General features: G+C 44.6%; 20 protein-coding genes, 4 long non-coding RNA genes and 1 pseudogene across 39 annotated transcripts in view; 6 read left to right on the top strand and 19 right to left on the bottom strand.

Moving 5' to 3' along the window:
• LOC121005775 (zinc finger protein OZF-like) overlaps positions 1 to 14,924 on the bottom strand; it is a 28,447-nt gene extending 13,523 nt beyond the window's left edge. Inside the window, exons 1-2 of the mRNA XM_040438541.1 lie at positions 14,612 to 14,924; positions 13,661 to 13,765 (exon numbers count right to left, since the gene is read on the bottom strand). Coding sequence (XP_040294475.1) covers positions 13,661 to 13,765; positions 14,612 to 14,924 — 418 coding nt within the window. The remainder of the gene's footprint in view (positions 1 to 13,660; positions 13,766 to 14,611) is intronic.
• Positions 14,925 to 25,932: 11,008 nt separating this feature from the next.
• LOC121005774 (gastrula zinc finger protein XlCGF53.1-like) lies at positions 25,933 to 28,861 on the top strand. Its single transcript, XM_040438540.1, has 4 exons — positions 25,933 to 26,043; positions 26,173 to 26,352; positions 26,435 to 26,487; positions 28,696 to 28,861. Exons 1-4 carry the CDS (start codon positions 25,966 to 25,968, stop codon positions 28,859 to 28,861), a joined length of 477 nt encoding a protein of 158 aa, XP_040294474.1. The 5' UTR covers positions 25,933 to 25,965.
• On the top strand, positions 26,698 to 31,369 carry LOC121004511 (gastrula zinc finger protein XlCGF17.1-like). 4 transcript variants are annotated; one of them, XR_005779721.1, is made up of 4 exons: positions 26,698 to 26,751; positions 27,078 to 27,180; positions 29,582 to 30,860; positions 30,983 to 31,369. XR_005779721.1 is itself a non-coding variant. In XM_040436776.1 (3 exons), exon 3 carries the CDS (start codon positions 29,647 to 29,649, stop codon positions 30,583 to 30,585), a length of 939 nt encoding a protein of 312 aa, XP_040292710.1. In that variant the 5' UTR covers positions 26,698 to 26,751; positions 27,078 to 27,180; positions 29,582 to 29,646; the 3' UTR covers positions 30,586 to 31,369. The 4 variants fall into 4 exon arrangements, 3 of the variants coding, with proteins under 3 accessions (XP_040292710.1, XP_040292712.1, XP_040292711.1); XM_040436776.1 differs by having other exon boundaries at positions 29,582 to 31,369; XM_040436778.1 differs by having other exon boundaries at positions 29,579 to 31,369.
• Positions 31,370 to 72,028: 40,659 nt separating this feature from the next.
• LOC121005773 (oocyte zinc finger protein XlCOF6.1-like) lies at positions 72,029 to 79,594 on the bottom strand. Its single transcript, XM_040438539.1, has 3 exons — positions 79,545 to 79,594; positions 73,222 to 74,328; positions 72,029 to 72,096 (listed from the first exon to the last, which is right to left on the bottom strand). The coding sequence occupies exons 1-3, from the start codon at positions 79,576 to 79,578 to the stop codon at positions 72,029 to 72,031; spliced, it is 1,209 nt and encodes a 402-aa protein (XP_040294473.1). The 5' UTR covers positions 79,579 to 79,594.
• Positions 79,595 to 79,611: 17 nt separating this feature from the next.
• Positions 79,612 to 80,117, bottom strand: LOC121004562. Its single transcript, XR_005779759.1, has 3 exons — positions 80,060 to 80,117; positions 79,751 to 79,930; positions 79,612 to 79,668 (listed from the first exon to the last, which is right to left on the bottom strand). It is a non-coding gene; the product is annotated as an uncharacterized LOC121004562 (long non-coding RNA).
• A 35,448-nt stretch (positions 80,118 to 115,565) lies between these two features.
• Positions 115,566 to 134,666, bottom strand: LOC121004475 (gastrula zinc finger protein XlCGF26.1-like). Of its 7 annotated transcripts, none has more exons than XM_040436715.1 (4): positions 134,353 to 134,374; positions 134,147 to 134,270; positions 116,944 to 117,900; positions 115,566 to 116,523 (listed from the first exon to the last, which is right to left on the bottom strand). In XM_040436715.1, the coding sequence occupies exons 2-4, from the start codon at positions 134,229 to 134,231 to the stop codon at positions 116,309 to 116,311; spliced, it is 1,257 nt and encodes a 418-aa protein (XP_040292649.1). In that variant the 5' UTR covers positions 134,232 to 134,270; positions 134,353 to 134,374; the 3' UTR covers positions 115,566 to 116,308. The 7 variants fall into 7 exon arrangements, with proteins under 7 accessions (XP_040292649.1, XP_040292648.1, XP_040292650.1 ...); XM_040436714.1 differs by having other exon boundaries at positions 115,566 to 116,612; positions 116,949 to 117,900; XM_040436716.1 differs by having other exon boundaries at positions 115,566 to 116,448; positions 116,953 to 117,900.
• A 59,018-nt stretch (positions 134,667 to 193,684) lies between these two features.
• On the bottom strand, positions 193,685 to 226,729 carry LOC121004463 (gastrula zinc finger protein XlCGF26.1-like). Its single transcript, XM_040436694.1, has 4 exons — positions 226,706 to 226,729; positions 204,025 to 204,204; positions 203,819 to 203,942; positions 193,685 to 196,038 (listed from the first exon to the last, which is right to left on the bottom strand). The coding sequence occupies exons 1-4, from the start codon at positions 226,712 to 226,714 to the stop codon at positions 194,372 to 194,374; spliced, it is 1,980 nt and encodes a 659-aa protein (XP_040292628.1). The 5' UTR covers positions 226,715 to 226,729; the 3' UTR covers positions 193,685 to 194,371.
• Positions 226,730 to 238,115: 11,386 nt separating this feature from the next.
• LOC121004474 (zinc finger protein OZF-like) lies at positions 238,116 to 781,164 on the bottom strand. Its single transcript, XM_040436710.1, has 5 exons — positions 780,976 to 781,164; positions 254,043 to 254,192; positions 253,734 to 253,913; positions 253,537 to 253,660; positions 238,116 to 239,506 (listed from the first exon to the last, which is right to left on the bottom strand). Exons 2-5 carry the CDS (start codon positions 254,121 to 254,123, stop codon positions 238,200 to 238,202), a joined length of 1,692 nt encoding a protein of 563 aa, XP_040292644.1. The 5' UTR covers positions 254,124 to 254,192; positions 780,976 to 781,164; the 3' UTR covers positions 238,116 to 238,199.
• On the bottom strand, positions 299,996 to 314,310 carry LOC121004492 (zinc finger protein OZF-like). Its single transcript, XM_040436750.1, has 3 exons — positions 314,265 to 314,310; positions 314,059 to 314,182; positions 299,996 to 301,370 (listed from the first exon to the last, which is right to left on the bottom strand). The coding sequence occupies exons 2-3, from the start codon at positions 314,141 to 314,143 to the stop codon at positions 300,064 to 300,066; spliced, it is 1,392 nt and encodes a 463-aa protein (XP_040292684.1). The 5' UTR covers positions 314,144 to 314,182; positions 314,265 to 314,310; the 3' UTR covers positions 299,996 to 300,063.
• Positions 348,675 to 363,289, bottom strand: LOC121004498 (oocyte zinc finger protein XlCOF6.1-like). The gene is made up of 3 exons (XM_040436758.1): positions 363,237 to 363,289; positions 363,040 to 363,163; positions 348,675 to 350,180 (listed from the first exon to the last, which is right to left on the bottom strand). The coding sequence occupies exons 1-3, from the start codon at positions 363,258 to 363,260 to the stop codon at positions 349,084 to 349,086; spliced, it is 1,245 nt and encodes a 414-aa protein (XP_040292692.1). The 5' UTR covers positions 363,261 to 363,289; the 3' UTR covers positions 348,675 to 349,083.
• On the bottom strand, positions 379,351 to 396,074 carry LOC121004477 (annotated as a pseudogene).
• LOC121004460 (oocyte zinc finger protein XlCOF7.1-like) lies at positions 419,772 to 558,387 on the top strand. 4 transcript variants are annotated; one of them, XM_040436690.1, is made up of 7 exons: positions 419,772 to 419,805; positions 419,879 to 419,998; positions 420,082 to 420,195; positions 450,847 to 450,886; positions 450,966 to 451,060; positions 457,157 to 457,259; positions 556,571 to 558,387. In XM_040436690.1, the coding sequence occupies exons 1-7, from the start codon at positions 419,782 to 419,784 to the stop codon at positions 558,292 to 558,294; spliced, it is 2,220 nt and encodes a 739-aa protein (XP_040292624.1). In that variant the 5' UTR covers positions 419,772 to 419,781; the 3' UTR covers positions 558,295 to 558,387. The 4 variants fall into 4 exon arrangements, with proteins under 4 accessions (XP_040292624.1, XP_040292623.1, XP_040292626.1 ...); XM_040436689.1 differs by having other exon boundaries at positions 419,879 to 420,002; positions 420,086 to 420,195; XM_040436692.1 differs by lacking the exons at positions 450,847 to 450,886; positions 450,966 to 451,060 and having other exon boundaries at positions 419,879 to 420,002; positions 420,086 to 420,180.
• LOC121004592 lies at positions 482,459 to 484,083 on the top strand. The gene is made up of 3 exons (XR_005779788.1): positions 482,459 to 482,498; positions 482,582 to 482,679; positions 484,043 to 484,083. It is a non-coding gene; the product is annotated as an uncharacterized LOC121004592 (long non-coding RNA).
• Positions 484,121 to 488,836, top strand: LOC121004518 (zinc finger protein OZF-like; the record flags this gene model as incomplete). Its single annotated transcript, XM_040436786.1, has 2 exons — positions 484,121 to 484,145; positions 487,252 to 488,836. Coding segments are annotated over 2 exons (1,212 nt in total), but the record flags the coding sequence as incomplete, so codon positions are not given.
• LOC121005772 (gastrula zinc finger protein XlCGF53.1-like) lies at positions 646,153 to 690,219 on the bottom strand. The gene is made up of 5 exons (XM_040438538.1): positions 690,176 to 690,219; positions 682,740 to 682,870; positions 657,472 to 657,651; positions 657,337 to 657,389; positions 646,153 to 646,249 (listed from the first exon to the last, which is right to left on the bottom strand). Exons 2-5 carry the CDS (start codon positions 682,809 to 682,811, stop codon positions 646,153 to 646,155), a joined length of 402 nt encoding a protein of 133 aa, XP_040294472.1. The 5' UTR covers positions 682,812 to 682,870; positions 690,176 to 690,219.
• LOC121004517 (gastrula zinc finger protein XlCGF71.1-like) lies at positions 759,733 to 767,444 on the bottom strand. The gene is made up of 4 exons (XM_040436785.1): positions 767,397 to 767,444; positions 766,989 to 767,091; positions 763,222 to 763,358; positions 759,733 to 763,182 (listed from the first exon to the last, which is right to left on the bottom strand). Exons 3-4 carry the CDS (start codon positions 763,291 to 763,293, stop codon positions 762,610 to 762,612), a joined length of 645 nt encoding a protein of 214 aa, XP_040292719.1. The 5' UTR covers positions 763,294 to 763,358; positions 766,989 to 767,091; positions 767,397 to 767,444; the 3' UTR covers positions 759,733 to 762,609.
• LOC121005771 (gastrula zinc finger protein XlCGF53.1-like) lies at positions 767,488 to 781,208 on the bottom strand. The gene is made up of 5 exons (XM_040438537.1): positions 781,181 to 781,208; positions 768,323 to 768,472; positions 768,014 to 768,193; positions 767,879 to 767,931; positions 767,488 to 767,491 (listed from the first exon to the last, which is right to left on the bottom strand). The coding sequence occupies exons 2-5, from the start codon at positions 768,398 to 768,400 to the stop codon at positions 767,488 to 767,490; spliced, it is 315 nt and encodes a 104-aa protein (XP_040294471.1). The 5' UTR covers positions 768,401 to 768,472; positions 781,181 to 781,208.
• An 8,950-nt stretch (positions 781,209 to 790,158) lies between these two features.
• LOC121005770 (gastrula zinc finger protein XlCGF17.1-like) lies at positions 790,159 to 809,791 on the bottom strand. The gene is made up of 4 exons (XM_040438535.1): positions 809,752 to 809,791; positions 807,087 to 807,189; positions 792,888 to 793,954; positions 790,159 to 790,209 (listed from the first exon to the last, which is right to left on the bottom strand). Exons 3-4 carry the CDS (start codon positions 793,920 to 793,922, stop codon positions 790,159 to 790,161), a joined length of 1,086 nt encoding a protein of 361 aa, XP_040294469.1. The 5' UTR covers positions 793,923 to 793,954; positions 807,087 to 807,189; positions 809,752 to 809,791.
• Positions 809,792 to 810,270: 479 nt separating this feature from the next.
• On the bottom strand, positions 810,271 to 816,666 carry LOC121004581. Its single transcript, XR_005779777.1, has 3 exons — positions 816,647 to 816,666; positions 810,445 to 810,588; positions 810,271 to 810,315 (listed from the first exon to the last, which is right to left on the bottom strand). It is a non-coding gene; the product is annotated as an uncharacterized LOC121004581 (long non-coding RNA).
• Positions 816,667 to 821,664: 4,998 nt separating this feature from the next.
• LOC121004521 (zinc finger protein 260-like) lies at positions 821,665 to 936,494 on the bottom strand. Of its 2 annotated transcripts, none has more exons than XM_040436788.1 (5): positions 936,248 to 936,494; positions 936,070 to 936,164; positions 861,566 to 861,668; positions 858,445 to 858,657; positions 821,665 to 821,827 (listed from the first exon to the last, which is right to left on the bottom strand). In XM_040436788.1, the coding sequence occupies exons 1-5, from the start codon at positions 936,393 to 936,395 to the stop codon at positions 821,820 to 821,822; spliced, it is 567 nt and encodes a 188-aa protein (XP_040292722.1). In that variant the 5' UTR covers positions 936,396 to 936,494; the 3' UTR covers positions 821,665 to 821,819. The 2 variants fall into 2 exon arrangements, with proteins under 2 accessions (XP_040292722.1, XP_040292723.1); XM_040436789.1 differs by lacking the exon at positions 821,665 to 821,827 and adding an exon at positions 823,326 to 824,214 and having other exon boundaries at positions 857,422 to 858,657.
• On the bottom strand, positions 824,354 to 826,944 carry LOC121004545. Of its 2 annotated transcripts, none has more exons than XR_005779740.1 (3): positions 826,894 to 826,944; positions 826,310 to 826,412; positions 824,354 to 824,526 (listed from the first exon to the last, which is right to left on the bottom strand). It is a non-coding gene; the product is annotated as an uncharacterized LOC121004545 (long non-coding RNA). The 2 variants fall into 2 exon arrangements; XR_005779741.1 differs by having other exon boundaries at positions 826,879 to 826,926.
• Positions 931,552 to 935,735, bottom strand: LOC121004275 (zinc finger protein 260-like). The gene is made up of 2 exons (XM_040436437.1): positions 935,606 to 935,735; positions 931,552 to 933,656 (listed from the first exon to the last, which is right to left on the bottom strand). The coding sequence occupies exons 1-2, from the start codon at positions 935,733 to 935,735 to the stop codon at positions 931,699 to 931,701; spliced, it is 2,088 nt and encodes a 695-aa protein (XP_040292371.1). The 3' UTR covers positions 931,552 to 931,698.
• A 49,285-nt stretch (positions 936,495 to 985,779) lies between the features above and the next one.
• On the bottom strand, positions 985,780 to 1,017,954 carry LOC121005768 (zinc finger protein 260-like). Its single transcript, XM_040438533.1, has 8 exons — positions 1,017,944 to 1,017,954; positions 1,008,544 to 1,008,548; positions 999,583 to 999,731; positions 990,148 to 990,327; positions 989,942 to 990,065; positions 989,764 to 989,858; positions 989,297 to 989,399; positions 985,780 to 987,317 (listed from the first exon to the last, which is right to left on the bottom strand). The coding sequence occupies exons 3-8, from the start codon at positions 999,658 to 999,660 to the stop codon at positions 985,780 to 985,782; spliced, it is 2,118 nt and encodes a 705-aa protein (XP_040294467.1). The 5' UTR covers positions 999,661 to 999,731; positions 1,008,544 to 1,008,548; positions 1,017,944 to 1,017,954.
• Positions 1,017,955 to 1,077,042: 59,088 nt separating this feature from the next.
• Positions 1,077,043 to 1,145,765, bottom strand: LOC121004459 (zinc finger protein 260-like). 2 transcript variants are annotated; one of them, XM_040436687.1, is made up of 4 exons: positions 1,145,676 to 1,145,765; positions 1,088,204 to 1,088,298; positions 1,085,089 to 1,085,191; positions 1,077,043 to 1,079,373 (listed from the first exon to the last, which is right to left on the bottom strand). In XM_040436687.1, the coding sequence occupies exons 1-4, from the start codon at positions 1,145,758 to 1,145,760 to the stop codon at positions 1,077,332 to 1,077,334; spliced, it is 2,325 nt and encodes a 774-aa protein (XP_040292621.1). In that variant the 5' UTR covers positions 1,145,761 to 1,145,765; the 3' UTR covers positions 1,077,043 to 1,077,331. The 2 variants fall into 2 exon arrangements, with proteins under 2 accessions (XP_040292621.1, XP_040292622.1); XM_040436688.1 differs by lacking the exon at positions 1,145,676 to 1,145,765 and adding an exon at positions 1,088,382 to 1,088,681.
• On the top strand, positions 1,108,145 to 1,117,569 carry LOC121004489. The gene is made up of 7 exons (XM_040436746.1): positions 1,108,145 to 1,108,851; positions 1,109,181 to 1,109,450; positions 1,109,530 to 1,109,862; positions 1,110,644 to 1,110,910; positions 1,110,990 to 1,111,310; positions 1,116,811 to 1,117,077; positions 1,117,157 to 1,117,569. Exons 1-7 carry the CDS (start codon positions 1,108,832 to 1,108,834, stop codon positions 1,117,164 to 1,117,166), a joined length of 1,488 nt encoding a protein of 495 aa, XP_040292680.1. The 5' UTR covers positions 1,108,145 to 1,108,831; the 3' UTR covers positions 1,117,167 to 1,117,569.
• Positions 1,145,766 to 1,153,433: the final 7,668 nt, after the last annotated feature.

Here is a 1,153,433-nt window from a genome sequence, read left to right as displayed (position 1 = left end):
TAGTATTTATTGTATAAAAAGGCGGAGTCATCAATAGACGACTCATGCCTATTTATGAATATTAATTATTGACATTAACTCCAAATATTAATAATTCATATTTCCTTTAACAGTCGGCATACAGCTGACACTCGCTGCTGATAGCGGCAGCTCAGGAACAGAGCCTCCGCCATCAGATACAGCAGGGGGACCGCACAAGGGGGCAAAGATGAGGGCCGGGGACATGGATGGAGATAGGTGGGCACAGACAGAGCACAGCCGGCAAAGTTGGAGGCAGGGCGCACAGATGGGGGCATGGAGCATATAGTGCCTGATTTCAGGATCTGATCTGCAGAGTGCAGATCAGAGGCTGAAACCGGCACTTTTACACTGCCGAGATCCGATTGGTTAGTCGGCACAGACTAACCAATCGGAGCGACCACTGGGAAGGGGCCTCTCTAATTGGTCCTTTGATGGCATTACTGGACTCTACACTGTCCATGACAGTGGCAGTGGAGGCCAGAAGCTTTAATACAAGCGCTTTACAGAGCTTGGATTAAAGAGCTGTCATAACGTTTCTATACGTGCTATCTGCATGGTGTATGTGCAGATAGCACGTATATAGCCGTATGACAGTCGTGAAGGGGTTAAAAACATTATTTACTTGTATTTGTTGTCCCCCTAGGGAACTTGAACATTCGATTGCTTATACCAGTAGTTCTGAAAGGTTTCATGCCAAATACCCCCTAGTGACAAGTAGGGTTGAGCAATATACCGGTATCCACGATATACCGCGATATTAAAAAGCGGCGATATTACCGTTTCCGAAAAACCGCAGTATTTAATGACGTCATAGGAGTGGTTGCATGTGTGCTGACCTACTTCTAAAAAGTCCGATTCCACCTGCTTATATTCCCCGGTCACTGGCCTCTGCCTCCTGCATTACCACTAGCACGCGGAGGGATGAACCTGGCTGCAGGGACAAGCAGGCTTTTTTTTTTCTTCACTTTATATAAACCTGTGATGGCAACTTTACCAAGACTTTGTACAAACATTAAAGAGGACCTTTCATGGGTCCAAAGAATATGAACTTAGTAGCAGGCTGCATAGAGCGGCGCCCAGGGATCTAAGTGCACTTATTATTCCTGGGAGCCGCTCCGTTCGTCCACTGTGGCCCCTGGTAATTTCTCAACATTCGGTGAAAGTAGGAGGAGACGCCAGTGTCTCTCCTTCTCCCTGACAGCATCGCTGACCAATCACAGCGCAGAGCCAGGGAGAAAAAAAACCTCCCTGGCTCTGAGCTCTGCGCTGTGATTGGACAGTGCAACGTCTCCTTGTGGCTGCCCCATACAGTATAATGTCTCCTTTTGACCCCAAGTGTTTTTTTCTGCTAAATGGGTATTTATCGCGATATATATATATAGTTATCGCAATAAATTTCTTAATATCGTTATCGTGGGATATTTTTGATATCGCCCAACCCTAGTGACAAGAAGTTTGAGCCAGGTATCTCAAGGAAGAAAACAATGCTTCTACCCCAGGCCCATTTTCACCTTCCTGCCCAGGCCAATTTTTGCAAATCTGACATGTGTTACTTTATGTGGTAAAAACTTTGGAACACTTTTACTTATCCAAGCCATGGTGATGGGGACGCTTCAAGTTAAAATATACCATCGGATTGGAGAAAACTCGGATCCGATGGTATATTAATAGGGACTCCTGACTTTACATTGAAAGTCAAAGGGGGACGGATCCGTTTGCAATTGCACCATATTGTGTCAACGTCAAACGGATCTGTCCCCATTGACTTGCATTGTAAGTCAGGATGGATCCGTTTGGCTCCGCACGGCCAGGCGGACACCAAAACGCTGCAAGCTGCGTTTTGGTGTCCGCCTCCAGAGCGGAATGGAGGCAGAACGGAGCCAAACTGATGCATTCTGAACGGATCCTTATCCATCCATTCAGAATGCATTGGGGATGAACGGATCTGTTCGGGGCCGCTTGTGAGAGCCCTCAAACGGATCTCACAAGTGGAACCCCAAACGCAAGTGTGAAAGTAGCCTAAGACTGTTTTCTAGTGACACATTGCACTTCATGTTATTGGTAAATTTGAGTCGATATGTTTCACATTATTTATATATTTTTTTTAAAAATAATATATATTGAAAATTTACCCCAAAATTTAGAAAAATTCGCAATTTTCTAAATTTGCATTTCTCTTCTTTTAAGACAGATAGTGATACCTCTTGAAATAGTTCTTACTTTACATTCCTCATATGCCTAATTTATGTTGGCATCATTTTGTAAATGTTATTTTATTTTTTTGGGCTGTTAGATGGATTTGAATTTTAGAAGCAATTTTTAAGACAATTTCAAAAGCCTGCTTTTTAAAGGACCAATTCAGTTATGAAGCGACTTTGAGGGGCTTACATCATAGAAACCATAAAGTATGCCATTTTAGAAACTACTCCCCTCAAGTTATTCAAATATAATTTTACTAACTGTGTTAATCCTTTAGGTGTTCCACAAGAATTAAAGCAAAATAGAGGACAAATTTCACTTAACCGCCAAACAAAAGTCAATATTTATTACCCCGATTCTGCAGTTTACAGAAACATCCCATATGTGGCCGTAAACTGCTGTATGGGCGCATGGCAGGGCTCTAAAGGCAAGGAGCAACAAACGGATTTTGGAGGGCAGATTTCACTGGGATCATTTTTGAGGTGCTATGTTGCTTTTCAGGACCCCCTAATACAAAAACAAATAGTTTCTTTACGGTATTTATCTGATGGGGTAGATCATGTGATATTTTGATAGAGCCGGTGGTCATGGACACTGCAATACCTAATACGTTTATTTATTTATTTATTTTTGTGAAAAATAGCTTAATGAAGGGAAACTGGCATACAGCTCCTGTGCCTGCCCCATAATCATGACATTACTATTCCAATTTGCGGGAAGTTACCACTGTGATGTACTATTTCATCAAATATTGGGAAGGGGTTAAACAGCAGACACGTCTGGGCCTAATGTCTGGTATCCGCAATTACAATTGCAGACATGCCGTAGTCAAATGTGACCAAAGTATCTGGAAGATAAAAAAAAATAAAATGAGAACACATGCTCCAGGGCCTGCAACGGCTCCCCTAGTGACGATTGAGGAAGCCGTTCACTTTCTGTAGCAGTCCAGCCCCTCTAGTGATTTCAAGGCTGTCACAGAAAAAGAAGACAAACATTTTTTTAAAACATAAAATGTAAAAAAAATATATAAAAATTTTAATGACCGCCTTTCCTCAAAATTGAAATAAATATAGATACATAATAATAATAACCATAATCATCTTTATTTATGTAGCACCAACAAAAACACTTGTAACATAAAAAATAAAATAAAAATTATCCCACAGCGTAACAGAAAAAATATCAAAATGGTTCATTCACCCGATTCTTCTGAAAAGAATTGAATAAATAGTGAAAAAGTCCTACACATCACACAATTATATTGAAAAAAGCACTGATTGCCCCTCAAAAAATTTGCCAACACATAGCTCCATAGATGTAAAAATATAAAAGTATGGGGGTCAGATTATGGCAAATATATATATTTTTTTTTCAAATTTATGGTTTTTTTTTTCAATATTAAAACACAAGTAAAACTATACAAATGTGGTATCGTTGTAACTGTACTGACTCTGAGAATAAATGTAATAGGTCGTAAAATAGGTAAACGCCGTAAAAACAAACCCTATTATACTGTGGCGGCATTGAATTTTTTTGCCAGTTCCACACGGGAGTAGGGAAATTCAGAAATGGAAAAATCACCAAGGGCTGAAAGCTATGCACATCTTCAGGGCAATTTTTTTTAAAAATAATTCCATATACTCATTTTGGACTACAAATCATTTTTTTAATTAGTCTTTATTAAACATGTTCTGGCTCTTAGCTACAAGAGTTAAAAATCAGTCTGTTTGTGAGCTGCGACTTTGTGTTTTCTTTTTGAATCCTGTCAGCTAATGGCTCATGTGTACCTCTCAACTGACCTCAAACAGTAATTATTGGGCAATTCTTATCAAACTAATAAGAACGTGGCTTAAATAAGTGTTTATGAGGTCAGGTGGTAAGAGATAACTACACACGAGCAGTCAGCTGACAGGATTCAAAGAAAAACACAAAGTCACAGATCGCAAAGACTGCTTTTTTATTTATTTTTTCACTCTTGTATCTCAGAAACACCAGAACATTTTTATTAATGACCAATTGAAAAAATTATTTGCCCAAAAAGAGTAATATGCAATAAATAAAAAAAATGCCCCAGAAGGTGTCCATAGCCTTTAAAGGCAGTGCTGGAAGCATTGGGGACCCTGGCGGGTGTGTGGTCAGATTAACAACATGTGAGTGCTGTACACACGACACATTTGTCTATAGTTAATACATACGTTTCAAGTGTTGGGGACATTATTTCTGATGTCTGGTTGAACGATTGTCTTTTACAGTTGATATTTTTTTCTGATTCATTGTATTTTAACGCACACAAGTCAGATTAGGGCCAAATCTGTCATTGGAGCCAACTGCATTATTCACAAAGTAAATTCTCAATAGCATTGTCTTGAGTGTGCTTTGTAGAAAGGGATTTTGTACATTTAAGTCCGCCTCTTCGTCAGTTCTCTAAAATCCAAACAGTTCCATACATTAGGGCAAAATAAAATGTCTGGAATGCGGAAGCAGGGCTCCAAACGAAAGACAACCCAGGCCTTTTCCTCAAAAAGTCAGATTGTGGCTAGTACCAGCCTTAGCCATTCAGGCAATAGTAGAAATAGTACTAGTAGTTGGCCAAAGTTCCCCCTGGCTCCCGAAAAGCGCAACATTATCACGGAGGAGAAAGAGGATGAGATTGTGGACTGGATGGCTCACTCCTCCTCTCAATCACAGCAGGATGACATGCCTTCTGGGTCTGAGACCATGCCTTGGAGCCAGTGGTCACAGTGGTCTTCCTGCTCCTCCTCCTTCCATCCCCAGAGAAGCCCATCAGTGACGTCCTCTGTATCCACTGCCTCATCCTAGTGGGACGCCTTCTTTTTTTTTTTCCTTAAGAGGCCACCAAATCCCACTGCACACTCTGGCAGATAGTCAAGAGAGTCTCCCTGTGGACTTTTTAGTCTTTAGATTGCCCAGAGGTGGAGGTTCGTGGGGATCCCATGCGTAGCTGTATTGGTGGTAGTAGTTAGTAGTAATAGTGGCACCGGTAGCCAGGGTGGTGGAGGTAGGGACAATGGTAGCTACAGTGGCAGTGGCGTCACATTCAGAGCGGGAAATCTGGATGGGGGCTAAGGAGCTCAGAGTGAGCAATCACAGTCTGGAGTGACAGGGAGGTTGAGGACTCCGATGATGATTGTTTGTTAGACAGGACCTAGGAGCTGGGTCCGGGTGGTGAGGAGGAGCTCACATCAGAGGCGAAGGGCGGTGGCAGCAATAAAAGGGAAGAGGAGAAGTAAGGTCAGAAGCTCCAGGGCCAGATCAGCTTTGGGAACGGGGGAGGCCACAAGTAACGTGGGGGCATCAGGGCTGAAGGGTGAAAGGGCTAAAGCAAGCTCGGCCACCTCTGGGCAGAGTGGGCAAACATGTGCCCCCTGAGAGTTTTTTTCACTCTGCCAGAAGACAGCAGCACTGCCCTGTGCAAGCTCTGCAAGTAGAAAATCAGCTATAGCCAAAAAGACACAACTACGCACCACATCTCTATGGAATCACATGAAGCAGCATCACCACATCGCACTGGCAAACCAAGGTGGCCGCCAGCGACTGCAAAAAGACTTTGCTGATCCTAGTCTCCTTTGCACCGGCAGTACTAGTTCTTTCACATCCAGGTCATTACTTTGTGCTTTTCCAGCTCATACTCCTACTCCTGCGGACGTGTAACAAAAATCTCTGAAGTTTTCTTCATGAATATTTGTGGGCGTCAACAAAGACTGCCTTTCTCCTCCCCCTGCTCTCCCTGAATAAAAGTGCTGCCCTGACTGCAGTCTGACTGCTGGGATACTCATGTTGCATGAGTGGAACTACAAACCCCAGCAGTACCGTGCAGTACAATGACATGGCTGATACATACAGGATCTTCCCACTACCTGTTCTTGTGCAATGCTCTGCAGGCACTTCTTCTCCATAAGAGTACAGAGGAGAGAACTCATCCAGTCAGCTCTGTGTTGTGCAGGAATGAGGAGGGAAGATGTGCACAGCCTTTGATTCTTCCGTGTCTGGTCACTTGGGAGAAGAGGATGTCCTGCAGCTGCTCAGCATCTGAGGCAGAGCCTCCAACCCAGAGTCTGTGCTGCTGATGGTAAAAAGGGTTAAACTGTGCTAAAGAATCCAGTGGGAGGAGAGCAGACAGCAGCTCCAAACAGCATTGCCTACAGTGACCTTCTGTGCACAGAGGCAGACCTGCTTCCTCATGCAGCCCATGGTTGTCATCAGAGCAGGGAGAGAAGCTGACATCACCGGTCATTTGACACTCAGCTAACTAGGAGAACAGGGCCACTGCAGATCAAGTAAGTGAATTGAAAAACTTTACATTTGCTTAGTTAGAAACATACAAAGAACAAAAAAATAACTTGGACAATCCCTTTAAAAAAGTTCACTGGCCTGCGCACAGTGCTAGCAAAGTCAAGAAAGCTGTCCAAACATTTCAGCCATTTCTACGCGGCAAGGAACGCTCTCCTGGACTTGCAGTGTCAGAACTGTCTGCCGTTACACCGCATGATCTGCGATAGGCCAACTCGCTGGAATTCGACATTGCACATGCTAGAGTGACTCTTATGAGCAGTGGAAAGCAGTGAATGACTGTCATGCACCAGCCAGAAACAGCAAAGTTAGTGAGAGCACTTGTCATTTCGAGATCCGGCAGTGGCAGCTCGTCCGAGATCCCTGTTCGGTGCTAAAGCCCTTGGAAGAGGCCACAAAATTTGTCAGCAAGGACAGCTGCAGCCTGAATAACCTCAATCCCCTTACAACAGAGGAAGAAGTTCAGCTAGCGCATCTTGCTGCCTGCCCTGTTGCTGCTGGGGACCTCGGAGGAGAAGGTCCAAAAGGGGGAGGATGAGGAGCTTCCGCTAAAGGAAGGGGAGAAGGAGGATGGCCAGGAAGAGGTGGAGGAGGAAGAGGGAGTGTTGGAGGAGCATGACAAGGACGATAAAACCGGTCACAACACAATTGTCACAATGGGGGGCAGAAATGGAAAGAACTGGCTCCTCGGACACCCTGGTCAGGATGGCGAGCTGTATGCTTGCTTGCTTACACAGTGACAGGCATATCGAGCACATGAAGCAGACTGACAATTTCTGGATAGCCATGCTATCAGTCTAAAATGGGGGAGTGTTTTACTCCTGAGGAAATGGAGGAGAAATTATATTTCTACCAGGAAACACTGTATACCATGCTTTTGGATTTTGTGGACTGGTGTCAGCGGAACCAGCTCCAGATCCACGCGGGCAAAACCAAGGAGCTGGTGGTGGATTTCCGCAGACACAGGCCCTCTGCTTTGGTTCCGGTGAACATACAGGGATCAGACATTGAGGTGGTGGACTCTTATAAGTACCTGGGTGTTCACCTGAACAACAAACTGGACTGGAGCCATAATACTGATGCTCTTTTCAAAAAGGGTCAGAGCAGACTATCTGTTGAGGAGACGGAGGTCCTTTGGAGTGCAGGAGAAGCTCCTAAAGACCTTCTTTGACTCAATGGTGGCATCAGCCATATTCTATGGTGTGGTTTCTTGGGGGGGGGGGGGCAGCTTATCTGTGGCTGAGAGACAAAGATTAGATAAGCTCATTAAGAAGGCCAGCTCTGTCCTAGGTTGTCCCCTTGATCCAGTGCAGGAGGTGGGTGACAGAAAACTCTAGCAAAATTAACATCACTGTTAGACAATGTCTCCCACCCCATGCACAAAGCTGTTGTGGAGCTGGAGATCTCCTTCAGTGACAGACTGCTGCATCCTAGGTGCACGAAGGAACGTTATCGTAGGTCCTTCCTCCCAGCAGCGGTTAGGATTTATAACCACTGTTCCCAACAAACCCAATCTTTTAAGTCAATTCTGTGTTATGTTTTTCTTGTAGAAGTAAGACACTCTCACTTCTGACAATTAGCACTGAGTGCATTCTGGCCCCGATAACCAACAACCAATTCTTTCTTCTGACCATTAGCCCTGCATGCATTCTGACCCATTAAAGGCATAATTTTGGGACACTTGGTCCCTCAGTAAGTGACTTTTTTTTTCAAATAACACCATGTGTGTTTAAACTCCATCTGCCTTCGATAAGGGGCAATTTTTGGAAGGAATAGGAAAAAGCTTAAAACATGCCACAGGATTGTGTGTTTTTAAACACTCCACTTTTTAATGCCGTCATACATACCTTTACCCAAAGCTATGTGTGTCAGTGTCACTCTGACATGATTTGTTAATGCTGTCATTGCGTCCAAGAACTCAGGAAGCGCGGAGTTAAAATTGAAAAAAGTCAGAAAAAAAATTAACAAATAGAGATAGGATCTTTTCCTAAAAATTCAGAGCCTTAGAAGACTGGAAGGAGTTATATACCAATTTCCAAGGTAATTGGAGCCATTTTGGAACCGAACCGGGTCTCTTACCACCCGGGTCTATTCGCTCACCTATAGAGATTACACTCAAAGGCAGACTGGAATTGTATGGTGAATGGTGTGGCACAGTTGGATGGGTGATCTGATGACAACAATAAGGTGTAGAAGTTCCAGGATTAGAGCACAGAGTCCGCTGATAAGTCTCTTGACTACAGAACATTCAGATAAAGTTAACCAAAATTAACAAAATCTTTGCAGGGTTTGTGGAGTATTTTGAAGCTCAGGGTGACAGGAACCTAGAACTTGCCACTGGGGAAAAGAAGTACAAGCCCAAGGTGATGTCCTTACATTCACATGTGCTTTGAAGAGTTCAACTCCTCTAGATAGACAGTGAAGTGAAGTGGAGACGTAGCCCTTAAAAAGGGTTGTGCGAGAATGGGGGAGTTTTGGGCAACCACCTCCCCCCACTTGACTAGACCTCTAAAGGGAAACTTACTTACCTGTTTCCTTGTGATGAATCCATCGCAGTCCAGGAGAAGGAGTGAGGAGCTATAGTGTGGAAACAGATAAGTAGACTTCCCTTTATAGGTCTAGCTAAGTGGAGGGTTAGCCAACCCCCCCCCCCCTCCATCTTTCACAACCCTCTGACAACTCCCAGCCTAGGACAAAGCTGTGTGACCTAATTGCATAGTGTCCTCCACAACTGCAGCAGAAGGAGTACTGAAGGTTGGAGCCAGACAAGGGTGCTGTCAAGTGTGTAACTTCTCTTAGGACCTTTCCCAAAATATGTAGGTTGACTTTGATGGCTAATATCAGTTTTTTGAGGACTGAAAAAAAGATTACAACCCACCAATTTATTCTCGTCATGGGCTAACTTGAAAACTTTGAAATAGACGTATGCAGCTTGATGGCATAATGACTAACTGTGAAAGCTCCCTGCTTCAGGTGTAGCAGAACTAATGCAGAAGATTACATATGTCCAGGTTCCTCAAAAACCTTTATGAAATGTAGGCAGGAAGGAGGTCAGAGAAAACAATCTGTACATTTTGCTCCCATAAAGGTGATGCCCAGGCAAGAGCTTCGCTGGCAAGTAAGGCAACATGAAGGCCACCTTGGCCTGGTCAGAGCAGAGTTGCTGAGGACAGTCTTCAAAATGTCTGGTACACTGCTTGATGAATCTATGACAGGCATTGAGGTCCTTGTCAAGCCATAGGAGTTGGGAGGAAACGTGGAAGGTCAGCTGAACCACCAAAGTAGCATTTAAAGTTGTTTCAGACAGTTGCAAGCAATCCAGTTGAATACAGATTTCCCAGATTCAGTTCCAGGTCCAGTTAAATACAGATTCACCAGATTCCTGCTAACAGGAGCCCTTCTCAGCCACTTGACTGGACAGTGCACAAATGACGTCAAGCAGAGGAGTAGACATTTTGGCACTTTTTGGATTTTATGGCCTGGTGATACGGTTATGGCCATGCCCTGGAAATGTGGCTTATCTTAACCTGTTTGATGCTGCCTAGACTGGAGTGTAGAGCCTAAAGGCCCCCATACACATTAGTGACTTGTCAGTCAAACCCGTGGATTCCAATATGTATGAGGAGCTCCGAACTCTTCCCCCAACAGATGATGTCGGAGAAGAGAAGGATCCGGCAAAATGAATACTCTCACCCAATAATTTTGTTCTTCTGGTAGATAAAGATTTATGAAGGTAAATGTGTATGGAGAAGTTGTTAGGGAGGTGGATGTGCATGCTCAGCTTAAAGGATGAACTCGTCTTCAACCATTGGCCCCTCATTTGGAGGTATTGTATGGACTTTGTTGCAGGATGACAATCAGGTCACGTCTCCAGGATACTTATGGACTAGCAGCAGCAGAATAGTCATTAATGGTGTCAAAGGCTGTCACCAGTAAAATGACAGGTGATATAGAAGCATGGCCAAGAACAAAGCTGAGGTCACAATCAGAATAGTAGCAATGCACAGGATCAAGAACCGGGAAAGCGACTGCTCTTACCAATGCATGGCAGGACGATAACAGGTCACTATGGTGTGGCAACTAGAGAAGCAGTGAAGGCCTTCATTGGATTAGCAACTGGAAATGGCTGCTAGAAAAAGCCGCAGCTGCGCCCTGGAATCGGAGCGAAGTGCATAACAAACCGCAGTAGAATATTATACTAAGAGAACTCATACGTGGTTGTGGTGGCAATCCTTCCGAAATGGTCAATTAATGAGACATTTAAACTCCTTATCCTATCAACAGATCCAAATCTTTTCCCTGTGTCTGTGCATTTTCCATACCAGAAGAAACATGGGAAGACTTTTATTATTAAAGGGAACCTGTCACCTCCAAAACCGACATAATTACCTTACAGTAGCCCCCAGTGTGTTCCTAATCATGTTTTTCATTCCTCCACTGGTTGTTGTATACTTTATAAAAACGCTGTTTAAATCTGTGTTTTCGCTATCCTCAGAGTCGGCTTGAAGTCAAGGGGCAGCGGCCTCCTTGCTTCAAGTCAAGCTAAGCCCTCCCCTCACCTGTCCTCCCTTCACTCTGACATCCTGCTGTGTGGCTGGGATCATGCAAGTCTCGCGCATGCACGGTGCGCTCCTTGTCACTGCACGATCCAGTCTCCGTCTCCCACACTCAGCCAGCCCCTTTCCTCTCTCTGCGCATGGAAAAGCCTGGCCCACTGTGAAGGGAGGACGGGTAAGGGGCGGGCTTAGCTTGACTTGAAGCAAGGAGGTCGCTGCCCCATTGACTTCAAGCTGACTCTTAAGATAGCGAAAACACTGATTAAAACAGCGTTTTTCTAAAGTATACAACAACCAGTGGAGGAATGAAAAACATGATTAGGAACACACTGGGGGCTACTGTAAGGTAATGATGTCGGTTTAAAATGTGTTTTGGAGGTGAGAGGTTCCCTTTAAGGATTCTCTCTGTATACCCACCTTCTAAAAGCCGGAATTAGACTTACCGGTAATTCATTTTCTACGAATCCACCATGACGGCCCAGAGAGATTGACCCCTGACCTCTGTAGGGTCTTCTGAGAAAGATGCTTCAGGGAACTCGAGTCCAAGGGTTCATAAGGCGGACCTGTGAGTCCCCTAAGGACAGTGTTTAAGTCCCAGGTAGGCACCTTTGATTTGAGAGATGGTCTTAGTCTGGCTGCAGACCTCAGGAATCTTTGGATCCATCTATGGCTGGCTAATTCAGAATCAAAATAGGCACCAAGCGCTGAGACCTGGACTCTAAGGGTAAAAGGACTTAACCCTGACTCTAGTCCTTTTTGCAGGAAGTCCAGGATCCTCTGTATATTTGGTTTAGTCTGGTCTGGGGCTCCGTCACCTGACCAGGTGCAAAATCTTTTCCAGATTTTAAAATAAATGGAGTTAGTCACCTTTCTGCTGGCCTTCAAGGTAGATATAACACCCTCTGAGAGACCTCTGCGTCTTAGAAGGTCGGACTCAGGATCCAAGCCGAGAGGTTGAAGATTTCCGGATGAGGTTGGAGAACCAGCCCCTGGATCAGGATATCCTTCCTCCTTGGGAGAATAAATGCTTCCTATGGGGAGAGGTTAAAATCGAGAACCAGCTCCTTTTGGGCCAGTACGGGGTGACCAGGATTACTCTGGCCCTGTCCCTGATGATTTTTTGGAGAACCCTTGAGATTAACGGGAACGGAGGGAAGGCATATGCAAGATCCCAGTTCCAGTGCAGGGAGAAGGCGTCGATCGCTAGGGGCCTGTCCCTCTGGTTTACGGAGCAAAAGGTTGATACCTTTGCGTTTTTCCTTGTAGAGAATAGATCTACCAGTGGGAGGCCCCATCTCTGGACAATTAGATTGAAGATGTCGATGTTTAGAGACCATTCTCCCTGGTCTATGGTAGTCCTGCTGAGGAAGTCTGCCGCGCTGTTTAGGCTTCCTTTTAAATGAATTGCAGATATTGACTTTACATTTTTCCCCCCCCCCCCAAAAGGAAGATTTTTCTGGACAGACCTTCTAGTTTTTGAGACCGTGTGCCCCCCTGATGCTTGAGGTAGGACACGGTCGTTACATTGTCTGAATAGACCCTTATATGTTGGTTCCTTAGTTTTGGAGCGGCTGCTCGTATTGTCTCCCAAACTGCCCTGAGCTCCCTGTAGTTTGAGGACTGAGCTGCAATTTTCGGAGGCCAGTCTCCCTGGTAGAGGTCGGAGTATATTTTTGAGCCCCACCCTTTTACGCTGGCATCGGTCTGAACATGCACTGCTGGGGTTTTGAGCCAGACCATGCCCTTCTTTAGATTGTTTGAAGCCACCACCGGACTGAAGATTTTATGTGGCCCGGGATCAGGATTTTCCTGTCCAAAGAGGACAAATGTTTGTCCCATTTTCTTAGAAGCCAGGACTGAAGGGCCCTGTAATGGGCCTGGCACCAGGGGACTGCTACCATGCAGGCTGTCATCTGACCTAAAAGGCTCATCGTTTCTCTGAACGAGAAGGAGGGACGTCCTAGGAAGGCCCTGATTGATGATTGAAGGTTCTGGATTCTTTCTGCTGGAAGGAAGGTTATTTGTTTTAACGAATACAACAAAACCCCTAGGAATTTTACCTTGGTATCTGGAACTAGGGATGACTTTTTTAGGTTTATCACCCAACCTAGAGCTGTCAGAATGGAACAGAAGATCTCTCGATCTGCTATAGACTGATCCACCGTGTTTGAAATCAGTAGAAAGTCGTCTAGGTAAGGAACGACAGTCACCCCCTGAAACCTCAGGGAGGCGACTATCTCTACCACCAGCTTTGTGAAAATCTTTGGGGCTAAGGCCAGCCCGAAGGGGAGAGCCACGAACTGGAAATGGTGAACGGACCCTCTGTGATCCCTTACTGCAAAACGCAGGAGCCTCTGAGACTGGGTGTGAATAGGAACATGATAATATGCGTCCTTCAGGTCGATTGTACAGAGGGACGCGTCTTTTTGAATTAAAGAAATGGTAGAATTTAGGGATTCCATCTTGAACCTTTTGTAAATTACTAATTTGTTTAGCCTCTTGAGGTTTATAATCATGCGGAAGGAACCCCCCGGCTTCTTAATCATGCGGAAGGAACCCCCCGGCTTCTTTACTAAGAAAAGGTTGGAGTAGAATCCCTGCCCCCGTTGAAGCTCGGGAACAGGAATCACTACTCCTAAGTCCAGGAGATTCTGGACCTCCTTCCAAATCTGGCTGTGCTGAAAAGGAGAAGAGTGGTGAGAAATCAGAAATACATTCGGGGGGGGAGATAACTCTATCCTGTAGCCGTTCTTGATAAGATTTTGCGCCCAGGGGCTGGGAGAAGTCTGCTGCCACTGAGCAAAAAATTGGTATAGTCTTCCCCCTATCCTGGCGTCGCAGTTTCTCACCGCCCTTGTTCTGGGGATTAAGGAGGTACCCTCTACCCCTCCCCCCTTTTGGGTAACTCCAACGTCCGGATTTACCTTTACCATGAAAGGAGCTATTTTGGGAATATGGACTACGAAAGGAGGGCTTCTTTTTAGGGGTTTTATCCTCAGGGAACCCTCTCTTTTTATCAGTAGCCTTCTCGAGAATCTTGTCCAATACAGGACCGAACACGTATTCACCCGAGAAGGCTATAGAACACAACTTCATCTTGGAAGAGATGTCTCCTGACCAAGATTTCATCCAAAGTGCCCTCCTGAGAATCTAATTGTCTCTGCAGAGGCGTCCGCTAGGAACCCCGTGGCGGATTTTAACAAGGGAATAGAGTCTAGTATCTGTTCCCTGCACGTCTTGTTAATTAGATGATTTTCTAATTCATTCAGCCACAGGTACATACACCTGGCGACTGAAGTAGCGGCTATGTTGGTCTTAACACTAAACATAGCTGCCTCCCAGGATTTGTTTAATAAACTGTCTGCCTTCCTTTCCATGGTGTCCCCCAACCAGTGTGCCTCCAGCTGTTGTAAAACTACAACTCCCAGCATGCCCGCCCAGCCAAAGGCTGTCCGGGCATGCTGGGAGTTGTAGTTTTGCAACAGCTGGAGGCACACTGGTTGGGAAACACTGCCTTAACTGACAGGAGTCCTCGAATGGTAGCGAGGTTTTCTTATTAACTTTGGCCACCTGGTCGTCAATTCTGGGGACTTCGTCAAAAATCTTAGAGTCTGACGGGTCAAATACAAGGCGGTTCCTGAATTCCTTGGAAATTCCTAGTTTCTTTTCTGGATGGGCCCATTCATCCATCACCATCTCCTTAATGTTTTCATTTATGGGGAATACACGGGAGCGTCTGACCTTCAATCCCCCAAACATCTCTTCCGGAACTGTATGGGGTCGCTGGATGTCCTCCACCCCCATTGTATCCCTGACCGCCTTTAAAAGGTCACTCATCTCGCTAGGAGTGAAGAAGAATTTTTTTGAGTCCTCGACGATCTCACCCTCAGATAGGGGGTACTCGTCGTCCTCTTTTTTGGAGGATGAGGCATCGCCCTCCAAATCCTCGGAGTCCTCAATGTCCACCCAAAGTAGCTGAACTATTAAAGGGTTTTTCTGAGGCTTAATTACTGATGACCTACCCTCTGGATAGATCATCACTATCTGATCGGTAGGGGTCCAACACCTGAGATGGACTCTGATCAGTGCAGCGGCCTTCTCACAGCTTTTGCTAGACTGAATGGCGACATTTTCATTGGTCAAACGACCTAGGGGCTGTTGAGCAATATAAAAGTGAATGGGGCTGAGATGCAATGCCAAGAACAGCCTCTATACAATGAATGGCGCTGTTCTTGGTGAACATGGAGAAGGCCTTCTCAAACAGCTGATCGGTGGGGGTCCTGGGTGTAAGACCCCAACCGATAAGATACTGATGACTGAAATAGAAATATTATCTGTTGTAGAAATATTAATATTCAAAATCCGCTCTCCAATGTCTTTGTGTAAGGAGAGGTAAAAAATCTCAACCGCAGTCAGCCAAAGGTGTTCTCATCTCAAGTTCTGCTGAGCCTATGCCCCCCCCCCTGCTCAGTCTGCTCACTTTTATTTACTAACAAAAGGTGTAAAAGGGGCTGGCCCAAGACAAGGATACAGGAAGTGATGACATAGGAAGACAAGACACCATCATTTAGAATAACCTAGCTAGCTAACAAACACATGTATACTATAACCTACCATTATCACTGGAGCTAATTTTATCCAGCCTTGCTCAGTGATCAATGCCAGATAAAGTTACTATGATCCTTATGCATGTTTATTTACAGGACAACGTCATTATCTCCAGCGGCTGATCAGGCGCACTAGAGACAACAAACGCACGTTCCTTTCGTTATATTGTTCTCTTAACAAATGCATCGACGCCAAGCCAATAAATCCGCGTCTTGCACGGGGGCCCTAGCCGGCGTCCATACAGCAGCCAACAAAACACTGCTCTGCTGAACACATCAGTCTCTCCTGGCCCACAGCCCAGTGCTTAGCACATGGACCATTCCCCGACGGAGACCTCTGCGCCCAGCAGCTGTGACAGGACACACGGGAAGATATCCACTCCAATGGTTTACCCTGACACTGAGAGACATGGTGATAATACACAATATATTAAATACACATCCTAATAAAATTTCCACAACATGACCTATCCAGATGTGGATGTATAACTGTTGAAAAGAGCTTTAAAAAAAAATAAAAAATCAACAGAAGATTGTCAGTCAGTGAATGAGTATCTATACATACAGATAAATGAGAGGACGGGTATATGTAGTCATGTCTATTACCTGGTGATGTGAGGGGCTGGTGATCCTCCATCAAGACGTTCTTATCTCCATCTACCTGATCATCCTGTGGGATATTGTGATGTTCTCCTGAACCATCCTGTGGAAGAAGAGGACTGGGACATCTCTCCGGTGTTCTTCTCTCTTCCTTAACTGTAGGAAACACATCCAGTAACTGAATTCATTCCTTACATACAGATAATGAGAGGACGTGTGTATTTAGTCATGTCTATTACCTGGTGATGTGAGGGGCCGGTGATCCTCCATCATGACGTCCTTGTACAGATCTTTGTGTCCTTCTAAATACTCCCACTCCTCCATGGAGAAATAGATGGTGACATCCTGACACCTTATAGGAACCTGACAACACAATGATACAGTCATCACCCAGATCCCTTCATAGCGTTCCTGTATAATGTCCCAGCATTCCCAGCAGTGTCACCTCTCCAGTCAGCAGCTCAATCATCTTGTTAGTGAGTTCTAGGATCTTCTCTCTGTTGATTTCCTCTTGTATCTGGGGGTGAGGTGGAGGACCCATGATTGGGCTCAGGGTTCTTCCCCATCCTGCAGACACAGGGACCTGACAGCGCTCACTAGATGTCTTCTTCACTACTGAGTAGTCCTGGTTATGGAGAGACACAGTAATAAATATCACTCCATACATCTCCAGAGTCCCTCACCTCTCCAGTCATGTCCATCTGTCAGTAACATAGATAAGATGATGTAATGTGACATCATCAGAATCTCTCACCTCTCCAGTAAGCCGGAAGAGGATCTCTAGGGTGAGATTTATTATACTCTCCGCCATCTCGTCCCTGTTCATCCTTGACGGGTCAATCAGGAGAAGGATCTTATATAGAAGATATCCACTGAGCAGATCCTATATTGTAGGAACCTGAATGGAGAGAAGATGAGAAGATGTAAAATCCTACAAAATAGCAACACAGTTTTACGGGTTTCTTTTTTACCGCTTTCTCTATGTGGTAAAACTAACCGGTTCCCTTCGTGCTCTAGGTCAGTACGATTACAGCAATACCACATTTATATTTATTTTCCAGTGTTTTAATACAGAAGTTGTGTGAGGGCTCATTTGTTGCGGGACCATCTGCAGTTTTTATTGATACCATATTGGGGTGTGTATGACTTTTTGATCACTTCGTATTACAATTTTTTGTGAAGCCATGAAAAAATGACAAATCAACCATTCTGATGTTGTCGCATGGAATAAATTTATTTATTTTTTTAATAGTATGGTGATGCCTATGAATTTTTTTATTGTCTATTTTAATTTTAATTGTGGGGAAAGGGAGATGATTAAAATTATTTGTATTTCTTCTTCTACACTTTTTAAAAGTTCATCTAGGTTATCCATAGGAACACAGCTGAAGCAGCCTGGGATCTTTCAGGGGGACCTGGGCTGTCATAGGGAGCGAACACTTCCACTGATCACATGCTAGAGGGAGCCATTCCAGGCCTGGAAGTGCAATGATTTTTGGTTTTTAGCACTCAGGTGCCTTGGTCACTTTTGACCATGATTTCTGAAGGGGTAAGGCCCCTTGCACACGAGCGTGTCCGGATTAGGTCCGGATGCGTCCCGGGTGCATTACGGCAAACCCGCGCAAGTAGGTACACAATTGCAGTCAGTTTTGACTGCGATTGCGTTCCTTTTTTATAAATTTTTATGCGTTTTGCACACGCGTGATAAAAAACTGAATGTGGTACCCAGACCCGAACTTCTTCACTGAAACCCAGGTTTGGGTTAGGTGTTGTGTAGATTGTATAATTTTCCCTTATAACATGGTTATAAGGGAAAATAATAGCATTCTTTAATACAGAATGCTTAGTAGAAGGTCCATTGAGGGTTAAAAAATAAATAAAAAATGTACTCACCTCCTCCAATTGATTGTGTATCTGCCGGTCTCCTGTTCTTTCTTTAGGACCTGTCAAAGGACCTGTGGTGACGTCACTGAGCTCATCACATGGTCCGGTCACATGGTTCATCACCACGGTGATGGACCATGTGATGTGACGTCACCACAGGTCCTTCAACCGGCAGCTCATAATTAAAGTAGTAAGAAGAGACCGGCTGCTACACGATCAAGAGGAGGGGAGTCAATTTTTTTTATTTTTTAACCCTCAATTGACCTTCTACTATGCATCCTGTATTAAAGAATGCTATAATTTTCCCTTATAACCATGTTATAAGGGAAAATAATACAGTGAACAGACTGTCATCTTAGCAACCATGCGTGAAAATCGCACTGCATCCGCACTTGCTTGCGGATGCTTGCGATTTTCACGCAGCCCCATTCACTTCTATGGGGCCTGCGTTACGTGGAAAACGCACAAAGAGGAGCATGCTGCAATTTTCACGCAACGCACAAGTGATGCGTGAAAATCACCGCTCATGTGCACAGCCCCATAGAATTGAATGGGTCAGGATTCAGTGCGGGTGCAATGCATTCACCTCACGCATCGCATCCGCGCGGAAAACTCGCCCGTGTGAAAGGGGCCTAAATGTTTGCGATTGACATTACAGCCACAGACATTAGCCCCGGATGTCTGCTGTTTGAAACTGCAGAAACCCGGTGTCTATGGCACCTGCTGGGCTGCGAGCAGATGCCATATCAGGCTGATTGACAGGGTGAGGCATCAGCTTGATTGTCTTGTCTGGCCCTGACTTCTTGCAGAGTAGCTGTGTGATTACACATTGGCGTATAGAGCCAGAACGAAAACAAGCCTACTGCAAATGCGCTAACAGGTAATCCGAGATATAAGCAAGTGGTGGAAGAGGAAAAACAAAAGGGCAATAAACCCCAGAGATGTGATGTACGCAGGGGTGCATCACCAATGAGGCCAGGTGAAGCGATTGCCTCAGGCGGCAAAACCTAGAGACAAGTGGGGGCAGTGGGAATATCTCTCTATATTCAACTGTATCATAGTATGCCTTAAACAGTAGGGCTAGACGGGTTGGGCGCCATTTCAATTTTCATATTTAAATATGGCCACCATGTTTCTGCAGTTTTGACCCGGGACTAATGTCTGGGATTGGCGATGACGCCAATGGCAAACCTTTAACCCCTCATATGCCATGGTGAAATGTGACCTTGGCATCTAATGGCTGAAAACCAAGAAGCTCTGCACTTCTGGGCCTGGATCAGCACGTCCAGGCGGCGAATGGGGGAGCTGTCCGTTCACTCTGATGCGCTGCGACTTTCTAGGGAAACCCAGGTGGAAAACCAGGCTTACAGTGCAATGTAAGCTAAGTCCACCTGCACACGGGTATGGGTGAACGCACACAAGATCCGCACGAATTTCCATGTGGATTTACGTGCGCTTCTGCACCAAAAGCCACAAATTCTGACTGCGGTTTTTGGTGCGGATTTGATTTGGTTATGCCACAGATCTCACCTTTCCATTGAAAAGGGTGAAATCCGCAGCTAAAAGCGCAATCATAATTGACATCCAAAACGCAGGTCAATTTCCTCATAGAAAACAATCTGCAAAATGTACACTTTGCTGGTACTGTAATATGGGAATCCGTGAGGAAAAACTGCACATTTTCCGCAACGTGTGCGCGTGGCCTTAAAGTGATCTAAAGATCACATACTCTAGACTCCTAGAGGGGCTAACAAAAAAAATTATAATAAAATAAAGGAAATTAATTATTTTTTTTAAAAAATACAAAAATACCAAAAAATATTAAATCACCCTTAGAATTAAAATAAAAATAAACAATAAAAAGACAAACATAAAAGGCATCTCCGCGTCCCAAAAATGCCCGATCTGTTAAAATATAAATATATTTCTCCCACACGATGTGCGGTGTAATGAAAAAAAATATTCATCCAAATGGCTGATTCACAATTTTTTCCTTTATTTAGAAAAAAAAAATAAATGAATAAAACCAGATCAAAAAGTCACACCTGCCAAAATTATCTAAATAAAAAATACAGATCTTCCCATAAAAATCCACCCTCAAACAGCTCCGCAGACATTCATTTTTTCTGTATTTAAACAAAAGGAAAATGATATAAATGTGGTAGCGCTGTGAACAGAAAAATAAAAAAGTTATTGCTCCGGGAAGGCAGGGAGTAAAAAAATGTAAATGCAAACACGTTCACTGAGCGTCACCTGGTCATGTGATCCCAGACTCCTCCCACACATGGTCAGCACGTTGGCCCCTGGGTACAAAGCTGACCATGGAGTGTGTCTGTGTGTGTGAGGGTTTCCTCATGGTTCTATGCACACTGCATAGACTACTTATAGGGGATCCAGATTGTGAGCTCCGCCAGGGAGAGAGAGAGGTGACCATATCTGTACAGCGCGGCCGAATAGGTGATGATGATGATGATGTATAGTCTTGTGTACACGCAGTCTTACCCTTCGGGCCTCGAGGTCTGCTGTATATCAATAAATAATCACAGCAATATTATAAGGTCCTTTACCTCCTCCAGCAGCACAGCCTTAGAGCCCGACTCCTCCCACACATGGTCACATGGTCATAACATCACAGGTTACTTTATCTCCTCCAGGAGTACAGCCTGGAGCCTGACTCCTCCCACACACGGTCACATGGTCAGACATCACCACAGGTCCTTTACCTCCTCCAGCAGCACATCTTGGAGACTGACTCCTCCCACACACGGTCACATGGTCAGACATCACCACAGGTCCTTTACCTCCTCCAGCAGCACAGCTTGGAGCCTGACTCCTCCCATACATGATCACATGGTCATGACATCATCACAGGTCCTTTGCCTCCTTCAGCAGCACACACTGGAGCCTGACTCCTCCCACACAGGGTCACATGGCCATGACATCATGAAAGGTCCTTTAGCCCACCAGTCTCTGGTCTCCAGTGGAGGTATGTGCACTTTCCTCCTGTCTGTCAGGATTAGGCCTCGTTCACACAGTCAGTGTTTGGTCGGTGACTTCTCTTCCGTTAGTTTCCCACTAGAGGAACGTTCTGCCGGAGCCCAGTGACTATAATGGGACGGGCAGCGATTGCCTTTATTCCCAGTGTCAGTGCTGGGATTGGGCTGGACAGAAGCCGCTGCAGGCTGAATCCCCACCAGGTTCTACAGTTAGTGGGGGCTGGGGGGGCTCTAGAATGTACGGGCTCCCCTGAGGTCATGTGACTGTGAGGTCGGTGTAGCATTCAGGGTTCTGGTGCAACGAGCCGGACACTGGGTCACTGGGGCAGCTATGCAGTGGGTCAGATTTAGGTGTAACTAAGTTCGTGACGCCAGTTGCAGCTTGCGCAGGTACTGTAAAAGGGCCCTTTAAGATGGTATGAGCACACTTACTAGGTGAGGAATGCCAGAGGGGGATATTGTCTCTTTGTAGTGTCAACGGTGTCTCCTACCTTAGTACGGCTGGACTCCTGTATCCTGGCTCACATGCAACAAATTGAGTGTTGTCAGTAGGAGTAATGGAGGAATGATGGAATTCCACACAGCAAATAGGGTCTAACTTGTCTTTACTTGAGGTTATCTTATGCAGCTTTAGATTCATACAATGTTACAGCTTTAGTCTAGGGTCCCAGCAGGTGTTGGCAATATGTGGCAGGAATTATATCTATATATTCTACATCTGGACATACGCCTTTGAGAATCTGGCAGGTATCTGTCTTCTGCTCTGTCTTGGGTTCTGCTTGGTTTGAGCCTGACTAGCTATGGAGGTACTTATCTTCTCCTTGTATTTGGAATCTGTACTTACAGGACTGCTCGCAGGGAATGGTGGTTTCGTCCTGGAGATCTAGAAGTTCTGCAGTTGCTGCTTTCTTTGTCATCCAGCTGAGGTAAGGAACTCAGGCTGGGAAGGTTGCTTTGGGCCTCAGGTTAGGCCTGAATCATTGGTTGGGATCTCCTATTCACACAGCCTACCCCAACAGGGGGTGGCTGGTACACAGCCTAGAACTTTCTGTCCTCCCTCTGAAGTAGGATCTGGGTACATTCCACTCCTCCTCAGATGGGGGAAGCTAGCCTGGAATGGTCTATTCCAGTCTAGGTATACTAATCTGTCCTACAGACTATCTGCATATTGCTGCCACCTGCTGGTGTACATGAATATCACAGCATAATATATTCAATACAGACAAATACAATGTCAGAATACATAGGATATTAACACATTCACATCTTAACATAATGAAGCTGGGTGACAGAGTTTTAGTGACATACTCTGGGATGTTACACTGGCTCTCAGCGATTGGGTAGAAGGCTTGTATAAGGAGCCGCACAGTCGGCTTCTAGTGACCGGGACGAGGCTGCCGGTGTTCTAACAAAAATCCTTACTTCGTGAAAATACCTGACTTCTGGGTGTGTGCACCTCAGTGCAAATGCACTACCACGGCACGGATAAGATAAAATTACATGGAGCACTGACTCATGGACACTGCGCATGCGCTGTCAGGGGTGAGGAGATCTGACTGTTTTTTCTCTTTACCCTCACACTGCGTTGTGAAATCTCCTTTTGCTCCCAGCACTATCAGCCATCCGGGGGGTGGGTTCAGCTGGTTTGGGGGGGGGGGCTAACCTTTGTGAGGGTAAGGAGATTTCACAATCTGCGCGTTCACAGTGTGAGGGTAAAGAGAAAAAACAGTCAGATCTCCTTACCCCTGAAAGCGCATGCGCAGTGTCCATGACTCAGTGCTCCATGTAATTTTATCTTACCCGTGCCGTGGTAGTGCGCTTGCGCTGAGGCGCACACCCCCGGAAGTCACGAGGGGTAAGGATTTTTGTTAGAACACCGGATTATTAGCAGGGCCGGATTAACCACTCTGCTTGGGTTTTGTGAAAAACACTTAAAGGACTTTCTATAAAATATCCGTGAATCTCTGTAGTTTCTCTTCATTTCATATACAGCGGGAGGCCTCGACTTTTTTTAGAAAAATATTGCAGCTTTTTAGAAGAAGATATGTCTTTCTGAAGTTTGTAGCAGAAGTTCCAGAAAAAGATCAATATAGTTCAGAACTGTCGTCCCATCCTTGAATGTCCCGGCTCAGTCACAACTTCACCCTTAAAGGGGTCGTCTCACTTCAGCAAATAGCATTTATTATGTAGACAAGGTTACTACAAGGCACTTACGGATGTATAGTGATTGTCCATATTGCCTCCTTTGCTGGCTGGATTCATTTTTCCATCACATTATACACTGCTCGTTTCCACGGTTACGGTGGTCGTTGTTGCACACTATTGGAAAAAGCACAAGCCTATGTGTCCTCCCACAGTCCCAGTCACCAGAGAGGCCAGTGCTTTTTTATATAGTGTGCAAGCACGACCACCACTGATGGATTGCAGGGTGGTCGTAAACATGGAAACGAGCAGTGGATAATGTGATGGAAAAATAAATTCAGCCAGCAAAGGAAGCAATATGGAGAATCACCATACATTAGTAGGTTCCTTGTATTAACTCCCTCTACATGTAAACGCTATTTGCAGTATCATGGCAAGATATTGATGACCTATCCAGAGGTTAAAAAGTCTTGGAAAGACCCCTTTAAGGTGGGTTCCTGCACCCAAATCCTATCTGTTCTCAGTCCGGCAGTCGTTTTGCTCTGGTGTTCAGGTTATTCCGAGCTGGGAACCAATGAGCTAAGAGTTTTACGCTGAAGAAACACAAAGTGGTGGATTTAGTAATACAAAAGATCTGCCGGATTCATCACAACCTTACTCCACTTATAGCACCTTTTAACCCATGTCCCGTTTCCCATAAGGTCACACCCATTTTCTGCAATGCCACGCCCCCTCGGTGGGCGAGGAGCAATGGATTATTTTACTGTCGTACATTTTCCATAACTATGTCTAAGATGAGATCTGCCAAAATGTGTCCTAAATGCAGCACATTTTGGTGCCAATTACACCACAATTCACACCCATAGGAAATGTGGGCCGTGGTTTATGTGATTGGATTGCCCAGCAGTCAATATGTGTTAAAGGGTTTATCCCATGAATAATGTAAAAAATTAAAATCAGACATCCTATAGTCCATGACGATACCTTTCTAGCAAAGCTAGAACCAGCCCTGTACCTCACATGGCTCCAGAGATCTCCCCATTCATTGCTCAGCTAGATTTATATCAAGCTGACAGCTCAGGGGAGTGTCTTTTCTGCTGCAGCTTAGGGGGCGTGTCTCAGCTCTCCCTATCACAGCTCAGGGGGCGTGTCTCAGCTCTCCCTATCACAGCTCAGGGGGCGTGTCTCAGCTGTCCCTATCACAGCTCAGGGGGCGTGTCTCAGCTGTCCCTATGACAGCTCAGGGGGCGTGTCTCAGCTCTCCCTATCACAGCTCAGGAGGCATGTCTCAGCTCTCCCTATCACAGCTCAGGGGGCGTGTCTCAGCTGTCCCTATCACAGCTCAGGAGGCGTGTCTCAGCTGTCCCTATCACAGCTCAGGAGGCGTGTCTCAGCTGTCCCTATAACAGCTCAGGGGGCGTGTCTCAGCTGTCCCTATCACAGCTCAGGGGGCGTGTCTCAGCTGTCCCTATCACAGCTCAGGGGGCGTGTCTCAGCTGTCCCTATCACAGCTCAGGGGACGTGTCTCAGCTGTCCCTATGACAGCTCAGGGGGCGTGTCTCAGCTCTCCCTATCACAGCTCAGGGGGCGTGTCTCAGCTGTCCCTATCACAGCTCAGGGGGCGTGTCTCAGCTGTCCCTATCACAGCTCAGGGGGCGTGTCTCAGCTGTCCCTATCACAGCTCAGGGGGCGTGTCTCAGCTGTCCCTATCACAGCTCAGGGGACGTGTCTCAGCTGTCCCTATCACAGCTCAGGGGGCGTGTCTCAGCTCTCCCTATCACAGCTCAGGAGTCAGTTGAATGATGAAACTGAGCATGTGTGGCCTTCTCAGTGAGCAGGTCAAAGAAATAAGAAAAATAACAAACAGCAGGTGGCGCTGTACAGAAGCATTATATTGAATAACTCAGTGGCTATACACGATTTCTAATTCCATGCAATTACAGAAGTATTCAGATCGAGGAGCTGGTTTTAAAACTGTAAATATTTTTCGTGGGAGAACCCCTTGAAAGGGAATCTGTCAACTTGAAACCACTTTCCAAACTTGAGTAAGTGGCGTTTATTGTCAGTGCTTGTGCTGTGGGGGATTTAAAGGGAATCTGTGAGCTCCAAAACATCCCCCAAACTGGAGTACACAGCCTGTAGTATAAGTGGTGCTGAGTCCGGTTATGTTCTTTTTATCTTCATAATCACTTGCAGTCCGACGCTGTGCTGTCACAAACCAGCAGTAGCATGCATTGAAAGGAGTCCTCTCTGAGTCCTCCCCATTATGTGCGGGAGCATGGCAGTCCTCTCAATGCATTTTAATGTTGGTTTGTGGGAGCACAGCATCGGAACGCTAGTGAGTATGAAGATAAAAAGTACATAACTGGACTCAGCACCACTTATACTACAGGCTGCGTACTCCACTTTGGGGGGCGTTTTGGAGCTCACAGATTCCCTTTAAATCCCCCAGAGCACAAGCACTGATGCTTCCATGGCTCCCTTCAGTCTCCTCACATGGCTGCAATGACAACATTTAATTGTATTTTACATGGAATTTTGTAGGATTTTCCATCGTCTCATCTTCTCTCCATTCAGGTTCCTACAATATAGGATCTGCTCAGTGGATATCTTCTATATAAGATTCTTCTCCTGATTGTCCAGTTGGGGATGGAGAGGGACAGGGACAAGATGGCGGAGAGTATAATAAATCTCACCCTAGAGATCCTCTTCCGGCTTACTGGAGAGGTGAGAGATTCTGATGATGTCACATTACATCATTTTATCTATGTTACTAACAGATGGACATGACTGGAGAGGTGAGGGACTCTGGAGATGTATGGAGTGATATTTATTACTGTGTCTCTCCATAACCAGGACTACACAGTAGTGAAGAAGACCTCTAATGAGCTCTGCCAGGGCCCTGTGTCTGAAGGATGTGGAAGAACCCTGAGCTCAATCACAGGGCCTCCACCTCACCCCCTGATACATGAGGAAATCAACAGAGAGAAGATCCTAGAGCTCACCAACAAGATGATTGAGCTGCTGACTGGAGAGGTGACATTGCTGGGAATGCTGGGACATTATACAGGAACGCTATGAAGGGATCTGGGTGATGACCGTATCATTGTGTTGTCAGGTTCCTATAAGGTGTCAGGATGTCACAATCCATTTTTCCATGGAGGAGTGGGAGTATTTAGAAGGACACAAAGATCTGTACAAGGACGTCATGATGGAGGATCACCGGCCCCTCACATCACCAGGTAATAGACATGACTAAATACACATGTCCTCTCATTATCTGTATGTAAGGAATGAATTCAGTCACTGGATGTGTTTCTTACAGTTAAGGAAGAGAGAAGAACACCAGAGAGATGCCCCAGTCCTCTTCTTCCACAGGATGGTTCAGAAGAACATCACAATGTCCCACAGGATGATCATGTCGATGGAGATAAGGTCTCATGAAATGTTCCCTATGATCTGTAGAAAGGCTGTGAAGATCTTGTGTTCAGTCTTGTTTTATCCTTGTATAATTAGAAAGGTGGAGATGGCAGGATTACAGCTGACCATAGATATTACATGTCGTCTGGATCATCTCACAGTATTCTGGTTATGGAGACAGATTGGATTTATACAGGAGACCTGCAGATATTTGGGTCAGATAACTCCTGCTGTCCGGTCATTTTGGTCATCGTGTTAATTACTGATCTTTTCTGGTCACATAAAACCTTTCACTTGACTTCTCCAACCGTCTGATGACTTCTACAATATTTATTTCACAGGTTCTGAATCCATTTGAAGATCTGAACATTATATATGTTACAGAGACAGATGTGAAGGGTGAGGAGCAGAGTATAGAGGACATTCCTACAGATAACTGCCCAGGTGAGTAGTAACCACTATATTCACTGGATACATTCTCTGCTTCCTAATAAACGCAACGTTTTAGCTCTTTAATTTGAATAATTTACGCATAATGGCATCCACCATTTTACATATCAAATTCAGTACAGTAATGAGCACACCAGGGCAGGAGGGATGAAGATGGAAGATCACATGTCCCTGGGCTTGCCCATAACGCCTTGCAGTCAGCCTCATAGCCAATGAGTAGCGATGTTATAGACATGTATATTAAGCAGGTATGTATAGTTAGGTAGATTAAATTAATTGATAGACAGCTTTTAGCCCTGGGGTTAGGACGGGGTGAGTTAGTGTACTGTGTGCCTGTTACATTGCTTGAGCTGTTCACATACATACAGACTCTGCTGCACGGCACATCAGTATTTAAAGATAGAGTACTCATTTTAATCATTTAATATGCAGAAACCAGCTAACAGCCCAATTAATATAAAAATAAATCTAATGGCTAAAAAACCCCGAAATCTAATGGTATCATAGTTGCACTGGACGCTGTGCAATTACCCATTTTTTTCTCAAAAACCTGTTGCAAAGTTCTCTCCTTTAATAATAATAGTGCCAAACCTGGTAACTTCACATTGTCTAAATAAGCTTCACAATCAGTCTATTTGAACAACAGAGTCATGGCCATGAACTATGGCCACCAATGGGTGAGGTAATGGGAAAACAAAAGACCCATGCCATGTCATCGGCAAGAGAAAATGTGAGCGGCTGTAGTAGTGCAAGGAACAGCAGCACATTCAGCACCAGACACCCTGACTGTGGCACTTTTAGTCGTGGTGGTGGCAACAATAGGGGCACTGGTAGCAGCTCTTGGGGCAAAAACAGAGGAGGAAATTGTGATGTGGGCCAAGAAGACCATGACATCACAGTCTGAAAAAAGTTGCGCAAAGGCATTATAAGGCCTCATGCACACGGCCGTGTTCCACGGCCGAGAGCGGTCCATGGTAACCCGGCCGGGATTCCTGCTGACAGCAGGAGCGCACGGCGTCATAGCAACCAATGACGCCGTGCGCTCCTGCTGTCAGCAGGAATCTCGGCCGTGGAACACGGCCGTGTGCATGAGGCCTTACTATGATGATTAGTGTTGAGGGAAATGTGGTTTTCGATCCGAATTTCAGGGAAAATTCGAATCGCTGCTGAGCAGAATTTCCTCGTGCTTCGTGGTAATAAATCGATTTTCCCTGAATGTCGGTAAAAAAAAACTTTAAAAAAATCATACTTTCCTCATCCGTTTGAGTGCGAAGATCCAGTCACCGCCATCTTGAAATCCCATGTGTGGTACCATGGCCGCCAATTTCACACTAGATCTTCAATTAAGATGGCCGCAGCCGGCTCTTTGCGATCAAGTGCATGAGGGAAATATGATTTATTTTAATTTTTTTAACCAGCATTCAGGGAAAATCACCTGATCCAGTTTTAAAATTGAAATGTCCACCAATTGGAAGAAGAATATACTCCTTATCCCCTTCTTCATTGTAGCAGCCAGGCTGCATTTACAAGCAGTACAGGGTGGTTGTTGTCATCATCATCAGCAGCAGCTACTGCTTCTCCAATTCAGACTCCTGCTCATTGTCTTGATCAGCGACATTTTAACTTGCTGGAATTCTACCATTCATATCCTGGACCATCTGTACGAGCGGCATAAAGTGGTCAATGATTACACAATGCACCAGACTGGAAGCATGTGTTATTTTGAGCTCAGGCAATGATAGCTAGTCAAGGACCTATGTCACATACTCACAGAAGCGACCAGATTTGTGAGTAGAGACAACAATGGCATCAATGATGTCATGTCCCTATCATTTATATTAGACCAAACGCCAATGCTGATTAAGCAAGAAATTGTAGAAGAAGAACAGATTCCACATCTTGCATGCCGTGTTTTAGCTGTTGGAGGCTCACAGGGATGAAATTTAATGGGGAAGTATGAGTAACTAAAATTGGAGGAGGAGTTGATGGTGGGGAATAAGGCTGACAGTCGTTATGGCAGATATGCTGTTAATGAAGATGCTGGCCACGACTAACTATCGTATTGCGCGGGGGAGAGGGGGCACACCACTGCATAACACTTGATGACTGGTTTCTTTGTGGTTCTCCATTAAGCATGTCACTAGAGAGAAGTTGAGATAGGCATGCTGAAATGTTAACCTATGAAGATCTTGACTTTAATACAAAAAATAGAAAACTTCAACAGAACATCCTGGTGGCCTACTATCATGATCTGTTTTCGTAGCTGGTTCAAAATGGAACATTACTCTGTGCTTTGCAATTTGTCTGGAAATTTTTATATAGAAATGTAATAAAATATCAGTGATGTTAAAGTTATCTCATTCAAATATAATAAGATTAGTTTTATTCTCAGCAGATGACTGTACCAGGAACTCAGAGGGATATCTGATATCTTCAGATCGTAAAACAAATGATCATGCTATGGCTCAAGATACATATGAAGAACATGCCTTTATCCCAAATATATCATCAGCCCTTCATGACAAAGGGCCATCATCTGATGCTTTAAAACAGATCCAAACTTCTGATTCATCACAGACTGTAACACAAAATAAAAGTCACAGAAGGAGTGAACATCCAAGAGCTCACACAGAGGAAAAGCCATTTTCATGTTCAGAATGTGGGAAAGATTTTAAATATAAATCACAACTTGTTATACATCAGAGAATTCACACAGGGGAGAAGCCGTTCTCATGTCCAGAATGTGGGAAATGTTTTTATCAGAAATCAAAACTTGTTTACCATCAAGTAACTCACACAGGGGAGAAGCCATATTCTTGTTCAGTATGTGGGAAATGTTTTACAGAAAAGTCAAATCTTGTTATACATCACATGGTTCACACAGGAGAGAGGCCATATTCATGTTCAGAATGTGGGAAATGTTTTGTCCAGAGACCAAAACTTATTAGGCATCAAAGAACTCACACAGGGGAGAAGCCATTTTCATGTTCAGAATGTGGGAAATGTTTCGGAGATAAATCAGATCTTGTTACTCATCAGAAAATTCACACAGGGGAGAAGCCATTTTCATGTTCAGAATGTGGGAAATGTTTTAGAAATAAATCGGCTCTTCTTACTCATCACAAAATTCACACAGGGGAGAAGCCATATTCATGTTCAGAATGTGGGAAATGTTTTAAGCAGAAAGTATATCTTATTATTCATCAGAGAATTCACACAGGGGAGAAGCCATTTTCATGCTCAGAATGTGGGAAGTGTTTTGCTCAGAAATCAGATCTTGTTAAACATCAGAGAATTCACACAGGAGAGAAGCCATTTGCATGTTCAGAATGTGGAAAATGTTTTATCCAGAAATCAAAACTTACTAAGCATCAACTTATTCACACAGAGAAGAAATAATTTCATGTTTAGAATGGTCAGCCCTTGCTGATCATCGAAGAACCCACACAAGGGAGAAGCCATATTTAGGTTCAGAATGTGGAAGTATTTTGACAAGAATTCAAATCTTGCAGCACATCAGAGACTTCACTTAGAGGAGAAACCACATTTATGATCTAAACGTGGGAAGCGTTTTACAAAAACAATCTAAACTTGTTAAACACTGCAGCATCCACATGGGAGAAGCCATTCATAGAATCTGAAAAGTGTTTTACAGATAAATGAAATGTTGTAATGTGGGAAATGTTTTACAAATAATGAGATAAATCACTATATCTTGTTACAAGAGAATTCACATGGGGAGAAGCCATTCTCATGTTCAGGATGTGAAAAATATCCAGAAATCAAATCTTATTAGGCATCAAATAATTCTCCCAGGGAAAACCATATGTCTGAATGTAGGAATCATTTTTACAGATAGGTGTTATGCATCATACAGGTGTCCCCCAACATGTTTCACTGCACTAAGCATCTACCTCCTTTCATAGCCTTCTGTGACTCATCTTAGGTGAACTGACCCCTCCTAATGATGTTACTATTGATGGTTGATCAAGAGTCATATGATCATACCTTGCTGGACTACAATGTGGTCAGGTATAGTGTGCTTTCCAGCGATCACCATACCAGAAGCGAGATGCGTTCCATTGACGTCAGACTGGAGGTTTCCTCGTTAAATATATATGTATTCCGCCTATAGAAACATCTTGAATGCTTTCTTAATTATCTAAAAATAAAACCTACTATTATGGCCATATTCATGTGTCGTGTAATTTGTGCATGTTACTGTATTTATAGATTCAGAAGTATAGCCACAAAAAATGGATTTCACTTCTTAATAGAAATTAATTATCATTGAATATTACTTATTTAGCATGGGTCAGATATGATACTGTCACGACCGTAGGCAGGGAAACGTGCTGCACGGAACCAAACCAAGCACCCACAGTAAAAACTGCAGGGACCTATTCACACTACTGTAACTTAACGCACACAGAGAATGGTCATACAGAAATGGGTCAATAGAGTACCAAATCACAGGACAGAGAGTGGTCAATAATATTCAAGCCAAGGGTCAAACCAGGTGAGAAACGGGTACAAAATCACTAAGCAGAAATAGAGGTCCAAGTCCAGCCGAAGCCAAATCCAAATAGTAGCATTCCAATAACACACGATAGCAACCAGAGCACAGCAAGGGAAAAAACTATAACTGGCAAGGGTGTATTGCAGGCAGATGGTTTAAATAGAGGGCTGAGTCCCTAGTTCAGAACCTGATAGATCCAGGGCCTAGGCGACCCATTGGAACAGAATACAAGCAGACCAGAGATAGGCAGGCTGAGCAGTGACTTAGCCTGCATCACAAACATACATGGGTGATACGAATAACTACTAATCTTCCCCATCAAGCATGTTCGGTCACATCACCAGGCGGTGTGGCTTAAGCGGGGAATCATGAGGGGGCATGGCCTAAGCGACGCACCACCAGAGGTAGTGGCCTAGGCAGTGCGTTTGACACAGTGCTGCCGTACCCGAGCCCCAGACTGCGGTGCTGGAACTCATACAGGTAAGTTGGTCACAGATACATTTGTTCATAGCATATCGGGATATATTGTTTTCAAATTAAATCTATAAGGCCTCATGCACGCGACCGTTGTGTGCATCCGCATCCGTTCCGTCATTTTTCACAGTTTAGCGGAGGTCCCATTGATTTCTATGGAGCTGTGAAAAAAAACTGATAGTCCTCCATTTTTTCTCTGTGTCCGTGATTCTAGTCCGTCAAAAAAATATAACCTGTCCTATTCTTGTCAGTGGAAAAAGGAGGACCGACCCATTCAAGTCAATGGGTCCGTCAAAAAAAACGGATGCACAACTGGTATGTCATCCGTGTCCGTTTTTTTCTACAAGACCTTGGTGCAATAAAATTACACTTTATTAACCTTCCTTTTTTTTCCCCTGTCAGACAAAAAAAAAAGGAAGACACAAGGAAACACAACTGAAGCAAAATCGGACACGGACCACCGAAGCCAAATCACTGACAGTGAAAAAACATTGTCGTGTGCATGAGGCCTAAGGGTAATAAAATATCATATGGACAAATAAAGTGCATATACAATGGATAGTCCACATATCTTCCTTTATTTTTTGAGGATCACCAGACATAAAGGAAAGTAAAAAAAATTCTAAGACAGGTTTGCCATGCAAATGATAGGAAAAAAACGGACACGGACGCGGATGACAATCTTGTGTGCCTCCGTGTTTTTTAGCGGTCCCATTGACTTGAATGGGTCCGCGAACCGTTTTCCGTGAAAATAATAGGACAGGTTATATTTTTTGGACGGACTGGAACCACGGACGCGGATGACAAACGGTGCAGTAGGCGAGTTTTCAACGGACCCATTGAAAGTCAATGGGTCCGCAGAAAATCACGAAAAACGGCACAACGAACACGGAATAAAACAACGGTCGTGTGCATGAGGCCTAAGAGGTAGAGGACGGCAGTAATAGTACCACACAGGTGTAAAGTTGGTAGAGATAATATTCCCAGATAGTATGTAGCATCTTTAAATATTTCTACTTGATTTAGATGAAATACCTTTATATGAAACCTTCATTTAATCCCATGGGACTCTTGGATTTTAACAGAAAGATCCACTTGGCCTCTTGGGAATCTGTCTCCTACTTTTACTGTATCAAACTGATGTCGATGGTATGAAGTGCTTGTGTAACATGATTAAAACTATACCTTTGCCTGAGTTAGTGATATTTCAAAAGAACTTTGTTAGGCAAATTAGGTCCAAATTGCCCAGGGGGGCGTCACCATTCAATGAACCCAAGCACACCTCTCTCCAGAGTCCAAACCCATACTTTTCTTTCTAGTCCGCTCCCTCCTCTGTGACGTCACATTCTTCTACCGAACTCTGCCTGCGTTGTTAGCGCTTGCCTTGGCCAAATCATACACAAGAGCAGAAACTTCCCTGCTGTGGGCATCAGACTCACATCACAGGGCTTGTAACCATAGAAACACCATCTTTCTCTATGTGATAAAGCTGTAGCTTAGTGATTAAGGGGCAGCCTTGCACTCATGGAAGTTCAAGTCCTAGTAGAAACTTCTATATGTTGTTTTTTTTCTATTGTTTTCTCTCTCATTTAACTTATATAAAAGGATACACTATAATAAAAAATATATATAATAATATAATAAGAAAAGGCCTTACTATATTGACAATAATGTTTTTATGCTTAGTTTATTCACTGGTTTATTCACTGCTGCAATATATGATCATAAAGAAACCAGCAATACATTGTCACGAGAAGGGGAATAGGGAAGGTGCAAACTAACTCCACCCATGCCCCTGTCCCTGCCTACTTGCACTTACCCGTCCTAGTTATCGGAGCGCAACTGGGCGGCGATCCCTAACTTGCGTAAGTGCGAAGAGACAAACAAGACAGACAAACACAAACAGGTTGAACTAGCAAAGATCAAAACCAGGAGGTCAAGGCGGTACCAGGGGACAGGCAGAGGCAGCTACTATACTATACTAATACCAAGCCAAATGTCAAATAGAAAATACACGAGGCATAGGACCTTAATCACAGGCAACCTGTGGCCAGCAGGCTGCTTGTTAAATAGGGGAGAGAAGGAGCCATGTGACGTGGCCAGCATCACATGACTCATCCCCCTCCAAACTGCTGAGCGCCGAATGCCCAGTTCAGCTCTCAGAGTTATCGCCGAAACTACAGGAGCGGAGGACGCCTCTCTGCCCCCCCTTGCACGTCCTTGCTCCGAAGTTATCACAAGGCACCGGGGGCACCGAAGGGAAGGAGCGAGAAGCCGGCGCCCTGTGACATACATATTAGCTTTTCTAAGCATAAAACATTGTTAATATATAACGATATAGACTTTTATTACGGGTTAAATGAGAGAGAAAACTAATCTGTATAAAAAATTCTGAGTCTCTCTCAGGATTCAAACTTAGGAACTCTGCTTACAAGGCGGACCACTTAACATTAAGCTATAGCATTACCACATAGAGAAGAATGTTTTAGAATGGTTAGAAAGCTAATAAATATTACTGGTGTCTTTATAATCATTTGTTGTGTCTGTAAACCAGTAACATGTATATTAGCTTCCTGAGCATATCTTAATGTGGTAAGGCTACAGTAAGAAGTGTATATAATATGTACATTGTAGGACACAGCTCTGCCCTCACCATGGTGATGTCTAGCCCTGTCAATCAAGGAGAGGGGTAAGTATGCAGAGCACAGTGGGTGTTACAAAGAAGTGTTCCATTGATTAGTGAGACTACCGTCATTTTATAGACAATCATGTTCTAATCATGTTGGCTATCTTATACATAAAATACATAAACTATTTAGCATATGATTAGTTATGCAGATTCTTGTTATGTAACTACATTGTTACTGTTTTGCTCCTAAAATTCTAAATTAGAACTTTTATTATTTTGTTAGTATTTTGTAAATCCACCTTTATCTTTCAACACTGCCTGAATTCTTCTGGACATGCTCTCAATCAGATTCAAGCATGACTCGACCAAAATCTGTTCCCTGGTATCTTCTACACGTTCCCAATGTTGGTTCATACTGGTCGACTCACTTGGGTACGAATACAGGTTTTCCGTCAACTCTACCCACAAGTGTTCAATTAGGTTCAGGTCTGGGGACTGTGGGGGCCAATCGAGCACTTCTACTTCCTTGTCACTGAACCATATCTTGCCAATCTTGACATATGCTTCGGATCATTCTCCTGCTGGAACTCTACGTCGGTCCTTTACACACCCATAGTACTCGAATGTACAGTCGTGGCCAAAAGTTTTGAGAATGACATAAATATTGGAAATTGGAAAAGTTGCTGCTTAAGTTTTTATAATAGCAATTTGCATATACTCCAGAATGTTATGAAGAGTGATCAGATGAATTGCATAGTCCTTCTTTGCCATGAAAATTAACTTAATCCCAAAAAAACCTTTCCACTGCATTTCATTGCTGTCATTAATGGACCTGCTGAGATCATTTCAGTAATCGCCTTGTTAACTCAGGTGAGAATGTTGACAAGCACAAGGCTGGAGATCATTATGTCAGGCTGATTGGGATAAAATGGCAGACTTGACATGTTAAAAGGAGAGTGATGCTTGAAATCATTGTTCTTCCATTGTTAACCATGGTGACCTGCAAAGAAACGCGTGCAGCCATCATTGCGTTGCATAAAAATGGCTTCACAGGCAAGGATATTGTGGCTACTAAGATTGCACCTCAATCAACAATTTATTGGATCATCAAGAACTTCAAGGAAAGAGGTTCAATTCTTGTTAAGAAGGCTTCAGGGCGTCCAAGAAAGTCCAGCAAGCGCCAGGATCGTCTCCTAAAGAGGATTCAGCTGCGGAATCGGAGTGCCACCAGTGCAGAGCTTGCTCAGGAATGGCAGCAGGCAGGTGTGAGCGCATTTGCACGCACAGTGAGGCGAAGAATTTTGGAAGATGGCCTGGTGTCAAGAAGGGCAGCAAAGAAGCCACTTCTCTCCAAAAAAAACATCAGGGACAGATTGATCTTCTGCAGAAAGTATGGTTAATGGACTGCTGAGGACTGGGGCAAAGTCATATTTTCCGATGAAGCCTCTTTCCGATTGTTTGGGGCATCTGGAAAAAGGCTTGTCCGGAGAAGAAAAGGTGAGCAGTCCTGTGTCATGCCAACAGTAAAGCATCCTGAGACCATTCATGTGTGGGGTTGCTTCTCATCCAAGGGAGTAGGCTCACTCACAATATTGCCCCAAAACACAGCCATGAATAAAGAATGGTACCAAAACACCCACCAACAGCAACTTCTTCCAACAATCCAACAACAGTTTGGTGAAGAACAATGCATTTTCCAGCACGATGGAGCACCGTGCCATAAGGCAAAAGTGATAACTAAGTGGCTCGGGGACCAAAACGTTTACATTTTGGGTCCATGGCCTGGAAACTCCCCAGATCTTAATCCCATTGAGAACTTGTGGTCAATCCTCAAGAGGCGGGTGGACAAACAAAAACCCACTAATTCTGACAAACTCCAAGAAGTGATTATGAAAGAATGGGTTGCTATCAGTCAGGAATTGGCCCAGAAGTTGATTCAGAGCATGCCCAGTAGAATTGCAGGGGTCCTGAAAAAGAAGGGCCAACGCTGCAAATACTGACTCTCTGCATAAATGTCATGTAATTGTCGATAAAAGCCTTTGAAACGTATGAAGTGCGTGTAATTATATTTCACTACATCACAGAAACAACTGAAACAAAGATCTAAAAGCAGTTTAGCAGCAAACTTTGTGAAAACTAATATTTGTGTCATTCTCAAAACTTTTGGCCACGACTGTACAAAGTAACTTGTCTTGTAGGATACTCACATATAGCTCAGCATTGAGACCAAGTATCAAATGCTGTGAAACAACCTTATACCATCAGACTTTCTCCACCAAACTTGACAGTTCCTTGAATTTCTCAAACCTTTAGCTCCCTTTTTCCTTGTTTCTTCCAGACCCATTTGCACCCATCAGAGCCCAGTCTATTGACTTTCGTCTCATCACTCCAAATCACCAGTTTCCAATCTTCTACTGTCCACTTCTTATACTTTTTTGCAAACTCAAGACAACAGTTCTTATGGCGGTATTGAAGTTGAGGCTTATTCACCTTTTTTCGGGCCACAATTCCAGACTTGTGTAATGCTCGTCGCACGGTGCTTGCATGAACGTCTGTGATCTCACTATTACGAAGCATACGAGCCACCTCCACTGCCGTGTTTGACACACCAGAACTGATAGACCTTGTGATGAGCCGACATGTTGACTCCGATATTGTCACGGTCTCTCCCGTGAAAGTGGTGAGAAGATCTAAGAGACTGGCTGCACGTGATCTGACAGCCTCTTTGGTTTCACTTGTTTCTGTGTTGTTGCTGTGTTGTTGCTGGTTATGACCACACCTCTTGTCTCAGGTGTACCTTAAGTGGTTATTCCAACTCCTCTATTTAGTCTGGTCTCACCCATCATGCTATGCGGTTGATAGCTCCTTTCTGGTTGTGGAAGTGCTGCTGTTTGGTTCTCCTCTAAGTTTCTGCTCGTCCGCATACCTCGGAGTTAAGTGTCTTTTTCCTATTTCTAGTTTGTTGTATTCTATGTTTTGGTATTAGGCCTGAGGGAATCTCCTGTTCCTTCAGTTTTGAAGGAACAGGTCATCTTTTGTCTTGACAATATTTCCAGAGTACTTTATGGTATGAAAGGGCTCTAGGTTCCTACGTATGAACATTCCTACCATCGAGGTCTGTTCATACTGATAGTAGTTAGGGCTCGGTTTAGGGATTCACTAGGTGGTGACCTTTCCCCGTTCCCTAGTTTCCAGGCCTAGTACCTTTTCCCTTCCCTCCTGTGTTTGGTGTGGAGTTTTCCACCCACACTGCGCCGTGACAGATATTTTGCCTGGACATCCTCCTCTTGACTTTGGAATGGATGGACGGACTTCATTGTGTATTCTTCCAACTGTCATGGCGCTCACATGATGCTGTTTGGCAATTTTCTTGACCGAGATACCACTATTGATGAGCTGGATGATGCTGTTTCTCTTTTCTTGGGAAAGCTTCTTCATTGTTCCACCACCAGGAGCAAAACAGTAACAATGCAGTTACAAGAATCTGCATAACTAATGATATGCTAAATAGTTGCAAGTCCAATTTATGTATGAGATAGCCAAGATGATTGTCTATAAAATGATGGTAGTCTCACGTTCAAACTGTAGTGGGTGGTGACATATGGAGCCTGAAAGTCAAAAGTTCAAAACATTGTTACCCTTTTTGCACGTCAGTGTATGGAGAAGAGTGTTGACTAAGTGACCTCAGCAGGCTGGTATGTTTTCTCTTTATCCCTTCCCCACATTTACTAGTAGGTTTCTAGTAAGCACCTTTCCTCCATTATTAGCAGACCACTATGGTGGGAAGGGTCATCATTGGAACCCATCCCTTTGTACCAGGGGGGTCCTTACTTTTGCTCCTCATTTCATTTTACCACAACTGGGCCTCCCTTTGGTATGTGTATTGCTATTACTAAGGTAATCGCTTTTTTCTGTCTGTGTTGTTTTTTCTGTTTCCAGTATATAGCTAATACAGTCCTGATCAAAAGTTTAAGACCACTTGAAAAATGGCAAAAAATCATATTTAGCATGGTTGGATCTTAACAAGGTTCCAAGTAGAGCTTCAACATGCAACAAGAAGAAATGGGAGTGAGACAAAACATTTTTTTAGCATTCAATTTAATGAAAACAACGAATAAACTGAAACAGGCTGTTTTTAAGCTGATCAAAAGTTTAGGACCACACCTCCAAAAAAAAACTAAAACCCCCCAAAACAGAAATCCAACTTCCAAACATGAACTCGAGAATATAGATATTGAACCACACTGGTTCTTGGCATCGATCGACGTGGAGGCCCTATATTCGTCCATTCCGCACGATAGGGGGCTTGAGGCTGCTACACACTTCCTGAGAGAGAGGGGCCAACAGTTCACCGCACACAACAACCTGGTTCTGAACCTATTGAATTTCGTCCTCCGTAGTAATTTTTTTCTATTTGACGGCCACATTTACCACCAGCTCAGGGGCACCGCAATGGGCAGTTTGTGTGCGCTATCTTATGCGAATGTGCTCCTGGGCTGGTGGGAGGAGACAGTGGTCTTTGGTGATACACCAAGACGGCACTCGGAGCACGTCGCCCTCTGGTCCCACTACATAGATGACATATTCATCCTGTGGAGCGGGCCAGAGGACGCTTTCACCGGGTTCGTCGACGAACTCAACCACAACAGTCTTAACCTTAGGTTCACCTCCGTCATTGTGCGGGATCACCTTCCGTTCCTGGATATTTCCATATCCAGGGGCGGCAGCGGTAGTCTACAGACCACCATCTACCGCAAATCCACGTCCACAAATTCCCTTCTCAGGTGGGATAGCTGCCATCCCAACCTGCTTAAACGGGGCACACCGGTTGGGCAATACTTAAGGCTTAAACGCAATTGCTCTGAAAAAGGGGAGTTTAAGCGCCAGGCAGACTACCTGAGAAGGCGTTTCCGTGAACGGGGTTACCCTGATAGGTCACTCAAAAAGGCCTATCAAAGGGCACGAGCCGAGACGCGTACCACCCTACGGGTTGTAGGTACTTTTGATTCTGCAGCCACCGGAATAAGGGAGATCCTAGGCCGCAACTGGGAGACTCTTCTCATGGATCCTGATCTAGCTGCAGTTTTAAGCCCCCAACCCTCTGTGACCTTCAGGAGAGGGACTAATTTAAGAGATAGGCTGGTAAACAGCCACTACAGTCCACCAGAGAAACAACGCACGTGTCTGGATAGCCCGGTTAAGGGCTGCTACAGATGTGGACACTGCAGCTTTTGTGGTCACCTCACCCAAGGTAAATCCTTTGCGTTGGACCCGGCGGGTCATACTCACCACATACGCGACTTCATTAATTGCCGCATCACGGGTGTTATTTACCTCCTCACCTGTGAATGCGGCAAGCGGTATGTGGGTAAGACCCGCAGGGAACTACGCAAGCGGATGGGGGAGCACATCGGGGATATCCGCAACGATAGAGACACCCCGGTGGCGAGGCATGTCCACAATGACCACGGCGGCCGTACCTCAGCCGTGACGCTTATGGGCATTGAACATGTCCAGGAACCTCAACGTGGAGGAGACTGGGACAAGCGTATACTCCAACGCGAGTGCTGGTGGATTTTTAAATTAAAAACCACCAACCCCCATGGCCTTAATGACCAACTACAGTTTGGGTGTTTTCTCTGACGGGGCCATTGGTGGGTACACCATCTCTTTCCCCTCGACCAGCATCATTGGTGGTTCTGTGGGGTGAGGGTATGTCACCGTACCATCCAATGCTAGTCCCTTTAAATCTCCTTGGATAGGTGCATTACGCCTGACTGAATATATAATATTTAAATTATAAATTTCCTTCATATTGGTTTATTTATTTGTTTATTAATTTTTTACTCATGTGGGTTGGGAGCATGTTACTTATTCATTCCCCATTGTGGTCCCACCTCTAGTTACCGTGGTTATCCCTGCCCCTGAATGTCCACTTTGTTGTCCTTCAGTGGAGGGTCTGTGATTATGACCCCCCACTCATAATCTCTATGCGAGTGGTTTTGTAGTAGCTGGACACTGACAGTTTGCCCAGCTCCATCCACTCAGCCTTTCTCATCACATCGCGGCCACGTCCCGCGCGCGTATGCGCGGACTAATCTCCGCCCCCCTTCATTTGAAAACAGAATCAGCGCGCCACAAAGCACTGCCAGACGCCACACTACCGGCCTCACACAAACTCCCTGTCGACGGTCCAGCCAGATGGTTGCCACACGCACCCCAGGCTGCATGTAAGTAAATATACTCTGCACTATTTGAGTCTCTGAATGCATATTGGTGCATCACTTGCCGGCCCTTCCTTGTACTAGGTAACTAGGGGGTCAGCGGGTGTGTCTTAATTAGTAGACTATTATTATTAGACACTGGTCTAGAGGGCGTTCCTTTATTATTATTTTTTGTGTGTTACAGGTACACCTGGATCTTGCCATACGCACTCTAGGTAGACAGCAACCACGCCATACACCATTGAGTGGCCAGAGCTAGTCTGCGCTTCCCTCCCAACTGCTTAATATTATCCTATTTATTTTCTGCGGTTGAGGTCGGCTTTAGTGTAAATACACCATGTATCACTAGTGGCCTAACTTTGTCTGCCCCCTCCATCCTGCTCAGTAATATACGATTTATACTGTGCAACTGAGGACAGCTACCACTTGTGCTAACCCCCATCCCCTGACGATTTAAGGGGTTTACTATAACTATCCTGCAAGTATGTTCAATTGAAGAAACGCGTAGGGACAGGTGAACATACTCACTCATTGTACCCACGGTTTTATTTCCACTATATCAGGTGTCCTCCTCACCACCCCGGCAGGGTCTTATAGGGACCTTAGACCAGGGTGAGGTTCCGGACGGGACCACCCCTTGCGGGGCACGGATCCCGTGTTAGGGTATTAGGGTCATAGTAGGTCAAGCAGGGTGCAACAGGGACAGCTCATCTCCCTGCAGCCCTCTACAACGCATGACCTATCTCACGAAGACCCTTCTTCAAAGGACACCAAATCTATGCGCTGGGAAAGGAACATCATTTCCGGTGACCTCCTGAGCTTGGTGAATAAACGCTGCCCATTACTTTGTACCGGTAAGATCTATCCTTGCTTTCTTACCCAAACAAGGCATTGTCCGGGTCTTTAACTTGGGACACAGGACATTTACGTTTATCTTCACCACCAGGTGTGGTTCCCCCTGATCCTTGGGGTCCACACAATTTAAACAAGGGTCTGCCCGCGGGGCCCCATCTACCGTGACCCGCCTCCCAGCGGTCTACGCATACTTAGGGTCCCGCTTGTGTCTGTCTGTTTATGTTTGTAAGGGGTTTATATATATTTTACTCGTATTATTAAAAGTTACATATTTTAGAATGTTACTGCCCCTATAACTTTCACATATTACGCTTCTGAGCAGTACTTTGGTGAGAGGTGCGGCCGCACCATTCTCCCTTAGAGGGACGACTCCCCTTTGTTTTGCAAACATGAACTCAGTAATGAGTAGCTCCGCCGTTATTGTATATAACTTCAAAAAATTTGTTTCGGCATGCTGGATGCAAGCGTATCCATGAGGTGGGTGGGAACATTTCTCCAAGTGGTGAAGACAGCCGCACGAAGGCCATCTACTGTCTGGAACGGTTGTCCATTTTTGTAAACTTCCCTTGCCATCCATCCCCAAAGGTTCTCAATTGGATTTAGATCAGGGGAACACGCAGGAAGGGCCAAAAGAGTGATGTTATTCTCCTGGAAGAAGTCCCTTGTCCTGCGGGCATTGTGTACTGTAGCGTTGTCCTGTTGAAAAACCCAATCGTTACCACACAGACGAGGGCCCTCAGTCATGAGGAATGCTCTCTGCAACATCTGGCCATAGCCAGCGGCTGTTTGACGCCCCTGCACTTCCTGAAGCTCCATTGTTCCACTGAAGGAAAAAGCACCCCAGACCATTATGGCGCCCCCTCCACTGTGGCGCGCAGAAAACATATCAGGTGGGATCTGCTTGTCATGCCAGTAACGTTGGAAACCATCAGGACCATCAAGGTTAAATTTTTTCTCATCAGAGAATAAAACTTTCTTCCACCTTTGAATGTCCCATGTTTGGTGCTCTCTTGCAAAGTCCAAACGAGCAGTTCTGTGGCGTTCAAGGAGACGAGGTCTTTGAAGACGTTTTTTGTTTTTGAAGCCCTTCAGTCTCAGATGCCGTCTGATGGTTATGGGGATGCAGTCAGCAGCAGTGGGGGCCTTAATTTGGGTCGAGGATCATCCAGTGTCTTGACGGACAGCCAATTGGATCCTCCGGCTCAGTGCTGATGAAATTTTTTGGGGTCTTCCACTTGACTTTTTTGTTCCATAACCCTCAGGATCATTTAAGAATTTAAGAAATTCCAAATGATTTTCTTACTGCGTCCCACCTCAGCACCGATGGCGCGCTGTGAGAGACCCTGCTTATGCAGTTCAACAACCCGACCACGTTCAAATAGGGAGAGTTTTTTTTGCCTTTGCCATCACAATGTGTGACTACCTGACAGAAAATGACAATGAATCGACATCTTTGCACAGATTTGGCCTTTTAAAGGCATGTGGTCCTAAACTTTTGATCAGCTGAAAAACAGCCTGTTTCAGTTTATTCGTTGTTTTCATTAAATTGAATGCTCAAAAAATGTTTTGTCTCACTCCCATTTCTTCTTGTTGCATGTTGAAGCTCTACTTGGAACCTTGTTAAGATCCAGCAATGCTAAATATGATTTTTGGCCATTTTTCAAGTGGTCTTAAGCTTTTGATCAGGACTGTACCTTTTTTTTTATTTAACATAAAGTACAGACTTCTTATACGGCACCATCTGTTGAGATTTAATTCTAGAACCAAGGTATTGTTTCCCCCCCCCCCCCACCCCTTATCTGTTTAATGTGCAACTTATTTTATGTATTACCCCTGCTTCCTAGGGTTCACAATACCAGGCACCTGACACTGGGTTTTACCAATATTGCGAGAAGTGGTAAAAAAGAATGTACCTTCCATTATGAGCAAATTGTTTAGCCTCAGTATCATAAGGTGCATCCCCCGAGAAACCTCCCACCCCCTTTTCCTTCCAGCATGGGCTAGCATCATAATACTTTTGAACCCTCAATATTTACATTTATCTTTGTCCTTTAGCTTTCTAGGTTTTTCACAATATACTACCTACTACATATCTTAAGATATTATATGTAACCCTCTCGAATAAGCTTACCAGTCTGTTTAGATATCTTCTTTGGGACCCTCTTGTTGACCTGGACAACCAGGATTTGGGAGTTTTTACTGCACCACTATCTGTATGAACGTAAGTGCCATCATTTTAATCATTCCTTTTTTTATGCCAGGCTCATCCAGGAGAACTTTTCCCTATATTATTCCTCTTTGTAAACACACAGGTTAATGACCTATTACCCGGCCATACAAGCCTGGTGACATCAGTATGGAACTGTATATAGGATAACTACATTCAACGAACCAATACAGCATCTGGATGACTTCTGAGGATCTACCATAACCACTCAAATGGATTATTTTTGAGCTGGGGCTGCTTACCACGGCACAGCCCTTACTCTTCTATATCTGTTGGGTTACTTTGTACATGATTTATATGAAATGCTCCCCTGAGGAACCATATTCTCCCGCAGCTCTTGCTGTGATTGCGGGTCAATATTGGATTCCTTTAGCAGAATTTTTTTTAAAGGCTATGTACACCTTCGTAGACAATTTTGTTTATGATTGCATTTCACTCATTTTATGCTAAAAATAATTTTTTCAATTGGTATTTATTAAAAATATTGAGCCGTTCTGTCACAAAGGGCTAAGTGTTTTTCTAGCTGTGTGAATGGTACTTTCACTTATCTCTAAAATACTAAAAGGTCATAAATACTTATTTAAGCCACATTCTTATCAATAAGATAAGAACGGAGCTATAATAAGTGTTTATAAGGTCAGAGATCAGAGATAAGGAGCCGACAGCTCTCTGCCTGATGGAGCAGAGAGTAAGTACAGATCCTGCTAGTAGATAAACTCAAAGCTGTGCAGGGAAAACGGCTCATCATTTTTAATAAAGACCAATTGAATACATTAATTTTTAGCTCAAAATGAGTACAAAGCAATAATAAAAAAAACTATTGCCACCAAATGTGTATATTGGTCTAGTGCAGGGGTGCACAACCTTTTTTGGTCTGGGGGCCGCATTGTCACATTGCTTTATTTCAAGGGGCCGCTAAATTAGTTAATTAGCACTTGTTTGCATCAGCCTATCACACAGGCCTATGCAAAGTGAATGGGGAGGAATGATCGCTACCACAGTCACTGTTCCCTATTATTGGCAGCCCATTCCTGATTACACGGTGAGAATTACGATAATTGTACATCTTTCATTCTGATAAAACATGCAAATCAGCCAACTAACGAGTGATCACTTGTTTATCAGCTGATCAGCAGCACGATTATACCAGCCAGATATCCGGAATGTGCGCTCCTATGAAGACTTGCTCCCAGTAATTGTCCTGAATATCGTGCAGTGTAATGATTTTTGACACATTCCTGCAGCATGGGCTTGAAACAGAAGATTCATACTTACCTGCTCCCTGCCGCTGTCTCCATCTTCTGGTCCCCGTACTGTTCACATCTGGCTGGCTATGGGTATTGTCACATGCTCCGCTCCAGCCAATGACTGGCTTCAGTGGTGATGTGACCACAAGCAGAGGTGCTCCGGGACCGGAAGATGGATACAGCGAGACAATAACCAGTAAGCACTTTCCTTCACTGCAGAGGACGGCGCTCACTGGTTATTACCGCCTCCTGCAACCCTAGATATACTGTATGTGCCCTACAATAGCAAGTAAGCATTTTTTCTGAGGTCTTGTACACACAACCGTTGTTTTGATGCGGCTCAAAAGCGGACCCTTTCACTCCATGTGCTGCCCACTTCCGTTGCTCTGTTCCACAAAACAGTTCTGCAGAACACACAAGGCTGGTATCCTTGTTTTGCGGACCACAAAACACGGTATGGTCATGTGCATGAGGCCTTACTAGTCGGGAAAGCACTTATTGGTTAACCCTTTAATGACCAGGCCTGAAAAGACCTTAATAGTACGGGGTTAAAACACTTGTAACTTTTTTAGTTGTTTGACTACCAAAATAACTTTTTATAGCTTTTTATTATGACACAGGGCTTTTTAATATATTTTTTTAGTTTTATATTCAAACTATAGCTCATTCTTTAAATATGCAAATTATAATAATTAGTTCTCTATTTTGTTTTGGATCATTTTATTATATAATATGTATAGTTTTATGTGAATTGGGTGATAATAGTGATGGTTTTGGTTGATGTGGCCATTTTTTTTTCTTTTATGTATTTTATTATTTTTCCTTTTTTTTTCACTTATTTTTAAATAGATTTCTGCTACAAAAAGACAATGACTTTTTTAGTTCTTTTTTCCTTTTATTTGTATATAATTTTTTTTATATAATCGCTTTATTACTTATTTTGAAAATATATTTTTGCCACATATATCCCCCAAGAGATCAAAAAAGGCCGCTGGGGGACAGTGAACAATTTTTTTTGCACTTTTTCCTTTTTATTGTATTTTATTTTTTTACATTGTTAAAATTCTTTTATATATATATATATATATATATGCCAGAAATAGGACAGCACTCCAAGACTATCATGTCTTGGAGTGCTGTCCTATTTCTGGCATATATTAAGGGTGAGGAGCTCATTCCCTTGGACGTTGCACCTGAGCCAGTTTACTGGTGGCGCTGAATCCTCTTTTTTTTATATATATATATATATATATATATATATTTGTAACACTGTATGTATGTTAAAAAGACCTCTGGGGGACACTGACTTTTTTTTGCATGTTCCCTCTTTTTCCCTTTTATATGTATTTATTTTATTTTATTGTGTTTTCAATTTTTTAACTCTTTATTTTAATATATATATATTTGCCACATAATTTGTCCCCAAAAGGTCCATGAAAGACCTTGGAGGACACAGACTTTTTTTTGTACTATTTCCATTGTAACTGGAGCATCCAAAGGAGCCCCAATTACAGGGGAAACCAGCCTGATGGGCGGGGAAGGGGGGCTTTGTACAGGGCAGAGCCGATCAGGGTCTACTGACCCTGCAGCTCTGCGCTCCTCTGCCCCCAAGACACCAGGCGATTACGTGATCGCTGGGTTTAAACTGCAGAGCGCTCCTTGAGGAGAAGGCAGAAGCGCTGATAAATTGCACCTGCCTTCCCCTCGGCTCCCCCACTCTCACCAATAGCCAGGGACCCGTCCTAATCCAGCGGCGCTCCAGGAAGAAACACAGCTGTTCGCACAATCAACGGTGTTTCTGTCCAACCAGACGGGGGCCGCAAACCTTGGCTCTGGGGGCCGCAGGTTGTGCACCCCTGGTCTAGTGTATGTCTCAGCTGTCTAGGTACTATGGGACATGTACTGTATAAGTCCTTGATCTGAACATAAATTCATTATTAAAGAATTTTTTGGGGGCACTATAAATTATGTAGTTGGTGACAATTACTCTTGCACTCATGGTACCTATGTCCCTCCAGCTCACCAATTCCAATAGATGTACGGAAATGTCAGGCTCACTGCTACAAGTAAAGATGAGGAGAAAATCCAGAATCTTAAACTTGAAGATTTTATTGGAGGTCACTCGAATTACAGAACAGGATACATACACAATTGATGCATTTCGACCACCAGCGTGGTCTTACTTATAACATAAAATGTGTAGAAAAATTGTGAATTAAAAAAGAAGACATCACCAACGCAGAGGCTCCATACAGTCACATGATCAAAAAATACAAGTGTTAAAATCAAACACACCAGACAGGTAAATACCCTGTTTCCCCGAAAATAAGACATCCCCCGAAAATAACACCTACCTCTAGTTTTGCCTATCGCTGTAATATAAGGCATCCCCCCGAAAATAAGGCCTCCCCGATTATAAAGCATCCGCCGAACATAATGCCTCCCCGATTATAAAGCAAGCCACCCCAGAATGTAAGGAGCTCACTGATTGGCCGCAGCCGCCGCCAGGACAAGCTGCCCCCTTCTTCCGCTCGCTGCTCGCTCTACCCTGATGGAGTCTCACAACTTGTCTGGCACAGACACACAGGGGACGGGGTGACAGGTAGGGGGGGGAATATCTGATGGAAGGTGGGAGATGTCTGGTGAAGATGGGGGGAGGGAGACTAAAAACGGTAATTAAAATGACACAGGGTGATCAGAGGGGGGAATCAAAATGACACAGGGTGATCAGAGAAGGGAATCAAAATGACACAGGGTGATCAGGGTGGGGAGGGGGATCATTTAAAATGACACAGGGGGATCAGAGGGGGGAATCAAAATGACACAGGAGGATCAGAAGGGGGTACTAAAATGCTATTGTAATCCCCCCCCTCTGATTCTCCTGTAACATTTTGATTCCCCCTTCTGATCCCCCTGTGTCATTTTAAGTGATCCCCCTCCCCACCATGATTTCCTTTTTTTTTGTTCAACAATAAATGTGTACCGTATTTTTCTTCATGGAAAAATAAGACATCCCCTGAAAATAAGACCTAGCGAACCTTTGGGAGCAAAAATTTATATAAGACACTGTCTTATTTTCGGGGAAACAGGGTAGCAGATTAGTAGAGCAAGATTACATCAGTTTTTTCTGTCTAGCCCGAAAGACGCAAAAGTTTTCAAAATAAACAACTAAAATGTTTCCCTGTTGAATAGTTTCCTTTGTTAATCCTCACCACAAGGGGGTTTGGAAAACTGTTCAATAATTTGCACTTACATATCCACTGTTCTTTTGTTATGCACATGTAAAAAAAAAAGTTTGGACACACCTTCTCATTCAAAGAGTTTTCTTTATTTTCATGACTATGAAGGCATCAAAACTATGAATTAACACATGTGGAATTATATACATAACAAACAAGTGTGAAACAACTGAAAATATGTCATATTCTAGGTTCTTCAAAGTAGCCACCTTTTGCTTTGATTACTGCTTTGCACATTCTTGGCATTCTCTTGATGAGCTTCAAGAGGTAGTCCCCTGAAATGGTTTTCACTTCACAGGTGTGCCCTGTCAGGATTAATAAGTGGGATTTCTTGCCTTATAAATGGGGTTGGGACCATCAGTTGCGTTGAGGAGAAGTCAGGTTGATACACAGCTGATAGTCCTACTGAATAGACTGTTAGAATTTGTATTATGGCAAGAAAAAAGCAGCTAAAAAAAAAAACGAGTGGCCATCATTACTTTAAGAAATGAAGGTCAGTCAGTCAGCCGAAAAATTGGGAAAACTTTGAAAGTAAGGGCTATTTGACCATGAAGGACAGTGATGGGGTGCTGCGCCAGATGACCTGGCCTCCACAGTCACCGGACCTGAACCCAATCGAGATGGTTTGGGGTGAGCTGGACCGCAGAGTGAAGGCAAAAGGGCCAACAAGTGCTAAGCATCTCTGGGAACTCCTTCAAGGGGGATCTGTTGATGGCACTATTTAGGGGAGGGGGATCTGTGGATGGCACTATTTAGGGCAGGGGGATCTGTGGATGGCACTATTTAGGGGAGGCGGATCTGTGGATGGCACGGGGGGGGGGCCATAATTTTTTTTTGCTATGGGGCCCATGCATTTTTTAGCTATGCCCCTGTTTGTTATGTATATAATTCCACATGTGTTAATTCATAGTTTTGATGCCTTCATAGTCATGAAAATAAAGAAAACTCTTTGAATGAGAAGGTGTGTTCAAACTTTTGGTCTGTACTGTATATGCATTGCACTTCTGCAGTTATATGTGGTGGAAGCGTTTCGTGGCCTATTACAGTACAGAAATAAATAAATATATGCATTTCACTTCTGTAGTTATATGTGGTAAAAGCATTTAGTGGCCTATTTCAGTACAGAAAGAAAAATATATACACATTTCACTTCTGCAGTTATAGGTGGTGAAAGCGTTTAGTGGCCTATTTAAGTACAAAAATAAAAATATATTCTCAGTTCACTTCTGCAGTTATATATGTTGAAAGCGTTTAGTGGACTATTTCAGTACAAAAAGAAAAATATATACGTATTTCACTGTTGCAGTTATTTGTGGTGAAAGCATTTAGTGGCCTATTTCAGTACAGAAAGAAAAATATTTACGCATCTCACTTCTGCAGCTATAGTGGTCTATTTCAGTAAAAAATTTATATAATCAGTTCAATTCTGCAGTTATATGTATTGAAAGCGTTTAGTGGCCTATTTCAGTACAAAAATATAAATATATTCTCAGTTCACTTCTGCAGTTATGTGTTGAAAGCGTTCAGTGTACTATTTCAGTACAAAAAGAAAAATATATAGGCACTTCACTGTTGCAGTTATTTGTGGTGAAAGCGTTTAGTGGCCTATTTCAGTACAGAAAGAAAAATATTTATGCACTTCACTGTTGCAGTTATTTGTGGTGAAAGCATTTAGTGGCCTATTTCAATATAAAATAAAAATATATTCTCAGTTCACTTCTGCAGTTATATGTGTTGAAAGCGTTTAGTGGCCTATTTCAGTACATAAAGAAAAATATATACTCACTTTACTGTTGCAGTTATTTGTGACGAAAGCGTTTAGTGGCTTATTTCAGTACAGAAAGAAAAATATATATGCATTTCACTTCTCCAGTTATATGTTGCGAAAGCATTTAGTGGCCTATTTCAGTACAAAAAGAAAAATACACTGCCTGTAAAAAAAAAAAAAGTCGCTCCCTGGATTTAACTAAGCAAATAGGTATGAGCCTCCTATTGGATAATTACTGCATGGACGATTATCAGTCAGCTGGCAACAAGTTATTTATCCCTAACTGGTGCAATGAGTTGCTTCTCATTTCTTAAACAACCATGTCGAAAGACACATTTCGTGGTCTTGGAAAAGATGTTAGTCTGTTTGAGAAGGATCAAATCATTGGAATGCATCAAGCAGAGAAAACATCTAAGGAGATTGCAAAAACTACTAAAATTGGGTTAAGAACTGTACAACACATTATTAAAAACTGAAAGGATAGTGGGGACCAATCGTATTCGAAGAAGAAATGTGGTGGGAAAAAAATCCTGAATGATCGTGATCGTCGACCACTTAAACGTTTGGTGAAATCAAATCGAAGAAAAACAACAGTAGAACTCAGGGCTATGTTTAATAGTGAAAGTAAGAGTATTTCCACATGCACAATGTGAAGGGAACTCAAGGGATTAGGACTGAACAGCTGTGTAGCCATAAGAAAACCACTAATCAGTGAGGCAAAAAAAAGGCTTCAATTTGCTAGGGAGCATAAAGATTGGACTCTGGAGCAATGGCAGAAGGTCATGTGGTCTGATGAGTCAAGATTTACCCTGTTCCAAAATGATGGGCGCATCACGGTAAGAAGAGAGGCAGATGAAGTGATGCACCCATCATGCCTAGTGCATACTGTACACGCCTGTGGGGGCAGTGCTAGGATCTGGGGTTGCTGCAGTTGGTCAGGTCTAGGTTCAGCAACAGTATGTGCTCCAAGAACGAGGTCAGCTGACTACCTGAACATACTAAATGACCAGGTTATTCCATCAATGGATTTTTTCTTCTCCGATGGCACTGGCATATTCCAAGATGACAATGCCAGGATTCAAACAGCGGGCTCAAATTGTGATAGAGTGGTTCAGGGAGCATGAGACATCATTTTCACAAATGGATTGGCCACCACAGAGTCCAGACCTTAACCCCATTGAGAATATTTGGGATGTGCTGGAGAAGGCTTTGCTCAGCACTCAGACTCTACCATCATCAATGCAAGATCTTGGTAAAAAATAAATGCAACACTGGATGGAAATAAATCTTGTGACACTGCCAAGATTATGCGTGCCATAATCAAAGCTCAAGGCGTTCGAACGAAATATTAGAGTGTGTGACCTTTTTTTTTTTGGGTGGCAATTTACTTTTTGGGACAGGCAGTGTATATACACACTTCACTGCTGCAGTTATTTGTGGTGAAAGCGTTTAGTGGCCTATTTCAGTACAATAAAAAATAAAAAATCTAATTTCACTTCTGTAGTTATATGTGTTAAAAGCGTTTAGTGGCCTATTTCAGTACAGAAAGAAAAATATATACGCACTTCACTGTTGCAGTTATTTGTGGCGAAAGCATTTAGTGGCCTATTTCAGTACAAAAAGAAAAATATATACGCATTTCACTGTTGCAGTTATTTGTGGTGAAAGTGTTTAGTGGCCTATTTCAGTATAGAAAGAAAAATATATACACACTTCACTGTTGCAGTTATTTGTGGTGAAAGCGTTAAGTGGCCTATTTCAGTACAAAAATTAAAAAAAAATCTCATTTCACTTCTGTAGTTATATGTGTTGAAAGCGTTTAGTGGCCTATTTCAGTACTGAAAGAAAAATATATACGCACTTCACTGTTGGATTTATGTGTGGCGAAAGCATTTAGTGGCTTATTTCAGTACAAAAAGAAAAATACACTCACCTAAAGAATTATTAGGAACACCATACTAATACGGTGTTGGACCCCCTTTTGCCTTCAGAACTGCCTTAATTCTACGTGGCATTGATTCAACAAGGTGCTGATAGCATTCTTTAGAAATGTTGGCCCATATTGATAGGATAGCATCTTGGAGTTGATGGAGATTTGAGGGATGCACATCCAGGGCACGAAGCTCCCGTTCCACCACATCCCAAAGATGCTCTATTGGGTTGAGATCTGGTGAGGGCCATTTTAGTACAGTGAACTCATTGTCATGTTCAAGAAACCAATTTGAAATGATTCGAGCTTTGTGACATGGTGCACTATCCTGCTGGAAGAAGCCATCAGAGGATGGATACATGTTCTCATTCTGTTTACGCCAAATTCAGACTCTACCATTTGAATGACTCAACAGAAATCGAGACTCATCAGACCCGCAACATTTTTCCAGTCTTCAACAGTCCAATTTTGGTGAGCTCGTGCAAATTGTAGCCTCTTTTTCCTATTTGTAGTGGAGATGAGTGGTACCCGGTGGGGTCTTCTGCTGTTGTAGCCCATCCGCCTCAAGGTTGTGCGTGTTGTGGCTTCACAAATGCTTTGCTGCATACCTTGGTTGTAACGAGTGGTTATTTCAGTCAACGTTGCTCTTCTATCAGCTTGAATCAGTCGGCCCATTCTCCTCTGACCTCTAGCATCCACAAGGCATTTTTGCCCACAGGACTGCCGCATCCTGGATGTTTTTCCCTTTTCACACCATTCTTTGTAAACCCTAGAAAGGGTTGTGCGTGAAAATCCCAGTAACTGAGCAGATTGTGAAATACTCAGACTGGCCCGTCTGGCACCAACAACCATGCCACGCTCAAAATTGCTTAAATCCCCTTTCTTTCCCATTCTGACATTCAGTTTGGAGTTCAGGGGATTGTCTTGACTAGAACCACACCCCTAAATGCATTGAAGCAACTGCCATGTGATTGGTTGACTAGATAATTGCATTATTGAGAAATAGAACAGGTGTTCCTAATAATTCTTTAGGTGAGTGTATATGTACACACTTCACTGTTGCAGTTATTTGTGGTAAAAGCTTTAAGTGGCCTATTTCAGTACAAAAAGAAAAATATATACGCACTTAACTGTTGCAGTTATTTGTGGTGAAAGTGTTTAGTGGACTATTTTAGTACAGAAAGAAAAATATATACACACTTCACTGTTGCAGTTATTTGTGTTGAAAGCGTTTAGGGGCCTATTTCAGTACAGAAAGAAAAATATATACGCACTTCACTGTTGCAGTTATTTGTGGCGAAAGCATTCAGTGGCCTATTTCAGTACAGAAAGAAAAATATATGTACACACTTCACTGTTGCAGTTATTTGTGGTAAAAGCGTTTAGTGGCCTATTTCAGTACAAAAAGAAAAATATTTTCGTCGCTTTTAGGGGTGTTTTAATTTGCTTTTAATTTATTTAGTTCAGCTAAAAGTATGTCAGACAGAGAAGTGCCAGGCCATGCACAGAGGAGTGGCAGAGGCCTAAATGTTTCTGGCGCAGGCAATGGTCGCAGCAGAGTAAGGGGGCGTGGCAGCAGGAGTTGCAGCGAGAGGCCTGAGCTCCCGGTGTCATCTAGCGGTCGTGTTTTGACCAGCAACCCAGCGGTTCTTGATTGGTTAACTCGGTCATCCACTTCATCCCAAGTGACATCAGACACCCCCAGCCAACAGTCGGTGGGGTCGTCAGACACAACACTAAGTTGGCATGGCGTGGGAGCAGGCCCTGTGCCCTCATCTGTCCTCAACCTGCCTCTGTCCTTTGCTGTTCCCTCAGCCACAGAAGTATTGTATGCTGTGGGCTCAGCTCCACTATATAGCAAGGACGAGCTACTAGAAGACAGTCAGCAGCTACTGCCCAGCCAAGATCTGGAGGAGACATCTGCCGCTTCCTCCGCTAGGCGGGCAAGTAGTGATGAGGAGAGTGGTGTGGGAGCACGCTCCTGACTCAGAGACCGTTAAGGAGGACATCAGTGACGTGCAGACACTACTCGATGAGAATGAAGCCAATCGCACTTGGGAGCCGGGTGCAGAAGGGGCTACATCATCATCAGGAGAAAAGGGTTGCAGCTTGCCCATGAGGCAGCGGCTGAGCCAGCAAAGTGGTAGCATGGCTGGGAATCAGCAGGGTGGCAGTAGTGGGAGGTTGGGAGCCAAACGTGCTCAGGGTAGACTACCTGCTTCGCAGCACCCTACCTGCCCGGCGAGTAGTGGTGCAGGGGTTCACGGAGGCAGCGGCGGTAGCAGTCAGTCAGTGCAGACTGTTGGGGGTAAATCACCTACTCGGCGGTGTGGCAGTTTTTTTGTTAAGATGCCGGAGGAGGTTAACATGGCCATATGTAGAATATGTGGGCAGAAGGTGAAGCGTGGCCAGGGTGCTAATGTTGGCACCATGGCCCTGCGTCAACATATGCAGCGTTACCATAAAGTGGCCTGGGAGAACCGTGGCTCCGATGTGGTGGCCCAGCTTGCCGCAGAAACCACTGCATCACCCAGTGGCACGCACCCGGTTTCAGCCAGTCAAGGCTCCACCACCTCAACCGAAGGGAGCTGTCTGTCATTCCCATCTTCTGCTGGTCCAGATGCTCCTGCGCCTCCTTGTCAGTCATTCTGTCAGCAATTGATCACCGAAGCGATTTCCAAGAGACAGCAGAAGCTGAACGTGCTCCTGTCCAAGTTGCTGATGCTGTAGTCCCTTCCTTTCCAAGTGGTGGACTCTGCACCTTTCAGAGAACTGATGGCTTGTGCCGAGCCGGAGAGTCCCAAGCTGTCATTTCTTCGCGAAAAAGGCAGTACCAGCCCGGCACAAATATGTAGAACAGAAGGTGGGCCAGTCCTTGAGGCTGTCAGTGTCTGCCAAAGTGCACGGCAGCGCCGACGTGCGGCGCTGTAACTACGGTCAGGGACAATACATATCCTTTACGGCCCACTGGGTGAATGTGGTTCCTGCACAGCCACACCAGCAACTTGGCCAGGTCACGCTGCTTCTGCCTCCACTTTGTCACGCCATTGGTACTACGACAATATCAGCCTCTGCCTACTCCCCTGTGTAACTTCGATGTCAGCCAGTGGTTGCTCATGCGTGACACCTTTGAGGATGCCACATTATTTGTCAGTCACCAGGACTACGGGATGCATGACGTTATTCCACTGCTTCATGTCCTGGAACAGATGGTGGTAACAATGGCTGGTCAGGGGACTGGAGACGTGGCGGCCACATGAGCCCTGTGGGGGCTGAACTGGAAGAGGAGGATGAGGACATTGGAGCACAGGCAATGTGTAGCGTAATGGGTGGTTTTTCTACTCAGGTGACAGGAGAGGAGGAGCAAGAGCAGCCAGAGGAGCTAAAGGGTGATGAGGAAGACGAGACAGAGGACCCAGACACATCGTGGCAGTATGCAGTGGAGATGGAGGCAGGGAGCCCCTCTGAGTCACTTGCACAAATGGCCCGATGCATGCTCACTCTGCGCCATCGTCCATCCTCTCGCAGGTCTGACCGGCGGGGCCCTCTGTGCTCACGTTCCACTGCCATGGCTGCTGGGGAGGGGTGGGGTGGCAGGAGCAGTACCAGCTCCATCAGCAGTAGTCTATGTCTACAGTCGCTGATGAGTAGCTTTCTTCACCCGCACAGTAAAGAAACTACTCAGCAGCAGGTATACCTGGAGCAGGACCTGAACCAGCAGGTGGTGGCATTCTTGGACAGCACCCTGTCAACCCACATTGAAGATTTGCTGGACTACTGGGCAGCCAAACTGGATTTGTGGCCACAACTTGCAGAGTTTGCCCTGGAAAAGCTGTCCTGCCTGGCCAGTAGTGTGACATCAGAGCGGGTGTTTAGTGCGACGGGGGTCAGAGTTACCCTAAGGAGAACTCGCCTGTCCATCAAAAATGTGGAGAAACTGACCTTTGTCAAGATGAATCAGGCATGGATCAGCCAGGATTTCCATCCACCAATGCCTGATGCATCTGATTAGATCATCCATGCCGCCTCACCCAAACCTTGAAAAAAGAGACCGGTTTCTTCTGGCAACCTGCCTCAGCTACTACTCTGATGCTGCCACCCACCTGATGCCAATTGCTCCTTCTTTCACCCACCTTCATCAGCGGGTACTGGTATTGCCTCCCACCACCCCACTCTGTCACTTTGCAATCTCCTGATGCTGCTGCTGCCATATCCACACTATGTCACCTTGCCACTCTGTGGTATTCTGCTGCTGCCATCTCCACACATGTCATCTTGCCACTCTGTGGTATCCTGATGCTGCTGCCGCTGCCATCTCCGTACTATGTCACCTTGCTACTCTGTGGTATCCTGATGCTGCTGCCATCTCCACACTATGTCACCTTGACACTCTGTGGTATCCTGATGCTGCTGCCATATCAACACTATGTCACCTTGCCACTCTGTGGTATCCTGATGCTGCTGCTGTCGCCACCTTCTGACTCAGTCATTGTGCCACTCTGTGGCCTCCTCCTGATGCTGCTGCCGCCACCTCTACACTCTGTCATTGGGCCACCTCTGGTCTCCTCATGCTGCCACCACCTCCAGACTCTGTCATTGTGTCACTCAATGGCCTTCTCCTGATTCTGCCAACTCCAGACTGCGTCATTGTGCCACTCGGTGGCCTCCTCATACTTCTGCCAACTCCAGACTCTGGGGGACAAAGCTCATCAAACAGTAAATGCTACCTGACACAAGGAGTGAGCACTGGTATCCACACAGACCATCCACACAGGGTCCCACACAAGGATTCTCCTTGGAATAGAGCATTGGTATTATTAAGCCTACAGACTGGTGTTTTGCTAAGAACACGCAGTGTTTATCACTATTGCCAATCTTATATATTGTATTTATTATATTGTTATATGTTCTTATATATTATATTTTATTATATATTAATAAATAAGGTTTTTATCTGAATAAAAGTTCCAATAAAATTTGATCTCCTGGTAATTGGGTGCCCTCCAACTTCTAATTTGTAACCACCTTTGATCATTTTATTGGGCTTGGGGTGTTGCCCTTGGAGTGAGCACCATATCACGGTTGTGCATGCAGGTGAGCCACTGATATTCACTGAAATTTCAACTCCAGACTCTGTCATTGTGCCACTCGGTGGCCTTCTCCTGATGCTGCCGCCACCTCCAGACCCTGTCATTGTGCCACTCGGTGGCCTTCTCCTGATGCTGCTGCTGCTGGTACCGCCACCTCCAGACTCTGTCATTGTGCCACTCGGTGGCCTCCTCATACTGCTGCCACCTCCAGACTCTGTCATTGTGCCACTCGGTGGCCTTCTCCTGATTCTGCCAACTCCAGTCTGCGTCATTGTGCCACTCGGTGGCCTCCTCATACTTCTGCCAACTCCAGACTCTGGGGGACAAAGCTCATCAAACAGTAAATGCTACCTGACACAAGGAGTGAGCACTGGTATCCACACAGACCATCCACACAGGGTCCCACACAAGGATTCTCCCTGGAATAGAGCATTGGTACCATTAAGCCTACAGACTGGTGTTTTGCTAAGAACACGCAGTGTTTATCACTATTGCCAATCTTATATATTGTATTTATTATATTGTTATATGTTCTTATATATTATATTTTATTATATATTAATAAATAAGGTTTTTATCTGAATAAAAGTTCCAATAAAATTTGATCTCCTGGTAATTGGGTGCCCTCCAACTTCTAATTTGTAACCACCTTTGATCATTTTATTGGGCTTGGGGTGTTGCCCTTGGAGTGAGCACCATATCACGGTTGTGCATGCAGGTGAGCCACTGATATTCATTGAAATTTCAACTCCAGACTCTGTCATTGTGCCACTCGGTGGCCTTCTCCTGATGCTGCTGCTGCCGCCACCTCCAGACCCTGTCATTGTGCCACTCGGTGGCCTTCTCCTGATGCTGCTGCTGCTGGTACTGCCACCTCCAGACTCTGTCATTGTGCCACTCGGTGGCCTCCTCATACTGCTGCCACCTCCAGACTCTGTCATTGTGCCACTCGGTGGCCTCCTCATACTGCTGCCACCTCCAGACTCTGTCATTGTGCCACTCGGTCGCCTCCTTATACTGCTGCCAACTCCAGACTCTCTCATGGTGCCACTCGGTGGCCTCCTCATACTGCTGCCAACTCCAGACTCTGGGGGACAAAGCTCATCAAACAGTAAATGCTACCTGACACAAGGAGTGAGCACTGGTATCCACACAGACCATCCACACAGGGTCCCACACAAGGATTCTCCCTGGAATAGAGCATTGGTACCATTAAGCCTACAGACTGGTGTTTTGCTAAGAACACGCAGTGTTTATCGCTATTGCAAATCTTATATATTGTATTTATTATATTTATCGCTATTGATGTTCTTATATATTATATTTTATTACATATTAATAAATAAGGTTTTTATCTGAATGAAAGTTCCAATCTCCATTTGATCTCCTGGTAATTGAGTGCCCTCCAACTTCTAATTCTAACCACTTTTGATCATTTTATTGGGCTTGGGGTGTTGCCCTTGGAGTGAGCACCACATCACGGTTGTGCATGCAGGTGAGCCACTGATATTCACTGAAATTTCAACTCCAGACTCTCTCATTGTGCCACTCGGTGGCCTTCTCCTGATGCTGCTGCTGCCGCCACCTCCAGAACCTGTCATTGTGCCACTCAGTGGCCTTCTCCTGATGCTGCTGCTGCTGCTACCGCCACCTCCAGACTCTGTCATTGCGCCACTCGGTGGCCTCCTCATACATCTGCCACCTCCAGACTCTGTCATTGTGCCACTCGGTGGCCTTCTCCTGCTGCTGCCTCCACCTCCAGACTCTGTCATTGTGCCACTCAGTGGCCTCCTCATACATCTGCCACCTCCAGACTCTGTCATTGTGCCACTCGGTGGCCTCCTCATACATCTGCCACCTCCAGACTCTGTCATTGTGCCACTCGGTGGCCTCCTTATACTGCTGCCAACTTCAGACTCTCTCATTGTGCCACTCGGTGGCCTCCTCATAATGCTGCCAACTCTAGACTCTGTCATTGTGCCACTCGGTGTCCTCCTCATACTGCTGCCAACTCCAGATTCTGTCATTGTGGCACTCGGTGGCTTCCTCATGCTGCTGCCAATTCCAGATTCTGTCATTGTGCCACTCAGTGGCCTTCTGCTGCTGCTGCTGCCGCCACCTCCAGACTCTTTTATTGTGCCACTGGTGGCCTCCTCATACTGCTGCCAACTCCAGACTCTGGGGGACGACGCTCATCAAACAGTAAATGCTACCTGACACAAGGAGTGAGCACTGGTATCCACACAGAACACGCAGTGTTTATCGCTATTGCCAATCTTATATATTGTATTTATTATATTTATCGCTATTGCTGTTCTCATATATTATATTTTATTATATATTAATAAATAAGGTTTTTATCTGAATGAAAGTGCCAATCTCCATTTGATCTGGTAATTGAGTGCCCTCCAACTTCTAATTCTAACCACTTTTGATCATTTTTATTGGGCTTGGGGTGTTGCCCTTGGAGTGAGCACCATATCACGGATGTGCATGCAGGTGAGCCACTGATATTCACTGAAATATCAACTCCAGACTCTGTCATTGTGCCACTCGGTGGCCTCCTCATACTGCTGCCACCTCCAGACTCTGTCATTGTGCCACTCGGTGGCCTCCTCATGCTGCTGCCAACTCCAGACTCTCTCATTGTGCCACTCGGTGGCCTACTCATAATGCTGCCAACTCCAGACTCTGTCATTGTGCCACTCGGTGGCCTCCTCATGCTGCTGCCAACTCCAGGCTCTGTCATTGTGCCACGTGGTGGCCTCTTTATACTGCTGCCAACTCTGGACTCTGTCATTGTGCCACTCGGTGGCCTCCTCATACTGCTGCCAACTCCAGATTCTGTCATTGTGCCACTCGGTGGCCTCCTCATAATGCTGCCAACTCCAGACTCTGTTAGTGTCTTCCAGGACATGAAGCAGTGGAATTACTGGAATGAAGTTGTTCATCCCGTAGTACTGGTGACTGACAAATAACGTGGCCTCCTCAAAGGGCATAAGCAAACAGCAGGTGTCACGCATGAGCTGCCACTGGCTGACATCGAAGTTACACAGGGGTGTACTCCTATCCGCTTGCATCATCAAGAAATCGCTGATGGCCTTTCGCTGTTCATATAGTCGGTCCAACATATGGAAGGTGGAATTCCAACAGGTGGAAACGTTGCATATCAGCCTATGTTGGGGGATGTCGTTCTGCCGCTGCAGCTCAAGGAGGGTGTGCTTTGCAGTGTACAAGTGGATGAAGTGCATGCAAAGTTTCCTGCCCTATTTTTAGGATGTCTTCCAGATGGGTGGAAGACTTCAAGAACCGCTTGACAACCAGATTGAACAAGTGTGCCATGCAGGGTGCATGGCTCAGCCTTCCTTGATGCAGCGCCGACACTATGTTCTTCCCGTTGTCGGTCACCATGGTTCCTATTTTTAGTTGTTGCGGAGAAAGCCACAAATAGATTTTTTGATGAATCACACGGAGCAGTTCCTCCCCTGTGTGACTCCGTTCGCCAAGGCAAACCAGGTGCAGAACAGCGTGACACCGCCGTGCCCTGCACATGTGGTATGCTGAAGGGGCACTGTGACTTGTCCCTGCAGTGGAGGCTGAGGACATGGTGTAGGATGAGGAGGCAGAGGTGGAAATTGTCGTAGGACCAACGGCGTGACAATGTGGAGGCGGAAGCGGCGTGACCTGGCCAAGTTACTGGTGTGGCTGTGCAAGAACCACATTCACCCAGTGGGCTGTAAAGGACATTTATTGTCCCTGACCATAGATACAGATCCACACATTGGCACTGCCTTGGACTTTGGTAGACACAGACAGGCTCAAGGACTGGCCCACCTTCTGTTCTACATATTTGTACAGGGCTGGTTCTGCCTTTTTCACAAAGAAATGACAGCTTAGGAGTCTCCACCTCGGCACAATCCATTAGTTGTCTGAAAGGTGCAGAGTCCACCACTTGGAAAGGGAGGGACTGCAGCACCAGCAACTTGGACAGGAGCGCATTAAACTTATGCACCTTTGGATGCATGCACGCATACTGCTGTCTCTTGGAAATCGCTTCGGTGATCGATTGCTGACAGAATGACTGACGAGGAGGAGGAGCAGGAGCATCTGGACCAGCAGAAGATGGGAATGACAGACAGCTCCCTTCGGCTTAGATGGTGTAGCCTTGACTGGCTGAAAATGGGTGCGTGCCACTGGGTGATGCAACGGTTGCTGCGGCAGGCTGGACCACCACATCGGAGCCACGGTTCTCCCAGGCCACTTTATGGTGACGCTGCATATGTTGACGCAGGGCAGTGGTGCTAATATTGGCACCCTGGCCACGCTTCAACTTCTGCCCACATATTCTACATATGGCCATGTTAACCTCCTCTGGCAGCTTATCAAAAACTGCCACACCGCAGAGTAGGTGATTTATCCCCCAACAGTCTGCACTGACTGACTGCTACCGCCGCTGCCTCCATGAACCCCTGCACCACTACTTCCCGGTCAGGTAGCCTGCTGCAAAGCAGGTGGTCTACCCCAGGCACGTTTGGCTCCCAACCTCCAACTGCTGCCGCCCTGCTGACTCCCAGCCATGTTACCACCTTGCTGGCTCAGCCGCTGCCTTATGGGAAAGCTGCCACCCTTTTCTCCTGACGGTGATGAAGCCCCTTCTGCATCCGACTCCCAAGTGCAATTGGCTTCATTGTAATCGAGTAGTGTCTGCACGTCTGGTTTAGGACTGATCGCAAGACCAGCTCCCATGCCACTCTCCTCATCACTACTTTCCCGCCTAGGGGAGGAAGCGTCGAATGTCTCCTCCAGATCTTGGCTGGGCAGTAGCTGCTGACTGTCTTTTACTAGCTCGTCCTCGCTGTATAGGGGAGCTGAGCCCACAGCATGCAATACTTCTGTGGCTGAGGGAACAGCAAAGGACAGAGGCAGGTTGAGGACAGGTGAGGGCACAGGGCCTTCTCCCAGGCCATGCAAACTAAGAGTTGTGTCTGATGAACCCACCAACTGTTGGCTGGGGGTGTCTGATGTCACTTGGGATAAAGTGGATGACCGAGTTAAACAATCAAGAACCGCGGGGTTGCTGGTCAAAACACGACCGCTAGATGACATCGGGAGCTCAGGCCTCTCGCTACGACTCCTGCTGCCACGCCCCCTTACTCTGCTGCGACCTCTGCCTGCGCCAGAAACATTTAGGCCTCTGCCACTCCTCTGTGCATGGCCTGGCACTTCTCTGTCTGACATACTTTTAGCTGAACTAAATAAATTAAAAGCGAATTAAAACGCCTCTAAAAGTGACAAAAATATTTTTGTACTGAAATAGGCCACTAAACGCTTTCACCACAAATAACTGCAACATTGAAGTGCGTATATATTTTTATTTTTGTACTGAAATAGGCCACTAAACACTTTCCCCACAAATAACTGCAACAGTGAAGTGCGTAGATATTTTTCTTTCTGTACTGAAATAGGCCACTAAACGCTTTCAACACATATAACTGCAGAAGTGAAATGCATATATATTTTTCTTTCTAACAATATAATAATAACAAAGACAGGTGCACTCTGCGGTCTTACTAAACCCTCAAACTGATTTTGAAATTGAGAAATTAGCCAACATGTCCTACGGTGTAGGACATGTCTGAGACCGAGCACCGCGCCAAGGTTTCTCAAGTAGCTCGGGACCTAACACTCACCTACCTGTGCCGTATGGGCAATACCAGGGGCCAGTGGGCAAATTACAGGATCATGAGGTCCGACTCACAGACAACTCACCAGTTACCTCCAGCATGTAACCATGCTAGCAATGGAAGGAGGGAGGAGTCTGCGAGTCCCACTCAGGTCTGGCTGATATGGCCCAGGCCTCGCAGGTGTACCTAAATGTAGCCTGTACATGGAAAGCAGGCACATTTAAATTGGAGTTTATACACCTCCAGGCATCTCTATATATACAAACTGAAAAGAATGGCGTGGTATTAAACATGCAGGAAGTGCTCAAACCCACATGCAGTTGTGCATATATATCCAGGGGAGAAAATCCTGCACTTGTGGCCCGTTTCTAAATAGGCCACTAAACACTTTCACCCCAAAAAAATTGCAACAGTGAAATGCGTGTATATTTTTCTTTTTGTACTGAAATAGGCCATTAAACGCTTTCAACACATATAACTGCAGCAGTAAAGTGTGTATATATTTTTCTTTCTGTACTGAAATAGGCCACTAAACGCTTTCACCACAAAAAACTACTACAATGAAATGCGTACATATTTTTCTTTTTGTACTGAAATAGGCCATTAAACGCTTTCAACACATATAACTGCAGAAGAGAACTGAGAATATATTTATATTTTTGTACTGAAAAAGCCCATTAAACACTTTCAACACATATAACTGCAGAAGTGAACTGAGAATATATTTATATTTTTGTACTGAAAAAGGGCCCCTAAACGCTCTTACTACAAATAACTGCAACCGTGAAATGCGTCTATTTTTTGTTGTTGTACTGAAATAGGCCACTAAACGCTTTCACCAGAAATAACTGCAACAGTGAAATGCATATATATATTTTTTTTTATGTACTGAAATAGGCCACTAAACGCTTTTAAAACATATAACTGTAGAAGTGAAATGCATATATTTATTTTTCTTTCTGTACTGAAATAGGCCACTAAATGCTTTCTCCACATATAACTGCAACGGTTAAATGCATATATATTTTTCTTTCTGTACTGAAATAGGCCACTAAATGCTTTCACCACATATAACTGCAGAAGTGAAATACGTACATATTTTTCTTTCTGTACTGAAATCGGCCACTAAACACTTTCACCCAAAAAAAACTGCAACAGTGAAATGCGTATATATTTTTCTTTTTGTACTGAAATAGGCCATTAATCGCTTTCAACACATATAACTGCAGAAGAGAACTGAGAATATATTTATATTTTTGTACTGAAATAGGCCACTAAACGCTTTCAACACATATAACTGCAGAATTGAACTGATAATATATTTTTATACTGAAATAGACCACTATAGCTGCAGAAGTGAGATGCGTAAAGATTTTTCTTTCTGTACTGAAATAGGCCACTAAATGCTTTCACCACAAATAACTGCAACAGTGAAATACGTATATATTTTTCTTTTTGTACTGAAATAGTCCACTAAACGCTTTCAACATATATAACTGCAGAAGTGAACTGAGAATATATTTTTATTTTTGTACTTAAATAGGCCACTAAACGCTTTCACCACCTATAACTGCAGAAGTGAAATGTGTATATATTTTTCTTTCTGTACTGAAATCGGCCACTAAACACTTTCACCCAAAAAAAACTGCAACAGTGAAATGCGTATATATTTTTCTTTTTGTACTGAAATAGGCCATTAATCGAATTTCAACACATATAACTGCAGAAGAGAACTGAGAATATATTTTTATTTTTGTACTGAAATAGGCCACTAAATGCTTTCACCACAAATAACTGCAACAGTGAACTGCGTAGATATTTTTCTTTCTGTACTGAAATAGGCCACTAAACGATTTTGCCACATATAACTGCAGCAGTAAAGTGCGTATATATTTTTCTTTCTGTACTGAAATAGGCCACTAAACGCTTTCAACACATATAACTGCAGAAGTGAAATGCCTTTATATTTTTCTTTCTGTACTGAAATAGGCCACTAAACGCTTTCACCACAAAAAACTACTACAGTGAAATGCGTATATATTTTTCTTTTTGTACTGAAATAGGCCATTAAACGCTTTCAACACATAAAACTGCAGAAGTGAAATGCCTTTATATTTTTCTTTCTGTACTTAAATAGGGCCACTAAACGCTTTAACCACAAAAACTACTACAGTGAAATGCGTATATATTTTTCATTCTGTACTGAAATAGGCCAGTTAACGCTTTTACCACATATAACTGCAGAAGTGAAATGCGTATATATTATTCTTTCTGTACTGAAATAGGCCACTAAACGCTTTTACCCCAAATAACTTCAACAGTGAAATGCGTATATATTTTTCTTTTTGTACTGTAATAGTCGAGTAAATGCTTTCAACACATATAACTGCAGAAGTGAACTGAGGATATTTTTATATTTTTGTACTGAAATTGGCCACTAAACGCTTTTACTACAAATAACTGCAACCGTGAAATGCGTACATATTTTTCTTTTTGTACTGAAATAGGCCACTAAACGTTTTCACCACAAATAACTGCAACAGTGAAATACATACAGTCCAGACCAAAAGTTTGAACACACCTTCTTATTCAAAGAGTTTTCTTTATTTTCATGACTATGAAGGCATCACAACTATGAATTAACACATGTGGAATTATATACATAACAAACAAGTGTGAAACAACTGAAAATATGTCATATTCTAGGTTCTTCAAAGTAGCCACCTTTTGCTTTGATTACTGCTTTGCACACTCTTGGCATTCTCTTGATGAGCTTCAAGAGGTAGTCCCCTGAAATGGTCTTGAAGGAGTTCCCAGAGATGCTTAGCACTTGTTGGCCCTTTTGCCTTCACTCTGCGGTTCAGCTCACCCCAAACCATCTCGATTGGGTTCAGGTCTGGTGACTGTGGAGGCCAGGTCATCTGGCGCAGCACCCCATTACTCTCCTTCATGGTCACATAGCCCTTACTTTCAAAGTTTTCCCAATTTTTCGGCTGACTGACTGACATTCATTTCTTAAAGTAATGATGGCCACTAGTTTTTCTTTACTTAGAATTTGTATTATGGCAAGAAAAAAACAGCTAACAGTCTATTCAGTAGGACTATCAGCTGTGTATCCACCTGACTTCTCAACGCCACTGATGGTCCCAACCCCATTTATAAGGCAAGAAATCCCACTTATTAAACCTGACAGGGCACACCTGTGAAGTGAAAACCATTTCAGGGGACTACCTCTTGAAGCTCATCAAGAGAATGCCAAGAGTGTGCAAAGCAGTAATCAAAGCAAAAGGTGGCTACTTTGAAGAACCTAGACTATGACATATTTTCAGTTGTTTCACACTTGTTTGTTATGTATATAATTCCACATGTGTTAATTCATAGTTTTGATGCCTTCAGTGTGAATCTACAATTTTCATAGTCATGAAAATAAAGAAAACTCTTTGAATAAGAAGGTGTGTCCAAACTTTTGGTCTGTACTGTATATATTTTTTTAATATACTGAAATAGGCCAATAAACACTTTCACCAAAAATAACTGCAACAGTGAAGTGCGTATATATATTTTTTCTTTCTGTACTGAAATTGGCCACTAAACGCTTTTAACACATATAACTGTAGAAGTGAAATGCATATATTTATTTTTCTTTCTGTACTGAAATATGCCACTAAACGCTTTCTCCACATATAACTGCAGAAGTGAAATGCGTATATATTTTTCTTTCTGTACTGAAATAGGGCACTAAACGCTTTCACCACAAATAACTGCAACAGTGAAGTGCGTATATATTTTTCTTTTTGCACTGAAATAGGCCACTAAAGGGTTTTCAACATAGCACTTGCACCCCAATAACAAGAACAAATTGCTGGAATAACAGAGCTGTATAATGGCTATTTGGATCCCCAAATAATCTTTACCTGCACTTGTAAATCGTTTTTTCTAGCAGTCTCTAGCACCTTCTGATGTCTCTCTCTGCACTAAGTTGCTGTGAAATGATTTCTCCCTATCCTTTCCCTGCACTTATAAATCAATTTTTCTTTTTTTTTTTTCACAATGAGGTTTTTCCTATTGCTGGGTCTAGCGCCTTCTCACGTCTGTCCCTGCAATCAGAACGCTGGAAAATGTCTGAATCTAAGATGGTCGCCGTATTTGTAAGGCTGTGACATCACAGGGCTGGCTGGCTGCTGATTGGCTGCATGCATGTCAGTCTGGGTGATACCACCTTCTCAGATTTCCTTTCTCCATGTTCTCACACGTGCAGCAGCCATTTTAGGAAAAATGGGATTCGTTACCACGAAGCGCAAGGAAATTCGCATTTGTTGCTAATCGAATTTTTCCTGTTATTCAGATCGAATTCCACTTCATCAGCTTCGATTCGCTCATCTCTACTGAAAGCGATGCATATCAGAGGTTCAGAGGAAACAACATGTTTTTTTGCATAGTATGTATTTTTTACTAATCTTATGGATTCAGAACACATTCTTCTTCTTATGTTCGATGTCAAAAGAGCTGTCCAAATTTACTTACAAAGAACCAAAGAGGTTTGTGTATCAGAGAATTCATTTTTACTTTCTTTCCAGGCCTACGAAGGGCTAAAAAGCATCCAAGGATACACTCACTAGGTGGACTAAGTCCACTATTCTTGAAGCCTATGTGACGCTTTGCGATCCACAGCGATACTAGGAAATCGCAAATGCGCCATATTTTGCAATCACAGAGACACAAGAGCCTTTACTAAAAATCTTCTCTTTTCACTAAAGGAGTAATTCACAGAGCAGAGGTGCCATTATCACCTCCTTGTGACAAATCTTTCCTGCCCCATGCCAAGTTGAGTAGCCATCAATCTAGTTCTCTTATGACAGAACCTCATAAACCTGGTCTTTCTGCAGCCATAGTGTCTCCAATACCAGCAGGGGTCTCACACCTTTAGCCTGGGCAGCGAGCTTCAGAAGAAAAGGACAGATCCTTATCACACAGCTGGTTGGTACAGGAAGGAAGATGACCTGAAAGTCCCTTTCAATCCATAAGCTTCATATAGAACCATCTTTTCAGAGATTGTTTTGGTTCTTCTAACCCACCTTCTAGGAAACCCGCGGGCAAATCAGAGATTCCCGCTCTGAGATATAAAGGTTCTCAGGCACCCTGTATTATCTTTTAGTCGTATTTGTAATCAGATGATGCGTAAAATAGTACTGATTATCAATATCAACTATATTTCTTGATTGGACTTACGGGATATGGAGAAATGGGCAAAGCAAAGATTCTGCCAGATTTTCTCCCTATGGGGCAAAGGACTGCCCCTGTTCCAATTACACAAGGCTGGACCTGAACGTGTCATAACCACTCCCCGCTTCAGAGTGGGTAAAAACAGTGACACACTCAGGTCCTGCGTCCTTCTTCTACCATCTGACGTCGACTAACATCACGACCGCCCGCTGGACACGGGCACACCCCACCATCTTGGATTATTCTACAAAGACTTTGCATTTTACTGGACTTTACCACGGTAATCCTGAATTTACAGACATTCTATTCCCTTCCACCTCTTACCTATTTCTATCCAAACCAATCTGTTCAACTGGCAGGTATATTTATCTGTCAGCTTTAATGTATATATTTTTTGTGTATAGTTTTAGAATAAAAACTAACGATTTCATCGTTCCAGTTTTGCCCTTGTTACTTGATGACCTGATCTATGCTAAGAACTCTGTCCTCAGAAGACATACTACCAAATTGTTTTATTTTTATAAATTGTTAATTTACTAGCTAGGTTGCAAATAACCGTTTCGTCCCTTTAGGATTAGCTAGCCGGGGTCTCTTCGCCCCGATTCAATACGAAGAGTGGTGGCAGCAAATTAATTGGATTTCCAGCGTGAAATCAGTAATTTTATTTTTACCGATTGTACATACAATCGTGATTGTATCCTGTCTGGGCCCACCAACCAATCTTAAACGTCTTCTGTGCTCACAGTGGATTCGCCTCCAGAAGTCTCTAGTGAAAACCTGTATGGCAACTGTGGCTTAGTACGACGGGATTGGCGGGTGGTTGTCACATGCCTATGCTTTGGAGAAATTGTTTCTTGGCAAAGCTCATTGTACGTGTTCCACTGCATTTTTGTAGGCCAAGGTCTCCTTACTAGACATTTGTAACTTGGCATTGTGAGGCACACATTCTACATTTGTGAAACACTATAGACTGGACATCCACGCTAACAGCTCAACCTTTGGCACTAGAATGTTGTCTGCAGTTCTTCAGTGAAATCCCCCCTTCCATATTATCTATGTAAATCCCAGGATGAAGTAGGAAAGTGAAAATTCTACCTACAAGTAAAACTCGAAAAATTAGAATATTGCGCAAAAGTACATTTATTTCAGTAATGCAAATTAAAAGAAATTGCATTAATGCAGCTTAAAATTAGAATTTGGTTAAAAGGTTCAATATTCTAGGCTCAAAGTGTCACACTCTAGTCAGCTAATTAATCCATACCCCCTAAGCAAAGGGTACCTCAAAATTGTGACTTTAGGGTTTCATAACTGTAAGCCATAATCATCCAATTTATAACAAATAAAGGCTTGAAATATCTCGCTTTGCATGTAATGAGTCTATCTCATATATTAGTTTCACCTTTTAAGTTGCATTACTGAAATAAATGAATTTTGCACGGTATTAAATTTTTTAGAGTTTCACCTGTATAGCCTGCTACAGAACAAATCCTTAAACATTTGCTTTCTTTTCTCTTTACACTTTCAAATTCTCCATCTGTTAACAATACTACAACTTGTTTCTGTCTCATCAGAAACCACATATCCATTCCTCAACTTTCCCTTTCACACCATTTAATTTTATCCAAGTACCATTACTGTCCTTCCATCTAGTCAGACTCACAAACATCCTTCCTTTGGTATTTCTGCTTTCTATGTTATCTTTCTGCAGTGGTTATCTTTCACTATTTCTGCAGCGGTAATGCCCCATCCTGATCCCAGAACGGTGTATCTGGACACCCTTGGATCCATGTGCACCCATGGTGATCAGACTTTTCTGGGAAAGGGACAAGTCACAAAAGTGAAATCCTCTTAGGGAGATCACAAAGCACCTGTCACGGAACCATGAACCAGACGTACAACAAGAGATAAGTGAAAATAAGAAGGCTTTATTGAAAATAAAGCTGTAAAGCAAAAGTCCAAACAGATGGTGAAACCGAGCAGAGTCTTTGCGAAGCCAGAGGTCAGGAACCAGAAGGGTAGTCAGACGAAGCCAGGATCAGGAACCAGCAGGGTAGTCAGACGAAGCCAGGATCAGGAACCAGCAGGGTAGTCAGACGAAGCCAGGATCAAGAACCAGAAGCAGCAGCAGTCTTAGAAGCATGTGAACACAAGAGGACCAAGCAAGGAACTGAAGCCACAGACCTCCTATATATATGAGCTAGGCATCCAGCTCCTCCCAGTGGGAAGGAGGAGCCGCAGGGTGGAAGGCTACAAGAAACGCAGAAACCAAGATGGCCGCCAGCACATGTCAAACGAAGGAGAACAGCAAGAAGGTAAGACCATGACAGCACCATGATCAGGTGCCTGTTCATTATAGAGGAGACCACAAAGCCCCAATTGTCCCTTGAAAAAACATTGTGTTCCTGGGCGAGCCCCTGAAAGGGGTTTTCTGAGTTTTTAATACTGATGACCTATCCTCAGGATGGGTCATCAGTATCTGACTGGTGGTGGTCCGACACCCGGAACCCCCACTGATCAGCCATTTGAGAAGGCGACGGTGCTCCTGTGAGTGCCGTGTCCTTCTCTCTGCTTTTCCTAGGCCAAGTGACAACATGTTCATCGGTCATGTGACCTAGGAGCAGATCACCAGACACAGCACACATGGTGTGTGTGCAGTCAGACCTCTTATGAGACAATCCAAGAACTTTACCTTATCTCAAGCTTTCCTTTACAAACTACAATTACAATCCATCCAATAACATTGTGCTGTGTGAGAAACAAAGACATGTGTCCTTATAGCATGCCAATTTACCAAGCAGAAGTTCATAGACACATCCTGTGTCTAAGGAGGATTAAGAACTTTAACTATTCTTGTTCTTAGGCCTCTTGCACATGAACATTTTTTTTTTCGTTTCCGTTCTGTTTTTCTGCGTTTAATGGGTCCGCAAAAAAAAAAAAACGGAAGGTACTCCGTATGCCTTCCATTTCCGTTCAAAGATAGAACATGTCCTATTATTTTCCGTATAATGGACAAGGATAGTACTGTTCTATCAGGGGCCAGCTGTTCACTTCAGCAAAAAAACAGAATGCACACGGACGTCATCTGTATTTTTTGCTGATCCGTTTTTTGCAGACCGCAAAATACTGAAAAAGCCATACGGTCGTGTGCAAAAGGCCTAACTTTGTCACCCTTGTGCCCCATCAGTTCCCTACAGGCAGTGGAATCCGCTATGTGGTACAGCAGCAAATGCACTGCAAGCAACTTGGCCAGGTGGGAGTTCAGTTTGCACACAGGTGGATTACTGAGTGTGTATGGTTCTTTCCTTCCCACACGGTCTACTCGATGGGTAATTTTCTGATGATCCATTCCCTTTATATTTTCCTCTAGACACATTGTGCATCACAGTTACCTCACACCTGTAACATGTTTTAGAGTGGGCAGAGTTCTTCTATCACACCGTCATAGATACCAGGAGATGTATTCATATCTTTCATACCAAAATTACAGACTCTTTCTCAGTTGGTTTGTTCTCAAGTACCAGCTATCCCTGTATTACATGTATTTGATCTACTTAATAAGCAGCATGGGCAACATTATACTTGTATATTGCTACATGATGAGATGGACAGGAGACTCAACGGCATAATATGGTTAATATTAATGTGCCCAAATGAATGGATTTGTTTCTAAAACAGAAAATGTCCTAGAAAAAAGTCTAGGATCCACAGTGTAATTCTCCTCTCACACGTTATATCAGTTCTCGCTTAACTCCATAGGTTCTAAGATGTTACCTTCAAGTCTAAAGGGTAAAGAAAATAGGCCTAACCACAAGGATATGGTTTATAGTCAAATATTTATTAATGAGTAACAAGTCTTGAGATGCTGTTCTATATCTTAATGTGAAATATTCTATGCACATGTTGGATCTACAACTGTGTTATCTGGAGTCTATTAGTTTTATTGATAACAGAGGTCTAGTTATAATTGCAGACATTTCTTTGGCTACATTCACATCATCAGTAACCTGATCCAGCAGAGAACAGCCTGCTGAAGTTCTCAGGATCTGGCATTTCCAGATACTGATGCTCACTTCCGGACCCAATAGACTATAATGGGATACAGCCGGCCAAAAAATGTTGCATGCAGTGGTTTTTATCCACCTGAAACCTGCCACCCATGGCTAAAGCTAAAGCAGATCCTCACCAGATGACATTATAGTCTTTGGGGTTTGGTGGTGAACAACAGCATTGGGGACTGCCAGATCTGGTCAACTCAGATAGAATGTTTCTGGATCCGGCATTTCCAGATACTGATACTCACTGCCGGACCCCATAGACTATAATGGGTTCCAGCTGGCAAAAAAATGTTGCATGTAATGTTTTTTGTCCACCTGAAACCTGGCACTCATGGCTAAAGCTAAAGCAGATCCTCACTAGATGCCATTATAGTCTATGGGGTCCAGCGGTGAACAATAGCATCGGGCAATGCCAGATCTGGTGAACTCTGTTTCTGCCGTGGCAGCCTGCCAGATCAAGTTACCGGTGATGTCAACGTACCCTTAATCATCACATAGTGCTGTAAATTGCCTTCCCTTTGTCTTGAATTACATTTACCTTTACTTAATGTTTGAATTTTTTCTGTGTACTATTCATCAATAAAAAGAGCTCAAAAAAAGATGACTTTCCTGAGTTTTAAAAATGTGATTTGTCTCTGAAACATTTCCTTCCTTTTGGACAATTTATCTTTGATGTGCAATAAGAGCGACTTTTGGTTAAAACACTTTCCACATACATTACCTCAAAAAGGTTTCTCCCCTTTATGACTTCTCAGATGTTTAACAAGATTTGATTTATCAGTAAAACATTTCCCACATTCCGAGCATAAATATGGTTTCTCCCCTGTGTGAATTCTCTGATGTGTAACAAGATGTGATTTTTCTGTAAAACATTTTCCACATTCTGGACAAGAAAACAGCTTCTCTCCTGTGTGAATTCTCTGATGTTTAACAAGACTTGTTTTAACTATAAAACACTTTCCACATTCTGGACAAGAAAATGGCTTCTCCCCTGTATGAATTCTCTGATGTATAACAAGATATGGTTTATGTGTGAAACTTTTTCCACATTCTGAACAAGAAAGTCTCTTCTCTCCAGTGTGAGTTCTTTGATGACAAACAAGGGTTGACTTCTGAGTAAAACATTTCCCACATTCTGAACACGAAAAAGGCTTCTCCCCCGTGTGAGTTACTTGATGTCTAACAAGATCAGATTTCTGGATAAAATATTTTCCACACTCTGTACATAAATATGGTTTCTCTCCTGTGTGACTTCTTTTATGTATAACAAGATACGACTTATCTGTAAAACATTTCCCACATTCTGAACATGAATATGGCTTCTCCCCTGTATGATTTTTATGATGATTAAGAAGATTAGTTTTACAACTAAAAGATTTTCCACATTCTGAACAAGAAAATGGTTTCTCCCCTCTGTGAGTTCTTTGATGGTAAACAAGTGTTGATTTGTGAGTAAAACATTTCCCACATTCCGGACACGAAAATGGTTTCTCCCCTGTGTGAGTTTTCTTATGCCTAACTAGATCTGATTTCTGGTTAAAATATTTCCCACATTCTGTACATGAAAATGGTTTCGACCCAGTGTGACTCCTCTCATGTCTAAGAAAATGTGATTTATCTGTAAAACATTTCCCACATTCTGGACATGAATATGGCTTCTCCCCTGTGTGAATTCTCTGATGTATAAGGAGAGAAGATTTATGTTTAAAAAAATTTCCACATTCCAAACATGAAAACAGCTTCTCCTCTGTTTGATGTTCAACAGCCATTTTGTGGCCTTTCTGTTCCTTTGCAGTCTGTGATAAATCAGAGGTTTGGACATATTTAAAAGAATCACATGATGAATTTTTGCTGAGAAGACCTGAGGGTACATCTGGGATTATGGCACGTTCTTCACTTGTATTTTGTGTGATAGAATAATCCTCTGTTTTAAAATCTGAAGATGTCACATGTCCTTCTGAGATTCTGGTACAGTCCTCTGAAAACAACAAAATTATTTTGATTATTTTTGAATAATATAACCTTAACATTATAGTAGTTATAACATTTCTATTCAATATTCAACTGATTGTGGCAATGGAGACAAATCAGATCACTGTCTAAGGATCATGCACTCCATCGTATCCGTATATCGGTCCACAAACCACAAAATACAGATATCTTCCACGTGTATTCCACAATTTTCTCACTTCCATCAATAGAAATGGCTACTTTTTGTTTTTGGTGAGAAGAATAGGACATGTTCTATAGTTAGCAGAACGGACATATGGATGCAGAGAGCACATGGATGTCATTATTATTATTTGAATAAGTCTATTTGCTATCCACCAAAAAATGGGATAGCACATGGATGGAAAATAGCACTATATTATATAAGCATTATATAGTGGCACTATTTACATGTCTGATGTGTAGTTTTGTTTATTTGTACTGTTATCATTATTTCTCTACTAATTTATAAGGACTTTGCATCTAGCAGTGAATGTGCTGTACATGCGCATGCCTGACCTGCCGCTCTTTTCATTTTGGGAGTCTCTAAGGGGGTAATATACCCATTCTCGTGATCAGTGGAGGTCCCAGCATAGGACCCCCATGATCTAATAGTTATCCCCGATCCTGTATAACTGGAATACCCCCTTAACAAATATTGTATAGATGGAGGATGGACCCTCAGAATCAATTCCCACGGTAGGCCACACTCAACACTGCTGATACCTGGTTTCTCAGGTGCTCCTAAGTTGCCACCGCTACAGACAGTGAAGGTGGGGTGCTCCTGAGAATCCACCCACACAAAGACAGTTCAGGGGGTTCTCCTGAGAGGCAACCCCCCACAGATAGTGTAGGGGGGTAATAGAGCTCTTTAATGTAGTGGGGGAGGAGATACCACCAAAAACCAGAACTGGCCCTGCTGGACATAATTTTTGTCTAGCTACTTTTGAAAGCTAGATGAGTGATGTTCAGAATTATGGCAGGAATATAATTAATATAATAAACAAAAAATGGAACTGGAATAGTGGATTTAGCCTTTTTGAGGTGTAAACACTTACTTTATAGTTATAAAAATTCTGGCTAGAAGGTTACCCTAGAGCCCCAAATAACAGACAGGTGGGCAAACTGGACAGTACAACTTTAATCCAAATTGTTAGCTGTACAGGGGCCTGCAGTGTATTTCAGTTTATTGACGCTGATAAGGCATTTGATCGAGTACACTGGGATTTCCTCTATGTGACCTTGGAGAAACATGGTTTGATGGGGTTAATATTTATGCTATTCTGGCATTATATGAGGCACCGAGTCTGATGGATTCCTGTTATGGTCAAATACCAGACATTTGTATTCTTTAAGCCGTAATCCATTGGGGCTGCGAAGAATGAGATGTGGAGCCTAAGGGATGACCTGGTAGTCACTCCTAACCCACTATGTGGAGGAACCATATGAACTCTGTTGCAGGATGACCGCCAGGCCACAGCCTCCAGAATAATTATAGATTAGCAGCAGCACTAATACACTGCTCAAAAAAATAAAGGGAACACTTAAACAACACAATGTAACTCCAAGTCAATCACACTTCTGTGAAATCTAACTGTCCACTTAGGAAGCAACACTGAGTGACAATCAATTTCACATGCTGTTGTGCAAATGGGATAGACAACAGGGTGGAAATTATAGGCAATTAGCAAGACACCCCTAATAAAGGAGTGGTTCTGCAGGTGGTGACCACAGACCATTTCTCAGTTCCTACGCTTCCTAGCTGATGTTTTGGTCACTTTTGAATGCTGGCGGTGCTTTCACTCTAGTGGTAGCATGAGACGGAGTCTACAACCCACACAAGTGGCTCAGGTAGTGAAGCTTATCCAGGAATGCACATCAATGCGAGCTGTGGCAAGAAGGTTTGCTGTGTCTGTCAGCGTAGTATCGAGAGCATGGAGGCGCTACCAGGAGACAGGCCAGTACATCAGGAGACGTGGAGGAGGCCGTAGGAGAGCAACAACCCAGCAGCAGGACCGCTACCTCCTCCTTTGTGCAAGGAGGAACAGGAGGAGCACTACCAGAGCCCTGAAAAATTACCTCCAGCAGGCCACAAATGTGCATGTGTCTGCTCAAACGGTCAGAAACAGACTCCATGAGGGTGATATGAGGGCCCGACGTCCACAGGTGGGGGTTGTGCTTACAGCCCAACAACGTGCAGGACGTTTGGCATTTGCCAGAGAACACCAAGATTGGCAAATTCGCCACTGGCGCCCTGTGCTCTTCACAGATGAAAGCAGGTTCACACTGAGCACATGTGACAGACGTGACAGAGTCTGGAGACACCGTGGAGAACGTTCTGCTGCCTGCAACATCCTCCAGCATGACCGGTTTGGCATTGGGTCAGTAATGGTGTGGGGTGGCATTTCTTTGGAGGGCTGCACAGCCCTCCATGTGCTCGCCAGAGGTAGCCTGACTGCCATTAGGTACCGAGATGAGATCCTCAGACCCCTTGTGAGAACATATGCTGGTGCGGTTGGCCCTGGGTTCCTCCTAATGCAAGACAATGCTAGACCTCATGTGGCTGGAGTGTGTCAGCAGTTCCTGCAAGACGAAGGCATTGATGCTATGGACTGGCCCGCCCGTTCCTCAGACCTGAATCCAATTGAGCACATCTGGGACATCATGTCTCGCTCTATCCACCAACGTCACGTTGCACCACAGACTGTCCAGGAGTTGGCAGATGCTTTAGTCCAGGTCTGGGAGGAGATCCCTCAGGAGACCGTCCGCCACCTCATCAGGAGCATGCACAGGCGTTGTAGGGAGGTCATACAGGCACGTGGAGGCCACACACACTACTGAGCCTCATTTTGACTTGTTTTAAGGACATTACATCAAAGTTGGATCAGCCTGTAGTGTGTTTTTCCACTTTAATTTTGAGTGTGACTCCAAATCCAAACCTCCATGGGTTGAAAAATTTGATTTCCATTTTTAAATTTTTGTGTGATTTTGTTGTCAGCACATTCAACTATGTAAAGAACAAAGTATTTCAGAAGAATATTTAATTAACTAGGATGTGTTATTTTTGTGTTCCCTTTATTTTTTTGAGCAGTGTACAATAGCAGAGGAGTCAGTAAAGGAGCAAAGGACAAGATGGGAGCATGGTCAGTAACCAAGCCGTGGTCAGAATCAGGATCTAACATTGTAATCAATAGCGACACACAAGAACAGGAGCCAGGAAAACAAAAGAACTTACCAATGCATGGAAGGACAATAACATGATAATAAAAAGGTCCCCATGGTGCAGGAACTAGAGCAGCAGTGATGAAGGCCTATGTCTGCTTAGCAACTGAACATGGCTGCATGACTGCACTTCGCCATAAATTAGGCACATCCTCCAGGATTGCAGGGGATCAAAACCCACACAGCTCCCACCGTCTTAAATCTCCACCTTTGGGTCTCATTGACCGAAGAAACTGTCTAACATAAATACTGTTTTTTTTACCCATGGCAACCAATTACAACATAGATTTCATTTCCTATTCTGCTCATGAAGAATGACAGTGTCGGGACATTCCTCCCTGAAGCTTATTATTCAACCTCAGTCTTGCCAAGCCTTGCTCATCACCCTTGATTCCCCACACCTGGTACTTCCCTAGTCAAGCCCCTTGCACTCCAGCTTGCTGATTATTGAGCTCCTGAGCCTTGATCAAGCTTCTCCTCATCTGCTGCTCTTGCTACTATTGTAAGTCCACTGCTGACCAGGAATTGACTACCGACTTCTCTTCTGCTTTGTCCCTACCTACTGAACTGCTACCACCGTTGCCCATCCGGATTGTCTGACCACGCTTACTGCCACCTGCCCTGACCCACCGCCTGCCAACCGACTACGCCTCTGCCAGACTTCCTGCACCTACTACCTGCCTGCGGTCCTTGCCACTGGGCTCCACTCCTACCTCCAGCCAGCTGTCCTCTGACTCAGGTGAGCCTGTAGGATTGTTACAGACAGTTTTTCTTTTAGACAGCCTTGATAAATCTTCCCCAATGAACTCTTATTTGGAAGGTGATACTTGTTTTTCCTGCTTGCCGTGAAGATTGTTGTGATAATGATGATCTATTATCTAGTTCTCTTTCTCCTAGAACCTGGTGACCACCAATCCTGACACTCATAGCTCTGACTTTCAATACTCCACCTCTTATTTGTGTATATGTCCCCACGTTCTGTATTCTGTTAGCACACAGGAACTTGATATAAGTCTAATAGGAGCCGCTGGTTCTTCAATCTCAAAACTGCTCGTATACTTTTTCTGACAACAGACGATGAAGAAATAGGCACTCGGTGGAAAGATCTGGAATCTGACATCCAGATTTTAAATCCGCAGAATGTTAAATTATGAAATTAACATGTTGGGGGTGAAATCCACAGTAAATCCTCAACATTTCCACACCAAATTCTACATGGTACGCTGCAGATTCTTCACTGCACACAGAACATGGATTTCACCCAATGCATTAGAAAGAATAAAATTCACAGTGGACTGACTATAAATTGACAAGTTGTAGATTTTATTTCCACACCTCATGTCAGCTTATGTTGTAGATTATTATTCTGTGAGGATTTCCACACATGAAATAGCATTTTGGCTCAACGGGTGAATGTATAGCTGCTGAACAGATTATATTACATATCTAATTGAATATTCTATAGAAATTCAGTTTTGACAATCTATACATACAAATAATGAGATGCTGTGTGTATTTAGTCATGTGTGTACGTAGCAAGGTATTTCAGTGGTTTTTTCCCCTTCAATTTCTTGTAATGTATTTGGTAAGTGGTGCCAGGTACCTGGCCGCTTCCTGAGGTGTGATGTAACAGTACATGTGTACTGCACACTGAAGACCTTTAGGAGAGGCCGGGAAGGTATAAAAAAATCTAGCATGTAACAAAGAGGTTAGATCCATTAAAGACATCATCAGGGTAAGATGTGTCTTACTACTACCACTTCACTTTGTATCATATGGGTATGGACGTGGTGCCACGTTGGAATCTGGAATCTGACGGAGAGCTGGGTCATTTGTCCGCAGCTTTGGTGACAGGTACTTTACTCTGTATGTTATCTTTTGTATATATGTTTTATCATAGTTCAGTAAATATTTTATGCAAAAAAGCCTTGTTAAGCCTATTTATTCCCAGGTCTTAGAATTCACAGTAATGCAGTCTATTACCTGGTGATGTAAGCAGCTGGTGATCCTCCATCATGACGTCCTTGTACAGATCTTTGTGTCCTTCCAAAAACTCCCACTCCTCCATGGAGAAATAGACGGTGACATCCTGAAACCTTATAGGAACCTGAAAACACAATGATGCAGTCATCACCCAGATCTCTTCATAACAGTACTGTTTAATTTCCCAGCATTCCCAGCAGTGTCACCTCTCCAGTCAGCAGCTCAATCATCTTGTTAGTGAGTTCCAGGATCTTCTCTATATTGATTTCCTCATGTATTAGGGGATGAGGTGGAGGCCCCATGATTGGGCTCAGGGTTCTTCCGCATCCTTCAGACACAGGGGCCTGACAGAGCTCACCAGATGTCTTTTTCACTACTGTGTAGTCCTGGTTATGGAGAGACACAGTAATAAATATCACTCCATACATTTCCAGAGTCTTTCACCTCTCAAATCATGTCCTTCTGTTAGTAACATTGATAAGATGAGGTAATTTGACATCATCAGAATCTCTCACCTCTCCAGTAAGCCGGAAGAGGATCTCTAGGGTGAGATTTATTATACTCTCTGCCATCTTGTCTCTGTCCCTATCCATCCTTGATGCGTCAATCAGGAGAAGGATCTTATATAGAAGATATCCACTGTGCAGATCCTATATTGTAGGAACCTGAATGGAAAGGAGATGAGATGATGTAAAAATCCAACAAAATCCCATGTAAAGTACAAATACTGGAGGTAATCAGAGGAGATATCAGAGGAGATAGTACTTTGAATACATGTTCCATGTGCTTTCCGCATCCGTATGTCCATTACGCAATAGATAGATCATGTCCTTACCTTTTCTGCAAAGTGCGGACTTATTCAAGTTGAGTCTGCAATAAAATGGCACACAGACTGCATCCGCATTTTGCAGATCCGTGGTTTGCAGATCGCAAAAACAGGAGTTAAAAGCAAATATAGATAGTATTGTAGATATTCAGAAATACACGGAACTCAAGGTGGAAACATCAGCAATCAACGGAACCTGGTAATGGTCAATGTGTCTACATCTCAGGACTCCACAATAAAGCCTCATTCACAAATGAATGTTTTTCAGTGATTGTGAGCCAAAACCAGGATTGAAGCCTCTACAGACATAAGGGAAGGATCTGCACCTGTTCTGTGTTTAGAGCTGCACCTGGTTTTGGCACAAAATCACTGATGGAAATCACTGTCCAAAACACTGACGTGTGAATGTAACCCAGAAAATGTATCCACTGAGGGGGTTTGTCTTTGTGAAATATGGACGTGACTTCATAGGAAAGGGTACGCAGGTTAAGAGGCACCATAGATTTGGCATTAAATTCTATTGCAAAGTAAGCCAATAAACAGGTGGTGTAAGGTTAGACTAGACAGTGTAAAGCAATGTTCCTCACCTCCAGTCCTAAGGGCCTACCTACCGGTCATGACTTGAGAACATCCCACAGAATGAATACCTGTGGTACGTCCTGATGCATGGACACTAATTATATCACCTGCTCAATACTAAGGAAAATCTGAAAACATGACCGGCAGGTGGGCCCGGAGGACTGGAGTTCAGGAACACTGGTCTAAAGGGTTCTCCAGATTTATCACCCAGCCTGAGCCACATTGGGGCACATTTACTATAGTGTCTACGCCTGTTTTCATGAGTAAAAAGCCTGCTTCCGACTGTCTCATTAAACAACTGATTTTGCACCTGCTCTGGAGGCATTTGTATCTCTTTTGAGTTCTAAGACTAATTCAGAAGTTTTAAAACTTTTGTGCCTATTTACTGACCAATTTACTGTAATTCTGTATGTAGGTGCACCTTATTTTGCACCTGATTTAGGCGTAAAAAAAAGCCTAATTTCTACTCCACTCCAGGGCTGGCTTACTGTTCTGCCTCTGTTTCGATTGGTGCATTGCACTACATTTTGCCTACTTTCATAGGGACGTGCACCTAATTTCAGCTCACATTTTCATGCGCATACGAAATAGACCAGTCTTAGTGAATAGGAACCTATCTTTTCAACAACCACTAGATGTCAGATTTAAACCAAAAAAAGAAAAGCCTGATTTATTAAGGGATAATAAACGAGGCTCAAATTGAATACTAGCGTTGCCAATACGATAGTTTATTTTCTAAAAAAAAAGGCGTGTTTGATAAATGTGTTCCATTGAGTTTCTTCAAACAGTGTAAGGGCTGATTCATACAATCGAGCTCAGTTCGGTAAACAGACCGTGGTTGACCTGACCTCAATTGATAATTAATTTTATTATTATAATTAATTATAAGAACATCTTTCCAGGGTGGGTTAATAAAAAATAATCATTACTCATTTTACTAATGAATTTATTACTATTTAGGCCATTACGACACTGCTGTGGTCTCTGCTGCTCGCCACTTCCTGATCCCGATTCAACACGAAACGGTTGAAAATGCCTGGCTCAGCCAATCACTGACCGAAGTAATGATCAGTCTTATCCAGTGACTGGCTTATAGGACGTTTAACCCATCCTGACTTTGCAATTAGAGATGGCCTTGCGGTTTGCCCAGTGGTAGTTTCATGGCGAACTTTGCTCTTTCGTGATTCGCCGAACATACAGCGATATTTGAACGTGCCATATTTTTTTGCATAGCGCCGAACTTTGACCCATGACACATCCATCAGGTGGGACAGGACAGTCAATTGAGACGTTTAAGCACATGGTCACACCCCCAACCCTATAACCGAACTCGATCTGGCAGCCATTTTACATTATGTGTTTTGCCAGTGTAGGGAGAGGTTGCATTTTGGAGCAGAGACAGTTAGGGACACCAAACGCTAGCTAATAGGGCCACAAAAGTTATTTTAAGGACTGGTATAGGTGTGCTATCGATAGGTGTGATATAGAGGGGTGTGATATGCTTATAATATACTTTCTAACATAGAAATTATATTATAGTGTATTTGTATTGTGCAGCAGTTGTGTGCGGTTCTGCTGCGATACAGCAGCTAGATAGAGGGACAAACACTATTGGCGTAAATAATTGCAACTGGTGTGATATACCTGTTGCCCCAAAAAAACTGCTTGAGGGCTGCGATATACCTTCTTCCACAAAATCCTAATTGAGGGGTGCTATAAACCCGTTTCCGCCAAATATTGTTTGAGGGGTGCCATATACCTTCTTCCACCAAATACTGATTGAGGGCTGCAATAAACCTGCTTCCACAAAATACTGATTGAAGGGTGCCATATACCTGTTTCCGCCAAACACTGATTGAGGGGTGCTATATAACTGTTTCCGCCAAAAACTGATTGAGGGTTGCTATATACCTTCTTCCACTAAATACTGATTGAGGGGTGCTATTGCTATATACCTTCTTCCACCAAATACTGATGGAGAGCTGCAATACATCTGCTTCCACAAAATACTGATTGAGGGGTGCCATATACCTGTTTCCGACAAATACTGATTGAGGGTTGCTATATACCTGTTTCCGACAAATACTGATTGAGGGGTGCTATATACCTTCTTCCACTAAATACTGATTGAGGGGTGCTATTGCTATATACCTTCTTCCACCAAATACTGATTGAGAGCTGCAATACACCTGCTTCCACAAAATACTGATTGAGGGTTGCTATATACCTGTTTCCACCAAATACTGATTGAGGGGTGCCATGTACCTTCTTCCCCTAAATACTGATTGTGTTGGATGGTTTGTGTGCTGGCACACAGTAGGGTACTTCTTTGGCGTACACCCCATCTTTAAACAGCGCGCGTTCACACACGTTGTGAGCGGCGCCCTACACAGCAAACACGCACCAGAAGAGGCTCCCATGTAAGCGTAACCCTCAGCACCAACCAGCATACACCAGCGGCAATATTATACTGTACCCACCATAAGAATGCCATCCAGCCCTGCCGCCAGCCACTGGTTCTTTCATTTATTCTATACAACCACTTATATACATTCACGTATCTTGTACCTTCTCCTCTTGTTTTTACCTACAGCCATCTGGCCACTCTTGCTGCTGATGCCCCCAAGGTACACCTCCCATTTCCCTCTGTTCTGCACACCTATACTCCACATTATACAGATCGGTCCAGGAAATAACCTATGATACACTTCACTACCACAATACACGCCACCATAAAAGCATCATACTAGGGACACCAAGATGTTCCTTTACATATCATGGTCCAGCACTGGGACTTTCCTTCATGCCATATATATCTACCTATATTACAATAACGTTGTTCATTTAAGACACACTGGAGTACGCAAATTTTATGCGAGCAGAATTTACTAGACATCACTGGGTCCATGAGTGGCCTTATACGCGTAATATGCAACATGTGATACCAAACATCTATTAATTATCTTTCCTTTTAATCAATTGATTTATTGTAGTTTAAACTGACATTCGCATTTTTCTCTTCTCTGTAAACCACAGTTTTTATATATATATATATATATATATATATATAGAGAAGAAAAAGTCCAGTGGGAGCACCAGCCAGCATGTGGGTGCAAGGTCCAACGTAGGGTAACGGCAATCCCCAATGGTATAGAGAACAAAGAAGTAGGACTGCACTCCAAGATAGTGATAAAATCAGCAAGTGGTTTATTCACCCATAATATGGCAAGTCTTGCGACGTTTCGGCTCACAAGAGCCTTCCTCAAGCATGGTAACAGTGAAAGTGAGAGCATTATAAAGGCATTTACAAAGTGTCCAACCCATAAGGGTGTGGTTACAATCAATTACAATTGCAAACATACGATGCATAGCAATACAAATAAAGTGCATGTGCATAAAGTGAGCAGTGGTATACAATTCATGACTAAGGGATGCCATCCCTACAAAGTGTATTAAAATGTATGTGATACTTCATCTAAGCTAAAATCACAATTATATAGGTGATAATATGATGAAGGTGGATCACAGAAGTCAAACCGTAGGAAGCAATGGGGCCCGCACATACCATGGCGTTCTTTGTGCGTCTCCAGGTCCTCATTGCGCATGACCACACTGACATCATCCGATGCATCACAGTGTAAAGGTCAAGCGCAAGCGCTCTGCCTGGGTCGACATGAGAGCGCTATTTTACATAAGGGAAAGACACCTAAAGGTTACGTACAGGTTATCTATTTAACTGTTGTCCACACGGAACAATCATATCTCCGACCGCTGCAGGGATCTCCTACATATATCAGCAAATGGACAGGGGTCCCGTCCAAATGGGCGGGACACCTGACCAAAGCGCCACTACAAGCACAATTGCCCAAAAAATAGCAGTCGTAGAGGGATGATCCCTCAATTGTACCAACAACCTTATCTTGTTAAAATATAATGACATATCTGGAGTAACGCATTAATAAAAGAACGCTGATGTCCACCTCGGGTCGCATAGCTTCCAAAGGGTCTGATTCTAGGATCCACATCCAATTTAGTGAAAATATAAAATCCTAAAAAGCAGAGAAAAAATATTTTAGTTTAAATTTTATTTTTTTGGCAATTGTGCTTGTAGTGGCGCTTTGGTCAGGTGTCCCGCCCATTTGGATGGGACCCCTGTCCATTTGCTGATATATGTAGGAGATCCCTGCAGCGGTCGGAGATATGATTGTTCCGTGTGGACAACAGTTAAATAGATAACCTGTACGTAACCTTTAGGTGTCTTTCCCTTATGTAAAATAGCGCTCTCATGTCGACCCAGGCAGAGCGCTTGCGCTTGACCTTTACACTGTGATGCATCGGATGATGTCAGTGTGGTCATGCGCAATGAGGACCTGGAGACGCACAAAGAACGCCATGGTATGTGCGGGCCCCATTGCTTCCTACGGTTTGACTTCTGTGATCCACCTTCATCATATTATCACCTATATAATTGTGATTTTAGCTTAGATGAAGTATCACATACATTTTAATACACTTTGTAGGGATGGCATCCCTTAGTCATGAATTGTATACCACTGCTCACTTTATGCACATGCACTTTATTTGTATTGCTATGCATCGTATGTTTGCAATTGTAATTGATTGTAACCACACCCTTATGGGTTGGACACTTTGTAAATGCCTTTATAATGCTCTCACTTTCACTGTTACCATGCTTGAGGAAGGCTCTTGTGAGCCGAAACGTCGCAAGACTTGCCATATTATGGGTGAATAAACCACTTGCTGATTTTATCACTATCTTGGAATGCAGTCCTACTTCTTTGTTCTCTATATATATATATATATATATATATATATATATAGTACAAGAAAAATGGCGGCACTGGTGGAATAAATGTGGAGAGTAGGGTGCACGTCCCAGGGGGAATAGGCTTCTTACCCCAATGTATAAATCTGGAAAAACGAGCGGCACTCCGTTAGATAAAGAAAAGTGAACCTTTAATCACCCAGGTGGTGCAACGTTTCGGCTCTGCTCTTGAGCCTTTTTCAAGCATAAATACAAGTTGTATTTATGCTTGAAAAAGGCTCAACAGCAGAGCCGAAACGTTGCACCACCTGGGTGATTAAAGGTTCACTTTTCTTTATCTAACGGAGTGCCGCTCGTTTTTCCGGATTTATATATATATATATATATATATATATATATATATATATATATCTTTTATTGTATAATGTACGTACATACCCCTCTAACCTTTTATTGTATAAATGCTCGTACATACCTCTCTGATTATGTGGGGATACATTTGGCTTCGGCACTTTCGTTGTATCTTTTTAGACTTGAAAAAGGAGTTATAAACTCTGAAACGCGTCGTCTACTGCACAATAAACAGCTATTACACCAAAAGTTCCCAAATTGAGGTCGTTTTATGTGCGCCAAAGAAGTACCCTACTGTGTGCCAGCACACAAACCATCCACCACTTCCTCCACAGTCCCTAGGAGTTTTTGGCAAACTCCATCCAAAGGGACCAAACGGGTACTGGCAGCACCCCCTTCTCTCTGTGTATCTGCCCTTATGGATGTTGTGCTTACACATGCACAACATCAAAAGGTGAGCATACACTATCCATTTCGCTAAACCGAATTACCGTTACCTACCACCCTATGAGCGCCTCTCCCCATCTTTTTTTCTCTCGCCATAATTGCTAAATACTGATTGAGGAGTGCTATTGCTATATACCTTCTTCCGCCAAATACTAATTGAGGGCTGCAATACACCTGCTTCCACAAAATACTGATTGAGGGGTGCCATATACCTGTTTCCGCCAAATACTGATTAAGGGTTGCTATATACCAGTTTCCGCCAAATACTTATTGAGGAGTGCTATATACCTGTTTCCGCCAAATACTGATTGAGGGGTGCCATAAACCTTCTTCCACCAAATACTGATTGAGGGCTGCAATACACCTGCTTCCACATAATACTGATTGAGGGGTGCCATATACATGTTTCCGCCAAATACTGATTGAGGGTTGCTATAGACCTGTTTCCGCCATTTACTGATTGAGGGGTGCCATATACCTTCCACAAAATCCTGATTGAGGGGCGCTATTTACCTGTTTCCGCCAAATACTTATTGAGGAGTGCTATATACCTGTTTCCGCCAAATACTGATTGAGGGTTGCTATAGACCTGTTTCTGCCATTTACTGATTGAGGGGTGCCATATACCTTCTTCCATAAAATACTGATTGAGTGGTGCTATTGCTATATACCTTCTTTCACCAAATACTGATTGAGGGCTGCAATAAACCTGCTTCCACCAAATACTGATTGAGGGGTGCTATATACCTGTTTCCGCCCAAAAACTATTGAGGGGTGCCATATACCTTCTTCCAAAAAATACTGATTAAGGGGTGCTATTGCTTTATACCTTCTTCCACCAAATACTGATTGAGGGCTGCGATTCACCTGCTTCCACAAAATACTGATTGAGGGGTGGCATATACCTGTTTCTGCCAAATACTGATTGAGGGGTGCTATATACCTTCTTCCACTAAATACTGATTGAGGGGTGCTATTGCTATTTACTTCCACCAAATACTGATTGAGGGCTGCAATACAGCTGCTTCCACAAAATACTGATTGAGGGGTGCCATATACATGTTTCCGCCAAATACTGATTGAGGGTTGCTATATACCTGTTTCTACCAAATACTGATTGAGGGGTGCCATGTACCTTCTTCCCCTAAATACTGATTGAAGAGTGCTATTGCTATATACCATCTTCCACCAAATACTGATTGAGGGGTGCCATGTACCTTATCCCCTAAAAACTGATTGAGGAGTGCTATTGCCATACACCGTCTTCCACCAAATACTGATTGAGGGCTGCAATATACCTGCTTCCACAAAATACTGATTGAGGGGTGCCATATACCTGTTTCCGCCATTTACTGATTGAGGGGTGCCATATACCTGTTTCCACCAAATACTGATTGAGGAGTGCTATATACCTGTTTCCGCAAAATACTGATTGAGGGGTGCCATAAACCTTCTTCCACAAAATACTGATTGAGGGGTGCTATTGCTATATACCTTCTTCCACTAAATACTGATTGAGGGCTGCAATACCCCTGCTTCCACAAAATACAGATTGAGCGGTGCCATATACATGTTTCCGCCAAATACTGATTGAGGGTTTCTATATACCTGTTTCCGCCAAATACTTATTGAGGAGTGCTATATACCTGTTTCCATCAAATACTGATTGAGGGGTGCCATATACCTACTTCCACAAAATACTGATTGAGGGGTGCTATATACCTGTTTCCGCCAAATACTTATTGAGGATTGCTATATACCTGTTTCCGCCAAAAACTGATTGAGGGGTGCCATGTACCTTCTTCCACAAAATACTGATTGAGGGGTGAAATTGCTATATACCTTCTTTCACCAAATACTGATTGAGGGCTGCAATAAACCTGCTTCCACAAAATACTGATTGAGGGGTGCCATATACCTGTTTCTGCCAAACACTGATTGAGGGGTGCTATATACCTTTTTTCACAAAATAATGATCGAGGGGTGCTATTGCTATATACCTTTTTCCACCAAATACTAATTGAGGGCTGCGATACACGTGCTTCCACAAAATACTGATTGAGGGGTGCCATATAACTGTTTCTGCTAAATACTGATTGAGGGGTGCTATATACCTGTTTCCGCCAAATACTGATTGAGGGGTGCCATATACCTGTTTCCGCCAAATACTGATTGAGGGGTGCTATTGCTATATACCTTCTTCCACCAAATACTGATTGAGGGCTGTGATACACCTGCTTCCACGAAATACTGATTGAGGGGTGCCATATACCTGTTTCTGCCAAATACTGATTGAGGGGTGCTATATACCTTCTTCCACAAAATACTGATTTAGGGGTGCTATTGCTATATGCCTTTTTCCACCAAATACTGATTGAGGGCTGCGATATACTTTCTTCCACAAATACTGCTCTTCTCTATGGACTTAGGCAGAGGGTCATTTAGAAAATGACAGGCAGAGGAAGAGGCAGACCGTTCCCCAGGGATGGTAGGGGTCGGGCAGGTGCACCAGGCCAGAGACTAAGTGGGAAGTTGGAGAAGGCGTGTGCGATAACTTCAAAGGGCGCACCAGAGTTGGTTGAGTGGCTCACTCAGCCTTCTGCTTTTGCACCCTCCTCATCATCTGTATCTGCATCCTCCTCACTCTCTGCTGTGTGCACCCCCAAAGACACCACCACCACTAGCACCACCACCATAGCCCCTCCACTCGAGTCAGAGGAATTATTTTCCCATCCATTCCCAGACCTTACTGATGCGCAGCCATTCTTGGCATCGGATGAGAAAGAGGAGGTAGCAACGGCCGCCACCCAGAAGTCGGACAGTACCCAGATCAGCCCAAGGAGTGTGGTCCCCACTGTTGCTGCCTACTCTGAGATCTCTAATGTCAGTGGTGGTGAAGGTGACGATGATGACGTGTCGATAGACGTCACATGGGTGACCACAAGAGAGGAAGAGGAGGGGAGTTCAGAGGGAGAGACTAAGAAGCAGATAGGGAATAGAAGGAGAAGCATGCACAACTTGCAGTGCACAGAAGGCAAAAAGCAGACTACAAATGTATCTGGAGCAAGCCATCCACCATGCAAGGTCACATCTTGCGCTCCCAGAAAGCTGACACATGGCTCCGCAGTGTGGACTTTTTTTAACTTGTCAGCTGCTGATAATAGTGTTGCAATCTGCAGCTTGTGCTTTCAATGCATAAGTCGTGGTAAGCCCAACACTCACCTAGGGACAACAGCCTTAAGAAGGCACCTGGCCTCCCATCACTAAGCCCAGTGGGAGAAATGTCGTCAGAACCCACAAAGTCACACTCCCAGCGCTCCACGTCCTGCCTCTTCTCCTTCTCTCTCCTCCCATTTGTCCTTCACTCCACCTTCCACCGTGCCGTCGTCATCTGGCACAAGGCAGGCTTCTGTGGCCCAAATGTTCGAGCGTAAAAAAATGATGATGCTGGATAATCCTCTTGCCCTATATGGCCACGTTCAGCGGCAAGTTAATATATCTCGGGCACACAGTGTCTTTTGCTGCACCCCTCAAGCTCCCCAGGACCTATTCGACGTGCCAGGTGAGACGTTGCCATGCTGCGGCTGTTGTGCCTGGAAGCCAAGAGCCACACCGGTCCTGCACCACTCAGAGGCCAATCAGTGGCTAACCCCGCTCAATTTGACAGTTGGTAAAGTGGTGTGCGACAACGGTGCCAATCTGCTGAGCGCACTGAAGCAATTCGTTGCCAAATACCCAGGGTCCAGGACGTCTTGCGGCAGGCCAGGAAAATCTTTGGCCATTTTAGATGATCTTACACGGCCATGGCTCACCTTGCTGACGTTTAGCGGCGACACCTCTTGCCCGTCAGACGTCTGATTTGTGACTGCCCAACGCGGTGGAACTCCACCTTGTATATGCTTGATAGACTTCTCCAGCAGAAACGTGCCGTTAACGAATACCTGTACGAACTCTGTGGCAGGAGAGGTTCTGGGGAGCTTGTTTTTTTGCAGCCATTTGATAAGATCACCAAACTGGTCAGTCGCAGCCAGGGTGCCATCAATGACATCGTACCTTACGCCTTCTTTCTGGAGCGTGCATTGCGTCGTGTCATTGATCAAGCCGTCGAGGAGCAGGAGCTGGAAGATGAGGAAGTCGCAATGCTGAATGAATTCCCAGGGGGGGCTACTCCATCTGAGACAAGTCAGCAGGAGTCTGAAGAGGAGTCAGAGGAGGATGGTGGCTTGGGGAGGAGGAGTAGCAAGAAGAGTAGGCTTTAAACGTTTTGGGGATCCCTGGTGTTGTCGGTGGCTGGGGGGAGGAGACCTAGGACGACATTCTCCTGGGCGATAAGAAGGAGCCAGGGCGCTCCACCGCTTCCAATTTAGTGCAAATGGGGGCCTTCATGTTCCAGTATTTGAAGAGGGACCCCCGTATAATAAGCATAAAGGGAAAGGACCAGTACTGGGTGGCAATATACTTAGACCCCCGCTAAAAAAACTAAATGGTGGACATGTTACCAGCATCACAGAAGGCTATCAGAATGAAGCATTTCCAGGCCTTGCTATGAGAGATGAGGCATTCTGCTGTTGCGGGCACTGGCAGAGGAATTTCCACCCACAGCGAAACAGGTGTGGGTACTAATCCTACGGCGCCTGCAAAAAGAGGGCGGTTTGAAGATGTGTTGGTCACTTCGGATATGAGATCATTCTTGCATCCAACCCATCAACAGCCGCCCCCCGTATCCATCCTCAGGGAACGCCTAGACCGACAGGTGTCTGACTACATCGGGTTAACCACCGATGTGGATGCTCTGAGAAGCGGGGAACCCCTTGACTACTTTGTATGCAGGCTTGACCTGTGGTAAGAGCTGGCACAATTTTCCATGAAACTCTTGGCATGCCCCTCGTCGAGTGTCCTGTCCGAAAGGACGTTCAGCGCAGCAGGGGGGATCGTGACCAATAAGCGCACTCGCCTAGCTCATGACAGTGTGGACTACCTCACATTTTTAAAAATGAATGAGGCATGGATCTTGGAGGAATTCAACACCTGTGATGACCACGTGTAATTGAATTTCCTCATGCCAGCCCACACATATCCGCCACACCCAGAACAAAGAATGGTCCTTGCCTTATGTATATACAGCGGCATAAAAGGCCTTTTTTTTACACACCTGTCAGGTGAATGCCTAATTTTTGGGGCCTGTACTGACCGACAGTTGCATATTTATCCTGTGACTGCCTAATGCACCTCCAGCCACAGAATCCAAAGTTCTTTGCTGTCAGGTGAATGCCTATTGCCTAATTTTTGGGGCCTGTACTGGCCGACAGTTACACATTTATCCTCTGACCGCCTAATGTACCTCCAGCCACAGAATCCAAAGTTCTTTGCTGTCAGGTGAATTCCCATTGCCTAATTTTTGGGGCCTGTACTGGCCGACAGTTACACATTTATCCTCTGACCGACTAATGTACCTCCAGCCACAGAATCCAAAGTTCTTTGCTGTCAGGTGAATTCCCATTGCCTAATTTTTGGGGCCTGTACTGGTTGACAGGTACATTTTTATCCTGTGACCGCCTAATGTACCTCCAGCCACAGAATCCAAAGTTCTTAGCTGTCAGGTGAATGCCTATTGCCTAATTTTTGGGGCCTGTACTGGCCGACAGTTACACATTTATCCTGTGACCGCCTAATGTACCTCCAGCCACAGAATCCAAAGTTCTTTGCTGTCAGGTGAATGCCTATTACCTAATTTTTGGGGCCTGTACTGGCCGACAGTTACATATTTATCCTGTGACCGCCTAATGTACCTCCAGCCACAGAATCCAAAGTTCATTGATGTCAGGTGAATTCCCATTGCCTAATTTTTGGGGCCTGTACTGGTTGACAGTTACATTTTTATCCTGTGACCGACTGTCACGGTCCCTCAGGTGACTGATGTCAGGAAATCAAGGAGATTAGCTAAGCGTGGAGGAATCTAACAGCGTGCTTGATTTCTCTTGATTCAGTGTTGATAGGGTTAATGACCACTTCCCTTTTCTCAGCTGTTGCCCAGTGGTCATCACTTCTACCCTTTATAGTCTCACCCTACCCTTCTGACTATGCGGTTGATAGCTTAATTTGGGTTTGGCTGAGCTGGTGTGAGATCCTCTCTGGGTTTCATGTTCTCAGAAGTTAAGTGTCGCGTTTGTTTGTATTTGTTATATTCCCTGTTGTTGTATCTGGGCCCGAGACAGAGACTTCCATTCGTCCATCTGGGGAGGAATGGGTTGTCTCTGGTCCTATACTTATTCCAGGGCCTTATAGGGAAATCAGGGCCTAGGTATACTGCTTATGAATATTCCTACCTTCAAGGTCTATTCATATTGATAGATAGTCAGGGCCGGATTAGGATTTTCTAGGAGGTGACCTTGTTCTTCCCTAGTTTCCAGGCCCAGTTACTGTTCCTCTTCCCTCCTGTGTTTAGTGTGGAGTCCCCCCCCCCCCCCCCCCCCCCCCCCACACTGATCGTGGCTCCACCTAATGTACCTCCAGCAACAGAATCCAAAGTTGTTTGCTGTCAGGTGAATGCCTATTGGCTAATTTTTGGGGCTTGTACTGGCCGACAGTTACATATTTATTCTGTGACCGTCTAATGTTTTTTTAATAGTATCTTTTTATTAAAGGTTAACAAAAAGCATTACATTCACACCATAGAAAGACAAATCACACATAGGCCCAGTACAATAATCGATATGGGATTAATCACAACAGTCTCCTTTTAGACCTTACCCAGGTCAGCAGCAGATAGTAACATTAATATTGTGAATAGCACCAAACAGAATATAGCTTGGAATAATAGAAAGTACCGCATACACACATACATACATACACTCCTTCATCAGCCAGGGACAAAAATATCACTACCTCCTAGGGCAAAAGCGTTTGGGCTCCAATCCAGGGGTCCCAAATTTTCATAAAACAGTCTGGGGTACCTCGTCGCTCATATATAAACTTATACAGTCAGGTCCATAAATATTGGGACATCGATACAATTCTAACATTTTGGGCTTTATATACCACCACAATGGATTTGAAATGAAACTAACAAGATGTGCTTTAACTGCAGACTGTCAGCTTTAATTTGAGGGTATTTACATCCAAATCAGGTGAACGGTGTAGGAATTACTACAGTTTGCATATGTGCCTCCCACTTGTTAAGGAACCAAAAGTAATGGGACAATTGGCTTCTCAGCTGTTCCATGGCCAGGTGTGTGTTATTCCCTCATTATCCCAATTACAATGAGCAGATAAAAGGTCCAGAGTTAATTTTAAGTGTGCTATTTGCATTTGGAATCTGTTGCTGTCAACTCTCAAGATGAGATCCAAAGAGCTGTCACTATCAGTGAAGCAAGCCATCATTAGGCTGAAAAAACAAAACAAACCCATCAGAGAGATAGCAAAAACTTTAGGCGTGGCCAAAACAACTGTTTGGAACATTCTTAAAAAGAAGGAACGAACTGGTGAGCTCAGCAACACCAGAATACCCGGAAGACAACGGAAAACAACTGTGGTGGATGACTGAAGAATTCTTTCCCTGGTGAAGAAAACACCCTTCACAACAGTTGGCCAGATCAAGAACACTCTCCAGGAGGTAGGTGTATGTGTGTCAAAGTCAACAATCAAGAGAAGACTCAACCAGAATGAATACAGAGGCTTCACCACAAGATGTAAACCATTGGTGAGCCTCAAAAACAGGAAGGCCAGATTAGAGTTTGCCAAACGACATCTAAAAAAGCCTTCACAGTTCTGGAACAACATCCTATGGACAGAAGAGACCAAGATCAACTTGTACCAGAGTGATGGGAAGAGAAGAGTATGGAGAAGGAAAGGAACTGTTCATGATCCTAAGCATACCACCTCATCAGTGAAGCATGGTGGTGGTAGTGTCATGGCGTGGGCATGTATGGCTGCCAATGGAACTGGTTCTCTTGTATTTATTGATGATGTGACTGCTGACAAAAGGAGCAGGATGAATTCTGAAGTGTTTCGGGCAATATTATCTGCTCATATTCAGCCAAATGCTTCAGAACTCATTGGACGGCGCTTCACAGTGCAGATGGACATTGACCCAAAGCATACTGCAAAAGCAACCAAAGAGTTTTTTAAGGGAAAGAAGTGGAATGTTATGCAATGGCCAAGTCAATCACCTGATCTGAATCTGATTGAGCATGCATTTCACTTGCTGAAGACAAAACTGAAGGGAAAATGCCCCAAGAACAAGCAGGAACTGAAGACAGTTGCAGTAGAGGCCGGCAGAGCATCACCAGGGATAAAACCCAGCGTCTGGTGATGTCTATGCGTTCCAGACTTCAGGCTGTAATTGACTGCAAAGGATTTGCAACCAAGTGTTAAAAAGTGAAAGTTTGATTTATGATTATTATTCTGTCCCATTACTTTTGGTCCCTTAACAAGTGGGGGGCACATATGCAAACTGTTGTAATTCCTCCACCGTTCACCTGATTTGGATGTAAATACCCTCAAATTAAAGCTGACCGTCTGCAGTTAAAGCACATCTTGTTCATTTCATTTCAAATCCATTGTGGTGGTGTATAGAGCCAAAAATGTTAGAATTGTGTCGATGTCCCAATATTTATGGACCTGACTGTACATCTCAAGGTTAGTATTGATTAATTGTATCCATTGTTGCGTGACCGCGTAATGTACCTCCAGCCACAGAATCCAAAGTTCTTTGCTGTCAGGTGAATGTCTATTACCTATTTTTTGGGGCCTGTACTGGCCGACAGTTACATTTTTTATCTCTAGCCACATAATCACACCTCTGTCTCACTCCTCTGTCTCTCATTGTGGTGGCGTATGAACCGCATTCACCATAAGGATCTTCTAATGTCACAGGATCATGTGACTGTGCCCCCACCCCGTACTGTGCCCCCTTATACCCTGCATTATGCTCCTGTCATTCCCTGTACTGCGCCCTCTTATACCCTTTTAGTCCGTCACGGTATGGCGGTGTTATCCGGTCACTGTACAGAGGTTTTATACAGTCAATGTATGGTGGAGTTATCCAATAACTGGATGGCCATAACTGTATTCCTTTCCCTGCCCATGCCACCCTTTTTTAGACCTGGCATGAGCAGGAAAAATATGCAGATTGCGGTGCTAAGGACCTTTGCACCACAATCTGTGTCAGAAATACACCTAACATAGACGTATTTCTATATAATAAATGACCCCCTAATCGTATTATTATTCGGGGGTAGGGCTAATATCTTTATATCATATAGATTCTAGTGTATTATATGGAGCCCTGTATTTCCCAGTAGAAAATGATCCTTGGGAAGCACAGTCCTCATCCCTGACCACCAGGACCAGGTAGCGCTCTGTCAGTACATGGCGGCCTCCCCACACGCTGCTCCGCTGTGTACTAGTGCTTATTCTGACACTAGGGCTGGGTTCACATCCTATTTTTGCCATCCATTAAATGCATACCAAAAATGTATGCGCAAACAGATGCCTCAGACTGATGCCGTACAGTGGCGTCCGTTCACCATACAGTTCCATGGTAGAAAAAAAAATGTACGTTAACGTCTGCATTTTTTTAATGGACTCCGCAGGATACAAAAACTTGGAGTGCTGCACATTTTTATACATCAAACCAATAGGAAATAACATTTTTCTAGGCTCCAGCAGGGCACATTTATGAGAGTTTCCCTTTAATACGCATAAAAATGGCCCCTTGATTAAAATACATATTTTTTTGTGGGAATTTTTGCCAATGACCCTCCTCTGGTATATCACTGTCCATGTTTTGGGACTATTTGTGTACCTCTAGTAAGTGTTTGCTGGCTGCAAATATGACCCCCCCCCCCCCCCCCACAGTGCCCCGCCACTTTAAAATGGGATCTCCACAGCAGTTAATCCCCTTAACTTTGACCTTCAGAGCAGCCTCACAGTGTTCTCCTCAGGGGCCCACCCCCTTAACAGTGACCTCCACAGCAGTTGCCCCTTTAATAGTGGCCCTTGCCCCTTTAATAGTGGCCCCTGCCCCTTTAACAGTGACCTCCACAGTGTCCGCCCCTTTAACAGTGACCTCCACAGCGCCCTGCCTCTTTAATGCTAGGGCTACATGACGACATGTGTTGCGCGACATTTCGTCTCAACAAATTTTATAATGATAGGCTATGGTGTTGCACTGAGACATGTGACATGACAGTTTCAAAAAATCCATCCCAGATAGCCTATCATTAAAAAAATTGTCGCACGACATTGGTGCGACATCAATATCGCGCGACACATGTAGCATGGTCGCCGTGCAGCGCCGCGCCAATTTTAGGTTAGGACCCACTCATAGAAGCAACCTTGGCGTGGTGAGTGGGCTTATGCTTTTTGATCAAAATGTACACTAATGCCTAATTTAGCATGTAGCATAGGAGGCGGTACACATGCACTATTTAGTGCTGTTTTCTGCTAAAGTAGCAGGGATGAGATCAAAGCATAGCAGCTGGATGTGCGATTCATTTCTTTTCTTCTTTTTTATATACAGTACATATACATGTAGCAGTGTAGTTGTGCCCTATGTGTCGTGCGACAAATGTCGTCTTGTAGCCCTAGCCTAAAGCTGACCTACAGCAGTGAAGAAAAATGGGCCTCCTCTTCACCAGGAACATAACCCTCCCTCCCGGGGCGGCCTCCTCCTCACCAGGAACATAACCCTCCCTCCCGGGGCGGCCTCCTCCTCACCAGGAACATAACCCTCCCTCCCGGGGCGGCCTCCTCCTCACCAGGAACATAACCCTCCCTCCCGGGGCGGCCTCCTCCTCACCAGGAACATAACCCTCCCTCCCGGGGTGGCCTCCTCCTCACCAGGAACATAACCCTCCCTCCCGGGGCGGCCTCCTCCTCACCAGGAACATAACCCTCCCTCCCGGGGCGGCCTCCTCCTCACCAGGAACATAACCCTCCCTCCCGGGGCGGCCTCCTCCTCACCAGGAACATAACCCTCCCTCCCGGGGCGGCCTCTTCCTCACCAGGAACATAACCCTCCCTCCCGGGGCGGCCTCCTCCTCACCAGGAACATAACCCTCCCTCCCGGGGCGGCCTCCTCCTCACCAGGAACATAACCCTCCTTTCTGGGGCGGCCTCCTCCTCACCAGGAACATAACCCTCCCTCCCGGGGCGGCCTCCTCCTCACCAGGAACATAACCCTCCCTCCCGGGGCGGCCTCCTCCTCACCAGGAACATAACCCTCCCTCCCGGGGCGGCCTCTTCCTCACCAGGAACATAACCCTCCCTCCCGGGGCGGCCTCCTCCTCACCAGGAACATAACCCTCCCTCCCGGGGCGGCCTCCTCCTCACCAGGAACATAACCCTCCCTCCCGGGGCGGCCTCCTCCTCACCAGGAACATAACCCTCCTTTCTGGGGCGGCCTCCTCCTCACCAGGAACATAACCCTACCTCCCGGGGCGGCCTCCTCCTCACCAGGAACATAACCCTCCCTCCCGGGGCGGCCTCCTCCTCACCAGGAACATAACCCTCCCTCCCGGGGCGGCCTCCTCCTCACCAGGAACATAACCCTCCCTCCCGGGGCGGCCTCCTCCTCACCAGGAACATAACCCTCCCTCCCGGGGCGGCCTCCTCCTCACCAGGAACATAACCCTCCCTCCCGGGGCGGCCTCCTCCTCACCAGGAACATAACCCTCCCTCCCGGGGCGGCCTCCTCCTCACCAGGAACATAACCCTCCCTCCCGGGGCGGCCTCCTCCTCACCAGGAACATAACCCTCCTTTCTGGGGCGGCCTCCTCCTCACCAGGAACATAACCCTCCCTCCCGGGGCGGCCTCCTCCTCACCAGGAACATAACCCTCCCTCCCGGGGCGGCCTCCTCCTCACCAGGAACATAACCCTCCCTCCCGGGGCGGCCTCTTCCTCACCAGGAACATAACCCTCCCTCCCGGGGCGGCCTCCTCCTCACCAGGAACATAACCCTCCCTCCCGGGGCGGCCTCCTCCTCACCAGGAACATAACCCTCCCTCCCGGGGCGGCCTCCTCCTCACCAGGAACATAACCCTCCTTCCTGGGGCGGCCTCCTCCTCACCAGGAACATAACCCTCCCTCCCGGGGCGGCCTCCTCCTCACCAGGAACATAACCCTCCCTCCCGGGGCGGCCTCCTCCTCACCAGGAACATAACCCTCCCTCCCGGGGCGGCCTCTTCCTCACCAGGAACATAACCCTCCCTCCCGGGGCGGCCTCCTCCTCACCAGGAACATAACCCTCCCTCCTGGGGCGGCCTCCTCCTCACCAGGAACATAACCCTCCCTCCCGGGGGGGCCTCCTCCTCACCAGGAACATAACCCTCCTTCCTGGGGCGGCCTCCTCCTCACGAGGAACATAACCCTCCCTCCCGGGGCGGCCTCCTCCTCACGAGGAACATAACCCTCCCTCCCGGGGTGGCCTCCTCCTCACCAGGAACATAACCCTCCCTCCCGGGGGGGCCTCCTCCTCACCAGGAACATAACCCTCCTTCCTGGGGCGGCCTCCTCCTCACCAGGAACATAACCCTGCCTCCCGGGGCGGCCTCCTCCTCACCAGGAACATAACCCTCCCTCCCGGGGGGGCCTCCTCCTCACCAGGAACATAACCCTCCTTCCTGGGGCGGCCTCCTCCTCACCAGGAACATAACCCTCCCTCCCGGGGCGGCCTCCTCCTCACGAGGAACATAACCCTCCCTCCCGGGGTGGCCTCCTCCTCACCAGGAACATAACCCTCCCTCCCGGGGGGGCCTCCTCTTCACCAGGAACATAACCCTCCCTCCCGGGGCAGCCTCCTCCTCACCAGGAACATAACCCTCCCTCCCGGGGCGGCCTCCTCCTCACCAGGAACATAACCCTCCCTCCCGGGGCGGCCTCCTCCTCACCAGGAACATAACCCTCCTTCCTGGGGCGGCCTCCTCCTCACCAGTAACATAACCCTCCCTCCCGGGGCGGCCTCCTCCTCACCAGGAACATAACCCTCCCTCCCTGGGCGGCCTCTTCCTCACCAGGAACATAACCCTCCCTCCCGGGGCGGCCTCCTCCTCACCAGGAACATAACCCTCCTTCCTGGGGCGGCCTCCTCCTCACCAGGAACATAACCCTCCCTCCCGGGGCGGCCTCCTCCTCACCAGGAACATAACCCTCCCTCCCAGGGCGGCCTCCTCCTCACCAGGAACATAACCCTCCCTCCCGGGGCGGCCTCTTCCTCACCAGGAACATAACCCTCCCTCCCTGGGTGGTCTTCTCTTCACCAGGAACACAAACACCAGTGTGAACCTCACAGGATCCAGGAAACACATAGAAAGCTCTATCACATCTGTGCCTGACAGGACTGTGAAAGCTGCTCTGCTCATTAGGGGTTAAATACCTGTGTGAATAAGGGGTTAATGATCCCTCAGCTCCAGTAAGGCCTGGTTCACACTCACCGTTTGGTCAGATCTCTCCATTCCACCATATCTAGGTGCAGGCTCCACTCCAAGCCCCAAAATCACAACCCTCTACTGAATGCTGCACCTACCTCACAGTCACATGACCTAAACCTCAGGGGAGCCCATACATTCTAGGCATCACCCCAATAAAAATCATTAACCAAATACTGACTGTGTGAACGAGGCCTAATCCTGACAGACAGGGAAGGTAAATGTACACATACCTCCACCGGAGATGGAAAAGTGTAGTGGGCTAAAGGACCTGCGGTGATGTCATGACCATGTGATCCTGTGTGGGAGGAGTCAGGCTGAAGACTGTGTTGCTGAGGGAGGTAAAGGACCTGTGATGACGTCATGACCATGTGATCCTGTGTGGGAGGAGTTAGAGGGTCACATGACCAGGTGGTGCCTTAATATGCTCAGTGAACTGGGTGTATGTAGCAGTGCTGTCCCTGTTGTGTGAAGTGAATGTAGTTGTGCTGTATGTGTGTGTGTGATGTACATGTAATACAGCTGTGTCTTTTTAGTGTGCATTTAGCAGAACACGGTAATGTTCTTGTATCAGGGCTATATGTGTGCAATGTGTATACAGCCATGTAATCCAGTCCTAGGATGTGTGTGTAGCAGAGCTGTGGGTGCTCATCTGCTATTCATTCTCCAGGAGATATATCGTACATCATAACTCCGGGGTTTATGGCCCTTTTGTTTTTTTCCTCTTCCACCTCCCGCTTATATCCCGGATTACACATCGGCGGATGCGCAGAAGACTTGTTTTCATCCTGGGAGAGACTCCGTGTTCTGGCGATGTGACCATCAACTCCAGCGAGTTCCCAAATCCACGCATGCGCTGATCACCGGCACAACACGTGAAGCTCCGGGGTACAGTAAGTGACCAACGCCGATCCAGCCTAAGGCCTCTTTCAGACGGGCGTTGCGGGAAAATGCGTGATTTTTCCGCGCGAGTGCAAAACATTGTAATGCGTTTTGCACTCGCGTGAGAAAAATCGCGCATGTTTGGTACCCAAACCCGAACTTCTTCACAGAAGTTCGGGCTTGGGATCGGTATTCTGTAGATTATATTATTTTCCCTTATAACATGGTTATGAGAGAAAATAATAGCATTCTGAATACAGAATGCATAGTAAAATAGCGCTGGAGGGGTTAAAAAAAAATAAAAAATTTAACTCACCTTAATCCACTTGATCGCGCAGCCGGCATCTCTTCTGACTTCTTTCTTTGCTCTGTGCAGGAACAGGACCTGTGGTGACGTCACTCCGGTCATCACATGATCCATCACCATGGTGATGGATCATGTGATGACCGGAGTGATGTCACCACAGGTCCTGTTCCTGCACAGAGCAAAGAAAGAAGTCAGAAGAGATGCCGGCTGCGCGATCAAGTGGATTAAGGTGAGTTAAATTTTTTATTTTTTTTTAACCCCTCCAGCGCTATTTTACTATGCATTCTGTATTCAGAATGCTATTATTTTCCCTTATAACCATGTTATAAGGGAAAATAATAAAGATCAGGTCTCCATCCTGATCGTCTCCTAGCAACCATGCGTGAAAATCGCACCGCATCCGCACTTGCTTGCGGATGCTTGCGATTTTCACGCAGCCCCATTCACTTCTATGGGGCCTGCGTTGCGTGAAAAACGCACAAAATAGAGCTTGCTGCGATTTTCACGCAACGCACAAGTGATGCGTGAAAATCACCGCTCATGTGAACAACCCCATAGAAATGAATGGGTCGGGATTCAGTGCGGGTGCAATGCGTTCAACTCACGCATCGCATCAGCGCGGAATACTCGGCCGTGTGAAAGGGGCCTAATACTTTGTCCTAAGGGACACAGGTGATTCACGATGACATAGGCATCAAGTGTGGGACCTGATAAAAGGTGTCTATTTGGACTGGAGCCAGATCAGCTGAAGGTGTCGTTAGATCAAGTTACTCAAGTACACGGACTGACAAAATAATACCGACCTAAGAAGCAGTTGTTGGAATGAAGCTTTCTCTGCGTGAAGGTAATGATGATACATGGAAGTGATTCCAATATTAGAGCGAGAGGAGAAGTACGTCACACAGGAGGGGAGCAGGTCACCGCTGTGGCCTCTGATTGGCTGCAGCAGTCAGATGTCTCCTCGTTGGAGGATGTTGATGTCAGCACAGAGGAACCAAACATACCGAATCCAGCAGTGGAGACCAGGAGGGTATCATCACCACCGCTCGTTGGCCATGTCTGGGGGTCTGATTTAGTCTCACATAACCCCTTTACTGTAATTTTCTGTTTTATGACTGATTAGAAGCCATAACAATTATGCTGCAGATGAAATCTTTGACTGCTGACGATACTTGATGTGTTTTATTCTGTGCTCCTCCATCCAGGCGCTCATCAAAGTCCACAGCTCCTTCCAGCCACAAGTCTTTCATCCCTTTGGCATTACAGATTTGGCTCTCTCCTGGATCTCCTCATGCCTCACCAACTAAATAACTAATGTCCCCCACTCACAAACCACCTTGTTGGTGTCCTTCAAGGCTCTAACCTACTCTTCTCCATCAAAACCTTCCATCTAGGACAGCTCGGAGAATCCCATGGCTTTCGGTAGGACTTTTGCTCGGATAACACTTAAATTTACCTCTTTGGCCCAAATGTAACCTCTCCAAAATCTCAAAGTATCTATCATATGTTTTCCCATTAGGACTAGTGATGAGGCCATGGAGTCTCAGTGACAGATGAATTTCATTCTACGGTTCTTCTAGATACTTGATGCTATTTCAGCTTCTTTAATTTATGGAGACAAACACTTATGCCTCTTTCACACGGGCGTCGCGTGTGAGGGCCGGACAAGATGCGGTTGTGTTGCGGGAAAATGCACAATTTTTCCGCGCGAGTGCAAAGCGTTTTAATGTGTTTTGTACGCGCGTGAGAAAAATCGGCATGTTTGGTACCCAGACCCTTCTTCACTGAAGTTCGGGTTTGGGTTAGGTGTTCTGTAGATTTTATTATTTTCCCTTATAACATGGTTATAAGGGAAAATATTAGCATTCTTAATACAGAATGCTTAGTAAAATGTATTACTTCGTCACGAAGCGCATTTATCTCTAAATAGCGGGTGCAATGACATAGAACAGCAATCGCGCCGCCCCCGTCATTGAACCCCTCAGATGCCGAGTTCATCGCTGATCGCGGTATATGAGATCCAGATTAAAGCATTTTAGTGTTTGCAAATAAAAAATTTTTTAATCCTACTTACCTCATCCATTTCAACATGAAGAGGTAGACGCAGCCATCCTGCTTAAAGATCCAGCGCAAAATCTTCACTCTGGATCAGCACGAGATTTTGCGCGAGATATTCAAGCAAGGTGTCCACGACCACCTCTTTGTAATTAAATTGATGACGTAAGTATGATTTTTTATTTTTTTTTACCACCATTTCAGGGAAAATTGATTAGTTACCACAAAGCACAAGGAAATTCGGCTTCGCAGCAAATCAGAATTTCCTGAAATTCGAATCGAAGTCCACTTTGTCAACTTCGATTCGCTCAACGCTAATCTTCACTACCATCAGCTTTACCATACTGCACCTCCGTTTTCTGCCTCCTATATTATTTCCCATTACCTGCCTTGCTGCTCTGTCTCTAATCAACACATAAGAACTTTCCCAAGAAGAATTTGTCTCAGGAGTTTCACATTCCTGTGGACGATTTCCAACAGGCATCTTTCATCGAGATTCAGACCACGAGTCCCAGTTGCTGCCCGATCTCTCCACATCATCTTCTCTTCCAGAACAGAAGATTAAAACGCAACTAAAAACAGCGTCTTTCCCTTAACGAGGCTTATCCGGCCGGTTCAGGCATCACTAACGTCCACTCACAAGCTTCCCACTTTGTATAGAATCAGAGAAAAGTGTCTATCATCCAGCCTGAGCCCCTGTGATAAAACCAGATATGGTCCCATCCAGTCTGACTGGGATTACATGAATATTGAAGATAAGGGTCGGCACTGCCTTGTGGTGGTTGCGGTGCACGTGTCAATAGGTCGGCGTCCCAACAAACAGTGTAAAGAAGAGGACCGGCACTCGCAAATAGAATTTTCGCTGCTGTGGTTTATTCAGTCACTTATAAACACATAGTGACGCGTTTCAGCACATAGAAAGTGCTTTCATCAGACCATACAATACACTACTATCATTGTGTCTTATATACATTCAAAAGGTAAAGGAACTGACGTCATGAGATGTAAGGCTCCTCCCACATGGAGGCCGATACAGGTTCAGTTGTGTGCATACCATAGACCATGGGAATCAATGTAAAGCGGTGGAAAAATTAAAGTCCGCTGAAAATCAAACATAAATCAAAGTATAAGCATTATGCATATTATGCAAACGTGATCAAGCATTAGATAAAGCCAGAAATATTGTAATCCCTGTTGAGGCCTCTTGGTTCCACCGTTTGTAGTCAGGGGATCCAGTATGCCTCTCTCTTTAGGAGCATTTTATTCCTATCGCCACCGCGGCTGGGTAATGGTACATTTTCGATCACTTGAAATCGCAGTTGGGATATTGCATGTCTTTTCTCATGAAAATGATGCGGTAAAGGAAGCAATAAATTCTCGGTGCGAATAGTGGACTTATGTTTGCTTAATCTATCTTTGATGCGCATAGAGGTTTCACCCACATAGAGCAAACCACAAGGACATTTGAGGATGTATATGACATGTTTGCTGTCACATGTGAACATGCCCTTAATTGGGATCTGTTCACCGGAATGAGGATGTGTAAGGTAGGCGCCTTTAATGACACTGGAGCAGTTGTTACAGTTCAGGCATGGGAATGTGCCCTGACGTGGAGTGGTCAGTGTGGTTTGTCGCAGACTTGGTTTAATGGTGCCTGTGTCGGCTCGAATAATTTTATCACGGATATTATCTGATCTTTTAAAGCACATCATTAGCGGAGTCTGAAATGCCTCTATCTGGGGGTATGATCTTGAGACTACGTGCCAGTGTTTATTAATAATGCCTCTGATTTTCTGTGTCCAAGGGTGATATTTCACTACTAATGGGATGCGGGGTGGTTTATTTGTTTTCTCTTCCTGAGGTTGATCGAGTTTTTTCTTTTGAGTTTCTAGTAGATGTCTGGGATAGCCTCTATTGAGAAATTTATTGGTCATCTCTTTCATCCTTGTTTGACAGGTGTCAGGATCCGTGACGATCCTTTTTACACGTTGGTACTGTGAAAAGGGGATACCTTTTTTAATTGCTGGGGGATGACTACTTGTGAAGGTAAGCAAACTATTACGATCCGTTTCTTTGGTGAATAGATCGGTGCACACCGTGCCATCATCACTGCGTATTATCCACGTGTCCAGAAAAGATATTTTCCGATGATCAAAGTGCATGGTGAACTGTAGTTCACTCCAAATGGAGTTAAGGTAGAGATTGAACTCCGTGAGGGATCGAACGTCGCCCCGCCACACGCAAAACACGTCATCAATAAATCGACGCCAAAATGTACAATGTTTCAAAAATAAAGGATTAGAATATAAGTGACTGAATAAACCACAGCAGCGAAAATTCTATTTGCGAGTGCCGGTCTTCTTCTTTACATTGTTTGTTGGGACGCCGACCTATTGACACGTGCCATCACAAGGCAGTGCCGACCCTTATCTTCAATATTCTACCTGGCCTTTGGGATCCGAGCACGCTATCTCAACTCCTATCAATGAGCACCTTCGCCTACACAGAGGATGAAGCCCGTGATATCGTATCACAAGTTACAGCCTCCACAGATTTCCTCCAGATCCCCACGAGTGAACTGAAAAGCAGGAACTTAATTAAAGAAAGCAAACATCTGATCGCATTAGAACTACATGCGGCTACCTTAGCAGAGTACCATCGCACTCAAAGAATACCACGCGGCTTGCGGGTGAAACTGAGACCTACATTCTTTGGCAATAACCTGGAATATTGCACACGCTTTGCAAATATCCTAAATAAATGCTCCTTGGATCTAATAGTCCTCACTGTGGAATACCTGAACATCGCTATAGAAGAATGCAAGGCACATATTACCTCAGCCAAAGAACAACTGAGAGATTGCCTCAAGGCAGAAGACCTCACCGCTTTACAAGACAAGACAGAGAAACAATGCAGAGATCTCAAGATGAAGATAGAAGCTACCAAGCGCTCCAGGTTCCTCAGAAATGTGGAAGATTATTCCTCACAGCGCGTATACAGATGGCAGGACAAGTCCGGAACAGCTATTCCCTTCTCCCATACAAGAGACCTCAGAGCAGGTTCTGCGTCCTCCGGTTCTGGCAGCGATACCTCGGGTGGAGCATCAACTCATTTTTTAGCCAAGCGCCGCGGCAAAAGAAGAGCAACACCAGGAGAGCCGTCCGCCATCATAGGAGAAGCAGAGGCACCGAGGATGACACGATCGCAGGTACAGCAGAGAACTTAGTTGTTAATTTATCCAGTAAAACCGTGAGCCCTGCACAACCGAACTTACTAAAGAAGGGATTGTCCTTTAGCCTCACTGGGACGCTGGACACCTTTGCTTTAGATATAGACCTTCAGCGTTTTTTTTCGCAATCTGCGCCTTAAAGCGCATTTTTGCAAAGATGACAATGATACTAATGATGACCGCATCGGTACCGAGGAACACTCTGATCAACTAACCCTGAAACAATTTGCATTGAGAATAAAAAGTCATTTCTCACCACCAAAAATATATCACCCTGTGGAAACTTTTGCCAGTTTAGTTCAACGTGATGTCAATACTTTGTTGCAACATTGTAGACAGGGTCATTTACATATAAGACACAATTTAACTTCAGAAGAGAAACATGCATTGAACCATCTACTTGATGATAAATCCCTTGTATTTAAACCAGCAGACAAGGGGGGGGGGGGCCTGGTAATTCTTGATAAAGAGTATTATATAACCGAGATCCTAGGTCAATTAAATGACATTGACACATATAAAATCTTACAGTCGGACCAAGTATACTCTATAAAAGATACACTGCAGAAAATTGTGACAGGGGCTAGAGAAGAAAATGTAAATTTTTTATAAATCGGCATCCAATCACACCGGTATTTTACACCCTTCCTAAAATTCACAAATCCATGACAAGACCACCTGGACGCCCCATAGTGGCCTCATCCGACTCAATTCTCTCCCCCCTGCTATTTTTCTTGAGAAAATCCTCACACCTTTGACTGTACAATCACCTTCCTATATACGCGACACAGGACATTTTCTGAGTGAGGTCCGCCTCCTTAAAATGGACGGAGACTGCATACTCGTCACTTTTGACGTATGCAGCCTCTACACCTCCATCACTCATGACAAAGGTCTGGAAGCAGCGTCTAGATTGCTTAACACCAGCCATCACACAGCACCCCAAAAATATTTTTTCTGACCCTTTTAAAATTCATACTAGAAAAAAATTACTTTTTATTTCAAGATACGTTTTTCCAACAGTGCCGCGGGACCGCGATGGGATCGAACGTAGCGCCGCCTTATGCAAATAGTTACATGTCATCAGTTGAAAGTGAATTTGTCTATTCTAATCGTTTATTTTTGAAACATTGTACATTTTGGCGTTGATTTATTGATGACGTGTTTTGCGTGTGGCGGGGCGACGTTCGATCCCTCACGGAGTTCAATCTCTACCTTAACTCCATTTGGAGTGAACTACAGTTCACCATGCACTTTGATCATCGGAAAATATCTTTTCTGGACACGTAATACGCAGTGATGATGGCACGGTGTGCACCGATCTATTCACCAAAGAAACGGATCGTAATAGTTTGCTTACCTTCACAAGTAGTCATCCCCCAGCAATTAAAAAAGGTATCCCCTTTTCACAGTACCAACGTGTAAAAAGGATCGTCACGGATCCTGACACCTGTCAAACAAGGATGAAAGAGATGACCAATCAATTTCTCAATAGAGGCTATCCCAGACATCTACTAGAAACTCAAAAGAAAAAACTCGATCAACCTCAGGAAGAGAAAACAAATAAACCACCCCGCATCCCATTAGTAGTGAAATATCACCCTTGGACACAGAAAATCAGAGGCATTATTAATAAACACTGGCATGTAGTTTCAAGATCATACCCCCAGATAGAGGCATTTCAGACTCCGCCAATGATGTGCTTTAAAAGATCAGATAATATCCGTGATAAAATTATTCGAGCCGACATAGGCACCATTAAACCAAGTCTGCGACAAACCACACTGACCACTCCACGTCAGGGCACATTCCCATGCCTGAACTGCAACAACTGCTCCAGTGTCATTAAAGGCGCCTACCTTACACATCCTCATTCCGGTGAACAGATCCCAATTAAGGGCATGTTCACATGTGACAGCAAACATGTCATATACATCCTCAAATGTCCTTGTGGTTTGCTCTATGTGGGTGAAACCTCTATGCGCATCAAAGATAGATTAAGCAAACATAAGTCCACTATTCGCACCGAGAATTTATTGCTTCCTTTACCGCATCATTTTCGTGAGAAAAGACATGCAATATCCCAACCGCGATTTCAAGTGATCGAAAATGTACCATTACCCAGCCGCGGTGGCGATAGGAATAAAATGCTCCTAAAGAGAGAGGCATACTGGATCCCCTGACTACAAACGGTGGAACCAAGAGGCCTCAACAGGGATTACAATATTTCTGGCTTTATCTAATGCTTGATCACGTTTGCATAATATGCATAATGCTTATACTTTGATTTATGTTTGATTTTCAGCGGACTTGAATTTTTCCACCGCTTTACATTGATTCCCATGGTCTATGGTATGCACACAACTGAACCTGTATCGGCCTCCATGTGGGAGGAGCCTTAAATCTCATGACGTCAGTTCCTTTACCTTTTGAATGTATATAAGACACAATGATAGTAGTGTATTGTATGGTCTGATGAAAGCACTTTCTATGTGCTGAAACGCGTCACTATGTGTTTATAAGTGACTGAATAAACCATAGCAGCGAAAATTCTATTTGCGAGTGCCGGTCCTCTTCTTTACACTGTCATTACATGAGGAGACAGAAGGATTTGAGCAGGCCTACATCCACAGAAGATCTGTGGTTAGTTCTCCAAGATGTGTGGAACGACCTGCCTGACGAGTTCCTTCAAATTCTGTGCAAGTCTGCCTAGAAGAACTGATGCTGACGGCAAAGGGGGGTCACACTGGATGCTGATGTGATTTACATTTCTCTTCATTCACTTTAATTAACAAAATGCAAATTATTAAAGGAATTTTCTAAGACTTTTTAACTGCCGATCAGCTGTTTGAGAAGGCACCTGCACTTGCAGTAGTGTCATAACCTTCTCCATGTCATGTGGCCTAGGAGCAGCTCAGCCCCATAGAAGTGAGTGGAGCTGAGTGCGATACCAAGCACAACCGCTATACAATATCCGGCGCTGTGCTTGGTGAGTAGGTAGAAGGCTGCGGCGTTACTCCCACCACTGGTGCCTTCTGAAACAGCTGGTCAGCAGAGGTCCTAGGTGTGGGACTCCCACTAATCAGATACTGATGACCTATCTGGAAGATAAAAAAAAAAACTCTTTAACACATGTTTTTGAAGGCATTCTTACTTTGCAGTCTATTTCCCATGCCTTGCCAAAACTTTTGCACAGTACTGTGTGGCGAAACCAACCTCGCCACTGGGTTTTGGAGGGGCCTGGCTACTAGCCTCTTGCCCCAGGATTATGGGCCCTCTCATCAGCCAGGCCTCATTTGTTCACAAAAGACTTGGACTGACTTGAACCCTGGTCTAATTCGTGCCATTTTGGGATGTTAAATGTCTATGTGTATTGAAAAGGGTGGGACATTGAGTAGGGAGGTCTGTTCCATTGTCTCTGTGTGTATTGGCGATGTCCTTTGTCCTGAGAGATAATTGAATTACTTCTCGGTTGTCTCCAGGACAGAGGATATTGTGTATTCGCCTGCCTGTGATGATTGCGTCAACCCAGTGTGAGGTAATTCTATCACGGGCAGAGGGGAGGATTTTGTGTGGGAGTGTCTGAGTGTATTGTACGTGGTTATTGGCTGTTTGTACAAAACCCTGGGGTGGTAACTTTGTTGGAAGATGTGTATAAAATGCTTGTGTGTTAAAATAAAGAGAGTTCCTGTTTTTATACCTTCATGAAGTTTTGGCTCATGTTTGGGGAATGGGATAACTACTATACTCTTGAGGATTGCTATATCACAATACTCCCCTGAGTATAAGCTCTTGTTCCTGGTTCCTGTCTCTGCATTTAGGAGAGGTTCACCCACTGGAGCCTGGAGCCTTGTCGTAGGTCCAGGGTGGGTAGGAGATGGCGAGACCTCCACCAAGCTTCGGCGGTTCGTGGGGTCTGCAGTGCTGACGGTGTCAAGTGGAGTGCTTGGAGCACTAGGAGCATCTATCAACGGAGGTACCCGGTCGGGGTGCTATGCGTTCCGTTACATACTGTATCTGTATTTATCTTATAACAGATCATTTATAAAGAAATGTATTGAAACAGATATAGTTACTCACACAGCTCTGCTACATGTATATAGCGAGAGTACCCACAGAGAGGGCTCTGAGTGCCGCTTCTGGCACCCGTGCCATAGGTTTGCCACCACTGGCCTATAGTATCCTTATAAAGAATGGGTAAGCATTTGTGTATTAGGCTACAAATGGAAGAAAATTCTCTGCTGTAACTAGTTGAAAAAAGAATAAGAGAGGAAAAAAAACTGACCAAATGAGATTTAGAAGAGATTACCATAGATCTTTTTGTTGAACTATTTTTGTGGCTTTATTGAGCATCCAGACTGGATAGCCCCGATCCTGCAGGCTCTCTGGGAGCAGTATGGCTGTAGGCCCTCTGAGTGAAATATGGCAACAGGCTCTCTGGGGCAATATGGCTGCAGGCCCACTGGGAGCAGTATGGCTGCAGGCTCTATAGGTGCAATATGGCAGCAGGCTCTCTGGGGCAATATATAATTTATTTTATTCAGTGATTTCCCCAAGATGCTGGGTTATGCCTTTTATTACACATTAAAGGGGTTGTCAGTTATGGAAAAAAAAAGATATAGCACTGTAAATAGATGGTCAGTGATATATAACTCTAAGCAAATTTTAGGCAAAAAAATATCTATTTCCTCATTTCCCTGGTTCGCTTCTGCCCCTTTGTTTACTTGCAATAAAAACAATCTCTGCCCCTCCCCCTGCACTGGTAAGGGAGTGAATACAAGTGCTGCCCTGATGACATGTCTGTCTGCTGGGAGACTCAGCAGCATGTTGTATGTATAGAACTACAAGTCCCATCTGTATAATGACACTGCTAATACACACAGGATCTTCCACCTACCTGCAATGCTCTGAAGATCTTCTATTTCAGCTCCTCTGCCCAGCAGTTGTCTCCTCACTGCATGCATATACACAGTAAACACTTTAGTCCTAAGTCTGTGCAGCTGAAGGGGTTAAGAATCCTGTGAGAGAGCAATAAGCAGCAGCCGGCAGTGCAGGGGGGCGTGGCCAGCACAGTGACATCTGGTGTACAGATCTCTCAGGCTTGTGCATGAACATTATCAGAGCAGGGAGAGAAGCTGACATCACAGGTCATGTGCCCTCAGTGAAATCTGAGTTAATTGGAAAGCTGTTACATCCCCTTTAACTGTACGTGTTAAATGTGTTTTTGGAATTATAAGAATAGTTATTTAGTTGTTTCAGTGATATAGTCCGCTATACTAAACCACCCAGTTCAGCCCAATTGATGACAAAGACGGCAGAACAATATGTCTATCACTGCAGCAAAAATTGGGCTGAGGCCTCAGTGTTTCAGCCTATTTGGATTGAATGAGTCCATTTCATTTGTTTTTTTTATGGTGATCCTTCACAGTCTTTTAGCCATGGCTATTCATACATTATTGTAGTATACCTACCTGTCACGGCTCGTTGTGGGTGGTAAACTCCACACCGAACACAATAGGGAAGGTAAAAGGTACTAGGCCTGGAAACTAGGGGAGGGGGAGAGGTCCCCACCTAATGAATCCCTAAACCAATCCCCGGCCACTACTATCAGTATGAACAGACCTCAATGGTAGGAATGTTCATACGCAGGAACCTACAGCCCTATTTAACCCTAAAGGCCCTGGAAATAGTGTCAGAATGAAAGATGACCTGTTCCTTCCCATCTGAAGGAACAGGAGACTCCCTCAGGCCTAATACCAAAAGATAGGGGAATGCAACAAACAAGAAATAGGGAAAAGACATTTAAATCCGAAGTATGCGGACAAGCAGGAATTCAGAGGAGAACCAAACACGAGCACTTCCACAACCAGAAAGGATCTATCCACCGCATAGCATGATGGGTGAGATCATACTAAATAGAGGAGTAGGAATGACCACTTAAGCTACACCTGAGACAAGAGGTGTGGTCATAACCAGCAACGACAAAGAAACAAGTGAAACCAAAGAGGCTGTCAGATCACATCACGTGCAGCCAGTCTCTTAGATCTTCTGACCCCTGTCATGGGAGAGACCGTGACACTACCTCATGTTAGGTGTGTAGCCTAGAAATTAGGTACTGTGAGATCATCTCACTTATTGTCTTTGAGCTTCAAATCCTAAAGGACCCTTTACACAGGCCGAGATTCGCATAGATCATCGAGTGACGCTCGTTAGCGATAATCGGGCGGTGTAAATGTACCGTCAATTAGCGTTTCGCTCGTTCATTGGGTAATTGGATCATTTTTGCAACACACAAAAATCCTTGTATTCCAGTGGCAGATAGGGCTTTGTAACCATGATTTGCTGCTGGGAAACAAGTCGTTATAGGGAAGAGCAATGTCATTAGCGATCGCTACTACCCATCTCTGGAGGAGATTACTGTGTGTAAATGCAGCGGTCTCCTCTACCAGAGATCAGCAGATCGTCGGTAAGGAACGCTTCATTCCCAACATTCTGTGACCTTAAGTTTCCTCTAGGGGTAAGGACAGCCATAGAAAACCAAATGAAGGGGAGATGGTGTGTGCAGTGAGCCTTCTTCTGAGACACTCCCAGAAGTTTTCTTTATTTCACAGCAAAAAAAGCTTTAGGGCTTGCCCTGTACAAACTACAATTACAGTCCACTCGATGACATTGTGCCATGTGTGAAACAAAGACGGCTAAAAAAAATTCTCTGAATGAATAAAGGGCCTATGTGTCACTGCCGGCCCTATGAGAGATCTGAGGAGATCAGATAGACTTGCTGCACGTGAGTCTATCTGAAAGGTTCTAAGTGTTTCCTTTCAGTTTGTCGTTGTGGGTGGGATCCCACCTTTCCACAGTTTGGGCTCGTTTGCTGGTTAGAGGCTCTATTTCAGTCTGCCTCTGACTTCTCACCATGCGGTTGATATTGGATGCCTTGTTCCTCACTCTTCCCAAGCTAAGTTCCGCTTTTGCTCTGTGTTGTTTGTGTCAGTCTAGGTCTCAGGGAGACGCTGGCCCCTTCACTGTGGAAGGTACCAGCAGTCTCATTCCACGTTCCCTAATCTAGGGTTTGCTACAGTCTTAGCAGGGTCTAGGTATGAGTGTATGAGTTTGTCCACCATCAGGGCTTGCACATACTGTCAGGAGTCAGGGAGAGACTCAGGGATTGCTAGGAGGTAACCATCTCTCCCTCACTAGCTTCTAGGCCTAGACTGTTATCCTATGCTGTCTGTTTATCTGGTGTACCTGTTATCCACATTACCCTGTGACACTATGTTTTGTAGATGTCTAATTTATATACATCAGATGTTTCAGACTAGGCATCCCGACTTCAAGGTTCACCTCTTCCAGCTTCATTTACACTTCTGAAGGGCAGAGCAAAGTCAATGACCAGAAAAGGCAGCACTTGACCAAAATTGTGATCATGGCTTGTCATTAACTGACAAGGTTTTCTTCAAGGATTACCATAATGAATATAGGATCAGGGAGTACTATTTCTGCTTATGGAGATATAAGGAGTCTTATAGGCCTGGTGATGCTCCTCTGGGTTTCTGGTAAAAGAATATGGAAACTAGCTCTCTTTCCAAAAAGAAAACAAAGCTTAGCCTCTAACGCTGCCAGATGTATGGAATGTAAACATTAATAGAATTTTCCGTTCTTGCATTTCTGTTTTTTACTTCTGGAGCCATAAATTTATTATTTTTCTGTTCACATAGACGTATAAAGGCTTGTTTTTTTGCTGGACAAATTGTACTTTCTCATGGCACTATTTAACATTGTATTCCACCATAGTTTTTATTTTATTTTAATTTCTTTATTCAGTTTTCTTATACAAAATTACAAAAATGTATCAGTTTTAGCAGTGCCGAGTCCGAATACCTCCATACAACTTCTGTCAATAGGCAGGCATAATAAAACATTAAATGTCCCATTATAAAAATAATAGAGTAGGAATCAATGTAACATCTTGTTATTATTGGGACCTTCACCAATTTTCCCATTCCCTGCCATATTGAATCGGGCTCGATCTCCAGCTGTCAATCCAAACTTATCTCCCCATTTCTCCCTTCCGCCATACTTTAATGGGTTTAGTTTTTTATGGTGTTCCCTATGAGGTAAAACTGACTTGTTACCTTGAATCACATGTTTGTTTTTTTCATGTGTTTTAATGCTTTAAAAATTATTATTTCCATTCCTCTTGGTTAAATATTACCTCAGACAAGTAGGTTTTTGTCAGATTATAAGAGAAGGTTATGCTCTAGAATTTCATCACGCTCCTCGAGACAGGTTTCTCCTCAACAGTCAAGAACATCCACACATTCTTGCCACTGCAGAGAAGTTCCCTGCAGTGCCTTCATATCTTCAGAAGATCATCTGAGGTCCTATCTACAGATTGTGATACAGCTACTACAGTCTCTCAGATTTGTATTTAATTAAAAATGTTTTTATCTAACTATAAACAAACTGTTTCTAGGGTTCATAATCGACACAGTTTCCATGACTATTAATACCTCATGAGATATTTTCTCTATAAAAAACAAAACCCACCAACAGATAGTCTATCCCATCACTTCTGTACACAAGATTATGAAGACCTTGGGACATCTAACGGCAGTTATAAATGCTGTCCTTTGGGTCAAGGTGCATACCAGAGAGTTTCATCAGGACATACTGTGGGTTTGACACCTCAATCATTATAACCTTCGCCCTCAGATAAGCTTATGGACTGTCTTATTTCAAGTTCTCAGGTCGTGCTTACTAGAATTCTATCTTACCAGAGAGAAATACTTCCAAATCTCTACCCAGTTATCATCACCACCGATGTCTCTGTCCTTTATTGGGATGCTCATGTGCAGAGATCCTGAGTTCAGGACTGTCAGACAAGTCTAATTATGAGATGGACAGGAGACTCATCGGCATAATATGATTAATATTAATGTGCCAAAATGAATGGATCCGTTTCTAAAACAGAAAATGTCCTAGAAAATTCCACAAAGTCTAGGATCCACGGTAATCCTCCTCTCACAAGTTATATCAGCTCTCGCTTAACTCCATAGGTTCTAAGATGTTATCTTTAAATCTAAAGGATAAAGAAAATAGGTCCAATCACAAGGATATGTTTTAAAAATGTCAAATGTTTATTAACGAGTAACAAGTCTTGAGATGCTGTTATATATCTAAATGTGAAAGTAACCTGATCCAGCAAAGAACAGCCTGCTGATGTTCTCAGGATCCGGCATTTCCAGATACTGATGCTCAGTTCCGGACCCAATAGACTATAATGCGGTCCAGCTGGAAAAAAATGCTGCATGCAATGGTTTTTGTTCACCTGAAACCTGGCACTCATGGCTAAAGCGGCCAGATCCTCACCAGATGCCATTATAGTCTATGGGGTCTGGCGGTGAACAACAGCATCGGGGAATGCCAGATCTGGTCAACTCAGATGGGATGTTTCTGGATCCGGCGTTTCCAGATACTGATGCTCACTGCTGGACCCCATAGACTATAATGGGATCCAGCCGGCAAAAAATGTTGCATGTCATGGTTTTTGTCCACCTGAAACCTGGCACTCATAGCTAAAGCTAAAGCAGATCCTCACCAGATGCCATTAAAGTCTATGGGGTCCGGCAGTGAACAACAGCATCGGGCAATGCCAGATCTGGTGAACTCTGTTTTGCCAGAGCAGCCTGCCAGATCAGGTTACTAGTGATATCAACGTACCCTTAATCATGATGTAGTGCTTTAAATAGCCTTCCTTTCCTGAGTTTTAAAAATGTGATTTGTCGCTGAAACATTTCCTTCCTTCTGGACATTTTATCTTTGATGTGCAATAAGAACTGGCTTTTAGTTAAAACACTTTCCACATACATTCCCTCAAAAATATGTCTCCCCTTTATGACCCCTCTGATGTTTAACAAGATTTGATTTATCAGTAAAACATTTCCCACATTCTGAGCATAAATATGGCTTCTCCCCTGTGTGAATTCTCTGATGTGTAGCAAGATATGATTTATCTGTAAAGCATTTTCCACATTCTGAGCATGAATATGGCTTTTCCCCTGTGTGAATTCTCTGATGTGTAACAAGATTTGATTTATCTGTAAAACACTTTCCACATTCTGGACAAGAAAATGGCTTCTCCCCTGTGTGAATTCTCTGATGTATAACAAGATATGATTTATCCGTGAAACTTTTTCCACATTCTAAACAAGAAAGTCTCTTCTCTCCAGTGTGAGTTCTTCGATGACAAACAAGGGTTGACTTCTGAGTAAAACATTTCCCACATTCTGAACACGAAAAAGGCTTCTCCCCCGTGTGAGTTACCTGATGTCTAACAAGATCAGATTTCTGGATAAAATATTTTCCACACTCTGTACATGAATACGGTTTCTCTCCTGTGTGACTTCTTTTATGAATAACAAGATTCGACTTATCTGTAAAACATTTCCCACATTCTGAGCATGAATATGGCTTCTCTCCTGTGTGAATTTTTAAATGCTTTTCAAGATATGATTTACGAGTAAAGCATTTCTCACATTCTGGGCAGGAAAATAGCTTCTCCCCTGTGTGAATTCTCTGATGTATAATAAGATTTGATTTTTCTGTAAAACATTTTCCACATTCTGAACATGAAAATGGCTTTTTCCCTGTGTGTGTTATTTGATGTCTAACAAGATCTGATTTCTGGCTAAAATATTTCCCACACTCTGGACATGAATATGGCTTTTCCCCTGTGTGACTACTCTCATGTCTAAGAAGATGTGATTTATCTGTAAAACATTTCCCACATTCTGAACATGAATATGGCTTCTCCCCTGTATGGTTTTTATGATGATTAAGAAGATTTGATTTGCAAGTAAAAGATTTTCCACATTCTGAACATGAAAATGGTTTTTCCCCTCTGTGAGTTCTTTGATGGTAAACAAGAGTTGATTTGTGAGTAAAACATTTCCCACATTCTGGACACGAAAATGGTTTCTCCCCTGTGTGAGTTTTCCTATGCCTAACTAGATCTGATTTCTGGTTAAAATATTTCCCACATTCTGAACATGAAAATGGTTTCGACCCAGTGTGACTCCTCTCATGTCTAAGAAGATGTGATTTATCTGTAAAACATTTCCCACATTCTGGACATGAATATGGCTTCTCCCCTGTGTGAATTCTCTGATGTATAACAAGAGCAGATTTATGTTTAAAACATTTTCCACATTCCAAACATGAAAATGGCTTCTCCTCTGTTTGATGTTCAACACCCATTTTGTGGCTTTTCCGGTCCTTTGCAGTCTGTGATAAATCAGAAGATTGGACATATTTAAAAAAATCACACGATAAATCTTTGCTGAGAAGATCTGAGGGTACATCTGGGATTATGGCATGTTCTTCACTTGTATTTTGTGTAATAGCATAATCCTCTGTTTTAAAATCTGAAGACGTCACATATCCTTCTGAGATTCTGGTACAGTCATCTGAAAAGAATAAATTTAATTTGATTACTGTTAAATAATATAAACTTAACATTTCTATATAAAATGCATATTTATTGTGTGACATGTTGAAAAATCCAATATTCAACTGATTGTGACAATGAAAACAAATCTGATCACTGTCTAAGGATCATGCACTTCATCGTATCGGTATTTCGGTCCACAAACCACAAAATACAGATATCTTCCGTGTGTATTCTGCAATTTTTTTTACTTCCATCAATAGAAATGGCATACGGATGCAGAGAGCACACGGATGTCTTTTTTTTTTTTTTGCAGACCAAAAGAAATTAATAAGTCTATTTGGTATCCACCAAAAACTGGGATAGCACATTAATGGAAAATATCACAATATTATATGAGCAGTATATAGTGGCACTATTTACATGTCTGATATGGTAGTTTTGTTTATTTGTACTGTTATCATTATTTATCTACTATATTATAAGGACTTTGCATCTAGCAATAAATGTACTGTACATGCAAGTGCCTGAATTGCCACTCTGTTCATTTTGGGGGTCTCTGAGGTGGTAATTAGAGATGAGCGAAACAAATCAGATGAAGTGGAATTCGATCCGAATTTCAGGAAAAATTTGATTTGCAACGAATGTGAATTTCCTTGCGCAATGTGCTAACAAAATGCAAATTTTCCTAAAATGGCGGCTTCATGCGCTCTGAGTGCAGGGACAGATGTGAGAAGGCGCTAGGGACAGCAATAAAAACCTCATTGCGAACAGAGAAACTGAAAAAAACTATTTATAGGTGCAGGGAAAGGATAGGGAAGAATTATTTAACAGCATCTTAGTGCAGGGAGAGACGTCAGAAGGCGCTAGGGACAGTGCTAGAAAAGCGATTTACAAGTGCAGGTAAAGATTATTTGGGGATCCATTATACAGCTCTGTTATTGCAGAAATTTGTTCTTGGGGTGCAAGTGCTATATTGAAAAGCCTTTAGTGGCTTATATATGAGGACAAAGAAAAATATATCCGCAGTTCACTTCTGCAGTTATTTGTGGTGAAAGCGTTTAGTGACTTATGTCATTACTAAAAGAAAAATATATCCGCAGTTTACTGTTGAAGTTATTTGTGGTGAAAGCATTTAATGGCCTATTTCAGTACAAAAAGAAAAATATATTCTTAGCTCACTTCTGCAGTTATATGTGTTGAAAGCGTTTAGTGGCCTAGTTCAGTACAAAAAGAAAAATATATACGCACTTTACTGATGCAGTTATTTCTGGTAAAAGCGTTTACTGGCCTATTTCAGTACAAAAAGAAAAATATATTCTCAGTTCACTTCTGCAGTTATATGTGTTGAAAGCGTTTAGTGGCCTATTTCAGTACAGAAAGAAAAATATATACGCACTTCACTGGTGCAGTTATATGAGGCAAAAGCGCTTAGTGGCCTATTTCAGTACAGAAAGAAAAATATATACGCACTTCACTGGCGCATTTATTTCTGGTAAAAGCATTTAGTGGCCTATTTCAGTACAAAAAGATAAATATATTCTCAGTTCAATTCTGAAGTTGTATGCGTTTAAAGCGTTTAGTGGCCTATTTCAGTACAGAAAGAAAAATATATACGCACTTTACTGGTGCAGTTATTTGTGGCAAAAGTGTTTAGTGGCCTATTTCAGTACAGAAAGAAAAATATATAGGCACTTTACTGGTGCATTTATTTCTGGTAAAAGCGTTTAGTGGCCGATTTCAGTACAAAAAGAAAAATATATTCTCAGTTCACTTCTGCAGTTATATGTGTTGAAAGCGTTTAGTGGCCTATTACAGTACAGAAAGAAAAAAAATATACGCACTTCACAGGTGCAGTTATATGTGGCAAAAGCGTTTAGTGGCCTATTTCAGTACAGAAAGAAAAATATATAGGCACTTCACTGGTGCATTTATTTCTGATAAAAGCATTTAGTGGCCTATTTCAGTACAAAAAGAAAAATATATTTCCAGTTTAATTCTGCAGTTATATTTGTTGAAAGCGCTTAGTGGCCTATTTCAGTACAGAAAGAAAAATAAATACGCACTTCACTGGTGCATTTATTTCTGGTAAAAGCATTTAGTGGCCTATTTCCGTACAGAAAGAAAAATATATTCTCAATTTTATTCTGCAGTTATATGTGTTGAAAGCGTTTACTGGCCTATTTCAGTACAGAAATAAAAATATATACGCACTTCAGTGGTGCATTTCTTTCTGGTAAAAGCGTTTAGTGGCCTATTTCAGTACAAAAATAAAAATGTATACGCACTTCACTGGTAGAGATGTCGCGAACATAAAATTTTCCGTTCGCGAACGGCGAACGCGAGTTTCCGTAAATGTTCGCGAACGGGCGAACCGGTGATCCGCCATAGACTTCAATAGACAGGCGAATTGTAAAACCCACAGGGACTCTTTCTGGCCACAATAGTGATGGAAAAGTTGTTTTAAGGGGACTAGCACCTGGACTGTGGCATGCCGGAGGGGGATCCATGGCAAATTACGTAGTTGACGCAGAGTGTGGTAAGTTGAATTCGCAATGTGATTAATATAACCTGTATTAATCGCATTGCGATTACAACTTAGATCTGAGTTCCTAATGGTTGTATTGCTAGAATTGACGAATATAACGAATATAGCACTAGATTCTCAATCTTCGTTATATTCTAGCAATACAGCCATTAGGAACCCAGCTCTAAGTTGAAATCGCAATGCGATTAATATAACCTGTATTAATCGCATTGCGATTACAACTTAGTCAAATTTGTGACACTGCAGCTTCAGAATGAATCTAAGATGGATGCTGTCCTTGCTTTTTGATAGGAGGTGGGAGGGTCTGGGAGGGAGGGTATGCTGATTGGCTGGAATGTGTCTGCTGACTGTGAGGTACAGGGTCAAAGTTTGCTCAATCATGATGTATAGGGGGCGGACCGAACATCGAATATGTTCGCCCGCCGCGGCGAACGCAAACAAGCTATGTTCGCCGGCGAATAGTTCGGGACATCTCTATTCACTGGTGCATTTCTTTCTGGTAAAAGCATTTAGTGGCCTATTTTAGTACAAAAAGAAAAATATATTCTCAGTTCACTTTTGCAGTTATGTGTGTTGAAAGCATTTAGTGGCCGATTTCAGTACAGAAAGAAAAATATATACGCACTTCACTGGTGCATTTATTTTTTGTAAAAGCGTTTAGTGGCCTATTTCAGTACAAAAAGAAAAATATATGCGCACTTGACTGGTGCAGTTATTTGTGGCAAAAGCTTTTAGTGGCCTATTTCAGTACAAAAAGAAAAATATATTCTCAATTTTATTCTGCAGTTATATGTGTTGAAAGCGTTTACTGGCCTATTTCAGTACAGAAAGAAAAATATATACGCACTTCAGTGGTGCATTTCTTTCTGGTAAAAGCGTTTAGTGGCCTATTTCAGTACAAAAATAAAAATATATACGCACTTTACTGGTGCATTTATTTTTTGTAAAAGCGTTTAGTGGCCTATTTCAGTACAGAAAGAAAAATATATGTGCGCACTTCACTGGTGCAGTTATTTGTGGCAAAAGCTTTTAGTGGCCTATTTCAGTACAGAAAGAAAAATATATACGCACTTTACTGGTGCAGTTATTTCTGGTAAAAGCATTTGCTGGCCTATTTCAGTACAAAAACAAAAATATATTCTCAGTTCACTTCTTCAGTTATATGTGTTATGTCTCGGTGCCGTTCACCGTGACGTTTGTTGCCGTGTAGGCTGGCTGCACGTCCCCTTGCGTACTGGCTGCAGGTTTCTGTGGAGGCTGGTTGCTAGGGGCTGCATGCTGGCTGCGGTGTCTAGTGTGTACCCTTCCCGTGTACGTGTGTACCCCTTTGACTGTATCTGCATTTCTGTTCCTGTATTCTTGTTCCGTGTTTCTGGTTGCCATGGGCAAAGCTTTGTACTGCAGGCTTCTGAGGTTTCTGTTCTCCCTGATCTGGAAGGGTTAATCCTACTGTGTTGTTTCTAGTGTTGATCGCGAATATTCTAATCGAGATTTTTTTTTGCGAATATTGGCACTTTGAGAATTTGCGAATATCTAGAATATAGTGCTATATCTTCATAATCGCGAATATTCTAGATTTTTTTTCATCAGTACCCATGATCCCTCCCTGCTTCTTGCTTGTGGGCCAATGAGAAGGCTGCAATATCTTTGATTTTAGGAGTAGTGTTGATCGTGAATTTTCTTATCGCTAATTTGTATCGCAAATTTTACGATTGCCAATTTTTGCAATCAAGAAAATAATGACTGGAGATCACGAATTCTCAAATATATGACGCCCAAATATTCGTGAAATATCGCAAATTCGAATATTGCCCCTGCCGCTCATCACTAGTTGTTTCCAGGGGTGTGTCCTCCCAGGTGCCCTCATTTGGCAACCTTATCTTCCTCTGAGCTGGTTGCTGGGGGTCAGTGTTTGTGCTTTTGTCTGTAGGTCAGTTCTCTGCTCAGTTCTGCCTGTACTCCGTCTATGTGTTACTTGTGTGGTGTTGTCACCTTGCTGCTGATCCTAGGGGTCATTCTGTCCGCACTTCGGTGTGGTTTCACCTGATTCTGCATTTATGTCGTTTGTCATGTTTTCTGTTACCCGTTCAGTATGTGTAAGCCTAGCAGTGCTTAACTGCATCTGATTCTGTTCTGTTCCGTGTCCTGTCTGGCAGTTGCTTCTGCTTCTGATGTTTTGTTCATGTCAGTCTTGCAGTACTTCCGGAAGGGGTGTCCCTGGTTTCCCCGGAGGGGGAATTCCAGTGTTTGTGTATGCACTTTCGCCTTCCGTGTGCACCTCTGCCTGGAGCCAGTTGCTCCCTTTGCTTGCAGTGCAGATAACTGCTTCCATCTCTGCTCTACCTGTTGCTGGTATGTCTATGCCTGTCTGTCTGTACTATTGGTATCTTTGTAGGTATCTCCTGGTCTGTCTGGACCAGCTGCCACTGACTCTGTTTATGCTCTGGAGTAGCCCCTGGCAACTACCTTGGCCAAAGTCTATTCTCACCATCTGAGGCTCTAGTGAATACCAGGTATTGCTTAGTCACGCCCCTCCAGAGTATTGCCAGTCAGTGGCGCAGTGGGTTCCTACCCTTTGTTCGTTGTTTGCACTTTGAGTGCCCCTGTTTCTGTCATGAGCTTGTTTTCTTTCATGAAATTTTGTTGTGGTGTTCCTGCTCGCCTGATGTCTCAGGGGTCCTTCGCGGGATCCCCTGCACGTGACATGTTCAAAGCGTTTAGTGGCCTATTTCAGTACAGAAAGAAAAAAATATATGCACTTCACTGGTGCAGTTATTTGTGTTGAAAGCGTTTAGTGGCCTATTTTAGTACAGAAAGAAAAATATTTTCATCACTTTTAGAGCTCCCGGTGTCATCTAGCGGTCGTGTCTTGACCAGCAACCCAGCGGTTCTTGATTTGTTAACTCTGTCATCCACTTCATCCCAAGTGACATCAGACACCACCATCCAATAGTCGGTGGGTTCGACAGACACAACCCTTATTTGGCATGGCTATGGAGCAGGTCCTGTGCCCTCACCTGTCCTCAACCTGCCTCTGTCCTTTGCTGTTCCTTCAGCCAAAGAAGTATTGTATGCTGTGGGCTCAGCTTCACTATACAGCGAGGACGAGCTACTAAAGCACAGTCAGTAGCTACTGCCCAGCCAAGATCTGGAGGAGACCTCCGCTGCTTCCTCTGCTAGGCAGGCAAGTAATGATGAGGAGAGTGGCGTGGGAGGTGTTGTTGTGAGCACTCCTGACCCAGAGACCATTGATGAGGACATCAGTGACGTGCAGACAGTACTGGAAGATGATGAAGCCGATCGCACTTGGGAGCCGGGTGCAGTAGGGGCTTCATCATCAAAATTGGAACCATGGTGACCTATAACAGAAAGAACATTGTGTTGGCGCTGCGTCAAGGAGGGCGGAGCCATGCACCCTGCATGGCACATGTGTTTAATCTGGTTGTCAAGCGGTTCCTGAACCGGACCAGAGGAGCTACAGGGCAATAAGGAAGACGAGACAGATGACCATCCTCTCACAGGTCTGACTAGGGGGGCCCTCTGCACTCAAGTTCTACTGCCATGGCTGCTGGGGAGGGGTGGGGTGGCAGGAGCAGTACCAGCTCCATCAGCAGCAGCCTGAGTCTACAGTCGCTGATGAGTAGCTTTCTTCACCTGCATAGTGGGTGGAGTAGGTGGTGATGGCATACTTGGACAGCACCCTGACAACCCACATTGAAGATCCGCTGGATTACTGGGCAGCCAAACTGTATTTGTGGCCGCAAGTAGCAGAGTTTGCCCTGGAAAAGCTGTCCTGCCTGGCCAGTAGTGTGGCATCAGTGCGGGTGTGTAGTACAGCGGGGGCCATAGTTACCCCAAGGAGAACTCACCTGTCCACCAAATGTGCAGAGACTGACCTTTGTCAAGATGAATCAGGCGTGGATCAGCCAGGATTTCCACCCACCAATGCCTGATGCATAAGACTAGATCATCCATAGTGCCACACCAACACTTTGACAAAAGAGACCGGTTTCTTCTGGATACCTGCCTCAGCTACTAACCGCCTGATGCCATACATCTGATGCCAAGTGCTCCTTCTTTCACCCACCTTTGTCAGCGGGTACTGGTATTGCCACCCACCGCCCCACTCTGTCACCGGGTCACTTTGTGGTCTCCTGATGCAGCTGCTGCTGCCATCTCAACACTATGTCACCTTGCCAGTCTATGGTATCCTGATGCTGCTGTCTACTCCACACTATGTCACCTTGCCACTCTGTGGTATCCTGATGCTGCTGCCATCTCCACACTATGTCACCTTGCCACTCTGTTGTACCCTGCTGCCATCACCACACTATATCACTCTGCCACTCTGTGGTATCCTGCTGCTGCCATCCTCACACTATGTCACCTTGCCACTGTGTGGTATCCTGATGCTGTTTCTGCTACTGCCATCTCCACACTATGTCACCTTGCCACTCTGTGGTATCCTCCTGCTGCTGCCATCTCCACACTATGTCACCTTGCCACTCTGTGGTATCCTGCTGCTGCTGTTGCCACCTCCACACTTTATCATTGGACCACTCTGTGGTCTCCTCCTGATGCTGCTGCTGCCTCCACCACCTCCACACTTTGTCATTGTGCCACTCTGTGGCCTTCTCATGCTGCTGGCACCTCCACAATCTCTCGTCGTCGTGCCGCTCTGTGGCCTCCTCCTGATGCTGCCACCTCCACAATCTCTCGTCGTTGTGCTACTCTGTGCCTCCTCATGCTGCTGACACCTCCACACTTTGTCTTCGTGCCTGTCTGTGGCCTCCTCATGCTGCTGACACATCCACAATCTTTCATCATCGTGCCACTCTGCCGCCACCTCCAGACTCTGTCATTGGGCCACTCTGTGGTCTCCTTATGCTGCTTCCACCTCACCACCATGTCATAGATCTACTCTGTGGACTTCTCATGCTGTTCCCACCCTCCCCACTTCATGACCGGGCTACTATTTTGCCTTTCGGCCTGGCTGACATAATTTATTTGACCTTTCTTCTGATCTGTCTGAAGGAAGGAAAAATGAGACGCACAACGGATCCTGTCTGTGTAGCAGCTGTAAGGCCTGTATGGTCCCATCAGAATTGGCTTATGATTTGGTAGCCAAAAGCAGGAGTGGGTACAAAACACAGAAGACATGTAAATATTCCATTCACGTGTCATCTCTGTTTTAGATCCACTCCTGTTTCTTTTTTGGCATTAGCAATAGTGATGGATTATTGAGCAAATGCTGACCGAGCGAAGGCGTATGCTCCACAGACAGGATCCGTTTTTTGGGGGTTATTGTTCTGATGGATCAGAGGAAGGGCAAATTAATCAGTGACGTCAACACAAACTTACTGCTGACACCCTATCCACTTTGTCCGGGGGGGCTCTACTTGTATACGCGTTTAATAGAACAGGTTCTGCAGACATCTATGTGGAATCAGCTGGTGACGATGTAAAAGGAGTGCACTTCTTCTTGGCGCTAACATCGAGCTGTAAGGCTGAGTTCATACTGTACTTGAGTTATTTGATCAGTTTTGGCCCTGTGACTGCCCAAATAAGTGAAGTGTGCAGTGATTCTAAGAGCGACAATTGTCATCTGCATAGACAGTCATACTGAAAGACATTATTATTTCACTACCAAAGCAGACTCCCTATGCGTGTTACTGCAAGGCACAGTGTTCTACACCACTACAAAGGCTCTCAGCAGCCAGGAAATAGACTTTTTTTATATATTCGGATCAAAGCTAATATTGTGGTAATATTTCCATTCTCGTGATCAGTGGAGGTCTCTGCAGTAGGACCCCCATGATTTAATAGTTATCCCCTATCCTGTATAACTGGAATACCCCCTTAACAAATATTGTATAGATGAAGGGTGGACCCTCAGAATCAATTCCCCTGGTAGACCACACTCAACACTGCTGAGACCGTTTCTCAGGTGCTCCTGAGTTACCACCCCTACAGACAGTGAAGGTGGGGTGCTCCTGAGGCTCCACCTCCACAAAGACAGTGTAGGAGTTTGCCTGAGATGACACACCCACAGATAGTGTAGGGGGTAATAGAGCTAATCTCTAAAGTAGTCGGGGAGGTGATACTACCAAAAACCAAAGCTGGCCCTGCTGGACATAGTTTCTGCTAGCATTCAGTGAAGAAGGCAGTCATCTAGCTACTTTTAAAAGCTAGATGAGTGGTATTCAGAATTATGGCAGGAATAGTATTACTAATAAACAAAAAAATGGAACTGGAATAGTGGATTTAGCTTTTCTAAGGCGATAAACACTTACTTTATAGTTATAAAAATTCTGGTTAGAAGGTTACCCTAGAGCCCCAAATAACAGACAGGTGGGAAAACTGGACAGTACAACTTTAATCCAAATTGTTAGCTGTACAGGGGCCTCCAGTGTATTTCAGTTTCTTGACGCTGATAAGGCATTTGTTGCAAATTTATTTTTTATTGAGTTTAGAGAAGAACATGGTACATGAGAATAAAACAGTACATGTTACATGAGTCCTTTGGAATTTTTGGCATACATAATACAGACAGAATCCTGTATTTAAATTACTTTGAATAGGACAAAAGAACATACTAACTAACGGCCGACGCCGACCAACAATAAACTCGTTCTGTGTCTTCCGGGTTAGATGACATATCTAATACCTAGTACATTCCGTGTCCGTCCCACCACAGAGTATGAGGTTGCAAGGGAAGTGCGAGGACAGCGAAGAGGTCCAGGGGCCACCTACAGCGTTTATGTCAGAAGAACGCCTAACAATGCTACTTGAGGAAACTGTCTGTGCCGCAGACACCACGGGCAACCCCGACCTGTATTTAAGATCATGACAGATAGTCGGGGGTTAGTGTGGACATAAAATCTCTCCATGATTTCCAGATTCTGTGAAACTTAGGGGGATTAAGTAGAGCTATGTAACAGAGCTCCTCAATGTGGGAAATTTGAGCCACTTTGTGAATCCACTGGGAAACCGAGGGGGCAGTGGTGTCCCTCCAGTGGAGGGGGATCAGTGCTTTCACAGCTACTATTAGTGTGGCCCAAAGCTGTCTATTGAAGCGTGGTAGGAACACTGGAGGGAGGCCAAGAAAAATAAATCTTGGGATCAGAGATGGGGCCTCTGGGCAGACTTTAGCTATAAGCTACTCTGTGCGAAAATATTTTTATAAGAGAGCAGTCCCACCAGATGTGAACATAGGAGCCCGTGTGGGAAAGACAGCACCAGCAGAGGTTTGTGATGGAGGCATTGATCTTGTGTAGGACGACAGGAGCTTTATACCATCGCCACGTCAGTTTATAGTTACTCTCCTGCAGTGTAATGCATCTGGAGGGGCACAGCTGTATTTATAAATTTGTGAGATTTCCTGTGGGGTAAGAGTATGGCCTAATTCTTGTTCCCAAGCCCTGATTTATGGTAGCAAGGAGTCCCGGGGAAGCGCAATCAGTTCCCTGCATATCTTAGAGATAAGCTTAGGAATAGGGAAGCGTAGGCGCAGTGGGCCCAGTTTCAGGAATGTCCTGAAAACCAGAGCAATCTGATTGTAGGTTAACTGAGTCATAGATACTGAGGGAAATCGATCACACAACTTCCGAAACTCCAGTAGAGTGCCATCAACTAGTATATCTCCAAATTTTCTTTGCGTTTAAGCTCTTTTGTAGGGGAAGGCAGATAGAGGTGATGGGGAAGGGGGATGACCATATAGGTGTAACTTCGCAAAGAGTATCCCATACCTGGAGGGTCACCCTGGTGATAGCATTCAGTGAAGAAGGCAGTCATCTACCAGTTTGAGTGAGCAAAGGACCTTGGGTGAGTGGGAAGCCCAAGACTACTTTCTCTATGGGAACATATAGTTTAGGGGAAGTCCCCTGGTGCCATTCCACCATCCTAGCCAGGTGAACTACCTGGTAGAGAATCTCTATGTAAGCAAGCCCTATGCCCCCGGCCCCTTTAGGTTTCGTCAGAGTTTTATAGGCTATTCTATGGCTGGTTTTCCACCAAAGGAACTGGAAAAAATGCCTACGGGTGGTCGTGAAAAAGGACCGGGGGAGATAGATAGGTAATGTTTAAAATAGATAGAGGAACTTCGGGATGACCATCATTTTGAGGAGGTTAGCTTGACCAATCCACGAGAAATTTTCCAACTATGATCCTTGAAACTTGGGCCTGTAGTGGGGCATAGTTGAGTGAATACCAGTTCTCAGGGATGGCCGAGATGGAGAGACCCAGATATGTGATAGAGATGTGGGACCACGGAAAGGGAGATCTAGCAGAAGCTCCAGCGACTGTCCCCCCAGGGCAAGAGATGTTTAGCACAGATGATTTTGTAGGATTTATCTTAAAATTGGAGAGGTTTTGGAATGTGGAGAAAATGCCATGTAGTATCTGGAAAGAAACCTCGGGATTAGTTCTGAGAATTAGAAGATCGCCTGCTTAAGCTGCAGTAAGGTGAACTTGGTTTCTTACCGTTATATCTAAGATGTCTGGGTGTTGCCTAATGTGTTGGATGAGAGTCTCTATCATGAGGACGAAAAGTAAAGGAGACAGATGGCAACCTGGACATGTCCCGTTGGATATTCGGAAGAGGAGAGAAAGAATACCATTGACTCGTACCGATGCTGTAGGAGCAGAATAAAGTGCCATTATACGGGAGATGAAGTGTGGAGGGAGACCAAACTTAGTCAAAGCTTGAGACATGAAGCTCCAGTTTACTCGGTCAAATGCTTTTTCAGCGTCCCTGGATAAGAGAGCCAAGGGGGTCTTAGTAGACTGTGCAAACTGGATCAACTGCAGAACCCGTAGCGTATAATCTTTACCCTCTCTCCCCTTCACAAACCTCACTTGTTTGGGATTTACTAGATTTGAAAGCATAGCGTTCAGTCGATTTGGCAGTAATTTTGCGTATAGTTTTATGTCCACATTGAGGAGAGATATAGGGCAGCTGCTACAGAGGGAGGGATCTTTACCATCTTTTGGAAGAATTGTTACATGTGCTGCTAGGGTTTGTGCCGGGAACTCTGTTCCTTCCGTAAGCGAGTCGAAGGTGTTCAAAATTTGGGGAAGAAAGATCTCCGAAAAGGATTTGTAACACTGTATGGGGAGGCCATCGGGGCCAGGACTCTTTCCCTGGGGGACAACAAAAGGGCTCATTTAAGTTCTTCTAAGGTGAATTGTTTCTCCAGGTCGGATCGTTGGGCCTCGGTTAGCTAAGGGAGGGACAGTTGGTCCAGGAAGGTGACTATGTCTAGCTTGCGCTGGGCTTTTAGTTCTTAGTTCTTATGCCTTTAGTGCATAGAACCGCTGGAATTGTTGTGCGATACCCTGCGTGTCTGTGACTGGGGAACACGACTCAGAGATTATTTTCTTGATCTGTAGTTGGTCCTGTCTGTGTTTGGCTAGCAAGGCCATGACTTTAGAGCCTTTGTTGCCATGCTGGTAGACCCTATGTTGGAAGTACAAGTACGCTTTTGCAGCCTTCAGGTTGAGGAGTTGTTTTAACTGCTCTCTCAATTAGGTGAGATCGGTTAGGGTTGAAGAGGCCAATGATTGTTTATGAGATCTCTCTAGCCTAGCAATATCTGACATAAGGGAGTCAACTTCAATGGTCCAGCAAGTTTTAGCGTACGTGCCTATGGAGAGAAATTCACCTCGGACCACAGTTGTATGGGCCTCCCAAAGTATTGTTGGGGAAATAGAGTCAGACGTGTTTTCGGAAAAATAGGTGGTCAGGACCTTTGAAATCCTGTTTGAAGAGCTCATTATTGAGGAGAAGTTCATTCAACCTCCAGGTGTATGTGCGCTTAGGGAGTGTCTGGATCTTTAGACCGACCAGGACTGGAGCATGGTCTGAAACAGTGATTTGCCCGATACGTGCTCTGGACACCAGGTGTAAGTGAGGGGTGGAGATGAATTTGTAGTCCAGTCTTTGGTAGGAGTTGTGGGGAGTGGAGAAGTAGGTGTAATCATGGTGTGATGGGTATAGGCTGCGCCAAACATCTCTTACTCCCAGTGACTGGAGGGCCGATTTCACGGATCTGAGTTTTCGTAAGGACAAATGAGATTTAAGAGAAGAGGAATCTAAATGAGGTTCTATAGCAACATTGAAGTCTCCGCCCACTATGCAAATGCCTTCTTTGAAGGAGTCGAATTGTCTTAGAGCCCCCTCTAACCAGTGAGCTTGATTGCTGTTCGGGCCATATAAGCCCGCAATGGAGACTATCGTGTTGGCGATTGTGCCTTTCAAAAACAGAAGTCTGCCCTCTGGATTAGATAAGCTGGATGACAACGTAAAGGGGACCGATTTTTTGAAGGCAATAGAGACTCCTCTAATCTTATAAGTGGTGTGAGTGCAGGAATTTTACCTACTTTGAAGTGACTCTCTTGGAGGATTGCAACGTCCGTGCGTAAGGTGTTGAAAGACCCTGGACCTCTTTGCTAGAGAATTCAATCCATGGACATTCCACGTGACCACTTGAACAGTAGTCATGAGAAAGGAAAATGGGTGGACAACGTAAACCAAGTAAATACAGAAACAATACAAAAACAGTAGAATCCTATGGAAATAGCTCCTGAAGAGCTACAAAAGAAAGTGTGAAACACACTCCAGGGTCATGGAGGGTAAATCTACCCAACCATCATACAAGGGCATGCTGGGTGTCCGGAGGGGGAAACCGCTGAAGCCCGAAATGAAATCGAGGCCAGGGACTTGTAGGCCAGACCAGGCCCCAATCCCCAATCCAAAGACCCGACCTGAAGGGCCCGGACAGACAAGAGAGGGGTCCCCACACAGATAACAAGGAGAGGAGTTCAACTGGGGCTAGACTGAGCCTGCTGGTGGGAAAGGATTAGCCAGATGGCTTTCGATATTATCTGGATGAGGAGAGGTGCCGGAGAAGCCGTCTGCTCTGCTCGGCGGTAAGCCACTCCATCGCTGATAAGGCATTTGATCGAGTACACTGGGATTTCCTCTATGTGACCTTGGAGAAACATGGTTTAATGGGGTTAATGTTTATGCTATTCTGGCCTTATATGAGGCATCGAGTCCGATGGATTCTCTTATGGTCAAATACCAGAAATTTGTATTCTTTAAGCCGTAATCCATTGGGGCTGCCAAGAATGAGATGGGGAGCCTAAGGGATGACCTGGTAGTCACTCCTAACCCCCTATGTGGAGGAACCATATGAACTCTGTTGCAGGATGACCTCCAGGCCACAGCTTCCAGAATAATTATGGATTAGCAGCAGCACTAATGCAATAGCAGAGGAGTCAGTAAAGGAGCGAAGGACAAGATGGAAGCATGGCCAGGAACCAAGCCATGGTAAGGATCTAACATTGTAATCAATAGATACACACAAGAATAGGAGCCAGGAAAACAAAAGTACTTATCAATGTATGGCAGGACAATAACATGAGAATAAAAAGGTCCCCGTGGTGCAGGAACTAGAGCAGCAGTGATGAAGGCCTATGTCTGCCTAGCAACTGAACATGGCTGCATGACTGCACTTCGCCATAAATTAGGCACATCCTCCAGGAGTGCAGGGGATCAAGACCCACACAGCTCACACCATCTTAAATCTCCCTTTGGGTCTCATTGACCGAAGAAACTGTCTAACATAAAAACTGTTTTTGTTACCCATGGCAACCAATTACAACATCGATTTCATTTCCTATTCTGCTCATGAAGAATGACAGTTTTTCTTTTAGACGGCCTTGATAAATCTTCCCCAATGATCTCTAATTTGGAAGGTGATATTTGTTCTTCATGCTTGCCGTGAAGATTGTTATGTGTTAATAATGATCTATTATCTAGGTCTCTTTCTACTAGAACCTAGTGACTACCAATCCTGACATTCATAGCTTTGACCTTCCATCCTCCTCCTCCTATTTGTGTATATGTCTCCACGTTCTGTATTCTGTTAGCACACAGGAACTTTATATAAGTCTAAGAGCCGCTGGTTCTTCAGTCTCAAAACTTTCCTGACAACAAACTATGAAGAAATAGGCACTCTCTATGAAGAAAGCTCTGGAATTTGACCTGACATCCAGATTTTAAATCTGCAGAATGTCAAATTATGTAGAGGATATCTGCTGTGGATTTCACCTTGCAATGCAGGGGGTGAAATCCACAGTAAATCCTCAACATTTCCACACCAAATTCTACATGGTATGCTGCAGATTCTCCACTGCACACAGAACATGGATTTCACCCAATGCATTATAAAGAATGAAATTCATAGTGGACTGACCATAAATTGATAAGTTGTAGATTTTATATCCACACCTCATGTCAGTTTATGCTGTAGATTATTATTATGTGAGAATTTCCACACATGAAATAGCATTTTGGCCCAACGGGTGAATGTATAGCTGCTGAACAGATTATATTACATATCTAATTAAAGATTCTATACAAATTCAGTATTGACAATCTATACATACAAATAATGAGATGCTGTGTGTATTTAGTCATGTGAGTATGTAGCAAGGTATTTCAGTGGTTCTTTTCCCTTTAATTTCTTGTAATGTAGCTGGTAAGTTGTACCAGGTACCTGGCCGCTTCCTGAGGTGTGATGTAACAGTACATGTGTACTGCACACTGAAGACCTTTAGGAGAGGCCGGGAAGGTATAAAAAAAATCTAGCATCCAACAAAGAGGTTAGATCCATTAAATACATCATCAGGGTAAGATGTGTCTTGCTACTACCACTTCCCTTTGTATCATATGGGTATGGACGTGGTGCCATGTTGGAATCTGGTTGATGGAGAGCTGGGTCATTTGTCCGCAGCTTTGGTGACAGGTACTTTACTCTGTATGTTATCTTTTGTATATATGTTTTATCATAGTTTAGTAAACATTTTATGCAAAAAAGCCTTGTTAAGCCTATTTATTCCTAGGTCTTAGAATTCACAGCAATACTGTCTATTACCTGGTGATGTAAGCAACTCCAACATTAAACAAATTGCCGCCAATAATGTGTGATAATGCAACAACAAACATCAATTAAAGAGCACACATATTCAAAATATCAAATTTTATTATATACCATGATTACACAATAGACAAGATAAAACCCATAAGGGACAGATTATGAAGGAGAGAATATGGAACCAATGTGTGTCCCCCAATTACACTGAACTGGTAAGGACACAAAGGCAATAACATCAAATAGTAACAAACACTGACCGAATCCTACACCCACCCAGCATCCATGAATAACACTCCATCTCAGAGGGCACAATGCCTAACTATGTAATAGAGACCAGTGCCTGCACCCCCAAGAGGAAGCAATGGCGAAACGTACGTCAGGGTAGTGTGTCTCCTGATCGCTGGTTGGTATCCCCACAGTTGTGTCCATGCATGTGTATGATATTAGGCTGCTCAGGAGTAATATTGTGTTGTGGACTTGTTGTTAGCACTCCTGGCCGGGGGTGCAGGCACTGGTCTCTATTACACAGTTAGGCATTGTGAGATGGAGTGTTATTGATGGATGCAGGGTGGGTGTAGGATTTGGGCAGTGTTTGTTACTTAACCACGATGGTTATAATTTGATGTTATTGCAGTTGTGTCCTTACCAGTTTAGTGTAATTGGGGGACACACATTGGTTCAATATTCTCTCCTGCATAAGCTGTCCCGTATGGGTTTTATAGTGTCTATAGTGTAATCATGGTATATAATAAAATTTGATATTTTGAATACGTTACCTGGTGATGTAAGCAGCTCGTGATGCTCCATCATGACGTCCTTGTACAGATCTTTGTGTCCTTCCAAAAACTCCCACTCCTCCATGGAGAAATAGACGGTGACATCCTGACACCTTATAGGAACCTGACAACACAATGATACAGTCATCACCCAGATCCCTTCATAACATTACTGTTTAATTTCCCAGCATTCCCAGCAGTGTCACCTCTCCAGTCAGCAGCTCAATCATCTTGTTGGTGAGTTCCAGGATCTTCTCTGTATTGATTTCCTCATGTATCAGGGGGTGAGGTTGAGGCCCCATGATTGCGCTCAGGGTTCTTCCCCATCCTTCAGACACAAGGGCCTTACAGCGCCCACTAGAGGTCTTCTTCACTACTGTGTAGTCCTGATTATGGAGAGACACAGTAATAAATATCACTCCATACATTTCCAGAGTCCCTCACCTCTCCAGTCATGTCCATCTGTTAGTAACATTGATAAGATGAGGTAATTTGACATCATCAGAATCTCTCACCTCTCCAGTAAGCCGGAAGAGGATCTCTAGGGTGAGATTTATTATACTCTCCGCCATCTTGTCCCTGTCCCTATCCATCCTTGATGCGTCAATCAGGAGAAGGATCTTATATAGAAGATATCCACTGAGCAGATCCTATATTGTAGGAACCTGAACGGAAAGATGAGAAGATGTAAAATCCTACAAATCCATGTAAAATACAATTACTGGAGGTAATAATATGAGATATCAGAGGAGATAGTACTTTGAATACATGCTTCCATGTGCTTTCCGCATCCGTATGTCCATTACGCAATAGATAGAGCATGTCCTATACTTCTCTGCAAAGTGCAGACTAATTGAAGTTGAGTCTGCAATAAAATGGCACACAGACTGCATCCGCATTTTGTAGATCCGTGGTTTGCAGATCACAAAAACAGGAGTTAATAGCAAATATAGATAGTATTGTAGATATTCAGTAATACAAGGAACTCAAGGTGGAAACATCCGCAATCAACGGAACCTGGTAGTGGTCAATGTGTCTACATCTCAGGACTCCACAATAAAGCCTCATTCACACGTCAATGTTTTGGTCAGTGATTGTGAGCCAAAACCAGGATTGAAGCCTCCACAGATATAAGGTAATAAGGGAAGGATCTGCACCTGTTCTGTGTTTAGAGCCGCACCTGGTTTTGGCTCAAAATCACTAATGAAAATCACTGACCGAACACTGACATGTGAATGAGGCATAACTCAAGCTGATGGCCCCTTTCTTGACCTGTTCATACAAATTGGTATCAGTTCTGTGACCAATGGTGTCACTGCAGCGATGTGAAAAGACTAAAGGGATCCATGGAAGGATCGGGGCATTTCACACACTTGACTGACATTTTTTTTAATGCTGGGAAATCCAATCACATAAACTATGGCAAAAATGTAAGCCAGAAAATTAATCCACTGAGGGGGTTTGTCTTTGTGGAAAATGGACGTGACTTCATAGGAAAGGGCACACGGGTTAAGAGGCACGGTTTTGCACTATAGTTTTGGCATTAAATTCTATTGCAAAGTAAGCCAATAAATAGGTGGTGTAAGGTTAGACTAGACAATCTAAAGCAATGTTCCTCACCTCCAGTCCTCAGGGCCCACCTGCCGGTCATGACTTGAGAATATCCCACAGAATGAACACCTGATGCATGGACACTAATTATATCACCTGCTCAATACGAAGGAAAATCTGAAAACCTGACCGGCAGGTGGGCCCTGAGGACTGGAGTTCAGGAACACTGGTCTAAAGGGTTCTCCAGATTTATCACCCAGCCTGAGCCACATTGGGGCACATTTACTATAGTGTCTGCGCCTGTTTTCATGAGTAAAAAGCCTGCTTCCGACTGTCTCATTTACCAACTGATTTTGCACCTGTTCTGGAGGCATTTGTATCTGTTTTGAGTTCTAAGACTAATTCAGAAGTTTTAAAACTTTTGTGCCTATTTTCTGACCAATTTACTGTAATTCCGTATGTAGGTGCGTCTTATTTTGCGTCTGATTTAGGCGTAAAAACAGTCTTATTTCTACTCCACTCCAGGGCTGGCTTACCTTTCTGCCTCTGTTTCGAGTGGTGCATTGCACTACATTTTGCCTACTTTCATAGGGACGTGCACCTAATTTCAGCTCACATTTTCATGCGCATACGAAATAGACCAGTCAAGTGAATAGGAACCTATCTTTTCAACAACCACTAGATGTCAGATTTAAACCAAAAAAAGAAAAGCCTGATTTATTAAGGGATAATAAATGAGGCACAAATTGAAGACTAGCGTTGCCAATACACCTGTTTATTTTCTCTCAAAAAAAAGAAAAAGGCGTGCTTGATAAATGTGTCCCATTGAGTTTCTTCAAACAGTGTAAGGGCTGATTCATACAATCGAGCTCAGTTCGGTAAACACCTTACCTCAACTGATAATTCATTTAATTATAAGAACAACTTTCGAGGATGGGTTAATAAAAAATAATCATTACTCATTTTACTAATGAATTTATTACTAAGACACCACCAATGCCATTCCGACACTGCTGTGGTCTCTGCTGCTCGCCACTTCCATTTCCCGATTCAACACATAGGAAATGGTTAAAAATGCCTGGCTCAGCCAATCACTGCCGAAGTGATGATCAGTCTTAGGGTCCATTCACACGTCTGTAGAATGGGTCCACATTCGTTCCGCAATATCCAGAACGGGTACGGAACCATTCATTCTCTATGGGGCCGGAATGAATGCGGAGAGCACACTATGTGCTCTCCGCATCCGCATTTCCGGAGCTCGCCCACAATCTTCCGGTTCGCAGTTCCGAAAAAAATAGAACATGTCCTATTCTTGTCCGCAATTGCGGACAAGAATAGGCAGTTCTATGGGGTGCCGGCCGGGTGTATTGCGGATCTGTATGTGAATGGACCCTTATCCAGTTACTGGCCTATAGGACGTTTAACCCATCCTGACTTTGGCGGCTGTGTTTCCGTACTGAACGCTGCTCCTCCATAATGACTTATGAGATGAGTTCCTGCCTGATCTTGGGTTTATAGGCTGTACAGTCTACTGATATATATTTTTTTTAGAATCTTTTTATCACAGAAGAATTCTATCACTGAACAAGCCTGTGTGCTCTCCAGTTTCTTTCTCCAAATCCAGTGCAAACAAAGTCCCACAAACAGTGGTGAATGTAAAACAATTAAGGGGTCCATACCCCACAGGGGGGTTATTCAAAACGACCTCCAGACGATTATACAGCACGTCACTGCCGCAGAGAATGTAAAGGCACCGGAGAAAGAAGTGACATTATTTTTTATTTTAGCCAATTGAGGGGGAGGTGGGAGGCCTGTCTGAGATTCTTAAAGTTTTTTTTTTTCCAGGAATACAATGTTGATGACCTGTCCTCAGGATAGGTCACCAATATCTGATCGGTGGGGGTTTTACACTTCTACCGATCAGTTGTTTGAAGAGCTCATGGCACTCTGATCATGGCCTAGGTGCAGCTCAGGCCTATTTAAGTGAATAGGCCTGAGCTGCAATACCAAGCACAGCCACCATACAATGGACGGCGTTGTGAGGAGGGTGCACCACTCACTGGAGGACTGCATACTCTTCAAACAGTTGCCCGGAGTCGGAGCCCTCTGATCTGATACTGGTGACTTATCCTGAAGAATTTACTCCCAGAAAACACCATTTAAATATCTTGGACAACCTCTTCAATGAAGCTTTACAGTAAATAATACATGTGTGACATCAGCTGCACACAGTATAATACAAAGTGCTCATGTTTTGTACCATACTAGCAGAAGGACCCGGCTTCGCACGAGTATATTTAATCTATTTCATTTAATGTTTGTGTGTGTCGTTAAAAGATATCGACAATATCCCCCATAACAGTGACCTCTACAGCACCCCGCCCTTTTAATAGTGAACTCCACAGTCCCCAACCCCTTAAAATGGGACCTTCACAGCAGCCCGCCCCTTTAACAGTGAGTTTCCCAGCACCCCACTCCCTTGACAGTGACCTCCTCAGGGGCCCTCCCCCTTAACGGTGACCTCACAGTACCCCGCTGCCTTAACAGTGACCTCCACAGCAGTTGCCCCTTTAATAGTGGCCCCTGCCCCTTAACAGTGACCTCCACAGTTTCCCCCTTTTAACAGTGACCTCCACAGCTGCCTGCCCACTTAACAGTAACATCCACAGTGAACCCCCCTTTAACAGTGACCTCCACAGTGCCCGCCCCTATAATGCTAGGGCTACACGACGACATGTGTCGCGCAACATTTTGTCTCAACAATTTTTATCATATGCTATGGTGTCGCACTGCGACATGTGACATAACAGTTGCAAAAAATCCATCCAAGCCTATCATTAAGTGTTTTTGCATGGCAAGACCACTTAATGTTATCTCACATATATATTATTATTATTGCCAAATTTTCCACCCTAACTCCTCCCACAGTTTTTACACTACATAGACAGTAATATACAGAAACGTGCGGATTGTTCCTGATTGGTGTGCTATTACTTTGGTATCTGCGTTTTTTGTGACGAAATTGGTCCCATAGGAATGAATGGTGGAATGTTCAAAACTAGAGTGGGAGCTGAAAATTCGGACATGATTTCTAAACTGCCACCACTCCCTCATTTTCAAGCCCACCTACACAAATCTTATATCAAAACGTTCAGCTATCCCTGCTGCCACTAAAAATGTCGGCTAAGCCATAGACCTGATAGTTTTCACAATATGATCATTTGTTTGCAACTCACGCCGCCCATTGACATTCATTGAAACTCCACTCTAGCCACCTCAAATTTGAAGGGCAATTTCTAAACTGCGACTCTGTGCCTTCATTTTTAATATTTCAGAGACATGCTATTGCAGTGTCCCGCTACGTGGCTGTGGGCACCGCAAACTAGTTTTATTGTGTTTTATTGTCATTATATAATGCCTGTATGCTGTATCTCATGTCATATTTTCCCATGTCACAATGTGATCCTTTGCACAGGCCTAGTTAGGGTGCACTACACTAGCTTCTCCACAAGATGGGGCAGTGTTACAGTGTATATATAGCTAAGCTCAGGCCCAAGTTAGGCAGTTCCAGTCTGGACAAGTTTAGTCAGAGAGCAGCCATGAAGTAGCTGCCTGCTGGAGAGAGGCCTCCTGCCTCTCTGCTCTCTCCCTGTTGGCTCCACAGTCCAGGGTTAAAGCCACAAGATTCCACCCAGAGGTGAGAAGTCCACTTCTACAGCTCACTCTTCCGGGGTGACCAGTGTCCAGCTACTAAAGCAAGTATTCAAGGGGATTTTTATATTGTCTTAAAGTCAAAGGATAGCAAACGGCCATACTTTTTTAATTTTTTTAAATGAATTATCTTTATTAGTATATCAAAACAAATTACAGTGAACAAGAAATTGAGTGAACACTCCGTATATATTTAATAACCTCTTTTTTTCCCCTTATCCCTATTCCCCCAACCCTGTCCCTGTGATGCGTCCGCCCTCCCTCCCCCTCTGCCCCCCCCCTTCCCCCAGAGAAAGGGGGAGAGAAGGAAAAAAAAAAAGAAAAAAAGTTTATAAATTATTACAGTCAGTCAGATCTTCCAACCGTCCCATATCCTAATCCACTTCTCCCCCACATTTCTCTGCCTGTACAGAATCTGTTCATAGTTTTTTACCTTGTTAACTAGATTTATCCAGGTGTTTAATTCTGGGGTGTGCCGAGCAAACCAGGTCCGGCTAACCAAAATTCTAGCAATATCCTGCCTAGAAGAATCTTTTGATACTTGTGGCTACTTATTGTAGAAAGCTCATTAAGCAAGAACACTTGGGGTTCAAAGGGGATTCGTATTTTAAGTTTATGGATAAGAAAGTTATTGATGTTAATCCAATATTTTCTAAGTTCTGAGCAGGTCCAGATCATATGGAGGTAGTCCGCACCTAGGATATCACATCTAGGGCACTTGGATGTATCTCTTAGCCCACATTTATTTAGCCATGTAGGGGTAACATATAGTCTATGGCAGATATTAAAATGTACTAGAACATGGTTAAAGTTCTGGGATAGTGAACCTAAATTAGCAAAGATATTCCCCCATCCTTCTAATTGTATATTCGGACAATCCAACTCCCGGGCTCTTTGTCCTGGTGACTGTGTATCACTAAACCGTGCCTTAAGTAATAGTTTATATATATTTGAAATCTTCATTCTTAAAGTTGTCCTCCCTATCCAGTCATTTTAAAAAGATGAACTATCTATATTCAGCATTAGTTTATCATCCAGACTAAATAATGCTGAACGCAGCTGAAAATACCTGAACCAAGAGAGGTTTTCTACATTTTGTGATAGCTCTGTGAATGACTTAATCTCTCTATCCTTAACTACTTGTGAGATATAAAAAATCCTATTCTTTTGCCAAAATGTGTCGGCTGCTATACCATCTAACATCTGTAAGTGTACATTGTGCCAAAGAGGCGTGAATGTGAGTGAACCCTGTACCTTCAACCATGTTCTAGTAGTAGCCCACACTCTCGAAAGTAGTTTTATAGTCTCTCTATAACCCTGCTCTTGGCTACTCAGTAGCCCAGATTCCAAAAGGATAAATATATTATGTGAAAAGCTCCCTACTAACCTCCCTAAAAGGGCACTATTTTCTGATTCATAGCACATCAGTAGCTGGGCGGCAAAATAAAATACCCTTTAAAATAGGGGAGATTTAAACCCCCATATTCCAGTGGTTTATATAGATGTTCCAATTTTAACCGGACTCGTTTTCTTCCCCACACTAAATCATTAATTATTCTTTCCATAAGTTTAAAATATTTATCTTTTATCCGGGTACAGAAATTGTGGTAGTATGACCATTTTAACTCGATCAGCTCTGGATAGGGGAAGTCTCAATCAGATCCCTATTTTTGCTCTAGTTTTCGTTATTAGTGGGATCAAGTTCAGTTGGGCAAAGTTTTCAACCCTGGGCGATATAATCAAGCCCAAGTATTGAAAGGTGTCAACGATGTCCAGCTGAGTTACAAGAACCTCCTTCTGGGGTAGCGGGTCTATTGGCATCAAACTGGTCTTGGACCAGTTTATAAGAAGGCCGGACGCCTCACCAAATAATTTGACCATTTGAATGATTCTGGGGAGAGTTGTTTCCGTATGAGCTATAAAAAAAAGAACATCATCCACATATAAAGAGATACGGTCTTGCACTCCTAATGTTCCAAATCCTTTAACCTGATCATCCTGCCTAATGGCCAAGGCTAGGGGCTCAATGTAGATATCAAATAACAATGGGGATAATGGGCAGCCCTGGTGCGTACCTCTATTTAGCTCAAAACTAGTGGTCAAGATCCCATTAAGACTCAGTTTTGCGGTAGGGGATCTATACAATAATTTAAGGATATTTATAAATTTTTCCCCAAAGCCCATCCTTGTCAGAACCTTCCAGAGAAAAAGCCACTCCACCCTGTCAAAGGCCTTAGACGCATCCAGTGACAGGATGGAGAGGATGGTCCCCCCAGGGGCCTGTATGTTGGCAAAGAGCCGATGCAAATTATAATGCGTGCCCTTATTTCCCTTATTTTGAATAAAGCCATTCTGATCTGGATGGACAATGGAGGAAATAACCCTGGAAAGCCTTGTGGCCAAAATCCTTGCGAGGAGCTTTACATCTGCATTAAGCAGTGAGATCGGTCTATACGATCCCAGATCTGCGGGGTCCTTACCTTTTTTTGGGATTAATGTTATTACGGCTTCCATCATTGAGTCTGGCAATTTCCCATCCTCCACCGATTCAGAAAAGACCCCTAACAGTCTAGGGAGAATAAACTCCTTATATTTGCTATAAAATTCATATGGGAGTCCATCTGAACCGGGGGTGGAGTTACCTGAACATAATTTGATTGCCCCCTCAAGTTCCTGAATCGAGAACTCTACCCCAGTGTTTTCTTTTGGGCCAGAGTGATAGTTGGAAAAACAATACTATCGAGGTAAGAGTCCATCATTTCATCTGTAATCTTAGTCTCAGCTTTATAAAGATCTGAAAAATAATCCAGAAAGGTCTTCTCTACAGAACCTTGTCCACTAATCGTCCTACCGTCGGCCAGTCGGACATTGTCTATATATTTTTTGGACTCTTGACTCGAAATCACTTTAGATAAGAGTTTTCCAGGTCGCCCTGACTCTGTAAAATATTTTTGCCCCTTTAAGAATAGACTTTGTTGGGCCTTATCCCAAAAAAAATTAGAGTATGCTTGTGTGCTCTTTTGCATATTTTCCCTATTCTCCTCCGTCTTATTTATATAGAAGGATTGTGTAGCTGAGGCTGCAAGTTCTTCTAAGTTTTTCAGTTTTTTTCCATACTCCTTTCTAAGGTTCGCTATATTACTGACCATTATTCCCCTCATATAGGCCTTAAAAGTGTCCCATACCACCTAGATTTTTACTGAGCCGTAGTTATTATCCCAAAATCGGTCAATTTCATTTTGTATTATTTCATGTTTCTTTATTAGTGATAACCTATACGGATTTAGTCTGAATGGGGGTCTTTCTATATATTTCTCCTGGGTCAAATAGAGTTCAAGGAGTAAAGGTAAATGGTCCGAGAATGACCTTGTTTCCTACTTCATTCGTTTTGCGAGTCTCACATATTTTCTGTTCATCAAGGCAAGGTCTATTCTGGCAAGGTCTAATTTACTAATACATGAATAAGCCCTTTTCCCATGACCTAAATATCCACAAAGATCTTCAAACGCGGCCTCAGAACAGAACCGTGCCAAGGGGGACCCCTGAGCAGGGGTGTCTCCCTTGACACCCGTAGAAACCCTATCCAACACAGGATTAATAACACAGTTGAAATCACCAATAATCAATGTTGGACACTCTGGCCATTTATCCATAAATGATAGGAGAGAATTGAGGACTGTAAAGGAGAATGGCGGTGGAATATAAACAAAGGCCAAAATACATGTCCTCCCCATCAACCTGCAGTATAAATAAACAAATCTCCCTTGCTGGTCGACAGAGGATGCCTCGCACACGAAATCAATCGTTCTATGTATATAGACAGTGACACCCCTAGAGTAGCTGGAAAAGGTGGAGTGATGTGTGCGCAGCCCATCCTCTGACGACCGCCCTGGAGGTCTCCCCAGTAAGGTGCGTTTCCAACAAACATACTATTGCGGGGAGATGGGTCCCTGTCAGATCAAAAACCGCTTGTCTCTTTCTTCTGTCCCACAAACCCCGTACGTTCCAGGCAAAGATTTTAACCGACATTATGAAAAGCAGTTAGGTGGGGAAAAAAAAAAAAGGGAAAAGACGCATCACAGCCCAAATCCCACCCCCCATACAGGTAATCCACCACATAGTGTAGCAGATTTCTCTCCTATGACCATCCCTCCCACACTCCCCCCTACTCGGCACCTCCCCACTAGATAACAGCAAAAATTTTAAATATAAGCTCCCTCTGCCAATTATTATTCCCCATGGACCCTAAGACCACTTCGATCACATATGATTTCGTTCAAGCCAATCTGCGGCTTTGTCCGGGGTATCAAAAAATAAGGTTGTGTCCTTATAAATAATCCGAAATTTTGCTGGGAACATAAGGGAATATTTAATATCCCTATCTCTTAGCCTCTTTTTAACCATCATAAACGAGCGTCTCTTTTCTTGGACATCTTTCGAGAAATCGGGGAAGAAGGCCAGTCTGCCTCCCTCGTATACCACAGGTGGACATTCCCTTGCCCTTCTCAGTAACATATCTCTGTCCCTTGAAGCCAACATTTTAACAATGAGTGTCCGAGGTTGTCTCCCAGGGATTGGTTTGCCACCTGGGACCCGATGAGCTCTTTCTATCATAAAAAGTGAAGAGAACGAATCCCTCCCAAAGTTCTCAAGGATTAACGTCTGTATAAATTGGGTAGGATTCTTATCTTCGGCGCCCTATGGGACCCCCAGGATTCTCACATTGTATCTTCGTGATCTATCTTCCAGATCCACCGCCTTTTTCTTCAAAAGATTAACCTCTATCTTTAGTGAGGAAATTTCAGAGTTTGTTTTTTGGTATTCATTCTGTATAAGAGCCATAGAGCTCTCCACATTACTAACTCTGTCTCGAATTTTTGACAAATCGTCTTTGATCAATCCTACGTCAACTTGGATAGACCCGAGTTGGGTTGTGATACCCTGTATTAAATCCCGGTTCTGTTTTACCGCCAACAATATTTCTTTTAGCGGAGAGGAATTAACACTAGACATGTCTTCTCCCTCTATTCCCTCCTCCCCTTGAGGGTGTCCAGGGACTTTTTGTGTTTGTAACTCTCTCTCCGTCTCCTCACAGTTATCAATTTTTTGGGGGCCAGTATCCTTTTGACCCCCCCTCGTATTAACCCTTGGAGACCTCAAAAATTTGTCTATTTTCTGCGCTTCAAAGGTTTTGGTGCCCGCTTTCTGGCCGGAGAGATCTGCCGAACGCCTACTGGCTTTTGGAGCCATTCCCCGCTGTTTTTTTGTATTGCTTCCCCTTTTGTTTCCCTTTTTTTTTTTTTCTTTTTCCTTTTTTTTTTTTTTTTCCTTCTCTTTCTTTTTGTCCTTTTTCCCCCCCCCCCCCCTTTTTCCCTTTGTTCTTTTTATATATATATTTATATTTATCTTCTTGTTCTCTCTCAGTAGTGACCCATATGCAATGTGAATTCAGTATGCTTCAGTATACTTTAATTCTTTTTAATTACTTTGTTAGTAGTTAGTACAGTTAGTATAGAGGAGCAGAGGGCGTGGGGGAGCCAAAGGAAGAAAAAAAGGAGCAATCTCACCCGCTTTTCAATTCTTCAACCGTCCAAATGTCCACGGGGGTCGCACCTGGACGACCAAGGACGCCACTTGATCCCAGAAGCACTGCAGGGGCGACAAAGGAGGAGAAGACCGCCAAAAAGGGAGCCAAGTGTCCCAAGCAGGAGGAGCAGCCGACCAGACTCCAGTGGCCGCCAGTGTCAGGACGTAGAGTACGGAGCGGACCCGTCCAGAAGAGAAGGTCCCCGTCCCCAGCAGGAAACAGACAATCAGGGGACACACTGGGAAAGCAGCATCCAGGATCCTATACTTAAAGGCTTCCCAGGCACCTTTGCAAGCAGGTGTAGAACACAGCTTCTGGCAGCCACACCTTCCAGTTTAAACCCTGAGGACAGATAAACCATCTGTCAGAAAACACTGGAAAATAGAAGTTTAAGGATTCCTCAAACCACCTTCAAGTCAGGTTAGAATCAGGCGAGAGTTTTTACCAGCCAAAGACTTTAAAGGGACACTGACAGGCCCAATAAGCATAATTATCTGTATATATGCATGCACAGGTCTTCTAATGTGTATTAAAAACATATAAGTCTAACCCCTGTCCACCTTATAAATACAGAAAACTCATGTTTTATAAACTGATGTAATCGCTCTTCTTTCTGCCCAAGGGGCGGCGTTTCAGCTTCACTTCTGCCCAGCCAGCCGCGCCCCAACCGCCATTTTGAAGCGCCGCCCAGCTCATCAATATTCACTTCGCTGGGCGGCTTCTGCTGTCCCCGACGTTCCGAGATCCCGCGCATGCCCAATAGAAAGCTATGGGTGCCGGGCGCATGCGCAGAAGCTGAAAGTGAGTCCGATGCCCATAGCTTTCTATTGGGCATGCGCGGGATCTCGGAACGTCGGGGACAGCAGAAGCCGCCCAGCGAAGTGAATATTGATGAGCTGGGCGGCGCTTCAAAATGGCGGTTGGGGCGCGGCTGGCTGGGCAGAAGTGAAGCTGAAACGCCGCCCCTTGGGCAGAAAGAAGAGCGATTACATCAGGTTATAAAACATGAGTTTGCTGTATTTATAAGGTGGACAGGGGTTAGACTTATATGTTTTTAATACACATTAGAAGACCTGTGCATGCATCTATATAGATAATTATGCTTATTGGGCCTGTCAGTGTCCCTTTAAGTACTTCAAAGCCTGGTCTGAAGCAGTAGCTTTCTTACACATATATATATATACAGTGGGGGAAATAATTATTTGACCCCTCACTGATTTTGTAAGTTTGTCCAATGACAAAGAAATGAAAAGTCTCAGAACAGTATCATTTCAATGGTAGGTTTATTGTAACAGTGGCAGATAGCACATCAAAAGGAAAATCGAAAAAATAACTTTAAATAAAAGATAGCAACTGATTTGCATTTCATTGAGTGAAATAAGTATTTGAACCCTCTAACAAAAAAAGACTTAATACTTGGTGGAAAAACCCTTGTTTGCAAGCACAGAGGTCAAACGTTTCTTGTAATTGATGACCAAGTTTGCGCACATTTTAGGAGGAATGTTGGTCCACTCCTCTTTGCAGATCATCTCTAAATCCCTAAGGTTTCGAGGCTGTCTCTGTGCAACTCTGAGCTTGAGCTCCCTCCATAGGTTTTCGATTGGATTAAGGTCCGGAGACTGACTAGGCCACTCCATGACCTTAATGTGCTTCTTCTTGAGCCACTCCTTTGTTGCCTTTGCTGTATGTTTTGGGTCATTGTCGTGCTGGAACACCCATCCACGACCCATTTTCAGTTTCCTGGCAGAGGGAAGGAGGTTGTCGCTCAGGATTTCACGATACATGGCTCCGTCCATTTTCCCGTTTATGCGAATAAGTTGTCCTGTGCCCTTAGCAGAAAAACACCCCCAAAGCAAAATGTTTCCACCCCCATGCTTGACGGTGGGGACGGTGTTTTGGGGGTCATAGGCAGCATTTTTTTTCCTCCAAACACAGCGAGTTGAGTTAATGCCAAAGAGCTCTATTTTGGTCTCATCAGACCACAGCACCTTCTCCCAGTCACTCTCTGAATCATTCAGGTGTTCATTGGCAAACTTCAGACGGGCCTGCACATGTGCCTTCCTGAGCAGGGGGACCTTGCGAGCCCTGCAGGATTTTAATCCATTGCGGTGTAATGTGTTTCCAATGGTTTTCTTGGTGACTGTGGTCCCTGCTAATTTGAGGTCATTAACTAACTCCTCCCGTGTAGTTCTAGGATGCTTTTTCACCTTTCTCAGAACCATTGACACCCCACGAGGTGAGATCTTGCGTGGAGCCCCAGAGCGAGGTCGATTGATGGTCATTTTGTGCTCCTTCCATTTTCGAACAATCGCACCAACAGTTGTCACCTTCTCTCCCAGCTTCTTGCTAATGGTTTTGTAGCCCATTCCAGCCTTGTGCAGGTCTACAATTTTGTCTCTGACATCCTTGGACAGCTCTTTGGTCTTTCCCATGTTGGAGAGTTTGGAGTCTGCTTGATTGATTGATTCTGTGGACAGGTGTCTTTTATACAGGTGACTAGTTAAGACAGGTGTCCTTAATGAGGGTGACTAATTGAGTAGAAGTGTCTAACCACTCTGTGGGAGCCAGAACTCTTAATGGTTGGTAGGGGTTCAAATACTTATTTCACTCAATGAAATGCAAATCAGTTGCTATCTTTTATTTAAAGTTTTTTTTTCGATTTTCCTTTTGATGTGCTATCTGCCACTGTTACAATAAACCTACCATTGAAATGATACTGTTCTGAGACTTTTCATTTCTTTGTCATTGGACAAACTTACAAAATCAGTGAGGGGTCAAATAATTATTTCCCCCACTGTATATAGGACTAAGAGCCTGTTTCTTCTGAGGATTTACATTATCCTACCCCTGTATGCATGAGACTGTATTTCATACTTGGATGCACCAACAGACTGTTTAGTACTTGGATGTAATGTTACTAGGGGTGCACCGAAATTTCGGCAGCCGAAAATATCGGCCGAAAATGCACCTAATCCACTTCGGCCGATATTGTTACATATCGGCCGAAAATATGGGGTGTGGGATTTGTCACCCACCATCAGCGGGCGGGCGGTTTACTTTGTCACTGCATCTTTATTTTACCTTACAATCGTGAGGCTCCAGTAACTAACAACTCTGCAGGCAGAGCGGAGGGCGGCGTAACGTCACTTACTCACGTGACGCGCCTGCTCCGCCTCCTACATTCATAAAGTGGGCGGAGCAGGTGCGTCACGTGAGTAAGTGACGTTACGCCGCCCTCCGCTCTGCCTGCAGAGTTGTTAGTTACTGGAGCCTCACGATTGTAAGGTAAAATAAAGATGCTGTGAGCAGCAGGGCCGGGGCTGTTATGGGTAGGGGGATCGGTCTATGGAACTGCTATGGGGAGGGGGGATCTGTGCACTGCTATGGGGAGGGGGGATCTGTGCACTGCTATGGGGAGGGGGGATCTGTGCACTGTTATGGGGAAAGGGATCTGTGCACTGTTATGGGGAAAGGGATCTGTGCACTGTTATGCACATAACAGTGCACAGATCCCCCTCTCCATAACAGCGCCACCCACAGATCCCCCTCTCCATAACAGCGCCACCCACAGATTACCCTCTCCGTGAGTGACCAGAACTGTATTTACCGCGGCCCACCTACTGCTCATACCGTGACCTCACATGTAATTCCCCTGCAAGGTCTGGCTCAGCGCACTATGCATCACAATATAGGTCTGGGTCTTGTGATTCTCACAATATAAAGCTGTTCGCTGTAGGATTTATAACCGTTTGAAGATGGCGACCGCCAGTGAAGTGACCTCTCGTTACTGCTGGGACTGGGGTGGGCTTTCTATTGCTGTGTCTGTACAGAAGTAGGAGGGGCTCTTGTCTCCATGGGAACAGAGGTGGGCGGGGATGTCATGTGACTGCTCCTCTGAAGCTGCTTGCTGCAATGCATGCTGGGATGTTTACTTTCACTTTACAGCTGTAAATGTATATTTTAATGTACTTTGGGCAACAACATTGCAATTAAATGTCCTATAGAAATAAATAAAAGTTGGATTGCATTTCTCACTCTATCACGCTCGCCATGTGCACTTTTTAAATGTGATCAATCAATTGGTTAGTGTAATGTTCACTATCTTTACTCCCTCCAAACACTCCACACAGTTACTCTGCCCAGTCCAACCTTTCCACAGTTACTCCAGCCACTCCAACCACACAACAGCCACTCCACCCAGTTACTCCGCCCGCTCCAGTTGTAGACTACTGGTGGAGGCAAGAACACTTCACACAATTTACCCAGAAATTGTTGCTTTTCTAGGTATAAAAATTGTTGCGCAACATTGGTGCAACATCAATGTCGCGCGACACATGTAGCAGTGTTGTCGTGCCCTATGTGTCGTGCGACTTATTGTCTTGCGACACATGTCGTCGTGTAGCCCTAGCCTAAAGCTGACCTACAGCAGTGAAGAAAAATGGCTGGGTTGTTATGGAAACCTAGAGTAAAACTGTGTGTATGTGGAGACTAAAGTCCTGCGAGCTTCAATTGGCTGATAAGGGTCATGTGACCATGTGTATGGCAGTTGGGATATGAAGTGAAAGACTTGCAGGCTTGTATTGGCTAATGCAGGTCATTTTGGGGGAATATCTCAGGAACGGTACGTCCTAGAGAGCTGTGACTCCTAGAAGATTTATTTCCAGGTAGCAAGGGATGTGTATACCAAGTTTCGCTGAAATCGATGGTTGCGTTTTTGAGTGATCGCGGAACATACATACAGTGCCTTGCAAAAGTATTCACCCACCTTGACTTTTTTCGCATTTTGTTACATTACAGCCTTAAGTTCAATGTTTTGCTAATCTGAATTTTATGTGATGGATCAGAACACAATAGTCTAAGGCCTCTTTCACACTTGCGTTGTCCGGATCCGGCGTGTACTCCATTTGCCGGAATTACACGCCGGATCCGGAAAAACGCAAGTGTACTGAAAGGATTTGAAGACAGATCCGTCTTCAAAATGCGTTCAGTGTTACTATGGCACCCAGGACGCTATTAAAGTCCTGGTTGCCATAGTAGTAGTGGGGAGCGTGGGAGAAGTATACTTACCATCCGCGCGGCTCCCGGGGCGCTCCAGAATGCGATCACGTGATCCATGCGCTTGGGGCGCCCTGACATCACTCTGAAGCGCCCCGGGAGCCGCACAGACGGTAAGTATACTGCTCCCCCGCTCCCCACTACACTTTACCATGGCTGCCAGGACTTTAGCGTCTTGGCAGCCATGGTAACCATTCAGAAAAAGCTAAACGTCGGATCCGGCAATGCGCCGAAACGACGTTTAGCTTAAGGCCGGATCCGGATCAATGCCTTTCAATGGGCATTCATTCCGGATCCAGCCTTGCGGCAAGTGTTCAGGATTTTTGGCCGGAGCAAAAAGCGCAGCATGCTGCGGTATTTTCTCCGGCCAAAAAACGTTCCGGTCCGGAACTGAAGACATCCTGATGCATCCTGAACGGATTTCTCTCCATTCAGAATTCATTAGGATAAAACTGATCAGGATTCTTCCGGCATAGAGCCCCGACGACGGAACTCTATGCCGGAAGACAAGAACGTAAGTGTGAAAGAGCCCTAAATCAACAAAGTGAAATGAGAAAAATATATAAATAAAATTATTGTTTAGAAATAAACAGAAAATTGTCATGTGCGTTTGTTTTCACCCCCTTTGTTAGGAAGCCCATAAAAAGCTCTGGTGCAACCAATTACCTTCAGAAGTCACATATTTAGGGATATTCTTGAGCAGAACCTGTCCCACTCTGTGTGTGATCTGAGGCTAGGACGGAGGTTCACTTTCCAGCAGGACAATGATTCCAAACACACGGCTAAAGCAACAAATGAGTGGTTTAAGGGGAAACATGTAAATGTGTTGGAATGGCCGAGTCACAGCCCAGATCTCAATCCAATAGAAAATCTGTGGTCAGACTTAAAGATTGCTGTTCACAAGCGCAAACATCCAACCTGAAGGAGCTGGAGCAGTTTTGCAAAGAGGAATGGGCAAAAATCCCAGTGGTAAGATATGGCAAGCTCATAGAGACTTATCCAACGCGACTTGGAGCTGTGATTGCCGCAAAAGGCGGCTCTACAATGTATTGACTTTAGGGGGGTGAATAGTTCTGCACATTGACTTTTTATGTTATTTTGTCCTATTTGTTGTTTGCTTCACAATAAAAAACAAACATCTTCATAGTTGTCGGCATGTTCTGTAAATTACATGATGCAAATCCTCAAACAATCCATGTTAATTCCAGGTTGTAAGGCACCAAAAAACGAATAAAGTCAAGTGGGGTAAATACTTTTGCAAGGCACTGTATATATGTCCTTCTATATATATATAGATTCATCTCTAGGAGCATAACCCTCCCTCCCGGGGCGGCCTCCTCCTAACCAGGAACATAAGTCTCCCACCAGGGTGGCCTTCTTTTCATCAGGAACATAAGCCTTTGTCCCAGGTGGCCTCATCCTCACCAAGAACATAACCCTCCCTCCCGGGGCGGCCTCCTCCTCACCAGGAACATAACCCTCCCTCCCGGGGCGGCCTCCTCCTCACCAGGAACATAATCCTCCCTCCCGAGGCCTCCTCCTCACCAGGAACATAACCCTCCCTCCCGGGGCGGCCTCCTCCTCACCAGGAACATAATCCTCCCTCCCGGGGCGACCTCCTCCTCACCAGGAACATAATCCTCCCTCTCGGGGCGGCCTCCTCCTCACCAGGAACATAACCCTCCCTCCCTTAGTAGCCTCATCCTCACCAGGAACATAAACCTCCCTCCCGAAGCGGCCTCCTCCTCACCAGGAACATAACCCTCCCTCCCGGGGCGGCCTCCACCTCACCAGGAACATAATCCTCCCTCCCGGGGCGGCCTCCTCCTCACCAGGAACATAACCCTCCCTCCCGGGGCGGCCTCCTCCTCACCAGGAACATAACCCTCCCTCCCGGGGCGGCCTCCTCCTCACCAGGAACATAACCCTCCCTCCCGGGGCGGCCTCCACCTCACCAGGAACATAATCCTCCCTCCCGGGGCGGCCTCCTCCTCACCAGGAACATAACCCTCCCTCCCGGGGCGGCCTCCTCCTCACCAGGAACATAATCCTCCCTCCCGGGGCGGCCTCCTCCTCACCAGGAACATAATCCTCCCTCTCGGGGCGGCCTCCTCCTCACCAGGAACATAACCCTCCCTCCCGGGGCGGCCTCCTCCTCACCAGGAACATAATCCTCCCTCCCGGGGCAGCCTCATCCTCACCAGGAACATAACCCTCCCTCCCGGGGCGGCCTCCTCCTCACCAGGAACATAATCCTCCCTCCCGGGGCAGCCTCCTCCTCACCAGGAACATAACCCTCCCTCCCTTAGTAGCCTCATCCTCACCAGGAACATAAACCTCCCCCCGAAGCGGCCTTCTCCTCACCAGGAACATAACCCTCCCTCCCTCCCGGGGCGGCCTCCTCTTCACCAGGAACATAACCCTCTCTCCCGGGGCGGCCTCCTCCTCACCAGGAACATAATCCTCCCTCCCGGGGCGGCCTCCTCCTCACCAGGAACATAACCCTCCCTCCCGGGGCGGCCTCCTCCTCACCAGGAACATAACCCTCCCTCCCGGGGCGGCCTCCTCCTCACCAGGAACATAACCCTCCCTCCCGAGGCGGCCTCCTCCTCACCAGGAACATAACCCTCCCTCCCTGGGTGGTCTTCTCTTCACCAGGAACATAACCCTCCCTCCCGGGGCGGCCTCATCCTCACCAGGAACATAACCCTCCCTCCCTGGGTGGTCTTCTCTTTTCCAGGAACACAAACACCAGTGTGAAGCTCACAGGATCCAGGAAACACATAGAAAGCTCTATCACATCTGTGTCTGACAGGACTGTGAAAGCTTCTCCGCTCATTAGGGGTTAAATACCTGTGAGAATAAGGGGTTAATGATCCCTCAGCCCCAGTAAGGCCTGGTTCACACTCACTGTTTGGTCAGATCTCTCCATTCTACCATATCTAGGTGCAGGCTCCACTCCAAGCCCCAAAATCACAACCCTCTACTGAATGCTGCACCTACCTCACAGTCACATGACCTAAACCTCAGGGGAGCCCATACATTCTAGGCATTACCCCAATAAAAATCATTAACCAAATACTGACAGACAGGGAAGGTAAATGTACACATACCTCCACCAGAGCTGGAAAAGAGTAGTGGGCTAAAGGACCTGCGGTGATGTCATGACCATGTGATCCTGCGTGGGAGGAGTCAGGCTGAAGACTGTGTTGCTGGGGGATGTAAAGGACCTGTGATGACGTCATGACCATGTGATCCTGTGTGGGAGGAGTCAGGCTGAAGACTGTGTTGCTGAGGGAGGTAAAGGACCTGTGATGACGTCATGACCATGTGATCCTGTGTGGGAGGAGTTAGAGGGTCACATGACCAGGTGGTGCCTTAATAGGCTCAGTGAACTGGGTGTATGTAGCAGTGCTGTCCCTGTTGTGTGAAGTGAATGTAGTTGTGCTGTATGTGTGTGATGTACATGTAATACAGCTGTGTCTTTTTAGTGTGCATTTAGCAGAACACGGTAATGTTCTTGTATCAGGGCTATATGTGTGCAATGTGTATACAGCCATGTAATCCAGTCCTGGGATGTGTGTGTAGCAGAGCTGTGTGTGCTCATCTGCTATTCATTCTCCAGGAGATATATCGTACATCACAACTCCGGGGTTTATGGCCCTTTTGTTTTTTCCTCTTCCACCTCCCGCTTATATCCCGGATTACACATCGGCGGATGCGCAGAAGACTTGTTTTCATCCTGGGAGAGACTCTGTGTTCTGGCGATGTGACCATCAACTCCAGCGAGTTCCCAAATCCACGCATGCGCTGATCACCGGCACAACACGTGAAGCTCCGGGGTACAGTAAGTGACCAACGCCGATCCAGCCTAATACTTTATCCTAAGGGACACAGGTGATTCACCATGACATAGGCATCAAGTGTGGGACCTGATAAAAGGTGTCTATTTGGACTGGAGCCAGATCAGCTGAAGGTGTCGTTAGATCAAGTTACTCAAGTACACGGACTGACAAAATAATACCGACCTAAGAAGCAGTTGTTGGAATGAAGCTTTCTCTGCGTGAAGGTAATGATGATACATGGAAGTGATTCCAATATTAGAGCGAGAGGAGAAGTACGTCACACAGGAGGGGAGCAGGTCACCGCTGTGGCCTCTGATTGGCTGCAGCAGTCAGATGTCCCCTCGTTGGAGGATGTTGATGTCAGCACAGAGGAACCGAACAGACTGAATCCAGCAGTGGAGACCAGGAGGGTATCATCACCACCGCTCGTTGGCCATGTCTGGGGGTCTGATTTAGTCTCACATAACCCCTTTACTGTAATTTTCTGTTTTTTGACTGATTAGAAGCCATAACAATTATGCTGCAGATGAAATCTTTGACTGCTGACGATACTTGATGTGTTTTATTCTGTGCTCCTCCATCCAGGCGCTCAACAAAGTCCACCGCTCCTTCCAGCCACAAGTCTTTCATCCCTTTGGCATTACAGATTTGGCTCTCTCCTGGATCTCCTCATGCCTCACCAACTGAACACTTAATGTCCCCCACTCACAAACCACCTTGTTGGTGTCCTTCAAGGCTCTAACCTACTCTTCTCCATCAAAACCTTCCATCTAGGACAGCTTGGAGAATCCCATGGCTTTCGGTAGGACTTTTGCTCGGATAACACTCAAATTCACCTCTTTGGCCCAAATGTAACCTCTCCAAAATCTCAAAGTATCTATCATATGTTTTCCTATTAGTGTTATCATGGAGTCTCAGTGACAGATGAATGTCATTCTATGGTTCTTCTAGATACTTGATGCTCTTTCAGCTTCTTTAGTTTATGGAGACAAACACTTAATGACAATGAGATCAGAGGACCATGGATCAAAGGTTAAAATTAGAATTGAGCAAAGTTCTCTAAAATTCGATTCGGCTGCTTCGGCGAATCAAAAAAAAAAAAATTTGCTTTGTGATGAATTACTTTGTCACGAAGCGCATTTCTTTGTAAATAGCGGGTGTAATGACATAGAACAGCAATCGCGCCGCCCCCGTCATTGAACCCCTCAGATGCCGAGTTCATCGCTGATCGCGGTATCTGAGATCCAGATTAAAGCATTTTAGTGTTTGCAAATAAAATAAAAATTAAATCATACTTACCTCATCTATTTCAACATGAAGAGGCAGACGCAGCCATCCTGCTTAACCCCTTAAGGACCGGGCTCATTTTCACCTTAAGGACCAGGCCATTTTTTGCAAATCTGACCAGTGTCACTTTAAGTGCTCATAACTTTAAAACGCTTTGACTTATCCAGGCCATTCTGAGATTGTTTTTTCGTCACATATTGTACTTCATGATACTGGTAAAATGAAGTCAAAAAAATTATTTTTTTTGCACAAAAAAATACCTAATTTACCAAAAATTTGAAAAAAATTAGCAAATTTCAAAGTTTCAGTTTCTCTACTTCTGTAATACATAGTAATACCCCCAAAAATTGTGATGACTTTACATTCCCCATATGTCTACTTCATGTTTGAATTGTTTTGGGAATGATATTATATTTTTTGGGGATGTTATAAGGCTTAGAAGTTTAGAAGCAAATCTTGAAATTTTTCTGAAATTTACAAAAACTACATTTTTAGCGACCAGTTCAGGTCTGAAGTCACTTTGCGAGGCTTACATAATAGAAACCACCCAAAAATGACCCCATCTGAAAAACTACACCCCTCAAGGTATTCAAAACTGATTTTTCATACATTGTTAACCCTTTAGGTGTTGCACAAGAGTTATTGGCAAATGGGGAGGAAATTTGAGAATTTCATATTTTTGTCAAATTTTTCATTTTAACCCATTTTTTGGACTAACAAAGCAAGGGTTAACAGCCAAACAAGATTGTATCTTTATTGCCCTGACTCTGCCGTTTACAGAAACACCCAATATGTGACCGTAAACTACTGTACGGGCACACAGCGGGGCGCAGAGTGAAAGGTGCGCCGTATGGTTTTTGGAAGCCAGATTTTGCTGGACTGTTTTTTTGACACCATGTCCCATTTGAAGCCCCCCTGATGCACCCCTAGAGGAGAAACTCCCTAAAAGTGACCCCATCTAAGAAACTACACCCCTCAAGGTATTCAAAACTGATTTTACATACGTCGTTAACCCTTTAGGTGTTGCACAAGAGTTATTGGCAAATGGCGATGAAATTTGAGAATTTCATTTTTTTGCCTAATTTTCAATTTTAACCCATTTTTTCCACTAACAAAGCAAGGGTTAACAGCTAAACAAGATTGTATCTTTATTGCCCTGACTCTGCCGTTTACAGAAACACCCCATATGTGGCCGTAAACTACTGTACGGGCACACAGTAGGGCGTAGAGTGGCCTTTACTGGATTGGGGGTGTGTCGTTTTGAACAGCTCACTCTAAGACAGCAGCAACTGTATTGTCTGAGTGTGAGCTGCAGGGAGAAAGTCACCCTCCCTCCCACCTTTGCAGCTGACAGAAGAAGATTTTTATCTTCATTTTTTTAGTCCCTGTCAGCTGAGGAGTGGAGGGGGTGTGGCCTAACCAGATCAGGGGCGTGGCTTAGCTGGACCTATTAGTTGATTTTTAACCTAATTTTTTCAATCTCAATCGGCTAAGTGGGAGGGGCCATGGCCTAACAGGTTTGGGAGCGTGTCCTTTTGAACAACTCACTCTAAGACAGCAGCACAGTACTGTCTGAGTGTGAGCTGCAGAGAGAAAGTCACCGTCCCTCCCACCCCTGCAGCTGACTGAAGTTGATTTTTACCTTCCTTTTTTTCAATCCCCGTTGGCTCAGGAGTGGGAGGGTGCGTGGCCTAACCGGATCAGGGGTGTGGCTTAGTGGGACAGGGGGCAGGGTTTTAAGTATTTTGAGAGTGGAAACATTGTAGCAGGGGGCGTGTCTGGGCTCCTTCCTGCAAAAATGACGCCCCTCTGGGCACCTTACTGGCTCTTTTGCATACCAAATAAACTGGATTTTCAGAGGCTAAAAACATCTATTGCTGGAACACATCTGGAAATAAGGTACTAAGTGCTATTAGGCCATGGCTTTACTTCAATAGCAATTATCTTGGTGACAAATTTCCTTAAAGCTCACCTACAGCAGTGAAGAAAAATGGCTGGGTTGTTATGGAAACCTGGAGTAAAACTGTGTATGTGGAGACTGGAGGACCTGCGAGCTTCTATTGGCTAATAAGGGTCATGTGACCAAGCTTCTATTGGCTAATGCATTTTTTGGGGAATATCTCAGGAACGGTACGTCCTAGAGAGCTATGACCTGCTCTAAAACCTTCCCGGACACCGGAAGTACCTGTGTGTCAAATTTCGTCATTGTAAATGCGACGGTGCGGATTTCTTTAGTGGACATACACACACACACTCAGCTTTATATATTAGATTAACTGCACGTGTTAAATGTGTTTTTGCAAATATAAGAATAGTTATTTAGTTGTTTCAGTGATATAGTCCGCTATACTAAACCACCCAGTCCAGCCCAATTAATGACAAAGATGGCAGAACAATATGTTGATCACTGCAGCAAAAATTGGGCTGAGGCCTCAGTGTTTCAGTCTGTTTGGATTGAATGAGTCCATTTCGTTAGCTTTTTTTATGGTGAATTGATCCTACACAGTCTTTTAGCCATGGCTAGCGATGATCGGGCGGTGTAAATGTACCGTCAATTAGCGTTTCGTTAGTTCATTGGGTAATTGGATCGTTTGTGCGAACACAAAAATCTGTGTTTTTCAGTGGCAGATAGGGCTTTGTAACCATGATCTGCTGCTGGGAAACAACTAGTCGTTATGGAGAAGAGCGATCGCTACTCCTCATCTCTGGAGGAGATCACTGTGTGTAAATGCAGCGGTCTCCTCTACCAGAGATCAGCAGATCGTCGGTAAGGAACGCTTCATTCCCAACATTCTGTGACCTTAAGTTTCCTCTAGGGGTAAGGACAGCCATAGGAAACCAAATGAAGGGGCGATGGTGTGTGCAGTGAGCCTTCTTCTAAGACACTCTCAGAAGTTTTCTTTATTTCACAGCAAAAAAGCTTTGGGGCTTGCCCTGTACAAACTACAATTACAGTCCTCTCAATGACATTGTGCCATGTGTGAAACAAAGACGGCAAAAAAAATTCTCTGAATGAATAAAGGGACTATGTTTTGTAGATGTCTAATTTATATACATCAGATGTTTCAGACTAGACATCCAGACTTCAAACTTCACCTCTTCCAGCTTCATTTACACTTCTGAAGGGCAGAGAAATGTTAGTGACCAGGAAAGGCAGCCCTTGACCAAAATTGTGATCATCGCTGGTCATTAACTGACAAGGTTTTCTTCTAAGATTACCATAATGAATATAGGATCAGGGGGTACTATTTCTGCTTATGGAGAGTGCCTAGTAGATATAAGGAGTCTTATTGGCCCGGTGATGCTCCTCTGAGTTTCTGGGAAAAGAATATGGAAACTAGCTCTCTTTCCAAAAAGAAAACAAAGCTTAGCCTCTAACCCTGCCAGATGTATGGAACGTAAACATTAATAGAATTTTCCGTTCTTGCATTTCAGTTTTTTACTCCTGGAGCCATAACTTTATTATTTTTCTGTTCACATAGACGTAAAAAGGCTTGTTTTTTTGCAGGACAAAGTGTACTTTATCATGGCACTATTTACATTGCATACGATGTAGTAGGAAGCTGAGAAAAATTCTACCAAAACGCTATTCCACCATAGTTTAATGGGTTTAGTTTTTTATGGTGATCCCTATAAGGTAAAACTGACTTGTTACCTTGATTCACATGTTTGTTTTTCATGTGTTTTAATGCTTAAAAAATTATAATTTCCATTCGTCTTGGTTAAATATTACCTCAGACAAGTGGGTTTTTGTCAGATTATAAGAGAAGGTTATGCTCTATAATCTCATCACGTTCCTCGAGACAGGTTGCTCCCCAACAGTCAAGAACATCCACACATTCTTGCCAGTGCAGAGAAGTTCCCTGCATTGCCTTCATATCTTCAGAAGATCTTCTGAGGTCAAATCTACAGATTGTGATTAGTGATGAGCGGCAGGGGCTATATTCGAATTCGCGATATTTCACAAATATTTGGGCAAATATTCGTCATATATTTGCGAATTTAAGATTTTCTTGATTGACAAAAATCGGCAATGCAATATTCGCGTAATGCACGCGAAAAACGGGAGTGGGTCACTTTTACTACATTTTCCAAGCTGATAGAAGTTTCCTGAGACTGGAGAAAATGGTTTGCATGGCAGAACATTAAAAATGGCTTTATATGCAGTTAGAGTGCTCCAATATATTCGCGATTGTGCTAATCGGCACTAATTATGCAAATATTTTGGTGCAATACGTGAAGCTACTACTAAACGAGATAGACAAGGTAGCAAATCATAATGAGGTGGTTATTATGGGGGACTTCAACTACCCAGATATAGACTGGGAAACTGAAAGCTGTATATCTCATAAGGGAAACAGGCTCTTGGCAATAACCAAAGACAATTACCTCTCCCAACTGGTTCAGGCCCCGACTAGAGGGATGGCCATACTGGACTTAGTATTAACCAATAGACCTGACAGAACAACAGACGTGCAGGTTGGGGGACACCTGGTAGTTAGTGACCATAAAGTAATAACCTTCCAATTATCATTCAAAAGAGCATTTCTACAGGGAGGAACAAAAATACCAAACTTCAAAAAAGCTAAATTTAGCCAACTAATAGAGGCCATAGGCCTAACTAACTGGGACAAAGTCCTCAAAAATACAGCCACAAAATGGGATATCTTTAAAAGCATACTAAAATCTCAATGTGAGAGTTACATACCGTATGGGAATAAAAGGTTAAGGAACAAAAAGAAACCAATGTGGATAAATAGAACTGTAAAGAAAGCAATAAATGACAAAAAGAAAGCATATAAATCACTAAAACAGGAGGGTAGCACGGAAGCACTGAAAAACTATAAGGAAAAAAATAGAACATGTAAAAAACAAATAAAAGCGGCCAAACTAGAGACCCGAGAGATTAATTTCCAAAGAAAGTAAAACTAAGGCCTCATGCACACGACCGGTTTTTTTTGCGGTCCGCAAAAACGGGTTCCGTAGTTCCCTGACCCGTGTCCGTTTTTTCTTCCGTGGGTCTTCCTTGATTTTTGGAGGATCCACGGACATGAAGGAAAGTAAAAAAAAAGTCGTTTTGGTGTCCGCCTGGCCGTGCGGAGCCAAACGGATCCGTCCTGACTTACAATGCAAGTCAATGGGGACGGATCCGTTTGACGTTGACACAATATGGTGCAATTGCAAACGGATCCGTCCCCCACTGACTTTCAATGTAAAGTCAGGAGTCCCTATTATACCATTCGATCGGAGTTTTCTCCAATTCAATGGTATATTTTAACTTGAAGCGTCCCCATCACCATGGGAACGCCTCTATGTTAAAATATACCATCGGATTTGAGTTATATCGTGAAAACTCAGATCCGACAGTATATTCTAACAGAGGCGTTCCCATAGTGATGGGGACGCTTCAAGTTAGAATATACTAAGAACTGTGTACATGACTGCCCCCTGCGGCCTGGCAGCACCCGATCTCTTACAGGGGGCTGTGATCCGCACAATTAACCGCACCTGAGGGGTTAATTGTGAGTATCATAGCCCCCTGTAAGAGATCAGGTGCTGCCAGGCAGGAGGGGGCAGACCCCCCTCCCTCCCCAGTTTTAAATTCATTGGTGGCCAGTGCGGCCCCCCCTCCCTCCCCTGTATTACATTCATTGGTGGCCAGTGCGGCCCCCCTCCCTTCCTCCCCTGTATTACATTCATTGGTGGCCAGTGCGGCCCCCCTCCCTTCCTCCCCTGTATTACATACATTGGTGGACAGTGCGGCCCCCCCTCCCTCCCTCCCCTGTATTACATTCATTGGTGGCCAGTGCGGCCCCCCCTCCCTCCCCTGTATTACATTCATTGGTGGCCAGTGCGGCCCCCCCTCCCTCCCTCCCTCCCCTGTATTACATTCATTGGTGGCCAGTGCGGCCCCCCTCTTAAAATGTTCTTTAAAGGGCTTCTGTCACTCAATTTTCAGTATTGGACTTAATATAATTGCTAATGTACGCAGGGTTCATATATACCCCTCTTACCTCTGGCTGTGCTTTAAATTCTTAAAAAATAGTACTTTTGTGATGTGCAAAAAAACGCCCCCTCCTCCACTTGATTGACAGGGCCAGCGAGCGCTCTCCTCCTCTCGCTGGCCCTCTCTGCCCATAAAATCCCACGCCTGCGCCGTTCCAGTCCTCATTCAGCGCAGCCGCTCTGAGAGAAGGACACTCGCTTGCCCGCTCCTTCCTTAGTGCGCCTGCACCGATGACGTCAGCCTACACTTTTCCGGGTGCGGGATTTTATGGGCATAGAGGGCCAGCGAGAGGAGGAGAGCGCTCGCTGGCCCTGTCAATCAAGTGGAGGAGGGGGGCGTTTTTTTAGACCGAGGATGCGGCGGCTACCAGCAAGTAACCACCCAACTTGCTGGTAGTGAAGAAATTTGCATATCACAAAAGTACTATTTGAGGACCGGTACGGCGCAGGCGTGGGATTTTATGGGCAGAGAGGGCCAGCGAGAGGAGGAGAGCGCTCGCTGGCCCTGTCAATCAAGTGCAGGAGGGGGCGTTTTTTTGCACATCACAAAAGTACTATTTTTAAAGAATTTAAAGCACAGCCAGAGGTAAGAGGGGTATATATGGACTCTGCGTATATTAGCAATTATATTAATTCCAATACTGAAAATTGTAGTTTGGGGGGTGACAGAAGCCCTTTAACCCCTTAAGGACCTATTTCACCTTATGGACTTGGCCATTTTTTGCAAATCTTACCAATGTCATTTTAAGTGCTGATAACTTTAAAACGCTTTGACTTATCCAGGCCATTCTGAGATTGTTTTTTCATCACATATTGTACTTCATGAAACTTGTAAAATGAAGTAAAAAAAAATCCTTTTTATTTCTAAAAAAATACTAAATTTACCCAAAATTTGTAAAAAAAATTAAATTTCCAAGTTTCAATTTCTCTACTTCTATAATACATAGTAATACTTCCAAAAATAGTTATTACTTTACATTCCCCATATGTCTACTTCATGTTTGGATCATTTTGGGAATGATATTTTATTTTTTTGGGGATGTTACAAGGCTTAGAAGTTTAGAAGCAAATCTTGAAATTTTTCTGAAATTTTCAAAAACCCACTTTTTAGGGACCAGTTCAGGTCTGAAGTCACTTTGTGAGGCTTACATAATAGAAACCACCCAAAAATGACCCCATACTATAAACTACCCCCTCAAAGTATTCAAAACTAATTTTACAAACTTTGTTAACCCTTTAGGTGTTCCACAAGAATTAATGGAAAATAGAGATACAATTTCAAAATTTTACTTTTTTGGCAGATTTTCTATTTTAATAATTTTTTTCCAGTTACAAAGCAAGGGTAAACAGCCAAACAAAACTCAATATTTATGGCCCTGATTCTGTAGTTTACAGAAACACCCCATATGTGGTTGTAAACTGCTGTACGGGCACACGGCAGGGCGCAGAAGGAAAGGAATGCCATACGGTTTTTGGAAGGCAGATTTTGCTGGACAGTTTTTTTCGACACCATGTCCCATTTGAAGCCCCCCTGATGCACCCCTAGAGTAGAAACTCCATAAAAGTGACCCCATCTAAGAAACTACACCCCCTCAAGGTATTCAAAACTGATTTTACAAACTTTGTTAACCCTTTAGGTGTTCCACAAGAATTAATGGAAAATAGAGATACAATTTCAAAATTTCACTTTTTTGGCAGATTTTCCATTTTAATAATTTTTTTCCAGTTACAAAGCAAGGGTTAACAGCCAAACCAAACTCAATATTTATGGCCCTGATTCTGTAGTTTACAGAAACACCCCATATGTGGTCGTAAACTACTGTACGGGCACACGGCAGGGCGCAGAAGGAAAGGAATGCCATACGGTTTTTGGAAGGCAGATTTTGCTCTATTGTTTTTTTTTTACACCATGTCCCATTTGAAGCCCCCCTGATGCAACCCTAGAGTAGAAACTCCATAAAAGTGACCCCATCTAAGAAACTACACCCCTCAATGTATTCAAAACAGATTTTACAAATGTCGTTAACCCTTTAGGTGTTCCACAAGAGTTATTGGCAAATGGAGATGAAATGTCAGAATTTCAATTTTTGGGCAAATTTTCCATTTTAATCCATTTTTCCCAGTAACAAAGCAAGGGTGAACAGCCAAACAAAACTCAATATTTATGGCCCTAATTCTGTAGTTTACAGAAACACCCCATATGTGGTCGTAAACAGCTGTACGGGCACACGGCAGGGCGCAGAAGGAAAGGAATGCCATACGGTTTTTGGAAGGCAGATTTTGCTGGACTGGTTTTGGCACAGTTTTTATTTTTTGTTATATACAACATTCATCTGACAGGTTAGATCATGTGATATTTTTATAGACCAGGTTGTCACGGATGCGGCGATACCTAATATGTATACTTTTTTTTTTTATTAAAAAGGGGAGAAAAATGGAAGGCTCAACACCTCGGTGGATAGATAGCAGTGGGTGCACTAATCTCTGGGTCACCTACCCAGTATAACAAGTCTCAAAAATGAGGAAAAAAAGTGAATAGGCACAACCACCTTCTGGAGTGTATACTAACAATTTAATTCAGCACACAGGCAATACAACATAATACTAAAATCTAATATCTGTGGTATTCAATAAAATAACATTCAATAAAATAGTAGCGATAGTATACAGCAAATAACACAACAAGCAAGGCAATATGGTGGTAAAATTGTCCCAAATTTTGGTGAGGATATAATATATCAAGATAATATAGCAGCCGAAGTGTCCAGAAATGTGGTGAATGTATATTAGCAGCAGTATATGTCGGATTGACAATACAAATGTCCAATGTATTTGGATTGAAAGTAGATGAACTGGGGAAAATGCGCAATATGTTTGCTGATAAATGCGTCACACTTGATCCATGCGTCACATTTAAAGAAAATCCATAAGGATCCCACTTATATATGTATAAAGTTCTGATGCCCCATACAACTTAAAATTGCTTACCGCTCCTTCTCTCTGGTGTGTAGGTGATTGTGGCACGAACTGCCTACTCACGTGTATGTCCAAACACAGTCCAGGAGGTGCGGGATAGCGGTTGTTTGCAGGGATGCTGGAGACACGTGTAGCCGGTGAGATTGCGGAGTCAAGGACCTTTGGTTCCAAGGGGCCTTAATGCAAACTTAGAAGTATTTGGTTTTCTCTAAATTGGTTGCCTGGGACTGATGGGACATCAGAGTCCGGCTGTTTATATTTCCAGCACTCTAATCTCCCCTTACTCCCAGGCACCAATAATTTCATCTATTATTCCACCACTATGGAATGAGGATCAAATTGTAGAGAAAACGCAACAAAATCACAATAAGGATTGACAGATGGATATATATACCTTTATATTGAGATTTTTAAATTAAGATTTTATATTTTATATTTTTAATACTGTGATTTTACTTCATATGTATTGTATTTTATTAGTATATATGTATTTTATTTTTTTATTATTATACATGCAAGTTTATTAGATATGGTATCGCAAAATTTCAGAGTATATGGGATCGCCCTTGCAATCACGTATATTGGACTTTCTGATCCGAACCCATTCTCCACATACATGGAACTGGACCCATGTTTTCCTTTCTAACTCTTAATTAAAGACGCCCTATATAAAGGACTAGAAGACCGCAGTTCTGAAACTACTGAGGAAGAGGCAAGTAGCCTCGAAACGCGCCTAGTCCCCAGCTAACTGCGGCGTCTCTATCCTATGCAACCGGTACCGGACCAAAAAAGAACAGCGTGCGCACAGAAGGTTTTTTGAAAGAAGGAAGAGCTCATATAGTGTCATCGCATAGGACCTGTGGAAATACAGAGCATTTGCCTACATCGGCATAGGACCTACGGATCATCTGACTAGACACCTGACCTAGACGTCACTAAAGATACACCCACTGGATGACGTAGCGGAAGGTCCTTGACTCCGCGATCTCACTGGCTACACGTGTCTCCAGCGTCCCTGCAAACAACCGCTATCCCGCACCTCCTGGACTGTGTTTGGACATACACGTGAGTAGGCAGTTCGTGCCACAATCACCTACACACCAGAGAGAAGGAGCGGTAAGCAATTTTAAATTGTATGGGGCATCAGAACTTTATACATATATTAGGCCTCTTTCACACTTGCGTTGTCCGGATCCGGCGTGTACTCCACTTGCCGGAATTACACGCCGGATCCGGAAAAACGCAAGTGTACTGAAAGCATTTGAAGACGGAACCGTCTTCCAAATGCGTTCAGTGTTACTATGGCACCCAGACGCTATTAAAGTCCTGGTTGCCATAGTAGGAGCGGGGAGCGGGGGAGCGGTATACTTACAGTCCGTGCGGCTCCCGGGGCGCTCCAGAATGACGTCAGAGCGCCCCATGCGCATGGATGACGTGATCCATGTGATCACATGATCCATGCGCTTGGGGCGCCCTGACGTCACTCTGGAGCGCCCGGGGAGCCGCACGGACGGTAAGTACACTGCTCCCCCGCTCCCCGCTACACTTTACCATGGCTGCCAGGACTTTAGCGTCCCGGCAGCCATGGTAACCACTCTGAAAAAGCTAAATGTCGGCTCCGGCAATGCGCCGAAACGACGTTTAGCTTAAGGCCGGATCCGGATCAATGCCTTTCAATGGGCATTAATTCCGGATCCGGCCTTGCGGCAAGTGTTCCGGATTTTTGGCCGGAGCAAAAAGCGCAGCATGCTGCGGTATTTTCTCCGGCCAAAAAACGTTCCGTTCCGGAACTGAAGACATCCTGATGCATCCTGAACGGATTTCTCTCCATTCAGAATGCATTAGGATAATCCTGATCAGGATTCTTCCGGCATAGAGCCCCGACGACGGAACTCTATGCCGGAAGACAAGAACGCAAGTGTGAAAGAGCCCTAAGTGGGATCCTTACGGATTTTCTTTAAATGTGACGCATGGATCAAGTGTGACGCATTTATCAGCAAACATATTGCGCATTTTCCCCAGTTCATCTACTTTCAATCCAAATACATTGGACATTTGTATTGTCAATCCGACATATACTGCTGCTAATATATATTCACCACATTTTTGGACACTTCGGCTGCTATATTATCTTGATATATTATATCCTCACCAAAATTTGGGACAATTTTACCACCGTATTGCCTTGCTTGTTGTGTTATTTGCTGTATACTATCGCTGCTATTTTATTGAATATTATTTTATTGAATACCACAGATATTAGATTTTAGTATTATGTTGTATTGCCTGTGTGCTGAATTAAATTTTTAGTATACACTCCAGAAGGTGGTTGTGCCTATTCACTTTTTTTCCTAATTTTTTTTATTTATGTAGGTTTTACACAATGATTTCTTTTTTGAAGCAAAAAAAAATCATGTTTTAGTGTTTCCATAGTCTGAGAGCCATAATTTTTTCAGTTTTTGGGCGATTACCTTGGGTAGGGTATTATTTTTGCAGGATGAGATGACGGTTTTTTATTGGCACTATTTTGGGGTGCGTGTGACTTTTTGATCGCTTGCTATTACACTTTTTGTGATGTAAGGTGACAAAAAATTGTTTATTTAGCACAGTTTTTATTTTAATTTTTTATGGTATTCATCTGAGGGGTTAGGTCATGTGATATTTTTATAGAGCCGGTCGATAAGAATGCGGCAATACCAAATATGTATACTTTTTTTTTAATTATGTAAGTTTTACACAATAACAGCTTTTTTAAAACAAAAAAAAAGATGTTTTAGTGTCTCCATATTCTGAGCCATAGTTTTTTCATTTTTTGGGCGATTGTCTCAGGTAGGGGCTCATTTTCTGCAGGATGAGGTGACGGTTAGATTGGTACTATTTTGGTGGGCAAACGCCTTTTTGATCGCTTGCTGTTGTACTTTTTGTGATGTAAGGTGACAAAAAATTGTTTATTTAGCACAGTTTTTATTTTTTATGGTGTTCATTTGAGAGGTTAGATCATGTGATATGTTTATAGATCAGGTCGATATGGACGCGGCGATACCTTATATGTATACTGTTTTTTCCCCCTATATTTCACAAAAAAATTTTTTACTTTATTTGGGGAAAATTACGTTTTTGTTTATTTTTACTTGAAACTTTTAATTTTTGGGGGGGAAAACTTTATTTTTTTAACTTTTCTTTTCACTTTATTTTTTGTCCCACTTTGGGACTTGAACTTTTGGGGGTCTAATCCTTTACAATGCATTCCAATACTTCTGTATTGGAATGCATTGTCTGTATGAGTAATAGTGTGTGTATTACTCATACAGCTTCCGGCCTGTGAGATCCAGGGGGCTGGATCTCACAGGCTCGTCACCGAAAGGCAGCGCGATGCCTTCCTTAGACATCGCGCTGCCTTCGATGCCATCGGGTCCCCCCTACAGCCGCATGGGGACCCGATGGCACCGTCCGCCGCCGCCGCAACCGCAGGTAAAAGCCGCAAACCGCAGGTCTGAATTGACCTGCGGTTTGCGGCGATCGCCGATACTGGGGGGGTCACATGAATTATTTCAGCGGGCATCCCGTTCCTATTAACCACCGCCGCGCCAAAATGTACTTTTAAACTTAGGACGTACTGGTACGTCCTAAGTCCTTAAAGGGGTAATTATATAAATGTTAAAAAGTATAAATCTGAAGGTGTCGGCCCTTTAAAGAGTAATGAGGGGGGAGTCGCAGAGAGCGACGAGGAGAAAGCAAAGCTGTTAAATATTTGTTTCTCCAATGTATTCACTGAGGAAAATAAACTGTCAGATGACATGCAGAATGTAAAAATAAATTCCCCATTAAAAGTGTCCTGTCTGACCCAGGAAGAAGTACAACAGCGACTTAAAAATACTAAAATAGACAAATCGCCAGGACCGGATGGCATACACCCCCGTATCCTAAGGGAATTAAGTAATGTCATAGCCAGACCCTTATTTCTGATATTTGCGGACTCTATACTGACAGGGAATGTCCCACAGGATAGGCGCATAGCAAATGTGGTGCCAATATTCAAAAAGGCTCCAAAAACAGAGCCTGGAAACTATAGGCCGGTAAGTTTAACATCTGTTGTGGGTAAACTGTTTGAAGGTTTTCTAAGAGATGCTATGTTAGAGCATCTTATGGGAAATAAGCAAATAACGCCATATCAGCATGGCTTCATGAGGGATCAGTCATGCCAAACTAATTTAATCAGTTTCTATGAGGAGGTAAGTTCTAGACTTGACAGCGGCGAATCAATGGATGTCGTATATCTAGACTTCTCCAAGGCATTTGACACTGTACCACATAAAAGGTTATGAAACACAGAGAGGAAATGCACCAAACAGAAATGCTACTGACTATACTGGGAAGTCATACATGCAGGTATTAAAAGCTGAGACTTTCGCCAATATGTTCCAGTCAGTTTGCTCTTGTGGTGCATGTGGACCGCGTCGACGTCCTCCATTGTATGCATATTTTGCTGGGGTTAGTCGATTATTGCGGTCCACATGCGGTGGGGCTGCTCCCCCAATAAAAGACACGCCACAGTGTCAGGGGCTGAGCAGCTCCTCCAGAATTGCCACTTCATTTCTGTGTTTTTGTCTTGTTAGATTTGAGTGTGTTTGGACACTCTGTTGCACCTGGTAACTTCCATCACATGGTCTGGTATAGGTGTGGCTCACGGCCTGGCCTCATTCACATTGTACTACCACAGTATTCATGCTGGGCCTTTGTGTGGAGGCTTGGCTGTGTGCTGAATTATATCACCCCCAGACCATGTTCACACCATAGTTAGAGTAGCGGCTAGGACCCTTTGCCATGCTGAGTGACCGTGACGTGGTGCATTGATGGGCTCCGATATCTTCCTGACTGGAACATATTGGCGAAAGTCTCAGCTTTTAATACCTGCATGTATGACTTCCCAGTATAGTCAGTAGCATTTCTGTTTGGTGCATTTCCTCTCTGTGTTTCATATGTTTATTTGCTACATTCTGTGTAGTTTGCTCTTGTGGTGCATGTGGACCGCGTCGACGTCCTCCATTGTATGCATATTTTGCTGGGGTTAGTCGATTATTGCGGTCCACATGCGGTGGGGCTGCTCCCCCAATAAAAGACACGCCACAGTGTCAGGGGCTGAGCAGCTCCTCCAGAATTGCCACTTCATTTCTGTGTTTTTGTCACATAAAAGGTTAGTATATAAAATGAAAATGCTCGGACTGGGAGAAAACGTCTGTATGTGGGTAAGTAACTGGCTCAATGATAGAAAACAGAGGGTGGTTATTAACGGTACACACTCAGATTGGGTCACTGTCACTAGTGGGGTACCTCAGGGGTCAGTATTGGGCCCTATTCTCTTCAATATATTTATTAATGATCTTGTAGAAGGCTTGCATAGTAAAATATCAATTTTCGCAGATGACACTAAACTGTGTAAAGTAATTAACACTAAAGAGGATAGTATACTACTACAGAGGGATCTGGATAGATTGGAGACTTGGGCAGATAAGTGGCAGATGAGGTTTAAAGGGGTTCTACAGTTTGTTTTAACTTATGATCTATCCTTTGGATAAATAAATCAGCTGTTTGAGAGGGCAGCTGTGGTCCAGCAGCGCCACGGCCTTCTCACTGTTTACTGCTGGCCCAGTGATGTCACGACTAGTATCACTGGCCTGGGCGCGGCTAAGCTCCGTTCACTTGAATGAAGAGGATATCTCATCAGTTAAAACAAACTGTAGAACCCCTTTAACACTGACAAATGTAAAGTTATGCACATGGGAAGGAATAATGCAAGTCACCCGTACATACTAAATGATAAAACACTCGGTAACACTGACATGGAAAAGGATCTAGGAATTTTAATAAAGAGCAAACTAAGCTGCAAAAAACTGTGTCAGGCAGCTGCTGCCAAGGCCAATAAGATAATGGGTTGCATCAAAAGGGGCATAGATACCCGTATTTAAGAACATAGACCTACCACTTTAAAAATCGCTAGTCAGACCACACATAGAGTACTGTGTACAGTTCTGGGCACCTGTGAACAAGGCAGACATAGCAGAGCTGGAGAGGGCCCAGAGGAGGGCAACTAAAGTAATAACTGGTATGGGGCAACTACAGTACCCTGAAAGATTATCAAAATTAGGATTATTCACTTTAGAAAAAAGACGACTGAGGGGAGATCTAATTACTATATATATATCAGGGGTCAGTACAGAGATCTATCCCATCATCTATTTATCCCCAGGACTGTGACTGTGACGAGGGGACATCCTCTGCGTCTGGAGGAAAGAAGGTTTGTACACAAACATAGAAGAGGATTCTTTACGGTAAGAGCAGTGAGACTACAGAACTCTCTGCCTGAGGAGGTGGTGATGGTGAGTACAATAAAGGAATTCAAGAGGGGCCTGGATGTATTTCTGGAGTGTAATAATATTACAGGCTATAGCTACTAGAGAGGGGTCGTTGATCCAGGGAGTCATTCTGATTGCCTGATTGGAGTCGGGAAGGAATTTTTTATTCCCCTAAAGTGGGGAAAATTGGCTTCTACCTCACAGTTTTTTTTTGCAGGGTGACAGGCCGAACTGGATGGACAAATGTCTTTTTTCGGCCTTATGTACTATGTTACTTTTTTAGCAGGTCTGACTACATATTACTGATTGGTGCACTATGTATTGTTGGTGGGTGATTCTATCATAAAAGGTGTGAGGTTCGAGGAAAATGGTTTTGTGAGATGTCTCCCTGGTGCTACCGCTAGCAGGGACAGACGACGTATCCTTAATATGGTTAGGCAAGCAAAGCAGGAAAGGGAGGTGGATGTTATTGTCCATCTTGGGACAAATGATCTGGCTTGCAATGAGGTTTCAAAAGTGAAGGAAGCTTTTCACACACTTGGTAATGATATATGAGAGGTTGCATCGACTGTTTCATTCTCTGCAGTTTTGCCTGTGCATAACCTTAAGCATGACAGGCAGATGCGCATTAAGGAATTCAATGTATGGCTTGGTGAATAGTGTCTGAACCAAGGGTTTGGCTTTGTGTCTCATGTTAGCTCTCGTTGAAATGGAAAAGAACTGTACAAAAAAGATGGTTTGCATCTTTCTCTCAAGGGAACGAATTTCCTCAGTGAACACTTCAAAGTATTTGCTAAGGAGCATTTAAAATAGGAAAGGGGGGCAAAAGAGTGAAAATCGAGCAGTGAGACAGCCCCCCGGAACAATGCCAGAAGATGCCAGTAGCACATAGGTTAAGAAATGACAAGCTCAGAGTCTTGTCTAAAAATGCTTGCAGTTTAGGGAATAAGATCAATGAACTTGAGTCTATATTGGTATCTGAGAATATAGATTTAGTGGCTGTTACTGAGACATGGTTCAATAGGAGTAATGATTGGGATATAACAATACCAGGGTTCTCTCTATATTGAGAGGCAGTGTCCTGATACTAGGTCCTTCCATACATATTCTGAACGAACCAATCTTAGAAGGTTTGAGTATAATATGGTCCGCAACAAATGTAATAAACTTTGTAGAGATCTACTGGACTATAAAGAACGTTCAGTACGAGCATGGGAAAGGAAACAGGATTTAAACATGAGTAAAAGTAACCGTAACATTAAAAGCAATATCAACTCTGTAGACCATTTCCCCCCTACCATCCCCCATATACGAAACCGGCCATCCACTTTTTGTGGAAATGAAAATTCTATACCCTCCCAATATGTCGGACCCGTCAATACAAGGGTTGTGTATAATAGCAGGTTATACTCGCAACATAACACCAGGCAGAATCAGCGTGGCCTATATAATAAGAGCCCACACATAAGGAGTAATGACAACATATCCATTAAGTCTAGACCCAACAAGAGTCTGCAATTATCCGGCCACTCCAATACCAACGTAATTGGCCCCGGGTCATCCCTATCTGTCCATCCTACTGGTTCCTCCACCATTGAGGTCAAGTCCATTCCACTCCCCCATCTTGTAGATTCCAATCCTTTAACACTTCTATCTCCAGGGTCAGGAATGAATTCTCAACCACAGTGTCCATCAAACTCTCCGGCAGCCCCATTGAATCTATCCGATTCTAGCATTTCCAAATCATTGGAACTACTGACCAATTTGTCTGTTCACTCTTCTCCCAAGTCATCCACCAATCCCTCTTCTCCTCAAGGTCCTTCTTCTCTTTTGAATATTTCTACACACTCTGTTTCATCTATTAGTCCTGAAAGCTTTCTAGCTTTACCCACCAATCTCTCTGATAACTCTTCTTTTTTAGAACAGTCTTCCCCGACCGTCAACAAGGGTCCTTCGTTACTACCGACCAGGAAAACTCTGACAAGTTTTTTAGCTCTAAGCCCGTTACTAAGATCCACCGATCCCTCCCCCCTCAAAACATCCACCACCACTCCCCAATCACTCAAGATCACACATTTCTATACACCAGTTTCCAGCCTAAAGAAGAAGAAAAAAAGATCAAATATAGATCTAGAGGATGCAGGGGAAGCGGAACACCGCTCCAGTCAACAAAAAATTAAAACCAAGAAAGGAAACCCCGAACACGGTAAAGTAAGCGGTGTGATTCACAATACTATAGATTTTGAAAGGAAGCTGGGAATCTTTAACTTATCAAAATATAGTCTAACGAAGAATGAAACCGAACTATTGGGCAAAGGACTTTCCTTTTGTCCGACCAACCAACCCAATCTCTTTGAGTTGTTTGTTGATTTGAATCAGTTTACACGAAAATTAACTTTACATCGACATTTTGCGACAAAAAACTCTATGCAAGATTTAGGGATTACAGCTGAAAGTACATTACCTCCCTCGGGTATTTCTAAAACCACCATTGCTGCGCATGCACGAGTCACTGGCGCTATGACATCATTACCAACTCCATATAGTGACTTTCTTTCCGACATGGAGTCTATCGACAATGCCAGTTCCCTTACGATTAATGGTTTAACAACCCCACCATCCACTAGCATGGCCTGTGAACCTCAACAAACCCCCATTATTTCTAATGTGAAGATGAAATCCTCCTTTTTTCCCCTTGACAGTAGAGGAGCCCACATTGAAAGTTTTTTCAATATGGTTCTATCCGATTTTAAGGAAAGTTTTTCCTCTCTGCCAATCGGCTGCACCACCAATAGGAATTTAAATCAAGACCTTTCAAAAGCTTTAAAGTCCCTTACACAGAGAAAAGATATTGTCATCAAAAGCGCCGATAAAGGTGGAGGCATTGTCGTTATGGACTCTTCCTACTATCTGGCAGAATCTTTACGCATCCTCTCTTATAGGGATTACTATTGTATTCTACCACAGGATCCAACTAATGAATATAAAAAAGTCTAGTACACCTTATTGATGAGGGCTTCAGTCTAGGTATTGTCAATAAGAAAGAACGTGTTTTTTTTAAAAAAAAACATCCCACGTTATCACGTTTTTACTTTTTACCAAAAGTGCACAAGTCCGTAAATAACCCCCCAGGGAGACCCATTATTTCTGGTGTGGGTTCATTAACCACCTCCGGACCGCTGTACGCACAGACGAGTCCTGGAGGTGGTTGTTTCATTCCGAGTGGACGCGCCGGCGCGTCCTCTCGCGAGACGCGAGATTTCGGTCACCTGCATTCCCTGGATTTTATGTGGCTGTCATGGCCCATGAACAGGTAGGAACAAGAGTTAGGGACCACTCAATTGAGACGACCTTGACGCGGTGAGTGGCTTACTATGCTTTGGCCAAAATATAAACCAATGTCTCATCCAGCATGGAGGGCAGAGTGCTGGATGCAGTGTGCGATCACATTTGCATTTTCCGTTTGTATATGTATTTCGCCATAGTGATCTGCACCTGCAGGCAGGTTGTGCTGACTCAACCTTCCACTTTTTTTCTTTGTAGCATATATTGGAGGCGTGGCGATCTCCTTTGAGTCAAGCACACCTGACCAGTCAATCTGTCCTGGAGGCTGGTTTTAAAGTCAGTATAAAACGGAGTCTGCTTATATAGAACCTACCATTAGCCATCTGGCTCCAGGAGAAGTATATGGTGGGTTCAGCATGCATGTTGGTACTTGCATCCCTGGATCCGATGAAAGCTGTAATGGCACCGGACGGGGTTACAAGCAAAGTGTACTTGGCTTGCATGCTGACCTGCATTCCCTGGATTTTATGTGGCTGTCATGGCCCATGAACAGGTAGGAACAAGAGTTAGGGACCACTCAATTGAGACGACCTTGACGCGGTGAGTGGCTTACTATGCTTTGGCCAAAATATAAACCAATGTCTCATCCAGCATGGAGGGCAGAGTGCTGGATGCAGTGTGCGATCACATTTGCATTTTCCGTTTGTATATGTATTTCGCCATAGTGATCTGCACCTGCAGGCAGGTTGTGCTGACTCAACCTTCCACTTTTTTTCTTTGTAGCATATATTGGAGGCGTGGCGATCTCCTTTGAGTCAAGCACACCTGACCAGTCAATCTGTCCTGGAGGCTGGTTTTAAAGTCAGTATAAAACTGAGTCTGCTTATATAGAACCTACCATTAGCCATCTGGCTCCAGGAGAAGTATATGGTGGGTTCAGCATGCATGTTGGTACTTGCATCCCTGGATCCGATGAAAGCTGTAATGGCACCGGACGGGGTTACAAGCAAAGTGTACTTGGCTTGCATGCTGACCTGCATTCCCTGGATTTTATGTGGCTGTCATGGCCCATGAACAGGTAGGAACAAGAGTTAGGGACCACTCAATTGAGACGACCTTGACGCGGTGAGTGGCTTACTATGCTTTGGCCAAAATATAAACCAATGTCTCATCCAGCATGGAGGGCAGAGTGCTGGATGCAGTGTGCGATCACATTTGCATTTTCCGTTTGTATATGTATTTCGCCATAGTGATCTGCACCTGCAGGCAGGTTGTGCTGACTCAACCTTCCACTTTTTTTCTTTGTAGCATATATTGGAGGCGTGGCGATCTCCTTTGAGTCAAGCACACCTGACCAGTCAATCTGTCCTGGAGGCTGGTTTTAAAGTCAGTATAAAACTGAGTCTGCTTATATAGAACCTACCATTAGCCATCTGGCTCCAGGAGAAGTATATGGTGGGTTCAGCATGCATGTTGGTATTTGCATCCCTGGATCCGATGAAAGCTGTAATGGCACCGGATGGGGTTACAAGCAAAGTGTACTTGGCTTGCATGCTGACCTGCATTCCCTGGATTTTATGTGGCTGTCATGGCCCATGAACAGGTAGGAACAAGAGTTAGGGACCACTCAATTGAGACGACCTTGACGCGGTGAGTGGCTTACTATGCTTTGGCCAAAATATAAACCAATGTCTCATCCAGCATGGAGGGCAGAGTGCTGGATGCAGTGTGCGATCACATTTGCATTTTCCGTTTGTATATGTATTTCGCCATAGTGATCTGCACCTGCAGGCAGGTTGTGCTGACTCAACCTTCCACTTTTTTTCTTTGTAGCATATATTGGAGGCGTGGCGATCTCCTTTGAGTCAAGCACACCTGACCAGTCAATCTGTCCTGGAGGCTGGTTTTAAAGTCAGTATAAAACTGAGTCTGCTTATATAGAACCTACCATTAGCCATCTGGCTCCAGGAGAAGTATATGGTGGGTTCAGCATGCATGTTGGTACTTGCATCCCTGGATCCGATGAAAGCTGTAATGGCACCGGACGGGGTTACAAGCAAAGTGTACTTGGCTTGCATGCTGACCTGCATTCCCTGGATTTTATGTGGCTGTCATGGCCCATGAACAGGTAGGAACAAGAGTTAGGGACCACTCAATTGAGACGACCTTGACGCGGTGAGTGGCTTACTATGCTTTGGCCAAAATATAAACCAATGTCTCATCCAGCATGGAGGGCAGAGTGCTGGATGCAGTGTGCGATCACATTTGCATTTTCCGTTTGTATAAAAAAAAAAATCCTGGCAATGATTTATTCATCCACATCGATTGATGTGAATGGAGAAATCGGGTTTGCCAGGGCATACGAGCTAAGTGGGTATGGATGTTGGGCGGAGCTCCTATGTCCTGGCAGACGCCTTTCCCCTCCTTTTTCTTTTTTTGGCAGAGATTTTTTCATCCACATTGATCGATGCGAATGAAGAAATCTGTGCCGTTCATTTTTTTCTTTCAGCCCAGAGGCTGAACGGAAAAAAAAAATCTCATTACCTGTATGCTCAATATAAGGAGAATAGCAGAAACTCCTAATGCTGGGCATACATGTAATGATTGCGGAGACCCTCAAATGCCAGGGCAGTACAAACACCCCACAAATAACACCATTTTGGAAAGAAGACACCCCAAGGTATTCGCTGAGGGGCATATTGAGTCCATGAAAGATTGAAATTTTTGTCCCAAGTTAGCGGAAAGGGAGACTTTGTGAGAACAAAATCAAAAAAATCAATTTCCGCTAACTTGTGCCAAAATTTTTTTTTTTCTATGAACTCGCCATGCCCCTCATTGAATACCTTGGGGTGTCTTCTTTTCAAAATGAGGTCACATGTGGGGTATTTATACTGCCCTGGCATTTTAGGGGCCCCAAAGCGTGAGAAGAAGTCTGGTATCCAAATGTCTAAAAATGCCCTCCTAAAAGGAATTTGGGCACCTTTGCCCACCTAGGCTGCAAAAAAGTGTCACACATGTGGTATCTCCGTATTCAGGAGAAGTTGGGGAATATGTTTTGGGGTGTCATTTTACATATACCCATGCTGGGTGAGATAAATATCTTGGTCAAATGCCAACTTTGTATAAAAAAAGGGGAAAAGTTGTCTTTTGCCAAGATATTTCTCTCACCCAGCATGGGTATATGTAAAATGACACCACAAAACACATTCCCCAACTTCTCCTGAATATGGCGATACCACATGTGTGACACTTTTTTGCAGCCTAGGTGGGCAAAGGGGCCCACATTCCAAAGAGCACCTTTCGGATTTCACAGGTCATTTACCTACTTACCACACATTAGGGCCCCTGGAAGATGCCAGGGCAGTATAACTACCCCACAAGTGACTCCATTTTGGAAAGAAGACACCCCAAGGTATTCTGTGAGGGGTATGGCAAGTTCCTAGAATTTTTTTTTTTTGTCACAAGTTAGTGGAAAATGATGATTTTTTTTTATTATTTTTTTTTCATAAAAAGTCTCATATTCCACTAACTTGTGACAAAAAATAAAAACTTCCATGAACTCACTATGCCCATCAGCGAATACCTTGGGGTCTCTTCTTTCCAAAATGGGGTCACTTGTGGGGTAGTTATACTGCCCTGGCATTCTAGGGGCCCAAATGTGTGGTAAGGAGTTTGAAATCAAATTCTGTAAAAAATGGCCTGTGAAATCCGAAAGGTGCTCTTTGGAATATGGGCCCCTTTGCCCACCTAGGCTGCAAAAAAGTGTCACACATCTGGTATCTCTGTATTCAGGAGAAGTTGAGGAATGTGTTTTGGGGTGTCTTTTTACATATACCCATGCTGATTGAGATAAATATCTTGGTCAAATGCCAACTTTGTATAAAAAAATGGGAAAAGTTGTCTTTTGCCAAGATATTTCTCTCACACAGCATGGGTATATGTAAAATGACACCCCAAAACACATTCCCCAACTTCTCCTGAGTACGGAGATACCAGATGTGTGACACTTTTTTGCAGCCTAGGTGGGCAAAGGGGCCCATATTCCAAAGAGCACCTTTCGGATTTCACTGGTCAGTTTTTACAGAATTTGATTTCAAACTCCTTACCACACATTTGGGCCCCTAGAATTCCAGGGCAGTATAAATACCCCACAAGTGACCCCATTTTGCAAAGAAGACACCCCAAGGTATTCCGTGAGGGGCATGGCGAGTTCCTAGAATTTTTTATTTTTTGTCACAAGTTAGTGGAAAATGATGATTTATTTTTTTTTTTTTTCATACAAAGTCTCATATTCCACTAACTTGTGACAAAAAATAAAAACTTCCATGAACTCACTATGCCCATCAGCGAATACCTTGGGGTCTCTTCTTTCCAAAATGGGGTCACTTGTGGGGTAGTTATACTGCCCTGGCATTCTAGGGGCCCAAATGTGTGGTAAGGAGTTTGAAATCAAATTCTGTAAAAAATGGCCTGTGAAATCCGAAAGGTGCTCTTTGGAATATGGGCCCCTTTGCCCACCTAGGCTGCAAAAAAGTGTCACACATCTGGTATCTCTGTATTCAGGAGAAGTTGAGGAATGTGTTTTGGGGTGTCTTTTTACATATACCCATGCTGATTGAGATAAATATCTTGGTCAAATGCCAACTTTGTATAAAAAAATGGGAAAAGTTGTCTTTTGCCAAGATATTTCTCTCACACAGCATGGGTATATGTAAAATGACACCCCAAAACACATTCCCCAACTTCTCCTGAGTACGGAGATACCAGATGTGTGACACTTTTTTGCAGCCTAGGTGGGCAAAGGGGCCCATATTCCAAAGAGCACCTTTCGGATTTCACTGGTCAGTTTTTACAGAATTTGATTTCAAACTCCTTACCACACATTTGGGCCCCTAGAATTCCAGGGCAGTATAAATACCCCACAAGTGACCCCATTTTGCAAAGAAGACACCCCAAGGTATTCCGTGAGGGGCATGGCGAGTTCCTAGAATTTTTTATTTTTTGTCACAAGTTAGTGGAAAATGATGATTTTTTTTTTTTTTTTTCATACAAAGTCTCATATTCCACTAACTTGTGACAAAAAATAAAAACTTCCATGAACTCACTATGCCCATCAGCGAATACCTTGGGGTCTCTTCTTTCCAAAATGGGGTCACTTGTGGGATAGTTATACTGCCCTGGCATTCTAGGGGCCCAAATGTGTGGTAAGGAGTTTGAAATCAAATTCTGTAAAAACTGACCAGTGAAATCCGAAAGGTGCTCTTTGTAATATGGGCCCCTTTGCCCACCTAGGCTGCAAAAAAGTGTCACACATGTGGTATCTCTGTATTCAGGAGAAGTTGAGGAATGTGTTTTGGGGTGTCTTTTTACATATACCCATGCTGGGTGAGATAAATATCTTGGTCAAATGCCAACTTTGTATAAAAAAATGGGAAAAGTTGTCTTTTGCCAAGATATTTCTCTCACCCAGCATGGGTATATGTAAAATGACACCCCAAAACACATTCCCCAACTTCTCCTGAGTACGGAGATACCAGATGTGTGACACTTTTTTGCAGCCTAGGTGGGCAAAGGGGCCCATATTACAAAGAGCACCTTTCGGATTTCACTGGTCAGTTTTTACAGAATTTGATTTCAAACTCCTTACCACACATTAGGGCCCCTAGAATGCCAGGGCAGTATAACTACCCAACAAGTGACCCCATTTTGGAAAGAAGAGACCCCAAGGTATTTCGTGATGGGCATAGTGAGTTCATAGAACTTTTTATTTTTTGTCACAAGTTAGTGGAATATGAGACTTTGTAAGAAAAAAAAAAAAAAAAATCATCATTTTCCGCTAACTTGTGACAAAAAATAAAAAGTTCTATGAACTCACTATGCCCATCAGCGAATACCTTAGGGTGTTTACTTTCCGAAATGGGGTCATTTGTGGGGTGTTTGTACTGTCTGGGCATTGTAGAACCTCAGGAAACATGACAGGTGCTCAGAAAGTCAGAGCTGCTTCAAAAAGCGGAAATTCACATTTTTGTACCATAGTTTGTAAACGCTATAACTTTTACCCAAACCATTTTTTTTTTAACCAAACATTTTTTTTTTATCAAAGACATGTAGAACAATAAATTTAGAGCAAAATTTATATATGGATCTCGTTTTTTTTGCAAAATTTTACAACTGAAAGTGAAAAATTTCATTTTTTTGCAAAAAAATCGTTAAATTTCGATTAATAACAAAAAAAGTAAAAATGTCAGCAGCAATGAAATATCACCAAATGAAAGCTCTATTAGTGAGAAGAAAAGGAGGTAAAATTCATTTGGGTGGTAAGTTGCATGACCGAGCAATAAACGGTGAAAGTAGTGTAGGTCAGAAGTGTAAAAAGTGGCCTGGTCTTTCAGGGTGTTTAAGCACTGGGGGCTGAGGTGGTTAACATCCAACCTATCCGACTACGTTGACAGTTTATTGCAAAAATATGTCTTACAACTGCCGTCTTTTTTGCGTGACACTTCGCATTTGATTACTACTCTAACCCCCTTTATATGGAGAGACACCTACTATTGGGCCACACTAGATGTCACTTCTCTTTACAGTAACATCTCGCATACCTTAGGCCTTCGAGCAATAGAGCAAACACTAAGTCTAGACCCTTTGATGCCGAACTCTCAAAAATCATTTGTGTTAGACTCTCTACATTTTATACTTCATCACAATTATTTTATGTTTCAGGATGTAATCTATAAACAGTGTAAAGGGACAGCAATGGGGACTAAATTTGCCCCCGCCTATGCAAACATATTTATGGGTGCGTTTGAGGAGAAATTTGGCCTCTTATCACATCCCAATATTATGTTCTATAAGAGATACATAGACGACATCATCCTGATTTGGAATGGAGATTCGTCATCTCTTGTAGAATTTACCGAACAAATGAATAAAAATGATTGGAACATTACTCTCACATTGGAACATCATCGTACTAAGGCCATCTTTTTGGATCTGGAACTAGAAATCAGTAATAATAAAATAACCACTAAAACGCATTTTAAAAAGGTCGATATGAACAGCTATCTAGATTATAAAAGCTGTCATCACACAAAATGGCGTAACAACATCCCTTACAGCCAAATGCGTAGAATTCGTAGGAACTGTTCAGACGATATCATGTGTAAGGAACAACTAACCATTTTGAAAAAAAGATTTCTGAATAAAGGTTACCCAAACAAATTAGTAAACGAATCAATGAGAAGGGCCCTTGAATTTTCACAAACGGAAAGTCTAAAAGGGAAAAAGAAAATTGTCAGTGAACAAGATGACACGAAACAATTTAGTCTTAATTTTATCACCCGCTATAATACACGGCATAATGACATCAGGAAAATTATGAATAAACACTGGAACATCTTGTTAAAAGACCCTATTATAGGTACATCTATCCCCAGAACCTCTAAATTAATCTTTAAGAGAGCTCAGACTTTGAAGAACATTTTGGCCCCATCTTGTCCTAAATTAGCCACTGGAGTGAGTAAAGCGACAACACAACCATGTCTTAATCCTTCCATGTTCGGCTTGGAAAAACCTAGCCCTAAGAACTGTACTGGTCCCCACAAATGTGGCGTTAAAAGGTGTATGTGTTGTGCTATGATCAATGTTTGTGGTGAACAACTCACCCTACCCCACCCAAGAGAACACGTAATTTTAAAACAAAATATGTCTTGTAGTAGCACTAGCATCGTTTATCTACTACAATGCCCCTGTGATCTTTTATACGTGGGTCGTACTACCCAGTCATTGAGGGAACGTATGAACGAACACCGTTCGAATATACGCCGAAAAGTGAATACACATAGCGTCTCTCGTCACTATGCTCTACGTCATGAAGGTGACCCCTCCTCCCTGTTGGTTACACCGTTAGAATGGATACCCCACTCCTTCCAAACTTTATGTAGGAAGGAAATGTTTTGGATTTTTAAATTAAACACTCTGTCGCCCTTCGGCCTAAATGAATCACTAGAATATACTAACTACTGACCTCTTTTTGTTCCATGTTTTAAACACTGCCAACCATTTTTTAGTCATATAATATTTTGTTTTATACACAATTTAATTTAAAAGTCTATTTAATAAAATATCTCATAACCCTTCCCCCACAGTAATTATTTTATGAAATCAATTTTATATATATAATTGTGAAACATTATAAAACATTAGGAATAGTTTTAATATGTTTATATTTGATTTATATGTATATATATGTAGAGATAAACTCCTCCCCTTTTTAATTATAATTATATTTTCTTGTTAGAATTATAGGTACCATAATACATATCATTATTATTATTATTTTTCATCTCTCATTTTATGTATTTATTATAGTTTTTTTAAATATGTGTTTTTATATAGGTATTCTTTTGTCTTCCCCAGGTATTAATATATATCTTCTTACACATTATTATTATCATTATATTGTATGTTGTTCTGCATACACAAATATATATGGGTACAGTTTGCATGTACATGTGAGCCTCCTTGAGATTCAATCAAAGGGGCACTAGCCCCCCCCCCTTTTTTTTTGCCCCGATCCAATACGTTGTTGGGGACCGACGGCAGGTGGAACGCACGCCGCCTAGCATGCGTTCCACTTACGTCATGTATCCCATGGGGCCTCCCACCATTCCAAGCTCCGGCACTTTATTTGCGGACTTCTGGTCTGGCAGCAGAATGGAGCGCGCGCCGACCCGCGTGCGTTCCACGGTCGCCATAGTTTCCTTGGGGCCTCACATGTCTTCCTGGAGTTCCGGTTTGTCCAAGTGGAACGCACGCGTCACTGTGTGCGTTCGATAGGTCCCGCCCCTCCTTCCACTCTGGTTTACTGATGCGGAGCTATAACCTTCACCATCCCCCCTTCTGAGAGGTGATATATGTCTCTATGTAGGGCAGCCTGTCGTGTTAATTGTATTGTATGTATGTGTATGGATTTGTCATCTAGATGCAATCTAAGGCCAGATGGAGCACCTCTATGCAAATCTTATGCGTTCCACTGACGTCACATCCGGTTTTTCCGGCAACTACCTAATTCAGTTCGGAATTCTTATATATATATATATCTTCTATGTTTGATTTAGATACTATTGGATTCTTGCAATATCATTTGTCCCCTAAAGGGAATACTATGAAACCATTATAGATTGATTTTTACACCCTTGAGGTCACTGTGGGTGATGTCATTTCTGGTAACTAAAATTTAATGTTGATAAGTGCAACATAATGCACCTTGGGCGAAAAAACTCAAGAGCAGAATAAAAAATCAGTGATACAGTCCTAACCTCAGTATCTGAGGAAAGGGATTTAGGGGTCATTATTTCAGAAGACTTAAAGGTAGGCAAACAATGTCATAGAACAGCAGGAAATGCTAGCAGAATGCTTGGGTGTAGCTCTACAGAGCACTAGTGAGACCTCATTTGGAGTATTGTGCGCAGTACTGGAGACCATATCTCCAGAAGGATATCGATACTTTGGAGAGAAATCAGAGAAGAGCTACTAAACTAGTAAATGGATTGCAGGATAAAACTTACCAGGAAAGATTAAAGGACCTTTAAAATGTATAGCTTGGAAGAAAGACGAGACAGAGGGGGATATGATAGAGACTTTTAAATACATAAAGGGAATCAACAAAGTAAAAGAGGAGAAAATATTTAAAAGAAGAAAAATTGCTACAAGAGGACATAGTTTTAAATTAGAGGGGCAAAGGTTTAAAAGTAATATCAGGAAGTATTACTTTACTGAGAGAGTAGTGGATGCATGGAACAGCCTTCCTGCAGAAATGGTAGCTGCAAATACAGTGAAGGAGTTTAAACATGCATGGGATAGGCATAAGGTCATCCTTCAAATAAGATAGGGCCAGGGGCTATTCATAGTATTCAGTATATTGGGCAGACTAGATGGGCCAAATGGTTTTTATCTGCCGACACATTCTATGTTTCTATGTATTGTTGTGACATCACAGCACTATGTCTGTAGCATGTATGTATGGACAGCAGAACCTAACACCCTGCACTGCAACAGCTACACTATATCAGGATATAACATACACTGAGAATCTCCCACTAACTATCATATATATATATATATATACACTGCTCAAAAAAATAAAGGGAACACAAAAATAACACATCCTAGATCTGAGTTAATTAAATATTCTTCTGAAATACTTTGTTCTTTACATAGTTGAATGTGCTGACAACAAAATCACACAAAAATAAAAAAATGGAAATCAAATTTTTCAACCCATGGAGGTCTGGATTTGGAGTCACACTCAAAATTAAAGTGGAAAAACACACTACAGGCTGATCCAACTTTGATGTAATGTCCTTAAAACAAGTCAAAATGAGGCTCAGTAGTGTGTGTGGCCTCCACGTGCCTGTATGACCTCCCTACAATGCCTGTGCATGCTCCTGTTGAGGTGGCGGACGGTCTCCTGAGGGATTTCCTCCCAGACCTGGATTAAAGCATCTGCCAACTCCTGGACAGTCTGTGGTGCAACGTGACGTTGGTGGATAGAGCGAGACATGATGTCCCAGATGTGATCAATTGGATTCAGGTCTGGGGAACGGGCGGGCCAGTCCATAGCATCAATGCCTTCGTCTTGCAGGAACTGCTGACACACTCCAGCCACATGAGGTCTAGCATTGTCTTGCATTAGGAGGAACCCAGGGCCAACCGCACCAGCATATGGTCTCACAAGGGGTCTGAGGATCTCATCTCGGTACCTAATGGCAGTCAGGCTACCTCTGGCGAGCACATGGAGGGCTGTGCGGCCCTCCAAAAAAATGCCACCCCACACAATTACTGACTCAATGCCAAACCGGTCATGCTGGAGGATGTTGCAGGCAGCAGAACGTTCTCCACGGCATCTCAAGACTCTGTCACGTCTGTCACATGTGCTCAGTGTGAACCTGCTTTCATCTGTGAAGAGCACAGGGCGCCAGTGGCGAATATGCCAATCTTGGTGTTCTCTGGCAAATGCCAAACGTCCTGCACGGTGTTGGGCTGTAAGCACAACCCCCACCTGTGGATGTCGGGCCCTCATATCACCCTCATGGAGTCTGTTTCTGACCGTTTGAGCAGACACATGCACATTTGTGGCCTGCTGGAGGTCATTTTGCAGGGCTCTGGCAGTGCTCCTCCTGTTCCTCCTTGCACAAAGGCGGAGGTAGCGGTCCTGCTGCTGGGTTGTTGCCCTCCTACGGCCTCCTCCACGTCTCCTGATGTACTGGCCTGTCTCCTGGTAGCGCCTCCATGCTCTGGACACTACGCTGACAGACACAGCAAACCTTCTTGCCACAGCTCGCATTGATGTGCCATCCTGGATAAGCTGCACTACCTGAGCCACTTGTGTGGTTTGTAGACTCCGTCTCATGCTACCACTAGAGTGAAAGCACCGCCAGCATTCAAAAGTGACCAAAACATCAGCCAGGAAGCATAGGAACTGAGAAGTGTCTGTGGTCACCACCTGCAGAACCACTCCTTTATTGGGGGTGTCTTGCTAATTGCCTATCATTTCCACCTGTTGTCTATCCCATTTGCACAACAGCATGTGAAATTGATTGTCACTCAGTGTTGCTTCCTAAGTGGACAGTTTGATTTCACAGAAGTGTGATTGACTTGGAGTTACATTGTGTTGTTTAAGTGTTCCCTTTATTTTTTTGAGCAGTGTATATATATATATACAGGGAGTGCAGAATTATTAGGCAAGTTGTATTTTTGAGGATTAATTTTATTATTGAACAACAACCATGTTCTCAATGAACCCAAAAAACTCATTAATATCAAAGCTGAATATTTTTGGAAGTAGTTTTTAGTTTGTTTTTAGTTTTAGCTATTTTAGGGGGATATCTGTGTGTGCAGGTGACTATTACTGTGCATAATTATTAGGCAACTTAACAAAAAACTAATATATACCCATTTCAATTATTTATTTTTACCAGTGAAACCAATATAACATCTCAACATTCACAAATATACATTTCTGACATTCAAAAACAAAACAAAAACAAATCAGTGACCAATATAGCCACCTTTCTTTGCAAGGACACTCAAAAGCCTGCCATCCATGGATTCTGTCAGTGTTTTGATCTGTTCACCATCAACATTGCGTGCAGCAGCAACCACAGCCTCCCAGACACTGTTCAGAGAGGTGTACTGTTTTCCCTCCTTGTAAATCTCACATTTGATGATGGACCACAGGTTCTCAATGGGGTTCAGATCAGGTGAACAAGGAGGCCATGTCATTAGATTTTCTTCTTTTATACCCTTTCTTGCCAGCCACGCTGTGGAGTACTTGGACGCGTGTGATGGAGCATTGTCCTGCATGAAAATCATGTTTTTCTTGAAGGATGCAGACTTCTTCCTGTACCACTGCTTGAAGAAGGTGTCTTCCAGAAACTGGCAGTAGGACTGGGAGTTGAGCTTGACTCCATCCTCAACCCGAAAAAGCCCCACAAGCTCATATTTGATGATACCAGCCCAAACCAGTACTCCACCTCCACCTTGCTGGTGTCTGAGTCGGACTGGAGCTCTCTGCCCTTTACCAATCCAGCCACGGGCCCATCCATCTGGCCCATCAAGACTCACTCTCATTTCATCAGTCCATAAAACCTTAGAAAAATCAGTCTTGAGATATTTCTTGGCCCAGTCTTGACGTTTCAGCTTGTGTGTCTTGTTCAGTGGTGGTCGTCTTTCAGCCTTTCTTACCTTGGCCATGTCTCTGAGTATTGCACACCTTGTGCTTTTGGGCACTCCAGTGATGTTGCAGCTCTGAAATATGGCCAAACTGGTGGCAAGTGGCATCTTGGCAGCTGCACGCTTGACTTTTCTCAGTTCATGGGCAGTTATTTTGCGCCTTGGTTTTTCCACACGCTTCTTGCGACCCTGTTGACTTTTTTGAATGAAACGCTTGATTGTTCGATAATCACGCTTCAGAAGCTTTGCAATTTTAAGAGTGCTGCATCCCTCTGCAAGATATCTCACTATTTTTGACTTTTCTGAGCCTGTCAAGTCCTTCTTTTGACCCAGTTTGCCAAAGGAAAGGAAGTTGCCTAATAATTATGCACACCTGATATAGGGTGTTGATGTCATTAGACCACACCCCTTCTCATTACAGAGATGCACATCACCTAATATGCTTAATTGGTAGTAGGCTTTCGAGCCTATACAGCGTGGAGTAAGACAACATGCATAAAGAGGATGATGTGGTCAAAATACTCATTTGCCTAATGATTCTGCATGCAGTGTATATATATATATATATATATACTATCTATCTAATGTAGTGTGGAAAGCACAGAGCATAGTAATAGAAGTGCTGTCTCTCTCAGAACTTTAAAAAAACTGTAGAAAATGACTGCTATGGAGGTTCTTATATAGTAAGGGGTAGGCAACTTTCCTATTGGTTGCTAGGGATGTTGCTCAGCTCAGACAAAGACATTGCAGCCTTCTCATTGGCCCACAAGCAAGAAGGGAGGTTACTGATGAGCAAAAAATCTAGAACATTCGAAATTCCGAATATATATCACTATATTCTAAATATTCGCGAATTCTCGAAGTGCCTATATTCGCGATTAATATTCGTGCCCAAGACTAATTGTGATACAGCTACTAAAGTCTCTCAGATTTGTAGTAAATTGGAAAAAATGGATCCAACTATATACAAACTGTTTCTAGGGTTCATAATCGACCCAGTTTCCATGACTCTATTAAAACCTCATGAGATATCTTCTCTGTCAAAAAGAAAATCCACCAACAGATAGTCTATCCCATCACTTCTGTACACAAGATTATGAAGACCTCTAATGGCAGCTATAGATGCTGTCCTTTGGGTCAAGTAGTATACCAGAGAGTTTCATCAGGACATGCTGTGGGTTTTACACCTCAATCATTATAACCTTCGCCCTCTGATAAGCTTATGGACTGTCTTGATTCAAGATCTCAGGTAGTGCTTACTAGAATTTAATCTTACCAGAGGGAAATACCTCCAAATCTCTACCCAATTATCATCACCACCACCGATGTCTCTGCCCTTCATTGGAATGTTCATGTGCAGAGATCCTGGGTTCAGGACGGTCAGACAAGACAAGTCTAATGATGAGATGGACAGGAGACTCAACGGCATAATATGGTTAATATTTGTAACGGACCGTTTCAGCAGACAAGGGGTTAAAATCCGTTTAGGCGATATGCCCCTTTTCTGAGAGACAGGCACAGCTACTGCAGAACACCAACTCCCGAACTGGATACAAAATAGCACTCCAAACTGGAACCTCACGAATAGCTGCTAGCAGACGAACAGGAATCAGCTTACACTCCTGGCAATCAGTCTCTAACAGCATACAGCGGATCCCCCCAATAACGAGACAAGGCTCCGTGTTGAGGGTCAAGCAGTGGTCTGAGGTCCTGGCACACCCAGCCTGTTTTTTATTACAGTTGTTGCAATTACAGGTCTGCCCAAAGGGAGGTATAAAACAACCAAGCCCATCTGGTGTACACGCCCCTAGGGGACCAGAATGAAGACTGTGACATAGGACAGATATGCAGCACTGTAGGATACACAGAGACAATACATCCCCACAATGCATCATGGTTTCCTCCTCTCTGCCCTGGAGACACCCGAGGCGTAATCCAATTATCTCTCAAGACAAAGAGAAATCACCAATACACACGTGTTGATATAACAGGATAGCATCACCATTTAAACACACAATGGGACAATGGCACAATAGAAACACACCCAGCATATTCCTCCCAAGCTGACAAGTTACACTTATAAATTGTTACAACTTTGTGAGCAGAGGCGTACATAGAAATCACTGGGCCCCATAGCAAAAACCTGAATTGGGCCCCTTAACCCCGCCCACTACCCACCATGGCCCCTCCCACTTCCTGACCTGGCTCCTCCCATGCCACACCCCCATTAAATAAATTTATACGGAACTGCTTGCCGGATCTCTCTGCCGCAAGTGTGAAAGTAGCCTTACTTGTCTGTTATAATAAATGTGTTTTCCATTAAATAACTCTGGAACTTCTTTTACTCTATGTTTTGCTGTGCCTCTATTATTCCTATTACAAGTTAGTAAATTTAATGCCAACTGGTTGTTATCAGCTAGTGGTGTTTCCCTTTACAGGTTCACATTCACCAATCAGTGCTGACAGTGGTATGCTGTGTAAGGACCCTCCCTGGGGTCAGTAACATACAGTTGGCATTGAACCGACAACTGTCTAATAGAAATAACATAGGAACCACACAAGTCATAGTGAATTATGGGAAAAGATGATCCAGAACGACTTAATTGAGAATTCAATTATTCACCGTTCTGGAGGTCATGGTCTTCCCTCTACCTCTTATCCAACAAGTTGTAGTAGGACAGATCATGTGGGTGCACTGCCCAGTCAGCTGTACTTACGTGTTCAAGCTTCTTCTTTCTGTGCTGAGGTCACTACTAGCGTCCTCTTCTCCTCTGCTTGCTTTTCTGACAAACTTCTTCCTCTGTGCTGTGCAGCTCAAGGGTATATTCAAAATGCAATTCTGAGGAAGGATCAAAACACACAGTCAAATCAGTAAGATATTTACTATGTGGCCACATTTCCATTTTCCACTTTTAACATGTCTAGACTATTCACAAAACAAAACAATAGTTTTACTTTTTACTGACATGGGGTCAGTGTAAAAAAATCAAGGAGACAAGCACTATTTTCGTCTGTAATGGGAATCTAGCATGCCAGGCACTGCTGCAGGGAATGCAGCCGGCAGTGACACGGCAGGACGAACGAAGAACGGTACTTCACTTGACTGAGTCTGAGAGACGAGTGACAGCCTAGTTATACAACTGTAGATGGGCAGGAGAGATCACTACATGGGGCTCATATGTTCAAGTAAAATACCGCCCCAGTGAAGTGAACTGCTGAGGATCTGTAGATGCAGAATTTGCAGGATTTTGGCTGCAGCACTGACACCTCCATACAATATTTAGCGTAGCGTCCCTGTTGCGTGCCGGGACAGCGGCTCCTGGAACGTCAAAATTAGGTCACTTTATGCTCGGCGACGGCAGTAAAACAATGCAGCCCCCAGTGACTGTAGACGCCGGATACCAGAGTCTGCGCCGGGTTTATCTGCAAGTTAAAGAGGAGGCTCCAAACACAGAAAACAATCTCAAGAAGTGAAAGGATGACACTTTACATCAAGTCTGAGGATGATAGGAGGGAGCGGAGCCATAGGAGACCCCCAAACATAGAGGGGCCCAGTGCCTGGACAGAGGATGCAAGGGAAGGAGGGGTGCGGCGCCAGAGGAGACCCCCAAACATAGAGGGGCCCAGTGCCTGGAGTCCCTGGACAGAGGATGCAAGGGAAAGAGGAGTAGAGCCAAAAAAGACCCCCACGGCCCCACCATACATAGAGGGGGCCCACCCGGCCCAGTGCCTGGACATAGGATGAAACTTAAGGGAAGGAGGCAGAGCAGAGCCAGAGGAGACCCCGGGCCCCATATAATAGAGGGGCCCAGTGCCTGGACAGAGGATGCAAGGGAAGGAGGGGTGCGGCGGCGCCAGAGGAGACCCCCCCAAACATAGAGGGGCCCAGTCAGTGCCTGGAGTCCCTGGACAGAGGATGCAAGGAAGGAGAGCCAAAAAAGACCCCCACGGCCCCACCATACATAGGAGAGGGGGCCCACCCGGCCCAGTGCCTGGACATAGGATGAAACTTAAGGGAAGGAGGCGGAGCAGAGCCAGAGGAGACCCCGGGCCGCAAACATAGAGGGGCCCAGCCCCAGGCCAGGCCCCAGACTGTGACTTACTTCAGGCCAGGCCCAGGCGCTACCAGCCAGGGACACAGCCGGACCGGTGCATGCACACTGCTCACTGACAGTCACTTACTTTATCTTCCTTCCTTGATTCCTTCTTCCTCGACCTCGAATCCTCCCTCTGGCTCAGTCAGCTCGTCTCCGACTCCAGTCTCTCCGTCCTCAGCTCAGGGCAGGCAGGGGCAGGCACTGACTCTGGTGACGGCCGACAGCGAAGTTCGAGCCGATTCTCCCGCCCGCCCCCTTGCGCCACTGGCCAATCAGCAGCTGCCTCAACATAGAGATGCCTGTGCTGATTGGCCAGCGGCTCGTGCAGCCTGGTTTGAATGATTCCGGGCCCGGCAGACGGTCTGGGTCAGGAGGAGGTCAAGTCACGTGACGTCTACTCTCTGAGACACTGAGGTCAGACAGAGGATCAGTCTCAGGTCAAGGGGGGGGCCCGGGGGGGTCTGTGCGATTGCGGAAGATTAGATAAGATAAGTTTGATGACGTTGCTGCTGCTGGGGAGAAAAGCAGCCGCAGACATAGCATAGCATAGCCGGCCCATAGCCAGCCTGCAGGTAATGAGTGGGCGGGGCCAAGTAGTGTGGGCGGGGCCTTCTCTGCGCTACGGGCCCCCCAGTGCCGCGGGCCCCATAGCAGTGGCGTGGTCTGCCTCTATGGGCGGTACGCCACTGTTTGTGAGTTTACATTGGCCATACATATAACTTACATCAATTTAAACAGTATAACTTGGGGACAAACCTATCCAAAATTCACTTGAATAGGTTCAGGGGTTTAAAAGTTAGTATGGGCCATAATCCTGAGGCAAGAGGCTGATAAACAGGCCTCTCCAAAACCCAGTGGCGAGGTTGGTTTCGCCACACATCTCCCCCCATCCCCCAGGGAAGACTAACCAGATACCTGACCTCACGCCGGTCGGTACCTGAGTTAGTCTGGCAGCCCACCCACAATCCAATACTGGACCTGCTGCATTTGCTAGCCTGTCTCTGTCCAGTGAGTCCACCAAGGTTATGTTGGAAGCTGGTACTCCCGGTCTCTGTGTTGCTCCCTGGATTAGAGTCTGGTTGTTGGAGGGGGAGACCGACTGTCTCTACCCCCTCTGCTGTAAGTGCAGAAACCACGGTCCCATCTGCACTGTTGTGGGGCTTACTGTCTCCCCCTGGTGCATTAAGCTGCCGCTGGGGAGAGGGGGTAATGAGCTCCTCTCCCATACATACTTCCAGCCACTGGGGAGGGCGACCGACCGTCTCCGCTCCCAATACAGTGTCCTGCTGCTGGGGAATGGAGACTGGGCTCCCAATTCCCAAAAAATCACTCTGCTGCTGGGGGGCAGGAAAAACTACCTCTGCCCCTTGTAACTCAGCCTGCCGCTGGGGAGGGAGGACGCTGCTCTCCTCTCCCTGCATTTCACACTGCCTTCCCGGCATATCACTCTGCTGCTGGGGGGCAGGAACAACTACCTCTGCCCCCTGTAACTCAGCCTGCCGCTGGGGAGGGAGGACGCTGCTCTCCTCTCCCTGCACTTCACACTGCCGCTGGGGAATGGAGACTGGGCTCCCAATTCTCTGCAATTCACACTGCCGCTGGGGAATGGAGACTGGGCTCCCAATTCCCTGCTGGACACTCTGCCGCTGGGGAGAGGAGACTGAGCTTCCTCTGTCCCGCAACTGTAACTTCCGATGGAGGTCCACCCAACGTGTCAGCTGACCGTCACCTTCTGCCCGGTATAGTAGGGTCTTGAACACTAGACTCCTCACGAACTTCACATATTTCTCAGCTGGATTGGGTCCGAAGAAGTTCAGCCGCAACCACATCATACGGTCAAATTCCTCCACAGAGTATCTGTACTCCACTGCTGGTTCCATCCTGGTGCTTTTAGGGTCGCTGTACTGAGACATGCGTTGCCCTTAAGTTGTAAAATCCAAAGAAATGGTGTCTCCTGTAGCTGTCCTTCTGGCTGTAGGAACGATCCCGCTGCTTGCCACCAATGTAACGGACCGTTTCAGCAGACAAGGGGTTAAAATCCGTTTAGGCGATATGCCCCTTTTCTGAGAGACAGGCACAGCTACTGCAGGACACCAACCTCCCGAACTGGATACAAAGTAGCACTCCAAACTGGAACCTCACGAATAGCTGCTAGCAGACGAACATGAATCAGCTTACACTCCTGGCAATCAGTCTCTAACAGCATACAGCGGATCCCCCCCCAATAACGAGACAAGGCTCCGTGTTGAGGGTCAAGCAGTGGTCTGAGGTCCTGGCACACCCAGCCTGTTTTTTATTACAGTTGTTGCAATTACAGGTCCGCCCACAGGGAGTTATAAAACAACCAAGCCCATCTGGTGTACACGCCCCTAGGGGACCAGAATGAAGACTGTGACATAGGATAGATATGCAGCACTGTAGGATACACAGAGACAATACATCCCCACAATGCATCATGGTTTCCTCCTCTCTGCCCTGGAGACACCCGAGGCGTAATCCAATTATCTCTCAAGACAAAGAGAAATCACCAATACACATGTGGATATAACAGGACAGACATCACCATTTAAACACACAATGGGACAATGGCACAATAGAAACACACCCAGCATATTCCTCCCAAGCTGACAAGTTACACTTATTATAAATTGTTACAACTTTGTGAGTTTACATTGGCCATACATATAACTTACATCAATTTAAACAGTATAACTTGGGGACAAACCTATCCAAAATTCACTTGAATAGGTTCAGGGGTTTAAAAGTTAGTATGGGCCATAATCCTGAGGCAAGAGGCTGATAAACAGGCCTCTCCAAAACCCAGTGGCGAGGTTGGTTTCGCCACAATATTAATATGCCCAAATGAATGGATCTGTTTCTAAAACAGAAAATGTCCTAGAAAATTACGCAAAGTCTAGGATCCACAGTGTAATTCTCCTTTCACAAGCTATATCAGTTCTCGCTTAACTCCATAGGTTCTATAATGTTATCTTCAAATCTAAAGGGTAAAGAAAATAGGCCCAACCACAAGGATATGTTTTAAAGTCAAATGTTTATTAACGAGTAACAAGTCTTGAGATCTTAATGTAAAATATTCTATGCACATGGTGGATCTACAGCTGCATTATCTGGAGTCTATTAGTTTTATTGATAACAGAGGTTTAGTTATAAATGCAGACATTTCTTTGGCTACGTTTACATCATCAGTAACGTGATCCAGCAGAGAACAGCCTGCTGAAGTTCTCAAGATCCGGCGTTTCCAGATACTGATGCTCACTTCCGAATCCAATAGACTATAATGGGATCCAGCCGGCAAAAAATGTTGCATGAAATGTTTTTTGTCCACCTGAAACATGGTACCCATGGCTAAAGCAGATCCTCACCAGATGCCATTATAGGGGTCGGCGGTAAACAACAGCATTGGGCAATGCCAGATCTGGTGAACTCTGTTTCTGGCTGGGCAGCCTGCCAGATCAGGTTAACGGTGATGTCAACGTAGCCTTAATCATCATGTAGTGCTGTAAATTGCCTTCCATTTGTCTTGAATAATATTTACCTTTATTTTATGTTTAAATTTTTTCTGTGTATTATTCTTCAATAAAAATAGCTAAAAAATGATGACTTTCCTAAGTTTTAAAAATGTGATTTGTCGCTGAAACATTTCCTTCCTTCTGGACATTTTATCTTTGATGTGCAATAAGAGCTGGCTTTTGGTTAAAACATTTTCCACATACATTACCTCAAAAAGGTTTCTCCCCTTTATGACTCCTCTGATGTTTAACAAGATTTGATTTATCAGTAAAACATTTCCCACATTCTGAGCATAAATATGGCTTCTCCCCTGTGTGAATTCTCTGATGTGTAGCAAGATATGATTTATCTGTAAAGCACTTTCCACATTCCGAGCATGAATATGGTTTCTCCCCTGTGTGAATTCTCTGATGTGTAACAAGATTTGATTTATCTGTAAAACACTTTCCACATTCTGGACAAGAAAATGGTTTCTCTCCTGTGTGACTTCTTTTATGTATAACAAGATACGACTTATCTGTAAAATATTTCCCACATTCTGAGCATGAATATGGCTTCTCTCCTATGTGAATGTTTAAATGCTTTTTAAGATATGATTTATGAGTAAAGCATTTCTCACATTCAGGGCAGGAAAATAGCTTCTCCCCTGTGTGAATTCTCTGATGTGTAATAAGATTAGATTTTTTTGTAAAACATTTTCCACATTCTGAACATGAAAATGGCTTTTTCCCTGTGTGTGTTATTTGATGTCTAACAAGATCTGATTTCTGGCTAAAATATTTCCCACACTCTGAACATGAATATGGCTTCTCCCCTGTATGACTCCTCTCATGTCTAAGAAGATGTGACTTATCTGTAAAACATTTCTTACATTTTGAACATGAATATGGTTTCTCCCCTGTATGATTTTTATGATGATTAAGAAGATTTGATTTACAAGTAAAAGATTTTCCACATTCTGAACATGAAAATTGTTTCTCCCCTCTGTGAGTTCTTTGATGACAAACAAGGGTTGACTTCTGAGTAAAACATTTCCCACATTCTGAACACGAAAAAGGCTTCTTCCCCGTGTGAGTTACTTGATGTCTAACAAGATCAGATTTCTGGATAAAATATTTTCCACACTCTGTACATAAATACGGTTTCTCTCCTGTGTGACTTCTTTTATGTATAACAAGATTTGACTTTTCTGTAAAACATTTCCCACATTCTGAGCATGAATATGGCTTCTCTCCTGTGTGAATTTTTAAATGCTTTTCAAGATATGCTTTACGAGTAAAGCATTTCTCACATTCTGGGCAGAAAAATAGCTTCTCCCCTGTGTGAATTTTTTTATGTATACTAAGATTTAATTTTTCTGTAAAACATTCTGAACATGAAAATGGCTCTTTCCCTGTGTGTGTTATTTGATGTCTAACAAGATCTGATTTCTGGCTAAAATATTTCCCACACTCTGAACATGAATATGGCTTCTCCCCTGTGTGACTACTCTCATGTCTAAGAAGATGTGACTTATCTGTAAAACATTTCCCACATTCTGGACATGAATATGGCTTCTCCCCTGTGTGATTTCTCTGATGTATACCAAGAGCAGATTTATGTTTAAAACATCTTCCAGATTCCAAACATGAAAACAGCTTCTCCTCTGTTTGATGTTCAACACCCATTTTGTGGCTTTTCTGTTCCTTTGCAGTCTGTGATAAATCAGAAGATTGGACATATTTAAAAGAATCACATGATGAATCTTTGCTGAGAAGACCTGAGGGTATATCTGGGATAATGGCATGCTCTTCACTTGTATTTTGTGTAATAGCATAATCCTCTGTTTTAAAATCTAAAGATGTCACATGCCCATCTGAGATTCTGGTACAGTCATCTGAAAAGAATTAAATTAATTTGACAGCATAGTATTTATAAAATGTATATATAAAATGCATATTTATTGCGTTGCATGTAGCAAAATCCAATATTCAACCGATTGTGACAATGGAGACAAATCAGATCACTGTCTAAGGATTATGCAATTCCATCATATCCGAATTTCGGGCCACAAACCACAGAGATATCTTCAGAGTGTATTCCTCAATTTTCTCACTTCCATCAATAGAAATGGCTACTTTTAGTTTTTGGTGAGAAGAGTAGGATATGTTCTATAGTTAGCAGAACGGACATACGGATGCAGAGAGCACACGGATGTCTTTTTTTTTTTTTGCACACCCAAAGAAATAAATAAGTCCATTTGCTATCCACCAAAAACTGGGATAGCACATGGATGGAAAATATCACAATATTATATGAGCAGTATATAGTGGCACTATTTATATGTCTGATACGGTAGTTTTGTTTATTTGTACTGTTATCATTATTTCTCTACTATATTATAAGGACTTTGCATCTAGCAGTGAATGTATTGTACATGTGCATGCCTGACCTGCCGCTCTGTTCATTTTGGGGTCTTGGAGGGGTAATATACCCATTCTCGTGATCAGTGGAGGTCCCAGCAGTAGGGCCCCCATGATCTAATAGTTATCCTTTATCCTGTATAACTGGAATACCCCCTTAACAAATATTGTATAGATGAAGGGAGGACCCTCAGAATCAATTCCCCTAGTAGGCCACACTCAACACTGCTGAGACCGGGTTTCTCAGGTGCTTCTGAGTTTCCACCCCTACAGACAGTGAAGGTGGGGTGCTCCTGAGACTCCACCCCCACAAAGACGGTTCAGGGGGTTCTCCTGAGATGCAATCCCCACAGACAGTGTAGAAGGGTAATAGAGCTCATTTCTAATATAGTAAGAAAATTGATACCCCCAAAAACCAGAGCTGGCCCTACTGGAGATAGTTTTTGTCTAGCTACTTTTAAAAGCTAGATGAGTGGTGTTTAGAATTATGGCAGGAATATGATTACTAATAAACAAAAAATGGGACTGGAATAGTAGAGTTAGCCTTTTTAAGGTGATAAACACTTACTTTATAGTTATAAAAATTCTGGCTAGAAAGTTACCCTAGAGCCCCAAATAACAGACAGGTGGGCAAACTGGACAGTACAACTTTAATCCAAATTGTTAGCTATACAGGGGCCTCCAGTGTATTTCAGTTTCTTGACGCTGATAAGGTATTTGATCAAGTACACTGGGATTTCCTCTATGTGACCTTGGAGAAACATGGCTTAATGGGGTAATGTTTATGCTATTCTGGCCTTATATGAGGCACCGAGTCCGGTGGATTCCTTTTATGGTCAAATACCAGAAATTTGTATTCTTTAAGCCGTAATCCATTGGGGCTGTCAAGAATGAGATGTGAAGCCTAAGGGATGACCTGGTAGTCACTCCTAACCCCTTATGTGGAGGAACCATATGAACTCTGTTGCAGTATGCCCTCCAGACCACAGCCTCCAGAATAATTATGGATTAGCAGCAGCACTAATGCATTATCATTATGTAGATTGTAAGCCCTCACGGGCAGGGCCCTCTCTCCTTCTGTACCAGTCTGTAACTCGTTTTGTTTATGATTAGTGCAATTGTCTGTATTATTTATGTGCACTTCTTATCATATGTACAGCGTAATGGAATGAATGCCGCTTTAATAATAAATAATAATAATAATAATTAGCAGAGGAGTCAGTAAAGGAGCGAAGTACAAGATGGGAGCATGGCCAGGATCAGTATCTAATATTGTAATCAATACCGACACACAGGAACCGAAGCCAGGAAAACAAAAGTACTTACCAATACATGGCCAGGACAATAACAGGAGAATAAAAAGCTCCCCGTGGTGCAGGAACTAGAGTAGCAGTGATGAAGGCCTATGTCTGCCTAGCAACTGAACATGGCTGCATGACTGCACTTCACCATAAATTAGGCTCATCCTCCAGGAGTGCAGAGGATCAAGACCCACACAGCTCGCACCATCTTAAATCTCTACCTTTGGGTCTCATTGACCGAAGAAACTTTCTAACATAAAAACTGTTTTGGTTACTCATGGCAACCAATTACAACGTAGATTTAATTTCCTATTCTGCTCATGAAGAATGACAGTTTTTTTTTTTTTAGATGGCCTTGATAAATCTTCTTCAATGATCTCTAATTTGAAAGATGATAACTAGATTTTTGTACTTACCGTAAAATTTCTCTTCTGTACATTGGGGGACACAGGCTTGACCTTGGGATGTTACAGAGCAGTCCCCGGGGTGGGCCTAACCAGAAACCCTCCTGCCAATCAGAGAACCGCCGTCTGCAAAACTCTACGCCCCAGAGCCGCGTCAGCAGACGCAAGGGTGTGCATCCTATAAAACTTGGAAAAGGTGTGCAAAGAGGACCAGGTCGCCACCTTGCATACCTGAGTGGTCGAAGTGATGCACCACCCAAGAGGCCCCCACTGCCCGAGCAGAATGAGCAGTCACCCGGAAGGGTGGAGCCCGGTCCTTAAGGCAGTATGCTTCCACAATGGCCAAACAGATCCATCGAGAAATGGAAGTCTTCGTCTCGGCCCTTCTGGAATGACAAACAGGGAATCCGCCTGCCGGAAAGATGCCGTCTGGGACAGATAGACCCGAATGGCCTGTACCAAATCCAGAGTGTGGAGCGACTGCTCCCAAGGATGAGACGGGTCCAGACAAAATGAAGGGAGAATAATCGCCTCATTTAAATGGAATGTTGACACCACCTTCAGAAGGAAGGACTGAACAGGACAAAGGACTACTTCATCCTGATAGAGGATCAGGAAAGGCGACCGACATGACAGAGCCGCGAGTTCCGAAACCCTACGGATAGAAGTGATTGCCACCAAAAATGCCACCTTGTAAGACAGGAAGCAGATACCTGCTGCAAAGACTCAAACGATGAAGAATGGAGAGTGTTGAGCACTAGATTAAGATCCCAAGGATCCAACGGAGGACGTAAAGGGGACACAGCATGCGCCACCCCTGCAGAAAAGTCCCAACCGCCGAAAGCGGAGCTAAATTACACTAAAAAAGAATGGAGAGAGCCAACACTTGCCCTTTGAGGGAGCTGAGAGCCAGCCCCAAGTCCATTACCGACTGCAGGAAATGCAAGAGTCGCGGCAAAGAGAACCGAGCAGGAGACAGCTGATGCCTCTCGCACCAACTAAAGTAGGACTTCCAGGTCCGGTGGTAGATTCGGGAAAATGACAGCTTTCTGGCATGAATCATGGTCTGGACCACGACATTCGAGAACCCACGAGCATTTAATACGGCGGCTTCAACAGCCATGCCATTAAATGTAGCGACCCTAATTTTGGGTGGAAGATTGGCCTCTGCGACAGGAGGTCCTCCCCGAAGAGGAAGACGCCAGGGTTCTTCAGCGAGAAGGGTGACCAGAGACGCATGCCACAGACGGCGTGGGCAATCTGGGGCCATGAAAATGACTGCCAGTCCTTCGGACCTGATCTTCCTGAGGAGACGTGGGAACCCGTAAGGAAACGTGAACCGACTCCACGGAATCACCAGAGAGTTGCCCTTCAGGGCCATGGGGTCCCTGAACTGTGCGACGAAGTCCTCAACCTTGTTGTTGAAGTAGGAGGCCATGCGATCCATGTCTGGCCGACCCCACCGCTCGCAAATGGCTTGAAAGACCTAAGGGTGAAGAGCCCACTCGCCGGGATAAAGACGCTACCGGCTGAGGAAGTCAGCGATCCAATTTTCGATGTCGGGAATGTTAACTACTGACAGTGCCAGAACAGCTGAGAATTAGAGCCTTCTCCCCCATGGCTGCTGGGCTTCGGGTGATTGAGGTACGCCACCACCGTGGAGTTGTCGGACTGAACCCGAACCACATGTCCCCTGAGATGGTCGGTCCAATGCCGCAGAGAGAGACAAATTGTCCTCAACTCCAGAACGTTGATTGGAAGGGAGCATTCCTCTCGTGACCATACTCCTTGAACGGAGAGATTTTCCAATACTCCCCCCCAACCCATGAGGCTTACGTCCGTTGTTAACACCATCCACTGAAGAGGAAGGAACGAGCGGCCCGACAAAATATGGAACTGAGCATAGGGAACTGCTCCAAAGGCAAAGACCATGTGACCCAGAGCCCACAGTGACAAATTGGAATAGTACATGACCGCAACAAGGGGAGAATCTTAAGACGGAGAGCGTATAGCTTCTCCAGAGGCAAGAAAATTTTGGCCTGAAATGTGTTGAGCACCATGCCCAGATAAGTCAGCCGCTGCGATGTATAAAGACAGAACTTCTGTCTGTTCAGGATCCATCCAAAGTGTTCCAGGGTGTCCATGACTATTCGCAGGCTGTCCACTGTCACCCGGAATGACGGACCCTTTACCAGGATGCAGGGACCGCCACAATATCCCTGGCATGGAGCAGGGCCATGACTGCCGCCAAAATCTTCGTAAATACGCTAGGAGCCGTAGCCAGGCCGAACGGGAGGGCTACAAACTGGAAGTGAAATGGACCCACTGCGAACCGGAGAAATCTCTGATGACTGACGCAGATGGGCATGTGAAGATAAGCGTCCTTGATGTCTACCGAGGATAGGTACTCCCCTGGTTCCATGGACGCAATGACCAATCTCAGGGACTCCATCCGGAAACTGCAGATGCAAAGGAAGCAGTTGAGTGCGTGGAGGTCCAGAACGGGACGGACTGTCCCCTCTTTTTTGGGAATCACAAAGAGATTGGAGTAAAACGTCTTGCGCAGGAACCGGAACAATCACTCCCTGCTGCAAGAGTGTGCGAATTGCATGAAAAAGGGAATCTGCGGCCGAGGGAGAGGTCGGAGGCGACGACCAAAAAAATCGGGACAGAGGGGACTTGAATTCCAGTTTGTAGCAGGTTTTTGGACTGCCTGAAACTCCCGCTAGAAAAAAAGAAAAATAAGAGAAAACAAAAAAATCTGCAGATCTGCAACGCACGGAGGTCTGCCTCCTACAGACACTAAGGTAAAACTGATTTACCTTAGTCCCTGTAGAAAGGGTATAGCTGAAGGGGAGTAGCTCACACATTTGTGCTTAGTGTCCGCCTCCTAGTGGCAACAGCTATACCCAAGGTCAAGCCTGTGTCCCAAAATGATACGAATGAGAAAGGGTTAATTACTCTTACCGGTAATTGGAGAAGAACATATTTTCGGGAGGGACTACTGCAGAAAGAATTCTACGCCCAAAGGACAAGTCCTGATTATGGGTCACATCCCGCCTGTAGTGCTTAAAAAAGGTCATAGGATTAGCCCAGTCAGCCGCTTTGCAGATCTGTTCAATTGATATAGCGGCGTTTTCTGCTCAGGAGGCTGACATTGCCCGAGTCGAGTAGGCCTTAAGTCCTGCTGGGGAAACAAGATTCCTGTTGGTATAACAAAGAGATATAGCGTCTCTTATCCACCGAGCGATCGTAGGCTTCCTGGACGCTAGACCCTTATTCGGACCCTGGAACTGGATAAAGAGGTGGTCCCACTGTCTGAACTGCTTTGTTCTCTCCACATAACATAGTAGGCAACGTCTTACATCCAGATTGTGGAACTCTGGGATTTCTGAGAAGTAGAAGCTTGTGGAGATGAGGGAGCTAGCCTTGATTCCACCGCCGCATTTACTTCCTCTCTAATTATATCCCTCATGGAGCTCAGAAAGGAGGGAGATTCTTCAGATACTCCGATACTATCTTCTCTGTGCATTTTGCACATAGTGATTTTTGGGATTTGGAGACAAAGGACTTCCTGCATATAGCACACTTCTTGCGTCATGAGTCACCGCCCTGTGTCCTGGTAGTGGAGGTTTCTCTGCCCTAAAAAAAACTGATTTTAAAAAAGGGGCTAGTAATTTCTATTTCTATTAACCTCCACCACCAGACACCCATCAGTGTACTTGTAAAAGAGAGGAAAGCTCCACATTACAAATTTTATCTACGCAGGTATACAGGAGAGGAGGTTTACCGGGCTGAGGGCGCTGGAACCATGATCCACAGGCTTGCGGGCCGCATCCTCTTGAGAAGCAGACATGCGGGAGCAGGTAAATACACTATCCTCCAGGTAGTGCTTAGAATATTTAAAATTCGGGCCCCCAGCGTGCCCTGGACACGGCAACGGTCGCGCGCACACGTGACGTCACAACGCATGCTATGCCGCTATTTCCTGATGTCACCTCTGCTCTTGGACCTCCTCCTGCCCTGGAAAAGGCCCCTCCTGCGTGGACACTTGCTGCGTCGGATCCAAAACGCCGGAGAATGGGTAAGAAGCCCGAGGCTGCCTTCCAATGAAGGGCTTATGCCTAAGATCGGAAAAGAAAGCCACCGCATCCCCGGAGCCCCGTGAACTCTGCAGTGACCTTCCCATGCAGGGGAAACAGCAAGGCCGTGTGAAATCTTCACTGTACTGGCAGGAGCATCCACGCTGTCCGTGGACAGGAAATAACACTGGCTTAGATAAGGAAAGGAGGCCTTTTTAATATGGAGCTCCAGTGTTGTTTTCTGTCCAGGGGGCAGGGATACCCTGCTGTCAGTGCAATTGGGGAGGAGCCAGGGTGGACCTTTTTTTTCATGCTTGCCGTAAAGATTGTTATGTGTTAATGATGATCTATTATCTAGGTCTCTTTCTTCTAGAACCTGGTGACCACCAATCCTGACACTCATAGCTCTTACCTTCCATCCTCCTCCTCTTATTTGTGTATATGTCTCCACGTTCTGTATTCTGTTAGCACACAGGAACTTTATATAAGTCTAAGAGCCGCTGGTTCTTCAGTCTCAAAACTGCTCGTATACTTTCGATGACAACAGACGATGAAGAAATAGGCACTCGGTGGAAAGCTCTGGAATCTGACCTGACATCCAGATTTTAAATCCACAAAATGTCAAATTATGTAGAGGATATCTGCTGTGGATTTCACCTTGCAATGTAGGGGGTGAAATCCACAGTAAATCCTCAATATTTCCACACCAAATTCTACATGGTACGCTGCAGATTCTCCACTGCACACAGAACATGGATTTCACCCGATGCATTATAAAGAATCAAATTCATAGTGGACTGACCATAAATTGACAAGTTGTAGATTTTAAATCCACACCTCATGTCAGTTTATGTTGTAGATTATTATTATGTGAGGATTTCCACACATGAAATAGCATTTTGGGTGAATGTATAGCTGCTGAACAGATTATATTACATATCTAATTAAAGATTCTATACAAATTCAGTATTGACAATCTATACATGCAAATTATGAGATGCTGTGTGTATTTGTGTAAGCAGCAAGGTATTTCAGTGGTTCTTTCCACTTTAATTTCTTGTAATATAGCTGGTAAGTGGTACCAGGTACCTGGCCGCTTCCTGAGGTGTGATGTAACTGTACATGTGTACTGCACACTGAAGACCTTTAGGAGAGGCCGGGAAGGTATAAAAAAGATCTAGCATGTAACAAAGAGGTTAGATCCATTAAATACATCATCAGGGTAAGATGTGTCTTGCTACTACCACTTCCCTTTATATCATATGGGTATGGATGTGGTGCCATGTTGGAATCTGGTTGATGGAGAGCTGGGTCATTTGTCCGCAGCTTTGGTGACAGGTACTTTACTCTGTATGTTATCTTTTGTATACATGTTTTATCATAGTTTAGTAAACATTTTATGCAAAAAAGCCTTGTTAAGGCTATTTATTCCTAGGTCTTAGAATTCACAGTAATACAGTCTATTACCTGGTGATGTAAGCAGCTGGTGATCCTCCATCATGACGTCCTTGTACAGATCTTTGTGTCTTTCTAAATACTCCCACTCTTCCATAGAGAAATAGATGGTGAAATCCTGAAACCTTACAGGAACCTGAAAACACAATGGTACAGTCATCACCCAGATCTCTTCATAACATTACTGTTTAATTTCCCAGCATTCCCAGCAGTGTCACCTCTCCAGTCAGCAGCTCAATTATCTTGTGGGTGAGTTCTAGGATCTTCTCTGTATTGATTTCCTCATGTATCAGGGGTTGAGGTTGAGGCCCCATGATTGGGCTCAGAATTCTTCCCCATCCTTCAGACACAGGGTCCTGACAGAGCTCACCAGAGGTCTTCTTCACTACTGTGTAGTCCTGGTTATGGAGAGACACAGTAATAAATATCACTCCATACATTTCCAGAGACCCTCACCTCTCCAGTCATGTCCATCTGTAACATAGATAAGATGATGTAATGTGACATCATCAGAATCTCTCACCTCTCCAGTAAGCCAGAAGAGGATTTCTAGGGTGAGATTTATTATACACTCTGCCATCTTGTCCCTGTCCCTGTCCATCCTTGATGCGTCAATCAGGAGAAGGATCTCATATAGAAGATATCCACTCTGCAGATCCTTTATTGTAGGAACCTTAATGAAAATTCTGTGAAATTATGTAAAAATCCCATGTAAAATACAATTACTGGAGGTAATAAGAGGAGATATCAGAGGAGATAGTACTTTGAATACATGCTTCCATGTGCTTTCCGCATCTATATGTCCATTACGCAATAGATAGAGCATGTGCTATACTTTTCTGCAAAGTGCAGACTAATTGAAGTTGAGTCTGCAATAAAATGGCACATATGTTTGTGGGCATTTTGCAGATCCGTAGTTAACAGGAGTTAATAGCAAATATAGAAAGTATTGTAGATATTCAGTAATACGAGGAACTCAAGGTGGAAACATCCGCAATCAACGGAACCTGGTAATGGTCAATGTGTCTACATCTCAGGACTCCACAATAAAGCCTCATTGACACGCAATGTTTTGGTCAGTGATTATGAGCCAAAACCAGGATTGAAGCCTCCACAGACATAAGGTAATAAGGGAAGGATCTGCACCTGTTCTGTGTTTAAAGCCGTGCCTGGTTTTGGCTCAAAATCACTGATGGAAATCACTGACCGAACACTGACATGTGAATGAGGCATAACTTGGGCTGATGGCCCCTTTCTTGACCTGTTCATACATACTGGTATCAGTTCTGTGACCAATGGTGTCACTGCAGCGATGTGAAAAGACTGAAGGGATCCATGGAAGGATCGGGGCATTTCACACACTTGACTGACCATTTTTTTTTATGCTGGGAAATCCAATCACATAAACTATGGCAAAAAAAATGTAATGCTCCGCTTACAGGCAGGGAGAGTGTAGGTTGATAGGGATAGCCCCCAATGTGCCTATAAACGGATGTGAATTTATTCATTTTTATTTTCATCAATCTTGTCCGGTCCCTCTGATAAGCACAGAATTGGTATCCTGGGAATAACAGACTGATCACCATCTTGGATAGCCCAAGCCTTCATCCTAAGTGCTACCATTCACCAGGAGAACCTGAAGTGATCTCATTGTTTACTTGTTACCCTCACCGCCATTCCATCAACAGTATCATGAGTAACCGCGGTGCGGTAACCTTTTTGCATGTGCCTTTTCCCAAGTACCTAAGTCCTGTTGAGTCATACGTCTCCCAAAAGTAATATTTTTTATTATTAATTATCTATATTTGTTTATATGTTTGTGGGTATACTTTTTAAATGCAATATTAAAAGTGACGTTTTAAGGGTATTTAAACTAGCTTCAGTGATATATATACAAAAAATGTAAGCCAGAAAATGTATCCACTGAGGGGGGAAATGGACGTGACTTCATAGGAAAGGGCACGCGGGTTAAGAGGCACGGTTTTTCACCATAGTTTCGGCATTTAATTCTATTGCAAAGTAAGCCAATAACTAGGTGGTGTAAGGTTAGACTAGACCGTGTAAAGCAATGTTCCTCACCTCCAGTCCTCAGGGCCTACCTGCCAGTCATGACTTGAGAATATCCCACAGAATGAATACCTGTGGTACGTCCTGATTAGGGATGAGCAAACCCGAACTGTATATTTTCGTAAAAGTTCGGGTTCGGTGTCCGGCGCTTTCTTGGCGCTTTTTGAAAGGCTGAAAAGCAGCCAATCAACAAGCGTCATACTACTTGCCCCAAGAGGCCATCACAGCCATGCCTACTATTGGCATGGCTGTGATTGGCCAGTGCAGCATGTGACCCAGCCTCTATATAAGCTTGGGTCACGTAGCGCTGCACGTCACTCTGCTGATACAAGTGTAGGGAGAGGTTGCAGCTGCGACGTTAGGGCGAGATTAGGCAGATTAACTCCTCCAAAAGACTTCATTCAGTGATCGATCTACAGCTGTGGATCATTGAAGTGCTGATATTCAATTGCTCAGTGTTTTTAGGGTGCCCAGAGCGTTTTTCAGTCACTTTTTTCTGGGGTGATCGGCGGCCATTTTGTGGCTTGCTTGTGCGCCAGCACAAGCTGCCACCAAGTACATTTAACCATCAATAGTGTGGTTATTTTTTGCTATATCCTACATCAGGGTCAAGCTTTCATCAAGTGCATTTAACCATCAATAGTGTGGTTATTTTTTGGACATATACTACATCAGGGGCAAGTTGAGCCTGTCACCCAGCGCCTAAAAAATAGGCCTCACATTTATATTCATCCAAATCTGTACTGTTTTAGCTGGTCAAGTTATTTGTAGTGACCGTAAAAGCACACTTTTTGTTCTGGGTTGAAAAACAATTCCCAAATTTGCAATTCTCAAAATTAGTGGTTTCTGCTGTATCAGGCCTACTTTAAATCTATCCCTAAAAGGGTATATTAGATTCAAGGTGCTGATAGGGTCATTCTCAAGAACTTCACACACACGCTACCGTGCAGATACAAGTCTAATTCTGTGATTAAACGTATACCTGTCACCCAGCGCCTAAAAAATAGGCCTCACATTTATATTCATCCAAATCTGTCATTACTGCTTTAGCTGGTCAAGTTATTTTTAGTTACCATCAAAGCACAGTTTTTGTTCTGGGTTGAAAAACAATTCCCAAATTTGCAATTCTCAAAATTAGTGGTTTCTGCTGTATCAGGCCTACTTTAAATCTATCCCTAAAAGGGTATATTAGATTCAAGGTGCTGATAGGGTAATTCTCAAAAACTTAACACACACACTACAGTGCAGATCCAAGTCTAATTCTGTGATTAAACGTATACCTGTCACCCAGCGCCTAAAAAATAGGCCTCACATTTATATTCAGCTAAATCTGTCATTACTGGTGTGCGTGTATTAGTGTAATACGGTACCTAAATAGATAGCCAGATAGACTTAGTGTTAGGTGTCTGTAAAAAAAGGCCTGAATTTTAATTCAATACATTGGCCCGAATAATATTTTTCTTATTGTGGTGAACGGTAACAATGAGGAAAACATCTAGTAAGGGACGCGGACGTGGACATGGTCGTGGTGGTGTTAGTGGACCCTCTGGTGCTGGGAGAGGACGTGGCCGTTCTGCCACAGCCACACGTCCTAGTGTACCAACTACCTCAGGTCCCAGTAGCCGCCAGAATTTACAGCCATATTTGGTGGGGCCCAATGTCGTTCTAAGGATTGTAAGGCCTGAGCAGGTACAGGCATTAGTCAATTGGGTGGCCGACAGTGGATCCAGCACATTCACATTATCTCCCACCCAGTCTTCTGCAGAAAGCGCACAGATGGCGCATGAAAACCAAGCCCATCAGTCTGTCACATCACCCCCATGCATATCAGGGAAACTGTCTGAGCCTCAAGTTATGCAGCAGTCTCTTATGCTGTTTGAAGACTCTGCTGCCAGGGTTTCCCAAGGGCATCCACCTAGCCCTTCCCCAGGGGTGGATGAGATAGAATGCACTAACGCACAACCACTTATGTTTCCTGATGATGAGGACATGGGAATACCACCTCAGCACGTCACTGATGATGACGAAACACAGGTGCCAACTGCTGCGTCTTTCTGGAGTGTGCAGACTGAACAGGAGGTCAGGGATCAAGACTGGGTGGAAGACGATTCAGGGGACGATGAGGTCCTAGACCCCACATGGAATGAAGGTCGTGCCACTGACTTTCACAGTTCGGAGGAAGAGGCAGTGGTGAGACCGAGCCAACAGCGTAGCAAAAGACAAAGAGGGAGCAGTGGGCAAAAGCAGAACACCCGCCGCCAAGAGACTCCGCCTGCTACTGACCGCCGCCATCTGGGACCGAGCACCCCAAAGGCAGCTTCAAGGAGTTCCCTGGCATGGCACTTCTTCAAACAATGTGCTGACGACAAGACCTGAGTGGTTTGCACGCTGTGCCATCAGAGCCTGAAGCGAGGCATTAACGTTCTGAACCTTAGCACAACCTGCATGACCAGGCACCTGCATGCAAAGCATGAACTGCAGTGGAGTAAACACCTTAAAAACAAGGAAGTCACTCAGGCTCCTCCTGCTACCTCTTCTGCTGCTGCCGCCTCGGCCTCTTCTGCTGCTGCCGCCGCCTCGGCCTCTTCCTCCGCCTCTGGAGGAACGTTGGCACCTGCCGCCCAGCAAACATGGGATGTACCACCAACACCACCACCTGCGTCACCAAGCATCTCAACCATGTCACACGGCAGCGTTCAGCTCTCCATCTCACAAACATTTGAGAGAAAGCGTAAATTCCCACCTAGCCACCCTCGATCCCTGGCCCTGAATGCCAGAATTTCTAAACTACTGGCCTATGAAATGCTGTCATTTAGGCTGGTGGACACAGACAGCTTCAAACAGCTCATGTCGCTTGCTGTCCCACAGTATGTTGTTCCCAGCCGCCACTACTTCTCCAAGAGAGCCGTGCCTTCCCTGCACAACCAAGTATCCAATAAAATCAAGTGTGCACTGCGCAACGCCATCTGTGGCAAGGTCCACCTAACCACAGATACGTGGACCAGTAAGCACGGCCAGGGACGCTATATCTCCCTAACTGCACACTGGGTAAATGTAGTGGCGGCTGGGCCCCAGGCGGAGAGCTGTTTGGCGCACGTCCTTCCGTCGCCAAGGATCGCAGGGCAACATTCTTTGCCTCCTGTCTCCTACTCCTCCTACTCAGCTTCCTCCTCCTCTTCTTCCACCTGCTCATCCAGTCAGCCACACACCTTCACCACCAACTTCAGCACAGCCCGGGGTAAACGTCAGCAGGCCGTTCTGAAACTCATATGTTTGGGGGACAGGCCCCACACCGCACAGGAGTTGTGGCGGGGAATAGAACAACTGACCGACGAGTGGTTGCTGCCGGTGAGCCTCAAGCCTGGCCTGGTGGTGTGCGATAATGGGCGAAATCTCGTTGCAGCTCTGGGACTAGCCGGTTTGATGCTCATCCCTTGCCTGGCGCATGTGCTGAATTTGGTGGTGCAGAAGTTCATTCACAACTACCCCGACATGTCAGAGCTGCTGCATAAAGTGCGGGCCGTCTGTTCGCGCTTCCGGCGTTCACATCCTGCCGCTGCTCGCCTGTCTGCGCTACAGCGTAACTTCGGCCTTCCCGCTCACCGCCTCATATGCGACGTGCCCACCAGGTGGAACTCCACCTTGCACATGCTGGACAGACTGTGCGAGCAGCAGCAGGCCATAGTGGAGTTTCAGCTGCAGCACGCACGGGTCAGTCGCACTGCGGAACAGCACCACTTCACCACCAATGACTGGGCCTCCATGCGAGACCTGTATGCCCTGTTGCGCTGTTTCGAGTACTCCACCAACATGGCCAGTGGCGATGACGCCGTTATCAGCGTTACAATACCACTTCTATGTCTCCTTGAGAAAACACTTAGGGCGATGATGGAAGAGGACGTGGCCCAGGAGGAGGAGGAGGAGGAAGAGGTGTCATTTTTTTGGCACTTTCAGGCCAGTCTCTTCGAAGTGACTCAGAGGGAGGTTTTTTGCAACAGCAGAGGCCAGGTACAAATGTGGCCAGACAGGGCCCACTACTGGAGGACGAGGAGGACGAGGATGAGGAGGAGGTGGAGGAGGATGAGGATGAAGCAGGTTCACAGCGGGCTGGCACCCAACGCAGCTCGGGCCCATCACTGGTGCGTGGCTGGGGGGAAACGCAGGACGATGACAATACGCCTCCCACAGAGGACAGCTTGTCCTTACCTCTGGGCAGCCTGGCACACATGAGCGACTACATGCTGCAGTGCCTGCGCAACGACAGCAGAGTTGACCACATTTTAACGTGTGCAGACTACTGGGTTGCCACCCTGCTGGATCCACGGTACAAAGACAATGTGCCCACCTTACTTCATGCACTGGAGCGTGATAGTAAGATGCGCGAGTACAAGCGCACGTTGGTAGACGCGCTACTGAGAGCATTCCCAAATGTCACAGGGGAACAAGTGGAAGGCAGAGGAGGAGCAAGAGGTCACCAACGCAGCTGTGTCACGGCCAGCTCCTCTGAGGGCAGGGTTAGCATGGCAGAGATGTGGAAAAGTTTTGTCACCACGCCACAGCTAACTGCACCACCACCTGATACGGAACATGTTAGCAGGAGGCAACATTTCAATAACATGGTGGAACAGTACCTGTGCACACCCCTCCACGTACTGACTGATGGTTCGGCCCCATTCAACTTCTGGGTCTCCAAATTGTTGTTATGGTCTTACCTTCCTGCTGTTCTCCTTCGTTTGACATGTGCTGGCGGCCATCTTGGTTTCTGGGTTTCTTGTAGCCTTCCACCCTGCGGCTCCTCCTTCCCACTGGGAGGAGCTGGATGCCTAGCTCATATATATAGGAGGTCTGTGGCTTCAGTTCCTTGCTTGGTCCTCTTGTGTTCACATGCTTCTAAGACTGCTGCTGCTTCTGGTTCCTGATCCTGGCTTCGTCTGACTACCCTGCTGGTTCCTGATCCTGGCTTCGTCTGACTACCCTGCTGGTTCCTGATCCTGGCTTCGTCTGACTACCCTTCTGGTTCCTGACCTCTGGCTTCGCAAAGACTCTGCTCGGTTTCACCATCCGTTTGGACTTTTGCTTTACAGCTTTATTTTCAATAAAGCCTTCTTATTTTCACTTATCTCTTGTTGTACGTCTGGTTCATGGTTCCGTGACATTAGGACCAAGCCATGAATTCTGACGGTACAGGGCCATCCTCGCTACCCACGCTGGTTGCCAGACTTGATCAGCAGGATCACCTGTTGGGTCGGTTCGCTGTGGCGTTGCAAACCCTGCTTGAACGCACGGCTCATTTCGCTCCCGTTTCCGATGGGTCGGTTGTCGCTCCTGGGCTCGCTCCTACTGCCGCTCCGGTTGTTGCGCCAGAGTCTACCCCGACACCTGTTGTTGCGCCTGCGGTGTTTCGGGGTATGACCGGTTCTGCCCCTCTTCCACAGCGCTTTGGGGGAGAGCCAACTCAGTGCCGAGGTTTCCTTAACCAGGTGGGCATTTATTTCGAGTTGCGTTGTTCACACTTGCGTTGTTCTTTTCCGGCATAGAGTTCCGTCACAGGGGCTCTATACCGGAAAAGAACTGATCAGGTATGTCCCCATGCATTCTGAATGGAGATTAATCCGTTCAGTTTGCATCAGGATGTCTTCAGTTCAGTCGTTTTGACTGATCAGGCAAAAGGGAAAACCGTAGCATGCTACGGTTTTATCTCCGGCTAAAAAAACTGAAGACTTGCCTGAATGCCGGATCCGGCATTTTTTCCCATAGGAATGTATTAGTGCCGGATCCGGCATTCAGAATACCGGAATGCCGGATTCATCCTTCCGGTATGTGCATGCGCAGACTGAAAAAAGGTGAAAAAATAAATGCCGGATCCGTTTTTGCCGGATGACACCGGAAAGACGGATCCGGCATTTCAATGCATTTTTTCGACTGATCAGGCATTTTTAAGACTGATCAGGATCCTGATCAGTCTTACTAATGCCATCAGTTGGCATACATTTTGCCTGATCCGGCAGGCAGTTCCGGCGACGGAACTGCTTGCCGGATCTCTCTGCCGCAAGTGTGAAAGTAGCCTTATTCTGACACTAGGGCTGGGTTCACATCCTATTTTTTCCATCCATTTAATGTATACCAAAAATATATGCGTTAACAGATGCCTCAGACTGATGCCGTACAGTGGCGTCCGTTCACCCTACAGTTTCATGGTAAAAAAACATATACGTTGACGTAGGCATTTTTTACTTGACTCTGCAGGATACAAAAACGTGGAGTGCTGCACATTTGTATACATCAAACCGATAGGAAAAACGTAATGTGAACACACATTGGGGGGGAGGGGGGCGTACTAAATTTTGCTGTGGGGCCCAGTCAGTTCTAGCTACATCACTGCACATCTCCTTCTCTCCTCCAGGCCTGGCCCACTTCTGCAGCGGGCCGCCGTAGAGAAGGAGCGCAGGGAGCTGCGGTTAGTGAATGACAGGACCACCAGCTCCCCTGCAATGATAGGTATGTGAGGGGGCCACTGGGGGGTCATTCATCACACTGTGAGGGCCCCTTACACAGTATAATGACTCCCAGTGCCCCCCCGGTTGTTGCGCCAGAGTCTACCCCGACACCTGTTGTTGCGCCTGCGGTGTTTCGGGGTATGACCGGTTCTGCCCCTCTTCCACAGCGCTTTGGGGGAGAGCCAACTCAGTGCCGAGGTTTCCTTAACCAGGTGGGCATTTATTTCGAGTTGCTGCCACATGCCTTTCCTACTGAGAGATCAAAGGTGGGCTTCTTGATCTCGCTGCTCTCGGACAAGGCCTTGGGAGAACAACAATCCGGTGGTTGCCGAGTTTTCCGGTTTTGTTGCTTCTCTTCGGAAGGTATTCGATGTGCCGGCTCGTGCTGCCTCTGCTGCGAAGCTCCTTATGTCCATCAGACAGGGTTCACGATCCGTAGCTGAATACGCCAATGAGTTTCGTACCCTGGCAGCAGAGGTGGGCTGGAATAATGAGGCTCTGGTCGCTGCTTTCTCTCATGGTCTCTCGGATGCAGGGCCGGCGTCATAACCCGGCATCCCCGGGCAAGTGCCGGGGCCCAATGCTCCTGGGGGGGCCCACTGAGCTGCTATGAGCACTTCCATCAATACAGATGGGAGCTCTGACTGCTGTCATTTCACATATGCAGTACCCCTTTGGTGGGCCCTCTGAGCTGCAGAGACTCAGGACACGCCCCCTCTACACAGGACACAGAGAGACCGCAGGGCTGGAGCTGGAGCAGAGAAGTGTGAACACAGTCTGTGAGTGAGTCTGCACTGTGACTGGCTCTTGTCTTGGCTGCTTCATTCTATTTAGTTGTGTTACTGTTTCATTAAGCTGTTTGTCTCCATTACCCCTGCCCCCCCCCCCCCCATCCTGTCCTATCTCATCCTCATGGAGCCCCTGCTGTCTCCTTTCCTCCCTCATGTATCCAGGGCTCCTGTCCCACCCTCCTATCTCCTATTGCTGCCCTGCACAGACCTCCTGCCACTACTTGTATGAATCCCCCTCAGAGCCCCTTCCACCTACTTGCTGTGTCCACCCCTCCTGTCCATCCAGGGCCCTTGTCTCACTCCTCTGCCTCTCATTATGGTGGCATCTGAACCGCATTCACCATAAGGACCTTCTAACGTCACAGGGTCATGTGACTGTGCCCCCCACCCCATACTGTGCCCCCCACCCCGTACTGTGCTCCCCACCCCGTACTGTGCCCCTTTATACCCTGCATTGTGCCCTCCTACCACACCCTGTGCAGTGCCCATAGTCATTCCCTGTACTGTGCCCTCTTATACCCTTTTATCCGGTCACTGTATGGTGGTTTTATCACTATATGGCGGTGTTATCACTATATGGCGGTGTTATCACTATATGGCGGTGGTATCCAATAACTGCATGGCCATAACTGTATCCCTTTCCCTGCCCACACCACTTTTTTTAGACCTGGCATGAGCGGGAAAAGATGCAGATTGCGGTGTTAAGGACCTTTGCGCCACATCTGTGTCAGAAATACGCCTAATATAGACGTATTTCTATATAATAAATGACCCCCTAATTGTATTATTATTCGGGGGTAGGGCTAATATCTTTATATTATATAGATTCTAGTGTATTATACTGTGCCCTGTATTTCCCAGTAGAAAATGATCCTTGGGAAGCACAGTCCTCATCCCAGACCACCAGGACCAGGTAGCGCTCTGTCAGTACATGGCGGCCTCCCCTCTCCGCCACGCTGCTCCGCTGTGTACTGGTGCTTAGGGTACTTTCACACTTGCGTTGTTCTTTTCCGGCATAGAGTTCCGTCACAGGGGCTCTATACCGGAAAAGAACTGATCAGGTATGTCCCCATGCATTCTGAATGGAGATTAATCCGTTCAGTTTGCATCAGGATGTCTTCAGTTCAGTCGTTTTGACTGATCAGGCAAAAGAGAAAACCGTAGCATGCTACGGTTTTATCTCCGGCTAAAAAAACTGAAGACTTGCCTGAATGCCGGATCCGGCATTTTTTCCCATAGGAATGTATTAGTGCCGGATCCGGCATTCAGAATACCGGAATGCCGGATTCATCCTTCCGGTATGTGCATGCGCAGACTGAAAAAAGGTGAAAAAATAAATGCCAGATCCGTTTTTGCCGGATGACACCGGAAAGACGGATCCGGCATTTCAATGCATTTTTTCGACTGATCAGGCATTTTTAAGACTGATCAGGATCCTGATCAGTCTTACTAATGCCATCAGTTGGCATACATTTTGCCTGATCCGGCAGGCAGTTCCGGCGACGGAACTGCTTGCCGGATCTCTCTGCCGCAAGTGTGAAAGTAGCCTTATTCTGACACTAGGGCTGGGTTCACATCCTATTTTTTCCATCCATTTAATGTATACCAAAAATATATGCGTTAACAGATGCCTCAGACTGATGCCGTACAGTGGCGTCCGTTCACCCTACAGTTTCATGGTAAAAAAACATATACGTTGACGTAGGCATTTTTTACTTGACTCTGCAGGATACAAAAACGTGGAGTGCTGCACATTTGTATACATCAAACCGATAGGAAAAACGTAATGTGAACACACATTGGGGGGGAGGGGGGCGTACTAAATTTTGCTGTGGGGCCCAGTCAGTTCTAGCTACATCACTGCACATCTCCTTCTCTCCTCCAGGCCTGGCCCACTTCTGCAGCGGGCCGCCGTAGAGAAGGAGCGCAGGGAGCTGCGGTTAGTGAATGACAGGACCACCAGCTCCCCTGCAATGATAGGTATGTGAGGGGGCCACTGGGGGGTCATTCATCACACTGTGAGGGCCCCTTACACAGTATAATGACTCCCAGTGCCCCCCCATTTAGTATAATGATCCCCATTGACCCTCCATTTAGCATAATGACCACCAGAGCCCCCATTAAATATAATAACCCCTTGTGCCCCCTCCATACAGTATAACCCCCAGTGTGGGGGCGACTGGGGGTCATTATTCTGAATGGAGGGTCACTGTGGGGTCATTATACTGTGAGGGCCCTTTACATAGTATAATGACCCCCAGTGTCCCCCATTTAGTATAATGATCACCAATGACCCTACATTCAGTATAATCACCCCCAGAGCCCCCTCCATACAGTGTTCCCCCAGTGTGGGGGCTACTGGGCGTCATTATTCTAAATGGGGGCGACTGGGGGTTATTATTCTGAATGCAGGGCCACAGGTGGTCATTATACAGTGGGGGGGGGATTGGGGGTTCATTATACTGTGTGAAGGGCCACTAGTAGTCATTATACTGTGTGAAGGGCCACTAATAGTCATTATACTGTATAGGGGCCACTGGGGGTCATTATACCGTGTAGGAGCCACAGGGGGACATGTCAATGTAAAAAAATGCCTCATGGGGGCCCACTGGGATTTATCGCCCAAGGGCCCACATGAACCTGGAGCCGGCCCTGCTCGGATGCCTTGAAGGATGAGGTTGCAGCTAAGGACCTACCAGTTGAGCTCGAGTCTCTTATTTCTTTCCTGATTTTGATTGACACCAGACTCTGGGAGAGACCTTCCTTTAAGGAGAACCTGCGGAGGTCTTCTAACAGATTGGTGCCTACGTTTGCTGTCCCACCCGTGCCTCCCTCTCCTCCCACGCCTCCTGGGGATGACTTGTCTGGGGGTGAACCCATGCAGCTGGGGTTTGCTCGCCTGTCCGAGGGGGAGAGGGCACTCTGGAGACGCGAGGGCCGATGCATGTACTGTGGTCTCGGTGGGCATTTTCGGTTGGCATGTCCGAACCGTCCGGGAAAACGCTCGTACCTGAGATCCTGTCGGGGGCAGATCTTGGGTGGAGTCTCCTCGTCCCCGGTTTCCCGTGTTGACAAACCACTGATCACTGTTGTCCTCTCCTGGGTCGGGGGCTCGGTGACGACCCAGGCGTTGGTGGACTCTGGTGCTGGTGGTTTGTTCATTGATAGTGTGTTCGCTGCCGCCAATTCCATTCCTCTGCAGGCTCGAGGTTCCCCACTGGCTCTTGAGGCGATAGACGGCAGACCCCTTCTGCCGCCACACGTGACTCATGAGACCCTTCCAGTGGGGATAGCCATTGGTGCCGTTCACAGAGAGTCGGTCTGCCTCCAGGTTATTTCGTCTCCACACTACTCGGTGGTCTTGGGGTACCCCTGGCTCCAGAAGCATAATCCGACTTTCGATTGGAGATCGGTCGAGATCCTCTCGTGGTCACCGCAGTGTGGGGCTAGTTGCATCCATGGGTCTGTCAAGTTGCTGTGTACTTCCTCGGACTCTCTGTTGCCTCCTGAATACGAGGAGTACCGGGATGTATTCGATAAGGTGCGCGCGGTTGCCCTACCTCCGCACCGCCCATACGATTGTGCCATAGAGTTACAATCTGGTGCCGTTCCTCCTCGTGGCAAAGTCTATCCACTGTCGGTAGCGGAGAATGAGGCCATGGAAGAGTACGTGAGGGAGGCGCTTTCACGCGGACACATTCGCAAATCTTCGTCCCCGGCAGGGGCTGGATTTTTCTTTGTGAAAAAGAAGGGCGGTGAGTTGAGGCCTTGCATCGATTACAGGGGTCTCAATCGCATCACGATCAAGAACGCTTACCCGATACCCTTGATTTCCGAGCTGTTCGATCGCCTTAAAGGGGCCACGGTCTTTACCAAACTCGACCTGAGGGCGGCATATAACCTGGTAAGGATCAAGGCGGGCGATGAGTGGAAGACCGCGTTTAACACCAGGACCGGTCATTATGAATCCTTGGTTATGCCCTTTGGGTTGTGCAATGCGCCCGCAGTCTTTCAGGAATTCATCAACGATGTTTTCCGTGACCTGTTGCAGCAGTGTGTGGTGGTCTATTTGGATGACATCTTGGTATATTCTGAATCCATGGAGGCCCACATTCTGGATGTCAGACGAGTGTTGCAACGGTTACGAGAGAACAAGCTGTTCGGTAAGCTTGAGAAATGCGAATTTCACCGATCCCAGGTAACCTTCTTAGGTTACATCATTTCCGCTGAGGGGTTCTCCATGGATCCTGAGAAGGTTTCGGCTGTCTTACAGTGGCCCCAGCCCAGTGGTCTTCGTTCCCTGCAGCGCTTTTTGGGCTTCGCCAATTAATATCGGAAGTTCATCAGGGACTTTTCCATGCTGGCCAAGCCTCTCACGGATCTGACCAGGAAGGGCAGTAATTCCCAGGTCTGGCCGCTCGAGGCCATCCGAGCTTTTGAGGCCCTAAAGTCCGCCTTTGTGTCGGCTCCGATTCTGTCGCATCCCAACCCTGGGTTGCCCTTTGTCCTCGAGGTGGACGCGTCTGAGACGGGAGTAGGCGCCCTTCTGTCTCAGCGTAGAACACCAGAGGGTCCTCTGCTTCCCTGTGGGTTTTACTCCCGGAAACTGTCTTCCGCGGAGTGCAACTATCAGATTGGTGACAGGGAGTTATTGGCCATCGTGCAGGCCCTTAAAGAATGGAGGCACTTGCTCGAGGGTTCGGTGGTTCCGGTTCTCATCCTGACGGACAACAAGAATCTGACCTACCTTTCTGAGGCCAAGAGATTGACACCACGTCAGGCCAGATGGGCTCTGTTCTTGTCACGTTTTAATTACGTGGTCTCCTACCTACCCGGTTCCAAGAACATCAGGGCGGATGCCCTATCACGGCAGTACTCCGAGCTGTCCAGGGAGGAGTCGATTCCAACTTCGGTCATACCTCCGAATCAGATCCTGGCCGCCATTCGCACCAGCCTGACCTCTCCCCTGGGTGAGCAGATTTTGGCGGCTCAATCTGGTGCTCCCTCTGGGAGACCCAACGGCAGATGTTTTGTGCCTGAGGAGTTGCGCACTCGGTTGTTGCGAACCTACCATAACTCCAAGACCGCGGGGCATCCTGGAAAGAATCAGCTGTCCTGGGCTGTTTCACGTCTGTTTTGGTTGCCTTCCCTACGTTCCGACATCGCCGCATATGTAGCGGCATGCTCCGTTTGTGCCCAGAGTAAGTCCCCTCGGCACCTTCCGTTGGGCCTTCTGCAACCCATAGCCACCGGGGAGTGCCCATGGTCACACCTGGGGATGGATTTTATTGTGGACCTCCCTGCATCCCGATGCCATACGGTCATTCTCATGATTGTGGATCGGTTTTCCAAAATGTGCCACTGTGTTCCTCTCAAGAAGTTACCCTCTGCACAAGAGTTGGCCACGATTTTTGCCAGGGAGGTCTTCCGGTTGCACGGTTTTCCCAAGGAGATTGTGTCAGATCGGGGGAGTCAGTTTGTGTCCAGGTTCTGGCGCGCCTTTTGCTCCCAGTTGGGGATTCATCTCTCCTTCTCCTCGGCCTACCACCCTCAGTCCAATGGGGCCGCAGAACGATCCAATCAGGCCTTGGAGCAATTCCTTCGTTGCTATGTCTCCGATCACCAAGACAATTGGGTTGACCTCCTGCCTTGGGCTGAGTTTGCCAGGAACACGGCGGTGAACTCTTCCTCTGGGACGTCTCCCTTCATGGCCAATTATGGGTTCCAGAGAATTGTAATTGTATATATGTGGGTGGGTGGCTCACACCTAATAGCTATAATGGGTGCTACTAGCTCAAAATTGGGCGCCCGATCCCAAAGTAATAAAACTTGAAATAGAAAAAAGAGGGAGCGAGCACTCACAACATCTGTGTCATATGGAGATAATTTTTACTTGAACCAAGTGAGGTTGTAACAATAATATTAAAACATTTTCACAATAAAATACAATACACTTAAAATTACTATAGTATGGTACCAATTTGATTAACAACACTGTAGTCGGGGTGAAAAATTCTGTGGCTGCACTCCGTGACACTTGTAGAATAATGTCATATGTAAATGGGATGGATAAAACGTCTATGGGACACTTTTTGTCAGCTTGTCACCGATGTAAGCAAACACCGTATAAATAGTTCCTGCAGAAAGTTCCACTCCTATCAGGAAAATAGAGGCAAAGTCCCAGACTTTTTCAGTTCCTACCTGGTTCCTTATTGATATATCCCGTTATGTGGCGTCTCCTCGAGGCAAGCGGTGCCGGCCGTCTGAGCGTCCTCCGCCGCAAGTCTCAGGCGGGTGACGTCACAGTATCGCGGGATCCGGCAGGTAGGATTCTGAACAGCAATGTACGCTGAAAGCTGTGTCTGTATAGGCTTTGCTGGAAGTTTATTCGTGCATGGCCATGCAATCCGTAGGGGGAATCCGGTGTAATAGGTGGGCGCTTTTCCTTCTCCTTTACCAGACGCGTTTCGGGGCGTCTACACCCCTTCCTCAGTGGTCAAAGCGCCATCAATCATTCTCCACCTTTTATAGTCTCTATGGTGATCCACAAAAACAGGAACAGGAATCCGGATCATCTTAGAACAAAAACTGCCATTGCGGTTTTAAGTGTGCGGTATTCGTGCGGTTTTTCAGCAACCATTGCGTTTTTTGTTGCAAATGCCACTCACATATTCTAGTAGACTACCCGACTCAGTATTTAAAATAAAAAATGGTGATTTAAGATACAATATTAAAATTATAATATTTTAATCTACATAAAAATTGTTAAGATCATAAATATACTTACATACATACTAACCCTTTCTCTATACACTAATAAGTATCGGCTGATATATCTGGAGACATTGATTCATAAATATATTAAATACAAAAATATAAAATTCATAGGAATATAGAATATACAAAATATATAGGGGGGGATTTGTAAGACAATTTCTGCCAATGAAATAAGTGTAGAAAGTGAGGTTCAGAAGTCATGGATGCCGGTCTCCTCCCGGACGGGGGGCCCCAGAGCCAGGAAGGCTAAACATGGGATCTCCCATCAGAGAGGGGAACAGCATCCTATAAAAAACCGAAGATCTCCAGGTCCGAATTCAGGCCTGCTGGTAATAGGCAACCAAATTCATAAATATGTTTTGATTCGGCTCTGGACATCCTCCTAATATAATCACCCCCTCTCCAATGTCTATCGATTTTTTCCAGGGCCACAAAAAACAATTTCGATGGATCCCTGTTATGTACTTCATCGTAGTGTTTGGAGAGGGAGTGTTTCAGATAGCCCTTTTTGATATTTGATACGTGTTCACTTATTCTAACTTTCAATAATCTTTTTGTTCTGCCAATGTATTGGCGCTTGCATGGACACTGTATCAAATAGATAACTCCAGATGAGTTACAAGTGAGGCAATTATTAATTTCCCAAACAAAGGAGTTATGTGCTGAGTTTACTCTGGTAATTTTTCTTTCTAGTAGGCTCATCCTGCACCCCATACATCTCCCGCACTTATAGAAACCTTTTAGATTCATATAGGATCCTAGATTGGTAATTGTGGGTCCTTTTTCTTTTTCTTTTGCTGACGGGGCTATTTTAAGTTTTAAATTTGGGGCTTTTGTATATATTATTTTTGGTATATTTGGTAGTAACGGGCCTATCACTCTATCACTCGCTACATGATGCCAATGTTTAAATATGATATTTTTTATCTTTTTGTAATCACTACTAAAGGGTAGGATTATTTTAATTTCACTCTTGGGGTCCTCAGTTGTCTCAGTTGTTGTTTTTTCTTTGAAAAAGGACTTCCTATCCAATTTTCTCACCTTATTTAAGGAATCGTCCAGAACCATTACTGGATATTTCTTATCCAGGAATTGCGATTTCATTCTAACTGCCTCTTCCTCGAATTTTTCAGATTCAGTACAATTTCTCTTAATTCTCCGGAATTGGCCTAATGGAACATTTAGTAGCCACCTGGGTAGGTGGCAACTATCAAAAAGAATGAAACCATTCTTCGCAGTTGGTTTTTGGTATGTACTGCAAGAATAATGATCACCTGTCTTTTTTATTAAGAGATCCAAAAATTCAGTTTCTTCCCTGATATTAGACGTGAAAATTAGGTGGTGTAGACGCCCCGAAACGCGTCTGGTAAAGGAGAAGGAAAAGCGCCCACCTATTACACCGGATTCCCCCTACGGATTGCATGGCCATGCACGAATAAACTTCCAGCAAAGCCTATACAGACACAGCTTTCAGCGTACATTGCTGTTCAGAATCCTACCTGCCGGATCCCGCGATACTGTGACGTCACCCGCCTGAGACTTGCGGCGGAGGACGCTCAGACGGCCGGCACCGCTTGCCTCGAGGAGACGCCACATAACGGGATATATCAATAAGGAACCAGGTAGGAACTGAAAAAGTCTGGGACTTTGCCTCTATTTTCCTGATAGGAGTGGAACTTTCTGCAGGAACTATTTATACGGTGTTTGCTTACATCGGTGACAAGCTGACAAAAAGTGTCCCATAGACGTTTTATCCATCCCATTTACATATGACATTATTCTACAAGTGTTACGGAGTGCAGCCACAGAATTTTTCACCCCGACTACAGTGTTGTTAATCAAATTGGTACCATACTATAGTAATTTTAAGTGTATTGTATTTTATTGTGAAAATGTTTTAATATTATTGTTACAACCTCACTTGGTTCAAGTAAAAATTATCTCCATATGACACAGATGTTGTGAGTGCTCGCTCCCTCTTTTTTCTTTTTTCTATTTCAATTATGGGTTCCAACCTGCCGTGTTACCGGAGGTATTCTCTCCCCAGGATATTCCGGCTGTGGAGGATCACCTTTCCGTCCTACGTGCTTCTTGGGTACAGATCCAGAGGTCCCTTGAGGTCTCTGCGCAGCGCCAGAGACTCCAGGCTGATCGCAGACGAGCGCCTGCTCCTTCCTACCAGGTCGGAGACCATGTATGGTTGTCCACCCGCAACCTCAACCTTCGAGTGCCCACTCCCAAGCTGGCGCCTCGCTTTGTTGGTCCCTTCCGAGTGCTTCGCAGGGTAAACCCGGTAGCCTATGCCCTTGCGCTTCCTCCTGGCATGCGGATCTCCAACGTGTTTCATGTCTCCCTGTTGAAGCCACTGGTGTGTAATCGTTTCACTTCCTCGGTTCCTCGGCCTCGTCCGGTCCAAGTGGGCAATCGTGAGGAATATGAGGTGAGCAATATCCTGGACTCACGCCTGGTCCGCGGTCGGTTGCAGTTTTTGGTCCATTGGTGTGGTTATGGTCCAGAGGAGCGTTCCTGGGTTCCCTCCGCAGATGTCCATGCTCCTGCCTTGCTCCGAGCCTTCCACGCACGCTTCCCTCAGAAACCGTTTTGTGCTCCGCGGAGGAGGGGCCCTTGAGGGGGAGGTACTGTCATGGTCTTACCTTCCTGCTGTTCTCCTTCGTTTGACATGTGCTGGCGGCCATCTTGGTTTCTGGGTTTCTTGTAGCCTTCCACCCTGCGGCTCCTCCTTCCCACTGGGAGGAGCTGGATGCCTAGCTCATATATATAGGAGGTCTGTGGCTTCAGTTCCTTGCTTGGTCCTCTTGTGTTCACATGCTTCTAAGACTGCTGCTGCTTCTGGTTCCTGATCCTGGCTTCGTCTGACTACCCTGCTGGTTCCTGATCCTGGCTTCGTCTGACTACCCTGCTGGTTCCTGATCCTGGCTTCGTCTGACTACCCTTCTGGTTCCTGACCTCTGGCTTCGCAAAGACTCTGCTCGGTTTCACCATCCGTTTGGACTTTTGCTTTACAGCTTTATTTTCAATAAAGCCTTCTTATTTTCACTTATCTCTTGTTGTACGTCTGGTTCATGGTTCCGTGACAATTGTCCACGTGGCCAGAGCTAGCCTTTTATGCCTTGGAGGTGCTGGCCTGCCCGGCGGCCAGCGTTTTGTCTGAACGTGTATTCAGCACGGCAGGGGGCGTCATTACAGACAAACGCAGCCGCCTGTCTACAGCCAATGTGGACAAGCTGACGTTCATAAAAATGAACCAGGCATGGATCCCACAGGACCTGTCCATCCCTTGTGCAGATTAGACATTAACTACCTCCCCTTAACAATAAATTATTGTACTCCAGGGCACTTCCTCATTCAATCCTATTTTTATTTTCATTTTACTATTATATTGCGGGGCAACCCAAAGTTGAATGAACCTCTCCTCTGTCTGGGTGCCAGGGCCTAAAAATATCTGACAGTGGCCTGTTCCAGTGGTGGGTGACATGAAGCCTGATTCTCTGCTATGACATGAAGACTGATTCTCTGCTGACATGAAGCCTGAATCTCTGTTATGGGACCTCTCTCCTCTGCCTGGGTGCCGGGGCCTAAATATGTGACAATGGACTGTTCCAGTGGTGGGTGACGTGAAGCCTGATTCTCTGCTATGACATGAAGACTGATTCTCTGCTGACATTTCGCCTGAATCTCTGTTATGGGACCTCTCTCCTCTGCCTGGGTGCCTGGGCCTAAATATGTGACAGTGGCCTGTTCCAGTGGTGGGTGACGTGAAGCCTGATTCTCTGCTATGACATGTAGACTGATTCTCTGCTGACATGAAGCCTGAATCTCTGTTATGGGACCTCTCTCCTCTGCCTGGGTGCCGGGGCCTAAAAATATCTGACAGTGGCCTGTTCCAGTGGTGGGTGACGTAAAGCCTGATTCTCTGCTAGGACATGCAGACTGATTCTCTGCTGACATGAAGCCAGATTCTCTGTTACGGGACCTCTCTCCTCTGCCTGGGTGCCGGGGCCTAAATATATGACAATGGACTGTTACAGTGGTGGGTGACGTGAAGCCAGATTCTCTGCTATGGCATGAAGAGACTGATTCTCTGCTGACGTGAAGCCAGATTCTCTGCTATGGGACCTCTCTCCAATTGATATTGGTTAATTTTTATTTATTTTAATTCATTTCCCTATCCACATTTGTTTGCAGGGGATTTACCTACATGTTGCTGCCTTTTGCAGCCCTCTAGCTCTTTCCTGGGCTGTTTTACAGCCTTTTTAGTGCCGAAAAGTTCGGGTCCCCATTGACTTCAATGGGGTTCGGGTTCGGGACGAAGTTCGGGTCGGGTTCGGATCCCGAACCCGAACATTTCCGGGAAGTTCGGCAGAACTTCTCGAACCCGAACATCCAGGTGTTCGCTCAACTCTAGTCCTGATGCATGGACACTAATTATATCACCTGCTCAATACTAAGGAAAATCTGAAAACATGACCGGCAGGTGGGCCCTGAGGACTGGAGTTCAGGAACACTGGTCTAAAGGGTTCTCCAGATTTATCACCCAGCCTGAGCCACATTGGGGCACATTTACTATAGTGTCTGCGCCTGTTTTCATGAGTAAAAAGCCTGCTTCTGACTGTCTTATTTTAGAAGTCTCATTTACCAACTGATTTTGCACCTGTTCTGGAGGCATTTGTGTCTGTTTTGAGTTCTAAGATTAATTCAGAAATGTTAAAACTTTTGCGATTATTTTCTGACAAATTTACTGTAACTCCGTATGTAGGTGCGCCTGATTTAGGCGTAAAAACAGTCTAATTTCTACTCCACTCCAGGGCTGGCTTACCTTTCTGCCTCTGTTTCGAGTGGTGCATTGTACTACATTTTGCCTACTTTCATGGAGACGTGCGCCTAATTTCAGCTCACATTTTCATGCGCATACGAAATAGACCAGTCTTAGTGAATAGGAACCGATCTTTTCAACAACCACTAGATGTCAGATTTAAACCAAAAAAAGAAAAGCCTGATTTATTAAGGGATAATAAAGAGGCGCAAATTGAAGACTAGCGTTGCAAATACGACTATTTATTTTCCATCTAAAAAAGGCGTTCTTGATAAGGCTAGGTCTACACGACGACATTTGTCGCCCACCATTTTGTCGCACAACAATTTTTATAATTGTAGTCTATGGTGTCGCACTGCGACATGCGACATGCTGCGACTGCGATACGACAGTCGCAAAAAACCCATTCAAGATGGATTTTTCTGCGACTGTCGCGTCGCAGCATGTTACATGTCGCAGTGCGACACCATAGACTACAATTATAAAAATTGTTGCGCGACATATGTCGTTGTGTAGACCTAGCCTAAATGTGTCCCACTGAGTTTCTTCAAACAGTGTAAGGGCTGATTCATACAATCGAGCTCAGTTCGGTAAACACAGACCGTGTCTGACCTGACCTCAATTGATAATTAATTTAATTATTACAATTAATTATAAGAACAACTTTCCAGGATGGGTTAATAAAAAATAATCAATACTCATTTTACTAATGAATTTATTACTAAGTCACCACCGATGCCATTCCGACACTGCTGTGGGCTCTGCTGCTCACCATTTCCTTGTCCCGATTCAACACATAGGAAATGGTTAAAAATGCCTGGCTCAGCCAATCACTGACCGAAGTGATGATCGGTCTTATCCAGTGACTGGCTTATAGGACGTTTTACCCATCCTGACTTTGCAATGTTTCAAGGCCAGTTTCACACGAGGATGTTTGGGCCGAGAATCTCGCTATGTATGGCGGCTGTGTTTCCGTACTGAACGCTGCTCCTCCATAATAACTTATGAGATGAGTTCCTGCCTGATCTTGGGTTTACAGTCTGTGCAGTCTACTGATATATATTTTTTTTTATCAGGGAAGATTTCTATCACTGAACAAGCCTGTGTGCTCTCCAGTTTCTTTCCCCAAATCCAGTACAAATAAAGTCCCACAAACAGTGGTAAATGTAAAACAATTAAGGGGTCCATACTCAACAGGGGGGTTATTCAAAACGACCTCCAGATGATTATACAGCACGTCACTGCCACAGAGAATGGAAAGGCATTGGAGAAAGAAGTGACAGCCAATGGAAGGGCCCCCCCCCCCCCTTCCATTGGCTGTCACTTCTTTCTCCAATGCCTTTCCATTCTCTGCGGCAGTGACGTGCAGGGATTCTTAAAGTTTTTTCTGGGATTCTTAAAAAATTTTTTTCCCAGGAGTAGAATGTTGATGACCTGTCCTCAGGATAGGTCACCAATATCTGATCGGTGGGGGTTTTACTTCCGCGAACTCCACCGATCAGTTGTTTGAAGAGCTCATGGCACTATGATCACGGCCTAGGTGCAGCTCAGGCCTATTTAACTGAATAGGCCTGAGCTGCAATACCAAGCACAGCCACCATACAATGGACGGTGTTGTGAGGAGGATGCACCACTCACTGGAGGACTGCATACTCTTCAAACAGTTGCCCGGAGTCGGACCCCTCTGACCTGATACTGGTGACTTATCCTGAAGAATTGACTCCCAGAAAACACCTTTTAAATATCTTGTACAACCTCTTCAATGAAGATTTACAGTAAATAATACATGTGTGACATCAGCTGCACACAGTATAATACAAAGTGTTCATGTTTTGTACCACATTCATCTCTAGGAACATAAACCTCCCCTCCCGGGGCGGCCTCCTCCTCACCATGAACATAAGCCTCCCTCCCGGGGCGACCTCCTCCTCACCAGGAACATAACCCTCCCTCCCGGGGCGGCCTCCTCCTCACCAGGAACATAACCCTCCCTCCCGGGGCGGCCTCCTCCTCACCAGGAACATAACCCTCCCTTCCGGGGCGGCCTCCTCCTCACCAGGAACATAATCCCCCCTCCCGGGGCGGCCTCCTCCTCACCAGGAACATAACCCTCCCTCCCGGGGCGGCCTCCTCCTCACCAGGCACATAACCCTCCCTCCCGGGGCGGCCTCCTTCTCACCAGGAACATAACCCTCCCTCCCGGGGCGACCTCCTCCTCACCAGGAACATAACCCTTCCTCCCGGGGTGGCCTCCTCCTCACCAGGAACATAACCCTCCCTCCCGGGGCGGCCTCCTCCTCACCAGGAACATAACCCTCCCTCCCGGGGCGGCCTCTTCCTCACCAGGAACATAACCCTCCCTCCCGGGGCGACCTCCTCCTCACCAGGAACATAACCCTCCCTCCCGGGGCGACCTCCTCCTCACCATGAGCATAAGCCTCCCTCCCGGGGCGACCTCCTCCTCACCAGGAACATAACCCTCCCTCCCGGGGCGGCCTCCTCCTCACCAGGAACATAACCCTCCCTCCCGGGGCGGCCTCCTCCTCACCAGGAACATAACCCTCCCTTCCGGGGCGGCCTCCTCCTCACCAGGATCATAATCCTCCCTCCCGGGGCGGCCTCCTCCTCACCAGGAACATAACCCTCCCTCCCGGGGCGGCCTCCTCCTCACCAGGAACATAACCCTCCCTCCCAGGGCGGCCTCTTCCTCACCAGGCACATAACCCTCCCTCCCGGGGCGGCCTCCTTCTCACCAGGAACATAACCCTCCCTCCCGGGGCGGCCTCCTCCTCACCAGGAACATAACCCTCCCTCCCGGGGCGGCCTCCTCCTCACCAGGAACATAACCCTCCCTCCCGGGGCGGCCTCCTCCTCACCAGGAACACAAACACCAGTGTGAACCTCACAAGATCCAGGAAACACATAGAAAGCTCTATCACATCTGTGCCTGACAGGACTGTGAAAGCCGCTCTGCTCATTAGGGGTTAAATACCTGTGTGAATAAGGGGTTAATGATCCCTCAGCCCCAGTAAGGCCTGGTTCACACTCAATGTTTGGTCAGATCTCTCCATTCCACCATATCTAGGTGCAGGCTCCACTCCAAGCCCCAAAATCACAACCCTCTACTGAATGCTGCACCTACCTCACAGTCACATGGCCTAAACCTCAGGGGAGCCCATACATTCTAGGCATTACCCCAATAAAAATCATTAACCAAATACTGACTGTGTGAACGAGGACTAATCCTGACAGACAGGGAAGGTAAATGTACACATACCTCCACCAGAGCTGGAAAAGAGTAGTGGGCTAAAGGACCTGCGGTGATGTCATGACCATGTGATCCTGTGTGGGAGGAGTCAGGCTGAAGACTGTGTTGCTGAGGTAGGGTAAAGACCTGTGATGATGTCATGACCATGTGATCCTGTGTGGGAGGAGTTAAAGGGTCACATGACCAGGTGGTGCCTTAATATGCTCAGTGAACTGGGTGTATGTAGCAGTGCTGTCCCTGTTGTGTGAAGTGAATGTAGTTGTGCTGTATGTGTGTGTGATGTACATGTAATACAGCTGCGTCTTTTTAGTGTGCATTTAGCAGAACACGGTAATGTTCTTTTATCAGGGCTATATGTGTGCAATGTGTATACAGCCATGTAATCCAGTCCTGGGATGTGTGTGTAGCAGAGCTGTGTGTGCTCATCTGCTATTCATTCTCCAGGTGTCACATCTGTGACAGGTCCCAGAAGGTCTGAAAGATTATCTATGCATTAGTAATCTGACAGAATCTTTTGGTTTCACTTTGTCTGTGTGTTGCTGGTATGTCCACACCTCCTGTTTAGGTGTGGATCATGTGACCTCTACCACACCCTATTTAGTCTGACTTTTCCCATTACTCCTTGCTTGGGATAGCTTCATTTGGTCTTGGAAGAGCTGGAGTGTGGTTCGTGTTGGAGTCCTGTTCATCCTTCATCCCCTGAAGTTAAGTGTTCCGCCTGTCGTGTTTTGTATTCCCCCCCCTTCCCCCCCGGTTGTTTACTAGGCCTCAGTGACACGCTAGTTCCTTCACCAGGGAAGGAACAGGTGGTCTCTGCCCAGTCATTATCTTTAGGGCATCTGAGGGTCACCAGGGTTTTCTAGGTTCCTGTGTATGGGTATCTCTACCATCGAGCGGTGCCCATATGGATAGGAGTTAGGGCCAGGAGCAGGGTTTTATAGGTGGTGACCCTTTTCCTTCCCTAGCGGTGAGGCCTAGTGTCTTTCCCCTTCCTTCTTGATTGTCTTTTGGTGTTCTCCCCTACTACATCCGTGACACCAGGAGATATATCGTACATCATAACTCCGGAGTTTATGGCCCTTTTGTTTTTTTCCTCTTCCACCTCCCGCTTATATCCCGGATTACACATCAGCGGATGCGCAGAAGACTTGTTTTCATCCTGGGAGAGACTCTGTGTTCTGGCGATGTGACCATCAACTCCAGCGAGTTCCCAAATCCACGCATGCGCTGATCACCGGCACAACACGTGAAGCTCCGGGGTACAGTAAGTGACCAACGCCGATCCAGACTAATACTTTATCCTAAGGGACACAGGTGATTAACCATGACATAGGCATCAAGTGTGGGACCTGATAAAAGGTGTCTATTTGGACTGGAGCCAGATCAGCTGAAGGTGTCGTTAGGTCAAGTTACTCAAGTACACGGACTGACAAAAAAAATACCGACCTAAGAAGCAGTTGTTGGAATGAAGCTTTCTCTGCGTGAAGGTAATGATGATACATGGAAGTGATTCCAATATTAGAGCGAGAGGAGAAGTACGTCACACAGGAGGGGAGCAGGTCACCGCTGTGGCCTCTGATTGGCTGCAGCAGTCAGATGTCCCCTCGTTGGAGGATGTTGATGTCAGCACAGAGGAACCAAACATACCGAATCCAGCAGTGGAGACCAGGAGGGTATCATCACCACCGCTCGTTGGCCATGTCTGGGGGTCTGATTTAGTCTCACATAACCCCTTTACTGTAATTTTCTGTTTTATGACTGATTAGAAGCCATAACAATTATGCTGCAGATGAAATCTTTGACTGCTGACGATACTTGATGTGTTTTATTCTGTGCTCCTCCATCCAGGCGCTCATCAACAAGTCTTTCATCCCTTTGGCATTACAGATTTGTCTCTCTCCTGGATCTCCTCATGCCTCACCAACTAAATACTTAACTCCTTTATGACACAGCCTTATTTCACCTTAAGGACCAGGGCTATTTTTAAAGTGGTGATAACTTTAAAATGCTTTGACTTATCCAGGCCATTCTGAGATTGTTTTTCATCACATATTGTACTTCATGACACTGCTAAAATGAAGTGAAAAAAAAAAAAATTAACTATATATAAAAAAATATATTAAATTTACCATTTTTTTTTCAAAAATTGCAAATTTCCAAGTTTCAATTTCTCTACTTCTATAATACATAGTAATAACTTCAAAAATAGTTATCACTTTATATTCCCCATATGTCTACTTCATGTTTGGATCATTTTGGTAATGATATTTTATATTTTGGAGATGTTACAAGGCTTAGAAGTGTAGAAGCAAATCTTAAAATTTTTCAGAAACCCAATTTTTAGGGACCAGTTCAGGTCTGAAGTCACTTTGTGAGGCTTGCATAATAGAAACCACCCAAAACCACCCCATTCGAGAAACTATACCCCTCAAGGTATTCAAACAGATTTACAAACGTCATTAACCCTTTAGGTGTTGCACAAGAGTTATTGGCAAATGGGAATGAAATTTGAGAATTTAAATTTTAATAAATTTTTTCCAGTAACAAAGCAAGGGTTAACAGCCAAACAAAATGCTATATTTATTCCCCCGATTCTGTAGTTTGCATAAACACCCCATATGTGGTAGTACACTACTGTACGGGCACACAGTAGGGCGTAGAGGGAGAGGTGCGCCGTATGGTTTTTGTAAGGCACCCCTAGAGTAGAAACTCCATAAAAGTGACCCCATCTAAGAAACTACACCCCTCAAGGTATTCAAAACTGATTTTACGAACTTTGTTAACTCTTTAGGTGTTGCACAAGAGTTATTGGCAAATGGGGATGAAATTTGAGATTTTGAATTTTTGGGCACATTTTTCAGTTTAATCCATTTTTTCCAGTAACAAATCAAGGGTTAACAGCCAAACAAAATGCTATATTTATTGCCCCGATTCTGTAGTTTGCAGAAACACCCCATATGTGGCCATAAACTACTGTACGGGCACACAGTAGGGCGTAGAGGGAAAGGTGCGCCGTGTGGTTTTTGGAAGGCAGATTTTGCTAGACTGGTTTATTTACACCATGTCCCATTTGAAGCCCCCCTGATGCACCCCTAGAGTAGAAACTCCATAAAAGTGACCCCATTTTGGAAACTACGGGATAAGGTGGCAGTTTTGTTGGGACTATTTTTAGTGTACATATGATTTTTGGTTTATCTATATTACATTTTTGCGAGGCAAGGTTACCAGAAATAGAAATTCTGAAATTTCATCTCCATTTGCCAATAACTCTTGTGGAACACCTAAAGGGTTAACGACGTCTGTAAAAATCAGTTTTGAATACCTTGAGGGGTGTCGTTTCTTAGATGGGGTCGCTTTAATGCAGTTTTTACTCTAGGGGTGCATCAGGGGGGCTTCAAATGGGACATGGTGCCAAAAAAAAAAAGGCCATCAAAATCTGCCTTCCAGAAACCATATAGCATTCCTTTCCTTCTGCGCCCTGCCGTTTTATCATACAGCATTTTACGACCACATATGGGGTGTTTCTGTAAACTGCAGTATGAGGGTAATAAATATTAAGTTTTGTTTGGCTGTTAACCCTTGCTTTGTTAATGGAAAAAAACGGATTAACATGGAAAATTTGCCAAAAAATTGTTTTTTATGCACCGTTTTTATATCATGATTTTTTTTATCATGTTCATCTGAGGGGTTAGAGGGGGGATTTTTTTTAGAGCAGATTCTTATGGACGCGGCGATACCTAATATATCTACTTTTTTATTTATTTTAGTTTTACAAAATAATATTTTAGAAAAATTTTTGTTTTTGTTTTAGTGTCTCAAGTTTGAGGAACCAGTTTTTTTATCCGATTGTCCGAGTCCGAGTGCGCTTCCGAGTCCTAGAGTGCCAGGTGAGGACGAGGATGACCCCATTTTCCTGTTGTCATCCGCGTCCTCCTCCTCATCTAGCGATGATGATGTGCCCCCAAGGCGGCGGAGACGCCGCCAAGCGGAGCAAGGGGACCACCATTATAGGGACCCTGTGGCCCACCCTAGTACGAGCAGCTCTTGGGCTCGTACTAGTTTTCCGGCCCACCAGTTATATCCACCGGAGCCCCCTGCCGGTGAACTTGTCTGGTGTACCCCAGAGCGATTTGAGCCCGTGATTCCTGATTTTGTAGGCCAACCAGGAATCCAGATTTCCACATTGGGCTTCACTGAATATGACTATTTTAGTCTTTCTTTTCAGTAACCACTTTGTAAATCTGATGGTGGAGCAGACGCACCTGTACGCCCAACAGTTTGTTGCTCAACACCCAAACTCCTTTTTGGCTAGGCCCTGTGGCTGGACCCCGGTCAGTGCAGCCGAGATGAGGACGTTTTGGGGCCTCGTAGCATGCACATGGGTCTAGTCAAGAAACCTAGTGTCAGGCATTACTGGAGTGAGGACGTCCTCTACCAGACCCACTTTACAGTACGGCCATGACACGCTCCGATTTGAGGCCATCCGGAAATGCCTGCATCATTCAGATAATGCAGCATGTTACCCCCGAGGTGATCCTGCCTATGATCGCCTGTACAAAATCAGGCCGGTCATCGATCACTTTGGGGACAAATTTGTACAGGCCTATGTACCTGGAAGGGAGGTCGCGGTTGATGAGTCTCTCATTGCGTTCAAGGGAGACTCATTTTCTGCCAGTATGTTCCTTCTAAGCGGGCGAGGTATGGCGTGAAGCTATACAAACTTTGTGAGAGTACCTCAGGGTACACTTACAAGTTTCGTGTGTACGAGGGGCGAGATTCCCGTATTCAACCAACAGAATGTCCCCCCACTCTGGGTGTTATGCGGGAAACTTGTGTGGGACCTTATGCACCCACTGGCTAGATAAGGGGTTACCACCTGTACGTGGATAACTTTTATACTAGTATACCCTTGTTCCAGTCCCTCGCCGCCAGATCCACGTCCGCTTGTGGGACCGTGCGGAAAAAATCAACGTGGCCTCCCTGCCCAACCCCCTCCAGGTACCTTTTCCCAGGGGTGAGACCCGTGCCCTTACCACTGGAAACCTGTTGCTGGTCAGATATAAGGACAAGAGGGATATCCTTGTACTGTCCACAATTCATGGTAACGGCATCACCCCTGTCCCTGTGCGAGGAATCGCGGCAACGGTCCTCAAGCCCGATTGTATCGTCGACTACAATCGGTATATGGGAAGAGTTGATCTCTCTGATCAAGTCCTCAAGCCATATAATGCCATGCGCAAAACCCGTGCATGGTACAAAAAAGTTGCGGTCTGCTTGGTGCAGGTTGCCTTGTACAACTCTTTTGTGCTGTCCCGAAGCGCTGGCACCACAGGGACATTCCTTCAGTTCTATGAGGCAGTCCTCAAAGGACCTGATCTTATCTGACCGGGAAAGAGCAGGCCGGAGTACCTCGGGAACTAGAGGTGCTCGGATCGTCCCTGGCCAACACTTTCCAGGTGTGGTCCCCCATACTGGAAAGAAGGGACGGACCCAAAAAAGGTGCAGAGTGTGTCACAGGAGGGGGATACGGAAGGACACCACTACTCAGTGTGACACGTGCCCCGATCATCCGGGCCTCTGCATTATTGGTTGCTTCAGGGAGTACCACACTTCCATGGAGTATTAAATTTATATCCCAATTTAGCTACTGACAATCGGATAAAAAACTGGTTCTCAGACTTGAGACACTAAAACCAAAAACAAAAATTTGTGATGAAATTCTTGGTCACAAAAGCGCATTTCTTTGTAAATAGCGGCTGCAATGACATAGAACAGCAATCGCGCTGCCCCGTCATTGAACCCCTTAGATGCCGAGTTCATCTCTGATCGCAGTATATGATTAAAGCATTTTAGTGTTTGCAAATCAAATAAAAATTTTAATCCTTCTTGCCTCATCCATTTCATCATGAAGAGGTAGACGCAGCCATCCTGCTTGAAGATCCAGCGCAAAATCTTCATGCTGGATCAGAACGAGATTTTACGCGGGATCTTCAAGCAAGATGTCCACGACCACCTCTTTGCAATCAAATTGATCTAAATATGATTTTTTTTTTTTTTTACCACCATTTCAGGGAAAATTGATTAGTTACCACAAAGCACAAAGAAATTCGGCTTCGCAGCAAATCTGAATTTCCTAAAATTCGAATCGAAGTCCACTTTGTCAACTTCGATTCGCTCAACGCTAATCTTCCACTACCATCAGGCTTTACCATACTGCACCTCGTTTCTTCCTCCTATATTATTTCCCATTACCTGCCTTGCTGCTCTTCTCCTAATCAACACATATGAACTTTCCCAAGAAGAATTTGTCTCAGGAGTTTCACATTCCTGTGGATGATTTCAACAGGCATCTTTCATCGAGATTCAGACCACGAGTCCCAGTTGCTACCCGATCTCTCCACATCTTCTTCTCTTCCAGACAGAAGATTAACGAGGCTTATCCAGCCGGTTCAGACATCACTAACGTCCACTCACAAGCTTCCCCTTTGTATAGAGTCAGAGAAAAGTGGCTATCATCCAGCCTGAGCCCCTGTGATAAAACCAGTGCAGGTCTAGACCGCTGATCTAACTTTACACCATCTTTAGGATTTATCCTGCAGCAGCACAGCAGAACAACCCCAAATATTTAGCCAAGAAACTATCTTCAGTGTAAATAAAATCAAGGAGTCCTGGGAGTGCAGATATGGTCCCTCCGGTCTGACTGGGAATTACATGAAGAGACAGAAGGATTTGAGCAGGCCTACACATCCACAGAAGACTCTGTGGTTAGTTCTCCAAGATGTGTGGAACGACTTGCCTACAAGTTCCTTCAAATCCTGTGCAAGTTTATATAGAAGAACTGATTGCTGACGGCAAAGGCGGTCACACTGGATGCTGATGTGATTTACATTTCTCTTCATTCACTTTATTTTTATCAATTACTAAAATTCTAACTATTAAAGGAATTTTCTAAGACTTTTTAACTGATGACCTGTCCTCTGGACCTGGGACCACCGCCGATCAGCTGTTTGAGAAGGCACCTGCACTTGTGTCACAGCCTTCTCCATGTCATGTGGCCTAGGAGCAGCTCAGCCCCATAGAAGTGAGTGGAGCGGAGTGTGATACCAAGCACAACTGCTATACAATGTCCGGCGCTGTGCTTGGTGAGCAGGGAGAAGGCTGCGGCGTTACTACCACCACTGGTGCCTTCTGAAACAGCTGATCAGCAGAGGTCCCAGGTGTTGGACCCCCACCAATCAGATACTGATGACGTGGAGGATAAAAAAAATCTTGGAAAACCTCTTACTCATGTTTTTGAATGCATTCTTACTTTGCAGCTCTATTTTTCCTTGGCTGCCCAGAACTTTTGCACAGTACACTGGCCTATAGTATCCTGATGAAGAAGGGTAAGCATTTGTGTATTAGGCTACAAAAGGAAGAAAATTCTCTTGCTGTAACTAATTGAAAAAGAATAAGAGAGGAAGAAAAACTGAGTAAATGAGATTTAGAAGAGATTACCATAGATCTTTTTGTTGAACTATTTTTGTGGCTAGATTGAGCATCCAGACTGGATAGCCCCGATCCTGCAGGCCCTCTGAGGGCAGGCTCTTTGGGAGCAGTATGGCTGCGGGCAATATATAGTTTTTTATTCAATGATTTCCCCATGATGCTGTACTTTCTCATGGCACTATTTAACATTGCATACGATGTAGTAGGAAGCTGAAAAAAATTCTACCAAAACACAATTCCGCCATAGTTTAATGGGTTTAGTTTTTTATGGTGTTCCCTATGAGGTAAAATATTACCTCAGACAAGTGGGTTTTTGTCAGATTATAAGAGGTTATGCTCTAGAATCTCATCACATTCCTCGAGACAGGTTGCTCCTCAACAGTCAAGAACATCCACACATTCTCGCCAGTGCAGAGAAGTTTCCTGCAGTGCCTTTATTTCTTCAGAAGATCTTCTGAGGTCCCATCTACAGATTGTGATTAGTGATGAGCGGCAGGGGCTATATTCGAATTTGTGATATTTAACGAAAATTTGGGCGAATATTCATCATATATTCGCAAATTCGTCATATATTCACGTAATGCGCGCAAAATACAGGCGGAGGTCACTTTTGCTACATTTTCCAAGCTGCTAGAAGTTTTCTGAGACTGGAGAAAATGGTTGGCATGGCAGAACATTAAAAATGGCTTTATATGCAGATAGAGTGCTCCAATATATTCACTATTGCGCTAATCAGCACTAATGATGCGAATATTTTGGCGCAATACGTAAAACTTCACATTTTAGCAGGTCTGAATACATTTTACTGATTGGTGCACTATGTATTGTTGTGACGTCACAGCACTATGTCTGTAGCATGTATGTATGGACAGCAGAACCTATCACCCTGCACTGCAACAGCTACACTATATCAGGATATAACCTACACTGACTATCTCCCACTATCTGTATTATATATATAAGCTATCTAACTATGTATCAAATGTAATGACACAGGAAAGCACAGAGCACAGCAATGACACTGCTGTATCTATTAGAACTTAAAAAAAACTGTAGAAAATTATTGCTGGGGAGTTTCTTATATAGTAATGGGTAGGCAACTTTCCTATTGGTTGCTAGGGATGCTGCTAAGTTCAGACAAAGACATTGCAGCCTTCTCATTGGCCCACAAGCAAGAGGGGAGGTTACTGATGAAAAAAAATCTAGAACATTCAAAATTACGAATATATTTCACTATATTCTAAATATTCGTGATTAATATTCGCGCCCAACACTAATTGTGATACAGCTATACAGTCTCTCAGATTTGTAGTAAATTGGAAAAAATTTATCCAACTATAAACAAACTGTTTCTAGGGTTCATAATTGACACAGTTTCCATGACTTTATTAATACCTCATGAGATATCTTCTCTATCAAAAACAAAGTCCACCAACAGATAGTCTATCCCATCACTTCTGTACACAAGATTATTAGGACCTCTAATGGCAGCTATAGATGCTGTCCTTTGGGTCAAGTGGTATACCAGAGAGTTTCATCAGGACATGCTGTGGGTTTTACACCTCAATCATTATAACCTTCGCCCTCTGATAAGCTTATGGACTGTCTTGATTCAAGATCTCAGGTGGTGCTTACTAGAATTCAATCTTACCAGAGGGAAATACTTCCAGATCTCTACCCAGTAATTATCACCACCACCGATGTCTCTGCCCTTCATTGGGATGCTCATGTGCAGAGATCCTGGGTTCAGGACTGTCAGACAAGACAAGTCTAATGATGAGATGGACAGGAGACTCAAACGACATAATATGGTTAATATTAATATGCCCAAATGAATGGATCTGTTTCTAAAACAGAAAATGTCCTAGAAAATTCCACAAAGTCTATGATCCACGGTGTAATTCTCCTCAGTCAAGTTATATCAGCTCTCGCTTAACTCCATAGGTTCTATAATGTCATCTTCAAATCTAAAGGGTAAAGAAAATATGCCCAACCACAAAGATATGTTTTAAAGTCAAATGTTTATTAACGAGTAACAAGTCTTGAGATCTTACTGTGAAATATTCTATGCACATGGTGGATCTACAGCTGCATTATATGGAGTCTATTAGTTTTATTGATAACAGAGGTTTAGTTTTAGTTGCAGACATTTCTTCGGCTACGTTTACATCATCAGTAACCTGATCCAGCATAGAACAGCCTGCTGAAGTTTTCAGGATCCGGCATTTCCAGATACTGAGGCTCACTTCCAGACCCAATAGACTATAATGGGATCCAGCCGGCAAAAAATGACCTTAACATGTAGAGCTTGGAAGAAAGACGAGACAGGGGGGATATGATAGAAACTTTTAAATACATAAAGTGAATCAACACGGTAAAAGAGGAGAGAATATTTAAAAGAAGAAAAACTGCTACAAGAGGACATAGTTTTAAATTAGAGGGGCAAAGGTTTAAAAGTAATATCAGGAAGTATTATTTACTGAGAGAGTAGTGGATGCATGGAATAGCCTTCCTGTAGAAGTGGTAGCTGCAAATACAGTGAAGGAGTTTAAGCATGCATGGGATAGGCATAAGGCCATCCTTTATATGAGATAGGGCCAGGGGCTATTCATACTATTCAGTATATTGAGCAGACTAGATGGGCCAAATGGTTCTTATCTGCTGACACATTCTATGTTTCTATATGATTTATCGGTGAAACATTTTTCACATTATGAACAAGAAAGTCTCTTCTCTCTCTAGTGTGAGTTCTTCGGTGACAAACAAGGGTTGACTTCTTAGCAAAACATTTCTCACATTCTGAACACGAAAAAGGCTTTTCCCCCGTGTGAGTTACTTGATGTCTAACAAGATCAGATTTCTGGCTAAAATATTTCCCACACTCTGAACATGAATATGGCTTCTCCCCTGTGTGACTACTCTCATGTCTACGAAGATATGACCTATCTTTAAAACATTTCCTACATTCTGAACATGAATATGGCTTCTCCCCTGTATGATTTTTATGATGATTAAGAAGATTTGATTTACAATTAAAAGATTTTCCACATTCTGAACATGAAAATGGTTTCTCCCCTCTGTGAGTTCTTCGATGACAAACAAGGGTTGACTTCTGAGCAAAACATTTCCCACATTCTGAACACGAAAAAGGCTTCTCCCCCGTGTGAGTTAGTTGATGTCTAACAAGATCAGATTTCTGGATAAAATTTTTGCCACACTCTGTACATGAATACGGTTTCTCTCCTGTGTGACTTCTTTTATGTATAACAAGATATGACTTATCTGTAAAACATTTCCCACATTCTGAGCATGAATATGGCTTCTCTCCGGTGTGATTTTTTAAATGCTTTTCAAGATATGATTTATGAGTAAAGCATTTCTCACATTCTAGGCAGGAAAATAGCTTCTCCCCTGTGTGAATTCTCTGATGTGTAACAAGATATGATTTGTTTGTAAAACATTTTCCACATTCTGAACATGAAAATGGCTTCTTCCCTGTATGTGTTATTTGATGTCTAACAAGATCTGATTTCTGGCTAAAATATTTCCCACACTCTGAACATGAATATGGCTTCTCCCCTGTGTGACTACTCTCATGTCTAAGAAGATGTGACTTATCTGTAAAACATTTCCCACATTTTGGACATGAATATGGCTTCTCCCCTGTGTGAATTTTCTGATGTCTAACAAGAGCAGAATTATGTTTAAAACATTTTCCACATTGTAAACATGAAAACGGCTTCTCCTCTGTTTGATGTTCAACACCCATTTTGTGGCTTTTCTGATCCTTTGCAATCTGTGATAAATCAGAAGATTGGACAAATTTAAAAGAATCACATGATGAATCTTTGCTGAGAAGACCCGAGGGTACATCTGGGATTATGGCATGTTCTTCACTTGTATTTTGTGTAATAGCATAATCCTCTGTTTTACAATCTGAAGATGTCACATGCCCATCTGAGATTCTGGTACAGTCATCTGAAAAGAATAAAATTAATTTGACAGCATTGTATTAATAACATTTCTATATAAAATGCATATTCATTGCATGGCATGTAGCAAAATCCAATATTTAACTGATTGTGACAATGGAGACAAATCAGATCACTGTCTAAGGATTATGCATTCCATCATATCCGTATTTTGGTCCACAAACCACACAGATATCTTCGTGTGTATTGATCAATTTTTCTCACTTCCATCAATAGAAATGGCTAATTTTTGTTTTTTGTTGAGAAGAATAGGACATGTTCTATAGTTAGCAGAACAGACATACGGATGCAGAGAGTACACAGATGTCTTTTTTTTTGCTATCCACCAAAAACTGGGATAGCACATGGATGGAAAATATCACAATATTATATGAGCAGTATATAGTGGCACTATTACATGTCTAATATGGTTAAGTTTTGTTTATTTGTACTGTTATCATTATTTCTGTACTAAATTATAAGGACTTTACATCTAGCAGTGAATGTACTGTACATGAGCATGCCTGACCTGCCGCTCTGTTCATTTTGGGGGTCTCTGAGGGGGTAATATAACCATTCTCGTGATCAGTGGAGGTCCCAGCAGTAGGACCCCCATGATGTAATAGTTATCCTTTATCCTGTATAACTGGAATGCCCTCTTAGCAAATATTGTATAGATGGAGGGAGGACCCTCAGAATCAATTCCCCTGGTAGGCCACACTTAACACAGTTGAGACCGGGTTTCTCAGGAGCCCCTGAGTTACCACCCCTACAGACAGTGAAGGTGGGGTGCTCCTGAGACTCCACCCCCACAAAGACAGTTCAGGGGGTTCTCCTGAGATGCCACCCCCACAGTAAGTGTAGGGAAGTAATAGAGTTAATCTCTAATGTAGTGAGGAAAGTGATACCACCAAAATCCAGAGCTGGCCCTTCTGCTTTTAAAAGCTAGATGAGTGGTGTTCAGAATTATGGCAGGAATATGATTACTAATAAACAAAAAATGGAACTGGAATAGTGCATTTAGCCTTTTTGAGGTGATAAACACTTACTTTATAGTTATAAAAATTATGGCTAGAAGGTTACCCTAAAGCCCCAAATAACACACAGGTGGGCAAACTGGACAGTACAACTTTAATCCAAATTGTTAGCTATACAGGGGCCTCCAGTGTATTTCAGTTTCTTGACGCTGATAAGGTATTTATTCGAGTACACTGGGATTTCCTCTATGTGACCTTGGAGAAACATGACATAATGTTTATGCTATTCTGGCCTTATATGAGGTACCGAGTCTGATGGATTCCTTTTATGGTCAAATACCAGAAATATGTATTCTTTAAGCCATAATCCATTAGGGCTGCTAAGAATGAGATGTGGAGCCCAAGGGATGACCTAGTAGTCACTCCTAACCCCCTATGTGGAGGAACCATATGAACTCTGTTGCAGTATGACCTCCAGGCTACAGCCTCCAGAATAATGATGGATTAGTAGCAGCACCAATGCATTAGCAGGGAAGTCAGTAAAGGAGCGAAGTACAAGATGGGAGCATGGCCAGGAGCCAAGCCATGATCAGGATCTAACATTTTATTCAATAGCGACACACAGGAACAGGAGCCAGGAAAACAAAAGTACTTACAAATACATGGCCAGGACAATAACATGAGAATAAAAAGGTCCCTGTGGTGCAGGAACTAAAGTAGCAGTGATGAAGGCCTATGTCTGCCTAGCAACTGAACATGGCTGCATGACTGCACTTCGCCATAAATCAGGCACATCTTCCAGGAGTGCAGAGGACCAAGACCCACACAGCTCACATCGTCTTAAATATCCCTTTGGGTCTCATTGACCGAAGAAACTGTCTAACATAAAAACTGTTTTTGTTACCCATGGCAACCAATTACAACGAAGATTTCATTTCCTATTCTGCTCATGAAGAATGACAGTTTTTCTTTTAGACAGCCTTGATAAATCTTCCCCAATGATCTCTAATTTGGAAGGTGATAACTAGATTTTTGTACTTCCCATAAAATCTGTTTCTCTTCCGATCATTGGGGAACACAGGCTTGACCTTAGTATGTTACAGAGCAGTCCCTGGGGTGGGTCTAACCAGAAACCCTCCTGCCAATCAGATAGCCGAGGTCTGCAAAACTCTATGCCCCGAGCCGCGTCAACCGAATGGGTGGAGCCCGGTTCTTAAGGTGGTACGCTTCCACAAAGGCCCATACACATCTATTGAGAAATGGTCTTCAACGCTGCCAGTCTCGTCCTTCTGGATTGACAAACAGGGAATCCGTCTGCCGGAAAGATGCCGTCTGGACAGATAGACTCGAACGGCCCCGTACCAAATCCATAGTGTGGAGCGACTGCTCCCAAAGATGGACGGGTCCGGACAAAATGAAGGGAGAATAATCTCCTTATTTAAATTGGTTATGTCGACACCACCTTCGGAAGGATGGACTGAACAGGACAAAGGACTACCTTATCCTGATGTAGGATCAGGAAAGGCGACCGACATTACAGAGCCGCGAGTTCCGAAACCCTACGGATAGAAGTGATTGCCACCAAAAATGCCACCTTGTAAGACTGGAAGCAAAGCGACACCTGCTGCAAAGGCTCAAACGGTGAAGACTGGAGAGCGTTGAGCACTGGATTAAGATCCCAAGATTCCAACAGAGGATGGAAAGGGGGCAAAGCATGCACCACCCCCTGCAGAAAAGTCTGAACAGCTGAAAGCGAAGCTAAATTCCGCTGAAAAAAAATGGAGAGAGCCGACACCTGCCCTTTGAGGGAGCTGAGAGCCAGCCCCAAGTCCATGCCCGACTGCAGGAAAGGCAAGAGTCGCAGCAAAGAGAACCGAGCGGGAGACAGCTGATGCCGCTTGCACCATCTAAAGTAGGACTTCCAGGTCTGGTGGTAGATTTGGGAAAATGACGACTTTCTGGCACGAATCATAGTCTGGACCACGGCACCCGAGAATCCCCAAGCCTTTAGTACAGCGGCTTCAACAGCCATGTCATTAAATGTAGCGACCCTAAATTCAGGTGGAAGATCGGCCCCTTCGACAGGAGGTCTCCCGAAGTGGAAGACGCCGCGGGTTTGTCCGGTGAGCAGGGTGACCAGAGACTCATGCCACACTCGGCGTGGCCAATCGGGGCCCCACGAGAATGGCGGGGCAATCTTCGGACCTGATCTTCCTGAGGAAATGCGGAATGAGAGGCCAGAGGCGGGAACATGCAAGGAAACGTGAACAGACTATACGGAATCACCAGCGCGTCGCACTGCAGGGCTATGGGGGCCCTGGACTGTGCGACGAAGTCCTCGACCTTGTTGTTGAAGCGGGAGGCCATGAGATCCACGTCCGGCCGACCCCACCGCTCGCAGATGGCTTGAAACACCTGCGGGTGAAGAGCCCACTCGCCGGGATCGAGACGCTCCTGGCTGAGGAAGTCGGCGATCCAATTGTCGACGCTGGGGATGTGAACTGCTGACAGCGCCAGAACATGGCTCTCCACCCAGCTGAGAATCAGAGCCATCTTCCCCAGAATGAACTCCCGAGGTAAGACCCTGATGCAAATTATCTGTCCTTTACCCATAGCCTTGCTCACCCAAGTAGAGGCAAACACCGACTGCAGTGCTGTGCCCACTGCTTCAAAGGAAGACTTTGCAAAGCTTCCAGTTTCTTATCCATGATTGATATGAGAGAAAGAAGCCCCATCCGCCATTGGCAAGGTAGTATGCTTAGCCAAGCGGGAAACAGCCGTGTCCACAATAGGTGAGGATGACCATTTCTTAGGGCTCATGCACATGACAGTATTTTGCATTCAGTATGCGGTACATATAGTGAACCATTCATTTCAATGGTTTAGCAAAAAAAAATGAAGTGTCTCCGCGTGCATTCCGTTTCAGCATTTCCGTATTTACGTACCGTGAAAAGATAAAACATGTCCTATTCTTGTCCGCAAATCACGGTGCTTGGCTCTATTTAAGTCAATAGGTCCGCAAAAAAAACGGAACACATACGGAAATGCATCTGTATGTCTTCCGTATCCGTTCCATTTTTGCTGAACCATCTATTGAAAATGTTATGACCAGCCCAATTTTTTCTATGTAATTACTGTATACTGTATGTGGCATACGGAAAAATGGACCGGAAAAACGGAAATGAAACACAACGGAAACAAAAAATGGAACAACGGATCTGTAAAAAACGAACCGCAAAACACTGAAAAAACCATATGGTCGTGTGCATGAGCCCTAAGTCAAATCCTCTGGAAATGGATAAAGGACGTTCAAGCGTTTTGCCAAAGCAAAACGTCTATCAGGAAAATTCCATTCCTTGGAAAGAGAGGAATCAAAATCCTGGTGTTAGGGGAAACACTTGTGCGAGCGACGGGACCTTCTAAAGAAAAAATCCGAGCTAGCCGAAGAAGGTGCAGGGTCCTCAACCTGCAACGTCTCAATAACCGCTGTAATAAGATTATCCACCATAGAGGATAGTTTGGACAACTGACCCTCAGGAGAGACAACATCCTCACCTGATTCCCTCTCCTCAGAACATGCCTCTTTCATGGAGGACACATCGCAGTGAGACTCCCCAGTAGGAGGAGGAGAGGCCAAGGAAATGGGATACACAGACACCCTTTTGGGGGAGGATGTTCTAGCCCATTTGGAGGGACAGCCATGACAGGCATGAACCTCTTGATCCCCAGAATCGGACCAGTCAGAGGACTGCCTTACAGACAAAGGCCCCAATATTTCCACAATAGATTTGTTGGTACTGGAGACATCCTGTACCATCCTTGACAGGGAACGCGCCCAGTCCAGTTCTACCTTAGGCTGGGCAGCAGGGGCGATTGAGTCCGGGGCCAAGCCACTGGATGGCGGAGCCGCACATACAGAGCAGAGAGGATCTGACTGAGCGGATGGAAATTTTACGCAACATGACGCACAAGCATAATGGTGCACAGTAGTGACTGCCTGCATCGGGGCCTGGGATCTGGGCTCGGACATAATGACAATCCTGCCATGACAGAAGTGAGGATGAGGGGGGTAGGTTAAACCCTGTAGGAAGGTAAAAACAGTGCTTACATAGCCTGTGTCCCTCCACGCAGCATGTCCAGAGGAGCCTGTCAGCATCCCGCCGCAGGTGCCTTTAAAAACTGGAAGTGGGCGGGGACAGCAACATTCCAGCTGTCGGCGTGGGAGCGGGGAAAACTCCTGCCCTGGCCCACTAGCCTCTGCATCCGCCCCCCCCCCCCTTGCTCGCAGGAGCGAATACCACTGCAGCCACGGCCGCACCGAGACGCCGGACGGAAAATAGGAAAATGTGGGGTGACCAAATGGGAGAAGGCCGCAAAGAAGCCATGGTCTCAATTAGCAGCAGCTCCGGCGGTGGCCCGGAGCCGCCAAACAATAAAGGAAAACGGACGCCCCGCACCAAGCCCGGCTGCATCCCATCTCTGCCAACAGCAGAGATCTCCTTGAGGGGCCCAGATTTATGGGGACCAGGTAACCTGAGAAGGGTGAGGGGCTTGAAGGAGGAGAGCACTTGGGGCATCTTTTTTCTTATACTCACCTGATCCGGCGTTTTCTGCCCCCCTGGCTCCAGCAAGATCACCACCTTCAGAGGAGACTTGCAGTGTACGACCGTGATGATCCGAACGCTGGCGGGATACAGTACCTTTTAGGAACCTCTGGTCCTCCTTTGCTTCTGGAAAACGGGAAGCAACAGTGCGCTTGGGGGACCCCCCTGGTCTCCCGGGTGGGAGTGCAGGCAGCTTTTAGGACTGTTCTGAAACTACCGCTAGAAAAAAGGAAAAAAAGAGAAAACAAAAAACGCAGGGAGGTCTGCCTCCTACAGACACTAAGGTAAAACTGGTTTAGCTTAGTCCCTGTAGAATGGGTATAGATGAAGGGAGGAGTTCACTCATTTGTGCTTAATGTTCGCCTCCTAGCGGCAACATCTATACCCAAGGTCAAGCCTGTGTCCCAAAATTATACGGATGAGAAAGGGTTAATTACTCTTACCGTAATTGAATTTTCCATTAGCCTTCCCAACGGCAACTTACAGAAGGATTAACAGAGAAGAACATATTTTAGGGGGGGATTACTGCAGAAAGAATTCTACGTCCAAAGGACACGTCCTGATATGGGTCACATCCCGCCTGTAGTGCTTAGAAAAGGTCATAGGATTAGTCCAGTAGCCCCTTTGCAGATCTGTTCAATTGATATAGCGGTGTTTTCTGCCCAGGAGGCTGACATTGCCCGAGTTGAGAGGGCCTTGAGTCCTGCTGGGGAAACAAGATCCTGTTGGTATAACAATATATCGTCTCTTATCCACCAGCGATCGTAGGCTTCCTGGACGCTAGACCTTATTCGGATCCTGAACTGGATAAAGAGGTGGTCCAACTGTCTGAACTGCTTTGTTCTCTCCAGATAACATAGTAGGCAACTCTTACATCCAGATTGTGAACTCTGGTAATTCTGAGAAGTGGAAGCTTGTGGAGATAAGGGAGGTAGCCTTGATTCCACCGCTGCATTTACTTCCTCTCTAATTATATGCCTCATGGAGCTCAGAAAAAAACGCAATTAGACTTACCGGTAATTCCGTTTCCTTGAATCCACCATGACGGCCCACAATGAGATTGACCCTTGACCTCTGTAGGGGCAGGAACACATAGAGAGTTTAAATTCCCCCCAACCCTCCACCTCCTCAGTGCTTTACAAATTACCCGAAAGGTGGAACACAAAGTAAAAGGATATTGATTCATACCCTTAAACTCATTTTATTTTTATTTATTTATAAAAAAAATATTATACACACACACCTCTGTGTTTTTTTTTTTTTGGGATGGGAATAGTACAGCCCGTCATGTGGATTCAAGGAAACGGAAATTACCGGTAAGTCTAATTACGTTTTTTCATTTCATCCACCATGACGGCCCACAATGAGATGTATCAAATGACTAAGTGGGTGGGGATATCGTCTGTAAAGCCCTCTGGCCAAAAAGAGCTTCATTCGAGTCCGGAAGATTAAGACGATAGTGTCTTACAAAGGTATTTGCGCTTGACCAGGTTGCCGCCCTACAAATCTGGTCAAGCGAGACACCTCCTTTTTCAGCCCCAAAAGGAGGCCGTGGCCCTAGTGGAATGGGCTTTAATGTTACCCGGACTGGATTGCCCTGTATCCTGTAGCAACACTCAATGGTGGATCTGATCCATCTAGCTAAGGAGGATTTAGCTAACTTCTTCCCCTTATTTCTTCCTGAGAATTGTATTAAGAGATTATTATCTATCCTAAATGCTTTGGTAGACTCAAGGTATTGAATGACAGTATTTCTAACGTCTATAGATGCATCTTATCACTTGACCCTACAATTTCGGACCTAGTGATAGAGGGTAGGAAAATGTCCTGGTCCCGGTGGAAGGACGAGACTACTTTAGAGAGGAAACCTGGGTCGAGCGTTAGACGAATGTGATTTTCACTGATTTGGAGATATGGTTCCTTGCAAGAAAGGGCCTGAAGTTCTCCAATACGTCTGGCTGAGGTTAATTGCTATCAGGAAAGCAGTTTTTAGGGAAAGATGCCTTTAAAGAAATATCTGACAGCGGTATGATTGGAGGTTTTGTTAAGCCTTTAGGACGATGTTTAAGTCCCAAGTTGGAACTCTGGATTTTAGAGTGGGGTCTTAATCTGGTTGCCTGCTCTAATGAATCTCCAGATCCATCTGTGATTGGCTAGGCTGCAGTCGTAGAAGGAGCTGAGAGCGATATTTGTACTTTCAGAGTACCAGGTCTCAATCCTAATTCCAAGCCACTCTGAAGGAAGTCCAGAATCTAATTGATGGGAGGAGAGGAGGTGTCCGGGTGATCAACCCCTGACCTTTTTCCAGATCTTTAGATAGAGGAAGATGTCATTTTTTTTCTACTGGCCCTAAGTGTGAGAATCACTTTATCCGAAGGCCCTTACTTTTTAAGGTCTCGCTATCAGGATCCAGACTGCTAGTCTGAAACATTCCTGGGTCGGGATGAAGAAGGGGGCCCTGGGACTAGTATGTCTCTCTGAAAGGTAATCTCCCCAAGGATCTTCCAGCAACAGCTGTTTCAGAGTAGAAAACCCAACTCTCTTTGGCCATATGGGGTCTATCAGGATGAGAGTGGTTGGTTCTCCTAGGACAGTGATGGCTAACCTTGGCACTCCAGCTGTGGTAAAACTACAACTCCCAAGATGCCCCCCCTTGCTTGGCTGCTCTCAGAACTCTGTAGAAATAAATGGAGCATGCTGGGAGTCGTAGTTTCACCACAGCTGGAGTGCCAAGGTTAGCCATCACTGTCCTAGGAGCTTCTGGATAACTCGAGGCAACAGAGGTATTGGGGGAAATGCATAAGCTAGTTTCCATCTCCATTGTATTGACAGAGCATCTATTGCCCACGGTCCGTCCTCTAGATTTAGGGAGCAAAAGCACTCTACCTGAGCATTTCTTCTGGAGGCGAATAAGTCTATTTCTGGCTGCCCCCATCTTTCCGATATCCTCTGGAAGATTCTCCTGTTCAGGGACCATTCTCCTGGATCTATTCTCTCTCTGCTCAGGTAGTCTGCGACTGTGTATCCTTTTAAGTGGACGGTGAAGAGTGACATTATGTTCTCTTCTGCCCAGGAGAAGATTCTCTTTGCCACTGTACCCAGTAAGCGTGACCTTGTGCCTCCTTGGTGTCGCAAGTATGCCACCGTTGTGGTATTGTCGGACAGTATCTTTAAGTGTTGTCCTTTTAATAGGTCTTCTCCTTTTGTTATTGCCTCGAGGACGGCGTACAGTTCTCTGTAATTGGATGATCTTCTTTTTATATCTTCTGGCCAAGTACCCTGTAGTAGATGGTCTCCTATTTTGGCTCCCCAGCCCTCGAGACTTGCATCTGTTATTACTTGAACAGCCGGATGGGTCCGCCACTGTAGACCTCCAAGTAATCTTCTTTTTTCTTTCCACCAATCTAGATCCGTCTTTACAGACTGTGGAATCCATATACTTTTGTCCAAGTTTACCTGTTTTCCGTCCCAAACTCTTAGAATCCAACTTTGGATTACCCTTGTGTGGCTTTGGCACCAGGGGACCGAAGGTATGCAGGTGGTTAGACTTCCTAGTAGACTCATGGCCCTTCTGATGGAGCATCTGTGGGAACTCTGAAACGTTCTGACTTTCTCTATCAGCGCCGCTGTTTTGTCCTGGGGAAGAAAGGTTTTTAACAAGGTTGAGTCCAGTTCTACACCTAGGAACCTTATTCTTCTGGATGGAATAAGAGAGGATTTTTTTATGTTTAAGATCCAACCCAGACTTATTAGAATTTCTGAAAATCTTTGAGATGCTGATAGATTTTCTGCTTCTGTTCTGCCCAGAATTAGGAAATCGTTGAGGTATGGGATAATTGTTATACCCTCTCGGTGAAGATAGGCCACCATCTCTACGACGACTTTTGTGAAAACTCTGGGTGCCGAGGAGATACCGAAAGGAAGGGCGACATATTGAAAGTGGTGGATCAAACCGTCCATCCCTTTTAGTGCAAATCTTAAGTACTTCTGGGAGAGATGATGAAAAGGAATATGGTAGTATGCGTCTTTGAGGTCGATTGACGACATAAACGCCCCTTTCTGGATCAGAGGAATTGTGGATGGGATGGTTTCCATCCTAAACTTCCTGTATAGAATGGATCTGTTTAAAGGCTTTAGGTTTATTATGGTTCGAAGGGACTGGTCTGTTTTTTTTACTAGAAAGAGGTTGGAATAGAATCCTTTCCTTTCTTCTAGTACTGGGACCCTTTGAACCACACCTAGATCTATGAGGTCTTGGACCCCCTGCCATATTTTTGGAAGTTCTGTTCTGGGCCGAGATACAGAATCTTCTTGGGGGGACTGATGTGAATTCTATCTTGTAGCCTTGAGAGACTACATTAGAACCCAGGATTTGAGGTGATTCTTTCCCAAGAAGATAAAAAAAAAACTATCAGTCGCCCCCCTACTCTGGCGTCATTGCTGTTTATTCTGTCTGTTTTGAGGATTGAGGATGAAGCCTCTCCCTCTTTCCCCTTTAGGATAGCTCCATCTGCCAGTTTTTCCTTTACCCCTGTAAGATCTTTGCTGGGGCTGAAACTGTCGAAAGGGTTTCTTTTTAGTTTCCCTGTCTTCCGGAAACCCTTTCTTTTTATCTGCTGCTCCTTCTAGAATTTTGTCTAGAGTGGGACCGAAAACAAATTCCCCTGAGAATGGGATAGAGCAGAGTTTGGCTTTGGATGCTTTGTCCCCTGACCAGGCTTTCATCCATAGAGCCCGCCGGGCTGCATTAGTGAGAGCAGCGTCTTTGGCTGAAAAACGGATGGATTCCGCAGAGGCATCTGCTAAGAATGCTGTGGCGGATCGAAGGAGAGGGATAGAATCCCTGATCTCTTCTCTGGAAGTTTTGTTTTTTAGGTGTTCGTCGAGCTCACCTAACCATATATACATAGCCCTGGCTACGGATGTTGCAGCAATATTTGTCTTAACTCCGAACATTGCTGACTCCCAGGATCTTTTTAGGAGCCCGTCCGCTTTTCTATCCATTGGATCACCCAATTGAGAGGAGTCCTTAAAGGGTAGAGCGGTTTTCTTTACCACCTTGGCAACCTGTATGTCAACCTTAGGGGTCTCATTATATAATCTACATTCCGCTGGGTCAATTCCTAAACTCTTTGGGGACCCTAGCCTCTTCTCTGGATCCGACCACTCCTCCATGATCATTTCCCGTATGTTCTCGTTTATGGGAAAGACAATGGAAGTTTTTGATCTAAGACCCCCAAACATCTCATCCTGGACAGTACGGGGCTTAGGGGTATCCTCAATTCCCATTGTGGACCTGACAGCTCTTAGTAATTCCTCCATCTCATCTGAGGAGAATTTTTTTTTTTTATCTTCCTCCATAATTTCTCCTTCTGACAAGAGATCCTCATTAGGTATTTGTCTAGATGTAACGGAGGCTTCTTCTATATCCTCTGTGTCAGATGAGGAGATAACGGATAGTTTGCGTTTCTTGGGAGGGTTAGGGTTACTAGCGGGAGCTGACATAGTGGCCAGAGAGGATTTGATCTCATCCACAATGAAGGTTTTCATTTCAGAAAGAATATCTGGTTGCTCTTCTTTCCATATTTCTGCTGTGCAGGGTCTGCACAACCTTTTTTTGTAATTTTCGGGGAGCCTTTTAGAGCACGCACTGCATTTTAAGAGTTTAACTTTAGTTTTGGACTCTTTGCTGCCCTGGAAGTGAGGAAGCAACCAGATATAACGCAATTAGTATTCAAATATAAAAATGAAAAAATGTGAAATACAACCCCCCCCCGGAGGGGACTCACGGTACTGATGGCCGAAGGATCAGAGCCTTCCTGGCGGGGAGTAGGTGCTTCAGACATCGCGGTGCTTGCAGGCAAGGGCTGACTGAAACCGCAATCCTTTTGAATCCTACCCCGGCGTCTGACAGCGCCCCGGCTGACGGCGTGTGCCTGCGCCGCACCAGCCACCTGAAAGGAATGTGCGCCGCACAGCCCGCCTCCTAAAGCGCTCCATGCGCCGCACCTACTCCCCCAGCCGGTCACATGCTGCAGTGAAGGAGGACGCCAAGCGCAGTGCGCGAGACACCTCGTGAAGCTGGCACCCCAGACTGCTTCCCGGAAAAAGGAAGGAGGTCTGAAGGTAAGGAAGGACCGCAGGCCTCAGCATGAGCCGAGACGAGGGTCCTTGTTGCTCCATGCTGTCCAGCCTTAGCCCATGCTAAGATTCCTGGAAAAGAATAACGATACTACCCTCCTGGAAGGAGAGCTCTCTCCACATGTTGGCCCCTGTAGGGGCAGGAAAGCACTGAGGAGGTGGAGGGGTGGGGGGAATTTAAACTCTCTATGTGTTCCTGCCCCTACAGAGGTCAAGGGTCAATCTCATTTTGGGCCGTCATGGTGGATGAAATGGAAAGAGGGAGATTCTTCAGATACTCAGATACCATTTTCTCTGTGCATTTTGCACATAGTGATTTTTTGGATTTGGAGACAAAGGACTTCCTGCATAAAGCACACTTCTTGCGTCCTGAGTCCCCGCCCTGTGTCCTGGTAGTGGAGGTTTCTCTGCCCTAAAATAATCAGATTTATAAAAAGGGGCTAGTAATTTATATCTCAATTAGCCTCCACCACCAGACACCCATCAGTGTACTTCTAAAAGAGAGGAGAGCTCCACATCCCAAATTTTATCTACACAGGTATACAGGAGAGGAGGTTTACCGGGCTGAGGGCGCAGGAACCAGGATCCACAGGCTTGCGGGCCGCATCCTCTTGAGAAGCCAACATGCTGGAGCAGGAAATCACACTATCCTCCAGGTAGTGCTTAGAATATAAAAAATTCGGGCCCCCAGCGTGCCCTGGACATGGCGACGGTCGCGCGCACACGTGACGTCACGACGCATGCTACGCCGCTAATTCCTGACGTCACCTCTGCTCTCGGACCTCCTCCTGCCCTGGAGAAGGCCCCGTCTGCATGGACGCTCGTAGCGTCGGATCCAAAACGCCAGAGAATGGGTAAGAAGCCCAGGGCTGCCTTCCAATGAAGGGTTTATGGCTAAGATCGGAGAAGGGAGCCACTGCATCCCCGGAGCCCCCGATCTCTGCAGCGACCCTCCCATGCAGGGGAAACAGCAAGGCCGTGCAAAATCTTAACCGTACTGGCAGGAGCATCTGCACTGTCTGTGGACAGGAAATAACATTGGCTTAGGTAAGGAAAGGAGGCCTTTTTAATATGGATCTCCAGTGTTGTTTCCTGTCCAGGGGGCAGGGATACCCTCCTGTCAGTGCCGTTGGGGAGGCGCCGGGGAAAACTTGTTTTTCATGCTTGCCGGGAAGATTATGTGTTAATGATGATCTATTATCTAGGTCTCTTTCTTCTAGAACATGGTGACCACCAATCCTGACACTCATAGCTCTTACCTTCAATCCTCCTCCTCTTATTTGTGTATATGTCTCCACGTTCTGTATTCTGTTAGCACACAGGAACTTTATATAAGTCTAAGAGCCACTGGTTCTTCAGTCTCAAAACTTTTCGTATACTTTCGCTGACAACAGACGATGAAGAAATAGGCACTCGGTGGAAAGCTCTGGAATCTGACCTGACATCCAGATTTTAAATCCGCAGAATGTCAAATTATGTAGAGGATATCTGCTGTGGATTTCACATGTTGGGGGTGAAATCCACAGTAAATCCTCAACATTTCCACACCAAATTCTACATGGTACGCTGCAGATTCTCCACTGCACACAGAACATGGATTTCACCCAATGCATTATAAAGAATCAAATTCATAGTGGACTGACCATAAATTGATAAGTTGTAGATTTTATATCCACACCTCATGTCAGTTTATGTTGTAGATTATTATTATGTGAGGATTTCCACACATGAAATAGCATTTTGGCTCAACGGGTGAATGTATAGCTGCTGAACAGATTATATTACATATGTAATTGAAGATTCTATACAAATTTAGTATTGACAATCTATACATACAAATAATGAGATGCTGTGTGTATTTGTGTACGTAGCAAGGTATTTCAGTGGTTATTTCCCCTTTAATTTCTTGTAATATAGCTGGTAAGTGGTACCAGGTACCTGGCCGCTTCCTGAGGTGTGATGTAACTGTACATGTGTACTGCACACTGAAGACCTTTAGGAGAGGCCGGGAAGGTATAAAAAAATCTAGCATGTAACAAATAGGTTAGATCCATTAAAGACATCATCAGGGTAAGATGTGTCTTGCTACTACCACTTCCCTTTGTATCATATGGGTATGGACGTGGTGCCATATTGGAATCTGGTTGATGGAGAGCTGGGTCATTTGTCCGCAGCTTTGGTGACAGGTACTTTACTCTGTATGTTATCTTTTGTATATATGTTTTATCATAGTTAAGTAAACATTTTATGCAAAAAAGCCTTGTTAAGCCTATTTATTCCTAGGTCTTAGAATTCACAGTAATACAGTCTATTACCTGGTGATGTAAGCAGCTGGTGATCCTCCATCATGACGTCCTTGTACAGATCTTTGTGTCCTTCTAAATACTCCCACTCCTCCATAGAGAAATAGATGGTAAAATCCTGAAACCTTACAGGAACCTGAAAACACAATGATACAGTCATCACCCAGATCTCTTCATAACATTACTGTTTAATTTCCCAGCAATGTCACCTCTCCAGTCAGCAGCTCAATCATCTTGTTGGTGAGTTCCAGGATCTTCTCTGTATTGATTTCCTCATGTATTAGGGGGTGAGGTTGAGGCCCCATGATTGGGCTCAGGGTTCTTCCCCATCCTTCAGACACAGGGGCCTGACAGAGCTCACCAGATATCTTCTTCACTACTGTGTAGTCCTGGTTATGGAGAGACACAGTAATAAATATCACTCTATATATTTCCAGAGACCCTAACCTCTCCAGTCATGTCCATCTGTTAGCAACATTGATAAGATGATGTAATGTGACATCATCAGAATATCTCACCTCTCCAGTAAGCCGGTAGAGGATCTCTAGGGTGAGATTTATTATACTCTCCGCCATCTTGTCCCTGTCCCTATCCATCATTGATGCATCAATCAGGAGAAGGATCTTATATAGAAGATATCCACTGTGCAGATCCTATATTGTAGTAACCTGAATGGAAAGGAGAAGAGATGATGTAGAAATCCTACAAAATCCCATGTAAAATACAATTACTGGAGGTAAAAAGAGGAGATATCAGAGGAGATAGTACTTTGAATACATGCTTCCATGTGCTTTCCGCATCTATATGTCCATTACGCAATAGATAGAGCATGCGCTATACTTTTCTGCAAAGTGCAGACTAATTGAAGTTGAGTCTGCAATAAAATGGCACACAGACTGCATCCGCATTTTGCAGATCTGTAGTTTTCAGATTGCAAAAACCGTAAACAGTACTTACCGGTAATTCTTTTTCCATGAGATCACCACGACGGCAACACAAGGAGATTGACCCCTGACCTCTGTAGTGGCAGGAAGCAGAGAAAGGTTTAAATACTCCCCTCCCACCACCAACACCAGTGATTCCAAAATACAAGAGTAGAAAGGTGGTGGAAAACAAGTGAACTGATTTTATAATATCCGAATTTAAACCAAACCGAAGGGAAGGTATTACTCCATAGCAATCCCAAAAAAGCAAAGCAAAGAACGTAATGGGAGGGAATTTATATGCCGTCGTGGTGATCTCATGGAAAAAGAATTACCGGTGAGTACTAATTCCAGTTTTCCATAGCATCACCACGACGGCAACACAAGGAAATATACAAAATATGATCAAGGGGGGGGGGTAACAGCCTGAAGGACTTTTTGTCCAAAAGACATGTCCGATTTTTTGAAAAGGTCTAGTCTATAGTGTTTAATGAAGGTATGGAAACTAGACCAAGTAGCGGCTTTACAAATTTCTTCTAGGGAAACACCCGCTCTCTCCGCTTGGGAGGAAGACATCGCTCTGGTAGAGTGAGCCTTCAGATTATCTTGGCAAGAGAGATTCTGAATAGTATAACAGGTTGAAATAGCATTCTTAATCCATCTAGCGATTGAGGATTTGGAAATATTCTGTTCTCCGTTTTTGCCCCCGAATTAAACAAAGAGACCGTCAGACCTCCTAATCTCTTTTGTAGAGTCTATGTAGTTAAGTACCGCTCGTCTGACATCTAGGGAATGTAAGGTTAGTTCTCTGTCGTCTGAAGGGTTATCATAGAAAGAGGCGAGTGTAATTTCCTGATCCTTGTGGAATTTACAGACTACATTTGGCATGAATTCTTGGTCTAGTCTCAGGATTAATCTATCATTTTTGACTTGCAAATAAGGTTCCCTCATGGATAACGCTTGTAGTTCGCTAATTCTTCTGGCAGAAGTGATGGCCACTAGGAAAGCAGTCTTGAATGATTTTAGTTTTAAAGAGCAGTCACTCAATGGTTCGAAGGGGGGTCGGGGGCATGATAATCCTGTGAGAACTATGTTTAAGTCCCAGGTAGGAATACGAGATTTTAACGTTGGACGTATTCCAATAACCGCTCTCATAAATCAATTTATGATTTGCTAATTCAGTGTCGTAGAAACAACTTAAAGTGGATATTTGAACTCTGAGGGTAGCAGATCGAAGCCCTTTTGTAAGAAATCTAGAATTGATTGTATATTTGGAGCGGATTTATTAGGAGAGGATGATCACGATCAAGAACAAAATTTCTTCCAGATCTTTATATCACCTTTGGTATTATCGGAAGAGGCGGGAAGGCATAGTACAGCGATTGGTCCCACGTGATGGAGAAGGCGTCTAGAATCCACGGATTGTCCCTGGGGTCTAGGGAGCAAAATGTTGGAACCTTTGAATTTTAACGAGAGGCGAACAGGTCCACTTTGGGTATGCCCCATTAGTTTGTTATACAAAAAGTGATAAGCAGATGGCTCACTCTGATTTGTCACGATAGGTGCGCAGGTTCAAAGAAACACCCCCTTAGTTCTAATGGATATAGTAAAAATTGGATAGAATACACGTGGAAATCAAATAAAATTATTTATTAAACAATCAATATGTGTCCTGTGTGCACCAGGATAAAATTCATAAAATGACATAAAACGTATATATTGCTTATGTGTAAGCCAGAGAGATGGGAATCTCTAAAATATCAAGTTCTGACCGCTGGCCGCAGCAGGCTGCATCCGTGTCCCTCCTATTAGGTAGGGCTATTGGATCACAGTCGTCTGCGAGGCAAACAGAAGCTGATAGATGTTGCACTTCAAATGAATTCAATAATGATTATCTGATACAGATGTATTCAACACTTCATAATCTCATATAAAGCTACACAATCCTAAATGCGTAGCAATTAAGGTCTTATAACATCATCTGAAATACAAGATATTAAATGTTCTGGGATGAAATATTATTTTAGACCAAGATCAAATTGTCCATCATCTATAGCGGTATCGGGGTCTCAGTATGCTAGATGTACAAAGTCAATTGTCCAGCACGTTTATAATCTCAGTGCTGATAACGCCTTTCTTGTAGCGGTTCGGTATATTTCCACTTGTATTTAATATTACTCACTGCGTCCTCTGTGGGCTCACTCGCTCAGGTCTGTGGAGGACTTCTGCCGTGGCGTCCCACGCTTCAGCCTTTCTCCGCTACGCTTGTCTCGGGTCCGGTCTTTGCTTGGATCCCGTCTCAACTCTCGTGAGAGACCTGGATTGCCTACTGCGCTTGCGTGAGTCTTCCAATACTTCGTTTGTCTTTCGTGGGTAAGTGGATATCGTCTCCGTCCTTTAGTACATGGCCATGTACCGCTGATATAATTTTTCACAGGTAATACGCCCAGACGCGTTTCGAGATACCTTATCTCTTCCTCAGTGGGTACTGAGGTCAGAACTTGATATATTAGAGATACCCATCATTCTGGCTTACACATAAGCAATATATACGTTTTATGTCATTTTATGAATTTTATCCTGGTGCACACAGGACACATATTGATTGTTTAATAAATAATTTTATTTGATTTCCACGTGTATTCCGAATTGTTTCTATCCAATTTTTACTATACCCATTAGTTTGTTATCATATGGAATATCTCTTTGTTCAAGGACCATTCCGATTGGTCTATCTTTTTCCTGCTTAAGTAGTCGGCTTCTATATTCAGGACTCCTTTAATTGAACCGCTAAAATGGATTTTATATTTATTTCTGCCCAACTGAATATTTTTGAGGATAGTTTTAGTAGACTCATAGATTTTGTACCTCCTTGATGATTTAGGTATTTTATTGTTGTCGTGTTGTCTGATAGTATTTTTAAATGATGGCCCCGGAGTTGTGATTCTGCAATCTTCAGAGTTTCCCATACCGCTCTCAGCTCTCGGTAGTTCGATGACTGACTCTTGATTGAATTGGACCATGGTCCCTGATAATAAACTTTGCAGACCTTCGACCCCCAGCCCCACTTGCTTGCATCTGTGGTGATCTGGGTGTGAGGTATCTTCTTCCATGTTACTCCTCTGGTCAAGTTTTCCTGGATTCTCCACCACTGTAGTGAGAATTTTATCCTCTGAGGTATGGTAACCCTGTGATCTAGAAAGAAAATTAGTTTGTTCCATACTCTGAGTATCCACATTTGAAGAGGTCTGAAGTGAATTTGACACCATTGGACTGATGGGATGCAAGAAATGAGGACGCCTAGAAGACTCATTGAGTCTCTGATGGAATAGGTTCTTTTGGATGAAAATACCTTGATCTTCCGTTGGATGTCGGATATCTTGTCCCGAGGTAGACTGGTTAGCTGTTTTTGAGAATCCAGGATAACTCCTAGGAACCTGATCTTGGTCGATGGTACAAGGTTCGATTTCATTCTGTTCACCATCCATCCCAGTCTGTCCAATGTTAGTAGAAACACTTCCAGGTCTTTCTGTAGTTGGGAAGGAGAGTTGTTGGTTATTAAGAAATCGTCCAGATATGGGAAGATTGTTAATCCTTTTTTCCTCAGATATGCTACTACTTCTATTACGTATCAGTTTTGTGAACACCCGAGGAGCCGAGGATATGCCGAAAGGGAGAGAGGTAAATTGGTAGTGGTGAATATCGCCCCTGTGATCCTTTATTGCAAACCTCAGAAATTGCTGGGAATTTTGGTGTATTGGGACATGGTAGTAAGCGTCGCTTAAATCCACCGTACACATCACTGACTCTTTCTGTAAGAGGGGAATGATTGAATTTAGTGTCTCCATATGAAACTTTGATAAGAGATAAATTTGTTTAGGAGCTTCAGGTTTATAATAGTTCGAAAGGAACCATCTTTCTTTTTCACCAGAAAAAGAGTCGAATAGAACCCTTTCCCTCTTTCTGATGGGGGTACCTCTGTTATCACCTGTTTGGATATTAACTCCTGAACACCCTTCCAAATTGGGCTTTGATATGTTGGAGTAGTGAGACTTGAGACTATAAATCTTTTTGGAGGAAAGGCAGAAAATTGGATCCTGTAGCCTGATTTGATAATCTTTAGCGCCCATGGGTTTGAAGAAATTTTCTCCCAGAAAGGAAAAAATTCCTTCAATCTTCCCCCCACTCTGGCGTCACTGATTTTCGTTTCCCTTCTGGGATGGGGCGAGGAAACCCCTTCCTTTTCCTCCTTTGGCGTAACTATAACGCCCCGTTTTCCCTTTACCACTGTAAGGTCTGTTCTGATTAGAGGGGGCACAAAAGGGGTACTTCCTTTTGTAGGCCTTTTCTTCTGGGAAACCCTTCTTTTTATCCGAAGCTTTCTCAAGTATTTTATCTAGTTCGGGCCCGAATATATATTTTCCTGAGAAAGGTATAGAACAATGTCTCGATTTAGAGACCTTGTCTCCCGACCAACATTTTACCTAAAGGGCTCTCCGAGCCGCATTTGAGAGCCCTGCGTCCTTAGCTGCAAACCGAATGGATTCTGCGGAGGCATCAGCAAGAAATGCCGTGGCAGATTTTAAGAGTGGGAGTGCACTTAGAATTTCTTCGTTATCAGAGACGCGATTTTCTAACTCTGAAAGCCATACAAACATGGATCTGGCTACAGAGGTAGCAGCTATGTTAGATTTTAGATTGTACATAGCCGCCTCCCAGGATCTGCGTAATAGACCATCGGCCTTCCTATCCATGGGGTCTCTTAGTTGTGATGCATCTTCAAAGGGTAGAGAGGTCTTTTTATTGACTTTTGCTACTTGAGCATCTATTTTAGGAATCGTATAAAATATTTTGGCTTCCTCTTGATAAAAAAGTAGACGACTCTGATAAGCTCTGGAGATTCCTAGACGCTTTTCCGGATAAGACCATTCATCTAATATCAAACCCTTAATGTTTTCATTAATAGGGAAGATTCTAGTTTTTTTCACTCGCAGTCCACCGAACATTTCTTCCTGAACAGAAGGGGTTGGTTGAATTTCTTCTACTCCCATGGTTGCCCTGACTGCTTTGAGTAACTCTGGCATATCATCTGAAGAGAATTAAATCTTATTCTACCTTCAGGGATATCACGCTCAGATTGTCTGTCATCTTCCTCCCATACTCTGATTCAGAGGAAAAGGAATCCCCGGTTCTCAGACGATTGCGTGGGGGTTCAATTTGAGGAGGGGTATCTTTGTGTAACCCGGACAAGGATGCCAAAGAAGATTTAATTTCCTCCTGCATCATGGTTCTAAACTCATCCATTAACGATGGTTGTTCGTCTCGTATAATCCTGGCAATACAATCCCCGCATAGCTTTTTCAAATAGTCATCTGGCAAACGTTTAAAGTAAGAAATGCATTTTGTGGATTTCTTGGGCTTCCTTTGCGATTCTTTAGAAATCTAAGGGCAAAGGAATAAAGCCCCATTAGTAAATAGAGAAGCCCAATGGATTCCTCACATCTGGCAAAAAAACTCACCACAACCAGGAACGCTGGTGAAAGGAGAAGATTTCAAATTTCCTTCCGGTCCCGCCGAATGTTCGCCGCCTTCGTCACTTCCGGTGATGTCATCTCCGCGCCAGAAGTGACGTAAGTTATATAGCGCCCGCCGGAGCTGGGCGCGCAACCCAGCTGGAACTAACAGAGCCCAGGCAAGAGTCAGCAGCCCCGGGAGCAGGCCCCAGATAATACCGGCGCGAGGCCTCCCGATCCTCTCCCTGCCCAGCGTCAATACGGAGACCGCGGGAGGGCAGGGAGTCACCATGTGCATATGGTGTTAAGGTGCGCATCTTCTTCATCTCCCCGGCGCAAGGCACACAAGGGGACCTTTCTCCGCCCCTGTCCTCTGTAGGGACAGGAAACACTGGTGTTGGTGGTGGGAGGGGGGTATTTAAACCTTTCTCTGCTTCCTGCCCCTACAGAGGTCAAGGGTCAATCTCCTTGTGTTGCCTTCATGGTGATGCTATGGAAAACAGAAGTTAAAAGCAAATATAGATAGTATGGTAGATATTCGTAATACAAGGAACTCAAGGTGGAAACATCAGCAATCAACGGAACCTGGTAGTGGTCAATGTGTTTACATCTCAGGACTCCACAATAAAGCCTCATTCACACGTCAATGTTTTTGTCAGCGATTGTTAGCCAAAACCAGGATTGAAGCCTCCACAGACATAAGGTATAAGGGAAGGATCGGCACCTGTTCTGTGTTTAGAGACACTGACGTGTGAATGAGGCATAACTCGAGCTGATGGCCCCTTTCTTGACCTGTTCAAACATACTGGTGTCAGTTCTGTGACCAATGGTGTCACTGCAGCGATGTGAAAAGACTAAAGGGATTCATGGAAGGATCGGGGCATTTCACACACTTGAATAACATTTTTTTTTTATGCTGGGAAATCCAATCACATAAACTATGGCAAAAATGTAAGCCAGAAAATTAATCCACTGAGGGGGTTTGTCTTTGTGGAAAATGGACGTGACTTCATAGGAAAGGGCACACGGGTTAAGAGGCACGGTTTTGCACCATAGTTTTGGCATTCAATTCTATTGCAAAGTAAGCCAATAAATAGGTGGTGTAAGGTTAGACTAGACCGTGTAAAGCAATGTTCCTCACCTCCAGTCCTCAGGGCCCACCTGCCAGTCATGACTTGAGAATATCCCACAGAATGAATACCTGATGCATGGACACTAATTATATCACCTGCTCAATACTAAGGAAAATCTGAAAACATGACCGGCAGGTGGGCCCTGAGGACTGGAGTTCAGGAACACTGGTCTAAAGGGTTCTCCAGATTTATCACCCAGCCTGAGCCACATTGGGGCACATTTACTATAGTGTCTGCGCCTGTTTTCATGAGTAAAAAGCCTGCCTCTGACTGTCTTATTTTAGAAGTCTCATTTACCAACTGATTTTGCGCCTGTTCTGGAGGCATTTGTGCCTGTTATGAGTTTTAAGATTAATTCAGAAGTTTTAAAACTTTTGCGACTATTTTCTGACCAATTTACTGTAATTCCGTATGTAGGTGCACCTTATTTAGGCGTAAAAACAGTCTAATTTCTACTCTACTCCAGGGCTGGCTTACTTTTCTGCCTTTGTTTTGAGTGGTGCATTGCGTTACATTTTGCCTACTTTCATGGAGACGTGCACCTAATTTCAGCTCACATTTTCATGCGCATACGAAATAGACCAGTCAAGTGAATAGGAACCTATCTTTTCAACAACCACTAGATGTCAGATTTAAACCAAAAAAAGAAAAGCCTGATTTATTAAGTGATAACAAACGAGGCGCAAATTGAAGACTAGCGTTGCCAATACGGCTGTTTATTTTCTCCCAAAAAAAAGGCGTGCTTGATAAATGTGTCCCATTGAGTTTCTTCAAACAGTGTAAGGGCTGATTCATACAATCAAGCTCAGTTTGGTAAAACACAGACCGTGTCTGACCTGACCTCAATTGATAATTAATTTAATTATTATAATTAATTATAAGAACAACTTTCCAGGATGGGTTAGTAAAAAATAATCATTACTCATTTTACTAATGAATTTATTACTAAGCCACCACCGATGCCATTCCGACACTGCTGTGGTCTCTGCTGCTCGCCACTTCCTGGTCCAGATTTAACACATAGGAAATGGTTAAAAATGCCTGGCTCAGCCAATCACTGACCGAAGTAATATCTGTAAGGAATAAATCAAGGCAACTGGACTTACTGTTTCTTGAAAACGTTTCACACGTTCTTCCAACGAGCTTTCTCAATTCTGAGTGACTGTACAAGAATTATCTGGGAATAAATATGTAACTGAATCAACATCTGGTAATTATACCCAGCATGGGGTCAGAGGTCATTATACCCAGCATGGTATCTATTGTCTGCCACATACAATGCTGTCTTGACACCTTTTTCTGGGAGGTCATTATCACCTACTGACTCCAATTAGGATAATGGAATCAACACCTTGACCCCATGCTGGCTATAATGACCTCTGACCCAATGCTGGGTATAATTACCAGATGTTGATTCAGTTACATATTTATTCCCAGAGAATTCTTGTACAGTCACTCAGAATTGAGAAAGCTCGTTGGAAGAACGAGTGAAACGTTTTCAAGAAATCTACAGTAAGTCCAGTTGCCTTGATTTATTCTTTACAGATATACCATGACCTGGATAAATGAGAACCTTCACAGACAGACCGAAGTAATGATCGGATTTATCCAGTGACTGGCTCACACGAGGATATTTGGGCCGAGAAACCTGCTACGTATGGCGGCTGTGTTTCCGTACTGAACGCTGCTCCTCCATAATGACTTATGAGGTGAGTTCCTGCCTGATTTTGGGTTTACAGGCTGTGCAGTCTACTGATATTTAATTTTTTTATCAGGGAAGAATTCTATCACTGAACAAGCCTGTGTGCTCTCCAGTTTCTTTCCCCAAATCCAGTGCAAACAAAGTCCCACAAACAGTGGTAAATGTAAAACAATTAAGGGGTCCATACTCAACAGGGGGGTTATTCAAAACGACCTCCAGATGATTATACAGCACGTCACTGCCGCAGAAAATGGAAAGGCACTGGAGAAAGAAGTAACATCAATTTAAATTTGAGCCAATTGAGGGGGAGGTGGGAGGCCTGTCTGAGATTCTTAACCACCTCCCGACCGCCTAACGCACGGATGCGTCCGGAAGGTGGTTGATTCATTCCTCCTGGACGCATCCGTGCGTCATCTCGCGAGACGCGAGATTTCCTGTGAACGCGCGCACACAGGCGCGCGCGCTCACAGGAACGGAAGGTAAGAGAGCTGATCTCCAGCCTGCCAGCGGCGATCGTTCGCTGGCAGGCTGGAGATGTGTTTTTTTTAACCCCTAACAGGTATATTAGACGCTGTTATGATAACAGCGTCTAATATACCTGCTACCTGGTCCTCTGGTGGTCCCCTTTGTTTGGATCGACCACCAGAGGACACAGGTAGCTCAGTAAAGTAGCACCAAGCACCACTACACTACACTACACCCCCCCCCCCCCCGTCACTTATTAACCCCTTATTAGCCCCTGATCACCCCATATAGACTCCCTGATCACCCCCCTGTCATTGATAACCCCTGTAGGGCTCCATTCAGAGGTCCGTATGAATTTTACGGATCCACTGATAGATGGATCGGATCCGCAAACACATACGGACGTCTGAATGGAGCCTTACAGGGGAGTGATCAATGACGGAGGTGATCACCCCATATAGACTCCCTGATCACCCCCCTGTCATTGATAACCCCCTGTAAGGCTCCATTCAGAGGTCCGTATGAATTTTACGGATCCACTGATAGATGGATCGGATCCGCAAAACACATACGGACATCTGAATGGAGCCTTACAGGGGAGTGATCAATGACTGTGGTGATCACCCCATATAGACTCCCTGATCACCCCCCTGTCATTGATCACCCCCCTGTAAGGCTGCATTCAGACGTCCGTATGAATTTTTCGGATCCACTGATACATGGATCGGATCCGCAAAACACATACGGACGTCTGAATGGAGCCTTACAGAGGAGTGATCAATGACGGAGGTGATCACCCCATATAGACTCCCTGATCATCCCCCTGTCATTGATCACCCCCCTGTAAGGCTGCATTCAGATGTCCGTATGATTTTTACGGATCCACTGATACATGGATCGGATCCGCAAAACACATACGGACATCTGAATGGAGCCTTATAGGGGGGTGATCAATGACAGGGGGGTGATCACCCCATATAGACTCCCTGATCACCCCCCTGTCATTGATCACCCCCCTGTCATTGATCACCCCCCTGTAAGGCTCCATTCAGACATTTTTTGGGCCCAAGTTAGCGGAAATTATTTTTTTTTTTCTTACAAAGTCTCATATTCTACTAACTTGTGTCAAAAAATAAAATCTCACATGAACTCACCATACCCCTCACGGAATCCAAATGCGTAAAATTTTTTAGACATTTATATTCCAGACTTCTTCTCACGCTTCAGGGCCCCTAGAATGCCAGGGCAGTATAAATACCCCACATGTGACCCCATTTCGGAAAGAAGACACCCCAAGGTATTCCGTGAGGGGCATATTGAGTCCATGAAAGATAGAAATTTTTGTCCCAAGTTAGCGGAACGGGAGACTTTGTGAGAAAAAAATAAAAAATATCAATTTCCATTAACTTGTGCCAAAAAAAAAAATTTCTATGAACTCGCCATGCCCCTCATTGAATACCTTGGGGTGTCTTCTTTCCAAAATGGGGTCACATGTGGGGTATTTATACTGCCCTGGCATTTTAGGGGCCCCAAAGCGTGAGAAGAAGTCTGGTATCCAAATGTCTAAAAATGCCCTCCTAAAAGGAATTTGGGCACCTTTGCGCATCTAGGCTGCAAAAAAAGTGTCACACATCTGGTATCTCCGTATTCAGGAGAAGTTGGGGAATGTGTTTTGGGGTGTCATTTTACATATACCCATGCTGGGTGAGAGAAATATCTTGGTCAAATGCCAACTTTGTATAAAAAAATGGGAAAAGTTGTCTTTTGCCAAGATATTTCTCTCACCCAGCATGGGTATATGTAAAAAGACACCCCAAAACACATTCCCCAACTTCTCCTGAATACGGCGATACCACATGTGTGACACTTTTTTGCAGCCTAGGTGGGCAAAGGGGCCCACATTCCAAAGAGCACCTTTAGGATTATGTGGGAGGGTTATGTGAGAGAAATATCTTGGCAAAAGACAACTTTTCCCATTTTTTTCCCATCTAGGAACATAACCCTCCCTCCCGGGGTGGCCTCCTCCTCACCAGGAACATAACCCTCCCTCCCGGGGCGGACTCCTCCTCACCAGGAACATAACCCTCCCTCCCGGGGTGGCCTCCTCCTCACCAGGAACATAACCCTCCCTCCCGGGGCGGCCTCCTCCTCACCAGGAACATAACTCTCACTCCCGGGGCGGCCTCCTCCTCACCAGGAACATAACCCTCCCTCCCGGGGTGGCCTCCTCCTCACCAGGAACATAACCCTCACTCCCGGGGCAGCCTCCTCCTCACCAGGAACATAACCCTCCCTCCCGGGGTGGCCTCCTCCTCACCAGGAACATAACCCTCCCTCCCAGGGTGGCCTCCTCCTCACCAGGAACATAACCCTCCCTCCCGGGGTAGCCTCCTCCTCACCAGGAACATAACCCTCCCTCCCGGGGTGGCCTCCTCCTCACCAGGAACATAACCCTCCCTCCCAGGGTGGCCTCCTCCTCACCAGGAACATAACCCTCCCTCCCTCCCGGGGCGGCCTCCTCCTCACCAGGAACATAACCCTCCCGGGGCGGCCTCCTCCTCACCAGGAACATAACCCTCCCTCCCGGGGGCGGCCTCCTCCTCACCATGAACATAACCCTCCCTCCCAGGGTGGCCTCCTCCTCACCAGGAACATAACCCTCCCTCCCTCCCGGGGCGGCCTCCTCCTCACCAGGAACATAACCCTCCCTCCCGGGGCGGCCTCCTCCTCACCAGGAACATAACCCTCCCTCCCGGGGCGGCCTCCTCCTCACCAGGAACACAAACACCAGTGTGAACCTCACAAGATCCAGGAAACACATAGAAAGCTCTATCACATCTGTGCCTGACAGGACTGTGAAAGCCGCTCTGCTCATTAGGGGTTAAATACCTGTGGGAATAAGGGGTTAATTATCCCTCAGCCTCAGTAAGGCCTGGTTCACACTCACTGTTTGGTCAGATCTCTCCATTCCACCATATCTAGGTGCAGGCTCCACTCCAAGCCCCAAAATCACAACCTTCTACTGCAGGGATAAGCAACCTTCGGCACTCCAGCTGTTGTGAAACTACAATTCCCAGCATGCTCCATTCATTTCTATGTGAATTCTTAGAAGAGCAGAGCAAGTATGCATGCTGGGAGTTGCAGTTTCACAACAGCTGGAGTGCCGGAGGTTGCTGATCCCTACTGAATGCTGCACCTACCTCACAGTCACATGACCTGAACCTCAAGGGAGCCCATACATTCTAGGCATTACCCCAAATAAAAATCATTAACCAAATACTAACTGTGTGAACGAGGTCTAATCCTGACAGACAGGGAAGGTAAATGTACACATACCTCCACCAGAGCTGGAAAAGAGTAGTGGGCTAAAGGACCTGCGGTGATGTCACGACCATGTGATCCTGTGTGGGAGGAGTCAGGCTGAAGACTGTGTTGCTGAGGTAGGTTAAAGACCTGTGATGATGTCATGAACATGTGATCCTGTGTGGGAGGAGTTAGAGGGTCACATGACCAGGTGGTGCCTTAATATGCTCAGTGAACTGGGTGTATGTAGCAGTGCTGTCCCTGTTGTGTGAAGTGAATGTAGTTGTGCTGTATGTGTGTGTGATGTACATGTAATACAGCTGCGTCTTTTTAGTGTGCATTTAGCAGAACACGGTAATGTTCTTGTATCAGGGCTATATGTGTGCAATGTGTATACAGCCATGTAATCCAGTCCTGGGATGTGTGTGTAGCAGAGCTGTGTGTGCTCATCTGCTATTCATTCTCCAGGAGATATATCGTACATCATAACTCCGGGGTTTATGGCCCTTTTGTTTTTTCCTCTTCCACCTCGCGCTTATATCCCGGATTACACATCGGCGGATGCGCAGTAGACTTGTTTTCATCCTGGGAGAGACTCTGTGTTCTGGCGATGTGACCATCAACTCCAGCGAGTTCCCAAATCCACGCATGCGCTGATCACCGGCACAACACGTGAAGCTCCGGGGTACAGTAAGTGACCAACGCCGATCCAGCCTAATACTTTATCCTAAGGGACACAGGTGATTCACCATGACATAGGCATCAAGTGTGGGACCTGATAAAAGGTGTCTATTTGGACTGGAGCCAGATCAGCTGAAGGTGTCGTTAGGACAAGTTACTCAAGTACACGGACTGACAAAATAATACCGACCTAAGAAGCAGTTGTTGGAATGAAGCTTTCTCTGCGTGAAGGTAATGATGATACATGGAAGTGATTCCAATATTAGAGCGAGAGGAGAAGTACGTCACACAGGAGGGGAGCAGGTCACCGCTGTGGCCTCTGATTGGCTGCAGCAGTCAGATGTCCCCTCGTTGGAGGATGTTGATGTCAGCACAGAGGAACCGAACAGACTGAATCCAGCAGTGGAGACCAGGAGGGTATCATCACCACCGCTCGTTGGCCATGTCTGGGGGTCTGATTTAGTCTCACATAACCCCTTTACTCAGTGGCGTTGCAAGGGGGTGCGGGCTGCACCAGGTGACACCAGTGATGGGGTGACACCAGCATTTACGAATCCCAGGCATAGTCATTTGTATTGCCGTCCTCAGGAGAGGGAGAGATGTTTCGGATTCAAGGCAGGAGAGGGAGAGATGTTTCGGACAGCTGCACCAGCACACTTAGCTCTACTATATCTCTATATATGACAGCTGCCCCAGCAAACCCAGCTCTGCTACATCTATACACATGACAGCTGCCCAAACACACCCAGCTCTGCTACATCTATACACATGACAGCTGCCCAAACACACCCAGCTCTGCTATATCTATACACATGACAGCTGCCCCAGCACACTCAGCTCTGCTATATATCTATATATGACAGCTGCCCCAGCAAACTCAGCTCTGCTACATCTATACACATGACAGCTGCCCAAACACACCCAGCCCTGCTACATCTATACACATGACAGCTGCCCAAACACACCCAGCTCTGCTACATCTATACACATGACAGCTGCCCAAACACAACCAGCTCTGCTACATCTATACACATGACAGCTGCCCAAACACACCCAGCTCTGCTACATCTATACACATGACAGCTGCCCAAACACACCCAGCTCTGCTACATCTATACACATGACAGCTGCCCAAACACACCCAGCTCTGCTATATCTATACACATGACAGCTGCCCCAGCACACTCAGCTCTGCTATATCTCTATATATCTATCTACTGTATAGCAATACTTAGAGATATATAGATGTAGCAGAGCTGGGTGTGCTGGGGCAGCTGTCATATATAGAGATATAGTAGAGCTGAGTGTGCTGGTACAGCTGTCATGTGTATAAGATGTAGCAGAGCTGGGTGTGCTGGGGCAGCTATCATATATAGAGATATAGCAGTGCTGGGTGTGTTAGGGCAGCTGTCATGTGTATAGATGTACACTTAGCCATCTATAACAGTAGGAGTCTCATATATTTTCAGTCAGTGGGAATGCAGCTCTTATGGCTGGTGGGTAAATGCTTTGCCTCTGATACAGAAGGTCGTGGGTTCGAATCCCTAAATTAGAATACACAAGCACTGACTCCATATATGGACATACAGGGCGGGACACAGGAAGAGGCTGCATCGGATCGCTGATATGGAGGTAAGTATAAGTGTTTATTTTTTAAATTAATACCCGACTGTTACTGCCATGGGGGGAGCAGGAGGCACTTGATACTGGCACATGGGGAGGGGGGTTGGCACTATGATACTGGCACGTGGGGAGGCACCTGATATGTGGGGGGTTGGCACCTCATACTGGCACATGGGGGGAAGGGGGTTGGCACTATGATACTGGCACATGGGGGGGGGAGAGGCAATTGATACTGGCACTTTTTTTTTGGGGGGGGGGAGATGGCACTATGATACTGGGACATGGGGGGGAAGAGAGAGGCCCTTGATACTGGCACATGGGGGGTGGGAAGGAGAGAGGCACTTAATACTGGCACATTGGGGGGGGAGATAGCACTATGATAATGGGACATGTGGGGGGGAGGAGAGAGGCACTTGATACTGGCACATGGGGGGGGCATCTATGGGGACACTTACTGGCACATTATTGGGGGGCATTATGGGGACACTAGGCCGGCAGCCTATCAGAGGCCGGACACTGAGGGCATTTACTGGGGCACTATATATGGGGCATTTTATACTGGTACATTATGGGGGGCACTAGCAGGAAGGGGGGAGAGGAGCACTATGGGGGAATTTACTGGGAGCACTATATAGGGGTATTTTATACTGGGACATTATGGGCACACTATGGGGACATTAGCTCAACTGGGGGCATTACAAGGGGGTATTTTTTGCACTGTCACATTATAAGGAGAATTATTTCTACTGGGGGGGGGGGGCATTATGGTGGGCTTTATTGATCCCCCATGGTATGACCCCCTAGTAGCAGCACCAGCCTCTCCCCGCTCTGCTATCCCTCTGCCCCTTCTCCAAATCCTTATTATGAAATCTTTCTCATTAGGATAAAACACAACATCAGCTCCGCCGAGCCCCCGGCCAAAGTGTGGAAGTGGTGTCCGAGATCCCCAAGGGCCAAGCCAAGTAATTGTAAGTTTTCATATGGAGTATGTTTATGTTATACACATATAGCCTACACTGTGCCCCACAATATACAGTATACCTCTACACTGTGCCCCACGATATACAGTATACCACTACACTGTGCCCCACAATATACAGTATACCACTACTGTGCCCCACAATATACAGTATACCTCTACACTGTGCCCCACAATATACAGTATACCTCTACACTGTGCTACACAATATACAGTATACCACTACACTGTGCCCCACAATATACAGTATACCTCTACACTGTGCTACACAATATACAGTATACCTCTACACTGTGCCACACAATATACAGTATACCGCTACACTGTGCCACACAATATACAGTATTCCTCTACACTGTGCCACACAATATACAGTATACCTCTACACTGTGCCACACAATATACAGTATACCGCTACACTGTGCCACACAATATACAGTATACCTCTACACTGTGCCCCACAATATACAGTATTCCTCTACACTGTGCCACACAATATACAGTATTCCTCTACACTGTGCCACACAATATACAGTATACCTCTACACTGTGCCACACAATATACAGTATACCTCTACACTGTGCCACACAATATACAGTATACCTCTACACTGTGCCACACAATATACAGTATACCGCTACACTGTGCCCCACAATATACAGTATACCGCTACACTGTGCCCCACAATATACAGTATACCTCTACACTGTGCCACACAATATACAGTATACCGCTACACTGTGCCACACAATATACAGTTTACCTCTACACTGTGCCACACAATATACAGTATACCGCTACACTGTGCCACACAATATACAGTATACCTCTACACTGTGCCACACAATATACAGTATACCTCTACACTGTGCCCCACAATATACAGTATACCTCTACACTGTGCCCCACAATATACAGTATACCTCTACACTGTGCCCCACAATATACAGTATACCTCTACACTGTGCCACACAATATACAGTATACCGCTACACTGTGCCACACAATATACAGTATACCGCTACACTGTGCCACACAATGTACAGTATACCTCTACACTGTGCCACACAATGTACAGTATACCTCTACACTGTGCCACACAATATACAGTATACCTCTACACTGTGCCACACAATATACAGTATACCTCTACACTGTGCCACACAATATACAGTATAACTCTACACTGTGCCACACAATATACAGTATACCTCTACACACACAATATACAGTATACCGCTACACTGTGCCACACAATATACAGTATACCGCTACACTGTGCCACACAATATACAGTATACCTCTACACTGTGCCACACAATATACAGTATACCGCTACACTGTGCCACACAATGTACAGTATACCGCTACACTGTGCCACACAATGTACAGTATACCGCTACACTGTGTCACACAATATATTGTATACCGCTACAGTGTGCCACACAATATACAGTATACCTCTACACTGTGCCACACAATATACAGTATACCTCTACACTGTGCCACACAATATACAGTATACCGCTACACTGTGCCACACAATATAGAGTATACCTCTACACTGTGCCCCACAATATACAGTATACCTCTACACTGTGCCACACAATATACAGTATACCTCTACACTGTGCCACACAATATACAGTATACCTCTACACACACAATATACAGTATACCGCTACACTGTGCCACACAATATACAGTATACCGCTACACTGTGCCACACAATATACAGTATACCTCTACACTGTGCCACACAATATACAGTATACCGCTACACTGTGCCACACAATGTACAGTATACCGCTACACGGTGCCACACAATATACAGTATACCGCTACACTGTGCCACACAATATATAGTATACCGCTACACAATATACAGTATACCTCTACACTGTGCCACACAATATACAGTATACCGCTACACTGTGCCACACAATATACAGTATACCGCTACACTGTGCTCCACAATATACAGTATACTACACTGTGCCACACAATATACAGTATACCTCTACACTGTGCCCCACAATATACAGTATACCTCTACACTGTGCCCCACAATATACAGTATACCTCTACACTGTGCCACACAATATACAGTATACCGCTACACTGTGTAGTCTGTTCTATAAGCACCATTGTTTTGTGGCGGCGGACAGAAAGTAATCTGGAAGTGCCCCTCCTGAGACCAGGCTCTGACTGCTAGGGGGGGTCTGCTGAACTAACAGATGCCCCCTATGGCAGTAGCACCACCATAGCCCCCATATATGGCTAAAAAATTATTGCTTTGTGGGGGGGGAGGGGGACGACACAATTTTCTACCGCATCGGGTGACACCAGCCCTAGCAACGTCACTGCCTTTACTGTAATTTTCTGTTTTATGACTGATTAGAAGCCATAACAATTATGCTGCAGATGAAATCTTTGACTGCTGACGATACTTGATGTGTTTTATCCTGTGCTCCTCCATCCAGGCGCTCATCAAAGTTCACCGCTCCCTCCAGTCACAAGTCTTTCATCCCTTTGGCATTACAGATGTTGCTCTCTCCTGGATCTCCTCATGCCTCACCAACTAAATACTTAACCCCTTTAGGACACAGCCTTATTTCACCTTAAGGATGAGGCCATTTTTTGCAAATCTGACCAGTGTCACTTTAAGTGCTGATAACTTTAAAAAGCTTTGACTTATCCAGGCCGTTCTGAGATAGTTTTTTCATCACATATTGTACTTCATGACACTGGTAAAATGAAGTCAACATTTTTTTTTTTTTTTATAAAAAAATACCAAATTTACCCAAAATTTGTAAAAAATTGCAAATTTTCAAGTTTCAATTTCTCTACTTCTATAATACATAGAAAACAACAGTCACAGAAAACACATAGATTTGCGTTCACTTTTAGTGATCCTATGTGATGGGAAGTGCCCTATATAGTGAGATACCCACTCAGTGTACATAAGCATACACGAACAAAGGATAAACTGAGACTAGACGGGTATAGTAGGAAAAATGTACATATACTTTATTAAACAATACATAAAAAATCCATATTTAATTGGGTGATATATCACATCAGATAAAAAAGTGGACTACACCTGAGAGGACATAACATGATTACATACAAAGAAGGGGGCAATGAGGTCAACACTCAGCTATACCTCAGCTAAGGTTCACAAATAGCTAGAGAAAGTGCAAGTGCATATCTCGAAGCTTGTAACATATACAGTATGGTCCATAAATATTGGGACAGCGACCAAATTCTAACATTTTTGCTCTATACACCACCACAATGGATTTGAAATTAAGCGAACAAGATGTGCTTTAACTGCAGACTGTCAGCTTTAATTTGAGGGTATTTACATCCAAATCAGGTGAACGGTGTAGGAATTACAATAGTTTGCATATGTGCCTCCCACTTGTTAAGGAACCACAAGTAATGGAACAATTGGCTTCTCAGCTGTTCCATGGCCAGGTGTGTGTTATTCCCTCATTATCCCAATTACAATGAGCAGATAAAAGGTCCAGAGTTCATTTCAAGTGCGTTATTTGCATTTGGAATCTGTTGCTGTCAACTCTCAAGATGAGATCCAAAGAGCTGTCACTATCAGTGAAGCAAGCCATCATTAGGCTTAAAAAACACAACAAACCCATCAGAGAGATAGCAAAAACATTAGGCGTGGCCAAAACAACTGTTTGGAACATTCTTAAAAAGAAGGAACGCACCGGTGAGCTCAGCAGCACCAAAAGACCCAGAAGACCACAGAAAACAACTGTGGTGGATGACCGAAGAATTCTTTCCCTGGTGAAGAAAACACCCTTTACAACAGTTGGCCAAATCAAGAACACTCTCCAGGAGGTAGGTGTATGTGTGTCAAAGTCAACAATAAAGAGAAGACTTCACCAGAGTGAATACAGAGGGTTCACCACAAGATGTAAACCATTGGTGAGCCTCAAAAACAGGAAGGCCAGATTAGAGTTTGCCAAACAACATCTAATAAAGCCTTCACAGTTCTGGAACAACATCCTATGGACAGATGAGACCAAGATCAACTTGTACCAGAGTGATGGGAAGAGAAGAGTATGGAGAAGGAAAGGAACTGCTCATGATCCTAAGCATACCAGCTCATCAGTGAAGCATGGTGGTGGTAGTGTCATGGCGTGGGCATGTATGGCTGCCAATGGAACTGGTTCTCTTGTATTTATTGATGATGTGACTGCTGACAAAAGCAGCAGGATGAATTCTGAAGTGTTTCGGGTAATATTATCTGCTCATATTCAGCCAAATGCTTCAGAACTCATTGGACGGCGCTTCACAGTGCAGATGAACAATGACCCAAAGCATACTGCAAAAGCAACCAAAGAGTTTTTTAAGGGAAAGAAGTGGAATGTTATGCAATGGCCAAGTCAATCACCTGACCTGAATCCGATTGAGCATGCATTTCACTTGCTGAAGACAAAACTGAAGGGAAAATGCCCCAAGAACAAGCAGGAACTGAAGACCGTTGCAGTAGAGTCCTGGCAGAGTATCACCAGGGATAAAACCCAGCGTCTGGTGATGTCTATGCGTTCCAGACTTCAGGCTGTAATTGACTGCAAGGGATTTGCAACCAAGTATTAAAAAGTAAAAGTTTGATTTATGATTATTATTCTGTCCCATTACTTTTGGTTCCTTAACAAGTGGGAGGCACATATGCAAACTGTTGTAATTCCTACACCGTTCACCTGATTTGGATGTAAATACCCTCAAATTAAAGCTGACAGTCTGCAGTTAATGCACATCTTGTTCGTTTCATTTCAAATCCATTGTGGTGGTGTATAGAGCCAAAAATGTTAGAATTGTGTCGATGTCCCAATATTTATGGACCTGACTGTATATACATATATAGGACCTATTTCACATACAGAAAGGTTCTCTACATATATCACAAATATCCACAATTTATGCTGATATATACACATGTATCTCCACTGCCAATGCATCAAATTAGGACATACATGTGTATAGCGCACAGACCCAACCCCACGTGGGAAGAGGGACTAGTGCCTTAAACTCAGCAAAAAAGTGCATGTGTGCATGTTATCATCTATTATAAAGAGTAGAAACAGAGTCCCATAAAGATGCATAAATGTGCATGTGCATGTCGCCTCAGGGGCAGATGAAAATAACTACTAGTGCCCCAAAAGTGGAGCAATACAAGGACACGCACCCTAGAAATCAATCAACTGAGTGACTACATCTAGATAGATGCAATCAAAGTATCAGAAACAATCACAGAGATCGATTCCTGCACTAAAAAAGACATAGCGGAATCATGCTCCAGAACCATTAGCTAACAAAGCAAAAGAGGAGCCTCACACTATAACATTATGTACCCATATGATAAAGACGGTCCATACTCAGGAGAGCCACGTACCCCGACGCGCGTTTCGGCTAGGATGCCTTCTTCTATAATACATAGTAATACCTCCAAAAATAGTTATTACTTTACATTCCCCATATGTCTACTTCATGTTTGGATCATTTTGGGAATGATATTTTATATTTTGGGGACGTTACAAGACTTAGAAGTTTGGTAGGACCAATCGGTTATTTTTCTGGTGCCGCCGTGCATCTTTTTTGATGTATGATTATATTTTTGTGCACTATTATTCTCTGTTTGGTAACCCGCCGCGTTGCTTCTTGTTTATAATTACTTATTATTATCATTCACGATCATGGGACCTATTTTCTAATTTTTCTAATTAAATGTTAAGTTTTAAGTCTGACCACTTACTACATATTTCTTCACTTAGAAGTTTAGAAGCAAATCTTGAAAATTTTCAGAAATTTTCAAAAACCCAATTTTTAGGGACCAGTTCAGGTCGGAAGTCACTTTGTGAGGCTTACATAATAGAAACCACCAAAAAATTACCCCATTCTAGAAACTACACCCCTCAAGGTATTAAAAACTGATTTCACAAACGTCGTTAACCCTTCAGGTGTTCCACAAGAGTTAATGGCAAATGGAGATCAAATTTCAGAATTTAGATTTTTTGGCAAAATTTCAATTTTAATCCATTTTTTCCAGTAACAAAGCAAGGGTTAACGGCCAAACAAAATGCTTTATTTATTGCCCCGATAGGGCGTAGAGGGAAAGGTACGCTGTGTAGTTTTTGGAGAAGATTTTGCTGGACTGGTTTATTTACACCATGTCCCATTTGAAGCCCCCCTGATGCACCCCTACAGTAGAAACTCCATAAAAGTGACCCCATCTAAGAAACTACACCCCTCAAGGTATATAAAACTGATTTTACAAACTTTGTTAACCCTTTAGGTGTTGCACAAGAGTTATTGGCAAATGGAGATGGAAAATTTGCCAAAACATTTTAATTCTCAAATTTAATTTTAATCAATTTTTTCCCAGTAACAAAGCAAGGGTTAACAGCCAAACAAAATGCTGTATTTATTTCCCCGAATCTGTAGTTTGCAGAAACACCCCATATGTGGCAGTAAACTACTGTACGGGCACACAGTAGGGCGTAGAGGGAAAGGTGCGCCATGTGGTTTTTGGAAGGCAGATTTTACTGGACTGGTTTATTTACACCATGTCCCATTTGATGCACCCCTAGAGTAGAAACTCCATAAAAGTGACCCCATTTTGGAAACTACGGGATAAGGTGGCAGTTTTGTTGTGACTATTTTTAGGGTACATATGATTTTTGGTTTATCTATATTACATTTTTGTGATGCAAGGTTACCAGAAATAGAAATTCTGAAATTTCATCTCCATTTGCCAATAACTCTTGTGGAACACCTAAAAGGGTTAACGACGTTTGTAAAATCAGTTTTGAATACCTTGAGGGGTGTTGTTTATTAGATGGGGTCGCTTTTATGGAGATTTTACTCTAGGGGTGCATCAGGGGGGCGTCAAATGGGACATGGTGCCCAAAAAAAAAAGGCCATCAAAATCTGCCTTTCAGAAACCATATAGCATTCCTTTCCTTCTGCACCCTGCCGTTTGGTCATACAGCAGTTTACGACCACATATGGGGTGTTCCTGTAAACTGCAGTATGAGGGTAATAAATATTAAGTTTTGTTTGGCTGTTAACCCTTGCTTTGTTATTGGCAAAAAACAGATTAACATGGAAAATTTGCCCAAAAATTGCTTTTTTGCCACCGTTTTTATTTTTTACCGTGTTCATCTGAGCGGTTAGGGGGGTATTTTTATAGAGCAGATTCTTACCGACGCGGCGATACCTAATATGCCTACTTTTTATTTATTTATGTTTTACACTATGTTATCTTTTTATTAAGAAAAAAAAAACATTTTAGTATCTCCATAGTCTAAGAGTCATGATTTTTTATTTTTTTTTGCCGATTATCTTATGTAGGGGTTCATTTTTTGCGGAATGAGAGGACAGTTTGATTGACACTATTTTGGGGGATATATGACTTTTTGATCGCTTGCTATTACAATTTTTGTGATGTAAGGTGACAAAAATATGTCTACTTTTTTTAATTTTTTTTTATTATTTAGCAAATATTGCTAAATAATATTTTTGAAATTTTTTTGTTTTAGTGTCTCAAGTCTGAAAACCAGTTTTTTATCCAATTTTCAGTAGCTAAATTGGGATATAAATTTAGTACTCCATGGAAGTGTGGTACTCCCTGAAGCAACCAATAATTCAGAAGCCCGGATGATCGGGGCACGTGTCACACTGAGTAGTGGTGTCCTTCCGTATCCCCCTCCTGTGACACACTCTGCACCTTTTTGGGGTCCGTCCCTTCTTTCCAGTATGGGGGACCACACCTGGAAAGTGTTGGCCAGGGACGATCCGGGCGCCTCCAGTTCTCGAGGTACTCCGGCCTGCTCTTTCCCGGTCAGAAAAGATCAGGTCCTTGAGGACTGCCTCATAGAACTGAAGGAATATCCCTGTGTTGCCAGCGCTTCGGGACAGCACAAAAGAGTTGTACAAGGCAACCTGCACCAAGTATACCGCAACTTTTTTGTACCATGCCCGGGTTTTGCGCATGGCGTTATATGACTTGAGGACTTGATCAGAGAGATCAACTCCTCCCATATACCCATTGTAGTCGACGATACAATCGGGCTTGAGGATCGTTGCCGCAGTTCCTCGCACAGGGACAGGGGTGATGCCATTACCATGAATTGTGGACAGTACAAGGACATTCCTCTTGTCCTTATATCTGACCAGCAACAGGTTTCCAGTGGTAAGGGCACGGATCTCACCCCTGGGAATAGGTACCTGGAGGGGGTGGGCAGGGAGGCCGCGTTGATTTTTCTGCACGGTCCCACAAGCGGACGTGGATCTGGCGGCGAGGGACTGGAACAAGGGGATTCTAGTATAAAAGTTATCCACGTACAGGTGATAATCTTTATCTAGCAGTGGGTGCATAAGGTTCCACACAAGTATCCCGCTAACACCCAGAGTAGGGGGACATTCTGTGGGTTGAATACGGGAATCTCGCCCCTTGTACACACGAAACTTGTAAGTGTACCCTGAGGTACTCTCACAAAGTTTGTACAGCTTCATGCCATACCTCGCTCGCTTAGAAGGAACATACCGGCGGAAAATGAGTCTCCCCTTGAACGCAAAGACAGACTCATCAACCGCGACCTCCCTTCCAGGTACATAGGCCTGTACAAATTTGGCCCCAAAGTGATCGATGACAGGCCTGATTTTGTACAGGCAATCATAGGCAGGATCACCTCAGGGGGGACATGCTGCATTATCTGAATAATGCAGGCATTTCCGGATGGCCTCAAACCGGGACATGGCCGTACTGTAAAGTGGGGTCTGGTAGAGGACGTCCCCACTCCAGTAATGCCTGACACTAGGTTTCTTGACTAGGCCCATGTGCAGCACGAGGCCCCAAAACGTCCTCATCTCGGCTGCACTGACCGGGGTCCAGCCACCGGGCCTAGCCAAAAAGGAGCCCGGGTGTTGAGCAACAAACTGTTGGGCGTACAGGTTCGTCTGCTCCACCATCAGATTTACAAAGTGGTCACTGGAAAAAAGACTAAAATAGTCATATTCAGTGAAGCCCACTGTGGAAATCTGGATTCCTGGTTGGCCTACAATTCAGGAATCACGGGCTCAAATCGCTCTGGGGTACACCAGACAAGGTCACCGGCAGGGGGCTCCGGTGGATTTAACTGGTGGGCCGGTAAACTAGTACGAGCCCCAGAGCTGCTCGTACTAGGGTGGGCCACAGGGTCCCTATCATGGCGGTCCCTTTGCTCCGCCTGGCGGCGTCTCCGCCGCCTTGGGGGCTCATCATCATCGCTAGATGATGAGGAGGACGCGGATGACAACAGGAAAGTGGGGTCATCCTCGTCCTCACTGGGACTTTCGGAGTCGGAGGCAAGCTGGGTGTATGCCTCCTCGGCCGAGAAAATCCGGCGGGCCATATGGGAGTGTGTGTCTGCGTGTGTGTGTGTGTGCGTGTAAATCTTTATTTGGTGTGCATGCGTGTAAATCTTTATTTGGTTTGTGTGGGGGCACGGGTGTTCTCGAACTCACCCTAAACCGAACAGACAAAAACAAAGACTAACTAAAAAAAGGGGAAAAAATGTGAATTTATTTTTTTATTCAAAATCGCTGATCAACCGTCCAAAGTTGATTAGCGGTGGGGTGTGCGATGTGCTAACCGTGGACGGACGCTAAGAGTGCCGGCCACAGTCAGCGTACGCACAAAAAAAAGTTGAGGGGGGTGGAGGGGGGTTCAGGGGGACAAGCTGCAGCACCCCTGGGGGGTCTAGGGTCACAAAGCTGTGCTGTGGACCCCAGACACCCGATTTAGGGTGATGCAACAAAAATTTGTTGTTTTTTTTTTTCACACTAACTTTTGCTAAATATCCCTGCCTAACCCAACCTTTCCCTAAATACCTTGGGGGTGCTGGGGTGCTGGCTGGAGATCGGTGCAGCTCTGGATTCACGTGCAGCAGCGCTCCTCTCTCCTCGGCTCCTGGACACAAAAGGAGAGGAGCGCTGCTCTAATTTGAACCTCCCCCCCCGCCCGCCCACCTATTAATCAGAGCCAATCCTGAGAGGTGATGTCACCATCACCTCTCAGGATCTAAGGATGGTGATTGGTGGTGTATTATCACACCACCGATCACCATCCTGTTCCAGGTTATCGGGTCCCCAGAGACCCGAATAACCCGGAAACGCAGCAAACCGCAGGTCTGAATTGACCTGCGGTTTGCTGCGATCGCCGACATGGGGGGGTCACAAGAACCCCGGCACATTTAGCCAAGGTGCCTGCTCAATGATTTGAGCAGGCACCGGGTTCCGATCACCGCCCGCCGGGCGGCGGTGATCGGAACTATACATGACGTACCGGTACGTCATGTGTCCTTAAGTACCAGGACAACATGCCGTACCGGTACGTCATGTGTCCTGAAGAGGTTAATGTCCCCCACTCACAAACCACCTTGTTGATGTCCTTCAAGGCTCTACCCTACTCTTCTCCATTAAAACCTTCCATCTATGACAGCTCGGAGAATCCCATGGCTTTCGGTAAGACTTTTGCTCGGATAACACTTAAATTCACCTCTTTGGCCCAAATGTAACCTCTCCAAAATCTCAAAGTATCTATCATATGTTTTCCCTATTAGGACTAGTAATGAGGCCATGGAGTCTCAGTGACAGATAAATGTCATTCTATGGTTCTTCTAGATACTTGATGCTCTTTCAGCTTCTTAAGTTTATGGAGACAAACACTTAATGACAATGAAATCAAAGGACCATGGATAAAAGGTTAAAACTAGAATTGAGAAAAGTTCTCTAAAATTAGATTCGGCTGCTTCGGCACATTTTACAAAATGTGCTTTGTGATGAATAACTTGGTCACGAAGCGCATTTCTTTGTAAATAGCGGGTGCAATGACATAGAACAGCAATCGCGCTGCCCTGTCATTGAACCCCTCAGATGCTGAGTTTATCGCTGATCGCGGTATATGAAATCCAGATTAAAGCATTTTAGTGTTTGCAAATAAAAAAAATAATTAAATCCTACTTGCCTCATCCATTTCAACATGAAGAGGCAGACGCAGCCATCCTGCTTGAAGATCCAGCGCAAAATCTTCATGCTGGATCAGAACGAGATTTTACGCGGGATCTTCAAGCAAGGTGTCCACGGCCAACTCTTTGCAATCAAATTGATGTAAGTATGATTTTTTATTTTTTTTACCACCATTTCAGGGAAAATTGATTAGTTACCACAAAGCACATAGAAATTCAGCTTCGCAGTAAATCTGAATTTCCTGAAATTCGGATCGAAGTCCACTTTGTCAACTTCGATTCACTCAACGCTAATCTTCACTACCATCAGATTTACCATACTGCACCTCCGTTTTCTTCCTCCTATATTATTTCCCATTACCTGCCTTGCTGCTCTGTCTCTAATCAACACATAAGAACTTTCCCAAGAAGAATTTGTCTCAGGAGTTTCACATTCCTGTTGACGATTTCCAAAAGGCATCTTTCATCGAGATTCAGACCAAGAGTCCCAGTTGCTACCCGATCTCTCCACATCTTCTTCTCCTCCAGAACAGAAGATTAAAAAGCAACTAACAACAGCGTCTTTCCCTTAATGAGGCTTATCCGGCCGGTTCAGGCATCACTAACGTCCACTCACAAGCTTCTCCCTTTGTATAGAATCAGAACAAAGTGTCTATCATCCAGCCTGAGCCCCTGTGATAAAACCAGTGCAGGTCCTGACCGCTGATCTAATTTTACACCATCTTTAGGATTTATCCTGCAGCAGGACAGCAGAACAACCCCAAATATCCAGCCAATAACTATCTTCAGTGTAAAGAAAAAACAAGGAGTCCTGGGAGTGCAGATATGATCCCATCCAGTCTGACTGGGATTACATGAAGAGACAGAAGGATTTGAGCAGGCCTACATCCACAGAAGATCTGTGGTTAGTTCTCCAAGATGTGTGGAATGACTTGCCTAACAAGTTCCTTCAAATCCTGTGCCAGTTTATATAGAAGAACTGATGCTGACGGCAAAGGGCAGTCACACTGGATGCTGATGTGATTTACATTTCTCTTCTCTTCTTTCACTTTATTTTTATCATTTAACAAAATTCAAACTATTAAAGGAATTTTCTAAGACTTTTTAACTGATGACCTGTCCTCTGGACCCGGGACCACCGCCGATCAGCTGTTTGAGAAGGCACCTGCACTTGCAGTAGTGTCACAGCCTTCTCCATGTCATGTGGCCTAGGAGCAGCTCAGCCCCATAGAAGTAAGTGGAGCGGAGTGCGATACCAAGCACAACCTCTATACAATGTCCGGCGCTGTGCTTGGTGAGCAGAGAGAAGGCTGCGGCATTACTACCACCACTGGTGCCTTCTGAAACAGCTGATCAGCAGAGGTCCCAGGTTTCGGACCTCCACCAATCAGATACTGATGACCTGGAGGATAAACAAAAATCTTGGAAAACCTCTAACACATGTTTTTGAAGGCATTCTTACTTTGCAGTCTATTTTCCATGGCTGCCCAGAACTTTTGTACAGTACACTCGCCTATAGTATCCTGATGAAGAATGGGTAAGCATTTGTGTATTAGGCTACAAATGGAAGAAAATTCTCTGCTGTAACTAATTGAAAAAAAGAATAAGAGAGGAAGAAGAACTGAGTAAATGAGATTTAGAAGAGATTACCATAGATCTTTTTGTTGAACTATTTTTGTGGCTTTATTGAGCATCCAGACTGGATAGCCCCGATCCTGCAAGCCCTCCGAGGGCAGGCTCTCTGGGAGCAGTATGGCTGCAGGCTCTCTGGGGGCAATATATAGTTTATTTTATTCAATGATTTCCCCATGATGCTGGGTTATGTTTTTTATTACACATTAAAGGGGTTGTCCGGGTTCAGAGCTGAACCCGGACATACCTCCATTTTCACCCAGAGCAGTTCAAGAAGAATATGGAAACTAGCTCTCTTTCCAAAAAGAAAACAAAGCTTAGCCTCTAACGCTGCCAGATGTATGGAATGTAAACATAGAATTTTCCATTCTTGCATTTCTGTTTTTTACTCCTGGAGCCATAACTTTATTATTTTTCTGTTCACATAGACGTTAAAAGGCTTGTTTTTTGCAGGACAGGAAATTGTACTTTCTCATGGCACTATTTAACATTGCATACGATGTAGTAGGAAGCTGAGAAAAATTCTAGCAAAACGCATTTCTGCCATAGTTTAATGGGTTTAGTTTTTTATGGTGTTCCCTATGAGGTAAAATATTACCTCAGATAAGTGGGTTTTGGTCAGATTATAAGAGAAGGTTATGCTCTAGAATCTCATCACATTCCTCGAGACAGGCTGCTCCTCAACAGTCAAGAACATCCACACATTCTTGCCAGTGCAGAGAAGTTCCCTGTAGTGCCTTCATATCTTCAGAAGATCTTCTGAGGTCCCATCTACAGATTGTGATTAGTGGTGAGCGGCAGGGGCTATATTCGAATTTGTGATATTTAATGAAAATTTGGGCGAATATTAGTCATATATTCACGAATTCGAAATTATTTTCTTGATTGCAAAAAATAGGCAATGTAATATTCGCGTAATGCGCGCAAAATACAGGCGTGAGTCACTTTTGCTACATCTTCCAAGCTGCTAGAAGTTTCCTAAGACTGGAGAAAATGGTTGGCATGGCAGAACATTAAAAATGGCTTTATATGCAGATAGAGTGCTCCAATATATTCACGATTGCGCTAATCAGCACTAATGATGCAAATATTTTGGCGCAATACATAAAACGTCACATTTTAGAAGGTCTGACTACATTTTACTGATTGCTGCACTATGTATTGTTGTGACATCACAGCACTATGTCTGTAGCATGTATGTATGGACAGCAGAACCTATCACACTACCTAACACCCTACACTGCAACAGCTACACTATATCAGGATATAACCTACACTGACTATCTCCCACTATCTGTATTATATATATATAAGCTATCTAACTATGTATCTAATGTAATGACACAGGAAAGCACAGAGCACAGCAATGACACTGCTGTCTATCTTAGAACTTTAAAAAACTGTAGAAAATGATTGCTGGGGAGTTTCTTATATAGTAAGGGGTAGGCAACCTACCTATTGGTTGCTAGGGATGCTGCTTAGTTCAGACAAAGACATTGCAGCCTTCTAATTGGCCCACAAGCAAGAAGGGAGATTACTTATGAACAAAAAAAATCTAGAACATTCAAAATTACGAATATATATCACTATATTCTAAATATTCGCGATTAATATTCGCGCCCAACACTAATTGTGATACAGCTACTAAAGTCTCTCAGATTTGTAGTAAATTGTAAAAAATTGATCCAACTATAAACAAACTGTTTCTAGGGTTCATAATCAACACAGTTTCCATGACTTTATTAATACCTCATGAGATATCTTCTCTGTCAAAAACAAAGTCCACCAACAGATAGTTGCCCTCTGATAATCTTATGGACTGTCTTGATTCAAGATCTCAGGTGGTGCTTACTAGAATTCAATCTTACCAGAGGGAAATACTTCCAGATCTCTACCCAGTTATCATCACCACCACCGATGTCTCTGCCCTTCATTGGGATGCTCATGTGCAGAGATCCTGGGTTCAGGACTGTCAGACAAGACAAGTCTAATGATGAGATGGACAGGAGACTCAACGACATAATATGGTTAATATTAATATGCCCAAATGAATGGATCTGTTTCTAAAACAGAAAATGTCCTAGAAAATTCCACAAAGTCTAGGATCCACGGTGTAATTCTCCTCAGTCAAGTTATATCAGCTCTCGCTTAACTCCATAGGTTCTATAATGTTATCTTCAAATCTAAAGGGTAAAGAAAATAGGCCCAACCACAAAGATATGTTTTAAAGTCAAATGTTTATTAACGAGTAACAAGTCTTGAGATCTTACTGTGAAATATTCTATGCACATGGTGGATCTACAGCTGCATTATCTGGAGTCTATTAGTTTTATTGATAACAGAGGTTTAGTTATAATTGCAGACATTTCTTCGGCTACGTTTACATCATCAGTAACCTGATCCAGCATAGAACAGCCTGCTGAGGTTTTCAGGATCCGGCATTTCCAGATACTGAGGCTCACTTCCGTACCCAATAGACTATAATGGGATCCAGCTGGCAAAAAATGTTGCATGAAATGTTTTTTTTTCACCTGAAACCTGGTAGTGCTGTAAATTGCCTTCCCTTTGTCTTGAATTACATTTACCTTTACTTTGTGTTTACATTTTTTCTGTGTACTATTCATTAACCACCTCAGCTCCCCTAGCTTAAACACCCTTAATGACCAGACCACTTTTTACAATTCTGCACTACACTACTTTCACGGTTTATTGCTCGGTCATACAACTTACCACCCAAATGAATTTTACCTCCTTTTCTTCTCACTAATAGAGCTTTCATTTGGTGGTATTTCATTGCTGCTGACATTTTTACTTTTTTTGTTATTAATCGAAATTGACCGAAATTTTTGCAAAAAAATTGACATTTTTCACTTTCAGTTGTAAAATTTTTCAATTAAAACTACATTTCTATATAAATTTTTCTCTAAATGTATTGTTCTACATGTCTTTGATAAAAAAAGCAATAAGTGTATATTTATTGGTTTGCGCCTAAGTTATAGTGTTTACAAACTATGGTACAAAAATGTGAATTTCCGCATTTTGAAGCAGCTCTGACTTTCTGAGCACCTGTCATGTTTCCTGAGGTTCTACAATGGCCAGACAGTAGAAACACCCCACAAATGACCCCATTTCGGAAAGTAGACACCCTAAGGTATTCGCTGATGGGCATAGTGAGTTCATGGAAGTTTTTATTTTTTGTCACAAGTTAGCGGAAAATGATGATTTTTTTTTTGATTTTTTTTTCTTACAAAGTCTCATATTCCACTAACTTGTGACAAAAAATAAAAGCTTCCATGAACTCACTATGCCCATCACGAAATACCTTGGGGGGTCTTATTTCCAAAATGGGGTCACTTGTGGGGTATTTATACTGCCTTGGCATTTTAGGGGACCTAAAGCGTGAGAAGAAGTCTGGAATCCAAATGCCTAAAAAATGCCCTGTGAAATCCTAAAGGTGCTTTTTAGAATTTGGGCCCCTTTGGGCACCTAGGCTGCAATAAAGTGTCACACATGTGGTATCGCCATACTCAGAAGAAGTAGGGCAATGTGTTTTGGGGTGTATTTTTACATATACCCATGCAGGGTGAGAGAAATATCTCTGTAAAAGTCAACTTTTCCCATTTTTTTATACAAAGTTGTCATTTTAGAGAGATATTTCTCTCACCCAGCATGGGTATATGTAAAAATACACCCGAAAACACATTGCCCTACTTCTCCTGAGTATGGCGATACCACATGTGTGACACTTTTTTGCAGCCTAGGTGCGCAAAGGGGCCCAAATTCTAATGAGTACCTTTTAGGAGGGCATTTTTAGGCATTTGGATTCCAGACTTCTTCTCACGCTTTAGGGCCCCTAAAATGCCAGGGCAGTATAAATACCCCACATGTGACCCATTTTGGAAAGAAGACACCCCAAGGTATTCCGTAAGGGGCATGGCGAGTTCCTAGAATATATATTTTTTGGCACAAGTTAGCGGAAATAAATTTTTATTAGTTTTTTCTCACAAAGTCTCCCTTTCCGCTAACTTGTGACAAAAAGTTCAATCTTTCATGTACTCAATATGCCCCTCAGCGAATACCTTGGGGTGTCTACTTTCCGAAATGGGGTCATTTGTTGGGTGTGTTTACTGTTCTGGCATTTTGGGGGCGCTAAATTGTGAGCAACCCTGTAAAGCCTAAAGGTACTCGTTGGACTTTTGGCTCCATTACGCACCTAGGCTGCAAAAAATTGTCACACATGTGGTATCGCCGTACTCAGGAGAAGTAGGGCAATGTGTTTTGGGGTGTCTTTTTACATATACCCATGCTGAGTGAGAGAAATATCTCTGTAAATTGACAACTTTGTATTAAAAAATTAAAAAAGTTGTCATTTACAGAGATATTTCTCACACACAGTATGGGTATATGTAAAAATACACACCAAAACACATTGCCCAACTTCTCCTGAGTACGGCAATACCACATGTGTGACACTTTTTTGCAGCCTAGGTGGGCAAAGGGGCCCACATTCCAAAGAGCACCTTTCGGATTTCACCGGCCATTTTTTACAGATTTTGATTTCAAACCACTTCTCACGCATTCGGGCCCCTAAAATGCCAGGGCAGTATAACTACCCCACAAGTGACCCCATTTTGGAAAGAAGACACCCCAAGGTATTTCGTGATGGGCATAGTGAGTTCATGGACGTTTTTATTTTTTGTCACAAGTTAGTGGAATATGAGACTTTGTAAGAAAAAAAAAAAAATCATCATTTTACGCTAACTTGTGACAAAAAATAAAAAATTATAGGAACTCGCCATGCCTCTCACGGAATACCTTGGGGTGTCTTCTTTCCAAAATGGGGTCACTTGTGGGGTAGTTATACTGCCCTGGCAATTTAGGGGCCCTAATATGTGGTAAGTAGTTTGAAATCAAAATGTGTAAAAAATGACCTGTGAAATCCGAAAGGTGCTCTTTGGAATGTGGGCCCCTTTGCCCACCTAGGCTACAAAAAAGTGTCACAGATCTGGTATTGCCGTACTCAGGAGAAGTTGGGCAATGTGTTTTGGGGTGTCATTTTACATATACCCATGCTGGGTGAGATAAATATCTCGGTCAAATGCCAACTTTGTATAAAAAAATGGGAAAAGTTGTCGTTTGCCAAGATATTTCTCTCACACAGCATGGGTATATGTAAAAAGACACCCCAAAACACATTGCCGAACTTCTCCTGAGTACGGCAATACCACATGTGTGACACTTTTTTGCAGCCTAGGTGGGCAAAGGGGCCCACATTCCAAAGAGCACCTTACAGATTTCACCGGCCATTTTTTACAGATTCTGATTTCAAACCACTTCTCACGCATTCGGGCCCCTAAAATGCCAGGGCAGTATAACTACCCCACAAGTGACCCCATTTTGGAGAGAAGACACCCCAAGGTATTTCGTGATGGGCATAGTGAGTTCATGGAAGTTTTTAGTTTTTGTCACAAGTTAGTGGAATATGAGACTTTGTAAGAAAAAATAAAAATAAAAAAAATCATCATTTTCCGCTAACTTGTGACAAAAAATTGAAAATTCTAGGAACTCGCCATGCCCTTCACGGAATACCTTGGGGTGTCTCCTTTCCAAAATGGGGTCACTTGTGGGGTAGTTATACTGCCCTGGCATTTTAGGGGCCCGAATGCGTGAGAAGAAGTCTGGAATCAAAATCTGTAAAAAATGGCCAGTGAAATCCGAAAGGTGCTCTTTGGAATGTGGGCCCCTTTGCCCACCTAGGCTGCAAAAAAGTGTCACACATGTGGTATTGCCGTACTCAGGACAAGTTGGGCAATGTGTTTTGGGGTGTCTTTTTACATATACCCATGCTGGGTGAGAGAAATATCTTGGCAAACGACAACTTTTCCCATTTTTTTATACAAAGTTGGCATTTGACCAAGATATTTATCTCACCCAGCATGGGTATATGTAAAATGACACCCCAAAACACATTGCCCAACTTCTCCTGAGTACGGCAATACCAGATGTGTGACACTTTTTTGCAGCCTAGATGCGCAAAGGGGCCCAAATTCCTTTTAGGAGGGCATTTTTAGACATTTGGATCCCAGATTTCTTCTCACGCTTTAGGGCCCCTAAAATGCCAGGGCAGTATAAATACCCCACATGTGACCCCATTTTGGAAAGAAGACACCACAAGGTATTCAATGAGGCGCATGGCGAGTTCATAGAATTTTTTATTTTTTTTGCCACAAGTTAGCGGAAATTGATTTTATTTTTTTTTTCTCACAAAGTCTCCCTTTCCGCTAAATTGGGACAAAAAATTCAATCTTTCATGGACTCAATATGCCCCTCAGCGAATACCTTGGGGTGTCTTCTTTCCAAAATGGGGTCATTTGTGGGGTGTTTGTACTGCCCTGGCATTTGAGGGTCTCCGCAATCATTACATGTATGGCCAGCATTAGGAGATTCTGCTATTCTCCTTATATTGAGCATACGGGTAATGAGATTTTTTTTTTTTCGTTCAGCCTCTGGGCTGAAAGAAAAAATGAATGGCACAGATTTCTTTATTCACATTAATCAATGTGGATGAAAAAATCTCTGCCAAAAAAAAAAAAGGAGGGGAAAGGCGTCTGCCAGGACATAGGAGCTCCGCCCAACATCCATACCCACTTAGCCCGTATGCCCTGGCAAACCAGATTTCTCCATTTACATCAATCGATGTGAATGAATAAATCCTTGCCGGGATTTTTTTTTTTTTTTATATACAATTTTTTTTATATGCAATTTTATATACAATAGTTTGCCAAAGGACACTGCTCAAAAAAATAAAGGGAACACTTAAACAACACAATGTAACTCCAAGTCAATCACACTTCTGTGAAATCAAACTGTCCACTTAGGAAGCAACACTGAGTGACAATCAATTTCACATGCTGTTGTGCAAATGGGATAGACAACAGGTGGAAATTATAGGCAATTAGCAAGACACCCCCAATAAAGGAGTGGTTCTGCAGGTGGTGACCACAAACCAATTCTCAGTTCCTATGCTTCCTGGCTGATGTTTTGGTCACTTTTGAATGCTGCCGGTGCTTTCACTCTAGTGGTAGCATGAGACGGAGTCCACAACCCACACAAGTGGCTCAGGTAGTGCAGCTTATCCAGGATGGCACATCAATGCGAGCTGTGGCAAGAAGGTTTGCTGTGTCTGTCAGCGTAGTGTCCAGAGCATGGAGGCGCTACCAGGAGACAGGCCAGTACATCAGGAGACGTGGAGGAGGCCGTAGGAGGGCAACAACCCAGCAGCAGGACCGCTACCTCCGCCTTTGTGCAAGGAGGAACAGGAGGAGCACTGCCAGAGCCCTGCAAAATGACCTCCAGCAGGCCACAAATGTGCATGTGTCTGCTCAAACGGTCAGAAACAGACTCCATGAGGGTGATATGAGGGCCCGATGTCCACAGGTGGGAGTTGTGCTTACAGCCCAACACCGTGCAGGACGTTTGGCATTTGCCAGAAAACACCAAGATTGGCAAATTCGCCACTGGCGCCCTGTGCTCTTCACAGATGAAAGCAGGTTCACACTGAGCACATGTGACAGACTTGACAGAGTCTTGAGACGCCGTGGACTACGTTCTGCTGCCTGCAACATCCTCCAGCATGACCGGTTTGGCATTGGGTCAGTAATGGTGTGGGGTGGCATTTCTTTGGAGGGCCGCACAGCCCTCCATGTGCTCGCCAGAGGTAGCCTGACTGCCATTAGGTACCGAGATGAGATCCTCAGACCCCTTGTGAGACCATATGCTGGTGCGGTTGGCCCTCGGTTCCTCCTAATGCAAGACAATGCTAGACCTCATGTGGCTGAAGTGTGTCAGCAGTTCCTGCAAGACGAAGGCATTGATGCTATGGACTTGCCCGCCCGTTCCCCAGACCTGAATCCAATTGAGCACATCTGGGACATCACGTCTCGCTCTATCCACCAACGTCACGTTGCACCACAGACTGTCCAGGAGTTGGCAGATGCTTTAGTCCAGGTCTGGGAGGAGATCCCTCAGGAGACCGTCTGCCACCTCATCAGGAGCATGCACAGGCGTTGTAGGGAGGTCATACAGGCACGTGGAGGCCGCACACACTACTGAGCATCATTTTGACTTGTTTTAAGGACATTACATCAAAGTTGGATCAGCCTATAGTGTGTTTTTCAACTTTAATTTTGAGGGTGACTCCAAATCCAGACCTCCATGGGTTAAAAAATTTGATTTCCATATTTTTTATTTTTTTTTATTTTGTTGTCAGCACATTCAACTATGTAAAGAACAAAGTATTTCAGAAGAATATTTAATGAATTCAGATCTAGGATGTGTTATTTTTGTGTTCCCTTTATTTTTTTGAGCAGTGTATATGAACACCGCCGCCTCCTCAGCTCATATGCCTCGGCAAACGTATCTTTTACTGCAGAGGAGAAATCTCGTCTTGCAGCGCCGCATACACCGACTTTTGTGTAATCTGACAGCAGCGCAATGCTTCTGTCAGAATGCACATCAGTGCTGCAGCTAGTCGATCGGTTGGTCCACCTGGAAGGTAAAAAAAACAAAACAAAAAAGAAAAAACCAGGCCGCAACACAATAAATTTATTAACTTTATAATAAAATTTGAACGGAACATATAAACTTTATTTAACTTTTTCAACTGAACGTTAACTTTTTTGCTTACCGGTGATTTATTATTTTTTTTTTTACCTTTATAGGACAAACCTCTCCTTCCCCATGGGACAATGTGCAAAGCGCAAATCACCCAAAGATGTGGCGAAGTACATTATGCACTTTATCCCAGGTAAAAGGAGAGGTTTGCAGTAGCTGTAAGTGTAAGGGCCCTAATAGCCCTGTGTGATGCAATCCCTATGCTAAGTGTACCTGTGTGTGGTACTTCCGGAAACACTCCCCTAAGCATAGGGCAGGGTGGTCAGGGCAGTCAGGACAGAAATAGCGGGTGTCACGCCTTATTCCACTCCTGCTAAAGACACGACATCTTTTTCGGGGTGACGGTTGGGTTGAGGTACCAGCAACGACATTGGGGAAATGTCGCTCGTGTAGACAGCTCACTACACTGGTGGATGGGGCCACGGAACCTTCTGGATACAGGAGGTTCTTGATGATCTCTTCCTGAAATTTGAGGAAGGATCCTGTTCTCCCAGCCTTACTGTAGAGAACAAAACTATTATAGGCAGCCAATTGAATCAAATATACAGACACCTTCTTATACCAGCGTCTGGTGCGTCGGGAAACTAAATAAGGAACCAACATCTGGTCATTGAAGTCCACCCCTCCCAGGAGCGCATTATAGTCGTGGACTGAGAGGGACTTTTCAATGACAGGGGTTGCCCGTTCTATTTGTATTGTCGTGTCTGCGTGAATGGAGGAGAGCATGTAAACGTCACGCTTGTATCTCCATTTCATCGCAAGCAGTTCTTGGTTACACAAGGCAGTTCTCTCCCCCCTTGCAAGACGGGTGGTAACGAGCCGTTGGGGGAAGCCCCGGCGACTAGGTCGCACGGTGCCACAGCAGCCAATCTGTTCTAGGAACAAATGCCTGAAGAGGGGCACACTTGTGTAAAATTGTCCACATAAAGATGGTACCCCTTGCCAAATAAGGGTGACACCAAGTCCCAGACTGTCTTCCCACTGCTCCCCAGGTAGTCAGGGCAACCGACCAGCTCCAGGGTCTGATCTTTTCCCTCATACATCCGAAATTTGTGGGTATAGCCTGTGGCCCTTTCACAGAGCCTATACAATTTGACCCCATACCGGGCGCGCTTGCTTGGGATGTATTGTTTGAAGCCAAGGCGCCCGGTAAAATGTATAAGGGACTCGTCTATGCAGATGTTTTGCTCAGGGGTATACAAATCTGCAAATTTCTGGTTGAAGTGGTCTATGAGGGGCCGAATTTTGTGGAGCCGGTCAAAAGCTGGGTGGCCTCTGGGACGGGAGGTGGTGTTGTCGCTAAAGTGCAGGAAACGCAGGATGGTCTCAAAACGTGTCCTGGACATAGCAGCAGAGAACATGGGCATGTGATGAATTGGGTTCGTGGACCAATATGACCGCAATTCATGCTTTTTGGTTAGACCCATGTTCAGGAGAAGGCTGGGCATAAAGGCTGGGCATAAAAGCTTCCCGGGTTGGCGGCTATAAATTGAGTGGCATACCGATTTGTTTCTGCCACAACTAAGTCCAAGAGCTCCGCAGTCAAGAACAGCTCAAAAAATCCCAGTGCCGAACCGATCTGAGCTGTCTCAACCCGAACTCCAGACTGGGCGGTGAAAGGGGGAACTACAGGTGCGGCTGAAGTTGGGGACTGCCAATCAGGGTTTGCCAGCACCTCAGGGACTCTACGGACCTGTCTGTGCGGTGGCTGTGATGGGGTAACTATTGCACGTGCCACCGTACCAGCTTCAACTGCCCTTCTGGTGCTCGCCACTTCACCATGTTGTACGGCAGTGCTGGTACTAGGTCCAGGATGGGCTGCGCTGCTGGTGTATGCCTCACCACGTAATCCGACAGCGCCAGCCCCACTCTGCTGCCCTTGAAACGGATCCTGCACAACCTGTGGTCTAGCAACCTGGGGCCGGGTACGCCTGGTGGTATCAGGGACCTCAACCTCCTCGTCCGAACTTTGGGTCAGACTGCCACTGCTTTCTACAGGTTCATATTCTGACCCGCTAGATTCGTCAGATGAGGGTTCCCATTCCTCATCCGACTGGGTCAGAATTAGCGATACGCTAATCAGCGAATAAGTGACTGCGGTGCGGTGGGCTGGGCGCTAACCGACGCTAACTACCTAACCAAGGGACCTAAACTATCCTAAAACTATCAGTCAATATATGTGAAAAAAAGAAGTGACAGCTTACACTGATCACTTTTTTCCCTTTCACTAGGGGGCGATCAAGGGGTTAATTGGGGTGATGGGAGTGATCTGGGGCTAAGTGTAGTGTTTGGTGGGTACTCACAGTGATGTCTGCTCCTCTGCTGGAACCAACCGACCGAAAGGACCAGCAGAGGAGCAGAGAAGCCATTTAACACCTTATATTTATAAATATAAGTTGTTAGATGGCTTGTGATTCGATTTTTTAAAAATCAGCAACCTGCCAGCAACGATCATTGGCTGGCAGGTTGCTGACGAAATACTCCTTGAACTTTTGCCGGCCCGCAATGCGCATGAGTGGGCTGGCTCTGACCGAAATCTCGCGTCTCTTGAGATGACGCACGGATGCGTCCAGGAGGAATGAATCGACCGCCTCCAGTGTGAATTTTTAAATGCTTTTTAAGATATGACTTATAAGTAAAGCATTTCTCACATTTTGGGCAGGAACATCGCTTCTCCCTGTGTGAATTCTCTGATGTATAATAACATTTGATTTTATTTTAAAACATTTTTCACATTCTGAGCATTAATATGGCTTCTCTCCTCTGTGAATTTTTAAATGCTTTTCAAGATGTGATTTACGAGAAAAGCATTTCTCACATTCTGGGCAGGAAAATAGCTTCTCCCTGTGTGAATTCTCTGATGTATAATAAGATTAGATTTTTTTGTAAAACATTTTCCATTTACTAATACAAGTAAGCGAGAACAATTTAGAGTCAGTTTGGGTTACGTTGCAGCTTGATAATCATAAGGTAACTCGTGTAGGTGATATATAGACCACCTGGCCATGTCAAAGAATTTGATGATCTACTAGTTGAGGAAATGGCTAAAATGAAATTGAAAAGGGAAGTTATCATTATGGGAGACTTTAATCTTCCTGATGTAAACTGGAAAACCAGGAGTACAGATATTCTAAATTCCCTACTGGGATTATCTCTACAGCAAGTAGTTGAGGAGCCAACCCGGAAGGAGGCAATTTAGATTTAGTATATACAAATTGGAATTTGGTATCTGATATTACTGTAGGGAAAAGCGTGGGATCTAGTGATCATCAGTCAGTGTGGTTTACTATAAGTACAGTGACTGAGTCACGCCACACAAAAACAAAAGTTTTAGATTTTAGAAAAACTGACTTTTCTAAAATTAGATTAGTGGTATACGAGTCCCTATCAGACTGGAACAGTTTCAATGGAGTCCAGGAGAAATGGGACTACTTAAAAGTGGCACTATTGAAGGCAACAGATAATTGCATTAGGCTTGTCAGTAAAAGCAAAAAAAATTGACCACTGTGGTACTCAGCAGAAGTGGCAAAAATCATAAAAAACAAAAAGATAGCATTTAGTAATTGTAAAAAACAACAACGAGGATGACAGGGAAATTTATAGGATTAGGCAGAGAGAAGCCAAGCAAGTTATAAGAGCTTCTAAAGCACAGGCAGAAGAGGAATTAACTCAGTCAGTGAAAAAAGGTGATAAGACATTCTTCAGATACATAAATGAAAAAAGGAAATTAAAACAAGGAATTATCAAATTAAAAACAAAAGAAGGAAGGTATATGGAAGAAGATAAAGAACTAGCCGACTGCCTCAATGAATACTTCTGTTCAGTTTTTACAAAGGAAAATAAAGGAAAAGGACCTCAGTTAGGAATTAATCTTTAGATGCATGTGTCTTTACAGAGGAAGAGGTTCTAAGTCAGCTGTCTAAAATTAATACAAATAAGTCACAGGGGCCTGATGGGATACACCCAAAGCTATTAAAAGAGCTTAGCGGTGTACTAGCAAAACCATTAACAGATTTATTTAACCAATCACTGGTAACAGGAGTCGTCCCAGAAGATAAGAAATTAGCAAATGCTGTGCCCATTCACAAGAAAGCTAGTAGGGAGGAATCGGGCAACTATAGGCCAGTAAGCCAATGGAAACCATACTTATCCAGCTCCCGACCGCCTAACGCAGGGATGCGTCCTGCGGGCAGGTTATTCCTCATTGACACATCGGCGTGTCATCTCGCGAGACGCCGACAGGAGCGCGCGTTCACAGGATCACAAGGTAAACGAGTTGATCTACAGCCTGCCAGCGGCGATCATTCGCTGGCAGGCTGTAGATGCGATTTTTTTTAACCCCAGAAAGGTATATCAGACGCTGTTTTGTTAACAGCGTCTAATATACCTGCTACCTGGTCCTCTGGTGGTCCCTTTTGCTTGGATCGACCACCAGAGGACACAGGCAGCTCTGTAAGTAGCACCAAGCACCACACTACACTACACCCCCCCCTGTCACTTATTAACCCCTTATTACCCCATATAGACTCCCTGATCACCCCCCTGTCATTGATCACCCCCCCTGTAAGGCTCCATTCAGACGTCCGTATGTGTTTTGCGGATCCGCAAAACACTGACACCGGCAATGTGCTTTCCGCATTTTGCGGATCCGCACATTGCCAGAACTATATAGAAAATGCCTTTTCTTGTCCGCAATTGCGGACAAGAATAGGACATGTTCTATATTTTTGCGGAACGGAAATGTGGACCCGGAAGTGCAGATTCGCAATTCTGGATCCGAGCGGGACAAAGTCTGTCCCCATAGAAATGAATGGGTCCGCAATTCCGTTCCGCAAAATGCGGAACAGAATTGCGGACGTGTGAATGGGGCCTAAGGGTCCCTTATCACTGCCAGTTAGTTAGCCACTTGTTAGGCAGTTAGCGCCCACCGCACCGCAGTCACTGATTAGTCGCTGATAGCGTCATCGCTGTCGCTAATCAGCACTAGTACTATATAGTATCTGTAAGTGATCAAGACTGATCGCAATCAGATCTATATCAGTATATTAGGGTCACCTTAGGCTCTACAAAAAACGCAGTGTTCGCCCGATCAGGCCTGATCTTGTGCGCACACTTGCGTTCAGTCCGCTCCACTGCAGTGACAGAAATGTTTTTTTTTCTGATCACTGCAAAAACACCGTAAAATCGCTGCGGCGCTATAACGATCACTTTTGAGCTTTTTGGATCTTTATTAGCGATCACAGCTTTTTTTTTTTTGCACATTTATTGGCAGAGATTTTTTCATCCACATTGATCGATGTGAATGAAGAAATCTGTGCCGTTCATTTTTTCTTTCAGCCCAGAGGCTGAACGAAAAAAATAAAATCTCATTACCCGTATGCTCAATATAAGGCCTCATGCACACGACCGTGCCGTTTTTTGCGGTCTGCAAACCGCGGATGCGCAAAAAACGGAAGGCGCCCGTGTTGACTTCCGCAATTTGCGGAAAGGAACGGGCGCCGGCTATATAAATGCCTATTCTTGTCTGCAAAGCGCGGACAAGAATAGGACATGTTATATTTTTTTAGCGGGGCCGCGGAACGGAGCCACGGATGCGGACAGCACACAGAGTGCTGTCCGCATCTTTTGCGGCCCCTTTGAAATGAATGGGTCCGCATCGGCGGCTCGGATGCGGACCCAAACAACGGTCGTATGCATGAGGCCTAAGGAGAATAGCAGAAACTCCTAATGCTGGCCATACATGTAATGATTGCGGAGAGCCTCAAATGCCAGAGCAGTACAAACACCCCACAAATGACCCCATTTTGAAAAGAAAACACCCCAAGGTATTCGCTGAGGGGCATATTGAGTCCATGAAAGATTGAACTTTTTGTCACAAGTTAGCAAAAAGGGAGACTGTGAAAAAAAAAAAAAAATAATCTATTTCCGCTAACTTGTGCCAAAAAAAATACTTCTATGAACTCGCCATGCCCCTCACGGAATACCTTGGGGTGTCTTCTTTCCAAAATGGGGTCACATGTGGGGTATTTATACTGCCCTGGCATTTTAGGGGCCCTAAAGCGTGAGAAGAAGTCGTGAATCCAAATGCCTAAAAATGCCCTCCTAAAAGGTACTCGTTGGACTTTCGGCCCCTTTGCGCATCTTGGCTGCAAAAAAGTGTCACACATGTGGTATCGCCGTACTCAGGAGAGGTAGGGCAATGTGTTTTGGGGTGTCTTTTTACATATACCCAGCCTAGGTGCGCAAAGGGGCCCAAATTCCAATGAGTACCTTTACGATTTCACAGGGCATTTTTTACGCATTTGGATTCCAAACTACTTCTCACGCTTTAGGTCCCCTAAAATGCCAGGGCAGTATAAATACCCCATAAGTGACCCCATTTTGGAAAGAAGACACCCCAAGGTACTTCGTGAGGGGCATGGCGAGTTCATGTAAAATTTTATTTTTTGTCACAAGTTAGTGGAATATGAGACTTTGTAAGAAAAAAATAAATAAATAAAATAAAAATAATTTTCCGCTAACTTGTGACAAAAAATAAAAACTTCCATGAACTCACTATGCCCATCAGCGAATACCTTAGGGTGTCTACTTTCCAAAATGGGGTCATTTGTGGGGTGTTTCTACTGTCTGGGCATTGTAGAACCTCAGGAAACATGACAGGTGCTCAGAAAGTCAAAGTGCGTAAATTAATTTTTTTGCACCATAGTTTTTTTGCACAACGCTATAACTTTTACCCAAACCAATAAATATACACTTATTGCATTTTTTTTTAATCAAAGACATGTAGAACAATAAATTTAGAGAAAAATTTATATAGAAATGTAGTTTTATTTGAAACATTTTACAACAGAAAGTGAAAAATTTCATTTTTTTGCAAAAATTTCGGTCAATTTTGATTAATATCAAAAAAAGTAAAAATGTCAGCAGCAATGAAATACCACCATATGAAAGCTCTATTAGTGAGAAGAAAAGGAGGTAAAATTAATTTGGGTGGTAAGTTGTATGACCGAGCAATAAACCGTGAAAGTAGTGTAGTGCTGAATTGTAAAAAGTGGTCTGGTCATTAAGGGGGTTTAAGCTAGGGGAGCTGAGGTGGTTAAGGAGAGGATTGTGGAACATCTAAAATCCCATGGATTGAAAGATGAAAAACAGCATGGGTTTACTTCAGGGAGATCATGTCGAACTAATATTACAGATTTTTTTGATTGGGTGACTAAAATAATAGAAGGCGGAGGTGCAGTAGACATCGCTTATCTAGAATTTAGTAAGGCTTCTGATACTGTCCCACATAGAAGGCTTATCAATAAATTGCAGTCTTTGAGCTTGGACTCCCATATTGTTGAATGGATTAGGCAGTGGCTGAGTGACAGACAACAGAGGGTTCTAGTCAATGGAGTATTTTCAGACCATGGTCTTGTTACCAGTGGGGTATCTCAGGGATCTATTCTGGGACCCATATTGTTTAATATTTTTATCAGCGAAATTGCAGAAGGCCTCGATGTAAGGCTACTTTCACACTTGCGTTCAGAGCGGGTCCGTCTGATGTCTGCACAGACGGATCCGCTCCTATAATGCAGACGTTTGGATCCGTTCAGAACGGATCCGTCTGCATTATAGTTAAAAAAAAATTCTAAGTGTGAAAGTAGCCTGAACGGATCCGTCCAGACTTTACATTGAAAGTCAATGGGGGACGGATCCGTTTGAAAATTGAGCCATACTGTGTCAACTTCAAACGGATCCGTCCCCATTGACTTACATTGTAAGTCTGGACGGATCTGCTTGCCTCCGCATGGCCAGGCGGACACCCGAACGCTGCAAGCAGCGTTCGGGTGTCCGCTTGCTGAGACTGATGCTTTCTGAGCGGATCCGCGTCCACTCAGAATGCATTCGTAGCTGGACGGATGCGTTCGGGGCCGCTTGTGAGACTCTTCAAACGGAGCTCACAAGCGGAACACCGACGCTAGTGTGAAAGTAGCCTTAAGGTGTGTCTTTTTGCTGATGACACAAAGATTTGTAACAGGGTTGATGTTCCTGGAGGAATACACCAAATGGAAAAGGATTTGGGAAAACTAGAGGAATAGTCAAAAATCTGGCAACTAAAATTTAATGTTGATAAGTGCAAGATAATGCACCTGGGGCGTAAAAACCCAAGATCAGAATATAAAATCAGTGATACAGTCCTAACCTCAGTATCTGAAGAAAGGGATTTAGGGGTCATTATTTCAAAAGACTTAAAGGCAGGCAGACAATGTCATAGAGCAGCAGGAAATGCTAGCAGAATGCTTGGGTATATAGGGAGAGGCATTACCAGTAGAAAGAGGGAGGTTCTCATGCCGCTCTACAGAGCACTAGTGAGACCTCATTTGGAGTACTGTGCGCAGTACTGGAGACCATATCTCCAGAAGGATATTGATACTTTGGAGAGAGTTCAGAGAAGAGCTACTAAACTAGTACATGGATTGCAGGATAAAACTTACCAGGAAAGATTAAAGGACCTTAACATGTAGAGCTTGGAAGAAAGACGAGACAGGTAGGGATATGATAGAAACTTTTAAATACATAAAGTGAATCAACACGGTAAAAGAGGAGAGAATATTTAAAAGAAGAAAAACTGCTACAAGAGGACATAGATTTAAATTAGAGGGGCAAAGGTTTAAAAGTAATATCAGGAAGTATTACTTTACTGGGAGAGTAGTGGATGCATAGAATAGCCTTCCTGCAGAAGTGGTAGCTGAAAATACAGTGAAGGAGTTTAAGCATGCATGGGATAGGCATAAGGCCATCCTTTGTATAAGATAGGGCCAGGGGCTATTCATAGTATTCTGTATATTGGGCAGACTAGATGGGCCAAATGGTTCTTATCTGCTGACACATTCTATGTTTCTATATGATTTATCTGTGAAACATTTTTCACATTCTGAACAAGAAAGTCTCTTCTCTCTCTAGTGTGAGTTCTTCGGTGACAAACAAGAGTTGACTTCTTAGTAAAACATTTCTCACATTCTGAACACGAAAAAGGCTTTTTTCCCGTGTGGGTTACTTGATGTCTAACAAGATCAGATTTCTGGCTAAAATATTTCCCACACTCTGAACATGAATATGGCTTCTCCCCTGTGTGACTACTCTCATGTCTACGAAGATATGACTTATCTTTAAAACATTTCCTACATTCTGAACATGAATATGGCTTCTCCCCTGTATGATTTTTATGATGATTAAGAAGATTTGATTTACAATTAAAAGATTTTCCACATTCTGAACATAAAAAAGGTTTCTCCCCTCTGTGAGTTCTTCGATGGCAAACAAGGGTTGACTTCTGAGTAAAACATTTCCCACATTCTGAACACAAAAAAGGCTTCTCCCCCGTGTGAGTTAGTTGATGTCTAACAAGATCAGATTTCTGGATAAAATATTTGCCGCACTCTGTACATGAATACGGTTTCTCTCCTGTGTGACTTCTTTTATGTATAACAAGATTCGACTTATCTGTAAAACATTTTCCACATTCTGAGCATGAATATGGCTTCTCTCCTGTGTGAATTTTTAAATGCTTTTCAAGATATGATTTATGAGTAAAGGATTTCTCACATTCTGGGCAGGAAAATAGCTTCTCCCCTGTGTGAATTCTCTGATGTGTAACAAGATTAGATTTTTTTGTAAAACATTTTCCACATTCTGAACATGAAAATGGCTTTTTCCCTGTATGTGTTATTTGATGTCTAACAAGATCTGATTTCTGGCTAAAATATTTCCCACACTCTGAACATAAATATGGCTTCTCCCCTGTGTGACTACTCTCATGTCTAAGAAGATGTGACTTATCAGTAAAACATTTCCCACATTCTGGACATGAATATGGCTTCTCCCCTGTGTGAATTTTCTGATGTATAACAAGAGCAGATTTATGTTTAAAACATTTTCCACATTGTAAACATGAAAACGGCTTCTCCTCTGTTTGATGTTCAACACCCATTTTGTGGCTTTTCTGTTCCTTTGCCATCTGTGATAAATCAGAAGATTGGACATATTTAAAAGAATCACATGATGAATCTTTGCTGAGAAGACCTGAGGGTACATCTGGGATTATGGCATGTTCTTCACTTGTATTTTGTGTAATAGCATAATCCTCTGTTTTAAAACCTGAAGATGTCACATGCCCATCTGAGATTCTGGTACAGTCATCTGAAAAGAATAAAATTAATTTGACAGCATAGTATTAATAACATTTCTATATAAAATGCATATTCATTGCATGGCATGTAGCAAAATCCAATATTCAACTGATTTTGACAATGGAGACAAATCAGATCACTGTCTAAGGATTATGCATTCCATCATATCCGTATTTTGGTCCACAAACCACACAGATATCTTCTGTGTGTATTACGCAATTTTCTCACTTCCATCAATAGAAATGGCTACTTTTTGTTGAGAAGAATAGGACATGTTCTATAGTTAGCAGAACAGACATACGGATGCAGAGAGTACACAGATGTCTTTTTTTTTTGCAGACACAAAGAAATTAATAAGTCCATTTGCTATCCACCAAAAACTGGGATAGCACATGGATGGAAAATATCACAATATTATATGAGCAGTATATAGTGGCACTATTTATATGTCTGATATGGTAGTTTTGTTTATTTGTACTGTTATCATTATTTCTCTACTAAATTATAAGGACTTTACATCTAGCAGTGAATGTACTGTACATGAGCATGCCTGACCTGCCGCTCTGTTCATTTTGGGGGTCTCTGAGGGGGTAAAATAACCATTCTCGTGATCAGTAGAGGTCCCAGCAGTAGGACCCCCATGATCTAATAGTTATCCTTTATCCTGTATAACTGGAATGCCCTCTTAGCAAATATTGTATAGATGGAGGGAGGACCCTCAGAATCAATTCTCCTGGTAGGCCACACTCATCACTGCTGAGACCGGGTTTCTCAGGAGCTCCTGAGTTGCCACCCCTACAGACAGTGAAGGTGGGGTGCTCCTGAGACTCCACCCCCACAAAGACAGTTCAGGGGGTTCTCCTGAGATGCCACCCCCACAGATAGTGTAGGGAGGTAATAGAGCTAATCTCTGATGTAGTGAGGGAAGTGATACCACCAAAAACCAGAGCTGGCCCTGCTGATTTTAAAAGCTAGATTAGTGGTTTTCAGAATTATGGCAGGAATATGATTACTAATAAACAAAAAATGGAACTGGAATAGTGGATTTAGCCTTTTTGAGGTGATAAACACTTACTTTATAGTTATAAAAATTATGGCTAGAAGGTTACCCTAGAGCCCCAAATAACAGACAGGTGGGCAAACTGGACAGTACAACTTTAATCCAAATTGTTAGCTATACAGGGGCCTCCAGTGTATTTCAGCTTCTTGACGCTGATAAGGTATTTGATCGAGTACACTTAGATTTCCTCTATGTGACCTTGGAGAAACATGGCTTAATGTTTATGCTATTCTGGCCTTATATGAGGCACCGAGTCCGATGGATTCCTTTTATGGTCCAATACCAGAAATATGTATTCTTTAAGCCGTAATCCATTAGGGCTGCTAAGAATGAGATGTGGAGCCTAAGGGATGGCCTGGTAGTCACTCCTAACCCCCTATGTGGAGGAACCATATGAACTCTGTTGCAGTATGACCTCCAGGCCACAGCTTCCAGAATAATTATGGATTAGTATCAGCACCAATGCATTAGCAGGAGAGTCAGTAAAGGAGCGAAGTACAAGATGGGAGCATGGTCAGGATCAGGATCTAACATTTTAATCAATAGCGACACACAGGAACAGGAGCCAGGAAAACAAAAGTACTTACAAATACATGGCCAGGACAATAACATGAGAATAAAAAGGTCCGTGTGGTGCAGGAACTAAAGTAGCAGTGATGAAGGCCTATGTCTGCCTAGCAACTGAACATGGCTGCATGACTGCACTTCGCCATAAATTAGGCACATCCTCCAGGAGTGCAGAGGATCAAGACCCACACAGCTCACATCGTCTTAAATCTCCCTTTGGGTCTCATTGACCGAAGAAACTGTCTAACATAAAAACTGTTTTTGTTACCCATGGCAATCAATTACAACGTAGATTTCATTTCCTATTCTGCTCATGAAGAATGACAGTTTTTCTTTTAGACGGCCTTGATAAATCTTCCCCAATGATCTCTAATTTGGAAGGTAATAACTAGATTTTTGTACTTACCATAAAATGTGTTTCTCTTCCGTTCATTGGGGGACACAGGCTTGACCTTGGTATGTTACATAGCAGTCCCTGGGGTGGGCCTAACCAGAAACCCTCCTGCCAATCAGATAGCCGCTGTCTGCAAAACTCTATGCCCCAGAGCCGCGTCAGCAGACGCAAAGGTGTGCACCCTATAAAACTTGGAAAAGGTGTGCAAAGACGACCAGGTCACCGCCTTGCATACCGGGAGCGCCGAAGCACCGCAATGCACCGCCCACTAGGCCCCCACTGCCCGAGCAGAATGAGCAGTCAACCGGAAGGGTGGAGCCCGGTCCTTAAGGCGGTACGCTTCCACAATGGCCAAGCGAATCTATCGAGAAATGGAAGTCTTCGATGCTGCCAGCCCTCGTTTTATCCCTTCTGGATTGACAAACAGGGAATCCGTCCGCCGGAAAGATGCCGTCTGGGACAGATAGACTCGAACGGCCCGTACCAAATCCATAGTGTTGAGCGACTGCTCCCAAAGATGAGATGGGTCCGGACAAAATGAAGGGAGAATAATCTCCTTATTTAAATGGTATGTCGACACCACCTTCGGAAGGAAGGACTGAACAGGACAAAGGACTACCTTATCCTGATGGAGGATCAGGAAAGTCGACCGACATGACAGAGCCGCAAGGACCCAACGGAGGACTGAAAGGGGGAAAAGCATGCACCACCCCCTGCAGAAAAGTCTGAACCGCTGAAAGTGAAGCTAAATTCAGCTGAAAAAGAATGGAGAGAGCCAACACTTGCCCTTTGAGGGAGCTAAAAGCCAGCCGCAAGTCCATGCCCGACTGCAGGAAAGGCAAGAGTCGCGGCAAAGAGAACCGAGCGGGAGACAGCTGATGCCGCTTGAACCAACTAAAGTAGGACTTCCAGGTCTGGTGGTAGATTCGGGAAAATGACGACTTTCTGGCATGAATCATAGTCTGGACTACGGCATCTGAGAATCCCAGAGCCTTTTGTACGGCGGCTTCAACAGCCATGTCATTAAATGGAGCGACCCTAAATTCAGGTGGAAGATCGGCCCCTTCGAGAAGAGTGACCAGAGATGCCTGCCACACTCGGCGTGGCCAATCAAGGGCCACGAGAATGACGGGCAGTCCTTTGGACCTGATCTTCCTGAGGAGATGCGGAATGAGAGGCAGAGGCGGGAACACGTAAGGAAACGTGAACCGACTACACAGAATACCAGCGCGTCACACTGCAGGGCTATGTGGTCCCTGGACTGCGCGACAAAGTCCTCGACCTTGTTGTTAAAGCGGGAGGCCGACCCCACCGCTCGCAGTTGGCTTGAAACACCTGCGGGTGAAGAGCCCACTCGCCGGGATCGAGACGCTCCTGGCTGAGGAAGTCGGCGATCCAATTGTTGATGTCGGGGATGTAAACTGCTGACAGCGCCGGAACATGGCTCTCCACCCAGCTGAGATTCAGAGCCATCTCCTACATGGCTGCCGGGCTTCGGGTGCTGCCTTGGTGATTGAGGTATGCCACCGCCATGGAGTTGTCGGACTGAACCCGAACCGGATGTCTCCTGAGATGGTCGGTCCAATGCCGCAGAGAGAGACAAATCGCCCTCAACTCAAGAACGTTCCTCTCGTGACCATACTCCTTGAATGGAGAGATTTTCCAATACTCCCCCCCAACGCCTGAGGCTTGCGTCCGTTGTTAACACCGTCCACTGGAGAGGAAGGAACGAGTGGACCGACGTCAACATCGAAGAGGCCAGCCACCATCTAAGGGCCCGGCGGATTGGAGCAGAGAGACGCATGGGCAGATAAAAAGAGGCTGGGGAACGGTCCCAGCTGGACAGAATGGCTCGCTGAATAGTTTTGGTATGGTACTGAGCATAGGGAAGTGCTTCAAAGGCAAAGACCATGTGACCCAGAGCCCACATGCAGTGACGAATGGGAATTGGACATGGCTGCAACAAGGGTAGAATCTGAAGACGGAGAGCAGATAGCTTCTCCAGAGGCAAGAATATCTTGGCCTGAAATGTGTTGAGCACCATGCCCAGATAAGTCAGCCGCTGGGATGGATAAAGACGGGACTTCTGTTTTTTCAGAATCCAGCCGAAGTGTTCCAGGGTGTCCATGACTATTCGCAGGCTGTCCGCTGTCACCCGGAATGACGGACCCTTTACCAGGATGTCGTCTAAGTAAGGGATCGCCATGATCCCCCTGGCATGGAGCAGGGCCATGACTGCTGCCAGAATCTTCGTATAGATGCTGCGAGCCGTAGCCAGGCCGAACGGGAGGGCTACAAACTGGAAGTGAAATGGACCCACTGCGAACCAGAGAAATCTCTGATGAATGACGCAGATGGGCATGTGAAGATAAGCGTCCTTGATGTCTACCGAGGATAGGTACTCCCCCGGTTCCATGGACGCAATGACAAATCTCAGGGATTCCATTCGGAAACTGCGGATGCGAAGGAAGCAGTTGAGTGCATTGAGGTCCAGAACGGGGGAATCACAAAGAGATTGGAGTAAAACCCTAGAAAACGGTCTTGCGCAGGAACCGGAACAATCACTCACTGCTGCAAGAGTGTGCTAATCGCCTGAAAAAAGGAATCTGCGGCTGAGGGAGAGGTTGGAGGCGACAACCCAAAAAATCAGGAAGGAGGGGAGACTTTAATTCCAGTTTGTAGCCCTCTGCAATCACCTCTCTCACCCACGCATTCGAGACGTGAGCCAGCCAAACATGCCGAAATAAATGAAGCTGGCCGCTCACCCGATCGGAAGGCACCAGAAGCAGTCCGTCAAACAGCGGAGGGCTTGGGGTTATAGGACTTTGAGCCCTGTTGACGGGGACTCCAGGAAGGGCGAGGCTTGATGGAAGGCTTGCAATTCTTTTTTTTTTTTTATTAATAATTTTTATTTTCATAAAAAACATACATGTAGAAAGAACATATAACATGTAACAATGCAGGTACACATATCTCATTCGCAAAAAATGGTTTTAAAAGAATTCAGTGAAGTAGAGATGATATCATCTGTATACTACTACAATAGTACTGGTGGGTCAGATATTGAAGAAACAGCACAATACGTATAAGTCGGTCGATATAGTGATCAAGAGAAGGGGGGGGGGTGAAAGGGGAGGTATGAAGAATAGACAGGGGGACGGAGGGAGGTAAGGGGAGGCAATTCTATGGTAAGAGATATCACACACTCATTTGAAGAACCTTATGAGATCCAATTCTGATCTGGGACCGACTTGTAGGCCGACCTCTTAGGGCTGGAAAAACTCAGAAAGGGGCGAAAAAAAGGCTTCTACTTTTTTGACATATTAAACCGCCCACTGTTCTCTGGTAAATGAGTGTTCTTACCACCCGTAGCGTCCGAAATTATCTAATCCAGGTGCTTACCAAACATTCTGCTGCCGGTAAAGGGGAGTGCCGTCAAGGTCCGCTTTGAAGCATTATCTGCCGCCCAGCAGGAAAGCCATAGGGTACGGTGAATAGCCAACAGGGCTGACGAACGAGCTATAAGCCCGTCCGCGTCCAAAGAGGCCTCACAAATATACGCACTGGCATGAGAGAGCTGCAGTTCCCCAGAAGGAACTCCCGAGGTAAGACCCTGATGCAAATTATCTGCCCATTCCCCCATAGCCTTGCTCACCCAAGTAGAGGCAAACACCGACTGCAGTGTTGTGCCCACTGCTTCAAAGGAAGACTTTGCAAAGCTTCCAGTTTCTTATCCCTGATATGGGAGAAAGAAGCCCCATCCGCCATTGGCAAGGTAGTATGCTTAGCCAAGCGGGAAACAGCAGTGTCCACAATAGGTGATGATGACCATTTCTTAGGGCTCATGCACACCACAGTATTTTGCGTTCAGTATACTGGCCGTTTTTTGAGTTCAGTATGCGGTACATATACTGAACCATTCATTTCAATGTTTCAGCAAAAAAAACTGAAGTGTCTCCGTGTGCATTCCGTTTCAGCAATTCCGGACCGTGAAAAGATAGAACAAGTCCTATTTCTTGTCTGTAAATCACGGTGCTTGGCCCCTATTCAAGTCAATGGGGCCGCAAAAAAAAACGGAACACATAGGGAAATGCATCTGTATGTCTTCCGTATCCGTTCCGTTTTTGCTGAACCATCTATTGAAAATGTTATGCCCAGCCCAATTTTTTCTATGTAATTACTGTATACTGTATGTGGCATACGGAAAAATGGACCGGAAAAACGGAAATGAAACACAACGGAAACAAAAAACGGAACAACGGATCTGTAAAAAACGGACCGCAAAACACTGAAAAAACCATACGGTCGTGTGCATGAGCCCTTAGTCAAATCCTCTGGAAATGGATAAAGGACGTTCAAGCGTTTTGCCAAAGCAAAACGTCTATCAGGAAAATTCCATTCCTTGGAAAGAGAGGAATCAAAATCCTGGTGTTAGGGGAAACACTTGTGCGAGCGACGGGACCTTCTAAAGAAAAAATCCGAGCTAGCCGAAGAAGGTGCAGGGTCCTCAACCTGCAACGTCTCAATAACCGCTGTAATAAGATTATCCACCATAGAGGATAGTTTGGACAACTGACCCTCAGGAGAGACAACATCTTCATCTGATTCCCTCTCCTCAGAACATGCCTCTTCCATGGAGGACACATCGCAGTGAGACTCCCCAGTAGGAGGAGGAGAGGTCAAGGAAATGGGATACACAGACACCCTTTTGGGGGAGGATGTTCTAGCCCATTTGGAGGGACAGCCATGACAGGCATGAACCCCTTGATCCCCAGAATCGGACCGGTCAGAGGACTGCCTTACCGACAAAGGCCCCAATATTTCCACAATTGATTTGTTGGTACTGGAGACATCCTGTACCATCCTTGACAGGGAACGCGCCCATTCCAGTTCTACCTTAGACTGGGCAGCAGGGGCGATTGAGTCTGGGGCCGAGCCACTGGACGGCGGAGCCGCACATACAGCGCAGAGAGGATCTGACTGAGCGGATGGAAATTTTGCGCAACACGACGCACAAGGATAATGGTGCACAGTAGTGACCGCCTGCATCTGGGCCTGGGATGTGGGCTCGGACATAATGACAATCCTGCCATGACAGAAGGGAGGATGAGGGGGATAGGTTAAACCCTGTAGGAAGGTAAAAACAGCGCTTACCCAGCATGTCCAGAGGAGCCTGTCAGCATCCCGCCGAAGGTGCCTTTAAAAACTGGAAGTGGGCGGGGACAGCAACATTCCAGCTGTTGGCGTGGGAGCGGGGAAAACTCCTGCCCTGCCCCCAAAAAGACTCCGGCCCACTAGCCTCTGCATCCGCCCCCCGCTTGCTCGCAGGAGCGAATACCACTGCAGCCACGGCCGCACCGAGACGCCGGCCGAGGAATAGGAAAATGTGGGGTGACGAAATTGGAGAAGGCCGCAAAGAAGCCGGGGTCTCAATTAGCAGCAGCATCGGCGGTGCCCCGGACCCGCCGAACAATAAAGCAAAATGGACGCCCCGCACCAAGCCCTGCTGCATCCCCTCTCTCCCGACAGCAGAGATCTCCTGGAGGGGCCAGCTTTATGGGGACTAGGTAACCTGAAAAGGGTGAGGGTGCTTGAAGGAGGAGAGCACTTGGGGCCAATTTCTATCTTTTTTCTTATACTCACCTGTCCGGCGTCTTCTGCCCCTCTGGCTCCAGCAAGATCACCACCTTCGGCGTGCGGCCCCTTGGGGAGGGGCGCTGCACCGGAACAGTGGAGACTTGCAGTGTACGACCGTGATGATCCGAACGCTGGCGGGATACAGTGCCTTTTAGGAACCTCTGGTCCTCCTTTGCTTCTGGAGAACGGGAAGCAGCAGTGGGCTTGGGGGACCCCCTGGTCACCCGGGTGGGAGTGCAGGCAGCTTTTTGGACTGCCTGAAACTACCGCTAGAAAAAAGGAAAAAAAGAGAAAACAAAAGGCAGGGAGGTCTGCCTCCTACAGACACTAAGGTAAAACTGGTTTAGCTTATTCCCTGTAGAATGGGTATAGATGAAGGGGAGGAGCTCACACATTTGTGCTTAGTGTCCGCCTCCTAGCGCAACAGCTATACCCAAGGTCAAGCCTGTGTCCCAAAATGATACGGATGAGAAAGGGTTAATTACTCTTACTGGTAATTGAATTTTCCATTAGCCTTCCCAACGGCACTGACAGGAGGATTAACAGAGAAGAACATATTTTAGGGAGGGACTACTGCAGAAAGAGTTCTACGCCCAAAGGACAAGTCCTGATTATGGGTCACATCCCGCCTGTAGTGCTTAGAAAAGGTCATAGGATTAGCCCAGGCAGCCCCTTTGCAGATCTGTTCAATTGATATAGCGGCGTTTTCTGCCCGGGAGGCTGACATTGCCCGAGTCGAGAGGGCCTTGAGAACTGCTGGGGAAACAAGATTCCTGTTGGTATAACAAAGAGATATAGCGTCTCTTATCCACCAAGCGATCGTAGGCTTCCTGGACGCTAGACCCTTATTCTTATGGATAAAGAGGTGGTCCGACTGTCTGAACTGCTTTGTTCTCTCCAGATAACATAGTAGGCAACAACTTACATCCAGATTGTGGAACTCTGGTAATTCTGAGAAGTGGAAGCTTGTGGAGATAAGGGAGGTAGCCTTGATTCCACCGCCGCATTTACTTCCCCTCTAAATATATGCCTCATGGAGCTCAGAAAAGAGGGAGATTCTTCAGATACTCCGATACTATCTTCTCTGTGCATTTTGCACATAGTGATTTTTTGGATGTGGAGACAAAGAACTTCCTGCATAAAGCACACTTCTTGCGTCCTGAGTCCCCGCCCTGTGTCCTGGTAGTGGAGGTTTCTCTGCCGTAAAAAAATCTGATTTAAAAAAAGGGGCTAGTAATTTATTTCTCTATTAGCCTCCACCACCAGACACCCATCAGTGTACTTGTAAAAGAGAGGAGAGCTCCACATCCCAAATTTTATCTACACAGGTAAACAGGAGAGGAGGTTTACCGGGCTGACGGCGCTGGAACCAGGATCCACAGGCTTGCGGTCCGCATCCTCCTGAGAAGCCAACATGCTGGAGCAGGGAATCACACTATCCTCCAGGTAGTGCTTAGAATATAAAAAATTCTGGCCCCCAGCGTGCCCTGGACATGGCGACGGTCGCGCGCACACGTGACGTCACGACGCATGCTACACCGCTATTTCCTGACGTCACCTCTGCTCTCGGACCTCCTCCTGCTCTGGAGAAGGCCCCGTCTGCATGGACGCTCATCGCGATGGATCCAAAACGCCGGAGAATGGGTAAGAAGCCCAGGGCTGCCTTCCAATGAAGGGCTTATGCCTAAGATCGGAGAAGAGCGGTATCCAGTCAAAATAAAAGTTTTTCGGCATATAGCCTTAGGGGACAAGATCTACCATCCACTAACTGGCAAAGGGTTCCCTGTACGGGGCTTCTTCACGTGTGACTCTTCCAACGTCGTGTACATAATCAAATGTCCCTGTGGTTTAGCGTACGTCGGTGAAACCACACAGACCATTAGAGATAAGATATGTCACCACAAATCCAATGACCGTTGTCAGAACAACCATTTACCTATCCCTGCACACTTTGCAGCTAAGCGACACTCCATTGCCCAATTGCGTTTCCAGGTGGTGGAACAAGTATCAGTCCCTAGAAGAGGCAGAGATTTATCCCGCATACTAATGAACAGGGAAGCGCTCTGGATCCACCACCTACAAACATTGGAACCAAAGGGGCTCAACCGAGAATATGAAGTTGGCAGTTTTCTCTAATTTCAATATAAGCTATTGCATGTGACAGGGAACGCTATCCTAAAATCCTAAAAACTATCTGCTATTGGTTACATGCTCATACCAAAACTATATGTGATCTGTAGACACCTAATTGATAAGAACTAGATATACATTAGGAATCATAACTAACTATGTTCCTATTTTCATTCTTTTCAGACCAGATATTGAATATCTCCCCCTGGCTGGAGCCGCATTCTCTATATTCTTTGGTATAAGTATCTACTATCTTTGCACTTTCTATGTTTTATTCTAACTCTCACACTGCCCCAGTCTTTATACATCATTTACTTTCATTTACTATCAGGTATTGTGCGCATGTTCCATACCCACATAGTAGCTACTTTCTAACATCGTACTATTTACCACTACTGCGCATGACGATTCCAACTCACGTCATTTGACATCTTCCAGAATGTCATATTGCGCTTGTGCTGTTTTCTAGCACATGCTCACTATGGGCCGATTACGATCCATCCTCTCAGGTCACTCTGCGCTTGCGCTGTTGAAACAAGCGCATGCGCCTTAGCTACATTCACTAGTGCCCACCATCTTTGTTTATCTCATTACGCATACCTAAGACAGACCCCGCCCCCAACTTAATTTCCAGCGCAAGCTCTATTTATAGATCAGATACACCACCATCGTTATGGCGCCCTTTCTTTTAGGCCACAGCCTATTACAGCGCATGCCAATTAGGGCCATAGAGCCTCTCACTACCGCAGCAATCTGCAACCCACTGTGGATATTTTCAACTTTACGCTCAACCAGGTAAGAATGCCATGCACTTCCTATCTATATGATATAGTCTTTGCAACAATGTGCTTCTTTACTACTACATAGCTTACTGTATACTATGCATGTGTATTACATAGGGTGAACTGTATTCTGATCATATAAAAATCTGGAAACTGGTACATACCACATGATTTCCTATATCATTTGCCCTCTTTAACATTTGCTCACGCCTGCCTGAACCTCCCCATCACTGAGATCTATGAGGCCGTCCTCAGACCTATCATCCATGCGGATCAACATACCATCCATATACCCCCCCTCCTTGGGATGAATCTGTGGAGAATATTATTGCCAGAGTCCGAACTTACCGGATGTATATTTGTTATTTGTCATATGTTCTGTGAAACTGAATGTACATTTAAATTGTTTTCTTTTGTTCTTCTATACACATGTTGTATTGACATTTTATTTTTTTCATTGTAATTTTCTAAAGACCAATATCATGTATTTACTAAGATATCTCTATATGCCCCTCCAGTTATGCTGAAGAAGGCTATATGGCGAAAAATGTTTATTTTGACTGGGTACCGCTCTTTGAAATAAAGCAATTAGCTTAATAGCAAAGTGGAGCACAGGAGTCTGAATTTTTATTATTTAGTCTGGGAACCATCTCCTATTGCCCACATACCCAATCAATTGGGGTATCATCCAACCTTAAATCATCATCATAAGATCGGAGAAGAGAGCCACCGCATCCCTGGAGCCCCCGATCTCTGCAGCGACCCTCCCATGCAGGGAAAACAGCAAGGCCGTGCGAAATCTTAACCGTACTGGCAGGAGCATCCGCGCTGTCCGTGGACAGGAAATAACATTGGCTTAGGGAAGGAAAGGAGGCCTTTTTAATATGTAGCTCCAGTGTTGTTTCCTGTCCAGGGGGCAGGGATACCCTCCTGTCAGTGCCGTTGGGGAGGAGCCAGGGAAAACTTGTTTTTGATGCTTGCCGTGAAGATTGTTATGTGTTAATGATGATCTATTATCTAGGTCTCTGTCTTCTAGAACATGGTGACCACCAATCCTGACACTCATAGCTCTTACCTTCCATCCTCCTCCTCCTCTTATTTGTGTATATGTCTCCACGTTCTGTATTCTGTTAGCACACAGGAACTTTATATAAGTCTAAGAGCCGCTGGTTCTTCAGTCTCAAAACTGCTCGTATACTTTCGCTGACAACAGACGATGAAGAAATAGGCACTCGGTGGAAAGCTCTGGAATCTGACCTGACATCCAGATTTTAAATCCGCAGAATGTCAAATTATGTAGAGGATATCTGCTGTGGATTTCACCTTGAAATGTTGGGGGTGAAATCCACAGTAAATCCTCAACATTTCCACACCAAATTCTACATGGTACGCTGCAGATTCTCCACTGCACACAGAACATAGATTTCACCCAATGCATTATAAAGAATCAAATTCATAGTGGACTGACCATAAATTGACAAGTTGTAGATTTTATATCCACACCTCATGTCAGTTTATGTTGTAGATTATTATTATGTGAGGATTTCCACACATGAAATAGCATTTTGGCTCAATGGGTGAATGTATAGCTGCTGAACAGATTATATTACATATCTAATTGAAGATTTAATACAAATTTAGTATTGACAATCTATACATACAAATAATGAGATGCTGTGTGTATTTGTGTATGCAGCAAGGTATTTCAGTGGTTATTTCCCCTTTAATTTCTTGTAATGTAGCTGGTAAGTGGTAGCAGGTACCTGGCTGCTTCCTGAGGTGTGATGTAACTGTACATGTGTACTGCACACTGAAGACCTTTAGGAGAGGCCGGGAAGGTATAAAAAAAAATCTAGCATCCAACAAAGAGGTTAGATCCATTAAATACATCATCAGGGTGAGATGTGTCTTGCTACTACCACTTCCCTTTGTATCATATTGGTATGGACGTGGTGCCATGTTGGCATCTGGGTCATTTGTCCGCAGCTTTGGTGACAGGTACTTTACTCTGTATGTTATCTTTTGTATATATGTTTTATCATAGTTAAGTAAACATTTTATGCAAAAAAAGCCTTGTTAAGCCTACTTATTCCTAGGTCTTAGAATTCACAGTAATGCAGTCTATTACCTGGTGATGTAAGCAGCTGGTGATCCTCCATCATGACGTCCTTGTACAGATCTTTGTGTCCTTCCAAAAACTCCCACTCCTCCATAGAGAAATAGACGGTGATATCCTGAAACCTTATAGGAACCTGAAAACACAATGATACAGTCATCACCCAGATCTCTTCATAACATTACTGTTTAATTTCCCAGCATTCCCAGCAGTGTCACCTCTCCAGTCAGCAGCTCAATAATCTTGTTGGTGAGTTCTAGGATCTTCTCTGTATTGATTTCCTCATGTATCAGGGGGTGAGGTGGAGGCCCTGTGATTGGGCTCAGGGTTCTTCCCCATCCTTCAGACACAGGGGCCTGACAGCGCTCACTAGAGGTCTTCTTCACTACTGTGTAGTCCTGGTTATGGAGAGACACAGTAATAAATATCACTCCATACATTTCCAGAGCCCCTCACCTCTCCAGTCATGTCCATCTGTTAGTAACATAGATAAGATGATGTAATGTGACATCAGAATCTCTCACCTCTCCAGTAAGCCGGTAGAGGATCTCTAGGGTGAGATTTATTATACTCTCCGCCATCTTGTCCCTGTCACTATCCATCATTGATGCATCAATCAGGAGAAAGATCTTATATAGAAGATATCCACTGTGCAGATCCTATATTGTAAAATACAATTACTGGAGGTAATAAGAGGAGATATTAGAGGAGATAGTACTTTGAATACATGTTTCCATGTGCTTTCCGCATCCGTATGTCCATTATGCAATAGATAGAGCATGTGCTATACTTTTCTGCAAAGTGCAGACTAATTTAAGTTGAGTCTGCAATAAAATGGCACACAGACTGCATCCGCATTTTGCAGATCCGTAGTTTGCAGATCGCAAAAAACAGAATTAGTACTCACCGGTAATTCTTTTTCCATGAGATCACCACAACGGCAACACAAGGAGATTTACCCCTGACCTCTGTAGGGGCAGGAAGCAGAGAAAGGTTTAAAAAAAAAAAACTCCCACCACCAACACCAGTGATTCCAAAATACAAGAGTAGAAAGGTGGTGGAAAACAAGTGATTTTATAATATCCGGATTTAAACCAAACTGAAGGGAAGGTATTACTCCATAGCAATCCCAAAAAAGCAAGGCAAAGAACGTAATGGGAGGGAATTTATATGCCGTCGTGGTGATCTCATGGAAAAAGAATTACCGGTGAGTACTAATTCCGGTTTTCGATAGCAACACCACAACGGCAACACAAGGAGATATACAAAATATGATCAAGGGGGGGTAACAGCCTGAAGGACTTTTTGTCCAAAAGACATGTCTGATTTTTTTGAAAAGGTCTAGTCTGTAGTGTTTAATGAAAGTATGGAAACTAGACCAAGTAGCGGCTTTACAAATTTCTTCTAGGGAAACACCCGCTCTCTCTGCTTGTGAGGAAGACATCGCTCTGGTAGAGTGAGCCTTCAGATTATCTTGGCAAGAAAGATTCTGAATAGTATAGCCTCAAGATGAATCTATCATTTTTGACTTGCAAATAAGGTTCCCTCATGGCTAACGCTTGTAGTTCGCTAATTCTTCTGGCAGAAGTGATGGCCACTAGGAAAGCAGTCTTGAACGATTTTAGTTTTAAAGAGCAGTCACTCAAAGGTTCGAAGGGGGGGGGGGGCGTGATAATCCTGTGAGAACTATAAGTCCCAGGTAGGAATACGAGTTTTTAACGTTGGACGTATTCTAGTAACCGCTCTCATAAATCTCCTGATCCATTTATGATTTGCTAATTCAGTGTCGTAGAAACAACTTAAAGTGAATATTTGAACTCTGAGGGTAGCAGATCGAAGCCATTTTGTAAGAAATCTAGAATCGATTGTATATTTGGAGCGGATTTATTAGGAGAGGATGATCCCGACCAAGAACAAAATTTCTTCCAGATCTTCATATCACCTTTGGTATTATCGGAAGAGTCGGGAAGGCATAGTACAGCGCTTGGTCCCACGTGATGGAGAAGGCGTCTAGAATCCATGGATTGTCCCTGGTGTCTAGGGAGCAAAATGTTGGAACCTTTGAATTTTCCCGAGAGGCAAACGGGTCCACTTTCGGTATGCCCCATTTGTTTGTTATCATATGGAAGATCTCTTTGTTCAAGGACCATTCCGATTGGTCTATCTTTTTCCTGCTTAAGTAGTCGGCTTCTATATTCAGGACTCCTTTTAGGTGAACCGCTGAAATGGATTTTATATTTATTTCTTTCCAACTGAATATTTTTGAGGATAGTTTTAGTAGACTCATAGTTTTTTTACCTCCTTGATGATTTAGGCATTTTATTGTCGTCATGTTGTCTGATAGTATTTTTAAATGACGGCCCCGGGGTTGTGATTCTGCAATCTTCAGAGTTTCCCATACCGCTCTCAGCTCTCGGTAGTTCGATGACTGACTCCTGATTGAATTGGACCATGGTCCCTGATAATAAACTTTGCCCACCTACGACCCCCAGCCCCACTGGCTTGCATCTGTGGTGATCTGGGTGTGAGGTATCTTCTTCCATGTTACTTCTCTGGTCAAGTTCTCCTGGATTCTCCACCACTGTAGTGAGGATTTTATCTGAGGTATGGTAACCCTGTGATCTAGAAAGAAAACTAGTTTGTTCCATACTCTGAGTATCCACATTTGAAGAGGTCTGAAGTGAATTTGACACCATTGGACTGATGGGATGCAAGAAGTGAGGATGCCTAGAAGACTCATTGAGTCTCTGATGGAATAGGTTCTTTTGGATGAAAATACCTTGATCTTCCATTGGATGTCGGATATCTTGTCCCGAGGTAGACTGGTTAGCTGTTTTTGAGAATCCAGGATAACTCCTAGGAACCTGATCTTGGTCGATGGTACAAGGTTTGATTTTATTCTGTTGACCATCCATCCCAGTCTGTCCAATGTTAGTAGAAACACTTCCAGGTCTTTCTGTAGTTGGGAAGGAGAGTTGTTGGTTATTAAGAAATCGTCCAGATATGGGAAGATTGTTAATCCTTTTTTCCTCAGATATGCTACTACTTCTATTACGTATCAGTTTTGTGAACACCCGAGGAGCCGAGGATATGCCGAAAGGGAGAGAGGTAAATTGGTAGTGGTGAATATCGCCCCTGTGATCCTTTATTGAAAACCTCAGAAATTGCTGACAATTTTGGTGTATTGGGACATGGCAGTAAGCGTCGCTTAAAACCACCATGCACATCACTGACTCTTTCTGTAAGAGGGGAATGATTGAATTTAGTGTCTCTATACGAAACTTTTGATGAGATAAATTTGTTTAGGAGCTTCAGGTTTATAATAGTTCGAAAGGAACCCTCTTTCTTTTTCACCAGAAAAAGAGTCGAGTAGAACCCTTTCCCTCTTTCTGATGGGGGTACCTCTGTTATCACCTGTTTGGATATTAACTCCTGAACACCCTTCCAAATTGGGCTTTGATATGTTGGAGTAGGGAGACTTGAGACTATAAATCTTCTTGGGGGAAAGGCAGAAAATTGGATCCTGTAGCCTGATTTGATCATCTTTAGCGCCCATGGGTTTGAAGACATTTTCTCCCAGAAAGGAAAAAATTCCTTCAATCTTCCCCCCACTCTGGCGTCACTGATTTTTGTTTCCCTTCTGGGATGGGGCGAGGAAACCCCTTCCTTTCCCTCCTTTGGCGTAACTATAACACCCGTTTTCCCTTTACCACTGTAAGGTCTGTTCTGATTAGAGGGGGCACGAAAGGGGTACTTCCTTTTGTAGGCCTTTTCTTCTGGGAAACCCTTCTTTTTATCCGAAGCTTTCTCAACTATTTTATCTAGTTCGGGCCCGAATATATATTCCCCTGAGAAAGGTATAGAACAAAGTCTCAATTTAGAGACCTTGTCTCCCGACCAACATTTTACCCAAAGGGCTCTCCGAGCAGCATTTGAGAGCCCTGCGTCCTTAGCTGCAAACCAAACGGATTCTGCGGAGGCATCAGCAAGAAATGCTGTGGCAGATTTTAAGAGTGGGAGTGCACTTAGAATTTCTTTGTTATCAGAGACGCGATTTTCTAACTCCGAAAGCTATACAAACATGGATCTGGCTACAGAGGTAGCAGCTATGTTAGATTTTAGATTGTACATAGCCGCCTCCCAGGATCTGCGTAATAGACCATCGGCCTTCCTATCCATGGGGTCTCTTAGTTGTGATGCATTTTCAAAGGGTAAAGAGGTCTTTTTATTGACTTTTGCTACCTGAGCATCTATTTTAGGAATCGTATTAAATATTTTGGCTTCCTCTTGATCAAAAAGTAGACGACTCTGATAAGCTCTGGAGATTCCTAGACGCTTTTCCGGATCAGACCATTCATCTAATATCAAACCCTTAATGTTTTCATTAATAGGGAAGACTCTAGTTTTTTTCACTCGCAGTCCACCGAACATTTCTTCCTGAACAGAAGGGGTTGGTTGAATTTCTTCTACTCCCATGGTTGCCCTGACTGCTTTGAGTAACTCTGGCATATCATCTGAAGAGAAATAAATTATTTTTCTACCTTCAGGGATATCACGCTCGGATTGTCTGTCATCTTCCTCCCATACTCTGATTCAGAGGAAAAGGAATCCCCGGTTCTCAGACGATTGTTTGGGGGTTCAATTTGAGGAGGGGTATCTTTGTGTAACCCGGACAAGGAGGCCAAAGAAGATTTAATTTCCTCCTGCATCATGGTTCTAAACTCATCCATTAACTATGGTTGTTCGTCTCGTATAATCCTGGCAATACAATCCCTGCATAGCTTTTTCAAAGCAAGAAATGCATTTTGTGGACTTCTTGGGCTTCATTTGCGATTCTTTAGAAATCTAAGGGCAAAGGAATAAAGCCCCATTAGTAAATAGAGAAGCCCAATGGATCCCTCACATCTGGCCAGAAAACCGGAAAACCACATGGATTAGATTTCCCCCACCGGGGGACTTATGCAAGGCAGTGCGGCAGCTTCTGAGTGCTCTGGTGCGGACATCCTGGAGGGATGGAGGAGGCACAACTCACCACAACCAGGAATGCTGGGGAAAGGAGAAGATTTCAAATTTCCTTCCAGTCCCGCCGAATGTGTGCCGCCTTCGTCACTTCCGGTGATGTCATCTCAGCGCTGGAAGTGACGTAACTTATATATCGCCCGCCGGCATTGGGCGCGCAACCCAGCTGGAACTAATAGAGCCCAGGCGGGAGTCAGCAGCACTGGGAGCAGGTCCCAGATAATACCGGAGCAAGGCCTCCCGATCTACTCCCTGCCCAGCGTCAGTACGGAGACCGCGGGAGGGCAGGGAGTCATCATGTGGATATGGTGTTAAGGTGCGCATCTTCTTCACCTCCCCGGCGCGAGGCACACAAGGGGACCTTTCTCCACCCCTGTCCTCTGTAGGGACAGGAAACACTGGTGTTGGTGGTGGGAGGGGGGTATTTAAACCTTTCTCTGCTTCCTGCCCTTACAGAGGTCAGGGGTCAATCTCCTTGTGTTGCCGTCATGGTGATGCTATGGAAAACAGGAGTTAAAAGCAAATATAGATAGTATGGTAGATATTCAGTAATACAAGGAACTCAAGGTGGAAACATCAGCAATCAACGGAACCTGGTAGTGGTCAATGTGTCTACATCTCAGGACTCCACAATAAAGCCTCATTCACATGTCAATGTTTTGGTCAGTGATTGTGAGCCAAAACCAGGATTGAAGCCTCCACAGACATAAGGTATAAGGGAAGGGTCTGCACCTGTTCTGTGTTTAGAGCTGCACCTGGTTTTGGCTCAAAATCACTAATGAAAATCACTGACCAAAACACTGACATGTGAATGAGGCATAACTCGAGCTGATGGCCCCTTCCTTAACCTGTGCATACAAATTGGTATCAGTTCTGTGACCAATGGTGTCACTGCAGCGATGTGAAAAAACTGAAGGGATCCATGGAAGGATCGGGGCATTTCACACACTTGACTGACAATTTTTTGTTATGCTGGGAAATCCAATCACATAAACTATGGCAAAAATTTAAGCCAGAAAATTAATCCACTGAGGGGGTTTGTCTTTGTGGAAAATGGACGTGACTTCATAGGAAAGGGCACACGGGTTAAGAGGCACGGTTTTGCAACATAGTTTTGGCATTACATTCTATTGCAAAGTAAGCCAATAAATAGGTGGTGTAAGGATTGACTAGACAATCTAAAGCAATGTTCCTCAGGGCCCACCTGCCGTCTTAATAATCCCCTACCTAGACGATCTTTTAATTGTGGGAGAGTGGAGAGAATATCTAGAGAAGAATTTATTTCAGACTTGCCAGACTCTGTATTAAACAGGTTGGGTGATAAACTGGGAGAAATCAAACCCCTGCCCGTAACAGAGTTTAATTTTCCTAGGGGTTTGTCTGGATTCCACCCATCAAAAAAACTTTCTTCCAACCGAAAAGGTGACAGGAGTAATAGGAAAGGTCTCAAACTTCCAAAATCAGTTAGTTTGTACGATCAGAGAAGCTATGAGACTGTTGGGCACACTAACATCATGTATTCCCGCAGTCAAATGGGCCCAATTCCACACTCGGATACTCCAGCAGTGGTTATTGGGATGTTGGGACAGAAATCAGGAATCTATATATCAGATAGTTTAAATTCCTACTTGGGTAAATCATTCCCTACAGTGGTGGATAGATCCAGATCACCTGATGGAAGGAGTTGCCTGGTCTCCCGGTCATCTACAGATTGTCTCAACCGATGCAAGTCTATGGGGATGGGGAGCTTATTGCTCTCATCACTCCTGTCAAGACCAGATGTCCAGGGATCAGATGGATTTCTCTTCAAACCAGAGGGAATTCTCTGCGGTTTGGGAAGCTCTAAAAGTACTATCCCAATATATAGTGGGGAAGGACATACAAGTAAGATCGGACAACATGACGGTAGTAGCCTATCTAAACTATCAAGGAGGAACAAGAAGTGTGGGGCTATGCAAAATAGCGGAAATAATATTCTCCTGGGCAGAGGTTCATCTAAAATCCCTGTCAGCGATACATTTAAAAGGGTCTTCAAACACAAAAGCAGACTTTTTAAGCAGAGTATCACTGAAGTCGACAGAGTGGAGTCTAGAGGAACAGGTTTTCCTACAGATAACCTCCTTAGGGGGGATCCCGCAGGTGGATGTGTTTGCCTCCGCAGTAAACACAAAACTAAAAAAAAAAAATCCCTAAACCCCTTCGGCGGGAACATAGGGGTGGATGCCCTGTCCCAAAAATGGGACTTTCACCTGGCATATGCTTTTCCTCCCTTTCCTCTGATACCCAGGGTACTAAAAAAGATACGTCAGGACAGAGCCCATGTGATATTGATAGCGCCATTATGGCCAAAAAGTCCTGGTTCCCTCTTCTAAAACTCCTGTCAGTACAGAGCCCGTGGATGCTTCCCTGGAAGCAAGATCTATTGTTCCAGGGTCCAGTTCACCAACCCAAAGTAGAAAAATTACATCTGGCTGCCTGGAATCTGAGAGGCTAACTTTAAGAGCTAAAGGCTTATCAGATTCCATAATTAACACCATGGCAGCCAGCAGGAAGGAGATTACCTCCAGGATTTATTTCAGGGTCTGGAAAAGATTCTGCGGCCGGTATTATCGGTCCAAATATTCATCCCAGGAGTTCTCTATTCAAACTACAGTATATTGGGATTTTTACAATCTGGATTTGAGAAAGGGTTGCGCCCAAATACTTTAAGGGTCTACATATCAGCTTTAAGTTCCGTGTTTGATAAAAAGATTGCAGACCATCCTTGGGTCATCCGATATCTGAGAGGAGCAAATAGATTAAGACCCTTTCTAAGACCCGCGGTTCCCCCTTGGGATCTTAATCTAGTCTTGTCTGTGTTAACTTTAGGCCCCTTTGAGCCTCTTTCAGAAGTCCTGTTAAAATATATTACACTGAAAACATTATTCCTAGTGGCAATTACCTCAGCACGTAGGGTAAGTGAAATTCAATCCTTGAAAATTGTGGACCCTTCCTTTACGGTATTCCCTGACAAAGTAGTGTTCAGGTTAGACAATTCCTTCCTACCTAAAGTTGTTAATAATTTCCACAGACAGGAGGAAATTACGGTTCCCTCTTTCTGTTCTAATCAAAAATCGGAAGGGGAAGTTAAATTCCACAAACTGGATGTATGGAGAGCCATCCCGGCTTATCTAGAAGCCACACAACCCTTCAGGAGATCAGACTACCTATTTGTACAGTTCCTAGGGACTTACTGTATAAGGGTCATAAAGCCACAAAAAATTCCTTGTCCAGATGGATAAATATGCCTATATCTGAGTCCTACAATACCCTGGATGAGACCCCACCAGGAAATCTAAAAGCCCATTCTACAAGATCAGTCTCTACATCCTACATCCAAATGCCTCCATAGAACAAATTTGTAGGGCTGCAACATGGTCAAGTCCTCACACATTTACCAGACATTACAGAGTGGATACTACGGCAAAGCAAGAGCTTTCCTTTGGAAGGAAAGTTTTGCAGGCTATTGTCCCTCCCTAAAGGATTAATCTGTTATATCTCATGGTATGTCGTCATGGAGGATGAAAGGCAAAAACCATATTACTTACCAGTAATTTCCTTTTCATGAATCCTCCATAATGGCATGGGTTCCTTCCCCCCCAAAAAAACAAAAACAAAAAAACAACTAATATTTGGTATACAGTACAGACCAAAAGTTTGGACACACCTTCTCATTCGAAGAGTTTTCTTTATTTTCATGACTATGAAGGCATCAAAACTATGAATTAACACATGTGGAATTATATACATAACAAACAAGTGTGAAACAACTGAAAATATGTCATATTCTAGGTTCTTCAAAGTAGCCACCTTTTGCTTTGATTACTGCTTTGCACACTCTTGGCATTCTCTTGATGAGCTTCAAGAGGTAGTCCCCTGAAATGGTCTTCCAACAGTCTTGAAGGAGTTCCCAGAGATGCTTAGCACTTGTTGGCCCTTTTGCCTTCACTCTGCGGTCCAGCTCACCCCAAACATCTCGATTGGGTTCAGGTCCGGTGACTGTGGAGGCCAGGTCATCTGGCGCAGCACCCCATCACTCTCCTTCATGGTCAAATAGCCCTTACTTTCAAAGTTTTCCCAATTTTTCGGCTGACTGACTGACCTTCATTTCTTAAAGTAATGATGGCCACTCGTTTTTCTTTACTTAGCTGCTTTTTTCTTGCCATAATACAAATTCTAACAGTCTATTCAGTAGGACTATCAGATGTGTATCCACCTGACTTCTCCTCAACGCAACTGATGGTCCCAACTTCATTTATAAGGCAAGAAATCCCACTTATTAAACCTGACAGGGCCCACCTGTGAAGTGAAAACCATTTCAGGGGACTACCTCTTGAAGCTCATCAAGAGAATGCCAAGAGTGTGCAAAGCAGTGATCAAAGCAAAAGGTGGCTACTTTGAAGAACCTAGAATATTACATATTTTCAGTTGTTTCACACTTGTTTGTTATGTATATAATTCCACGTGTTAATTCATAGTTTTGATGCCTTCAGTGTGAATCTACAATTTTCATAGTCCTGAAAATAAAGAAAACTCTTTGAATGAGAAGGTGTGTCCAAACTTTTGGTCTGTACTGTATATAGGTGTGGAAAAACATTGGTGTGAGTTAAACATTGTGTGAGTGCCAAAAAAAAGAAGAAAAAAACTCTCTAGGCCGTCAGTTCAGAAAGAGGAGGAGCTGGAGGAGGGTCAAATTTATTCTTCCTGTCGCTACCTGGTTGGAGGCGGGTCATCTCTCATGGTATGCCATCATGGAGGATTCATAAAAAGGAAATTACCAGTAAGTAATATTTTTTTTTGTGGAAACGGAAGTGTGGATGCGGACAGCACATAGTGTGCTGTCCGCATCTTTTCCGTCCCCATTGGAAATTAGTGGGTCCGCACCCGTTTCACAAAATTGCAGACTCATTTTGCGGACGTGTGAATGGAGCCTAAATCCTAATCTTAAAAAAAGGCAGTATGACTCCTTCCTAGTACATGATGGAGGGAAAAGGTCCTTTTGAGAATATAGGAAATTTCAAATTAGTTTTTTAAACAAATAATGTTAAAGGGGTTATCTGATATCGAAAATATCTCCGCCAATGCCCGGGCCCCTTTGTATGGATTATAAGTGCACAGGGCACCAGCGTCGCTCCCGATCCCGGCATGGGCGCCACTGCATCTCCCCATCACTCGGATCAAAATATCTGGCAACAGGGAGAGCAGGCAATAGCAGGCCGCGACTGGAACGAGCCCCCTTGGGTCTGGTCACCGTTGCGGCCCGCTACTGGCTGCTCCCCCGTCACTGGATGTTTTGATCCGAACGACATGGAGATGCAGCAGCAGCCAAACAGAGATCCGCAGCGACGGGGGTGCCACTGAGCAGGTAAGTATAATCTATACAAGGAAAGTACAGAGACCACATGACTAGATGTTTCTGCAAAGAGCTTTACCATGAATATCACAGGACCGGACATTTTCTTATTGTTTATTGTAAAGATTTTTCAGAAATAAAAATAAACATAAAAGAGGCTTATTCTACAATAGTCACCTATATAAGTTTATTGTATACTATAACACTGTATCCATGTAGAAGATGTGTTACTGGACATTACTGACCAGGTCCTAATAGACGAGGGGATTTAGCCAAGTGATTGAGAAGCGACTAAATCCTAACAGAGTTCAATAACCAGATCAACCAAGCAGAAGAAGAGGTCCCTACAAATGATGGGAAATAGACAGCTCCTCTACAGTCGGCTATCTCCTATCACTGGTGAGGACCAGGTCCTTACGGAGTATAGTATTTAGTCACAACCATTCCACCATATCTAGGTGCAGGCTCCACTCCAAGCCCCAAAATCACAACTGAATGCTGCACCTACCTCACAGTCACATGACCTGAACCTCAGGGGAGCCCATACATTCTAGGCATTACCCCAATTAAAATCATTAACCAAATACTGACTGTGTGAACGAGGCCTAATCCTGACAGACAGGGAAGGTAAATGTACACATACCTCCACCAGAGCTGGAAAAGAGTAGTGGGCTAAAGGACCTGCGGTGATGTCATGACCATGTGATCCTGTGTGGGAGGAGTCAGGCTAAAGACTGTGTTGCTGGGGAAGGTAAAGGACCTGTGATGACGTCATGACCATGTGATCCTGTGTGGGAGGAGTCAGGCTGAAGACTGTGTTGCTGGGGGAGGTAAAGGACCTGTGATGACGTCATGACCATGTGATCCTGTGTGGGAGGAGTTAGAGGGTCACATGACCAGGTGGTGCCTTAATATGCTCAGTGAACTGGGTGTATGTAGCAGTGCTGTCCCTGTTGTGTGAAGTGAATGTAGTTGTGTTGTATGTGTGTGATGTACATGTAATACAGCTGTGTCTTTTTAGTGTGCATTTAGCAGAACACGGTAATGTTCTTGTATCAGGGCTATATGTGTGCAATGTGTATACAGCCATGTAATCCAGTCCTGGGATGTGTGTGTAGCAGAGCTGTGTGTGCTCATCTGCTATTCATTCTCCAGGAGATATATCGTACATCATAACTCCGGGGTTTATGGCCCTTTTGTCTCCCGCTTATATCCCGGATTACACATCGGCGGATGCGCAGTAGACTTGTTTTCATCCTGGGAGAGACTCTGTGTTCTGGCGATGTGACCATCAACTCCAGCGAGTTCCCAAATCCACGCATGCGCTGATTACCGGCACAACACGTGAAGCTCCGGGGTACAGTAAGTGACCAACGCCGATCCAGCCTAATCCTTTATCCTAAGGGACACCAGTGATTCACCATGACATAGGCATCAAGTGTGGGACCTGATAAAAGGTGTCTATTTGGACTGGAGCCAGATCAGCTGAAGGTGTCGTTAGGACAAGTTACTCAAGTACACGGACTGACAAAATAATACCGACCTAAGAAGCATTTGTTGGAATGAAGCTTTCTCTGCGTGAAGGTAATGATGATACATGGAAGTGATTCCAATATTAGAGCGAGAGGAGAAGTACGTCACACAGGAGGGGAGCAGGTCACCGCTGTGGCCTCTGATTGGCTGCAGCAGTCAGATGTCCCCTCGTTGGAGGATGTTGATGTCAGCACAGAGGAACCGAACAGACCGAATCCAGCAGTGGAGACCAGGAGGGTATCATCACCACCGCTCGTTGGCCATGTCTGGGGGTCTGATTTAGTCTCACATAACCCCTTTACTGTAATTTTCTGTTTTATGACTGATTAGAAGCCATAACAATTATGCTGAAGATGAAATCTTTGACTGCTGACGATACTTGATGTGTTTTATCCTGTGCTCCTCCATCCAGGCGCTCAACAAAGTCCACCGCTCCCTCCAGCCACCAGTCTTTCATCCCTTTGGCATTACAGATTTGTCTCTCTCCTGGATCTCCTCATGCCTCACCAACTGAACACTTAATGTCCCCCACTCACAAACCACCTTGTTGGTGTCCTTCAAGGCTCCTACTCTTCTCCATCAAAACCTTCCACCTAGGACAGCTCGGAGAATCCCATGGCTTTCGGTAGGACTTTTGCTCGGATAACACTCAAATTCACCTCTTTGGCCCAAATGTAACCTCTCCAAAATCTCAAAGTATCTATCATATGTTTTCCCATTAGGACTAGTGATGAGGCCATGGAGTCTCAGTGACAGATGAATGTCATTCTACGGTTCTTCTAGATCAGGGATGCTCAACCTGCATCCCTCCAGCTGTTGTAAAATTACAACTCCCATCATGCCTGGGCAGCCTACAGCTATCAGCCTACAGCAGTGCATGGTGGGAGTTGTAGTTTTACAACAGCTGGAGGACTGCAAGTTGAGCATCCCTGTTCTAGATACTTGATGCTCTTTCAGCTTCTTAAAGGGAACCTGTCACCAGTTTTATGGTGTCCTAACTAAGGGCAACATAAATAAGTGACTGATTCTCTTAGCACAATGCTGGGTCACTTTCTTTAATTGTCCCAGTCAATCTGCCAACATCCTGTATTGAAAAGCTCCAGCTGATAATGAGGAGTCCTGAATATTCATGAGCTCCTGACTCTCCCCGCCCACCTGCTGCTGAATGACAGTTTGTTTCCATATGAACCAGCAGCAGGTGAGCAGGGGAGTGGCTATAGCTCTGAATTAAATATACGCTGGACTCAATGACATCACGCTGGACTCAAATCAGCTCATTAGCATGCGGCATCTTTGTGTGTATATTATGAGGTAACCATCTGTCACACCAGTAAGTGAATACATCTAAGGCACTTTTTAGTAGTTAATGATTGTATATAATTAGTTAGAATATAATCAAATATCCACATGACAGGTTCCCTTTAACTTTATGGAGACAAACACTTAATGACAATGAGATCAGAGGACCATGGATCAAAGGATAAGATTAGAATTGAGCAAAGTTCTCTAAAATTAGATTCGGCTGCAATGACATTGAACAGCAATCGCGCCGCCCCCGTCATTGAACCCCTCAGATGCCGAGTTCATCGCTGATCGCGGTATCTAAAATCCAGATTAAAGCATTTTAGTGTTTGCAAATAAAAAAAAATTAAATCCTACTTACCTCATCCATTTCAACGTGAAGAGGCAGACGCAGCCATCCTGCTTGAAGATCCAGTGCAAAATCTTCATGCTGGATCAGCACGAGCTTTTGCGCGGGATCTTCAAGCAAGATGTCCACGGCCACCTCTTCGCAATCAAATTGATGATGTAAGTATGATTTATTAATTTTTTTACCACCATTTCAGGAAAAATGTATTAGTTACCACAAACCACTAAGAAATTCGGCTTTGCAGCAAATAAAACTTTTCCTGAAATTCGTATCGAAGTCAACTTCGATTCGCTCAACGCTAATCTTCACCACCATCAGCTTTACCATACTGCACCTCTGTGTTCTGCCTCCTATATTATTTCCCATTACCTGCCTTGCTGCTCTGTCTCTAATCAACACATAAGAACTTTACCAAGAAGATATATATATATTTTTTTAAAGAATTATTATTATTTTTTTTTCAAAGAAAAGACATATACAAAGTAAAATTCAAAGCAATGCATGTCTGTTACAAATCATTTTCATAAAACATACATTGATGTCTAGTTAGACAGTAAAGATTCAAAACAATTTGACCCTCAAAGTCAATTATTCTCAAAACCCTTATTTTAAGAGCCCTCCCCCCTCCCAGATCTGAGAAGACCTAAACCCCCTCCCCCCCTCCTCCCAACCCTAAACCAAACTAACTTTCGTCCTGCCAGAACAATTACCATACCTCTTGACGGACATGGGCTAAAGGTATTATGTCGATATACGATTAACGTCTCGAACAGTCATAATAAACATGTCAATGCGCCAAGCGACCTAACGTCCCTTTCAGCTGCTCCTCTAGGTACCACTTCGTTAGTGTAAAAGGTTTCATAATACTCTCAATTTCGGAATGAGAGAAGAACTGTGTCAGGAAGCCTCTCCATCTCTTGAGAAATTTGCCTCCCTTCCCTTCCTTATGTTTTATTACATCTCCTCGCTCCAAGGTCAGTAACTCTTTGAGACAGACTAAAATGTCATCTCTAGAGGGGACTGAAGGCTGAAGCCAGTGTTGTAGTATGCTCCTTTTGGCTACCATACAAAGTGCATGGAAGAGGGTCGGCAGTCTATGTTCCATAGGGACCCCATCCTTCAGTTCCTCCCAGTAATGAAACAAGAAGATCATAGGGCTCAACGGGACCGTCAGATTCCAACTATCCTTTGATATCTGGGCTACCTGGATGCATAGGCTTTGTATTTGAGGGCAGGACCATAGACCATGAAATAGGTCGGTGTGCATTGTCTTACATTTTGGGCAACTATTGATCCTGTCCGACCTATTGGGAGCTGCCGGGAGATTGAAAGCATAGATGGCATTATGCATTAGCCTAAAATGTGTGTCCCTCCAGGTTTCATTTATGACTGAGTTCCTCAAAGCCCACCACCCTTTTAAGATCTTCTCCCCTGCCTCATCATCCTCTAAGATACGGGTCCATGGGCGAAAAGCTAGGTGTGGTAGACCGTCCCCCAAAGTCTCCCGTAACTGGGAGTATAATAGAGATATGGACTGTGGGCCTGTACCCTTCAATACTATCTTATCAAATTCATTTTTCGTTATTTCCTTTGAAACATCTCTCAACCTATCAGTTAGGAATTTACTGACTTGGGCATATTGAATTGTTTGAAAAGGACTCAGGTGAAAAACGTCCCTAACTTCCTGACATGATAGCCATCTATTCTCGGTCTTATGCAACAACTGCTGGGCCGTTAGTATTCCCTTCTGTTTCCATTCCTTAAACAGGGCATTACTCCTACCCTGCTCGAATTCCGGATGTCCCCACAAAGGCAGAAATTTCGAAACCGTCTGACAAAGTCGTAAATTCTTCCTAATAATTCGCCAAGCTGCCCAAGTGTGACGGAATATAGTCGAATTCCGCAAGTGCATGGGGAGGGCTCTCAAGGCCGTGTGTAACAGGGTGCAAGGATCCCAAGGTGCGCAAAGTTCCTTCTCTAAAGCATAGTCAGAGTGAAAATTTGTGTGATGCAGCCAGTCAATAATATGTCTGAGAAGACACGCATGGTTATATATTCTGATGTCAGGCATATTCATTCCCCCTTTAATTTTAAGGGCCATCAGCTTCCTCAGACTTATTCTTGGTCTCTTTCCCTTCCAGATAAAACATGCTAACTCACCATGAAGTCTGCTGACGTCCACATGTTTAATCAGCAAAGGCAACGTTTGGAGAGGATAAAGAAGTCTGGAGAAGCTGATCATTTTGACTAAATGAATTCTGCCTAGTAGGGGTAGGGGTAGATTCTGCCATTTACGCAACTCACTAGTCACCTTGTTTAGAAGAGGGGTATAGTTTAAACCATACAGGGATTCTGCTCTGGGACCTATCTTCATTCCTAAATATGTAATGTGGTCTTTAGCCACCGGTATTCCACCTATATCACTCCTCGAGTTCAATCTTGTCCCCCCCCCCCCTCCCCAGCTGTAAGAGAGCACACTTGGATGTATTTATCTTAAAACCTGAAAACTGACCAAAGTCTGCTATGCTGTTCAATACCGCTTGTAGGTCTGAAATAGGGTTTTCCATAAATAAGAGTATGTCATCAGCGAAAAGAATAGCTTTCAGTTCAGAATTCCTTATTCTAATACCCTCAAAAATCCCATCCGAGTTTAGGAGACGAACCAGTGGCTCCACAGCCAGGTCGAACAGCAAAGGGGATAAGGGACAACCCTGCCTGATTCCCCTATGTAAGCTAAAAGGTTCCCCTATGTAAGCTAAAAGGGTCAGAAAGAAAGCCCTGCATGCCTATCCTGGCCATAGGAGTTGTGTATAGCTGAGAAAGGTACTCCCTGAAAGAGCCCCTTACCCCAAATTTGTCCAACACCCTCCATAGCCACTCCCAGTGTATTTTATCAAAAGCTTTCTCAGCGTCCAGGGTGACTATGGAGGGTGCCGATCCATCTCCCTTTCTTCGGCCCACCTCGTCTAAGACCGCCAAGACTCGGCGTATGTTGGTGACCGCTGATCGATTTCTTATGAAACCAACCTGTAGTGGGCTGATCAGACCCAGGAGGATGCGTGCTAATCTGTTGGCCATAAGCTTCGAAAGGATTTTAGCATCCTGATTAATGAGAGATATCGGTCTGTACGACGCGGGGTCCTCTGCTGGTTTACCCTCCTTAGGGAGCATGCGTATATGCGCCATGTTCATTTGAGCGGATAGCCTTCCCCCCTGTAGGAGGACATTTCCCAACCTAGATAGTACCGGTGATATTTGTACTTTCAGGGCTTTATAGAAGTCACCCGAATAACCGTCAGGTCCTGGTGCCTTATTCCCAGGTAATTGTGATATCGTATTCAGTATTTCCTCCTCCGTAATGGGCATATTAAGCTGGGCCAGATCCTCCTGTGTGACTTTTGGGAGATTTAAGCCATCTAATAAACTGGTATCTGTCACTACACTATCAGGTGGTCTACTATATAGGTCAGAGTAGTAACTTCTAAAGATTTTCAAGATGTCGGGGGGTTGGGACCTCAAATTTCCTACAGAATCTCATAGATGGGTGATTGGGGTTGTTTGTCTACGCTCCTTAGCCAAATTGGCCAGTAGTCTACCAGCCTTGTTTCCAAACTTGTGTAACTCCAATTGGCTTTATGAAAACTCTCCTTTCTCGTTGCCCAGAGCTCAAAATCCCTTCTAGCTGCAATCCATTTGTCTTTGTTCTCTATCGTTGGAGATTGCACAAAAGCCCTGTAGCAACTCTGGACTTCTTGACTACTCTTAATGAATTGTGTCTTTGTAGCTCTCTTGAGACCTGGTATATATGCTATCAATCTGCCTCTTAGAACAGACTTGCCTGCTTCCCAAAAAAGTAGAGGGTCAGATTCATGCTCCTGGTTGAGAGTGCTGTATTCCAGCCCCCAGCCCCGTAGTAATTCTACAAAAGTCTCGTCATCTGCTAGAAAAGACGGGAATTTCCAGATACATTCTGCCCCTCTCGGTTCCACATCCGCCAATGTCAAAACCACTGGCGAATGGTCCGAGATCACCAAATTTTCAATAACTACATCACTAACTCTGGAAAGAAGTTCTGGTTTAGCAAACCAGTAGTCTATGCGAGACCATGAATTTTGTGCATGGGAGAAATGGGTGAAATCTCGTTCATCAGGATGTGAGATCCGCCAGGCATCCACCACAGCAATGTCCTCAGTAAGAGAAGACAAAACCCCACTTCTCCCATGGACTTTCTTTCTCACCAGATCTGACTGCTTACGGTCCTCGCTTTTCACCATTGTGGCATTGAAATCCCCTCCCACCAGTATGTTACCCACGGGGTCTGCCAAAATCTTGTCTCTTAGGGAGGCAAAAAAACGACCTTGCATTACGTTGGGGGCATATATATTATACATGTTGAGATTCCTGCTCCCATCTTTCATTGTTAGTACTAACACCCTGCCCTCATCATCTGCAGCATATCCTTGGATCCTATGCACTAAATTCTTATGTACCAGAGTGATTACACCCGCTTTGCCCTGCAGTGCTGGAGACCCATAGACCTTTCCTACCCATAGCCTTGACATTCTCATAAAATCAGGAAACGCAATATCTGCCCCCAAGCGCTTCAAATGGCGCAGCACCATTATGCGTTTCTGCGGGGAGCGCAGGCCCTTGACGTTCCAAGTTATAATCTTAATCATTACCCCACATTTTTAGTAGGTTCTTCCCCCCGCTGTCACATGTATAAGCCTTGAAGATTGGCAGGACAATTCTAACATAACTGAAGCATGAAAAAAGAACATATAAAAACATCCCTGAGTAGCCTGTGAAGGCAAGTGAACAAAACATCACATCTTGGGCTTCACTTTTTTCTGGTACCATATTACATTACCACAGACTTCCCCCTGGTTAGCTTACATCGGAGGATTAAAACTACCAGATCAAACAGCCCCCTCATTAATTTCTTTCTCCCCCCTTTACGGAGGTGTTCATGTATGATGCATAGCGACCATCACTTTCGCTGCTTCCGCTGGTTGCTAGACGAAAAATGCAGGACCTCTTCCTTCCATTGCGACTTGTCATGAGAAGTCCCTTGTGAACCAAATTGTGAACTATGTGATCCTTTTCTACCCTTTTCCGCCTGATCCTCGGGGTCGGAGATATAGGGGCCTTGTGAAAAAAAAAGCTGTAGCATCCGAGGCGTTATTAAAGTTCCTATAGACTCCGTCTGCGCACTTCACTTTTAAAACTGCTGGATATAGCAATTGGAAACTGATTTTCCTCTGGAACAATGACGTGCATATTTCACTGAAACCTCTCCTTTTCTTTGTGATCACTGCCGAGTAATCATTGAAAAGCATGATTTTTTGCCCCCTATAGGTCAGAGGTTCTTTTCGCGCCCTAAAAGCACGTATAATGTCCTCCTTGTCAGAGAAATCGAGGTACTTCATTATGACCTGTCTACCCCTCTGCGGACGATTAGATACCTCCTTGGATCCCCCAGGAGGGCTCTGTAATATGCGCTCTTTCCACTTTGCGGGGAATCGACAGTCCCAGCGCTCTGGGGAGTTCTGACTCGCATATATGTTTAAGTTCTGAGCCCGGTATTTCCTCTGGGAAACACCACTAACCTGAGGTTACTGCAGCGTGAGCGGTTTTCAAGGTCATCTACCTTATCTTTTAACTCATTCACCGTCTGCAGCAGCGTTTTCATTCGCGATTGCGTACCTTGCAAATCTTCTTCCACGCAGGACGTCCTCTGTTCAAGTTCATCTATGCGGTACCCCTGCTGGCTGTAGGCTTCCTGCAGCTCTGTAAGGGATTCCTGTATCGTCGCTGCTAGCGTAGATTTGAGATCAGGTGCCAGGTGGGCAGCAACCTCTATTGCCAGCCTCTTGAGATCCGCAGCTGGTAGCGGGGTATGTTGGAACAAGTCCTCCTGTGAGCATAATAGAGGCTGATTCAATTCAACAGCCCGCGGCGTGGCCTCAATCTCGGCCGCCATCTTGGCCTATTTGTGCAGCCGATCCGGCCGCGGCTCATCTCCGTCCTCCGGCTTCTTCCCGCTACGTAGCAGGTACCTCTCCATACAAGGTATACTGTTAATTGAGCCCGTAGGCGGCGATCGGAGGGTAAAGTTATCCGGGAAGGTGGCGGAGCTCCGCTAAGCGCGTCTCCTCATAACAGCCGTAACCAGAAGCCCCTCCCAAGAAGAATTTCTCTCAGGAGTTTCACATTCCTGTGGATGATTTCCAAAAGGCATCTTTCATCGAGATTCAGACCACGAGTCCCAGTTGCTGCCTGATCTCTCCACATCTTCTTCTCCTCCAGAACAGAAGATTAAAAAGCAACTAACAACAGCGTCTTTCCCTTAACGAGGCTTATCCGGCCGGTTCAGGCATCACTAACGTCCACTCACAAGCTTTCCACTTTGTATAGAGTCATAGAAAAGTGTCTATCATCCAGCCTGAGCCCCTGTGATAAAAGCAGTGCAGGTCCAGACCACTGATCTAACTTTACACCATCTTTAGGATTTATCCTGCAGCAGGACAGCAGAACAACCCCAAATATCCAGCCAAGAACTATCTTCAGTGTAAAGAAAAAACAAGGAGTCCTGGGAGTGCAGATATGGTCCCATCCAGTCTGACTGGGATTACATGAAGAGACAGAAGGATTTGAGCAGGCCTATATCCACAGAAGATCTGTGGTTAGTTCTCCAAGATGTGTGGAACGACCTGCGTGATGAGTTCCTTCAAATCCTGTGCAGGTTTATATAGAAGAACTGATGCTGACGGCAAAGGGCGGTCACACTGGATGCTGATGTGATTTACATTTCTCTTCATTCACTTTATTTTTATCAATTAACAAAATGCAAATTATTCAAGAAATTTTCTAAGACTTTTTAACTGATGACCTGTCCTCTAGACCGGGGACCACCGCCGATCAGCTGTTTGAGAAGGCACCTGCACTTGCAGTAGTGTCACAGCCTTCTCCATGTCATGTGGCCTAGGAGCAGCTCAGCCCCATAAAAGTGAGTGGAGCTGAGTGCGATACCAAGCACAACCGCTATACAATGTCCAGCGCTGTGCTTGGTGAACAGAGAGAAGGCTGCGGCGTTACTACCACAACTGGTGCCTTCTGAAACAGCTGGTCAGCAGATGTCCCTGGTGTCGGACCCCCACCAATCAGATACTGATGACGTGGAGGATAAAAAAAAAATATTGGAAAACCTCTTTAACACATGTTTTTGAAGGCATTCTTACTTTGCAGTCTATTTTCCATGGCTGCCCAGAACTTTTGCACAGTACACTGGCCTATAGTATCCTGATGAAGAATGGGTAAGCATTTGTGTATTAGGCTACAAATGGAAGAACATTCTCTGCTGTAACTAGTTGAAAAAAGAATAAGAGAGGAAGAAAAACTGACTAAATGAGATTTAGGCCTCATGCACACGACCGTTATGTGTATCCGTGTCTGTTGTTCCGTTTTCCGTGATTTTCTGCGGACCCATTGACTTTCAATGGGTCCGTTGAAAACTCGGAAAATGCACCGTTGTTCATCCGCGTCCGTGATCCGTGTTTCCTGTCCGTCAAAAAAATATGACCTGTCCTATTATTTTGACGGACAACGGTTCACGGACCCATTCAAGTCAATGGGTCCGTGAAAAAACACGGATGCACACAAGATTGTCATCCGCGTCTGTGATCCGTGTCCGTTGGCTACTTTCACACAGACGGATCCGCAGATCCGTCTGCATAAAAGCTTTTTCAGATCTGAGTTTTCACAATCCGACAGTATATTCTAACACAGAGGCGTTCCCATAGTGATGGGGACGCTTCAAGTTAGAATATACTACGAACTATGTACATGACTGCCCCCTGCTGCCTGGCAGCACCCGATCTCTTACAGGGGGCTGTGAGCCGCACAATTAACCCCTCAGGTGCCGCACCTGAGGGCTTAATTGTGCGTATCATAGCCCCCTGTAAGAGATCGGGTGCTGCAGACCCCCCTCCCTCCCCTGTATTACATTCATTGGTGGCCAGTGCGGCCCCCCCTCCCCCTCCCTCCCTGTATTACATACATTGGTGGCCAGTGCGGCATCCCCTCCCTCCCTCCCCTGTATTACATTCATTGGTGGCCAGTGCGGCCCCCCTTCCTCCCTCCCCTGTATTACATTCATTGGTGGCCAGTGCGGCCTTTCCTCTCCCCCCCTTCCTAATTAAAATCCCCCCCCATCATTGGTGGCAGCGGAGAGTTCCGATCAGAGTCCCAGTTTAATCGCTGGGACTCCTATCGGTAACCATGGCAACCAGGACGCTACTGCAGTCCTGGCTGCCATGGTTACTTAGAAATTTTAGAAGCATTATACTTACCTGCAATGCGCCGCACAGACCTTTCACTTACCAATAGGAGGAGCGCCCGGCCGGTCACAGACAGCGCAGGTAAGTATAATGCTTCTAAAATTGCTAAGTAACCATGGCAGCCAGGACTGCAGTAGCATCCTGGTTGCCATGGTTACCGATCGGAGCCCTAGCGATTAAACTGGGACTCTGATCGGAACTCTCCGCTGCCACCAATGATGGGGGGGGGATTTTAATTTGGAGGGGGAGGGACGGGGGCCGCATTTGCCACCAATGAGTTTAAAACTGTGGAGGGAGGGGGGTCTCCCCCCTCCTGCCTGGCAGCACCTGATCTCTTTGAGGGGGCTATGATACGCACAATTAACCCCTCAGGTGCGGCACCTGAGGGGTTAATTGTGCGGATCACAGCCCCCTGTAAGAGATCGGGTGCTGCCAGGCAGCAGGGGGCAGTCATGTACACAGTTCATAGTATATTCTAACTTGAAGCGTCGCCATCACTATGGGAATGCCTCTGTGTTAGAATATACTGTCGGATCTGAGTTTTCACGATATAACTCTTATCCGATGATATATTTTAACATAGAGGCGTTCCCATGGTGATGGGGACGCTTCAAGTTAAAATATACCATCGGATTGGAGAAAACTCAGATCCGATGGTATAATAGGGACTCCTGACTTTACACTGAAAGTCAATGGGGGACGGATCCGTTTGCATTTGCACCATATTGTGTCAACGTCAAACGGATCCGTCCCGATTGACTTGCATTGTAAGTCAGGACGGATCCGTTTGGCTTCGCACGGCCAGGCGGACACCAAAACTACTTTTTCCTTCATGTCCGTGGATCCTCCAAAAATCAAGGAAGACCCACGGAAGAAAAAACGGACCACGGATCACGGAACTACGGAACGGTCGTGTGCATGAGGCCTTAGAAGAGATTACCATAGATCTTTTTGTTGAACTATTTTTGTGGCTTGATTGAGCATCCAGACTGGATAGCCCCGATCCTGCAGGCCCTCTGAGGGGAGGCTCTCTGGGAGCAGTATGGCTGCAGGCTCTCTGGGGGCAATATATAATTTATTTTATGCAATGATTTCCTTATGATGCTGGGTTATGCCTTTTATTACACATTAACTGCAAGTGTTAAATGTGTTTTTGGAAATATAAGAATAGTTTTTAGTTGTTTCAGTGATATACAGTAGTCCGCTATACTAAACCACCCAGTTCAGTCCAATTAATGACAAAGATGGCAGAACAATGTCGATCACTGCAGCAAAAATTGGGCTGAGGCCTCAGTGTTTCAGCCTGTTTGGATTGAATGAGTCCATTTCGTTAGTTTTTTATGGTGATCCTACACATCTTTTAGCCATGGCTATTCATACATTATTGTAGTATACCTACCTCATGTTACGTGTGTAGCCTAGAAATTAGGTACTGTATTATCCCTAAACAAAGGGATCATCTCACTTATTGTCTTTGAGCTTCAAATCCTAAAGGACCCTTTACACAGGCCGAGATTCGCATAGATCATCAAGCTCGTTAGCGATGATCGGGCGGTGTAAATGTACCGCCAATTAGCGTTTCGCTCGTTTATTGGGTAATTGGATCGTTTGTGCGAACACAAAAATCCTTGTTTTTCAGTGGCAGATAGGGCTTAGTAACCATGATCTGCTGCTGGGAAACAACGAGTCGTTATAGGGAAGAGCAATGTCATTATCGATCGCTACTCCTCATCTCTGGAGGAGATCACTGTGTGTAAATGCAGCGGTCTCCTCTACCAGAGATCAGCAGATCGTCGGTAAGGAACGCTTCATTCCCAACATTCTGTGACCTTAAGTTTCCTCTAGGGGTAAGGACAGCCATAGGAAACCAAATGAAGGGGAGATGGTGTGTGCAGTGAGCCTTCTCTCAGAAGTTTTCTTTATTTCACAGCAAAAAAGCTTTGGGGCTTGCCCTGTACAAACTACAATTACAGTCCTCTCAATGACATTGTGCCGTATGTGAAACAAAGACGGCTAAAAATAATTCTCTAAATGAATAAAGGGCCTATGTTTTGTAGATGTCTAATTTATATACATCAGATGTTTCAGACTAGAGATCCCGACTTCAAGGTTCACCTCGTCCTGCTTCATTTACACTTCTGAAGTCAATGACCAAAATTGTGATCATTGCTTGTCATTAACTGACAAGGTTTTCTTCTAAGAATACCATAAAGAATATAGGATCAGAGGGTACTATTTCTGCTTATGGAGAGTGCCTAGTAGATATAAGGAGTCTTATTGGCCTGGTGATGCTCCTCTGGGTTTCTGGGAAAAGAATATGGAAACTAGCTCTCTTTCCAAAAAGAAAACAAAGCTTAGCCTCTAACGCTGCCAGATGAATGGAATGTAAACATTAATAGAATTTTCCGTTCTTGCATTTCAGTTTTTTACTCCTGGTGCCTTAACTTTATTATTTTTCTGTTCACATAGACGTAGAAAGGCTTGTTTTTTTGCAGGACAAATTGTACTTTCTCATGGCACTATTTAACATTGCATACGATGTAGAAGGAAGCTGAAAAAAATTCTACCAAAACGCAATTCCGCCATAGTTTAATGGGTTTAGTTTTTTATGGTATTCCCTATAAGTAAAACTGACTTGTTACCTTGATTCACATGTTTGTTTTTCATGTGTTTTAATGCTTAAAAAATTATTATTTCCATTCTTCTTGGATTTTGTCAGATTATTAGAGAAGGTTATGCTCTAGAATCTCATCACATTCCTCGAGACAGGTTGCTCCTGAACAGAACATCCACACATTCTTGCCAGTGCAGAGAAGTTCCCTGCAGTGCCTTCATATCTTCAGAGGTCCCATTTACAGATTGTGATTAGTGATGAGAGGCAGGGCTATATTCAAATTCGCAATATTTCACGAATATTTGGGCGAATATTCGTCATATATTAGCGAATTTGAGATTATTTGATTGTGAAAAATCGGCAATGTAATATTCGCGTAATTTTGTACAAATTGATTTGCCAAGCATCTCTAATTTATAAGTATAGCACTAGCAATTATTATGCATTTTTGTACTTTATTTGGTTTGCAGAGAGCTGTTGCATTGCATGTTTTGTTTTACAGTGTTGTTCTCAGCCATAGCAACGTGCCCCTGTGCATTGGGATGTGCTGACTGACCCCCTTTTTTCTTTGCAGTTTGTACTGGAGGTGTGACTGACACCTCAGTCGTGCACTCCTGACCAGCTCGTCTGCCCCATAGGCTGATTTTATTTAGTGTGAGTATATAGCTAGGCCTGCTCTCCCTCACTCACTGGAAGCCAAATGGCACCAGGAGAGATATAGTTGTGGACTCTCATTGCATTTTTTAGTGGCCATTTGGCACCAGGGGTGGTGTGGAGTGGGCCCGGCCTGCATGTTGGTACCTGCATTCCTTGGATATAATGGAGGCCATTTTGGCACCAAAGATGACAGAAATTAAAGCATGCCCAGCATGCATGAGGAACCTACACTCCCTGAATTTTATGGTAGCCGTCATGGCACATAACAGGTAGAATTTAGGATCGCCTTGACGTGCGGCAGACGGGCTCAAATACTTTTGTACAAAATGATTTGCCAAGCATCTCTAATTTATAAGTGGCCACCCAATTATTACCGGACAGAAATAAATCACGAAAAAATTTACTCACAAAACCTGGACCCACCAATATCACCCAAAAATTTAACCACAATCTTCACGAAGTGAAAAGCGAAAAAACTTTATTGACAAGTATTAAGGCTGATTTCAGCCTGTATTTGTGGGCAGGGCGTTAGCTCCCTATATATACCTGCCAATTCCTTCCCTCAGGTGGTGTGTCTCACTTGCATCTGTAGGAAGAGCCACACCTAGCTGCCCAGCAAGCCTTACGTCTGTTTTTTCTCTTCAGTACGATTCTCTGCACAGTGCGACATTCCTGAGAGAAGTTTTCGTTCTCAAGAGGAGCCACATCCAGCTGCCGACACGTGCAAGCATCACGGTTGTTTCAAAAGTTTCGGTTCGCTACACGGTATAGTGCAATACTTAAACTGTTTTTCCGGTCTGTCACCAGGTAAGTACTTGTCCAATGGAGCGTGCCGTATACTTGCGGCCACGGGTCGGTCTCCCCTTCTCGCGGATGGCGTGCGGTTCACGGTGGAACGCACACGTGACCGCCGGGCCTCCACAGGCATGTTCAGCCGAGCGCCGAAGAAATGACCCTCCTGTACACGTCCACCGCTCGCTCTGCCTTCCGGAGCTCCTACGGTGGCAGGAAATGGGCAGTCGGGGGTAGCTATGTTTAGTTAGGGAAAGAGTACAAGTCTAGGTTCCCCTTGAAAGGCACACACGTCCGTCCACTCCAGGCTCGCACTTGGGGACCGCACATCCCAGTCCTAGCAGGGTCGCAGGCACGGGGGTCCCCCTTCCCCTCCCTGCAGCGGCCATGAGCGCGCCACATGTCCATTCGGAAATATCCGCCCCAGTTTAAAAAAAAAAAAAAAAAAGGGATAATTAAATCATTGCCCCAGCAGAGACGCTATATAGCAGAGGCGGCACAGGTGGGAAGCAGTGGGCATTGTTGCCGGCGTTACGCCAAGCTGCGGCAGCCCAGCTTCCAGCCTGTGTCAGGGGCAATTTTGGTGTGCGTATTTACATATATTAATCAACAGCACATGGGCCAGTAAGCTACTTGGTCCCTGCAGGTCAGAATTGTGTCTCGGCATGGAGGCAGGGATTCACTCTGCCAGCAGGTGCCAGGGGTACAAAATTGCGCGTGGCAGGCTCCCCGTTTTCCAAACGCAGATTTGGCTGGGAAGATTCGTCAGTGGCGCGCGATCAGTTTAGTTACCACATATACTGCGTAATTAAATTATCTGTCGCCTGGACCACTCAGGCCAAGATCAATGTTGTACGTCACCTGGATCGTCCAGGCCGTGTTTAATGTTGTATGTCACCTGGATCGTCCAGGCCGTGTTTAATGTTGTATGTCACCTGGATCGTCCAGGCCAACTTTAGCGTTGTATGTCACCTGGATCGTCCAGGCCAACTTTAGCGTTGTATGTCACCTGGATCGTCCAGGCCGAGTTTAACGTTGTATGTCACCTGGATCGTCCAGGCCGAGTTCAGTGTTGTATGTCACCTGGATCGTCCAGGCCGTGTTTAACGTTGTATGTCACCTGGATCGTCCAGGCCGAGTTCAGTGTTGTATGTCACCTGGATCGTCCAGGCCAACTTTAGCGTTGTATGTCATCTGGATCGTCCAGGCTGAGTTCAGTGTTGTATGTCACCTGGATCGTCCAGGCCGAGTTTAACGTTGTATGTCACCTGGATCGTCCAGGCCGAGTTTAACGTTGTATGTCACCTGGATCGTCCAGGCCGAGTTCAGTGTTGTATGTCACCTGGATCGTCCAGGCCGAGTTTAACGTTGTATGTCACCTGGATCGTCCAGGCCGAGTTCAGTGTTGTATGTCACCTGGATCGTCCAGGCCAACTTTAGCGTTGTATGTCATCTGGATCGTCCAGGCTGAGTTCAGTGTTGTATGTCACCTGGATCGTCCAGGCCAACTTTTGCGTTGTATGTCACCTGGATCGTCCAGGCCGAGTTTTAATGTTGTATGTCACCTGGATCGTCCAGGCCGAGTTTAACGTTGTATGTCACCTGGATCGTCCAGGCCGAGTTCAGTGTTGTATGTCACCTGGATCGTCCAGGCCAACTTTAGCGTTGTATGTCATCTGGATCGTCCAGGCTGAGTTCAGTGTTTGTATGTCACCTGGATCGTCCAGGCCAACTTTAACGTTGTATGTCACCTGGATCGTCCAGGCCAACTTTAACGTTGTATGTCACCTGGATCGTCCAGGCCAACTTTAACGTTGTATGTCACCTGGATCGTCCAGGCCAACTTTAACGTTGTATGTCACCTGGATCGTCCAGGCCGAGTTCAGTGTTGTATGTCACCTGGATCGTCCAGGCCGAGTTCAATGTTGTATGTCACCTGGATCGTCCAGGCCGAGTTCAATGTTGTATGTCACCTGGATCGTCCAGGCCGAGTTCAATGTTGTATGTCACCTGGATCGTCCAGGCCAACTTTAGCGTTGTATGTCATCTGGATCGTCCAGGCCGAGTTTAATGTTGTATGTCACCTGGATAGTCCAGGCCAACTTAACAGTGTATGTCACCTAGATCGTCCAGGTTCAGCTACCACTGATACCATGTCACATCATTTATCTTGCCTCTGGGTCCCGCCAGGATGAGCCAAATGCTGGGCGACAACTGGACCTTCAATTTAGCCATTGTTGTTTCCACGCCATATGTCATATTGAGTCCGCCACACCCCACTCCAGGCCATCCGGGCTCGGTTCTTAGTTAGGAGTCTCCCGGATGGTCAAGGGGTCTCACGGTCCTTATCCTATCCCCAGGGGTACGTTATTCAGTTTACTTTATGTTTCCCCCAGATTCCTAGAAGCGTCTCCGGCCATTATCATTCTAAAAGCAGGCAAAGCCCCGCAAGGAGATGCCCGACGCGGACCCCACGGGTGCCACAATCCCAGCATACAACACCCCAGTGATGGATTAGAATCTCTGATCTCAACAGCAAAACACCTCATAACACAATCATTAGCCCCAAATATGTCCAGGAATTATAAAGCGGGGTTGAAAGCGTTTGAGAGATTTAGACTTCTCTATTCTCAGGGCGGCCGCGACGAAATATCTTACTTACTGGCGTTCATAGCCTTCTGCCATTCCCAACAAAAGCTCTCATATAATACTATCAAATTATACCTAGCAGGCCTTCAACTCCATTTTATGCTCAGTAATCCGGGTTGTTCTTCTATCTTGTCCAACCAGGTCATCAAGGCGGCCCTCAGGGGAATACAGGAAAATGCAAAACAGGCTGCCACCCGCAGACAGCCGGTGTTCGGCAAGCTGTTCAGGGATTTGTCTTCTGCCCTGGACGGCGATCCTTTTTGGCCCTTGACCAGCACGGTCATCCAAGCGGCCATGTTCTAAGTTTTTACGGCTTCCTCCTGCCAGGAGAGTTCACTGGCAGCTCTCCGAGACCCGGCGGTCTTCGCAAAGAACAACTGTCGTGGCACTATAACTATTATGTACTCAGCATTCCGTCAACCAAAACAAACCAGACAGGGCCATCCACGGAAATTAAATATTTCCCTACCCGGAATAATTGGTGTCCAGTCCAGATCCTCAATAAATTATTGTCCCTGTTGCAGACAGCGCCTCCTGACAGTCTGCTCCTGCCCTTCAAGAACAAACCCCTCACTTCAAACCAATTCACGTCCCACATCCGCTCTCTGGCGGCAGGTCTGGGGTACGACCCAGGAGCCATTTCGGGTCACTCGTTCCGTATTGGGACGGCATCGTCAGCTTCGAAACACCAAGTCCCCGCTCACGTTATTCGATCCATGGGGCGCTGGAGGTCATCTTGCTTCAACAGATACATTCCGAATCCACACCGGGAAATTTCTCAAGCTTTTCAGTCGTTGGCGTTATAGGTCATGCGGGCTGGAAGAATATGAATAAACCAGTGTAGACAACATAGCGTACTTGTCTTTTTGCCCTCTCCAGGCTTACCCACGCCCGTGGCTTCCGGCACAACTCAGCCATAGTTCAGGTTCGGCATGCCTTACCCACGTCCAAGACGCATTTAGCCCTGCCCATAAGTATTAAGGCTGATTTCAGCCTGTATTTGTGGGCAGGGCGTTAGCTCCCTATATATACCTGCCAATTCCTTCCCTCAGGTGGTGTGTCTCACTTGCCCCTCCCTCCCACCCCTTTTTTCACACACTCCAATAGGGTACGCCCTCTCCAGGCTTACCCACGCCCGTGGCTTCCGGCACAACTCAGCCATAGTTCAGGTTCGGCATGCCTTACCCACGTCCAAGACGCATTTAGCCCTGCCCATAATGTATAATAAATACATACATAATAATAGAAGGCAGGTCACTGGCAAAACGGCGTTGGGTAAGGAGGCGCTGAGAGATCAACACACCATCCAGGGTACGCTCATTCTTTTCTAATCACCAAGTTTTTGCCTTCATATTTGCCTCTACTGCAGCATTGCCCGGGGCTTATTGTTTAGAGGTGTCTTGGTGTTCTTTCATCTTTTATTCTTTTCCCTGTTTTTGGTGTGCCGACCTCTCGGCCCCCTCTTGGGTCCTGTTCCTCATCCTTGTGTTCCACCTTTGTGCTGCCTTCTATTATTATGTATGTATTTATTATACATTGTCAATAAAGTTTTTTCGATTTTCACTTTGTGAAGATTGTGGTTAAATTTTTGGGTGATATCTAATTTATAAGTATAGCACTAGCAATTATTACGCATTTTTGTACTTTATTTGGTTTGCAGAGAGCTGTTGCATTGCATGTTTTGTTTTACAGCACGCGAAATACAGGCGTGGGTCACTTTTGCTACATTTTCCAAGCTGCTAGAAGTTTCCTGAGACTGGAAAAAATGGTTGGCATGGCAGAACATTAAAAATGGCTTTATATGCAGATAGAGTGCCCCAATATATTCGCGATTGCGCTAATCGCACTAATGATGTGAATATTTTGGCGCAATACGTGAAACTTCACATTTTACTGATTGGTGCACTATGTATTGTTGTGACATCACAGCACTATGTCTGTAGCATGTATGTATGGACAGCAGAACCTATCACACTACCTAACACACTGCACTGCAACAGAAACATAGAAACATAGAATGTGTCGGCAGATAAGAACCATTTGGCCCATCTAGTCTGCCCAATATACTGAATACTATGGATAGCCCCCGGCCCTATCTTATATGAAGGATGGCCTTATGCCTATCCCATGCATGCTTAAACCCCTTCACTGTATTTGCAGCTACCACTTCTGCAGGAAGGCTATTCCATGCATCCACTACTCTCTCAGTAAAGTAATACTTCCTTATATTACTTTTAAACCTTTGCCCCTCTAATTTAAAACTGTGTCCTCTTGTGGTAGTTTTTCTTCTTTTAAATATGCTCTCTTCCTTTACCGAGTTGATTCCCTTTATGTATTTAAAAGTTTCTATCATATCCCCTCTGTCTCTTCTTTCTTCCAAGCTATACATATTAAGGTCCTTTAACCTTTCCTGGTAAGTTTTATCCTGCAATCCATGTACTAGTTTAGTAGCTCTTCTCTGAACTCTCTCTAGAGTATCTATATCCTTCTGGAGATATGGCCTCCAGTACTGCGCACAATACTCCAAGTGAGGTCTCACCAGTGTTCTGTACAGCGGCATAAGCACTTCACTCTTTCTACTGCTTATACCTCTCCCTATACATCCAAGCATTCTGCTGGCATTTCGTGCTGCTCTATTACATTGTCTTCCCACCTTTAAGTCTTCTGAAATAATTACTCCTAAATCCCTTTCCTCAGATACTGAGGTCAGGACTGTGTCAAATATTCTATATTCTGCCCTTGGGTTTTTACGCCCCAGGTGCATTATCTTGCACTTATCCACATTAAATTTCAGTTTCCAGAGTTCTGACCATTCTTCTAGTTTTCCTAAATCCTTTTCCATTTGGCGTTTCCCTCCAGGAACATCAACCCTGTTACATATCTTTGTGTCATCAGCAAAAAGACAAACCTTACCAGCGAGGCCTTTTGCAATATCACTTATGAAGATATTAAACAAAATCGGTCCCAGTACAGATCCCTGTGGAACCCCACTGGTAACATTACCTTGTTTTGAATGTTCTCCATTGACTACAACCCTCTGTTGTCTGTCACTCAGCCACTGCCTAATCCACTCAACAATATGGGAGTCCATGCTCAATGACTGCAGTTTATTGATAAGTCTTCTATGTGGGACAGTGTCAAAAGCCTTACTAAAATCTAGATATGCGATGTCTACTGCACCTCCACCGTCTATTATTTTATTCACCCAGTCAAAAAAATCGATAAGATTTGTTTGACATGATCTCCCTGAAGTAAACCCATGTTGTTTTTCATCTTGCAATCCATGGGATTTTAGATGTTCCACAATCCTATCCTTTAATAGGGTTTCCATTAATTTGCCTACTATTGATGTCAGACTCACTGGTCTATAGTTGCTCGATTCCTCCCTACTACCTTTCTTGTGAATGGGCACGACATTTGCCAATTTCCAATCTTCCGGGACGACTCCTGTTACTAATGATTGGTTAAATAAATCTGTTAACGGTTTTGCCAGCTCACCACTAAGCTCTTTTAATAATTTTGGGTGTATCTCATCAGGCCCCTGTGACTTATCTGTCTTCACCTTAGACAGCAAACTTAGAACATCTTCCTCTGTAAAGATACATGCATCAAACGATTTAATAGTCATTCTTTCTATATCAGGATATAACCTACACTGACTATCTCCCACTATCTGTATTATATATATAAGCTATCTAACTATCTAAGGTAGTGTGGAAAGCACAGAGCACAGCAATGTCACTGCTCTCTCTCTCAGAACTTTAAAAAAAACTGTAGAAAAGGACTGCTGGGGAGGTTCTTATATAGTAAGGGGTAGGCAACTTTTCTATTGGTTGCTAGGAATGTTGCTAAGCTCAGACAAAGACATTGAAGCCTTTTCATTGGCCCACAAGCAAGAAGGGAGGTTACTGATGAAAAAAAAAATCTAGAACATTTAAAATTACAAATATATATTACTATAGTCTAAATATTCGTGAATTCTCGCAATTAATATTCGCGCCCAACACTAATTGTGATACAGCTACTACAGTCTCTTAGATTTGTAGTAAATTGGAAAAAATGGATCCAACTATAAACAAACTGTTTCTAGGGTTCATAATCGACACAGTTTCCATGACTCTATTAATACCTCATGAGATATCTTCTCTGTCAAAAACAAAGTCCACCAACAGATAGTCTATCCCATCACTTCTGTACAAGTGTGACGGTCACGAACACTACACACAGGGGGGAGGATAGTGACCACTGTGCTCCACCCTCACCCCTGGCCCTGCCTACTTGCCTCGCAAGTCCTAATGACAGGGGACAACTAGACGGCAGTCCCTAACTTAGGATACGTTCTGGGAAGACAGACAAGACAAATAACGGAACGTGAACGGACCAGGTCAATACCTAGAGAGCTACGCAGTACTAAGGAATGAGCAGAGAATAGTCAGGAAAAGCTGAGGTCAAAAACCAGGAGAGAAACGAAGTACAACAGGAGTCCGCAAAGAATCGTCAGGTGGAAGCCGGGGTCAGGATACCAGGAGAGATGCGCAGTACAGGAGGAGCAGGCAAAGGATCGTCAGGGAACAGGATCAGGTAGTATTCAGTAGTCCAACAAATAGCCAGGAACCTAGAATTAACAGGCAACCTGTGGCCAGCAGGCTTCCTGTATTTATAGTGGGGTCTGAGGGTCATGTGACGTGGCAAGCGTCACATGACCGACAGACAGTCAAGTCGAGCACCGAGTGATCAGCTCGGTGCTCAAGGCAGACCTAGGAGCAGGGAGCCTCCCAGCTAGCAAAGCTGCTCTGGGAACGAGGCCAAACACAGATCCTCGCTCCCGAAACTAAGCAGCAGGTCTGCGGCTGATGGGAGACTGAGTGCGCCTTTGGCACCCTGTGACAACAAGATTATGAAGATCTCTAATGGCAGCTATAGATGCTGTCCTTTGGGTCAAGGTGTAAACTAGAGAGTTTCATCAGGACATGCTGTGGGTTTTACACCTCAATCATTATAATCTTCGCCCTCTGATAAGCTTATGGACTGTTTGATTCAAGATCTCAGGTGGTGCTTACTAGAATTCAATCTTGCCAGAGGGAAATACTTGCAAATCTCTACCGATGTTATCATCACCACCACCGATGTCTCTGCCCTTCATTGGGATGCTCACGTGCAGAGATCCTGGGTTCAGGACTGTCAGACAAGACAAGTCTAATGATGAGATGGACAGGAGACTCAATGGCATAATATGGTTAATATTAATATACCCAAATGAATGGATCTGTTTCTAATACAGAAAATGTCCTAGTAAAATTCCACAAACTCTAGGATCCACGGTGTAATTCTCCTCTCACAAGTTATATCAGCTCTCGCTTAACTCCATAGGTTCTATAATGTTATCTTCAAATCTAAAGGGTAAAGAAAATAGACCCAACCACAAGGTTGTTTGTATGTTTTAAAGTCAAATGTTTATTAACGAGTAACAAGTCTTGAGATCTTAATGTGAAATATTCTATGCACATGGTGTATCCACAGCTCCATTATCTGGAGTCTATTAGTTTTATTGATAACAGAGGTTTAGTTACAATTGTAGACATTCACATCATCAGTAAGCTGATCCAGCAGAGAACAGCCTGCTGAAGTTCTCAGGATCCGGCATTTCCAGATAATGATGCTTCCTTCCGCACCCAATAGACTACAATGGGATCCAGCCGGCAAAAAATGTTGCATGAAATGGTTTTTGTCCACCTGAAACCTGGAACCCATGGCTAAAGCTAAAGCAGATCCTGACCAGATGCCATTATAGTCTATGGGGTCCGGCGATGAACAACAGCATCGGGCAATGCCAGATATGACGAACTCTGTTTCTGCCGGAGCAGCCTGCCAGATCAGGTTATGGGTGATGTCAACGTACCCTTAATCATCATGTAGTGCTGTAAATTGACTTCCCTTTGTCTTGAATGACATTTACCTTTACTTTATGTTAAAAATAAATTCTGTGTACTATTCATCAATAAAAATAGCTAAAAAAAAAAAAAAGATGACTTTCCTGAGTTTTAAAAATGTGATTTGTCGCTGAAACATTTCCTTCCTTCTGGACATTTTATCTTTGATGTGCAATAAGAGCTGGCTTTCGGTTAAAACACTTTCCACATACATTATCTCAAAAAGGTTTCTCCCCTTTATGACTCCTCTGATGTTTAACAATATTTGATTTATGAGTAAAGCATTTCCCACATTCCGAGCATGAATATGGCTTCTCCCCTGTGTGAATTCTCTGATGTGCAACAAGATTTGATTTATCTGTAAAACACTTTCCACATTCTAGACAAGAAAATGGCTTCTCCCGTTTGTAAATTCTCTGATGTATAACAAGATATGATTTATCTGTGAAACATTTTCCACATTATGAACAAGAAAGTCTCTTCTCTCTAGTGTGAGTTCTTCGATGACAAACAAGAGTTGACTTCTGAGTAAAACATTTCCCACATTCTGAACACAAAAAAGGCTTCTCCCCCGTGTGAGTTACTTGATGTCTAACAAGATCAGATTTCTGGATAAAATATTTTCCACACTCTGTACATGAATACGGTTTCTCTCCTGTGTGACTTCTTTTATGAATAACAAGATACGACTTATCTGTAAAATATTTCCCACATTCCGAGCATGAATATGGCTTCTCTCCTGTGTGAATTTTTAAATGCCTTTTAAGATATGATTTATGAGTAAAGCATTTCTCACATTCTGGGCAGGAAAATAGCTTCTCCCCTGTGTGAATTCTCTGATGTATATTAAGATTTGATTTTTTTGTAAAACATTTTCCACATTCTGAGCATGAATATGGCTTCTCTCCTGTGTGAATTTTTAAATGCTTTCCAAGACATGATTTACGAGTAAAGCATTTCTCACATTCTGGGCAGGAAAATAGCTTCTCCCCTGTGTGAATTCTCTGATGTACTATAAGATTAGATTTTTCTGTAAAGCATTTTCCACATTCTGAACATGAAAATGGCTTTTTCCCTGTGTGTGTTATTTGATGTCTAACAAGATCTGATTTCTGGCTAAAATATTTCCCACACTCTGGACATGAATATGGCTTCTCCCCTGTGTGACTACTCTCATGTCTAAGAAGATGTGATTTATCTGTAAAACATTTCCCACATTCTGGACATGAATATGGCTTCTCCCCTGTGTGAATTCTCTGATGTATAACAAGAGCAGATTTATGTTTAAAACATTTTCCACATTTCAAACATGAAAACGGCTTCTCCTCTGTTTGATGTTCAACACGCATTTTGTGGCTTTTCTGTTCCTTTGCAATCTGTGATAAATCAGAAGATTGGACATATTTAAAAGAATCACATGATGAATCTTTGCTGAGAAGACCTGAGGGTACATCTGGGATTATGGCATGTTCTTCACTTGTATTTTGTGTAATAGCATAATCCTCTGTTTTAAAATCTGAAGATGTCACATGCCCATCTGAGATTCTGGTACAGTCATCTGAAAAGAATAAAATTAATTTGACAGCATAGTATTTATAACATTTCTATATAAAATGCATATTTATTACGTGGCATGTAGCAAAATCCAATATTCAACCGATTGAGACAAATCAGATCACTGTCTAAAGATTATGCATTCCATCATATCCGTATTTCGGTCCACAAACCACACAGAAATCTTCTGTGTTTATTCCGCAATTTTCTCATTTCCATCAATAGAAATGGCTACTTTTTGCTGAGAAGAATAGGACATGTTCTATAGTTAGCAGAACGGACATACGGATACAGAGAGCACACGGATGTCTTATTTTTTATTTTTTTTTGCAAACCAAAAGAAATGAATAAGTCCATTTGCTATCCACCAAAAACTGGGATAGCACATGGATGGAAAATATCACAATATTATATGAGCAGTATATAGTGGCACTAATATGTAATGTAGTGGGGGAAATGATACCACCAAAAACTAGAGCTGGCCCTGATGGAGATTTTTGTCTAGCTACTATTAAAAGCTAGATGAGTGGTGTTCAGAATTATGGCAGGAATATGATGACTAATAAACAAAAAATGGAACTGGAATAGTGCATTTAGCCTTTTTGAGGTGATAAACACTTACTTTATAGTTATAAAAATTCTGGCTAGAAGGTTACCCTAGAGCCCCAAATAAGTGACAGGTGAGCAAACTGGACAGTACAACTTTAATCCAAATTGTGCAGAGGATCAAGACCCACACAGCTCACACTGTCTTAAATCTTTACCTTTGGGTCTTATTGACCAAAGAAACTGTCTAACACAAAAACTATTTTTGTTACCCATGGCAACCAATTACAACGCAGATTTCATTTCCTATTCTGCTAATGAAGAACGACAGTTTTTCTTTTAGACGGCCTTGATAAATCTTCCACAATGATCTCTAAGGTGATAAACAAATTTTACGGTAAGTACAAAAATCTAGTTATCTTCCATTCATTGGGGGACACAGGCTTGACCTTGGGGTGTTACAGAGCAGTCCCAGGGGTGGGCCTAACCAGAAACCCTCCTGCCAATCAGAGAACCGCCGTCTGCAAAACTCTACGCCCCAGCAGAGCCGCAGACACAAAGGTGTGCACCCTATAAAACTTGGAAAAGGTGTGCAAAGACCTAAAGGGCCGAAGCACCGTGATGCACCGCCCACGAGGCCATCACTGCCCAAGCAGAATGAGCAGTCACCTGGAAAGTTGGAGCCCGGTCCTTAACCTCTTTAGGACACAGGGCGTACAGGTACGCCCTGATGTCCTGGTACTTAAGGACACAGGGCGTACCTGTACGCCCTGTGTATTTCCGATCACCGCCGGGTGGAGGGCGGTGATCGGAACCCGGTGCCTGCTCAAATCATTGAGCAGGCGCCGGGGGGTCCTGGAAGGGAGGTCGCGGTTGATGAGTCTCTCATTCAAGGGGACACTCATTTTCCGCCAGTATGTTCCCTCAAAGTGGGCGAGGTATGGCGTGAAGCTGTACAAACTTTGTGAGAGTATCTCAGGGTACACTTACAAGTTTCATGTGTACGAGGGGCGAGATTCCCGTATTCAACCCCCAGAATGTCCCCCCACTCTGAGTGTTAGCGGGAAACTTGTGTGGGACCTTATGCACCCACTGCTAGATAAAGGTTATAACCTGTACGTGGATAACTTTTATACTAGTATCCCCTTGTTCCAGTCCCTCGCCGCCAGATCCACGTCTGCTTGTGGGACCGTGCGGAAAAATCAACGCGGCCTCCCTGCCCACCCCCTCCAGGTACCTATCCCCAGCGGTGAGACCCTTGCCCTTACCAGTGAAAACCTGTTGCTGGTCAGATATAAGGACAAGAGGGATGTCCTTGTACTGTCCACAATTCATGGTAACGGCATCACCCCTGTGTGAGGTACCACGGCAACAGTCCTCAAGCCCGATTGTATCGTCGACTACAATCGGTATATGGCAGGAGTTGATTTCTCTGATCAAGTCCTCAAGCCATATAATGCCATGCACAAAACCCGGGCATGGTACAAAAAGGTTGCGGTCTACTTGGTGCAGGTTGCCTTGTACAACTCTTTTGTGCTGTCCCGGAGCGCTGGCAACACAGGACATTCCTTCAGTTCTATGAGGCAGTCCTCAAGGCCCTGATCTTTTCCGACTGTGAAAGAGCAGGCCGGAGTACCTCGGGAACTGGAGGCACCCCGGATCGTCCCTGGCCAACACTTTCCAGGTGTGGTCCCCCATACTGGAAAGAAGGGACGGACCCCAAAAAAGTGCAGAGTGTGTCGCAGGAGGGGGATATGGAAGGACACCACTACTCAGTGCGACACGTGCCCCGATCATCCGGGCCTCTGCATTGACGTTTGCTTCAGGGAGTACCACACTTCCATGGAGTACTAAATTTATATCCCAATTTAGCCACTGACAATCGGATAAAAAACTGGTTCTCATACTTGAGACACTAAAACAAAAAAAAAAAAAAAAGTCTCAAATATTATTTAGTAAGACTAAAATAAATAAAAAAAAGTAGACTTATTAGGTATCGCCGCGTCCGTAATAATATATAAAAATACCCCCCCTAACCCCTCAGATAAACACGGTAAAAAATTAAATTAAATAAAATAAAAAGTAATTTTTTTGTCACCTTACATCACAAAAATTGTAATAGCAAGCGATCAAAAAGTCATATGCCCCCCAAAAATAGCGCCAATAAAACCGTCCTCTCATCCCGCAAAAAATGAGCCCCTACATAAGATAAATCGGCAAAAAAAAAAAAAAAAAGATTCAGACTATGGAGATACTAAAATGTTATTTTTTTCTTTATAAAAAGATAATATAGTGTAAAACATAAATAAATAAATAAAAAGTAGACATATTAGGTATCGCCGCGTCCGTAAGAATCTGCTCTATAAAAATACCCCCCTATAACCACTCAGATGAACACGGTAAAAAAGAAAAAATTAAAACAGTGCCAAAAAAGCAATTTTTTGCCAAATCCTCCATGTTAATCCATTTTTTTCCACTACTAAAGCAAGGGTTAACAGCCAAACAAAACTTAATATTTATTACCCTCATACCGCAGTTTACAGAAACACCCCATATGTGGTTGTAAACTGCTGTATGACCAAACGGCAGGGCGCAGAAGGAAAGGAACGCTGTATGGTTTCTGGAAGGCAGATTTTGATGGCCATGTCCCATTTGAACCCCCCCTGATTTTACAAACGTCGTTAACCCTTTAGGTGTTCCACAAGAGTTATTGGCAAATGGATATGAAATTTCAGAATTTCTATTTTTGGTAACCTTGCCTCACAAAAATGTAATATAGATAAACCAATAATACTATGTACCCTAAAAATAGTCCCAACAAAACTGCCACCTTATCCCATAATTATCAAAATGGGGTCACTTTTATGGAGTTTCTACTCTAGGGGTGCATCTGGGGGGCTTCAAATGGGACATGGTGTAAATAAACCAGTCCAGCAAAATCTGCCTTCCAAAAATCATACGGGGCACCTTTCCCTCTACGCCCTACCGTCTGCCCGTACAGTAGTTCCTGCAAACTACAGAATCGGGGCAATAAATATAGCATTTTGTTTGGCTGTTAACCCTTGATTTGTTACTGGAAAAAATTGATTAAAATGGAAAATTTGCCAAAAAATTTAAATTCTCAAATTTCATCCCCATTTGCCAATAACTCTTGTGCAACACCTAAAGGGTTAACAAAGTTTGTAAAATCAGTTTTGAATACCTTGAGGGTGTAGTTTCTTATATGGTGTCATTTTTGGGTGGTTTCTATTATGTAAGCCTCACAAAGTGACTTCAGACCTGAACTGGTCCCTAAAAATTGGGTTTTGCTTCTAAACTTATAAGCCTTGTAACATCCCCAAAATATAAAATATCATTCCCAAAATTATCCAAACATGAAGTAGACATATGGGGAATGTAAAGTAATAACTATTTTTGGAGGTATCACTATGTATTATAGAAGTAGAGAAATTGTAACTTGGAAATTTGCAATTTTTTACAAATTTTTGGTAAATTTGGTATTTTTTTATAAATAAAAAAATAATAATTTGACTTCATTTTACCAGTGTCATAAAGTACAATATGTGAAGAAAAAATAATCTCAGAATGGCCTGGATAAGTCAAAGCGTTTTAAAGTTATCACCACTTAAAGTGACACTTGTCAGATTAGCAAAAAATGGCCTTGTCCTTAAGGTGAAATAAGGCTGTGTCCTTAAGGAGTTAATGCGGTACGCTTCCACAATGGCCAAATTAATCCATGGAAGTCTTCGACGCTGCCAGACTCGTCTCAGCTCTTCTGGAATGACAAACAGGGAATCCGCCCCCTGGAAGATGAAGTCTGGGACAGATTGGATTTGGTACGGCCGAACCAAATCCAGAGTGTGGAGCGACTGGTCCCGAAGATCAGACGGGTCTGGAGAAAATGAAGGGAGAATAATCTCCTCATTTAAATGTAATGTCGACACCACCTTTGTAAGAAAGGACTGAACAGGACAAAATACTACCTTATCCTGATGGAGGATCGGAAAAGGCGACCAACATGACAGAGCCACGAGTTCCGCAAACCTACGGATAGAAATGATTGCCACCAAAAATGCCACCTTGTAAGATAGGAAGCAAAGCGACACCTGCTGCAAAGGCTCAAATGGTGAAGACTGTAGAGCGTTGAGCACTAGATTAAGATCCCAAGGATCCAACAGAGGACGGAAAGGGGGCGCCCCAAGTCCATGCACGACTGCAGGAAAGGCAAGAGTCGCAGCAAAGAGAACCGAGCGGGAGACAGCTGATGCCGCTCACAACAACTAAAGTAAGACTTCCAGGTCCGGTGGTAGATTCGGGAAAATGACGACTTTCTGGCACGAATCATGGTCTGGACCAAGGCATCCGAGAACCCCCGAGCCTTAAGTACGGCGGCTTCAACAGCCATGCCATTAAATGTAGCGACCCTAAATTCAGGTGGAAGATTGGCCCCTGCGACAGGAGGTCCTCACGAAGAGGTAGACGCCAGGGTTTGTCGGCGAAAAGGGTGACCAGAGACGCATGCCACACTCTGTGTGGCCAATCGAGGGCCACGAGAGTGACAGGCAGTCCTTCAGACCTAATCTTCCTGAGGAGATGTGGAATAAGAGGCAGAGGCGGGAACACGAAAGGAAATGTGAATCGACTACACAGAATCACAAGCGTGTCACACTCCAGGGGCGACCCCACCGCTCACAGATGGCTTGAAAGACATGCGGGTGAAGAGCCCACTCGCCAGGATCGAGAAGCTCCCGGGTGAGGAAGTCAGCGATAAAATTGTTGATGTCGGGGATGTGAACTGCTGACAGCGCCGGAACATGGCTCTCCGCCCAGCTGAGAATCAGAGCAGTCTCCCCCATGGCTTCCGGGCTTCGGGTGCTGCCCTGGTGATTGAGGTACGCCACCGCCGTGGAGTTGTCGGACTGAACCCGAACCGGATGTCCCCTGAGATGGTCGGTCCAATGCCGCAGAGAGACACAAATCGACCTCAACTGCAGAACGTTGATTGGAAGGGAGCGTTCCTCTTGTGACCATACTCCTTGAACAGAGAAATTTTACAATACTCCCCCACAACCCCTGAGGCTTGTGTCCATTGTTAACACCGTCCACTGGAGAGGAAGGAAAGAGCGGACCGACGTCAACATCGTAGAGGCCAGCCACCATCAGAGGGCCCGGCGGATCGGAGCAGAGAGACACATGAGCCGATAAAGAGAGGCTGGGGAACGGTCCCAGCTGGACAGAATGGCTCGCTGAAGAGTTTTGGTATGGAACCGAGCATAGGGAACTGCTTCAAAGCCAAAGACCATGTGGCCCAGAGCCCGCATGCAGTGACGAATGGGAATAGGACATGGATACAACAAGGGAAGAAACTGAAGACGGAGAGCGGATAGCTTCTCCAGAGGCAAGAATATCTTGGCCTGAAATGTGTCGAGCACCATGCTCAGATAAGTCAGCTGCTGCGATGGATAAAGACAGGACTTCTGTCTGTTCAGGATCCATTCAAAGTGTTCCAGGGTGTCCATGACTGTCACACGGAATGACGGACACTTTACTAGGATGTTGTCTAAGTAAGGGATCGCCACGATCCAACTGGCATGGAGCAGAGTCATGACTGCTGCCAGAATCTTCGTAAAGACGCTGGGAGCCATAGCCAAGCCGAACGGGAGGGCTACAAACTGGTAGTGAAATTGACCCACTGCGAACTGGAGAAATCTCTGATGACTGACGCAGATGGGCATGTAAAGATAAGCGTCCTTGATGTCTACCGAGGACAGGTACTCCCCTGGTTCCACGGACGCAATGACAAATCTCAGGGACTCCATCCAGAAACTGTGGATGCGAAGGAAGCAATTGAGTGCATTGAGGTCCAGAACATGATGGACTGTCCGCTCTGTTTTGGGAATCACAAAGAGATTGGAGTAAAAACCCCAAAAACGGTCTTGCGCAGGAACCGGATCAATCACTCCCAGAGTGTGCGATTCGCCTGAAAAAAGGAATCTGCGGCTAAGGGAGAAGCCGGAGGCGACAACCAAAAAAATCGGGACGGAGGGGAGACTTGAATTTTGCAATCACCTTTCTCATCCACGCATTCGAGACGTTAGCCAGTCAAACATGCCGAAATAAATGAAGCCGGACGCCCACCCGATCGGAAGGCGCCGGAAGCAGTCCGTCATGCAGTGGAGGACTTGGGGTTATAGGACTTTGAGCCCTGTTGACGGGGCGAGGCTTGAAGGAAGGCTTGCGCTTTTGATCCGGGACAGACTTGTCGGCCGAGCTCTTAGGACTGGAAAAGCTCCGAAAGGGGCAAAAAAGGGCTTCCGCTTTTTTTACATATTAAACCGCCCCCTGTTCTCTGGTAAATGAGTGTTCTTACCACCCATAGCGTCTGAAATGATCTCATCCAGGTGCTCACCAAACAGTCTGCTGCCGGTAAAGGGGAGGGTCATCAGGGTCCGCTTTGAAGTATTATCTGCTGCCCAGCAGGAAAGCCACCAACAGGGCTGACGAACGAGACATAAGCCTGTCCGCGTCCTAAGAGGCCTCACAAATATAAGCACTGGCATGAGAGAGCTGCAGGGCCACATCGGCCAGTTCCCCAAACGAAACTCCCGAGGCAAGACCCTGACGCAAATTATCTGCCCATTCCCCCATAGCCTTGCTCACCCAAGTAGAGGTAAACACTGACTGCAGTGCTGTGCCCACTGCTTCAAAGGAAGACTTTGCAAAGCTTCCAGTTTCTTATCCCTGATATCAGAGAAAGAAGCCCCATCCGCCATTGGCAAGTTAGTATGCTTAGCCAAGCGGGAAACAGCCATGTCTACAATAGGTGAGGATGACCATTTCTTAGTCAAATCCTCTGGAAATGGATAAAAGTATGTTTAAGCGTTTTGGCAAAGCAAAACGTCTATCAGGAAAATTCCATACCTTGGAAAGAGAGGAATCAAAATCCTGGTGGTTGGAGAAACATTTGTGCGAGCGACGGGACCTTCTAAAGAAAAAATCCGAGCTAGCCAAAGAAGGTGCAGGGTCCTCAACCTGCAACGTCTCAATAACCGCTGTAATAAGATTGTCCACCACAGAGGATAGTTTGGACAACTGACCCTCAGGAGAGACAACATCCTCATCTGATTCCCTCTCTTCAGAACATGCCTCTTCCATGGAGGACACGTTGGAGTGAGACTCCCCAGTAGGAGGAGAGGCCGAGGAAACGGGATACACAGACACCATTTTGGGGGAGGATGTTCTGGCCCGTTTGGAGAGACGGCCGTGACGGGCATGAACCCCTCGATCCCCAGAATCGGACCGGTCAGAGGACTGCCTTACCGACAAAGGCCCCAATATTTCCACAATAGATTTGTTGGTACTGGAGACATCCTGTACCATCCTTGACAGGGAACGCGCCCATTCCGGTTCTACCATAGGCTGGGCAGCAGGGGCGATTGGGTCTGGGGCCGAGCCACTGGACGGCAGAGCCGCACATGCAGAGCAGAGGGGATCTGACTGAGTGGATGGAAATTTTGAGCTAAACGACGCACAAGCATAATGGCGCACAGTAGTGACCGCCTGCTTCGGGGCCTGGGGTCTGGGCTCGGACAGAAGGGAGGATGAGGGAGGTAAAAATGGCGCTTACCCAGCCTGCGTCCCTCCACGCAGCATGTCCAGAGGAGCCTGTCAGCGTCCCGCTGCAGGTGCCTTTAAAAACTGGAAGTGGGCGGGGACGGCAACAAACGTCAGATTCCTCCCAGCTGCCAGCTTTGGAGCGGGGAAAACTTCTGCCCTGCCCCCAAAAAGACTCTGGCCCACTAGCCTCCACATCCGCTTCCCTGCAGCCCAGGCTGCAGCGAGACGCCGGCCAGTAAATAGGAAAATGCGGGGTGACCAAATGGGAGAAGGCCGCAAAAAAGCCGGGGCCTCAATTAGCAGCGGCTCCGTCGGCGCCCAGGACCCGCCGAACAATGAAGGAAAACGGACGCCCTGCACCAAACCCTTCTGCCTCCCTCTCTCCCAACAGCAGAAATCTCCTGGAGGGGCTCAGCTTTATGGGGACCAGGTAACCTGAGAAGGGTGAGGGTGCTTGAAGGAGGAGAGCACTTAGGGCCAATTTCTATCTTTTTTATTTTCTTATACTCACCTGTCTGGCGTTTTCTTCCCCCCTGGCTCCAGCCAGATCACCACCTTCGGCGTGCGGCCCCTTGGGGAGGGACGCTAAACCGGAACAGAAGAGACTTGCAGTGTACGACCGTGATGATCCGAACGCTGGCGGGATACAGTGCCTTTTAGCAACCTCTGGTCCTCCTTTGCTTCTGGAGAACAAGAAGGAGCAGCGGGCTTGGGGGACCCCCTGGTCTCCCGTCTCCTGGGTGGGAGTGCAGGGAGCTTTTAGGACTGCCTGAAACGTCCGCTAGAAAAAAAGGAAGAAAAGAGAAAACAAAAAAATTAGCAGACCTGCAACGTATGGAGGTCTGCCTCGTACAGACACTAAGGTAAAACTGATTTAGCTTAGTCCCTGCAGAAAGGGTATAGCTGAAGGGGAGGAGCTCACACATTTGTTCTTAGTGTCAGCCTCCTAGTGGCAACAGCTATATCCAAGTTCAAGCCTGTGTCCCAAAATGATACAGATGAGAAAGGGTTAATTACTCTTACCGGTAATTGGATTTTCCATTAGCCTCCCCAACGGCACTGACAGGAGGATTAACAGAGAAGAACATATTTTAGGGAGGGACTACTGCAGAAAGAATTCTACGCCCAAAAGAGAAGTCCTGATTGTGAGGAATATGGATTATTATTTCATGTCAGCCATGCCCCCACACCCACCATTTGCTGAAAGATAGCAGAGGTAGTAAACTCCACAGGCAGGGAACTTCTTGCAGGCCCCCCTTATTTACAATTTCACACCCCATTCAGACAGCATAGAACCTGCAGGAAAGCGTCCTTGCAGGGGGTCTAAGCCATTCCCCAGTTCAATTAAATCTAGCAGACAGCCTGGAACCGGCAATTTATAAGGAATTATGAATCACCCGGCCATCACAGGCGCAAACCGGATACATATTTGTGTCCCAGTGGCCATGATGAACATGCCCATGGTCTTGGTTTGGTGGTGGGATGCCAGGAAAGGGAGATTTACATATCTCCCCACAGAAACCAAATAACGGTACCATGTTTGGACTCTACTTGTAGCCGGAACCCAGGCGGATCTGTTGGTCCCAGAACCATCCACCTGTGACGTTCTGGTCTGAAGCTATGAACCCTAAAGGGTTCTGTGGGTTATTTAATGCCAGCCCAGAAGAGGAGAAGTGGACCGTTCCCAGAGGAGGGGCCGGCTACAGTTTAAAAGGCTTGTGCCAGCAAGCGGGCGTCTCTTTTCTCTGAAGGAGGGTCACATTGTGCCATGTGTTTAGAGGGACCTGCAACCAGCTGACATCACTACCCTCCATGTGAATACAGCAAAGGACTAACCATAACCCAAAGGAACATTCATCTACCCGGTAACTGACTTGAACTCTGTGTAAGCCTGTTTGTACAAAATTACCTGCATTTGTAATCTCAGACCACTGTATTTATTCTTTGTGTATAGTGTCTTATCTAGTGTACCCTTAAGGCGATTAAATATATAATTTAATCTTGTCCTGTCTTGTATCTCGATCACGAATCCCCACGTCCGTGTTTCGGCCTAGGTATAAGCTACAGCGGGTTGGTTTTTCTCCCTATATAATCCTGTTAGCGGACCGGGCTTATATCAAACGAGAAGCTGGAGGCAGATTACCCAGGCTGAGAAAGCGCTGTTTCACTGTGGCAGTGACCATACCGCATCTTGTGAGCTCGACGTAGTTGATGTCAAGTGGGCACGAGGGATGGAATCCATCACACTGATTATGGCTCACATTCCGCCTGTAGTGCTTAAAAAAGGTCAAAGGATTAGCCCAGGCAGCCTCTTTACAGATCTGTTCAATTGATATAGCTGCGTTTTCTGCCCAAGAGGCAGACATTGCCCGAGTCGAGTGGGCCTTGAGTCCTGCTGGGGAAACAAGATTCCTGTTGGTAAAACAAAGAGATATAGCGTCTCTTATCCACAGAGCGATTGTAGGCTTCCTGAACGCTAAACCCTTATTCGGACCCTGGAACTGGATAAAGAGGTGGTCTGACTGTCTGAACTGCTTTGTTCTCTCCACATAACAAAGTGGAAGCTTGTGGAGATGAGGGAGGTAGCCTTGATTTTACTGCCGCTTTTACTTCCTCTCTAATTATATCCCTCATGGAGCTCAGAAAGGAGGAAGATTCTTCAGATACTCATATACCATCTTCTCTGTGCATTTTGCACATAGTGATTTTTTGGATTTGGAGACAAAGGACTTTCTGTATATAGCACACTTCTTGAGTCCCGAGTCCCCGCCCTGTGTCCTGGTAGTGGAGGTTTCTCTGCCCTAAAAAAATCTGATTTTAAAAAAGGGGCTAGTAATTTATATCTCTATTAACCTACACCACCAGACACCCATCAGTGTACTTGTAAAAGAGAGGAGAGCTCCACATCCCAAATTTTATCTACACAGGTAAACAGGAGAGGAGGTTTACCGGGCTTAGGGCGCTGGAACCAGAATCCACAGGCTTGCGGGCCGCATCCTCTTGAGAAGCCGACATGCTGGAGCAGGGAAACACACTATCCTCCTGGTAGTACTTAGAATATTTAAAATTCGAGCACCAAGCGTGCCCTGGACACGGCGACAGTCACGAGCACACGTGACGTCACGACGCATGCTACGCCTCTACTTCTTGATGTTACCTCTACTCTCGGACCTCCTACTGCCCTGGAGAAGGCCCCGCCTACATGGACGCTCGTCGCATTTGATCCAAAACGCCGGAGAATGGAAAAGAAGCCCGGTGCTTAGGGTTTATGCCTAAGATCGGAGAAGGGAACCACCGCACCCCTGGAGTCCCCGGTCTCTGCAGCAACCCTCCCATGCAGGGGAAACAGAAAGGCCGTGCAAAATCTTCCCTGTACTGGCAGGAGCATTCGCGCTGTCCGTGGACAGGAAATAACACTGGCTTAGGTAAGGAAAGGAGGCCTTTTTAATCTGGAGCTCCAGTGTTGTTTCCTGTCCAGGGGGCAGGGATACCCTCCTGTCAGTGCCGTTGGGGAGGCGCCGGGGAAAACTTATTGTTCATGCTTGCCGTGAAGATTGTTATGTGTTAATGATGATCTATTATCTAGGTCTCTTTCTTCTAGAACCTGGTGGCTACCAATCCTGACACTCATAGCTTTGACCTTCCATCCTCCTCTTATTTGTGTATATGTCTCCACGTTCTGTATTCTGTTAGCACACAGGAACTTGATATAAGTCTAAGTGCGGCTGGTTCTTCAGTCTCAAAACTGCTCGTATACTTTCGCTGACAACAGACGATGAAGAAATAGGCACTCGGTGGAAAGCTCTGGAATCTGACCTGACTTCCAGATTTTAAATCCGCAGAATGTCAAATTATGTAGAGGATATCTGCTGTGGATTTCACCTTGAAATGTTGGGGGTGAAATCCACAGTAAATCCTCAACATTTCCACACCAAATTCTACATGGTACGCTGCAGATTCTCCACTGCACACAGAACATGGATTTTACCCAATGCATTATAAAGAATCAAATTCATAGTGGACTGACCATAAATTGACAAGTTGTAGATTTTATATCCACACCTCATGTCAGTTTATGTTGTAGATTATTATTATGTGAGGATTTCCACACATGAAATAGCATTTTGGCTCAATGGGTGAATGTATAGCTGCTGAACAGATTATATTACATATCTAATTGAAGATTTAATACAAATTTAGTATTGACAATCTATACATACAAATAATGAGATGCTGTGTGTATTTGTGTATGCAGCAAGGTATTTCAGTGGTTCTTTCCCCTTTCATTTCTTGTAATATAGCTGGTAAGTGGTAGCAGGTACCTGGCCGCTTCCTGAGGTGTGAAGTAACTTTACATGTGTACTGCACACTGAAGACCTTTAGGAGAGGCCGGGAAGGTATAAAAAAAATCTAGCATGTAACAAATAGGTTAGATCCATTAAATACATCATCAGGGTAAGATGTGTCTTGCTACTACCACTTTACTTTGTATCATATTGGTATGGACGTGGTGCCATGTTGGAATCTGGTTGATGGAGAGCTGGGTCATTTGTCAGCAGCTTTGGTGACAGGTACTTTACTCTGTATGTTATCTTTTGTATATATGTTTTATCATAGTTTAGTAAACATTTTATGCAAAAAAGCCTTGTTAAGCCTATTTATTCCTAGGTCTTAGAATTCACAGTAATACAGTCTATTACCTGGTGATGTAAGCAGCTGGTGATCCTCCATCATGACGTCCTTGTACAGATCTTTGTGTCCTTCCAAAAACTCCCACTCTTCCATAGAGAAATAGATGGTAAAATCCTGAAACCTTACAGGAACCTGACAACACAATGATACAGTCATCACCCAGATCCCTTCATAACATTACTGTTCAATTTCCCAGCAATGTCACCTCTCCAGTCAGCAGCTCAATCATCTTGTTAGTGAGTTCCAGGATATTCTCTGTATTGATTTCCTCATGTATCAGGGGATGAGGTGGAGGCCCCATGATTAGGCTCAGGGTTCTTCCCCATCCTTCAGACACAGGGACCTGACAGAGCTCACCAGATGTCTTCTTCACTACTGTGTAGTCCTGGTTATGGAGAGACACAGTAATAAATACCACTCCTTACATCTCCAGAGTCCCTCACCTCTCCAGTCATGTCCATCTGTTAGTAACATAGATAAGATGATGTAATGTGACATCATCAGAATCTCTCACCTCTCCAGTAAGCCGGAAAAGGATCTCTAGGGTGAGATTTATTATACTCTCCGCCATCTTGTCCCTGTCCCTATCCATCCTTGAGGGGTCAATCAGTTGAAGGATCTTATATAGAAGATATCCACTGTGCAGATCCTATATTGTAGGAACCTGAATGAAAATTCTGTCAGATGATGTAAATATCCTACAAAATCCCATGTAAAATACAATTACTGGAGGTAATAAGAGGAGATATCAGAGGAGATAGTTAGGGATGTCCCGATACCAGTATTAGTATCGGGGCCGATACCGGACATTTGCACGAGTACTTGTACTCGTGCAAATGTTGCCGATACCTCATGGCCGTGCAGCGGGTCCCGTGTCCCAGATCAGCGGTGGCGGCGGCTGCGTGTTCCATCTTCTCTTCCGGGCGGCAGCGGCGCTGCTCCCAGCCGATCACCTTGGGGACGGAACTTCTGTGCGGTGGTGTTTCAAGTCCCATGCGGTTGCCTAGCACTGGGAGGAGGTTAAAGCCACTTCCTTTCAGTACTCTGGTGCATCTGCATGGGAAGGATTGCAGCAGGCCAGGTAGGTATGGTGTATGAAGCGGAGGAGAAATTCGGTTAATTTCTCTCCATTTCATGTTAAAACAGACAAACAGTGAATAAAACAGATACAAATGCCTCCAGAACAGGTGCAAAATCAGTCGGTAAATGAGACTGAAAAAATAAGACAGTCAGAAGCAGGCTTTTTACTCATGAAAACAGACAGACACTATAGTAAATGTGCCCCAATGTGGCTCAGGCTGGGTGATAAATCTGGAGAACCCTTTAGACCAGTGTTCCTGAACTCCAGTCCTCAGGGCCCACCTGCCGGTCATGTTTTCAGATTTTCCTTAGTATTGAGCAGGTGATATAATTAGTGTCCATGCATCAGGTATTCATTCTGTGGGATATTCTCAAGTCATGACCGGCAGGTGGGCCCTTAGGACTGGAGGTGAGGAACATTGCTTTACACGGTCTAGTCTAACTTTACACCACCTATTTATTGACTTACTTTGCAATAGAATTTAGTGCCAAAACTATGTTGCAAAACCGTGCCTCTTAACCCGTGTGCCCTTTCCTATGAAGTCACGTCCATTTTCCACAAAGACAAACCCCCTCAGTGGATTAATTTTCTGGCTTACATTTTTCCCATAGTTTATGTGATTGGATTTCCCAGCATAAAAAAAAAATGTCAGTCAAGTGTGTGAAATGCCTTGATCCTTCCATGGATCCCTTCAGTCTTTTCACATCGCTGCAGTGACACCATTGGTCACAGAACTGATACCAGTATGTTTGAACAGGTCAAGAAAGGGGCCATCAGCCCGAGTTATGCCTCATTCACACGTCAGTGTTCGGTCAGTGATTTTGAGCCAAAACCAGGCGCGACTCTAAACACAGAACAGGTGCCGATCCTTCCCTTATACCTTATGTCTGTGGAGGCTTCAATCCTGGTTTTGGCTCACAATCACTGAAAAACATTGACGTGTGAATGAGGCTTTATTGTGGAGTCCTGAGATGTAGACACATTGACCACTACCAGGTTCCGTTGATTGCGGATGTTTCCACCTTGAGTTCCTTGTATTACTGAATATCTACCATACTATCTATATTTGCTTTTAACTCCTGTTTCTGCGATCAGCAAACTACGGATCTACAAAATGCGGATGCAGTCTGTGTGCCATTTTATTACAGACAACTTCAATTAGTCTGCACTTTGCAGATAAGTATAGCGCATGCTCTATCTATTGCGTAATGGACATACGTAGCATGTGCTATTCTTTTCTGCATCCGCATTTTGCAGATCCGTAGTTTGCTGATTGCAGAAACAAGAGTTAAAAGCAAATATAGATAGTATTGTACATATTCAGTAATACAAGGAACTCAAGGTGGAAACATTCGCAATCAACGGAACCTGGTAGTGGTCAATGTGTCTACATCTCAGGACTCCACAATAAAGCCTCATTCACACGTCAATGTTTTTCAGTGATTATGAGCCAAAACCAGGATTGAAGCCTCCACAGATATAAGGTATAAGGGAAGGATCTGCACCTGTTCTGTGTTTAGAGTCGCGCCTGGTTTTGGCTCAAAATCACTGATGGAAATCACTGATCGAACACTGACATGTGAATGAGGCATAACTCGGGCTGATGGCCCCTTTCTTGACCTGTTCATACATACTGGTATCAGTTCTGTGACCAATGGTGTCACTGCAGCGATGTGAAAAGACTAAAGGGATCCATGGAAGGATCTGGGTATTTCACACACTTGACTGACATTTTTTTTAATGCTGGGAAATCCAATCACATAAACTATGGCAAAAATGTAAGCCAGAAAAATAATCCACTGAGGGGGTTTGTCTTTGTGGAAAATGGACGTGACTTCATAGGAAAGGGCACACAGGGCACGGTTTTGCACCATAGTTTTGGCATTCAATTCTATTGCAAAGTAAGCCAATAAATAGGTGGTGTAAGGTTAGACTAGACCGTGTAAGGCCTCTTTCACACTACCGTTTTTTTTTTCCGTTTTGCGGTCCGTTTTTTGCGGTCCGTATACGGTCCGTATACGGAACCATTCATTTCAATGGGTCCGCAAAAAAACGGAATGTGTTCCGTATGCATTCCGTTTCCGTATTTCCGTTTTTCCGTGCCGTGAAAAGATAGAACATGTCCTATGTTTGTCCGCAAATCACGGTCCGTGGCTCAATGCAAGTCAATGGGTCCGCAAAAAAAACTGAACACATACAGAAATGCATCCGTATGTCTTCCGTTTCCGTTCCGTTTTTTGCTGAACCATCTATTGAAAATGTTATGCCCCGCCCAATTTTCTCTATGTAATTACTGTATACTGTATATGGCATACGGAAAAACGGAACGGAAAAACGGAACAGAAACGGAGACACAACGGAACCCAAAAACGGGACAACGGATCCGTGAAAAACGGAACGCAAAACACTGAAATGGACATACTGTAGTGTGAAAGAGGCCTAAAGCAATGTTCCTCACCTCCAGTCCTCAGGGCCCACCTGCCGGTCATGACTTGAGAATATCCCACAGAATGAACACCTGATGCATGGACACTAATTATATCACCTGCTCAATACTAAGGAAAATCTGAAAACATGACCGGCAGGTGGGCCCTGAGGACTGGAGTTCAGGAACACTGGTCTAAAGGGTTCTTCAGATTTATCACCCATCCTGAGCCTCATTGGGGCACATTTACTATAGTGTCTGCGCCTGTTTTCATGAGTAAAAGCCTGCCTCTGACTGTCTTATTAACCAACTGATTTTGCACCTGTTCTGGAGGCATTTGTGCCTGTTTTGAGTTTTTAGATTAATTCAGAAGTTTTAAAACTTTTGTGCCTATTTTCTGACCAACTCTATCACTGAACAAGCCTGTGTGCTCTCCAGTTTCTTTCCCCAAATCCAGTGCAAACAAAGTCCCACAAACAGTGGTGAATGTAAAACAATTAAGGGGTCCATACCCCACAGGGGGGTTATTCAAAACGACCTCCAGATGATTATACAGCACGTCACTGCCGGAGAGAATGGAAAGGCACTGGAGAAGCCAATTGAGGGGGAGGCGGGAGGCCTGTCTGAGATTCTTAAAGTTTTTTTTTTTCCAGGAGTAGAATGTTGATGACCTGTCCTCAGGATAGGTCCCCAATATCTGATCGGTGGGGGTTTTACCTCCGCGACCTCCACCGATCAGTTGTTTGAAGAGCTCATGGCACTATGACCACAGCCTAGGTGCAGCTCAGGCCTAGTGAATAGGCCTGAGTTGCAATACCAAGCACAGCCACCATACAATGGACGGCGTTGTGAGGAGGGTGCACCACTCACTGGAGGACTGCATACTCTTCAAACAGTTGCCCGGAGTCGGACCCCTCTGACCTGATACTGGTGACTTATCCTGAAGATTTTACTCCCAGAAAACACCATTTAAATATCTTGGACAACCTCTTCAATGAAGATTTACAGTAAATAATATATGTGTGACATCAGCTGCACACAGTATAATACAAAGTATGTTTTGTACCAAATTCATCTCCAGGAACATAAACCTCCCACCAGGGCGGCCTCCTCCTCACCAGGAACACAAACACCAGTGTGAATCTCACAGGATCCAGGAAACACATAGAAAGCTCTATCACATCTGTGCCTGACAGACAGGGAAGGTAAATGTACACATACCTCCACCAGAGATGGAAAAGTGTAGTAAGCTAAAGGACCTGCGGTGATGTCATGATCATGTGATCCTGTGTGGGAGGAGTCAGGCTGAAGACTGTGTTGCTGAGGGAGGTGAAGGACCTGTGATGACGTCATGACCATGTGATCCTGTGTGGGAGGAGTTAGAGGGTCACATGACCAGGTGGTGCCTTAATATGCTCAGTGAACTGGGTGTATGTAGCAGTGCTGTCCCTGTTGTGTGAAGTGAATGTAGTTGTGCTGTATGTGTGTGATGTACATGTAATACAGCTGTGTCTTTTAGTGTGCATTTAGTAGAACACTGTAATGTTCTTCTATCTGGGCTATATGTGTGCAATGTGTATACAGCCATGTAATCCAGTCCTGGGATGTGTGTGTAGCAGAGCTGTGTGTGCTCATCTGCTATTCATTCTCCAGGAGATATATCATACATCATAACTCCGGGGTTTATGGCCCTTTTGTTTTTTCCTCTTCCACCTCGCGCTTATATCCCGGATTACACATCAGCGGATGCGCAGTAGACTTGTTTTCATCCTGGGAGAGACTCTGTGTTCTGGCGATGTGACCATCAACTCCAGCGAGTTCCCAAATCCACGCATGCGCTGATCACCGGCACAACACGTGAAGCTCCGGGGTACAGTAAGTGACCAACGCCGATCCAGCCTAATACATTGTCCTAAGGGACACAGGTGATTCACCATGACATAGGCATCAAGTGTGGGACCTGATAAAAGGTGTCTATTTGGACTGGAGCCAGATCAGCTGAAGGTGTCGTTAGGTCAAGTTACTCAAGTTCACGGACTGACAAAATAATACCGACCTAAGAAGCAGTTGTTGGAATGAAGCTTTCTCTGCGTGAAGGTAATGATGATACATGGAAGTGATTCCAATATTAGAGCGAGAGGAGAAGTACGTCACACAGGAGGGGAGCAGGTCACCGCTGTGGCCTCTGATTGGCTGCAGCAGTCAGATGTCCCCTCGTTGGAGGATGTTGATGTCAGCACAGAGGAACCGAACAGACTGAATCCAGCAGTGGAGACCAGGAGGGTATCATCACCACCGCTCGTTGGCCATGTCTGGGGGTCTGATTTAGTCTCCCATAACCCCTTTACTGTAATTTTCTGTTTTATGACTGATTAGAAGCCATAACAATTATGCTGAAGATGAAATCTATGACTGCTGACGATACATGATGTGTTTTATCCTGTGCTCCTCCATCCAGGTGCTCATCAAAGTCCACTGCTCCCTCCAGCCACAAGTCTTTCATCCCTTAGGCATTACAGATATGTCTCTCTCCTGGATCTCCTCGTGCCTCACCAACTGAACACTGAATGTCCCCAGGGCCGGTGCGAGGATTTTTGCCAACACAAGTGAAGCTACATTTTGGTACCTTACCCCTTCGCAGCTCACCTGGCCCTGGTCCTGTCTTCAGCAGCTGGCTTCTCCTCTGTGTGGTCCTGGTATCTTCTTCTTGCTTCAGACAATCACTTAGTTGAGGACCGTATTTTTCGCCCTTTAAAACACACCGGCCCATAGGTTTTAGAGGAGGATAATAAGAAAAAAATATTTTCCATTGCACCTCAGGTCAGACCAGCAATCGGACCCCCAATGTTAATCAGACCTCAGAGCAGACCCCCAATGCCTCATATCAGCCCCCCACGTCAGCCATCATGCCCCCACGTCAGCCATCATGCCCCCACATCGGCCATCATGCCCCCACGTCAACCATCATGCCCCCACGTCGGCCATCATGCCCCCACGACAGCCATCAGCCCCCCATTATGTCGGCCATCATGCCCCCCATTATGTCGGCCATCATGCCCCCCATTATGTCGGCCATCATGCCCCCCATTATGTCGGCCAACATGCCCCCCATTATGTCGGCCAACATGCCCCCCATTATGTCGGCCAACATGCCCCCCATTATGTCGGCCAACATGCCCCCCATTATGTCGGCCAACATGCCCCCCATTATGTCGGCCAACATGCCCCCCATTATGTCGGCCAACATGCCCCCCATTATGTCGGCCAACATGCCCCCCATTATGTCGGCCATCATGCCCCCCCATGTCAGCCATCATGCCCCCCCCATGTCAGCCATCAGCGCATATAAAATAAAAAATAACTTACCTCTCCTGCTTCTGGATGCCTCTGTTCCTCACCAGCGCTCTCTCTCTTCATCCTGGTTCTCGGCTGTCAGCTGTGAAGGCTGCGCACAGTGAGGTCACACGGTGCGCAGCCCTGCACAGCAAACAGCCAAAATGGAACGCTTCATTAGTATTCGCCCCATAAGACCCAGGGGCGAAAAATGCAGGGTATTTAAAAAATTTTTTAAAGTTTCATTCCCCCCCCCCCCCCCTCCCCACCCCGTCTCTGCGCCCTAAGGCAGCCGCTTGGTCTGCCTTATTATAGCACCGGGCCTGAATGTCCCCCACTCACAAAACACCTTGTTAGTGTCTTTCAAGGCTCTACCCTATTCTTCTCCATCAAAACCTTCCATCTAGGACAGCTCGGAGAATCCCATGGCTTTCGGTAGCACTTTTTCTCGGATAACACCCAAATTTACCTCTCCAAAATCTCAAAGTATCTATCATATGTTTTCCCTGTAGGACTAGTGATGAGGCCATGAAGTCTCAGTGACAGATGAATGTCATTCTATGGTTCTTCTAGATACTTGATGCTCTTTCAGCTTTTTTAGTTTATGGAGACAAACACTTAATGACAATGAGATCAGAGGACCATGGATCAAAGGTTAAAACTAGAATTGAGCAAAGTTCTCTAAAATTTGATTCGGCTGCTTCGGCGAATAAAAAAATATAATTAGCTTTGTGATGAATTACTTTGTCACGAAGCGCATTTCTTTGTAAATAGCGGGTGCAATGACATAGAACAGCAATCGCGCTGCCCTGTCATTGAACCCCTCAGATGCCGAGTTCATTGCTGATCGCGGTATCTGAGATCCATATTAAAGCATTTTAGTGTTTGCAAATAAAATAAAAATTAAATCCTACTTGCCTCATCCATTTCAACGTGAAGAGGCAGACGCAGCCATCCTGCTTAAAGATCCAGCGCAAAATCTTCACGCTGGATCAGCACGAGATTTTGCGAGGGATCTTCAAGCAGGATGTCCACGGCCACCTCTTCGCAATCAAATTGATGATGTAAGTATGATTTTATTTTTTTTCGCCACCATTTCAGAGAAAATGTATTAGTTACCACAAAGCACAAGGAAATTCGGCTTTGCAGCAAATTTGAATTTCCTGAAATTCAGATCGAAGTCACTACCATCAGCTTTACCATACTGCACCTCCGTTTTCTGCCTCCTATATTATTTCCCATTACCTGCCTTCCTGCTCTGTCTCTAATCAACACATAAGAACTTTCCCAAGAAGAATTTGTCTCAGGAGTTTCACATTCCTGTGGATGATTTCCAACTGGCATCTTTCATCGAGATTCAGACCACGAGTCCCAGTTGCTACCCGATCTCTCCACATCTTCTTCTCTTCCAGAACAGAAGATTAAAAAGCAACTAAAAACAGCGTCTTTCCCTTAACGAGGCTTATCCGGCCGGTTCAGGCATCACTAACGTCCACTCACAAGCTTCCCCTTTTGTATAGAGTCAGAGAAAAGTGTCTATCATCCAGCCTGAGCCCCTGTGATAAAACCAGTGCAGGTCCAGACCGCTGATCTAACTTTACACCATCTTTAGGATTTATCCTGCAGCAGGACAGCAGAACAACCCCAAATATCCAGCCAAGAACTATCTTCAGTGTAAAGAAAAAACAAGGAGTCCTGGGAGTGCAGATATGGTCCCATCCAGTCTGACTGGGATTTCATGAAGAGACATAAGATCTGTGGTTAATCTACCTAGAAGAACTGATGCTGACAGTAAAGGGCGGTCACACTGGATGCTGATGTGATTTACATTTCTCTTTATTCACTTTATTTTTATCAATTAACAAAATGCAAACTATTAAAGGAATTTTCTAAGACTTTTTAACTGATGACTGGGGTTGAGCGAACCCGAACTGTAAAGTTCGGTTTCGTTCCGAACTTTAGGATTTTTGGACCCTGGACCCGAACCCGAACATTTCCGTAAAAGTTCGGGTTCGGCGTTTTCTTGGCGCTTTTTGAAAGGCTGAAGAGCAGCCAATCAACAAGCGGTTAACTGTCTGACCTTAGAAGCCATCACAGCCATGCCTACTAATGGCATGGCTGTGATTGGCCAGAGCAGCATGTGACCCAGGCTCTATATAAGCTTGAGTGACCACCAACTTCAGCACAGCCAGGGGTAAACGACAGCAGGCAGTTTTAAAACATCTGTTTAAGGGACAAACCCCACACCGCGCAGGAGCTGTGAACGGGCTTTGAACAACAGACCGATGAGTGGTTTGTGCCAGTCAGCCTCAAGCACGGCCTGGTTGTGTGCGATAATGGGCGAAATCTCGTAGCAGCTCTGGGACTAGCCGGTTTGACGCACATCCCTTGCCTGTCGCATGTGCTGAATTTGGTGGTGCAGAGATTCCTTAAAAATTACCCCGATATGTAAGAGCTGCTGCATAAAGTGCGGGCCGTCTGTGAGCGCTTTCGGCGTTCTCACCCTGTTGCTGCTCGCCTGTCAGCGCTGCAGGGTAACTTCGGCCTTCCTGCTCACCGCCTCATATGTGACGTGCCCACAAGGTGGAACTCCACCTTGCACATGCTGGCCAGACTGTGCGAGCAGCAGGCTATAGTGGAGTTTCAGCTGCAGCACGCACGGGTGAGTCGCTCGGCGGAACAGCACCACTTCACCACCAATGACTGGGCCTCCATGAGAGACCTGTGTTCCTTGTTGCGCTGTTTCGAGTACTCCAACATGGCCAGTGCCGATAACGCCGTTCTCAGCGTTACTATCCCACTTCTATGCCTCCTTGAAAAAATGCTCCTGGCGATGATGGAAGAGGATGTGGCACAGGAGGAGGAAGAGGGATCATTTCGTAGGGTTTCCGGCCAGTCATTCCCAAGTGGCTCCGAGGGTGGGTTCCTGCACCCACAAACGCAAAGTACACAATTGTCCAGCCAGGGCACAGTTCTGGAGGATGACAAGGTGGAGAATGAGGAGGAGGAGATGGAGGAGGAGGAACCATATTCACAGCAGGGTGGCACCCAGACCAGCTCATGGCCATCACTGGTGCGTGGATGGGGGGATACAGAGGACACAGACGATACGCCTCCCACAGAGGACAGCTTTTCGTTGCCTCTGGGCAGCCTGGCACACATGAGTGATTACATGCTGCAGTGTCTCCGCAACGACCGCCGAGTTGCCCACATTCTAACTTGTGCTGATTACTGGGTGGCCACGCTGCTGGATCCCCGTTACAAGGACAACGTACCGTCCTTAATCCGTCACTGGAGCGTGATCGTAAGATGTGCGAGTACAAGCATCGCATTTTGTGGATTATACAGCGGGACGCCGCTGTTTGTATCAAGTGAGCGGGACGCCGCTCTATATGTTATCAGCATTTACCTGCGCTTGAGATCGATAACTACCTGGTATACTGCTTTGGCGTTTGGAAGAACTTTTGGTCACTATCGTATTGCGAACATTTTATATCATTGAACATTTTATATTATCCGAGTTCTGGTTGACTGCTGTATTGTGAATAGTTTATATTGTCAGAGGTTTGGTTGACTGCTGTTTTCCAGAGATTGAGATCTCTGGATAAATTGACCAATTGGATATATATTTTTGATACATTTTATTGTAAACACGCATATATATATATATATATATATATATATATATATATATATATATAAAAAATAGAACACGATGGCGGCACTGGAAAAAATGACTAGCGGGTGCTAGGTCCAAGGGTGTAGCTGCTTACCCCATACAGTGGATAGGAAAACCGGACAGCACTCCAAGTTAAAAACAAATGGTAGTTTATTCACCCATGTGGTAAGGCAACGTTTCAGCTCATACAAAGAGCCTTGTGAATAAACTACCATTTGTTTTTGACTTGGAGTGCTGTCCGGTTTTCCTATCCTATATATATATATATATATATATATATATATATATATATATATATATATATAATCCACTTTCTATGATTGCTGCAATTAATTTTAACATCAATATTTGTTTTATTGACTTATCTATACCATTAATTGTATTATTCATTATCTGAATTGTATCTCACATTTAATAAAATCCCAATACTACAAGGAGTGCCCCACTATTATTTATTTATAGACGTAAAAAGGCTTGTTTTTTTTGCAGGACAAATTGCACTTTCTCATGTCACTATTTAACATTGCATACGATGTAGTAGGAAGCTAAAATAAATTCTACCAAAACGCAATTCCGCCATAGTTTAATGGGTTTAGTTTTTTTATGATGTTCCCTATAAGGTAAAACTGACTTTTTACCTTGATTCACATGTTTGTTTTTAATGTGTTTTAATGCTTCAAAAATTATTATTTCCATTCCTCTTGGTTAAATATTACCTCAGACAAGTGGGTTTTTGTCAGATTATAAGAGAAGATTATGCTCTAGAATCTCATCACGTTCCTCGAGACAGGCTGCTCCTCAACAGTCAAGAACATCCACACATTCTTGCCAGTGCTGAGAAGTTCCCTGCAGTGCCTTCATATATTCAGAAGATCTTCTGAGGTCCCATCTACAGATTGCGATTAGTGATGAGCGGCAGGGGCTATATTCAAATTTGCGATATTTCACAAATATTTGGGCGAATATTCGTCATATATTCGCGAATTCGAGATTATTTTCTTGATTGCGAAAAATCAGCAATGTAATATTCGCATAATACAGGCGTGGGTCACTTTTGCTACATTTTCCAAGATGCTAGAAGTTTTCTTGAGATAATAGAAAATGGTTGGCATGGCAGAACATTAAAAATGGCTTTATATGCAGTTAGAGTGCCCCAATACAGTACAGACCAAAAGTTTGGACACACCTTCTCATTCAAAGAGTTTTCTTTATTTTCATGACTATGAAAATTGTAGATTCACACTGGAGGCATCAAAACTATGAATTAACACATGTGGAATTATATACATAACAAACAAGTGTGAAACAACTGAAAATATGTCATATTCTAGGTTCTTCAAAGTAGCCACCTTTTGCTTTGATTACTGCTTTGCACACTCTTGGCATTCTCTTGATGAGCTTCAAGAGGTAGTCCCCTGAAATGGTTTTCACTTCACAGGTGTGCCCTGTCAAGTTTAATAGGTGGGATTTATTGCCTTATAAATGGGGTTGGGACCATCAGTGGCGTTGAGGACAAGTCAGGTGGATACACAGCTGATAGTCCTACTGAATAGACTGTTAGAATTTGTATTATGGCAAGAAAAAAGCAGGCAAGTAAAGAAAAACGAGTGGCCATCATTACTTTAAGAAATGAAGGTCAGTCAGTCAGCCGAAAAATTGGGAAAACTTTGAAAGTAAGGGCTATTTGACCATAAAGGAGAGTGATGGGGTGCTGCGCCAGATGACCTGGCCTCCACAGTCACCGGACCTGAACCCAATCGAGATGGTTTGGGGTGAGCTGGACCGCAGAGTGAAGGCAAAAGGACCAACAAGTGCTAAGCATCTCTGGGAACTCCTTCAAGACTGTTGGAAGACCATTTCAGGGGACTACCTCTTGAAGCTCATCAAGAGAATGCCAAGAGTGTGCAAAGCAGTAATCAAAGCAAAAGGAGGCTACATTGAAGAACCTAGAATATGACATATATTCAGTTGTTTCACACTTGTTTGTTATGTATATAATTCCACATGTGTTAATTCATAGTTTTGATGCCTTCATAGTCATGAAAATAAAGAAAACTCTTTGAATGAGAAGGTGTGTCCAAACTTTTGGTCTGTACTGTATATTTGCTATTGCGCTAAAAGGCACTAATGATGCGAATATTTTGGGGCAATACGTGAAACTTCACATTTTAGCAGGTCTGACTACATATTACTGATTGGTGCACTATGTATTGTTGTGACATCACAGCACTATGTCTGTAGCATGTATGTATGGACAGCAGAACCTAACACCCTGCACTGCAACAGCTACACTATATTAGGATATAACCTACACTATCTCCCACTATCTGTATTATACACTGCTCAAAAAAATAAAGGGAACACAAAAATAACACATCCTAAATCGGAATTAATTAAATATTCTTCTGAAATACTTTGTTCTTTACATAGTTGAATGTGCTGACAACAAAATCACACAAAAATTTAAAATGGAAATTAAATTTTTCAACCCATGGAGGTCTGGATTTGGAGTCACACTAAAAATTAAAGTGGAAAAACACACTACAGGCTGATCCAACTTTGATGTAATGTCCTTAAAACCAGTCAAAATGAGGCTCAGTAGTGTGTGCGGCCTCCACTTTGCTGTATGACCTCCCTACAACGCCTGTGCTTGCTCCTGATGAGGTGGCGGACGGTCTCCTGAGGGATCTCCTCCCAGACCTGGACTAAAGCATCTGCCAACTCCTGGACAGTCTGTGGTGCAACGTGACGTTGGTGGATAGAGCGAGACATGATGTCCCAGATGTGCTCAATTGGATTCAGGTCTGGGGAACGGGCGGGCCAGTCCATAGCATCAATGCCTTCGTCTTGCAGGAACTGCTGACACACTTCAGCCACATGAGGTCTAGCATTGTCTTACATTAGGAGGAACCCAGGGCCAACCGCACCAGCATATGGTCTCACAAGGGGTCTGAGAATCTCATCTCGGTACCTAATGGCAGTCAGGCTACCTCTGGCGAGCACATAGAGGGCTGTGCGGCCCTCCAAAGAAATGCCACCCCACACCATTACTGACCCAATGCCAAACCGGTCATGCTGGAGGATGTTGTAGGCAGCAGAACGTTCTCCACGGCGTCTCCAGACTCTGTCACGTCTGTCACATGTGCTCAGTGTGAACCTGCTTTCATCTGTGAAGAGCACAGGGCGCCAGTGGCGAATTTGCCAATCTTGGTGTTCTCTGGCAAATGCCAAACGTCCTGCACGGTGTTGGGCTGTAAGCACAACCCCCACCTGTGGACGTCGGGCCTTCATATCACAGTCTGTTTCTGACCGTTTGAGCAGACACATGCACATTTGTGGCCTGCTGGAGGTCATTTTGCAGGGCTCTGGCAGTGCTCCTCCTGTTCCTCCTTGCACAAAGGCGGAGGTAGCGGTCCTGCTGCTGGGTTGTTGCCCTCCTACGGCCTCCTCCACGTCTCCTGATGTACTGGCCTGTCTCCTGGTAGCGACTCCATGCTCTGGACACTACGCTGACAGACACAGCAAACCTTCTTGCCACAGCTCGCATTGATGTGCCATCCTGGATAAGCTGCACTACCTGAGCCACTTGTGTGGGTTGTAGACTCCGTCTCATGCTACTAGAGTGAAAGCACCGCCAGCATTCAAAAGTGACCAAAACATCAGCCAGGAAGCATAGGAACTGAGAAGTGGTCTGTGATCACCACCTGCAGAACCACTTCTTTATTGGGGGTGTCTTGCTAATTGCCTATAATTTCCACCTGTTGTCTATCCCATTTTCACAACAGCATGTGAAATTGATTGTCACTCAGTGTTGCTTCCTAAGTGGACAGTTTGATTTCACAGAAGTGTGATTGACTTGGAGTTACATTGTGTTGTTTAAGTGTTCCCTTTATTTTTTTGAGCAGTGTATATATAAGCTATCTAACTATCTAATGTAGTGTGGAAAGCACAGAGCAGAGCAATGACACTGCTGTTTCTCTCAGAACTTTAAAAAACAGTAGAAAATTACTGCTGGGGAGGTTCTTATATAGTAAGGGGTAGGCAACTTTTCTATTGGTTGCTAGGGATGTTGATAAGCTCAGACAAAGACATTGAAGTCTTCTCATTGGCCTACAAGCAAGGGAGGTTACTGATGTAAAGAAAATCTGGAACATTCGAAATTACGAATATATATCACTATATTCTAAATATTCACAAATTCTCGAAGTGCTGATATTCTCAATTAATATTCGAATATTTGCTCCCAACACTAATTGTGATACAGCTACTACAGTCTCTCAGATTTGTAGTAAATTGGAAAAAATGTATCCAACTATATACAAACTGTTTCTAGGGTTCATAATCGACACAGTTTCCATGACTCTATTAATACCTCATGAGATATCTTCTCTGTCAAAAACAAAGTCCACAAACAGATAGTCTATCCCATCACTTCTGTACACAAGATTATGAAGACCTCTAACTGCAGCTATAGATGCTGTCCTTTGGGTCAAGGTGTATACCAGAGAGTTTCATCAGGACATTCTGTGGGTTTTACACCTCAATCATTATAACCTTCGCCCTCTGATAAGCTTATGGACTGTCTTGATTCAAGATCTCAGGTGGTGCTTACTAGAATTCAATCTTACCAGAGGGAAATACTTCCAAATCTCTACCCAGTTATTATCACGACCGATATTTCTGCCCTTCATTGGGATGCTCATGTGCAGAGATCCTGGGTTCAGGACTGTCAGACAAGACAAGTCTAATAATGAGATGGACAGGAGACTCAACGGCATAATATGGTTAAAGGGATTCTGTCACCTCCTTTTCCGATTTTAAGCTGGCACCATCGCTATGTTGACTAAAGTACCTTATTTCCAGGACTCTTCTTTTTACTTTATTTCGTTTAGTAGTTTTGATGTAAAAGCGATTTTTATGTTATGCTAATTGGGGTCCAAGGTGCCCAGAGGGGAGTTTTTCTCACTCTCCGGTGCCCAGTGACGCCCCCCTGCAGTGCCCAAGAACGCCTCCTGATAGTCAAAACACCTCCCACAGCCCGGCAAACGGTTCCGCCCCCTCCCCACATCATAATCTACCTTATAGATATGCCCCGTCCTCCTTCCTGTCTGCGGCCAGAAAACTCGCGCAGGCACAGTACCGCCTGCGCCATCATCAACCTCCTGAGGGCAACAGCCTCAAAAGTCTCACTGGGCATGCGCCGAGCCCAGTGATGTGACCTGAGCACTGTTGCCCTCAGGACGTTGATGATCGCCCATGCCGCAGTCGGTACTGCGCCTGCGCGAGTTTTCTGGCGGCAGACAGGAAGGAGGACGGGGCATATCTATAAGGTAGATTATGACGTGCGGAGGGGGCGGAACCGTTTGCCGGGCTGTGGGAGGTGTTTTGACTATCAGGAGGCGTTCTTGGGCACTGCAGGGGGGCGTCACTGGGCACCGGAAAGTGAGAAAAACGCCCCTCTGGGCACCTTGGACCCTAATTAGCATAACATAAAAATCGCTTTTACATCAAAACTACTAAACAAAATAAAGTAAAAAGAAGAGTCCTGGAAATAAGGTACTTTAGTCAACATAGCGATGGTGCCAGCTTAAAATGGTAAAAGGAGGTGACAGAATCCCTTTAATAATAATATGCCAAAATGAATGGATCTGTTTCTAAAACAGTAAATGTCCTAGAAAATTCCACAAAGTCTAGGATCCACAGTGTAATTCTCCTCTCACAAGTTATATCAGCTCTTGCTTAAATCCATAGGTTCTATAATATTATCTTCAAATCTAAAGGGTAGAGAAACCACAAGGATGTGTTTAAAAGTAAAATGTTTATTAAGGAGTAACAAGTCTTGAGATCTTAATGTGAAATATTCTATGCACATGGTGGATCTACAGCTGCATTATATGGAGTCTATTAGTTTTATTGATAACAGAGGATTAGTTATAATTGCAGACATTTCTTCGGCTATGTTCACATCATCAGTAACCTCATCCAGCAGAGAACAGCCTGCTGAAGTTCTCAGGATCTGGCGTTTCCAGATACTGATGCTCACTTCCAGACCCAGTAGTCTATAATGGGATCCAGCCAGCACAAAATGTTGCATGAAATGGTTTTTGTCCACCTGAAACCTGGCACCCATGGCTAAAGCTAAAGCAGATCCTCACCAGATGCCATTATAGTCTGTGGGGTCCGGCGGTGAACAACAGCATTGGGCAATGCCAGATCTGGTGAACTCTGTTTCTGCCGCAGCAGTCTGACAGATAAGGTTAACGGTGATGTCAACGTAGCCTTAATCATCATGTAATGCTGTAAATTGCCTTCCCTTTCTCTTGAATGACATTTACCTTTACTTTATGTTTACATTTTTTCTGTGTACTAATCATCAATAAAAATAGCTAAGTTTTAAAAATGTGATTTGTCGCTGAAACATTTTCTTCCTTCTGGACATTTAATCTTTCCTAAGTTTTAAAAATGTGATTTGTCGCTGAAACATTTTCTTCCTTCTGGACATTTTATCTTTGATGTGCAATAAGAGCTGGCTTTTGGTTAAAACACTTTCCACATACATTACCTCAAAATGGTTTCTGCCCTTTATGACTCTTCTGATGTTTAACAAGATTTATTAGTAAAACATTTGCCACATTCTGAGCATAAATATGGCTTCTCCCCTGTGTGAATTCTCTGATGTATAACAAGATATGATTTATCTGTGAAACATTTTCCACATTATGAACAAGAAAGTCTCTTCTCTCTAGTGTGAGTTCTTCGATGACAAACAAGGGTTGACTTCTGAGTAAAACATTTCCCACATTCTGAACACGAAAAAGGCTTCTTCCCCGTGTGAGTTACTTGATGTCTAACAAGATCAGATTTCTGGATAAAATATTTTCCACACTCTGTACATGAATACGGTTTCTCTCCTGTGTGACTTCTTTTATGTATAACAAGATACGACTTATCTGTAAAATATTTCCCACATTCCGAGCATGAATATGGCTTCTCTCCTGTGTGAATTTTTAAATGCCTTTTAAGATATGATTTATGAGTAAAGCATTTCTCACATTCCGGGCAGGAAAATAGCTTCTCCCCTGTGTGAATTCTCCCATGTGCAATAAGATCAGATTTTTTTGTAAAACATTTTCCACATTCTGAACATGAAAATGGCTTTTTCCCTGTATGTGTTATTTGATGTCTAACGAGATCTGATTTCTGGCTAAAATATTTCCCACACTCTGAACATGAATATGGCTTCTCCCCTGTGTGACTCCTCTCATGTCTAAGAAGATGTGACTTAGCTGTAAAACATTTCCCACATTCTGAACATGAATATGGCTTCTCCCCTGTATGATTCTTATGATGACTAAGAAGATTTGATTTACAAGTAAAAGATTTTTCACATTCTGAACATGAAAATGGTTTTTCCCCTCTGTGAGTTTTTCGATGACAAACAAGGTTTGACTTCTGAGTAAAACATTTCCCACATTCTGAACACGAAAAAGGCTTCTCCCTCATGTGAGTTACTTGATGTCTAACAAGATCACATTTCTGAATAAAATATTTTCCACACTCTGTACATGAATACGGTTTCTCTCCTGTGTGACTTCTTTTATGTATAACAAGATTCGACTTATCTGTAAAACATTTTCCACATTCTGAGCATAAATATGGCTTCTCTCCTGTGTGAATTTTTAAATGCTTTTCAAGACATGATTTACGAGTAAAGCATTTCTCACATTCTGGGCATGAAAATAGCTTCTCCCCTGTGTGTGCTATTTGATGTCTAACAAGATCTGATTTCTGGCAAAAATATTTCCCACACTCTGAACATGAATATGGCTTCTCCCCTGTGTGACTACTCTCATGTCTAAGAAGATGTGATTTATCTGTAAAACATTTCCCACATTCTGGACATGAATATGGCTTCTCCCCTGTGTGAATTCTCTGATGTATAAGAACAGCAGATTTATGTTTAAAACATTTTCCACATTCCAAACATGAAAACGGCTTCTTCTCTGCTTGATGTTCAACACCCATTTTGTGGCTTTTCTGTTCCTTTGCAATCTGTGATAAATCAGAAGATTGGATATATTTAAAAGAATCACATGATGAATCTTTGCTGAGAAAAACTGAGGGTACACCTGGGATTATGGCATGTTCTTCACTTGTATTTTGTTTAATAGCATAATCCTCTGTTTTAAAATCTGAAGATGTCACATGCCCATCTGAGATTCTGGTACAGTCATCTGAAAAGAATAAAATTAATTTGACAGCATAGTATTTATAACATTTCTATATAAAATGCATATTTATTGTGTGTCATGTAGCAAAATCCAATATTCAACCGATTGTGACAATAGAGACAAATCAGATCACTGTCTAAGGATTATGCAATTCCATCATATCCGTATTTCGGACCACAAACCACACAGATATCTTCCGAGTGTATTCTGCAATTTTTTCACTTCAATCAATAGAAATGGCTACTTTGTTTTTGCTTAGAAGAATAGGACATGTTCTATAGTTAGCAGAACGGACATACGGATGCAAAGAGCCCACGGATGTCTTTTTTTTTCTTTTTGCAGACCCAAAGAAATGAATTAGTCCATTTGCTATCCACCAAAAATTCAGATAGCACATGGATGGAAAATATCACAATATTATATGAGCAGTATATAGTGGCACTATTTACATGTCTGATATGGTAGTTTTGTTTATTTGTACCATTATCAATATTTCTCTACTATATTATAAGGACTTTGCATCTAGCAGTGAATGTATTTTGGGGGTCTCTGAGGGTGTAATATACTCATTCTCATGATCAGTGGAGGTCCCAGCAGTAGAACCCCCATGATCTAATAGTTATCCTTTATCATGTATAACTGGAATACCCCCTTAACAAATATTGTATAGATGGAGGGAGGACCCTCAGAATCAATTCCCCTGGTAGGCCACACTTAACACTGCTGAGACCGGGTTTATCAGGTGCTCCTGAGTTGTCACTCCTACAGACAGTGAAGGTGGGGTGCTTCTGAGACTCCACCCCTACAAAGACAGTTCAGGGGGGTTCTCCTGAGATGCCACCCCCACATATAGTGTAGGGGGGTAATAGAGCTAATCTTTAATGTAGTGGGGGAAGTGATACCACCAAAAACCAGAGCTGGCCCTGATGGAGATTTTTGTCTAGCTACTATTAAAAGCTAGATGAGTGGTGTTCAGAATTATGGCAGGAATATGATTACTAATAAACAAAAAATGGAACTGGAATAGTGAATTTAGCCTTTTTGAGGTGATAAACACTTACTTTATAGTTCTAAAAATTCTGGCTAGAAGGTTACCATAGAGCCCCAAATAACAGACAGGTGGGCAAACTGGACAGTACAACTTTAATCCAAATTGTTAGCTATACAGGGGCCTCCAGTGTGACGCTGATAAGGTATTTGATCGAGTACCCTGGGATTTCCTCTATGTGACCTTGGAGAAATATGGCTTAATGAGGTTAATGTTTATGCTATTCTGGCCTTATATGAGGCACCGAGTCCGATGGATTCCTTTTATGGTCAAATACCAGAAATTTGTACTCTTTAAGCCGTAATCCATTGGGGCTGCCAAGAATGAGATGTGGAGCCTAAGGGATGAACCATATGAACCATATGAACTCTGTTGCAGTATGACCTCCAGGACACAGCCTCCAGAATAATTATGGATAAGTAGCAGCACTAATGCATTAGCAGAGGAGTCAGTAAAGGAGCGAAGTACAAGATGGGTGCATGGCCAGGAACCAAGCCATGGTCAGGATCAGGATCTAACATTGTAATCAATAGCGACAAATCTCCAACTTTGGGTCTCATTGACCGAAGAAACTGTCTAACATAAAAACAGTTTTTGTTACCCATGGCAACCAATTACAACGTAGATTTCATTTCCTATTCTGCTCATGAAGAATCGCAACCAATGGTCAAAAAAATTATTTATTCAGAGACAACGCGTTTCGGGGTGCATGACCCCTTTATCAAGTCTGGTGGATCACAGAAGAGGCCGTTCGCTCCCCAGCACGTGGGGCGTCTGGTACGCTGTGAGCTCACAGCGTACCAGGCGCCCCATGTGCTGGGGAGCGAATGGCCTCTTCTGTGATCCACCAGACTTGATAAAGAGGTCATGCACCCCGAAACGCGTTGTCTCTGAATAAATCATTTTTTTGACCATTGGTTGCGATCCTGCGCCCTTCTATTTGTCCGTTCCTCCTGGACTTCCTTGGTCCAGCAAACCTTCAGCTCTTACACTCACCCGATTGGCGGTTTGGCCCCGACCAAAGGGTGTTTGGACAAGACCGTCAGCACCAACCAATCACCACTATTGTTCATCCTCCATTGTAGTTGCACCCAATTAGGTGCAACTGTGACAGGTGAGCACATTACCTCCCCTAGACAAGGGAAAACAGTATTTTACTTATTTACCCTATGAGCGCCTTCTCTCTTTTTTGTCCAAATACGCTCATGAAGAATGACAGTTTTTCTTTTAGACAGCCTTGATAAATATTTCCCAGTGATCTCTTATTTGGAAGGTGATAACTAGATTTTTGTACTTACCATAAAATTTGTTTCTCTTCGGTTCATTGGGGGACACAGGCTTGACCTTGGGATGTTACAGAGCAGTTCCCGAGGTGGGCCTAACCAGAAACCGTCCTGCCAATCAGAGAACCTTGGTCTGCAAAACTCTACGCCCAAGAGCCGCGTCAGCAGATGCTAAGGTGTGCACCCTATAAAACTTGGAAAAGGTGTGCAAAGACGACCAGGTCAACGTCTTGCATACCTGAAGGGCCAAAGCACCGTGATGCACCACCCACGAGGCCCCCACTGTCCGAGCAGAATGAGCAGTCATCCGGAAGGGTGGAGCCCGGTCCTTAAGGCGGTGCGCTTCTGCAAGGACGGAAAGGGGGCGCAGCATGCGCCACCCCCTGCAGAAAAGTCTGAACCGCCGAAATCAAAGCTAAATTCCGCTGAAAAAGAATGGAGAGATCCAACACGACCTTTGAGGGAGCTGAGAGCCAGCCCCAAGTCCATGCCCGACTGCAGGAAAGGCAATAGTCGCTCCAAATAGAACCGAGCGGGAGATAGCTGATGCCGCTTGCACCAACTAAAGTAGGACTTCCTGGTTCGGTAGTAGATTCGGGAAAATGATGGCTTTCTGGCACGAATCATGGTCTGGACCACAGCATCCGAGAACCCCCGAGCCTTTAGTACGGCGGCTTCAAAAGCCATGTCATTAAATGTAGCGACCCTAAATTCGAGTGGAAGATCGGCCCCTGTGACAGGAGGTCCCCCCGAAGAGGAAAACGCCAGGGTTCGTTGGCGAGAAAGGTGACCAGAGACGCATGCCACACTCGGCGTGGCCAATCGGGGGCCACGAGAATGACGGGCAGTCCTTCGGACCTGATCTTCCCGAGGAGATGCAGAATGAGAGGCAGAGGCGGGAACACGTAAGGAAACGTGAACAGACTCCACAGAATCTCCAGCGCGTCGCACTCCAAGTCCTCGACTTTTTTGTTGAAGCAGGAGGCCTTGAGATACACGTCCGGCCGACCCCACTGCTCACAGATAGTTTGAAAGACCTGCGGGTGAAGAGCCCACTTGCCGGGATCGAGACGCTCCCGGCTGAAGAAGTCGGCAATCCAATTGTTGACGTTGGGGATGTGAACTGCTGACAGTGCTGGAACATGGCTCTCCACCCGGCTGAGAATCAGAGATGTCTCCCCCATGGCTGCCCGGCTTCGGGTGCCACCCTGGCGATTGAGGTACGCCACAGCCGTGGAGTTGTCGAACTGATCCCGAACCGGATGTCCCCTGAGATGGTCGGTCCAATGTCTCAGAGAGAGATAAATTGCCCACTGGAGAACAAGGAAAGAGCGGTCCAATGTCAACATCGCAGGCCAGCCTCCATCTGAGGGCAGAGAGACGCATGGGCCGATATAGAGAGGCTGGGGAATGGTCCTAGCTGGACAGAATGGTTTGCTGAAGAGTTTTGGTATGGAACTGAGCATAGGGAACTGCTTCAAAGGCAAAGACCATGAGACCCAGAGCCTGCATGCAGTGACGAATGGGAATAGGACATGGCTGCAACAAGGGGAGAATCTGAAGACGGAGAGCGAATAGCTTCTCCAGAGGCAAGAATATCTTGGCCTGAAATGTGTCGAGCACCCTGCCCAGATAAGTCAGCCGCTGCGATGGATAATGACAGGACTTCTGTCTGTTCAGGATCCATCCGAAGTGTTCCAGCGAGTCCATGACTATGCGCAGGCTGTCCGCTGTCACCCGGAATGACGGATCCTTTACCAGGATGTCGTCTAAGTAAGGGATCGCCACAATCCCCCTGGCATAGAGCAGGGCCATGACTGAAGCCAGAATCTTCGTAAAGACGCTGGGAGCCGTAGCCAGGCCGAACGGGAGGGCTACAAACTGGTAGTGAAATGGACCCACTGCGAACCGGATAAATCTGATGACTGACGCAGATGGGCATGTGAAGATAAGCGTCCTTGACGTCTACTGAGGATAGGTACTCCCCCGGTTCCATGGACGCAATGACCAATCTCAGGGACTCCATCCGGAAACTGCAGATGCAAAGGAAGCAGTTGAGTGCGTTGAGGTCCAGAACGGGACGGACTGTCCCCTCTTTTTTGGGAATCACAAAGAGAGTGGAGTAAAACCCTCGAAAACGGTCTTGCGCAGGAACCGGAACAATCACTCCCTGCCGCAAGAGTGTGCGAATCGCCTGAAAAAAGGAATCTTCGGCTGAGGGAGAGGTCGGAGGCGACAAACAAAAAATATAAATTGGGACAGAGGGGAGACTTGAATTCCAGTTTGTAGCCCTCTGCAATCACGTCTCTCACCAATGCATTCGAGACGTGAGCCAGCAAAACATGCCCAAATAAATGGAGCCGGCCGGCCACCCGTACGGAAGGCGCCGGAAGCAGTCCGTCATACAGCGGAGGACTTGGGGTTATAGGACTTTGAGCCCTGTTGATGGGGACTCAAGGAAGGGTGAAGCTTGAAGGAAGGCTTGCGCTTCTGATCCGGGAATGACTTGTCGGCCGACCTCTTAGGGCTGGAAAAACTCTGAAAGGGGCGAAAAAAAAAGGCTTCTGCTTCTTTGACATATTAAACCGCACCCTGTTCTCTGGTAAATGAGTGCTCTAACCACCCGTAGCGTCCGAAATGATCTCATCCAGGTGCTTACCAAACAGTCTGCTGCTGGTAAAGGGGAGGGCCGTCAGGGTCCGCTTTGAAGCATTATCTGCCACCCAGCAGGAAAGCCATAGGGTAAGGCGAATAGCCACCAACAGGGCTAACGAACGAGCCATAAGCCTGTCCTCGTCCAAAGAGGCCTCACAAATATACGCACTGGCATGATAGAGCTGCAGGGCCAAATCGGCCAGTTCCCCAGAAGGAACTCCCGTTTCAAGACCCTGACGCAAATTATCTGCCCATAAAACCCTGTAGGAAGGTAAAAACAGTGCTTACCCAGCCTGTGTCCCTCCACGCAGCATGTCCAGAGGAGCCTGTCAGCGTCCCTCCGCAGGTGCCTTTAAAAACTGGAAGTGGGCGGGGACAGCAACAAACATCAGATTCTTCCCAGCTGCCGGCGTCGGAGCGGGGAAAACTCCTGCCCTGCCCCCAAAAAGACTCCAGCCCACTAGCCTCTGCATCTGCCCCCCCTTGCTCACAGGAGCACATACCGCTGCAGCCACGGCCGCACCGAGACGCCGGCCAGGGAATAGGAAAATGCGGGGGGACCAAATGGGAGAAGGTCACAAAGAAGCCGGGGCCCCAGTCCCGCTGGACAATAAAAGAAAACAGACACCGCGCACCAAGCCCTGCTGCCCCTCGTCTCTCTCCTGGAGGGGCCCAGCTTTATGGGGACCAGGTAACCTGAAATGGGTGAGGGTGCTTGAAGGAGACGAGCACTTGGGGGCAATTTCTATCTTATTTTTTTCTCTTATACTCACCTGTCCGGCGTCTTCTGCCCCCCTGGCTCCAGCCAGATCACCACCTTCAGCGTGCGGCCCCTTGGGGAGGGACGCTACACCAGAACAGGGGAGACTTGCAGTGTATGACTGTGATGATCTGAAAGCTGGCGGCATACAGTGCCTTTTAGGAACCTCTGGTCCTCCTTTGCTTCTGGAGAATCAGAAGGAGCAGAGGGCTTGGGGGATCCCCTGGTCTCCCTTTTCCTGGGTGGGAGTGCAGGCAGCTTTTAGGACTACCTGAAACTCCCGCTAGAAAAAAAGGAAAAAAAGAGAAAACAAAAAAAGTCAGCAGACCTGCAACGCAGGGAAGTCCGCCTCCTACAGACACTAAGGTAAAACTGATTTAGCTTACTCCCTGCAGAAAGGGTATAGCTGAAGGGGAGGAGCTCACACATTTGTGCTTAGTGTCCGCCTCCTAGCGGCAACAGCTATACCCAAGGTCAAGCCTGTGTCCCAAAATGAAACGGATGAGAAAGGGTTAATTACTCTTACCGGTAATTGGATTTTCCATTAGCCTCCCCAACGGCACTGACAGGAGAATTAACAGATAAGAACATATTTTAGGGAGGGACTACTGCAGAAAGAGTTCTATGCCCAAAGGAGGAATATGGATTATTATTTCATGTCCCCACACCCACCATTTGCTGAAATATAGCAGAGGTAGTGAACGCCACAGGAGGGCCCTGCTTCAAAGCCCCAGCCATATGGCCACCTTTGTTTGCAATTTCACACCCCATTCAGACAGCATGGATCCTGCAGGGGGTCAAAGCCATTCCCCAGTTCAATCAAATCTAGCAGACAGCCTGGAACCGGCAATTTATAAGGCGCAAACCGGATACATATTTGTGTCCCGGTGGCCACGATGAACATGCCCATGGTCTTAGTTTGGTGGTGGGATGCCAGGAAAGGGAGATATACATATCTCCCCACAGAAACCAAATAATGGTACCATGTTTGGACTCTACTTGTAGCCGAAACCCAGGCGGATCTGTTGGTCCCGGAACAATCCCCCTGTGACGTTCTAGTCTGAAGCTATGAACCCTAAAAGGTTCTGTGGGACATTTAATGCCAGCCAAGAAGAGAAGGAGTGGACCCTTCCCAGAGAAGGGGTCGGCTACAGTTTAAAAGGCTTGTGCAAGCAAGCGGGCGTCTCTTTTTTTTTTTTTCTGAAGGAGGGTCACATCGTGCCATGTGTTTAGAGGGACCGGCAACCAGCTGACATCACTGCCCTCCATGTGAATACAGCAAAGGACTAACCGTAACCCAAAGGAACATTCATCTACCCGGTAACTGACTTGAACTCTGTGTAATCCTGTTTGTACCATATTACCTGTATTTGTAACCTCAGACCACTGTATATATTCTTTGTGTACAGTGTGTTATCTAGTGTGCCCTTAAGGCGATTAAATATATAATTTAATCTTGTGCTGTCTTGTATCTCGATCACGAATCTCCACGTCCGTGTTTCGGCCTAGCTATAAGCTACCGCAGGTTGGTTTCTCACCCTATATAATCCCGTTAGCGAACCGGGCTTATAACAAACAAGAAGCAGGTGGCAGATTACCCAGGCTGAGAAAGCGCTGTATTACTGTGGCAGTGAAAAGGCTCTCTCAGCATGCTCCTGCAGGAGGGCGTAACGTCACGTCTTGGTAACCAGGGACCATACCGCGTCTCGTGAGCTCGACGTAGTTGACGTCAAGTGAGCACAAGAGGTGAAATCCATCACACTGATTATGGGTCACATCCCGCCTGTAGTGCTTAAAAACGGTCATAGGATTAGCCCAGGCAGCCGCTTTGCAGATCTGTTCAATTGATATAGCGGCGTTTTCTGCCCAGGAGGCTGACATTGCCCGAGTTGAGTGGGCCTTGAGTTCTGCTGGGGAAACAAGATTCCTGTTGGTATAACAAAGAGATATAGCGTCTCTTATCGACCGAGCGATTGTATGCTTCTTGGATGCTAGACCCTTATTCGGATCCTGGAACTGGATAAAGAGGTGGTCTGACTGTCTGAACTGCTTTGTTCTCTCTAGATAACATAGTAGGCAACGTCTTACATACAGATTGTGGAACTCTGGGATTTATGAGAAGTGGAAGCTTGTGGAGATGAGGGAGCTAGTGTCACGGCTGAGAGTGGGGGAAACCCTCAACCGTGCGATGTTATAGGAATTGGGATAATGGGAAGCTGCTAGGCCAGGACGACAGGATCAGGGAGCAGCTCACCTCCTAATGCGTCCCTAATACTGACCCTAACTCCTATCCGTATGAGCCAACCCAGATGGTAGGAGGGCTCATACTCCGGAACCTCGGGTCCCTACTAGCCCTCAGGGAATCCCTGAACTAGGCGAAGGGTAAGACGACCTGTTTCTCCTCAACACAGACAAACAGGAGTCTCACTGGCCAGGCTGCAAGGTAAGGGGAGCATATACAGCATATGGCAATGGCAGGTAAGTGAAACCAGTACCACACTTACCTGCCACAGACACACAGCCTGGAACCCATGTACAAGTGCTGATGTCCACACCAACATAAAAAGGACACAGCACACAACACACATCACACAGGAACCCAGGAAACCATAGCTGCAAAAAGGTGAGACAACACAAGAACATAAACTTAACATCTTAACATCTATGACCACAAGGGTGGGCCTCACTGGATAGATGGTATACGACCAGGAGGATGACTCCAGCACAAGGTATGGTTGGAGTACCCCTCAGAGTCAGGCATCCAGCGGAAGCTAAATAGCCCAAGCAGCCACACCCACACAGACACACACTAGGAAGGGAGTTAACCCTTCCAACACCAGGCAAGGTAAGGTAGCCACTTAAAGGGGAAGTGTACATACAAGTTAATCCCGTGCACACCAAACATAGAAAGTGCACACATAAAAACACACATTGCCAGAGGCAACTGCATGCATGGACAGCGAGCCACCTAGCAACCAGCTCAGGCTGCTCCACTGCCAACAACCTTATGTTGCCAGCGGCAACCACACGTGAGGCAAGTTACTAACAGCCCTCACCTGTGGTTGACAACAAAACCAGACCGCGGGCAACTGCATGCGGCTCAAGGAGTCATGACCATGGTCGTGACACTCCCACCCCTCAAAGCCCCCCACCAAAAAAAAAGGGGAAACTAGTGAGGAACCCAAAAACAGGGATGGGGGAAGGGAAAAGGTAGCAGAATCAGTGTCAGTGCAAGCTAATCTCCCCCGCACTGCTGCCAGCTCCTGGAGCAACACACAGGAACCAGGGCACCAGTTGCCAGCCCCTGGAGCAACACACAGGAACCAGGGCGCCAGCCAACAAACAGCCCGGAGAGACCGCACTGATCACTGCGTCCACTCTCAGACACGGTTCACCCCAAGTCGCTGCCAGCATGCATAATCCACCAGCATACACCAAAGCCAGTAAAACAAGGAGAGCAACCAGCCACACCGACACAAGGGAGAGAACCACTGAGACATGGACGAGGGAAGACCCAAACACAAGTGCCAGTTCACACACACTGCAACCACTGCTACAGAGAACTGCACTGTAACAGGGTCCTCCTTTCACCCTCCCTCCGGAGGATAAGCATGTGCGTCAGAAAAGGGCAGACGACACAGGCTGCGCCCTCTTCCGAAGGCTGTGACACTCTCACCCCTCAAAACCCCCCCTAACCAAAAAAGGGGAAAGTTGGTGGGGCCCAACAAACAATGGGAGAGGGGGTGGGGAATGAAAAGCGTCAAACTCAAGTCACGTTCCCACTCCAGGTCGCTGCCAACAGCCACTCCCAACCAGCACACAGCTGGAACACCAACAGAATGCTGCCAGCAGACGACCAGAGATATAAACATAGAGAGGGACAAGGGGACACCAATACAGACAACGGTGAAAACGAATGGCGGGGAAAAACCACTCACCGCACCGTTAACGGTGAAAACCCCCATAACGCTCTCCCTCCGGAGAACGCGCATGCACCCCATCAACAGATGGCGATACATGCTGCACCCTCTTTCTAAGGTATCCACGTAAGGAGCCATTGTGGTCATACTGTCACGGCTGAGAGTGGGGGAAACCCTCAACTGTGCGATGTTATAGGAATTGGGATAATGGGAAGCTGCTAGGCCAGGACGACAGGATCAGGGAGCAGGTCACCTCCTAATGCGTCCCCAATACTGACCCTAACTCCTATCCGTATGAGCCAACCCAGATGGTAGGAGGGCTCATACTCCGGAACCTCGGGTCCCTACTAGCCCTCAAGGAATCCCTGAACTAGGAGAAGGGTAAGACGACCTGTTCCTCCTCAACACGGACGAACAGGAGTCTCACTGGCCAGGCTGCAAGGTAAGGGGAACATATACAGCATATGGCAATGGCAGGTAAGTGAAACCAGTACCACACTTACCTGCCACAGACACACAGCCTGGAACCCATGTACAAGTGCTGATGTCCACACCAACATAAAAAGGTCACAGCACACAACACACATCACACAGGAACCCAGGAAACCATAGCTGCAAAAAGGTGAGACAACACAAGAACATAAACTTAACATCTTAACGTCTATGACCACAAGGGTGGCCCTCACTGGATAGATGGTATAAGACCAGGAGGATGACTCCAGCATAAGGTATGGCTGGAGTACCCCTCAGAGTCAGGCATCCAGCGGAAGCTAAATAGCCCAAGCAGCCACACCCACACAGACACACACTAGGAAGGGAGTTAACCCTTCCAACACCAGGCAAGGTAAAGTAGCCACTTAAAGGGGAAGTGTACATACAAGTTAATCCCGTGCACACCAAACAAAGAAAGTGTACACATAAAAACACACGTTGCCAGAGGCAACCGCATGCATGGACAGCGAGCCGCCTAGCAACCAGCTCAGGCTGCTCCACTGCCAACAACCTTATGTTGCCAGCGGCAACCACACGTGAGGCAAGTTACTAACAGCCCTCACTTGTGGTTGACAACAAAACCAGACAGCGGGCAACTGCATGCGGCTCAAGGAGTCACGACCATGACCATGGTTGTGACAGCTAGCCTTGATTCCACCGCCGCATTTACTTCCTCTGTAATTATATCCCTCATGGAGCTCAGAAAGGAGGGAGATTCTTCAGATTTTTTATTTGGAGACAAAGGACTTTCTGTATATAGCACACTTCTTGCATCCTGAGTCCCCACCCTGTCTCCTGGTAGTGGAGGTTTCTCTGCCCTAAAAAAATAAATATCTGATTTTAAAAAAGGGGCTAGTAATTTATATCTCTATTAACCTCCACCACCAGACCCATCAGTGTACTTGTAAAAGAGAGGAGAGCTCCACATCCCAAATTTTATCTACACAGGTATACAGGAGAGGAGGTTTACTGGGCTGAGGGCGCTGGAACCAGGATCCACAGGGTTGCGGGCCGCATCCTCTTGAGAAGCCGACATGTTGGAGCAGGAAATCACACTATCCTCCAGGTAGTGCTTAGAATATTTAAAATTCTGGCCCCCAGCGTGCCCTGGACACGGCGACGGTCACGCACACACGTGATGTCACGACGAATGCTACACCGCTACTTTCTGACGTCACCTCTACTCTCGGACCTCCTCCTGCCTTGGAGAATGCCGGAGAATGGGTAAGAAGCCCGGGGCTGCCTTCCAATGAAGGGCTTATGCCTAAGATTGGAGAAGGGAGCCACCGATCTCTGCAGCGACCCTCCCATGCAGGGGAAACAGCAAGGTCATGCAAAATCTTCATAACATTGGCTTAGGTAAGGAAAGGAGGCCTTTTTAATATGTAGCTCCAGTGTTGTTTCCTGTCCAGGGGGCAGGGATATCCTCCTGTCAGTGCCGTTGGGGAGGCTCCACGGAAAACTTGTTTTTGATGCTTGCCGTTAAGATTGTTATGTGTTAATGATTATCTTTTATCTAGGTCTCTTTCTTCTAGAACCTGGTGGATACCAATCCTGACACTCATAGCTCTTACCTTCCATCCTCCTCCTCTTATTTGTGTACAGTCGTGGCCTAAAGTTTTGAGAATGACAAAAATATTCGTTTTCACAAAGTTTGCTGCTAAACTGCTTTTAGATCTTTGTTTCAGTTGTTTCTGTAATGTAGTGAAATATAATTACACGCACTTCATACATTTCAAAGGCTTTTATCGACAATTATATGACATTTATACAAAGAGTCAGTATTTGCAGTGTTGGCCCTTCTTTTTCAGGACCTCTGCAATTCGACTGGGCATGCCTTCAATCAACTTCTGGGCCAATTCCTGACTGATAGCAACCCATTCATTCATAATCACTTCTTGGAGTTTGTCAGAATTTGTGGGTTTTTGTTTGTCCACCCGCCTCTTGAGGATTGACCACAAGTTCTCAATGGGATTAAGATCTGGGGAGTTTCCAGGCCATGGACCTAAAATGTCAACGTTTTGGTCCCCGAGCAACTTAGTTATCACTTTTGCCTTATGGCACGGTGCTCCATCGTGCTGGAAAATGCATTGCTCTTCACCAAACTGTTGTTGGATTGTTGGAAGAAGTTGCTGTTGGAGGGTGTTTTGGTACCATTCTTTATTCATGGCTGTGCTTTTGGGCAAAATTGTGAGTGAGCCCACTCCCTTGGATGAGAAGCAACCCCACACATGAATGGTCTCAGGATGCTTTACTGTTGGCATGACACAGGACTGATGGTAGCGCTCACCTTTTCTTCTCCGGACAAGCCTTTTTCCAGATGCCTCAAACAATCGGAAAGAGGCTTCATCGGAGAATATGACTTTGCCCCAGTCCTCAGCAGTCCATTCACCCTACTTTCTGCAGAAGATCAATCTGTCCCTGATGTTTTTTTTTGGAGAGAAGTGACTTCTTTGCTGGCCTTCTTGACACCACGCCATCTTCCAAAAGTCTTCGCCTCACTGTGCGTGCAGATGCGCTCACACCTGACTGCTGCCATTCCTGAGCAAGCTCTGCACTGGTGGAACTTCGATCCCGCAGCTGAATCCTCTTTAGGAGACGATCCTGGCGCTTGCTGGACTTTCTTGGACGCCCTGAAGCCTTCTTAACAAGAATTGAACCTCTTTCCTTGAAGTTCTTGATGATCCTATAAATTGTTGATTGAGGTGCAAACTTAGTAGCCACAATATCCTTGCCTGTGAAGCCATTTTTTTGCAACGCAATGATGGCTGAACGCGTTTCTTTGCAGGTCACCATGGTTAACAATGGAAGAACAATGATTTCAAGCATCACCCTCCTTTTAACATGTCAAGTCTGCCATTTTAACCCAATCAGCCTGACATAATGATCTCCAGCCTTGTGCTCGTCAACATTCTCACCTGAGTTAACAAGACGATTACTGAAATGATCTCAGCAGGTCCTTTAATGACAGCAATGAAATGCAGTGGAAAGGTTTTTTTGGGATTAAGTTAATTTTTATGGCAAAGAAGAACTATGCAATTCATCTGATCACTCTTCATAACATTCTGGAGTATATGCAAATTTCTATTATAAAAACTTAAGCAGCAACTTTTCCAATTTCCAATATTTATGTAATTCTCAAAACTTTTGGCCACGACTGTATATGTCTCCACGTTCTGTATTCTGTTAGCACACAGGAACTTTATATAAGTCTAAGAGCCGCTGGTTCTTCAGTCTCAAAACTGCTCGTATACTTTCGCTAACAACAGACGATGAAGAAATAGGCACTCGGTGGAAAGCTCTGGAATCTGACCTGACATCCAGATTTTAAATCCGCAGAATGTCAAATTATGTAGAGGATATCTGCTGTGGATTTCACCTTGCAATGTAGGGGGTGAAATCCACAGTAAATCCTGAACATTTCCACACCAAATTCTACATGGTACGCTGCAGATTCTCCACTGCACACAGAACATGGATTTCACCCAATGTATTATAAAGAATCAAATTCATAGTGGACTGACCATAAATTGACAAGTTGTAGATTTTATTTCCACACCTCATGTCAGTTTATGTTGTAGATTATTATTATGTGAGGATTTCCACACATGAAATAGCATTTTGGCTCAATGGGTGAATGTATAGCTGCTGAACAGATTATATTACATATCTAATTGAAGATTCTATACAAATTCAGTATTGACAATCTATACATACAAATAATGAGATGCTGTGTGTATTTGGGTACGTGTCAAGGTATTTCAGTGGTGAAGACCGTTAGGAGAGGCCAGGAAGGTATAAAAAATACTAGCATGTAACAACTAGGTTAGAGCCATTAAATACATCATCAGGGTAAGATGTGTCTTGCTACTACCACTTTAATTTGCATCATATGGGTATGGACGTGGTGCCATGTTGGAATCTTGTTGATGGAGAGCTGGGTCGTTTTGTCCGCAGCTTTGGTGACAGGTACTTTACTCTGTATGTTATCTTTTGTATACATGTTTTATCATAGTTTAGTAAACATTTTATGCAAAAAAGCCTTGTTAAGCCTATTTATTCCTAGGTCTTAGAATTCACAGTAATACAGTCTATTACCTGGTGATGTAAGCAGCTGGTGATCCTCCATCATGACGTCCTTGTACAGATCTTTGTGTCCTTCCAAAAACTCCCACTCCTCCATAGAGAAATAGATGGTGACATCCTGACACCTTATAGGAACCTGACAACACAATGATACAGTCATCACCCAGATCCCTTCATAGCGTTCCTGTATAATGTCCCAGCATTCCCAGCAGTGTCACCTCTCCAGTCAGCAGCTCAATCATCTTGTTGGCAAGTTCCAGGATCTTCTCTCTATTGATTTCCTCATGTATCAGGGGGTGAGATGGAGGCCCCATGATTGGGCTCAGGATTCTTCCCCATCCTTCAGACACAGGGGCCTGACAGCGCTCACTAGAGGTCTTCTTCACTACTGTGTAGTCCTGGTTATGGAGAGACACAGTAATAAATATCACTCCATACATCTCCAGAGTCCCTCACCTCTCCAGTCATGTCCATCTGTTAGTAACATAGATAAGATGATGTAATGTGACATCATCAGAATCTCTCACCTCTCCAGTAAGCCAGAAGAGGATCTCTAGGGTGAGATTTATTATACTCTCCGCCATCTTGTCCCTGTCCCTATCCATCCTTGATGCGTCAATCAGGAGAAGGATCTTATATAGAAGATATCCACTGAGCAGATCCTAAATTGTAGGAACCTGAATGAAAATTCTGTGAGATGATGTAAAAATCCTACAAAATCCCATGTAAAATACAATTACTGGAGGTATTAAGAGAAGATATCACGGGAGATAGTACTTTGAATACATGCTTCCATGTGTTTTCCGCATCCGTATGTCCATTACGCAATAGATAGAGCATGTCCTATACTTTTCTGCAAAGTGCGGACTAATGGAAGTTGAGTCTGCAATAAAATGGCACACAGACTGCATCCGCATTTTGCAGATCCGTAGTTTGCTGGACGCAGAAACAGGAGTTAAAAGCAAATATAGATAGTATGGTAGATATTCAGTAATACAAGGAACTCAAGGTGGAAACATCAGCAATCAACGGAACCTGGTAGTGGTCAATGTGTCTACATCTCAGGACTCCACAATAAAGCCTCATTCACACGTCAATGTTTTGGTCAGTGATTATGAGCCAAAACCAGGATTGAAGCCTCCACAGACATAAGGTAATAAGGGAAGGATCTGCAGCTGTTCTGTGTTTAAAGCCGTGCCTGGTTTTGGCTCAAAATCACTAATGAAAATCACTGACCGAACACTGACGTGTGAATGAGGCATAACTCGGGCTGATGGCCCCTTTCTTGACCTGTTCATACATACTGGTATCAGTTCTGTGACCAATGGTGTCACTGCAGCGATGTGAAAAGACTAAAGGGATCCATGGAAGGATCGGGGCATTTCACACACTTGACTGACATTTTTTTTTTATGCTGGGAAATCCAATCACATAAACTATGGCAAAAATGTAAGCCAGAAAATTAATCCACTGAGGGGGTTTGTCTTTGTGGAAAATGGACGTGACTTCATAGGAAAGGGCACACGGGTTAAAGGATAACTGTCATATTTTTATTTTATTTTTGTATTGGATTGTGGTAATTAATATCTCCTTGGTGGCCCTATTTCAACTTTTCACTGTGTATTCAATTACCCCTTAATTCCACATTTTTGTTCCCTGTACTGCCTACTTTTACCTGTGCATAAAATAGAGTTGCTAGGCATGGTCCGTCTATCTGTTGAAGGACGGAGGACGCAGACGCAGGCTGCGTGCAAGGTCAGATTACTGACAGCCAGGGACTGTGTGTAAATGATTAAAGCCAGGTCCTCCCCAGCAGCTGATAACAGTGCCTGGGCTGTGTGCACTTCTCCCTGTCCCTGCACTTGGCAGACGCTCCCTCACTCAGCAGAGCTGGAGAATGCAGAGTTGAAGCAGCGCACAACAGGGAAGGGAGATCTGCCGTCTGCTCAGTGTATAAATGAAAGCAACATGTGGTAAGAGGACCCCTTTGTGCTGCAGGAGATTAACCCTTTAGGGGGGAGAGCTCTGGTTACTGACACTTTTGGGGGGCTATTGTTACTGGCTAGTGCATGTGAGGAGCTCAATGCATTGTGGGTAGTGAGGGCAGGCGGGATTAGCCTCAGGGCGAGGGCAGTGGCAGCCATCTTAACTGAATAGGGAAATTGCCGTTTTATGCAGACTGGTTGCTAAGGGCTGAATCTTATTAAAGAGGACCTTTCACCAGAATAAAACATCTAAACTAACTATACAGACATGTAGAGCGGCGCCCAGGGACCCCCCTGGACTTACTATTATCCCCGGGCGCCGCTCCGTTCTCCCGGTATAGCCTCCGGTATCTTCATAGTTAGGCTCCACCCAGTTGAGCCTGCCGGGGTCTCCTTCTCCCAGGCTGTAGCGCTGGCCAATCACAGCGCTCAGCTCATAGCCTGAGAGAAAAAAAAAACTCTCAGGCTATGAGCTGAGCGCTGCGATTGGCCAGCGCTACAGCCTGGGAGAAGGAGACCCCGGCAGGCTCAACTGGGTGGAGCCTAACTATGAAGATACCGGAGGCTATACCGGGAGAACGGAGCGGCGCCCGGGGATAACAGTAAGTGCAGGGGGATCCCTGGGCGCCGCTCTACACGTCTGTATAGTCAGTTTAGATGTTTTATTCTGGTGAAAGGTCCTCTTTAAATATGGGGGAAGTCAGTCTAATAGTAACTGATTCTGGAATATCATGTTATTAGTAACTACATATATGAAAATTGAAATTAGGGTCAAAATGTGACAGTTATCCTTTAAGAGGCACGGTTTTGCACCATAGTTTTGGCATTAAATAGGTGATGTAAGGTTAGACTAGACCGTGTAAAGCAATGTTCCTCACCTCCAGTCCTCAGGGCCCACCTGCCGGTCATGACTTGAGAATATCCCACAGAATGAACACCTGATGCATGGACACTAATTATATCACCTGCTCAATACTAAGGAAAATATGAAAACATGACCGGCAGGTGGGCCCTGAGGACTGGAGTTCAGGAACACTGGTCTAAAGGGTTCTCCAGATTTATCACCCATCCTGAGCCTCATTGGGGCACATTTACTATAGTGTCTGCGCCTGTTTTCATGAGTAAAAAGCCTGCTTCCGACTGTCTTATTTTAGAAGTCTCATTTACCAACTGATTTTGCACCTGTTTTGGAGGCATTTTTGACTGTTTTGAGTTTTAATATTAATTCAGAAGTTTTTAAACTTTTGCGCCTATTTTCTGACCAACTCTATCACTGAACAAGCCTGTGTGCTTTCCAGTTTCTTTCCCCAAATCCAGTGCAAACAAAGTCCCACAAACAGTGGTGAATGTAAAACAATTAAGGGGTCCATACCCAACAGGGGGGTTATTCAAAACGACCTCCAGATGATTATACAGCATGTCACTGCCGCAGAGAATGAAAAGGCAACAACAAGAGTTTTTGCCGTTTCCACCGTAAGAAAAGGGCGGATTCTGGCGATATTCTTGAGGTGCAGACGACAAGAGCGTGTACGTGATTGAATATGGGCAACAATGGAGAGATTGGAGTCAAATGTGGCCCCAAGACAGCGGGCATGTTGCACAGGAGTTATGATAGTGCTGCAGACAGAAACTGAAATGTCAAGTTTAGGTGAGTTAGTAGATGGGGGAATGACAAGAAGTTCAGTTTTTGAGAGGTTCAGTTTTAGATACAGAGAGGACATGATGTTAGAGACAGCTGCCAGACAATTACTGGTGTTTTGGAGTAAGGCTACGTCTATACGATGACATAAGTCGCACGACAGATAGGGCACAACTACACTGCAACATTTGTAGCGCAACATTTTGTTGCACTAATGTCATGCGACAATTTTTATAATGGCAGTCTATGGTGTCGCACTGCAACATGCAACATGCTGCGACTGCGACGCAACAGTCGCAGAAAAATCCATCTCGAATGGATTTTCTGCAACTGTTGCGTCGCAGTCGCAGCATGTCACATGTTGCAGTGAGACACCATAGACTGCCATTATAAAAATTGTCACGCGACATTAGTGCAACAAAATGTTGCGCGGAAAAAAAAATGTCGTCGTGTAGACGTAGCCTAAAGCAGGGGTGATGTCAGGGGATGAAGTGTATAGTTGGGTGTCGTCAGCATAGAGATGGTATCGAAAGCCAAATCTACTAATAGTCTGTTCGATGGGGGCTGTATAGAGGGAGAAGAGTAGAGGACCTCGTACTGAGCCCTGAGGAACTCCAACATCAAGAGGAAGAGGAGAAGAAGAGCCAGCAAATGATACACTAAAGGAGCGGCCAGAGAGATAGGAAGAGAACCAAGAGAGAGCAGTGTCCTTAAGGCCAATTCAGTGGAGCATGGTGAGGAGTTTATGGTCTACGGTATCAAACGCTGCAGAGAGATCCAGCAGAATCAATAGCGAATAGTCACTGATTCTTTTTGCTGCTAGGAGATCGTTAGACACTTTAGTAAGGGCAGTTTCTGTAGAGTGAACAGGGCGGAAGGCAGATTGTAAGGGGTCAAGAAGAGAGTTTGCAGAGAGATGGCTTATTAAGCGAGAGTAGATAAGATGTTCAAGGAGTTTAGAGATGAAGGGGAGGTTAGAAACAGGTCGGTAGTTAGCAGCACAGGTCGGGTCAAGAGATGGTTTCTTTAGTAGTGGGGTTATAATAGAGTGTTTGAAGGGAAAGATACCAGAAGAGAGAGAGGTTAAAAGTTGTAGTTAGGTGAGTGATTACAGCCGGGGAGAGGGACTGGAGGAGGTGTGATGGAATAGGATCACTGCTGCAGGTCGTGGGTCGAGAAGAAGAGAGAAGACTGGAAACTTCTTCCTCTGTTATAGGGTCAATAGAGGAGAGAGAGCATGTGGAGGAATTGGAGGGAGGAGGATTGAAATTATTTGGGGACTGGGAGATTATTTCCTCCTGGATACTGCCAATCTTGTCTCTGAAGTAAGTAGCCATGCCATCAGCGCAGAGGTCAGTGACAGGTTCTGGAACTTTAGTGCTTAGAAGGGAGTGAAAAGTGTCAAAAAGTCGTTTTGTGTTATTTGAGAGTGAGGAGATGAGAGAGGTGAAGTACTTTTGTTTGGCAATGTTGAGAGCCGAATTATATGTTTTGAGCATAAATTTATTATGGAGGAAGTCTGCTGATATTTGCGATTTTCTCCATAAGCGTTCTGCAAATCTTGAGCAGCGCTGGAGAAAACGTGTTTCAGATGTGTGCCAGGGTTGCCGTGTTCTGTGTCAGGAGGGACGGATTGATATTGGAGAAACTTCATCTAGGGTGGTTTTGAGGGTCTGGTTGTAATGATTGGCAGCCAAGTCTGGACAAGGGAGGGAAGTGATTGGGGTAAGAGCTAGTTGTAGGGTGTTAATAAGTTGCTGGCAATTAATGGTGTGTAGGTTTCTGTAAGTGTGAAAAGTAGGATTGCCATGAGAAAAAAGTGAGAGGTCTTTATGGTAAATGAAAGAAGATTGTGGTCAGAAAGTGGGAAGGATAAGCTACTAAAGTTTGAGACTGAGCAGTGACAGAAGAAGACTAGATCAAGTATATTGCCCTGTTCATGCGTGGCTGTCACCGCCAGATCTCTGAGAAGTTCTGACAGACGTTCTTCAGTACCTCCTGCATGATGTTCTTTTGTTTTGCTTTCGCTTTGACATCTCTCCTCCCTCTCCCAGCTGTCATCTATTAGAAGTGATTGCCTCCCTATATATCTCCTCCCATACTGCCTCACTTTGCGGTTTATACTACTTCTTGGATTGGGTTCACTGCTTGAAGTTGGTACTGCTGGTTCCTCAAGATAAGTCTATTTCTGTATTGGTGTTTTCCTGTTGGCTTGATTCTAGGTGACCCTGACTCCCTCCGTATTAAGTGCAGGGAGCCGGTGGTCGTGTCCCCTCACTATTATAGGGTTTTCAGGTGTTACTCAGTCGAGGTACGTGGACATGCAACCTTCTATCATTGAGATCTTTGCATGGGCTGAGCAGTGAGGGAGAGCTCTAGGGCTTTAATAGGGCTCACTCTTTTGTTCCTTAGTTTGGAATCAAGTCAGTCGGATCTTTATTTGTTACTTATTGTTTGCTGCAACACCATCCGTGACAGTGGCAGAGGAAGTAAGTTGTGATAGGCCAAGAGAGGAGGTTAAAGAGAGAAAGTGAGCAGCTGATGGGGAGATGGGATCATTAATGGCGATATTAAAATCACCCACAATACGAGTTGGTGATTCAGAAGATAGGAAGTGAGGAAGCCAAGCTGCAAAGTGATCCAGAATTTGGTGGGGGAGCCTGGGGGACGATAGACAACCGCAACTCTCAGAGGGAATGGATGGAAGAGTCTGATGGTGTGAACCTCAAAAGAAGGGAATGTGAGAGAGGGTAGAGGGGGAATGACCTGAAATGTGCACTGTGGAGGAAGTAGTATGCCTACTCCTGCACTTTGCCTGTCATCAGGTCTGGGGGTATGGGAGAAGTGAAGTCCACCATAGGATAGGGCAGTAGGGGAAGCCTTGTCAGAGGGTTGAAGCCAGGCTTCTGTAAGGGCTAGCAAGTTCAGAGACTGTGAAAGTAATCGTGGATTGTGGGTAATTTGCTACGAACCGACCGTGCGATCCAGAGTGCGCAGGTAAAAGAGACTGGAGAGGATGTGCAGTGAACATTAATCAGATGTTTGGGGTTTCTGTGTGTGTCAGAGGAGAAGTTAGCAACAGAGGGAGGGCCAGGATTTGATGAGATATCCCCTGCAGCTAGTAGCAGGAGAACAGAAAGAGACAGCAAGTGGTTGAGAGATTTATATTGGTGTTTTGTATGCTGCACCGTGGAGGAAGATGGGTCAGTGTAATGTATGAGGGTATGAAGTATATGGAAACTTAACAAGGGTGAGGGAAGGAGGGAGGGACTGATGTGGAGAGAAGGGACAGAGGGTGAAAGGTGTGGTTGAATTTGAAAGTAGACAGCCATAGTGATGAGAAGAGCAGCCAGAGCCTGAGTGAGACAAGATCGTAGCATACCTGTGCTGTGTGTAACATTGTTAGAGTAGTGCACACAGCATCTCCGTCTCCTGCCCTGTCTAACTGCCATGAATAACTGTCAAGCCCTCAGGCAAAGATGGCGCTCAGGCAAAGATGGCGCTTTTGGCTCATGCCAACCCCTGCTTCCCCTAAGACTGTCTATGTTGATAGAAAGTGTGATCAGAGAACTAGGGGTAATTTAGCTCATTAATCAATTAATCACTGAAGTAAGGCACATGAGAAGAGATGCCATATGTAGGTAAACAAACAAAGCTAAGGATCTGGATGGGCCATAAAATCACGACAGATCACAAGCATCGCAACAGTCACATAAATCACAGGTCAATTAGAAGAACATCTCTAGGACTAATCACGAGGATATCACACTTACAGAAAATAGTATACATTGATGATCATACAAAGTTCTGTACCGAGTAAGAGATAGAAGCTGCACTATTAGGCTTGTGGAAAGCTGGGTGGAGCATGACCTAAACCTCAGAGGAGCCCATACATTCTAGGCATTACCCTGTGCTTATGCCGCTGTACAGAGCACTAGTGAGACCTCACTTGGAGTATTGTGCGCAGTACTGGAGACCATATCTCCAGAAGGATATTGATACTTTGGAGAGAGTTCAGAGAAGAGCTACTAAACTAGTACACGGATTGCAGGATAAAACTTACCAGGAAAGATTAAAGGACCTTAACATGTAAAGCTTGGAAGAAAGAAGAGACAGAGGGGATATGATAGAAACTTTTAAATACATAAAGGGAATCAACTCGGTAATGGAAGAGAGCATATTTAAAAGAAGAAAAACTACCACAAGAGGACACAGTTTTAAATTAGAGGGGCAAAGGTTTAAAAGTGATATAAGGAAGTATTACTTTACTGAGAGAGTAGTGGATGCATTGAATAGCCTTCCTGCAGAAGTGGTAGCTGCAAATACAGTGAAGGGGTTTAAGCATGCATGGGATAGGCATAAGGCCATCCTTCATATAAGATAGGGCCGGGGGCTATCCATAGTATTCAGTATATTGGGCAGACTAGATGGGCTAAATGGTTCTTATCTGCCGACACATTCTATGTTTCTATGTTTCTATGTTTACCCCAATAAAAATCATTAACCAAATACTGACTGTGTGAACGAGGCCTAATCCTGACAGACAGGGAAGGTAAATGTACACATACCTCCACCAGAGCTGGAAAAGAGTAGTGGGCTAAAGGACCTGCGGTGATGTCATGACCATGTGATCCTGTGTGGGAGGAGTCAGGCTGAAGACTGTGTTGCTGGGGGAGGTAAAGGACCTGTGATGACGTCATGACCATGTGATCCTGTGTGGGAGGAGTCAGGCTGAAGACTGTGTTGCTGGGGGAGGTAAAGGACCTGTGATGACGTCATGACTATGTGATCCTGTGTGGGAGGAGGCAGGCTGAAGAATGTGTTTCTGGGGGAGGTAAAAGACCTGTGATGAAGTCATGACCATGTGATCCTGTGTGGGAGGAGTTAGAGGGTCACATGACCAAAGGGGTTCTGCACTTTGTTTTAACTGATGATCTATCCTCTGGATAGATCATCAGCTTCTGATTGGCGGGGGTCCGACACCCAGGACCCCCACCGATCAGCTGTTTGAGAAGGCAGCGGCGCTCCAGTAGCGCCACGGCCTTCTCACTGTTTAATCTTAACTGACAAGTCCGGCGAGGCACAGGTAAGTCCTTACCTGTGCCTGTGCGCGAGCCGGTCTGAAATGAAATGCGGTCTCCGGGAGCAGGCAGTTCCGAAAACCGACCGCATTTCATTTCAGACCGGCTCGCGCACAGGCACAGGTAAGGACTTACCTGTGCCTCGCCGGACTTGTCAGTTAAGATGGCAGATTGCATGTGTTCGCGGGCGTACACTGCGAACTGGCCATCACTGCTCCTCAGCACTAGAGAAGGAGAATTACAAGTAGCTCAGTTCTTATCAACTGTGTGTTTACTCACAGTGACAGTTTAACTGCAGGGGGAGATTGTCCTAGTGCGTTAAGTACCTGCAAGTTAGGACCAGCTATCTTGTCCAAGGTCCTCAAGGTGTTAATGTGCATTTAGCAGAACACGGTAATGTTCTTGTATCAGGGCTATATGTGTGCAATGTGTATACAGCCATGTAATCCAGTCCTGGGATGTGTGTGTAGCAGAGCTGTGTGTGCTCATCTGCTATTCATTCTCCAGGAGATATATCGTACATCATAACTCCGGGGTTTATGGCCCTTTTGTTTTTTCCTCTTCCACCTCCCACTTATATCCCGGATTACACATCGGCGGATGCGCAGTAGACTTGTTTTCATCCTGGGAGAGACTCTGTGTTCTGGCGATGTGACCATCAACTCCAGCGAGTTCCCAAATCCACGCATGCGCTGATCACCGGCACAACACGTGAAGCTCCGGGGTACAGTAAGTGACCAACGCCGATCCAGCCTAATACTTTGTCCTAAGGGACACAGGTGATTCACCATGACATAGGCATCAAGTGTGGGACCTGATAAAAGGTGTCTATTTGGACTGGAGCCAGATCAGCTGAAGGTGTCGTTAGGTCAAGTTACTCAAGTACACGGACTGACAAAAAAATACCGACCTAAGAAGCAGTTGTTGGAATGAAGCTTTCTCTGCGTGAAGGTAATGATGATACATGGAAGTGATTCCAATATTAGAGCGAGAGGAGAAGAACGTCACACAGGAGGGGAGCAGGTCACCGCTGTGGCCTCTGATTGGCTGCAGCAGTCAGATGTCCCCTCGTTGGAGGATGTTGATGTCAGCACAGAGGAACCGAACAGACTGAATCCAGCAGTGGAGACCAGGAGGGTATCATCACCACCGCTCGTTAGCCATGTCTGGGGGTCTGATTTAGTCTCACATAACCCCTTTACTGTAATATTCTGTTTTATGACTGATTAGAAGCCATAACAATTATGCTGCAGATGAAATCTTTGACTGCTGACGATACTTGATGTGTTTTATTCTGTGCTCCTCCATCCAGGCGCTCATCAAAGTCCACCGCTCCTTCCAGCCACAAGTCTTTCATCCCTTTGGCATTACAGATTTGTCTCTCTCCTGGATCTCCTCATGCCTCACCAACTGAACACTGAATGTCCCCCACTCGCAAACCACCTTGTTGGTGTCCTTCAAGGCTCTAACCTACTCTTCTCCATCAAAACCTTCCATCTATGACAGCTCTAGGACTTTTGCTCGGATAACACTCAAATTTACCTCTTTGGCCCAAATGTAACCTCTCCAAAATCTCAAAGTATCTATCATATGTTTTCCCTGTAGGACTAGTAATGAGGCCATGGAGTCTCAGTGACAGATAAATGTCATTCTACGGTTCTTCTAGATACTTGATGCTCTTTCAGCTTTTATCGTTTATGGAGACAAACACTTAATGACAATGAGATCAGAGGACCATGGATCAAAGGTTAAAATTAGAATTGAGCAAAGTTCTCAAAATTCGATTCGGCTGCTTTGGCGAATTCTACAAAAAAATTTGCTTTGTGATGAATTACTTTGTCACGAAGCGCATTTCTTTGTAAATAGCGGCTGCAATGACATAGAACAGCAATCGCGCCGCCCCCGTCATTGAACCCCTCAGATGCCGAGTTTATTGCTGATCGCGGTATATGAGATCCAGATTAAAGCATTTTAGTGTTTGCAAATAAATAAAAAATTAAATCATACTTACCTCATCCATTTCAACATAAAGAGGCAGACGCAGCCATCCTGCTTGAAGATCCAGCGCAAATCTTCACTCTGGATCAGCACGAGATTTTGCGCGAGATATTCAAGCAAGATGTCCTCGGCCACCTCTTCGCAATCAAATTGATGCAAGTTGAATCAAGTATGATTTCATTTTTATTTTTTTTACCACCATTTCAGGGAAAATTGATTAGTTACCACAAAGCACATAGAAATTCGGCTTCGCAGCAAATCTGAATTTCCTGAAATTCGGATCGAAGTCCACTTTGTCAACTTCGATTCGCTCAACGCTAATCTTCACTACCATCAGCTTTACCATACTGCACCTCCGTTTTCTGCCTCCTATATTATTTCCCGTTACCTGCCTTGCTGCTCTGTCTGTAATCAACACATAAGAACTTTCCCAAGAAGAATTTGTCTCAGGAGTTTCACATTCCTGTGGACGATTTCCAACAGGCATCTTTCATCGAGATTCAGACCACGAGTCCCAGTTGCTGCCCGATCTCTCCACATCTTCTTCTCTTCCAGAACAGAAGATTAAAAAGCAACCAGCAACAGCGTCTTTTCCTCAACGAGGCTTATCCGGCCGGTTCAGGCATCACTAACGTCCACTCACAAGCTTCCCCCTTTGTATAGAGTCAGAGAAAAGTGTCTATCATCCAGCCTGAGCCCCTGTGATAAAACCAGTGCAGGTCCTGACCGCTAATCTAACTTTACACTATCTTTAGGATTTATCCTGCAGCAGGACAGCAGAACAACCCCAAATATCCAGCCAAGAACTATCTTCAGTGTAAAGAAAAAACAAGGAGTCCTGGGAGTGCAGATATGGTCCCATCCAGTCTGACTGGGATTACATGAAGAGACAGAAGGATTTGAGCAGGCCTACATCCACAGAAGATCTGTGGTTAGTTCTCCAAGATGTGTGGAACGACTTGCCTGACAAGTTCCTTCAAATCCTGTGCAAGTTTATATAGAAGAACTGATGCTGACGGCAAAGGGCGGTCACACTGGATGCTGATGTGATTTACATTTCTCTTCTCTTCATTCACTTTATTTTTATCAATTAACAAAATGCAAACTATTAAAGGAATTTTCTAAGACTTTTTAACTGATGACCTGTCCTCTGGACCCGGGACCACCGCCGATCAGCTGAGCAGCTCAGCCCCATAGAAGTGAGTGGAGCGGAGTGCGATACCAAGCACAACCGCTATACAATGTCCGGCGCTGTGCTTGGTGAGCAGGGAGAAGGCTGCGGCGTTACTACCACCACTGGTGCCTTCTGAAACAGCTGGTCAGCAGAGGTCCCAGGTGTTGGGCCCCCACCAATCAGATACTGATGTCCTAGAGGATAAAAAAAATCTTGGAAAACCTCTTTAACTTCTTACTTTGCAGTCTATTTTCCATGCCTGCCCAAAACTGTATATGTATTTATCTTATAATAAATCATTTATAAAGATATGTATTGAAACAGATATAGTTACTCACACAGCTTTGTTACATGTATATAGCAGAGCTGGACCTGGTCAGATTCACATGGTCATCAGCAGCACAGCCTGGAACCTTACTCCTCCCACACATGATCATATGGTCATGACATCTTCACAGGTCCTTTACCTTCAGCAGCACAGCCTGGAGTATGACTCCTCCCACACATGATCACATGGTCAAGACATCATCACAGATCCTTTACCTTCAGCAGCACAGCCTGGAGCCTGACTCCTCCCACACATGATCATATGGTCATGACATCATGAAAGGTCCTTTAGCCCACTAGTCTCCCTCATAGAACCCATAGATGTAGTGTCCAGCGGTGCAGGTGGAGGTATGTGTACAGTCACCGCCATCGTCTTTCAGGATTACTGGGGCAGAGGCATCATTAACCCCTAACCAGCGGAGCAGTTGACACACTCCTGTCAGCCAGATGTGATTGAGCTTTCTATGTGTTTCTTGAATCCTGTAAGGTTCGCGCAGATTTTTGCTTTCTAGGCCTAGAATATATTTATTGATAATGTTATCACTTTCTTTTCTTTCTGGGGAAAACAAAATTTTCCTAGTCTGCGCTGAAATAGCTTTAAAATAAACATACATTGGTCCTAGTGACGAGGACACAGACCTGGGAGGGAGGTTTATGTTTTGGAACCAGGATATGGTATAAAACACCAGCTCTTTTACATAATCTTTAATGTGTTTTTTTTTCATATTACATTATAATTAGTGTTGAGCGATCCTTCTGTTTTCATGTTCGGCGTACACGGTTCAGGTTATCTAAGAATTATGGATTCCGCTACCACGGACCATAACTTATTATCCATGGTAGCGGAATCCATAACGGTATTTTCAGATAACCTGAACCTTGTACGCCAAACTTAAAGGGCTTCTGTCACCCCCCTATAGTCATTTTTCAATTTTGGGCTACTTAAAATCCTTATACTGCGATATATATATATAATGCTCTTACTCTTTTTCGTTCAGTAGTTTCTTCAAAAATGGACTTTTATAATATGTAAATTACCTCTCTACCAGCAGGTAGGGCGGCTACTTGCTGGTAGCAGCCACATCCTCCTTTCATAAAGACGCCCCCTCCTCATGTTGATTGACAGGACCAGCAAACGCAGTCGGCGCAGGCGCACTGATAGGAGGACGCTCGCTCGGTGGCTCCTTCCTCAGTGCGCCAGCGCCGGGTGTAGATGTGACGTCATCGGCGCAGGCGCATTGAGGAAAGAGCGGCCGAGCGAGCGTCCTCCTCTCAGTGCGCCTGTGCCGACTGAAGACCGGTACGGCGAAGGCGCGAGATTTAAAACGCAGACAGGGCCAGCCAGAGGACGAGAGCGCTCGCTGGCCCTGTCAATCAACATGAGGAGGGGGCGTCTTTATGAAAGGAGGATGCGGCTGCTAGCAGCAAGTAGCCGCCCTACTTGCTGGTAGAGAGGTAATTTACATATTATAAAAGTCCATTTTTTGAAGAAACTACTGAACGAAAAAGAGTAAGAGCACTATATATTGATATATCGCATTATAAGGATTTTAAGTAGCCCAAAAATGAAAAATGACTATAGGGGGGTGACAGAAGCCCTTTAAAAACAGAAGTTTGCTCAATACTAGTTATAATCTCTAAGGACTTGTTCACACATCCATGTGGATCCGTTGATTCTACTGTGTTTAGTCATTTAGCCTGTGTTTTCTCTGACCGTGGGTTAGAGGAAAAAAGAAAATAGCAGCATCTCAGGATTTATCTCTGAACAATATCAATTTGAATAACGACTGGGAACTAGGAGCTGCGCGTGAGATATCTGAAGGTCTTTTCAATGCAACATGATTAAATCACATGCGGTCTCTAACAATGGAGGTACACTCCCTCAATATATGAAACTACACAACAAATGGAGTGCAACCACACTATTTTCCAATAAAAAGATCAATTTTATTCATATCACAATTGAAAAATATATGTCGTATTATACACAATATGGGTATAAATAAGCAGGGACAAACACAGTCATACATCACCCTGTCAGCACACCCATCCTAATACTGCTCAATAGTATACCCCCTTTAATCTGTGATCATGGAACAAAATTTCCTAGTATATGGTCAGAAATGGGGATATGCAATATGGAAACCTATCTCAGTTGCAGGTGTGCCTCCCTTACAACTAATGGCCGCACTACCAGGGCTCAAACCACATGGGTCAAAAAAACCAAAGGTGCATAAAGTGAAGGTGAGACGTACCAATGAAGCGGGGGCTGCTGGCAGGGTGAAGGCGCTCCTCAAATATATTTCAAGTGCAACTCATTAAGTGCACATACCAAATTATACCAGAATGTAATATTATGGATATTGAATCCACTTTGTCATCACTGCCTACTGACCATCACCCAATTCTCTCCTCTCCAGGTATGTCTGCATTAAACCTAACTGCTGCACCCAACTTTTCCAGAGTCTGATATTGTCCACACCCCTCATCTTTCCTTCTCATTCCCTGGTATGTCTACATTTAACTTTTAATGTCTCTTTCCAGGCTGGATTTATGAAGTATTTGTTTACATTGACTATTTCACCCCTGTATCTGGTGCTCCCTTGATTAGGCCATATCTAACCCCCTCCCCTCTTGGTCACACCTGATTGAACACTGAGTGGTATAAATCTAAGTCCTTGGGTCTTTGCAGACCTTGGTCTTTTCAATGCAACATCTTTCAAGTGTAACTCTTTAAATGCACATACCGAATTATACCAGAAGGGGACCAAAGGTAATTACAGAACTAGTAAATGCAAACAATGTTTCTATCTTTCATCTTACTCTTCCCACTTTTCCAAAACCTCCTGAAATACCCCCACATCCTATCACCCAGCAAGGAACTATTCATCTCTCCTTCCATCTTACCTTCTCATCTGACCGCCTGCACAAACCTGTTTGGCAACATAAAACACTTCCTTCCCAAACACACACAGATGCCTCCTGCCCTCTCTTACCTACTAACACTTTCTTTGCTGGTGATATCTCTCCAAATCCAGGCCCCCCTTAGCAAATCCCTACTATCACCTCTACCTCCTATTACAAATCTCCTTCAAAAAATTTCTGCAACCCCTTAAACCTAATAACCATTAGTGTTGGGCGCGAATATTCCAATAGCGAATATTAATCGCGAATATTTAGAATATAGTGATAAATATTAGTTTTTTCGAATATTCTAGTTTTTTTTTTTCATCTGAACACATGATCCCTCCTTGCTACTTGCTTGTGTGCCAATGAGAAGGCTGCAATGTCTTTGTCTGAGCTTAGCAACATCCCTAGCAACCAATAGGAAAGTTGCCTACCCCTTACTATATAAGAACCTCCCCAGCAGTCATTCTCTACAGTTTTTTAAAGTTCTGAGAAAGACAGCAGTGTCATTGCTGTGCTCTGTGCTTTCCACACTACATTAGATAGATAGATAGCTTATATATATATAATACAGATAGTTAGAGGGATTAGGGATACCTGGATAGGAGCATGCCCTAAGTGCCGGACTGGAGCATGGGGAACAGGCACCCACCCAACACATTGCCTGTTCCCAGTAAAAGCCCGCCCTGAAATAGCTGAACCAGCTACACTATCTATATGGTGTCCCCCAACTACTTTAGTGGACACCTGAACTGGGGCTTTTACTCCACCAAGGCCGGGCCCCTTGGTGACACGCTCCCGATGCACACAACACCCCTTTTATCCTGCTTCCCCGTGACTTTACTGTACACCTCAATGTTCACATTGCCACTACCCCCGCAGGAACCTTAAACATCTCGACTTTCGCTTGCTTTCTGACTCTCTTCTGCCACTCTCTACCATTTGTTCCCTCCAAGACCCAGATACTGCCACCACCCTATATAACACCACAATAAGTACAGCTCTGGACAGTGTTGCCCCGTCGCATACAACAAAACCCGGAAAATCAACAGACAACCCTGGCACACCAACCTGATCAAAAAACTTTGACAAGCTTCCAGGGCTGCTGAGCGGCGATGGAGGAAATCCCATTCTAAGGATCACTTCAACGCATACAAGCAATCCCTCCTCATTTTTAAATTCTCACTAAATTCTCATTGCTGATGCAAAACAGGCGACTTTTCATCTCTTCCCTGGCCCACAGCCCTAAACAACTTTTTAACACTTTTAACTCCCTTCTCTGTCCACCAGCGCCCCCACCCTCTCATCTCAGCTGAGGACTTTGCCACATACTTCAAACAAAAGATGGTCAACATCTGAGAAAGCTTTAGTACACAGCCCCACAGCCCCTCTACACAACTGCTCAGTCCTCTTTTCCCAAAACCCGCTTCTCCATCATTACAGAAGAAAAACTATCTACTCTCCAGATCACATCTCACCACCTGTGCACTTGACCCAATCCCATCCCACCTCATCCCTAACCTCACCACAGTGTTTATCCCAGCCCTAACTCATCTCTTCAACCCATCTCTAACCTCTGGTGTCTTCCCCTCTGGTTTTAAACATGCTACCATTACACCCATCCTCAAAAAGTCTTCACTTGACCCATCTGCTTTGTCTAGTTATTGCCCCATATCACTTCTTCCATATGCCCCAAAGCTACTTGAGCAACATGAACATTCTGAACTGTCCTCTCATCTCTCCTCCTGCTCCCTCTTTGACCGGCTACAATCAGGCTTCCGACCCCACCACTCAACTGAGACTGCCCTCACCAAAGTCACCAATGACCCACTACCAGCCAAAACCAAAAAACATTACTCTGTCCTCCTCCTCCTCCTTGACCTGTCCTCTGCCTTTGACACTGTTGACCACTCCCTTCTGTTACAAACTCTCTCATCTCTTGGCATTACTGACCTGGCCCTCTCCTGGATCACATCATACCTCACAGAGCGGATATTTAGCGTGTCCCACTCTTACACCACCTCCTCGTCTCAGACCCCTGCTCTTCTCTATGTACACTTTCGGCCTGGGACAGCTCATAGAGTCCCATGGCTTTCAGTATCACTTTTATGCTGATGACACACAAATCTACCTCTCTGGATCACTCCAGATATCGCCACCTTACCATCCAGAATCCCACAATGCCTATCTTCCATATCCTCCTTCTTCTCCTCTCGCTTTCTAAAACTTAACATGGATAAAACAGAATTCATCATCTTTCCCCCATCTTGCTCAACCCCCCCAACAGACCTATCTATCACGATCAATAGCTGCACACTCTCCCCGGTCAACCAAGTCCGCTGCCTTGGAGTGACCTTGGATTCTGCCCTCTCCTTCCGACCGCACATCCAAGCCCTTTCCACCATCTGCCAGCTCCAACTCAAAAACATCTCCCGCATCCGCGCTTTCCTCAGCTTTTTAGTCTGCGAAAATGCTTGTACATGCCCTCATCATCTCCCGCCTAGACTACTGCAACATTCTCCTCTGAGGCCTTCTATCTAGCACTCTCGCACCACTCCAATCTATCCTCAACTCTGCTGCTCGACTAATCCACCTCTCACCCTGTTATTCTCTGCCTCTATCCTCTGCCAATCCCTTCACTGGCTCCCCATTGACCAGCGAGTTCAGTTCAAAATACTAACAAATACATACAAGGCCTGTCCCCTCCCTACATCTCTGAACTACTTTCCCGATACATCTCCACATGCAATATCCGATCCTCACAAGACCTCCTTCTCTCCTATCACCTCTTCCCACAATCGCCTCCAAGATTTCTCCCATGCATCCCCATACTCTGGAACTCGCTACCCCAACATATCAGACTGTCACCTACAGTGGAATCCTTCAAAAGAAACCTAAAAACCCACCTCTTCAGGCAAGCCTACAACCAGAGACCCTGCTGCCTCTATACCACAATGACCAGCTTCACCCTAACCTACTGTGTCCTTCTCCTATACCATGTAGATTGCAAGCCCTCACAGGCAGGGCCCTCTCTCCTTCTGTACCAGTTTGTAACTCGTCTTGTTCATGCTTAGTGCAATTGTCTGTATTATGTATGTATACCCCTTTTCATATGTACAGAGCTATGGAATGGCGCTTTAATAATAGTTATTATTATTATTATTTAACTTTAGACAGATGAAAATGGCTCTGGTAGCTTTCACACACCACCTGAGCACTATGCTGCGTTAGTTTCCTACCTGGAGGAGAAACTCTGCTCATTGCCTGTTGTCCGCAGACTTGTCACTATGTCTGATGGCCCTTACGTGGTTCTCTATAGATTCCCTATTGGTCTGAGGCAAACACTATACCGTTGTCTGAGGCAATACAACAACGCACTTCTCTTTATAAAACAGTTCTGACACCAGACGCCCTTTATACTTGGGGACTTAGACTGTAATCCAGTGCTCATGCTGAGATCACTCTGTCCCGCGTTCTGGCGTACATATCATGCTCTCACTCAGAGCTGTAATCCAGGGCTTTTTCTTAGATCACGATGTCCCGGGTTTTGGCGTACATCTCATGCTCTCACTCAGAGCTGTAATTCAGTGCTTGTGCTGAGCTCACGCTGTCCTGGGTTCTGGCGTACATCTCATGGTCTCGCTCTACTCTGTAATCCAGTGCTTGTACTGAGATCATGCTGTCCCGGGTTCTGGCATACATCTCATGCTCTCGCTCTGCGCTGTAATCCGGTGCTTGTGCTGAGATCACGCTGTCCTGGGTTCTGGCATACATCTCATGCTCTCGCTCTACTCTGTAATCCAGTGCTTGTACTGAGATCATGCTGTCCCGGGTTCTGGCATACATCTCATGCTCTCGCTCTGCGTGGTAATCCGGTGCTTGTGCTGAGATCGCGCTGTCCCGGGTTCTGGCATACATCTCATCCCGCTCTGCGCTGTAATCTGGTGCTTGTGCTGAGATCACGCTGTCCCGGGTTCTGGCATACATCTCATGCTCTCACTCTGCGCTATAATCCGGTGCTTGTGCTGAGATCACGCTGTCCCGGGTTCTGGCATACATCTCATACTCTCGCTCTGCGCTGTAATCCGGTGCTTGTGCTGAGATCACGCTGTCCCGGGTTCTGGCATACATCTCATGCTCTCACTCTGAGCTGTAATCCGGTGCTTGTGCTGAGATCACGCTTTCCCATGTTCTGGTGTACATCTCATGCTCTCGCTCTGCGCTGTAATCCGATGCTTGTGCTGAGATCACGCTGTCCTGGGTTCTGGCGTACATCTCATGCTCTCACTCTGCGCTGTAATCCGGTGCTTGTGCTGAGATCATGCTGTCCTGGGTTCTGGCGTACATCTCATGCTCTCGTTCTGCGCTGTAATCTGGTGCTTGTGCTGAGATCACACTGTCCCGGGTTCTGGCATACATCTCATGCTCTCACTCAGAGCTCTAATTCAGTGCTTGTGCTGAGCTCACGCTGTCCTGGTTTCTGGCGTACATCTCTTGCTCTCACTCTGCGCTGTAATCCGGTGCTTGTGCTGAGATTACGCTGTCCTGGGTTCTGGCGTACATCTCATGCTCTCACTCTGCGCTGTAATCTGGTGCTTGTGCTGAGATCACACTGTCCCGGGTTCTGGCATACATCTCATGCTCTCACTCAGAGCTCTAATTCAGTGCTTGTGCTGAGCTCACGGTGTCCTGGTTTCTGGCGTACATCTCATGCTCTCACTCTGCGCTGTAATCCGGTGCTTGTGCTGAGATCACGCTGTCCTGGGTTCTGGCGTACATCTCCTGCTCTCACTCTGCGCTGTAATCCGGTGCTTGTGCTGAGATCACGCTGTCCTGGGTTCTGGCGTACATCTCATGCTCTCGTTCTGCGCTGTAATCCGGTGCTTGTGCTGAGATCACACTGTCCCGGGTTCTGGCATACATCTCATGCTCTCACTCAGAGCTCTAATTCAGTGCTTGTGCTGAGCTCACGCTGTCCTGGTTTCTGGCGTACATCTCATGCTCTCACTCTGCGCTGTAATCCGGTGCTTGTGCTGAGATTACGCTGTCCTGGTTTCTGGCGTACATCTCATGCTCTCACTCTGTGCTTTAATACAGTGCTCATGCTGAGATCACGCTGTCCCAAGATAGTCAATCTTTAGATTTTGATGCTACATTGATCTGTTGAAAATACTATAAAGTAAGAAAATGCTTTCAGAAATAAAAGTTTATTTTTATCAATTAAAATGCAAAAGAAAGAGAAATGTAAATTCAATTAATATTTGGTGTGATCATCCTTCAACTTCATCATCAGTTAGTCTAGGTAAACTTGCACAGTTTTTGAAGGAACTTATCAGGGAGGTTGTTCTAAACATCTCTAACTACAGATCTTCTGTGGATGTAGGCTTGCTCAGATCCTTTCACGTCTTCATGTAATCCTAGACAGACTGGATGATGTTGAGATCAGGGTTCTGTGGGGATCATATCATCACTTCCAGGACTCCTTGTCCCTCTTTATGCTGAAGATAGTTAATGACACTGGCTATATGTTTAGGGTAGTTGTCCTGTCCCATATAACTTCATATATCAGGTGACCACGTCGTTTATGCAGCACATAAACTCATCATTTGACACCAGCTGATTGTCTTGTGTGAACAGGAATCTGCTGCAGGCAAACAGTGAATCAGTATGGACATGAACAATTGCAGTAGCGATCACTCATTCCTGTACAAATGTATACTGACCTACATTTTTTAGTTGGGCAACTGAGATAAACAAATGGGTGGAACCACTTAATCTTAATTATTATTGTCTACCTAGATGAATGAAGGGGCAGGAGCAGCAGTGTGTTTGCCCTATCTACCTTTTTAAAAGTTGCTTCTGGGACCAAGTAACCCATATTCATTTCCTTCGGAAAACATTATTTTTGCTTGAAAAGCAGTTGCTTTAAGATGGATGGAAAATAGGTTCCCTCCAGTAAATTAATGTAAAAAGTTAAAGGGGTTATCCAGTATCTACAAAAGCCCCCCCATGTGCCAGGCCCTTCCCTGGAAATATATTTACCCCGCTTCCCACGGCGCTCCTGGTCCCTGCACCGCCGCTTCTCCCTTTACATGGAGGAAAACATCCAGTGTTGGGGGGAGCAGCCAATTGCAGGCAGGGACGAGCCTCCCAAGCATCACCCTCGATGCTAGGGAGGCTCGTCCCCCCTGCCATTGGCTGCTCGTCCCCGACACTGGATGTTTTCATCCGTGTACAGGGAGAAGCAGCAGCGGCGGTGCAGGGACCAGGATCGCAGTGGGGAGCGGGGTAAGTATATTCCCACGGAGGAGTCCGGCACATGGGGGGGGGCTGTTGTAGATACTGGATAACCCCTTTAATATAGCTCTGCCATTTGAGGAAATAATGTATAAAAAATGGTGGCTTGACAAAAAAATATAAGATATGTGGTCTGCTTCACCGTGTGCAACTTTTCCCCTCTGGGCCTCCAAGGTATGAAGCATTACTCTAGTTAAACCACAAATATTCTCAACTTGTCTGTATGAATGTTTTCCTACAGTGAATTCTTTGTCATCCTCCACCCTTGCAATATAGTTCTTTTTCCTGCCTTGAGTTCAATATAACAAATAAAAAAAAAGACTGATTTGTTTGTTTGAGTTCTCTATATTGGTGAACAGATCCAAGATGATTTGTATTTGCGTGTGAAGGGGAAACATGTTTCAAAACTTCAACAACCGCAAACATGGAGGAACTGCCTTCACCTGTGTCTCAATTCATACAGAAAGAGAGAACACATCTACACTTTATTATCTCCTCTGATGTCTCCTCCTATCTCCAGTAATTGTATTTTACATGGGATTTTGTAGGATTTTCCATCTCATCTTCCTTCACTTCAGGTTCCTACAATATAGGATCCGCTCAGTGGATATCTTCTATATAAGATCCTTCTCCTGATTGACACAACAAGAACGGACAGGGACAAGATGACGGAGAGTATAATAAATCTCACCCTAGAGATCCTCTTCCGGCTTACTGGAGAGGTGAGAGATTCTGATGATGTCACATTACATCATCTCATCTATGGTATAAAGAAAAAAGGTGGCTCTCTTCCTTGTTGAGAAGGATATGGTGCTCTTATCGTGACAATGCTCCTAGTCACTCTACCAAAATTATTTTATGAACTAGATAGGCACTCACCATCCAGAGTCTTTTACGACTGACTTCACACTCAGTCAGTCGTAAAAGACTTCTAAACGCTTCTGGTAAACAACCGCAGCTTCCAAGTACCCATGTATATTGTGGTTTCAAGAAGCACCATTGAAAATTGACATCTTACCGGCAGAAATTGGGAAAATACCTATTTCTACTGTCCAGTCTATAACCCTAAAGGAGGGACCACGCACGTGGAACGCCGAGACTGAGGTGGATACATCGGGGATTAGCAGCATTCCTAAGATACTCACCACTATAGGAATCGAGCGGAGGTAAGAGAAGCAGAGTGTACCATAACACGTGGGACGCCACAAGGAACACCGAACCCCGCAATGATCCATTAAATTGTGAGATTAGCTGTGATTCGATATTGCAACCACAGTAGGGGGATATCCCTAAGTAATATATCCCATATACAAGTTAAATACAACAAGAATATTCTGTCAGTGCTGTGCTCCAGAGGATATACGCAATATAGTGAACATGCAGAATAATATATGCATAAAAAGCAACGGGATATACACTTTAAATGGACATATCTGGATTGAATGTCAGAGGTTTCTGATATCTACTTGTTTAAAGTGGAATGTTTTAACCGGACACAAATAATGAAGTGACTATAATGAACGGATAACTAATCTTCCTTAATGTGAATCAGTCACAACTTGGACTAAAATTGAATGGTGTCTTTGATATATGAAGTTAATGCTATACCTTAGGCCTCATGCACACCCCGTGTGCTGTCCGCATCCGTTGCTCCGTTCCGTGGTACGCAATTTTTTTTTTAACCTGTCCTATTCTTGTCCGTTTTGCGGACAAGAATAGGCAGTTATAATAATGGCTGTCCCTGCCGTTCCGCAAATTGCGGAACGCACACAGACGCCATGCATGTTTTGCGGATCCGCAATTTGCGGACCGCAAAACACACAACGGTCGTGTGCATGAGGCTTTAGACTGTTCCATTTCTGTGAATATGCAATCTCAGTTATTATTCTGAAATCAATACAGATCGTGACCCCGTGGATGTTGAACAAAATAAGTGTAAATCTTTTTTAGGGTGGGTTTTTTAATTGTTTATTTTTAATTATTTTATTGTTTAATAGTATTGTGAACCATTCTTAATCCTAATTTTATATTATATGTAAATAAGCGCCTATTTCTGGGAGACTCTGGACGGTGAGTGCTTATCTAGTTCATAAAATCATCTTATGTATGTTCCTAAGAGATGGAAATGACTGGAGAGGTGAGGGACTCTGGAGATGTATGGAGTGATATTTATTACTGTCTCTCCATAATCAGGACTACACAGTAGTGAAGAAAACCTCTAGTGAGCGCTGTCAGGTCCCTGTCTCTGAAGGATGGGGAAGAACCCTGAGCCCAATCATGGGGCCTCCACCTCACCTTCTGATACATGAGGAAATCAATAGAGAGAAGATCCTAGAACTCACCAACAAGATGATTGAGCTGCTGACTGGAGAGGTGACGCTGCTGGGACATTATACAGGAATGCTATGACGGGATCTGGGTGGTGACTGTATCATTGTGTTGTCAGGTTCCTATAAGGTGTCAGGATGTCACCATTTATTTCTCCATGGAGGAGTGGGAGTATATAGAAAGACACAAAGATCTGTACAAGGACGTCATTATGGAGGATCACCGACCTCTCACACCACTAGGTAATAGAAATGACTAAATACACACGTCCTCTTATTATCTGTATGTAAGGAATGAATTCAGTCACTGGATGTGTTTCCTACAGTTAAGAAAGAGAGAAGAACACCAGAGAGATGTTCCAGTCCTCTTCTTCCACAGGAGGGTTCAGAAGAACATCACAATGTCCCACAGGATGATCAGGTAGATGCAGATAAGGTCTCATGAAATGTCTCCTATGATCTGTAGAAGGCTGTGAAGATCTTGTGTTCAGTCTTGTTTTAATTGTTCCAATAGTCTACTGACTATAATTTCCAGTTTCTGGTCCTATAATTAAAATATAACTTTTATTTCCTTTTATTAAACTATATTCCACACAGAAAAAACACACTTTTAAAAAATATGGAGGACTTGGACACCGTGGGCTCAGTGTATCTATTATTCAGGAGGACTTGTATTGCATTACACAGGAGGACTTTCTCTTCCACACACAGATCATATACTGGCTATTTTTATCTAGCCTGTGTAGTTACACTTTAATGTCTATAGGTGTCACCTCGCACCGAGTGTGTGATCGATCACGCTACACTTTGTTGCTAGTTGTTGCGTCTAAGGCTCTGCCTTAATTGTGTGTCCTTCACTGCCTATTTGCAATTACTTATGCCGTACATGTATTCCTACTCTGGCCCACAGGGGGATCCGGCGTCTGCAGATTGCCTTTCCCTATGTCCTTTTCAGCCCTTCATTTAAAGTTAAAATATTAAAGACACAGCTCCCCCAACATGTTTCACCGCTCCAGCGGCGTCTTCAGGGGAATGGAGCTACTATCAACGAAGTTGGGATAGACTTTTCGGATCTGTCCTGGACGACATATTGGAAAAAGCATCCGACAAAAGGACCAAAAAATGGGGAGAATCCTCAGGAAGATGGCAGGCTTCAAAAGGAAGAGAAAAGGGGTTCCTTTTCAATCCAGATAAATCATCCAAATCCTCCCAATGACGCCAAAGGTCAGGTAGGGGCAAGACTGAGAACTTTCGCCCCAAGCTGGGAAAAAATCGGAACCTGCCCTTGGATACTTGCCTCCATTCAAGAAGGTTTCAGACTGGAATTCGATTCTTACCCACCGCAACATTTCGTTATAAACAATCCATTACCCAGAAGAGAAGAACAACTGTGTCTGGAATCCGAAATAATGAGCCTAATCCAAAAAGAAGTCTTGCTTCCTGTTCCAGAGCACCAACATCAACAGGGATTTTATTCCTCAGTCTTTTTGGTCCAAAAACCAGGAGGTTCCTTCAGGCTAATCATAAACCTGAAAAATCTAAACAAATCCTTGACCTACAAGAGGTTCAAGATGGAAACCATCAGATCAACAGAAAATCTTCTGCCTCAATTTTGTTACATGGTAACGATGGACCTGCAAGATGCCTACTTCCATGTTCCCATATCCGAAGATCATCAAAAATTCCTCAGAATAGCAGTCTTTTTAAGAGGCCACCTCAGTCACTTTTAGTTTCAGGCTCTGCCCTTTGGCCTAGCATCGGCCCCAAGAATTTTTACGAAAATTATTGCAGAAGTAACAGCTCGCCTGCATCTACAAGGTATCTTAATCGTCCCATACCTGGACGATTTTTTGATTGCAGCAGACTCGGAAGACCGTCTCATCTCCTATCTAAAGATGGTCCAGGCTACCTTCACAGATCTGGGATGGGTAATAAATAAAAAAAAAGTCCTTCTCGACTCCCGCTCACTAATGTCCTTTCTCCCCGAAGAAAAGCAGACAGCCCTGTATCAGAAAGTCAGTCGTTTCTGCGATTTAAGAACCACGACCATCAGGGACATCATGACCTTATTGGGATCACTAACAGCAACAATTCCTGCAGTCAGGTGGGCACAAAGCCACACCAGAATTCTACAGGCTTTCCTACTGGACACATGGAACGGCGAGAAAGGTACCTTAGACAGAAGAATCATTATTCCCCCCCAAGTGAAGTACTCTCTGGCCTGGTGGAAAATAAAGAAAAATCTTCAAATGGGAGACTTTTGGCGTCAGGAAGATCAGCTCGTGATTACTACAGATGCCAGCAGTCGAGGCTGGGGAGGTCATACCCAACAGTTGGTGGTTCAGGGCATCTGGGACCATTCTATGGCAGACGCCTCTTCAAATTTAAGAGAACTAACAGCCGTTCACAAGGTCCTTCTAGCACTTCAAGAAAAAAGGCCTCTTGGTCACATAAAGGTCCTTTCGGACAATACTACCACTGTGGCCTATCTAAAAAAAACAGGGCGGTACCCGAAACAAAGCTCTGGCATCGATAACAAGAAAAATATTTCTATGGGCAGAAAGCCACCTGCTTTCTCTTACGGCGGTTCACCTAAAAGGGAGCAACAATTTAATAGCAGACTACCTCAGCAGGCAGACTCTGAAAGAGGGCGAATGGTCCTTGAACACCAAGGTATTTCTTCGGATCACGGAAAAATGGGGCATGCCCATTATAGACCTGTTCGCAAACAAGGTCAATCGGAAAGTGGCGCGGTTCAGTTCCCTATCTCCTCAGGACCATCTGGATATCTTAGACGCTCTGTCTTGCCCTTGGCCTCAGGGTCTCCTGTACGCATTTCCTCCCTTCAGCCTGATTCCGAGGACCTTGATGAAGGTAGTAGAAGAAAATGCATAAATAATTTTGATTGCTCCTTATGGCCCAGAAGGGCATGGTTCCCGCTGCTTCTGAGTCTATCGCCCGGAATATCCTGGACCCTTCCTGTGAATCCAGGTCTCTTACACCAAGGCCCGGTCCCTCATCCAGAGGTCGCTCATCTGAGATTGACTGCCTGGAAATTGAGCGGCTAAGTCTGAAGAACAAAGGTCTCTCTGACGCTGTAATATCCACCTTATTGAAAAGCGGAAAGAAAATAACCTCTAGAATATACCTAAGGGCTTGGAAAGCCTTTTTACTGTTTGCAGGAGATGAAATCTACCAGGAAGTCTTAGATAATATCCCCAAGATTCTAGATTTTCTACAGTCGGGCCTGGAGAAAGGCCTCAAGCCTTCAACTCTTAAAGTCCAGATTACAGCTCTAGGGGTCTTCCTGGACACTAAGCTATCGGAGCACCCTTTAATCAAACGTTTCATTAAAGGGTCAATCAGAGACTCTCCTACTATCCTCCTTAATCCTCCTTTCGAGCCCATTGAGGAAATCTCCCTGAAGCTCCTGACTCTGAAGACTACCTTCCTTCTTGCAATCACTACAGCCAGAAGAATTGGGGAAATCCAGGCTTTCTCCTGCCGTTCTTCTTATCTGCAGATTCTTGACGATCGCATAATACTAAAGCACTGCCCGTCCTTTCTCCCAAAGGTGGTATCCAGTTTCCACTGTAACCTAGAAATTACCTTACCATCATTTTGTGCCAAGCCTTCATCAGATCAAGAGCAAAAGTTTCATAACTTAGATGTAAGACGATGCGTCCTGGCCTACCTAAAATATTCTGATAAATTCAGGAGGAATTCAGACCATCTCCTTGTCCAGTACCAGGGACCTAATAAAGGTAAAGCAGCCAGCAAAGCCTCAATTACCAGATGGATCAGGGACACTATCTCCTTATGTTATACTCAGCAGAATCAAGATCCTCCAGCAGGCCTTAAAGCCCATTCAACAAGAGCCGTGTCAGCTTCTTGGGCTGACTCTGCCTCCGTCTCTATCGAACAGATCTGTAGAGCAGCAGCATGGGCAAATCCGATGACTTTCTTCAAACATTATAAATTGGATGTGGTCCATAACCAGGACCTCTCTTTTGGATGCAGAATCCTTTCTGCAGTGGTCCCCCCCTAGATTTATTTCTCTGATAATCCTCCTGTTGAGTGCAGTTGGGGAGGCGCCGGGAAAAGGGTCAATTACTCTTACCGGTAATTGGATTTTCCAATAGCCTCCCCAACGGCACTGGGATTTCCCTCCCTTATGCAATGTTTTCTGAGTGTCTTGTGGTTTGTATATGAATTAATATATAAATCTTTTTGTTTGGCATCTCTACCGTGTACTCTGTTATTTACTGACTTAGGTAAGGAGAGGAGGCCTTTTATGCTTCAAGCTTCAGTGTTGTTTCCTGTCCTGGGGCGGGGACACCCTCCTGTTGAGTGCCGTTGGGGAGGCTATTGGAAAATCCAATTACCGGTAAGAGTAATTAACCCTTTCCTGTCCCTACAGAGGACAGGGCAGAGAAAGGTCTCCCTGTATGCAGGGAGATGAAGCTAGGAACTACAATGATTTTTATTTTTATTTTTTACCTGACAAAATCGCTGGCATCCTGCATGGCATCCCCCTGCTTTCAAGCGGTCCCATTACTAACGCTGGGCAGGGGTGTTATGGGAATACTCGCTCCGGTCATATCTGGGGCCAGCTCCCAGGGCGACTGCTCCCTCCTGACCTACTGAGGCCTCAGCAGGGTTGCGCGCCCGGCGCCTGTGGCGCATATGTGTGACGTCACGTCCGGCGCTCCGGAAGTGACGTAGGCGGCGTACGGTGTCCGGCCCGGCTCAAAGCCGAAGCCCTGACATTCAATGGATCCTCCTGGCCTGAGAAGTCTGGGGCCCCTCACCTGTCTCTCCTGCTGACTCATCGGGGAACTGAGAGGGCGAAATTATCCTGCCACGATGTCTGGAACAGACGCACGCTCTCCTAAGGAGACCGAACCACCGCTGCCGCCATCCGTGAGTCCCCTCAGCGGGTGTTTTTGCATGGTCAGGGAGTCTGCTGGTCCCCCTCTCCTGCGGCAAAAGGGGGGAGGAGAGAATATTTGATCCTCCTGTGTAAGGCTTATTGTTATTCTTTAACCGCTTATCACTGAAGTTAATGTTGTGGGTCTCCTCTCTATCTCTTGAGAGGTCCACTTTATGTGCAGATGTTACATTTGGGGGATTTCTCAGGCCTCTGGCTCCAGTGTACACCTCTCTGGATCCATACCCCCCCCCTTTCCCTTTTCTCTGACCGTCCCCTTATAGCAACCTTCTCCTCCTTTCAGCTGTCCAAGGAGACTCAAAAAAAGGTCAAGAGATCCCTCGGATGTATCTCCTGTAATGGCAAACTTCCAGACAATTATCCCAAGAAGCTTTGCAAAAATTGTATATCAAACATTGTACGTGACGAAGCACCCTCTCTGAAAGAGGAACTTAAATCTATGATACAGGATGAAATTCGATCATCTCTGGCCCATCTCTCCGATTTACCGCAACCCAAGAGGAAGCGTGTTGGTCACCTTCCTCTTCTGACTTTGAGGCCATAGCGGACAAGAGAGTCCATTCGGCCAAGTCATGGGAAGAGGGGGAAAGAGTCTCCGATTCGGACTCTGTGGACAGTGGCTGCAGATTCTATTTTTCAGTCCAAGGGGACTCCAAGTCTGTCCGGCTGGGGCGCAAAGGTAGGGGATCATCTTTTTCAGAGCACCTGGCCACAATCGATCAAATCCCAGTCGTCAAACTTCAGGGAACTGAGAGCAGTTTGGGAGGCATTGAAAGCAGCAGAGGGAATACTACGTCTTCACCATATAAGAGTGCTATCAGACAACACTACTGCCATCGCTTACCTCTCCCATCAAGGGGGAACGCGGTCAGCAACTCTTCAAACGCTGACAACGAAAAAAAAATTATGGGCAGAGCAGAAAGTGGCCTCCATCTCTGCAATTCATCTGAAGGGAAAGCTGAATCTGGAAGCGAATTTCCTCAGCCGCCACAGGATCGATCATACGGAATGGTCCCTAAGCTCAGAGACATTCAGGTTGGTGGTAGAAAAGTGGAGGATCTATTCGCCACCAGGGTAAACTCAAAGGTGGAGACATTCTGTTCCTTAAACCCCAGGGACAGACCTCATGCCTTGGACGCCTTCGCCATCCGTTGGCATTGGAAGCTATGCTATGCCTTCCCTCCGCTTCCTTTAATTCCGAAGTTAATCCAGAAAATTTGCCAGGACAAGGCCACAGTAATCGTGATCGCTCCCCTATGGCCGAAGAGGAGCTGGTTCGCATCTCTTCAGAGATACTCCCTCCAGGATCCCTGGCCCCTTCCTATACGGGGGGGATCTACTCCATCAGGGTCCGGTTCTACACCCAAACCCACAGCTTCTGAAACTAGCAGCATGGATCCTGAGACCCAGACTCTAAAACGACAGGGCTTATCAGATAAGGTTATAACTACCTTGAAAGCCTCCAGGAAGAAAGGAACATCCACAATCTACCTTAAAATATGGAAGCGCTTCTGCTCCTGGAGTGGCGAAAAATCTCCACACCTGCATAGACCCAACATTCAAAGAATCCTGGATTTCCTGCAACAGGGTCTCGACCTGGGGCTTAGACCCTCTACCCTGAAAGTCCAAATCTCAGCCCTAAGTTGTTTTTTTGACCAAGCTATAGCTAGTCATCATTGGGTCAAAAGGTTCATTAGAGCAGCTACCAGCCTTCGTCCAACAATCACATCCCATTTCCCCTCCTGGGATTTAAATATTGTCCTTACGGGTCTCACTCTACTACCATTTGAACCCATTACAGATTGTCCAATAAAATTATTGTCCCTAAAAACCGCCTTCCTAATTGCAATAACCTCGGCCCGCAGATTAAGCGAGTTACAGGCTCTACCTGTTAGGGAACCCTACCTTCGTGTCCTGGATGATAGGATCATTCTCCGACTCGACCCAGGCTTTCTCCCTAAAGTTGTATCAAGCTTTCATCGGAGCCAGGAAATTACCCTGCCTTTCTTTTATCAACACCCCTCTAATGACAGGGAATCTTCCTTCCACTCTCTGGACGTTAGACGGGCAGTTCTAGACTATATTTCTTCTACCAGAAAGTTCAGAAAATCTGACAACTTACTAGTACTCTTTGGAGGAAAGTACAAGGGCCAGAAGGCCTCCCGGTCTTCTATAGCTAGATGGATCAAGGAAACCATTTACCTGTTACCAAATTCAAAATCTTCCATGTCCAGTCAACATTAGGGCCTATTCCACTAGGGCCATGTCTTCCTCTCAGGCAGAGCGAGCTGGCGCCTCCCTGGAAGAAATATGTTGAGCTGCCTCTTGGTCCAGCATCCATACATTTATAAAATATTACCGCCTGGATCTTTCCAGATCCTCTGATCTGTCCTTTGGACGGAAAGTCCTCCAGGCCGTAGCCCCCCCTTAACTGATATATTTTGTATCTCCTTGTATGCCGTCGTGATGATGCTATGGAAAAAACGGAATTAGACTTACCGGTAATTCAGTTTCCATGAGATCATCACGACGGCACGTTATTCCCTCCCTACATATATTTCTAAATTTTTTACTTTTGGAGCGTCTTCAGAAGGTATGAAGTAATACCTTCTCCATTGTTTGTTATTTTTTCACCACCGGGTTACTCTGTGTGATTTTGGAAGCACTGGTATTGGTGGTGGGAGGGGGGTATTTAACCTTTCTCTGTTCCTGCCCCTACAGAGGTCAGGGGTCAATCTCCTTGTATGCCGTCGTGATGATCTCATGGAAACTGAATTACCGGTAAGTCTAATTCCGTTTTTTTTCGCTCTATAAGACGCACCGGCCCATAAGACACACCTAGGTTTTAGAGGGGGACAATACAATTTTCGGACCCCCAATGTTAATCAGACCTGAGCTAACGGCCCCAATAAGATCCCTAATGTTAATAAGACCCCAATCAGACCTCAGATAAGAGCCCCATGCCTCTCATCAGCCCCCAGTAGCCTCATAGCAGCCCCGAGAAGTGTCCATCAGCCTCATAAATATAAAATTAAAAAAAACACTTACCTCTCCTCCAGCGGGATCTGCATCCTCCTGCTGTCAGCTGTGCTGTGAAGGCTGCACACAGAGTGACGTTACAGAGCGCCTCACACTATGCGCAGCCCTGCACAGCCGACAGCCAAGGACCAGGAAGCAGCGAGTACAAAGCCTTCACCACTTCCCGGTCCTTTGGTACTAATGAGTGCTTCCATAATGGAAGCGGCTCATTAGTATTCGCCCCATAAGACGCAGGGGCATTTCCCCCCACTTTTGGGGGGAAAATGCGTCTTATGGGGCGAAAAATACGCTATATGTTTTATTCTTGTATAATGAGAAAGGTGGAGATGGCAGGATTACAGCTGACCATAGACATTACATGTTGTCTCGATCAATTTTCTGGCAATGGAGACTGCTGGTTGGAATAAAGAACCAACAGATTGGATTTATACAAGAGACCTGCAGATATTTGGGTCAGATAACTTCTGCTGTCCGGTCATGTTTGGTTGTCATTCTAATTACTTATCTTTTCTGGTCCACATGACTTCTCCAACCTTCTGATGACTTTTACAATATTTGTTTCACAGCTTGTTACTCTGGGTGAAGATCTGAACATTATATATGTTACAGAGACATATGTGAGGGGCGATGAGCAGAGTATAGAGGACATTCCTACAGATAACTGCCCAGGTGAGTTACTCATTCACTGAATACAATTTTATGTTTAATTCTTTAAGTTCTGTTGAAAGACTAGTATCACCTTCTGAATTAAAGGTCACTTATCATGGCCGTTTATGCCAGTTTTGGCATTAAACAGTTGCAAGTCCCTGTTGTTTGATTTTTATTTTTAATAAATTAATGCTTGTGTTCCTAAATGTAGGGGCATGCCTCATCATAAATTAGGAGCATCCTCTGCCAGTTCACTTTGGCTCTAAGATTACTTTCTCTATTCCCAATAGAAAACATGTAAAATATAGAAAAGATTAGAAAACGATATGTGCTTATCATTTGTTATTCTCCAAAGAGCATTTCACTAAAAAAGAGTGGCGTTAGGCACATTGAAACGTGAATACAAATAAAGAAGTCGAATATCCAATCCAGTATATGTGAAACTCCACTTGTAAAACCACAGAAAAAAAAGAGTAGTTCCGCACAGTCTCTACTTATGGTAAGTCAGTCATTGCATGTGATGTACAATCTCACAGAGATCCTTCCTCATATACGTCTCAGATTGCGCGGTTTTTCTTTAACCCCCGGGGTACTTCAGATGCAAATGTTATAGCCTTTCCTCAATGCTGAGTGATCCTCTAGGTGTCCAATACCTTTTTTCACTTCAGCAAGAGGTCCTATAAAAGGATATACGCATAGTGCTCATCGTGTTTATGATATTAAACAGGTTTTTATTGTACTTACAAGATTTAAGACTTGCTTCATTCACATAAAATTTCAAAAAAACTCACATTTTATGTGAATGAAGCAAGTCTTAAAACTTGTAAGTACAATAAAAACCTGTTTTAATATCATAAACACGGTGATCACTATGCATATATACTTTTATAGGAGCTCCTGCTGAAGTGAAGAAAAGTATTGGACACCTAAAGGATCACCCGGCATTGAGGAAAGGCTATAACATTTGTATCTGAAGTGCCCCGAGGGCTAAAGAAAAACTATGCAATCTCAGACGTATATGAGGAAGGATTTCTGTGAGATTGCACATTGAAACGTGAACCTATGAAACTGGCTTCAACAGAAAAGTCAAAAATACAAGAGAATGATCGGTCACGGTCTGGTGACCTAACATCATGATTTACTGATCTTTGCTCGGAGCTCTACTGTTAGATTGTAATCTGTTTTCCCACCACTGGAAATTTTTATATAGAAATGTTGCAAAAGGTTATATTAAATATAATAAAAATAATAAATTGTGTTGTATTCTTTGCAGGTGACTGTACCAGGAGCTCATTGGAACATCTGATATCTTCAGATTTCAAAGCAGATGATCGTGGTATCATACAAGATGCATATAAAGCCCTTCACAGCAGAAATTTATCATCAGATTTTTTAAAACAAGTTCTGTCTCCTGATTCATCACAGACTGTAAAGCTAAATAAAAGTTACCGAGGATATGTTAATAATCCAGGAGCACACACAGGGAAAAAAATATTTTCATGTACAGAATGTGGAAACTGTTTTAGCCAGGAATCGGATCTTGTAAAACACAGGAGAAGTCATGCCAGGAAGAGACCATTTTCTTGTTTACAATGTGGAAAATCTTTTAACCAGAAATCAGATCTGGCTAAACATCAGAGAACTCACACAGGAGAGAAGCCATATTCCTGTTCAGAATGTGGGAAATACTTTAGCCAGAAAACAGGTCTGAATAGGCATTATGTGACTCACACAGGAGAGAAGCCATTTTTATGCCCAGAATGTGGGAAACGTTTTACTCAGAAAGCAACTCTTGTCAGCCATCAAAGAACTCACACAGGAGAAAGGCCATATCCATGTTCAGAATGTGGGAAATATTTTAACAAGAAATCAGTTCTTGTTTCACATCAGAGATTACACACAGGGGAGAAGCCATATTCTTGTTCCGAATGTGGGAAACGGTTTCCGGATAAATCACATCTCGTTAGACATTTAAAAATTCACACAGGGGAGAAGCCATTTTCGTGTCCAGAATGTGGAAAATGTTTTTCTGAGAAATCTGACCTTGTTAAACATCAGAGGAGTCACGAAGGGGAGAAGCCATTTTGATGTATCGAATGCAGAAAGTGTTGTCAGCTGGAATTTCACATGAAACAACATCTTAACCACCTAACTGTTTTGCCCTAGTCCAGCTCGGGCAGTGGGAAAAAGTAGCTAACTGGAGGGGTGAGGGCTGATTTAAGATGTTGCTTTCTCCTGAATGGTAGCAGCTTCAAACATGCAACTGGTCTTGTTTGAAAGCTGACATTCATACAAGACCAAAATGACAGCTAAATTCCAAGCTACAGACAGTGGCGTACATAGAGAAGTAAGGGCCCCATAGCAAGGATCAAATCAGGCCCCCCACACAGGACAGAAGGGTTTCCACCAAAACCCTTTCAATGACCTTTGGGCCATTTTTTCCACTGCTTCATTGGCTAAAAGTTGCTCCTTTTAGAGGGTAAAGTCTTGACCAAGTTTTCACCCCACTAGAAGAGGGGATGATACCAACTGGGCCTCCTCTTGCCCTGGGCCCCATAGCAGTCGCATGGTCTGCCGCTATGGTAGTTACGCCCCTGGCTATCGAGGAGAAATCACTGTTAGAAATCGAGTCGGGAATAATCTCAGGTAAAACCTGCTTTTACTTTCACTTTCAGCTGCATTCACTGCATCCCGATTTCTATCAGTGATATCTTCCTCTGTACTAAACATTGCTGTCATTCTGGTATTGTTTGAAAGCTTGGAATGTCAGCTTTCAAACAAGACCAGTTGCATTCAGGAGATAGCCGCACCTAAAGAAGCCCTCCCCCCTCCAGTTAGCTACTTTTCCCACTGCTGGAGCTGGACTCGAAAGGGAATCTGCCAGTACATACCTTGATGATGGATCCAACTGACACAAGAGATGTGTGCTGAGCAGCTGAATCTAACCCAATGTGTCCCATGTTTACACATGTTTCAAATTCAGAGATATTAGTGATTATGCTAATTATCCCCTAGGTGCAATGAGGGTGTCGTAGTTGCATTCAGAGCTCCAGTTAGTGTGTGTGCCCGGTGTAAAGATAATCACACCTGGTCCTGTGATCTCATGGCAATCCATGCCCCTGTTTGATGGGCACACGTGCTGTACAGTACTGAAACTCGCCAGGCGGATAGATGCATGCGCAGTACAGGTTCCATCTCAGAGTCCCTTGAACATTAAAGAAGCACTCCAGATTTTCTATTTTATTTTACATATATTGCTAACTCAGCACCAGAATTCTAGCAGTGTAATTTGTTACCCCAGAACTCAAGTGTATCCATAAATTTTTAAACTTTTCATTATGGGAATTTGTCCTCAATTCTCACCAGCAGCCCAGACATTGCTCTAATGTGTAAACAGGAACTCGGTCTCTCCCTGTGGCTGATTCCCTGTTGTGAGGGCCTTCTTTAATGCGGGGCAAATGCGGCAGCTGCCCCAGGTCCAGTTGCTCCTGGGGGGCCGAAGGCAACTGCCTCTTTAGCCCCGCTGGTCACTGGAGGACCTTTCATGGGTCCATACTTTATTAACTAAGTAGCAGGACATGTAGGGCATACATGGGGAATGTCCCTGCACTTACTATTATTTCTGGGCGCCGCTCCGTTGCGCCGCTGTGGCCCACGTTACATTCTCCCATGCTGTATGCTAAGTAACAGCATCAGAATACCAGGGAGGAGACATCAGCTTTTCTCTGTGGGCGTTCCTTCTCCCTGGCTGTGACATTCTGCGCTGCGATTGGACAGCGCTACAGCCAGGGAGAAGGAATGCCCAGGGAGAAAAACTGGTGTTCCGATGCTGTTACTTAGCATACAGCGCAGGAGAATGTAACGGGGGCCACAGCAGCGCAACGGAGCGGCACCCAGAAATAATAGTAAGTGCAGGGACATCCCCCGTGTATGCCCTACATGTCCTGCTACTTAGTTAATAAAGTATGGACTCATGAATGCGGCAACGGCACTTGTGTTCTCCCTCTTGCCCAGGGACCAATCAATATTAAAGACAGCCTTGCCTGTTGTGGTCGCAAACCGACCTTCTGATGTGATGCGGTTTCCTAATTGTTCTGAAGTTGAGTGAGCCGGCTCGAGGTCATGACACAGAGACACACACAAGATGTGTTCCTCGTAATGCCCTTTTTTATTATAATGAGCAGTGCACATATTTATACACAGACAAACGCGGTAAAGGTGTCTTAGTGTAGACAAGCTTTGAGTTACTATGTTTAGTTTGAGATAAGAAAATTATACATAGATATTAAATGAATACATATACAAAATGGATGCCGTTATGCTTTCCCTCAGACTGTAAACTACAGAATGACCAATCAAATTTCAGGCCCTGCCCTTCCCTGTATGTTCCTCTGTATATCCCTGTATCTGTTAAAGATATAATGTCTTCCCTATCTAAAGGAACTATGAGTGAAGATATATTGTAGGTGAGTGTATACAGTGATTATATAAAATCCAGGACTCATACTGCCTGTACAATCTGTGTGTGTCAAATCACACTGCCTGTATTATCGGTGTGTGCTAACTCTCCAGTGTAGTTCTATGGGATGTTGCTTCACACTGGTCTCCCTGTCTGAGAGAGATGACAGGAGAGACAGGCTAGAGTTATAACACATATAAAAACATGGAGACCCTGCGGTATGAGGGGACAGTAGCTCTCTTTGATGTGTCATGTCTAACATTACACAGAGCACTGAAGTGTGGTGAGACTCCACTCCCTCGGTGTCTGCAAAACCAGGCATGATGAGAAATGCAGAATTTATTAGGAAAACCATATCTGAGGGGAAGATGGAATCTAGATGGTTGACAACCCACAAACTGCACATCAAATATGGCTATATTCGCATGCCGGATGTTGTCCAAAACCTGGCATTTATGCTGGAAAGAAGCCGGATCACTGTTGGAACCCATTATAGTCAATGTGGATCTAATGGTGAACTGTAGAATCCGGCAATGCGGATCTGGTGAAATCCGGCAGGCTACCCTCAAACAGATATACACTGCGTGCAGAATTATTAGGCAAATGAGTATTTTGACCACATCATCCTCTTTATGCATGTTGTCTTACTCCAAGCTGTATAGGCTCGAAAGCCTACTACCAATTAAGCATATTAGGTGATGTGCATCTCTGTAATGAGAAGGGGTGTGGTCTAATGACATCAACACCCTATATTAGGTGTGCATAATTATTAGGCAACTTCCTTTCCTTTGGCAAAATGGGTCAAAAGAAGGACTTGACAGGCTCAGAAAAGTCAAAAATAGTGAGATATCTTGCAGAGGGATGCAGCACTCTTAAAATTGCAAAGCTTCTGAAGCGTGATCATCGAACAATCAAGCGTTTCATTCAAAATAGTCAACAGGGTCGCAAAAAGCGTGTGGAAAAACCAAGGCGCAAAATAACTGCCCATGAACTGAGAAAAGTCAAGCGTGCAGCTGCCAAGATGCCACTTGCCACCAGTTTGGCCATATTTCAGAGCTGCAACATCACTGGAGTGCCCAAAAGCACAAGGTGTGCAATACTCAGAGACATGGCCAAGGTAAGAAAGGCTGAAAGATGACCACCACTGAACAAGACACACAAGCTGAAACGTCAAGACTGGGCCAAGAAATATCTCAAGACTGATTTTTCTAAGGTTTTATGGACTGATGAAATGAGAGTGAGTCTTGATGGGCCAGATGGATGGGCCCGTGGCTGGATTGGTAAAGGGCAGAGAGCTCCAGTCCGACTCAGACGCCAGCAAGGTGGAGGTGGAGTACTGGTTTGGGCTGGTATCATCAAAGATGAGCTTGTGGGGCCTTTTCGGGTTGAGGATGGAGTCAAGCTCAACTCCCAGTCCTACTGCCAGTTTCTGGAAGACACCTTCTTCAAGCAGTGGTACAGGAAGAAGTCTGCATCCTTCAAGAAAAACATGATTTTCATGCAGGACAATGCTCCATCACACGCGTCCAAGTACTCCACAGCGTGGCTGGCAAGAAAGGGTATAAAAGAAGAAAATCTAATGACATGGCCTCCTTGTTCACCTGATCTGAACCCCATTGAGAACCTGTGGTCCATCATCAAATGTGAGATTTACAAGGAGGGAAAACAGTACACCTCTCTGAACAGTGTCTGGGAGGCTGTGGTTGCTGCTGCACGCAATGTTGATGGTGAACAGATCAAAACACTGACAGAATCCATGGATGGCAGGCTTTTGAGTGTCCTTGCAAAGAAAGGTGGCTATATTGGTCAATGATTTGTTTTTGTTTTGTTTTTGAATGTCAGAAATGTATATTTGTGAATGTTGAGATGTTATATTGGTTTCACTGGTAAAAATAAATAATTGAAATGGGTATATATTTGTTTTTTGTTAAGTTGCCTAATAATTATGCACAGTAATAGTCACCTGCACACACAGATATCCCCTTAAAATAGCTAAAACTAAAAACAAACTAAAAACTACTTCCAAAAATATTCAGCTTTGATATTAATGAGTTTTTTGGGTTCATTGAGAACATGGTTGTTGTTCAATAATAAAATTAATCCTCAAAAATACAACTTGCCTAATAATTCTGCACTCCCTGTAGACGAGGCATACACAAGAGCCTGTGTCTTAATCTTTAATAATGGCCTAGCTTGCACTATATAGGCAAAGAAAACAATCTTGGAGTGCTTCTTTAGGGAATTAGCATGGGGATGTAGTCACTGCATTTTTTTATGACAATGCATGGCGAGCTCTCCATTCATCACTTTTTTCACAATTCCGCTATGGGAATGCCAGACTGTACGGCTTCTCCGACAATCTGATGCATACTGCGTATAGGTCCCTGCTCTTGGATTGGCCAGCACTGTTCACGTGGGTAGTGCTGGCCAATTCAAGGACAGCAGAAAATATTTTGCGGTACCAGTGCACAGTATGCATCAGGTAGTCTGAGAAGCGGTGCGGTCATCTTGGATGGCAGAAGAGGAGCCCTGGGATTGGCGAAGCACCAGGCAAATGTTCTGTTCCATTCCCCAGTTAAGGTTAATTTTTTCTCCTTGAACTGGAGCTTCACTTTAATGGAAACCTGTCATCAATTTTAGGGCTCATGCACGGAAACGTATTTAATTTTCGTGTCCGTTCAATTTTTTTTGTGGACCGTATGCGGAACCATTCATTTCAACAGGTCCGCAAAAATAACAAAAGGTACTCCGTGTGCATTCCGTTTCCGTATTTCCATTCCATAGAAAAATAAAACCTGTCCTATTCTTGTCCGCAAATCATGTTCTGTGGCTCCATTCAAGTCAATGGTTCCGCCAAAAAATGTAATGCATATGGAATGCAACCATATGTCATCCATTTTTGTGGAACCATCTATTCTACATTTTATGCCCATCCCACTTTTGCCATGTGCTTAGTGTTTACAAATATTGGCTGTGCACATGTGCAGGAAAGGAACTGAGGCCTAGATTAGCTGCAGACCAGAGCTTGGAAGATGGATGTGGAGAGCCTAATTTCTCTTATCCAAGAAAGACCCCAAATCTGGGACACCCACAGTGAGGGCGACCATGATTGGGTAGACAAGGAGCGTGCATGGGAGGAGGTTGCGCGACACATGCTGCCGACCCAATGGGAGAAGGACAATTCCAAAAAGCGCCGTGACCTAGGTAAGACCACCCATGCTTAAGTTTTGGTTTATGACCATTTATTTGTGTCTATATTTTAAGCTGCTGCGTAGCTATAGGGGAAACAGGGGTAGTCCGTGTTTTGCGCCACAACTATGAAGGGGGACACCCAGGAGGATTTAAATTAACTGCAAAGATGTACCACCTCCTCCTCAGTACTTGTTTTGACAGTTAACTCTTAAAAATGCATAATTTGTATGAAGTCTATGTTGTGTCTTCAACACTTTTCAAATTTTTGCGCTATTTTAAAGCATATATGTTTTTTCGCCAGTCATATAATATTATGTTTAAAGATATAAAATCACATGTACATGCTTCAAAAGTTAATGAAGGTCAGCCCCCAGTAATGTATGAGTTAGCAACAACTACTGTGCCATACTTGGCTTTGACAATATCAAATAATGCACGTTTTTTGGAAAGATGTATATTATAGTGTTGGGCGCGAATGATCGGATCGCAAATTTTAATCGTGAATATTGCCACTTAGAGAATTCGCGAATATTTAGAATATAGTGCTATATATTCGTATTCGCAAATATTCTAGATTTTGTTTCATCTGAACCCATGATCCCTCCCTGCTTCTTGCTTATGGGCCAATGAGAAGGCTGCAATGTCTTTGTCTGAGCTTAGCAACATCCCTAGCAACCAATAGGAAAGTTGCCTACCCTTTACTATATAAGGACCTCCCCAGCAGCCATTTTCTGCAGTTTTTTGCAGTTCTGAGATAGACAGCAGTGACATTGCTGTGCTCTGTGCTTTCCTGTGTCATTATATTAGATAGCGTGTGTATGTATATACACTCACCTAAAGAATTATTAGGAACACCTGTTCTATTTCTCATTAATGCAATTATCTAGTCAACCAATCACATGGCAGCTGCTTCAATGCATTTAGGGGGTTGGTCCTGGTCAAGACAATCTCCTGAACTCCAAACTGAATGTCAGAATGGGAAAGAAAGGTGATTTAAGCAATTTTGAGCGTGGCATGGTTGTTGGTGCCAGACGGGCCGGTCTGAGTATTTCACAATCTGCTCAGTTACTGGGATTTTCACGCACAACCATTTCTAGGGTTTACAAATAATGGTATGAAAATGGAAAAACATCCAGTATGCGGCAGTCCTGTGGGCAAAAATGCCTTGTGGATGCTAGAGGTCAGAGGAGAATGGCCCGACTGATTCAAGCTGATAGAAGAGCAACGTTGACTGAAATAACCACTCGTTACAACCGAGGTATCCAGCAAAGCATTTGTGAAGCCACAACACGCACAACCCTGAGGCAGATAGGCTACAACAGCAGAAGACCCCACCGGGTACCACTCATCTCCACTACAAATAGGAAAAAGAGGCTACAATTTGCACGAGCTCACCAAAATTGGACTGTTGAAGACTGGAAAAATGTTGCCTGGTCTGATGAGTCTCGATTTCTGTTGAGACATTCAAATGGTAGAGTCCAAATTTGGCGTAAACAGAATGAGAACATGTATCCATCATGCCTTGTTACCACTGTGCAGGCTGGTGGTGGTGGTGTAATGGTGTGGGGGATGTTTTCTGGGCACACTTTAGGCCCCTTAGTGCCAATTGGACATAGTTTAAATGCCACGGGTTACCTGAGCATTGTTTCTGACCATGTCCATCCCTTCATGACCACCATGTACCCATCCTCTGATGGCTACTTCCAGCAGGATAATGCACCATGTCACAAAGCTCGAATCATTTCAAATTGGTTTCTTGAACATGACAACGAGTTCACTGTACTAAAATGGCCCCCACAGTCACCAGATCTCAGCCCAATAGAGCATCTTTGGGATGTGGTGGAACGGGAGCTTCGTGCCCTGGATGTGCATCCCTCAAATCTCCATCAACTGCAAGATGCTATCCTATCAATATGGCCCAACATTTCTAAAGAATGCTATCAGCACCTTGTGGAATCAATGCCACGTAGAATTAAGGCAGTTCTGAAGGCAAAAGGGGGTCCAACACCGTATTAGTATGGTGTTCCTAATAATTCTTTAGGTGAGTGTGTATATATATATATATATATATATATTACAGATAGTCAGTGTAGGTTATATCCTGATATAGTGTAGCTGGTTCCAGTGCAGGGTGTTAGGTAGAATGATAGGTTCTGCTGTTCCTACATACATGGTGCTGTGATGTCACAACAATACATGCACCAATCAGTAATATGTAGTCAGACCTGCTAAAATGTGACGTTGCATGTATTGCGCCAAAATATGCGCATTGTTAATTGCCGATTTGTGCAATCTCGAATATTTTGGAGCGCTCCATCTGCATATAAAGCTATTGTAATGTTCTGCCGTGCCATCCATTTTCTCCAGTCTCAGGAAACTTCTAGCAGCTTGAAAAATGTAGCATGTGACCCACGCCTGTATTGCGCGCGCAATACGCGCATATTACATTGCCTATTTTCGCAATCAAGAAAATAATGGCAAATTCTCCCGAATTCGCAAATTTATGATGAATATTTCCCATATATTTGGGAAATATCGCGAATTCGAATATTGCCCCTGCCGCTCATCCCTAGTATATTATACTTTAAATATTTTTTTGTTAATGTTGTGTGTTAACAGTTCAAAAAGTCAAGACACGATGGCAGTCCTGCCGTGACCAATATCGGCGGGAGTTAGTAGTTGCCAATCTTACACTGTTTCTTTATTAAGAGATAATGTGTGATGCTTCCAAAATATTAATAATTTTGTCCTCCGTTTATTTCTATCTCAGCACCTTTAACAATCTGGAGGATGAAGTCCCAAATTCCGGTAGCTCGACTGAGGAGGAGCAACCTGCTCCCGAACCCCATTCACCACGTCCTGTGCCCAGTGAGGAGAAGTTCAGCACCCAGGAACTGGCCACTCAACACCAACGCCAGGAGGAATCTTCTGCTGTGGAAACAGGTGGACCGGCTTCCAGTCCTGAACCACAGCCCAGGCAGCGACAGTGGAGAAGGGGTGCTAGGGCCAATCTTTATCTCGTTCAGATACTCGAGCTCTGCTTGATAGTCAGGTGCTCGAGTATTTGAGCGAGGAGGAAGGAAGTGAAGGAGGAGAGGATGATTCGTGGCCTAGCTCCCCTCATCCAAAACTGGCTCCCTGAAAAAATTTGTCTCTTTGTCAATTTAATGTCATTAGTGGCCACAATTATGGAATCAAAACCAGATAACGTGGAGCTGCTTCATATGGTGGACACCAGTATGACGCAGTGTGTTTATGCCTCAACCGGGACCCAGTATGGCCCCAACTCAGACCCGCCCAACCACATTTTCCATACCCCTGTATTCACAGGACTGGCAATCGGCTTGGCGCCAGCAATACCCGGGACAAAGCTCAGTCTCCCCACAGTACCATCCACCTGGTGATGTGGGTGTTGATACAGGCCAAGCGCATGGACCATTCACCAGTGAGCTGTTTGATATGTGATTATTATTTTTTTTTATGTCATGGCTGAATGTTAAGCCCAAATTTTATTTTTATTTTTATTAAATATACATTATAAAATCCAATCTTGTGTGGACCTCTTTCTTAAATATTGACAACATCTTGATATATGACATGATATTTTATTTGAATAGTCAATGCTAACATTTATAAAAAAAAAATATTCAAAAACACATTATTTTCAAAAGGGATTGTATGCAGTGCAAAATCCGTCTACAAACATAAATAGATATGTGACATCATCATTGTGTGAACATCCCAACCAGGAAACTTGTACACCGTCTTTACGTCTCATGCTAGTTTCACACTAGCGGCAAGGAACTCCACCAGGCTGTTTTGGCGGGTGAACAGCCTTTTGGATCCGTGCTGCCGCTAGTGCACGCGTGCCCCCGGACTACCGCTCCGGCCCCATTGACTATAGTGGGGGCGGGACGGAGTTCCGGCGGAAGCACGGCAAACACTAGCGGCAGCACGGATCCGACAGGCTGTTCACCCGCCAGAACAGCCTGCCAGCATTCCTTGCCGCTAGTGTGAAAGTATCCTTAGGCTACATGCACATGACCGTATGTGTTTTATCCGCAAATTGCAGATCTGAAAAAATAAATAAAAGGATGACATCCATATGCCATCTGTTTTTTTTGCGGATCCATTGTAACAATGCCTAAAACGGACAAGAATAGGACACAGAAACAAAACACGTTTGTGTGCATGAGGCCTTATCCAGTAAAACCTAAGAGAAGACAAGGGCAGATAATGGGAAAATTTATCCAAACATTTTCCATGACACACATATAAACATTTAAGAACTGAAATCCAAAAGAAATATCCAATTTATGGTGAAAGAGGTATTAGAAGGTTTATGTAGTCAAAAAATTAGACATTTTGGCTGGTAACATACTCATGTACAGTCGTGGCCAAAAGTTTTGAGAATGACATAAATATTGGAAATTGGAAAAGTTGCTGCTTAAGTTTTTATAATAGCAATTTGCATATACTCCAGAATGTTATGAAGAGTGATCAGATGAATTGCATAGTCCTTCTTTGCCATGAAAATTAACTAAATCCCAAAAAAACCTTTCCACTGCATTTCATTGCTGTCAATAAAGGACCTGCTGAGATCATTTCAGTAATCGTCTTGTTAACTCAGGTGAGAATGTTGACGAGCACAAGGCTGGAGATCATTATGTCAGGCTGATTGGGTTAAAATGGCAGACTTGACATCTTAAAAGGAGGGTGATGCTTGAAATCATTGTTCTTCCATTGTTAACCATGGTGACCTGCAAAGAAACGCGTGCAGCCATCATTGCATTGCATAAAAATGGCTTCACAGGCAAGGATATTGTGGCTACTAAGATTGCACCTCAATCAACAATTTATAGGATCATCAAGAACTTCAAGGAAAGAGGTTCAATTCTTGTTAAGAAGGCTTCAGGGCGTCCAAGAAAGTCCAGCAAGCACCAGGATCGTCTCCTAAAGAGGATTCAGCTGCGGGATCGGAGTACCACCAGTGCAGAGCTTGCTCAGGAATGGCAGCAGGCAGGTGTGAGCGCATCTGCACGCACAGTGAGGCGAAAACTTTTGGAGGATGGCCTGGTGTCAAGAAGGGCAGCAAAGAAGCCACTTCTCTCCAAAGAAAACATCAGGGACCTCTTTCCGATTGTTTGGGGCACCTGGAAAAAGGCTTGTCCGGAGAAGAAAAGGTGAGCGCTACCATCAGTCCTGTGTCATGCCAACAGTAAAGCATCCTGAGACCATTCATGTGTGGGGTTGCTTCTCATCCAAGGGAGTGGGCTCACTCACAATTTTGCCCAAAAACACAGCCATGAATAAAGAATGGTACCAAAACACCCTCCAACAGCAACTTCTTCCAACAATCCAACAACAGTTTGGTGAAGAACAATGCATTTTCCAGCACGATGGAGCTCCGTGCCATAAGGCAAAAGTGATAACTAAGTGGCTCGGGGACCAAAACGTTGACATTTTGGGTCCATGGCCTGGAAACTCCCCAGATCTTAATCCCATTGAGAACTTGTGGTCAATCCTCAAGAGGCGGATGGACAAACAAAAACCCACTAATTCTGACAAACTCCAAGAAGTGATTATGAAAGAATGGGTTGCTATCAGTCAGGAATTGGCCCAGAAACTGATTGAGAGCATGCCCAGTCGAATTGCAGAGGTCCTGAAAAAGAAGGGCCAACACTGCAAATACTGACTCTTTGCATAAATGTCATGTAATTGTCGATAAAAGCCTTTGAAACGTATGAAGTGCGTGTAATTATATTTCACTACATCACAGAAACAACTGAAACAAAGATCTAAAAGCAGTTTAGCAGCAAACTTTGTGAAAACTAATATTTGTGTCATTCTCAAAACTTTTGGCCACGACTGTACATTTTCATTGTACAAAAAATATTGGGAACATTTGGTCTAAGAGTTTTGACTACAATACACAATCCCTTCACTATCTACATTCAGAAAAAATGTATGACTCCAAAATAACATGAGTCCAGATCAAATCATTGTCTGCCAAGAACTAAATCCATCTGCCATGGTAATGCACCCTCAGGGCTGGTAAAGTAATTGGCATAAAGGTCTCAAAAAGCAAGCCCTGCAGATCCAGGCCATCCATGATGAGTCTGGTCCAATCCTGTGGATGAAGAATAGGTACCAGACTTCTCTAAACCAGCATCTGAGGGAGTATCATGAATCCTGATGAAGTTGTGCAGGATCACACATGCTTTTATAACCAGGGTGGCATTGTCCGGCGCTATCTGTAAGGTTGGTAAGTATTCCAAACGCACACTCAACATACCGACGGGCTCTGGTGAGCCGATAGTTAAATATACTGCAAAGAAAAAGGGGGTCAGTCAGCACATCCCAATGCGCAGGGGCACATTGCTATGGCTGAGAACAACACTTGACGTGCGGCAGACGGGCTCAAATAATTTTGTACAAAATGATTTGCAAAGCATCTCTAATTTATAAGTATAGCACTAGAAATTATTACGCATTTTGTACTTTATTTGGTTTGCAGAGAGATGTTGCATTTGCATGTTTTGTCTTACAGTGTTGTTCTCAGCCATAGCAACGTGCCCCTGCGCATTGGGATGTGCTGACTGACCCCCTTTTTCTTTGCAGTTTGTACTGGAGGTGTGACTGACTCCTGTTGGTCGTGCACTCCTGACTAGCCTGTCTGCCCCATAGGCTGATTTTAATTAGTGTGAGTATATAGCTTGGCCTGCTCCCCCTCATTCACTGGAAACCATTTGGCACCAGGAGAAATATAGTTGTGGACTCTCATTGCATTCTTTGGTGGCCATTTGGCACCAGGAGTGGTGTGGAGTGGGCCCGGCATGCATGTTGGTACCTGCATTCCTTGGATATAATGGAGGCCATTTTGGCACCAAAGATGACAGAAATTAAAGCAGGCCCAGCATGCATGTGGAACCTACACTCCCTGAATTGTATGGTAGCCGTCATGGCACATAACAGGTAGAATTTAGTGTTAGGAACCCGTCTTACAGAGATCGCCTTGACGTGCGGCAGACGGGCTCAAATTATTTTGTACAAAATGATTTGCCAAGCATCTCTAATTTATAAGTATAGCACTAGCAATTATTATGCATTTTAGTACTTTATTTGGTTTGCAGAGAGATGTTGCATTGCATGTTTTGTTTTACAGCATAGTTAAATATACGTTACCTGTCATCCATATTGGGGAAGGGTCGCATGACAGCCACTATTGCAAATGGAACCGGGGGGCCCCCCAGAACCGGGCAGCATTCTGAGCTCTGGGAGGGCTAGTTAGTTTGGCTCGAAGTCTCTCACTCAATATGGAAGTACTGAAAATGCGTGCATCTGCAGTGCTCCCATAGGCCCCGATATATCCACAATTATAAACTTATGTGTAGTGTCCTCTAAAGCAGCGGTCCCCAACCGCCGTGCCGCGGCCCAGGACCGGGCCCTGGAAGATTGTTTGCCGGACTGAGGCAATCACGGCCGTCTTTAACACGGCACTAATGAAGCGCTTCCATTATGGAAGCGCTTCATTAGTACCAGAGGACCAGGAAGCGGTGAAGGATCTGTACTCACCGCTTCCTGGTCCTCGGCTTGGCTATCGGCTGTGCAGGGCTGCGCACAGCGTGAGGGAGCTCTGTGACCTCACACTGTATGCCACGCCCGCGATATACAACAGACAGCTGGATGAGGAGGATTGCAATGGTGAGGAACGGTGGTGTCCAGGAGCAGGAGAGGTAAGTGTTTTTATTTTTATTTTATTGGCGCTGATGGCTGTCAGACATGGAGTCTGATGGCTGGCTGCCATGGGGGGCTGATATGGGGGGCTGATGGCTGGCTGACAAGGGGGGGATGATGGCTGACATGGAGGCTGATTGCTGGCTGACATGGGGGGCTGATGGCTGGCTGACATGGGGGAAGATGGCTGACATGGGGGGCTGATGGCTGGCTGACATGGGGGATGATGGCTGACATGGGGGGCTGATGGCTGGCTGACATGGGGGATGATGGCTGGCTGATAGATGGCTAAAGGTTGGGGGGTTGATCTGACGCATTAGAGGTCTGATCTGAGGTCTGATTAACATTGGGGTCTGATTGCTGGTCTGACCTGAGGTGTAATGGAAAATATTTTTTTCTTATTGTTCTCCTCTAAAACCTAGGTGCGTCTTATGGGGCGAAAAATATGGTACAGTGCAGCAGAGACCAGTGCAAAAGAGACCCTAGTCAGTTTATATAGTCGTTATATAGTGTTATATATTTTAATATGCACCTTGTGTTTTGTTATGTGGTTGAATCAGTCAGCGCCGACCAGGACCCCCTAAGACCTGCCCACCTCTTAAGCCCTGCCCCAGAACCCCCCACCCCACCCGGTCCCTGGGAAAATTGTCTTGCATGAAACTGGCCCTTGGTGCAAAAAAGGTTGGGGACCACTGATCTAAAGCCAACAGCACAATGGAAAAGTATTGCTTATAATTGTAGTATTGGGACCCTGAGTGAGGCGGCTTCTTAACACGAATGTGTTTGCCATCCAGTGCCCCAATGCAGTTTGGAAACTGCGCATCAAGATGAAAGCCCTCAGCAATTCTGATCCAATCCTCTGCCTTGGGCTCTGGCATCACAGCTTCCCGAAGTTGCTGCCAAATCACTTCACATGTTTGATGAACAATCTGAGAAATAGTTGAGACTCCCAGCAGGAACTGAAAATGCAGAGATGCAAATGAATTATCAGTGGCCAGAAACCTGTGGAAAATAAAAATATTTTTTTTTGTTCAATATACAGTCAGGTCCATAAATATTGGGACATCGACACAATTCTAAAATGTTTGGCTCTATACACCACCACAATGGATTTGAAATGAAACAAACAAGATGTGCTTTACCTGCAGACTGTCAGCTGTAATCTGAGGGTATTTACATCCAAATCAGGTGAACGGTGTAGGAATTACAACAGTTTGCATATGTGCCTCCCACTTGTTAAGGGACCAAAAGTAATGGGACATAATAATAATTATAAATCAAACTTTCACTTTTTAATACTTGGTTGCAAATCCTTTGCAGTCAATTACAGCCTGAAGTCTGGAATGCATAGACATCACCAGACACTGGGTTTCATCCCTGGCGATGCTCTGCCAGGCCTCTACTGCAACTGTCTTCAGTTCCTGCTTGTTCTTGGGGCATTTTCCCTTCAGTTTTGTCTTCAGCAAGTAAAATGCATGCTCAATCGGATTCAGGTCAGGTGATTGACTTGGCCATTGTATAACATTCCACTTCTTTCCCTTAAAAAACTCTTTGGTTGCTTTTGCAGTATGCTTTGGGTCATTGTCCATCTGCACTGTGAAGCGCCGTCCAATGAGTTCTGAAGCATTTGGCTGAATATGAGCAGATAATATTGCCCGAAACACTTCAGAATTCATCCTGCTGCTTTTGTCCGCAGTCACATCATCAATAAATACAAGAGAACCAGTTCCATTGGCAGCCATACATGCCCACGCCATGACACTACCACCACCATGCTTCACTGATGAGGTGGTATGCTTAGGATCATGAGCAGTTCCTTTCCTTCTCCATACTCTTCTCTTCCCATCACTCTGGTACAAGTTGATCTTGGTCTCATCTGTCCATAGGATGTTGTTCCAGAACTGTGAAGGCTTTTTTAGATGTTGTTTGGCAAACTCAAATATAGCATTTCTGTTTTTGACACACATACACCTACCTCCTGGAGAGTGTTCTTGATCTGGCCAACTGTTATGAAAGGTGTTTTCTTCACCAGGGAAAGAATTCTTCGGTCATCCACCACAGTTGTTTTCCGTGGTCTTCCCACAGTTGAGCTGGGGAGCAGGAGATCGTGAATAACTGACTCTTCTCAGGTAGACTGGACTCTTCAAGGCATCGCCTGCAATGGTTATGATGCTGGTTTTCGGCAACTGCCTACTTTTAGCTCATGTGTGACACAGCGCTGACATCAGCATTTCTGTCACTACGTTATGCTGCCCTCGGGGAATTCAGCATAAAGTTGATGACAGATTCCCTTTAAAGGGAATTTGACCATATCAGCCGGTCACAAGTACCTTACAGTTTTATAAAGTTTCCAATTATGTTAATCGTACATTTCTCCATCTTTTCTTTTTGCCGAAAAACATTTTCATATACCCCCCGCACCATATGCAAACTGTGCTTTTGAAGTCAAGAGGGTGGCGGAGCTCATGAAACGCCTCCAGACAGGCTCTTCACTGTTGATTGACATCCGTAAATCAGCAGACGTGAGACACGATCCCCCCGTGCGATTCTTCTCGGTGTCTGCACAGTTTGCCTAGCTGCAGTTTCTTTGGCTCCAGAGGCCCACTGCGCAGGTGCCACATTCCAGGGCATGTCGTTTCTGCACCATGTGCATGGATTTCTGCAAATCTCTCTCTCTTTCTCCTCTCTCATCAAGAAAACAATTGAAAGTGATACAGTCACAGACACACACAGCTCTGCTACATGTATATAAATGGACTGGATCCGGTTAGGTTCACATGGGCCTTAGCAACACAGCCTTGAGCCTGACTCCTCCCACACATGATCACATGGTCATGACATCATCACAGGTCCTTTAGCTCCTCCCACAACACAGCCTGGAGCCTGACTCCTCCCAAACAGTCACATGGTCATGACATCATCACAGGTCCTTTACCTCCTCCCACAGCACAGCCTGGAGCCTGACTCCTCCCACACACAGTCACATGGTCATGACATCATGAAAGGTCCTTTAGCCCACTAGTCTCCTCCCTCCCCCATACATGTAGTGTCCAGCGGTGCAGGTGGAGGTATGTGTACATTCACCACCATTGTCTGTCAGGATTACTGGGGCAGAGGGGTCATTAACTCATTATTCCCCGCAGGCATTTAACCCTAAATGAGCAGAGCTGTTTTCACAGTCCCGTCAGGCACAGATGTGATATGGTTTTCTATGTGTTTCTTGGACCCTGTGAAGTTCCCGCTGTTTTATGCGTTCTTTCCCTTGAATATAGTTATCGGTGATGTAATCAATTTCTTAGAAATCTGAAGAAAAAAAATACCCTTTAATAGGGACATATACCGCCCAGGACCCACCAGGTTTGATCTCTGCCCTCCAGACTTATTGGTTGGCTGCCAAATGTACATATGCACAACTTGCTTTAGAATATAAAAGGAAAATGTGAAATTCCCCAAGAACAGGGAGCCCGTAACCCTCAGGGCGGCAGATCAGGCACGTGCACTTCATCTCTATGGGAGAAATATTCGAGAGTGTACCGCTGTCTCTGGAACTCCCGTAGAGATGAATGGAGCAACAGTGCACCCAACCTGCCTTTTTAAAGGTGTTTTCTGCGACCAAATTACCTATATTCATGTATCTTATGTTGGCCCACTGAATACCTTTCAGATGTACTCCCCGTACTGATGTGGCATCTATCAGCAGTTCTCACAGTGCGTCACGTGATGCGCTGCTCCTAAAAAGAAAGCCTGCTTCTGGCGACATCATGTCCATCTGCTTGTAGAGCAAAAATCCAGTCTCACCAGTGAACAGCTACATCGTTTTCTAGACTCCCCGACATTGGCGGCGCGGGTTCGTGGGTCCAGAATTCTTAGTGTTTCCTTAGCGGATGGGCAGTAACAGGAGTGCGCAGTACAGTAAAGGAGAGGAGGTTATGGTGGGAGAGCGGTGACAGCACTGTCTCAGAAGACAACGCAAAGAATTATGGGTTTGGTGGGGGGATGAAATCGAGAAACTAGACGAGCTGGAAATAAAAAAAATAAAAATTGGAGCTTGCACAGGTAACGGAACTGACAGAAACAGTAACCAAACATGCTGAAACGGTATTGGGGGATGTTTGGGGACACTCTTGATGAAACATTGATGTTGGGGTTAGCAGATATATTGATGATCTCTATACCTCAAGCCCCAGAGGCTTGTTCTTTGGGTCTCCAGATGGAGCTGTACAGTCTCATTATTCATGTGTTTTACTTTGGGAAACATTATTTTTGCTTGAAAGGCAGTTGCTTTAAGAGGGATGGAAAAAAATCCATGGAAAAGGTTAATATAGCTACTCTACAGGGAGTGCAGAATTATTAGGCAAGTTGTATTTTTGAGGATTAATTTTATTATTGAACAACAACCATGTTCTCAATGAACCCAAAAAACTCATTAATATCAAAGCTGAATATTTTTGGAAGTAGTTTTTAGTTTGTTTTTAGTTTTAGCTATTTTAGGGGGATATCTGTGTGTGCAGGTGACTATTACTGTGCATAATTATTAGGCAACTTAACAAAAAACAAATATATACCCATTTCAATTATTTATTTTTACCAGTGAAACCAATATAACATCTCAACATTCACAAATATACATTTCTGACATTCAAAAACAAAACAAAAACAAATCAGTGACCAATATAGCCACCTTTCTTTGCAAGGACACTCAAAAGCCTGCCATCCATGGATTCTGTCAGTGTTTTGATCTGTTCACCATCAACATTGCGTGCAGCAGCAACCACAGCCTCCCAGACACTGTTCAGAGAGGTGTACTGTTTTCCCTCCTTGTAAATCTCACATTTGATGATGGACCACAGGTTCTCAATGGGGTTCAGATCAGGTGAACAAGGAGGCCATGTCATTAGATTTTCTTCTTTTATACCCTTTCTTGGCAGCCACGCTGTGGAGTACTTGGACGCGTGTGATGGAGCATTGTCCTGCATGAAAATCATGTTTTTCTTGAAGGATGCAGACTTCTTCCTGTACAACTGCTTGAAGAAGGTGTCTTCCAGAAACTGGCAGTAGGACTGGGAGTTGAGCTTGACTCCATCCTCAACCCGAAAAGGCCCCACAAGCTCATCTTTGATGATACCAGCCCAAACCAGTACTCCACCTCCACCTTGCTGGCGTCTGAGTCAGACTGGAGCTCTCTGCCCTTTACCAATCCAGCCACGGGCCCATCCATCTGGCCCATCAAGACTCACTCTCATTTCATCAGTCCATAAAACCTTAGAAAAATCAGTCTTGAGATATTTCTTGGCCCAGTCTTGACGTTTCAGCTTGTGTGTCTTGTTCAGTGGTGGTCGTCTTTCAGCCTTTCTTACCTTGGCCATGTCTCTGAGTATTGCACACCTTGTGCTTTTGGGCACTCCAGTGATGTTGCAGCTCTGAAATATGGCCAAACTGGTGGCAAGTGGCATCTTGGCAGCTGCACGCTTGACTTTTCTCAGTTCATGGGCAGTTATTTTGCGCCTTGGTTTTTCCACACGCTTCTTGCGACCCTGTTGACTATTTTGAATGAAACGCTTGATTGTTCGATGATCACGCTTCAGAAGCTTTGCAATTTTAAGAGTGCTGCATCCCTCTGCAAGATATCTCACTATTTTTGACTTTTCTGAGCCTGTCAAGTCCTTCTTTTGACCGATTTTGCCAAAGGAAAGGAAGTTGCCTAATAATTATGCACACCTGATATAGGGTGTTGATGTCATTAGACCACACCCCTTCTCATTACAGAGATGCACATCCCCTAATATGCTTAATTGGTAGTAGGCTTTCGAGCCTATACAGCTTGGAGTAAGACAACATGCATAAAGAGGATGATGTGGTCAAAATACTCATTTGCCTAATAATTCTGCACTCCCTGTATTTGAGGAAATTTGGAAAATGAGGGTTTAATCCCAAAATTCTCAAAAATATAGGATGAGTGGTGTGTTTCACCATGTGAAACACTTTTCACCTCTGACCCTTCGAAATATGAAGCATTACTCTAGTTACACCACACATATCTTCATATTGTCTATATGAATTTTTTTCTACAGTGAATTCTTTGTCATCCTTCACCCTTCCACTTGTGCGATAATAGTACAAAAAGTTCAATTCTTTTTTTGCTTTAAATTCATAATGGATTACAAATAAAGCCTCATATGTTTGCTCCTTGAGTTCCTAATGTTGGTGAATAGATATAAGATGATCTGTATTTGCATGTGAAGGGGTGACATGCTTTAAAACTTCAACAACCCCAAACATAGAGGAACTGCCTTCACTTGTGTCTCAATTCATAGAGAGAGAACACAACATCTATACATTATTATCTCCTCCGATGACTCCTCTTATTATCTCCAGTAATTGTATCTTACATGGGATTTTGTAGGATTTTACATCGTCTCATCTTCTCTCCATTCAGGTTCCTACAATATAGGATCCACTCAGTGGATATCTTCTATATAAGATCCTTCTCCTGATTGACCCATCAAGGATGGATAGGGACAGGGACAAGATGGCGGAGAGTATAATAAATCTCACCCTAGAGATCCTCTTCCGGCTTACTGGAGAGGTGAGAGATTCTGATGATGTCACATTACATCATCTTATCTATGTTACTAACAGATGGACATGACTGGAGAGGTGAGGGACTCTGGAGATGTATGGAGTGATATTTATTATTGTGTCTCTCCATAACCAGGACTACACAGTAGTGAAGAAAACCTCTAGTGAGGGCTGTCAGGACCCTGTGTCTGAAGGATGTGGAAGAACCCTGAGCCCAATCACGAGGCCTCTACCTCATCCCCTGATACATGAGAAAATCAATAGAGAGAAGATCCTAGAACTCACCAACAAGATGATTGAGCTGCTCACTGGAGAGGTGACACTGCTGGGAATGCTGGGACACTATACAGGAACAGTATGTAGGGATCTGGGTGATGACTATATCATTGTGTTGTCAGGTTCCTATAAGGTGTCAGGATGTCACCATCTATTTCTCCATGGAGGAGTGGGAGTATTTAGAAGAGCACAAAGATCTGTACAAGGATGTCATGATGGAGGATCATTGGCCCCTCACATCACTAGGTAATAGACATGACTAAATACACACGCCCTCTATCTGTATGTAAGGAATTAATTCAGTCACTGAATGTGTTTCCTACAGTTAAGGAAGAGAGAAGAACACCGGAGATATGTCCCAGTCCTCTTCTTCCACAGGATGGTTCAGAAGAACATCACAATGTCCCACAGGATGATCAGGTAGATTGAGATAAGGTCTCATGAAATGTCCCCTATGATCTGTAGAAGGCTGTGAAGATCTTGTTTTATCCACAAGTATTATACGGTTTTTTTCCCGGCGACTCCACAACGGCACTCCAAGAGGGTGTCCCCGCCTCCCCAGGACCGGAAACAACGTAGAAGCTCAGACTTAAAAGGCCTTCTCCCCTTACCTGCTTCAGTTTGTTGTTTCCTGTCCTCGGGATCGCGTGGAAGCCGCTCCTGCTACGTCAGGGGTTCATTGACGCACTGCCTGGATAACTTGCCTCATCCGGGAGGGCCGTGTAGAGGTTGGGAGTTGACAGGCCCTATCCCCGTTCCTTCGGCACGGTGAAGGCATCCCCGGGCTTCCGTTCCCTGGCTCATTGCGGGAACGAGGGATCGCGCACGTGCGCACAGGCCGGAAGTTAAGTTGGCAGTTCTCTGCGTCACTTCCGGTGGTGGGTGACGTCAGAGGACTGGCGGATATAGGGCTGGGCGTTCGGCGTCCTGCATCGCTGACCGGTGACATGTCGGCTCCTGTGGAAGCTCCCGAGTCCTGTAAGCCTGTGGATCCTGCCGCCCAGAGCCCGGTAAGCCTCCTTCCTGTCTGATATTGACCCTGCTGGGGGGGGGGGGAAGCACTGGTGTGGTGCTGGTATTAATAGTGTAGCCCTATTACGGAGCCCTGAAAAGATTCAAATATTATCTTACAGGGCAAGGACACCAGCACCAGAAGATCTGAGGAGTCATTATCCAAGAAAAGATGTGCAATATGTAGAAAATCCGTGCCCTCTAGATCAAAGTCACTATGTCCAAAATATACGGACAAAATAGTTTCAGAGGAATCGCCCCTTTCCTTGAATCAATCCGAGACATGATTAAGAAAGAGGTTAAATCAGCAATTGACACAAGGCTCCCTCCGTGTTCTCCTCAGCCCTCTACCTCTCAAAGATCTCAGTTGTCGGACCGTCAGCCGGAGCCTGACTCTGAGGAGGGAGAAGTATTATCCCTTGAGGAAACTGAATCCTCTGATGAGGAATCAGGGAGACCCCTTTGTAGCCCAGAAGATACAGAAAGGCTGTTAAGGACCATTAGGGCTACAATTAAAATAGAAGAGACTTAGGAGCCTCAGTCCGTGCAGGACAGAATGTTCCAGGGGCTGGGAGAAAAGAAGAGGAAGGTCTTTCCTGTTCATAGTAACATTAAAACGTTGATTAAAATGGAATGAAAAGATCCAGAGAAAAATAATTTAATCCCTGCCTTCTTTAAAAGGAAATATCCATGTACTGAGGAGGATTCAGTTCTGTCAGACAAGACGCCTAAGATTGATGCGCCTGTCGCCAGGATTTCTAAGAAAACTTCTCTTCCCTTCAAAGACATGGGCCTTTTAAAAGATCCTATGGATAAGAAATGCGAGGGTCTGTTAAAACGTGCATGGGAGACAAACACAGCCATGCTTAGGCCCAGTATAGCCGCTACCTGCACTTCAAGATCCCTGTCAGTATGGCTAACACAGCTTGAAGAACACCTGGCGGCAGGGACTCCAAGGGAAAAGATCCTGGCCTCAATACCTACCTTAAAACATGCCTGTAATTTCCTGTCAGATGCATCCGCAGACCTGGTGAAACTCTCTGCATCAGACAAAAAGAAGGGATTTCCTTCAGAATCAAAGTTTTATCAGCAGCGTCGGTCCTTTCGGAATCAAAGGAGAAATAGACCAGACCAGAAGAGAAAGGACAGTACCGGAAGATGGCAATCCTCCAGAGGAAGTTTCTATTCAACCCCGAATCCTTTCTAAACCCGGACAATGACGCCAGGCCTCAAGTAGGTGGCAGGCTAAAGATGTTCTCCAAGGCCTGGGAAAAGATTTCTTCCGGCCCTTGGGTTATAAACACCATATGCATGGGGTACACCATCAACAAGCCGTTAAAAAGATCAGAAAGGCAGCAGGCCTTAGAGATGGAAATATCATCTCTCCTAAAGAAGGGCGTAATTGTTCCAGTTCTGCAAGATCAGGAAAGGCAGGGATTTTACTCTCCCATATTCCTTATTCAAAAACCAAACAAGTCCTTCAGACTAATAATCCATTTAAAAAAGCTAAACAAATACATGACCTACAAAAGATTCAAAATGGAATCGATCAGATCCACAGTGAATCTCCTATCTTGCAACTGTTACATGGTAACTATAGACTTTTTGGACGCATATTACCATGTTCCCATACACAGAGCATACCAAAGATAACTCAGAATAGCAATACTCCTAGGAGGTCAGGAGTACCACTTTCAATTTCAGGCACTTCCCTTCGGGATATCATCAGCCCCAAGAATATTTTCCAAGATTATGGCCGAGGTGACGGGATATCTACACCTTTAAGGTAAAATAGTGGTCCCATATTTAGACGACCTGTTGATAGCAGGTTCATCTCTTCAGGACCTCCAGGGGCATCTGCAGACGGTGCAGGAAAAGCTGACCGAGTTAGGCTGGCTAATAAATACCCCGAAATCCGACCTGGTTCCCAGTCAGCAGAAAACATTTCTAGGAATTTTGCTAGATTCACACAACCTCATGTCCTTTTTACCTCCAGAAAAACAAATGATCATAAGTCAAAAGATCTCCCAATTCTGCGAAGCCAGAAGAGTGGCCATAATGGACATCATGAGACTGTTAGGACATCTAACATCCACCATCCCCGCAGTGCGATGGGCCCAGCATCATACAAGGACATTACAAAAATTTCTCCTGGAATCCTGGGACGGAGATCAAAGCTCCTTAAACAAAAGAATAGAAGTTCCAGTAAGAGTGAAGATGTCTCTCTTCTGGTGGAAGATAAAAAAAAATCTCCAAAGAGGAGTTTTCTGGCGACCGGCGGATCAGATCATCATAACAACAGATGCCAGCCGCCAAAGCTGGGGAGGCCATACAGGAAATCAGGTAGTTCAGGGCACCTGGAGCCCAGAGATGTCAGCAGCCTCTTCAAACATAAGAGAGCTGTCGGCAGTGCTGGAAGTTCTTACGTATCTTCTTCCGTATGTAAAATCCCATCACATAAAGATACTGTCCGACAGTACTCTTTCTTACTAGGTCTTGCCCACTTACTAGGTCTTGCCCACTCGACGGCAAGACCTAGTAAGAAAGATAAATATGATAAGGAAGGAGATTACCTGTGGTAACAATTGGTGAGTGGCGCCATGCAAATATTCAAAAAGGCCATACTGTAGAGGAATTCTAATTCTACAAAGGCCTCATCTATCTGTTGCACTGGCAATGTATAGTGAGCGCCAAGTCCAGATAGAGGCCATACATATAGGAAAAAAGTAGGAGATACTATCGAGGGAAGATAAACAACCCACTGAAAGGAAACCAGCTCAGCTGAAGGGATGCTGGGATGCTCGCAGACGTATACCAAAAACATCCAAGCACCACAACATGCGCGCAAGCAGGCCCTGACTATAGGGCAGACCCATGCCCACTGACATGCTCCCCGACATCCATAAAGAGGACCGCTAGCGCCTGGAGCCCTGTCTCCAGATATGCGCAGAAGTTGACAAAGTGGCAAGTGCAAGTGCAACACAAAAAACTAAGTATGGAGACATGCGCAGAAGATATTCGCCCCAGCACTGATGAATATACCTGGGTGGATAAGTCGGGACGCACATGATGAACAACGAGCCGGTAGTGCCAGCGGCTAAGTCCGTGGGCATGCGCTGTATATAGGGCAACACCAGGAATCTTAAGGGCCGAGAACGAAGTCGGTCGACATGCGCAGTAAGACGTACACTAGGAAACGTCTAAGTCCACCAGACATGCGCGGCACAATCCTATGACACAGGCCAATCAGAAGGCCAAGGATAGGAGGGCATCGATGTCAGGGGGTGGAGCCCTGAAACGCAACCTATCATCACCTCAATAGTGGATCCTAATCACGCCCACGGGTGAAGCCCACACTATTGACATCACAAACGAAGGTCTTAAAAGCCAGCCGGGAGGAGACACGCTCACACTCTGCCCTGAACCCCTGAAGACGCCGGTACACGGCGAAACATGTCGGGGGGCAGCGTGAAGCTCTAATTTTAATACAGCACAGTGTTGCAGCTAAGCAGCACAGGGTCAATTCATAACAGTACCCTCACACAATACTGGCAGCGCGCAGCCAGATAGGCACTAGAGGTTATTTACCCTGTAGCAGCGAACCTGGTTAGGTGATATCCTGACAGGGAAATCAAATAGATGTGTAAAGGCTGCGATGTACTGGAAGTTTTAAAGATTTAGTTAGTAATATAAGCACTTTTAAGAGTACAATAAATAAAAGTTAAGTCTTAGGCAATTAGGTAGGTGCAGGATTAATAGGTGTAACATAGTCTTAGGGATACCAGTAGTTATGATTTATTGTATAAAACACCACATCCTTGCACTTAAAGGGAAAGTTTAGTAATTGAAGCACTTACAACAAAGAGGCCTATCGGTGTCTGTAATATCCACTCTACTTTGTAGTAAAAGGGACTCTACCTCACGGATCTACAGAAGAACATGGAAAACATTCCTAGAGTTTGCAGGAGACAGACTGTACCACAGTCAAGAAGCTAATATTCCACTCATACTGGATTTTTTGCAGGCAGGCCTTGACAAAGGTCTCAGATCTAATACCATAAAGGTGCAAGTCTCAGCATTAAGTAGCTTTCTTGAAGTAAAGCTAGCAGACTTACCATTAATAAAGCGATTCATAAAAGGAGCATTCAGAAAATGCCTATTTATTCATTCTACCATTCCTCCTTGGGACCTGAATTTAGTATTAGAGGTTTTAAAGGAAGCACCCTTTGAGCCCTTGCAGGAGATCCCACTTAAGCTCCTGACCCTAAAAACCGCCTTTCTACTGGCAATAACATCTGCCAGAAGAGTAGGCGAGATTCAGGCTTTTTCCTGCAAAGCACCCTATCTCACAGTGTTAGAGGACCGTATTATCCTTAGACACACCCCGATGTTCCTACCCAAGGTGGCCTCAAAATTCCATCGCCAACAGGAGGTGTCGCTTCCATCCTTTTGTGAAAATCCAGCCGCTGACTTAGAGAGAAAATACCATAATTTGGATGTCAGAAGATGTCGCTAACTTACCTGGAAGTCTCAGGAGTATTCAGAAAATCGGACCATCTCCTCCTTCAGGGCCAGCATAAGGGATCAGCGGCAAGCAAGAGTACCATATCCATATGGATCTGAAACACCATCGAGTTCTGTTAACTGCAGAGAAGCTTGACCCCCCTAAAGGGATCAAAGCACACTCTACCAGAGCCGTGTCGGCTTCATGGGCAGAAAATGCCTCTGCCTCAGTAAAGCAAATATGCAGAGCAGCTACGTGGAAGAATCCAAGTACTTTCTTTAAACATTATAAATTAGATGTACTCCAAAATCATGATTTATTGTATGGCAGAAAAGTCTTATCTGCAGTAGTCCCACCCTAGAGTTTGTTTCTCTATTAATCCTCCTGGAGTGCCGTTGTGGAGGCGCCGGGGAAAAGAGACGATTACTCTTACCGGTAATTGGATTTTCCAATAGCCTCCACAACGGAACTGGATTCCCTACCCAAGTTGTGTAATTATTGTGGGAGATGTTATGCTATGTTATGTTATCATTATATCAATACAGTTCTTGAACTAACTAACCGAGTCCTATATCATAAACTAAAGCAGGTAAGGGGAGGGGGCCTTTTAAGTCTGAGCTTCTACGTTGTTTCCTGTCCTGGGGAGGCGGGGACACCCTCCTGGAGTGCCGTTGTGGAGGCTATTGGAAAATCCAATTACCGGTAAGAGTAATCGTCTCTATCCTTGTATAATGAGAGGCGGAGATGGCAGGATTACAGCCGACAATAGACATTACATGTCTGGATCTTCTCACTATTTTCTGGTTATGGAGACTTCTGGTTGGAATAACGAAACAACAGATTGGATTTATACAGGAGACCTGCAAATATTTGGGTCAGATAACTCCTTCTGTCCAGTCATTTTTGGTTGTCATTCTAATTACCGATTTTATCTGTTCATATAAAACCTTCCACACAACTTCTCCAACCATCTGATGACTTCTACAATATTTCTTTCACAGCTTGTGAATTCGGGTGAAGATCTGAACATTATATATGTTACAGAGACACATGAGATGGATGATGAGCAGAGTATAGAGGACATTCCTACAGATAACCACCCAGGTGAGTAGTAACCACTAAATAAGGCCTCATGCACACGACCGTATGTATTTTGCGGTACGCAAAAAATTCGGATGACGTCCGTGTGCATTCCATATTTTGCAGAATGGAACAGTCGGCCCCTAATAGAACAGTAATTATCTTGTCGGTAATGGGGACAATAATAGCACATAGAGTAACTTCCGTTTTTTTTTTTGCGGACCCATTGAAATGAATGGTTCCGTATATGGTCCGCAAAAAAAAAAAGGAACGGACACGGAAAGAAAATACGTTTGTGTGCATGAGGCCTAAAGCAGAGAAGACTCACAGATTCTACTCCTTCACTGGATTCTACAATTTTATGTTGAATCGTTTTAGTTTACTCGAAAAACTAGTATCATCTTCCAAATAAGAAGTTATTTATCATGGCCCTTTACGCCAATTTTTGGTGTGAAAGAGTTGCACGTCCCAGTTGTGTAGCTAAATTTAGGGGCATGTGATGTTTTTTACCACCCTCGACACTGGGGAGTGGCAGGAGCATTTTGGGGGAGAGGCAGATGCCGGGCCATCATCTCCAGAAAATTCCAGTATCCTGGCATAAATGATAATTGGTATCTTCTCTAGTCAGGGGGTTGTAGTGGACTTCAGTCTAGGTGTATAAACTGGCAGAGGATGCTCCTAATTTACCTATAATTTATGAGGCCTGAGCATCCTCTAACAGCACAGGGGATATCAATGACTGGTGTAAAATGCCGTTCTTTGATAAACGACCCCCATTGTGTCTTCAAAGCATGTCTGAATCCTAGCAGTCTTATTCTGGGGCGGTAGGACGGTTCTCCACCTGCTCGCTGTACAGGATACAAACCCTGAAAATAAGGAAACGGATAAACTATTACTTCTTCATCTTTATGTCAGGGCGTACACAAGGGTTTCAGGGTTCAAACTTCACCTTTATATCTCAGTCCCATCAGCAGAGAACAGGAAGTGGCCAGTGCATCATACGAGAGACTTCCTGAGATTCCATACAGCCATATCTATGTGATGTACACTACAGCTAGGAGGTGGCGGCGGGCATTACTGAACCTCGGGTTATGTAGAGTCGATAAATAGAATTCCTACTTATTGCTAATAAACGTGTTCATTCTGACCAAAAAGGGGAACATTCTTTCCTCTCTGTGCAGTCAGGACCAGGAACTCTATGAACCTCCAGACACATTTCTATTCATAGGTGTAGATTATATTGAATCGTTCCGTTTTGTAGGCTTTTAACTATTGTACTGTTTATCCTCATGTCATCCAACTCATATTATTAAGTGTCCTATTATTATCACAGATTATAGGGACATTAGAGATGGGTTAAATATATATTTAAAGGGGTTCTCCAGGATTCTGATACTAATGGTCTATCTTCAGGATAGTATCAATAAAAAATACTGCACAGCGCAAAGAACCACTTCCAGCTTCTTAGAAGGTGAAGATATTCTTGCTTTATTCAAAATATGCTATACAACCTGTTTCGGGGTTTACACTTCACCATCATCGGGTACAATACATACGTATTGTAAGAAACTTGTCCTTTGTGCCGTGCAGTACTTTTTAGTGAACCTTACTCTCCGGAGAAGACGTGGAACCTTTTCTGAAGGCATCTTTATGTGGCAAGCAGAACCAGCAAACCATCCTTTTGAAGCCTACAATAGTGTGGTGCCTATTCTAGCAAAACAGAATAAGGTGAGCGTCCAATCAGGTCGTTTTGTGTTAGTATTGGAAAATTATCTGGATGTACTTACCCTATGTTGTGACGTATGTTTCTTTCCCTTTAACACCTGCTTTTATTTGCATCTTCAGGATAGGTCATCAAGATCAGATCGGTGGGAGTCTGACTCCCGACACCCCTACCGATCAGCTCTATGAAGAAGCCACGGCACTCTGTGAGCACGCTTTGGCCTCTTCCTACACCATGTGACGTCATGTTCATCGGTCACATGGCCTAGACGCAGCTCAGCACTATTCATGTGAATGGACCTGAGCTGCAATACCAAACACAGGATAGGCCATCTCTAGTTGGTCGGTGGGAATCCAACTACCCCCCTTCCCTCTCAAGTTTGGCAATAGTTTCAGCATAAGAAGCATAGAGCTCTGTGTCTCACTGTGTAGTGGAAGCCATGCTGTAGTAACAAACTCCCTCCCAGCACCACACCCAGACAGCTGATCAGGGGGTTGCTGTGTGTCGGACCCCCACTAAGCAGATAGTGATGGCCTAACCTTAGTAAAAGCTATGCATCCCCCTTAAAATAAAATTTTTAAAAAGGCCCACCATTGAGCGCTATCTTCTTCTTGCTTGCCTATCAATAAACATATCCTGACATCTTGGCCCAAGTAAGTAATCATCAGCAATAACTAGAATACCGCTTGCCGTGCTTTACGCGTAGTACTTGTCCATGCTAAATCCTTACAGCATGTGCAGTACGCAGCCCTGCAGGGTGAGCGAATGTGAGGTCACAGGGGTAGTTAACAAACCGAGGGTTGCTCTTGGTACTCACAGTTTTTATATACCCTGGGCAGGCGTACAGCAGTGATGGAGAGGCTGGCACATGGATCCTCTGGGGCACTCTCTGTGTATAGGGACCAGGCCAGGTGGTAGGTGAGGTGCCCTGGGTGTTGTAGGTTTAGTGTGCCTGTGGCAAGATCCCTTAAAGTTCGTGACGCCAGTGCCGGCAACGGTGGCACACCGATTTGTTGTAGGAATAATTGAGGTACACAAAGTTGCATTGAACCAGAACTTCTTTTACTGAACAGTTCAACTATATACAGTCCTCCGTTAGTTCCATATGCAAAATGTTGAATACAGGCAGGCTTCATACAAATGGCAGGCAAAGTCTTTGCAAGATAATCAGAGGGAATAACACTTACAGATCAGGCTGTACTTTCCTCAGATCCTGTCTGGCTTTCACCAAGGCCCGTATGCCCTATTGCTGGCTTTATCCTTGGGTAGGAAAAACTTCCTCTGGTATATACCTTCTTGCTTTAAAATATCCTTCTGCCCTTCAGCTTTCTATTTGGCTGGATAAAAGTGGCTCTGCTCTGTACTTGATAAGGTGCTATATATCCTCAGGAGGGAACCTCTTCTCCTGGAAGCAAGCTAGGAGCCTGGGCCGTCTACCTGCATGTCAGAAGCTGCTTCCCAGCTATCTTCTGGTTAAAGTGCCCACTTGGCTTCTGAACACACCACCCTCTCTCCCTGAACAGGACCTGACTATATATACTAGGGGGTTCCCTAGCTCCCTCTACTGCCTAGGAGGAGGAACTACACCCCTAACAGGCCTGGTACACAGGAGACAATATGACAATATACATCAAAATACAATATAAAATACCATAACCATGTTCCACAGGAGGTGGAGAACAATGTGACCCAATTGACCCCTGTGTAGTGCCCACCCTTACGTAGTGGGACACTACACATGTCCTTAGTAGGTGTTGTCAGTAGCTACTGTCACTCAGCGCTGCTGTCACCACCAAGTGTCGCTGATGACCCACCTTTAGGATCTAGTCACACGACCATAATTCTGGGTCCGCATCCGTTCCGCAATTTTTCGCAATGTGTGCAGACCCATTCATTTCAGTCGGGCTGCAAAAGATGAGGACCGCAACTCTTGTCAGTGTTCACTGTACCTGTACAGAGAGAAGAAGGGGACCCATATAGAAGGGATCAATATGAGCTGTCACTGGGTTTTCACCGCTGTCCCAGGCGGCTTCCTGCATGACCCAGATTATAATAAGCCGGACCATGCAGGCAGTGTTGTGCCCCACTCACTATGCGGTGCTGAGACAATGGATGGAGCAGACTGTGGCGGTGAGCCTGCCCCGTACACAGCAGGTGCTGGCTGTATCAAACAGCAGACGCCCGTCTGCAATGATGGGGAATGGCGATGACACCGAACCCCGTCATTAAGGCCCCATTCACATGATCGTAAGTCGTCCGTGCCCGTATTGTGGACCACAAATTGCAGTTCTGCAATATACAGGCACCTGACGTGTGTGCACCATATCACAGATGCAGATCCATTCATTTGAATATACGGTGTGGAGGCAGGGAACAGAAACCCATGGAAGGCAGGGTGTGAATTGGTGTCAGTGAGCAGGGAAATGGGTGTGTACAGGGGGCTTGGCCTAATAAAAAAATATTTGCTGCGTGCTTCGCTTTTTGGAAAGTTGGAAGGTATGAAGAAGTAATCTTAGTAATCTTAGTACCAAAATATCCAAACTTATTTGTTATGGACTATAACTTATACATATCACGATCTAAGATTTACCAGGGACCAGACCCTATGGCTCGCTACGGACATTGCTCCAAATTATTTTGAAAAGTCTATGCCTAGACAAGATTTATCATCCAGCCTGAGCCCCAGTGATAAATCTGATGCGGGTCTAGACAGCCGGTCTAAGCTTACGCCATATTTAGGACTAGTAAATCTTGGCCAATGTGTCTTACCATCAGCATTCTCTTTATGGTGCATTTCAAAAAAAATTGTTGGTAGGCAAATTGAAATGTGAAGCAATGAAGATACTGGCTTCTACACAAAAGTGGAAAATAAAAGAGAACAGCCTGATGGCCTAATGTCATGATCTACTTGACTCTACTTGGCTCTGAGGTCTACTGTTAGATTGTCATTTTCCCACCACTTTTCTCCATAACTTGTAATGTGTTTGGAAATTTTTAGATAGAAATGTTATAAAATACCAATCTAATGATATGGTTATAGTAATCAAATATAATAAAATAAGTTGTATTCTTGGCAGATGACTGTACCAGGAGCTCAGAGGAACATCTGATATCTTCAGATTTCAAAGCAGATGATTGTGGCATCAAAGAAGATACATATGAAGCCCTTCACACCAAAAAAAATTCAGAATCTTTTAAACAGGTTGTTTCTCCTGGTTCATCACAGACTGTAAAGCAAAATAAACGTTACCGAGGATTTGTTGAACATCAAAATGCTCACGCAGGGGAGACGCCATTGTCATTTTCAGAATGTAGAAACTGCTTTAGCCACAAATCAGATCTTGTTATACATCAGAGGAGTTGTGCCAGGAAGAGAACAGTTTGTTTAGAATGTGGAAAATCTTTTAACCAGAAATCAGCTCTTGTTGTACATCAGAGAACACACACAGGGGAGAAGCCATATTCATGTTCCGAATGTGGGAAACATTTCACCCAGAAAACAGGTCTGATTAGGCATCGTGTGACTCACACAGGCGAGAAGCCATTTTTATGCCCGGAATGTGGTAAATATTTTACGCAGAAATCAAATCTTGTCATCCATCAAAAAGCTCACACAGGGGAGAAGCCGTATTCATGTGCAGACTGTGGGAAATTTTTTAACAAAAAATCAGTTCTTATTACACATCGGAAAATTCATACAGGGGAGAAGCCATTTTCTTGTCCCGAATGTGAGAAACGGTTTCCAGATAAAACGCATCTCTTTAAACATCTAAAAACTCACACAAGAGAGAAGCCATTTTCATGTCCAAAATGTTGGAAATGTTATTCTCAGAAATCTGACCTTGTTAAACATCAGAGGAGTCACAAAGGGGAGAAACCATTTTGATGTCCTGAATGTGGAAAGTGTTGTCCGCTGTAATTGCACATGAAAAGGTATCTTCTTAAAGGGAATCTGCCAGTACATACCTTGAAATAAATCCAACTGACATGGGAGATGTGTGTTGAAGAGCTGAATCTAACTCAAAGGATGAGACAGAGGCAAAGTCAAACATGCAACAGGTCAGGGCAGGCGGCACAGGTACAGGTCAGGCAATCTGGGTCGGCAACAGAAGAGTCAAGGCAAGCAGGCAGGGATCAAACAGGTAGCAGAGTCCAGGAATACAAGTACGAGTCAGGAACACAAACAGATATCAGGAACCTTAACAGGACAAAAGGACCTTGACACGGAGGCATCTGGGAAGGGGGCTGAGCCACTTATATAAGTGCAGGAGGGCTAGGATTGGTCAGTGAGGTCACATGATCCAACCCATAAAGCACACGAAGTGACGTGGTCTGGCCCTTAAGAAAATGCTGCAGGATACACGCAGCAAGCATGCTGTGGCCAGGGCTGAAAGGAAACACTGGCAGCAGATCACCGCTGAACACGGCACCCGGGACCACGACGGAAAGCAGGGGACCAGTGGCGCACAGCAGCCGCTGATACAGATGGGAAATGTAGGATTCATTAGGAAAACCACATCCTAGGGGAAAAGGAATCAAGATGGCTGACAGCCTGTAAATTAGATATCAAATAAAACAGGTATACACAAGGCATACACAAGAGCCTCTATCTTACTTTTTAGTAATGGCCTATCCTGCAGTATATAGGCAAATTCCTGGAGTGCGTCTAAGGAGTTAGCATGGGGAAGTTGCAACTTACCGTATTTTTTGCTTTATTAGACGCACTTTTCCCCCCCCAAAAGTGGGTGGAAAATGATAGTGCGTCTTATAAAGCAAATGCTGCCAACTCTGATGGCGCTGATACATCGCTGCCGCACTGCGATGTATCAGTGGGATGTGAGGAGGGGATGGAGGCTGGCAACACTGGCGGCAGTGCCCGATGCAGTCACTGTACTGTAATACATCAGGCCCCGCACACAGCAGTTTTCATAAGTAAAGTCATGGTACAGTAATCCTCTTCAAGCAGTGTTTGTATTTTAAACTCAAGCAATCCTCTGTACAACTTACTATGAGGGCGGCAGCGTAACCTCGCGATGCTCACTCATTCACGCTCCTCCCATTTCATTCATGAAGGCAGAGCGGGAGCGTGAATGAGTGAGCATTGCGAGGTTACACTGCCGCCCTCATAGTAAGTTGTACAGAGGATTGCTTGAGTTTAAAGTACAAACACTGCTTGAAGAGGATTACTGTACCATGACTTTACTTATGAAAACTGCTGTGTGCGGGGCCCGATGTATTACAGTACAGTGACTGCATCGGGCACCGCCACCAGTGTTGCCAGCCTCCATTCCCTCCTACCATGAAAACTGCTCCATTACACTATGCTGTAAGTGGGTGGACAATGGTGTAATGGGGGTCACTATTCACACAGGACAATATACTGTGACACATATGATACTGTGACCAGCATAAGATGATCTTATGCTGGTCACAGTATCATATGTGTCGCAGTATATTGTCCTGTGTGAATAGTGACCTCCATTACATAAGATGCTATGTGCTACACATCCCCCACACTAGTGTATGAGACCACCCCCATAAGAGTGTCATCCACAGATCCATCCCATAACAGTGTCCTCCACAGGTCCCTCATAACAGTGTGTCCACCACAGATCCCCCCCTATAACAGTGCCGTCCACAAATCCCCCTTAAAACTGCCATCCACAGACTCCTCATAACAGTGCCATCCACAGATCTCCCATGACAGGGCGTCATCCACAGATCCTCCATAACAGTGTGTCATCCACAGATCCTCCATAACAGTGTCATCCACAGACAACCATTAGTTCAAAACCCACCAAAAGCACACCTTTTGGTTCAAAATATTTTTTTCTTATTTTCCTCCTCAAATATCTAGGTGCATCTTATCATCAGTTGCGTCTTATAAAGCGAAAAATACGGTAATAATTTTTTTTTGTATGATTAAAAGGTACAGTCAAAGAAACATCACGTCATACAGGAGAAAAGGAAATCAGTTAACGGGGTTGACTGATCTGGGACATGGCATATTGCTAGTATATGTCATCAATGTCAGGTGCGGGTCCCAACTCTGGGAGAGAACACTGCACATGCGCGAGGAGAGCTCTTTTATTAATCGCAATGGGATTTCCGAAAATAGTTGAGCAAGGGCGCCCAGCAATTTTCCGAAGGGGTCGTGCAGGATCCTAAAAAAAAAGACATTTAAAGAGGACCTGTCACCACAAAATGCAATCTGGAAGCATCATATCATAGAGCAGGAGAAGCTGAGCTGATTGATATACACTCACCTAAAGAATTATTAGGAACACCATACTAATATGGTGTTGGACCCCCTTTTGCCTTCAGAACTGCCTTACTTCTACGTGGCATTGATTCAACAAGGTGCTGATAGCATTCTTTAGAAATGTTGGCCCATATTGATAGGATAGCATCTTGCAGTTGATGGAGATTTGAGGGACACACATCCAGGGCACGAAGCTCCCGTTCCACCACATCCCAAAGATGCTCTATTGGGTTGAGATCTGGTGACTGTGGGGGCCATTTTAGTACAGTGAACTCATTGTCATGTTCAAGAAACCAATTTGAAATGATTCGAGCTTTGTGTTATGGTGCATTATCCTGCTGGAAGTAGCCATCATAGTATAGATACATGTTCTCATTCTGTTTACGCCAAATTCGGACTCTACCATTTGAATGTCTCAACAGAAATCGAGACTCATCAGACCAGGCAACATTTTTCCAGTCTTCAACAGTCCAATTTTGGTGAGCTAGTGCAAATTGTAGCCTCTTTTTCCTATTTGTAGTGGAGATGAGTGGTACCCGATGGGGTCTTCTGCTGTTGTAGCCCATCCGCCTCAAGGTTGTGCGTGTTGTGGCTTCACAAATGCTTTGCTGCATACCTCGGTTGTAACGAGTGGTTATTTCAGTCAACGTTGCTCTTCTATCAGCTTGAATCAGTCGGCCCATTCTCCTCTGACCTCTAGCATCCACAAGGCATTTTTGCCCACAGGACTGCTGCATACTGGATGTTTTTCCCTTTTCACACCATTCTTTGTAAACCCTAGAAATGGTTGTGCGGGAAAATCCCAGTAACTGAGCAGATTGTGAAATACTCAGACCGGCCCGTCTGGCACCAACAACCATGCCACGCTCAAAATTGCTTAAATCACCAAATCACCTTTCTTTCCCATTCTGACATTCAGTTTGGAGTTCAGGAGATTGTCTTGACCAGGACCACATCCCTAAATGCATTGAAGCAACTGCCATGTGATTGGTTGACTAGATAATTACATTAATGAGAAATAGAACAGGTGTTCCTAATAATTCTTTAGGTAAGTGTATATGTAGTTTTGTGGGAACAGATTTAGTAAAACTTATACATTTTGCATTTATATATCTGCTGTTTCCACCTCCTGTGAGCAGTTATCGGTACAGGGGGAGCATTATGTGTATAAGTATGCATAGAGACAGAGCTGTCAGAACTGATAACCCCTCCTCCCTGTACCAAAAGCTGTTCACAGAGCTGCAAAAAAGCAGAGATATAAATGTATAAATTATAGGTTTTACTGAATCTTTTCCCACAAAACTATATATCAATCTGCTCAGCTCCTTCTGCTCTATAACATAGTGTTGTCAGATTGCATTACATTTTGTGGTAAACCTCATCGAGTCTCCTACACAGCATAAGACTGTACCTGTTAGCGTAATACCTCTGTGCTGGTGGGGGATGCACCTAAGTTACGTAGAGGTGCAGGCCTCTACATAACTTTGTGTATGTTCCAGTGGCGTACAACAAGCTTAAACCTACGTCATCTCCCTTGTTGGCATAGATTTAAGCCATTTTCCACGCCCTCTTACACACCCACGTTGCACCCCCTTTTCTTGGCACTGGTGTGAGCTGCGTAAAAAGGGCACAAAACACCTTTGCGACAAAATCTGTGCCTAATATACACCAAAAAGTAGCATATATTGGTTGATAAATGACCCCCTTTATTTATTTATAACCATAGATAAGGTCAGTCCTCTCATTCAGGCCTCTAGGTGTCCTCATACCTATGTTTAACCACTTCCAGACCAGGCCATTTACCCCCTTCCTGACCAGGCCTAATTTTGCATATCTGACATGTTTCACTTTATGTAGTAATAACTTTGGAACGCTTTTACTTATCCAAGCCATTCTGAGATTTTTTTTTCTCGTGACACATTGTACTTCATGACAGTGGTAAATTTGAGTCAATATATTTCACCTTTATTTATGAAAAAATCCCAAATTTACCCCAAAATTTTTATTTAATTTCTCTGCTCTTAAAACAGAAAGTTATAACTCATAAAATATTTATTACTTAACATTCCCCATATGTCTACTTTATGTTGGCATCATTTTGTAAATGTCCTTTAATTTTTTTAGGATATTAGAAGGCTTAGAATTTTAGAAGCAATTCTTAAAATTTTTAAGAAAATTTCCAAAAACCACTTTTTAATGACCGGTTCAAGTCTGAAGTCACATTATGAAAACCCCCCTATAAATGACCCCATTATACAAACTACACCCCTCAAGTTACTCAAAACTGATTTTACTAACTTTGTTAACCCTTTAGGTGTTCCACAAGAATTAAAGGAAAATGGAGATAACATTTCTAAATTTCCCTTTTTTGGCAGATTTTCCATTTTAATCAATTTTTTTCTTTAACACATCAAAGGTTAACAGCCAAACAAAACTTAATATTTATTACCCTGATTCTGTGGTATACATAAACACCCATGTGGTCGTAAACTTATGTAAGGGCACACGACAGGGCGCAGAAGAAAAGGAGCGCCGTATGGTTTTTGGAAGGCAGATTTTGCTGAACTGGTTTTTAGATGCCATGTCCCATTTGAAGCCCCCCTGATGCACCCTTACAGTAGAAACTCACAAAAAGTGACCCCATTTTGGAAACTAGGGGATAAGGTGCCAGTTTTATTGGTACTATTTTGGGGTACATATGATTTTTAATTGCTCTATATTACGTTTTTTGTGAGGCAGGGTAACAAAAAAATGGCTGTTTATCTGACAGGATAGAACATGTGCTATTTTTATAGAGCAGGTTGTTACGGACACGACAATATCAAATATGTATACTTTCTTTGTTTGTTTCAGTTTTACATATCAAAACATTTTTGAAAAACAAATTATGTTTTTGTGTGTCCATTTTCTGAACGCCATATTCTTTTTATTTTTTTGCCGATCGTCTTGTTCAGGGGCTCGATTTTTGCAGGAAGAGTTGAAATTTTTATTTGTACCATTTTTGAGTACATAGGATTTTTTGATCATTCATTATTACACTTTATGGGGCAAGGTGACCAAGAAATTGGTTGTTTTAGTACAGTATTTATTTATTTTTACAGCGTTCACCTGAGGGGTTAGGTCATGTGCCATTTTTATAGAGCAGATCGTTACGGACGTGGCAATACCTAATATGTATACTTTTTCTTACTTATTTAAGTTTTACACAATAATAGCATTTTTGAAACCCAAAAAATGATGTTTTAGGGTCTCCATAGTCTGAGAGACATAGCTTTTTTATTTTTTGACCGATTGTCTTAGTTAGGGTCTAATGTTTAGCGGGATGAGGTGAAGGTTTAATTGGTACTATTTTGGGGGGGGCAAACGCCTTTTTGATCGCTTGGTGTTGCACTTTATGTGATGTTAGGTGACAAAAAAATGGCTTTTTTTTGGCACTGTTTTTATTTATGTTTTTATACGGTGTTCACTTGAGGGGTTAGGTCATGTAATATTTTGATAGAGCAGATTGTTAAGGATGCGGCGATACCTAATATGTATACTTTTTTTTAATTGAACTTTAACACAATAATAGCAGTTTTGAAGCAAAAAAAATCCTATTTTAGTGTCTTCATTTTCTGAGAGTCATAGTTTTTTTATTTTACGACCGATTGTCTAAGTTAGGGTGTCATATTATTTGTGGGATGAGGTGACGGTTTGATTGCTATTATTTTGGGGGGCATATGCCTTTTTGATCGCTTGGTGTTGAAAAATTGCTTTTTTTTGCACTTTCTTTTATTTTTTTACGGTGTTCACCTGAGGGGTTAGGTCATGTGATATTTTTACGGACGTGGCGATACCTAATATGTATACTTTTTTTTTTTCCACTTTAACACAATAATAGCATTTTTTAAACAAAGAAATTATGTTTTAATGTCTCCATGTTCTAAGAGCTATAGTTTTTTTATTTTTTGAGAGATTTTCTTATGTAGGTGCTCATTTTTTGCAGGATTAGGTGACTGTTTTATTGGTATCATTTTGTGGGACATACGCCTTTTTGATCACTTGGTGTTGCACTTTTTGTGAAGTAAGGTGACAAAAATGGCTTTTTTGACACAGTTTTTAATTTTTTATTTTAGTTTATTAGACGGGGTGAATCATGTGATATATTTATAGATCCGGCTGTCACAGATGCGGCAATATCAAATATGTCTATTTTATTTTATTTTTTTCTATTTAAAAAAAAAATAATTATTACTTAATTGGGCATTTTTTTACATGTGAAACATTTTTTTTAATTTTTTTTTATAAAACACTATTTATTTTTTATTTTTTATTTTACACTTTGCGTCCTCCATAAGGTCATACAAGACCTCTGAGGGACATTTAACTTCACTTTTTTTCTTCACTTTTATTTTTATTTTTTTCACTATTAATTTCTCCTGTAACTGGGGCTGACACAGAGAGGCTGTGCAGCAGTATACTATGCTGTACAACCTCAGTGCAGGGCTGATCATGGTCTATGGAAGACCTGACATGACGTGTATGCAGCGATCTAGAAGGCAGGGACACCTGGGAACTGTCCCTGCCTTCCCTCTGGGTTGCACGATTAGCATGCAGCTGCCATCTCTGATTGGACGTTCTAAAACGTCCATTCAGAGATAAACGACCGCCCATAGGACGTTTATATCCTATGGGTGGATGTGAAGTGGCTAAAATCCAAAAGACTTCACTTGTATGCAACTCTCTCTCCCAGTCTCCTCCCCGTTTAGGCCCTAGAAAAGGTAGTTCGTCCAAAAACGGTGGGGGGTTGTCAGGAGGGATATGATTGGTGATGATGTCATCCTGTAGTTCACATGAAGTCAGCCACAGGGAGAGACCAAGTTTTTTTTTGCACGTTCTTGGCTGCTGCTCAGACTTGAGGTAGCATGACCAGAGTCCCATAATGAAAAGGTTCAAAATGTATGGGTGCAACTGAGTTTGGGTGTAACAAATAACACTGCCAGATTACTGGTGCTGAATTTGTAATATATCTAAAGTTAAAAAAAAATGGAGTGCTTCTGGGGTTATCCAATACTATAAGAATGTCCCCCATACGCCGGGCCCTTCACAGGGAATATACTTACCCCGCTCCCTGCGCCGCTCCTATTCCCTGCACCGCCGCTGCTGCTTCTCCCTGTGCGCGGATGAAAACATCCGGTGTCGGGGGGAGGGGGGAGCAGCCAATGGCAGGCGGGGAGGGGGATGAACCTCCCTAGCATCACGGGTGACACTAGGGAGGCTTGTCCACATCCCCGCCTGCCATTAGCTGCTCCCCCTTACACCGGATGTTTTCATCCGTGTACAGGGAGAAGCAGTAGTGGCGGTGCGGGGAGCGGGGTATATTTCCTGTGAGGGGATTGGATAACCCCTTTAAAGGAGTATTCCCATCTTAGACAATAGGGGCATATTCCTAGGATATGACCCCCCTTGTCTGATAGGTGCGGGTCCCACCACTGGGACCCGAAACCTATATTGAGAACGGAGCGGGGAGCGCTGTGGCTGGAGGACCCCAGATTTCCCGGCCCATGCTCCCATTCATTTCTATGGGCCAGACAGCAATAGCCGAGCCAGCGCTCGGCTATTTTCGGCAGCCCCATAGAAATGAATGGAGAGCGGCTGCGCATGCGCAGTGCGCTCTCCTTAACTTTCGGGGCTCCGGTCTCGATATAGGTACGGGTCCCAGCGGTGGGATCTGAACCTATAAGACAATGGGGGCATATCCTAGCGATATGCCCCCATTGTCTGAGATGAGAAAACCCCTTTAAGGCCTTATACACACATTAGTAATTGACAGACATGGGCTGTCCGTGTTCTCCATGGACAGCACACGTATCCATTCATTTTTATGTGTGTATTCACACATCCGTGTTTTAGAATGGTCCGTGTTTTTAGCACCGACGCATGCCCTGTTGTTGTCCGTGTTTACGGATCCATCATGACCAATATAGTCTATGGGTCTGTGAAATCCATTGACCCAACACAGATGCCCTCCGTGTTTCATGGACCATTTATAGGAGATGCTATAAAATGTTCAGCTGTGCAGTGTCGGTGGAGCACGGATGACACACGGAGAGCAAAAACCAGACACACGGACCAAACATGGATTCCTCAGAGAAATCTTCACAGATGAATCACAGACCCTCTTATGGATTTCATCATGGATGTGTTTTTTCCCACTTAGCTGCAGCACAGGCTGAAAGAGATTCCTCTGGTTACTACTGCATCTCAATAAATGTAGAATATCATCAAAAAATTTATATTTTTCAGTAATTCAATTCAAGAAGTAAACCTCACATATTCTTTAGATTCGTTATATACAGAGTTATCTATTTCCAGTGTTTTTATTTCTTTTAATGCTGATCATTTTGGCTTACAGTTAATGAAAACCCAAAAGTCAGTATTCCAGAAAATTAAAATATTGTGAAAAAGTTCTTATAGACTCCTGGTGTCGCACTCTAATCAGCTAATCAGCACAAAACACCTGCCAAGGTTTCCAAAGACTTTAAATGGTCCCTCAGTCTGGTTCAGTACACAATCATGGAGAAGACTGCTGACTAGACAGTTGTCCAGAAGACAGTCATTGTCACCCTCCACAAGGAGGGAAAGCCACAAAAAGTAATTGCTGAAGAAGCTGGCTGTTCACAGAGTGCGGTATCTAAGCATATTAATCGAAAATTGACTGGAAGGAAAAAGTGTGGTAGAAAAAGGTGCACAAGCAACAGGGATAACTGCAGCCTTGAAAGGGTTGTCAAGAAAAGGTCATTCAAGAATTTGGGGGAGATTCACAAGGAGTGGACTGCGTCTGGAGTCAGTACTTCAAGAGCCACCACACACAGACGTATCTAGTACATGGGCTACAACTGTCCATTCCTTGTGTCAAGCCTCTTATGACCCAGAGATAACATCAGAAGCGTCTTACCTGGGCTAAGGAGGAAAACGACTGGACTGTTGCTCAGTGCTCCAAAGACCTGTTTTCAGATGAAAGTAAATGTAGCGTTTCATTTGGAAATCAAGGTCCCAAAGTCTGGAGGAAGAGTGGAGAGGCACACAATCCAAGATGCTTGAGGTCCAGTGGGAAGTTTCCTCAGTCAGTGATGGGTTGGGGAGCCATGTCATCTGCTGGTGTTGGTCCACTGTGTTATATGAAGTCCAAAGTCAGTGCAGCCATCTACCATGAAAATTCAGAGCACTTCATGCTTCCCTCTGCTGATAAGGGTTATGGAGATCCTGATTTCATTTAATTGCCGGTATTATCCTATAAGGACTGTTACTAATGAACACCTCTGTGTATATATATAGAAACATAGCATTAGCTTGCCTAATTATAGCTTGCAGCATTCTCAAAGTGCAGCATTTATAAGTGCATTGGAGATATTCAGGAGATAATCAGGAGGTAATCTGGAGGTGGATACAATCTAAAAAAGTAACATTTGTTTGTTTAAAATCTTTCCCCTAATTAAAATGGCAGACCTGGTTCAGTGCAGGAATTGTTGTGCTTTTATTTCAGGTTCCACTCTTCAGAGGTTTGGATACTGTCTGATCAGTATACAGCTCTCCATAATGCAGCAGGAAATTGCATTTTTGAACTCTGAGATTTGTAAATTAACTGTTAAACAAACTCAGGCTGAGAACATTGCAATGCCACTGCTACATAGGCCCCCTAGAAATGGAAGATGGGTTACTGCAGGTTCTGGTAGACTTAGAGTTGTGTATAGAAGACATGTCCCACAGCCTGTGGCTCTCCATAATTCATTTGAAGCACTTTCAGTGTGCAAGAGCAACATGGAGGTTGGCTCAGGCACAGTGGGTGAGGAACAATCATCTCCTATGCCTAAAGTATGAAAGACTGCAGCCGAAGACATAAAGGAGAAGGTGAGGACTGATAGTAAGCAGCTTTTGGTGGGTGATTCTATCATAAGAGGTGTGAAGTTTGAGGAAAATGGTTTTGTGAGATGTCTCCCTGGTGCTACCGCTAGCAGGGACAGACGACGTATCCTTAATATTGTTAGGCAAGCAAAGAAGGAAAGGGAGGTGGATGTTATTGTCCATCTTGGGACAAATGATCTGGCTTGCAATGAGGTTTCAAAGGTGAAGGAAGCTTTTCACACACTTGGTAATGATATACGGCAGGTTGCATCAACTGTTTCCTTCTCTGCAGTTTTGCCTGTGCATAACTATCAGCATGACAGGCAGATGCGCATTAAGGAATTCAATGTATGGCTTGGTGAATAGTGTCTGAACCAAGGGTTTGACTTTGTGTCTCATGTTAGCTGCCGTTGGAATGGAAAAGAACTGTACAAGAAAGATAGTTTGCATCTTTCTCTCAAGGGATCGAATGTCCTCAGTGAACAGTTCAAAGTATTTGGTAAGGAGCATTTAAACTAGGAAAGGGGAGCAAAAGAGTGGTAATCCAGCAGTCCGACTGCCCCCCGGAACAATGCCAGAAGATGCCAGTAGCACATAGGTTAAGAAATGACAAGCTCAGAGTCTTAAAATATATGTAAAAAGACTGGGCACATCTGAGGAAATTTGGTCACTACGTTTATTGATTGCGATATAAGACTAAAAGCACATATAGCTAAAGGGTGGTAGACCCAATTAGCGCTCCAATGTATAAGATGTATAGTAAAATAAAATAAAATATATACCACCTGTAGGTGGATAATAAACAATATACAGGATATACAATATACTCAGTAAAATATCTAACCTCCTGTAAATAAATAGGGTAAGGTTAAAACATCAATCAATAGAATAAAATAAATAATAAAAATAATAATGATAAATATAGCAGCATGTGTCGTATATAGCAGCGTTAGTATATTGGCAAAAGTCTTCCCTATGCGTCCTACTACCCTATATTCTCAAGCTCAGAGTCTTGTCTACAAATGCTCGCAGTTTAGGGAATAAGATCAATGAACTTGAGTCTATAATGGCATATGAGAATATAGATTTAGTGGCTGTTACGGAGACATGGTTCAATGGCAGTAATGATTGGGATATAACAATACAAGGGTTCTCTTTATATAGGAAAGACAGGGAAGGCAAGAAAGGGGGAGGGGTGGCCCTGTATGTGAAATATAGCATAAAATCTAATTTAATACAAGTTAGCGAGACCAATTTAGAGTCAGTTTGAGTTACGTTGCAGCTTGATAATCATAAGGTAACTCGTGTAGGTGTGATATATACACCACCTAGCCAAGTCAAAGAATTAGATGATCTACTAGTTGAGGAAATAGCTAAAATGACATTGAAAGGGGGAGTTATCATTATGGGAGACTTCCTGATGTAAACTGGAAAACCAAAATAGCTAGTTCTGCCAGGAGTACAGATTTTCTAAATTCCCTACTGGGATTATCTCTACAGCAAGTAGTTAAGGAGCCAACCTGGAAGGAGGCCATTTTAGATTTAGTATTCACAAATGGAAATTTCATATCTGATATTACTGTGGGGGAAAGCTTGGGATCTAGTGATCACCAGTCAGTGACTGAGTACAGTGACTGAGTCACACCACACAAAAACAAAAGTTTTAGATTTTAGAAAAACTGACTTTTCTAAAATTAGATTAGAGGTATACGAGTCCTTATCAGATTGGAACAGTTTCAATGGAGTCCAGGAGAAATGGGACTACTTAAAAGAGGCATTATTGAAGGCAACAGATAATTGCATTAGGCTAGTCAGTAAAAGCAAAAAAAGGAAGAGACCACTGTGGTACTCAGCAGAAGTGGCCAAAATCATTAAAAACTAAAAGATAGCATTTAGTAATTATAAAAAATTTAAAAAAAGAGGATGACAGGGAAATTTATAACATTAGGCAGAGAGAGGCCAAGCAAGTTATAAGAGCTTCTAAAGCACAGGCAGAAGAGAAATTAGCTCAGTCAGTGAAAAAAGGCGATAAGGCATTCTTCAGATACATAAATGAAAAAAGGAAACTAAAAGAAGGAATTACCAAATTAAAAACAAAAGAAGGAAGGTATGTGGAAGAAGATAAAGAACTAGCTGACTGCCTCAATGAATACTTCTGTTCAGTTTTTACAAAGGAAAATGAAGCAAAAGGACCTCAGTTAGGAAAGAAGACTAATGAATCTTTTGATGCATGTGTCTTTACAGAGGAAGAGGTTCTAAGTCAGCTGTCTAAAATTAATACAAATAAGTCATAGGGCCCTGATGGGATACACCCAAAACTATTAAAAGAGCTTAGTGGTGAACTAGCAAAACCATTAACAGATTTATTTAACCAATCACTGGTAACAGGAGTCGTCCCAGAAGATTGGAAATTAGCAAATGTTGTGCCCATTCACAAGAAATGTAGTAGGGAGCAATCGGGCAACTATAGGCCAGTAAGCCTGACATCAATAGTGGGGAAATTAATGGAAACCATACTTAAGGAGAGGATTGTGGAACATCTAAAATCCCATGGATTCAAAGATGAAAAACAGCATGGGTTTACTTCAGGGAGATTATGTCAAACTAATCTTATAGATTTTTTTGATTGGGTGACTAAAATAATAGATGGAGGAGGTGCAGTAGACATCGCTTATCTAGACTTTAGTAAGGCTTTTGATACTGTCCCACATAGAAGGCTTATCAATAAATTGCAGTCTTTGAGCTTGGACTCCCATATTGTTGAATGGATTAGGCAGTGGCTGAGGGACAGGCAACAGAGGGTTGTAGTCAATGGAGTATATTCAGACTATGGTCTTGTTACCAGTGGGGTACCTCAGGGATCTGTTCTGGGACCCATATTGTTTAATATCTTTATCAGCGAAATTGCAGAAGGCCTCGATGGTAAGGTGTGTCTTTTTGCTGATGACATAAAGATTTGTAACAGGGTTGATGTTCCTGGAGGGAAACACCAAATTGAAAAGGATTTGGGAAAACTAGAGGAATGGTCAAAAATCTGGTAACTAAAATGTAATGTTGATAAGTGCAAGATAATGCACCTGGGGCATAAAAACCCAATAGCAGAATATAAAATCTGTGATACAGTCCTAACCTCAGTATCTGAGAAAAGGGATTTAGGGATCATTATTTCAGAAGACTTAAAGGTAGGCAGACAATGTCACAGAGCAGCAGGAAATGCTAGAGTGTATAGGGAGAGGCATTACCAGTAGAAAGAGGGAGGTGCTCATGCCGCTCTACAGAGCACCAGTGAGACCTCATTTGGAGTATTGTGCTCAGTACTGGAGACCATATCTCCAGAAGGATATTGATACTTTGGAGAGAGTTCAGAGAAGAGCTACTAAACTGGTACATGGATTGCAGGATAAAACTTACCAGGAAAGATTAAAGGACCTTAACATGTATAGCTTGGAAGAAAGACGAGACAGAGGGGATATGATAGAAACTTTTAAATACATAAAGGGAATCAACAAGGTAAAAGAGGAGAGAATATTTAAAAGAAGAAAAACTGCTACAAGAGGACATAGTATTCAATTAGAGGGGAAAAGGTTTAAAAGTAATATCAGGAAGTATTATTTTACTGAAAAAGTAGTGGATGCATGGAATAGCCTTCCTCCTGAAGTGGCAGCTGCAAATACAGTGAAGGAGTTTAAGCATGCATGGGATAGGCATAAGGCCATCCTTCATATAAGATAGGGCCGGGGGCTATTCATAGTATTCAGTATATTGGGCAGACTAGATGGGCCAAATGGTTCTTATCTGCCGACACATTCTATGTTTCCACTCAGGAGCACTCATTAGTGCAGCCTTTACCTTCCCCTACTCACCTCCTCCATTTGCTTGTGCTGCTGACGGGAGGACAGGACCTGCGAGATGTCATCACGCTGGAGTGCAGGTAATGTCCTGAGCTTCCAGTCAGCAGGGGGCGTTCACAGCGGTGCGAGCAAATGGAGGAGGTTTTTTGCAGAAGCAGAGAAGGGGGCACTTATGGGGGCATTATTCTAACTGGTGGCACTAATGGGGGCGTTATTCTAACTGGGAGCACTAATAGGGGCATTATTATTACAGGAGAGAACTAATGGGAGCATTATTCTTAGTGGGGGACACTAATAGTGGCATTAATTCTGGGGGGCACTAATGGGGGCATTATTAATTCTAGGTGGCACTAATGTGGCATTAATATTATTGGGAGCCACAGTATGATAGCGGCTTAACACCCATGTTAAGCCACGCCCCCACCCCCTTTGGGGTGTGGCTTAACTTGGCCGGTATTTTTTGTTGGGAAAGGTGGCAACCCTACTTGGCACCTGCCCACACTGCCAAAAGTACCAACCTGGTTTAATAAGGACGGTATCACTGTTCTTGACTGGCCAGTAACCTAAATCTATAGGGTATTGTCAAAAGGAAGATGAGAGACACCAGATCCAATAATGCAGGCTGATCGCCTCCAGGACACGCCGCATTCATGCAAAAGGAGCCCGACCAAGCACTGAGCACATATACTGGGCAGACTTCTCCGGAGGCCAGCAATTCTGTATTAACAATCATTTTTAATTGGTCTTATATAATATTCGGATCTTCTGCCTCTGGGGTTTTCATTAGAGGTAAGACATAATCAAAATAGATCCCTCTGTGTGTAACGAATCTACAGAATATGTGAGGTTCAGAACTTTTTGATGATATTCTAATTTATTGAGATGCACTAGTGTTTGTCAGAGATTTCTTCGACTGAAAATCCTTTCCAGGTATCGGGATGGAGTCGTTTCTGCAAATATTATATCTAAAAGTAGCTGACAATAGATTATTTAAGAAAAAAATTGAAAGTGATAAAGTCACACACACACACAGCTCTGCTACATGTATATAGCAGGAGGGGCTGGATCTGGCCTGGTTCACATGGGCAGCAGCAGCACAGCCTGGAGCCTGACTCCTCCCACATCATGAAAGGTCCTTTACCTCCTGCAGGTGCATAGCTTAGAGTTTGACTCCTCCCACACATGATCACATGGTCATGACATCATGAAAGGTCCTTTACCTCCTCCAGCTGCATAGCTTTGAGTTTTACTCCTCCCACACATGATCACACGGTCACGACATCATGAAAGGTCCTTTACCTCCTCCAGCTGCATAGCTTTGAGTTTTACTCCTCCCACACATGGTCACATGGTCATGACATCATGAAAGGTCCTTTAGCACTAGTCTCCCCCATAGATGTAGTGTCCAGCGGTGCAGGTGGAGGTATGTGTACAGTCACCGCCATCGTCTGTCAGGATTACTGGGGCTGAGGGGTCATTAACCCCTTATTATTGCAGGCATTTAACCCTTAGTGACCAGTCACTCACACATGTGATATAGCTTTGTATGTGTTTCCCGTATCCCTATTAGTTTCACAGGTTTTCCCCTTCGTTGTGTAAAATATATGTATCCGCTTCTTTTATCATAATGGAAATCTGGTAAAAAATAAAACTTTCCTAATTTCAGCCGTAATAGTTACGTCTTGAAATCCGCTCGTTCATCGGGAAATTGGAATCTTTCAAGAGGTTTAAAAGTAATCATTTGCCGGCAGCAGATTGGGCCGTGTAATCACAGTCTGCTGTATGTGGACGAGTGATGGCATAGTGATCGCTGCTCCCCATACTGTGGAGGAGATCGCTACATGTTAAAGGGCTTCTGTCACCCCACTAAAGTGATTTTTTTTTTTTGGGCTAGTTAAATTAGTTATATAGCGATATATGAAAATATAATTGTGTTACTTACATTGATCCAGCAGTTTATTCAAAAAACGAAGTTTTATCATATGCAAATTCGGTCTCTACCAGCAAGTAGGGCGTCTACTTGCTGGTAGCTGCTGCAGAAATCCGCCCCCTCCTCTTGTTGATTGACAGGGCCAGCCGGGATCTCCTACTCCGGCCAGCCCTGTCGGCGTTTCAAAAATCGCGCGCCTGTGTTGAATCGGCGCAGGCGCTCTGAGATGAGGAGGCTCGTCTCCTCAGAACTCCCTCAGTGCGCCTGCGCCGATGACATCACCGGAATAGAAGACGTCATCGGCGCAGGCGCACTGAGGGAGTTCTGAGGAGACGAGCCTCCTCATCTCAGAGCGCCTGCGCCGAATCAACACAGGCGCGCGATTTTTGAAACGCCGACAGGGCTGGCCGGAGGAGGAGATCCCGGCTGGCCCTGTCAATCAACAAGAGGAGGGGGCGGATTTCTGCAGCAGCTACCAGCAAGTAGACGCCCTACTTGCTGGTAGAGACCGAATTTGCATATGATAAAACTTCGTTTTTTGAATAAACTGCTGGATCAAAGTAAGGAACACAATTATATTTTCATATATCGCTATATAACTAATTTAACTAGCCCCAAAAACCTGTGTCTCCTCCACTGATGAACGTTTCCTTCCCTACAATCGTCTGCTAAAGGGTAAAGGGACCTATACAGGCAATTGTGGACTGGCCAACAGAAAATTGTCTCTCTCTAGAAGTGTCTCCACATATGCAGAGATGTTTGTGGCCAAACTGCAGAGAAGATATCCAAATAGCTAAAAAAAAAACAACAACAACTCCCTAAGACTTCATTCACATCACCATTCAGCCTTTCCGTTCTCCTTGTCCATTTAGGAGCAGTAGAACTGAAAGGAAGGAGAAGGCACATAACTGAGCCAAACGGAGTCTAAGGACCCCATAGACTATAATGGGGTCCGTTATGTTTCCGCTCAGAAGATGATTTTGAAGCAGAGACAAAAGTCCTGCATGCACAACTTTTGTCTCCGATCCAAAATCATCTGCTGAGCGGAAACATAACGGCCCTGTTATAGTCTATGGGGTCCTTAGGCTCCGTTTGGCTCATTTATGTGACCTCTCCGTTCTTTCCGTTCTCCTGCTCCTAAACGGCTGAACGGTGATGTGCACGAAGCCTTAGCCTCCTCTGATGCAGCATTTTGGATCTGTCCTCTTTGCCGGACTGTAGCTGTGACATATTGTTTTGGCAGCAGCGATGACGTACCATATTCTATACCTGACCGCTGCAGCCAATCACTGGCATGAGACTGCTGAATTCCCAAAAATTTGGACTAAAAGGTGTTAGAAACTACATATGTAATCCAAGATGATACTTATAAAATCTGCAGCCCATCCCACAAAAAACAAGACCCCATGGAGCTGCTTCGATGGAAAAATTAAAATGTAATGGGTCTTAGACTATGGAGCCTTTAAAAGCAAATTTTTTTTTTTACGGGTTGTAAGGTGGGTCCTCAGGATAGGTCATCAATATCAGATTGGAGAAGATCCGACTCCCGGCTCGTCGCCGATCAGCTTCGAGATTACCTGCCCGTCATCTTGCTTGTTAGAGACGGGACAGAATAGTTATGACAGCCTGCCCATTCACTTGTAAATCAATAATAGAAGTGGATACGACTGTTCCATTTGAGAAAATAATGTATGAAAAATGGTGGTTTGACCTAGAAATTCACCATGTGCAACACTTTTCCCCTCCGAGATATGAAACATTACTCTAAACATGTATTCTCATCTTGCCTGTATGAATTTTTTTTCCACAGCAAATTCATTGTCATCCTTCGCTCTTATAATAACCACTCCGCGAATCGGATCCAACGAAGTGGAATTCGATCAGAATTTCAAGCTAAATTCGATTTGCCGTGAAGCCGAATTTCCTTGTGCTTCGTGGGAGCGAATCGATTTACCTGACATAGCGTAAAAAAAAAAAAAAATAATCATACTTGTCTCCATTTGCTCGCGATGGGCCGAACGCCGCCATCTTGGTTGAAGATCTCAGCGTTACGACATCATCTCGGGACGCGCAAAATTTCGCCCACGATCTTCAAACAAGATGGCGGTGTCCGGCCCGCTGCGAGCAAATGTAGGCGGTAAGTATGATGAAATTTTTTTTTCCGTTAATTTTAAACTGTGTTATTACTCAGATGCTGTGATCATGTATGAACGCGGCATCTGAGGGATACAATGATGGGGAGCGGCGCTATCGCAGCTCCCTGTCATTGCACTCGCTACTTACAAAAAATGCACACATTTTTTTGTAAAATTTGGCGAAGCAGCCAAATAGAATTTTGCTAAAGTTCGCTCATCTCTAATAGCCACATATGCAACAGTAGTGCAAAAAGGTCAATTATTTTTCCTGCTTTGAATTCAATATAATGAGGGAGCGTTCCCATACCGAGTCTTGATCCCACTATGCTGGAGTAAGATGCACCTAATTTATTATGAGGCAGATGCCAGAAACTCAAGTCTACACCAGCCAGACTTTGGCGTAGACTTGAGCTATAAATTACATCAGTTTCTGGAATAAGTTTAGTAAATTAGGCAGGCCGTGGAAAGCCTTGCCTCCTCCCGCTAAGTCATCCCCTTTTTCTCGCCACTTCAGAAAAGTGTCGAGAAGCTGGAAAAGTCAGCAATTATAATGCAAATATAGCATGCACTAGTAGCATAAAAGCTTTTGTCTCTGAATGATTTTACAAATAGACTTGGTAAGTAGATCCAAGATCATCTTTACTTGCATGTGAAGGTAGGACATGCTTTAAAACCGTAACACCACCAAATATGGAGGAACTACCATCACCAGTGTCCTCATTTTTATCTCCTCTGATCCCTCCTCTTATTATCTCCAGTATTTGTATTTTACACAGGATTTTGTAGGACTTTTCATCATCTCATCTTCTCTCCATTCAGGTTCCTACAATATAGGATCTGCTCTGTGGAGATCTTCTATATAAGATCCTACTCCTGATTGACCTATCAAGGATGGACAGGGACAAGATGGCGGAGAGTATAATAAATCTCACCGTAGAGATCCTCTTCCGGCTTACTGGAGAGGTGAGATATTCTGATGATGTCATATTACATCATCTTATCTATGTTACTAACAGATGGACATGACTGGAGAGGTGAGGGACTCTGGAGATGTATGGAGTGATATTTATTACTGTGTCTCTCCATAACCAGGACTACACAGTAGTGAAGAAGACCTCTGGTGAGCGCTGCCAGGCCCCTGTGTCTGAAGGATGGGGAAGAACCCTGAGCCCAACCATGGAGCCTCCACTTCACCCCCTGATACATGAGAAAATCAATAGAGAGAAGATCCTAGAACTCACCAACAAGATGATTGAGCTGCTGACTGGAGAGGTGACACTGCTGGGAATGCTGGGACATTATACAGGAACGCTATGAACGGATCTGAGTGATGACTGTATCACTGTGTTGTCAGGTTCCTATAAGGTGTCAGGATGTCACCATCTATTTCTCCATGGAGGAGTGGGAGTATTTAGAAGGACACAAAAATCTGTACAAGGACGTCATGATGGAGGATCACCGGCCCCTCACATCACCAGGTAATAGACATGACTAAATTCACACGTCCTCTCATTATCTGTATGCAAGGAATGAATTCAGTCACTGGATGTGTTTCCCACAGGTAGATCCAGTAAGATAACAACACCAGAGAGATGTCCCAGTCCTCTTCTTCCACAGAATGGTTCAGAAGAACATCACAATGTCCCACAGGATGATCAGGTAGATGGAGATAAGGTCTCATGAATTGTCTTCTATGATCTGTAGAAGGCTATGAAGATCTTGTGTTCAGTCTTGGTTTATCCACCAGTATTATATGATTCATCCTTGTATAATGAGAAGGGTGGAGATGGCAGGATTACAGCTGACTATAGACCTATGTGGCTTGCCTAAGGCTGGGTTCAGACCTGAGCGTTTTACAGCGCGTTCCTACGCGCTGTAAAACGCTCAACAGGCAAGAACCAATGTTTCCCTATGGGAATGGTTCTCACCTGAGCGTTTTACAGCGCGTACGATCGTGCTGTAAACCGCCCGATGCCCCAAGAAGTACAGGAGCTTCTTTGGGGCGTCTTGTCGCGCGTTCCCGTACATAGACTTCAGCGGGAACGCGTGACAATGGGCGTTCGCTTGCTCCGGAGCCGCGTCTGTAAACGCGCATACAATCGCGCATACAGAGCGCTCCATCCCGTACGCTCAGGTCTGAACGCAGCGTAAGACTTTTTGCTGTTAAATATGAGTTTAATAGTCCATGACTAGGGCTAGGGACTGTGCAATAATTCAGTCGATCTACCAGAGTCAATATGCTCCCAAATTGACTGTCAGCTTCCTTTTTTCTGCAATTCGGTTACAGATCTGTAAAAGGCTATTCCCAGCCACAACCTGCTAACCTAAGCGTTTCACACATTGTTGCATCAGAGTAAGAATGGTGATATGCACCTCTGTGGTTCCTTGTGGCCAGTACGCTGATAACGTTCACAGGTTGCCCAAATACTCCTAGCAGGAAATGTGCAGGTCACAAGCCACCTGATGACCAACACAGTTCTAGTCCAAGTCCTTGAGCAATTAAGGGTACCTTCTCTTTAAGGAACCAGTCAACTTGTAACATTAGCAGTAATAACAGCACCTCATGGATTCTGCACATACTGCTACTGGCACCAAGTTATGCTTTTGTATCACTTCACCTGCCTCCTCCTAACCAGCGTTCTGGTGCAAACCTCTGTGCCACAATATCCACCACCACATCAGGCTCTGTGTGAGCTTTTGATGACTCTCAACACCTCTTCCTGTGATACTGGCAGGGTTGTTGCCACCATGTATAGTGACTTTCCAGCCCTTTGCAAGAACCAACAGGTGAACAAAAAATGTAGAGCATCCTAAGACCACACTGACAACAATGCACACCATATAATGTAAGGAGGGAATATGCAGTCTAACCCTAGTTGGTTTTATGCAGGAGACCTGCAGATATTTGGGTCAGATAACTCCTGCTGTCCAGTCATTTTGGTTGTCATTCCAATTACTGATCTTTTCTAGTCATATAAAACCTTCCAACCGTCTGATGACTTCTACAATATTTATTTACCAGCTTGTGAATCCGGGTGAAGATCTGAACACTATATATGTTACAGAGACATATGTGAGGGGTGATGAGCAGAGTATAGAGGACATTCCTACAGATAACCGCCCAGGTGAGTAGTAACCACTAAATAAAGCAGAGAAGACCCACAGATTCTACTTTCACTGGATACTACAATTTTATGGTGACCTTTTAGGCTCTGTGTTCTGTCAGTATTCCAGCATTATATTCACTAGGGTTGAGCGAATCAAGTTTCGGATCTTAGACTGGATTATTGCTATATTTACTATTTATGAAGAATGGAAGCTGATTGTGTATAGTTTTTCATCCAAATTATGTCTGGAATGGGGAAATCAGGTTCTGTTGTCGGCGTTGGAGGATGGGACATTCCTTGTAAAGGGCAGCTTTTACCCGATACTTGGGACTATACATAAAGTCTGGTGGAAGGCTATGGAGTTGGCGGGCATTAAAGGATTTACACCACATACCCCAATTTGGCCTAGTTATACATACCCTGAACTACAAAAAAAAATCTGATTGGGAGACACATGGGATTAAGTATGCAGCAGACTTGTATAAGGAGGGGACTCTTAAATCCTTTCTGCAATTGCAAGAGGAGTACCACCTACCCAAAACATCTCTATACCAATACCTACAAGTAAGACACCACCTTCAGTGCGCTCTGCTGCAAGTCACTCCATCTTAGATCTTACTGCTTCTCATGGTGGTACTAAGGGGATAATATCCCTTCATTATAATAGCCTTCTTGATAAACAAATCAAAAAATCTCCCTTACTATTACTGGAAAAGTGGAAAACAGATATAAGGGACTTGACGGAGGAACAATGGGAAGAAGTGTTGCACAGCTTTCCTGATGTAGCGGTGAGCGAGGCACATAAACTCTCCCAACTGTCTTTATTGCACAGGGTTTATAGGACACCCGTGCAAATCTGGATTTGACAGTATTGGTGTGTATTCTGGGTATACGTAGCTGAAATACGAGAATTTAAAGTGAGGGAACATAGAACACTTTGTGTACTATAAAAGGGGGAAGATCGAGAAATTTCAGGATATTTGGGATTTATTAATAGCAAAATATAATTTACCTTTTCTGACTAAAAGATGATACCATACTCCATGGAATGCTGAGTGGGGGCTGGGAGGTGGATGTTGCACTGCATGTTCTGAACCAGCTCTGACTGGCCCACTGGGGAGCCGGGGAAATCCTCGGTGGGCCCCTGCCTAGTTACAGTCTACATATTAATCAGCAGCGACAGGAAGCCCTTAGCTTTCTGCTGGCAAGCACCGCTGCATACCGCTTCAATGGGAAGAGCAAAGCTACACAGACATACAGAAGGTGCCGAGATGATCTTGACTGTCATGATCAACTCGCCACTTAACTTACCCTGCAGTGATACTGGCGCTGCCATCTTTCAGTGCGGTGCCTGCGCTTCCTTCTCACTCCCTGCGCTGCACGCACTTTGTGTCCTCACAGAGCCCTGCCGCCCTCCCATATTCTGGAGTCTGCAAAGCGCGGCTCAGTGGTGGACATCACAAGCTGCCGCTAGTCCCCCAAGACAGTATAATATGGTATAGGTAAATCTATAGTTTAATAAAAATATAATTTCACATTTTAATGCTTTCCCCTCTGGAAATTACAACTCCTAGCATGCCCTGTGAGATGCAAACCTCCAGGACCTGCTGGGAGTTGTAGTTTTCCTGCAACATGCTGTAATTTTATATCACAATAATGATTGCATGCCACAAAAAATGGAATAAATGTTGCTAAAAGTCATACACACTCCAACATATGGTATCAATATAAAGTACAGATCGGCCCCTCAAAAAATTAGTCCTCACACAGCTCCCTAGATGTAATTATTTTTTTAAATACTGTATTTTTGGTTTCATTTTGTGCTTTAGTACCTAGTACTTAGTACCTAGGTTTCAAGTAAAAATAAACCGCAGCTTTCCCATAATAAAGTCATATAAAATTATAAATAACAATAAAAAAAAGAAAAACAGACATATATTAGGTATCACTTCGTCTATAATGACCTGCTTTATAAAAATGACAGAATCTATCCCCTCAGGTGAATGCATTAAAAAAACTAAATAAAAACAATGACAAAACTGGCATTTTTTGGTCAACTTGCCTCACAAAAAGTCTAATGCCAAGCAATCTAAAAATCATATGTACCCCGAAATGGTACCAATCAAGCCATCATCTCATCCTGCAAAAAACAAGCTCCTACAAAAGACAATCGCCCAAAAAAATAAAAAAAATATCGCTTTCTGAAAATGGTAACACAAAAAGATATTTTCTTTTCATAAATGTTTTCACTGTGTAAAACTTAAAGGGATTGTCTTATCTCAGACAATGGGGGCATATGGCTTATCTTATAGATGTGGGTCCCTCCTATATCAGCAACTGAGTCCCGCAAGGTGGTGGCTGGAGGACTCCGGTCTGGCAACCACCAAGTGGTCTCCCCATAGAAGTGAATGGGAGAGCACCGCGCATTACTGGCCACTGCTCCCATTAATTTCTATGGGCTCGCGCAAGGCTATTTGTGGCGGCCCCATAGAAAGTAAATGGAGGGCGGCTGAGTATGCGCAGTGCACCATCCACCACTTTTGGGGCTTCGTTCTCTATATAGGTGCGGGTCCCAGCGGTGGCACCCGCACCTATAAGACAATGGGGGCATATCCTAGTGATATACATTGTTGGGTAGTTTTTCTTTATTTTTACATGTACATATACTTTCTGGTATGTATAAATGGTAAAAATGTATTAAAAACAATTTGATAAAAAAAAATTGTCTGGGCCCACCTACGATAGAGAACGTGACTTCTGCAGATGGCTTTTCTATGTCTGATAGTGTATAGTTACCATTTTCAGAAGCCACCGTGTCATTGGTAGATGGGCCCAACATAATTTTGACCGAAAATATGCTCAAAGAGCATGAAGCATTAACCTATAAAGAAGCTGGCTTCAACACAAGAGTGGAAAATACAAGAGAACAGCCTGGTGACCTAACATCATGATCTACTAGTCTACTGTTAGATTGTCATCTGTTTTACACCACTGTCCTAGTCAGCCAATTGGTCCATGCCTTGTAATTTCGTAGAAATTTTTTTTTTACACAAATTTTGTAAAATATCAATATTTTTAAAGTTATATTATTTAAATATAATACAAGCAGTTTTGTTGTTGGCAGATGACTGCACCGGGAACTCCAAGTCACTTGTGATCACTTCAGATGTTAAAGCAGATGATGGTGGTGTTACAAAAGATGCATATGAAGCCCTTCACAGGAAAAATGTATCATCTAATGCTTTTACACAGGTTTGTTCTCTGGATTCATCACAGACTGTAACACAAAATAACAGCTACAGAGGATTTGTTGAACATCAAAGAGCTCTCACAAGAGAGAAGCCATTTTCATGTTCAGAATGTGGGAAATGTTTTTGCCAGCAATTGGATCTTGTAAAACACAGAAGAAGTCACAAAAGGAAGAAACCATTTTCTTGTTTAGAATGTGGAAAATCTTTTAAACAGAAATCATATCTGGCTAAACATGAGAGAACTCACACAGGGGAGAAGCCATATTCATGTTCAGAATGTGGGAAATCTTTTACTCAGAAATCATATCTGGCTAAACATGAGAGAACTCACACAGGGGAGAAGCCATATTCATGCTCAGAATGTGGGAAATATTTTAGTCAGAAAACAGGTCTGATTAGGCATCATATGACTCATACGGGAGAGAAGCCATTTGTGTGCCCAGAATGTGGAAAAAGTTTTACTCAGAGTGCAACCCTTGTCAACCATCAAAGAATTCACACAGGAGAGAAACCGTACTCATGTTCAGAATGTGGTAAATTTTTTAGCAAGAATTCGCTTCTCGTTAGACATCAGAGATTACACACTGCTGAGAAGCCATTTTCCTGTTCAGAATGTGGGAAATGTTTTACTTCAAAGTCATATCTGGTTAACCATCACAAAATTCATGCAGTCGTGAAGCCATATTCTTGTTCCGAATGTGGAAAAAGGTTTCCAGATAAATGGCGTCTCGTTAGACATCTCAAAAGTCACACAGGGGAGAAGCCCTATTCTTGTTCTGAATGTGGGAAGAAGTTTCCAAATAAATCACATCTCTTTACTCATTTAAAAACTCACACAGGGGAGAAGCAATTTTCATGTTCAGAATGTGGGAAATGTTTTAGTTCAAAATCATATCTGGTTGACCATAACAAAATTCACACAGGTTTGAAGCCATATTCTTGTGGGAAACGGTTTACAGATAAAACACTCACACAGGGGAGAAGCCATTTTCATGTCCAGAATGTTGAAAACATTATTCTGAGAAATCATGAAGGAGGAGAAGCCATTTTGAAGTACTAAATACAGAAAGTGTTGTAACCAAAAGTCAGCTCTGATTGTGCAAATATGTGAACATCAAAGAACTGAAAGAAAAGAACATTCTCACGTCTAGATAATGCAAAATGCTTTACCTACAAAAGCAGTCTTCTTGAACGTTAAGGAATTTGCATGGGGAATAGAGATGAGCGAATCGATTCATACAAGTAGACTCTCCTACTGAAGTAGTGACTATGCATGGGCCGCTACATGAGCAGCCACCGCTCCAGAAGTGGAAGCAGAACGTCTGCGCTTGCGCCACTACTTGGAGCAACAGTGCAGACACGACATTGTCAGAGCCAGTCAAGATGTCCGGCCCTGTCAATCAAACATCAGGGGAACATCTTCAACAAGGGGGACAACCCCTCACAAGTGAAGAAATCTTGTTAATGAGGTGAATTGATGAATACTAATTGATTTGCTCATCACTTATTGCCTACTTTCTTTATTTTTATTTTTTTATGACAAATGGTACAAGAAAAAAAAAAACGTTAAAGTCACATGTCATACACTGGAAATGGAAAACCGTTAAGTATACTAAATAATTAAGAAATTACAATTAGCTATGCAATTGCCAATAAACTTGTTATAAAAAAAAACAGGATTCCTATACTACACCAGTATATCCACCATGTGCAAAGAATATTTCACACAAACATATGAATACATAACTGCATCACAAAACTAACTGCTATAAATAATTCATTTAAATCTACTTTAAAAACGTATTTATTGTGATTGGGCCAGCTGTATAATTTTGCTAATTTCCAAACTTGTGCTGCATTACCATTGGATAGATAAACAAAATACTAAAGAACTTGTTTGCAATACCCATTTCTACAACGTGGGATCTTCCGTTGGGCCTCCCACCAGGGGGCCTCTACCCACCCTGCAATTGGGATGGGGACTGCTGTAGAGTTAAAATTAAGACTTTCATCAGTAGATCTCCGATTTTTAACAAAGTCAGTTCAGCTCATATCCGCTAGTTCTGACCATGATACGGGTATGGCCAGGTAGAGCATAGTATTGGAACTCACAGGGCTGTGAGTGCGGATCCAACAGTTTTTATAATTGTCTGCATCTGTCATTTTCTTCAACATGACCTGATGATGCTTAATAAGGGCATTGTCCCAGTCATTTTTCAGGTTCACATGCAGAGCTTGAATGCTCAGAGCCAGGACTACCAGTACAAAGATCCTCATCTTCAAGACTTGGCACCTTCTTGCAGTGTGAGGCGTGGATCCAGTTGGGTTTTCCCTCTACTTTCACCGCTGTGTGTAGTCAGCAGAACTTGGAAAGGACCATCAAATCTGGGATCCAGGCCTTTTCTCACATGCCTCTTTATCACCACCCTGTCACGGCCATGCCCATGACCGTGACTTCTTTACCGCATGCAGTTGCCTGCGGTTTTGTATGGGTGTTCAACCACGGGTGAGGGCCGCTTGTTTGTGGCCTCACTTGTGGTTGCCGCGGGCAACTAGTGTTGTATTTAGCAGCAGAGCAGCCTGAGCGTCGCTAGGCAGCTTGCTGCCCTGGCATGCGGTCACACCTAGCTACCTTTATGTTAAGTGTGTGTGTTGTGTGCATGGTGTATTTTGTATTGTGTGCACTTCCCCTTTATGTGTCTTTCCCTTCTGTGGTACTGGAAGGGTTAACTTCCTTCCCAGTGTGTGTGTGATGTCACTGGGTGTGTCCAACCCTTGGGTGTGGCCACTTGGGCCTATATAGACCCCCTCTTTAGCAGAGCTCAGTAGGTTGTTTCAGTCTTGCTAGCTGGAGCAGCCTCCTGTGCTCTGCTAAAGAGAGGGTCTATATAGGCCCAAGTGGCCACACCCAAGGGTTGGACACACCCAGTGACATCACACACACACTGGGAAGGAAGTTAACCCTTCCAGTACCACAGAAGGGAAAGACACATAAAGGGGAAGTGCACACAATACAAAATACACCATGCACACAACACACACACCTAACATAAAGAAAGTCAGATGAGACCGCATGCCAGGGCAGCAAGCTGCCTAGCGACGCTCAGGCTGCTCTGCTGCTAAATACAACACTAGTTGCCCGCGGCAACCACAAGTGAGGCCACAAACAAGCGGCCCTCACCCATGGTTGAACACCTATACTAAACCGCAGGCAACTGCATGCGGTAAAGAAGTCACGGTCATGGGCATGGCCGTGACACACCCAGTCACCTGGTTGCAGAATGTGAGTTCCTTCTACTGAGTCAGGATCTGAAAGTGAAGCAAACACCTGTTTATGAGTGTGTTCCAACCTTTTCGCGAGGGCCCGCATGTAACTGGTCAGACTGTCATTATTCATCTGCAGCTGCTGGGGAAAGTACAACCCTAGCCTAGGGGCACTTCCAAACAGGATCTCAAATGGGGATAACCCTGTCTTCTTGTTTGGGGTGGTCCTTACTGAATACAGGGCCAGAGGTAAGCACTCTGTCCAGGGCCTCTGGATCTCCCGCTGGCCTTTTGTATTATTATTTTTAATGTGCCATTCAGGTGCTCAATTCGACCACTGCTGGGGATGGTAGGCAGAGTGAAAGGCTTGGGTCACCCCTAATGCCTGCATGACCTCCCTCATAACTTCTCCTGTAAAATGAGAACCTCTGTCTGACTCAATTACCTCAGGAACACCATACCTGCATATCAGTTCACTGACCAGTTTCTTTGCAGTGTTCTTGGCACTGGCTTTGGCTATTGGGAAGGTTTTCGACCAACCTGAAAAGAGATCAATACACACGAGAACAAACTACTCCTACCTTTGGTAGTTGTATGTAATCTATCTGCAGTCTCTGGAACGGGTAAAGTGGCCTGGGGGTCTGCTTGCTTGGAGTCTTTACCACTTGACCGGGGTTTTTCAATGCACAGACCATACATCCTTGTGTGAATCGAGCTACTACCATAGAGAATCCTGGAGCAATCCACCCTGCATTAACCATGGCACCACTTACCATGAGTGGTCATCTGGCCTAGCCCCTTGTTTAGTCCACAGTTCTTTCTCTTCAAGTGGGGCCTGTTCAAACAACTTAATTAAAATGTCTTTAGATATTTCCACAGTTGTTAAGGCTCTTACTGGGGTGGCATCAGCACTCAGTGACGGGAGCGCAGCTTGCTTGGCTGCCTTGTCAGCTCTTTCATTGCCTTTTGCCTCAACCGTGGTACAACTTGTGTGAGCCTTTACCTTTACAATAGCAACTTCTTCTGGCAACAGTAAAGAGTTCATCAGTTCAACCACAGAGTCTTTGTTTTAAATAGGCTGACTTGCAGAAGTTAAAAAGTCTCTAGTCCGCCATATGGGTCATGTGCAATACCAAAAGCATACCTGGAGTCCATGAAGATGTTCTTTATCAGAAGTAGAGGTCTCTGACTCTGATTCTAATAATCAATGAAATAGTGGGTTCAGGCGAGGACGACCGAATAGACGAGGTAGGGGCCGAAGATGGCAGGGATGGGGGCGACACAGGGGAGGAGGGGGAAGAGGAGATGTAACATCTACATATTCTTCATCTTCCTCCGGTCAGTCCTCTGTTTTGGCTCCCTTGAATCAGTCCAATTTTTTATCAAGGGGCCCTGTCCCGAGGGACCGCCCGAAGACTGGAGAGTGAGGCAATTGAGTAAACAGAACAAGTTGGAGATCACTAATTTATCATCATACAAATTGAGTAATGTGGAAATTAGCCTTTTACAAAAAGGCTTGTCTTTTGTTCCTACAACTAGACTCAATGCATTTACTTGGGTAAAGGACTTGCATTTGTTTGCCAGAAAACTTAAATGGCACAAATTTATGAAAAACTCTGATAGACGATTGTGTGAACAGCTAGGTTTCCACCAGAGTAATTAACCTGATATTCAAAATTTAGCTGACCTGTGGGATGAGGGCTCAAGGCTACCAGGACAGGGCCCCTTCACCAAACTGAGACTGAAAAGTAAAAGGTTACCGCCACCGATGAATTCTGATCATGTCGACATTTTTCTCGAAACTGATCAATATCGTCATATGTGTACCACTCTGTTATGAGATAACAAATGCTATAGAGTTTTGACATCTGATCCAACTGATATATTTCTGGCAAGTTTAAGGAGTAGGAACCTATATATAGCCCAAAACAAGTTCAGGGCCCACCCCTGATTATAGCATGAAAACCGACCAAAAGGAGTGGGTCAATATAGTACAAAGAACACTAATGGTACCAAAGTAATCCAAAATAGCATAATTTTATTAGAAAATCACAAAAAAACGCACATGATTGACACAAGTCACACAAAGACATTTAACACAGGTCACAATACATATTAAAAACCAAGAGGACCGATGGTGAACTGCTGGTATATATTATAATAAAGTGCATGTGCAAAAATCTTGATTGGTCATCAGTAGAAAGGTATATTAGATCTGACCGCTATGGCTCCAAAATTGCATCATACAACCCATATGCATATATTGTACAACAAATACCAATTTTGGGGGTGATAATACACACCACAAAGGCTAACTGAGGCAATATGGTGACTACAATTAGAATAGGCACATAGAAAATACTGACCAAGCAACTGAATATACCACGCAGCAACACCACCGGTCCGCTCCCCAACGCACGTTTCGCGTTCAGCTTTTTCAAGGGGTAATATATTTGTACCACTCTGTTATCAGATAACAAATGCTATAGAGTTTTGACATCTGATCCAACTGATATATTTCTGTCAAGTTTAAGGAGTATTCTTGAGCGTGCATTGAAACTTAAGTTGATAGGAGAAACAGAATATCACTTCATGCTTCCAGGGACAAAGAGTATAGCCACATTTTATGGGTTGCCAAAAATCCACAAGGGGGTCACCCCCCTGAGAGGTAGACCTCTAGTGTCTGGTGTGGACTCACTAACATGCAATTGTGGCATATATATTGATAAGATCCTTAGTCAATTTGTATCTGCATTACCATCATATACCAGAGAAACTATGGACTTTTTGAGAAAGGTTGAGACTCTCAGTTTTGACTATGATTGTATTTTGGCGAGTATAGATGTCGAGTCTCTATATAGCTCGATCCCCCATGCCGAGGGCCTGAGGGCGGCCGCTTATTTTTTTAAAACTCGGGGTATATACTTTCAAGACCATAATCAATTTGTGATTGACCTTTTGGAATATGTGTTAACACACAATTTCTTCCTTTTCGACGGTCGCTTCTACCACCAGCTCAGGGGGACCGCTATGGGGAGTCCCTGTGCACTCTCATATGCTAATCTGCTCCTAGGCTGGTGGGAGGATATTGTAGTCTTTCCCGGTAATCCAACTTGGTGGTCGGAAAAGATTGTTTTTTGGACTTTATACTGTACATCGATGATGTATTTATGGTATGGAAGGGGAGTCTCAGTGAACTTAAATTATTCATTGGGAATTTGAATGACAACAACATTGGCCTCTCCTTCACCCAAGAATAATACTATGAGAAAATCACCTTCTTGGATGTAGAAGTGACAAAACGTTTGGACAAATTGTCCACCATTGTGTATAGGAAACCAACGGCCACAAATAGTCTTTTGCATTGGTCTAGTTATCACCCATATGCCCTAAAGAAAGGAATACCACAATCAGTTCCTAAGAATAAGAAGGAATTGCTCGGATATGGAGGGATATTATCAGGAGTCATCTAGACTCCGGGAGAGATTCAGAGAGAGAGGATATCCGGATATAGTATTGAGGGAGGCCTTTAAGAATGCTAGGGACCAGAACCAAAATTTACTTCTTAATCCTAAAAATAGGAAGGAAGAGGATGGTATTATCCGTATTATGGAGTGTATGCAAAATGAAGGGGCACTCACATATGGGAAACACTGGACGATTAAGTAAATGTAATTTAATATTCTAAAAACAAACCCCTAAAATATACTAAAAACATATAATGTAACAACCTATAAATTACATATATGTGAATCCTAATAGCACTTTGGTAAGCGTGCTGGCGTAAAATGCTGTTAATGCGTGGTATCACATATAGTCCATGTAGACAATCTCTTAATATAGATATAAACTCGCCAGTCTATAAATTCATAGATACACAGGCATGTAAGTGAAACAATGTCTCAATTGGTATAGAAAAATGACCGCACAATGTGTTCCAGTGGTAACAGTGGTGTGAGATATCCGGAATATCACACCAGTGATTTATAACACTATGTCCAATTGCGATAGAACATGGGAGTCCAATATTCAGTTAAGCACGTTGGGATGAACTTCGCAGTTACTTACAGTGTCCAGCCGCTTATGGTGACCCGGTGAAATGAGAAGCATCTTGAATGAATTCTGGCCCATTCTAAGGATGGAACCGGATCTCTCAGATGTTGTCACTCCATGTCCGAGCATCACTTTCCGGAAGGGGAGGAGTTTACACGACTGTCTTGTGCATAGCCATTATTCTGGCCCAAAACGAGAGGGCACATGGCTGGATCGGAAACCCCTCAGAATTTTTAAGTGTGGCAGCTGTAAAGCCTGTAGGTATATCAATAACACCATGAGCAACATATGTTCTCCCTCTGGTAGGAAATACTATATCAGAGATTTTGTAAATTGTAGAACTAAAGGGGTAGTATATCTATGCCAATGTGTCACGGATGATGTTGCAGATAGCTGGAACTTATGAATAAACGTCCGACTGTTTTGATCCCAAACTAAGGAGCATATAGGTGAGCCCTATAAAACCCTAAGAGCTCTCCCTGACTGCTATGCCCATGCAAGGGTCTCAATGGTAGACGATTGCATGCCCACATACCTAAGACCTGAAAACCCTATAATAGTGAGGGGACACGACCACCGACTCCTGGCACTTAATACGGACGGAGTCAGGGTCACCTAGAATCAAGCCAGCAAGGAAACACAATACATGAAAAGACTTATCTGAGTAAACAGCAGCAGCAGCCTCCAGCAGTGAACACTTCATCCAGGAAGTAGTATAAACCGCAAAGTGAGGCAGTAAGGGAGGGAATATAAAGGGAGACCTTTAGTCTAAATAGGTGACACCTAAAAGAAGTAAAGGAGATGACAAAGTGAAACCAAAACAAAGAACATCATGCAAGAGGTAGAGAAGGACGTCTGCCAGACCTTCTCACAGAACTGGCGGTGACACAATGCTCATGCCCGAGGGACTATATAGACAAGACTTATAGAGAACTACGTGGTCAGATATGTGAACATATTAATGACATAGAAATAAGAAAAGATACCCAAATTGCAAATCATATGGTGGAGGTACATGGCGGTAAACCGAATACCCTCAGGTTCTCGGCATTGGAGGTTATTCATGAGTCTGAGAGGAGGGGGGACTGGGATCGACGGATTCTCCAAAGGGAGTCCGAATAGATTTATCGATTTCGATCTGAGTCCCCTATTGGACTCAATGAGAGATTAACATTCTCATGCTTTTTATAGTTTATATTTTGTCCTGATGTCTCTGGTATATTGATTGGGGCTATTTGGCCTCCCTTTTTGTTTTGGTTTCCTATATAATAGATAGTTAGGGATTGAATCTGGTCATAGACATCGACACGTGAAGTGTCACTATAAAATTTTATTATGTGGTTATTTTTGTGGTAGCGTCTGTATCTTGAGGCTGCCTAATATTATATATTAACTGTCCACTTCAAGTGGCTTTTTGTATATATAGGATAGTCCCTTTGGTGCACCTTTAACTGAACATTAGGGCACTTATAAAGTTTTAATAATAGCCCCCCTTTATATAACCAACCTTGGAATTGTGGCCATTAATAATTTTTTTTTTTGACCACTATAATGTTTAAAGAGGGTCCTTATACAATTTGCAAATATAGTAGCTGGTGTGTGCCTTCTATGGTACTTCTAGGTGACTGACAAACTAAGTGGAATGCATTTGCGTTCCACAGACAGGAAGGAGATTGATAAGTGAGCCTGAGGTGGAACGCATTTGCGTTCCATTGACAGAAAGCGCAACACAACGTGAGCGCAAGGGGTTTGCGTTCCATAGAAGGGATGTCCTGGCGATGCGAACACACGTGGAGTCGGCGTGCGCTTCACTCGGAGGAACTTTTGGGAGTGTGGTGCGCACTTCAGCCCTATAAAGAAGGAGAAGTTCTCGATATTCACAGCGCATCTATTTCCAGGACATCCACTCCTGCACCAGCCCCTCTGGCCATAGATGTAGCCATCTATCTATACATCAGCCCTCCTGCCATCTATGCCACCTATGCTACCATGGGATATGTAAGAGGTCTCTTGACCACAATCGAGTTCTTTTTGTGAAGTAGTATCCTGATATTTGGTTAACTATGTGGATATTAGTTGATATTAACTGAATTGAGTATCTTATATGATCCAAATATGTTAGTATTATCTGGAGATAACACCTTTTAGGTAATAGATTTGGTGACATTAACTCTACATGTGTGAATTCGGTTGACATGTACTTAGTTTAGCATCTTACATTTTCTAAGTACACTATAATATATCAGTGATATCTGGCATTGGTAATTCTATATATGTAGATTTGGTGGATACGTGCTTAGTTGAGCATCTTATATTATCTAAGTGCTTTATTATATGTCAGTAATATCTGGACACATTGTATAAATTATGTATAACCTATAGAAGGACAGGACCACCGGTGAACGAGTTGGTTTGCAGAATTAAGGCCAATAAGTGCTTTATTATATGTCAGTGATATCTGGACACGACGTGGCTGTTGGGGCTATTGGTTAGCTAAACTATCTATACCCAGCATTGGGTGATATATTGACTTTTCATCTTGTATATTTAAGATTTATAGTAATTCTATGTTGTGTTTTGTTTCTTTACCCGTTATCTCTCCCCTGATGAACCTTTACTAGGGGAAATGCGTTGGGAGGTTTTAGGGTTACATGAGGGTGAGTCAGGGCAGGCTATCCACCATCAGGGTGTTGAGGCTCTAGTGAGGGTCCTCGTAGGGATAGCGCTGTCCCCCACGTGTCTTCTCTATCATTCTCTCCCCTCTGATTTGATCAAGGTGAAAGAAAATATGATGTCACAATAATATTTGTTTATATATGGGAATAAAAGGTTAAGGAATAAAAAGAAACCAATGTGGATAAATAGAACTGTAAAAAAATCAATAAATAACAAAAAGAAAGCATATAAATCACTAAAACAGGAGGGTAGCACGGAAGCACTGAAAAATTATAAGGAAAAAAATAGAACATGTAAAAAACTAATAAAAGCGGCCAAACTAGAGACCGAGAGATTAATTGCCAAAGAGAGTAAAACTAACACTAAAATGTTCCTCAATTATATAAATGTTAAAAAGTATAAATCTGAAGGTGTTGGCCCTTTAAAGAGTAAAGAGGGGGGAATCGCAGAGAGCAAAGCTGTTAGATGACATGCAGAATGTAAAAATAAATTCCCCATTAAAAGTGTCCTGTCTGACCCAGGAAGAAGTACATCAGCGACTTAAAAAGATTAAAATAGACAAATCGCCAGGACAGGATGGCATACACCCCTGTATCCTAAGGGAATTAAGTAATGTCATAGCCAGACCCTTATTTCTGATATTTGCGGACTCTATACTGACAGGGAATGTCCCACAGGATTGGCGCATGGCAAATGTGGTCCAAAAACAGAGCCTGGAAACTATAGGCTGGTAAGTTTAACATCTGTTGTGGGTAAACTGTTTGAAGGTTTTCTGAGAGATGCTATCTTAGAGCATCTCAACGGAAATAAGCAAATAACGTGTTGGGATTCGAACCCGTGACCAGCCACATCCCAGGCGGTAGCCCTGCTTACTATGCTACCGTCCTCTCTGGACATTCCTCCCTGAAGCCTATTAGTTAACCTCAGTCTTGCCAAGCCTTGCTCATTACCCTTGATTCCCCACACCTGGTACTTCCCTATATAAGTCCAGCCCCTTGCACTCCAGTTTGCTGATTATTGAGCTCCTGAGCCTTGATCAAGCTTCTCCTCATCTGCTGCTCTTGCTACTGCTGGAAGTCCACTGCTGACCAGGAATTGCCTACCGACTACTCTTCTGCTTTGTCCCTACCTACTGAACTGCTACCACCGTTGCCATCCGGATTGTCTGACCACGCTTACTGCCGCCTGCCCTGACCCACCGCCTGCCTGCTGACTACTCTTCTGCTTTGTCCCTACCTACTGAACTGCTTCCACCGTTGCCATCCGGATTGTCTGACCACGCTTACTGCCGCCTGCCCTGACCCACCGCCTGCATACCGACTACGCCTCTGCCAGACTTCCTGCACCTACTACCTGCCTGCGGTCCTTGCCACTGGGCTCCACTCCTACCTCCAGCAAGCGGTCCTCTGACTAGGGTGAGCCTGTAGGACTGTTACAGAATAATCAGCCACACTATGGAGTCCGCAATGGCCACTCTGCGTAAGCAGGTCTCCGAACTTCAAGAATTTGGTACTACATATCAGGAGAAATTTGCCCAGCTTCAAGGCGTAGTCCAAAGCCAGCAAAGGGAGATTATTGAACTACAGAGGCAACACCTGGACGTCCGCGGCGCGGCCGCAGACACCCGCATGCCACTCCCATCAAGATTCGGCGGCGACAGACGCTAGTATCGGGGGTTTCTAAACCAATGCCGCATCTATTTTCAGATGTACCCGGCCCCCTATGGTTCATGTACCCGGCCCCCTATTCATGGTTAATCTCCTGACGGAAGAAGCATTAGCATGGGCATCACCTTACGTGGAGACTAACAGTCAGCTCCTGGACAACCTAAACAACTTCATCACCGCCATGAGCCAAGTCTTCGACGACCCCAACCACTGTGCGACAGCTGAGGCACGACTACATGGTCTGCGGCAAGGGAGACGCTTCGTCGCCGAATACACCGCCGAGTTTCGCCGTTGGGTCACGGACACCACCTGGAACCCAGCGGCACAGAGGAGCCAATTCCGACGAGGCCTGTCAGAATTAATAAAGGACGAACTCGCCAGAGTTGAGGCCCCGGACGATCTGGATGACTTCATTCAGTTATGCATCCGGATAGATCAAAGACTCTCCGAGAGGAAGAAAGAAAGACTCTGGTCCTCGGACCACAAACCCACTTACTCCTTCTCTTCCAACGCCCAGCGCGACCCCCAATCAGCAACTGAACCTATGCAGGTCGACGCTCTACGTAGGTCTCTATCTACAGCTGAGAAGGAGAGACGGCTGGCCGAAAACCTCTGCCTATACTGTGGGGAGCCGCGTCATTTTGCCATCAAATGTCCTCATAAGATCCGAAAGACTATTGCCGTCATGGAACTAAAGGAGCAACCACAGACTCCAACCCCGCCAGCAGCCCCGGAAAATAACAACACGGCGGCTCATGGATCCCACTTCATCGTTCCCATCCTCATCGACATTGAGGGGCGACAACTCCCCTGTTCAGCGATGTTAGACTCCGGGGCGGGAGGCAACTTCATGGACCTAACCTTCGCCCGCGAAAAGAACATTCCACTGACAATCAAGGCAGCCCCCGTTGACCTGGAAACCGTCAACGGATCCCCACTCTCCTCGGGGTCGGCCACTCACGAGACCACCGAACTACAACTCCTCATAGAACCCGATCACCGCGAAAAGATCCACTTCTCGCTGATCGCTTGTTTGGCCACCCACAACCCCTCGGTGGACTGGGAAACCCGCTGCATACGATTCCCGTCCGAGTTCTGCTCGCTAAATTGCTCCCACAAACCCGTCCTTCCACCCGAAGACACCACCATCTCAAAACTATCCGTCAAGGATCTGCTACCCCCTCAATACAGCGAGTTCCAGGATGTCTGCGACAAGAAAAACGCAGACAAGCTGCCACCACACCGACCCTACAACTGCCCTATAGAACTGTTGCCCGGGGCCGAAATACCCTTTGGCAGTATCTACCCCCTCTCAGAGCCTGAACTCAAGGCTCTGAAAGAGTATCTGGACGAGGACCTGAGGAAGGGGTTCATCCGGCCCTCTACCTCCCCAGCGGGAGCCCCCTTTTTCTTCGTAGAGAAAAAAGACTCCTCCCTGCGTCCCTGCATAGACTACAGAAAGCTTAACAACATAACCATAAAAAAACGGTACCCGCTCCCACTAATTTCAGAACTTCTCGAGAGACTCCGGGCAGCGAAGATCTTCACTAAACTCGACCTTCGAGGGGCCTACAACCTCGTCCGAATCCGCCCTGGGGACGAATGGAAGACCGCCTTCCGGACACGTTATGGTCATTTCGAGTACCTGGTCATGCCTTTCGGACTCTGCAATGCTCCCGCCACCTTCCAGCACTTCATTAACGACGTCCTCAGGGACATGCTGGATCTTGATCTTCTCTGAAGACCTTGAGCAGCACCGCGAACACGTCCGCAGGGTACTGCAGAGACTCCAACAGAACTCTCTCTATATCAAGCTAGAGAAATGCGAGTTTGAGCGAACCACCACTCAGTTCCTCGGATACATCATCTCCCCTGAGGGCCTAAGTATGGATCCGGGGAAGGTCCAAGCTGTGATGAACTGGCCCGTTCCGAGAAACGAGAAGGAGATACAAAGATTCATTGGCTTCGCCAACTTCTATCGGAAGTTTATCCGGAACTTCTCCAAGGTCATAGCACCAATCACCCAACTCACTAAGAAGGCAGTCCCCTTCTCCTGGACACTCAAGGCCCAGGAGGCCTTCACCAAGTTGAAACTCCTCTTCACTTTTGCTCCAATCCTAATCCACCCGAACCCCGAGCTGCCATTTACAGTCGAAGTGGATGCATCAGACTCCGCGGTGGGGGCAGTTTTGTCACAACGGACAGGGGAGAGGATGCTATTACACCCGTGCGCATATTTCTCCCGCCAGATGTCCCCCTCCGAGAAGAACTATGACATCGGGAACAAAGAACTACTGGCGATCAAGGATGCCTTCTCCGAGTGGAGACACCTGCTGGAGGGAGCCACCAACCCCATAATCGTACTAACTGACCACAAGAACCTCGAGTTCATCCGCAGCGCTAAGAGACTCTCAGCCAGACAGGCCAGATGGAGCCTATTCTTTTCCCGCTTCACAAGAATCTGGCCTACTTGGAGTCGGCTAATGGACTGAACCCAAGGCAGGCCAGATGGTCATTGTTTTTCACCATATTTAACTTCATCATCACTTATCGCCCTGGGGTTAAGAACGTCAAGGCGGATGCTTTGTCACATAGCTTTCCTGGGGGGGGGGGGGGGTGAGTCTAATGACCCTAGTCCCATTTTATCTGAAGGGATGGTTATGGACAGGGTGTTGGAGGCACAGGAGGATGCTCTTGTCCTCAGGGAAAATTGTTTGTTTCCTCCGAATTACGTCACAAGGTGTTCGAGGAACATCACTGTACGGTGCTTGCTGGGCACCCTGGGAGCAGATCGACTGTCGATCTCATCTCTCGCAGATTCTGGTGGCCAGGGTTGCGTAAGTTTATTGAGGACTATGTGTCAGCCTGTGGTACCTGTGCACGTGCTAAGGTGACACATACTCGGCCTTCCGGATCTCTGCTTCCATTGCCCATCCCGTCCAGACCGTGGACCCATTTGCCCATGGATTTTATCACGGATTTACCGAATTCTTCGGGAAAGACTGTGATTCTGGTGGTTGTCGATCGTTTTAGTAAAATGGCACACTTTATTGCATTACCTAGTCTACCCAATGCTAAAACTCTTGCGCAGGTGTTTGTCGACAACATCGTGAAACTACATGGCATTCCCTCTGATGTGGTGTCCGATATAGGGACTCAGTTTGTATCCAGATTCTGGAGAGCGTTCTGTACTTGTCTGGGTGTACAATTGTCCTTCTCTTCGGCTTTTCATCCTCAGTCGAATGGACAGACGGAGCGCACTAATAAGAATCTGGAGACTTTCTTGAGATGTTTTGTTTCAGAGAATCAGGGACAGTGGTCTTCATTTTTGTCGTTAGCTGAGTTTGCTATAAATAACCGTAGACAGGAATCCACTGATAAGTCGCCGTTTTTTGGGGCATATGGGTTCCATCCACAGTTTGGTACATTTTCTGGTGCTCATAATTCTTGCATTCCTGAGGAGTTACGATTTTCCTCTTCTTTGTCTTCTATTTGGCGGAAAATCCAAAATAACCTGGAAAAGATGGGCAACAGGTATAAGCGTGTGGCTGACAGGAGACGTATCAGTGGTCCGGACCTGAGAGTGGGTGATTCTGTGTGGCTGTCTACAAGAAACATTAAACTTAAGGTACCTTCTTGGAAGTTGGGACCAAGATTTATTGGTCCATATAAGATCACTGCCATTGTTAACCCTGTAGCCTTCCATCTTGAACTTCCTCAGGCATTAAAAATCGTTGTTAAAGAAATGTGTTGAATTTCAGATAACCAGGATTGTGGACTCCCGAGTTCTCCGGAGATACATCCAGTATCTCGTTCATTGGAGAGGGTACGGACCAGAGGAGAGGATGTGGGTTCCAGCGACCGATGTTAATGCTAGCCGTCTGGTGAGAGCATTCCACAGAGCTCATCCTGATAAGGTCGGTCCTGGGTGCCCGGAGGTCACCCGTAGAAGGGGGGGTACTGTCACGCCGGTGACAGGTTTGAGAAGGTCTGAAAGAATTTCTGCACATTAGTTATCTGACAGCCTCTTTTGGTTTCACTTTGTCTGTGTGTTGCTGGTATGTCCACACCCCCTGTTCAGGTGTGGATCATGTGACCTTCACCTCCCCCTATTTAGTCTGACTTTACCCATCACTCCTTGCTCTGGATAGCTTCATTTGGTTTTTGGAAGAGCTGGAGTGTGGTTCATGGTGAAGTCCTGTTCGTCCATCATCCATCAGCCTCAGAAGTTAAGTGTTCCGCTTGTTGTGTTTTGTATTCCCCCCCACCTTTGTTGTTTACTAGGCCTCAGCGAGACGCTGGTTCCTTCACCAGGGAAGGAGCGGGTTGTCTCTGCCCGGTCATTACTATTAGGGCAACTGAGGGCCACCAGGGTTTTCTAGGTTCCTGTGTATGGGCATCTCTACCATCGAGAGGTGCCCATACGGATAGGAGTTAGGGCCAGGAGCAGGGTTTTATAGGTGGTGACCCTTTTCCTTCCCTAGCGGTGAGGCCTAGTGTCTTTTCCCTTCCTTCTTGTTGTCCTTTGGTGTTCTCCCCTACAACATCCGTGACAGATGGACCACAAAACTGGAATATATAAAGTCTCTGAAGAAATAATTGATGAATTCTTGAAATACCACCAGGGCATTGCTTAGCCTGAAGGGCATCACTAGATATTCATAGTGACCATCACGAGTGTTAAAGGCGGTCTTCCACACGTCCCCTTGACGAATTCAGATCAAGTTGTAGGCCCCACACAGATCTAATTTGGAGAAGATTTTAGCTTCTCTGAGGCAGTCAAACAAATCAGGAATAAGGGGAAGAGGGTATTTGTTCTTGACTGTGATCTTATTTAGACCCCTATAATCAATGCATGGCCGAAGAGAACTGTATTTTTTCCTTCGCAAAGAAAAAGCCAGCGCCAGCCAGAGAAGATTTCCGGATAAATCCTCTATCAAGATTTTCTTTAATATAATGAGACATGGCTTGTGTCTCTGCTGGTGACAGGGGATAAATACGATGATGGGAAGGTGAAGAACCAGGTCAATAGGACAATCATAGGGCCTGTGTGGAGGTAATTTCTTAGCCTCCTTCTTATCAAAGATATCGGCATAGGCATGATATGCTGCAGGCAGATCTTCAAGATTTGGTGGCACCCGGGGTAACCGAGCAGGCTGAACAGGAGAAAGACCTTTTCCAAGGCAGGACTGTCCCCAACGAAGCACCTCTCTGGACTTTCAATCAAGAACAGGTTCATGGATATGGAGCCATGGTAGCCCTAAAAGGAGAGGATGAGACAGACTTGGAAGAATAAAGAATAAGAATGAAATTTCTTCCATATGGAGAGCTCCCACCTGTAGTTTCACAGATTCAGTCGAAAATTGTACGGACTCAGATAGAGCCCTTCCATCGACAGATGACACCATCAATGGTATCTGACTGGAATACGATATCTATCCACTATGGCTTGCTGCAGGAAGTTTCCTGCCGATCCGGAATCCAGAAGAGCTGTCTCCATGAACCAATTATCTCCAAACAACAAATTTGCCGACAGAGTCAGGGGTAGAGAGGAATTATCTTCCCCTAGGGTCACCTCTCCAACAGACCCTAGGCTCAGGAGTTTCCCAGCTTCAGAGGACAAGCATGGAGAAAATGATCAGAACCACCACAATAGAAACAAAGTCCTTTAGCACAGCGGTGATCACATTCCTGTTCAGTCAGCCTGACTCAGTCGACCTACATGTGTTCTGCAGCTGCAACCAACATGGAAGGCTGAGGGGTAGGAGCTTGCTGAAGGGGTCTTCCCCCACGTGCCGTCTTTTTGGCACGTTCCTGGAACCGAAAATCTATTTGAGTAGCCAACGAGATGAGGTCAATCAAAGTAGAAGGAACATCCCGTTCGGTTAGCTCGTCCTTAATTTTCCCACAGAGACCTTCCCAAAAGGCAGCCACGAGTGCCTCATTATTCCAGCCTATTTCAGAGGCCAACGTGCGAAACTGGACAGCATACTGGCCCATGAATTGGCTCCCTTGACGCAACCGCAGTATAGAGGATGCGGCTGAGGTGGTGCGTCCTGGCTCGTTAAACACCCTGCGGAAAGCTTCTAGGAAGGCCTGTAGATCCATTATGACTGGGTCATTCCTTTCCCAGAGAGGGTTGATACAGGCCAGTGCCTCTCTAGTAAGGTGTGACATAAGAAAAGCCACTTTGGCTTGGTCCGAGGCAAATTGGCAAATTGGCAAAATAAAGGGTGCACTGATTTATGAACCCCCGTCACTGCTTAGGGTCACCATTGAAGCGTGGAGGAGCTGAAAGGCGAGGTCCAGATCCTGGTACGTAGGAAGATCGAGGTAATTAGTGAAGGGTAGGGAACAGGGGGTGGTCACCCACCCCGAGTTATAACCGATCACTGTATAAAAGATGTAGGAAGATGGCGGAGTAGTAGCCGGGTTAACCAAGGCAGAAGGACCCGATGATGCTAGGTTAGCAGAGGTCAGGTCATTTTTACATAATGTAAATAGGACAGGATTTGATCCTGCCGCTCAAGCTGTTGGGCCAACTCCTGGTATAACTCGGTGAGACTGGAAGGGTTCATATCAGCAGGGGCCATGGTCTGAGCAAACTGTTTTGGACCCACTGCGCCCCTGACTGGCTATACTCTGGTGGGGCATGACTAAGCAACTACGTGGTCTTCACTAGAGCCTCTGATGGTGAGGCAAAATCAGATAACTCCAAAAGCAGGGTACACAGCAAAGCGGAACTTGAAAAACACCTTCACACTTGGAACTAGACAAACTAGTGACCATAAGTTGCTCAGGCATCTTCCTGTGGTAGGAAGCACCTTTAAATACTTCCTACAATCCAGCCATAGGCTGGTGAGACAGAGGGTGTGTTCTTGCTGCCTCACAAGTGGGGAGAGACACACCCATGCAAGCCCTAACAACAGTACAGGTCTCCAGCAGGAAGTAAACATGGAGCACAGATGCAACAGTTAAGCTACCTGCTGCCCGCGCTTGTCAGGAGGGCAAGAGGGAGCCCAGCGCCCATGCCCGTGGGTAGGGGCAGCAGCGCCAGCACGGACCACTAGGCTAACACCACCATTTTAGAACGTTCAAGACTATACAGAACTGGATACTTTACTCCTTGAGATATGTCATAAGAGGGTGAATGTTAAGAGTACCTGTTATAGTGACATCAAAAGTATTGATCTGTGGTGGTCCAAGTGCTGAGACACTTGCCGATCAGTAAAATTAAGTGAAGCAGGCACTCAAACAGAGCTTTGTCTTATTGCTACTGAAGAAGGGTTCAATAGAGAGTCTATAAACCAGTCTCAAGTCTGTCACCAGAAGCAAGGAGAAGTGATGCTCTTTGAGAGTGCTTTTTTCTTCTTGTTCAATCAACCAATGGAGGTCTCAACACTTGACATCTCCCTTGAGCTATAATAGCAATGTAGTCCTGTCATCCAGGTCCAGTACAACGTGCCAAAGGCTGTCATCTTGCCATCCCACTGGGTAATCGCTGAGTAAAAGCAGACCTGTGGCCATTTTGCTTCCATAGTGTCCCACTTAAGCTGCCGCCAACATTGTATGTATTCTTGTGACCAGATCTTATTACTGTGGAAGGCAACCTGCACATCAAGGACCAGGTATCCTGTTGAAAGGCAGAGGGAGAGCCAATAGGGGCTACTACATAAGGCCTCATGCACACGACTGCATCCATGTTGCATCCGCATTTTGCTGTATAGGACACATTCTATCTTTATGTGGATCAGACTTACGGATGTGAAAACCACACAGAGTGAAGGCAGTTAAAAATTTCTCATTTTGTCTCTTATAGTGTTCCTTCCTTCTGGGCTGTTGAACAATTTATTCGATTACATAAAATACTCTACTCACAAAAAGTTCAGGATATTTGGCTTGTAGGTGAAATTTCAGGATGAACCTAAAATGTATTCTAATCTTTACAGGTGAACTTAATGTGACCTTCTCTAAACTTTTGAATGCACATGTCCAACTGTTCAATGTTTCAGTACTTTTTGCACAACTTGTCGTTCTCTAACAAGGAGCTTAATTGCAAAATTCACACCAGGTGTTTGATCCAAGAATCGCCCAATAAATTTCCTAGTTCAATTAGAGTTGGTATTTAAACAGTCCTCCTCATCATGCTGTTCACATTTTGACATTATGAGACCAAGATGACACATAACAATTGATCAACACTACAATATCATTGTAGCGTGAACTTTTTACGTTTTCCATAAATTTCACTCGAAAGACAAATATCCCAAACTTTTTGTGAGTAGTATATAAAGAAGCAGAATTGTCCAATTCCCTTTTGATAATGTTGCTGTTAGAGCTGCTGACAACTTTACCAGGAGTGGCCATAGAGGGGCTGTTAGAAGAGCTATCTGATGTCTCTATCACAGAAGAGATTTCTCTAGCTGCACTACGCTGTGAAACATAGAAGCTGCTGATGCCAAACAAATGTTTAATAAAAACCTTTTACAAAAATGTTTTTAGCCCAAAATATATGTAAACCCAAAATAAAAAATGGCTCTTATTGTGCCCATAGCTTTTAAAGGAATTGTCCCACAAACTAAATAAAAACTGTAGTAATGCATGACATTAACAATTTTCTCACCCTATTTTGGTTACTACTCTCTTATCTGCAGATATTTGTGTTATGTTAGGTAGGGAACAGTGCAGTTCTAAACTCCACCTACACCACTGTCCCTACCTACCTCCCTACCCTAAATAGTGGCCTCCAACTGGGCAACTGTCCCTAAACTGGATAAGTACAAAAGACCTAGCCTGGGGGGAAAAGGGGTAGTCAGACAGACCAAGTCACAACAAGATAGACACAACAAAGACAAAGTAAGTACCAAAGTGCAAAACCAAAAACAAGCACAAGTCAAAAGCAGAGTGACACCACAACCAAGGTGGAGACAAATGCAAAAAGACCAAGATGAATATACCCGAGAAAAGGTATCTCTTGAACTGCAAACACACACTTTTTAAGTTTTACATACAGTTGGTTATTACAGAAAGATATATGACAACAAATGTCCCAATATATTCCCTGAAAATATCTTTCACCAGATTCTGAAAGACTTTTGATGCATTACTCAGAACAAAAGACATGGCCAGATAATTAAAAATGACCCTCAGGGGTATTAAATGCTGTTTTCCACTCCTCCACCTAACTTATTTCGAATAAGATCATAAGCACCTCTGAGGTCAAGCTTTGTAAACCATAGTGCCCCCAGAACCTGGTTAAATAAGTCCGGAATCAGTGGCAAAATATAACGACTCTTCACTAGAATTCTGTTCAGCTTCCTATAGTCAATACAGGGTCTGAGTCCACGATCCTTTTTACTAACAAAAAAGAAACCATCTCACATAGGTGACACAGAAGGTGAATATGACCCTTTAGTAGACATTCTGGATATAGTCCCTCCTGGCCTGCTATTCTTCACCACAGAGATTATAGACCCTCAATGGCCCAATTATATTGACCTATTTGGCAGATGGGAGTCAGAGACAGATTTAGCAAAAAAAACATCACCAACGTTCCTAATAAGTTCAGGGACAAGCTCCATCTCTACATCAAGACAAGAAAAAAACATTGACAGGTACTGAAACATTTGGGTCCCACTTCTCCAACTCTCCAGAAGTCCAGTTAAAGGGGTTGTCAGGGCTCAGAGCTGAACCCAGGCACAACCCGATCTGCAATCATTCACAATGAATGAATGGAGCATCAGAGCTTTTTACTGTTTACCTTTCGACACTGCAAGACAGAGGCTTCCGCCTAGCAGTGTTCCTGGTGATGTCACTGGCTCTAATGGGCAGTCTTAAGCACTGCCCGAGCCTGGCTAGGCTAGGGCAGCATTAAAGCATGCCCATTAGTGCTGGTGACGTCACCGGGCTCATTGCTTGGCAGAAGCCTCCGCCTAGCTTACCCATGGAGAGCTCTGAATCCGGACAACCCATTTAATAACAGGATTATGTAGTTGGAGCCATGGCATAACCCAAGATAATGTTAGCTGGCAGTTTTTCCATTACAGAACTCAGACTGAATGGCGCCAATGAGCATAGAAATGTTGGGGGTGCAATACTCAATAAAATCCTTGGCCAAATGTGTAGTGTTTACAGCGGGAGAATAAGTAAGGGAAGACACATGGAAACAGCAAAAGTGACAGCAGATTTTCCTACACAGGGGACGTCTCCCTCATAGGTGTACCTCCAACGGCTGAAACGGTCCAGCTTTTATACTTTTTTAACCAAAGATCTTACCCCCTACTGGAATTTAGCCAGCATATACAATCTAAAATGGTCACTGAGTACATCTTGTTTATCTGTTATCATTTCGGAGCTTAGAGTGGCCAATTCCCAGATCCACAATAAACCAGAATCCCAAGATAACCTTGACAGACAATAGTTAACTCTCTTGCACACATAGGTCACACTGCAATTTTCCGGAAAAGTAAAAATACTCCTTGTGGCAAAACCAACCTCGCCACTGGGTGGTGGAGAAGCCTGGTTGCCAGTCTCTTGCCCCAGGATTATGGGCCCTCTCATCAGCCCATGCTAAACGTAAACCCCATGGCGATTTGACTGTGTTTGTGGCATCTGAGCGGATATATTGAGCGCTCAGATCCAAGCCATCTGGGGATATGTTAAATGTCTATGTTTACTGTAATGGTTGGGACATTGTATATTTGAGTAGTGATGTCTGTCCTATTGTCTCCACGTGTATATGCGATTTCCATTTGTCCTGAGAGATAATTGAATTACTCCTCGGTTGTCTCCAGGACAGAAGACATTGTGCCTGTGATAATTACATCAACCCATTGTGTAAGGTAATTGTATCACAGGCAGAGGGGAGGATTTTGTGTGGGAGTGTTTTACTGTATTGTACGTGTTTATTGGTTGTTTTTACAAAACCCTGTGGGTAGTACTAGTGTGTAACAATGTTATATAAGAACAATAAACACACAGCTCTGGGTGACCACTGGTGACCCTCAACACAGAGCCTCGTCTCGTTCTTGGGGGGATTCACTGTATGCTGTTAGAGACTGATTGCTAGGAGTGTAGGCCGCTTGGGTGCGTTTCCTATTCGTCTGTAGAGATGTCCCGAACTATTCGCCGGCGAATAGTTCCACGCGAACATAGCTTGTTCACGTTCGCCGCGGCGGGCAAACATATGCGATGTTCGGTCCGCCCCCTATTCGTCATCATTGTGTAAACTTTGACCCTGTACCTCACAGTCAGCAGACACATTCCAGCCAATCAGCAGCAGACCCTTCCTCCCAGACCCTCCCACCTCCTGGACAGCATACATTTTAGATTCATTCGGAAGCTGCATTCTTAGTGAGAGGAGGAACAGTGCAGCTGCTGCTGATTTAATAGGGAAATCGATAGCTAGGCTAGTGTATTCAGTGTCTACTACAGTCCTGAAAGACTCATCTGATCTCTGCTGTAAGGACAGCACCCCAAAAAGCCCTTTTTAGGGCTAGAACATCAGTCTGCTTTTTTTTTTTTTCCTGTGTAATCTAATTGCAGTTGCCTGCCAGCGTGTGTGTCAGGCTCACAGCGTATACTGTGCCCACTTGCCCAGTGCCACGACTCATATCTGGTGTCACAGTAGCTTGCATTTAAAAAAAAAAACTTTTTTGACTGTAATATAATAGCAGTCAGTTGCCGGCACGCTCGTGTGTTTCATGCCCTGCAAGTGCATAGTGTCACCAGAGCATCTCATATCTGGTGTCACATTCGATTACATTTAAAGAAAAACAACAATTTTGACTGTGAATAAATAGCAGTCAGTTGCACACACGTGTTTGTGTGTTTAAGGCCCAGCTGCAGCGCATAGTGTCACTTCAGCGCAACTCATATCTGGTGTCACATTCGATTCCATTTACAGAAAAACAAACATTTTGACTGTGAATAAATAGCAGTCAGTTGCACACACGTGTTTGTGTGTTTAAGGCCCAGCTGCAAGCGCATAGTGTCACTTCAGCGCAACTCATATCTGGTGTCACATTCGATTCCATTTAAAGAAAAACAACAATTTTGACTGTGAATAAATAGCAGTCAGTTGCACACACGTGTTTGTGTGTTTAAGGCCCAGCTGCCAGTGCATAGTGTCACTTCAGCGCCATTCATATCTGGTGTCACATTCGATTCCATTTAAAGAAAAACAACAATTTTGACTGTGAATAGATAGCAGTCATTTACACACAAGTGTTTGTGTGTTTAAGGCCCAGCTGCAAGTGCATAGTGTCACCAGCGCAACTCATATCTGGTGTCACAGTAGCTTGCACGCATAGTACAACTTAACTAATCTAAAAAAAACTGACAGGCAATGGCAGGCCACTCCGCAGGGGCCGTCGTGGTCGTGGTGCTGTGATTCCCTTTGGCCCTAGAATAATGCCCAGTGTTCAGAGACCACGTACCCTGAACTCGAAAAGTTCTGAGGACATAGTTGACTGGCTAACACAGGACACCCAATCTTCTACAGCTTCCATCTGACCACTGATACCTGGTCTGCAAAGCACGGTCAGGGCAGGTATATCACCTACACTGTGCATTGGGTAAACCTGCTAATGGCTGCCAAGCATGGAATGCGTGGCTCTGCAGAGGAGTTGGTGATACCGCCACGACTTGCAGGCAGGCCTGCTGCTACCTCCTCTACTCCTCCAACTCCATCCTCTTCCATAACCTCCTCGGTTGAGTCCTCTTCTGCTGCTGCGTCTTGCTCCACATCAACGGCACCCCCCCCAGCTCCCCAGGGGCTATTCCACATCCCGGATACGGCAGTGTCACGCCGTCTTGGGGTTGACTTGCCTGAAAGCAGAGAGTTACACCGGACCAGCACTCCTGTCCGCCCTGAACGCACAGGTGGATCAGTGGCTGACTCCACACCAACTGGTTATCGGCAAAGTGGTGTGTGACAACGGAAGCAATTTGTTGGCGGCATTGAATTTGGGCAAGTTGACACATGTGCCGTGCATGGCACATGTGTGTAATCTGATCGTACAACGCTTTGTGCATAAGTACCCAGACTTACAGGTCGTCCTCAAGCAGGCCAGGAAGGTGTGTGGCCATTTCAGGCGTTCCTACATGGCCATGGCGCACTTTTCAGATATCCAGCGTCGAAACAACATGCCAGTGAGGCGCTTGATTTGCGACAGCCCGACACGTTGGAATTCAACACTCCTAATGTTCGACCGCCTGCTCCAACAAGAAAAAGCTGTCAACGAGTATTTGTATGACCGGGGTGCTAGGACAGCCTCTGCAGAGCTGGGAATTTCTTTGCCACGTTACTGGACGCTCATGCGCAATGCCTGTAGGCTCATGCGTCCTTTTGAAGAGGTGACAAACCTAGTCAGTCGCACCGAAGGCACCATCAGTGACATCATCCCATTTGTTTTCTTACTTGAGCGTGCCCTGCGAAGAGTGCTGGATCAGGCCGTAGATGAGCGTGAAGAGGAAGAGTTGTGGTCACCATCACCACCAGAAACAGCCTTATCAGCATCGCTTGCTGGACCTGCGGCAACGCTGGAAGAGGAGTGTGAGGAAGAGGAGTCAGAGGAGGAATGTGGCTTTGAGGAGGAGGAGGAAGACCAACCACAACAGGCATCCAAGGGTGCTCGTTATCACCTATCTGGTACCCGTGGTGTTGTACGTGGCTGGGGGGAAGAACATACCTTCAGTGAGATCACTGAGGACGAGGAACGGGACATGAGTAGCTCGGCTTCCAACCTTGTGCAAATGGGGTCTTTCATGCTGTCGTGCCTGTTGAGGGACCCTTGTATAAAAAGGCTGAAGGAGAACGACCTGTACTGGGTGGCCACTCTACTAGACCCCCGGTATAAGCAGAAAGTGCATGAAATGTTACCGATTTAACGTAAGTCGGAAAGGATGCAGCAGTTCTAAAATAAATGAAAAAGTATGCTTTACACAGCGTATAAGGGTGATGTCACAGCACAATGGGAATCTAACAGGGGATAAGGTGAAAGTAATCCTCCTCCTCCCACGACCACGCCGGCAAGGACAGGACGCTTTACAGACAGGGCCGGCGCCACCAGTAAGGCGACTTAGGCAGTCGCCTAGGGCGCCATTTAGCAGGGGGCGCCCGGCGGCGCCCCTCATGCTGCGCCTCCTCAGTCCTGAGCGCTTGCCGCTCTAATTTGAATCTCCGGCCGCCGGCTTATTGCTGCGCAGCCTGCGCCTGCTGTGTGTCTGCTCTGTGCTTTTGTTAATGTAGCGTGGCCGAGCTCTGTTCGGTCCGCGGTACTGGAGCTTTTGTTTCCTGTACCCGGCCGGACTGACAGGAAGTGCTCACTTAGTGTGCACTTCCTGTCAGTCCGGCCGGGTACAGGAAACAATTTTGCTCCTGTACCGCGGACCGAAGAGAGCTCGGCCACGCTACATTAGAGGTGTGTGTGGGGGGGGAATAATGAGATTGACAAGGGAGGGGGGGGGATAATGAGATTGACAAGGGAGGGGGGGGATAATGACATTGACAAGGGAGGGGGGGAATAATGAGATTGACAAGGGAGGGGGGGGAATAATGACATTGACAAGGGAGGGGGGGGGATAATGACATTGACAAGGGGGGGGGGAATAATGACATTGACAAGGGAGGGGGGGATAATGAGAGTGACAAGGGAGGGGGGGGGAATAATGACATTGACAAGGGAGGGGGGGGAATAATGAGAGTGACAAGGGAGGGGGGTGGAATAATGAGAGTGACAAGGGAGGGAGGGGGGAGAAGAGAGTGACAAGGGAGGGAGGGGGAGAAGAGAGTGACAAGGGAGGGGGGAGAGAGTGACAAGGGAGGGGGGGAGAGAGTGACAAGGGAGGGGGGGAGAGTGACAAGGGAGGGGGGGAGAGAGTGACAAGGGAGGGGGGGAGAGAGTGACAAGGGAGGGGGGGAGAGTGACAAGGGAGGGGGGGAGAGAGTGACAAGGGAGGGGGGGGAGAGAGTGACAAGGGAGGGGGGAAGAGAGTGAAAAGGGAGGGGGGAAGAGAGTGACAAGGGAGGGGGGGAAGAGAGTGACAAGGGAGGGAGGGGGGAGAAGAGAGTGACAAGGGAGGGAGGGGGGAGAAGAGAGTGACAAGGGAGTCCCCAGAGCCAGACTGCAGCCAGAGACCAGATCATCCTATTGTCCTGGTTGTAAGTAGACAATGCAATATGTTTATTATGTAATTGTTTAGTTATTAATACTACATTGGAAACTAATTTACCTCACATTTAGGGTCCATTCACACATCCATGTGTGTTTTGCGGATCCACGGATCCGCAAAACACGGACAGCAGCAATGTGCGTTCCGCATTTTGCGGACCGCACATTGCCGGCACTAACAGAATATGCCTATTCTTGTCCGCTATTGCGGCCCCATAGAAATGTATGGGTCCGCAATTCCGTTTCGCAAAAAAAGACAGCTACAAGAAGCTGGATTAACCCTAAGAGAAACCTAGCAGTTCTTTTTATTTAAAAGCTGAGAAAGGGGTGGAACATATGTGATGTCATGATATGGGCAGATCATCTGATAAGGGGGGGCGGCAATTTTTATCTTGCCTAGGGTGGCAAAAATCCTTGCACCGGCCCTGTTTACAGACGTGTTGTTGATGGAGGACATGCGGAGCTTTCTAAGTCCTACGCATCACCACAGCCCTTCGGGGTCCACCCTTTAGAGAACGTCTCGACCGACAGGTAGCAGACTACCTCGCCTTAACTGCAGATATTGACACTCTGAGGAGCGATGAACCCCTTGACTACTGGGTGTGCAGGCTTGACCTGTGGCCTGAGCTATCCCAATTTGCGATAGAACTTCTGGCCTGCCCCGCTTCAAGTCTCCTGTCAAAAAGGATCTTCAGTGCAGCAGGAGGTATTGTCACTGAGAGGCCGCCCCGGGAGGGAGAGTTATGTTCCTGGTGAGGGAGGGTTATGTTCCTGGTGAAGAGGAGGCCGCCCCGGGAGGGAGAGTTATGTTCCTGGTGAGGAGGAGGCCGCCCCGGGAGGGAGAGTTATGTTCCTGGTGAAGAGAAGGCCACCCTGGTGGGAGGTTTATGTTCCTAGAGATGAATTTGGTGCAAAACATGAACACTTTGTATTATACTGTGTGCAGCTGATGTCACACATGTATTATTTACTGTAAATCTTCATTGAAGAGGTTGTCCAAGATATTTAAAAGGTGTTTTCTGGGAGTAAATTCTTCAGGATAAGTCACCAGTATCAGATCAGAGGGGTCCGACTCTGGGCAACTGTTTGAAGAGTATGCAGTCCTCCAGTGAGTGGTGCACCCTCCTCACAACGCCATCCATTGTATGGTGGCTGTGCCTGGTATTGCAACTCAGGCCTATTCAGTAGGCCTGAGCTGCACCTAGGCGTGATCATAGTGCCATGAGCTCTTCAAACAACTGATCGGTGGAGGTCGCGGAGGTAAAACCCCCACCGATCAGATATTGGTAACCTATCCTGAGGACAGGTCATCAGCATTCTACTCCTGGAAAAAAAAAAACTTTGAGAATCCCAGACAGGCCCCCCCATTGGCTGTCACTTCTTTCTCCAATGCCTTTCCATTCTCTGCGGCAGTGACATGCTGTATAATCATTTGGAGGTCGTTTTGAATAACCCCCCTGTTGAGTATGGACCCCTTAATTGTTTTACATTAACCACTGTTTGTGGGACTTTGTTTGCACTGGATTTGGGGAAAGAAACTGGAGAGCACACAGGCTTGTTCAGTGATAGAATTTTTCCCTGATAAAAAAAAAAATATCAGTAGACTGCACAGGCTGTAAACCCAAGATCAGGCAGGAACTCACCTCATAAGTCATTATGGAGGAGCAGCGTTCAGTACGGAAACACAGCCGCCATACATAGCGGGTTTCTCGGCCCAAACATTCTCGTGTGAAACTGGCCTTGAAACATTGCAAAGTCAGAAAGGGTTAAACGTCTTATATAAGCCAGTCACTGAATAAATCCAATCATCACTTCGGTCAGTGATTGGCTGAGCCAGGCATTTTTAACCATTTCCTATGTGTTGAATCGGGACAAGGAAGTGGCGAGCAGCAGAGACCACAGCAGTGTCGGAATGGCATCGGTGGTGGCTTAGTAATAAATTCATTAGTAAAATGAGTAATGATTTTTTTTAATTAACCCATCCTGAAAAGTTGTTCTTAGGATTAATTATAATAATTAAATTAATTATCAATTGAGGTCCGGTCAGACACGGTCTGTGTTTACCGAACTGAGCTTGATTGTATGAATCAGCCCTTACACTGTTTGAAGAAACTCAATGGGACACATTTATCAAGCACGCCTTTTTTGAGGGAGAAAATAAACAGCCGTATTGGCAACGCTAGTCTTCAATTTGCGCCTCGTTTGTTATCACTTAATAAATCAGGCTTTTCTTTTTTTGGTTTAAATCTGACATCTAGTAGTTGTTGAAAAGATAGGTTCCTATTCACTAAGACTGGTCTATTTCGTATGCGCATGAAAATGTGAGCTGAAATTAAGAGAAGTCGCCTAGGTCAAAAAAGTCTAGATTACCTCACCTTTATTAAGATGAATGAGGGATGGATCCCAAAGGAACTGACAGTGGGCAATACATTTGACTAAAAAAGGCCTGATGAGATGAGCTGCCTTGGGCTAAAAATGGTCCACACGCTGTTGTATTTTATCTCTGAATGTCGGATGACTTGTGTGACTTATCCGCCACCAACTAGGGTTCAAGCCGCAATGTTTTAGTGCACTTTCTGCCTGGGAAACATCAATTTTTCTGGCCGCTGCTACAATACCTCGTTTTTCAGGCATGTGTACATACCTAATTTTTCTGGCCTCTGGTGCTGCACTGTGGCTCCAATAACCAAACAAAAAAAAAAGGCACATACATGTGTCAATTCCCCTTCGTGATCGTTACCTTGTTGTGGTGAAGGAGCTTGCCTATCACAATGAAGCGATCACCTCTATGAGTGTGTTGGCAATGGCAATGTTGGCACACCCCAGAAAATAAGGTCGTTGCTTCATTGTGAACAGACCAAAAGCGATCGGCTGGATAATTTTGCATAGAAAAAACATAAATTTTCTTTGTGATCATCTAAGGTGATCATTAAAGCCTACTAGGCCAACAATGGGCCCACACTGCAGAATCATTGTTTTCTGGGTCACTTAACTGTCACTGAACTACCTCAGCACGACCATAGGCTTTGAAAAACCCCCATCGCCTGCAATCTCCCAAACGTGCGCACAAGCACAGTCATCACTACACCAAGATTGACGCATAGAGGAATAAAATTTATGTCATGAGTGTGTCAACTATTGACAACTCTTTGCGGTTGTCTAAAATCTATTCCATACAAGTCCCCTCATAGGGGACGTAACAGGGATTAAACTGATAGGAATAGTACTACTTAACACACCTTATTATAATTATAATAATAATACTAGTGGACGTAACAGGGATTAAACTGATAGGAATAGTACTACTTAACACACCACTCCTATCAGTAGATTGCTCGCGCAGTGCCCCAAATTGGACGTAGGAGGACCGACCAAGCATCTTTTTCCATCTCCCGGTTCCTAAAATCGATTCCATATACACGTCCCCTGATAGGGGACGTAACAGGGATTAAACTGATAGGAATAGTACTACTTAACACACCACTCCTATCAGTAGATTGCTCGCGCAGTGCCCAAAATTGGAAGTAGGAGGACCGACCAAGCATCTTTTTCCATCTCCCGGTTCCTAAAATCGATTCCATATACACGTCCCCTGATAGGGGACGTAACAGGGATTAAACTGATAGGAATAGTACTACTTAACACACCTTATAATAACGCAGAGAGAGGCAATGCAGAGAGAGGAGTCTGAAGAAGAGGAGTCAGAGGAGGAAGGTGGCTTTGAGGAGGTGGAAGACCAACCACAGCAGGCGTCCCAGGGGGCTTGTTGTCACCTTTCGGGGACCCTTGGTGTTGTACGTGGCTGGGTGGAGGAAGAGACCTTCAATGACATCAGTGAGGACAAGGAACGGGACATGGCTAGCTTGGTATCCAACCTTGTGCAAATGGGGAGTTTGTGGTTGTTTGCAGTGCGTTAAACGGGGAGTTTGGTCTGTCACTGTAAAGCGGGCGTAACCCTTGCACTACCTGATCGATACAACATCATACCTGATGTTTTAAAGCACGTTATTCCAAACAATTTAGGAATGTTAGGTGATTTATGCCCTTTATGGATTAAAACCAGACTCTGTGTCAAATATGTAATTTTCCATGGGAGTTTTGCCATGGATCCCCCTCCGGCATGCCACAGTCCAGGTGTTAGTCCCCTTGAAACAACTTTTCCATCACTATTGTGGGCAGAAAGAGTCCCTGTGGGTTTTAAAATCGCCTGCCTATTGAAGTCTAACAGTTTGCCCGGTTCGCCCGTTCGCGAACATTTGCGGAAATTCGCGTTCGCCGCTCGCGAACGGAAAATATTATGTTCACGACATCTCTATTCGTCTGCTAGCAGCTATTCGTGAGGTTCCGTTCGGAGTTTGGAGCATTCCCTTGTATGCCGTTACAATTGGTGGCAAGCGGCGGGATCGTTCTCACAGCCCAGAAGGACAGCTACAAAGTAACATCATTCCCTAGAATTACAATTTGAGGGCAACGCATGTCCCAGTACAGCGACCCTGACAGCAGCAGGATGGAACCAGCAGTGGCATATGATGAGGAAGACCTGGATGGCCGGGATGCATTAGGAAAGGCATCTGGTACCAGGCCCTGGATAATGTACAATACGAGCGAGGCGAGAGTCTCCCCAGTGAAGAGCAGCGATTGCAGAAGCAAGTAGCCCTGCGGATGCTCTTCCTGGGAGAGCAGCCCCTGGAGGAATGGGTGAAGGAACTAGAGCACCGGGTATGGCAGGAGCTATGGCTGGAGGATGCCTACCAGGCGCTCTGGTGGTATATAGCACAGTATATACCCTGGACAGCTGAGCATGACAAGCCAGAGGGAGAGGAGTTTGATGGTCCTGGCTTGTTATGGGAGTCCTTTGCAGAGCCTGACTTCGGGAGCCCTGCACAGTCCAGACTTCAGGACATTTTCTATGAGAGGGAGGCTAGGCAGGATTGGGATGACCCCCATGAGGTAGAGAAAGACCTGACTCACCTAGCAACCCTGGAGTGGGAACTGGAGCAGGACTACCGAGATCTCTTCCACTCCATTGGGAAGGCTCAGCAGGACAGCAAGATGACAGACCCGGATCCAGACCCATTCAGCTGGGCAGATATTGTGGAGATTTACTAGGAAGAACCCCAGGTGGCCGGTGGAGGTGGGACCGAGGTCTCTCCACCAGTCCTGCAGGGAATTGGGAGCCCAGTCTCCATTCCCCACCGGCAGGCTGAGTTACAGGGGGCAGAGACAGTCGGTCCTGTCCCCCAGCGGCAGAGTGTCCTACAGGGAATAGAGAGCCCAGTCTCCTTTCCCCAGCAACAGGACACTGTATTGGGAGCGGAGACAGTCGGTCTCCCTCCCCAGAGGCTGGAAGTATGTATGGGAGAGGAGCTTGCTACCCCCTCTCCCCAACGGCAATGTGATTTATTGGGAATTGGGAGCCCAGTCTCCATTCCCCAGCGGCAGGCTGAGTTACAGGGGGCAGAGACAGTCGGTCCTGTCCCCCAGCAGCAGATTGAGTTGTTGGGAATTGGGAGCCCAGTCTCAATCCCACAGCAACAGAAGGATTTGTTGGGAATTGGGAGCCCAGTCTCCATTTCCCAGCGGCAGCTTAACGTACCAGGGGGAGACAGTAAGCCCCACAACCGTGCAGATGGGACCGTGGTCTCTGCACTCACAGCACAGGGGGTAGGGACAGTCGGTCCTGTGCCCCAGCAACAGGGCTGTTTAGCCAAAGGGGAGACAGTCGGTCTCCCCCTACAGCAACATGGTGGTTTATCTAAAGGGGAGACAGTCGGTCTCCCCCTCCAACAACCAGGCTACAACCAGGCTTCTTCCGTGGTACCGATGGCACCAGGGCAAAGTACCACTGGTCTCTGCCCACTCAGCAACCCACCAAGGCAGTTTACCAGTCCCCCACACAGCCGTAGTGAGGCACATGGACATGGACAAGTTTATCCCTTGCTCAGGTGTAGTAACCATTTATTGTGGGTGGGCTGTACTGCTGTTTCTATTTTGTGGGTGGGCTGCTGGACTAACAAGGGCACTACCGGCAGAAGGTCAGATACCCTGTTAGTCTGTTTGGAAAAGGGGAGAAATGTGGCAAAACCAACCTCGCCACTGGGTGGTGGAGAAGCCTGGTTGCCAGCCTCTTGCCCCAGAATTATGGGCCCTCTCATCATCAGCCCATGCTAAACTTAAACCCCATGGCGATTTGACTGTGTTTGTGGCATCTGAGAGCTGTTTGGATATATTGAGCGCTCAGATCCAAGCCATCTGGGGATATGTTAAATGTCTATGTTTACTGTAATGGTTGGGACATTGTACAGTCGTGGCCAAAAGTTTTGAGAATGACACAAATATTAGTTTTCACAAAGTTTGCTGCTAAACTGCTTTTAGATCTTTGTTTCAGTTGTTTCTGTGATGTAGTGAAATAAAATTACACGCACTTCATACGTTTCAAAGGCTTTTATCGACAATTACATGACATTTATGCAAAGAGTCAGTATTTGCAGTGTTGGCCCTTCTTTTTCAGGACCTCTGCAATTCAACTGGGCATGCTCTCAATCAACTTCTGGGCCAATTCCTGACTGATAGCAACCCATTCTTTCATAATCACTTCTTGGAGTTTGTCAGAATTAGTGGGTTTTTGTTTGTCCACCCGCCTCTTGAGGATTGACCACAAGTTCTCAATGGGATTAAGATCTGGGGAGTTTCCAGGCCATGGACCTAAAATGTCAACGTTTTGGTCCCCGAGTCACTTAGTTATGCCTTTTGCCTTATGGCACGGTGCTCCATCGTGCTGGAAAATGCATTGTTCTTCACCAAACTGTTGTTGAATTGTTAGAAGAAGTTGCTGTTGGAGGGTGTTTTGGTACCATTCTTTATTCATGGCTGTGTTTTGGGGCAAAATTGTGAGTGAGCCCACTCCCTTGGATGAGAAGCAACCCCACACATGAATGATCTCAGGATGCTTTACTGTTGGCATAACACAGGACTGATGGTAGCGTTCACCTTTTCTTCTCCGGACAAGCCTTTTTCCAGATGCCCCAAACAATCGGAAAGAGGCTTCATCGGAGAATATGACTTTGCCCCAGTCCTCAGCAGTCCATTCACCATACTTTCTGCAGAAGATCAATCTGTCCCTGATGGGTTTTTTTTTAGAGAGAAGTGGCTTCTTTGCTGCCCTTCTTGACACCAGGCCATCTTCCAAAAGTCTTCGCCTCACTGTGCATGCAGATGCACTCACACCTGCCTGCTGCCATTTCTGAGCAAGCTCTGCACTGGTGGCACTTCGATCCCGCAGCGGAATCCTCTTTAGGAGACGATCCTGGCGCTTGCTGGACTTTCTTGGACGCCCTGAAGCCTTCTTAACAAGAATTGAACCTCTTTCCTTGAAGTTCTTGATGATCCTATAAATTGTTGATTGAGGTGCAATCTTAGTAGCCACAATATCCTTGCCTGTGAAGCCATTTTTATGCAACGCAATGATGGCTGCACGCGTTTCTTTGCAGGTCACCATGGTTAACAATGGAAGAACAATGATTTCAAGCATCACCCTCCTTTTAACATGTCAAGTCTGCCATTTTAACCCAATCAGCCTGACATAATGATCTCCAGCCTTGTGCTCGTCAACATTCTCACCTGAGTTAACAAGACGATTACTGAAATGATCTCAGCAGGTCCTTTATTGACAGCAATGAAATGCAGTAGAAAGTTTTTTTTGGGATTAAGTTAATTTTCATGGCAAAGAAGGACTATGCAATTCATCTGATCACTGTTCATAACATTCTGGAGTATATGCAAATTGCTATTATAAAAACTTAAGCAGCAACTTTTCCAATTTCTAATATTTATGTAATTCTCAAAACTTTTGGCCATGACTGTATATTGTCTCCACGTGTGTAATGGCGATTTCCCTTTGTCCTGAGAGATAATTGAATTACTCCTCGGTTGTCTCCAGGACAGAAGACATTGTGTATTCTCCTGCCTGTGATAATTACATCAACCCATTGTGTAAGGTAATTGTATCACAGGCAGAGGGGAGGATTTTGTGTGGGAGTGTTTTACTGTATTGTACGTGTTTATTGGTTGTTTTTACAAAACCCTGTGGGTGGTACTAGTGTGTAACAATGTTATATAAGAACAAAAAACACACAGCTCTGGGTGACCACTGCTTGACCCTCAACACAGAACCTCGTCTCGTTCTTGGGGGGATTCACTGTATGCTGTTAGAGACTGATTTCTAGGAGTGTAAGCTGATTGGGTGCGTTTCCTATTCGTCTGCTAGCAGCTATTCGTGAGGTTCCATTCGGAGTTTGGAGCATTCCCTTGTATGCCGTTACACTCCTCTTACCATTTTTGAGGAGTATTTTTAGCCGAGGATTAGTACGAAAGTTGCTGTAATACAAATACATAATACGTAGGCCTGCACTTGTTCCCATCTGTGTTGGAGGCTCTGTTTAAAATGTTTTTAAATAAGCCGATAGGAACACCGAAGTCTTTCACCGAAGTCTCGCTCAACTTTGGGCCAATAAATTTTACCGCTGTACTGAAACAGTATTTCTAACAAACTTTTTGAACGAATCAACATCGGATCTATCATCCGTAGCTCGATTCGCTCAAGCCTAATTGGCACCGTATTTGCCATGGACCAGTCCTGTCATTATAGAGTCCCTACACATTGGAAATAGGGGTTTGTCTATCACCTCGGGAGAGTTTCTCTCTTCTGCATTTCACCTGACATTTTAGTTTTTCTCTGTGAATACAGTAAATTTGTTTTCCACTCATCACCCTCTACAGTTCTACCCCTGTGACTTTTTGTAGGCTCAATATTTTTATTTAGTTTTTTACCATTTATTAAAATTAATGGCATTTTCAGGTTAGTTTTACTCTTTGGCAATAGGCCTCTCTGTCACCTTTTTCTAGTTTTTAGTGCTTCTTTAACCCCATTTTTTTATTTATTGCCTCTTTACATTATTATTATTATTATTATTATTATTATTATTATTATTATTATTATTAATCCTCATTCCCTGTGCTTTAGAGGCATTTTTTTTAATTATTATTGAATTATACTTATTTTGACCTAAAAATCATTTTTACAATTGTTCTTTATTAACAATATGGAATCCTTTTTTTCTGTACAGAGCTGAAATGCTCCACTGGCTGCCTGTGTATTTTTTTTATCTTTTCCGTCATCTGGGGAGCTGACGGACTCCTTATCTCTGCTCTCTCACATCATAAACACTCATTAAGGCTCAATCCTTATCTTACTCATAAGAATGTGGCTTAAATAAGTTTTTATGACCTCTCAGTAATTTAGAGATAAGGGTTATTGGATGACCAGCACAAAGAGAAAATACCAGTTACACAGTTAGAAAAACAGTTAACCCTTTGTGACAGAACAGATCAATATTTTTAATAAAGGCCAATTGAAAATAGGATTTTTAGGCAAAAAGAAATTAAGTGCAATCATCAAAATTTTTTTACTCCAAAGGTGTAAGTAGCCTTTAACTCTTTTATTCCCATAAGATATGTACCTCTCACAATGAACATTTAGGATTCATTTAACAATAACCCCTTAAGTGTCCCAAATCTGCCACTTTGTTTCTCTGCCCTGTCTGTTCTGTACTTAAGGCATATCCTTTGCCTGAGCAATAGTTCTAGTTCACTAGTGTCCCGCTAAATTGTGCTGCTTATACATTCATCTGCCCATGTACTGACTTCTACCTGTTTCCTGGATATGATTGTTTGCTGCTGACCTATGCCTAATCTGCCTGCCCTGACCTTGGACTGTTTATCGGATCACACGAACTCTGCCGGCCCTCAGCCTGTCAATGATGTTTTTGCCTGATCCCTTGATGCTTTAAACCAGAGTTTCTTGATCCTTGAGGGTCAGCTGTCAGTTAAACAGAAACTACTCTGAGAGGTAGCGGCCTACTAGTTCCTCTGCACCAGATTCCAGATCCTTGTACAGAGGTTAAATGGTGAATACCGGGGGGGGGGGGACTTAGGTAACCTCAGGAATAGCCTGAAGTCAAATCTGATGAAGTGACACAGTGGGCCCACAGCTCCCCTACATACACATCACACAGAGACAGCTCTGCTACATACACATCACACAGAGACAGCTCCGCTACATACACGTCATTCAGAGACAGCTCCACTACATGCACGTCACACAGAGACAGCTCTGCTCCACAGAGACAGCTCTGCTACATACACGTCACGAAGAGACAGCTCCGCTACATACACGTCACACAGAGACAGCTCCGCTACATACACGTCACACAGAGACAGCTCCGCTACATACACGTCACACAGAGACAGCTCCGCTACATACACATCACAAAGAGACAGCTCCACTACATAGACGTCACACAGAGACAGCTCCGCTACATACACGTCACACAGACAGCTCCGCTACATACACGTCACACAGACTGCTCCGCTACAAACACGTCACACAGAGACAGCTCCGCTACATACACATCACACAGAGACAGCTCCGCTACATACACATCACAAAGAGACAGCTCCACTACATAGACGTCACACAGAGACAGCTCCGCTACATACACATCACACAGAGACAGCTCCGCTACATACACGTCACACAGAGACAGCTCCGCTACATACACATCACAAAGAGACAGCTCCACTACATAGACGTCACACAGAGACAGCTCCGCTACATACACGTCACACAGACAGCTCCGCTACATACACGTCACACAGACTGCTCCGCTACAAACACGTCACACAGAGACAGCTCCGCTACATACACATCACACAGAGACAGCTCCGCTACATACACATCACAAAGAGACAGCTCCACTACATAGACGTCACACAGAGACAGCTCCGCTACATACACGTCACACAGACAGCTCCGCTACATACACGTCACACAGACTGTGTCACGGCTGAGGATGGGGGAAATCCTCAGCCGTGTGAAGCCAGGTGATGTTATGGCTGCTTGACCAAGAAGACAGGATTAGGGAGCAGGTCACCTCCTAAACGCATCCCTAACCTGACCCTGACTCCTAGCTACATGAGCCAACCTTGATGGTAGGAGGGCTCATGCTCCGGAACCTAGAAGTCCCTGCTAGCCCTCAAGATGGCCCTAAGCTAGGAGCTGAATAAGACAACCCACTCCTCCAAAGCACGGAGGAGCAGGAGTCTCAATGGCCAAGCTGCTGGAAAAGGGGAAACATAAACAGCCTATGTATATGGCAGGTGCTGCACTAGTTCCAGCCACCTGCCACAGCCCTGCTGACTGGATCCGTGTGCAGGAAAGCTGAAGTCCACAAATAGCAGACAGACGTCAGCACAAACTCATCCACACACCGGAACCCAGATACATGGCAGCACTAAATAGTACAGGAAAACATAAACATAAACTTTGACCACAGTGGTGGCTCTCACAGGCGGATGGAAAACACAGGAGGCTGCTTCAGCTAGCAAGACTGAAGCAACCTACTGAGCTCTGCAAGAGAGAGGGTCTATATAGGCCCAAGTGGCCACACCCAAGGGTTGGACACACCCAGTGACATCACACACACACTAGGAAGGAAGTTAACCCTTCCAGTACCACAGAAGGGAAAGACACATAAATGGGAAGTGCACACAATACATACAACGTGCATAACATAAACACACCTAACATAAAGGAAGCTAGGTGTGACCGCATGACAGGGCAGCAAGCTGCCTAGCGACGCTCAGGCTGCTCTGCTGCAAAATGCAACACTGGTTGCCGCCGGCAACCACAAGTGAGGCCACAGACAAGCGGCCCTCACCCGTGGTTGAACACCCATACAAAACTGCAGGCAACTGCATGCGGTAAAGGAGTCACGGTCATGGGCATGGCCGTGACAGACTGCTCCGCTACATACACGTCACACAGAGACAACACCGCTACATACATGTTACACAGAGACAGCTCTGCTACATACACATCACACAGAGACAGCTCCGCTACATACACATCACACATAGACAGCTCTGCTACATACACATCACACAGAGACAGCTCCGCTACATACACATCACACAGAGACAGCTCCGCTACATACACAATACAGGCAATTTCCCCCTAGGCCGCCCTAAAAAAACGGCCACTGGGCCGTCTTTAACAAATAATATATATATATATTTTTTTATTATCCCTCAGGGCCGCACCGCCGATAACCACAGGCGGCGCGGCCCTGTATGTAATTGCGGCGGGCAGCAGTGGCGGCGGGCAGTAGGAGATGAGCGCTTCCATTGCAGAAGCGCTCATCTCCATATTCATCTGTATCGCCGTCCTCAGAACAGCGATACAGATGGCTGTGCTGTGGGGCAGGGGAGGGAGAGGCGTGTCCCTCTCGTGTTCTTCTGATAGGCCGCAGGCACTAATGCCTGCAGCCTATCAGAGGCCGGCTCAGGCAGCGTGATGACGTCATTATCATCGCGCCGCCTGAGCCGGGCAGCACACAGCAGGGACACAGGCTGGAAGAGGCCTGCATCGCTGCTGATGGAGGTAAGTAGTGGTTTGTTTTTTTTCTTTGCGGGGGGAGCTGGCACTATGGGGGAGCTGGCACTATGGGGGGGCTGGCACTATGGCTATGGGGGAGCTGGAACTATGGCTATAAGGGGAGCTGGCACTATGGGGGGAGCTGGCACTATGGGGGGGCTTGCACTATAGGGGAGCTGGCACTATGGGGGAGCTAACACTATGGGGGGGCTGGCACTATGGGGGGGAGCTAGCACTATGGGGGGAGCTAGCACTATGGGGGGGCTGGCACTATGGGGGGAGCTGGCACTATGGGGGGGAGCTGGCACTGAGGGGAGCTGGCACTATGGGAGGAGCTGGCACTATGGGGTGGCACTATGGGGGCATTTCTTACTGGCACATTATGGGGGGGGGCACCATGGGGGAGAGGAGCACTATGGGGGTATCTGGGGGCTCTAAAGGGGCTTTTTTAATTATTGCCACATTATGGGGGGCACTATAGGGGAGAGCGGCACTATGGGGCATCTGGTGTCACTATAGGGGCATTATTTGGGGGCACTATGGGGAAGTGGGGGCTCTAAAGGGGCCTTTTTATTGGCACATTATGGGGGCACTATGGCATTTAGTGGCACTAAGGGGGCATTTATTACTGGCACATTATGGGAGGCACTATAGGGGAGAGCGGCACTATGGGGCATTATTTGGGGGCACTATGGGGGAGTGGGGCATATGGTGGCACTAAGAAGCGGCATTTTTTACTGGCACATTGTGGGGGAGATTAGCACTATAGGGGCATCTGCTGGGGGCACTAAGAAGGGGTATTTTTTTACTGGCATATTATGGGGGACACTATGGGGAAGGGGGAGAGGAGCACTATGAGGGCATTTACTGGGGCACTATATAGGGGTATTTTATACTGGCATACATTATGGGGACATTAGCTCAACTGCAGGCACTAAGCAGGGGTATTTCATGTACTGTCATATTATAGGGAGAATTATTACTACTAGGGGGTATTATGGGGAGCTTTACTACTACTGGGGGGCTATGAGGAACATGATTACTAGTATAAGCACTATAGGGGCATTATTACTACTAAGTGTGCTCTGGCAGAGAATTATTTCTATTGGTGGGATTTTGGGAAGGACTGTTACTTTGGGGGGCACCCTGGCACAGTATCAGCTTAGCACAATTATTTTTGGGGGACAATATCTTTATATTATTAGTGTCTGGGCGCAGTTATTTTTTCAGAGCACTGTATGCCAATAATTGTTGAAGGGGCACTATCTGTGTGGGAGCAGTATTCCCAGGGGGACTTTCTCTGCAGTATAGTATTGGGGGTGGCAGGAAAGGGTGTTCAGAAGATGATGGAAATGTGGGAAACTAATGTCTGTTTGTCAATCTCTGCAGATTTGGGAGATGGCTGAAAAATCATCATGGCGGTCTGGTTTGAATAGAGAAGATGAGGAAAGAGAACGTCTACACACATGATCACATGGTCATGACATCACCGCAGGTCCTTTAGCTCCTCCAGCAGCACAGCCTAAAGCCTGACTCCTCCCACATATGGTCACATGGCTATTACATCATCACAGGTCCTTTACCTCCTCCAGCAGCACTGCCTGGAGACTGACTCCTCCCACACATGATCACATGGCCATGACATCACCGTAGGTCCTTTAGCTCACTAGGCTCTCCCGTCTCCAGTGGAGGTATGTGCACTTTCCTCCTCTGTCTGTCAGGATTAGGCCTCGTTCACACAGTCAGTGTTTGGTCAGTGATTTGTATCAGGGTCATGCTTAGAATGTACGGGCTCCCCTGAGGTTGAGGTCATGTGACTGTGAGGTCGGTGTAGTATTCAGGGTTGTGAGGCTCTTAGTGATTGGAGTAGATAAGGTAGAATGGAGAGATCTGACTAAACACTGAGTGTGAACAAGGCCTTACAGAGGCCGAGGACTCAGTAACCCCTTATTCCCACAGGCGTTTAACCCTTAGTGAGCGAAGAAGTTTTCACAGTCCTGTCAGGTACAGATGTGGATGCTGGGAGTTGTAGTTTCAGAACAGCTGGAGCGCCGAAGGTTGCTGATCCCCGTGATCGAGCTTTCTATTTGTTTCATGGATCCTGTGAGGTTTGCGCTGGTTTTCGCTTTTTTTGTGGAATATATTTATCGGTAATGTTTGTAAAAACAATGTTATTTTCCTGATAGCTGTCGAGCCACCAAAGAGCACAGTGTAGCTGGGCTGCCATAGGAATGAATAGGGTCGCAGTGCAACTCGCCCGCTTGCGATATCGCATGTCATGAGTTACCCTGTGACCCCATTCATTCCTATAGCAGCTCGCGTGAGCTGTCATGGCCAAAATCATCAGGTAGATGTACCCTTCATGGTCCTACCTAGTGTTGAGCGAAGCGAGCTTCGGATGCTTCATCCAAAGTCGCTTCGTTCCAAACTTCGGAGTTCGGTTTCAAGTTTTAAAGTCATTTTTAAAAATCAACTACCGAAGTTATTCAACTAAGTCACGCGCGACTTCGTGAATAACTTACTTCGGCTCATCGGAGCCCATACATTCTAATACTGTATGGAGATGGATCTCCGTACAGTATTATTCCGAAGTTTTGAATGAAGAAACTTCGGATGTAGCATCCGAAACTCACTTCACTCGACACTAGTCTTACTGTTTCTAGTTTTGTGACACTTTTTTATGACACATGGGGCTTTGTAGGAATGTGTTGTTTTTTTTTGTTATTTTCGGAAATAAAATTATTGTTCTTATTGTTCTAAAATGTGTAAATGGACACCAAAACGGGTTCCCTAATTTGGGTCAGCCTGTTTTCTATGTGATACGTCTAAACTTGTGTGAATGGGGGCGTGTACGGCGCGTTTCACATTGGTACTTGTATATCCCTCTGTATTCTGGCATTGCCAGAAGCTACAGCGTTGCTGTCCGGCCCTATAATGCAGAGATCCGGCCACAACCCGGCAAATATGTCGAGAATCGGACGGACAAAAACCCTTTTCAGCTGTGAACCTTTGGCCTGAAGGATTCCCCGTGGAAAACGAGTGTCTTTCTTGAACTCAGCAAAACAGGCAGTAGCAGCTGGATTTACAAGAATGTATCTTTCCAGGATGCAGGAAAAAGTGCAGACACTAAGGTGGTCATTTACAATAAGAAATATTAGGCGTATTTCTGGCGCAGATTGCGGCAAAAAGGTTAGTTGCACCACAATCTGCTACTTCTCCCCGCTCATTCCTGGTGTAAAAAAGTGGGTGTGGTGTGGGCGGGGAAGGGGACGGGCCAGCAGGTCCCGCTCATTTACCATTTTCTACGCCTGTTTTAGGCGTAGAAAATGGTCAAAATGTAAGACAGCAAGGAAGCGGTCTCACATTTAGAAACAGAGGTGGATTCACCGAAGTTATGTAGAGGCCGGCGCCTCTTCACAACTTTGGCAGATCCACCGCCAGATATAGGGGTTATTAAGACCGGTGTCTAAAATTCTGGTCTTAATAAATGACCCCCTAAGTGTAGTGGTTAGGAGAACAAAATAAAATGGTGTAAAATCGATAAGATGGACTCTCAGCTGATCCAGATGTGCAAAGTATGGACACAACTCCAGTAGTCACTCAGAACATAGCCACAAGTTGAAAGGCAGATCTCCAGGTTTCTAGCCATGCTTTTGGTCAGTTGGCAGTATAATGCATAATTGGAAGATCCGAAGATAAAGAAAATATGGCCTAGTATTAAAAGTCTGGAGGTAAAAATCCAGAGTTGATGAAAATATAAATTTTACTCATGGTGACGTCTTCACCAGGTATCTAAAGAAGAAGACACATCTACACTTTACTAAATCCTCTGATCAGTGGTGTAGCTATAGGGGTCGCAGCAGTCGCAATTGCGACTGGCCCCTAAGTCAGGGGGGCCCACTGGGCCCCCCAGGAGAGACAGAGTAAAGCCCTGACTCATGGGGCCTGGCATGAAGTACAGTGACAATGCCGGGCCCTGTCAGAGCGCTCTTCAAACATGTACTGTATAATATGAGGCAAAATATGAGGCAAGGTAAGGGGGGGGGGGGGGGTTGGAGCAGAGGCAAGGGGGGGCTCGCGCACTTACACACCCGGCAGTTCTTGTCACTGCCGGTCTGTCTCCAGAGTGAAACAGGAGCTCCAGCGTTCCCCCTGCTGGCCGCACATCGTGCTGCTGGCTGTGGGAGGAGAGCTAAAAGACCAGGAATGAATGTGGGACCACATAAGTATAAGGTAAGTATGTTTTGTTTTGTTTTTTCCCCTAAAGCTGCAGATGGGGGAGGGGGGAGGAAGGCACTGATGATGATGATGCCCCCTGTGCAGTGTGTGACTCCTTGGCACTGATGATGATGGTGCCCCCTGTGCAGTGTGTGGCTCCCTCCCTGGCACTGATGATGATGATGGTGCCCCCTGTGCCGTGTGTGGCTCCCTTCCTGGCACTGATGATGATGATTGTGCCCCCTGTGCAGTGTGTGGCTCCCTTCCTGGCACAGATGATAATGATGGTGCCCCCTGTGCAGTGTGTGGCTCCCTTCCTGGCACTGATGATGATGGTGGGCATCTCTACTAAGGGCAGGGCCGGTGCCACCCATAAGAAGAGTAGGCCACCGCGTAGAGCGCCTCTCTTGCTGGGGGTGCCAGCGCTCTGGAGTCTGGCCACCAGTGGAGTTGCGAGGTGGGTGCGGGCCGCACCGGGTGACACCAGTCTTATGGGGTGTCAACCGCTGGACCCAAGTTCCCAACACCACTAGCACCCGCCCCCTTGTACTTGTGTCGCTGATCTGATCTTGTACTTGCCGGCTGCGCGGGCATGAGTTCAGTCACTTCGGCTCACAATCCTGCCTCCCGCAGTGGGTCTCGGGGGATCACGCGCCGCAGGACGGGATTGCGCGCCGAAGACACTGAACTTAACTGAACTCATGCTCGCGCAGCCGGCAAGTACAGACTGTACAGGATCAGCGACACAATAACAGGGGAGGGGGGGCAAACTACATAATGGAGGGGAGTCTGGGGGCAAAGTTAACTTGTGTGGGGGCAAAATTACTTAGTGGGGGGCAAATCACATAATGGAGGGCAGTGTGGGGGCAAAATTACTTAGTGGGGGGCAAATTACATAATGTGGGGCAGTGTGGGGTCAAACATATTGTGGGGCGCAAATTAATGTGAGGCAGTGTGGAGGGCATATTACTTAATGTGGGGCAGTGTAGGGGGCAGTATTACTAATGAGGGCATTCTAGAAGGGAATTACTATTGGTGGGACTATGAGGAGCACTATTACTATGGAGGCACTATTATTTCTTCAGGATAGTATTTGTGGTATTTGGGCCGGGGCACAGAGAGCAGCAGTAGGGATGTCCCGATACCATTTTTTTAAGACTGAGTACGAGTACCGATACTTTTATTTAGGTACTCACCGATACCAATTACCGATACTAATTTTAACAATAAAATACACACACATGTATTTTCTGACCACTGACCAACCAAAAGGCCCAAAAACAGAACTATAACATTCCAAGGAGACATTATACTGTATGGGGGCCACAAAGAGACATTATACTGTATGGGGGCAGCCACAAGGAGACGTTATACGGTATGGGGGCAGCCAAAAGGAGACGTTATACGGTATGGGGGCAGCCACAAGGAGACGTTATACTGTATGGGGGCAGCCACAAGGAGACATTATACTGTATGGGGGCAGGAACAAGGAGACGTTATACTGTATGGGGGCAGCCACAAGAAGACGTTATACTGTATGGGGGCAGCCACAAGGAGATGTTATACTGTATCGGGGCAGCCACAAGGAGACGTTATACTGTATGGGGGCAGCCACAAGGAGACGTTATACTGTATGGGGCAGCCACAAGGAGATGTTATACTGTATGGGGGCAGCCACAAGGAGACGTTATACTGTATGGGGGCAGCCACAAGGAGACGTTATACTGTATGGGAACAGCCACAAGGAGACGTTATACTGTATGGGAACAGCCACAAGGAGACGTTATACTGTATGGGGGCAGCCACAAGGAGACGTTATACTGTATGGGGGCAGCCACAAGGAGACGTTATACTGTATGGGGGCAGCCACAAGGAGACGTTATACTGTATGGGGGCAGCCACAAGGAGACGTTATACGGTATTGTCACGAGGGTATCGAGAACCACGCCTGACTCCGTTATACCCGGGGTCAGGAAGTCGCAGCGGTTGGCTGCACGCTCTATTTAAGATAGGGCTGTTTTCCTTATGATAGCTTTCTGGGTTTGCTTTGCAAACCCTTTTGGCTCACTCAGGGATCCGTAGCTCCTTCTCCTCAGCTGTTCCTTGTCCAGCACTCCCAGACCTCCTTATATTCCTCTCTCACACTTCTCTGGTTGCCAGAGATAGAGCTTCCTGCCTGGACATCTATTCTGACCTTCTGGAGCTGTGTTGCTGCGTTCTCTGGTAGTTGGTCCAGAACGCTACCCTCCGGATCCCTGTTGGACCTTTTTGGTCTATTGTGGTCGCCCACCTGGGTGTATGTGTTTGTCTGTTTTGTCTGTCCTCTCCCTGGTGTTTCCCTCTTAGTGATAGTGGTGTGGACTAGCGATCCCACCGGCCCGTTCACTACCTAGGGCTCATATTAGGGAAAGCCAGGGTTTAGGCACGTGATCGCCGCACGGGTGAGGAACCCGTCTAGGGACGTCAGGGCAGTCAGGTGCCAGCCGCAAGGTGAGTTAGGGGTCACCACCTTTCCCTCTCCCTTGGGCAGGGCTTTCACTGTTTTCCTCCCTGTGCGTGACGTCGGTCATTACATTATCTCTGGCCCTTATTTTGTGTAGGTAAAAAAAAATATATATATTTTTTACCTACTTAGAATCCAGTATGGATCAAATTGCTGCTCTGTCCAAACAATTTCATGGCCTGTCTTTGGAGGTGGTAGGATTGAAGGCGTCGGTCCTCCAGCAACAGCAGCGATTGCAACTGACTGCAAGCCCAGCGGTTGCTACTGGTAACCAGGTTGTTGTGGAACCCAAGGTCCCTCTCCCTGACAGATTTTCTGGGGGAAGGGACACGTTTTTGACATTCCGTGAGGCCTGTAAGTTATATTTTAAACTGCGCCCTTACTCCTCTGGTAATGAAGATCAGCGGGTGGGGGTTGTTATTTCCCTGCTGCAGGGGGATCCGCAGTCCTGGGCGTTCTCTTTACCTACTGATTCCCAGGCTCTTCGGTCAGTGGATGAGTTTTTTGGGGCCTTGGCTCTCATATATGACAACCCTGACCGAGTCGCACTGGCTGAATCAAGATTACGAAGACTCTTACAAGGAGAGCGGCCGGTAGAGGAGTATTGCTCTGAATTCCGTAGGTGGGCTACAGATACCCAATGGAACGACCCGGCTCTCAGGAGTCAGTTCTGCTCTGGGTTATCAGAAAGGGTTAAGGATGCGCTTGCATTATATGAGACCCCCTTTTCCCTTGATGCGGTTATGTCCCTTTCTATCCGTATAGAGAGACGCCTTAGGGACAGGTTGAAAAAACCGGAGCAATTGGTAACCCCTCCCAAGCAGCAGTTAGTCTGTACGGACTTAGACGAGCCTATGCAGCTAGGAGGAACTACTCGTCAGGTCCGTCCTCCTGAGTCATTAATGTCTGTCCTTCTTTCCTCAGAAACAAAAGACCGTCGGAAAAACTACTAACCCCAGGCTGTGTGGAGGATGTCAGCCGGGGGGTATACGTTTCCTCCATACGTACATCGCAATTTGTGTTGCCAGCGGTTATTATTTTTGGTGATAAGACGGGGACTATTTCTTTCTTTCTAGACAGTGGGGCAGGGGTAAATTTGATAGATGCCCATTTTTCCCGCACTTTGGGTTTGTCTCTCTGTACTTTACAGAGACCCATTCCCATATTCGCTATTGATTCTGCTCCCCTGTCTCAGAGAAACCTCACCCACATTGTTCATAATTTACACCTTCGGGTAGGGGACCACCATAACGAGATGCTTTCAGGTTATGTTCTGGAGGGGCTTCCCACTCCGGTAGTGCTGGGTCTTCCCTGGTTGGTAGCGCACAATCCAGTAGTGGATTGGCAGGCCAGGGAGATATCGGAGTGGAGTGAGCATTGCAGAGAAAATTGCTTAAATAGCAATTGCTTAGTCGCCTCCATAACTACCCTACCTACATTTATTTCGGATTTTGAGGATGTTTTTTCCGAAAAGGGTTGTCAGAAGTTACCACCTCATCGTCCTTATGATTGCCCGGTTAACCTTATTCCCGGCGCAAAATTACCCAAGACCAGGTTATATAATCTTTCGGGTCCAGAGAGACAAGCCATGAAAGATTATATCTCCGAGAGCTTGGCTAAGGGACACATCAGACCCTCTTCTTCACCCGTGGCTGCAGGGTTTTTCTTCGTTAAAAAGAAAGATGGGGGCCTGCGTCCTTGCTTAAGATTTTCGCGAATTAAATCGGATAACCATCCGAGACCCATACCCTCTCCCTCTCATTCCTGACCTGTTTAATCAGATTGCGGGTGCTAGGTGGTTCTCCAAACTAGATCTTAGGGAGGCCTACAATCTGATTCGTATTAAGGAGGGGGATGAGTGGAAGACAGCGTTTAACACCCCTGAGGGGCATTAGGAAAATCTAGTTATGCCTTTCGGTCTGACCAATGCTCCTGCCGTCTTTCAACATTTCGTTAATGACATTTTTAGTCATCTAATCGGCAGGTTTGTGGTAATATACCTAGATGATATTTTAATTTATTCGTCTGATCTGAGAACACATGAGGTGCATGTCAGACAAGTACTGCAGGTCCTACGGACGAATGAATTATATGCTAAAATTGAAAAATGTGTCTTCGCCGTTCAGGAGATACAATTCCTGGGTTATTTTTTATCTGCTTCAGGTTTACGTATGGATCCTAGGAAGGTCCAGGCAATTTTAGATTGGGATCTTCCTGAGAACCTCAAAGCACTACAACGGTTCTTGGGCTTCGCGAATTTCTATAGGAAATTCATTAAAAATTATTCACTTATTGTAAAACCGCTTACTGACATGACTAGGAAGGGGACTGATTTTTCTAAATGGTCTGACGCCGCTAAAGTTGCTTTTTCCTCTCTAAAAGAGAGGTTTACCTCAGCACCTGTACTAGTCCAACCTGATGTCTCTCAGCCTTTTATTGTTGAAGTCGATGCGTCAGAGGTGGGAGTGGGGGCGGTGCTGTCTCAGGGTCCGTCTCCTGGCAAATGGCGTCCTTGTGCGTTCTTTTCTAAAAAAAACTATCTGCAGCAGAAAAGAACTACGATATTGGCAATAGGGAACTATTAGCTATTAAACTTGCGTTTGAGGAGTGGCGTCACTTCTTAGAGGGGGCAGTCCACCCCGTCACTGTGATTACGGACCACAAAAATCTTCTGTACCTCGAATCAGCTAAGCGTCTCACCCCTAGACAGGCTAGGTGGTCGCTATTTTTTACCAGGTTTAACTTTGTGATTACCTATCATCCTGGGGCAAAGAACACCAAGGCTGATGCACTATCTCGTTGTTTCCCTGGAGGGGGTAATGTGAGTGATCCGGTGCCCATTCTTCAAAGAGGAGTGGTTGTTTCTGCGGTACACTCTGTTTTGGAGGGGAAGGTGTTAGAGGCCCAGGGGGACACCCCGGTCTCTTGCCCCTCAGAGAAATTGTTTGTACCGTTGAACTTACGTTTCGAATTATTAAAGGAACATCATAATTCGGCACTTGCTGGGCACCTGGGTAGTAAAGCAACCTTGGAGCTATTGTCTCGTCGTTTTTGGTGGCCAAGGTTGCGTCAGGATGTATTGGATTTTGTGTCTTCTTGTTCTACCTGTGCGCGCGCAAAAGTTTCACATACACGTCCTGCAGGGTCTCTATTGCCACTCGTCATTCCCAATAGACCGTGGACACATCTGTCAATGGATTTTATCACTGACTTACCTTTGTCTGCGGGTAAAACAGTTATTTTGGTAGTAGTGGACAGGTTTAGCAAAATGGTACACTTCATTGCGTTACCCGCACTACCTAATGCTAAGACTCTTGCTCAGGTATTCGTCAGTGAAATCGTGAAGCTTCACGGGGTCCCCTCCGATGTTTCGGATCGGGGTGCCCAGTTTATTTCTAAATTTTGGAAAGCTTTTTGTTCCCGTTTGGGGGTACACTTGTCCTTTTCCTCAGCTTTCCATCCTCAGTCGAATGGACAGACTGAGCGTACCAACCAAAACCTTGAGACATATCGAAGATGTTTTGTGTCTGAAAACCAAGAGTTGTGGTCATCATATTTACCGTTAGCTGAGTTTGCCATAAATAATCGTCGTCAGGAATCCACTGGCAAGTCATCATTTCTTGGTGCATATGGTTTTCATCCCCAATTCTGTACTTTCAAAGAGGGGGGGTCTTCTGGGGTTCCCGAAGAGGAACGGTTTTCGTCATCTCTTTCATCGGTATTGCAAAAGGTGCAAGCTAACTTGAAAAATATGGGAGGTAAATACAAATGCATGGCTGATAAGAGACGGTCGCCAGGTCCGGACCTAGGAGTGAATGACTATGTGTGGTTGTCTACTAGGAATATTAAATTGAAGGTTCCCTCTTGGAAACTGGGTCCTAGGTTTATTGGCCCTTACAAAATTGTAGCCATCATCAACCCCGTGGCTTTTTGCCTGGAGTTACCTCAGACATTTAAAATTCATAATGTTTTTCATAAGTCGTTACTCAAAAAATATGTTCCACCTCTAGAACCATCACCGCTGCCACCCCCTCCTGTTGTCGTGGATGGTAATCTAGAATTTCAGATATCCAAAATTGTTAATTCTCGTCAGGTCCGCCGCTCTCTTCAATATCTGGTGCATTGGAGAGGTTACGGTCCCGGGAAAAGAATGTGGGTTCCTGCGTCTGAGGTAAACGCCGACAGGTTAGTTCGGGTTTTTCATGCCTCTCATCCTGAGAGACCTGGTCCTGAGTGTCCGGATGCCCCTCGTAGAGAGGGGGGTACTGTCACGAGGGTATCGAGAACTATGCCTGACTCCGTTATACCCAGGGTCAGGAAGACGCAGCGGTTGGCTGCACGCTCTATTTAAGATAGGGCTGTTTTCCTTATGGTAGCTTTCTGGGTTTGCTTTGCAAACCCTTTTGGCTCACTCAGGGATCCGTAGCTCCTTCTCCTCAGCTGTTCCTTGTCCAGCACTCCCAGACCTCCTTATATTCCTCTCTCACACTTCTCTGGTTGCCAGAGATAGAGCTTCCTGTCTGGACATCTATTCTGACCTTCTGGAGCTGTGTTGCTGCGTTCTCTGGTAGTTGGTCCAGAACGCTACCCTCCGGATCCCTGTTGGACCTTTTGTGGTCTATTGTGGTCGCCCACCTGGGTGTATGTGTTTGTCTGTTTTGTCTGTCCTCTCCCTGGTGTTTCCCTCTTAGTGATAGTGGTGCGGACTAGCGATCCCACCGGCCCGTTCACTACCTAGGGCTCATATTAGGGAAAGCCAGGGTTTAGGCACGTGATCGCCGCACGGGTGAGGAACCCGTCTAGGGACGTCAGGGCAGTCAGGTGCCAGCCGCAAGGTGAGTTAGGGGTCACCACCTTTCCCTCTCCCTTGGGCAGGGTTTTCCCTGTTTTCCTCCCTGTGCGTGACGTCGGTCATTACAGGTATGGGGGCAGCCACAAGGAGACGTTATACTGTATGGGGGCAGCCACAAGGAGACATTATACTGTATGGGGGCAGCCACAAGGAGATGTTATACTGTATGGGGGCAGCCACAAGGAGACGCTACTGTAAGGAGTCAGGACAACAATTTTTGAAGCCCCTCACTCCTCAGTATAATAGTCTTGTGGCCATCATACAGAAATGTATATTTCTTCTTGCCCGAATGCCTGCTTTTAGAGATCAATGTGCAGCTTGCAGGCAGGAAGGGAAGGACCAGGGCCATAGAAGACAGACACTACCACCTTTAGAGGGACTCGCTCCTGGCAAACACAGCTCTGCTGCAGTGATTGCAGACTGTGATGTAATTACAATGTATAGTTATTGCAGGGACTCAGAGAATCGTCTGAGAGTTTATTAGTTAAAAGAATCGAATGAGTCAGAGACTGTGTCACCGAGTCCCTGCCAGGCTTCCTGCTCTGCTACATGCACCCTGTACACACACAGCCCCACTACATGCTATGCTAATAATGCCCCCCCCTTCCCCCTTCCCCCCGGACGGACTTACAGGGAGCCGCAGAGCAGGAAGCCTGGCAGGGACTCGGTGACACAGTCTGTGACTCATTCCATTCTTTTAACTAATAAACTCTCAGACGATTCTCTGAGTCTCTGCACTACGCTCCCTGTGCTGTGAGTCAGTGCTGGTGGCCTCTGATTGGTTGGAGGGCGGGGAGGGGCGGGGCTAGCTTCCACTCTAGGCTCCTATTATACTGCCTGCTGCTGCCTCTGAAGCTGTTAGCTGTGCGAGGTGCAGGGGCCGCGGACGGACACAGACACATTTAGAAGCGGCGCACAGGTATCGGCAGTGGTATCGGGGACATTTGCACGAGTACATGTACTCGTGCAAATGTCCGGTATCGGTCCCGATACAGATACTGGTATCGGTATCGGGACATCCCTAAGCAGCAGGATAACACTGTGGAGGATTGGAGGATGATGATAGAAAAGCGAGGACACCAAGATGTCTGTGTGTCACACTCTGCAGAGACAAGGGCGGCTGAGAGAAGTGTCCGGACCGAATGGAGAAGATGATGACAGAGAAGATCTACATTGGAGGAGACGTCACCTGGAGGCCCTGGATGTGAGAGGTACGTGCTGCTGTATATGTGCAATGCTACTATTTTATGTTTTGCATATGAGAAAATGTTTACAATTAAAATGTTTTAATTAAATGTTCTATTTTACTATTTTTATTATTTGGTCGAAAGGCTGATTGGGGGAGGGGGGATTGTAACGGGACTGCTGTAGAATATCTAAAATTAGCTGGTCAAGTAAAATGTTGCATGCAACAATCATTAAATAGGTGGCCGACAAAAAAAAGGGGCCGGTCAAAGGGTGTGGTCAATGGGGCGGCAAAATTTGCTTTTGCCTGGGGTGGCAAAATTCCTTGCACCAGCCCTGACTGAGGGGGCACCTAATCTGCCATAACTATTTTGAGGGGGCACCTAATCTGGCATAACTACTGTGAGGGGGCACATAATCTGGTATAACTACTGTGAGGGGGCACCTATCTGGCTATAACCACTGTAAAGGAGCACATATCTGGTATAACTACTGTGAGGGGGCACATATCTGGCTATAACCACTGTGAGGGGGCACATATCTGGCTATAACCACTGTGAGGGGGCACATATCTGGCTATAACCACTGTGAGGGGGCACATATCTGGCATAACTACTGTGAGGGGGCACATATCTGGCATAACTGCTGTGATGGGGCACATATCTGGCATAACTGCTGTGAGGGGGCACATATCTGGCATAAATGCTGTGAGGGGGCACATATCTGGCATAACTACTGTGAGGGGCACATATCTGGCATAACTACTGTGAGGGGAACATATCTGGTCATTACTACTGTAAGGGGGCATATATCTGGTATAACTACTGTGAGGGGGCACATATCTGGCATAACTACTGTGAGGGGGGCACATATCTGGGAATATCTTCAGTGAGGGGGCACATATCTGGCTATAACTACTGTGACAGGAACAAAGGTGGGTATAACTTCTGTGAGGGGCCACAAGAAGGACATATCTTTTGTGAAGGGGCCACAAGGTGGGCATTAGTACTGTGTGGTAGCACTTAGGGCAAATGTCCTAGATTACCCTGCTATACATTGGCATGGCTCAGTCTTACAGGCCAGCACAGCGCCCCCTGCTGGTGATTTCACAGGGGCAGTCACCATCCCTTCCTTATGTGATTATTCTTTTTCTCTATCACCACAGGGACCTTGTTTTGGATCCCGTGGACATCACGCCGACGCCAGCGACACCCTGGATGAGGTAGGACCAGATTTTATTAGGACTGGGTGAGTGTAGCCATGCATTGGGCTTAGTGTAAAAAAAAATTGCCGCCTCTTTGTAAAAATGAGGGGGGGGGGGGGGGGAGGCCCGATCCAAGGTTTGCACTGGGGCCCATAACAGTCTACTTACTCCCCTGCCTCTGATGGCTCCTCTTGGTATCTCCTGTAATTGTATCTTACATGGAATTTTGAGGATTTTACATCGGCTTTAAGTTCAATATAATGGATTTAAAAAAAAGCCTGATATGTTTGCTCCTTAAGTTCCTTATGTTAGTGATTAGATCCATGATGATCTGTATTTGCATATAAAGGGCCGACATGCTTTAAAACTTCAACAACCCCAAACATGGAGGAACTGCCTTCACCTGTGTCACAGTTAATGGAGAAAGAGAGAACACAACATTTACACTTTATTATCTCCTCCGATGTCTCCTCTTATTTTCTCCAGTAATTGTATTTTACATGGGATTTTGTAGGATTTTACATCGTCTCATCTTCTCTCCATTCAGGTTCCTACAATATAGGATACGCTCAGTGCAGATCTTCTATATAAGATCCTTCTGCTGATTGACCCGTCAAGAATGGATAGGGACAGGGACAAGATGGCGGAGAGTATAATAAATCTCACCCTAGAGATCCTCTTCCGGCTTACTGGAGAGGTGAGAGATTCTGATGATGTCACATTACATCATCTTATCTATGTTACTAACAGATGGACATGACTGGAGAGGTGAGGGACTCTGGAGATGTATGGAGTGATATTTATTACTGTGTCTCTCCATAACCAGGACTACACAGTAGTGAAGAAGACCTCTAGTGAGCGCTGTCAGGACCCTGTGTCTAAAGGATGGGGAAGAACCTTGAGCCCAATCACGGGGTCTCCACCTTACCCCCTAATACATGAGGAAATCAATAGAGAGAAGATCCTAGAGCTCACCAACAAGATGATTGAGCTGCTGACTGGAGAGGTGACACTGCTGGGAATGCTGGGACATTATACAGGAACGCTATGAAGGGATCTGGGTGATGACTGTATCATTGTGTTGCTAGGTTCCTATAAGGTGTCTGGATGTCACCGTCTATTTCTCCATTGAGGAGTGGGAGTATTTAGAAGGGCACAAAGATCTGTACAAGGACGTCATGATGGAGGATCACCGGCCCCTCACACCACCAGGTAATAGACATGACTAAATACACATGTCCTCTCATTATTTATATGTAAGGAATGAATTCAGTCACTGGATGTGTTTCCTACAGTTAAGGAAGAGATAAGAACACCGGAGAGATGTCCCAGTCCTCTTCTTCCACAGGATGGTTCAGAAGAACATCACAATGTCCCACAGGATGATCAGGTAGATGCAGATAAGGTCTCATGAAATGTCCCCTATGAACTGTAGAAGGCTGTGAAGATCTTGTGTTCAGTCTTGTTTTACCCAACTGGTACTTGAAAGTTTGTAAACCTTTCTTTATTTCTGCAAAAATATCTAAAACTAAAAGTAGATAACGATAAGAAAATCAAACAAATGATTCAAAAATAGTACACTTGGTTATTTATTTATTGAGGAAAATGATCCAACATCACATGTCTATGAGTGTCAAAAGTAGGTGAACCTTTAAAGTACTACAACACGGCATGGTCGTTCATTCAAATTCTGTGCAGTCTCGCTTCTATAGGACTGAGCGCGATACCAAGCACTACCACAATACAATGTACGGCGCTGTGCTTGGTAAGCTCAGAGGAGCTCCGGTGCCTTCTCAAACAGCTGATCAACGGCTGTCCCGGGTGTCAGACCCCCACCAATCAGATACTGATGACCTATCATGAGCATAGGTCATCAGTATCAAAATCTCAGAAAACCCCTTTAAGATAATAAAGACCCACAAACGTAACAAAGCTGAAGCTGTTCTGTACGGAGGAATGGGCTAAATAGGAGTCTAATATTTCTGACTCATTTGTTTGATTTGCTTACTTTTTATTATTTTTAGTACTTGTCTGAAAATCTGATGTAGTTTTAGCTCAAATTCATTAAGAAAGATATGAAATTCTGAGGGGTTCACAAACTTTCAAGCATCAATGTATGTTTTATATTGAGAAAGGTGGAGATAACAGGTTTAAAGGGGTTTTCCAACCTCAAAAAAAGAATGGGAAATGGTCTACAGGGAGTTGGTCAGCACTATGTAGGGGCTAGGGAGAACAGGACAACCAATATCAGGCGTACCGTGAATCTGATCTCTTATACTGCTGTATTCTGGTCCTGCAAGTGCACTGGAGGCGGAGCTTCACTGTTGTTAGGAGTTATACATGTTAACATGTTTACTGCCACCTGTAGGCTATATAGATATGACAGTTTATAACCTTTGTCATGTTGTTTGTGTCTGAATAAAGTTTGTTGAATTACCTCACATCGCCTCAGGAAACATGGTGTCAGAAGTGGAGAGGGCTTTGGTGTTTTAGAAACCACTAAAGTCCTAATATCAGAACAAAAGACCAACAAGAATTGTTTCTCTGGTAATTTATTAATAAGATACACACCGTGTTGCAGAAAATGGCTGCAAACAACTTCCCTGTGCCGTCTCCCATGGACTGTAAAGGGGACCTGGCAGTTAACTGGACATATTTCAAATGCAAGTGGGAAGATTATGAGGTGGCAACTGAACTCGATAAGAAAGACCCCAAGGTAAGGACAGCGACACTGCGCTCAGTGATGGGGAGAGACGGTCTGCGTATTTATCAGCACCTCTCACTCTCTGATGCCGACAAGCAGGACATAGAGAAAACTCTGGATGCATTACAGAGCCATTTTATGCCTTCACGTAACATCATTTATGAGAGGTAGATATTCAATACCACAAACCAAGGCCCATTGGAAACTATAGATCAGTATGTGACTAGACTGAGGCAGCTCGCCGCTACATGTGAGCTTGGAGTATTACATGATGAACTTATCAGAGACAGAATAGTTCTGGGATCAAAAGACATTAATGCTAGAAAGAGAATGCTCAGAGTACCAGACCTGAACCTACAGAGAGCCATGGACATGTGTAGAAGCCATGAACTTACAGAAATGCAAATACAAGCAATGCAAGAAAGCAAAAGTGAAACTGAAGCTGTACATTATACTGCTAAAACATATAAAAAGCCCATGAAAGAAAGCAAAGTAAAAACAATCAGATGTAGATACTGTGGAAACAATCACCCCTGGGGGAGAGACCACTGTCCTGCATATGGAGAAACCTGCAGTAAATGCAAAAAGCAAAACCATTTTTCTAGAGTATGCAGGCAGAAAGCAAATGGCAGAATACATATGGCTGCACAGATCAAGAGCAGCAGCTCAGAAGAATCAGTATTCACTATTATTCATCAAATAGGAGCAGTAAGCAGTCCAGGGTCACAGTGGTTTGTACCACTAGAACTCAGCATTGAGAGAGAAGCAGGGGAAAGGTTACACTGTCAGTTAGACTGTGGGGCCACCTGCAACCTTATGACATACAAAGACTATTGCAAAATTGTTAAAGAAGGAAAGCCAACATTACAGAAGAGTAATGTCAAATTAAAATGGTACAATGATACCTATATGATACCTATGGGCCAATGTCATCTAAATTGTACATATAAAGATAAAACATATACACTGCAATTCCAAGTTGTCCAAGGTAAACACAAACCACTTCTCTCAGCAGAAACATGTCAGAAAATGGGCCTCCTTATTCTGAATGTAGAACATAATGTATTATTACATGATGACCAGCAAACAACTACAACTTCACCCTTTTCTTATGAAATGATCACAACTGAATATAGAGACATTTTCAAAGGACTAGGGTGTCTACCTGGAGAGTATCACCTAGATATAGATGAAGCAATACCTCCTGTTCAACACCAACCACGTAGAGTGCCGGCTCCACTTAAAGCAGACGTAAAGGCGAAAATAGAGAGATTAGAGACACTGGGAGTGATAAAAAAGGTCATAGAACCTACGACATGGATAAGTAGTATGGTTGCTGTTAAGAAACCAGGCAAGCTGCGAATATGCATTGATCCCAAAGACTTAAATAAAGCACTAAAACGCTCACATTATCCAATGCCCACTATAGAGGAAATCCTGCCAAGTTTAACAAATGCAAAAGTATTTTCTGTCTTAGATGCTAAGGATGGCTTCTGGCAAGTAAAACTGGACACCAAAAGCAGTTATCTCACTACATTCTGGACTCCCTTTGGGCGTTACCGATGGCTACACATGCCTTTTGGGATTGCTACTGCATCAGAAGAATATCAACGTAGACAACATGAAGCAGTAGAAGACCTGCCCGGAGTGGAAGTTATTGCAGATGATATATTGGTGTATGGCTGTGGTGACACTACAGAGGAGGCCACAAAGGATCATGACAAGAATTTGATTGGACTCTTAGAGAGAGCACGAAAGCTGAACCTAAAATTCAATAAAAAGAAGCTGAGATTGAGGCTATCGTCGGTACCATACATGGGACATTTACTCACAACAGAAGGCCTGCGTCCTGATCCAGAAAAAGTCAGAGCAATTTTAGAGGTACCAAAGCCTGACAATGTACAAGCAGTTCAGAGACTGCTAGGGTTTGTAAACTACCTTTCAAAATTCTTACCACATCTTTCGGATGTATGTGAACCACTACGCAGACTGACAGACAAAGACGGCTTGTGGGCCTGGCAATCCAGCCATGATGAAGCCCTCAAGCAAATAAAAGATATTCTTACTAAACATCCAGTTTTGAGATACTACAATGTCAATAAAGAAGTAACAGTCCAATGTGATGCCAGTGAAAAAGGTCTTGGAGCAACACTTTTGCGAGGAGGTCAGCCAGTGACATTTGCATCACATACACTGTCTTCAACAGAACAAAGATATGCCCAGATTGAAAAGGAATGTCTTGCCATTGTATATGCATGCCAGAAGTTTAATCAGTACTTACATGGAAAAAATATTAACATTGAGACTGATCATAAGCCTCTAGAGAGCATTTTTAAAAAACCTCTCCTAGTAGCACCAAAACGTCTACAGCGCATGATGCTACAGTTGCAAAAATACAACCTTAATGTGGTTTATAAAAAAGGATCAGAAATGTATATTGCAGACTTCTTATCAAGAGCAGCATTACCTCACAAAAAAATGGACAAGGACACCCCAGATTATGAGATTTTCTTGATGCAATCAGAGGATGCCTTTTCTAAGGAACTGGAAGAGATAAACTTTGCAGAATATCTAAGAGTGTCTGATTTGCGCCTACAACAAATTCAGAAGTTCACAGAACAAGATGAAGTCTTGCAAGCATTAAAAACTACTGTTCTTACAGGATGGCCAGACCAAAAAGAAAAAATACAGATTTGTATCAGGGACTACTGGGGCTTTAGAGATGAGATAAGTATACAAAATGGAATTCTGTATAAAGGACACAGAGTCATCATACCAAAAAACATGCGCCCAGAAATGATAGCGAGGACTCATTCTAGCCACTTAGGAATAGAAGCATGCCTTCCCAAGGCCAAGGATGTCATCTTTTGGCCACACATGGGCCCAGAGATTATAGAGGCAATAAAGAACTGTAACACTTGCAATGAGTATATGCGTAAGCAAACAAAAGAACCTCTGATGACTCACAAATTGCCCACTCTACCCTGGAGCAAACTAGGCATGGACTTATTTTCCTTAACAGGACAAGATTACTTAATAATTGTTGATTATTATTCAGATTTCTGGGAAATTGATTTAGTTTCTGATACCACCTCTAAAACAATTATAGATTGTTGCAAAGCACATTTTAGCAGACATGGAATCCCTGATTCTGTAATTACAGATAACGGACCACAGTTTGTCAGCTCAGAGTTTGCACGATTTTGTAGAGAGTGGGAATTTGAACATCTTACATCATCCCCATATCACAGTCAGCCCAACGGTAAAGCTGAAGCTACTGTAAAAATAGCAAAAACACTCATAAAGAAAGCTAAACGAGATGACAAGGATATCTGGAAAGCGGTTCTTGACTGGAGAAATACCCCATCAGAAGGCACCAGCAGTAGTCCTGTACAACGGCTAATGTCAAGAAGGACCAGGACTTTACTTCCGACTGCTCAGAAACTGCTGTTTCCAAAGGTTATAAAAGGAGTGGTCGAGAACCTAACTGAAAGACGCAAAAAAGCGAAGGCATATTATGATAAAGGAGCCAAGGAACTTCCTGAACTAAGCATTGGTCAGCCAGTGCGAATACAACCATCGCCGTCGTCAACAGATGAAATTTGGCGACAAGGTGTTTGTTTGGAGAAAGTTGCTCCACGATCTTATAAAGTGGAAGCAAATGGACAGTTGTACAGAAGGAATAGGAAGTTTCTGAGGACTGCAGATGACAAATCTGACATTGAAATAAGTGAAGTGATTACACCAGGTACATCTCCAGATGAGACAACTCCCAAAGAAACAGGGATGGATGATCATATGCAACAATGTGAAGCTCCTGCCACAATAAGACGTACTAGAACGAGGGTTATTAGAACACCAACAAGATATAAGGATTTTGTATGCTAGATACATTATAAAAAACATTGTCACCTTTGGAATGTATTGTGGTATCCAATCATCTTATGTTATATATTACTTGATTTCACAAGAAAGGGAGGATGTTAGGAGTTATACATGTTAACATGTTTACTGCCACCTGTAGGCTATATAGATATGACAGTTTTTAACCTTTGTCATATTGTTTGTGTCTGAATAAAGTTTGTTGAATTACCTCACATCGCCTCAGGAAACAACTGTGAAGTGCACTCTACATGGAGCTGCTTCACATCCCCTCCTCTCGCAACCAGAATTTCACTCCACCTCTAGTCCACCTGAGGAGCAGATAATGAAGTATGTTTGTACTGCTTCCCCCAACCCCTGCCTAGTGCTGCGGTGGGAACAGGAGCCGTGGTGCTATAATGGGCGGACTTTTCAAAGGGTTGTCCTCTTATTTCCTATCCAGGAGCAGAGGGATGTGTCTGATTTGCGGAGGTCCAACCCTAGTGTTCACCACGATGTGGTCAACTTCTGGTACCTCCTGCTGCGATACTGGCAGGGTCTGGTGTTGCAGCCATTGATAGGAGCTGGCCAGATCTTTGCAAGGCCAAACAGGTGAACAAACAATGTAGAGCAACCTAAGGCACACAACACTGACTACGACAATATGTTGAAATGCACACATAAGGAGGGGTCATACAGAGAGCTGGTTGGGGTAAGGAACCAACAGATTGGATATATACAGGAGACCTGCAGATATTTGGGTCAGATAACTCCAGCTGTCTGGTCATGTTTGGTCGTCATTCTAATTACTGATCTTCTCTGGTCATATAAAACCTTCCACACGACTTCTCCAACCGTCTGATTCTACAATATTTCTTTCACAGCTTGTGAATCCGGGTGAAGATCTAAACATTATATATGTTACAGAGACAGATGTGAGGGGTGATGAGCAGAGTATAGAGGACAATCCTACAAATAACCGCCCAGGTGAGTAGTGACCACTAAATAAAACAGTTCGATTTTTATAGTCACCCATCAATCACAATGCAAATCAAATATGGATGAAAATGTGATATCAACTTTGGGACTGAGGAACCATTAGCTCCTTTTAGACTCGTATCAAGTTCCTGTGTGCAGAACACAGAACGTGGAGACATACACACAAATAAGAGGAGGAGGATGGAAGGTCAGAGCTATGAGTGTCAGGGATGATGGTCTCCAGGGCAGGGCCGTTTGAAGGAATTTGGGGGCCCCAAGCAAAATAGACATGGAGGCCCCCCCCCCCCCTCCACGCCCTCCCCACCTTACGCTGAGGCAGTGCGGGACAAATTCTATATATCCCCTCTACCCTACCGTGAAACAGATATTTGGATGGACATAACATACATTGCTATGAAATATACAGTAGAATACAGCACCACATACCTGTTACATCCAGTGACATCTCCTGTGATATAGACTTTCCTCAACGTCTTCATTCGGAGATAGGACCGTCATGACACCTTCTTTCAGCCGCTTCTCGTCTCTGCAAAGTTTCGCAGAAAATGTTTTAGATTCCTCACTTTACTATCATCCTCAGATAACAGACGTCCCCTTCCCCCGTAGTGCCCATAAGTATAATGCTCTCTGTATAATTATAATATATAATGGCCCCCTCTGTATTATTATTATTATAATGACCACCTCTGTAGTATTATAGTAATAATTATGGCCCCCTTCAGCTCCTCCAGCATACAGTCCCGTGTAAGATACATCACTCCACCTGCCTTCAGTCCTTCTTGAAAACAGTCCCATGTAAAATACATCACTCCCCCTGCCTTCCGCTCCTCCAGCATACAGTCCCATGTAAGATACATCACAGTCCTGACTTCAGCCCCTCCAACATACAGTCCCATGTAAAATACATCACTCTCCCTTCAGCTCCTCCAGCATATAGTCCCATGTAAGATACAACCCCCAGAGGATGCCATCTGCCCATCTCTGCTGTCCATATACCAGGCCTACCAGTATTACCCCTTCATATACCGCCTGGTCACCCCACACCTAACAGTCTGAGTCACTTGTCTCCCTGAGTGTTAGGTGGGGTGACCAGGCGGGCAGGTGGTATATCAAGGGGTAATGCTGGTAGACCTGGTATATGGACAGCAGAGATGGGCAGATGGCATCCTCTGGGCAGTACGGTCTCTCTGGTCATCCTTCACCAGCACCCTGACTGCCACGGTCCTGCTTGGCCCGGCTCTCAGGGCACTTTACTGCCTGGTGCTCGGCTATCAGCACTGAGTGATTCAGTCACACTGCGACACTGACTGTCACTCAGTGCTGATAGCCGAGCACCAGGCAGTGAAGTGCCCTGAGAGCCGGGCCAAGCAGGACCGTGGCAGTCAGGGTGCTGGTGAAGGATGACCAGAGAGACAGTACTGCCCAGAGGATGCCATCTGCCCATCTCTGCTGTCCATATACCAGGGTAGGCCTGGTATATAGACAGCATAGATGGGCAGATGGCATCCCAGAGAGGCAGTACTGTCTCAGTGTCCCTGGTCATCCTTCACCAGCACCCTGACCGCAGTGCAGTGCCATGGTGCCATCTGCTTGGCAGCCTTGGCCTGGCTCTCATAGCACTGACTGGCACAGTGGCACTTCACTCATATTATCATATATTACCCCTAAAGCCTGCCTGCCCGCCCTCAGCCCATGCCAACACAGTACATTAGTCACTACTGACCTAATTACACACTCAGGGGGTGGGACTCTGGGACAGTAACACTGACTGTCACTCACTCTGTCTCAGGGTCGCTTGAATCACTGTCTCTAGGCTGGACTACAGTCTACTACTGATTCAGCGACAGTGCAGCAGCCATCTTCTGCTTCTTCTTGCTCCGGCTCTTTCCTGCCTGGAAGGTGGGCGGAGCCTATCGGGAACTGCCGTGCATGCCCCGCCCCCTCTCGCCTCCTCACTCTGCTCTGCAGCCGGGCGCTGTGTGAAAAAAAAGAAAAAAAACAGCGTCGGCGATTTAACTTGTGCCAGCCCAGCGAAGGAAGCAAAACAAGCACCGGCTCTGCTTGGGGGCTTGTGGCCCCGGGCCAGCTCGGGGCCCCAAGCAATTGCTTGTTTTGCCTGTCTGTTAGCGACGGGCCTGCTCCAGGGTCTTGGAGGAAGAAACCTTCATTAACACCTAACAAACCATATAGTAAGCATGAAAGACGAGTGTCACCTCTCAAACTAGACATCTTTGGCTGAGATTTATCAAAAGACTTAAAGGGGTTATGCCATGACTGATGTAAAAAATGAAAACATGATATAGTATATGACAATATATTTGTAATAAAGTTAGAACCAGCCCTGTATCACAGATGGGACCAGAGATCTCCACATTCACTGCTCCAATTGCTCAGCTAGACTATCTTCAGCCTGGTAGCTCAGGAGGGCATCTCCTTTCTGCTTCAGCTCTCTCCCTGTAACTACCACAGCTTCTAAAGGAACATATGACTGGTGGCAGTTGAAGATTTAAACTGAGCATGTGCGACCAGCTCTGTGAGACGGACTAAAAATAAGGAAAAGGACAGACAGCAGGTGGCGCTATACAGATACATTTTATTGAATAACTCACTGGCTATACTACATTTTAATTACATGCAATTACAAAAGTATTCAGATCCAGGGGTTGGTTTGAAACATTTAGAATATGTTTCATGACACAACCCCTTTAAAGGGGTTGTGTCGCTTCAGCAAGTGGCATTTATCATGTAGAGAAAGTTAATACAAGGCACTTACTGATGTCTTGTGATTGTCCATATTGATTCCTTTGCTGGCTGGATTCATTTTTCCATCACATTATACACTGCTCATTTCCATGGTTACGACCACCCTGCAATCCAGCAGGGGTGGTCGTGCTCTCACACTATAGGAAAAAGTGTCGGTCTCTCTGGTGGCCAGGACCGGCAGAGCTCACATAGGCTGGTGTTTTTTTGCACGGTGTGCAAGCACGACCACCACTGCTGGATTGTAGGGTGGTCGTAACCATGGAAACGAGCAGTGTATAAAGTGATGGAGAAATGAAAACCAGCCAGCAATGGAAATGTATGAACTTTATCTACACGATCAACGCCATTGGCTGAAGTCAGAGCACCCCTTTAAGGGTCCATTCACACATCCGCAACTGTTTTGCGGTCCGCAAATCGCGGACACCGGCCATGTGCGTTCTGCATTTTGCGGACCGCACATGGCTGGCACTATAATAGAAATGCCTTTTCTTGTCCATGGCTGCGGACAAGACTAGGACATGTTCTATTTTTTTGCGGGGCTGCGGAACGGAAGTGCGGATGCGGCCCCATTGAAAATGAATGGGTCCGCACCCGTTCCGCCAAATTGGGGAACGGATGCCGACCCATTTTGCGGACATGTGAATGGACCCTAAAGGGAATGTGGCATCAGAAAAGGATCTATTGTTTTAATCACATTTTTATGTTAAACATATTTTTTTTGAATTTTTGGTAAAGTTTTTTTTTTTTCTTTCATTTCTCAATGTCACTATATTAAAATATTGTATAGATTCCTGCAATTTTCACACTGGCCACTAGGCCTAAAATATGTTAAGACTTTCTGACAGGAGAGGACTTTCTGTGCAGAGGTCAGGAGGGAACAGAGATAAGCTGAGATACCACCTATTGTGAATGGTAGAACTCGTGTTATCTATACGGAGGTGTTACTTGTCATTGTACTTCTGCCTGTGGTGATACTGATAATGGCTACTGAAAAGTTACCTCCTATTGCGGGGCTGGAAGCCTTGTGGGAATGGGGACGGCTAAGTGATATGAACTGAACAGCGGGTCCACAATGTACGGGGCCCGGTCTTTTGTGCAGCGCATCACGGATGTGAACCCATTCAATTATGGAACAGAGGCACGGAACCCTGCCGAGTGCTTCTCTGGGGTTTCTCTCCGTGCCTCCGCACCGCAAAAAAATAGAACATGTTGACAGATCACGGACCCATTCAAGGTAAATTGGTCTGGATCCATCTGCAGAATCCGCTCGGATGTTCCCTGTACATTGGGGACAGCAAATTTCGGTCCCCAATGCACAGAACGGCCGAGCTACAGCCGGGTGCATGAGCCCTTTGATTGGACACAATTTATAGCAGGGCTTTCTATGGAGAACTTGGAGTAACACTGGTTCTATGGTGCAATTTTATGTGTGGTCCTGTTTATTAATATTTATAGTAGGGCACTTTGTGGGAGATTTATCATAGACCAGCATTTTACACCTGTCTACGATATCCCCAGCGCTGACAACTTTTTAGATGCATCCTCCGTCAGTCTGTGCACCTAAAGTGAAGCCTACGCCAGCTCAAAGCAAACTGATGTAAAAGAGGCTAACTGTCGGCCCCACTCACCTCATTCTCATCACGTCCCCTCTCTCAGGAAGGGGAGGGCAGGGAAAAAACACCATTGTGCCTAAAATTTTGCATTGCAAAAACCAGGAAATGGATACAAGAAGGTAGCAAAGGCACAGAATGTTCCTAGAGATACAGTTGTAAGCCTAGTTTGCAAGTTTAAAGGAATACCAGCTTCACTATATGGCTGAAAGAGGAAGCTATCACCATCTGCAGGTGGCCAAAAACCCTTTAAGTGACTACAAAAACCCTACAGCTTGAGTTGGTGGCAGTAGGCACTGAGGTTTCAGTTTGCACTGTAACGCGCATACTAAATGCTGAAGGTCTCCATGCTAGGGCTCTAAGATATACAGTACAGACCAAAAGTTTGGACACACCTTCTCATTCAGAGAGTTTTCTTTATTTTCATGACTATGAAGGCATCAAAACTATGAATTAACACATGTGGAATTATATACATAACAAACAAGTGTGAAACAACTGAAAATATGTAATATTCTAGGTTCTTCAAAGTAGCTACCTTTTGCTTTGATTACTGCTTTGCACACTCTTGGCATTCTCTTGATGAGCTTCAAGAGGTAGTCCCCTGAAATGGTCTTCCAACAGTCTTGAAGGAGTTCCCAGAGATGCTTAGCACTTGTTGGCCCTTTTGCCTTCACTCTGCGGTCCAGCTCACCCCAAACCATCTCGATTGGGTTCAGGTCCGGTGACTGTGGAGGCCAGGTCATCTGGCGCAGCACCCCATCACTCTCCTTCATGGTCAAATAGCCCTTACTTTAAAATTTTTCCCAATTTTTCGGCTGACTGACTGACCTTCATTTCTTAAAGTAATGATGGCCACTCGTTTTTCTTTACTTAGCTGCTTTTTTCTTGCCATAATACAAATTCTAACAGTCTATTCAGTAGGACTATCAGCTGTGTATCCACCTGACTTCTCCTCAACGCAACTGATGGTCCCAACCCCATTTATAAGGCAAGAAATCCCACTTATTGAACCTGACAGGGCACACCTGTGAAGTGAAAACCATTTCAGGAGACTACCTCTTGAAGCTCATCAAGAGAATGCCAAGAGTGTGCAAAGCAGTAATCAAAGCAAAAGGTGGCTACTTTGAAGAACCTAGAATATGACATATTTTCAGTTGTTTCACACTTGTTTGTTATGTATATAATTCCACATGTGTTAATTCATAGTTTTGATGCCTTCAGTGTGAATCTACAATTTTCATAGTCATGAAAATAAAGAAAACTCTTTGAATGAGAAGGTGTGTCCAAACTTTTGGTCTGTACTGTATATCTCTAAAGAATAAAGATATACATCTCTAAAGACCAAAGCACAAAAAAGTCAGCTCTGATAGGCTCTAAACCATTGAAAAAAACTGACGTTTTCGGATTCTGTTTCGTGGAACAATAAAACAAAACTAGAACTTTTCTGGACTATGGATCAGCGGTATTTCTGAAGGAGGAGGAATGAAATATACACTGAAAAGAAGACCTTGCTACAGTTAAACATGGCGTGGCTCAGTGACGCTCTGGGGCTGTTATTTTCCTCTGGCATTGGAAACCTGAAGCATATGCAGGGCCAGGGGAAAGAAAATTTTTGCTCTCTTTGAGGAAGCTTTCACCTAATAGGAACTTCCATCAGGACAATGATACCTCAAAGCTTGGTTTTAGAAGAAGTCCTGGAAGATTCTAGAGTGGTCGTCACAGTTGCTTGACTTGAACCTCATAGAAAGTAATTGTTGGGATTTGAAGAATATTAGTGAGCAGGAGGCCATTACTCATGAGAAATGGGCGAAGATTTATCGGGAAACAGATGCTTGTCATAAAGGGCTTGAATCATTTTGCGACTACAGTAGTCATTGAAAGTGGCATTTTGTGTTGAATTTGGAGAAACTACTTGCTATATTAGTTGTGTTGAGCTATTTAAATTGTTCTTGTTTGGTTTATTGCAAACTGCTGAAGTTTGTAAATGTCCCTAATGAATATAATTTGCAAAGGGGGCTGAATATTGCTGATTGCAACTCTGTATTCCTTTCCTTGCCTTTGTTTCTATAGACTACTGTGTTTGATCCTGACCTCGACTTTGTTTCTGACCATTCTGCTGCCTTGTCCTTCAGATTATCTGACTGGTACCTGTTGTACTTCTTTTGGCTCCGACCCTTGACTTTGTTCATATGTGTTTCAAGCAACAGGGATTTCCTAGTTACTTTGTTGGCGCAGTTGGCCTGCATTTAAATCAGGGTTTGTGGCCTGGTTAGTTAGGATGAAGTTGTTGATTGCTGAGACTTTATATGTCTGAGCATTATTCAATTCTGTTGCTGGGATAGTTTATGCTATTTGCATTTCTTTCCAGATTGTACTTGATCTAGTCTCATGAATTATCAGTTTATTCTGGGATCTGTAGTCCAATGGTCTTTCTTTGTTGTACATTTAAGTTTGTTGGTGAGTGTATTTATCTTGGCTGTCTTGCTTTACCATTAATCTTCTATTAACCTGCATACCAGGGGTAGGCAACCTCCGACACTCCAGCTGTGGTGAAGCTACAACTCCCAGCATGCATATTTACTCTGCTCTTCTCCAAACTCCCATAGAAATAAATGGACCATGCTGAGAATTGTAGTTTCACAGCAGCTGGAGTGCCGCCGAAGGTTGCTGAGCCCTGCTGTATACTATACAATTTTCCATCCACTTTATTACTAGACTCCCATCTCCTCCATCTGCAAGTTTCGTAACTCAGTCCTTTGTCCTTGTTGTCTTCCATTTATGATATGTGCTTCATTTATGCTTCTTCTGACTATCAAGTTGTGCAGTTCAGCCATACTGTAAGTCCTGGGGGTATATGAGTACCAAGAGACACTCTTAGCATTTGGGAAAAGGTGTCCAGTTCTGTGGTCTTCTGAACAACTACCTACACCAGTTACAATATGCTCTGTTTTTGTCCTTCAGCCTGTGGCTTCATAACCTTATGGTGGCGACTCTTGACTCTGTTCCTGACTATACCACTATTGTATTGGGGCTACAGCAACCTAACTGTGACAGTTTCGGGGTATGTGACTTGGAGATACTCCTGAGGCAAAATCCATACCCCCTTGCTGGGGTTATGGGTGAAGATCAGGGAATTCCTTAGATTCTGCACCCCAATGTAACCATTGGTGATAGGATTATAGCTTTGCAAGTCCAATTTCTGTTCTGACTTTAATAAAGTAATGATGCCTGGAACAGAGATACAGTGTTCTGTCTTTTTATGAAGAGAACTAAATGCATCTCCGATCCTTGGATTATGTAAAGTTAATGAATTTAATTTATTTTTGCTAATTATATTTTCATATTTCTGATAATTGAGATGTACTGTGAAATTGGGATTTGTTTTGCCACCAATTTCTTAGTTAAAGGCTGCTGTATGTACACATTCAGGGACAATTTTATTTTTATGATTGCATTTTACTCATTTGGGGCTAAAAATAATTTTTTCAATTGGTCTTTATTAGAAAATATTGAGCTGTTCTGTAACAAAGGGGTAACTGTTTTTCTAGCTGTGTGCATTGTACTTTCACTTTGTGCTGGTCATCTATTAATCCTTATCTCTAAATTACTAAGAGGTCATAAACACTTATTAAAGCCACATTATTATCAGTAAGATAAGGATTGAGCTTTGCCAAGTGTTTATAAAGTCAGAGAGCAGAGATAAGGAGCCTGTCAGCTCCCTGTCTAACGGAGCAGAGAGAAAATTCAGATCTTGCTAGTAGAGCATCTCAGAACTCCATATTTTTAATAAAAACCAATCGGAAAAAAAATTATTTTTTAGCTTATAATGAGTACAATGCGATAATAAAAAAATTCCCCCAAATTAAGAATAAAATTTTATTGCACATCTTCTAGAAGTGCCAAAATAAATCAAAAACAATATTAAGGTAAAATTATTCAAATTTTTTTTTTATTTTCTTGGCAGATGACTGTACCAGGAGCTCTGAGGGAGAGCTCATATCTTCCGATTTTAAAGCAGAAGATGACGCTTTTACACAAGATACATATGAAGAGCATGTCATTATCCCATATATACCCTTAGACCTTCACAGCAAAAATGTATCATCTGATCCTTTAAAACAGGTTTTGTCTTCTGATTCATCACAGATGGTAACACTAAATAAAAGTTACAGTTCTGGTGAACATCCAACAGCTCATACAGGGGAGAAAGCTTTTTCATGTTCAGAATGTGGAAACTGTTTTAATCATGAATCAGATCTTCTTAAACATGAAAGAAGTCACACAGGGGAGAAGCCGTATTCGTGTTCAGAATGTGGGAAAAGTTTTGCTTTCAAAAAAACTCTTGTTACACATCAAAAAATTCACACCGGGGAGAAGCCATTTTCTTGTTCACAATGTGGAAAACGTTTTATCCAGAAATCAGATCTTGTTAAACATGAGAGAATTCACACAGGGGTGAAGCCTTTTCCTTGTTTAATATGTGGCAAATGTTTTGGTTTAAAAAAAGATCTTATTACCCATGAAAGAACTCACACAGGGGAGAAGCCATTTTCATGTTCAGAATGTGTTAAGTGTTTTAATCATAGATCAGATCTTGTTAAACATGTGAAAATTCACACAGGAGTGAAACCATTTCCATGTTCACAGTGTGAAAAACGTTTTAATTATAAATCAGATCTTGTTAAACATCAAAAAATTCACACAGGGGAGAAGCCGTTTTCATGTTCAGAATGTGGGAAATGTTTTGCGTTCAAAAAAACTCTTGTTACTCATCAAAGAACTCATACAGGGGAGAAGCCGTATTCGTGTTCAGAATGTGGGAAATGTTTTAACCATAAATCAAATCTTTTTACACATCAGAGAATTCACACAGATATTAAGCCATTTTCATGTTTAGAATGTGGGAAATGTTACAGAGTTAAATCAAATCTTGTAATGCATCAGAGAATTCACACAGGGGAAAAGCTATATTCATGCCCAGAATGTAAGAAATGTTTTACTCGGAAATCAAATCTTGATGACCACCAGAAAACTCACACAGGTGTGAAGCCTTATTCATGTTCAATATGCAGTAAGTCTTTTTCAGATAAATCGCATCTTGTTCGACATGAGAGGAGTCACAGTGGCTCAAGACCATTTCCGTGTTCAGAATGTGGAAAATATTTTAACCAGAAATCTGATCTTGTTAGGCATCAAATAACTCACACAGGGGAGAAACCATATCCATGCCCAGAATGTGGGAAATGTTTTACGCAGAAAGCAACCCTTGTCAACCATCAAAGAACTCACACAGGGGAGAAGCCATTTTCATGTACAGAATGTGGGAAATTTTTTAACAAGAAATCAGCTCTTGTTACACATCAGAGATTACACACCGGGGAGAAACCATTTTCATGCCTAGCATGTGGAAAATGTTTTACTTGGAAATCAAATCTTATTGACCATCAAAAAACTCACACAGGGGAGAAGCCATATTCCTGTTCAGAATGTGGGAAATGTTTCTCAGATAAATCACATCTCGTTAGACATCTAAAAACTCATACAGGGGAGAAGCCATTTTCATGTCCAGAATGTGGCAAATGTTGTTCTCAGAGATCAGATCTGGTTAAACATCAAAGGAGTCACATAGGTAGAAACAATTTTGATGTCCCAGATGCGGAAAGTGTTTTAACCGAAAGTCAGCTCTAATTGAACATCAATGATCTGAAAGAAAAAAACATTTTCTTTTTTTATTAATGTGGGATGTGGAAATGTTTTAGCCCACAAAGGGGCTTTTCATCAACAAGCAGTATAAAAAATATACTTCTTAGGCCTCATGCACACGGCCGTTGTTTGGGGACCAAATCCGAGCCGCCGTTTTTGCGGCTTGGATGCGGACCCAATCACTTCAATGGGGCCGCAAAAGATGCGGACAGCACTCCGTGTGCTGTCCGCATCCGTTGCTCCGTTCCATGGCCCCGCAAAAAAAATAGAACATGTCCTATTCTTGTCCGTTTTGCGGACAAGAATAGGCATTTGTACAATGGGCTGCCTGTTCCGTTTCGCAAATTCCGGAAGGCACACGGATGGCTTCTGTTTTTTGCAGATCCGCGGTTTGCGGACCGCAAAAAATGGAACGGTCGTGTGCATGAGGCCTTAGAGTCAAAATAAAATTGCATGTTGTAGAAGAGAAGGAGAAAGCATTTTACAGCATGAAATAATAATGAAATGTATGTCATTTCCAATAAATGTCTGTTATCCAAAAAAACTAATAGAATTCGCATAACACTAACCATGTGCAGAGAATATGTCACATGACTATATATAACTGCGTTGCAAAACTTGTTGTCAATCATTAATAAACCCTTACTTTTAAAATGTATATCCTTGTGTTTGGGCCTCTCATTTTATACTAGGTGTTACAAATATGTGTACGGGCAATGGTTGTGGAACCACTGTAAAGGGATGTGGACTTGCTGCGAGTTAGCGACCAGACCGCTACCTCATGGGATGGTCCCGGTGTACTTGGCAGCTGAACTACTGAGGTCAGAGACACTGATGAAAACACCAGAGAAACAGGTATGGCACAAAACACAGAGCAGTGACAGGCGAACAGATCAGGAACCCCTGCAGATTGACAGAGGAACTTGTTCATACACAGTAGGTGCTGCAGGAACCCATTCACACTCTGTAAGAGCTGCAGGAACCTGTTCACACTCAATAAAAGAGCAAGGTATACTGGTGAGCAGACGCAGAATGCAGTCAGACATACAGATTTGGGGAATTTGGACACATGGACATCTTAAACTCAGACATAGCGGATCCGGAACAGCAGAAGTTAAGACATCTCAGCAGAAGGAAACACAATACGCTTACACTGTCACTACAGGACACAGTGGTAAAGGAATACAGACTGAAGCCGGCACACACAGACAGACATGATTGCACAAACAGGGCAGGTCACGGCACTCAAGAGAAATCCACCAAACTGACACAGAACTCAGGACTAAATAGCAGACTTTGTGGAATTTGTGAGGGGACTTTCTATTTTCAAAAATTATCTTTCATTGGGGGTAATTGTGTTAACATATTATGCCAGGCCTGGCAATCTCCAATCTAACTCATCGCTATAATTTTCCATGCACAAAAAATACATGTACCGTACATTGATGTTGTATCTGCTTCTCATCAAGAAAATCCAACAGGTATATGCCATTGCTAGCTGGTACTGGTGATTGGACATTTTAGAAAGGAGGTCCCTTAGTTTAATTAAAAAAATACAGTGGGGAAAATAAGTATTTGATACATTGGCGATTTTGCAAGTTTTCCCACCTACAAAGAATGGGGAGGTCTGTAATTTATATCGTAGGTATACTTCAATTGTGAGAGACAGAATCAAAAAGAAAATCCAGAAAATTTGATTGTATTTTTTTTTATAATTACCGGTAATTTGCATTTTATTGCATGGAATAAGTATTGGATACAACAGAAAGACAGAACTTAATATTTGGTACAGAAACCTTTGTTTGCAACTGCAGAGGTCAGACGTTTCCTGTAGTTCTTGACCAAGTTTGCAAACACTGCAGCAGGGATTTTGGCCCACTCCTCCATGCAGATATTCTCCAGATCTTTCAGGTTTCGGGTCATTGTCATGCTGGAAGACCCAGCCACGACCCATCTTCAATTCTCTTACTGAGGGAAGGAGGTTGTTGGCCAAAATCTCGCGATACATGGCCCCATCCATCCTCCTCCCTTCAATACAGTGCAGTCGTCCTGTGCCCTTTGCAGAAAAGCACCCCCCAAAGTATGATATTTCCACCCCCAAGCTTCACTCATGATATTTCCACCCCAAAGCTTCACGGTTGGGATGGTGTTCTTGGGATTGTACTCATCCTTCTTCTTGCAAACACGGCGAGTGGAGTTGATACCAAAAAGTTCTATTTTGGTCTCATCTGACCTCCCATGCCTCCTCTGGATCATCCAGATGGTCATTGGCGAACTTTAAACGGGCCTTGACATGTGCTGGAGTGAGCAGGGGACCTTGCATGCCCTGCAGTATTTTAATCCATGATGGAGTATTGTTTTACTAATGGTAATCTATGAGACTGTGGTCCCAGCTCTCTTCAGGTCAATGACCAGGTCCTCCTGTGTAGTTCTGGGCTGATTCTGGACCTTTCTTAGAATCATCCTTACCCCACGTGGCGAGATCTTTCATGGAGCTGGTGTCCTTAGACAGCTCTTTGGTCTTGGCCATGGTGGAGAGGTTGGAGTGTGATTGATTGAGGACAGGAGTCTTTTATACAGGTAACGAGTTCAAACAGGAGCAATTAATACAGGTAATGAGTGCAGAGTAGGAGGCCTTCCTAAAGAAAAACTAACAGATCTGTGAGAGCAAGAATTCTTGCTGGTTGGTAGGTGATCAAATACTTATTTCATGCAATACAATTCAAATTAATTATTAAAAAATCATACAATGTGATTTTCTGGATTTTTTTTTAGATTCTGACTCTCACAGTTGAAGTGTATCTACAATAGAAATGACAGACCTCTCCATTCTTTGTAGGTGAGAAAACGTGTAAAATCGCCAGTCTGTCAAATACTTATTTTCCCCACTATATGTCATTTACAGCACTAGGTATGATACCACTATGTGAAACAATAGTTTTGATTTAATCCTAAGAGCACTATCCTGGCAGTTCCTTGGCATTCACCCTTTAACCCCTGTACAAGCATCTCTGGGGCAGATGACCAAGGGTTCAGGCAAAATCATAGGGACAGATCCAGGTCAGGGCTGGCATAGTACGTGCTGTACAGTAAACAGTCCAAAGACAGGGCAGGCAGCAAAGGGTCAATACGGAGGTTAGGACAGCGGAGGATAATCCAGTAAAAGGGCAGAAAGTCAGTACAGGGACAGAAAGCAGAATGTAGCACACCTTCGCAGGGAATGAGCAAGCAAGACAACCTATTGCTCAGGCACCCTCACACAGGGGAAAGTGCTTTCCAGGAACTGCAGTGAAGATTAAAGTGCACACCCTGGCCCTTTAAGGCAGAGGAGCAGAGGCCTTGATGGCAAGCAGGCCGCAAACTAAAGAGGGACAGAGAGAGGGGAGTCGGGGCCACCAGGAGAAGTGAGCAGTGGCTGCAGGACACCACCTTAACAGTTTGAATACCATGACAGGAAATTAGATGCATAAACTCAGTATTCATTGCCTAACATCGATGATCGTATGATATAATAGCTCTAACCCATTCAAAACCATCTTTCATATGTGAGACAATGTACAGTATTGCTGAATACGAGAGCCTTATTCTATTCTCCCTGTGTAAGAAACAGTGAATGTTTAGTTCTTAGGAAAACATGTTCCTACTTGCAATATGGTCATGGGATCCAGGATCTGCGGGTGCCATCTTGCCTTCCCATTGCTGCCATAAACACTGTGTAAATGTACAGAAAACAAAAAGAGAAAAAGAAGAGGCGGCACAGTTGCTACACTCTGAACAGTCTCCACTGCAAACCAACTAATGATCCACTGCACGTCTCTGCCTTTAATACAATATAGCGGTGCTCAAGCCCAACAGCAAATAATGTAGTCCAATATGTAGAAAATAATAAGGGCGGCACTCACCAATGTAATAAAAAAGGTAATCCTTTATTTCATCAGGGATAACATTCAGCAGAGCTCATAGGGGCAAGATGTCAGTTTCACAATCACACTAGCGGCAACGGCCGTTTCGCGCAACTTTGCGCTTCCTCAGGCCACTGATGAAAGCGCGTGAGTGCGCGCTACCTTTTAAACAGCTGGGGTATGGTTGCCCAGGGAACCCCTGGCAAAACAAACCACCTGGTGTGCATTAAAAGCAAGCATAAACAGTTGATAAAAATACAACAATAAGGTATAGCATCTACAGAAATACACTTAAATCATCCTTGTCATTAGGCCCTAATCGTCCTGCCGCTTCCGCACGCAGGATCCACCTGGCTACTCTCTGTAACAATAGATGGTGTCTATCTCCACCTGATGACAGACTAGGGACCAGCTCAATACCTGCAATCCTCAGGGTTTTACAGCTGCCCCCGTGTGCTTCTCTCATGTGTTTAATGAGCCTGGGGCAGCCCTTGCCTGACTGTACTGAATTAATATGCTCCCTGATCCTCTCAAAGAGTCACCTTATTGTCTTTCCTTTGTAAAAGCGGCCACATCCACAGGTAAGTAGATAAACTACAAACGTACTTCTACAGGTGATGAAATCAGTAACCCTGTGGGATATACCTCCAAAATCAAGCATTTTACCTTGAGAATTGAAGCCACAGAAGGAGCAGCTCCCTCACTTAAAATTTCCTTTAGGTCTGCTACTATGTAGTGTAAATGTACTCTGGGGGCAATTTTTTATCCCCAGGAGGAGAGAGAGACATGAAATTGGAGAAAATTAGCCTATAGAGGGAAGGTGATTGACAGTTATAATTTTGTCTACTATATGTCAAACAATAATCTTTCTGTCTTCAAAACTGAGGTGTCACGCCCTGCCCTGTGGGTGTTCTGAGGAGATCTGTCAGAGTTGCTGCACGTGACTAGATCTGACAGTTTGTTTTGTTGTGGGTTTGAACTGAATCCCACCTCCTCCCAGGTGTTGTTCTTTAGGTAATTGGTGAGGCTATTTATTCCTCCCTATAGCCTTTGTGGGTTATAGTTCTGCCTTGTGTGAACTCTGGAAGTTTGGTGGATCGTCTGCTCCAACACATCTCTAGATAAGTCCTTTTCCCTTTTTCCTTCTATGTCTGTTTTTACTAGGCCTTTAGGGTGACGCTAGCTTCTTTGGTTGTTGAAGGAGCTGGGTGTCTCTTTCCCTCTTCCCTACAGCTGAGGGTTTGGTTCAGTGTGTTATAGTCTTAGGTACGTGGGCATGTGCATATCTACCATCGAGATATGCACATGGGCATAGCAGCTTAGGGTAAGTGTTTTAGGGTTTGCTAGGAGCTGACCCCTTTGTTCCCTAGCATTTGGCGCCCAGTCAGTTGTTTTGTTTGCCTTGTCGTGTTCTGTTTCCTTCCCTTATCTTACCTACCGTGACATGAGGATTTCATTCCGTCACAACAATGAAATAGTAAAATCAGCCAATTACCCTTTGAAAACTACCATGACTGGCTTTAATTATATGGGTGAGGCCACAATGCAGCAAAAACAGCCATATGGCCTCATTCTAAGCCCCTTTGATAATGAACAAGACTAGTCTTAAAGGGGTCATCCGACTATTTGTAACTGATGATCTAGCCTCTAGATAGATCATTAGCAATTGATTATGGGGGTCTGACAACTGGAATCTTCGCCGATCAGCTAACCTGGCGCTCCTGTGAGCACTGCCGCCTTCTCGCTGCTTACTCTAGTCCAGTGACATCATGACCATCAAGTGAATGGAACTAAGCTACGCCTAGGCCACGTGACCGATGGTTGTAATATCTTATTTGAGAAAAAGCAGGACTAGCCTTAAAGGTGTTTTTCTATTAAAACTTCATAGCATTAGAACTACTTTTGCTTGCCAGTGAAACTTACATAATGATGGCCATTCAGCAATTCCAAGCACCGTTCTGCTGGTTTTCATGGTGGCCATGTAGCCAATGGGTGCTAGGGCTCTTATTCATGTCTGAAAGGGACCGTTATGCTCCTTCCCTATACGTTGCAGGAATCTTTTTAATATAAAACAAATTCCCTTTAGGGGTCCTAACACAATTACTGTTTTTGCTTTTTTTTTAAAACAGAGAACAAAAAGACCATGTACGTTTAAAACTGTCAGGGACTGGCAGAGGACTAATATCAACAAATTCATGTACATGTAAGTTGGGACAGAGTTTGTGCTTTATTACTCTGTGTTACCAATAAACACTGTTTTACAGTAAACTGTATATATATTTTACATTTAATAGCTTTTGTACTGTTTATTTAACAGTGTATTGTTTGAACAATCAAACGTCCATTTATTTATATACATAGTGTCTACTGGGGATGGTGGAGAAAATATACAGTCCTGATCAAAAGTTTAAGACCACTTGAAAAATGGCAAAAAATCATATTTAGCATGGCTGGATCTTAACAAGGTTTCAAGTAGAGCTTCAACATGCAACAAGAAGAAATGGGAGTGAGACAAAACATTTTTTGAGTATTCAATTTAATGAAAACAATGAATAAACTGAAACAGGCTGTTTTTCAGCTGATCAAAAGTTTAGGACCACACCTCCAAAAAAAAAATAAACCCACCCAAAACAGAAATCTAACTTCCAAACATGAACTCAGTAATGAGTAGCTCCGCCGTTATTGTTGATCACTTCAAAAATTTGTTTCGGCATGCTTGATGCAAGCGTTTCCATGAGGTGAGTGGGAACATTTCTCCAAGTGGTGAAGACGGCCGCATGAAGGCCATCTACTGTCTGGAACTGTTGTCCATTTTTGTAAACTTCCCTTGCCATCCATCCCTAAAGGTTCTCAATTGGATTTAGATCAGGGGAACACGCAGGATGGGCCAAAAGAGTGATGTTATTCTCCTGGAAGAAGTCCCTTGTCCTGCGGGCATTGTGTACTGTAGCGTTGTCCTGTTGAAAAACCCAGTCGTTACCACACAGACGAGGGTCGTCAGTCATGAGGAATGCTCTCTGCAACATCTGGACATAGCCAGCGGCCGTTTGATGCCCCTGCACTTCCTGAAGCTCCATTGTTCCACTGAAGAAAAAAGCACCCCAGACCATTATGGCGCCCCCTCCACTGTGGCGCGTAGAAAACATCTCAGGTGGGATCTGCTTGTCACGCCAGTAACGTTGGAAACCATCAGGACCATCAAGGTTAAATGTTTTCTCATCAGAGAATAAAACTTTCTTCCACCTTTGAATGTCCCATGTTTGGTGCTCTCTCAAAGTTCAAACGAGCAGTTCTGTGGCGTTCAAGGAGACGAGGTCTTTGAAGACGTTTTTTGTTTTTGAAGCCCTTCAGTCTTAGATGCCGTCTGATGGTTATGGGGCTGCAGTCAGCACTGGTAAGGGCCTTAATTTGGGTCGAGGATCGTCCAGTGTCTTGACGGACAGCCAATTGGATCCTCCGGCTCAGTGCTGGTGAAATTTTTTGGGGTCTTTCACTTGACTTTTTTGTTCCATAACCCTCAGGATCATTTAAGAAATTCCAAATGACTGTCTTACTGCGTCCCACCTCAGCAGCGATGGCGTGCTGTGAGAGACCCTGCTTATGCAGTTCAACAACCCGACCACGTTCAAAAAGGGAGAGTTTTTTTGCCTTTGCCATCACAACGTGTGACTACCCGACAGAAAATGACAATGAATCCACATCTTTGCACAGATTTGGCCTTTTAAAGGCATGTGGTCCTAAACTTTTGATCAGCTGAAAAACAGCCTGTTTCAGTTTATTTGTTGTTTTCATTAAATTGAATGCTCAAAAAATGTTTTGTCTTACTCTCATTTCTTCTTGTTGCATGTTGAAGCTCTACTTGGAACCTTGTTAACAATGTAAAATATGATTTTTTGCAATTTTTCAAGTGGTCTTAAACTTTTGATCAGGACTGTAATAAGCCCCTTATCCCGAGGGTCCCAGCTAGGGCCCAGTTTGAAGTTAATATATATATTGTGACACAGGGAGGGGTTGTGTCTGGCAAGGCAGGTATTTTCCTCCCAGCATGTGCGGCTGGGCTGGTTTCCAGCCAGGTGAGTTCAAATACCAGACCGCAGTTTAAGTGCTCGTCCGGGTTTTCGCAGCACCTGGTTGTCCTTAAATAGGCAGCTGGGCTCAGCAGATATCTCTGTTTTTGGGATCTGAGGCGTTGTGCCATGCTGGAGGGCTGAGAGCCGCACGCTGTGGAAACAGGCCCCCTAAATCCTGCTGTGGACTACTGGAGGCAGAACTGCCAGCAAGGTGACTATATATTATATGAACTTTCCATTGTGTGTGAATTAACACCAAGACTGCAAAGTTACGTGCTGTTTTGTGCAATTGCCCAAGTGTAAATAAACACTGACGTTTTCAGTTAAAAACTTGTATTTTGCCTATGTACTGCGCCCGCTTACCCTATCTACCACAGCAAAACCCCACAATCGGTGGAGGATGTGGGCAAGAGCAGTGAGGCTGACGTGAACGCCGATAGTTTTGGTTTCTGTATTTTTCAGGCACGGTTGTACTTCGTACAATAAACCAGCTGTATTACAACCCCCCACAACAAAATGAAGGCTGTTGTGAAGGCCCTCATGGAGGCTAATCTGCAGCAGCGAGAGACAAACCTGCAGCAACGCGAGGCTAATAAGCAGCAGCAGGAGACTTACCAGTTGCTGCTACAACATGCGATGGCTTTGCAGATAGCAGGAGCAACCCGAGCGTCCATGATGCCCGGAAAGCAGTCCGTGCCGCGATTCCTAAGATGACCCCCGCAGATGACATCGAAACCAACCTGGCGATGTACAAGAAAGTGGCCAACAGGGAAAAGCTACCCCGTGACCAGTGGGCTGAGGTCGTCGCACCATCCCCGGCATCCGATTCCCAGCGGGTGTATTTCGACTTGCCGGACGATCAAGCGGCCAACTACCAAAAAGTAAAGGGTGAGATTTTGGCAAGACTGGGGGTGAATGTGTTGGTCTGGGCCCAGCGGGTACATCAGTGGGGGTTTAAGCTGGCTGAGCCTGCGAGGACCCAGTATTATGACTTGCTGAGTCACACGGCTATGGTGGATAGACTATTGGCTGATATGTTCTGGAGGGCTCTGCCACCCCCTCTCCAGCACTGGATCGGCCAGGTGTCTCCTGGCAATGCCCTAGAAATGGTGGACCTGTTGGAGCACTACGAGGCTCCTAAGACTGTTACAGGGGCTTCTTTTGGGAGGGGGACAGTCAAACCCCGTAAGTCTCCATCCCAGACCCGGTGACTTGTACCAACCAGATCCACCCGGGGTGTACTCTCTACGGTACTGGCTCCAATAGTCTGCTGGCGGTGTCAGGAGCTGGGCCATGTAAGAGCTGACTGTACCCATCAGTTGGAACCCATGGATACTAACTATGGCTACCATCAGTCACTATATGCCAGGAAGCTGTGTGCAGCAGGTACCCCAAAAACTCTAAACCACCTGTGCCAGGTGGAGGTAGGAGACACTCCAGCGGAGGCTCTGCTGGACTCAGGGAGTCTGGTGTCCCTAGTAAGGGCTACCCTGGTACGGTCAGCGGAGTATACTGTCTGGAAAGTCGGGGCCATGTGCATCCATGGAGACTTAAAAGACTATCCCACCGCCCTGGTGTCTCTAACCACAGGGGCTGGCAGATGGACTCACGAAGTGGAAGTTGTCCCAAATTTAAACTATGAACTTATAATAGGGAGAGACTTCCCGGCACTGTGGCCAGCTATGAGAGTGACTGATACCCATAAGACAGGGCTAACCCTAGCAGAGTGGCCCGGTCCAGGGGGGAGACCAGAACCTTGGGAACCTGAGACCGAAGGGCCAGCGGTAGGTGTGACCGCCACTTTGGTGGAAGAGGGGGAGACAACCACGCTAAGTGTGATGGTGGGAGACGTGGAGGACTTGCCGCCGGGTCCTGAATTGGCAGATCTCAATATCTCCGGGGATCATTTTGGTACCGCCCAACGTCGGGACCCAACCCTATCCTGTGCCTGGGAAAATGTGTTAATAGTAGATGGTGAACCACAACAACCTGGGGCAAAGTCAGCATTTCCCCATTTTGTGGTTTATCTATTAAACAGTTGGTGGTCCCCAAGGCTTATCGCAAGTTTGTGTTAGATCTAGCCAATCAACACGTTCTCGGGGTTCACCTGGGGATGCAGAAAACTCAGGATCGTATTTTACAGCGTTTTTACTGGCCCAACATATTCAAAGAAGTGGAAGAGTTTAGTAAGTCTTGCCCGACCTGCCAGATAACTAGCCCCCAGCCACATTTCTGTAGTCCCCTAGTACCTCTCCCGATTATCGAAGTACCGTTTGACCGAATAGTTGTGGACCTCATAGGCCCAGTACCGAAGTCCGCCAGAGGTCATAAACACATCTTTGTCATTCTAGACTATGCCACTTGGTACCCGGAGGCGGTGCCACTGCAACATACCTCGGCCAAACTCATAGCTAAGGAGTTAATGGAGATGTTTTCCCGAGTAGGACTACCTAAAGAGGTTCTGACTGACCAAGGGACCCCTTTTATGTCCAAGGTGATGTCAGATTAAACCAAACATTAAAAAATATGTTGAAAAAGGTAGTGTCTAAAGATGGGAAGGACTGGGACCTCCTTCAGACCTATCTCATGTTCGCAGTGCGAGAGGTACCCAAAGCCTCTTCTGGGTTCTCGCCCTTCAAACTGCTATATGGCAGACACCCCCACGGTCTCTTGGACGTGGCCAAAGAGGCGTGGGAACAATAACCCACTACACATAAAAGTGTCATTAAGTACGTTACCCATATGCAAGATCGGATAGACAGTGTTGCCTCTTGTTAGGGAGCACATGGAGGAAGCTCAGCGAGCCCAGATTCAGGTCTATAATCGGCAGGCTCGGGTCCGGATCTTTAACTCAGGTGATCAGGTTTTGGTTCTGGTGCCGACCGTGGACAGTAAGTTCCTGGGTAGGTGGCAGGGGCCCTACGAGGTAATCGAGAAAATTGGAGATGAAAACTACATGGTACACCAGCCAGGGCGGCGAAAGCCAGAGCAGGTTTACCATGTGAATTTACTTAAACCGTGGAAAGATAGGGAAACCTATACAGAAGACAGCCCGCGGCCAGGTTTTCTAGTGGAAGAGGTACCGGCCCATCTGTCTGATGCAAGAGAGGTGGCTTCCACAGTAAAAATTGCTGACAGCATCTCCTCTAAACAGACTCAGGAGGGCAGGGAGTTCATTAGTCAGAACACGGATGGGATCTCGGACCTCCCTGGACGCACTTCCATAATCCAGCATGACATTGTCACTGAGCCTCAGGCAAAAGTCAGATCAAAACCATATCGGGTACCCGAGGCTCGGCGACAAGCGATATCGGAGGAGGTGCAGCTAATGTTGCAGCTAGATGTCATTGAGGAGTTAAAAAGTGAGTGGGCGAGTCCTATAGTATTGATACCCAAGCCGGACGGGAAGTTGCGGTTTTGTTACGACTTTCGAAAACTTAACGAGGTTTCCAAATTCGATGCGTATCCCGTGTCTCGGTGGATGAGCTCATTGAGAGGTTAGGACAAGCCCGGTAGTTTTCTGTTTTTGACCTCAGGAAAAGGTACTGGCAGGTGCCCTTAACGGAGGCTTCCAAAGATAAAACCGCCTTCAACACGCCTGAAGGGCTGTATCAATATAAGGTCTTTGGTCTGCATTGTGCTTCGTCCACATCGTCGGTACTCTTCAGCTTACCTGGACGATATTGTCATCCACATTACGTTGCGGTTTTGTTACGACTTTCGAAAACTTAACGAGGTTTCCAAATTCGATGCGTATCCCATGTCTCGGTGGATGAGCTCATTGAGAGGTTAGGACAAGCCCGGTAGTTTTCTGTTTTTGACCTCACGAAAAGGTACTGGCAGGTGCCCTTAATGGAGGCTTCCAAAGATAAAACCGCCTTCAACACGCCTGAAGGGCTGTATCAATATAAGGTCTTTGGTCTGCATTGTGCTTCGTCCACATCGTCGGTACGCTTCAGCTTACCTGGACGATATTGTCATCCACATTACCAACTGGGAAAGTCACCTACCCAAAGTGCAGGCAGTAGTGGACTCCCTTCGGAAAGCTGGCCTAACCCGCTAACCCAAAAAAATGTGCAATAGGGTTAGAAGAGACTAAGTACCTGGGGTATGTCATTGGGCGTGGAGTCATCAGACCCCAAGTGAACAAAATAGAAGCGATACGGAATTGGCCCCGACCTGTCACCACTAGGCAAATAAAGTCATTCCTGGGAATGGTGGGCTAATACATGAGGTTTGTTCCCCACTTTGCTACTCTAGCCACGCCCTTGACAGGGCTCTTGAAGGGACGAAAATCTGTGATGGTTCGCTGGGATGATCGGGCAGAAGAGGATTTTGCCGCTTTGAAGTCGGCCCTGTGTGGGTCACCGGTTTTGGTGATGCACGACTTCAACAAGGAGTTTGTGGTATAAACGGAGGCCTCCGAAGTAGGCCTCGGTGCTGTACTGTCTCAGGAAGTCAACGGGGAGGAGCATCTTGTTGTCTTCCTAAGCCGCAAGGTCACCCCAGCCAAAACCAGGTACAGTATAGTGGAGAGAGAGTGCCTGGCTATCAAGTGGACACTCGAATCCCCCCGCTACTATTTGTGGGGGAGAAAGTTCCGCCTGATGACCGACCACTTCCCTTTCAAGTGGATGAGCCAGGCTAAAGACAGGAATGCCCAGGTCACCAGATGGTTTTTGTCTCTGAAGGACTTTAAGTTCTTGGTAAAACACAGAACAGGCCGGTTGCAGGGAAACGCAGGGTCTGGCGTGTGTCCATCCCCTCAGGGTTGAACAAAGGGAGGGGGGTATGTGACACAGTGAGGGGTTGTGTCTCGCAAGGCCAGTATTTTCCTCCCAGCATGTGCGGCTGGGCTGTTTTCCAGCCAGGTGTGGTCAAATACCGGACCAGAGTTTAAGTGCCGGTCCGGGTTTTGGCAGCACCTGGCTGTCCTTAAATAGGCATCTGGGCTCAGCAGAGATGTCTCTGTTTTTGGGATCTGAGGCATTGTGCCGTGCTGGAGGGCTGAAAGCCGCACACAGAGGAAACAGGCCCCCTAAAGCCTGCTGTGGACTACTGGAGGCAGAACTGCCAGCAAGGCGACTTGTGTTATATGAACTTTCCATTGTGTGTGAATTAACACCAAGACTGCAAAGTTATGTGCTGTTTTGTGCAATTGCCTCAAGTGTGAATAAACACTGACATTTTGAGTTAAGAACTGTACTGCGCCTGCTTACCCTATCTACCAGAGTAAAACCCCACTATATATATCTCTCACAGTTCTACCTCCACATCGCATCCTGAACCACTTTCTCTTCTCCACCCAGGCACCTGAAAGCCCTCCCACAGATACTGTCCTTATTAGAACTGTCCTAATGTCTGTTGTATTGTATGTTCTCTATGTGTGTAGACTCAACAGCACATGTACCTGGGACCTTGGCTGAAGACCAGAAAACAAAGCCAGGGAGGAGGAGGGAGCTGTGGTGCGACAACCACTTTGGGCATCTCAAATTAGATTGATGTAGATGACTAGTGGCTATACAGATGTAGTGCTGTGTGTAGCAATGTTACATTCTATTACACCCTGCCAGAGACAGGGTATAATAGGTGTCATATTGTGGCAGTCCTGTGGCCATCAGAAGATCCCCAGCTTCCGAAGAGAATTAATTCAACATGATTTGAACTCAGTACAAATTTCATCTCATTTGAATCACTCAAATTGCATCACAACATTTTAAATATCAGAATACAGGGAAAATGAGGAAGTAGTATCACATGACCCAGTCTTGCCTTTAATGCCTCGCATTGGAGAAACAGTACATCAGTTAGATGGAGGGGAAAAAAAACTCTTAAAAGGTCACGAACCAGGGGGTGTGAACCCACTGTGCCACATGTCCTACCTCCTCTAAGGGTGTTGTCTAAGCGAACCCATCGTTTTTCACAGTACCCTGATGGGGGGGATAGACTTTCCCGAGGGGAACATCAAGCAACAAGCTGTGTGATTTCTCTAATGTATAACAAGATCCGATCGCTGGATAAAACGTTTCCCACATTCTGAACATGAAAATGGCTTCTCCCGTGTGAGTTCTCTCATGTTTCACAAGAGCATATTTGACACTATAATGTTTCCCACAATATGAACTGGAATATGGCTTCTCCCCTGTGTGAATTGCCTGATGTCTGACAAGATGTGATTTATCCTAGTGATGGGCAGCATAGGCAATATTAGTTTTCACAATATTTCGTGAATTTTTGGCCTAATATTCGCCATAAATTCGCAAATTCTAGAATTCGTGATATCCAGTCATTATTTTCTTGATTGCGAAAATCAGCAGTGCTGGACTTTCTGGAGAGAGGGCCAGAGACAGATGCCACCGAGTATGGCTCTGTGCAATGGGAGCTGTTAAAATGTGAGACCCTGGAAGTGGAATTTGTGCTGGGCAAGGACTTTCCATTGTTTGGGCAGTTGTGGAGCGGAGCTCCTGATAAAAAGCAAAGATATGCCGTTGCCAAGGGCAACATTCGGGAAGACAAAGAGGTTGAGAGCGGTGCAGTTCTCAGTTCTCATGAGTACATATCTTCTCTGCGACTGTGCACAAGATTCTAAAGGGTGCGGCTCGGACGGTGTGCGGAGGTCTGTCAGATTGGCAGCACGTGTCTAACCTTTTGTTTGTTTTGGAATCATGCTGGATCCGCCTTCCTTCAGGTGCTCTGGAAATGATACATATTTGGTATTGCCACGTCCGTAACGATTTGCTCTATAAAAATGGTCACATGACCTTACCCCTCAGGTGAACGCTGTAAACATAAATAAAAACTGTATTAAAACAACCAATTTTTTGGTCACCTTGCCCCATAAAGTGTAATAATGAATGATCAAAAATAAATAAATCATATGTACCCAAAAATTGTACCAATAAAAACGTCAACTCTTTTCCTGCAAAAAACGAGCCCTTGCACAAGACGATTGGCAGAAAAGAAGAAATATGGCGTTCAGAAAATAGAGACAAACATAATTTTCTTTCGAAAATGCTTTATTCTGTAAAACGGAAACAAAGAAAGTAGACATATTTGATATCATTGCGTCCGTAACAGCCTGCTCTATAAAAAATAGCCTTGATCCAACCAGTCAGTTAAATATTGTAAAAAAAATAATATAAAAACTGTGCCAAAACAGCCATTTTTTGGTTACCTTGCCTCACAAAAAACTTAATATAGAGCAATTAAAAATCATATGTACCCCAAAATATACCAATGGGACATGGCATCTAAAAACCAGTTCAGCAAAATCTGCCTTCTAAAAAGCATACGGTGCTCCTTTTCTTCTGCGCCCTGCCATGTTTATGTAAACAGCAGAATCGCAGTAATAAATATTACATTTTGTTTGGCTGTTAACCCTTGATGTGTTAAAGAAAAAAATATATGGATTAAAATGGAGAATCTGCCAAAAAAGGGGAATTTTGAAATTTCATCTCCATTTTCCTTTAATTCTTGTGGAACACCTAAAGGGTTAACAAGGTTTGTAAAAAATCAGTTTTGAGTAACTTGAGGGGTGAAGTTTCTACAATGGGGTCATTTATGGGGGGTTTCCACTATGTAAGCCCCAGAAAGTGACTTCAGAACTGAACTGGTCCTTAACCCCTTAGAGACACAGCCTTATTTCACCTTAAGGACCAGGCCATTTTTTGCAAATCTGACCAGTGTCACTTTAAGTGCTGATAACTTTAAAATTCTTTGACTTATCCAGGCCATTCTGAGATTGTTTTTTCATCACATATTGTACTTCATGACACTGGTAAAATGAAGTAAAAAAAAAAAATTTTTGCATAAAAAAATACCTAATTTACCAAAATTTTTGAAAAATTAGCAAATTTCAAAGTTTCAGTTTCTCTACTTCTGTAATACATAGTAATACCCCCAAAAATTGTGATGACTTTACATTCCCCATATGTCTACTTCATGTTTGAATTATTTTGGGAATGATATTTTATTTTTTGGGGATGTTACAAGGCTTAGAAGTTTAGAAGCAAATCTTGGGGGCGTGGCTTGGCCGCTGAGAGGAATGGTCGCTTGATCTATCTGCTCCTGCACCTCAGCGACTACAGAGAAGCTCCCTAGAGCCACGAACACTGCCATCTCTAGTTCCCTACCTGCGACAGGACTGGGGCACGCTCCTGAACAAGATGGGAAAATCCAAACGGCAGCTTCACAGGCTGCAGAGCGGCAACCTGGACGGCTTCCTGGAACGGGGCCTAGCCAAAGATGGCGCATGTTCCCGCGCCGGCAGACTTACCTCGTCTCCTCAGAGTAATACATCGCCGATAAGCGCCTCCAGGTCTTCTTCACCCCCATCGGAGCCCGAAGTCTTCTCCTTGACTGAAGCGGAGTTCCCTTCACTACCGCCGACTCCGATTGATCCGGGGACTCCGGGCATCACGGCTGCACAAAATGGCGCTGCGGCTAATAACATCGGGCTCTCACCTTCTTGTAGCCCCCAGAAGCAGAAGCCGCGCCTGGACCAGTCATGCTCTCTTGAGGTCAGTAAGGGGCCATGGTCACAAGCGGTGGAGACCCCCGCCATTATCCCCATTATTGCATATCAGACCTCTGATAAACCCCTGTGTGAGGACTCCATTAAGAATATGCTCTTAGCTTTGCACCAGTCCCTGCGTACAGATATGGAGGGAATCATTAACCCTCTGGCGGCCAAAGTTAAAGAGTCTGCAGATAAAATACTGCATGTGGAGAGTAAGATGGCTGATTTTGCCACCTCACAGAATAACATTATTGACGCCCACAACGATCTGGCGGATGAAATGGAGATTATTAAGGGCAAATTGGCAGATCTAGAGGATCGTTCCAGAAGGAACAAAGTTAAATTCAGGGGCATTCCGGAAGATGTAGCACCCCGAGATTTACAGCCCTACCTCAAGAACCTTATTAAAGCATTGCTACCAAAAATCCCTATCCCTGACACGATAATTGACAGGGCACATAGGATCCCAAAGCCACCTCACCTCAATGCAGATATCCCAAGGGACACACTAGCCAGGATCCACTTCTTCCATACTAAAGAGGCCCTAATGATGGCGGCTAGGAATTGCGACAAACTCCCTGCTCCCTTCCAGACAGTCAGGCTCTTTGCTGACCTCTCTATGGCGACTTTGAGGCAAATGAGGGAATTGCAGCCGGTCACCCTTGCCCTTAGGGACAATGACATTCAATATAAATGGGGATACCCGCAAAAATTGCTGATCCGCAAAGATGGAAAAACCCATGTGGTGAAATCAGTTACTGATGGAAGAGAGCTACTATCAACATGGGACATTCCCCTTCAGATGGAAAAAAGAGGGACCCACAGAAGAGACGATCAAATGTCTGTGTCTGGAACACAGGATTGCTAATTTCCTTACTGGTCTAACCCGGATCCAAGCTGAAAATAAAGGAACTGTTCTTCATACTTAACCTTAAAGTACAAGCGCCTAGGAGAGGTGGAGATATCTTCGCATTGTACAATATGGGTCTGATAACTAACCTTTTTATTTAGGTGCTGTCACTATGTTTGTGCATTTAACGTAGTCAAGACCCCTCTCAGCTTCACCAGAGGACTTACGCCACCTATACTGCACAGACGGGTTGATCGTCTGGAGTTGTATTATTTTTTCATTTTTTCCTTTTCCGGTTGTTTTTTCTTACCACTTTCACCAACTTGTCATCTAGAGTATATATTTACAGCCTTCTGTACATCTAGCTTATTGTTAGGCAATTGTCTGTTGTTACTGTAGTTAAATAATTCTTGATAGTCTGTCTATCCGTACAGATTCTGGTTCCTCTCTTCACTCATATGGGTCTCAAAATCTTATCACTTAATGCCAAAGGACTTAACTGTCCTCAGAAAAGATCATATGTTTGGAGAGAGGCAACCAAAGCTGGAGCGGACCTTATTTGCATCCAGGAGACTCACTTGCTGCAGGAAGATGCTAAGCGTATTCATAACCGACTTTTCCCCCATGTACTACATTCTCATTTCAGTAAGAAGTCCAGAGGAGTGTTCATAGCTGTTAGGAGTTCAGTGGCATTCAACACCATTTTCTCAAAAGTGGACTCCAACGGCCGGTACATCATTTTGGTATGTTCTATCAATAACATCATATATACCATAGTTAATGTGTATGCACCTAATGAACACCAAATCCCCTTCCTGCGGAAAATACTGAAACAGCTCAATTCACTGAAACAAGGGAAGGTGATTATCTGTGGGGACTTTAATTCGGTGATGGACCGGTCGTTGGACTCCACTAGCTTAACCCGGCGTTCAGGGGGCGGCGTTGCCTCTCTGTTACACACGGAGGGTCTCATTGATGTGTGGAGAGCTCAACATAGCATGGAGAGGGATTATACTTTCTTTTCTGCTCCTCACCTCTCATACTCACGCATTGACATGTTCTTTGTAGATCAAGCTACCTTGATGCACACAATATCGACAGATATTGGACTCATTCAATGGTCTGACCATGCCCCAATAACACTGACACTAGAGGACCAATTTCAATTCCCACGCGCTCCCATTTGGCGTAATGACACATACTTATTCTCCAACCCAGAAACTATTAGGGAGTTATCTGCTGAACTGCGGGAGTTTTTCTCCTTCAATGACGGATCTGTCACGGATAAATATATCCTATGGCAAACTCATAAAGCGTTCATCCGAGGCTCATTGATCAGATTGAAATGTAAACTAAGGAGAGTCAGGGAAATGGAAATTTCTCAGCTGCTTAAATCGGTCGCAGAGCTTGAGAATCGGAATAAGATATCTCCTACAGCTCATATATCTTCCCTACTGAGGGTAGAGAGGGACAAATTGTGTAGTCTCATGGCACGTGATTATTCTAGATCCCTACTCAGACTAAAGTCGAGATATTATATCCGGGGTAACAAGGCTGGCAAGCTACTGGCCAATCAACTTAAAGCCCAACAGATCAAATCTAAAATCCCATTTCTCATTCACCCGTCCTCCAAAGCAAAACTATTAGACCCCAGAGATATCGCGGAACAGTTCCGTTCTTATTACCACAGCCTTTATAATCTTAAAGATACGGTCGTTTTGCCTGATAACTACCCTGAATTGGTGGAAAACTTCCTAACTCAGTCAGACCTGCCCACCCTATCTACCGACCAGCTTCATTCATTAAACGCTCCTCTCACGTCAATGGAACTTCAAAGAATAATAGCAACTCTCCCATTGAATAAATCTCCTGGCCCAGACGGCTTGTCTAATGAATATTACAAACACTTCCTCCCCGTAGTGTCCCCCCACTTTCTAGACATTTTTAACCGCGCTCTTGAAGGAACCCCATTTCCACCAGAGATGCTTACAGCCCTTATAGTTACATTACCAAAACCTGGGAAGCCCCCAGATACCCCTCAAAATTTTAGACCAATCTCGCTATTGAATTCGGATATTAAAATTTTCGCCAAGTTAATAGCCAACAGATTGTCAGTCATCCTCCCCTCCTTGATTAAAGAGGACCAAACTGGGTTTGTTAGGGGTCGTGTATCTTCAGATAATACCAGAAGGATGATTGACTTGTTTGATTACGCGGAGCAAAATAACCTTCCAATGTTAGCGGTGACCCTAGATGCCGAGAAGGCATTCGACCGGCTACACTGGTCGTTTGCATTCTCGGTTCTTAGTAGGATGGGCTTTCAGGGAAGGATACTGAATGCTTTCCACAGCTTATACACATCCCCCATGGCTCGGGTATGGGTTAATGGGGTATTGTCCGCGTCCTTCCAGATCACCAATGGGTCACGCCAAGGTTGCCCTTTATCGCCCCTCCTGTTCATTTTGGCCTTGGAACCTTTAGCTCAAAATATTAGGAGAGCTCCCCTCATTCATGGTGTGGATGTTGGAGGAAGGGACCATAGAATATCGTTATATGCTGACGACATTATCCTCACCCTATCGAATCCCCTTCAGTCATTAAGCTCAGCCTTTGACATAATTGCACATTTTGGCAAGCTTTCCTATTATAAAATTAACAATTCTAAATCCCAAGCCCTGTTACTTAATATCCCACATCATGACACTGAGGTGTTAAAGTCTCGATTTTCCTTGGATTGGCAGGAATTGGAGCTTTCATATTTGGGAATCAAACTGACATATCCCTGCTCTCACTTATATAAGCGGAATTATGTACCTCTCCTTGATACTATGTCATCTGACTTTACTCATTTCTCCATAAAGGAGATATCATGGGTTGGTAGGATAGCGGCATTTCAGATGATGACATTGCCAAAACTAATCTATATATTTAGAGCTCTCCCTATTCCAATCCCTGATGCATTCTTTCGAAAAGCGCAGGAGATTTTGTCTAAGTACGTTTGGAAATCGTCTAAACCCAGGATTGCCCAAAAACAGTTATGCCTACGGAAAAAAGCCGGAGGGCTGGGTTTACCCTGCATTAGAGACTATCATAGCGCTATCAGTTTGTCACTTGCTAGGGAATGGTGGAACAATCATTGTAGCAAAGCCTGGCACCAAATTGAGTCTCATTCAACAAAAGAGGGCTCCTTAAGAGATTTGCTGATTAGTATAATATGGAGCGGGAAGGCCCCTAGTGTCTCCCTGCAGACGGTGCGACATGTAGGGAAGCTCTGGCTACACTTTCACAACACATACGCTGATTCTACTAGTGCCCTGACCTCTCATTTGGATACTCGCTCTCTAGAAGGGTTAGTGGGGAATATCAATCTTCGCAACTGGCGGGATCAAGGTATAGAGAGGGTCTCCCAGCTCATTTGCCCTGAGGGGGTTCTCCCGTTCACCTCTGTTCAACAGAAGTTCCAGCTTCCAACTAGGGAGATCTTCAACTATCTCAGAATTAAACATCTACTGACATCTGTTATCACTAAACCCCCCTTCACGCATGCAGGGATACTTCAACTCTATTGCACCCAGAGTTTACTGAAAAAAGGAGCAACAGGTCGTATATATGAGTTCATGGGAAATAAATCAGAATTTGCTAAATCCAAACCTTTCCAGAGGTGGGAACGAGAGCTGGGCAAAACTTTTTCTGAGGAAGACTGGTCCTCCGCAATAGGCTTCTTGACTTCTACCTTTAAATGTGTCACTCACTATGAGGCTGGGGTTAAGACGTTTTTAAATTGGTACTTTACTCCCAAACGACTACATATCATCTACCCTACATCTTCTCCCCTATGTTGGAGGGGATGTGGAAATATAGGCTCTTTGTTCCACATTCTATGGACATGCACAGTTATCACTGACTTCTGGAAACAAGCGTTTGCATTGTTGGGGGAAATAACTGGCCACAACACCCCCCCCTCCCCGGAACTTGCTCTCTTGTTCCTGGGCATTAGGAGTATATGCCTGACATATAGGCCCATAGCAGGACATATCTTACTTAGCGCCAAACTGGTCATAACCCGTCACTGGAAGAAAATGCTCCCCCCAGACTTCTCAGAAGTGATAGCTGAACTAAACACCACATGTCGATATGAGAAGATGATTCCAGCTTCCATACTCCCCCCCGGGAAATATAGTCATAACTGGAACCCCTGGTTAGCCCACCCGAAATTTTCCCAGTAGTTGGCCCTTACACACACGGCTCATATGAGAGAGTAGTGGATGGATGTATATTTTAGAGACCTTTTTTCGGATAGGTCCTTCCTGTAGATGAGCTTTCTGAATGGACAGACCTGTGTTCGATATGTGGTTATATTTGTGGCTTTTGTTTAATATTTGTTGCTTATGTTTGTATGCAAATACTCCATGAGAATGGAGACCTTACCTATGGAAATATTCTTGTCTCTGGTGGCTGCGTCCATCTCAAACTGTCAATGCATTGACATACTTTGCTGATTATTATGTGAAAAATTTCAATAAAAAACGTTGAACTATAGAAGCAAATCTTGAAATTTTTCAGAAATTTACAAAAACCCAATTTTTAGGGACCACTACAGGTCTGAAGTCACTTTGCGAGGCTTACATAATAGAAACCACCCAAAAATGACCCCATTCTATAAACTACACCCCTCAAGGTATTCAAAACTGATTTTACAAACTTCGTTAACCCTTTAGGTTGTTGCACAAGAGTTATTGGCAAATGGGGATGAAATTTGAGAATTTCATTTTTTTGCCTAATTTTCCATTTTAACCCATTTTTTCCACTAACAAAGCAAGGGTTAACAGCCAAACAAGACTGTATCTTTATTGCCCTGACTGCTGTTTACAGAAACACCCCATATGTGTAAACGGCAGAGTCAGGGTAATAAAGATACAGTCTTGTTTGGCTGTTAACCCTTGCTTTGTTAGTACTACTGTACGGCCACACAGCGGGGAATTAGAGGGAAAAGTGCGCCGTTTGGTTTTTGGAGGGCTGATTTTTATGGACCGGTTTATTTACACCGTGTCCTGTTTCAACCCCTCTGATGCACCCCTGGAGTAGAAACTTCCTAAAAGTGACCCCATCTAAGAAACTACACCCCTCAAGGTATTCAAAACTGATTTTACATATGTCGTTAACCCTTTAGGTGTTGCACAAGAGTTATTGGCAAATGGGGATGAAATTTGAGAATTTCATTTTTTAGCCTAATTTTCCATTTTAACCCATTTTTTCCACTAACAAAGCAAGGGTTAACAGCCAAACAAGACTGTATGTTTATTACCCTGACTCTGCCGTTTACAGAAACACCCAATATGTGGCCGTACACTACTGTACAGCCACACAGCGGGGCGTAGAGGGAAAGGTGCGCTGTTTGGTTTTTGGAGGGCTGATTTTTATGGACCGTTTATTTACACCGTGTCCTGTTTCAACCCCCCTGATGCACCCCTGGAGTAGAAACTCCCTAAAAGTGACCCCATCTAAGAAACTACACCCCTCAAGGTATTCAAAACTGATTTTACATACGTCATTAACCCTTTAGGTGTTGCACAAGAGTTATTGGCATATGGGGATGAAATTTGCGAATTTCATTTTTTTGCCTAATTTTCCATTTTAACCCATTTTCTCCACTAACAAAGCAAGGGTTAACAGCCAAACAAGACTGTATCTTTATTGCCCTGACTCTGCAGTTTACAGAAACACCCAATATGTGGCCGTACACTACTGTACGGCCACACAGCGGGGCATAGAGGGAAAGGTGCGCCGTTTGGTTTTTGGAGGGCTGATTTTTATGGACCGGTTTATTTACACCGTGTCCTGTTTCAACCCCCCTGATGCACCCCTGGAGTAGAAACTCCCTAAAAGTGACCCCATTTTGAAAACTACGGGATAAGGTGGCATTTTTTTAAGGACTATTTTTAGGGTACATATGATTTTTGGTTGCTCTATATTACATTTTTGTGAGGCAAGGTTACCAAAAATTTAAATTCTGAAATTTCATCTCCATTTGCCATTAACTGTTGAGGAACACCTAAAGCAGACATCCTCAAACTGAGGCCCTCCAGCTGTAGCAAAACCACAACTCCCAGCATGCCCGAACAGCCTACAGCAGGGCATTGTGGGAGTTGTAGTTTTACAACAGCTGGAGGGCCGCAGTTTGAGGATGCCTGACCTTAAGGGTTAATAAAGTTTGTATAATCAGTTTTTAATACCTTGAGGGGTGTAGTTTCTTAGATGGGGTCACTTTTAGGGAGTTTTTACTCTAGGGGGGCTTCAAAAGGGACATGGCGTCAATAAAAAAGGCCATCAAAATCGGCCTTCCAGAAACCATGTCGGTCCTTTTCTTTTGCGGCCTCCTTTTTACTGATACAGCAGTTTACGACCACAAATGTGGCATTTCTGTAAACTGCAGTATCAGGGTAATAAATATTAACTTTTGTTTGGTTGTTAACCCTTGTTTTGTTACCGGAAAAAACAGATTGAAATGGAAAAGTGCCAAAAATAGATGTTTTGGCACAGTTTTTTTTTTAACCGTGTTAATCTGGGGGGTTAGGTCATGGGATATTTTTATAGAGGAGATTCTTACGGACGCGGCGATACCTAATAAGTCTAAAAAATTTTTGGGGGATCTCTAAAGTCTAAGAGTCATATATTTTTTTTTTTATCCGATTATCTTATGTGGGGGCTTATTTTTGGCGGGATGAGCGGACGATTTTATTGGCACTATTTTTTTAGTCGACGATACAATCGGGCTTGAGAACCGTTTGCCGCGGTACCTCGCACAGGGACAGGGGTGATGCCGTTACCATGAATTGTGGACAGCATAAGGACATCCCTCTTGTCCTTATACCTGACCAGCAACAGGTTTCCAGTGGTAAGGGCACGGGTCTCACCCCTGGGGATAGGTACCTGGAGGGGGAGGGCAGGGAGGCCGTGTTGATTTTTCCGCACGGTCCCACAAGCAGACGTGGATCTGGCGGCAAGGGACTGGAACAAGGGGATACTGGTATAAAAGTTATCCACGTAAAGGTGGTAACCCTTATCCAGCAGTGGGTGCATAAGGTCCCACACAAGTTTCCCGGTAACACCCAGAGTGGGGGGACATTCTGTGGGTTGAATACGGGAATCTCGCCCCTCGTATACACAAAATTTGTAAGTGTACCCTGAGGTACTCTCACAAATTTTGTATAGCTTCACGCCATACCTCGCCCGCTTGGAGGGCACATACTGGCGGAAAATGAGTCTCCCCTTGAACGCAATGAGAAACTCATCAACCGCGACCTCCCTTCCAGGTACATAGGCCTCCATGAATTTGGCCCCAAAGTAATCGATGACCTGCCGTATCTTATACAGACGGTCATGGGCAGGATCACCTCGGGGGGGACATGCTGCATTATCTGAATAATGCAGACATTTCCTGATGGCCTCAAACCGGGAGCTTGTCATGGCCGTACTGTAAAGTGGGGTCTGGTATAGGACGTTCCCACTCCAGTACAGCCTGACACTGGGTTTCTTGACCAGGCCCATATGCAGCACGAGGCCCCAAAATGTCCTCATTTCGGCTGCAGTGACCGGCGTCCAGCCACCGGGCCTAGCCAAAAAGGAGCCCGGGTGTTGAGCAACGAACTGTTGGGTGTACAGGTTCGTCTGCTCCACCATCAGATTTACCAGTGGGTCACTAAAAAAATGACAAAAAAAAGTCATATTCAGTGTAGCCCACTGTTGAAATCGGGATTCCTGATTGGCCTACAAAATTACGAATCACGTGCTCGTATCGCTCTGGGCTACAACAGACTAGTTAACCGGCAGGGTGCTCCGGTGGATTTAACTGGTGGGTCGGGAAACCAGTACGAGCCCCAGAGCTGCTCGTACTAGGCTGGGCCACAGGGTCCCTAATATGGCGGTCCCCTTGCTCCGCCTGGCGGCATCTCCGCCGCCTTGCGGGCTCATCATCATCGCTAGATGGTGAGGAGGACGCGGATGACAACAGGAATGTGGGGTCATCCTCGTCCTCACTGGGACTCTCGGAGTCGGAGGCAAGCTGGGCGTATGCCTCCTCGGCCGAGAACGTCCGACGGGCCATAGGGGAGTGTGTGTCTGCGTGTGTATGTGCGTGTGTGTAAATCTTTATTAGGTGTGCGTGTGTGTGGGGGCACGGGTGTTCGCAAACTCACCCTAAAACTAACAGAAAAAAAAAAAGGGCAAAAAAAGTTTTCAAAAAAATTCTAAACCGCTGATTAACCGTCCGAAGTTGATCAGTGGTGGGGTGTGCGATTCGCTAACAGTGGCTGGACGCCAAAAAAGTTGGGGGGGGCAAGCGGCAGCACCCCTGGTGGGTCTAGGGTCACACAGCTGTGCTGTGGACCCCAGACACCCTAACTTAGGGTGATGCAATCAAAGTTTATCCAACTAACTTTCCCTTTATTTTCCCTGCCTAACCCAAACTTTCCCTATGCTTTCCCTATGTACCTGCTGGATAGATGGGGGGTGCTGGGGCACAGATCGGGTCCTGGGGGGCACAAATGGGGTGATGCTGGCACCGATGGACGACGACGTGCAGACAGCTCCTCTCTCCTCTCCATCACCATCCTGTTCCAGGTTATCGGGTCTTCAGAGCCCCGAATAACCCGGAAACGCAGAAAACCGCAGGTCTGAATTGACCTGCGGTTTTCTGCAATCGCCGACATGGGGGGTCACAGGACCCCCCAGCGCATTTAGCCTAGGTGCCTGCTCAATGATTTGAGCAGGCACCGGGTTCCAATCACCGCCCGCCGGGCGGCAGTGATCGGAACCATACATGACGTACCGGTACGTCATGTGTCCTTAAGTACCAGGACATCATGACGTACCGGTACGTCATGTGTCCTTAAGAGGTTAAAAAAGTTGACTTTGGAAATTTTCTAAAAAATTACAAAAATTGCTTGTAAAATTCTAAACCTTCTAGCGTCCTAAGAAAATTACATTACCAAAATGATGGCAACAAAGTACACATATGGTTAATTAATGAAAATTTGATGAGGCATCACTGTGTCTTAAAAGCAGAGAAATTAAAATTTTGAAAACAGTGAATTTTTTTACATTTTTGTTAACTTTTGGATTTTTTTAAAATAAATAAAAGGTAAAACATATTGACTAAACTTTACCATTAGCATGAAGTACAATGTGTCACAAGAAAATAGTCTCTGAATGGCTTGGATAAGTAAAAGCATTCCAAAGTTATTACCACATAAAGTGACACATGTCAGATTTGCAAAATTAGGCCTGGTCAAGAAGGGGGTAAATGGCCCGGTCCAGAAGTAGTTAAACTACGGTAATCGTCTTTAGTAGTACTCACAATCAAACCAGCAGGCAGGCCGGCAGCGTAACACTCACTCCGTCATGCTCCTCCCATTTCATTAACCCCTTCCTGCATTATCACGTATATGTATGTGAGCGAATGTGGCTCCTTGCCGCATCCTCACGTACATGTACGTTATGGGATTGGTCAGGTGCAGGAGCTGCACCCACCCGATCCGCAGCACGGGCCCGGCTGTTACTGATAGCTGGGCCCCTGCTGCATCTGCCGACATCGGTGTGTACGATGATGACATCAGATCAACCCTTTCACGTGCGGCGGTCAGCACTGACCGCGGCATGTGCGGGGTATACAGAGGGAGGGTGCTACCTCTGACTCCATCGCCCCACTGCGCTGAGCTGGCAGAGGGTCAATGGTTGCCATGGAAGCCCCGATGCCTTACCCAGGCATCGGAGCTGCCAGCCTACGGAAGCCCATGAGATCCAACCTGAGCTCTGGATCTCCTAGGCAACTATCAGCGTCTCACTGTGTGAGACTCTGACAGTTCAATACAGAATGTATTGTACTGAATTAAAACAGGGATTAAACCCTTTAAAGATGAAGTCCCACAGTGGGACAAATATAAAAAGTAAAATAAAAGTGTAAAAAAAAAAATGAATAGTAGACATATTACGTATCGCCGCGTCCATATAGACCAGCTCTATAAAAATATCCCATGACCCAACCCCTCAGATGAACACTGTCAAAAAAGTTAAATAAAAACTGCTAATAAAAAACACATTTTTTTATCACCTTACATCACTAAAAGTGCAACACCAAGCGATCAAAAAGGCGTATGCCCCCCAAAATAGTACCAATCTAGCAGTCACCTCATCCCGCAAAAAATGAGCCCCAACCTAAAACAATCACCCAAAAAAAAAAAAAAAACGATTGCTCTCAGATTATGGAGACACTACAAAAAATGATTTTTTGTTTTCAAAATATTAGTGTATAAAACTTTATTAACTAAAAAAAAAAAGTTGACTTATTAGGTATTGCCATGTCCGTAATAACCTGCTGTATAAAAACATCCCATGACCCAACCCCTAAGGTGAATACCGAAAAAATAAAATAAAATAAAAAGTGTCACCTTACATCACACAAAGTGTAATAACAAAACAATCAAAAATTCATACGCACCCCAAAACCATACCAATCAAACCGTCATCTCATCCCGTAAAAAATGAGATCCTAAGACAATCGGCCAAAAAATAAAAAAATAAAAACTATGGCTCTCAGAATATGGAGACACTAAAACATGATTTTCTTTGTTTCAAAATGCTGTTATTGTGTAAAACTTTAATAAATAAAAAAATTAGGTATCACCGCGTCCGTTATCAGCTTCTGTATAAAAATATCACATGACCTAACCCATCAGGTGAACACCGTAAAAAATAAAAACTATCAAAAAAGCCATTTTTTGTCACCTTACATCACAAAAAGTGTAATACCAAGCGATCAAAGTCACACACTCCAAAATTGTACCAATAAAACAGTTCCCATCCCGCAAAAAATGAGACCCTACATAAGACAGTCGTCCAACACAAAAAAATTAAAAAAACTTTTTTTCAAAAATGCTTTATTATGTCATATTTGGTATTGTCACGTCCGTAACAACCTGCTCTATAAAAATACCACATGATCTAACTGTCAGATGAACATTGTAAGTAACAAAAAATAAAAATGGTGCCAAAACAGCTATTTTTGTTACCTTGTCTCACAAAAAGTGTTAAATAAAGCAACCAAAAATCATATGTACCCTAAAATAGTACCAAAAAAAATGCCACCTTATCCCGTAGTTTCCAAAATGGGTTCATTTTTTTACGTTTCTACTATAGGGGTGCATCAGAGGGTCTTCAAATGTAACATGGTCCTCCAAAAACCATATGGCATTCCTTTCCTTCTGCGCCCTGCCGTGTGCCCGTACAGCAGTTTACGATCATAAATCGGGTGTTTCTGTAATCTACAGAATCAGGGTAATAAATATTAAGAAGGGTGCGCCGGGAACAAGTGAAGGAATAATATATTCTAGATCATGAGATGCCAGATTATCAGATACCACAAGAAACACGCCTTTATTGAAAATTTCTCAGTTATATTAGAGTGGTGTGCTGGGAGCAAGTGAAGGATTATAAATTTTCTGGATCAGATGGCGGATTATCAAATACTGCAAAAAACACCCCTTTATTGAAAAGTTTTATTCGAGTTGTGTGCAGGGAGTACTACACAGACGAGCGGGGCCCGGTGTAATGGGGGTCACTATTTACACAGGGACATAAGAAGACACAGAGGGGACCAGCATAAAATGCCATATACCGGGATGTGTCATCCACAGATCCCCCCCATAACAGTGTCATCCACAGATATCCCCATAGCAGTGTATCATCCACAGATCCCCATAACAGTGTCATCCACAGATCCCCTCCATAACAGTGTCATCCACAGACCACCATTAGTTCAAAACCCACCAAAAGCACACCTTTTGGTTAAAAATATTATTATTTTCCTCCTCAAAAACCATGGTGCGTCTTATAAAGCAAAAAATACAGTACATAAATAAATTCATAGATTGGCATAGTCAATATTCTAATTCGCGATATTTCTCAAATTTTTTGCTGAATATTCGCCATTAATTAGATAATTCGCAATTGCAAAAAATCGGCAATGTAATATGCATGTATTGCGTGCGCAATTTCATTATCTATGACAAACAATCACACAAAGGCTGTATGCCAAAAGCTGGGTATGTGCAAGCCAACAACCTATCCATGAGACAGGCACAGTCAGCATACCTTACAATGGCAGCCTTGTGCACTATTAGAAATTTAAGACAAGCTCTCTATCCACACAGACTTGAGAGCCAGTGAGCCTCAAAGTTCCTTGATTTTTGTTGGATGGCTTGGGGGACCTGTGTACCTAGATCATCATCATTAGGGTGACAAAAATTGAATAATTATTTTTTTGTATGCCAGCTAAGGGTACTTTCCCACTAGCGTTTAAGTTTTCTGGTATTGAGTTCCATCATAGGGGCTCACTATTGGGAAAAAAAACACTTCCGTTTTGTCCCATTCATTGTCAATAGAGATGTGCCGAACTATTCGCCGGCGAACATCGCTTGTTCGCGTTCCCCCGCGGCGGGCGAACATATGCGATGTTCGGTCCGCCCCCTATACGTCATCATTGAGCAAACTTTGACCCTGTACCTCACAGTCAGCAGACACATTGCAGCCAATCAGCATACCCTCCCTCCCAGACCCTCCCACCTCCTATCAAAAAGCAAGGACAGCATCCATCTTAGATTCATTCGGAAGCTGCAGTGTTAGTGAGAGCAGGGACAGTGCAGCTGCTGCTGATTTAATAGGGAAATCGTTAGCTAGGCCAGTGTTCTGTGTCCACTCCAGTCCTCAAAGACTCATCTGATCTGCTGTAAGGACAGCGTCCTGACAGCACCCCAAAAAGCCCTTTTTAGGGCTAGTACATCAGTCTGCTTTTTTTTTTTTCTTTCTCTGTAATATAATTGCAGTTGCCTGCCAGTGTGTGTCAGGCCCACAGAGTGTACTGTGCCCACTGCCAGTGCCCACCACTTATATCTGGTGGCACAGTAGCTTGCATTTAAAACAGTAAAAAAAAAAAAATCTCTGTAATATAATTGCAGTTGCCTGCCAGTGAGTGTCAGGCCCACAGACTGTACTGTGCCAACTGCCCACCACTCATATCGGGTGGCACAGTACCTTGCACGCATAGTACCACTAATCTAAAAAAAAATGACAGGCAGAGGCAGGCCACCCCGCAGGGGCCGTCGTGGTCATGGTGCTGTGATTTCCTTTGGCCCTAGAATAATGCCCAGTGTTCAGAGGCCACGAACCCTGAACTCGAAAAGTTCTGAGGACATGGTTGACTGGCTAACATAGGACACCCAATCTTCTACAGCTTCCGCTCGGAACCTTGACGCATCAGTTGGAAGAAATGAGTGATGCGCAACCACTATTGCCAGAGGATGTAGATAACAGGGATATGTCTCAGTCAGGCAGCATTACACACATGGACGTACAGTGTGATGATGATGATGATGATGATGATGATGTTGTACCCGCTGCTGCTTCCTTTGCTGAGTTGTCAGAGATACAAGTGAAGCGGTTGATGATGACGATGTGTCCGTGGATGTCACGTGGGTGTCTGCTCGAAGAGAAGAAGAACAGGGGGAAAGTTCAGATGGGAGACAGAGAGGAGGAGGAGACGAGTTGGAAGCAGGGGGAGGTCGTCGCAAGGAGCTAGTGGCACAGTCAGACAGCATGTATCGGCACCCGGGGTCAGCCAGACAGCACGCCAATCAACGCATGCTGTTGCCACAACCAGAATGCCGCCATTGCAAAGCTCAACAGTGTGGCATTTTTTTTGTGTGTCTGCCTCTGATAACAGCGATGCCATTTGCAACCTGTGCCAAAAGAAACTGAGTCGTGGGAAGTCCAACACCCACCTCGGTACTGCTTTGCGAAGGCACATGATCTCATATCACAAACGCCTATGGGATCAACACATGATGAGTACAAGCAGCACACAAACTCAAAGCCACCATCCTCCTCCTGGTCCAGCATCTTCAGCCACGTCAACCACTGCTGTCCTCCTTTCCCCTCTCTCAACCACCCGCCACTCCGCCTCTCACCTTCAGCAGTTCCTGCTCATATGCCCACAGTCAGGTGTCTGTCAAAGAAATGTTTGAGCGTAAGAAGCCAATGTCACAGAGTCACCCCCTTGCCCGGCATCTGACAGCTGGCTTGTTGGATCTCTTAGCCCGCCAGCTTTTACCATACAAGCTGGTGGAGTCTGAGGCCTTCAAAAAATTTGTAGCTATTGGGACACCGCAGTGGAAGGTACCTGGCCAAATTTTTTTTTCACAAAAGGCAATCCCCAACCTGTACTCGATTGTGCAAAAGGAAGTCATGGCATGTCTGGCACACAGTGTTGGGGCAAGGGTCCATCTGACCACTGATACCTCGTCTGAAAAGCACGGTCAGGGCAGGTATATCACCTACACTGCGCATTGGGTAAACCTGCTGATGGCTGCCAAGCATGGAATGCGTGGCTCTGCAGAGGAGTTGGTGACACCGCCACGACTTGCAGGCCTGCTGCCACCTCCTCTACTCCTCCTACTCCATCCTCTTCACTAACCTCCTCGGCTGAGTCCTCTTCTGCTGCTGCGTCTTGCTCCACATCAACTGCACCCCCCAGCTCCCCAAACTGGAAATCGGCAAAGTGGTGTGTGACAACGGAAGCAATTTGTTGGCGGCATTCAATTTGGGCAAGTTGACACATGTGCCTACTATGCCAACACTGCAGAATCATTGTTTTCTGGGTCACTTAACTGTCACCTCAGCACGACCATAGGCTTTGAAAAACCGCCATCGCCTGCAATCTCCCAAACATGCGCACGAGCACAGTCATCACTACACCAAGATTGACGCATAGAGGAATAAAAATTTATGTCATGAGTGTGTCAACTATTGACAACTCTTTGCGGTTGTCTAAACTCTATTCCATACACGTCCCCTGATAGGGGATGTAACAGAGATTAAACTGATAGGAATAGTACTACTTAAAATACCACTCATATAGGGTAGCACAGTACATTGCACGGCGCATGCGCAGTGCCCCAAATTGGAAGTAAGAGGACCGACCAAGCATCTTTTTCCATCTCCCAGTTCCTAAAATCTATTCCATACACCGCCCCCCGATAGCGGACAAAGCAGAGATTAAACTGGTAAGAACGGATTTTTTTTTTTTTTTTTAAATAAAAATAAATATAATTTTTTTTTAAAAAGACAGCCTCTGCGGAGCTGGGTATTTTTTGGCCGCGTTACTGAACGCTCATGCACAATGGCTGTAGGCTAATGCGTCCTTTTGCGGAGGTGACAAACCTGGTCAGTCAAACCCAAGGCAACATAATCAGCCTCATCCCATATGCGTTTTTTCTGGAGCATGCCCTGCGAAGAGTGCTGGATCAGGCCATAGATGAGCATGAAGAGGAAGAGTTGTGGTCACCATCACCACCAGAAGCAGCCTTGTCGTCATCGATTGCTGGACCTGTGGCAACAGAGAGACGAGTCTGAAGAAGGAGTCAGAGGAGGAAGGTGGCTTTGAGGAGGTGGAAGACCAACCACAGCAGGCGTCCCAGGGGGCTTATTGTCACCTTTCGGGGACCCTTGGTGTTGTACGTGGCTGGGTGGAGGAAGAGACCTTCAATGACGTCAGTGAGGACAAGGAACGGGACATGGCTAGCTTGGTATCCAACCTTGTGCAAATGGACTGTTTGCGGTGCGTTAAACGGGGAGTTTGGTCTGTCACTGTGAAGCGATACAACATCATACCTGATGTTTTAGAGCACGTTATTCCAAACAATTTAGGAATGTTAGGTGATTTATGCCCTTTATGGATTAAAACCTGACTCTGCGTCAAGTACGTAATTTTCCATGGGAGTTTTGCCATGGATCCCCCTCCGGCATGCCACAGTCCAGGTGTTAGTCCCCTTGAAACAACTTTTCCATCATTATTGTGGCCAGAAAGAGTCCCTGTGGGTTTTAAAATTCGCCTGCCTATTGAAGTCTATGGCGGTTCGCCCGGTTGCGAACATTTGCAGAAATTCGTGTGCGAACGGAAAATTTTATGTTTGCGACATTTTTAATTGTCAATGGGGACAAAACTGAACTGAACAGAATGCATTCTGTTCCATTTAGTTGCGTTCACAGTCCAGAGAGCAAACCGCAACATGTATTTTGCTTTCCATCCTGGGAAACTGATCAAGACAGATCCGTCATGACCCCCAATGCAAGTCAATAAAACACTAAAACAGGAGGGTAGCACGGAAGCACTGAAAAACTATAAGGAAAAAAATAGAACATGTAAAAAACTAATAAAAGCGGCCAAACTAGAGACCGAGAGATTAATTGCCAAAGAGTAAAACTAACCCTAAAATGTTCTTCAATTATATAAATGTTAAAAAGTATAAATCTGAAGGTGTTGGCCCTTTAAAGAGTAATGAGGGGGGAGTCGCAGAGAGCGACGAGGAGAAAGCAAAGCTGTTAAATATTTTTTTCTCCAATGTATTCACTGAGGAAAATAAGCTGTTAGATGACATGCAGAATGTAAAAATAAATTCCCCATTAAAAGTGTCCTGTCTGACCCAGGAAGAAGTACATCAGCGACTTAAAAAGATTAAAATAGACAAATCGCCAGGACCGGATGGCATACACCCCCGTATCCTAAGGGAATTAAGTAATGTCATAGCCAGACCCTTATTTCTGATATTTGCAGACTCTATACTGACAGGGAATGTCCCACAGGATTGGCGCGTGGCAAATGTGGTGCCAATATTCAAAAAGGGGCCAAAAACAGAGCCTGGAAACTATAGGCCGGTAAGTTTAACATCTGTTGTGGGTAAACTGTTTGAAGGTTTTCTGAAAGATGCTATATTAGAGCATCTCAACGGAAATAAGCAAATAACGCCCTATCAGCATGGCTTCGTGAGGGATCGGTCATGTCAAACTAATTTAATCAGTTTCTATGAGGAGGTAAGTTCTACACTTGGCAGCAGCGAATCAATGGATGTCGTATATCTGGACTTCTCCAAAGCATTTGACACTGTACCACAAAAAAGGTTAGTATATAAAATGAGAATGCTCGGACTGGGAGAAAACATCTGTATGTGGGTAAGTAACTGGCTGAGTGATAGAAAACAGAGGGTGGTTATTAACGGTACACACTCAGATTGGGTCACTGTCACTAGTGGGGTACCTCAGGGGTCAGTATTGGGCCCTATTCTCTTCAATATATTTATTAATGATCTTGTAGAAGGCTTGCATAGTAAAGTACCAATTTTCGCAGATGACGAAGAGGACAGTATACTACTACAGAGGGATCTGGATAGATTGGAGGCTTGGGCAGATAAGTGGCAGATGAGGTTTAACACTGACAAATGTAAAGTTATGCACATGGGAAGGAATAATGCCAGTCACCCGTACATACTAAATGGTAAAACACTCGGTAACACTGACATGGAAAAGGATCTAAGAATTTTAATAAACAGCAAACTAAGCAGCAAAAAACAGTGTCAGGCAGCTGCTGCCAAGGCCAATAAGATAATGGGTTGCATCAGAAGGGGCATAGATTCCTGTGATAGAAATCGCTAGTCAGACCACACATGGAGTACTGTGTACAGTTCTGGGCTCCTGTAAACAAGGCAGACATAGCAGAGCTGGAGAGGGTCCAGAGGAGGGCAACTAAAGTAATAACTGGAATGGGGCAACTACAGTACCCTGAAAGATTATCAAAATTAGGGTTATTCACTTTAGAAAAAAGACGACTGAGGGGAGATCTAATTAATATGTATAAATATATCAGGGGTCAGTACAGAGATCTATCCCATCAGCTATTTATCCCCAGGACTGTGACTGTGACGAGGGGACATCCTCTGCGTCTGGTGGAAAGAAGGTTTGTACACAAAGATAGAAGAGGATTCTTTACGGTAAGAGCAGTGAGACTATGGAACTCTCTGCCTGAGGAGGTGGTGATGGGGAGTACAATAAAGGAATTCAAGAGGGGCCTGGATGTATTTCTGGAGTGTAATAATATTACAGGCTATAGCTACTAGAGAGGGGTCGTTGATCCAGGGAGTTATTCTGATTGGAGTCAGGAAGGAATTTTTTATTCCCCTAAAGTGGAGAAAATTGGCTTCTACCTCACAGGGTTTTTTTGCCTTGCTCTGGATCAACTTGCAGGATAACAGGCCGAACTGGATGGACAAATGTCTTTTTTCGGCCTTATGTACTATGTTACATTGACTTTCAACAAAGTTAATGACGAATCCATCTTTGCTATTTTAAGATAATACAACCAGATCAGTTCATAACGGATGCAGGTGGTTGTATTATCAGTAACTGAAGCAGTTTTGGTGGATCAGGTTGTGAAAGTACACTAAGGCCTCTTTCACATGGGCGTAATGTTTTAGGGCCAGATAAGATGCGGGTGCGTTGCGGGAAAATGTGCGATTTTCCCGCGTGAGTGCAAAACATTGTAATGCGTTTTGAACCCGCGCGAGGAAAATTGGCATGTTTGGTACCCGAACTTCTTAGCAGAAGTAGGAATAGGACCTTTGATGATGTCACTGCGCTCATCACATGGTCCATCACCATGGTGATGATCATGTGATGAGCGCAGTGACGTCACCACAGGTCCTTTTCCTATACACAGCAAAGATGAAGACAGAAGAGTGGATTAAGGTGGGTTAAATTATTTTTTTTAACCCCTCCAGCCCTATTGTACTATGCATTCTTTATTAAGAATGCTATTATTTTCCCTTATAACCATGTTATAAGGGAAAATAATGATCGGGTCCCCATCCAGATAGTCTCCTAGCACCGTGCGTGAAAAATCGCACCGCATCACCACTTGCTTGCGATTTTCACGCAGCCTCATTCACTTCTATGGGGCCTGCGTTGCACAAAATAGAGCATGCTGCGATTTTCACGCAACGCACAAGTGATACGTGAAAATCACCGCTCATGGGCACAGCCCTATAGAAATGAATGGGTCCGGATTCAGTGCGGGTGCAATGCGTTCTTCTCTCACCGCTGAGGAGGGCTGCATATAACATTTATATTAAATAACCTTTCTATACTGTTTTGTCATGTAAACTCATTTGCATAAACATGAGCATATGGAAAAGACATGCAAATAGTGTTTCAGCTGAAAAACAAGGCAGGTTCTGCTAATTTGCATGTCTGTCCCATATGACCATGTTTATGTAAATGAGTTTACATGACAAAACAATATAGAAAAGGTTATTGAATATAAATGTTAGGACAATTAGAAAACTGAAAATTTTTGTGCAGTGAGAAGAGTTAGCGGGCATAAAAATTTGTCACCCTATTGATAATGATCTATGTGCGCAGGTCCCCCAAGCCATCCAACAAAATTCAAGCAACTTTGAGGCTCCCTGGGTCGCAGCCAGATGAGAGCTGGTCTTGAATCTCTGCACACAAAGCTGCCATTGTACCTGGCTTTTGGCATACAGCCTTTGTGTGATTATCTGTTACATGTTGTCTATTGTATGTAATAGGTAATGATTTTAAAAAAATTGAATATAGCATCTATAAAAATAAATCAGGAAAATACTTATAATAAAAGTTTATTAATGATATGTAAAATAAACTATAAAATATATATACAATAAGTAAAAAAAATAATATTTGCAATTACAAAGATATAACACTATATTCTAGACCTCAGTGAATTCTTGAACTGCCAAAATTTGCGATAAAAATTTGCGAATATTCACGCTCAACACTATTAATAAATATATACAAACGTTAAAAAACAAAGGGCCCTGAACTGATGGCGGGGGCCAAGAAGTCGCCGCTGATCCAGGACTCATTCATTTTGCTGAAGGTCAGTCTATCCATGGAGTCTGTGGACAGAAGGGTCCGCTTGTCGGTGACCACCCCACCTGCCGCACTGAATGTCTGCTCAGATAGTACACTGGAGGGGGGGCAAGACAGTACATCCAGCGCATACTGAGCGAGCTCACGGCAGGTGTCCAGCCTGGCAACCCAGTACTCCATGGGGTCATTGGTGCTCATGCTGTCTGAAGCACCGACTGACCCCATGTAGTCAGCCACCATGGAGGCCAGCCGCTGGTGGTGACTACTGCTGCTGCTACTGGGTCGTGCAGGCTGGTAGAACTTCCTCATCTCACCCATAAGATCTCCTGCTCGGCTGGAGCCAGCAACCTGCTGGGTAAGATGAGTGGGGCGAACTGGAGCATTAGGCAGAGGGTTGGCCTCCTCCAGCCGGCGGAGCAGACTGGCCCGCAGTTGTTTCATACGAGCATCCTGCTGGCTGGCTGGGAGGAACTGTTCCAGTTTTCCCTTGCAGCGAGGGTCTAAAAGGGTGGCCACCCAAAAATCATCCCTCTCCTTCATTTGCCTGATCCAGGGGTCCCTCCGGAGGCAGCGCAGCATATGGGCAGCCATGGGGAAGAGGACAGCCCGCTGTGACTCTTCTTGGCTGCCCATGATCATGAGGTCTTGGTCCTCCTCCTGCTGCCTCTGGGAGTCGCCCCACCCACGTACTAACGGTGCCCCTGGCACCAGCTCTCCCTCCTGACCAGGCCCAGACTCCTGGACATCCACAACCTCTTCAAAACATTCTTCCTCCTCCTGGTCTTGGTGGAGCAGTGTTGTATCTTCTTGCTCCACCAAGGCACTCTCCCCAGCATCGAGCAGGCGTTCTAATGTCCTGTCCAGCAGGAACACTATGGGGAGCACGTCATTGAGGCCGACATGCTCCCCGCTGACCAGCTTGGTGGCCTGCTCGAAGGGGGCCAACACGTGGCAGACCTGGTGTATCTGCCCCCACTCCTCATTGGTGATGTAGGGAAGTGGGTGTGATGGCCCCGGAGTGCCTAGGTCCTGCAGGTACTCCTTCACCACCCGTCGCTGCTCCCACAACCTCTCTAGCATATGGAGGGTGGAGTTCCACCGCGTCACACTGTCCAACATCAGCCTATGAGGTGGCAGGCTGTTGTCCTGCTGCAGTTTGGACAGGGACGCGGTGGCAGTTGGAGAGTGTCGGAAGTGGCTGGCAATCCTCCGTACCCTTTGCACGATGTCGCTCAACCTTGGGTATGTGCGCAGGAACTTCTGTACAACAAGGTTGAGGACATGTGCCATGCAGGGCACATGTGGGAGACTGCCAGCATGGACGGCGGCGAGGAGGTTGCTGCCGTTGTCACAGACAACCGTACCTACTTGGAGCCTTCGGGGTGTCAGCCACTTGTGGACCTGAGCCTGGAGGGCGGCCAGGACATCAGGTCCAGTGTGTCCCCGTTCCCCTAAGCTCACAAGCTGGAGCACGGCCTGGCAGCGGACATGCCCCACACTTGTGTAGCTACGGGGACGCTTGCTGGGGGGCTCAGCAGCGGTGGAGTCAGTGGCTTGAGGGAGAGTAGAAGTTCTCCCCTGGACATCCCGGGGCGGCACCACAAGCTGAGATGCCGCCACATCTGTTGATCCCTCCCCGGCGCCTCGGAAAGACACCCAATGGGCTGTGAAGCTGAGATAACGTCCCTGCCCATGTCTGCTGGTCCAGGCATCCATTGTGAGATGCACCCTGTTGCTGACAGCGTGGTCCAGCGACAGGGATACAGCCTGCACAATGTGCTGGTGTAGGGCAGGGACGGCGGTCCTGGCAAAGAAATGGCGGCTGGGGACATGCCATCTGGGTTGGGCCTGTTCCAACATCTGCCGAAATGGATTGCAGTCCACAATATTGAAGGGCAGCAGATGTTGGGCGATAACCCTTGCCAGGAGCCCATTGAGTGAACGCACCTGGCGGTCCCCAGGTGCGTAGGCCACGGTGCACTCACATGCTTCTGCGACCGGCGGCTGACGCCGGACGGCAGTGGAGGCGACAGAGGAGGGTGCAGAGGTCTGGCTGCCACTACCAATACCACCAGGAGATGGGGTAGGGGAGTGGGAATGCATTGTTGGAAAGGGGTGGGGTGGATGCAGGACAGTGGCAGGAGCTGCTGTTCCCTGCTCACTGCTACTGGCGCTGCTGCGACCACCCTTCATCTGGTCCCACACACGCCAGTGGTTGCCTCTCAGGTGCTGGGTAAGGGCAGTCGTACCAAGCCGAGCAACTGACCTCCCTCTCCTCACCCTGACATGGCATAGCTGACAGATGGCAATTGTGTGATCTTCTTCTGCCAGGTTGAAGTAAGCCCAAACAGGTGACTTACGCCCAAACCTCCTGTCAGATTGGGTGGTGCTGGCTTGTGCCTGTTCGGGCTCTGTGCGCACAGGTGGAGGCAGCACCTGCTGCTGCCTCCTGCCGCCATTACCAGTGGAGCCCCTGCCATTGGGCTCCCTGGTGACCTGGCGCACCATTTGCCTCGGGTACCTACCTTCCTCATCAGTACTGCTATCACCTGACAAGGGAGGTGGCACCCATTCTTGGGCATCATTCTCTTCATCACCTGCATTGTCAGACCCAAGGTCAAGCAGTGATAGAATGAGGGGAACAGCAGACTTGGAGCCCCTGACCAGGCTCCGCTGTCCCCTGGCTGACACCTGGGTCTGACTAGGTGCGGGGGTTCTGTGGCTGAAACCTCCTGCACTAGTTGGAAGAGATGTCCCTGGGGTACTGACAGGCGGTACCCCCTCCTCCTCCATCCCTTCCAAAAGGTCCTGAGCAAAACATTCTCCACATTCTGAACATGAAAATGGCTTCTCCCCAGTGTGAGTTGTTGGATGTTCACATCTTCCGTGTTCTTTTTTTGGCTTAACAGTCTGTGAGGAATCAAAAGGTAGGCTGCATTGAGAAAGATCCAATGATTGATTGTTGCTTTCAAAGGCTGAGGTTCTATATGGGACAGTCTTTTGATCAGTAACTTGTATGGTACCATAATCCTCTGCTTTAAAAGCGGAAGATATCCGACGTCTGTTTGGGCTCCTGGTACAATCTGCCAAGAAAGAAATTCACTGTATTATTGTTTAATACCTATGTTAACATTATATCTATATAGGTCTGGTATTGTTATCCAATAGAAAATCATCATGCTTATTAAGAGAAACAAAATCAGTCTTGCAGGTCCGATACCCTTTAATGGCTAACAAAAATAAAAGAAACAATATTGTGCCTGACCAAGAGACCCAAGTCGTTTCAGAAATGTGCTATGTTAAACAAAATAAAAAGGTATCATGTCTATGAGACCAGTCATTTTTCTCTTAAGGGCTCGTGCACATGACAGTAGTGTTTTTTGTGATCCGCAAATTGTGGATCTTCAAAAACACAGATACTGGAGTATTTTTTGCGGAACAGAACATCCTGCCCTCTATAGAGCAGTCCTATCCTGGTCCGTAATAACGGACAAAAATAGAACATGTTCTATTTTTTTGGCGGGTGGAATGGAAATACGGAAGCGGATAGCACACAGTGTGCTGTCCGCATCTTTTGCGGCCCCATTAAAATGAATAGGTGACATGCGGAGTAAAATGATACTTTTCTTTTGTCTTTATGGTGAACTGCTACAGAGAAATTTTCTTCTTTTTCCATTTATACAAATCAGCAGTTTGGAACATTAAGGCTGCGTTCACACGGGCGAGATTTCCGCGTGGGTGCAATGCGGTAGGTGAACGCATTGCACCCGCACTGAATCTGGACCCATTCATTTCTATGGGGCTGTTCAGATGAGCGATGATTTTCACGCATCACTTGTGCGTTGTGTGAAAATCGCAGCATACTCTATATTCTGCGTTTTTCACGCAACGCAGGCCCCATAGAAGTGAATGGGGTTGCGTGAAAATCGCAAGCATCCGCAAGCAAGTGCGGATGCGGTGCGATTTTCACGCATGGTTGCTAGGTGACAGTCTATAAACTGTATTACTTTCCCTTATAACATGGTTATAAGGGAAAATAATAGCATTCTGAATACAGAATGCGTAGTACAATAGCGCTGGAGGGGTTAAAAAAAAAATACTCATTAACTCACCTTCTCCTCTTGATCTCGAAGTTCCCGGTCTCTTCTTTACTTGAGTTGTGGGCTAAAGGACCTTTGGTGACGTCAGATCTCATGCTCCAATCACATGGTACATCACCACGGTGATGGACCATGTGATTGGAGCATGAGATCTGACGTCACCAAAGGTCCTTTAGCCCACAACTCATCAGTAAACTCAACGGTCCTTTAGCCCACAACTCAAGTAAAGAAGAGACCGGGAACTTCGAGATCAAGAGGAGAAGGTGAGTTAATGAGTTTATTTTTTTAACCCCTCCCAGCCCTATTGTACTATGCATTCTGTATTCAGAATGCTATTATTTTCCCTTATAACCATGTTATAAGGGAAAGTAATACAATCTACACTACAACTAACCCAAACCTGAACTTCTGTGAAGAAGTTCGGGTCTGGGTACCAGTGTCGGTTTTTTATCACGCGCGTGCAAAAAACATTGCACCCGCGCGATAAAAACTGAACATCGGAACGCAATTGCAGTCAAAACTGACTGCAATTGCATTCCTACTCGCGCGGTTTTGCCGCAACACACCGGGACGCATCCGGACACGCTCGTGTGAACCCAGCCTAAGGCCTCTTTACCATGGGAGTCGCGGGGGAGGGCCGGATGCGGAAAATCGTGCGAGTAGGTACGCAATTTCAGTCAGTTTTGACTGCGATTGGTTCCGCTGTCTAGTTTTTTTTCCGCGCGAGTGCAATGCGTTTTTGCACGCGCGCGAGGAAAAAAAAAAAAAAACTGAATGTGGTACCCAGACCCGAACTTCTTCACTGAAGTTCGGGTAAGGTGTTCTGTAGATGTTATTATTTTCTATTGTAACATTGTTATAATTTTTTTTGTACATTTGAAACTTTTTATTTTCGTGCCCCATAAGGTCATATATATTTTATTAATTTTTTTAACCCCTCCAGCCCTATTGTACTATGCAATCTGTATTCAGAATGATATTATTTTCCCTTATAACCAGGTTATAAGGGGAAATATACAATCTACACAACCTTGAACTCAAACCTGAACGTCTGTGAAGAAGTTTGGGTCTGGGTACCACAGTTTTTTATCACGTGCGTGTAAAACACATTGCACCCGCGCGATAAAAACTGAACGCAATCGCAGTAAAAAATGACTGCAATTGGGTACCTACTCGCGCGGGTTTGCCGCAACGCATCCGGACACGCTCGTGTGAAAGGGGCCTTAAAGTTGAATTGATGCCTAAATTTAGATACACAGAATGAAAATTGCACATTTTCTTACAATTATGCTATTTCAGTGGCCAATATATTGTGCCCAGATTGTGTTACCAGAGACATTCACCCCCTAAATTGTGAATAGATAATGAGAGGACGTGTGTATTTAGTAATGTCTATTACCTGGTGATTTGAGGGGCCGGTGATTCTCCATCATGACGTCCTTGTTTCCATCTACCTGAGCATTCTGTGGGACATTGTGATGTTCTTCTGAACCATCCTGTGGAAGAAGAGGACTGGGACATCTCTCTGGTGTTCTTCTCTCTTCCTTAACTGTCATGACGTCCTTGTAGAGATCTTTGTGTCCTTCTAAATACTCCCACTCCTCCATGGAGAAATAGACGGCGACATCCTGACACCTTATAGGAACCTGACAACACAATGGTACAGTCATTACCCAGATCCCTTCAAAGCGTTTCTGTATAATGTCCCAGCATTCCCAGCAGTGTCACCTCTCCAGTCAGCAGCTCAATCATCTTCTTGGTGAGTTCTAGGATCTTCTCTCTATTGATTTCCTCATGTATCAGGGGGTGAGGTGGAGGCCCCATGATTGGGATCAGGGTTCTTCCCCATCCTTCAGACAGAGGGTCCTGACAGCGCTCATTAGAGGTCTTCTTCACTATTGTGTAGTCCTGGTTATGGAGAGACACAATAATAAATATCCCTCCATACATCTCCAGAGTCCCTCACCTCTCCAGTCATGTCCATCTGTTAGTAACATAGATACAATGATGTAATGTGACATCATCAGAATATCTCACCTCTCCAGTAAGCAGGAATAGGATCTCTAGGGTGAGATTTATTATACTCTCCACCATCTTGTCCCTGTCCATTTCTATCCTTGATGGGTCAGTCAGGAGAAGGATCTTATATAGAAGATATCCACTGAGCTGATCCTATATTGTAGGAACCTGAATGGAGAGAAGATGAGAAGATGTAAAATCCCCAAAAAAAATCCCATGTAAAATACAATTACTGGAAAGAAGAGGAAACATTAACCCTTTAAGAATGTAGCTAGGTTCGTTCGTAATGATTATTAGTCATGTTTTTGCTCAAAATAAAAAATGAGAGGAACTCCAGAATCCAATAAAAAGACTGTGAAGGCTTTATTGTGCATCCTTAAAACCAAGTAAGAAATATTATGGACACCTGGATACCTACTTGTTTTGGGTCTAACAATGGTGACCCCTGAAACGGTTTTGGACGCCATGATGCATTTGATGAGACCTAGTGGTATCATTTTGTAAGCTCCACTGCTCAATAGGGTTATTGCAATACCAAAATTTTGATTCGATTTCAATACCATAAAAAAGTTTAGATTTTAATAGTTTGGACTTTTCAGACGTGGCAAGATGTGATATATTTATTGTTAATATATTTTATATGTAAAATTGGGAAAGAGGGCGATTTAAACTTAACCCCTTCAACCCCGGGCCTGTTTTCACCTTTCTACCCAGGCCATGTTTTGCAAATCTGACATGTGTCACTATGTGGTAATAACTTTGGAACACTTTTACTTAACCAAGCCATTCTGAGATTGTTTTCTCGTGACACATTGTACTTCATGATAGGAATAAACTTGAGTCAATATATTTCAGCTTTATTTGTGCAAAAAAAAAATCCCAAGTTTTCTAATTTCAATTTCTCTACTTTTATAATAGTTAGCGATACCTCATATAATAGTTATTGCTTTACATTCCCCATATGTCTACTTCATGTTTGGATCATTTTGAAAATGACATTTTATTTTTTTTGGGGACGTTAGAAGGCTTAGAAGTTTGGAAGCAAATACATTTCCAAAACCCACTTTTTAAGGACCAGTTCGAGTCTGAAGTCACTTTGCGGGGCTTACATAATAGAAACCAGCATCATTGGTGGCGCAGTGGCCACAGCCGCCCCCCCCCCCCCCCCATCATTGTTATATGGTGGCCACAGGGTCCCCTCCTCTCCATTGGTGGCAGATTATACTGCTGGGGCTCTGATCAGTTACCATGGCAGCCAGGACGCTACTGAAGCCCTGGCTGCCATGTTCAGCTCCCTGCTGCTGTGTGCACAAAGCCCAGGGCAGCAGGGAGAGTGTGATGTCCTATTCACCCTAATAGAGCTCTATCGGGGTGAATAGGACAAGGGATTAAAAGATCCAGGTCATAGCCCCTAAGGGGAGAAATAGTTATTAAATAAAAAGTTTAAAAAAAAGTTAAACACCAAAATACTAAAAGTTTAAATTGCCCCCTTTCCCAATTTTACAAACTATAAAAAAAACAATAGTAATAAATTAGTTAGATGCACAGGGTGCTCTCAGTTTTAACAGCGTCACCCCGCTGTTAAAGAAGAAGAAATATAGAAAAGAGATAACTGGGCACACCTAAGATATTTGTAACTATTATTTATTAATTAATTATTAAAAAATATTTAGAGATATTTGCAATAATTTGAGGATATAATATCACTACCACATTAATGAGCAACATACATATGATAAATTATGTGTCTCAGTAATCGGATTGAGGCTGGAATGGAAACCACCAATAATTAAGCAGCCCCACTCCAGTCTCCGTGTGGACAGAAAAGTATATCAAATAAATTACATAAATGAAACAGCAATATAGTAACAGAATAATATAATAGTATACTGGTAAAAATAATAAAAGTTCGGCGGCAATGGAATAACGTCTGGTGTTATAGAATAAAATCCAGGTAACAATATAAAATGGAAATTCGTTAGTCCTGAAAATTTCAAAATGTCCAAATATGCCAAAAATACCCACAGGTGGTGTTGGATACTGTATTGGCAATAATACAATCAGTTGGTATATTCAGTTGTTAGACCAGCGGCGTCCCGCTTACGGTCTGAAATCAATCCAACAGTTGAACAAATAGTGAAATAGAGGAACGATCTTACCAATGCCGGAGGGTTCTCACAATTCAGAGAAACCTCTGCCGTCTGTCGAAACTTTAATCCCGGTTTTTGCTGCAGTCGGGTAGAACTCGCGGTAGATGTTTGTAAATCACCTGTTCGCAGTCGAATCACTGCACGAGGTCCCGCTTGTTTGAGTCCTAATGCAGTATCCCAACCTTCCAAGTAGAGGTTTCAGATCGGCTGTGTTTGATGAGTCGGCTCTAGATTGTTCCGGTTGTGAAGTCGATGCGGTGCACTCGCATATACTTGAATTTGGGGGGTCAGACCAGACGCGTTTCGGGGTTAGAGTGTCCCCTTCCTCAGTGGGAAGGGGACACTCTAACCCCGAAACGCGTCTGGTCTGACCCCCCAAATTCAAGTATATGCGAGTGCACCGCATCGACTTCACAACCGGAACAATCTAGAGCCGACTCATCAAACACAGCCGATCTGAAACCTCTACCTGGAAGGTTGGGATACTGCATTAGGACTCAAACAAGCGGGACCTCGTGCAGTGATTCGACTGCGAACAGGTGATTTACAAACATCTACCGCGAGTTCTACCCGACTGCAGCAAAAACCGGGATTAAAGTTTCGACAGACGGCAGAGGTTTCTCTGAATTGTGAGAACCCTCCGGCATTGGTAAGATCGTTCCTCTATTTCACTATTTGTTCAACTGTTGGATTGATTTCAGACCGTAAGCGGGACGCCGCTGGTCTAACAACTGAATATACCAACTGATTGTATTATTGCCAATACAGTATCCAACACCACCTGTGGGTATTTTTGGCATATTTGGACATTTTGAAATTTTCAGGACTAACGAATTTCCATTTTATATTGTTACCTGGATTTTATTCTATAACACCAGACGTTATTCCATTGCCGCCAAACTTTTATTATTTTTACCAGTATACTATTATATTATTCTGTTACTATATTGCTGTTTCATTTATGTAATTTATTTGATATACTTTTCTGTCCACACGGAGACTGGAGTGGGGCTGCTTAATTATTGGTGGTTTCCATTCCAGCCTCAATCCGATTACTGAGACACATAATTTATCATATGTATGTTGCTCATTAATGTGGTAGTGATATTATATCCTCAAATTATTGCAAATATCTCTAAATATTTTTTAATAATTAATAAATAATAGTTACAAATATCTTAGGTGTGCCCAGTTATCTCTTTTCTATAAAAAAAACAAACCTATTACATATCGCCGCATCCGAAAAAGTGTGAGCTATTAAAATATATAAAAAATATTTCCGCTCTGGTGAAGGCCGTAACAGGAAAAAAATTATAATAAAATAAAACACAATTCGCCATTTTTAGTCACTTTAGACTCCTTCTCCCCTGTGCAGCTGAGGGAACATAGGCGCGTTCCATGTTCTCTGATGCTAGGCTGCGCAGTAGGGCAATTTCCAGTATTGTATCGATTCCGGGACAAAAGTATCGATATTTCGATACCCGCGACAACCCTACTGTTCAATAAATGACATAGTACAGTTGAAATAAGACATGTCCATCAAGTTCAGCCAAGGGATGGACAGGAGTGAAAACCAGACGTCTACACTTTTGGATTACCATTAAAGGGGTATTCTCATCTGAGATAATGCGGGCATATCTCTAGGATACACCCCTATTGTTTGATAGGTGAAGTTCTCACCGCTTGGACCCACACCTATCAAACAATAAGGGGTGTATCCTAGAGATATACCCCCATTAAAGGTGTATTCCCATCACAGACAATGGGGGCACATCACTAGGATATGCGCCAATTGTCTGATAGGTGAAGTTCTCACCGCTGGGACCCACACCTATCAAACAGGGGTGTATCCTAGAGATATGCCCCCCATTGTCTGTGATGGGAATACACCGTTAATGTTTTTTTAAGTCTAATAATTTATTTAGGCCCTTTTTAAAACCGTTCCTGCTGTGACCACGTCCTGAGGTGACGATTCCACAGATTTGCAGTTCTTATGGCAAAGAAGTTTAATCTTCTCCAGTTGGAACAAAACAAAATTCACTCATTGACACAAAAAAAAAAAAAAATATATAAGACGCCAAGATAGAAATGTCGGACTGCTGCCAAGCTCGTCCTGCAGTCATGCCTCAGGCAGGTATGTAAGTGATTAGACACTAGGTCTCGCCCCAAGAGGGTGTAAGCGTACCTTCCAATGCTGTGGATTTTGCTACAGAAGTTTCTGAAATTTTAGCAACAAAATCCGCAGCTTGTGAAGGCACCCTAAAAGTTCTTCATGCTATAAAAAGACTCCCAGGGGCTACTTTTGGGTAGTTTACCTCTTGGTGAGAGATCGTTGACTGCTAGACGTGCCTCTATGACGCACTCAAAGAAATTTTTCCCAGTACAGACAGAGAAGCAGGATGGTTTTGACAAATTGCCGGCCATCTAGTCTGTTCTTTTGAGGGGGCACGTACACATGGTGATGGCCCAGGCAGAACACCAGTAGAAAGGATGATTTGATCCGCCGACAAACACAAGCAGCAACCATGATTTCGCAGTTCACCATCCAGACATAAGCGGCCCCTTCTAGTGTTGAGCCAGCTTGTGTTTTAAGTTTGGAGTCTAAAGTTCAGGTTATCGAAGAATCCAGTTATGGATTCCGCTACCACGGACCATAACGGAATTTAGAATCCATAACAGGATACTCAGATAACCCGAACCCAAACTTTAGATGCCGAACTTAAGGCACGGGGCGCCCCCAACGCTATAAGGCACGGGGCGCCCCCAACGCTATAAAGGCACGGGGCGCCCCCAACGCTATAAAGGCACGGGGCGCCCCCAACGCTATAAAGGCACGGGCGCCCACAACGCTATAAGGCACTGGCGCCCCCCCACGCTATAAGGCACGGGCGCCCACAACGCTATAAGGCACTGGCGCCCCCCCACGCTATAAGGCACGGGCGCCCCCCTCAACACTATAAGGCACTGGGCACCCCCAACACTATAAGGCACGGGCTCCCCCAACACTATAAGGCACGGGCGCCCCCCTCAACACTAACCCTGTCATTACACGTGTTGAGTGAAGTAAATAACAGGTTAAAAAAAATAGAACTCTTTCCACAAAAAACACACATACAGCAATAAAGTCTCTTGGTAGAAGAGGACAAAAGACAAAACATAACAACTTAAATTGGTTTGGTCCTGAAATGGTTAACCCCAGCTTCTACACGCTACTCAGCAAGTTCAAGAAACATTCTCATCTATGGTAGAAACCAAGGTACGGGTCACCGTCCAGACCAAACTTCCTCCAGTCCTCAGAAGGTGGATTCTATCCTCACTGACCGAGGAGTCTCCAGGGAAATGTTATACAATCCTTACCTGACAGACGATGGCGGTGACTGTACACATACCTCCTCCTGCACCGCTGGACTCTACATGGATGAGGGAGAGGTAAAGAATAAATACTAAACTCTCAAGGACCTCCTGACGTCACACGATCATGTGACCTGCCTAGGTCACGTGGGTCGGCAGCCGGCGCGCTCTCCTATCATTGGCCACTGTTTGCAGAGACGGAAGGTCAGGGGTGGCGGCGAGAGAGTCTGACAGAGCAGGAGCATGTGACTACGGGGGAGGGGCTGATATGATAATTGTATGCGGGAGGGGCTGATAATTGTATGCGGGAGGGGCTGATAATTGTATGCGGGAGGGGCTAATAATTGTATGCGGGAGGGGCTAATAATTGTATGCGGGAGGCGCTGATATGATAATTGTATGCGGGAGGGGCTGATAATTGTATGCGGGAGAGGGGGGGGGGAATCTATGTGAGATTGTACACTGGGAGTGCGGCTGTGTGAGATTATATACTGGGGGTAGGGGGGCTGCCGTGTGAGATTGTATACTGGGGGCAGGGGGGGCTGCCGTGTGAGATTGTATACTGGGGGAGGTGGGCTGCCGTGTGAGATTATATACTGGGGGGAGTGCGGCTGTGTGAGATTATATACTGGGGGCGGCTGTGTGAGATTATATACTGGGGGGAGTGCGGCTGTGTGAGATTATATACTGGGGGCGGCTGTGTGAGATTATATACTGGGGGGAGGGGGGCTGCCGTGTGAGATTATATACTTGGGGGGAGGGGGGCTGCCGTGTGAGATTATATACTTGGGGAGGGAGGCTGTGTGAGATTATATACTGGGGGTAGGTGGGCTACCGTGTGAGATTATACACTGGGGGGAGGGGGCCTGCCTTGTGAGATTATACACTAGGGGAGGGGGGCTGTGTGAAATTATATACTGGGAAGAGGACGGGTATGTGAGATTATATACTGGGTGGCTGCCGTGTGAGATTATATACTGCGGGGAGGGGGGCTGCCGTGTGAGATTATATACTGCGGGGAGGGGGGCTGCCGTGTGAGATTATATACTGCGGGGAGGGGGGCTGACGTGTGAGATTTTACGCTGGGGTGGAGGGGGGCCGTGTGAGATTATATACTGGGGGGAGGTGGGCTGCCATGTGAGATTATATACTGGGGGGCTGCTGTGTGAGATTATATACTCGGCGCAGCTGTGTGAGATTATACACTGGGGGAAGGGGGGCTGTGTGAGATTATACACTGGGGAGGGGGGCTGTGGGAGATTATATACTGGGGGGGAGGGGGGCTGTGGGAGATTATATACTGGGGTAGGTGGGCTGCCGTGTGAGATTATACACTGGGGGGGAGGGGGCCTGCCTTGTGAGATTATACACTAGGGGAGGGGGGCTGTGGGAGATTATATACTGGGGTAGGTGGGCTGCCGTGTGAGATTATACACTGGGGGGGAGGGGGCCTGCCTTGTGAGATTATACACTAGGGGAGGGGGGCTGCCGTGTGAGATTATACACTAGGGGAGGGGGGCTGCCGTGTGAGATTATACACTAGGGGAGGGGGGCTGTGTGAGATTATACGCTGGGGTGGAGGGGGGCTATGTGAGATTATATACTGGGGCTGCCGTGTGAGATTATATACTGCGGGGAGGGGGGCTGCCGTGTGAGATTATACGCTGGGGTGGAGGGGGGCTGTGTGAGATTATATACTGGGGCTGCCGTGTGAGATTATATACTGCGGGGAGGTGGGCTGCCGTGTGAGATTATATACTGGGGGGAGGTGGGCTGCCGTGTGAGATTATACACTGGGGGAGGGGGGCTGTGTGAGATTATACACTGGGGGGAGGGGGGCTGTGTGAGATTATACACTGGGGGGAGGGGGGCTGTGTGAGATTATATACTGGGGTGGGCTGTGTGAGATTATATTCTGGGGGCAGGGGGCTGCCGTGTGAGATTATATACTGGTGGGCGGCTGTGTGAGATTATATACTCGGCGCAGCTGTGTGAGATTATACACTGGGGGATGGGGGGCTGTTTTAGATTATACACTGGGGGAGGGGGGCTGTGTGAGATTATATACTGGGGGAGGGCGACTGTGTGAGATTATATACTGGGGGGAGGTGGGCTGCCGTGTGAGATTATATACTGGGGGCAGGGGGCTGCCGTGTGAGATTATATACTCGGCGCAGCTGTGTGAGATTATACACTGGGGGATGGGGGGCTGTTTTAGATTATACACTGGGGGGAGGGGGGCTGTGTGAGATTATATACTTGGGGGAGGGGGGCTGTGTGACATTATATACTGGGGGCAGCTATGTGAGATTATACACTGGGGAAGGGCGGCTGTGTGAGATTATATACTCGGCGCAGCTGTGTGAGATTATATACTGGGGGGAATGGGGGCTGTGTGAGATTATATACTGGGGCGGCTGTGTAAGATTATATACTGGGGGGGTGGGGGCTGTGTGAGATTATATACTGGGGGGAGGGGGCTGTGTGAGATTATATACTGGGGGTAGGTGGGCTGCCTAATTGAGTAATCTAATAAGAAAAAATGAATTAATAGACTGTTTTCCTTTATAAAAACTCATCATTCCCCAACACCCTTCGTTCCCCCCATTGCTATCAGCTCCACTACCCCCCAGTGCCTTCAGCTTTCCCCCCCCCCCTTGTGCCAGCAGCTTCCCCCCCCCTTGTGCCAGCAGCTTCCCCCCCCCTTGTGCCAGCAGCTTCCCCCCCCTTGTGCCAGCAGCTTCCCCCCCCCTTGTGCCAGCAGCTTCCCCCCCCCCCCCCTTGTGCCAGCAGCTTCCCCCCCCCCCTTGTGCCAGCAGCTTCCCCCCCTCCCTTGTGCCAAAAAATATTTGCATTGAGGATTTTTTTGTGTTGAATTACTCGATTTATTCGAGTAATGGTTTCAGCCCTAGTTTAAACACAAAACTAACCCTATTCAACAAACACACTGGCATTGTCTTTGACGCAATTAACATGCAAACAGACATCTTCACTCCCTACTTAATGAATGAATAGGGGACGAGGAGACACATGTGATGGGATTATCTCCTGAGTGTATCATAGGAGTCGGCTGCTATTATAATCAACTATCTTAATCCCATCACTAACACAATCAGTGGGGGTCTCAGTGCAGAGTTAACCCTTTTTGTGTTGCTGAATCCACACCATGCCTTTTTAATGGGCAATAGGAAATATGTGGCATATAAATTACACACATAAATCAGGGTTCATAGTTCCTTGTAACCCCAAAAGGTCTGAGGGGGTCTCCATTGTTCTCGGTCCATAGTTTGTAGGAAGGAGACTAGCCCTCAGGCTCCTCCAGCAGCCCCAGTGACGGTCCGTCCGTCACAGTGTGAGATTATACACTGGGGTGGAGGTAGGCTGTGTGAGATTATATACAAGGGGGAGGGGGGCTGCCGTGTGAGATTATACACTTGGGGGAGGGGGGCTGCCGTGTGAGATTATACACTGGGGGAGGGGGGCTGCCGTGTGAGATTATACACTGGGGGAGGGGGGCTGCCGTGTGAGATTATACACTGGGGGAGGGGGGTTGCCCTGTGAGATTATACATTGGGGGGAGGGGGGTTGCCCTGTGAGATTATACACTGGGGGAAGGGGGGCTGCTGTGTGAGATTATACACTGGGAGGAGGGGGGCTGCCCTGTGAGATTATACATTGGGGGGAGGGGGGCTGCCCTGTGAGATTATACACTGGGGGGAGGGGGCTGCCCTGTGAGATTATACACTGGGGGAGGGGGGCTGTGTGAGATTATATACTGGGGGGAGGTGGGCTGCCGTGTGAGATTATATACTGGGGGGCGGCTGTGTCAGACTATATACTGGAGGGAGGCATGCTGCCATTTGAAATTATATACAGGGAGTGCAGAATTATTAGGCAAGTTGTATTTTTGAGGATTAATTTTATTATTGAACAACCATGTTCTCAATGAACCCAAAAAACTCATTAATATCAAAGCTGAATATTTTTGGAAGTAGTTTTTAGTTTGTTTTTAGTTTTAGCTATTTTAGGGGGATATCTGTGTGTGCAGGTGACTATTACTGTGCATAATTATTAGGCAACTTAACAAAAAACAAATATATACCCATTTCAATTATTTATTTTTACCAGTGAAACCAATATAACATCTCAACATTCACAAATATACATTTCTGACATTCAAAAACAAAACAAAAACAAATCAGTGACCAATATAGCCACCTTTCTTTGCAAGGACACTCAAAAGCCTGCCATCCATGGATTCTGTCAGTGTTTTGATCTGTTCACCATCAACATTGCGTGCAGCAGCAACCACAGCCTCCCAGACACTGTTCAGAGAGGTGTACTGTTTTCCCTCCTTGTAAATCTCACATTTGATGATGGACCACAGGTTCTCAATGGGGTTCAGATCAGGTGAACAAGGAGGCCATGTCATTAGATTTTCTTCTTTTATACCCTTTCTTGCCACCCACGCTGTGGAGTACTTGGATGCGTGTGATGGAGCATTGTCCTGCATGAAAATCATGTTTTTCTTGAAGGATGCAGACTTCTTCCTGTACCACTGCTTGAAGAAGGTGTCTTCCAGAAACTGGCAGTAGGACTGGGAGTTGAGCTTGACTCCATCCTCAACCCGAAAAGGCCCCACAAGCTCATCTTTGATGATACCAGCCCAAACCAGTACTCCACCTCCACCTTGCTGGCGTCTGAGTCGGACTGGAGCTCTCTGCCCTTTACCAATCCAGCCACGGACCCATCCATCTGGCCCATCAAGACTCACTCTCATTTCATCAGTCCATAAAACCTTAGAAAAATCAGCCTTGAGATATTTCTTGGCCCAGTCTTGACGTTTCAGCTTGTGTGTCTTGTTCAGTGGTGGTCGTCTTTCAGCCTTTCTTACCTTGGCCATGTCTCTGAGTTTTGCACACCTTGTGCTTTTGGGCACTCCAGTGATGTTGCAGCTCTGAAATATGGCCAAACTGGTGGCAAGTGGCATCTTGGCAGCTGCACGCTTGACTTTTCTCAGTTCATGGGCAGTTATTTTGCACCTTGGTTTTTCCACGCGCTTCTTGCGACCCTGTTGACTATTTTGAATGAAACGCTTGATTGTTCGATGATCACGCTTCAGAAGCTTTGCAATTTTAAGAGTGCTGCATCCCTCTGCAAGATATCTCACTATTTTTGAATTTTCTGAGCCTGTCAAGTCCTTCTTTTGACCCATTTTGCCAAAGGAAAGGAAGTTGCCTAATAATTATGCACACCTGATATAGGGTGTTGATGTCATTAGACCACACCCCGTACAGATATGCACATCACCTAATATGCTTAATTGGTAGTAGGCTTTCGAGCCTATACAGCTTGGAGTAAGACAACATGCATAAAGAGGATGATGTGGTCAAAATACTAATTTGCCTAATAATTCTGCACGCAGTGTACTGGGGGAGGTGGGCTGCTGTGTGTGATTGTGTACCGAAGGGAGGGGGCCTGCCTTGTGAGATTATACACTGGGGTGGAGGGGGGCTGTGTGAGATTATATACTGGGGGGTGTCATGGTCTTACCTTCTTGCTGTTCTCCTTCGTTTGACATGTGCTGGCGGCCATCTTGGTTTCTGGGTTTCTTGTAGCCTCCCACCCTGCGGCTCCTCCTTCCCACTGGGAGGAGCTGGATGCCTAGCTCATATATATAGGAGGTCTGTGGCTTCAGTTCCTTGCTTGGTCCTCCTGTGTTCACATGCTTCTAGACTGCTGCTGCTTCTGGTTCCTGATCCTGGTTTCGTCCGACTACCCTGCTGGTTCCTGATCCTGGTTTCGTCCGACTACCCTGCTGGTTCCTGATCCTGGCTTCGTCTGACTACCCTGCTGGTTCCTGATCCTGGCTTCGTCTGACTACCCTTCTGGTTCCTGACCTCTGGCTTCGCAAAGACTCTGCTTCGGTTTCGCCATCCGTTTGGACTTTTGCTTTACAGCTTTATTTTCAATAAAGCCTTCTTATTTTCACTTATCCCTTGTTGTACGTCTGGTTCATGGTTCCGTGACATTAAGACCAAGCCATGAATTCTGACGGTACAGGGCCATCCTCGCTACCCACGCTGGTTGCCAGACTTGATCAGCAGGATCACCTGTTGGGTCGGTTCGCTGTGGCGTTGCAAACCCTGCTTGAACGCACGGCTCATTTCGCTCCCGTTGCCGATGGGTCGGTTGTCGCTCCTGGGCCCGCTCCTACTGCCGCTCCGGTTGTTGCGCCAGAGTCTACCCCGACACCTGTTGTTGCACCTGCGGTGTTTCGGGGTATGACCGGTTCTGCCCCTCTTCCACAGCGCTTTGGGGGAGAGCCAACTCAGTGTCGAGGTTTCCTTAACCAGGTGGGCATTTATTTTGAGTTGCTGCCACATGCCTTTCCCACTGAGAGATCAAAGGTGGGCTTCTTGATCTCGCTGCTCCCGGACAAGGCCTTGGCCTGGGCCAGCCCTTTATGGGAGAACAACAATCCGGTGGTTGCAGAGTTTTCCGGTTTTGTTGCTTCTCTTCGGAAGGTATTCGATGTGCCGGCTCGTGCTGCCTCTGCTGCGAAGCTCCTTATGTCCATCAGACAGGGTTCACGATCCGTAGCTGAATACGCCATTGAGTTTCGTACCCTGGCAGCATAGGTGGGCTGGAATAATGAGGCTCTGGTCGCTGCTTTCTCTCATGGTCTCTCGGATGCCTTGAAGGATGAGGTTGCAGCTAAGGACCTACCAGTGGAGCTCGAGTCTCTTATTTCTTTCCTGATTTTGATTGACACCAGACTCAGGGAGAGACCTTCCTTTAAGGAGAGCCTGCGGAGGTTTTCTAACAGATTGGCGCCTACGTTTGTTGTCCCACCCGTGCCTCCCTCTCCTCCCACGCCTCCTGGGGATGACTTGTCTGGGGGTGAACCCATGCAGCTGGGGTTTGCTCGCCTGTCCGAGGGGGAAAGGGTACTCCGGAGACGCGAGGGCCGATGCATGTACTGTGGTCTCGGTGGGCATTTTCGGTTGGCATGTCCGAACCGTCCGGGAGACGCTCGCACCTGAGATCCTGTTGGGGGCAGATCTTGGGTGGAGTCTCCTCGTCCCCGGTTTCCCGTGTTGACAAACCACTGATCACTGTTGTCCTCTCCTGGGTCGGGGGCTCGGTGACGACCCAGGCGTTGGTGGACTCTGGTGCCGGTGGTTTGTTCATTGATAATGTGTTCGCTGCCGCCAATTCCATTCCTCTGCAGGCTCGAGGTTCCCCACTGGCTCTTGAGGCGATAGACGGCAGACCCCTTCTGCCGCCACACGTGACTCATGAGACCCTTCCAGTGGGGATAGCCATTGGTGCCGTTCACAGAGAGTCGGTCTGCCTCCAGGTTATTTAGTCTCCACACTACTCGGTGGTCTTGGGGTACCCCTGGCTCCGGAAGCATAATCCGACTTTCGATTGGAGATCGGCCGAGATCCTCTCGTGGTCACCGCAGTGTGGGGCTAGTTGCATCCATGGGTCTGTCAAGTTGCTGTGTACTTCCTCGGACTCTCTGTTGCCTCCTGAATACGAGGAGTACCGGGATGTATTCGATAAGGTGCGCGCGGTTGCCCTACCTCCGCACCGCCCATACGATTGTGCCATAGAGTTACAATCTGGTGCCGTTCCTCCCCGTGGCAAAGTCTATCCACTGTCGGTAGCGGAGAATGAGGCCATGGAGGAGTACGTGAGGGAGGCGCTTTCACGCGGACACATTCGCAAATCCTCGTCCCCGGCAGGGGCTGGATTTTTCTTTGTGAAAAAGAAGGGCGGTGAGTTGAGGCCTTGCATCGATTACAGGGGTCTCAATCGCATCACGATCAAGAACGCTTACCCGATACCCTTGATTTCCGAGCTGTTCGATCGCCTTAAAGGGGCCACGGTCTTTACCAAACTCGACCTGAGGGCGGCATATAACCTGGTAAGGATCAAGGCGGGCGATGAGTGGAAGACCGCGTTTAACACCAGGACCGGTCATTATGAATCCTTGGTTATGCCCTTTGGGTTGTGCAATGCGCCCGCAGTCTTTCAGGAATTCATCAACGATGTTTTCCGTGACCTGTTGCAGCAGTGTGTGGTGGTCTATTTGGATGACATCTTGGTATATTCTGAATCCATGGAGGCCCACATTCTGGATGTCAGACGAGTGTTGCAACGGTTACGAGAGAACAAGCTGTTCGGTAAGCTTGAGAAATGCGAATTTCACCGATCCCAGGTAACCTTCTTAGGTTACATCATTTCCGCTGAGGGGTTCTCCATGGATCCTGAGAAGGTTTCGGCTGTCTTACAGTGGCCCCAGCCCAGTGGTCTTCGTTCCCTGCAGCGCTTTTTGGGCTTCGCCAATTATTATCGGAAGTTCATCAGGGACTTTTCCATGCTAGCCAAGCCTCTCACGGATCTGACCAGGAAGGGCAGTAATTCCCAGGTCTGGCCGCTCGAGGCCATCCGAGCTTTTGAGGCTCTAAAGTCCGCCTTTGTGTCGGCTCCGATTCTGTCGCATCCCAACCCTGGGTTGCCCTTTGTCCTCGAGGTGGACGCGTCTGAGACGGGAGTAGGCGCCCTTCTGTCTCAGCGTAGAACACCAGAGGGTCCTCTGCTTCCTTGTGGGTTTTACTCCCGGAAACTGTCTTCCGCGGAGTGCAACTATCAGATTGGTGACAGGGAGTTATTGGCCATCGTGCAGGCCCTTAAAGAATGGAGGCACTTGCTCGAGGGTTCGGTGGTTCCGGTCCTCATCCTGACGGACCACAAGAATCTGACCTACCTTTCTGAGGCCAAGAGATTGACACCACGTCAGGCCAGATGGGCTCTGTTCTTGTCACGTTTTAATTACGTGGTCTCCTACCTACCCGGTTCCAAGAACATCAGGGCGGATGCCTTATCACGGCAGTACTCCGAGCTGTCCAGGGAGGAGTCGATTCCGACTTCGGTCATACCTCCGAATCAGATCTTGGCCGCCATTCGCACCAGCCTGACCTCTCCCCTGGGTGAGCAGATTTTGGCGGCTCAATCTGGTGCTCCCTCTGGGAGACCCAACGGCAGATGTTTTGTGCCTGAGGAGTTGCGCACTCGGTTGTTGCGAACCTACCATAACTCCAAGACCGCGGGGCATCCTGGAAAGAATCAGCTGTCCTGGGCTGTTTCACGTCTGTTCTGGTGGCCTTCCCTACGTTCCGACATCGCCGCATATGTAGCGGCATGCTCCGTTTGTGCCCAGAGTAAGTCCCCTCGGCACCTTCCGTTGGGCCTTCTGCAACCCATAGCCACCGGGGAGCGCCCATGGTCACACCTGGGGATGGATTTCATTGTGGACCTCCCTGCATCCCGAGGCCATACGGTCATTCTCATGATTGTGGATCGGTTTTCCAAAATGTGCCACTGTGTTCCTCTCAAGAAGTTACCCTCTGCACAAGAGTTGGCCACAATTTTTGCCAGGGAGGTCTTCCGGTTGCACGGTTTGCCCAAGGAGATTGTGTCGGATCGGGGGAGTCAGTTTGTGTCCAGGTTTTGCTCCCAGTTGGGGATTCATCTCTCCTTCTCCTCGGCCTACCACCCTCAGTCCAATGGGGCCGCAGAACGATCCAATCAGGCCTTGGAGCAATTCCTTCGTTGCTATGTCTCCGATCACCAAGACAATTGGGTTGACCTCCTGCCTTGGGCTGAGTTTGCCAGGAACACGGCGGTGAACTCTTCCTCTGGGACGTCTCCCTTCATGGCCAATTATGGGTTCCAACCTGCCGTGTTACCGGAGGTATTCTCTCCCCAGGATATTCTGGCTGTGGAGGATCACCTTTCCGTCCTACGTGCTTCTTGGGTACTGATCCAGAAGTCCCTTGAGGTCTCTGCGCAGCGCCAGAGACTCCAGGCTGATCGCAGACGAGCGCCTGCTCCTTCCTACCAGGTCGGAGACCGTGTATGGTTGTCCACCCGCAACCTCAACCTTCGAGTGCCCACTCCCAAGCTGGCGCCTCGCTTTGTTGGTCCCTTCCGAGTGCTTCGCAGGGTAAACCCGGTAGCCTATGCCCTTGCGCTTCCTCCTGGCATGCGGATCTCCAATGTGTTTCATGTCTCCCTGTTGAAGCCACTGGTGTGTAATCGTTTCACTTCCTCGGTTCCTCGGCCTCGTCCGGTCCAAGTGGGTAATCGTGAGGAGTATGAGGTGAGCAATATCCTGGACTCACGCCTGGTCCGCGGTCGGGTGCAGTTTTTGGTCCATTGGCGTGGTTATGGTCCAGAGGAGCGTTCCTGGGTTCCCTCCGCAGATGTCCATGCTCCTGCCTTGCTCCGAGCCTTCCACGCACGCTTCCCTCAGAAACCGTTCTTTACTCCGCGGAGGAGGGGCCCTTGAGGGGGAGGTACTGTCATGGTCTTACCTTCTTGCTGTTCTCCTTCGTTTGACATGTGCTGGCGGCCATCTTGGTTTCTGGGTTTCTTGTAGCCTCCCACCCTGCGGCTCCTCCTTCCCACTGGGAGGAGCTGGATGCCTAGCTCATATATATAGGAGGTCTGTGGCTTCAGTTCCTTGCTTGGTCCTCCTGTGTTCACATGCTTCTAGACTGCTGCTGCTTCTGGTTCCTGATCCTGGTTTCGTCCGACTACCCTGCTGGTTCCTGATCCTGGTTTCGTCCGACTACCCTGCTGGTTCCTGATCCTGGCTTCGTCTGACTACCCTGCTGGTTCCTGATCCTGGCTTCGTCTGACTACCCTTCTGGTTCCTGACCTCTGGCTTCGCAAAGACTCTGCTTCGGTTTCGCCATCCGTTTGAACTTTTGCTTTACAGCTTTATTTTCAATAAAGCCTTCTTATTTTCACTTATCCCTTGTTGTACGTCTGGTTCATGGTTCCGTGACAGGGGGGAGGAGGGCTGCCCTGTGAGATGATATACTGGGGGGAAGGAGGGCTGCCCTGTAAGATTATATACTGGGGGGGAGGGGGGCTGCCCTGTGAGATTATACATTGGGGGGAGGGGGGCTGCCCTGTGAGATTATATACTGGGGGGGAGGGGGGCTGCCCTGTGAGATTATACACTGGGGGGAGGTGGGCTGCCGTGTGAGATTATACACTGGGGGAGGGGGGTTGTGTGAGATTATATACTGGGGGGAGGTGGCCTGCCGTGTGAGATATACTGGGGAGAGGTGGGCTGCCGTGTGAGATTATATACTGGGGGGAGGTGGGCTGCCATGTGAGATTATACACTGGGGGGAGGGGGGCTGCCGTGTGAGATTATACACTGGGGGGGGGGGGGGCTGCCTTGTGAGATTGTACACTGGGGGGAGGGGGGCTGCCGTGTGAGATTATACACTGGGGGGAGGGGGGCTGCCGTGTGAGATTATATTCTGGGGGAGGGGGGCTGTGTGAGATTATACACTGGGGGAGGGGGGCTGCCGTGTGAGAGTATATACTGGGGGGAGGCGGGCTGCTGTGTGTGATTGTGTAACGGGGGGAGGTGGCGGCCGTGTGTTTTTGTGTCCCGAGGGGAGGGGGGGCTGTGTGAAATTATATTCTGGGGGGGAGGGGGGCTGTTGTGTGAGATTATATACTGGAGGAAGGGGGCCGCCGTGTGAGATTATATACTGGAGGAGGGGGCGGCCGTGTGAGATTATACACTGGGGGGAGGGGGCTGCTGTGTGAAATTATATACAGGGGGGAGTGGGGCTGTCGTGTGAGATTATATACTGGGGGAGGGGGGCTTCCGTGTGAGATTATATACAGGCGGAGGGGGGCTGTGTGAGATTATATGCTGGGGGGAGGGGGGCTGCCATGTGAGATGATATTCCGGGGGGGAGGGGGGCTTTGTGAAATTATATACTGGGGGGAGGGCGGCTGTGTGAGATTATTTACTGGGAGAGGGCGGCTGTGTAAGATTATATACTGGGGGCGGCCATGTGAGATTATATACTGGGGGGAGGGGTGCTGTGTGAGTTTATATAATGGTTGGCGGCTATGTGAGATTATATACTGGGGGGAGGGGGGCTGCCTTGTGAGATTATACACTGTGGGAGGGGGACTGTGTGAGATTATATTCTGGGGGGGAGTGCGGCTGTGTGAGATTATATACTGGGGCGGCTGTGTGAGATTATATACTGGGGGAGGGGGCTGCCGTGTGAGATTATACACTGGGGGGGGGCTGTGTGAGATTATATATTGGGGGAGGGGGGCTGTGTGAGATTATATACTGCGCGCGGGGGGGCTGTGTGAGATTATATACTGGGGGGATGGGGGCTGTGTGAGAATATATACTGGGGGAGGGGGGCTGCCGTGTGAGATTATACATTGGGGGAGGGGCCTGCCTTGTGAGATTATACACTGGGGGAGGGGGGCTGTGTGAGTTTATATACTGGGAGGAGGACGGCTATGTGAGATTATATACTGGGTGGCTGCCGTGTGAGATTATATACTGCGGGGAGGGGGCTGATGTGTGAAATTATACACTGGGGTGGAGGGGGGCTGTGTGAGATTATCTACTAGGGGGAGGGGGTCTGCCATGTGAGATTATACACTGGGGGGAGGGGGCTGTGTGAGATTATATACTGTGGGGAGAGGGGCTGCCGTGTGAGATTATATACTGGGGGGAGGTGGGCTGCCGTGTGAGATTATATACTGGGGGGAGGTGGGCTGCCGTGTGAGATTATACACTGGGGGGAGGGGGCCTGCCTTGTGAGATTATACACTGGGGTGGAGGGGGGCTGTGTGAGATTATATTCTGGGGGGAGGGGGGCTGCTTTGTGAGATTATATACTGGGGGGAGGGGGGCTGCTGTGTGAGATTATATACTGGGGGAGGTGGGCTGCCGTGTGAGATTATATACTGGGGGGCGGCTGTGTGAGATTATATACTGGGGGGAGGTGGGCTGCCTGTGTGAGATTATATACTGGGGGGAGGGGTGCTGCCATGTGAGATTATATACTGGGGGGAGGCGGGCTGCCTGGAGGAGGGGGGCTGCTGTGTGAGATTATATACTGGGGGAGGGGGCTGTGTGAGATTATACACTGGGGTGGAGGGGGGCTGTGTGAGATTATATACTGGGGGGGAGGAGGGCTGCCCTGTGAGATTATATACTGGGGGGGGGGGGGGCTGCCCTGTGAGATTATATACTGGGGGGAGGAGGGCTGCCCTGTGAGATTATATACTGGGGGGGAGGAAGGCTGCCCTGTGAGATTATATACTGGGGGGAGGGGGGCTGCCCTGTGAGATTATATACTGGGGGGGAGGGGGGCTGCCCTGTGAGATTATACACTGGGGGGAGGGGGTTGTGTGAGATTATATACTGGGGGGAGGTGGGCTGCTGTGTGAGATTATATACTGGGGGGAGGTGGGCTGCCGTGTGAGATTATATACTGGGGGGAGGTGGGCTGCCGTGTGAGATTATATACTGGGGGAGGGGGGCTGCCGTGTGAGATTATATACTGGGGGAGGGGGGCTGCCGTGTGAGATTATATACTGGGGAGGGGGGCTGCCGTGTGAGATTATATACTGCGGGGAGGGGGGCTGCCGTGTGAGATTATATACTGGGAGGCGGCCATGTAAGATTATATACTGGGGGGAGGTGGGCTGCCGTGTGAGATTATATACTAGGGGGAGGTGGGCTGCCGTGTGAGATTATATACTGGGGGGAGGGGGGCTGCCGTGTGAGATTAAATACTGGGGGAGGGGGGCTGCCGTGTGAGATTATATACTGGGGGGAGGGGGGCTGCCGTGTGAGATTATATACTGGGAGGCGGCTGTGTGAGATTAAATACTGTGTGAGGGGGGCTGCCGTGTGAGATTATATACTGGGGGGAGGGGGGCTGCAGTGTGAGATTATATACTGGGGGGAGGGGGGCTGCCGTGTGAGATTATATACTGGGAGCCGGCTGTGTGAGATTATATACTGGGGGAGGTGGGCTGCCGTGTGAGATTATATACTGGGGGGAGGGAAGCTGCTGTGTGTGATTGTGTACCGGGGGGAGGGGGCGGCCGTGTGTGATTGTGTACCGGGGGGAGGGGGGCTGTTTGAGATTATATTCTGGGGGGAGGGGGGCTGCTGTGTGAGATTATATACTGTGGGAGGGGGGCTGCTGTGTGAGATTATATACTGGGGGGAAGCGTGGCTGGCGTGTGAAATTATATACTGGGGGGAGGGGGGCTGTGTGAGATTATATCCTGGGGGGAGGGGGGCTGTGTGAGATTATATACTCTGGGGTGGGGGGCTGTGCGACATTATGTACTGGGGGGGCGGCTGTGTGAGATTATATATTGGGGGCAGCTGTGTGAGATTATATAATGGGGGAGGGGGGCTGCGGTGTGAGATTATTTACTGGAGATGTGGGCAGCTGTGTGAGATTATATACTGGGGGCAGCTGTGTGAGATTATATACTGAGGAACGGCTGTGTGAGATTATATACTGGGGGGAAGGGCGCTGCCGTGTGAAATTATATATTGGGGGAGGGGGGCTGCCTTGTAAGATTATACATTGGGGGGAGGGGGGCTGCCGTGTGAGATTATATACTGGGTGGAGGGGGACTGTGTGAGATTATATACTGGGGGAAGGGAGGCTGTGTGAGATTATATACTGGGGGAAGGGAGGCTGTGTGAGATTATATACTGGGGGAGGGGGGCTGCAGTGTGAGATTATGAACTGGGGGAGTGTGGCTGCCGTGTGAGATTATTTACTGGGAGGAGGGGGGCTGCCGTGTGAGCTTATTTACTGGGTGGAGGGGGGCAGCCGTGTGAGATTATACACTGGGGGGGCTGTGTGAGATTATATACTGGGGGAGGGGGGCTGCTGTGTGAGATTATATACTGGGGGAGGGGGGCTGTGTGAGATTATATACTAGGGGGAAGGGGGGCTGTGTGAGATTATATACTAGAGGGAAGGGGGGCTGTGTGAGATTATACACTAGGGGGAAGGGGTGCCGTGTGAGATTATACACTGGGGGGAGGGGGGTTGCGTGTGAGATTATACACTGGGAGGAGGGGGGCTGCCGTGTGAGATTATACACTGGGGGGAGGGGGGCTGCCGTGTAACATTATATACTGGGGGAAGGGGGGCTGTGTTAGATTATATACTGGAGGAAGGGGGGCTGTGTGAGATTATATACTGGGGGAGGGGGGCTGCGGTGTGAGATTATATACTGGGGGAAGGGCGTCTGTGTGAGATTATATACTGGGGGAGAAGGGCTGCCGTGTGAGCTTATTTACTGGGTGGAGGGGGGCAGCCGTGTGCGATTATATACTGAGTGGAGGGGGGCTCCCGTGTGAGATTATATACTGGGGGAAGGGCGTCTGTGTGAGATTATATACTGGGGGCGTCCGTGTGAGATTATATACTGGGGGGAGGGTGGCTGTGTGAGATTATATACTGGTGGCAGGGGGGCTGTGTGAGATTATTTACTTGGGGGGAGGGCGGCTGTGTGAGATTATATACTGGGGGAGTGGGGCTGCCGTGTGAGATTATATACTGGGGGGAGAGCGGCTGTGTGAGATTATATACTGGGGGAATGGCGTCTGTGTGAGATTATATACTGGGGGCAGGGTGGCTGTGTGAGATTATATACTGGTGGCAGGGGGGCTGTGTGAGATTATTTACTTGGGGGGAGGGCGGCTGTGTGAGATTATATACTGGGGGAGGGGGGCTGCCGTTTGAGATTATATACTGGGGGAGGGCGGCCGTGTGAGATTATATACTGGGGAGAGGGAGCTGTGTGAGTTTATATACTGGTTGGCGGCTGTGTGAGATTATATACTGGGGGGAGGGGGGCTGCTGTGTGAGATTATATGCTGGGGGGAGGGGGGCTGCCTTGTGAGATTATACATTGGGGGGAGGGGGACTGAGATTATATACTGGGGGGAGTGCGGCTGTGTGAGATTATATACTGGGGGTGGCTGTGTGAGATTATATACTGAGGGGAGGGGGCTGCCGTGTGAGATTATATACTGGGGGAGGGGGGTTGTGTGAGATTATATACTGGGGGGTTGCTGTATGAGATTTTATACTGGGGGAGAGGGGCTGCCGTGTGAGCTTATTTACAGGGTGGAGGGGGGCAGCCGTGTGCGATTATATACTGAGTGGAGGGGGGCTGCCGTGTGAGATTATATACTGGGGGGCGGCTGTATGAGATTATACAGTATACTGGGTGGAAGGGGGGCTGCCGTGTGAGCTTATTTACTGGGTGGAGGGGGGCTGCCGTGTGAGCTTTTTTACTGGGTGGAGGGGGGCAGCCGTGTGAGATTATACACTGGGGGGGGGCTGTGTGAGATTATATACTGGGGAGGGGGGCTGTGTGAGATTATATACTGGGGCAGGGGGGCTGTGTGAGATTTTTTTCTTGGGGCGAGGGTGGCTGTGTGAGATTATATACTGGGGCGGCTGTGTGAGATTATATACTGTGGGGAGAGGGGCTTCCGTGTGAGATTATAAACTGGGGGGAAGGGGGCTGTGTGAGATTATATACTGGGGGGAGTGGGGCTGCCGTGTGAGATTATATACTGGGGGGAGAGGTGCTGCCGTGTGAGATTATATACTAGGGGGAGGGGGGCTGCCGTGTGAGATTATATACTGGGTGGAGGGGGGCTGCCGTGTGAGATTATATACTGGGGAGGGGGGCTGTGTGAGATTATATACTGGGGCAGGGGGGCTGTGTGAGATTTTTTTCTTGGGGCGAGGGTGGCTGTGTGAGATTATATACTGGGGCGGCTGTGTGAGATTATATACTGTGGGGAGAGGGGCTTCCGTGTGAGATTATAAACTGGGGGGAAGGGGGCTGTGTGAGATTATATACTGGGGGGAGTGGGGCTGCCGTGTGAGATTATATACTGGGGGGAGAGGTGCTGCCGTGTGAGATTATATACTGGGGGGAGAGGGGCTGCCGTGTGAGATTATATACTAGGGGGAGGGGGGCTGCCGTGTGAGATTATATACTGGGTGGAGGGGGGCTGCCGTGTAAGATTATATACTGGGGGGAGGGGGGCTGCCGTGTGAGATTATATACTGGGGGGAGAGGGGCTGCCGTGTGAGATTATATACTGGGAGGCGGCTGTGTGAGATTATATACTGGGGGAGGTGGGCTGCCGTGTGAGATTATATGCTGGGGGAAGGGGTGCTGCCATGTGAGATTATATACTGGGGGGAGGGAAGCTGCTGTGTGTGATTGTGTACCAGGGGGAGGGGGCGGCCGTGTGTGATTGTGTCTCGGGGGGAGGGGGACTGTGTGAGATTATATACTGGGGGAGGGGGGCTGCTGTGTGAGATTATATACTGGGGGAGGGGGGCTGCTGTGTGAGATTATATATTGGGGCAGGGGGGCTGCTGTGTGAGATTATATACTGGGGGGAGTGTGGCTGCCGTGTGAGATTATATACTGGGGGAGGGGGGCTTTGTGAGATTATATACTGGGGGAGGGGGGCTGTGTGAGATTATATACTTGGGGAGGGGGGCTGTGTGAGATTATATACTGGGGGGAAGGGCGCTGCCGTGTGAAATTATATACTGGGGGGAGGGGGGCTGCCTTGTAAGATTTTACATTGGGGGAGGGGGGCTGCCGTGTGAGATTATATACTGGGGGAAGGGAGGCTGTGTGAGATTATATACTGGGGCAGGTGGGCTGCCGTGTGAGAGTATATACTGGGGGAGGGGTGCTGCCATGTGAGATTATATATTGGGAGGAGGCCGGCTGCTGTGTGTGATTGTGTACCGGGGGGAGGTGGTGGCCGTGTGTGATTGTGTACTGGGAGGAGGTGGCGGCCGTGTGTGATTGTGTACTGGGGGGAGGTGGCGGTCGTTTGTGATTGTGTACCGGGGGAGGGGGGCTGTGTGAGATTATATTCTGGGGGGGTGGGGGACTTCTGTGTGAGATTATATACTGGGGGGAGGAGGGCTGCGGTGTGAGATTATATACTTGGGGAGGGGGCGGCCGTGTGAGATTATATACTGGGGGAGGGGTTTGCTGTGTGAAATTATTTACTGGGAGAGTGGGGCAGTCGTGTGAGATTATATACTGGAGCAGGCTGGCTGCCGTGTGAGATTATATACTGGGGGGAGGGGGGCTGCCGTGTGAGATTATATACAGGGGGGCTGCCGTGTGAGATTATATACAGGGGGAGGGGGGCTGCCATGTGAGATTATATACAGGGGGAGGGGGGCTGTGTGAGATTACATACTGGGGGAGGGGGGCTGCCGTGTGAGATTATATATTGGGGGACGTTTGTGTGAGATTATATACTGGGTGAAGAGGGGCTGCCGTGTGAGATTTTATACTGGGGGGCGGCTGTCTGAGATTATATACTGGGGGGAGGGATGCTGCCGTGTGTACCGTTGAGAGGGGTCGGCCGTGAATGATTGTGTACCAGGGGAGGGGGGCTGTGTGAGATTATATTCTGGGGGGGAGGGGTACTGCTGTGTGAGATTATATACTGGCGGGAGGGAGCTGTGTGAGATTATATACTAGGAGGAAGAGGGGCTGTGTGAGATTATATACTAGGGGGAAGGGGTGCCGTTTGAGATTATACACTGGGGGGAGGGGGGGCTGCCGTGTGAGATTATACACTGGGGGGAGGGGGGGCTGCCGTGTGAGATTATACACTGGGGGAAGGGGGGCTGCCGTGTGAGATTATACATGTGAGGCATACACCAGCAGCGCAGCCTATCCTGGACCTAGTACCAGCACTGCCATACAACATGGTGAAGTGGCGAGCACTAGAAGGGCAGTTGAAGCTGGTACGGTGGCACGTGCAATAGTTACCCCGTTGCAGCCACCACTCAGACAGGCCCGTAGAGCCCCTAGAGTCCCTGAGGTACTGGCAAACCCTGATTGGCAGTCCCCAACTTCAGCCGCACCATTAGTTCCCCCGCCCAGTCTGGAGTTCGGGTTGAGACAGCTCCGATCGGTTCGGCCCTGGGATTTTTTGAGCTGTTCTTGACTGCGGAGCTCTTGGACTTAGTCGTGGCAGAAACAAATCGGTATGCCACTCAATTTATAGCCGCCAACCCGGGAAGCTATTATGCCCAGTCTTTCCGGTGGAAACCCGTCCAAGTTTCCAAATTTAAAATTTTTCTGGGCCTTCTCCTCAACATGGGTCTAACCAAAAAGCATGAATTGCGGTCATATTGGTCCACGAACCCAATTCATCACATGCCCATGTTCTCTGCTGCTATGTCCAGGACACGATTTGAGACCATCCTGCGTTTCCTGCACTTTAGCGACAACACCACCTCCGTCCCAGAGGCCACCCAGCTTTTGACCGGCTCCACAAAATTTGGCCCCTCATAGACCACTTCAACAACAAATTAGCAGATTTGTATACCCCTGAGCAAAACATCTGCGTAGACGAGTCCCTTATACATTTTTCCCGGGCGCCTTGGCTTCAAACAATACATCCCAAGCAAGCGCGCCCGGTATGGGGTCAAATTGTATAAGCTCTGTGAAAGGGCCACAGGCTATACCCACAAATTTCGGATCTATGAGGGTAAAGATCAGATCCTGGAGCCGGTCGGTTGCCCTGACTACCTGGGGAGCAGTGGGAAGACAGTCTGGGACTTGGTGTCACCCTTATTTGGCAAGGGGTACCATCTTTATGTGGACAATTTCTACACAAGTGTGCCCCTCTTCAGGCATTTGTTCCTAGAACAGATTGGCTGCTGTGGCACCGCGCGACCTAGTCGCCTGGGCTTCCACCAACGGCTCGTTACCACCCGTCTTGCAAGGGGGGAGAGGGCTGCCTTGTGTAACGAAGAACTGCTCGCGGTGAAATGGAGAGACAAGCGTGACGTTTACATGCTCTCCTCCATTCACGCAGACACGACAATCCAAATTGAACGAGCAACCAGTGTCATTGAAAAGACCCTCTGTGTCCACGACTATAATTTGCTCATGGGAGGGGTGGACTTCAATGACCAGATGTTGGCTCCTTATCTACTTTTCCCGCAGGACCAGGCGCTGGTATAAGAAGGTGTCTGTATATTTGATTCAATTGGCTGCATATTATTGTTTTGTTCTCTACAGTAAGGCTGGGAGAACAGGATCCTTCCTCAAATTTCAGGAAGAGATCATCGCGAACCTCCTGTATCCAGGAGGTTCTGTGGCCCCATCCACCAGTGTAGTGAGCCGTCTACACGAGCGACATTTCCCCAGTGTCGTTGCTGGTACCTCAAACCGACCGCCACCCCGAAAAAAATGTTGTGTCTGTAGCAGGAGTGGAATAAGGCGTGACAACCGCTATTTCTGTCCTGACTGCCCTGACCACCCTGCCCTATGCTTTGGGGAGTGTTTCCGGAAGTACCACACACAGGTACACTTAGCATAGGGATTGCATCTCACAGGACAGGCACACAGGTCTATTAGGGCCCTTTCACTCACAGCTACTGCAAACCTCTCCTTTCACCTGGGACAAAGTGCATAATGTACTTCGCCACATCTCTGGGCGATTTGCGCTTTACACATTGTCCCATGGGGAAGGAGAGGTTTCTCCTATAAAGGTAAAAAAACAAAAAAAAAATCACCGGTAAGCAAAAAAGTTAACGTTCTGTTCAAAAAGTTAAATAAAGTTTATATGTTCCGTTCAAATGTTATTATACAGTTAATAAATTTATTGCGTTGCGGCCTGGTTTTTTTTTTTTTTTTTTTTTACCTTCCAGGTGGACCAACCGATCAACTAGCTGCAGCACTGATGTGCATTCTGACAGAAGCATTGCGCTGCTGTCAGATTACACAAAAGTCGGTGTATGCGGCGCTGCAAGACGAGATTTCTCCTCTGCAGTAAAAGATACGTTTGCCGAGGCATATGAGCTGAGGAGGCGGCGGTGTTCATATATTTTGGCAAACACTTTGTATATAAAAAAAATAATAAAAAATCCCGGCAATGATTTATTCATTCACATCGATATATATATAAAATAAATAAATAAAACGTATAAATATTAGGTATTGCCACATCCGTAACAACCTGCTGTATAAAACTATCACATGATCTAACCCCTCAGGTGAACACCGTAAAAAAATAAAAACTGTGTCAAAGAAGCCATTTTTTGTCACCTTACATCACAAAAAGTCATACGCACCCTAAAATAGTACCAATCAAACCATCATCTCATCCCAAAAAAAATTAGCCCCTACATAAGACAGTCACCTAAAAAAAAAAAAAAAACTGGCTTTCAGAATATGGAGACACTAAAAAATAAAAAATAAATTCAAAAATGCTTTATTATGTAAAACTGAAACAACCAAAAAAAGTCATATTTGTTATTGTGGAGTCCATAAAAACCTACTGTATAAAAATAGCACAAGATCTAACCTGTCAGATGAACATTGAAAAAAAATAAAAACAGTGCCGAAACAGCTATTTTTTGTTACCCTGCCTCACAAAAAGTGTAATATAGAGCAACCAAAAATCATACGTACCCTAGAATAGTATCAACAAAATTGCCACCGTATCCAGTAGTTTCCAAAATGGGGTCACTTTTTTGGATTTTCTGCTCTAGGGGTGCATCAGGGGGTCTTCAAATGTGACATGGCAACTTAAAGTTATCCCAGTGAAATCTGCCCAAAACCACATGGCGCTCCTTTCCTTCTGCGTCCTGCTGTGTGCCCGTACAGCAGTTTACGGCCACATATAGGGGGTTTCTGTAAATTACAGAATCAGAGTAATAAATAATGAGTTTTGTTTGGCTGTTAACCCTTGCTTTGTTACCAGAATAAAATGGAAACTCTGCCAAAAAAGTGAATTTACATTTGATTGGTGTTTTTTAATTATTCACACTAGCGTTTTTCTTTTCCGGCATAGAGTTCCGTCCTAGGGGCTCTATACCGCAAAATAACTCATCAGGCATATCCCTATGCATTCTGAATGGAGAGTAAGGCTACTTTCACACTTGCGGCAGAGAGATCCGGCAAGCAGTTCCGTCGCCGAAACTGCCTGCCGGATCAGGCAAAATGTATGCTAACTGATGGCATTAGTAAGACTGATCAGGATCCTGATCAGTCTTAAAAATGCCTGATCAGTCGAAAAAATGCATTGAAATGCCGGATCCGTCTTATAATGGGGAAGCAGCTATGGAGAACCCAGCACCGATTCAAGCAGGCAACGACTCTATCCGGTCATAAGACAGGAGGGGATAAAGTAACCACCGACAAAGTCGGCAAATTATTTTGTATACTAACCTGTGAACCCCTAACACTTGTGTAGCCTGACTAACGGTGTGTAAGTCTCTCTTCAACTAAAGACTGCTACAGTATTATGTGAGAAATACTAACCCGAATAACGCTCCAACACCTTTAATAGTTTACAAAATCTGAAATAATTGCGGAGTATCGACAACTGAGGACGTTTATCCAAACTTACCAAGGAACATTTTTCTATGGTACCATAGCGACATATAGTGGTGACCACAAACTATTATATCATTGCATCCTCTTATAGTGCAGCAGCACATTACGTGAGACCAAGCCATCGCCTTCAAACGTCCTTACAGAGCGGCACCAGTTTGAAAAAGGCCTTTTTGGCCGAAACGTTACTTCTAAGGGTACTTTCACACTTGCGTTGTTTGATTCCGGCAGCCAGTTCAAACTGTATGCAAACGCATGTCATTTATCTGACTGATCAGGCATTTTTCAGACTGATCAGGATCCTGATTAGTCAGAAAAATGCCTGATCAGTCAGAAAAATGCATTGCAATACCGGATCAGTTTTTCCGGTGTCATCAGGCAAAACGGATCCGGTATTTTTTTTTCCCCTCATTTTTAAAGGTCTGCGCATGCATTTTAAAGGACGGATCCGGCATTCTTGTATTTTGAATGCCGGATCCGGCACTAATACATTCCTATGGAAAAAAATTACGGATCCGGCATTCAGGCAAGTCTTCAGTTTTTTTAGCCGGAGATAAAACCGTAGCATGCTACGGTTTTCTCTTTTGCCTGATCAGTCAAAACGACTGAACTGAAGACATCCTGATGCAAACTGAACGGATTACTCTCCATTCAGAATGCATGGGGACATACCTGATCAGTTCTTTTCCGGTATAGAGCCCCTGTGAAGGAACTCTATGCCGGAAAAGAATAACGCAAGTGTGAAAGTAGCCTAATCCGTTCAGGATGCATCAGGATGTCTTCAGTTCAGTCATTTTGACTGATCAGGCAAAAGAGAAAACCGTAGCATGCTACGGTTTTATCTCCGGCGAAAAAAACGGAAGACTTGCCTGAATGCCGGATCCGTAATTTTTTTCCATAGGAATGTATTAGTGCCGGATCCGGCATTCAAAATACAAGAATGCCGGATCCGTCCTTTAAAATGCATGCGCAGACCTTTAAAAATGAGGGGAAAAAAAATACCGGATCCGTTTTGCCTGATGACACCGGAAAAACTGATCCGGTATTGCAATGCATTTTTCTGACTGATCAGGCATTTTTCAGACTAATCAGGATCCTGATCAGTCTGAAAAATGCCTGATCAGTCAGATAAATGATATGCGTTTGCATACAGTTTGAACTGGCTGCCGGAATCAAACAACGCAAGTGTGAAAGTATCCTTAGAAGTAACGTTTCGGCCAAAAAGGCCTTTTTCAAACTGGTGCCGCTCTGTAAGGACGTTTGAAGGCGATGGCTTGGTCTCACGTAATGTGCTGCTGCACTATAAGAGGATGCAATGATATAATAGTTTGTGGTCACCACTATATGTCGCTATGGTACCATAGAAAAATGTTCCTTGGTAAGTTTGGATAAACGTCCTCAGTTGTCGATACTCCGCAATTATTTCAGATTTTGTAAACTATTAAAGGTGTTGGAGCGTTATTCGGGTTAGTATTTCTCACATAATACTGTAGCAGTCTTTAGTTGAAGAGAGACTTACACACCGTTAGTCAGGCTACACAAGTGTTAGGGGTTCACAGGTTAGTATACAAAATAATTTGCCGACTTTGTCGGTGGTTACTTTATCCCCTCCTGTCTTATGACCGGATAGAGTCGTTGCCTGCTTGAATCGGTGCTGGGTTCTCCATAGCTGCTTCCCCATTATACGGACCAGCCGCGGCGTGTATTTCCTCAGCGTTGCACATGACCAGGAAATGATACTGGCTATTCACGTGATCTACGGGCAGAGGACGCTCTGGCTTCTGCTGGGTCCTAAAGTGGGTCAAAAACGAGTCCACAGGCTTCTTAGTATTGGATATATTTTTGGTGATTCGAAGATGTCCTTATCAATTGATACAGTGTGCTGCACATTAACATTGCCCAAACGCGTTTAAGAGACACCGTCTCCTTCCTCCTTATAATGGCAGTTATGTTTTTTATATCCATATGCTCCAGATTGGGTACGCCCTTAATCAGATTAAACTCAAAACCTGACATGGAGTCTGCTTGGAAAGGGTTCCCTTTCACATACCCTAATTATTGGTATCAACTTAAGGCCTCATGCACACGGCCGTGTTCCGCGGCTGAGAGCGGTCCGTGGTAACCCGGCCGGGATTCCTGCTGACAGCAGGAGCGCACGGCGTCATTGGTTGCTATGACGCCGTGCGCTTCCTGCCGCCGCTGCACTATAGTAATACACTTGTATGATCTATACGAGTGTATTACTGTACAGCAGCGGCGGCATGAAGCGCACGGAGTCATAGCAACCAATGACGCCGTGCGCTCCTGCTGTCAGCAGGAATCCCGGCCGGGTTACCACGGACCGCTCTCGGCCGCGGAACACAGCCGTGTGCATGAGGCCTTACCCTAATATTTATATGGTTATAATTACAAATGCATCTTTTTCTCCTTTTTTCTTTCACAAAATGCAATGCAATATCCACTTGTTCATTTAGCAAAAATAATATTATAACAACATTCATTTGATATTTCATTCTATTTTTTTTTTAAAAAAAACGCATCTGCGTTTTTAATGCGTTTTTTTTACCATATATATTCGTTTTTTTACAAAAATATGATTATTTGGTCTCCCTGTTCACCCCAAAATATATTTAAAACATATTATTTCTATTATCCCTTTGTTTATTCATATTTACGTATTATTCAATGATCATCTCATTAGTTTCTTTATTTTGTTTTTACTTTGTTGTTTCCTTTATTGATTTGTATATGAGATAGGGGTGGAGGCCCCCCGGGAAGGTGGAACCGACGTGGTAGTTATATACACACATCGGTTCCTCGTTACCAGTGGTCGTCCAACCCTAAAGAAACCCAAATAATTCCATTTCCACATTTAAACCAGCTGGTACCTATGAGCCAAATTCATATATAATTTTAGTCTCTGCTCTTGACATTCTGGATATATGGTTTCCCCCTCTCCATTGTTTCGTTATTCTCTCCAAAGCAATAAAACAGATTATCTGTCTGGGGTCTTTATTGTGCATTTCTTTGAAATGTCTCGACACTGTGTGTAATTCATAACCTTTTTTGATATTTTCTATATGTTCAGCTATCCTTTTTTTTAAAGGTCGTTTGGTCCTCCCTATGTACTGTTTATTGCAGCTGCATTGTAATAAATATATTACACTTGTTGTGGCACACGACATGTGTTCTTTGATGTGAAACTGATAAGAGTTTTGAGTGGATTTGATCTTTTCCTTTTTTGGGGGGGGGGGGGAAATTAGTAATTTGACAATTTGCACATTTCCCACATCGGAAAAAACCTTTTAGTGTCAGCCAATTTTCTTTGTTCCCATATTTGTTACCTTTAATTGTTGGTGCAATTTTTATACCCAGATTCGATGCTTTAGTATAGACTATTTGAGGTTCTTTTTTCAATTTTGGGCCTATTATTTTATCCTCCAGTAAATTTGGCCAATGTTTTTTGATTATATACTCTACTTTTTTATATTTAGCCTGATATGGTAATATAAGCCTTATTTCTTCCTCTTCATGTTCTATTTTCTGTGAACCTTCAAAAAAGTGTTTCCTATGCATCTCTTTCACTTTATTTAAAGATGTTTCCACTATTTCCATAGGATAGTTTTTTTCAATCAGTTGTGTAAGTTTATTGGCCTCTATCTCAAATTGTACTACTTGTGTGCAGTTCCTTTTTAATCTGCGAAATTGACTGGTAGGGATATTAACCAGCCACCTGGGTAGATGACAACTGGAAAAGGATATAAAACCATTTTTAGTTATAGGTTTATGGTAAGTTTGGCATATTATTTTTTCGTTTCATATTTTTATAGTTAGATGTAAAAATTTCACCTGTACTCTACTACAGTACATTGTAAATTTCAAATTCAAATCATTATCATTCATGGTCTGTATGAATGACATCAATTCCATTCAACCGATTCAAGCAGGCAACGACTCGATCCGGTCATAAGACAGGAGGGGGTAAAGTAACCACCGACAAAGTCGGCAAATTATTTTGTATACTAGCCTGTGAACCCCTAACACTTGTGTAGCCTGACTAACCTCCTAGGCTGTGAGCTCTGCGCTGAGATTGGCCAGCGCTACAGCCTAGGAGGAGGAGACGCCCACGGAACAAGGGCAGTCTCCGCCTACTATATCTTACTGAGCGAAGATACCGGAGGGCATAACGGGAGAACGGCGCGGCGCCCAGGGATAATAGTAAGTGCAGTGAGATCCCTGGGCGCCGCTGTATGTCAGGATACTTAGTTCACAATGTTTTTCCAGGTGAAAGGTCCTCTTTAAGGACTCAGCCCTATTTCACCTTAAGGACTTGGCCATTTTTTGCAAATCTGACCAGTGTCACTTTAAGTGCTGATGACTTTCAAATGCTTTGACTTTTCCAGGCCATTCTGAGAGTGTTTTTTCGTCACATATTTTACTTTATGACACTGGTAAAATGAAGTAAAAAAAAAACATTTTTATTTATAAAAAAAATACCATATTTATAAAAAAAATTGTAAAAAATTGCAAATTTCCAAGTTTCAATTTCTCTACTTCTATAATACATAGTAATACCTCCAAAAATTGTTATTACTTTACATTCCACATGGGTCTACTTCATGTTTGGATCCTTTTGGGAATATTTTATTTTTTGGGGATGTTACAAGGCTTAGAAGTTTAGAAGCAAATCTTGAAATATTTCAGAAATTTCCAAAACCCAATTTTGGAAAAGTCACTTTGCGAGGCTTACATAATAGAAACCACCCAAAAATGACCCCATTCTAGAAACTACACCCCTCAAGGTATTCAAAACTGATTTTACAAACGTTGTTAACCCTTTAGGTGTTCCACAAGAATTAATGGAATATAGAGATACAATTTCAAAATGTAACTTTTTTGGCAGATTTTCCATTTTAATAATTTTTTTACAGTTACAAAGCAAGGGTTAACAGCCAAACCAAACTCAATATTTATGGCCCCGATTCTGTAGTTTACAGAAACACCGCATATGTGGTCGTAAACCGATGAACGGGCACACGGCAGGGCGCAGAAGGAAAGGAATGCCATACGGTTTTTGGAAGGCAGGTTTTGCTGGATTGTTTTTTTTGACACCATGTCCCATTTGAAGCCCCCCTGATTCACCCCTAGAGTAGAAACTCCATAAAGGTGACCCCGTCTAAGAAACTACGCCCCTCAAGGTATTCAAAACTGATTTTATAAACGTCGTTAACCCTTTAGGTGTTCCACAAGAGTTATTGGCAAATGGAGATGAAATTTCAGAATTTAAATTTTTTGGCAAATTTTCCATTTTAATCCATTTTTCCCATTAACAAAGCAAGGGTTAACAGCCAAACAAAACTCAATATTTATGGCCCTGATTCTGTAGTTTACAGAAACACCCCATATGTGGTCGTAAACCGCTGTACGGACACACGGCAGGGCGCAGAAGGAAAGGAATGCCATACGGTTTTTGGAAGGCAGATTTTGCTGGACTGTTTTTTTTGACACCATGTCCCATTTGAAGCCCCCCTGATGCACCCCTAGAGTAGAAACTCCAAAAAAGTGACCCTATTTTAGAAACTAGGGGATAGGGTGGCAGTTTTGTTGGTACTAGTTTAGGGTACATATGATTTTTGGTTGCTCTATATTACACTTTTTGTGGGGCAAGGTAACAAGAAATAGTTGTTTTGGCACCGTTTTTATTTTTTGTTATTTAGAACATTCATCTGACAGGTTAGATCATGTGATATTTTTATAGAGCAGGTTGTCACGGATGCGGCGATACCTCATATGTATACTTTTTTTTATTTATGTAAGTTTTACACAATGATTTATTTTTTGAAACAAACAAAAATCATGTTTTAGTGTTTCCATAGTCTGAGAGCCATAATTTTTTCAGTTTTTGGGCGATTACCTTGGGTAGGGTATGATTTTTTCGGGAGGAGATGACTGTTTTATTGTTGCTATTACACTTATGGTTTATTTAGCACAGTTTTTATTTTTTACGGTGTTTATCTGAGGGGTTAGGTCATGTGATATTTTTATAGCGCCGGTCGATACGGACGCGCGATACCTAATATGTATACTTTTTATTTATGTAAGTTTTACACAATAATATCATTTTTGAAACAAAAAAAAATTATGTTTTAGTGTCTCCAAATTCTGAGCCATATTTTTTTTATTTTTTGGGCGATTGTCTCAGGTAGGGGCTCATTTTTTGCGGGATGAGGTGACTGTTAGATTGGTACTATTTTGGTGGGAAAACGCCTTTTTGATCGCTTGCTGTTGTACTTTTTGTGATGTAAGGTGACAAAAAAATTGTTTATTTAGCATAGTTTTATTTTTTACGGTGTTCATCTGAGGGGTTAGGTCATAAGATATGTTTATAGAGCCAGCCGATACGAACGCGGCGATACCTAATATGTATACATTTTTTTTTTCCCCATTTATTTACCAAATTTTTTTTACTTTATTTGGGGAAAATTACGTTTTGTTTTAATTTTTGGGGGGGGAAAACGTTATTTTTTTAACTTTTTTTTTACTTTATTTTTTGTCCCACTTTGGGACTTCAACTTTTGGGGGTCTAATCCCTTTTACAATGCATTCCAATACTTGTAGATACAGGTTAGGCAGAGACATACAGCATTATAAATCAGTATAATTCAGTAGATACGCATCAGGAAGAGACACATTGCATTATAAATCAGTAGATACAGGTCAGGCAGAGACATACAGCATTATAAATCAATAAAATTCAGTAGATACGGGTCAGGAAGAGACACACTGCATTATAAAATCAGTATAATTCAGTAGATACCGGTCAGGCAGAGACACACTGCATTATAAAATCAGTATAATTCAGAAGAATCAGGTCAGGCAGAGACTTTATAAATCAGTATAATTCAGTAGATACCAGTCAGGCAGATATATACAGCATTATAAATCAGTATAATTCAAAAGATTCAGGTCAGGCAGACAGATACAGCATTATAAATCAGTATAAGGCCTCATGCACACGACCGTTGTTTGGGTCCGCATCTGAGCCGCCGTTTTGGCAGCTCGGATGCGGACCCATTCATTTCAATGGGGCCGCAAAAGATGCGGACAGCACTCCGTGTGCTGCCCGCATCCGTGGCTCCGTTCCGCGGCCCCGCTAAAAAAATATAACATGTCCTAATCTTGTCTGTGCTTTGCGAACAAGAATAGGCATTTATATTGCCGGCGCCTTCCGTTTTTTGCGGATCCGCGGTTTGCGGACTGCAAAAAACTGCACGGTCGTGTGCATGAGGCCTAATTCAGAAAATTCAGGTCAGGCAGAGACATACAGCATTATAAATCAGTATAATTCAGTAGATACAGGTCAGGCAGAGACATACAGCATTATAAATCAGTATAATTCAGTAGATACAGATTAGGCAGAGACATACAGCATTATAAATCAGTATAATTCAGTAGATACGGGTCCGGCGGTGACTCGTTAATTTCTAACGATAATTTGTTTTCCCTTAGTCTTAACAGTGGCACAGATGGGGTATTCCGCCCCCTGATGGGTAGGACAGGTGGAAATTTTATTGACTTTTAAATAATTAAATAATTGAGTAGACCCTCCCACCTCCAATAAAGAGGGGGATCACCCCCAGTCCCCTTGTGTAGTTGCAAGTAGAAATAAGCAACAATAATATATAACAACCAATGACTAAGGGGGGGATATTTGTGTGCCACTGTTAGGACTAAGGGAAAGCAAATTATCGTTGGAAATTAACGATTTCCTTGCGTCCTAACCAGTGGCACAGATGGGGATTAGCAAGTAGAAACCCCCAAGGGATGGCCCTCATGCCTGGTGGAGGATAACACTGTCCGGCCAAATGAGGAATAGCTATCTATTCTAGAATCCACTCTATAGTGTGAGATTAAAGTAGAGTGAGAACTCCAGGTAGCTGATTTACAGATGACATCCAGTGGAATCGAGCTTCTTTCTGCAAAGGAAGTAGCCACCGCTCGAGTAGAGTGGGCCTTTACAAACTCAGGTGGCTCAGAACCCTGAGACATATAAGACTCCCGAATTGCCTCTTTAATCCATCGACTGATGGAGGGCTTAGAGACTTTCCTACCCTCGTGGGTACCGGAAAAAAGGATAAGGAGATTTTTATCTTTCCTAAATACCTTGGACCGCTCCAGGTAAATCCTGAAACATCTCGACATCGAGGGTATGGAGCACTCTTTCTTCTGAGGAGGGGAGTGGAGCCAAAACTGGAAGAGAAATTACCTGGTTGATGTTGCTGAATGAAGGCACCTTTGGAATAAAGGTAGGCAAGAACATGAGCAGCACCCGGTCTTGCAGGAACTTGGTGTACGGCTCAAAAGCAGAAAAAGCTTGGAGTTCCCCAACTCGCTTTGCAGAAGTGATAGCCAATAAAAAGGTGATTTTCCAGGCAAGAAATTTGAACTCCACCTCCTTTAAAGGCTCAAAGGGGGGGATGATAACCCCCTGAGCACGACCGTTAAATCCCATACCGGGATAGGTCTGATTACTGTAGGCTTTAACCTTTAAGCCCCCTTCAGAAACCTCTTGATAAGGAGTTCTTGAGAAATGGACCTGTTGAGACAGGCCAAGATAGCAGAAGTTTCACTCTGAGGGTAGACGGTGACAACCCCTTGTCCAGACCCTCCTGCAGGAACTGTAGGATGGTAGGCATGGAAGTGTCTGTGGATGACAGTTGACGACTGAAACACCAAATTGAAAAAATCTTCCAAATTCTTGAATAAGATCTGTTAGTAGTCTCAGATGTGGAGTGCTGTAGGGTTTTCAAGACTGATCCCGATAGCCCTTCTATTCTTGGAAGGGACTGATCAACCTCCAGGCTGTCAGGTTGAACATTTGAGGAGATCTAAGTGTCCCCCGACACCAGTACTCCCTCTGGGGGAAACCTCATTTGAGTGAGTTGGGTAAACCAAACTCTTTTCGGCCAGTATAGAATGATGGCGATGACTGATGCTTGGTCCTGCCTGATTTTCATCAATACCCTCGGAATCAAGGAAATTGGAGGGAAGATATAGGCCAGCCCAAACCTCCATGGGATTGACAGTGCATCTATTGCCACCGTGTTGTCCTCCCTTTAAAGGGAGCAGTACCTCTCCACCTTGGTGTTGAACCTCGTTGCCATGAGATCGATCTCTGGCATGCCCCACCTGAGCGTTATCTCCTTGAAGATGTCTGGATAGAGAGACCATTCTCCAGTTGGAAGACTTCGGCTCAGGCGATCTGCAATCATATTGTGGACCCACGAATGTCGATGGCTGATAAATGGGTGAGGTTCAATTCTGCCCAATCCAATATCATGCCTATCTCTCTCAGGAGACTTTGTGCCTCCCTGCTTGTTGATGTACATTACAGCGGTCATGCTGTCTGACTGTACTTTCACCGCTTTGCCTTGAATGCAGGGAGCGAAATGAAGAAGGGCTAGTTTGATCGCCCTGATTTCTAGGAGATTCGATGACAACTACATCATGAATTGTAGGCTCTTGCTGGGGAAGAAGCTTAGCTCTACAGGGCGGACATCGAGAAAATAAATAATTGTCCTCCAAGACAATTTGACAGTTGTGGCATTGAAGATGGCGTCTCTTGCCAGAATTCTTCCTGCCCGGGTCCCGATCACCGTCCCCTGTAGACAACATGGCTGCAAGAAACAAACAGAATTAACTGTTAAGTCTGGAAGGAGGAAAGGAAATCCAAGCAAATAGGCTTTTACCCAGAAAAACCAAGAAACTGCTTCAAGCAAAAACGCAAGGGTAATTAGCAGAGGACAGCGCTAGCTGATTAAAGCAAAACTGCTTGGAAGAAGGGAAAATTTGCTTCGGCCAATATCCAAGATAAGCAGAGTAAAGAAAACCATACACCTGCACTCCAGGAGGCCGAATGACCACTGGTGCTGGATTCAAATAGCAACATTGCCACAGAAAAATAGGCCCTGTCCAAAAGGGGCGGAGCTAGCACTAAATCTAATAATCAATATAAATGACTTTAGAAGATAGAAAATTGAGGTAACAAACTAGAGGCGAGCCTACAGTAGCTAAATTTGCCACAAAACTTCCTCCTAAGAAAACAGGAAGTGACGTCACACGCCGGAGACGTCACTCCCAAAATGGTGGCCCCCACAGGAAACACGTGGGGCCGCCGAATCCTAGCTCTCAGCGCTCCCTGGGAGCGTCTAGATAGAGAGGAGCAGCGGCGTGCTACAAGCAGGACCGATCACAAGCATCCTCTCTGCCCCAAGATTACCCTGCGCCCAACCGCAGTTAGGAGAAACAGCCACCAGAGATGGCAATGTTAACCCCAAAGGGTAAGTGTCGAGTTCATTAGAACAGGGATCCCCCAGAGGGGGATCTCCACTAGTCCAAACCTGTCCGGAGGACAGAAAAAAACACAAGGGGACTGGGGGTAATCCCCCTCTTTATTGGAGGTGGGAGGGTCTAGTTAATTATTTAAGTGTCAATAACATTTCCACCTGTCCTACCAGTCCACGGGGGGGCGGAATACCCCATCTGTGCCACTGGTTAGGACGCAAGGGAAACACTGCATTATAAATCAGTATAATTAATTAGATACCCGTCAGGCAGAGACATACTGCATTATAAATCAGTATAATTCAGAAGATTCAGGTCAGGCAGAGACATACAGAATTATAAATCAGTATAATTCAGTAGATACCAGTCAGGCAAAGACATACTGCATTATAAATTAGTATAATTCAGTAGATACAGGTCAGTCAGAGAATTTATAAATTAGTATAATTCAGTAGATACAAGTCAGGCAGAGACACACAGCATTATAAAACAGTATAATTCAGTAGATACAGGTCAGGCAGAGACACACTGAATTATAAATCAGTATAATTCAGTAGATACCGGCCAGGCAGAGACATACTGCATTATAAATCAGTATAATTCAGAAGATTCAGGTCAGGCAAAGACATACAGCATTATAATTCAGTAGATACAGGTCAGGCAGAGACATATTGCATCATAAATCAGTATAATTCAGTAGATACAGGTCAGGCAGAGACACACTGCATTATAAATCAGTATAATTCAGAAGATTCAGGTCAGGCAAAGACATACAGCATTATAAATCAGTATAATTCAGAAGATTCAGGTCAGGCAAAGACATACAGCATTATAATTCAGTAGATACAGATCAGGCAGAGACATACTGCATTATAAATCAGTATAATTCAGTAGATACAGGTCAGGCAGAGACACACTGCATTATAAATCAGTATAATCTGAAATGTCATGGTAGCACAGTGACGTGCTTTTGTCTTGCTTCCGTGAATTGGACTTTTTATATGGACTTTTAGTATGCTTTGACTACGACATTTGCATATTTATATGTGTGTAATAAAGAAGACAAATTTAATAATATTTAGAGTGCTCTGCTACTGATTAGAGTCAGAATTTGGCACAAGCTACAGAAATCAATGAACCCTTCCATGTTAAGTATTAACAGTTCAGGCTGGCGGAGGTGGACTAATGGTGAGGGAAATGTTTTCTTGGCATGCCCTGAGTACTTTGATACCTATGGATGGATATTTTGACAGTTTGGCTAAACTTTATGACAGCTGTATACCCTATAGCATAGGAAAACTTTCAGCAGAACAGTGCACCATGAGATGTGGACTGTTTAGTCATGGATTGATTCCAGAAACTTGATAGTGTGTTTTCCTTGCATCCCTGGCCTTCATAGTCCCCAGATCTTAATCCTATAGAACATTTCTGGGATGGGATAGAATGGACAGCTCAGACGATATCAGTGCTTCCATCTATTATCCTCTCCACATGGGCCAATATTCCTGCAAAATGATTTCAACACCTCGTGGAATCTGTGTAATGATGAACTGCTGCGGTTCTGAAGCTGAAGGAGATCCAAACCTCTATTAGATGAGCGTCTCTAACAAAGTGTTCATTCAGTGTATAGTCATGTGAAATATTGCATGCACGTGTTTAATTTACAATTGTGTTATAACATTACAAACATTTCTTAATCATCTAATGATCCAAACTGCTTTATTTTGATTGTAAATACTTCCAAGTGTAAGTTTATTGATGTTTAAAGATATGCTACTTGTGGATAAAGCATATCCTACATTTAGAACATTATTATTGCTTCTCCCCTGTGTAAATTCTCTGATTTCAAGATTTGTTTCAGATAAAAAACACTTTCCACATTCTGAACATGAATCTAGCTTATCCCTTGTGTGAATTCTCTGATGTATAACAAGTTTTGGTTTAAAAGCTATAACTTCCAAGTCTGAATAAGAAAATGGCTTCTCCCGTGTGAACTGCTTGATGTTTAACAAGATTTAATTTAGTGCTATATCATTTCCCACATTCTGAACATGAATATGGCTTCTCCCCATGTGAATTCTCTGATGTTTAACAAGACTTGATTTCTGTTTAAAACATTTCCCACATTCTGAACATGAATATGGTTTTTCTCCTGTGTGAATTCTCTGATGTATAACAAGATCTGATTTCTGGATAAAACATTTCTCACATTCTGAACATGAAAATGGCTTCTCCCCTCTGTGAATTCTGTCATGTGTAATAATACTTGATTTATTGCGAAACAATTTCCCGCATTCTGAACATGAAAATGGCTTCTCCCCTGTGTGACTTCTCTGATGTCTAACAAGATCTGATTTCTCTTTAAAACATTTCCCACATTCTGAACATGAAAATGGCTTCTCCCCAGTGTGAGTTCTATGATGTTTAACAAGATCTGATTTCGCTTTAAAACATTTCCCACATTCTGAACATAAAAATGGCTTCTCCCCTGTGTGACTTCTCTGATGTCTAACAAGACATGATTTATCGACAAAACATTTCCCACATTCTGAACATGAAAATGGCCTCTCTCCTCTATGAGATCTCTGATGTCTAACAAGATATGATTTAAAGCTGTAACATTTCCCACATTCTGAGCATTTGTGAGCTGTTGGATGTTCACCCCTTCTGTGTTCTTTGTTTTGCTTAACAGTCTGTGATGAATCAAAAGGCAGGACGCAAAGATCAGATGATTGACTGTTGTTTTGCAAGGCTGAGGGTAATTTTGGGATAGTGACATGTGCATTATAAGTATCTTGTATCATGGTATGATCATTTGCTTTTAGATCTTTACGTATCATAAGTCTTTTTGAGCTCTTGATATATTCATCTGCAAAAAAAACAACTGTATTATCTTTTAATAACAATTTTAACATTATATATATCTATAAAGGCTAGGTACTTTATTAGCCAGTAGAAAATGTCATGTTCACTAAGATAAACAAAATAAGAGTCTTCCAAGTATGATACCTGTTAAAGGCTAAAAAATAAAAGCTATGATGTTATATAGCAAGGTTTCGAAACAACTTAGGTCTCTTGATGAGGCATAGTGATACCTGATAAAGTTATGATTCCTGGAAGACTCTTAATTTGAATCTCTTAATGAGCCTGATAAAACATTTCATACAAATGACATCGAACATGGTAAAATTCAATTCTTGAATGACTAAGACAGTGGTTTGTATAACAGATCACACCAGATCTAACAGTAGAGCTCAGGGCAAGGACCAGTAGATCATGATCTTAGACCTTCAATCTGTTCTCTTGTAGTTTTCCACTTCTGTCTTGATGCCAGCATCTTCATAAGTTCATGTTTCTGTGTGTCTATCACTGGTCCTGTTAGTCTCTGCTATTAGGTGGTATCTGTCTCACACACTCCCTTGCAGCTAAATGAACTTTAGCACAAAGGGGAGAAGTAGTATAGTCATGTACAATGAAGTCATAGCTATGAGTTGGAGTAAATTTACATTATAATTTTGCCAGTTTGTCAATTTTTTATAAACCTGTTGGGCCAGGATATCTTGATATTTTTATTGACAGGCACCCTGGATATAACATTCAGTAGTAGACTTTGTAACTGTTCAGCAAGCTCTGATGTTGGCTCTGCCATTACAATCCTCTGAGTTCTGCTCAATGAAAGCCCATAGAACAGGTGATAAACCCAGCCTTCTGAAGAACACTGTGGAACGTCATATGGTGTTACCCATTGTCCTCAGAAGGTATATTAGAAAATAGCTATTCTGAATGTTTTCTAATTGTGCATTTTTTGCAACCTGTAGATTCTCTAAGCCATAATCAATTTGGTGTGGCCTAGAAATTGATGTGTATTCTAAAGAATCCCCTGATCTTCACCCTCAACTCCCACACGGTTGTATTGGCTTTGCTCCAGGAAGATTGCCAGGTTGCATTTATTGATAAATCATGGGTTGGTGACAGTAGTGCTCATGTATTGGTAGTCTAGTCAGGAATGGAGGCAAGGGCCATCATAAGGAGAATGGTTGGGATGCAACAGGCTAGAGGATAAGATAGGAGCATAGTTAGAAATGTAGCCAGGGATCAGAGCCAAGCGAAGTACAATGGGTACCAGGCAGACAATCTGAAGAACGAAGCAGGAGCGCTGTCATGATTCGGCACATAGCTGTCAGAAATGGAACCAAACAGATCTTTTTGACTATAATAGGATCCATTCAATTTCTGTCCTGTAAAACAATATTTTTAGTGGAGAAAAAGCCCTGCATGAAGGACTTTTCTCTCCACTGTATTTGATGAAATCTGTGACACAGGCTACAAACAGAGCCTCCAACACAGATGTGAACATGCCTTTAGTACTGCACTGTTCTGGCAGCAACCTATGATCGTCCATGAATCCTTGACTGTTTTAAAATTTATTTTTCAGGTGATTGGATTTATTGTGTCAGTTTTTGTCATCTTTTGCTTTCATATGGAACATTTTAATGTTTTACAGATTAAAAGGGATGTTTAATATGGATTTGGCTTTGCCTCTATAGTTGAATTCAAATAGGAACTGCACATGGTTGTCCAGCAGGTAAATCTGCAGTGGTCGGGTTTGTGATGGCCCAAACGCTACTCTTTGTCCTCTGAACACTGTCTAAATGCTACCATATGTTGATGCTCTCCGTAAGAGACGGTAAAGCGTGGTGAACCCCAATGAGAAATAAGTCCGGAGAGTTAGGGTCTGCAGTAAACTAAGAGATGACTGGGAGAAATGAATATTTGTGGTTTGCGTTTTAATTAAATTTTACGTTACAGCCTCATGAAATGCCTAACATAGAAAACACTAAATACTTTATTTGGTTATCTACAATAAAATAGGAGAAAGGAATTCTGACCCGGTGGACCGAGTGTACTAGGCAGGATGCAGGCAGGAATGGCAGCACGTTCCTTTAAGGTGAATGTATTCCTGAGGGAGTTGAGACATAAATTATTCCAGCACAGGCTCCCACTGCTTTATTTAATACCACAATTGTGGGTGCACCTACAGCAGGTGCTGAGTGCCATGTTAGAGTAAAATGGAAGGAGGACTGTATAAGTGATGATGAATGTCAATTACGGTAGGTAAGTATATGTGGATGGGTATCTTTGTGGTAATTTGCACATCGATATGTTTGCGTAATTTAACAAAGAACCTGACCAGTGGCGTACCTAAAAATGACTGGGCCCCACAGCACAATTTAGAATGGGACCCTCTCTGGGCAGCCACTCTGTCCATTTCCTACAGTGTCACTGTATATAATGTCATTGCATAATACGGCACAAGGTTACCATCTTCACCCAAAGTGCAGTGCTGGTAATATGGTATTCCCTTAAGATGACATTGAGTGTCTATCATTCTGGCAGGGATATCAATGCGGCTCCATACTATACTAAAGGAAACATTGTGGACCATGTGAGGCAGTAAGATGTCATCTTTGGTCTCAATTTGATGCCAAGTGTTCTGCCCATTTTATGCATAATAAATGTATGTAATGTACTGTAAAGATTATACTGAAATGTTATGTTTGACGTTGCTGCCATCTAGTGGTCAAAGTTAGTTTCTACTTCGCCAGAACTTTACAGGAAGTGTATTGTCAGAGGCAGTAACCTTTAACCTGGAACTGTATTTCCTCCATTTCATCACTGCTCCTGGATCTAGCAGGCTGCATGCAGAGGAGCTCTTGATCTATTCCTGGACTAATGATGGAATTGTCTGTGAGTACTCTCACTGATGGAGTGAGGCTGCTGTATTATGTGTAATGTACTGACATATGTTTTGTTTATGTTTATATTGTAGTTTTACAAAGTTATTCAGAAAAGAGAATACATACAGATCTGATGTCTCACGTTTCTTGACTTCTGAATTATTGTTAAGCTGTCTGACTAGTGTTATACAACAGTTCAATAACGCGAAGCAGAACAGTAAAAAGACAACCCACGTGGCGGTCTGGAATAAACTGAGACGCCATTACTGCAGCATGAGTCTAAGATCAGGAACAAAGTACCAGGCTGATGCCACGCTACCGCCGACACAGCAAGGCAGGGAGAACATTCCCAGTGCCCAGCAAGACGATGCAAAGTCGCATGTGTCCAGAACTTCACGGGCTAGCAAGATGTCCTCAGCAAGTTCCTCAGCAGTTAGAGCTCGTGCCAAGGCAGAAGCTGCCCGCGTCCAGCTACAGTACGCAGAAAAAGAAGCCATGATGATGCAGGAGTTAGCAGCAAAGAAAGCTGCCATAGCACAAGAGACAGCAGCTAGGGAAGCTGCCATAGCACAAGAAGAAGCGGTTTTAGAATCAAAATTGCTCATCCTGCAGCGACAGACTGCAGTTGCAGCTGCTGAAGCAGAGGCCGCTGCCTACATGGGAACAAGTCGGTCAGGAAGTGAAAAATTATATAAAGACTCAGAGGTTCCAGAAAAACCTCTGTTCTCTGCAGATTGTACAAGTGGGTACGTCCAGAACCTTACTGAAGCGCATACAAAGGAACAGTCTCTTAAACCTGAAGCAAAGGAATTCAGGCCGAGATTAACATACCCCCTGAGCAGGCCCAATCAACCTCATGAGGTCAGCGGCTGCTAGCAAACCAAGAAGGAAGCACCAGAAACCCCTGAGAACAAAAAACAAGTGTTCCCATTACCTCAACCTATAGATTACATACGCAAACAACAATGTGTAGTGGATGTCACCAAATATCTCATCCGCAAAGAAATGGTTAGCTCAGGCTTTCTCCAATTTGATGACTGTCCTGAAAACTATTGGGCATGGAAATCTTCCTTTCTGAATGCCACTGAAGGTCTGAACTTATCACTAGCAGAAATGCTTAATTTAATGATAAAATGGCTTGGTACCGAGTCAGCAGAGCATGCTAAGAGGATGAGAAGAGCAAACCTGTTCAACCCTGCAGCAGGACTCAACATGACCTGGAGAAGACTAGAAGAAACGTATGGATCCCCAGAGGTGATAGAAGGAGCACTGTTGAAAAAACTTGAAGTCTTTCCCAAGGTGGGCTACAGAGACAACGTGCGGCTACAAGAACTAAGTGATCTTCTACTAGAGATAGAATATGCCAAAGAGGATGGCTACTTGCAAGGACTTTCGTATCTAGATACTGCTAGAAGCACTAATCCCATAGTAGAGAAACTACCCTCAAATCTGCAAGACAAGTGGATGTCCGTAGGAGGTAAATTCAAAGAAGATTATGGAGTCGCTTTTCCCCCTTTCTCTGTGTTTTCTAGGTTTGTCCGACAGCAAGCGAAAATCCGAAGTGATCCCAGTTTCGTCTTCACCAACAGCGGCAATCAATCACACAGACCTGAGAGACCTCACGGTAGGACCTATGTATCCACACACAAAACAGCTGTACCTTCAGAAGTCACTGACTACCAAAGCACCCACAAGGTACACACCATAGAAAACCCTGCTAGACATTGCCCAATACACAAAAAAACACATCCATTAAAGAAATGCAAAGGCTTTAGAAGCAAACCCATTGCGGAGCGGATGTCCTTCCTTAAACAAAACGGCATCTGTTTCAAGTGCTGCGGATCTACTTATCACATTGCCAAAGACTGCAAAATACCAGTAGAATGTACAGAATGTGGCAGTGAGAGACATATTGCAGCTTTGCACCCTGGCCCTGCTCCTGCCCCACTAGAGACTGTAGAACCCAGGAAAGATCAGGGCAGGGATCAACAAGAGACCCCACTCTCCTCTGTAATGTCTAATTGCACAGAAGTATGTGGACAAGGCAAGAGTGCACGATCATGCTCTAAAATCTGTCTAGTGACTGTGTATCCCACTGGCAAGAGAGAAAGGGCAGTGAAAATGTATGCAGTGCTAGATGAACAGAGCCACAGATCCCTTGCAAAGTCAGATTTCTTTGATATCTTTAACCTTAAGGCAAGTGCAGTTCCATACACTCTAAGGACATGTGCAGGGACAATTGAAACCACAGGGAGAAGAGCTATTGACTTTACCATTGAATCCTTCAATAAGAAAGTGCAGTTCCCACTTCCTACCCTAATAGAGTGTGGCATGATACCTGACGACAAAACTGAGATTCCATCTCCAGAAGTGGCTTATCACCACCCTCACCTCCGCTCAATTGCTCACCTTATCCCAGCTGTTGAGCCAGATGTTTCTATCCTTCTACTTCTTGGAAGAGATATCCTTCAGGTACACAAGGTACGCCAGCAAATCAATGGACCTTATAATGCCCCCTATGCACAGAGACTGGACCTGGGGTGGGTCATTGTAGGAGAAGTTTGCCTGGGGACAGTGCACCAGCCTGACAACATTAGCACTTTGAAGACGTCTGTGTTAACAAATGGACGCACATCCCTTCTCAGTCCCTGTCACAACAACTTCATTGTCAAGGAAAGCTTTGGCAGGTCAACACAACACTGACTCTTCTACACTATATGGTAAATAAGAAGTCAATTACAACATTGAGATAGACAATCTAGGGATAACAGTATTCCAGAAAACTAATGATGATAAACAGGCCCTCTCTATAGAGGATCAGATCTTCTTGCAGATTATGGATAAAGAGGCTTACCAAGATGACAATCACAGTTGGGTGGCCCCTCTCCTCTTTCGCACACCTAGACGTGTTTTGCCTAGTAACAGGGAGCAAGCCTTGAAGCGTTTGCATTCACTCAGCAAAACACTGCAGAGAAAGCCAGAAGTGAAAAGAGATTTCACTGAATTCATTAAGGGGATGCTAGACAATGATCACGCTGAAGTTGCAGGACCACTTGAGACAGACAGGGAACACTGGTATCTACCAATGTTTGGTGTTTACCATCCACAAAAACCTAACCAAATCAGAATAGTTTTTGATTCCAGCGCAGAGTATAAAGGAGTGTCTTTAAATGACGTACTGTTGAGTGGCCCTGACCTAAACAATACTTTGCTAGGTGTCCTCATGCGCTTCAGAAAAGAGCCTGTTGCTTTCACAGCAGATGTGCAACAAATGTTTTATTGCTTTATTGTCAGAGAAGACCACAGAGACTTTCTACGTTTTCTCTGGTACAAAGACAATGACATAGACAAAGAAGTTGTCGAGTATAGAATGAAAGTGCACGTATTTGGCAATAGCCCCTCTCCTGCTGTCGCTATATACTGCATGCAAAAGGCTGCCCAGAAAAATGCAGCGTGCTATGGACAAGAAGCCAAATATTTTGTATTGAGACATTTCTATGTAGATGATGGACTCGCTTCTGCTAGCACACCTAAAGATGCAATCTCCATCCTCAGTAAAGCAAAGCAAAGGCTGGCAGAATCCAATCTGCGTCTTCATAAAATCGCTTCCAACAGCCAAAAAGTAATGGAAGCCTTCCCTGTAGCAGACAGAGCTAAGGACCTTAAAGATCTTTGCCTAGGTACGGACACCCTTCCCTTGCAGAAGAGCCTAGGCCTATGTTGGGATCTAGAAAATGAAAGTTTTGTTTTCAGAGTTTCCTCAGAGGAAAAGCCTTTTACACGTAGAGGCATTCTATCTACCGTAAATAGCCTCTATGACTCCCTAGGGTTTGTATCACCTGGGACAATTAGAGGTAAGGTCTTAGTTCGAGAACTGTCATCTGGAAAAAGTGAATGGGATGCATCGCTTCCCCAAGAGAGACTGAGTGGGTTCAATGGACAGAATCCTTGCAAGCGTTAGAGCATCTAAAGATAGACAGATGCTATGTGCCCATATCTCTATCATCAGCTTGCAGGAAAGAACTATGCATCTTCTCAGACGCATCCACCATAGCTATAGGTGCAGTAGCTTACTTGAAAGTAATTGATGCAGAAAATGTGTGTCATGTTGGATTTGTCATGGGAAAGTCCAAATTAAGCCCTAAACCAGCCCACACTATTCCTCGTTTAGCGTTGTGTGCTGCCGTACTTGCAGTCGAAATGTCTGAGCTAATCACAGATGAACTAGACACTGATTTTGATGCTGTGAAATTCTTCACTGATAGCAAGACTGTCCTAGGGTACATTTGCAACACCACTAGGAGGTTCTATCTGTATGTCTCCAACAGAGTGAATAGAATCAGGCAGTCTACACACCCAGATCAGTGGTTCTATGTATCTACAGAGCAAAACCCTGCAGATTATGCCACTAGGCCTACTCAAGCAGCATGCCTTCAGAACTCTATATGGTTCTCAGGCCCATCCTTTCTGTACCAACCACACTGTGAGGATATAGACACTGCTAATGTTTTTCCACTCATAGAGCCTGAAGCTGACCCTGAAATCAGATTTGAAATTACAAGCTTCAGCACCAAAGCTTCTGAAGCCACACTTCACTCACATTGCTTTGATAGATTTTCTTGCTGGAAGATATTAGTTAAGACCCTAGCCATCCATGTCGCTAAAACCTTCCGGAGGGAAACCAGCAGCAATCAGGTCAGAAGGTGGGGAAGTTTCCATTAACAGGTCAATCTAGAAGAACTTGCTCAGGCAAAGTCTGTTATAATCTCTTCTGTTCAAAACAAACATTTCCAGAAGGAAATTGACTGCATTAAAAAACAAAAGACATTCCCAAAACTAAGCCGTCTTAGGAAGCTTAGCCCCTTTTTGGACAAAAATGGGTTGTTGAGAGTAGGTGGACGTTTGTCTCTTGCAGAACTTTCAGAGGAAGAGAAACAGCCTGTCATTATACCTTATGATCACCACATTGCGACACTGCTTGTTAGGCACTATCATGAACAAGTAGTTTACCAAGGGCGACACATCACAGAGGATGCAATTAGATCAGAAGGTTTCTGGATTCTTGGTGGCAAACGCTTGGTATCAGCTGTTATACACAAATGTGTCATCTGTCGCAAGCTGCGAGGAAGGTTACAAAGTCAAAAGATGGCAGAGCTACCAGAGGACAGAGTAATTGCTCAACCACCTTTCACCAATGTGGGCTTAGATGTATTTGGTCCGTGGTCTGTTTTAACTCGCCGCACTAGAGGAGGCAGCGCAGACAGTAAACGATGGGCAGTCCTTTTCACTTGTTTGTCCACCCGAGCTGTTCACATAGAGCTACTTGAAGCCATGTCAACATCAAGCTTTATTAATGCCTTGAGGAGATTCTTCTCAATTTGTGGCCCAGCAAAACTGCTCCGTTCTGACAAAGGAACAAACTTTGTAGGAGCTTGCAAGGAACTTAACATTTGTGCCAGCGAATCACAATTGCAAGACTTTCTCCAAGACAGAGGATGTACATGGGTCTTTAATCCTCCACACTCTTCACACATGGGTGGTGTCTGGGAGAGACTTATAGGTATTGCCAGGCGAATCTTGGACGCTATGTTGCTACAAACCAAAACTGCTCACTTGACCCATGAGACTTTAAGCACCTTTATGGCAGAGGTTACAGCCATTATGAATGCCAGGCCTATAGTTCCTGTGTCCTCAGACCCAGATACACCTATGGTCCTTACCCCAGCAATGTTGTTGACTCAAAAGGTGAACTCTTTGTCTGTTCCATCCGGAACCATAAGTACAGCACAAGTTCATGCGAAACAATGGAAGCAAGTACAATGCTTGGCAGACACCTTTTGGAAAAGATGGAAGAGGGAGTATCTGTCAAATCTGCAACACCGTAGGAAATGGACTGAGGATCGCCCAAATGTAAAAGTGGGTGATGTTGTTTTGTTGAAAGACAGCCAAGAGAGTAGGAACGAGTGGCCTGTAGGACTTATTGTCAATGCTCTACCAAGCAGGGATGGCAATGTTAGGAAGGTGGAGGTCAAGATTGCAAAGAATGGGACTTCCAAAATTTATCTTAGACCTATAACTGACATTATAGTTTTAGATTAGCTAGGATTCCATTTCTGTTTATATGTTTTTTCTGCATAGCAGTAGTTATTTAGGTAGTGACATAATAATTATGCCAGACAGGGAGTGTTCTGCCCATTTTGTGCATAATAAATGTATGTAATGTACTGTAAAGGTTATACTGAAATGTTATGTTTGACGTTGCTGCCATCTAGTGGTCAAAGTTAGTTTCTACTTCGCCAGAACTTTACAGGAAGTGTATTTTTCTCAGAGTCAGAGGCAGTAACCTTTAACCTGGAACTGTATTTCCTCCATTTCATCACTGCTCCTGGATCTAGCAGGCTGCATGCAGAGGAGCTCTTGATCTATTTCTGGACTAATGATGGAATTGTCTGTGAGTACTCTCACTGATGGAGTGAGGCTGCTGTATTATGTGTAATGTACTGACACATATGTTTTGTTTATGTTTATATTGTAGTTTTACAAAGTTATTCAGAAAAAAAGAATACATACAGATCTGATGTCTCACGTTTCTTGACTTCGGAATTATTGTTAAGCTGTCTGACTAGTGTTATACAACAGTTCAATAACGCGAAGCAGAACACCAAGTGTGGCATCAAAGGGATCATATATTCGCAGTGCCATTACTGGCACTAAGCAGTATCGTATGAAAATGCTGTTATTTATAGCATCTGCAGTAAACCAGTTTGCCTCTTTACTGGAGGAACCTAAGTGCAAAACAATACAGGCAAAGCTCTTGACAGAAGAGGGTTTGTGCTGAGGAAAATCCTGAGCTAGCTGTCCCTCTGTCTCTCAGAAGGCTGGCTCCCTGGCCAAAGGCTGGTGGCCCAAGGTCTGTGGCTCAGTTGTTCGGATGGCTCCCTGGTCACAGGGCTGGTGACCCAGAATCTGTGGCAGATTATCCCCCTCTCAGGGTCTTCTTCTGGTCACTTATGCAGTTGTGCATAGTCTCTCCTATTAAGCAGTTTCCCCTATCTGCAGACAACTAGGGTATGACTGCTCCCTTTTACACAGTGAACTACAACCTTATAGTGGGAGGGGTGGAGTGGAGAAGCACAGCTTAAACGGAAACAATGTGATAATATTAGTTTGTCATAGACTATAGTGTTTCAATGCATGTATATGGAAATGACTAAGCAGATTTTCTAGACATTAACAAGTCTTTAGAAATAAAAAATAGAGCTGAACCAGACAGTCAGAAGGTCAGTGTGCCTGTTTTTTACCCTCCAAAACTTTGCATAGGCGGAAAGTCAAAGTCTTTCAGTATTAGCTGACTGTGCACTAACCCTTTCCACAGTGCAGTAGAGCTTTAGTGTAATAATAATGCAAATGAACAGGATACATTACAATTAGAGATGAGCGAATTTTTTTAAAATTCGATTTGCCAAATTTCCCAAAAAGATTAGTTTCGATAAAAAATTATTCGTGACAAAGCATGTTAAAAAAAATAGGTATTTCCTGGCGGCTGAGAGCCTGTATAGTGGTGTAGAACACTGTGCATTGTAGAAACATGTCTAGGGAGTCTGCTGTAGTAGTGAAACAATGCTATGAGTCAGTATGACAGGGAGTTGACAGTTGTCACTCTTAGAATCACTTCACACATCACTTATTTGATCATTTACGTGGCAAAGGCTGACCAAATAACTCAAATGTGAATTCAGCATTACAGGTCAATGTTAGCGCCAGGTATGAAGAACCGTGCAGTGGCCCAAGATTCTACTGTAAAGTGAAAGAGCGCACTTCTTTTACACAGTCATCAGCTGATTCCACATAGATTTCTACAGAACCTGTTGTGTTACATGCTGATACAAATAGTGCCCCGATGACAGAGCGAAAAGGGTGTCAGTAGTAAGTCTTCCTCATCGCCCTCTACTTCCTCCTCCTCTCCTGTCACTTGTACAGAAAAACAATCCAGTTCTGTGTACATTGCTTATGGGTGAATGTCCTTCTCCTGTGAGATGTAGGCACCACGTCTACTGTCCCCTCACCAGCCAGATATAGCAGCATCTGTTCCAGGACATGAAGCAGTGGAATGACGTTCATCCCGTAGTCCTGGCCTCCTCAAAGGGCCTGAGCAAAAGGCAGCTCTCACGCTTGAACTGACACTGGCTAATGTCAAAGTTACAAAGGGGAGTGCTCTTGTCTGCCTGCATCATCAAGATATCGTTTATGGCCTTCCTCTGCTCATATAGTCAGTCCAACATGTGGAGGGTTTAGTTCCAATGGGTGCAAACGTTGGATATTAGCAGATGTCGGGGAATGCTATTCTGCCTTTGCAGTTCAAGAAGGGTGTGCTTTGCAGTGTACAAGTGGCTGAAGTGCATGCACAGTTTCCTAGCCATTTTCAGGATGTCTTGCAGATGGGTGGAAGACTTTAGGAACTGCTTTTTCACAACCAGATTTAAGACATGCACCATGCAGGGCACATGGCCCAGCCCTCCTTGATGCAGCACCGACACGATGTTCTTCCCGTTGTCGGAGACCATGGTTTCGATTTTAAGTTGGCGAGGAGAGACCCAGGATTCAATTTCCTCTTGAAGGACACAGAGCAGTTCCTCACGTGTGACTCCGTTTCTCCCAGGCAAACTAGGTGCAGAACAGTGTGACATCGCCGTACCCTGCACATTTGGTATGCTGGAGGAGCACTCCGCATTGTGCCTGCAGTGGAGGCTGAGGACAAGGTGGGGGATGAGGAGACAGTGGAGGACATTGGCGCAGGACCCACAACTTGAGACTATGGAGGCGGCAGTTCCGTCACCTGGCCAAGTTGCTGGTGTGGTTGGGCAAGAACCACATTTACCCAGAGGGCCGTAAAGGACATATATTGTCCGTGACCACAATTACAGCTCCACACGTCGGCGCTGCCATGACCTTTAGCAGTTACCAACAGGCCCAAGGACTGGCCCACCTTCTGTTCAACATACGTGTGCAGGGCTGGTACTACCTTTTTGGAGAAGTTAATGACGGCTTGGGACTATCCACCTTGGCTCGGCACAAGCCATCAGTTCTCTGAAAGATGCAGAGTCTGCCACATGAAAAGGGAGGGACTGTAGTACCAGCAACTTAGCCAGGATCATGTTCAGCTTCTGCGCCGTTGGATGAATGCTCATAGATGATGGGAAGGAAACACAGCTCCCTTTTTATCTGGTAGTGGAGCCCTGACTGCTGGAGAATAGGTGCGGGCCACTGGGTGATGCAGGTAGGCTCCTGCATAGCGGGCGGTCTACCCCAGGCACAGTTGGCTCCCAACCTCCCACTGCTGCCACCCTGCTGACTCACGGCCACACTATCACCCTGCTGGCTCAGCTGCTGCCTTACACGTAAGCTGCCACCCTGATCTGATGATGATGAAGCCACCTCTTTACACTGCTCCCGATCACCCACATCATCGTCCACTACTGTCTGCACGTCACTGATGTCACCCTCACCAGTCTCAGGGCCACATACCTATCCGCTCATAACACCAGCTCCCACGTGACTCATCCTCGCTACTTGCCCGCATACCGGAGGAAGCAGCGGAACTCTCCTCCAGATCTTGGCTGGGCAGTAGCTATTGACTGTTCTCTAGAATCTAGTCCTCACTGAAAAGTGGAGACAGGCCAATGTCATATAGTACTTATGGAGTTGAGGAACAGAAAATGGCAGAGGTAGGTTGAGAACAGGTGCATCACAGAGCTTGTTCCCAGGGCATGCAAAATAAGCATTGTGTCAGAGGAACCCACCTGACTGGGGTTGTCTGTTGTCACTTGCAATGAAGTAGAAGACCGAGTCAACCATTGAAGGACTGCTGGCTAAGACACGACCGCTAAATGACACTGGCAGCTCAGGCCTGTCGCTGCGACTGCTGCTAATACCCCCTTTCTTCTGCTTCTACTTCTGCCTGCCCCAGAAACATTTTGGCCACTGCCCGTTCCCTTAGAAGGGCCTGTCACATGTCTTTCCGACATACTGTAAATTATAAATCTGCAAGGATAAAAAAGCAATACTTTCAGACAGCAATTTCACCCCAGAAGCAAGAATGATTTGAAGTACTTTTATATATGAAATAAGCATGCCAAAACTGTTTGTATCAGCCACAAATTCACCCCAAAAGCAAGGATGAATGGATGTACTTTTATATATGAAATAAACACACCCCAAAACTGGTTGTATCAGATGGCAAATTCACCCCAGAAGCAAGGATGAATGGACGTACTTATATTTAAAATAAACACGGTCGCGAACCAGCAATTTGAACCCACTGTGCCTTGTGTCCTACCTCCTTTAAGGGCTTTGTCTAAGTACCCCTGATGGTGGGGATAGACTTTCCCGAGTGGAAAACCATGTCGCTAAATCTTGAGAAGAATTGGCATGAGGCAGCTGGTCCAGACGGACCAGAAAGTACCTGGGCAAGGTACCAAAGGTACAGATGTAGTCAGCAGGTAGAGTCGTAACCAGGAGCAAAAGTGCAGGACCAAAGAATGAGGCAGAGGCAAAGTCAAACAAGCAACAGGAGAGTCAAGTCAAGCAGGCAGAGATCAAACAGGTGTAAGACTCCAGAAACGCAAGCACGGGTCAGGTAAACAGGAACACAAGCAGAGATATCAGCAACCTTTGCAGGACACTACGACCTTGACACTCAGGCATCTGGGAAGGTGGCTGAGCTAGTTATATACATGTAGGGCTAGGATTGATCAGCGAGGTGACATGATCTAACCCATAAAGCACAGGAAGTGATGCGCGCCAGCCCTTAAGGAAGTGATGCAGTGAACAAGCAGCAAGCATGCTGTGGCCAGGGCTGAAAGGAAACTGTGAGCAGATCCTAGAACAAACAGTACCTACAAGAACAGAGCCCAGGACTGCAGCAGTGAATAGGGAAACACTGGCAGCAGATCACTGCTGAAACGGCGCCCAGGACTGCGGCGGTAAGCAGGGAACATCGGCACACAGCAGCCGCTGTTACAAACACACCCCAAAACTGGTTGTATCAAACTGCAATTTCAGCCCAAGTACACAGATGAATGGACATACTTTTATATATCAACTAAATACATTATATCTGCATATAAAAAAAAAAAAACTTCAAATCTGAGTTTTTTTTAATTTTATTTATTTAGTGTTTACTACTCACCTGGGCGGTTATCTGTAGGAATGTCCTCTATACTCTGCTCATCACCCCTCACATCTGTCTCTGTAGGATTAATATTGTTGAAATCTTTGCCTGGATTCACAATCTGTGAAACAAATATTGTAGAAGTCATCAGAAGGTTGGAGAAGTCGTGTGGAAGGTTTTATATGACCAGAGAAGATCAGTAACTAGAATAATGACCAAAATGACCAGAGAACAGGACTTATCTAAACCAAATATCTGCAGATCTCCTGTGCAAATCAGACCAACAGTCTCAATAGCCGGAAAACTGTTAGAAGATCCAGACAACATGTAATGTCTATGGTCAGTGGTAATCCTGCCATCTCCACCTTCCTCGTTATACAAGGATAAAACAAGACTGAACACAAGATCTTCACAGCCTTCTACAGATCATAGGAAACATTTCATAAGACATTATCTCCATCTACCTGATCATCCTGTGGGACATTGTGATGTTCTTCTGAACCATCCTGAGCAAAAAGAGGACTGGGACATCTCTCCGGTGTTCTCCTCTCTTCCTTAACTGTAGGAAACACATCTAGTGACTGAATTCATTCCTTACATACAGACAGTGAGAGGACGTGTGTATTTAGTCATGTCTATTACCTGCTGATGTGAGGGGTCGATGATCCTCCATCATGACGTCCTTGTACAGATCTTTGTGTCCTTCTAAATACCCCCACTCCTCCATGGAGAAATAGACGGTGACATCCTGACACCTTATAGGAACCTGACAACACAATCATACAGTCATCACCCAGATCCCTTCATAGCGTTCCTGTATAATGTCCCAGCATTCCCAGCAGTGTCACCTCTCCAGTCAGCAGCTCAATCATCTTGTTGGTGAGTTCTAGGATCTTCTCTCTGTTGGTTTCCTCATGTATCTGGGGGTGAGGTTGAGGCCCCATGATTGGGCTCAGGGTTCTTCCCCATCCTTCAGACACAGGGGCCTGACAGCGCTCACTAGAGGTCTTCTTCACTACTGTGTAGTCCTGGTTATGGAGAGACACAGTAATAAATATCACTCCATACATCTCCAGAGTCCCTCACCTCTCCAGTCATGTCCATCTGTTAGTAACATAGATAAGATGATGTAATGTGACATCATCAGAATCTCTCACCTCTCCAGTAAGCCGGAAGAGGATCTCTAGGGTGAGATTTATTATACTCTCCGCCATCTTGTCCCTGTCCATCCTTGATGGGTCAATCAGGAGAAGGATCTTATATAGAAGATATCCACTGAGCGAATCCTATATTGTAGGAACCTGAATGGAGAGAAGACGAGACGATGGAAAATCCTATAAAATCCCATGTAAAATTCAATTAGTGGAGATAATATGGGAAAACATATTAACCCTTTAATTATATAATCAGGTTGATTCGTAATACTTATTAGCAATGCTTATACTTAACGTTATTCTGAGATTTTTTCTTTGTGATACATTTAACTTTGTTGATTGCAAATTTTGGTTACTACATTAACGGTATACAAAATCTATAGAACATAGCAATTGCTTAGCGTTTGCAGCTGGATGTATGCAGTTGGGGTGCCTATGAATAGAGATGAGCGAACTTCTGTTTTAAGTTCGGCTTCCGGTTAGCGGAGGATCCCGATATGGATTCCGAATTCTGTTGTGGTCCGTGGTAGCGCAATCAATAATGGCCGATTATTGATTCCGCTACCACGGACCACAACGGAATTCGGAATCCATATCGGGATCCTCCGCTAACCGGAAGCCGAACTTTAGACGCCGAACTTAAAACAGAAGTTCGCTCATCTCTACCTATGAACTGTAGAAAAAAAAACTGTCTGGCTCCTTATACAAAAAGATATTATAGAATGCAGAAATTGCGACCAACAGAGGTCACACTACAATATAATATTCCTCTTAGCATTTTTGAAAAGTATTTTCAGCCAAGTAATTCAAATCTATAATATGTAGGCCTAGATAATGTTAACGGGTTGCTATTAATGAAAGGAAACCATTACGTGTCTAATTGACATCCCCCCTCCCTTCAGCCCCCCCTACATACAGTCCTATATGGATGTATATGTGACAGGCACTGACAAGTAGCAGGAATAATATCAAAATAATAAGAGGAGCTTAGCTGTATTTTATTCAGTCCTCATCGTGTCCTTACAGCTATGGAAACCTCAGATCTAGGTGTAGGCGGTGTACGCTGCAGGGATGCGTGGACTTGTCTGACACTAGTCTTGGTCCAAAGGAACTGTAGATGGCGAGCGCCATGTGCGGCTGTCACCACTGATTGCTGGCATGTAAACACTTTTACAATCCTCCCGCTGTCTGGGTCACAATCACTGCCTTGGGACATCTGCTCTGCCATAGTGAGATCCTATTTTACATGAAGATGGCCGGTGTCTTATATAGAAGTTGTGCCCATGTGAGGACGGTCATGAGAGCAGACAGCGGGACTAGGGTTGCCACCTTTCCCAACAACAAAAAATACCGGCCAAGTTTAGCCGCATCCCAAAGGGGGTGTTGTTGTGGGGGCATGGCTTAACATGGGGCGTTAAGTCGTTCCCAATAATATTAATGCCCCCATTAGTGCCCCTCGGTAAGAGTAATGTCTCCATTAGTGCCCCCAGTAAGAGTAATGCCCCCATTAGTGCCCCCCAGTAAGAATAATGCCCCCATTAGTGCCCCCCAGTAAGAATAATGCCCCCCAGTAAGAATAATGCCCCCATTAGTGCCCCTCGGTAAGAGTAATGCCCCCATTAGTGCCCCCAGTAAGAGTAATGCCCCCATTAGTGCCCCCAGTAAGAATAATGCCCCCATTAGTGCCCCCCAGTAAGAATAATGCCCCCATTAGTGCCCCCCAGTAAGAATAATGCCCCCATTAGTGCCCCCCAGTAAGAATAATGCCCCCATTAGTGCCCCCCAATAAGAATAATGCCCCCATTAGTGCCCCCCAGTAAGAATAATGCCCCCATTAGTGCCCCCCAGTAAGAATAATGCCCCCATTAGTGCCCCCTTCTCTGCTTCCCCAAAATACCTGTATAGCGACGAAAACTAGAAAGTAAAACAGCTATGGCTTCTGGAAGACAGGGAAGAAAAAACAACAATGATGTAACCAACCAAATTGGTTTGGTTCTGAAAGGGTTAACTCTGCTTCTGCTCAGGGAGTTCCGGAAAGGCACCTCTGTAGCTGGAAACTACGGGTCACCGTCCAGGACAAACTTCCTCCAGTCCTGAGAAGGCGGATTCTGTCCTCACTGACCGAGGAGTCTCCAGGGAAATGTTATACAATCATTACCTGACAGACGATGGCGGTGACTGGACACCTGCACCGCTGGACTCTACATGTATGGGGGAGACTAGTGGGCTAAAGGACCTTTCATGATGTCATGGCCATGTGATCATGTGTGGGAGGAGTCAGGCTCCAGGCTGTGCTGCTGGAGAAGGTAAAGGACCTGTGATGATGTCATGACCGTGTGATCATATGGGAGGAGTCAGGCTCCAGGCTGTGCTGCTGGAGGAGGTAAAGGACCTGTGATGATGTCATGACCATGTGACCATGTGTAGGACAAGTCAGGGGGTCACATGACCAAGCTCTGCTATAATAGGTGTGTAGTTATAGTGTACATAGCAGAGCTGTCTCTGTGTGATATACACGGAGTAGATGTGTATCTTATATCCAGGTCATTATTATGCGCTTGGGAGCGCAGTTCTGTGCTGTCTGAGTGTGAGCTGCAGGCACAAACTGACCCTAATACCCCCCGCAGCTCACTCCTTCCAATGTTTTGTTATATTTGTCGGCTGCAGGAGCGCGGCCTAGTGATCCAGAGATGGTGACAGGAAGTCACAGCCTATGGCCGGAGGACTGAGCGGTGGTGAAGAGGAATGTTGGAAAAATGGGTCCATACCATGTGCAGCTGACTGCCCTGACCGTGAGGAGGCAGCCCCATTACACAGGGGCTAGGAAAGGACCTTAAGGCCTGTTTGGAAATCACGCCCCATGTGTGAGCGTGATCCTCTGTTATGGACACTTCTCGTTTCGCAGGAGAGCATGGCATTATACTGATTTATAATGCTGTGTGTCTCTGCCTGACCTGTATCTACTGAATATACTGATATATAATGCTGTGTGTCTCCCCATGTGTGAGCGTGATCCTCTGTTATGGACACTTCTCGTTTCGCAGGAGAGCATGGCATTATACTGATTTATAATGCTGTGTGTCTCTGCCTGACCTGTATCTACTGAATATACTGATATATAATGCTGTGTGTCTCTGCATGACCTGTATCTACTGAATTATACTGATTTATAATGCTGTGTGTCTCTGCCTGATCTGTATCTACTGAACTATATTGATTTATAATGCTGTGTGTCTCTGCATGAACTGTATCTACTGAATTATACTGATTTATAATGCTGTGTGTCTCTGCATGATCTGTATCTACTGAATTAGACCTCATGCACACAAACGTCTTTTGTTTCCGTGTCCGTTCCGTTTTTTTTTTTTGCGGATAGGATGCGGACCCATTCATTTCAGTGGGTCTAAAAAAAATGCAGACAGCACACCGTGTGCTATCCGCATCCGTATGTCCGTTCCGTAGCCCCGCAAAAAAAATATAACATGTCCTATTCTTGTCCGTTTTGCGGACGATAGGCATTCGGACGTCATTTTTTTACAGATCCGCAATTTGCGGACCACAAAACACATATGGTCGTGTGCATGTAGCCTTATACTGACATAATGCAGTGTGTTTCTGCATGACCTGTATCTACTGAATTAAGCCTTAGGCCTCATGCACACGACCGTTGTTTTGGTCCGCATCCGAGCCGCAGTTTTTGCAGCTTGGATGCGGAACCATTCACTTTAATGGGGCCGCAAAAGATGCGGACAACACTCCGTGTGCTGCCGCATCCGTTGCTCTCTTCCGTGGTCCGCAAAAAAAATATAACCTGTCCTATTCTTGTCCGTTTTGCGGACAAGAATAGGCAATTATATCAATGGCTGTCCGTGCCGTTCCGCAAATTGTGGAACGCACACGGACGCCATACGTATTTTGCGGTCAGCAAATTTTCTGATCGTAAAACACACAATGGTCGTGTGCATGAGGCCTTATTCATACATCAGTGTTCGGTCAGTGATTTCCATCAGTGATTGTGAGCCAAAACCAGGATTGGAGCCTCCGCAGACATAAGGTATGAGGGAAGGATCTGCTCCTGGTTTTGGCTCATAATCACTGTGTGAATAAGGCGTTATACTTACATAAAGCTGTAGGTACTGACCTAACGCCGTCAGAATACTTCAGTAAATATACAGTTGTGTTCAAAATAATAGCAGTGAGCTTAAAAAAGTGAATAAAGCTCAAAATCCTTCTAATAGCTTTTATTTCCATCCACACAAATGCATTGGGAACACTACACATTCTATTCCAAATCAAAACATGAAGAAAAATATATAAAATTTGTGTTGTTCCTCTAAAAGAACTGAAGAAAAGTGGATATTTGACTGTTCAAAAAAATAGCAGTGTTTGTATTCTTCTTTACAAACTTAAACATTCACTATATAAACTGAAAAATGTTTGAAGATTTTGCTTTCCTCTGAATCACTTCACTAATATTTCGTTGTATAACCGCTGTTTCTCAGAACTGCTGGACATCTGTGTTGCATGGAGTCAACCACCTTCTGGCCCCTGTGAACAGGTATTCCAGCCCAGGATGATTGGACTACATTCCACAGTTCTTCTCTATTTCTTGGTTTTGCCTCAGAAACTGCATTTTGAGGTCACCCCACACGTTTTCTATTGGATTAAGATCCGGGGATTGGGCCGGCCGCTCCATAACGTCACTCTTGTTGGTCTGGAACCAAGGTGTTGCACGTTTACTGGTGTGTTTGGGGTCGTTGTCTTGTTGGAACACCCATTTCAAGGGCATTTCCTCTTCAGCATAAGGCAGCATGACCTCTTCACGTATTCTGATGTATTCACACTGATCCATGATCCCTGGTATGTGATAAATAGGCCCAACACCGTAGTATGAGAAACATCCCCATATCATGATGCTTGTGCCACCATGCTTCACTGTCTTCACAGTGTACTGGGACTTGAATTCAGTGTTTGGGGGTCGTCTGACAAACTGTCTCCGGCCACTAGACCCAAAAAGAACAATCTTACATCAGTCCACAAAATGTCTCTTTAGGCCGGTCAATGTGCTCTTTGGCAAATTGTAACCTCTTCAGCACATGTCTTTTTTTCCACAGTGGGACTTTGCAGAAGCTTCTTGCAGATAGCTTGGCTTCACATAGGCCTCTTCTAATTGTAACAGTACTCACAGGTAACTTTAGACCTTCTTTGATCTTCCTGGATCTTATTGTTGGCTGAGTCCTTGCCATTTTGGCTATTCTTCTATCCATTCAAATGGTAGTTTTTCGCTTTCATCCACATCTTTCAGGTTTTGGTTGCCATTTTAAAGCATTTGCGATCATTTTAGCTGAGCAGCCTATCATTTTCTGCACTTCTTTATATGTTTTCCTCTCTCCAATCAACTTTTTAATCAAGGTACGCTGTTCTTCTGAACAATGTCTGGAACGACCCATTTTCCTCAGAATTTCAGAGAGAAATGCACTGTAACCAGAATTTACAACATTTGCTGCTTTCCTTCCATAAATAAGGGCAATAATTGCCACCTGTTTTTCAAAGAATGAATGACCTCACTCATTGAACTCCACACTGCTATTATTTTTAACATGCCCCTTTCAATAGAATCAGCAGCATGCATGTCATGACTGTTGGGTATCTATTACTCTACTTCACCTGCTCGTAAATTATTTGCCATGTAGAAATATTTCTATCAAAAACAGTGATTGATCAGGTTAGTGATGTCTGACTGCTATCATTTTGAACACAACTGTAGGTCAGGCAGAGACACACTGCATTAAAAGTATAATTCAGTAGATACAGGTCAGGCAGAGACACACTGCATTAAAAATCAGTATAATTCAGTAGATACAGGTCAGGCATAGACTTTATAAATCAGTATAATTCAGTAGATATAAGTCAAGCAGAGACACACAGCATTATAAATCAGTATAATTCAGTAGATACAGGTCAGGCAGAGACACAATGCATTATAAATCAGTATAATTCAGTAGATACCGGTCAGGCAGAGACATACTGCATTATAAATCAATATAATTCAGAAGATTCAGGTCAGGCAGAGACATCCAACATTATAAATCAGTATAAGTCAGAAGATACAGGTCAGGCAGAGACATCCAACATTATAAATCAGTATAAGTCAGTAGATACAGGTCAGGCAGAGACACACAGCATTATAAATCAGTATAATTCAGTAGATACAGGTCAGGCAGAGACTTTATAAATCAATATAATTCAGTAGATACAGGTCAGGCAGAGACACACTGCATTATAAATTAGTATAATTCAGTAGATACAGGTCAGGCAGAGACACACTGCATTATAAATTAGTATAATCCGAAACGTCAAGGTAGCACAGTGACGTGCTTTTGTCTTGCTTCCGTGAATTGGACTTTTTATAGTTCAGGCTGGCGGAGGTGGATTAATGGTGAGGGAAATGTTTTCTTGCATGCCTTGAGTACTTTGATACCTATGGATGGGTATTTCGACAGTTTGGCTAAACTTTATGACCGCTGTTTACCCTATAGCATAGGAACACTTTCAGCAGGACAGTGCACCATGATATGAGGACTGTTTAGTCATGGATTGATTCCAGAAACATGATAGTGTGTCTTCCTTGCATCCCTGGCCATCATAGTCCCCAGATCTTAATCCTATAGGACATTTCTGGGATGGGATAGAATGGACAGCTCAGACGATATCAGTGCTTCCATCCTGTCCACATAGGCCAATATTCCTGCAAAATGATTGCAACACCTCGTGGAATCTGTGTAATGATGAACTGCTGCAGTTCTGAAGCTGAAGGAGATCCAAACCTCTATTAGATGAGCGTCTCTAACAAAGTGTTCATTCAGTGTATAGTCATGTGAAATTGTATGCGCATGATTAATTTACAGTTGTGTTATAACAGGTGTTTATTGGCAATTACAGACATTTCTTAATCATCTAATGATCCAAACTGCTTTATTTTGATTGTAACAGAAATACTTCCAAGTGTAAGTTTATTGATGTTTAAGGATATGCTACTTGTGGATAAAGCATATCCTACATTTAGAACATTATTATTGCTTCTCCCCTGTGTGAATTCTCTGATTTCAAGATTTGTTTCAGATAAAAACATTTTCCACATTCTGAACATGAATATAGCTTCTCCCCTGTGTGAATTCTCTGATGTCTAACAAGTTTTGGTTTAAAAGCTATAACCTTTCCAAGTCTGAATATGAAATTGGCTTCTCCCCTGTATGAACTGCTTGATGTTTAACAAGATTTAATTTACTGCTATATCGTTTCTCACATTCTGAACATGAATATGGCTTCTCCCCATGTGAATTCTCTGATGTTTAACAAGACTTGATTTCTGTTTAAAACATTTCCCACATTCTGAACATAATTATGGCTTCTCTCCTGTGTGAATTCTCTCATGTATCACAAGATCTGATTTCTGGATAAAACATTTCTCACATTCTGAGCATGAAAATGGCTTCTCCCCTCTGTGAATTCTGTTATGTGTAATAATACTTGATTTATTGCGAAACAATTTCCCACATTCTGAACATGAAAATGGCTTCTCCCCTGTGTGACTTCTCTGATGTCTAACAAGATCTGATTTCTCTCTAAAACATTTCCCACATTCTGAACATGAAAATGGCTTCTCCCCTGTGTGAGTTCTCTGATGTTTAACAAGATCTGATTTTGTTTTAAAACATTTCCCACATTCTGAACATGAAAAAGGCTTTTCCCCTGTGTGACTTCTCTGATGTCTAACAAGATATGATTTAAAGCTGTAACATTTCCCACATTCTGAGCATGTGTGAGCTGTTGGGTGTTCACTCCTTCTGTGTTGTTTGTTTTGCTTAACAGTCTGTGATGAATCAAAAGGCAGGACGCGAAGATCAGATGATTGACTGTTGTTTTGCAAGGCTGAGGGTAATTTTGGGATAGTGACAAATGCATTATAAGTATCTTGTATCATGGTATGATCATTTGCTTTTAGATCTTTAGGTATCAGCAGTCTCTTTGAGCTCTTGATATATTCATCTGATAAAAAAAACAAAACTGTATGATCTTTTAATAACAATTTTAACATTATATATATCTATAAAGGTTAGGTACTTTATTAGCCAGTAGAAAATGTTTTATCATGTTCACTAAGAAACAAAATAAGAGTCTTCTAGGTATGATACCTATTAAAGGCTAAAAAATAAAAGCTATGATCTTATATAGCAAGGTTTCAAAACAACTTCGGTCTCTTGATGAGGCATAGTGATACCTGATGAAGTTATGATTCCTAGAAGACTCTTAATTTGAATCTCTTAATGAGCCTGATAAAAGATTAAAAATATATTGATATTTTGTAACATTTCTATATTTATTAGATTTTCATACAAATGACATTGAACATGGTAAAATTCAATTCTTGAATGACTAAGACAGTGGTTTGTATAACAGATCACACCAGATCTAACAGTAGACCTCAGGGCAAGGACCAGTAGATCATGATGTTAGACCTTCAATCTGTTCTCTTGTAGTTTTCCATTTCTGTCTTGATGCCAGCATCTTCATAAGTTCATGTTTCTGTGTGTCTATTACTGGTCCTTTTTAGTGAAATGGCCAGTACAAAGGCACCTGTTAGTCTCTGCTATATAGGTGGTATCTGTCTCACACACTCCCTTGCAGCTACATGCACTTTAGCACAAAGGAGAGAAGTAGTATAGTCATGTACAATGAAGTCATAGCTATGAGCTGGAGTAGATTTACATTATAATTTTTTATAAACCTGTTGGGCCAGGATATCTTGATATCTTTATTGACAGGATATAACATTCAGTAGTGGACTGTAATTGTTCAGCAAGCTCTGATGTTGGCTCTGCCATTACAATCCTCTGAGTTCTGCTCAATGAAAGCCCATAGAACAGGTGATAAACCCAGCCTTCTGAAGGACACTGTGGAATGTGATATGGTGTTTCCCATTGTGCTCAGAAGGTATATTAGAAAATAACTATTCTGAATGTTTTCTAATTGTGCATTTTTTGGAACTTGTAGATTCTCTAAGCCATAATCAATTTGGTGTGGCCTAGACAGTGGTGTGTATTCTAAGGAATCCCCTGATCTTCACCCTCAACTCCCACAAGGTTGTATGGGCTTTGCTCCAGGAAGATTGCCAGGTTGCATTCCTTGATAAATCATGGGTTGGTGACAGTAGTGCTCATGTATTGGTAGTATAGTCAGGAATGGAGGCAAGGGCCATCATAAGGAGAATGGTTGGGATGCAACAGGCTAGAGGATAAGATAGGAGCATAGTTAGAAATGTAGCCAGGGATCAGAGCCAAGCGAAGTACAATGGGTACCAGGCAGACAATCTGAAGAACGAAGAAGGAGCGCTGCATGAAGGACTTTTCTCTCCACTGTATTTGATGAAATCCGTGACACAGGCTACACACAGAGCCTCCAACACAGATGTGAACATGCCCTTAGTAGAGTATTGCACTTTTCTGGCAGCAACCTTTGATCGTCCATGAATCCTTGACTGTTTTAAAATTTATTTTTCAGGTGATTGGATTTATTGTGTCAGTTTTTGTCATCTTTTGCTTTCATATGGAACATTTTAATGTTTTACAGATTAAAAGGGATGTTTAATATGGATTTGGCTTTGCCTCTATAGTTGAATTCAAATAGGAACTGCACATGATTGTCCAGCAGGTAAATCTGCAGTGGTCGGGTTTGTGATGGCCCCAACGCTACTCTTTGTCCTCTGAACACTGTCCAAATGTTACCATATGTTGATGCTCACCGTAATGGACGGTAAAGCGTGGTGCACCCCAATGGGAAATAAGTCCGGAGAGTCAGGGTCTGCAGTAAACTAAGATCACTGGGAGAAATGAGTATATGTGGTTTGCGTTTTAATAACATTTTACGTTACTGCCTCATGAAATGCCTAACATAGAAAACACTAAATACTTAATTTTTTTTTTTTTTTTTATAATATTTTATTTTCAAAGAGATAAAATACAACAATCTTCTTATTTAATATCACAACGCAATGACGTATAGATACATTACTAGCTTCATCTCGTCCTAAACTAACTCTTCATTTATTTATAAACCCCCCTGTCCCAACCTCCCCCCCCCCCCCTTTTTCCTTCCGCGGGGCTGTCGTGTCTACGTCTTTATCAATGTTTCCGATTACCCCCTTTTTCTCCTCCGCAAAACTGCCACATCTACCTCACCTGTCATTATTTCCAGTTACCCCAGATCCGCAGCCAGACTGCCTTCTTCCCTGCTGTTTGGGCTAAGATGTGTTCGTATTGCCTCACCCTATCCATCCACTCCTGAAGGCTGGAGTATTTACTGGTACCCCAGTGTTTAACAATTGTTATTTTAGCTAATGCTATGCCCCGGAGCCACAGTATCTGCTCAATTTTGTTTTGGTCTGTCTCTGGTAGTGTACCCAGGATGACGTAGTCAATGCATGCCTGGTACTTCAAAGGGGAGCAATCCTGCAATTTCCGGAATATTTTAATCCAATATTCATTTATCCCTGGACATTCCCACAGCAGGTGTTTGTAATCTCCTCTGTCTTTGTTACATTTATAGCAATTCTGTTTCCTATCTTTGTAAATGGTATGGAGTAGAGCTGGTGTATAGTAGAGGCGATGTATAATTTTCAAAAGGATCCATACATGGGCGGGTGAAACAGTAGATCTTTTAATATTTCTGTACACTGTGTTCCACATAATAGGTTCCCCTTTGTGTAGGTCTCTTTCCCATTTAGCCTCACCCCTAAATGTGGTCGATTTTATATATTCATGTTTTAACTTAGCGTAAATATGTGATATAGAAGTGTTAAGTGTCATATCTTGACAAGAATCTAAAAAAGTGTTCCTTACTATCTTCAAATAATTTTTATTCTCCGTGTAGTGTATAGCGTGACGTAGTTGTTCATATCGAAATTTATCAATAAATCCTAATTTAACATCTGGTAGTATTTCATTTAGGGGCTTAATCAGTCCTTGATGAAAAACTTGTGCAATTAAGTATATTCCGTGTTTTTCCCAATATTCAGCGTGACCTAGTTGCATAACTTGTGGTAAATGTGCATTCCCCCACAGTGGGTTGTACTGAACTGATTCAGATACACCCACCATATCTCTAATTTGTTGCCAGATGTACCCAAGCATTCTACTAAACGGGTTTGTTATTATATTCTTCTTAAAGAGACCATTTTCAAGCGAATGGTAAAGGTCCGCCCATGGTCTACAATGCTCCCCAAAAAGGAGACGAACGCATTTATTCCCTCGGTTCCTCAAACACCATCTCAGTTGAGCAGCTAAATAATATCCTTTTAAGAAGGGGATGGACATTCCACCCTCTTCTTTATACAGATATCGAATCTTAATTCTAACTCGTTTGCGGCCCCATATCAATTCATTAAGAAGGGTCTCTAACTTGTTAAAGAACTTATCTTCTATCATAATTGGACTAGCGTTAAGAACATATAGTAACATTGGTAGTAATGTCATTTTAATAAGCGCTATTCGATTAATTTGTGACAGAGGGAGTTTTAACCATGTTCTAATTTTCTCCTTGACTTTATCTATTATTGGGAATGCGTTCAATTTCAGATAGTGTTCCAGTTTGGTACCTATCTGGATGCCCAGATACATTAAGGAGTCTGCTGGGGTCAATATACTGACACAGAAGTTGTGGCCTGGTGGAACCGGCGTCTTAATGGGAGAAATTTTGATTTTTCCCAGTTTATATCGTATCCAGACAGGGATCCAAACTCATCCAAACATTCCATAACCCTGGGCAGGTCAGTGTACCCCTTCCCCAAGAATAGCAGCATATCATCTGCATATAAACTAAGTTTATCAGCTTCTCCTTCGCACCCGAAGCCGGATATTTCCACATCTGTTCTAATTTTGCATGCAATTGGCTCCAGGAACAGCGAGAAGAGCAAGGGGGAAAGGGGGCAGCCCTGGCGTGTTCCTCGGTTCAGAGAGAAAGGGGCAGAATACTCACCATTGACTCGGACCCTAGATACTGGGTTTTGGTACAGAATGCGAACCCATCTGGAGAAATACTCGCCTATCCTCACCCGCGACAGTACTCTCCAAAGGAAGGGCCACTCCACCCTGTCGAAAGCCTTAGCGGCGTCCAGGGACAGGATGGAGCAGTCCTCCCCATCCCCCGTCTGAATGATCAAGAAGGCCCGCCTTATGTTATCCTGTATGTTCCTTTTGGGAATGAACCCAGTTTGGTCTGCGTGGACGACTTTATGTATGACAGTTTTTAATCTATTAGCTAACAGTTTGGCTAGAATTTTATAGTCTGTATTCAACAGGGAGATGGGGCGATAAGAGGTAACTAACAACGGATCTTTCCCTTTTTTGGGGATCAGTGTGATAGTGGCTTCCATCCATGAAGGGGGTAGGGCACCCATTGTCCAAGATTGATTTAATACCTCCAACATTTGGGGAAGGATAGTTCCCTCATGTTTCCGGTATAGTTCAAATGGGAAACCATCCACCCCTGGGGATGTATTGCCCTTGATAGAATGCAGCGTAGTCTGTAGCTCGGTCAGTTGGATTGGTCTATTTAACCAATCAATATCTTGTTGATCGAACTCAGGGATCTCAATTTTATCCAGATATTGATCTATTTTTCCTCCCTGATTTATAGACCCGGTTTGATATAATGTCGAGAAGTACCTAGTGAATTCCCTAAGGATATCGTCGGGGTCTCGTAAGGTGTTTCCTGCATTTGTCCTAATTCCGATGATATTAGTACCTCCCCTTTGATTTCTTACGATCATTGATAATAATCTACTTGGCTTGCTGGACTCGCTAAAGCTCCTCAACCCTGAAAAGAATATTTTATTCTGTGCTTTTGTATGTAAATATTGTTTATATTCATCTTGTGTTTTTTTAAGTTGAAGTTGTTTTTCTAGGGTGTTTACGCGACTAATCTCATTAGTTATCTGATTGAGCCTCCCTTCTATTTCTTTTTGAGTTTGGGCAAAAAGGGTTTTCTGTTTCCTAATTTCGTGTAAATATATACCCCGGAGATATGCCTTAAGCGAATCCCAAACCATATGGATATGTGTTGAATTAACATTATCCCTCCAGAAGAGTTTTATTTCTTCGTTAATCTTATCTAGATCCTTTATCAATGACATCCAATGGGGGTTAAGTTTAAAAGTTCTATTTTGGTTTGTTTTCTTAGGACTATCCAGCATTACCATCACCGGGCTATGGTCAGAAATGCCGTGACATTCATAGTTCATTTTTTTAACCCTATTAACGAGCCTGGGGGGGATATGGACCGATATGTATTACTAAAGCATGAGAATACTTGCTTATTTCCATAAAGAGATCGCCATATATCAACAAGTGCCATCTCTGTACAGATTCGGGATAGCGCTGTACTTGATCCTAATTTCGATTCGTAATTGGTTATGGTGGAGATCCTATCCTTTTTAATGTCCATGACCGAGTTAAAATCGCCCATCACCAGCACCGGGCACTCCTCTCGTGCTGCAATGTAGTCCATCAATTTACATAGTACAGTGGTTGTAAAGGGGGGAGGGATATATATAAATGCTATAATTCTCCTTTGCCCCTGCCAGTGGCAGTGCAGAAAGATGTACCGACCCTCTTGATCGATTAGCTGTTCTATTGGATCATAGTCTACCTGTCTATGAATATAGACACTGATTCCCCTAGAGTATGTAGAGTAACAAGAGTGATATTCGTGAGAGGCCCATCTCCTTCCGCCCAGCGCCGCTATCTTTTCTCCTGTAAGATGTGTTTCTAACAGGGCCACTATTGCTGGTAAATGTCTAGAGACTAGATCAAACACTGCACACCTCTTAATTTTGTCCGCGAAACCGCGGATGTTCCATGTCAAAATACTAGACATTTTAAAGAATAAGGCAGCACTGAGTTGAAGGGCAGGGGCGCCCCCAACGACGCACCCTCAACACTTCGACAGTCCCCCGCGGAAAGAAACCCCCTCCCCCAACCCTCCAACCCTTGTCTTCTCCCCGAACCCCCCTCCCATTCTGACCCGTGAGTCGCAAAATGTGACTCATAGGACTCAAACCTTAGGCTATCACCCCCCCTCCCCCCCGCCGGCAACCCCCCTAGCCTCCCCTCAATGCATCGCTAACATATTATTTAATGCCCTTTGAGTCCATCCAGTCCGCTGCGTCGCTTGGATTAGCAAAGAATTGAACGGTTTCTTTATATATAACCCGTAGTTTCGCGGGGTACATCATGGAATACTTTAATTGCGCTTGTATCAATCTCTTTTTAACATCTTTATATTCCCTTCTTTTATCTTGCGTAGCCTTAGAAAAGTCTGGGTATATCTCTATGCAGGCATCATTATACTTCACTGTTTGTATCTCTCTTTTCCATCTTAGTATGTGGTCCCGTTCTCTTGAGGAGGTCATCTTAATTAATAATGGCCTAGGTGCTGACCCTGGTGGAGGTTTCCTGGTGGGGATACGGTGTGCTCTATCCACCGTAAGGGATACCTCTGCCTCTGCCGTTGTTGCATTTTTTAATAGCCATTTTTGAATGAATCCCCTGGGGTCGTCTTTTTCTACTCCCTCCGGGAAACCCACCAGTTTTAGATTGTCTCTCCGGGATCTGTCCTCCAGGTCCGCCATTTTTTCTTTAAGTGCCTTATTGTCGCTTTCTACTGTTTCTAACCTTTTTTTAATCTGGCTAGATTCTTTTTGAAGCTCCGTAGTCAGGGTTGCATACTCTTTGACTCGTTGCCTCATTTTGTTTAGGTCGTCTCGAATTACCGAAATGTAGGTCTGCACTGCTGCCACCGTCATAGTCAGTGTGCTTAATGATTGATTCGTTGTCCTGACTGCCTCCAGTATACCCGCTAATTTACGATCGATATTGTTCATCTGGTTATCTGCTTCAGATGCCTGACCTTCCCCCGCCCTATTTACAGGGTTCCCGCTCTCTTCGTGATCTTCCATTTGAGGTATTGGCCTCTGATTGCTCCTAGTCTTAGTTAATGGGGGTGGGGATTTAAGATACTTACCTGTTTGACGGTTTGGGGGCCATTTTTTTTTTTTTTCCCTTTCCTTCCCCTTCCCCTTCCCCTTCCCCTTCCCCTTCCCCCCTCCTACTCTCTCTCTTTTGCGCGGTTACTTTCAGAAATAATATTGTACAGATCCTTATTTTTCTGAGACGGCAATAAGAAATGTCATATAACACAGAGAGGTAGTCAGGTGGGCTTACATATCCTCGATCTCCTCGGGTCTAGAAGCTCTTCTTAAATGCCAAGAGACTTCAGTGTTGGGGTCTTACGGTAACTTTGGCGTAGTCCGTCGGCAATCTTCAGCGACCCTCCAACACGTATATTCGGGAGTCCGGAGCTCGGAAAGATAGAGCAATTTTCGATATTTAAACAAAATAATGCGGTGACCAAAAGCGAAAACAAAAACACGGGGATAACGCTAATGTATGCTGGTATAATTCCCAGCTATCCAGGTCAAGGGAGGGCGCAGAGAGAGGATGAGGCACAGCTATATAGCAATCAGGATCCGGAAACGGGCACAGGAATGATACTGATATATGCTGGTTTGGAACCCACAATTAAACTTCACGGCTATATAGCAATTAAGGTCCAGAGGAGACACATAGGTGATGCTTGTATGTACTAATGTAGCTCCCCAGGCAAAGCTTCACGGCTATATAGCGATCAAAGTCCAGAGACAACGCAGAGATGGTACTTATGTATGCAGATGTTTGGGGAAAGAAAAGTTATCTACAATAAAAGAAGGGAAAGGAATTCTGACCCGGTGGACCGAGTGTACTAGGCAGGATGCAGGCAGGAATGGCAGCACGTTCCTTTAAGGTGAATGTATTCCTGAGGGAGTTGAGATGTAGGTCTCAACAAATTAGTGCTGTCTCTTTCCCCCTAACAGAAATTATTCCAGCACAGACTCCCACTGCTTTATTTAATACCACAATTGTGGGTGCACCTACTGCCGGTGCTGAGTGCCATGTTAAAGTAAAATGGAAGGAGGACTGTATAAGTGATGATGAATGTCAGTTAGGTAAGTATATGTGGATGGGTATCTTTGTGGTAATTTGCACATCGGTATGTGTGCGTAATTTAGCAAAGAACCTGACCAGTGGCGTAACTAAAAATGACTGGGCCCCACAGCATATTTTAGAATGGGGCCCTCTCCCCTAGTAACTTCTTTGGAACTCCCAACTACTGTGCAACCCCCACTACTTTGGCTAGTCAAGATCACGCTCTCAAAAGAGGCCTGGCAGCCACTCTGTTCATTTCCTACAGTGTCACTGTATATAATGTTATTGTATAATACTGTAGAGGGGGCCCTAACAATAAAATCTTTTAGTCCTCCTCCTAAGTAGGCCCCTTTTTAGTTTGGGCCCCAAAGCAGTCGCTTCCTTTGCAGCTACGCCCCTGAACCTGACCCAAACACATATTACCTAGCATGTAGGTTGCTGACTAGTCATATGACCATACAATGCTAGCGGGGAATCCTGTTAGATTCTCAGCATCCCCAGTTGTGCTAAGATTCAGTTATGCAACTCAGCTTTGAGGTGCCTGAGCATATGAAGCGCAATTGGGTAATTGCAAAATGGAGGAGAAATTATATTGTATTCTGAATTTAGTTCTCACGAACCAGCAAGTGTGAACCCACTGTGTCACGTGTCCTACCTCCTCTAAGGCCGTTGTCTAAGTGAACCCCTCAATCTACACAGTACCCTGATGGTGGGGATAGACTTTCCTGAGGGGAACACCAGGTCGCTACCTCTTGAGGAGGATTGGCACACAAGGCAGCTGGTCCAGGCAGACCAGGGGGTACCTTAGCAAGGTACCAGAGGTACAAACTTAGTCAGCAGGCTAAATCGTAACCAGGAGCAACAGTGCAGGACTGAAGGATGAGACAGAGGCAAAGTCTAACATGCAAAAGGTCAGAGCTCAGGCAAAAAAGCAGGTAGGAATCAAACAGGTAGCGGAATCCAGAAACACAAGCATGAGTCAGGTACACAGGAACACAAGCATAGATAACAGCAACCTAGCAGGACACAAGGACCTTGACGCTGAGGCATCTGGGAAGGGGGGCTGAGCCACATATATGTGCAGGAGGGCTAGGATTGATCAGCAAGGTCACATGATCTAACCCATAAAGCAGAGGAAGTGATGCGCGCCGGCCCTTAAGGAAGTGCTGCAGGGAACAAGAAGCAAGCATGCTGTGGCCAGGGCTGAAAAGAAATTGTGGAGCGGATCCCAGAACAACAGTACCAACACAGACAGTGCCCAGGACTGCAGCGGTAAATAGGAAGTACTGGCAGCAGATCACTGCTGAACACGGCGCTCACGACCACAGCCATAAGCAGGGGAACAGTAGCGCACAGCAGCTGCTGTTACATAAAAGAGAGTCTTATAGTGCTCACAGTGTAGCCAATTTGCTCCCCAGCCCCCAAAGGTGGAGTCTTGTTTGTGCTCTTGATGTAGTTACCTAGCACCCTCACAGATTCTTAGTCTCAGGTAACAATCCCCATTCATTTAAATCAGTCCTCATTCACTCATCGGTGTCAGTCATACACATAAGATCGCTGGCTGAACATCAACTTGCTCAAAAAGTTGTGCTATTCCTGCCCTGCTACTTACTAGCCCCGACTGTACATGCGCAACGCGTTTCTCCACTAATGTGGGTCATTAGGAGCAAACACAGAGTGATAGCAGTGATTTAAGTAACAGCAGGAGAGGACGCCAACCACTAGTGGTGTGGATTGGCAGCATAGCAGCCGGCTCTAGTATGTCCATGAATGCAGGTGCTAAATGTGAGCATTCATATAGGGGGAAGCTCCACCCCTATTGAAGGGCAGGTTCCCTCTGTCAGCTAATCCAGTTGAGAACGGTGTGATTCATGATCTGCAATCATCGCCCCTCAACTGCATAGCTGTGCCTAGTCAAACTGGAGTCCCCTGTGACATATCACAGGTGGTGGCTCTTCCCCCTAAACAGGACAAGCCCACGCATTGGCGAATCAGGATAGGTGGAGTGGCACACGCCACAAGGTTACCACCTCCATCCAAAGTGCCGTACTGGTAATATGGTATTCCCTTAAGATGACACTGAGTGTCTATCATTCTGGCAGGGATATCAATGCAGCTCCATACTATACTAAAGGAAACAGCGTGGACCCTGTGAGGCAGTAAGATGTCATCTTTAGTCTCAATTTGATGCCAAGCGTGGCATCAAAGGGATCATATATTCGCAGTGCCATTCCTAGCACTAAGCAGTATAGTATGAAAATGATGTTATTTAGAGCATCTGCAGTAAACCAGTGTGCTTCTTTACTGGAGGAACCCAAGTGCAAAACAATACAGGCAAAGCTCCTGACAGAAGAAGGTTTGTGCTGAGGAAAAGCCTGAGCTAGCTGTCCCTCTCTTGAAGGGTCTGTGGCTCAGTTGTTTGGATGGCTCTCTGGTCACAGGGCTGGTGACCCAGAATCTGTGGCAGAGTATCCCCCCTCTCAGGGTCTTCTTCTGGTCACTTATGCAGTTGTGCATAGTCTCTCCTATTAAGCAGTTTCCCCTATCTGCAGACAACTAGGGACTGACTACTCCCTTTTACAGAGTGAACTAGAACCTTATAGTGGGAGGGGTGGAGTGGAGAAGCACAGCTTAAACGGAAACAATGTTATAATACTAGTCTGTCATAGACTATAGTGCAGGGGTGCACAACATTTCCTGGTTGGGGGCCACATTGCCAGACTAAACCAATGACGAGGGTCAAAATTAAAATTTAAAGGTGTATTAACAACTGAAATATTGTACTTATGGCATATTGAACACACATTATATACCATTAATGTCTAGTTACACTTCCAGGACTCCCATCTAATGGGAGAAATACATGAAAAATACATCTGAGCAGCCACAAGACATAGGCATACATGTCTGTTACTAGATGGTTGGGGGCCGCACAGAATGGTATCAAGGGCCGCATGTGGACCCCGGGCCGCAGGTTGTGCATCCCTGCTATAGTGTTTCAATGCACGTATATGGAAATGACTAAGCAGATTTTCTAGACCTAAACAAGTCTTCAGAAATAAAAAACAGAGCTGGACCAGACAGTCAGAAGGTCGGTGTGCCTGTTTTTTACCCTCAAAAACTTCATAAAGTCATAAAGTCTTTCAGTATTAGCTGACTGTGCACTAACCCTTTCCACAGTGCAGTAGAGCTTTAGTGTAATAATAATGCAAATTAACAGGATACATTACAATTAGAGATGAGCAAATTTCTCAAAAATTTGATTCGGACGTTTGCCGAATTTCCCAAAAAGATTTGTTTAGATCCAAAATTATTTGTGACAAAGCATGTTATAAAGAGGTATTTCCTGGCGGCTGAGAGACTGTATAGTGGTGTAGAACACTCTGCATTGTAGAAACATGCCTAGGGAGTCTGCTGTAGTAGTGAAACGATGCTGCGAGTCAGTATGACAGGGAGTTGACAGTTGTCACTCTTAGAATCCCTTCACACATCACTTACTTGGTCAGTTACATGGCCAAAGCTGACCAAATAACTCAAATGTGAACTCAGCCTTACAGGTCAATGTTAGCGCCAGGTATGAAGAACCGTGCAGTGGCCAAAGATTCTACTGTAAAGTGAAAGAGCGCACTTCTTTTACACAGTCATCAGCTGATTCCACATAGATTTCTACAGAACCTGTTGTGTTACATGCTGATACAAGTAGTGCCCCCATGACAGAGTGAAGAGTGTGCTAGTAGTAAGTTTGTGTTGACGTCAGTGTTTATTTTGCCCTTCTTTTCATCCGTGACAAGAACAACCCCAGTTTGTCACTATGCAAGCAACTGAGCATGCATTGGGCCATTTGCGCAAGGGAATGAGAGGGACTCCCTGCCTCCACCTCCACTGCATACTTCCACGGTGTGTCAGGGTCATCTGTCTGGTCTTCCTCATGGCCCTCTACCTCCTCCTCCTCTCCTGTAACTTGTACAGAAAAACCATTCAGTTCTGTATACTTTGCTTGTGCGTGAATGTCCTCCTTGGATGAGTGCACACATACTGTTGTCTTTTTGCAATCGCCTCTGTGATAGATTGCTGATGAAATGAGTGACGATGAGTAGGAGGAGCAGGAGCATCAGGACCAGTAGATGATGGGAAGGAAACACAGCTCCCTTTGCTGAGGTGGTGGAGCCCTGACTGCTGGAGAATGGGTGCGGGCCACTGGGTGATGCAGGTAGGCTCCTGCGTAGCGGGCGGTCTACCCCAGGCACGTTTGGCTTCCAACCTCCCACTGCTGCCACCCTGCTGACTTACGGCCACACTACCACCCTTCTGGCTCAGCCGCTACCTCACGCATAAGCTGCCACCATCATCTGATGATGAAGCCACCTCTTCACACTGCTCCTGATCGGCCACATCATCGTCCACTACTGTCTGCACATCACTGATGTCACCCTCACCAGTCTCAGGGCCACGTGCCTGTCCGCTCGTAACACCAGCTCCCACGTGACTCATCGTTGTTACTTGCCCGCCTACCGGAGAAAGCAGCAGAACTCTCCTCCAGTTCTTGGCTGGGCAGTAGCTACTGACTTTTCTAGAATCTAGTCCTCGCTGAAAAGTGGAGCCAGGCCAACGTCATATAGTACTTCTAGAGCAGAGGGAACAGAAAATTACAGAGGTAGGTTAAGAACAGGTGCAGCACAGAGCTTGTTCCCAGGGCATGCAAAATAAGGGTTGTGTCAGAGGAACCCACCGACCCCTGACTGTGGTTGTCAGTTGTCACTTGCAACAAAGTAAAAAACTGAATCAACCATTGAAGAACTGCTGGGTTGCTGGCCAAGACACGACCTCTAAATGACACTGGCAGCTCAAGCCTATCGCTGCGACTGCTGCTAATACCCCCCTTCTTCTGCTGCTACTTCTGCCTGCCCCAGAAACATTTTGTCCAATGCTCGTTCCCTTAGAAGGGCCTGTCACATGTCTTTCCGACATATTGTAAGATAAAAAGCTGCAAGGATAAAAGAGCAATACTATCAGACTGCAATTTCACACCAGAAGCAAGGATGAATGGAGGTACTTTTATATATGAAATAAGCATCCCAAAACTGTTTGTATCAGCCACAAATTCACCCCAAAAGCAAGGATGAATGGATGTAGTTTTATATATAAAATAAACACACCCCAAAACTGGTTGTATCAGACGGCAAATTCACCCCAGAAGCAAGGATGAATGGACGTACTTATATTTAAAATATACACGGTCACGAACCAGCAATGTGAACCCACTGTGCCTTGTGTCCTACCTCCTCTAAGGGCGTTGTCTAAGTGAACCCCTCATTCTTCACAGTACCCCTGATGGTGGAGATAAACTTTCCCGAGTGGAACACCATGTCGCTAACTCTTGAGGGGGATTGGCACATGAGGCAGCTGGTCCAGACGGACCAGAAGGTACTAAAAGGTACAGATTTAATCAGCAAGCCGAGTCGTAACCAGGAGCAACAGTGCATGACCAAAGAATGAGGCAGAGACGAAGTCAAACAAGCAACAGGTCAGGGCAGGCGGAACAGGTCAGGCAATCTGGTTCGGCAACAGGAGAGTCAAGTCAAGCAGGCAGGGATCAAGTAGGTGAAAGACTCCAGAAACGCAAGCACGGGTCAGGTAAACAGGAACACAAGCAGAGATATCAGCATCCTTTGCAGGACACTAGGCCCTTGACACTCTGGGAAGGGGGCTGAGCCACTTATATACAGGGAGTGCAGAATTATTAGGCAAGTTGTATTTTTGAGAATTAATTTTATTATTGAACAACAACCATGTTCTCAATGAACCCAAAAAACTCATTAATATCAAAGCTGAATATTTTTGGAAGTAGTTTTTAGTTTGTTTTTAGTTTTAGCTATTTTAGGGGGATATCTGTGTGTGCAGGTGACTATTACTGTGCATAATTATTATGCAACTTACAAAAAACAAATATATACCCATTTCAATTATTTATTTTTACCAGTGAAACCAATATAACATCTCAACATTCACAAATATACATTTCTGACATTCAAAAACAAAAACAAATCAGTGACCAATATAGCCACCTTTCTTTGCAAGGACACTCAAAAGCCTGCCATCCATGGATTCTGTCAGTGTTTTGATCTGTTCACCATCAACATTGCATGCAGCAGCAACCACAGCCTCCCAGACACTGTTCAGAGAGGTGTACTGTTTTCCCTCCTTGTAAATCTCACATTTGATGATGGACCACAGGTTCTCAATGGGGTTCAGATCAGGTGAACAAGGAGGCCATGTCATTAGATTTTCTTCTTTTATACCCTTTCTTGCCAGCCACGCTGTGGAGTACTTGGACGCGTGTGATGGAGCATTGTCCTGCATGAAAATCATGTTTTTCTTGAAGGATGCAGACTTCTTCCTGTACCACTGCCTGAAGAAGGTGTCTTCCAGAAACTGGCAGTAGGACTGGGAGTTGAGCTTGACTCCATCCTCAACCCGAAAAGGCCCCACAAGCTCATCTTTGATTATACCAGCCCAAACCAGTACTCCACCTCCACTTTGCTGGCGTCTGAGTCGGACTGGAGCTCTCTGCCCTTTACCAATCCAGCCACGGGCCCATCCATCTGGCCCATCAAGACTCACTCTCATTTCATCAGTCCATAAAACCTTAGAAAAATCAGTCTTGAGATATTTCTTGGCCCAGTCTTGACGTTTCAGCTTGTGTGTCTTGTTCAGTGGTGGTCGTCTTTCAGCCTTTCTTACCTTGGCCATGTCTCTGAGTATTGCACACCTTGTGCTTTTGGGCACTCCAGTGATGTTGCAGCTCTGAAATATGGCCAAACTGGTGGCAAGTGGCATCTTGGCAGCTGCACGCTTGACTTTTCTCAGTTCATGGGCAGTTATTTTGCGCCTTGGTTTTTCCACACGCTTCTTGCGACCCTGTTGACTATTTTGAATGAAACTCTTGATTGTTCGATGATCACGCTTCAGAAGCTTTGCAATTTTAAGAGTGCTGCATCCCTCTGCAAGATATCTCACTATTTTTGACTTTTCTGAGCCTGTCAAGTCCTTCTTTTGACCCTTTTTGCCAAAGGAAAGGAAGTTGCCTAATAAGTATGCACACCTAATATAGGGTGTTGATGTCATTAGACCACACCCCTTCTCATTACAGAGATGCACATCACCTAATATGCTTAATTGGTAGTAGGCTTTCGAGCCTATACAGCTTGGAGTAAGACAACATGCATAAAGAGGATGATGTGGTCAAAATACTCATTTGCCTAATAATTCTGCACTCCCTGTACATGCAGGAGAGCTAGGATTTATCAGCGAGGTGACATGATCTAACCCATAAAGCACAGGAAGTGACGCGTGCCAGCCCTTAAGGAAGTGATGCAGTGAACAAGCAGCAAGCATGCTGTGGCCAGGGCTAAAAGGAAACTGTGGAGTGGATCCCAGAACAAACAGTACCTACAAGGACAAAGCCCAGGACTGCAGCGGTGAATGGGGAAGCACTGGCAGCAGATCACTGCTGAACACGGCGCCCAGGACTGCGGTGGTAAGCAGGGGAACATTGGTCCCCAGCAGCCGCTGTTACAACCAGTTTCGGGGTGTGTTTGTATCAGACTGCAATTTCAGCCCAGAAGCACGGATGAATGGACATACTTTTATATATCAACTAAATACATTATATCTGTATATTTTTAAAAAATTACTTCAAATCTGAGTTTTTTTTATTTTATTTATTTAGTGGTCACTACTCACCTGGGCGGTTATCTGTAGGAATGTCCTCTATACTCTGCTCATCACCCCTCACATATGTCTCTGTAGGATTAATATTGTTCAGATGTTCGCCTGGATTCACAATCTGTGAAACAAATATTGTAGAAGTCATCAGAAGTTTGGAGAAGTTGTGTGGAAGGTTTTATATGACCAGAGAAGATCAGTAACTAGAATGATGACCAAAATGACCTGAGAACAGGACTTATCTGAACCAAATATCTGCAGATCTGTGCAAATCAGACCAACAGTCTCAATAGCTGGATAACTGTGAGAAGATCCAGACAACATGTAATGTCTATGGCCAGTGGTAATCCTGCCATCTCCACCTTCCTCGTTATACAAGGATAAAACTCATAAGACTCAACACAAGATCTTCACAGCCTTCTACAGATCATAGGAAACATTTCATGAGACCTTATCTCCATCTACCTGATCATCCTGTGGGACATTGTGATGTTCTTCTGAACCATCCTGTGAAAGAAGAGGACTGGGACATCTCTCTGGTGTTCTTCTCTCTTCCTTAACTGTAGGAAACACATCCAGTGACTGAATTCATTTCTTACATACAGACAACGAGAGGACGTGTGGATTTAGTCATGTCTATTACTTGGTGATGTGAGGGGCCGGTGATCCTCCATCATGGCGTCCTTGTACAGATCTTTGTGTCCTTCTAAATACTCCCACTCCTCCATGGAGAAATAGACGGTGACATCCTGACATCTTATAGGAACCTGACAACACAATGATACGGTCATCACCCAGATCCCTTCATAGCGTTCCTGTATAATACCCCAGCATTCCCAGCAGGGTCACCTCTCCAGTCAGCAACTCAATCATCTTGTTGGCGAGTTCTAGGATCTTCTCTATATTGATTTCCTCATGCATCAGGGGGTGAGGTGGAGGCCCCATGGTTGGGCTCAGGGTTCTTCCCCATCCTTCAGACACAGGGGTCTGACAGTGCTTACTAGAGGTCTTCTTCACTACTGTGTAGTCCTGGTTATGAAGAGACACAGTAATAAATATCACTACATACATCTCCAGAGTCCCTCACCTCTCCAGTCATGTCCATCTGTTAGTAACATAGATAAGATGATGTAATGTGACATCATCAGAATCTCTCACCTCTCCAGTAAGCCAGAAGAGGATCTCCAGGGTGAGATTTATTATACTCTCCGCCATCTTGTCCCTATCCATCCTTGACCGGTCAATAAGGAGAAGGATCTTATATAGAGTGGATCCTATATTGTATGAACCTGAATGGAGAGAAGATGAGACTATGAAAAATCCTATAAAATCCCATTTAAAATCCAATTAGTGGAGATAATATGGGAAAACATATTAACCCTTTAATGATAGAGTCAGGTTTATTTGTAATAATTATTACCAATGCTTATACTTAACGTTATTCTGAGATTTTTTTCTTTGTGATACCTATAGAAAATTTAGAATTTTTTTTTCACTGTTGAAAACTAGTTCAGAACTGCATCATATTTACCACAACTAAGTGGTACAGCAGCAGCTGCTCAGCCAGCAACTGGTCCAGGTTCAGCTTTCTCACAACTGGATTGCTGAGTGTGTAGAGTTGTTTTATGGCCACATAATCCAAGTGGGAGAACCAGTGACTGATGAAGACGATGACAAGGACACTTTACTACTCACTCTGGCTGCCACAAAGACAAATCCTGCAAACCTATGGTTATTTGTACTGGCTTTGTAGAGGTAAGGCGCCATACAGGAGATACTTGCACAGAGCTAGAGGGAACCAAGCTTGACATAAGTCTGGCACACAGAATCAACAGTATCACCCTTTCCTGAGCTGACCACAATACAAGAAGATCTGTGACTGCCAGTTCTTTCAGAGGTTTTGGCTGTACATTGCTCCTTATTGCCGCTGTGGCCACCACCATCCTCATCTGATGTGTTCTCTTCATCACCCCAATCTGACTCCCAGCTCCTTTCCAACACATAATCATCATCATAGTCCTCACTGTCTCAGACACTTTTATCAGTCACTACTACTATCACCAACATGGGGTAGCCCCAGCTCTGCATAAACCTCATATTCGTGGCAGTATAAATGCTGATCCATCTCACACCAGTAATCAACAGGAGGAGGAACAGGCGGAACGCTATGACACCTGGCTCCAAGATACAGTGTTATGGAATATAATGGACACTTGCTTGTCACTTACAAAATGGTGTCTGTCGGAGAGACATCCCCCAGAATGCATTATATGATTGAAACTATTTGCAGCAAAAACTTGAAACTGTCAGGAATTCCTCTATCATATCATACATATGCCTTAAACTTATTTCCTGTTTACATTCCTTCTTGCTAAAAGACCAATCATGTGAGCCCACTCCTCCCACTTATATGGAGGGTATATAATGTGAAGCCCCCACCTAATAAATTAGAGTTATGCTTTGACCTTATATAGAGTGTCAGTGCTATTTCTCTTGCCGTGCATGCACATATCTATCCATCTAATTTGGAGCAGTGTATCAACCTACATGACCATTGATCAGAACCAGAACATTTTGGCACCCAGCTTGGGGCTCGAAGGTTGGACCCCCCTATTCCCGTACCCCTGGAGATCAGACGTAGAGGGCGGGCAGCAACGGACACCGGAATCGCTACCCGTGATATGAGGTAAGAAAACTGTGTAATCTTGCCTATACTGTGTCCCCTGGTGTAGCCTCTTGTCATCTGTCTGAGGAAGGGGTGCGACGGCAGTTGGGGCGCCTTTGATGGCACGCAAATAAGAACCCCACAGTAATTAATGAGATTTAGCAAAGCCATATCTTTGTGCTTCAACCATGGCAGGCAGACAACCTGGAGGTCGAACTCCTACAATACGTGGATGACCTCCTCCTTTGTGCTTAAAGCTTTCAGGAATGTCTGTCCAGCTCAATCTCTCTCCTACAGTTCCTGGCCGAATCGGGCTGCAAAGCATCTTAAACCAAACTCCAATTGTGTTTACCCAAGGTTGTCTTTCTTGGCCACTGTATTGCCCAAGGTAGTAAACACTTGACGGGTTCCAGGAAAAAGGCGGTTTCAAACATACGCATACCAGACACTCCACACCAATTGCAGACCTTCTTAGGCCACATTTTCTACTGCCAACCCTGGATCCCCGATGCCTCAGTGCTGATGCAGCCCCTATATGACTGTATTCCCCGGAATGCAACCTCTCCGTTCCAGTTAACAAGGGAGGCTAATGAGTCCTTTGACCAGTTGGAGACAGCAATTGCAACCGCTCCGGCTCTTGGGATTTCTAACTACAGCCTTCCCTTTAGGCTGTATGTCTTGGAACGTCAAGGTCACGCTACTGCAGTTTTTACCCAAACTCATGGTGAACGCAAGAGACCGCTGGGCTACTACTCTAAGCGCCTTGACCCTGTAGCCAGAGCTGCCCCTTCCTGTGTCAGAGCTGTCCATGCTGCCAGCTCTCTTCTGGACGTCACATCTGACGTTGTGCTTGGGCACCCCCTCACAATTTTGGCTCCGCATGACATCTCTGCCATCCTCCAGCAGACACAACCCAAACACCTCATTGCACAATGCCACCTCTGGCTGCAGTGTAGTCTGCTTCTGCCAGATAATGTCATCATTAAGAAATGTCACATCCTTAACCCTGCTGCACTCTTTCCTCTTCCAAGGGGGAAGTATACTAGAGATTCAGGAGAAGCTTTTGAAGATTTTATTGATCTGCATGCTGAAGAAGATCTTCAGGAAGAAGAACTATGAACCTCAACTGGCTCTCTTTACCAGGAACAGGATCATGATTGCATCACAATGATGGAAGCTGAAGTAGGGACACCAGCATCGGTCCAAGACACTCCTCTGACAAACCCTCATTGGATTCTTTTTGTGGACGGCTCAAAGTACGCCGATGACAAAGGGAAATTCCACACAGGCATGGCAGTCACTAGTGAGCATGAAGTGCTGTGTGCAAAACAATTGGGCCCAGACCAGTCAGCACAGGAGGCTGAACTTATTGCCCTCACTGAAGCCTGCCTCATGGCAAAAGATTCCACTGCTAATATCTACACAGATTCCAGATATGCCTTTGGAGTGGTTCATGACTTTGGACTAATATGGAAGGCACAGGATTACATCACAGCCGCAGGAACCCCAATCAAAAATGCCTCAGCAGTAGCGGCCCTAATGGAAGCAGTACTCCTGCCCACTTAAGTGGCAGTGATCAAGGTAAAGGCCCATACATGAACTGACACTCCTGAGGCCAGAGAAAATACCCTAGCTGATCAAACAGCGAAGAGAGCAGCAATGGATAAGGTAGGAGCCCAGACAGAACAGATCCTGACAGTACAAGAAGATCTAGAGCAAGAGGAAGTCACATGGGACCTACTGAAACAAATGCAGAAACAAGCCACTCCCAGGGAAAAGGAAACCTGGTTGAGTCAGCCCTTGAAGAAGAATCTGGACTCTGGACACAGGGAAAGAGAGTATGCCTACCCAGAACTCTCTATTCCACAATAGCCTCCTGAGACTGAAAGCTGCTTCCTCAGCCTATACACCAACACTAGCGTGAATGACTCTGCCTGTGAAAAGTGGAAGAGAAAATACCCCCTGGTAGTAAAAACACCCAAACCAGGTGAAGGCATAACCATATACCCTGGTAACTACACCTGTTACTTCTAACCTGGCAGTCAGAGATTCTTGGGCAAATTCACAGAGGGGTACTGCTCATCCTACAGCAACCTGTGCACTGAAACACAGTATCAGAGGGTATCTTTGGGGGACATCTATTGGATCTGTGGAGACGGAAAAATAAAAACTAGGTTAGAAGGCAATTGGTCCGGTGAATGCGCCCTAGCGAAAGCCATAATGCCCCTTCACATACTAGAAGATGACCCCACAGTTAGAGGGTATACTCAAAAAAACCTATTTAGGGAGGTCAAAAAGGGAGGCCTCCCCACAGGGGAGCTTTGACCCACATGTGTATATAGACGCAATAGGAGTCCCAAGGGGGGTCCCCAACGAGTTTAAGGCCAGAGATCAGGTGGCAGCTGGATTTGAATCCCTACTCCCAATAGTGACAATCAACAAGAACGTCGACTGGATAAACTACATATATTATAATCAGCAAAGATTTGTAATCTACACCCGTGATGCCCTAAAAGGAATTGCAGAACAGTTAGAGGCTACTTCTGCTGTGGCCTTTCAGAACAGGATGGCCCTAGATATGATCCTAGCTGAGACTGGGGGAGTTTGTAAAATGATTGGGGAAACTTGCTGCACCTACATCCCAGATAACACTGGCCCCAAAGGGAAGGTAACTGAAGCAATAAACAAGCTTACTAACCTCTTAGAAGAATTAAAACGGAACTCAGGGATAACAGACCCATGGGATGAGTACTTTGGATGGTTCAAAAATTGTAAACCCTTCCTCACCCAGATAGGTATGGATTTTGTGTATAGAGCTGAGGACATGGGTTGCTAGATGGCCGCTAGCACATCCGCAATACCCAGTCCCCATAGCTCTGTGTGCTTTTATTGTGTAAAACAACAATTTGATACATATGCAAATTAACCTGAGATGAGTCATGTCCTCAGCTCTATACACAAAATCCCGGTAACAGGTTCCCTTTAATGTCAGTAGTGTTATGTTGCATTGTACCGTGTCCGAAAAATATGTGAAAAAATTGTGACTTCAACTACTGAACAGCCCATCATGCTGCTATATGGTGACGAAGAAATAGAAACCAAAGAATTCAACACAAGTTCCCCCACCAATTACAATGTCGTACCGAGATAGTACCCTGGGATTCATCTTTCCCTATCATAAGTTCGATTAACCGGGAGTCTACCCAAAAAGGGGAGGTTGTCGCCACTGTGGGTGAAGAGGATTGCGAACGGTATTCCCAGGGGTTCACTAGGCAGGGACAGTTCTACAATCAAGAATCCAAGGGGGACTGTTATGGAATATAATAGACACTTGGTTGTCGCTTAGAAAATGGTGTCTGTTGGAGAGACAACCCCCAGTATGCATTCTATGATTGAAACTATTTGCAGCAAAAACTTGAAACTGTCAGGAATTCCTCCATCATATCATACATATGCCTTGAACTTATTTCCCGATTACATTTTCTTGCTAAAAGACCAATCATGTGAGCCCACTCCTCCCACTTATATGGAGGGTATATAATGTGAAGCCCCCACCTAATAAATTAGAGTTATGCTTTGACCTTATATAGAGTGTCTGTGTTATTTCTCTCGCCGTACATGCACATATCTATCCATCTAATTTGGAGCAATGTATCAACCTACCTGACCATTGATCAGAACTAGAACGACGGTGTCAGACTCAGAGGTGACCTCCATGTCATCCTGCTGTGACTGAGAAGAGGAGTGAGCCATCCAGTCCACAATCTCATCCTTGTTGTCCTTGATAATAATGTGGTATGAAAAAACAAAAAAGGGGAAAAATCTTCTAACATGTTGAAACTTTATTGAACCGACATCAAATATTCCAAAAAATCAGGCTCCAACCGACCTACATTTTTCGGCCTATTAGTGCTTAAAAATTAAAAGCAAAAAGGACCAACAGTAGTATAGATACGGAAGTGAAACGTCATGATTGAAATATATTACAAATGTGTTTAAATCAGAAACAATAGCGTGATTAGAGATAAAACATACATCAAAATAAAAAAATAAATAAAAAAAAGCATAAACATTAAAGATGAGTTTTAAAAAATTAGATTCGCCCGTTTCGCCGAAGTTCACCAAGAAATTTGATTTGTTCTGAATTAATTTGTCACAAATCGCTATAATTCAGGTCACTCTGCCTAATCAGATTCTTCCCACTTGGTGGCCTAATCTCAGTGCGAAGGCTTGGAAGTTAACCTTTTCCCGACCGCTGACAGTAAATTTATCTCGGCGGAGGGGCATTGAAAAATGCATCGAAAAAAATGCACGAGCCAGCGGGCTCCGCGGCTGCCGGGTGTCTGCTGTTTTAAAGAGCAGACACCTGGTACAAATGTTGCGTCTGGCGGTAACAATACACAATAATCTCAATGCAATGTAATGGATTTACGCTCAAATGGTATATGAATGTTGTTACTGCAGCACAGTATGCATTCACTAATAATGCACAGTATGGTTTGTAGGGGGGAAAATGAGCAATTGCTTAGCGTTTGCAGCTGAATGTATGCAGTTGGGGTGCTGGCAATAAGCCTATGAACTGTAGAAACTTCTTTACAAAAAAAAACAAAAAAAACAAAAACTGTCTGGTTCTTCATACAAAAAAATATTATAGAATGCAGAAATTGCTAGCAACAGAGGTCACACTACAATATAATATTCCTCTTAGCATTTTTGAAAAGTATTTTCAGCCAAGGTAGAGTACAAAAGTTCATAAAATTCAAATCTATAATATGTAGGCCTAGATAAAGTTAACGGGTTGCTATTAATGAAAGGAAACCATTACGTGTCTAATTGACATCCCCCCTCCCTTCAGCCCCCCCTACATACAGTCCTATATGGATGTACATGTGACAGGCACTGACAAGTAGCAGGAATAATATCAAAATAATAAGAGGAGCTTAGCTGTATTTTATTCAGTCCTCATCGTGTCCTCACAGCTATGGAAACCTCAGATCTAGGTGTAGGCGGTGTACGCTGCAGGGATGCGTGGACTTGTCTGACACTAGTCTTGGTCCAAAGGAACTGTAGATGGCGAGCGCCATGTGCGGCTGTCACCACTGATTGCTGGCATGTAAACACTTTTACAATCCTCCCGCTGTCTGGGTGACAATCACCGCCTTGGGACATCTGCTCTGCCATAGTGAGATCATATTTTACATGAAGATGGCCGGTGTCTTATATAGAAGTTGTGCCCATGTGAGGACGGTCATGAGAGCAGACAGCGGGACTAGGGTTGCCACCTTTCCCAACAACAAAAAATACCGGCCAAGTTTAGCCGCATCCCAAAGGGGGTGTTGTTGTGGGGGCATGGCTTAACATGGGGCGTTAAGTCGTTCCCAATAATATTAATGCCCCCATTAGTGCCCCTCGGTAAGAGTAATGTCTCCATTATTGCCCCCCAGTAAGAGTAATGTCCCCATTAGTGCCACCCAGTAAGAGTAATGCCCCCATTAGTGCCCCTGATTAAGAATAATGCCCCCATTAGTGCCCCCAGTAAGAGTAATTCCCCCGTTAGTGACGCCCGGTAAGAGTAATGCCCCCATTAGTGCCCCAAATAAGAGTAATGCCCCCATTAGTGCCCCCAGTAACAATAATGCCCCCATTAGTGCCCCCTTCTCTGCTTCTGCAAAAAGAAAAAAAAAAGAACTCACGTTTCCCCAAAATACCTGTATAGCGACGAAAACTGAAAAGTAAAACAGCTATGGCTTCTGGAAGACAGGGAAGAAAGAACAACAATGATGTAACCAACCAAATTGGTTTGGTCCTGAAAGGGTTAACTCTGCTTCTGCTCAGGGAGTTCAGGAAAGGCACCTCTGTAGCTGGAAACTACGGGTCACCGTCCAGGACAAACTTCCTCCAGTCCTCAGAAGGCGGATTCTGTCCTTACCTGACAGACGATGGCGGTGACTGGACACATACCTCCTCCTGCACCGCTGGACACTGCATGTATGGGGGAGACTAGTGGGCTAAAGGACCTTTCATGATGTCATGACCATGTGACCATATATGGGAGGAGTCAGGCTCCAGGCTGTGCTGCTGGAGGAGGTAAAGGACCTGTGATGATGTCATGACCATGTGATCATATGGGAGGAGTCAGGCTCCAGGCTGTGCTGCTGGAGGAGGTAAAGGACCTGTGATGATGTCATGACCATGTGACCATGTGTAGGACAAGTCAGGGGGTCACATGACCAAGCTCTGCTATAATAGGTGTGTAGTTATAGAGTACATAGCAGAGCCATCTCTGTGTGATATACACGGAGTAGATGTGTATCTTATATCCAGGTCATTATTATGCGCTTGGGAGCGCAGTTCTGTGCTGTCTGAGTGTGAGCTGCAGGCACAAACTGACCCTAATACCCCCCGCAGCTCACTCCTTCCAATGTTTTGTTATCTTTGTCGGCAGCAGGAGCGCGGCCTAGTGATCCAGAGATGGTGACAGGAAGTCACAGCCTATGGCCGGAGGACTGAGCGGTGGTGAAGAGGAATGTTGGAAAAATGGGTCCATACCATGTGCAGCTGACTGCCGTGACCGTGAGGAGGCAGCCCCATTACACAGGGGCTAGGAAAGGACCTTAAGGCCTGTTTCAGACGAGCATGTCCTGTCCAGAAATCACGCTCTGTGTGTGAGCGTGATCCTCTGTTATGGACACTTCTCGTTTCGCAGGAGAGCCTGGCATTATACTGATTTATAATGCAGTGTGTCTCTGCATGATCTGTATCTACTGATATACACTGCTCAAAAAAATAAAGGTAACACAAAAATAACACATCCTAGATCTGAGTTAATTAAATATTGTTCTGAAATACTTTGTTCTTTACATAGTTGAATGTGCTGACAACAAAATCACACAAAAATAAAAAAAAAATGGAAATTTTCAACCCATGGAGGTCTGGATTTGGAGTCACACTCAAAATTAAAGTGGAAAAACACACTACAGGCTGATCCAACTTTGATGTAATGTCCTTAAAACAAGTCAAAATGAGGCTCAGTAGTGTGTGTGGCCTCCACGTGCCTGTATGACCTCCCTACAACGCCTGTGTATGCTCCTGATGAGGTGGCGGACGGTCTCCTGAGGGATCACCTCCCAGACCTGGACTAAAGCATCTGCCAACTCCTGGACAGTCTGTGGTGCAACGTGACGTTGGTGGATAGAGCGAGACATGATGTCCCAGATGTGCTCAATTGGATTCAGGTCTGGGGAACGGGCGGGCCAGTCCATAGCATCAATGCCTTCGTCTTGCAGGAACTGCTGACACACTCCAGCCACATGAGGTCTAGCATTGTCTTGCATTAGGAGGAACCCAGGGCCAACCGCACCAGCATATGGTCTCACAAGGGGTCTGAGGATCTCATCTCGGTACCTAATGGCAGTCAGGCTACCTCTGGCGAGCACATGGAGGGCTGTGCGGCCCTCCAAAGAAATGCCACCCCACACCATTACTGACCCAATGCCAAACCGGTCATGCTGGAGGATGTTGGAGGCAGCAGAACGTTCTCCACGGCGTCTCAAGACTCTGTCACGTCTGTCACATGTGCTCAGTGTGAACCTGCTTTCATCTGTGAAGAGCACAGGGCGCCAGTGGCGAATTTGCCAATCTTGGTGTTCTCTGGCAAATGCCAAACGTCCTGCACGGTGTTGGGCTGTAAGCACAACCCCCACCTGTGGACGTCGGGCCCTCATATCACCCTCATGGAGTCTGTTTCTGACCGTTTGAGCAGACACATGCACATTTGTGGCCTGCTGGAGGTCATTTTGCAGAGCTCTGGCAGTGCTCCTCCTGTTCCTCCTTGCACAAAGGCGGAGGTAGCGGTCCTGCTGCTGGGTTGTTGCCCTCCTACGGCCTCCTCCACGTCTCCTGATGTACTGGCCTGTCTCCTGGTAGCGCCTCCATGCTCTGGACACTACGCTGACAGACACAGAAAACCTTCTTGCCACAGCTCACATTGATGTGCCATCCTGGATAAGCTGCACTACCTGAGCCACTTGTGTGGGTTGTAGATTCCGTCTCATGCTACCACTAGAGTGAAAGCACCGCCAGCATTCAAAAGTGACCAAAACATCAGCCAGGAAGCATAGGAACTGAGAAGTGGACTGTGGTCACCACCTGCAGAACCACTCCTTTATTAGGGGTGTCTTGCTAATTGCCTATAATTTCCACCTGTTGTCTATCCCATTTGCATAACAGCATGTGAAATTGATTGTCACTCAGTGTTGCTTCCTAAGTGGACAGTTTGATTTCACAGAAGTGTGATTGACTTGGAGTTACATTGTGTTGTTTAAGTGTTCCCTTTATTTTTTTGAGCAGTGTATAATGCTGTGTGTCTCTGCATGATCTGTATCTAGTGAATATACTGATATATAATGCTGTGTGTCTCTGCATGATCTGTATCTACTGATATATAATGCTGTGTGTCTCTGCATGATCTGTATCTAGTGAATATACTGATTTATAATGCTATGTCTCTGCATGATCTGTATCTACTGAATATATATGATCTATCTACTGATATATAATGCTGTGTGTCTCTGCATGATCTGTATCTAGTGAATTATATTGATTTATAATGCTGTGTGTCTCTGCCTCATCGTTATCTACTGAATTATACTGATTTATAATGCTGTGTGTCTCTGCCTCATCGTTATCTACTGAATTATATTGATTTATAATGCTGTGTGTCTCTGCCTCATCGTTATCTACTGAATTATACTGATTTATAATGCTGTGTGTCTCTGCCTGATCTGTATCTACTGAATTAAGCCTCATGCACACAAACGTATTTTGTTTCCGTGTCTGTTCCGGGTTTTTTTGTGAATAGGATGAGGACCCATTCATTTTAATGGGTCCGCAAAAAATGCGGACAGCACACCATGTGCTATCCGCATCCTTATGTCCGTAGCCCCGCAAAAAATATATAACATGTCCTATTCTTGTTCGTTTTGCAGATGATAGCCATTGTTACAATGTATCCGCAAAAAAAACGGATGCCATACGAACATCATCCGTTTTTTCCACGGATCCGCAATTTGCGGACCGCAAAACACATATGGTCGTGTGCATGTAGCCTTATACTGACATAATGCAGTGTGTTTCTGCATGACCTGTATCTACTGAATTAAGCTTTAGGCCTCATGCACACAACCGTTGTTTTGGTCCGCATCCGAGCCGCAGTTTTTGCAGCTTGGATGCGGAACCATTCACTTCAATGTGGCCGCAAAAGATGCGGACAACACTCCGTGTGCTGTCCGCATGCGTTGCTCTGTTCCGTGTTCCGAAAAAAAAATATAACCTGTGCTTTTCTTGTCCATTTTGCGGACAAGAATAGGCAGTTATATCAATGGCTGTTTGTGCCGTTCCGCAAATTGTGGAACGCACACGGACGCCATCCATGTTTTGCGGACCGCAAAACACACAACGACCTGTATCTACTGAATTAAGCCTAAGGCCTCATGCACACGACCGTTTTTCGGGTCCGCATCCGAGCCACAGTTTTTGCGTCTCGGGTGCGGACCTATTCACTTCAATTGGGCCACAAAAGATACGGACAGCACTCCGTGTGCTGTCCGCATCCTTTGCTCAGTTCCGTGGCTCCGCTAAAAAAATATAGCATGTCCTATTCTTGTCCATTTTGCGTACAAGAATAGGCATTTCTACAATGGTTCGCCCGTTCCGTAAATTGCGGAAGGCACATGGGCGGCTTCCATTTTTTGCGGACCGAAAAAAACCCGGAACGGTCGTGTGCATGAGGCCTTATTCATACATCAGTGTTCGGTCAGTGATTTCCATCAGTGATTGTGAGCCAAAACCAGGATTGGAGCCTCCGCAGACATAAGGTATAAGGGAAAGATCTGCTCCTGGTTTTGGCTCACAATCACTGATGTAAAATCACTGACTGAACACTGTGTGAATAAGGCGTTATACTTACATAAAGCTGTAGGTACTGACCTAACGCCGTCAGAATACTTCAGTAGATAGAGGTCAGGCAGAGACACACTGCATTATAGTTCAGTATAAGGCTCCAATCACACGTCCGCAATGTGTTTTGTGGATACACGGAGTCACGGATCCGCAAAACACGGAAAGCGGCAATGTGCGTTCCGCATTTTGCGGACCGCACATTGCCGACATAATAGAATATGCCTGTTCTTGTCCGCAATTGCGGACAAGAATAGGACATGTTCTATTTTTTTGCGGAAACGAAAGCACGGATGCGGAAGTGCGGATCCGCAAATGTGGATGCGGACAGCACATTCCGTCCCCATAGAGAATGAATGGGTCCGCACCCTTTCCGCAAAATTGCGGAAAGGATGCGGACCCATTTTGCGGACGTGTGAATAGAGCCTAATTCAGTAGATACAGGTCAGGCAGAGACACACTGCATTATAAATCAGTATAATTCAGTAGATACAGGTCAGGCAGAGACACACAGCATTATAAATCAGTATAATTCAATAGATACAGGTCAGGCAGAGACACACTGCATTATAAATCAGTATAATTCAGTAGATACAGATCATGCAGAGACACACTGCATTAAAAATCAGTATAATTCAGTAGATACCGGTCAGGCAGAGACAGACAACATTATAGTTCAGTAGATACAGGTTAGGCAGAGACACACTGCATTATAAATCAGTATAATTCAGTAGATACAGGTCAGGCAGAGACACACTGCATTATAAATCAGTATAATTCAGTAGATACAGGTCAGGCAGAGACACACAGCATTATAAATCAGTATAATTCAATAGATACAGGTCAGGCAGAGACACACTGCATTATAAATCAGTATAATTCAGTAGATACAGATCATGCAGAGACACACTGCATTAAAAATCAGTATAATTCAGTAGATACCGGTCAGGCAGAGACAGACAACATTATAGTTCAGTAGATACAGGTTAGGCAGAGACACACTGCATTATAAATCAGTATAATTCAGTAGATACAGATCATGCAGAGACACACTGCATTAAAAATCAGTATAATTCAGTAGATACCGGTCAGGCAGAGACACACAGCATCATAAATCAGTATAATTCAGTAGATACCGGTCAGGCAGAGACACACTGCATTATAAATCAGTATAAGGGCTCATTCACAGGACCGTGGTTTGGTTCCGCATCCGAGACGCATTTTTTGCAGCTTCGGGTGCGGACTCATTCACTTCAATGTGGCTGCGAAAGATGCGGACAGCACTCCATGTGCTGTCCGCATCCATTGCTCCGTTGTGGAGTCATGTCCTATTCTTGTCCGTTTTGTGGACAAGAATAGGCATTTCTATAAAGGGCCATCTGTTCCGTTCTGCAAATTCCAGAAGGCACACGGGCGGCATCCATGTTTTGCAGCACGGTCGTGTGAACAAGCCCTAACAGTAGATACAGGTCAGGATAAGACACACTGCATTATAAATCTGTATAATTCAGTAGATACAAGTCAGGCAGAGACATACTGAATTATAAATCAGTATAATTCAGCAGATACAGGTCAGGCAGAGACATAGAGCATTATAAATCAGGGCTCATGCACACAACAGTATTTTGCATTCAGTATACTGGCCGTTTTTTGAGTTCAGTATGCGTTACATATACTGAACCATTCATTTCAATGGTTCAGCAAAAAAAAACTGAAGTGTTTCCGTGTGCATTCCATTTCAGTATTTCCGTACCGTGAAAAGATAGAACATGTCCTATTCTTGTCCGCAAATCACGGTGCTTGGCTCCATTCAAGTCAATGGGTCCGCAAAAAAAAAACGGAGCACATACGGAAATGCATCCGTATGTCTTCCGTATCCGTTCCGTTTTTGCTGAACATGAGGACTGTTTAGTCATGGATTGATTCCAGAAACATGATAGTATGTTTTCCTTGCATCCCTGGCCTTCATAGTCCCCAGATATTAATCCTATAGGACATTTCTCGGATGGGATAGAATGGACAGCTCAGACGATATCAGTGCTTCCATCCTGTCCACATGGGCCAATATTCCTGAAAAATTATTTCAACACCTCGTGGAATCTGTGTAATGATGAACTGCTGCGGTTCTGAAGCTGAAGGAGATCCAAACCTTTATTAGATGAGCGTCTCTAACAAAGTGTTCATTCAGTGTATAGTCATGTGAAATTGTATGCACGTGATTAATTTACAGTTGTGTTATAACAGGTGTTTATTGGTAATTACAGACATTTCTAATCATCTAATGATCCAAACTGCTTTATTTTGATTGTAACAGAAATACTTCCAAGTGTAAGTTTATTGATGTTTAAGGATATGCTACTCGGCTAAAGCATATCCTACATTTAGAACATGAATATGAATATAGCTTCTCCCGTGTGTGAATTCTCTGGCGTCTAACAAGTTCTAGTTTAAAAGCTACAACTTTTCCAAGTCTGAATATGAAAATGGCTTCTCCCCTGGGTGAACTGCCTGATGTTTAACAAGACTTGATTTCTGGATAAAACATTTCCCACATTCTGAACATGAATATGGCTTCTCCCCTGTGTGAATTCTCTGATGTTTAACAAGACTTGATTTCTGGATAAAACATTTCCCACATTCTAAACATGAATATGGCTTCTCTCCTGTGTGAATTCTTTGATGTATAACAAGATCTGATTTCTGGATAAAACATTTCTCACAATCTGAACATGAAAATGGCTTCTCCCCTCTGTGAATTCTGTCATGTGTAATAATACTTGATTTACTGCGAAACAATTTCCCACATTCTAAACATGAAAAAGGCTTCTCTCCTGTGTGACTTCTCTGATGTTTAACAAGATCCGATTTCTGTTTAAAACATTTCCCACATTCTGAACATAAAAATGGCTTCTCCCCTGTGTGACTTCTCTGATGTCTAACAAGGCAGGATTTATCGCCAAAACATTTCCCACATTCTGAACATGAAAATGGCCTCTCTCCTCTATGAGATCTCTGATGTCTAACAAGATATGATTTAAAGCTGTAACATTTCCCACATTCTGAGCATATGTGAGATGATGGATGTTCAACCCTTCTGTGTTCTTTGTTTTGCTTTACAGTCTGTGATGAATCAAAAGGCAGGACGCAAAGATCAGATGATTGACTGTTGATTTGCAAAGCTGAGGGTAATTTTGGGATAGTGACATATGCTTTATAAGTATTTTGTATCATGGTATGATCATTTGCTTTTAGATCTTTAGGTATCAGAAGTCTCTTTGAGCTCTTGATATATTCATCTGCAAAAAAAAAAACGGTATCATCTTTTAATAACAATTTTAAAATTCTATATATCTATAAGAGATAGGTACTTTATTAGCCAGTAGAAAATGTTTTATCATGATCACTAAGAGAAACAAAATAAGAGTCTTCCTGGTATGATACCTATTTTTTTGCCTTTAATAAAAGCTATGATGTTATATAGCAAGGTTTCGAAACAACTTAGGTCTCTTGATGAGGCATAGTGATACCTGATGAAGTTATGATTTCTGGAAGACTCGTAATTTGAATCGCTTAATGAGCCTGATAAAACATTCAAAATATATTGATATTTTGTAACATTTCTATATTAGATTTTCATACAAATGACATCGAACATGGTAAAATTCTATTCTTGAATGACTAAGACAGTGGTTTGTATAACAGATCACATCAGATCTAACAGTAGACCTCACCAGTATTTTTTAGTGAAATGGTCAGTAGAAAGGGACCTGTTAGTCTCTGCTATTAGGTGGTATCTGTCTCACACACTCCCTTGCAGCTACATGCACTTTAGCACAAAGGGGAGAAGTAGTATAGTCATGTACAATGAAGTCATAGCTATGAGCTGGAGTAGATTTACATTATAATTTTGCCAGTTTGTCAATTTTTATAAACCTGTTGGGCTAGGATATCTTGATATCTTTATTGACAGGATATAACATTCAGTAGTGGACTTTGTAACTATTCAGCAAGCTCTGATGTTGGCTCTGCCATTACAATCCTCTGAGTTCTGCTCAATGAAAGCCCATAGAACAGGTGATAAACCCAGCCTTCTGAAGAACACTGTGGAATGTCATATGGTGTTACCCATTGTGCTCAGAAGGTATATTAGAAAATAACTATTCTGAATGTTTTCTAATTGTGCATTTTTTGGAACCTGTAGATTCTCTAAGCCATAATCAATTTGGTGTGGCCTAGACAGTGGTGTGTATTCTAAGGAATCCCCTGATCTTCACCCTCAACTCCCACAAGGTTGTATGGGCTTTGCTCCAGGAAGATTGCCAGGTTGAATTCCTTGATAAATCATGGGTTGGTGACAGTAGTGCTCATGTATTGGTAGTCTAAGTCTGGAATGGAGGCAAGGGCCATCATAAGGAGAATGGTTGGGATGCAACAGGCTAGAGGATAAGATAGGAGCATAGTTAGAAATGTAGCCAGGGATCAGAGCCAAGCGAAGTACAATGGGTACCAGGCAGACAATCTGAAGAACGAAGCAGGAGCGCTATCACGATTCAGCACATAGCTGTCAGAAATGGAACCAAACAGATCTCTTTGACTATAATAGGATCCATTCAATTTCTGTCCCGTAAAACATTTTTTTTTTAAACTCCTTTATTAATACAAGAGAAATGACATCATCAGCATACAATTATATTGCATGTCATAATACACACGGGTACAACCAATTTAAATTGCAAATAAATTTTAGTCATCCACTGCACTACTGTAGAATTTCTCATCCTTTGTTGGAAGTTTGTATAAAGCATTGATGTGACTCCACTATACCGGCTGATCCCTAGTTCCCTGAGCTGCTGTCAAAGCCTGTCGCAATCTCGAGTATAATGTATTTGGAGAGTTGCACCACAAGCCCCAGACCTTTTAAAATTTTTGAGGTTTGTTACGGTGTTTAAACACCAACACTAGATATGGTATTATTTGATTTATATGTAGTTTCCACATGGATAGGGTCAGTGTATTGGGGTCATACCATCTCAAGGCAATACATTTAAGGGCCATGAACAATGACCCTCTAAAAATTATTGTCATGTAATGATCCCAGTTATCTTCATTCACCAGTCCCAGCAGGCAGATTTCAGGAGTGCAATCTATCTGGACCGGCAACACACTGGAGAGAAAGGCTGTCATCTCCCTACAGAATGTGGCAATTGGGCTGCAACTCCATATCATGTGCCAAAAGTCTGCTTCCAGTTCTCCAAATCATGATGCTCTACCCATTCTGTGGAGCCTGGTTGGGGTTAAATATGTTTGGTGGATAATATACAATTGTATTATTTCATTATTGACTGCTGGCGATACCTCTAAATGCGATTCCAATGAATCTGTTATGGATTCTTCTGTGAGTGTGGGTATCATTCTTTTCCATTTATCTATTACCTTGAGAGGGCTGTTTTTGATCTTTGCTTGTACTAAATGGGAATAAATTGCCGACACTAGTCCTCTAGGACCCTGGGTTTTAACAGTCCCTATTAGTGGATATTTCGAGATCACTATGTTGTTGCTTGAAAATGCGGCCTATATGGTTGACCTAAGTTGTAGATCAGAAAAGAAGTGAGTGCGAGGAATATTATACTTCTGAGACAGTGCTTTAAACGTCATTAATACTCCCTGATCGTATATATCACCAAGAGTTTTAACCTCTGCTGCTTGATATCTTCCAGACCCCATGACTACTTGTACCTGTGGCAGCAATTGATTGGCCCACAGAGGTATATCTGAAACAACCCCCGTGAACTGGGTCAATGATTTTGCTTCCCTCCAGATTGTTTGCGCCAGTCTATGCAGCGGCAGCAGCGGTTTCTGGAATTTAGGAGGCATTTCCAGGACTGACCATATTAACCACTTCAACCCCCCTAGCTGAAACACCCTTAATGACCAGACCACTTTTTACACTTCTGCACTACACTACTTTCACCGTTTATTGCTCGGTCATGCAACTTACCACCTAAATGAATTTTACCTCCTTTTCTTCTCACTAATAGAGCTTTCATTTGGTGGTATTTCATTGCTGCTGACATTTTTACTTTTTTTGTTATTAATCGAAATTTAACGATTTTTTTGCAAAAAAAGGACATTTTTCACTTTCAGTTGTAAAATTTTGCAAAAAAAACGACATCCATATATAAATTTTTCGCTAAATTTATTGTTCTACATGTCTTTGATAAAAAAAAAAAATGTTTGGGTAAAAGTTATAGCGTTTACAAACTATGGTACAAAAATGTGAATTTCCGCTTTTTGAAGCAGCTCTGACTTTCTGAGCACCTGTCATGTTTCCTGAGGTTCTACAATGCCCAGACAGTACAAACACCCCACAAATGACCCCATTTCGGAAAGTAGACACCCTAAGGTATTCGCTGATGGGCATAGTGAGTTCATAGAACTTTTTATTTTTTGTCACAAGTTAGCGGAAAATTATGATTTATTTTTTATTTTATTTTTTTCTTACAAAGTCTCATATTCCACTAACTTGTGACAAAAAATAAAAAATTCTAGGAACTTGCTATGCCCCTCACGGAATACCCTAAGGTGTCTTCTTTCCAAAATGGGGTCACTTGTGGGGTATTTATACTGCCCTGGCATTTTAGGGGCCCATATGCGTGAGAAGTAGTTTGCAATCAAAATCTGTAAAAAATGACCAGTGAAATCCAAAAGGTGCTCTTTGTAATATGGGCCCCTTTGCCCACATAGGCTGCAAAAAAGTGTCACACATCTGGTATCGCCGTACTCAGGAGAAGTTGGGGAATGTGTTTTGGCGTGTCATTTTACATATACCCATGCTGGGTGAGATAAATATCTTGGTCAAATGCCAACTTTGTATAAAAAAAATGGGAAATGTTGTCTTTTGCCAAGATATTTCTCTCACCCAGCATGGGTGATATGGGTGATCACCCCCCTGTAAGGCTCCATTCAGACGTCCGTATGTGTTTTGCGGATCCGATCCATGTATCCGTGGATCCGTAAAAATCATACGGACCTCTGAATGGAGCCTTACAGGGGGTGATCAATGACAGGGGGGTGATCAATGACAGGGGGTGATCAGGGAGTGTATATGAGGTGATCACCCCCCTGTCATTGATCACCCCCCTGTAAGGCTCCATTCAGATGTCCGTATGTGTTCTGCCTGTGTCCTCTGGTGGTCGATCCAAACAAAGGGGACCACCAGAGGACCAGGTAGCAGGTATATTAGATGCTGTTATCAAAACAGCATCTAATATACCTGTTAGGGGTTAAAAAAATCGCATCTCCAGCCTGCCAGCGAACGATCGCCGCTGGCAGGCTGGAGATCCACTCGCTTACCTTCTGATCCTGTGAACGCGCGCGCGTTCACAGGAAATCTCGGCTATCGCGAGAGGACGCGTATATGCGTCCACCCAGAAGAGCAGTGCCGCCGCCAGGACGCAATCCTGCGTACGGCGGTCCTGAGCAGGTTAAGTGACAATTTAGAAACACTTTAGAAAGTACTCTGAAGTGGGTAGGTCCTCCGCAGTATACCTGGTTCTAATAAGCCTCAGCTGACCTACTAAATTACACATAGTAGTCTGGTAAAGCCATACCTCCATCTGTTTTCGGCCTTTTTAATGTGTCTAGACTTAGTTTAGCACGTGATCTTCCCCATATAAAAACTCTAGTCAAAGAGTCTATTTCCCTAAATATCGATTTAGGTATATGAATCTCCGAGTGTTGAATGGCGTATAACACCTTAGGAAGTATAATCATTTTAATTAGATTGATGCGTCCTGCCACCAAGATGGGTAATGTTTTCCAGTTTTGGAGCTAATTTCGTATATGATCCTTTAAGGGGTAAAGCGACAAAGCCTGTGAATATCTTTAAGTAATGTATACCCCTAGATATTTGAATGTATCTACTACTTTTAATCTCTCAACATGGGGGGGACCAGTCCAGCCTGCCTTGCCCAAAGGCATGTAGACAGATTTCTCCCAGTTGATTCGTAGGCCCGAATACATCTATCAAAGCCACTGCATTTTTAAGGGAAGAGTCAGGTGACGATAAATATAAAATCATGTCATCTGCATAGAGACCTACACGGACTTTTCTCTCCCCGTGGTCACCCCGGATATAGTACCGCTGCTCCTTATCCTAATCGCCAGGGACTCAATTGCCAGTGCAAACAGAAGTGGTGACAGGGGACAGCCTTGTCTCGTACCCCTATGGAGAGGAAATTTTCTGGATAACTCTCCATTGATCAATAGCCTGCTGATTGGGTTACTGTACAGTATAGTAATCCATTTGAGGAATTGTGGGCCAAACCCAAACCCTTTCAGGCAGCTAAATCAGATAGGCCCATTCTGTAGAATAGAATGCCTCGGCAGCGTCTAACGAAGCCAAGGCCCAATCCTCATTTAGGGAGAATCCAACTTGTGTAACTACCTGAACCCGTCTGATGTTCTCAGTGGTGGATTTCCTGGGCATAAATCCTGTCTGATCCTTATGAACCAACGATAGGATTACCTTATTTAAACGAGTGGCCAGAATTCTGGTCAATATTTTGTAATCTACATTTAATAATGCTATGGGTCTATATGAACCACACTCTAAAGGGTTCTTATCAGGTTTAAGTAATACTACAATAGTGGCTTCCATAAAAGTCTCGGGCAAGACTCCCCTTTCAAAGGAGAATTGGAGAGTGGATAACAGTTGTGGGGCTAGTATCTCCACATATTTCATATACACTTCTTTAGGGAGTCCATCTGGGCCGGGCGATTTCCCATTATTAAGGTCTGATATTGCTTGCGTTATTTCTTCTAAGCTAATTGGTTGATCTAATTGGGCACGTTGTGATGTAGTAAGAGTGGGTAGAGATATTCCCTCCAAATATGCAGTTCTCTCTGCCTCAATCTAGGGTTGGGCGATATCAAAAATATTCCCACGATAACGATATTAAGAAATTTATCGCGATAACGATATATATCGCAATAAATGCCCATTTAGAAGAAAAAAACACTTGGGGCCACAAGGAGACGTTATACTGTATGGGGGCAGCCACAAGGAGACATTATACTGTATGGGGGCAGCCACAAGGAGACGTTATACTGTATGGGGGCAGCCACAAGGAGACGTTATACTGTATGGGGGCAGCCACAAGGAGACATTATACTGTATGGGAGCCACAAGGAGACGTTATACTGAATGGGGGCAGCCACAAGGAGACGTTATACTGTATGGGGGCAGCCACAAGGAGATGTTATACTGTATGGGGGCAGCCACAAGGAGACGTTATACTGTATGGGGGCAGCCACAAGGAGACATTATACTGTATGGGGGCAGCCACAAGGAGACGTTATACTGTATGGGGGCAGCCACAAGGAGACGTTACACTGTATGGGGGCAGCCACAAGGAGACGTTACACTGTGTGGGAACAGCCACAAGGAGACGTTACACTTTGTGGGAACAGCCACAAGGAGACATTACACTGTGTGGGAACAGCCACAAGGAGACGTTACTCTGTGTGGGAACAGCCACAAGGAGACGTTACTCTGTGTGGGAACAGCCCCAAGGAGACGTTACTCTGTATGGGAACAGCCACAAGGAGACGCTATACTGTGTACGGGCAGCCACAAGGAGACGTTACTCTGTGTGGGAACAGCCCCAAGGAGACGTTACTCTGTAAGGGAACAGCCACAAGGAGACGCTATACTGTGTACGGGCAGCCACAAGGAGACGTTATACTGTATGGGAACAGTCACAAGGAGACGTTACGCTGTATGGAGGCAGCCACAAGGAGACGTTATACTGTATGGGAACAGTCACAAGGAGACGTTACACTGTATGGAGGCAGCCACAAGGAGACGTTACACTGTATGGGAACAGTCACAAGGAGACGTTATACTGTATAGGGGCAGCCACAAGGAGACGTTATACTGTGTACGGGCAGCCACAAGGAGACGTTATACTGTATGGGGGCAGCCACAAGGAGACGTTATACTGTATGAGGCAGCCACAAGGAGACGTTATACTGTATGGGAACAGTCACAAGGAGACGTTACACTGTATGGGGCAGCCACAAGGAGACGTTATACTGTATGGGAACAGTCACAAGGAGACGTTACACTGTATGGAGGCAGCCACAAGGAGACGTTAATTACCGATACCAATTATAACAATTAAATAAATAACACATTTATTTTGTGACCACTGACCAACCAAAAGTCCAAAAAACAGCCCCCCCAGCCTCTGATCAGCCTCTCATGTGCCCCCCAGCCTCTCCCTCTTATCAGCCCCCTCTGGTAACTCAACCCCCCCTCCCCAGTATTAATCATTGGTGGCAGTGGCCACATGGTCCCCCTCCTCCCCCCCATCATTGGTGGCAGTGGGCAGTGTGCCCCCCCCCTCCCCAGTATTAATCATTGGTGGCAGTGGCCACAGGGTCCCCCTCCTCCCCCCCCCCATCATTGGTGGCAGTGGGCAGTTCCGATCGGAGTCCCAGCAGTGTAATGCTGGGGATCCGATCGGTTACCATGGCAGCCTTAAGCATTAGCAATGCGCCGCACAGACAGAAGGAGCGCCCGGCGGCCACAGCGCACGTGAGTATAATGCTGCTCACTAACATACCATGGCAGCCAGGACTTCAGTAGCATCTTGGCTGCCATGGTAACCGATCAGAGCCCCAGCATTACACTGCTGGGACTCCGGTCGGAACTGCCCACTGCCACCAATGATGGGGGGGAGAGGAGAGGGACCCTGTGGCCACTGCCACCAATGATTAATACTGGGGAGGAAAGGGGGCGCACTGCCCACTGTCACCAATGCAGAGTCAGAGACTAAAGAACATTCCCGGCACCCGACCTCTGAGAGGACGCTGTGATCCGCGCGATTAACCCCTTAGGTGCCACACCTGAGGGGGTTAATTGCACGGATCACAGCGACCTCTCAGAGGTCGGGTGCCGCGAATGCGAATCACAGAATTCCTTCCCCCACGCCGAACTGCTAAGAGCGCCGCCGCAAGCGGCCAGCAGGTATCGGGGACATTTGCACGAGTACAAGTACTCTGCAAATGTCCAGTATCGGTTCATGCTGGGGCGGGCGGCCGCGGACGCAGATAGAAGCAGTCAGCGCACATGACCGTTTCTATGATGTCACAAAATACAGCGGTAATTAGGAAACAGCGATATTGCCGTTTTTTTTATACCGTGGTATATCGTGATACCGGTATATCACCCAACCCTACCTCAATCGCTGTTATGGTAGATCTGTATAAATCTTGATAGAAGTGTGTAAAGGTGCGGAGAATCGCCTCTTGTGTGCTGTGTAATTGTCCTGCGTGGTATCTAACTGCTAAGACCGTTGAGGGGGATAAATTATGACGAACTAATTGAGCCAGTAATTTTGGCTACTTTCACACTGGAGTTTTGGTTTCCATTTGTGAGATCTGTTTCAGGGCTCTCACAAGCGGTCCAAAACAGATCAGTCTTGCCCTAATGCATTCTGAATAGATAAGGATCCGCTCAAAATGCATCAGTTTGCCTCCATTCCGCTCTGGAGGCGGACACCAAAAGGCTGCCTGCAGCGTTTTGGTGACTGCCTGACGATGCGGAGGCAAACAGATCCATCCTGACACACAATGTAAGTCAATGGGGACGGATTCGTTTTCACTAACACAATAGAAAACGGATCCACCCTCATTGACTTTCAATGGTGTTCCAGACAGATCTGTTTTGGCAATGTTAAAGATAATACAAACGGATCAGTTCGGAACGGATGCATGCGGTTGTATTATCGGTACGGATCCGCACCAATCGCGAGTGTGAAAGTAGCCTTAAGCCTCATGCACACGACTGTTGTTGTGTTCCGTGTCCGTTTTCCGTGATTTTCTGCGGACCCATTGACTTTCAATGGGTCCGTTGAAAACTCGGATAATGCACCCTTTGTCATCCGCGTCCGTGATCCGTGTTTTCAGTCTGTCCAAAAAATATGACCTGTCCTATTTTTTCCACCTACAACGGTTCGCGGACCCATTCAAGTCAATGGGTCCGTGAAAAAACACGAAGGCACACAAGATTGTCATTCACGTCCACGCCCGTTTTTTTCCTATCATTTGCATGGCAAACTTGACTTTTTTTTTCCACTTTCCTTCATGTCTGGTGACCCTCCAAAAATCAAGGAAGACACACGGAAACAAAAACAGAAACGGATCACGGAACAACGGAACCCTGTTTTGCAGACCGCGAAAAAATACTGTCGTGTGCATGAGGCCTTAGCTGTCTGATTACCCAGCTTGAACTCTGTCTGCTTCATGAAAAATAGTTTCTTATCGGCTTTGTCCTTAAAGGATAACTGTCACATTTGGACCCTAATTTCAATTTTCATATATATAGTTACTATTACCATGATATTCCAGAATCACTAACTATTAGACTTACTTACCCCATAATTCAGAAGATTTAGCTCTTAGCAACCAGTCTGCATAAAACTGCAATTTCACTATTCTGTTAAGATGGCCGCCACTGCCCTCACCCTGAGGCTAATCCCGCCTTCTCTCACTACCCACAATGCATTGAGCTCCTCTCATGCACTAGCTTCTGCACCTCAACCAATGGTTGCTCTCCACACTTAAACACGCCCCCCTCCGCCTTCTATCACATACACTTTAGGAAGTGGCTGGATTGTGGAGCCTCAATTTAGCTTGGACACAGAAAACTAGTGGTAATGGTCTCCATGAATGAAACCCAGGCTGCTGCATAGTATTTCCTATGGAGCCATAGCCTGTAATAGGCTCCATAGGAAATATGCGATTTTCTTATATATTCCAAAGCTATTGGTTGAAAAAAAAAATATATACAGTTCAAATCACCCCCCATTTCCAAAAATGAAAAAAAATATATATATATATATTCCCCATACGGTAAACATAAAAACGACATTCGCCATTTTTGGACACTTCACTTCTTCATAAATAATTAAATAAAAAAGGTGATCAAAAAGTCTTACACACCCCTGAATGGTATCGATGAAAAGATCAGATTGCGCTGCAAAAAAAAAGAGCCCCCCATACAGCTCCGTTCACATAATTAAAAAAAAGTTATAGGGGTCAAAATATGGAGACAAAAAAGTAAAACTGATTTTCCACAGATCCCCCCCTAAACAGTGCCATCCACAGATCCCCCTCCCCTAAACAGTGTCATCCACAGATCTCCCCCCTAAACAGTGCCATCCACAGATCCCCCTCCCCTAAACAGTGCCATCCACAGATCCCCCTCCCCTAAACACAGTGCCATCCACAGATCCCCCTCCCCTAAACACAGTGCCATCCACAGATCCTCCTCCCCTAAACAGGGCCATCCACAGATCCCCCCTCCCCTAAACAGTGCCATCCACAGATCCCCCTCCCCTAAACAGTGCCATCCACAGATCCCCCTCCCCTAAACAGTGCCATCCACAGATCCCCCTCCCCTAAACAGTGCCATCCACAGATCCCCCTCCCCTAAACAGTGCCATCCACAGATCCCCCTCCCCGATGCTCACAGGAGTACATTTATAAACTGTAATCCGTAACTTTAACTGTAATCATCGCTGATCTCTTTACTTGGATACCTTACTCTTAGCTCCGGTAACAGCAGGCAGTGCGGGCGGCGCTCACTCACTGACGTCATGCGCCTGAGCCGCCTAGTGGGAGGAGCAGGCAAGTGACATCAGTGAGTGAGCGCCGCTTGCACTGCCTGCTGTTACCGGAGCTGAAAGTAAGGTATCCAAGTAAAGAAATGAGCGATGATTACAGTTAAAGTTACGGATTACAGTTTATAAATGTACTCCTGTGAGCGGTGTGGCCCTGTATATTCTAACCCCCAACTGAGATCGTGAAAACTCAGATCCGATGGTATATTCTAACCCCCAGGCAAGCGTCCCCGTCACCATGGGAACGCCTGGGGGTTAGAATATACCATCGGGACTCGGGCGGGACTCTGCGGGACTCGCTGTGCTTCGCTGTCAGTTCCGGCCAGCAACATGAACGCGCACGCACTCAGGAGGACGACCTCCTTGTGCGTCCTTCGTCTTCTATCTGAGCACAATTGGTAGACGGGTGAGTCATAGCAACCCGATTTTAATCTTAGGTAAGAATAGCATATACTGGGGACATAAATGTGTTTTTTAGGAGTTATTTACTAAAGAGCCAAAAGTTAAAACATGGGAAACAAGGTGATATTAATCACCAAAATCCAATATTGAAAAAAACTAATAAAAATGTGACAGTTATCCTTTAAATATTGTCTGCCCGCTTGAAGCCAAGCAGTTCTGTTGGCGTCTGTTGGGTGATTAATATATTGCTGTTCTAGTGTAGTGTATAAGGCCTCCAGCTCCACCTCTGAACGTTTGGTATCCTTTTTTATAAAATAAATTCTGGAGTGCAAGGACCCTCGAAAAAATGCCTTTAAGGTGTCTCACACAAGTGCTAAGTTAGACTCGTTTGTGGGTAGTTCCAGAAACTCTCGCAATTGGTAAGGGATTCCATCCGCTGATCCCAAAAAGGTTCAGCCAGAATCGATGTATATTCATCCTATACATTATTGAGGGTGTGCCCTGCATCAGAGTGCCCAGTATCGGCGAGTGATCGGATATCGCCCTGGGTAGGTATGTTATTGCACAAAGGTTTAACATCACTCTCTCATTACCTAACATATAGTCTATACGTGTTAGGGAGTTGTGACCACTACTGTGGTAGGAGTACACCCTGTCTGTGGGATATTTAGCTCTCCAGAGGTCCAACCATCTAAATTCCATCAGAAACCTGCTGAGTCGGGAGGGATTCCCTGCGGTTATTGGATCTGCATTGTCCAAAAAGCGATGAAGAGAGGGGTCCAGCGTCATGTTGAGATCTCCCATGCAGATGACCCGAGCTTGTGGATACGTGGCTGCAAAAGTAGCTGCCATATGTAAAACCTGCATGGAACCTGGGGGTGGGTTGTAAATTCCTAATAATGTATATTGTACATTGTCAATTAGAAAGTGTACAAAGACATATCCGCCGTCTGAATCAATGACCAGGTCTTTCACCTCCCAGTGTAGTTGTTTGTGCACTAGCAGGGACACTCCTCGCGAAGAAGTATGGTATGAGTGCGCGGCCCATTGTACCCAAGGTTTCCTCAATATTTGGGATGTGATAGCAATAAGAGGTGTCTCTTGGAGGCATATAATCTGTGGGCTAGAGTGCCTGCTGAGAGCAAGCACCATAGATCTCTTTTGTGGGGTCCTCAATCCCCTAACATTCCACGATAATATTTTTAACTCAGCCATGGATTCAGAAACAGATATAGGTAGGGTCTAGTGCAGTAGATATATTAGCATGCAATCTGACAACATGAATAACTGTGAACAATGAACAGAACATACTTACTGTAGAACCCATGAAAAATTTTTTTTAGAACAGTCTGAGTTCACCTACGTTGTTTTAAAAAATGATAGGTCTGTAATAAATTCTTATTGCAGATTATAGGCCAGTAAGTCCAGAATGCCCCTGCCTTTGATGTTAATGGCAGAGGCATGCAGGCTGCAGCCATAGAAATGGGTTATCCATTGTACATACACTGACCTAAAGAATTATTAGGAACACCTGTTCTATTTCTCATTAATGCAATTATCTAGTCAACCAATCACATGGCAGTTGCTTCAATGCATTTAGGGGGGTGGTCCTGGTCAAGACAATCTCCTGAACTCCAAACTGAATGTCAGAATGGGAAAGAAAGGTGATTTAAGCAATTTTGAGCGTGGCATGGTTGTTGGTGCCAGACGGGACGGTCTGAGTATTTCACAATCTGCTCAGTTACTGGGATTTTCACGCACAACCATTTCTAGGGTTTACAAAGAATGGTGTGAAAAGGGAAAAACATCCAGTATGCGGCAGTCCTGTGGGCGAAAATGCCTTGTGGATGCTAGAGGTCAGAGGAGAATGGGCCAACTGATTCAAGCTGATAGAAGAGCAACGTTGACTGAAATAACCCCTCGTTACAACCGAGGTATGCAGCAAAGCATTTGTGAAGCCACAACACGCACAACCTTGAGGCGGATGGGCTACAACAGCAGAAGACCCCACCGGATACCTCTCATCTCCACTACAAATAGGAAAAAGAGGCTAGAATTTGCACAAGCTCACCAAAATTGGACTGTTGAAGACTGGAAAAATGTTGCCTGGTCTGATGAGTCTCGATTTCTGTTGAGACATTCAAATGGTAGAGTCAGAATTTGGCGTAAACAGAATGAGAACATGCATCCATCCTCTGATGGCTACTTCCAGCAGGATAATGCACCATGTCACAAAGCTCGAATCATTTCAAATTGGTTTCTTGAACATGACAATGAGTTCACTGTACTAAAATGGCCCCCACAGTCACCAGATCTCAACCCAATAGAGCATCTTTGGGATGTGGTGGAACGGGAGCTTCGTGCCCTGGATGTGCATCCCTCAAATCTCCATCAACTGCAAGATGCTATCCTATCAATATGGGCCAACATTTCTAAAGAATGCTATCAGCACCTTGTTGAATCAATGCCAAGTAGAATTAAGGCAGTTCTGAAGGCAAAAGGGGGTCCAACACCGTATTAGTATGGTGTGCCTAATAATTCTTTAGGTGAGTGTAGTTGTATACATATAAAGAAGCCCTGTGTCATTAGCGGGATGAGTTATGGAAAATTACAACCAACATATGACTCAATGAAAGCAAACCAGTCCGTTGATGTCGTATGGTGACCGGGTCTAGAGGAGTCGGGCGTCTCAGAGTCGCTGAGATCTTCGCCATAGGGCGAGCCATTCAGAGACTTCACCAGGGGAGGTAAAGAAAACCGCTCTGTTGCCGTCTACCACTCTGAGCTTGGCAGGATAGCCCATAGAGTACAGGATGTTACCTTATCTCAAATGTCTCTTGACATCCATGAAAGTAGCGCGTTGTTTCTGTAGTTCCATGGAGAAATCTGGAAGGATGGAGACTCTGGCATTTTCATATTTAATTTCTTGTCGCCTTCTAGCTAGAGCCAGTATCCTATCTCTGTCCTTGCAGATGAGGAATCTGGCAAGCTGGTGCCCCTGGTGGAGGGGGGTTTTGCTGGCACTCTATGTGCCCGTTCTACCGCATATGCTGAAGAAAAATTAGCATCTGGAAAAAGCTCCTTCATCCAATTTTCTACAAATTCATCTGGCGCCCGGCCTTTGGCTCTTTCAGGCAAACCGATGATTCTGATGTTGTTTCTATGGAGACTAATTTCTAGGTCGTCTGCTTTCTGTTTCCATTGCTCTTCTTTGATATTTAGGTCAGAAATGGCTCTTGGAACAGAGGCGGTGGAATCCTCTATGCGAGATAGGGTTCAGCACACTGAAGAACGCATTTCTCGCAGATTATGCAGGTCTTGACGCAATCTTAACTTCGTTCAGTTTTCCTGTGAGGGAAGTCTTGCATGCAGTAATGGCTTCCAGAACCTGAGTGGATACTTGTTTAATAGTGGGTTCTTCATTATCACCCTCCTGGGAAGTTGTTTGAGTCGGTACGTCCGACGCTGTACTTGCTCTAGTGTGCATATTCGGTTGCGGTAATGGCGGCCGCGCTCGATCTTCCGGTTGTCAAGCAAATTCACGCAATTTATCATCAGCGCTCTGGGCTTTTTGTGGCCCCATTGTTGTATCAAAAAGGTAAACAGTTTTGCAATATTCGGGACAGATTTAAAGGCACTGAAGATGTAGCGTACTATATATTTATAGCAAGGTTGATAGCAGGGTTAGGGATTATAATTGTCCTAGGATGTCTGCCACTTTTGCACTTATCTCAATAAGCCAGGTATATTATCAGGAAATCTGTTCTTGCCTTCTTGGATTTCTATGCAGGGAACTATATCTAGGCTGAGGGGTAATCAGGAGGAGTCCTGTGTGTACTGCCACAGGGGTTTGAGTGTATGCAGGATCCTGCTCTCTCTCTCCCCCTCCAGCGTGATGGGGATGCCGCTAAGATGGCTGCCTGGAGGGAAATTTCAACGAGCAGTCTCTGAGGATGGCCTCCCTTCCCTGCTTCCCAGATATCTTCTCTGCCGACTCCCGCTCCCATCCCTGTGTGCCTCGCCAGGTCTGGTGCAGTAGAGCACGCCACGGGCCTTTTACTCTGACCTTGCACGCGGCTCCTGTTCAGGTCCTCAGAGCGGCTCCCGGCACAGCTCTCCGGGCGTCTCCTCTGGGCGATACCCGTTCAGTCCTCACCGCACTGGAGACTGTGCACTTCAGGGCTCAATCAGGAGGGTGTTTGGATACAGATAGCTACGGATTAGCCAGGATTTATCCTAGTCTGTGCTGCCAGCCGCGGAGCTCTCTCTACATGCATCTGGCCATCTTGGCTGCTGGCCACGCCCCTCCATAAAACAGTTTTTAGTGGCGAAAAAGCCCTGCATGAAGGATTTTTCTCGCTACTGTATTTGATGAAATCTGTGACACAGGCTACAAACAGAGCCTCCAACACAGATGTGAACATGCCCTTAGTAGAGTACTGCACTGTTCTGGCAGCAACCTTTGATCGTCCATGAATCCATGACTGTTTGAAAATTTATTTTTCAGGCGATTGGATTTATTGTGTCAGTTTTTGTTATCTTTTGCTTTTATATGGAACATTTTAATGTTTTACAGATTAAAAGGGATGTTTAATATGGATTTGGCTTTGCCTCTATAGTTGAATTCAAATAGGAACTGCACATGGTTGTCCAGCAGGTAAATCTGCAGTGGTCGGGTTTGTGATGGCCCCAACGCTAATCTGTGTCCTCTGAACACTGGCCAAATGTTACCATATCTTGATGCTCTCCGTAAAGGGACGGTAAAGGTGAATGTATTCCTGAGGTAGTTGAGACATATGTATGTCTCGACAAATTGGTGCTGTCTCTATCCCCCTGACAGAAATTATTCCAGCACAGGCTCCCACTGCTTTATTTAATACCACAACTACAGCCGGTGCTAAGTGCCATGTTAGAGTAAAATGGAAGGAGGACTGTATAAGTAAAAGATAAAAACAGGCACTCACCAACTGGTATGTCTATAGTAGATTATTTAATAATAGTAAAATCCCATAAAATAATGAGTATAAAACACAATGTATCATAAAAACATGTGCACTAGGATCGATGATCTGAGTGCAGATAGCTATCACATGAGATATGTTGCAGGATAACAATATACTTCAAACAAGTCTGTGCATATACAGTAGTAAAATTGAATTTTTTTTTTGTAATAAAATAAGTGAACAAATGTCCTGTGAAAAAGCATATCCAGTGAAAAAAATATATATATTGTCCTGTGGAATAATTCTACTTAAATATTTCTGTGGAATATTCTGTGAAGAAAAGTTTGTGAAAAGACTTGCAGAAGTATAATATCTTCTTATAAGGATATTGTATCCATACAGTATAGCGTTAATGTGGCTGTAAATTATCTTGCAGAAAGCTGTGTCCAATAGCATATAACGCTGCTGTGACAAGACAACCAGCTTATAAAGTCCACACTCAGGGTTCAGTAAGGCATGTATTAAGGAACTCGGGTTTTGTAAATGGGGCGTCCCCCTCTTTATCAACCCTCCTACCTTGCCTTCAGAATGCCCCTCGCTTGTGTAGTTGCTGCTTTGCTGATTCCTTTGTATCTCTCAGTATGAGATCCGATACTTTGTATTTGCTGCTTGGTCTCGGCGTTCCACGTGGTGCTGTTGCGTATCACCTGGAAGCACTCAGCAGGAATCGCGTAGTCTCGCGATAACTTGAGCCAGTTTCACTTTCTCTGGCGTCCGGATCAGCAGTAAATAACTTGATCTTTGCTCGGGTTCAGGTGGGTAGTTTGTCTCTCGCAGGATCAGCCAGACATGTTTCGAGGGACCTCCCTCTTCCTCAGTAGCTATAATGGGAGTACTACTACCCCCTTCTTTATATACTCTTGTCCTCTCAAACCCCGCCAAAAACCCGGCATGGATTTTATTGCATTCTCATTTGGCTTATATAAAAACAATATAATTGTATCCTCAGTGCATAAAACAGTATACATATATATCAATCTATAGACTTCTATCCTACACCTTATAATCTTTAATATTGATAAAATTAAATTAAAACTCTATAAATGTCAAACGTTTTGGAATCCTCCTTCTTTTCCATCTCTCCACAATATATTAGTCATATATTCAGATCAGCCTTTTGACTTCTTCCAACTCTCAGTATTTGTATTTGTATCTATATAGTTTTCAAATTTTCAAATTTATGCTACAGAGATATATAAATCCCTATCTATATAGACTTCACAAAACCGCATTGGAAAAACAAAAAAAAACGCATCTACCCCAAAAAAACGCATATGCGTTTTTGATGCGTTTTTTTTTTTGGATTTCACTTTCTCTTGTTTTTCTTTATTGTCCCCTATGTGTTATTTGTTAGGGACAAAAAATATAGTTGAATGATGTTAAATAATATATTTTAAGCTGTCAAATTGTTGAGTAATGTTGAATAGTGTTGGGCACATTACCCAACACTATTTAACATTACTCAACAATTTGACAGCTTTAAATATATTATTTAACATCATTCAACTATATTTTTTGTCCCTAACAAATAACACATAGGGGACAATAAAGAAAAACAAGAGAAAGTGAAATCCAAAAAAAAAAAAAACGCATCAAAAACGCATATGCGTTTTTTTGGGGAAGATGCGTTTTTTTTGTTTTTCCGATGCGGTTTTGTGAAGTCTATATAGATAGGGATTTATATATCTCTGTAGCATAAATTTGAAAACTATATAGATACAAATACAAATATTGAGAGTTGGAAGAAGTCAAAAGGCTGATCTGAATATATGACTAATATATTGTGGAGAGATGGAAAAGAAGGAGGATTCCAAAACGTTTGACATTTATAGAGTTTTAATTTAATTTTATCAATATTAAAGATTATAAGGTGTAGGATAGAAGTCTATAGATTGATATATATGTATACTGTTTTATGCACTGAGGATACAATTATATTGTTTTTATATAAGCCAAATGAGAATGCAATAAAATCCATGCCGGGTTTTTGGCGGGGTTTGAGAGGACAAGAGTATATAAAGAAGGGGGTAGTAGTACTCCCATTATAGCTACTGAGGAAGAGGGAGGTCCCTCGAAACATGTCTGGCTGATCCTGCGAGAGACAAACTACCCACCTGAACCCGAGCAAAGATCAAGTTATTTACTGCTGATCCGGACGCCAGAGAAAGTGAAACTGGCTCAAGTTATCGTGAGACTACGCGATTCCTGCTGAGTGCTTCCAGGTGATACGCAACAGCACCACGTGGAACGCCGAGACCAAGCAGCAAATACAAAGTATCAGATCTCATACTGAGAGATACAAAGGAATCAGCAACCAGCAAAGCAGCAACTACACAAGCGAGGGGCATTCTGAAGGCAAGGTAGGAGGGTTGATAAAGAGGGGGACGCCCCATTTACAAAACCCGAGTTCCTTAATACATGCCTTACTGAACCCTGAGTGTGGACTTTATAAGCTGGTTGTCTTGTCACAGCAGCGTCATATGCTATTGGACACAGCTTTTTGCAAGATAATTTACAGCCACATTAACGCTATACTGTATGGATACAATATCCTTATAAGAAGATACTATACTTCTGCAAGTTTTTTCACTTCTGCAAGTCTTTTCACAAACTTTTCTTCACAGAATATTCCACAGAAATATTTAAGTAGAATTATTCCACAGGACAATATATATATTTTTTTCACTGGATATACTTTTTCACAGGACATTTGTTCACTTATTTTATTACAAAAAAAATTTTCAATTTTTTTTATTTTTTTTCAATACTACTGTATATGCACAGACTTGTTTGAAGTATATTGTTATCCTGCAACATATCTCATGTGATAGCTATCTGCACTCAGATCATCGATCCTAGTGCACGTTTTTATGATATATTGTGTTTTATATTCATTATTTTATGGGATTTTACTATTATTAAATAATCTACTATAGACATACCAGTTGGTGAGTGCCTGTTTTTATCTTTTTCTTATTTGTCATATTTGTTATATTGGATGAACAGGTGAATCATCCTAAAACAGAGCACCCTAACCATACTAGCTGATACGGGTGAGCCACGATATAAATATATTTAATTTTAGGACTGTATAAGGCCTCTTTCACACTTGCGTTGTTGGGATCCGGCATGCACTTCCGTTGCCGGAGGTGCCTGCCGGATCCGTAACAACGCAAGTGTACTGAAAGCATTTGAAGACGGAACCGTCTTCCAAATGCGTTCAGTGTTACTATGGCACCCAGGACGCTATTAAAGTCCTGGTTGCCATAGTAGTAGTGGGGAGCGGGGGAGCAGTATACTTACCGTCGGTGCGGCTCCCCGGGCGCTCCAGAATGACGTCAGAGCGCCCCATGCGCATGGATGACGTGATCCATGTGATCACATGATCCATGCGCTTGGGGCGCCCTGACGTCACTCTGGAGCGCCCGGGGAGCCGCACGGACGGTAAGTATGCTGCTCCCCCGCTCCCCGCTACACTTACCATGGCTGTCAGGACTTTAGCGTCCCGGCAGCCATGGTAACCACTCTGAAAAAGCTAAATGTCGGCTCCGGCAATGCGCCGAAACGACGTTTAGCTTAAAGCCGGATCCGGATCAATGCCTTTCAATGGGCATTGATCCTGGATCCGGCCTTGCGGCAAGTCTTCAGGATTTTTGGCCGGAGCAAAAAGCGCAGCATGCTGCGGTATTTTCTCCGGCCAAAAAACGTTCCGTACCGGAACTGAAGACATCCTGATGCATCCTGAACGGATTTCACTCCATTCAGAATGCATTAGGATAATCCTGATCAGTATTCTTCCGGCATAGAGTCCCGACGACGGAACTCTATGCCGGAAGACAATAACGCAGGTGTGAAAGAGCCCTTAGTGATAATGAATTTCAGTTAGGTAAGTATATGAATGGGGTCTTCTCCCCCACTAACTTCTTTGCAACTACCAACTACTGTGCAACCACCAATCCTGTGGCTAGTCAAGATCGCCCTCTCAGAAGAGGCCCAGCAGCCACTCTGTCCGTTTCCTACAGTGTCACTGTATAATACTGTAGAGGGGGCCCTGACAATAAATAAAAAAAATAGTCCTCCTCCTAAGTGGGCCCCTTTTGAGTTTGGGCCCTAAAACAGTCGCTTCCTCTGCAGCTACGCCCCTGATCCAAATACATAACACTTAGCATATAGGTTGCTGACTAGTCATATGACCATACAATGCTAGCGGGGGATCCTGTTAGATTTTCGGCATCCCCAGTTGTGCTGAGAGTCAGTTATGCAACTAAGCTTTGGGGTGCCTGAGCATATGAAGCGCAATTAGGTAATTGCAAAATGGAGGAGAATTGATATTGTATTCTGAATTTAGCTCTCAGTTGTAAAATGTCACGAAGCAGCGGGTGTAAACCCACTGTGCCACGTGTCCTACCTCTTCTAAAGGCGTTGTCTAAGTGAACCCCTCGTTCTTCACAGTACCCCTGATGGTGGGGATAGACTTTCCTGAGGGGAACACTAGGTTGCTACATCTTGAGGATAGGCACACGAGGCAGTTGGTCCAGACGGACCAGGAGGTCCCTGAGCAAGGTACCAAAAGGTACAGATGTAGTCAGCAGGCCAAGTCGTAACCAGGAGCAACAGTGCAGGACTGAAGGATGAGGCAGAGACGAAGTCAAAGAAGCAATAGGTCAGGGCAGGCGGAACAGGTACAGGTCAGGCAATCCAGGTTGGCAACAGGAGAGTCAAGGCAAGCAGCCAGCGGTCAAACAGGTAGCGGAGTCCAAAAACACAAGTACGGGTCAGGTACACAGGAACACAAGCAGAGATATCAGCAACCTTTGCAGGACACAAGGACCTTGACACTCAGGCATCTGGGAAGGGGGCTGAGACACTTTAATATGTACAGGAGGGCTAGGATTGGTCAGAGAGGTCACATGATCTAACCCATAAAGCACAGGAAGTGACACGCAGGGCCCTTAAGGCAGTGTTCCAGTGAACAAGCAGCAAGCATGCTGTGGCCAGGGCTGAAAGGAAACTGTGGAGCGGATCCCTGAACAAACAGTACCTGCAAGGACAGAGCCCAGGACTGCAGCGGTGAATGGGGAAGCATTGGCAGATCACTGCTGAACACGGCACCTGGGACTGCGGTGGTAAGCAGGGGAACATCCGCGCACAGCAGCCGCTGTTACGAAAACACCCCAAAACTGGTTGTATCAGACTGCAATTTCAGCCCAGAAGCACGGATGAATGGACATACTTTTATATATCAACTAAATACATTATATCTGCATATTTAAAAAATAATAATAAATTCAAATCTGAGGGTTTTTTATTTTAGTTATTTAGTGGTTACTACTCACTTGGGCGGTTATCTGTAGGAATGTCCTCTATACTCTGCTCATCACCACTCACATCTGTCTCTGTAACATATATAATGTTTAGATCTTCACCTGGATTCACAATCTGTGAAACAAATATTGTAGAAGTCGTCAGAAGGTTGGAGAAGTCGTGTGGAAGGTTTTATAAGACCAGAGAAGATCAATAACTAGAATGATGACCAAAATGACCAGAGAACAGGACTTATCTGAACCAAATATCTGCAGGTCTCCTGTACAAATCCAACCTGTTGGTTCCTTATTCCAACCAACAGTCTCAATAGCCGGAAAATTGTGAGAAGATCCAAACATGTAATGTCTAAGGTCAGCTATAATCCTGCTATCTCCACCTTTCTCATTATAGAAGTATAAAACATATAATACTGGTGGATAAAACAAGACTGAACACAAGATCTTTACAGCCTTCTACAGATCATAGGAAACATTTCATAAGACATTATCTCCATCTACCTGATCATCCTGTGGGACATTGTGATGTTCTTCTGAACCATCCTGTGGAAGAAGAGGACTGGGACATCTCTCCGGTGTTCTCCTCTCTTCCTTAACTGTAGGAAACACATCCAGTGACTGAATTCATTCTTTACATACAGATAATGAGAGGACGTGTGGATTTAGTCATGTCTATTACCTGGTGATGTGAGGGGCCGGTGATCCTCCATCATGACATCCTTGTACAGATCTTTGTGTCCTTCTAAATACTCCCACTCCTCCATGGAGAAATAGATGGTGACATCCTGACATCTTATAGGAACCTGACAACATAATGATACAGTCATCACCCAGATCCCTTCATAGCGTTCCTGTATAATGTCCAAGCATTCCCAGCAGTGTCACCTCTCCAGTCAGCAGCTCAATCATCTTGTTGGTGAGCTCTAGGATCTTCTCTCTACTGATTTCCTCATGTATCAGGGGGTGAGGTGGAGGCCCTGTGATTGGGCTCAGGGTTCTTCCCCATTCTTCAGACACAGGGACCTGACAGCTCTCACTAGATGTCTTCTTCACTACTGTGTAGTCCTGGTTATGGAGAGACACAGTAATAAATATAAGACCATATATTTCCAGAGTCCCTCACCTCTCCAGTCATGTCCATCTGTTAGTAACATAGATAAGATGATGTAATGTGACATCATCAGAATCTCTCACCTCTCCAGTAAGCCGGAAGAGAATCTCTAGGGTGAGATTTATTATACTCTCCGCCATCTTGTCCCTGTACCTATCCATCCTTGACCGGTCAATGAGGAGAAGGATCTTATATAGAAGATATCCACTGAGCAGATACTATATTGTAGGAACCTGAATGGAGAGAAGACGAGACGATGGAAAATCCTATAAAATCCCATGTAAAATTCAATTAGTGGAGATAATATGGAAATAAATATTAACCCTTTAATGATAGTCAGGTTTATTCATAATAATTATTAGCAATGCTTATACTTAACGTTATTCTGAGATTCTTTCTTTGCGATACATTTAACTTTGTTGATTGTAAATTTTGGTTACTATATTAACGGTATACAAGACCTATAGAACATTTAGCAAAAAAAAAAATTGTCACTGTTCAAAACTAGTTCAGAACTGCATCATATTTACCACAACTAAGTGGTACAGCAGCAGCTGCTCCAGGTGAGAATTCAGCTTCCTCACAACTGGATTGCTGAGTGTGTAGAGTTATTTTCTGCCCACATATTTCATCATCGATTACTGACGACAGTGCGTAGGAGTAGGAGTCTGAGCGGGAGAACCAGTGACCGATGAAGACGATGACAAGGACATTTTACTGCTCAGGTTGGCTGCCACAAAGACAAATCCTGCTGACCTGTGGTATTTTGTGCCGGCTTTGTAGAGTTAGGGCGCCATACAGGAGATACTTGCACAGAGCTAGTGGGAACCAAGCTTGACATAAGTCTGGCACATTTTGAGCCTGCGCCCACAGAATCAACAGTAAGGAAAAAGGAGGTCAGTCAGCACATCCCAATGCGTAGGTGCACGCTGCCATGGCTAGAGACAAAGATACAGCAACACTCTGCAAACCAAATAAAGTACAATAATGCCATAGTACTAGAAAATATTCTGGTGTTAATGCTAAGCTTATTTTGTAAATTTGAGATTATTGGCAAATACATTTTGTACAAAATTATTTCGGCCCATCTGCAACACGTCAAGGCGATCTCTGTAAGACGGGAACCTAACACATACTACCTGGTATGTGCCATAACGGCTACCATACAATTCAGGGAGTGCAGGTTCCACATGCTTGCTGGGTCCAATCTGCTTTTTATCATCTTTGGTGCCAAAATGGCCTCCATTAAATTCAGGGAATGCAGGTACTATGGTTGTTTCGATACCAAAATTTTGATTCGGTTTCGATACCACGCGAAAAAAATAAAAACACCAAAAAAAGCTGTGTGTATTCTGGATTTTATGGAACGTCTGGACCATAATAGAACAGTCCGATCCTATTTTTTGGGGGGGACAAGGTGACTAAAAAAAAAGTGGCGAATCGCGCATTTTTTATTAATTATTTTTTGCTGTTACGGCACTCACCAGATAGGACATTTTTTTAATATTTTAATAGTTTGGACTTTTCAGACGTGGCGATATGTAATATGTTTATATATTTTATATGTAAAATTTAGAAAGGGGGTGATTTATACTTAATATTTTTATGTTTTTTTTTACTTTTTTAATTAACTTTTTATTTAATAACTAATTCCCCCCTTAGGGGCCAGAACCTGGGATCTTTTAATCCCTTGTCCTATTCACCCTGATAGAGATCTATTAGGGTGACTAGGACTTTACACTCTCCCTGCCGCCCTGTGTATAGTGCACACAGCAGCAGGGAGATTACCATGGCAGCCAGGGCTTCAGTAGCGTCCTGGCTGCCATGGTAACCGATCGGAGCCCCAGAATTTAACCTTAATCCACTTGATCGCGCAGCCGGCAACTCTTCTGTCTTCTTTCTTTGCTGTGTGCAGGAACAGGACCTGTGGTGACGTCACTCCGGTCATCACATGATCTTTTACTATGGTGATGGATCATGTGATAAACCATGTGATGAACGGAGTGACGTCACCACAGGTGCACAGCAAAGAAAGAAGACAGAAGAGATGCCGGCTGCGCGATCAAGTGGATTAAGGTGAGTTAAATCCTTTAAAAAAAAAATTTAACTCCTCCAGCGCTATTTTACTATGTATTCTCTATTCAGAATGCTATTATTTTCCCTTATAACCATGTTATAAGGGAAAATAATACAATCTACACAACACCGATCCCAAGCCCGAACTTCTGTGAAGAAGTTCGGGTTTGGGTACCAAACATGCCGATTTTTCTCACGTGAGTGCAAAACGCATTACAATGTTTTGCACTCGCGCGGAATAATCGCGCATGTTCCCGCAACGCACTCGCACATTTTCCCGCAACGCCCGTGTGAAAGAGGCCTTATACTTGCACTAATTAAAATCAGCCTATGGGGCAGACGAGCTGGTCAGGAGTGAACGACCAAAAGGAGTCAGCCATACCTCCAGTACAAACTGCAAAGAAAAAGGGGGTCAGTCAGCCCATCCCAATGCGCAGGGGCACGTTGCTATGGCTAGAGATACAAAGAAAAAAATACAATGCAACAGCACGGATTTTAATTCGTGTAAGTATAAAGCTGTAGCCTGCTCTCCCTCACTCACTGGAAGCAGTCTGGCACCAGGAGAGGTATAGAGTGGGCTCGGCATGCATGTTGGTACCTGCATTCCCTCGATTTAATGGAGGCCATTTTGGCACCAAAAATGGTAAAAAGCAGAGTGGACCCAGCATGCATGTGGAACCTGCACTCCCTGAATTTTATGGAGGCCGTTATGGCACATACCAGGTAGTATTTAGTGTTAGGTTGCCGTCTTACAGAGATCGCCTTGACGTTTGGCAGACGGGCCCAAATAATTTTGTACAAAATGTTTTTGCCAAGAATCTCAAATTTGCAAAATAAGTGTAGCATTAGCACCAGAATATCTTCTATTACTATGGCATTATTTGGTTTGCAGAATGCTGCTGCATTGTCTTTTTTCATAGAATCAACAGTCTCACCCGTTCCTGAGCTGACCACAATACAAGCAGATCTGTGACTTCCAGTTCTTTCGGAGGTTTTGGCTGTACATTGCTCCTTATTGCCGCTGTGGCCACCAGGGTGTGTCCTCTTCATTACCCCAATCTGACTCCCAGCTCCTTTCCAGCACATAATCATCATCATAGTCCTCACTGTCTCAGACACTTTTATCAGACTGTGATATGTCCTCCTGAGCTCCTTGACTCCCCTCCCAATTCCCTTCTCTCTACAAGTGTCACTACTTCTACTACTACCACCAACATGGGATAGCCCCAGCTCCGCCTGAACCTCATCTTCGTGGCAGTAGAAATGCTGATGCTTCTCACACCAGTAATCAATAGTAGAAGGAACAGGAGGAACGCTATGACACCTGGCTCCAAGATACGGTGTCAGACTCGGAGGTGACCTCCATATCATCCTGATGTGACTGAGAAGAGGAGTGAGACGTCCAATCTCATCCTTTTTGTCCTTGATAATAATGTGGTACGAAAAAACAAAAAAGGGGAAAAATCTTCTAACATGTTGAAGCTTTACTCAACCGACATCAAATATTCCATAAAAATCAGGCTCCTACCGACCTACATTTTTCGGCCTATCAGTGCGTAAAAATTTAAAAGCAAAAAGGACCAACAGTAGTATAAATACGGAAGTGAAACGTCAGGATTGAAACATATTACAAATGTGTTTAAATCAGAAACAATAGCATGATTAGAGATAAAACATACATGATCAAAAAAGAAAAGCATAAACATTAGAGATGAGTTCTGAAAAATTAGATTCGGCCGTTTGTTCCGAATCGCTATAATTCAGGTCACTAATCAGATTCTTCCCACTTGGTGGCCTAATCTCAGTGTTAAGGCTTGGAAGTTAACCCTTTCCCGACCGCTGACAGTAAATTTATCTCGGCGGAGGGGCATTGAAAAAAACGCATTGAAAAATGCACGAGCCAGCGGGCTGCCGGGTGTCCGCTGTTTTAAAGAGCAGACACCTGGTACAAATGTCTGGCGGTAACAATGCACAATAATCTCAATGCAATGTAATGGATTTACGCTCAAATGGTATATGAATGTTGTTACTGCAGCACAGTATGGTTTGTAGGGGGGAAAATGAGCAATTGCTTAGCGTTTGCAGCTGAATGTATGCAGTTGGGGTGCTGGCAATAAGCCTATGAACTGTAGAAACTTCTTTACAAAAAACTGTCTGGTTCTTCATACAAAAAAATATTATAATTAATGCAGAAATTGCTAGCAACAGAGGTCACACTACAATATAATATTCCTCTTAGCATTTTTGAAATTCAAATCTATAATATGTAGGCCTAGATAATGTTAACGGGTTGCTATTAATGAAAGGAAACCATAACGTGTCTAATTGACACCCCCCCTCCCTTCAGCCCCCCCTACATACAGTCCTATATGGATGTACATGTGACAGGCACTGACAAGTAACAGGAATAACATCAAAATAATAAGAGGAGCTTCGCTGTATTTTATTCAGTCCTCATCGTGTCCTTACAGCTATGGAAACCTCAGATCTAGGTGTAGGCGGTGTACGCTGCAGGGATGCGTGGACTTGTCTGACACTAGTCTTGGTCCAAAGGAACTGTAGATGGCGAGCGCCATGTGCGGCTGTCACCACTGATTGCTGGCATGTAAACACTTTTACAATCCTCCCGCTGTCTGGGTGACAATCACCGCCTTGGGACATCTGCTCTGCCATAGAGAGATCATATTTTACATGAAGATGGCCGGTGTCTTATATAGAAGTTGTGCCCATGTGAGGACGGTCATGAGAGCAGACAGCGGGACTAGGGTAGCCACCTTTCCCAACAACAAAAAATACCGGCCAAGTTTAGCCACATCCCAAAGGGGGTGTTGTTGTGGGGGCATGGCTTAACATGGGGCGTTAAGTCACTGTCATACTTTGGCTCCCAATAATATTAATGCCCCCATTAGTGCCCCAGCATTAATAATGCCCCAATTAGTGCCCCCCCCAGTAATAGTAATGTCCTCATTAATGCACCCAAAATTAATTCCCCCATTAGTGACCCTAGTAAGAGTAATGGCCCCATTAGTGCGACCCAGAATGAATAATGCCCGCCAGTAAGAATACTGCCCCCCCCATTAGTGCCCCCCAGTAAGAGTAATGCCCCCATTAGTGCCCCCCGGTAAGAGTAATGCCCCCATTAGTGCCCCCCGGTAAGAGTAATGCCCCCATTAGTGCCCCCGGTAAGAGTAATGACGCCATTAGTGCCACCCGGTAAGAGTAATGTCTCCAATAGTAATGCCCCCCGGTAAGAGTAATGCCCTCATTAGTGCCCCCCAGTAACAGTAATGCCCCCATTAGTGCCCCCCAGTAACAGTAATGCCCCATTAGTGCCCCCCGGTAAGAGTAATGTGACCATTAGTGCCCCCCGGTAAGAGTAATGCGACCCACATAAGAGTAATGCCCCATTAGTGTCCCCCAGTAACAGTAATTCCCCCATTAGTGCCCCCCGGTAAGAGTAATGTCTCCAATAGTAATGCCCCCTGGTAAGAGTAATGTCCCCAATAGTGCCCCCCGGTAAGAGTAATGTCACCATTAGTGCCCCCCGGTAAGAGCAATGTCACCATTAGTGCCCCCCGGTAAGAGTAATGTCACCATAAGTGCCCCCCGGTAAGAGTAATGTCACCATAAGTGCCCCCCGGTAAGAGTAATGTCACCATTAGTCCCCCCCAGAAAGAATAATGCCCCCCACATAAGAGTAATGCCCCCATTAGTGCCCCCCAGTAAGAGTAATTCCCCCATTAGTGCCCCTGGTAAGAGTAATGTCCCCATTAGTGCACCCCCGTTAAGAATAATGCCCCCATTAGTGCCCCCAGTAAGAATAATGCCTTCATTAGTGACCCCAGTAAGAATAATGCCCCCATGAGTGACCCCCGGTAAGAATAATGCCCCCATTAGTGACCCCCGGTAAGAGTAATGCCCCCATTAGTGCCCCCCGGTAAGAATAATGCCCCCATTAGTGACCCCCAGTAAGAATAATGCCCCCATTAGTGCCCCCCCAGTAAGAAGAATGCCCCCATTAGTGCCCCCCCAGTAAGAAGAATGCCCCCATTAGTGCCCCCCCAGTAAGAAGAATGCCCCCATTAGTGCCCCCCCAGTAAGAAGAATGCCCCCATTAGTGCCCCCCCAGTAAGAAGAATGCCCCCATTAGTGCCCCCCCAGTAAGAAGAATGCCCCCATTAGTGCCCCCCCAGTAAGAAGAATGCCCCCATTAGTGCCCCCCCAGTAAGAAGAATGCCCCCATTAGTGCCCCCCGGTAAGAAGAATGCCCCCATTAGTGACCCCCCCAGTAAGAAGAATGCCCCCATTAGTGCCCCCCCAGTAAGAAGAATGCCCCCATTAGTGCCCCCCAGTAAGAAGAATGCCCCCATTAGTGCCCCCCCAGTAAGAAGAATGCCCCCATTAGTGCCCCCCCCAGTAAGAAGAATGCCCCCATTAGTGCCCCCCCAGTAAGAAGAATGCCCCCATTAGTGCCCCCCCAGTAAGAAGAATGCCCCCATTAGTGCCCCCCCAGTAAGAAGAATGCCCCCATTAGTGCCCCCCCAGTAAGAATGCCCCCATTAGTGCCCCCCCAGTAAGAAGAATGCCCCCATTAGTGCCCCCCCAGTAAGAAGAATGCCCCCATTAGTGCCCCCCCAGTAAGAAGAATGCCCCCATTAGTGCCCCCCCAGTAAGAAGAATGCCCCCATTAGTGCCCCCCAGTAAGAATAATGCCCCCATTAGTGCCCCCCAGTAAGAATAATGCCCCCATTAGTGCCCCCAGTAAGAATATTGCCCCCATTAGTGCCCCCCAGTAAGAATAATGCCCCCATTAGTGCCCCCCAGTAAGAGTAATGCCCCCATTAGTGCCCCCCAGTAAGAATAATGCGCCCATTAGTGCCCACAGTAAGAGTAATGCCCCCATTAGTGCCCCCAGTAAGAGTAATGCCCCCATTAGTGCCCCCAGTAAGAATAATGCCCCCATTAGTGCCCCCCAGTAAGAATAATGCCCCCATTAGTGCCCCCCAGTAAGAATAATGCCCCCATTAGTGCCCCCCAGTAAGAATAATGCCCCCATTAGTGCCCCCAGTAAGAGTAATGCCCCCATTAATGCCCCCGGTAAGAGTAATGCCCCCATTAGTGCCCCCAGTAAGAATAATGCCCCCATTAGTGCCCCCTTCTCTGCTTCTGCAAAAAGAAAAAAAAAAGAACTCACGTTTCCCCAAAATACCTGTATAGCGACGAAAACTGAAAAGTTAAACAGCTATGGCTTCTGGAAGACAGGGAAGAAAAAACAACAATGATGTAACCAACCAAATTGGTTTGGTCCTGAAAGGGTTAACTCCAGCTTCTGCTCAGGGAGTTCAGGAAAGACACCTCTGTAGCTGGAAACTACGGGTCACCGTCCAGGACAAACTTCCTCCAGTCCTGAGAAGGCGGATTCTGTCCTCACTGACCGAGGAGTCTCCAGGGCCATGTTATACAATCCTTACCTGACAGACGATGGCGGTGACTGTACACCTACCTCCTCCTGCACCGCTGGACACTACATCTATATGGGGGAGACTAGTGGGCTAAAGGACCTTTCATGATGTCATGACCATGTGACCATATATGGGAGGAGTCAGGCTCCAGGCTGTGCTGCTGGAGGAGGTAAAGGACCTGTGATGATGTCATGACCATGTGATCATATGGGAGGAGTCAGGCTCCAGGCTGTGCTGCTGGAGGAGGTAAAGGACCTGTGATGATGTCATGACCATGTGATCATATGGGAGGAGTCAGGCTCCAGGCTGTGCTGCTGGAGGAGGTAAAGGACCTGTGATGATGTCATGACCATGTGACCATGTGTAGGACAAGTCAGGGGGTCACATGACCAAGCTCTGCTATAATAGGTGTGTAGTTATAGTGTACATAGCAGAGCTGTCTCTGTGTGATATACACGGAGTAGATGTGTATCTTATATCCAGGTCATTATTATGCGCTTGGGAGCGCAGTTCTGTGCTGTCTGAGTGTGAGCTGCAGGCACAAACTGACCCTAATACCCCCCGCAGCTCACTCCTTCCAATGTTTTGTTATCTTTGTCGGCAGCAGGAGCGCGGCCTAGTGATCCAGAGATGGTGACAGGAAGTCACAGCCTATGGCCGGAGGACTGAGCGGTGGTGAAGAGGAATGTTGGAAAAAATCTGGAACCAAGATTTAATGGGTCCATACCATGTGCAGCTGACTGCCCTGACCGTGAGGAGGCAGCCCCATTACACAGGGGCTAGGAAAGGACCTTAAGGACATGGTCATATTTCACCTTTTGCAAATCTGACCAGAGTCACTTTATGTGTGAATAACTTCAAAACGCTCTGACTTATCCAGGCCGTTCTGAGATTGTTTTTTCGTCACATATTGTACTTCGTGACGCTGGTAAAATGGAGTCAAAAAAAATCTTTTTTATTTATTAAAAATACCAAATTTATCAAAAAATTTGCAAATTTCCAAATTTCTATTTCTCTACTTCTATAATACATAGTGATACCTCCAAAAATAGTTATTACTTTACATTCCCCATATGTCTACTTCATGTTTGGATCATTTTGAGAATGACATTTAATTTTTTGGGATGTTACAAGGCTTAGAAGTTTAGAAGCAAATCTTGAACGTTTTCAGAAAATTTCTAAAACCCACTTTTTCAGGACCAGTTCAGGTCTGAAGTCACTTTGCATAATAGAAACCACCCAAAAATGACCCCATTTTACAAACTACACCCCTCAAGGTATTCAAAACAGATTTTACAAACTTTGTTAACCCTTTAGGTGTTTTCTATAAGAATTAATGGAAAATGGAGATAAAATTTCACTTTTTTGGCAGATTTTCCATTTGAATCCATTTTTTCCAGTTACAAAGCAAGGGTTAACAGCCAAACAAAACTCAATATTTATGGCCCTGATTCTGTAGTTTACAGAAACACCCCATATGTGGCCGTAAATCGCTGTACAGGCACACTGCAGGGCGCAGAAGGAAAGGAATGCCATACAGTTTTTGGAAGGCAGATTTTGCTGGATTGGTTTTTAGACACCATGTCCCATTTGAAGCCCCTGATGCACCCCTAGACTAGAAACTCCATAAAAGCGACCCAATTTTAGAAACTACGGGATAGGGTGGCAGTTTTGTTGGTACTTTTTTAGGGTACATATGATTTTTAGTTGCTTTATATTACACTTTTTGTGAGGCAAGATAACAAGAAATAGCTGTTTTTGCACCGTTTTTATTATTTGTTAGTTACAACATTCATCTGACAGGTTAGATCATGTGATATTTTTATAGAGCAGGTTGTCACGGACGCCACAATACCAAATATGACTACTTTTTTGGGTTATTTGTTTCAGTTTTACATAACAAAGCATTTTTTTTAAACAAAATGATTCTTTAGTGTCTCCACATTCTGAAAGCCATAGTTTTATTTATTTTTTAGACGACTGTCTTGTGTAGGGGCTAATTTTTTTGGGGATGAGATGACGGTTTGATTGGCACTATTTTGGGGTGTGTATGACTTTTTGATCGCTTGCTATTACACTTTTTGTGATGTAAGGTGACAAAAAATAGCTTTTTTGACACTTTTTTTTTTACGGTATTCACCTGAGGGGTTAGCTCATGTGATATTTTTATAGCGCAAGTTATTACGGACGCGGCGATACCTAATATGTATACTTTTTATTTATTTATGTAAGTTTTACACAATGATTTCATTTTTAAAACAAAGAAAATCATGTTTTAGTGTCTCCATAGTCTGAAATCATAGTTTTTTCAGTTTTTGGGCGATTATCTTGAGTAGGGTATGATTTTTGCGGGATGAAATGAGAGTTTGGCACTATTTTGGGGTGCGTATGACTTTTTGATCGCTTGCTATTACACTTTTTGTGATGTAAGGTGACAAAAAATTGCTTTTTTGACACCTTTTTTTTTTACGGTATTCACCTGAGAGGTTAGGTCATGTGATATTTTTATAGAGCAAGTTATTACGGACGCGGCGATACCTAATATGTCTACTTTTTATTTATTTATGTAAGTTTTACACAATGATTTCATTTTTGAAACAAAAAAAATTATGTTTTAGTGTTTCCATATTCTGAGCCATAGTTTTTTTATTTTTTGGGCGATTGGCCTAGGTAGGGGCTTATTTTTGCGGGATGAGGTGACGGTTAGCTTGGTACTATTTTAGGGGGAATACGCCTTTTTAATCACTTGGTGTTGCACTTTTTGTGATGCAAGGTGACAAAAATGTTTTTGTTTTTTTTACACCGTTTTAATTTTTAATTTTTTATGGTATTTATCGGACAGGGTGGATCATGTGATATATTTATAGAGCCGGTCATTACGGACGCGGCAATACGTAATATGTTTTTATTATAAAATAAGGGGAAAGGGTCTTTTTTTTTTTCTTTTTTTACTTTATGAATTTTATTAAACATTTTTTTTTTCCTTTTTTTTTCCTTACTTTATTTCTGATGTTCACTTTTGTTGGTCTGATCCCCTCTGCAATGCATTAGAATACATCTGTATTATAATGCATTGCCCCTTAGTGTATTACACAGAGTAATACACTAACAGGTTGCCTAGGAGACCCAGCCTGAGGCTGGATCTCCTCGGCTCCCGTAGAAGGCTCACCATTAGACCTCAGACCGGCCCTGTTCTTTCAGACCCCCATCAGACAAAAAACAACAACTTCCTTACCTCTCCTGTTCCACGGCTCTGCTACGGGTCCGGCGTCGCGCTCCCCTGTCTTCTCCGGCCACGCTGCACTGTCACCTGACTGTGCGCACTACGCCCTGGCACTGTATGGGGTCAAGACAGTGCAGCACCGGCCCCAGCAAGAAGACCAGGGAGGGTGAGTATTGGAAGCTTCTTCCCCGCTCTCAGCATCTAATGCATCACTAGTATTCGCTTTATAAGACGCATGGCCATTTCACCCCTACTTTTGGGTGAAAAAAAATGCGTCTTATAAAGTGAAAAATACGGTAATTCATTGAATGCTGCCTTCCAAGGTCGGTAGATTTGTGGCAGATAACCAAACTGTCCTCCCTACATCTTCATTATCTAGATCTTTGGAATGTGTTAATGAAGGAAAATCCAGATGTCCGGTTATGCATCCATCTTTATCCTAATTCTGGACATTCCCATATCTTTCCAGTCATTAGCAGTAGAGACAGTGATATAAGGCTTCGCTCATAGACTATAATGGGGTGCGTTATGTTTCCGCTCAGAAGATGATTTTGAAGCAGAGACAAAAGTCCTGCATGCACAACTTTTGTCTCCGCTCCAAAATCATCTTCTGAGCGGAAACATAACGGACCCCATTATAGTCTATGGGGTCCTTAGGCTCCGTTTGGCTCAGTTTCTCTGTCCTTTCTGTTCTCCTGCTCCTAAACAGAGCAGGAGAACGGAAAGGCTGAACAGTGATGTGAACGAAGCCTAAGCTGTTTATCCAGAGGGAAAAATAAGCAGTCTGGTTTGAAGCTGTTTGGGAGCAGCACTTCTATACGCAGACAAACAACGCGAGTTTGTGAGCATCTGCGTGTTTGATTTCCAGTGTGTTTTTGTATTAAGTGCGTGACTTAAGATTACGTGACTTGAGATTCAGGGACTTTAGGAGGGGACTACAGTAAGTTATATTCTTATCACTGCACTGTATTGTATTTTTTCTCTTTTCTTGCTTAACCCCAATTTAGTATGGGTTCCATTATTGACAGCGCAGTCCAGTGCACATCTTGTCTAATGTATGCAGTCCTGGAACAGCCGTGTGAGGGTGCATATCTTTATTTAAAATGTGGAATCGCACATCGAGTATCTAACCAGGCAAGTTTCAACACTGAGAAGCGTTGACCATTTGGAAAAGAGTTTGCTGCTCACTGAACAGGCGCTCTATGGGGTAGATGAGGGGGAGGGTGACGGAGAGGAGGCTGAGGAAAGTGAGGTAGCTAGCTGGGTAAAAGTTAGAAAGCGGGGTAGAGGGAAGAGTGCCAGGGAGGCTAGCCCTGATCTGACACACCACAACAAGTTTTCACGTTTGGCAGATGACGGGGATGTCAGTTCAGGGACGGCACTGCTGCAGCCGGACACTTCCTCTGCCAGTCAGGGGTATGTCAGCTCCGGTAAGCAGAGGAGCAGGAGAGCAGGGCAGGCCAGACAGGTGCTGGTAGTGGGAGACTCCATTATTAGGGGAACAGATAGGGAAATCTGTCACAAAGACCGGGATCGTTGAACAGTGTGCTGTCTTCCTGGCGCTAGAGTTCGACACATCGCGGATCAGGTTGACAGATTACTTGGAGGGGCTGGAGAAGATCCAGCGGTCATGGTCCATATCGGAACCAATGACAAAATAAGAGGTAGGTGGAGCGTCCTTAAAGGGATTATGTCACCTCGTTTTAGCTTATAGAGCTATGGAGGACTGTGTACAGTTCTGGGCTCCTGTGAACAAGGCAGACATAGCAGAGCTGGAAAGGGTTCAGAGGAGGGCAACTAAAGTACCGTATTATAAGTGTGGGGGGGGAATGGCAGTGCGTCTTATGGGGCGAATGCTGCCATTTTTACTATGCTAACAACATTGATACATCGACGGCTGCGATGCCGCACAGCTTGGCGATGTATCAGCGGGAAGGGAGGAGGGGCTGGAGGCCGGCAACTGCTGTTAGAATCGCGGCCCCGCCACTCACAGCAGTCTCCATATCTAAACTGTAATCCTCTTTAACCTCTTGGTAATGTTAGTTAAAGTAGCGCTATCCCGTGTACTAGTACTTACTATCAAACTCCCGTAGCATGCAGGGCGGCCGGCAGCGTAATGCCACTCACTCACGTCACGCGCCTGCTCCTCCTACTTTATTAATGAAGCAGTGAGGGAGTGACGTTACGCTGCCGGCCGCCCTGCATGCTACAGGAGTTTGATAGTAAGTAATAGTACACGGGATAGCTCAACTTTAACTAACGTTACCAAGAGGTTAAGGATGATTACAGTTTAGATATGATAACTGCTGTGAGCGGGCCCTGTGTATTAGGGGACACTGTTATGGGGGGATCTGTGGATGACACATATATAGCAGTATTGCAAAAAGACCGGCACTTCTCATGGATGTCGATAAGTAAGTGAATTTATTGGTCACATATTATATCATAATGACGCGTTTCAGCACCAGTGTGCGGTCATCAAAACGGTCTGATGAAAGCACACTGGTGCTGAAACGCGTCACTATGATATAATATGTGACCAATAAATTCACTTACTTATCGACATCCATGCGAAGAGCCTGTCTTTTTGCAACATTGTTTCCTGGGAAGCCAATCCACTGACACGTGCACCGCAACTTCAAACAAGCAGTGCCGACCTGTTATCTATTTGACATATATAGTAGTGTCATCCACAGATCCCTCCCATAACAGTGTCATCCACAGATCCCTCCCATAACAGTGTCATCCACAGATACCCCCATAACAGTGTCATCCACAGATACCCCCATAACAGTGTCATCCACAGATACCCCCATAATAGTGCCATCCACAGATCCTCCATAATAGTGCCATCTACAGATCCCCCCATAACAGTGTCATCCACAGATACCCCCATAATAGACAACAAAAAATTTTTTTTGCAGACAACCATACCTTTTCCTCCGACAGAAAACAAAGGACCCGAAGAACGTTTCTTATCTTTTGAAAAAAAAATCTAGCTTTCTTAGGCCTCCTGCACACGGGCGTTTTTTTTTTTTTTTTCGTTTACTGGCCGTTTTTTGCGTTCCGTATACGGTCCGTATACGGAGCCATTCATTTTAATGGTTCCACCAAAAAAACGGAATGTACTCTGTATGCTTTCCGTTTCCGTATTTCCGTTTTTCCGCTCCGTTTTAACATAGAACATGTCCTATTATTGCCCGCAAATCACGGTCCGTGGCTCCATTCAAGTCAATGGGTCCGCAAAAAAATACGGAACACATACGGAAATGTATCCGTATGTCTTCCGTTTCTGTTCCGTTTTATGCTGAACCATCTATTGAAAATGTTATGCCCAGCCCAATTTTATCTATGTAATTACTGTATACTGTATATGCCATACTGAAAAACGGAACGGAAAAACGGAACAGAAACGGAAACACAACGGAAACACAAAACGGAACAACGGATCCGTGAAAAACGGACCGCAAAACACTGAAAAAGCCATACGGTTGTGTGCAATAGGCCTTAAGGTTTGTAAAATAACTGAAAAAAAAGTGGCGTAAATGGGAGGAAACGCTCAAAAAACCCCAAACACTGTGGCGTGTTTATAACCGGGGGAGAAATTCCTCCACATGTGATTCGTTGCTAACGGCAATCCCCAGCAAAAATGCATACAATAGAGGATGTCGGCAGCGGACCACATGCACCACAATGGCATCCTACACAAGATGGAATAATGTGTGGATGCAAATATAAAAATACATAAATCACTGCGAACGGTGCACCACAATGATATGCAACTGACAACACTGGCTAATCCCTACAGCTGATGTTAAGAGCTGAGACTTAAGTCAATGTATTCCTGTCAGGAACACATCGGAGCCCTTTTGCATCACCGTCAAGGTATCTCAGTGTGGCATGGGTTCCTACCACTAGACTACCTAAGGTGTGTGAGAGGTGCTAAGATACAACTTACAGCCAAGCTCCCATATACCTCCATAGTGAGATCACTCAGGCAGTGGGAGAGATGATAAGGCTGTAAGCCCCACTATATAACAGGTCATGTGACACAGGCTACCAGGCGCAACAGAATGCTACCAGCAGTACACAATGGTACATTCTAAGCATATCAAGAAAAATAACTGAAATAAAGTTGCATAAATGGGAGGAAACGCTAAAAAAAACCAAAAAAACACTGTGGCGTGTTTATAACCCGGGGAGCAATTCCTCCGCATGTGATCCGTTGCTAACGGCAATCCCCAGGGTGGGGCTTACAGCCTTATCATCTCTCCCACTACATGAGTGATCTCACTATGGAGGTATGTGGGAGCTTGGCTGTAAGTTGTATCTTAGCACCTCTCAGACCGTGTTCACACACCGTAGGTAGTCTAGTGGTAGGAACCCATGCCACACTGAGATACCTTGACGGTGGTGCAAAAGGTGGGGGATTCAATCAGCACAACCCTATATCTAGGTGCACATCGCTATGGCGAAATACATATACAAAGAAAAAGACACAAATGCAATAGCACTCTGCAACCAGCATTCTGCCCTGCCTCTATGCTGGATGAGGCATTGGTGTACATTTTGGCCAAAGCGCAATAAGCCACTCACCACGTCAAGGTCGCCTCTATGGAGTGGTCCCTATCACTAGTTCCTACCTGTTTATGGGCCATGATAGCCACACAAAGTCCAGGGAATGCAGGTCAGCATGCAAGCCAAGCACACTCTGCTTTTAACCCCGTCCGGTGCCATTACAGCTTTCATCGGATCCAGGGATGCAAGTACCAACGTGCACGCTGAGCCCACCATATACTTCTCCTGGAGCCAAATGGCTACTGGTAGGTTCTATATAAGCAGACTCAGTTTTATACTGACTTTAAAACCAGCCTCCAGGACAGATTGACTGGTCAGGTGTGCAATGACTCCAAGGAGATCGCCACGCCTCCAATACATACTACAAAGAAAAATGTGGGGGATTGAGTCAGCACAACCTGTATGTAGGTGCACATCACTATGGCGAAATACATATACAAACGGAAAATACAAATGTGATAGCACTCTGCATCCAGCATTCTGCCCTGCCTCCATGCTGGATGAGGCATTGGTGTACATTTTGGCCAAAGCGTAATAAGCCACTCACCACGTCAAGGTCGCCTCTATGGAGTGGTCCCTAACACTAGTTCCTACCTGTTTGTGGGCCATGACAGCCACACAAAATCCAGGGAATGCAGGTCAGCATGCAAGCCAAGCACACTCTTCTTTTAACCCTGTCCGGTGCCATTACAGCTTTCATCGGATCCAGGGATGCAAGTACCAACATGCACGCTGAGCCCACCATATACTTCTCCTGGAGCCAAATGGCTACTGGTAAGTTCTATATAAGCAGACTCAGTTTTATGAGATATATCGGAATGGCTCACCCTCTAAGTTGCAATGAAAAAGGGTGCTCCCCCTAAAAAGGTTACCCCAAACCTTAAAAGAAGATAAAATGTATAATAGGATAAGAGGGGCACACCTACATCAAATTCACATCGACCCCTAGACAGTAATATATTTGTAAAAAAATGTATTAAATATACATGCGGTACCTGATAAATCTATAATACATCTAAAATACATAAATCTATGCTATAAATTAATATCAATACAGATAAAATGCGATCGTACTAAGGGTTAATAACGTCGTGCACTACATTTTTAGTAGTAAATGTCTCTGCTAAAATTCGATATAGTAGATAAAAATGCAGTCACTATATTGGTCCGCGATATGCGATTCTTCCAAGAGAGAAAAAAATATAGATGCGTTAATCTTTCAATATAGGAAAAATGTATAGTCCTTTGCGTATGATTACATACAATCCTTTTTATAATAGTAACTTCGTTTCACAGTTATAGCTCCGCTAGTACACTGCGATACGATATAGCAAGTACTCACTGTTTGTAGAGGTGGTAAAGTGTTCAGGTCGTTGCGCTTAGCGTGGCGTCCCACGTGTTGTCAGCGCAGATGATTGTACCTCCAATCTACTTTGTCGTGAGTTATAAGCTTGCACTGAATGTCCGTTTGATGAGCTAGGGTCAGTATAAATTCGGCCCTACTTGAAATTCGCCATTGCTTTGTATCTTTTTTGCACGGCAGGACTTTCGTTTCTTTACGGATTGATTGCAAATTCGGTTAAGATGCGCAAATTATGTTGCGGTTTCTTTCTTTCTGTTGAGACTTGTCTACACCATACGCGTTTCGGAGTTAGCACGACTCCTTCCTCAGTGGTATATAGGGAGCCTTTAAATAATAATGATGTGTAGGTGCATAGTTGGTGCATTATCAACAAGTAGTTTTTTATAGGTGGTTTTTTATACTTCCATAAATAATCATTTGTAAAAAAACATTTATTTTAAAAATTATTTTAGTTTTATTTAAAACATATAAATACATAAAAATGTAAATGCATGAAAAATGATAAAAAATGATAAAAAATAATCATTTATTTCTTTTCTTTCTTTTAGGAGATATTTTGTCTACAACAATCTAAGGTATCTTTTTGGTAAGTATTATATAGGGTCCATTTGATCATTTGAGTTATAGCAATGAGGGACACAAGTTCAATTGTCCTTTTTTTTTTTTTACAAAAAACCGAATACTTCCATCTCTGCATTTAATCCTTGTGGGAGGAGGGAATTGAACTCAAAAATCTTTCTAGATTCCATCCTAGACATTTTTCCTATATGGTCCCCTCCTCTCCACTGTATGTTAACTTTTTCTAGGGCCACAAAGTTCATCCCTCTTGGGTCCTGATTGTGTGCTGTTTTAAAGTGGAGTGACAGGGCATGCTTGTCGTATCCTTTTTTAATATTTGTGATATGCTCAGCTATGCGTTTTTTTAAAGTTCTTTTAGTTCTGCCCACGAATTGTTTTCTGCATGGGCACTGTATAATATATATTACGCTTTCTGTGTTGCATGTCAGGAATTCCCTAATTTTATGTATATAATAATTGCTAGTTGATTTCACTTCACTTGTTTTTTTAGGGGATGTAGTGAATTTGCATCCCATACAGGACCCACATCTATAAAATCCTGACATACCTATCCATTTTTGTATGGTTGGTATTTTTAAGGTTTTGTTGTTGATTGTAGGAGCAACTAATAGGCCCAAATTTGGTGCCTTAGTAAAAATAATGTGAGGTTTATTGGGTAGTACGTGTCCTATTGTTCTATCTTTGATGATGTGGTGCCAATGCTTATTAATTATATGTTTAATCTTTTTATATTGTGAGTTAAATGGCAATATTATTCTGACATTTTCTTGTATTGTGGACTTTGGAATTTCCATTTTTTCTGAGAAAAAAGTGTTTCGATCCAATTTACGTACTGTATCTAGCGAGGATTCTAAAAGATCTAGTGGATACTTTTTCTCTAAAAATTGATCCTTTAAAATAGCTGCTTCTTCTTCAAATGTGTCTTGTTTTGAACAATTTCTTTTAATGCGTCTAAATTGTCCTGACGGTATATTTAAAAGCCATTGCGGCAAATGGCAACTATTATATAGTATGTGGCTATTCTTTGATGTCGGTTTATGGTAAGTGCTGCATACTAATTTTTGATCTTCTATATTAATTTGTAGATCTAGGAATTCGATAGAGGACATACTTGTGGTCGCTGAAAACCGTAAGTTCAATAAATTATCGTTAATGTCTTCCAAAAAAATCCAATGATTTTTGATCTTTATTCCGTATAAACAGCACGTCATCTATGTAACGGTCCCAGAGCACCAGGTCTGTCCCCAGTTTTGGGGCGATGACGTCTTGCTCCCACTGGGCCATAAACAAGTTGGCATAGCTGGGGGCAAACCTGGTGCCCATGGCCGTGCCCTGTGTTTGCACATAGAAGTCTGTGTCAAACAAAAAATAGTTGTGGTCCAATATAAATCTTACCGTCTCGGCCAAAAATTATATTTGTTCAGTAGGTAATTGGCCATCTTTGAGTAATTGTTCTCTCATAGCGTAAATCCCATGATCATGATGGATTACCGTGTATAGGGACTGTACATCCAGTGTTCCTATAATCCAGTTTGGGTCCCATTTTATTTTTTCCATCTTTTTTATTACCCGAGTTGTGTCCTTAACGTAGGATCTGATCTTTTTCACGACCGGTTGTAGTAGTCTGTCGACATACTGCGACAGATTAACGGTTAGTGAATTAATTCCCGATATAATCGGTCGTCCTGGTGGATCTGTCTGATTTTTATGTAGTTTTGGGATGCAATAGAACACCGGCAGTCTTTGTTCGGTATTTAATATATATTTGTATTCCTCCTCTGTTAAAATCTTTTGTTGCAATCCCTCATTACATAAATTACTTAATTTTACATAATATTCTTTTGTGGGGTCTGATTTTAGTTTTTTATATGTCTTGACATCAGACAGTTGTCTTCTACATTCCTGGTTATAATTCTCTATATTTAAAATTACAATAGCTCCGCCTTTGTCCGCGGGGCGTATTACTATATTATTGTCCTTTTGTAGTTGTTTTATTTCGTTAATTTCTTGTTGTGATAGATTGTTATTTCTCGCATTTTTGGCTATTTTTATTTTCCTTATGTCACATTCTACTGTCTAAAAGTGGCCATCTCGTGGCTTATTTCTTGCCTAGGGTATTTTTTCGATTTGTTTTTCAAATTGGTATGTATATATGTTTGCTTGACAGATATTGGTATTTCTGTATTGATGGGGTTTTTCATGTGATATTTTTTCAAACATAATTTACGAATAAATTTTTCAACTCCTATGTAGGTGTCAAATTTGTTTAATTGAATAGTTGGCGTGAATTTGAGTTCTTTGTTTAGTAAATCTATTTGAGGTTTTGTGAGAGATGTGGAACTTAAATTTACAATAGACTTACTAGTGTCTGTCAGTGTTGGATCTGTCTGTCCTAATTTCTTCCATTTCTTTCTCCTGCGTAATTTTTTCTTCTTCCCTCGTGTGTTGGAGGTCTGTGTTGGTGTTGTTGGGCATAGTGTTGTTCTTTGTACTGTATGTGTTCCCGTGGTTGTGTTTCGTAGTGGTGTTGTGACCTGTGATTGTCCTCCTGACTGTTGTGCCGATATCGCAAATTGTATTGATGTTGATATCTGTTTGGGGATTTCATCCGTGTTCTTTGTGGTTGGGGTGAGTGACGTCTGGATCGTGCTCTGTGATGGGGTGGGGTTAAGTCTAAAAAATGATTCTCACAAAAAATTTCATATCTGTTCGTTGTGGGTATAGTGTAGTTACTTTCTAAATCTATGTGTGTATCTTTTATTTCGCTTGTTTTTTGTGTTTTTAATTGTTTGTGGTTGTTCTCTTCTATTTGTGAATTTTTGTACTTATTGTATGACTTTTGTATATTATATGTTTTTTTTTGTATTTTTCATAATAATATCATGTTCTATTTTGTCTAAGTTTTTGCACAATCGCTCTTGTAAGAATGTAAATTCATCATTCTTTGGCAACTTATCAATCATAATTTTCATTTGTTCTATTTGTTGTGTGATACATTCAAGAATGACTTGTCTCCTCTTCACGATCATCTCCATTAATACAATGGACTGTGCTCGTAAAAAGGAGTTCCATTCTTGTTCAAATTCTTCATTATATAGATCTTGAGCTGGAGTCTTTGACGGACCAATATAGTGACTGCATTTTTATCTACTATATCGAATTTTAGCAGAGACATTTACTACTAAAAATTTAGTGCATGACGTTATTAACCCTTAGTACGATCGCATTTTATCTGTATTGATATTAATTTATAGCATAGATTTATGTATTTTAGATGTATTATAGATTTATCAGGTACCGCATGTATATTTAATATATTTTTTTACAAATATATTACTGTCTAGGGGTCGATGTGAATTGGATGTAGGTGTGCCCCTCTTATCCTATTATACATTTTAGACTCAGTTTTATACTGACTTTAAAACCAGCCTCCAGGACAGATTGACTGGTCAGGTGTGCAATGACTCCAAGGAGATCGCCACGCCTCCAATATATACTACAAAGAAAAATGTGGGGGATTGAGTCAGCACAACCTGTATGTAGGTGCACATCACTATGGCGAAATACATATATATACAAACGGAAAATACAAATGTGATAGCACTCTACATCCAGCATTCTGCCCTGCCTCCATGCTGGATGAGACATTGGTGTACATTTTGGCCAAAGCGTAATAAGCCACTCACCACGTCATGGTCGCCTCTATGGAGTGGTCCCTAACACTAGTTCCTACCTGTTTATGGGCCATGATAGCCACACAAAGTCCAGGGAATGCAGGTCAGCGTGCACGCCAAGCACACTCTGCTTTTAACCCCGTCCGGTGCCATTACAGCTTTCATCGGATCCAGGGATGCAAGTACCAACATGCATGCTGAGCCCACTATATACTTCTCCTGGTGGTGCAAAAGGGCTCCGATGTGTTCCTGACAGGAATACATTGGCTTAAGTCTCAGCATTTAACATCAGCTGTAGGGATTAGCCAGAGTTGTCAGTTGCATATCATTGTGGTGCACCTTTCGCAGTGATTTATGTACAGCATTTTTTGAGGTTTGCTTGAACCTGCGCTCAAATTGTGCACAGTTTATTTGAAATGATCTTCATCCCCACATTGGGAGATAGGAAAAAAGACCCAAAAACGAACATGAAAACCATAATTACAAATAAAAGGCAAAGTATTGACAGATACCTGATGACAATTATTGATGACAAATTTAGCTAACAGCAGATAAGTTGCCATTCAGATTGATGATCATCAATGTGACAACTAAGATGCTGCTCAACAGTTTGATTAAACTGTTCTGTCTGACCATTAGGGCTCGTTCACATGAACTTTTTGGGGGTTTTCCGTATACGGGCTGTTTTTGCATTCGTTATACGGTCCGTATATGGATACATTCATTTCAATGGGTCAGCAAAAGATGCGGACAGCACTCTGTGTGCTGTCCGCATCCGTTGCATCGTTCCGTGGCCCCGCAAAAATTATGAGGCATGTCCTATTCTTGTCCGTTTTGCGGACAAGAATAGGCATTTCTATATTGGGCCTCCTGTTCCGTTCCGCAAATTGCGGAAGGGACATGGGAGGCATCCGTGCTTTGCGAATCCGCAATTTGCAGATCGCAAAACACGGCACGGTCGTGTGAACAAGCCCTTGGTCTCAGGATTAAACACAGAAGAAAATGCCAAGTGGACTCGAAGCTTCTCATAAAAGGCCCTCCAAAATTGTGAAGCAAACTGAACAACTTTATCAGAAAAAATGCTCTCAGGAATACCATGCACCCATACAATGTGCTTAATAAATAAATCGGACAAGGTCAGTTTCACCAATGACTCACGTTACTGAAATAATCAACCACCACCAGATAGATCAGTGGTGAAATCCGTAGACACCTGGGTCCGTGGTCTCTGTGAGCAAACAAGGACAAAGTTCACCACTAAGATCAACATAAGGAGTCTTAGCACGGGAGCAAATATTACAGGCAAAGCCTGTTTCCTGTGATTAGTGTTGAGCGACGTGAGCTTTGAATGCTTCATCCGAAGTCGCTTCATTCAAAACTTCGGAATAACACTGTACGGAGATCAGTCTCTGTACAGTTTTAGAATCTATGGGCTCCGATAAGCCAAAGTTAGTTATTCACAAAGTAGCACGTGACTTTGCTGAATAACTTTGGTAATTGATTTTTTAGGTGGAAAACCACTTTAAAACTTGAAACCGTACTCAGCTTCGATTCCGAGGTACCAGTCAGAACCGAAGGCGAGTTCGGTTTCCTACTCTCGACGCCTACTCTCTATTCCTCCATACAGGTGAATGTGTTTTACCTGCATATGCCCATTTGAAACAGCTGGGTAGTTAGTTATAGCCTCATTGTGATTTGAGTTTATGTAGGTGTGTCAACCGATCTTACTGTTGATTGGGCAATTATGATTGTGGGAGTTGCTAGTTTTTAGATTTATATGTTGGTGGGCACAATTGTAACATATGCTTGACAAAGGCTACACTTAGCCGAAACGTTGCCATTTTGTTGTACACTATGCTGTGGAATTTTCGATAATAAAGAAGAACCTGTTGGATATGCTGCTGTGGCCTTCCATTTCTACTATTCACTGGAATTCTTCTGTGATCAGGCAGACACAGTTTGCGTGCCCACACGATCACAATGACACAACTGTACATTAGAGATGAGCAAACCACTTGAGATTTAGTTTCGTTCAGTTTTGCAGAATTTTTAAAAAAGTTCGGTTCAGACCCAAATTGATTCGAACTGATCTGAAATTTCTCCAATTGACCTGAAAATTGGCCCTCTAGTCCCCTAGAAGAATTTTTTTGTTATCTCTTTTCGTTTTATTTTTTAAGAATTTATCACCCCCCCCCCAAGCTCTCGAACGCAATGACAGCAATAGTATATAATGTCTGAGTGACTCTGACATACATGGCTATGGGTAAATGCACGTTTGATGGTATTAACATATAGAGATGGCCTTGCGGTTTGCCCGGCGGTCGTTTCGCGGCGAACTTTGCGCGTTCGCGATTCGCCAAACATCCAAACATATGGCGATATTCGCACCCGCCATATTCTTTTACATTGTGAAGAACTTTGAACCATGACACATCCATAAGGTGATACAGGACAGCCAATTGAGACGTTTCAGCACATGGACATACCCCTACCTTATGAATAAACCTGATCTGGGCGCCATTTTACATTCTATGTTTTGCCAGTGTAGGGAGAGGTTGCTGTGTGGAGCAGGGACAGACTGTTAGGGACACCAAACGCTAGCTAATAGGGCCACAAAAGGTATAGGTGTGACATACTGAGGGGTGTAATATACTTATAATATGCTTTCTAACATTAGCGGTTCTGCTGCGATACTGCAGCCACACAGAGTGCCAAACGCTATTGGAACAAAAAATTTCTACTGGTGTGATTTACCAGTTGCCCCCAAAAAAACTGATTGAAGCAGGGATTTTATATACCAATAATATATGTTCTATATAGTGCATTTGGGTAGTGCAGCATTTGTCTGCGGTTTTGCCGCGTTACCGCATCTACACAGAGTGAGAAACACTATTGGAACAAATAATTTCTACTGGTGCGATATACCAGTTGCCCCCCCAAAAAACTAATTGATGCAGGAGTGTGATATACATACTTCCATAAATACTGCTCTTCTATAGGGACTTTTGTCACAGGGTCATTTTGAAAATGACAGGCAGAGGAAGAGGCAGGCCATTCCGCAGGGGTGGTAGGGGTCGGGCAGATGCACCAGGCCGGAGCCTAAGTGAGAAGATGGGGAAAGTGCATGCGATTACATCAAAGGACGCACCAGAGTTGGTTGAGTGGCTCACTCAGCCTACCGCTTCTGCACCCTCCTCATCCTCTGTATCTGCACCCTCTTCACTCTCTGCTGTGTGCACCCCCAAAGACACCACCAACATATCCCCTCCGCTCGAGTCAGAGGAATTATTTTCCCATCCATTACAAGACCTTACCGATGCGCAGCCATTATTGGCATCGGATCAGGAAGAGGAGGTATCAACGGTCGTCACCCAGCGGTCTGACGACAGTACCCAGATCAGCCCAAGGAGGGTGGACCCCGCTGTTGCTGCATACTCCGAGATCTCTAATGTCAGTGGGGGTGAAGGTGATGAATCCGATGATGACGTGTCGATGGACATAACGTGGGTGCCCACAAGAGAGGAAAAGGAGGGGAGTTCAGAGGGAGAGATGGAGCAGCAGATAGGTAGGAGAAGGAGGAGAAGCAGGCAGAACTTACAGTGCACAGGAGGCAAAAAGAAGACTGCTAATGTATCTGGAACGAAACATCCACCATGCACGGTCACATCTGGCACTCCCAGGATGAAGGCACATGGTTCCGCAGTGTGGGCTTTTTTTAATGTGTCCGCTGATGACAATAGTGTTGCCATCTACAGCCTGTGCTGTCAACACATAAGTTGCGGTAAGCCCAACACTCACCTAGGTACGACCGCCTTAAGAAGGCACCTGGCTTCCCATCACTGAGCCCAGTGGGAGCAACACCGTCAGAACCCACAAAGCCACACTCCCATCGCTCACCGTCCTGCCTCTTCTCCTTCTCGTCCCTCCTCCCAGTTATCCTCCACTCCACCTTCCACCGTGCCGTTGTCACGTTCATCTGGCAAAAGGCAGGCTTCCTTGCCCCAAATGTTCGAGCGAAAAAAGATGATGACGCCAGATAACCCTCTTGCCCAACGGCTGACTGCTGGCTTGTCAAAACTGCTATCCCGCCAACTACTGCCATATAAACTGGTGGACTCGGAGGCCTTTAGAAAATTTGTGGCCATTGGAACACTGCAATGGAAGGTGCCTGGAAGGAAATACTTCTCCTAGAAGGGCATCCCAGAGCTATATGACCAAGTTCAGAGGCAAGTGATTATATCTCTGGCACACAGTGTCGGTGCCAAGATACATCTGACCACAGACACGTGGTCTTGCAAACACGGGTAGGTAAGGTACATAACTTTTACTGCCCACTGGGTGAACCTTCTGACGGCCATCAAGCATGCAACCCGTGGCACCCATGTAGATTTGGTATTACCGCCACGATTGCATGCAGGCCTGCCTCTTCTCCTCCTTCTACTCCATCCTCTCTCTCCTCCTCGGTTGACTCCTCATTTTCTGCTGCTACTGTCTCTTCCGCTGCGCCCTCCAAGATCCCCAGAACCTAGTCGACATGCCAGGTGAGACGTTGCCATGCTGCGTCTGTTGTGCCTGGAAGCCAAGAGCCACACCGGTCCTGCACTCCTTTCAGCTTTGCGGTCACAGGCAGATCAGTGGCTAACCCCGCTCAATTTGACAGTTGGTAAAGTGGTGTGCGACAACGGTGCTAATCTGCTGAGCGCGCTGAAACAGGGCAAAATGACACATGTGCCATGCATGGCACACGTCCTGAACTTAGTTGTGCAGCGATTCATTGCCAAATATCTCCAGGGTCCAGGACATCTTGCGGCAGGCCAGGAAATTCTCTGGCCATTTTAGAAGATCTTACACGGCCATGGCTCGCCTTGCTGACATTCAGCGGCGACAGCACCTGCCCGTCAGATGTCTGATATGTGACTGCCCGACGCAATGGAACTCCACCTTGTATATGCTTAATAGGTTGCTCCAGCAGAAACGTGCAGTTAATGACTACCTGTACAAACTCTGCGGCAGGACAGTGCTTGTTTTTTTTTTACCGCGCCGGTGGCTGCTCATGCACGACGCATGCAGACTTCTGTGGCCATTTTCTGAGATCACCAAACTGGTCAGTCGCAGCCAGGGCACTATCAGTGACATCATACCTTACGCCTTCTTTCTGGAGCGTGCATTGCATCGTGTCATTAATCAAGCCGTCGAGGAGCAGGAGCAGGAAGATGAGGAAGTCGCAATGCTGGATGAATTCCCAGGGGGGCTACTCCATCTGAGACAAGTCAACAACAGGAGTCTGAAGAGGAGTCAGAGTAAGGTGGTTCCGGGGACGAGGAGGAGCAAAAAGAGCATGTTTTAAACGTTTCTGGGATCCCTGGTGTTGTCCGTGGATGGGGGAGGAGAACGAGGATGACATTATCCTGGATGATGAGCAGGAGCCAGGCCACTCCACCGCTTCCAGTTTAGTGCAAATGGGGGCCTTCATGCTCGAGTTTGAAGAGGGACCCCCGTATAAAAAGCATAAAGGGCGAGGACCAGTACTGGGTGGCAACGTACTTAGATTCCCTGTACAAACACAAAATGGCGGAAATGTTACCACCATCACAGAGGGCTGTCAGAATGCAGCACTTCCAGGCCTTGCTTCGAGAAATGCTGCATTCTGCTTTTGCGGGCGCTGGCAGAGGAATTTCCACTCACAGAGAAACAGTTGCGGGTACCAATCCAACAGCGCATGGAAGAAGAGGGGGGTTTAAAGATGTGTTGGTCACTTAAGATATGAGATCATTCTTGCAGCCAACCCATCGACAGCCATCCTCCGGATCCAGCCTCAGGGAACGCCTAGAACGACAGGTGTCCGACTACATCGGGTTAACGACCCCTGTGGACGCTCTGAGAAGCGATGAACCCCTGGACTACTGGGTGTGCAGGCTTGACCTGTTGCCAGAGCTGGCACAATTTGCCATGGAACTGTTGGCTTGCCCCTCGTCCAGTGTCCTGTCCAAAAGGACATTCAGCGCAGCAAGGGGGATCATGACCGATAAGCGCACTCGCCTAGCTCACAACAGTGTGGACTACCTCACATTTTCAAAAAATGAATGAGGCATGGATCTCGGAGGAATTCAACACATGTGATGAGTCGACCATGTTTGATTGAATTTCCTCATGACAGCCCACAAATATCTGCCACCACCCAGAACAAATCATGGTCCCTGTCTTAGGTAAATACAGCAGCATAAAAGCTCTTTTATGTCTGTTGAATGCCTAATTTTTGGGGCCTTTACTGGCCTACAGTTACATATTTATCCTGTGACCGCCTAATGTACCTCCAGCCACAGAATCCCAAAATCTTTGCTGTCAGGTGAATGCCTATTGGATAATTTTTGGGGCCTGTACTGGCCGACAGTTACATATTTATCCTGTGACCGCCTAATGTACCTCCAGCCACAGAATCCAAAGTTCTTTGCTGTAAGGTAATGCCTATTAGATAATTTTTGGGGTCTGTACTGGCCGATAGTTACATTTTTATCCTGTGACCGCCTAATGTCCCTCCAGCCACAGAATCCTACAAAGTTGTGTGCTGTCAGTTGAATGCCTATTGGCAAATTTTTGGGGCTTGTACTGGAGAGGCAAGTTCTCACAACAATACTTAGTGCACCAATCACTAATATCTCATGAGGCCTTATAAAATGTGAAGTTGTGTGTACCGCGAAAAAATAAATTGCATCATTTGGGATTTTCGCAATGACGCTTTTTTTAAACACTCGATCTGCATATACAGCGATTGTTATAACATGCATGTGAAATGTAATCAAATACACTGCTTTAATGTCAAATTACTTACAGTGATCAGAAATTCTTCCTCAACGTCGCGAAAATTGTTGCCAACCATCTTTTCTGATCGCATCCAACTTCGGTCTGGTGGAAACCAGTTGCTGTAGTAGGCTGCGCCTATTTTGCGCATGCGCATAGACGAAAATTATATTGCCGATATTTCGCATTGAAAAAAATAATGAATGGAGATCTCAAATTCGAATAATACATCTGGTATGTCACTGTCCATGTTGTGGGACTATTTGTGCACTTCTAGTAAGTATTTGGTGGCTGCAAATATGACCTGAAGGTATTCCAGGTTCGCCTGCCTTTAAAGTGAATGGGGCCCGCTGCGAACTTGCGGTTCGCGAACATTTGATCGCGTTCGCATTCGCCGATGTTCGTCCATCACTATTAACATACACTGTGTTTAAAAACACACCGCGCCATCACATGTGTTATGATTTTTGAGGGGGCAGATGATGTCTAAACACACAGTCACAGATAATTTGGTGCACTACCCTGTGTATTGGTGTACGTATCGCCTATATGCTGTTTTCATTAAACTAAACAACCCCCCCCCCCCCCCGGAATTATGAACCGTGTGGAGGCAGAAATAAATGGAAACAGATGATTGAGGCTTAACCACCTCAGGACCGCCGTACGCAGGATTGCGTCCTGGCAGCGGCCCTGTTATTCCTCCTGGACATGCCGATGCGTCCTCTCGCGAGACGCGAGATTACGCGCACAGCCGGCCCGCGCATGCGCATTGCGGGCCGGCAAAAGTTAAAGGAGTATTTCGTCACCAGCCTGCCAGCCAATGATCATCGCTGGCAGGTTGGTGATTTTCAAAAAATCGAATCACAAGCCAGTTAACACATTATATTTATATTTATAAATATGATGTGTTATATGGCTTCTCTGCTCCTCTGCTGGTCCTTTTCGTCGGTTGGTTCCAGCAGAGGAGCAGACATCACTGTGAGTACACCAAACACTACACTTAGCCCCAGATCACCCCCCCCCATCACCCCAATTAACCCCTTGATCAGGGCCAGCGTCATAACCCGGCATCCCCGGGCAAGTGCCGGGGCCCAATGCTCCTGGGGGGGCCCACTGAGCTGCTCTGAGCACTTCCATCAATACAGATGGGAGCTCTCACTGCTGTCATTTCACATATGCAGTACCCCTTTGGTGGGCCCTCTGAGCTGCAGAGACTCAGGACACGCCCCCTCTACACAAGACACGCCCCCTCTACACAGGACATGCTGCCTGAGGAGAGAGACCGCAGCCTGAGGAGAGAGACCGCAGGGCTGGAGCTGGAGCAGAGAAGTGTGGAGACAGTCTGTGAGTGAGTCTGCACTGTGACTGTCTCTTCTCTGTGGGATAGAAGGAAAGGAAGGGGGACTCTTCGATCTGCTGCTTCATTCTATTTAGTGGTTTTACTGTTTCATTAAGCTGTTTGTCTCCATGACAGCTGCCCCCCCCCCATCCTGTCCTATCTCATCCTCATGGAGCCCCTGCTGTCTCCTTTCCTCCCTCATGTATCCAGAGCTCCTGTTCCACCTTCCTATTTCTGCCCTGCACAGACCTCCTGCCCCTACTTGTATGAATCCCCCTCAGAGCCCCTTCCACCTACTTGCTGTGTCCACCCCTCCTGTCCATCCAGGGCCCTTGTCTCACTCCTCTGCCTCTCATTATGGTGGCATCTGAACCGCATTCACCATAAGGACCTTCTAACGTCACAGGACCATGTGACTGTGCCCCCCACCCCGTACAGTGCCCCCCACCCAGTACTGTGCCCCTCACCCCGTACGGTGCCCCCTTATACCCTGCATTGTGCCCTCCTACCACACCCTGTGCAGTGCCCATAGTCATTCCCTGTACTGTGCCCTCTTATACCCTTTTATCCGGTCACTATATGGCGGTGTTATCACTATATGGCGGTGGTATCCAATAACTGAATGGCTATAACTGTATTCCTTTCCCTGCCCACCCCACTTTTTTTAGACCTGGCATGAGCGGGAAAAGATACAGATTGCGGTGCTAAGGACCTTTGCGCCACAATCTGTGTCAGAAATACGCCTAACATAGACGTATTTCTATATAATAAATGACCCCCTAATTGTATTGTTATTCAGGGGTAGGGCTAATATCTTTATAGTATATATATTCTAGTGTATTATACTGCGCCCTGTATTTCCCAGTAGAAAATGATCCTTGGGAAGCACAGTCCTCACCCCTGACCACCAGGACCAGGTAGCGCTCTGTCAGTACATGGCGGCCTCCCTGAGTTCCGTCACAGGGGCTCTATACCGGAAAAGAACTGATCAGCTTTATCCCCATGCATTCTGAATGGAGAGTAATCCGTTCAGTTTGCATCAGGATGTCTTCAGTTCAGTCGTTTTGACTGATCAGGCAAAAGAGAAAACCGCAGCATGCTACGGTTTTATTTCCGGCTAAAAAAACTGAAGACTTGCCTGAATACATTTTCCCATAGGAATGTATTAGTGCCGGATCCGTCCTTCCGGTATGCGCATGCGCAGACTGAAAAAAAGGTGAAAAAATAAATGCCGGATCCGTTTTTGCCGGATGACACCGGAAAGACGGATCCGGCATTTCAATGCATTTTTTCGACTGATCAGGCATTTTTAAGACTGATCAGGATCCTGATCAGTCTTACTAATGCCATCAGTTAGCATACGTTTTGCCTGATCCGGCAGGCTGTTACGGCGACGGAACTGCCTGCCGGATCTCTCTGCCGCAAGTGTGAAAGTAGCCTTATTCTGACACTAGGGCTGGGTTCACATCCTATTTTTTCCATCCATTTAATGAATACCAAAAATGAATGCGTTAACAGATGCCTCAGACTGATGCCGTACAGTGCCAGTCCATTCACCATACAGTTCCATGGTAAAAAAACATATACCTTAACGTATGCATTTTTTACTTGACTCTGCAGGATACAAAAACGTGGAGTGCTGCACATGTGTATACATCAAACCGATAGGAAAAACGTAATGTGAACACACATTGGGGGGGGGAGGGGGCGTACTAAATTTCGCTGTGGGGCCCAGTCAGTTCTAGCTCCATCACTGCACATCTCCTTCTCTCCTCCAGGCCTGGCTCACTGCTGCAGCGGGCCGCCGTAGAGAAGGAGCGCAGGGAGCTGCGGTTAGTGAATGACAGGACCACCAGCTCCCCTGCAATGATAGGTATGTGAGGGGGCCACTGGGGGGTCATTCATCACACTGTGAGGGCCCCTTACACAGTATAATGACTCCCAGTGCCCCCCATTTAGTATAATGATCCCCATTGACCCTCCATTTAGCATAATGACCACCAGAGCCCCCATTAAATATAATAACCCCTTGTGCCCCCTCCATACAGTATAACCCCCAGTGTGGGGGCGACTGGGGGTCATTATTCTGAATGGAGGGTCACTGTGGGGTCATTATACTGTGAGGGCCCTTTACATAGTATAATGACCCTCAGTGTCCCCCATTTAGTATAATGATCACCAATGACCCTCCATTCAGTATAATGACCCCCAGAGCCCCCACCATACAGTATTCCCCCAGTGTGGGGGCTACTGGGGGTCATTATTCTAAATGGGGGCGACTGGGGGTTATTATTCTGAATGCAGGGCCACAGGTGGTCATTATACAGTGGGGGGGGGGGAATTGGGGGTTCATTATACTGTGTGAAGGGCCACTAGTAGTCATTATACTGTGTGAAGGGCCACTAGTAGTCATTATACTGTATAGGGGCCACTGAGGGTCATTATACCGTGTAGGAGCCACAGGGGGACATGTCAATGTAAAAAAATGCCTCATGGGGGCCCACTGGGATTTATCGCCCAATGGCCCACATGAACCTGGAGCCGGCCCTGCCCTTGATCACCCCTGTCAATCACTAGTGAAAGGGAAAAAAGTGATCAGTGTAAACTGTCACTTTTTTTTTCACTAGTATTGACGGTTAGGTTTTAGGTTAGTTTAGGCCCCTTTGTTAGGTAGTTTAGCGTCGGTTAGCGCCCAGCCCACCGCACCACAGTCACTGATTCGCTGATTAGCGTATCGCTAATCAGCATTGGTACTTTTATAGATCTATAATAGTATTCGTGTCACCTTAGTTCGCCCTCCACCCAAAACGCAGTGTTTGCCCGATCAGGCCTGATCGGTCGCCCACACGTGCGTTCACCTACGCCCGCCCCGCCGCAGTGCTAAAAATACATATATTATTTTATCACTGCACAATCACTTCACAAGCGCTGCGGCGATAAAAAAAATCAGTTTTAATATTTTTTTATCAATCGCAGTGGCTTCCGGTACTTCGCTAGCCTCCCATTTGTAAGACAGGCTTGCTTTTTTTCTTGGGTAGTCTCAGGGAATACCCCCTAAATTTAGTTGACCAAATGGCAAATAAGGGGTATTCTTCTGAAGAGGCCTACAGGCTTCTGACCCAGTCGGGTGAGGAATGGGAACCCTCATCTGACGAATCCAGCGGGTCAGAATACGAACCTGTAATAAGCAGTGGCAGTCTGACCCAAAGTTCGGACGATGAGGTTGAGGTCCCTGATACCACCAGGCGTACCCGGCCCGTGTTGCTAGACCACAGGTTGCGCAGGATCCACTTCAGAGTGGGGCTGGCACTGTCGGATTACATGGTGAGGCATACACCAGCAGCGCAGCCCTTCCTGGACCTAGTACCAGCACTGCCGTAGAACATGGTGAAGTGGCGAGCACCAGAAGGGCAGTTGAAGCTGGTACGGTGGCACGTGCATTAGTTCCCCCGCCGCACAGAAAGGCCCGTAGAGCCCTTAGAGTCCCTGAGGTGCTGGGAAACCCTGATTGGCAGCCCCCAACTTCAGCCGCACCAGTAGTTCCCCCTTTCACCGCCCAGTCTGGAGTTCGGTTTGAGACAGCTCAGATCGGATCGGCACTGGGGTTTTTTGAGCTGTTCTTGACTGCGGAGCTCTTGGACTTAGTCGTGGCAGAAACAAACCGATATGCCACTCAATTTATAGCCGCCAACCCGGGAAGCTTTTATGCCCAGTCTTTCCAGTGGAAACCCGTCCAAGTTTCCGAATTTAAAACTTTTCTGAATTTAAAACCTTCTCCTCAACATGGGCCTGACAAAAAAGCATGAATTGCGGTCATATTGGTCCACGAACCCAATTCATCACATGCCCATGTTCTCTGCTGCCATGTCCAGGACACGATTTGAGACCATCCTGCATTTCCTGCACTTTAGTGACAACAGCACCTCTCGTCCCAGAGGCCACCCAGCTTTTGACCGGCTCCACAAAATTCGGCCCCTCATAGAGCACTTTAACACCAAATTTGCAGATTTGTATACCCCTGAGCAAAACATCTGCATAGACGAGTCCCTTATAAATTTTACCGGGCGCCTTGGCTTCAGACAATACATCCCAAGCAAGCGCGCCCGGTATGGGGTCAAATTGTATAAGCTCTGTGAAAGGGCCACAGGCTATACCCACAAATTTCGGATCTATGAGGGTAAAGATCAGACCCTGGAGCTGGTCGGTTGCCCTGACTACCTGGGGAGCAGTGGGAAGACAGTCTGGGACTTGGTGTCACCATTATTTGGCAAGGGGTACCATCTTTATGTGGACAATTTCCACAGATTGGCTGCTGTGGCACCGCGCGACCTAGTCGCCGGGGCTTCTCGCAACGGCTCGTTACCACCCGTCTTGCAAGGGGGGAGAGGGCTGCCTTGTGTAACGTAGAACTGCTCACGATGAAATGGAGAGACAAGCGTGACGTTTACATGCTCTCCTCCATTCACGCAGACACGACAATCCAAATAGAACGAGCAACCCGTGTCATTGAAAAGCCCCTCTCGGTCCACGACTATAATTTGCTCATGGGAGGGGTGGACTTCAATGACCAGATGTTGGCTCCTTATTTACTTTCCCGCAGGACCAGACGCTGGTATAAGAAGGTGTCTGTATATTTAATTCAATTGGCTCTGTATAATAGTTTTGTTCTCTACAGTAAGGCTGGGAGAACAGGATCCTTCCTCAAATTTCAGGAAGAGATCATCGAGAACCTCCTGTATCCAGGAGGTTCCGTGGCCCCAACCACCAGTGTAGTGAGCCGTCTACACGAGCGACATTTCCCCAATGTTGTTGCTGGTACCTCAAACCAACCGCCACCCCGAAAAAAATGTTGTGTCTGTAGCAGGAGTGGAATAAGGCGTGACACCCGCTATTTCTGTCCTGACTGCTCTGACCACCCTGCCCTTAGGGGAGTGTTTCCGGAAGTACCACACACAGGTACACTATTAGCATAGCATTGCGTGACACAGGACAGGCACACAGGGGTCTTAGGGCCCTTTTACTCACAGCTGCTGCAAACCTCTCCTTTCACCTGGGACAAAGTGCATAACGTACTTCGCCACATCTCTGGGCAATTTGCGCTTTGCACATTGTCCCATGGGGAAGGAGAGGTTTGTAATAAAGGTAAAAAGTAAAATAAAAAAAATCACCGGTAAGCAAAAAAGTTAATGTTCTGTTCCAAAAGTTCAATAAAGTTTATAAAAGTTAATGTTCTGTTCAAATGTTATATAAAGTTAATGTTAATAAATTTATTGCGTTGCGGCCTGTTTTTTTTTTTTTACCTTCTAGGTGGACCAACCGATGAACCAGCTGCAGCACTGATGTGAATTCTGACAGAAGCATTGCGCTGCTGTCAGATTACACAAAAGTCGGTGTATGCGGCGCTGCAAGACGAGATTTCTCCTCTGCAGTAAAAAAGATACGTTTGCCGAGGCATATGAGCTGAGGAGGTGGCGGTGTTAATATACTTTGGCAAACACTTTGTATATAAAAAAATAAATACCGGCAATGATTTATTCATCCACATCGATTGATGTGAATGGAGAAATCTGGTTTGCCAGGGCATACGGGCTGAGTAGGTTTGGATGTTGGGCGGAGCTCCTATGTCCTGGCAGACGTCTTTCCCCTCCTTTTTTTTTTTTTGGCAGAGATTTTTTCATCCACATAGATCGATGCGAATAAAGAAATCTGTGCCGTTCATTTTTTCTTTCAGCCCAGAGGCTGAACTAAAAAAAAAATCTCATTACCCGTATGCTCAATATAAGGAGAATAGCAGAAACTCCTAATGCTGGCCATACATGTAATGATTGCGGAGACCCTCAAATGCCAGGGCAGTACAAGCACCCAACAAATGACCCCATTTTTGAAAGAAGACACCCCAAGGTATTTGCTGAGGGGCATATTGAGACCATGAAAGATTTAACTTTTTGTCCCAAGTTAGCGGAAAGGGAGACTTTGTGAGAAAAAACAAAAAAAAATCTGTTTCCGCTAACTTGTGCCAAAAAAAAAAATCGTCTATGAACTCACCATGCCCCTCATTGAATACCTTGGGGTGTCTTCTTTCCAAAATGGGGTCACATGTGGGGTATTTATACTGCCCTGGCATTTTAGGGGCCCTAAAGCGTGAGAAGAAGTCTGGAATCCAAATGTCTAAAAATGCCCTCCTAAAAAGAATTTGGGCCCCTTGGCGCACCTAGGCTGCAAAAAAGTGTCACACATGTGGTATCGCCGTACTCAGGAGAAGTTGGGCAATGTGTTTTGGGGTGTTTTTTTACATATACCCATGCAGGGTGAGAGAAATATTTCTCTAAAATGACAACTTTGTATAAAAAAAAATGGGAAAAGTTGACTTTTAGAGAGATATTTCTCTCACCCAGCATGGGTATATATAAAAATACACCCCAAAACACATTGCCCTACTTCTTCTGAGTACGGCGATACCACATGTGTGACAATTTTGCAGCCTAGGTGCCCAAAGGGGCCCAAATTCTAAAGAGCACCTTTAGGATTTCACAGGGCATTTTTTAGGCATTTGGATTCCAGACTTCTTCTCACGCTTTAGGTCCCCTAAAATGCCAGGGCAGTATAAATACCCCACATGTGACCCCATTTTGGAAAGAAGACACCCCAAGGTATTTCGTGATGGGCATAGTGAGTTCATGGAAGTTTTTATTTTTTGGCACAAGTTAGTGGAATATGAGACTTTGTAAGAAAAAAAAATCAAATAAAATAAAATCATAATTTTCCGCTAACTTGTGCCCAAAAAATAATAATTCTAGGAACTCGCCATGCCCCTCACGGAATACCTTGGGATGTCTTCTTTCCAAAATGGGGTCACTTGTGGGATTTTTATACTGCCCTGGCATTTTAGGGGACCTAAAGCGTGAGAAGTAATTTGGAATCCAAATGCGTAAAAAATGCCCTGTGAAATCCTAAAGGTGCTCTTTAGAATTTGGGCCCCTTTGCGCACCTAGGCTGCAAAAAAGTGTCACACATGTGGTATCGCCGTACTCAGGAGAAGTTGGGCAATGTTTTTTGGGGTGTATTTTTACATATATACCCATGCTGGGTGAGAGAAATATCTCTCTAAAATGACAACTTTGTATAAAAAAATGGGAAAAGTTGACTTTTAGAGAGATATTTCTCTCACCCAGCATGGGTATATGTAAAAATACACCCCAAAACACATTGCCCTACTTCTCCTGAGTATGGCGATACCACATGTGTAACACTTTTTTGCAGCCTAGGTGCCCAAATTCTAAAGAGCACCTTTAGGATTTCACAGGGCATTTTTTAGGCATTTGGATTCCAGACTTCTTCTCACGCTTTAGGTCCCCTAAAATGCCAGGGCTGTATAAATACCCCACATGTGACCCCATTTTGGAAAGAAGACACCCCAAGGTATTTCGTGATGGGCATAGTGAGTTCATGGAAGTTTTTATTTTTTTGGTCACAAGTTAGTGGAATATGAGACTTTGTAAGAAAAAAAAAAAAAAAGAAAAATCATAATTTTCCGCTAACTTGTGACAAAAAATAAAAACTTCTATGAACTCACTATGCCCATCAGCGAATACCTTAGGGTGTCTACTTTCCGAAATGGGGTCATTTGTGGGGTGTTTTTACTGTCTGGGCATTGTAGAACCTCAGGAAACATGACAGGTGCTCAGAAATTCAGAGCTGCTTCAAAAAGCGGAAATTCACATTTTTGTACCATAGTTTGTAAACGCTATAACTTTTGCGCAAACCAATAAATATACACTTATTGCATTTTTTTATCAAAGACATTTAGAACAATAAATTTAGAGAAAAATTTATATAGAAATGTAGTTTTATTTGAAAAATTTTACAACAAAGTGAAAAATGTCATTTTTTTGCAAAAATTTCGGTCAATTTCGATTAATAGCAAAAAAAGTTAAAATGTCAGCAGCAATGAAATACCACCAAATGAAACCTCTATTAGTGAGAAGAAAAGGAGGTAAAATTCATTTGGGTGGTAAGTTGTATGACCGAGCAATAAATCGTGAAAGTAGTGTAGTGCAGAAGTGTAAAAAGTGGTCTGGTCATTAAAGAGGACCTTTCACCTGTATAAACGATGTTAACTGAGTATGCTGCCATATAGAGCGGCGCCCGGGGATCTCCCTGCACCCACTATTATCCCCGGGCGCCGCTCCGTTCTCCCGTTATAGGCTCCGGTACCTTTGCTTCTTAAGTTATAGTAGGCGGGTCTTCTCTTGTCCTGTGGGCGTCTCCTTCTCCTAGGCTGCAGCGCTGGCCAATCGCAGCGCACAGCTCACAGCCTGGGAGGTTTTTTTCTCCCAGGCTGTGAGCTGTGCGCTGCGATTGGCCAGCGCTACAGCCTAGGAGAAGGAGACGCCCACAGGACAAGAGAAGACCCGCCTACTATACTTTAAGAAGCAAAGGTACCGGAGCCTATAACGGGAGAACGGAGCGGCGCCCGGGGATAATAGTAGGTGCAGTGAGATCCCCGGGCGCCGCTCTATATGGCAGCATACTCAGTTAACATCGTTTATACAGGTGAAAGGTCCTCTTTAAGGGTGTTTAAGCTAGGGGAGCTGAGGTGGTTAATATCACGTTATCACTCACATATAATTTGGTGCACTACCCTGTGTATTGGTGTAGTGATCACCCCCCCCCCCCCCCCCATAAAAACTAAATTAACTATGTGAGGTGTCCTGACAGAGTTCACATTAGTATATGCTGTGCTAAATTGATGGTAGAACATGTGTTGTACAGTTTTACACTTATTCCACTCCTCAAAAAACAGAATTTCTGTTAAAATGGAAAAATATAGTATTGGCTGCCTTGAAGGTTTGCAGCTGCTGCAGTTCTGCAGGAGGCACACCCAGCCTCAGCTCCTCACTTCCTGGTTGACAGCTTGTCCCTACTCTTCACACTCAATTCTTCTTCTTTGCACTTCTAACCCTTCACTCTCCCTGGGAGTAAAATACTACAAGCTTAATTGATTTTTCACTGTCCTGACTACCTAAGATAGTTTTTTGGGCAGACACTGTAAGACCTAACCACCCTCATTCATAGCCCAGCACAGAATGACTACCTTCCTGTCTGCTGCAGCATTGATTTGCTCACCCAAGCTGTCTGTCAGTGTGGGAGCCTATCAGAGCACCTTCCTCCCCCCTCTCCTTTCCTCTCAGGGTCATGTGAGCACCCTTCTTGCTCCCTAGTGTTTTTTTTCTGCAGATAAACTCAGTAAAAAGGCGCTACATGCGGTTTTGCTGGATGCATCCAAGACAAACCTGAAAAAGTTCGAGTTCGTCTGTCATCCCAAAAAAAATCGCAAAGTTTGGACTGAACCCTGTTTGGTAAGAACTGGTTCACTCATCTCTACTGTACAACATGGAGGCCTAAGTGGTTCATGATAGCAGTGGCGTACCGCCAATATAGGCAGACCACGCCGTTGCTATGGGGCCCGCAGCGCAGGGGGGCCCGAAGCGCACGGAAGGCCCCGCCCCCTCCATTTATTTCAGCCAGGCAGTACTAGTACAAACACACACTGTGGGCGGCGCAGGCACAGCGCGGGCCCGCGGCACTTGCCTTTGATCGGCGTCCTCCCCTTGTATTAACCTGCTCATGCTGCCTCACTGCTTGAACTTGATTCTCCCGCCCGGCCAGCCTGCAGGTGTGTTCTAGTTTTCACAGACACTGGCCAATCAGCGCAAGTCAGCAGCACAAAGAGGCAGCTGCTGATTGGCCAGTGTCATTACACATTCATTCTCGAGTCTGTCTGACCTGAGCCACGACTCGAGTGAAGTAGGCACCCTGCACCCTGCATCGATCCCTTCCCAGTCCCTGACTGAAGGTCTGCTTGCCCGCTCCTGACCGGACACGGTTGGTGCCGGTGGTTTGTTATATTGGGAAGGGTCCCCAGGGATAGATAGATAGGTTAATGCAGGCTGCAGCATTGCCGGCCCAGGCAGCAAGAGAATTCATAGGGAGGGGGGGCCCATAGAGGACAGTCTGCTTTCCTCCTACTCTGTCCTGTATGAGCCCCCCTAATGCCCCCATTACCCCAAAATGTCCAGGGGGGAGGAGTAGGAGGAAAGCACACTGTCCTCTATGAGCCTCCCCCCCCCCCCCCCCCAAGTCCTCTGTGAGCCCCTCAACCCCTAATGCCCCCCAAAATGCCAGGGGGGAAAGGAGTAGAAGGAAAGCACACTGTCCTGAGCATTTTGGGGGGCATTAAGGGTTTGGGGGGCTCATAGAGGACAGTCTGCTTTCCTCCTACTCTGTCCTTTATGATCCCCCCCCTGAATCCTCTATGAGCCCCCCTTATGCCTCCATTACCCCAAAATGCCCAGGGGGTGAGAAGTAGAAGGAAAGCACACTGTCCTGAGCATTTTGGGGGGCATTAAGGGTTTGGGGGGCTCATAGTGGACAGTGTGCTCTCCTACTCCTTCCCCCCTGGGCATTTTGGGGGGCATTAGGGATTCTTTAATGGGGGTGTGGCATTGGAGGAGCCAGGACAGGAGGTGGGACGGGCCAGGGGTGGGTAGTGGGCGGGGTTAGGGGCCCAATTCAGATGCTTGCTATGGGGCCCAGTGATTTCTATGTACGCCCCTGCATGATAGGATGGTTTAGTTTCAAAAACCGAAAGGGTTTGAACAAATTCTGGGATCCACAGCGTCTCACTATTTATACAAAAAATGCCTACCCGATCTCCCTAGATTTTAAGGTAAAAGCTCAAGGATATGGAATAATTGGCCCAAACACAAGCAAATGTTTAAAATACAAATGTTTATTAACAAGTGATACCAACAGGTGTTAAGATAGTTATACACACTGAATGGCCACATTTTTGGAGACACCTACCTGTCATGGCACACTATACCAGAAATGAACTTTCACTCACTCCAAAAGCGGGCTATCCCCAGACCACTTTAAGCTCTACATAAAATAATTTTCTGTTTCTCAAACGCTGAAGAAACAGTCTGCCACGGCAATGAAATATCCAAAAGTGAATAAAGTTCAGTGGTAAAATCGAACAGCCTTTATTCCATATCACATAAAAACAGGTACAAAAATAGAGGAAAAAAAGCATGCTGGGTGAGAAATAAACACAGAAACTACATTGAGAAATTGGAGTGCTACGTTTTTACCCCTCTATTTTTGTACTTTGGGGACCCAGAGGTCCGGATCTAACACCACTGGCTCTGCCACTGAATGGACTTATTGAGAACATCTCAACAGGTAGTGCCGTCTTACTTTTTATTATAAAAACCGTAGGAATTTACTGACAAAGTTTCTTCCCTTTTGAATATCCCCAGACTACCCCAGGCTATACAAAGACACATGCAATATTCTGTACTATTGGATCACCACACTCACCTGCTGGGACTACCTATGCAAGAATATTCCCACCCACTGTGCAGCAACTGCAGCCAAGTCAATACATTGCTGTACGCACAGTAGATTGTGATACCAAATATAACCAGGTTCCATCAACAGGACAACACAGCAGCTACTAGACTTAAAGGTTAATATAATTTGACAACAGTGCCTACAAAATACAGAAGGGACATGTTCACTCAACAAGGAGCAGAAAAATAAAAACAAAAGCGCACTGCTCTGCTATGTAGATCAGGACAGCCTGATAAGGGTGGCGGCCTGCCACTAAAAAGCGTAGATAGCCTTTTATTTATAGTGTTTTATGTAGGTTTTTTATAAATAACTTTATAGATAGCAGAGTAGCATGCCTTTGTTTTTCTGCTCCTTCTTGAGCGACCATGTTCCTATGTGTATTCTGGACTCCACCTGGAGGATCCTGGCGAACAAGCGCAGCAGTCTGACCGATCCTCTCTGCAGGAGAGACCACTCCATTTCCTAGTGTTGTGCCTGGATTTGCACAACATTATTCGGTAAGGTATTCTCACCTTGAGTCCTTATCTGGGAACCCTAAAGGTATTTCACAAGGGAGCGCCCCCTATTATTTTTGAATTTACAAGATACTGAAAGGACAATTCAAAGGAATGTTCAAAAGGGATTACATAAAAGCGAAACTCACATCCCTAAATGATGTGGTTCAAGTATTCCTACCAGTGAAGCTTGGCATTCGGGTCTTGTAATTGTTTATCGAGGCAGCTGTGGGTCTACGTTATAGCATAGCTCCATACACACAGACTCACCACCAAGCATATCAAGGTGGGTTTAAAAACTTTCCTTTGGCAAATACACCCTATATTTCCTTTGCCCAACCATATGGTTAAAAGATAATGTTATCAGATGTGTCGTGTCCTCCATCCAATCCATTTGGTGATTGGAGCTAAATGGTTTGAGATTAATTTCCGGTCTCTTCAAAGATAAGATGGAGCCTAACAATCCCATCATTCTCCACTCACCTTTCCCAGTGTCAGAGAAATAATGTGAGGCCGTAAACCAGCAGAAGGTCATTAACAGGGCAGCAGACTACAATTCAGCCATCAACTCTTTGAAAAACTGAGCATGAATATAAAAACACATAAATTACATATCATCGTCACACTACCCTTTCACAATTAAAGCTTTGATGAATGGAAATCAGATCCATGAATCCAAAGTACAACATAAAATTAAGAGAGCAAGTTTGTTGTGGATCAGTTTCATTGTGAATATACATTAGAATGGGAAAATCATGCAATCAGATGACTTCAAATGGGACATGGTTATCGGTGCTTGAGTAGCCGGAACCAGAATATGAAAAATTGCCTGGTGGAGTTTTCATGTGCATTGGAGAGTATACCAGAAATCATGCGATCGATGAAAACATCCAGTGAACGGGGATCCTGTGGATGGTCACAGAAGAATGGCCAGAATGGCGCCAGACTAACAGACGGTACACAGTCAAGTAAACTGTCGAATACAAAGCTGGTGTCCCAACTAAGGTTTCCGAGTGCACAACTTGTAGTTCCTTAGTATGGATGAGCAAAAATAGCAAATGACCAGTTCAGGTGCCATTCCAACAAAAAGGCAAGACTCCAAAGGGAGCAGAGCACAGAAACTGGATCACTGAGCAGTGGAAAACATTGCCGTGTCAGATTTCCAGAATTTTGCACAAGCAGCATAAATCGATGAACCCTTTCCTGTCAAGTGTTCAACAGTTCAGGCTGGTGGTAGTTGAGTAATGGTGTGGGAAATGTTTTTTAGGGACAGCTTGGGTCCTTTGATATCTATGGATGGGCTTTGGGACAGTAGGGCTAACCTAAGCATTGTGGTCAACCAAGTTCATCCCTTCATGGCAGCTGTTGACTTTATAGCATAGGGACACTTTCAGCAGAACAGGGCACCATGACACCAGGACAGATTTTTATTGGTAATTACAGACATTTCTTAATCATCATTTAATGATCCAAACTGCTTTACTTGCCTATAACAGAAAATCTTTCATGTGTAAGATATTCATGTTTAAGACAATGCTATTTGTGGCTAAAACATATTCTACATTTAGAACATTATTATTGCTTCTCCCCTATATGAATTCTCTGATGGTAAGATCTGATTTCCAATTAAAAAAACTTCCCACATTCTGAACATGAATATGTTTTCTCCCCTGTGTGAGTTCTCTGATGTTTAGCGAGATTTGATCTATCTATAAAATATTTCCTACATTCTGAACATGAAAACAGATTCTCCCCTGTGTGAATTGTTTGATGTGTAATAAGATCTCAGTTCTGTTTAAATTTAATTGCCACATTTTGTACATGAATATGGCCTCTCCTCTGGGTGAGTTCTCTGATGTCTAAAAAGTTCTGATTTAAAGCTATACCTTTTCCAAATATGAAAATGGCTTCTTCCCTCTGTGACGTCTCTGATGTTTAACAAGATCTGATTTCTGGATAAAACATTTCCCACATTCTGAACATGAAAATGGTTTCTCCCCTGTGTGAATTCTATCATGTGTAATAAGACTTGATTTTTTGCTAAACCATTTCCCGCATTCTAAACATGAAAATGGCTTCTCCCCTGTGTGAGTTTTCTCATGTGAAATAAAACTCGATTTATCGCTAAAACATTTTCCACATTCTGAACATGAAAATGGCTTCTCCTTTGTGTGAATTCTATTATGTTTAACAAGATCTGATTTCTGGATAAAACATTTTCCACATTCTAAACATGAAAATGGTTTCTCCCCAGTGTGAATTCTATCATGTGTAATAAGACTTGATTTTTTAGTAAACCGTTTCCCACATTCTGAACATGAAAATGGCTTCTCCCCTGTGTGAGATCTTTGATGTATAATAAGACTTGATTTCATCCTATAACATTTACCACATTCTAAGCATGAAAATGGCTTCTCCCCTGTGAGAGCTCTTGGAGGTTCACTTCTTCTCTGTTCTTCAAAAGGTAGGATGCGTTGAAAAAGATCAGACGATTGACTGTTGCTTTGCAAAGCTGAGGGTGTAGCTGGGATAATAACATATTTTTTATAAGTATTTTGTATCATAGCATGATCATTTGCTTTGAGATCTTTGGGTAGTGGAAGTCCCTTTGAGCTCCTGATATAGTCATCTGCCAAGAAAAAAAACTGTATTATCTTTTAATAAAGATCTTATATGTTCATTATATTTAGAATATGCAACCCTAAGAAACACTTTTTCCCCACAAAAGTGAGGTGAAAGCAGCACTGCACAGGCTGTACTAACTAGCCCTAGTCTTCATCTGGGCTCCACTCTGCATTGTGTTCTGATGGTGTACAGCAAGAGTAAGTAGTGCATGTAGGAGGGTACTATGACCTGGCACTGTGCAACACCAGGCCATAGTGCAGCACAGGCCAGAAGACGACCAGGGAGCAGCGAGTGGATTTGCAGAGTGGCAGCGACATCGGGAGCAAGTGAGGTAAGTTTATTTTTATGTAAGGTCTGATGGGGATCTGATCCAAGGCGGAAGGTGGTCTGATCCGAGGCTGCTGAGAGGAAGGGAGGGGGAATCTGATTCGAGGCTGCTGGGGGATATCTGATTTGAGGTTGACTGGGGGGGGATCTGATTCGAGGCTGCCAGGGGAGATCCGATTAGAGGCCGATAGTGGGGATCTGATCTGAGGCTGATGGTGGAGTTCTGATCGGAGGCTGACTGGGGGAGGTAGACTGATCTGTCGCTCATGGAGCTTGGGGGTCTACAGGTCTGATCTGAGGCTGATGGTGCCTGTGGGTATAATATGAGGTCTGATGGAGCTTGGGGGTCTAATCTGGGGTCTGATGAAGATTGGGGGTCTAATCTGAAGTCTGATGAAATGTATTTTTTTTTCTTATTTTCCTCCTCCAAAACCTAGGTGCATATTATAGTCCGGTGCGTCTTAGAGTTGGAAAAATTTGGTGTAATATATATATATATATTTATTTAAAGGTTTGGTAGGTATGGTACCATGTTAGCCAGTAGAAAATGTTTTATCATGCTTATTAAGAGAAACAAAATAAGAGTTTTGGAGTCTAGCAGGTTTGAAACCTATTGATGGCTAAAACAAAAGCAATGTTGTTACTCGCACACTCCTTTACAGCTACATGAGGGCAGAGGGGAGTAGTATTATGGTCACCTCATGTACAATAAAGTCATGGCTATAAGCTAGCATAGATTTACATTATAATTTTGCTAGGTTCTGATGTAATTTTTTGTAAATCTGTTGGGCCAGGATATCTTGATATTGTTATTGACTGGCAGGCAGGGTCTAGTGTTCATTGGTAGACTTTGTAACTGTTTAGCCTGCTCTGATGTTGTATCTGCCATTAGAATCCTCCAAGCAATGCCAAATCAGAAGTCAGAAGAACAGATGAAAAACCCAGCATTCTAAACAACACTGGGGGATGTCATATACTGTTACCAATTGTGGTCCGAAGTTATATTAGAAAATAACTATTTACAATGTTTTCTAATTGAGCAATTTTTGGAACTTGTAGATTCTCTAAGCCATAATCTATTTTTTGTCAGCTAGATAGAGCTGTGTATTCTAAGGAATCCCCTGATCTTAAACCTTAACTCCCACAGAGTGGTATGGACTTTGCTCCAGGAATATCCTCAGGTTACATTCCATTACTGGTGACAGTAGTGCTCATGTATTGTTAGCCTAGCGAGAAACGGAGCCAAGACCTATCATAACAAGAATAGTTGGGATGCAACAGGCCAGAAGATAAGATAGGATCATAGTTAGAAATGTGGCCAAGGATCAGAACCAAGCCATGTACAATGGGTACCAGGCAGACAATCTAAAGAACGAAAGAGGAGCACTGCATGAATCAGCACATAACTGGCACAAATGTAACCAAATGGATGTATTTGACTTTAATAGGATCTATTTCTGTCCAGAAGAACAATATTTAGTGGAGAAAAAAAGTTCTGCATGCAGGACTTTTCTCTCCACGGTCTTTGATGAAATCTGTGACTGGGACCCAGAGCGGAGCATCCAATGCAGGTGTGAACATGCATTGCATTGTTCTGGCAGCAACCTTTTATCCTCCGTGAATCCTTGACTGGTTTTTAATTTTGTTTTTCAGGTGATTGGATTTACTGTGTCACCTTTTGTTGTCTTTTGCTTTCATATGGGACATTGTAATGCTGAAATCTGCAGTGGCCTGGTATGGGGTGACCCCATAGCTACTCTGGGTCCTCAGGACACTGTTGAAGTGTTACCTCGTGTTGCTGCTCTTCAGAAGAGATGGTAAGGAGTGGTGCTCAATGGGAAATAAGTTCAAAAAGTTTGCTTCTTTACTGGAGAAACTAAAGTGCAAAACAATAGAGGCGAGGAACTGAGCTGGCTTCTTCAGTATCCTCCCTGGCAGAACAAGGTTTCGTGCTGAGGAAAGACCTGCGCTAGCTGACGCTCTCTCTCAAAAGGTTGGCTCCCTGACCAAAGGCTGGTGGACAAGGGTCCATGGCTCAATTGTCCAGCTGAGTGGTCACCAGCTCTGTGACCAAGGATCTGTGGCAGAGTATTCCCCTCTCAGCGTCTTCTGGTCACTTATCCAGTCAGGCTCAGTCTCTCTTACTAAACACTGGTCCCTTTCTGCAGACCATTAGGGGCTCTGACTGCTCACATTATATACAGTTTCAAACTGAACCAGAACCTTCTAGTGGAAGGAGTGGAGTAGAGAAGCACAGCCCAAACAGAAACAATGTTACAATTTTAGTCTGCCATAGACTATAGAGTTTCAATGCAAGAATATGGAAATGACTAAGCAGCTTTTCCAGACAAAAACAAGCCTTCAGACATAAACAACAGAGCTGAACCAGACGGTCAGAAAGTCAGTGTGTCTGTTTTTTACCCTCCAAAACTTTGCATACGTAAAAAGTCAAAGTCTCTCAGTATTAGCTTGCTATAGTGTAATAATGCAAATGAACAGGAAATATTACAATAACATACATGCAGTTCAACAACAGGAAACCTTATAAATGCATACAACTGAATAAATCACAGTGGAAGTTAAGCTTTCAAAGTGCAATAAAGTAGCGAGTTCATGACTTTGCATAGTAGCAATAGGGACAAATGTCCAAAGTCCCTTGCTTTAGGCCAGGGCACTACAACTCATCAGTTATACGTGCACAGACTCTTACAGGTGTGGTCTGCTTTGTACAATTCCTGTCTTGCTCGCCTCAGCAATTGCATGAACAGACAGATCCAACCCATAGAAGTGAATTAGGACGCTGCACTCTGTATTTGCTGCGGCGAGCAGGTAAACAGAGCAGAGAAGGCAGTGCTCGTACAAGCACTGATTTCTCTTCAAATTGGCAGGGGTGTCGGGGCCTGCCCACTGCCGATCTGCTATTGATGACCAATCCTGACGATAGCTCATCAATTGTAAAATGCAGACAACCCCTTAAAAGGTGTTTTACATGGGCGAATAACCAGGAACAAATGTTTGTTCGAGCAATCATCGGCCCGATTAGCCAACAAACAAACTGTTCAGTGGCAGATCTCTGTAAACAGAAGATTCGCTGCCAACATAATTACGAGGGACAAAGAATCATACAATAAAAGTGCCAATCAAATTGTTTTACTACTGATAGATGGTTATGGCCTTAAATCATGCCATGTAAAAAGATCCTTACACAAGAAGCACAAGGGGGCGCCACTGTTGATTTATCTCAGCACATTTTTTTAAATACATCAAATATGAGTTTTTATTGCTTTATTTAGTGTTTACTACTCACCTGGGCAGTTATCTGTAGGAATGTCCTCTATACTCTGCTCATCACCACTCACATATGTATCTGTAACATATATAATGTTCAGATCTTCATCTGGATTCACAATCTGTGAAACAAATATTGTAAAAGTCATCAGACGGTTGGAGAAGTCGTGTGGAATGTTTTCTATGATCAGATGAAAAATCTGTAACTATCATGACAACTAAAATAACTGGACAGGAGAAGTTATCTGAGCCAACTATCTGCAGATCTCCTGTTTAAATCATAAAAAAAAATAAGTGAAAAGAGATATCAATTGAGTTCAGGAGGCTAAAGGGGCTTATATACCAACTTTCAGGGCAATTGGAGCAACATTGGTTTGGCCCGAACTAAACGAAACTTATCTCTGCATGAGACCTTATCTCCATCTACCTGATCATTCTCTGTGACATTGTACTGTTCTTCTGAACCATCCTGTGAAAAAAGAGGACTGGGACATCTCTCCGGTGTTCTTCTCTCTTCCTTAACTGTAAGAAACACAACCAGTGACTGAACTAATTCCTTACATACAGATAATGAGAGGACGTGTGTATTTAGTCATGTCTATTACCTAGTGGTGTGAGGGGCCAGTGATCCTCCTTCATGATGTCCTTATGTCCATCTACCTGATCATCCTTTGGGACAATGTGATGTTCTTCTGAACCATCCTGTGGAAAAAGAGGACTGGGACATCTCTCCGGTGTTCTTCTCTCTTCCTTAACTGTAGGAAACACATCCAGTGACTGAATTCATTTCTTACATACAGATAATGAGAGGGCGTGTGTATTTAGTCATGTCTATTACCTGGTGATGTGAGGGGCTGGTGATCCTCCATCATGACGTCCTTGTACAGATCTTTGTGTCCTTCTAAATACTCCCACTCCTCCATAGAGAAATAGACGGTAACATCCTGACACCTTATAGGAACCTGACAACACAATGATACTGTCATCACCCAGATCCCTTCATAGCGTTCCTGTATAATGTCCCAGCATTCCCAGCAGTGTCACCTCTCCAGTCAGCAGCTCAATCATCTTGTTGGTGAGCTCTAGGATCTTCTCTCTATTGATTTCCTCGTGTAAGAGGGGGTGAGGTGGAGGCCCCATAACTGGGCTCAAGGTTCTTCCCCATCCTTTAGACACAGGGGCCTGACGGCGCTCACTAGAGGTCTTCTTCACTACTGTGTAGTCCTGGTTATGGAGAGACACAGTAATAAATATCACTCCATACATCTCCAGAGTCCCTCACCTCTCCAGTCATGTCCATCTGTTAGTAACATAGATAAGATGATGTAATGTGACATAATCAGACTCTCTCACCTCTCCAGTAAGCCGGAAGAGGATCTCTAGGGTGAGATTTATTATACTCTCCGCCATCTTGTCCCTGTCCCTATCCATCCTTGACGGGTCAATAAGGAGAAGGATCTTATATAGAAGATATCCACTGAGCAGATCCTATATTGTAGGAATCTGAATGGAGAGAAAATGAGATGATGTAAAATCCTACAAAATCCCATGTAAAATACAATTACTGGAGTTAATATGGGGAAAACATATAACCCTTTAAAGATATAGTCAGGTTTATTCATATTGATTATTACTGAAGCTTTTACTCAAAGGGAATCTATCACCCCGATGTTTGACAACTATCTACAGTAATACATGTGTAGTACTGCAGATAAGGAGTCCAGATCACTATTTTGTATTTTCTTAGTGCCCCAGCTCCCCCATGGTCAGCTCTCAGAGCTGCACTGAAATACACGGTCAGGACCGCTGTGCTGTTCTAACATAAAGCAGAGGACTGGGGTGCGCATGTACAGCAGTCCCGACAAGTTATTTCAACTCAGCTCCGAGTGCTGACAGCAGGGGAATAGGGGTCAGTAGGAAAAAATAAAAATAGTGATCTAGACTCCATATCTGCAGTAATACTCATGTATTACTGTAGATAAGTGTCAAAAATCGGAATAACAGATTCTCCTTAACATGATTCTGCGATTCTATCTTTGCGACACATTTTACTTTGTAGATTGTACACTTTGGTTAATTCATTAACCCTATACAAAACTATAGACAAATCTGGAAAAAGTGCCACTGTTTAAAACGGGTGGAATTGTGCCACAATTACCACAACTAAGTGGTTCAGCAGCAACTGCATCATAAGCATCTTGGCCAGGTGAGAGTTCAGCTTCCTCACAACTGGATTGCTGAGCATGTAGAGTTGTTTTCTGGCCACACATTTCATAGTCGATGACTTATGACAGAGTGTAGAAGGAGGAGGAGTTTGAGCAGTAGAACAGTATGATGACAAGGACACTAGACTGCTTGAGAATGCAGGCTGGCTGCCACAAAGAGAACCAGGAGAAGGAGGATAGATTTGTTCCGATTGCTGTCCAGTTTTATTTTCCCATTGGATCTGGTGATTCCACCATGTGCATGAAAATGTATAACATTTTAAAAAGAGACAATTTTCCAGACAGCTGGCCAGAAGTAGTAATACTATACACTAGAATAAAATTTAGGTGAAGATGCGGAAATGCACTACGTTTACCATAGCAAAATGTTACAGCAGCAAGTGCACCTCCAGCAGCTTGGCCTGGTGGGGGTTCAGCCTGCCAGAAGCTAATTGCTGGTGGAGAATAGTTTTCTCTTGGCCATATATTGCGTTAGGGATGTCTCATGACAGATCAAAAAACGAGCAGGAGGAGGAGTCTGAGTAAGAGAAGAGGCATTTGATAATGACAGGGACACTGTACTACTTGGGGGTGCTGGCTAGCTGCCCCAAAGAAGACCAGGAGGAGGAAGACTGACTTGTTCTGATTCAGAATGCTGGCCGTCTCTATTTTTTCGCAGGATCCAGTGATACCGCCTCATGTGCTGCGATAAAGTTCTGGCACCTATGTTTGTGTTTAAATGCCCACTGCTAATTTTAATCCTGCAGACCTGTGGTTTTGTGTGTCAGCCCTGTTGAGAAAACCTGCCATACAGGTGATAGAGGCAGCCAAGAAGTGAGAGGTGAGCTTGAGGCAGCCAAGCTTAGCAAAAGGCTGGCATGTTTTGAGCTTGCACCCACAGTATCAGTGGCATCACCAGTTCCATAGTGACCACAATAAAAGCAGATCTAGCCCTACACTTCCTCCACAGTTTATTATCTCTAAAGCCATCACCCTCCTTATCTGATGTCTCCTCCTCATCATCCTGATCTGGCTCCCAGGTCCTGTCCAACACACAATCATCATTATAGTCTTTTCACGAATATTGGGGAGAGGAGGGACACCAGAAAGACAACTGAAGGGATAGGACAAAGAACTAGTGTCACGGCCTATGGTCGTGACTCTTTGTGTCGTATGCAGTTGCCAGCGGTCTGCTTGTTGTCTAACGCAGGTGAGGACACTTTGTATGTTTGTCTCACGTGTTGGTTGCAGCTGGCAACATAATGAGGTTTGGCAGTGTAGCAGCATGAGCTGGTTGCTAGGCAGCTCGCTGTCAAGGCATGCGGTTGCATCTGGCAACATATGTATGTATGTGTTCACTTTCCCTGTTTGGTGTGCACAGGATTTATGTTATGTGTGCATTTCCCCTTTAAGTGACACTTACCTTGTCTGGTGTTGGAAGGGTTAACTCCTTTCCTAGTTTGTGTGTGTGTGTGTGGCTTCTTGGGCTATTTAGCCTCTGCTGGATCCCTGTAGCTGAGGGGTACTCCAGCCATGCCTTATGCTGGAGTCATCCTCCTGGTCTTATACCATCTGTCCAGTGAGGGCCACCCTTGTGGTCATAAAACATGTATTGATGTTAAGCGTATGTTTGTGTGGTGTTTTACCTTATTGCAGTTATGGATCTGGTTCCTGTGTGTTTAATGTGTGTGTGCTGTCTCCCTCTATGTTTGGTGTGGACATCAGCATTTGAGCACGGGTTCCAGTCAGTGTGTCTGTGGCAGGTAGGTGAGGAAGTGGTTTCACTCACCTGCCATATCCATATGTTGTATATGTTTCCCTTTCCTTGCAGCTTGGCCAGTTTAGACTCCTGTTCGTCCGTGTCTAGGAGGAACAGGTCGTCTTACCCAGCTCCTAGTCCAGTAATTCCCTGAGGGCTAGTAGGGACCCGAGGTACCTGAGTATAAGCCCTCCTACCTTCTGGGTTGGCTCATATGGTTAGGAGTCAGGGTCAGAGTTAGGGACACTTTAGGAGGTGACCTGCTCCCTGACTCTGTAGCTTCCTTATTCCTATAACATCGCACGGTTGAGGGTTTCCCCCACTCTCAGCCGTGACAACTAGGCTTCAAGGCTAGGGAAAAGGGAAAGATCACCTCCTAGGAAACCCCTAGATCTGGCCCTGACTCCTGTCAGTATGTATAGACCCTAAAGGTGGGAAAATACATACGCCGGAACCTAAACCCTAGGAGCCCTAAGATGCCCTAAAGGTAGTGAAAGGGAATGAGACTACTGGTTCCTTCCCAGGTAAACGAACCAGCGTCACCATGAGGCCTAGTAACAACAAGCACAAGGTAACAACAAAATATAAGAGCAGTACAACCTATCTTATAGAAAATGGATGAGCAGGAACAAGCAAGGTCCACACACCAGCTACTCCAAATCCAAGCACAGAATGGTATGAAGTGTGAAAACAAACTAAATAGGGAAGCAGTAATGACCGTCAGCTGCACCTGACAAGAGGTGTGGTCATTACCAAACAACAACACAAGAGACTGTCAGTTAACTTCACGTGCAGTCAAACTCTGATCTTCTAACCTCTGTCACAGAAGGTACAGTGACAGTACCCCCCTTCTACGGGTGACCTCCAGACACCCAGGACCAACCTTATCCGGATTAGCCCTGTCGGCTGCTGGAACCCACATTCTCTCCTCTGGACCGTAACCCTTCCAGTGAACGAGATACTGGAGGGATCTACGGAGAATTCCAGAGTCCACTATCCTGGCGATCTGAAATTCGAGATTACCGTCCACCATGACAGGAGGGGGTGGCAGGGAAGATGGTTCAGCAGGTTCGACATATCTCTTCAGTAATGATTTGTGGAACAAATTATGAATCTTTAAAGTCTGCTGGTTTATAATAGCAGAGATCTTAAATGGACCAATAAATCTTGGGCCCAACTTCTAAGAAGGTACTTTCAACTTAATGTTTCTTGTGGACAGCCACACAGAATCACCCACTCTCAGGTCCAGACCACTCGCACGTCTCTTGTCAGCTATACGTTTTTACTTCTTGCCCATTTTTTTTAGATTATTTTGAATTTTTCCGACAAATAGATGACAAAGAAAAGGAGACTCTTTCCTGTTCAGGTATACCAGAAGCCTCAGTACCAGAAAATGTGCCAAACTGCGGATGGAACCCATATGCCCCAAAAAACTGAGACTTATCAGTGGACTCCTGCCTAAGGTTATTTATGGCGAACTCGGCCAAAGACAAAAAAAGACCACTCCTCCTGATTCTCTGAGACAAAACATCTCAGATAAGTCTCCAGATTCTGGTTAGTGCGCTCAGTGTGTCCGATCGGCTGAAGGTGAAAGGCAGAAGAGGACAATTGTATCGCCAAGTGAGAGTAGAACGCCTTCCAGAATCTGGAAACAAACTGAGTCCCTCTATCAGACACCACATCACAGGGAATACCTGTCACTGCCACTTCTGTGAGAAGGTCTGACAGACGTCCTTTTCTACCTCTTGCATGATGTTCTTTGTTTTGGTTTCACTTTGTCATCTCATTTCCTTCTCCCAGGTGTCACCTATTTAGACTAATCCTCTTTCCTTTATATTCCCTCCCATACTGCCTCACTTTGCGGTTTATACTACTTCCTGGATTAAAGTATTCACTGCTGGAGACTTCTGTTGCTGCTTGTTCAGATAAGTCCTTTCATGTATTGTGATTCCTTGCTGGCTTGATTCTAGGTGACCCTGACTCCCTCCGTATTAAGTGCAGGGAGCCGGTGGTCGTGTCCCCTCACTATTATAGGGTTTTCAGGTGTCACACAGTCTGGGTACGAGGGCATGCAATCGTCTACCTCTGAGACCCTTGTATGTGCTTAGCAGTCAGGGTGAGCTCTTAGGGTCACCTTTATGCTCCTTAGTTTGGAATCAAGCCAGTCGGATGTTTATCCATAACTTCCAGCTATCTGCAACATCATCCGTGACATTATAAACCGCAATAACCATCTTAAGCATGGATCCGGTTTCAGCCTTGATTGACCGCATGCAAGGTCTTTCACTGGAGGTAGCAGATCTCCGTAAAACTGTGTCTCAGTTTCAGGTGACCGGTTCTGCTTGCGTTCAAGGAGTTTGTTCCGAGCCTAAGATCTCGCTTCCGGATACGTTCTCCGGGGGTAGTGAGAATTTTGTTCGCTTTAGAGAGGCTTGCAAACTCCATTTTCGCCTACTTCCCCATTCCTCTGGTGATGAGGAGCAGAGGGTGGGGATCATCATCTCGCTGCTCAGGGATAACGCTCAGTCTTGGGCCTTTTCGCTGCCGGTGGGGGCACGGCCCCTCCGATCAGTGGACGAATTTTTTGTAGCCCTGGGGCAGATATATGATGACCCGAATCGTATTGCTCTGGCTGAATCTAAACTGTGTCTTTTATGCCAGGGTAAACACTCTGCAGAGATATATTGTTCTGAATTTCGAAGATGGGCAGCCGATACTGGTTGGAACGATGCTGCACTCCGAAGTCAATTTTGCCATGCTCTTTCGGAGGGATTGAAAGATGCATGAGAGACCTGCCTCGTTGGAGTCTGCCATGTCTCTAGCTGTTCGTATTGACAGGCGTCTTAGAGAGAGAGGAGAGACCACTCCTTCCTGTCATATTCAGCTTAAAGACAGTGGGGCTGTCTCATTCAGTGCGCAGGGGCATCAGTCTCTCTCAATCCCCTCTGAGCCATGCAGCTGGGTTTGCTTGCCTCTGATAGTAGAGGGTTCAGCTCTCAGAGGAGGGTTTGTTTCTGTTGTGGGGGTATAAATCATTTGGCTAATGTTTGCCCCTCTAGGAGATTCAGGGAGTTTTATGAGGGTAATAAAGAAACAAAAAGAAAAAAAACCTCAAAAAACTTTCCATTTGCTACTATTGGCAAGGTTTATGCGGAAATTGAAGGTTTGCCGTTTGCTTGTAGTTCCCATTTTCTCCTACCTGCCAGGGTGGCGCTAGATAGCAAGAACATTGTTTGTGAGATTTTTGTAGATAGTGGAGCAGCTGTCAATCTCATTGATAATCAATTTGCTATAACACATGGTTTCCAGGTATGCACTTTGGAAAAGGATATACCTGTTTTTGCTATTGATTCCGCTTTACTTTCTCAAAAATCGTTAAAGGGCATAGTTCACAATATCCGTTTGACTGTGGGTGATGCTCATGTTGAGGATGTGTCATGTTTCCTCCTAAGCGGATTACCTACTCCTCTAGTGTTGGGGCTACCCTGGCTCACTAAACATAACCCCACCATTGATTGGCAAGCAAGGCAAATAAATGGTTGGAGTGACTTTTTCAGAGAGAACTGCCTCTTTTTTAGAGGTTTCTACCAAGACTGTACCATCTTTTCTCTCTGAATTTTCGGATGTGTTTTCTGAGAGTGGTGTCCAGGAGCTGCCCACTCACCGGGAGTACGATTGCCCTATTAATCTCATCCCAGGCGCCAAGCTGCCAAAATCACATTTATACAATCTCTCCCAACCTGAAAGAGTTGCTATGCGTACTTATATCTCTGAGAGCCTGAGAAAGGGACACATCTGACCCTCGAAGTCACCTATTGCCGCTGGTTTTTTTTTGTTAAGAAAAAAGATGGTTCTTTAAGACCTTGTCTGGATTGCAGGGAGCTGAACTGTATCACAATTCGTGACCCATATCCGCTTCCTCTGATCCCGGACCTGTTTAACCAGATTGTTGGGGCTAAAGTTTTTTCTAAGTTGGATTTAAGAGGGGCATACAACCTAGTCAGGGTCAGGGAAGGGGACGAATGGAAGACGGCCTTCAATACCCCTGAGGGTCATTTCGAGAATTTGGTTATGCCCTTAGGCTTGATGAATGCTCCGGCCGTCTTCCAACATTTTGTGAACAGCATTTTTTATCATTTAATGGGGAAATTTGTACTGGTGTATCTAGATGACATTTTGATTTTTTTCTCCTGATTTCAAAACTCATAGGGACCACCTATGTCAGGTCTTGCTCATTCTGCGGGAGAATAAATTGTACGCTAAACTGGAAAAATGTGTGTTTGCGGTTCCGGAGATTCAATTTCTTGGTTTTCTTCTCTCCGCTTTTGGTTTTCGCATGGACCCTGAGAAGGTCCGCGCTGTGCTTGATTGGGAGCTTCCTGAGAATCAGAAGGCGCTGATGCGGTTTTTGGGTTTTGCCAATTATTACAGAAAGTTAATTTTGAATTATTCCTCTGTTGTTAAGCCACTCACTGATATGACTAAAAAGGGGGTAGATTTTTCCTCCTGGTCGGTAGATGTGCTTAAGGCCTTTTCTAGTATCAAAGAGAGTTTTGCTTCTGCTCCCATTTTGGTACAACCTGATGTCTCTCTACCTTTTATTGTTGAGGTGGACGCTTCTGAGGTGGGTGTGGGTGCGGTCTTATCTCAGGGTCCCTCTCCTGCCAAATGGCGACCGTGTGCCTTTTTCTCAAGGAAACTCTCCTCCGCAGAGAGAAATTACGATGTGGGAGATAGGGAGTTGTTGGCCATCAAATTAACTTTTGAGGAATGGCGCCATTGGCTAGAGGGAGCCAGACACCCTATTACCGTGTTTACCGACCATAAGAATCTGGCCTAATTGGAATCAGCCAAACGTCTGAACCCGAGACAGGCCAGATGGTCTTTATTCTTTTCTAGGTTTAATTTTGTTGTCACGTTCCGCCCTGGGGTTAAAAATGTGAAGGCGGATGCCCTGTCACGTTGTTTTCCGGGAGGGGGGAACTTTGAAGACCCGGGTCCCATTTTGGCTGAAGGGGTGGTCGTTTCTGCTCTTTATCCTGATTTGGAGGCAGAGGTTCAGGCAGCCCAGGCAGAGGCTCCTGATCTTTGTCCTCCTGGGAGGTTGTTTGGGCCTCTCGCTTTACGACACAAGGTTTTTAAGGAGCACCACGATACTGTCCTTTCTGGGCACCCAGGGAGTAGAGCCACAGTAGATCTCATTGCTCGGAGATTCTGGTGGCCGGCTCCTCGTAAGACGGTTGAGGGTTTTGTGGCAGCCTGCGAGACCTGCGCTCGTGCCAAGGTCCCTCATTCACGGCCATCGGGTTCTCTCCTCCTATTACCCATTCTTTCCCGTCCTTGGACGCATCTGTCCATGGACTTCATTACGAACCTACCTCGTTCCTCGGGGAAGACTGGGATTCTGGTGGTAGTCGACCGTTTTAGCAAAATGGCGCATTACATTCCCTTTCCTGGGTTACCCAATGCTAAGACGTTGGCGCAAGCGTTTGTTGATCACATTGTTAAATTGCATGGCATTCCTTCAGACATTGTTTCTGATAGGGGCACGCAATTTGTTTCCAGATTCTGGAAGGCCTTCTGTTCTTGCTTGGGGATTCAGTTGTCATTTTCTTCTGCTTTTCACCCGCAGTCGAATGGTCATCAGACCGAACGCGTCAATCAGAATCTGGAGACATATCTGCGCTGTTTTGTGGCGGAGAATCAGGAGGATTGGTATTCTTTTTTGTCCCTTGCTGAGTTTGCTTTAAATAACCGTCGCCAGGAGTCCACTGAGAAGTCACAATTTTTTGGTGCATATGGGTTTCATCCACAGTTTGGGACATTCTCTGGAGAGGGGTCTTCTGGTTTAACTGATGAGGAGAGATTTTCCTCGTCTTTGTCATTTATTTGGCAAAAGATTCAGGGTAATCTGAAGAGGATGAGTGAGAGATATAAGCGTGTGGCGGATAAGAGACGTGTGCCTGGTTCCGGACCCGAATGTGGGTGATCTGGTGTGGTTGTCTACAAAGAATATCAAACTGAAGGTTCCCTCCTGGAAGTTGGGTCCTAAGTTTATTGGGCCTTACAAGATCTTGTCCGTCATCAATCCCGTTGCCTTCCGTCTTGATCTTCCTCAGACTTGGAAGATCCATGTTTTTCATAGGTCCCTATTAAAACCTTATGTCCAACCCGCTGTACCCTCCTCTTTGCCTCCTCCTCCGATTTTTGTTGATGGTAATCTTGAATTCCAGGTCTCTAGGATTGTGGATTCTCGCATTATCCGCGGTTCTCTCCAATACCTTGTTCATTGGGACGGTTATGGTCCTGAGGAGAGGATGTGGGTCCCAGTGGCGGACATTAAGGCCACTCGTCTCATCAAGGATTTCCATAGGTCTCATTCTGAGAAGGTGGGTTCTGAGTGTCCGGAGTCCACCCGTAGAGGGAGGGGTACTGTCACCGCCACTTCTGTGAGAAGGTCTGACAGACGTCCTTTTCTACCTCTTGCATGATGTTCTTTGTTTTGGTTTCACTTTGTCATCTCATTTCCTTCTCCCAGGTGTCACCTATTTAGACTAATCCTCTTTCCTTTATATTCCCTCCCATACTGCCTCACTTTGCGGTTTATACTACTTCCTGGATTAAAGTATTTACTGCTGGAGAGTTCTGTTGCTGCTTGTTCAGATAAGTCCTTTTATGTATTGTGTTTTCTTGCTGGCTTGATTCTAGGTGACACTGACTCCCTCCGTATTAAGTGCAGGGAGCCGGTGGTCGTGTCCCCTCACTATTATAGGGTTTTCAGGTGTCACACAGTCTAGGTACGAGGGCATGCAATCGTCTACCTCTGAGACCCTTGTATGTGCTTAGCAGTCAGGGTGAGCTCTTAGGGTTTTATAGGGGTCACCTTTATGCTCCTTAGTTTGGGATCAAGCCAGTCGGATGTTTAGCCATAACTTCCAGCTATATGCAACATCATCCGTGACAATACCATGTAGCTTCACGATGTTGTCAACAAACACTTGTGCGAGAGTTTCAGCATTAGGTAGCCCTGGTAATGCTATAAAGTGCGACATCTTACTGAAGCGATCAACAACCACCAAAATCACAGTTTTTCCTGAGGAATTCGGCAAATCTGTGATAAAGTCCATGGACAAATGAGTCCAAGGTCTGGACTGGATGGACAACGGAAGTAGAGATCCTGAAGGCCGAGTATGTGTCACCTTAGCACGTGCACAAGTACTACAGGCTGACACATAGCCCTCCACACATTTACGCAACCCCGGCCAACAGAATCTATGAGAGATTAGATCGACCGTGGATCTGCTCCCAGGGTGTCCTGTAGGAACAGTACAGTGATGTTCCTCAAATACCTTGTGCCGTAATTCTGAGGGAGCAAACAACTTTTCCGGAGGGCAAGAATCCGGTGCATCTGCCTGGGCCTCCAACACCTCTGCCTCGAGATCGGGATAAAGGACGGATATTACTACCCCTTCAGACGATAGGACCAGGATCTTCCGAATCACCCCCTTCCCCCCAGTAAAACTACTCGACAAGGCGTCCGCCTTGATGTTCTTAATCCCAGGGCGATAGGGGACAATGAAATTTAATCTGGTAAAAAACAACGACCATCTGGCCTGCCTTGGGTTCAGACGATTAGCTGACTCCAGCCAGACTCTTGTGATCAGTAATTACCGTAATAGGATGCATCGCTCCTTCCAACCAATGCTGCCATTCCTTAAAAACCAACTTAATGGCCAGCAATTCTCTATTGCCTACGTCGTAATTTCTTTCAGCAGCCGAGAGTTTCTTAGAGAAGATTGCACATGGGCGCCATTTACTAGGTGAAGGACCTTGACCAGATCACAACCGAAGGGATAGGACAAAGAACTAGGCTTCAAGGCTAGGCAGAAGGGAAAGTTCACCTCCTAGGAAACCCCTAGATCTGTCTCTGACTCCTGTCAGTATGTATAGACCCTAAAGGTGGGAAATTACATACGCCGGAACCTAAACCCTAGGAGCCCTAAGATCCCCTAAAGGTAGCGAAAGGGAAGGAGACTACTGGTTCCTTCCCAGGTAAACGAACCAGCGTCTCCCTGAGGCCTAGTAACAACAAGCACAAGGGAACAACCAAATAAAAGAGCAGTACAACTTATCTTATAGAAAATAGATGAGCAGGAACAAGCAAGGTCCACACACCAACTCCTCCAAATCCAAGCACAGGATATCAACCACAAGGTATGAAGTGTGAAACCAAACTAAATAGGGAAGCAGTAATGACCGCCAGCTGCACCTGACAAGACTGAGAATCAAGAGACTGTCAGTTAACTTCATGTGCAGTCAGTCTCCCTGTTCTTCTAACCTCTGTCAAGGTACCGTGACAAGTACTCACTGTCTCCACCACTTTTATCAGAATGTGATATGTCATCGTGAGCTCCTAGGCCCCATCTCACTTTCCTCCTCTGTATTTTCCCCGAGTGCCACTGTCATAACAACTGCCCCTCCTCCTCACCATGGCTACAACTACCACTACTACTACGACCAACATAGCAACCCCTGTCTCTGCCTGAATCTCCTCCTCATGGAAGTCCAAAGGCTGACTGTTCTCATACAAAAAATCAAAAGGAGGACTATCTTGAGTATCTTCCATAGTATGTGGGGTTTTATTGCCTCACTAGTGAAGGTGCCCCACTAGTGAAGACAGATGATACAACTAATAAATTTGATTGGTGCCACAAGGAGGAGGAGCAGCAAGAAGAATGCAGTGACTCCAGGGTACGGTGTCAGACTCTGAGGTGACCTCCACATCATGCTGTGTGACTGAGAGGAGGTGTGAGCAATCCAATCCATAATCTCATCCCCTTTGTCCTCAATAATAATGTGGCATCTATCGGAGGCCAGGTAGAACTGTGACCTCCTACTACTACTTCTATTGTCATTTGCATCACTACCCAAATTCTTATTCTTGGATGATGAGGCATTGGTCTTTCATTGTGCACTTTTCTGTCTACCAGACATTTTATTATCGAGCCTATAAATGAAAAGTCACGGGTTTGGTACAGAGATTATTCAATGGTACTAGCAAAATTGATTCTGTAATTTAAAGACAGAGGCACAATTAAATGTATTTTCCCTTCTACAAACACACTACATACTGGTATTTACAATGGTAATACAATATGCGGAATGAAACTGCTATATTAATGTAGTTATTACAGCACATCTTGTTCAGTAATGATGTACAGTATCCTGATGCAATAAAATGCGTTAACGGTTAACTGGTATATAAATATATAATAATTCACTAATAATGCACAGTATGGTTTTTAAGGGAAAAAAAAGGGCAATTGTTTGTTTACAGCTGAATGTATGCCGTTGGGGTGCTGGCAATAAGCCTATGAACTTTAGAATTTTTTTTGCAAAAAAAAGATGGCTGGCTCTTCGTACAGAACAATATGAGTTTCTTGAAGGATTCTGTAATTCAGAAATTGTCAGCAACAGAGGTAGCACTCCATTTTTTCCCAAAAGAGTAATAATACTCTTTTTGGCATTTTAAGAAGTATTTGCAGCCAAGAAGGAGTACAAAAGTTGCAGTAATTAAAATAAATCTAAGGGATGCTTAGATTTGCCTGACACTAAGTCATAGGTAACTGGAGATCACAAGCACCATGTGCTGCTGCCGCCGCCACTGATCGCTTGCATTTGAACACTACAATCCTCTCCACTGTCTGGGTCACAATCAGTGGCATAACTAGACATGACTGGGAACACAGCAAATTTCTGAATGTGCCCCTCCCCCAACAATTTCTTTAGAACTACCTACTGCAAAGTCCAAGAGATGACAGGTCGGCGGTTGGGATCCCAGTTTGGCCTCCATTGTGTGCCGCACACAGATAATTGTATCTGTGACATACCAGGTCGCCACCCCTTTTGCAGTGGTGGTTAATATGGTGGAGCTGTAACTCCATGAATAATTTTGTTACATTATTGTAATACATCATTAAAAAATACAACTTGTTCCCCCTCCAAAAAACACGGCCCCGAAAACCAAAAAGTGAAAGACTTACGACTTATGGAAGACAGAGAAGAAAAACAACAACGTATCCAACCAAATTGGTTTGGTCCTGAAGTGGTTAACCCCAGCTTCTACTCAGGAAAGACGTTCACCCCTGGACGGGTCACCGTCCAGGACAAACTTCCTCCAGTCGTCAGAAGGCGGATTCTGTCCTCACTGACCAAGGAGTCTCCAGGGCCATGTTATACAATCCTTACCTGACAGACGATGGCGGTGACTGTACACATACCTCCTCCTGCACCGCTGGACTCTACATGTATGGGGGAGACTAGTGGGCTAAAGGACCTTTCATGATGTCATGGCCATGTGTGGGAGGAGTCAGGCTACAAGCTGTGCTTATGGAGGTAAAGGACCTGTGATTATATCATTACCATGTGATCATGTGTGGGAGGAGTCAGGCTCCAGGCTGTGCTGCTGGGGAAGGTAAAGGACCTTTCATGATGTCATGGCCATGTGACCAAGAGTGGGAGGAGTCAGGGGTCACATGACAAAGTATTACAGGCTTATCTCAGTGTGTATGCAGGATATAGTTACAGACTGTATGTAGCAGGGCTGTCTCTGTGTGATGTGTATGTAGCGGAGCTGTCTCTGTGTGATGTGTATGTAGCAGAGCTGTCTCTGTGTGATGTGTATGTAGCAGAGCTGTCTCTGTGTGATGTGTATGTAGCGGAGCTGTGTCTGTGTGATGTGTATGTAGCAGAGCTGTCTCTGTGTGACGTGTATGTAGCAGAGCTGTGTCTGTGTGACGTGTATGTAGCGGAGCTGTCTCTGTGTGACGTGTATGTAGCGGAGCTGTCTCTGTGTGACGTGTATGTAGCGGAGCTGTCTCTGTGTGACGTGTATGTAGCGGAGCTGTCTCTGTGTGACGTGTATGTAGCGGAGCTGTCTCTGTGTGACGTGTATGTAGCGGAGCTGTCTCTGTGTGACGTGTATGTAGCGGAGCTGTCTCTGTGTGACGTGTATGTAGCGGAGCTGTCTCTGTGTGACGTGTATGTAGCGGAGCTGTCTCTGTGTGACGTGTATGTAGCGGAGCTGTCTCTGTGTGACGTGTATGTAGCGGAGCTGTCTCTGTGTGACGTGTATGTAGCGGAGCTGTCTCTGTGTGACGTGTATGTATCGGAGCTGTCTCTGTGTGACGTGTATGTAGCGGAGCTGTCTCTGTGTGACGTGTATGTAGCGGAGCTGTCTCTGTGTGACGTGTATGTAGCGGAGCTGTCTCTGTGTGACGTGTATGTAGCGGAGCTGTCTCTGTGTGATGTGTATGTAGCAGAGCTGTCTCTGTGTGATGTGTATGTAGCGGAGCTGTCTCTGTGTGATGTGTATGTAGCGGAGCTGTCTCTGTGTGATGTGTATGTAGCGGAGCTGTCTCTGTGTGATGTGTATGTAGCGGAGCTGTCTCTGTGTGATGTGTATGTAGCGGAGCTGTCTCTGTGTGACGTGTATGTAGCGGGGCTGTCTCTGTGTGACGTGTATGTAGCAGAGCTGTCTCTGTGTGACGTGTATGTAGAGGAGCTATCTCTGTGTGATGTGTATGTAGCGGAGCTGTCTCTGTGTGATGTGTATGTAGTGGAGCTGTCTCTGTGTGATATGTATGTAGCGGAGCTGTCTATGTGTGATGTGTATGTAGCGGAGCTGTCTCTTTGTGATGTGTATGTAGCGGAGCTGTCTCTGTGTGATGTGTATGTAGAGGAGCTGTCTCTGTGTGATGTGTATGTAGCGGAGCTGTCTCTGTGTGACGTCACTGACGTGTATGTAGCAGAGCTGTCTCTCTGTGATGTGTATGTAGCTGAGCTGTCTCTGTGTGATGTGTATGTAGCGGAGCTGTCTGTGTGACGTGTATCGGAGCTGTCTCTGTGTGATGTGTATGTAGCAGAGCTGTCTCTGTGTGATGTGTATGTAGCGGAGCTGTCTCTGTGTGATGTGTATGTAGCAGAGCTGTCTGTGTGTGACGTGTATGTAGCGGAGCTGTCTCTGTGTGATGTGTATGTAGCCGAGCTGTCTCTGTGTGATGTGTATGTAGCTGAGCTGTCTCTGTATGACGTGTAGGTTTTTGACACCTTTTTTATCCAGGACATTTTTATATTACGTGGGAGCGCAGCTCTGGACGCGTTATATATTTTTTTACTGCTTCCTCTCCATAGATGACTTATATTTAGGGTGGCTGTAATTGGTGCAGATTTATGTGCAGAATATCTGCTTGAAGTCTAAACCAAAACTACACCAAAAACGCACTATTTAACCCATTTTTGTACGTTTTTGATGCAGATTTTCCACAGATCTCACCTTTTCAAACCCCAACAATAATGGGCACGGTGCAGATTTCTAAATCCACACAGCAGGTCAAGTTCCGCACCTAAGAAAAAAGCAAAATGTCGGGTCTTTCTAATCTCATACACTTTGCCGATCCTGTGTTACGCTGCGGTTTTTCCACATTAAAATCCATGCTGAAAAAATGCACATATTCTGCCTTAGCGAGTTCACCATCACCACCTCTTCTGTGGAGCAGATGCTGGAATAACACAACCGAGGAGGACGAGACTCACTGACCATGAGAAGAACAAGCCTTCGGTATACTTGACTACAGTAAACCTTTTGAATCTGTTTTTCCACAAGATGTCTGTACAAGAGGTAATACCCAGCTCCATGGAAAGAAGCACAGTCCTGCAAGTTAGAAAACGATATAATATAGTCCTGGACCACCCACTGACAGTGCGACTCCCGGCCAGAACATCTCTCAGCTGTCGAGTAACCCTGCTTGTGTGGTCACACATAACCATCAGTGTACGGGTCTGAACCAAGCTACGTTGTTCCTGCTGGATCCAGAGGAGGGGAGATGAGATGGGTGAGCGAGAAGGAGACCAGTAATGGGAGTACCCCATACCACCTCATTTTTTTCCATTTCATAAGCCAGAAGATTATCATCATTGTCTTGAATTGATGAAAACTGAAATGCAGGATCTTGAGAATATAGTCCTATGTGGAAGAGTAAGGACTTTGTAGGTTCCACAAGTAACCCACACGTTCCGTCTTCCTATTTTCGAGTATGCAGATCCTGAAAAAAAATTAAGCTTGTCCTACTTTCTGTCCATTTTTTCGGGTCTGTTGTCCATTCAAGTCAATGGATCCGCATAAATGCGGATGACATACACAAAAGCATCCGAATGTCATCCGATTTTGCGGATCCGTTGACGGGAAAATGGATGGAAAAAAAACACGGAAACACGAAACGGATTCGGAAGCACTTTAGTAAAAAAACGGAAGGTTGTACTGAAAAACGGATTTGCAAAAAAAAAAGGAACGTTTATCTGGAAAGGTAAAAATACTGATGTGTGAATGGTCCCTAATAAGGCTCCATTCACACGTCCGTGGTGTGTTGCGGACCCGCAAATTGCGGATCCACAACACACCCGCCCCGGCACCCCTATAGAAATGCCTATTCTTGTCCGCAGCTGCGGACAAGAATAGGACATGTTCTATCTTTTGCGGAGCTGCGGACCCGAAGATCGGGGGCGCGCTCCGCAATTGCGGATGCAGACAGCACACTGTGTGCTGTCCGCATCCATTCGTCCCCATAGAGAATGAATGGGTCTGCACCCGTTCCGCAAATTTGCGGAACGAATGCGGACCCATTTGCGGACGTGTGAATGGAGCCTAATTGTGAGCAGCAGCAGCAGCAGTGAAGTGTGGATATGGAAAGGGTACGGTACGGATATAGTGGCAAGTGTCTTCAATAGTAGTGGCACAAGAAACAGCATAGCATGGAACATCCAAGGCAGTCTATGGATAGTGCAGTAGCTGGGTATGGGGTGGCCCCAAAGCCATCCTGGGTTCCCGCGGACAATGTCGAGGTGTCACCACATGTTGCTGCTCTCTGGAAGGGATGGTAAGGCGTGGTGCACCCCAATGGGAAATAAGTCCAGAGATTCAGGGTCTGCAGTAACCAGTGTGCTTCTTTACTGGAGCAATTCAGGTACAAAACAATACCGGCAAGGCTGGGCTGGCTTCTCCAGTCTCCTCCAGGGCAGAAGAAGGGTTTGATGCTGAGGAAAGACCTGAGCTAGCTGTCCCTGTCTGTCATAAGTCTCCCCTCCAAGCACTGTTCCCTAGCAGCAGCACACTAGAGGTTCTGACTGCTCTCCTTATATACCATGTCTAGCTAGACTGGAACCTTCTAGTGGGAGAAGTGGAGTGGAGATGCTCAGCACAAACAGATACAATGTAACACTTTCCGTCTCTCATAGACTTACATTAGAGCTTCAAAGATACTCAATGGCAATGACGCAGCAGGTTTTCCAGACAAAAACAACAGAGCTAAAACCAGACATTCAAAAGGTCAGTCTGTCTGGTTTTGGTGGTAAACAACGTCTGGGTTTTTCCCTCCAAAACAGGTTCTTCTTTAAACTCGATGGCAGCTGTGGAAAATCACCAGCTTCTCATTTAAAGTCCCCAAATTCTCTCAGTATTCATTAACCCTTTCCACAGAGCTTCACAAATACAGCGCAAATAAACAGGATATATATCACAACATACATACTAAATGCAGTTACACAGTATTAAACAGTGCACCTTAACCCTTACAAGTGAAATAAAATAAGACGTTTTTAACTTAGCATAGGGGAAATAGTCAAATGTCCAGAATTCAAAGTACTCCTGCTCCAGGGCACTACAATAGTAGTAGTAAGAGTAGTAGTGGCAGATGCTTTGTGTAAATGCTGGTGGCAGTAGGAAATTAGCAGCGAGGAGCAACTGCAGCAGCAGCAATGTTGGCAGGGAGGCAGCAGCTGCAGCAGCCTTATGGTAGATGATGGTCGGCAGGACACAGCAGTGGCATGATGGAGACAGCAGCAGCCATACAGAACATGATGGTTGACAGGTTGCAGCAGTAGCATAATGGTGGCAGTGGCATGATAGAGGCAGTAGCAGCATCCATACAGAACATAATGGTTGGCAAGTCGCCAGATGAAGGAGGCAGTGGCATGGTGGAGACAGCAGTAGCCACACAGAACATGATAGTTGGCAGGTCAAAGCAGTGGCCTGATGATGGCAGCAGCCGTACAGAACATGATGGTTTGCAAGCTGCAGCAGTGGTATGATGGAGGCAGGCAACAACAGTGGCAAGATGAGGCACCACCAGCAAGGCCAGATCTATTTATCGGCCTCAGCCAGAGGAGTGTGAAAAAACCCTCCCCAATCCAAGCTTAGTTTATTTTTACACAAATTAAGTTTTGGAAACTGGCAGAGGACAACTTGATCTGTCACCGCACCCCCTGCGGCACAGAAAACCATCTCCAAGAAAACACTGGGCAAGAAAGATCATGGCCTCTGCTCTTGATTTCTGTTGCCCCACCTGTCACGGATGTAGTAGGGGAGAACACCAAAAGACAATCAAGAAGGAAGGGGAAAGACACTAGGCCTCACCGCTAGGGAAGGAAAAGGGTCACCACCTATAAAACCCTGCTCCCGGCCCTAACTCCTATCCGTATGGGCACCTCTCAATTGTAGAGATACCCATACACGGGAACCTAGAAAACCCTGGTGACCCTCAGATGCCCTAAAGATAATGACAGGCAGAGACCACCTGTTCCTTCCCTGGTGAAGGAACTAGCGTGTCACTGAGGCCTAGTAAACAACCGGGGGGGGGGATACAAAACACGACAGGCGGAACACTTAACTTCAGGGGATGAAGGATGAACAGGACTTCAGCACGAACCACACTCCAGCTCTTCCAAGACCAAATAAAGCTATCCTAAGCAAGGAGTGATGGGAAAAGTCTGACTAAATAGGGTGTGGTAGAGGTCACATGATCCACACCTGAACAGGAGGTACCAGCAACACACAGACAAAGTGAAACCAAAAGAGGCTGTCAGATCACTAATGCATAGATAATCTTTCAGACCTTCTGGGACCTGTCACACCTCCGGGCACCCAGGACCGACCTTATCATATATAATATATTGTCCACATGGGCCAATATTCCTGCATAATGATTTCAACACCTAGTGGAATCTATGCCACGATAAATTGCTTCAGTTCTAAAAGTGAAGGAGCTCCAAAAATTTGCTAGATAAGCGTCTATAACGAAGTGGCCATTCATTGTATAGCCATGAGAAATATTGTTTGAACGATTCATTTACAGTTGTGTTTTCCTTATTCTATTAGTTTTTTTTGGATAACAGATGCTTGTTGTTGACATTTTTAATAATTTAATGCTCTACTTTGACTGTAATACATATACTTCTAAGTGTAAATTCATTGATGTTTACAACAAAGCTATTTGTAGCTAAAACATTTCCTACATTATTATGGCTTCTGCCCTGTATGAATTCTCTGAAGGTGAGATCTAATTTCCGATAAAAACATTTCCCACATTCTGAACATAAATATGGCTTCTCCCCCTGTGAATTCTCAGATGTCCAACAAGTTCTAGTTTAAAGCTACAACTTTTCCAAGTCTGAACATGAAAATGGCTTCTCCCCTGTGTGAATTTGTTGATGTTTAACAAGATCTAATTTCTGGATAAAACATTTTTCACATTCAGAACATGAAAATTGCTTCTTCCCTTACATCCTACCAGCAGCACAGATGGGGTTAACAACCTCCCGTGGACTGGTAGGACCGGCGGAATTTTAATGAGCCCAAGTAATAAACTTAATTAAAAACTTAAACCTCCCCTATAAAGGAGGGAATCACCTCCAGCCCATTGTGGTTTTTTCTGTCCTCCGGACAGGTGGACTGGGAGGTGATTCCCCCTCTCTTTAGGGGGGGATCTTTTTTCATTTTATCTGCGGGCTGTGCCTTAGCTTTTTCTAGATTGCTTGTCCGGCAGCTTACCTGCTGCCGGCACAGCGCAGCGGCGCTTCGCTGCAGTGCGTTTTTCGGCGTCCTCAGTCCTCATCTTCCGGAAGGGATGTTGGAATCTGACGTCGCTTCCGGAGTTTTTCCTTGCGACGCGATTTCGCATCCTTTTGCGATTTTTTCAATATATAATTCGTGATTTTTCCTCCGGTTGGAGGATTTATTTTATTCCTTCCTGGGGGGGGGGGGGGGGGGGACTTTTTATTTGCTGATATGTGTTTTCTCCTCTGGGGGCGGGGACTCTGTTCTGAGCCCATCCCCTCCCCTATTTAAGGAAGCACTGTGCACCAGGTCGGTCTCTGGCTGCACATGCTTTTTAAGCTAGCTCCCAGAGTCCTATAAGCTGGTGTTCCTCCACTTATTGGTGTCTTATTTCTGGTCCTCATTTTCAACTTCCACCAGTCTGCCTTTCTTTTACCTTTCTCTGCGGTTCAATCATTATTTTATTAAAGCGTATAAATGAGTAATGTATAAATATATCCAATATGTATACAAAAACATGAAAATTACAAAGGTTGAAGACTGGTTATACAAATAAGTCTGAGGTAGTAGTACATTCTATGATTAGCATTACAGAACATTATTTTCAAGTAACAAGCCCATGGGGACTTCTGGAAATAAATCCAAAAGCACCCGTGGTATATATTCTCCATATTCCAGACTAACAACCACATAGGACAAGGAGAGACATCACAAGACATGACAGACCAAGACAAGACATAACCAGAAGGAAGGAAGGGGGGGGGGGGAGGTGTATAGGATAGAAGATTCTGTTTAGTGTAGTATTTAGGAGCTATTACCCGGGATAATACCTGTTGTCAACCAATCATGAAAAGAAGTGGAGGTGCGAAACTGATTCCATGGGTCCCAAATCCCCCAGAAGGCCGCAGCAGATCCTGAGTCCACAGCGCCTAACTCCTCCATATGAACTAGTGAATCCAAAGCGCTAGACCATTTTTACCTTTCTCTGAAACATTTATTGGCTGTTTACAAATGTTTTATTTGTCCTTTTTTTCCCGCAGTGATGTCGTCTCCACGGGATTCGAATGGCAGAAAGACGGGTTCCAAGCGGAAACATTTATCGTCCTATGATTGCAGCGCGCTTTTGGAGGATAGCTGTCCCTACTCCAGGTGTGACGGCTGCCATCCTAGGGTCCAACCTTCCACCGAACTTACGATGCAGGATATGTATCAGTGGGTGAAGACATATGTTGATGAATCCATCAAAGGGGTTATAAGCCTGCTGGATGAGAGGCTTCCTACTCAGACTCCTATGGAGTCTTCGGCTCCAGTAGAGAGACCTTCCGTGGTCTCCTTGGGTTCCTCCTCCTCGGATGAGGAGGAGCTTACTTTATGCTTCTTTCCTCCTAATAAGACGCAAAAGTTACTTAAGTCCATCAGGTCGGGGGACCATGATGTTGACCTGGGGGAGCCCTCTGATCCCGCTAGTCGGGTACTTAGTGTCTTCAAAGCGGATGAGATCCTCCTCTCTGTTATGCGCACAGAGTGGAAGAAACCCGAAAAAGGTCAGATTCTAACCAAAAGATTCAGAACCATGTTTCCGATGGCTAAACCCTTGGTGGAATCATGGGGTTCCATTCCCAAGGTGGACATGGCTATTGCCAAACTGTCCAAGCGCACTGTGGTTCCTGCGGATGATGGGTCGAGTCTGCAGTATCCCCTTGACAGGAGAGCAGAGTGCACACTTAGGAGAGGTTATTCGGCAGCTGCAGCTTCCGCGTCTACGGCCATCGCCGCTACCGAAGTTTCTACCTTCCTCCGGTCTCGATTAAACCAGATCCAGATGGATCTGGATAAGAAGGTGTCTTGGGACGATTTCCTGTCTGATACAGCGCAACAACAGCTGAAGTTGGCAGCCAAAACCATGGCCCTGGTGTCAGCGGCCCGCAGGCCTTTGTGGCTTAAGCCTTGGGTCGCTGACAATTCCTCTAAATATAATTTATGTAGCCTTCCCTTTGAGCCTAACCGTTTGTTCGGCTCAGAGTTGGATCCGATTATGGAAGGCCTGTCAGATAAAAAGGGGAAGAGTCTTCCCCAAAAGTCCTTTCGGGGGCGGGGCAGACAAAACCGTGGTGGTAGGTCTGACCAGCAGTCATGAGCCCGGAGGGACTGGGGAGCGCAGCGAAGAGGTTCGAGGCGCTCTCGTGAGGCTCTTGTATGACTCCCGTTACTCCTGCCGTCCTGCCAGAAGACTTCCCCACTCCCCTGCCCCGTCGGAGGTCATCTCTCCCACTTCAAGGACATCTGGATCCAAGAGATTTTGTATCCCTGGGTCCTGAATGTCATCTCGGAGGGATACTCAATCAATCTTCTTTCTCTTCCTCCGGATAGATTCATCAGAACCAAACTTCTACAGGCCGCAAAGGCAGTCGGTTCTGGGGGCTTACATTCAGGATTACATCCACAAGGGGGCTCTGGAGGAGGTTCCGGCAGGGGAACGAGGCTTAGGGATTTACTCACCAGTATTTCTGGTTCCCAAGGCGTCAGGGGATCTTCGGATGATTATCGATTTGAGATTCTTCAATCGTTACATAAGGAAAATATGGTTCCGTATGGAGACCATCAGGTCAGTGGTTCACGTTCTCAATCCTGGAGATGTGATGGCAACCCCGGACCTCAAGGATGCGTATTTGCATATCCCGATTCATCCTGCATCCAGGAAATATCTCAGGATCGCGATCCAGGTGTCAGCAGACACCTTCAGTTCATTGCCCTTCCCTTCGGCATTTCTTCTGCCTCTCACACTTTTACCAAGGTGGTAGTTTCTGTAGTGGCAGCTCTAAGACTCCAAGGACTGACCATCATTCCTTATCTGGACGATTGGCTTTTAAAAGTCTCTTCCTTTGTGGTCATGACCCACCATTTTCATGTAGCGATTTCCTTTCTGTTCCGCCTGGGGTGGATCATCAACTGGCAGAAGTCGAACGTGAGCCAGTCGACTTCAATAAGATATTTAGGCTTCATAATTGACTCCATTGGGATGTCTCTCAGGTTGACTCCAGAAAGAAAATCCCGAATACAGAACACGGCAGAATTCCTATCCATGCCTTGGCGAGTCCCAATTCGGACTCTCATGAAGATGTTGGGGCTCATGTCAGCGTCTGCGGAAGCAGTCCCTTGGGCTTTATGGCACCTCCGGCCGTTGCAATCGGAGGTCCTCTCCAAATGGAATGGTAGCCCCGCCCGGCTAAACTCCCTGTGCTCCCTGTCTTGGCGAACTCGGCATTCCCTCAGATGGTGGAGCCATATTTTAGACAGAAAGTCTATGACCCAGCCAACCTGGGTCATATTGACAACAGATGCGTCCCAAGTAGGTTGGGGCGCTCATCTAGACGGTATCTAGATGGCAACAAGATTCAACTCCAAGGTGGAGAGGTTTTGCTCCCTTTACAGGGAGGACAACCCCCTGGCGATAGATGCTCTGTCAATATCCTGGAGGTTCAGGCTGGCTTACATCTTCCCTCCGTTTTCCATGATTTTGAGAGTATTGATGAAAATCCATCAGGATCAGGCCTCGGTGATAGCCATCATACCGTTTTGGCTGAAGAGATCCTGGTTTACCCAGCTCACCCAAATGAGTCAAGGGCAATTTTGGAGGCTCCCCCCTCAGCAGACCCTGGTGTCATGGGACACTCACCTCTGCTCAGATCTGCACAGGTTCAACCTGACAGCCTGGAGGTTTATCAATCCCTTCCCAGAATAGAAGGGCTTTCAGAGTCGGTCCTGAGAACGCTGTCTCATTCAAGAGCAGACTCTACTAAGAGAGCCTACTCACTGATTATGAGGATATTCTCTTCTTGGTGTTCCTCAAAGGATGTAGCGTCTGCAGATCCGCCCCTCCCCATCATTCTTCAGTTTCTGCAAGATGGCCTTGACAAAGGCCTTGCTCAATTTACCTTGAGGGTTCAAGTGTCAGCCATTTCAGCTTGCCTCAACAAGTCTTTTTCTCAGGACCCGCTCATCAAACGGTTCCTTAAAGGGGCTGAAAGATTAAAACCTACAGTACTGAAACCTATTCCTCAGTGGGATTTATCAGTAGTTCTCAGGGGGTTAGCATCTCCCCCCTTTGAGCCTTTGGAGGAGGTAGATTTCAAGTTTGTCACATGGAAACTTGTGTTTCTCCTTGCAGTGACTTCAGCCAAGAGGGTCTCTGAGCTTCAAGCTCTCTCACCATTTTTTTGCAAGACCGGGTCCTTTTAAGATTTCTCCTGTACTTTAGGCCTAAGGTTCCTTCTTTCCAGAATATCAACCAGGTGATATCCCTCCCGGTTCTTTCTAGATCTTCTACCTCCTCTGAGGAACCTGCTATACATCCTTTGGATGTCTCGAGATGCCTCCAGATCTATGTGGATAGATCAAAGGAGTTCAGGAAAGATGAAAATCTTCTAATCCTGTTTGCCGGTAAGTTTAAAGGCCGCAAGGCATCTAAACCATCTATCAGTCGATGGATTAAGGAGGCTATTAGGGAATCCTTTGTTTCCCAATCTCTAGACCCTCTGGGGTTTGTAAAAGCCCATTCTATAAGGGCTGTAGCTACTTCTTTTGCAGAGAGGAGTCTTCTTCCGCTGGACATGATTTGCAAATCTGCCTCCTGGAGCTCTGAATCAACATTCATCTCCCATTATAGACTAGATGCCAGATTAGCTGAGCACTCAGCCTTTGGGCAGACTATACTTAGTTCTGCCAGGCATGATGGCCCTCCCTAGGGGTTCTTCTTGCTATCTCCCCATCTGTGCTGCTGGTAAGACGTGAGGGAATCATTAATTTCTAACGATAATTAGTTTTCCCTTAGTCCTAACAGCAGCTCACAAATTTCCCACCCTAGTAAGACTAGTTTTTTTCTTGCTATAACACAATGGGCTGGAGGTGATTCCCTCCTTTATAGGGGAGGTTTAAGTTTATTACTTGGGCTCATTAAAATTCCGCCGGTCCTACTAGTTCTTGGGGTGTGGTTAACCCCATCTGTGCTGCTGTCAGGACTAAGGGAAAACAAATTATTGTTAGAAATTAACGATTCCCTGTGTGAACTCTCTGATGTTTAACAAGATTTGATTTCTGGTTAAAATATTTTCCACATTCTGAACATAAAAATGGCTTCTCCCCAGTGTGAATTCGTTGATGTTTAACAAGATATGATTTGTGGATAAAACATTTTCCACATTCTAAACATGAAAATGGTTTTTCCCCTATGTGAATTTTCTCATGCATAACGAGTCTTGATGTATCGCTAAAACATTTCCCACATTCTGAACATGAAAATAGCTTCTCCCCCGTGTGAATTCGCTGATGTTTAACAAGATCTGATTTCTGCATACAACATTTCCCACATTCTGAACATGAAAATGGCTTCTCCCCCGTGTGACTTCTCTGATGTTTAACAAGAACTGATTTCTGGATAAAACATTTCCCACATTCAGAACATGAAAATGGTTTTTCCCCTGTGTGAATTCTCTCATGTGCAATAAGACTTGCTTTGTTGCTAAACCTTTTCTCGCATTCTGAACATGAAAATGGCTTCTCACCTGTGTGAGTTTTCTCATGTGAAATAAAACTAGATTTATCACTAAAACATTTCCCACATTCTGAACATGAAAATGGCTTTTCCCTTGTGTGAATTCTCTGATGTTTAACAAGATCTGATTTTTGGATAAAACATTTTTCACACTCTGAACATGAAAATGGCTTCTCCCTTGTGTGAATTCTCTGATGTTTAACAAGATTTGATTTCTGGTTAAAAGATTTCCCACATTCCGAACATGAAAATGATTTCTCCCCTGTATGAATTCTATGATGTGCAATAAGACTTGATTTTTTGGTAAACCGTTTCCCACATTCTAAACATGAAAACGGTTTCTCTCTTGTGTCAGTTATTAGATGTTCACCCCTTATGTGTTCTTTGTTTTGCTTCACAGTCTGTGATGAATCAAAATTTAGGACACGTTGAAAAAGATCAGATGATTGACTGTTGCTTTGCAAGGCTGAGGGTGTATCTGGGATAATGACATATACTTCATAAGCATCTTGTACCAGAGCATGATCATTTGTTTTGAAATCTTTAGGCATCGGAAGTCCCTTTGAGCTCCTGATATAGTCAGCTGCCAAGAAAAAAAAGTATTATCATTTATTCAATTCGTAAATGACTGTCAGTGTTTTGTATAACAGATCACAATCTAACAGTAGACTTCGTGGCAAGCACCAGTAGTTTATAATGTTAGGCTGTTCTCTTGTAATTTTCCACTTCTGTCTTGATGCCAGTATCTTCAATAGTGCACATTTCAGTCAGTTTATCACTAATCTTGTCTAAGTAAAATGGTCAGTGGTTTCTGTCTCACACACTCCCTTACAGCTAAATGAGGGCAAAGGGGAGAAGTAGTATGGTCACTTACAATGAAGTCATGGCTATGAGCTGACATAGATTTACATTATAATTTTGCCACGTTCTGATGTATTCTATAGTAAATCTATTGGGCCAGGATATATTGATAATGTTATTGACAGACAGGCAGGGTCTAGTGTTCAGTGGTAGACTTTGTAACTTTTTAGCTTGCTCTGAGGTTTGATCTGCCATTACAATCTTCCAAGGAATGTTTAATCAAAGTGTATAGGATTTAGAAGAACATGTGATAAACTCAGCCTTCTGACCAACACTGTGGGATGTCATGTAGTGCTACCATTTGTGGTCAGAAGTTATATTAGAAAATAACTATTGTGAACCTGGACCCTTTCAGACAGTATTTTAGTCAGACAATACAGGCACAGACTAGCAAAGATAGTTTCTGTAACGGTCACGTACACACACACACAGGGGGGAGGATAGTGACCACTGCGCTCCACCCTCACCCCTGGCCCTGCCTACTTGCCTCACGAGTCCTGATGACGGGGGACAACTGGACGGCAGTCCCTAACTTAGGATACGTGCGGGAAGGACAGACAAGACAAATAACGGATAGTGAACGGACCGGGTAAAAACCAAGAGGACAACGCAGTACAGAGGGATAAGCAAAGAATGGTCAGGAGAAGCCGGGGTCATAAATACCAGGAGAGTCGAGAAGTACCAAAGGAGTCCGCAAAGAATAGTCAGGTGGAAGCCGAGGTCAAAATACCAGGAGGGATGCGCAGTACAGGAGGAGCAGGCAAAGGATCGTCAGGGAACAGGATCAGGTAAGTATACAGGTATCCAACAAATGCCAGAAACCTAAATTAACAGACAATCTGTGGACAGCAGGCTGCTTGTATTTATAGTGGGGAGTGAGGGTCATGTGATGTGGCCAGCGTCACATGACCGACCAGTCGAGCACCGAGTGATCAGCTCGGCGCTCAAGACAGACCTAGGAGCAGGGAGCCTCCCAGCTAGCAGAGCCGCCCTGGGAACGAGGTCAAACACAGATCCTCGCTCCCGAAGCTAAGCACCAGGTCTGCGGCTGATGGGAGACAGAGTGTGCCTTCGGCACCCCGTTACAGTTGCCTTGTCCAGGATTTATTGGCCACAACTGGCAAATTATACATGCTTGCTTTGGTGGTTGCTACTGAGACATGGTTCAATGAGAGTAATGACTGGGATATAACAATACCAGGGTTCTCTCTATATAAGACAGACAGAGAAGGCAAGAAAGGGGGAGGGAAAGATAGCATAAAATCTAATCTAATACAAGTTAGCGAGACCAATTTAGAGTCAGTTTGGGTTACGTTGCAGCTTGATAATCATAAGGTAACTCGTGTAGGTGTGATATATAGACCACCTGGCCAAATCAAAGAATTAGATGATCTACTAGTTGAGGAAATAGCTAAAATGACATTGAAAGGGGAAGTTATCATTACGGGAGACTTTAATCTTCCTGATGTAAACTGGAAAACCAAAATAGCTAGTTCTGCCAGGAGTACAGATATTCTAAATTCTCTACTGGGATTATCTCTACAGCAAGTAGTTGAGGAGCCAACCCGGAAGGAGGCCATTTTAGATTTAGTATTCACAAATGGGAATTTGGTATCTGATATTACTGTAGGGGAAAGCTTGAGATCTAGTGATCACCAGTCAGTGTGGTTTACTATAAGTACAGTGACTGAGTCACACCACACAAACAAAAGTTTTAGATTTTGGAAAAACAGACTTTTCTAAAATCAGATTAGTGGTATACGAGTCCCTATCAGACTGGAACAGTTTCAATGGAGACCAGGAGAAATGGGACTACTTAAAATTGGCATTATTGAAGGCAACAGATAATTGCATTAGGCTTGTCAGTAAAAGCAAAAAAAGGAAGAGACCACTGTGGTATTCAGCAGAAGTGGCCAAAATCATTCAAAACAAAAAGATAGCATTTAGTAATTATAAAAAAAAAAAAATGATGATGATTACACTTACCGGTAATCGGATTTTCCAGACTCCACGACAGCACCATAGAGAGAGAGGGATCCACCCCCAGGGAAAGGAAACCTACAGAAATAAAAGGGTGGAGCCTCTCTTCCCATTCAGTGGATTACAGAGCAAGAGAGGGACTCCTACACCATTAATCATTCTGAGCCGAACCAGCATATAAATCACATAAACAATACAGATATAAAAATGTATTTTTTTAATTTTTTTGTTACTCCATGTGAAATACAGAAACCATCACCAAGGGAGGGAATTAGGAAGGGTGCTGTCGTGGTGTCTGGAAAATCTGATTACCGGTAAGTGTAATCATCATTTTTCCCCTCCCCTCGACAGCACCATAGAGAGAATTACAGAGGAAAGAACCCTTCCTAGGGAGGGACCACCGCTTGTAAAACCTTTCTACCGAAAGAAAGATCAGAGGAAGAGTGCAGATCCAAACGGTAGTGACGGAAAAAGGTAGAAGGTGAAGACCACGTGGCCGCCTTACAAATTTGCTCAATAGAAGCCCCCGACCTTTCCGCTCAAGAAGTGGAAACCGAGCGAGTAGAGTGAGCCCTCACCGAGACTGGAGGAGACAGGCCTTCCTCAAAGTAGGATTGTATAATGCCCAGTCTAAGCCACCTAGACAGGGTACTTTTGGTAGCCTTCTTCCCTTTATTCGATCCTGAAAAGAGAATGAATAAAGCAGAAGACTTTCTCCATTCTTCCGTAACTTTTAGATACTGTAATAAGCATCTCCGTACATCTAAGGTATGAAATGCCACTTCCCCAGAATTTTTGGTCACAAAAAGGAAGGAAGAATTATTTCTTGGGACCTATGGAATTTAGATGACACTTTGGGTAAAAAGGCCGGATCAGGTAGAATTATAACTCTATCATCCAGAATCCTAGTTAAAGGGGGATTGATGGAAATGGCCTGCAACTCGCTTATTCTTCTGGCAGTGGTGAGGGCTACCAATAAAACTAGCTTGTAAGTAAGAAGTTTTATGCCTGTAGAATCAATGGGTTCAAAGGGTGTTCTGGTTAAGGAATTTAGCACGAGATTAAGATCCCACGGGGGAACCCTGGGGGATAAGACTGGTGTCATCCTATCAATGATCCACGGATTCGAAGCAAAGTTTTGCTCGAATAGTACTGACAGGGCAGAGACCTAAAGAAAGACCCTTCTGTAGAAATTCCAGGACCTGGGAAATAGGGACAGATAAGGGTAAATGCTTTGGGTTGAGATTACTAAATTCTATAAATTTCTTCCAGCTTCTAGCGTAGATAGAAATAGTAACAGAAATAAATGGATGAGAGGGGCACACCGACAACTAGAATCACAATGGAGACCAGCCAGTAAGTGAATAAGCTATTTATTAGCAACTCAATATAATAAGGTGAGGATCCTCAAAAATCAATCATTAAAACATGCACATTAAAAGACATATAAAACCATAAGATGGTGGTATCGTAGGATACAACAATAACACTGATGGATAATAATGTTAGCTGATTGTAGCAGGTTTATATAGACGGTCTTTCTAGGAAACAGTTCAGGTGCGCAGGTCTAATGCGCAATGTCTCTCTTGTTAATAAGAGTTCAGGCTAAGCCGATAATTGCAGGTACATGCAGAGTCTTTGTAGTATTAGATCTTCACAGCATATAACAATGAATCTGCTGCTAGACTGTACTGTGTATGGACACACTACTCACAGTTTCGATGTAATGAAGCGGCCAATCACTTGTGCTTAGCGTGGCGTCCCACGTGGTACAGCACCGATGGTCTGATTTTGGATCCGCTTATTTATACTGGTGAGTAGATCTCCAGGACAAAGCAAACAATAGGTTTAGGTGCCGGGGTCAAGTGTTTGTCAGGACCCAATATGTTGTTCGGCGTTACTGTGTGTCTTTTATCCAGACACAAGAAATCCTATGTTTCTTCCTGTCCGCTGTGTGGAAGCGCTTCTGAAGATTCAAAGACGGTGCGCAGATGGTAGCCTGCGGTTTCTTTCTTTCCTCGAGACTGTGTACACCAGACGCGTTTCGGAGTTGGCAGTGACTCCTTCCTCAGTTACAGTTACAGGTCTTCTGCTTTTAAGTAAGGTCGCAATGAGCTCCTGAGAGAAACCCTTCTTGATTAATAAGTTCCGCTCAAATTCCAAGCAGTCAGATGGAGACCACTGACTGCCGGATGAAAAACCGGACCCTGGGACAGCAGATTCGGGAGGTCTGGTAAAATCCAGGGGTCTGATATCGACATGGTCTGGAGCAGAGTAAACCATGCCCTCTTGGGCCAGAAAGGGGCAATGAGGATAACCCTTGCCCTGTCCTTCCTGATCTTTTTCGGACTGCTGGGATCAATTGGAAGGGGGGAAGGGCATAGGCTAGGGGGAAGTTCCACTTCAGGAGAAAGGCATCCACCCCATAGGGGGATTCCCTTGGATTTAGTGAACAAAAAACTTCCACTTTTGTGTTCTGGCTTGAACTGAAAAGATCTATAACCGGCATGCCCCAAGACTCTCTGCTCGTGGAAAATACTGAGGTGTTGAGGGACCATTCTCCTTGCTTCAAGGGATACCTGCTGAGAAAGTCTGCCTGAACATTCTCCTTCCCCTTTATGTGGAGAGCTGATACGTGGCTGACTTGTTTCTCTAATGTCCCCAGTAATTTCCTTGCTTCCCACTCTAGGGTTATCGAACTTGTCTCCCCTTGGTGGTTCACATATGCCAAGGTTGCCTAATTGTCTGAAAGAATTCTCACGTGGCCTGTGCCTAGTAGGGACTGAGAAGCTTTCACGGCCAGTCTTACTGCCACTAATTCTTTCCGATTGGAAGAGAACGATTTTTGACTTGGGGACAATAGACCCTGAAAATTGTACTCTCGAATATGGGCTCCCCACCCCCAAGGGCTTGCATCCGTGGTCAGGACAATAGGATCTGGATAGGACCATGGAACTCCCTGAACTAAATTGTCCCTGTCCAGCCACCATGATAGATTCTTCCTTGTCGTGTTTGAAATTTTCATCCTGACATCCAATGTCCCCTTGTGCTTTTTGAAGGCTGTCAAGATCTCTGACTGTAACTGACGGAATGAAGTTGAGCCCACTCCACCGCTGGGATGCAGGAAACTAGAGACCCCAGGACCGACATAGCCTTTCGAAGAGTCAGAGAGGTGGAAGAAAGGGATTTGATTGGATTCCAAATTTTTTTAATTTTTTCTTCTGGGAGATATACTTTCCGAGTTTTTGATTTCAAAACTAGGCCTAGGAACCTCAGCATTTTTACAGGTTTTAATCTGGATTTTTTGTAGTTTAATATCCACCCTAGTTCTTGAAAGGTCTGAACAACTATCTGAACGCTCTTCTCGCAATTCAACCGGGAATTTGCTATGATCAAAAAATCGTCCAGATATGGAACTATCAAAACATTTTTGATTCTTAAGAACGAAACCATCTCTGCCACCACCTTTGTGAATATCCTTGGGTCCATGGACAGGCCAAAGGGCAAAGCCTGGAATTGATATTGCTGAATCTGACCCTCCATCGGGATCGCCACTCTTAGGTATTTTTGAAATTTCTGGTGCAACGGAATATGAAAATAGGCGTCTTTTAAGTCTATTACAGCCATGAAACAATGAGGAAAAAGAAGCTGGATCGTATTCCTCATTGTTTCCATTTTGAACTTTTTGAAAACCAGAATGTTGTTTAAATCCTTTAGATTGATGATAGTCCTGTGTGTACCATCCAGTTTTGGAACCAGAAACAGATGGGAGAAATAGCCTTCAGATTGCTCTTCTGGAGGACCAGGAATCAGGACATTTTTCTTGATAAGGTCTAAAACTTCCTTTATTATGGGAAAACAGCCTCTTACACAAATGCTCTTTGTAATAATGAATCTTTGCGGAGGCAAGGAAAGGAATTCTGGTTTCAGACCTGACTGAATAATCTCCAAGACCCAAGGCCCTGCAACCCTTTCCCAGGCTGTCTGGAAGAATTTTAGCCTTCCTCCCACCTCTAACCTGGCGTCATTGTTGGGGTTGTTTTTTATTAGTAGAGGAAGAGTTTCCGAATAAGAATCCTTTCCCCCCAAAATTCTTAGATCTGAATCTCTGATCTTGATCTCTGCCTGGTCTTCTACTAGCATTATTCCTATAGGGACGAAAGGACTGTCTATTCCTGGAACCAAATACCGCAGCAGGATTAGGGACCGGAAACCTTCTCTTCCTATCAGCTGCTTTCTCTAAAAGGTCATCTAGCTAGGGACCAAACAAAAATTCTCCCTGGCAGGGGATGTTACATAACCTTTGTTTGGAGGCTATATCCCCCCCACTCCAACTTTTAAGCCAAAGTGCCCTCCGTGCTGAATTGGTGAGGGATGGCGACTGCGCACCGAGCTTAATAGAATCGACTGACGTGTCTGTTAGGAAGTCAGCAGCTTTTTGTAGAGTTGGCAAGGAGGATAAAATTTGTTCCCTAGGGGATCTTTCTTTTAGTTCCCCATACATGCAGTCAAGCACAGACCGTCCTGTAAAGGCTCAGGGACCGGTCTGGCTTGTACCTCTTAAATATCGCACGAGCGGCGTCCACACCGGAAGCACGTCAAGACGCACCTGCTCCTGCGTCCAGCTCCCGGAAGACGCCGCCCATCTGATTTCATTACGTGGACGTCATGCGTTCCACTGCCTCCCGGACGGAGTCCATATGATTAACCGGAAGCGCGTCATCACGCGCATCACCTACCGGAAGTGACCGCCCGTCGATACCACGTGTCCAGAAGCGTCTGCACCGGCCTGCTCCCTTAGAAAAACAGTGTCGCAGAGCCCCTTCTTCAAGGATGACCACATTTACCGCCACTCCAGTTGGCGCTTTCCATGGGGCAGAGCTCTCCCTGAGTGGTAACCCGCATGCCTGCCGCAAGATACAGAGGGCCCCTGGAGCACCTCCATATCCTAGGGTCCTGTCAGCCTGCCCAGCAGCGCGATGGACTCTAGGAACCTCCTAGGAAAAAAGACCGACGGTAAGACCTAAAAGGAAAAACTGTAGGTCTCCCACTCCAGGGACAGGAAACCACTGAATGGGAAGAGAGGCTCCACCCTTTTATTTCTGTAGGTTTCCTGTCCCTGGGGGTGAATCCCTCTCTCTCTCTATGGTGCTGTCATGGGGGAGGGGAAAAAAGAGGATGACAGGCAAATTTATAAGATTAGGCAGAGAGAGGCCAAGCAAGTTATAAGAGCTTCTAAAGCACAAGCAAAAGAGAAATTAGCTCAGTCAGTGAAAAAAGGTGATAAGACATTCTTTAGATACATAAATGAAAAAAGGAAATTAAAACAAGGAATTACCAAATTAAAAACAAAAGAAGGAAGGTATATGGAAGAAGATAAAGAACTAGCTGACTGCCTCAATGAATACTTCTGTTCAGTTTTTACAAAGGAAAATGAAGGAAAAGGACCTCAGTTAGGGAGGAAGACTAATGAATATTTTGATGCATGTGTCTTTACAGAGGATGAGGTTCTAAGTCAGCTGTCTAAAATGAATACAAATAAGTCACAGGGGCCTGATGGGATACACCCAAAACTATTAAAAGAGCTTAGCGGTGAACTAGCAAAACCATTAACAGATTTATTCAACCAATCACTGGTAACAGGAGTCGTCCCAAAAAATTGGAAATTAGCAAATGTGTCCATTCACAAGAAAGGTAGTAGGGAGGAATCGGGCAACAATAGGCCAGTAAGCCTGAGATCAATAGTGGGGAAATTAATGGACACCATACTTAAGGAGAGGATTGTGGAACATCTAAAATCTCATGGATTGAAAGATGAAAAACAGCATGGGTTTACTTCAGGGAGATTATGTCAAACTAATATTATAGATTTTTTTGATTGGGTGACTAAAATAATAGATGGCGGAGGTGCAGTAGACATCGCTTATCTAGACTTTAGTAAGGCTTTTGATACTGTCCCACATAGAAGGCTAATCAATAAATTAGAGTCTTTGAGCTTGGACTCCCATATTGTTGATTGGATTAGGCAGTGGCTGAGGGACAGACAACAGAGGGTTGTAGTCAATGGAGTATATTCAGACCATGGTCTTGTTACCAGTGAGGTACCTCAGGGATCTGTTCTGGGACCCATATTGTTTAATATCTTTATCAGCAAAATTGCAGAAGGCCTCGATGGTAAGGTGTGTCTTTTTGCTGATGACACAAAGATTTGTAACAGGTCTGATGTTCCTGGAGGGATACACCAAATGGAAAAAGATTTAGGAAAACTAGAGGAATGGTCAAAAATCTGGCAACTAAAATTTTATGTTGATAAGTGCAAGATAATGCACCTGGGGCGTAAAAACCCAAGAGCAATATAAAAATCAGTGATACAGTCCTAACCTCAGTATCTGAGGAAAGGGATTTAGGGGTCATTATTTCAGAAGACTTAAAGGTAGGCAGACAATGTCATAGAGCAGCAGGAAATGCTAGCAGAATGCTTGGGTGTATAGGGAGAGGTATTACCAGTAGAAAGAGGGAGGCGCTCATGCCGCTCTACAGAGCACTAGTGAGACCTCATTTGGAGTATTGTGCGCAGTACTGGAGACCATATCTCCAGAAGGATATTGATACTTTGGAGAGAGTTCAGAGAAGAGCTACTAAACTGGTACATGGATTGCAGGATAAAACTTACCAGGAAAGGTTAAAGGACCTTAACATGTAGAGCTTGGAAGAAAGACGAGACAGAGGGGATATGATAGAAACTGCTACAAGAGGACATAGTATTCAATTAGAGGGGCAAAGGTTTAAAAGTAATATCAGGAAGTATTATTTTACTGAGAGAGTAGTGGATGCATGAAATAGCCTTCCTGCAGAAGTGGTAGCTGCAAATACAGTGAAGGAGTGTAAGCATGCATGGGATACGCATAAGGCCATTCTTCATATAAGATAGGGCCAGGGGCTATTCATAGTATTCAGTATATTGGGCAGACTAGATGGGCCAAATGGTTCTTATCTGCCGACACATTCTATGTTGCACCAGACGAATAGCATTAACATCGGCTGCTGGAACCCACATCCTCTTCTCTGGTCCGTAACCCTTCCAGTGAACAAGATACTGGAGGGATCTACAGAGAATTTGGGAGTCCACTATCCTGGCTATTTGAAATTCTAGATTACCGTCCACCATGACAGGCGCGGGAGGCAAGGAGGATGGTTCAACAGGTTCGACATATCACTTGACCAACAACTTATACAACACATTATGAATCTTCAAAGCCTGAGGGAGTTTAAGATGAAAGGCAACTGGGTTAACAATGGCAGTGATTTTATATGAACCAATAAACCTTGGACCCAACTTCCAAGAGGGTACTTTCAACTTAATGTTTCTTGTGGACAGCCACACAGAATCACTCACTCTCAGGTCCGGACCATTCATGTCTCCTGTCAGCCATACGCTTACACTTATTGCCCATATTATTTTGAATCTTTCACCAAATAAATGACAAAGAAGAGGAAAATTGTTCCTCTTCTGGTATACCAGAAGTCTCTGTACCAGAAAATGTGCCAAATTGCGGTTGGAACCCATATGCCCCAAACAACGGCGACTTATCAGTGGACTCCTGTCTATGGTTATTTATGGCAAATTCGGCTAAAGCCAAAAAATGAAGACCACTTCTCCTGGTTCTCTGAGACAAAACATCTCGAATAAGTCTCCAGATTCTAGTTAGTGCGTTCAGTCTGTCCTTTCGACTGAGGATGAAAGACTGAAGAGAATGACAATTGTACCCCAGGCGAGTACAGAACGCTTTCCAGAATTTGGAAACAAACTGAGTCCCTCTATCAGAAGGAATACCATGTAATTTCACGATGTTATCGACAAACACTTGTGCAAGAGTTTTAGCATTAAGTAGACCTGGCAATGCTATAAAGTGCGCCATCTTACTAAAGCGATCAACAACCACCAAAATAACAGTTTTTCCTGAAGAATTAGGCAAATCTGTGATAAAATCCATGGACAAATGAGTCAACGGTCTGGACAGGATGAGCAACGGAAGTAAAGACTTTTAAAATCGCTTGCTATTACACTATTTGTGATGTAAGGTGACTAAAAAATACCTTTTTTTGCACTGTTCGATTGTCAGTGGCTAAATGGAATTAAATTGGGGAAGGGGATTATAAATTCTGTACTCCATGGAAGTGTGGTACTCCCTGAAGCAACCAATAATGCAGAGGCCCAGATGATCGGGGCACGTGTCACACTGAGTGACACTGAGTGGTGGTGTCCTTCCGTATCCCCCTCCTGTGACACACTCTGCACCTTTTTTGGGTCCGTCCCTTCTTTCCAGTATGGGGGACCACACCTGGAAAGTGTTGGCCAGGGACGATCCGGGAACCTCTAGTTCCCGAGGTACTCCGGCCTGCTCTTTCCCGGTCAGAAAAGATCAGGGCCTTGAGGACTGCCTCATAGAACTGGAGGAATTTCCCTGTGTTGCCAGGGCTCCGGGACAGCACAAAAGAGTTGTACAAGGCAACCTTCACCAAGTAGACTGCAAATTTTTTGTACTAAGCCCGGGTTTTGCGCATGCCGTTATATGGCTTGAGGACTTGACCAGAGAGATCAACTCCTCCCATATACCGATTGTAGTCGACGATACAATCGGGCTTGAGGACCGTTGCCGCGGTACCTCGCACAGGGACAGGGGTGATGCCGTTACCGTGAATTGTGGACAGTACAAGGATATCCCTCTTGTCCTTATATTTGACCAGCAACAGGTTTTCACTGGTAAGAGCACGGGTCTCACCCCTGGGGATAGGTACCTGGAAGGGGTAGGTAGGGAGGCCACGTTGATTTTTCCGCACGGTCCCACAAGCGGACGTGGATCTGGCGGCGAGGCACAGGAACAAGTGGATACTAGTATAAAAGTTATCCACGTAACCCTTATCTAGAAGTGGGTGCATAAGGTCCCACACAAGTTTCCCACTAACACCCAGAGTGGGGGGACATTCTGGGGGTTGAATACGGCCCCTCGTAACTTGTTAGTGTACCCTGAGGTACTCTCACAAAGTTTGTACAGCTTCACGCAATACCTCGCCCGCTTAGAGGGAACATACTGGCGGAAAATGAGTCTCCCCTTGAAAGCAATGAGAGACTCAGGTACATAGGCCTCCAAAAATTTGGCCCCAAAGTGATCGATGACCGGCCTGATTTTGTACAGGCGGTCATAGGCAGGATCACCTTGGGGGGGGGGGGGGGGGGGGGGGACATGCTGCATTATCTGCATAACGCAGGCATTTCCGAATAGCCTCAAAACTGGAGCGTGTCATGGCCGTACTGTAAAGTGGGGTCTGGTAGAGGACGTCCCCACTCCAGTAATGCCTGACACTGGGTTTTTTGACTAGGCCCATGTGCAGCACGAGGCCCCAAAACGTCCTCATCTCGGCTGCACTGACCGGAGTCCAGCCACTGGCCCTAGCCAAAAAGGAGCCTGGGTGTTGAGCAATGAACTGTTGGGTGTACAAGTTGGTTTGCTCCACCATCAAATTCACAAAGTAGTCACTGAAAAAAAGACTAAAATAGTCATATTCAGTGAAGCCCACTGTGGGAATCTGGATTTCTGGTTGGCCAACAAAATCAGGAATCACGGGCTCAAAATCCTCTGGGGTACACCATGCAAGTTCACCGGTAGGGGGCTCAGGTGGACTTATCTGGTGGGCCTGAAAACTAGTACGAGACCCAGAGCTGCTCGTACTAGTGTGGGCCACAGGGTCCCTGGCATGGCGGTCCCCTTGCTCCGCCTGGCGGCGTCCCTGCCGCCTTGAGGGCTCATCATCATCGCCAGATGATGAGGAAGAGGCGCATGACAAAAGGAAAGTGGGGTCATCCTCGTCCTCACTGGGGCTCTCGGAGTCGGAGGCAAGCTCGGCATAGGGCATAGGGAACATCCGGCGGGCCGTAGGGCAGTGTGTGTGTGTGTGCGTGCGTGGAAAACTTAATTTAGTGTGCGTGTGTGTGGGGGCACGGGTGTTCGCAGACTTTGCCCTAAACCGAACATAAAAAAAATAACTAAATAAAAAAGAAGTGAAAACCCAAAAAAAGGCAAAAAAAAAGATTCAAACTCGCTGATCAGCCGTCCGAAGCTGATCAGCGGTGGGGTCGGCAATGCGCTAACAGTGGCCGGACGCTAAGAGTGCTGGCCACAGTCAGCGCACGCCAAAAAAATAAAAAAATCAGGTTGATTCAACAGTTAAACTTTTTTTTTTCCTAAACTTTTCACTGAATATCCCTGCTTAACCTAACCTTTCCCTAACCTGTCCCTATGTACCTTTTAGTGCCAGATGGCATTGTGGACGGTTAGAAGGGGGTTGCTGGGCAGAAATGGGGGTTGCTGGGCACAGATCCGACGCAGGCTCCTCTCTCCATGGACTTCGGACACAGAGCTGCAGTAAGTTTAAACCTCCCGCCCGCCCTGCAGCCAATCAGAAGCGATCCTGAGAGGTGATGTCACCATCACCTCTCAGGATTGCAGGATGGTTATTGGTGGTGTATTATCACACCACCGATCACCACCCTGTTCCGGGTTATCAGGTCACCAAAGACCCGAATAACCCGGAAACGCAGCAAACCGCAGGTCTGAATTGACCTGCGGTTTGCTGCGATCGCCAATGAACCCCCCCCGCCCCCCCCCCCCTGCATTGAGCCAAGGTGCCTGCTGATTGATTTCAGCAGGCACCTAGATCACGGGCGGTGATTGTAAATACACATGACGTACCGGTACGTCATGTGTCCTTAAGTACCAGGGCATCATGACATACCGGTACGTCATGTGTCCCCAACAGGTTAAACATACATCAAATGTAGGTTTTTATTGCTTTACTTAGTGGTTACTACTCACCTGGGCGGTTATCTGTAGGAATGTCCTCTGTACTCTGCTCATCACCCCTCACATGTGTTTCTGTAACATATACAATGTTCAGATCTTCACCTGGATTCTGAACCTGTAAAACAAATATTGTAGAAGTCGTGTGAAAGGTTTTATATGACCAGAAAAGGTTGTTAAAATTGACTAGACAGCAGGAGTTATCTGACCCAAATATCTGCAGGTCTCCAGCATAAATCCAACCTGTTGGTTCCTTATTCCAACCAGCAGTCTCCATAACCAGAAAATAGTGAGAATATCCAGAGAACATATAGGGGGTCATTTATTAAGACCGGCATTTTATACACCAGTCTTAATATCCCCTATAGCTGGTGATGGATCCGCCAGAGTTATGTATAGGTGCTGGCCTCTACGTAACTTCGGCGGATCCACCGCCGCTTCTGAATGTAAGACAGTTCCTTTGCTGGCTTACATTTACACCATTTTCTACTCCCAAACCAGGTGTAGAAAATAGTAAATGAGACAGAAATAAGGGGTTGAGTCAGCACAACCTGCCTGCAGGTGCAGATCACTATGGCGAAATACATATACAAACGGAAAATGCAAATGTGATCGCACACTACATCCAGCACTCTGCCCTCCATGCTGGATGAGACATTGGTTTATATTTTGGCCAAAGCATAGTAAGCCACTCACCGCGTCAAGGTTGTCTCATGAGTGGTCCCTAACTCTTGTTCCTACCTGTTCATGGGCCATGACAGCCACATAAAATCCAGGGAATGCAGGTCAGCATGCAAGCCAAGTACACTTTGCTTGTAACCCCGTCCGGTGCCATTACAGCTTTCATCGGATCCAGGGATGCAAGTACCAACATGCATGCTGAACCCACCATATACTTCTCCTGGAGCCAGATGGCTAATGGTAGGTTCTATATAAGCAGACTCAGTTTTATACTGACTTTAAAACCAGCCTCAAGGACAGATTAACTGGTCAGGTGTGCAATGACTCCAAGGAGATCGCCACGCCTCCAATATATACTACAAAGAAAAAAATAAGGGGTTGGGTCAGCACAACCTGCCTGCAGGTGCAGATCACTATGGCGAAATACATATACAAACGGAAAATGCAAATGTGATCGCACACTACATCCAGCACTCTGCCCTCCATGCTGGATGAGACATTGGTTTATATTTTGGCCAAAGCATAGTAAGCCACTCACCGCGTCAAGGTTGTCTCATGAGTGGTCCCTAACTCTTGTTCCTACCTGTTCATGGGCCATGACAGCCACATAAAATCCAGGGAATGCAGGTCAGCATGCAAGCCAAGTACACTTTGCTTGTAACCCCGTCCGGTGCCATTACAGCTTTCATCGGATCCAGGGATGCAAGTACCAACATGCATGCTGAACCCACCATATACTTCTCCTGGAGCCAGATGGCTAATGGTAGGTTCTATATAAGCAGACTCAGTTTTATACTGACTTTAAAACCAGCCTCAAGGACAGATTAACTGGTCAGGTGTGCAATGACTCCAAGGAGATCGCCACGCCTCCAATATATACTACAAAGAAAAAAATAAGGGGTTGGGTCAGCACAACCTGCCTGCAGGTGCAGATCACTATGGCGAAATACATATACAAACGGAAAATGCAAATGTGATCGCACACTACATCCAGCACTCTGCCCTCCATGCTGGATGAGACATTGGTTTATATTTTGGCCAAAGAATAGTAAGCCACTCACCGCGTCAAGGTTGTCTCATGAGTGGTCCCTAACTCTTGTTCCTACCTGTTCATGGGCCATGACAGCCACATAAAATCCAGGGAATGCAGGTCAGCATGCAAGCCAAGTACACTTTGCTTGTAACCCCGTCCGGTGCCATTACAGCTTTCATCGGATCCAGGGATGCAAGTACCAACATGCATGCTGAACCCACCATATACTTCTCCTGGAGCCAGATGGCTAATGGTAGGTTCTATACAAGCAGACTCAGTTTTATACTGACTTTAAAACCAGCCTCAAGGACAGATTAACTGGTCAGGTGTGCTTGACTCAAAGGAGATCGCCACGCCTCCAATATATGCTACAAAGAAAAAAATAAGGGGTTGGGTCAGCACAACCTGCCTGCAGGTGCAGATCACTATGGCGAAATACATATATAAACGGAAAATGCAAATGTGATCGCACACTACATCCAGCACTCTGCCCTCCATGCTGGATGAGACATTGGTTTATATTTTGGCCAAAGCATAGTAAGCCACTCACCGCGTCAAGGTTGTCTCATGAGTGGTCCCTAACTCTTGTTCCTACCTGTTCATGGGCCATGACAGCCACATAAAATCCAGGGAATGCAGGTCAGCATGCAAGCCAAGTACACTTTGCTCATTTGTAATGAGACAGGCCTGACAGACCCTCCCCCGTCCATGCCACACACACTTTTTTAGACCTGGCAGGAGCGGGAGAAAGTTGCAGATTGCAGTGCAAATAAACTAAATATAGGCATATTATTGGATAATACCCCCATAAGGTCTATGGTCAGCTATAATCCTGCCATCTTCACCTTTCTCATTATACAAGGATAAAACATATAATACTGGTGGATAAAACAAGACTAAACACAAGATCTTCACATCCTTCTATAGATCACAGCGAACATTTTATGAGACCTCATCTCCATCTACCTGATCATCCTGTGGGACATTGTGATGTTCTTTTGAACCATCCTGTGGAAGAAAAGGACTGGGACATCTCTCTGGTGTTCTTCTCTCTTCCTTAACTGTAGGAAACACATTCAGTGACTGAATTCATTCCTTACATACAGATAATGAGAGGACATGTGTATTTAGTCATGTCTATTACCTGGTGATGTGAAGGGCCGGTGATCCTCCATCATGACGTCCTTGTACAGATCTTGGTGTCCTTCTAAATACTCCCACTCCTCCATGGAGAAATAGACAGTGACATCCTGACACCTTATAGGAACCTGACAACACAATGATACAGTCATCACCCAGATCCCTTCATAGCGTTCCTGTATAATGTCCCAGCATTCCCAGCAGTGTCACCTCTCCAGTCAGCAGCTCAATCATCTTGTTGGTGAGTTCTAGGATCTTCTCTCTATTGATTTCCTCATGTATCAGGGGGTGAGGTGGAGGCCCTGTGATTGGGCTCAGGGTTCTTACCCATCCTTCAGACACAGGGTCCTGACAGCGCTCACTAGAGGTCTTCTTCACTACTGTGTAGTCCTGGTTATGGAGAGACACAGTAATAAATATCACTCCATACATCTCCAGAGTCCCTCACCTCTCCAGTCATGTCCATCTGTTAGTAACATAGTTAAGATGATGTAATGTGACATCATCAGAATCTCTCACCTCTCCAGTAAGCCGGAAGAGAATCTCTAGGGTGAGATTTATTATACTCTCCGCTATCTTGTCCCTATCCATCCTTGACGGGTCAGTCAGAAGAAGGATCTTATATAGAAGATATCCACTGAGCGGATCCTATATTGTAGGAACCTGAAAGGAAAGAAGATGAGATGATGTAAAATCCTACAAAATCCTATGTAAAAACTAGATTTTTGTACTTACCGTAAAATCAATTTCTCTTTTGTTCATTGGGGGGGGGGGGGGGGGGGGCAGTCTTGACCTTGGGTATAGCTATTGTCACTAGGAGGCGACACTCTCCCTCCTATATTCCTCCTGCAGACACTGAGCTAATCAGTTTGTACAAAAGCAGTAAATAATAAAAGCCAACAGTAAATAATAAAATAATAAAAAGGAAGAAAACCGGAGATGGGTCATCCTGAAGAACCATAAGGACCCATCTAGAAGAACCAGTAATGTACATACAGGGTGGGAGCTGTGTCCCCCAATGAACGGAAGAGAAACAGATTTTACGGTAAGTACAAAAGGAGGGGAGCCATGCAAACAATACACATATGCAAACTGAATAAGTGCATACCCAAAACCACACGGTGGCAACGCTGATGCTGTCACCTTAGTAGAAGGTAGAGGCAATGCACTACCTATAAAGGCTCGAAGCCCGCGCTCTAGAAATCAGCAGGTTATACCCTGCACCGAAAGCCGTACTAATACCCACGAGAAGTGAGCAAACCCACCAGCATGAAACCAGGCCAGGTCATCTGGCGCAGCACCCCATCACTCTCCTTCATGGTCAAATAGCCCTTACTTTCAAAGTTTTCCCAATTTTTCGGCTGACTGACTGACCTTCATTTCTTAAAGTAATGATGGCCACTCGTTTTTCTTTACTTAGAATTTTTATTATGGCAAGAAAAAAGCAGCTAACAGTCTATTCAGTAGGACTATCAGCTGTGTATCCACCTGACTTCTCCTCAACGCCACTGATGGTCCCAACCCCATTTATAAGGCAAGAAATCCCACTTATTAAACCTGACAGGCCACACCTGTGAAGTGAAAACCATTTCAGGGGACTACCTCTTGAAGCTCATCAAGAGAATGCCAAGAGTGTGCAAAGCAGTAATCAAAGCAAAAGGTGGCTACTTTGAAGAACCTAGAATATTACATATTTTCAGTTGTTTCACACTTGTTTGTTATGTATATAATTCCACATGTGTTAATTCAAAGTTTTGATGCCTTCATAGTCATAAAAATAAATAAAACTCTTTGAATGAGAAGGTGTGTCCAAACTTTTGGTCTGTACTGTATGTATATACACTCACCTAAAGAATTATTAGGAACACTTGTTCTATTTCTCATTAATGCAATTATCTAGTCAACCAATCACATGGCAGTTGCTTCAATGCATTTAGGGGTGGTCCTGGTCAAGACAATCTCCTGAACTCCAAACTGAATGTAAGAATGGGAAAGAAAGGTGATTTAAGCAATTTTGAGCGTGGCATGGTTGTTGGTGCCAGACGGGCCGGTCTGAGTATTTCACAATCTGCTCAGTTACTGGGATTTTCACGCACAACCATTTCTAGGGTTTACAAAGAATGGTGTGAAAAGGGAAAAACATCCAGTATGCGGCCGTCCTGTGGGCAAAAATGCCTTGTGGATGCTAGAGGTCAGAGGAGAATGGGCCGACTGATTCAAGCTGATAGAAGAGCAACGTTGACTGAAATAACCACTCGTTACAACCGAGGTATGCAGCAAAGCATTTGTGAAGCCACAACACGCACAACCTTGAGGCAGATGGGCTACAACAGCAGAAGACCCCACCGGGTACCACTCATCTCCACTACAAATAGGAAAAAGAGGCTACAATTTGCACGAGCTCACCAAAATTCGACTGTTGAAGACTGGAAAAATGTTGCCTGGTCTGATGAGTCTCGATTTCTGTTGAGACATTCAAATGGTAGAGTCCGAATTTGGCGTAAACAGAATGAGAACATGTATCCATCCTCTAATGGCTACTTCCAGCAGGATAATGCACCATGTCACAAAGCTCAAATCATTTCAAATTGGTTTCTTGAACATGACAATGAGTTCACTGTACTAAAATGGCCCCCACAGTCACCAGATCTCAACCCAATAGAGCATCTTTGGGATGTGGTGGAACGGGAGCTTCATGCCCTGGATGTGCATCCCTCAAATCTCCATCAACTGCAAGATGCTATCCTATCAATATGGGCCAACATTTCTAAAGAATGCTATCAGCACCTTGTTGAATCAATGCCACGTAGAGTTAAGGCAGTTCTGAAGGCAAAAGGGGGTCCAACACCGTATTAGTATGGTGTTCCTAATAATTCTTTAGGCGAGTGTATATACACAACTCAATTCTAACCAAACAGACCTAAGGGAACTGCACCCACATCCATCTGTACTAATAACCAGCACTGCAAGCTAGGGATCGACCGATATAGATTTTTTAGGGCCGATACCGATAATCTGTGAATTTTCGGGCCGATAGCCGATAATTTATACCGATATTCTGTGAATTTTCATTTTTGAAAAAAAAAAAAAAAATTCCTACACAAATCTGCTGAAAATGAATATGTTTATTGTTAACGTGTAGTTTTTTTTCTTGTAAATCTTTCTTTTTCATTTATAATTCATGTTTTGCAGTGTTTTTTTTTACTTTTAGCCCCCTTAGAGACGAGAACCCTTGTCCTATTCACCCTGATAGATCTCTATCAGGGTGAATAGGACCTCACACTCTCCCTGCTGCTCTGTGCTCCCTGCAGCATGGAGATTACCATGGCAGCCAGGGCTTCAGTAGCATCCTGGCTGCCATGGTAACCGATCGGAGCCCCAGGCTTACACTGCTGGGGCTCCGATCAGAACTGCCACTGAGGAGGAGGGGAGAGGGGACCCTGTGGCCACTGCCACCAATGATTAATACTGGGGGGCTTGGGTGGGGGCCGCACTGCGCCACCAATGTCTTTAATACTGGGGTTGGGGAGAGAGGGGGCGCACTGCGCTACCAATGTCTTTAATACTGGGCTTGGGTGGTGGGGGGCGCACTGCGCCACCAATATTTTAATACTGGGGCTTGGGGGGGCGCACTGCGCCACCAATGAAGATAAATCTCTCATTTATTCATACACAGGAGCCGGGAGCTGGCTGCAGAATCACATAGCCGGCTCCCGACCTCCATGAGCGTTAGCTGCGATCTGCGGCACCTGAGGGGTTAACTACCGCAGATCGCAGCTACTTGTCATAGAGGTCGGGAGCCGGCTATGTGATTCTGCAGCCAGCTCCCGGCTCCTGTGTATGAATAAATGAGAGATTTATCTTCATTGGTGGCGCAGTGGCCATAACCCCTCCCCTCCTCTTGTCCTCTCTCCTCTTATTGGTGGCAGCGGCACAGGGGGGAGGGAGACACTGCTTCCTTCTCCCCTGTGCTGCTGAGGGAACACGGAGAGCGCTGACAGCAGCATGATCCGTGTTCCCGATACGTTATCGGAATATCGGTAAAATAGATGCCGATAACGTTCAAAATCCTGAATATCGGCCGATAATACCGGTAAAACCAATAATCGGTCGATCCCTACTGCAAGCCTCAGCAGAGAGCCCAGAAGCACTTTTCTCAGCACAGTAGCACTGAAGTAAGGAAGGGGTTAAGCAGAAGGCAGGGGCGGAGCTTATTGGCAGCTGGTGGGGCTAGAGCAACTACTACACCAGGTTGGACTCTCACCAACAAACACATCCTGCTGAGCTTCCAAATGCACCAGATACTAGGGAACAACCTAATAACAGAACACCAATACTGGACTCAACCAATAGCCCCAAACAAACACACATGAGACATAATCTATAAAATATACTACAAAAGTTTATTAAACATAGACATATATTAATCCATATTAGGTGAAGATGACAAACCCACCCAAACCCCTGTCTACAAAGACGGCCGGAGGCTCCCAGAGAACAGGTACCCGCCAGATATAAATCACAGTATACTTGTCTACACCGAAGGCCAAAATCAATCCTGTCAAGAATGAAAAGACTAAATGGTGTCTTACCGCTAGCCACTTGTGAGCATCTGAACCTTGAAAGTTTCAAGGAAACATGATTAAAGACAAAACTGGCAAAAAGGTAAAGCCAATTGGCGAGGCTAAGCCCTGATAACAAGTTACACACAAATGGGTAGCACTAGTAAAAAACAAGTAATAATAATAATCATCAATTACCCATGGTGGATACAAAGACCGAGGCCCCGGAACTGCTGCTACTTCGACACGCGTTTCGCCAACCCTCCCAGTTCTGTACTATGTATTTTCTGTGAGTGCCTCTGTCACAACCCCTACCCATACCTCCCCCACTGTCAACACAGCTACTGTATGTATGGGGTCCACCACTTCCGCCTGAACATCATCTTCATTTCAGCCCAAATGCTGGTGCTTCTCACATCAGTAATCAACAGGAAGACTATCTTGAGTATCTACTGAAGGGCATGTTTTTTTCTTTGCCTCTTCCCAGGGGAAATGAAGGCTCCCCACTAGGATAAGGCAGTGAAGACAGAGAAATTGCAACTGAAGGAGGAGCAGAAGGAATGCTGTGGCACCTGGCTCCAAGGCACGGTGTCAGACTCTGAGGTGACCTCCACATCATCCTGTGTTGACTCGCATGCAAACCACAAGTCCTCAATAATAATGTGGCACCTATCGGAAACGAGGGAGAACTGTGGCCTACTACTACTACTGGCTAGACGGCTGGTGCTGCTACGGCTGTTTGCACTGCTACCCACATTCTGACTCTCAGATGACGAGGCATTGGTCTTTCATTTTGCACTCTTGTTTACCAGACATTTTATCATTAGGCCTTTAAATGAAAAGTCACGGGTTTGATGCACAGGTTATTAAACGGTACTAGCAAAATTGCAAGTGTTTTTTTCTATACCCTAAAGACAAAGGCACAAGAAAATGTATCTCCCCTTCTACAAACACACTGCACACTGGTATTGATAATTTACAAAGATAATACAATATGTGGAATTAAACTGCTATATTACTGTAATTATTGTAGCACATGTTCAGTAAGATGCATGTTATCGTGACACAATACAATGCATTAACAGTTAACTGTTATAGGCATCAGACATATTTTAGAGAATAAAATTGCCTGTATAGGTGTCTATGACACTAGAACAGGTGTTATTGCAATCTCTGGCAGCAAGCAGGGCACTGTTTTCGCATGATTCGTCTAAAGCGAGTCGCCAAAACTTTAGCATATAAATTTTTATGAAATTCGTAATGAATCTGATTAGTGTAGAATTGATTCACTCATCTTTACTATAGACCTCATCTTACCCAAAAACTATTAAAATATTACCACATTTATCCAGAATTGCGTTTTTTACACCTAGTAAAACATTAAGAAACTGTATAAAAATCTAACCTCATGGTAATTGTAATGTTTGTTTTTTTCCTTCCGCTCCATAAATAGTTTTGTTACAGTATAGCAATACATTAGATGGAACATTAAATGGCGTCATAAAAAAGAAATACAACTTGTCCCCCAAAAAACCTGCACGGCTCCGACAACCAAAAAGTAAAAGACTTAAGGGGTCGTTTATTAAGCTGAAATATGCCTATATTGGGTGTATTTCAGGCGCAGATAGTGGAGCAATAGCTAGTTGCACCGCAGTCTGCGTCTTCTCCCTGCTCGTGCCAGGTCTAAAAAGTGGGTGTGGCAATGAAAGGGAGCGGCCTGCAGGACTGTCTCATTTACCGTTTTCTACGACTTTTTTAGGCCTAAATGTAACACAGCTAGGAAGCGGTCTCACATCTAGAACTGGCGGAGGACCCACCAAACTTATGTAGAGGCCTGCGCCTCTTCATCACTTCAGCGGATCCACCGCCAGCTATGGGCTTTATGAAGACTGGCGTCTAAAACACCGGTCCTAATAAATGTGCCCCCTACTGCTTATGGAGGAAGGGGAAGAAAAATAACTATGTAATTGTCCAAATTGGATTGGTCCTGAAAGGGTTAAACCTAGCTTCCACTCCATACTCAGTTCAGTGTAGCTGGAAACTACGGGTCACCGTCCAGGACAAACTTCCTCCAGTCCTCAGAAGGCGGATTCTGTCCTCACTGACTGATTACCTGCCCCAGTAATCCTGACAGAGGATGGCGGTGACTGTACACATACCTCCTCCTGCACCGCTGGACACTACATGGATGGGGGAGACTAGTGGGCTAAAGGACCTTTCATGATGTCATGACCATGTGACCATATATGGGAGGAGTCAGGCTCCAGGCTGTGCTGCTGGAGGAGGTAAAGAAAGGACCTGTGATCATGTCATGGCCATGTGACTAAGTGTGGGCGTGGTCAGGGGGGTCACATGATCAAACACTGCTATTATAGGCTTATCTCCACAGTGTATGCAGAATGTACAGTAGTTACAGAGTATATGTAGCAGAGCTGTCTCTGTGTGATGTGTATGTAGCGGAGCTGTCTCTGTGTGATGTGTATGTAGCGGAGCTGTCTCTGTGTGATGTGTATGTAGCAGAGCTGTCTCTGTGTGACGTGTATGTAGAGGAGCTGTCTCTGTGTGATGTGTATGTAGCAGAGCTGTCTCTATGTGACGTGTATGTAGCGGAGCTGTCTGTGTGATGTGTATGTAGCAGAGCTGTCTCTGTGTGATGTGTATGTAGAGGAGCTGTCTCTGTGTGATGTGTATGTAGCGGAGCTGTCTCTGTGTGATGTGTATGTAGCAGAGCTGTCTCTGTGTGATGTGTATGTAGCAGAGCTGTCTCTGTGTGATGTGTATGTAGCAGAGCTGTCTCTGTGTGATGTGTATGTAGCAGAGCTGTCTCTGTGTGACGTGTATGTAGCGGAGCTGTCTCTGTGTGACGTGTATGTAGCAGAGCTGTCTGTGTGATGTGTATGTAGCAGAGCTGTCTCTGTGTGATGTGTATGTAGCAGAGCTGTCTCTGTGTGATGTGTATGTAGTGGAGCTGTCTCTGTGTGATGTGTATGTAGAGGAGCTGTCTCTGTGTGATGTGTATGTAGCGGAGCTGTCTGTGTGTGATGTGTATGTAGTAGAGCTGTCTCTGTGTGATGTGTATGTAGCAGAGCTGTCTCTGTGTGATGTGTATGTAGCAGAGCTGTCTCTGTGTGATGTGTATGTAGCGGAGCTGTCTCTGTGTGATGTGTATGTAGCGGAGCTGTCTCTGTGTGATGTGTATGTAGCGGAGCTGTCTCTGTGTGATGTGTATGTAGCAGAGCTGTCTCTGTGTGATGTGTATGGGGTAGATGTTTGTGTATATAGGTTTTTGACAACTGTTTACTTGGGAGACAAGCTCTAGATGCATTTTATCTTATTTTTTTTTTTACTGCTTCCACTTCATAGATGACTCTTATTTGGGGTGGCTGTACATGAGCTCTGACTGGCTGGTGAGATTCCTTAACTGGTAAATTGAATGCAGACTATTCTCTTTACCAGTGTAGGGATCTCATTAGCCATCTCAGACTTAAAAAAAGAGTGTATTTACTCCGAAACGCGTTGTCATCTACATCTCAATAAAAAGGATTTATCTTCAATACATTGAGGTCCAGTTTTTGCGCCAAGAAGTATCGAATTTAATAGACTTTTTCAGTCCATATCCCTCTATTGTTCAAATATTAGGACTGTGATTCCTATTCTTACACAGTGTAAAATGTACCACTATTCGTAAATCTGCCCCAGCATCTGAAACGAACGTAGAAAATAGTAAATGAGACGGGCCGACCAGCCTGTCCCCTAACCTGCGACGCCCACACTTTTAGACCTGGCGTGAGCAGGGAGAATTCGCAGATTGCAGCGCAACTAACCGTTAAGGCATATTTGAGCCAGATGATATATCCTTTTCACACTACCCTTTCACAATTAAAGCTTTGTGGTATGGAAACATCAATCTAATGTAAAACATGAGTGAGCAGGTTTGTTGGGGATAAACTTCTATGTGAATCTACATTAAAATGTGAAAATGAAGTGATCTGAATGACTTCAAATGGGGCATGGTCATGTGCTTGACTAGCCAGAGCCAGGATATGAAAAAACTGCCTGGTAGTGTTTTCTTGTATTATTGTTACTAGCAGAAGGACCCGGCTTCGCACGAGTAGATTTCATCTATTTCATTTAATGTTTGTGTGTGTCGTTAAAAGATATGGACAGTATCCACTGTAACAGTGACATCTACAGTACCCCACCCCTTTAACAGTGACCTCCACAGAGGCCTGCTCCCTTAACAGTAACATCCACAACGCCCTCCCCTTAACACTGACCTCCATAGCGGACAATCCCCTTAACTGTGACCTCCACTGTTCCCTGTCCTCTACAGACCTCCACAGCGCCCACCCGTTTGACAGTGACCTCCTTCAGCATCCCGCCCCCTTAACAGTGACCTTCACAGAAGCCCGCCCCTTTAACAGTGTCCTCCACAGCTGCAGCCCCTTTATTAGTCACCTCCACAGTACCCCATCTCCTTCACAGTGACCTCCATAAAACCCGTCCCCTTAACAGTGGCCTCTACAGCAATCTTCCCCTTAACACTGACCTCCATAGTGGACCATCCCCTTAACTGTAAACTCCACAGTTCCCTGTACCCTTAACAGAGACCTCCACAGCGCCCGCCCCTTTAATAGTGACCTCCACAGCATCCCTCCCCCTTAACTGTGACCTCCACAGCAGCCTGTCCCTAGGGTGGCCAGAAGACTGGTTTTAGACCGGACAGTCCAGCTTTCAGAATCCTTGACCTCTGTCCGGCGCAGGGCCTGGACGGACACAGGGATGTCCTTTTGAACAGCTCACTCTCGGACAACAGCACTGTGCTGTGTGAGCGTGAGCTGGAGGGAGAAAATCACCCTCCCTCCCACCCCTGCAGCTGACAGAAGTTGATTTTTACCTTTGTTTTTTCAATCCCCGTTGGCTGCGGAGTGGGGGCATGGCTTAGCGCGACCTGCGGACGGGGTTTTTAAGTCCGTCTTTTGAGGGTGGCCTGAATGGCCACCCTACTTGCCCCTGAGCTGTGACCTCCACAGCACTCCGTTCCCTTAACAGTGTCATCCACAGTGTCCTGCCCTTTTTAAAGCTGACCTGCTGCAGTGAATTAAAATGGCTGGGTTGTTATGGAAACCTGGTGTTAAACTGTGTGTATGTGGAGACTAAGGGCCTGCAAACTTCTATTGGCTGATAAGAGTCATGTGGCCAGGCTTCTATTGGCTACTGCATTTTTGGGGAATATCTCACGCAGGGATGTCTTTTTGAACAGCTCACTCTCAAACAGCAGCACTGTGCTGTCTGAGCGTGAGCTGCAGGGAGAAAGTCACCGTCCCTCCCACCCCTGCAGCTGACTGAAGTTGACTTTTACCTTCATTTTTTCAATCCCCGTTGGCTGCGGAGTAGGAGGGGCATGACCTAACTGGGTCAGGGGCATGGCTTAGCGGGACCTGGGGGCAAGGTTTCAAGTCAGTCTTTTGAGGGTGGCCATTCAGGCATACCTGCCCCCTGAACTGTGACCTCCACAGCACTCTGCTCCCTTAACAGTGTCATTCACAGTGTCCTGCCCCTTTAAAGCTGACCTGCAGCAGTGAATTAAAATGGGTGGGTTGTTATGGAAACCTGGTGTAAAACTGTGTGTATGTGGAGACTAAGGACCTGCAAGCTTCTATTGGCTGATAAGGGACATGTGACCGTGTGTATGGCAGGTGGGATATGGAGTTGGGATATGAAGAGAAAGACCTGCAGACATCTATTGGCTAATGTAGGTCATGTGATATGCCATATTAGCATTTTTTTGGGAATACCTCAGGAACGATAAGTGCCAGAGAGCTGAGACCCGGTCTAAAACCTTCCCGGACAACCTGATGTACCTGTGTGCCAAATTTCGTAATTTTAAATGCGACGGTGCGGATTCCTTTAGTGGACATACAGTACAGACCAAAAGTTTGGACACACCTTCTCATTCAAAGAGTTTTCTTTATTTTCATGACTATGAAGGCATCAAAACTATGAATTAACACATGTGGAATTATATATATAACAAACAAGTGTGAAACAACTGAAAATATGTCATATTCTAGGTTCTTCAAAGTAGCCATCTTTTGCTTTGATTACTGCTTTGCACACTCTTGGCATTCTCTTGATGAGCTTCAAGAGGTAGTCCCCTGAAATGGTCTTCCAACATTCTTGAAGGAGTTCCCAGAGATGCTTAGCACTTGTTGGCCCTTTGCCTTCACTCTGCGGTCCAGCTCACCCCAAACCATCTCGATTGGGTTCAGGTCCGGTGACTGTGGAGGCCAGATCATCTGGCGCAGCACCCCATTACTCTCCTTCATGGTCAAATAGCCCTTACTTTCAAAGTTTTCCCAATTTTTCGGCTGACTGACTGACCTTCATTTCTTAAAGTAAAGATGGCCACTCGTTTTTCTTTACTTAGCTGCTTTTTTCTTGCCATAATACAAATTCTAACAGTCTATTCAGTAGGACTATCAGCTGTGTATCCACCTGACTTCTCCTCAACGCAAATGATGGTCCCAACCCCATTTATAAGGCAAGAAATCCCACTTATTAAACCTGACAGGGCACACCTATGAAGTGAAAAACATTTCAGGGGACTACCTCTTGAAGCTCATCAAGAGAATGCCAAGAGTGTGCAAAGCAGTAATCAAAGCAAAAGGTGGCTACTTTGAAGAACCTAGAATATGACATATTTTCAGTTGTTTCACACTTGTTTGTTATGTATATAATTCCACATGTGATAATTCATAGCTTTGATGCCTTCAGTGTGAATCTACAATTTTCATAGTCATGAAAATAAAGAAAACTCTTTGAATGAGAAGGTGTGTCCAAACTTTTGGTCTGTACTGTACATACATACATACACACATACACTCAGCATTATATATTAGATTATTATTATGATTAATTTTAAAGCTCCAGTAATTCCATGGCACTGTACAACCAGCCGGGGTTACACAAATATAAAAATACAATAAAAAAGCAACTCTTAACAGACTGGTACAGAGGGCTAGAGGATCCTGCCCCCAAGAGCTTACAATCTATAAGGAAAGGGGAGAACATAGTAGGTGAGGGTAAATGCTGCTCATGTGGCTGTGTGGTGGCAGCATGCTCATTGCAGATGGTAGGCTATCCTGGAAAGGTGGGTTTTTAGGTTACTCTTGAAGGTTTGGATGTTGTTGGAGTAGTGAGTTCCAGGCTAGAAGAGAGGCACGTGAGAAATATTGCAGTCGATTGTGAGAAGAACAGATGAGAGTAGAACAGAGGAGGAGGTCCTGTGAGGATTTTAGATGACGTGTGGGGATGTATCGAGAAAGCAGGTCAGAGATCTAAGGAGGGGACAGATTGTGGAAAGCCTTATATGTAGTTATAAGTATTTTAAACTGAATTTGCTGGGCAAAAGGGAGCCAGAGAAGGGATTGGCAGAGGGGGGAGGCAGAGGAGAAACAAGGTGAATTAAATGAGCAGCAGAGTTGAGAATAGATTAGAGGGGAGCGAGAGTGCTGGATGGGAGGCCACAAAGGAGGATGTTGCAGTAGTCCAGGCGGGAGATGACAAGAGCATGCACTAGCATTTTAGTTGACTCAAGGGTTAGGAAGGCTCGAATACGAGAGATGTTCTTAAGTTGAAAACGACAGGTGGAGGTGAGGGTTTGGATGTGTGGCTTAAAGGACAGAGCAGAACAGCGAGAGTGTACCAAAAATCGTAGAATCAAAGAACACATCCAGCAAAAAGGGGATCTTGTGTGGAAGTAAACATCATGGATTGGTTCCAGAAATATGATAGCGTGTTTTACTTGCTTCCCTGGCCTTCATGGTCCACAGATCTTAATCCTATAGAGCATCTCTGGGATAGGATACAATGGGCTGTTCAGATGATGTCAGTCCTTCCATCTAATATCCTGTCCACATGGGCCAATATTCCTGGCCCATGTGGACAGAATATTAGATAGAAGCACTGATTTCAAAACCTAGTGGAATCTATGCCACGATAAATTGCTTGGGTTCTAAAGGCGAAGGAGATGATTTCAACACATAGTTGAATCTATGCCACGATAAATTGCTTCGGTTCTAAAGGCGAAGGAGATCCAATGCTTTACTAGATAAGCATCTATATAACAAAGTGGCCATTCATTATGTAGCCATGAGAAATATTATTTTCACATGATTAGTCTACAGTCATGTTTTCTGGATTCTATTAGTATTTTTGGATAACAGATGTATATTGGTAATTACAGACATTTCTATCATTTAATGTTCCAAACTGCTTTACTTTGGCTATAATAGAAATACTTCCAAGTGTAAATTCATAGATATTTAAGACAATGATATTTGTGGCTAAAACATATCCTACATTATTATGGCTTGTCCCCTGTGTGAATTCTCTGATGGTAAGATCTCTTTTCTGATTAAAAAATTTCCAACATTCTGAACATAAATATGGCTTCTCCGCTGTGTGAATTCTCTTATGTATAAGAAGTTCTGGTTTAAAGTTACAACTTTTCCAAGTCTGAACATGAAAATGGCTTCTTCCCTGTATGAATTCGCTGATGTTTAACAAGGTCTGATTTCTGGATAAAACATTTTCCACATTCTGAACATGAAAATGGTTTCTCCCCTGTGTTAATTTTATCATGCATAATAAGCCTTGATTTATTGCTAAACCATTTCCCACATTCTGAACATGAAAAGGACATCTCCCCTGTATGAATTTTCTCATGTGAAATAAAACTTGATTTATTGCTAAAATATTTCCCATATTCTGCACATGAATATGGCTTCTCCCCCGTATGACCTCTCTGATGTTTAACAAGATCTGATTTCTGAATAACACATTTTCCACATTCTGAACAAGAATATGGTTTCTCCTCTGTGTGAATTCTATCATGTATAATAAGACTTGATTTTTCCCTAAACCATTTACCGCATTCTGAACATGAAAATAACTTCTCCCCTGTGTGAATTTTCTTATGTGAAATAAAACTTGATTTATCGCTAAAACATTTCCCACATTCTACACATGAAAATGGTTCTCCCCGTGTGACCTCTCTGATGTTTAACAAGATCTAATTTCTGGATAAAACATTTATCACATTATGAACATGAAAACAGCTTCTCCCCTGTGTGATTTCTATAATGTGTAATAAGACTTGATTTGTTGCTAAAACATTTCCCACATTCTGAACATGAATATGGTTTCTCTCCTGTGTGACCTCTATAATGTGTAATAAGACTTGATTTGTTGCTAAAACATTTTCCACATTCTGAACATGAATATGGTTTCTCTCCTGTGTGACCTCTCTGATGTTTAACAAGATCTGATTTCTGGATAAAACATTTCCCACATTCGGAACATGAAAATGGTTTTTCCCCAGTGTGAATTCTCTCATGTTTAACAAGATCTGATTTCTGGATAAAACATTTTTCACATTCTAAACATGAAAATGGTTTTTCCCCTGTATGAATTCTCTTATGTGTAATAAGATTTGATTTTTTGGTAAACCGGTTCCCGCATTCTGAACATGAAAATGGCTTCTCTCCTGTATGAGCTCTTTGGTGTATCATAAGACTTGATTTCATCCTATAACATTTCCCACATTCTGAGCATGAAAATGGCTTCTCCCCTGTGTGAATTCTCTTATGTGTAATAAGATTTGATTTGTTGGTAAACCGTTTCCCGCATTCTAAACATGAAAATGGCTTCTCTCCTGTATGAGCTCTTTGGTGTATAATAAGACTTGATTTCATCCTATAACATTTACCACATTCTGAGCATGAAAATGGCTTCTCCCCAGTGGGAGTTGTTGGATGTTCACCTCTTCTGTGTTCTTTGTTTTTCTTAACAGTCTGTGATGAATCAAAACGCAGGACTCGCTGAAAAAGATCAGATGATTGACTGTTGCTTTGCAAGGCTGAGGGTGTATCTGGGATAATGACATATACTTCATAAGCATCTTGTACCAGAGCATGATCATTTGCTTTTACATCTTTAGGTATCGGAAGTCCCTTTGAGCTCATGATATAGTCATCTGCCAAGAAAAAAATAATTGTATTATCATTTATTCAATTCTTAAAACAGTGGTTTGCATAACAGATCACAATCTAAGAGCAAACTTCGGGGCAAGAACCAGTAGATCATGATGTTAGGCAACCAAGCTGCTCTCCTGTAGTTTTCCACCTCTGCCTTGATGCTAGTATCTTCATAAGTTCACATTTCAATGTGTCTATCACCAATCCTTTTTAGTGAAATGAACAGTGATGTCTGTCTCGCACACTCCCCTACAACTACATGCACTTTAGCACAGAGGAAAGAAGTAGTGTGGTCACGTCATGTATAATAAAGTCATGGCTATGACCTGACATTAAATTATGATTTAAATTATAATTTTGCCAGGTTCTGATGTGATTTATTAAAACTCTGTTGGGCCAGGATATCTTGAAATCGTTATTGACAGACAGCAAGTATCTGGTGTTCAGTGGTAGACTTTGTAACTGTTTAGCCTGCTCTGATGTTGGATCTGCCATTGCAATCCTCCAAGCAATGCCGAATCAGAAGACAAACCCAGAATTCTGAAGAACACTGTGGGATGATGTCATATACTGTTACTAATCGTGGTCAGAAGTTATATTAGAAAATAACTAATTCTCAATATTTTCTATTTGTGCAATTTTTAGAACTTGAAGATTCTCTAAACCTTAATCCATTTGTTGCGAGCTTAGCAGTGGTGTGGATTTTAAGGATCCCAGGAGCTTTTCCCTCAAACCCCATGGAATTTGCTCTAAGAAGATCCTCAGGTTGCTTTCATTTGATAAATCATGCTGGCAGTAACAGTTATGAATTGTTAGCCCAGTCAGAAATAGAGTCAAAGGTCATCATAAGGAGAATGGTTGGGATGTAACCGGCCAGTTTGAAAGATAGGAGCATAGTTAGTAACGTAGCCGGTATCAGAGCCAAGCGAAGTACAATGGGTAGCAGGCAGACAATTTGAAGAAGGGGACAGGAGCGCTTTCGTGAAACGGCATATCACGGACACAAATGTAGCCATTTCTCTACACTGTTTGTGATGAATACTGTAACACAAATATGAACATGCCCTTAGTATCCCGTTTTTTCATTTTGTTTTTCAGGTGATTGGATTTATTGTGTCACCTTTCATCATCGTTTTCTTTCATATGGAACATTTTAATGCTTTACAGATTGAAAGTGATGTTTTATATGGATTTGGCTTTGCCTCTATTCAAATAGAAACTGCACATGCCCGTCCAACGGGTAAATCTGCAGTTGCCCGGAATGGGGTGGACCCAAAGCTACTCTGGATCCTCAGGACACTGTTGAAGTGTTACCACGTGTTGGGGCTCTTCAGAAGAAATTCAATGCAAGTATATAGGCATGACTAAGCAGCTTTTCCAGACAAAAACAAGTCTTCAGACATAAATAACAGAGTTATATAAACATAAAAATGTAGTTCAAGAATATGAAACCATATAAGTGCACACAACAGTATAAATCACAGTGCAAGTTAACCCTTAAAAGTGCAGTAAAGTAGCAATTTGATGGCTTTGCATTGTAGCCAAAGAGGCAAATGTCTACAAATAACTATAGTCCAAATTCCGCACACTCTTAAGGGCGTTTTACAATGGCCAATAAGTGGGAACGAATGTTTTATTGCTGATAGATGCTTGTTATGACATTGAATGCTGCCATGTAAAAATATCCTTACACGAGACGGAGCAAATGGTTTATCTCAGTAAATTTTTTAAACATACATCAAAAGTGAGATTTTATTGCTTTATTTAGTGGTTACTACTCACCTGGGCAGTTATCTGTAGGGATGTCCTCTATACTCTGCACATCACCCCTCACATGTGTCTCTGTAACATATATAATGTTCAGATCTTCACCTGGATTCTGAACCTGTGAAACAAATATTGTAGAAGTCATCAGACGGTTGTAAAAGTCGTGTAGAATGTATTATGTGACCTGAAAAGATCATTAATTATTATAACGGCCAAAAATGACTGGATAGTAGAAGTTATGTGACCCCAATATCTGCAGGTCTCCTGTATAAATATTACAACAAGAAAATAGTGAGAAGATCTAGACAACATTTAATGTTTATGGTCAGCTGTAATCCTTTATTTACAGATGTCTATACAGGAGTTGAACCTATCTTGCCCCAGGTGCAAATTAATACTTCATTTTTATTGTTAATTGTAAATAAACTATTAATAAACCTTACCCAGGGTATGTCCCAGCTGTAATCCTGCATTCTCCACCTTTCTCATTATACGGATAAAACATATAATACTGGTGGATAAAACAAGACTGAACATAAGATCTTCACAGCCTCCTACAGATCATAGGAGACATTTCATGAGACCTTATCTCCATCTACCTGATCATCCTGTGGGACATTGTGATGTTCTCCTGAACCATCCTGTGGAAGAAGAGGACTGGGACATCTCTCCGTTGTTGTTCTCTCTTCTTTAACTGTAGGAAACACATCCAGTGACTGAATTCATTCCTTACATACAGATAATGAGAGGACGTGTGGATTTAGTCATGTCGATTACCTGGTGATGTGAGGGGCTGGTGATCCTCCATCATGACGTCCTTGTAGAGATCTTTGTGTCCTTCTAAATACTCCCACTCCTCCATGGAGAAATAGACGGTGACATCCTGACACCTTATAGGAACCTGACAACACAATGATACAGTCATCACCCAAATCCCTTCATAGTATTCCTGTGTAATGTCCCAGCATTCCCAGCAGTGTCACCTCTCCAGTCAGCAGCTCAATCATCTTGTTGGTGAGTTCTAGGATCTTCTCTCTATTGATTTCCTCATGTATCAGGGGGTGAGGTGGAGGCCCTGTGATTGGGCTCAGGATTCTTCCCCATCCACCAGGCACAGGGGCCTGACAGCTCTCACTAGAGGTCTTCTTCACTACTGTGTAGTCCTGGTTATGCAGAGACACAGTAATAAATATCACTCCATACATCTCCAGAGTCCCTCACCTCTCCAGTCATGTCCATCTAACATAGATAAGATGATGTAATGTGACATCATCAGAATATCTCACCTCTCCAGTAAGCCGGGAGAGGATCTCTAGGGTGAGATTTATTATACTCTCCGTCATCTTGTCACTGTCCTTATCAATCCTTGACGGGTCAATCAGAAGAAGGATCTTTTATAGAAGATATCTACCGAGTGGATCCTGTATTGTAGGAACCTGAATAGAAAGAAGATTAGACAATGGAAAATCCTACAAAATCTGATATAAATACAGTTACTGGAGATAAAATGGGAAAAAATTAACCCTTTCATGATATAGTCAGGTTTATTGGTAATGATTATTGGTGTTGCTTTTACTTAACATGATTATGAGATTCTTACATTGTTACACATTTTACTCTGTCGGTTGTACATTTTCTTTAAAACATTAACCATATACAAATCCTATAGAAAAAAAAAATATATAATTGTCAGTGTTCATAACTGGTGCGGAACTGCGCCACAATTACCACAACTAAGTTGTAAAGCAACTGCACTGTTAGCAACTTAGCCAGGTGAGAGTTCAGCTTCCGCACATCTGGATTGCTGAGCATGTAGAGTTGTTTTATGGCCACATATTTTATTATCGATGACTGACGACAGAGCGTAGAAGGAGGAGTCTGAGCAACAGAGCAAGTATCTAAGGACGATGTCTAGGACACTGTCATAGATAAGGACAGACTTGTTGAGATTGCTGGCCAGTTATATTTTCCCACTTTATCTGGTGATGTGCCTCATGTGGATAGAGCAACATGGCATTTTAAAAAGACAATTATTCCAAACAGCTGGGCAGAAATAGTACTACTAAGTGCGGAACTGCACCACATTTACCACAACTAAGTGGTACGGCAGCATCTGCACTGCCAGGCACTTGGCCAGATGGTGGTTCAGCTTGCAGACAAGCTAACTGCTGGTCGAGAAAAGTTTTCTCTTGGCCACACTTTCCATTATGGATATCTCATGACAGATTGAAGGACGAGCAGGAGGAGGAGTACGAGTAAGAGAGCAAGCATCTGATGATGATGACAAGCACACTATACTGCTTAGGGATGCAGGCTGGCTTCCACAAAGAAGACCAGGTGGAGAAAGACAGAGGACAGACTTGTTCTGATTCAGAATGCTGGCCAGTTATATTTTCCCACAAGATCCAGTAATGCCGCCACATGTACTACAATAGAGCCCTGGTACCTAGGTTTATGTATTAACCCCCATGGCTTATTTTAATCCTGAAGATGTGTTTTTTTGTGCTGGACTTTTGGAGATAAACTTGCATTACAGGAGATACTCACACAGAGCTAGAAGCAGCCGACCTTGGCATAAGCCTGACACGTCTTGTGCCTATGCTCACAGAATCAAAAGTATCACCAGGTCTTGAGCGGACCAGAAAAAAAGGAGATTTTCCCCCCGTCACTCCTCTTGGAGGTTTTTGCCTTCCATTGCCTCTGCTCTTTATTGCTGCTACAGCCACCAGCCTCCTCATCTGATGTCTCCTCTTGATCATCACGATCCAGCTCCTAGTTCCTGTACAACACACAATCATCATTAAAGTCCTGTCTCCACCACTTTTATCAGACTGTAATACGTCATCCTCAGCTCATTGACCCTCCTCCCAATTCCCTCCTCTGTATTTGGTCTGAGTGCCACTGTCACAACCACTGCCCCTACCTCCATCACCATGGTTTACCTTGATGTCCTCAATAATAATGTGGAACTTATCAGCAGCGAGGGAGAACTGTGGTGCTGCTACTGCTGTTTACACTACTACCCACATGCTAACTCAGGGAGGCATTTTGCACTCTTATGTTTACCACACATTTTATTATGAGGCCTTCAAATGAAAAGTCACGGGTTTGATACACAGATTATTAAACAGTACTAGCAAAATTGCAAGTGTTTTTTCTATACTTTAAAGTTATAGGCACAATTTCTCCCCTTCTACAAACACACTACACACTGGTATTGATAATTTAAAATGCGTAGAATGAAACTGCTCTATTACTGTAATTATTGCAGCATATGGTCAGTAATATGCATGGTTTCGTGACACAATAAAATGCATTAAAAGTTAAAGGGGTTAACCGATTTCTGAAATGCCCTTCCCCCCATATGCCCGGGCCCCTCACACACAAAATACTTACCTTGCTCCCCAGCAACTGCATCGCTTCTGGTCCCTGCATGGCCGCCGCTGCTTCTCCCTATGCGCGGATAAAAACATCCAGTGCTGGTAGGGGCAGCCAATGGCAGGAGGCGACAGGGACAAGCCTCCCTAGCATTGCACGTTTTCACACGATTTATGTGAAATTAATTGCCAGAACTTCGGATTTGTTTGGCATAGAAATTTTTATGAAATTTGCAATTAATCTGATTAGTTTCTAATTGATTCGCTCATCTCTACTATAGACCTTATTTTAATCAGCAACCATTAAAATATCGCCATATTTACCCTACATGGTGGACGCCTTACAAAAATAAAAAATGCCAGTATTGTGTTTTTTTCTCTAACATTTTTTAAAGCCAATAAAACATTAAGAAACTCTATAAAAATATAACATGATAATTGTAATGTATGTTTTTTCCTTCCACTCACTTTCACTAATTTCTTTACAGTATTGCAATACATGAGATGAAAAATTCAATGGCGTCATTAAAAAAATACAACTTGTCCCCCCAAAACCCGTAAGACTTTGACAAACAAAACGTTAGCACCCCTGACCTCTCTCTTCTGTACATGTGACCAGATCTCCAGGTCACGCTACAGAGTGTTCACGATGCCACACAGACATAAACAACGGTTCTTTCCCAGCAGTTAAGTTTAATGAACAAATGTAGTAAACAAGTAGATGAGAATATATAAACACAGACTGGTAAGGGTACTTTCACACTAGCGTTTTTCTTTTCCGGCATAGAGTTCCGTCAAAAGGGCTCTATACGGGAAAAGAACTGATCAGGTATATCGCCATGCATTCTGAATGGAGAGTAATCCGTTCAGGATGCATCAGGATGTCTTCAGTTCAGTCATTTTGACTGATCAGGCAAAAGATAAAACCATAGCATGCTACGGTTTTATCTCTGGCGGAAAAAAACTGAAGACTTGCCTGAATGCCGGATCCGGCATTTTTCACCATGGAAATGTATTAGTGCCGGATCCAGCATTCAAAATACCGGAATGCCGGATCCGACCTTCTGGCCTGCGCATGCGCAGACCAGTAAAAATGTGAAAAAGATACAAGACGGATCTGTCTGTCCGCATGACAAGCGGAGAGACGGATCCGTTCTTGCAATGCATTTGTGAGATGGATCCGCATCTAGATGCGTCTCACAAATGCTTTCAGTAACATACAGATCGGCGGATCCGGCACGCAGTTCCAGCCGCAAGTGTGAAAGTAGCCTAACAGAGCATAAATCAACAGTAAAAGTAACACTGCCTAACAATATACTAGTATATGTGATGTTTTCCCCAAAGTCCATTAATCAGCCTAACTGCACTTGTATGTTCCTGGATGAGTCTTACATTGGGGTGCACCCTAAGTATTGCGCAATACTATTTGTAACCCACAAGGAAATGATGTCTGTCTCTTGTAACTTAAATCCTTACTCTGGCTCCCAGCATATAATATCCAATAAGCAGCCAGAGAGATAGGCAGGTGTAAGCATGTGAATCCCGTAGGGCTATACTTTAACTTGCAGCCCATACACCGCCATATAACTGGGTCCTACAGACACATAACGCCTGGGATCATCACTGCGAATCTCTCCTATCTTGCTGCCAGTCTCCACCGTGAGCCGGTCCAATCACTCTTAAAAGGCACCAGAGCAGTTCTACTCTCTAGCCAGCACCCAGCAAGCCTTCATCCAGTCACTTCCTGCTCTCTCAGGAACCTCCTCCCCTTCACTAAAAGATTGTGATTCAATATGTGATTTGCCAAGTGCAGTGTCAAACCTGCACATTCACTGTATTATCACACTTGTGAGGGTCCAAAACAGCCCATAAATTGCCTATTTCTCCTCTTTGTTACCTAATTAGGTATTACATTTTCTCTGATAGAGTCGACATTGCAGCTGCCTATCTATCCTTTGCTGCCATCTACTAACCAAAGTAATATGTTGCGGTAGTTATACAATTTACCACATAACAGCATAATGCATTAAAGATCTATGCCCCACACCATTACATGCCACAGCACTAGAATATTGGCATCCCGACAGCTCTACCAAATAAATTAGTATGCGGCATAGCGCTGAGTGGGGATAACTTCCGTGGAGCTCTCCGATCTGCGAAGGCCTGGGTCCTCTGTCATTGATGCAGGAACCGGATCCAACCACTCCCGGGGTGGTAGCGCATTTTTCAGGAATAGTGTCCGTTATTGCACAATTGGGGGTGGGCGACTCGTCAGTCTGAAAAGGCAGCGTAGGGAGTAGCCACCACTTCATGTCTTTTGGACTCTGAACACCTCCAGAATTATCTGTCGGGGAACAATCCTCTGAAAGACAAGGCCTGAGCATGTTGCGGTGTAATATTCTAGTCGGCCTATCAGAGTCTTCCCTTTGGACATCGTAGACTGGGCCTTCCCAATACACCTGCTGTTTCACAATATATGGCTGCGACTCCCAGCGGTCATCCAATTTATCTGTGGGCCGTTTAGCACGAACCAATACGCTGTCACCCGGAGACAAGAGTGTAGTCTGCACAGGTTGATGGTCCCCAGGGGTTTGCTGTTGCAACCTTTCATTAATCAACCAATGAACAGTCTTCAGTTTGTCTTGGTGCTCTTGCACCCGTGAGTCAGCAGTCCTAGGGAACTCATCCTAAAGAGGTCCAAGGTTCATTTCGTCAACTTCTTGCCCTGGACAACGGAACAGCAGCATGTGTGGGGTATAGCTGGTAGTATTATGAACACGATTATTATACGCCCAGAGAAGTTCAGGCAAATACTCGGGCTAGCGCAACTTATGTTCTTTCTCCAGAGTACGGAGCATCTGTAGAAGCGTCTTGTTGAATCTTTCACAGGCCTCATTGCCCTGCGGGTGGTATGGCGTCGTTCGTGACTTCTCAATCCCATATAGCCAACACAGCTCATCCATCAACTTCCCTTGGAAGCATTCCCCTTGATCAGAATGTATTCGCTTCGGGCATCCGTACACTTTGATAAAGTGTTTGCACACTGCACGGGCAGCTGATTCCGCCGTCTGGTCCACAGGTAGGTACCGCCACAGAGAACTTTGTGATCAGTCATCACAAGGCAATACTGGTGACCCCTCACTGACTGGCCGATCAAGATCTAATCGATTAGGATCTCCGTTCAGAAAATTTTAATTGGGGCTCTTTGCTCAGGAGGATTCACCAGCTTGCATGCTCGAAACTTCTGGCACACTTCACGGACAATCTGCTCCAACTGCGGGCAGTATACGAATCTCTGTACCCACTTATATGTCTTCTCCGCTCCAAAGTGGGAACCCTTCTCATGTCCCTCGAGGGCCACCCTTCGGGCCAGGCTACTGTATCACTATCTGCCACCTTTCTTCAAGATCAGTAGGCAGAAACACCTTCCGGTACATGATCCTATTTCGAATTTGCAGCCGATCCCACTGCTGCAACAGCTTCCAGCCATCTAAGGACAAGAGACTTTGCTCTTCAATCTTGGGCCATATCTCAGTCTTCACCCAATGTTTGATCTTCTTTAAGTCAGGATCATCATCTTGCACTCAGGCCCATTCTTCCTCAGTCTTCCCCAGCAGCACAGTGCTGTCAGTAGCCACCCCACTTAATCTGGACACGGGTGACTGTCGGGGCACCCGACCAAGGTCAGGTATCTCAGTCCCTTCATCCTCTTCATCAACCTCACCTACTGGGACATCCCAGGTGACTCTAGACAGTACATCCACATTTGCGTTGTCCTTACCGGCACGGTATTTGATGGTATAGTCAAACTTTGCCAGCCTAGCCATCCATCTCTGCTCCAAGGCGCCCAGCTTCGCATTCTGCAGGTGGGCCAATAGGTTATTGTCTGTTCTTAGTAGGATCTGTGCTCCGGTGAGATATCCTGAGAACTTTTCAGTCATGGCCCAGACTGGTGCCAACAACTCGAGTTTGAAAGAGCTATAATTTTCCGTATTATGCTCAGAGTCCTGTAAGGATTGACTAGCATACGCAATGACTCGTTCCTGACCGTCTTGTTCTTAGACTAGTACTGCTCCCAGTCCATGCAAACTGCCATCAGTGTGCAGTCATGGCCAAAAGTTTTGAGAATTACATAAATATTGGAAATGGGAAAAGTTGCTGCTTAAGTTTTTATAATAGCAATTTGCATATACTCCAGAATGTTATGAAGAGTGATCCGATGAATTGCATAGTCCTTCTTTGCCATGAAAATTAACTTAATCCCCAAAAAAACTTTCCACTGCATTTCATTGCTGTCATTAAAGGACCTGCTGAGATCATTTCAGTAATCATCTTTTTAACTCAGGTGAGAATGTTGACGAGCACAAGGCTGGAGATCATTATATCAGGCTGATTGGGTTAAAATGGCAGACTCGACATGATAAAAGGACGGTGATGCTTGAAATCATTGTACTTCCATTGGTAACCATGGTGACCTGCAAAGAAACGTGTGCAGCCATCATTGCGTTGCATAAAAATGGCTTCACAGGCAAGGATATTGTGGCTACTAAGATTGCACCTCAATCAACAATTTATAGGATCATCAAGAACTTCAAGGAAAGAGGTTCAATTCTTGTTAAGAAGGCTTCAGGGCGTCCAAGAAAGTCCAGCAAGCGCCAGGATCGTCTCCTAAAGAGGATTCAGCTGCAGGATCGGAGTGCCACCAGTGCAGAGCTTGCTCAGGAATGGCAGCAGGCAGGTGTGAGCGCATCTGCACGCACAGTGAGGCGAAGACTTTTGGAAGATGGCCTGGTGTCAAGAAGGCCAGCAAAGAAGCCACTTCTCTCCAAAAATAAATCAGGGACAGATTGATCTTCTGCAGAAAGTATGGTGAATGGACTGCTGAGGACTCGGGCAAAGTCATATTCTCCAATGAAGCCTCTTTCCGATTGTTTGGGGCATCTGGAAAAAGGCTTCTTCGGAGAAGAAAAGGTGAGCGCTACCATCAGTCCTGTGTCATGCCAACATTAAAGCATCCTGAGACCATTCATGTGTGGGGTTGCTTCTCATCCAAGGGAGTGGGCTCGCTCACAATTTTGCCCAAAAACACAGCCATGAATAAAGAATGGTACCAAAACACCCTCCAACAGCAACTTCTTCCAACAATCCAACAACAGTTTGGTGAAGAACAATGCATTTTCCAGCACGATGGAGCACCGTGCCATAAGGCAAAAGTGATAACTAAGTGGCTCAGGGACCAAAACGTTGACATTTTGGGTCCATGGCCTGGAAACTCCCCAGATCTTAATTCCATTGAGAACTTGTGGTCAATCCTCAAGAGGTGGGTGTACAAACAAAAACCCACTAATTTTGACAAACTCCAAGAAGTGATTAGAAAAGAATGGGTTGCTATCAGTCAGGAATTGGCCCAGAAGTTGATTGAGAGCATGCCCAGTCGAATTGCAGAGGTCCTGAAAAAGAAGGGCCAACACTGCACATACTGACTCTTTGCATAAATGTCATGTAATTGTCGTTAAAAGCCTTTGAAACGTATGAAGTGTGTGTAATTATATTTCACTACATCACAGAAACAACTGAAACAAAGATCTAAAAGCAGTTTAGCAGCAAACTTTTGGCCACGACTGTAGAGTGTGAACGGTCTGTCATACTGAGCATATGCCAGGATGGGGGCACTAATTAAGGCTTTCTTCAACTCGTCAAACGCTTGCTGCTGTGGCAGCACCCATGATATGCGCCGTGTCTTCGGACCCTGGGCAGTCCCTCTCAAAGTTTGTGTAGCGGTCCGGCGATCTTAGCAAAGCCCTTTATAAATCTTTGATAGTAACCAGCCAACTTAAGGAATGCTTTCACTTCTCGAAGTCTCTTAGGTTGCGGCCACTTGCCTCTACCTTACTCTCCACAGGGAGAACTCCCTCAGTTGATACAATATTTCCCAGATACTCTAGGCTTGTTTGGAAGAGATGGCACTTCCTCGGTTTGATCTTAAGGCTATGTGCGTGTAGCCTACCTAACACTTGCCTCAGTATTCTCAAACGTTCATCAAACATAGGTGCATGGACTATCACATCAGAATTGAGTCAAAGTTGAGTTCACCCAGGCAGTGTTCCATTAGGCATTGGAATGTACCCGGAGCATTCCTCAGCCCGAAGAACATCCTGTTGAACTCATACAGCCCCATGGGTAGGATAAAGGCTGTCTTCTGTCTATCCTTCTCTGCCACAGTTACTTGCCAGTAGCCACTTGCTAAGTCCAGAGTTGAAAAAAACTTGGTACGCTGTAATGCCATCAATGACTCTTCAATCCTAGGCAGGGGAAAAGCGTCCTTTACTGTGGCAGCGTTTAACTTCCGGTAGTCCACACAGAACCTCAAGGATCCATCCTTCTTCCGCATCAAAACCACTGGTGCAGCCCACAGGCTTTGGCTCTCTTTTACCACTTCACTATCTAACATCTATCTGTGACAGCATCATTTTAACTTTTTGGTAGAGTGTGGGCGGAATCTGCTGGTACATTTCTCGAATCGGGGGAGAATCCCCAGTCTGTATTTCGTGTTCGATAGTCGTTGTGCACCTGAAGTCCTTCTCACTTTGGGAAGAGGCGGATTAAAACTCCCATAACAATGCTTCAATCTTCTCCATCTGATTGGCGGTGAACTGGTTCATATCAATCTCCATTTGTTCCAAGATCCGCCGACCATTCCACTCAGGCGTGGGTTCCTCCAAAGAGTTCTGGTCCACTGCCAAAGTCCAGGCATCATTTTCAATAGCCCATAGGGCGAACTGGCCACCTGAGAGTGGTTCTCCTTGCAGCATATATAACTCATCCACTTTCTCTCCAGCATGGAAGGTAACTTCATGATCGTGTACGTTCACACACCAGACTGACATATGGCGGGTCCATTGGCGGGAATCAAGCTCCATGTGTGAGCGTTATCCTCGGAGCCCACAGCATTACACTGATTTATAATGCTCTGTGACTCTGTATGACCTTACTGCTACAGAATGGTAGTGGAATAACGCTGTCAGTATGATCCTGTATCAGTAAGGTCATGCACAGACACACAGCATTATGAATCAGTGTAATATCCAAGAACAACATAGGGGCCTGTATACTTATTATGGCGCTGAGAAGCAGTTATTAGATCAAAGCAGCGATGTGATCCAGGTTCATTCTTGTTTTGGGAGATTTTATAGATCCTTTCCTTTTTTGCACTCTGGTGTTAGCACTCCTCCCATTCAACCAAGGTGGTTTTAATTAGCAGGAAACTGCATAAAAATTCCTACCAGCTCTCAGTTGGAGTTCCTGAGAGCATATGATAAAGGTTAGCTTTGACAACTGTTCACATGGCGGCCAGTGGTGCTGTGCTGGTGGGGCCCAGTGCCAGGGTGGCATTGCCAAACAGCAGGGGTGTTGTTTGGCTGCTGAGTCCCGCCGTCTGCTGGTGCAGTGCTGTGGCGCCGGTGGTCGCCATGCAGTGCCGCACCAAATTTAGAGTAGGTTCCCACTCGAGGAGGCAACCTTGTTGTGGTGAGTGGGATTATGCTTTTTGATCAAAATGTGTACTAATGCCTCATATAAGCATGCAACATAAGGGGGGCGGTATACTAATTATGGCGCTGAGAAGAAGTTATTAGATCAAAGCATAGCATGAGGAGGTGTGATCCAGGTTCATTCATGTTTTTGGATAAATCAGTATAATGTTGCTTGCTCCGGCAAGACGTGCACGGTCCAGAAGGGAGAATCACCCTCACACACGGAGCGTTATTTCCGGACTGCACACACTTGTGTGAAACACCCCTAACTGTGGTAGGAGAGGAAATCAAGCCAATTTTTAAAAATTAGGAACATTCCTTTTATATCCGTCTAACTGTAGTAGGAGAATATATAAAAGCCAGAGGAGCGTGCTTTCTACACCCGTGCCACAAAATCGTGTAGTGTGCTACACAAATATGTGCACAAGGTTACAGTCTATCGCAGGCCCTTTCTGTAAGAGAAGGGCCCCCATAAACCTTTCCCAGTCTCTCCGGGCTAGAAGGCTCCTGCAAGGGACCGAGACAAAAAGGCAACCCTCAGACGAAGCTGGGAATACTCCCCGGCAACCCTCAGCCAAAGCAGAGGGTACGCCAAATCTGTGCTCCGGCCTAGGATGCCACCCAAGGTGTCGACACAAAGCTCGACTATTAGGTGGGGGTTACCCGTAAGAGCGCGGAAAACCCAAGAAATCCTTATGACAAACAAACGTGGAAAGTGAACACACACTGAACAAAAAATTTAATAAATAGTGAATGTGCGCTGAGACTCAGCCCAGACATCTGGCCGGAATTATAAAAATGTATCTTCCTTACGCCACGTCTGGCAGCCGGGCAAAGAATAGAGGTGTGTGCGCTCAAAAATGTGAGAAAGTGAAGTGCGTGCAAATGTGCTGTTACTCAGTGGGCCCCAACCCCCAGTGAGTTCAGGTACGCCAGGGTAACCACTTCTGTACCTCTGGCTTTCAAACATTCTCAGCCCCCGGCCTAGATCCGGCAGGGCCCCTGGTCACCTTGCATAGGGCACTAATGGCCCAAGCCTTACAACCTAGGGATGCCATGTGGTTCTCTGCCCTACATCCCAGAGGACTGGCAACCTCCATAACTCACAAGAACATACACTCACCTAAAGAATTATTAGGAACACCATACTAATACGGTGTTGGACCCCCTTTTGCCTTCAGAACTGCCTTAATTCTACGTGGCATTGATTCAACAAGGTGCTAATAGCATTCTTTAGAAATGTTGGCCCATATTGATAGGATAGCATCTTGCAGTTGATGGAGATTTGAGGGATGCACATCCAGGGCACGAAGCTCCCGTTCCACCACATCCCAAAGATGCTCTATTGGGTTGAGATCTGGTGACTGTGGGGGCCATTTTAGTACAGTGAACTCATTGTCATGTTCAAGAAACCAATTTGAAATGATTCGAGCTTTGAGACATGGTGCATTATCCTGCTGGAAGTAGCCATCAGAGGATGGATACATGTTCTCATTCTGTTTACTCCAAATTCTGACTCTACCATTTGAATGTCTCAACAGAAATCGAGACTCATCAGACCAGGCAACATTTTTCCAGTCTTCAACAGTCCAATTTTGGTGAGCTCGTGCAAATTGTAGCCTCTTTTTCCTATTTGTAGTGGAGATGAGTGGTACCCGGTGGGGTCTTCTGCTGTTGTAGCCCATCCGCCTCAAGGTTGTGCATGTTGTGGCTTCACAAATACTTTGCTGCATACCTCGGTTGTAACGAGTGGTTATTTCAGTCAACGTTGCTCTTCTATCAGCTTGAATCAGTCGGCCCATTCTCCTCTGACCTCTAGCATCCACAAGGCATTTTCGCCCACAGGACTGCCGCATACTGGATGTTTTTCCCTTTTCACACCATTCTTTGTAAACCCTATAAATGGTTGTGCGTGAAAATCCCAGTAACTGAGCAGATTGTGAAATACTCAGACCGGCCCGTCTGGCACCAACAACCATGCCACGCTCAAAATTGCTTAAATCACCTTTCTTTCCCATTCTGACATTCAGTTTGGAGTTCAGGAGATTGTCTTGACCAGGACCACCCCCCTAAATGCATTGAAGCAACTGCCATGTGATTGGTTGACTAGATAATTGCATTAATGAGAAATAGAACAGGTGTTCCTAATAATTCTTTAGGTGAGTGTATATCACAATTGATCTTAACAAAAAATCTGACAACTGAGAACCCAAAAAGGGTTTGCAGTCGAGGCCGCCATTCGACTAAGCAGAACACTTCTGAAGAGGACAGCCTCCAGTCCCCATTCCAGGAGGTATGTCGCTGTCTCAAAACAGGGAGATCATCCATCTGCCTCTCTGCCCTCATCAAAATGCTCCTCTTCAGGTTCCCAATCTGCATAACACGACACGCCTGGTGCACGCCAACTTTTGGCCACACCTTTTCCTTACACGTACATCCTGGTGCCAAATCGAGCCGTTTATCCTGGCCCGTTTCTGACTCACTCACTCATAAAGAACAGAGAGGGAGAGTGGAAAAGGCACGCGTGACATGTACATAACATCAAATGGGGGGGGGGGGGGGAGAGAGAGACAGGAGGGAGAAGGAAAGAGAAAAAAAGCATTGTTGATTGTGAATCAAGAAAGTGGAAAACCGCGCTGCTTGATACACCTCCTCCCTCCTTGGTACGGGTTACAAATGGCACGGGAAAGGATCTGCAAGGGGTATACCAGGTGATCCCTCCTCTCTCCTACACTCCTGTGGGTAATTAAAGGTCGCAACAATAGTGAAGCCCAGGCTGCCACCGTCACGTGCAAAGATATATTGTACTTACAACAGTATCTCTGATAAAACGCATAATACAATGGTATGCACACTTCGGTATTGCCCGACCCGGGTTTCGCTGTCACGCTTCGTCAGAAGGGAACATCTTAGCATCAGAAACTAATCTTAAATACTATTAAAAGGCACACCCTTTCCCTGCGTCACCACTCAGGGTCACACCTCCTTTGTTACAATATAAAAATACAATTCAAAAATACATCAAAATTCATCATAAAAGAAGTTTATAATATAATTTCAATAAAAGTCAACAGATTCACAGTATCAAAATACATACAACAACTAAAACCATCTTTCTAGTACTCTCTCCTAATAGATCTAAACCCACCTCTTTCAATACCCCTCCACACTTCTATCTCAGGCCGGCCCCTTCTAGCTGGTCACAGCGGCTCTGCTCAATCACCTCATTCATTCTGTCACATGACTTGACGAGTCAGCCCCGGACTACTTTGTCAGACCTTCAATCCACCTCTCATCCTATCCCGGTTAGGAAGAACTCCTCCCATCACAGGTAAGAGAAGTGGAGGATGTACACTAGACCCGACTATACGATGCAAGGTTTTAAATCGCACTCGATGTTCAGTCTGTGTGGTTGTTGATTGTGACTCACTCAATCTTTCTTTGTGACACATTTTACTTTGTTGATTGTTCATTTTATTTAATACATTAACTATATACAAAACCTATAGAAAAATCTGGAAAAATTGTCAGTGTTTAAAACTGGGGTGGAATTCTGCCACAATTACGACAACTAAGTGGTACAGCAGCAACTGCACCACTAGCCTCTTGGCCAGGTGAGAGTTCAACTTCCTCACAACTGGATTGCTGAGCGTGTAGAGTTGTTTTCTGGCCGCACATTATATTAGCCATGACTGACAACAGAGTGTAAGAGGAGGAGTCTGAGCATCAGAACAAGTATCTGATGAGGACATTGACTAGTAAACTGCTTGGGGATCTAAGCAAGTTTCCACAAAGACATAAAGGAGGAGGACAGACTTGTTCCTACTGCTGACCAGTTATATTTTCCCATTTGATCTGGTGATGCCGCCTCATATGGATAAAACATGACATTTTAAAAAGTCAATTTTTCCGGACAGCTGGGCAGAAGTAGTACTACAATAGAACAGGCTCGGAATTGCACCAAATTTACCACAACTAAGTGGTACGGCAGCAACTGCACCACTAGCAACTTAGACAAATGGGGTTCAGCTTGTAGACAAGCTAATTGCTGATCGAAAAAAACTTTTCTAATGGCCACACCTTCCATTGTGGATGTCTTATGACAGATTGAAGAATGAGCAGGAGAAGGAGTCTGAGTAAGAGAAGTAGCTTCTGATGATGAGGCCAAGGATACTGTACTGATTGGGGATGCGGGCTGGCTGCCACAAAGAAGACATCATGTGACAGACTTGTGGGTGATTTAAAATGCCCCTCGCCGAGAGTCACCCCCGATAACCACAAAAAAGGAGGACTTTGAGCCGTCCATCCTAGCCTTGTGCCGGACAAAGGACCAGGAGTCTAAAAACCGGACTATCTGTCTGAAAACCGGACGTCTGGCCACCCTAGTCTCCAGGGCCATGTTATACAATCATTACCTGACAGACGATGGCGGTGACTGTACACATACCTCCTCCTGCACCGCTGGACTCTACATGGATGGGGGAGACTAGTGGGCTAAAGGACCTTTCATGATGTCATGACCATGTGACCATATTTGGGAGGAGTCAGGCTGCAGTCTGTGCCGCGGTTGAGGTAAAGGACTGGTGATGATGTTATGACCATGTGATCATGTGTGGGAGGAGTCAGGATACAGGCTGTGTTGCTGGAGAAGGTAAAGAACCTGTAAGCATGTCATGGCCATGTGACCAAGTGTGGGCGTGGTCAGGGGGTCACATGATCAAGCACTGCTATTAAAGGCTTATCTCCTCAGTGTATGCAGAATATAGTTACAGAGTATATGTAGCAGAGCTGTCTCTGTGTGATGTGTATGTAGCGGAGCTGTCTGTGTGACGTGTATGTAGCAGAGCTGTCTCTGTGATGTGTATGTAGCAGAGCTGTCTCTGTGACGTGTATGTAGCGGAGCTGTCTCTGTGTGACGTGTATGTAGCGGAGCTGTCTCTGTGTGATTTGTATGTAGCGGAGCTGTCTCTGTGTGATTTGTATGTAGCGGAGCTGTCTCTGTGTGATGTGTATGTAGCAGAGCTGTCTCTGTGTGATGTGTATGTAGCGGAGCTGTCTCTGTGTGATGTGTATGTAGCGGAGATGTCTCTGTGTGATGTGTATGTAGCGGAGCTGTGTCTGTGTGATGTGTATGTAGTGGAGCTGTCTCTGTGTGATGTGTATGTAGCGGAGCTGTCTCTGTGTGATGTGTATGTAGTGGAGCTGTCTCTGTGTGATGTGTATGTAGCGGAGCTGTCTCTGTGTGATGAGAATGTAGCGGAGCTGTCTCTGTGTGATGTGTATGTAGCGGAGCTGTCTCTGTGTGATGAGTATGTAGCGGAGCTGTCTCTGTGTGATGTGTATGTAGCGGAGCTGTCTCTGTGTGATGTGTATGTAGCGGAGCTGTCTCTGTGTGATGTGTATGTAGCGGAGCTGTGTCTGTGTGATGTGTATGTAGCGGAGCTGTCTCTGTGTGATGTGTATGTAGCGGAGCTGTCTGTGTGTGATGTGTATGTAGCGGAGCTGTCTCTGTGTGATGAGAATGTAGCGGAGCTGTCTCTGTGTGATGTGTATGTAGCGGAGCTGTCTCTGTGTGATGAGTATGTAGCGGAGCTGTCTCTGTGTGATGTGTATGTAGCGGAGCTGTCTCTGTGTGATGTGTATGTAGCGGAGCTGTCTCTGTGTGATGTGTATGTAGCGGAGCTGTCTCTGTGTGATGTGTATGGGGTAGATGTTTGTGTATATAGGTTTTTGACAACTGTTTACTTGGGAGACAAGCTCTAGAATCATTTTATCTTATTGATTTTTTTACTGCTTCCTCTCCATAGATGACTCATATTTGGGGTGGCTGTACATGGTGCAGATTTGTGTGCAGAAAATGTGCTTGATGTCACCAAAGCTACACAAAAAACGCACATAAATCTGCACCCAGTATTACTATGAAGGTACCGTCATTACCTTATACAGTCCTGATCAAAAGTTTAAGACCACTTGAAAAATGGCAAAAAAAATCCTATTTAGCATGGCTGGATCTTCACAAGGTTCCAAGTAGAGCTTCAACATGCAATGAAAAGAAATGGGAGTGAGACAAAACATTTTTTGAGCATTCAATTTAATGAAAACAACGAATAAACTGAAACAGGCTGTTTTTCAGCTGATCAAAAGTTTAGGACCACACCTCCAAAAAAAACTAAACCCCCCAAAACAGAAATCCAACTTCCAAACATGAACTCAGTAATGAGTAGCTCCGCCGTTATTGTTTATCACTTCAAATTCGTTTCGGCATGCTTGATGCAAGCGTTTCCATGAGGTGAGTGGGAACATTTCTCCAAGTTGTGAAGACGGCCGCACGAAGGCCATCTACTGTCTGGAACTGTTGTCCATTTTTGTAAACTTCCCTTGCCATCTTTGTTTTTGTTATTTTATATATACTGTTTATCACATCCACACATTTGCTATCCTGTGTAGGATGTCCATTGTGGTACTTGTGGTCCGCTGCAGGCATCCTCTATTGTATGCATTTTTGCTGGGGATTGCCATTAGCAGCGGACCACAAGTACAGGATCTGTTCCCCCGGTATAGATGCACCACTGCATATGGGGTTGAGCACTTCCTGCTTTTTAATACCACGCCAATTTGTAGTTTGTATTTAGAATTTTTTGGAGCTCCTAGTCTGAATGTGCCTTTATTTCCATCCACAGGCAGCATTCTGGTGCACATGTGAGGCCCGGGCTATATCAGCTAGTCTTGGGTGGGGCTCAGAACTCTCTGCCTCCTCCCTTTGTATGCATGGTCACATGCTGGAGGTTACTGGGAGATTGCTTTGAGTCGGACCTTGCGCTCCTGTAATTCGCCCACTGGCTCCTGGTATTGCCCATACGGCCCAGGTAGGTTTAGCGTTAGGTCCCGAGCTACTTGAGAAACCTTGGCGCGGTGCTCGGGCTCAGACATGTCCTCACGTAGGACATGTTGGCTAATCTCTCAATTTTAACACCAGTTTGAGGGCTTAGTAAGACCGCAGAGTGCACCTGTCTTTGTTTTTGTTATATTATATATACTGTTTATCACATCCACACATTTGCTATCCTGTGTAGGATGTCCATTGTGGTACTTGTGGTCCGCTGCAGGCATCCTCCATTGTATGCATTTTTGCTGGGGATTGCCATTAGCAGCGGACCACAAGTGCAGGATTTGCCCCCCGGTATAGATGCACCACTGCATATGGGGTTGAGCATTTCCTGCTTTTTAATACCACGCCAATTTGTACCTTGCCATCTATCCCCAAAGGTTCTCAATTGGATTTAGATCAGGGGAACACGCAGGATGGGCCAAAAGAGTGATGTTATTCGCCTGGAAGAAGTCCCTTGTCCTGCGGGCATTGTGTACTGTAGCGTTGTCCTGTTGAAGAACCCAGTCGTTACCACACAGACGAGGGCCCTCAGTCATGAGGAATGCTCTCTGCAACATCTGGACATAGCCAGCGGCCGTTTGACGCCCCTGCACTTCCTGAAGCTCAATTGTTCCACTGAAGGAAAAAGCACCCCAGACAATTATGGCGCCCCCTCCACTGTGACGCGTAGAAAACATCTCAGGTAGGATCTGCTTGTCATGCCAGTAACGTTGGAAACCATCAGGACCATCAAGGTTAAATTTTTTCTCATCAGAGAATAAAACTTTCTTCCACCTTTGAATGTCCCATGTTTGGTGCTCTCTTGCAAAGTCCAAACGAGCAGTTCTGTGGCGTTCAAGGAGACTAGGTCTTTGAAGACGTTTTTTGTTTTTGAAGCCCTTCAGTCTCAGATGCCGTCTGATGGTTATGGGGCTGCAGTCAGCACCAGTAAGGGCCTTAATTTGGGTCGATTATCGTCCAGTGTCTTGACGGACAGCCAATTGGATCCTCCGGCTCAGTGCTGATGAAATGTTTTTGGGTCTTCCACTTGACTTTTTTGTTCCATAACCCTCAGGATCATTTAAGAAATTCCAAATGACTGTCTTACTGCGTCCCACCTCAGCAGCGATGGCGCGCTGTGAGAGACCCTGCTTATGCAGTTCAACAACCCGACCACGTTCAAAAAGGGAGAGTTTTTTTTGCCTTTGCCATCACAACGTGTGACTACCTGACAGAAAATGACAATGAATCCACATCTTTGCACAGACTTGGCCTTTTAAAGGCATGTGGTCCTAAAACTTGGATCAGCTGAAAAACAGCCTGGTTCAGTTTATTCGTTATTTTCAATTAATTGAATGCTCAAATTTTTTTTGTCTCACTCCCATTTCTTCTTGTTGCATGTTGAAGCTCTACTTGGAACCTTGTTAAGATCCAACAATGTAAAATATGATTTTTTGCCATTTTTCAAGTGGTCTTAAACTTTTGATCAGGACTGTATGTGAACAAGAACCGCTTTCACCCTCCAGACTCCAGGGAAGCCTTTGGGTAGTACGCAACTATGGTCCTATGCTGAAGAGTAAGGGCTCATGCACACGACGATATGACTTTTTCAGTGTTTTGCGGTATGTTTTTTACGGATCAGTGGTTCCGTTTTTTGTTTCCGTTGTGTTTCCGTTTCCTTTCCGTTTTTCCGTATGCCATATATAGTAATTACATAGAAAAAATTGGGCTGGGCATAACATTTTCAATAGATGTTTCAGCAAAAACAGAACGGATACGGAAGACAAACGGATGCATTTCCGTATGTGTTCGGTTTTTTTTTTGCGGACCCATTGACTTGAATTTAGCCAAGCACTGTGATTTGCATACAAGAATAGGACATGTTCTATCTTTTCATGGAACGGAAATACGGAAATACTGAAACGGAGTGCACACGGAGACACTTCATTTTTTTTGGTGAACCATTGAAATGAATGGTTCAGTATATGTACCGCATACTGAACTAAAAAAAACTGTATACTGAACGCAAAATACTGTCGTGTGCATGAGCCCTAAGGCCTCTTTCACACTACAGTTATTTTTTTCCGTTTTGCGGGCCGTTTTTTGCTTTCCGTATACGGTCCGTATAGGGAACCATTCATTTCAATGGGTCCGCAAAAAAAACCGGAATGTACTCCGTATGCATTCCGTTTCCGTAACTCCGTTCTGTGCAAAGATAGAACATGTCCTATATTTGGCCGCAAATCACGTTCTGTGGCTCCATTAGGCTCCATTCACACGTCCGCAATTTCGTTCCGCATTTTGCGGACGTGTGAATGGAGCCTTAAAGTCAATGGGTACATAAAAAAAACTGAATGCGTACAGAAATGCATTCGTATGTCTTCCATATCCGTTCCGTTTTTTGCGGAACCATCTATTGAAGATGTTATGCCCAGCCCAATTTACTGTATATGCAATATGGAAAAATGGGGACCGAAGCGGAAACACAACGGAAACAAACAACGGATCCGTGAAAAACGGACCGCAAAACACTGAAATAGCATACGATAGTGTGAAAGAGGCCTAAGAGTAAGGCCTCATGCACACGACAGTGTTTTTTCACTGCCAGTGATTTTGCTTCAGTGGTCCGTGTCCGATTTTGCTTCAGTTGTGTTTCCTTGTGTCTTCCTTGTAGAAAGAAACGGACACGGATGACATACCAGTTGTGCATCCGTTTTTTTTGACGGACCCATTGACTTGAATGGGTCCGTCCTCCGTTTTCCACTGACAAGAATAGGACAGGTTATATTTTTTTGATGGACTGGAATCACGGATTATGGACGCGGAGAAAAAACGGAAGACTATCAGTTTTTTCATTACAGCTCCATAGAAATGAATGGGACCTCCGCTAAACTGTGAAAAATGACGGAGCGGATGCACACAACGGTCGTGGGCATGAGGCCTAAGGATGTGTATTGGTGTACTGATCACCTATATGCTGGTTTCATTAACCATTTCACGACCGCCCATTGACTATAAATCAATGGGCGGTCGTTTATCTCTGAATGGATGTTCTGGAACGTCAATTCAGAGATGGCAGCTGCACGCTAATCTCACAGCTGCCGAGCGGGGGGAAGGGCAATTCAAAGAGAAGGCAGGGACAGTTCCCAGGTGTCCCTGCCTTCTAGATCGCTGAGCGCTGGGCCGGGAGAGTGCAGGAGCTGCCGGATCTTCCATAGACCTCGATAAGCCCTGCACTGTGGCTGTACAGCACTGTATTCTGCTGTACAGCCTCTCTGGGGGAGTATATTTTCCCTGTAACTGGGGCTACTGTGTCAGCCCCAGTTACAGGAGAAATCAATAGTAAAAAAAAGTGAAGTTAAATGTTCCCCAGAGGTCTTGTATGCCCTTATGGTGGACGCAAAGTGTAAAATAAAAAAAATAAAAAAATAAAGTGTTTTCTAAAAAAAAAATGAAAAATGTTTCACATGGAAAAAAAATCATCAATTAAGTAATAAAAAAAAAATTTTTAAATAGAAAAAAAATCACATGATCCTCCCCGGTAGATAAACACCATAAAAAATAAATAGAAAGTGTCAAAAAAAGCAATTTTTTGTCACCTTACATTACAATAAGTGCAACACCAAGTGATCAAAAAGGCATATGCCCCACAAAATGGTACCAATAAAACCGTCACCTCATCCCACAAAAAATGAGCCCCTACATAAGAAAATCGCTCAAAAGACAAAACATCATTAAAACATTATTTTTCAAAAATGCTATTAATGTGTTAAAGTGAAATAAAAAAATACATATTAGGTATCGCCGCATCCGTAACAACGTGCTCTATAAAAATATCACATGAACTAAAATAAAAACAGTGCCAAAACAGTCATTTTTTTGTCACCTAACATCACATAAAGTGATGTAAACACTAAGCGATTAAAAAGGCATATGCCCCCCAAAATAGTACCAATCAAACAGTCACCTCATCCTGCATAAAATGAGACCCTAAGACAATCAGTCAAAAAATTAAAAAGCTATAGCTCTTAGACTATGGAGACACTAAAACATAATTTTTTGTTTAAAAAATGCTAATATTGTGTAAAACTTAAATAAGAAAAAGTATAAAAATGTCACATGACCTAACCCTTCAGATGAACGCTGTAAAAATAAATAAAACTGTGCCAAAATTGCCAATTTTCTGGTCACCTTGCACCATAAAGTGTAATAATGAATGATAAAAAAAAATCATATGTACCCAAAAATGGTACTAATAAAAACGTCAACTCTTCCTGCAAAAAAACGAGCCGCTGCACAAGACGATCGGCAGAAAAATAAAAAAAATATTGCGTTCAGAAAATGGAGACACAAAAATATATTTCTTTTTCAAAAATGCTTTATTATGTAAAACTGAAAAAGAGTAAAGTAGACATATTTGATATCATTGAGTCCGTAACAACCTGCTCAATATAAATACCGATGTAGTAGAGTTAACATTCGTGCTTTCTGAGATTTCTGAGATGTGTTATCTAAACTAAGCAAACACCTTCAATTGCTTTTCAATGGCTTTTGTTTCAAGATAACACGATGATTTAAGAAATTTGAGTTAAGAGTTTGAGTGCTAACCCTGCTTCATCTGTAGCACATGATCTACCCTGTCAGATGAATGTTGTAAAAAATAAAAACTGTGTCAAAACAGCCATTTTTTGGTTACCTTGCCTCACAAAAAACTTAATATAGAGCAATTAAAAATCCTATGTACCCCAAAATAGTACCAATAAAACTGGCACCTTATCCCCTAGTTTCCAAAATGGTGTCACTTTTTGAGAGATTCTACTGTAAGGGTGCTTCAGAGGGGCTTCAAAAATGGGATATGGCATCTAAAAACCAGTTCAGCAAAATCTGACTTCCAAAAACCATATGGCGCTCCTTTTCTTCTGCGCCCTGCCGTAGATATATGGGGAATGTTAATTAATTAATATTTTATGAGGCAGCACTATCTGTCTTAATCACATATTGACTCAAACTTACCATTAACATGAAGTACAAAGTGTCACAAGAAAACAATCTATGAATGGCTTCGATAAGTAAGAGCGTTTCAAAGTTATTACCACATAAAGTGACACATGTCAGATTTGCAAAATTAGGCCTGGTCAGGAAGGGGGTAAATGGCCCGGTCTATAAATTGTTAAATTGAGTAATCAAAAAAAAATAATATTATTTAAATTCCAACTGCATTGAGACAGAATGAATACAGACAATTGAGGCCTGACCCTTAATATCACGTTAGCACTCGCAGATAAATTGTTACTTTAGTCTGTGTATTGCTGTACTGATCACCTATATGCTGGTTTCATTAAATTGAACAATCCCCAAAAATAATTTAAATTCCAGTTGTTTGGATATAAAATAAACAGAGGATTGAGGGCCAGGCCTGATGCTTAATTTCACATTAACACTCATAGGTAAATTGCTGCCCTAGACTGTGTATTGGTGTACTGATCACCTATAAGCTGATTTTATTAAATTGAACAGTCCCGAAAAATATTAAATTCCAACCATTTGGAAAAAGAATTAAGGTACACGGACGATTGAGGCCTGACGCTTAATTTAAGTAATGATCAAATATATGTTGGATTACATACAATCAATAACCAGCCCCAAACAAAAATTGGAACTATGTTTGTGAAGATAATAAAGGGATTTTATTCAAAATCACTGATGTTTACGGTTTTTCAAACTAAAACAAAAACTACAAAAACAAAAAATAAACATGTGCGATGACCTGACACAAAGTTATTACTAGTGTTCTATATGCTATGCAAGATTGATGGTAGAACACGTGCTGTACAGTTTCTGCTTAGTCCACCCCCCCTCCCAATAAAAGGATTTCTATTAAATAATAATAGGAAAAAATTAAAATAAAAAGATATCCTTGTAGGTAGCTTCTTTAGTGGTTTGCAGCAGCTGTAGTTCTGCTAGCAGGTACAGCCAGACTCAGCATCACTCCATGGTTGACAGCTTTCCTGCCTCCCTATTCTGCACACACAATTCTTCGTCTTCTTCTTTGTAATTCTAGCCTTTCCCTTCACTTTCCCTGGAAGTAGAATACAAGCTTGATGGATTTTTCACTGTCCCTGACTCCCTAAGATTGTTTTTCTAGCAGCACAGCACAGAATCACATTCTGCTTGTTCTTAGGGCATCTCCCTGTCTGCTGCAGCACTGATTGGCTTATCCAGGCTATCAACCTGGGAGCCAATTAGGGCAAGCCCCCCCACTTCCTCTTAGGGTTATATGAGAATTCCTCTTCCTCCCTAGTGCTTTTTTCCCACCAATGTGCACTAAAATGGTACTATGTGCAGTTTCAGAGGATTTGTCCAAAACGTACCTGAAAATTTTTCGGTATGTCTGCCGTCCGAAAAATAGCAAAGTTTGGACCTATATGAAGGGTTGTGGAACCGCGCTGCTCTGGACTGTGTCTCCCGATAAAAGTGGATGGCATAGGGTAAGCTCCTTTTCCCAGCACCCAAAGGATCCAATCCTCCACAGATCTCCTCTTCTAAGGGTTCAAATGGGATAGGCAGAATAGTGAAGCACCCTTTGCAATCTTTTGTTAAAAGGTTTTATTATACTCACAAGAGTTGGTAGACAAAAAGCATGTAGTACAAATATCAAAACGTCAGGTTCCTGCCCGACCCGGGTTTCGCTGCCTCGCTTCTTCAGGGCCCCTGAAGAAGGGCCCCTGGGAGCTGAAACAGCGTAGGTACTGCTCTAGGGTCTGATTAGTTCTCTCAGTCTGCCCGTTTGACTGAGGGTGGAAAGCGGAGGATAGGTTCACTTTAACCCCGAGCGCCAGGCAGAAGTTCTTCCAGAACTTTGAGGCAAATTGTACGCCTCGGTCGGAGACCACGTCGTCCGGGATCCCATGCAGCCTGAAGACCTCTCTGTTTGGCGGTGGGTATGCCTTTGTAGGGGATGAAATGGGCCATCTTGGTGAGACGGTCGACCCCGACCAGGATAGTGTTCATCTCTTTTGAAGGAGGAAGGTCTACCACAAAGTCCATGGAGATCGAGCCCCAGGGGCGGGAGGGAATAGGGAGGGGTTGTAACAGACCCACGGGGGAGGAACGAGGAGTCTTATTGCGGGCACAGACCGCGCACGAGGAGATGTACCTCTTGATGTCCTCCTTGTATGTTGGCCACCAGAAGGAGCGGGAGAGAAGCTCCTGGGTCTTTCTTGTGCCAAAATGGCCGGCCAGCTTGGAGTCATGGTTGAGTTTGAGCACTTCGAGCCGTGCGATTTCTGGTACATATAGTTGTAGGTCCTGATGAAACCAATGACCGTTCTTAAACGTAAGGCTGACATTCCCTGTGGGGTGGGCGAGGAAGGGGTCATTTTCGTATCCTTCTTTGATTGTGCCCAGGAGTTCTTTAGAGTAGGTGGCCCCTACGACCCTTCTCTCGGGTAAGATGTTATTTTGGCCCTTGTTACTCTGTGAGGGCTCAGAAAACATTCTGGAGAGGGCGTCAGCCTTGCCGTTTTTTGATCCAGGGCGATAGGTGATGAGATAGTTGAAGCGGGAAAAGAATAGGCTCCATCTGGCCTGTCTGGCTGAGAGTCTCTTAGCGCTGCGGATGAACTCGAGGTTCTTGTGGTCAGTTAGTACGATTATGGGGTTGGTGGCTCCCTCCAGCAGGTGTCTCCACTCGGAGAAGGCATCCTTGATCGCCAGTAGTTCTTTGTTCCCGATGTCATAGTTCTTCTCGGAGGGGGACATCTGGCGGGAGAAATATGCGCACGGGTGTAATAGCATCCTCTCCCCTGTACGTTGTGACAAAACTGCCCCCACCGCAGAGTCTGATGCATCCACTTCGACTGTAAATGGGAGCTCGGGGTTCGGGTGGATTAGGATTGGGGCAGAAGTGAAAAGGAGTTTCAACTTGGTGAAGGCCTCCTGGGCCTCGGGTGTCCAGGAGAAGGGGACTGCCTTCTTGGTGAGTTGGGTGATTGGTGCTATGACCTTGGAGAAGTTCCGGATAAACTTCCGATAGAAGTTGGCGAAGCCAATGAATCTTTGTATCTCCTTCTCGTTTTTCGGAACGGGCCAGTTCATCACAGCTTGGACCTTCCCCGGGTCCATACTTAGGCCCTCTGGGGAGATGATGTATCCAAGGAACTGAGTGGTGGTTCGCTCAAACTCGCATTTCTCTAGCTGGATATAGAGAGAGTTTTGTCTGAGTCTCTGCAGTACCCTGCGGACGTGTTCGCGGTGCTGCTCGAGGTCTTCAGAGAAGATCAAGATGTCGTCCAGGTAAACGACTACAAACAGATCCAGCATGTCTCTGAGGACGTCGTTAATGAAGTGCTGGAAGGTGGCGGGAGCATTGCAGAGTCCGAAAGGCATGACCAGGTACTCGAACTGACCATAACGTGTCCCGAAGGCGGTCTTCCATTCGTCCCCAGGGCGGATTCGGACGAGGTTGTAGGCCCCTCGAAGGTCGAGTTTGGTGAAGATCTTCGCTTCCCGGAGTCTCTCAAGGAGTTCGGAAATCAGTGGGAGCGGGTACCGGTTTTTTACGGTTATGTCATTAAGCTTTCTGTAGTCTATGCAGGGATGAGTCTTTTTTCTCTACGAAGAAAAAGGGGGCTCCCGCGGGGGAGGTGGAGGGCCGGATGAACCCCTTCCTCAGGTCCTCGTCCAGGTACTCTTTCAGAGCCTTGAGTTCAGGCTCTGAGAGGGAGTAGATACTGCCAAAGGGTATTTCGGCCCCGGGCAACAGTTCTATAGGGCAGTCGTAGGGTCGGTGTGGTGGCAGCTTGTCTGCGTTTTTCTTGTCGCAGACATCCTGGAACTTGCGGTAATGAGGGGGTAGCAGATCCTTGACGGATAGTTTTGAGATGGTGGTGTCTTCGGGTGGAAGGACGGGTTTGTGGGAGCAATTTAGCGTGCAGAACTCGGATGGGAATCGTATGCAGCGGGTTTCCCAGTCCACCGAGGGGTTGTGGGTGGCCAACCATGGGATGCCCAAGATCACTGGGAACTTCGGGGAGGCGATCAGAGAGAAGTGGATCTTTTCACGGTGATCTGGTTCTATGAGGAGTTGTAGTTCGGTGGTCTCGTGAGTGGCCGGCCCCGAGGAGAGTGGGGATCCGTCGACGGTTTCCAGGTCAACGGGGGCTGCCTTGATTGTCAGTGGAATGTTCTTTTCGCGGGCGAAGGTTAGGTCCATGAAGTTGCCTCCCGCCCCGGAGTCTAACATCGCTGAACAGGGGAGTTGTCGCCCCTCATTGTCGATGAGGATGGGGACGATGAAGTGGGATCCATGAGCCGCCGTGTTGTTATTTTCAGGGGCTGCTGGCGGGGTTGGAGTCTGTGGTTGCTCCTTAAGCTCCGTGACGGCAATAGTCTTTCGGATCTTATGAGGACATTTGATGGCAAAATGACCCGGCTCCCCACAGTAGAGGCAGAGGTTTTCGGCCAGCCTTCTCTCCTTCTCAGCTGTGGATAGAGACCTACGTAGAGCGTCGACCTGCATAGGTTCAGTTACTGACTGGGGGTCACGCTGGGCGGTGGAAGAGAAGGAGTAAGTGGGTCTGTGGTCCGCGGACCAGAGTCTTTCTTTCTTCCTCTCGGAGAGTCTTTGATCTATCCGGATGCATAGCTGAATAAAGTCATCCAGATCATCCGGGGCCTCAACTCTGGCGAGTTCGTCCTTTATTAATTCTGACAGGCCTCGCCGGAATTGGCTTCTCTGTGCCGCTGGGTTTCAGGTGGTGTCCGTGACCCAACGGCGAAACTCGGCGGTGTATTCGGCGACGGAGCGTCTCCCTTGCCGCAGACCATGTAGTCGCGCCTCGGCTGTCGCACAGCGGTTGGGGTCATCGAAGACTTGGCTCATGGCGGTGATGAAGTTGTTTAGGTTGTCCAGGAGCTGACTGTTAGTCTCCACGTATGGTGATGCCCATGCTAATGCTTCATCCGTCAGGAGATTGACCACGAATAGCACCTTCTTTTTCTCGGTGGTGAAGGGGGCCGGGTACATCTGAAAATAGATGCGGCATTGGTTTAGAAACCCCCTATACTGGCGTCTGTCGCCGCTGAATCTTGATGGGAGTGGCATGCGGGTGTCTGCGGGCTTACGCAGAGTGGCCATTGCGGACTCCATAGTGGGGCTGATTATTCTGTAACAATCCTATAGGCTCACCTGAGTCAGAGGACCGCTGGCTGGAGGTAGGAGTGGAGCCCAGTGGCAAGGACCGCAGGCAGGTAGTAGGTAGGGACAAGCAGAAGAGTAGTCGGTAGGCAGGCGGTGGGTCAGGGCAGGCGGCAGTAAGCGTGGTCAGACAATCCGGATGGCAACGGTGGTAGCAGTTCAGTAGGTAGGGACAAGCAGAAGAGTAGTCGGTAGGCAATTCCTGGTCAGCAGTGGACTTTCAGTAGTAGCAGGAGCAACAGATGAGGAGAAGCTTGATCAAGGCTCAGGAGCTCAATAATCAGCAAGCTAGAGTGCAAGGGGCTGGACTTATATAGGGAAGTACCAGGTGTGGGGAATCAAGGGTGATGAGCAAGGCTTGGCAAGACTGAGGTTACATAATAGGTTTCAGGGAGTAATGTCCAGAGAGGACGGTAGCCTAGTAAGCAGGGCTACCGCCTGGGATGTGGCTGGTCACGGGTTCGAATCCCGACAATTATCTTCCACAACAAATGTAGCACAATCATGGGGATTTAACCACATGTGTTAGTTCACTCCAGCAGGTTTCATCTGACATTCATCAGCACGTGTTCTCCCTATCCAGACCAGGCAGTGAAGACATATTTACACTTTCCGTACAGTGCGTGCACTGAACAAGCACCCACGAGATTTCACTGCCTTGCCCTGTCAGTCAATGGTGGGGCATGGCCTTAAGGGATTTACAATTCTCCAACTTTATAAACGTCCTTGTGCTTGAAAAATAAATTTCTCAAATATTAAGACTGCAGATGCAGCAAAGAAGAGGGAGAGGAGCTCATAGGGTAGTAGTTAAAAAAAAAAAAAAAACAGGATAAAAACAATTAATTGTTAGGCTCACCTTTTACATGTTGTGCATACGCAGGCACAACACTCATGAAAGCAAATCGTCGGTGCTGCCAGTATCATTCACTCCTTGCTTATGGGGTTGCCAGTTCTCCAGAGGAATGATAAAGTGAACAATAGAGGGATATGGACTGGATAAGTCCGTAAGATCCGACCTCAATGTATTGAAGATAATTCCTTTTTATTGAGATGTAGATGACAACGCGTTTCGGAGTAAATACACTCCTTTTTCAAGTCTGAGCTCTGCCTGGCTGGTGAGATCTCATTAGCCATCTCAGACTTAAAAAAGGAGTGTATTCACTCCGAAACGCATTGTCATCTACATCTCAATAAAAAGGAATTATCTTCAATACATTGAGGTCCAGTTTTTGCGCCAAGAAGTATCGAATCTTACAGACTTTTCCAGTCCATAAACTCAAATTTACCATCCATGTTGATAGGGCTTCCACCTCCTTTTTGGATTTAAAGTTAGTTGGGGACACTCTTTCCCATAAGGTTATTACTCACAGTTTCCGTAAAGACACTGCGGGAAATACAACCTTGCTAGCCTCCTCCTGTCATCCAGGTCACGTTACGAGAAATATTCCTAGGGGCGAGTTCACACGTCTCAGGAGAAACTGCTCCAAAGATGAGGCGTTTTCCAGGGAGTTGGATTCAGCCTCTGATCGCCTCAGGGCACGTGGATATTCTCATGATTCTTTAGAGGCTGCTAGGTCTTACATTTCGTCCAAAAAACACACAGATTTGATCTTCCCGGATAATAGAGGCAGAATATCTAAAGGTAAACATACATATCACAAGAATCCTATTTTTGCCACTACCTACAGTTTGGAATATTCCAAAATCTGCCTTATCATCTGAAAACACCTTTCTACCTTACGTCATGATCTGCAATGGTCAGATATAGTGCGCCCAGGCATCACCTGCATTGCCCGCAGGGCACCTACCATAGCACAAAAAAACTATTCTTTTCTTGGACTCTGTTCAGACATCACAGTGCTGGCTGCAGTTTAAGGGCACTTTCAAATGTGGTCACCGCATTTGTATGTGTTGTGACTTTATACAACCAGGCCCAACCATTCAATCTACAGCTAACAATAAAATACACACTTTGAAACAGTATGTTAATTGCAATACCACATTTGTGAGCGGAAGTGGCCATTTCAGCATGACAATGACCCAAAACACACAGCAAAAGTGGTGAAGAAATAGTTAGCAGACAATAATATTAACGAATGGGCAAAAATACCTGTGGAGACATGCAAAAAGCTGGTTTGCAATTATAGGAAGCGTTTAATTGCTGTAATAGCCAATAAAGGCTTTTCTATTGATTATTGAGAAGGGTATGAACAATTTTAGACTGGACACTTTTTGCTCAAATGTAAATAAAAGCCGAGGAATTTTTTTTTACACAATAATGCCTCTTGTACATCGTCTTATCTTTTGGGAGACACCTGTCATTTCCCGTCAAAAAATTACTTGCTGGTTGAATAAAAGTGACTTTAAGTCAAAATTTGCCAGGGGTATGAATAATTATGGGCAGCACTGTACATACATACACTCAGCCTTATACAGTATATTAGATTATTATTATGATTAATTAAACATCATGGATTATTTCCAGAAATATGATAGCGTGTTTTACTTGCTTCCCTGGCCTTCATAGTCCACAGATCTTAATCCTATAGAGCTGATGGGATACAATGGTATGTTCAGATTATATCAGTGCTTCCTTCTAATATCCTGTCCACATGGGCCAATATTGCTGAAGAACACCTAGTGGAATCTATACCACGATAAATTGCTTCGGTTCTAAAGGTGAAGGAGATCCAATATTTTACTAGATACGCGTCTATATAACAAAGGCCATTCATTATCTAGCTATGAGAAATATTATTTCTGCATGATTAGTCTACAGTTGTGTTTTATGAATTCTATTAGTATTTTTTGATAACAGATGTTTATTGGTAATTACAGACATTTCTAAATCATCATTTGATGTTCCAAACTGCTTTACTTTGGCTGTAATAGAAATACTTCCAAGTGTAAATTCATAGATGTTTAAGACAATGATATCTGTGGCTAAAACATATCCTACATTATTATGGCTTCTCCCCTGTGTGAATTCTCTGACATATAGCAAGTTCTGGTTTAAAGCTAAAACGTTTCCAAGTCTGAACACGAATATGTTTTTTCCCCTGTGTGAATTCTATCATGTATAATAAGATTTTATTTTTTCCTAAAACATTTCCCATTTTCTGCACATGAAAATGGCTTCTCCCCCGTGTGACCTCTCTGATGTTTAACAAGATGTGATTTCTGAATATAACATTTTCCACATTCTGAACACGAATATGGTTTATCCCCCGTGTGAACTCTATCATGTATAATAAGTTTTGATTTGTTTCTGAAACATTTCCCGCATTCTGAACATGAAAATGACTTCTCCCCTGTGTGAATTTTCTTATGTGAATTAAAACTTGATTTATTGCTAAAACATTTCCCACATTCTGAACATGAAAATGGCTTCTCCCCCGTGTGACCTCTCTGATGTTTAATAAGATCTGATTTCTGGACAAAACATTTCTCACATTCTAAACATGAAAATGGTTTTTCCCCTGTGTGAATTCTCTTATGTGTAACAAGACTTGATTTCTTGGTAAACTGTTTCCCACATTCTAAGCATGAAAATGGTTTCTCCCCTGTGTGGATTCTCTCATGTTCAATAAGGTTTGTTTTTTTGCTAAACCATTTCCCGCATTCTGAACATGAAAACGGCTTCTCCCCTGTGTGGATTCTCTCATGTTCAATAACGCTTGTTTTTTTGCTAAACCATTTCCCGCATTCTGAACATGAAAATGACTTCATCCCGGTGTGGGTTTTCTCATGTGAAATAAAACTTGATTTATCTCTAAAACATTTCCCACATTCGGAACATGAAAATGGCTTCTCCCCTGTGTGAATTCTCTCATGTTTAACAAGATCGGATTTCTGGATAAAACTTTTTTCACATTCTAAACATGAAAATGGTTTTTCCCCTGTGTGAATTCTCTTATGTGTAATAAGACTTGAATTCTTGGTAAACCGTTTCCCACATTCTGAGCATGAAAATGGTTTCTCCCCTGTGTGAATTCTCTTATGTGTAATAAGAATAGATTTTTTGGTAAACTGTTTCCCGCATTCTAAACATGAAAATGGCTTCTCTCCTGTGTGAGCTCTTTGGTGTATCATAAGACTTGATTTCATCCTATAACATTTCCCACATTCTGAGCATGAAAATGGCTTCTCCCCTGTGGGAGTTGTGGGATGTTCACCTCTTCTGTGTCCTTTGTTTTGCTTAACAGTCTGTGATGAAACAAAAGGTAGGACTCGTTGAAAAAGATCAGATGATTGACTGTTGCTTTGCAAGGCTGAAGGTTTATCTGGGATAATGACATATACTTCAAAAGCATCTTGTACCAGAGCATGATCATTTGCTTTTAAATCTTTAGGTATCGGAAGTCCCTTTGAGCTCCTGATATAGTGCTCTGCCAAAAAAGAATAAAAAATGTATTATCATTTATTTAATTCTTAAAACAATGGTTTGCATAACAGATCACAATCTAAGGGTAGACTTCAGGGCAAGGACAAGTAGATCAATCTAAGGGTAGACTTCAGGGCAAGGACAAGAGAACTACAAGCTGTTCTCTTGTAGTTTTTCACTTCTGCCTTGATGCTAGCATCTTCATAAGCAGTGATGAGCGACAGGGGCAATATTCGAATTCGCGATATTTCACAAATATTTGGGCGAATATTCATCATATATTCGCGAATTTGAGAATATGTAATCTCCAGTCATTATTTTCTTGATTGCGAAAATTGGCAATCGAAAAATTTGTGATAAAACTTCGAAATTCGAAAATTCGCAATTAACGCTACTCTTAAAGTCAAAGATATTGCAGCCTTCTCATTGGCCCACAAGCAAGAAGCAGTGAGTACTGATGAGAAAAAATCTAGAATATTTGCTATTACGAAGATATAGCACTATATTCTAGATATTTGCGAATTCTCGAAGTGCCAATATTCGCGATAAAAATTCGCAATTAGAATATTCGCTATCAACACTATTCAGAGGTTCACATTTCAGTGTGTCTATCACCAATCCTTTTTTGTGAAATGGACAGTGGTGTCTGTCTCGCACACTCCCTACAACTACATGCACTTTAGCACAGAGGGCAGAGGGAAGAAGTAGTATGGTCACGTCATGTATAATGAAGTCATGGCTATGAGCTGACATACATTTACATTATAATTTTTCCAGGTTCTGATGTGATTTATAAAAAATCTGGTGGGCCAGGATATCTTGAAATCGTTACTGACAGACAGCAAGGATCTAGTGTTCAGTGGTAGACTTTGTAACCGTTTAGCTTGCTCTGATGTTGGATCTGCCATTACAATCCTCCAAGCAATGCCGAATCAGAAGACAAACCGAGAATTCTGAACAACACTGAGGGATGTCATATATTGTACTAATTGTGATCAGAAGTTATGTTAGAAAATAACTATTCCCAATGTTTTCTATTTGTACAATTTTTTGAACTTGTAGATTCTCTAAGCCATAATCCATTTGTTGTGAGCTTAGCAGTGGTGTGGATTTTAAAGATCCCAGGAGCTTTTCCCTTCATCCCCATGGAATTTGCTCTAGGAAGATTCTCAGGTTGCATTAATTTGATAATTCATGGATTGGTGGCAGTAACAGTTATGAACTGGTAGCCTAGTCAAAAATGAAGTCAAAGTTCTTCATAAGGAGAATGGCTGGGATGTAACCGGCCAGTGGATAAGATAGGAGCATAGGTAGATACGTAGCCAGATATCAAAGCCAAGCGAAGTACAATGGGTAGCAGGCAGACAATTTAAAGTGAAAATGGCACATAACGGACACAAATGTAGCCAAACAGATCTCTTTGACTTTGCATGCAGGACATTTCTCTACACTGTTTATGATGAATACTGTGACACAAATATGAACATGCCCTTAGTATCCCGTTTTTTTTAATTCAGTTTTTCAGGTGATTGGATTTATTGTGTCACCTTTCATCATCGTTTTCTTTCATATGGATCATTTTAATGCTTTACAGATTGAAAGTGATGTTTTATATGGATTTGGCTTTGCCTCTATAGTTTAATTCAAATAGAAACTGCACATGCCTGTCCAACAGGTAAATCTGCAGTTGCCCGGGATGGGATGGACCCAAAGCTACTCTGGGTCCTCAGGAAAATGTTGAAGTGCTACCACGTGTTGGGGCTCTTCAGAAGGAATTCAATGCAAGCATATAGGCATGACTAAGCAGCTTATCCAGACAAAAACAAGTCTTCAGACATAAACAACAGAGTTGAACCAGACAGTAGGAAGGTCGGTGTGTCTGCTTTTTACCTTCCAGGGTAGGTAGGTAGAAAGTCATAAAGTCTCTCAGTATTAGCTGGCTGTGCATTAACCCTTTCCACAGTGCTGTGCAGCTATAGCGTATATTGCAATAAACATATAAATGTAGTTCAAGAACATGAAACCATATTGCCTCATTCACACATCAGTGTTTGGTCAGTGATTTCAATCAGTGATTGTGAAACAAAACCAGGTGCGGCTCTAAACACAGATCTTTCCTTTATACCTTATGTCTGTGGAGGCTCCAATCCTGGTTTTGGATCACAGGCAGGAGCGCTCGAGCGGCTGAAGGTTATACAATATATCAACCTCCAGGTTTCAAAGGAGAGCAAAAAAAAGCAGTAGCTCAGATAAGAGCTAATAAAATAGGATAAGAGGAGGTTGGAACTGTGGTTGTCAGCCGGAGCGTATATGCAGCCATGGTCACTACAACATATTAACCCTCAGTCTTCTGCTGGAAAGTAATACAGATAATAAATGGCGTAAGAGTAAATAAGTAACCTGCCAGCATACCACTGAGTCTACAATGTCCAAATGGTTGTTTTAAACAAAAAGTAAATAAAAGTGAAGTTTTAATTAACATACAGCACATAAAAAATACGTAATTAGGTCACAAGGACCACGTGTATCAGTTACTTAACGTTAAAGTAAAACGTTTATGTGCTGTGAGGTCCTACTCATTTTGCACATTGCACAACAGTATAAATCACAGTGCAAGTTAACCCTTAAAAGTGCAGTAAAGTAGCAATTTGATGGCTTTGCATAGTAGCCAGAGATTCAAATGTCTACAAATAACTATAGTCCAAAGTCCGCACACTCTTAAGGGAGTTTTACATTGGCCAATAAGTGGGAAGAAATGTTTTATTGCTGATAGATGCTTGTTATGACATTGAATCCTGCCATGTAAAAAAGATCCTTACACAAGGGGGAGCAATTGGTTTATCTCAGTACATTTTTTTTAAACATACATCAAATGTGAGGTTTTATTGCTTTATTTAGTGGTTACTACTCACCTGGGCAGTTATCTGTAGGGATGTCCTCTATACTCTGCACATCACCCCTCACATGTGTCTCTGTAACATATATAATGTTCAGATCTTCACCTAGATTCTGAACCTGTGAAACAAATATTGTAGAAGTCATCAGACGGTTGTAGAAGTCGTGTGGAATGTATTATGTGACCTGAAAAGATCATTAATTATCATAATGGCCAAAAATGAAAGGACAGTAGATGTTATGGGACCCCAATATTTGCAGGTCTCCTGTATAAATATTCCAACCAGAAGACTCCAGAACCAGAAAATAGTGAGAAGATCCAGACAACATGTAATGTCTATGGTCAGCTGTAATCCTGCCATCTCCACCTTTATCATTATACAGTATAAGGATAAAACATATAATACTGGTGGATAAAACAAGACTGAACACAAGATCTTTACAGCCTTCTACAGATCATAGGAAACATTTCATAAGACATTATCTCCATCTACCTGATCATCCTGTGGGACATTGTGATGTTCTTCTGAACTATCCTGTGGAAGAAGAGGACTGGGACATCTCTCTGGTGTTCTTCTCTCTTCCTTAACTGTAGGAAACACATCCAGTGACTGAATTCATTCCTTACATACAGATAATGAGAGGACGTGTGTATTTAGTCATGTCTATTACCTGGTGATGTGAGGGGCCGGTGATCCTCCATCATGACGTCCTTGTACAGATCTTTGTGTCCTTCTAAATACTCCCACTCCTCCATGGAGAAATAGATGGTGACATCCTGACATCTTATAGGAACCTGACAACATAATGATACAGTCATCACCCAGATTCCTTCATAGCGTTCCTGTATAATGTCCCAGCATTCCCAGCAGTGTCACCTCTCCAGTCAGCAGCTCAATCATCTTGTTGGTGAGCTCTAGGATCTTCTCTCTACTGAATTCCTCATGTATCAGGGGGTGAGGTGGAGGCCCTGTGATTGGGCTCAGGGTTCTTCCCCATTCTTCAGACACAGGGACCTGACAGCTCTCACTAGATGTCTTCTTCACTACTGTGTAGTCCTGGTTATGGAAAGTCACAGTAATAAATATCACTCCATACATTTCCAGAGTCCCTCACCTCTCCAGTCATGTCCATCTGTTAGTAACATAGATAAGATGATGTAATGTGACATCATCAGAATCTCTCACCTCTCCAGTAAGCCGGAAGAGAATCTCTAGGGTGAGATTTATTATACTCTCCTCCATCTTGTCCCTGTCCTTATCAATCCTTGATGGGTCAATCAGAAGAAGGATCTTTTAAAGAAGATATCCACTGAGTGGATCCTGTATTGTAGGAACCTGAATAGAAAGAAGATTAGACAATGGAAAATCCTACAAAATCTGATATAAATACAGTTACTGGAGATAATATGGGAAAACATTAACCCTTTCATGATGTAGTTAGGTTTATTGGTAATGATTATTGATGTTGCTTTTATTTAACATGATTATGAGATTCTTATTTTGTGACATATTTTACTCTGACGGTTGTACATGTTCTTTAATGCATAAACCATATACAAAACCTATAGAAAAAAAAAACAATTGTCAGTGTTCAAAACGGGTGTGGAACTGCACCACAATGACCACAATTACCGTATTTTTCGCTTTATAAGACGCACCTGATGATAAGACGCACCTAGATTTTTGAGGAGGAAAATAAGAAAAAAATTATTTGAACCAAAAAGGTGTGCTTTTGCTGGGTTTTGAACTAATGGTGGTCTGTGGATGACGCACTGTTATGGGGGGACCTGTGGATGACGCACTGTTATGGGGGGACCTGTGGATGACGCACTGTTATGGGGGGACCTGTGGATGACGCACTGTTATGGGGGGACCTGTGGATGACGCACTGTTATGGGGGGACCTGTGGATGACGCACTGTTATGGGGGGACCTGTGGATGACGCACTGTTATGGGGGGACCTGTGGATGACGCACTGTTATGGGGGGACCTGTGGATGACGCATTGTTATGAGGGGGATGTAGCATCATATATAGCATCTTATGTAATGGGGGTCACTATTCACACAGGGACAATATACTGTGACACATATGATACTGTGACCAGTATGAGATCATCTTATGCTGGTCACAGTATCATATGTGTCACAGTATATTGTCCTGTGTGAATAGTGACCCCCATTACACCACAGTGCACACAGACTTTATATGTAAAATCTTTTAATGGCTCTGCTTTCTTCTATACCAGTACTCACTATAAAAGCAGCAGTCCGGCCAGCATGTGACGTCACTCAGTCAGTCACGCTCCTGCCAGCTTCATTAATGAAGTAGGAGGAGCATGACCGAGTGAGTGACGTCACGCGCCGGCCGGACTGCTGCTTTCATAGTGAGTACTGTTATAGAAGAAAGCAGAGTGTAATGAAGCCTTTTTCATATGTAAAGTCTATTATCTTCAAGCAGTATCTCTGCTTTTAACTAGGGCAATCCTCTGTAGTAGTACACCTTACTATGAAAGCGGCAGGCAGGGCGGCAGCGTAATCTCGCGATGCTCACTCATTCATGAAGGAAGTGGGAGGAGCGTGAATGAGTGAGCATCGCGAGATTACGCTGCCGCCCTGCCTGCCGCTTTCATAGTAAGGTGTACTACTACAGAGGATTGCCCTAGTTAAAAGCAGAGATACTGCTTGAAGATAATAGACTTTACATGTGATAATTGCCGTGAGCGGGGCCCGATGTATTACAGTACAGTGACTGCATCGGGCCCCGCCGCGAGCGTTGCCAGCCTCCGTCCCCTCCTCCCACCCCTCTGATACATCACGGCTTGCGATGTATCAGCGTCAGCAAAGTAAACATGGCAGTGTTCGCTTTATAAGACGCACTGCCATTTTCCCCCCACTTTTGGGGGGGAAAAAAGTGCGTCTTATAAAGCGAAAAATACGGTAAGTTGTTCAGCAGCAACTGCACTGTTAGCAACTTGGCCAGGTGAGAGTTCCGCTTCCGCACATCTGGATTGCTGAGCATGTAGAGTTGTTTTATCGCCACATATTTTACTATCGCAGACTTGTTGAGATTGCTGGCCAGTTCTATTTTCCCACTTTATCTGGTTACGTGCCTCATATGCATAGAGCAACATGGCATTTTAAAAAGACAATTATTCCCAATCAGCTGGGCAGAAATAGTACTACTAAGCGTGGAACTGCACCACATTCACCTCAACTAAGTGGTATGGCAGCAACTGCACAGATGGTGGTTCAGCTTGCAGACAAGCTAATTGCTGGTCGAGAAAAGTTTTCTCTTGGCCACACTTTCTGTTATGGATATCTCATGACAGATTGAAGTACGAGCAAGAGGAGGAGTAAGAGTAAGAGAGCAAGCATCTGATGATGATGAAAAGCACACTATACTGCTTGGGGATGCAGGCTGGCTTCCACAAAGAAGAACTGGTGGAGGAAGACAGAGCACAGACTTGTGCTAATTATACCTCTGATCTGTGAGCTGTGCTAGCAAAGGTGAATTACTTTGGGTTGAAAAAAGATTTTAACTCTTTGTGTGCTGGTGATTTTAAAACCGGACGCATTCAAGATTTTTTCGTGTTGCTGAGATGGCGAATTGTCACACCTCCCCCTTTCGGAAGATTGGGGAAGGAGTGGTCAGCAAGACTGGGACTGAAGCAATCCCCAGTCGCTATTTGGGTTCGTTACAGCGGGAAAGTCTGTCAGCATTCTGATGGCGACTGCCCGGTTTATGCTGGATTGTGAAATCGTACTGTTGAAGCGCTAAGCTCCAACAGAGGAGTTTTCCGTTGGTACCAGCGGTACGTTTCAGCCAGCTGAGGGGGTTATGGTCTGTGACTACTGTGAAAGATCATCCGTATAGGTACGATTGTAACTTCTGTAGGGCCCACACAATTTCTAGACACTCTCTCTGTCGTGGAGTACGCAGCTTCCCGAGTAAGTAGCTTCCTGCTCAGCGAGAGGATGCTCATTCCCGGTTGCGTCCACCTGACTAAGTACGGCTCCCAGGCCGTGGTCTGAGGTGTCAGTTTGTATAATGAACTGACGGGAGAAGTCAGGAGCTTGAAGGACAGGAGCGCTAGCCAGCGCATCCTTCAAGGCCCGAAACGCCTCTTCTAGCTCTGGGTTCCACGTGACCTTGTTGGGTTGTTTTTTTACTCGTTGCATTGGTCAGTGGTTTAGCCAGAGTACTGTAGGACGGAACAAACTTCCTATGGTATCCTGCCATTCCCAGAAAAGCCTGTATTTTTTTTTTGGTGGTAGGCTGTGGCCATGCCACAATGGCATCGACCTTCCCTATCTGAGGTTTCAGGGTCTGGCTGCCTACTCTGTGTCCAAGGTACTGAACCTCTGTCATGGAAATCTGACATTTGTTGGGCTTAACGGTCAGATTGGCAGCGGACAGTCTTCCCAATACCTGTGACAAATGGTCAAGGTGATCTTCCTAGGTTGGACTGAATACCGCCATGTCATCCAGGTATGCTACTGCGTAACCTTGCGTTCCATCCAGTAGTTTATTCGTGGTCCGCTGAAAGGTGGCGGGCGCATTCCTCATCCCAAAGGGCATACGAGTAAACTCATAGAGGCCAAAAGTGGTGATGAATGCGGACTTCGCTCTGGCACAAGCAGAATCTGCCAATACCCACGGCTCAAGTCCATGATTGTCAGATAGCTGGCAGATGCCAGCATTCATCAATTCGAGGCATGGGATACGCATCGGTTGTGGTGATCTAATTGGAACCTTGACGCACTCTGTGGTTCTCGCTTGAAGTAGGGTTCCCACCCCAATTATAAGTGATGCAACAAACTTCACTGTAAATTGTAGTTAGATAGTTGTTTTATTGTTTCCAGGTTACTGCGGCTATACAGTATGTAACGTTTCAGCCCAATGGCCTTCAGACTATCTTTCTCTCCATAAGCGGCATTAAAGTAGGTGCTGTGGTAATAAGCTAGTTGTGGTGATGTCATTCAGTCTCAGATAGTCAACACAGAACCGGGTTGTCGTGTCCTTTTTGGGGACTAAAATAACCGGAGTGGCCCATGGGCTAGCGGATTTCTGGATGACTCCTAACTGTAGCATTTCCTCAATTTCTCGCTTGATCTCAGCCTGCACTTCGGGTGAGTTGCGATAGGGTCCCTGTGTCAACTCGGTGAGCTGCTAGGTTGGTTTGGCCAGTGAGTCCTGAGAAGGTGGCGCTGTGCGCACTCAGGAGTGTGGTGAGCTGAAGTTGCTGTGGGTACGAGAGGTGGGGGTTGATGTTCCAATCCTCTGCCACTTCTAGTAGCTCTGATAGCAGGTTTATCAGTGGATCTGGCTCTTCGGGTTCTAGCTGGCTGCACACTGCTAACACATACTGCTCTCTCTCCTCATGTGCTTTTAATATATTCACATAGAACAGTTTCTGTCGCTTACCCCCCAGACTCACTAGGTAAGTGACTGGGTTTACCTGTTTCAGAATGGTGTATGGCCCTTCCCAAACGGCCTGCAATTTGTTCTGCCTGACAGGGAGTAGGGCGTATACCTTCTGATCTGCTTGGTAGGACCGGTCTCTGGCGTGTTGGTCATACCAGGCCATTTGCTTGGCCTGTGCCTTTAAGAGGTTTCTCATCATCATAGCCATAAGAGACTCCATCTTGTCCCAAATGTTTAGTACATATTCTACCATGCAGACTTCTGAGGGGTCACCTATTCCCTCCCAGGTCTCCCGAATTAATTTTAAAGGCCCTGGGACGTCTCATCCATATAGGAGTTCAAACGGTGAGAACCCAGTGGACTCCTGTGGCACTTCTCTGTAAGCGAACAGCAAATGAGGCAGGTGCCGCTCCCAGTCCTTCCCCTACGATTCTACGAACGTTGCCAGCATTTGCTTTAATGTTCCGTTGAATCGTTTGCACAAGCCGTTGGTTTGGGGGTGATATGGGCTGGAAGTGGTGTGCTTGATTTGCCTCCTCTCATACAAGAAGCAGGAGTCCTGATTAGAGATCATCGCGGTGGGGAACCCCACACGAGAGAAAATCCCAATTAAGGCATCTGCTACCGTGGCAGACCTAAGCGAAGACAGTGCTACCGCCTCTGGATAACGGGTGGCATAGTCCACGACCGTTAAGATGTAGCGCTTGCCAGAACTGCTAAGAATGGGGAGGGGACCATTGATATCCACTGCCACCCTCTGGAAGGGTTCTGGGATCACCGGCAGTGGCTGAAAAGGAGCTTTGGGGGTACCCCCAGCCTTTTTAACCCTCTGGCAAGTGGTACATGATCGGCAGTAATTAGTTATGTCCTTTCCCATCGTGGGCCAGTAAAAATGGTTCTGACCACCCAAATGTCCTGCTAGTGGAATGTCATGGGCTGCTTTGAGCACCTGTGCCTGAAATTCCCTAGGGACTACGAGCTGTCTCGTGTTCTCACCTGCGTCACCTTTTGTAGGCTGTACAGCTTCACAGTACAGTCGGTTGTTCTCCCAATAGACCTTATATGGAGTGCCCTCGTCTGGAGGCTGGCCGGCTTGAGCCCTAAGCGTCTCCAGACTGGGGTCACTCTTCAAGGCCTGCACGAATGCAGTGCCACAGGTCTTTCTGCAGCTGACCATTGACATATGAAGTCAGCTATGGAGAGTTACCTTCAATGCTGGGGTCAGAGGTGGGTAGAGGGACGGTTGGTTCTTTCCCCGCAGCCCCATCTGAACCCAGGTTACTGGCGACACTGGAAGCGTCTGCCAACGCAGTTACACAATCATCATTATCACATGACAAGGTGTTTCTCGCATTATTGTCATCCGCCTGAAGGTCAAAATCGCCCGAGGGGGTCCCTTCGGTCGGTTCTGAGTTCAGGTGGCTGGCCATAGCATGTGTAATGGCCAGAACAGGTACAGCATCATGTATATTACCATTGTTAACACTAACACATGCATTTGGATCAACAATGACAGGTAAAGAAATAGGCAAATTACATTCAGTTGCTTGCACACTTAAATCTGATACCTCCCGCCTAGATGCGTTAGGTTTGGTAGAAATAGCAGATAAAGTGTCCCCGTCTCCCTGTTTCCCCAAAGGGTTGTACAGTACCTGGTTTTGGTCAGGGAGTCCTGCTTGGGTCACCTGCGTGTTTGCAGGGTACTCATAATGGCAAACAAGGGTGCCCAAATCAGTGCCAAGCACTGTGGTGACAGGAAAATCATCCAGGACCCCAACAACCCGCTTTTGACGTCCCATTCCCCAATCAATGGTGACTTGGGCTTAGGCCACATAAGTGCGAGTGCTCCCAACTCCAGTCAGAGTGAGGTACTTTCCTGGAAGGATATCCGTTTCCGTTACAAGATGTGAACGGACCAAAGTGACATCTACACCAGTGTCTCGGAATCCGATGACAGTCTGGCCATTCACAGTGACTGACTGGTGATTCTGGGATCCGCCATGCACATCAGATCCTCGACCAACAATATAGCAGATGAGGCAGGTGTGGAGGTGTTGGCCCCCTTAGGGCTTGGCATCGACGCGTTGCTAACTGCCTGGCTAGGTGGTTGGGCTGGCTTCCCTGCGTAGCAAGTTTGCTTGGTGTGACCGGGCCTGCGACACAGCTCACACCAGGGCCTGGTTGTCTCACGGTTCACAGGGCCAGCAGGCACATGGCTCTGTCCTTGTCGGATACTGGAGTTCTGCGGCTGTCAGGTACCAGGGGTTTGCGGATGTCTGATACCATAGGCCTGCAAACGTTCGCCACCACAGGTTTGCGAACATCCGGCACCCGGGGTTGCGACAAACATGTCTGCCAGCTCAGCGGCTTCTTTGGCTGACTGGGGCTTGCGCTCCAGCACAAACTGTCTCACGTCTGTAGGGCATACAGTGAGGAGCTGGTCATGGATCATCAAATCCTCAAGGTGAGCATAAGTCCTTTCCTTAAGGGTTCAAGTCCATTGGCGGAATGTGGTGCATAAGCGGCTAGCCACATCCGCGTAAGAGTCTGTGGACCCTTTCTGGATGGCACGGAACTTTCTCCGGTAAACCTCAGGGGTTAACTGGAACTTAGCGATTATGGCATCCTTGATAGTCTGGTAATCGCAGTCTTGGTCTGTGGGTAGCTTCGCAAAAGCATCCAGCGCTTTACCAGTTAGCTGAGGCGTCAGGTGTAGAGCCCACTGATCCCCAGGGATGCAGAACTGGCGGCATGCTCTCTCAAACGAGTGTAAATATAAATCAGTGTCCCCGTTTTTCTCCATAACTGGAAACCTTGCTTTGGGGACCACGGGTAGAGGTATGCCTCCTGCAGCAGGAGTGTTAGGAGAGGAAGACCACTCGGCCTGTCTCATTTGCGCCAGTTCTAGTGCACGCTGGTGTTGCAGCGCTTCTCTCTGAAGCTGGAACTGCTGCTGTCGCTCCTCTCTTTGCTGCTGCCGCTCCTCTCTTTCGAGCTGTCGCTCCTCTAGTTTGAGCTGCATCTCCAGGTATAAACGCAAATCCGAGCCAGTCAGGCTTGGGAACAACTGCTGGCTCATAGGGCCCAAGGCAGTGAAGTTCCGTCCAGAGCTGCTTGTTTCTTGCTGAGGGTTAGCAGGAGCTGTGGACATAGTGTAATCCAGGGTATCCACATCACCCGGAGCTGAAGTAGCAACATAAGCACTCCCATAGCTGGCGGTGCTGGGTGATGTTGAACAAAGGGGCATCGAAGCCTCCCGCATGGGATTGGCCGTCTCTCTCCGTCAAAGCTTTAATCAGCTGTGATCGATTTTTGTTTAGAATGGTAATGCCTTGCGACTCACATAAGGCTCGTAAGTCAGCGACAGACCAACTTAGGTAATTTGGAACTGAATCAGACATTCAGAAAAGAAGAGTAAAAGAATAGGATATAGCAAAGAAAAGGTGGGAAAATGTATACCAATCTATTCGGTATCAATGTGTACCGTTTTGGAGCCGGAACTCAAGTTCCGCAGGACAGGATACTAAGTAACCGCTGTCCTATTGTTCTGATTGCACAAAAAACTGCACTTGTCAGTTCTTTGTGCTCTGATCCCCCAAAAGCTGACTTCTGCCTGGTTTTGCTATCCCACTAGCTGCCAACCAATGTAACAAACCACCCGTCAATCCCGTCGTACTATGCCACAGTTGCCATACAGGTCTCGTCCACTAGAGACTTCTGGAGGCGAATCCACTGTGAGCACCGTTTAGGATTGGTTGGTGTGCCCATACATGATACAATCAGAATAATAAAATTATCGATTTCAGGCTGGAAATCAGATTAATTTGCTGCCACCACTCTTCGTATTGAATAGGGGCGAAGAGACCCCGGCTAGCTAATCGCAAAGGGAAGAAACTGTTATTTGCAACCTAGCTAACCAATTAACAATTTATAAAAATAAGACAATGGGTAGTATGTCTCCTCTGAGGACAGAGTTCTTAGCATAAACCAGATAATCAAGGAACAAGGGCAAAACTGGAACGATGCAATCGTTAGTTTTATTCTAAGAACTATACACAAAAAATATATACATTAAAACTGACAGATAAATATACCTGCCAGTCGAACAGATTGGTTGGATAGAAATAGGTAAGAGGTGGAAGGGAATAGAATGTCTGTAAGTTCAGAATTACCATTGTAGTGTCCAGTAAAAGGCAAAGTCTTTGTAAGGAATAATCCATTTTGAGATCGTGAATCGTCACAGCCAGATCAAGAACACTCTCCAGGAGGTAGGTATATGTGTGTCAAAGTCAACAATCAAGAGAAGACTTCACCAAAGTGAATATAGAGGGTTCACCACAAGATGTAAACCATTGGTGAGCCTCAAAAACAGAAAGGCCAGATTAGAGTTTGCCAAACGACATCGAAAAAAGCCTTCACAGTTCTGGAACAACATCCTATGGACAGATGAGACCAAGATCAACTTGTACCAGAGTGATGGGAAGAGAAGAGTATGGAGAAGGAAAGGAACTGCTCATGATCCTAAGCATACCACCTAATCAGTGAAGCATGGTAGTGGTAGTGTCATGGCGTGGGCATGTATGGCTGCCAATGGAACTGGTTCTCTTGTATTTATTGATGATGTGACTGCTGACAAAAGCAGCAGGATGAATTCTGAAGTGTTTCGGGCAATATTATCTGCTCATATTCAGCCAAATGCTTCAGAACTCATTGGACGGCACTTCACAGTGCAGATGGACAGTGACCCAAAGCATACTGCAAAAGCAACCAAAGAGTTTTTTAAGGGAAAGAAGTGGAATGTTATGCAATGACCAAATCAATCACCTGACCTGAATCCGACTGAGCACACATTTCACTTGAAGACAAAACTGAAGGGAAAATGCCCCAAGAACAAGCAGGAACTGAAGACAGTTGCAGTAGAGGCCTGGCAGAGCATCACCAGGGATGAAACCCAGCATCTGGTGATGTCTATGCGTTCCAGACTTCAGGCTGTAATTGACTGCAAAGGATTTGCAACCAAATATTAAAAAGTGAAAGTTTGATTTAGGATTATTATTCTGTCCCATTACTTTTGGTCCCTTAACAAGTGGAAGGCACATATGCAAACTGTTGTAATTCCTACACCGTTCACCTGATTTGGATGTAAATACCCTCAAATTAAAGCTGACAGTCTGCAGTTAAAGCACATCTTTGTGTTTGTTTAATTTTAAATCCATTGTGGTGTATAGAGCCAAAAATGTTAGAATTGTGTCGATGTCACAATATTTATGGACCTGTCTGTAGCTGAACAACTTGCTGTCAAGAGAGCAGAAATTGAAATGGAAGCTGCCATTGAGGCGCAGCGCCAACTGATGACTGAAAAGGATGTACAACGCCATCAAATGGAAGCTGAATTAAAAAGTCTGGAAAGGCAAAAAGAAGTTAAGATCATAAGAGCCAGACTCAGAGTACACGAGGAGGATATGAATCAATGTGGTCATAGGTTTAAATCTGTACTAAGTTAAGAGGCAGACTTGTACTTTCCTACATACTCCCAGGAGAATGGAAGGAAATCTACAGCACTTAGTGGGGAAATAAGTCATTATACTTCCATCCCTGCTCAGAAAGACAAAGAGAGGCCTAGTCAAGTGTTAGGAAAAAGATGTGTGGATTTGCCCTCTATCTCTACCGGAAGAGAAGAAGAAGAAAGGGACTCACCTAATTCAGAAATAAGTGAGAAAATAGAACCGGATCATTCTATTCCTAGATGCCACGGCAATGCTCAGGATAATGTTACAACCATTGTGCCAGAAAGACCACAAAGAACAATCCTAACTAGACTTCCCGCTCCAGAACCTACTGTATTTTCGGGAGACGTACTGAAGTTCATAGAGTGGAAGGCAAGTTTTTAAATGATCATTGAGCATCATTGCTTCAGTCCAGTCGACAAGTTATTCTACCTTCAGAGATATGTTGGTGGGGAAGCAAAGAAAGTTCTTGAAGGTAACTTTTATAGAAAAGATGAAGAAGCCTACAAGCAAGCTTGTGAAAAATTAAATGCAAGATATGGTCATCCTTTCTTAGTACAAAGAGCTTTTAGAGAGAAATTGAATAACTGGCCTAAAATAGGTCCTAAAGAACACTTAAGACTTCAAGAGCATGGTGACTTCCTGCAAGCATGCAGCAATGCCATCCCACATGTTCAAGGTCTAGAAGTACTGAACGACTATCTAGAAAACCAAAGGATGCTAGCCAAGCTACCTGAAGAAGTGGCTTCTAGATGGAATCGCTATGTGACTGAACAGTTATATCTAGGCAAGAACTTCCCAAGTTTTAAAGAGATCTCTGAGTTCATCAATAAGGAAGCCCGAATAGCATGTAATCCAGTATCATCATCTTACGTCTTAAAATCCTTAGAAGAAAGGCCGGCAAGAGAGATAAGACGTGCATGAGCAATTAGCTTTGCAACCAACGCAGCAGCTAAAGGTCCAGATACCTAGTTCAAAGTCACTACTGGGATCAGTAGAGAGACAGAACCGACAAATCTTCAGACTACCTTCAAGTGTATGTTCTGTGGAGAGAACCACTCCATACACAAGTGCCAACAATTGAATTAGAAGACTCCAGAAGAAAAGAAAAGGTTTGTACTTGAGAACCAACTGTGTTTCGGTTGTCTATGAAAAGGCCATGTTCCTAAGGAGTGTAAGAAAAAGGCCACATTCAGCATTTGCAAAGGACGCCATCCTACACCACTACATGAAGAACGTCCAAAGAAAGATACATCCTCAATACCTAAAGATACTGAGGAAGGAAAGAAAGTATCTGTATTCTCTTGCAGGGTGAGGGAAGGAGAAAGCAACGGCACATCAATAGTTGTACCAGTTTGCATTTCAAATCCTAAAAGGAGGAACAAAGGAGGTATACGCCTATGGGCTACAGGATGCCCAGAGTGACGTCAACTTCATTGATCAAGAAATCTGCAAGAAATTACAAGTGGCTACAGAACCAGTGAATTTGAAGCTCACTACATTGATGGGGAGAGACACATTAGTTAACAGTCAAAGGGTAAAAGGACTGAGAGTTAGAGGACCTCATTCAAACTGCACATTAGATCTACCTACAGCTCATACAAAAGACGATATACCACTAGATCGAGATCACATACCTACCTATGAAACGGTCAATGAATGGGAGCACCTATATATCATATCTCATGAAATGTCCCCGCTGAAGAAGTTTGGTGTTGAACTGTTGATAGGTTACGATTGTCCCGAAGCCTTGGTACCAGGAAAGGTAATCACAGGAGGAAAGGGTGAACCCTACGCTGTTCAAACTGATCTAGGATGGGGTGTTGTTGAAGGAAAACAGCAGATCGCAAACTCAAGACAGGTGACAGGATTGTGTCTTCGAATATCTGTCCAAGAGTTACCAACTGTAAGTCCAGCAAAAGTAATCAAGATCCTTGAATCTGACTTTGCAAATATAAGTTCTAAAGAAAAGCGTGTATCCCAAAAAGAAATAAAGTTCATACAAACTCTAGAAGAAAGTATTCAGCAGAATCAACAAGGTCATCTTGAAATGCTCTTACCCTTTAGAGAGCGACCTCGTCTACCAAATAACAGAAATCTTGCCCTAGCAAGATTGAAATGTTTGAAGAAAAGGATAGGAAGAGATCCCAAACTCAAGAATGATTATTTGAAATTCATGGAAGGCATCCTCGAAGAAGGACATGCAGAGAAAGTTAATAACCAACCTAAACAAGGAGGTGTGGTACATCCCACATCAAGTTGTCTACCACGCAAAGAAACCAGATAAGATTAGAGTAGTATTTGATTGCTCAGCAAAGTATGATGGTGTTGCATTGAATGATCTACTAAAAGGACCAGATCTTACAAACTCTCTGCCTGGAGTACTCTGTAGATTCAGAAAGTATCACGTAGCGGTCATGTGTGACGTTGAAAAGATGTTCCACCAGTTTCATGTGAAGAATGAAGATAGAGATTTCCTGAGGTTTCTATGGTGGGAGGATGGAGATGGAGATACAGATACAGAGCCAGCAGAATACAGAATGAAAGTACACTTGTTTGAAGCAGCATCGTCTCCAGGTTGCCCCAATTATCGTATGAAGTACCTGGCCAATCAGAATGAAAAGGATTGCCCATCAGCAGCAAATTTTCTGAAGAAAAACTTTTATGAAGATGATGGTCTCATAAGTCTAGAGTCCACAGAATCTGCAATCAAACTAGTGAAAGAAAGGCAAGAGTTATGCGCAAGTGGAAACCGGCGCCTTCATAAATTCATCTCTAACAACAGAGAGGTACTGGAATCCATCAGTGACTCTGAACGTGCATAAACAATGAAGAATGTACTGTAGATCTCAATTATGATCATCTTCCAGTTCAAAACGTATTTGGATTGGGAAGGAATGTAGAGAATGACAAGTTCTTCTTTGAAGTATCTATTGAAGAGAAAGTTGCAACTAGATGTACCATTCTTTCCGCAGTGACTTCTATATTTGATCCATTGGGATTCTTGGCCCAAGTAACCCTTAGAGCAAAAGAAATACTACAAGAATTATGCAGACAGAAGTTGGGATGGGATGAGCCCATACCTGAAAATTTGAGGCCAAGTTGGGAGAGTTGGATAAGAGACTTGCAAAACTTGAGAGAAGTTCAGACACCCAGATGTTTCGTACCTCCATTATTTCGGAAAGTACAAGAAAATAGAACTTCATCATTTTTCAGATGCTAGTAGTTATGGTTATGGCAGTGCTCCTACATCAGAGTGATAGGAGAAGAAAAGATACACTGTGCCCTGGTTATGGGGAAGGCCAGAGTCGCAACTACCAGTATTCAGACAATACCAAGGCTTGAACTGACAGCAGCCGTAGTTTCAGCATCAGTAAGCAAGTTTCTGAGAGAAGAATTGGAATTGAAAATAGATGAAGAATATTTTTGGACAGACTCACAAGTTGTCCTAGGATACATAAACAACAAAGCTCGAAGATTCCATATGTTTGTCACCAACAGAATTAAGAAAATTCGGGAAATAATAAATGCGGAACATTGGCATCACATTGACACAAAGCATAACCCAGCAGATCATGCTTCAAGAGGCCTGAATGTAACAGAATAGAAAAATTCAAACTGGTTCACAGGCCCAGAGTTCCTTTGGGAAAAGGAAATCACACCCAGTAAAGGTTACACAGAATTGTTTATCGTTGATCCAGAAGTTAAAGTTGTACAAACATTGAGCACTGCTGCCAAGTGTCAAGATGACATACTTGAAAGACTAGCCAGATGTTCAAAATGGAATACGGTCATAACGTAGTAGCTCGAATTCAACGTTTGGCAAAGAGAATCAGAAAGAAAAAATTGTTGAATGTAGAGGAAAGACTGAAAGCTGAAGGAACAGTCATAAGACTCATTCAACAGAGATTCTACAGTGAAGAGCTGAAGAGACTTAGTCAAGAACCTAAAAGGCTTCCAAACAACCACCCGTTGTACAAGCTTAATCATGTTCTGCAGGATGGTATACTGAAGGTGGGAGGGAGAGTGGAAAATGCATCGTTACCTAGCAGAATGAAGCATCCAGCAATTCTACCCAAAAACTCTACCTTCACAAGATTGATTATTGATCACTACCACAACATATCCTTGCATCAAGGAAGAAGCTTTACCCAAAGCTGTTTGAGAGAAGGTGGTTACTGGATTGTGAAAGGAAGCAAAGTTATAGCAAAGTATATAAGTAAATGTGTAGTCTGCAGAAAGGCACGTAAACCTACCAAAAAACAACGAATGGAAGATTTACCGGCAGATGGTGTAAACTAGGGATGTCCCGATACAATTTTTTTAAGACTGAGTACGAGTACCGATACTTTTATTTCAGTACTTACCGATACCAATTACCGATACCAATTTTAACAATAAAATACACACACATGTATTTTGTGACCACTGACCAACCAAAAGGCCCAAAAACAGAACTATAACATTGTTTAAGTACAAGAGGCAGTGTATCAACCGGCTTGCTCCTGTGCTCCGATTCGGAGATCAGATGTCTGTGGGCAAAGTCATGGGCAACATGAATAAAAAAAAACACTTGAGTTTCCAAGGAGAGTTAGGAGACATTACACTGAATGGGGGCCACAAAGAGACATTATACTGTATGGGGGCCACAAAGAGACATTATACTGTATGGAGGCAGCCACAAGGAGACGTTATACTGTATGGGGACAGCCACAAGGAGACTGTATGGGGGCCACAAGGAGACGTTATACTGTATGGGGACAGCCACAAGGAGACTGTATGGGGGCCACAAGCAGACGTTATACTGTAAGGAGTCAGGACAACAATTTTTGAAGCCCCTCCCTCCTCAGTATAATAGTCTTGTGGCTACCATACAGTAATGTATATTTCTTCTTGCCCTAATGCCTGCTTTTAGAGATCAATGTGCAGCTTGCAGACAGGAAGGACCAGGGCCATAGAAGACAGACACAACACCTTTATTTCTTTCTGTCTGTGACCACTTGGGCTGGTTATAAATCTTCTAACTAAGCTCTATACACTTACTAGGGTAGGTTCCTATAACTTTTAAAACTACTGGCAGGCGAACTCTGTTTGAGGAGGCCGGAGGGTGTCTGGACTCTGGAGAGGCTTTTCCCGCGGCTGGCTTGCTCCTGTGCTCCGATTCGGAGATCAGATGTCTGTGGGTGGAGTCATCGGGAACATGGGGGGAGGAGCCGGGGACGGTGGTGGCCGCTGCGGAAAGTGTGAATCAGAGCAGCCGCGGGAAAAGTCTCTTTCCAGACAACCTCCTAACACCACATGCAGAACTGGTCACGTCGGATGGCTGTGGGCGGAGTCTTAAGCATACGTGGAGCCGGAGATAGCGGAGGCCACTGGTAATCAGGGCGACGGGCGGAGACTGGGAGCAAGAAGAAGCTGTTTTTGCTGTGCGAGATGCAAGGGCAGGCCGCGGACGGACACAGACACATTTAGAAGCGGCGCACAGGTATCGGCAGTGGTATCGGGGACATTTGCAGGAGTACAAGTACTCGTGCAAATGTCCGGTATCGGTATCGGGACATCCCTAGTGTAAACCCATCACCACCATTTCTTTATAGCGGAATGGATTGTTTTGGCCCATTCATCGCCAAACAGAACCGCAAGGAGTACAAGAGATATGGACTAATATTTACATGTCTGAGCGCCAGAGCAATTCACCTGGAAATGTTAGAAGATATGTCAACTGACGTATTCATCAACGCCTTATGTTTCATAGCCATTACAGGTACCGTCAGAGAGCTTAGATCTGACCAAGGTTTTAATTTTTTCGGGGCAAAGAATGAATTGAAGAAAGGTCTAAAAGAGATCAATAAAGAAAAAGTATTTGTTAGAGAAATAGTGTGATTTTCATATGAATGCTCCACATGCAAGCCATACAGAAGGAGTTTGAAAGACAATTCAGAACTGTGAGAAATGTGTTAAGTTCAGTGTTGAAAAAGAACGGCGAAAGAATAGATGATGCTTCACTTAGGACCCTATTCTATGGAGTAAATGTCTATTGTTAACAGTCGTCCACTTACAGTTAATAACATCAATGATCCAACAAGTTTGGACCCTTTAACTCCCAACCATCTACTTCATATTAAGTCTGATTACATACAGCCGCCACCTGGCAAGTTTACCAAAGAGGATATATATGCTAAAAGGAGATGGCGAAGAGTTCAATATCTATCAGAACAGTTTTGGAATAGATGGAGAAAAGAGTACTTAGCCAATCTGATGCTAAGAAGTAAATGGCAAACACACAGAAGAAATGTCCAAGTTGGTGACATAGTGTTAGTGAAGGAAGATTTACCTAGATGTCAATGGTAATTGGCCAAAGTTCTAGAAGTTCAAAAGGATGAAGACAAACTAGTAAGAAGAGTGTTGTTACAAATAGGAGACTCAAAACTTGACAAAAAAGGGAAACGTCTCACTACTTGACTATACAGTCCTATACAGAAGTTAGTTGTTCTACTTGAGAGTGATAAAAGACACTTGGAAGTTCTATACCTTAAAGACAAAGGCACAATAAAATGTATCTCCCCTTCTACAAACACACTGCACACTGGTATTGATAATTTACAAAGATAATACAATATGTGGAATTAAACAGCTATATTACTGTAATTATTGTAGCACATGTTCAGTAATATGCATGTTATTGTGACACAATACAATGCATTAACAGTTAACTGATATATAAAGTCTTATGAGTATTTATAGGCATCAGACATATTTTAGAGAATAAAATTGCCTGTATAGGTGTCTATGACACTAGAACAGGTGTTATTGCAATCTCTGGCCAGCAAGCAGGGCACTGTTTTCGCATGATTCGTCTAAAGCGAGTCGCCAAAACTTCGGATTTGTTTGGCATAGAAATTTTTATGTAATTCGTAATGAATCTGATTAGTGTAGAATTGATTCACTCATCTTTACTATAGACCTTATCTTACCCAAAAACTATTAAAATATGACCACATTTACCCTGCGTGGTGTAAAAAGTATAGCAATACATTAGATGGAACATTAAATGGCGTCATAAAAAAAAATAAAAAATACTACATGCCCCCCCCCAAAAACCCGTACGGCTCCGACAACCAAATAGTAAAAGACTAAGGGCTGTTGCTCCGTGTGTGAGTGTGATCCTCCGCTCTGGACTTGCAGGAGCGCACGGCATTATCACGATTTATAATGCTAGGTGCCTCTGCTTGACCTTATTTCTACAGAATCATACTGACAGCTTTATGTCACTATGATTCTGTGGAAAAAAGGCCATGCAGAGACACATAGCATTATAAATCATGATAATGCAGTGCGCTCCAGCAAGTCCAGAGCGGAGGATCACACTTGCACACGGAGCGTGATTCCTGCAATGGACTCGCTCGTGTGAAACAGCCCTAAGGGCACTTTCACACTAGCGGTTTTCTTTTCCGGCATAGAGTTCCGTCCTAGGGGCTCAATACCGGAAAAGAACTGATCAGTTTTATCCCTATGCATTCTGAATGGAGAGCAATCTGTTCAGGATGCATCAGGATGTCTTCAGTTCAGTCTTTTAGACTTTTCAGGACGGAGATAATATCGCAGTATGCTACGGTTTTATCTCCGGCCTGAAAGCCGGATCCGTCATTTTTTTCCATAGGAATGTACACTGCTCAAAAAAATAAAGGGAACACAAAAATAACACATCCTAACACAATAACACAAAAAAAAAAAATGGAAATCAAATTTTTGAACCCATGGAGGTCTGGATTTGGAGTCACCCTCAAAATTAAAGTGGAAAAACACACTACAGGCTGATCCAACTTTGATGTAATGTCCTTAAAACAAGTCAAAATGAGGCTCAGTAGTGCGTGTGGCCTCCACGTGCCTGTATGACCTCCCTACAACGCCTGTGCATGCTCCTGATGAGGTGGCGGACGGTCTCCTGAGGGATCTCCTCCCAGACCTGGACTAAAGAATCTGCCAACTCCTGGACAGTCTGTGGTGCAACGTGACGTTGGTGGATAGAGCGAGACGTGATGTCCCAGATGTGCTCAATTGGATTCAGGTCTGGGGAACGGGCGGGCCAGTCCATAGCATCAATGCCTTCGTCTTGCAGGAACTGCTGACACACTCCAGCCACATGAGGTCTAGCATTGTCTTGCATTAGGAGGAACCCAGGGCCAACCGCACCAGCATATGGTCTCACAAGGGGTCTGAGGATCTCATCTCGGTACCTAATGGCAGTCAGGCTACCTCTGGCGAGCACATGGAGGGCTGTGCGGCCCTCCAAAGAAATGCCACCCCACACCATTACTGACCCAATGCCAAACCGGTCATGCTGGAGGATGTTGCAGGCAGCAGAACGTTCTCCACGGCGTCTCCAGACTCTGTCACGTCTGTCACATGTGCTCAGTGTGAACCTGCTTTCATCTGTGAAGAGCACAGGGCGCCAGTGGCGAATTTGCCAATCTTGGTGTTTTCTGGCAAATGCCAAACGTCCTGCACGGTGTTGGGCTGTAAGCCCAACCCCCACCTGTGGACGTCGGGCCCTCATATCACCCTCATGGAGTCTGTTTCTGACCGTTTGAGCAGACACATGCACATTTGTGGCCTGCTGGAGGTCATTTTGCAGGGCTCTGGCAGTGCTCCTCCTGTTCCTCCTTGCACAAAGGCAGAGGTAGCGGTCCTGCTGCTGGGTTGTTGCCCTCCTACGGCCTCCTCCACGTCTCCTGATGTACTGACCTGTCTCCTGGTAGCGCCTCCATGCTCTGGACACTACGCTGACAGACACAGCAAACCTTCTTGCCACAGCTCACATTGATGTGCCATCCTGGATAAGCTGCACTACCTGAGCCACTTGTGTGGGTTGTAGATTCCGTCTCATGCTACCACTAGAGTGAAAGCACCGCCAGCATTCAAAAGTGACCAAAACATCAGCCAGGAAGCATAGGAACTAAGAAGTGGTCTGTGGTTACCACCTGCAGAACCACTCCTTTATTAGGGGTGTCTTGCTAATTGCCTATAATTTCCACCTGTTGTCTATCCCATTTACACAACAGCATGTGAAATTGATTGTCACTCAGTGTTGCTTCCTAAGTGGACAGTTTGATTTCACAGAAGTGTGATTGACTTGGAGTTACATTGTGTTGTTTAAGTGTTCCCTTTATTTTTTTTGAGCAGTGCATTAGTGCCGGACCCGTCCTTCCGGTCTGCGCATGCGCAGACCTAAAATTTTAAAAAAATAAATAAGAAGGACACCGGAAAGACGGATCCGGCATTTCAATGCATTTGTATAACAGATCAGGATCCTGATCAGTCTTACAAATGTCATCAGTTGGCATAAGTTTTGCCGGCGACTGAACGGCTTGCCGGATCACTCTGCCGCAAGTGTGAAAGCAGCCTTAGGGGGTCGTTTATTAAGCTGAAATATGCCTATATTGGGTGTATTTCAGGCGCAGATGATGGAGCAATAGCTAGTTGCACCGCAGTCTGCGTCTTCTCCCCGCTCGTGCCAGGTCTAAAAAGTGGGTGTGGCAATGAAAGGGAGGGGCTTGCAGGACTGTCTCATTTACCGTTTTCTACGACTGTTTTAGGCGTAGAAAAAGGCCTAAATGTAACACAGCTAGGAAGCGGTCTCACATCTAGAACTGGCGGAGGACCCACCAAACTTATGTAGAGGCCTGCGCCTCTGCATCACTTCAGCGGATCCACCGCCAGCTATGGGCTTTATGAAGACTGGCGTCTAAAACACCGGTCCTAATAAATGTGCCCCCTACTGCTTATGGAGGAAGGGGAAGAAAAATAACTAACTATGCAATTGTCTAAATTGGCTTGGTCCTGAAAGGGTTAAACCTAGCTTCCACTCCATACTCAGTTCAGTGTAGCTGGAAACTACGGGTCACCGTCCAGGACAAACTTCCTCCAGTCCTCAGAAGGCGGATTCTGTCCTCACTGGCCGAGGAGTCTCCAGTAGGGTGGCCACTGGCTTCACCCCAGAAAGCCGGACCTCATCGGCCATGCCCCCAACTGGACAAACCACGCCCACCCACATGAAGCCACACCCCCATCGCCGACCCAGAGGGAAGAACTTGCGGATGGGCCAGGGGTGTTCTGGAGGTGCCGGGGGTGTACTGGAGCCAGCCAGTCCCCCCTTCACAGTAGTTATTAACCCCTTTCAGCAGTCCCCCTTTCAGTGAAGGGAGGATTGCCGTGGTAATAAATACTGTACATGGGGGACTGCTGAAAGGGGTTAATAACTACTGTGGAGACTTCCCACTTCCCCCTTTCATTCAGTTTCAGCAATCCATTCCCCCCCCGGCCCGGCCACAGCAACAGCACCGTCTTTTTCAGACGCCAGTAGGTGTAAGCTACCACAACCTCAGGCGCCCAGGCTCAGCACAGCTGGGCTCGCATCAGGCAGCGCTCGCTCCTCAGAGTACAGTGTCTTCCAGTTCCTTTCCGCACCTGAATTGACTGGAGCGAATCCGCAGGCAGCCTGCGTGTGACGTCAGGGCGCTGAGCGCGCTGCACTTTTGACGACTAGTGATCCGGATCATGTGACAGACTCGCCGAGAGTCGCCTTCGATAACCACAAAAAAGGAGGACTTCGAGCCGTCCATCCTAGCCTTGTGCCAGACAAAGGACCAGGAGTCTAAAAACCGGACGTCTGGCCACCCTAGTCTCCAGGGACATGTTATACAATCATTACCTGACAGACGATGGCGGTGAATGTACACATACCTCCTCCTGCACCGCTGGACTCTACATGTATGGGGGAGACTAGTGGGCTAAAGGACCTTTCATGATGTCATGACCATGTGTGGGAGGAGTCAGGCTGCAGTCTGTGCCGTGGTTGAGGTAAAGGACCTGTGATGTTATGACCATGTGATCATGTGTGGGAGGAGTCAGGATCCAGGCTGTTTTGCTGGAGAAAGTAAAGAACCTGTAAGCATGTCATGGCCATGTGACCAAGTGTGGGCGTGGTCAGGGGTCACATGATCAAGCACTGCTATTATAGGCTTATCTTCTCAGTGTATGCAGAATATAGTTACAGAGTATATGTAGCAGAGCTGTCTCTGTGTGACGTGTATGTAGCAGAACTGTCTCTGTGTGATGTGTATGTAGCGGAGCTGTCTCTGTGATGTGTATGTAGCGGAGCTGTCTCTGTGTGATGTGTATGTAGCGGAGCTGTCTCTGTATGATGTGTATGTAGCGGAGCTGTCTCTGTGTGATGTGTATGTAGCAGAGCTGTCTCTGTGTGATGTGTATGTAGCGGAGCTGTCTCTATGTGATGTGTATGTAGAAGAGCTGTCTCTGTGTGATGTGTATGTAGCAGAGCTGTCTCTGTGTGATGTGTATGTAGCAGAGCTGTCTCTGTGTGATGTGTATGTAGCAGAGCTGTGTCTGTGTGATGTGTTTGTAGCAGAGCTGTGTCTGTGTGATGTGTATGTAGCAGAGCTGTGTCTGTGTGATGTGTATGTAGAGGAGCTGTCTCTGTGTGACGTGTATGTAGCGGAGCTGTCTCTGCGTGATGTGTATGTAGCGGAGCTATCTCTGTGTGATGTGTATGTAGCAGAGCTGTCTCTGTGTGATGTGTATGTAGAGGAGCTGTCTCTGTGTGATGTGTATGTAGCAGAGCTGTCTCTGTGTGATGTGTATGTAGCAGAGCTGTCTCTGTGTGATGTGTATGTAGCAGAGCTGTCTCTGTGTGATGTGTATGTAGCGGAGCTGTCTCTGTGTGATGTGTATGTAGCGGAGCTGTCTCTGTGTGATGTGTATGTAGCGGAGCTGTCTCTATGTGACGTGTATGTAGCGGAGCTGTCTCTGTGTGATGTGTATGTAGCGGAGCTGTCTCTGTGTGATGTGTATGTAGCGGAGCTGTCTCTGTGTGATCTGTATGTAGCGGGGGCTGTCTCTGTGTGATGTGTATGTAGCGGAGCTGTCTCTGTGTGATGTGTATGTAGCGGAGCGGGGAGAAGACGCATTACTGGCTTTTGCGATATCTCGCCATACACCTACAGTATGAGGCCACTGATTTCCCGCAGAGGTGACATTCCGTATACCGCTGCAGCTAATCACTGGTATCTCCCCAACTAGAAGGCCATATACTGTACTGGCTACAGCAGTATATGGAACATGATGGCTGCAGCCAAATAACAGGTCAATGGCTGCAGCCCTGAAGATGACAATGCAGAAAGTGTCCATTTTATGTATATTAAAACAAATTAAATTAATTATGGATTACTAAAAATGTCAGGTATCAAAAACAGTTAATATTTCAGTATAATGATATATATTTTTTAAATTGACCCTGGGTGTTCTGGAGCCCCCTGACCTCCTGTCACACTGCCCAGTTCGTAGCCATGTTCTACCTGTAGGGCGCTGTCCGAAGTAAATATTTGTTTTTAGATGGCGTGCAGGGGCTCACATCAAAAGCGCAATGAATATTGAGGCTTCAACACCTTACTGAGCCACCCAATCCCAGTATATTTGAAAGAAGAAATGTAATAAAAATAGGTATGCACTCCTCCTTTTGGTTTTGCATATAGAGCGATAGATTTATTTGACATATACCAGATAATATAAAAATACCGAAAAAAATACACATACTGTACAAGTAGAATAGGACTGAATATAAAAATTAGAAAATATATCGCAAAATATTAATCCTTATTAATATTAATTAAGACAAGAAGATGGTGCCATCTAAGATCTGAGATCATGCTACAGTAAGGCCCCTTTCACACGGATGAGTATTCCGCGCGGATGCGATGCGTGAGGTGAACGCATTGCACCTGCACTGAATCCGTACCCATTCATTTCTATGGGGCTGTGCACACGAGCGGTGAATTTCACGCATCACTTGTGCGTTGCGTGAAAATCGCAGCATGCTCTATTTTGTGCGTTTTTCACGCAACGCCAGAACTGAATGGGGCTGCGTGAAAATCACAAACATCCGCAAGCAAGTGGGATTTCCACGCATGGTTGCTAGGAGATGATCGGGATGGGGACCCGATCATTACTATTTTCCCTTATAACATGGTTATAAGGGAAAATAATAGCATTCTTAATACAGAATGCTAAGTAAAATAGGGCTGGAGGGGTTAAAAAAAAAAGCTAAATAATTTAACTCCACTTGTTTGCACAGTGGGTGTCATTATACATATACCCATGCTGGGTGAGAGAAATATCTCGGCAAAAGACAACTTTTCACATTTTGTTATACAAAGTTGGCATTTGACCAAGATATTTATCTCACCCAGCATGGGTATATGTAAAATGACAGCCCAAAACACATTCCTCAACTTCTCCTGAGTACGGAGTACCAGATGTGTGACACTTTTTTGAAGCCTAGGTGGGCAAAGGGGCCCACATTCCAAAGAGCACCTTAAGGCTGGGTTCACACTTGAGCGTTTTACAGCGCGTTCAAACGCGCTGTAAAACGCTCAACACATGAAAACCAATGCTTCCCTATGGCCCTGGTTCTCACTTGAGCGTTTTACAGCGCTGAAAAACGCGCTGTAAAACGCCCTACGCTCAAACAAGTACTTGAGCTTCTTTGGGGCGTTTTGACGCGCGTTTGTGGCCATAGGACATTGCAGTCAATCACACAAACGCTCGTCAAAAACGCGCGTCAAAAACGCGCGTTAAACGCGCATATCAAAGACGCTCAGGTCTGAACCCAGCCTTAGGATTTCACAGGTCATTTTTTACACATTTTGATTTCAAACTACTTACCACACATTAGGGCCCCTAGAATGCCAGGGCAGTATAACTACCCCACAAGTGACCCCATTTTGGAAAGAAGACACCCCAAGGTATTTCGTGATGGGCATAGTGAGTTCATGGAAGTTTTTATTTTTTGTCACAAGTTAGTGGAATATGAGACTTTGTAAGAAAAATAAATAAATAAAAAAAATCATCATTTTCCGCTAACTTGTGACATAAAAAAAAAAATTCTAGGAACTCGCCATGCCCCTCACGGAATACCTTGGGGTGTCTTCTTTCCAAAATGGTGTCACTTGTGGGGTAGTTATACTGCCCTGGCAATTTAGGGGCCCTAATGTGTGGGAAGTATTTTGAAATCAAAATGTGTAAAAAATGACCTGTGAAATCCTAAAGGTGCTCTCTGGAATGTGGGCCCCTTTGCCCACCTAGGCTGCAAAAAAGTGTCACACATGTGGTATCGCCGTACTCAGGAGAAGTTGGGCAATGTGTTTTGGGGTGTCATTTTACATATACCCATGCTGGGTGAGAGAAATATCTCAGCAAATGACAACGTTTCCCATTTTTTTACACAAAATTGGCATTTGACCAAGATATTTATCTCACCCAGCATGGGTATATGTAAAATGACACCCCAAAACACATTGTCCAACTTCTCCTGAGTACGGCGATACCACATGTGTGACACTTTTTTGTAGCCTAGATGCGCAAAGGGGCCCAAATTCCTTTTATGAGGGCATTTTTAGACATTTGGATCCCAGACTTCTCACACTTTAGGGCCCCTAAAATGCCAGGGCAGTATAAATACCCCACATGTGACCCCATTTTGGAAAGAAGACACCCCAAGGTATTGAATGAGGGGCATGGCGAGTTCATAGAATTTTTTTTTTTTGGCACAAGTTAGCGGAAATTGATTTTTTTTGTTTTTCTCACAAAGTCTCCCTTTCCGCTAACTTGGGACAAAAATTTCAATCTTTCATGGACTCAATATGCCCCTCACGAAATACCTTGGGGTGTCTTCTTTCCGAAATGGGGTCACATGTGGGGTATTTATACTGCCCTGGCATTTTAGGGGCCCTAAAGCGTGAGAAGAAGACTGGAATATAAATGTCTAAAAAATTTTACGCATTTGGATTCCGTGAGGGGTATGGTGAGTTCATGTGAGATTTTATTTTTTGACACAAGTTAGTGGAATATGAGACTTTGTAAGAAAAAAAAAAAAAAAAAATAACAATTTCCGCTAACTTGGGCCAAGAAAATGTCTGAATGGAGCCTTACAGGGGGGTAATCAATGACAGGGGGGTGATCAATGACAGGGGGGTGATCAGGGAGTCTATATGGGGTGATCACCCCCCTGTCATTGATCACCCCCTTGTAAGGCTCCATTCAGATGTCCGTATGTGTTTTGCGGATCCGATCCATGTATCCGTGGATCCGTAAAAAACATACGGACGTCTGAATGGAGCCTTACAGGGGGGTGAGCAATGACAGGGGGGTGATCAGGGAGTCTATATGGGGTGATCACTCCCCTGTCATTGATCACCCCCCTGTAAGGCTCCATTCAGACATCCGTATGTGTTTTGCAGATCCGATCCATGTATCCGTGGATCCGTAAAAAACATACGGACGTCTAAATGGAGCCTTACAGGGGGGTGATCAGGGAGTCTATATGGGGTGATCACTCCCCTGTCATTGATCACCCCCCTGTAAGGCTCCATTCAGACGTCCGTATGTGTTTTGCGGATCCGATCCATGTATCCGTGGATCCGTAAAAAACACACGGACGTCTGAATGGAGCTTTACAAGGGGGTGATCAATGACAGGGGGGTGATCAGGGAGTCTATATGGGGTGATCAGGGGTTAATAAGTGACGGGGGGGGATGTAGTGTAGTGGTGTTTGGTGCTACTTATTACAGAGCTGCCTGTGTCCTCTGGTGGTCGATCCAAGCAAAGGGGACCACCAGAGGACCAGGTAGCAGGTATATTAGACGCTGTTATCAAAACAGCGTCTAATATACCTGTTAGGGGTTAAGAAAATCACATCTCCAGCCTGCCAGCGAACGATCGCCGCTGGCAGGCTGGAGATCCACTCGCTTACCCTCCGATCCTGTGAACGCGCGCACCTGTGTGCGCGCGTTCGCAGGAAATCTCGCGTCTAGCAAGATGACGTGTATATGCGTGACTGTGCGCAGAGCTGCCGCCTCCGGAACGCGATCCTACGTTAGGCGGTCCGGAGGCGGTTAAGGCCTTGCTCTCTCAGGCTGTAGCGGATCAGTTGCGAAGAGAAATGCAGACAGTGACACAGGCTTTACAGAAGCCTCAGATCCGCTACAGATGGGGGTTTGCGTTTGCCCTAACATTTCAGCTGAACTCTCGCACCCACACGGTGCACTCGCCTCTGGAAGGATGTGAGGTTCTTCAATGTGCAGGGATCCCGCTGGACCAACAGCCACCACCTCCTGCGCCGGCTAGGCCAGGGTTTGGACCAAAGTTCCAGCTAACACATAATCATCCACGCGCTCCCCAGCCTCCTGAGAACAGCCTTCTGAAGTTCACCATTCTTTAGAAAAGCGGAGCCAATTATATCTAAAGATGAACGACGCAAGTTTGCTCTTTTGTCTATTACCACTTGGGCCCTAGCCTCTGTTTCATTGTTTATATATGCCGCTAACCTTTCTTCCCACAGGGATTCGGCGGGTTGGACCATCATGTTGCCCTTGTATTTTAGACCCTTTGGTGGAGTGCGATTGGCTATGTTAAGCCATTGCCTCTATCCATTTGGCTCACCTTTTTGTGTCGACCTTAAACGGCACGGCTGTTTACCAAGTTGCTTAATGTTTTTGTTTTCTATGTTTTTCTTTTACTGTAGGATTGTACTTAAGGGATCAATCTGCTCTCTCTTTTAAATAATTGCAGGTGATGGCCTGGTTGGGGGGTGCAGGTGGGCTCCTTCAGGTGGAGTAATCGGGCATTTCCTCATACATTAGCTTTCTTACCTTCCATTTTGTTATGTGCAAAATCATAACCCACAATGTGAGGGGCTTCAATTCCCCACAAAAACGGCCTTTCTTAATTATAAGAGGCATGCGCCTGATGTTCTCTGCCTGCAGGAGTCGCACTTTACTGCTTCCTCACACCCAAAATATTTCCACCCACATTACGCCAGTTTTTTTTCCTCTATATACTGCTCTAAAAGTAGAGGAGTAATTACTTTACCTAAAAACTAATTTTCATTCTCTGTAACACAAACTATCATAGACCCAGAGGGTTGTTATGTGATCTTGGTAGCACCTATAGGGATGAAACATTGTGTATAGCTAATGTAATGCCCTGACGGAGGACCCAATAGCCTTCTTCTGCCATATTAGGTGGATTATTGAACCTCTCACTTATAATAAACTTTTATGGTGCGGGGACTTTAATTTTGTCCACAACCCGGTCTTGGACCCCTCTTCTCCCCTCCTCCAGCAGCTGTATCGGTCCGTCAGGTAATGTAATCCCTCTCGCTGGCTGATACTTGGAGGGAGCATAACGGTTCGCAGAGGAGTTATACTTACTATTCCCCAGCACATAATATATACATGTCACCGCTGAGGATGGGGGAAACCCTCAGCCATGCGATGCCAGGAGATGGTAGGTCGCTACTTGGCCAGGACCACAGAATTAGGGAGCAGATGACCTCCTATCGCATCCCTAATCTGACCCTGACTCCTAGCTGCATGAGCCAACCTTGATGGTAAGAGGGCTCATGCTCCGGAACCTCGGATCCCTACTAACCCTCCGCAGATCCCTGAGCTAGGAGCTGGGTAGACAGCCCGTTCCTCCTGGACGCGGAGAAACAGGAGTCTAAAGTGGCCAAGCTGCAAGGGGATAGAACAGCCTATGGATAATGGCAGGAGAACTGCACTAGTCACACCTACCTGCCACAGCCTTGCTGACTGGATCCCGTGCTCACAGCTGATGTCCACACTATGCATAAATGGACACAGCAAACACACATACAGACAGGAACCCAGATCCATAGCTGCATAAAACATGAAAGGAAAACAACATCAACTTAACATCACATATAAACATTTGCTATGACCACAAGGGTGGCCCTCACTGGCAGATGGTATTTATAATACAAGAGGCTAACAAGACTCATACGCCCCTAGCTATTTTAGCTCTAGATAGCGAAAAAGCTTTTGATGCCCTAGATTGGGATTATCTCTCCAAAGTTATGACTACAATGGGTATTAGAGACTCATTTCTGCGGGCCATTCGCTCCTTGTATTCTACCCCTGAAGCATATCTAAAACTTTCTGCATCCCATTTTTCACCCATTAATATTCAGAGGGGAACACGTCAGGGGTGTCCGTTGTCACCGGCGCAATTTGCTCTCGCCATGTAACCTCTAGCTATTCGCATCAGATTGCATCCCGATATAACAGGACTCCCTATAGGTGGTCACGAACACAAACTAAGCCTTTTTGCCGATGACCTTACCAATCCTGTAATTTCCTTCTAGTCACTGTTGAATGTGTTGGGTTCCTTTTCCGCAGCCTCGGGACTCTCCATCAACCATTCTAAATCTGAACTTCTCCCCTGTAATTTAACACCCCAGATCTGGTCCCTTTTACCACAAAACATCCCATTCCAAATTAAACATAACTTTCTCCCCTATCTGAGAATATCCCTAACTAACAGAATTGACAAGGTCTACAAAACCAATTATCCCCCTCTCTACCGTAAAATTAGAGAGGACCTTAGAGGCTGACGTTCTGGCGTTCCCTTCCAGACAATAGTGTTGCCAACTGCAGCCTGTGCTGTTAACGCATAAGTCGCGGTAAGCCCAACATTCACCTAGGGACGACCGCCTTAAGAAGGCACCTGGCCTCCCATCACCGAGCCCAGTGGGAGCAACACCGTCAGAACCCATAAAGCCACACTCCCGGCGCTTCACGTCCTGCCTCTTCTCCTTCTCCTCTGATTTGTCCTCCACCTTCCACCATGCCGTCGCTGTGTTCATCTGGCAAAAGGCAGGCTTCCGTGGCCCAAATGTTCGAACATAAAAAGTTGATGACACCGGATAACCCTCTTGCCCAACGGCTGACCGCTGGCTTGTCGGAACTGCTAGCCCGCCAACTACTGCCATATAAACTGGTGGACTTGGAGGCCTTTAGAAAATTTGTGGCCATTGGCAAACAGCAATGGAAGGTCCCCGGAAGGAAATATTTCTCCAGGAAGGGCATCCCAGAGCTATATGGCCATGTTCAGCAGCAAGTGAATGTCTCTCTGGCACACAGTGTCGGTGCCAAGATACATCTGACCACGTGGTCTAGCACACACGGGCAGGGAAGGTACATAACTTTTACTGCCCACTGGGTGAACCTTCTGACTGCTGACAAGCATGTTACGAGTGGCACCCGTGTGGATTTAGTGTTACCGCCACGGATTGCATGCAGGCCTGCCTCTTCTTCTGCTCCTCCTACTCCATCCTCCGTCTCCTACTCCTGTTTCACTGCTACCGCCTCTTACGCTACGCCCCCCAAGCTCCCCAGAACCTATTCAACGTGCCAGGTGAGAGGTTGCCATGCTGTGCTGCGGCTGTTGTGCCTGGAAGCCAAGAACCACACTGGTCCTGCACTGTTTTTAGCTCTGTGGTCACAGGCCGATCAGTAGCCAACCCTGCTTAATTTGACAGTTGGTAAAGTGGTGTGCGACAACGGTGCCAAATCTGCTGAGCGCGCTGAAACAGGGCAAATTAACATACATGCCATGCATGGCACATGTCCCGAACTTAGTCGTGCAGCGATTCATTGCCAAATACCCTGTTGACCAGGACGTCTTGCTGACGGCCATGGCTCACCTTGCTGACGTTCAGCGGCGACACCATCTACCCGCCAGACTTGTGACAGCCCGACGCGCTGGAACTCCACCTTGTATATGCTTGATAGGCTGCTCCAGGAGAAACGTGCCATTAACGACTACCTGTTCGAACTCTGGAGCAGGACAGGTTCTGGGGAGCTTGGTTTCTTTTCACTGCGCCAGTGGCTGCTCATGCACAAAGCATGCAGACTCCTCCGGCCATTTTATGAGATCACTAAACTGGTCAGTCGCAGCCAGGGCACCATCAGTGACATCGTACCTTACACCTTCTTTCTGGAGCATGCATTGCGTCATGTCATTGATCAAGCCGTCGAGCAGCAGGAGCTGGAAGATGAGGAAGTCGCAATCAATTTAGTGGGGGCCTTTATGCTCCAGTGTTTGAAGAGGGACCCCCGTATAAAAAGCATAAAGAGCAAGGACCAGTACTGGGTGACAACGTACTTAGACCCCCGGTACAAACACAAAATGGCAGACATGTTACCAGCATCACAGAGGGCTGTCATAATGCAGCATTTCCAGGCCTTGCTGCGAGAGATGCTGCATTCTGCTGTTGTGGGCGCTGGTAGAGGAATTTCCACCCACAGAGAAACAGATCCAATCCTACCGCACCTGCAAGAAGAGGGCGGTTTAAAGATGTTATCCAATGACCGTCTACTATACCTCCTGCCACATCATCAATTGATCTTTTCTGTACGGCGAATGCATAATTTTTGGGGCCTGTAATCTAACTGGCAAACAGTACAATTGCTATACGGTGACCGCCTAATGTACCTCCAGCCACATAATCACTTGTTCTTTTCTGTACGGTGAATGCCTAATGTTTGGGGCCTGTATTCCAGTGGCATACAGTAACATTTTTATCCATTGACCGCATAATGTACCTCGAGCCATATAATCACAATTTCTTTTATGTCAGGTGAATGCCTAATTTTTAGGGCCCACAGTCCCGTGGCCTAAAATAAAAATTTTCTAGGCTCCAGCAGGGCACATTTTTGAGACGCATAAAAATGGCCCCTGATTAAAATACATATTCTTTGTGGGAATTTTTGTCATTGATCCCTCTCTGGTATGTCACTTTCCATGTTGTGGGACTATTTGTGCACTTCTACTAAGTATTTGGTGGCTGCAAATATGACCTATGAAGGTTTTTCAGGTTCGCCTGCCATTAAAGTGAATGGGGCCCGCAGCGAACTTGCGGTTCGCGAACATTTGATCGCGTTTGCGAATCGTCCCGGCCAATGTTCGTCTATCACTAGCAATACATATTAAGTTTTGCTTGGCTGTTAACCCTCGGTGTGTTAAAGAAAAGAATGGATTACAAATGGAAAATCTGCCAAAAAAGTGAAATTTAGAAATTTCATCTCCATTTTCCTTTAATTCTTGTGGAACACCTAAAGGGTTAACAAAGTTTGTAAAATCAGTTTTGAGTAACTTGAAGGGTGTCATTTCTACAATGGGATCATTTATGGGGGGTTTCCACTATGTAAGCCCCACAAAGTGATTTCAGAACTGAACTGGTCCTTAAAAAAGTTGACTTTGGAAAATTATAAAGGTCCCAAAAAAAAAATTTTCAAAAAAATATTACATTACCAAAATGATGCCCATATAAAATAGATTTATGGGGAATGTTAATTAATGAATATTTTCAAAAATATTTTCACTGTTTTCTAAATTTGAATCTCTCTGCTTTTAATACATCACTATCTGTATTAAAAGCAGAGAGATTCAAATTTAGAAAACAGTGAAAATTTTCAAATTTTCGTTAACTTTTGGATATATTTTATAATTAAAGTTAAAACATATTGACTCAAATTTAACATTAACATGAAGTACAAAGTGTCACGAGAAAAAAAAAATCTATGAATAGCTTCGATAAGTAAAAGCGTTCCAAAGTTATTACCACATAAAGTGACACACGTCAGATTTGCAAAATTAGGCTTGGTCAGGAAGGGGGTAAATGACCCGGTCTGGAAGTGGTTAAATTGATTAATAAAAAAATTATTCCAACTGCATTGAGACAGAATGAATACAGACAATTGAGGTCTGACCCTTAATATCACGTTAGCACTCGCAGATAAATAGTTACTTTAGTCTGTGTATTGCTGTACTGATCACCTATATGCTGGTTTCATTAAATTGAACAATCCCAAAAAATAATTTCAATTCCAATTGTTTGGATATAAAATAAAGAGGATTGAGGGCCAGGCCTGATGCTTAATTACACATTAACACTCATAGGTAAATTGCTGCCCTAGACTGTGTATTGGTGTGCTGATCACCTATAAGCTGATTTTATTAAATTGAACAATCCCCAAAAAAAAATATATTCCAACCATTTGGAAAAAGAATTAGGCCCCTTTCACACTGGCGAGTATTCCGCGCGGATGCGATGCGTGAGTTGAACGCATTGCACCCGCACTGAATCCCGACCCATTCATTTCTATGGGGCTGTTCACATGAGCGGTGATTTTCACGCATCACTTGTGCGTTGCGTGAAAATCGCAGCATGCTCTATATTCAGCGTTTTTCACGCAACGCAGGCTGCATAGAAGTGAATGGGGTTGCGTGAAAATCGCAAGCATCCGCAAGCAAGTGCGGATGCGGTGCGATTTTCGCGCACGGTTGCTAGGAGACGATCGAGATGGAGACCCGATCATTATTATTTTCCCTTATAACATGGTTATAAGGGAAAATAATAGCATTCTGAATACAGAATGCATAGTAAAATAGCGCTGGAGGGGTTAAAAATAATAATAATAATAATTTAACTCACCTTAATCCACTTGATCGCGAAGCCCGGCATCTCCTTCTGTCTTCATCTTAGCTGTGTGCAGCAACAGGACCTGTGGTGACGTCACTCCGGTCATCACATGATCTTTTACCATGGTGATGGATCATGTGATGACCGGAGTGACGTCACCACAGGTCCTGTTGCTGCACACAGCTAAGATGAAGACAGAAGGAGATGCCGGGCTTCGCGATCAAGTGGATTAAGGTGAGTTAAATTTTATTTTTATTTTTTTTAACCCCTCCAGCGCTATTTTACTATGCATTTTGTATTCAGAATGCTATTATTTTCCCTTATAACCATGTTATAAGGGAAAATAATACAATCTACAGAACACCGATCCCAAGCCCGAACTTCTGTGAAGAAGTTCGGGTTTGGGTACCAAACATGCGCGATTTTTCCCCCACGAGTGCAAAACGCATTATAATGTTTTGCATTTGCGCGGAAAAATCGCGCATGTTCCCGCAACGCACCCGCACATTTTCCCGCAACGCCCCTCTGAAAGAGGCCTTAAGGGAATCGGACGATTGAGGCCTGACGCTCAATTTCAAGTACTGATAAAATATATGTTGGATTCATTACAATGACCCACCAGCCCCAAGCAAAAATTGGGAGTATGTTTGTGAAGATAATAAAGTGATTTAGTTCACAATCACTGATGTTTACGGTTTTTCAAACTAAAACAAAAAAAAAATTAAACATGCGCGATGACCTGGTTTACTAGTATTCTATATGCTATGCTAGACTGATGGTAGAACACGTGTTGTACAGTTTCTGCTTAGTCCACCCCCCTATGAAAATAGGAAAAAATTAAATAAAAGGATATCCTTGTAGGTAGCCGCTTTTATAGTTTGTAGCAGCTGTAGTTCTGCTAGCAGGTACAGCCAGACTCAGTGTCACTCCATGGTTGACAGTTTCTCTGCCTCCCTATTCTACACACACAATTCTTCGTCTTCTTCTTTGAAATTCTAGCCTTTCCCGTCACTTTCCCTGGCAGTAGAATACAAGCTCAATTTGATTTTTTACTGTCCCCGACTCCCTAAGATTGTTTTCCTAGCAGACAATGTAACACCCAACCCCCTTGTTTACAGCCCAGCACACAATCACATTTTGCTTGTTCTGCTAGGGCACCTCCCTGTCTGCTACAGCACTTTTTGGCTTATCCAGGCTGTCTATCAGCCTTGGAGCCAATCAGGGCAAGCCCCCCCCCCCCCCCCACTTCCTCTTAGAGGATTTGTCCAAAATGAACCTGAAAAGATTTCGGTTTGTCTGCTGTCCGAAAAACAGCAAAGACCTAACCCAGTTGTGGCCGAACATGTCACTCTTAGTGTGGATAAATGTGTAACAGTCCTACAGGCTCACCTGAGTCAGAGGACCGCTTGCTGGGGGTAGGAGTGGAGCCCAGTGGCAATGACCGCAGGCAGGTAGTAGGTGCAGGAAGTCTGGCAGAGGCGTAGTCGGTAGGCAGGCGGTGGGTCAGGGCAGGCGGCAGTAAGCGTGATCAGACAATCCGGATGGCAACGGTGGAGGCAGTTCAGTAGGAAGGGATAAAGCAGAAGAGTAGTCGGTAGGCAATTCCTGGTCAGCAGTGGACTTCCAGCAGTAGCAAGAGCAGCATATGAGGAGAAGCTTGATCAAGGCTCAGGAGCTCAATAATCAGCAAACTGGAGTGCAAGGGGCTGGACTTATATAGGGAAGTACCAGGTGTGGGGAATCAAGGGTAATGAGCAAGGCTTGGCAAGACTGAGGTTAACTAATAGGCTTCAGGGAGGAATGTCCAGAGAGAACGGTAGCCTAGTAAGCAGGGCTACCGCCTGGGATGTGGCTGGTCACGGGTTCGAATCCCGACAGAATGGCTTTGTCTTCCCAGTGCACTTTTCCCATGATGAGATATTTGGTCCATGGACCCACTCACTGCTCTAAAGAGGTAATATTAAACATAGTAAGCAACCATTGGGGGGCATCAAGTTTTAAACAAGCAGTCACTGCAGTCTGCATTACATGTGCCCTGTATACTCCAGGTGAGGCCATCAAAACCCCACTTAAGTGCCCGCCTTTGCCATTGTACCTGTTTTACTGACTGCAGATTGATTCCATACAGTTACCCAAAATAGAAACTCATATGATTTAGTATTTGTCTGTGTGGATCTGTTCTCTGGGTGGCGAGGAAGCTGATGTCAGCAGTGGTCTGTAGGTGAGGAGTCCCTGAAGTGATAGAGATATTCATTTCAAAGCAGAAGTTCTAGGCCACATACTAAAGGACCTGGGGATTTAGCAGGCATTACATACTCCATACCACCCACAAAGTAGTTCTGGGGTAGAGAGAATAAATGGCATCCTGAAACTGAAGACTCAGGAGTTGATAGCAGAAACTGAAAAATCTTGAGTGTACTGTTTATCGGTGGCTCTGTACTAAGTAAGGAACACATAGGAGATCTTTTTTGCTGGACCAGCTAAGACAGAGTATTATTTCCCACAACAAATGCAGCACAATCATGGGGATTTAACCACGTGTTAGTTCACTCCAGCAGGTTTCATCTGACATTCATCAGCACGTGTTCTCCCTATCCTGAGGAGCTGACAAGAAGGCCAGGCAGTGAAGACAAATTTACACTTTCCGTATAGTGTGTGCACTGAACAAGCACCCACAAGACTTCACTGCCTTGCCCTGTCAGTCAATGGTGTGGCATGGCCTGAAGGGATTTACAATTCTTCAACTTTATAAAAGCAAATTTGGCAAAAGAAGCGGGGAAACAAGGCGCTCATAGGGTAGTAAGTTATGGGTACCAGATCTAGAGAGTACGCCGTGTCAATTGTTATGCTCACCTTCTGGTGTTGTGCATGCGTCGGCACAACACTCGCGAAGGCGGGGGGGGTTGGTGCTGCCTGTATCTTCTCAGTCCTTGGAGTTGCCTGTTCTCCAAAGGAGTGATATGGAATGCTATCAGAAGCTGTGTACTGAGGTCATACATAATGTGATACCTCTTGGCGCAAAACCACAACCATGAATGACGTCTTATAAAAAGGTTTTCATTTTTGATCAGGTGACAACACGTTTCGGAGTGAGAGTACTCCTTTTTCAAGTCTAAAAAAAGACATATAGTATAACATATAGCAGTGCAAAGAACAAAAATGAATAAATAAGTAAATAGACTTGTATAATTCAAAAAAAAGGTGCGAGGGCGATAGACAATATAATGAATGTAGAGAACATTGTCGAAATGCACAATTTGATCTGATTTAACCTAATCGGGTATCCATATAGTAATTAGAATTCACTTCGCAATTAGGGAAAAAATAATAATGATGGTAATAATAATGTTAAAATAATGTTAAAAGTGGTGGCCGTGATACAAGATTAGACCCAAAACTCAAGGGGATGACATAATTTGAGTAGCAGAGGAATCATGATGAGACTGATAGTATCACTGATTAAACAAGGTTAGGATCCAATATCAAACAGGATTATAGCAATAATAATAATAATAGTAGTAGTAATAATCACAATAACATTGACGAAATCAATTATAAAACATGATTAAGATGATGTGAAAATATATATATCATTGGTGTGCAGATTGTTGAATAAGGAGAGTGGCTAATATTGGAGTAGGAATAATATGGGTCATGCTGAAAAAGAAGAAGCATGGGTAATGTTGTGGAAATTTTATTATGCAGACATTTTATCTTAGGATGTGTGTGTGTGTGTTTATAGATTGTCATCTGTCTCCCTGTGTCCGATTTAACCGAAGAACGCTCTAGCATAGGGTACATCGGTTGAATCGGGACCAGTGGTAAAACCGTCAGTATGAAAACCTTCTCATGGGCTTGGAGATGGGTTCTTAGTGTGTAGGGGGGCGTTTGCCGGTTTGTGAGCACTAAGTGCAATGCACTGGGCTTCTTCCCTTCAAATGTCTATACACATTAGAGAAGTGAAGTCTGCATAACGAGAGATACATATTATACCTCTGCTGCGGCTTCGTTATCCCTTCCTGGATACATATCTGCTTTTAAGACATGCATATCTGCCTTAGTAGAATGATCTTCACTAGATACTGGTCGCTTTGAGCAGTATTGATTGAATGGGATCCATGCTGACAGTGGTGGGGGATGGGCGGCCACCTGGCTGGTCAGACAATGGACATGACTCATCCTTCCTTATACAGGGATGGGGTGTGTGCATTGTCTCTCCAGCCACGTTGATGCCCTTCCCTGTCCTTTGACAAGTCTCACTTCCTGTATGTCATCACTTCCTGCATCCTTGCTATAGGCCAGCCCCTTTTACACCTTTTGTGAGTAAATAAAAGAAACAAGTATGCAAATATGTAAGAGGGGCACACCTACATCTGATTCACACCAAACTCTACTCATTATTTATTTAAAAATGTAAAAAATTATTAAATGCAGTTTGATATAATGTGAAAATATGGTACCTTATCGCTTTAAAATCATAAAATACATATTTAAAATATAGCCATGCCAAGGGTTAATATGTACTTCAAACTGAGATTTCAGTAATAGGTATGATGTCAATTTCAATAGTGCTGAGTCTCAGTCTATAGAATAGTAGTAAATACAGTCTCTGTATTGATTCGCAGTTAGTCAGCGGTATTTTTGGTATAAAAATTCACTGAAATAGGAATATTATCCTTTACGGTTCATTGCATAGAGTCTTTCACAGTTGTAGCTCAGTAGTAATTTAGCTAGTACACTGTGATGGTATGATAGTTTATAGTAGATTACTCACTGTTTGGAAGTAATAAAGTATTCAGATTTGTGTGCTTAACGTGGCGTCCCACGTATTATCAGCACAAGTGTTCGTACCTCCGATCCACTTTTGAAGTGAGCAGATAAGCTTGCAAACAAGGAAACAGTCCGCTGATTGCTGGGGTGAGTGTATGGTTACACCCGCTTGCTGAATTGTAAAGCTGGATGTCTTTTTTCCCAGAACAAGATCGGACTTTCGTTTCTTTACGAAATATATTCGAATATTGTTGCAAATTGAATAAAAATGCACAGATGGTGAGCTGCGGTTTTTCTTCCTCTTGTAGAGACTTGTGTACACCAGACGCGTTTCGGAGTTAACAAGACTCCTTCCTCAGTGGTCAAGTCTCATCTGTTGAATGGCTGTTTTTATAGGGCTGGATTCATTTACCCATTTAGGACTATTACGTCATTTGATGAAAACACCTGAAAGCCTAAATCTGGCTTGGCCGATCATTTAACCCCTTACAGGCAGCATTTTTGCATATAAGATAACTTAAAACTCTATAATATAAAAATCAAATACATGTATATACTTAAATAACAATAATTCCTAGACAGGTTTTATATAAATAAATTAATTGCGGCTATATATAGCCTATATCTTTAGATAATCTGGTTGTGTGGTTCCATTGTTAAAAAGTATCTTCACTATATATACTTAACAACATACTATATAGCCACATATTTGAACACTGTTTATTTGTTCATTTTTATTTTATTTTTTATTGCGGTTTTTTTGTGCGTTTATTTCGGATATATCAGTGTTGTAAAGTTAATTAAAACCGAATTTTCCCATAAAAAATCCTCAATTTTTTTGTCATAAAATCTTTTTTTTTTATAAAATATTCCCAAGGAATATAAAATAGTGTCCATATATTGTCGCTATATGTATGTAAGAACTTAATATTAAAAGGTAAAGTAAATAATAAATAAATAAATGGATCCATCGTATTATATTCCATGTTATATAAAAGAAACCATGTGGTTCAAGCATGGTGTTAATAATTAATTGCGTTATATGCAGGCGAGTGTTTGATGTTAGTAACGGATTATTTTTGCAAAGTATGAGCATGTTTACCTCTTTACTAGTGTACATGTTCCTGTCAAGCTCGTATATGTTTAATACACTATTCATGTACTGAAGGTTTACATGTTTCAAACAATCAAAACAATCAAAACAGGTTTCTTTAATTCATGTCTTAAAACCGTTAGGTGTGCATATGTTCCTGCGGTTTTGGATTAATTTAAACTATATTCAATATAATATAAAAAAGTTTTTATCCATATTTCGTTTTATAGATAGCCTTTAGAGAATATAGCCATATAGGGAATATATATATATATATATATATATTTGTTTTCAGATAAAAAAAATTAAAATGTAAAAAAAAAATATATATTTAAAAAGTGAATAAAATAAATAATTAAAAACTATATATCCACACTGTTTTTACTCTTTCTTTATTTTAAGGATGTGATGTATTTATAGAAGGTGAATTTTCATGTAGGATCGAGTCATTCGTAATAGATTATAGAAGTAGGAAATGGGGCTTATTCTCAATCGTCGTCTTTTTACAAAAACCCAAATATCTCCATTTCTGCGTTTAACCCTTGTGGACGGAGGGAATTAAATTAAAAAATCTTTCTAGATTCCATCCTAGACATTGTGCCTATATGGTCACCTCCTCTCCAATGTACGTTTACTTTTTCCAAGGCTGCAAAACTCATTCCTTTTGGGTCCTGATTGTGTGATGTCTTGAAGTGAAGTGACAGGGCATGTTTATCGTATCCCTTTCTGATATTTGCAATGTGCTCAGCTATGCGTTTTTTTTCAAAGTTCTTTTTGTTCTGCCCACGTATTGCTTCATACATGGGCATTGTATGATATAGATGACGCTTTCTGTGCTACATGTTAGTAATTCCCTGATTTTATGTGTATGGTTACTAGTAGTTGATTTCACTTCAGTGTTTTTTTTAGGAAATGCAGTAGATTTACATCCCATACATGACCCACATCTATAGAAACCTGAGATACCCATCCATTTCTGGATAGTTGGTGTTTTTAGAGGTTTATTATTGATTGTAGGAGCAACCAGTAAACCCAGATTTGGAGCCTTGGTGAAGGTGATATGGGGTTTACTAGGCAATATATGTCCTATTGATCTATCTTTAGTAATATGATGCCAATGCTTGTTAAATATATATTTGATCTTTTTATATTGTGAATTAAATGGCAATATCTTTCTGACTATTTCTTGGGTGTTAGATTTTAGGGTTTCTAATTTTTCTAAGAAGAAGGTATTTCGATCGAGTTTGCGTACTGTTTCTAACGAAGATTCAAATAATTCCAATGGATATTTTTTCTCTAGGAATTGATCTTTTAAATTAATTGCTTCTTCTTCGAATTTATCTTGTATTGAACAGTTCCTTTTAATACGTCTAAATTGTCCTGACGGTATATTTAAAAGCCATTGCGGCAAATGGCAGCTACTATATAGTATGTGACTATTCTTGGATGTCGGTTTATGGTAGATACTACATACTAATTGTTGGCCCTCTATATTAATTTGTAGATCCAAAAATTCAATGGAGGACATGCTTGTGGTTGCTGAAAAACGTAAGTTCAGATTATTATCGTTGATGTCCTTCAAAAATGAATCAAGGGAACTCTGATCTTTATTCCATATGAACAGAACATCGTCTATATAACGATCCTAGAGCACCAGGTCTGTCCCCAGCTTTGGGGCAATAATATCCTGCTCCCATTGAGCCATAAATAAATTGGCGTAGCTGGGGGCAAACCTGGTGCCCATGGCTGTACCCTGTGCTTGCACATAGAAGTCTGTGTCAAACGAAAAATAATTATGATTTAAAATAAATCGCACTGTCTCAACTAGATATTCTATTTGTTGAGTGGGTAATTGGCCATCTTTTAATAATTGTTCCCTCATAGCCTGGATTCCCTGATCATGATGGATTATCGTATATAAGGACTGTACGTCTAATGTACCTATAATCCAATTTGAATCTTTTTCACTGCAGGTTGTAATAATCTGTCAACATATTGTGACAGATTCACGGTTAATGAATTAATTCCCGATATAATGGGTCGCCCTGGTGGATCTGTCTGGTTTTTATGCAATTTTGGAATGCAGTAGAACACTGGCAATTTTTGTTCAGTATTTAATATATATTTGTGTTCCTCTTCTGTTAAGATATTTTGCTGTAGTCCTTTATTACACAAATTAGTTAATTCTATATAGTATTCCTTTGTGGGGTCTGATTTTAATTTCTTATATGTATTAACGTCAGACAATTGTCTCCTACATTCTTTATTATAGTTATCTACATCTAGAACAACAATAGCTCCGCCTTTGTCTGCAGGGCGTATCACTATATTGTTGTCCTTCTGTAGTTGTTTTACTGCATTGATTTCTTGTTGAGATAGGTTATTATTGCTCGCATTTTTGGTGATTTTCATTTTTCTTATATCGCATTCCACTGATTGCCTAAAAGTGGCCATTTCGTGGCTTATTTCCTGTCTAGGATATTTTCTAGATTTATTTTTCAAATTGGTATGTGTATATATTTGTTTACCAGATGTTGGTGCTTCTACACTGATAGGATTTTTCATATGATATTTTTTCAAGCATAATTTGCAAATGAATTTTTCTACTCCTATATATGTATCAAACTTGTTTAGTTTGATTGTTGGCGCAAATTTAAGTCCTTTATTTAATAGGTCTATTTGAGGTTTTGGAGGGTGAGCCATCCCAATACTTTCTAAATAAAAGAAACAGACTGGGCAGGGAGGAGGAGGAGTTGCTCAGAAGAATTCAAGCAAGATGGTAACACCTGTGTCTGACTCTGACTGCGTTTGAGGGAATTGAGATTTACCTATTTCTTTACACAAAGTTTGATGAGAGCGGATTACAACTATTAATATTTCTACAACAGTTTGGCGAGCACAGTTAGGAAGATAATTTTTTTTCCCCCGTTATCAGCAGAACTTAAAGGAGACACAGCTTAAATTTCAAAAAGCAAAAAAGGCCGGCATAAGGTAATATCCTTTTCCTTACTCTCATTTTTGAGAAAGTTTTGCTCTTTTTGAACTGAAATCTGTGCACTCCAATCTGTTGATATCAGAAAAAAATCTACTTAAAGAACCTTTTGGTGTATGTGGTTATCTGCAGCGTCAAGGGGTGTAAGGATAAGGTAAGCGCTTTTCCGTTGTGTTGATTGTATGGAGCTTGTATGATGAGATAGTGTGCTGAGCAGTACAGGGTATAATTTGGATTTTCTATTGCTGGATTTTGTAGACACTATCTTGATTTCCTTTGTGAAGGCCGTGTGGTTTGTCGGCCATTTTATTTTCCTTTGTGTGTGTCAAGCCATGTGCTTTGGTCGTCCATCTTTAATTTCCGTTGTGTGGTATGAAGAACATATGCTTTGGCAGACATCTTGGTGAGTTGGTGCTGCAGGTTTTAACAAGGAATTTATTTAGTTTTGGTGTCTATGGAAAGCGATTTGATTGTTTTTGCCTCAAATGTCAGTTTTGTCCAGAATAGTTATCTTGTCTCTTTGTAACCTTTCTATGTACAGTTTGATTTTGTTTTGGTAAGTTTTGTGCGGGATATCAGTGGGGTGTTCGGTTATGGTATAGCGCAGTGACCAGTCTGATACAGGAATCATTGTGTAAGCATTAGTGGCAGTTTAGCGGTGAAATCGTCCTATAGTTGATGATTCTGCTTAATGTTTGCATATATGTGGCTGTTACACTGAATTGTAGAATTGTTTGGCATAATTAATACGGGTACTACAGTGTAGAAAGGTTCTGTGCCAAAAGTATTGGGACAACTCCTAGAGATCGATAGCAGTGTATTTTTTGTAGCAACCATTGTGGTGTTTGTTTTGTTGTGCACTGGAAAGTATTTTTAAAGAAGTTGCAAAATTGAAGGACACGGCGGCCATTCTTCAAGCTATGCAGGGATCTACTGATCCATGGCTGCAGGCTCAGAATTGTGTAGCAAACCTGATCGGTACCAAAAAATGGCGCAAAAGGAAAGGCAAGTATGCTCTGATTTTTGCTGCTGGGTGGATAGCGGATAAATATCAGGAGTCTTGTAGTCTGAAGCTGAGTTTGGAAGGAGAAGTGGAAGATTTAAAAGTGGAAATTGTTAAATTGAGAACTCTTGTCCAGCAGGCAGCTGAAGCTAGCGCTAATTATGAATGTACTGTGAGGTGTAATACTGAGCTGCGCAAGGAAAATGAATGTTTATCTGAAAGCCTGATGCATGCACAGGGTGCTGTAAGGGAATTGCCAGAGTTATTGAAACAACCGTTGGAGAGTAATGTGTCTGGGATTAGAGGAAATGTATGGGCTGTAAGCATGGGGAAGTCTGAGGACTGTGGGTCGCATGGTGGATCTGACTCAGGGATGGAGATGGACAATGTGTCTGACCCTGGAGTTGGAAGTGTTAACACAATGCCAGAAGATTCCTCAGATGAGTCCGTGGTAAGTGGACTCAATACAGATAGTAGTGTGGGATCTAGTCATGTTAGGATGGTTAATGTTGTGCGCCAAGTCAAATCACCATGTGCCCAGACAAGGTATTGTGCAGGGAGACAAGCTATTCGTTGTTTTGCATGCAGGAAATCTGGGCACATTGCACGATATTGTGACATTGCTAATGGCAACAGACACAGGTATGTTAAGTACCACAGAACCACACCTAGAAATAAAGTGGTTTATTCAGCAAGGTGGGGTAATGGTCCCAGACATGGTTCTTTGCAAAGGCAGAGAACCCAGGCACAGCCAAGGTCATTGATCAATGAAGCAGATTTTAAATCCCAATATGAACGGTTAAAATTTGAAGATGTGAAGCTCAGAGAGGAAAGAGATCGGTTCCTGGAATTCAGTAGAGTTTATAATTTTTGTGTGCCAAAGAAGGGTACATTAAGGTCTTTGTAAACGATTTTAACTCTTAAGACCTAATTAAAATAGATTTTTCCCTTCCCCTAGGAAAGAAATATTGTTTTGGGACCTTGTAATGTTAAATCCTGCTTCTCTGGTAAAATGAATCTAAAGCTGGTTTGGGGCTGGGCAAATTAACATTTCAATGACTGGGTGGGTAGAAATTCTCCTGCTCACGGTTTCAGGTGAACCCTCCAAGACATTGATTTGTTAATTCAGTCCTATACAGTTGTATGTGTTCCAAAGGGTTTTTGTATTTGAGTCTCAGTTTTTAAGTTAAAATTTACTTTTTACTGAATCTCAATGTATATAGCAAGACTTTCTGTAACGGAAGTTTTCTATGTTGTTTTTCTCTACTTTTTACAGGTCTTCTTTTACTAATCCATTTTTTTTTTTAGGTTTTATTGTTGTAATCAAGTTTTATTTTCAGTTTTTCCTTATTTACCAACCCATTTTTATTTTTAGTCTATTATAAATGTTTTCCTTTTTCATATTTTGGCGCTTTTCTCTTTTTCTTTCTCTCTCTCTCTTCTCTGTAGATTCGGTTAGGAGTACTGGGGGTCTCATGATATTGTGTGGGAACTACTGTCTGAATTCAAGGAGTTGCTCAGAAGAATTCAAGCAAGATGGTAACACCTGTGTCTGACTGAGGTTGAGGGAATAGAGATTTACCTATTTCTTTACACAAAGTTTGATGCGAGCGGATTACAACTATTAATATTTCTACAACAGTAAGGAGGGTGGGGGTAGTTACCAAATAATAGTAAAAGTCCAGCTCACCTGCATCAGCAGTTTCAAGAGTGCACGGATGGGATGAGACCCAAGCATATGAACTTAAAAGGGAAAAGAAATCCAGCACCTTGTTTTTCTTGCTTGACGGTATTTATTCCACAAACCAAGTGTACAGCGGTAATGGAACCCTCAAAATATAAGCCCCAATGCGGTCTACATGTTTCGAACCAGATGGTTCTTAATCATGACCTCCACAATAAATTTCCAACACAGTGTATATATAGAAGTGAACACAAAAATCCCTCCCCCAGTGAACTGGCAGGGCGGTGCTGGTCATCCCAGGTGTTCTAATTAAAAGTGCTAACAGAAATTTAGGTGCACAGAAACACATTTAAAATTAAAATCCAAAATGAGCCATTATGAACAGACATTCCATAGCATTATATCCAGCAGGTAGGGAGGAGAGAAAAAAGACAGTCGCGGGACATGAATAAATAAATGAATATAAATATATGGAAACATCTAAAAAAAAAACGCTCCGTCTGAACACTCCTCTATATCTGCTGGCTGCAATCCATTCCAGTTCAGTTAGGCTATATAATGTTTTTCTTCAAAATTGCAACATGGTGTAGTTGTTAATGCTATTAGTAGATATACATAAGTTCTTTTATCTGATTTAGTCCTGCAGGGCTTCTGGAATTCAGTTTTAGAATCCAGAAGGCTTCTCTTTGATATACAAGCTAACTTTTTTTAGTTTTGATAACAAGTTCTACCTACAAATACAGGGTGTGAGCATGGGAGCTAAATTTTCCCCGTTACTTGCAAACGTCACCATGGCATACTGGGAGGAGCGCTATATTTATGACACAGACAATCCCTTCGGTGATTGTATAGAGTGGTATGGCAGATACATTGATGACCTGTTATTCATTTGGTCTGCCGATGTATCTGCCATACCCTCTTTTTTGCAATATCTGAATGGCAATCTTTATGGTTTGCGATTTGTTGGAGCACATGACGGCTGCAAAATTAATTTCCTGGATGTAACTTTGACGTGTATTCCGGGCCAGACAATATGCACCCGAACCTACCGTAAACCCATAGCGGGAAATACAGTACTTCGAGCTGACAGCCATCACCCGCTCCACACTATAAAAGCCATTCCAGTGGGGGAGATGATCAGAGCCAGGCGCAATTGCAGCAGGGACTCTGACTTCTATGAGGAGATACAAATAATTGCCAACAGATTACAGGATAGAGGATATCCACTGTGGATGACCGAAAGGGCAACCAATATAGCCAAAAGATAGGAAAGGCAAGATTTATTGTTTGGAACTCCCTTGAATCATAAAAAAAATCTAACAGAAAGGAAAGTAAGAGAGAAAAAACTGCTGAAAATAGACAGGTGAGGGAAAACAGAATTAAACTAGATTATGAGGATAATTCCACTAATATCCCAACACTCGTACTGACTTTCAGTAATCAATTCTCTATAATAGAAAAAGCGGTCTCCAAGTGCATTCCTATCTTGTATGAGGATCCACAATTATACAAAATATTAAGGGGAGGACACAGAGTGGTATCCAAGATACCTGCGTCTTTGGCTGCCTCACTGTCTCCTTCTTTTTTCAGTTCAAAATCAGTGGGAAAATCACGGACATGCTGGTTGCGATATACAGGCTTCACACGATGTGGCAGCTCCCCATGTAGAGCTTGCAATTATGTAACCCCAAAAAAACAATTCCAAGATTCTGAAGGCATTAATAAATATTATATTAAAACTTACATTAACTGCAACACATCAGGAATTATATACATCATTGAATGTGAGGAATGCCGGCTAATATATGTGGGTTGTTCAACCAGAAAATTTAAAGTGAGGCTGTTGGAGCATATTAACTATATATTAAACCCTGCATATGTTAACATCTCAAGTGCGGCAAAACATTTTATCATGGCACACAATAGAAGTTTATCTTCATTTACAGCTTATGCCATAGAACGAGTGTTCTTGCCCACAAGAGGTGGAGATTTCAAAAAGCTTGTATATCAAAGAGAAGCCTTCTGGATTCTAAAACTGAATTCCAGAAGCCCTGCAGGACTAAATCAGAGAAAAGAACTTATGTATATCTACTAATAGCATTAACAACTACACCATGTTGCAACTTTGAAGAAAAACATTATATAGCCTAACTGAACTGGAATGGATTGCAGCCAGCAGATATAGAGGAGTGTTCAGACGGAGCGTTTTTTTTTTTAGATGTTTCCATATATTTATATTCATTTATTTATTCATGTCCCGCGACTGTCTTTTTTCTCTCCTCCCTACCTGCTGGATATAATGCTATGGAATGTCTGTTCATAATGGCTCATTTTGGATTTTAATTTTAAATGTGTTTCTGTGCACCTAAATTTCTGTTAGCACTTTTAATTACAACACCTGGGATGACCAGCACCGCCCTGCCAGTTCACTGGGGGAGGGATTTTTGTGTTCACTTCTATATATACACTGTGTTGGAAATTTATTGTGGAGGTCATGATTAAGAACCATCTGGTTCGAAACATGTAGACCGCATTGGGGCTTATATTTTGAGGGTTCCATTACCGCTGTACACTTGGTTTGTGGAATAAATACCGTCAAGCAAGAAAAACAAGGTGCTGGATTTCTTTTCCCTTTTAAGTTCATATGGCGGTAGTTACCCTTGGAACCGGGCACATGCAGTTAGCGCGACCAGTCAAGATGCTATAGGTCAAATGGAGAATGGATGGTTAGGAATAAGGAACTCAAAAAGTAAGGTATTTTGAAGTGAGATACAGGATTAAGAATAATTGGGTACATGACTGTAGGTCTTGAGATCAGAAGGTATGGAGAACTGAGCAGGAACATATTGCATTACCTTTAGTTCGAGCTGCTGTGTGTGGCGCGGCTTCCCGTGTGTGTGAGAGCGTGCGCTTTCTTCAGCCGGGCGACTGGGAACGTGGCTAATCACGGGCTGTCAACTGGAGGATGCGAGGGGCGGGGCTAACGGCGGGCAGCTGGAGCGAGACTGTCCTGACTTGCAGCATGTGTGCGCCCAGTGTCAGCGCACTCAGTATCGGAGCGCTGGCACAGTTGGATAGGTAAGCTGAGGACAGGGTAGCGCTTAATTGGGTATCTGGACGGGAGTCTGATGAGGGATGATAAGAATAAGTTTACTTGTTCACATGATTGGAGAAAGGACATAAAGGATTTTGTTAAAGTGAAATTAAGATGTAATTATAGAATACAAGATTTACTTCCGATTCCGGCGCCAGCATGGCAGGGCGCGCTGAGTAGGAGCTCCGCTGACGCCCGCTACCTAAGGGACTGATTCCCCAACATACCGGACTTGACAGTAGTCATAGTCTGGGCCTACCGCTTAAGGAGTATTCCCGGTTTCATATGGACCGGTTTCTGGTGACAATGGGGAGCAGGAACAAGCAGAAAGGACCGATGAAAGTCACCAGGTCTCAATCAGTGGCGCGAAGCATATCTGATATGGCCGCCCACGAGTCCCTCACAGAGAAACCACTGACACAGGCAGGAGACGATGCTGCAGATGATCTCGATCAAGGAGATGATTTCACAGTTGACTACAAGCAGCTGGCTTTAGAAGTTGCGGCTCGTATACTTCCAGACCTACAGGACTCTCTTTCCACCACGGTGTCAGCCTCCCTGTCGCAGATCCATCAAGACTTGGCCGAACATGGCCGCCGTCTCACTGAGGCAGAGGGGAGGATTGCGGCGATTGAAGATGACCAGGGACACTATCGCACTGAATGCTCCAGGCTCCAACAGGAAAACAAAAAGATCCTACTGAAATTGGATGACCTGGAGAACCGCTGAAGACGGAATAACCTATGGCTAGTAGGTATTGCTGAAACGGTACCGTTACATGAGCTGGTGAAATTGTGTGAACAAGAACTTCCCCAGGCACTGAACCTTTCTAAGCACTGCAAGGTAGAGAGAGCCCATCGGATAGGCCAAGCACCGTTAGCGGCAGGACGGCAGAATCGAGAATCGGCATCACAAGCGGCGCTTAACCAAAGACCGAGACAAGTGATTGTACGCTATCTCGACTATTCTGAAAAAGCGGCCATACTTAGGGCCTATAAAAATAATAAAACACCCCTGATGCTAAGGGGCTCCAGAGCCCTGTTGTTTGAAGATTTTTCAGAAGTTACCAGAAGGCGGGGAGAATTTTCTTCCATCTGCTCAGAGCTATATAAGGCGCAAGTGAAATTCGCCCTGATATATCCAGCGATACTGAGGGTCCATGATGCGGAGGGGAACATTGATACCTACCAGGATCCACAGGAAGCGAGAAGAGCCTTACAGCACGTCCTTCGGAATGACGGAAATCGCTCGCCGCGTGAAAATAACTATGGGGGACGATCATTCCAGTGAGACTCAGGTCAGTAAGTGGCGGGAGAAGAAGTAGTATTACCTGATATCAGGACCCGTGACAAGAGTGATATCACTCTATGTTCCTGTCAGTGATGGATCGATTTGGTCTAAGACACACAATGGAACTTACATACTTGGAACTGGCTAGTTACTGGACATTCCAGATATCTCAGTCGCAGCCACTGTTTTTCACTGAGACTGTGCGTTAATCTAGGTACACCGAAAGCGGTTATCTACAAATGTTCTTTCGTCACATTTATAGCTTCTACATAGGGCTAAAGTTGGAGTTGTATTTTAACACATTATCTCAGCGAGATGTTGAAGGGAGATGTAATGTTATGTTGGGAAGAAGTGAGGTCTGAATGTAATAATATAGGGCTTGTTTCAGGGGTGGGAGGGGGGGGGTCTTGTTATTGGGGGGAAGGGTTCATAGGTTTTCATCTCAGATACTGGAGAACGCATTTATGAGGGGGGAAAGAAGTATTATTGCAAGTGTCCATTTTAATGCACAACAATGATCAAAATTGTCACGTGGCATGTGAAAGGGTTGAGGTCACAGCACAAACGGATTATGATCCTACGACATCTGAAAAGGCTGCATGCAGATATTGCTTTACTACAAGAAACCCACTTGGTGAGAGATGATTTTTACTGAATGCGGCGCTTATGGGTGGGTCAGGTTGTTGGGTCACCAGCAGTTGGTTCTAAGGGGGGAGGGGTGGTGCTTTTGGTCCATAGACACTTGCAGTGCAAAATCTTAGATAGCACAGAGAATAGCGAGGGCAGACTTCTCCATGTCCGTCTTCAATTAGCAACTGACGTGTTAAGTATATATAACGTCTATGGACCAAATGATAACAACACTTCCTTTTTTGATACCCTACGCCAAATGGTTTTGCAAGATATAACGCCATTATGTATGGTAGCTGGTGACTTGAACACTGTTATGTCTGTTTTGGAGGATAGACGCAGTAATTCAAAATGTCAGCCTAGGCCTAGACACAGGGATTTGATACTAGATAGAGTTGTAACAGACCTGCGTATGTATGATGGTTGGCGGTCCACTCATCCAGAAGATAGAGAGTTTACTCATTTCTCCAAACCGCATAATTCCTGGTCACGTATTGACTACTTTTTAGTTACGGAATCACTCCTGCAACGCACAACAGCAACAGAAATAGGTGACCTGGTAATTTCGGATCACTCCCCAGTGATCATGGAAATTACGAATTCCACGCCTAGAGGTAGTGACTTTCCATGGAGGTTTCCCTCACATCTGACATCTAATGAAAACTTTGTAGAAATGCTAAACCATTGGTGGATGGAATACTGGAATGAGAATTCACCTACCAGTGATTCCCAATTGGCTTGGAGGGCAGGGAAGGCAGTATTGAGGGGCAGGATAATAGCATACATTGCAAGTTGGAAAAAAAAGGTGAATGGCAAGTTGAGAGAACTTACAGAAGTGCTCAGAAAATCTAATACGCAGTATGTCTTGAATCCTTCCACTTCTACTAGAACACTCTGGATGGAAGCCAAAGAGAGTCATGATAGTTGGCTTAGGAAGAGAGAGGAATTAGAGGGAAAGAGGAGGGAAGCAAAATACTATAAGTATGGCAACAAAGCAGGGAGACTTCTAGCGAACCTAGCAAAAGGTTTTAATCCCCCTACCCAAATAGCTGCGATAAAAGACAAAGAAGGTTGTTTACTTACAAAACCCAAACAGATAGTAGATACCTTTAAGAAATTTTATTCTGAACTCTATGCTTCAACTATGAGTCCAGGAACCCAAGGAAAGCCATGGCTGGCTACTCTGTCTTTACCGGTTGTGTCCCGAGACAAATTAGATATTCTAAATAACCCGATTACGGAGGAGGAAGTCCAGAGGGTCATTGGGAACTCCAGCAATGGGAAGGCGCCGGGGCCTGATGGATTCACTAACGAATTCTACAAGGCACTGAATCTTAAGGTCGCCCCGGTACTTGCGACATTGTACAACAACATTTTACAAGGGCAAGAGTTACCACAAGATATGAATACAGCTTACATAAAAGTCCTGCCGAAGGACGGTAAAGACTGTACTTTACCTTCATCATACCGCCCAATATCCCTGATTAATAACGACCTAAAATATATTTCCAAAATCTTGGCGGACAGACTGGCTACTTTCCTGCCTAGGCTTATTTCACCGCACCAGGTAGGTTTTGTTCAGGGTAGATCGGCGGTTTATAACATTCGCAAAGTCTTGGCAATTCTCAATGACATCAAAGCAAATCCACATTGTCATCCATCTCCAGCTCTACTGACCATTGACGCTGAAAAAGCGTTTGACAATGTAAGCTGGAGATGGCTGAACGAGGTATTGGATGTGATGGGGTTTAGTGGCGTTTTTAGAACATACATAGACAAACTATATAGCTCCCCAATAGCTAAGATATCAATCCCGGGGTTCCTTTCAGAACAGTTTGTTCTTCAAAAGGGAACAAGGCAGGGGTGCCCACTTTCACCCCTGCTCTTCAATATTGCTTTAGAACCACTATCTAAAGCAATTGTTCAAGACCAGTCCATTAGAGGTATTAGTATCAAGTCCCAATCCCTTAAGCATGCGTTATTTGCGGATGATCTCTTAGTGTTTTTATCGCGACCACAGTCTGATCTTCCCGTTTTGTTTAAACTGCTCGATGATTTCGGACAATTGTCGGGATTTAAAGTCAATAGATCCAAGTGTGAATTACTGAATCTATCCCCTTCTCATGACCTAACATCCGCAATGTTAAAGGATATACCAGTTATGGTAACTAACTCGAGTATTAGATATTTGGGTATAAAGATTGGTAAAACACCAGACACTTTATATTCACTTAACTATCCCCCTTTATTTAAGAAAATTATTTCAGAACTTCATAATTGGTCGAACTTACCCATATCGATGCTAGGTAGGTGCTCATTGATTAAAATGATGAGCTTCAGCAAACTACTATACCCTATGCAGACGCTGCCCATTCTCCTGAAACATAAAGACATCCAGAATCTGCAAAGAGTGTTCAGGGAGTTTATATGGAAATCTAAAAGGAGTAGGATAGCGATGAAGACTCTAAGCAGGCAAAAAGATAGAGGTGGGTTAGGATTCCCGGATATTCGAAAATATAACCTAGCTAGTCTACTGAGGCATGGCATAGACTGGATACATAATTCATAAAATATGAGATAATGAAATTGAAAAAATAAAAAAAATAAAGCTAAAATAATAATAAAAATATGAATATGAAATAAAACTAAAGCTAAAAATAAAATTAAAATAAACCTAAAGACAAAATAAAATAAAAAAATATAAAAAATAAATAAAAAATAAGAAATAAATAATAAAGAAATAAGTCGAGACGGATCCGTTTTGACTTAGACTTTTTTTCTATGAATAATGCAAACGGATCCATTATTAATGGATACAAGCGTTTGCATTATTCGTGTGGATCCGTCTGTGCAGATCCAAGATGGATCCGCACAAAACGCGAGTGTGAATGTAGCCTAAATGGGACGTTCTTCACATTTTTTGTGAGGTGCACTTTGGTAATCTAAATAACTATTCCCATCCACTTTTTTGAAGAAAATCTTGGTGTCTATAGAGTTTTTTTTGGAAGAGAGGACCCGATCTAAATATTCAATGGATGTTTTGGAATAGTTGGCCGTAAATGTGAGGTTGAAATAGTTATTGTTCAAGTGAGCAGTGAATTTGTTAAGGTCGTCCAAACTTCCATCCCAAATGAATAGTAGGTCATCAATATAACGTCTGTAGAATATCAATTTGTTTTGCCAAGGGTGTTCATTATAGATGAAATGCTCCTCAAATACTCCCATATATAGATTTGCGAAGTGCGTCCCCATCACGGTCCCTTTTGTCGGCTTATATATTTTATTTTCAAAGGTAAAAACATTATGATTGAGTATAAAATCTATAGCCTCCAGTATAAAATGGCTTTGCAAACACGGCAGGCTCTTGTCTCGCTGTAAGAAATGCTGTATGGCGTTGATTCCGGTAGTGTGTGGGATGTTGGAATATAAGGATGAGACGTCTAGTGTGGCCCAGGTGTAAGAGTCCTTCCATTCTATTCCCTTGAGAAGAGTGATCAGGCTTGCTGAATCCTTTAGATATAATGGTAGTTGTATGACATATTTTTGCAGTAAAATGTCAATATAATGGGATAAATTACAGGTCAAAGAGGAAATGCCGGAGTTGATTGGTCTCCCTGGTGGGTTGGTGATGGATTTGTTCCTCATTCCTAACCATTCATTCTCCATTTGACCTATAGCATCTTGACTGGTCGTACTAACTGCATGTGCCCGGTTCCAAAGGTAACTCCCTCCAACCTCCTTACCCATGCTTCTTCTTTTTCAGCATGCCCCATATTATTCCTACTCAATATTAGCCACTCTCATTATTCAACAATCTGCACACCCAATGAATGATGTCTATACAGTTGCAAGAAAAAGTATGTGAACCCTTTGGAATGATATGGATTTCTGCACAAATTGGTCATAAAATGTGATCTGATCTTCATCTAAGTCACAACAATAGACAATCACAGTCTGCTTAAACTAATAACACACAAAGAATTAAATGTTACCATGTTTTTATTGAACACACCATGTAAACATTCACCGTGCAGGTGGAAAAAGTATGTGAACCCTTGGATTTAATAACCGGTTGAACCTCCTTTGGCAGCAATAACTTCAACCAAACGTTTCTTGTAGTTGCAGATCAGACGTGCACAACGGTCAGGATTAATTCTTGACCATTCCTCTTAACAGAACTGTTTCAGTTCAGCAATATTCTTGGGATGTCTGGTGTGAATCACTTTCTTGAGGTCATGCCACAGCATCTCAATCGGGTTGAGGTCAGGACTCTGACTGGGCCACTCCAGAAGGCATATTTTCTTCTGTTTAAGCCATTCTGTTGTTGATTTACTTCTATGCTTTGGGTCATTGTCCTGTTGCAACACCAATCTTCGGTTGAACTTCAGCTGGTGGACAGATGGCTTTAAGTTCTCCTGCAAAATGTCTTGATAATCTTGGGAATTCATTTTTCCTTCGATGATCGCAATCCATCCAGGCCCTGACGCAGCAAAGCAGCCCGAAACCATGATGCCCCCACCACCATACTTCACAGTTGGAATGAGGTTTTGATGTTGCTGTGCTGTGCTGTGCCTCTTTCTCCACACATAGTGTTGTGTGTTTCTTCCAAACAACTCAACTTTGGTTTCATCTGTCCACAGAATATTTTGCCAGTACTGCTGTGGAACATCCAGGTGCTCTTATGCAAACTGTAAACGTGCAGCAATGTTTTTTTTAGACAGCAGTGGCTTCCTCTGTGGTATCCTCTTATGAAATCCATTCTTGTTTAGTGTTTTACGTATCGTAGATTCGCTAACAAGGATGTTAGCATATGCTGGAGACTTTTGTAAGTCTTTAGCTGACAATCTAGGATTCTTCTTCACCTCATTAAGCAGTCTGCGCTGTGCTCTTTACAGGACGGCCACTCCTAGGGAGAGTAGCAGCAGTGCTGAACTTTCTCCATTTATAGACAATTTGTCTTACCATGGACTGATGATTAGCAAGGCTTTTGGAGATACTTTTATAACCCTTTCCAGCTTTATGCAAGTCAACAATTCTTAATCATAGGTCTTCTGAGAGCTCTTTTGTGCGAGGCATCATTCACATCAGGCAATGCTTCATGTGAAAAGCAAACCCAGAACTGGTGTGTGTTTTTTATAGGGCAGGGCAGCTATAACCAACACCTCCAATCTCATCTCATTGATTGGACTCCAGTTGGCTGACATCTCACTCCAATTAGCTCTTGGAGATATCATTAGTCTAGGGGTCCACATACTTTTTCCACCTACACTGTGAATGTTTATCTGGTGTATTTAATAAAAACATGGTAACATTTAATTCTTTGTGTGTTATTAGTTTAAGGAGACTGTGATTGTCTATTGTTGTGACTTAGATGAAGATCAGATCACATTTTATGACCAATTTGTGCAAAAATCCATATCATTCCAAAGAGTTCACATACTTTTTCTTGCAACTGTATATATTTTCACATTATCTTAATCATGTTTTATAATTGATTTTGTCGACGTTATAGTGATTATTACTACTATTATTATGATCCTGTTTGATATTGGATCCTAACCTTGTTTAATCAGTGATACTATCAGTCTCATCATGATTCCTCTGCTACTCAAATTATGTCATCCCCCTTGAGTTTTGGATCTAATCTTGTATCACGGCCACCACTTTTAACATTATTATTACCATCATTATTATTATTTCCCTAATTGCGAAGTGAATTCTAATTACTATATGGATATCCGATTAGGTTACATCAGATTAACTTGTGCATTTCGACAATGTTCTCTACATTCATTATATTGTCTATCGTCCTCGCACCTTTTTTATGAATTATACAAGTCTATTTATTTATTTATTCATTTTTGTTCCTTTGCACTGCTATGTTTTAGACTTGAAAAAGGAGTACTCTTACTCCGAAACGCGTTGTCACCTGATCAAAAATAAAAACCTTTTATTAAGACTTCATTCGTGGTTGTGGTTTTGTGCCAAGAAGTATCACATTGTGTACGACCTCAGTACACAGCTTCTTATACCAACTTTATAAACGTCCTTGTGCCTGAAAAATAAATTTCTCAAATATTAAGACTGCATATGCGGCAAAGATGGAGAGGCGCTCATAGGGTAGTAGTTCTTAAAAAAAATAGGATAAAAACAATAAATTGTTAGGCTAACCTTTACATGTTGTGTATACACAGGCACAACACTTGTGAAGGCAAATGGTCGGTGCTGCCTGGATCGTTCACTCCTCGCTTATGGGGTTGCCAGTCCTCCAGATGAATGATAAAGAGAACAATAGAGGGATATGGACTAGAAAAGTCCATAAGATTCGATACTTCTTTGCACAAAAACTCAACCTCAATCTCAATGTATTGAAGATAATTCCTTTTTATTGAGATGTAGATGACAACGCGTTTCGGAGTAAATACACTCCTTTTTCAAGTCTGAGCTCTGGCTGGTGAGATCCCTGCACTGGTAAAGAGAATGGAGATCATTCTCTTTACCAGTGCAGGGATTTTATCAGCCATCTCAGACTTGAAAAAGGAGTGGATTTACTTCAGGGGAAAAAAATAATTATCTTCAATACATTGAGGTCCAGTTTTTGCGCCATGAAGTATTGAATCTTACGGACTTTTCAGTCCATATCCCTCTATTGTTCAAATATTAAGACTGTGATTCCTATTCTTAGACAGTGTAAAATGTACCTCTATTCGTAAATCTGCCCCAGCATCTGAAACAGACATAAAAAATAGTAAATGAGACGGGCCTACCAGCCTGTCCCCTTCCCCGCAACGCCCACAATTTTAGACCTGGCGTGAATGGGGAGAAGTCGCAGATTGTGGCGCAACTAATCGTTGCACCACAATCTGCACCTGAAATACACTTAATATAGGCAAATTTCAGCTAAATAAATGACCCCCTAAACTCTTGTCCCTTAAACGATGTGCTTCAGGTGTTCCTGACACTGGAGCTTAACATTCAGTTTTTGCAATCCTTTATCCAGGGATTGTTCAATGTGATAGCATAGCTCCATACACACAGACTCAGCCTCATGCATATCATGGTGGGTTTAAAATACTTTTCCTTTGCCCAATCATATGGTTATCCAGATGATATATCCTTTTCACACTACCCTTTCACAATTTAAGCTTTGTGGTATGGAAACATCAATCTAATGTAAAAAACATGAGTGAGCAGGTTTGTTGGGGATAAACTTCTATGTGAATCTACATTAAAATGGGAAAATGAAGTGATCTGAATGACTTCCAATGGGGCATGGTCATGAGTGCTTGGCTAGCCAGAGCCAGGATATAAAAAACTGCCTGGTAGTGTTTTCTTGTATTATTGTTACTAGCAGAAGGACCCGGCTTCGCACGAGTAGATTTAATCTATTTCATTCTATGTCGTTAAAAGATAGACAGTATCCACTATAACAGTGACATCTACAGTACCCCGCCCCTTTAACAGTGACCTCCACCGCGGCCACCACTTTATTAGTGACCTCCACAGTACCCAGTCTCGTTAACAGTGATTTCCACAATAACCCACCCCCTTAACAGTGACCTCTACAGAACTCTGTTCCCTTAACATGTGACCTCCACAACACCCAGCCCCCTTAACATTGACCTCTATAGCAATCTTCCCCTTAACACTGACCTCCATAGCGGATCTCCCCTTAACTGTGACCTCCACAGTTCCCTGTCCCCTTAACAGAGACCTCCACAGTGCCCGCCCCTTTATTAGTGACCTCCACAGTACCCCATCTCCTTAACAGTGATTTCCACAACACCCCGTCCCCTTAACAGTGGCCTCTACAGCAATTTGCCCCTTAACACTGACCACCATAGTGGACCGTTCCCTTAACTGTGACCTCCACAGTTCCCGTCCCTTTAACATTGACCTCCACAACATCCCACCCCCTTAACTGTGGCCTCCACAGCAGCCTGACTCTAGGTCACCAGAAGCCTGGTTTTAGGCCGGACAGCCCGGATTTCAGAATCCCTGTCCTCCGTCCGGCTCAGGGGCTGGACGGACACAGGGATGTCCTTTTGAATTGCTGCTGTCTGAGAGTGAGCTATGTGCTGTCTGAGAGTGAGCTGCAGGGAGAAAATCACTCTCCCTTCCACCCCTGCAGCTGACAGAAGTTGATTTTTACCTTCATTTTTTCAATCCCCGTGGGCTGCGGAGAGGGGGCGTGGCTTGGGAGGACCTGGGGTCTGGGTTTTTAAGTCCGTCTTTTGAGGGTGACCTGAATGGCCACCCTATCTGCCCCCTGAACTGTGACCTCCACAGCACTCCGCTCCCTTAACAGTGTCATCCACAGTGCCCTGCCCCTTTAAAGCTGACCTGCAGCAGTGAAGAAAAATGGCTGGGTTGTTATGGAAAACTGGTGTAAAACTGTGTGTATGTGCAGACTAAGGACCTGCAAGCTTCTATTGGCTGATAAGGGACATGTGACTTTGTGCATGGCAGTTGGTATATGAAGTTGGGATATGAAGAGAAAGACCTGCAGACATCTATTGGCTAATGTAGGTCATGTGATGTGCTATATTTGCATGTTTTGAGAATCTCAGTAACGGTAAGTGCTAGAGAGCTGAGACCTGGTTTAAAACCTTCCCGGACCACCTGATGTACCTGTGTGCCAAATTTCGTGATTTTAAATGCGACATACATACATACACTCAGCTTTATATATTAGATTATTATTATGATTAATTTTAAAGCTCCAGTAATTCCATAGCACTGTATAACCAGCCGGGGTTACACAAATATAAAAATATAATAAACAAGAAACTCTTAACAGACTGGTACAGAGGGGTAGAGGACCCTGCCCCCAAGAGCTTACAATCTATAAGGAAAGGGAAGAACATAGTAGGCGAGGGTAAATACTGCTCATGTGGCTGTGTGGTGGCAGCATGCTCATTGCAGATGGTAGGCTATCCTGAAAAGGTGGATTTTTAGGTTACTCTTGAAGGTTTGGCTGTTGAGGGAGAGCCTGATGTGTTGGAGTAGTGAGTTCCAGAGTAGGGGAAAGGCACATGAGAAATCTTGTAGTAGATTGTGTGAAGAACAGATGAGAGGAGAAAAGAGGAGGTCCTGTGAGGATCTGAGATGACGTGTGGGGATGTATTGAGAAAACAGGTCAGAGATATAAGGAGGAAACAGATTGTGGAAAGCCTTATATGTAGTTGTAAGTATTTTAAACTGAATTTGCTGGGCTATGGGGAGCCAGTGAAGGGATTGGCAGAGGGGGGAGGCAGAGGAGAAAAGAGTTGAGAGGTGGATTAACTGGGCAGCAGAGTTTAGAATACATTGGAGGGGAGCGAGAGTGCTGGATGGGAGACCACAAAGGAGGATGTTGCCGTAGTCCAGGCGGGAGATGACGAGAGCATGCACTAGCATTTTAGTTGATTCAGGGGTGAGGAAGGCGTGAATACGAGAGATGTTATTAAGTTGAAAACTGCAGGTGGAGGTGAGGGTTTGGATGTGTGGCTTAAAGGACAGGGCAGAACAGCAAGAGTGTACCAAAAATTGTAGGATCAAGGAACACATCCTGAAAAAAATGGGATCTTGTGTGGGAGTAAACAGTCATGGATTGGTTCCAGAAATATTATAGCGTGCGAATGTTGTGCCCAGTCACAAGAAAGGTAGTAGGGAGGAATCGGGCAACTATAGGCCAATAAGCCTGACATCAATAGTGGGTAAATTAATAAAAACCATACTTAGGCCAAATGCACACGGCCGTGTTCCGCGGCCGAGAGCGGTCCATGGTATGCCGGGCTGGATTCCTGTTCAGAGCAGGAGCGCACGCCGTCATTGGTTGCTATGACGCCGTGCGCTTCATGCCGCCGCTGAACTACAGTAATACACTCGTATAGTGTATTACTGTAGTGCAGCGGCGACATGAAGCGCACGGCGTCATAGCAACCAATGACGCCGTGCGCTCCTGCTCTGAACAGGAATCCAGCCCGGCATACCACGGACCGCTCTCGGCCGCGGAACACGGCCGTGTGCATTCGGCCTTAAGGAGAGGATTGTGGAACATCTAAAATTCCATGGATTGAAAGATGAAAAACAGCATGGGTTTACTTCAGGGAGATCATGTCAAACTAATCTTATTGATTTTTTTGATTGGGTGACTAAAATAATAGATGGCGGAGGTGCAGTAGACATCGCTTATCTAGACTTTAGTAAGGCTTTTGATACTGTCCCACATAGAAGGCTTATCAATAAATTGCAGTATTTGAGCTTGGACTCCCATATTGTTGAATGGATTAGACAGTGGCTGAGGGACAGGCAACAGAGTGTTGTAGTCAATGGAGTATATTCAGACAATGGTCTTGTTACCAGTGGGGTACCTCAGGGATCTGTTCTGGGACCCATATTGTTTAATATCTTTATCAGCGAAATTGCAGAAGGCCTCGATGGTAAGGTGTGTCGTTTTGCTGATGACAAAGATTTGTAACAGGATTGATGTTCCTGGAGGGATACACCAAATGGAAAAGGATTTAGAAAAACTAGAGGAATAGTCAAAAATCTGGCAACTAAAATTTAATGTTGATAAGTGCAAGATAATGCACCTGGGGCGTAAAAACCCAAGAGCAGAATATAAAATCAGTGATACAGTCCAAACCTCAGTATCTGAGGAAAGGGAGAATATTTAAAAGAAGAAAAACTGCTACAAGAGGACAAAGTTTTTAATTAGAGGGGCAAAGGTTTAAAAGTAATATCAGGAAGTATTACTTTACTGAGAGAGTAGTGGACACATGGAGGTAGCTGCAAATACAGTGAAGGAGTTTAAACATGCATGGGATAGGCATAAGGCCATCCTTCATATAAGATAGGGCCAGGGGCTATTCATAGTATTCATTATATTGGGCAGACTAGATGGGCCAAATGGTTCTTATCTGCCAACACATTCTATGTTTCTATGTTTACTTGCTTCCCTGGCCTTCATAGTCCACAAGATCTTAAACCTATAGAGCATCTCTGGAATGGGATACAACGAGCTGTTCAGATGATGTCAGTGCTTCCCTCTTATCCTGTCCACATGGGCCAATATTCCTGAAGAATGATTTCAACACCTAGTGGAATATATGCCACGATAAATTACTTTGGTTCTAAAGGCGAAGGACATCCAATGCTTTACTAGATAAGCGTCTATATAACAAAGTGGCCATTCATTATGTAGCCATGAGAAATATTATTTCCACATGATTAGTCTACAGTTGTGTATTCTGGATTCTATTAGTATTTTTGGATAACAGATGTTTATTGGTAATTACAGACATTTCTAAATCATCATTTAATGTTCCAAACTGCTTTACTTTGACTTTAACCCCTTAGGGACCGGGCTCATTTTCACCTTAAGGACTTGGCCATTTTTTGCAAATCTGACCAGTGTCACTTTATGTGGTGATAACTTTAAAACGCTTTGACTTATCCAGGCCATTCTGAGATAGTTTTTTCGTCACATATTGTACTTCATGACACTGGTAAAATGGAGTAAAAAATAATCATTTTTATTTATCAAAAATACCCAATTTGGAAAAATTTCCAAGTTTCAATTTCTCTACTTCTAGAATACATAGTAATCCCTCCAAAAATAGTTATTAATTTACATTCCCCATATGTCTACTGCATGTCTGGATCATTTTGGGAATGCCATTTCATTTTTTGGGCACGTTACAAGGGTTAGAAGTAAATCTTGAAATTTTTCGGAAATTTTCAAAAAACCCACTTTTTAAGGACCAGTTCAGGTCTGAAGTCACTTTGTGAGGCTTACATAATAGAAACCACCCAAAAATGACCCCATTCTAGAAACTACACCCCTCAAGGTATTCAAAACTGATTTTACAAACTTTGTTTACCCTTTAGGTGTTCCACAAGAATTAATGGAAAATAGAGATACAATTTCAAAATTTTACTTTTTTGGCAGATTTTCTATTTTAATATTTTTTTTCCAGTTACAAAGCAACGGATAACAGCCAAACAAAACTCAATATTTATGGCCCTGATTCAGTAGTTTACAGAAACACCCCATATGTGGTCAGGGCCGTCTTTAATATTGATTGGACCCTGGGCAAAAATTTACTTGGGCCCCCTGGATCCCGCCTTCCCACACCCTTGCAATCACGGCCTCCACCACAACACACACACACAAAAAATCCACACACCTGGTAGAGTACAGTGATGTAAATACTTCCAGTTCTGAAGACTCCAGCGGCTCAGGATCAGTGCTCTGGGCAGCTGGGCTCAGGCTGGAAGTGAGCACCGCTCTGCATGAAGGGGACCGGGGCTCAGTTCACCCTAGCGTTACAGTGCACCCCAGAGTATGCAGTATAGCACCCTATAGTATACAGCAACCCACAGTATGCAGCATAGCACCCTATAGTATACAGCACCCCACAGTATGCCGCATAGCACCCCACATTATATAGTAGAGCAGTATAGCACCCCACGGTATACAACACCTCACAGTATACAGTAGAGCAGTATAGCACCCCACAATATACAGCACCTCACAGTATACAGCACCCCAAACTATACACTATACAGCACCCCACTGTCATGACCGGCGACACGCAAAGGGAGGGAAATGGGAAGGCCCTGTTCAAGGGAGAGGGAAAGATGGTGACCTCTGACTCACCTTGAGGCTGGCACCTGACTGCCCTGACGTCCCTAGATGGGTTCCTCACCCGTACACCGATCACGTGCCTAAGCCCTGGCTTTCCCTAAGATGAGCCCTACGTAGTGAACAGGGCGGTGGGATCACTAGTCCGCACCACTGACACTAAAGGAAAACACCAAGGAGAGGACAGACAATACAGACAAAACATATAATCCCAGGTGGGCGACCACAGCAGACAACAAAAGCCCAACAGGGATCCGGAGGGTAACGCTCTGGAACAACAACCAGGGATCACAGCTACTCAGCTCCAGTGGGTCAGTATAGAAGTCCAGGCAGGAAGCTCTATATCTGGCAACCAGAGAAGTCGGAGAGGGGAATATAAGGAGGTTGGGAGTGCTGGACAAGAAACAGCTGAGGAGAAGAAGCTACGGATCCCTGAGTGAGCCAAAAGGGGTTGCAAGGCAAACCCAGAAAGCTACCATTAAGAAACAGCACAATCTTTATACATAGAGGGCGCAGCCACCCGCTGCGACTTCCTGACCCCGGGTATAACGGAGTCAGGCGTGGCTCTTGACACCCTCGTGACAGTACCCCCCTTTCCACGAGGGGCCTCCGGACACTCAGGACTAGGTCTCTCAGGATGAGAGGCATGAAAAGCCCAAACTAACCTGTCGGCGTTTACCTCAGACGCTTGAACCCACATTCTTTCCTCGGGACCGTAACCCCTCCAATGCACCAGATATTGAAGAGAGCGGCGGACCCGACGAGAATCAACAATTTTGGATATTTGAAACTCTAGATTACCATCCACAATAACAGGAGGGGGTGGCAGCGGTGATGGTTCTAGAGGTGGAACATACTTTTTGAGTAACGACTTATGGAAGACGTTATGAATTTTAAAAGTCTGAGGTAGCTCCAGGCGAAAAGCCACGGGGTTAATGATGGCTACTATTTTGTAAGGACCAATGAACCTAGGACCCAAGAGGGAACCTTTAATTTAATATTCCTAGTAGATAACCACACATAGTCATTCACACCTAGGTCCGGACCTAGCGACCGTTTCTTATCAGCCATGCATTTATATTTACCTCCCATATTTTTCAAATTAGCTTGCACTTTCTGCCATACAGATGAAAGAGATGACAAAAACCGTTCCTCTTCGGGAACCCCAGAAGATTCCCCCTCTTTGAAAATACAGAATTGGGGATGAAAACCATATGCATCAAGAAATGGTGACTTGCCAGTGGATTCCTGACGGCGATTATTTATGGCAAACTCGGCTAATGGTAAATATGATGACCACACCTCTTGGTTTTCAGACACAAAACACCTTAGATATGTCTCAAGGTTTTGGTTGGTACGCTCAGTTTGTCCATTCGACTGAGGATGGAAAGCTGAGGAAAAGGACAAGTGTACCCCCAAACGGGAACAAAAAGCTTTCCAAAACTTAGAAATAAACTGGGTTCCCCGATCCGAAACAACATCGGAAGGGACCCCGTGAAGCTTCACAATTTCACTGATGAATACCTGAGCAAGAGTCTTAGCATTAGGTAGTGCGGGTAACGCAATGAAGTGTACCATCTTGCTAAACCTGTCTACTACTACCAAGATAACTGTTTTACCCGCAGACAAAGGTAAGTCAGTAATAAAATCCATTGACAGATGTGTCCATGGCCTATTGGGAATGACAAGTGGCAATAAAGACCCTGCAGGACGTGTATGAGAGACTTTCGCGCGCGCACAAGTAGAACAAGTAGACACAAAATCTATTACATCCTGACGCAACCTTGGCCACCAAAAACGACGAGACAATAGTTCCAAGGTTGCTTTACTACCCGGGTGCCCAGCAAGTGCCGAATTATGATGTTCCTCTAGTAATTCGAGACGCAGGTTTAACGGTACAAAAATTTCTCTGAGGGGCAAGAGACCGGGTGTCCCCCTGGGCCTCTAACACCTTCCCCTCCAGAACAGTGTACCGCAGAGACAACCACTCCTCTTTGTAGAATGGGTACCGGATCACTCACATTACCCCCTCCAGGGAAACAACGAGATAATGCATCTGCCTTGGTATTTTTTGCCCCAGGACGATAGGTAATAAAAAAGTTAAACCTGGTAAAAAATAGCGACCACCTAGCTTGTCTAGGGGTGAGACATTTAGCTGATTCGAGGTACAGAAGGTTTTTGTGGTCTGTAATCACCGTGACGAGGTGGATTGCCCCCTCTAAAAAGTGATGCCATTCTTCAAACGCTAGTTTAATAGCTAATAGTTCCCTATTGCCAATATCATAGTTCTTCTCCGCTGCAGATAGTTTTTGTTTTGAAAAGAAAGCACAAGGACGCCATTTGCCAGGAGACGGACCCTAAGACAGTACATCCCCCACTCCCACCTCTGACGCATCTACTTCAACAATAAAAGGCTGGGAGACATCAGGTTGGATTAGTACAGGTGCCGAGGTAAACCTCTCTTTTAGAGAGGAAAAAGCAATTTTAGCGGCGTCAGACCATTTAGAAAAATCAGTCCCCTTCCTAGTCATGTCAGTAAGGGGTTTGACAATCACCGAATAATTTTTAATGAACTTTCTGTAGAAATTTGCGAAGCCCAAGAACCGTTGCAGTGCTTTGAGGTTCTCAGGAAGATCCCAATCTAAAATTGCCTGGACCTTCCTAGGATCCATACGGAAACCTGAAGCAGATAATAAATAACCTAGGAACTGTATTTCCTGAACGGCGAAGACACACTTTTCAATTTTCGCATTTAATTTATTCGTCCGTAGGACCTGCAGTACCTGTCTGACATGCACCTCATGTGTTTTCAGATCAGACGAATAAATTAAAATATCATCTAGGTATATCACCACAAACCTGCCGATAAGATGACTAAAAATGTCATTAACGAAATGTTGGAAGACAGCAGGAGCATTGGTCAGACCGAAAGGCATGACTAGATTTTCATAATGCCCCTCAGGGGTGTTAAAAGCTGTCTTCCACTCATCCCCTTCCTTGATACGAATCAGATTGTAGGCCCCCCTAAGATCAAGTTTGGAGAACCACCTAGCACCCGCAATCTGATTAAACAGGTCAGGAATGAGAGGAAGAGGGTAAGGGTCTCGGATGGTTATCTGGTTTAGTTCGTGGAAATCTAGGCAAGGACGCAGGCCCCCATCTTTCTTTCTAACAAAGAAAAACCCTGCAGCCACGGGTGAAGAAGAGGGTCTGATGTGTCCCATAGCCAAGCTCTCGGAGATATAATCTTTCATGGCTCGTCTCTCCGGACCCGAAAGATTATATAACCTGGTCTTGGGTAATTTTGCACCGGGAATCAGATTAACCGGGCAATCATAAGGACGGTGAGGTGGTAACTTCTGGCAACCCTTTTCAGAAAAAATGTTCTCAAAGTCCGAAACAAATTTAGGTAGAGTAGCTATGGAGGCGACTAAGCAATTGCTATTTAAGCAATTTTCTCTGCAATGCTCACTCCACTCCAATATCTCCCTGGCCTGCCAATCCACCACTGGATTGTGCGCTACCAACCAGGGAAGACCCAATACCACAGGAGTGGGAAGCCCCTCCAGAACATAACATGAAAGACACTCGTTATGGTGGTCCCCTACCCGAAGGTGTAAGTTATGGACAATTTGAGTGAGGTTTCTCTGAGACAGAGGAGCAGAATCAATAGCGAATATGGGAATAGGTCTCTGTAGCGTACAGAGAGACAAACCCATAGTGTGGGCAAAATGGGCATCTATCAAATTTACTCCTGCTCCACTGTCTAGAAAGAAAGAAATAGTCTCCTTCTTAACACCAAAAACAACAACCGCTGGCAACACAAATTGAGATGTTCGTATGGAGGAAACGTATACCCCCCGGCTGACATCCTCCACACAGCCTAGGGTTAGTAGTTTTCCGACGGTCTCTTGTTTTTGAGAAAGGAAGGACAGACATTAATGAAATGACCCCTCCCCCCACAGAAAAAACAAACCCCACGCCTACGGCGAGCCTCAGGAGGACGGACCTGACGAGTAGTTCCTCCTAGCTGCATAGGCTCGTCTAAGTCCATACAGACTAACTGCTGCTTGGGAGGGGTTACCAATTGCTCAGGATTTTTCAATCTGTCCCTCAGACGTCTATCTATTCTGATAGAAAGGGACATAACAGCATCAAGGGAAAAGGGAGTCTCATACAGCGCAAGCGCATCCTTAATCCTTACGGATAACCCAGAGTAGAACTGACTCCTGAGAGCCGGGTTGTTCCACTGGGTATCCGTAGCCCACCTACGGAACTCTGAGAAATACTCCTCTGCTGGCCGCTCTCCCTGTAGGAGTCTCCGTAATTTTGATTCAGCCAGAGCGACTCGGTCAGGGTCATCATATATGAGACCCAAAGCCCCAAAAAATTCATCCACTGACCGGAGAGCCTGGGAATCAGTGGGTAAAGAGAACGCCCAGGATTGCGAGTCCCCCTGAAGCAGGGAAATAACAATCCCCACCCGCTGTTCTTCATTACCAGAGGAGTAAGGGCGCAGCTTAAAATATAACTTACAGGCCTTACGGAACGTCACAAATTTGTCCCTTCCCCAAATAAATCTGTCAGGAAGAACAACCTTGGGTTCCGCAACAACCTGGTTACCCGTAGCAACCGCTGGGCTTGCGGTCTGTTGCAATTGCTGCTGTTGCTGGAGGACCGACGCCTTCAATCCTGCTACCTCCAAAGACAGGCCTTGAAGTTGCTTTGTCAAAGCAGCAATTGGATCCATACTGGATTCTAAATAGGCAGAAAAAGAAAAAAGTAGTTTTTTTGTTTTTTTTCTACCTACACAAAATAATGGCCAGATATAATGTCATGACCGGCGACAAGCAAAGGGAGGGAAATGGGAAGGCCCTGTCCAAGGGAGAGGGAAAGGTGGTGACCCCTGACTCACCTTGAGGCTGGCACCTGACTGCCCTGACGTCCCTAGAAGGGTTCCTCACCCATACGCTGATCACGTGCCTAAGCCCTGGCTTTCCCTAAGATGAGCCCTACGTAGTGAACAGGGCGGTGGGATCACTAGTCCGCACCACTGACACTAAAGGAAAACACCAAGGAGAGGACAGACAATACAGGCAAAACATATAATCCCAGGTGGGCGACCACAGCAGACAACAAAAGCCCAACAGGGATCCGGAGGGTAACACTCTGGAACAACAACCAGGGATCACAGCTACTCAGCTCCAGTGGGTCAGTATAGAAGTCCAGGCAGGAAGCTCTATATCTGGCAACCAGAGAAGTGGGACAGGGGAATATAAGGAGGTTGGGAGTGCTGGACAAGAAACAGCTGAGGAGAAGAAGCTACGGATCCCTGAGTGAGCCAAAAGGGGTTGCAAGGCAAACCCAGAAAGCTACCATTAAGAAACAGCACTATCTTTATACATAGAGCGCGCAGCCACCCGCTGCGACTTCCTGACCCCGGGTATAACGGAGTCAGACGTGGCTCTTGACACCCTCGTGACACCCACACTATACAGCCCCCCACACTATACAGTACAGCAGTATAGCACTCCACAATATACAGCACCCACAGTATACAGCACCGCATGGTATATTGCACCCCAAACTATACAGAATGCCGCACCTCACAGTATACAGTACCCCACAGTATACAGCACCCCACAATATACAGTATACAGCACCCCTATAGTATACAGTAGCTTACAGTATATTGGTATAACAGCCCCTGTCACCTTTTCCTGGTGTAATCTTCACAAAAAAAGCTCCACAATTATGGGAAACTTCTCCTGCAGCAACACTCCTGGTAGAGAGAAAGGACCTTTGATGACCTCATAGCCATGTGACCAGTAATATTGCTAGGTTACTGGTCACATGGTGATGATGTCATCTAAGGTCCTAGAAAATCACAGCTCTCACAGTACACTGCCTGGAGTGCCGGCAGGCAGGCAGGCATGGCATGGCAGCACCCCCCTGTGTAGCTGACAGCTTGATACCCGGGGCAGTGGCCAGCAGGGCTCAAGAGGCAGCTGCCTTGGGCCCCCCAGGAGCAGCTGGGCCCGGGGCAGCTGCCCCTTTTGCCCCTTGTTAAAGACGGCCCTGTATGTGGTCGTAAACTGCTGTAAGGGCACACGGCAGGGCACAGAAGGAAAGGAATGCCATACAGTTTTTGGAAGGCAGATTTTGCTGGACTGGTTTTTTGACACCATGTCCCCTTTGAAGCCCCCCTGATGCACCCCTAGAGTAGAAACTCCCAAAAAGTGACCCTATTTTAGAAACTACGGGATAGGGTGGCAGTTTTGTTGGTACTAGTTTAGTGTACATATGATTTTTGGTTGCTCTATGAAAGGGATTTTTCATAATCTTACTTTTGATACATCACAGATTAGACATATATTATACAAGCCTCATCTCTTGTGGAATGCAGTACCTCGAATTAACATATCTCACACCCTGCCAGTGCTGGACACAATAGCAGCATCCCTGAACAAAAGGCTATTTAACATCTCACCTCACATACAATGACAACGAACTGTGATAACCTATTCAACTTATTAGCATGTAGAGGAAACCCTGTTCAATGTAAAATAGCCCTTTTGCAAGTATTGTATATAGCAGATAACAGCATTGTTTAACAAAGTTTCAACTGTATTTTGGTAACACATGTTCCCAAGGCCTCCTAAGAACTACCAGGATTGTTCCAATTGGATCTTGAGAGACAATATGCGCCCACCCCCAAAAGGCCCTATAAGTATGTGCTGAAAAATAAAGATGTCAGATATTTAACAACCTATGTTGACTCACGGTTGAGATTTATCTCCTGATCAGAAGCAAACCGGATATTCATTGCACAGGGAAATATTCATGGCTTGGAGGTCTGATGCCTCATCTTATACCAGCATAAACCTGCCTGAGAAAAACCGCTAACACTCTATAATTACACTTTTTGTGAGGCAAGGTAACAAGAAATAGCTGTTTTGGCACCATTTTTTATTTTTTATTTACAACATTCATCTGACAGGTTAGATTATGTGTTATTTTTATAGACCAGGTTGTCACGGACGCGGCGATACCCAACATGTATACAATTCTTTTTATTTATGTAAGTTTTACACAATGATTTCATTTTTGAAACAAATAAAAAATCATGTTTTAGTGTCTCCATAGTCTGAGAGCCATAGTTTTTTCAGTTTTTGGGCGATTATCTTGGGCAAAATATGATTTTTGTGGGATGAGATAACGGTTTGATTGGCACTATTTTCGGGTGCATATGACTTTTTGATCGCTTGCTATTACACTTTTTGTGATGTAAGGTGACAAAAATGGCTTTTTTTACACCGTTTTTATTTTTTACGGTGTTCATCTGAGGGGTTAGGTCATGAGATATTTTTATAGAGCAGGCTATTACGGATGCGGCGATACCTGGACAGTACCAGGACATCATGCCGTACTGGTAGGTCATGTGTCCCCAAGAGGTTAATGGAAATACTTCCAAGTGTAAATTCATAGAGGTTTAAGACAATGATATCTGTGGCTAAAACATATCCTACATTTTTATGGCTTCTCCCCAGTGTGAATTCTCTGATGTTAAGATCTGATTTCTGAATAAAACATTTGCCATATTCTGAACATAAATATGGCTTCTCCGCTGTGTGAGTTCTCTGATGTATAACAAGTTCTGGTTTAAGGCTACAACTTTTCCAAGTCTGAATATGAAAATGGCTTCTTCCCTGTATGGATTCTCTGATGCTTAACAAGATTTGATTTCTGGATAAAACATTTTCCACATTCTGAACATGAAAATGGTTTCTCCCCTGTGTGAATTCGCTGATGTTTAACAAGATCTGATTTCTGGATAAAACATTTTCCACATTCTGAACATGAAAATGGTTTCTCCCCTGTGTGAATTTTCTCATGCATAATAAGCCTTGATTTATTGCTAAAATATTTTCCACATTCTCCACATGAAAATGGTTTCTCCCCCGTGTGATTTCTCTGATGTTTAACAAGATTTGATTTCTGGATAAAACATTTTCCACATTCTGAACATGAAAATGGTTTCTCCCCCGTGTGATTTCTCTGATGTTTAACAAGATCTGATTTCTGACTAAAACATTTTCCACATTCTGAACACGAATATGGTTTCTCCCCTGTGTGAATTCTATCATGTATAATAAGACTTGATTTTTTCCTAAACCATTTCCCACATTCTGAACATGAAAATGACTTCTCCCCTGTGTGAATTTTTTTATGTGAAATAAAACTTGATTTATCGCTAAAACATTTCCCACATTCTGCACATGAAAATGGTTTCTCCCCCGTGTGACTTCTCTGATGTTTAACAAGATCTGATTTCTGACTAAAACATTTTCCACATTCTGAACACGAATATGGTTTCTCCCCTGTGTGAATTCTATCATGTATAATAAGACTTGATTTTTTCCTAAACCATTTCCCACATTCTGAACATGAAAATGACTTCTCCCCTGTGTGAATTTTTTTATGTGAAATAAAACTTGATTTATCGCTAAAACATTTCCCACATTCTGCACATGAAAATGGTTTCTCCCCCGTGTGACTTCTCTGATGTTTAACAAGATCTGATTTCTGACTAAAACTTTTTTCACATTCTAAACATGAAAATGGTTTTTCCCCTGTGTGAATTCTATCATGTATAATAAGATTTGATTTTTTCCTAAACCATTTCCCGCATTCTAAACATGAAAATGACTTCTCCCCTGTGTGAATTTTCTTATGTGAAATAAAACTTGATTTATCGCTAAAACATTTCCCACATTCTGCACATGAAAATGGCTTCTCCCCCGTGTGACCTCTCTGATGTTTAACAAGATCTGATTTCTGACTAAAACTTTTTTCACATTCTAAACATGAAAATGGTTTTTCCCCTGTGTGAATTCTCTTATGTGTAATAAGACTTGATTTCTTGGTAAACTGTTTCCCACATTCTAAACATGAATATGGTTTCTCCCCTGTGTGAATTTTCTTATGTGAAATAAAACTTGATTTATCGCTAAAACATTTCCCACATTCTGCACATGAAAATGGCTTCTCCCCCGTGTGACTTCTCTGATGTTTAACAAGATCTGATTTCTGGATAAAACATTTTTCACATTCTAAACATGAAAACGGTTTTTCCCCTGTGTGAATTCTATTATGTGTAATAAGATTTGATTTGTTGGCCAACGGTTTCCCACATTCTAAACACGAAAATAGCTTCTCTCCTGTGTGAGCTCTTTGGTGTATAGTAAGACTTGATTTCATCCTATAGCATTTCCCACATTCTGAGCATGAAAATGGTTTCTCCCCTGTGTGAATTCTCTTATGTGTAGTAAGAATAGATTTTTTCGTAAACCGTTTCCCGCATTCTAAACATGAAAATGGCTTCTCCCCTGTGGGAGTTGTTGGATGTTCACCTCTTCTATGTCCTTTAATTTGCTTAACAGTCTGTGATGAATCAAAAGGCAGGACTTGTTGAAAAAGATCAGATGATTGACTGTTGCATTGCAAGGCTGAGGGTGTATCTGGGAAAATGACATATACTTCATAAGCATCTTGTACCAGAGCATGATCATTTTCTTTTAAATCTTTAGGTATCGGAAGTCCCTTTGAGCTCATGATATAGTCATCTGCCAAGAAAAAAAAAATCATCATCATTTATTCAATTCTTAAAAAAGTGGTTTGCATAAGAGATCACAATCTAAGGGTAGACTTCGGGGCAATGACTAGTACATCATGATGTTAGGCCACCAAGCTATTCTCTTGTAGTTTTCCACTTCTGCCTTGATGCTAGCATCTTCATAAGTTCACATTTCAGTGTGTCTATCACCAATCCTTTTTAGTGAAATGGACAGTGGTGTCTGTCTCGCACACTCCCTACATCTACATGCACTTTAGCACAGAGGGCAGAGGGAAGAAGTAGTATGGTCACGTCATGTATAATGAAGTCATGGCTATGAGCTGACATACATTTACAGTATAATTTTGCCAGGTTCTGATGTGATTTATTAAAAATCTGTTGGGTCAGGATATCTTGAAATAGTTTTTGACAGACACCAAGTATCTGGTGTTCAGTGGTAGACTTTGTAACCGTTTAGCTTGCTCTGATGTTGGATCTGCCATTACAATCCTCCAAGCAATGCCGAATTAGAAGACAAACCCAGAATTCTGAACAACACTGTGGGATGTCATATACTGTACTAATTGTGGTCAGAAGTTATATTAGAAAATAACTATACTAAATGTTTTCTATTTGTGCAATTTTTTGAACTTGTAGATTCTCTATGGAGTCAAAGGTCATCATAAGGAGAATGGCTGGGATGTAACCAAACAGTGGATAAGATAGGAGCATAGTTAGAAATGTAGCCAGGTATCAGAGCCAAGCGAAGTATAATGGGTAGTAGGCAGACAATTTGAAGAACGGGACAGGAGCGCTTTCGTGAAACAGCACATAACGGACATTTCTCTACACTCTTTTTGATGAATACTGTTACACAAATATGAACATGCCCTTAGTATCCTGTTTTTTTATTTTGTTTTTCAGGTGATTGGTTTTATTGTGTCACCTTTCATATGGAACATTTTAATGCTTTACAGATTAAAAGTGATGTTTTATATGGATTTAGCTTTGCCTCTATAGTTGAATTCAAATAGAAACTGCACATGCCTGTCCAACAGGTAAATCTGCAGTTGCCCGGGATAGGGTGGACCCAAAGCTACTCTGGGTCCTCAGGACACTGTTGAAGTGTTACCACATGTTGCGGCTCTTCAGAAGGAATTCAATGCAAGCATATAGGCATGACTAAGCAGCTTATCCAGACAAAAACAAGTCTTCAGACATAAACAACAGAGTTGAACCAGACAGTCAGAAGGTCGGTGTATCTGCTTTTTACCCTTCAGGGTAGGTAGGTAGAAAGTCATAAAGTCTCTCAGTATTAGGCCGAATGCACACGGCCGTGGTATCCCGGCCTGGCATCCTGCTAAGAGCAGGAGCGCACAGCGTCATTGGATGCTATGACGCCATGCGCTTTATGCAGCCGCTGCACTACAGTAATACACTCGTATAGATCATACGAGTGTATTACTGTAGTGCAGCGGCGGCATGAAGCGCTCTCAGCAGGATGCCAAGCCGGGATACCATGGACCGCTCACAGCCGTGTGCATTCCGCCTTAGTATTGGATATGCATTAACCCTTTCCACAGTGCTGTGCAGCTATAGCGTATATTGCAATAAACATATAAATGTAGTTCAAGAATATGAAACCATATAAGTGCACACAACAGTATAAATCACAGTACAAGTTAACCCTTCAAAGTGCAATAAAGTAGCATTTTGATGGCTTTGCATAGTAGCCAAAGAGGCAAATGTCTACAAATAACTATAGTCCAAAGTCCACACACTCTTAAGGGCGTTTTACATTGGCCAATAAGTGGGAACAAATGTTTTATTGCTGATAGATGCTTGTTATGACATTGAATTCTGCCATGTAAAAAAGGTGCAATTGGTTTATCGCAGTACATTTTTTAAACATACATCAAATGTGAGGTTTTATTGCTTTATTTAGTGCTTACTACTCACCTGGGCAGTTGTCTGTAGGAATGTCCTCTGTACTCTGCTCATCACCCCTCACATATGCCTCTGTAACATATATAGTGTTCAGATCTTCACCTGGATTCTGAATCTGTAAAGCAAATATTGTAGAAGTCATCAGACGGTTGTAGAAGTCGTGTGGAATATATTGTGTGATCAGAAAAGATCATTAATTATCATGACGGCCAAAAATGACCGGACAGTAGAAGTTATGTGACACCAATATCTGCAGGTCTCCTGTATAAATATTCCAACCAGAAGACTCCATAACCAGAAAATAGTGAGAAGATCCAGACAACATGTAATGTCTATAGTCAGCTGTAATCTCCACCTTTCTCATTATACAAGGATAAAACATATAATACTGGTGGATAAAACAAGACTGAACACAAGATCTTCACAGCCTTCTACAGATCATAGGGAACATTTCATGATAACTTATCTCCATCTACCTGATTATCCTGTGGGACATTGTGATGTTCTCCTGAACCATCCTGTGGAAGAAGAGGACTGGGACATCTCTCCGGTGTTGTTCTCTCTTCTTTAACTATAGGAAACACATCCAGTGACTGAATTCATTCCTTACATACAGATAATGAGAGGACATGTGCATTTAGTCGTGTTTAATACCTGGTGATGTAAGCAGCTGGTGATCCTCCATCATGACGTCCTTATACAGATCTTTGTGTCCTTCTAAATACTCCCACTCCTCCACGGAGAAATAGACAGTGACATCCTGACACCTTATAGGAACCTGACAACACAATGATACAGTCATTACTCAGATCCCTTCATAGTGTTCCTGTGTAATGTCCCAGCATTCCCAGCAGTGTCACCTCTCCAGTCAGCAGCTCAATCATCTTGTTGGTGAGTTCTAGGATCTTCTCTCTATTGATTTCCTCATGTATCAGGGGGTGAGGTGGAGGCCCTGTGATTGGGCTCAGGGTTCTTCCCCATCCTGCAGACACAGGGTCCTGACAGCGCTCACTAGAGGTCTTCTTCACTACTGTGTAGTTCTGGTTATGGAGAGAGAAAGTAATAAATATTAGTTATTGAGCGCGAATATTCGAATTACAAATATTTATCGCGAATATTGCAACTTCGAGAATTTGCAAATATTTTGAATATAGTGCTATATATTCGTTTTTTCGAATATTCGTAATTTTTTCCATGTGAAGTTATGATTCCTCCCTGCTTAAGTTGCTTGTCAAGCAACTTAAGCAGGGAGAAATCATGACTTCAGATGGAAAAAAATTACGAATATTCGAAAAAACGAATATATAGCACTATATATTCATTTTTGACCCACGCCTGTATTGATCGCATAATATTTGCATATTGCGCGATCATTACCTTGCTGATTTTCGAGTAAAATAAAAGAATATAGAATATAACAAATAATTCAAATTTGGAAATATTTGACGAATATTCTATAAAATATTCGCGAAATATCGCTAATTCGAATATGACCCCTGCTGCTCATCACTAATAAATATCATTCCATACATACAGAGTCCCTCACCTCTCCAGTCATGTCCATCTAACATAGATAAGATGATGTAATGTGACATCATCAGAATCTCTCACCTCTCCAGTAAGCCGGAATAGGATCTCTAGGGAGAGATTTATTATACTCTCCGCCATCTTGTCTCTGTCCTTATTCATCCTTGACGGGTCAATCAGAAGAAGGCTCTCATATAGAAGATATCCACTGAGCGGATCCTGTATTGTAGGAACTTGAATGGAAAGAAGATAAGACAATGGAAAATCCTACAAAATCCGATATAAATACAGTTACTGGAGATAAAATGGGAAAACATTAACCCTTTCATGATATAGTCAGGTTTATTTGTAATGATTATTGGTGTTGCTTTTACTTAACATGATTATGAGATTCTTACATTGTTACACATTTTATTCTGTCGGTTGTACATTTTCTTTAATACATTAACCATATACAAAACAGTGTACAAAACTGGTGCGGAACTGCGCCACAATTACCACAACTAAATTGTACAGCAGCAACTGCACTGTTAGCCACTTGGCCAGGTGAGAGTTCAGCTTCCGCACAACTGGATTGCTGAGGATGTAGAGTTGTTTTCTGGCCACACATTTTATTATTGATCACTGACTAAAGAGCGTAGAAGGAGGAGTCTGAGCAACAGATGAAGTATCTGATGAGGACAGACTTGTTGAGGTTGCTGGCCAGTTCTATTTTCCTACTTTATCTGGTGATGTGCCTCATGTGCATAGAGCAACATGGCATTTTAAAAAGAAAATTTTTCCCAACAGCTGGGCAGAAATAGTACTACTAAGCACGGAACTACACCACATTTACCACAACTAAGTGGTACGGCAGCAACTGCACTGCCAGGCACTTGGCCAGATGGTGGTTCAGCTTGTAGACAAGCTAGATGCTGGTTGAGCAAAGTTTTCTCATGGCCACACCTTTCGTTATGGATATCCCATGACAGATTAAAGGACGAGCAGGAGGAGGAGTCGGAGTAAGAGAACACTGATGATGACGACAAGGACACCATACTGCTTGGGATGCTGGCTGGCTTCCACAAAAAAGACCAGGAGGAGGAAGACAGAGGACACACGTGTTCCAATTCAGAATGCTGTCCAGTTATATTTTCCCACAAGATTCAGTGATGCCGCCTCATGTGCTAGAATAGAGCCCTGGTACCCATGTTTGTGTCTTTAACCCCATGGCTTATTTTAACCCTTTCTACACTAGGCCAGTTTTCATTTTCCTGCAGAGGCAATTTTTTGCAAATCTGACATGTGTCACTTTATGTGGTAATAACTTTGGAACACTTTTACTTATCCAAGCCATTCTGAGACTGTTTTCTTGCGACACATTGTACTTTATTTGAGTCAATATATTTTTCCTTTATTTATAAAAAAAATCCCAAATTTGCAAAAAATTTTGAAAAATTCACAATTTTCTAAATTTGAAATTCTCTACTGTTAAAGGGCTTCTGTCACCCCACTAAACAGTTTTTTTTTTGTGTACTTATAGTCCCTATCATGCGATATTACTATACCTTATGTTATTAATAATTTTCGTTCAGTAGATTTTGCAAAAAACTTACTTTTATGATATGCTAATTACCTTTCTACCGTCACCGAAGTAGGGCGTCTACTTGCTGGTAGCAGCCGCAGAAAACCGCCCCCTCCTCTTGTTGATTGACAGGGCCAGCCGCGATCTCCTCCTCCGGCCAGCCCTGTCAGCATTTCAAAAATCGCGCGCCTGTGTTTATTCGGCGCAGGCGCTCTGAGATAAGGAGGCTCGCCTCCTCAGCACTCCCTCAGTGCGCCTGCGCCGATGACGTCTTCTCTTTCGGTGACGGTAGAAAGGTAATTAGCATATCATAAAAGTAAGTTTTTTGCTAAATCTACTGAACGAAAATTATTAATAACATAAGGTATAGCAATATCGCATGATAGGGATTATAAGTACACAAAAAAAAAAAACAGTTTAGTGGGGTGACAGAAGCCCTTTAAGACAGCTAGTAATGCCTCATAAAATTGATAGTTATCAGTCATCATTCCTCATATTCCTGTTTTATGTTGGCATCATTTTGTAAATGTAATTTTATTTTTTAGGACGTTCGAAGGCTTAGAAGTCATTTTTTAAAAATTTTCAACAAAATTTCCAAAACCATTTTTTTAAGCACCAATTCAGTTATAAAGTGATTTTGAGGGGCTTACATAATGAAAATGTGATACCCCAGAGTGGCATTACCACCTTTGTCTGGCTCCCCCACCAACTTCAATGGTGTATCCTGTGTCATTTTATACATCTAGTATCATGTCCTGCATAATGTGTATTTGTATTTCTTACTTTATCATGTTAAAGTGTAATGTGCCTGGTTTACCAGCAGATGGCGGCAATCTTGGCAGAGTTAGCTTCCCTGGAGAGGAACCTTCTAGTTCCATTCCAGCCCTCTCTAGAGAGGGAGGAGTTCAATGTTAGTAAAGGTTGGAGTAGATTACCCCCTTGAAAGGGGAAGCAGCAGGCCCTCGTCCCTTCTGGACGAGCATGCAGAAGTCAGTCTAAGCTACCCCATCTTGGGGAGAGGGTTGTGTCTAGAGCAGTCCCTGCAAGAGGAAGGCTGTGTGTTGGTCAGAAGAGCACTGTCTGCTCTGCTGGGCCCAGAGGCCTAAGCCGAGTGCCTTTTAAACCAGGAAGAAAGATTCCCTGGACAAAGATGAAGAGAGAAAGAGCTAAAGGCAAAGATAACAGAAAGAGACAGATCAAGATAAAGACAGATTACAAAGAGTAAGAAGTTGCAGCATACAGCAGAAAGCAAAAGGAAAGGTTCCTATTTAATCCAGCCAACATAGCAGTGCTGAAAGAGTACAGATGTAGCAGAGCTGATTGTGTTTGCCTGCCAGAGGTTAAGCCCAAGTCTGCTGATAACCAAGAGAAAGTTGGAAGATTGTTTCCTGATGAAAGTTTGCCATGTAAAGCTGTTAACTACTTTAATACAAGTCTGGATTCCATTTCTTCTACCAAATTCCTCAACTGTTGACCCTTTTATCACTGCTTCGGGCGACGCCTGGGGTTCCGGAAATCCAGGTAGGAGCACTGTGACAAGTGCAAAAGCCGCACCTAAAGGGACACTATAGGCAACTCTTACACCACTCTGGCAATCCTACACCTGGGTCCCACAATCACCTTCTACATAGGGGGATCTAATCCCTCGTTGCTGAAATGCAACTGGCGTCACGACAAACTCTAAAAACTCACATAACACCTGTAGAAGAGACCCCTGGCTCCGGACCGGCCCGTTGCAGAAACCACCCATAAATGACCCCATTTTAGAAACTAGACCTCTCAAATTATTCAAAACTGATGTAATAAACTTAGTTAATACTTTAGGTGTTCCACGAGAATTAAAGGAAAATGGAGGCGAAATTTCAAGAGTTAATTGTTTAATGCATATATTTCATGTTAATCAATTTTTTCTTGCAACACAGCAAGGGTCAACAGCAAACTAAACCTCAATATGCATTACTCTGATTCTGTAGTTTACAGAAATACGCCATATGTGGTGGTAAACTGCTCTATGGGCATGTGGCAGTGGTCAGAAGGAAAGGAGCGCCATATGGATTTTGGAGGCAGATTTTGCTGGAATTGTTTTTGGGCACCATTTTGTATTTGAAGAGGCCCTGACGTACCCCTACAGTGGAAACCCTCAAAAAGTGACCCCATTTTGGAAACCACACTCTTCAAAGAATATATTAAGGGGGGTACTGAGCATATTGACCCCCTAAGCGTTTTAAGGAATTTGAAAACACTTGGCTGTGAAAATGAAAAGTTTTAATAAATAAAATGTTGCTTTAGCCCCAAAATTTTCATTTTCACAAGGGGTAACAGGAGAAAAAGCACCCAAAATTTGTTTCATATTTTCTCCTGAATACGGAATCACCCCATATGTGGTGGTAAACTGTTGTGGGGGCACATGGCAGGACTCAGAACGGAAGGAGTGCCATATGGCTTTCGCAGTGCAGATTTTGATGGATTGGTTTATGGGCGTCATTGGTTTTTATTTTTTGAGTGATTGACTTATGTGGGGGCTCATTTTTGCGGGATGAGGTGACATTTTCGTTGGCACCATTTTAGGGTACAAAATACTTTTTGATCCCTTGGTATTACACTTTGTGAAGCAAGGTGAAAAAAAGGCTGTTTTGGCATAATTAGAAAAATTTTTTTTTTACAGTATTCACCTGAGGGGGCATATATTGTTATATTTTTATAGAGCAGATTGTTACGGATGCACGATACTCAATATGTCTTTTTATTTTTGTTAATTTTTACACAGTAAATGCATTTTTGAACAGAATTAAATCTTGTTTTTGTGCTACCATTTTCTGACTGCCCTATTTTTTTTATATTTTTCTGGCGATTGTCTTAGGTAGGGTCTCATTTTTTGTGGGAAGAGATGGAGGTTTGATTGGTACCATTTTGCGGTACATAAGATTTTTTGATCGCTTGGTATTACACATTTTGTGAGGTAAGGTGACAAAAAATGGCTGTTTTGGCATATTTCTTTTTTTACAGCATTCACCTGAGGGGGCATATAATGTTATATTTTTATAGAGCAGGTTGTTACGGACATAACAAAAATAAAAATGATAGACACATTAGGTATGTCCGTAACAACCTGCTCTATAAAAATATAACATTATATGCCAAAACATCCATTTTTTGTCACCTTGCCTCACAAAATGTGTAATACCAAGCGATCAAAAAATCTTATGTACCGCAAAATGATACCAATCAAACCTCCATCTCTTCCCACAAAAAATGAGACCCTACCTAAGACAATCGCCAGAAAAATTAAAAAAATAGGGCAGTCAGAAAATGGTAGCATAAAAACAAGATTTAATTCTGTTCAAAAATGCATTTACTGTGTAAAACTTAACAAAAATAAAAATGATAGACACATTAGGTAAGTTTTAAACAGTAAATGCATTTTTGAACAGAATTAAATCTTATTTTTGTGTTGCCATTTTCTGAGAGCCATATTTTTTTCTTTTTTGGGCCATTGTCTTAGGTAGGGTCATATTTTTGGCGGGATGAGATGACTGTTTGATTGGTACCATTTTGGGCTAAATACGTCTTTTTGATCGCTTGGTATTACACTTTTTGGCACTGGTTTGTTTTTGTTTTTTCTTTTAGTGACAGGGTGAATCATGTGATATTTTTATAGAGGCGGTCGATACGGACGCAGCAATAGCTTATATGTATACTTTTCTTTTTTTCCAATTTTTTTTTTATACTTAATTATGGGAAAAGAACGCTTTTTTTATTGAAACTTTTATATTTTTTTATTATACAAAACTTTATTTTCACGTATTTTTTACTTTTTGTTTCCCCCCACAACTTTTTGGGGTCTGATACCCTGTACAATGCATTACAATACTTGTAATGCAGTGTATTACTTGTAATGCAGTGTATAAAAGTTTATTACTCACTGTAATACATTTACAGCCTTTCTGCCTGTGAGATCCAGGAGGCTGGATCTCACAGACTTACATGGAAGGCAGCCCCGATGCCTGTGGAAGCCTTTCCTGCCATCGGGTCCCTGTCATAGCAGTGCAGGGACCCGATGGGGAAGGGGAGGTAGCTCCCTCCCTCTACACACCCTGCGGTCAGCACTGACAGCGGCATAGTGAGGGTTAATGCGCCGGCGCATACAGCAGGGGTCCGGCTAATGGGAACAGCCGGTCCCCTGTAGCTGATAGGGCGGGCGCAGCTCCTACACCCACCCGATCAGCGCGCCATAGTACTACGCCGCTGGTTAGGATGTCACTTCCCGCAGCGCGGTATTATTACAGTGCTGGTCAGGAAGGGGTTAATCCTGCAGATCTGTGTTTTTTTGTGCTGGCCTGATGGAGATAAACTTGCATTACAGGAGATACTTGCACAGATCTAGAAGCAGCCGAGCTTGGCATAAGCCTGACACGTCTTGTGCCTTTGCTCACAGAATCAGAAGTATCACCAGGTCCTGAGCTGACCAGGAGATCTGCCCCCGTCACTCCTCTTGGAGGTTTTGGCCTTCCGTTACCTCTGCTCTTTATTGCTGCTACAGCCACCACCCTCCTCATCTGATGTCTCCTCTTAATCATCCCGATCCAGCTCCTAGTTCCTGTACAACACACAATTATCATCAAAGTCCTGTCTCCATCACTTTTATCAGACTGTAAGGGTCCATTTACACGTCCACAATTTCATTCCGCATTTTGCGGAACGGAATTGCGGACCCATTCATTTCTATGGGGCACTTCAGGATCCGCAATTTCGTTCCCGAAAAAAATAGAACATGTCCTATTCTTGTCCGCAATTGCGGACAAGAATAGGCATATTCTAAGTGCCGGCAATGTGCGGTCCACAAAATGCGTTACAGACGTCTGAATGGAGCCTAATAAGTCATCCTCAGATCATTGACCCTCCTCCCAATTCCCTCCTCTGTATTTGGTCTGAGTGCCACTGTCACAACCACTGCCCCTACCTCCATCACCATGGCTACCTTGTTGACCTCAATAATAATGTGGAACTTATCGGCAGCGAGGGAGAACTGTGGTGCTGCTACTGCTGCTTACATTACTACCTACATGCTAACTCTGGGAGGCATTTTGCACTCTTAGGCTGAGTTCACACGAGTGTGTCCGGATAAGGTCCGGATGCATTGCGGCAAACCCGCACGAGTAGGTACCCCATTGCAGTCAGTTTTGACTGCGATTGCGTTCTGTTGTTCAGTTGTTCAGTTTTTATCGCGCGGGTGCAATGCGTTTTGCACGCGCGTGATAAAAAACTGACTGTGGTACCCAGACCCGAACTTCTTCACTGAAGTCCAGGTTTGGGTTCAAGGTTGTGTAGATGTAATTATTTTCCCTTATAACATGGTTATAAGGGAAAATAGCATTCTTTAATACACAATGCTTAGTAGGTGGTCAATTGAGGGTTAAAAATAAAAAAATAATTAACTCACCTTCTCCTCTTGATCGCGTAGCTGCCGGTCTCTTCTTACTTCTTTAATCATGAACTGCCGGCTAAAGGACCTGTGGTGACGTCAGATCACATGGTCCAATCACATGGTCCATCACCACGGTGATGGATCATGTGCCATCGGGTGCCATCGGGTCCCCGTGCGGCTATAAGGGGGACCCGATGGCATGGAAGGCAGCACGAGGCCTTCCTTAGGCATCGGCGCTGCCTTCTGGTGACGAGCCTGTGAGATTCAGCCCCCTGGATCTCACAGACAGGAAGCTGTATGAGTAATACACATTGTATTACTCATACAGCCAATGCATTCCAATACTGAAGTATTGGACTGCATTGTAAAGGGGATTAGACCCCCAAAAGTTGAAGTCCCAAAGTGGGACAAAATATAAAGTGGGAAAAAAAGTTGAAAAAATAAAGTAAAAAAAAAAAAAAGACATTTCCCCCAAATAAAGTAAAAAAATATTTGGGAAACAAAAAAAAAGGTAAAAGTTGACATATTAGGTATCGCCGCGTCCGTATAGACTGGCTCTATAAACATATCACATTACCTAACCCCTCAGATGAACACCGTAAAAAATAAAAACTGCTAAATAAACAATTTTTTTGTCACCTTACATCACTAAAAGTACAACAGCAAGCGATCAAAAATGCGTATGCCCATCAAAATAGTGCCAATCTAACCGTCACCTCATCAAAAATGAGCCCCTACGCAAGACAATCGGCCAAAAAAAAAATATATCATTTTTTTGCTTTAAAAAAGCTGTTATTGTGTAAAACTTTAGTAAACTAAAAAAGTATACATATTAGGTAATCGCTGCGTCCGTAATAACATGCTCTATAAAAATCTCACATGAGCTAACCCCTCAGATGAACATCGTAAAAAAAAAGTTTAAAAAAAGCCATTTTTTGTCACCTTACATCACAAAAAGTGTAATAGCAAGCAATAAAAAAGTCATACACACCCAAAAATAGTGCAAATCATCCCGAAAAAAATGAGCCCCTAAACAAGACAGTCGCCCAAATAATAAATAAAACTATGGCTTTCAGAATGTGGAGACACTAAAGAATCATTTTAAAAAAAATGCTTTGTTATGTAAAACTGAAATAAACAACCCAAAAAAGTAGTCATATTTGGTATTGTCGTGTCCGTGACAACCTGCTCTATAAAAATACCACATGATCTAACCTGTCAGATGAATGTTGTAAATAACAAAAAATAAAAACGGTGCCAAAACAGCTATTTCTTGTAACCTTGCATCTCAAAAAGTGTAATATAGAGCAACAAAAAATCATATGTACCCTAAAATAGTACCAACAAAACTGCCACCCTATCCCGTAGTTTCTAAAATTGGGTCACTTTTTTGGCGTTTCTACTCTAGGGGTGCATCAGGGGGGCTTCAAATGGGACATGGTGTCAAAGAAACTGTCCAGCAAAATCTGCCTTCCAAAAACCGTATTGCAATCCTTTCCTTCTGCGCCCTGCCGTGTGCCCGTACAGCAGTTTACGACCACATATGAGGTGTTTCTGTAAACTACAGAATCAGGGCCATAAATATTGAGTTTTGTTTGGCTGTTAACCCTTGCTTTGTAACTGGAAAATCTGCCAAAAAAGTGAAATTTAGAAATTGTATCTCTATTTTCCATTAATTCTTGTGGAACACCTAAAGGGTTAACAAAGTTTGTAAAATCAGTTTTGAATACCTTGAGGGTGTAGTTTCTAGAATGGGGTCATTTTTGGGTGGTTTCTATTATGTGAGCCTCGCAAAGTGACTGCAGACCTGAACTGGTCCTTAAAAAGTGGGTTTTTGAAAATTTCTAAAAAATTTCAAGATTTGCTTCTAAACTTCTAGGACTTCTAACGTCCCCAAAAAATAAAATGTCATTCCCAAAATGATACAAACATGAAGTAGACATATGGGGAATGTAAAGTAATAACTATTCTTGTAGATATTACTATGTATTATAGAAAAAAGAAAAAAGACCTCGGATATCCCAGAAACACAAGGAGGACAGTGCCTACACAGTATAAACGTGCTGTAACATCCGAAACGAGGTAACTCGGTACAAGCTCCGAGTACAATAACAAAGGGAAAAGGAAAAAAGCTCAAAGTACCAAAAATAACAATTAAATAAATATTTTATTGAATCAAAGACATGATTAAAAACGCACATACAATTGATGCCAAGGACAGGGTAGGGGGAACAGGGAAGGAGAAAACAAGCGCCACCCTGGATGAACACACAGGTCTCACAGTACATACAGAAATGATAATAGGGTCATGAGAGAGATATGTATATAAAGTACAATGACCAACTCATGGATCCGATGTAGCAAGATATATATTAGATAGTGTGAGGTAAGTATAGATCAATGGGAAAACCAACCATGGCTGTGGTGCATGGTGTGCTGACCAAAATAATAATACAGAAATTGTGTAAAGTCAGCAAAACAATAAATAAAAGACAAGTGAGGAATCTCAGCATCGGCAGCACAGAGCCGTGGGAGGGAGACTATGATCTAAAACTTACCAAAGGTGGACCAAGTGTGGACAAGAGAACCAGGATGGCGCTACCCCAACGCGCGTTTCGGCGTGCCTTCATCAGGGGGTAACGCCATCACTGTGAACCAGATATTTAAAGTCTCCTTGGACCAATGGAAAAAGTAGCACTTACTCGTCCCCAGGTGTGTTGATGGCCTGGCACACGCAAATCGATTACTGAAACATCCGGCAACCCCACGGCCGGCGTCCCGTCGGCACGCCCACATCACGTGATGAAGTCACCTGATCGGGCGGCATCGGCGTGAGGACGCTCGGGCGTGAGGCGCCGGAGGCAGCATCGAATGACGCGCGCGCACACATCACAGAAGGGGAGGAGGAGCAGGACGTCAGTATATCAAGATGTAATTCTCAGCAGTAGAATAGATAAATGAAAAAGGGGGCCAAACAATACATGCATTACCCCAGCAAATGTATCCATGCTAAAAAGCCGAACATCTACTCATCATGTGATATCAAAATTCTCATAATTACACAGCATATAAATAAGATCATTTAAAATGAATGCATAATAATAACGATGTAAAAAATAATAGATAGCAACCGAAATACAATGATCGAGATAATTACAGACCATGATTTTGAAATAGAAACATGAAACCAGAAACAAATTATGATTAAAAATATATAAATCCAAGCCATGATCGCAACAAGTAGCAAAGAAATTCTTTTATAAAAGGAAAAAATAATAATAATAATAATAGAGTGACAGACCGCATGATATCCATGCCGTGACTCAATATGAATATGAACTAAAAAAGTGCAAAAGTGCGTGTAAATAAGTATAAAGGAATTTTTTTATGTGTACGCATTCCCTCCAAAGAGGCCACAAATGCATGATCAAATGGTGGATAGATGGCAAATTGAGTAATCTACCCACAGTCATACATATTAGCCAATAATTCAATGGATCAATGATGATAATGAAAACATAAAAAAGTGCAAAAAGCAGACGATGAAGACATAATAATAATATGTGAATAAATAAAGAATGATGATGAAAAGTAATAAAAAATGATAATAGATAAATGATGAATGAAAAATGGAAAATGAATAAATAAACAATAAAAATAATAAATAATGAAGAAATGAAAAATAGAAATAAGAAAATGCAAACTAGAACGGTGACATTAGATAGATCAATGATGCATAGTTAACATGGCCAATAGCAGTAGACCCCATTGCATTACGCAGAATGCAATAGTGAATAAGTAATAATATGAAGCCATGGAATATAGGCATCAAGGAATCATGGTGGTGAATTTAGATATGCAATTAATGCTCCAGAAGTGTATATTGGTGTTACTGACGATGATGAACACCATGAAGTATATATAATGTGTAATATAATAAAGTGACGTGCAGTGAAAAAAAAATAAAAAAAATAGGACATGTGGAGTGATGATGACAGGTGATAAATGAGAAGAAAGAGAAGAAGAAAAAAAGAATAATAGAATAATAATTGATGATACATCAAACACACTGTAGCAATCTATCACCATACTTAATGGCAATATAATGACAAGGGAGTCCGTCAATACATTTATCAACATCGCTGCAAAAACTCCAATAGTGATTAACAGCCAAGAGAGGAAAATCCAGTACTATCTCAGATCAAAAAATGAGAAAATGAAGAGAGTGACGTCCCTGCGAAAGGAATAATAAAGTGCTGAAAAAGAAGACAAGAGTACAAAATGTCAGCAAAAATTGTAAATTAGTAACACACCTGCTGTTAAAAGAAATAAGAGAGTCCACAGTTGTGGGCCCAGCGGTTTACAAAAAAGCAGAGAAGCCCAGATTGTCATTAAGGCCCCTGGGACGTAACGTCCCTAGGGTCCAAATCCAGCGGCTCTCACGTTGAGCCAGCCTCTTGGATACACTTCCCGCACGTAAGTCCACCTGGATACAATCAATCCCCTTCACCCTAAGGAGCTTCGGGTTGCACGAATGAAACTCCTTAAAGTGCCTCGCAATAGGTTTGAGGACTTCAGCCTCTTTCAACTCCTGTGCATTCAAGATATCCCTCACGTGCTCCCTCACACGGACCCTAAGCTCTCGTGTTGTTAGACCTACATAGATCTTGGGGCAAGGGCACTGGGCATAATATACCACTCGTGTGCTGGAGCACGTGAGGGATTGGTTAATCTTGAATGTCCTGGTACCAGCAGAATCCACAAAATCAAAAGCACGCTCCATATTGGGACATGCGGCACATCTGCTGCATGGTCTGAAACCAGTCTTGGGATTACCCTGTCCTGGAAAAAGAGGGGAGAGAGCTGGTTGAAGATAACCTCTGACCAAATTATCCCGCAGGGTGTTAGCCCTACGTGCTGTGACCAGAGGTCGTGGTGGTAACAGTTTTTCCAAAACCGGATCTGTCAATAGAATCGACCAATGTGAGGCTAGACAGTTCCTCATCTCATCCCAATAAGAGTGATATTTGCTTATGAATCGGATCTTATTATCGGATATCCTGTCTCTCTTAGTTTGTAAAAGTTGGACCTGTCCCTGGGTCTTGGCCCGCCAGTAGGCCTTTTTGATGGATCGGTGGCTATAGCCTCTCCTAAGGAACCGATCCCTCAGGTCACTGGCTTGTTTTTCAAAAGTCGCATCGTCGGAACATATCCGACGAATGCGTAAAAATTGGCCAATGGGAATTGCGGAAATGGTGTTTTTAGGATGTAGAGAGGTTGCATGCAGGTAGGCATTAACGGATGTCTCCTTGCGGAAAACATCAGTCCTCAGATGTCCACCATTGTCCCTAAATATGGATACATCCAGAAAGTCCACCTTACACCTATGATGTGTGTAGGTTAGTTTTATATTTCTAGAATTGGTGTTAAGTAGCTTGAAAAAACTATATAGTTGTTCCTCCGTTCCCTGCCAGATCATGAAGACGTCGTCTATGTACGATCATAGTCTCCCTCCCACGGCTCTGTGCTGCCGATGCTGAGATTCCTCACTTGTCTTTTATTTATTGTTTTGCTGACTTTACACAATTTCTGTATTATTATTTTGGTCAGCACACCATGCACCACAGCCATGGTTGGTTTTCCCATTGATCTATACTTACCTCACACTATCTAATATATATCTTGCTACATCGGATCCATGAGTTGGTCATTGTACTTTATATACATATCTCTCTCATGACCCTATTATCATTTCTGTATGTACTGTGAGACCTGTGTGTTCATCCAGGGTGGCGCTTGTTTTCTCCTTCCCTGTTCCCCCTACCCTGTCCTTGGCATCAATTGTATGTGTGTTTTTAATCATGTCTGATTCAATAAAATATTTATTTAATTGTTATTTTTGGTACTTTATGTATTATAGAAGTAGAGAAATTGAAACTTGGAAATTTGCTAATTTTAGAAATAAAAATGAATTTTTTTGACTCCATTTTACCAGTGTCATGAAGTACAATATGTGACGAAAAAACAATCTCAGAATGGCCTGGATAAGTAAAAGCGTTTTAAAGTTATCACCACATAAAGCGACACTGGTCAGATTTGCAAAAAATGGCCTGGTCCATAAGGTGAAAATAAGACCGGTCCTTAAGGGGTTAAATGGCGTCATTAAAAAAATAAATACATCTTGTCCCCCCAAAAACCTGTACGGCTCCGACAACCAAAAAGTAAAAGACTTTGGGGGAGATTTATTAAACTAGTGTAAAGTAGAACTGGCTTAGCTGCCCATAGCAACCAGTCAGATTCCACCTTTCATTTTCCAAAGGAGCTGTAAAAAATGAAAGGTGGAATCTGATTGGTTGCTATGGGCAACTAAGTCAGTTCTACTTTACACCAGTTTGATAAATGACCCCATTACTGCTTATGTAAGGAGGGGAAGAAAAGAAACCGTCCCAATTGGTTTGATCCTAAAAGGGTTAACCCCAACTTCTACTCAGCGAGTTCAGGAAAGACCCACCTCTGTAGCTGGAAACTACAGGTCACCGTCCAGGACAAACTTCCTCCAGTCCTGAGAAGGCGGATTCTGTCCTCACTGACTGATTACCTGCCCCAGTAATCCTGACAGACGATGGCGGTGACTGTACACATACCTCCATCTGCACCGCTGGACACTACATGGATGGGGGAGACTAGTGGGCTAAAGGACCTTTCATGATGTCATGACCGTGTGACCATGTGTGGGAGGAGTCAGGCTCTGGGCTGTGCTGTTGGATGAGGTAAAGGACCTGTGATGATGTAATGGTCATGTGACCAAGTGTGGGCGGTGTCGGAGGGTCACATGACCAAGCTCTGCTATAATATGCTTATATCCTCAATGTGTAGTTATAGAGTGTGTGTGTAGTGGAGCTGTCTGTGTGACGTGTATGTAGCGGCACTGTCTGTGTGACGTGTATGTAGCGGAGCTGTCTCTGTGTGATGTGTATGTAGCGGAGCTGTCTCTGTGTGATGTGTATGTAGCGGAGCTGTCTCTGTGTGATGTGTATGTAGCGGAGCTGTCTCTGTGTGATGTGTATGTAGCGGAGCTGTCTCTGTGTGATGTGTATGTAGCGGAGCTGTCTCTGTGTGATGTGTATGTAGCGGAGCTGTCTCTGTGTGATGTGTATGTAGCGGAGCTGTCTCTGTGTGATGTGTATGTAGCGGGGCTGTCTCTGTGTGATGTGTATGTAGCGGAGCTGTCTCTGTGTGATGTGTATGTAGCGGAGCTGTCTCTGTGTGATGTGTATGTAGCGGAGCTGTCTCTGTGTGACGTGTATGTAGCGGAGCTGTCTCTGTGTGACGTGTATGTAGCGGAGCTGTCTCTGTGTGACGTGTATGTAGCGGAGCTGTCTCTGTGTGACGTGTATGTAGCGGAGCTGTCTCTGTGTGACGTGTATGTAGCAGGGCTGTCTCTGTGTGATGTTTATGTAGCAGAGCTGTCTCTGTGTGATGTGTATGTAGCAGAGCTGTCTCTGTGTGATGTGTATGTAGCAGAGCTGTCTCTGTGTGATGTGTATGTAGCAGAGCTGTCTCTGTGTGATGTGTATGTAGCAGAGCTGTCTCTGTGTGATGTGTATGTAGCAGATCTCTGTGTGATGTGTATGTAGCAGATCTCTGTGTGATGTGTATGTAGCAGATCTCTGTGTGATGTGTATGTAGCAGATCTCTGTGTGATGTGTATGTAGCAGATCTCTCTGTGTGATGTGTATGTAGCAGATCTCTCTGTGTGATGTGTATGTAGCAGATCTCTCTGTGTGATGTGTATGTAGCAGATCTCTCTGTGTGATGTGTATGTAGCAGAGCCGTCTCTGTGTGACGTGTATGTAGCAGATGTCTCTGTGTGATGTGTATGTAGCAGATGTCTCTGTGTGATGTGTATGTAGCAGAGCTGTCTCTGTGTGATGTGTATGTAGCAGAGCTGTCTCTGTGTGATGTGTATGTAGCAGAGCTGTCTCTGTGTGATGTGTATGTAGAGGAGCTGTCTCTGTGTGATGTGTATGTAGCAGAGGTCGCTGTGTGACGTGTATGTAGCAGAGCTATCTCTGTATGACGTGTATGTAGTAGAGCTGTCTCCGTGTGATGTGTATGTAGCAGATCTCTGTGTGATGTGTATGTAGCAGATCTCTCTGTGTGACGTGTATGTAGCAGAGCTGTCTCTGTATGACGTGTATGTAGTAGAGCTGTCTCTGTATGACGTGTATGTAGTAGAGCTGTCTCTGTATGACGTGTATGTAGTAGAGCTGTCTCTGTGTGATGTGTATGTAGCAGATCTCTGTGTGACGTGTATGTAGCAGAGGTCGCTGTGTGATGTGTATGTGGTGTTCTTGGTAAGGTCACTGTAGCCCCATGGCCTCTTTAGTTGGACTCCACCACTCATATTCGTTAATTTCTAACGATAATGTTTTCCCTTAGTCCTAACAGTGGCACAGATGGGGTATTCTGCCTCTGTGGACTGGTTAGGACAGGTGGAAGTTTTAATGAAATAAAAGAACTGAACATATACACGCCCTCCCTGCCCCCAATAAAGAGGGGCGTGACCCTCAGAACATCGCGTAATTACAAGTGGACAAAAATAACCACAATTACGATAAAACTAAAAAAGGGGGGAAATTTGTGTGCCACTGTTAGGACTAAGGGAAAACAAATTATCGTTAGAAATTAACGATTCCCTTACGTCCTAACCAGTGGCACAGATGGGGATTTAGCAAGTAGAAACCCCCATGGGAGGGTCCTCATGCCTGGCGGAAGACAACACTGTCCGGCCAAATGAGGAATACAGTTGCAAGAAAAAGTATGTGAACCCTTTGGAATGATATGGATTTCTGCACAAATTGGTCATAAAATCTGATCTTGATCTAAGTCACAACAATAGACAATCACAGTCTGCTTAAACTAATAACACACAAAGAATTAACTGTTACCATGTTTTTATTGAACACACCATGTAAACATTCACAGTGCAGGTGGAAAAAGTATGTGAACCCCTAGACTAATGACATCTCCAAGAGCTAATTGGATTGAGGTGTCAGCCAACTGGAGTCCAATCAATGAGATGAGATTGGAGGTGTTGGTTACAGCTGTCCTGCCCTATAAAAAACACACACCAGTTCTGGGTTTGCTTTTCACAAGAAGCATTGCCTGATGTGAATGATGCCTCGCACAAAAGAGCTCTCAGAAGACCTACGATTGTTGACTGGCATAAAGCTGGAAAGGGTTATAAAAAGTATCTCCAAAAGCCTTTCTGTTCATCAGTCCACGGTAAGACAAATTGTCTATAAATAGAAAAAAGTTTAGCACTGCTGCTACTCTCCCTAGGAGTGGCCGTCCTGTAAAGATGACAGCAAGAGCACAGCGCAGACTGCTCAATGAGGTGAAGAAGAATCCTAGAGTGTCAGCTAAAGACTTACAAAAGTCTCTGGCATATGCTAACATCCCTGTTAGCGAATCTACGATACGTAAAACACTAAACAAGAATGGATTTCATGGGAGGATACCACAGAGGAAGCCACTGCTGTCCAAAAAAACATTGCTGCACGTTTACAGTTTGCACAATAGCACCTGGATGTTCCACAGCAGTACTGGCAAAATATTCTGTGGACAGATGAAAGCAAAGTTGAGTTGTTTGGAAGAAACACACAACACTATGTCTGGAGAAAAAGAGGCACAGCACACCAACATCAAAACCTCATCCCAACTGTGAAGTATGGTGGTGGGGGCATCATGGTTTGGGGCTGCTTTGCTGCGTCAGGGCCTGGACGGATTGCTATCATCAAAGGAAAAATGAATTCCCAAGTTTATCAAGACATTTTGCAGGAGAACTTAAGGTCATCTGTCCACCAGCTGAAGCTCGACAGAAGATGGATGTTGCAACAGGACAACCACCCAAAGCATAGAATTAAATCAACAACAGAATGGCTTAAACAGAAGAAAATACGCCTTCTGGAGTGGCCCAGTCAGGGTCCTGACCTCAACCCGATTGAGATGCTGTGGCATGACCTCAAGAAAGCGATTCACACCAGACATCCCAAGAATATTGCTGAACTGAAACAGTTCTGTAAAGAGGAATGGTCAAGAATTACTCCTGACCGTTGTGCACGTCTGATCTGCAACTACAGGAAACGTTTGGTTGAAGTCATTGCTGCCAAAGGAGGTTCAACCAGTTATTAAATCCAAGGGTTCACATACTTTTTCCACCTACACTGTGAATGTTTACATTGTGTGTTCAATATAAACATGGTAACATTTAATTCTTTATGTGTTATTAGTTTAAGCAGACTGTGATTGTCTATTGTTGTGACTTAGATGAAGATCAGATCACATTTTATGACCAATTTGTGCAGAAATCCATATCATTCCAAAGGGTTCACAGGATAAGGAGGTTTTCATCCTTCCTAAATACCTTGGAGCGTTCCAGGTAAATCCTAAGACATCTCGAAATGTCGAGGGTATAGAGCCCTCTTTCCTCAGAGGAGGGGGTGAAGCCAAAGTTGGCAGGGAGATCACCTGGTTGATATTGTCAAAGGAAGGAACCTTTGGAATGAAAGTAGGCAAAAATTTGAGAAGTACCCGATCCTGCAGGAACTTTGTATAAGGCTCAAAGGCAGAAAAACCCTGGAGTTCCCCAACTCGCTTTGCAGAGGTAACAGCCAACAAGAAGGTGATCTTCCAGGTCAGGAACTTGAATCCCGCCTCCTCTAGGGGCTCAAAGTGGGGAGATGATAACCCCCTGAGCACGACCGATAAATCCCAAACAGGGATAGGTCTGATTACTGTAGGCTTTAATCTTGAGGCTCCCTTCAGGAATCTCTTGATAAGGGGGTCTTGAGAAACAGCTCTGTTGAGACAAGCAGAGATTGCTGAAATCTGCACTTTAAGGGTAGCGGGTGATAGCCCCTTGTCCAGACAGTCTTGTAGAAATTGGAGAATTATCGGGATGGAAGCTTCAGCGGATGTTTGCTGATGCCTAGTACACCAGGATGAAAAAATCTTCCAGATTCTGGAGTAGGCCTTATTGGTAGCTTCTGATCTCGAGTGCTCTAAGGTTCTCAAGACAGACCCTGATAGCCCTTCTATCCTTGGAAGGGACTGATCAACCTCCAGGCCGTCAGGTTGAACATTTGAAGAAGATTTGAGGAGATCTGGGTGTCCCCAGACACCAGTACTCTCTCTGGGGGAAGCCTCAGAAATTGGCCCCGACTCATCTGTAAGAGTTGGGTAAACCAAGCTCTTTTCGGCCAGTATGGGATAATGGCGATGACTGACGCTTGGTCCTGCCTGATTTTCATCAAGACCCTTGGTATCAAGGAAATTGGAGGGAAGATGTAGGCAAGCCTGAACCTCCATGGGATTGACAGAGCATCTATAGCCACCGGGTTGTCCTCCCTGTAAAAGGGAGCAATACCTCTCCACCTTGGTGTTGAACCTCATTGCCATGAGATCGATCTCTGGTATGCCCCACCTGAGCGTTATCTCCTTGAAGACCTCTGGATGAAGTGACCATTCTACGGTTGAAAGACCTCGGCTCAGGCGGTGTGCAATCACATTGTGAACTCCGCGGATGTGAACGGCTGACAAGTGGGTGAGGTTCATTTCTGCCCAATCCAGTATCACCCCTTTCTCTCTCAGGAGACTTTGTGACCTCGTGCCTCCCTGCTTGTTGATATATAGTACAGCGGTCATGCTGTCTGATTGTATCTTCACGGCCTTCCCTCGAATGGAGGGAGCAAAATGAAAAAGAGCTAGTCTGATCGCTCTGATCTCCAGGAGATTCGATGACAATAACCTCTCCTGAGGTGTCCAAGTTCCCTGGACTGTCTTGTCCTGAAGATGCGCACCCCAGCCTACTAGGGATGCGTCTGAAGTAAGAATGATCCAAGAGGGCTGGATCAGGGACTTGCCGTCCTCGAGGTGGGACCACCACCATAGAGAGGATCGGACTTTGTAAGGCAGGGAGAGCACGGAATTGAGACCCACTGGACTGTGATTCCACTTGGCTAGTACTTCCGACTGGAGCGGACGTAGATGTCATAATGTCCAAGGTACCGCTTCTGCGGTTGAAGACATTAGTCCCAACATCTTCATCCATGTTCGAATCGTTACCTGTTTTGGTACAGAGAGAGAACGGGCTGTTATTTGCACAGATTGCCTTCTTTCGGGAGTGAGATGAATAGTCATCCTGACTGAATCCACCATGAACCTCAGGAACCTTACCAAGGTGGCTGGTTGAAGTTGGGATTTGTCCCAATTGATTATCCATCCCAACTGATGCAGGAATGTAACAGCCTGTTGGATGTGTTGGGACAGGATTGCTTGGGAAGGAGCTCTGAGGAGCCAGTCGTCCAGGTATGGAACTATACTCAGGCCCTGAAGCCTTAGAGCGGCCACCACAGAGACCACCACTTTGGTGAAAGTGTGTGGGGCTGAAGAAAGCCCAAACGGGAGGGCTACAAACTGAAAATGTCTTAGGACCCCCCCCCCCCCCCCCCCCCGAAGTTTACCGCGATCCTTAAGAATCTTCTGGACCCAGGATGGATGGGAATATGGAGATAAGCATCCTTGAGGTCTAAGGTTGCCAAGAAATCTCCCGGCAAAAGAAGATTGGTCACCGACTGGATAGTTTCCATACGGAACTTCTTTTGTTTTATGAAACTGTTGAAGAACCTCAAATCTCTAATCATCCTCCAACCTCCGGTATTCTTGGATACCAGAAAAACTGGAGAGTAGATACCTGTTCCCCTCTCTTGGAGAGGCACCTCTTCTAAGGCCCCCTTCTGAAAGTATTCTAGCACGTAATTCTCTAGAATCTCTTGCTTGTTGCTGGGAAGAAGCCTTGTTTGGACGAACTTGTCCGGAGGCGGACTGCTCAAGTCCACAAGGTAGCCCTGAGAAATTATGCGCAGGACCCAACTGTCCTGGATATGATCCTGCCAACAAGGTAGAAAATGCTGTAGGCGACCGCCTACGGGAATGTGGGGAGAAGGGGGCCTGGGATTTCCAGTTAGACCGGCTAAATACCAAGAGCCTCGGGGAGGCCCGCAATCAGAGTGCCGAGGACTTCTTGGGGGGTCTAGAACCCCGAAAGGATTTTCCTCCTCTACGGGAGTCCCAATCCCTCTGGGCTCTGGGTTGAGGTTCCGACCTGGAACCAAACCTTTTGCCCCGACCACGAAAGGACTGCTGGGGAAGGGACTTGCCCTTCTTGTCCGACAGCCCTTCCATTATTTGGTCAAGCTCTGCACCAAAGAGTTTGCCAGGTTCGTATGCCATGGCACAAAGATTGTGCTTCGAGGTCGTATCGGCCTTCCATGGTTTCAACCAAAGCGGACGCCTGCCCGGGGTTGAGAGAGCCATGGACTTAGATGCCAGCTTCAACTGTTGTGGAGCTGCGTCACACAGGAAGTCTATGGCAAGGCTGGCCGTTTTACATGAGGCCAGAATGTCGTCCCTAGAGACCCCCTGGTCTAGGTCAGATTGAATCTGAGCGAATCTTGTCTTTAGGAAATTCGCCACTTCAGAAGAAGAAATCGTGACTGAGGCGGAGGCCGAGGAATAAGCGCGTCTAAGGGCGCAATCCGCCTTCCGATCCATTGGATCTTGCAAACTTGACCCGTCGTCTGATGGGATTAGAGTTCTTCTTGATAGTTTCGAAATCGCCATGTCCACTTTTGGGACAGGCCCCCAGGAAGATACCTGATCCTCTTTGACCGTAAATACTGCCTTAAATCTTTTGGTCAACACTGGACCTTTCTCCGGCTTTCTCCATTCCGTCTTCATCAGAGACAGGAGAGAACTATCTACCTTAAAGGCCCTAGGCCCCTTAGAGGCAGTAGATAAGGCTTCCCCCGGATCAATGTCCTGGTCCCCCGACCGGATGGATCTTAGTAGCCGCTGGGCTTTTTTCCGGCGGAAAAAAAATACGAAAAACCGTCCTCCTTCTCAGAGGAGGAAGAGGCTGAACTGTCTCTCGCATCCTGAATCCCCGATACCTCCATCGCCCGATGGGGAGAGGAGGGACGACGGCGTTTAGAAACCAGGGTATGTTTTAACTCTTCTATGGAAGCTCTCACTCGGTTCATATTGGTCTCCATATAGCCCTTTACCCAATCGACAACGTCGTGGACCGTCGGCTCCTGCTGGGGGAGTGTCTTGGCCCTACAGGGTGGGCACCGGTGGGCGTCTCTTGCCAGTGCACTTCGCTCACCGTCCCCGGTAGAAGACATGGCTGAAAATAGAAGAGATATGAATTAAGCATAAATTCTAAGAAAAAAAGACCTTTAGCAGCAAGCTTCAGGATCTTTACCCAGAAGATCCTAGCAAGGCCAAAGAAAAAAGGCTTATTAGCAATAACAGAGGATTGCAAGTAAACAGCACTAGCAAACCAACACACACGGACAATCTCAAGGTTGACAGACATCTGCGCTCCAGGAGACTGAACCTGGAGCCTCACCACGTTTAAATAGAGTGTTTGGGCGCCAAAACAGAAGCTCCGCCCACTAAAGGGGCAGGGTAAACCTTTAAAGCCTACTTCCTTAGCCTTATATAAAAACATCCTCTGGGACCCCAGAGAGGGCCCCCTAATCTGATAAAGGCGCAAAAAAAAACAAAAAACACAGAAATTACTACCCGGCCGAAGCTGCTGCAATCGGCCGGAGAAAAGTGACGTCAGGTGCGATGGCGGCGCCCAGCAGAACATGCGGGACGCCGTTACCGCCGCTTCAATCCTCAGAACGAGGTAAGGCCGAACGCTCCAGAGACTAAGGGAGCCTTAGACTTCAGGCGGCATAGAAGGAGCGGAAAAAGCGCTCCCAAAGGGAAATAAAACCACTCTCTCCACCGCTAGGGATGGAGGCGTAGACCACCCGTCCTGTCTTGTCCGCAGGACAGAAAAAAAAACACGATGTCCTGAGGGTCACGCCCCTCTTTATTGGGGGCAGGGAGGGCGTGTATATGTTCAGTTCTCTTATTTCATTAAAACTTCCACCTGTCCTAACCAGTCCACAGGGGCAGAATACCCCATCTGTGCCACTGGTTAAGACGTAAGGGAATGATGACCTATCTTTGGTGTTCAGAGTTTAAATAAAGCTTGTTGAAAGGAGAGCAGCCAATCAACAAGCGTTTAAGCTGTGGGCACTTAGAAGCCATCATAGTCATGCCTAGTATTAGCATGGCTGTGATTGGCCGGCGCACCATGTGACTCTGCATGCATAAATTCTGGATCACGTGGTGTGCCGCCATTCTCTGTGAGTGACCTGTAGGCATTTCTGGTCGGTGCAATCCTCCTCCTGTAGTGCACCAGTGACACAGAAATACAGTAGTGAGTCCGTGAGGTAATTGTGTCGCTGACACAGCTATTGTTTGGGAGGCAAAACCCTTTTCTTGTCATTCTGACATGGAACTACAATAGTGAGGCCCTCAGTTAATTGTGTCAGTGACATTAAGCCTATATTTTTTAAAATTAAGAACACCCCTTTTCTCATCTGTCTAAGGCCTGTGTCAGACGAGCGGGTCCATTGGCGGGAATCAAGCTCCATGTGTGAGCGTTATCCTCGGAGCCCACAGCATTACACTGATTTATAATGCTCTGTGACTCTGTATGACCTTACTGCTACAGAATGGTAGTGGAATAACGCTGTCAGTATGATCCTCTATCAGTAAGGTCTTGCACAGACACACAGCATTATAAATCAGTGTAATATCCAAGAACAACATAGGGGCCTGTATACTTATTATGGCGCTGAGAAGCCGTTATTAGATCAAAGCAGCGATGTGATCCAGGTTCATTCTTGTTTTGGGATATTTTATAGATCCTTTCCTTTTTTTGCACTCTGGTGTTAGCACTCCTCCCATTCAACCAAGGTGGTTTTAATTAGCAGGAAACTGCATAAAAATTCCTACCAGCTCTTAGTTGGAGTTCCTGAGAGCATATGATAAGGTGAGCTTTGACACCTGTTCACATGGCGGCCAGTGGTGCTGTGCTGGTGGGGCCCAGTGCCAGGGTGGCATTGCCAAACAGCAGGGGTGTTGTTTGGCTGCTGAGTCCCACTGTCTGCTGGTGCAGTGCTGTGGCGCCGGTGGTCGCCATGCAGTGCCGCACCAAATTTAGAGTAGGTTCCCACTCGAGGAGGCAACCTTGTTGTGGTGAGTGGGATTATGCTTTTTGATCAAAATGTGTACTAATGCCTCATATAAGCATGCAACATAAGGGGGGCGGTATACTAATTATGGCGCTGAGAAGAAGTTATTAGATCAAAGCATAGCATGAGGAGGTGTGATCCAGGTTCATTCATGTTTTTGGATAAATCAGTATAATGTTGCTTGCTCCGGCAAGACGTGCACTGTCCAGAAGGGAGGATCACCCTCACACACGGAGCGTTATTTCCGGACTGCACACACTTGTGTGAAACACCCCTAACTGTGGTAGGAGAGGAAATCAAGCCAATTTTTAAAAATTAGGAACATTCCTTTTATATCCGTCTAACTGTAGTAGGAGAATATATAAAAGCCAGAGGAGCGTGCTTTCTACACCCGTGCCACAAAATCGTGCAGTGCGCTACAAAAAAATGTGCACAAGGTTACGGTCTATCGCAGGCCCTTTCTGTAAGGGCCCCCATAAACCTTTCCCAGTCTCTCCGGGCTAGAAGGCTCCTGCAAAAGACCGAGACAAAAAGGCAACCCTCAGACGAAGCTGGGAATACTCCCCGGCAACCCTCAGCCAAAGCAGAGGGTACGCCAAATCTGTGCTCCGGACATCTCCTAGGCTGCCACCCAAGGTGTCGACACAAAGCTCGACTATTAGGTGGGGGTTACCCGTAAGAGCACGGAAACCCAAGAAATCCTTATGACAAACAAACGTGGAAAGTGAACACACACTGAACAAAAAAATTTAATAAATAGTCAATGTGCGCTGAGACTCAGCCCAGACATCTGGCCGGAATTATAAAAATGTATCTTCCTTATGCCACGCCTGGCAGCCGGGCAAAGAATAGAGGTGTGTGTGCTCAAAAATGTGAGAAAGGGAAGTGGGTGCAAATGTGCTGTTACTCAGTGGGCCCCAACCCCCAGTGAGTTCAGGTACGCCAGGGTCACCACTTCTGTACCTCTGGCTTTCAAACATTCTCAGCCCCCGGCCTAGATCCGGCAGGGCCCCTGGTCACCTTGCATAGGGCACTAATGGCCCAAGCCTTACAACCTAGGGATGCCATGTGGTTCTCTGCCCTACATCCCAGAGGACTGGCAACCTCCATAACTCACAAGAACATATATCACAATTGATCTTAACAAAAAAGCAGACAACTGAGAACCCGAAAAGGGTTTGCTGTCGAGGCCGTCATTCGACGAAGCAGAACACTTCTGAAGGAGACAGCCTCCAGTCCTCATTCCAGGAGGTATGTCGCTGTCTCAAAACAGGGAGATCATCCATCTGCCTCTCTGCCCTCACCAAAATGCTCCTCTTCAGGTTCCCAATCTGCATAACACGACACGCCTGGTGCACGCCAACTTTTGGCCACACCTTTTCCTTACATGTACATTCTGGTGCCAAATCGAGCCGTTTATCCTGGCCCGTTTCTGACTCACTCACTCATAAAGAACAGAGAGGGAGAGTGGAAAAGGCACGCGTGACATGTACATAACATCAAATGGGGGGGGGGGGGGGAGACAGGAGGGAGAAGGAAGGAGAAAAAAAAGCATTGTTGATTGTGAATCAAGGAAGTGGAAAACCGCGCTGCTTCATACACCTCCTCCCTTCTTGGTATGGGTTACAAATGGCACGGGAAAGGATCTGCAAGGGGTATACCCGGTGATCCCTCCTGTGGGTAATTAAAGGTCGTAACAATAGTGAAGCCCAGACTGCCACCGTCACGTGCAAAGATATATTGTACTTACAACAGTATCTCTGATAAAACGCATAATACAATGGTGTAATGACCGGCGTCACGCACAGGGAGGGAAAAGGGAAAGCCCTGCCCAAGGGAGAGGGAAAGGTGGTGACCCCTGACTCACCTTGCGGCTGGCACCTGACTGCCCTGGCGTCCCTAGACGGGTTCCTCACCCGTGCGGCGATCACGTGCCTAAACCCTGGCTTTCCCTAGAATAAGCCCTAGATAGTGAACGGGCCGGTGGGATCGCTAGTCCGCACCACTGACACTAAGAGGAAAACACCAGGGAGAGGACAGACAAAACGTTCAGGATGCATCAGGATGTCTTTAGTTCAGTCTATTTGACTGATCAGGACAAAGATAAAACCGCAGCATGCTACGGTTTTATCTCCGGCCCAAAAAACTAAACACTTGTCTGAATGCCGGATCCATCATTTTTTTCCATAGGAATCTATTAGTGCCGGATCCGTCAAAAAAAAATGTAAAAAAAATAAATGCCGGATACGTTTTTCTGGAGTACACCGGAAATACGGATCCGGCATTTCAGTGCATTTGTAAGAGGGATCAGGATCCTGATCAGTCTTACAAATGCCATCAGTTGGCATACGTTTTGCTGGTGACGGAACGGCTTGCCGGATCACTCTGCCGCAAGTGTGAAAGCAGCCTTAGGGGGTCGTTTATTAAGCTGAAATATGCCTATATTGGGTGTATTTCAGGCGCAGACGGTGGAGCAACAGCTAGTTGCACTGCAGTCTGCGTCTTCTCCCCGCTCGCGCCAGGTCTAAAAAGTGGGTGTGGCAATGAAAGGGAGGGGCTTGCAGGACTGTCTCATTTACCGTTTTCTACGACTGTTTTAGGCGTAGAAAAATACCTAAATGTAACACAGCTATGAAGCGGTCTCACATCTAGAACTGGCGGAGGACCCACCAAACTTATGTAGAGGCCTGCGCCTCTTCATCACTTCAGCGGATCCACCGCCAGCTATGGGCTTTATGAAGACTGGCGTCTAAAACACTGGTCCTAATAAATGTGCCCCCTACTGCTTATGGAAGAAGGGGAAGAAAAATAACTATGTAATTGTCTAAATTGGCTTGGTCCTGAAAGGGTTAAACCTAGCTTCCACTCCATACTCAGTTCAGTGTAGCTGGAAACTACGGGTCACCGTCCAGGACAAACTTCCTCCAGTCCTCAGAAGGCGGATTCTGTCCTCACTGGCCGAGGAGTCTCCAGTAGGGTGGCCACTGGCTTCACCCCAGAAAGCCGGACCTCACCGGCCATGCCCCCAACTGGACAAACCACGCCCACCCACATGAAGCCACACCCCCATCGCCGACCCGGAGGGAAGAACTTGCGGATGGGCCCTTTCAGCAGTCCCCCTTTCAGTGAAGGGAGGATTGCCGTGGTAATAAATACTGTACATGGGGGACTGCTGAAAGGGGTTAATAACTACTGTGGAGACTTCCCACTTCCCCCTTTCATTCAGTTTCAGCAATCCATTCCCCCCCCCGGCCCGGCCACAGCAACAGCACCGTCTTTTTCAGACGCCAGTAGGTGTAAGCTACCACAACCTCAGGCGCCCAGGCTCAGCACAGCTGGGCTCGCATCAGGCAGCGCTCGCTCCTCAGAGTACAGTGTCTTCCAGTTCCTTTCCGCACCTGAATTGACTGGAGCGAATCCGCAGGCAGCCTGCGTGTGACGTCAGGGCGCTGACGACTAGTGATCCGGATCATGTGACAGACTTGTGACAGACTCGCCGAGAGTCGCCTTCGATAACCACAAAAAAGGAGGACTTCGGGCCGTCCATCCTAGCCTTGTGCCAGACAAAGGACCAGGAGTCTAAAAACCGGACGTCTGGCCACCCTAGTCTCCAGGGACATGTTATACAATCATTACCTGACAGACGATGGCGGTGACTGTACACATACCTCCTCCTGCACCGCTGGACTCTACATGTATAGGGGAGACTAGTGGGCTAAAGGACCTTTCATGATGTCATGACCATGTGACCATGTGATCATGTGTGGGAGGAGTCAGGCTGCAGTCTGTGCCGCGGTTGAGGTAAAGGACCTGTGATGTTATGACCATGTGATCATGTGTGGGAGGAGTCAGGATCCAGGCTGTTTTGCTGGAGAAAGTAAAGAACCTGTAAGCATGTCATGGCCATGTGACCAAGTGTGGGCGTGGTCAGGGGTCACATGATCAAGCACTGCTATTATAGGCTTATCTCCTCAGTATATGCAGAATATAGTTACAGAGTATATGTAGCAGAGCTGTCTCTGTGTGATGTGTATGTAGCGGAGCTGTCTCTGTGTGATGTGTATGTAGCGGAGCTGTCTCTGTGTGATGTGTATGTAGCAGAGCTGTCTCTGTGTGATGTGTATGTAGCAGAGCTGTCTCTGTGTGATGTGTATGTAGCGGAGCTGTCTCTGTGTGATGTGTATGTAGCTGAGCTGTCTCTGTGTGATGTGTATGTAGCGGAGCTGTCTCTGTGTGATGTGTATGTAATGGAGCTCTCTGTGTGATGTGTATGTAGAAGAGCTGTCTCTGTGTGATGTGTATGTAGTGGAGCTGTCTCTGTGTGATGTGTATGTAGCAGAGCTGTCTCTTTGTGATGTGTATGTAGCGGAGCTGTCTCTGTGTGACATGTATGTAGCGGTGCTGTCTCTGTGTGATGTGTATGTAGCAAAGCTGTCTCTGTGTGATGTGTATGTAGCGGAGCTGTCTCTGTGTGATGTGTATGTAATGGAGCTCTCTGTGTGATGTGTATGTAGAAGAGCTGTCTCTGTGTGATGTGTATGTAGCGGAGCTGTCTCTGTGTGATGTGTATGTAGCGGAGCTGTCTCTGTGTGACGTGTATGTAAGCGGAGCTGTCTCTGTGTGATGTGTATGTAGAGGAGCTGTCTCTGTGTGATGTGTATGTAGCGGAGCTGTCTCTGTGTGACGTGTATGTAAGCGGAGCTGTCTCTCTGTGATGTATATGTAGCAGAGGTGTCTCTGTGTGATGTGTATGTAGCGGAGCTGTCTCTGTGTGATGTGTATGTAGCAGAGCTGTGTCTGTGTGATGTGTATGTAGCAGAGCTGTCTGTGTGATGTGTATGTAGCAGAGCTGTCTCTGTGTGATGTGTATGTAGCAGAGCTGTCTCTGTGTGATGTGTATGTAGAGGAGCTGTCTCTGTGTGACTTGTATGTAGCAGAGCTGTCTCTATGTGATGTGTATGTAGCAGAGCTGTCTCTGTGTGATGTGTATGTAGCAGAGCTGTCTCTGTGTGCTGTGCATGTAGCAGAGCTGTCTGTGTGTGTGATCTGTATGTAGCAGAGCTGTCTCTGTGTGATGTGTATGTAGCAGAGCTGTCTCTGTGTGACTTGTATGTAGCAGAGCTGTCTCTGTCTGATGTGTATGTAGAGGAGCTGTCTCTGTCTGATGTGTATGTAGCAGAGCTGTCTCTATGTGATGTGTATGTAGCAGAGCTGTCTCTGTGTGATGTGTATGTAGCAGAGCTGTCTCTGTGTGCTGTGCATGTAGCAGAGCTGTCTCTGTGTGATGTGTATGTAGCAGAGCTGTCTCTCTGTGATGTGTATGTAGCAGAGCTGTCTCTGTGTGACGTGTATGCATCTGAGATGTCTCTATGTGATGAGTATGTAGCAGAGCTGTCTGTGTGATGTGTATGTAGCAGAGCTGTCTCTGTGTGCTGTGTATGTAGTGGAGCTGTCTCTGTGTGCTGTGTATGTAGTGGAGCTGTCTCTGTGTGCTGTGTATGTAGTGGAGCTGTCTCTGTGTGATGAGTATGGGGTAGATGTTTGTGTATATAGGTTTTTGACAACTGTTTACTTGGGAGACAAGCTCTAGATGCATTTTGTCTTATTATTTTTTACTGCTTCCTCTCCATAGATGACTCATATTTGGGGTGGCTGTACATGGTGCAGATTTGTGTGCAGAAAATGTGCTTGATGTCACCAAAGCTACACAGAAACGCACATAAATCTGCACCCAGTATTACTATGAAGGTACCGTCATTACCTTATACAGTCCTGATCAAAAGTTTAAGACCACTTGAAAAATGGCAAAAAAATCCTATGTAGCATGGCTGGATCTTCACAAGGTTCCAAGTAGAGCTTCAACATGCAACAAGAAGAAATGGGAGTGAGACAAAACATTTTTTGAGCATTTAATTTAATGAAAACAACGAATAAACTGAAACAGGCTGTTTTTCAGCTGATCAAAAGTTTAGGACCACACCTCCAAAAAAAACTAAACCCCCCAAAACAGAAATCCAACTTCCAAACATGAACTCAGTAATGAGTAGCTCCGCCGTTATAGTTTATCACTTCCAAAATTAGTTTCGTCATGCTTGATGCAAGCGTTTCCATGAGGTGAGTGGGAACATTTCTCCAAGTGGTGAAGACGGCTGCACGAAGGCCATCTACTGTCTGGAACTGTTGTCCATTTTTGTAAACTTTCCTTGCCATCCATCCCCAAAGGTTCTCAATTGGATTTAGATCAGGGGAACACGCAGGATGGGCCAAAAGAGTGATGTTATTCTCCTGGAAGAAGTCCCTTGTCCTGCGGGCATTGTGTACTGTAGCGTTGTCCTGTTGAAAAACCCAGTCGTTACCACACAGACGAGGGCCGTTAGTCATGAGGAATGCTCTCTGCAACATCTGGACGTAGCCAGCGGCCGTTTGACGCCCCGGCACTTCCTGAAGCTCCATTGTTCCACTGAAGGAAAAAGCACCCCAGACCATTATGGCGCCCCCTCCACTGTGACGCGTAGAAAACATCTCAGGTGGGATCTGCTTGTCATGCCAGTAACGTCGGAAACCATCAGGACCATCAAGGTTACATTTTTTCTCATCAGAGAATAAAACTTTCTTCCACCTTTGAATGTCCCATGTTTGGTGCTCTCTTGCAAAGTCCAAACGAGCAGTTCTGTGATGTTCAAGGAGACGAGGTCTTTGAAGAAGTTTTTTGTTTTTGAATCCCCACAATGGGACAATGGCACAATAGAAACACACCCAGCATTTTCCTCCCAAGCTGACAAGTTACACTTATTATAAATTGTTACAACTTTGTGAGTTTACATTGGCCATACATATAACTTACATCAATTTAAACAGTATAACTTGGGGACAAACCTATCCAAAATTCACTTGAATCGGTTCAGGGGTTTAAAAGTTAGTATATGGCCCATAATCCTGGGGCAAGAGGCCAGCAGCCAGTCCTCTCCAAAACCCAGTGGCGAGGTTGGTTTCGCCACATGGCCAAACTGGTGGCAAGTGGCATCTTGGCAGCTGCACGCTTGACTTTTCTCAGTTCATGGGCAGTTATTTTGCGCCTTGGTTTTTCCACACGCTTCTTGCGACCCTGTTGACTATTTTGAATGAAACACTTGATTGTTCGATGATCACGCTTCAGAAGCTTTGCAATTTTAAGAGTGCTGCATCCCTCTGCAAGATATCTCACTATTTTTGAATTTTCTGAGCCTGTCAAGTCCTTCTTTTGACCCATTTTGCCAAAGGAAAGGAAGTTGCCTAATAATTATGCACACCTAATATAGGGTGTTGATGTCATTAGACCACACCCCTTCTCATTACAGAGATGCACATCACCTAATATGCCTAATTGGTAGTAGGCTTTCGAGCCTATACAGCTTGGAGTAAGACAACATGCATAAAGAGGATGATGTGGTCAAAATACTCATTTGCCTAATAATTCTGCACTCCCTGTAATTTATATATATATATATATATATATATATATATATATATATATATATATATATATATCTATATCTATATCTCAAATCGAACCACATTCACACCGACAATTCCACCCCTTACTCCAGTATCTTCCGGCCTCCTTCATTACCATTCATCCAATGAACTTGCAGTAATCTGATCTGAGTCAACTCCTTCATATTGATGCAGTAACTGCCAACTTCCTGCGGATGGCGCTGGTGTCCTTGTAGTTTGCCTTGGGCCTGAGGCATGGCATATTGTTTCAGCTATGTCAACAGCTGTCCGTCCAAACTTCCTTGAGAATCAGACCTTTTAGGGCCGACAGGATGCCTACTCCATTACAAATGCGCAGTCCATTGTGTATAACACCGCAGGGGCTGGTTTCGAGTAATCAGGACAGGGGGAAACAGGAACCATATCTAATTTCCATTCTTATCAGTCAGATATCAAGCTTATTCACATTGCTATTGTTGCAGCTTTTACGACAAGAAATAGCAAACTGTTCAGTCTTATTCAGATGCTGTTTACGACAGGATGTCACGGATGGTGTTGCAGAAAACTGGAAGTTATAAATAAACATCCGACTGACTTGATCCCAAACTAAGGAACATATGGGTGAGCCCTATAAAACCCCTAGAGCTCTCCCTGACTGCTCTGCCCATGCAAAGATCTTTATGATAGATAATTGCATGCCCTCGTACCTAGACTGTGTGACACCTGAAAACCCTATAATAGTGAGGGGACACGACCACCGGCTCCATGCACTTAATACGGAGGGAGTCAGGGTCACCTAGAATCAAGGCAGCACAGAAACACAAATAAAGGAAAAGACTTATCTGAGGAACCAGCAGTTGCAGCATCTAGCAGTGAACACAATCCAGGAAGTAGTATAAACCGCAAAGTGAGGCAGTATGGGAGGGGATATAAAGGGAGGCAATTAGTGTAAATAGATGACAGCTGGGAGAAGGAAAAGAGATGGCAAAGTGAAACCAAAACAAAGAACATCATGCAAGAGGTACAGAAGAACGTCTGCCAGAGCTTCTCAGAGAGCTGGCGGTGACAGTACCCCTCCCTCTACGAGTGGACTCCGGCCACTCAGAGCCCACCTTCTCAGGATGGGACCTATGGAAAGCCCTGATAAGACGAGTGGCCTTAATGTCCGCCACTGGGACCCACATCCTCTCCTCAGGACCATAACCCTCCCAATGAACGAGATACTGGAGAGAACTGCAGATAATGCGAGAATCCACAATCCTAGAGACCTGAAATTCAAGATTACCATCAAAAACAATCGGAGGAGGAGGCAAAGAGGAGGGTACAGTGGGTTGGACATATGGTTTTAATAGGGACCTGTGAAAAACTTTATGGATCTTCCAAGTCTGAGGAAGATCAAGACGGAAGGCAACGGGATTGATGACGGACAAGATCTTGTAAGGCCCAATAAACTTAGGACCCAACTTCCAGGAGGGAACCTTCAGTTTGATATTCTTTGTAGACAACCACACCAGATCACCCACATTCAGGTCCGGACCAGGCACACGTCTCTTATCCGCCACCAGGGCCGCCATCAGGGGGGTACAGCCGATACCCCAGTAAGATGCCCGGACCCCGAGGGGGCCCGGCCAGTTCCAATTTAATTTATATTTTTTTTGTCTGCAGGGGGCCGGGGCAATTGATTGTTCCTGGCTGCGTTGACCGACCCTCCCCCCGCCGCTCCGCTGATTCGGCCGCAGTAAGTAGTGTACAACACACCTTAGCCTAACCTGGGGAGTGGGGACGGTATTCCGGGCCCGGCTGCATTCCCCTTTAAAAGGAGCCGCTGCGCAGCGGCACGTGACCTCAGATGCTGTGCGTGCGGCTGGCTTTACCTGTCTGTCGTCGCTGCCTCACGCCGCCGGCGTCATTCAAATTAGCGCGGGGAACTTGAACTTCTGTTCTGGGCTGGCCTGGCAGTGGCAGCGAGAGTGGCAGCAGACGCAGTACTGTCTTGAGGTAACTTGTGGCCTGAGACTGTGGTGGTCTGGAAGCCTGTTCTAGTGCCCTCACCCTCTCCTCCATCACACACATGATCTTCTTGGACTTGGATGGACTACCCCCCCCTAATAATTCATTAGGTCCATAACGTCCATTAGGTTAAATTAGGTAGGTTATTACTTGACTTGTTTCTGGCAAGGGAGGTGTTAATAACAATACAATAAGTGATGGATCATGGTCTGGAGGATCATCATGGCCCTGGATAATGTTGTCTTTGCTCGGGGGTAAAATGCAAAGCTGTTTTCTGGATTAGCCCACAGGGCCACGATCCTCCATCACTTATTGTTATTAACCCCTCCCTTGCCAGCCCCATTTAGCTGTGTGTTCGGCTGCAGTCAGAACACACAGCTAAATGGTGCTGGCAAGGGAGGGGTTAATAGCAATAAGTGATGAAGGATCATGGCCCTGTGGGATAATCCAGAAAACAGCTTTGCATTTTACCCCCGAGCAAAGACAACATTATCCAGGGCCATGATGATCCTCCAGACCATGATCCATCACTTATTATTAACCCCTCCCTTGCCAGCCCACCCAGCCCCATTTAGCTGTGTGCTGCTTAGAAAAAACAAAAAAAGTTTAGGCCATGAAGGGGTTAATTAAGTGTTGGAGGGGGTGGGGGGTGTTATTATTGTGCATATTGTGTTTGGGATCCTTTTAACAAGTTTGAGTGTCATCCACAGATCCCCCCATAAGTGTGTCATCCACAGATCCCCCCCATAACAGTGCGTCATCCACAGATCCCCCCCATGACAGTGCGTCATCCACAGATCCCCCCATAACAGTGCGTCATCCACAGATCCCCCCCATAACAGTGCGTCATCCACAGATCCCCCCCATGACAGTGCGTCATCCACAGATCCCCCCCATGACAGTGCGTCATCCACAGATTCCCCCCATAACAGTGCGTCATCCACAGATTCCCCCCATAACAGTGCGTCATCCACAGATTCCCCCCATAACAGTGCGTCATCCACAGATTCCCCCATAACAGTGCGTCATGCACAGATTCCCCCCCATAACAGGGCGTCATCCACAGATTCCCCCCATAACAGTGCGTCATCCACAGATTCCCCCATAACAGTTTGTCATCCACAGATCCCCCATAACAGTGCGCCTGCGCACTGAGGAAGAGAGAGAAAGGAGGGGAAAGAATCCTCAAAAGCAAGCGGAGGACGGCACAGCAGACGACTGAATAGCTTCTTTTGTAAGTAAGGCTACTTTCACATTCGCGTTTGGGGCTCCGCTTGTGAGTTCCGTTTGAAGGCTCTCACAAGCGGCCCCGAACGGATCCGTACGGCCCTAATGCATCCTAATGCAAAAAAATAATGAAATTGGGGGTGGAGGGGGGCCGGGAGGCGAAGTCAGGAAAGATTCTAAAGGGGCGGGGTAGGAGGGGGGCCCAGGCCTTGAGCTGTGTAAGGGGCCCCAAAATTTCTGATGGCAGCCCTGTCCGCCACACGCTTATATCTCTCACTCATCCTCTTCAGATTACCCTGAATCTTTTGCCAAATAAATGACAAAGACGAGGAAAATCTCTCCTCATCAGGTAAACCAGAAGACCCCTCTCCAGAGAATGTCCCAAACTGCGGATGAAACCCATATGCACCAAAAAATGGTGACTTATCTGAGGACTCCTGGCGACGGTTATTTAAAGCAAACTCAGAAAGGGACAAAAAAGAACACCAATCCTCCTGATTCTCTGCCACAAAACAGCGCAGATAAGTCTCCAGATTCTGATTGACGCGTTCGGTCTGGCCATTCGACTGCGGGTGAAAAGCAGAAGAGAACGACAACCGAACCCCCAAGCGAGAACAGAAAGCCTTCCAGAATCTGGAAACAAACTGTGTGCCCCTATCAGAAACTATGTCTGAAGGAATGCCATGCAATTTGACAATGTGATCAACAAATGCTTGCGACAGTGTTTTAGCATTGGGTAACCCAGGAAAGGGAATGAAATGCGCCATTTTGCTAAAACTGTCTACTACTACCAGAATCACAGTCTTCCCCAAGGAACGAGGCAGGTCCGTAATGAAGTCCATGGACAGATGCGTCCAAGGACGGGAAGGAATGGGTAACGGGAGGAGAGAACCCGATGGCCGTGAATGAGGGACCTTGGCACGAGCACAGGTCTCGCAGGTTGCCACAAAACCCTCAACCATCTTACGAAGAGCCGGCCACCAGAATCTCAGAGCAATGAGATCCACTGTGGCTCTACTCCCCGGGTGCCCAGCAAGGACAGTATCGTGGTGCTCCTTAAAAACCTTGTGTCGTAAAGCGAGAGACACAAACAACCTCCCAGGAGGACAAAGATCAGGAGCCTCTGCCTGGGCTGCCTGAACCTCTGCCTCCAAATCAGGATAAAGAGCAGAGACGACCACCCCTTCAGCCAAAATGGGACCCGGGGTCTTCAAAGTTCCTGCTCCCGGAAAACAACGTGACAGGGCATCAGCCTTTACATTTTTAACCCCAGGGCGGAACGTGACAACAAAATGAAACCTAGAAAAGAATAAAGACCATCTGGCCTGTCTCGGGTTCAGACGCTTGGCTGATTCCAATGGCGCCATTCCTCAAAAGCTAATTTGATGGCCAACAACTCCCTATCTCCCACATCGTAATTTCTCTCTGCGGAGGAGAGTTTCCTTGAGAAAAAGGCACACGGTCGCCATTTGGCAGGAGAGGGACCCTGAGACAAGACCGCACCCACACCCACCTCAGAAGCGTCCACCTTAACAATGAAAGGCAGAGAGACATCAGGTTGTACCAAGATGGGAGCGGAAGCAAAACTCTCTGATACTAGAAAAGGCCTTAAGCGCATCTACCGACCAGGAGGAAAAATCTACCCCCTTTTTAGTCTTATCAGTGAGTGGCTTAACAACTTCCTGTAATAATTGGCAAAACCCAAAAAGCGCATCAGCGCCTTCTGATTCTCAGGAAGCTCCCAATCAAGCACAGCGCAGAACTTCTCAGGGTCCATGCGAAAACCAGAAGCGGAGAGAAGAAAACCCAGAAATGGAATTTCTGGAACCGCAAACACACATTTTTCCAGTTTAGCGTACAATTTATTCTCCCGCAGAATGAGCAAGACCTGACGTAGGTGGTCCCTATGAGTTTTGAAATCAGGAGAAAAAAATCAAAATGTCATCTAGATACACCAGTAGAAATTTCCACATTAAATGATAAAAAACTGCTGTTCACAAAATGTTGGAAGACGGCCGGAGCATTAATCAAGCCAAAGGGCATAACCAAATTCTCGAAATGGCCCTCAGGGGTATATGAAGGCCTATTCCATTCATCCCATTCTCTGACCCTGACTAGGTTGTATGCCCCTCTTAAATCCAACTTAGAAAAAACTTTAGCCCCAACAATCTGGTTAAACAGGTCTGGGATCAGAAGAAGCGGATATGGGTCACGAATTGTGATACAGTTCAGCTCCCTGAAATCCAGACATGGTCTTAAAGAACCATCTTTTTTCTTAACAAAAAAAAAAACAGCGGCAACAGGTGACTTCGAGGGTCAGATGTGTCCCTTTCTCAGGCGCTCAGAGATATAAGTACGCATAGCGACCCTTTCAGGTTGGGAGAGATTGTATAAATGTGATTTTGGCAGCTAGGCGCCTGGGATGAGATTAATAGGGCAATCGTACTCCCGGTGAGGGGGCAGCTCCTGGACGCCACTCTCGGAAAACACATCCGAAAATTCAGAGAGAAAAGATGGTACAGTCTTGGTAGAAACCTCTGAAAGAGAGACATCGTGAGGCAATTCTCTCTGCAGAAGTCACTCCAACCATTTATTTGCCTTGCTTGCCAATCAATGGTGGGGTTATGTTTAGTGAGCCAGGGTAGCCCCAACACTAGAGGAGTAGGTAATCCGCTTAGGACGAAACATGACATATGCTCAACATGAGCATCACCCACAGTCAAACGGATATTGTGAACTATGCCCTTTAACGATTTTTGAGAAAGTGGAGCGGAATCGATAGCAAAAACAGGTATATCCTTTCCCAAAGTGCATACCTGGAAACCATGTGTTATAGCAAATTGATTATCAATGAGATTGACAGCTGCTCCACTATCTCCAAAAATCTCACAAACAATGTTCTTGCTATATAGCGCCACCCTGGCAGGTAGGACAAAACGGGAACTACAAGCAAACGGCAAACCTTCAATTTCCGCATCAACCTTGCCATTAGTAACAGATGGAAAGTTTTTAGAGGGTTTTTTTCTTTTTGTTTCTTTATTACCCCCAGAAAACTCCCTGAATCTCCTAGAGGGGCAAACATTTGCCAAATGATTTATACCTCCACAACAGAAACAAACCCTCCTCTGAGAGCTGAATCCTCTACTATCAGAGGCAAGCAAACCCAGCTGCATGGCCTCCTGCTCAGAGGGGATTGAGAGAGACTGAGGCCCCTGCGCACTGAATGAGACCGCCCCACTGTCCTTGGACTGAATATGATAGGAAGAAGTGATCTCTCCTCTCTCTCTAATACGCCTGTCAATACGAACAGCTCGAGACATGGCAGACTCCAATGAGGCAGGTCTCTCATGAAAGGCAAATGCATCTTTCAATCCCTCCGAAACACCATGCAAAATTGACTTCGGAGTGCAGCATCATTCCAACCAGTATCAGCTGCCCATCTCCGAAATTCTGAACAATATATCTCTGTGGACTGTTTACCCTGGCATAAAAGACGCAGTTTAGATTCAGCCAGAGCAATACGATCCGGGTCATCATATATCTGCCCCAGGGCTACAAAAAATTCATCCACCGATCGGAGGGGCCGTGTTGAGCGTTATCCCTGAGCAGCGAGATGATGATCCCCACCCTCTGCTCTTCATCACCAGAAGAATGGGGAAGTAGGCGAAAATGGAGTTTGCAAGCCTCTCTAAAACGAACAAAATTCTCACTACCCCCGTAGAACGTATCCAGAAGCGAGATCTTAGGCTCGGAACAAACTCCATGAACGCAAGCTAAACCGGTCACCTGAAACTGAGACACAGTTTTACAGAGATCTGCTACCTCCAGTGAAAGACCCTGCATGCGGTCAATCAACGCTGAAACCGGATCCATGCTTAAGACGGTTTTGGCGGTTTATAATGTCACGGATGGTGTTGCAGAAAACTGGAAGTCATAAATAAACATCCGACTGACTTGATCCCAAACTAAGGAACATATGGGTAAGCTCTATAAAACCCATAGAGCCCTCCCTGACTGCTCTGCCCATGCAAAGATCTTTATGATAGATAATTGCATGCCCTTGTACCTAGACTGTGTGACACCTGAAAACCCTATAATAGTGAGGGGACATGACCACCGGCTCCCTGCACTTAATACGGAGGGAGTCAGGGTCACCTAGAATCAAGCCAGCATGGAAACACAAATAAAGGAAAAGACATATCTGAGGAACCAGCAGTTGCAGCATCTAGCAGTAAACACAATCCAGGAAGTAGTATAAACCGCAAAGTGAGGCAGTATGGGAGGGAATATAAAAGGGAGGCAATCAGTGTAAATAGATGACAGCTGGGAGAAGAAAAAAAAGAGATGACAAAGTGAAACCAAAACAAAGAACATCATGCAAGAGGTACAGAAGAACGTCTGCCAGAGCTTCTCAGAGAGCTGGCGGTGACACAGGATGAAAACAAGATGTCCAGGCTTATTCAGATGTTAGGCCTATTGACATTGCTATTTACACCAGCATGACAGTAGTCCACAGTAGTCCATTGCTCCCCCACCAACACATCCAAGTCCATCAAAGTGTATCACCTTGTATCAAACTTATGTTGACTTCCAACAATGCAAACGGATCCGTTATTAATGGATACAAGCGTTTGCATTATTCGTGTGGATCCGTCTGTGCAGATACAAGATGGATCCGCACAAAACGCGAATGTGAAAGTAGCCTAAATGGGACGTTGTTCTTCCATTTTTTGTGATGTGCACTCTGGTAATCTAAATTACTATTCCCATCCACTTTTTTGAAGAAAGTCTTGGTCTCTATAGAGTTTTCTTTGGAAGAGAGGACCAGATCTAAATATTCAATGGATGTTTTGGAATAGTTGGCCATAAATGTCAGGTTGAAAACGTTATTGTTCAAGTGAGCAGTGAATTTGTTAAGGTCGTCCAAACTTCCATCCCAAATGAATAGTAGGTCATCAATATAACGTCTGTAGAATATCAATTTGTTTTGCCAAGGGTGTTCATTATAGATGAAATGCTCCTCAAATATTCCCATATATAGATTTGCGAAGCGCGTCCCCTTTTGTCTGCTTATATATTTTATTTTCAAAGGTATAAACATTATGATTGAGTATAAAATCTATCGCCTCCAGTATAAAATGGCTTTGCAAACACGACAGGCTCTTGTCTCGCTGTAAGAAATGCTGTATGGCATTGATTCCGGTTGTGTGTGGGATGTTGGAATATAAGGAGGAGACGTCTAGTGTGGCCCAGGTGTAAGAGTCCTTCCATTCTATTCCCTTGAGAAGAGTGATCAGGCTTGCTGAATCCTTTAGATATAATAGTAGTTATATGACATTTTTACAGTAAAATGTCGATATAATGGGATAAATTACAGGTCAAAGAGGAAATGCCGGAGTTGATTGGTCTCCCTGGTGGGTTGGTGATGGATTTGTTCCTCATTCCTAACCATTTATTCTCCATTTGACCTATAGCATCTTGACTGGTCGCGCTAACTGCATGTGCCCAGTTCCAAAGGTAACTACCCCCACCCTCCTTACCCATGCTTCTTCTTTTTCAGCATGACCCATATTATTCCTACTCAATATTAGCTACTCTCATTATTTAACAATCTGCACACCCAATGAATGATGTCTATACAGTTGCAAGAAAAAGTTTGTGAACCCTTTGGAATTATATGGATTTCTGCACATATTGGTCATAAAATGTGATCCGATCTTCATCTAAGTCACAACAATAGACAATCACAGTCTGCTTAAACTAATAACACACAAAGAATTAAATGTTACCATGTTTTTATTGAACACACATGTAAAAAATTCACAGTGCAGGTGGAAAAAGTATGTGAACCCTTGGATTTAATAACTCGTTGAACCTCCTTTGGCAGCAATAACTTCAACCAAACGTTTCCTGTAGTTGCAGATCAGACGTGCACAACGGTCAGGAGTAATTCTTGACCATTCCTCTTTACAGAACGGTTTCAGTTCAGCAATATTTTTGGGATGTCTGGTGTGAATCACTTTCTTGAGGTCATGCCACAGCATCTCAATCGGGTTGAGGTCAGGACTCTGACTGAGCCACTCCAGAAGGTGTATTTTCTTCTGTTTAAGCCATTCTGTTGTTGATTTACTTCTATGCTTTGGGTCATTGTCCTGTCGCAACACCCATCTTCTGTTGAACTTCAGCTGGTGGACAGATGGCTTTAAGTTCTCGTGCAAAATGTCTTGATAAACTTGGGAATTCATTTTTCCTTCGATGATAGCAATCCGTCCAGGCCCTGACGCAGCAAAGCAGCCCCAAACCATGATGCCCCCACCACCATACTTCACAGTTGGGATGAGGTTTTGATGCTGGTGTGCTGTGCCTCTTTCTCCACACACAGTGTTGTGTGTTTCTTCCAAACAACTCAACTTTGGTTTCATCTGTCAACAGAATATTTTGCCAGTACTGCTGTGGAACATCCAGGTACTCTTGTGCAAACTGTAAACGTGCAGCAATGGTTTTTTTTTTGGACAGCAGTGGTTCCTCTGTGGTATCCTCCTATGTAATCCATTCTTGTTTAGTGTTTTACAGATCGTAGATTCGCTAACAAGGATGTTAGCATATGCCGGAGACTTTTGTAAGTCTTTAGCTGACACTCTAGGATTCTGCTTCACCTCATTGAGCAGTCTGCAATGTGCTCTTGCAGTCATCTTTACAGGACGGACACTCCTAGGGACAGTAGCAGCAGTGCTGAACTTTCTCCATTTATAGACAATTTGTCTTACCATGGACTGATGATTAGCAAGGCTTTTGGAGATACTTTTATAACCCTTTCCAGCTTTATGCAAGTCAACAATTCCGAATCGTAGGTCTTATGAGAGCTCTTTTGTGCGAGGCATAATTCACATCAGGCAATGCTTCATGTGAAAAGCAAACCCAGAACTGGTGTGTGTTTTTTATAGGGCAGGGCAGCTGTAACCCACACCTCCAATCTCATCTCATTGATTTGACTCCAGTTGGCTGACATCTCACTCCAATTAGCTCTTGGAGATATCATTAGTCTAGGGGTTCACATACTTTTTACACCTGCACTGTGAATGTTTACATGTTGTGTTCAATAAAAACATGGTAACATTTAATTCTTTGTGTGTTATTAGTTTAAGGAGACTGTGATTGTCTATTGTTGTGACTTAGATGAAGATCAGATCACATTTTATGACCAATTTGTGCAGAAATCCATATAATTCCAAAGAGTTCACATACTTTTTCTTGCAACTGTATATATTTTCACATCTTAATCATGTTTTATAATTGATTTTGTCGAAGTTATTGTGTTATTGTGATTATTACTACTATTATTATGATCCTGTTTGATATTGGATCCTAACCTTGTTTAATCAGTAATACTATCAGTCTCATCATGATTCCCTTGCTACTCAAATGATGTCATCCCCCTTGAGTTTTGGGTCTAATCTTGTATCATGGCCACCACTTTTAACATTATTTTAACATTATTATTACCATCATTATTATTATTTCCCTAATTGCAAAGTGAATTCTAATTACTATATGGATATCCGATTAGGTTACATCAGATCAACTTGTGCATTTCGACAATGTTCTCTACATTCATTATATTGTCTATCGTCCTCGCATCTTTTTTTATTAATTATACAAGTCTATTTATTTATTTATAAATTTTTGTTCCTTTGCACTGCTATATGTTATACTATGTGTCTTTTTTTAGACTTGAAAAAGGAGTACTCTCACTCTGAAACGCGTTGTCATCTGATCAAAAATAAAAACCTTTTATTAAGACTTAATTCGTGGTTGTGGTTTTGCGCCAAGAGGTATCACATTGTGTACGACCTCAGTACACAGCTTCTTATACCAACTTTATAAAAGGTCCTTGTGCCTGAAAAATACATTTCTCAAATATTAAGACTGCATATGCGGCAAAGAAGAGGGAGAGGTGCTCATAGGGTAGTAGTTTTTAAATAAAAATAGGATAAAAACAATAAATTGTTAGGCTAACCTTTACATGTTGTGCATACACAGGCACAACACTCGTGAAGGCAAATGGTCGGTGCTGCCAGTATCGTTCACTCCTTGCTTATGAGGTTGCCAGTCCTCCAGAGGAATGATAAAGTGAACAATAGAGGGATATGGACTAGAAAAGTCCATAATATTCGATACTTCTTTGCACAAAAACTCAACCTCAATGTATTGAAGATAATTCCTTTTTATTGAGATGTAGATGACAACACGTTTCGGAGTAAATACACTCCTTTTTCAAGTCTGAGCTATGGCTGGTGAGATCCCTGCACTGGTAAAGAGAATGGAGATCATTCTCTTTACCAGTGCAGGGATTTCATCAGCCATCTCAGACTTAAAAAAGGAGTGTATTTACTACGGAAAAAAAAAAGAATTATCTTCAATACATTGAGGTCCAGTTTTTGCGCCAAGAAGTATCGAATCTTACAGACTTTTCAGTCCATATCCCTCCATTGTTCAAATATTAAGACTGTGATTCATATTCTTAGACAGTGTAAAATGTACCACTACTCGTAAATCTGCCCCAGCATCTGAAACAGACATAAAAAATAGTAAATGAGACGGGCCTACCAGCCTGTCCCCTTCCCCACAACGCCCACAATTTTAGACCTGGCGTGAATGGGGAGAAGTCGCAGATTGTGGCGCAACTAATCGTTGCACCACAATCTGCACCTGAAATACACTTAATATAGGCATATTTCAGCTAAATAAATGACCCCCTAAACTCTTGTCCCTTAAACGATGTGCCTCAGGTGTTCCTGACACTGGAGCATTCAGTTTTTGCAATCCTTTATCCAGGGATTGTTCAATGTGATAGCATAGCTCCATACACACAGACTCAGCCTCATGCATATCCTGGTGGGTTTAAAATACTTTCCCTTTGCCCAATCATATGGTTATCCAGATGATATATTCTTTTCACACTACCCTTTCACAATTTAAGCTTTGTGGTATGGAAACCTTGTAGTAGATTGTGTGAAGAACAGATGAGAGGAGAAAAGAGGAGGTCCTATGAGGATCTGAGATGACGTGTGGGGATGTATTGAGAAAGCAGGTCAGAGATATAAGGAGGAAACAGATTGTGGAAAGCCTTATATATAGTTATAAGTATTTTAAACTGAATTTGCTGGGCTATGGGGAGCCAGTGAAGGGATTGGCAGAGGGGGAGGCAGAGGAGAAATGAGTTGAGAGGTGGATTAACTGGGCAGCAGAGTTGAGAATAATTTGGAAGGGAGCGAGAGTGCTGGATGGGAGGCCACAAAGGAGGATGTTGCAGTAGTCCAGGCGGGAGATGACGAGAGCATGCACTAGCATTTTAGTTGACTCAGGGGTGAGGAAGGCGTGAATACGAGAGATGTTCTTAAGTTGAAAACTGCAGGTGGAGTTTGAGGGTTTGGATATGTGGCTTAAAGGACAGGGCAGAACAGTGAGAGTGTACCAAAAATTGTAGGATCAAGGAACACATCCAGAAAAAATTGTATCTTGTGTGGGAGTAAACAGTCATGGATTGGTTCCAGAAATATGATAGCGTGTGAATGTTGTGCCCATTCACAAGAAAGGTAGTAGGGAGGAATCGGGCAACTATAGGCCAATAAGCCTGACATCAATAGTGGGGAAATTAATGGAAACCATACTTAAGCCGAATGCACACGGCCGTGTTGCGTGGCCGAGAGCGGTCTGTGGTATGCTGGGCTGGATTCCTGTTCAGAGCAGGAGCGCACGGCGTCATTGATTGCTATGTATAGTATAGTGTATTACTGTAGTGCAGCGGCGACATGAAGCGCACGGCATCATAGCAACCAATGACGCAGTGCGCTCCTGCTCTGAACAGGAATCCAGCCCGGCATACCATGGACCGCTCTCGGCCGCGGAACACGGCCGTGTGCATTCAGCCTTAAGGAGAGGATTGTGGAACATCTAAAATCCCATAGATTGAAAGATGAAAAACAGCATGGGTTTACTTCAGGGAGATCATGTCAAACTAATCTTATTAAATTTTTTTGATTGGGTGACTAAAATAATAGATGGCGGAGGTGCAGTAGACATCGCTTATCTAGACTTTAGTAAGGCTTTTGATACTGTCCCACATAGAAGGCTTATCAATAAATTGCAGTCATTGGGCTTGGACTCCCATATTGTTGAATGGATTAGGCAGTGGCTGAGGGACAGGCAACAGAGGGTTGTAGTCAATGGAGTATATTCAGACCAAGGTCTTGTTACTAGTGGGGTACCTCAGGGATCTGTTCTGGGACCCATATTGTTTAATATCTTTATCAGCGAAATTGCAGAAGGCCTCGATGGTAAGGTGTGTCTTTTTGCTGATGACACAAAGATTTGTAACAGGATTGATGTTCCTGGAGGGATACACCAAATGGAAAAGGATTTAGGAAAACTAGAGGAATGGTCAAAAATCTGGCAACTAAAATTTTATGTTGATAAGTGCAAGATAATGCACATGGGGCGTAAAAACTCAAGAGCAGAATATAAAATCAGTGATACAGTCCTAACCTCAGTATCTGAGGAAAGGGATTTAGGGGTCATTATTTCAAAAGACTGAAAGGCAGGCAGACAATGTCATAGAGCAGCAGGAAATGCTAGCCGAATGCTTGGGTCTATAGGGAGAGGCATTACCAGTAGAAAGAGGGAGGTGCTCATGCAGCTCTACAGAGCACTAGTGAGACCTCATTTGGAGTACTGTGCGCAGTACTGGAGACCATATCTCCAGAAGGATATTGATACTTTGGAGAGAGTTCAGAGAAGAGCTACTAAACTAGTACATGGATTGCAGGATAAAACTTACCAGGAAAGATTAAAGGACCATAACATGTATAGCTTGGAAGAAAGACGAGACAGAGGGGATATGATAGAAACTTTTAAATACATAAAGTGAATCAACAAGGTAAAAGAGAGAATATTTAAAAGAAGAAAAACTGCTACAAAAGGACATAGTTTTAAATTAGAGGGGCAAAGGTTTAAAAGTAATATCAGGAAGTATTACTTTACTGAGAGAGTAGTGGACACATGGAATAGCCTTCCTGCAGAAGTGGTAGCTGCAAATACAGTGAAGGAGTTTAACCGCCTCCGGACCGCCTAACGCAGGATCGCGTTCCGGAGGCGGCAGCTCAGCGCACAGTCACGCATATATGCGTCATCTCGCGAGACGCAAGATTTCCTGTGAACACGCGCACACAGGCGCGCGTTCACAGGATCGGAAGGTAAGCGAGTGGATCTCCAGCCTGCCAGCGGCGATCGTTCGCTGGCAGGCTGGAGATGCGATTTTTTTAACCCCTAACAGGTATATTAGACGCTGTTTTGATAACAGCGTCTAATATACCTGCTACCTGGTCCTCTGGTGGTCCCTTTTGCTTGGATCGACCACCAGAGGACACAGGCAGCTCAGTAATAAGTAGCACCAAACACCACTACACTACACCCCCCCCTGTCACTTATTAACCCCTTATTAACCCCTGATCACCCCATATAGACTCCCTGATCACCCCCCTGTCATTGATCACCCCCCTGTCATTGATCACCCCCTTGTAAGGCTCCATTCAGACGTCCGTATGTTTTTTACGGATCCACGGATACATGGATCGGATTCGCAAAACACATACGGACGTCTGAATGGAGCCTTACAGGGGGGTGATCAATGACAGGGGGGTGATCAAACCATATAGACTCCCTGATCACCCCCCCTGTCATTGATCACCCCCCTGTAAGGCTCCATTCAGACATTTTTTTGGCCCAAGTTAGCGGAAATTTATTATTATTTTTTTTGTTTCGTTTTTTTTTCTTACAAAGTCTCATATTCCACTAACTTGTGTCAAAAAATAAAATCTCACATGAACTCACCATACCCCTCACGGAATCCAAATGCGTAAATTTTTTTAGACATTTATATTCCAGACTTCTTCTCACGCTTTAGGGCCCCTAAAATGCCAGGGCAGTATAGATACCCCACATGTGACCCCATTTCGAAAAGAAGACACCTCAAGGTACTCCGTGAGGGGCATATTGAGTCCATGAAAGATTGAAATTTTTGTCCCAAGTTAGCGGAAAGGGAGACTTTGTGAGAAAAAAACAAAAAAAAAAAAATCAATTTCCGCTAACTTGTGCCAAATTATTTTTTTTTTTCTATGAAGTTGCCATGCCCCTCATTGAATACCTTGGGGTGTCTTCTTTCCAAAATGGGGTCACATGTGGGGTATTTATACTGCCCTGGCATTTTAGGGGCCCTAAAGCGTGAGAAGAAGTCTGGGATCCAAATGTCTAAAAATGCCCTCATAAAAGGAATTTGGGCCACTTTTTTGCAGCATTTTTGCATGCAAAAAAGTGTCACACATGTGGTATCGCCGTACTTAGGAGAAGTTGGGCAATGTGTTTTGGGGTGTCATTTTACATATACCCATGCTGGGTGAGATAAATATCTTGGTCAAATGCCAACTTTGTATAAAAAAAAATGGGAAAAGTTGTCTTTTGCCGAGATATTTCTCTCACCCAGCATGGGTATATGTAAAATGACACCCCAAAACACATTGCCCAACTTCTCCTGAGTACGGCGATACCACATGTGTGACACTTTTTTGCAGCCTAGGTGGGCAAAGGGGCCCACATTCCAAAGAGCACCTTTAGGATTTCACAGGTCATTTTTTACACATTTTGATTTCAAAATACTTCCCACACATTAGGGCCCCTAAATTGCCAGGGCAGTATAACTACCCCACAAGTGACCCCATTTTGGAAAGAAGACACCCCAAGGTATTCCGTGAGAGGAATTGCGAGTTCCTAAAATTTTTTATTTTTTGTCACAAGTTAGCGGAAAATGATGATTTTTTTTTTTTTTCTTACAAAGTCTCATATTCCACTAACTTGTGACAAAAAATAAAAACTTCCATGAACTCACTATGCCCATCACGAAATACCTTGGGTCTTCTTTCCAAAATGGGGTCACTTGTGGGGTAGTTATACTGCCCTGGCATTCTAGGGGCCCTAATGTGTGGTAAGTAGTTTGAAATCAAAATCTGTAAAAAATGACCTGTGAAATCCTAAAGGTGCTCTTTGGAATGTGGGCCCCTTTGCCCACCTAGGCTGCAAAAAAGTGTCACACATGTGGTATCGCCGTACTCAGGAGAAGTTGGGCAATGTGTTTTGGGGTGTCATTTTACATATACCCATGGGTGAGATAAATATACCCCTTAAGGTATTCAAAACTGATTTTACAAACTTTGTTAACCCTTTAGGTGTTCTACAAGAATTAATGGAAAATAGAGATACATTTCAAAATTTAACTTTTTTGATTTTCTATTTTAATATTTTTTTTCCAGTTACAAAGCAAGGGTTAACAGCCAAACAAAACTCTATATTTATGGCCCTGATTCAGTAGTTTACAGAAACACCCTATATGTGGTCGTAAACTGCTGTACGGGCACACGGCAGGGCACAGAAGCAAAGGAATGCCATACGGTTTTTGGAAGGCAGATTTTGCTGGACTGTTTTTTTGACACCATGTCCCATTTGAACATGCACCCCTAGAGTAGAAACTACCAAAAAGTGACCCCATTTTAGAAACTACGGGATAGGGTGGCAGTTTTGTTGGTACTAGTTTAGGTACATATGATTTTTGGTTGCTCTATATTACACTTTTTGTGAGGCAAGGTAACAAGAAATAGCTGTTTTGGCACCGTTTTTTTATTTTTTTTATTTACAACATTCATCTGACAGGTTAGATCATGTGGTATTTTTATAGACCAGGTTGTCACGAACGCGGCGATACCCAATATGTATACAATTTTTTTATTTATGTAAGTTTTACATAATGATTTCATTTTTGAAACAAAAAAAAAATCATGTTTTAGTGTCTCCATAGTCTGAGAGCCATATTTTTTTCAGTTTTTGGGCGATTATCTTGGGTAGGGTATGATTTTTGTGGGATGAGATGACGTTTGATTGGCACTATATGACTTTTTGATCGCTTACTATTACACTTTTTGTGATGTAGGGTGACAAAAATGGCATTTTTTACACCGTTTTTATTTTTTACGGTGTTCACCTGAGGGGTCAGGTCATGTGATATTTTTATAGAGCAGGTTATTACGGACGCGGCGATACCTAATATGTATACGTTTTTAATTTACTTAAATTTTACACCATAACAGCTTTTTTTAAACCCCAAAAAATGATGTTTTAGTGTCTCCATATTCTGAGCCATAGTTTTTTTTATTTTTTGGGCGATTGTCTCAGGTAGGGGCTCATTTTTTGCGGGATGAGGTGAAGGTTTAATTGGTACTATGTTGGTATACATACACCTTTTTGATCGCTTGCTGTTGTACTTTTTGTGATGTAAGGTGACAAAAAAATGGTTTATTTAGCACAGTTTTTATTTTTTACAGTGTTCATCTGAGCGGTTAGGTCATGTGATATGTTTATAGAGCCGGTCGATACGGATGTGGCGATACCCAATATGTAATTTTTTTTTTTTTTTCTATTTTTTATTAATTTTTTTTTACTTTATTTGGGGAAAATGACGTTTTTGTTTATTTTTACTTGAAACTTAATTTTTGGGGGGAAAACTTTATTTTTTCAACTTTTTTCTTTATTTTTTCAACTTTTTTCTTAATTTTTTGTCCCACTTTGGGATTTCAACTTTTGGGGGTCTAATCCCCTTTACAATGCAGTCCAATACTTCTGTATTGGAATGCATTGGCTGTATGAGTAATACAGTGTGCTTTACTCATACAGCTTCCTGCCTGTGAGATCCAAGCTACAACTTTTCCAAGTCTGAACATGAAAATGGCTTCTCCCCTGTGTGAATTTTCTCATGCATAATAAGCCTTGATTTATTGCTAAAATATTTTCCACATTCTGCACATGAAAATGGTTTCTCCCCCGTGTGACTTCTCTGATGTTTAACAAGATCTGATTTCTGACTAAAACATTTTCCACATTCTGAACACGAATATGGTTTCTCCCCTGTGTGAATTCTATCATGTATAATAAGACTTGATTTTTGCCTAAACCATTTCCCACATTCTGAACATGAAAATGACTTCTCCCCTGTGTGAATTTTCTTATGTATAATAAAACTTGAATTATCGCTAAAACATTTCCCACATTCTGCACATGAAAATGGTTTCTCCCCCGTGTGACTTCTCTGATGTTTAACAAGATCTGATTTCTGACTAAAACATTTTCCACATTCTGAACACGAATATGGTTTCTCCCCTGTGTGAACTCTATCATGTATAGTAAGATTTGATTTTTTCCTAAACCATTTCCCGCATTCTAAACATGAAAATGACTTCTCTCCTGTGTGAATTTTCTTATGTGAAATAAAACTTGAATTATCGCTAAAACATTTCCCACATTCTGCACATGAAAATGGCTTCTCCCCCGTGTGACCTCTCTGATGTTTAACAAGATCTGATTTCTGGATAAAACATTTTTCACATTCTAAACATGAAAATGGTTTTTCCCCTGTGTGAATTCTCTTATGAGTAATAAGACTTGATTTGTTGGTAAACTGTTTCCCACATTCTAAACATGAATATGGTTTCTCCCCTGTGTGAATTCTATCATGTATAATAAGATTAGATTTTTTCCTAAACCATTTCCCGCATTGTAAACATGAAAATGACTTCTCCCCTGTGTGAATTTTCTTATGTGAAATGAAACTTGATTTATCGCTAAAACATTTCCCACATTCTGCACATGAAAATGGCTTCTCCCCCGTGTGACCTCTCTGATGTTTAACAAGATCTGATTTCTGGATAAAACATTTTTCACATTCTAAACATGAAAATGGTTTTTCCCCTGTGTGAATTCTCTTATGTGTAATAAGACTTGATTTGTTGGTAAACTGTTTACCACATTCTAAACACGAAAATAGCTTCTCTCCTGTGTGAGCTCTTTGGTGTATAGTAAGACTTGATTTTATCCTATAGCATTTCCCACATTCTGAGCATGAAAATGGTTTCTCCCCTGTGTGAATTCTCTTATGTGTAGTAAGAATAGATTTTTTCGTAAACCGTTTCCCGCATTCTAAACATGAAAATGGCTTCTCCCCTGTGGGAGTTGTTGGATGTTCACCTCTTCTGTGTCCTTTATTTTGCTTAACAATCTGTGATGAATCAAAAGGCAGGACTCGTTGAAAAAGATCAAATGATTGACTGTTGCTTTGCAAGGCTAAGGGTGTATCTGGGATAATGACATATACTTGATAAGCATCTTGTACCAGAGCATGATCATCTGCTTTTAAATCTTTAGGTATCGGAAGTCCCTTTGAGCTCATGATATAGTCATCTGCCAAGAAAAAAAAAATCATTAGCATTTATTCAATTCTTAAAAAAGTGGTTTGCACAATCTAAGGGTAGACTTCGGGGCAAGGACTAGTAGATCATGATGTTAGGTCACCAAGCTATTCTCTTATAGTTTTCCACTTCTGCCTTGATGCTAGCATCTTCATAAGTTCACATTTCAGTGTGTCTATCACCAATCCTTTTTAATGAAATGGACAGTGGTGTCTGTCTCGCACACTCCCTACATCTACATGCACTTTAGCACAGAGGGCAGAGGGAAGAAGTAGTATGGTCACGTCATGTATAATGAAGTCATGGCTATGAGCTGACATAGATTTACAGTATAAATTTACCAGGTTCTGATGTGATTTATTAAAAATCTGTTGGGTCGGGATATCTTGAAATAGTTATTGACAGACACCAAGTATCTGGTGTTCAGTGGTAGACTTTGTAACCGTTTAGCCTGCTCTGATGTTGGATCTGCCATTACAATCCTCCAAGCAATGCCGAATCAGAAGACAAACCCAGAATTCTGAACAACACTGTGGGATGTCATATACTGTACTAATTGTGGTCAGAAGTTATATTAGAAAATAACTATACTAAATGTTTTCTATTTGTGCAATTTTTTTAACTTGTAGATTCTCTATGTAGTCAAAAGGTCATCATAAGGAGAATGGCTGGGATGTAACCGGCCAGTGGATAAGATAGGAGCATAGTTAGAAACGTAGCCAGGTATCAGAGCCAAGCGAAGTATAATGGGTAGCAGGCAGACAATTTGAAGAACGGGACAGGAGCGCTTTCGAGAAACAGCACATAATGGACATTTCTCTACACTGTTTTTAAAGAATACTGTGACACAAATATGAACATGCCCTTAGTATCCTGTTTTTTTATTTTGTTTTTCAGGTGACTGGATTTATTGTGTCACCTATCATCACAGTTTGCTTTCATATGGAACATTTTAATGCTTTACAGATTAAAAGTGATGTTTTATATGGATTTAGCTTTGCCTCTATAGTTAAAATTCAAATAGAAACTGCACATGCCTGTCCAACAGGTAAATCTGCAGTTGCCCGGGATGGGGTGGACCCAAAGCTACTCTGGGTCCTCCAGACACTGTTGAAGTGTTACCACATGTTGCGGCTCTTCAGAAGGAATTGAATGCAAGTATATAGGAATGACTAAGCAGCTTATCCAGACAAAAACAAGTCTTCAGACATAAACAACAGAGTTGAACCAGACAGTCAGAAGGTCGGTGTGTCTGCTTTTTACCCTCCAGGGTAGGTAGGTATAAAGTGATAAAGTCTCTCAGTATTAGGCTGAATGAACACGGCCGTGAGCGGTCCGTGGTATCCCGGCCTGGCATCCTGCTAAGAGCAGGAGCGCACGGCGTCATTGGATGCACTAACGCCATGCGCTTTATGGCGCCGCTGCACTACAGTAATACACTCGTATAGATCATACGAGTGTATTACTGTAGTGCAGCGGCGGCATGAAGCGCTCTCAGCAGGATGCCAGGCCGGGATACCATGGACCGCTCACAGCCGTGTGCATTCCGCCTTAGTAGTGGATATGCATTAACCCTTTCCACAGTGCTGTGCAGCTATAGCGTATATTGCAATAAACATATAAATGTAGTTCAAGAATATGAAACCATATAAGTGCACACAACAGTATAAATCACATTTATCACATTTATCGCAATAAAGTAGCATTTTGATGGCTTTGCATAGTAGCCAAAGAGGCAAATGTCTACAAATAACTATAGTCCATAGTCCGCACACACTCTTAAGGGTGTTTTACATTGACCAATAAGTGGGAACAAATGTTTTATTGCTGATGGATGCTTGTTATGACATTGAATCCTGAGATGTAAAAAAGATCCGTACACAAGGGGGAGTAATTGGTTTATCTCAGTACATTTTTTAAACATACATCAAATGTGAGGTTTTATTGCTTTATTTAGTGCTTACTACTCACCTGGGCAGTTGTCTGTAGGAATGTCCTCTGTACTCTGCTCATCACCCCTCACATATGCCTCTGTAACATATATAGTGTTCAGATCTTCACCTGGATTCTGAACCTGTAAAACAAATATTGTAGAAGTCATCAGACGGTTGTAGAAGTCGTGTGGAATATATTGTGTGATCAGAAAAGATCATTAATTATCATGACGGCCAAAAACGACCGGACAGTAGAAGTTATGTGACACTAATATCTGCAGATCTCCTGTATAAATATTCCAACCAGAAGACTCCATAACCAGAAAATAGTGAGAAGATCCAGACAACATGTAATATCTATAGTCAGCTGTAATCCTGCCATCTCCCCCTTTCTCATTATACAAGGATAAAACATATAATACTGGTGGATAAAACAAGACAGAACACAAGATCTTCACAGCCTTCTACAGATCATAGGAGATCTTTCATGAGAACTCCATCTACCTGATCATCCTGTGGGACACTGTGATGTTCTCCTGAACCATCCTGTGGAAGAAGAGGACTGGGACATCTCTCCGGTTTTGTTCTCTCTTCTTTAACTATAGGAAACACATCCAGTGACTGAATTCATTCCTTACATACAGATAATGAGAGGACATGTGGATTTAGTCGTGTCTATTACCTGGTGATGCGAGAGGCCGGTGATCCTCCATCATGAAGTCCTTATACAGATCTTTGTGTCCTTCTAAATACTCCCACTCCTCCACGGAGAAATAGATAGTGACATCCTGACATCTTATAGGAACCTGACAACACAATGATATGGTCATCACCCAGATTCCTTCATAGTGTTCCTGTGTAATGTCCCAGCATTCCCAGCAGTGTCACCTCTCCAGTCAGCAACTCAATCATCTTGTTGACGAGTCCTAGGATCTTCTCTCTATTGATTTCCTCATGTATCAGGGGATGAGGTGGAGGCTCCATGATTGGGCTCAGGGTTCCTCCCCATTCTGCAGACACAGGGGCCTGACAGCTCTCACTAGAGGTCTTCTTCACTACTGTGTAGTTCTGGAGAGACACAGTAATAAATATTAGTGTTGAGCGCGAATATTCGAATTACAAATATTTATTGCGAATATTGCAACTTCGAGAATTCGCAAATATTTCGAATATAGTGCTATATATTCGTTTTTCGAATATTCATAATTTTTTTCATCTGAATTTATGATTCCTCCCTGCTTAGGTTGCTTGTCAAGCAACTTAAGCAGGGAGAAATCATGACTTCAGATGGAAAAAAATTACGAATATTCTAAAAAACTAATATATAGCACTATATATCACGGATTCGGCGTGCGGCATGGCGTAGGGCGTGCTGCGGGCTCCTCCCCCCCGCTACCTTGGGCCACCCCGTCTCTCCTCGCCTCTAACCAGCTGATCGCTCCACGGCGGTAACGGAAGGACCGCCGGGCGTCTGAGAATTCTGTGCACCTCTCAGCGGCATGACCGATATGTTAGGACCGGATGGTGCCGTATCCCTGGCCGATGCTTGATGACCGGGACAGGCAGCTGATGAATCTTGTGGCGCTGGACTGGATAATCTGCGAGCTGTGAGAGGGTATAGCAGCTGTCCCGTGCGGCGCATGAACTCCTAACGGGACGTCAAGCTGGCTTGCTGTATGGAGGGATGCACTGCGGGACGTGAGAGGAAAACCGCAGTTGCCCCGGGAGATTTATGACCCTGCATGAACTGCTGATGAACCCCGAGCTCGTGTGTCGCCCAGGTGTAACACATGCAAAGCAGCAAAATAATAAAGCAGGAAACCAACAAAGCACCGGGCCATGGAGATGTTGGCGTGAGGTGGACCGCATGGACCGCGTCTGACCTGGAACCGTTTTGCTGACCTTAACCTATCCAGGACGGGCAAGTTTTGTGAAAGTCACCTGTATAATTACAAACCGGATTCCAAAAAAGTTGGGACACTAAACAAATTGTGAATAAAAACGGAATGCAATGATGTGGAGATGGCAAATGTCAATATTTTATTTGTAATAGAACGTAGATGACAGATCAAACGTTTCATCCGAGTAAATGTATCATTTTAAAGGAAAAATACGTTGATTCAAAATTTCAGTGTCAACAAATGCCAAAAAAGTTGGGACAAGTAGCAATAAGAGGCTGGAAAAAGTAAATTTGAGCATAACGAAGAGCTGGAAGACCAATTAACACTAATTAGGTCAATTGGCAACATGATTGGGTATAAAAAGAGCTTCTCAGAGTGGCAGTGTCTCTCAGAAGCCAAGATGGGTAGAGGATCACCAATTCCCACAATGTTGCACAGAAAGATAGTGGAGCAATATCAGAAAGGTGTTACCCAGCGAAAAATTGCAAAGACTTTGCATCTATCATCATCAACTGCGCATAACATCATCCGAAGATTCAGAGAATCTGGAACAATCTCTGTGCGTAAGGGTCAAGGCCGTAAAACCATACTGGATGCCCGTGATCTCCGGGCTCTTAAACGACACTGCACCACAAACAGGAATGCTACTGTAAAGGAAATCACAGAATGGGCTCAGGAATACTTCCAGAAACCATTGTCAGTGAACACAATCCACCGTTGCCAGCTGAAACTCTACAGTGCAAAGAAGAAGCCATTTCTAAGCAAGATCCACAAGCTCAGGCGTTTTCACTGGGCCAGGGATCATTTAAAATGGAGTGTGGCAAAATGGAAGACTGTTCTGTGGTCAGACGAGTCACGATTCAAAGTTATTTTTGGAAATCTGGGACGCCATGTCATCCGGACCAAAGAGGACAAGGACAACCCAAGTTGTTATCAACGCTCAGTTCAGAAGCCTGCATCTCTGATGGTATGGGGTTGCATGAGTGCGTGTGGCATGGGCAGCTTGCATGTCTGGAAAGGCACCATCAATGCAGAAAAATATATTCAGGTTCTAGAACAACATATGCTCCCATCCAAACGTCATCTCTTTCAGGGAAGACCCTGCATTTTTCAACAAGATAATGCCAGACCACATTCTGCATCAATCACAACATCATGGCTGCGTAGGAGAAGGATCCGGGTACTGAAATGGCCAGTCTGCAGTCCAAATCTTTCACCTATAGAGAACATTTGGCGCATCATAAAGAGGAAGGTGCAACAAAGAAGGCCCAAGACGATTGAACAGTTAGAGGCCTGTATTAGACAAGAATGGGAGAGCATTCCTATTTCTAAACTTGAGAAACTGGTCTCCTCGGTCCCCAGACGTCTGTTGAGTGTTGTAAGAAGAAGGGGAGATGCCACACAGTGGTGAAAATGGCCTTGTCCCAACTTTTTGGGGATTTGTTGACACCATGAAATTCTGATTCAACATATTTTTCCCTTAAAATGGTACATTTTCTCAGTTTAAACTTGTGTTCCGTGATTTATGTTCTATTCTGAATAAAATATTAGAAGTTGGCACCTCCACATCATTGCATTCAGTTTTTATTCACGATTTGTATAGTGTCCCAACTTTTTTGGAATCCGGTTTGTATATAACTGTACCATTAACACTTAATCAACTGAACTCTAGGCTGGACTGGCCATTAACTGTGGGGGTAAACTGGTTAAACCACTAATCCACTAACAATATTAACAAGTTGAATATCTTCGAACGACCTAGGGGACCCCCTTGGTACAGGTAGAAGGGTCTAGCAATATATGCTTGAAGTGCCACTCTGAAGTTCTTGTGGATCCGGAGGGGGCCTTAGAGGATTAGGTAGAATTGTGCTCTGGGGGCTATACCCTTATGCGACAGAGTTTTTTTTTTTTAACTAAAGGTCGGAATATGGCCCCAAAAGCACAAAATAGGAAATCTTTGGGCATTACGTCCCCAAAAGGCCCAGAAAATAAAAGCCCTAAACCTAACAGAGAGGTACTTAAGATCTTCCCCCACTAAAACCCCTTGCCCGCCCAGAGGAAAAGGAAGAATCTAGAAATGCCGCAATGTTTCCTGACAATAGCGGAAAGGAGGTTATGGATAATCGAATACATATGCGCATGGAAACAATCGAGCAAATATTGGGGGACATTTTGGAGACTCTGAAAATCACCAACCAAGCCTTAGGAACTCTGACAACCACTGTGTGTTCAATGCAATCTGATATCTCTCTTATCAGGGATGATATGGATAAAATCCGCTCCAGGGCCAATGAAACGGAATCAAACCTAATTGCCACAAAAAAGAAATTTCCTTATTGGGAAAAAAATTGAGACGATGGATATAGAACATAGGGCTCTTAAGAAAGAATTAACGGATCTGGAAGACCGGTCACGCAGAGGAAAGATCCGAGGGGGGTGACCCAGGGGGATTCATTCAGAAAAGGCTGATGGACGCCCTGGGCCTAGAATCTTTTTCATCAGTATTTATGGTCGAACGGGCACACAGAGTCCCTAAAAAAATCTGCCTGTTAGCAGCTTTCTTGCTAAAATTTTGTGCACTAGTGACCGGGATAAAGTATTGAGGCGAAAGAGAGAATTAGGGGACATGATATACAATGGAAATAAAATCTCGATCTACCCTGACTATTCTTTTTCAACTCAGCTTAAAAGAAGGCAATTTGGGGAGATTAAGAAACGTCTCATTAACGCCAACAATAAATATTCTATGCTGTTCCCGGCGAAATTAAGAATAGTATATGAGGACACTTACCTTTTTTTCTAGCACTGAGGAAACTTCTGCTTGGCTGGAGGCTAGGGGGATATGAGTTTTTCAGTTTGTTGGTTCTTTTTGTGCTTGATGATGATGTACCTGTTTAATCCTTTCCTTTCGGGACCTTGTTGTTGTTCTTATTAAAGAATTCGTCTGGAACGGCGGGGGGAGAGAGGAGGGTCTCGGGGGGTGCGGGGGGGAGGCCTAGGCGGTGTGTAAGAGGAGCACGGGACTTCATTGCCTTGTTGTCACGACTGTGAATGATCCAGACAGGTCTGGGAGGAGAAGGTCGCAGCGACTTGCTACTCGCGATAGCTTGTGCGTTTGCTCCGTGGTTCAGGGTATGTCATCTGGGTTTTGCCTTGTGAACCTTTTTGTCCTGACTGGGAGTTTGTAGGCATCCTTCTCAGGTGAGTCCTGTCTGCCACTCCCAGCTACTATATTAGTTTCACTTTCACTTGCAGTCATTGCCAGAGATAGTCCTTACTTCCAGTGCTACTCTGACCTTTGAAGGAGATCGTTTGATGGTGTTGCTGTGGAGCTCTTGTCCGGCGTGGACTGTCGTGATTGAGATCGCCTTCTCTGCTCGTGACTGGATAAGTCTATCTCTGATATAGTTTGTTTGTTGCTGTCTTCCCCTGCTGTTCTCCTAGACATGAGTGATGGTGACTAGTGCTCCCATCGGCCTTTCCCCACTCTAGGCTTGTTAGAGTGACTAAGGGTTTAGGCATCCTGCTCGCCGCACGGGTTCACACCCCGTCTAGGGTATCAGGGCAGACAGGTGCCAGCTCAGGGTTAGCCCGCCCACGACCCTTAGCAGGATCTGCCAGGAGATGGGCCTCACGGATTTGTGGCAGTTTCTGTATGGGGGGAAAAAATCGCCTTCTCCTGTTTTAGTAGATCTTGCAAGGCTATGTCCAGGATAGATCTGTCCCTGGTGAGCTCAGAATTCCTGGAACAGTGCAAAAAATGAAGTACGAGCCATATGGTATCTCTGATCACACTCCAATGTTGTTGTCGACGGCTGACCCAGCGTCTTTAGATGGTAGAAAACCCTTCAGGTTAAATCCACACTGGATCCATTTGGTTGGTGACCAAGAAAGGATTGGGAAAGACATCTTAGAATTCTGGGTGCTAAACTATGGATCCACACATGTACATTTTGTGTGGGATTCCCTGAAGGCTATGATAAGAGGGATATACTGTATGAGGATCAGAAGAAAAAGGACAGAATATGCTAAGACTGAAAAGGAACTGGCAGAAAGGGTTGGGGAGTTGGAGGCAGATCTGGCTAGACAGAATGTGGAAACTGTTCGACTATCATTAATGGAGGCTAAGAGGAAATACCAGACTTTCCTATATGAAAAAGCGCAACATAAGTCTTTCTTTGCGGGACAGCAAGCCTTTCTTGAAAAGAGTAAAACAGGTAGAATGCTGGCATCGGTGATTGCTAATCAAAAGAGCCAAATTCCAATAAAGCAAATTAAGCTGCCTTCCGGTGTCTTAATTAATAACCATATAAATATTAAATCAGCCTTTACAGAACATTTCAGTAAGCTATATCAGTCGGACCTTGGAGTTGACGACGGAGCCCTGGCTCTCTTTTTAGATAGCGTGGCTCTTCCTCATCTTTCCGATCCAGACTGTTTTAAATTAAACTTACCAATTACCCTCGATGAGCTAGAGACGGCTGTCGATAGTATAAAAAGTAATACGGCCCCGGGCAGAGACGGCTTACCCTTTGAATTCTATAGAGAACATCGTAAAGCGGTACTCCCTCTCCTCCTTCAAACGCTTAATGAATCTTGGAGTAGTGGCTCACTCCCTCCTTCTTTGAGGGAGGCTTCTATTTCTTTAATCCTGAAGAAGGATAAAGACAAGAATGAAATTGGGTCATATCGCCCAATTTCATTACTTAACACCGATTACAAGATACTAGCAAAACTGCTTGCAAACAGGTTGAGGGGGGTCATTCATTCCCTGATCCACCCGGATCAGACGGGTTTTATCCCAAAACGAAATATACAATCCAATATTCGTAGGGCCTTTCTTAACATCTATACTGGGGACGGGGAGGACCGCTCCATCCTGTCTCTGGATGCTGAGAAGGCCTTTGACAGGGTGGAGTGGCCCTTCTTGTGGGGAACCTTGGACAGAATGAACTTGGGTGAGCACTTTATCAAATGGATACAATTGCTCTATCGTGGATCTACTGCTAGTGTTAAGATAAATGGGATTGACTCCGAACAGTTCCCCTTACAGCGAGGCACTCGGCAGGGATGTCCCCTCTCACCTCTGATTTTCGCCCTGGCCTTAGAACCCCTTGCATCCAGAATTCGACAATCTAATCAGATTGCTGGCTTTGGAGGGAGAGGAGAGGAAGATAAAATCAGTCTGTATGCGGACGATACTCTTGTTTTTTTGAAGCAGGGGTGGAAAGCAGTTCCACCTGTCATGAGTATCTTGGAAGAATATGGTTCACTATCAGGATATAAAGTAAATTGGGATAAATCCGAACTCCTCCCCCTTGTTCGACCACCCCCCGATAGCTCTTTAGGCATTAGGCCACTTGGACCTACTGATTCTATCCGATATCTGGGTATTAGGATTTGTGCGGATTTGACTAGATATAATCAGCTAAATATTATCCCCATGATTAATAAGGTGAGGGAGAAGATCCGCACTTGGCAAAAGTTGCCTTTGTTACAGGCAGAAAGGATTGCATTGGTTAGGATGGTGGTCCTCCCTATCGTTCTTTACCCCCTGACAGCGTGTCCGATATGGATCGATGATTCATATTTCGGGCTGCTGGATAGACTGTTGAATGAGTTAATCTGGGGGAGGGGAAGGGTTAGGATTAAGCAAAAATATCTTTGGCTCTCTGAGAAAGATGGGGGTCTGTCCCTCCCCTTCCTTCAGGGATACTATATTGCAGCTCAGATAATGTGGTGGGTGGGACCGCCAGTCTGCCTCATTGTTAAATATTTTGTTAAAGGTCTTCCAGGGGCCGTATGGGGATATTTTTTCAATTTTGGAGACTGGTCACCCAGGAAAAAGAAAAAAACAGTGCTTAATCAGCGACACGTTAAATAAGGTTTGGAATAAGATTAAAAAATTATTGGGTGTAATAGGCCCTACTCACTTTACCCCACTTTGGCACAATCATAATTTAAAATAATTTATGTTAATTGTAACATACATAGTACATAACATAGTACATAAGGCCGAAAAAAGACATTTGTCCATCCAGTTCGGCCTGTCATCCTACAAGTTGATCCAGAGGAAGGCAAAAAAACCCTGTGAGGTAGAAGCCAATTTTCTCCACTTTAGGGGAATAAAAAATTCCTTCCCGACTCCAATCAGGCAATCAGAATAACTCCCTGGATCAACGACCCCTCTCTAGTAGCTATAGCCTGTAATATTATTACACTCCAGAAATACATCCAGGCCCCTCTTGAATTCCTTTATTGTAGAATATAAATACTGGAATTCACGCAGTATCAACCGTTTAACTCATATAATATCACATGGTAATATCACCCCCTTAGATGAATTAATAAAGGGCCCAACTGTCGAGCCTTTAGATAGATATAGATATGCACAAATCAGGCACGAATTTATGAGTACTCAGGATAAGTCCCTTTTGACTATTAGGGCAAATTCCTTTTTGGATTATTGTTTTAAGCTTAAGGATACACAACTTACACTTTCTCAAATATATCGCAGATTGCGGGACTGTCTTGGGGAAATAACAACATTCAAAAGCGAGGGGGGCTGGGAAGGTGAATTGGGCGATGGGAGTAGCCTAGATTGGGATATAATATACCAAAATATAAAAAAAGTATTGATTTCCCAAAAATATAGATTGATGCAGTTCAAGATTGTACATCGCCTATACTACTCCCCAGCCTTCCTCGCCAAAATATATAAGGAAAAGAGGGATATGTGTTGGAAGTGCTCAGCAGAAAATGCTGATCTGAGTCATCTACTATGGAACTGTCCAGAAATAAGTCGTTTTTGGATCAGTATTTATGAGGAACTGTACAGAAGACAAGATCAAAGTCAATCAATGCTTTATGCAGGCAATACTGGGTCTTTTCCCCCCTATTGATTTAACTCCCTCCGAGATACGCATTTTCTTGGAGGGGTTCATGGCCGCAAAGGCCTTGATTGTTAAATATTGGGGCACAAAAAATAGCCCTACCTTCTCTGAGTGGAGGGCTTTGATGGATACCATCGACTCCTATAGAAGAATAGCAGGAAAATAGAGTGACTTTGAAAGGGTGGGTTCTCCGCTGCAAAAATCCCGGTTACAGATAGATAGAGTAATATAGGTTTGGTCGGATCACGCAGCAGGGAATCAATTAAGGGAGGGGGGTGGGTAAAAAGGGTTAATTGCATTAGTCTGTGTATAATTATATCACATTATTTATCATTCTCCAACTGTATGTTATGGAATTTTATACACTTGTCTTAGAAAACAATAAAGAAGAAATTAAAGTAAAAAAAAAAATAATAATAAAAAAATTTCCTTGTCACGTATGCAGTGCAGGTGTACCTCACACCAAAAATGGGTATATGTCACCGGCCGAACTAACAGTCAGATTAACTATAATTTCCCTGTCACATATGCAGTGCAATTGTATCTCACACCAAAAATGGGTATATGTCACCGGCCGAACTAACAGTCAGATTAACTATAATTTCCCTGTCACATATGCAGTGCAATTGTATCTCACACCAAAAATGGGTATATGTCACCGGCCGAACTAACAGTCAGACCTCCTGACGAAGCTGAGGCGAAACGCGCGTCGGGGGTTCCAGCCTGTCCTGTGCCTATTGTCTCTGCCCTCCATCATGTCTCTCGGTATGTTATGATTTTCCACCAGGTGCCTATGAGCGAATTTTGCTTATAGCCTTTATTAGATGGTTTGGTGTATGGAGACTTATTTATTTGAGCACTTCAGATAGACATTATTTTACTTTTTGCTGCCATTTGTGTATCATTAAGGGCTCAATACCCATACACTCGCTCAGTGGCTATGCAATGGAGTGATGATCACAATTATTTTAGTGGTTAGTAGTACCATATACCACTTCTCTGTAAATCACCCCATTGCATACCATACATACACTTGACATGTGTTTCAACTTTTTGGCGGGTTATAGAGACACCGGCCGGGGGACTACGGCATCCGGGTTTTTTGCTGACTTTTTCAAACTTTTTTTGTTATCAAAAAAATATATAAATAAATAAAAAAATAAATAAATAATAATAATTATATATATATATATATATATATATATATATATATATATATATATATATATCACTATATATTTGTTTTTGACCCACGCCTGTATTAATCGCGTAATATTCGCATATTACGCGATCATTACCTGATTTTCGAGTAAAATAAAAGAATATAGAATATAACGAATATTTAAATTTGGAAATATTCGACGAATATTCTACAAAATATTCGCGAAATATCGCAAATTCGAATATGACCCCTGACGCTCATCACTAATAAATATCACTCCATACATTTCCAGAGACCCTCACCTCTCCAGTCATGTCCATCTAACATAGATAAGATGATGTAATGTGACATCATCAGAATCTCTCACCTCTCCAGTAAGCCGGAAGAGGATCTCTAGGGTGAGATTTATTATACTCTCCGCCATCTTGTCCCTGTCCTTATTCATCCTTGACGGGTCAATCAGAAGAAGGCTCTCATATAGAAGATCTCCACTGAGCGGATCCTATATTGTAGGAACTTGAATGGAAAGAAGATAAGACAATGGAAAATCCTACAAAATCCGATATAAATACAGTTACTGGAGATAAAATGGGAAAACATTAACCGTTTCATGATATAGTCAGGTTTATTTGTAATGATTATTGGTGTTGCTTTTACTTAACCCCTTAAGGACACAGCCTTATTTCGCCTTAAGGACCAGGCCATTTTTTGCAAATCTGACCAGTGTCACTTTAAGTGCTGATAACTTTAAAACACTTTGACTTATCCAGGCCATTCTGAGACAGTTTTTTCGTCACATATTGTTCTTCATGACACTGCTAAAATTGGGTCAAAAAAGTTAATATTTTTGCATAAAAAAATACCTATTTTACCAAAAAATGGGAAAAATTTGCAAATTTCAAAGTTTCAGTTTCTCTACTTCTGTAATACATAGTAATACCCCCAAAAATTGTGATGACTTTACATTCCCCATATGTCTACTTCATGTTTGAATTATTTTGGAAATTATATTTTATTTTTTGGGGATGTTACAAGGCTTAGAAGCAAATCTTGAAATTTTACAGAAATTTACAAAAACCCAATTTTTAGGGACCACTACAGGTCTGAAGTCACTTTGCGAGGCTTACATAATAGAAACCACCCATAAATGACCCCATCTAAGAAACCACACCCCTCAAGGTATTCAAAACTGATTTTACAAACTTCGTTAACCCTTTAGGTGTTGCACAAGAGTTATTAGCAAATGGGGATGAAATTTGAGAATTTCATTTTTTTGCCTAATTTTCCATTTTAACCCATTTTTTCCACTAACAAAGCAAGGGTTAACAGCCAAACAAGACTGTATCTTTATTGCCCTGACTGTGCTGTTTACAGAAACACCCAATATGTGGCCGTAAACTACTGTACGGCCACACAGCGGGGCGTAGAGTGAAAGGTGCGCCGTTTGGTTTTTGGAAGGCAGATTTTGCTGGACTGGTTTTTTGACACCATGTCCCATTTGAAGCCCCCCTGATGCACCCCTAGAGTAGAAACTCCCTAAAAGTGACCCCATCTAAGAAACGACACCCCTTTTTTTTTTATTTCAATAAACGTCTAACTTACCCTAAAACAAGAGCTCTAACCCTAATAACTCCCTAACTAACCCTAATTATTTGCCAAAAACAGGTATGGATGACAGGGACTGGGGTGCTGATGTACTGTCACTATTGGCAGACAGCACACAGGCACAGGGTCACAGGGGACTAATAAGTGGGGTGATGAAGGGCACAGGAGACAAATGAGGGGTGATGAGGATCACAGGGGACAGATGAGGGGCACTTTTGGTGTGTGTGTGTTTTATCACAGGTCTAACTGCACTGCCTCCAACTTCTCTGACTGAAATGACAGGATCGAAGGTGAGAGATAGCGTCCTGTACATAACTCATTGTGATTGGTCCACAGTCAGGACCAATCACAATGAATTATGTTCAGACAGCTATTTCTCATCTCCGATCCTCTCATTTCAGAGACAGCCGGGTGCCAGAATAGGAGGAGATGTGTGCGCGCATGCGCACACGCGTGAAATCACTCATTTGAACTAACGGGATCTGCGGCGGTGATCTGCGGCCGGGACCACTGCTGATCGGTCCCTGGCTGTCAAGGGGGAGATGTTTGGTCCCCGATACAGCACGGTAATATGCGCATCAGGTGCGCGATCTCGGCAGGGGAGCATTTAAATGAACGCCGTGCATGTACGGCGTTCTGGCACAGTTTTCCCCGCCGTACATGCACGGCGTTCTGCGCTAAGGGGTTAACATGATTATGAGATTCTTACATTGTTACACATTTTATTCTATCGGTTGTACATTTTATTTAATACATTAACCATATACAAAACCTATAGAATTTTTTTTTAAACATCGTCAGTGTTCAAAACTGGTGCGGAACTGCGCCACAATTACCACAACTAAATTGTACAGCAGCAACTGCACTGTTAGCCACTTGGCCAGGTGAGAGTTCAGCTTCCGCACAACTGGATTGCTGAGGATGTAGAGTTGTTTTCTGGCCACACATTTTATTATCGATCACTGACGAAAGAGCGTAGAAGGAGGAGTCTGAGCGACAGATGAAGTATCTGATGAGGACGATGACTAGGACACTGTTATAGATGAGGACAGACTTGTTGAGGTTGCTGGCCAGTTCTATTTTCCCACTTGATCTGGTGATGTGCCTCATGTACATAGAGCAACATGGCATTTTAAAAAGACAATTATTCCCAATCAGCTGGGCAGAAATAGTACTACTAAGCACGGAACTACACCACATTTACCACAACTAAGTGGTACGGCAGCAACTGCACTGCCAGGCACTTGGCCAGATGGTGGTTCAGCTTGTAGACAAGCTAATTGCTGGTTGAGAAAAGTTTTCTCATGACCACACCTTCCGTTATGGATATCTCATGACAGATTAAAGGACGAGCAGGAGGAGGAGTCCGAGTAAGAGAACACTGATGATGATGACAACAAGGACACCATACTGCTTCGGGATGCTGGCTGGCTTCCACAAAAAAGACCAGGTGTCACGGCCCATGGTGTGTTTTGTGACACTTTCCTTCACTTGCGGTTGCCCGTGGCAACGTGTGGTGTTGTGTGCATGTGGTGGCAGTGTCTCGGCCTTCTTGCTGTTTCCCAGGACATGGTTGCCTCTCATGCCGTTGCCGGCGGTAACAGGTAGAGTGTGATGTTTGTGTGTACACTTCCCCTTTAAGTGGCTTTCTTCCCTTGCCTGGTGTTGGAAGGGTTAATTCCCTTCCTAGTGAGTGTATGGGTGTGGCTACTTGGGCTATTTAGCTCCTGCTGGATGCCAGAAGAAGAGGGGTACTCCAGCCATGGTGTTTGCTGGAGTCATCCTCCTGGTCTCTATACCATCTGCCCAGTGAGGGCCACCCTTGTGGTCATAAGTAATGTTTAGACATTGATCTTCCTATGTTATGCTATGTCTAGTGGTGTCTCTAGGTTTGTTGCAGCTTATGGTTTCTGGGTTCCTGTGTGCTTTGTGTGCGTGTCCTTTTGTGTTTGGTGTAGACATTAGCACTTGTGCACGGGTTCCAGTCTGTGTGTCTGTGGCAAGTAGGTGTGGTACTAGTTTCCCTACCTGCCATTTCCATATGCTGTATATGTTTCCCCTTCCTTGCAGCTTGGCCAGTGAGACTCCTGTTCGTCCGTGCCTAGGAGGAACAGGTCGTCTTACCCTGCTCCTAGTCCAGGGCTATCCTGAGGGCTAGAAGGGACCCTAGGTTCCGGAGTATGAGCCCTCCTACCATCAGGGTTGGCTCATACAGCTAGGAGTCAGGGTCAGATTTAAGGAATGCGTTAGGAGGTGACCTGCTCCCTGATTCCTGTCCTGGCCCAGCAGCTACCCTTTATTATTGATACCGCACGGCTGAGGGTTTCCCCACCCTCAGCCGTGACACAAGGAGGAGGAAGACAGAGGACACACTTGTTCCAATTCAGAATGCTGTCCAGTTATATTTTCCCACAAGATCACGTGATGCCGCCTCATGTGCAACAATAGAGCCCTGGTACCTATGTTTGTGTCTTTAACCCCATGGCTTATTTTAACCCTTTCTACACCAGGCCAGTTTTCATCTTCCAGCACAGACAATTTTTTGCAAATCCAACGTGTCACTTTATGTGGTAATAACTTTGGAACACTTTTTCTTATCCAAGCCATTCTGAGACTGTTTTCTCATGACACATTGTACTTAACGACAGTGCTAAATTTGAGTCAATATATTTTTAATTTACTTACCGTATTTTTCGCCCCATAAGACGCACTTTCCCCCCCCCCCCCCAAAAGTGGGGGGAAAATGCCCCTGCGTCTTATGGGGCGAATGCTTCCATTTTACATCGCAGTCTGCGACGCTGCAGCATCGCGGACTGCGATGTATGAGCCGGGAGAGCGGAGGGGCTGGAGTCCGGAACTAGGGGCGGCGCCCGGTGCAGTCACTGTACTCTTACACCGTGCCCCGCCGCTCACCGCAGTATTTATAAACATGAATCCTCATCCTGTAACTAACGCTGTGCTCTGCCATGTTCCCATGTCCCCTGTATCCCCACAGCACTTACGAACAAGCTCCCATAGCAGGCAGAGCGGACGGCAGCAGTAACGTCACTCACTGACGTTGAGCGCCTGCTCCTCCCACTTTATGAATGAAGCAGGCGGAGCAGACGCGCGACGTCAGTGAGTGACATTACTGGTGCCGTCCGCTCTGCCTGCTATGGGAGCTTGTTCGTAAGTGCTGTGGGCATACAGGGGACATGGGAACATGGGAGAGCGCAGCGTTAGTTCAACTTAATAACAGGATGAGGCTTCATGTTTAGAAATAATTCGGTGAGCAGAGGGCCGGTGTATTTTGGGGTACACTGTTATGAGGGGGATCTGTGGATGACATATAGCAGTGTCATCCACAGATCCCCCCATAACAGTTCCATCCACAGATCCCCCACTCCATAACAATGCCATCCACAGATCCCCCACCCCATAACAATGCCATCCACAGATCCCCCCACCCCATAACAATGCCATCCACAGACCCCCCCACCCCATAACAATGCCATCCACAGATCCCCCCACCCCATAACAATGCCATCCACAGATCCCCCCACCCCATAACAATGCCATCCACAGATCCCCCCACCCCATAACAATGCCATCCACAGATCCCCCCACCCCATAACAATGCCATCCACAGATCCCCCCACCCCATAACAATGCCATCCACAGATCCCCCATAACAGCGCCATCCACAGATCCCCATAACAGTGCCATCCACAGATCCCCCACATGACAGTACGTCATCCACAGATCCCCCATAATAGTGTCATGCACAGACCACCATTAATTCAAAACCCACCAAAAGCACACCTTTTGGTTAAAAATATTTTTTTTCTTATTTTCGTCCTCAAAAACCTAGGTGCGTCTTATAGGCCGGTGCGTCTTATAGGGCGAAAAATACGGTATATAAAAAAATCCCAAATTTACCAAAAATTTTGAAAAATTCGAAATTTTCTAAATTTGAATTTCTCTACTGTTAAGACAGCTAGTAATGCCTCATAAAATAGTTAGTTATCAGTCATCATTCCTAATATGCCTGCTTTATGTTGGCATCATTTTGTAAATGTCATTTTGTTTGGCTTAGAAGTCATTTTTAAAATTTTCAACAAAATTTCCAAAAACATTTGTTTAAGCACCAATTCAGTTATAAAGTGATTTTGAGGGGCTTACATAATGAAAATGTGATACCCCAGAGTGGCATTACCACCTTTGTCTGGCCCACCCACTATCTTCAATGGTGTATCCCGTGTCATTTTATACATCTAGTATCATGTCCCGCATAATGTGTATTTGTATTTCTTACTTTATCATGTTAAAGTGTAATGTGCCTGGTTTACCAGCAGATGGCGGCAATCTTGGCAGAGTTAGTTTCCCTGAGAGGGGAGAGGTTGTGTCTAGAGCAGTCCCTGCAAGAGGAAGGCTGTGTGTTGGTCAGAAGAGCACTGTCTGCTCTGTTGGGCCCAGAGGCCTAAGCCGAGTGCCTTTTAAACCAGGAAGAAAGATTTCCTGGACAAAGATAAAGAGAGAAAGAGCTAAAGACAAAGATAACAGAAAGAGACAGATCAAGATAAAGACAGATTACAACAAAGAGTAAGAAGTTGCAGCATACAGCAGAAAGCAAAAGGAAAGGTTCCTATTTAATCCAGCCAACATAGAAGTGCTGAGTGAGTACAGATGTAGCAGAGCTGATTGTGTTTGCCTGCCAGACGTTAAAGGACTTCTGTCAGCCCACTAAACATTTTTTTTTTTTTGTTTAATAATAATCCCTACACTGCGATCTTTGCATACATAAGTAAAATAATAATTTTCGTTCAGTAGAATTTGATAAAACGCTATTTTTATAATATGTAAATTACCTTCCGTTCCCTGGCCCTGTCAATCACAATGCGGAGGGGGCGTCATTACGATCGGAGGATGTGGCTGCTACCAGCAAGTAGCCGCCCTACTTGCTGGTAGCAAGGTAATTTACATATTATAAAAATAGCGTTTTATCAAATTCTGCTGAACGAAAATTATTATTTTACTTATGTATGCAGAGATCGCAGTGTAGGGATTATTATTAAACAAAAAAAAAAAAACGGTTTAGTGGGCTGACAGAAGCCCTTTAAGCCCAAGTCTGCTGATAACCAAGAGAAAGTTGGAAGATTGTTTCCTGATGAAAGTTTGCCATGTAAAGCTGTTAACTACTTTAATACAAGTCTGGACTCCATTTCTTCTACCAAATTCCTCAACTGTTGACCCTTTTATCGCTGCTTCGGGCGACGCCTGGGGTTCCGGAAATCCAGGTAGGAGCACTGTGACAAGTGCAAAAGCCGCACCTAAAGGGACACTATAGGCAACTCTTACACCACTCTGGCAATCCTACACCTGGGTCCCACAATCACCTTCTACATAGGGGGATCTAATCCCTCGTTGCTGAAATGCAACTGGCGTCACGACAAAAACTCTAAAAACTCACATAACACCTGTAGAAGAGACCCCTGGCTCCGAAACGGCACATTGCAGAAACCACCCATAAATGACCCCATTTTAGAAATTACACCCCTTAAATTATTCAAAATTAATGTTATAAACTTTTTTAACCTTTTAGGTGTTCCACGAGAATTAAAGGAAAATGGAGGCGAAATTTCAACATTTCATTTTTTTATGCAGATTTTTCATGTTAATCAATTTTTTCTTGCAACACAGCAAGGGTCAACAGCAAACTAAACCTCAATATGCATTACTCTGATTCTGTAGTTTACAGAAATACCCCATATGTGGTGGTAAACTGCTCTATGGGCACGTGGCAGTGGTCAGAAGGAAAGGAGCGCCATATGGATTTTGGAGGCAGATTTTGCTAGAATGGTTTTTGGGCACCATTTTGTATTTGAAGAGACCCTGATGTACCCAAAATTTGACCCAAAATTTGTTGCCTATTTTCTCCTGAATACGAAATCACCCCATATGTGGTGGTAAACTGCTGTGGGGGCACATGGCAGGACTCAGAACGGAAGGAGCGCCATATGGCTTTCGCAGTGCAGATTTTGATGGATTGGTTTATGGGCGTCATTGGTTTTTATTTTTTGAGTGATTGTCTTATGTGGGGGATCATTTTTTGTGGGATGAGGTGACATTTTCGTTGGCACCATTTTAGGGTACAAAAGACTTTTTGATTGCTTGGTATTACACTTTTTTGTGGCTGTTTTAGCAAAATTTTAAAAAATATTTTTTACAGTATTCACCTGAGGGGGCATATAATGTTATATTTTTATAGAGCATATTGTTACGGATGCACGATACTCAATATGTCAATTACAGATGGAGCAGAGTTAGCACTCCAGCTCTTAACTCAAATTTCTTAACGCATTATCTTGAGACAAAAGCCATTGAAAAGCAATTGAAGGTGTTTGCTCAGATTAGATAACACAACTCAGAAATCTCAAAAACCATTTTCTGACTGCCCTATTTTTTTTATTTTTCTGGCGATTGTCTTAGGTAGGGTCTCATTTTTTGTGGGAAGAGATGGAGGTTTGATTGGTATCATTTTGCGGTACATAAGATTTTTTGATCGCTTGGTATTACACTTTTTGTGAGGCAAGGTGACAAAAAATGGCTCTATTTTTTACAGCATTCACCTGAGGGGGCATCTCATGTTATATTTTTATATAGCAGGTTGTTACGGACATGACGATACCTAATGTGTCTATCCTTTTTATTTTTGTTAAGTTTTAAACAGTAAATGCATTTTTGAACAGAAGTAAATCTTGTTTTTGTGTTGCCATTTTCTGAGAGCCTATATTTTTTTCTTTTTTGGGCCATTGTCTTAGGTAGGGTCATATTTTTTGCGGGACGAGATGACGGTTTGATTGGTACCATTTTGGGCTAAATACATCTTTTTGATCGCTTGGTAATACACTTTTTGTGAGAGAAGATTATCAAAAATGGCTGTTTTGGCACTGGTTTGTTTTTCTTTTTTCTTTTAGTGACAGGGTGGATCATGTGATATTTTTATAGAGGCGGTCGATACGGATGCAGCAATAGCTTATATGTATACTTTTCTTTTTTTCCTATTTTTTTTTTGTACTTAATTATGGGAAAAGAACACTTTTTTTAAAATTGAAACTTTTATATTTTTTTATTATACAAAACTTTATTTTTAATTATTTTTTATTTCTTGTTTTCCCCACAACTTTTGGGGGTCTGATCCCCTGTACAATGCATTACAATACTTGTATTACTTGTAATGCAGTGTATTACTTGTAATGCAGTGTATAAGGCCCCTTTCACACGGGCGAGTATTCCGCGCGGATGCGATGCGTGAGTTGAATGCATTGCACCCGCACTGAATACCGACCCATTCATTTCTATGGGGCTGTTCACATGAGCGGTGATTTTCACGCATCACTTGTGCATTGCGTGAAAATCGCAGCATGCTCTATATTCTGCGTTTTTCACGCAACGCAAGCCCCATAGAAGTGAATGGGGTTGCGTGAAAATCGCAAGCATCCGCAAGCAAGTGTGGATGCGGTGCGATTTTTTACGCATGGTTGCTAGGTGACACAGTCTAGTCACTGTATTTCCTGACCAGCGCTGTAATAATACCGCGCTGCGGGAAGTGACATCCTAACCAGCGGCGTAGTACTATGGCGCGCTGATCGGGTGGGTGTAGGAGCTGCGCCCGCCCTATCAGCTACAGGGGACCGGCTGTTCCCATTAGCCGGACCCCTGCTGTATGCGCCGGCGCATTAACCCTCACTATGCCGCTGTCAGCGCTGACCGCGGCATGTGCGGGCTGTGTGGAGGGAGGGAGCGAGCTACCTCCCCTTCCCCATAGCGTCCTCACGCTGCTATGACAGGGACCCGATGGCAGGAAAGGCTTCCACAGGCATCGGGGCTGCCTTCCATGTAAGGCCTCTTTCACACTACCGTATGGCTATTTCAGTGTTTTGCGGTCCGTTTTTCACAGATCCGTTGTTCCGGTTTTTTTTTTCCGTTGTGTTTCCGTTTCCGTTCTGTTTTTCTGTTCCGTTTTTCCGTATGGCACATACAGTATACAGTAATTACATAGAAAAAATTGGGCTGGGCATAACATTTTCAATAGATGGTTGCCCAAAAACGGAACGGATACGGAAGACATACGGATGCATTTCACTATGTGTTCCGTTTTTTTTGCAGACCCATTGACTTGAATGGAGCCACGGAACGTGATTTGCGGGCAATAATAGGACATGTTCTATCTTTCAACGGAAAGGGAAAACGGAAATATGGAAACTGAATGTATACGGAGTACATTCCGTTTTTTTTGCGGAATCATTGAAATGAATGGTTCCGTATACGTAACGCAAAAAACGGCCCACAAAACGGAAAAACAAAACTGTAGTGTGAAAGAGGCCTAAGCCTGTGAGATCCAGCCTCCTGTATCTCACAGGCAGGAAGGCTGTAAATGTATTACAGTGAGTAATTAACTCTTAGGCCTCTTTCACACGGGCGTTGCGGAAAAATGTGCGGGTGCGTTCCGGGAACACCCGCAATTTTTCCGCGCGAGTGCAAAACATTGTAATGCGTTTTGCACTGGCGTGAGAAAAATCACGCATGTTTGGTACCCAAACTTGAACTTCTTCACAGAAGTTCGGGCTTGGGATAGGTGTTGTGTAGATGTAATTATTTTCCCTTATAACATGGTTATAAGGGAAAATAATAGCATTCTGAATACAGAATGCTTAGTAGGTGATCAATTGAGGGTTAAAAAAAAAATTAAAAAAATTAACTCACCTTCTCCTCTTGTTCGCGTAGTTCCCGGTCTCTTCTTTACTTCTTAAAAGATGAACTATCGGCTAGGACCTTTGGTGACGTCAGATCACATGCTCCAATCACATGGTCCATCACCACGGTGATGTACCATGTGATTGGAACATGTGATCTGACGTCACCAAAGGTCCTTTAGCCCACAGCTCATCATTAAAAAGTAAAGAAGAGACCGGGAACTACGCGAATAAGAGGAGAAGGGGAGTTAATTTTTTTATTTTTTTTTAACCCTCAATTTATCACCTACTAAGCATTCTGTATTCAGAATGCTATTATTTTCCCTTATAACCATGTTATAAGGGAAAATAATTACATCTACACAACACCTATCCCAAGCCCGAACTTCTGTGAAGAAGTTCAAGTTTGGGTACCAAACATGCGTGATTTTTCTCACGCCAGTGCAAAACGCATTACAATGTTTTGCACTCGCGCAGAAAAATTGCGGGTGTTCCCGGAACGCACCCGCACATTTTTCCGCAACGCCCGTGTGAAAGAGGCCTAAGAGTTAATTACTCACTGTAATACATTTACAGCCTTCCTGCCTGTGAGATACAGGAGGCTGGATCTCACAGGCTTAGGCCTCTTTCACACTACAGTTTTGTTTTTCCGTTTTGTGGGCCGTTTTTTGCGTTACGTATACGGAACCATTCATTTCAATGATTCCGCAAAAAAAACGGAATGTACTCCGTATACATTCAGTTTCCATATTTCCGTTTTCCCTTTCCGTTGAAAGATAGAACATGTCCTATTATTGCCCGCAAATCACGTTCCGTGGCTCCATTCAAGTCAATGGGTCTGCAAAAAAAACGGAACACATAGTGAAATGCATCCGTATGTCTTCCGTATCCGTTCCGTTTTTGGGCAACCATCTATTGAAAATGTTATGCCCAGCCCAATTTTTTCTATGTAATTACTGTATACTGTATGTGCCATACGGAAAAACGGAACAGAAAAACAGAACGGAAACGGAAACACAACGGAAAAAAAAAAACGGAACAACGGATCTGTGAAAAACGGACCGCAAAACACTGAAATAGCCATACGGTAGTGTGAAAGAGGCCTTACATGGAAGGCAGCCCCGATGCCTGTGGAAGCCTTTCCTGCCATCGGGTCCCTGTCATAGCAGCGTGGGGACCCTATGGGGAAGGGGAGGTAGCTCGTTCCCTCCCTCCACACAGCCCGCACATGCCGCGGTCAGCGCTGACAGCGGCATAGTGAGGGTTAATGCGCCGGCGCATACAGCAGGGGTCCGGCTAATGGGAACAGCCGGTCCCCTGTAGCTGATAGGGCGGGCGCAGCTCCTACACCCACCCGATCAGCGCGCCATAGTACTACGCCGCTGGTTAGGATGTCACTTCCCGCAGCGCGGTATTATTACAGCGCTGGTCAGGAAGGGGTTAATCCTGCAGATCTGTGTTTTTTTGTGCTGGCCTGATGGAGATAAACTTGCATTACAGGAGATACTTGCACAGATCTAGAAGCAGCCGAGCTTGGCATAAGCCTGACACGTCTTGTGCCTTTGCTCACAGATCAGAAGTATCACCAGGTCCTGAGCTGACCAGGAGATCTGCCCCCGTCACTCCTCTTGGAGGTTTGGGCTTCCGTTGCCTCTGCTCTTTATTGCTGCTACAGCCACCAACCTCCTCATCTGATGTCTCCTCTTGATCATCCCGATCCAGCTCCTAGTTCCTGTACAACACACAATTATCATCAAAGTCCTGTCTCCACCACTTTTATCAGACTGTAAGGGTCCATTTACACGTCCACAATTTCATTCCGCATTTTGCCGAACGGAATTGCGACCCATTCATTTCTATGGGGCACTTCCGGGTCCGCAATTCCGTTCCCGAAAAAAATAGAACGCAATTGCGGACAAGAATAGGCATATTCTAAGTGTCGGCAATGTGCGGTCCACAAAATGCGGAACGCACATTGCCACTGTCCGTGTTATTCGGATCCGCAAAACACTTTACGGACTTCGGAATGGAGCCTAATACGTCATCCTCAGATCATTGACCCTCCTCCCAATTTCTCTGTATTTGGTCTGAGTGCCACTGTCACAACCACTGCCCCTACCTCCGTCACCATGGCTACCTTGTTGTCCTCAATAATAATGTGGAACTTATCGGCAGCGAGGGAGAACTGTGGTGCTGCTACTGCTGCTTACACTACTACCCACATGCTAATTCTGGGAGGCATTTTGCACTCTTATGTTTACCACACATTTTATTATGAGGCCTTCAAAAAAAAAGTCCTGGGTTTGATACACAGATCATTAAACAGTACTAGCAAAATTGCAAGTGTTTTTTATATACTTTAAAGTTATAAACAAAATTTCTCCCCTTCTACAAACACACTGCACACTGGTATTGATAATTTAAAATGCGTAAAATAAAAATGCCCTGTTACTGTAATTATTGCAGCATATGTTCAGTAATATGCATGGTATCGTGACACAATAAAGTGCATTAATAGTTAAAGGGGTTATCCGATTCCTGAAATGCCCCCCCATATGCCCGGGCCCCTCACACACAAAATACTGACCTTGCCAGTACCTGCATCGCTTCTGGTCCCTGCATGGCCGTAGTTGCTTCTCCCCATGCGCGGATGAAAACATCCAGTGTTGGGAGGGGCAGCCAATGGCAGGCGGCGACGGGGACAAGCCTCTCTAGCATCGCACGTTATCGCACAATTCATGTGAAATTAATTGCCAGAACTTTGGATTTGTTTGGCATAGAAATTTTTATGAACTTCATAAAGAATCAGATCAGTTTCTAATTGATTCGCTCATCTCTACTATAGACCTTATCTTACCCAGTAACTATTAAAATAGTACCTGTACATTTCCGATCACCGCCGCGCAGCGGGTGGTGATCGGAACAAGGTGCCTGCTCAAATCATTGAGCAGGCACCCTGGGACAATGCGCGGGGGGGTCCCGTGACCCCCCCGTGTCGGCGATCACCGCAAACCGCAGGTCAATTCAGACCTGCGGTTTGCGGCCTTTACGGGAGTTGCGGCAGGCAGTCAGCAGTGCCATCGGGTCCCCGTGCGGCTATAAGGGGGACCCGATGGCATGGAAGGCAGCGCGATGCCTTCCTTAGGCATCAGAGCTGCCTTCTGGTGACGAGCCTGTGAGATCCAGAGGGCTGGATGAGTAATACACACAGTATTACTCATACAGCCAATGCATTTCAATACAGAAGTATTGGACTGCATTGTAAAGGGGATTAGACCCCCAAAAGTTGAAGTCGCAAAGTGGGACAAAGAATAAAGTGGGGGGAAAAAGTTTAAAAAACGAAAGTTTAAAAAAATATATATTCATTTCCCCCCAAAAAAAAATATTTGGGGAAAAAAAAAGAAAAAAGTAGACATATTAGGTATCGCCGCATCCGTATCGACCGGCTCTATAAACATATCACATGACCTAACCCCTCAGATGAACACCGTAAAAAATAGAAACTGCTAAATAAACCATTTTTTTGTCACCTTACATCACTAAAAGTACAACAGCAAGCGATCAAAAAGGCGTACGCCCATCAATATAGTACCAATCTAACCGTCACCTCATCCCGCAAAAAATGAGCCCCTACCTAAGACAATCGCCCAAACAATAAAAAAAAACTATGGCTCAGAATATGGAGACACTAAGGCCTAGTTCACACTTCAGTGATTTGATCAGTGACTTCCATCGGCGATTGTGAGCCAAAACCAGGTGCAGGTCAAAAACACAGAGCAGGTGCAGATATTTCCATTACACCTTATCTCTGTGGAGGCTCCAATCCTGTTTTTTGGCTCACAATCACTGATGGAAATCACTGACCAAACACGGACGTGTGAACTAGGCCTCAAACATATTAGTAAACTAAAAAAAGTGTACATATTAGGTATCGCCGTGTCCGTAATAACATGCTCTATAAAAATCTCACATGACATAACCCCTCAGGTGAACACCGTAAAAAAAAAAGTGTAAAAAAAGCCAAAAAGTGTAACAGCAAGCGATCAAAAAGTCATACACACCCCAAAATAGCGCCAATCAAACAGTCATCTCATCCCGCAAGAATCATACCCTACCCAAGATAATCGCCCAAAAACTGAAAAAACTATGGCTCTCAGACTATTGAAACACTAAAACCTGATTCTTTTTTTGTTTAAAAAAAGAAATCATTGTGTAAAAGTTACATACAAAAAAAAAAGCATACATATTAGGTATCGCCACGTCCGTAATAACCTGCTCTATAAAAATATCACATGACCTAACCCCTCAGGTGAATACCGTAAAAAGATAAAAATAAAAACTGTGTAAAAAAAGCCATTAAAAGTCATACACAACCCAAAATAGTGCAAATCATCCCGAAAAAAAATTAGCCTTTACACAAGACAGTCGCCTAAAAAATAAATAAAATATGGCTTTCAGAATGTGGAGACACTAAAGAATCATTTAAAAAAAAAATGCTTTGTTATGTAAAACTGAAACAAACAACCAAAAAAAGTCATATTTGGTATTGTCGCGTCTGTGACAACCTGCTCTATAAAAATATCACATGATCTAACCTGTCAGATTAATGTTGTAAATAGGAAAAATTTAAAACGGTGCCAAAACAGCTATTTCTTGTTATCTTGCCACACAAAAAGTGTAATATAGAGCAACCAAAAATCATATGTACCCTAAACTAGTACCAACAAAACTGCCACCCTATCCCGTAGTTTCTGAAATGGGGTCACAGTTTATACTCTAGGAATGCATCAGGGGGGCTTCAAATGGGACATGGTGTCAAAAAAACAGTCCTGCAAAATCTGCCTTCCAAAAACCATATGGCGTTCCTTTCCTTCTGCGCCCTGCTGTGTGCCCGTACAGCGGTTTACGACCACATATGGAGTGTTTCTGTAAACTACAGAATCAGGGCCATAAATATTGAGTTTGTTTGGCTTTTAACCCTTGCTTTGTAACTGGAAAAAAATTATTAAAATGGAAAATCTGCCAAAAAAGTGAAATTTTATCTCTATTTTCCATTAATTCTTGTGGAACACCTAAAGGGTTAACAAAGTTTGTAAAATCAGTTTTGAATACCTTGAGGGGTGTAGTTTCTAAAATGGCGTCATTTTTGGGTGGTTTCTATTATGTAAGCCTCAAAAATGGGTTTTTGAAAAATTCAAGATTTGCTTCTAAACTTCTAAGCCTTGTAACGTCCCCAAAAAATATAATATAATTCCCAAAATGATCCAAACATGAAGTAGACATATATGGAATGCAAAGTAATAACTATTCTTGTAGGTATCACTATGTATTATAGAAGTAGAGAAATTGAAACTTGAAAATTTGCTAATTTCCTCAAATTTATTGTAAATTTGGTATTTTTTTAGAAATAAAAATGAATTTTTTTGACTCCATTTTACCAGTGTCATGAAGTACAATATGTGACGAAAAAACAATCTCAGAACGGCCTGGATAAGTCAAAGCGTTTTAAAGTTATCACCACATAAAGCGACACTGGTCAGATTTGCAAAAAATGGCCTGGTCAATAAGGTGAAAATGAGCCCGGTCCCTAAGGGGTTAAATGGCATCATTAAAAAAAAATTAATAATAATACAACCTATCCCCCCAAAAACCTGTACGGCAACCAAAAAGTAAAAGACTTTGGGGGAGATTTATTAAACTAGTGTAAAGTAGAACTGGCTTAGTTGCCCATAGCAACCAGTCAGATTCCATCATTTTCCAAAGGAGCTGTAAAAAATGAAAGGTGGAATCTGATTGGTTGCTATGGGCAACTAAGTCAGTTCTACTTTACACCGGTTTGATAAATGACCCCATTACTGCTTATGTTAGGAGGGGAAGAAAAGAAACCGTCCCAATTGGTTTGATCCTAAAAGGGTTAACCCCAACTTCTGCTCAGGGAGTTCAGGAAAGACCCACCTCTGTAGCTGGAAACTACGGGTCACCGTCCAGGACAAACTTCCTCCAGTCCTGAGAAGGCGGATTCTGTCCTCACTGACTGATTACCTGCCCCAGTAATCCTGACAGACAATGGCGGTGACTGTACACATACCTCCATCTGCACCGCTGGACACTACATGGATGGGGGAGACTAGTGGGCTAAAGGACCTTTCATGATGTCATGACCATGTGACCATGTGTGGGAGGAGTCAGGCTCCAGGCTGTGCAGCTGGAGGAGGTAAAGGACCTTTCATGATGTCATGGTCATGTGACCATGTACGGGCGGAGTCGGGGGTCACATGACCAAGCTCTGCCATGATAGGCTTATATCCTCAATGTGTAGTTATAGTGTATGTAGCAGAGCTGTCTCTGTGATGTGTATGTAGCGGAGCTGTCTCTGTGTGACGTGTATGTAGCAGTGCTGTCTCTGTGTGATGTGTATGTAGTGGAGCTGTCTCTGTGTGATGTGTATGTAGCGGAGCTGTCTCTGTGTGATGTGTATGTAGCAGAGCTGTCTCTGTGTGACGTGTATGTAGTGGAGCTGTCTCTGTGTGACGTGTATGTAGCGGAGCTGTCTCTGTGTGATGTGTATGTAGCAGAGCTGTCTCTGTGTGATGTGTATGTAGCAGAGCTGTCTCTGTGTGATGTGTATGTAGCGGAGCTGTCTCTGTGTGATGTGTATGTAGCGGAGCTGTCTCTGTGTGATGTGTATGTAGCGGAGCTGTCTCTGTGTGATGTGTATGTAGCAGTGCTGTCTCTGTGTGATGTGTATGTAGCAGAGCTGTCTCTGTGTGATGTGTATGTAGCAGTGCTGTCTCTGTGTGATGTGTATGTAGCAGAGCTGTCTCTGTGTGATGTGTATGTAGCAGAGCTGTCTCTGTGTGATGTGTATGTAGCGGAGCTGTCTCTGTGTGATGTGTATGTAGCAGTGCTGTCTCTGTGTGATGTGTATGTAGCGGAGCTGTCTCTGTGTGATGTGTATGTAGCGGAGCTGTCTCTGTGTGATGTGTATGTAGCGGAGCTGTCTCTGTGTGATGTGTATGTAGCGGAGCTGTCTCTGTGTGATGTGTATGTAGCAGAGCTGTCTCTGTGTGATGTGTATGTAGCGGAGCTGTCTCTGTGTGATGTGTATGTAGCGGAGCTGTCTCTGTGTGATGTGTATGTAGCGGAGCTGTCTCTGTGTGATGTGTATGTAGCGGAGCTGTCTCTGTGTGACGTGTATGTAGCAGAGCTGTCTCTGAATGATGTGTATGTAGCAGAGCTGTCTCTGTGTGATGTGTATGTAGCGGAGCTGTCTCTGTGTGATGTGTATGTAGCGGAGCTGTCTCTGTGTGATGTGTATGTAGCAGAGCTGTCTCTGTGTGATGTGTATGTAGCGGAGCTGTCTCTGTGTGACGTGTATGTAGCGGAGCTGTCTCTGTGTGACGTGTATGTAGCAGAGCTGTCTCTGAATGATGTGTATGTAGCAGAGCTGTCTCTGTGTGATGTGTATGTAGCGGAGCTGTCTCTGTGTGATGTGTATGTAGCGGAGCTGTCTCTGTGTGACGTGTATGTAGCAGAGCTCTCTGTGTGATGTGTATGTGGTGTTCTTGGTAAGGTCACTGTAGCCCCACGGCCTCTTTAGTTGGACTCCACCACTCATATTGATGACCTATCTTTGGTGTTCGGAGTTTAAATAAAGCTTGTTGAAAGGAGAGCAGCCAATCAACAAGCGTTTAAGCTGTGGGCACTTAGAAGCGATCATAGTCATGCCTAGTATTAGCACGGCTGTGATTGGCCGGCGCACCATGTGACCCTGCATACATAAATGCTGGATCACGTGGTGTGCCGCCATCCTCTGTGAGTGACCTGTAGGCATTTCTGGTCGGTGCAATCCTCCTCCTGTAGTGCACCAGTGACACAGAAATACAATAGTGAATCCGTGAGGTAATTGTGTCAGCGACACTAAGCCTATATTTTTTTAAATTAAGAACACCCCTTTTCTCATCTGTCTAAGGCCTGTGTCAGACGAGCGAGTCCATTGGCGGGAATCAAGCTCCATGTGTGAGCGTTATCCTCGGAGCCCACAGCATTACACTGATTTATAATGCTCTGTGACTCTGTATGACCTTACTGCTACAGAATGGTAGTGGAATAACACTGTCAGTATGATCCTGTATCAGTAAGGTCATGCACAGACACACAGCATTATAAATCAGTGTAATATCCAAGAACAACATAGGGGCCTGTATACTTATTATGGCGCTGAGAAGCCGTTATTAGATCAAAGCAGCGATGTGATCCAGGTTCATTCTTGTTTTGGGAGATTTTATAGATCCTTTCCTTTTTTTGCACTCTGGTGTTAGCACTCCTCCCATTGTTAGCATGGTTACATGCTGGAGGTAATGTCACGACCATGGTCATGGTCATGACTCCTTAACCGCATGCTGTTGCCTGCGGTCTCGTTTGGTTGTTTCAACCACAGGTGAGGGCCGCTTGTTTGTTGCCTCACTTGTGGTTGCCGTTGGCAACATGTTCTTCTGATTGTACTTGGCAGTATAGCAGCCTGAGCTGTTGCTAGGCAGCTTGCTGTCAAGTGCATGCGGTTACACCTGGTTAGGTGTGTGTGTGTTTATGCATGCACTTTGTGTGTCATTTGTGCACGAGCTTTACTTATGTGTGCATGTCCCCTTTAAGTGGCTGTCTTCCCTTCCCTGGTGTGAGAAGGGTTAAATCCCTTCCTAGTATGTGAGCACTGGGTGTGTCTGTGTGGGTGTGGCTACTCGGGCCTATATAGCTTCTGATTCAGAAGTCTGAGGGGTACTTCATATGCTGTATATGTTTCCCTTCTCCCTTATAGCTTGGCCAGTGAGACTCCTGTTGCTCCGTGTCTAGGAGGAACAGGTCGTCTTACCCTGCTCCTAGTCCAGGGCCACCCTGAGGGCTAGTAGGAATTACAGGTTCCAGTGTATGAGCCCTCCCACCATCGGGTTCGGCTCATACGGCTAGGAGACAGGGTCAGAATTAGGGATGTGATAGGCGGTGACCTGCTCCCTGATTCCTGTCCTGGCCTAACATCTATGCTTCAGAGAGACATCGCACGGCTGAGGGTTTCCCCCATCCTCAGCCGTGACAGGTAACTGGTGAGTTGTTTGTGAGTCGGCCTGATGCTCCTGTAATTTGCCCACTGGCTCCTGGTATTGCCCATACCGCTCAGGTAGGAGAGTGTTAGGTCCCCGAGCTACTTGAGAAACCTTGGCGCGGTGCTTGGGCTCAGACATGTCCTACACCGTAGGACATGTTGGCTAATCTCTCAATTTTAAAATCAGTTTGAGGGTTTAGTAAGACCGCAGAGTGCACCTGTCTTTGTTATTATTTTGTTATATTGCTTTATTGATTATCACATCCACATAATTGCTATCTTGTGTAGGATGTCTATTGTGGTACTTGTGGTTCGCTGCGGGCATCCTCCACTGTATGCATTTTTGCTGTGGATCGTCATTAGCAACGGGCCACAAGTGCAGGATTTGCTCCCCTATATACACTCACCTAAAGAATTATTAGGAACACCTGTTCTATTTCTCATTAATGCAATTATCTAGTCAACCAATCACATGGCAGTTGCTTCAATGCATTTAGGGGGGTGGTCCTGGTCAAGACAATCTCCTGAACTCCAAACTGAATGTCAAAATGGGAAAGAAAGGTGATTTAAGCAATTTTGAGCGTGGCATGGTTGTTGGTGCCAGACGGGCCGGTCTGAGTATTTCACAATCTGCTCAGTTACCGGGATTTTCACGCACAACCATTTCTAGGGTTTACAAAGAATGGTGTGAAAAGGAAAAAACATCCAGTATGCGGCAGTCCTGTGGGCGAACATGCCTTGTGGATGCTAGAGGTCAGAGGAGAATGGGCCGACTGATTCAAGCTGATAGAAGAGCAACGTTGACTGAAATAACCACTCGTTACAACCGAGGTATGCAGCAAAGCATTTGTGAAGCCACAACACGCACAACCTTGAGGCGGATGGGCTACAACAGCAGAAGACCCCACCGGGTACCTCTCATCTCCACTACAAATAGGAAAAAGAGGCTACAATTTGCACGAGCTCACCAAAATTGGACTGTTGAAGACTGGAAAAATGTTGCCTGGTCTGATGAGTCTCGATTTCTGTTGAGACATTCAAATGGTAGAGTCCGAATTTGGCGTAAACAGAATGAGAACATGTATCCATCATGCCTTGTTACCACTGTGGTGTAATGGTGTGGGGGATGTTTTCTGGGCACACTTTAGGCTCCTTAGTTCCAATTGGGCATCGATTAAATGCCTACCTGAACATTGTTTCTGACCATGTCCATCCCTTCATGACCACCATGTACCCATCCTCTGATGGTTACTTCCAGCAGGATAGTGCACCATGTCACAAAGCTCGAATCATTTCAAATTGGTTTCTCGAACATGACATTGAGTTCACTGTACTAAAATGGCCCCCACAGTCACCAGATCTCAACCCAATAGAGCATCTTTGGGATGTGGTGGAACGGGAGCTTCGTGCCCTTGATGTGCATCCCTCAAATCTCCATCAACCGCAAGATGCTATCCTATCAATATGGGCCAACATTTCTAAAGAATGCTATCAGCACCTTGTTGAATCAATGCCACGTAGAATTAAGGCAGTTCTGAAGGCAAAAGGGGGTCCAACACCGTATTAGTATGGTGTTCCTAATAATTCTTTAGGTGAGTGTATATGCACGACTGCATGTGGGTTTGAGCACTTCCTGCTTGTTTAATACCACGCCATTCTATTCAGTTTGTATGTATAAAAATATAACCTCATGGTAATTGTAATGTTTGTTTTTTCATTCCACTTCATAAATAATTTTGCTACAATATAGCAATACATTAGATGGCATGGATCTCGGAGGAATTCAACAACTGTGACGACCACGTTTAATTGAATTTCCTCATGCCAGCCCACACACATCCGCCACAAGAATGACCCCTGTCTTATGTAAATACAGCGGCATAAAAGGCCTTTTCTGTCCGGTGAATGCCTAATGTTTGGGGCCTGTACTCCACTGGCCTGCAGTAAAATTGATATCCAATGACCGTCTACTATACCTCCAGCCACATAATCACTTGATCTTTTCTGTACGGTGAATGCATAATTTTTGGGGCCTGTAATCTAACTGGCCAACAGTAAAATTGTCATACGGTGACCGCCTAATGTACCTCCAGCCACAAAATCACTTGTTCTTTTCTGTACTGTAAATGCCTAATGTTTGGGGCCTGTACTCCACTGGCCTGCAGTAAAATTTTTATCCATTGACTACATAATGTACCTCGAGCCACATAATCACAATTTCTTTTATGTCAGGTGAATGCCTAATTTTTAGGACCCGTAGTCCCGTGGCCTAAAATAAAAATTTTCCTAGGTTCCAGCAGGGCACATTTTTGAGAATTTCCCATTAAGACGCATAAAAATGGCCCCTGATTAAAATACATATTTTTTTGTGGGAATTTTTGTCATTGATCCCCCTCTGGTATGTCACTGTCCATGTTGTGGGACTATTTGTGCACTTCTAGTAAGTATTTGGTGGCTGTAAATATGACCTGAAGGTTTTTCAGGTTCGCCTGCCATTAAAGTGAATGGGGCCCGCAGCGAACTTGCGGTTCGCGAACATTTCATCGCGTTTGCGAATCGTCCCGGCCGATTTTCGTCCATCACTAACAATAAATATAAAGTTTTGTTTGGTTGTTAACCACCGATGTGTTAAGGAATAAAATGGATTAAAATGGAAAATCTGCCAAAAAAGTGAAATTTAGAAATTTCATCTCCATTTTCCTTTAATTCTTGTGGAACACCTAAACATAGTACATAACATAAGGCCGAAAACAGACATTTGTCCATCGAGTTCGGCCTGTCATCCTGCAAGTTGATCCAGAGGAAGGCAAAAAAAAAAAACTGTTAGGTAGAAGCCAATTTTCGCCACTTTAGGGGAATAAAAAATTCCTTCCCGACTCCAATCAGGCAATCAGAATAACTCCCTGGATCAACGACCCATCTCTAGTAGCTATAGCCTGTAATATTATTACGCTCCAGAAACACATCCAGGCCCCTCTTGAATTCCTTTATTGTACTCACCATCACCACCTCCTCAGGCAGAGAGTTCCATAGTCTCACTGCTCTTACCGTAAAGAATCCTTTTCTATGTTTGTGTACAAACCTTCTTTCCTCCAGACGCAGAGGATGTCCCCTCGTCACAGTCCTGGGGATAAATAGATGATGGGAGAGATCTCTGTACTAACCCCTGATATATTTATATATAGTAATTAGATCTCCCCTCAGTCGTCTTTTTTCTAAAGTGAATAACCCTAATTTTGATAATCTTTTAGGGTACTGTAGTTGCCCCATTCCAGTTATTACTTTAGTTGCCCTCCTCTGGACCCTCTCCAGCTCTGCTATGTCTGCCTTGTTTACAGGAGCCCAGAACTGTACACAGTACTCCATGTGTGGTCTGACTAGCGATTTGTAAAGTGGTAGGACTATGTTTTCATCACGGGCACCTATGCCCCTTCTGATGCAACCCATTATCTTATTGGCCTTGGCAGAAGCTGCCTGACACTGGTTTTTGCAGCTTAGTCTAATTCCTAGATCCTTTTCCATGTCAGTGTTACCGAGTGTTTTATCATTTAGTATGTACGGGTGACTTGCATTATTCCTTCCCATGTGCATAACCTTACATTTGTCAGTGTTAACCACCTCAGGACCGCCGTACGCAGGATTGCGTCTTTGCGGCGGTCCTGTTGTTCTGGGTGGACGCGCCGGTGCGTCCTCTCGCGAGACGCGAGATTTCGTGCATTGCCGGCCCGCGCATGCGCATCGCGGGCCGGCAAAAGTTAAAGAAGTATTTAGTCACCAGCCTGCCAGCAACGATCATTGGCTGGCAGGCTGGCGATTTTCAAAAAATCGAATCAGAAGCCAGATAACAGATCATATTAGTAAATATGATCTGTTATATGGCTTGTCTGCTCCTGTGCTGGTCCTTTTCGTCGGTTGGATCCAGCAGAGGAGCAGACTTCACAGTGAGTAGCACCAACACCACACTTTAGCCCCAGATCACCCCCCTGCACCCCAATTAACCCTTTGATCACCCCTTTGATCGCCCCTGTCAATCACTATTGAAAGGAAAAAAAGTGATCAGTGTAAACTGTCACTTTTTTTTTTTCACTAGTATTGGCTGTTAGGTTTTAGGGATAGTTTAGGCCCCTTGGTTAGGTAGTTAGCGTCAGTTAGCGCCCAGCCCACCGCACCGCAGTCACTTTTATTCCCTGATTAGCGTATCGCTAATCAGCATTTGTACTTTTATAGTATCTGTAAGTGATCAAAACTGATCACGGTCAGATCTATAATAGTATTAGTGTCACTTTAGTTCGCCCTCCACCCAAAACGCAGTGTTTGCCCGATCAGGCCTGATCGGTCGCCCACACGTGCGTTCACCCACGCCCGCCCCACCGCAGTGACAAAAAAAATTTTGTTTTTTGATCACTGCACATTCACTTTACAAGCACTGCGGCGATAAAAAAATCAGTTTTGATATTTTTTATCAACCGCAGCAGCCTCCGGTACTTCGCTAGCCTCCCCTTTGTAAGACAGGTTTGCTTTTTTTCTTGGGTAGTCTCAGGGAATACCCCTAAATTTTGTAGTCCAAATGTCAAACAGGGGGTATTCTTCTGAAGAGGCCTACAGGATTCTGACCCAGTCGGATGAGGAGTGGGAACCCTCATCTGATGAATCTAGCGGGTCAGAATATGAACCTGTGGAAAGCAGTGGCTCTCTGACCCAAAGTTCGGACGAGGAGGTGGAGGTCCCTGGCAGCACCAGGCGTACCCGGCCCCGTGTCGCTAGACCACAGGTTACGCAGGATCCGTTTCAAGAGCAGCAGAGTGGGGCTGTCGCTGCCGGATCACGTGGTGAGGCATACACCAGCAGCGCAGCCCTTCCTGGACCTAGTACCAGCACTGCCGTACAACATGGTGACGTGGCGAGCACCAGAAGGGCAGTTGAAGCTGGTACGGTGGCACGTGCACTAGTTACCCCGTCGCAGCCACCGCGCAGACAGGCCCGTAGAGCCCCTAGAATCCCTGAGGTGCTGGCAAACCCTGATTGGCAGTCACCAACTTCAGCCGCACCTGTAGTTCCCCCTTTCACCGCCCAGTCTGGAGTTCGGGTTGAGACGGCTCAAATCGGTTCGGCCCTGGGATTTTTTGAGCTGTTCTTGACTGCGGAGCTCTTGGACTTAGTCGTGGCAGAAACAAATCGGTATGCCACACAATTTATATCCGCCAACCCGGGAAGCTCTTATGCCCAGTCTTTCCGGTGGAAACCAGTCCAAGTTTCCGAAATTAAAATTTTTTTGGGCCTTCTCCTCAACATGGGTCTAACTAAAAAGCATGAATTGCGGTCATATTGGTCCACGAACCCAATTCATCACATGCCCATGTTCTCTGCTGCTATGTCCAGGACACGATTTGAGACCATCCTACGTTTTCTGCATTTTAGCGACAACACCACCTCCCGTCCCAGAGGCCACCCAGCTTTTGACCGGCTCCACAAAATTCGGCCCCTCATAGACCATTTCAACCAGAAATTTGCAGATTTGTATACCCCTGAGCAAAACATCTGCGTAGACGAGTCCCTAATACATTTTACCGGGCGCCTTGGCTTCAAACAATACATCCCAAGCAAGCGTGCCCGGTATGGGGTCAAATTGTATAAGCTCTGTGAAAGGGCCACAGGCTATACCCACAAATTTCGGATCTATGAGGGAAAAGATCAGACCCTGGAGCCGGTCGGTTGCCCTGACTACCTGGGGAGCAGTGGGAAGACAGTCTGGGACTTGGTGTCACCCTTATTCGGCAAGGGGTACCATCTTTATGTGGACAATTTCTACACAAGTGTGGCCCTCTTTAGGCATTTGTTTCTAGAACGGATTTGCTCCTGTGGCACCGCGCGAACTAGTCGCGTGGGCTTCCCCCAACGGCTTGTAACCACCCGTCTTGCAAGGGGGGAGAGGGCTGCCTTGTGTAACGAAGAACTGCTCGCGGTGAAATGGAGAGACAAGCGTGACGTTTACATGCTCTCCTCCATTCACGCAGACACGACAATCCAAATTGAAAGGGCAACCCGTGTCATTGAAAAGCCCCTCTCAGTCCACGACTATAATGCGCTCATGGGAGGGGTGGACTTCAATGACCAGATGTTGGCTCCCTATTTAGTTTCCCGCAGAACCAGACGCTGGTATAAGAAGGTGTCTGTATATTTAATTCAATTGGCGCTGTATAATAGTTTTGTTCTCTACAGTAAGGCTGGGAGAACACGATCCTTCCTCAAATTCCAGGAAGAGATCATCGAGAACCTCCTTTACCCAGGAGGTTCCGTGGCCCCATCCACCAGTGTAGTTAGCCGTCTACACGAGCGACATTTCCCCAGTGTCGTTGCTGGTACCTCAACCCAACCGCCACCCCGAAAAAAATGTTGTGTCTGTAGCAGGAGTGGAATAAGGCGTGACACCCGCTATTTCTGTCCTGACTGTCCTGACCACCCTGCCCTATGCTTTGGTGAGTGTTTCCGGAAGTACCACACACAGGTACACCTAGCATAGGGATTGCATCTCACAGGACAGGCACACAGGGCTATTAGGGCCCTTTTACTCACAGCTGCTGCAAACCTCTCCTTTCACCTGGGATAAAGTGCATAATGTACTTCGCCACATCTTTGGGCAATTTGCGCTTTGCACATTGTCCCATGGGGAAGGAGAGGTTTGTTCTATAAAGGTAAAAAAAACTAAACAAAAAAAAAATTACCGGTAAGTAAAAAAGTTAAACGTTCAGTTAAAAAAGTTAAAAAAAAGTTTCTATGTTCTGTTCAACAGTTAATAAATTTATTGCGTTGCGGCCTGGTTTTTTCTTTTTTGTTTTGTTTTTTTTACCTTTCAGGTGGACCAACCGATCGACTAGCTGCAGCACTGATGTGCATTCTGACAGAAGCATTGCGCTGCTGTCAGATTACACGCAAGTCGGTGTATGCGGCGCTGCAAGACGAGATTTCTCCTCTGCAGTAAAAGATATGTTTGCCGAGGCATATGAGCTGAGGAGGTGGCGGTGTTCATATACTTTGGCAAACACTTTGTATATATAAAAAAAAAAATCCCGGCAATGATTTATTCATCCACATCGATTGATGTGAATGGAGAAATCTGGTTTGCCAGGGCATACGAGCTGAAGTGGGTATGGATGTTGGGCGGAGCTCCTATGTCCTGGCAGACGCCTTTCCCCTCCTTTTTTTTTTTTTTGGCAGAGATTTTTTCATCCACATTGATCGATGCGAATGAAGAAATCTGTGCCGTTCATTTTTTTCTTTCAGCCCAGAGGCTGAACGGAAAAAAAAAATCTCATTACCCGTATGCTCAATATAAGGAGAATAGCAGAAACTCCTAATGCTGGGCATACATGTAATGATTGTGGAGACCCTCAAATGCCAGGGCAGTACAAACACCCCACAAATAACACCATTTTGGAAAGAAGACACCCCAAGGTATTCGCTGAGGGGCATATTGAGTCCATGAAAGATTGAAATTTTTGTCCCAAGTTAGCGGAAAGGGAGACTTTGTGAGAACAAAATCAAAAAAATCAATTTCCGCTAACTTGTGCCAAAATTATTTTTTTTCTATGAACTCGCCATGCCCCTCATTGAATACCTTGGGGTGTCTTCTTTCCAAAATGGGGTCACATGTGGGGTATTTATACTGCCCTGGCATTTTAGGGGCCCCAAAGCGTGAGAAGAAGTCTGGTATCCAAATGTCTAAAAATGCCCTCCTAAAAGGAATTTGGGCCCCTTTGCCCACCTAGGCTGCAAAAAAGTGTCACACATGTGGTATCTCCGTATTCAGCAGAAGTTGGGGAATATGTTTTGGGGTGTCATTTTACATATACCCATGCTGGGTGAGATAAATATCTTGGTCAAATGCCAACTTTGTATAAAAAAAATGGGAAAAGTTGTCTTTTGCCAAGATATTTATCTCACCCAGCATGGGTATATGTAAAATGACACCCCAAAACACATTCCCCACCTTCTCCTGAGTACGGAGATACCAGATGTGTGACACTTTTTTGCAGCCTAGGTGGGCAAAGGGGCCCACATTCCAAAGAGCACCTTTCAGATTTCACAGGTCATTTACCTACTTACCAGACATTAGGGCCCCTGGAAAATGCCAGGGCAGTATAACTACCCCACAAGTGACCCCATTTTGGAAAGAAGACACCCCAAGGTATTCCGTGAAGGGCATGGCAAGTTCCTAGAATTTTTTATTTTTTGTCACAAGTTAGTGGAAAATGATGATTTTTTTTTTTTTTTTTCTTACAAAGTCTCATATTCCACTAACTTGTGACAAAAAATAAAAACTTCCATGAACTCACTATGCCCATCAGCGAATACCTTGGGGTCTCTTCTTTCCAAAATGGGGTCACTTGTGGGGTAGTTATACTGCCCTGGCATTCTAGGGGCCCAAATGTGTGGTAAGGAGTTTGAAATCAAATTCAGTAAAAATTGACCTGTGAAATCCGAAAGGTGCTCTTTGGAATATGGGCCCCTTTGCCCACCTAGGCTGAAAAAAAGTGTCACACATCTGGTATCCCCGTACTCAGGAGAAGTTGAGGAATGTGTTTTGGGGTGTCTTTTTACATATACCCATGCTGGGTGAGATAAATATCTTGGTCAAATGACAACTTTGTATAAAAAAATGGGAAAAGTTGTCTTTTGCCAAGATATTTCTCTCACCCAGCATGGGTATATATAAAATGACACCCCAAAACACATTCCCCACCTTCTCCTGAGTACGGAGATACCAGATGTGTGACACTTTTTTGCAGCCTAGGTGGGCAAAGGGGCCCATATTCCAAAGAGCACCTTTCGGATTTCACTCGTCATTTTTTACTGAATTTGATTTCAAACTCCTTACCACACATTTGGGCCCCTAAAATGCCAGGGCAGTATAACTACCCCACAAGTGACCCCATTTTGGAAAGAAGACACCCCAAGGTATTCCGTGAGGGGCATGGCGAGTTCCTAGAATTTTTTATTTTTTGTCACAAGTTAGTGGAAAATGATGATTTTTTTTTTTTTTTTTTTTTTTCATACAAAGTCTCATATTCCACTAACTTGTGACAAAAAATAAAAACTTCCATGAACTCACTATGCCCATCAGCGAATACCTTGGGGTCTCTTCTTTCCAAAATGGGGTCACTTGTGGGGTAGTTATACTGCCCTGGCATTCTAGGGGCCCAAATGTGTGGTAAGGAGTTTGAAATCAAATTCAGTAAAAAATGACGAGTGAAATCCGAAAGGTGCTCTTTGGAATATGGGCCCCTTTGCCCACCTAGGCTGCAAAAAAGTGTCACACATCTGGTATCTCCGTACTCAGGAGAAGGTGGGGAATGTGTTTTGGGGTGTCATTTTATATATACCCATGCTGGGTGAGAGAAATATCTTGGCAAAAGACAACTTTTCCCATTTTTTTATACAAAGTTGTCATTTGACCAAGATATTTATCTCACCCAGCATGGGTATATGTAAAAAGACACCCCAAAACACATTCCTCAACTTCTCCTGAGTACGGGGATACCAGATGTGTGACACTTTTTTGCAGCCTAGGTGGGCAAAGGGGCCCATATTCCAAAGAGCACCTTTCGGATTTCACAGGTCAATTTTTACTGAATTTGATTTCAAACTCCTTACCACACATTTGGGCCCCTAGAATGCCAGGGCAGTATAACTACCCCACAAGTGACCCCATTTTGGAAAGAAGAGACCCCAAGGTATTCGCTGATGGGCATAGTGAGTTCATAGAACTTTTTATTTTTTGTCACAAGTTAGTGGAATATGAGACTTTGTAAGAAAAAAAAAAAAAAAAATCATCATTTTCCGCTAACTTGTGACAAAAAATAAAAAGTTCTATGAACTCACTATGCCCATCAGCGAATACCTTAGGGTGTGTACTTTCAGAAATGGGGTCATTTGTGGGGTGTTTGTACTGTCTGGGCATTGTAGAACCTCAGGAAACATGACAGGTGCTCAGAAAGTCAGAGCTGCTTCAAAAAGCGGAAATTCACATTTTTGTACCATAGTTTGTAAACGCTATAACTTTTACCCAAACCATTTTTTTTCTACCCAAACATTTTTTTTTTATCAAAGACATGTAGAACTATAAATTTAGAGCAAAATTTCTATATGGATGTCGTTTTTTTTTGCAAAATTTTACAACTGAAAGTGAAAAATGTCATTTTTTTGCAAAAAAATCGTTAAATTTCGATTAATAACAAAAAAAGTAAAAATGTCAGCAGCAATGAAATACCACCAAATGAAAGCTCTATTAGTGAGAAGAAAAGGAGGTAAAATTCATTTGGGTGGTAAGTTGCATGACCGAGCAATAAACGGTGAAAGTAGTGTAGGTCAGAAGTGTAAAAAGTGGCCTGGTCTTTCAGGGTGTTTAAGCACTGGGGGCTGAGGTGGTTAAACCTCATCTGCCACTTATCTGCCTAAGCCTGCAATCTATCCAGATCCCTCTGTAGTAGTATACTGTCCTCTGTAGTATATATACAGTATACTGTCCTCTTCAGTGTAAATTACTCTACACAGTTTAGTGTCATCTGAAAAATTTGATACTTTACTATGCAAGCCTTCTACAAGATCATTAATAAAAATATTGAAGAGAATAGGGCCCAATACTGACCCCTGAGGTACCCCACTAGTGACAGTGACCCAATCTGAGTATGTACCGTTAATAACAACCCTCTGTTTTCTATCATTGAGCCAGTTACTTACCCACTTACAGACGTTTTCTCCCAGTCCGAGCATTCTCATTTTATATACTAACCTTTTTTGTGGTACAGTATCAAATGCTTTGGAGAAGTCCAGATATACGACATCCATTGATTCACTGCTGTCAAGTATAGAACTTACCTCCTCATAGAAACTGATTAAATTAGTTTGGCATGACCGATCCCTCATGAAGCCATGCTGATATGGCGTTATTTGCTTATTTCCGTTGAGATGCTCTAAGATAGCATCTCTCAGAAAACTTTCAAACAGTTTACCCACAACAGATGTTAAACTTACCGGCCTATAGTTTCCAGGCTCTGTTTTTGGACCCTTTTTGAATATTGGCACCACATTTGCCATGCGCCAATCCTGTGGGACATTCCCTGTCAGTATAGAGTCTGCAAATATCAGAAATAAGGGTCTGGCTATGACATTACTTAATTTCCTTAGGATACGGGGGTGTATGCCATCCGGTCCTGGCGATTTGTCTATTTTAATCTTTTTAAGTCGCTGATGTACTTCTTCCTGGGTCAGACAGGACACTTTTAATGGGGAATTTATTTTTACATTCTGCATGTCATCTGACAGTTTATTTTCCTCAGTCAATACATTGGAGAAAAAAATATTTAACAGCTTTGCTTTCTCCTCGTCGCTTTCTGCGACTCCCCCCTTATTACTTTTTAAAGGGCCGACACCTTCAGATTTATACGTTTTAACATTTATATAATTGAAGAACATTTTAGGGTTAGTTTTACTCTCTTTGGCAATTAATCTCTCGGTCCTAGTTTGGCCGCTTTTATTTGTTTTTTACATGTTCTATTTTTTTTCTTTATAGTTTTTCAGTGCTTCCGTGCTACCCTCCTGTTTTAGTGATTTATATGCTTTCTTTTTGTCATTTATTGCTTTCTTTACAGTTCTATTTATCCACATTGGTTTCTTTTTGTTCCTTAACCTTTTATTCCCAAACGGTATGTACCTCTCACAATGAGATTTTAGGATGCTTTTAAAGATATCCCATTTTGTGGCTGTATTTTTATTTTTGAGGACTTTGTCCCAGTTATGGCCTCTCTTAGTTGGCTAAATTTAGCTTTTTTGAAGTTTGGTATTTCTGTTCCTCCCTGTAGAAACGCACTTTTGAATGATAATTGGAAGGTTATTACTTTATGGTCACTATTTCCCAGGTGTCCCCCAACCTGCACGTCTGTTGTTCTGTCAGGTCTATTGGTTAATACTAAGTCCAGTATGGCCGTCCCTCTAGTCGGGTCCTGAACCAGTTAAGAGAGGTAATTGTCTTTGGTTATTGCCAAGAACCAGTTTCCTTTATGAGATATACAAGTTTCAGTTTCCCAGTCTATATCTAGGTAGTTGAAGTCCCCCATAATAACCACCTCATTATGATTTGCCGCCTTGTCTATCTCGTTTAGTAGTAGATTTTCTGTGGACTCTGGTATATTAGGCAGTTTATAGTAAACTCCTATTAGTAATTTATTGTTCTTTTTAGCTCCATATATCTCTACCCACAGTGACTCCACATGTTCATGTCCCTCACTTATATCTTCACGGAGTGTGGGCTTTAGACAGGACTTTACATAAAGGCAGACCCCTCCCCCTCTCCGGTTTTAACGATCCTTTCTAAACCCCTCCCACTCTCCGTTTTTTAACCTTGTATATTAACTGCCCAGTCATAGCTATCACCCAGCCATGTCTCAGTTATTCCCACTATGTCATAGTCCTCCTCACACATCACTAATTCCAGCTCCCCAGTTTTATTAGTCAGGCTTCTGGCATTAGTATACATACAGAGGTTTATGTATATATTTTACCCTACACCTTTCCTTCTGAACTGTTCTAGTCCCTCCTTCCATTCCTCCCCCAGTCCCACTACCTTGCCTCCGGTCTCTATCTGCTCTATCTTCCCCTCCTATAATGTAATTTCCCTCCCCCCCAGTCTCTAGTTAAAACACTCCTCCAACCTTCTAGCCATCTTTCGCCCCAACACAGCTGCCCCTTCCCCACTGAGGTGCAGCCCGTCCCTACGATAGAGCCTGCAACCGATAGCGAAGTGTCACGGAACCATGAACCAGACGTACAACAAGAGATAAGTGAAAATAAGAAGGCTTTATTGAAAATAAAGCTGTAAAGCAAAAGTCCAAACGGATGGTGAAACCGAGCAGAGTCTTTGCGAAGCCAGAGGTCAGGAACCAGAAGGGTAGTCAGACGAAGCCAGGATCAGGAACCAGCAGGGTAGTCAGACGAAGCCAGGATCAGGAACCAGCAGGGTAGTCAGACGAAGCCAGGATCAGGAACCAGAAGCAGCAGCAGTCTTAGAAGCATGTGAACACAAGGGGACCAAGCAAGGAACTGAAGCCACAGACCTCCTATATATATGAGCTAGGCATCCAGCTCCTCCCAGTGGGAAGGAGGAGCCGCAGGGTGGAAGGCTACAAGAAACCCAGAAACCAAGATGGCCGCCAGCACATGTCAAACAAAGGAGAACAGCAGGAAGGTAAGACCATGACAGTACCTCCCCCTCAAGGGCCCCTCCTCCGCGGAGCACAAAACGGTTTCTGAGGGAAGCGTGCGTGGAAGGCTCGGAGCAAGGCAGGAGCATGGACATCTGCGGAGGGAACCCAGGAACGCTCCTCTGGACCATAACCACGCCAATGGACCAAAAACTGCAACCGACCGCGGACCAGGCGTGAGTCCAGGATATTGCTCACCTCATATTCCTCACGATTGCCCACTTGGACCGGACGAGGCCGAGGAACCGAGGAAGTGAAACGATTACACACCAGTGGCTTCAACAGGGAGACATGAAACACGTTGGAGATCCGCATGCCAGGAGGAAGCGCAAGGGCATAGGCTACCGGGTTTACCCTGCGAAGCACTCGGAAGGGACCAACAAAGCGAGGCGCCAGCTTGGGAGTGGGCACTCGAAGGTTGAGGTTGCGGGTGGACAACCATACACGGTCTCCGACCTGGTAGGAAGGAGCAGGCGCTCGTCTGCGATCAGCCTGGAGTCTCTGGCGCTGCGCAGAGACCTCAAGGGACTTCTGGATCTGTACCCAAGAAGCACGTAGGACGGAAAGGTGATCCTCCACAGCCGGAATATCCTGGGGAGAGAATACCTCCGGTAACACGGCAGGTTGGAACCCATAATTGGCCATGAAGGGAGACGTCCCAGAGGAAGAGTTCACCGCCGTGTTCCTGGCAAACTCAGCCCAAGGCAGGAGGTCAACCCAATTGTCTTGGTGATCGGAGACATAGCAACGAAGGAATTGCTCCAAGGCCTGATTGGATCGTTCTGCGGCCCCATTGGACTGAGGGTGGTAGGCCGAGGAGAAGGAGAGATGAATCCCCAACTGGGAGCAAAAGGCGCGCCAGAACCTGGACACAAACTGACTCCCCCGATCCGACACAATCTCCTTGGGCAAACCGTGCAACCGGAAGACCTCCCTGGCAAAAATCGTGGCAAACTCTTGTGCAGAGGGTAACTTCTTGAGAGGAACACAGTGGCACATTTTGGAAAACCGATCCACAATCATGAGAATGACCGTATGGCTTCGGGATGCAGGGAGGTCCACAATGAAATCCATCCCCAGGTGTGACCATGGGCGCTCCCCGGTGGCTATGGGTTGCAGAAGGCCCAACGGAAGGTGCCGAGGGGACTTACTCTGGGCACAAACGGAGCATGCCGCTACATATGCGGCGATGTCGGAACGTAGGGAAGGCCACCAGAACAGACGTGAAACAGCCCAGGACAGCTGATTCTTTCCAGGATGCCCCGCGGTCTTGGAGTTATGGTAGGTTCGCAACAACCGAGTGCGCAACTCCTCAGGCACAAAACATCTGCCGTTGGGTCTCCCAGAGGGAGCACCAGATTGAGCCGCCAAAATCTGCTCACCCAGGGGAGAGGTCAGGCTGGTGCGAATGGCGGCCAGGATCTGATTCGGAGGTATGACCGAAGTCGGAATCGACTCCTCCCTGGACAGCTCGGAGTACTGCCATGATAAGGCATCCGCCCTGATGTTCTTGGAACCGGGTAGGTAGGAGACCACGTAATTAAAACGTGACAAGAACAGAGCCCATCTGGCCTGACGTGGTGTCAATCTCTTGGCCTCAGAAAGGTAGGTCAGATTCTTGTGGTCCGTCAGGATGAGAACCGGAACCACCGAACCCTCGAGCAAGTGCCTCCATTCTTTAAGGGCCTGCACGATGGCCAATTACTCCCTGTCACCAATCTGATAGTTGCACTCCGCGGAAGACAGTTTCCGGGAGTAAAACCCACAGGGAAGCAGAGGACCCTCTGGTGTTCTATGCTGAGACAGAAGGGCGCCTACTCCCGTCTCAGACGCGTCCACCTCGAGGACAAAGGGCAACCCAGGGTTGGGATGCGACAGAATCGGAGCCGACACAAAGGCGGACTTTAGGGCCTCAAAAGCTCGGATGGCCTCGAGCGGCCAGACCTGGGAATTACTGCCCTTCCTGGTCAGATCCGTGAGAGGCTTGGCCAGCATGGAAAAGTCCCTGATGAACTTCCGATAATAATTGGCGAAGCCCAAAAAGCGCTGCAGGGAACGAAGACCACTGGGCTGGGGCCACTGTAAGACAGCCGAAACCTTCTCAGGATCCATGGAGAACCCCTCAGCGGAAATGATGTAACCTAAGAAGGTTACCTGGGATCGGTGAAATTCGCATTTCTCAAGCTTACCGAACAGCTTGTTCTCTTGTAACCGTTGCAACACTCGTCTGACATCCAGAATGTGGGCCTCCATGGATTCAGAATATACCAAGATGTCATCCAAATAGACCACCACACACTGCTGCAACAGGTCACGGAAAACATCGTTGATGAATTCCTGAAAGACTGCGGGCGCATTGCACAACCCAAAGGGCATAACCAAGGATTCATAATGACCGGTCCTGGTGTTAAACGCGGTCTTCCACTCATCGCCCGCCTTGATCCTTACCAGGTTATATGCCGCCCTCAGGTCGAGTTTGGTAAAGACCGTGGCCCCTTTAAGGCGATCGAACAGCTCGGAAATCAAGGGTATCTGGTAAGCGTTCTTGATCGTGATGCGATTGAGACCCCTGTAATCGATGCAAGGCCTCAACTCACCGCCCTTCTTTTTCACAAAGAAAAATCCAGCCCCTGCCGGGGACGAAGATTTGCGAATGTGTCCGCGTGAAAGCGCCTCCCTCACGTACTCCTCCATGGCCTCATTCTCCGCTACCGACAGTGGATAGACTTTGCCACGAGGAGGAACGGCACCAGATTGTAACTCTATGGCACAATCGTATGGGCGGTGCGGAGGTAGGGCAACCGCGCGCACCTTATCGAATACATCCCGGTACTCCTCGTATTCAGGAGGCAACAGAGAGTCCGAGGAAGTACACAGCAACTTGACAGACCCATGGATGCAACTAGCCCCACACTGCGGTGACCACGAGAGGATCTCGACCGATCTCCAATCGAAAGTCGGATTATGCTTCTGGAGCCAGGGGTACCCCAAGACCACCAAGTAGTGTGGAGACGAAATAACCTGGAGGCAGACCGACTCTCTGTGAACGGCACCAATGGCTATCCCCACTGGAAGGGTCTCATGAGTCACGTGTGGCGGCAGAAGGGGTCTGCCGTCTATCACCTCAAGAGCCAGTGGGGAACCTCGAGCCTGCAGAGGAATGGAATTGGCGGCAGCGAACACACTATCAATGAACAAACCACCAGCACCAGAGTCCACCAATGCCTGGGTCGTCACCGAGCCCCCGACCCAGGAGAGGACAACAGTGATCAGTGGTTTGTCAACACGGGAAACCGGGGACGAGGAGACTCCACCCAAGATCTGCCCCCGACAGGATCTCAGGTACGAGCGTTTTCCCGGACGGTTCGGACATGCCAACCGAAAATGCCCACCGAGACCACAGTACATGCATCGGCCCTCGCGTCTCCGGAGTGCCCTCTCCCCCTCGGACAGGCGAGCAAACCCCAGCTGCATGGGTTCACCCCCAGACAAGTCATCCCCAGGAGGCGTGGGAGGAGAGGGAGGCACGGGTGGGACAGCAAACGTAGGCACCAATCTGTTAGAAGACCTCCGCAGGTTCTCCTTAAAGGAAGGTCTCTCCCTGAGTCTGGTGTCAATCAAAATCAGGAAAGAAATAAGAGACTCGAGCTCAACTGGTAGGTCCTTAGCTGCAACCTCATCCTTCAAGGCATCCGAGAGACCATGAGAGAAAGCAGCGACCAGAGCCTCATTATTCCAGCCCACCTCTGCTGCCAGGGTACGAAACTCAATGGCGTATTCAGCTACGGATCGTGAACCCTGTCTGATGGACATAAGGAGCTTCGCAGCAGAGGCAGCACGAGCCGGCACATCGAATACCTTCCGAAGAGAAGCAACAAAACCGGAAAACTCGGCAACCACCGGATTGTTGTTCTCCCATAAAGGGCTGGCCCAGGCCAAGGCCTTGTCCGAGAGCAGCGAGATCAAGAAGCCCACCTTTGATCTCTCAGTAGGAAAGGCATGTGGCAGCAACTCGAAATAAATGCCCACCTGGTTAAGGAAACCTCGGCACTGAGTTGGCTCTCCCCCAAAGCGCTGTGGAAGGGGGGCAGAACCGGTCATACCCCGAAACACCGCAGGCGCAACAACAGGTGTCGGGGTAGACTCTGGCGCAACAACCGGAGCGGCAGTAGGAGCGAGCCCAGGAGCGACAACCGACCCATCGGCAACGGGAGCGAAATGAGCCGTGCGTTCAAGCAGGGTTTGCAACGCCACAGCGAACCGACCCAACAGGTGATCCTGCTGATCAAGTCTGGCAACCAGCGTGGGTAGCGAGGATGGCCCTGTACCGTCAGAATTCATGGCTTGGTCCTAATGTCACGGAACCATGAACCAGACGTACAACAAGAGATAAGTGAAAATAAGAAGGCTTTATTGAAAATAAAGCTGTAAAGCAAAAGTCCAAACGGATGGTGAAACCGAGCAGAGTCTTTGCGAAGCCAGAGGTCAGGAACCAGAAGGGTAGTCAGACGAAGCCAAGATCAGGAACCAGCAGGGTAGTCAGACGAAGCCAGGATCAGGAACCAGCAGGGTAGTCAGACGAAGCCAGGATCAGGAACCAGAAGCAGCAGCAGTCTTAGAAGCATGTGAACACAAGGGGACCAAGCAAGGAACTGAAGCCACAGACCTCCTATATATATGAGCTAGGCATCCAGCTCCTCCCAGTGGGAAGGAGGAGCCGCAGGGTGGAAGGCTACAAGAAACCCAGAAACCAAGATGGCCGCCAGCACATGTCAAACAAAGGAGAACAGCAGGAAGGTAAGACCATGACACGAAGTCAGCCCAGTTCTCCAGGAACCCAAACCCCTCCTTCCTACACCAGTTCTTGAGCCACTTGTTAATCTCCCTTATCTCCCGCTGCCTTTCTTGTGTGGCCCGTGGTACAGGTAGTAATTCGGAAAAATCCCTGAAATCATTTTTAAGGACTCTCCACCTACCTCTAACTTTGTCATTGGTTCCGATATGGCCAATGACTGCTGGATCTTCTCCAGCCCCTTCCCAGTAATCTGTCAACCCGATCCGCGATGTGTCGAACTCTAGCGCCAGGAAGACAGCACACTGTTTGGCGATCACGGTTTTTGTGACAGATTTCCCTATCTGTTCCCCTAATAATGGAGTCTCCCACTACCAGCACCTGTCTGGCCTGCCCTGCTCTCCTGGTCCCCTGATTACTGGAGCTGACATTCCCCTGACTGGCAGAGGAAGTGTCCGGCTGCGGCATTGCTGTCCCTGGACTGATATGCCCCTCATCTGCCAAACGTGCAAACTTGTTGGTGTGTGTCAGATCAGGGCTAGCCTCCCTGGCACTCTTCCCTGCTTTCTAACTGTTACCCAGCTAGCTACCTCACTTTCCTCAGCCTCCTCTCTGTCACCCTCCCCCTCATCTACCCGAAAGAGTGCTTTCTTAGTGAGAAGCAAACTCTTTTGCAAATTGTCAATGCCTCTCAGTGTTGCAACTTGCCCATTTAGAGACTCGATCTGCGATTCCAAACGGGTAATTTGCTTTCATCTTGAACAAAGATATAACCCTCGAACGGCTGTTCCAGGACTGCATACATTATGCAAGATGTGCACTGGACTGCATTGTCAATTGTGCAACACATACTAAATGGGGATTACATCACAAAAGCGAAAAATACCATATAATGTAGTAAAAAGAAACTGGCTAATTGCAGTCCCCCACTAAAGTCCCTGAATCTAAAGTCACTTAATCTTAAGTCACACACTTGGACAACCACACACTTAATCAACCACGCGTCGCGGTCATACTAGTGTTATAGATCTGCTTATATTAATATAACAACAACAGTCTGGTTTGTTTTCCCTCTTCGATTCAAAAAGGCTGTGCTGCCCTCACTGCTGAGTTTTTATAGTCTCCTAATTAGACAGCCACACCCTAATTACTCACCTGTGCAACCCATGGAGAAGGGGAAAAAAAAAGTGTTGTCACAGAACACAATACAGTCAAATACAGCCACTCAATGTCCACAAATAATTTAGCTCTCAGATACTCCCTCACTTAATCTTAAGTCACATACTTAGACAACCACACACTTAATCAACCACGCGTCGTGGTCAAACTCGCGTTCTAGATCTGCTTATATTAATATAAATGAAGCTCACTACAACAGCCTGGTTTGTTTTCCCTCTGGATTCTGTTAAAGGGTTAACAAAGTTAGTAAAATCAGTTTTGAGTAACTTGAGGGGTGTATTTTCTACAATGGGGTCATTTATGGGGGGTTTCCACTATATAATCCCCACAAAGTGATTTCAGAACTGAACTGGTCCTTAAAAAAGTTGACTTTGGAAATTTTCTTAAAAATTTCAAAAATTGCTTAGAAAATGATAACACTTCTAAGGTCCTAAAAAAAATATTACATTACCAAAATGATGCCCACATAAAGTAGATATATGGGGAATGTTAATTAATGAATATTTTATAAGGCATCACTATCTGTCTCAGGCCTCATGCACACTACCGTTTTTCTTGCGGTCCGCAAAAACGGGTTCCGTTTTTCCGTGATCCGTGACCGTTTTTTCGTCCGTGGGTCTTCCTTGATTTTTGGAGGATCCACGGACATGAAAAAAAAGTCATTTTGGTGTCCGCCTGGCCGTGCGGAGCCAAACGGATACGTCCTGACTTACAATGCAAGTCAATGGGGACGGATCCGTTTGACGTTGACACAATATGGTGCAATTGCAAACGGATCCGTCCCCATTGACTTTCAATGTAAAGTCAGGAGTTAATATACCATAGGATCGGAGTTTTCTCCAATCCGATGGTATATTTTAACTTGAAGCGTCCCCATCACCATGGGAACGCCTCTATGTTAGAATATACCATCGGATTTGAGTTACATCGTGAAACTCAGATCCGACAGTATATTCTAACACAGAGGCGTTCCCATAGTGATGGGGACGCTTCTAGTTAGAATATACTACGAACTGTGTACATGACTGCCCCCTGCTGCCTGGCAGCACCCGATCTTTTACAGGGGGCTGTGATCAGCACAATTAACCCTTCAGGTGCCGCACCTGAAGGGGTTAATTGTACGTATCATAGCCCCCTGTAAGAGCCCCCTCCCTCCCCAGTTTGAATATCATTGGTGGCCAGTGTGCCCCCCCCCCCCCGGCCCCCTCAATTGTAATATCATTGGTGGCCAGCGTGCGCCCCCCCTCTATTGTAATATCATTGGTGGCCAGTGTGCGGCCTCCCCTCTCCCCCCCCCCCCCCCGCCCGATCTTTGGTGGCAGCGGAGAGTTCCGATCGGAGTCCCAGTTTAATCGCTGGGGCTCCAATCGGTAACCATGGCAACCAGGACGCTACTGCAGGCCTGGTTGCCATGGTTACTTAGCAATATTACAATATTAGAAGCATCATACTTACCTGCTGCGCTGTCTGTGACCGGCCGGGAGCTCCTCCTACTGGTAAGTGACAGGTCTGTGCGGCGCATTGCTTAATGATCTGTCACTTACCAGTAGGAGGAGCTCCCGGCCGGTCACAGACAGCGCAGCAGGTAAGTATGATGCTTCTAATATTGTAATATTGCTAAGTAACCATGGCAACCAGGCCTGCAGTAGCGTCCTGGTTGCCATGGTTACCTGGTTACCGATCGGAGCCCCAGCGATTAAACTGGGAGTACGATCGGAACTCTCCGCTGCCACCAATGATCGGGGGGGGGAGGCCGCACACTGGCCACCAATGATATTAATACAATAGAGGGGGGGCCGGGGGGGGCGCACACTGGCCACCAATGATATTACAATAGAGGGAGGGGGGGCCACACGCTGGCCACCAATGATATTACAATAAAGGGAGGGAGGGGGGGGGCGACGGAGGCCGCACACTGGCCACCAATGATATTACAATAGAGGGAGGGCCGGGGGAGGCCGCACACTGGCCACCAATGATATTCAAACTGGGGAGGGAGGGGGGTCTGCCCCCTGCTGCCTGGCAGCCCCTGATCTCTTAAAGGGGGCTATGATATGCACAATTATATTCTAACTAGAAGCGCCCCAATTACTATGGGAACACCTCTGTGTTAGAATATACTGTCGGATATGAGTTTTCACGAAGTGACAACTCATCTCTGAAAAAGCTTTTATGCAGACGGATCTTCGGATCTGTCTGTATGAAAGTAACCTACGGATCACGGACGCGGATGCCAATCTTGTGTGCATCCGTGTTCTTTCACGGACCCATTGACTTGAATGGGTCCGTGAACCGTTGTCCGTCAAAAAAATAGGACAGGTCCTATTTTTTTGACGGACAGGAAACACGGATCACGGATGTGGCTGCAAAACTGTGCATTTTCCGATTTTTCCACGGACCCATTGAAAGTCAATGGGTCCGCAAAAAAAAACTGAAAACGGCACAGCGGCCACGGATGCACACAACGGTCGTGTGCATGAGGCCTTAAAAGCAGAGAGATTCAAATTTAGAAAACAGTGAATTTTTTCACATTTTCGTTAACTTTTGGATTTTTTTATAATGAAAGGTAAAACATATTGACTAGAATTTACTATTAACATGAAGTACAAAGTGTATGAAGTATAAAAAAATATAAAATTGCGCGATGACCTGAGACAGAGTTCTCACTAGTATTCTATATGCTATGCTAGATTGATGGTAGAACATGTGTTGTACAGTTTCTGCTTAGCCCCCCCCCCCCCCCCATCCTTGTAGGTAGCTGTTTTTATACAGGGTGCGCTATTTATATGGATACACCTTAATAAAATGGGAATGGTTGGTGATATTAACTTCCTCTTTGTGGCACATTAGTATATGTGAGGGGGGAAACTTTTTAAGATGGGTGGTGACCATGGTGGCCATTTTGAAGTCGGCCATTTTGAATCCAACTTTTGTATTTTCAATAGGAAGAGGGTCATGTGACACATCAAACTTATTGGGAATTTCACATAAAAAACAATGGTGTGCCTGGTTTTAACGTAACTTTATTCTTTCATGAGTTATTTACAAGTTTCTCTTTGTTTACAGCCATTGACATGTCGCCGAGGTTAACACGTTAGGAGCGGATAGAAATTGTGTTGATGTCTGGTGAACGCAGTAACCGGGTCATTGCAGCAGATTTCAATGCAAGACACCCTACGAGACCACCCATCTCCCATGCTACAGTTAGCAAACTGCTTGCTAAGTTTCGTGAAACTGATTCAGTGTTGGATTTGCCAAAATGTGGACGCATGAAATCTGTCTCTAATGAAGAAACATCAGTGGCTGTCCTAGCTTCATTCAGCAAGAGCCCACAGCGTAGCACTCGCCGCATGTCACTGGAGACTGGCATTAGTCGAACATCCCTTCGGCGGATATTAGCTACTCACAAATGGCACCCTTACAAACTCCAGCTACTGCAGTATCTCAACGAGGATGACCCAGATCGGAGCAGTGAATTTGCAGAATGGGCAAAACAAAAATTGGAACAGGACCCTCAGTTTACGCAGAAGATTTTGTTCAGTGATGAGGCAAACTTTTATGTGTATGGTGAAGTTAACAAACAAAACCACCGCTATTGGTCTGACACTAACACACATTGGATAGATCCCTCCAAGACTGTTGGAACAAAAAAATTGATGGTATGGTGTGGTATATGGGGTACTAAGATAGTGGGGCCATTCTTCATTAATGGAAACCTCAAGGCCACTGGATATGCGAAATTGCTACATGATGATGTGTTTCCCTCTTTATGCACTGAAGCTGGCACGTTCCCTGAGTTTTTCCAGCAAGATGGTGCACCACCACATTATGGGTGTCAGGTCCGAGCATTCCTAGATAAACAGTTTCCTGGAAAGTGGATTGGTCGTCGTGGGCCAGTTGAATGACCCCCAAGGTCTCCCGATCTGACCCCCTTAGACTTTTATCTTTGGGGTCATCTGAAGGCAATTATCTATGCTGTGAAGATACAAGATGTGCAGCACCTGAAACTACGGATACTGGAAGCCTGTGCTAGCATTTCTCCTGCGGTGTTGCTATCAGTGTGTGAAGAGTGGGAGAAGAGGGTTGCATTGACAATCCAACACAATGGGCAGCACATTGAACACATTTTATAAGTGGTCAGAAACTTGTAAATAACTCATGAAAGAATAAAGTTACGTTAAAACCAAGCACACCATTGTTTTTCTTGTGAAATTCCCAATAAGTTTAATGTGTCACATGACCCTCTTCCTATTGAAAAAACAAAAGTTGGATTCAAAATGGCCAACTTCAAAATGGCCACCATAGTCACCACCCATCTTGAAAAGTTTCCCCCCTCACATATACTAATGTGCCACAAACAGGAAGTTAATATCACCAACCATTCCCATTTTATTAAGGTGTATCCATATAAATGTCCCATCCTATAGTTTGTAGCAACTGTAGTTCTGCTAGCAGGTACAGCCAGACTCAGTGTCACTCCATAGTTGACAGCTTACCTGCCTCCCTATTCTACACACACAATTCTTTGTCTTCTTCTTTGTAAGGCTTCATTCACACGTCCGCATTTTTTGTCCGCATCTTTTCCGCAAAAATGCGGAAGAGATGCGGAATATATGCGGACCCATTCATTTCAATGGGTCCGCAAAAGATGCGGACAGCATTCCGTATGCTGTCCGCATCCGCAAATCCGTACCGTTCCGCAATGCGGATCCGTCAAATAAGTACCGCATGTCCTACTTTTGTCCGCAAATTGCGGACCGTTGCCCCATTGAAGTGAATGGGTCCGCCAAAAAACGGATGACATGCGGAAAGATGTCAAATGTCATCCGCATGTCATCCGCAATTGCGGAACTGCAGGAAATAGAAAAAGAAGCCTGCCCCATGTGACCTTGAATCTCCAGGGAGACAGGTGGCAGGAAGACAGGAATTTATCTTCTGAGCCGACCAGCACATAGATTAGCAGACACTATGTGCAATTTTGAGGTAGAAAAACTTATAGTCCTCATCCAAGAGAGGCCAGCCCTGTGGGACTCCAGGACAGAAATTTACCATGAGCGGACCAGCAAAGATCAGTCATGGAATGAGGTATGCGTCGAGTTGCTGGCCACTGCATGGACCTCTGCTTCTAAAGACAAGAAAATTAAAATGCGTGAGTAAATACTTTACTTCAAAGTTATGTGTATTTAATATTAGTTATGTCATGTTGCATGGTGTGTGTACAGGCAGCCTGGCATGCACACGTGTACACCCAGCCTGCCAATGCACACATTCCTGTTGCATGGTGTGTGTACAGGCAGCCTGGCATGCACACGTGTACACCCAGCCTGCCAATGCACACATTCCTGTTGCATGGTGTGTGTACAGGCAGCCTGGCATGCACACGTGTACACCCAGCCTGCCAATGCACACATTCCTGTTGCATGGTGTGTGTCCAGGCAGCCTGGCATGCACACGTGTACACCCAGCCTGCCAATGCACACATTCCTGTTGCATGGTGTGTGTACAGGCAGCCTGGCATGCACACGTGTACACCCAGCCTGCCAATGCACACATTCCTGTTGCATGGTGTGTGTCCAGGCAGCCTGGCATGCACACGTGTACACCCAGCCTGCCAATGCACACATTCCTGTTGCATGGTGTGTGTCCAGGCAGCCTGGCATGCACACGTGTACACCCAGCCTGCCAATGCACACATTCCTGTTGCATGGTGTGTGTACAGGCAGCCTGGCATGCACACATTCATCCTGGAAAAACACTGATTGTGTGTACAATAGATAAATGTCCTTTTACATTTTTGTTTGCACAATTAAAGATTATTTAATGAATACATTTTTTTTTTTTTTTTACAGTGGAGCAAATTAAAAAAAGGTGGTACACATGCCGGGATCAGTTCCGCCGCGAACTCAATAGTTCACAAAAGAGCGGTGATGGTGCAAAAAGAAAGAAGCCATATATGTTTACCAGGCAGCTCCAATTTCTGAAGCTAATAATGGACGTAAGACCGTAAGTAGTTTTTAAGTTATATATTTTTGGGGGTGCACCTTTCACCAGTTTGTACTCATTAAAATGTGGTACCTTACACAGTAGCACATGTGCCCTACTATGTCATGTAGTAAACAATTTTCATTTTAACCTCCGTTGCGGTGCAGTAGTCCATTAGATTTATGCGCCCTGTATGTAAATACCTAGCATGGGAACAGGGAGGAGGAGATATCTGCTTTTCTCACAGGGTGATTCTTCTATCTGGCATTAGGGTACATGTGCTACAGTGTGAGGTACCACATTTAAATAGTTTTAACTGGTGAAAGGTACTATGTTAATATTTGGTTAAATTTGATAATTTATGTTTTGCTTTTTTATTATAGCACGGTCGACAACTTAACCGAAGCTTCAGGTTCTCAAACCATATCTGGAGAAGTGGCAGAGAGGCCACACACTTCCACAATGGTGGAGGACCAACCACTGGGGATGGAAGAGCATGAAGGCACTGAAGAAGCCTCATGTTCGCAGCTTCTGACCACAGAAGAACCGACCTCTGAAAATGTTGAAGTCCCAGAAATCCCTCCCAGCAACGAGGCAGCAGAGGAACCCGTTTGCCGTTCTTCGGGCAGACGAGCTAGAAGAGTTAATACCGATTCCGGTTTAGATCTCCAACAAAGAGTAAATATGATGGTGATGGAGTATCTAAACCGGAATCGGTCAGACGGGAAGGAAGAAATCACCTTAAAAGGGCTGGCTCCTTGCTTCCGCCGTGTGCCCGAAGAACGGCAAACACGTTGTGTTTCTGCAATTGCCATGCTTATGGACCTTTTTTCTGGCCCCCAGGAGCCACATCATCTCATGGACTACATGATAAATTCAAGAAATGCCATGCTTCATGTCACTCCTCCTGCAAGTCACCGTCCTGATCCCCCTATGGTCCATCCTCCAGGCCCTTTCATGAGGGATTTATATGACCTCTAATTTTTTTTTTTGGGTTGGGGTTTGGGTTTGTTCTTAATAAAAAATGTTTTCCTTTCAAACTTTGACTGTTATTTTTCACTTTAAAGTTTAAGATTTTGAACATTTTGGCCAAATTTGATATTGATGACCTATTATAAATTTCGGTCATTTATATTAAAAATGGTCTAATGCACACGAAAGCTCATGCTTCAGTTCCATGCATTTGGTCCCGCAATTTGTGGTCCCCAATACACAGAGAACTAAAGTTCTGCATTCGGGACTGATCCAGACCCATTCTACTTGAATGAGTCCGGGATCCGTCCGTTCTGCATCATCGTGATTGAGAAGGCACACATATTAGTGCTATTGACATCACCAAACACAGTGCTTGGTAAAAGCATCTGCCCATCAGTGGCAATGTTTTGGGCAAATAAGGTACCCATTTCCATGCCCGATCTAGTGATGTGCAAATGAGAGCATTGTAGTATGAAATGCTCCCATTCTCACATCGCAGTGTCTACCTGGATGAAATTATGATGTAATATACTTACCTTTTCAGCGTGGAAGGATTTGCTCAGTGGATTGCAGGCCAGATTACGTCTGTTGTTGTCCTTGTTGAAAGCTAAACGCATACATATACCATTTTGTTTCAAAAAATTGGACATGATCCTATTCAGCTGAGAGGACATGATCAAATGTAAAAGTTTACAAACATTATTTTATAGACGTAATTAGAAATGAGGTATTAGAAGGTATTTACACCAAATTTCTGAAAAAAAATAGGAATTGGCACAATACCCCAGCCCGCAAGCCCACGTCAAGGGTCCTCATTATATCTTGCGAGTCCCTAATCTAAAATAACAACAGGGGATCTAACTAAACTAAGGAATTTCCATTTTTATCCAATTTAAACCAGATTCCAGCTGAAATCAGCGTCTTCCACGGATGGCATCCAACTGCCACGACAATGCCCCCTCAGGACTGGAGAAGTAGTCGGCATAGAGTTCCCGAACAGCTAGTCCAGCTGTTCCAGGGCGTCCAGGCCGGCTCAGGTCTAAACTGACTGAAGATGTCATATTTAGGCCCAAATCTGCATCTGTTGAGGCATCGTGGATCCTGGTGAAGTTGTGTAGTAGTACACAAGCCTGTATCACCAGGGTGGCATTGTCCGGATTCATCTGTATGGATGACATGAATACTCTCCACTTAGTGGAGAGTATTCCGAAAGCGCACTCCACATACCGACGGGCGCGAGACAATCGATAGTTGAAAATGCGCTTCCTGTCATCCAGATCGCGTCTAGGGAAGGGCCGCATCAGGTGGGGTGCCAATGCAAATCCTTCGTCTGCCACGATCACAAATGGAGCCGGCGGAACTGCAGATCCGGGAAGTCTACTGGGCTCTGGCAGGGCAAGCTGGTTTGTCTGAAGCCGTTCACCCATTCTGGAAGCACTAAAGATGCGGCTGTCTGAAGTGCTCCCATAGGCCCCGATATCCACAATTACAAACCTGTAGTTACTGTCAGCAAGGGCCATCAGCACTACAGAAAAATATTGCTTGTAATTGAAATACCGGGACCCTGAATGAGGCGGCTTCTTCACACGGATATGCTTACCGTCCAGTGCCCCAATGCAGTTAGGAAACTGCGCCGATTGGTAAAATCCCTCGGCGATACGTAGCCAATCTTCCGCCTTGGGGGTGGGCATCACCGCTTCTCTGAGACGCTGCCATATAACTGTACAGGTATGACAGACGATCCCAGAGATTGTAGAGATTCCAAGCAGAAACTCAAAATGCAACGAAGCGAATGAATTTCCAGTAGCAAGGAATCTGAAAAATACAAAAAAGAAAAGAAAAAAAAGTTCAAACTTTCATTATAATATATTGATATTGAATATATATCAGTGGTGGTGAACCTATTGCACGGGTGCCAGAGGCGCCACTCGGAGCCCTCTCTGTGGGCACCCACACCCTGGAAAAAGTCTGACTGTACCAATATGACCTTTCCTGCCATTCATCAGCACAGGACGCACCATGAACAGCACAGGCAGCGCATTGAATGTAGACAGGCTATTATAGCTACTACATGATAAAGTACATGAAAGATATACTAGATTGGACGGTAGGATTTAGGTTAACTTGCCACGTTGGCACTTTGTTTTAAATAAGAGGGTTTGGGGTTGTGGTTTTGGACACTCGATCTCTAAAAGGGTCGCCATCACTGATATATAGGATCTAAAAATGCCACATTCACTTACCTCAGGGTGACAAGCAAGCGTTGTTCAGCAGATATGCAGCGCCTCATGCTGGTGTCCATGAAATTAAGGTCAGGATGAAGAGAGACCAGCAGATGATCGAATGCTTCCATGGACATCCGGCAATAGCTTTTGAACTTTAGAGGGTCACGTCGCAGATCGTTGTATAACTTATGAAATTGTCCTTTCTGAAGGCGCTGAGCAACAATGGGATGGACCCACTGCCGTCTCCTCTTCCTCCCCGGTTCTTCATCCAGCATAGATGACGGCTGTCTGAATTGCCGAGAGAGAAGCCAGTAAAATAGTACGTTATCCATGTCTTCTGCCATGATGATCGCGGAGAAATCGGTAGAAAACTATGCCAGCCAAGCAGAGGTTTCTTACACAGCTCTGAACGACACCAAAAGCACAATAAAATGGCGACTGTACAAGCACATGTCCTCTGTTCTTATAGACCTTTTTTTTTTTCTAGGGCACACTAGCAACATCTTTTCCTCCTTCTTTTTCTGATTTTTGCTGAAACACGGAAACACGGAAACACGGAAAAGATGCGGATGCACTTTTGAAAAAAAAACGGAACACGGATCAGCAAAAAAACGGAACACGGATCAGCAAAAAAACGGAACGTAAATCTGGAAAGAAAAAATACTGACGTGTGAATAAAGCCTAATTGTAGCCTTTCCCTTCACTTTCCCTGGCAGTAGAATACAAGCCTGATTGATTTTTCACTGTCCCTGACTCCCTAAGATTGTTTACCTAACAGACAATGTAACACCCAACCCCCCTTGTTCACAGCCCAGCACAGAATCACATTCGGCTTGTTCTGCTAGGGCACCTCCCTGGCTGCTACAGCACTTATTGGTTTATCCAGGCTGTCTATCATCCTTGGAGCTAATCAGGGCAAGCCCCCCCTTCCTCTTAGGGTTATATGAGAACCCTTCTTCCTCCCTAGTGCTTTTTTCCCACCGACATGTGCACTAAAATGGTACTACGTGCAGTTTCAGAGGATTTGTCCAAAATGAACCTGAAAAGATTTCAGTTTGTCTGCCGTCCAAAAAAAAGCAAAGACCTAACCCAGTTGTGTACGAACTTGTTCGGATGAATGGCTTTGTCTTCCCAGGGCTCTTTTCCCATGATGACATACTTGGTCCATGGACCCACTCACTGCTCTAGGGAGGTAATAGTAAACATAGCAAGCAACCTTTGGGGGGTGTCAAGTTTTAAACAAGCAGTCACTGCAGTCTGCATTACATGTGCCCTGTATACTTCAGGTGAGGCCATCAAAACCCTGCTTAAGTGCCCGCCTTTGTCATTGTACCTGTTTTACTGACAGCAGCTTGATTCCATACAGTTACCCAAAGTAGAAACTCATATGATTTAATATTTGTCTGTGTGGATCTGTTCTCTGGCTACCAAATTGTTACCGGACAGAAAAAAATCGCAAAAAATTGCGGACCCACAAGGAGCCTTAACTATCACCAAAGAAATTGCACAAAAATCTTTGCATAGTAAATATAAATAAACTTTATTGATATTGTAAAATACATACATGAAGATAAAAAAAGGCAGCACAAAGGTGGAACACAAGGGAGAGAAATAGGACCCAAGGAGAGGCTGGGAGGTCATCACACCAGGATTCCATACAGTTACCCAAAGTAGAAACTCATATGATTTTTTATTTGTCCGTGTGGATCTGTTCTCTGGGTGGCAAGGAAGCTGATGTCAGCAGTGGTCTGTAGGTGAGGAATCCCTGAAGTGGTAGAGATATTCATTTCAAAGCAGAAGTTCTAGGCCACATACTAAAGGGCCTGGGGATTTAGCAGGCATTACATACTCCATACCACCCACAAAGTAGTTCTGGGATAGAGAGAATAAATGGCATCCTGAAACTGAAGACTCAGGAGTTGATAGCAGAAACTGAAAAATCTTGAGTGTACTGTTTATATTGTTGGCTCTGTACTAAGTAAGGAACACACCAAACAGGAAAGTATGTCTGACACCATAGGAGATCCTTTTTGCTGGACCAGTTAAAACAGAGTATTATTTCCCACAACAAATGTAGCACAATTAAGGGGATTCAACCACGTGTTAGTTCACTCCAGCAGGTTTCATCTCACATTCATCAGCATGTGTTCTCCCTATCCTGAGGAGCTGACAAGAAGGCCAGGCAGTGAAGACAAATTTACACTTTCCGTACAGTGCGTGCACTGAACAAGCACTCACAATATTTCACTGCCTTGCCCTGTCAGTCAATGGTGGGGCATTGTCACCGCCAGTTCTGTGAAAAGGTCTGCAGACGTTCTTCTCTACCTCTTGTATGATGTTCTTTTGTTTTGGTTTCACTTTCTTTCCTTCTGCCAGGTGTCACTTATTTAGACTAATCGTCTTCCTTTATATTCCCTCCCATACTGCCTCACTTTGCGGTTTATATTACTTCCTGGATGAAGTGTTCACTGCTGGAGGCTGTTTCTGCTGTTTGCTCAGATAAGTCCTTTACTTTATTGTGTTTCCTTGCTGGCTTGATTCTAGGTGACCCTGACTCTGTCCGTATTAAGTGCAGGGAGCCGGTGGTCGTGTCCCCTCACTATTATAGGGTTTTCAGGTGTCACGCAGACTTAGGTACATGGGCATGCAATCGTCTACCATCAAGACCCTTGCATGTGCATAGCAGTCAGGGAAAGCTCTTAGGGTTTTATAGGGCTCACCTATAAGCTCCTTAGTTTGGGATTGTAACGGAACGCCTAGCACCCCGACCGGGTACCTCCGTTGAATGGATGCTCCTAGTGCTTTCTGAGGACTCCAAGCACTCCACTTGACCCCGTACGCACTGCAGACCCCACAAACCGCCGAAGCTTGGTTGAGGTCTCACCGTCTCCTAACCACCATGGACCTACGACAAGGCTCCAGGCTCCAGTGGGTGAACCTCTCCTACATCCAGAGAGCAGGAACCAGGAACAAGCTCTTACAAGCGCTAGTAGTAAAGCCAGGGGAGTATAGCAAATCTCCCAGCGTATAGCAATCCCCAGCGTCGATCAGTTACCCAAACACCAGCCTCAACCACATTATACGGTCAAATTCCTCAACAGAGTATCTGTACTCCACTGCTGGTTCCATCCTGGTGCTTTTAGGGTCGCTGTACTAAGACATGCGTTGCCCTTAAGTTGTAAAATCCAAAGAAATGGTGTCTCCTGTAGCTGTCCTTCTGGCTGTAGGAACGATCCCGCTGCTTGCCACCAATGAAACTGACCTTTTCAGCAGACAAGGGGTTAAAATCCGTTTAGGCGATATGCCCCTTTTCTGAGAGACAGGCACAGCTACTGCAGAACACCAAACTCCCAAACTGGATACAAAATAGCACTCCAAACTGGAACCTCACGAATAGCTGCTAGCAGACGAACAGGAATCAGCTTACACTCCTGGCAATCAGTCTCTAACAGCATACAGTGGATCCCCCCAATAACGAGACAAGGCTCCGTGTTGAGGGTCAAGCAGTGGTCTGAGGTGCTGGCACACCATGCCTGGTTTTTATTACAGTTGTTGCAAATACAGGTCCGCCCACAGGGAGGTATAAAACAACCAAGCCCATCTGGTGTACACGCCCCTAGGGGACCAGAATGAAGACTGTGACACAGGACAGATATGCAGCACTGCAGGATACACAGAGACAATACATCCCCACAATGCATCATGGTTTCCTCCTCTCTGCCCTGGAGACACCCGAGGAGTAATCCAATTATCTTTCAAGACAAAGGGAACTCACCAATACACATGTGGGGACAACAGAACAGAAATCACCATTTAAACATACAATGTCACAACCCTTTTCAATACACAGACATTTAACATCCCAAAATGGCACGAATTAGACCAGGAGTTCAAGTTAGTTCAAGTCCTTTGTGAACAAATGAGGCCTGGCTGATGAGAGGGCCCATAATCCTGGGGCAAGAGGCCAGCAGCCAGGCCCCTCCAAAACCCAGTGGCGAGGTTGGTTTCGCCACAGGGATCAAGCCAGTTGCTCATTTATTCATAAGTTCCAGCTATCTGCAAACTTCACCCGTGACATTATAAACCGCCATAACCGTCTTAAGCATGGATCCGGTTTCAGCCTTGATTGACCGCATGCAAGGTCTTTCGCTGGAGGTAGCAGATCTCCGTAAAACTGTGTCTCAGTTTCAGGTAACCGGTTCTGCTGGCGTTCATGGAGTTTGTTCCGAGCCTAAGATCTCGCTTCCGGATACGTTCTCCGGGGGTAGTGAGAATTTTGTTCGCTTTAGAGAGGCTTGCAAACTCCATTTTCGCCTACTTCCCCATTCCTCTGGTGATAAGGAGCAGAGGGTAGGGATCATCATCTCGCTGCTCAGGGATAACGCTCAGTCTTGGGCCTTTTCGCTGCCGGTGGGGGCACGGCCCCTCCGATCAGTGGATTAATTTTTTGTAGCCCTGGGGCAGATATATAATGACCCGGATCGTATTGATCTGGCTGAATCTAAACTGCGTTTTTTATGCCAGGGTAAACACTCCGCAGAGATATATTGTTCTGAATTTCGGAGATGGGCAGCTGATACTGGTTGGAATGATGCTGCACTCCGAAGTCAATTTTGCTATGGTCTTTCGAAAAGATTGAAAGATGCATTCGCTTTTCATGAGAGACCAGCGTCGTTAGACTCAGCCATGTCTCTAGCTGTTCGTATTGACAGGCGTCTTAGAGAGAGAGAGAGAGGAGACTACTCTTTCCTGTCGTATTCAGCCCAAGGACAGTGGGGCTGTCTCATTCAGTGCGCAGGGGTCTCAGTCTGTCTCAATTTCCTCTGAGGAGGAGGCCATGCAGCTGGGTTTGCGTGCCTCTGATAGTAGAGGATTCAGCTCTCAGAGGAGGGTTTGTTTCTGTTGTAGGGGTATAAATTATTTTGTTAATGTTTGCCCTCTAGGAGATTTATGAAGTTTTTTGAGGGTAATAAAAACAAAACAAAACAAAAAAAAAACTCTAAAACCTTTCCATTTGCTACTATTGGCAAGGTTGATGCGGAAATTGAAGGTTTGCCGTTTGCTTGTAGTTCCCATTTTCTCCTACCTGCCAGGGTGGCGCTAGACAGCAAGAACATTGTTTGTGAGATTTTAGTAGATAGTGGAGCAGCTGTCAATCTCATTGATAATCAATTTGCAACAATGCATGGTTTCCAGGTATGCAGGATATACCTGTTTTTGCTATAGATTCCGCTCCACTTTCTCAAAGATCGTTAAAGGGCATAGTTCGCAATATCCGTTTGACTGTGGGTGACGCTCATGTTGAGGATATGTCATGTTTCGTCTTAAGCGGATTACCTACTCCTCTAGTGATGGGGCTACCCTGGCTCACTAAACATAACCCCTCCATTGATTGGCAAGCAAGGCAAATAAATGGTTGGAGTGAGTTTTGCAGAGAGAATTGCTTCATGGCATCTCTTTCAGAGGTTTCTACCAAGACTGTGCCATCTTTTCTCTCTGAATTTTCGGATGTGTTTTCCGAGAGTGGTGTCCAGGAGTTGCCCCCTCACCGGGAGTACGACTGCCCTATTAATCTCATCCCAGGCACTAAGCTGCCAAAATTAAGACTATACAATCTCTCCCAACCTGAAAGGGTCGCTATGCGTACCTGAGAAAGGGACACATCCAACCCTCGAAGTCACCTTTTGCCGCAGTTTTTTTTTTGTTAAGAAAAAAGATGCTTCTTTAAGACCTTGTCTGGATTTCAGGGAGCTGAACCGCATCACGATTCGTGACCCATATCTGCTTCCTCTGATCCCGGACCTGTTTAACCAGATTGTTGGTTCTAAAGTTTTTTCTAAGTTGGATTTAAGAGGGGCATATGAAAGAATATTATCCTTCTCTCTATGCACCGTGATTTCATCCTTTGTCCCCGAAGACAGACGTCTGGAGAACATGTCAGTGACACAAGCAGTATGATGTCAGTAACAGTTCTATTTATTGTTTGTCATACATGGGCCTTATATACATTCAGGCATACATACAAGAATAGCTGCAGCTCTCATTACAATAATAATAGTCCCTTATAGAGACAGGCAACTCTCATTATAATAATGCTGACTAGAAACTTTTCCTTATACAGAGAGGAGGTAAATGTATACATAGTCACCCTTCAATATGATGTCACCCATCCTCTTGTCCTTCATACAGATTAAACAGCTAATTCTGTTTAACCCTTCAGCATACAACCTAGTCAGGGTCAGGGAAGGGGATGAATGGTAGACGGCATTCAATACCCCTGAGGGTCATTTCGAGAATTTGGTTATGCCTTTTGGTTTGATGAATGCTCCGGCCGTCTTCCAACATTTTGTGAACAGCATTTTTTATCATTTAATGGGGAAATTTGTATTGGTGTATCTAGATGACATTTAGATTTTTTTCTCCTGATTTCAAGACTTATCGGGACCACCTATGTCAGGTCTTGCTGATTCTGCGGGAGAATAAATTGTACGCTAAACTGGAAAAATGTGTGTTTGCGGTTCCGGAGATTCAATTTCTTGGTTTTCTTCTCTCCGCTTCTGGTTTTCGGATGGATCCTGAGAAGGTCTGCGCTGTGCTTGATTGGGAGCTTCCTGAGAATCAGAAGGCGCTGATGTGGTTTTTGGGTTTTGCCAATTATTACAGAAAGTTTAATTTTGAATTATAAACGGAAAATGCAAATGTGATCGCACTCTACATCCAGCATTCTGCCCTGCCTCCATGCTGGATGAGACATTGGTGTACATTTTGGCCAAAGCGTAATAAGCCACTCACCACGTCAAGGTCGCCTCATTTGAGTGGTCCCTAACACTAGTTCCTACCTGTTTATGGGCCATAACAGCCACACAAAGTCCAGGGAATGCAGGTGAGCATGCAAGCCAAGCACACTCTGCTTTTAACCCCGTCCGGTGCCATTACAGCTTTCATCGGATCCAGGGATGCAAGTACCAACATGCCCGCTGAGCCCACCATATACTTCTCCTGGAACCAAATGGCTACTCCAGGACAGATTGACTGGTCAGGTGTGCATGACTCCAAGGAGATCGCCACGCCTCAAATATATACTACAAAGAAAAAATGTGGGGAATTGAGTCAGCACAACCTGTATGTAGGTGCACATCACTATGGCGAAATACATATATAAATGGAAAATGCAAATGTGATCGCACTCTACATCCAGCATTCTACACCAATGTCTCATCCAGCATGGAGGCAGGGCAGAATGCTGGATGTAGAGTGCGATCACATTTGCATTTTCCGTTTATATATGTATTTCGCCATAGTGATGTGCACCTACATACAGGTTGTGCTGACTCAATTCCCCACATTTTTTCTTTGTAGTATATATTGGAGGCGTGGCGATCTCCTTGGAGTCATGCACACCTGACCAGTCAATCTGTCCTGGAGGCTGGTTTTAAAGTCAGTATAAAACTGAGTCTGCTTATATAGAACCTACCAGTAGCCATTTGGCTCCAGGAGAAGTATATGGTGGGCTCAGCGTGCATGTTGGTACTTGCATCCCTGGATCCGATGAAAGCTGTAATGGCACCGGACGGGGTTAAAAGCAGAGTGTGCTTGGCTTGCATGCTGACCTGCATTCCCTGGATTATGGCCCATAAACAGGTAGGAACTAGTGTTAGGGACCACTCAAATGAGGCGACCTTGACGTGGTGAGTGGCTTATTACGCTTTGGCCAAAATGTACACCAATGTCTCATCCAGCATGGAGGCAGGGCAGAATGCTGGATGTAGAGTGCGATCACATTTGCATTTTCCGTTTATATATGTATTTCACAAAAGTGATGTGCACCTACATACAGGTTGTGCTGACTCAATTCCCCACATAATTTTGAATTATTCCTCTGTTGTTAAGCCACTCATTGATATGACTAAAAAGGGGGTGGATTTTTCCTCGTGGTCGGTAGATGCGCTTAAAGCCTTTTCTAGTATCAAAGAGAGTTTTGCTTCTGCTCCCATTTTGGTACAACCTGAAGTCTCTCTACCTTTTATTGTTGAGGTGGATGCTTCTGAGGTGGGTGTGGGTCCGGTCTTATCTCAGGGTCCCTCTCCTGCCAAATGGCGACCGTGTGCCTTTTTCTCAAGGAAACTATCCTCTGCAGAGAGAAATTACAATGTGGGAGATAGGGAGTTGTTGGCCATCAAATTAGCTTTTGAGGAATGGCGCCATTGGTTAGAGGGAGCCAGACACCCTATTACTGTGTTTACCGACCATAAGAATCTGGCCTACTTGGAATCGGCCAAGCGTCTGAACCCGAGACAGGCCAGATGGTCTTTGTTCTTTTCTAGGTTTTATTTTGTTGTTACGTTCTGCCCTGGGGTTCAAAATGTGAAGGCGGATGCCCTGTCACGTTGTTTTCCGGGAGGGGGGAAATTTGAAGACCCGGGTCCTATTTTGGCTGAAGAGGTGGTCGTCTCTGCTCTTTATCCTGATTTGGAGACAGAGGTTTAGGCAGCCCAGGCAGAGGCTCCTGATCTTTGTCCTCCTGGGAGGATGTTTGTGCCTCTCGCTTTACGACACAAGGTTTTTAAGGAGCACCACGATACTGTCCTTGCTGGGCACCCGGGGAGTAGAGCCACAGTGGATCTCATTGCTCGGAGATTCTGGTGGCTGGCTCTTCATAAGACGGTTGAGGGTTTTGTGGCAGCCTGCGAGACCTGCGCTCGTGCCAAGGTCCCTTATTCACGGCCATCGGGTTCTCTCCTTCCGTTACCCATTCCTTCCCGTCCTTGGACGCATCTGCCCATGGACTTCATTACAGACCTGCCTCGTTCCTCGGGGAAGACTGTGATTCTGGTGGTAGTGGACCATTTTAGCAAAATGGCACATTTCATTCCCTTTCCTGGGTTACCCAATGCTAAAACCCTGGCGCAAGCGTTTATTGATCATATTGTTAAATTGCATGGCATTCCTTCAGACATCTTTTCTGATAGGTGGCACGCAATTTGTTTCCAGATTCTGGAAGGCCTTCTGTTCTCGTTTGGGGGTTCGGTTGTCATTCACTTCTTGTCACGACCGCTATCCCAGCAGCAGTCGTGTCGCACCAGACGGAGGGAAAGGGGGACCCTTATCTACGGATGGGAAATAGAATGGCCACCCCTGAGTAACCCTAAGCTGGCACCTGTCTGCCCTGATACCCTAGACGGGGTGTGAACCCGTGCGGCGAGCAGGATGCCTAAACCCTCAGTCGCCCTAACACTGGACTGGGGAAAGGCCGATGGGAGCGCTAGTCACCATCACTCACGTCTAGGAAAACAACAAGGGAAGACAACAACAAACAAACAACTGCAGAGATAGACTTATCCAGTCACGAGCAGAGAAGGCGATCCCAAACACGACAGTCCACGCCGGACAAGAGCTCCACAGCAACACCATCAAACGATCTCCTTCCAAGGTCAGAGTAGCACTGGAAGTAAGGACTATATCTGGCAATGACTGCAAGTGAAACTGAAACTAATATAGTAGCTGGGAGTGGCAGACAGGACTCACCTGAGAAGGATGCCTACAAACTCCCAGTCAGGACAAAAAGGTTCACAAGGCAAAACTCAGATGACATACCCTGAACCACGGAGCAAACTCACAAGCTATCGCGAGTAGCAAGTCGCTGCGACCTTCTCCTCCCAGACCTGTCTGGATCAGTCACAGTCGTGACAGTACCCCCCTTTCTACGAGGGGCCCCTGGACCCTCAAGACCAGGCCTCTCCGGATGGGATCTATGAAAAGCCCAAATGAGTCTGTCCGCTTTTATCTCTGATGCTGGAACTCACATTCTCTCTTCGGAACCATAACCTTTCCAGTGCACCAGGTACTGAAGAGAGCGGCGAACATATCGTGAATCAACAATCTTTTCTACCTGAAACTCAAGACTGCCATCCACAACCACCGGTGGAGGCGGTAGTGGCAATGGTTCAGGAGGTTCTACATATCTCTTAAGCAGAGATCTGTGGAAGACATTATGGATCCTTAGAGTCTGAGGTAGCTCCAGACGAAAAGCCACCGGGTTAATGATCTTAATTACCCTATAAGGACCAATAAATCTCGGACCCAATTTCCACGAGGGAACCTTCAACTTGATATTTCTGGTAGACAACCACACCAAGTCATTCACCCCAAGGTCCGGACCTTCAGAGCGCTTCCTATCAGCCGCACGTTTGTATCTACCACCAATTCTCTTCAAACTTTCTTGCACACTCTGCCACACTGAAGAAAGTGAAGACGCAAATCGTTCCTCCTCGGGAATCCCAGACGGCCCCCCCTCACTAAACGTACAAAACTGAGGATGGAAACCATACGCACCAAAAAATGGTGACTTATCGGTGGATTCTTGACGACGATTATTAATGGCAAACTCAGCTAACGGTAAATAAGATGACCATTCCTCCTGATTTTCGGAAACAAAGCATCTCAAATATGTCTCTAGGTTTTGATTGGTACGTTCAGTCTGACCGTTGGACTGTGGATGGAAAGATGAAGAAAACGACAGATGAACCCCTAAACGAGAACAAAAAGCTTTCCAAAATTTAGAAACGAATTGGGTACCACGATCCGAAACAATATCGGAAGGGACCCCGTGAAGCTTCACGATGTGGTCAATAAAAACCTGAGCCAGTGTGTTAGCATTAGGCAATGCGGCAAGAGCAATAAAGTGCACCATTTTACTGAATCTGTCAACAACTACCAGAATAACAGTCTTCCCCGCTGATACTGGTAGATCCGTAATGAAATCCATTGACAGGTGCGTCCAAGGCCTGTTGGGGATGGCCAGAGGTAAAAGACGCCCTGCCGGACGAGTATGATCTACCTTAGAACGAGCACAGGTAGCACATGCAGACACAAAATTCAACACCTCCTGGCGCCATTTAGGCCACCAGAACCGACGAGACACCAACTCAGAGGTTGCCCTACTACTACCTGGGTGTCCTGCCAGTGTGGAGTTATGGTGTTCTTTTAGTATCTCCAGTCGTAAATTTTCTGGCACAAACAGTTTACCCGAGGGGCAGGAGGCCGGGGCGTCCCCCTGAGCTTCCAACACCCTCCCCTCCAAACCTGAGTGTAATGCAGAGACCACCACCCCCTTTTGCAAAATGGGCTCTGGTACCTCAACATCACCCCCTCCAGGAAAACTTCGAGACAATGCATCCGCCTTAGTATTTTTTGCCCCCGGGCGATAGGTTATTACAAAATTAAACCTAGTAAAAAATAACGACCACCGAGCCTGTCTAGGGGTGAGACGTTTAGCAGACTCCAGATATAATTTATAATAAGTTATTATAATAACTTATTATAATAAGTTTTTGTGATCAGTAATCACCGTGACGGGATGAACCGCCCCCTCCAAAAAATGATGCCACTCCTCAAAGGCCAACTTAATAGCCAAAAGTTCCCTGTTGCCAATATCATAGTTCCTTTCTGCAGTAGACAATTTCTTCGAAAAGAAAGCACACGGACGCCATTCACCAGGGGACGGGCCCTGAGATAGTACCGCTCCCACCCCCACCTCTGATGCGTCAACCTCTACAATAAAAGGAAGCGAGACATCTGGCTGTACGAGAATAGGGGCCGAGGTGAACCTCTCCTTCAGAGACGCAAAGGCAGTTTTGGCTGCATGTGACCATTTGGAAAAATCGGATCCCTTTCGGGTCATGTCCGTCAGTGGTTTGACCACCAAGGAATAGTTCTTTATAAACTTTCTATAAAAATTGGCAAACCCCAGGAAGCGTTGCAATGCCTTCAGGTTCTCAGGCAGATCCCAGTCTATAATCGCCCGGACTTTCTCTGGATCCATGCGGAAACCTGAATCTGACAACACATACCCCAGAAATGGCAGTTCTTTTACGGCGAACACACATTTTTCTAACTTAGCAAACAATTTGTTGGCCCTTAATATCTGCAGCACTTGTCTCACATGGATCTTATGTGTATCCAGATCCGGGGAATAGACCAGGATGTCATCAAGATATATCACAACAAATCTCCCGATAAGGTGACTAAAAATATCGTTGACAAAATGTTGGAATACCGCAGGCGCATTAGTAAGACCAAATGGCATGACCAGATTTTCATAATGCCCTTCCGGAGTATTAAAAGCCGTCTTCCACTCATCCCCCTCTTTGATGCGAACCAGGTTATAGGCTCCTCTGAGATCCATTTTGGAGAACCATTTAGCACCAGCAACCTGATTAAAGAGGTCGGGAATGAGAGGAAGAGGATAGGGATCTCGGATAGTTATCCGGTTTAATTCCCGGAAATCCAGGCAAGGACGTAGGCCCCCATCTTTCTTTTTAACGAAAAAGAACCCTGCAGCCACAGGTGAAGAAGAGGGTCTGATGTGTCCCTTAGCCAAACTCTCCGAAATATAATCTTTCATAGCCTTCCTCTCCAGGCCGGAAAGATTGTATAACCGGGTTTTAGGTAGTTTTTCCCCAGGTAATAGATTAATCGGGCAATCATATGGACGATGAGGTGGTAACCCCTGACAACCCTTCTCAGAGAACACATCCATAAAATCTGACAGAAAGGCAGGTAAAGATGTTACAGAGAGTGTAGAGCACCTACTACTCAAGCAGTTGTCCTTACAACGTTCACTCCACTCCACAATCTCCCCGGCCTGCCAATCCACCACTGGATTGTGAGTCACCAGCCAGGGAAGCCCCAATACTATAGGAGCCGGAAGACCGTCCAGGACATAATAAGAGATATGCTCTTTATGGAGGTCCCCTACCTGCAGATGGATATTATGGATGATCTGAGTTAACTCTCTCTGAGTAAGAGGGGAGGAGTCGATGGCAAAAACAGGAATAGTTCTGCATACCGGTTCCGGAGTAAAACCCAGAGCCTGAGCAAACCGTGAATCCACCAAGTTGACCCCCGCCCCACTGTCCAAAAAGACGGAACAGATCTCAGTTTTATTGCCCGCCTCAACGGTAGCGGACAACAAAAACTGAGACATGCGTATGGAGGAAACGAATACGCCCAGACTGTTCTCCTCCGCACAATCTGGGGACTCTAGTTTTTCCGGCGGCTCCTTTGTTTGTGGTCTCTTGGGTTCTGAGGGACAAACCTTCACAAAATGACCCCTCCCCCCACAACGAAAACAAACCTCTGACCTACGGCGGAATTTAGGAGGATTCACCCGTCTAGTGGAGCCCCCTACTTGCATTGGTTCGACTGGACCATAACAGACCGATCCCTGCCCTATAGAGGCCTCCGTAAAATTTAATAGTCTCTCCCTGAGTCGTCTGTCGATTCTTATGGACAGAGACATAGCAGCCTCAAGAGACCCAGGGACCTCGTATACCGCCAGCGCATCTTTTAATTTTTCAGACAACCCCTGGCAGAACTGACTCCTAAGGGCCGAGTCGTTCCACAACGTATCAGTAGCCCACCTACGGAATTCGGAACAATATAGTTCAGCAGACCGGTTCTCTTGCCGAAGTCTACGTAGCTTAGACTCAGCCAGTGAGACCCTGTCCGGGTCATCATATACGAGACCCAGGGCTTCAAAAAACTCCTCCACTGATCGTAAGGCCGGAGAGTCTGATGGTAGGGAGAAAGCCCAAGCCTGCGGATCTCCTTGCAGGAGAGAAATTACAATGCCCACCCGTTGTTCCTCACCGCCGGAGGATCTAGGGCGTAACCTGAAGAACAACTTGCAAGCTTCTCTGAAGGTTACAAATTGGTCTCTCCCTCCTGAGAACCTATCAGGTAAAGCCACTTTTGGCTCAGGAGTACCTTGGTTTCCCGTAGCAACGGTGGAACCCAAGGATTGCTGCTGCAGCACTGTTGCTTTTAATCCTGCCACTTCAAGGGATAACCCCTGTAATTGTTTCGCCAAAACCGAAACTGGATCCATAGTGGAACAGACAAAATACAAAGCAAAACAGCAAGCAAAAAAAAAAAAAAATGAAATGTCCTTTTTTTTTTTTTTTTTTTTTTTTTACCACCTCCGGACCGCCTAACGCAGATTCGCGTTCCGGAGGTGGCAGCGCTGCGCACAATCACGCATCTACGCGTCATCTCGCGAGACGCGAGATTTCCTGTGAACGCGCGCACACAGGAACGGAAGGTAAGAGAGTTGATCTCCAGCCTGCCAGCGGCGATCGTTTTTTTAACCCCTAACAGGTATATTAGACGCTGTTTTGATAACAGCGTCTAATATACCTGCTACCTGGTCCTCTGGTGGTCCCCTTTGTTTGGATCGACCACCAGAGGACACAGGTAGCTCAGTAAAGTAGCACCAAGCACCACTAGACTACACTACACCCCCCCCCCCCGTCACTTATTAACCCCTTATTAGCCCCTGATCACCCCATATAGACTCCCTGATCACCCCCCTGTCATTGATCACCCCCCTGTCATTGATCAACCCCCTGTAAAGCTCCATTCAGATGTCCGCATGATTTTTACGGATCCACTGATAGATGAATCGGATCCGCAAAACACATACAGGCGTCTGAATGAAGCCTTACAGGGGCATGATCAATGACTGTGGTTATCACCCCATATAGACTCCCTGATCACCCCCCTGTCATTGATTACACCCGTCATTGATCAACCCCCTGTAAAGCTCCATTCAGATGTCCGCATGATTTTTACGGATCCACTGATAGATGGATCGGATCCGCAAAACGCATACGGACGTCTGAATGAAGCCTTACAGGGGCGTGATCAATGACTGTGGTGATCACCCCATATAGACTTCCTGATCACCCCCCTGTCATTGATTACACTCCTGTCATTGATCAACCCCCTGTAAAGCTCCATTCAGATGTCCGCATGATTTTTACGGATCCACTGATAGATGGATCGGATCCGCAAAACACATACAGGCGTCTGAATGAAGCGTAAAAGGGGCGTGATCAATGACTGTGGTGATCACCCCATATAGACTCCCTGATCACCCCCCTGTCATTGATTAGACCCCTGTCATTGATCAACCCCCTGTAAAGCTCCATTCAGATGTCCGCATGATTTTTACGGATCCACTGATAGATGGATCAGATCCGCAAAATGCATACGGACGTCTGAATGAAGCCTTACAGGGGCGTGATCAATGACTGTGGTGATCACCCCATATAGACTCCCTGATCACCCCCCTGTCACTGATTACACCCCTGTCATTGATCAACCCCCTGTAAAGCTCCATTCAGATGTCCGCATGATTTTTACGGATCCACTGATAGATGGATCGGATCCGCGAAACGCATACGGACGTCTGAATGAAGCCTTACAGGGGAGTGATCAATGACTGTGGTGATCACCCCATATAGACTCCCTGATCACCCCCCTGTCATTGATTACACCCCTGTCATTGATCAACCCCCTGTAAAGCTCCATTCAGATGTCCGCATGATTTTTACGGATCCACTGATAGATAGATGGATCGGATCCGCAAAACACATACAGGCGTCTCCCTGGAGCCTTCCAGGGGGGGTGATCACCCCATATAGACTCCCTGATCACCCCCCTGTCATTGATCACCCCCCCCCCCCTGTCATTGATCACCCCCCCCCTGTCATGCTGCATTCAGATGTCCGTATGATTTTTACGGATCCACGGATACATGGATCGGATCCGCAAAACACATACGGACATCTGAATGGAGCCTTACAGGGGGGTGATCAATGAAAGGGGGGTGATCACCCCATATAGACTCTCTGATCACCCCCCTGTCATTGATCACCCCCCTGTCATTGATCACCCTCTGTAAGGCTCCGTTCAGACATTTTTTTGGCCCAAGTTAGCGGAATTATTATTTTTTTTTCTTACAAAGTCTCATATTCCACTAACTTGTGTCAAAAAATAAAATCTCACATGAACTCACCATACCCCTCACGGAATCCAAATGCATAAAATTTTTTAGACATTTATATTCCAGACTTCTTCTCACGCTTTAGGGCCCCTAGAATGCCAGGGCAGTATAAATACCCCACATGTGACCCCATTTCGGAAAGAAGACACCCCCAGGTATTCCGTGAGGGGCATATTGAGTCCATGAAAGATTGAAATTTTTGTCCCAAGTTAGCGGAAAGGGAGACTTTGTGAGAAAAAAATAAAAAATATCTTGGCAAAAGACAACTTTTCCCATTTTTTTATACAAAGTTGGCATTTGACCAAGATATTTATCTTACCCAGCATGGATATATGTAAAAAGACACCCCAAAACACATTCCTCAACTTCTCCTGAATACGGAGATACCACATGTGTGACACTTTTTTGCAGCCTAGGTGGGCAAAGGGGCCCATATTCCAAAGAGCACCTTTCGGATTTCACTGGTCATTTTTTACAGAATTTGATTTCAAACTCCTTACCACACATTTGGGCCCCTAGAATGCCAGGGCAGTATAACTACCCCACAAGTGACCCCATTTTGGAAAGAAGAGACCCCAAGGTATTTCGTGATGGGCATAGTGAGTTCATTGAACTTTTTATTTTTTGTCACAAGTTAGTGGAATATGAGACTTTGTAAGAAAAAAAATAAATAAAAAATCATCATTTTCCGCTAACTTGTGACAAAAAATAAAAAGTTCTATGAACTCACTATGCCCATCAGCGAATACCTTAGGGTGTGTACTTTCCGAAATGGGGTCATTTGTGGGGTGTTTGTACTGTCTGGCCATTGTAGAACCTCAGGAAACATGACAGGTGCTCAGAAAGTCAGAGCTGCTTCAAAAAGCGGAAATTCACATTTTTGTACCATAGTTTGTAAACACTATAACTTTTACCCAAACCATTTTTTTTTTACCCAAACATTTTTTTTTTATCAAAGACATGTAGAACAATAAATTTAGAGCAAAATTTATATATGGATCTCGTTTTTTTTTGCAAAATTTTACAACTGAAAGTGAAAAATGTCATTTTTTTGCAAAAAAATTGTTAAATTTTGATTAATAACAAAAAAAGTAAAAATGTCAGCAGCAATGAAATACCACCAAATGAAATCTCTATTAGTGAGAAGAAAAGGAGGTAAAATTCATTTGGGTGGTAAGTTGCATGACCGAGCAATAAACGGTGAAAGTAGTGTAGGTCAGAAGTGTAAAAAGTGGCCTGGTCTTTCAGGGTGTTTAAACACTGGTGGCTGAGGTGGTTAAAAGGCCAAATACACTGTCACGACCGCTATCCCAGCAGCAGTCGTGTCGCACCAGACGGAGGGGAAGGGGGACCCTTATCTACGGATGGGAAATAGAATGGCCACCCCTGAGTAACCCTAAGCTGGCACCTGTCTGCCCTGATACCCTAGACGGGGTGTGAACCCGTGCGGCGAGCAGGATGCCTAAACCCTCAGTCGCCCTAACACTGGACTGGGGAAAGGCCGATGGGAGCGCTAGTCACCATCACTCACGTCTAGGAAAACAACAAGGGAAGACAACAACAAACAAACAACAGCAGAGATAGACTTATCCAGTCACGAGCAGAGAAGGCGATCCCAAACACGACAGTCCACGCCGGACAAGAGCTCCACAGCAACGCCATCAAACGATCTCCTTCCAAGGTCAGAGTAGCACTGGAAGTAAGGACTATATCTGGCAATGACTGCAAGTGAAACTGAAACTAATATAGTAGCTGGGAGTGGCAGACAGGACTCACCTGAGAAGGATGCCTACAAACTCCCAGTCAGGACAAAAAGGTTCACAAGGCAAAACCCAGATGACATACCCTGAACCACGGAGCAAACTCACAAGCTATCGCGAGTAGCAAGTCGCTGCAACCTTCTCCTCCCAGACCTGTCTGGATCAGTCACAGTCGTGACACTTCTGCTTTTCACCCGCAGTCGAATGGTCAGACCAAACGCGTCAATCAGAATCTAGAGACATATCTGCGCTGTTTTGTGGCGGAGAATCAGGAGGATTGGTATTCTTTTTTGTCCCTTGCTGAGTTTGCTTTAAATAACCGTCACCAGGAGTCCTCTGATAAGTCACCATTTTTTGGTGCATATGGGTTTCATCAGCAGTTTGGGACATTCTCTGGAGAGGGGTCTTCTGGTTTACCTAATAAGGAGAGATTTTCCTCGTCTTTGTCATTTATTTGGCAAAAGATTCAGTGTAATCTGAAGAGGATGAGTGAGAGATATAAGCGTGTGGCGGATAAGAGACGTGTGCCTGGTCCGGACCTGAATGTGGGTGATCTGGTGTGGTTGTCTACAAAGAATATCAAACTGAAGGTTCCCTCCTGGAAGTTGGGTCCTAAGTTTATTGGGCCTTACAAGATCTTGTTCGTCATTAATCCCGTTGCCTTCTGTCTTGATCTTCCTCAGACTTGGAAGATCCATGTTTTTCACAAGTCCCTATTAAAACCTTATGTCCAACCCACTGTACCCTCCTCTTTGCCTCCTCCTCCGACTATTGTTGATGGTAATCTTGAATTTCAGGTCTCTAGGATTGTGGATTCTCGCATTATCCACGGTTCTCTTCAGTACCTCGTTCATTGGGAGGGTTATTGTCCTGAGGAGAGGATGTGGGTCCCAGTGGCAGACATTAAGGCCACTCGTCTCATCAGGGCTTTCCATAGGTCTCATTCTGAGAAGGTGGGCTCTGAGTGTCCGGAGTCCTGTAGAGGGAGGGGTTGTCACGGCTGAGGATGGGGAAAACCCTCAGCCGTGCGATGACAGGAAGATGTTTGGTCGCTGCTCGACCAGGACGACAGAATTAGGGAGCAGGTCACCTCCTATCGCGTCCCTAATACTGACCCTGACTCCTAGCCGTATAAGCCAACCCTGATGGTGGGAGGGCTCATACACCGGAAACCTTGGGGTCCCTACTATCCCTCAGGGTGGCCCTGAACTAGGAGCAGGGTAAGACGACCTGTTCCTCCAGGACACAGAGGAACAGGAGTCTCACTGGCCAAGCTGCAAGGAAGGGGAAACACATACAGACATATGGATATGGCAGGTGAACAACACTAGTTCCAAACCTACCTGGCACAGCCTTGCTGACTGGAACCCATGCACCAGTATTGCTGTCCACACAAACACCATGGAGATAGCACACCACAAAACACACCGGTAACCAGGACATCCATAGCTGTAATAAACACGGAAAGGAAAACACATCAACTTGACATCATACATAGGATTTATGACCACAAGGGTGGCCCTCACTGGAAGATGGTATAATACCAGGAGGATGACTCCAGCAAACCATGGCTGAAGTACCCCTCAGATACAGGCATCCAGCGGAAGCTAAATAGCCCAAGTAGCCACACCCACCCACACACAGACACACCCAGTGTTCATACACTAAGAAGGGAGTTAACCCTTCCTACACCAGGCAGGGTAGTGAAGCCACTTAAAAGGGAAAAGCACATAAACAACACACTCACCTGTTACCGCCGGCAACGGCATGCGTGGCAATCATGTCCAGGGGAACAGCCAGCAGGCCGAGACACTGCCATCACATGCGCACAAGACCACACGTTGCCGCGGACAACCGCAAGTAAAGGGAGGTGTCAACGTGCATACAAACATAATAAACCCTGTGCACACCAGACATAGAAAGTGCACACCATACAAACAAAAGGCACACCTACAAAGGCAGGTTGCCAGGTGTAACCGCATGCACTTGACAGCAAGCTGCCCAGCAACAGCTCAGGCTGCTATACTGCCAAGTACAAACATGTTGCCAACGGCAACCACATGTGAGGCAACATACCAGCAGCCCTCACCATGTGGTTGACAACAGACCAAACCGCAGGCAACTGCATGCGGGTCCAGGAGTCGCGACTATGACCATCGCCATGACAGGGGTACTGTCACCGCCAGTTCTGTGAGAAGGCCTGGCAGACGTGCTTCTCTACCTCTTGTATGATGTTCTTTGTTTTGGTTTAACTTTCTCATCTCCTTTCCTTCTGCCAGGTGTCAGTTATTTAGACTAATCGTCTTCCTTTATATTCCCTCCCATACTGCCTCAATTTGCAGTTTATATTACTTCCTGGATGAAGTGTTCACTGCTGGAGGCTGCTTCTGCGGTTTGCTCAGATAAGTCCTTTACTTTATTGTGTTTCCTTGCTGGCTTGATTCTAGGTGACCCTGACTCTGTCCGTATTAAGTGCAGGGAGCCGGTGGTCGTGTCCCCTCACTATTATAGGGTTTTCAGGTGTCACACAGACTTAGGTACGTGGGCATGCAATCGTCTACCATCGAGACCCTTGCATGTGCATAGCAGTCAGGGGGAGCTCTTAGGGTTTTATAGGGCTCACCTATAAGCTCCTTATTTTGGGATCAAGCCAGTCGCTCGTTTATTCATAAGTTCCAGCTATTTGCAAACTTCACCCGTGACAGGCATGGCCTGAAGGGATTTACAATTCTCCAACTTTATAAAGCAAATTTGGCAAGAGAAGCGGGAAACAAGGCGCTCATAGGGTAGTAAGTTATGGGTACCAGATCTAGAGAGTACGCTGTGTCAATTGTTATGCTCACCTTCTGGTGTTGTGCATGCGTCGGTTGGTGCTGCCGGTATCTTCTCAGTCCTTGGAGTTGCAAGTTCTCCAAAGGAGTGATATGGAATGATATAAGAAGCTGTGTACTGAGGTCGTACACAATGTGATACCTCTTGGTGCAAAACCACAACCACGAATGACATCTTATAAAAAGGTTTTTATTTTTGATCAGGTGACAACGCATTTGAGAGGACTCCTTTTTCAAGTCTAAAAAAAGACATATAGTATAACGTATAGCAGTGCAAAGGTACAAAAATGAATAAATAAATAAATAGACTTGTATAATTCATAAAAAAGGTGCGAGGGCGATAGACAATATAATGAATGTAGAGAACATTGTCGAAATGCACAAGTTGATCTGATGTAACCTAATCGGGTATCCATATAGTAATTAGAATTCACTTCGCAATTAGGGAAATAATAATAATAATGATAATGATGGTAATTATAATGTTAAAATAATGTTAAAAGTGGTGGGCGTGATTCAAGATTAGACCCAAAACTCAAGGGGGATGACATAATTTGAGTAGCAGAGGAATCATGATGAGACTGATAGTATCACTGATTAAACAAGTTTAGGATCCAATATCAAACAGGAGCATAACAATAATAGTAGTAATAATCACAATAACACAATATCGTCGACTAAATCTATTATAAAACATGATTAAGATGATGTGAAAATATATATAGACATCATTCATTGGGTGTGCAGATTGTTGAATAATGAGAGTGGCTAATATTGAGTAGGAATAATATGGGTCATGCTAAAAAAGAAGAAGCATGGGTAAGGAGTCTGATGAGGGATGATAAGAATAAGTTTACTTGTTCACATGATTGGAGAAAGGACAAAGGATTTTGTTAAAGTGAAATTAAGATGTAATTATGAAATACAAGATTTTGTGGAATGAAGACAACTGAGAGGAAGTAGATGTTATGATGGATCTATGTAAAGGACAGGAATAAAGGGGGGGGGGGAATGAGATAATGAAATTGAAATAAAAACAAAATTTGTCTTCATTCCACAAAATCTTGTATTTCATAATGACATCTTAATTTCACTTTAACAAAATCCTTTATGTCCTTTCTCCGATCATGTGAACAAGTAAACTTATTCTTATCATCCCTCATCAGACTCCGGTCCAGATACCTAATTGAGCGCTACCCTGTCCTCAGCTTACCGATCTAATTATGCCAGCGCTCCGATACTGAGTGCGCTGAAACTGCGCGCACACATGCTGCAAGTCAGGACAGTCTTGCTCCAGCTGCCTACAATTAGCCCCGCCCCCTGCATCCTCCAGTTGACAGCCCGTGATTAGCCACGCCCCCAGTCGCCCAACTTAAGAAAGCACGCGCTCTCACACACGTGGGAAGCCGTGCCACACATAGCATCCGAACTAAAGGTAATGCAATATGTTCCTCCTTAGTTCTCCTTACCTTGTGATCTCAAGACCTACAGTCGTGTGCCCAATTATTCTTAATCCTGTTTCTCACTTCAAAATACCTTACTTTTTGAGTTCCTCATTCCTAACCATCCATTCTCTATTTGACCTATAGCATCTTGACTGGTCGTGCTAACTGCATGTGCCCAGTTCCAAAGGTAACTACCCCCACCCTCCTTACCCATGCTTCTTCTTTTTCAGCATGACCCATATTATTCCTACTCAATATTAGCCACTCTCATTATTCAACAATCTGCACACCCAATTAATGATGTCTATATATATTTTCACATCATCTTAATCATGTTTTATAATTGATTTAGTCGACGTTATTGTGATTTACTACTATTATTATTGTTATGATCCTGTTTGATATTGGATCCTAACCTTGTTTAATCAGTAATACTATCAGTCTCATTATGATTTCCCTGCTACTCAAATTATGTCATCCCCCTTGAGTTTTGGGTCTAATCTTGTATCATGGCCACCACTTTTAACATTATTTTAACATTATTATTACCATCATTATTATTATTTCCCTAATTGCGAAGTGAATTCTAATTACTATATGGATATCCCATTAGGTTACATCAGATCAACTTGTGCATTTCGACAATGTTCTCTACATTCATTATATTGTCTATAGTCCTCGCACCTTTTTTTGAATTATACAAATCTATTTAATTATTTATTCATTTTTGTTCCTTTGCACTGCTATATGTTATACTATATGTCTTTTTTTAGACTTGAAAAAGGAGTACTCTCACTCCAAAACGCATTGTCACCTGATCAAAAATAAAAACCTTTTTATAAGACTTCATTCATGGTTGTGTTTTTGCGCCAAGAAGTATCACATTGTGTACGACCTCAGTACACAGCTTCTTATACCAACTTTATAAAAGGTCCTTGTGCCTGAAAAATACATTTCTCAAATATTAAGACTGCATATGCGGCAAAGAAGAGGGAGAGGCCCTCATGGGATAGTAGTTTTTTTTTTTAAATAGGATAAAAACAATAAATTATTAGGCTAACCTTTATATGTTGTGCATACACAGGCACAACACTCGTGAAGGCAAATGGTCGGTGCTGCCAGGATCGTTCACTCCTCGCTTATGAGGTTGCCAGTCCTCCAGAGGAATGATAATGTGAACAATAGAGGGATATGGACTGGAAAAGTCCATAAGATTCGATACTTCTTTGCGCAAAAACTCAACCTCAATGTATTGAATATAATTCCTTTTTATTGAGATGTAGATGACAACGCGTTTCGGAGTAAATACACTCCTTTTTCAAGTCTGAGCTCTGCCTGGCTGGTGAGATCCCTGCACTGGTAACGAGAATGGAGATCATTCTCTTTACCAGTGCAGGGATTTCATCAGCCATCTTAGACTTAAAAAAGGAGTGTATTTACTCCGAATTTTTTTTTTTTTTTTTATCTTCAATACATTGAGGTCCAGTTTTTGCACTAAGAAGTATCGAATCTTATGGACTTTTCAGTCCATATCCCTCTACTGTTCAAATATTAAGACTGTGATTCCTATTCTTAGACAGTGTAAAATGTACCACTATTCGTAAATCTGCCCCAGCATCTGAAACAGACGTCAAAAAATAGTAAATGAGACGGGCCTACCAGCCTGTCCCCTTCCCCGCGACGCCCACAATTTTAGACCTAGCGTGAGTGAGGGGAAGTCGCAGATTGTGGCGTAACTAATCGTTGCGCCACAATCTGCACCTGAAATACACCTAATATAGGCATATTTCAGCTAAATAAATGACCCCCTAAACTCTTGTCCCTTAAACGATGTGCTTCAGGTGTTCCTGACACTGGAGCATTCAGTTTTTGCAATCCTTTATCCAGGGATTGTTCAATGTGATAGCATAGCTCCATACACACAGACTCAGCCTCATGCATATCATGGTGGGTTTAAAATACTTTTCCTTTGCCCAATCATATGGATATCCAGATGATATATTCTTTTCACACTACCCTTTCACAATTAAAGCTTTGTGGTATGGAAACATCAATCTAATGTAAAAAACATGAGTGATCAGGTTTGTTGGGGATAAACTTATATGTGAATCTACATTAAAATGTGAAAATGAAGTGATCTGAATGACTTCCAATGGGGCATGGTCATGAGTGCTTGGCTAGCCAGAGCCAGGATATAAAAAACTGCCTGGTAGTGTTTTCTTCTATTATTGTTACTAGCAGAAGGACCCGGCTTCGCACAGGTATATTTCATCTATTTCATTTAAGGTTTGTGTGTGTCGTTAAAAGATATGGACAGTATCCACTGTAACAGTGACATCTACAGTACCCCACCCCTTTTAACAGTGACCTCCACAAAGGCCTGCCCCCTTAACAGTAATATCAACAACGCCCTCCCCTGTAACAGCGACCTCCACAGCGGCCACCCCTTTATTAGTGACCTCCACAGTACCCAGTCTCGTTAACAGTGATTTTCACAATAACCCGCCCCCTTAACAGTGATCTCTACAGAGCTCTGTTCCCTTAAAATGTGACCTCCACAACACCCCGCCCCCTTAACATTGACCTCTATAGCAATCTGACCCTTAACACTGACCTCAATAGCAGATTGTCCCCTTAACTGTGACCTCCACAGTTCCTTGTCCCCTTAACAGAGACCTCCACAGTGCCCGTCGCTTTAACAGTGACCTCCACAGCAGCCCGCCCCTTTATTAGTGACCTCCACAGTACCCCATCTCCTTCACAGTGATTTCCACAACACCCCGTCCAGCCCAGATTTCAGAATCCCTGTCCTCCGTCCGGTGCAGGGGCTGGACGGACACAGGGATGTCCTTTTGAATAGCTCACTCTCAAAAAGCAGCACTGTGCTGTGTGAGCGTGAGCTGGAGGGAGAAAATCACTCTCCCTCCCACCCCTGCAGCTGGCAGAAGTTGATTTTTACCTTGATTTTTTTCAATTCCCGCCGGCTGCGGAGAGAGGGCGTGGCTTAGTGGGACCTGGGGGCAGGGTTTTTAAGTTCATCTTTTGAGGGTGGCCAGAATGGCCACCCAATCTGCCCCTCCACAGCACTCCGCTCCCTTAACAGTGTCATCCACAGTGCCCTGCCCCTTAAAAGCTGACCTGCAGCAGTGAAGAAAAATGGATGGGTTGTTATGGAAACCTGGTGTAAAACTGTGTATGTGCAGACTAAGGATCTGCAAGCTTCTATTGCCTGATAAGGTACTTGCGACGGTGTGTATGGCAGTTGGGATGTGAAGAGAAAGACCTGCAGGCTTCTATTGGCTAATGTAGGTCATGTGATGTGCCATATTTGCATGTTTTGGGAATATCTCAGTAAAGGTACGTGCTAGAGAGCTGAGACCCGGTCTAAAACCTTCCCGGACCACCTGATGTACCTGTGTGCCAAATTTCGTGATTTTAAAAGCGACGGTGCGGATTCCTTTAGCGGACAAACATACATACAGCTATATATATTAGATTATTATTATGATTAATTTTAAAGCTCCAGTAATTCCATAGCACTGTATAACCAGCCGGGGTTACACAAATATAAAAATAAAATAAACAAGAAACTCTTAACAGACTGGTACAGAGGGGTAGAGGACCCTGCCCCCAAGAGCTTACAATCTATAAGGAAAGGGGAGAACATAGTAGGTGAGGGTAAATGCTGCTCATGTGGCTATGCGGTGGCAGCATGCTCATTGCAGATGGTAGGCTATCCTGAAAAGGTGGATTTTTAGGTTACTCTTGAAGGTTTGGATGTTGAGGGAGAGCCTGATGTGTTGGAGTAGTGTGTTCCAGAGTAGAGGAGAGGCACATGAGAAATCTTGTAGTAGATTGTGTGAAGAACAGATGAGAGGAGAAAAGAGGAGGTCTTGTGAGGATCTGAGATGACGTGTGGGGATGTATAGAGAAAGCAGGTCAAAGATATAAGGAGGAAACAGATTGTGGAAAGCCTTATATGTAGTTGTAAGTATTTTAAACTGAATTTGCTGGGCAATGGGGAGCCAGTGAAGGGATTGGCAGAGGAGAAATGAGGTGAGAGGTGGATTAACTAGGCAGCAGAGTTGAGAATAAATTGGAGGAGAGCGAGAGTGCTGGGTGGGAGGCCACAAAAGGAGGATGTTGCAGTAGTCCAGGCGGGAGATGACGAGAGCATGCACTAGCATTTTAGTTGACTCAGGGGTGAGGAAGGTGTGAATACGAGAGATGTTCTTAAGTTGAAAACTGTAGGTGGAGGTGAGGGTTTGGATGTGTGGCTTAAAGGACAGCGAGAGTGTACCAAAAATTGTAGGATCAAGGAACACATCCAGAAAAAATGGGATCTTGTGTGAAAGTAAACAGTCATGGATTGGTTCCAGAAATATGATAGCGTGTTTTACTTGCTTCCCTGGCCTTCATAGAAACATAGAATGTGTCGGCAGATAAGAACCATTTGGCCCATCTAGTCTGCCCAATATACTGAATACTATGGATAGCCCCCGGCCCTATCTTATATGAAGGATGGCCTTATGCCTATCCCATGCATGCTTAAACCCCTTCACTGTATTTGCAGCTACCACTTCTGCAGGAAGGCTATTCCATGCATCCACTACTCTCTCAGTAAAGTAATACTTCCTTATATTACTTTTAAACCTTTGCCCCTCTAATTTAAAACTGTGTCCTCTTGTGGTAGTTTTTCTTCTTTTAAATATGCTCTCTTCCTTTACCGAGTTGATTCCCTTTATGTATTTAAAAGTTTCTATCATATCCCCTCTGTCTCTTCTTTCTTCCAAGCTATACATATTAAGGTCCTTTAACCTTTCCTGGTAAGTTTTATCCTGCAATCCTTGTACTAGTTTAGTAGCTCTTCTCTGAACTCTCTCTAGAGTATCTATATCCTTCTGGAGATATGGCCTCCAGTACTGCGCACAATACTCCAAGTGAGGTCTCACCAGTGTTCTGTACAGCGGCATAAGCACTTCACTCTTTCTACTGCTTATACCTCTCCCTATACATCCAAGCATTCTGCTGGCATTTCGTGCTGCTCTATTACATTGTCTTCCCACCTTTAAGTCTTCTGAAATAATTACTCCTAAATCCCTTTCCTCAGATTCTGAGGTCAGGACTGTGTCAAATATTCTATATTCTGCCCTTGGGTTTTTACGCCCCAGGTGCATTATCTTGCACTTATCCACATTAAATTTCAGTTGCCAGAGTTCTGACCATTCTTCTAGTTTTCCTAAATCCTTTTCCATTTGGCGTTTCCCTCCAGGAACATCAACCCTGTTACCTATCTTTGTGTCATCAGCAAAAAGACAAACCTTACCAGCGAGGCCTTTTGCAATATCACTTATGAAGATATTAAACAAAATCGGTCCCAGTACAGATCCCTGTGGAACCCCACTGGTAACATGACCTTGTTTTGAATGTTCTCCATTGACTACCACCCTCTGTTGTCTGTCACTCAGCCACTGCCTAATCCACTCAACAATATGGGAGTCCATGCTCAATGACTGCAGTTTATTGATAAGTCTTCTATGTGGGACAGTGTCAAAAGCCTTACTAAAATCTAGATATGCGATGTCTACTGCACCTCCACCGTCTATTATTTTATTCACCCAGTCAAAAAAATCTATAAGATTTGTTTGACATGATCTCCCTGAAGTAAACCCATGTTGTTTTTCATCTTGCAATCCATGGGATTTTAGATGTTCCACAATCCTATCCTTTAATAGGGTTTCCATTAATTTGCCTACTATTGATGTCAGACTCACTGGTCTATAGTTGCTCGATTCCTCCCTACTACCTTTCTTGTGAATGGGCACGACATTAGCCAATTTCCAATCTTCCGGGACGACTCCTGTTACTAATGATTGGTTAAATAAATCTGTTAACGGTTTTGCCAGCTCACCACTAAGCTCTTTTAATAATTTTGGGTGTATCTCATCAGGCCCCTGTGACTTATTTGTCTTCACCTTAGACAGCAAACTTAGAACATCTTCCTCTGTAAAGATACATGCATCAAACGATTTATTAGTCATTCTTTCTAGTGGAGGTCCTTCTCCTTTTTCTTTTGTAAAAACTGAACAGAAGTATTCATTAAGGCAGTCGGCTAGCCCTTTATTCTCTTCTACATACCTTCCGTCCTTTGTTTTTAATTTAGTTATTCCTTGTTTTAATTTCCTTTTTTCATTTATATATCTGAAGAATGTCTTATCCCCTTTTTTCATAGACTGAGCTAGTTTTTCTTCTGCCTGCGCTTTAGAAGTTCTTATAACTTGCTTGGCCTCTCTCTGCCTAATCTTGTAGATTTCCTTATCTTCATTGCTCTGGTTTTTTTTATAATTACAAAATGCTAGCTTTTTATTTTTAATGATTTGGGCCACTTCTGCTGAGTACCACAGTGGTCTCCTCCTTTTTTTGCTTTTACTGACAAGTCTAATGCAATTTTCTGTTGCCTTCAATAATGCACCTTTTAAGTAGTCCCATTTCTCCTGGACTCCATGTAATCCGTTCCAGTCTGATAAGGACTCATTTATGACTAATTTCATTTTTGAAAAGTCTGTTTTTCTAAAATCTAAAACTTTTGTTTTTGTGTGGTGGGACTCTTTCACAGTTCTTATATTAAACCACACTGACTGGTGATCACTAGATCCCAAGGTTTCGCCTACAATGACATCATATACTGAATCCCCGTTTGTGAATACCAAATCCAAAATGGCCTCCCTCCGGGTTGGCTCCTCAACCACTTGTTGTAGAGATAACCCCAGTAGGGAATTTAGAATATCTGTACTCCTGGTAGAACTTGCTATTTTGGTTTTCCAGTTTATATCTGGAAGATTGAAATCTCCCATAATGAAAACTTCTCCTTTCATTGTCATTTTAGCTATTTCTTCAACTAGTAGATCATCTAGTTCTTTAACTTGACCAGGTGGTCTATATATCACACCTACACGAGTTACTGCATGGTTAGCAAACTGCAACGTAACCCAAACTGACTCTATGTTGGCCTCACCAACTTGTATTAGGTTAGATTTAATGCCATCTTTCACATACAGGGCCACTCCTCCTCCTTTCTTGCCTTCTCTGTCTCTTCTGTATAAAGAGTACCCTGGTATGGTTATGTCCCAGTCATTTCTTTCATTAAACCATGTCTCCGTAACAGCCACTAAATCTACATTCTCAGATGCCATTATTGACCCAAGTTCATTGATTTTTTTACCTAAACTGCGAGCATTTGTAGACAGGACTCTGAGCTTATCATTTCTTAACCTCTGTGCTTCTGACCTGTTCTGGCATTGTTTCGGGGGGCAATTGGACTCTTTTATTTTCACTCTTTTGCCCCCCCTTCCTAGTTTAAATACTCTTCCGCAAATTCTTGGAGTTGTTCACTAAGTACATTTGTTCCTTTGAGAGAAAGATGCAAACCATCTTTTTTGTACAGTTCCTTTCTATTCCAAGTAGAGCTATCATGAGAAACAAAGCCAAATCCTTGCTCTTGACACCATTTACCAAGCCATATGTTGAACTCCTTTATGCGCCTCTGCCTATCATTCTGAACATTATGCACAGGCAGAACTTCAGAAAATGAAATGCTGGATGCAAAATCCTGTACGTCATTACCAAGTGTGATAAAAGTTTTTTTCACCTCTGACACTTCATTGCAAGCCAGGTCATTTGTCCCTAGATGGACAAGAACATCCACGTCCCCTTCCTGCTTTGCTTGCTTAACAATATTAATAATACGTCTTCTAGCAGTAGCCCCAGGGAGACATCTCACAAAACCATTTTCTTCATAGTCTACAAGATCTTAAACCTATAGAGCATCTCTGGGATGGGATACAATGAGCTGTTCGGATGAGGTCAGTGCTTCCCTTTTATTCTGTCCACATGGGCCAATATTCCTGAAGAATGATTTCAACACCTAGTGGAATATATGCCACGATAAATTATTTTGGTTCTAAAGGTGAAGGAGATCCAATGCTTTACTAGATAAGCGTCTATATAACAAAGTGGCCATTCATTATCTAGCCATGAGAAATATGTTTTCCACATGATTAGTCAACAATTGTGTTTTTCTGGATTCTATTAGTATTTTTAGATAACAGATGTTTATTGGTAATTACAGACATTTCTAAATCATCATTTAATGTTCCAAACTGCTTTACTTTGGCTTTAATAGAAATACTTCCAAATGTAAATTCATAGATGTTTAAGACAATGATATCTGTGGCTAAAACATATCCTACATTATTATGGCTTCTCCCCAGTGTGAATTCTCTGATGTTAAGATCTGATTTCTGATTAAAACATTTCCCACATTCTGAACATAAATATGGCTTTTCCGCTGTTTGAGTTCTCTGATGTATAATAAGTTCTGGTTAAAGCTACAACTTTTCCAAGTCTGAACATGAAAATGGCTTCTTCCCTGTATGGATTCGCTGATGTTTAACAAGATCTGATTTCTGAATAAAACATTTTCCACATTCTGAACATGAAAATGGTTTCTCCCCTGTGTGAATTCGCTGATGTTTTATAAGATTTGATTTCTGGATAAAACATTTTCCACATTCTGAACATAAAAATGGTTTCTCCCCTGTGTGAATTCGCTGATGTTTAACAAGATCTGATTTCTGGATAAAACATTTTCCACATTCTGAACATGAAAATGGTTTCTCCCCTGTGTGAATTTTCTCATGCATAATAAGCCTTGATTTATTGCTAAACCATTTCCCACATTCTGAACATGAAAAGGACATCTCCCTTGTATGAATTTTCTCATGTGAAATAAAACTTGATTTATTGCTAAAATATTTTCCACATTCTGCACATGAAAATGGTTTTTCCCCCGTGTGACCTCTCTGATGTTTAACAAGATCTGATTTCTGAATATAACATTTTCCACATTCTGAACATGAATATGGTTTCTCCCCTGTGTGAATTCTATCATGTATAATAAGACTTGATTTTCTCCTAAACCATTTCCCGCATTCAGAACATGAAAATGACTTCTCCCCTGTGTGAATTTTCTTATGTGAAATAAAACTTGATTTATCGCTAAAACATTTCCCACATTCTGCACATGAAAATGGTTTCTCCCCCGTGTGACTTCTCTGATGTTTAACAAGATCTGATTTCTGACTAAAACATTTTCCACATTCTGAACACGAATATGGTTTCTCCCCTGTGTGAATTCTATCATGTATAATAAGACTTGATTTTTTCCTAAACCATTTCCCGCATTCAGAACATGAAAATGACTTCTCCCCTGTGTGAATTTTCTTATGTGAAATAAAACTTGATTTATCGCTAAAACATTTTCCACATTCTGCACATGAAAATGGCTTCTCTCCTGTGTGACCTCTCTGATGCTTAACAAGATCTGATTTCTGGATAAAACATTTTCCACATTCTGAACATGAAAATGGCTTCTCCCCTGTGTGAATTCTATAATGTGTAATAAGACTTGATTTGTTGCTAAAACATTTCCCACATTCTGAACATGAATATGGTTTCTCTCCTGTGTGACCTCTCTGATGTTTAACAAGATCGGATTTCTGGATAAAACATTTCCCGCATTCTGAACATGAAAACGGCTTCTCCCCTGTGTGGATTCTCTCATGTTCAATGAGGCTTGTTTTTTTGCTAAACCATTTCCCACATTCTGAACATGACAATGACTTCATCCCTGTGTGAGTTTTCTCATGTGAAATAAAACTTGATTTATCGCTAAAACATTTCCCACATTCGGAACATGAAAATGGCTTCTCCCCTGTGTGAATTCTCTCATGTTTAACAAGATCTGATTTCTGGATAAAACATTTTTCACATTCAAAACATGAAAATGGTTTTTCCCCTGTGTGAATTCTCTTATGTGTAATAAGACTTGATTTGTTGGTAAACCGTTTCCCACATTCTAAACACGAAAATGGCTTATCTCCTGTGTGAGCTCTTTGGTGTATAGTAAGACTTGATTTCATCCTATAGCATTTCCCACATTCTGAGCATGAAAATGGTTTCTCCCCTGTGTGAATTCTCTTATGTGTAGTAAGAATTGATTTTTTCGTAAACCGTTTCCCGCATTCTAAACATGAAAATGGCTTCTCTCCTGTGTGAGCTCTTTGGTGTATCATAAGACTTGATTTCATCCTATAACATTTCCCACATTCTGAGCATGAAAATGGCTTCACCCCCGTGGGAGTTGTTGGATGTTCACCTCTTCTGTGTCCTTTGTTTTGCTTAACAGTCTGTGATGAATCAAAAGGCAAGACTCGTTGAAAAAGATCAGATGATTGACTGTTGCTTTGCAAGGCTGAGGGTGTATCTGGGATAATGACATATACTTCATAAGCACCTTGTACCAGAGCATGATCATTTGCTTTTAAATCTTTAGGTGTCGGAAGTCCCTTTGAGCTCCTGATATAGTCATCTGCCAAGAAAAAAAAAATTATTATCATCATTTATTAAATTCTTAAAACAATGGTTTGCATAAGAGATCACAATCTAAGGGTAGACTTCGGGGCAAGGACCAGTAGATCATTATGTTAAGCAACCAAGCTATTCTCTTTAGTTTTCCACTCCTTGATGCTAGCATCTTCATAAGTTCACATTTCAGTGTGTATCACCAATCCTTTTTAGTGAAATGGACAGTGGTGTCTGTCTCGCACACTCCCTACAACTACATGCACTTTAGCACAGAGGGAAGAAGTAGTATGGTCACGTCATGTATAATGAAGTCATGGCTATGAGCTGACATAGATTTACATTATAATTCTGCCAGGTTCTGATGTGATTTATAAAAAATCAGTTGGGTCAGGCTATCTTGAAATAGTTGTTGACAGACAGCAAGGATCTGGCAATGCCGAATTACCCACTCAACATAAGGGTAACTTCATTGACACCTTTTATAATCTAGTTCTGGAAGATTTCCGGACTGTCCACCAAAAACCAATATTTAACAGCAATCTAAACCTTAGTGAGAAATTGGCAGTGAAACACCTTCAAGATAATACTGAGATTGTAATCCGAGGAGCAGACAAGGGTGGGGGCATTGTGATTCAAAATAAAGAGGATTGTGTGAAAGAGGCACTCCACATCCTATCCAATAGAGATTACTACTTCCCTCTTAATGAGACCCTTCCACAGAGCATAAGGTGGCATTCAAAACACTCATTGTATCCGCAAAACATATATTAGACAAGAAGGAACAAGATTACATTCTAGGCCAAGACTCAGCAATTGCTACCTTCTATCATTTACCAAAAGTCCATAAGGACCTGAAAACACCCCCCGGGCCGCCCGATCATCTCAGATATTTCATGCCTTACTTGTAATCTCTCACATTACGTTGACGTTCTCCTACAGAAGTATGTCGCCAATTTACCATCATACCTCAGAGACTCTTCCTCCTTGATACAATCACTTCAGGTGGGAAGGCACCTACAGATTGATGACATTAGATGTCACGGCACTATATTCAAACATTGAACATGAATTGGGTATCAGCTGCACCAAACAATAACTGGATAACGACCACCTCTTGCCCACCGACCAGAAATCCTTCATTCTTGAATCCATCAGGTTCATCCTCACGCACAACGTGTTTCGCTTCCAGGATCAACTTTACCTGCAAACCAGAGGGACCGCTATGGGCACACGTTTTGCGCCGAGTTTTGCAAACCTCTTTATGGGGGCCTTCGAAACTAGATTCATATACAGCTCCAGCTTTTGGGCTCAAAACATAATATTTTATCAACAGTACATTGATGACCTTTTATTTGTTTGGAACGGCGACATTTGTTCTATTAATAATTTTATTTCACACCTCAATTCCACCGATTGGGGCATCACCTTATCTGGAACCGACAACCAGACAAAAATCGAGTACTTGGACCTGGAACTGAACGTCATCAATAATAAATTAGAAATACGCACTTTTTAAAAAAAAGGTGGATTGCAACAGCTACCTGGACTTCACCAGTTCACACCATAAAAAATGGAAAACCAATATTCCCTTCGGCCAGTTCAAGCAAATAAGAAGGAATTGCTCCCTAGACAAAGACTTCATTACCCAGAGTAAAATCATCCACAAGAGGTTTATACAAAAAGGTTATCCACTCCCAATCATAGAAGCGGCCTTCAACAAAGCAAAAAACCTTACACAAGAAAACGGCCTACCTGTTAACAAAAATGAAAATACAGATGACACTACTAAAAATATTTTAAAAAAACAAGAAATCCGAGAATAAGTGGAGCACTGACTTTATTACTACATACAGCAACAATCATAAGGACATTAGGAGCATCCTATCTAAACACTGGCATATCCTTAGAAGTGACCCATTTTTATCAAAATCACTACCCATTCATCCTCCCCTGACGTTCAGGAGAGCCAAAACTTTAAAAAATTTACTAGCTCCAAGTAAACTCCGTGCCCACGGACTTGATTACAAACCTCCCCCCACTAGAACACACCACTCTGAACCACCTGGTAGTTTTAGATGCAACCAGCCCAAATGTCTCTGCTGTACCGCTATACGGGTCTCCACTTCTTTTCGACGTAGATCCAATGGAGGAAACTTCTCCATTAGACAACATTTGGACTGTGGATCAAAGAATGTTATCTATCTGCTAGAATGCCCCTGTGGACTGCAGTATGTGGGGCGGACAATCCAAACCTTGTGCAACAGGCTCAACAAACATCGGTCAAATATCAAAAAGGGTTTCCTACAACACAGCGTGTCTAGACATGCAACCATCCGCCATGAGGGCTTTGCCACTGGTTTTTCAGTTATGCCCATTGAACAAATCGGTTCTGATTGGCATAATGTTATGCAGACGATAAAAAGGCGCAAGATGTTTTGGATATTTAAACTCAACTGTCTTAAAACATTTGGTCTTAACGAGGCCTTTGAGATAAACCTCTGAAATACCCCGAGCTTAGTTATATTTCAGCCGTTACGTTCCCTATCCTAGTTCAAACAGCCAGGGTCGCTCCAAGATTTTGAGCTTTATTTTTAACATGTTTATACCACCGCCATTTCGGTTTTGTACACATATCTGTGCATGGTGTTCCATAATTTGGAGTGCCTGGCCTTTCGGACTCCCCCCCCCCCCCCCCTTTTTAATATATATATATATATATATATATATATATATATATATATATACTATTTTTAATATTAATTTTGAATATTAATGTTTCATTACTTATTACTAATGATTAATCAACTATTCTACATATTATTATAATTTTTTCCCCTAATATTTACCATCATTCTATCTATTTTACAATATATACACTTATTTATTCCCAATGAATTATTACTATTTGTGATTTGAATTTATTTGTATTCCAGTACAGTTTTCTATCTATTTATTGACTATTGGTTCTTGATTGATTTATAATCAGTCCTTTTTTATATATTTATTCCCCACTATCTTCCAATGTATGTATATGTATCATTATTTCATCTATTATCATTATTGTTTATTATTGTTATTGTGCCTGTAAATCCGTTTCTCTAATTTGCTTATGTTTTGCATCCCCTCTCAGTCTCCCACCTGGCCACACCAATAGGGTCCCCCCCCCCCCTCTACAATACATATCATATCACATACATCTTCCACCCCACCTCCCTTCCCTGAAGCCACCCTACTCCGGACTCTGCTGCGCTTGTCTCCGCAGCACAACCGTGCGGCCACAAGTGTCCTGGTTGCTCAGCAACCAGGCTGCCATCTGGTGTCGGCGAGCCGTGATCATGTGATCGGGACCCGATCACGTGACCCTTCATTCAGTGTGAGCGCTCCGTGCTCAGGAGCACGGTTTTCGACTGAATCACAGTATTTAAATTACCCTGGCTTCACCACGCCACCAATGACACTACCTCTGCAATTATTATCAAAATTAAATATAATCCCGATTATTAGATCAGCACACATCTTCTGGGGACCCATCCCCCATGAACCACTCCCGCTCTATCCCCGCCCACTTTGCATTTTGGTGTTTTTTTGTGTGTATTTAAATGCTGTGTGTTTGTGTAATTCATATGCAGTGTTCTGTACCTGATAAAGGGGAACTATTCCCCGAAACGCGTTGCACTTCTGCAATAAAAGTAGCATATTTACTATTACCTTCTGGACTGGATTCTTGCGCGCAGGGATATTTTATCTACTTACCTCTGTGAATTAGAAGACAAACCCAGCATTCTGAACAACACTGAGGGATGTCATATACTATACTAATTGTGGTCAGAAGTTATATTAGAAAATAACTATTCCCAATGTTTTCTATTTGTGCAATTTTTTGAACTTGTAGATTCTCTATGAAGTCAAAGGTCATCATAAGGAGAATGGCTGGGATGTAACCAAACAGTGGATAAGATAGGAGCATAGTTAGAAATGTAGCCAGGTATCAGAGCCAAGCGAAGTATAATGGGTAGCAGGCAGACAATTTGAAGAACGGGACAGGAGCGCTTTCGTGAAACAGCACATAACGGACATTTCTCTACACTCTTTTTGATGAATACTGTGACACAAATATGAACATGCCCTTAGTATCCTGTTTTTTTATTCAGTTTTTCAGGTGATTGGATTTATTGTGTCACCTTTCATCACTGTTTTCTTTCATATGGATCATTTTAATGCTTTACAGATTGAAAGTGATGTTTTATATGGATTTAGCTTTGCCTCTATAGTTGAATTCAAATAGAAACTGCACATGCCTGTCCAACAGGTAAATCTGCAGTTGCCCGGGATAGGGTGGACCCAAAGCTACTCTGGGTCCTCCGGACACTGTTGAAGTGCTACCACATGTTGGGGCTCTTCAGAAGGAATTCAATGCAAGTATATAGGAATGACTAAGCAGCTTATCCAGACAAAAACAAGTCTTCAGACATAAACAACAGAGTTGAACCAGACAGTCAGAAGGTCGGTGTGTCTGCTTTTTACCCTCCAGGGTAGGTAGGTAGAAAGTCATAAATTCTCTCAGTATTAGGCCGAATGCACACAGCCGTGGAACGCGGCTGTGAGCGGTCCGTGGTATCCCGGCCAAGCATCCTGCTAAGAGCAGGAGCGTACGGCGTCATTGGATGCTATGACGCCATGCGCTTTATGCCGCCGCTGCACTACAGTAATACACTCGTATAGATCATACGAGTGTATTACTGTAGTGCAGCGGCGGCATGAAGCGCTCTCAGCAGGATGCCAGGCCGGGATACCATGGACCGCTCACAGCCGTGTGCATTCCGCCTTTGTATTGGATATGCATTAACCCTTTCCACAGTGCTGTGCAGCTATAGCGTATATTGCAATAAACATATAAATGTAGTTCAAGAATATGAAACCATATAAGTGCACACAACAGTATAAATCACAGTACAAGTTAACCCTTCAAAGTGCAGTAAAGTAGCAATTTGATGGCTTTGCATAGTAGCCAAAGAGGCAAATGTCTACAAATAACTATAGTCCAAAGTCTGCACACACTCTTAGGCCTCCTGCACACGACCGTTGTGTGCATCCGCGTCCGTGGTTCCGTTTTCCATTTTTTTTCGCGGACCCATTGACTTTCAATGGGTCCGTGGAAAAATCGGAAAATGCACCGTTTGGCAGCCGCATCCGTGATCAGTGTTTCCTGGCCGTGAAAAAAATAGGACCTGTCCTATTTTTTTCACGGTCAACGGTTTGCGGACCCATTCAAGTCAATGGGTCAGTGAAAAATCACGGATGCACACAAGATTGTCATCCGCGTCCGTGATCCGTGTCCGTGATCCGTGTCCGTTTTTTCCTATCATTTCAATGGCAAACTTGACTTAGATTTTTTTTTTCATTTTTCATGTCCGTGGATCCTCCAAAAATCAAGGAGGACCCACGGACGAAAAAACGGTCACGGATCACGGACCAACGGAACCCCGTTTTGCGGACTGTGAAAAAATACTGTCGTGTGCAGGAGGCCTTAAGGGAGTTTTACATTGGCCAATAAGTGGGAACGAATGTTTTATTGCTGATAGATGCTTGTTATGACATTGAATGCTGCGATGTAAAAAAGATCCTTACACAAGTGGGTGCAATTGGTTTATCGCAGTACATTTTTTAAACATACATCAAATGTAAGGTTTTATTGCTTTATTTAGTGCTTACTACTCACCTGGGCAGTTGTCTGTAGGAATGTCCTCTGTACTCTGCTCATCACCCCTCACATATGCCTCTGTAACATATATAGTGTTCAGATCTTCACCTGGATTCTGAACCTGTAAAACAAATATTGTAGAAGTCATCAGACGGTTGTAGAAGTCGTGTGGAATGTATTGTGTGATCAGAAAAGATCATTAATTATCATGACGGACAAAGACGACCGGACAGTAGAAGTTATGTGACACCAATATCTGCAGGTCTCCTGTATAAATATTCCAACCAGAAGACTCCATAACCAGAAAATAGTGAGAAGATCCAGACAAATGGTAATTTCTATGGTCAGCTGTAATCCTGCCATCTCCACCTTTCTCATTATACAAGGATAATACATATAATACTGGTGGATAAAACAAGACTGAACACAATATCTTCACATCCTTCTACAGATCACATGTGACATTTTGTGAGACCTTATCTCCATCTAGTCCAGCAAGTAGAGATGCAATCTAAATCAGGGTTAGTAGACAAAAAACCTAGTTCCAGCAATTATTATAACCCTTAAAATTAATAAGCTTTAATTAGATATCCTTAAAATAAGACACACGGAATAAAAATCACTGAGATTAACTCAAATAGTTCTACAGCAGGCAGCTATACACATATATCCTGAAGGGTGGGGAGAACTGTCCCTATAGTCTCACCTTAATCTACAGGGTGGGCCATTTATATGGATACACCTTAATAAAATGGGAATGGTTGGTGATATTAACTTCCTGTTTGTGGAACATTAGTATATGTGAGGGGGGAAACTTTTCAAGATGGGTGGGGACCATGGCGGCCATTTTGAAGTCAGCCATTTTGAATCCAACTTTTGTTTTTTTAATAGGAAGAGGGTCATGTGACACATCAAACTTATTGGGAATTTCACAAGAAAAACAATGGTGTGCTTGGTTTTAATGTAACTTTATTCTTTCATTAGTTATTTACAAGTTTCTGACCACTTATAAAATGTGTTCAATGTGCTGCCCATTGTGTTGGATTGTCAATGCAACCCTCTTCTCCCACTCTTCACACACTGATGATGTGTTTCCCTCTTTATGCACTGAAGCTGGCATGTTCCCTGAGTTTTTCCAGCAAGATGGTGCACCACCACATTATGGGTGTCAGGTCCGAGCATTCCTAGATGAACAGTTTCCTGGAAAGTGGACTGGTTGTCGTGGGCCAGTTGAATGGCCCCCAAGGTCTCCCGATCTGACCCCCTTAGACTTTTATCTTTGGGGTCATCTGAAGGCAATTGTCTATGCTGTGAAGATACAAGATGTGCAGCACCTGAAACTACGGATACTGGAAGCCTGTGCTAGCATTTCTCCTGCGGTGTTGCTATCAGTGTGTGAAGAGTGGGAGAAGAGGGTTGCATTGACAATCCAACACAATGGGCAGCACATTGAACACATTTTATAAGTGGTCAGAAACTTGTAAATAACTCATGAAAGAATAAAGTTACGTTAAAACCAAGCACACCATTGTTTTTCTTGTGAAATTCCCAATAAGTTTGATGTGTCACATGACCCTCTTCCTATTGAAAAAACAAAAGTTGGATTCAAAATGGCCGACTTCAAAATGGCCACCATGGTCACCACCCATCTTGAAAAGTTTCCCCCCTCACATATACTAATGTGCCACAAACAGGAAGTTAATATCACCAACCATTCCCATTTTATTAAGGTGTATCCATATAAATGGCCCACCCTGTAGTGCTCAGCCCAGGGACGGCCACTGATGGGGGTAGGTAAGTTTAATAATTGATATCATAGATAACGGATACCCATATTGATAGAGTGATATCCGTAAGATAAAGGCAGTCTGGGTATTACTTAGTGTCTGGCTATGTTTGACAGCGCTTCTACTATATTCTACCTGCGATGTAGGTCCGGAATCACTTGACCGGAAGTGCATCTGCGGTCCTCTGCGTTCCACGTACCGGAAACAGGTGACCGGAGATGCGCTCCATCGGAAACACGTGACGAATGTGCGTTCCACCGACCGGAAATGACTAAACATCATAGATCGGAAGTGATGTCAACTGCTAAGCGACGCGGACACAGCATCTGTGGGCGGGAAATGACCGGCAGGAGTATATTTAAAAGGGGACTTGGGGCACATGTGGTAGCGGGCCTCTGGAGGAGCCGGTATGCTTTATCCCATAGATGGATGACTAACTGTAAGTAGGGACATACTCTCCCCAGGAAGTTTTTATCATTCTGATACTGAGCATGTATTTTCTATGACTTAGGATATCTATATGTGCTGATGCCATCTTGCTACTCATTGGACATTTCTTATCTCAGTGGAAACTGTGAGTTTCGGTTTCTGATAGTGGTGGCCACTGGTGGAGGTGAAACTTTGGAACCTGGTGTGTTCGATACCATTATATTTTTTTCTCCTCCACAGATTCTTCTATGGAAATGTGACCGTATGGAACAACAACTTCCTTATGTTATGGTCGGCGTACAGTCCAATTGAGATTGATCTCCTCCCGCTATTATCTTATGGCCCCCTCACAATCGATATGAATACATAACGGACACTGAGTTATCAATATTGGTGGTCCTCACCCAAATTACGGATATCACTATATCATATATATGATATCAATTATTGAACTTACCAACCCCCTGATGATCCCACATAGTGGGGGAAACGCGTTGGGGTTTTCTTTATGTCTTTCTATGTTTAGGGTGAATTCATTACATATACCTTGATGCACTGTGTACCTTGTTGACTGTTATAACACAGCATTAGGGTTGTATACAGAGTCCATCAATTTACCCTATGTCTATAGGGGAGTGTATATGTACAGTGTCTCTTTTTCTTATTTTTTACTGATAGGCACCTATTCTACCCTCTACCCTCCACCACATTGTTAGGGTTGATTTAGGACTTTGCGAGTCAAGGTTCGAGGACAGGGAGTCCCCACCATCAGGGGCCGTCCCTGGGCTGAGCACTAGATTAGGGTGAGACTATAGGGACAGTTCTCCCCACCCTTCAGGATATATGTGTATAGCTGCCTGCTGTAGAACTGAGTTAATCTCAGTGATTTTTGTTCCGTGTGTCTTATCTCCATCTACCTGATCATCCTGTGGGACATTGCGATGTTCTCCTGAACCATCCTGAGGAAGAAGTGGACTGGGACATCTCTCCGGTGTTCTTCTCTCTTCCTTAACTGTAGGAAACACATCCAGTCACTGAATTTATTCCTTACATACAGATAATGAGAGGACATGTGTATTTAGTCAGGTCTATTACCTGGTGATGTGAGAGGCCGGTGATCCTCCATCATGATGTCCTTGTACAGATCTTTGTGTCCTTCTAAATACTCCCACTCCTCCACGGAGAAATAGATGGTGACATCCTGACACCTTATAGGAACCTGACAACACAATGATACAGAGAAGACACAGTCGGCACTCCATATGTCAGAGATGCGGTGCGCGCGTCCAGGGCAAGACCTGACGTACTTGCACAAAGAGGACCAGCACTCGCTCAAGTCTACTTAAACGAGTGCCGGTCCTCTTTGTACAAACACAATGATACGGTCATCACCCAGATCCCTTCATAGCATTCCTGTGTAATGTCCCAGCAGGGTCACCTCTCCAGTCAGCAGCTCAATCATCTTTTTGGCGAGTTCTAGGATCTTCTCTCTATTGATTTCCTCATGTATCAGGGGTTGAGGTGGAGGCCCCGTGATTGGGCTCAGGGTTCTTCCCCATCCTTCAGACAGAGGGGCCTGACAGAGCTCACCAGATGTCTTCTTCACTACTGTGTAGTCCTGGTTATGGAGAGACACAGTAATAAATATTAGTGTTGAACGCGAATATTCGAATTACGAGTATTTATCGCAAATTTCGCAACTTCGAGAATATTTCGAATATAGTGCTATATATTAGTTTTTTAGAATATTAGTCATTTTTTTCCATCTGATGCTTGACAAGCAACTTAAGCAGGGGGGAATCATAACTTCAGATGGAAAAAAAAAAATGACGAATATTCTAAAAAACTAATATAAAGCACTATATTCTATAGTAGCTATATATTCGTTTTTGACCCACGCCTGTATTGATCGTGTAATATTCGCATATTACGAGATCATTACCCTGCCGATTTTCAAGTAAAATAAAAGAATATAACGAATATTCAAATTTGCGAATATTCGACGAATATTCTACAAAATATTTGCGAAATATTGCAAATTCGAACATGACCCCTGTCCCTCATCACTAATAAATATCACTCCATACATACAGAGTCCCTCACCTCTCCAGTCATGGCCATCTAACATAGATAAGATGATGTCATCAGAATCTCTCACCTCTCCAGTAAGCCGGAAGAGGATCTCTAGGGTGAGATTTATTATACTCTCCGCCATCTTGTCCCTGTCATATAGAAGATATCCACTGAGAGGATCCTATATTGTAGGAACCTGAATGGAAAGAAGATTAGACAATGGAAAATCCTACAAAATCCCATGTAAATACAGTTACTGGAGATAAAATGGGAAAACATTAACCCTTTCATGATATAGTCAGGTTTATTTGTAATGATTATTGGTGTTGCTTTTACTTATCATGATTATGAGAGTCTTACATTGTTACACATTTTATTCTATCGGTTGTACATTTTATTTAATACATTAACCATATACATCGTCAGTGTTCAAAACTGGTGCGGAACTGCGCCACAATTACCACAACTAAATTGTACAGCAGCAACTGCACTGTTAGCCACTTGGCCAGGTGAGAGTTCAGCTTCCGCACAACTGGATTGCTGAGGATGTAGAGTTGTTTTCTGGCCACACATTTTATTATTGATCACCGACGAAAGAGCGTAGAAGGAGGAGTCTGAGCGACAGATGAAGTATCTGATGAGGACGATGACTAGAACACTCTCATAGATGAGGACAGACTTGTTGAGATTGCTGGCCAGTTCTATTTTCCCACTTGATCTGGTGATGTGCCTCATGTACATAGAGCAACATGGCATTTTAAAAAGACAATTTTTCCCAACAGCTGGGCAGAAATAGTACTACTAAGCACGGAACTACACCACATTTACCACAACTAAGTGGTACGGCAGCAACTGCACTGCCAGGCACTTGGCCAGATGGTGGTTCAGCTTGTAGACAAGCTAATTGCTAATTGAGGAGGAGTCGGAGTAAGAGAACACTGATGATGATGACAAGGACACCATACCGCTTGGGGATGCTGGCTGGCTTCCACAAAAAAGACCAGGAGGAGGAAGACTGTAAGAATGTAAAGCTGTTAACTACTTTAATACAAGTCTGGACTCCATTTCTTCTACCAAATCCCTCAACTGTTAACCCTTTTATCACTGCTTCGGGCGATGCCTGGGGTTCCGGAAATCCAGGTAGGAGCACTGCGACAAGTGCAAAAGCCGCACCTAAAGGGACACTATAGGCAACTCTTACACCACTCTGGCAATCCTACACCTGGGTCCCACAATCACCTTCTACATAGGGGGATCTAATCCCTCGTTGCTGAAATGCAACTGGCGTCACGACAGAAACTCTAAAAACTCAAATAACACCTGTAGAAGAGACCCCTGGCTCCGGACCGGCCCGTTGCAGAAACCACCAATAAATGACCCCATTTTAGAAACTACACCCCTTAAATTATTCAAAACTGATGGTATAAACTTTGTTAACCCTTTAGGTGTTCCACGAGAATTATAGGAAAATGGAGGCGAAATTTCAACATTTCATTTTTTTTATGCATATTTTTCATGTTAATACATTTTTTCTTGCAACACAGCAAGGGTCAACAGCAAACTAAACCTCAATATGCATTACTCCGATTCTGTAGTTTACAGAAATACCCCATATGTGGTGGTCAACTGCTCTATGGGCACGTGGCAGTGGTCAGAAGGAAAGGAGCGCCATATGGATTTTGGAGGCAGATTTTGCTAGAATGGTTTTTGGGCACCATTTTGTATTTGAAGAGACCCTGACGTACCCCTACAGTGGAAACCCTTAAGAAGTGACCCCATTTTGGAAACCACACTTATCAAAGAATATATTAAGGGGGGTACTGAGCATATTGACCCCCTAAGCGTTTTAAGGAATTTGAAAACACTTGGCTGTGAAAATGAAAAGTTTAAATAAATAAAATGTTGCTTTAGCCCCAAATTTTTCATTTTCACAAGGGGTAACAGGAGGAAAAGCACCCAAAATTTGTTGCCTATTTTCTCCTGAATACGGAATCACCCCATATGTAGTGGTAAACTGCTGTGGGGGCACATGGCAGGACTCAGAACGGAAGGAGCGCCATATGGCTGTCGCAGTGCAGATTTAGATGGATTGGTTTTTATTTTTTGAGTGATTGTCTTATGTGGGGGCTAATATTTTGCGGGATGAGTTGACATTTTCATTGGCACCATTTTAGGGTCCAAAAGACTTTTTGATCGCTTGGTATTACACTTTTTGTGAGGCAAGGTGAAAAAAAGGCTGTTTTGGCATAGTTTTAAAAACATTTTTTTTACAGTATTCATATTTTATAGAGCAGATTTTTATTTTTGTTAAGTTTTACACAGTAAATGCATTTTTGAACAGAATTAAATCTTTTAATGCTACCATTAAATCTCGTTTTTGTGCTACCATTTTCTGACTGCCCTATTTTTTTTATTTTTCTGGCGATCGTCTTAGGTAGGTTCTCATTTTTTGTGGGAAGAGATGGAGATTTGATTGGTATCATTTTGGGGTACCTAAGATTTTTTGATCGCTTTTAGTATTACACTTTTTGTGAGACAAGGTGACAAAAAATGGCTGTTTTGGCATAGTTTTTTTTTTTTTTTTAAATAATTTTTTACAGCATTCACCTGAGGGGGCATCTCATGTTATATTTTTATAGAGCAGGTTGTTACGGACATGACGATACCTAATGCGTCTATCATTTTTATTTTTGTTAAGTTTTACACAGTAAATACATTTTTGAACAGAATTAAATCTTGTTTTTGTGTTGCCGTATTTTTTTCTTTTTTGGGCCATTGTCTTAGGTAGGGTCATATTTTTTGTGGGATGAGATAACGGTTTGATTGGTACCATTTTGGGCTAAATATGTCTTTTTGATCGCTTAGTATTACACTTTTTGTGAGAGAGGATTACCAAAAATGGCTGTTTTGACACTGTTTTTTTATTTTATTTATTTTAATTTTTTTACTGACAGGGTGGATCATGTAATATTTTTATAGAGCCGGTCGATACGGACGCGGCAATACCTAATATGTATACTTTTCTTTTTATCCTATTTTTTTTTTAATACTTTATTTTCACTTATTTTTTACTTATTTTTCCCCCCCACAACTTTTGGGGGTCTGATCCCCTGTACAATGCATTACAATACTTGTATTACTTGTAATGCAGTGTATAAAAGTGTATTACTCACTAATACATTTACAGCCTTCGTGCCTGGCTGGATCTCACAGGCTTACATGAAAGGCAGCCCCGATGCCTGTGGAAAGCATTGGGCTGCCTTCCCTGCCATTGGGTCCCTGTCATAGCAGCGCAGGGACCTGATGTGGAAGGGGAGATAGCTCCCTCCCTCCACACATCCCGCGGTCAGCGCTGACAGCGGCATAGTGAGGGTTAATGCGCCAGCCGCATCAGCCGGGATCGGCGAACAGCTGATCCCCTGTAGCTGAAAGGGCGGGCGCAGCTCCTGCACCCACCCGATCAGCGCGCCATAGTACTACGCCGCTGGTCAGGATGTCACTTCCCGCAGCGCGGTATTATTACAGAGCTGGTCGGGAAGGGGTTAATCCTGCAGATCTGTGTTTTTTTTGTGCTGGCCTGATGGAGATAAACTTGCATTACAGGAGATACTTGCACAGATCTAGAAGCAGCCGAGCTTGGCATAAGCCTGACACGTCTTGTGCCTTTGCTGACAGATCAGAAGTATCACCAGGTCCTGAGCTGACCAGGAGATCTGCCCCCGTCACTCCTCTTGGAGGTTTGGGCTTCCGTTGCCTCTGCTCTTTATTGCTGCTACAGCCACCAACCTCCTCATCTGATGTCTCCTCTTAATCATCCCGATCCAGCTCCTAGTTCCTGTACAACACACAATTATCATCAAAGTCCTGTCTCCACCACTTTTATCAGACTGTAAGGGTCCATTCACACGTCCACAATTTCATTCTGCATTTTGCATTCATTTCTATGGGGCACTTCCGGGTCCGCAATTCCGTTCCCGAAAAAAATAGAACATGTCTTATTCTTGTCCACAATTGCGGACAAGAATAGGCATATTCTAAGTGCCGGCAATGTGCGGTCCGCAAAATGCGGAACGCACATTGCCACTGTCAGTGTTTTGCGGATCCGCAAAACACGTTACGGACGTCTGAATGGAGCCTAATACGTCATCCTCAGATCATTGACCCTCCTCCCAATTCCCTCCTCTGTATTTGGTCTGAGTGCCACTGTCACAACCACTGCCCCTACCTCCATCACCATGTCCTCAATAATAATGTGGAACTTATCAGCAGCGAGGGAGAACTGTGGTGCTGCTACTGCTGTTTACACTACTACCCACATGCTAACTCTGGGAGGCATTTTGCACTCTTATGTTTACCACACATTTTATTATGAGGCCTTCAAATGAGAAGTCACGGGTTTGATACACAGATCATTAAACAGTACTAGCAAAATAGTGTTTTTTCTATACTTTATATAAAGTTATAAACAAAATTTCTCCCCTTCTACAAACACACTGAACACTGGTATTGTTAATTTAAAATGCGTAAAATAAAACTGCCCTGTTACTGTAATTATTGCAGCATATGTTCAGTAATATGCATGGTATCGTGACACAATAAAGTGCATTAATAGTTAAAAAGGTTATCCTATTCCTGAAATGCTCTTAGTTACCAATAGCATCCAGTCAGATTCCACCTTTCATTTTCCAAAGGAGCTGTAAAAAATTAAAGGAGGAATCTGATTAGTTGCTATGGGCAACTAAGCCAGTTCCTACTTAACACCAGTTTGATAAATGACCCCAGAAAAGAAACCGTCCTAATTGGTTTGATGCTGAAAGGGTTAACCCCAGCTACTGCTCAGCGAGTTCAGGAAAGACCCACTTCTGTAGCTGGAAACTACGGGTCACCGTCCAGGACAAACTTCCTCCAGTCCTGAGAAGGCGGATTCTGTCCTCACTGACTGATTACCTGCCCCAGTAATCCTGACAGACGATGACAGTGACTGTACACATACCTCCAGCTGCACCGCTGGACACTACATGGATGGGGGAGACTAGTGGGCTAAAGGACCTTTCATGATGTCATGATCAAGTGACCATGTGTGGGAGGAGTCAGGCTCTGGGCTGTGCTGCTAGAGGAGGTAAAGGACCAGTGATGATGTCATGACCATGTGACCAAGTGTGGGCGGAGTCGGGGGTCACATGACCAAGCTCTGCTATAATAGGCAAATATCCTCAATGTGTAGTTAGAGAGTGTGTGTATGTAGCGGAGCTGTCTCTGAGTGATGTGTATGTAGCGGAGCTGTCTCTGTGTGATGTGTATGTAGCAGAGCTGTCTCTGTGTGATGTGTGTGTAGCAGAGCTGTCTCTGTGTGATGTGTATGTAGCGGAGCTGTCTCTGTGTGATGTGTATGTAGCAGAGCTGTCTCTGTGTGATGTGTATGTAGTAGAGCTGTCTCTGTGTGATGTGTATGTAGTAGAGCTGTCTCTGTGTGATGTGTATGTAGTGGAGCTGTCTCTGTGTGATGTGTATGTAGCGGGGCTGTCTCTGTGTGATGTGTATGTAGTGGAGCTGTCTCTGTGTGATGTGTATGTAGCAGAGCTGTCTCTGTGTGATGTGTATGTAGCAGAGCTGTCTCTGTGTGATGTGTATGTAGTAGAGCTGTGTCTGTGTGATGTGTATGTAGCAGAGCTGTGTCTGTGTGATGTGTATGTAGCAGAGCTGTCTCTGTGTGATGTGTATGTAGCAGAGCTGTCTGTGTGATGTGTATGTAGCAGAGCTGTCTCTGTGTGATGTGTATGTAGTAGAGCTGTCTCTGTGTGATGTGTATGTAGCGGAGCTGTCTCTGTGTGATGTGTATGTAGCGGAGCTGTCTCTGTGTGATGTGTATGTAGCGGAGCTGTCTCTGTGTGATGTGTATGTAGCGGAGCTGTCTCTGTGTGATGTGTATGTGGTGTTCTTGGTAAGGTCACTGTAGCCCCACGGCCTCTTTAGTTGGACTCCACCACTCATATTGATGACCTTTCTTCGGTGTTTGGAGTTTAAATAAAGCTTGTTGAAAGGAGAGCAGCCAATCAACAAGCGTTTAAGCTGTGGGCACTTAGAAGCCATCATAGTCATGCCTAGTATTAGCACGGCTGTGATTGGCCGGCGCACCATGTGACTCTGCATGCATAAATGCTGGATCACGTGGTGTGCCGCCATCCTCTGTGAGTGACCTGTAGGCATTTCTGGTCGGTGCAATCCTCCTCCTGTAGTGCACCAGTGACACAGAAATACAATAGTGAATCCGTGAGGTAATTGTGTCGCTGACACAGCTATTGTTTGGGAGGCAAAACCCTTTTCTTGTCATTCTGACATGGAAATACAATAGTGAGTCCCTCAGTTAATTGTGTCAGTGACACTAAGCCTATATTTTTTAAAAATTAAGAACACCCCTTTTGCATCTGTCTAAGGCCTCTGTCAGACGAGCGAGTCCATTGGCGGGAATCAAGCTCCATGTGTGAGCGTTATCCTCGGAGCCCACAGCCTTAGGCCTCATGCACACGACCGTTTTTTTTTACGGTCCGCAAAAACGGGGTCCGTAGGTCCGTGATCCGTGACCGTTTTTTCGTCCGTGGGTTTTCCTTGATTTTTGGAGGATCCACGGACATGAAAAAAAAGTCGTTTTGGTGTCCACCAGGCCGTGCGGAGCCAAACGGATCCGTCCTGAATTACAATGCAAGTCAATGTGGATGGATCCGTTTGACGTTGACACAATATGGTGCAATTGCAAACGGATCCGTCCCCCATTGACTTTCAATGTAAAGTCAGGAGTCCCTATTATACCATCGGATCGGAGTTTTCTCCAATCCGATGGTATATTTTAACCTGAAGCGTCTCCATCACCATGGGAACGCCTCTGTTAGAATATACTGTCGGATATGAGTTAGATCGTGAAACTCAATTCCGACAGTATATTCTAACACAGAGGCGTTCCCATGGTGATGGGGACGCTTTAGGTTAGAATATACTAAAAGAACTGTGTACATGACTGCCCCCTGCTGCCTGGCAGGTGCTGCCAGGCAGCAGGGGGCAGACCCCCCCCCTGTTTTTAACTCATTGGTGGCCAGTGCGGCCGGCCCCCCCTCCCCCCCTGTAGTTAACTCATTGGTGGCCAGTGGGCCCACCCTCCCTCCCCTGTAGTTAACTCTTTGTTGTCCAGTGCGGCCGCGCCCCCTCCCTGCCCTGTAGTTAACTCGTTGGTGGCCAGTGGGCCCTCCCCCCTCCCTCCCCCTCCTAATTAAAATCTCCCCCCCCCCCCCTATCATTGGTGGCAGCAGAGAGTACCGATCGGAGTCCCAGTTTAATCGCTGGGGCTCCGATCGGTAACCATGGCAACTTAGCAACTTAGTAACCGGTTGCCATGGTTACTTAGCAATTTGTAGAAGCATTATACTTACCTGTGAGCTGCGATGTCTGCGTCCGGCCGGGAGCTCCTCCTACTGGTAAGTGACAGGTCTGTGCGGCGCATTGCTTAATGATCTGTCACTTACCAGTAGGAGGAGCTCCCGGCCGGACACAGACATCGCAGGTAAGTATAACGCTTCTACAAATTGCTAAGTAACCATGGCAACTGGGACTGCAGTAGCGTCCTGGTTGCCATGGTTACCGATCGGAGCCCCAGCGTTTAAATTGGGGCTCCGATCGGTACTCTCCGCTGCCACCAATGATAGGGGGGGAGATTTTAATTAGGAGGGAGGGGGGAGGGCCCACTGGCCACCAACGAGTTAACTACAGGGGAGGGAGGGGTGGCCGGCCGCACTGGCCACCAACGAGTTAACTACAGGGGAGGGAGGGGGGCCCACTGGCCACCAATGAGTTAACTACAAAAACGGCACAACGGCCACGGATGCACACAACGGTCGTGTGCATGAGGCCTTACACTGATTTATAATGCTCTGTGACTCTGTATGACCTTACTGCTACAGAATGGTAGTGGAATAACGCTGTCAGTATGATCCTGTATCAGTAAGGTCATGCACAGACACACAGCATTATAAATCAGTGTAATATCCAAGAACATAGGGGCCTGTATACTTATTATGGCGCTGAGAAGCAGTTATTAGATCAAAGCAGCGATGTGATCCAGGTTCATTCTTGTTTTGGGAGATTTTATAGATCCTTTCCTTTTTTTGCACTCTGGTGTTAGCACTCCTCCCATTCAACCAAGGTGGTTTTAATTAGCAGGAAACTGCATAAAAATTCCTACCAGCTCTCAGTTGGAGTTCCTGAGAGCATATGATGAGGTGAGCTTTGACACCTGTTCACATGGCGGCCAGTGGTGCTGTGCTGGTGGGGCCCAGTGCTTTGTTACTGGAAAAATGGATAAAAATTGAAAATTTGCAAAAGAAATAGCTGTTTTGGGACAGTTTTTATTTTTTGTTATTTACATCGTTGATCTGACAGGTTAGATCATGTGGTAGGTGTATTGAAGCCCTTCAGTCTCAGATGCCGTCTGATGGTTATGGGGCTGCAGTCAGCACCAGTAAGGGCCTTAATTTGGGTCGAGGATCGTCCAGTGTCTTGACGGACAGCCAATTGGATCCTCCGGCTCAGTGCTGATGAAATTTTTTGGGTCTTCCACTTGACTTTTTAGTTCCATAACCCTCAGGATCATTTAAGAAATTCCAAATGACTGTCTTCCTGCGTCCCACCTCAGCAGCGATGGCGCGCTGTGAGAGACCCTGCTTATGCAGTTCAACAACCTTCAAAAAGGGAGAGTTTTTTTGCCTTTGCCATCACAACGTGTGACTACCTGACAGAAAATGACAATGAATCCACATCTTTGCACAGATTTTGGCTTTTAAAGGCATGTGGTCCTAAACTTTTGATCAGTTTTGTCTCACTCCCATTTCTTCTTGTTGCATGTTGAAGCTCTACTTGGAACCTTGTTAAGATCCAGCCATGCTAAATAGGATTTTTTTGCCATTTTTCAAGTGGTTTAAACTTTTGATCAGGACTGTATGTAATAATACCACCCAACTGATCACCACAGTACCTTGGCACTGATGTCATCCGTCCCTGCGGCCTTCCCTGCTTTGATCCTCCCGAGTTCCCTTCTCAACTGGGCACGTGTAAAGATCAGACTGTGGCAGGAGGCGAGGTCACCATTAGTGTGAGAGAGGGCATAGAATGGCATGCTCAGGTGTGTGATGAAACCTATTGAAGAATAGATTGAGCTCATCAACCCCTGTTTATTTCCTTCTACCTGGGAGACAGGCTGTCAGTGACCACATTTTGACTTAAGGCTTTTCCAGACCTCACCAATGTTTTTCTGTTCCATTTGCATGTTCCATGTAGTGAGACCATCCTCCATGTTCTCCCCATAGGGATCCTTAAGCTCTTCCCATGCAGGGACATTTATCAAAACTGGTATTCCCATACACCAGTCTTGATCCCTCAGCGTCAGAGTGAGATATGCCTAGTTTTTAAATTAGGCACATCTCTCTCAGTCCATCGCCAGGATCTGAAGTCTATGCCGGTCAGGGGCTGGTGCAAATTTCAGCTATAACTTCCGCCAGTAAGTAAATCCGGTGGGTCGCGCTAAGCCACACTTTGGAAAAGTAGCAAGAGCCTTTAAAAGTTGCAACTTTTTTACTCCATATTAACTCCCCATATTGTATGATAAATTTGGGGCTTCTTTACCCCAGACTCTTTTGTCTGTGCTACTACACTTGTCTACACCAACCCCCCCCCCCCCCCCCCCAACAACATCCACTTTCCAAAACCTTTTTCAAAAATGGAGTGGTGTAAAAATTTAAAAAGTTGCAAAAAATTTTGAGCAAGTGATCCCATAATATCACAAAAAGCCCTACTTTGTGAATTTTTGGAGTGCAATAAATTCTACACTGGGGGTGATTGCACACAGTGCGGATTCCGTTTATTTATTTTTCTGCTGGTATTTTCGTTCAGAAAAAATGAAACCTAATACAGTACCAGCAAAATGAATCGGATTTGAAAAATTCCAGGTACACTTTGCTTTTTTCTTCCGTGAGAAAATTGACCTGCCATACTGTGACGCTTCGCGATCTCAACCATATGAAGAAATTCGCCTGCACACAGAGTTAAAATCTTTTTTTTAACCCAGAAGTAATTTATCTTTCAGTTACTGCACAGATCAGAGGTACAATTAGCACCTCCTTGCCAAAGACTCTTGCTGCCGCCATGCCAGGTTAAAGGGGTTATCCCATCATAATGATCACTGTTAAATCTGTTAATGATTTGACAGTGATCATTTTTGTAAATATACTTTATTAACAAATTCCCACCGATTAGGAGAAAATTCATCCCCACTTACCTTATTGTTGTGACTCTGTCTCCCCTGGTTACGACCACCGCTCTTCCGCAAGATCCCGATGGTCGCGCTTGCCCAGAAGACTTCTTCTTTTCTCCCGGCCGGGCCACTCGCTGTCCTGAACGCGCACGCTGCCGCGCACGCTGCCGCGCATGCGCGACGGTGACTTCTTCCCGGCCAGAATAGTACAGAGCTGCGAACGCGCACGCCGGCTCTGTACTATTCTGGCCAGAAATAAGTCACATTGCGCATGCGCGGCAGCGTGCGCGTTCAGTCCAGCGCGCGGCCCGGCCGGGAGAAGACTTCAATCAAGATGAAGCCCGCCCCCAGCCAGAATCCAGGAAGTGAACGCGCGGTGGGCAGCAGGTAAGTATGAAACTGCTAAGTGGGATAACCCCTTTAAGTACCCATCAATCTGGTATTCTCCTGACAGAACCTCATAAAAACTCCCTTTCTGTAGTCGGAGCGGCTCCAACCCAGCATGAATCCTCACACCTTAAGCCTCGTCAAAGCTTTAAAAGAAAAGGACAGATCTGTATCGGACAGCTGGATGATACAGGGAGAAAGGTGACCTTGCAGTCACCCTCCATTCCATAGATCTCATATTTTTCCCATATTTCCCTTATGTTTCATAGGATAGGAAAATATGAAATGATTAATCTCTTCAGAGATTGTTCAGATTATTATAACACACCTTGCAGGAAATCCGCCAGTCAATCGGAGATTCCCGCTCTGAGATATAACGGTTCTCAGGCACACTGTATGGTCCTCCAGTCATATTTGGAATCAGATGATGTGTAAAATTGTACTGATTATAAATATCAACTCTTTTTCTTGATTTGACTTACGGGTACGGAGAAACGGGCAAAGCAAAGATTCTGCCAGATTTTCTCCCTATGGGGCAAAGGACTGCCCCTGTTCCAATTACACAAAGCTGGACCTGTGCAAGTCATAGTCACTCCCCGCTTCAGAGTGGGTAAAACAGAGTGACCCACGCAGATCCTAGTCTTTCATCTACCATCACGACCGCCGCTGGACACGGGCACCCCGCCATCTTGGATTATTCCTTCAAAGACTTTATCTTTTACTGGACTCTACCACGGTAATTCAGAACTTTACAGACATTCAATTCCCTTCCACCTCTTACCTATTTCTATCCAACCAATCTGTTCAACTGGCAGGTATATTTATCGGTCAGTTTTAAATTATATATTTTTTGTGTATAGTTTAAAGAATAAAAACTAACGATTTAATCGTTCTAATTTTGCCCTTGTTACTTGATTATCTGGTCTATGCTAAGAACTCCCTTTAGGATTAGCTAGCCGGGGTCTCTTCGCTCCGATTCAATACGAAGAGTGGTGGCAGCAAAGTTATTTGATTTCCAGCATGAAATCAATAATTTTATTTTACCGATTGTATCATGTATGGGCACACCAATCTAAAACATCTACGGTGCTCACTGTGGATTCGCCTCCAGAAGTCTCTAGTGGTCGAGACCTGTATGGCAACTGTGGCATAGTACGACGGGATTGGCGGGTGGTTGTCACACATACGCATTTTTTAAATCTAGCATGTCTATTGTTTGTGTGATTCCACACTTTCTGTGGAATGGTTTTTCCCACAGAATTCAATGAGGTTGGGGGCTCATGCACAAATACGTATTTGTTTTCCGTGTCCCTTCCGGGTTGGCCCATATGCAGAACCATTCACTTCAATGAGTCTGTGTGCATTTTGATGTCTCTATAGCAGCCGTAGGGATCCAGGCAGTGGTGTAGATAGAACTGACTGGGCACCACAGCAATTTTTGTACGGCCCCCCCCCCCCCCTTCCCCCATGACCATCCTGGCATTGCAATCGTGCATATGTAAGAGTGGGTTAACATATGAGATTGATGTATACAGTGATAAAATAAGGTATAAAAAGTGCAACACACCACATTTTTGTATTCTGCAGAGTCCGGTAAAAAATGCGTGCGTTAACGTATATGTTTTTACTCACTGTATGGCGTCAGTCTGAGGCATCTCATAAAGGGGTTATCCAATCCTAAAAAAAAGCCCCCCCATATCCCGGGCCCCCTACGCTGAAAATACCTACCTGGGTCCCCACTCCTGGCGCCGCTCCTGGTCCCCGCACCGCTGCTGCTGCTTCTCCCTGTACACGGATGAAAACATTGCGCCCCCGCGTTGCTAGGGAGGCTCTGCTCTGTCCCCGCCTGCCATTGGCTGCTCCCCCTGACACCGGATGTTTTCATCTGTGCACGGGGAGAAGCAGCAGCGGTGGTGCGGGGACCAGCAGCGGCGCAGGGTAAGTATATTCAGCGTGGGGGGCCCGGCATATCAGGGGGCTTTTTTAAGGATTGGATAACCCATTTAATGTATACATTAAAAGGATGGCAAAAATGTGATGTGAACCCAGCCATAGTGACAGAATAAGCACTAGTACATGCGGAGCAGAGAGGGGGGGTGCCGCCATGTCCTCGAGGTCTGCAGTCTGGACGGTGTTTCCCAAGGATCATTTATCTATTGGGAAATACAGGGCACAGTATAATACACTGGAGTCTATATACTATAAAGGTATTAGCCCCATCCCCGAATAATAATACATTTAGTGACTATATATTACCAACACACGGTGGCTCAGTGGTTAGCGGTGGCTCAGTAGTTAGCACTGGTGCCTTGCAGCGCTGGGGAACTGGGTTCGATTCTGACAACATCTGCATGGAGTTTGTATGTTCCCGTGTTTGCGTGGGTTTCCTCCCACACTCTAAAGACATACTGATGGGGAACTTAGATTGTGAGCTCCTGGGGACAGCGTATTGATAATATGTTTGAAGAGCTGCAGAATATGTCAGTGTATGGTGGTATTATTCAGTCACTGTATGGTGGTATTATCCAGTCACTGTATGGTGGTATTATCCAGTCACTGTATAGCTATAACGTTACTGTGTTTGTTATTCAGTTGTGGATTGAGCTATTATTGAGTATGGCGGTGTTATTTAGTCTCTGTATGTTATTTATGTATTTATTTGAGGATAGAATTCAAAGTAGTAGGGCACACCACCACTTGATGCCACACGGAGAATTGATATAAAAATATTTATTAAATCAATATAGATGTATAGTGAAACATATAATATTAAAATTTACAAAAAAACATAAATATATAAAATTCCTAAAACACAATCAATAATATAATATCATCTGGGTTGTAAACGAAATTCTATATGCAACAGTCTCTCCTAAGGGTTAATTAACCCAAATAGTATCCCAGGAGGGGATAATATACGTGGAAGACTCAGTCCGATGGTCGGATATAGTATATGAAAATAGTCAGTTATATATATTTGTGGTTTAATTGCCACTTCTCCTGAATCGCAGTAATGCCGCACACAAGTCGCTGCCTAATTGTAGAAATAAACCGGAATGGTTTTACTCACTGTTTTTGGGTGATGCCGGTTTTTGTTGTATCACTCGTGGCGTCCCACGTGTGATAAAGATCTTTAATAGGTTGCGGTATGATGCGGTGTTTGGTTTACTGCAGGAAGGTCTTTTGTAGGTTGCGGTATGCTGTAATTGCGGGAATAAAGAAAAACTTTCGGGATCCTCTGTGATTACATGTAGCTGTGCTGTCTTGGAGATCGCCTGGAAACAGGTACCTTCTGCGCTGTTTGCTTTCAGTTGTCAGCCACTGAAGGAGTCGTAGCCCACTCCGAAACGCGTATGGTAATTAATCCCATGAGACAAGAGTACACAACCGGAGGAGAATAAGCGCTTCAAGAAAGGAATTGGTGAATCTGTGTTTCGTTACAAAGAAAAGCTGGATACCTGTCTTTCTCCATTGAGATCTATTTTCCTGGTGAAAACCAACCGTGCGTATTTCAAAGCAAACAGCGCAGAAGGTACCTGTTTCCAGGCGATCTCCAAGACAGCACAGCTACATGTAATCACAGAGGATCCCGAAGGTTTTTCATTATTCCCGCAATTACAGCATACCGCAACCTACAAAAGACCTTCCTGCAGTAAACCAAACACCGCATCATACCGCAACCTATTAAAGATCTTTATCACACGTGGGACGCCACGAGTGATACAACAAAAACAGTGAGTAAAACCATTCCGGTTTATTTCTACAATTAGGCAGCGACTTGTGTGCGGCATTACCAGGGCCGGCTCCAGGATCATGTGGGCCCTTGGGCGATAAAGTCTCAGTGGGCCCCCTTACACAGTGGTAACTCTCTGAGTACAGACAATACAGTAGATATCACCTGCAGTCCTATGTAACAGTATAGATAACACAGTCATGGCTATCTGAGTACAGAAAATGTAGTAGTGTTACCTGCAGTCCTATGTAAAACCACAGATAACACTAGTGCTGATAATATGATAGTGTTACCTGTAGTCCTATGTAAACCACAGATAACACTAGTGTAGATCATGTAGTAGTGTTACCTGCGTCCTTAGTGTGCCTCCCTGTGCCTCTACCACGGACTCCATGCTGACGGTGCTGCCTCCTCTTCCATCTTCATCTTGCCCCACACAGAATGTCCTGATGCAGCAGACAAAGGGAACACTGTGGGCATGGTGATGGTGACACACACACAGGGACACACACACACAGGGACAGACACACACACAGGGACAGACACACACACACAGGGACAGACACACACACACAGGGACAGACACACACACACAGGGACAGACACACACACAGGGACAGACAGACACACACACAGTGACAGACAGACACACAGTGACAGACAGACACACACACGGACAGACACACACACACACGGACAGACACACACACACACACACACAGGGACAGACACACACACGGACAGACACACACACACACGGGGACAGACACACACACACAGGGACAGACACACACGGACAGACACACACACAGGGACAGATGCACAGGGACAGACACACAGACACACAGGGACAGACACACACACACACGGGGACAGACACACACACACACAGGGACACACACACACAGGGACAGACACACACACACACAGGGACAGACACACACACACATACAGGGACAGACACACACACACACATACAGGGACAGACACACACACACACACACACACAGGGACAGACACCTGTGCAATTAACCAACTTCTATCTAAAAGGGAATTCCACCTTACTTTGTTACCTTCTATGACTCCCACTGATCCCCAGTACTGAGGGGACATGGACTGAGGTTTAAAAGGGAATTATCAACATGTACCACAAGGTGGTCTAAACCGTAACCCATTAGGCACTGGCTAGACTGTGGGATGGAGTCTAAGCAATGCCTCAGGCCTCATGCACACTGCCGTTATGCGTCCGTTCCGTGCATTGGGGACCACCTGAATGGGTCCATGATCCGGCCGCACCGCACAAAAAATTATCCAGTGTGCATGAGGCCATAGACACAGAAAGGGGCACACACACAGGGACAGACAGACAGACAGACAGACAGACATCATGGCCCTCAGAATACACCCAGATCTGTATGATAAACCCCATTAATTGCACCAGATTCCACTTGAACCCCACTGCCCGAGTGCTCCACCTGCCCCCTCATTTCTCAGCCCCACCTGCCCCCCTCATATCTGAGCCCCACCTGCCCCCTCATATCTCAGCTCCACCTGCCCCCTCATATCTCAGCTCCACCTGCCCCCTCATATCTGAGCCCCACCTGCCCCCTCATATCTGAGCCCCACCTGCCCCCTCATATCTGAGCCCCACCTGCCCCCTCATATCTGAGCCCCACCTGCCCCCTCATATCTGAGCCCCACCTGCCCCCTCATATCTCAGCTCCACCTGCCCCCCTCATATCTCAGCTCCACCTGCCCCCCTCATATCTGAGCCCCACCTGCCCCCTCATATCTCAGCCCCACCTGCCCCCTCATATCTCAGCTCCACCTGCCCCCTCATATCTCAGCTCCACCTGCCCCCTCATATCTCAGCTCCACCTGCCCCCTCATATCTGAGCTCCACCTGCCCCCTCATATCTGAGCTCCACCTGCCCCCTCATATCTCAGCTCCACCTGCCCCCCTCATATCTCAGCTCCACCTGCCCCCCTCATATCTCAGCTCCACCTGCCCCCCTCATATCTCAGCTCCACCTGCCCCCTCATATCTGAGCCCCACCTGCCCCCTCATATCTGAGCCCCACCTGCCCCCTCATATCTGAGCCCCACCTGCCCCCTCATATCTGAGCCCCACCTGCCCCCTCATATCTGAGCCCCACCTGCCCCCTCATATCTCAGCCCCACCTGCCCCCCTCATATCTCAGCTCTACCTGCCCCCTCATATCTCAGCTCCCCCTGCCCCCTCATATCTCAGCTCCATATGCTTCCCCTCACAAGTTCTGGTTCTCCAGCAGCACATCCTCCCTGACTCTGCCTCTTGCAGGCACACACAGCCCCTCCTCCTTCCACAAGCTGCTGCTGCTGCCGTCAGGGTTTGTCATGTGACCATGAAGGAGCATGTGACCAGTGATGTCACAGACCTCCTTCTAACAACTACATTCTAGCATAGGATCGATCATCTACCGAAACTCCATCTCCCCTGTTCTGAGTTCTGGGGCCGCTTACCCCAGCAGTGCACATGGCGAAAATTGTCTGCATTGCTGGGGTAAGCTGCCCTAGAATTCAGAACAGGCAGGACACAGCTGCAGGAGTGAGTGGGCACAGTGGGCCCCCCCAGGAGCATGGGGCCCCGGGTTTGCCGGGTGGTGGCGCCGGCCTTGGTACTGCGATTCAGGAGAAGTGGCAATTAAACCACAAATATATATAACTGACTATTTTCATATACTATATCCGACCATCGGACTGAGTCTTCCACGTATATTATCCCCTCCTGGGATACTATTTGGGTTAATTAACCCTTAGGAGAGACTGTTGCATATAGAATTTCGTTTACAACCCAGATGATATTATATTATTGATTGTGTTTTAGGAATTTTATATATTTATGTTTTTTAGTAAATTTTAATATTATATGTTTCACTATACATCTATATTGATTTAATAAATATTTTTATATCAATTCTCCGTGTGGCATCAAGTGGTGGTGTGCCCTACTACTTTGAATTCTATCCTCAAATTATTTCAGAGGATTGGGTGAATCCTCCTTGCAGGTGCACCCATACCACTCTTGAGCAGTAGGTGAGCCCTCTCTAAATATTAGAATGTATTTATTTAACTCACTTATGTAGCGCTTTTACAGCCATTAGTATCAGGCTGTCCCCAGTGGGGCTTATAATCTGCTAATGTACAGACTGGATAACACCACTCATAGTGAACTTAGATTGTGAGCCCAATTGGGGACAGCGTGATGGTATTGTCTGTAGAGCGCTGTGGAATATGTCAGCGCTATATAAGTGCACACCATACAGTCATTGGATAACACCACCATATACTGACTGACCAATTAGTGTATGGTGGTGTTATCCCTTCACTGTATGGCAGCATTATCCAGTCACTGTATGATGGTGTTACCCAGTCACTGTATGGCGGCATTACCCAGTCACTGTATGATGGTGTTACCCAGTTACTGTATGGTGGTGTTATAAAGTGACAGTATGGCATCGTTATCCAGTCACTGTATGGTGGTGTTATCCAGTCAATGTATGACGGCATTATCCAGTCACTGTATGATGGTGTTACCCAGTTACTGTATGGTGGTGTTATAAAGTGACAGTATGGCATCGTTATCCAGTCACTGTATGGTGGTGTTATCCAGTCAATGTATGACGGCATTATCCAGTCACTGTATGGAAACGTTATCCGCTCACTGTATGGTGGTGCTATCCGGTGACTGCATGCTGGTGTTATCTGGTCATGTTATGGGTCTATAACGTTACAGTGTTTGTTATTCAGTTGTGGCATGAGCTATTATTCAGTATGGTGTGCACTTATTTAGTGCTGATATATTCCACAGCGCTCTACAGACATTAGCATCACGCTGTCCCCAATGGGGCTCACAATCTAAGTTCACTAGGAGTATGTCTTTGGAGTGTGGGAGGAAACCGGAGAACCCATAGGAAACCCACACAAACACGGGTAGAACATACAAACTCCATTGAAGATCCTGCCCAAAATTCTGTGGGTGGTGACATATGACATCACCACACCAGCCGATGTGATGTCATCACGGACAGCACGAGATTTAGCACTAGATCTTCAATCAAGATGGCGGCTGGCGGCTTTTCGCAATAAAGTAGATGAGGGTAAGTATGATTTTATTAAGTTTTTTTTTATTTTACACTGTAATATTGATGTCAGATGCCACGATCAGCAATGAACTCATCATCTGACAGGAAGTGCACAATTGCCGTTCCCTGCCATTTCACCCACTACTTATAAAGAAATGCTCTTCGTAATTAAGTAAATAGTAATTCATTTTTTTGTAAAATTCAGTAAAGCAGCCAAATCGAATTTTCCTATACTTCGCTCCTCTCTAGATATGATCATCATGTGACCAGTGCAGACGCGGATGGTGAACTACATAAGGAGGAACTTCTGTGCCTGAAGGAGAGGTGAGTGGTGTCCTCCAAGAAATACTGGGAGTTGTACTTCTGTATCCCTCTCTATGTAATGTTCACTGGTGTCCTACAATAACAGTCTGGACTTGCTGGGAATTGTATTTCTCTCCTCTTATAATGTCCACTGAAGCTATATAATAACAGTCTGGTAATGCGGAAGGTTGTAGTTATCTCCTCTTATACCTTCTCCCTGTAATGCCAACTTGTGTTCCATAATAGCTGCCTGGATCCATGAAGTGAACTTTATTCCTTGTATAGTGCTATCTGCAGACCTGATCCTACCCTCAGGCATCAAGTTACTAAGGTTCAGACCATGCCCCCGTAGTCACGTTGTCCTATCAGAAGCTTCACAGGCGGATCTTTATCTAAGACACGCACTCACACACATTGTTAGACTCTTTCTAAGACGGTGTGTTCAGACAGTTTTCTGAGGAACTACTTTGTGCTTAGCAAACTTTAGCTTTTTTCGTTTTGCCTTTTGCTTCATTTGAGGAATTGGTGTTTGATATTCTTACATTTGTCTTTTGGCTACTACTTCTGTGAGGTTTATCGTTTTTTTGTTCCAAACATTTAATCTTTTGGATATTGAATTCGAGTGACAAGCATGGAGTCTGAATCCAAAATGTAAGTACATGCATTTGTTATTAGTATGTGTTTTAAAAGTTGTATATAAAATGTCTTCTCAGATCTTCCTTTAGCTGTTTTGTAGCTACTGTGTTTCTACAATCTCCATTCGAGTGTGTGTGTGTGTGAACAAAAACTAGGTTAGAATGGGGGTAGGTGTGACCAGGGCCCTCTTCCTGCCAAGGTCTAGTAGCCATTGTTCTGTTATCACTAAGTTAATATTCAGGACATTTAGTGGAGCATCTTGTGAAGTTAGTTTTGGTTCCTATGAAATAAAACTATGGAGTTTGGAAATTTCACAACTGTTAACCTTTTTCATCCTTAAACAGCCAGAACAGAACTCCCATGACATGCCCTGTCTGCTATAGACCAGAGAAGATCCTCTCTACACATCTAAAAAGAAAGTGTATGAGGCTTAATACCGAAAAGGAGAGGAAAGCTTGCTTGGAATCGGCCAAGAAGAGGCTGATGACCATAGCATCAAAGGGCACTGCCATTGATTATGAGGAGATCGTTTCTCTGGGATCTTTGTTGGAAGATGTTGTTCCCTTTCTAGAAGACAGAGGCTTTTTAATAATCAATAAGCCAACTACAACCAGGTATGTTCCACTTCTGTCTGCCTATTGCCTTACGTGTGAGTCTGCCCCAGGACCCAGATTCATATTTTATATTTTATAGGAATGTCAGACACAAGAGAACATCTACCTCTGTTTCTGCTGCCACCTCCTCATTGCCACAGCATGTGGCGGCCTTTCAAGCAGATCCATTTAAAGGGAAAGATGTTAAGGACACACCAGGAACGTTCAATCCTCAACAAGATATGGAGGTCGCACGGGTCCATGTGAAGCCTGAAAAAGAAATGGAGGATGTTCCAGCTCTAGTGAAGATGGAGAACCAAGATAAGGAAGAAAACAGTCCAGGAGAAGACCATGGGGAAGGACAAAACAGAAGAGAAGATGAAGGAGAGAACAGTGAAGAAAGTGTTGAGAACCCGTATAGCAAGGCACAGAGGTTAGTCTATACCGAGGCTTTTGACAGCAATAAGGCATCTGACAGCAGTAGCTAGTGTTGAGCGAATCGAAGTCTACAAACAAATTTCAGGGAAAATTTGATTTGCCCCGAAGCCAAATTTCCTCATGCTTTGTGGTAGCGAATTGATTTTTCCTGAAATTGCAGTAAAAACAAAAAAAATCATACTTGCCTCATCCATTTGATCGTGATGGGCTGCCAGCCGCCATCTTGATTGAAGATCTCGCACAAAATCCCATGTGCTGTGATGTATGACATCGCCACACCAGCCAATATGATGCAATCGTCACAGGCCGTGCAAGATTTCACGTTAGATCCTCAGTCAAGATGGCGGCGGCTGGCTCGTCGTGATCAAATGGATGAGGGAAGTATGATTTTAAATTTTATTTTTTTTATATTATTTTACACTGTGTTAATACTGTCATATGCAGCAATCGGAGATGAAGGCGGCATCTGAGGGGTACAGTGATGGGGGCGGCGCAATCGCGGCTCCCTGTCATTGCATCCACTACTCAAACAAAATGCGCTTTGTGACTAAATAATTCGTCATGAAGTGAATTATTATTTTTTTATTCGTCGAAGCAGCCGAATCAGATTTTCAAATACTTCGCTCATCACTACTAGTTGCTATTGTTCTGTTATCGCCAAGTTAATATTCAGGACATTTAGTGGAGCATCTTGTGAAGTTAGTTTTGATTCCTATGAAATAAAACTATGGATTTTGGAAATTTCACAACTGTTAACCTTTTTTGTCCTTAAACAGCCACAACAGAACTCCCATGACATGCCCTTTCTGCTATAGACCAGAGAAGATCCTCTCAACACATCTAAAAAGAAAGTGTATGAGGCTTAACACGAAAGAGGAGAGGAAAGCTTGCTTGGAATCGGCCAAGAAGAGGCTGGTGACCATAGCATCAAAGGGCACTGCCATTGATTATGAAGAGATCGTTTCTCTGGGATCTTTGGAAGATGTTGTTCCCTTTCTAGAAGACAGAGGCTTTTTAATAATCAATAAGCCAACTACAACCAGGTATGTTCTACCTCTGTCTGCCTATTGCCTTACGTGTGAATCTGCCCCAGGACCCAGATTCATATTTTACATTTTATAGGAATGTCAGACAAAAGAGAACATCTAGCTCTGTTTCTGCTGCCACCTCCACATTGCCACAGTCTGTGGCGGCCTCTCAAGCAGGTCCATTGAAAGAGAAAGATGTTGAGGACACATTCAAGCCTCAACAAGATCTGGAGGTCGCACAGGTCCATGTGGAGCCTGAAGGAGAAATGGAGGATGGGCCAGCTCTAGTGAATATGGAGAACGAAGAGGAAGAAAACAGTCCAGGACAAGGCCATATGGAAGGACAAAACAGAAGAGAAGATGAAAGAGGGAACAGTGAAGAAAGTGTTGAGAACCCGGCTAGCCAGACACAGAGGTTAGTGTATACAGAGGTTTTTGACAGCAATAATACAATGTAAATAAAAAAATATAATTACATCATACTTACCTCATCCATTTGCTTGCGACTGGCCAGCTGCCGCCATCTTAATTGAAGATCTAGTGCGAAATCTCGCACGGCTCGTAATGACGTCATGTCTGCCCTTGTGGCGACATCATACGTCAACGGGCACAGGATTTTGTGTGAGATCTTCAATCAAGATGGCGGCCGTCTCTTCGCGCCCAAACGGATGAGGTAACTCTTCAGTGTTAAACCTCATACACTTTCTTTTAAGATGTGCAGAAAGGATCTTCTCTGGTCTATAGCAGACAGGTCATAAGTTATTATTTTTTTTCACCGCCATTTTAGGCTAAATGAATTTGCTACCACGAAGCACAAGGAAATTCGGCTTTGTGGCGAATTGAATTTTCTCTTAAATTTGGATCGAATTCCACTTTATCTGGTTTGATTCGCTCAACACTAATAATTGCCTGGCTACATAAAGTAAACGCTATTCCTTGTATAGTGCTATCTGCAGACCTGATTCTCCCCTCACCCATAGTAAGGCATTAAGTTACTAAGGTTCAGACCGTGTCCCGTAGTAACGTTGTCCTATCAGAAGGTTCACAGGCTGATCTTTATCTAAGACACACACTCACACACATTGTTAGACTCTTTCTAAGACGGTGTGTTCAGACAGTTTTCTGAGGAACTACTTTGTGCTTAGCAAACTTTTGCTATTTTCTTTTTGCCATTTGCTTCATTTGAGGAATTGGTGTTTGATATTCTTACCGTCTATCTTTTGGCTACTACTTCTGTAAGATGTATTATTTTTTTGGTTCCAAAAGTTTAATCTTTTGGATATTGAATGGAGTCTGAATCCAAAATGTAAGTACATGCATTTGTTATTAGTATATCTTTTTAAATATATAAAATATGTCTTCTTATATCTTCCTTTAGCTATGTTTTTGTAGCTACTGTGTTTCCACAATCTCCAGTTGGGGTATGTGTAAACAAAAACTAGGTTAGAATGAGGGTAGATTTGACCAGGGCCCTCTCCTTGCCAAGGTCTAGTACAGGGATCAGCAACCTTCGGCACTCCAGCTGATGTGACACTACAATTCCCAGCATGCTCCATTCATTTCTATAGGAGTTCGGTGAGGAGCAGAGTAAGTATGCATACTGGGAGTTGTAGTTTCACAACAGCTGGAGTGCCGGAGGTTGCCTACCCCTGGTCTGGTGGCTAGTGTTGAGTGAATCGAAGTCCATGAACAAATTTCAGGGAAAAATCAATTAGCCACGAAGCTGAATTTCCTCCTTCTTTGTGGTAGTGAATAGATTTTTCCTGAAATGGTGGTAAAAACTAAAAAAATCATACTTACCCCATCCATTTGATTGTGATGAGCTGTCCGCCGCCATCTTAATTGAAGTTCTCACACTAAATCCTGTGCGCGGTGACGTATGATGTCACCATGCCAGCTGTCGTGATAACGTCATCAAAGGCCACGTAAGATTTTGAGCTAGATCTTCAATAAAGATGGCGACGGCCAGCTCCTCCCGATCAAATGGATGAGGTAAGAATGATTTAATAGTTTGTTTTTTTTACACTGTTATTACTGTGAGATGCCGTGATCAGCTATGAACACGGCATCTGAGGGGTACAATGATGAGGAGCAGCGTCATTGCACCCACTACAAAGAAATGCGCTTTGTGATAAAGTAATTCTTCAGGACATTTAGTGGAGCATCTTGTGAAGTTAGTTTTGGTTCCTATGAAATAAAACTAATGGATTTTGGAAATTTCACAACTTTTTCATCCTTAAACAGCCACAACAGAACTCCCATGACATGCCCTGTCTGCTATAGACCAGAGAAGATCCTCTCTATACATCTAAAAAGAAAGTGTAGGAGGTTGTCGCCAGCAGTCCAGGCGATTCTGGCTTGATATTTTGAAGCCTTGAGGATAGTGGTTTGTCTCTTGAAGCAGCCGTCGAGAGACACGTCTTTAACAGTGGGCAGCCCTGGGGCTTAAATGCGTTGTATTGTCATTCCCAGGGTTCTGATCTTCATTTTAATGATCATTAGTGTTCCCTAGGGCTCAATCCTCCCAATTCCAATTATGTGGAGGTCCAGGAGTGTAAGCCCTGGGTCTCTAGACTGGACTCTCCATGTGATCAGCCTTGGGGTTGCAAAAGCTTGACTCTATGTGTTTAACTATAGTCAGCCCTTGGGAATCTGACATGCACAAGCACTCTTATCCATAATTATAAGCAATATCTACAGATACTAGAGTAACAAGGCCACTAGGTGGAATCTGAAGCCCCAAGGGTGGAATAGGTAGCAGACACAGAGGTGAATGGAAGTATCACAGCCATTGTCAGCCCTGTGGCTCCAGATTTGACTCTGCTAACTTGACTCTGAGTGTTCAGCTATGGTCAGCCCTTGGGAATCTGAATCTCTCATCTATGATCTAATCAATATCTACAGAGACTGGGGTAACAAGGCCACTGGATGGGTATGGTTACCCTGCTCTCAATTACCTGTATAGCAGCATGCACAGAGGTCCATGGAAGCCCTAGAGATTTAAAAGATAACTCGCTGAAATGGTGGTCAGTGAGTCAATGTACCTATCAAAGGTGTATTCAATCTGAATATGTACACTAGCAGATATAGAAGTGGATGCAATCCATAGTGTGTCATTGTCAGCCTTGGGGATTCAGACTAAGGCTACTTTCACACCTGCGTAAGGCTACTTTCACACTAGCGTTCCGAGCGGATCCGTCTGATGTTTCATCAGACGGATCCGCTCCTATATTGCAGACGTTCGCATCCGTTCAGAACGGATCCGTCTGCATTAAAACTTAGAAAATTTTCTAAGTGTGAAAGTAGCCTGAGCGGATCCGTTCAGACTTTACATTGAAAGTCAATGGGGAACGGATCCGCTTGAAGATTGAGCCATATGGTGTCATCTTCAAGCGGATCCGTCCCCATTGACTTACATTGTAAGTCTGGACGGATCCGCTCGCCTCCGCACGGCCAGGCGGACACCCGAACGCTGCAAGCAGCGTTCAGGTGTCCGCTCACTGAGCGGAGGCTGAGCGCTGGCAGGCGGATGCATTCTCAGAGGATCCGCCTCCATTGAGAATGCATCAGGGCCGGACGGCTGCGTTCAGGGCCGCTTGTGAGCCCCTTCAAACGGAGCTCACGAGCGGACGCCTGAACGCAGGTGTGAAAGTAGCCTTGGTGCGGATCCGTCTGGTATCTGCACAGACGGATCCGCACCTATAATGCAAACGCTTAGATCCGCTCAGAACGGATCCGTTTGCATTACCATGAACAAAAAAAAAAAAATATATATATATATATAATAATTTACATTGAAAGTCAATGGGGGACGGATCCGTTTGAAAATTGAGCCATATTGTGTCAACTTCAAACGGATCCGTCCCCATTGACTTACATTGTAAGTCTGGACGGATCCGTTTGCCTCCGCACGGCCAGGCGGACACCCGAACGCTGCAAGCTGCGTTCGGGTGTCCGCCTGCTGAGCGGAGGACAAACGGTGCCAAACTGATGCATTCTGAGCGGATCCGCATCCACTCAAAATCCATTAGGGCTGGACGGATCCGTTCGGGGCCGCTTGTGAGAGCCTTCAAACGGAACTCACAAGCGGAGCCCCGAACGCTAGTGTGAAAGTAGCCTTAGCTCTGTGTGCTCAGCTACGGTCAGCCCTTGGAAATCTGTAGATATTGCTTATATTATAGAAATCTGTAGATATTGCTTATATTATAGAAATCTGTAGATGTTGCTTATATTATAGATGAGAGATTCAGAGACTAGAGTAACAAGGCCACTGGATGAGTATAGTTACCCTGCTCTCAGTAATTATTAACAAAATGGTAAAAACATCATAACAGTTTAATAATTTAACAATAATTAACAGAATGGTGAAAAAAACATTATAACAAGAATATACTATCTTAATATTACACTTGGACAAATGATAGCATTATTTTATATCTACAATAAACATAGCAGCATGAGGTCAAGTGTCAAGCCAACTTAGCTCTGTTCCTTCACCGAATGAGTTTTTACGGACACCATAGTCAAATAACAGTTCTGTGCCAGGTGAAAGGTTTCTCTTTGCCTCAAAGAGAATAACTGGCTGTTTTCCGTCCTTCACATGTTTGAGCACAGGTTCAAATGTGTGTGGCCTAGTTTCTGGAAGCTGTATTTATGTAAGTCAGTGACCAATGAAAATAACGAATTATCACGAAGTTTTATTATTCTAGCATGACACCTTCTAACAAAAACTAGGAATTGTGACCCCTTCAAGGGGCCCAAATTTCACACCTTGCCAGGGAGTGGTTTCTGTTCACATCTACCCCTATTCCAGTAGTAGTAAAAAAAAAAAAAAAACTTTATTCCATGGGTGAAAACAAAAACAGAAAAATTATCTCCTGGGGCACCAAAACTTTAGTTTATTGCAAATAAATAAATCATAATAAAAGAGAAATGAATATAAAAAATACATTAAGTAAACTTTATTCCTTCAGAAAAATGGTCTTCTGGGCACTATCTGCTGACCTGATTCTCCCCTCACCCACAATAAGGAATCAAGTTACTAAGTTTAAAACCATGCCCCTGTAATCAAGATGTCCTATTAGAAGCTTTACAAACTGATCTTTATCTAAGACACACACATTGTTATATACTTTCAAAAAGGGTCTGTTCAGACTTTTTTGAACTTGCTAAAAAAGCAGCTCTCTAAACCATTTTGTGCTTTTTGCATAATTTGCAAACTTTTGCTATTTTCTTTTTGCTATTTACTTCATTTGAGGATTTAGATTTTTGATAGCCTTAAAATTTATCTTTTGGCTACTACTTCTGCAAAGTTTATTGTTTTGGTTCCAAAAGGGAAATCTTTAGGATATTAAATTCAAGGAACAATCATGGAGTCTGTATCCAAAATGTAAGTACATGTATTTGTTATTAGTATCTGTTTTAAAACCTAGACTAAAGTTGTATATAAAATAGTTTTTGTTTTGATTCCTATTGTGAGGGCTAATTTTTTGTAGGATGATCTATACTTTTCATAGACACCTTTTTGAGGTCTGACTTTTTGATCCTTTTTATACATTTTTGTTGTAGTAGGTGAAGTGGCCATTTTGATATTTTTTTTTTCATTTCACCATATGGGATAAATATTTTATATCTTAATAGTACATGGCGCTCATGTTATTGCTTATATTTTTTTATTTTATTTATTCATTTTTTTTAATTTTGGGGAAAGGGGGGTTATTCGAAATTTTATATATTTTTTTCCTATAGGGAACTATGACAAGCAATAATCAGATTGTTTATCTCATAGACTCCAGAACATTAACATTGGAGTCTATCAGAAATTCACCACTCTGCTCCCACAGTGACACAGGCAGGGGTTCCACAGAAACTAATGTGCAGCAAAAAACAACAACTTTTTTTTGGTCTTTAAACAGCCATAACAGAACTCCGATGACATGCCCTGTCTGCTATAGAACACACAAGATTCTCTCTACACATCTGAAAAGAAAGTGTATGAGGCTTAACACTGAGGAGGCCAGGAAAGCTGCATTAGAATCGTCCAAGAAGACCCTGGTCAACATAGCATCAAAGGGCACTGTCATTTCGTTTGATGAGATCATGTCTCTGGGATCTCTGGAAAATGTTGTACCTTTTCTAGAGGACAGAGGCTTTATAATAACAGACAAGCCAACTTCAAACAGGTATGTGCTACCTCTGTATGCCTATCGTCTCATGTGTGAGTCCATCCCAGTACCCAAATTCATATTTTATATATTCTAGGAATGTCTGACACGAGAGAACATCTACCTCTGTGTCTGCTGCCACCTCCACATCGCAAGTAGCGGCCTCTCAAGTACAGCCACTTCACACGGAAGAAGATGAGGACACAATCCAACCTCAAGAAGATTTGAAGGTCGCACATGGCAACGTGGAGCCTGAAGAAAAAATTGAGGATGTGCCAGCCGAGGACCAAGATATAGAAGAGAGAGACAGCATTCCAGAAGAAGACCATGAGGAAGAACAAGGAAGAAGAGAAGATGGAGAAATGGAGGAAATTGATGACACCCTGGATAGTCAGTGTTTTGCGACAGCCTAGGTCTTCTCAGTATTGGTAAAATTTCTTTAGTCTATTTAGTTGCATTTTTCTTCTAAATTATAGAATCCTTCAGACAAAGTGGACAGTGGATACAAGAAAGAAGATGATGGCTGAAGGGTTGTACCAACGTTATTTATTAGACAACCCAATGCTGAAGGGCTTTGCCACCTATCTGAAGGACATTTTGAAGGTCAATAATTATAAACAGGAGGTTGAAGATGTTGCAAGGTTCCTTTTTTACATGAACCAAAAGACTAAACCTGCAATTCGTAAAGGATGTGGAAAATGCCAACTCCTTCTTTACCAAGCTGAGGGATTTGAATATAGCAAACCAGACCATCTTCAACTACCTGAAACATGTCCGGAGGTTCATGAGCTATCAGCTAAGATCCACCAACCTCTTTACAAAAGTCCTGTGATTTCTTTCACAACCAAAGACATACAAAAGAGGTTGTCAAAGGGGATTTCTAGAGAGGTTGCCAGCAAACGGTGAGCTATTCTCTCTCTCTGTACATATATACATACATTAATATATGACGAGAGATAGACCAGGCACTCTATATATGTTGTCACATATGAGATATTTATTTGATACACATAAAATCAGTTAATACAATCAGCATAAAACTATTGAACATCAGTATAAAAATAGGAACAATCAAAATATGTTGCAACAATAATATAGCAGCAATATGGAATAAACGTAGCAATGAACGCAGCAATAAAGTTCAAACAGTAATCCAGCGGTACCGCTATTGTATTCAAACAGAAAACCGCAAACTGGTTATACATCCATTTGTATCAGGATATCAAATAATAGTGGCAGCGCCAAGTCACAAATGATTTCGCAAGTGATTCCAACTTCAAAGAGTTTTTGAATGTGCGTGATTCCGCTTCTGGCTTTCTATGCCAGTATAGACAAATGAGTTAGCAGTCTTTTCAATATGACCGTAGGACCAGCAGGTTAATGCAGTAAGCATTCATGGTGGCGTCCCACCCATTCCTAATTGCTATTGCACTGTTACCTTTAGTCTGGTCGTTCCACTCCTCTGGACGCCGGTTTTAGTGGTCTGATGAAGGGGCACACCCCCGAAACGCGTATGGGCTACACCTTGCACCGGCATGCTGGCAAAGAGTCTCCCCTAGACTTGAAGTAAACTTTGGAACCATATAACAACTCGGAAGACGCCTGGTCCCACGGAGCGCCTTATCTGCTGATGATACAAAGCACAGTCAGCCGACATCCATCAGACCACTAAAACCGGCGTCCAGAGGAGTGGAACGACCAGACTAAAGGTAACAGTGCAATAGCAATTAGGAATGGGTGGGACGCCACCATGAATGCTTACTGCATTAACCTGCTGGTCCTACGGTCATATTGAAAAGACTGCTAACTCATTTGTCTATACTGGCATAGAAAGCCAGAAGCGGAATCACGCACATTCAAAAACTCTTTGAAGTTGGAATCACTTGCGAAATCATTTGTGACTTGGCGCTGCCACTATTATCTGATATCCTGATACAAATGGATGTATAACCAGTTTGCGGTTTTCTGTTTGAATACAATAGCGGTACCGCTGGATTACTGTTTGAACTTTATTGCTGCGTTCATTGCTGCGTTTATTCCATATTGCTGCTATATTATTGTTGCGACATATTTTGATTGTTCCTATTTTTATACTGATGTTCAATAGTTTTATGCTGATTGTATTAACTGATTTTATGTGTATCAAATAAATATCTCATATGTGACAACATATATAGAGTGCCTGGTCTATCTCTCTTCATTTGTATCCATTTACCTGTGGCTGGGTGGGCCACTTTAGACCAAGAGCACCTGATCCACATTGTCTAACCGAAGTGATCCACAGATTTTTTCCTCTGATACAGTAATATATGCTTATTTTATATAGTAATATCATATGTATCTTATTTTTAGGTACCAGGCATTGACAACCTCTTCAAAGACACCCCAGGAATGTCGCAGGCTTCTAGATGTGGCAAAACCATCATTCTTACAGTGTTTCAAGGATGTCCAAGTTGGAAACACTGATCGAGAAACATATCTAGAAATCATTTTATTATTTGGAGGCCCTGCTTGTATTGAAACATCTACAACAACCAGGGGTTAGTGCAAAATATGACCGTGAGTCACTTTTTTATCCTCTTTCTTCATTCTTATTGTTGGTTTGCTTTTTTGTCCATTAAACTTTTCCAACTCTTGGCTCTTAGGTTTCTGAGTGGAAAGAACGAATTTCCCACATATATAATGGGGAAGATCTTGCTATAATTGGTGTTAAGTTACATAAGACATCTTCACAACAAGTGGCTACTTTTTTGCTAAACAAGGAGGAAGAAATGGTAAGCTTTCTCCAAGGTTATAGGTTAACATAATATGGAAATAAGACATTTCAATAATTTCTCATATCATTTTTTATAATTTGGGGTGTTAGATTTTTTCCCACAGTGGTTTAAAGTCTACTTTGGAAAAAAGTGAGACCAAAGTTGCTAGACAAAGACTCGCCAAAGGAAAGATTCTTCCTATCTACCTCTGGAAAAGAGATCTATAATGTTTCCAATGATATCTTGCGGTACCACAAGAAGTAAGATTAAAAAAGTCACTTATCATTTTCAAAGTGTAAATATAGTTCCATATCTCATGTGTTTACCATGTTCTTTTTAATCCTAGATTCAAAACTTCCCAACATCTCTAGCCAGCTTGTCAGGAGCGTTTGTGAAAACTTGGACCATTCCTAATTATTCGGACTCAGAAAAGAATATGTTTTCCAAATATCTGGCACATACCAACCTCACGGCTGAAAGAAGCCTATAGAGAAAAGACACTAACAGACATTTGCCACGGCTACTACCTAGTAATACAAGCAGGGCAAGTCACGAGTGATGAGCCACCAAGCCAGCACCTCAAGGTACTTGATTGTGGGAGTAAAAACAATTCTTGCTCTGCAATATTGATTGCTAAGTCATTTGAGTTTTATATGTTTCCTATAAAGAAATCTGGATCCAGAAGATCGTCAGGCAAGCCAGGATGAAGAAGACTCGACTGCAAAGGATGACGACAGGGAGGAAGACGAGGACATCACTTCCCAGGACACAATCAGTGACCAGGATGATACTGGCTGGACTTCAAGGTGAATAGACTGCCAAAATAATATCATTGTGTTTTGCTAATGAGTGGGCGCTTTCTATGATTTCATATTAATGTTCATTTATGTTTTATTGCAGAGCAAAAAATCCCTGATTTCCAGCGATGTCAACAAGGTCCCAGAAGCAGAGGCAGACAGCACCAGCAAGCTCTAGCAGGTAACTATACCAGAAATTGATTGATTTTAACCACTGCAGGTCATAATACACACCTCAGCTGCTGAAGGACCTCATAATACACACCTCAGCTGCTGAAGGACCTCATAATACACACCTCAGCTGCTGAAGGACCTCATAATACACACCTCAGCTGCTGCAGAACCTCATAATACACACCTCAGCTGCTGCAGAACCTCATAATACACACCTCAGCTGCTTCAGGTCATAATCCACACCTTAACCACTGCAGGTCATAATACACAACCTAGCTGCTGCAGAACCTCACAATACTCACCTCAGCTGCTGCAGAACCTCATAATATACAACCCAGCTGCTGCAGGCCTAAATACACACCTCAACAACTGCAGGTCCATAATACACACCCCAGCTACTGCAGAACCTCAGAATACACATCTTAGCTGCTGCAGAACCTCACAATACTCAACTTAGCTGCTTCAGGTCATAATACACACCCAATCTGCTGCAGAACCTCAGAATACATATTGTAGCTCCTGCACAACCTCACAATAATCAACTCGGATGCTGCAGAACCTCATAATACACAACCCAGCGTCTGCAGGCCTAAATAAACACCTCAACCACTGCAGGTCATAATTAGAGATGTCCCGATACCATTTTTTTAAGACCGAATACCGATACTTTTATTTAAGTACTCACCGATACCAATTATGGTGTGGTAATGTTTTTACAGCAAATTCCAATTTAATTTAGTCATTGGGGAGATTTATCAAACCTTGTACAAAGAAACATAGCAATGAAAAAAATTAAAGCTGGAATTTGGTTGCTATGGACAACTGCTCTACTTTTCCTTTGTACAAGGGTTAATAAATTAATAAATGGGCATATAACAGTGTTTCCCAACCCAGCCTTTGGCTGTGCGGGCATGCTGGGAGGTGTAGTTTTGCTACAGCTGGAGGCACACTGGTTGGTGATCACTATTATATGCCCATCCCCCCCACCTTATTTTATTATTCCCTTTTTGTCTGTTTTAAAATGAAATGGGGAGAAACTCACTGAATTTCTCCTCCTTTTCATGCACCACCATACCCACCTGGCCTGCTGCAATCCTTCCCATGCGGATGCACCAGAGTACTGGGAGGAAGTGGCTTTAACTTCCTCCCAGTGCTAGGCAACCGCATGGGACTTGGGAGCCGCCGCACAGAAGTCCCGCCCCCACGCCGATCAGCTGGGACACCTTGCCGTCCCCACGCTGATCGGCTGGGAGCAGCGCCGCCGCCCGGAAGACAGCATGGGACCCGCCGCCGCTGATCTTGGACACGGGACCCGCTGCATGGCCATGAGGTATCGTCCCTGGTACCGGCGACATTTGCACAAGTACAAGTACTCATGCAAATGTCCGGTATCGGCCCCTATACTGATACTGGTATCGGGACATCCCTAGTCATAATACATACCCCAGCTACTGCAGAATCTCCTAATACACAACTTAGCTGCTTCAGAACCTCATTTATGTTTTATTGCAGAGCAAAAACTCCCTCATTGCCAGCGATGTCAACGAGGTCCCGGAGGCAGACGGCACCAGCAAGCTCTAGCAGGTAACCATACCAGACATTGATTGATTTTATTTGGTGGATAATCACAAATGTTCCAGTGAATGTCCTGATATCAGGTTATAACGTTGGACTTTCTTCTTTCTTTCTTTTTTCCTCAGAAGGACTGAAGATCTCCAGAGAAGTACACGACTTCGAAGATAATGAGCTTCTATAGTCCAGCCATGGACTATATTTTACACACTACCTTTTATACAAATGCACACAGTGTTTTATTGAAGGATGCTACTAACTCCAACTGGCAGGTCCGTTTTTGCGCCGAAGGATGACCCTTCTTGTATTCGCCTTACTGTTGTTTATGGACTACCTCCTATCCTGGGAACCCATCTGTTTAGGAAGTGCATGTAGCATTGCAGCGATGATGAGACAACCCTGACAGAGGCCAAAATAAAGTTGGTCAATGATGTATCCGGGTGCTTGCTATGAGGATCGCTGAGCTGTTATGAGACATAAATGCACGGAAAACATGATTTGGTTCCTAAGGAAAGGCAGATTTATTATCACCTTTATTAAAATCTGTGTCTCTTCTTTAGAACCGAAGTAGTGGAAAAACCTGCAACCTTGACTGTTATAAGTTCAAAAGAGGACAAGTTTGAAAAATTCATTAAAAAGTATCCTCTTGGTGTGGAGAACCACCCCCTCAAAAAATATGCCTTGCTGAGTCTGCTGTCCATGGGCAACACTTATATGACCGGTGGAGGAAATTGCAGAACAGGATGCGAGTGCACTATACAATCGGTAAGATTAACATAACCCTAATGCAACAGTTTACCTCAGGAGGTGGCCATAGCAGGAGCAGTGGATAGCCTCCTTCACATCCAAGCCTTAATACATTTTTTGATTTATTCTTGACAGGATTGCTTCAAGATCATCGGCCAAGTGAAGAGGAGCTGAGGAAATGCATTGGACTGCTATGGAAGAACAATCTACCAAGAATCAAAGACATTTTAGAGCAATGGAAGAAGTGATTTCAGTGGAAACAGTGACATTCGTTTTTTGTTGTTTTTATTTGCCGTGGTTTGGCATGATGGGGTTTGCTGAATAAATATAATTTCATTATTTTTTGGGACTATGATAATGGGGGTTGTTCAGGGTTTGAGATAATGGGGTTTGTTCAATAAATGCACTGTCATTATTTTTTGGTGTTTTGGATAATGAGGTTTGATCTATAAATATATCCTTCTTTTTTATTGAACACTTTGTGTCTGGAACTTTATTAGGGTATATTTAGGGTAATGGATTTTGGTTAGCAGGTAAAGATTAATGGGGTTTTCTAGCATTTTCACAGACCTCACAGGGAGACCGATCATTGGTTACACACATAACCTCATAATACACACCTTAGCTGCTGCAGAACCTCATAATACACACCTCAGGTGTTTCAGGTCATAATACACACCTTAACCACTGCAGGTCATAATACACACCCCAGCTACTGCAGAACCTAATAATACACACCTCAGCTGCTGAAGAACTTCCTAATACACACCTTAGCTGCTGCAGAACCTCATAATACTCACCTCCGCTGCTGCAGAACCTCACAATAATCAACTCGTATTACACAGCCCAGCTTCTGCAGGCCTAAATGCAAACCTCAACCACTGTAGGTCATAATACATACCCCAGCTACTGCATAACCTAATAATACACACCTCAGCTGCTGCAAAACCTCATAATACTCACCTCCACTGCTGCAGAACCTCATAATACACACCTCAGCTGCTTCAGGTCATAATACTCAACCTAGCTGCTGCAGAACATCATAATACACAACTCTGCTGCTTCTGGTCATAATACACACCCTAGCTGCTGCAGAACCTCAGAATGCACATCTTAGCTTCTGCAGAACCTCATAATACTCAACTCCGCTGCTGCAGAACCTCATAATATACAACCCAGCTGCTGCAGGCCTAAATACACACCTCAACCACTGCAGGTCATAATACACACCCTAGCTGCTGCAGAACATCATAATACACATTTCTCGCCCATATTCCTTGGGGGACACAGGAAACCATGGGTATAGCTCTGCTCCCTAGGAGGCGTGACACTAAGTGAAAGCTGTAAGCCCCTCCTCCATCAGCTATACCCTTCAGCCTGGAGAAGAGACTGCCAGTTTTTTGCTTAGTGTCCAAGGAGGCAAGACACCCCCTGCTTATGCAGGGTTGTTTTCCTATGATTTTTTATTTTTGCGTTATTTGTTGTTTTTAATTCGGTTTTTTCTACTTACAGGGACAACAGAGGCGCATTAGACCCCTCTGTTTCTCCCGGGGTTGAGTTGCGCCAGTGCCGGTAATTCCGCACTGCCGCCTCCCCCACAGAAGACAAGGTGGACCAGGGCAGCCTCGCTCCCCTGCGTCCCGCCAGCTCAGGGTCGCCCGCACGCCAAGTCCCTCCCCCGGCTTCCTGCCACTGCGGTGCCAGGAGCTGAAGGGGCGACCCCGCTGGATGGATTGAGGGTGAAGACAGCGTATGGTGAGACAGGCTGCTCCAGCCTCCCCTTCCTCCCTCCCACCGCTGCTACAGGCCTCCTGGGCTCCCATGGCCACTGTTACTACATGGCCACTGCTACATCGTGCGCCACCCCTCCCCCCCCCCCCCCGGGCATATATCGGGACCGTTATCGGGCAGGGGAGTTTATCTGGGCAGGTCCTTGGCAGGGACGCTACCTTCAGGGGACGGCTGCAGGAAAAAAGCAAGCCGTCTGCCACATCCAGGCGCGGAGGGGGCCGCTTTCTTGGCGTGAACGGCGCCATTTCAGGCCGGCACTTCATGATCCTTGGGGGTTAAAATCATTTTGCCGCGCGCGCGCGGCTCTGCTTCAGAGCGGCAGAGAGGGGGCGGAGCTTCCTACATGCGCTCCGCTACTTCCGGGTTCATCGCACAGTGCTGCGTGGAATCCTCTCTGCAGTGCGATCCGAAGCCGGTGCTGCTGCCTCTCCTCCACAGCCTCCTCAGTCTGTTCCCCTTACCGCTGCCGCTTGCATCATCTGGGTCTGGTAGGACTTTTAACCCCCTCCGTGCCACAGTACTGTCGCTTGGGTGTTATCCCCGTTTCTTTCCTTGGGGTCTCCCACTTTAAGTGCAACATCTTTGTTCCACCATGTCAGACCCTTCTGCAGCCGCCAAGCCTTGGTACCATGCCTGTACTGCTTGTAGGGAACCCTTTCCCCGGGGGCAGTCTGATCCGCACTGTACTGCATGCCGGGCTCCACCGCAGCCTCAGTCGCCCGCTGTGTCGCTCCCTGCTGCCTCTGACCCGCCTGACTGGGCTAGATCCCTGTCCCAGGCCGTGGAAAGCCTCACTCATGTCGTGGGCCGCCTAATAGACAGGCCGCCTACCCCGCAGGACGCCACTCTTACTGTCGCGCCCTCCGGGTCCACCGCTTCTGCCGCTGCAGCGGGTTCACTCTCTTTTAGTGACCCCTCCCGAGCTAGGCACTCTCAGAAGCGTATTAGAGTAGAGCGAGCCTCCTCCTCGGATGCCTCCCTCTCCCCGCCACGCGTGCGCACCCAGACGAGCCTCTCCTCTCCAAAGGATTCGCTCTCTGAAGGTGAATTGGCGGTTTCAGATTTGGAAATGGACTCGGCCCTGCCGTCCAAGCTAGCCTCAGCGATGGGTCAACTCATCTCTGATATTCGTGACACCTTTAAGGTGCAGGATGATCCCCCTAGCTCGGACGCAGCTAGCGTCTCATTTATCAGACCCAGGCAGGTCTCAAAAGTCTTTCCAATCCACTCTGATTTCTCCTCTGTGGTGTCTAAGGCTTGGGCTCGCCCGGACGCCCGTTTTGTCAACCCCAAGAAGCTGGACATTTGCTATCCTTTTCCAGCAGATGTCGTGGCCACATGGTCTTCCCCACCCAAGGTGGACCCCCCTGTGGCCCGGCTGTCAAAGAACACGGCCATCCCTGTTCCCGACGGGTCCTCTCTTCAGTCAGCGGAGGACCGTCGCATGGAGACCCTTTCTAAGGGCATTTTTGCTGCCTCCGGTTCTGCTCTCAGACCGGTTTTTGCCTCTGCTTGGGCAGGGAAAGCAATTTCTGCTTGGGGTGCGCAGCTGGAACAGGAGTTGGACTCGGACGTCCCTATCCAGGACCTGCGTTCCTTGGCCCAGCTTATTGTTCGGGCCGGGAATTTTGTTTGTGAGGCCTCCCTTGATGCGGGAGCCCTTATTGCACGCTCCTCCGCCCTGGCAGTTTCCGTCAGGAGGGAGCTCTGGCTGAAGGTTTGGAAAGCGGACGCTGCCTCCAAACGTTCCTTGGCGGGGCTACCGTTTGCGGGTTCCCGCCTTTTCGGGGTCCGCCTAGACGAACTTATTTCGGAGGCCACGGGTGGTAAAAGCACCCATCTTCCTCAACCCCAAGCCAGGGGCGCCCCCCGCGGACGCCCTGGTGCGTCTCGTTTTCGGTCCTCCCGCAGGGCCTCTGGGGCTCCCACCACAGCTGCCGCTTCGGCTCCTCCCCAGGACAAACATAGGAAGCCGTTTTTTCGGGCGCAGCCCTCCTGGCGCAAGCCGCAGGCTGCCCGCACACCCGCAGCAAAGCAATCCTCTGCCTGAAGGCGCGCCCCCACCCACCCGGGTGGGGGGCCGGCTCCTCCTTTTCAGGGACGTCTGGTTGGCTCACGTCTCCGACGCCTGGGCCCTCGAAATTGTGTGCTCCGGATACAAAATCGAATTTGCATCCTTCCCTCCAGATCGGTTCTTTCGCTCCCGCCCGCCACGGGACCCGAAACGCGCGGTTGCGTTCTCCGCGGCCGTTCAAGCCTTACTGGACAGGGGGGTGATTACCCCCGTTCCTCTAGAGGAAAGGTTCCAAGGGTTCTACTCGAACCTCTTTGTAGTTCCCAAGAAGGGAGGTTCCATGCGGCCCATTTTGGACCTCAAAAAGCTCAACCGTTTTCTCCTCCTTCGACGGTTTCGGATGGAGTCCCTCCGTTCCGCGGTGGCTTCCCTGGAGCAGGGAGATTTCATGTCTTCCATCGATATACAGGATGCCTACCTCCATGTTCCGGTAGCCCGGTGTCACCATCGCTTCCTCCGATTCGCCGTGGGGGACCTCCACTTCCAGTTTGTCGCCCTTCCCTTTGGGCTGGCAACAGCCCCCCGGGTGTTCACCAAGGTCCTGGCCCCGGTTTTGGCCTTACTCCGTTCCAGGGGTGTTTTTCTGCTACCGTACTTGGACGATATCCTCATCAAGGCTCCGTCCCTTTCTCAAGCGGTTGCCAGCGTGGATCTCACTCTAGAGACTCTGACGAGGTTCGGTTGGGTCATCAACTTCCCCAAGTCCTCCCTTCCCCCCTCCAGACAACTGGTCTTCCTGGGAATGCTTTTAGACACGGGAGCGGCGGAAGTACGTCTTCCCTCGGAAAAACGTCTGATCCTCCGTGGGGCGGTTCGGGGTCTCCTTCTCCACCGTCGACCGTCCTTCCGCTTCTGCATGCGGGTCTTGGGGCAGATGGTTGCCTGCTTCGAGGCGATCCCGTTTGCGCAGTTTCACTCCCGCCCTCTCCAACGGGCGATCCTCTCCTCCTGGGACAAATCGCCGCAGTCTCTGGATCATCCCTTCCATCTATCGCCTCCGGTGAGGTCATCTCTCCGCTGGTGGTTACAGTCCCCTCTTCTGGGCAGGTCTTTTCTGCCACTCAACTGGTTGGTGGTTACAACCGATGCCAGTCTCTTGGGCTGGGGAGGCGTGTTTCCTCCCCGATCCGTCCAGGGCATTTGGTCTCCGTTGGAGTCCAAACTCTCGATCAATGTCCTGGAGCTGAGAGCGGCCCTTTTTGTCTCTACGACACTGGACTCATCTGTTGAAGGGTCATCCAGTTCGTGTACAATCGGACAACGCCACGGCTGTGGCGTACATAAACCACCAGGGGGGCACTCGCAGCGCTGCTGCAATGAGGGAGGTCTCCAGCATTCTCCGTTGGGCGGAAGCCCACGTCCCGGCCCTATCGGCAATTTTTATTCCAGGGGTGGACAATTGGGCGGCGGACTTCCTCAGTCGCACCACTGTCGACCCCGGCGAGTGGTCTCTTCACCCGGAGGTATTCGAGGCCATTTGCTTTCGTTGGGGCATACCGGACGTGGACCTCATGGCCTCCAAGTTCAATCACAAGGTCCCCGCCTATCTGTCCAGGGCCAGGGATCCGGGAGCTTGCGGAGCCGACGCCCTCGTTCTTCCTTGGCGAGGCTTCGCGCGTCCATACATATTCCCTCCCATCCCACTCCTGCCCAAGGTCCTTCGGAAGATCGCGGCGGAAGGCGTCTCGGTAATTCTGGTCGCTCCGGACTGGCCCCGCCGGTCTTGGTATGCCGACCTCATGCTGCTCCTGGCAGACGCGCCCTGGCCGCTGCCCGCCAGGGAAGATCTTCTCTCTCAGGGACCGATCTTCCACCCGCGTTTAAGGTCCCTACGTTTGACGGCGTGGTTGTTGAGACCACCGTCCTGACACGTAGGGGTTTTTCTGCGGACGTCGTCCGCACCATGATCCGCGCCCGTAAGCCGTCCTCTTCTAGGATCTATTATAGGACCTGGAGGACCTATTTGGGGTTCTGTGCCGATCTGGGGATTCCTCCGCTCCGCTTTTCTCTCCCCACCGTTTTGTCCTTCCTGCAGAGCGGACTTGCCCAAGGTCTGGGTCTTAGTTCTTTGAAGGGTCAGGTGTCTGCGCTGTCCATTTTGTTTCAGCGCCCACTGGCCCCCCTTGGTCCTGTCAAGACCTTCCTTCAGGGCGTGGCTCACGCGGTTCCCCCGTACCGGCCTCCGGTACCGCCCTGGGACCTGAACCTGGTTCTCTCAGCGCTCCAGGCTTCTCCTTTCGAGCCTCTGCGGACGGTTTCCTTGCGACTTCTGTCCTGCAAGGTTATTTTCCTTGTAGCCGTCACCTCTCTTCGGAGGGTGTCCGAATTGGCTGCACTCTCCTGTCTGGAACCTTTCCTAGTGTTCCACCAGGACAAGGTAGTTCTTCGTCCAGTCCCTTCCTTCCTTCCTAAGGTGGTCTCCGCCTTTCATCTGAACGAGGACATCGTTCTCCCCTCTTTGTGTCCTTCCCCTTCCCACCCTAGGGAGAGGGAACTTCATCGCCTGGACGTTGTCAGGGCGCTCAAGGTTTACCTGGAGGTAACCAGCTCTTTCAGGCGTACTGACTCGCTCTTTGTGGTCCCGGAGGGGTCGCGCAGAGGGTTGGCGGCATCCAAGGTTGCTATCGCCCGTTTTGTCAAGATGGCTGTTACTGAGGCTTATCTCGCCAAGGGCAAGGTTCCGCCCCTCGGTGTTACCGCTCATTCCACTAGAGCGGTCGGGGCTTCCTGGGCTCAGAGAAATCGGGCTTCTACGGAGCAGATTTGCAAGGCGGCCACTTGGTCCTCCTTGCACACCTTCACCAAGTTCTACAGGGTGCATACTCATGCGTCGGCTGACGCTGCTTTAGGCCGTCTGGTGTTGCAGGCGGCAGTTGATTGATGCCTCCGGTGTTGGTCTAGTTTGTTCTGGTCCCTCCCTTCTGGGACTGCTCTGGAACGTCCCATGGTTTCCTGTGTCCCCCAAGGAATATGGGCGAGAAAAGGAGACTTTTGTATTACTTACCAGTAAAGTCTCTTTCTCGCTCTTCCTTGGGGGACACAGCACCCGCCCTTCATTTGGGTTTACAGTTGTGGTTCCGGCTTGGTTGCCCCCGTTGGGGCTTGACGGTTCTTTTTTCCGGTTGGTGGTTATCTTTCACTACTTGGACACGCAACTGGCAGTCTCTTCTCCAGGCTGAAGGGTATAGCTGATGGAGGAGGGGCTTACAGCTTTCACTTAGTGTCACGCCTCCTAGGGAGCAGAGCTATACCCATGGTTTCCTGTGTCCCCCAAGGAAGAGCGAGAAAGAGACTTTACTGGTAAGTAATACAAAAGTCTCCTTTTCTGCTGCTTCTGGTCATAATACACACCCTAGCTGCTGCAGAACCTGAGAATACACATCTTAGCTGCTGCAGAACCTCACAATACTCAACTCAGCTGCTTCAGGTCATAATACACTCCTTAACCACTGCAGGTCATAATACACACCCTAGCTGCTGCAAAACCTCAGAATGAATATCTTAGCTATTGCATAACCTCACAATAATCAACTCAGCTGCTGCAAAACCTCATAATACACAGCCCAGCTTCTGCAGGCCTAAATACACACCTCAACCACTGCAGGTCATAATACATACCCCAGGTACTGCAGAATCTCATATTACACACCTTAGCTGCTGCAGAACCTTATAATACTCATCTCAGGTGCTGCAGAACATCATAATACACAACTCAGCTGCTTCAGGTCATAATACACAACCTAGTTGCTGCAGAACATCATAATACACACCTCAGCCACTGCAGGTCATAATACACACCCTAGCTGCTGCAGAACCTCATAATACACAGCCCAGCTTCTGCAGGCCTAAATAAACACCTCAACCACTGCAGGTCATAATACACACCCTAGCTGATGCAGAACCTCCTAATACACACCTTAGCTGATGCAGAACCTCATAATACTCACCTTAGATACTGCAGAACCTCATAATACTCACCTTAGATACTGCAGAACCTCATAATACACACCTCAGCTGCTTCAGGTCATAATACATACCTCATCTGCTGCAGAACCTCATAATACACACCTCAGCTGCTGCAGAACCTCCTAATACGCACCTTAGCTGCCCATAGACTAGCTCGAGGGCTCCTTTTGTAGCCGTAAACCGCCTCTACAAACCCTGAAAATGTGGGCTACCTAACCCCAAAAGGGGCAGCTGGACAGGACTTCCATGGGGGGTCACTTTATGGAAATCGCTACCCAGAAAAGGTGCATCCTAAGCCTGCTAACTAACTCTGACTTTGATCCACTGCCATTCCTCGTTAAAAGGTCCCACAATCTAGCTTGACTGCCTCTTGACTCACCCCACATCTAACACTCAGGGAGTGACTCAGTCACACTGTGACACTGACTGTCACTCACTGCTGAAAGCCAAGCAGCAGGCAGTGAAGTGCCATGAGAGCCAGGCCAAGCAGGTGGCAGTCAGGGTGCTGGTGAAGGATGACCAGAGACAGTACTACCCAGAGGATGCCATCTCTGCTGCCCATATACCAGGCCTACCAGTATTACCCTTTCTTATACTGCCTGCCCGCCTGGTCAGGGTGACCAGGAGGTATATGAAGGGGTAATGCTGGTGGTAGGCCTGGTATATGGCATCCTCTGGGCAGTACTGTCTCTGGTCATCCTTCACCAGCACCATAAACTGTTTGCAAGAAGGGCTGGAAGGCAGGGGGAGTGATGTATCTTACATGGGACTGTATGCTGGAGGGGCTGAAGGCAGGCGGCGAAGAGAAGGAGTGTGATATTATTTACATGGGACTGTATGCTGGAGGGGATGAAGACCGGGGGAGTGATGTATTTTACATGGGACTGTATGCTGGAGGGTCTGAAGGTGGCGAGGGGTTGTATCTTACATGGGACTGTATGCTGGAGGGGCTGAAGGCAGGAGAGTGATGTATCTTTCATGGAACTGTATGCTGGAGGGGCTGAAGGCAGGCAGCGAAGAGAAGGAGTGTGATATTATTTACATGGGACTGTATGCTGGAGGGGATGAAGACCGGGAGAGTGATGTATTTTACATGGGACTGTATGCTGGAGGGTCTGAAGGTGGCAAGGGGTTGTATCTTACATGGGACTGTATGCTGGAGAGGCTTAAGGCAGGGGAGTGATTTATCTTACATGGGACTGTATGCTGGAGGGGCTGAAGGCAGGGGGAGGGATGTACAGTATTTTACATGGGACAATAATACTACATAGGGGGCCATTATAATAATAATAATGCAGAGGGGCCATTATATATTATAAGTATACAGAGGGCATTATACTTATGGGCACTACGGGTGAGGGTGGGGTTGTTATCTGAGGATGATAGTAAAGTGAGGAATCTAAAAAAAATTCTGTGAAACTGCAGAGACGAGACGCGGCTGAAAGAAGGTATCATGGCGGTCTTATCTCCGACTGAAGACGCTGAGGAAAGTCTACATCACAGGAGATGTCACTGCATGTAACAGGTATAGTGCGGTATTCTCCTGTATATTTCATAGCAATGTATGTTATGTACATTCACATATCTGTTTACAGTAGGGTTTGGGGGTGATGGATATAGAATTTGGTCCACACTGCCTCAGCCTGGCACCAGACTTCAGGTCACACTGTGTGTTTTCTGAATTCTGGGGCCTCACACCCATCTACTACATTATATGTACTCAGAGAGTTATTACTGTGTTATCTGTGGTGTTACATAGGACTGCAGGTGATATCTACTGCATACATTTTTTTTTTAACCACCTCAGCTCCCCTAGCTTAAACCCCCTTAATGACCAGATCACTTTTTACAATTCTGACCTACACTACTTTCACGGTTTATTGCTCGGTCATACAACTTACCACCCATATAAATTTCACCTCCTTTTCTTCTCACTAATATAGCTTTCATTTGGTGGTATTTCATTGCTGATGGCATTTTTACTTTTTTTGATATTAATCAAAATTGACCGAAATTTTGGCAAAAAAATGTCATTTTTCACTTTCTGTTGAAATTTTTTTCAAATAAAACTACATTTCTATATAAATTTTTCTCTAAATGTATTGTTCTACATGCAATAAGTGTATATTTATTGGTTTGCACAAAAGTTATAGCGTTTACAAACTATGGTACAAAAATGTGAATTTCCGCATTTTGAAGCAGCTCTGACTTTCTGAGCACCTGTCATGTTTCCTGAGATTTTACAATGCCCAGACAGTAGAAACACCCCACAAATGACCCCACAAATGACCCTAAGGTATTCGCTGATGGGCATAGTGAGTTCATGGAAGTTTTTATTTTTTGTCACAAGTTAGCGGGAAATTATTATTTTATTTTTTCTTACTAACTTGTGACAATTTTTTTTTTTTTACATGAACTCGCCATGCCCCTCATGAAATACCTTGGGTGTCTTCTTTCCAAAATAGGGTCACTTGTGGGGTATTTATACTGCCCTGGCATTTTAGGGGACCTAAAGCGTGAGAAGTAGTTTGGAATCCAAATGCGTAAAAAATGCCCTGTGAAATCGGAAAGATACTCATTGGAATTTTGGCCCCCTTGCGCACCTAGGCTGCAAAAAAGTGTCACACATGTGGTATCGCCGTACTCAGGAGAAGTAGGGCAATGTGTTTTGGGGTGTATTTTTACATATACCCATACTGGGTGAGAGAAATATCTCTGTAAAAGACAACTTTTCCCATTTTTTTTATACAAAGTTGTCATTTTACAGAGATATTTCTCTCACCCAGCATGGGTATATGTAAAAATACACCCCAAAACGCTCTGTGGCCCTTTCACAGAGCTTATACAATTTGACCCCATACCGGGCGCGCTTGCTTGGGATGTATTGTTTGAAGCCAAAGCGCCCGGTAAAATGTATCAGGGACTCGTCTATGCAGATGTTTTGCTCAGGGGTATACAAATCTGCAAATTTGGTGTTAAAGTGGTCTATGAGGGGCCGAATTTTGTGGAGCCGGTCAAAAGCTGGGTGGCCTCTGGGACGAGAGGTGCTATTATCACTAAAGTGCAGGAAATGCAGGATGGTCTCAAATCGTGTCCTGGACATGGCAGCAGAGAACATGGGCATGTGATGAATTGGGTTCGTGGACCAATATGACCGCAATTCATGCTTTTTTGTCAGGCCCATGTTGAGGAGAAGGCCCAGAAAAGTTTTAAATTTGGAAACTTGGACGGGTTTCCACTGGAAAGACTGGGCATAAAAGCTTCCCGGGTTGGCGGCTATAAATTGAGTGGCATACCGTTTTGTTTCTGCCACGACTAAGTCTAAGAGCTCCGCAGTGAAGAACAGCTAAAAAAAAAACAGTGCCGATCCGATCTGAGCTGTCTCAACCGAACTCCAGACTGGGCGGTGAAAGGGGGAACTACTGGTGCGGCTGAAGATGGGGGCTGCCAATCTGGGTTTGCAAGCACCTCAGGGACTCTAGGGGCTCTACGGGCCTGTCTGTGCGGTGGCTGCGACGGGGGAACTACTGCACGTGCCACCGTACCAGCTTCAACTGCCCTTCTGGTGCTCGCCACTTCACCATGTTCTACGGCAGTGCTGGTACTAGGTCCAGGATGGGCTGCGCTGCTGGTGTATGCCTCACCACGTAATCTGACAGCGCCAGCCCCACTCTGCTGCCCTTGAAGCGGATCCTGCGCAACCTGTGGTCCAGCAACACGGGGCCGGGTACGCCTGGTGGTATCAGGGACCTCAACCTCATCGTCCGAACTTTGGGTCAGAGTGCCACTGCTTTCTACAGGTTCGTATTCTGATCCGCTGGATTCGTCAAATGAGGGTTCCCATTCCTCACCTGACTGAGTCAGAAGCCTGTAGGCCTCTTCAGAAGAATACCCCTTCCTTGCCATTTGGTCAACTAAATTTAGGGGGTATTCCCTGAGACTACCCAAGAAAAAAAAGCAAGCCTGTCATGATTTATAATGCTAGGTGCCTCTGCTTGACCTTATTTCTACAGAATCATACTGACAGCTTTATGTCACTATGATTCTGTGGAACAAAAGGCCATGCAGAGACACATAGCATTATAAATCATGATAATGCCATGCGTTCCTGCAATCCAGAGCAGAGGATCACACTCACACACAGAACGTAATTCCCGCAATGGACTCGCTCGTGTGAAACAGCCCTAATACTATTATAGATCTGACTGTGATCAGTTCTGATCACTTACAGATAACTTTTTTCCCTTTCACTAGTGATTGACAGGGGTGATCAAGGGGTTAATTGGGGTGATGGGGGGTGATCTGGGGCTAAATGTGTTGTGCTTGGTGTACTCACAGTGATATGTGCTCTCTGCTGGGACCAACCAACGAAAAGGACCCAGCAGAGAGCACAGAAGCCATTTAAATATAATGTGTTAAATGGCTTGTCATTCGATTTTTTAAAAGTCACCAACCTGCCAGCGATGATCATAGCCTGGTCATGAATCGAGTCAAGGGCTCTCATGAGAATAATCAGGATGCAACAGGCTTCAGGTGTCATGCCCTGCCCTGTGAGTGATCTAAGAAGATCTGTCAGACTTGCTGCACGTGGTTCTATCTGACAGATTGCTTTGGGCAGGATCCCACCTCCTCTCAGGTTCTGCTCATTAGTTTGTTAGTGATGCTATTTATTCCTGCCTCTCACTATAGCCCTTGCGGTTTATAGTTTCTCCTGGAGTTCGCTGCTGGTGTTTTGTGGATCTCCTGCTCCCAGTTCGTCTTCAGATAAGTCCTCCTTCCTTCCCTTCTGTTGTTTGTATGGGCTAGGCCTTAGGTAGACATGGGTTCCTTAACCTGGTGCAAGGAATTAGTTGTCTTTTCACCTGCTCCCTAGCTGAGGGTTTGTATCAGTTGCATCAGGGTTTAGGTTCAAGTGCATGAACACTTCTATCATTTGGTGACCTTTCCCTGTTCCCTAGCTGTGGGGGCCTAGCCTGCTATTTTGTGTAATTTTGTTGTGTTTTGTTTGCTTCCCTTCCCTCACCTTCCGTGACATCAGGATAAGATGAAAGAATAGTTGGAAACATGGCCGAGGATTAGGACAAGAAGGAGTACAATGGGAAACAGCAGACAATCTAAAGAATAAGGCAGTAGTGCCATCATGGAAAAAATCTGTGGTCAGGATTAGTATCAAACTCAATAGTTAAAAGTGAGGAAAGAAATATACCTCAATGACCAGGGAACAGAGGTAGGATGCCGTACGTGGTTTTATGTTCAAGCATTGATGACCTTGGCCAGCCGACTCTGCTGAGCAGTCAAAGCAGAAGAGCCAAACATGATGAAAAACATAGTTATTGTGTATTTATGAGGCTCGAGTCTAGAGAGTAATATGGACCCTTAGTGCAAGGTCTAGACACCGGCCAGGGTCAACCTCGTCAGGGAGGTTACTCGAATTCTATGACAAATACTTACAGGGAAAATGAATAGTATGAATATGAATAGTACGCCATAGTTTCCAATATTTGCCTTTCAAAAACCTGGAAAAGCTGAGTAACAATGCATTCAGAGCTGTAATAGGGTGCTGAATACTAAATGTACCTAAATAAATCCCCCTTCTAGCTGCCAAATTGTGGCTTAGCTAGTCATTTTCGCCTGTCAGGGTCTCGGGAAGGCTGGGTAGTTGGCACAAAGTAAATACCAAGCGTGGCGGTTTCACAGCATTTTACTGCAGGTCTTTTTTTTATTTTTTTTATTGTTCTGTAATTTTCTTATTAGAATTCTAAAAGATCTAATCACAAAGTAAATGCAGACAGCAACCATACTACCCTCATATATCTGTGGTGTAATTCCCAGAGCTTCTCCGGTCGCCTCCTTCTGATCCTCCAGCACTATACACGCTATGTACTCCATTATCATCAATGGGGACTAAGCTCCTCCACCTTTCCCTTGATTTTGCAGTTTTGTGATCTAATGCTGGTGCACACAGTCAGCCTCCAGCCGAAGATGGTGAATTTAGTGAGAAAGCTCCTCTCTTCCTTTAATTATTTTTTATGTGTTTGGAGGTTTAGGGACCCTTTAGGTTTTGTAGATTGTAAATGAATTTGGAATCTCACAGATTTTCTTTGGAGCTGGTTCTCCTTATTAAAATACAGTATTTAGGTTCCTGGCTAAATTCTTTTGCGATTTCGATCTGATCATCGACACGTTCCAAATTATTTTTCTCCTCTTCCAGCTATAAATAGGGACGGACTGGCCATAGACCATACAGAGAACTTTCCCAGTGGGCCAATGCCCAGAGGGCCACCCGTGCCCTCCTCACTGTGGAAACTATAGGATCATTATTAGAGGAACACACAACGAACAAAAATATATGGATCCACCATATATAAACAATAAGATAACCACAAATTGTAATCAATAATCAAATAATTTATTATTCACATGATTGACTTAGCACAATTCATAAAAACATGATTAAAAATAAATAGGACTGGTAGTGCATGGTTTATGGGCATATAATAAAGTGCAAGTGCAACAATTGGCCAACATAAAGTGCATTACATGTATAATGATCAATTTTGATAAGACTATAAGCACAAGTTAAGTCTGATCTCAAATAGAATGATACAAACAGAAAGTAACCTGTAACTATACAGTTAATATATTTTTTGATTCCAGAGGGGAAGCAAACCAGGCTGGTGCAGTGAGCTGCATTTAGATTAATATAAGCAGATATATAGCGCGAGTTCTTTGTTCAAGATGTGAGCAAATTACCCGTTTGGAATCGCTAATCGAGTCTCTAAATGGGCAAGTTGCAACACTGAGAGGCATTGACAATTTGCAAAAAAGTTTGCTTCTCACCGAGCAAGCACTCTTTGGGGTAGATGAGGGAGAGGGTGACAGAGAGGAGGCTGAGGAAAGTGAGGTAGCTAGCTGGGTAACATTTAGAAAGCGGGGTAGAGGGAAGAGTGCCAGGGAGGCTAGCCCTGATCTGACACACCCCAACAAGTTTGCACGTTTGGCAGATGAGGGGGATATCAGTCCAGGGACGGCACTGCCGCAGCCGGACACTTCCTCTGCCAGTCAGGGGAATGTCAGCTCCGGTAAGCAGGGGACCAGGAGAGAAGGGCAGGCCAGACAGGTGCTGGTAGTGGGAGACTCAATTATTAGGGGAACAGATAGGGAAATCTGTCACAAAGACCGTGATCGCCGAACAGTGTGCTGTCTTCCTGGCGCTAGAGTTCGACATATCGCGGATCGGGTTGACAGATTACTGGGAGGGGCTGGAGAAGATCCAGCGGTCATGGTCCATATCGGAACCAATGACAAAGTTAGGGGTAGGTGGAGAGTCCTTAAAAATGATTTCAGGGATTTAGGGCAAAAGCTTAGGGCAAGGACCTCAAAGGTAGTATTTTCCGAAATACTACCGGTACCACGGGCCACACAAGAAAGGCAGCGGGAGATTAGGGAAATTAACAAGTGGCTCAAGAACTGGTGTAGGATGGAGGGGTTTGGGTTCCTGGAGAACTGGGCCGACTTCGCTGTCGGCTACAGCCTCTATCGTAGGGACGGGCTGCACCTCAATGGGGAAGGAGCAGCTGTGTTGGGGAAGAAGATGGCTAGAAGGTTGGAGGAGTGTTTAAACTAGGGACTGGGGGGGATGGGTAATTACACTATAGAAGGGGAAGATAGTGCAGATAGAGACCGGGGGCAAGGTAGTGGGACTGGGGGAGAAATGGAAGGAGGGACAAGAACAGTTCAGAAGGAAAGGTGTAGGGTAAAAAATATACATAAACCTCTCATATGTATGTATACTAATGCCAGAAGCCTGACTAATAAAACTGGTGAACTGGAATTAGTGATGTGTGAGGAGGACTATGACATAGTGGGAATAACTGAGACATGGCTGGATGATAGCTATGACTGGGCAGTTAATGTACAAGGTTACAGTCTGTTCAGAAAGGATCGTCAAAACCGGAGAGGTGGAGGGGTCTGCCTTTATGTAAAATCTTGTCTAAAGCCCACACTCCGTGAAGATATAAGTGAGGGACATGAACATGTGGAGTCACTATGGGTAGAGATACATGGAGCTAAAAACAACAATAAATTACTAATAGGAGTCTACTATAAACCACCTAATATCCCAGAGTCCACAGAAAATCTACTACTAAACGAGATAGACAAGGCGGCAAATCATAATGAGGTGGTTATTATGGGGGACTTCAACTACCCAGATATAGACTGGGAAACTGAAACTTGTATATCTCATAAAGGAAACAGATTCTTGGCAATAACCAAAGACAATTATCTCTCCCAACTGGTTCAGGACCCGACTAGAGGGACGGCCATACTGGACTTAATATTAACCAATAGACCTGACAGAACAACAGACGTGCAGGTTGGGGGACACCTGGGAAATAGTGACCATAAAGTAATAACCTTCCAATTATCATTCAAAAGAGCGTTTCTACAGGGAGAAACAAAAATACCAAACTTCAAAAAAGCTAAATTTAGCCAACTAAGAGAGGCCATAGGCCTAACTAACTGGGACAAAGTCCTCAAAAATAAAAATACAGCCAAAAAATGGGATATCTTTAAAAACATCCTAAAATCTCATTGTGAGAGGTACATACCGTATGGGAATAAAAGGTTAAGGAACAAAAAGAAACCAATGTGGATAAACAGAACTGTAAAGAAAGCAATAAATGACAAAAAGAAAGCATATAAAACCCTAAAACAGGAGGGTAGCACGGAAGCACTGAAAAACTATAAGGAAAAAAACAGAACATGTAAAAAACAAATAAAAGCGGCCAAACTAGAGACCGAGAGATTAATTGCCAAACAGAGTAAAACTAACCCTAAAATGTTCTTCAATTATATAAATGTTAAAAAGTATAAATCTGAAGGTGTCGGCCCTTTAAAGAGTAATGAGGGGGGAGTCGCAGAGAGCGACGAGGAGAAAGCAAAGCTGTTAAATATTTTTTTCTCCAATGTATTCACTGAGGAAAATAAACTGTCAGATGAAATGCTGAATGCTGAAATAAATTCGCCATTAAAAGTGTCCTGTCTGACCCAGGAAGAAGTACAACAGCGACTTAAAAAAATCAAAATAGACAAATCGCCAGGACCGGATGGCATACACCCCCGTATCCTAAGGGAATTAAGTAATGTCATAGCCAGACCCTTATTTCTGATATTTGCGGACTCTGTACTGACAGGGAATGTCCTACAGGATTGGCGCATGGCAAATGTGGTGCCAATATTCAAAAAGGGTCCAAAAACAGAGCCTGGAAACTATAGGCCGGTAAGTTTAACATCTGTTGTGGGTAAACTGTTTGAAGGTTTTCTGAGAGATGCTATGTTAGAGCATCTTATGGGAAATAAGCAAATAACGCCATATCAGCATGGCTTCGTGAGGGATCGGTCATGTCAAACTAATTTAATCAGTTTCTATGAGGAGGTAAGTTCTACACTTGGCAGCAGCGAATCAATGGATGTCGTGTATCTGGACTTCTCCAAAGCATTTGACACTGTACCTCATAAAAGGTTAGTATATAAAATGAGAATGCTCGGACTCGGAGAAAACGTCTGTAAGTGGGTAAGTAACTGGCTCAATGATAGAAAACAGAGGGTGGTTATTAACGGTACATACTCAGATTGGGTCACTGTCACTAGTGGAGTACCTCAGGGGTCAGTATTGGGCCCTATTCTCTTCAATATATTTATTAATGATCTTGTAGAAGGCTTGCATAGTAAAATATCAATTTTCGCAGATGACACTAAACTGTGTAAAGTAATTAACACTGAAGAGGACAGTGTACTACTACAGAGGGATCTGGATAGATTGGAGGCTTGGGCAGATAAGTGGCAGATGAGGTTTAACACTGAGAAATGTAAAGTTATGCACATGGGAAGGAATAATGCAAGTCACCCATACATACTAAATGGTAAAACACTCGGTAACACTGACATGGAAAAGGATCTAGGAATTTTAATAAACAGCAAACTAAGCTGCAAAAAACAGTGTCAGGCAGCGGCTGCCAAGGCCAATAAGATAATGGGTTGCATCAAAAGGGGCATAGATGCCCGTGATGAGAACATATTCCTACTACTTTACAAATCACTGGTCAGACCACACATGGAGTACTGTGTACAGTTCTGGGCTCCTGTAAACAAGGCAGACATAGCAGAGCTGGAGAGGGTCCAGAGGAGGGCAACTAAAGTAATAACTGGAATGGGGCAACTAGAGTACCCTGAAAGATTATCAAAATTAGGGTTATTCACGTTAGAAAAAAGACGACTGAGGGGAGATCTAATTACTATGTATAAATATATCAGGGGGCAGTACAGAGATCTATCCCATCATCTATTTATCCCCAGGACTGTGACTGTGACGAGGGGACATCCTCTGCGTTTGGAGGAAAGAAGGTTTGTACACAAACATAGAAAAGGGTTCTTTACGGTAAGAGCAGTGAGACTATGGAACTCTCTGCCTGAGGAGGTGGTGATGGTGAGTACAATAAAGGAATTCAAGAGGGGCCTGGATGTATTTCTGGAGTGTAATAATATTACAGGCTATAGCTACTAGAGAGGGGTCGTTGATCCAGGGAGTTATTCTGATTGCCTGATTGGAGTCGGGAAGGAATTTTTTATTCCCCTAAAGTGAGGAAAATTGGCTTCTACCTCACAGGTTTTTTTTGCCTTCCTCTGGATCAACTTGTAGGATGACAGGCCGAACTGGATGGACAAATGTCTTTTTTCGGCCTTATGTACTATGTTACTATGTTACTATGTTACTATATGAGACCAAAACACAAAAATCAATATTGTAGATATAAACACAATTGTATACTGACCAATATAAAGCCTACAAAGACAACAGCACCACCAGTCCACTCCCCGATGCGCGTTTTGCAGTCTGCTTCCTCCTTGAGCATCAGCCTTATTGACTTCCGTTGTCCTGCTCCGTTATAGGAGCAGAACGACGAAAATAATGTAAATGCCGGATTCGGCACATGACTGACATGAACGTAGCCAAAACAGATGTCATTGACCATCATAGGATCCATTAAATTTCTGTCCAGAAGAACGGTTTTTAGCAGAGAAAAAAGTCCTCCATGCAGGAGGTCATCTTTGCTGTATTCAAATAAATCTATGGCTGAGGCGCCGCATGGAGCTTTCAAACCAGATATGAACATGCCCTTAGTAGACTAACGCATTGTTGTGGGAGTAAGCTTTAATACTCCGTATATCCTTGACTGTTTTTGACTTCAGGATGTATTGTGTCACCTTTCATCCATCTTGTGCTTTCAAATGGAATGTTTTAATACTTTACAGATTAAAAGTGATATTTTCTATGGACTTGGCTTTGCCTCTATAATTCTCACGGACGTTCCCCCCGACAGGTGGCAGGAGATCGGTGAGACTGGCAACACGAGGTTTGATCTGACATGTTTTCCGTTTGGATCAAATGACGTCTGTGTTGTTTATGGTGCTTGCCACACCTTCCTTCCCCAGGTGTGGCTATTATGATCATTTAACCGCCTCTATTTATTGTTGTTTCTCCCACTATGCTATGCGGTTTATAGCTTCTGTTTGAGTTGTGGATAGCTGGTGTGTGGATCTCGGCTGAGTTCCTAGTGCTGCCATAGCCACTTTAAGTTAAGTGTTTTCTTTCCCTTTTGTATGGGTTATTTTGTGTGTTGCATTTCCCTGTCATTTGTATTAAGGCCTGAGGGAGACTCCTGTTCGTCCTTCCTTTTGGAGGAACAGGTTGTCTCAGTCCTAACATTAGTACCAGGGTCCGATAGGATGATTAAGAACATTAGGTATTCCTGTTTATGAACTCACCTACTTCTGGGGTCTATTCATACTAGTAGTTAGTCAGGACTTTGATTAGGGTTTTACTAGGAGGTGTCCATCTCCTTTCCCTAGTTTCCAGGCCTTATTCCCTCACCCCTTTCCCTCCTATGTTCGGTGTGGTGTTTCCCTCCCACACCCGAACGTGACAATAATTGAATTCAAATAAAAACTGCACATGCTTGTCCACCAGGTAAATCATCACTAGTAGGATGTGCACCCACTCTTAAGGTCATTGTACAAGGCCAATAATCAGCAACAGTGAACGATTGTCAGCTAATCAGATCTGTTCAGCTGGAAAATATCTTGTGTAACCAGGAGATATGTTGCCAACATAATAGGTGTACGAGGGACAAAGGATCATAGGAACTTTCCATTGGAGTACGTAAAGGATCTTTATACGAGTATAAATCAAATGGTTTTATTGCTGATAGATGTGTCACAAATTTACCTGTCCGGGCTCCAGCAGTGAGATCTCCAGCTTCGGTACAACTGCGCCAGGGCGAGGCGGGGGGGACACGCTGCTAAGCCACACCCCCGGGTGATGCGACAGCGTCATTAGCAATGGGATTCAATGCTGTTTCTCCCCAGAGTGGATGTGTGCTGGAGGAGACTAGCAGTGGGCTGATTGTTCAGCTGATCTCTCCTTTGGGCTTGGTTCTGACAAATGGAGCGCCGAGTCATGACCTATCAGGTTCTGATCCATAAATTCTGTGCTCTATTTCAACCCCTGCTGGCAATACTCCCTTGCTAGTTATAGGTTTTCCTTGCTGTGCTCCAGTTGCTTTTATGAGGTTTGGATTGTTACTATTGGATTTCACTTCGGCTTGACCTCTCTCTGCTCTGTGATTTGGCACTGTATTGACCTCCCGGCTTTGGCCTTTTCCTGCACAACCTCTCTCTGTATGTTTGTAAGTTCTGGATTCCAGTTGTGTTAAGGCTGGGTTCACACGAGCGTGTCCGGATTAGTTCCGGATGCGTCCCGGTGTGTTGCGGCAAACCCGCGCGAGTAGGAATGCAATTGCAGTCAGTTTTGACTGCGATTGCGTTCCGATGTTCAGTTTTTATCGCGCGTGTGCAATGTGTTTTGCACGCGCGTGATAAAAAACCGACTGTGGTACCCAGACCCGAACTTCTTCACTGAAGTTCAGGTTTGGGTTCGGTGTTGTGTAGATGTTATTATTTTCCCTTATAACATGGGCATAAGGGAAAATAATAGCATTCTGAATACAGAATGCATAGTAGGTGATCAATTGAGGGTTAAAAAATAAAAAAAATTAACTCACCTTGTCCTCTTGTTCGCGTAGTTCTCCCGGTCTTTAGTTCTTTAAAAAGATGAACTATGGGCTAAAGGACCTTTGGTGACGTCAGATCACATGCTCTAATCACATGGTACATCACCGCGGTTATGTACCATGTGATTGGAGCATGTGATCTGACGTCACCAAAAGTCCTTTAGCCCATGGTTCATCTTTTTAAAGAACTAAAGACCGGGAGAACTACGCGAACAAGAGGAGAAGGTGAGTTAATTTTTTTTATTTTTTAACCCTCAATTGATCACCTACTATGCATTCTGTATTCAGAATGCTATTATTTTCCCTTATAACCATGTTATAAGGGAAAATAATACAGTGTATAGACTGTCACCTAGCAACCGTGCGTGAAAATCGCACCGCATCCGCACTTGCTTGCGGATGCATGCGATTTTCACGCAACCCCATTCACTTCTATGGGGCCTGCGTTGCGTGAAAAACGCAGAATATAGAGCATGCTGCGATTTTCACGCAACGCATAAGTGATGCGTGAAAATCATCACTCATCTGAACAGCCCCATTGAAATGAATGGGTCCAGATTCAGTGCGGGTGCAATGCGTTCACCTACCGCATTGCACCCGTGTGGAAATCTCGCCCATGTGAACGCAGCCTTAAGAGGTTCCTGCAGTTTTTACCGCAGGCACTTGGTTTGACTCCCTGCACCTACCAGCATCGGGACAGTCGACCAGTGGTGGACTTGCCACTTAGAGCTTGCTCTGCAAGAAGGCAGGGACAGCGGGTTGGGTGCAAGTCAGGGCTCACTGTGTAAATGTGTTTTCCCTGCCTACTGTGCTGACAAGATGCTGGTTATGGCCTTAAATCCTGCCATGTAAAGACATTCTTACACAATAAGGCGCAATTGTTGGTTTATCTCAGAACATTTTTTTAATCGTTGCTCAAAATATGAGTCTTCTTTGCTTTATTTAGTGGTTACTACTCACCTGGGCGGTTATCTGTAGGAATATCTTCTATACTCACAAATGTCTCTGTAACATACTTAATGTTCAGATCTTCAACCGGATTCACAAGCTGTGAAACAAATATTGTAAAAGTCATCAGACGGTTGGAGAAGTCGTGTACAAGGTTTTGTATGACCAGAAAAGATCAGTAATTAGAATGACAACCAATAACCAGATAACAGAAGATATTTGACCCACAAATCTGCAGGTCTCCTGTATAAATCTAACAGGTTCCTTTTTCCGACCAGTAGTCTTTACAGCCAGAAAACTGTAAGAGAATCTAGACGCCATGTAATGTCTATGGTCGGTTATAACCTTGCCATCTCCACCTTTCTCATTATACAAGGATAAATCATATAATACTGGTGGATAAAACAAGACTGAACACAAGATCTTCACAGCCTTCTACAAATCATAGGAGACATTTTATGAGACCTTATCTCCATCTACCTGATCATCCTGTGGGACATTGTGATGTTCTTCTGAACCATCCTGTGGAAGAAGAGGACTGGGACATCTCTCCGGTGTTCTTCTCTCTTCCTTAACTGTAGGAAACACATCCAGTGACTGAATTCATTCCTAACATACAGATAATGAGAGGACGTGTGTATTTAGTCATGTCTATTACCTGGTAATGTGAGAGGCCGGTGATCCTTCATCATGACGTCCTTGTATAGATCTTTGTGTCCTTCTAAATACTCCCACTCCTCCATGGAGAAATAGACTGACATCCTGACACCTTATAGGAACCTGACAACACAATGATACAGTCATCCCCCAGATCCCTTCATAGCGTTCCTGTGTAATGTCCCAGCATTCCCAGCAGTGTCACCTCTCCAGTCAGCAGCTCAATCATCTTGTTGGCGAGTTCTAGGATCTTCTCTCTATTGATTTCCTCATGTATCAGGAGGTGAGGTGGAGGCCCTGCGATTGGGCTCAGGGTTCTTCCCCATCCTTCATCCACAGGGTCCTGACAGCGCTCACCAGAGGTCTTCTTCACTACCGTGTAGTCCTGGTTATGGAGAGACACAGTAATAAATATCACTCCATACATCTCCAGAGTCCCTCACCTCTCCAGTCATGTCCATCTGTTAGTAACATAGATAAGATGATGTAATGTGACATCATCAGAATCTCTTACCTCTCCAGTAAGCCGGAAGAGAATCTCTAGGGTGAGATTTATTATACTCTCCGCCATCTTGTCCCTGTTCCAATCCATCCTTGACGGGTCAGTCAGGAGAAGGATCTTATATAGAAGATCTCCACTGAGCAGATCCTATATTGTAGGAACCTGAATGGAGAGAAGATGAGACCATGTAAAATCCTACAAAATTCCATATAAATGCAGTTACTGGAGATAATAGCGAAAATATATACTGAGTCCACTGCCAGCAGGTCTCCAAGTAGTAGTAGTAGCAGGCTCAGCTATATATGTCTGGTTGCAGACATGTAATACTTCAAATGCTGTGGTCAAACATCTGAGTGCTTTAAATAGCGGAAGTCCGTGCTTCCTGTGATGTTCTGGCTCCCCAATGCAGCAATCAGAGGAGCCAGAGCAGCAGCCCCTGTCATAGTAAATAGGAATCCAGTAATTCTCTCGTAGACTTTAATGCTAATTCCCAATGGGAACTATTAAAAAGTGTAAAAAAAACATAAATAAAGGTTTTAAAAAAAAAAAATAATAATTAAAATCACCCCCCCTTCCCCAAAATAAAAAAACTAAATAAAAAAAAAATACACATCATGGGTATCGCCATGCGCAATAATGTCAATACGGCAAACGTCAAAATGGCCGATTCGCTGTTTGTGGTCGCTTCATTTTCCACAAATAATCAAAAAGTGATCAAAAAGTCATACACTCCCCATAATGGTATGAATAAAAGGTAAAGATCACCCCGCAAAAAATGAGGCCTTACATTGCTCCGTACACATAATTACAACGTTCTAGGGGTCAAAATATGGCGCCGAAAAATTGAAACTGATTATTTCCAAGATTTTTTTTATTTTATCAGTTTCAAAACGTAAGAAAAACTATACATATTGCCGGATTCGTACTGACCTGTAAAATAAAAGTAACTGCTCTGTTTAATCGTTGTAAATAAAAAAAAACATCAAACTGTGGCAAAACTGCTTTTTTTTTTTTTCAATTTCACCCCATTTGGAATTTTTTTCCCGTTCCCCACTACATCATATGCAATATTAAATGGTGTCGTTGGAAAGTACAACTCGTTCAGCCCTGATACGGCTATGTGAATGGAAAAATAAAAATGTTATAGCTCTGTAAAGGCAGGGAGCCCAAAACGAAAACCCAAAAAACCTCCAGGGTAAAAGAGGTTAAAACCAATCAGAATTTCTCTGCTTGTCAGACTGCTTGTCATACCTCACACCCTGGTTAATAATTAAAGGCAGGCAGTATATAGTGATGGCCTATGATCAGGATAGGTCATGAATATCAGACTGGTGGTGGTCCAACTCCCGTCAATGAGGAGGGGAGAGGACCCTGTGGCCACTGCCACCAATGATAATTAACCTTTAATACAGATACAGGAGGCGGGTACCGGCGGCACTCGCCTCCTGTATTTGTATTAAAGGTTAATTATCATTGGTGGCACAGTGGCCAGGCACCTGCTATGCTGGCTTCTTGACTCTGGGGAGGACACTCAGGAGGAGTAGGCTGCTGCCGCTCGCCGAGCTCACTAGCTCAGACGGCGCAGCAGTGTATTCCCTCCCCCGTCCCACCTCCTGCTTTAATTAATAGCGGCACATTCATTGGTGGCAGTGGTGCGGGCAACTTCAGAGCCCGCTTCCCTCCCTCTCCACTGTCTGCGCGCGTGCCGAGAGCCATAAGAGGAGAGTCAAAAAAATGAACATCCTGATACCGAATCGATACTGGCATAAAAGTATCGATTGGGTATCGAAAGTTCGATACCCAAAACAACCCTAATTCCAAGTACTCGCTCCATGCATTTAAATGGAGTGAGTACTTGTAATTACACTACGCCCGCCACAGGCCTTGTAATGAAGAGAAAGCCTCCTCTTTAAACAGCTGATCAACAGGGTGCCTGGAGTCGGACCTGCACCGATCAGATATTAATCACCTCTCCCGAGGATAGGCCATCACTGTACGCTGCCTGCACAACCCCTTTAACATTTACCATGTCATTTTTACATGGGGTGATAGGACTGAAATGGTTTCGGGTGCCATGTTCCATTTGATGAGACCCAGTGGTATCGTTTTGCAAACTACATGGCTGAATAAATAATATAGTTACATAGTACGGTTTAAATAAGACATTAGTCCATCAAGTTCCGCCAAAGGATGTGGGGGGAGGGGAAGGGGGGGTCTATTCCAGAGATTCACAGTTCTCATAGTAAAGAAGCTTTGACGCTTCCGGAGACTGAACTTTTTCTTCTCCAGTCGGAGGCAGTGCCCCCTTGTCTTCTGAGGGCATTTTACATGGAACAGTTTCTCACCTTATTTTCTGTATGGCCCATTTATATATTTGTCTAGGTAATTATGTTCCCCCCTTAGACATCTCTTTCTTCATAACTAAGACCCTCCATGCCCCTTATCAGTTTAGTCGCTTTCCTCTGTACTTTTTCCAGCTGCAGGGCGTCCTTTCTATGGACTGGTGCCCAGAACTGGACTGCATATTCCATATTCCAGATGAGGCCGCACCAACGCTTTGTAAAGTGGTAATATTACATCCCTGCTCCGCGAGTCCATGCCTCGTTTAATGCATGACGATATCCTGGTGGCCTTAGAAGCAGCTGATTGACATTGTATGCTGTTATTAAACCCTAGGATACCAGCCCGTAACTGTACGGCGTTGGGGACTATGACTTAAATCCCAGCGCTGTACAGCTACAGTGTCCTGCACCTGCCCAATCAGCAGCAGGGGTCCGGCTGTTCCTGTTACCGATACCTGCGTATTAACTCTAGCTGTGCTGCAGTCAGCACTGAATGCAGCATGTGCGATGTGTCTGGAGGGAGATTGCTCCTTCCCCCCCATCCCCATTGGGTCACCATGCTGCGGTGACGGGGACCCGATGGCTGGGAAGGCAGCCCAATGCCTTCCATAGGCATCATGCTGCCTTCTATGTAAGCCTGTGCGATCCAGCCCCCTGGGTCTCACAGGCAAGCAGGCTGAAGTGTATTACACAGTGTAATACACTTACGACCAATGCGTTACAATACAGAAGTATTGTAATCCATTGTACAGGGGATCAGACCCCCAAAAGTTGAAGTCCCAGAGTGGGACAAAAAAAAAAGAAGTAAAACCTTTTCCCAAAATAAAGTTATAATTTTTTTTATAAAAAATAGGGAAAAAAAGAAAAATGGACATATTAGGTATCGCCGCATCCTTATTGACTGATCTAAAAATATCACATGATCCACCCACTAAATAATTTTAGTCGCCAAATTTAAAATGCATATAATTAAAAAAAGGACTTGACAGAGAAGATGAGATGCAGGTCACAGTAGTGAGCCAGCACTACATACCTCTCACATCCAGTGACATCTTTTGGGGGACAGAGTGACTAAAAATGGCGAATTGCGCGGTTTTGATTTTTTTCCTGTTACGGCCTTCACCAGAGCGGAAATATTTTTTAATATTTTAATAGCTCACACTTTGTCGGATGTGGCGATATGTAATATGTAAATTTTTTATTGTTTGTAAATTTTATATGTAAAATTGGGAAAGGGGGCAACTTAAACTTTTAGTATTTATTTATTTATTTTTACTTTTTTTAAACTTTTTATTTAATAACCATTTCCCCCCTTAGGGGCTATGACCTGGATCTTTTCATCCCTTGTCCTATTCACCCTAATAGATCTCTATCAGGGTGAATAGGACCTCACACTGTCCCTGCTGCCCTGTGTATAGTACACACAGCAGTGCTGGCTGCCATGGTAACCGATCGGAGCCCCAGCAGTGTAATCTGCCACTGCCACCAATGGGGAGATAGCAGGGATGGAGGAGGGGAGGAGCTGTGGCCACTGCGCCACCAATTAATGTAAAACATACTTACAATAATATAGGTAGCGGTATCACAGACCCGGCCTCAATAACAGGGCATGCGATACGCTGCAATTAACCCCTCAGGTGCCACATCTGAGGGGTTAATTGCCGTGGATCGCATGCCCTGTTATTGAGGCCGGGTCTGTGATACCGCTGCCGACACTTGTATGCATCAGTTAAAGAGGACCTTTCATGGGTCCAAAAAATATGAACTAAGTAGCAGGCTACATAGAGCGGCGTCCAGGGATCTAAGTGCACTTACTATTATTCCTGGGCGCCGCTCCGTTCGCCCGCTGTGGCCCCCGGTATTTTCAACAAGATGCATGGAGGGTGGGACATTCGCCCCTGATAAGGCAAACCAGGCGAAACCTAGGTCGGGCAAACTTGTAAACGTGGATATACGTTTTTTATTCAATGCATGTTCAACTTTTTAACTTGTGAGTATAATAAATCTCCTTTTATAGGGTCTATCTGGCGGTACTTCAGTACGTACATCAATCTTTAAACTCCCACAGAAGGTCTTCGCTAGAACCTGCCTTGGCCGCCCGATTACAGCCTGTAATCGGGGGGCCAAGGCAGGTTCTAGCGAAATGCGCTAGCCGGCGCATGCGCACTTCGCATAACGAGGCCTCTGCCAGGAGTGAACGATCAACTGAGGTAGGCGGCTCTAATGGAAGGGAGGGCGGATATTTCAATTCAGAAGGCGGCGCTGGGCCCCGAAAGGAGATGGCTGCAGCCGGGCACCCTGCATCGTGAGACGTCCCCTTGGACACATTTTGACATGAGTGACAGGTTATATAAACCTGTTTTATATGATTATAGAGCCACAGGCGCATTTGATAAGGTCACTTTAGGATTCTGTGTTTTAGTAGGGATCTCGCCATATGTTTAGGTTATAGGCCTAAATTCTGATGACAGAATCCCTTTAAGCTGCTGCTGATGGAGCTGGTTCTGCTCCTGCCCCCCCCCCCCCCCCCCCCACCTTCAGCAGTCATGGCAGTGGAACGTGAGTGCAGAGGTCCCCCCCTGTCAGACCTTCGTGAGGATGGGCGATGACGCACATAGGCAGTGGCCAACTGACTACATAGGATACCTCAATAGTAGTTGAGTTTATACTCCCTATCAGCAGGTGATAAAAAGGCCCCCATTTTGGAGCGGTAGCGGGGGTCTAACATCATCAACCCTATGCCAAATGGTCTGTCACTACTCAAGCAACTCAGCATGCACCTGTCCATTTGAACAAGGGAATTGAAAGAACTCCCTGCCTCGATCTCCACTGCATATTACCATGGTCTGTTGGGGTCATCTGCCTGGTCTTCCTCATCACCCTCCAGCTCCTCCCGTTCCTCTTCTGTCGCTTGGGCAGATAAACCACCTATTCCACAGGGCTCAGGTGGCTGTGAAATGTAGGCGCCATGTCTCCAGTCCCCTGACCAGCCAGATTTATCAGCATCTGCTCTAGGATATGAAGAAGTGGAATGACATAATTAATCTCGTAGTCTTGGCGACTGACAAATAAAGTGGCCTCCTCAAAGGGCCTTAGCAAACGTCAGGTGTCATGTGTGAGCTGCCACTGGCTAACAAAGTTACAGAGGAGTGCTCCAGTTCACCTGCATCATCAAGAAATCATTCATGGCCTTCCTCTGCTCATATGGTTGGTCCAACATGTGGAGGATGAGTTCCAACATGTGGAAACGTCGCAAATGAGGTGATATTGGGGAACACCATTCTGCCTTTGCAGCTCAAGGAGGGCGTGTTTTGCAGTGCAAGAGTGGCCAAAGTGCATGCACAGTTTCCTGGCCATTTTCAAGATGTTTTGCAGTTGGGTGGAAGACTTTAGGAACCGCTTTACAACAAAATTAAAGAAGTGCGCCAAGCAGGGTGCATGGGTCCGCCCTCCTTGACTCAGCACCGACACAATGTTCTTCCCATTATCGGTGACCATGGTTCTGATCTTCAGTTGTCGAGGATTCAATTTCTTGGTTGATGACGCCGAGCAGTTCCTCCCCGGTGTGACTCATGCTCTGCATAGATGGCATTCTGGAGGCTGAGAACAAGGTGGAGGATGAAGAGGTGGAGAAAGTTGGCGTCGCAATCACAGCATGAAAACACGAAGGCGGCATTGCCATCACCTGGCCAAATTGCTGGTGTGCCTGGGCCAGAACCACATTTATCCAGTTGGGTGTAAAGGAAATATAATGTCCTTGACGATAGTTACAGCTCCACGCGTCGGTGCTGCCATAAACTGTACCAGACACTGAGAGGCTCAAGGACTGGCCCACCTTCTGCTACGTATGCAGAGCTTTTTTAGAGATGTAGCGACGTCTTGGGACTGGCTCAGCAAAAGTCATCAGTTCTCTGAAATGTGCAGAGTCCACCACATGGAAAGGGAGGGACTGTAGTACCAGCAATATGGCCAGGAGCACGTTCAGCTTCTGTGCTGTTGGATTAGTGCACGCATAATGTTGTCTCCTTGCAATCGTCATGGTAATCGATTGGTGGCGAAACATGTGACGAAGAGGAAGAACATCAGGATCAGTAGAAGATGGGAAAGAAACACAGCTCCCTTCTGCTGAGTTGGTGGAGCCCTGACTGCTGGAGAAGAGGTGAGGGCAGCAGAGAGATGTGTCAGGCTGTACCATTACATTAATGCCATTTTTTTTGCATGCCACTTTACGATGATGCTGTATGTGTTGACACAGGGCCGTGGTGCCAACATTGGCACACTGGCCACGCTTCACCAGCGAAAATGACATTTTACCCCCGCCACTGCGTGATGACTGCCTGACGCTGCCTCTATGAAGCCGTGCACTGTTAGATGTTTCTGGACAGGTAGGCTCCTGAGTAGCAGACGTTCTACCTCGGGCACGTTTGGCTCCACATCTTACACTGCTGGCTCATGGCCACGCTTGCACCCTGCTGGCTCAGCAGAACGCTTCCACCATGACACTGTCTCACGGGCCAGCTGCTACCATCGCCCCCCTCATAATGATGATGAAGCCCCCTCTTCACCCGACTACCACGTATGTTCGGCTACATCACCATCCACTACTGTCTGCTCGTCACTTATGTCACCCTCACCAGTCTCATGGCCGCGTCCCTGACCACTGGAAACACCTTCTCCCACACAACTCTCAGAGTCACTACTTGCATGCCTACAGGGAGAAGCAGTGGACCAGTCCTGCAAATCTGTGCTGGGCATTAGCTGCTGACTGTCCTCAATCAGCTCGTCCTCGCTGAAAAGCGGAGCAGAGCCGGAAGCATACATTACTTGCCTGGCAGTAGGAGCAGCAAAGGAAAGAAGCAGTTTCAGGACAGGTGGGGGCACAGAGCTTGTTCCTGGGCCATGCCAACTAAGTGTG

Source organism: Bufo bufo, chromosome 6, assembly GCF_905171765.1.
Source record: "Bufo bufo chromosome 6, aBufBuf1.1, whole genome shotgun sequence".
In the NCBI taxonomy this organism is placed as follows: domain Eukaryota; kingdom Metazoa; phylum Chordata; class Amphibia; order Anura; family Bufonidae; genus Bufo; species Bufo bufo.
Note: the sequence above shows the minus strand (reverse complement) of the source record. Positions and strands in the feature narration are given on the sequence as shown.

What these genes read in the sequence shown, in the direction of transcription:
- LOC121005774 (XM_040438540.1), top strand. Translation starts at nt 25,966, where the DNA reads ATGGAGAGGGACAGGGACAAGATGGCGGAGAGTATAATAAATCTCACC. An exon ending in TCTTCCGGCTTACTGGAGAG is followed by an intron (nt 26,044 to 26,172) that starts GTGAGAGATTCT and finishes CTCCATAACCAG; the next exon opens with GACTACACAGTAGTGAAGAA. An exon ending in TTTTCCATGGAGGAGTGGGA is followed by an intron (nt 26,488 to 28,695) that starts GTATTTAGAAGG and finishes TCTTCATTGTAG; the next exon opens with CAGCCAGGCTGCATTTACAA.
- LOC121004492 (XM_040436750.1), bottom strand. Translation starts at nt 314,143, where the DNA reads ATGGAGGAGTGGGAGTTTTTGGAAGGACACAAAGATCTGTACAAGGAC. An exon ending in CCAGCTGCTTACATCACCAG is followed by an intron (nt 301,371 to 314,058) that starts GTAATAGACTGC and finishes TATTCTTTTCAG; the next exon opens with ATGACTGTACCAGAATCTCA.
- LOC121004489 (XM_040436746.1), top strand. Translation starts at nt 1,108,832, where the DNA reads ATGGAGTCTGAATCCAAAAT. An exon ending in AATAAGCCAACTACAACCAG is followed by an intron (nt 1,109,451 to 1,109,529) that starts GTATGTTCCACT and finishes TATATTTTATAG; the next exon opens with GAATGTCAGACACAAGAGAA. An exon ending in AATAAGCCAACTACAACCAG is followed by an intron (nt 1,110,911 to 1,110,989) that starts GTATGTTCTACC and finishes TACATTTTATAG; the next exon opens with GAATGTCAGACAAAAGAGAA.
- LOC121005772 (XM_040438538.1), bottom strand. Translation starts at nt 682,811, where the DNA reads ATGGATAGGGACAAGATGGCGGAGAGTATAATAAATCTCACCCTGGAG. An exon ending in TCTTCTGGCTTACTGGAGAG is followed by an intron (nt 657,652 to 682,739) that starts GTGAGAGATTCT and finishes CTCCATAACCAG; the next exon opens with GACTACACAGTAGTGAAGAA. An exon ending in TTCTCCATGGAGGAGTGGGG is followed by an intron (nt 646,250 to 657,336) that starts GTATTTAGAAGG and finishes CCTTTGCTTCAG; the next exon opens with GTTTAAGAGACTGTTCCTTT.
- LOC121004517 (XM_040436785.1), bottom strand. Translation starts at nt 763,293, where the DNA reads ATGATACAAAATACTTATAAAAAATATGTTATTATCCCAGCTACACCC. An exon ending in CTTTGCAAAGCAACAGTCAA is followed by an intron (nt 763,183 to 763,221) that starts TCGTCTGATCTT and finishes CCTTTTGAAGAA; the next exon opens with CAGAGAAGAAGTGAACCTCC.
- LOC121005768 (XM_040438533.1), bottom strand. Translation starts at nt 999,660, where the DNA reads ATGAATAAGGACAGGGACAAGATGGCGGAGAGTATAATAAATCTCACC. An exon ending in CCGGCCTCTCGCATCACCAG is followed by an intron (nt 989,859 to 989,941) that starts GTAATAGACACG and finishes TGTTTCCTATAG; the next exon opens with TTAAAGAAGAGAGAACAAAA. An exon ending in TCCTACAGACAACTGCCCAG is followed by an intron (nt 987,318 to 989,296) that starts GTGAGTAGTAAG and finishes TTTTCTTGGCAG; the next exon opens with ATGACTATATCATGAGCTCA.
- LOC121004521 (XM_040436789.1), bottom strand. Translation starts at nt 936,395, where the DNA reads ATGACTGTATCATTGTGTTGTCAGGTTCCTATAAGGTGTCAGGATGTC. An exon ending in CCAGCTGCTTACATCACCAG is followed by an intron (nt 936,165 to 936,247) that starts GTATTAAACACG and finishes TGTTTCCTATAG; the next exon opens with TTAAAGAAGAGAGAACAACA. An exon ending in TCTTGTTAAACATCAGAGAG is followed by an intron (nt 824,215 to 857,421) that starts GTCACACGGGGG and finishes TACACCAAAGAG; the next exon opens with CTCATACAGGAGAGAAGCCA.
- LOC121004498 (XM_040436758.1), bottom strand. Translation starts at nt 363,260, where the DNA reads ATGATTGAGCTGCTGACTGGAGAG. An exon ending in TTGAGCTGCTGACTGGAGAG is followed by an intron (nt 363,164 to 363,236) that starts GTGACATTGCTG and finishes TTGTGTTGTCAG; the next exon opens with GTTCCTGTAAGGTTTCAGGA. An exon ending in CCAGCTGCTTACATCACCAG is followed by an intron (nt 350,181 to 363,039) that starts GTAATAGACTGT and finishes TATTCTTTTCAG; the next exon opens with ATGACTGTACCAGAATCTCA.
- LOC121004463 (XM_040436694.1), bottom strand. An exon ending in TTGAGCTGCTGACTGGAGAG is followed by an intron (nt 203,943 to 204,024) that starts GTGACACTGCTG and finishes TTGTGTTTTCAG; the next exon opens with GTTCCTGTAAGGTTTCAGGA. An exon ending in CCAGCTGCTTACATCACCAG is followed by an intron (nt 196,039 to 203,818) that starts GTAATAGACTGT and finishes AATTCTTTTCAG; the next exon opens with ATGACTGTACCAGAATCTCA.
- LOC121004460 (XM_040436690.1), top strand. Translation starts at nt 419,782, where the DNA reads ATGATTGAGCTGCTGACTGGAGAG. An exon ending in ATCACCGACCTCTCACACCA is followed by an intron (nt 419,999 to 420,081) that starts CTAGGTAATAGA and finishes GATGTGTTTCCT; the next exon opens with ACAGTTAAGAAAGAGAGAAG. An exon ending in TTGGCCCCTCACATCACTAG is followed by an intron (nt 450,887 to 450,965) that starts GTAATAGACATG and finishes TGTTTCCTACAG; the next exon opens with TTAAGGAAGAGAGAAGAACA.
- LOC121005770 (XM_040438535.1), bottom strand. Translation starts at nt 793,922, where the DNA reads ATGCCTAAAGATTTCAAAACAAATGATCATGCTCTGGTACAAGATGCT. An exon ending in ATCTTGTTAAACATCAGAGA is followed by an intron (nt 790,210 to 792,887) that starts GTTCACACAGGG and finishes TGCGGCCTGTAG; the next exon opens with AAGTTTGGTTCTGATGAATC.
- LOC121004275 (XM_040436437.1), bottom strand. Translation starts at nt 935,735, where the DNA reads ATGACTTCTACAATATTTGCTTTACAGATTCAGAATCCAGGTGAAGAT. An exon ending in TCCTACAGACAACTGCCCAG is followed by an intron (nt 933,657 to 935,605) that starts GTGAGTAGTAAG and finishes TTTTCTTGGCAG; the next exon opens with ATGACTATATCATGAGCTCA.
- LOC121004474 (XM_040436710.1), bottom strand. Translation starts at nt 254,123, where the DNA reads ATGATGGATAGGGACAGGGACAAGATGGCGGAGAGTATAATAAATCTC. An exon ending in TTGAGCTGCTGACTGGAGAG is followed by an intron (nt 253,661 to 253,733) that starts GTGACATTGCTG and finishes TTGTGTTTTCAG; the next exon opens with GTTCCTGTAAGGTTTCAGGA. An exon ending in CCAGCTGCTTACATCACCAG is followed by an intron (nt 239,507 to 253,536) that starts GTAATAGACTGT and finishes TATTCTTTTCAG; the next exon opens with ATGACTGTACCAGAATCTCA.
- LOC121005773 (XM_040438539.1), bottom strand. Translation starts at nt 79,578, where the DNA reads ATGATGGAGGATCACCAGCTGCTTACATCACCAG. An exon ending in CCAGCTGCTTACATCACCAG is followed by an intron (nt 74,329 to 79,544) that starts GTAATAGACTGC and finishes TGTTGTTTTCAG; the next exon opens with AGGACTGTACCAGAATCTCA. An exon ending in TTGTCCAGAATGTGGAAAAT is followed by an intron (nt 72,097 to 73,221) that starts GTTTTACAGAAA and finishes CCTTGTGGTTAG; the next exon opens with GCCTATTTTCTTTACCCTTT.
- LOC121005771 (XM_040438537.1), bottom strand. Translation starts at nt 768,400, where the DNA reads ATGGATAGGGACAGGGACAAGATGGCGGAGAGTATAATAAATCTCACC. An exon ending in TCTTCCGGCTTACTGGAGAG is followed by an intron (nt 768,194 to 768,322) that starts GTGAGAGAGTCT and finishes CTCCATAACCAG; the next exon opens with GACTACACAGTAGTGAAGAA. An exon ending in TTGAGCTGCTGACTGGAGAG is followed by an intron (nt 767,932 to 768,013) that starts GTGACACTGCTG and finishes TTGTGTTGTCAG; the next exon opens with GTTCCTATAAGGTGTCAGGA.
- LOC121004475 (XM_040436712.1), bottom strand. Translation starts at nt 134,231, where the DNA reads ATGGAGGAGTGGGAGTTTTTGGAAGGACACAAAGATCTGTACAAGGAC. An exon ending in CGAGCTGCTTACATCACCAG is followed by an intron (nt 117,901 to 134,146) that starts GTAACGTATTCA and finishes TATTCTTTTCAG; the next exon opens with ATGACTGTACCAGAATCTCA.
- LOC121004459 (XM_040436687.1), bottom strand. Translation starts at nt 1,145,760, where the DNA reads ATGGAGGAGTGGGAGTATTTAGAAGGACACAAAGATCTATACAAGGAC. An exon ending in CCGGCCTCTCACATTACCAG is followed by an intron (nt 1,088,299 to 1,145,675) that starts GTAATAGACATG and finishes TGTTTCCTACAG; the next exon opens with TTAAGGAAGAGAGAAGAACA. An exon ending in ATGTCCCACAGGATGATCAG is followed by an intron (nt 1,085,192 to 1,088,203) that starts GTAGATGGAGAT and finishes TTTGTTTTACAG; the next exon opens with GTTCAGAATCCAGGTGAAGA.
- LOC121004511 (XM_040436776.1), top strand. Translation starts at nt 29,647, where the DNA reads ATGGCTCAAGATACATATGAAGAACATGCCTTTATCCCAAATATATCA.